Below are 1,153,433 nucleotides of genomic sequence, written 5' to 3'. Positions count from 1 at the left end.
CAACTGGAGATCCCCTGTCGATAGCGGCCATTGCTTCGTGCGAATAAAGAGCTAGCTGCGTTGCACAAGAACGATGTTTTCTGAAACCATGCTGATTTCGCATCAATAGATCATTCCCTTCGAGATGATTCATAATGTTTGAATACAGTATATGCTCCAAAACCCTACTGCAAACCGACGTCAATGATATAGGTCTGTAGTTCGATGGATCACTCCTACTACCCTTCTTAAACACTGGTGCGACCTGCGCAATTTTCCAATCTGTAGGTACAAATCTATCGGTGAGCGAGGGGGTTGTATATGATTGCCGAGTAGGGAACCATTGTATCAGCGTAATCTGAAAGGAACCTAAACGGTATACAATCTGGACCTGAAGACTTGCCCGTATCAAGCGATTTGAGTTGCTTCGCAACCCCTAAGGTATCTACTTCTAAGAAGCAGCTGTTCGTGTTTCAAATTCTGGAATATTCCATTCGTCTTCCCTGGTGAACGAATTTTGGAAAATTGAGTTCAATAACTCCGCTTTAGCGGCACAGTCGTCGGTAACAGTACCATCGGCACTGCGCAGCGAAGGTATTGACTGCGTCTTGCCGCTTGTGTACTTTACATACGACCAGAATTTCTTCGGATTTTCTACCAAATTTCGAGACAATGTTTCGTTGTGGAACCTATTAAAGGCATCTCGCATTGAAGTCCGTGCCAAATTTCGCGCGTCTGTAAATTTTAGCCAATCTTCGGGATTTCGCGTTCTTCTGAACTTCGCATGCTTTTTCCGTTGCCTCTGCAACAGAGTTCGGACCTGTTTTGTGTACCATGGGGGATCAGTTCCATCTCTTACCAATTTATGAGGTATGAATCTCTCAATTGCTGTTGCTACTATATCTTTGAATTTGAGCCACATCTCATCTACATTTGCATAGTCAGTTCGGAAGGAATGGAGATTGTCTCTTAGGAAGGCTTCTAGAGTCACTTTATCCGCATTTTAAATAAAATTATTTTGCATTTGTTTCTGGTGGATTTGGAAGAAACGGTATTGAGCCTAGCTACAACGACCTTGTGATCACTAATCCCTGTATCAGTCATGATGCTCTCTATTAGCTCTGGATTGTTTGTGGCTAAGAGGTCAAGTGTGTTTTCGCAACCATTTACAATTCGCGTGGGTTCGTGGACTAACTGCTCGAAATAATTTTCGGAGAAAGCATTTAGGACAATCTCGGAAGATGTTTTCTGCCTACCACCGGTTTTGAACAAGTATTTTTCCAACATATCGAGGGAAGTTTGAAGTCCCCACCAACTATAACCGTATGAGTGGGGTATTTATTTGTTACGAGATTCAAATTTTCTCTAAACTGTTCAGCAACTATATCATCGGAGTCTGGGGGTCGGTAGAAGGAGTCAATTATTAACTTAGTTCGGCTGTTAAGTATAACCTCCACCCATACCAGTTCGCATGGAGTATCTATTTCGACTTCAATACAAGATAAACCACTACTGACAGACACAAACACTCCACCACCAATTCTGCCTAATCTATCTTTCCTGAACACCGTCTGAGACTTCGTAAAAATTTCTGCAGAACTTATTTCAGGCTTTAGCCAGCTTTATGTACCTATAACGATTTCAGCTTCTGTGCTTTCTATTAGCACTTGAAGCTCAGGGACTTTCCCAGCACAACTACAACAATTTACAACTACAATTCCGACTGTTCGTTGATCCAAGCACGTCCTGTATTTGCCATGCACCCTTTGAGATTGCAGCCCACCCCGTACTTTCCCGAGGCCTTCTAACCTAAAAAACCGCCCTGTCCACGCCACACAGCCTCCGCTACCCGTGTAGTCGCCAGCTGAGTGTAGTGAACTCCTGATCTATTCAGCGGAACCCGAAACCCAACACCATATGGTGCAAGTCAAGGAATCTGCAGCCAACACAGTCGCAAAACCGTCTGAGCCTCTGATTCAGACACTCCACCCGACTCTGCACCAAAGGTCCGCAGTCGGTTCTGTCAACGATGCTGCAGATGGTGAGCTCTGCCTTCGTCTCGTAAGCAAGACCGGCAGCTTTCACCAAATCTGATAGCCACTGGAATCCAGAGAGAATTTCCTCAGATCCAAAGCGACACACGTCATTAGTGCCGACATGTGCCACCACCTGCAGCTGGCTGCAGCCTATGCACTTCATGGCATCCGGAAGGACCCTTTCCACATCAGGAATGACTCCACCCGGAACGCACACGGAGTGCACACTGGATTTCTTCCCCTCCTTAGCCGCCATATCCCTATGGGGCCCCATTACGCACCTAACATTTGAGCTCCCAACTACCAATAAGCCCACCCTCTGCGATTGCCCGGAACTTGAAGGCTGAGAATCATCCTCTGAAACAGGGCAGGTAGCTGCATCTGGCTCAGCCAGAGACAGTACCTGAAACCTGTTTATCAGATGCACCGGGGAGGCTTTCTGATCAGCCTCCGGGGATGTCTTTCGCTTCCTGTCACGCCTTGGAACGACCTCCCAATCAACCACAGGCGAGGGCTCAGCCCCACTGCAGGCAGCAACCGGGGTAACCACAGTGGCAGACCGATCTGGGGACAGACGGGACGAGGTTGACATCCCTGGGATATTCAAGTCTGGCTCCCCACAGTGGTGCCCATTGGCAACAGCCTCAAGCTGTGTGACCGAAGTCAGCGCCGCCTGCAGCTGTGAGCTAAGGGATGCCAACTCAGCCCTCATCCGAACACAGCAATCACAGTCTCTGTCATTCTAATCGATGTTGAACAACAGTTACTGAAACATGAGTCTGTGCCTAGATAACGCAAGGCAAACATGCAAAGAATGTACGAACTAACCTGTACAAATGCCTAACGACTGCGCTACAGTATGCCTGAATTTACGATTACAGTAACTAAAACTCGAAATTAGACCTCCTATACGAAACTCACACGCAATTTAAGTGATAATCTACGAAGTAAACACAGAAAAGAAGCTATATACGTATCTTTCTGCGCTGTCGATGTGCACCAACTGGGAGCTCAGGCCACAAATCTCAAAATATACGTGCAAGCATAAGGTCTTTCCCTGCTTACAAAAATTTACATCCAAACGACTTCTCTGAAAATAGACACTCGCTTAATTACTAAAACTACATTCAATCCAGCACAACAGCTAGCCATGCAAATAATTGATGCAGTATATGAAAACGAGGCAGTAAACAGGGTGGAATGCTCCAAATTTTTGGAGGTATACATTGACGAAAACTTGAAGTGAAAAGACCACATTATTCAGATTGCCAAACAATTAAGTTCAGCTTGTTTGTTGGAAACAAAGTAACGAACCTCCTGACATACATTCTTAGACAAAAGAACGATGCACCAGGAAGGAATTAACCGAGCGAGGTTTCGCAGGGGTTAGACACTGGACTCGCATTCGGGAGGACGAGGGGTCAATCCCGCGTCCGGCCATCCTGATTTAGGTTTTCCGTGATTTCCCTAAATCGCTCCAGGTAAATGCCGGGATGGTTCCTTTGAAAGGGCGCAGCCGACTTCCTTCCCCATCCTTCCCTAATCCGATGAGACCGATGACCTCGCTGTCTGGTCTCCTTCCCCAAACAACCCAACCCCAACCCAGGAAGGAATTATCCGAATGGGACGTAAATTGGCTGATGTCATGTACGTGTGCAGACAAAAATGATTAGTTTCAGAAAAATTGGATGATCTATTCAAGAAAAAGAGCTTAACAAATTGAGGAAGTCAGTAGCGTGATTGTCCGTATCTGGCAATGATACATGCAGTTATTCCACTTGACATTCCTTGACAGAGTTGTTGGATATCCTCCTGAGCGACATCGTGCCAAATTTTGACCAATTGGCGCGTTAGGTCATCAAAATCCCGAGATGGTTGGAGCGCCCTGCCCATAATGCTAGGAAGGTTCTCTTTTTGGCAGATATCCACCGACCTTGCTGGTCAAGGCAGTTTGGTAAACACGGAGACAAGCAGTGGAAATGTGTGCCTTGTGCGGGAGGGCATTATCTTGCTCAAATGAAAGCCCAGGATGGCTTCCCATGAAGGCAACTTTAACATTATAGAATTTCTGATCCATGGCCACATGATCTATCTGGAACTCTCCTGGCTTGACTTTAGGGCATTTCCATGCCATTAACTTCTGTGGTCTTCTCTTAAACGTTGTTGTCTTCAAAACCAATCCATTTGTAGTACAAAATTCAATTGACCGTTCCCCATTCTTGTTTGTAAGTTTATGCGCTGGCCATCGTCCCACCACACCTCGAAATTCCTTCTCTCATCCTGTCTTCGCATTACAGTCTCCAGGCAGAATTTTAATGTTAGTATCCGATATGGTCTTTACTAGTTGATCAAGTTCATCCCAGAATTTTTTCGTTCCGTCCTTGTCAGTTCTGTTTTAACATTAAATGGAGCACTAATATTTATCAGTGTGTATCTTTTATTTTCCACCTTAATTATTAACAACGTCACTCTTGAGGACTCGTATGAAAAATTCTCAGTGGAATCCAATATTTTATTGTGTACCAAGAAACCCACACCGAATTGGGGACATTTTCTACTACCCTATCTCCTAGTGGTCCCTTATAAAGTCGATATCCTCCTGATTCGATCGGGCCCTGGTCAGTATGTGTAATTCTTGAAGGACTGTGATAACTATGTTCTGTTGATCTGAGACATGTGTTAAATGTTTCAGTTTACCAACTTTCGGAATATGTTGCATGTTTGTTTGTTTATCCAGTGCATCACTAGGCTCTCCGACTCGTGTTTGCCCCTCAATGTGGCACCCCACCGCATCTGAATGATGTGGATAATCTCGTCGTGACTGTCCAAACCGATGGATTCTTTCAATAGAATACTCCTCATATTTGCATGATTGTCTGATTAATGATTAAGTGTCCGACCAAGGTCAGGGTTTACAATTCCAGATGTTATCTGGAAAGGTGATGGGTGAATTATGGATGGTAAAAAATGAGATTGATGGGATGTGTGTTTGGTCCGCGAGAGCTATTTTAGTTCTCTCAAATCGTGTATTCCGCTTACTTAAAGGAATAACGCATCCACAAAGCCTGATTTTTTCCTGTGTGATGCAAGGGGGGTAGAGACCACCTGTGGAAATGTTGTGGAAACGTGTAAACACTTCTGGCCGGGAACTGTGTAGCTGTATACATTTCCGGCCCTAGTATACCACTACTTACCTTTTTTTTTCTTTTTAATGAATCATAAAAGCCACACATGTAGAATTCACTATGTGGTACTCAGTTACGTAGTGTCAAGAAATTGTAAAGCACAGATAAGTTTGTAAGATGTTACTTGAGTATCTTCATAAAAACTAAAGGCTACTGTTCTCCTTCTGACACGACAGAATTTGTGTCACTTGATTCTTTGTCTTCTCCTTAGTTAGTAATACACTCCTCGAAATGGAAAAAAGAACACATCGACACCGGTGTGTCAGACCCACCATACTTGCTCCGGACACTGCGAGAGGGCTGTACAAGCAATAATCACACGCACGGCACAGCGGACACACCAGGAACCGCGGTGTTGGCCGTCGAATGGCGCAAGCTGCGCAGCATTTGTGCACCGCCGCCGTCAGTGTCAGCCAGTTTGCCGTGGCATACGGAGTCCATCGCAGTCTTTAACACTGGTAGCATGCCGCGACAGCGTGGACATGAACCGTATGTGCAGTTGACGGACTTTGAGCGAGGGCGTATAGTGGGCATGCGGGAGGCCGGGTGGACGTACCGCCGAATTGCTCAACACGTGGGGCGTGAGGTCTCCACAGTACATCGATGTTGTCGCCAGTGGTCGGCGGAAGGTGCACGTGCCCGTCGACCTGGGACCGGACCGCAGCGACGCACGGATGCACGCCAAGACCGTAGGATCCTACGCAGTGCCGTAGGGGACCGCACCGCCACTTCCCAGCAAATTAGGGACACTGTTGCTCCTGGGGTATCGGCGAGGACCATTCGCAACCGTCTCCATGAAGCTGGGCTACGGTCCCGCACACCGTTAGGCCGTCTTCCGCTCACGCCCCAACATCGTGCAGCCCGCCTCCAGTGGTGTCGCGACAGGCGTGAATGGAGGGACGAATGGAGACGTGTCGTCTTCAGCGATGAGAGTCGCTTCTGCCTTGGTGCCAATGATGGTCGTATGCGTGTTTGGCGCCGTGCAGGTGAGCGCCACAATCAGGACTGCATACGACCGAGGCACACAGGGCCAACACCCGGCATCATGGTGTGGGGAGCGATCTCCTACACTGGCCGTACACCACTGGTGATCGTCGAGGGGACACTGAATAGTGCACGGTACATCCAAACCGTCATCGAACCCATCGTTCTACCATTCCTAGACCGGCAAGGGAACTTGCTGTTCCAACAGGACAATGCACGTCCGCATGTATCCCGTGCCACCCAACGTGCTCTAGAAGGTGTAAGTCAACTACCCTGGCCAGCAAGATCTCCGGATCTGTCCCCCATTGAGCATGCTTGGGACTGGATGAAGCGTCGTCTCACGCGGTCTGCACGTCCAGCACGAACGCTGGTCCAACTGAGGCGCCAGGTGGAAATGGCATGGCAAGCCGTTCCACAGGACTACATCCAGCATCTGTACGATCGTCTCCATGGGAGAATAGCAGCCTGCATTGCTGCGAAAGGTGGATATACACTGTACTAGTGCCGCCATTGTGCATGCTCTGTTGCCTGTGTCTATGTGCCTGTGGTTCTGTCAGTGTGATCATGTGATGTATCTGACCCCAGGAATGTGTCAATAAAGTTTCCCCTTCCTGGGACAATGAATTCACGGTGTTCTTATTTCAATTTCCAGGAGTGTATATTGCAAGTGTCCCTCATGTAAGAGCATTTTTTTTTAATATTTATTTCATTGTGTAGAGATGTTTTGTTTTGTAGACAAGTTAGAAGCGCACGTTTTATACATCCTCGACTAATCAAAAATGTAAGTTACTATTTCACAGGAGTCCGATTTCAACAGGACTGCAATCGCCATTGTTCGATCACGGAACGGTTTCAGCTTCAATTCGGCTCTTCCGTTGAACAGTTTGGAAGCATGGAAGCAAAGAAATAACCCATCTCTGTAGAGATGAAGTCCAAAAATTTAATTTTCTTTCTTTTCTTATACTTTCACGAAATTGTATCGAAAGTCCGCGGTCAAAAATTCAATGAACAAGTCATCAACATCGCCTTGGACAGAGCATCCAGCGATGGGAGAAAAGGAACAAAGTTGTTTAAGATCCTCACCAAGTTTGCTTTTTCTTTTATCAGCAACTACGCAGACTATGAGAATCAGTCCCATCGCTGGTGGAATGTTTCTGCATGATGCGGCAAAATGTGTATGCGAGACTTTTGACTTTCTCGTATGTTCAAACGCTGCATAACTGGCGGATTTTTCATTCGAAGTGGTGGTGGTGGTGGGTAGTGTTTAACGTCCCGTCGACAACGAGGTCATTAGAGACGGAGCGCAAGATCGGGTTAGGGAAGGATTGGGAAGGAAATCGGTCGTGCCCTTTCAAAGGAACCATCCCGGCATTTGCCTGAAACGATTTAGGGAAATCACGGAAAACCTAAATCAGGATGGCCGGAGACGGGATTGAACCGTCGTCCTCCCGAATGCGAGTCCAGTATGCTAACCACTGCGCCACTCATTCGAAGTAATTTACGCTAACTTGAAGACACATTTGACTACACTGTTTCGAGACGCTTTACCGCAAGTTGAAAAAAAAAGCGCTGTGTGTTCCGCTGCTTTGTCAAAGAACAGCCATACTCGCTACCTACGCAGCTCCTCTGTTTTCGCAGTGAGCAGCGAGCTACTGTTTACCTCCTTCTCCCACTGCCCGCGGAGGCAGCAAACTGAGTTACTGCCGGCTTAAAAGCGTATAATCGAGCCCGATTGGACGCTAATTCGAGCTTTTAGGGCGCATTTTGCCGGATTAACCGAGTTACCTGCCGGGGGATAATGGGATTATGCGACAGGTAGTCCAGGCTAACGTTACGAAACACAGAACACAACCGCCAGAGGGTACAGTGTTCTCCCTGTAATTAGGCAAACTTTAATTAAATCTCTGTATCAATGTACATCGACTTACTTACTACGCAAGCCACCATACAGCGCATGCCGGAGGGAACGTTTCACCACTACTTGTCACTCCCAGGGACTGGAATATTTTAGCCAAATTCGGTGATATTTTTTTCCAGATCTGCTGATATATTTGCAACTTCATTAATACTTTTCCAAATCCGTTACTATTTATTTGCAGAAGTATATGTAATTTTTTTTATAATTCGGCATCGTCCTTGTGTAATGCAGTGTAATTTTTTGCCAAATTTCATGTAATTTATTTTTTAAAATATTTGGAGTTACTTTTTTTTCAAATCAGTTGTCGTGTTTTCCAAATTCGCTGTTGCATTTTACGAAATTTTATTGCATTTTTTGCCACATTTGGCGCTACTTATTAGCCAAATTCAGTGTTACTTTATGCCGAATACATGTTATATTTTTGACAGACTGATACTTTTCTTCGGATTCGGTGGATTTTTGTCAAATCTGATATTTTCAAAGTTCCTTCACATTCCTGGTATCTTCGTCATATCCAAGTTCTTTACGCTGGAAATGACATGACAGTTGAAGATTACACACAAACCTCAGCCATGGGGACATTAGAAGTCAAAATGCAGTTTTAACAGTCAATAACAATAAGTTACAAATATTAGTTACCTGTCACCCTCAGATGAATGACATTTTTACATGACAGAATTACAAATCTTGCAGTGTCTCCGTCAATTTCACGTTATTTCGTTAAAAGCTGCAAATTTCGCGTTTTTCACGTTATCGTCCTCGCTAAAATTTCCCGTCCCTGCTCATTCCCTTTCCTGTTCCTTTCGCAAATAGAACGGCCTGTGTGGCTCCGTACGACACTCAATTTCTCTCAGCTTCGCGGTGATTACGCGAAATATGTGTTGGCAGTAGAATCTTCCAGCAGTCAGCTACAAATGGCGGTTCTCTAAATTTTCTTGAGATTAAGAAGCAATCTCCCGTTTTCATTGAACCTACCGCTAACAAATGTAGCAGCACGCCTCCGATCTACTTCGATGTCTTCCTACAATCCGGCCTGGCAGGGCTTCCTAACACTCGAGCAGTTCTTTCCTTGAAATCTCTCAATTCACCTTTCGTACTACCCTGGCATGTTCGTTACATTTTACATCCGTTTGCAACATTACGCCCAGATATTTAATCGCCGTAACACTGCAAGAACCACACGACCAGTACAGTATTCGAACAATACGGGGTTGTTTTTCCTACAATAACTTGCGTTTAGAACTAACTACAGTTCATAATACAAAACAGAAATGCCGTGTAAATCGTTATGTATTCTCCTACAGTCACTCAACTTCCTCCTACGCAAACAGCAAACAGCAAACAGTCAGAGATTGCTTCTCACCCTATTCGTCAGATCATGTGTTTCAGATCTTTTCCTTTCTCCTTATATTATTCTCGTCAACAAGTCGGCTACGTGCGCACCGCACTACGGGACGTTCAATAAGCAACGCAACACCTTTCTTTTTGTCGGCCAGCTTTGGACGAAAAAATGCGGAGTCCGTTGTTGGACATCTTGGAATATTCCGACTTCGGCCCGTATAGTTTCATGGAGTACCGAAAGGTGGCGTCGCTATAAACAGCCATCACAGTGGTGTCTGTAACAGAGGTGCGTTTTTTGGGCGGAAAAACAGAGCATCGCATATATTTATAGGCGCTTGTAAAATGTCGACGGAGAAGTGGTAGTGAACAGAAGCACAGTGGGACGTTCTGCGTGGCGTCTGTCATTATCGCAACGAGATGGCGCAAACCTGTCCGACCTCCCGCTTACCAGCCGGCCGCATACGGCTGCAGCGCTGGAACGTGCGGACACTCTCACTGGAGGTGACCGACAGATCACAGACAGACACCTCGATGCCTTCTTTGAAGAGAAAAACCCAGATGGCCTGTTATGTGTGCATGCTATAGAGACCTCCATGTAGAGCTGGTGACTCCTGCATCGGAAGAGTGAAACTGTGTGGAAACCACAGTTTTCATGTAAGATGGGCCAACACCACATGTCGCTCTCCCAGTGAACTGCTTAATGCAACCTTCCAGGGACGTGTTATCTCCAGAAGGATGGCCTGCAAGATCACCTCATCTGAATCTGTGACTTACGGCTATGGAGATGTCTAAAGGGTGAGTTTTCCAGGGACATATTCGATCTCTACCTGATACGAAGGCTACTATGCAGCAACACGTCGCTCAGCTTCCACGGGATCTGCTGCAAGCAACTGTTGATCACGTCGTTCCACGTATGCAGCATCTCGCCGACGTCTCCGTTGCTCATACCGAACAATTCGTGTAAGCGGCGGATAATTAAAATAAAAACATTATGCTTTCCTCATTTGTTCGCCCCTCTCTGACGTTATCTGTCTACACGCCGTTCCAAATTCATTAAATGTGAAAGCACTGCTATATGTCTTTCTTGCGTGCACAGCGCCTGATTTGCACCTGGTGGTCAAAATTGGAACTAATTATTTTTCTATCATTAATCGGATTCGAATTATAATATCTACGAATTTAGGTGCTATACGATAATCACAGCCTGCATTGGACCTCTGCGAACAGCGTTTCTTTAATTTAACCACCCGGAATTTACGTACCAAACAGTGACAGCCGAAGACCAAAATAAAAAAAAAATATCCAATTCACAGAGTGCTGTAACTGTAGTGCCGACATGACGTGTAATAGGACGTTGTAACAGCTGCTGTCACTGTTGACACATCATCTTTGCTCAATAACATGCCTGACGTTCCGCCTCTAAACATTCGCTTTTCCACTTGAAACACCATCCATTAACGAGATTGACTCTGTCTGTTTTATGGTCAAATCAGTGCCAGTGCCAACAAATTTCGTCATCTACAGTATTGTGCGTAATAATATTTTCACAACTAACTTTGTTTTTAGTGCACGGCGGCGATGTTGAATTTTAATCTGTTTCATCAAGTTTACATACCTTAAATCCACACTCTTCTGTGTGTTATATGCTGTTACCTCGTCAAAGCGCTTGTTGAAAACAAAGTTTTTTTACGTTTTTATTTGACATTTGAATTGAGAATCAAACAATCACACACACGCCGTGAACTGGGATGAATAGAAACTATTTCCAAAAAAAAGTTCTATGCTATCATGTCGAAAGGCATATGGGAATATTATTCAAAGATTTATTTGTCTATATTGGTCGTGAACCAATGGAGGGAAATTATGTATTTGAGAGTTGGCGACACTGTGAGTTAAGGTTGTAGTTCACTTTATGACAAACATCGGATGTGCTTACTACAAACATTGTTTGTAGTACCACTTTAATTGTGTTGTTTTCATTTAAGTACATGGTAAGGGAATTTGCACGCCATTTCGTGAACCAAAAGTTCAGTTTCAAAATATTTTTTCTTGTGGTCTTCAATCCGACTCGTCTGATGCAGCTCTCCGTGCTAACGTATCCAGTGCAAGCCTCCACATACCCGAATAACTCTCGCCCTTCTCAATCTCCGTCTACGATTTGGATCCCCAACACTTCTCACGAGTACTAAATTGGTGATCCTTTCTTCTAGTCAGGCTGTGCCACAACTTTATTTTCCACACAGTACCTACTCATTAGCTACGTGACCTAAAAATTTAATCTTCAGTACTCTGCTGTAGCACCACGTTTCAAAAGGTTCTATTCTCTTCTTGTCTACTGTTCATCGTCCGTGTTTCACATCCATATATGGCAATACCCCATACAAATACTTTCAGAAAAGGCTTACTGACACTTAAGTCTACCCTCGATGTTAACAAATTTCTCTTCTTCAGAAACGCTTTCCTTACCATTTTATATCCTCTCTACTTCAAGCATCGTCACTCACTTTGCTGCCCCAATAGCAAAACTCATCTACTACTGTGTCTCATTTCCAAATCTAATTCTCTGAGCGGCACTTGATTCAATTCGTCTACATTCCATTACCCTCGTTTTGCTTTTGTTGATGTTCGTCTTATATCCTCCTTTCAAGACACTGTCCATTCCGTTCATCTGCTCTTCGAAGTACTTTGCTGTGCCTGACAGAATTAGTGTCATCAGAAATCATGGAAGAGTTTATTTGGCTTCCTCAGTGTCCAGATTGAATAACATTGGGGTCAGACTACAACCCTATCTCAATCACTGGTTCCCTTTAGGGCCTTCGACTCTTATAGCTGCCGACTGGTTTCTGTACTATTTGTTAATAGCCCTTCGCTCCTTGCGTTTTACACCTGCCGCCATGAGAATTTATGAAAGAGAGTTCCAGTTTCTCCATATGTACAAAATATTTTCGAATTCGGAACAGAAAATTGTCTTTGGAATTTTGTGAAAAGGTCTCACCACAAAGAAAACCCGCCCTTGTTTCAATGATTGCCACACCATAGCACGTATCATATCCGTGACACACTCTTTTTTCAGGATAATACAAAACTAAATGCCCTTCTTTCAACTTTTCAATATCCTTGGCAAACCCTATGTGGTACCATAATGATTCCATACCGCCTAGCAATACTAGGGTTGTTCGGTAAGTCTGGTGAATTTCTATGAAGGAATGCAACATTTTCGTTGCACTTTCATCGTTGGTAAGCTTAATTACTCCAAGGATCATATAAATGCGTTCAACATTGTTCAATGCACAGTTCATCGTTGACAGCCGTCTCAAATAGTCAGTGTGTCGACTGCGATTGAAATGGAGAACGCCGAGTTTCGTACTGTTGTTAAACATTTCCTTTTGAAGGATTGAAGTGCTGCACAAATCAAAACATAATTGGATGTAATTCACACCGACTCTGCACTATTTGAGAATATGATGCACTTTTGTATTAATGAACCCATTTCCAAAATCTGTGGTGTGGTAATGCAAGACGTCGAATAAAAATTCGTTTGACTAATATCCTGCACGGAGAATTGGCTATGAAAAATCAATGTGACAGATGGATATGGCGATTGCTCACAGTCGACCAAAAGCGTATCCGGCACAATATTTCAGCACAATGACTGGTTGTTTAATCGCAGTCCGCAAGATTTTTTTCATCGACTTGTCACTGTCGATGAAGCCTGGATCCATTATTACACATCAAAGTCCAAACAAGAAGTGAAACCACAGCGTACTACATATTATTAACCAGTCATCCTGCCCACCTCCAATTCCTTAAAGAACTGAACTCACACATATAAAACAGGTTCAGACGTCTGATTACATTACATATGAGTTAATGTGTCGTATATTTGCCTTAAAGCAATGGACAAACGCCAGCGAAATTGGGATTACTAAATAATGGGACACAAGCAGTCCTGCTTCGACCAATGACGTCAGACGTTACCACAGATGATGTATGGAACAAATTTAACAGCAAAGACCAATGTTGAGAAACAAAGGAGTGCGGGACGGAGAAAACATATCACGTACATTCATATTTCGAACATAATATTAAGTATATTGCTTCTTTGAGTCCTAGTTTCCTATTCTTCACTAGACTTATATAGGTCGACTGAAGTAGGGGCTACAAAGTTTTCGAATGTCGGCCATTTCGCCTTCAATAGTACTAGTATCGGCTAAAAAATATCGTAATAATACTAGTGCTAGCGAAGGCGGAAAAAAGCAACAAAATTTGCATTCCGTAATGCAGACCTGCTTCTAGTCTTCCATGTTCACAGTAATAGATAAGTCCATACCTACAAACGATTATCAAAAAGTAAAAATTCTCCAGAGTGAAAAAAAAAATTCTTCCAAAATATGTCAAACTCCCTAAGAATAAAAGTAGCTACCGAATGAATAGGAACGAACAAATGATTTTCATTAATTCAAAAGACAATAATCATACACAATGTCTAGCCCTGTCTTTTAAAAACCTTTTATTTATTCCAGTTTACAATGGTGGCGCCTCGCCACATAAGATAAACGATTATAATCATTGGCTCGAAAATAAAGACATTAATACTTGCAAGTGAACTATGACGTCACTGATTAAAGCCGACGGGCTCTATCTGGTGCACTGGAGAAGACGAAGACTATTTTGTCGTCTGGGAAGGTGAGACAACTGTTCTTTTGGGACTCGCAGGAATGATCCTCATAGATTACCTGAAAAAGGGGAAAGGTACGCTATTATGCTTCATTGTTGATCGTTTGAAACTTTCGTTGGCTGAAAAAAGACCAGGGCCGACACGCAAAAAAGTGCTCTTTACCAGGATAATGCATCATACCACACATCAGCGATAACAGTGACGGAGGTGCATGAATTGATTCCTCATCAACCGCTTTCACCAGATTTAGCCTCAAGTGACTTTCTCCTGTTCCCTAACTTGAAACTTTGTGTTTCTGGAAAGAAATTCTCATCAAATGAGGATATGATGGTTGCAGTCAGAATCTATTTTTCCGATGGCATGAAAGAGCTGGAGGACCGCTGAGTAAAGTGTATATACATCAAAAGAGACTTCGTTGAGAAGTAAGGTGAGCTGTTTGTTTCGTCTAAATTTTTTTTTTCTAGCTTTGTTACCAGAATTATCAAACCACCCTCGCACACCCTGGAAGGACAGACAAGCGTAGTACAGGCAGTCTCTTTAGGCATGCCTAGAACGTTGAGCCAGTTGGTAGAGGAAACGAAGTGAACTAGAGCAGAGGGTGCTAGAGTTGGAGGAGAAGTTAAGGCGGTGATGATTATAATTCCGCCCGCGCGTTCTCCCCTCCGCGCACCGTGCTTGTAGGCGGTGTCTGGAAACACGTCAAGCGAGCGGTCCAGACAGAAAGATTCGGGGGGCGGTAATATTTACGGAAAAATTAAAACCGGCTGCCGTAATATTTACAAGAGTCGGCACGCCGCTGTGCGAGAGCCAGGGACCTCAGTAAACATTCGGTCCGGCTGCAAACAGAGAAATCTATTTGAGAGCTGTTTGTTAATAACAGAGAAAGCAGAGACTCTTATTTAAGCCCGGGGGTTAGCGGCACAAGCTCGTCGGTGGAACCGTCACGGCACGCGAGAAAATTCCGCTACAGCCATCTGGCCGTACGCCTTTGCTTCGCGCTCGAGGCTATGAAGTCCTAGGACACAGGTTTTCGGCGCAGTCGTGTAATACTCTTCCGCATTTCGCCCTCATTCTTCTCTTTCACTGAGGGGATGATATGCTTAAAACTTCTGAAACATATTTTCAGTGAAGAAAATGAAGTCTGTGCCACACATGGGGAGGGGTCTGCCATGTGGGTTGTTAATTTTGATCAAGTTTTGCAGGACGTTGTTCTGTATTGAAAAACAGAGAAGCATGTGTTTCGACTTTTTTGCCAGACGCTCCCAAGTTTTTGAAAAAATCTAGGTCATAGTTAACGACGGAAAAATCGTATATTCCACGCTATACATAGAAAGACCGACTAAAAACAATTATTTTTTATTAGTATGATATGGGGTCCAAAGTTAATAATGTCGGAGTTATTAGCATTATTGTGTTGTAACTTGTGCATCCGTCATTGTAGATATCGAGCAGAGCGAAATCATCGGTCGAGACACTAAACTACCAGACCGCTGGACCATGTTCAGTTCTTGGTCGTGGGTTTCTTTCGTACGATATTTCTTCGGTGGATCTGATAATATTGTCATAATTGGAAATACCATTATTTCCTCTTTTTAAGCGAAACATCGGCAGATGTAATTAATGATCGAGCGTATATAATGTGACAGCTGATTTACCGGGTGATCAAAAAGTTAGTATAAATTTGAAAACTCAATAAATCACGGAATAATGTAGATCGAGAGGTACAAATTAACACACATGCTTGGAATGACATGGTGATTTACTAGAACGAAAAAAATACAAAAGTTCAAAAAATGTCCGACAGATGGCGCTTCATCTGATCAGAATAGCAATAATTAGCATAACAAAGTAAGACAAAGCAAAGATTATGTTCTTGGCAGGAAATGCTCAATATGTCCACCATCATTCCTGAACAATAGCTGTAGTCATAATGTTGTGAACAGCACTGTAAAGCATGTCCGGAGTTATGGTGAGGCATTGGCGTCGGATGCTGTCTTTCAGCATCCCTAGAGATGTCGGTCGATCACTATACACTTGCGACTGCAGGTAACCCCAAAGCCAATAATCGCACGGAATGAGGTTTGGGGACCTGGGAGGCCAAGTATGACGAAAGTGGCGGTTGAGCACACAATCACCACCAAACGACGCGCGCAAGAGATCTTTCACGCGTCTGTCGGACATTTTGTGAACTTTGTTTTTCTTTTTGGTTCTAATTAAATCCCATGTCATTCCAAGCATGTGTGTCAGTTATTACCTCTCTATCTACATTATTACGTGGTTTATTAAGTTTTCAAATTTATACTGACTTTTTGATCACCCAGTACATCGGGATACATGACGCGCTACGAGACGATAATGCTCAACAGACATGCATCTTGAAGTTGACAACACCGGAATGTACCTGTCTTTGTCAACCGTGTGACAGCAACGTTTTCGGACAAGTAAAGAGTTTAGGAGCACGACTTGAAAATCTTGCGACATCACAGCAGTGCAGAGAATTATAGGATAGGACGTATGCTATCAAAATTCATGCATCCGTCCATAACTAGTTGTCCTCGCCTATCTTTCTAGATATGTTTATAGACGCTTTGCACGCATCTAAATCGATATCTGACACATCTCTGTTTAGCAAGGTGACTCGGATAAGTATTCCAAGAACAGTGTACCGGAAAATATGTCAATGTGGCGAGATCCTGTGCGTGTTTTGCGCATGGTGCCATGAGTATGTATGTTTTGCCTGTCCTTACGCTAAGTTTCATCTCATTCATTGCAAAAAGGCCCTCGAATAGATGATCATCTACGATTAACAATAATATTCTTTAGATTTATTTTTACAGTCTGTATCACATTGAAAATAGGTGTCAGTACATTACATATACTTATTTAATAATTAATCACATCTCCCGATGTTTTTTTTACTTCAGGAAGGGGAAAGAAAAGTATTCTAGTTATCAGATTATTATCAGATACAGCTAAAAAAGCTACAGCCAAGAATCGAACACCGTCGAGCAATCTAATACCAAATCGCCGAATCAGAGGTGCCCAACCTACAGCATGCGAACACAAAAACGTTAATAACTCGAACATTATTAACTTTGTATCCCATATTATACTGATAAAAAATGTATGCGCTTAGAAGATCTTTCGTTGTAAAGGACTGAAAATACGATTTTCCGTCATCAACTTTGACATCGATTTTCTTAAAAAAATAGTGTGTAACAAAAAGCCGAAACACGTTTCCCTCTACTTTCATTACAGAACGTCCTTACAGAAAGTTGATCAAAACAGGCAACCCACTTATCAGCCTCTCCCCTTGCTAGTTACCGTTGCCGAATAATTACAGATAAAAATTGTTTTCCAAGCTGTTCGTTGTTAGTTGTGGATACTTTTGACAGTCATTCACTCATGTCCTAAAATTCGTTGTCGAATTTACATTGCACTCTTGGGCACTACTTGAATTACTAGGAGCAAAAAGCGAGCTATTAATTCTTAGCTGGCTTCCATTATCCAGGGATAACCCGGTCAAGGACGCTACTATAAACAGACGTGTCGTGTTTACGTAACAGCCGTTACTGGAATTACCCTCGGATCGATCTGCTGTTGTGGCTCTCGAATGGGAAAAAATCCGAACACAGCAAGGCCACTCAGTCCAAGGAAAGCCGTAAATTGTGTTGACAGCTAGCGTCCCCAGTCGTTATGTAGCGCGTATGCTCCATACAAGGCTTTATTACTTTCCATCTCAGGAAATCAAACTCGCTTTGCCTTATTGTAGCATACATTTTACAACGTGTGCTAATCAGTGCTTCCCTTGTTCCGGTGTCTGTATGATCCCAGTAGGTGGTATCATTATCTTAAAGAAAGCTGTTTATCACAGTGTCAGCGTGCCTCTGAGAAATGCAGGAATTTATTGTTTGTTTCTTGTAACTGTGAACTAGAACGCGTTTACAACAAGTTGCAATATGCTGATACAATCTACACTACCGAATAAGTGATCGTTTATTTCCTCGCAAGGAATCAGCTATGTTTTTTTTATCGATGTAGCGCTCCAACAACGAGCTGTACTTCGACATTCCAGAGGCATTGTTTGCACTATTTCTGGGTCTTTCTAAATATGTGCAGTACTCAGAAACATAAATAACATTCACTTTGAACGTGTTCTAAAATTTTGGAAAATCAAACCAGTTTTATAAATCCTATTTCGTCTTACAACAAGGCATATAAACTTTCATTCATAAAATTTAAGACGAGGGCCGAGGAGTATGATGAGAATTCGGCAGTGGATACCATAGAGGTGTATCGATGGGCGTGATTAAGGATAAATATAGCGATTTACAGAATCCACGTGCTCGGTGTAGTTCCTTAAGATAAGAGGTGTAAGAAAGTGGGAAAAGGATATAAGAGGCAATAAGTATAATGAGACGAAACAAGGTAGATTTACGTACCTGTGACACATTGCTGATTACATGCGATGTCCCAAGCGAAAAAATTACGTCTGTTAGATGGGTATGCAAGAGTGTCGAGGAGTCAAACTGGAAATTACTACCTGGAAATTCATACTTTCTACTTTTCTTACAGTTCAGAACATTAGAGTCTGTATATTGAGCAATCTGTAACGGAAACCAAGGAGAATGAGGATCAGAAATCGGGGAGAAAACTTGAAGGTCTGATGATGAGGTTATAATTCTGGCAGGCGGCAAAGGACTTGGAACAGCAGCTGAAAATCAAAAAAAGTTAAAGGAGGTCTATGGACGATAGTTCCCATTAGAGAAAACCTGCCGTAAGGGCGTCAAAGGCGCTTTGGCGATATGTACACTCACATCACTGTACGTGAAATAACCATACGTCATTTCCCAAGTTGTTAGTTCCCTGACAAAAATTCGTGTTGCACTACACATTCTTATTTTTTACTCCATGCCGAGGATGTTCAGAATGCCAAGATTGATTGGTCTGTGAATTCATATACCAGAAACACGCAGGCATGCTTCACCTACCTAATAGCCGGTATGTCCACCTTGGGCACGGATAAAGGCGGCGACGCGTCGTGTGCTGGAAGCAGTGAGGCCTTCGCAGGTCGCTGGAGGGAGCTGGCACCACACCTCACGCCCAAATCACCAAATTCCAGGGAAGGACGCGATGAGCTCTGACGCCACGTTCAACCACATGCCAGATGTTTTCGATTGGGTTCAGATCTGGTTGGGGGTCAACACATCAATTGGAACTCGGCACTGGTTTCCTCGAACTACTCAGCCATATTTCTGGCCTGTGACGTGGAGTGTTATCTTGTTGAAAAATGCCACTGCTGTCGGGAAACATGACCGTCATGAAGGAGTGTACGATGTTTCTTGGCCGTCATGGTGCCCTGCATGCGCTCCAGTGGATCCATGGATGCCCACGTGAATGTTCCGCAGAGCAAAATGGAGCTTGTCTTCGTACCACAGTATGGGTGTCAAAGAGCTGTCCTCCTGGATGAGGAAGGATTCGTGCACTTCCATTGGCACGAAGAAAACGCTATCGGGATTAATCAGACCGTGCAACGCTATGCCAATACGTCCAGTGTCGATGGTCACGTGGGCGTTTCAGTCGTAGTTGCCTATGTCATGGTGTTAACACTGGCAAATGCACGGGTCGTCGGCTGCGGAGGCCCATAGTTCGGTGTACTCTTTGTTCAGACGCACTTGTACCCTGACCAACATCAAAGTTTTAAAATATTCCTTTACAGAGGAAAGTCCAGGAGAATTGTTCCAGCTTAATCCTCGTACCACTGAAAAGCTGGATGAAGTAATTATTAGCGTCAGCGGTGTTGAGAAACAGATGAAATCGTTAAAATTGAACAAAGCTGCATGGCCCGATGGAATGACTGTCAGATTCTATACTGAATTTGCAGTGGTGTTAGAAGGAGGTGGTAACTGCAATCTATCGTAGATCCCTCGAACAAAAAACCGTGCCCCGTTCTTGGAAAAAGGCCCAGGTAAGACCCCTCTACAAGAAGGGTAGTAGAAGTGATGCACAATGACGAATCTAGACACATGACTGAGACGATATTCCATAAGCGCGCAGTTTCACTGCAAGCCGCTTGTGAGGTACGGCGTCAAAAGCCTTCTGGAAATCTAGACATACGGAATTGGATTAAAGTCCCATGCAGTAGTGCTCAGCACTTGTTGTGGTTGAACAGCTAGTTGTGTTTCACCGTGTTGACTGTGTGCCAATAGACCGTTTTCTTGGAAAAGCAAAATACGTGCCAAAATCGTGATGCATCTCAATGCAAACCAGCATGGATTTCGAAAACATCGATCATGTGAAATCCAACTCTCACATAACATGCTGAAAGCTTTGGATCAATGCAATCAGGTAGATGCAGCATTTCTTGATTTCCGAAAAGCATTTGACTCAGTACCACACCTACGCTTATTGTCAAAAGTTTGATCGTATTGGGGGGGGGGGGGGGGGGGAGATCGAGTGAAATTTGTGACTGGGCTTGGAATTTTTGGTAGTGAGGACAGCATGTATCTTGGATGTCATAGTCAGTCGTAGAAGTAAGTTATGGTGTGCCCTAGGGAAATGTGTTGGAACCCTTGCTGTTCATTTTGTATGTTAATGACGTTGCAGACAATATCAATAGTAAAATCAGGCTTTTTGCCCATGATGCAGTTATCTATGATGAAGTACTATCTGAGAGCAAGTGCATAAATATTCAGTCAGATGTTGAAAAGATTTCAAAGTGGTGCAAAGATTGTCAACTTGCTTTAAATCTTCAGAAATGCAAAACTGCGCTCTCCACAAAACGAAAAAAGCGTAGTAACCTGTGACTATAACAACAGTGAGACACTGATGGAATCTGCCAATTCATACAAATGCCTGGGTGTAACACTTTGGGGCGATATGAAATGGAACGATCACAGAGACCCAGTCGTGGGCAGAGCAGGTATCATACTGGGGAAGTGCAGTCTGTCTACAAAGGAGATTGCTTAGTACGACCTATTCTAGAATATTGGTTAAGTGTGTGGGACCTGTAACAGATGATACTGAACATACACAGAGAAGGACAGCACGAATGGTCACAGGTTTCTTCGGTTCGTGGGAAAGCGTCATAGAGGTGTTGAAGAAATTGAACTGGCCGACTCTGCCAGGTAGGCATCAACTTGAAAGTTATCTGAATGAATAAAAATATAGCAACTGACGTACTGTTTCTGATTGTAAGCTCTGAGCTGTAATAATAAATCAACTGTCGCAATGAGAAGGCAAAGCTGCATTGTAATAATAATAATTGCCCTAATGAAAAGGGAGTCTTTATATTGTAAACGTTAGTAATCTGACCGCAAGAATTTTGAACAGTGTAAACTGTCTGAATAATTAACTTTGACATGAAACCTAGAGTAATTGGTATTGCAAAATGAATCACAAAAACTGTCTCTGAATAACATGAGTTGGCCCTGATTGAATAAATAAAAAAAACATAATTTTTCTCCTTACCTCTATTCTGCGCAAATCTGGATAACGTATTGCAATACTGCTTGTCTTGCGCGCCACTGTGCTAAAGCTGCAGATTACTGTATCCACACAGAGACTCTCGAAAGGTACAATGAGTTCTCCGTTAACTGAAGATAGAACTGTTTATCGAATACACCTGGTTGTATGATCCATTAAAAAGAATTGTAAGACAAAGATTGGTAAGAAAATGAAATATGCGCATAAAAGACCACACTCAAGTTTTTTTTGTATCCTGTGAAACAGTGCTAAGGGCATATTTTAGATTTAATGAACTTCTTAACATACAAATAATACTCCTTCCTATCTCGCAAATCAAGCAACTTTCAGTACAATAACCAACTTTGTTCGATGAAGCAATTATAGTAAAAGAAAAAGTAACATCATTATTATCTCTACCTTCGACATACCATTACACTTGCTGCTTCACGTATTGATTGTACAAATTGAAACATATTATTGCCATTGCTTCCTCATTGTAACACAACAATGTCTGCATCCTTACTCAAACACTGCTGAACTGTGACTGCCTGTCTCTACCAGAGCTTAACGCTGCCTGCTCCACTGCGCCCTCCCGCAGCTCAGACTTCAGCGATGCAGATACCAAAATTATACATGACACCTATCAAACTATCCCGAGAAATCTTACTTACTGAGTTTCAAGAACTTGCTTTAATTGATGACTCCAGGAATATATTACCACCGCATGCGTGCCCCTCCCACAGAGATGGTGAAGACAAGATTAGAGTACCTAAAGCACGCACAGATGCATTTAAACAGTCACTATGCAAGTGCTCCTTCCGCAGATAGAGTGGGAAATATCCCTAATAACTACTACGGTGGGACGTATCCTCTGCCATGCACCTCAGGGTGTTTGCTGAGTATAGATGTACTTGTGCTCGTACCTTCGTCATTACAACATGTGCTAGTGTGCATACCATGTTCGATAATTGTATCCGTCTTGAAATGTAAAAATAAAAATTTTATCAAATGTAAAAGTGTTTCATTTTCGATGTTCCACCCGCAAAGGCAGCGCGTAGTGTCTTTTGAGGCGGGCTAATAGCACTTTTGCCTTGTAAAAATATGCTCTCTAGCAGTGTTTGCTTACGTCCACTACATACAGCGTACTGATGCTATTTGCTTGTGTTCCTGTGTTGCAGTTCGCAAAGAGAACGAGGAGTACTTGAGCGCCATAGGCAGGGACGACTCAGGGATGTCCAGTGCGGGCCAAAACGCCACGTCTGGCCCCCCGCCGTTGCTGTTGGACAACCCGTGAGGTGAGTCACAGCAGTTGATACCGACATCTTTATTTATTCGTTCTCCATTTACAAAGGCATTCATCACGCACTGTATTAACTAAAATATTCTGTGAAATCTGTACTGAGATACAATATTCTTTATATATAATACTGTACAATATCACAAATATTCTTGAGACAGGGTAGTCTACGTATGTCCTTCAGGCCACCATTGCAGCCATACCCTTCACACAAAACTCACATTCAGGACTGCCGCACAGGCCCAATTTGTTTGTCAGTTGCTTATACCTTACCAACACACGTCGTGACTCGGTCAAAGTTGGCCACAATTTCCTCAGGAGGTTGACTTCATCGATTTCTTTGAGTCTTCTACCAAGTATTTGTTCGTATGTCCACTTACACCCCATAGTTCATAGAGTCAAAGCCTTGCAGTTCTTCGTCGATCTTCCAAAGGTGACGAAGTTTGTTTGTGGATGCCAGGTCGGTGTATAAGGAGTTGTGGGTTGTCTAGGATTTTCTGTAAAATCTTGTGTCTGACTGTGATCACCTAATTTCATGGGGTCTGTGTTTCTAGAATGGGGAGCCAGGCCAGATGGGATAGTCCTGACCGTTCCAGAGTCTATCGTACATTTGCACTTTTACGTGTGCGCAACTCGACCACATTTGCGAACATTGAAACAAGATTGCTTTAAGAACTCAGGTCAAGGAAATTGGATCAGTGGTTCCACTGACTGCTTGTGTTTAGTCTGAGTTCATCATAACCTTCTACAAGAGCGTCCTCTCGTCTATGGCTGAAACACAAGCTTTCTTCTTCTTCTTCTTCTTCTTCTTTTTTGATCGGATTTTGAAATGTCTGATTGCCTGCATCCATTGGGGATCCAACAGGACAATGCCACAGTCGACACGTTCATAATTGCTACAGAGTGGCTCCTGGAACACTCTTCTAAGGTTAAACACTTTCAGTGGCCAACAAACTCCCCAGATTTGAACATTGAGCATATCTGGGATGATTTGCAATGTGCTGCTCACAAAAGATCCTCACATAGCCCTGCATGCAGCATTCACAGTGTCAATTCCTTCCATCACTACTTCAGACAATAGTCAAGCCCATGAGACACAATTGATTACTAAACTTAGCCAGCATCCAGCATGCACTGTACAACTGATGCGTCTTATGAAGATCTTACATACTTTGCTCAGAGACAATTTTATTGTGTTTGTTTGCATATAATAAAAGCAATGTGTGGGTAAATATTTCAATCAAAACTGAACATGAATACCCAAAAATAGAGTGAAGGTCCCATGTTTGCAGCTCTTGATATGTACATGAGCTTTACTTTTAAAAACAAGAGTGGAAGGCTTAGATATATCATGCAAGATTTATTTTCTGGTAGATTTTTTATAGTGATATCAATGTAGGTAAGATGTAAAGAGAGATAGAGAGGGGGCAGTTTTGAAATGGTAAGCCTTCATAATTGTGAAGGCAAGATTTGTCATTGAGTGGGTAGACTGGTGCTGTATCTGTGTTGAAAGTTATTTCAGTTCCTTCAAGAAAGTCAAATTTCTTGCCTGGTTCTTTTCTACACTGTTTGCCACAATTCTTGCCCAGTAACTCATTCTGCAAAGTCGGATTTGTTCTGGATGTTAAGACAGAGTACATCCCTGTGCTTCTACCAGTTTGGACATACCTGACTTTTGATATTCTTGCTTAGTGCTTTCAGTGTTGTGGATGATATTATTCTGTATTTTGTTGCTTGTGAAGAAGCTTATTTTTATGTCATACAACTTGAAGAGGTTGGCAATTTGGTATGAAATCTTCCATAAGGAAGGTCAGCTTATAACAAAAATGGTCTTCCTGTTTGTGGGTGGTTGTCCAGAAATTGGTTGGTTTAATTAATGTATTACAGCAGGATTGTATTCATTACTGGAGGCAGCAGATTTTACAATTTTTATTTCTTTATATCTTTCACTTGTATCCATTGGGTTTTTAAGCATGTGATTAAACATTCTTCTGAAGAACACTTTTTTATATTGATCTGGATAGCAAGAAGAGTTATGGATGGTAACACTGGTAATTGTTGGCTTCCTGGAAATTTCAGCATTTTTATATAAAGTTTTGTTAATGTCATTGGTGTTTCATTTCTACAGTGAAGTGAATTGAATTTTGTGGTCTAATTTATTAATTTCTTCGGCTAGATTTTCTGTTTACTTTGGTTGTTCTGTTGAAAAGAATGAAATGAGAGTGTTGCAAATTCCTGCAGATACGAAAGGGATTTTGAACTTGCGTTCATATAGTTTCCATAAGCTGCACTCATATGCAATACTTATAGAAATGCTTCTGGTTGTTATTCAGTACAGTGGTTCTACCTGACAGCAGTTTCTAGTGACTTAATGCATTACTGTCCCAATAGTAATTTTTGCCACACTTTGTGTGTTTCAGGATCTGCGCAACCTGCCAAGCAGAACACTGCCGCCTCCCGACAGTTCTCTCAAAACCCGGTGATGTAAGCACGGGGATTAGAATGCTTTTGAGTCTCGCAGCCAGACCACTAACAAGGTTTTGCCTCCTGCTGAACACCAAACCCACAGACAGTCTGGTTTTCTTTTCGTGAAAGTGAAAATTGAACCATTGCAGGTGCTATGATTGTCAGTTTCTATTAACATGACACAGACAGAGTGGCAGGTATTATAAAAAGAGAAAAGGAAAAGAGGTCCCATATCTTGGCTAACTGTTGTTTACTTCTTTGATTTGTTAAGCAATGCACTAATCACAGCAGAATGCCAAAGTTATAAATTGTACGAGGTGAAGTGAGATATTACACTTGAAATCATTACAGCCCACTATAAACTAGTGATTGCTTCTCCCAAGTGATCAAAATGCAGTCCATAAAGAAACCTTCATTATTCCAGTAGGCAGTGGGTCATTGATGTTTAGTATGCTTGAGAGCTGTTCTTTGTTCATGAAATTAGTGATCAACACAGTGTTGCTAATCAAAAATGACATCCTATGCATGTATTGACCTAACGAAAACTCCTAGTTAGAGAGCAATATATGTCTTTAAAATTAATTAATGCCAAATGCAGTCATTTGAACTTTTCACTCACTGAGGCAAGAATTCCTCTAAGGTTTGAGATGGATGTAGACACTTCTGTTAGTTTTGTAACCAATGACAACTGGCTTTGTCGATATTTATTACTAGTCAATAACTGTTGCGTGTTCAGATAATGAATTTACACATTTGTCTATCTGGCATGGCAGTTCACAATATTTTTCCCTTTCTTCTGTGGTGTGGTGTGGGGAGTTGGGGGGGGGGGGGGGGGGGTGGTTTGTTCTCTCGTGCCCCTAGTCAAGAGGAGCAACTGTCATGGTCTTAAATAGTCCTTCATTGGCATATGTAATCCTTACTTTGTGCTATCAGTGTCACTAGATCTTTCAAAGGAACATAGACAGTTCGCTTCATTTTTCTGTCTCTTCTCAGCCTTGAGAACCCAGTTCCATGCACCACTAAGATTATATAGCCTCTGGCCTGATTGAAGTGATTCTCACACATTTTAATTTCTCGTGCTCCTTTCACAACAGAAACCCAGCCTGTAGAAGTACAGCGGTCAAGATTTTAATTTCTTAAATTTTGTTCTGCCTTTGGTGTTCCACACAGCAGTCGAAAAAGGTTTGGCTGGATTCACCATTGTAGTTACAGGGTGTACTACACATCATAGAGACTGTGGTGTCACCGCCAGACACCACACTTGCTAGGTGGTAGTTTAAATCGGCCGCGGTCCATGTAGTACATGTCGGACCCGCGTGTCGCCACTGTGATCGCAGACCTAGCGCCACCACCAAGGCAGGTCTCGTGATACGAGAGTGGACTCGGCCCCAGTTGTACGAGAACCAAGCTACCGCCCAGTTGTACGCGAACCTAGCTATCGCCCAGTTGTACGAAGCCTTTCTCTCTCATTAGCCGAGAGACAGAATAGCCATCAGCTAAGTTAATGGCTACGAACTAGCAAGGAGCCATTTGTATCAGTGCCTATAGCTTACAAGTATTCAAGAGAGATGTATTCCAAGGAATTAATAAAAGATAAGTAAAAAGCATCTACATACTTTTCTTCTTATTCATTCATAAGTTTTTATGTTCCAGACTTCACGCCCGTCTGCTTATTGCCGTTCGTGCACTATCGGCCACAGCGTTAGTTTAGCGTGCCTTTCTTTTGGCTACTACCGTGTGGCGTAACAGTCTTGTTACGTCACTACAGAGACCCTGAGGCAACCTGTCCATAATAGTTTGTTTATCCTTTTGGGCCCTAGGACAATGCCTATTTTGCTATTTGGGGAACCATGCAGAGGAAGGAGCACCATAAGTAGTTTATCCCGATTGTTCAGTATCATTTCTCGATGTCCCAGCTTTATATCACTTGATCCTTAGTGTTGGAATGCAAGTGGTTCTCATCACAAACAATTGCAGCTCTTTCTATCATTGTATTTGAAACACCTACCTTCTGAACTGGATGGTCCGAAACCCTGCACCCTGAGACATACACGAGAGTGTGGTGGCTTGTGGTACACACCTTGGCCCATCTGATTTTCATTTTACCAAAACATCTAAGATTGGCAACCTTCCTTCTCTCACAGTTGACATGAAGTTGATCATGGCAAATGTTGAAACCTTGAGGCTTTGCTCAAATCTGAAGATATTGTCATGAGAAACTTTGTTCTCACTCAAAAGATTTCTTCACATCACAATATTTAAAAATATTGTTCAGCATATAAAAAGGAAACTTTGTTGCCATTGTGAAGGAACTATCCTGACACTAGTTCCCAGCTACCTGGTGTGTGTCACACAAAAAGAAGCAACTATTAAAGTGTAGCATACATACTCACCGTGTGTCACAACATGAGAGAGAGCAAATTATAATATATATTTCCATAAACCTTCAAGATACTTTCATTCTGTAACAATATGTTGTCTTCTCAAGTAAAAATATTTAATTTCCAGCTAAACACATATTGCTTACATACCTGTAACAATATTCATACTAAAAAAACTTTAATCTAATTTCTTCTGCACATGTAAAGCCACTGGCTCAGTGCTGCAGTAAATATTATTTACATGGCTCAGTAAAGCAGTTGCTGGTTAGTTCCCCATCTAAAAATTATTTAGTTCACACAACCTCCCAAATGTGCACACAGTATTCAAAGTTGAAATACATACTGAATTGCATGTTATTTATGTGAACTCTACATCAAAATAGAAACATTATACCCTGGGCCTGCCATAACCTTATAACACACATCTCTCCAGCCTCCCCCCCCCCCCTCCCCTGAAATGTGTTGTGACTCTTTAATTTCACCTCTTATGGAAAATTGCTCCCTGACTTGTGTTTCCCCTTTGAAAACAACCAGTGGACAGTGCAAATATATAAGGCAGCTGGTAGGAGCCACACTTTCCCATGTAATAAATGAGTGTATGAAATTTGTCTTCTTATTAGATACATTCTTCTGAAGCAGAAATGAGGTATTGGTTCTTGCTAACTTGTCACTACTCAAACAACATTTTCTTATAGTGGCTTTGGATAACAGCTCATTTTTTTATAAGTTGTAATCTTACTTTCTTTCATAAATGTGTATTGAGGTGTGACTGGGTGAAATAAAATAAAAGTCTCATTTCACTGACTTTTAGTTTTTTCTTTGCTTTCTACTAAATAACAAGTTCTAAAAAACTTGTCTATTAAGCACTGCTTCATAAAATTCAGTCAAACATATGCTCCCAACGTAAAGGAACTTGCAGACCACACAGAAGACCTGACAGTTTAGTTTCGTTTTGGAGCAGAACAACTGGTGTTGGCAGTAAAACTTTTTATAATTTTGGTGTGGAGCAACCTTACTTACCTTCTATTGTTGTGACAGAAATACTAATAAACATTTAACATCTGTTATACTGAACTTGATCCAAGCAAGTTTATTTCTACAGTGTCTGCTAGGATGCCATTGTTTATCAGTGAACAATATAAACCACATAAAAGTAAATGAGAACAACAGGGCTTAGGGGCATACTTGGCACAACCATTGTAGTGGAAGTGCTTCTGCTGTGATTAACATTGTGTGAATGTTTCTAACTGGATGATAATAAGACCATGGTCAGTACTGGAACCTGCAAGATATTGGTAATTGCTTGTACTTGGCGGTCGTTCCCTGAAAGTACCTTATCTTGCTCCTGCCCTTCTGCAATAATATAAAAATGAAATAGTGTGTCTTCCAGTGTAGAGCCTCTTGTAGAATTTTAACATATTAAGGTAGTTCCTAGAACATGTTTCAGTATTCAGGTTGCAAAAGAAATTTTAGGAGCATCTGTCAATATTTTCAATTGTATAACTGTGTCGAAATGTACATACGTGTTGTTCAACAGTATTCAGTTTGTAAATATTTAAAGAGAGATGCTCTTTTTAATTTATTAAAGGCCGCATCAGTAAAGTGGCAATCTATGGGATCAAATTGAGGCAAATGCTCTGAATACTTAAACGTTACTTCCAATTGGTCAGAGAAATGCCGTTCTGCATGGTACAGTCTTAATGTTGAAACCGATAAGGCCTACAGATGCACTATTGGTTATTTATACTAAACACAAGCCTTAAAACAAAATGTATAGCACTGAATGTAAACAAAATTTGAAAGAGGTTTTGTTTTAATGGTTAAGTGCTGGTGCAGAATGCATTGACTTGTTTACTAACAGAGTTTGTAACCTTCGAGTTTTGTATTGTCATCAAAGATGATAAGAGCTAATAAAGTTATTGCCAATAACAATGAACATGAAGGAGTTACAAGACAGACTTACATCAATTGGCCAAAATTGAAAACTATAATCAGTTAATGTGAGAACAAGGGGACATAAGTTATTGTATCCACTGTGACAACATAATCTGGATCTTAGTGAAACAAACTCAAACGAATACAGATATTATTTAGTTATTCTAGTTCCCCACAACAATGTGCAATTGCCTTTGGCTATGAGTTTTAGCATTATTGCAGCAAGAGAGAATGGATGTAAGCAATTTCAGTGTGTACTACAAGTATTTTGATGAATTTTCATTTTCAACAAGCAGGACATTCTGGTTGTAGTGTTGCTTGCTGTAGGCATACAATTTTAAATGTATTGGACCTAATTATTGTTTCTATTGTAAACATGACTAGTGTTAGTGTTCATATAAAAACAGTAGCACATATTATGTAGCTCTACTTGCTGAAGAGCTACTCAGGTCAGAATATTACAACCTATTTGTAGCCCACCTTATTGGTGAAATTACTGTAGATGTGAGGTTTCATTTAAGTTGTCATTTGGAACAGAAGCGCACAATAAAGTTTTTTGAGACCAGCAGAACTGCTTTTCACCCATGTATGTATGTAGGTAGGTAGTTCTAACAATTTTTCGTCCAGTGAGTCTTCCACCTAGCCTATGGTTTCAACACTATGTAGCAGTGACAGACTGCAGGTAGATGATAGACGACCGCCAAGTGACCATCGGCATACATCGATGTTTCTTAACCTAACTGTTTCTGTAAGTTGATCATAAAATTAACCTTTAAGTAATATTACGCATGTTGAGTAATAAAAATAATCAAGTATATAGTTGCACATTAAATAGTGTTCCATGGAACTGAAGTGCCAAATAATTAAAGAAGTAAAACAAAGACCACTGAATAAGACAGGACACAATGTTTCTTGTAACAAGTGTAGTGCATTGTTACTAAAGACATTTTCAGAGAAAATATATGTAATGTATGGTCACAAATTATAATGCAGTGTTTGTTAATGTTGTAACGTGCCTACGAAACATTTATGGTTGAAATTTACTGTTTTTTTCTGTAAAAGATAGATGAATTAAAAAAAATGCTAATGTTCTTCTTAATTTTGTTGGTTCCTTTGTTCCCATTACCTATATGAGAAATATTAACAGTGAGGCTGTTTTGTTTTACTGTACAGCGTGGAGTAATTACTTCGTAGCTTACCCCAGAAGTCTCATCACTAAATAATATCAGTTACACGAATATTATAATTGCACGTTTAAAAATGTTGTACTGCGTGAAAGACATGGTAATTCTACAGAGTTGCAATTGTACTACCTTTGAGCTGTGTACATTTTTAAGTTACAGGCGAGTATCATCTTCATACTGTAAATGTCTTGGTAAGCTTTCCAGTGGAACAACCAGAAATCTGTGTGCAAATTAACACCATGTAAGCAGTGTAGGTAATGGTGACAGCTCTTTTCATATACAGGGTGTATTAAAACAAAACAAAAAAAGACTACATACACACAATTTTCGAGTGTTTAGGAGAGAAAAAGAAGCTTTTTTATGTGACTGCCTCTAAATTTCTTTTTTATAGGGGGAGACGATGTTGGTGTATGAAGCACTGCAGAAGAACTGGTTACCAGTTCAGTTGAATGCACTTGGTTGTTTTCAGCGAGCATATTCCAGTTGTGCCATAATGTAGACAGGCGATATTTTCAGAAAGGCCCCTAAACCAATAGTCACACCATCTATTGAGCAATACTAACATCAAAACTTTAACGGATTGATATCAGGAACATGGTGCACACCAGTGACATGTAATGAAGTGTATCTCTATGCCCTCTGACCCCACAAATTCCTTGTAAATGTATTTTTTTTAACACAATGTATACAATTTTTTAGGAGCAGCTTCATTTCTAATGAACCAGCTTTAAGCCCAAGCAGGCCAGAGAGTAACAACCTCAGGATAAAAGCAAGTAGCCGTACAGGACAGAAGAGTTGGAGCTTGACTAAGGTAAGTCAGAAAGTACCTTTGTCCTTGAATCACATTACCTGTCATGACTAGAGACAGATAAACAAAACAACGATAGTTCAACTGTTAAATAACTCTCCTCACCACCCACACACACTGTTTAAACATAGTTTCCATCATAAGCAAAAATTTACATTAAAAGGTGACGGGCACTTCCACTGAAGTTCAAAGTATGAGGAGCATCCTGAAAGTAAGTACCAAATCATTCTACTGCCACTGCAGCACTTGTGTTGTAGGTTCACACATTTCTCTGGTTCATTGTCTTTCCACAGTCGACACTGGAGTGGGATTTTGTTGTATTTCTATTTGTTAGTGATCATTCAAAATGTTTAAGACAACCTCTGAGCCCAGTGACTGTGAAGTGTGCTATGTTATGTTATGTTGTGTTTCAACACACAGAACATTAAGCCAGCTGAAATTCATCAACTTGTAGATATTTATGGTGAGAAAGTAGATGAGACTGTTTGTTCAACTTTCATGGTGAAGCATCTATTGGACAGCCTTCTGTTGTCACTGATGGTATGGGTGAGAAAATGAATTAGAAAATTCATGAAAACTGATGGTTCATAATAAGAATGTATTTCAGAAACTGTTTTGCATGACTCAGTCATAAATTGCTTAAATGTTTGTGAATTGTGTTCCAAAAATGCCTACAAAATTATGTGCCTTGGCAGGGTTTTGACATTTCACCACTGAATACAGTGATGAGGAAGATGAATTCTTAAATAGAATTGTGACTGGTGATGAAATTTGGGTTTTTCGTGACACTACAAAATAAAAACAACAATCTATGGAATGAAGGAACTCACAATCCGACAATGCTCCTCCTACTGCCCCCCCCCCCCCCCCCCCCCCAAAAAAAAAAAATCAGAATGAAGTTGTCAGTGCTAAAAATCAGGTGAAATGGATTCTAGGACCAACAAGGCATTCTGCTTGTTGAGTTCCTTCTCAGAGCTGAAACCATGAAAGTGATATTATAGTGCAAAACACTGAGAGAACTCCATCACACTATTCAAAACAAGAGATGCGAAATTCTCAATTGAATTGTTATGTTGCTTCATGACATCACATTTCATTTCTGCTGGTGGCACTGAAAACCTTACTAAACAATTCAGTTGGGAACAGTTCAACCACCTGATCTCACATCTTCTGACTACAACTCCTACTTCAACATCAAGCAGGATGAAGGTGCTTCAGCACCAGTGATGATATAAGTGTGATCAGTACTGGACATCTTCACTGGTGGTATCGTTCTATGAAGAGGGCATAGAAAAGTTGGCTTACTGCTGTGACAAATATCTGAACAATGGTGGCTGTTATGTAGAAAAAGAGTATTTCTTCAAAAAAAAAAACAAATTTTGGTTTCAAGAAATGATTTCATTAGTCCTTTTCCCCACAATGGTACTTTCTTTTCTGGCATGCCTTGTATATTTTAATGTCTTTTGGCTTACCAATGTGGGTATAAAAGTTGACAGAGAACATCCCACATCCTCTTCCTTACTGCAGTCACATAATGGGGATACACAAGGCCAATATGAATCACCTGTTTTCTTGACCATGAGGTGCGTTAAGAATGTTGTTGAATCTTCTGGATCATACACAGGGTTATTCAGCTGCCCATGCCATAAAGTTTTATGGAACCTGCAACATTTCAAGAACCACACCCATGGTTTTAATCTTCTGTTAGGCCTACAAAAACAATGAACAGGATCTTTTTGTGTGAAAATTTTGTACTGGAATAAGTTTTTGTTGGAGACCACAGTTTTTGTGTTACTCAAGAAAAACGCATTTGGGCCTCTAGCAAAAATGGACCCCCCCCCCCCAAAAAAATGGCTACAGTAAATGTCCCACAAAAAAGATCCTGTTCATTTTTTATGTAGGACTAGTAATTTGCATGTAGTGCGTGAGAGAAATGAAAGTCTTGCCCATGACATTTGTAGGCATTGCAAGTTGCGTAAAACCCATGGGTAGGGGTAGATTAATCATCCTGTACAGGTTCTACGCCAGGTTGTAAGCAGTGCTTAGCAGGTATCCTGCTTCCTGGCTAATCAGGTTTTGTGCCATCTTTATCTCTATAGAGTCAGTGATGACACTATCCCAGAACCTTGGGACTGGACCATGACCTTGGTGTTCTCATAATCCATGGAATGTTCCAACTCTAGGCAGTGTTCCGCTATTGCTGATTTTGTGGCCTGCCTTAGCCTGGTATGTCGCTGGTGTTCCTTGCAGCCAGGGAACACCTGATGAAGACGTCAAGTAATGACGTCGAAATATCGTGTTTGGAAGACGCTGATATCCGGCAGAAAACCCGATTTCCACGAGATGACATCAAATCGCCGGGAAAGTCTAAGAAATTAGAATTCTGTTATTCTTTTGAAAGATACATTTAAATATGCATTGACCGTAATTCCAAATAATTTTGAGAATTATAATTGCGGTATGATGAATCTACATTGGAGATTTTGTAATGCAAAACATTTCGATCTGAGAATACTTTATGTGATAGAACGGCGTTGACCTTGTGTGTCATTAGGGTAAAGTTAATTTGCCGCCATTAACATAAAATTTATTTTTCAGCACACTGTAATAAGGACTCACTTCAGATGAATGGACAATCAAAGAGAACTCAAACAGTTACTTTAATAGTATTCGTAGGTCCAATGCAGCATTTACCGTGGACAGTCCGTGAGCCTAGACTGTCAGTTTTATGTAGGGTGTACTACTTTAAAGAAGCACTCCGTCTTCAGGCCACAAGTGGTCAATCAGGACCATCCGACCGCCATGTCATCCTCAGCTGAGAGTGAGGAGGAGCTAGCTCTCCCACTCGTTATGATAGTTTTCTTTGACCAGAGCCGCTACTATTCGGTCGACTAGTTCCTCAATTGGCATCACAAGGCTGAGTGCAACCCGAAAAATGGCAACAGCGCACGGCAGCCCGGATGGCCACCCATCCAAGTGCCGACCAAGCCCGACAGTTCTAAACTTCAGTGATCTGACGGGAACCGGTGTATCCACTGCGGCAAGGCCGTTGCCCCTACCACTTTTACATGATATTTTTGATCGTAGATCAGCTCCAATGGCTCGAAAGAATGGTTGTTTGCCATGTTATGAACATTTATATTTTCACTACAACGACACAGCTGGTCCAATTTCGACCACAGGCGAATGATGGTGCCAAGCGTCACGTGTACATTTGTTGCACCCAAGTGTGTAGGCATCACAGCATTCGTGACATTTAAATTTGTTACTTCTTTGCTACTATATTCGCAATAAATTTCGCAGACAGTATCCGTATATGACGCAAAATTATATCATTGTACGACACATATTTCAGGAGATACGTCATAAAAACTTAGGACAAGGCCAGACGCTGCATAGTACGGACGTGGATGCACAGCTATAAATAAATGCCTGGGCAACGCCAAGTTTTTCCGCTAATCATCTATAAAGATAAAAAATCCCCAATATTGTCCACCAGCGTATTTTTTAAAAACCTTTATTTTGTCATCCATTTTTTCCTGTAAAAATCGTAAATACCATGCACCAATGTGTTTTTAAAAATCGTCTCTTATTGTCATCTCTTTTTATGTATTTTAAAACATCGATCGAATTCGTGTAACCTGTGGCTGCAAGTCCGTACCTTTTATGGGGGAATCGAAATAATAAACAACGGAAAAAAAGTGTGGGTCAATTTCTTCCTCATATTTTGGAACTTCTGATAATAGTAAATCGTTGGCTTTTTGAGGGCGTGGTAGGTAGATACAAGAGATTAGTGTAGGGTTAGAATTTGGGTCAGATATAGTGCCAGGAGGTTCTGTTTCTATCTGACTAGCTTCAGAGTACTTCACCATGTACTAGGTGATGCGATTATGTTATCAAAGTATATGCTCAGTGGCAGACTGGAGTCTGCAGAAATATTTCCAGAGGAGGGGAGGGGGGAGGCGCGTCGGGGTTGGAGTGCATCATTCTGAAATTCTGAAACTGGCACTTCGTGAACAAATCAGCTGGTCAGTTACGAGATGCATCAAGCTGCAAGACCCTAACTCTATAAGCGCTACAACTGGTCAAAGCTAAGGTTTAGCAGTATTGTGGAGAATTCTTATCTGGAAGAGTATGAGTATACTGTGACGAATAAAAACTCTTTACTCCAGATTCCAGGGAGGGTTGGGGGCGATGGATGAAAGTGCCCCTTTGCCTCTCCTCCTCTCCCCACCTCCTCCCCTCCCATGCACCGCGCAATCCCCCTTGCGGGCGACAATGGCTGGCCCACTCATTTTGAGAACATTAGAGCTGCAGTAACCGTGTTGAGAAACTGTTCTAGATGTCCTTGCGTGTCGCTCTTACAACTCAGAACTCCAGTCGGAATGGCGGTTATCGCTGAAACAACTGGTTTTCGGCTCTTACCAGTTTCTCCAGCATCACTTTAACCTAATTGTTAAAGCCCGTCACAATACCAGTTCTTGTAACAACCGAGTTTCAGTCTTTTATTTACATTATTTCCTCTAGTAAACGTAGAAATCAAAGAAAGATTGAAAAATTTTGACTTTCTCATTTTCTTGATAAATGGAATCAAAACGTTAAATTAAATACTCTTATGATGACCTGCAGCCGTCCAGAACGAAATTAGAATTATATTAATACCGTCAGCTGCTCACGGGCGTCGATATATATCAACGGGGACAGGTGAAAATGTGTGCCCCGTCCGGGACTCGAGCCCGGGATCTCCTGCTTACATGGCAGACGCTCTGTCCATCTGAGTCACCCAGTGCACAGACGATAGTGCGACTGCAGGGACTATCTCGCGCACGCCTCCTGCGAGACTCACATTCTCACCTTGTATATCCACACACTACATTCGTAGTGTCCCTACCCAACACACTCATTACTCGTGGGAGACATTCTTACCAAGTACCGTAAGATTTCGGGGAATATGTGTGCATCTGCACAGAAGGAGGTCATGCCCGGTATTGCCAGAACTATATACTTATATGGATTGGTGTCTGTTCTTACCGACATGTCTTCCACGAGTAATGAGTATGTTGGAGTGGGACACTACGAATGTAGTGTGTGGACATACAAGGTGAGAATGTGAGTCTCGCGGGAGGCGTGCGCGAGATAGTCCCAGCAGACGAAATATCCACTGTGTCCTCGGTGGCTCAGATGGATAGAGCGTCTGTCATTTCAGCAGGAGATCCCGGGTTCGAGTCCCGGTCGGGGCACACATTTTCACCTGTCCACGTTGATATTTATCAACGCCCGTGAGCAACTGGCGGTATTAATATAATTCTAATTTCGTTAAATTAAATAGTCAAATAAAACTTTGTCCGCTGTTCGCTGTTTTTCTCGAAATATGGCGAGTGCTTCTATACTACAGAAAACTGCCAGTATTCTCCTATTGATTTTAGTTTTTAGAAACTCTGCTCAAAAATTATGTTGTAATCGGTTATCACAGCACTATGTGGGCATTACGTATAGTCCAGTGATAAACTGTGAAAACTGCGGCTGGAGAAATCTCTTTTTCGTTTTAATTTCTCTGTTTTCAAGGGCTACAAGCAGATAACGGCATACCACGTAGACACAGGCAGCAGATCAGGCATTTTCTGTTTTTATCCCGAACTATGAATGATTTGTTAAAATTTAACTTTCTTCCTTGTGTGGTGTCGCAAGTCGACCAAATCGACCATTGTGCTTCACTCGTACCGCATATCGTAAAATACTTCCAGACGTCCAGATGGTGCCATTCTGTATTACAACTGACATTCGACAACAGCGAGAAACTGCGTCAAGTCTCGCGCAGTGCTTGTATAACAGGCACAATATTGTCTCGGCAATGCTGGACCAATCCATTTGTTTCTCGTTTCTGTCAGCAGTGCTATTAAAGTGGCATAGAACACTTTTCCCATTTTTCTGTAATAACGCAGTATTTCAAAGCTATGGAAATCTTACGAATAAAAATTACTCGTTTTTTTAGAAAAAGGTTTATTTGAAAACTAAAAATTTTACTACGACTGCTGTGGCTAGTTGATATTTGTTTTTTGTTTTTTTACGTGGTTATCAGGAAAAAGTAAAAAGATACTTGTTATAACCGAGAGCAAACAAATACCGAAAGACACCGGTTATTCAGAACTAAAATACCGATATCGTTTTAACCGATCTGTTTTTCTATCTCTAAACTGCAGTGTCGCCATAGAAAAGTGTGTCGTTACATCATTGTCCATAGCAACTTCGAGACATGTAAGTGTTTACGTGCAATATCGGCAAATGGAAACAGGAAGAGGTAATAGGCACCTGAGCGATGGAATTTATTTCACGGTCAGAAAAGTCGAGTGACAGACAAGACTGAATCACTGTAATAGAAATTACACTCATGGAAATGGAAAAAAGAACACATTGACACCGGTGTGTCAGACCCACCATACTTGCTCCGGACACTGCGAGAGGGCTGTACAAGCAATTATCACACGCACGGCACAGCGGACACACCAGGAACCGCGGTGTTGGCCGTCGAATGGCGCTAGCTGCGCAGCATTTGTGCACCGCCGCCGTCAGTGTCAGCCAGTTTGCCGTGGCATACGGAGCTCCATCGCAGTCTTTAACACTGGTAGCATTCCGCGACAGCGTGGACGTGAACCGTATGTGCAGTTGACGGACTTTGAGCGAGGGCGTATAGTGGGCATGCGGGAGGCCGGGTGGACGTACCGCCGAATTGCTCAACACGTGGGGCGTGAGGTCTCCACAGTACATCGATGTTGTCGCCAGTGGTCGGCGGAAGGTGTACGTGCCCGTCGACCTGGGACCGGACCGCAGCGACGCACGGATGCACGCCAAGACCGTAGGATCCTACGCAGTGCCGTAGGGGACCTCACCGCCACTTCCCAGCAAATTAGGGACACTGTTGCTCCTGGAGTATCGGCGAGGACCATTCGCAACCGTCTCCATGAAGCTGGGCTACGGTCCCGCACACCGTTAGGCCGTCTTCCGCTCACGCCCCAACATCGTGCAGCCCGCCTCCAGTGGTGTCGCGACAGGTGTGAATGGAGCGACGAATGGAGACGTGTCGTCTTCAGCGATGAGAGTCGCTTCTGCCTTGGTGCCAATGATGGTCGTATGCGTGTTTGGCGCCGTGCAGGTGAGCGCCACAATCAGGACTGCATACGACCGAGGCACACAGGGCCAACACCCGGCATCATGGTGTGGGGAGCGATCTCCTACACTGGCCGTACACCACTGGTGATCGTCGAGGGGACACTGAATAGTGCACGGTACATCCAAACCGTCATCGAACCCATCGTCCTACTATTCCTAGACCGGCAAGGGAACTTGCTGTTCCAACAGGACAATGCACGTCCGCATGTATCCCGTGCCACCCAACGTGCTCTAGAAGGTGTAAGTCAACTACCCTGGCCAGCAAGATCTCCGGATCTGTCCCCCATTGAGCATGTTTGGGACTGGATGAAGCGTCGTCTCACGCGGTCTGCACGTCCAGCACGAACGCTGGTCCAACTGAGGCGCCAGGTGGAAATGGCATGGCAAGCCGTTCCACAGGACTACATCCAGCATCTCTACGATCGTCTCCATGGGAGAATAGCAGCCTGCATTGCTGCGAAAGGTGGATATACACTGTACTAGTGCCGACATTGTGCATGCTCTGTTGCCTGTGTCTATGTGCCTGTGGTTCTGTCAGTGTGATCATGTGATGTATCGGACCCCAGGAATGTGTCAATAAAGTTTCCCCTTCCTGGGACAATGAATTCACGGTGTTCTTATTTCAATTTCCAGGAGTGTATATGGAAAGCTGTGTAAAGGAAAATTTCCTGTTCTTTCGTGGATTCCAAAATTGAAGCAAATTCCGGGTCATCGAGGTAACATAGTCTTATAAGGATAGTATTCCACGATTAACGTAATTGACCCACATATTGTACTGGTATACGGATAATATTACACGACTAACGTAATTCACCTGAAATAATTTACAAACATGTTACAATAACATTCGCTACTACTCATTACGCTAATTCACCTTCAGCCATTAGGTGCAAGCGCAGATCTCAGTTATGATGCGTGCGCCATCAAAAAATTTATCAAGGTAGTAACTCAACACAACTACAAACGATCATTGTGTGCAAAATAAATAGCATACCTCATCACAAGAACATGACTGGTTTGAATCATTCCCACCGCAAAGGATTAAAAATTCAGGCTCGCGCACAAGACCACTTGATAACTAACCAGAAACTCAGTTTAGTTGTAACTTCGGTGACGATCGTCTTTTTTACATTTTCCCCTTAAACTAGATAATTATGAAACGTAAGCAACTACTCTAAAATATCTGCGGCAACGGCTTTGCCGCGGTGGTTACACCGGTTCCCGTGAGATCATCGAAGTTAAGCGGGTTGTCGGGCGTGGTCGGCACTTGGATGGGTGACCATCCAGGCCGCCATGCGCTGTTGTCATTGTTCGGGGTGCACTCAGCCTCGTGATGCCAATTGAGGAGCTACTCGACCGAATAGTAGCGGCTTCGGTCAAGAATGCCATCATAACGACCGGGAGAGCAGTGTGCTGACGCCACGCCCCTCCTGTTCGCATCCTCCACGGATGATGACACGGCGGTCGGATGGTCCCGTCCCAGTAGGCCACTCGTGGTCTGAAGACGGAGTGCTTACAAAGCGACTGCACTCTAGTGCATAGCCGTACTACTGAGACATTGATGCTTGGCATCAACAACAGATGGCAGTACACGAGGTTGGCTAACGCCTACTGCCGAATTTTGCGATCTGTCGTAAGCCTGGGTAGACACGTGGGGCTTCCGTCTTAAGTGCAAGAATATCCATAGAGTTTTCTGCCACGCGACTTAAGTGGAATGTTTCATTATTTCAGAAATTTTTTAGAAATGTTTTTCGTTGCATGTCCTCTCCATCGGTACTGAATTTACTGTAAAATTATTTGCTCATTTTCGGAACTTCATGGTAAATCAATGGTAGACACGAGTCTAGTGTGCTTCACCTTCAGCACCTTCTGCTTCAGTCTCGGTTTCTATGTCGCTGATTTCACAACTAACAGTTCGTTGTCTACTGAGTATACTGTCTATTGCACGACACTATCCCTCCCACTCTGCTAAATTTAGGTCGTCGGCGAAATATGAGTGCAGTGGAACAAGGGCGTCCGCAGAAATTTCCCCAGGAGGTGGTGGTGGCATTGGTAGGGGTGGGGTGGTGTGTGTGTGTGTGTGTGTGTGTGTGTGTGTGTGTGTGTGTGTGTGTGTGTGTGTGTGTAGGCCTATTACTATGAAATTCACCCAGTCCAGACCGCCAAGGAAAAGAAACCTTGAGATTTGGGAAGGGTGTTGATCTTATACTGCTTATACTGCATATTTCGAAAGTCCACCTCTAAGGGGGAGAAACAGGAAATGAAAGAATTTATGAAACAAGCAGCTATTAAGATAATTTTGAAGCTAGACATACGAAAATATGTATCTGGTTTCTAGGTCAGAAATAAAGAAATATGTGTTGCAGTATTATTGGAAATTTAACCTATATGAGGTGAAATAGTGGGTGAACGTTTTATTTTGAGATAAATAACTGTGGAAGAACTATGAAAGTATTTTTAAGGTTACATCTACGAAAATTCGTATTTGACTTCAAGGTTACAAATAAGAAAATACGTGTTTCAGTGTTTTTGGAAGTTCAACCCCTAAGGGGATGAAATAGAGTGAGCTGGTGCGTTTCTGGCGCCATTTTCCATCCATCGTCATTTCGATCTTTGAGTCGCGGTCCAGAGGACACTGATCCCTAACCGACTGTATTAGTTCTCTGCGCGGCCGCGTAACGGGCTTACCGCGCTTACTCTGGACACAGTTACCTACAAATCGCCTGATTCGCGATGTAGGTTGGGCCAAAACATGTGTTCCCGAACTCGGTTCAAGGTCTTGTAGAACCCCAAATGACCCCCGACCGCCGAATCATGAGTACCATGGTAACTCGTTCCTGTGGAATACAGACCTTCACTTCACCACGGTTGCCTCCCCCTTTACACAAGAGGCCCCCACGAAGGCAATAGCCAGTAACGACGTCGCCATCCGCCAACTGCTGCCGAGTCGATCCCCACCTAGGGTCCTCAGCCTGTTTGTCAGCTAAGTCGCAGAAGAAACCGGGTGTCTCGGAGAGAAGGAAATTCACCCCAATATCCGGCTCCACGTGGCCCTTGCCTTCCCCAGACTCTCCCGCGAACATACGGCTAAGAGCGTCGGCCACTTCATTGTCACTGCCCCTAATATGCCGAACCCGGAGATAAATCTTGTCATCTTAACTTCGGCATGATTTTTAGCGAACTTATTAATCAAAGTTTAAGGGCTGGCACGGGCCCAGTAACTCATGGAGGCTCATTTGTTTCAGTTCAGTTGTATTGCTCACCTGTTCTCCAGATAAGGTTGTGTAGTTTATGTCTCAGAATACTGTCTGCCGTTGATGTGTGTTGTGTTAGAGATAATTGGCAGCGGTCGACCCTAGCATACGGGGGGCACAGCACCACAGGGGAAGAGAGATATTTAAGGCCATGTCCTCTCCTTTACATCTTGGGTTATGTTGTCACTTTTGCGTGATACCATCTTTCCGAAGGAGAATTATAGCATCCGAAGTTCAACTGCATTGCAAAGTTGAGTATATTTCTATGTCATTCCCTGTCTCGATGATCTGTCGTATTGATTTGAATCCTTGGTCTGCTCGCGTCTATCGCTAATTCACACGAAATATTGAAGCAACCTCATTTTAAGGGTATTGTCATATGGTCATGTTCTAGTTGTAATCATTCTAAGAATATTGTTGATTAATCAACTGAGTAAGCAAATTTGAAGATCGGTTTGGTCAAAATTAAAGCACCTCCTTAATTATTTTAGTCATTTGTATATAGTTTTGTTTAGGAAAGTTGGCTAGCCAAACGTTAAAAAATCTGTGTTCTTACGCTTAATCTGTTTCTCAGCTGATTGGAAGTAATGAGAGTTCTGCTGGGAAATCTATGGACATTTGCACTATTTAAGTAAAACCTTACCTAAGTATATTTACCTAGTCATATCCAAATTTCAAGTTTTACGGGTCTTGTTCCGCTTAAAGAAATTTATTATTTGTCCAACTGATCTGGCCTTATAAGGCAGTCTCCTGTATTATTGTGATTGTGATTTTATAATGCTTTTGATTGTAATAAAATATGTGGCAACTACAACGGATTACTATTGTGATTTTGGTGTGTCACTACCATAACCCATTTCATAGAGGATGAAATGTTTCATGAAATATTTAATTATGAAAGCATTTTTAAAGCTAAATATATGAAAACCTTAATTTGGCTTCTCGGTTGAAGTAAAAAAAATACATGTCTCACTGTTTTTGATACATTCAACCAGTAAGGGGGTGGAATATAGGATGAAAAGTTTTATGAAAGTAGTTCAGTGTGAAAGAATTTTTAAAGCTAAATCTATGAAAATTGTGTTATTGAAAAATACGTGTTTCACTGTTTTTGGAACTACAACCCCCAAGGAGGTGCAATGGGGGCACACGTATTCACTGACTCATCGCCTTCCAGCCCAACCTGGAAAGTATACGAACTTGAAATTTGATGAAGGTGTAAATCTTACGCTGTAAGTGTCATTTAAGAAGAGATTGTTCGAAATTCCATTCCTAAGGGGGTGAAATATGGGTTGAAAGGGTTTTTGAAAATATGTCCCTATGTCCCTATTGAAGCTAGAACTACAAAACTACAAAAATTGGCATTTGGTTTCTCAGTCAGAAACAAAAAAACCAGGTTTTTAGCATTTTCCGAAATTCTTCCATTAGGGGGATAAAATAATTAGTGAAGGTTTTTTGAAAATAAATCATTATTAAAGAACTACTAAAGCATTTTTAAAGCTGCATCTATAAAAATTGGTATTTGACTTCTCGATTGGATGTAAAAAAAAGTGTTTCGTTGTTTTTGGAAATTTAACTCACCAATAGAGTGAAATAGGGGATGAAAATTCTTATGAAATATTTCACTATGAAAGCACTTTTAGAACTAAATCGATGAAGATTTGAATTTGGCTCCTCGGTTCTAAATAGAAGAATACGTGTTTAACTGTTTTTGAAAATTCAACCCTTAAAGGTTGTGAGATGTTTCTGAAAATGTTTCATTATGCAAGCATTACTAAATATATCTGAGAATTCGTATTTGGCTCCTCTGTGAGAATTTTTAAAAAATACGTGTTTCACTGGTTTTGGAACTTCGATTCTAAGGGGATGAAAAATTTTAATGAAATATTTATTGCGTTATATTAAAATATTTTAAATCTGCATCTATGAAAACCGGTATTTCACTTATCAGTTAGATATAAAGAAATATGCGTTAGGGAATGAAAGATTCTACTGAGATATCACCACAAAAATACAAACGGCTTGATTAACAAAAACCTTGGACTCCAGCTATCGTCATTGCTTTTTGGTCATAAGTACATTCAGTAAAAGACCATGCTTCAAAGGCGTTAATTAGCGTGGAAAGTGTTGCAGTTCATAAAAGACCTAAAAAACAATTAAAGAAAAAAATTCTTTGCAGACCATATGGTCTACGCAAGTAAAGAAGCGGATGATAAGCTCGCTATTTAAGCAAATGAGTTGGTAAGTTTAAGTTCCGAGACATGTCATGCAGCAGGGACGGAATCCTATAGTTGCTACGACTGGCTAAAGCAAAAGTTTCACAGAATCACGGGAAATCACTTCTACAAGTGGCTGAGAATCTCGTGATGAATAAAAATTCTGTACTGAAGATTACAAGGTGGGAGACGCAAGATAAGATTTCCCCCCCCCCCCCCCGTCTCCACTCACCCCTTCTCCCATTGCCATCCGCCTTTTCCTATGGCAAAAAAAAAAAAAAAAAAAACTAGAGAAATTTCCGCTGTGAAACTATTTGCAAACAAGAGAACGGCCCTTGAAATTTAACGCTTCAAAGTTTTAAGCCCTGCTCATTGCGGATATTGATTAGAAACTGTTAACCCACATGTGAAACCTGGGTACATAATCCCTGCGACATTTGATCAACGGTGTTCCTTAAGGTCAGGTTCTCATTCAAAACGTTCGAAAATTCAATTTCTTTGCAGTTGCATTTTTTTAAAGGTGCACTTGTCTAGACTCTTGGAACGGAAAGGTTTTTTTTTGTAATCCGTGCTTTACGAAAGTTTCTACAGCCCATTGTTTGAAGCAGTGTCACGGTTGCCATGAGCCGCGCTGTCTCAAACGCCTTGTCACGGTTCGCTCGGCTCACCCCGTCGCTACGATTGGCTACGAGGCTCGAGTCCTCCAACGGGCATGGGTGTGCGTTGTCCTTAGCATAAGTTACTGTAAGTAGTGTGTAAGGATAGGGACTGATGACCTCAGCAGTTTGGTTCCATAGGAGCTTCCCATAGACAGACGGTTGCCATGGGACACTCTTGAGTCGGAAACGTTCTACTCAGGTACGCTTGTCCGTCGGCTTTTAGAATACAGCTACGCGGTGTGGGATCCTTACCAGATAGGATTGTCGGAGTACATCGATAAAGTTCAAAGAAGGGCAGCAGGTTATATCGCGAAATATGGGAGGGAGTGTCACTGAAATGATACAGGATTTGGGCTGGACATCATTAAAACAAAGGGGTTTTCCGTTGCGACGGAATTCCAATCACCAACTTTCTCCTCCGAATGCGAAAATATTTTGTTGACACCGACCTACATAGGGAGAAACGATCACCTCGATAAAATAAGGGAAACCAGAGCTCGTACGGAAAGATGTAGATGTTCGTTCTTTCCGCTCGCTATACGAGATTGGAATAATAGAGAATTGTGAAGGTATATGAAGATAGTAACTGTTCTCGAAGGAACAGATACCATTAATGATGACTTTGCCGTGCGGTTCTAGGCGCTGCAGTCTGGAACCGAGCGACCGCTACAGTCGCAGGTTCGAATCCTCCCTCGGGCATGGATGTGTGTGATGTCCTTAGGTTAGTTAGGTTTAATTAGTTCTAAATTCTAGGCGACTGATGACCCCAGACGTTAAGTCCCATAGTGCTCAGAGCCATTTGAACCAACAACACCTGTCGGCAGCCGAGGGTTTCAATTAATTATCATTTATTCTAGAGAAGCTGCACGGTCATCAGCGGAATCTGTTCTTTCGAGAACAGTTACTATCTTCATAAATATAGTTAAAGGCTACCCAGCCACTGACCTTCGACTGTGCGAATGCGCACAGGTTGCCCGAACTCTTATGGGAATCGCCACCTCTGTGTGCGCTAGTAATGAGTCGATGGGCAAATACCTATTAGGTACATTACGTATGTAGATTGTGGACAGTTGGAAATGTGTGTCTCACGGGAAGCGGGCAAGGGATAAGTCCTTGCAGTCGCACTATTCATCTGTGTCCTCGGTGGCTCAGATGGATTGAGTGTCTGCCATGTAAGCAGGAGATTCCGGGTTCGAGTCCCGGTCGGGGCACACATTTTCAGCTGTCCCCATCGAGGTATATCAACATCACCTGTCGGCAGCAGAGGGCTTCAATTAATTATCAATTGTGAACATAATTCGATGAACCCTCCGCCAGGCACTTAAATGTGATTTGCAGAGTATCCACGTAGATGTAGATGAAAACTCGTCCCGTGACGCACGTGCACAAAATGATTCATACTGCAGAATGCATGCAAACATACTCGCCGAATATACGGACGAATATGGAGTGCTGCATATCCAGCTTAGACAGATCGGCTTCTCCTGCCAAGAAGAACAGGGAACTGCTATCTAGGAACAATTTGAGCTATAAGAAGGGTTGATAAGTACTCTTTGAATTGCAGACTAAACGTAAATAACGAAAATACATTTTTGGTAAAAATTGGTCAAAACATAATCCTTCGCCCTCCGTATTGGATTAGCCGTTTTGAATATTGAAAATCCAACTTCAGATTCATGTTCAGCGACATTAAAAGTATATATGTAACACTTAGTTCATGCAAATTGAAGTAATAATACAACTGAAATTTTTCCCTAAACCTTCAACTTTTTTTTAAATTTTTTTTTTTGGGAAATGATTTTCTCAGAACGGCTTGCAGCATAAACTAAAAATGGTTTAATCGCTTAACTTCTACCAATCACCCCGAAAAGTAAACACTTTTCTTAGGAGCTTATACCTATAATATGTCACATTTGTTAATACTAAGCAATTTTTGTTAAGGCATAAGGAGTGAACCCCCCCCCCCCCCCCCATGAACCATAGACCTTGCCGTTGGTGGGGAGGCTTGCGTGCCTCAGCGACACAGATAGCCGTACCGTAGGTGCAACAACAACGGAGGGGTATCTGTTGAGAGGCCAGACAAACGTATGGTTCCTGAAGAGAGGCAGCAGCCTTTTCAGTAGATGCAGGGGCAACAGTCTGGGTGATTGACTGATCTGGCTTTGTAACATTAACCAAAACGGCCTTGCTGTGCTGGTACTGCGAACGGCCGAAAGCAAGGGGAAAGCTTTTGGCAATGTTGCCTGGAATACTCTCTTTCAAATTCTGAAGGTGGCAGCTGTAAAATACAGGGAATGAAAGGCTATTTACAATTTGCACAGAAACCAGATGGCAGTTATAAGAGTCGAGGGACATGAAAGGGAAGCAGTGGTTGGGAAGGGAGTGAAACAGGGTTGTTGCCTCTCCCCGATGTTGTTCAATCTGTATATTGAGCAAGCAGTAAAAGAAACAAAAGAAAAATTCGGAGTAGGTATTGAAATCTATGGAGAAGAAATAAAAACTTTGAGGTTAGCCGATGGCATTGTAATTCTGTCAGAGACAGCAAAGCACGTAGAAGAGCAGTTGACCGGAATGGACAGTGTATCGAAAGGAGGATATAAGATGAACATCAACAAAAGCAAAACGATGATAATGGAATGTAGTGGAATTAAGTCGGGTGATGCTGAGGGAATTAGATTAGGAAATGAGACACTATTTGGGGAGCAGAATAACTGATGAAGGTCGAAGTAGAGAGGATATAAAATAAAGACTGGCAATGGCAAGGAAAGCGTTTCTGAAGAAGAGAAATTTGTTAACATCGAGTATAGATTTGTCAGGAAGTCATTTCTGAAAGTATTTGTATGGAGTGTAGCCATTTACGGAAGTGAAACATGGACGATAAATAGTTTGGACAAGAAGAGAATAGAAGCTTTCGAAATGTGGTGCTACAGAAGAATGCTGCAGATTAGATGGGTAGATCACATAACTAATGTGGAGGTATTGAATAGAATTGGGGAGAAGAGGAGTTTGTGGCACAACTTGACTAGAAGAAGGGATCGGTTGGTAGGACATTTTCTGAGGCATCAAGGGATCACCAATTTAGTATTGGAGGGCAGAGTGGAGGGTAAAAATCGTAGAGGGAGACCAAGAGATGAATACACTAAGCAGATTCAGAAGGATGTAGGCTGCAGTACGTACTGGGAGATGAAGAAGCTTGCACAGAATAGGGTAGCATGGAGAGCTGCATCAAACCAGTCTCAGGACTGAAGAGCACAACATCAACAACAACAACAAGGAGTGAAACAAACCCCCCAAAGTTCGAATTAGCAACGTATCTTTAAATTTAAGGTTGTTTCATTGTGGTTAGTTATGAGCTCCCATAAATTTTATGTAATATCGACTGATGTTATCCATTTTTAATTTCAGAGAAGTATGAGCTCCCATAAATTTAATGTAGTATCAACTGATGTTAGCGTCCGCCCCGGTAGCTGAGTGGTCAGCGTGACAGACTGTCAATCCTAAGGGCCCGGGTTCGATTCCCGGCTGGGTCGGAAATTTTCTCCGCTCAGGGACTGGGTGTTGTGTTGTCCTAATCATCATCATTTCATCCCCATCGACGCGCAGGTCGCCGAAGTGGCGTCAAATCGAAAGACCTGCACCAGGCGAACGGTCTACCCGACGGGAGGCCCTAGCCACACGACATTTCCATTTCCAACTGATGTTAGCAATTTTTGGTTTCAGGTAACATCTGAGAGGCCACACTGCACGTAGTCAGCTACTTCAGACTCGCTGGCCCTTGGTCAAATCATAATTACGGGTGCCATTTTTTTTATTGAAAATCTAAAATAAAGCTCATGTACCCTTTTTTGCACATTTGAATGAGAAACTGGCCGTAACTCCGGAATATAGTCACGAGATTTTTTTTCGGAGACGATGTACGTTCGTAAGAAGAATTTCGTTCTGCGCGTGTCGATGTACATTCCACAGATATTACTGTGTGTGTGCTACTCAGTCGTGCCATTTGAGTGTACATCTTTGCATAGTTTTCCTTTTAAGATGTAAACAGTGCCCAGTTCAGTTGCTAACTGACCAGTGAGTGGTTCCGAAGATGTCGGATGTGCGGTGCGTTGGGTCTGCTACGACAACAACAGACTGGCGTGGTGCGATGGCAGAAGCACACACTGAGGGAGCTAGCTGCTGGGACGCCAGCGAACAATTTATGCCAAGTAAGACGAAGAGGACTATTCCAAAATTATGAGCCGTCTCAAAAGTGTTTATCAGTAGTAAATCTTGTAGTTGGGACTGACAATCAATCTACAATAACTGACAGTTTTACCTAGAGAGAGATACAGGAAATCCGTCCCCCCCCCCCCCCCCCCCTTCCTCAATGAATTTTGGTTGTGATGGCAGGTCGATGGGTAGTGTAGCCCGAGATCCAAATTAGGTTGGAAGGGCATAATTTGATTGAGAGTTGTTTATGCCAACGATTATGAATGCCGAGTAAACGTCGTGCGAGCAGATTGCCCTGTAGCGTAGTGTTTCCGTCCGAGTCATATTTAACACACTTTCTCTAGCTGTATACAAAAGTCGCACAAAAGCGACGAAAACTACGTTCCTGGTGGGGGGGGAGAGTCCACTATGTAACTCTCACTACAATTTTTAATAAACTAGCCGAAATAAAAGCGTAATTTTAACTATATTTCCGTTTATGGGAAAATAGTGGTTCTCCTCTTTCGGCAGCAACTATAATGTGTAGGCGACTTATTAGTTTAAAAAAAACTCTGAATCATGATCTCAATAGATGCAGGGCTTTTTTTTACGTTACTTGATTCGTGGTCTATAGTAAACAATGCAACGTATTGGTCAATTCTTTGAAGTGTGACGTGTGTCTGCAATGTTCGTAAGGCTAAGTTTATATATATTCGGTGTCCGTTCTTTTGGGGATGTACTGTATAATTAAGGCGAGGTGGATAATGTACAAGGAGCACTACATTAGCAGTCGGTGGAGGAATTGGAAATTTGGTTCTGACGGACAACATGCTTGGTCATTTCGTGCAATTGGGTTGACCACTGCGTAATTCGGACACAGTGATCATTGCCTCTCCCTAGTAACCAGGGGACTCGGGTGCTAATCCAAGTCTGGCACAAATTTTCAACAGTGTCCATTGACTAAAGTCAGTGCCCATTGCCAGCTAATGTCATTGTTTCGGTGTTAAATTGTATTTTGTTCACGACACACTGTTTAGCTTTTTCATGGATAACAGCTTTGGAAAGCGTACAGGCTGTACCGGTTTGATATTCCCTCGTCGTTAGTCCAAGGCAACTATAGCGATTTTTAAACACGTTTGTAGTGCGTATTAAGCCTACATACGTATTTGGGTCCTGTGTTTCTTTACCAAGAACTTCTTCGTAGGTAATTTCCCTATAGTGATTTATTGCTTATTTATAGACTGCAGGCTTGGATGAAATACGAAACACATATCCGAAGTTTCTTCTAATGCTGCAGATACTGTTTTATCCGTACTAGGTGCACAACCTCATTTAATACTGAAGGACACAATTTGTCTCCACATTTAGCAATTTTTCATAATGTAGCTTCGATATATTCTTCTGTAATTCTTGTTTATAGTTAATCCTAAAACACATTAACTCTTCCACCAATTATTTGATATGTGGTCTCATCACTTTCGTAGCCTAGAGTTCCTAAGCGGTCTACAATATTAACAATCCCCTTTCTCTTTTATTTTCTGTAGAATCTCATGTTTATGGTTTTTGCTAACCTGTTGCACGTTCTCAATTTTATTATTTTTATTTTTCTAGTTTTATGACTTAGCCAAATTTTCTTTGAATTAGGTTCTTAATTCTGAAATAGTAACAGTTAAAGGTCAAGTGAAGATTGCGATCTATTTGAGGAGAGTGGTTCGGAGATTTTTCATATTAGACCTACACAGGCCATGGAGATCCTTATCTATATAAAATTACTTCAAGTGTAATGTAGCCCTTTTCTCTTGTCATGATCTAGGCTGTATCGTAGCGCATTGTCTCGGTTAGGCTGGAGATTTTGGTTGAGAGTCGCCGAAGTCAACGAAAGTGATTACGAAGTAAAGACTGTGCTAACAGAACGATCTGTAGCGTAGTCCAAAACGTTCTTTCTGTCCTTTTAAAATCTCTTTTAATTTAAAAAAGTTAAAGCTGCAAGATACAATCACAATAACTATTATGTAATAGAGAAATCCCAGACTGTTGTGGTGTATGTTGTTTACGTACACTAATTTTTTTGTCAGTGAATATATATTTTTTACTCATTTGCCGGATTTCAGTTTTCCGCGTTTTGCGGCGAAAAACCTTTTCCTGTGAAGGGCCCATTAGCTTGTCGGTTATATTCGTGACTATCTCGACGGTCTGTAATTTCATGTTAGTCTGTCCACCTGCGTCATTCTTAACATCGAATATAGTTTTAAGTATTAGGAAGGCTAATATTAAGGTAATGCACGAGTAGGTCTAATGATGAATAAAAAAATAGGAAAGTGGGTAAGATACTACAGACATCATGTTGTTGTTGTGGTCTTCAGTCCTGAGACTGGTTTGATGCAGCTCTCCATGCTACCCTATTCTGTGCAAGCTTCTTCATCTCCCAGTACTTACTGCAACCCACATCCTTCTGAATCTGCTTAGTGATTCATCTCTTGGTCTCCCTTTATGATTTTTACCCTTCACGCTGCCCTCCAATTCTAAATTTGTGATCCCTTGATGCCTCAGAACATGTTTTACCAACTGATCACTTCTTCTAGTCAAGTTGTGCCACAAACTCCTCTTCTCCCCAATTCTATTCAATACCTCCTCATTAGTTATGTGATCTACCCATCTAATCTTTAGCATTCTTCTGTTGCATCACATTTCGAAAGCTTCTATTCTCTTCTTGTCCAAACTATTTATCGTCCATGTTCCACTTCCATACATGGCTACACTCCATACAAATACTTTCAAAAACGACTTCCTGACACTTAAATCTATACTCGATGTTAACAAATTTCTCTTCTTCAGAAACGCTTTCCTTGCCATTGTCAATCTACATTTTATATCCTCTCTACTTCGACAATCATAAGTTATTTTGCTCCCCAAATAGCAAAACTCATTTACTACTTTAAGTGAATCATTTCCTAATCTAATTCCCTCAGCATCACCCGACTTAATTAGACTACATTCCATTACCCTTGTTTTGCTTTTGTTGATGTTCATATTATATCCTCCTTTCAAGACACTGTCCATTCCGTTCAACTGCTCTTCCAAGTCCTTTGCTGTCTCTGATAGAATTATGTCATCGGCAAACCTCGAAGTTTTTATTTCTCCTCCATGGATTTTAATACCTACTCCGAATATTTCTTTTGTTTCCTTTACTGCTTGCGCAGTATAAAGATTGAATTACATCGGGGAGAGGCTACAACCCTGTCTCACTCCCTTCCCAACCACTGGCTCCCTTTCATGCCGCTCGACTCTTATAACTGCCATCTGGTTTCTGTACAAATTGTAAATAGGCTTTCGCTCCCTGTATTTTACCCCTGCCAAATTTACAATTTGAAAGGGAGTATTCCAGTTAACATTGTCAAAAGCTTTCTCTAAGTCTACAAATGCTAGAAACGCAGGTTTTCCTTTTCTTAATCTTTCTTCTAACATAAGTCGTAAGGTTAGTTTCATTGGGATTGGAATTATTATATTCTTCTTGAAGTCTGAGGGTATTTCCCCTGTCTCATACATCTTGCTCACCAGATGGTAGAGTTTTGTCAGGACTGGCTCTCCCAAGACCGTCAGTAGTTCTAATGAAATGTTGTCTACTCCCGGGGCCTTGTTTCGACTCAAGTCTTTCAGTGCTCTGTCAAACTCTTCACGCAGTATCGTATCTCCCATTTCATCTTCATCTACATCCTGTTCCATTTCCATAATATTGTCCTCAAGTACATCGCCCTTGTATAGACCCTCTATATACTCCTTCCACCATTCTGCTTTCCTTTCTTTGCTTAGAACTGGATTTCCATCTGACCTCTTGATGTTCAAACAAGTGGTTCTCGTTTCTCCAAAGGTCTCTTTAATTTTCCTGTAGGCAGTATCTATCTTACCCCTAGTGATATGCGCCTCTACATCCTTACATTTGTCCTCTAGCCATCCCTGCGTAACCATTTTCCACTTCCTGTCTATCTCATTTTTGAGACGTCTGTATTCCTTTTTGCCTGCGTCATTTACTGCGTTTTTATATTTTCTCCTTTCATCAATTAAATTCAATATGGCTTCTGTTACCCAAGGAGTTCTACTAAACCTCGTCTTTTTACCTACTTGATCCTCTGCTGCCTTCACTACTTCATCCCTCAAAGCTATCCATTCGTCTTCTACTGTAGTTCTTTCCCCCATTCCTGTCAATTGTTCCCTTATGCTCTCCCTGAAACTCTGTACAACCTCTGGTTCTTTCAGTTTATCCAGGTCCCATCTTCTTAAATTCCCACCTTTTTGCAGTTTCTTCAGTTTTAATCTACAGTTCGTAACGAATAGATTGTGGTCAGAGTCCACGTCTGCCCCTGGAAATGTCTTACAATTTAAAACCTGGTACCTAAATCTCTGTCTTACCACTATCTAATCTATCTGATACCTTCTAGTATCTCCAGGATTCTTCCATGTATATAACCTTCTTTCATGGTTCTTGAACCAAGTGTTAGGTATGATTAAGTTATGCTCTGTGCAAAACTCTACCAGGTGACTTCCTCTTTCATTTCTTAGCCCCAATCCATATTCACCTACTATGTTTCCTTTCTCCCTTTTCCTACTCTCGAATTCCAGTCACCCATGACTATTAAATTTTCGTCTCTATTCACTACCTGAATAACTTCTTCTATCTTATCATACATTTCATCAATTTCATCATCATCTGGAGAGCTAGTTGGCATATAAACTTGTACTACTGTAGTAGGCATGAGCTTCGTGTCTATATCGGCCACAATAATGCGTTCACTATGCTGTTGGTAGTAGCTTACCCGCACTCCTATTTTTTTATTCATTATTAAACCTACTCCTGCATTACCCCTATTTGATTTTGTATTTATAACCCTGTATTCACCCGACAAAAAGTCTTGTTCCTCCTGCCACCGAACTTCGATAATTCCCACTATATCTAACTTTAACCTATCCATTTCCCTTTTTAAATTTTGTAATCTACCTGCCCGGTTAAGTGATCTGACGTTCCACCCTCCGATCCGTAGAACGCCAGTTTTCTTTTTCCTGATAACAGCGTCCTCTTGAGTAGTCCCCGCCCGGAGATGGGGGACTATTTTACCTCCGGAATAATTTACCCAACAGGACGACATCATCATTTATGCATACAGTAAAACTGCATGCCCTCGGGAAAAATTACGGCCGTAGTTTCCCCTTACTTTCAGCCGTTCGTAGTACCAGCACAGCAAGGCCGTTTTGCTTAATGTTGCAAAGCCAGGTCAGTCAATCATCCAGACGGTAGCCCCTGCAACTACTGAAAATGCTGGTGCCCTCTTCAGGAACAACACGTTTGTCTGGCCTCTCAACAGATACTCCTCCGTTGTGGTTGCACCTACGGTACGGCCATCTGTATCGCTGAGGCACGCAAGCCTCCCCACCACCGGCAAGGTCCATGGTTCATGGGGAAGGACAAACAGCTTAGTGAACGCATTATTGTGCACAAGAAAGACACGAAGCCCACGCCTACCACAGTAGTGCATGTTTATATGCCAACTAGCTCCGCAGATGACGAAGATATTGATGAAATGTGTGATGAGATTAAAGAGATTATTCAGAGAGTGAAGGGAGACGAAAAGTGTCATGGGTGACTGGAATTCGGCAGTAGGAAAAGGGAGAGAAGGAAACGTAGTAGGTGAATATGGATCGGGGGGAAGAAATGAAAGAGGATGCCGCCTAGTAGAATTTAGCACAGAGCATAACTTAATCATAGCTAACAATTGGTTCAAGAACCATAAAAGAAGGTTGTGTACATGGAAGAAGCCTGGAGATCAGATAGATTATATAATGGTAGGTCTAACATTTAGGAACCAGATTTTAAATTGTAAGACATTTCCAGGGGGAGATGTGGACTCTGACCACAATCTATTGGTTATGAACTGTAGATTGAAACTGAAGAAACTGCAAAAAGTTGGGAATTGATGGAAATGGGACATGGATAAACTGACAGAACTAGAGGTTGTAGAGAGTTTCACGGAGAGCATTAGGGAACGATTGACAGGAATGGGAGAAAGAAATACAGTAGTAGAAGAATTGGTAGCTTTGAAGCATGAAATAGTGAAGGCAGCAGAGTATCAAGTAGGTAAAAAGACGTGGGCTAGTAGAAATCCTTAGGTAACAGAAGAGAGATCGAATTTAACTGATGAAATGAGAAAATATACAAATGCAGTAAATGAGGCAGGCAAAAAGGAATACAAACGTGTCAAAAATGAGATCGACAGGAAGTGCAAAATGGCTAAGCAGGGATAGCTAGAGGACAAATTTAAGGATGTAGAGGCGCATATCACTAGGTGTAAGATAGATACTGCCTACAGGAAAATTAAACAGACATTTGGAGGAAAGAGAACTACTTGTATGAATATCAAGATCTCAGATGGAAACCCTGTTCTAAGCAAAGAAGGGAAAGCAGAAGGGTGGAAGGAGTATGTAGAGGGTTTATACAAGGGCGATGTACTTGAGGACAATATTATGGAAATGGAAGAGGATGTAGATGAAGATGAAATGGGAGATACGATACTGCGTGAAGAGTTTGACAGAGCACTGAAAGACCTAAGTCGAAACAAGGCCCCTGGAATAGACAACATTCCATGATAACTACCGACAGCCTTGGGAGAGCCAGTCATGACAAAACTCTACCATCTGGCGAGCAAGATGTATGAGACAGGCGAAATACCCTCAGACTTCAAGAAGAATGTAATAATTCAAATCTCAAAGAAAGTAGGTGTTGGCAGATGTGAAAATTACCAGTTTAATAAGCCACCTCTGCAAAATACTGACACGAATTCTTTACAGACGAGTGGAAAGAGTGGTAGAAGCCGACCTCGGGGAAAGACCAGTTTGGATTCCATAGAAATACTGGAACGCGTGAGGCAATACTGACCCTACGACTTATCTTAGAAGATAGATTAAGGAAGTTCAAACCTACGTTTCTAACATTTGTAGACTTAGAGAAAGCTTTTGACAATGTTCACTGGAATACTCTTTCAAATTCTGAAGGTGGCAGGGGTAAAATACAGGGAGCGAAAGGCTATTTACAATTTGTACAGAAACCAGATGGCAGTTATATGAGTCGAGGGATATGAAAGGGAAGCAGTGGTTGGGAAGGGAGTGAGACAGGGTTGTAGCTTCTCCCCGACGTTGTTCAACCTGTTTATTGACCAAGTAGTAAAGGAAACAAAAGAAGAATCGGAGTAGGAATTAAAATCCATGGAGAAGAAATTAAAACCTTGAGGTTCGCCGATGACATTGTAATTCTGTCAGAGACAGCAAAGCACTTGGAAGAGCAGTTGAACGTGGTGCTACAGAAAGATGCTGAAGATTAGATGGGTAGATCACATAACTATTGAGGAGGTATTGAATAGAATTGGGGAGAAGAGAAATTTGTGGCATAACTTGACTAGAAGAAGGGATCGGTTGGTAGGGCATATTCTGAGGGATCAAGGGATCACCAATACAGTATTGGGGGGCAGCGTGGAGGGTAAAAATCGTAGAGGGAGACCAAGAGATGAATAGACTAAACAGATTCAGAAGGATGTAGGTTACAGGAGGTACTGGGATAGAGTAGCATGGAGAGCTGCATCAAACCAGTCTCTGGACTGAAAACAACAACAACAACAATAATATGAAGGTATTTGTCTGATGCGTAACCTTCAATAGAAGTGGGACAGACAAAAGGGTTAGATTGGATTATATGTACTTTCCGTTACAATTGATCCATAATGAGGAGACACTCAATGGGAAACTAATATTCTAATTTACCTTCCACAGATCGCAAGTGGAGTGATCATGGACGTGGAATGTGAAATGAAAATTTAGACATGCTTTTGATTGTACTTGGTACTTGTATTATTTGACACCCCCCCCCCCCTCTCTCTCTCTCTCTCTCTCTCTCTCTCTCTCTCTCTCTCTCTCAACCGCGCGCACGCTAGTTCTGCTAAGAAATTCAGTTCATTAATGGAATCGGAGAAGATGGCTAGCAATAAATCCTTTAGGCTCGTCTTAAACTGAAATTTGTCAGTAGTAAAGCTTTTTATGGCTGCTGGCACGTTATTGAAAATGCGATATCCTGAATGATGGAGACTTTCTTGCACCAAAGAAATTAACTTCCAAATTTTTGTGAGGATTATTCATGTTTCTAGTAATGACTTCATGAAATGAGCTGTTGATTTGAGAATATTCATTTGTTTTTAAAGACAAATTTCATGGCGAGAAGGTATCTTCTATCTGCACCATGTTAAATTGACCTATTTCCATGTCCCTTATCTCAAGCTGTGTTACACTAACGGTAGAACACGAAACATTTCTTACATGGATCTCCACTATTTTCTAACAGTGACATTTTTTCATGTATAATATATTAATAGTGCAATTTTGGAAAAGTTTAGTAAGATGTTTTGTGAGCAAATTTCGAAATTTAAAAGACCATAGTGTTTTTTATAGTATAGTAGGAAGCATTAAAAAATACTACTTCATGCATGTCGAGTAAGACAACTGACCATTAGAATTACATCGTTCTGGGATAAATGGTTTGAGAGGAAAGATACATTAAGTTACAAAAGTTACAGAAAATTGAATATGAAGTTGTATTGCACTTAATGGTGTATATGCACTCATTTAAATTCATAGTTTCTTTCACTGCAACTGTTATACATTTGATTAAAAGTACAAAAGTGTTAAATAAGAGAGTTACCAATTTTTATATGAACACATGATGATGTATTAATCACAAAACTACAAGAACATTGCCGTAAAATAAAAGAACAGTATTTTTTCGTTTAAAAACAATAAGGTATGTCGTTTGCTCCATTCTGCCCAGTGCACAGGGCAGATTGGGGTGGTAAGTACAAGTGATTATAAAAACGTATAAAATTACCGGAAATGCAGAAAATATTGTCTTGCTCGGTATTGATTTAGTTTAATGTCAAACTACAGTTTTCATGTATTTTATCCCTTTCTTAAGGCTATTTACGAAACTCACACATGAGGAAAGACGCATCACATTTGATATCTGATATCTATTCCTGCACAAGAATCGTGGAACAAGCGACCCAACCTTCAACTGATTTTGAATAAAACTCACCACAATATAAACATGCACAGTCATAACTCTCGTTCGTAGTGTATTCTCTCTCCTTTTTTCCATTTATCTTCAGGCCCTTTCTTTCTTTTTTGAATTCTTAATTTTATTCTGTTTCGCAAATAGTTTTTTCTTTGCTCTTTCTTCTTTGCCAAAATTCTTTTTCTATTTTTCCTTAATAATGGCTTCTAACTCTTTTTTCTGTACGGCGAATCATTTAAAAATCGGTTTTCCCCCTTTTCCGTTTCGCTCTTTTCATGCTTTCGTTAACTTTTGGCAAGGGCATCAGAATTTCAGGTGAAATATGAAATGAGGAGGAGGTGTTGTCAGTTGTCATCCAAGAGCACCCAAGATTAGCTACAGCCATCCACCTCTACACCAAGCCAGCTGGGATAGAGGACGACACACTTTGAAATAAAAAATATTTGCAGGTCTCCTTTCTAGTTCCTCTACAAGATAAAAAGTGTTCATCTGTTTCGTACTTTTAATTCATTTTGTATTTGTTGGAAAATTAATTCTATTAAATTATTCGAAAATAAAATAGTTCTTAATTACCTACATAGTGAACTAAACACATTTATCTTCAGATATCCCTCGTTCAGTGCATTATAAATCACTTTACACGTTTCTGTACTTCTTGTGATTAATGTGCACTATGGTATTTAGAGGGCTGTATAGTAAGTTAGAGTAGCTCTCTCCTGTAGTAAGATATCACTGTGTTACGGTGAACCTGTCTTATGCACATCTAGCACTCCGAAGTGAGTGTTCTGCTCTCTAATATTAGGAGCCACTATACTGAGAAGGTACTAAAATTCACTCTCTTCCATCCGTAAGTAATTTGTATAAGATCTGACGTCCACTACTTGCAGCTCTCATGACAAATTTTGCTGAATGCTTTTATCGTCTCGACATAAGACCCATGGCTTGACACAACCTTCTTTTTTCCACCGCTTCTCTTCTAAATGCATACACAATGCACCTGCGGTACAAGCAACTGCAGCGCATAATAACCGGTTATTGTGGCCCACCATCTTGCACTTTGACAAAAAATATGACGACAATGTAACACTCCTTTCTAGCGACACGCAAAGAGCCTTGTCGAGGAGCCTTGTCAAGGAAATTTGACAAATATTTGATCATATTTCTTTGTCAAAGAAGTATGATAGTGTAATACAGGCCTAAGGGATGTTGAAAGGGATTCCATTCACTCTCGTGCCTAGAAACCAGTGTCCCTTTAGACAGGTACATCTTTAACGTCTCCAAGAAAGGTGCGCAGAAGACACCGAGGATGTTGCCGAACTGGGGGTTCTTACAGGGACCCTTGCCATTTCATTCACGCATGTGTGAATGTGTAGCCCTTCCGTGATAACACCAGAGGATGGCCTGATATAACATGGCTGAAAAAGCATAATTGCCCCTTGCGACTTCAGATCACGTTCAAATTCCGTCGAATGGTTTAGACACGTATGTAATTGTAACACCCTGTATAGCAAAGAAAAAGTGTGCTGAGGCACATCCCAAAGAAAGGGGTCGATGACGTCGTTTTGTTGCTCAATGCCCTGTTATTTTTGACCGCGAAATGTGTGGTTGCAAGAGAAGGCGCGCTTCCAGTGACGCCCTTTATAGGGTCTGGTGCATTGTCATCATGCAGCTTCCGTTCATTAGCGATGAATGGCCTCACGCAGTGGACCCTGGCTTTCAGTCTCTTGGTCACTTACACCTGACACCGAAACACCGTCAGCATGGCTTTAACCTTCGATTTGCTCATGCGAGCCTTTATTGGACTTGGGGATGCTGCAGTGTGCAATTCGGCACTATTGCGCTTTGTCTCCAGGTCTTACTGAAACACCCTGGTTTCGTCTCCGGTGATTTATCTGAAAATTCCGGATCTGCTTAAAGGCTCTGCAGATTTTCTTGCGTCCACACGTGCTTGAATGTCTCAGAAAATCTTCGGGACCATCTTGGCGCAGATCTTCTTCGTCGACAATTGTCTGGTAATGATGTTGTGCACTGTCATTTTGCAAGTCCGAGGTGGTCTCCTATCATCTTGACACTCATCTGACGGTCGGTGTTGAATAAAACGCCCACACGGCCGATGTAAACGTCAGTTTTGCTGGTTGAAGGGCGTCCGGAATGGCTCTCGTCCTCAGCTCTCCTCGCCCTGTTTGAAGTTCTTCACCTACCTGAAAAGCTGGACTTTTGACAGGCAATCATCGCCGTAGGCTTGCCGAAACATATCCAACGTTTCCGTACCCTATTTTCCTAGTTTCACACTAAACTGTTGTTGCACCACAACCGACGTCTTTGTGACGTGTGCACTCAACGCGACTGGCACGCCGCGCGTTTTCGGTCCTCCGGCGAGCGCGCGCTGTGAAGTACAGTCGCGTCAGCAGAGAATCAGTCTCATTAATTTTTATGAAAACCCTGTATGTCATTCCGTGAAATTGTTGCATGTAATTCTGAGAAGCGGTTGTTGTACACTATGCGGTCAAAAGTATCCTGGCTGAAAATGACCTAGAAGTTCGTGGCGCCCTCCATCAGTAATGCTGGACTCCAATATGGTGTTGGCCCACCCCTAGCCTTCATGACAGCTTCCACTCTCGCAGGCATATGTTCAATCAGGTGCTGGGAAGTTTCTTGGGGAGTGGCAGCCCACTCTTCACCGAGTGCTGCACTGAAGAGAGGCATCGATGTCGATCGGTGAGGCCTGGCACCAAGTTGGCGTTCCAAAGCATCCCAAGGATTCAGGCCAGGACTCTGTGCAGGCCAGTCCTTTTCAGGGATGTTAGTGTCGTGTAACCACTCGGCCACAGGCCATGCATTGTGAACAGGTGCTCGATCGTGTTGAAAGATGCAATCGCCATCCCCGAATTGCTCTTCAACAGTCAAAGCATGAATGTGCTTAAAACATAAATGTAGGCCTGTGCTAATGATAGTGCCACGCAAAACAACAAGGGGTCAAGCCCCTTCCATGAAAAACACGACCACACAATAACATCAGAGCCTCCGAATTTTACTATTGGCACTACACTCGCTGGCAGATGACGTTCACCAGGCATTCGCCATACACACACCCTGCCATCGGATCGCCACATTGTGTACCGTGATTCGTCACTCCAGATAACGTTTTTCCACTGTTCAATGTTTGCGCTTCTCACATCAAGCGAGGCGTCGTTTGGCCTTACTGGCGTGATGTGTGGCTAATGAGCAACTGCTCCACTGTGAAATCCAAGTTTTCTCACCTTCCTAACTGCCATAATACTAACAGTGGATCCTGATGCAGTTTGGAATTCCTGTGTGATGGTCTGTATAGATGCCTGCCTGTAACACATATCTGTCTTCAACTGTCGGCAGTCTCTGTCAGTCAACATACGAGGTCGGCCTGTACGCTTTTGTGCTGTACGTGTCCCTTCAAGTTTCCACTTCACTATCACACCGAAAACTATGGACCTAGGGGTGTTTAGGAGTGTGGAAATCTCGTGTACAGACGTATGACACAAGTGACACCCAGTCACCTGACCACATTCGAAGTCCTTGAACTCCGCGGAGCGCCCCATTCTGCTCTCTCACGATGTCTAATGACTACTGAGGTCACTGATACGGAATATCTGGGAACAGGTGACAGCACAATGCACCTAATACGAAAAGCATATATTTTTGGGTGTGTCCAGATACATTTGATCGGATAGTGTATATATTCGTAATGGTCCTTTCGTGGTTATTAGCGAGCGTTTCACATTCGATTCGAATTTGGACGACGTGGTTCTGTTCCTGACATAAAAGCTACTCGATTTTGGAGTCAAACTTTGAAACATCAGGTTCTGCACTGCTGGCCGACCTCGGACTGTTAATGACTCTGTAAAATGTGTGTGTGTGTGTCTGTGTGTGTGTGTGTGTGTGTGTGTGTGTGTCCGTTGGGCAGTCCTCAAAGTGTTTGGCACTCCCATGATGATGGTTACCCTAGAATTGAGAGAATGCGAATTCTTGAGATGATCGCCTCTGGCGCTGTTTTGATTTCTTCTCTTGAGGTTTGCTTCCAATTATCAGGTACTGCAAATAAACAAAATTACCGCTTCCTCACAGCAAAAAACCGTCAGGAGCTTCAGCAACGACCACTTCACAGCCATCCTGTGACACTTCGGTGCGTCATCGATGATTTACAGAGTTGTTTTCTGGACTTGTTCTGCCTTCGCGAGGAGATATCGTCTGGCCCCCAAAGCCAGCCGATTTATCGCCTTGTAATTTTTGTTCTTTGGGAACACTTAAAGGGTCAAGTGTACAAATATCGCTCCTCAAACCTGCGAGAACTTAAGGAGGCAATCATCCAGGAAGTGTGGGTGTCATTCCACTGAAGGACCACGGAGAACTTCTGGAAAAGGTTTCTTCAGTGTCTCAACAATGGAGGATGCCATTTACCAGACCTAATTTTTAAAACCAGCCGATGTAAACTGGCATGGTATTTATATTGTTCCTCTGAATAAAGATGAAACAAAATCAGCCCTCGGTCACAATTTTCAGTCTTATTAACCAGGTCTCAACTCGTCGAAGAGTGCCTTCATCAGAATTTAAATGTTTAAAGTTACCTATAACTTAATAGCAAATTTATGGGAAAAGAAAATTTTTTCTCTGAATCTTTGGTTGGTTGTTTGTTGCTTGTTTGTTACTACTGTTTGAAATATGGGACGTCTTCTTGCCGGAACCTCTACAACAGCTTAGTTCCAAACATGCAGCTGTTGGGATACACCTTTCTAAGTGCCTGTGGGGCACTTTCGCTGGTGGAAGGCTTGGCGAGGGCGGCGACCCGACGGTATAGTGCCCCCACAGGCGCCAGGGCCGAGTCATAGGGCGTGGTGGTGAGCCCTTTGTGGTGCAGCGTGAGCCTCTCCATCTGCTTGAACTGGTTTCGCACCTGCCTGCACAGCGACTGATATGTTCTGGACACCACCATGGCTATTGTCATGTTTACGTCACGGAGCTACTTCTGGGAGATGCTCTGCACTTGCTGTTTGGTCGTGATCGGATCGGTGCTGTTGTTTTGGAAGTTGGGACTGAGGTGTATGGGCGACAAGGGGTCTGTCGCTGCGATCCACGCCTGCTCCAGGGTCGCGCCACTGGAGCCTGGAAATTTCTGGGACACTCTTTGAGTCTCTTCGTCTGTCAGGGTCGAATTATAATGGAAGGACCAAGTCGACTCGTTTCCAGATTCCACTGAAACCGGTTTTGAACAACATACAAAGGTAGTGGCAACAACCCGGCCGGGGGAGAAAAAGTCGCAACACCATGGACTAGTTGTGTGACATAAACAAATGTTGGTGGGCGTGTTTCTACACCTGAAAGATGATGTCTATTCAGATTTCGCGCCAGTCGCATAAGAGTGGTGCTAGTAGCGTCACTATGAGGATGGAAATAAAGTTTAATTTACTTATACACTGTAACAGTCATGAGCGTTAATGACCTTTGAGATTGGTCGTGGTGAACTGATGTTAGTCAAGAATGCCTTTAAGGGAACAAACCCGGCATTCCGAGCTCCTCACTAAGTTTGAACGAGGTCGTGTAATGGAGCTACGAGAAGGTGGATGTTTCTTCTGCAACACTGCAGAGAGTTGGCAGAAATGTAGCCACTGTACATGATTTCTGGCAGCAGTGGCCACGAGAATGTACGGCCGGAAGAAGACCGGGCTCCGAATAACGACGTGGCGCTACCGAGAGGGAGGACCATCGTTTTCAGCGTAGGACTGTGGAGCAACATACTGCACCTGCAGCAGCTGCTGGCACCACAAACTGTTACAAATCGGTTACTTCAGTGACAGCCCCGAGCCAGACTCCCGGGTAATGTGCATTCTACTGACCGCGCACCACCACCACCACTGTGACTTCCGTGATGTCATATGAGAGCTCATTGGAGGACAGGGTGGGGGTCTCTTGTGTTCTCTGGTGAAATCTGGTTCTACCTCAGCGCCAGTGACGGTCGTGTGTGTGTTAGGGGGAGGTCAGGTGAGGTTTGCAACCGACCAGTCTGCATGCTAGATAAACCGGACCTACACCAGGAGTTACCGTGCCGGGTACGATTTGATAGGACAGCAGGAGAACTCTCGTGGTTATATCCCACGCACTCTACTAATGTGTACGTCAGTTTGGTGACTCGACCTCTTGTGCTGTTGGGCATTACAGGGGTTGTTCTCTAAGAGGATAAGGCTCGCCCACATACCGGTGTCGACATGTCGCCTTGACCTGCTCGATCACCAGATCTGTTTCCAGTCGAGCACGTATGGGATATCATCAGACAACTCAGTATTATCCGCAAACAGCATTAACCGTCCCTGTGTTGACCGTCCAAGTACCATACACTTGGAACTCCATACTACAAACTGACATCCGCCACATGCACAACACAATGCATTAACTTTTTGATGCTTGCGTTCAACATTCCGGTTGTTACAACGGCTACTAGTGTAACAGCATTTCACATTTCGAATGGCTTATCTCGCACTTGCGTTACCTGGTGATTTTGCAATGTTAATCACTTAAATATATTATCTAGACAAGTGTATTAGCGTCATTTCATTACTCTACATTAATAACATTTAAGTTTTGGGATGTTTTCCAAGTATTTATTTACAACTTGTACAAAATAGATACATGATTCAAAGGTTCACTCCCCAAAGCCGTCACCAGCACTGTACGACGGTTGTTGAAAAAGAATCCGACTTTTATTTATAAAATCATCTTTATTGTGATACAAGTGTTTGGTACCAATCACTTTCAAAGTAGTCCCCTTCAGCCTCTACACAACTCCCGTACTGCTGTTGCCACTGCTGGAAGCACCTCTGGAAAGTCTTTTGGTATTGTGCCCAACTGCTCCGTGAAATTCTGCACAATGTCTTCCCTGTTCTGGAATCTGATCCCCTTCAGAGTCTCTTTCAGTTTGGAGAAAAGCCAGATGTCACTCAGTGCTAGGTCAGGGGAATATCGAGGCTAACATACCACAACTGTGTATTGGCATTAGTACCATCTGGTACGTATGCGTCATGGACGACACAATTCGCTTCAAATAAACACAGTCAGCATTATTTTCTCATTTCTGCGGACCTGCTTCGCTGTTTTGGGTTTATGGGATGATGGATGCTTCCATTGTTATGTTTGAAAATTTGTTTCTGGCCCCTGCCCATTAACCGAGCACTAATCACGAGTGTTCATTGTGTTAAGAAAATTTAGATTAGTGTTCCCAGTATCCAGCATGTACTATGGGATCTGCGATCAGAGTTGCTCCTGCTCAGTTGTTAGCAACTTAGGCTCAAGATTTTCTGAGGCCCTCCTGAGGTCCAAATGTTACTTTAAAATGGAATAAATGGATCCAGTACTAATTTTAACCTCGTCTGCAACTCTTCTGATTGTGATTCGTCATTTCTGCTTCACCAGGGACCTTTCGGGGTCAATAACCACCTGATATGCGGATATTGAGGGCGTACCTTAACGTGCTTTCCTCTTCACTGATTAGCGGCCACCTTTGAACCGGTTGTATTACTCCTATAGCTGTGTCGTACCCATTGCTTCGTCCACAGACACATGTCGATTGTTTCAACTCGAGAACAGCCAAACTTAAAACAAAGTTTGCTGCAATAATGTCATTTTGTCCACAACACTAAATCCGACGAATACCACTTACACGCGTTCACTTGTCAAAGGCTATCCAGCGACTGGTTGTTTCCGAAGTAGTGAAAAAAAAAAAACTGGTGTGTGTGCTACGTATGCCTGCAACCATAGAGCGCAGACACGCCCTGATACCATTGTTGATTTCTACAATTAAAAAAGCTCGGGTGTTTTTTGAATAGCTCTCCTAATATAACCCGTCGCCAGTTACGTCGAAAGAGCAGGATACCCCTGGGTACGCCAGTTGTATAGGTAGTTCGAGTGGAGCAGTCTATTCTCCGGCGAATACCCTTAAGTTCGTCTTCACGTTAGGAACCAAGCTGAGCTCACGAGGGCGTAAGTCCGGGGAGTGTGGTGAGTGGTGCGGCGTTTCCCATCCCCATATACCGATCTAATCAGTCACGACTTGAACCAAGCCTGCCGGAACACTGTCCTGCAAAATGATGGGCGCGACCTGCACAAACTGACGCCGCTTCTTTCTCTTAGTTGATTTTCTACTTTAGAACACAGTCTATTTCGTTTTCGTGACTAGACCGCTTAACAGATGTCGTTGAAATTTGGCATGGAGACAGTTTTAACCCTGAGAAAGATCATAGCCCACTTTAGGAAGCAAAAATACTTTTTTTATAAATCAGTGAATATAAACCAGGTTAAATACTTACTTATTTTGGTGTATAACTTAAGAATTGTATAATGTGTAAGTACTTCATTAGTCGCCGCGCGGGGTAGTCCCTCAAACGAAATTATTTCCACTCCTAGGCTTTACAATATATTTTCTGCCATTCCGCTTGTAGTTCTGGATCTTTTGGGGAAGTCCGGGACTTAGCATTCTCACCAGTCTTCACGATATTTTTGAATTTTTTAGTTTCTGTTGAAAATATTTAATTTCGTTCTGTTATCTTCATTTCTAATCATGCCTTGGTCTGCAGCCCTTCGTGTTTTTTAGGAACCTCATCTCTGCCGTCGATTTTTTTTGTTCCAACCATGCTTTATTTTTCATAACGTAACACAAGAACCGCGAACACTTTATAGAATTTCGGGACAATCTGTTTTTGTCGGTACTTTATTGCCCAATGTTCGGATTACGGTGCCACAGACAGCTTAGAATTTGTACAATTTGTTTTCAGTATCAGAGTAAAAATCGAAACTTCCAGCGTAGCCTAAATAAAAGGTTAAGAGACCTGTTCTAAAGCAGGATTATCCAAAACTAGTTTTAATCTGACTGAATATTTTCCTCGGAGTGCACTTATTTACGTTTTATTACTAGAAATTTTAAAGTTGCATTCGTTGCATATTTCGTTCAGGTGGTATACAGATCTTTGGAGGTCATTTCATTCACTTGAATCATGTCATCTACAAACAGAAGCACAATCAGGTATTTTTAATTCGTTATCCCAATTCCTTTGTCTTCTCGTAGTTCATGCATTGCAGAATGAAGTCAATGTAAATACTAAAAATGGTGACATAATCTACTCATTTAAATGTATACCGAGCGAGCTGGCGCAGTGGTAGTACACTGTATGATGATGATGATGATGATGATGATGATGATGATGATGATGATTGGTTTGTTGGGCGCTGAACTGCGCGGTTATCAGCGTCTGTTCAAAGCCCTAATCTTTACACAGTCCAATCTCGCCACCTTCACGAATGATGATAAGGACAACACAGACACCTAGTTCCCTGGCGGAGAACGCAACCCAGCCGTGAATCCCATGATCCAGAGCAGCAACGCTAGCTTCTAGACGACGAGCTGTCAACTAGTACACTAGACTGGCATTCGAGAGGACGACGGTTTAAATCCGCGTCCGCCCATCCTGATATATATTTTCCGTAATTTTCCTGAATCGCTCCAAGCAAATGCTGGGATGGTTCTTTTGAAAGGGCACGGCGGACTACTTCTACCCTTCCTTGACGCAGTGCCAGCTCCTGCTCCGTCTCTAACGACCTCGACATCGATGGCACATGAAATACAATCCTCCTCCTGTCCTTCTTTTAAAGGCATAGGTTTAACGCAATAAGTTGGACGTTAAAAGTCAAAAACTTCGTATTCGTATAAGGTAGCGTAATTTCATGGCCCAAAAATTATACAGATTATATTCACCGAGCACTTGTGAATGGCAGCACCTGGCGACTTACAATAAATTTCACACTTAATTTTGAAACTTTGCGAAACTTTTTTTCCCTCTGACATCCCTGACAGAATGATGAAAGGAAAAAGACTTTTATCGCTCCTACATTTTCGCTGTTCATGCAGTAAGGAGTCAGCATCAGTCATGAATTTTCAAATTTATTACTTCTTTACTACTCACTCTATTCGCAACACATTTGTCAGACAGTATCCACATACATCGCCGAATGTACCTGAAAATTATAGCATTGTACAATACCTAGTTCAGGTCATAAACTAGCTTCTCTTAAAACAGAGCGTCTTCAACTGCAAAGGGCTATGATTCTTCAGGTCAAGTTTTTAACACATTAACTGATACGGAAAGTAAATGAACTTCTGAAGGTGGTTTACATGTGGGACTTCCAGTCTTCAGATAGCAATTTGGAGGGGAGAAGGGGATGGTGGTTACGCGGTCTATTTGAAACTTCAAACTTTCCGCAAATTATGCAGTTGTCTGTAATGAAGTGCTGTCTGAAAGAAGCCACGCTCTGATAAGATTTCAGTGTAGTGCAAAGACTGGCAACTTGGTTTAAATGTTCCCGAAATGTAAAATTGTTCGGTTCACAAAAAGAAATAAGCTTATCCTACGACTTTAATATCAGCGAGTCAAATTCGCAATCGCTCAACCCACACTAATACCTGGGTGTAAAAATTTCTAGAGATTTGAAATGGAAACGTCACATAGTCGCAGTCTTAGGGAAAGACGGTGGCTGGCTGCAATTCATTGGCAGAATTCTAGGAAAATACAATCTGTGTACAAAAGAAATTGCTTAGAAATCACTCGTGCGACCCATCCCCCAATATTGCTCGAGATTCTTGGATCCTAATCAGATACGACTGCCAGGCGATACTGAATGTATACAGAGAAGAGCAGGCCGGCCGAAGTGGCCGTGTGGTTAAAGGCGCTGCAGTCTGGAACCGCAAGACCGCTACGGTCGCAGGTTCGAATCCTGCCTCGGGCATGGATGTTTGTGATGTCCTTAGGTTAGTTAGGTTTAACTAGTTCTAAGTTCTAGGGGACTAATGACCTCAGTAGTTGAGTCCCATAGTGCTCAGAGCCATTTTTTTTAGAGAAGGGCAACACGAATGGGCACAGGTTTGCTTGACCCGTTGGAGAGTGTCACAGAGTTTCTGATGAAATTGAACTGGTAGGCGCCTGGAAACAAACGTAAAATATGCCGAGAAAGTCTACTTTGAAAATTTCCGGAGGAATCCTTAACTGTTGAATATAGGCGAATGGTAGTCAATAGAGGGAATGACTGCGAATGCTCGTTCGATTTGCTTTCTCTTCCCTAGGCTGCGATGCTAACTAATCCTGATAATACTCCCGGTGTGAGATGTAGTTGGCAGCTCTGTAAATGCTGACCGGTGAGTCGCTTAAAGCCCAGGCAAAATTAATCTCGGAGGGACACATCACGCTCTCAACCGATTAAGCATATCCCCTAAGGGTGTTCTAGAGCCTGTGACTAGTGTATTGGGTATAAATACGGAAAAGTGCAGCAACTCACATTTTGAAGTATTTTTAATTCCATTAACTAGTTTTGTAACCTTTTCAGACTCATTTTCAAATGTGGCACACAGAATTTCCGTCTTTATTTCGGTTAGAGTGATGCCGGGTACTGGCTATCTGACAGGGAGACAGAGAACTCTTTAATGTATCGCCATGAGCGACTGTTACATGGCGACATGTGTCGGAAAACCAATTCTTCCACTTACCGCGGGAATGTGGGCGGTATTGCAGTTAATATCCACCTGGCTACTGCCGTTGTCATTGTGTATTGGCCACAGATTAATCGCCTTTCAATGTAAATATAAATACGAAATTTCACGATCACCATAAGGTTTACTACTGATGTACATTACAAAGATGTTCAATTAAAAGAATAGCATACTTTGCTCAGAAACAGTCTTTTGATTTTTGTGCATACAACACGAGGCCGTGCTGAGAAGTAGTGACTCCAAATGTTTTATTTGAAAACTCTAAGCTTTCCAGTTAAAAAACGTTAGTAACATTCTATATCTTTATTCCACATATCTGCAGTCCTCTGCTGCTAGAGGGCTCCGATTTGTACCGTGTAGCATAGCGGTGTGTGATGTAACCGTGTCGGTGCGTGAGAAACAGCTCAGGAAACTGAAAGCACGAACTGGAAGAGTTGGTCCGCACGTGGAACGCCCTCCTCTTCAGCATTACAACGCCGAACTACAGCCTAGCGCTGCGACGTCTGCAGCACTCCGATGGCGTTCGTTCACTGCCGTCGATTGACCGCCACACAGCCCCGACTTGGTCCCATCCGATTTTCATCTGTCTCCAAAACTTACGGAACACATTCGAGGACTTTTATAGTTCGAAGCCGTGCAAGCAGAGGTGAGGTTGAGGCTCTGTTAGCACAGTCAAATATTCTACTGTGACGGTATCGACAAAATCAACATTTCAAAAATGAGACTACGTAGAATCCGATGGCTACAGCTTCAGTGCGCTGCAGCTGCTATTTGTTAACTCGTGTAAATACTTGAGTGTATAAATTTGTAGCGGTATGAAATGGAACGATCACATAAGAACATTTGTAGGTAAAGCACGTGCGGTTCATTGGTACAATACTGGGGAATTGCAATCAGTCTACGGAGGAGACTGATTAGAAAATAATCGTGCGACCCAGCCTGGATTATTGATCAGATTCATGGGATCCGTACCAGATAGGACGAACAGGGGATATTGAACTTATACAGAGAAGGGCTGCAAAAATGCTCACAGGTTTGTTTGACCCATAGGAGAATGTCACGAAGATGTTCAGAGAACTGAACTAACAGACAGTTGATGATAGACACAGACTATCCCGTGGAAGAGCAAAGTATCGCGAGGAGACCTACTTAGAAAGTTTCTAGAACCGACGTTACATGATGAATGTAGGAATATACTGAAACCGCCTACGTATCGTAACTCTAGGAAGCGTGGAGACCAGATTAGACTAAGCACAGCACGCACAGAGGCTTTTAAGCAGTCACAATTCGCACGCTCCATACGTCAGTGGAGTGGGAATAAGTCCTGATAACTGGTATAATGGCAAGTTCCAACTGCCACGCACTTCACGGTCGTTTGTAGAGTAGAGATAATAATCAGACAGGATGCTTACACACGTGTCACCAGTCAAAGTTGTATCTAGACCTATCAGAGTCCCACATCAAATGCACACGCCATACAACGTCACAGAGCCTCCACCAGCTTCAACAGTCCGCAGCTGACATGCAGGGTCCATGGAGTCATGATGTTGTCTTCATACCCGTACACGTCCATACTCTATATGCATTTTGAAATGAGACTCGTCCAACCTGGCAATATGTTTCCAGTCATGAACAGTCCAAAGTTCGTACCGATGAGCCCAAATGAGGCGTAAAGCTTTATGCTGTGCAGTCAGCAAGGGTGCACGAGTGGGTGATGTTTCGTTGAATGGTTCGCATGTTGACACTTGTTGACGGTCAAGCACTGAAATTTTCTGTAATTTGCGTAAGGGTTGCACTTTCGCCACGCTGAACGATTCTCTTCAGTTTCCATTCTTGCAGGATCTTTTTCCGGCCGCAGCGATGTCGGAGATTTGTTGTTTTACTGGATTGCTGATATTCACGGTACCCACGTGAAATGGTCGTACAGGAAAATCCCCACTTCATCGCTACCTCGGAGATACTATGTTCCATCGCTCTTGCGCCGAGTATAATACCACGTTCAAAGTCATTTAAATCTTGATAACCTGCCATTGTAGCAGCAGTAACCGATCTAACAACTACGCCAGACACATGTCTTACATAGGCGTTGCCGGCGGAAGCACCATATTTTGCTTGTTTACATATCTATGTGTTTGAATACGCATTATTATACCAGTTTATTTGGCAATTCAGAGTAGATGTGACCCAGTACATCTATTGTTCTACAGTTCCACTCGTTAATAACCAAAGAAACAAAAAAAATCGGTCTTCACAGACTCTGCTTTTACAGGAGGGCCTTTTCCAATTCGAAATTAGAATACCTTCAGCTACTGACTGGCGTTGATATATATCAACGGAGACAGGTGAAAATGTGTGCCCCGACCGGGACTCGAACCCGGGATCTGCTTTCATGGCACACGCTCTATCCCTCTAAGCCACCGACGCCACAGAGGATAGTGAGACTACAGGGACTATTCTCACCTTGTATGTCCACACACTACATTCGTAGCGTCCTTTCGGACATGTCCGAAAGAACAGACACCATATCCATATAAATATATTTTCCAATTCGCGTGCGCTGCGTCTCCATGACGCATCACAGACGCACCTGCTGACGGCGAAGGCACCCTTTCTCGAAGACGTTGCGCAATGGTAACTAAAAGCGTGTGGGAAGGAGTCAAACGTTGTGGACAACGATCTTGATAAAGGCGACCAGCAGCTCTTCCAGTACTGTGAGCTTGGCCACACACAATACTCGTGTCAGTGTATTCGGCAAAAGTGTACTCAGCAATGTTGCTCTAACACTCACATGAACGAGACTCGAACCAGGTCAGAGAGGAGACAGCAGTCAAATGACATCATAGGATCCGACGTAAGTAACCCCCCCCCCCCCCCAGTGATTATAACCCTGTTGCATACAACATTAGCGAAGATGTATTTATACGGCTGTAGCACAGACATACGTTTCCATACATGGATTCCATTTCCAAATATCGTCACTCAGTTCCTTAGAAGTTTTAACGTCAATTTTGGAACATCCTGTATCCCTCCAGTAACTGTACAGCTGTTTCCAGAATTAGTTCACTCTGCAGCGGAGTGTGCGCCGATATGAAACTTCCTGGCAGATTAGAACTGTGTGAGGGACCGAGACTAGAATTCGGGACCTTTGCCTTTCGCGGGCAAGTGCTCTACCATCTGAGCTACCCAAGCAAGACTCACGCCTCGCCCACACAGCTTTACTTCTGCCAGTACCTCGTCTCCTACCTAAAGCCGTTGAACCTCATTCGAAATATGCGGATGTATTTCAGGATTTCGGCGTTGTGCAACTTCGCAGAAACATGGCTGAATTTTCCTGTATATTGTTATCATTAAAACGAAGCACCTTTCCGTCATTTCAAGCACTACTAAAGTTGCTAGGTGTGGGAAAAATACTAATATCATACTGAAAATATCGGAGAGAAGCGATGGAATTCCTACAAACAACTTGAAGAAAATAGATTTGGGTACTAGGCCATGTCATTATAAAACAGTGAAACAACTAAAATAACGACATTTCGACCATCGTTTGAACGATCATCTTCAGAGCGAATAAATGCCACGAAATTTCAAATCAGCAGCAGCGAAATGATAGTTCGATTTGGAAACAAATTCTATTTCTTCTTTCTTATCTTCGATTAATTTCCCGAATTTCTCGTCCGTTTCGTATGTTTCTGTCTTTATACATTTCTAGAGCTTGCAATTTTACATAGTAACTCTTGCCTGCAAACGTCATCTACGGAGCATCAAAATACAGGCGGAACCGCAAGACCGCAACGGTCGCAGGTTCGAATCCTGCCTCGGGCATGGGTGTTTGTGATGTCCTTAGGTTAGTTAGGTTTAACTAGTTCTAAGTTCTAGGGGACTAATGACCTCAGCAGTTGAGTCCCATAGTGCTCAGAGCCATTTGAACCATTTGAAAATACAGGCGCCAGCTGCGGCAAATGTTTGTAAATAGAGTGTGATGCCGTGATTATGTATCAATTTGGGGTAAGGGCCCCAGTACCGGAAACGAATGAGTCGAAAGTTAAAAGGGAATATTGTTATACCTCTGACGGTGGAATACAAGTACTGATACTGTTGTTGCTAACTTTCAAAGGTGGTAGTATGGATCAAAGTAAGAAAATATGTCCGGTAAACATGGGCTGCAAAATTCATACCTGAGGAGCTATGAGCACTTGTTCAATAGTGGAGATATGTTTTATGCTAGCGAGGATGAACAAGTCCTTAAAGCTCTCAAGGTATGCGTTTTACAGCCCATGTGTACTGGACATTGTCTTCTTCCTTCGGTCTATACTACCACCTCTGAAAGTTTCCTGCCCTACATCTTAGCTACAACACTACCGGTACGTACTGTCAGATGTAACAGGAATGTCTTCTCTTCTGATTTTCCGTTATAGGGACATAACCTCAAATTGGTAACATCTTCATTGGATCTCCGTGTATACACATATTTTACAGACTAGCGCCTGTAACTTACACGAGTATACTCCGTTTCCAGACATCGATTCCTATGTAAAACATCAGCTAGGTCCCCTCTACAGACTCGATAAGTGTGCAGTATGACGTGTGAAATATTTTGTATGCAGAATGAATAACATGGGAGAATTGACTAGAACCTCCCCCTCCCCCCCCCCCCCCTTCTCTCTCTCCTCAACTATCAACTACCAGCTTTCTTTTAAGTCTTACACCTGCTGTCTGATTTCTGGCAGAGCTCTAGATAACATGCCGCTCACTGCATTTTATCCCTGGTTGCATCTTAAATTCAGACTGTATATTCTGCTTAAAACTGTCAAAAGTTATTTTCTACGTCTAAAGATGTTATAAATATGAGTTGAATTTCTTCAACCGATCTCTAACGGCTAGCGTATTCTCTCGAAATTGATTTTCCTCTAGCTCGTCTTCTCTAATGTGTTCCATTGCTCTGTAAATATTTTGGATCAGTATTTTCAGCTGGTACGTATGAAAGTGATGGTTCGGTAGTATTCGCACTTATCACTATTTGCCTTATTTGGTATTGGTGTTATGTTTTTCGTTTAGTCTGAAGATTTAGCAGTCACGTCAGCTAGAATAGATGTTGAGGAGTGAAGCAGCAAACGCCGACAGAGTGAGTCCTCTGGTAGCGAAGCCATGCACTATAGACAACTGAGTGAATGAGGGACTAGTAGTGACACCTAGCAGCGAAGTGATAACTGACTGTGTGAGGGATTGGTAGTGGCACCTAGCACCGAAGTGATGAACCGCAAAATGGCCGCGAAAATTGAGTGACTTACATGTCTAGTTGCTGTTTATTTCTTCCTTCTGTTCTCGTAACATATAATGCAAACTACATCTCCAGCGACATTAATGTACACAGCATGTTACATTCATCATTCCCTCTTTGTAATTTAGTATTGCTAAAAGTTTTGTCCACACTTCTAAGCATTAAAAATGGATATGTGGCTCGGAATTTAATAGAAAAAGAAACAGCCATACTAGCAGACAGTCTTTCTCCCTCTCTCATTACCAAAAATACTAAATTTAGGTTCAATTTCCTCTGCGCAATGAGGTGTCGGGGCTACTGTTACATTAAATGGTACCAAAATAATCGCACAGTATTGTGGGTTAAAGAATTTTGAACAGCGATGGGAACTGTAAGTAAGTTTCTTGCAATGCAACGTTAGTGATATAATAGTACAGCAATAATAGACGTTTGTCATCCGTTTTTCTTATTTTACAATTTCACTCATTACTGATGGCAAACGCCTTGCAGAGAAGGTAACATTCTGCATCTTCGGCTACGGCCTTTACAATCTCTTTCATTCAACTAGACTTAACCTGTAGAGGTAGTAATATAATTTCTTTTCTGATCCACAAGATACTTTTACGAAAAGTAGAGGCAGAGAGGTTGTCATATAACTATTAATCGAAATATTACATGAAATATATGGACGTGTTAGTAAAATCGCCAAGAAATTCCTCTTATTAATGTTAAGTGTTATCTGTTTGATTCAGCATTCAGCTCACATAAAACCACGAGAAATATCGTTTTTCATACAAAAAAAAGAGTATCTCGTTAGTGACCTGTGTCATATCAAACGTCGCATTTTGACACTAGAATAATTTGAGAAAAAAAGTAGACCTGGGTTCGTTTTTGAAAATTCATTTAGTGAAAACAATGTATTTTTAAAAGGCATTGTCAACTGTTACGAAACTATTTCTTCTACAGAATTTATTTATCACATAGTCATCATGATACTAAAAAGGACATATTGTTGGCTTGTGTGTTGCTATTAATATAATATTTTGTATTTTCTTATGACTTTGAAATAATTACTGCTGTTTCAACACTGAGAATGTGTGAAATAAAGTATGTAATATATGAATCAGTATGATAAACTTCTTTTTTCGAATATTGACTGTTAACTACAAGAAAATGGCAGATGTTTGGGTATTTACCTCAGCAGTATTCAGCACACGATGGAAAACAATATTTATTTTTTTTTTTTTTTTGTAAGGTTTTTATTTCATAGTTGTAATCATACAAATATTAATGATACCATGCAGTTTCTTTTGATAGTGAGATATATTAAGTACCTTAAATTATATGTAGATGAAGTCTGGTGAAGAAAGTGTGTGAATTAAAATTTAAAATGTTTGCAGCAGCATAATCAGGTTTAGTTTGTAGTGTGGGAGTGAGCTCCACGTGGGATCCGAAACACGGACCCAACGGGGGTACCCGGCATGCGCCACATGCCAGGGCAGAGGTGGAGGCTAGTGTTCGGAAATCTGAAAATTCCAGCGCCGGCCGGGGATAGAACCCCAGCCCGGCTGGGGCGAATAGCCCCAGCCGAGGCGCTGGAACGTTCCAGACCCCTTACCACTAGACCACCGAGGACCCTGGCTGTTTCCTGCTCTGGAGTCCAGCTAGTGGTCGTACAGCACTTCCTGCTGTCCTTGTTTACACCGAGGCAGCAGTGGCATGGTATAACAGGAAGTGTTTACCTGCGTCCGCCGGATGTCCACTTGGTGTACGACTTATTTACCCGGCTGACGTTCGTGTCGCTATAATGTCCTTAGTTGCATTACAATTATTTGCGGGGACCGAAAATAGGCCTATGCAGTTACACGCAGTCGAGTCTCACTATTTGAACCTCTGTAATTCGGTCGTGTTGTCAAGACCCATGTAAGAACTTCTATTTATCGAAGAAACCGCATGTGTTCGGTACATTCCATAAACGGAAGCGACTGTCATAACAGACAGCCCCGTAAAGATTTTGTAATGAAGTGTCAGCCGGTACGTAATACTCGATATCTGGAATTGTTTTATCGTTTATTAAGATAATCGTTTCACCGCTATACACTTCGAAAAATTCCCGTTTTTTCTCAATAAAGCATATGCACAGTACATAAATCCGTCGCGGAAGTGACATCGAAGAAGTACAAGTGTTCGAGTACCACAGAAAAGAAGTGGGTTCTTGAAGGTGTGGAACGGAAATCAGAACAAAAATAAGATGTAACGTTTCGGGATTCCTTCATAGTCGCTTAGACACTCTAGAAGGAGGAAGATCAGTTTGATGATGTCTCATGAGGAGCGAGGAATAACTTCACTCCCAAATAACTACTGTACGAGATGCCTCGCCGCCTCTTGAAAGGTGCAATGGGCTTCTGCGGCCGTGGACTTGGCGACCCGTGAGTCAACGCGGTTTTTCTAACCACATACATTTTAGCTGCGGGTTCTCCGACCTTCAAAGGAAGCCGCGACAATGGGGAGGCTCTGCTTGTCGATTTGTAATAAGAACGCCCCTCCACATTTTATCCAGGCTTAAAAATTTTTTTTTTTTTTACCTTTTCCATTCTACAACATTACTTCCTGTTTTACTTTACGAACTTTTCGTAGGAATGTCGTAAATTTTAAACGTCTTAAATCCACCGAGTCATTGTGTATTCTTAAAATATCTTTTAACTCTTTTTCAACACATATGTATCTTTTACCTCTTTCGCTGAAGAGGCTCATCAACGGATATTTTTTTTTTAATTTCAGGTATTGATTTTATTGCATTCTCCTTTAGCGTATTGATCAGAAATTGTAGGTTCAGATACCTTTGCCTTATTGAGTATCGTTTGCCATGCCAAACTTCGACAGCATTCATGGTCCTGTGCATCGAATTGATGACGGTAGATAGCTGACCGAAATCACTTGGAAATAAATTCTCTGAACGCAGATAACTTTGATACAATTGTGTTAGCTATCGAGGTATTACCTAACGCAACTGAAGCCAAGTTAAGAGTGAATTTATTTCGAAATAATTTCGGTCGACTGTCTGTCTTCACCAATTCTACATTTCAGATGGTGTACTAGGATTTTCCATCTATTGATTTACTATATAGTCAACGAATTCATGATCTTTTCGCCACTGGGCATTTGATACGCTATTACCATCCATGCATCATCAAGGCAGTCCGGTGAAAGATGTGTTTTACAGCATATATGTGGCAAGACAATCGAACTACTTTCTCATCCCTGTATTTCTCCACTAATCCCAGTTCTTTTATGTCTTCCAGAGGCACTGCTTGAAATGAAAATTACAACTGGAAATAGATGTCTCGGAGAATACTGTTTTCATAGCTTAATTTGCAGCCATTTCGAAGCGTAGCAATGCAGTTTTAAATGACAACCCAGTTATGACATTTCTCGGTTCAGAAAAAAATATTTCACGATTATTTTGACTTTCCTCTGGTAAAAAAGCTAGTCTTCCGTGCTTCAGATATCAACATGCAGTGGTGTACAGTTGCTTCAGTTGTTTCGAACAACTCTGAAATGTCCCTCCGTAAGAAGAGATTTATTTTCATACATTTTCTCCCCTTCTTCGTAACTTATCACCAGGATTCATTTGTCGGAACAGATTTATCATCAATTTTCAAAAAAACTTCAGTCACCTTCAAAATCTCTTCGCGCAGCTGAATCCCTGAATTAGTGCCATGGTTATGGGACATCCCGGTAGCTTCCCTTACACTGTGCAGTCTTTCTCATAATTCGTCATACTTGCGACGTAATCTAAACCTTTTTATCTCGCAAATATTGAAATTTCTCTTTAAACTTTCGGAAAACAGGTACTGGCTCCTCTCCGCAGACACTTTTCCAGCAGTTATGCATTCGTTTCTCAATCTCCACATCTGTTTCGTCAGGTTGGGCGAGAAACTTACTGTTCAGCAGTGATTCTACCATTTACAATTTTTAAACTGCCGCTGCTCCTATTTCGTACGGAGTTCATGCACAGGCAATTCCAATACTTGCCACATTTTCGGTGCTCCTGGAACCGATTAGCATCCTTTCCCCCTTCTGTTTCCTTTTCCTTTCCTTTTTCCAACTACACGGTCCAGTCATATTATCGTCATCACCGCCTGTGTCCGACGTCAATGTGCAATAACCACTCACAGACAGCAGGTGGCAGCACTAGCAGTGTAGGGTATGCGTAATGCGGAAACTCAACGATTTATGCGACATCCAAAAGCACGTGATGATTGCCTTTCGGGCCACGGGTGGATGCATTTTCGAAACGGCAAAGTTCGTAAAATGTTGGCGTGTTGCCATACTTAAAGCGCACCGTGCATGGCGCTGTCCAGAACCGACGTTGAGGCCGTTGTGGTGCCCCACGGGCCACAGATGACAGGAGTTAAAGAAGGCTGCAGGTGAATAACGTGCAACTGTTGAGCAACTGACCACGCACGTGAACCAAGGGGCTACCGACAGTGTCTCCTCAAAGACCACTCGGCGAAAAATGCAGCGTATGGGTCTCCACAGCAGACGCCTGGTCCACACACCTATGTTGACTGCTGTTTATCGGGGACGAAGGCTGGAATTTCCACGCCAGTTCTGCGACTGGGCTTCCACTGCACGGTGACAAGCGGGCTTTTCAAGTGACAGACAGGCGTTGACGTGTAGGGCGTGATTCACCTGAAAGTGAACACCCTGCAAAAGTCGACGGCAGGGTTAAGACAGGAGGAAGGATCGTTATGGTCTCAGAAACGTTATCGTTACACTCCCGTCGTGATCTCGTCGTTCTGGAAGGCACAGTGGATGAGGAGAAATATCCGTCGGAACCAATGCCACACCTACATGGAGTTTATTTTCCCTCGGAATCTACCAGCAGAACAACTGAATCTGTGACACAGCTTGCAGTGTACGTGCGTGGTCTGAAAAGCACCAGGATGAGTTTGCTATACTCCACCGACCACCAGGCTTCCCGGGCTTAACGGAATCGGGAATATGTGGGACCACCTGGCTCAGGCTGTTCGTGTCCTGGGTCCTCAACCGACAAACGTAGCGCAGCTGACTAAGGCACCGGCGTCGGCATGGCTCAGTACCTCACTGCCTCCTCCACGTTTCCAGTTGTCCGCGCTTCGCGTTAATTGTATCCTCCTACAGTGACTCAATGACGACACTCTCCCGTACACGACAGCATCTTCAACAGCCGCAGATTGCTGTTCACTTTGCCTGTCACATCATTTATGTCTATAGAGAATAACAGCTGTCTGTCACACTCCTGACGATACCCTTGTCTCTGATCAACTCCCGCCATCGAGAACGTACTGGTATCTATTATAGTCTTTGAGCCACTATCATATCTGGGAACCTACTCCGTATGCTCATACGAGGCCCTTCGTTAACAGTGGAGCACCGTGCCAAAGGCTTTTCTCAAATCTAGGAGAGTGCAATATGCCTGGCACCCTTCATCCGTGGTTCGCAGTATATAATGTGCGAAAAGGGCAAGCTGGGTTACTCAACAGCTTTCTAAAACCGTACTGATTTATGGACATAAGCTTTTCGGTGTCTAGGAAATATAGTATAATCAGATTCAGAATACGTTCTAGAATTCTGCAGAAAATCGATGCCAAGGACACTGGTCTGTAATTATGCACATACTTTCTTTTACTCTTCTTGTACACGAATGTCACCTGCGATATTTTAAACTGCCTTAGGTTGGGCCCATTAAAGGTGTAATATTCAGAAGGCAAATGTATATTGATCTCGTTATATAAGGGAGCCACTTGCGCTTTTCCCAGTCGTTTGCGAAATACTGCTGGGCAAGAGATAGGCGATAAATGTGAATGAAGTAAGTAAAACCGAAATTGTTTTAACCTCCTCGCTCTCGCTGAATCCTTTCCACGCGATGCGTTCTTGAGCGGGTCAGACAGGTAGCAATAAATGCTCTACAAATGAGGTTGACTTTTGAAGTTTTTCTTATGAGTTAATTACACTGCAGACAGCTTCCATTCTGCATAATATCAGCAATATGAAAATGAAAATTCACGGAAGTCAAATCTGGACTGAAGGGACGATGACGTAGAGTTTCCCAACCCATTATGGTTTCTTTTTACTTCCAGTGGTTTCTTGGATCAGCTGCGCTGTGTGTGGGCAAGCATTGTTGTGTAATACTATCACGTCTTTTCTTTGTCATTGGCGACCCTTTCCTCTCATCGCTGGCTTTACTTTGCTCGTCAGTATGTGTGAGTCGTCAGCGCTGCGTCCTGTACGCTGATCTTCCAAATAATCACCAAAATACGACAACTGTGCCATCCAAATGATGGCCAGCATCACTTTCCTCGCTGATGTTCGAGTTTTGAATTTCTTTCGGACAGGTGAGCTGGTGTGCTTCCGTTTCACGCCTTGTCTTTTCGAGTCGGGTTCACCATTTTGAACGAAAGTTTCATCACACGTTAAAATCTCGATCAGAAAAGGTTCACTTTCACATTCGTAGCACTCTTTGTTTCCTGGTGTTGTTGTGTGAATTCTTTCGGGACTCACGTTGGACTTGTTTTGCTGTACTTGAGCATGTCACTGACAACGTTACGAACTGTGCCGCTACCTATTGCAGCTATTTTGCTATTCAGTTCTACTGCAACACGTCGGCCATCAGGAGTAATGTCGTCAGAGCCGGCTTTAACCGAAGGAGGAGACACTTCAATTGGCCGGCCACGGCGTTTTTCATTTGTCCCTGAAGTTAGATTGTTTTTCAACTGTCCTACGTATTTATCGAAAATTTCCGTCGTTCGCACAGCTTCAACCATACTGAAAAATCGTTAGAGAGAATATTTTGGCCGTTTTCCACCTTCTGAAAAGGAAAACGCATGGCTGAACGTTGCTCAGTTAATGTGGAAACTTGAACCCGACGCGTCATTGTTCATTGCAACATTAAGGTTATAAATAAAAGTTTTTTTGTTTGTCAGCCACCCTCATCTCAGTCATGCCAACCTAAAGTCATGAAACTACAAAAATTCTTGCTACAAACTATTCGACTTCATCAATTTGCCTTTGCCTAGGAAAGTCAGGAAGGAGTATGCACTTACTATTTAATCGTTCATTTCTATTTGATGAGAAAGTTAAAACAAACAAATAGCAAACCATTGCTTATTTATTTACGAACAACATTTATCAGAGTAACTTTTAACCCAAACCTTAAATGTCATTATATATATGAGACTGCGTCTGGTAAGAGTACGCACTAACATCAATAACAAGAAAATGCACCATGACCTTCGTAAACTGTGCATTCTTCATGCCACTGTTGGGAGTAATTATCACACTTAATACGGTCTTCCGTGACAGACTCCTTTTAGTCTTCTGTACACCTTGGGCAGTTCAAAACATGAAGTTGGATTAATAGACAATTGTCAAGGTGATTCGATAAACCCTGTGCCAGGCACTTAGATGTGATTTGCAGAATATCCATGTGGGTGTAGATCCCTCCTTGGATTGTGCCCTGATTGTTGCTGAAGATGATGGCACAGTTTAATCCAGATTAGCCGTAGAGATTCTACGTTGTTCGTTACTGATATTTTGTCCCTTCTTGTGTTAGGCTCTGAGCACTATGGGACTTAACATCTATGGTCATCAGTCGCCAAGAACTTAGAACTACTTAAACCTAACTAACCTAAGGACATGACAAACATCCATGCCCGAGGCAGGATTCGAACCTGCGACCGTAGCAGCTCTAGGGAGAGACGGGTAATATATTCGTACAAGACCCAAGAGGAAATAAGAGTGGAAGACCAAGAACGAAGTGCACGGATTAAAAAGGGAGTAAGACTTTGATATATTCATTCGCCTCTACTGTTCAATCTACGTATCAAAGAAGCAACGAAGAAAATAAAAGAGAGGTTCAAGATTCAGACTGAAATACGGAGTGAAAGGAAATCAGTGACAAGATTTGCTGATAATATTATCGTCCTCAGGAAAGTGAATTACTACAGGATCTGATGAATGGAATATACAATATAATGAGTGTAGAATTTGGGGTGAGAGTAAATCAAAGACAAAAGTGATGAGATGAAGCATAAACGGGAGCAGCGAGATTCTTTACATTGGTGATAACGAAGTAAGAAATGGAACCATCACATTGTCTCAGTCAAAGGTAAAGATGGTGGCGGACTGTAATGCATTGTTAGAATTAAAGGGGAAATATAATCAGTGCACAAAGATGATCTTTTTCGACCTATTGGTGTGACCCATACTCTAATATTGCTCCAGTGTGTGGGACCTGTCCCATATACGACTAGCAGGGGATATTGAACTGTTCATAAGAAAGTCAGCACGAATGGTTACAGGTTTGTTTGTCCCACAGGAGAATGTAACAGAGATGCTGAAGAAATTGGCAGATGCCTGAAGATACACGTAAGCTATCCCGAGAAAGCCTACTTGCAAAATTTCTAGAACATACCCTAAATTCTGAATATGCGATGTGTGTTGAAAAAAATTTCGGAACATTCGTAATTTCGCGCCAGTGGCGTGTTGGGGCGAAATGCAGTTGACATCCCTGCACACGCGTGTGCTTAATGTGTAACTGGGGGAAGTTTCATTGTTGTATGTCTGTTAGCTTATTGTACAGTGCTGTATTGAGTAGAACGTTGCGTCGCACAGTTGGCGAAGTTCGAGAGGGGATAGAGGAGCAATGCGCCTGCACTAAATTTTGCGTGAAACTCAAGAAAACCGCCGCTCGGGGTAGTCGCGCAGTCTAAGGGCCTTGCCACGGCTCGTGCGGCTGCCCCCCGTCCGAGGCTAGAGTCCTTCCTCGGGCATGGGTGTGTGGAAGTGGTGCAAGCCTAGGGACTGATGACCTCAGCAGTTTGGCCCCATAGGAACTTAAAAGCTAAACTCAAGAACACCTTTACAGACACACACCAAATGATGCAGGAAGCCTATGGTGATGACTGCTTAAGCCGTACTCGGTGCTACGGATGGTTCACAGGGTTTAAAAAAGGGGCGGACGGAAGTTAAAGACGACCCTCGTTCAGGACGTCCTTCGACTTCTGCCAACAACGCTTGTGTCAGGAACGTCAACGAAACTGTGCGTGCTAAGCCGGCCGGATTGGCCGAGCGGTTAAAGGCGCTACAGTCTGGAACCGCACGAGCACTACGGTCGCAGTTTCGAATCCTGCCTCGGGCATGGATGTGTGTGATGTCCTTAGGTTTAAGTAGTTCTAAGTTCTAGGGGACTTATGACCACAGCAGTTGAGTCCCATAGTGCTCAGAGCCATTTGAACCATTTTGAAACTGTGCGTGCTGAACGAAGACTGACTGTCCGAGAGATTGCAGAAGAATGTAACATTGCAGTTGGATCGTGAAATCCTAATACAGCCTCTTGGAATGTGTCGTGTTGCCGCCAAGTTCGTGTCACGGCTCATGAGACAAGAGCAGAAAGACCTCCGCCTTACAATCTGAGAACAGCTTTAGGATCACCCAAATGAGAACGAGATGCTCCTTACGAAAATTACAACTGGTGACGAGACGTGGGTCTGCAGTTACGACGTTGAGAACAAGGTTCAGTCTTCACAATGGATAGGGAAATGTTCTCAACGATCAAAAAATAAAAAAAGCTTGTCAGGTCAGCATGGCCCTTGCAGACATTTTTTTATTTCCAAAGTTGAAAACCAAGTTGAGAGGACGAAGATTTGTAACGATAGACGCGCGGTCCAGCGAAAGGCGAACCAAGTCTGCTCCCGGAAGTGGAAACGGTGCTGGGAGCGGTGCATCAGTCGTGGGGGAGATCATATACAAATAAGTGAAGGTAAGCGTAGAAAAATTTTGTGGACAAAGTTCCGGAATTTTTTGAACAGACCTCGTAGACGGAAGGTAGTGAATACTGGCAAGTGGTCTGCAAATGTTCGTACGGTTGCGTTCGCTTCCATTCGCTGCTGTGGAAACTGGGCTTAATAATAGTATTCCCGGAGTGAGATGTAATTGCCAACTCTGTAAACGCTGAGCTGTGCGCCGCTTATAGCCCAGGCAAAATTATTCTCGGAGGGACACATCATTATCTCCTTCGTGCCTAAAGTTGCTTCGGCCAAACTCCAACTCAATTGCCAGGCCGATAGCTTGTTATCCTACTCCTCTGCAAGTAACACTTCGTTTGAAACCATCTGTACGCTTATGTAGGTTAAGACACTGCAGCCACTCATAATGGTGGGTCCACGTTTGCGAGTAACTGACGAGAAAGGAAATTCTGTACTTTGTGTGACACTCGGTAGCATTAAGAAAGCTGAGTGACATTAGTTGGTTGTGAGGTGTAATGGAAAGGATAATAGCTTCCCATGTTGTGTTCGGACACCAAGATTTAAAAGCCTGAAGTCTTCTATTTCAGAAGTAAGGAGCGCAACAATCAAGTGATTTATAACCAGTAAGTGTACACATTTTTGCTCGGTTGATTTTAATTGAGGTTGCAATGTGCAGGTCAAGCAAGGGCCGTACTGTAGAGAGGTTGTGCAAGAGGAGCGTTTTGTAACAAGTGTTTATCCTTATTTTGGATAGTTAGCTTTCTTATCTGAGAAGTAGTTGTGGATAGCACTTGAAATGCATCACGAATTCCTTCGTCATTCAGTCTAATATCGCCCCCTACCCTCCCACCCGCCCTCACACACACAACACACACTAACTAACAAAATACCCTCCACCTCTCATGATTTTAAAAATAAAAGTGCTCCTAGAAAAGTTGTTCACTGCACAGTTTATTTATGTGCCAAAGTTAGTGAGGGAGGGGGAGGGAAGGCCACAGACGGCAGGGAGGGCGGGTAGGGCAGGGGGTACTGGCAAATGTCTGATTGCACTCAGGAGCAATGGTCTAAGAAAGGCTGGGAACCACTGTTCAAGTGCCTGTGAATGTGTACTGAACATAAATGTGGAAAACTGCAACAACACAATTTTTGAATTTTTTAAATTCGAGTTAACTAGTTTAGGAGCAGTTTCAGGATCATCTTCAAATGTGGCGCACAGAATTCGCTTCTTTATTTCTTTAGAGTGAATCTGGGTACTGGCTCTCTGACAAGAAGACAGAGAACTCTTTAATGTATCGCCACGAGCGGCAGTTACACGGCGACATGTATCGGGAAACAAAACCTCCTACTTACCGTGGCAGCGTGGGCGGTATTGCAGTTAATATCCATCTGGCAACTTGCGTTTTAGTTGTCTGTTGGCCACTGGTCAATCTCTTTTCATTGTAAATATAAATACGAATTGTCACCATATATCACCAGCATAACGTTTACTACAGATGTACATTACAAAGATCTTCACTTAAAATTACAGCATACTTTGCTCGGAAACAATTGTTTTGATTTTTGCGCGTATAACACGACTGCGTGCTGAGAAGATAATGACTCCGTCTGTTTTATTTGATAAAGTCAGTAACATTCTACATCTTTACTATGGATATCTGCAGCCCTCTGCTGTTAGAGGGCTCCGATTTTTCGTAACATAGAGGTGTGTGACGTGACTATGTTGGTGGGTGAGAAAGAGCTCACAAAACTAAAAGCACGAATTCGAAGACTTCGTCTGCATGTGGAGCACACTCTCCTTAAGCATGGCAGTGCCAAGCTACACACGAGCGCTGCGGCAATCCGACGTCATTGGTTCACTGCCGTCGATCATCCTACTCACAGTCTCGATTTTCGTCTTTGTGCAAAACTAAGAAAACCTTCGAGCACTTCAATTGTTTCAAGCGGTGCAAGCAGAGGTAAGGTTGTGGCTCTGTTAACATAGTCAAACAATATACTGTGACGGTATCAACAAAATAGTATCTAGTTGGGGAAATTGTGCTGGTTCCCAGGGTGTGTGTGTTGAGAAATAAATTTATAGACGTGAAGAATACAATGTAGAATGTTAATCAAGTTTGTTTTATTTAAAAAGCGTTGTGAGTTTTCACATAAAACATGTCAACATTACTTTTCTGTACGTCCTCGTACAATGGATGTCTCAAAAAATACGTACATTGATCAAAATAAGTGTCAACATGAATGCTGTTAACAGCACTAGGTTCAAAAAATTTTAACTGTATGGCATTTGCAGATTAATTTTATTTGCAGCTAGCGCGATTATATGAGTGGAGTATTAGATTTAATGGTGAGCATTTACGTAAGTTTTAAGCATTGTCTGTATTGTCATTCTTCCTCTCTAAGAGCCTCGTCCTCCAATAACACTGCCGATCGCTAGCATGATCTGTTGTCCGTCCATGGTTTTTCAGAACATCTATTCAGTGCTGAACCGAAACTGCTGGCTTGAGTTATTTAGCCAGGATAATCCTGTGCGTCGTGGATCACGTATGCCAATAATCTTTAAAAAAAAGTGGTTCAAATGACTCTGAGCGCTATGGGACTTAACATCTGAGGTCATCAGTCCCCTACAACTTAGAACTACTTAAACCTAACTAACCTAAGGACATCACACACACCCATGCCCGAGGCAGGATTCGAACCTGCGACCGTAGCGGTCGCGCGGTTCCAGACTGAAGCGCCTAGGACCGCTCGTCCACACGGACCGGCCATTAATGTTTCCTTGAATTATTAATTTCAACAGGTTTTATTTATTGTTGCGGAATTGCGCTACCAAAACAATCGAGTTTTGCTCTCTGGATGCTGTTGAGAATTTATGCGTCTTTGTACCGCCATATTTTTGACTATATCTGTCGATGGTATCCATAACATTTTTCGATACGATCGCATTTCAAATGCCTAATACAGTCCATGACTCAGCTCCATAGAGTAGGACACCGAACGTGTAACATCAAAGTAGTCGAGTGCGAATCCTAATGATTGGTCTGAAGGTTCTCAGCAGTCGCCGCGCACTAAATGAGTGCCGGGGACTTGGTGCATTGGCTACAAGTTTTCTAGTAATTCTGGAGATTTTCCTTTGGACTAAGTACGAGGTCGTTCCTCGTTGCTTAGATCGTGCAGGTTTCTGTCCGTTTGTGTTACTATGGCTACACTACTAAATGTGTGTCCACCACCATATCAGTAGATATAATGAAACGGCAGCCCTCTTTCGTTATGTCTTACAAGGAGATTTCTCCAGCGATAGGATCGACTTTTTGAAACAATCTACACGGTTATGTAGGTTAAGCACCCAAGTATCACACACTGCAGCCATTCATCCAGGTGAGTCGACGTTTGCGAGGAACTGACGAGAAAAAAAATTCGGAATTTTCTGTGAGACTCGATAGCATGAAGAAAGCCGAATGACGTAAGTCGGTTGTGCGGGTAGTGGAAAGCATACTAGCTTCACATGCATGAGGTTGTGGGTTCGAATCTCACCAGAGAAAGAAATTTATTTTAGGTCTTTACCCAAGTGACATTGATAATCATTTTCATTCAATTGATGTAAATATAAATTTTTTTTTTTTATTTCCACTTCTCGGTCACGTGATTCAATAGTGATATGAACTTCTTCATTTGGTCTAATTTTTCTTCTTATCATCCCTTCTCCACTGGAAATATTTGTTCGTGAACTTTTAATTATCTTCATGTATCAATTCCGATTTAATTTCTCCTGTTTTTATGAGCCTGTATCTTCGTCTACGTTATTGTGTTCATTATATCGATTTCTCACTTTGCTTGAATTTTATTTTACTTATAAAACCTTCTCTGACTTAAATCTTAATCTACACTGTTATTTCCATAGTGCACAAAGAATTTAGGTTATCTTTTAAATATTTGTATGTCGATTACCATGCAAAAAAGGCACGTCTTGTAATGAAAACTACATTTTTCACACTAATGCACAGTCAATATAAATAGATTACTTCGTCTTTTGTTTTCTAATTAATATATCGGAGTTTTGAAATAATTGAATAGTCAAACAGATAGGTATAACAAAATACACATTCACAAAAATTCCGATTGTAAGAAGAATGATATAAAGAAAAATTAAACAAATGGAAAAGTTCATATGGTGATTAAAACGATGTGACAAAGGAATAGAACGAAACAAATTACATTTAAACCAATAAATTGAGTAAAAACAGGCAACAAAGTCATTTCGATAAAGATTTAACAATAAAAGAAATTATTGCACCTGACGAGGCATGGTTAAGCTTCTATCCTAACCATTGTGACACGTAACCAGACTATGGAATACGACCTCCTTAACGCTATGTAGCATCACGCAAAATTCCGAAATCTTTTCCGTCAGTTACTTGCAAATGGAGGCCCACCTGGATGCAGGGTCTGATACGGGGGATCTTAAGTTACACTACCGCTTATTTGGTTTCAAAAAGTCGATCCCAACGCTGGGAGCTCTCCTTGTTAGTTTTAAGAGTAACAAACGGCACATTTTGAAAGAACAGTAATGTCGCAGTCCAACAGCGCCGACTAGCGGTGGCCCCTGCAAACTTGAAAGACGGCTCTAGCAAAGGCAAAGAAAATTTTACTGTAGCAAGTAACCTGGCAGTGCTACACACACGTTTAGAAACTGAACAACAACGAAATAATAATAATAATAAGTTCGCAGGAGATCTTCTGTAAAGTTTGGAAGGTAGGAGGCGAGGTACTGGCAAAGCTGTGAGGACGGGGCGTGAGTCGTGCTTGGTTAGCTCAGATGGTAGGTCCCGAGTTCGAGTCTCGGTACGGCACCCAGTTTTAATCTGCCCGGAAGTTTCAATAATAATAATAATAATAATAATAATAATAATACATCAAGCAGAAAGGAAGGAGGAAGGGGATTTATCGACATAAAAAACCTACATTATGGACAGGTAGACAATTTAAGAAAATTCTTTCTAGAACGAGCAGAAACTAGCAAAATACACAAAGCAATCACTCATATAAATACATCGGCTACGCCACTGCAATTTCATAACCACTTCTACAACCCTTTAGATCGCATAACATCAACATATACGAAGAAAGTAAATTGGAAAAAGGAAACACGACATGACAAGGACCCGTATCATGTAACACAGCCACACATCGATCAAGACGCATCCAACACATGGCTAAGAAAAGGCAATATATACAGTGAGACAGAAGGATTCATGATTGCAATACAGGATCAAACAATAAACACCAGATATTACAGCAAGCATATTATTAAAGATCCCAATACCACAACAGATAAATGCAGACTTTGCAAACAACAAATAGAAACAGTAGATCACAGATCACATCACAAGCGGGTGTATAATAGTGGCAAATACAGAATACCCCAGAAGACATGACAATGTAGCAAAAGTAATGCATCAACAACTTGCCATGCAACATAAACTAATAAAACAACACGTTCCCACATACAAGTATGCACCACAAAATGTACTGGGGAATGATGAATACAAATTATACTGGAACAGAACCATTGTAACAGATAAAACAACACCACATAACAAACCTGACATCATACTCACCAATAAAAAGAAGAAATTAACACAACTAATCGAAATATCCATACCCAATACAACAAATATACAAAAGAAAATAGGAGAAAAAATTGAAAAATACTTCCAACTGGCTGAGGAAGTCAAGGACGTGTGGCATCAGGATAAAGTTGACATTATACCAATTATACTATCAACTACAGGAGTCATACCACACAATATCCGCCTGTACATCAATGCAATACAGCTACATCCAAACCTATATATACAACTACAGAAATCTGTAATTATTGATTCATGTTCAATTACCCAAAAGTTCCTAAATGCAATATAACACATACCATACAATTAAAAGGAAGTGACGCTTGATCAAGGTCCGCGTCACTTTCCATTTTTAACCAGACCTAAGGTCTGAGAAAGGAAAGAAGATAATAACCGTGAAGAGCATGGCAGATGGAACTTGCCATTATACCAGTTATCAGGACTTATTCCCACTCCACTGACGTATGGAGCGTGCGAATTGTGACTGCTTAAAAGCCTCTGTGCGTGCTGTGCTTAGTCTAATCTGGTCTCCACGCTTCCTAGAGTTACGATACGTAGGCGGTTTCAGTATATTCCTATATTCATCATGTAACGTCGGTTCTAGAAACTTTCTAAGTAGGTCTCCTCGCGATACTTTGCTCTTCCACGGGATAGTCTGTGTCTATCATCAACTGTCCGTTAGTTCAGTTCTCTGAACGCCTTCGTGACATTCTCCTATGGGTCAAACAAACCTGTGAGCATTTTTGCAGCCCTTCTCTGTGTAAGTTCAATATCCCCTGTTCGTCCTATCTGGTACGGGTCTCATGAATCTGATCAATAATCCAGGATGGGTCGCACGATTATTTTGTAATCAGTCTCCTCTGTAGACTGATTGCAATTTCCCAGTATTGTACCAATGAAGCGCACGTGCTTTACCTACAAATGTGCTTATGTGATCGTTCCATTTCATACCGCTACAAATTTATACACTGAAGTATTTACACGAGTTAACAAATTGCAGCTGCAGCGCTCTGAAGCTGTAGCCATCGGAGTCTACGTAGTCTCATTTTTGAAATGTTGATTTTGTCGATACCGTCACAGTAGAATATTTGACTGTGCTAACAGAGCCTTGACCTCACCTCTGCTTGCACGGCTTCGAACTATAAAAATCCTCGAATGTGTTCTGTAAGTTTTGGAGACAGATGAAAATCGGATGGGACCAAGTCGGGGCTGTGTGGAGGTCAATCGACGGCAATGAACGAACGCCGTCGGAGTGCTGCAGACGTCGCAGCGCTAGGCTGTAGTTCGGCGTTGTAATGCTGAAGAGGAGGGCGTTCCACGTGCGGACCAACTCTTCCAGTTCGTGCTTTCAGTTTCCTGAGCTGTTTCTCACGCACCGACACAGTTACACAGTTACACAGTACAAATCGGAGCCCTCTAGCAGCAGAGGAAGCCAGATATGCGGAATAAAAATGTAGAATGTTACTAACGTTTTTTAACTCGAAAGCTTAAGAGTTTCAAATAAAACATTTGGAGTCACTACTTCTCAGCTCGGCCTCGTGTTATATGCACAAAAATCAAAAGACTATTTCTGAGCAAAGCATGCTATTCTTTTAATTGAACATCTTTGCAATGTACATCAGTAGTAAACCTTATGGTGTTGGTGAAATTTCGTATTTATATTTACATTGAAAGGCGATTAATCTGTGGCCAATATACAATGACAACGACAGTAGCCAGCTGGATATTAACTGCAATACCACCCACATTCCCACGGTAAGTGGAAGAATTGGCTTTCCGACACATGTCACCATGTAACAGTCGCTCATGGCGATACATTAAAGAGTCCTCTGTCTCCCTGTCAGAAAGCCAGTACCCGGCATCACTCTAACCGAAATAAAGACGGAAATTCTGTGTGCCACATTTGAAAATGAGTCTGATAAGGTTACAAAACTAGTTAATAGGATTAAAAATACTTCAAAATGTGAGTTGCTGCAGTTTTCCGTATTTATATTCAATACACTAGTCACAGGCTCTCGAACACCCTTAGGGGATAGGCTTAATCGGTTGAGTGCGTGATGTGTCCCTCCGAGATTAATTGTGCCTGGGCTTTAAGCGACTCACCGGTCAGCATTTACAGAGCTGCCAACTACATCTCACACCGGGATTATTATTAGGCTTAGTTTGCATCGCAAATCGAACAAGCATTCGCAGTCATTCCCTCTATTGACTACCACTCGCCTATATTCAATATTTAAGGATTCCTCCGGAAATATTCCAAGTAGACTTTCTCTGGATATTTTACGTCAATTTCCAAGGGCCTGCCAGTTCAATTTCATCAGAAACTCTGTGACACTCTCCAACGGATCAAACAAACCTGTGCCCATTCGTGCTGCCCTTCTCTGTATACATTCAGTATCGCCTGGCAGTCGTATCTGTTTAGGATCCAAGAATCTCGAGCAATATTGGGGGATGGGTCGCACGAGTATTTCTAAACAATTTCTTTTGTGCACAGATTGTATTTTCTTAGAATTCCACCAATAAATTGCAGCCTGCCACCGTCTTTCCCTAAGACTGCGACTATGTGACGGTTCCATTTCAAATCTCTAGAACTTTTTACACCCAGGTATTCGTGGGGGTTGAGCGATTGCGAATTTGACTCGCTGATATTAAAGTCGTAGGATAAGGTTATTTCTTTTTGTGAACCGAACAATTTTATATTTCGGGAACATTTGAACCAAGTTATCATGCTTTGCACTACACTGAAATCTTATGAGGGCGTGACTTCTTTCAGACAGTACTTCATTACAGACAACTGCATCATTTGCGGAAAGACTGAAGTTCCAAACAGACCGCGTAACCACCGCCCCCTTCTCCCCCCCCCCCCCCCCCAAGTTGCTATCTGAAGACGAAGTCCCATATGTAAACCACTTTCAGAAGTTTGTTTACTTTCCGTATCAGTTAATGTGTTAAAAACTTGACCTGAAGAATCATATCCCTTTGCAGTTGAAGACATTCTGTTTTAAGAGAAGCTAGTTTTTCGAAAACATCTCAATGTTTATGTACTGAACTAGGTATTGTACAATGCTATAATTTTCGGGTACATTCGGCGATGTATGTGGATACTGTCTGGCAAATGTGTTGCGAATGGAGTGAGTAGTAAAGAAGTAATAAATTCAAAATTCGTGACTGATGCTGACGCCTTAATGCATGAACAGCGAAAATGTAGGAGTGATAAAAGTCGTTTTTCCTTTCATTATTCTGCCAGGGATGTCAGAGGGAAAAAAAGTTTCACAAAGTTTCAAAATTAAGTGCGAAGTTTGTTGTAAGTCGCCAGGTGCTGCCATTCACTAATGCTCGGTGAATATAATCTGTATAATTTTCGCGCCATGAAATTATGCTACCTTAGACGAGTACGAAGTTCTTAACTTTTAACGCCCGACTTATTGCGTTAAACCTATTCCTTTAAAAGAAGGACAGGAGGAGGATTGTATTTCATGTGCCATCGCTGTCGAGGTCATTAGAGACGGAGCGGGAGCTGGCACTGCGTCAAGGAAGGGTAGAAGTAGTCCGCCGTGCCCTTTCAAAAGAACCATCCCAGTATTTGCTTGGAGTGATTCAGGAAAATTACGGAAAACATATATCAGGATGGCCGGACGCGGATTTAAACCGTCGTCCTCTCGAATGCGAGTCTAGTGTACTAGTTGACAGCTCGTCGTCTAGAAGCTAGCGTTGCTGCTCTGGATGATGGGATTCACGGCTGGGTTGCGTTCTCCGCCAGGGAACTAGGTGTCTGTGTTGTCCTTATCATTTCGTCATCATTCGTGAAGGTGGCGAGATTGGACTGTGTAAAGATTAGGGCTTTGAACAGACGCTGATAACCGCGCAGTTCAGCGCCCAACAAACCAAACCAATCATCATCCAATGTACTACCAGTGCACCAGCTCGCTCGGTATACATTTAAATGAGTAGATTATGTCAGCATTTTTAGTATTTACATTGACTTCATTCTTCAATGCATGAACTACGAGAAGACAAAGGAATTGGGATAACGAATTAGAAATACCTGAACGAAATATGCAATGAATACAACTTTAAAATTTCTAGTAATAAAACGTAAATAAGTGCACTCCGAGGAAAATATTCATTCAGATTAAAACTAATTTTGGATAATCCTGCTTTAGAACAGGTCCCTTAACCTTTTATTTAGGCTATGCTGTAAGTTTTGATTTTTACTCTGATACTGAAAACAAATTGTACAGATTCTAAGCTGTCTGTGGCACCGTAATCCGAACATTGGGCAATAAAGTACCGACAAAAGCAGATTGTCCCGAAATTCTATAAAATCTTCGCGGTTCTTGTGTTATGTTATGAAAGATAAAGCATGGTTGGAACAAAAAAAATCGGACGGCAGAGATGAGGTTCCTAAGAAACACGAAGGGCTGCAGACCAAGGCTTGATTAGAAATGAAGATAACAGAACGAAATTAAATACACTCCTGGAAATTGAAATAAGAACACCGTGAATTCATTTTCCCAGGAAGGGGAAACTTTATTGACACATTCCTGAGGTCAGATACATCACATGATCACACTGACAGAACCACAGGCACATAGACACAGGCAACAGAGCATGCACAATGTCGGCACTAGTACAGTGTATATCCACCTCTCGCAGCAATGCAGGCTGCTATTCTCCCATGGAGACGATCGTACAGATGCTGGATGTAGTCCTGTGGAACGGCTTGCCATGCCATTTCCACCTGGCGCCTCAGTTGGACCAGCGTTCGTGCTGGACGTGCAGACCGCGTGAGACGCCGCTTCATCCAGTCCCAAACATGCTCAATGGGGGACAGATCCGGAGATCTTGCTGGCCAGGGTAGTTGACTTACACATTCTAGAGCACGTTGGGTGGCACAGGATACATGCGGACGTGCATTGTCCTGTTGGAACAGCAAGTTCCCTTGCCGGTCTAGGAATGGTAGAACGATGGGTTCGGTGACGGTTTGGATGTACCGTGCACTATTCAGTGTCCCCTCGACGATCACCAGTGGTGTACGGCCAGTGTAGGAGATCGCTCCCCACACCATGATGCCGGGTGTTGGCCCTGTGTGCCTCGGTCGTATGCAGTCCTGATTGTGGCGCTCACCTGCACGGCGCCAAACACGCATACGACCATCATTGGCACCAAGGCAGAAGCGACTCTCATCGCTGAAGACGACACGTCTCCATTCGTCCCTCCATTCACGCCTGTCGCGACACCACTGGAGGCGGGCTGCACGATGTTGGAGCGTGAGCGGAAGACGGCCTAACGGTGTGCGGGACCGTAGCCCAGCTTCATGGAGACGGTTGCGAATGGTCCTCGCCGATACCCCAGGAGCAACAGTGTCCCTAATTTGCTGGGAAGTGGCGGTGCGGTCCCCTACGGCACTGCGTAGGATCCTACGGTCTTGGCGTGCACCCGTGCGTCGCTGCGGTCCGGTCCCAGGTCGACGGGCACGTGCACCTTCCGCCGACCACTGGCGACAACATCGATGTACTGTGGAGACCTCACGCCCCACGTGTTGAGCAATTCGGCCTCCCGCATGCCCACTATACGCCCTCGCTCAAAGTCCGTCAACTGCACATACGGTTCACGTCCACGCTGTCGCGGCATGCTACCAGTGTTAAAGACTGCGATGGAGCTCCGTATGCCACGGAAAACTGGCTGACACTGACGGCGGCGGTGCACAAATGCTGCGCAGCTAGCGCCATTCGACGGCCAACACCGCGGTTCCTGGTGTGTCCGCTGTGCCGTGCGTGTGATCATTGCTTGTACAGCCCTCTCGCAGTGTCCGGAGGAAGTATGGTGGGTCTGACACACCGGTGTCAATGTGTTCTTTTTTCCATTTCCAGGAGTGTATTTTCAACAGAAACTAAAAAATTCAAAAATATCGTGAAGACTTCCCCAAAAGATCCAGAACTACAAGCGGAATGGCAGAAAACATATTGAAAAGCCTCGGAGTGGAAATAATTTCGTTTGAGGGACTACCCCGCGCGGCGACTAATGAAGTACTTACACATTATACAATTCTTAAGTTATAAACCAAAATAAGTAAGTTTTTAACCTGGTTTATGTTCACTGATTTATAAAAAAAGCATTTTTGCTTTCTAAAGTGGGCTATGATCTTTCTCAGGGTTGGAACTGTCTCCATGCCAAATTTCAACGACATCTGTTCAGCGGCCTAGTCACGAAAACGAAATAGACTGTGTTCTGAAGTAGAAAAACAATTGAGAGAAAGAAGCGGCGTCAGTTTCTGCAGCACGCGCCCATCATTTTGCAGGACAGAGTTCGGGCAGGCTTGGTTCAAGTCGTGACTGATTAGATCGGTATATGGGGATGGGAAGCGCCGCACCACACACCACACTCCCCGGACTTACGCCCTCGTGAGCTCAGCTTGGTTCCTAACGTGAAGGACGAACTTAAGGGTATTCGGTTCAGAGCTGTTATGGAGATTCGCCGGACAATCGACTGCTCCACTCGAACTACCTATACAACTGGCGTACCCAGGGGTACCCTGCTCTTTCGACGTAACTGGTGACGAGTTATATTAGGAGAGCTATTCAAAAAATATCCGAGCTTTTTTAATTGTAGGCGTGTCTGCGCTCTATGGTTGCAGGCATACGTAGCACACACACCCGATTTTTTTTTTCACTACTTCGGAAACAAGCAGTCGCTGGATAGCCTTTGACGAGTGAACGCGTGTAAGTGGTATTCGTCGGATTTAGTGTTGTGGACAAAATGACATTATTGCAACAAACTTTGTTTTAAGTTTGGCTGTTCTCGAGTCGAAACAATCGACATGTGTCTGTGGACGAAGCAATGGGTACGACACAGCTATAGGGGTAATACAACCGGTTCAAAGGTGGCCGCTAATCAGTGAAGAGAAAAGCACGTTAAGGTACGCCCTCAATTTCCGCATATCAGGTGCTTATTGACCCCGCAAGGTCCCTGGTGAAGCAGAAATGACGAATCACAATCAGAGGAGTTGCAGACGAGGTTAAAATTTATTCCATTTTAAAGTAACATTTGGACCTCAGGGTGGTTTCAGAAAATCTTGAGCCTAAGTTGCTAACAACTGAGCAGGAGCAACTCTGATCGCAGATCCCATAGTACATGCTGGATACTGGGAACACTAATCTAAATTTTATTGACACAACAAACACTCGTGATTAGTGCTCGGTTAATGGGCAGGGGCCAGAAACAAATTTTCAAACATAACAATGGAAGCATCCATCATCCCATAAACCCAAAACAGCGAAGCAGGTCCGCAGAAATGAGAAAATCATGCTGACTGTGTTTATTTGAAGCGAATTGTGTCGTCCATGACGCATACGTACCAGATGGTACTAATGTCAATACACAGTTGTGGTATGTTAGCCTCGATATTCCCCTGACCTAGCACTGAGTGACATATGGCTTTTCTCCAAACTGAAAGAGACTCTGAAGGGGATCAGATTCCAGAACAGAGAAGACATTATGCAGAATTTCACGGAGCAGTTGCGCACAATACCAAAAGACTTTCCAGAGGTGCTTCCAGCAGTGGCAACAGCAGTACGGGAGTTGTGTCGAGGCTGAAGGGGACTACTTTGAAAGTGATTGGTACCAAACAATTGTATCTCAATAAAGATGATTTTATAAATAAAAGTCGGATTCTTTTTCAACAACCGTCGTACAGTGCTGGTGACGGCTTTGGGGAGTGAACCTTTGAATCCTGTATCTATTTTGTACAAGTTGTAAATAAATACTTGGAAAACATCCCAAAACTTATGTGTTATTAATGTAGAGTAATGAAATGACGCTAATACACTTGTCTAGATAAATGTATTTAAGTGATTAACATTGCAAAATCACCAGGTAACGCAAGTGCGAGATAAGCCATTCGAAATGTGAAATGCTGTTACACTAGTAGCCGTTGTAACAACCGGAATGTTGAACGCAAGCATCAAAAAGTTAATGCATTGTGTTGTGCATGTGACGGATGTCAGTTTGTAGTATGGAGTTCCAAGTGTATGGTACTTGGACGGTCAACACAGGGACGGTTAATGCTGTTTGCGGATAATACTGAGTTGTCTGATGATATCCCATACGTGCTCGACTGGAAACAGATCTGGTGATCGAGCAGGCCAAGGCGACATGTCGACACCGGTATGTGGGCGAGCCTTATCCTCTTAGAGAACAACCCCTGTAGTGCCCAACAGCACAAGAGGTCGAGTCACCAAACTGACGTACACATTAGTAGAGTGCGTGGGATATAACCACGAGAGTTCTCCTGCTGTCCTATCAAATCGTACCCGGCACGGTAACTCCAGGTGTAGGTCCGGTTTATCTAGCATGCAGACTGGTCGGTTGCAAACCTCACCTGACCTCCCCCTAACACACACACGACCGTCACTGGCGCTGAGGCAGAACCAGAGAACACAAGAGACCCCCACCCTGTCCTCCAATGAGCTCTCATTTGACATCACTGAAGTCACAGGTGGTGGTGCGCGGTCAGTAGAATGCACGTTACCCAGGAGTCTGGCTCGGGGCTGTCACTGAAGTAACCGATTTGTAACAGTTTGTGGTGCCAGCAGCTGCTGCAGGTGCAGTATGTTGCTCCACAGTCCTACGCTGAAAACGATGGTCCTCCCTCTCGGTAGCGCCACGTCGCTATTCGGAGCCCGGTCTTCTTCCGGCTGTACATTCTCGTGACCACTGCTGCCAGAAATCATGTACAGTGGCTACATTTCTGCCAACTCTCTGCAGTGCTGCAGAAGAAACATCCACCTTCTCGTAGCTCCATTACACGACCTTAGTGAGGAGCTCGGAATGCCATGTTTGTTCCCTTAAAGGCATTCTTGACTAACATCAGTTCACCACGACCAATCTCAAAGGTCATTAACGCTCATGACTGTTACAGTGTATAAGTAAATTAAACTTTATTTGCATCCTCATAGTGACGCTACTAGCACCACTCTTATGAGACTGGCGCGAATTCTGAATAGACATCATCTTTCAGGTGTAGAAACACACCCACCAACATTTGTTTATGTCACGCAACTAGTCCATGGTGTTGCGACTTTTTCAGTGGAATCTGGAAACGAGTCGACTTGGTCCTTCCATTATAATTCGACCATGACAGACGAAGAGACTCAAAGAGCGTCCCAGAAATTTCAAGGCTCCAGTGGCGCGACCCTGGAGCAGGCGTGGATCGCAGCGACAGAGCCCTTGTCGCCCATACACCTCAGTCCCAACTTCCAAAACAACAGCACCGATCCCATCACGACCAAACAGGAAGTGCAGATCATCTCCCAGAAGTAGCTCCGTGACGTAAACATGACAATAGCCATGGTGGTGTCCAGAACATATCAGTCGCTGTGCCGGCAGGTGCGAAACCAGTTAAAGCAGATGGAGAGGCTCACGCTGCACCACAAAGGGCTCACCACCACGCCCTATGACTCGGCCCTGGCGCCTGTGGGGGCACTATACCATCGGGTCGCCGCCCTCGCCAAGCCTTCCACCAGCGAAAGTGCCCCACAGGTAAAAATCTAATCACTTTGACAGGTGTATCCCAACAGCTGCATGTTTGGAACTAAGCTGTTGTACAGGTTCCGGCAAGAAGACGTCCCATATTTCAAACAGTAGTAACAAACAAGCAACAAACAAACAACCAAAGATTCAGAGAAAAAAATTTTCTTTTCCCATAAATTTGCTATTAAGTTATAGGTAACTTTAAACATTTAAATTCTGATGAAGGCACTCTTCGGCGAGTTGAGACCTGGTTAATAAGACTGAAAATTGTGACCGAGGGCTGATTTTGTTTCATCTTTATTCAGAGGAACAATATAAATACCATGCCAGTTTACATCGGCTGGTTTTAAAAATTATGTCTGGTAAATGGCATCCTCCATTGTTGAGACACTGAAGAAACCTTTCCCAGAAGTTCTCCATGCTCCTTCAGTGGAATGACACCCACTTCCTGGATGATTGCCTCCTTAAGTTCTCGCAGGTTTGAGGAGCGATATTTGTACACTTGACCCTTTAAGTGTTCCCAAAGAACAAAAATTACAAGGCGATAAATCGGGTGGCTTTGGGGGCCAGACGATATCTCCTCGCGAAGGCAGAACAAGTCCAGAAAACAACTCTGTAAATCATCGATGACGCACCGAAGTGTCACACGATGGCTGTGAAGTGGTCGTTGCTGAAGCTCCTGACGGTTTTTTGCTGTGAGGAAGCGGTAATTTTATTTATTTGCAGTACCTGATAATTGGAAGCAAACCTCAAGAGAAGAAATCAAAACAGCGCCAGAGGCGATCATCTCAAGAATTCGCAGTCTCTCAATTCTAGGGTAACCATCAACATGGGAGTGCCAAACATTTTGAGGACTGCCCAACGGACACACACACATTTTACAGAGTCATTAACAGTCCGAGGTCGGCCAGCAGTGCAGAACCTGATGTTTCAAAATTTGACTCCAAAATCGAATAGCTTTCCTGTCAGGAACAGAACCACGTCGGCCAAATTCGAATCGAATGTGAAACGCTCGCTGAGTAATAATCACGAAAGGACCATTACGAATATATACACTATCCGATCAAATGTATCTGGACACACCCAAAAATATATGCTTTTCGTATTAGGTGCATTGTGCTGTCACCTGTTCCCAGATATTCCGTATCAGTGACCTCAGTAGTCATTAGACATCGTGAGAGAGCAGAATGGGGCGCTCCGCGGAGTTCAAGGACTTCGAATGTGGTCAGGTGACTGTGTGTCACTTGTGTCATACGTCTGTACACGAGATTTCCACACTCCTAAACATCCCTAGGTCCACAGTTTCCGATGTGATAGTGAAGTGGGTGGTCTAGGGGTAGCGTCTCTGATTCATAATCAAAACGGCTTCGGTCCCAGGTTCGATCCCCGCCACTGCCTAAATTTTGATAAATAATCAGCATTGGCGGCCGAAAACTTCCGGCATAAGAAGTCAGCCTCATTCTGCCAACGGCCTTGTCAAAGAGGGCGGAGGAGCGGATAGAGGTTCAGGGCACTCTCTTGTCCTAGGGGTGGGAAATTGCTCCTGAAGGCGGAAGAATCAGCAATGATCAACGACTTGAGGATGCAGAAGGCAATGGAAACCACTGCATTAAAGACACGCAACGTGTATCCACAGGACATGTGGCCTGTATTTGAAGAAGTGTCATGATGATCTCTCCATTGGCAAAAGATTCCGGAATAGTCCCCCATTCGGATCTCCGGGAGGGGACTGCCAAGGGGGAGATTACCATGAGAAAAAGGTTGAATAATCAACGAAAGGATAACGTTCTACGAGTCGGGGCGCGGAATGTCAGAAGCTTGAACGTGGTAGGGAAACTAGAAAATCTGAAAAGGGAAATGCAAAGGCTCAATCTAGATATAGTAGGGATCAGTGAAGTGAAGTGGAAGGAAGACAAGGATTTCTTGTCAGATGAGTATCGGGTAATACCAACAGCAGCAGAAAATGGTATAACAGGTGTAGGATTCGTTATGAATAGGAAGGTAGGGCAGAGGGTGCGTTACTGTGAACAGTTCAGTGACCGGGTTGTTCTAATCAGAATAGACAGCAGACCAACACCGACAACGATAGTTCAGGTATACATGCCGACGTCGCAAGCTGAAGATGAACAGATAGAGAAAGTGTATGAGGATATTGAAAGGGTAATGCAGTATGTAAAGGGGGACGAAAATCTAATAGTCATGGGCGACTGGAATGCAGTTGTAGGGGAAGGAATAGAAGAAAAGGTTACAGGAGAATATGGGCTTGGGACAAGGAATGAAAGAGGAGAAACACTAATTGAGTTCTGTAACAAGTTTCAGCTAGTAATAGCGAATACCCTGTTCAAGAATCACAAGAGGAGGAGGTATACATGGAAAAGGCCGGGAGATACGGGATGATTTCAATTAGATTACATCATGGTCAGACAGAGATTCCGAAATCACATACTGGATTGTAAGGCGTACCCATGAGCAGATATAGACTCAGATCACAATATGTTAGTGATGAAGAGTAGGCTGAAGTTAAAGACATTAGTCAGGAAGAATCAATACGCAAAGAAGTGGGATACGGAAGTGCTAAGGAATGACGAGATACGTTTGAAGTTCTCTAACGCTATAGATACAGCGATAAGGAATAGCGCAGTAGGCAGTACAGTTGAAGAGGAATGGACATCTCTAAAAAGGGCCATCACAGAAGTTGGGAAGGAAAACCTAGGTACAAAGAAGGTAGCTGCGAAGAAACCATGGGTAACAGAAGAAATACTTCAGTTGATTGATGAAAGGCGGAAGTACAAACATGTTCTGGGAAAATCAGGAATACAGAAATACAAGTCGCTGAGGAATGAAATAAATAGGAAGTGCAGGGAGGCTAAGATGAAATGGCTGCAGGAAAAATGTGAAGACATCGAAAAAGATATGATTGTCGGAAGGACAGACTCAGCATACAGGAAAGTCAAAACAGCCTTTGGTGACATTAAAAGCAACGGTAGTAACAATAAGAGTGCAACGGTAATTCCACTGTTAAATGCAGAGGAGAGAGCAGATAGGTGGAAAGAATACATTGAAAGCCTCTATGAGGGTGAAGATTTGTCTGATGCGATAGAAGAAGAAACAGGAGTCGATTTAGAGGAGATAGGGGATCCAGTATTAGAATCGGAATTTAAAAGAGCTTTGGAGGACTTACGGTCAAATAAGGCAGAAGGGATAGATAACATTCCATCAGAATTTCTAAAATCATTGGGGGAAGTGGCAACAAAACGACTATTCATGTTGGTGTGTAGAATATATGAGTCTCGCGATATACCATCTGACTTCCGGAAAAGCATCACCCACACAATTCCGAAGACGGCAAGAGCTGACAAGTGCGAGAATTATCGCACAATCAGCTTAACAGCTCATGCATCGAAGCTGCTTACAAGAATAATATACAGAAGAATGGAAAAGAAAATTGAGAATGCGCTAGGTGACGATCAGTTTGGCTTTAGGAAAAGTAAAGGGACGAGAGAGGCAATTCTGACGTTACGGCTAATAATGGAAGCAAGGCTAAAGAAAAATCAAGACACTTGCATAGGATTTGTCGACTTGGAAAAAGCTTTCGACAATATAAAATGGTGCAGAGCTGTTCGAGATTCTGAAAAAAGTAGGGGTAAGCTATAGGGAGAGACGGGTCATATACAATATGTACAACAACCAAGAGGGAATAATAAGAGTGGAGAGTGGACGATCAAGAACGAAGTGCTCGTATTAAGAAGGGTGTAAGACAAGGCTGTAGCCTTTCGCCCCTACTCTTCAATCCGTACATCGAGGAAGCAATGATGGAAATAAAAGAAAGGTTCAGGAGTGGAATTAAAATACAAGGTGAAAGGATATCAATGATACGATTCGCTGATGACATTGCTATCGTGAGTGAAAGTGAAGAAGAATTAAATGATCTGCTGAACGGAATGAACAGTCTAATGAGTACACAGTATGGTTTGAGAGTAAATCGGAGAAAGACGAAGGTAATGAGAAGTAGTAGAAATGAGAACAGCGAGAAACTTAACATCAGGATTGATGGTCACGAAGTCAATGAAGTTAAGGAATTCTGCTACCTAGGCAGTAAAATAACCAATGACGGACGGAGCAAGGAGGACATCAAAAGCAGACTCGCTATGGCAAAAAAGACATTTCTGGCCTTAATTTGAGGAAGAAATTTCTGAGGATGTACGTCTGGAGTACAGCATTGTATGGTAGTGAAACATGGACTGTGGGAAAATCGGAAGAGAAGAGAATCGAAGCATTTGAGATGTGGTGCTATAGACGAATGTTGAAAATTAGGTGGACTGATAAGGTAAGGAATGAGGAGGTTCTACGCAGAATCGGAGAGGAAAGGAATATGTGGAAAACACTGGTAAGGAGAAGGGACAGGATGATAGGACATCTGCTAAGACATGAGGGAATGACTTCCATGGTACTAGAGGGAGCTGTAGAGGCCAAAAACTGTAGAGGAAGACAGAGATTGGAATACGTCAAGCAAATAATTGAGGACGTAGGTTGCAAGTGCTACTCTGAGATGAAGAGGTTAACACAGGAAAGGAATTCGTGGCGGGCCGCATCAAACCAGTCAGCAGACTGATGACCAAAAAAAGAAAGTGAAGTGGAAACGTGAAGGGACACGTACAGCACAAAAGCGTACAGGCCGACCTCGTCTGTTGACTGACAGAGACTGCCGACAGTTGAAGACAGATATAATGTGTTACAGGCAGGCATCTATACAGACCATCACACGGGAATTCCAAACTGCATCAGGATCCACTGCTAGTATTATGGCAGGAAGGTGAGAAAACTTTGATTTCACAGTCGACCAGTTGCTCATTAGCCACACATCACGCCAGTAAGGCCAAACGACGCCTCGCTTGATGTGAGAAGCGCAAACATTGAACAGTGGAAAAACGTTATCTGGAGTGACGAATCACAGTACACAATATGGCGATCCGATGGCAGGGTGTGGGTATGACGAATGCCTGGTGAACGTCATCTTCCAGCGAGTGTAGTGCCAATAGTAAAATTCGGAGGCTCTGGTGTTATTGTGTGGTCGTGTTTTTCATGGAAGGGGCTTGACCCCTTGTTGTTTTGCGTGGCACTATCACACCACAGGCCTACATTTATGTTTTAAGCACCTTCATGCTGTCACTGTTGAAGAGCAATTCGGGGATGGCGATTGCATCTTTCAACACGATCGAGCACCTGTTCACAATGCATGGCCTGTGGCCGAGTGGTTACACGACACTAACATCCCTGAAAAGGACTGGCCTGCACAGAGTCCTGGCCTGAATCCTTGGGATGCTTTGGAACGCCAACTTGGTGCCAGGCCTCACCGATCGACATCGATACCTCTCTTCAGTGCAGCACTCAGTGAAGAGTGGGCTGCCACTCCCCAAGAAACTTCCCAGCACCTGATTGAACATATGCCTGCGAGAGTGGAAGCTGTCATCAAGACTAGGGGTGGACCAACACCATATTGGAGTCCAGCATTACTGATGGAGGGCGCCACGAACTTCTAGGTCATTTTCAGCCAGGATACTTTTGACCACATAATGTACAACAAACGTACTGCCCTCACCTAGTCAAGCCACTGCGCCTACTGAAAATGGCAGGCATACCAGCATCGATCGATACCCCCCTCAACATTAGTATCCCCACTATAGCTCACAGAGTGCCCCCATCACGTACGGGAGGTCCTTTCGCCGGACCGTGTACGTTAATAACCTTGCAGACAGTATCAATACTATCCTCAGACACTGTTGAACACAACTAACGGGTCACTTTTTCGAAGCCCCATAATTGTTTCCCACTGCAGAGTTGAAGTTACAAGTTTGGCTCAAAGGTGCCTGCAACCTTCCTGTGTAATAGTTCTGAAACGTGGCGCTCTGCGACTTCACACTGGGCGTCAGCGACGCTTCAAACTGCAAGGGTCAACACATGCCAGAGAAAGGCCAGAGCTCAAAAGTTCATGTGACATTTAAAGTGGGTTAATGAAGTCACATTGGCAACAACTTTCACCATAATCCTGTCCAACATCACCGCGGTCGTGTCACGCGATAGGAAGGTCGTCACACCCCTGTTACCCGCATATCACCCATTCTTTTGACGCCTATGTCATAGAGGCCAAAACCGTGCACCCAGCGTTGGAATCACGGGGGTTTCGTATAGGTGACCGAGGAAAACATTTGAGATGCACCGCTTCTCAGAATCAACATGCAAAGATTTCACGGAATGACATACAGGGTTTTCATAAAAATTAATGAGGCTGATTCTCTGCTGACGCGACTACTTCACAGCGCGCGCTCGCCGGGGGGCCGAAAACGCGCGGCGTGCCAGTCGCGTTGAGTGGACACGTCACAAAGTCGTCGGTTGTGGTGCAACAACAGTTTAGTGTGAAACTAGGAAAATAGGGTACGGAAACGTTGGATATGTTTCGGCAAGCCTACGGCGATGATTGCCTGTCAAAAGCCCAGCTTTTCAGGTAGGTGAAGAACTTTAAATAGGGCGAGGAGAGCTGAGGACGAGAACCATTCCGGACGCCCTTCAACCATCAAAACTGACGTTTACATCGGCCGTGTGGGTGTTTTATTGAACACCGACCGTCAGATGAGTGTCAAGATGATAGGAGACCACCTCGGACTTGCAAAATGACAGTGCACAACATCATTACCAGAGAATTGTCGACGAAGAAGATCTGCGCCAAGATGGTCCCGAAGATTTTCTGAGACATTCAAGCACGTATGGACGCAAGAAAATCTGCAGAGCCTTTAAGCAGATCCGGAATTTTTAGATAAATCACCGGAGACGAAACCAGGGTGTTTCAGTAAGACCTGGAGACAAAGCGCAATAGTGCCGAATTGCACACTGCAGTATCCCCAAGTCCAATAAAGGCTCGCATGAGCAAATCGAAGGTTAAAGCCATGCTGACGGTGTTTCGGTGTCAGGTGTATGGTTCACCATGAGTGTGTGCCCCAAGGCCAAACTATCAACTGTGCTTTAATTGCGAAGTGCCCAAGGGTCCACTGCGTGAGGCCAGTCATCGCCAATGAACGGAAGCTGCATGATGACAATGCAGTAGACCCTGTAAAGGGCGTCACTGGAAGCACGCCTTCTCTTGCAACCACACATTTCGCGGTCAAAAATAATAGGGCATTGAGCAACAAAACGACGTCCTCGTCAATCTTTGATACTGGTGACAAATAGCTGTAGTGATGCCAGCGCTTCAAGTGGTTACATTTCACACTGCAGGGAACAGAAGACGAACGACTTTTATGATCAAATCTACGGCGAAGCCCTAGATCTGATTATATTTCTTTGACAAAAGGCGAGATTTGACAAAGTTCCTTATTACACTATAAACTTTTTTTGATGTAAGTATTTGATGAATCATCTCTTACAAAAAATATCGTGGTGTAATACCGGCCTTAGATTCCGCATGTGGCCAGCAGGTACTAGTTCTGCGATGTAGTGAGTGCTACTCAGCTGAGATCTGCCAAAACGGTTCTCTGTCATGCCTGTGTCTATGAATCACTGAATGGCTGTCTCTGTACAGGGAAATTTTTTAAGTGCCCAACAAAGGTGAGCAGGTAACACTGAGGATGGTGCTTAACTGGAGTTCCAGCCTGTGTACCAAAGCAAGAACTGTAGTCGCGCTACACGCCAATGGCGTCAGGTGACGATCAATAGCGTTGTAGGCCTACGATTTCCTCAGAGAAGGGCTGAACCGGAGCGCGGGGTGGGGTGGGGGAGGTGCGAGGGGGGGCGGAGGTGGTTTCCGCAGTATGAATGTTTGTGAAGAACGTCGTTCGGTTTCATACTTCCTGCGGCCTGTCGTTTTCGACAGCGAAATGTGTGGAAATCAGCGCCCCAAAACAATGAGTGTTTTCTTGACGCCCTTTATGCCACCCCTGAAGGCTTTCCGTGTTGATTGTGAGCGGCGATGCGCCAGCCATAACAAAACTACGTGACTCAGCCCTGGGCCTCGCGGCTCTGACTTGCGTGACACGGACGTCAAAAGAATGGGTGAAATGTGGACAAGGCAGGCCGTGGCAACCTTCCCATCTTGTGACACCTCCGCTGTGGCGTTGACCAGAACTGTGGTGAAATTTGGTGCCACTGTGACGTCAGTAACCGACCTTACTCCTGAGCTGTGCAGCATTTTGTTCGTTGAACCGTCGCCGCGTCCGAAGCTAACCGGCCTCGCGTTCTCGCACCATTATAATTGAAGGTTAGACCACCTCGAGTCAAATTTCAAATCTATGCCTCGCAATGGAAGACAGTTATGGGATTTCGAAAAAGTGACTCTTTTCCTGTGTTGCACAATGTATAAATAAAGTCTGGACACGTTTTCAGTCGGATCGTTATAAAATTTCAAAGTGGGGCACAATTTGGCAACTTATTGCATACGTCCAGAAACCTGCAACTATGATATCAGAGAAACACGACGGGAAACAGTCAATTCACACAAACAACTGGTGTAACAGTTTGTAAAGATTTGAAATATAATGATCGCATAGCCTTCATCGCTGGTAAAAAAGAGAAAAAGGTGCCAGACTTAAGATCGGACGTCGGACGTGATAGGCCGTCAGATAAAGAGGTTGTTGTATCTGAACAATTGGAATTGCCTTCACCTAGCACGCCAGCTAAAAAAGACGACGCCAACGAGCTGGATAATCAAGCAGGCGAGGTTTCAGCGAATTGTAACAATTAACTGCCGCCTAAGAATGACAAAGTTATTGGACCTAATTGTTCTAATACTGGGTGCTCTTGGATGACAACTGACAACACCTCCTCCTCATTTCATATTTCACCTGAAATTCTGATGACCTTGCCAAAAGTTGACGAAAGCAAGAAAATGTCGAAACGGATAAGGGGAAAACCGATGTTTTAAATGATTTGAAGTACAAAAAAAGAGTTAGTAGTCATTATTAAGGAAAAATAGAAAAGAACTTTGCCAAAGAAGATTTTATACGTTTTTATAATCACTTGTACTTACCACCCCAATCTGCCCCGCACACGGGGCAGAATGGAGCAATTGACATACCTTTCTGTTTTTGAACGAAAAAAATACTGTTCCTTTATTTTATGGCAATGTTCTGGTAGTTTTGTGATTAATACAACATAATATGTTCATATAAAAATTGGTAACTCTCTTATTAAACACTTTTGTACTTTTAATCAAATGTATGACAGATGCAGTGAAAGAAACTGTGAACTTAAATGACTGCATATACACCATTAAGTGCATTACAACTTCATATTCAATTTTCTGTAACTTTTGTAACTTAATGTACCTTTCCTCTCAAACCATTTATCCCAGAACCATGTAATTCTAACGGTCAGTTGCCTTACTCGACATGCACGAAGTAATATTTTTAATGCTTCCTACTATATTATAAAAAACCCTATGGTCTTTTTATTTTTGAAATTTGCCCACAAAACATCTTACTAAACTTTTCCAAAATTACATTATTAATATATTATTCATGAAAGGTTGGTTGGTTGTTTGAGGTTTAAGGGACCAAACAGCAAGGTCATCAGTCCCTTGTTTCAAATATGCTCCATTCCGCTAATGGGACATCTCAGGAAAGTCAGAACAAAAAAACGGAAAAAGGTAAAAACGTAAAAGGGCAGTCATGTTGTCATTGGTAAGAAACAGAATGAGGGAAGTCGGCAAGAGAACGAACCCAACACCATGCTGAAGCAGCATAGGCAAGACCACCTGTGGCTTAAAAGGTGCGACCGCTAGAATGTAGGAATACGTATGGGAAAAGGAGGCTAAGCAATCCTTTAAAAAAAAGGTAAAAACAGAGTAAAAGGGGAAGAAAAGAGGATCTCTGTCAGGGAGGTGAATCGGGAATCTCCAAACACGGCTTACCGTGGGAGACACCCAAACACTCACCGCCCTGCCCCAACACCAGAGAGAGACTAAAAACATTAAAACTGAGAATAAAAACCACTTTCCCGGAGGAAACCGAGAACCAGAGAGACCATCCGGGATTCGTCAGCCAACATCAAAGTGTGGGGGAGTCTGTACTTAGCACGCAGAGCCAAAAGAAGGGGGCATTCAACCAAAATGTGGGCTACTGACTGGAAGGTTGGTTGGTTGGTTTAAGGATTAAAGGGACCAAACTGCAGAGGTCATAGGTCCCTTTTTCCAAAAAACCTTAAAATATCCACAGAGAATAAAAAACGTTCAACAGAATAGGAGATAGACGACACAGAACAAAAGAAACGTAGACAAGGACCAGACAAAACGAAATAAAATCACACAGAGTGTGACGGTGGTTGGCCGACCATAGCAACAAAAAAGAAAAAGCCAACCACCGAAAACACATTAAAAACTGAGTTTAAAACCGTAGGCCAAAGGCCAGAATCAACACAAAACAGTAACATAAAACATAAACACTCATATTAAATGATAAAAACCACCTGGCCGAATAAAACGCAAAACTAAGCCAACCATAGCAGGGTCATCTGCTATAAGGGTAGGGAGCGTGTCAGGCAGTACGAACGTCTGCCTGAGCACAGCTAAAAGCGGACACTCCATAAAATATGGACCACAGATAAAACGGTGCCGCAGCGACATAGAGGTGCGTCCTCACGGCGCAATAAGTGGCCGTGCGTTTGCCGAGTGTGCCCAATGGGCAGCCGGCAGAGGACAACAGACTCCTTGCGGGAGACCTGCATGGACGACCGCCACACAGTCGTCATCGCCTTGATTGGACGGAGATTGCTGGGCGTGGGCAGATTGCGCCATTCAGCGTCCCAAACCGATAGAACTTCACGGCGTAAGACTGCCCGCAAATCAGTCTCCGGGAGGCCAATCTCCAGAGATGATTTAATAATATAATAATAAAGATTTTATTGTCTTTAGGCCATTACAACAATTGACAACGTCAAATGAATTTACAATTTATAATACAGTGTGATAAGGTATTGACTACTGAAATATTTTAGCTTATATTACAATAAATGTACAGTGGGTCATCTGTTGGATTACTGCATTTTACAGTTGAAGAATTCATTGATATCATAGAACGGGTGGGCAATAAACCATTCATGCAGTCTTTCTTTGAATGTATGTTCAGGAAGATCCTGTATGGCATGTGGCAGCTTATTAAATAGCTTGTGCCCTGTGACTTCATAGCTGTTTATTGATTTTGATAGTCTGTGGTAAGGCGTGTATATGTGTTTGATGCTTCTTGTGTTGTAACAATGTACATTTTCTCTACGTTTCACATCTTGTAGGTTCTTCTTCGTAAAGATTAAGACATTGTATATATAGAGGTTTATTACAGTCATAATTTTTTGTTTAGTAAATAAGGGTTTGCAGTGAGCCTTATGTGAAGAATTTGTAATTATCCTAATGGCTTTCTTCTGCAATAATAGGATGTCATATATATGACTACAGTTACCCCACAAGATAATGCCATAGGATATTATACTCTGGAAAAATACAAAATAAGATGATATGATGTATGTTTCAGGTACACAATTTCTGAGTTGTCTTAATAAATAAATTACTCTAGATAGTTTACTACTAATATAGTTTAGATGTTGGCCCCAGGATAACTTTTCGTCTAAATAAACTCCCAGGAATTTAACAGAACTAAGGTCATCAGATAGTGGCTTGTCTCTTAGGGTGAAGATTATCTGCTGAGTTTTATTTTCATTTAGCAGGAAACCATTTGCTCTGAACCAATATGCTGCATGAGTGAGTGTATTTTCAGCACAGGTTTTAAGATCATTAAGACTGTTACTGCTATGGAGAAAAGTCGTATCATCTGCATACAATACAGTGGTGGATCTAATAAACGAGGGGAAGTCATTGACCATTATCAGAAACAGGAAGGGCCCCAGTACAGATCCCTGAGGCACACCTACTTTAACATTTTCTATGTTTGACATTTCCTTACCAACACAAACTACCTGTTTACGGTTGTTGAGATAAGCTTTTAATAGTCTGAGACTGTTTTCTTTGATGCCGTAGAATTCTAGTTTCTCTAGTAGTGGCATGTGCTCGACACAGTTGAAGGCCTTGCTTAGGTCACAGAATGAGACCTGAGCAAAGCCTTTGTTCTCAAAAACTTTGAGGATGTAACTGACTTCCGTGTTGATTGCATCAATAGTCGACAGATTCTTCCTAAACCCGTATTGTGTATCATTAATTATTCCTAGATTCTCAAAGTGAGACGATAATTGTTGGTACATGATGCATTCTATTACCTTGGAGAATGCGGGTACTATTGAAATAGGCCTGTAGCTAGATGGAGAGTCTTTATCTCCCTTTTTGTATACTGAGACGATCCTAGACAGTTTTAACTCATTAGGAAAATATCCCTCAAGTAAGCACTTGTTTATGCAATGGGTTAAGGGGTAGAGAATGCGGTCACACACTTTTTTTAGCAGGTTGCATGATATGCCATATATATCTAAGCTATCAGATGATTTCAGTTGTTTTGTGACCCCTTGTACATATCTAGGCGATACTTCGGAGAAGGTTACTATGCTTGTATTTAGTGACTGGCCACCCCAATTTTGGGAGAGTAACTCTGATGGACTAATGTCTGGTTTGATAATTGTGTCTCCTATTTCTTTCACTGAATTAATAAAAAACTCATTGAGTGTTTGTGGCGGGATATTAATTTTGTATTTTTTAGTATCTCTGGCAGCACTGTTAATTACTTTCCAAGCGGTTTTGCATTTATTGGTGGAATTATGTATGCTGTTGGCATTGTAGGTTTTTTTGGATTGCAGGATGGCTTTTTTGTATTCATTCCTGCATTCCACATAGGCTGATTTGGCACAGTCAGACTTCATACTATTGTATATGTTGTACAGTAACAAAACTTGTTTCTTTAGATCTGTCAGCTGTTTAGTGTACCACATATTTTGTCTGTTTTGAGATCTGGATTTGTGGCTGCTGTCCATTATTTTGATTTTCTTTATGGGAATACTATGGTTAAATAGGGTCAAGAACGCATTAAAAAATCTATCAAATATTATTTTGGCTGGCAGGTCATTACTTGATGTGTAATGTCCATCGACACTACAGTGGCCAAACCAGGATCTGTCAGCAAGGGAATTACGAAATGTGTTAATTTTGTCTTCAGTTATGGGTCTGGTAATCACAACTGTTGGGACAGGTCTGTTTGCATTGCTCCTATTGAGGGGAATTTTACTTGCATAATTTAGAGATACGGAGTCATGGTCAGAGAATGGGAACACTACAACTTCGCATGTGTTTTCAGTGGTCTTGAAGTTTACAAAGATGTTATCTAAACATGATTTGTTTCTTGTGGGCCTGTTATTAGCATGATGTAAATTGTATTGTCTTAGTAAGTTTTCCAGATCTGCAACACTACCCTTACATTTAGTAACATTCAAATCACCTCCTATTGCAATATCATAATGTAGCCATTTAATATTACTTAATTTACTCAATAGCATGTCCATTTTTTCTAAAAATATGTTAATGCTTCCCTTTGGTGATCTGTACATGGATACTACTATTAGCTTATGACTATTAATGATTATACCCGTAACTTCAAAGTGCTGTTCATCACACAAGGAATTTAGGTCTAGTTTGGTTATTGTACAATTGAGTGACTGGTTGGAGTAAATTGCCACACCACCTCTAATGTGCTTTTTCCTACAGTAGCTATTTACTATACTAAAATTGTCAAATTTGGCAACTTCAAGTTCATTCTCATTAGCCCAGTGTTCACTCAGACAAAAAATATCAAACTGGTTATCAAGACCAAACTCATTTATGATAAGTTCTTTATCTTTTAGTCCTTGAACGTTAAGGTAACATATTTTAAGATCCATGCTCTTATTGCTTACACACTGAACACTATGGTGATTGGTTTTCAAACGTTTTTCAGGGCTTATCTTTTGGATTTCTGCCTCTTGTTGCCTTTTAAATTGTTCACTTGGAGTGGTAGCACATCTACTGTTGTATACCTACTCTTCCCTCCTTGTGATGATATTGTAGATGAAGCTGCTACTAGAGGAATTGATGTAACTGCTGTTATGGTGTCTGGAGGCACTGTTGTGGCATCTGGTGACTGAGGAGATAAGGTGGTTGCTTCTTCTTCTGCTGCTGTTGAATCTTGCTGGTGAAGTGTGATAGGTACTGCTGCTGTAGGCATTGTTGGGGCAACTGGTGACAGTGGAGATTTGGATGTTGCTTCATCTTCTGCTGCTATTGAATCCTGTAGATGAAGTGTGGTAGGTACTGCTGCTGCAGCATTTGTTATGCGTGTAGGTACAATTGCTGCTTCCACCTCTACTTCTACTGCTGCAATAGAAATAACCATTTCATCAGGCTCTGCTTGCGTCAAGCAAGGAACTGGAAGAGCAGCAATTACTTCTTGGTTGTCAGATGCTTTCAGTATCATGCTGATGTTTTGGCACAGAATCTTCTTGCCTCTGTTATTAAGGTGCATGCCATGTCTCGTGTAACAGTCTCTTTGCAAGGAGTCCATACTTATAAAATATGCATTTTGGTAGGCCCTGCAAATCTTTGAGTATTGCCTGTTTGCTTTTATGATTTCCACGTTCACACATGACCATTCCGAAAGGTCATGCCTATGTGGAATTCCGACTACAAAAACTGATTTCTCTCCTGTTGAATTTAGTATTGCCTTAAGGTTTCGTGTTGCACTGTGGAGGTCGTTTTTATACACATTATTGGCTCCTGCTATGACGACAATATGACGATCAGTTTCTATGTTTCTGACGAGTTCTTGGATGGGTGCACCTGGTTTGACAATACTAGTTGCTTGTATACAATGACTGTAACGTAGTATTTTTGCGATCTCACGTCCATGGCTATCAGAGAATATTTTCACTTTGAGTTTGTCTTCACGTTTATTGCGGAAGTTTCTGCTCATCTGCTTGTCACTATGTAGATTCGGCGTGTTGTTGTCGTCACAGTTTTCCGTGGATTCCACATTTATATCTGAATCTAGTGCATAAAAACGGTTTTTTGTTACCACAGTAATTCTACAGTCACTGAGTTTCACACGACCAACCCTTTTTGGCCTAGTAAACATATGTAGCCTGGTTGTTTCTGCCTTTAGGCCTATATCCACTTCAGAGCACTCGTTTATTGTAGGTAGGACACTGAAACTGCTTTTACGGTTCGTTCCATTCGTTGTATTTATCACCTTTTCGCTTCTTTCTTCCGTGATCATGCTAGTCCTGTGCTCCCAGTTCCGTGTTTTACTTGCTTTGGCGATCGGGATATTACGCTCCTTTTTCAATTCGGCATTTTCATTTTCTAAATGCGCAATGTCCCGCCTTAGTACATCTACAATTAATTGCAGGCTTGATACACGTTCATTTAGCTTCACTATTTCACTGTTATAATTTACGTATGTTCCGTTTTTCACCACACAACTATAACTTTTGTTCACTTTCTCACTATAAACAACTGTACCGGACGCCATGTTGGCCTCTTTCGCCAGGCAGTCAACATTCTCATTGCCGGGTATCCCAACATGGCCTGGGGTCCACACGAAGACCACGGAGCGGCCGCAACGCGCAAGAGTATGCAGGGACTCATGGATAGCTATCACCAGACGAGAACAAGGAAAACACTGGTCGAGAGCTCGTAAACCGCTCAGGGAATCGCTACAGATAACGAAGGACTCACCTGAGCAGGAGCGGATATACTCTAGGGCTCGAAAGATGGCGACCAGCTCAGCACTGTAAACGCTGCAGCCAGCGGCAAGGAACATTGTTCGGAATGGTCCCCTAGAGTTAGCGCATAACCGACTCGACCAGCAACCATCGAGCCGTCAGTGTAAACAATGCCAGAGCCCTGATACATGGCCAGGATGGAATAAAAGCGGCGGCGGAAGGCCTCTGGAGGGACTGAGTCCTTCGGGCCCTGTGCTAAGTCGAGCCGAAGGCAAGGGAGAGGCACACACCACGGGGGTGTACGCAGAGGTGCCAGGAAAGGAGGTGGAACAGGGAAAATCCCAAGCCCGGAGAGAAGTTCTTTGACGCGTACGGCGATAGGACAATCCGACCGGGGCCGACGTTCTGGCAGATGGACGACTGACTGCGGGAACAGGACACGGTAATTTGGATGCCCGGGCAAGCTAAGAACATGGGCAGCATAAGAAGCCAGTAATTGTTGGCGCCGTAACAGCAGTGGAGGGACACCTGCCTCCGCTAGTATGCTGTCCACAGGGCTGGTGCGGAAAGCACCAGTAGCAAGGCGTATCCCGCTGTGGAGAATTGGGTCCAGCACCCGCAACGCAGATGGGGATGCGGAGCCATAAACCAGGCCCCCATAATCCAGACGGGACTGGATTAACGCCTCGTGGAGCCGTAACAGGGTAGATCTGTCGGCGCCCCAGCGGGTGTGGCTCAAGCATCTCAGAGCATTTAGATGCCGCCAAGTCAGCCGGGCATCGAAAACTACACCCAAAAACCTGTGGGTCTCCACCACAGCAAGATGTTCGTCGGCAAGATAAAGCCGCGGCTCAGGATGGACTGTTCGGCGCCGGCAGAAATGCATGAAGCGGGTCTTGGCAGCTGAAAACTGAAAACCATGCGCTACAGCCCAAGACTGCGCCTTGCGGATAGCGCCCTGTAGCTGACGTTCAACAGCGGCAATGCCAGTAGAGCTGTAGTAAAGGCAGAAGTCGTCAGCATACAGGGAAGTGGAGACAGAATTTCCCACCACTGCAGCGAGCCCGTTGATGGCGATCAAAAACAGGCAGACACTGAGGACAGATCCCTGTGGAACCCCGTTCTCCTGGACTTGGGAGGAACTATGGGAGGCTGCGACTTGCACGCGGAAGGTACGATACGACAGAAAATTGCGGATAAAGATCGGCAGACGGCCCCGAAGACCCCATCCATGAAGCGTAGAAAGTATGTGATGACGCCATGTCGTATCGTATGCCTTCCGCATATCGAAAAAGACAGCGACCAGGTGCTGACGGCGGGCAAAGGCGGTACGGATGGCCGACTCAAAGCTCACCAGATTGTCGGCGGCGGAGCGGCCTTTATGGAACGGAGCCAGAAGGCCCTGTGACTCCAGTACCCAGTTCAACCGCCGGCTCACCATCCGTTCAAGCAACTTGCAAAGAACGTTGGTGAGGCTAATGGGACGGTAGCTGTCCAACTCCAAAGGGCTCTTGCCCGGTTTCAAAACAGGGATGACAATGCTTTCCCGCCATTGCGACGGAAACACACCCTCGACCCAGAGACGGTTGTAAACGTCGAGGAGGCGTCGCTTGCAGCCCACTGAAAGGTGTTTCAGCATCTGACAGTGAATTCGATCTGGCCCAGGAGCGGTATCAGGGCAAGTGGCAATGGCACTGTGAAATTCCCACTCACTGAATGGAGCATTGTACGATTCAGAATGGTGGGTGCGAAATGAAAGGCTCCGATGTTCCATCCGCTCTTTAATGGAGCGGAAGGCCAGGGCATAATTGGAAGAAGCGGAACTCATAGCAAAATGCTCTGCCAAGCAGGTTGCAATGACGCCGGAGTCAGTACAAACTGCCCCATTCAGTGAGAGCGCAGGGACGCTGACCGGGGTCCGATAGCCGTAGACGCGTCGAATCTTGGCCCAGACCTGCGATGGAGTGACATGGAGGCCAATGGTGGACACATACCACTCCCAGCACTCCTGCTTGCCTTGGCGGATAAGGAGGCGGGCCCGCGCACGCAGCCGTTTGAAGGTGATAAGGTGGTCTATGGATGGATGTCGCTTGTGACGCTGTAGCGCCCGCCGGCGATCTTTAATCGCTGCAACGATCTCAGGCGACCACCAAGGCACAGTCCGCCGCCGAGGGGACCTAGAAGAACGGGGAATGGCAGATGCGGCGGCAGTAACGATGCCGGTGGCTACCGATTGAACCATTGCATCAATGTCAGCATTAGAGAGAGGCTCAATAGCGCCAGTGGAGGATAAGTCCCAGTCAGCCTTATTCAGAGCCCATCTGCTAGGGCGCCCAGAAGATTGTCGCCGTGGCAGTGACAGAAAGATCGGAAAGTGGTCACTACCACACAGGTCGTCATGCACTCTCCATTGGACAGACGGTGAGAAGTGAGGGCTGCAGATGGAAAGGTCGATGGCAGAGTACATGCCATGCGCCATGCTGAAGTGTGTGAAGGAACCATCATTTAAAAGCGAAAGATCGAGCTGTGCCAATAAATGCTCAATGGTGGCGCCTCGACCTGTCGCCACCGACCCACCCCATAGAGGGTTGAAGTCGCCCAGTAACAGGAAAGGGGGCGGCAATTGGGCTGTCAGCGCAGCCAGGATATGCTGCCCAACATCATCATCTGGTGGAAGGTAAAGACTGCAGACAGTAACAGCCTGTGGCGTCCACACCCGCACAGCGACAGCCTCTAAATGTGTTTGTAGAGGGACAGACTCGCTGTGAAGAGAGTTAAGGGCATATATGCCGACGCCACCAGACACCCTTTCATAAGCTGCCCGGTTCTTATAATAACCCCGATAGCCACAGAGGGCAGGGGTTCGCATTGCTGGAAACCAAGTTTCCTGAATAGCAATGCAGAAGAAAGGGTGAAGGCTGATAAGTTGCCGGAGGTCAGCTAGATGATGGAAGAAACCGCTGCAGTTCCACTGGAGGATGGTATTTTCCATGTCTCTGCAAGGCGTGACGGGACTGGGAAGGCAGATTACGCTGCTGGCTCACCTGCTGCCTCTGATAGAGCACCTGTGTAAATGCTATCCATTGCATCCGAGGGACCAGCGAGATCGAGGTCCTCAGCGGACGCCAGAATCTCCACCTCGTCCTCAGAGGCAGAGCTTGTAGGAAGCAGTGGGACGGGTGCCACCGCAACATCGTTGGTCTTGGGGACTTTCTTCTTTTTCTGCTTGTCGCGCTGTACCTTCGGTGGTTCAGGCTTCATGGGCTTCACTGGGTCAGTCTCAGGGACAGACGACGACCGTGAGGCCCTATGACCAGGGACCGGTGGTGGTTTCAACCACTTGCGGGCGTCCACTTTTCCACTGGTCGGAACTTGCGAAGGGAGGTCCCCAAGGGATCTCTTCCTGGCGAGAGTAGCCGAAGAAGTCTTACGTTTCTCCGGCTGGGAAGGGGGAGCTGATGTCCCCGATGGTTGGGAGGGCGTTGCTCCTGAAGAAGATGGAGCAGGAGCAACAGGGTGTGAAGTGCCCCCCACAATCAAGGGGGCTGTTGGATGCTGACCAATCATAGAACAATCCGTATGGGACGACACAGGAGATGGAAGAACCGTCGTTGCAGCAGCAGCGTACGTTGACGTCATTGGCACAGGATGGAGCCTCTCATATTTCCGCCTAGCCTCAGAGTAGGTCAGGCGGTCCAGGGTTTTATATTCCATTATTTTCCTTTCTTTCTGGAATGTCAGACAGTCCGGCGAGCAAGGGGAATGGTGTTCTCCGCAGTTAACACAGATAGGAGGCGGGGAACATGGAGTATTGGGATGCGAAGGACATCCACAATCTCTACACGTGATGCTCATAGTACAGCGAGATGACGTGTCCGAACTTCCAGCATTTAAAACACCGTATCGGAGGAGGGATATATGGTTTCACATCACATCGGTAAACCATCACCTTAACCTTTTCGGGTAACACATCACCCTCAAAGGCCAAGATGAAGGCACCTGTGGCCACCGGATTATCCCTCGGACCCCGATGGACACGCCGGACGATGTGAACACCTCGTCGTTCTAGGTTAGCGCGTAGTTCATCGTCGGACTGTTGAAGAAGATCCCTATGGAAAATAACACCCTGGACCATGTTTAAACTTTTATGGGGAGTGATGGTGACGGAAACATCCCCCAACTTGTCGCAAGTGAGCAACATCCGTGACTGGGCAGAGGATGCCGTTTTGATGAGCACAGATCCCAGAGCGCATTTTGGACAAGCCCTCCACCTCCCCGAACTTGTCCTCCAAATGCTCCACAAAAAACTGGGGCTTGGTCGACATAAACGATTCCCCATCAACCCGCATACACACGAGGTACTGGGGTGAATATTCCCCACTGCCTTCTTTAGCCAGGCGTTCCTCCCATGGAGTGGCCAGGGAGGGAAGCGATCTATGATCAAATTTCTTCCCGTTGAGGTTAGACCTCGATCGCTTAGAGACTGCTGGTGGAGGCCCACCAGCGAGAGATGATGTACCACGCTTCATTGCGGGTCATCCGCCCTGATGCCACCCACTCCAACCAGGGGCTCTCCCCACAGGCGCCACCCAGCCACAGCAAAGAGCTCCTGGCAGGATGGCCTTTCCTGGGAGTCCCGATGCCCCAGAGGGATAGGCATCTACTCCTTGGCATACGTGGGGGGGTAGCAGCTCAGGCATCAGCAGTGCGATCCCTGTGTAGTCAGGGGGCTACCACCAAGAGGATACATGATGACCCTACCACAACGGACTGGCTACCGTGCTGAATGTCGGGTGTCGAAATATCCATGTACATTACGAGGGCAAAGATGGAAGTGCACAATGGAGGGAATGTATGCTATCGGGAACACACTTCAGCAGATGTGGCCGGAAGATCGATGTACATCCAACTCCATGACAATACTGGGTGTGCCAGATCTTAGGGCAAGATGGATGTAAGATGCACCACGTAAGGCGTCCTTCCCCAAACGGTACGCACTAACGGAAAATTTTGAAATGTAGTGGTCAAACCCTTTAGGGGGCCATCATATTAAAGGCCAAAACAGTTGAGACTCCTTTTAGTCGCCTCATATGACAGGCAGGAATACTGCGGGCCTATTCTTACCCCCGAATCCGCAGGGGGGCTGACTGGAAGGCTCCACAACCACATAGTGGGGGTGGCTCATCATGCAAAAGAAAACCATGGGTCAGCCTGGTATGGCCAATGCGGAGATGACACAGTGTGGACGAGTCCTTTCGGGAGAGGCGAAAGGAAGTACGCCACGGGCCTGGTGTCACCTTAATCGTACGAAGTTTATTAGACAGGGGAGTAGCCTCCAAAGAATTGGCCCATGACTGTGTGAAGTGGGATTTGATGTGAAGCCGTAAATCCGCTGCAGGAGGGGTTACAGAAAACGGGGGGTAAGTAACTGCTCCCCCAGCCAAACGATCAGCGAGCTCATTACCCGGGACACCCACATGGCCAGGGACCCAAAGGAAGTCAATGGAACAAGCAGCCCGGTGAATATCAGCGAGATGGTCATAAATGGCAGAGACCAAGGGATGGTGCCAAAAACACCGGTCAATAGCAAGAAGGCCACTCATCGAGTCTGTACATAACAAAACGCGGTTGTGTTGGGACTGTTTAATAAAGGTAAGGGCCTGGGAAATTGCCATCAATACCGCAGTAAACACCCCACATGTAGGTGGCAGCAGATGACTTTCCGTTCCAACAGAGGACGTGAAGGCATACCCAACATGATCAGCAGATTTAGAGCCATCAGTGTAAAAAACAACAGCATCCCGAAACTCCCATAAAATTTGGCGGAAAAAGGAACGGAACACCAACGGGGGGATGGAATCTTTCGGACCTCGGCGGAGATCCATCCGAATTCGAGGCCGAGGAACTAACCAAGGAGGGGTGGAGGCGAGGGAGCGAGGAAGACAGGACAAAGAATGAAGCTGAAAATCACGGCAAAGAGACGCAAGGCGGAGCCCAACCGGTAAACCCGCCCGAGGGCCAGCGTCGAGTGGGCGACGTCCATGGTCTGGGACCAGGATAGAATAGGAAGAATGAGTGGGAGATGAACGGATAGTGAGTGCATAATGCACCAGAAGCTCGGACCGCCGAACAGAAAAGGGGGGGGGGATCCCAGCGTCAACCAGGAGACTATCAACAGGGCTAGTAGGGAAGGCACCGGTGGCCAAACGGATACCACGATGGTGGACTGGATCCAGCATGTGCAGTGTGGAAGGAGCAGCTGAACCATAAACTTGACAACCATAGTCCACGCGAGACAAAACTAGAGCATGATAAAGACGGAGGAGGAGGGAACGGTCCGCACCTCAAGAGGAGTGGGCAAGGAAGCGAAGGACATTGAGTTTACAAAAACATCCTACCTTCAGGAGTCTGATATGGGGCAGCCAAGTGAGCTTGTTGTCGAAAAGAAGACCCAGGAAACGAAACTGTGGGACCACAGGCAATCGTTGTGCTGCGAGATAGAGCTCTGGATCAGGGTGGATCGTAGTATGGCGAGACAAGTGGACCACTCGCGATTTTAAATGAGAGAATTGAAACCCGTGTGAGAGGGTCCATGCAGAGGCACGCCATATAGCTACCTGGAGCTGCCGTTCTTCAGATGCCATCGAGGAGGAACTAACCCAAATGCAGAAATCATCCACATACAGGGCAGGGGGGACCGACAGAGGCCACAAGTCCATCGATAGCAATCAGGAAAAGAAGGACACCCAAGACAGAACCCTGTGGGATGCCCGTCTCCTGGGTCCGTGGAGAACTAAAAGCAGTACCAACTCGAACTCTGAATGACCGATGGATCAGGAACTGGCGGATAAAAATCGGGAGTGGGCCCCGAAGACCCCACTGATGAAGGGTAAGTAAGATGCGATGGCGCCAGGCCGTGTCATAGGCCTTGCGAAGGTCAAAAACACTGCAACCAAATGGCGGCGCTGGGAAAAAGCCTGCCGAACTGCGGATTCGAAGCGAAGTAAATGATCGATTGGAGACCGTCCCTCTCGAAAGCCACACTGGTAAGGGGACAATAGATCCCGAGATTCGGGGACCCAATTGAGCCGACTGGCTACCATCCATTCAAGTAACTTACAAACAACATTGGTCAAACTAATTGGCAGATAGCTGTCAACATATAGGGGGTTCTTACCAGGCTTAAGGACAGGAACCACAATGCTATCCCTCCACTGAGAAGGGAAGTCACCCTGGAACCAGATACGGTTAAACACCCGAAGAAGATGTTGCTGTTGTGGAGCACTGAGATGTTGAAGCAGTTGGCTATGAATGGAATCTGGGCCAGGGGCCGTATCATGAGAAGAAGATACAGCAGAAAGAAATTCCCATTCAGTAAAAGGTTCGTTGTAAGATTCTGACTCACAAGGGGTGAAACATAAGGTGGAAGCTTCAACCCGCTGTTTCTGATGAAGGAAAGCAGCTGGATAGGAGGCTGACGCTGATGCCACTGCAAAATGGGTCGCAAGATGTTCTGCAAGAACTAATGGGTCCATACAAATGCCATCTTGGAGGTGAAGGGCTGGGAGGGTGGACTGCCGATGGCAACCTTGGAGAGAGCGTAGCCCATACCTGTGACAGGGACAGTAGAACCAAGGGAAGAAACGAATCGTTCCCAACATATCCGCTTGCTCTGTTTGATTAAATAACGGGCTTTAGCGTGAAGGCGTTTAAAGGTAGTAAGGCTGGCTACGGATAGGTGCCTCTTAAAGTGTTGCGAAGCTCGACGGCGATCACGGATGGCAATAGCAATGTTCGTACTCCACCATGGTCCAGATGAGCGCGGGACAGCAAGGCCAGCAGCGCGAACAATCGCGTCAGACACGTCACGTAGGACGTCATCACTACAACCCGACAAAGAGGGAGAAAACACGACCTGTGCAGTGTATAGAGGCCAATCGGCGCGTTGGAAAGACCAACGAGGTAACCTGGAAAGGGAAGGGAGCGTGATAATCAACGGGAAATGGTCACTATCACAAAGGTCGTCGTGTGGCGACCAGTGTAATGAAGGGAGGAGAGGGGGAGAAGAAAGAGAAAGATCAATGGCAGAAAAGGTACCATGACCGGCACTGAAATGAGTAGGGGAGCCATCATTACGAAGGCACAGGTCGTGGTCTGCAATAAATTGGTCGATAAGAAGACCTCGTCTAGATGGAAAGGCACTGCCCCACAAGGGATGATGAGCATTAAAATCCCCAGGGAGGAGGAAGTTGCTGAATAAGGGCAGTTAAGGCAGCAGGTGTAAGAGTCCTGTCAGGAGGGAGATGAAGGTTGCAAACTGTGACCGCAGAGTCTAAGTGGACCCTAACAGCAACCGCTTCCAATGTAGTTTGAAGAGGAATCCACGTGCTAGCAATATCTGTACGGACCAACGTACAAACGCCACCAGAAGCCCGAAGGGGTCCGACCCGATTTCGACAGAAAACACGGAACACACGGAGGGTCGGTGAGTGAGCATCAGTAAAATGAGATTCCTGGAGAATCACACAAGCTGCAGAGTAGGACGAAAGAAGGGATTTCAATTCCGGAAGGTGACGATAGTATCCATTACAATTCCATTGGAGAACCACAGATCGATGGTTTAAATGGGGGCTGAACACGCTAAAGCCAGTCATACCGCCGGGTCCCCACCCGTCACCGACAAGGAGGGGGCGACATCCATAAACGACTGGTCAGAATCCGGTTGTGAAGTCGGGGAAGGGACCTCCGGTGACACCAGAGGCTCTTTGTCCCGGGACTTATGTTTCTTCTTCTTTTCAGGCTGAGATCGAGGAGGGCTGTGTGGCATAAAGGAGCCAGCTGCAGTAACATCAGGAACAGAAAGAGACCGGGCGACCTGGGAGCCGACAGAGCGTGGCTCTCGCGGTCGTCGCGCGGCAGCAGACCTTTGGCCCGGAAGGTGCCGGGAAGGTGCATCCCGGGAGAGGCGCCCTTGACCGGCAGACGCCGAAGGAGTGGGAAACTTCTCCGGCTGGGGATGGGGAGCAGCGCCCATACGAGGTGTGGGAGCCGCAGAGGAGGGGGGGTGGGTGAGGAGAGGGGTCCGGGATGGGGGTAAGGAAGGGGAAGGAAGGGGTGTAGATGGAACCAAGGCCTAACTAGGTATCATGGACACAGGGTGAAGTCGTGTATATTTCTTACGGGCCTCTGTGTAGGTTAAACGATCGAGGGACTCATACTCCTGTATCTTCTTTTCCTTCTTATATTCTGGTGAACGTGGAGAATGACTACCATGACAATTTACACAGACAGGAGGGGGAACACAGAGACTCCCCTCATGGAGTGGACTGTGGTCACCACAAAGAGGGGCCTGCGAACAGCGGGAAGACGTGGCCAAAATGCAAGCACTTAAAACACCTCATAGTAGGGGGGATGTATGGCTTCACATCACAGCGATAGACCATAATCTTAACTATCTCAGGGAGGGTATCCCCTTCAAAGACCAGGACAAAGGCACCAGTATCAATACGATTGTCTTTAGGACCCTTCTGAACATGCCGAACAAAGTGAACACCCCGCCATCCGAGATGGTCCCGAAGTTCCTCATCAGTTTGAAGGATTACGTCCCTGTGAAAAATCACACCTTGTACCATATTTAGAGACTGGTGGGGGTAATGGACACAGGAATGGTGCCAAGATGGGTACAGGCACGAAGGGCCACAGATTGGGCAGCTGAAGCAGTTTTTATCAGCAACGAACCCGACTGCATCTTGCTGAGGGAGTCCACTTCGCCAAACTTGTCTTCAATGTGTTCCACAAAGTTCTGGTGCAAACTAGATAACGGGGGAAAGGTTTTGCCCCTAGCCAACGGGCCTGACCCTCTTCCCAGAGGGTAGACCATGGAAGGGAAGGCCGAAGGGGCAAGAGAAGCAGCACTTGAGGAATCAGTTCCACGCAGAGAGACGGCCGCAGAAGAACGGCCAGAGTTCTGGACCTGTATGCATTTCATTTGCATAGTGTCCGCCCTGATACCACCCACTCCGATCAGGGGCTCTCCTCACGGGCGCCACCCAGCCATAGCAAGGGCCGTCTGGCACGGCGGCCATTGCCGGGAGTTCCGATGCTCCAGGATGACGGGCAACCACTCCAAGGCATGCATGAGGGGGTCACAGCTCAGGTATGAGAAGTGTGATCCCTGTGTGTTCAGGGGGCTCAACCAAAAGGGTACATAGTGACCCCACCACACGGGCTGGCTACCGTGCTGGCTATACACCCTAGTATCAGACGACGACGTGAAAGAAAAGGTGGAATGTACTAGGAGGGCGCACGTCGGAGACACTAGGTAAGGTGTTCTTCCCCAGATGGATCACACTACGGAGGAGAAATTTTGTAATGGAGGTCAAACTTCAGAGGGGGACCAAGGAATGCCAAAAGGAGGAGATGATTATGCAACAAAGCTGAATTGGGAAACCAACAGAACCAGGAGGATAGCGGGGGCCAACATAAGCAAGGACACCAAGAGAGGGAGAGGGCGAGGGGAAAGGAGCAAGGAGGGGAAGGGAAAGGAAATGCAGCCCTGGAGAGAAAGAAGGCTGCAATGGCTCAGGGCCCCGTGCACGCCACGCACGTATCCACAAGAGAGTTGTGGACCCCTGGGGGAATTATTCATGAAAAAACGTCATTGTTAGAAAATAGTGGAAATCCATGTAAGAAATGTTTCGTGTTCTACCGTTAGTATAATACAGCTTGAGATAAGGGACATGGAAATAGGTCAATTTGACATGGTGCAGATAGAAGATACCTTCTCGCCATTAAATTTGTCTTTAAAAACAAATGAATATTTTCAAATCAACAGCTCATTTCATGAAGTCATTACTAGAAACGTGAATAATCCTCGCAAAAGTTTGGAAGTTAATTGCTTTGGTGCAAGAAAGTCTCCATCATTCAGGAAAACGCATTTTCAATAACGTGCCAGCAGCCATAAAAAACTTTACTACTGACAAATTTCAGTTTAAGAGGAGCTTAAAGGATTTATTGCTAACCATCTCCTCAGATTCCATTAATGAACTGAATTTCTTAGTAGAACTAGCGTGCGCGCGGTTGAGAGCGAGTGAGAGAGGGGGGTGGGGGTCAAATAATGCGAGTACAATCAAAAGTATGTCTAAATTTTCATTCCACGTTCCACGTCCAGGATCACTACACTTGCGATCTGTGGGAGGTAAATTAGCATATTAGTTTCCCATTAAGTGTCTCATTATGGATCAATTGTAACGGGAAGTACATATAATCCAATCTAACCCTCTTATCTGTCCCACTTCAACTGAAGCTTACACATCAGACAAATACCTTTATGTTGTTGTTATCTTCAGTCCAGAGACTGGTTTGATGCAGCTCTATCCTGTGGATGCCTCATCTCCCAGTACCTCCTGCAACCTACATCCTTCTGAATCTGTTTAGTGTATTCATCTCTTGGTCTCCCTCTACGATTTTTACCCTACGCTGCCCCCCAGTACTGTACTGGTGATCCCTTGATCCCTCAGAATATGCCCTACCAACCGATCCCTTCTTCTAGTCAAGTTATGCCACAAATTTCTCTTCTCCCAATTCTATTCAATACCTCCTCATTAGTTATGTGATCTACCCATCTAATCTTCAGCATTCTTCTGTAGCACCACGTTCAACTGCTCTTCCAAGAGCTTTGCTGTCTCTGACAGAATTGCAATGTCATCGGTGAACCTCAAGGTTTTTATTTCTTCTCCATGGATTTTAATTCCTACTCCGAATTTTTCTTTTGTTTCCTTTATTGCTTGCTCAATAAACAGGTTGAATAACATCGGGGATAGACTACAACCCTGTCTCACTCCCTTCCCAACCACTGCTTCCCTTTCATATCCCTCGACTCTTATAACTGCCATCTGGTTTCTGTACAAATTGTAAATAGTCTTTCCCTCCCTGTATTTTACCCCTGCCACCTTCAGAATTTGAAAGAGTATTCCAGTGAACATTGTCAAAAGCTTTCTCTAAGTCTACAAATGTTAGAAACGTAGGTTTGAACTTCCTTAATCTATCTCCTAAGGTAAGTCGTAGGGTCAGTATTGCCTCACGCGTTCCAGTACTTCTATGGAATACAGACTCGTCTTTCCGCGAGGTCGGCTTCAACCAGTCTTTACACTCGTCTGTAAAGATTTCGTGTTAGAATTTTGCAGAAGTGGCTTATTAAACTGGTAATTTTCACATCTGACAACACCTACTTTCTTTGAGATTTGAATTACTATATTCTTCTTGAAGTCTGACGGTATTTCGCCTGTCTCATACATCTTGCTCACGAGATAGTAGAGTTTTGTCAGAGCTGACTCTCCCAAGGCTGTCGGTAGTTATCATGGAATGTTGTCTACTCCAGGGGCCTTGTTTCGACTTAGATCTTTCAGTGCTCTGTCAAACTCTCCACGCACTATCGTATCTCCCATTTCAACTTCATCTACATCCTCTTCCTTTTCCGTAATATTGTCAAGTACATCGCCCTTGTACAGACCTATATACTCCTTCGACCTTTCTGCTTTCCCTTCTTTGCTTAGAACTGGCTTTTCATCTGAGCTCTTGATATTCATACAAGTGGTTCTCTTTCCTCCAAATGTCTGTTTAATTCTCCTGTAGGCAGTATCTATCTTACCCCTAGTGATATGCGCCTCTACATCCTTACATTTGTTCTCTAGCCATCCCTGCTTAGCCATTTTGCACTTCCTGTCGATCTCATTTTTGACACGTTTGTATTCCTTTTTGCCTGCTTCTACTACTGTATTTCTTTCCCCCATTCCTGTCAATCGTTCCCTAATGCTCTCCCTGAAACACTCTACAACCTATAGTTCTGTCAGTTTATCCATGTTCCATCTCCATCAATTCCCACCGTCTTGCAGTTTCTTCAGTTTTAATCTACAGTTCATAACCAATAGACTGTGGTCAGAGTCCACATCTCCCCCTGGAAATGTCTTACAATTTAAAATCTGGTTCCTAAATGTCAGTCCTCCATTATATAATCTATCTGTATCTCCAGGCTTCTTCCATGTATACAACTTTCTTTTATGGTTCGTGAACCAATTGTTAGCTATGATTAAGTTATGCTCTGTGCTAAATTCTAGCAGGCAGCTTCCTCTTTCATTTCTTCCCCCCCCCCCCCCCCCCAAATCCATTTTCACCTACTACGTATCCTTCTCTCCCTTTTCATACTACCGAATTCCAGTCACTCATGACACTTTTCGTCTCCCTTCACTATCTGAATAATTTCTTTAATGTCATCACACATTTCATCAATATCTGCGTCATCTGCGGAGCTAGTTGGCATATAAACTTGTGCTACTGTGGTAGGCGTGGGCTTCGTGTCTTTCTTGGGCACAATAATGCGTTCACTATGCTGTTTGTCCTTCCACATGAACCGTTGGTGGGAAGGCTTGCGTGCCTCAGCGATACAGATGGCCATACCGTAGGTGCAACCACAACGGAGGGGTATCTGTTGAGAGGCCAGACAAACGTATGGTTCCTGAAGAGGGGCAGCAGCCTTTTCAGTAGTTGCAGGGGCAACAGTCTGGATGATTGACTGACCCGGCCTTGCAACATTAACCAAAACGGCCTTGCTGTGCGGGTACTGCGAACGGTTGAAAGCAAGGGGAAACTACAGGCGTAATTTTTTCCGAGGGCATGCAGTTTTACTGTATGGATAAATGATGATGGCGTCCTCTTGGGTAAAATATTCCGGAGGTAAAATAGTCCCCCATTCGGATCTACGGGCAGAAACTACCCAAGAGGACGTCGTTATCAGGAAAAAGAAAACTGGCGTTCTACGGATCGGAGCGTGGAACGTCAGATCCCTTAACTGGGCAGGTGGATTAGAAAATTTAAAAAGGGAAATGGATAGGTTAAAGTTAGATATAGTGTGAATTAGCGAAGTTCGGTGGCAGGAGGAACAAGACTTTTGGTCAGGTGAATACAGGGTTGTAAACACAAAATCAAATAGGGGTAATGCAGGAGTAGGATTAATACCGAATAAAAAATATAGGTTTGCAGGTAAGCTACTACAAACAGCATAGTGAACGCATTATTGTGGCAAAGATAGACACGAAGCCCACGCCTACCACAGTAGTACAAGTTTATATGCCAACTAGCTCTGCAGATGAAGAAATGTATGATGAAATAAAAGAAATTATTCAGGTAGTGAAGGGAGACGAAAATTTAATAGTCATGGGTGACTGGAATTCGAGAGTAGGAAAAGGGAGAGAAGGAAACATAGTAGGTGAATATGGATTGGGGCTAAGAAATGAAAGAGGAAGTCGCCTGGTAGAGTTTTGCACAGAGCATAAATTAATCATAGCTAACACTTGGTTCAAGAACCATGAAAGAAGGTTATATACATGGAAGAATCCTGGAGATACTAAAAGGTATCAGATGGATTATATAATGGTAAGACAGAGATTTAGGAACCAGGTTTTAGATTGTATGACATTTCCGGGGGTAGATGTGGACTCTGACCACAATCTATTGGTTATTAACTGTAGATTAAAACTGATGAAACTGCGAAAAGGTGGGAATTTAAGAGGATGGGACCTGGATAAACTAAAAGAACCAGAGGTTGTACAGTGTTTTAGGGAGATCATAAGGGAACAATTGACAGGAATGGCGGAAAAAAGTACAGAAGAAGAAGAAGTAGAATGGATAGCTTTGCGGGATGAAGTAGTGAAGTCAGCAGAGGATGAAGTATGTAAAAAGACGAGGGCTAGTAGAACTCCTTGGGTAACAGAAGAAATATTGAATTTAATTGATGAAAGGAGAAAATATACAAATGCAGTAAATGAAGCAGGCAAAAAGGAATACAAACGTCTCAAAAATGAGATAGACAGGAAGTGCAAAATGGCTAAGCAGGGATGGCTAGAGGACAAATGTAAGGATGTAGAGGCTTATCTCACTAGGGTAAGATAGATACTGCCTACAAGAAAATTAAAGAGAACCACTTGTATGAATATCAAGAGCTCAGATGGAAACCCAGTTCTAAGGAAAGAAAGGTCGAAGGACTATATAGGTCTGTACAAGGGCGATGTACTTTACAATATTACGGAAATGGAAGAGGATGTAGATGAAGGTGAAATGGGAGATACGATACTGCGTGAAGAGTTTGACAGAGCACTGAAAGACCTGAGCTGGATCAATGCCCCGTCAGTAGACAACATTCCATTAGAACTACTGACAGCCTTGGGAGAGCCTGTCCTGACAAAACTCTACCATCTGGTGAGCAAGATTTATGAGACAGGCGAAATACCCTCAGACTTCAAGAAGAATATAACAATTCCAATCCCAAAGAAAGCAGGTGTTGACAGTGAAAATTACCGAACAATGAGTTTAGTAAGTCACAGCTGCAAAATACTAACGCGAATTCTTTACAGACGAATGGAAAAACTGGTGGATGCCGACCTCGGAGAAGAGCAGTTTGGATTCCGTATACATGTTGGAACACGTGATGCAATAATGACCTTACGACTTGTCTTAGAAGAAACATTAAGGAAAGGCAAATCTACGTTTCTAGCATTTGTAGACTTAGAGAAAGCTTTTGACAATATTGACTAGAATACTCTCTTTCAAATTCTAAAGGTGTCAGGGGTAAAACACAGGGAGCGAAAGGCTATTTACAATTTGTACAGAAACAAGACAGTTGTAAGAGTCGAGGGGCACGAAAGGGTAGCAGTGGTTGGGAAGGGAGTGAGACAGGGTTGTCGCCTCTCCCCGATGTTATTCAATCTTTATATTGAGCAAGCAGTAAAGGAAACAAAATAAAAAATCGGAGTAGGTATTAAAATCCATGGAGAAGAAATAAAAGCTTTGAGGTTTGCCGATGACATTGTAATTCTGTCAGAGACAGCAAATGACTTGGAAGAGCAGTTGAACGGAATGGACAGTGTCTTAAAAAGAGGATATAAGATGAACATCAACAAAAGCAAAACGAGGGTAATGGAATGCGGTCGAATTAAGCCGGGTGATGCTGAGGGAATTAGATTAGGGAATGAGACAAAGTAGTAAAGGAGTTTTGCTATTTGGGGAGCAAAGTAACTGATGATGGTCGAAGTAGGGAAGATATAAAATGTAGACTGGCAATGGCAAGGAGAGCGTTTCTGAAGAAGAGAAATTTGTTAACATCGGGTATAGATTTAAGTGTCAGGAAGTCATTTCTGAAAGTATTTGTATGGAGTGTAGCCATGTATGGAAGTGAAACATGGACGATAAATAGTTTGGACAAGAAGAGAATAGTAGCTTTCGAAATGTGGTGCTACAGAAGAATGCTGAAGATTAGATGGGTAGATCACGTAACTAATGAGGAGGTACTGAACAGAATTGGGGAGAACTTTGTGGCACAACTTGACTAGAAGAAGGGACCGGTTAGTAGGACATGTTCTGAGGCATCAAGGGATCACAAATTTAGCATTGGATGGCAGCGTGGAGGGTAAAAATCGTAAAGGGAGACAAAGAGATGAATACACTAAGCAGATTCAGAAGGATGTGGGTTGCAGAAGGTACTGGGGGATGAAGCTTGCACAGGATAGGGTAGCATGGAGAGCTGCATCAAACCAGTCTCAGGACTGAAGACAACAACAACAACAACAACAACAACAACATGCTGTTTGTAGTAGCTTACCCACATTCCTATTTTTTTTTATTCATCATTAGACCTACTCGTGCATTACCTTAATATTAGCCTTCCTAATACTTAAAACTACAGGGTGTTTCAAAAATGACCGGTATATTTGCAACGGCAATAAAAACTAAACGAGCAGCGATAGAAATACACCGTTTGTTGCAATATGCTTGGGACAACAGTATATTTTCAGGCGGACAAACTTTCGAAATTACAGTAGTTACAATTTTCAACAACAGATGGCGCTGCAAGTGATGTGAAAGATATAGAAGACAACGCAGTCTGTGGATGCGCCATTCTGTACGTCGTCTTTCTGCTGTAAGCGTGTGCTGTTCACAACGTGCAAGTGTGCTGTAGACAACATGGTTTATTCCTTAGAACGGAGGATTTTTCTGGTGTTGGAATACCACCGCCTAGGACACAGTGTTGTTGCAACAAGACGAAGTTTTCAACGGAGGTTTAATGTTACCAAAGGACCGAAAAGCCATACAATAAAGGATCTGTTTGAAAAATTTCAACGGACTGGGAATGTGACGGATGAACGTGCTGGAAAGGTAGGGCGACCGCGTACGGCAGCCACAGAGGGCAACGCGCAGCTAGTGCAGCAGGTGGTCCAACAGCGGCCTCGGGTTTCCGTTCACCGTGTTGCAGCTGCGGTCCAAATGACGCCAACATCCACGTATCGTCTCATGCGCCAGAGTTTACACCTCTATCCATACAAAATTCAAACGCGGCAACCCCTCAGCGCCGCTACCATTGCTGCACGAGAGACATTCGCTAACGATATAGTGCACAGGATTGATGACGGCGATATGCATGTGGGCAGCATTTGGTTTACTGACGAAGCTTATTTTTACCTGACGGCTTCGTCAATAAACAGAACTGGCGCATATGGGGAACCGAAAAGCCCCATGTTGCAGTCCCATCGTCCCTGCATCCTCAAAAAGTACTGGTCTGGGCCGCCATTTCTTCCAAAGGAATCATTGGCCCATTTTTCAGATCCGAAACGATTGCTGCATCACGCTATCTGGACATTCTTCGTGAATTTGTGGCGGTACAAACTGCCTTAGACGACACTGCGAACACCTCGTGGTTTATGCAAGATGGTGCCCGGCCACATCGCACGGCCGACGTCTTTAATTTCCTGAATGAATATTTCGATGATCGTGTGATTGATTTGGGCTATCCGAAACATACAGGAGGCGGCGTGGATTGGCCTCCCTATTCGCCAGACATGAACCCCTGTGACTTCTTTCTGTGGGGACACTTGAAAGACCAGGTGTACCGCCAGAATCCAGAAACAATTGAACAGCTGAAGCAGTACATCTCATCTGCATGTGAAGCCATTCCGCCAGACACGTTGTCAAAGGTTTCGGGTAATTTCATTCAGAGACTACGCCATATTATTGCTACGCATGGTGGATATGTGGAAAATATCGTACTATAGAGTTTCCCAGACCGCAGCGCCATCTGTTGTTGAAAATTGTAACTACTGTAATTTCGAAAGTTTGTCTGCCTGAAAATGTACTGTTGTGCCATGCATATTGCAACAAACGGTGTATTTCTATCGCTGCTCGTTTAGTTTTTATTGCCGTTTCAAATATACCGGTCATTTTTGAAACACCCTGTATATTCGATGTTAAGAATGACACAGGTGGACAGACTAACATGAAATTACTGACCGTCGAGATAGTCACGAATATAACCGACAAGCTAATGGGCCCATCACAGGAAAAGGTTTTTCGCCGCAAAACGCGGAAAACTGAAATCCGGCAAATGAGTAAAAAATATGTATTCACTGACAAAAAATTTGTGTACGTAAACAACATACAATCACAACTATTATGTAATAGAGAAATCACAGACTATTATCGTGTATCTTGCAGCTTTAACTTTTTTAAATTAAAAGAGATTTTAAAAGGACAGAAAGAACGTTTTGGACTACGCTACAGATCGTTCTTTTAGCACAGTCTTTACTTCGTAATCACTTTCGTTGACTTCGGCGACTCTCAACCAAAATCTCCAACCTAACCGAGACAATGCGCTACGATACAGCCGAGATCATGACAAGAGAATGGGCTACATTACACTTGAAGTAATTTTATATAGATACGGATCTCCATGACCTGTGTAGGTCTAATATAAAAAATCTCCGAACCACTCTCCTCAAATAGATCGCAATCTTCACTTGACCTTTAACTGTTACTACTTCAGAATTAAAAACCTAATTCAAAGAAAATTTGGCTACCAGTCACAAAACTAGAAAAATAAAAATAATAAAAGTGAGAACGTGAAACAGGTTAGCAAAAACCATAAACAGGAGATTCTACAGGAAATAAAAGTGAGAAAGGAAATTATTAATATTATCGACCGTTTAGGAACTCTAGGCTACGAAAGGGATGAAACCACATATCGAATAATTGGTGGAAGAGTTAGTGTGTTTTAAGATTAAATATAAACAAGAATTACAGAAGAATATATCGAAGCTACATTATGAAAAATTGCTGAATGTGGAGACCAATTGTGTCCTTCAGTATTAAATGAGGTTGTGCACCTAGTACGGATAAAACAGTATCTGCAGCATCAGAAGAAACTTCAGATGTGTGTTTAATACTTCATCGAAGTCTGCCGTCTATAAATAAACAAAAAATCACTATAGGGAAATTACCTACGAAGAAGTTCTTGGTAAAGAAACACAGGACCCAAATACGTATGTAGGCTTAATACGCACTACATCTGTGTTTAAAAATCGCTATAGTTGCCTTGTACTGACGACGAGCGATTATCAATATAACCTGTACAGCCTGTACGCTTTCCAAAGCTGTTATCCATGAAAGAGCTAAACGACGTTTCGTGAACGAAATACAATTTAAGACCGAAACAATTAATAACATTATCTGGGTCGACAGAAGCGTCCGATACAACGCGTCAGCTTTGACCCGTGACGTAAGGGTGTTGTGTGTGACGTCATGACGGCGCGGAGTTTGGTTTGAGTGTGGCTGTCTCCAGTTCTGTTTTATCTTACTTTATTTTATTTACTTTTCTGATCTGTTCGTTCTATCCCGAGAGATTTTTTTTTAAACGACAAAAAACACTAATCAGCTACTGAAGCATCTTTATCTTCTATGGGTTGCAGGGGTTACGACCCCTGGGGAGGTGGGTGGGTATTCATGCATGGCTGTCTTCACTTCATCTACATCTACATCTATACTCCGCGAGCCACCTTACGGTGTGTGGCGGAGGGTACTTATTGTACCACTATCTGATCCCCCCTTCCCTGTTCCATTCACGAATTGTGCGTGGGAAGAACGACTGCTTGTAAGTCTCCGTATTTGCTCTAATTTCTCGGATCTTTTCGTTGTGATCATTACGCGAGATATATGTGGGCGGTAGTAATATGTTGCCCATCTCTTCCCGGAATGTGCTCTCTCGTAATTTCGATAATAAACCTCTCCGTATTGCGTAACGCCTTTCTTGAAGTGTCCGCCACTGGAGCTTGTTCAGCATCTCCGTAACGCTCTCGCGCTGACTGAATGTCCCCATGACGAATCGCGCTGCTTTTCGCTGGATCATGTCTATCTCTTCTATTAATCCAACCTGGTAAGGGTCCCATACTGATGAGCAATACTCAAGAATCGGACGAACAAGCGTTTTGTAAGCTACTTCTTTCGTCGATGAGTCACATTTTCTTAGAATTCTTCCTATGAATCTCAACCTGGCACCTGCTTTTCCCACTATTTGTTTTATGTGATCATTCCACTTCAGATCGCTCCGGATAGTAACTCCTAAGTATTTTACGGTCGTTACCGCTTCCAATGATTTACCACCTATGGCATAATCGTACTGGAATGGATTTCTGCCCCTATGTATGCGCATTATATTACATTTATCTACGTTTAGGGAAAGCTGCCAGCTGTCGCACCATGCATTAATCCTCTGCAGGTCCTCCTGGAGTACGTACGAGTCTTCTGATGTTGCTACTTTCTTGTAGACAACCGTGTCATCTGCAAGTAGCCTCACGGAGCTACCGATGTTGTCAACTAAGTCATTTATGTATATTGTAAACAATAAAGGTCCTATCACGCTTCCCTGCGGTACTCCCGAAATTACCTCTACATCTGCAGATTTTGAACCGTTAAGAATGACATGTTGTGTTCTTTCTTCTAGGAAATCCTGAATCCAATCACAAACCTGGTCCGATATTCCGTAAGCTCGTATTTTTTTCACTAAACGTAAGTGCGGAACCGTATCAAATGCCTTCCTGAAGTCCAGGAATACGGCATCAATCTGCTCGCCAGTGTCTACGGCACTGTGAATTTCTTGGGCAAATAGGGCGAGCTGAGTTTCACATGATCTCTGTTTGCGGAATCCATGTTGGTTATGATGAAGGAGATTTGTATTATCTAAGAACGTCATAATACGAGAACACAAAACATGTTCCATTATTCTACAACAGATTGACGTAAGCGAAATAGGCCTATAATTATTCGCATCTGATTTATGACCCTTCTTGAAAATGGGAACGACCTGCGCTTTCTTCCAGTCGCTAGGTACTTTACGTTCTTCCAGCGATCTACGATAAATTGCTGTTAGAAAGGGGGCAAGTTCTTTAGCATAATCACTGTAGAATCTTAAGGGTATCTCGTCTGGTCCGGATGCTTTTCCGCTACTAAGTGATAGCAGTTGTTTTTCAATTCCGATATCGTTTATTTCAATATTTTCCATTTTGGCGTCCGTGCGACGGCTGAAGTCAGGGACCGTGTTACGATTTTCCGCAGTGAAACAGTTTCGGAACACTGAATTCAGTATTTCTGCCTTTCTTCGGTCGTCCTCTGTTTCGGTGCCATCGTGGTCAACGAGTGACTGAATAGGGGATTTAGATCCGCTTACACGTTGTAGCTACGCAAGGCGTCTAAATTTGTTTATATTTAGTTTGCCCTCCACCCAAAACACCCCATTTCCCGCTCTTGTCCCATTAGTGTCATTAGGCTTCTTGTGGGACGTGTGTGTGTGTTTGCTTTTCTTTCCGCCATATTTGTGACGTCATGGGTCAAAGCAGACGGGTGGGATCGGACGCTTCCGTATTTCCAAAAATTGTAGTGAGAGTTACATAGTGGACTCTCCCCTCCCCTCCCCCCCTCCCCCCCCCCCACCAGAAACGTAGTTTTCGTCGCTTTTGTGCGACTTTTGTCTACAGCTAGAGAAAGTGTGTTAAATATGGCGCGGACGGAAACACTAGGCTACGCTACAGGGCAATCTGCTCGCACAACGTTTACTCGTCGTTCATAATCGTTGGCATAAACAACTCTCAATCAAATTATGCCCTTCCAACCTAATTTGGATCTGGGGTACACTACCCATCGACCTGTCATCACAACCAAAATTCATTGAGGAAGGGGGGGGGGGGGGCGATTTCCTGTATCTCTCTCTAGGCAAAACTGTCAGTTATTGTAGATTGATTGTCAGTCTCATCTACAAGATTTACTAATGATAAACACTTTTGAGACGGCTCATGATTTTAGAATAGTCCTCTTCGTCTTACTTGGCATAAATTGTTCGCTGGCGTCCCAGCAGCTAGCTCCCTCAGTGTGTGCTTCTGCCATCGCAGCACGCCAGTCTGTTGTTGTCCTAGCAGACCCGACGCACCGCACATCCGACATCTTCGGAACCACTCACTGGTCAGTTAGCAACTGAACTGGGCACTGTTTACATCTTAAAAGGAAAACTATGCAAAGATGTACACTCAAATGGCACGACTGAGTAGCACACACACAGTAATATCTGTGGAATGTACATCGACACGCGCAGAACTAAATTCTTCTCGCGAACGTACATCGTCTCCGAAAGAAAATCTCGTGACTATATTCCGGCGTTACGGCCAGGCTCTCATTCAAATGAGCAAAAAATGGTACATTTGGAAATTCTTTTGGGGCAATGAAAATACCTTCGAAGGATATATTTGGGAATTACGAGTGATCATACTACGAGATTTATTTTAGATTTTCAGTAAAAAAAAGAATGGTGCCGTAATTATGATTTGATCAAGGGCCAGCGAGTCTGAAGTACGCAGACTGCGTGCAGTGTGGCCTCTCAGATGTTACCTGAAATCAAAAATGGATAACATCAGTTGATACCACATTAAATTTATCGGAGCTCATACTTCTCTCAAATTAAAAATGGATAACATCAGTCGATATTACATAAAATCTGTGGGAGCTCATAACTAACCACAATGAAACAACCTTAAATTTAACGATACGGTGATAATTCTAACTTTGGGGGTTTGTTTCACTCCTTATGCCTTAACAAAAATTGGTTAGTATTAACAAATGCGATATATTATAGGTTTAAGCTCCTAAGAAAAGTGTTTACTTTTCGGGGTGATAGGTAGAAGTTAAGCGGTTCTAACCATCTTTAGTTTATGCTGCATGCCGTTCTGAGAAAATCGTTTCTCGAAAAAAAAAAAGTTGAAGGTTTAGGGAAAACTTTTAGTTGTATTATTACTTCAATTTGCATGAACTAAGTGTTACATATATATTTTGAATGTCGCTCAACACGAATCTGAAGTTAGATTTTCAATATTCAAAACGGCTAATCCAATATGGAGGACCAAGGATTATGTTTTGACCAATTTTTTTACCAAAAATGTGTTTCCGTTATTTACGTTTAGTCTGCATTTCAAGGAGTACTTACCAACCCTTCTTCTAGCTCGAATTGTTCCTAGATAGCAATTCCCTGTTCTTCTTGGCAGGAAAAGCCGATCTGTCTAATAATCTGGATATGCAGCCTGCACTCGTCATTCGTCAGTATGTTTGCATGCATTCTGCAGTATGAATCATTTTGTGCACGTGCGTCACGGGACGAGTTTTCATCTACATCTATATGTATACCCTGGAAATCACATTTAAGTGCCTGGCAAAGGGTTCATCGAATCACCTTCGCAATAGGTAATTAATTGAAACCCTCAACTACCGACAGGTGTTGTTGATATACCTCGATGGGGACAGCTGAAAATGTGTGCCCCGACCGGGACTCGAACCCGGAATCTCCTGCTCACATGGCAGACGCTCTATCCATCTAAGCCACCGAGGACACAAATGAATAGCACGACTGCAGGGACTTATCCCTTACACGCTTCCCGTGAGACCCACATTTCCAACGTTATGCACCTAATACGTATTTACCCATCCACTCATTACTAGCGCACACTGAGGTGCCGATTCCCGTAAGAGTTCGGGCAGCCTGTGCCCATTCGCACAGACGGTCAGTGGCTTGGTAGCCTTTAACTATATATATGAAGATAGTAACTGTTCTCGAAAGAACAGGCGCCACTGACGACCGTGCAGCTTCTCTAGAATAAATGATAATTAATTGAAACCCACGGCTGCCGACAGGTGTTGGTTCAAATGGCACTGAGCACTATGCGACTTAACTTCTGAGGTCATCAGTCGCCTAGAACTTAGAACTAACTAACCTGAGGACATCACACACATCCATGCCCGAGGCAGGATTCGAACCTGCGACCGTAGCGGTCGCTCGGTTCCAGACTGTAGCGCCTAGAACCACACGGCAAAGTCATCATCAATGGTATCTGTTCTTTCGAGAGCGGTTACTATCTTCATATACCTTCACAATTCTCTATTATTCCAATGCCGTATAGCGAGCGGAAAGAACGAATATCTACATCTTTCCGTGCGAGCTCTGATTTCCCTTATTTTATCGAGGTGATCGTTTCTCCCTATGTAGATCGGTGTCAACAAAATATTTTCGCATTCGGAGGAGAAAGTTGGTGATTGGCATTCCGTCGCAACGAAAAACGCCTTTGTTCTAATGATGTCCAGCCCAAATCCTGTATCATTTCAGTGATATAACATGCTGCCCTTCTTTGAACTTTATCGATGTACTCCGACACTCCTATCAGGTAAGGATCCAACACCGCGCAGCAGTATTCTAAAAGCCGACGGACAAGCGTACCTGAGCAGAGCGTTTCCGACTCAAGTGTGTCCCATGGCAACCGTCTGTCTATGGGAAGCTCCTATGGAACCAAACTGCTGAGGTCATCAGTCACTATTCTTACACACTACTTACAGTAACTTATGATAAAGACAACGCACACCCATGCCCGAGGGAGGACTGGAGCCTCGTAGCCAATCGTAGCGACGGGGGGAGCCGCGCGAACCGGTGTAAGGCGTTTGAGACAGCACGGCTGCACCGCGCGGATCATGGCAACCGTGACACTGCTTCAAACAATGGGCTGTAGAAACTTTCGTAAAGCACGCATTACAAAATAAACCTTTCCGTTCCAAGAGTCTAGACAAGTGCACCTTTAAAAAAAATGCAACTACAAAGAAATTGAATTTTCGAACGTTTTGAATGAGAACCTGACCTTAAGGAACACCGTTGATCAAATGTAGCCGGGATTATGTACCCAGGTTTCACATGTGGGTTAACAGTTTCTAATCAATATCCGCAATGAGCAGGGCTTAAAACTTTGAAGCGTTAAATTTCAAGGGCCGTTCTCTTGTTTGCAACTAATTTCACAGCGGAAATATCTCTAGTTTTTTTGCTATAGGAAAAGGATGATAGCAATGGGTGGAGGGGGGAGGGGAGACGGGGGGAGGAATCTTGCGTCTCCCACCTTGGAATCTTCAGTACAGAATTTTTATTCACTACGAGAGTCTCAGCCACTTGTAGAAGTGATTTCCCGTGATTCTGCAAAACTTTTCCTTTAGCCAATCGTAGCAACTAACTTTGGCACATAAATAAACTGTAGAGTGAACAACCTTTCTGGGAACACTTTTATTTTTAAAATCATGAGAGGTGGAGGGTATTTAGTTAGTCGTGATGCATTTCAAGTGCTACCCACAACTACTTCTCAGATAAGAAAGCAAAATAAGGATAAACACTAGTTAGAAAACGCTCCTCTTGCACAACCTCTCTACAGTACGGCCCTTGCTTGACCTGCACATTGCAACCCCAATTAAAATGTGTGCACTTACTGTTCATAAATCACTTGATTGTTGCGCTCCTTACTTCTGCAATAGAAGACTTCAGGCTTTTAAATCTTGGTACCCGAACACAACATGTGAAGCTATTATCCTTTCCATTACACGTCACAACCAACTAATGTCACTCAGCTTTCTTAATGCTACCGAGTGTCACACAAAATTCAGAATTTCTTCTGTCGTCAGTTACTCGCAAACGTGGACCCCCCATGATGAGTGGCTGCAGTGTCTTAACCTACATAAGCGTACAGATGGTTTCAAACGAAGTGTTACTTGCAGAGGAGTAGGATAACAAGCTATCGGCCTGGCAATTGAGTTGGAGTTTGGCCGAAGCAACTTTAGGCACGAAGGAGATAATGATGTGTCCCTCCGAGAATAATTTTGCCTGGGCTATAAGCGGCGCACAGCTCAGCGTTTACAAAGTTGCCAATTACATCTCACTCCGGGAATACTATTATTAAGCCCAGTTTCCATGGAAGCGAACGCAACCGTACGAACATTTGCAGACCACTTGCCAGTATTCACTACCTTTCGTCTAAGAGGTCTGTTCAAAGAATTCCGGAACTTTGTGCACAAAATTTTTCTACGCTTACCTTCACTTATTTGTATATGATCTCCCCCACGACTGATGCACCGCCCCCAAAACCGTTTCGACTTCCGGGAGCAGACTGTGTTCGCCTTTCGCTGGACCGCGCGTCTATCGTCACAAATCTTCGTCCTCTCAACTTGGTTTTCAACTTTGGAAATAAAAAAATGTCTGCAAGGGCCAAGCTGACCTGACAAGCTTTTTTATTTTTTGATCGTTGAGAACATTTCCCTACTCATTGCGATGACTGAACCTTGTTCTCAACGTCATAACTGCAGACCCACGTCTCATCACCAGTTGTAATTTTCTTAAGGGGCATCTCGTTCTCATTTGGGTGATCCTAAAGCTCTTCTCAGATTGGGAGGCGAAGGTCTTTCTGCTCTTGACTCATGAGCCGTGGCACGAATTTGGAGGCAACACGATAGTTTCCAGCATGCTGTATTAGGATTTCACGATCCAACTGCAATGTTACATTCTTCTGCAATCTCTCGGACAGTCAGTCTTCGTTCAGCACGCACAGTTTCGTTGACGTTCCTGACACAAGCGTTGCTGGCAGAAGTCGAAGGACGTCCTGGACGAGGGTCGTCTTTAACTTTCGTCCGCCCTTTTTTAAACCCTGTGAACCATCCGTAGCACCGAGTACGGCTTAAGCAGTCATCACCATAGGCTTCCTGCATCATTTGGTGTGTGTCTGTAAAGGTGTTCTTGAGTTTAGCTTTTAAGTTCCTATGGGGCCAAACTGCTGAGGTCATCAGTCCCTAGGCTTGCCCCACTTACACACACCCATGCCCGAGGGAGGACTCTAGCCTCGGACGGGGGCAGCCGCACGAACCGTGGCAAGGCCCCGAAGGCTGCGCGGCTACCCCGAACAGCGGCTTTCACGCAAAATTTATTGCAGGCGCATTGCTCCTCTAACTATCCCCTCTCGAAGTTCGCCAACTGTGCGACGCAACGGTCTACTCAATACAGCACTGAACAATAAGCTAACAGACATACAACAATGAAACTTCCCGCAGTTACACATTAAGCACACGCGTGTGCAGGGATGTCAACTGCATTTCGCCCCAACACGCCATTGGCGCGAAATTACGAATGTTCCGAAATTTTTTTCAACACACCTCACGTATTCAAAATTTAGGGTATGTTCTAGAAATTTTTAGCAAGTAGGCTTTCTACGGATAGCTTACGTGTATCTTCAGGCATCTGCCAATTTCTTCAGCATCTCTGTTACATTCTCCTGTGGGCCAAACAAACCTGTAACCATTCGTGCTGACTTTCTTATGAACAGTTCAATATCCCCTGCTAGTCGTACATGGGACAGGTCCCACACACTGGAGCAATATTAGAGTATGGGTCACACCAATAGTTCGAAAAAGATCATCTTTGTGCACTGATTAAATTCCCCTTTAATTCTAACAATGAATTACAGTCCGCCACTATCTTTACCTTCGACTGAGACAATGTGATGGTTCCATTTCTTACTTCGTTATCACCAATGTAAAGATTCTCGCTGCTCCCGTTTATGCTTCATCTCATCACTTTTGTCTTTGATTTACTCTCACCCCAAATTCTACACTCATTATATTGTATATTCCATTCATCAGATCCTGTAGTAATTCACTTTCCTGAGGACGATAATATTATCAGCAAATCTTGTCACTGATTTCCTTTCACTCCGTATTTCAGTCTGATCTTGAACCCCTCTCTTATTTTCTTCGTTGCTTCTTTGATGCGTAGATTGAACAGTAGAGGCGAATGACTATATCAAAGTCTTACTCCCTTTTTAATCCTTGCACTTCGTTCTTCGTCTTCCTTTCATATTTCCTCTTGGGTCTTGTACGAATATATTACCCATCTCTCCCTAGAGCTATTTTCTTCAGAACTTCGATCTTGCACCATTTTACATTGTCGAACGCTTTTCCAGGTCTACAAATCCTATGAACGCGTCTTGAGTTTTATTCAGTCCTGCTTCTATTTCGTATCCTTACAATGTGTTACACCGAGGTATTTGTGTGAGTTGACCGATTGGAAATGAGAGCTATTGCTGTTGTAATCATAGTATCCTATGTTTTTTCGTTTTGTGAATCGCACAATTTTAGGTTTTCGAACATCTAAAGCAAGCTGCAAAAACATCCGAAATTCTGTTTGAGTCTACGTACAAAAATGCATTGTTAGAGAAACAAACTAAACCAAGAAGGGACAAAATATCAGCAACGAACAACGTAGAATCTCTACGGCTAATCTGGATTAAACCGCGCCATGATCTTCAGCAACTACCAGGGCACAATCCAAGGAGGGATCTACACCCACATGGATATTCTGGAAAACACATGTAAGTGCCTGGCATAGGGTTTATCGAATCACCTTGACAATTGTCTATTAATCAAACTTCATGTTTTGAACTGCCCAAGGTGCACAGAAGACTAAAAGGAGTCTGTCACGGAAGACCGTATTAAGTGTGATAACTGCTCCCAACAGTGGCACAGTTTATGAAGGTCATGGTGCATTTCCTTGTTATTGGTGTTAGTGCGCACTCTTACAATACGATGCGGCTACGAGTGCGAACGAGCAGTCTCATATATATAATGACATTTACTCTGATAAATGTTGTTCGTAAATAAATAAAGCAATGGTTTGCTATTTGTTTGTTTTAACTTTCTCATCAAATAGAAATGACCGATTAAATAGTAAGTGCGTACTCCTTCCTGACTTTCCTAGGCAAATTGATGAAGTCGAATAGTTTGTAGGAAGAATTTTTGTAGTTTCATGACTTTAGGTTGGCATGACTGAGATGAGGGTGGCTGACAAACAAAAAAATCTTTTATTTATAACCTTAATGTTGCAATGAACAATGACGCGTCGGGTTCAAGTTTCCACATTAACTGAGCAACGTTCAGCCATGCGTTTTCCCTTTCAGAAGGTGGAAAACGGCCAAAATATTTTCTCTAATGATTTTTCAGTGTGGTCGAAGCTGTGCGAACGACGGTAATTTTCGATAAATACGTAGGACAGTTCAAAAACAGTCAACTTCAGTGACAAATGAAAAACGCCGTGGCCGGCCAATGGAAGTGTCTCCTCCTTCGGTTAAAGCCGGCTCTGACGACATTACTCCTGATGGCCGACGTGTTGCAGTAGAACTGAATAGCAAAATAGCTGCAATACGTAGCGGCACAGTTCGTAACGTTGTCAGTGACATGCTCAAGTACAGCAAAACAAGTCCAACGTGGGTCCCGAAAGAATTCACACAACAACACCAGGAAACAAAGAGTGCTATGAATGTGAAGGTGAACCTTTTCTGATCGAGATTTTAACGTGTGATGAAACTTTCGTTCAAAATGGTGAATCCAACTCGAAAGGACAAGGCGTTAAATGGAAGCACACCAGCTCACCTGTCCGAAAGAAATTCAAAACTCGAGCATCAGCGAGGAAAGTGATGCTGGCCATCATTTGGATGGCACAGTTGTCGTATTTTGGTGATTATTTGGAAGATCAGCGTACAGGACGCAGCGCTGACGACTCACACATACTGACGAGCAAAGTAAAGCCAGCGATGAGAGGAAAGGGTCGCCAATGACAAAGAAAAGACGTGATATTATTACACAACAATGCTTGCCCACACACAGCGCAGCTGATCCAAGAAACCACTGGAAGTAAAAAGAAACCATAATGGGTTGGGAAACTCTACGTCATCGTCCCTTCAGTCCAGATTTGACTTCCGTGAATTTTCATTTTCATATTGCTGATATTATGCAGAATGGAAGCTGTCTGCAGTGTAATTAACTCATAAGAAAAACTTCAAAAGTCAACCGCATTTGTAGAGCATTTATTGCTACCTGTTTGATCCGCTCAAGGACGCATCGCGTGGAAAGGATTCAGCGACAGCGAGTAGGTTAAAACAATTTCGGTTTTACTTACTTCATTCGCATTTATCGCCTATCTCTTGCCCAGCAGTATTTCGCAAACGACTGGGAAAAGCGTAAGTGGCTCCCTTATATAACGAGATCAATATACATTTGCCTTCTGAATATTACACCTGTAATGGGTCCAACCTAAGGCAGTTTAAAATTCGCAGGTGACACTCGTGTACAAGAAGAGTAAAAGAAAGATGTGCAAAATTACAGACCAGTGTCGTTGACATCGATTTTCTGGAGAATTTTAGAACGTATTCTGAATCTGATTATAATAAATTTCCTAGACACCGGAAAGCTTACGTCCATAAATCTAGCACGGTCTTAGAAAGCTCGTGTGAAACGCAGCTTGCCCTTTTCGCACGTTATATACTGCGAACGACGGATGAAGGGTGTCAGGCAGATTGCACTCTCCTAGATTTGAGAAAAGCCTTTGTACGGTGCTCCACTGCACGCTGTTAACGAAGGGCCTCGTACGAGCATACGGAGTAGGTTCCCAGATATGAGTGGCTCAAAGACTATAATAGATACCAGTACGTTCTCGACGGCGTGCGCTGATCAGAGACAAGGGTATCGTCAGGAGTGTGACAGACAGCTGTTGTTCTCTATAGACATAAATGATGTGACAGGCAAAGTGAACAGCAATCTGCGGCTGGTGATGATGCTGTCGTGTACGGGAGAGTGTCGTCATTGAGTCACTGTAGGAGGATACAATTAACGCGAAGCGCGGACAACTGAGAAAGGTGCAGGAGGCAGTGAGGTACTGAGCCATGCCGACGCCGGTGCCTCAGTCAGCTGCGCTATGTTTGTCGGTTGAGGACCCAGGACACGAAGAGCCTCATCGAGGTGGTCCCACATATTGTCGATTCCGTTAAGCCCGGGAAGCCTGGTGGTCGGTAGAGTACAGCAAACTCATCCTGGTGCTTTTCAGACCACGCACGTACACTGCAAGCTGTGTCACAGATTAAGTTGTTCTGCTGGTAGATTCCGAGGGAAAACAAACTCGATGTAGGTGTGGGCAACGGTTCCGACGGATATTTCTGCTCATCCACTGTGCCTTCCAGAACGACGAGATCACGACGGGAGTGTAACGATAACGTTTCTGAGACCATAACGATCCTTCCTCCTGTCTTAACCCTGCCGTCGACTTTTGCAGGGTGTTCACTTTCAGGTGAATCACGCCCTACACGCCAACGTCTGTCTGTCACTTGAAAACCCCGCTTGTCACCGTGCAGTGGAAGCCCAGTCGCAGAACTGGCGTGGAAATTCCAGCCTTCGTCCCCGATAAACAGCAGTCAGCATAGGTGTGTGGACCAGGCGTCTGCTGTGGAGACCCATACACAGCATTTCTCGCCGAGTGGTCTTTGAGGAGACACTGTCGGTAGCCCCTTGGTTCACGTGCGTGGTCAGTTGCTCAACAGTTGCACGTTATTCACCTGCAGCCTTCTTTAACTCCTGTCATCTGTGGCCCGTGGTGCACTACAACGGCCTCAACGTCGGTTCTGGACAGCGCCATGCACGGTGCGCTTTAAGTATGGCAACACGCCAACATTTTACGAACTTTGCCGTTTCGAAAATGCATCCACCCGTGGCCCGAAAGGCAATCATCACGTGCTTTTGGATGTCTCATAAATCGTTGAGTTTCCGCATTACGCATACCCTACACTGCTATTGCTGCCACCTGCTGTCTGTGAGTGGTTATTGCACATTGACGTCGGACACAGGCGGTGATGACGATAATGTGACTGGACCGTGTAGTTGGAAAAAGGAAAGGAAAAGGAAACAGAAGGGGGAAAGGATGCTAAACGGTACCAGGAGCACCGAAAATGTGGTAAGTATTGGAATTGCCTGTGCATGAACTCCGTACGAAATAGGAGCAGCGGCAGTTTAAAAATTGTAAATGGTAGAATCACTGCTGAACAGTAAGTTTCTCGCCCAACCTGACGAAACAGATGTGGAGATTGAGAAACGAATGCATAACTGCTGGAAAAGAGTCTGCGGAGAAGAGACAGTACCTGTTTTCCGAAAGTTTAAAGAGAAATTTCAACATTTGCGAGATAAAGGTTTAGATTACGTCGCAAGTATGACGAATTATGAGAAAGACTGCACAGTGTAAGGGAAGCTACCGGGATGTCCCATAACCATGGCACTAATTCAGGGATTCAGCTGCGCGAAGCGATTTTGAAGGTGACTGAAGTTTTTTTGAAAATTGATAATAAATCTGTTCCCGACAAATGAATCATGGTGATCAGTTACGAAGAAGGGGAGAAAATGTATGAAAATAAATCTCTTCTTACGGAGGGACATTTCAGAGTTGTTCGAAACAACTGAAGCAACTGTACACCATTGCATGTTGATATCTGAAGCACGGAAGACTAGCTTTTTTACCAGAGGAAAGTCAAAATAATTGTGAAATATTTTTTTCTGAACCGAGAAATGTCATAACTGGGTTGTCATTTAAAACTGCATTGCTACGCTTCGAAATGGCTGCAAATTAAGCAATGAAAACAGTATTCTCCGATACATCTATTTCCAGTTGTAATTTTCATTTCAAGCAATGCCTCTGGAAGACATAAAAGAACTGGGATTAGTGGAGAAATACAGGGATGAGAAAGTAGTTCGATTGTCTTGCCACATGTATGCTGTAAAACACATCTTTCACCGGACTGCCTTGATGATGCATGGATGGTAACAGCGTATCAAATGCCCAGTGGCGAGAAGATCATGAATTCGTAGACTATATAGTCAATCAATAGATGGAAAATCCTAGTACACCATCTGAAATGTAGAATTGGCGAAGACAGTCGACCGAAATTATTTCGAAATAAATTCACTCTTAACTTGGCTTCAGTTGCGTTAGGTAATACCTCGATAGCTAACACAATTGTATCAAAGTTATCTGCGTTCAGAGAATTTATTTCCAAGTGATTTCGGTCAGCTTTCTACCGTCATCAATTCGATGCACAGGACCATGAATGCTGTCGAAGTTTGGCATAGCAAAGGTATATGAACCTACAAATTCTGATCAATACGCTGAAGGAGAATGCAATAAAATCAATACCTGAAATTAAAAAAAAAATGATCCGTTGGTCGGCCTCTTCAGTGAAAGAGGTAAAAGATACATATGTGTTGAAAAAGAGTTAAAAGATATTTTAAGAATACACAATGACTCGGTGGATTTAAGACGTTTAAAATTTAGGACATTCCTACGAAAAGTTCGTAAAGTAAAACAGGAAATAATGTTGTAGAATGGAAAAGGTAAAAAAAAAATATTTTTTAAGCCTGGATAAAATGTGGAGGGGCGTTCTTATTACAAAACGACAAGCAGAGCCTCCCCATTGTCGCGGCTTCCTTTGAAGGTCGGAGAACCCGCAGCTAAAATGTATGTGGTTAGAAAAACCGCGTTGACTCACGGGTCGCCAAGTCCACGGCCGCAGAACCCCATTACGCCTTTCAAGAGGCGGCGAGGCATCTCGTACAGTAGTTATTTGGGAGTGAAGTTATTCCTCGCTCCTCATGAGACGTCATCAAACTGATCTTCCTGCTTCTGGAGTGTCTAAGCGACTATGAAGGAATCCCGAAACGTTACATCTTATTTTTGTTCTGCTCTCCGTTCCACACCTTCAAGGACCCACTTCTTTTCTGTGGTACTCGAACACTTGTACTTCTTCGATGTCATTTTCGCGACGGATTTATGTACTGTGCTTATGCTTTATTGAGAAAAAACGGGAATTTTTCGAAGTGTATAGCGGTGAAACAATTATCTTAATAAACGATAAAACAATTCCAGATATCGAGTATTACGTACCGGCTGACACTTCATTACAAAATCTTTACGGGGCTGTCTGTTATGACAGTCGCTTCCGTTTATGGAATGTACCGAACACATGCGGTTTCTTCGATAAGTAGAAGTTCTTACATGGGTCTTGACAACACGACCGAATTACAGAGGTTCAAATAGTGAGACTCGACTGCGTGTAACTGCATAGGCCTATTTTCGGTCCCCGCAAATAATTGTAATGCAACTAAGGACATTATAGCGACACGAACGTCAGCCAGGTAAATAAGTCGTACACCAAGTGGACATCCGGCGGCCGCAGGTAAACACTTCCTGTTATACCATGCCACTGCTGCCTTGGTGTAAACAAGGACAGCAGGAAGTGCTCTACGACCACTAGCTGGACTCCAGAGCAGGAAACAGCCGGGGTCCTCGGTGGTCTAGTGGTAAGGGGTCTGGAACGTTCCAGCGCCTCGGCTGGGGCTATTCGCCCCAGCCGGGCCGGGGTTCTATCCCCGGCTGGCGCTGGAATTTTCAGATTTCCGAACACTAGCCTCCACCTCTGCCCTGGCATGTGGCGCATGCCGGGTACCCCCGTGGGGTCCGTGTTTCGGATCCCACGTGGAGCTCACTCCCACACTACAAACTAAACCGGATTATGCTGCTGCGAACATTTTAAATTTTAATTCACACACTTTCTTCACCAGACTTAATCTACATATAATTTAAGGTACTTAATATATCTCACTATCATTAATATTTCTAGGATTACAACTATGAAATAAAAACCTTGCAAAAAAAAAAAAAAATAAAGGTTTTGTTTTGTTTTGTTTCGTGTGCTGAATACTGCTGAGGTAAATACCCAAACATCTGCCATTTTCTTGTAGTTAACAGTCAATATTCGAAAAAAGAAGTTTATCATACTGATTCATATATTACATACTTGATTTCACACATTTCAGTGCTGAAACAGCAGTAATTATTTCAAAGTCATAAGAAAATGCAAAATATTATATTAATAGCAACACACAAGCCAACAATATGTCCTTTTTAGTATCATGATGACTATGTGATAAATAAATTCTGTATAAGAAATAGTTTCGTAACAGTTGACAATACCTTTTAAAAATACATTGTTTTCACTAAATGAATTTTCAAAAACGAACCCAGGTCTACTTTTTTTCTCAAATTATTCTAGTGTCAAAATGGGACGTTTGATATGACACAGGTCACTAATGAGAAACTTTTTTTTTATAAAAAACAATATTTCTCGTTGTTTTATGTGAGCTGAATGCTGAATCAAAGAGATAACACTTAACATTAATAAGAGGAATTTCTTGGCGATTTTACTAACACGTCCATATATTTCATATAATATTTCGACTAATAGTTATATGACAACCTCTATGCCTCTACTTTTTGTAAAAGTATCTTGTGGATCAGAAAAGAAACTATATTACTACCTCTACAGGTTAAGTCTAGTTGAATGAAAGAGATTGTAAAGGCCGTAGCCGAAGATGCAGAATGTTACCTTCTCTGCAAGGCGTTTGCCATCAGTAATGAGCGAAACTGTAAAATAAGAAAAAGGGATGACAAACGTCTATTATTGCTGTACTATTATATCACTAACGTTGCATTGCAAGAAACTTACTTACAGTTCCCCTTGCTGTTCAAAATTCTTTAACCCACAATACCGTGCGATTACTTTGGTACCATTTAATGTAACAGTAGCCCCGACACCTCACTGCGCAGAGGAAATTGAGCCTACATTTCGTATTTTTGTTAATGAGAGAAAGAGAGATTGTCTGCCAGTATGGCTGTTTCTTTTGCTATTAAATTCCGAGCCACATATCCATTTTTAATGCTTAAAAGTGCGGACAAAACTTTTAGTAATACTAAATTACGAAGAGGGAATGATGAATGTAACATGCTGCATACATAAATGTCACTGGAGATGTAGTTTGCATTGTATGTTACGAGAACAGAACTATTTTGTAACGCGTGAAATACACAATGATTCGGTAACAGACAAACCGAGCAGTGATGCCATAGTTTGTTTTGTAATAATAGTGTAAAGGAAGAAGTAAACAGCAACTAGACATTTAAGTCACTCAATTTTCGCGGCCATTTTGCAGTTCATCACTTCGCTGCTAGGTGTCACTACCAGTCCCTCACACACTCAGTTATCACTTCGCTGCTAGGTGTCGCTACTAGTCCCTCTCAAACTCAGTTATCACTTCGCTGCTAGGTGTCGCTACTAGTCCCTCATAGACTCAGTTGTCTATAGTGCAGGGCTTCGCTACCAGAGGGCTCTATCAGCACCGGCGAGGACTCACTCTGTCGGCGTTTGCTGCTTCACTCCTCAACATCTATGCTAGCTGACGTGACTGCTAAATCTTCAGACTAAACGAAAAAATAACACAAATACAAAATAGGGCAAATAGTGATACGTGCGAATACCACCGAACCATCACTTTCATACGTCCTGGCTGAAAATACTGATCCAAAATATTTACAGAGGAATGGAACACATTAGAGAAGACGAGCTAGAGGAAAATCGATTTTGAGAGAACACACTAGCCGCTAGAGATCGGTTGAAGAAATTCAACCCCTATTTATAACATCCATAGATGTAGAAAATAACTTTTGACAGTTTTGACCAGAACATACAGTTTGATTTTAAGATGCAACCACCGATAAAATACAGTGAGCGGCATGTTATCTAGAACTCGGCCAGAAATCAGACAGCAGTTGTAAGACTTAACAGGAAGCTGGTAGTTGACAGTTGAGAAGTGAGTGAGTGAGAGACAGACAGAGAGAGAGAGAGAGAGAGAGAGGGAGGGGTGGTTCTAGCCCCATCTTCCATGTTATTCACTTTGCATACAGAATGTTTCAAACCTCATGCTACACACTTATCGAGTCTGTAGAGGGGACCTAGCTGATGAAGTTTTACATAGGAATCGATGTCTCGAAACGTCATCCAGCGACGCTACAGAGTATATAAGTTACAGGCGCTGGTGTCTGTAAAATATGTGTATACAGGGAGATCCAATGAAGATGTTACCAATTTTCTATGGTGATGGAGATGGATAAATGTATAAATTTGAGGTTATGTCCCCATAACGGAAAATTAGAAGAGAAGACATCCCTGTTATGTGTGACAGTATGTACCGGTAGTGTTGTAGCTAAAATGTAGGGCAGGAAACTTCCAGTACACATGGACTGTAAAATGCTTACCTTAAGAGCTGTGAGGACTTGTTCATCTTCGCTAACATAAAACATATCTCCACTATTGAACAAGTGCTCATAGCTCCTCAGGTATGCATTTTGTAGCCCATGTTTACCGGACATTTTTTCTCACTTTGATCCATACTAGTTAGCAACAACAGTATCAGTACTTGTATTCCACCGTCAGAGGTAAGATAACGATTTTCCCTTTTAACTTTCGACTCATTCGTTTCCGGTGCTGGGGCCCTTACCTCAAATTGATACATAATCACGGCATCACATTCTATTTACAAACATTTGTCGGAGCTCTCGCCTGTATTTTGATGCTCCGTAGCCTCGTTAGATGACGTTTGCAGGCATGAGTTACTATCTAAAATTGCAAGCTCTAGAAATGTATAAAGAAAGTAACATACGAAAGGGACGAGAAATTCGGGAAATTAATCGAAGATAAAGAAGAAATAGAAGTTGTTTCCAAATCAAACTTTCATTTTGCTGCTGCTGATTTGAAATTTCGTGGCATTTATTCGCTCTGAAGAGGATCGTTCAAACGATGGTCGAAATGTCGTTATTTTAGTTGTTTCACTGTTTTATAATGACATGGCCTAGTACCCAAAATGACTTTCTTTAAGTTGTTTGTAGGAATTCTATCGCTTCTCTCCAATATTTTCAGTATGATATTAGAATTTTTTCCTACACCTAGCAACTTTAGTAGTACTTGAAATGATGAAAATAGTACCTAATACTTTTTGATATGGAGACAGAAACGGTGTTTCGTTTTAATGATAACGATATACAGGAAAATTCAGCTATGTTTCTGCGAAGTTGCACAACGCCGAAATCCTGAAATACATCCCTATATTTCGAATGTGGTACAACAGCTGTAGGTAGGAGACGAGGTACTGGCAGAAGTAAAGCTGTGTGGGCGAGGCGTGAGTCTTGCTTGGGTAGCTCAGATGGTAGAGCACTTGCCCGCGAAAGGCAAAGCTCCCGAGTTCGAGTCTCGGTCTGGCACACAGTTCTAATCTGCCAGGAAGTTTCATATCGGCGCACACTCCGCTGCAGAGTGAACTAATGCTGGAAACCGCTGTACAGGAACTGGAGAGATACAGGACGTTCCAAAATTCCCGCTAAAAACTTCTAGAAAACTGAGTGACGATATTTTGAACTGGAACCCATGTATGGAAGCGTATATCCGTGCTACAGCCGTATAAATACATCTTCGCTAATGTGGTATGCAACAGGGTAATCATCACTGGAGCGGTAGGGGGGGGGGGGAAGGGGGTACTTACGTCGGATCGTATGATGTCATTTGACGGCTGTCCTACCTCTCTGAACTGGTTCGAGTCTCGTTCATGTGTCTGTGAGTGATAGAGCAACATTGCTGAGTACACTTTTGCCGAATACACCGACAAGAGTGTTCTGTGCGGCCAAGCTCACAGTACTGGAAGAGCTGCTGGTCGCCTTTATCAAGATCGTTGTCCACAACGTTTGACTCCTTCCCACACGCTTTTCGTTACCATTGCGCAACGTCTTCGAGAAAAGGTGCCTTCACCGTCAGCAGGTGCGTCTGTGGTGCCTCGTGGAGACGCAGCGCACGCGAATTGGAAAATATATTGATATGGATATGGTGTCTGTTCTTTCGGACATGTCCGAAAGGACGCTACGAATGTAGCGAGTTGATATACAAGGTGAGAATGTGGGTCTCGCGGAAGGCTTGCGCGATATAGTCCCTGCAGTCGCTGTGCCCTCGGTGGCTCAGATGAATAGAGCGACTGCCATGTAAGCAGGAGATCCCTGGTTCGAGTCCCGGTCGGGGCACACATTTTCACCTGTCTTCGTTGATTTATATCAACGCCCGTCATCAGCTGAAGGTATTAATATTATTCTAATTTCGAACTGGAAAAGGCCCTCCTGTAAAAACAGTGTCTGTAAAAACAGTGTCTCTGAAGACCGATTTTTTTTTGTTTCTTTGGTTATTAACGAGTGGAACTGTAGAACAATAGACTGGGTCACATCTACTCTGAAATGCCAAATAAACTGGTATAATAATGCGTATTCAAACACAGAGATATGTAAACAGGCAAAATATGGTGCTGCCGCCGGCAACGCCTGTGTAAGACATGTGTCTGGCGTAGTTGTTAGATCGGTTACTGCTGCTACAGTGGCTGGTTGTAAAGATTTAAATGACTTTGAACGTGGCATTATACTCGGTGCAAGAGCGATGGGACACAGCATCTCCGAGGTAGCGATGAAGTGGGGATTTTCCTGTACGACCAATTCACCAGGGCACCGTGAATATCAGCAATCCAGTAAAACAACAATTCTCCGACATCGCTGCGGCCGGAAAAAGATCCTGCAAGAATGGAAACTGAAGAGAATCGTTCAGCGCGGCGAAAGTGCAACCCTTACGCAAATTACAGAAAATTTCAATGCTTGACCATCAACAAGACGGGTTACAATTTACCATTCAACGAAACATCATCCACATGGGCTTTCAGAGCCGAAGGCCCACTAGTGTACCCTTGCTGGCTGCACAGCACAAAGCTTTACGCCTCATTTGGGCCCATCGGTACGAACATTGGACTGTTGATGACTGGAAACACATTGCCTGGTTGGACGAGTCTCACTTCAAAATATCTATAGAATATGAACGTGTACGGGTATGAAGACAACATCATGACTCCATGGACCCTGCATGTCAGCTGGGGACTGTTGAAGCTGGTGGAGGCTGACGTCGTATGGCGTGTGCGTTTGGAGTGATGTGGGACCCCTGATACGTCTAGATACAACTCTGACTGGTGACACGTGCGTAAGCATCCTGTCTGATCACCTGCATGCATTCATGTCCATTGTGCATTCCGACGGAAGTGGGTAATTCCAGCAGGACAATGCGACGCCCCACACAACCACAATTGCTACAGAGTGGCTGCAGGAACACTCTTGCGAGGTTAAACACTTCCGCTGGCCACGAAACTCCCCAAACATCCTGTACGTTTCCAGTAAATTGTATAGCATTATCGAGCATATCTTGGATGCCTTGCAACGTGTTGATCAGAGGAGACCTGTACTCCCTCGTACTCTTACGGATTAATGGGCAGCTCGGCAGGATTCATGGTGTCAGTTCCCTCCTGCGCGACTTCAGCCATTAGTCGATTCCATGCCACGGTGTGTTGAGGAACTTCTGCGTGCTCGCGGGGGCCCTACACGGTATTTCTTTGGCTCTTCAGTGTAACAAATTACTTGTCAAGATGACAGCGTTACCAACATGTTTTCAAATGTTTGTAGCACACGGTACGTTTCCGGAGACGGGTTACAATTTAAAATACGAGTATTATGTACTCAGTCCCCTGCACAAGTTCTAGCAGTTAGTGATCGGAATTTCAGAACATCCTGTACGTTTCCAGTAAATTGTGTAGCCGTTGTCGTATTATAACGGATATCTGCAAATACATTTCAGAATTCGTGACAGATCGTTAGGCGCGACTGCAGACGTCCGCAGCGTTCACCCAGGGGGCGTCTTGGCCACGGGAGCTCCGACGGCCACGACAATAACCGGAGGTAGAGAGCGCAGCACGGCTAGTTTGAAGGCCACTTTCAACTAGTGTTGCCAGAGGTGTCTCTTTCTAGAGATACGACGACTCGGCCCACGTAAGCTTTAAGCGGAAAGCCAAATGCTACAACTTCTGGCCTCTGCTAACATTTCGAAACACACTGTCCTATCAGTGGACATCAATATGCAGTGTGTCCACCCTTTGTCTCTATGGCGGCTTGAACTCTGCGCGGGACACTAAGTGAGGTGCCTGCCGACAATTTACGCACCACACACGGAGATAGTATCCACGTGTTTGTTTTTGAACATGCCAGACAATACAGTGCTCAGCAAGATTGCCATGCCTCTCACCAATTTTGAACGTTTGGAACACTATGGAGAGGTTCTTTAAACCAGGTCGCGATTTTGACGATGTAACGAACCAACTGAACTGAATTTGGTGCGATATCCGTCAGGAGGTCATCCACTAACTTTATCTATGTCATGCCGAATAACTGCCCGCGTAAAGGCCAGAGGAGGACCAACACGTTATCGACTTATCAATTTGTGAAGCTCTTTCTCTTGAATTAATCATCCAGTTTTTCTGCAACTGTAATCATTCATTTGCCCCTGCACGTACATCACGTGTATCGATTTCCATCGCACTGGGGTAATTCCTCCGGGATACGTTTATTTTCCTTAGTGTGTAAATATATTTGGAGCGTGTCATTCCAAACCGTTTGAAACGAAATAGAGGGGAGCGGGTTGTTGTTAGGAGAACAGAATGCGTTAGACTCGCGGATAATATGGTGTTATTGGCAGAGAGCGAGAAAAGTATGACTGAAATGTTAAAAGAATTAAACAAGAGACGTGAGTAAATTGGAATGAGAAATAATAAGAAAAATGCAAAATGTCCGGTGGTAAGTGCAAGAAAAGTAAGAACAACTATAATGCTAAGCAGGAAGATACAGAACAATTTAGTGTTTTTAGATAACTGCGACGCGCTATTATGGATGACATTAGAAGTAATAAGGAGGTGAAAACACGTATAGCAATTGCCAACGAGACGTTTCATAACAGGAGGCTTTCATGTGAGTGTGTTGATAGGGGATAAAATAGGCAGGCACAGTGAGAAATGAGGTGGTGTTGAGTGGGAGAACAGAGAGAAATTTTAAAGGTAGCAGGATGAGGAAACACAATTGGCGTGGACACTGAATGAGAAGAGATTGTTTATTGATGGATGGCATGGAGGGAATAGTGAATGGAAGAAGAGGAAGGAAAAGAAGAAGAAGAAGAAGAAGACGCAGAACATACCAGGTGGTGGACAGCGCAAGGACAGAAAATAGTTGTGAGAAAACAAGAGGGTAACAAATGATGGGACTGCACGGAGAGGTACATGTGAAGAGCTGCCCTAGGGCAGAACACTCATGATGGCGGCGATGGTGGTGGTGCTGGTGGTGGTGGTGGTGGTGGTGGTGGTGGGGGTGGGGGTGGTGGTGACGATGACGATGAAGAGGAGTCTTATTTAGGACATTTTTCCAAGACGCCCACTTTCTTGTAATCGAAATTTAAACAAAAAATAGGCAGCATATAATCTGTACTCTAAAAACGACCGTGAAGTGCGTGGCAGATGGAACTTGCCACTATACCAGTTATTAGGACTTATTCTCACTCCACTGACGTATGGAGCGTGCGAATTGTGACTGCTTAAAAGCCTCTGTGCGTGCTGTGCTTAGTCTAATCTGGTCTTCACGCTTCCTACACTTACGATACGTAGGCGATTTCAGTATATTCCTACATTCATCATGTAACGTCGGTTCTAGAAACTTTCTAAGTAGGTCTCCTCGCGATACTTTGCTCTTCCACGGGATAGTCTGTGTCTATCATCAACTGTCCGTTACTTCAGTTGTTTTAACACCTTCGTGACATCCTCCTATGGGTCAAACAAACCTGTGAGCATTTTTGCTGCCCTTCTCTCTATAAGTTACATCACACACCGCTATGTTACACGGTACAAATCGGATCCCCCCTAGAAGCAGAGGGCTGCAGATATGTAGAATAAAGATGTAGAATGTTACTAACGTTTTTTAACTGGAAAGCTTCTAAGACGTATGCTTTGCCGGCGATGGGGGAGGCATAACAGAATCTCTGACCAGAGAGTAGTTTATCGTTAGTTGTTGCTTGTCGCTAGTCTGCGCGAGTCGTCAGTAGTCTGGTGTAGTCTGCGGGAGTCGGCATGTGTCGGCTGTGTGCTCTGCTCGTGACTCTGGTCAGGACTCTGGAGCATGAGTATTGTTGTAGAAGGTAAAGAAGCAGCCTTGCGCATATTTAATAATGTATGTTAACTGTAATTTAATTTGTTCCAAAAAATGCCCCAATAATAATTTTTATACTGTAAAGTTACTCTTAAAGAAAAGCATTCATTTCAATTTAAAGAATATTTCCAATGCATGATCATTCCTTCCAATAATCAAAAAAAAATATATACACCAGCATTACACGAAGCTGTGTCCAAAAATATCTATTTAAGAGCAGATATAATTGCAGTTTTTATTGAGGTAAGAATTTTTGCTTTTTTTATTCAGAATACAGGGCCGAAGGGAAGCGCTGCTGTCCTCATAAAATTTATCAGGTTACAAAATTTTTTTATTATTTTGGTGTTTAGGAATTTTTCTGTTTCGAACTTAACATTAAATGAGAAAAGAATTTTGTGGGAACATTAAATGTAAATGCATTTCTGCACACAGACTATAAATGGGAGCCAATTTTGTTCAGAGATTACAATATTTAAAATTCATTTCATTATTATTTTGTGGGGAGTTTACGCATGGTTCATATTTTAAATATAAATAATTCTTTGGGGAGGTTACACTTGGCACATTTTCATATATATATAATTATTATTATTATTATTCTGTGGGAAGGTTACACTTGGCGACATCCGGCCAGGATGGTATTTCTTTGTGAATCTTCTGAGAAGTAGTCATATATCTGCTCTTATTTACTTAAACGTAGTTTGCATCTGGCGCAACGCATTTACTAATTTGTCACTCTTTCTTTCACAGATCATCGGCAATTTGTTGCTCTTTGTTGTAATAGTGTTTGTTGCATTTTGCATTGTCCTTGTTTTATTTGTGCTTATTTCTGATTTGTGAAAAATGCCGCGAAAAACTGTTAATAGTACATCGCGGTGTGTAATGAGTGAAATAGCCGACTCTAATAATTTGACCGATAATACTTGCGACACTCAGTGTCTTAATGACAGTCCCACATTTACAGACAATCAGTGCGTACTGATTACCAGTAATGATTTTAATGCTAATGATGAGCAAACAAATTCAATTGTGTCCTCTGTTAATTTAACGACAATTGATGACGCGGGACGTTCTGTTACAATGAACGCTGCCCAGTTCGACACGCCCGATTTGCAAAATTTACGTAGCGAACAGATAATTGTTTTTAACGAAAATGAACAGTATACTCAAAGTAGGCCAGATTTATTTGATTCCGAGGTAGTGACTAACAATACACATCCGACTGGGAAACCTTTTCGAGAATCACAGAATGACCAAATGGTTACACAAAACGTGACAATAGCAGGTACGCCATCAAACAGCACAGAGAATAGAGTAGGTAATATTGGCTTGGATCAAATTATGGCAATATTGCTACAACAGAATGAAAATTCCAAACAGAATGAAAGACAAGACAACAATCACAAACAACTTAGTGAAAGTCTCAAACAACAACTTAATGAAAGTCTCAAACAACAACTTAATGAAAAACAAGACAACCTTAATGAAAATTTCAAACAACTTAATGAAAAACATGACTACCTTGATGAAAAATTAGACAACAATTCCAGACAGCTTAGTGAACAGATTAGAGCCGTTGCCGCGCAGTGTCATGATACTAAGGAACAATTACGTGAGGAAATTAAGGCTTGTGCTAGAAACAGTAGTAAAGAAATTAGATCTGTGGCACAAGAATTAAATAATAGACATGCAGATACAACTAAATTACTTAGAGACGAAATTAGTGCAGTCGGTAAACAATGCTCTGGAAACGCAACACAGTTACGCGACGAGTTTAAGTTAATGTCAGCAGAACTTTCACGCACACTGGATGTGAAATTCGAAGAACAGAACAGTCAAATTGACGAACGCTTTAATCACCACCTACAGAACAGTGAAGCGCGTTACCGTAAATTCATACAGGAACAGAATAAAGTAAAGTGACAAGTCATGGAAAAAATTACCGCACAGAGACAGGAAGATAAACGTAAATTGTTTACGAAAGCAAATACATACGTAGACAACAATATTGCTACAGTATCAGACGAAATTAATACTATCAAACATTTGAACACCGAATTGCGTGATGAAATTTCCGATCTTAAAACAAAAACAGACACACACACACACAGTAGACTTTCAGACAGTGACCGACAGACTTGAACAATTAGAACTAATACAGGATCCCGATGCCATCAAAGCAGACGTTAAGAAGTTAAATAAAACCACACGTAAAATACAAGAACAAATTAATGCTTGCGATACTAAAAACGATGATCAGGTAAAAATATGATGAATTGGCCAGTCGTATTGACGTTATCGAAAGTAATAATGACACCAAATCAGACGATACGTCACCAGTTTCGTTTAATCAAACACCCGAATTCCAAAATTTACAGCAGACGATCAGTGAGATAGATTCGTCTAATAATACATTACGTAGAAAATTGTCAACTTTACAGCAAGAGGTAACAGAGATAAAAAATATTTCAGTTAATAACACGTCACAGTATACGGCACATTCCGAACATTTCTCACACTCACACAGCCAGTATAATTTGGGTAATTTACAGAGTACGTGACTTAGATTCCGAAAAGACACAGACAAACAGATTCTTATGCAATCGTGAACCTATTCACAAATTCAGTGACGATAACGTTGATTATAAGCAAATTTTATCCGTAAAAAATCTAAGGTATTTGAATGTGACAGAGCACAGGTACACGCTTTGAACTGGATACGTCGATTTATTTTTGTACTTTCACTGCGATTGCCTGTAATGCAGAAACTAGCATTGGCTTGGATACAACAATTTGTTTTTGAATTTTTACCGCCATTGCCTGTAACGCAAAAGCTAAAATTTATTTGCAGCGCGTAATAGACCTCAGGGGATTCATTACACTTAGATGATTATGTGCCGTAGCGTGCACAGGGCCCCGAGCCGTAGTAGTGCTGTTTCATCTTTAGTTTTCTGCACTGCTGCCTTCTCTTCTACTATCCTTTATATCTATCAGAACAGCTCTTCTACTATCGATCTATCTAGTATTAAGAATGTGTAAAGAAAGCCCGGTATGACAAATTTTACCGAAGTGACAGTTCTCTTTAGACACTCCCGGAATGACAACTATCGCCGTAGTTTTAATAACAGATAAAATTGTAATCATCAGTGTGTACAAAATTTTCAGCAGTCGCAAACACATTTTGGTAACAATAGACGTTTTTCACCGCAACAGCATGAAAGCCAACCGGTTAGCATACCTAACCAACAATGTAGTCTACATGGTCAACCAAGCTTTAATGTTTTGCCGCGTGCACGTATAGCATCAGCTCCAACAAATAGTAACGCACAGCAACAAGGGAATCAGCAAATTCTGCCAGAAAGCTAAATCAGACACGTCGTCACATGTTCCTCCATTACATTCCATTGTACCTGTTAAATCGAGACATATGGCCGCTGTAGACATTTTTGGTCCGATTCCCAGAACTAATAGAGGTTTTTGCTACATCTTTGTCGCTGTTGAACTCACTTCAAAATTTGTAGCTTTGCGTAACGGAGTGAAGGTAACAAATTTTGAAGTGAGTTCAACAGCGACAAAGATGTAGCAAAGCTACTGCTAAAACTGTTTCGAAAGCATTTGTAAAACATTTTCTATTTCATGTAGGGCATGTGTTGAAAGTAATTTCCGACAATGGATCACAGTTTCGATCTGCTATATGGACACGTATGTTACGAGCAAGAAACATTTCTGAAATCTATATATCCAGGTACCATGCTTCTTCGAACCCTTGTGAACGATTAATGAAAGAAATTGGTAAACTGTGTAGAATATACTGCCATAAAAAACATATTGATTGGGACACATACTCTCATTCCAGGATGTAATTAATTCCATACCAAATGAATCTACTATGCTATCTCCGTCTGTTATACTGAAAAATGTTGAACCACCTAAGAAAATTAAAGAATTAGTAACCTTTCCTACATCTCGTCGACTACGACACCATGAAATAATTGACATTGCGCTGAACAACATCAAACGTGCCGCAGAGCGCCGGAGAAGACAGCAAAAACAGTTTTGTACACGCCGTGACTTTCACATTGGACAGAAGATATTAGTATGTACACACTATCTATGCACAGAGGAAAGAATAGATGCAGTAAATTTGAGCTTCTATACGCAGGTCCATATCGAATTCGCAGCATTCGTCACCCCAATGTAGTACACGTCGAAACTTTGAGAACCAGAAAAACCAAAGAGAACCACCACGTCAACAACATCAAACCTTTTATTGAATGAACATACTTTATGATTTATCACACTGTAATGCCATTTCCTAATTTTTTATGACCACTTATGCAACTATATTCACGTGAACACTTACTGATGATTATCGTATTTTTTCTTGGCAAGTGCTCGGCAAGGTAAGGTTAGCAGGTCGCTCTTCTTGTCGTTACACATCAGACCGTGCATATTTTTCCAGATAAACTTACGTATCTTATGAATAATTATGCAATTTTATCTAGTGACATATTAATTTTATTAAATTCTCTCTCCATTAAAGTCTTCAATTCTCGTCTCTATTAACTACACAACATACAAGCTGAACACAAAGAAGGTCACATTTCTTGTCATCATATATCAGACCGTGCATATTTTCCATTTTCATGTATGTATGATTGTTTTCCTGTTTTGTTTGTATGCACTATGAAATATTTAAGATATAACAAACACCAGTTGACTTTGACATTTTGCCTTATGATATCTCAACATCGTGACTACTTTACTTTTTTTGCTGCTACATTGTGATACACTGTGTACATTTTTGCCTCTGAACACTGTTTATGTTTTTGACATATTACGTTTTCTGTCATGCTATGCTGTATCCTCAATTATGCTACTATAAGACCGGTTTTTATTTAATGGCTATATAATTTAAATGCAAGACATTAATCTTTGTTCATCATTTTCAGAAAGAAATAACGTGCAAAAGAAATAAATTAAACAGAAATGGGAATTTAACCTTCGGAATGGATGAAAGAAGATGCAGTACCTCGTGACGAAGAGTAAATGGATCAGAATTAACAAGCATTAACGAGAATATACTATATACACCGTATGGTAGCAGTCTTAACTAATTTTTTTCTTTCAGAATACGAGGCGATTGATGCAGGCTGTCAGACAGAACTACACATCTTAGTTTTAGTGATGAAATATGCTGGAAATAAGGAATAGTTGTATAATGAATAATGAAGTGACTTTTTTGCAGATGATAATGAATGGTGATGAATAACGATGAAAAATATGCTACTATAGATAATGAAGTTTTTCTTTACGGGTGATGATAATAATGGACTTATGATAATATGGATAATGAAGTTTTTCTTTACAGATGAGGATAATGATGAAGTTTATATATTTACTGTTAGTTAAGAAATGCTATGTAGTTATTTAAGTATTTGTTGCAGTTCGTTTTGACAATATGTCTTTTATCGGATGGTATGATGACTGAAGGTTTCGGAAAGGACAGCTAGAGAACATATATATTTTTTATACACATTTCACTACCTGTTAATTCGAAGTTCACTACTTTTCAGCATAATATGCGTTTCTTCTTTCAGTTTAATAATCCATTTTGTATATTTTGCAGGAGAAATTATTCATGAAATTAATGTGCTATAAGCAGTTGTTCATTAAACCTATGTCATTTATGAATGTGATCACATATACTCTACTGATTTCACAACCTTGCTACAGCTGACTCATGACGAATGATGTTACACATCTTCATTTGCAGGAATAACTCAAAAGCAAATATTGTTATGCCCCAGTAATTAATTATCGATCCCAACGCAATGCATTCCTAGCACAAGAAAAAATGTATTACCAGTCCCAAATAATGCTACCGGTTTAAGAGAGTTGTGAGTAATACTGATCAGCTCTGAATAGTATGTCACTTGAATGATGAATTCTGAGTAATACTGAATGATGCTTTGTAATAATGCATAAATACTATGTGCATAATTTCTGTAAATAATATTTTTGTTATACTCTATAAATGCTATGCCAATAATTAACTCTCATTTCGAATGATGACTTCTGAATAATGCATAAAAAAATGCTTTGCAACTGGCCACTGAATGCCACTGATTACTGTAATGAGATGACCTATGATGCCAATGATTACTATAATTAGATGAATTATGTATAAATGCTATGCCAATAACTACTATATTCAGATAATTTATGAACATTATTCTGTAATACTACATACATGGTACAGAAATGTTCAGTAACTGGGCGATGAATGACACCAATTACTCAAATCAGTTGTTAGACTAGTGTAATTCTCAATGAAGGCTAGTATGTAACTTAATGTCCTTCACCTTCTGACCTAATTACCAGAAATTACTGCAATATCCGTTTGCCCTGTCTATCCTCATGATCATGGAGCACTATATTTGGTTTTTGCACTAATTCTACGTTGGTGTACTTTACAAGAACGTGGTGTTGACACGACATGCTGTCCACCACCTTGAGCGATGGAGATATTATGGTCGCACTAATTGGTGTACTAGTGTACTAGCAAAATGATAGCATGGAATATTATTACGACATTTCAGTGTCTTGGCTACACTGATTAATACTTCAAGGAAAAGAACTTCAGATTGTCTCACTTGGTGTTGTGCTTCTATAGAAAGATATGGACTTTCAGTGCAGCTGCGTGCAACCTAAAGTGCTACAACCATGACGCAATCCTTCCCATTCATTTCCTAGTTCTTGTAAAATGGTAAACACTTATACAATGCGTTTAAATTCTTGTAAAATAATAAAGACATATACAGTGCGTGTGCACTTCATTTCATTTGTTAACAAGATCAGTTGTCCTAAATATGCTGAAGACTTATACAGTGCGTGTGCACTTCATTTCATTGGTTAACAAGATCAGTTGTCCTAAATATGCTAAAGACTTATACAGTGCGTGTGCACTTTATTTCATTCCATGATATGTTATGTCAGAATGCTAAAGACTTCTACAGTGTGTGTGTGCACTTTATTTCACTCCTTGATATGTTTATGTGTTGTAAAAATGCTAAAGAGTTTTACAGTGCGTGTGCACTTTATACCATTTGTACTCATTACGTATACATTTTGTAATTCCCAGATATGTTCTGTACTACAGTGCGTGTGCACTTTCGTCATTTTGTTAACATGATTTGTATTCATTGCATATACATTTTTTGTGATTTGCTGATATGATCTGAACTACAGTGCGTGTGCACTTTTGTCATTTGTACTCATTATGTTTATTTGTTATAAAAATGCTAAAGAGTTTTACAGTGCGTGTGCACTTTTGCCATTTGTTAATATGTTTTGTACTCATTGTGTATACATTTTGTCATTACCTGATATGTTCTGTACTCAGTGCATGTGCACTTTATTTTATTTCATGTTCTGCACCTATATATATGTATATATTCTGTGATTGTAAAGTTAGTTAATTAAGAAAAATCTGTTGCTCATGGCAAGTCCAATTGACTCACCATCGCCGCCAAATTTTTGCCCCCCACCTCAGTGGAGGGTTATGTAAGACGTATGCTTTGCCGGCGATGGGCGAGGCATGACAGAATCTCTGACCAGAGAGTAGTTTATCGTTAGTTGTTGCTTGTCGCTAGTCTGCGCGAGTCGTCAGTAGTCTGGTGTAGTCTGCGGGAGTCGGCATGTGTCGGCTGTGTGCTCTGCTCGTGACTCTGGTCAGGACTCTGGAGCATGAGTATTGTTGTAGAAGGTAAAGAAGCAGCCTTGCGCATATTTAATAATGTATGTTAACTGTAATTTAATTTGTTCCAAAAAATGCCCCAATAATAATTTTTATACTATAAAGTTACTCTTAAAGAAAAGCATTCATTTCAATTTAAAGAATATTTCCAATGCATGATCATTCCTTCCAATAATCAAAAAAATATATATACGCCAGCATTACACGAAGCTGTGTCCAAAAATATCTATTTAAGAGCAGATATAATTGCAGTTTTTATTGAGGTAAGAATTTTTGCTTCTTTTATTCAGGATACAGGGCCAAAGGGCAGCACTGCTGTCATAAAATTTATCAGGTTACAAAATATTTTTTAGTATTTTGCTGTTTAGGAATTTTTCTGTTTCGAACTTAACATTAAATGAGAAAAGAATTTTGTGGGAACATTAAATGTGAATGCATTTCTGCACACAGACTATATATGGGAGCCATTTTGTTCAGAGATTACAATATTTAAAATTCATTTAATTATTATTTTGTGGGGAGTTTACACATGGTTCATATTTTAAATATAAAGAATTCTTTGGGGAGGTTACACTTGGCACATTTTCATTTATATATATATATATATATATATATTATTATTATTCTGTGGGAAGGTTACAAGCTTAAGAGTTTTCAAATAAAACATTTGGAGTCATTACTTCTCAGCACGCCCTCGTGTTATATGCACAAAACCAAGAAACTGTTTCCGATTAAAGTATGCTATCCTTTTAATTGAACATCTTTGTAATGTACATCAGTGGTAAACCTTATGGTGATGGTGAAATTTCGTATTTATATTTACATTGGCCAATACACAATTAAAATGGCAGTAGCCAGGTGGATATTAACTGCAATACCGCCCACATTGCCACGGTAAATGGAAGAATTTGTTTACCGACACATGTCGCCATGTAACAGTCGCTCATGGTGATACATTAAAGAGTTCTCTGTCCCCACGTCAGAGAGCCAGTACCCGGCATCACTCTAACGAAATAAAGACGCAATTTCTGTGTGCCACATTTGAAGGTGAGTCTGTAAAGGGTACAAAACTAGCTAATGGAATTAAAAATATTTTAAAGAGTGAGTTGTTGTTTTCCGTATTTATATTCAATACACTAGTCACAGGCTCCAGATCCTCAGTGGATATGCTTAATCGGTTGTGATACTATCTGAATTGTTGAGTGCGTGATGTGTCCCTCCGAGATTAATTTTGTCTGGGCTTTAAGCGACTCACCGGTCAGCATTTACAGAGCTGCCAACTACATCTCGCACCGGGAATATTATTAGGCTTAGTTTGAACCGCAGCTATGGGAAGCGAGCGCAGATCGAACGTGCATTCGCAGTCATTCCCTCTATTGACTACCATTCGCCTGTATTCAACATTTAAGGATTCCTCCGGAAATATTCAAAGTAGACTTTCTCTGGATATTTTACGTTTGTTTCCAAGAGCCTACCAGTTCAATTTCGTCAGAAACTCTGTGACACTCTCCAACGGGTCAAACAAACCTGTGGCCATTCGTGCTGCCCTTCTCTGTATACATTCAGTATCGCCTGGCAGTCATATCTGATTATGATCCAAGAATCTCGAGCAATATTGGGGGATGGGTCGCACGAGTGATTTCTAAGCAATTTCTTTGGTACACGTATTGTATTTTCCTAGAATTCCACCAACGAATGGCAGCCTGCCACCATCTTTTCTTAAGACTGCGTCTATGTGACGGTTTCATTTCTAATCTCTAGAAATTTTTACACCCAGGTATTCGTGTGGGTTGAGCGATTGAGAATTTGACACGCTGACACTATACCCGTAGGATAAGGTTATTTCGTTTTGTGAACCGAACAATTTTACATTTCGGGAACGTTTGAACCAAGTTGTCATGCTTTTCACTACAGTGAAATCTTATGAGGGCGTGGCTTCTTTCAGACAGTACTTCATTGCAGACGACTGCATCATTTGCGGAAAGACTGAAGTTCCAAATAGACCGCGTAACCACCGCCCCCTTCTCCCCTACAAATTGCTATCTGAAGACTGGAAGTCCCATATGTAAACCACCTTCAGAAGCTCGTTTACTTTCCGTATCAGTTAATGTGTTAAAAACTTGACCTGAAGAATCATATCCCTTTGCAGTTGAAGACGCTCTGTTTTAAGAGAAGCTAGTTTTTCGAAAACATCTCAGTGTTTATGTCCTGAACTAGGTGTTGTACAACGCTATAATTTTTCAGGTATATTCAACGATATGTGTGAATACTGTCTGACAAATGTGTTGCGAATAGAGTGAGTTGTAAAGAAGTAATAAATTCAAAATTCATGCCTGATACCGACGCCTTACTGCACGAACAGCTAAAATGTAGGAGTGATAAAAGTCTTTTTTCCATTCATCATTCTGTCAGGGATGTCAGCGGGAAACAAAGTTTCGCAAAGTTTCAAAATTATGTGTGAAGTTTGTTGGAAGTCACCGAGTACTGCGATTCACAAATGCACGGTGAATATAATCTGGATAATTTTCGCGCCACGTAACTATGCTGCCTTAGACGAGTACGCAGTTTCTAACTTTTAACGCCCGACTTATTGCGTTAAACCTATGCCTTTAAATGAGGGACGGAATGAGGATTGTATTTAATGTGCCATGGGTGTCGAGGTCATCAGAGACGCAGCAGGAAATGGCACTGCGTCAAGGAGGGGTAAAAGTAGTCCGCCGTGCCGTTTTAAAGGAACCATCCCGACATTTACTTGGAGTGATTTAGGAAAATTACGGAAAACATAAATCAGTGTGGCCGGACCTCGCAGTCGAGCAGCCGACCCGAGCGGAACGCTGCTCTCTGCACCTGGCGTAGCTGCCCGCGGATAGCTCCTTGGAGTGGTCCCCAATAAGCTACAACTGGCGTAGCTGCCAGTGACGCTCTTCTGAGCGGCACGAACCCGCGCAAGCTGTTTAACGCTTTCGGGCGCTAAGTGGCAAGAGCTTCGGCTCCACTTCCTGCAACTTCGGTTGCAAACCTCCCCAGCGGGACTCTCCCGTTCTTTGGTAGGGTAATCTCAGTGTCAGGGGCCCGTTCACGTCGGATAACCCCGCGCACTGTAGGCCGCTCTCTTCAACCCGCGCTCTCTTGCGCCGCGCATTGCACTCCGCGCAGATAGGTCGTAGGGACCCCCCTCTTCTGTAGGAACAGGATACACAGCGCTATCGCTAAAAAGCATTATTGTCGCTCCTTAAAAAGAGCAAAATTGTCGTGTTCCATCCTTCCCTATCCAAATAAATAATTACTCCTGAAACAGCGAAGATGTCCGATCTTTCCTGTGCTTCCCCACCACTCACCCGCAGCAAAGCTGCAGCACAAGAGGCGGTAATGCCGGCTACTCCCGCCATCATTTCCGTCCCGCTGTCCACCTTCCAGGAGCAGGTTGCCCTGAAGGACCAGCAGATCGCGGAACAGCTGGAGCTGATCGCAGAGCTGATGGGCAGCGAAAACACACGAACAGAAACACCCACACCACACACACAGGCACCTGCTGAACAACAGAAGGACATGCCCCCTATTTCACCTCTGGCGGCCCAGGCACCGACGGAACCGGATCCAGAGCCGACAGAGGACACAACAAACACTGATGAAGACGGGCCGTGGCAGCAGGTCGGCCCAAGGCGCAAACAGCAGCCAACTACACAAACAAGTGAGCCCACAAACTCACGAGGCAACGGCCAAGCGCTGCTGCCAACACCATCCACGCCGCGAACAAACAATAACAACACAGGGACCAACACAAACAACCCTGCGACTGCAGCAACCACAAACATACACGCAGCTACGCAGAACACTAACAACACCGCGACTGGCTTCCCACCGGTCATCATTCACAACTATGGAGACCTAAGTCTCCTAAACAGAGAATTTAACAATAAGCACAGCCCCACAACATACTACTCCAAGCTCACCGGGGAACACGCCGCACTGTACGTGGCGAACAAGGCAGACTACACGAATCTACTGGACTTTCTCAAAGAAAGGAAGGTAGAACACTTCACGTACAGGACAGTCTTGGAAAAAACACAACAGTACGTGATTAAGGGGATAGACTCACGAACCCCGACCGACACGGTACACAACGAACTCTCTGCTCTTGGGTGGGAGTGCATTCGGGTAAACCGGATGTCAGAGTTCGGCACAGCGAGACCGTCACATAACTACATGGCGGAGCTGGCCGACACGGCCAAATCCCGCGACCTGCTGAAGTTAAAATTATTTCTTCACATGGTCGTTAATGTAGAGGTGTACAACACGCCGCGCACCCCCCAACAATGCCACAACTGCCAGCGCTATGCGCACGCGGGTATCAGATGCGGCCTCGCACCCCGCTGCCGCATTTGCGCCGGCGGTCACACAACCCAACGCTGCAAACTCCCCAATACAGCACCTCGCAAGTGCGCCAACTGTGATGCTGCCCATCCGGCAAACTACAGAGGGTGCATTGCATACAAAGCAGCTCTGAGGCGCAAAATCGCCAAACATGCGAAACCAACCGCCATCACAGTTCCAAAACCGCCCCCGCGCCCAGTAAGAAGTGGTTTATCCTTCGCTGGAGCTGTCGCTGGCAGCCCCAGCAGCGCGGGACGGTCAGAGGAGCCCCAGAGCTCAGAACACGCTCAGCAAACACCCCCAGCAACAGGCACACAACAGACATGCACAACAAATGACACCACACCCGCACCGGGCACACCGCACGAGACAAGCAACAACACCACCCTACCCCCTGAGATCGCGAACTGCAGCCCACCACAGGCTACAGAAAACGCACACACACAGGGACAACCACAGCGCCAGAGGAGGAGGAGAAGGAGAAACAGCCGCAGCACGAGGAACACGACCGCACCACAACAATTACACAGTCAACAGAACACCAACACCCACGAACACATCCCGGACACCAACTCAACAACCCACATAACACACCCACTCACCTCAGAAAATACACAGCCGCCCACAACTGCCACACGAACAACCGACTCGCAGGCCAGCCCTCACCAAACGCCAACACTGGAACAAGCGGCCGCTAACACGACCAACAACTCCCAGGCCGACATGACCAACATCACAACAACATTCCAGAGAATAATGGAAACATTATTCCCCGGACGCACGACCACCGAAATAGTCACGAAGATTATGGGGTGTGTCTCACAACTCTTTATGCAGTTCATGTCGGGTACGCTCAACTGGACTAGCTTCCAAGCCACTATCACACCGCTCTTTACACTACTACATGGATAATACACCACACCAGCCCCGAAACGCAGACTTAAACACAGTCACACAGATCCTGTTTTGGAATGCCAACGGGATCGCAAACAAAAAAGCCGAGATGGCCGCGTTCATGGAGCGAAAGGGTATCCGAATCGCTCTTGTGAACGAGACACTGCTTACGCCTCGCAAACAACTAAACCTCCCAGGTTATTGCGTCTATCGTACCGACCGAGCGGATGGCAGGAGGGGAGGCGGCACGGCAATCATTATACACAGAGACATAGACCACACGAACATCGAGCTCCCAGCACTTGAAAGACTGGAGGCTACGGCCGTTAGGGTCAAGTTCAACGGAGCCAACACCACACTGGTATCGCTATACAATCCTCCTAAAAACATAGTAACACGCGATATCAGCATAGTACTCAACATGGCACCGCGGGTAATAGCCGCTGGAGACCTCAACGCAAAACACCCCGATTGGAACTCACGAATACGAACCTCCAACGGCAAGAAACTGTACGAACACGCACTAGGCCGAAACTACATTATACTTGGGCCGGACGTTCCGACGTTCGTGCCTACACAGGCCCGACATAGGCCAGACGTGTTAGACATAGCCCTCATAAAGGGCATCACATGCACACTCAACCTAACGGTTGAAAACGATCTGGACTCAGACCACATGCCTGTAATACTGCACATGGAAGAGACACTGCAGGACATTGAACCACGCAGGATGCTTAACTACAAACGTGCGAACTGGACACTGTTCAAGGAAACGCTTGATAGTCGCATTCCTGACACCCACGAAATTAACAACACACAGCAAATCGATGAGGCTGTGGAGGCTCTCACAACTGCCGTCCAAGACGCAATGACTGACGCCATTCCATTTACAACACCAAGACAACACTCGACGGCCCTGCCCCAGGAAATCCTGGGCCTTATCTCAATGAGGAACCGCCTCAGGAGATACTGGCAGCGTACCAGGCGTCCGTTCTATAAACTGCACGTCAACAGACTCCAGGGCATAATACGGAATAAAATCCAAACATTCAGAAACGAACAATGGGGACAGAGACTCGCTCGGCTGGATACCACACGTCCTGGCGTGTGGCAGCTGGCCAGACACTTCACCAGGGAGAAACATTACATTCCCACGTTACAAGGACCAGACGGCCCAGCCTACTCCGCGACGGAGAAGGCAGAGCTTATGGCCACAACACTTGCAGCGTCCTTCATGCCGAATCTGGTTCCTTCAGACCCAGCATTCACACTTGAAACGGACCAGGAGGTTACACGACTTGTAGCCCAGCCCTCGCGCGACGTAATTAGACGTGCTAGCACAAATGAAGTCACATGGGCTATCAAGCACACCAACGCTAGAAAAGCCCCTGGGCCTGATGGCATTCAAAACCGTGTCCTCCAGGAGTTCACGGATAAAGCCGTAGAATACCTCACACACCTAACGAATGCCATCCTGACACACCAACACTTCCCTGACTTTTGGAAGGCGGCCAAGGTCCTGATGTTCAGGAAGCCAGGGAAAGACCACTCCCTCCCACAAAATTACCGTCCCATCAGTCTGCTGTGCTCGCTCAGCAAGATTGTTGAGAAGGTAATACTAAAACGTATCACTAGGCATTGCATCGCCAACGACACCCTAAGACCGGAGCAATTCGGCTTTAGGAATCACCACTCGACAACACAACTACTCCTCCGCGTAGTCGAACATATAACACACGGCTACAACATGAACAAAGCCACAGGGGCCGTGTTCCTAGACATCGAAAAGGCTTTCGATCGTCTCTGGCACAACGGACTCATACGCAAACTAAGCGAAGCTGGTTTCCCAGACGGACTCGTACGTCTCATACACTCATATCTCACGAACAGATGTTTCAACACTAACGTGCAGGATAAACAATCAACACAACACGGTATCCAAGCTGGAGTACCCCAAGGAAGCATTCTGGGGCCCATCTTGTTTAACCTGTACATTAATGACTACCCAGCGACACGAAACACGACGTTAGCCGTCTACGCGGATGACACAGCCATCCTCGCGCAAGACTGGAAACCGTCGAACATCAACTCACGAATACAGGCAGCACTCAGAACAGCTGAGCCTTGGCTGGAGCGATGGCGTATTAAAGTAAACGTCGACAAGTGCGAAGCAGTTCTGTTCACACGCAGACCGAAACTACTGCGCAAACACCAACACTGTAGACCGATAACACTACATACACGCCCAATACGTTTCCGAGAGAAAGTCAGATACCTTGGTGTCTGGCTGGACCGGAAACTTACATGGGGGGACCACATCGAATACGTTGCCAACCGAGCGCACGCGAGGCTCAAACAGCTCTACCCAATGCTCAACAGGGAAAGCACACTGAATAGGAGGGTGTCGAGGTCCTTATACACTACACTGATTAGACCTCTGATGACGTACGCAGCTCCCGTCTGGGGATATGCAGCTCCCACACGACTGCGCCGCCTGCAGATCATACAGAACAAAGTGCTACGAATCATTAGCAATGCTCCACGCTACACACGCACCGTGGATCTTCACCATGAATACCGCCTTGATACCCTCAAGGAAGTATTCAAGAAACACGCTACACGACTATACAGGAACTCGAGACACTCGAACAATCCTTTCATCCTCACTCTGGGAAACTACGATCACAACCACAGGTGGAAACACAAGCGACCAAAGACACTGCTAGCTAGGGCATAACCACCTATGGTAAACTAACATACGCAAACAGCGACAAACGTCGGTAAGCCCCTGCATAACAGCAATACTGACTGGCAACTACCAGCTGCTATTAGAGCCGACCAACAGGCCACAGCAGGGACACCGACGAGCTCGCCCACAGACGCACGAACAATCTCCCAACACTCCCTCACACTGTGCCTCCGGTATATGACCTATCGGACACAAGACCGATAACAAACATAACTGTTGCAGGTCGCAGGACGCTGAACGAGGACTCTGTACCAGCACCCAGCGCCAGCCGCCGAGCAGCACAAACGCACAACGTCAAGGTATCGACATGCATGATACCCACTACTAACAAAGCCTATCCTTGCACAACCTATCGCAGGCAGCAAGACAACCGCTACTGCTCTTGCCGCCCGACCTAACTTTCGCAGAGGTTTTTTTCCCTTGGCTCTTGCCTTGGCACTTTTTTTCCTCTGCCCTTCAAACCGCTACCCTTCGTCAGATTTCGACCAATCTATCTCCAGATGAGCGCGTATTAATGGTTAATCCTAACCAGACGTACGCAAACATCGCAGTACCCACATCCTGCGACACCTCACTTTAGTGAATACTAACCCTTATGCAGAGATGGCAGTAGACCTTTTGTGTTGGCCATCATGCCGGTGTGGGCGTGGAGGGGCTCCACCTCTTGTAAAAAAAAAAAAAAAAAGCGGATTTAAACCGTCGTCCTCCCAATGGGAGTCTCGTAGCTAGCGTTTCTGCTCTGGATCATGGGATTCCGTGTTCGATTCCCGGCCGGGTTGAGGACTTTCTCCGCCCGGGGACTAGGTGAGTGTGTTATCCTTATCATTTCGTCATGATTAGTGTAGGTGGCGAGCTTGGACTGTGTAAAGATTAGGGCTTCGAACAGGCGCTGATAACCGCGCAGTTGAGCGCCCAACAAACCAATCGTCGTCATCATCGTCATCATCATCATCATCATCATCATCATAATCATCATCGTACCATGTACTAACCACTGCGCCAGCTCGCTCGGTATACTTTTAAATTAGATTATATCAGCATTTTTACTATTTACATTGACTTCATTCTTCATAAATGAAAGCATGAACTACGAGAAGACAAAGGAATTGGGATAACGAATGAGAAATACCTCATTGTGCTTCTGTTTGTAGATGACATAATTCAAGTGAATGAAATGACCTCCAAAGATCTGTATACCACCTGAACGAAATATGCAACGAATGGAACTTTAAAATTTCTGGTAATAAAACGAAAATAAGTGCACTCCGAGGAAAATATTCAGTCAGTTTAAAACTAGTTTTGGATAATCCTGCTTTAGAACAGGTCTCTTAATCTTTCATTTAGGGTACGCCGTAAGATCTGATTTTTACTCTGATACTGAAAATAAATTACACAAATTCTAAGCTGTCTGTGGCACCATTATCCGAACATTGGGCAATAAAGTACAAAAAGAGATTGTCCTGAAATTCTATAAAGTGGTCGCGGTTCCTGTGTTATGCTATAAAGCGAAAACATGGTTAAAAGAAAAGAAATTCGGACGGCAGTGATGAGGTTCCTAAGAAATTCGAAGGGCTGCAGAACAGAAATGATTAGGAATGAAGATACTAGAGAAAAATTAAGTATTTTCAGCAGAAACTAAAAAATTCAAAAATATCGTGAAGTCTGGTGAGAATGCTAAATCCCAGACTTCCCCAAAATATTCTGAACTACAAGCGGAATGGGAGAAGTGATATTGGAAGGCCTCGGACGTGGGAGTAACTTCGTTTGAGAGTCTATCCCGCGTGGCGACTACTGAAATACATTATAGAATTCTTAAGTTATACACCAAAATAAGTAAGTTTTAATGTAGTTTACGTTCACTGATGTAAAGAAAAAAAAATTTCTTGCTTTCTAAAGTGGGGTATGTTCTTTCTCAGGATTCAAACTGTCTCCATTCCAAATTTGAACAATATCTGTTAAGCGGTTTAGTCTCGAAAACGAAACAGATTGTTACAAAGTAGAAAAACAACTGAGAGAAAGAAGCGGCGTCAGTTTCTGCAGGACGCGCCCATCATTTTGCAGGACAGTGTTCGGGCAGGCTTGGTTCAAGTCGTGACTGATTAGATCGGTATATGGGGATGGGAAGCGCCGCACCACTCACCACACTCCCCGGACTTACGCCCTGGTGAGCTCAGCTTGATTCCTAACGTGAAGGACGAACTTAAGGGTATTCGGTTCAGAGCTGTTATGGAGATTCGCCGGACAATCGACTGCTCCACTCGAACTACCTATACAACTGGCGTAGCTAGGGGTATCTTGCTCTTTCGACATCACTGGCGACGACTTATATACGAGAGCTGTTCAAAAAACATCCGACCTTTTTTAATTGTTGAAATCAACAATGGTATCAGGGCGTGCGTGCGCTCATGTTTTCAGGCATACATAGCACACATGCATGATTTTCTCCACTACTTCGGAGCGCTTGTAAGTGGTACAAGTTGGATTTAGTAATGTTAGCAAAATGACGTCGTTGCATCACATTTGGCTTCAAGCTTGGCGATTCTCAAGTTGAAACTATCATGTGTTTGTGGGCTAAGTAATGGGTACTACACGGCTAAAGGAGTGGTACAACCGTTTCAGAGGTAGCCGCTAATCAATGAAGACAGAAGACAGTTAAGGTACGCACTCAGTATCCGCAAATCAGGTCGTTACTGACCCCGCAAGATCCCTGGTGAAGCAGAATAGACGAATCACTATCACAGAAGTTGCAGTCTAATCGAAAAGCCGTAAATTCAACTAAATAACTAGGTATTACAATAACGAACAACTTAAATTGCAAGGAACACACAGAAAATGTTGCGGGAACGCTAACCAAAGACTGCGTTTTATTGGCTGGACACTTAGAAAACGTAACAGACTTACAAAGGAGACTGCCTACACTACGCTTGTCCGTCCTCTTTTAGAATACTGCTGGGAGATGTGGGATCCTTACAAGATAGGCCTACTGAGTACATCGAAAAAGTTCAAAGAGAGGAAGCACGTTTTCTATTATCGAAAAATGATACAGGATTTGGGCTGGACATCATTGAAAGTAAAGTGTTTTTCGTTGCGACGGAATCTTCTCACGAAATTCCATGCACCAACTTTTTCCTCCGAATGCGAAAATATTTTGTAAACACCGACTTACGTAGGGAGGAACGATCACCACAATAAATAGGGGAAATTAGAGCTCGTACGGAAAGATACAGGTGATCATTCTATCCGTGTGCTATACGAGATTGGAATAAGAGAGACGTATGAAGGTGGTTCGATGAACCCTCTGCCAGGCACTTAAATGTGATTTGCAGAGTATCCATATAGATGTAGGTATAGGTGTTCACATTATTTTTCCTATCCCCTGTATGTACATATCTTTTCCAACGAACTTTGTTACCTCAATGTCGATATCTGCTCCATTTTCGAAATATGTGAGCTTACTTATATTATCTGTAATGTTAATATATAACATGAACAGTAAGGCTCCCAACACACTTCCCTGTGGCACACGTGGCTACTTTTACACGTATAGATGAACTCTCCATTCAGGATGAGATGCTGTGTTCTCCCTACAAAAATATTTTACTGGCCATACTTTATACGATACAGGCAAACGGTCAACTACAATTGCTGTTAACTGTGCGGTAACCTCTAGCGTATCAGAAGCGGTTTAGGAAAATTGTTTCAAATGAGTATACGCACTCGTATTTCGGCAGGTGCGCAGTTTTGCCTTTCAATTTTTGCACGTTTCCCAGATACTTTTTCGAAAATTTCGAGCAAAGCAAATCGAAATGTTTATTACATCATGAAACAAAGAAGAAGCATATGCGGGTTTGCTCGCAAACCCGAAGCAACATCTGGTGCAAGAGTCATGGGTTTTAATAAAGTAGCTCTCGATAGTGGTTATTCGTTGCTAACAAATGTAACTGACAAACACAAACTAATGACTTCTCAAATATCTAATTGTGATGATACAGACGTTTTGGTTAATCCTAAAAACCAATCGAAGATCACAGCTTGCAAGGGGAAACGTCAAGTAGGATCGTTAACATCTGCAGAAAGGGGCGAAACTGCAACCTGCCTCATTAGTACGTCAGCAAGCGGAGCTTACATGCCTCCTAAGCTCATATTTCCATGAAAGAAGAAGCAGAAAGAATTTGACTTAGGACTGGCAGCAGGAGGTTGCGCTGAGGTCCACAGCACCGCATGGATGACCACAGAGTCATTCTTTGTATGGTTTCGAAAATTTGTGGAATTTTCTAAGGCACCAAAGGACTTCCCAGTTCTCCTTATATTAGGTGGCCACTTCGCACATCACTCGAACATTGACGTTATGGACTACGCGAGGGAGAGTGGCGTTTCGTTGCTATCTTTACAACACATTGCTCTCACTGACTTCAGCCGCTTGATGTTTGTTTTATGAAGCCTTTAAGGCTTCGTTATAGTGATTAGCTTCGAAAATGGCTACGAAGCCACGCAGGGAAAGTCGTAACTATCTTTCAAATTTCAACGCTTTTTGGTTCAGCTTTCGTCTAACGTGCGACAATGAAAACCGCTATTAAAAGTTTCGAAGCTACTGTAATACGGCCCACGACAATTGCAGACGCCGTCTACGTAATACCCGTCACACTTCAATGAATTTACCAATACGTTGCTTTGTTTACTATAGACCACGAATCAAGTAACGTAAAAAAAAAGCTCTGTGTCTATTGAGATCATGTTTCAGAGTTAAAAAAACTCTAATAAGTCGCCTACATATTACAGTTGCTGCCGAAAGAGGAGAACCAGTATTTTCCCACAAACGGAAATATAGTTAAAATTAGGTTTCTATTTCGGCGGTTACTAATAATTGTAGTGGAAATTACATAGTGGACTCTCCCCTCCACCCACCAGAAACTTAGTTTTCGTGGCTGTTGTGCAACTTTTGTACACAGCTAGAGAAAGTGTGTTAAATATGGCACGGACGAAAACACTAGTCTACGCTACGCGGCAATATGCTCGCACAACGTTTACTCGGCATTCATAATCGTTGGCCTAAACAACTCTCAATCAAATTACCCCCTTCCAACCTAATTTAGATCTCGGGCTACACTACCCATCGGCCTGTCATCACAACCAAAATTTCATTGGGGGGGGGGGGGGGGGGGGGGGAGGATTTCCTGTATATCTCTCTAGGCAAAACTGTCAGATATTGTAGATTGATTGTCAGCCTCAACTACAAGATTTACTACTGATAAACACTTTAGAGACGGCTCATAATTTTAGAATAGTTCTCTTCGTCTTACTTGGCATAAATTGTTCGCTAGCGTCCCAACAGCTAGCTCCCTTAGTGTCTGCTTCTGCCATAGCACCACGCCAGTCTGTTGTCCTAGCAGACCGAACGCACCGCACATCCGACACCTTTGGAACCACTCACTGGCCAGTTAGCAACTGAGCCGAGCACTGTTTACAGCGTGAAAGGAAAACTATGCAAAGATGTACACTCAAATGGCACGACTGAGTAGCGCACATTCACACACACACACACAGTAATATCTGTGGAACGAAATTCTTCTCGCGAACGTACAGCGTCTCCGAAAAAAGTCTCGTGACTATATTCCGGCGTTACGGCCAGGTTCTCATTCAAATGAGCATAAAATGGTACATTTGGAAATTTTTTTGAGACAATGAAAATACATTCGAAGGATCTGTTTGGGAATTACGAGTGATCATACTATGAGCTTTATTTTAGATTTTCAGTAAAAAACAGGAACAAAATGGCGCCCGTAATTATGATTTAATCAAGGGCCTGCCAGTCTGAAGTACGCAGACTGCGTGCAGTGTGGCCCCTTAGATGACAAGTTTTATCTCCGGGTTCGGCATGTCAGGGGCAGTGACAACGAAGTGGCCGACGCTCTTAGCCGTATGTTCGCGGGAGAGTCTGGGGAAGGCAAGGGCCACGTGGAGCCGGATATTGGGGTGAATTTCCTTCTCTCCGAGACACCCGGTTTCTTCTGCGACTTAGCTGACAAACAGGCTGAGGACCCTAGGTGGAGACCGATTCGGCAGCAGTTGGCGGAAGGCGACGTCGTTACTGGCTATTGCCTTCGTGGGGAGCTCTTGTGTAAAGGGGGAGGCAAGGGCCACGTGGAGCCGGATATTGGGGTGAATTTCCTTCTCTCCGAGACACCCGGTTTCTTCTGCGACTTAGCTGACAAACAGGCTGAGGACCCTAGGTGGAGACCGATTCGGCAGCAGTTGGCGGAAGGCGACGTCGTTACTGGCTATTGCCTTCGTGGGGAGCTCTTGTGTAAAGGGGGAGGCAAGGGCCACGTGGAGCCGGATATTGGGGTGAATTTCCTTCTCTCCGAGACACCCGGTTTCTTCTGCGACTTAGCTGACAAACAGGCTGAGGACCCTAGGTGGAGACCGATTCGGCAGCAGTTGGCGGAAGGCGACGTCGTTACTGGCTATTGCCTTCGTGGGGGCCTCTTGTGTAAAGGGGGAGGCAACCAAGGTGAAGTGAAGGTCTGTATTCCACAGGAACAAGTTGGCATGGTACTCATGATTCGGCGGTCGGGGGTCATTTGGGGTTCTACAAGACCTTGAACCGAGTTCGGGAACACATGTTTTGGCCCAACCTATATCGCGATGTCAGACGATATGTTGGTGACTCTGTCCAGTGTAAGCGCGGTAAGCCCGATGTGGGGCCGCGCAGAGAGCTACTACAGTCGGTTAGGGAGCAGTGTCCTCTGGACCGCGACTCAAAGATCAAAATGACGATCGATGGAAACTGGCGCCAGAAACGCACCAGCTCACTCTATTTCATCCCCCTAGGGGTTGACTTTCCAAAAACACAGAAACACGTATTTTCGTATTTGTAACCTTGAAGTCAAATACCAATTTTCGTAGATGTAGCCTTAAAAATACTTTAATGGTTCTTCCATAATTATTTATCTCAAAATAAAACGTTCACCCACTATTTCACCTCATAGATGTTAAATTTCCAATAATACTGGAAAACATATTTCTTTATTTCTGACCTAGAAACCAGATACAAATTTTCGTACGTATAGCTTCAAAATTACCTTAATAGCTACATGTTTCATAAATCCTTTAATTTCCTGTTTCTCCCCCTTAGAGGTGGAATTTCGAAATATGCAGTATAAGTATAATATCAACACCCTTTCCAAATCTCAAGGTTTCTTTTCCTTGGCGGTCTGGACTGGGTGAATTTCATAGTAATAGGCCTCCACACACACCCCACCCCACCCCACCCCTACCAATGCCCCCACCACTTCCTGGGGAAATTTCTGCGGACGCCCTTGTTCCACTGCACTCATATTTTGCCGACGACCTAAATTTAGCAGCGTGAGAAGGATAGTGTCGTGCAATAGACAGTATACTCAGTAGACAACGAACTGTTAGTTGTGAAATCAGCGACATAGGAACCGAGACTGAAACAGAAGGTGCTGAAGGCGAAGCACACTAGACTCGTGTCTACCATCGATTTACCATGAACAGCAGTTCCGAAAATGAGCAAATAATTTTACAGTAAATTCAGTACCGATGGAGAGGACATACAACGAAAAACATTTCTAAAAAATCTCTGAAATAATGAAACATTCCACTCAAGTCGCGCGGCAGAAAACGCAGTGAATATGCTAGCACTTAAGACGGAAGGCCCCACGTGTTTACGCAGGCTTACGACAAAAATTGTTCAAATGGGTCTGAGCACTGTGAAACTTAACATCTATGGTCATCAGCCCCTAGAACTTAGAACTACTTAAACCTAACTAATCTAAGGACATCACACAACACCCAATCATCACGAGCTCCAGCTTACGACAGATCGCAAAATTCGCCAGTAGGCGCAAGCCAACCTCGTGTACTGCCATCTGTTGTTGATGTCAAGCATCAAGGTCTCAGCAGTACGGCTTTGCACTAGAGAGTAGTTGCTTTGTAAGCACTCCGTCTTCAGACCACGAGTGGCCTACTGGGACGGGACTATCCAACCGCCGTGTCATCATCCGTGGAGGATGCGAACAGGAGGGGCGTGGGGTCAGCACACTGCTCTCCCGGTCGTTATGATGGTATTCTTGACCGAATTGGCATCACGAGGCTGAGTGCACCCCGAAAAATGACAACGGCGCATGGCGGCCTGGATGGTCACCCATCCAAGTCCCGACCACGCCCGACAACGCGCTTAACTTCGGTGATCTCACGGCATCCGGTGTAACAACCGCGGCAAAGCCGTTGCCGCAGATATTTTAGAGTAGTTGCTTACGTTTTATAATTATCTAGTTTAAGGGGAAAATGTAAAAAAGACGATCGTCACCGAAGCTACAACTAAACTGAGTTTCTGGTTGGTTAGCAAGTGGTCTTGTGTGCGAGCTTGAATTTTTAATCCTTTGCGGTGGGAATGATTCAAACCCGTCATGTTCTTCTTATGACGTATGCTATTTATTTTGCACACAATGATCGTTTGTAGTTGTGTTGAGTCACTGCCTTGATAAGTTTTTGGATGGCGCACGTGTCATAACTGTGGTCTGCGCTTGCGCTTAATGGCTGAAGGTGAATTAGCGTAATGATTAGTAGCGAATGTTATAGTAACACGTTTGTAAATTATTTCGGGCGAATTACGTTAGTCGTGAACACATCTACTTACGAATGCACGTTTGTAAATAATTTCACGTGAATGAGGAAATGTATAATAGTTAACACTGCAGTAACATGTTTGTAATTAACTTCAGGTGAATTACGTAAGTCGTGTAATACTATCCGTTTACGACTACATCTTGGCAACTAATTTCAGGTGAATTATGTTAGTCGTGTAATATTATCCGTATACCAGTACAGTATGTGGGACAATTACGTTAGTCGTGGAATACTATCCGTATAAAACCTTTATGTCCCGGAATTTGATTCAATTTTGGAATCCACGAAAGAACTGGAAATTTTCCTCTACACAGCTTTCCATATAATTTCTATTACAGTGATTCAGTCTTGTCTGCCACTCGACTCTTCTGACCGTGAAATAAATTATACCACTCAGGTGCTTATTACACCTCCGTGTTTCCATTTGCCGATATCGCGCATAAACACTCACATGTCTCGAAGTTGCTATGGACCATGACGTAACGACACACTTTTCTACGGCGACACTGCAGTTTACAGATAGAAAAACCGATCAGCTAAAACGATATCGGTATTTTAGATCTGAATAACCGCTGTGTTTCGGTATTTGTTTGCTCTCGGTTATAGCAAGTATCTTTTGATATTTTCCTAATAACCACGTAAAAAACATATATCTCAATTAGCCACAGCAGTCGTAGTAAAATTTTTAGCTTTCAAATAACCCTTTTTTTAAAAAACGAGTAATTTTAATTTTGTAATATTTCCATAGCTTTGAAATACTACGTTATTACAGAAAAATGGGAAAAATGATCTATGCCACATTAATAACACTGCTGACAGAAACGAGCAACAAATGGATTGGTCCAGCATTTCCGAGATAATATTGTGCCTATTATACACGCAGTGTGCGAGACCTAACGCAGTTTCTCGCTGTTGTCGAACGTCAGTTGTAATACAGAATGGCATCATCTGGAAGTATTTTACGATATGCGGTATGAGTGAAGCACAGTGGTCGATTTGGTCAACTTGCGACATCATACAAAGAAAAAAGTAAAAATTTAACAAATCATTCATAGTTCGCGATAAAAATAGAAAGTGCCTGATCTGCTGCCCGTGTCTACGTTATCTGCTTGTAGCCCTTGAAAACAGAGAAATTAAAACGAAAAAGAGATTTCTCCAGCGGGAGTTTTCACCCTTTATCGCTGGACTATACGAAATGCCCACATAGTGCTGTGATAACCGATTAAAATATAATTTTTGAGCAGAGCTTCTAAAAACTAAAATCAATAGGAGAATACTGGCAGTTTTCTGTAGTATAGAAGCACTCGCCATATTTAGAGAAAAGCAGCGAACAGCGGAAAAAGTTTTATTTGGCTATTTAATTTAACGAAATTAGAATTATATTAATACCGTCAGTTGCTCACGAGAGTTGATAAATATCAACGTGGACAGGTGAAAATGTGCGCCCCAACCGGGACTCGAACCCGGAATCTCCTGCTAAAATGACAGACGCTCCATCCATGTTCTTTTTATTTTTTTATTTTTTTAGAAAACCCCTTAATAAAATGGGAAAAAAAGAAAAAAAAGGAAACCTAAGTGCCACCGCCACTTTTCATCCTATAACAAAACAATCTGGTCCACTTCAGGCGTTGGCTCATGGCTAAACCTACCCCAGAGAGCTGCCTATATACCAGGGGAAATATGGGAAACCAAGGTTAAGGCTATCCTCACAAACAAAACAAAATCTTCCTTTTTTCTGAATTTTATTATTATTACTATTATTATTATTATAACGATTGTTCCCCTTTAGGAGAGCGATTGAACTTGAATTCATAATTTCATCTTCAGATGTATTTCTTCTTTGCTTCCCAAAACCTCCTCATCCTCTCAGAATGCTCCTTCTTCTGCTCCTCTGTCCATTTTTTACCAGGCTGACGTGATGTTCTTTCCCCAAACTTCACACTTGTGATTTTATGCCGGCACTCGGTGCGATCTTCGAGATTTTTTATGTTGATCTGCTGTAGATCCCTCTGGACTTCTTTCAGCCATTCCGTGCCACATTTACTCCTTGTTATAAAATTGAATAATTTCTTTGCTGTTCTGGAGTCTTCCATCCTGTAGATGTGTGTATAAAATTTGGCTCGGCGCTTTCTGATTTCATCTGTTACTATGTTGATCTTTCTATAGAGCTCGTTTTATGGTCTCTTGATCCAAATGCCATTTTTGTTGATATGTCTGCTTGTGTCTGTATATGTGTGGATGGATATGTGTGTGTGTGCGAGTGTATAACCGTCCTTTTTTCCCCCTAAGGTAAGTCTTTCCGCTTCCGGGATTGGAATGACTCCTTACCCTCTCCCTCAAAACCCACTTCCTTTCGTCTTTCCCTCTCCTTCCCTCTTTCCTGATGAGGCAACAGTTTGTTGCGAAAGCTTGAATTTTGTGTGTATGTATGTGTCTGTTTGTGTTTCTATTGACCTGCCAGCGCTTTCGTATGGTAAGTCACATCATCTTTGTTTTTAAATATATTCGCCGATTGGACCCCCGTGTGAGGCCACTGCTGTACCGCCTTACCGTGAGGCCCTTCCTCGATGTGGGCACCAACTTCACGTTCTACGGCCACGTCGCCATCACACTAACCATTCTGCCAGGCACTGAGGTCGACTCCATTGTCTTCCACGTGAAGCAGCTCAACATTTCTGCTGATCAAGTTACTGTAACAGCTGACGAGGACAGGTATGCACCTAAAATGTTGTCACCACTATTGTTCTACAGTGTTAGCTGAATGAGGTGGTGCATTGGTTAAGCACAAGACTCACATTCAGGAAGATGGCAGTTCATGTACATATATGACCATCCTACCCTGTGTTTCAGTGGTTTACCTAAGAATTGCCCCAAGCAAAGAACGCATTGCTTCTGTCACAGAGTTTGTGTACATGCTTTTTCTACATCTATATCCATACTGTATGAGCCACTGTGAAAAACATGGCAGATGTTACTTCCCATTGCTCTAAATCCAGGTTTTTCCCACTCCATTCTTGTGTGGAATATGGGAAGAATGACTGCTTAAATGATGTTTGATACTCCATATGCTAACAGCACATGGAAAAGGACACCAGTAATTTTATTTATATTTATTTATTTAACCTGATCTGATAGGAGCCAGCAGGCCCTCTGTTGCATTGGACCTGGTTTTAACACACACAGTATGATATATTTTTTACATCATACGAGGGCTATCCAAAAAGTACATTACGTTTTGGAATTAAAAATAAATAAAGTATTGGAATTTTTTTTATTATATACAGATGAAAGCCACACTTACATACTACTTTTCTACGCAGTTGCTATTTAAATTAAGGCACTTATCATAGTGATGGACGAGCTTGGAAATTCCTTCGTCGTAAAATTCGGCCGCCTGCGCCTTCAACCACGTGGTTACCTCTTCTTGAAGCTGTGCGTCGTCATCAAAACGCTGCATAGGCAACCACTTCTTCATTGCTGGGAATAAGTGGAAGTCGCTCGGTGCCAGGTCGGGACTGTACGGCGGATGAGGAAACAACTCCCACTTAAAAGATTCGAGAACTTCACGAGTGGCATTTGCCGTGTGGGCCCGGGCGTTGTCGTGAATCAGCAAGATCTTTGAGCCCGACTTTCCCCTGCGCTTGTTTTGTATTGCTCTTCCGAGGTTGTGCAGAGTTTGGCAATACCTTTGAGAGTTTATTGTAGTGCCTCTTTCCAGGAAATCCACAAAAATCACACCTTTTCTGTCCCAAAAGACAGTCGCCACGTGGTTGAAGGCGCAGGTGGCCGAATTTTACGACGAAGGAATTTCCAAGCTCGTCCATCTCTGCGATAAGTGCCTTAATTTAAATGGCAACTATGTAGAAAAGTAGTATTTAAGTGTGGCTTTCATCTGTATATAATAAAAAAAATTTCCAATACTTTATTTATTTTTAATTCCAAAACGTAATGTACTTTGTGGATAGCCCTCGTAGTTACAAAAGAAATAACATTTTTAATATGTCAGATAGTATTAAAATGATTTGAGTATTTATAGTCACAATGTAAGTAATATAAACAATGAACTAATACAGCTAACACCAGAAGCAGTTGTACTGTTGCTGCCCTAATAGTGATAGTAGTAGTAGTAGTAGCAGTAGTAATGACAATAACAACAATACTTATAGTTGCAAATATAAAAAGAATTTATACGAGGGTTGGAACTTAAATAGTGGCAACTGTTTATTCACAACCGATACAAAAGAGTTACATTCTTACCCGCGAAAGGCAAAGGTCCCGAGTTCAAGTCTCGGTCGGGCACACAGTTTTAATCTGCCGGGAAGTTTCATATCAGCGCACACTCCGCTGCAGAGTGAAAATCTCATTCTGGAAACATCCCCCAGGCTGTGGCTAAGCCATGTCTCCGCAATATCCTTTCTTTCAGGAGTGCTAGTTCTGCAAGGTTCGCAGGAGAGCTTCTGTAAAGTTTGGAAGGTAGGAGACGAGGTACTGGCAGAAGTAAAGCTGTGAGTACCGAGCGTGAGTCGTGCTTCGGTAGCTCAGTTGGTAGAGCACTTGCCCGCGAAAGGCAAAGGTCCCGAGTTCGAGTCTCGGTCGGGCACACAGTTTTAATTTGCCAGGAAGTTTCAACATATTCTGTTTTTATCAGGTGAGTTCTGTACTTATTTGCTCATCAACCAACCTCTTTCCTTGACTATTATTTAGTACAAAGCAGATGAATGTGTCACCAGATGGAGGAGCAGCTCAAGCACTTGAGTTTTTCAAATTGCAGGGTCGCTGAGCTCAGAGACTCAGCTCACAAAACAAATGTGTGCGAATGTGAATGGTATTGTGTATGCCTTTAGCTTTGCCAGCCAGCACTGGAGGGAGTCCTTTTTTAATACAGAAATATTGTATTTGTACCATCACCTTATTTATAGAAATTGTTTCAGATTTGTAAATGAGTGGAATGTTATAAACAAGTGTAAAATAAATGGTCTTTCTTTTAATTATAAAAAAACAAGCTCCATTCAGTATTACACAACTTCTAAACACGAAGAAACTGAGTGACCAGCAGATAACTAGTATAGATACTACAAAATACCGTACTTTATATACTGCTAGCAAATTAAACTGATCAAATTGTGTCAAGGTTCTGTGCAAAAGACTGTGTTCTGCAACTTATACTTCATACACAATGTTGGCTGTTACACAAATATAGAGACTACGAGTATTAAATCAGCTTATTACAGTTATTTTCATGCCATTATGGCAAATGGAATCTTCTTTCGGGGAAACTGACCACTGGCTAGAAAAAGCTGCATGCACAGGAACTAGTTGTATGCATCAGGAGAAAAGTCCACCCTGCAATTACATATGGAAATCTTTTTAAGGAACATGAAATCTTCACATCTACTGCCCAATACTTATTCTCCCTGATGTCTTTCACAACGGAAAACAGGGCTTTTAAAAAAAAATCCAGTTGCGTTTATCACAGTGAAGATGCTAAAAGGAAGGAGGGCGTCTGCTATGAGCATGCAAATCAGAATATGGTACAGAAGAACATCCATTTCATTGGCTGTAAGCTTTTTAGTGCCCCCCCTTTACAATTTACGAGCTAGTAGGTAATGAGCTCTCATTTAAAAAGTCTAAGACTTTCTATTGCACAGGATGTCCTACAATATAGTAGAATTTTTAAATCATAATGGGTAGTACCTGTAACACCCAGAGACTTTTCCAATCCTTTTCTGTGCACTTTTATTTATGATTTTAATGATATTTAAGTATTTTATTTTTCTGTAAAATGATGTAAATTGTACAGACCTCAACATGAAATTATTTAGTACTATTTGCATAATACAGTAGAATGTGTTGTAATAACCACAACAAATTAACTTGTTCCATATCCTGTGATATATTCAAAACATGGCTCATCGAAACATAGACTAAGTAAATAAATTGTGCTCCCTTTATACCAAAAGCTTGCCTTACATCTATGCCATCGTTGACATTTTTTGAAGTAACAGAGGTCACTTCTGGAATTATCCAAAGGTGCCACAAAGCAATACGAAGACTATCCTAGTACACTCCACTCATTGGAATCTTTGCCTCATGTTCTCTCTCTGTTTATATGTTACATATGACACAAAGAATGTTTGTTCTAAAATCTATTCCAGCAGCCACTGAGGGAACAGGGTGCAAGCAACTGCAGCCTGCAGTGCATGTATGAGCAAGTGATGCCTGTCATCTGGGCTCAGAGGTCGCACCTGTGTCATTCCAACAACTGGTAGAGAAGGTTGAAAAGACCAGGTTTGGGCATGGAGTTTCGGTGAATCTCACAATTTGCAGCATTGTCCCCAGAAATAATTGTGGCCCTCTGGTGCTGAGTTGAGTGGAAGGACTGATCGAGAGACTTTGAAGGGTCTGTGATAAGTTACTCTGCAACTTCCTGGACTTGTGCCATAGGGTCGATTATGTAGGGTCCCCTTAAATGGGTAAGGTGTGCACAACACATCAAGGCTGATATTCTGGTAGCTGACTGTTTATGGCGTCCACACAAGGGTTTTTTAAATTAGGTGACTCTCCATCCACTCAAGATAACAATAGCTACAGGAAACCCAGAAGTATCATGTATGATCAAATAAGTGTCTCCCACAGATGAGAGTATTACAATTCTAATGGTTAACTGCCAAAGGATTCCTGAAAAGCAGTGAGGCTCACATAATACTGGGTACAGAAAGCTGGTTGAAACCTAAAATAGATAGGAGTGAGATTTTTGGGAAAAATTTAACTGTATACCAAAAGTACAGGGAAACAGAGGTGGTGTGTTTGTCACAGTAGACAAGAAACTCAAATCCATAGAGATATAAGTTGAAGCTACATGTGAGATTATTTGGGCAAGACTCAGTATCAGGGATGGGCACAAAATAATTAGAACCTTCTGTCACCCACCAGACTCATGTCTTGATGTAACAAAAAACTCTATAGTGTGAACCTCAGTCCACTTGTATGTAAGTTCCCCAGTCATACTGAACTCATCAGTGGAGACGTTAATCATCCAACAATTAATTGGGAAAATTACAGTTTTGTTAGTGGTGGGTATGATAAGACATCATATGAAACAGTAACAAATGCCTTCTCTGAAAATTACCCACAACAGATAGTTAGGAACCTCACTCATGATGGAAAAATACTGGATGTAATGGCAACAAACAGACCTGTCCTCTTTGAGGATGTCCACATCGAAACTGATCTCTGTGATAATGACATAAGGCATAGAGCTACAGATAGAGAGAAGCTGAATCAAATGTGTTCGCCTGTCAGAGCAATGCATAGTGCCTCCAATGACTACTGTACCAGAATATGGTCAAATGATCTTTCACAGAACCCAAAGAAATTCTGCTCATATTTAAAAACCGTTAGTGGTAGCAAAGTTTGTGTCCAGCCCCTAGCACACGAGGTAGCGAATGAAACTGAAGATAGCAAAGCAAATGCTCAAATGCTTAACTCTGATTCTAAAACCCAGGAGAACTGTCTCAATTTAATCCACCCACCTCTGAAAAGATGAATGAAAAAAGGATTAGTGTCAGTGGTGTTGAGATACATCTGAAATAGTTTAAATTGTACAAAGTTCCTGGAACTGATACAATCCCTATCAGATTCTATACTGTTGTACCTAAATTAACCCCTCCTCTAACAATAATCTGTCATATATCCCTCAAATAAAACACCATGCCCAAGTTGTGGAAAAAGCCCAGCTCACATCTGTCTACAAGAAAGGTAGTAGAAGTGATCCACAAAACTAGCATCCATTATCCCTGACACCCATTTGTTGTAGAATTTTAGAACGTATTCTGAGCTCAAACATATTCAGGTATATTGAACAGAATGACTTCCTCCATGCAAATCTGCATGGATTCCAAAAGCATCAATCAACCCAACTCTCACTTTTCTCACATGACATTCTGAAAGCTTCGAATCAAGACAATCAGGTATGTGCAGTATTTCTTGATTCCAGGAAAGCATAAGATTCAGTAACACGACTATGCTTATTGTCAAAAGTACAGTCATATAGGGGATCAAGTGAAATTTGTGACTGGACTGAGGACGTTTAGGTAGGGTGGATGCAGAATGTTATGATGGAGAGTCATCATCAGGTGTAGAAGTAACTTTGGGTGTGCCCCAGGGAAGTGTGATGAAACCTCTGCGGTTCACATAGTGTATTAATCACCTTGCAGACAATATCAATAGTAACCACAGACTTTTTGCACATGATGCAGTTATATGTAATGAAGGATTGTCTGAAAGAAGCTGCATAAATATTCAGTCAGATATTAATAAGTTGTCAAATTGATGCAAAGACTGGCAAAGTGCTTTAAATATTCAGAAATGCATAATTTGCACTTCAGAAAATGAAAAAAACGTGGAATCGTATGACTATAGCCTAATGTCAATGAGTCACTGTTGGAATCTATCCTTTTCCTAATATTGTTGTTACTCCATCCCGGATTTTCCACTGTATTTTATTGTAAGCTTTTTTTAATCAGAAGGTCAAAGAACTTTATTTACTGTTCGACCTTTAGTTTCTGTTCTGAAACTGCAACTGAATGTTTGTTCAGAATTTTTTAGTCTTTTCTTTTAATTACGAATTACATGGCCCAACTTTGAGAAGTTCATATTGTTCCCTGGGCTGTACCCAGCACGACTGACTTCAGGCTCTCAGCTTCGCATAATGAATAGTTCGCGATAGGGTGTTAAGTTTACCGTAGCTGATACTGTTTGCTGTACGTGCTGGAGTTTGCTCAATGACTGATGGAAAGTGAACACGACAAATGGCGAGTGGGTTGTCTGTAGTCAACCAGAAAGCTCCTTCGTAATTTCCAATAATTCGTAAATGAAGTTAGCGGTAAAAATCTAAGAATACAGCCAGTGGTGCCCCTCCATGTTCGTGCAAGGGTGTTGTCAGTGCTTGCCATTAGTTACGATGGGAACAAATGAAGTTATCACAGTTGTTTATGTATGCAGCCAGAGACCAACAGGCAGAAAATGTGTTTCGAGGTAATACATTCGGAAGCAAGCATGAAACATTGGTGTAAACGAGGATAATAAATTTAATTGCTCCTTGTTTGGGTCGCAGGTATTTAAATTGTGCAAGTTTCAGCAAAGCAAGGGCCCGTCGCAACCCATAATATATTCGAAAAAGCTGTGAAACTTTTCTCTGATCTTTGTTGCTTCAAAATCGATCTGCGCGACCACGCTGAGTAAGTGGAATAATTTTTTTTTAATATAAACATGGGAGAAGGTACGTGGATCATTGTTTTTAATTACTTCACGAGAGTAGGTAGGTGGCTAAATGTTTATTACTACAGCGAAAGTACGACTGTCTCATTAGTAGTCACTGATCCCGCTACCTTCTCCTGTGACTGAATTATAAAACATTGATCCATGTACTTTAAGTGCCGGCATTTCCAGATGATTCCATCCACACCAACCTTTGACTAAGTAATTTCACCACCACATTGCACATATTTCCGTATATGCAATTAATCCATGAGACTTGCACAAGCGGACGACATCAACGCGTCGTAAATTATCACTTAAATCAGTTCCATTTATAACATTCATCTACAGAAACACAAAATATTTTTCTCGAATCTCACTCACACATCGAAAAGCAACAAGGACGACGATTTCAATTTCAGCGCTAGAAATACATTGCCTCTGTTCTCATCTCTCATTGGTTATGTCAAAGAATTATCCCATTGATTACGCGATACTGACGCGTTGCCAACCTATGAGCAGTAAATAAGCACAGGCGTGACTGCCGTTGCCCCTTATCTAACCGTTAGCCCAGATCAATCTGTTATGGCAGTCGGATTTTTGTGCTGGATACATTCGCCAACTCACAACGAAATTGTCACTTTGAAACCTAACCTAGGCCATGGACTTCACAGGGCAGTCTGCCAGCACATCTGGTTTTCTTCCAGTCACATTCGTTAGCTTCGCCAAATCTCAATCAAATTGTTACGTTCCAACCTTAACCTCGCCCTTAGGCTTCGTTACAGGTCATCCTGTCAGTATCCAATGTCGCGCAGCTACCAACTCAGGATGCAACGAAAGAACTGGGTACATCATAACCGCAGTTCAGCCATTTTTTCTTTTGTGCTTTGTGGTAGACGCTTAATAAGGAACTTACCAATTACGAAATTGTGACGGTTACATGTAGAAGCACTCAGCTAAATTATATTACATCTTCCTGAGTGTCGGCGGAGGGCAATGGCAAACCACTGTCATTAAGACCTTCTTAGTAGGCCTACGCCGGTGCGGGTCTTCCGCATCGTTCCCCTAAGCTGTCAAGAAGCATGGGACTTCATTTCCATTTTCCATTCCTGAGTGTAGCTACAAAATTAGTTTTATCAAACACATTTTATTTAAGGAAATATAATTAAAAAACTTAATGTAAACAAACCTTTCAGTTCTCTAAGTTTATGCTATAAATTGCAATTTAATTTAAAAAATGCGTCAAATTAAAGTTACTAAGTATGTTCACATTTATTGAAATTTAGTTGTGAATGAAAAAATTCATGTAACTCTAGAATTTTTGTTCTGGCACCAAACTGTAAAATAGAAGCCAGTGGTCGAAAACCACTTTTGGTGAAGAGACTATACCGGTACTGACATTGTGGGGCAGCACTTATTGTTAATTAGTAATGTACATAATTTAGTTACGAATCCCCCACCAGCTGTAGCAACCGTGATAAGTTGGCAACTGGCCGAAAGCACTCATCGTTAAAAGTCGGTACCATTCGGAACACTTCGTGTTCACTGTTCTATGTCTCAGATTTTGCCATTTTCAATGACTCACAACTTGTGACACAGTAATTGCCTGAGGAAGTGTTGTTGTGTTGGTTGGTGAGCGGATGATTAATTAATTAATAACAGTAATTGCGTATGTATAAATGCATTATGCAACATGAGCTGCGATCACAAACATTTGCTAAATGTTCTGAATGTCATTTTTGATCTGCACACTGCATTGTATTGCAGCAACCTTAATTAAATTTCATATTCCTTGCTACAATAAGCACCGCATTTGACGATGACTGTCTGTAATCTGCATTCACGCTATGCCAAAATGTATACCATAGCAGCTGAAAGGTACGAGTCGCACATGCTCATGAGTTGTCAGCACTGAACGACAAATGATAATCATTACCCCTCTCTCATCTTCTAACTCTGGGGTAGTCACACCATTTACCTCTCTACTCCTGAAGTAAGCGACAAACTTCACGTAGCTGACGACCGAATCCCCTATCTCAACTAAGATTAAGCACATCTTTAATATTACTGCCTCTATAAGTATATTTGTTTGCAACTAAGCAGGAAAACAACACTCTAAAGAAACTCTTACGTTAACTGTTGTTTTTAGATTTAGCTGTTAGCATATCTTGTTAAAATACGGCATGCCGCAGTTTGGCGACCATTACTATAGGGTATACAGAAGAAAATAAGCACCCCAATTCCGGGTCTCATTTGTTTTCAGTGCACTCGTGTATAAGGTTAAAGTGGCCCTCAAAAGTTCAGTGTTATTCTTAAACACTCAATATACTGAAGGTCTGAGGGTGCGTCGATACTAATCATTGATTTCTTAAATTAATTTCATTAGCTTTTTGTAGCAAGTAATACAGCCATTACAACATATAGAATCGGTGATGTGAGTAGTATTGATGGCCTCAAAAATATTCTGTGTATCGCCATATTAATAAAGGAAGCAACACCGTAGTGAATCTTCTACTGATTTCCCTAAAGTGGTAAATCCTACCTAGCCCTAATAGTGTTAGAAGACTAGTTGACAAATGGAATCTGAGGAATGACATGCACAAAGACGAAATGAGATCATAAATAGTGCACACTGCTGATGTGTGGCTGGCTCATGCAACTCTGAATGGTGAATACTGTCAAATGGTCAGCACTCTCAGTACATCTGTATCTGCATGTAGATGTAGATTGCACTCTGTGTCTAGGGCTGCCATACGTCCGGATTTTCCCAAGTTTTCCCCAGTTTTCAGGCTGTCTGGGCGTGTCCTAAGGGTGTATTTATACAACTATTCGCGTAAATCCGACCCTTTTTTGTGACTGGAGAAATTCGATTTATTTTGACTAAGCAAGTTTTAATAAATTTTAGTTAAAATTCGCTAACAGAGGATTGGCATGTAGGTAGTTTCCTTCGTTTTATATTAAAAAAATCCAGTGGAAAGCACGCTTGGACACACAGCTATACACGTATCATCCACACTTGGTTATCGAAACCTATGAACATCGGGGCCTTTGCTACGTGTTTTGCCTCCCTAGGCGAGAATTGAAAAATGACGCCTCCTCTTTTTCTACTACCATACTAGGTTGAGCAGACGTCCTCAGGGGACAATTCTCATTTTTCATGCTTTCTCTTTATTCCTTTAAAACTGTTTGGGGATAACGTATGTTGCCAATTTTTTATTTTTGTCCTCAATTTTTGAAAGTTCCCAAAATAATTGAGATAGGAAGAAGGTGCTTAACATTTTAACCTGGAACTCAGCTGAATATACGAGTGCGAACAAATATGGCACCAATTACTCATTTTACATAATTGCAAGAAAAGGGACTAATAAAAGTGTGGAACTATTAGCATGTCACCCGACATCAATGTTATTAATAACATCTACTTCAGTGTTCAAATTGCGAATGTTTCTTGAAGTTCTTGATTCAAAAAGTTTAATTTCTATACTTATGTGAAAACAGTCGCCGAGATTCAGTATGCTACATAGAGATTGCAATATGCACTAATTTGTAAATTACACTGAGACAACAGCTTACAAACACAAGTCATACAAGTTCTACAATTATGTCCCTTCGATAAAAAAAGTCATGACATTCTCTTCCCAGTTATTATATGCATGTATGTCAAATTTTAAGGAAACGACAGCTAATTTGTTTGAGAGTCTCAGACAGTCAGAAACATACATATAGACAGATACCAACTCACTTTTATTTTTGTGTACGATGAATTGCACTTGTCTTTTACTCTTTTTAGATATGTTGAAAGAGAAGTACAGAACCTATCTTGTGAGCACGTGATCGATTATCCACAAATATAATAGCAGAACTAAAAACATCAACAGAAGCATCTCATACAACTGACACTTGACAAATGATCTGCAGAGCCAAAGCAAAAACAGGGACTAAGGGAGCTATGGTATCACATCGCAACAGATACCAAGCCAGCGCACGCGCCCCGCTCCTGTGCTCGACAGAGGTGAATCGTCATGTTTGTTTCCATTACGTACTTAGCAGTGGCTGCTTTAGTTTTGGAGTAGATGGAGGCTGTGTGTTCACTTTTGTCAAAGTAAGTGAAGACTTGTTTAGTAACTGTCCTGTATGCTTTAGAGAAAAAGTCCGGTACCTTAATTTTCCCTCTTTTCCACTTTCGCTCTTCATTTGCTCAATTTTTCCGCTGTTTAGTTTCAAATCAATTTTTCCGCGCGTTGCCGACCCTAAAATTACGCGTTAGGCGGCCGCCTAGTCTTGCCTAATGCTATAAACGGCCCTTTTATATGTGATGCCTGAATATCTTCATACATCAGCATGTCATTTGTTTTTTCTGTGCATCGAACAGTGTTCCCACAAACACGGCACATAATTTACTTCCTTATGTTTGCTGCTTGGTTGTAATTACACCGCTAAGTGAAATACGCCTGTCATTATAGAGATTGTACTATAGACTAAGCATTTTGCGTCCTTACTTCAACGTCTGCCTGCTGCCCAAGGAAAATAGCATTAATGGTTTGGTCTTGCCACATGTACTTCAAGGTATTATCCAACGTAAAAATATAGAATTGAAATAGCTATAATTATTAGTCTGAAAACGATATAAATGCTGTGGGGTAATATTGTTCACTACACTGTCCTCAGTCACTAGTTAAAATGTCTGCATTTCCTTATGTTACACTCTGTGTATATAATGACTAGTAAGACGTCAGCAAAGTTCAAGTACCACCAAACCACATAAACACAAAACTAAAAAGTGTATTACGTTAATTACAATAAAAATATAATAATATCATCGCAAGACAGATATAAATACTTCACGGGTTTCAATAACAATTCTGCTAATTGTGTTTGCTGATTTTACAGAACTAAACTGCAAACTTTCGAAAGATTTGCCTGTCGCCAGAGATCTCAAATTTACATATAATCCCTCGTCAGCTGTGATTGTCACTCTCATTAACGTATTATGCTTCTCTGTTTTTGTCCTAAGATGCAGGACTCATCCGAAAACAGTAATGAAATCTTTCGATTACGTGGTAATAAATTTTGTCAGCAAATTAACATACATGAAGTACTCTTTTTTTTCAGTCAGTCTTGCACACATTTTTCCTATTTCTTTGTTTCCTTAATACAACTGTGGTACACACCTTCTTTTGGGTGTCCGACATCTTAACTTTGCAAAACTGTATTGCCAGCTAACAGTATTATCTATGTTATGCGAGTCGCTGCAATATATTGAAGATTTCGCAAACTAGTATTCTCAATAAATGAAACGCTCACCCAGAAAACGTAACTAATAAAATGCAAATTATCAAGAGAACAAAAAACTTTTTAATGTTTGCCTATTTGGGCCGCTTGATGTACATGAGGTAAAAAGCCGTATTGCGAATTTTTGTATCACTCATTACACAATTTCTTCCTTAGCGTTTGATCCACCCTCAGCTACTGTATTTGTATTGCCTATGTCATCCTTGAAAAACTAGCACTATTTTAATTTTCCTGGACGAATAACATTGTATCTGTGCAGTTACAAAGTTGTACTGCTCAAATACATTGGTTCTTATGTGTTATTTACGGCACAAATAGAAAGCTTATTCTGAGAAAATGTAACAACACTTTTGCAATTTATGGATCTTCCTAATTTAAAAGTTCTATCACACCATACTTTTGGCAATAATGAAAAATTTGGTGAAGTATGTTCTCTGTGTTCATCTGTCACTGTCCAGCGTCTTGAGGCATCTGAGAATAAAAGACTAGTTTCAAAAAATAATGTTCCTACTGCAGTTCCAGGTTCTTTTCGCCCATTTTCTCCTGATGCATTACCTCCACTAATCCTCCATGTCGTCACGACGAAGAACTCCAGTCTGAATTATTTGTGCCTCCTGAATCGCTGCATCCGTACCCTCAGTGGTCCCTGAGAAAGAGATGTGGTTTGTCGGCATCAAAGGAGAATCTCTTATTCTTACAAATTCACCTGTGAAAGCCTGTACCAGAGAGTCAGAGAAAAATGAAATGAAGAAAACCTGCTCCATAAGAACCGGATTTATCGTCAAGTGTAAGCGAGATTCAGGTTCTTGCTGTTGTGGAGTTACCTCGTCCTGACATTCAACCAACTTTCTGGAAGTGGCACACAGCCTCCAGTTTCTTTTCGATTATGGATGGAAATACGTTTGTTGCCACTGCTAATGTTATTACGATGCTTTCTCCTCCCCTTAAAGACATACGTCAAAGACCTGAGGACATGGTTTATATCACTGTTGATTTATATGAATACAGTATTCACTTAAGACTGGTTTTATTTAAAACTTAAATTAGTTATTTTTGATGTATCAATGACATTCAGCTAAATGCAGTTGCAGTCTACTTTCACAGTGGTTTGAAGTTAAAATGAGATTTCTTTAGTGTATTTCCACTTATTTCACTAACTAGACAAGTTAACTGTACCAGCTAGGATAAATTATCACTTCATGAATGAGTTAATTATTTCAGATATCATAATAATTGAAAGTAATGTAGACCCATTTACCATCTCATTGTATAGAATATATGTAACCCAGACTTTCTATAAAATTTAATGCAGGTGAATTAAATAGAAAATGCTTCAGACCAATTTTTAAAAATGTGGCCCATTTAATCTAACTATCCCGGCACCAAATGCAAAAACGCATCACTGATACAGCTTATTCATGTAGTAATTTTTAGTCTTTCGCGAAAGCATGCTCTCGCGCAGTGCGTTGTGATGGTCCAAGCAGTGTTACTGGAAGCAACAGTTTTGAAATGAGGAGATAGCAGTAGATACTAGACTGCCCGTTCACTGTTATTCATATACATATATACTTGATATAGGGCACCTCACACAATTAACAACGAATTTGACACGATAACTTCACACCAATAATATTGTTAGCAATAAGCACCTCTATAACCGATTACATTATTTACATTTTCAAACCTTTCCATCACTATTCCTCTTTTTATCCGCCGAAGCAGTATGGCTAATGCCATTTAATTTTGTTAAGGACCTTCATTTTTGTATGGTTTTTTTTAGCCCTTTCTCCAAGTGCCTGTTTTTAGCTGTCTGCTATTTTGTCCATTTGGACTGATGTATGGTCGTTTTTAACTCCCATTCTATAGTTTGGACTTGGGCGCGTATGACCCCCAGTGGTTTTTTGCGCCCTAAAACACAGCAAAACCATTCCTCTATAATGCATTGACACCACAGCTTTGCAAGCATGTTAGTCATGTTACCCGAATTTTTCTCATAACTTTGCCTGTGGAAATACACAGTAGATCACAGGAGAACGGCTTTACTTTCTTGGGATGAATAACGAAGGGGCTATTGCGGAATAATTTTAATAACTTTGTAGGAAAACGAATGACAGACATTTTACTTTCAGCAAAGACTAGTATGGGTCGTTACGCTATACTGTAAGTCTGTCTAGCTTCTTGCAGTCAGGCATTGTGCAGGTTATCACCGCCCGTCACGTATTACAAACAGCTAAACGGAGTCTTTAAGTAATATCCCAGTCAGGAATAAACTTAGAGGAACGACTCAGCACTTCAAGCTAGTAAGAGAAACGTCTCTGGGTTGAGGAATTCACAAAGGGGATGTCCAAAATTTAATTAATATCTCAAGAAATAAAGAGTAAATCGAGTGATGTACAGTGATTTGCCAACATAAAAATTACTTTGTAGGAATAGAAACGAATGTGACAAAAAAAGGGGATTTGCTCTTTTATTTGAATTTCAACAGCAGAGGAATGGATTTTTTTTAACAAAGCAGGAAATCTGCAGAAACAATAGATCTGACAGCATTTTGTTCGAGCAGCGGTGATATAATATCGAGCTTTCTGGCGTATCAAGAAATTTTCGAGTTCGTTCAAAGAGGAGTATCTTTTGCTCAGCCCTACGGAATACTGTCTGCCTTTTATCGGAATAGCACAGATACATATTTCAAAGATATTTTTTAAGAGAACAGGATCCTTGAAAATGGAATTCTCACGTGCATATCCCAGTGCCAAAATTGGCTGAAAGGGATCCTACCATTGCTATTTTCTGCTTCGTTTTATAATGTTGACGATTTTTTGTTTGTTCAAATACTGAACCTTCACAATCAACTATATTTCAAGTTGGTGACTATGTGGAAATACTTAGCTGGTATTGGTAAGTGCTGATGAATATCTTCCAATTGTAATTATTATTTGTGGAGTAGAGTTTGTGTGTGATATTTCTGACCTATGCATTTTGAGTTTCTTTTAGTTTAATACTGTGCCGGCTGTGATAGGTTACTCTACCACTCCCTAACCTGATTTCTGGGAATATGACAACTGCTTGTGTGATTCGTGTGAAACATATTCGAGATTCATGTTGTAACTGAACTTATGTACCGCAATCTCCACTTGACCTACAGAGCTGAAGTGTATTTTCGAACACTGGCTTTGGTTTCTGTATAATTACTGTTCTTTAGTTCGTACTGTGCCTCTCTCTCCATACGTTTTCTTTACGACACATAGTTAAAGCTATTCTTTTCACAATCGTTTCGATTTAATCCTGCTATATACATTCATAATTGGGTATGGCGATTTCCATTTGGGCTGTGCAGCTAAAGCATGTCGTCCGCTACTATCTTCGATTTCTTCTTCTATATCTACATAGATGCTCCGCAAGCCAACGTATGGTGCGGGGCGGAGGGTATCTTGTACCAGAACAAGTCATTTCCTTTCCTGTTCATCTCGCAAATAGAGCAAGGGAAAAGACTGTCTTTATGACTTCATATGAGACAAAATTTCTCGTATCTTATCTTCGTGGTTCTTACGCGAAAGTTATGTTGGCAGCAATCGAATTGTTCTGCAGTCAGCATCAAATACCGCTTCTCTAAATTTTCTCAGTAGTGTTCTACGAGAAGAATGTCATCTTCCTTCCAGGGAATATCACTACTATTCACGAATCATCTCCGTTAATAATTTCGTGTTGATGGAACCTACTGCTAGTAAATATAGCAGTCCACATCTGAATTGCTTAGAAGTCTTCCTCTAATCTCGTCTGGTGGAGATCCCAAACACCGCAGCAGTACTCAAAAATGGGTCGCACTGGTGGTCTATACGTGGTCGCCTTTACAGACGAACCATACTTTCCTAAAATTCTCCCAGTAATCCTGAGACATTGAGACATTTGTCCTGCTGGCTGCCGGGATCTGGTATTTTGGCTTTCTTCACCATTGTATCCGATCTAGTGCCTGATCGGGGTGTAGTCCTGAGGTCTTGGGATCTTCGTGCAGAGTGTCAAGCCATCGCTGCCTGGATCGTCCGACTAGCCATTTACTGTCCAAATGAAACTAGTCTTTGTCACTGTTTTTGCATCTGCTCTAAAGAACATGGCTGTACCGCCTTAGACGAATTCCTCTCATCTTATCTGCTCTTCATGCTAATCCATATAAATTAAGAATGTTTATGACATGATGGTGCACTGTTAATCCAGATGTCTACCTGAGCTCTTTGTTTCCCTGATTGGAAGGGTAATTGACATATGTCTGTACAACTTCAAATATATACAATAAAACAGTGTGTTTGTAGTCTTGCTTTTCAAGGTTACCACGAATTATATTGAATATGCAGCAGAACGTTTTCCCCTTCATCTCATAGGTTCATAAAATTTTTCTAATAATTCTGTTCAGAGTGTACAGTCTCACCCCGTTCTTTTCGAGACAGATGTAGCTCTTTTCATGCATTTTGTGTCTTTTTAAAAAGAAAAACCATAGTACAACAGTCGCCTCCAAGACAGAGACGTCGTGGATCCACCCCACTACAGGAGATCAAAATCTAACCTACTTCATACACAGAATAGATTCTAACGTACACTAACTTAACTTCTCCTTAACCCCGCTAGAAACTGACAAAGGGGATCGGATATTCTGTGGCCACGCTGTCGGCCGATGTTATCGGAAGACCTCTGGCGACTGCGTCTGGTGACCTTTTGCAGCCACTGTGAACACAGTCTAAAGGTGCGTCCACACGATGCCTTGCGCGTAATTTTTTAACAGCGCAAATACGCATGCGCAATTGTGCATGCGTAATTTCCGGACCGATGATGTCACTGTTTGGTCCCCTCTCCCAATTCAGCCAGTCAGCCATGCGTAATTTCGTGCAAATGGAGGCCATGCGTGAAGTGCATTGCTACCTGCCTTCGGTGGGAATCTTTGCGTCTCTTAGCAGACGTCAGGCAGCTGACGTCCATGTTTGATTGTGTACATTGTTGAGGCTGTGCTGTGAAGCAAATTATGAGTAATACAGTCTGTTGACTCTAAAGAAAGCATGCTTAAGTTTATAGATGAATACAGTAGCACCATTCTTTATGCCGATCCAAACATGGAAGCGCTACATGCCATACTGACCGTCCAGATTTGTACCAGAGAAAGCAACTGTATTTTTCAATGTATTGCAAAATTTCAATATTATTATTTTAACACACCTACGAAAAACCGTCACGACGGATTCCAACGAACAACCTGGTGGTAGAATAGAGTTTGGTCTTGCATAGGTTACAGATGAATAATACCAAGATATGGCAGCTAAACAAAATTCCAGTGAAAGAGAAACTGTACAGTCAGACATCAGGAAACTTGATTGTAAGATGTTTGCTACTAATTACACAGTTACAAGTTTTGGATAATTTTGAAAATCTTATGGTACAGATCCCTTTAAGTATTTTATAGTAGTTATTTAACCAAATGCGTTGTCTGACACATCTTCCGAAACTTCTACATAAGCATGACACATATTAATGTTGCTAATATTCAAGTAATTTTAATGGGACACAACGTGAAATACCACGAAAGCATGAATATGACATGTGTGTCAATTTAACAGTTTGTAAACACTTGACTATTGATGACAAAACAACTGATTTTTAGCAAGAATGAACTTTCTCAGAGTCACTGAAGATGTGATGGTCTGCAGCAGTTATCCGAATGCTGACAGTGAACAACGCGCTGTTGGTTTTTTGGCGCTGACGCACGAAGCAAGAGCATCACTACAGTAGTTTTATGTCCACACTAAGATAAACCAGTTCCGCAACTACTGACAGAAGCACTGTATATTCTCGGCCGGCACTCCACTGTAGATTTGGCTTGGACACTTGCTCAGATTCCTGCAAAAGGAGGAGAAACGCAAAGTTATTCTTTTGTCAAAATCAAAATACCATCTGTGTCACAAGTAAGGAAATAAACTTAGTTTCGTTTGTCATAACCGACGTATTTGGGAAGCCTACATCTGTGTCATTCAAAATTTAAATAATGAAATAAACGCCTTACTTACTCGCAGAATACATCCTTGAGATCCAGAAACACGGGGAGAAATGCATCGATTTTCTTCTCAAATATAGATAATAGTTGTTGTGTAGTAATTATACAGAGCACAGTCAATGTATGCACTGTAGAACACGCAAGGAGACAACATCAAGTTCCTGGAACAAAAATGGCACTGTAACAAAAGTCTGTCCAAACTAAGACGTCACTTGTTACACATGTAATGAGACGAGCAGTGTGTACTGGAAGCATACCATGCGCAGTAGATTTCGCTGCAGCCATCTTTGGGCTCTAGAAGCAGGAACAGAATTGCAGCCATGATCTTCGCAAATCAAGAAACTGATTGTTATACAAGCGGTGGGTAATGCGAGCAATCAACCCCGGACACCTGAAACAGAAGCTCTGCTGTAACAATATTCTGTCCAGATTAAGGTAATTACATGTTACACCAGTAATGAGATAAGAACTGCGTATTGTAAGCGTACCATGTGTTGTAGGCATCCTGAGGCACTTTAGTTATGAAGAGTACTGTCCAAAACAAGATATTACTCGTTTCACAAAAAATGAGATAAACACTGAATTGCGTGGCAGTTCCCTGCACTTCCATTCATGCAAGCAGACACACCAGACTCCTGAACAGAAGTAGCACTGCAGTTATTTTCTGTCCAAATGAAGATACTACTTGCTGTGCAAGTCATGAAGTCATCACAGTTATCACGAGACCACCATACTGTGCAAGTTGAGCGAGCAAACTACTCAATTCTAAAGCTGGAGGAGTACAGCATTCACTTTCTGTCCCAATCAAGATATAACTTGTTAAACAAGTAATGAGATAACCATTGTATATGGTAAGCATGTCATGCACTGTAGGTTTCGTTGCACTCATCCCTTGGCTCAAGAAACTGGAGTAGAACAGCAGTAGTATTCTTCCATAATCAGTAAATTACTTTTCACACAAGTAATGTGGTATACCACAATCAGTGAAATAAGCTGTGGGTTATGCGAGCATAGAGCCTCAGGCACTTGTGAATTTTGCGGGCAGACATCTCAGACTCCGTATGCTGGAGGAGTACTGCAGCCATATTCTGTCCAAATAACATTCTTACTTGCTAAACAACTACTGAGATTAGCACTGTATTCTGTAAGACGGCAGAGCACTGTAGATTTGGGTGGCGAGTTTCTCAGACTCCTATATCAGGAGGAGTACTGCAGCCAAGTTCTGTCCAAATGACTTTCTTACTTGCTAAACAACTACTGAGATTAGCACCGTATTTTGTAAGACGGCAGAGCACTGTCGATTTGGGTGGCGAGTTCCTCAGACTCCTATAACAGGAGGAGTACTCCAGCCAATGTCTGTCAAAAGCACGATAACGCCAGACCCGTACACAAAGACACGCTGTCGGAACACTTTCTTAGATCGGCGGTGGGCTGTGGTGAATCAGCTGCAAATCCCCAACAGCGGACCACAGACACGGAAGGAGCCCGCAAACCAGCAGAGAAACGCCACACAGGCAGACAGTGGCGATGCGCCACCGCGACTCGGTCGCAGGCGGGTCGGTATACCACCACAGCACCTGATCTCTCTCCAGCGTTTCCTCCAGCTGCTGGAGATGCAGCTGTCGTCGCTGCTCCTCCTCCTGCTCCTGCTGCTGCTGGCCAGGTTCCTCTGCCGCCTGCTGCTGCTGTTCTGTCTGCAGAGGCTGCTGCAGCCCGTCCTCGAGCTGTTTCTCCTCTTTCTCGCCCTTTTCCAGCTTTATTAGGAGTTTCTGATACAGCTCCTCCTCCATCTGCTCGTATATCTCGCCCACCACCTCAGAATAATCATCCTGGCCTCGCCTCTGCAGGAGCTGACACTGCTCTTTCTCCAGCTGCTTATCCTGATCCAGCTTACGTTCCAGCTGGGGACGCATTCCGGAGCAGTCCGCTCCACAACAGCGTATCAGCCTCTCTGTAGCTGCGTCCAGTTTCTCCAGCAGTGCATCTACACGCCTGCACTGGCTTTTCGCAGCCTCCAGCCGCAGCTGCTGCAGCCTCATCGTGTTAATGATCTCACCATCAGCTCCGCCTTCCAGCCCAAGGCGTCTACTCGGCTCAACCTCTCGCAAGACACCCACCATAGTTCGTTCTCCTTGGCTAATCGGCAGACCTCGCTAGCAATGTCGCTTCCAACACCAGCTCACGAAACAGCTGAAAGGACGCGACGTATGTGCAGAAACCTAGCAACGGAACCAATGAGTAAGAGACTCGTACCATTGTTATTGCACGCTGAGGCAACAAAAAGGTGTTCTTTGTACCATTTGTCAAAAAATGTAATCGAAGTTAACATAAGATAATCTTTCCGTCATTACTTCTAAATATATCGTAATTGATTAAACAGCATAAAATATGTTGGTGTCGCGAGTATCTTTTTATGGATTTGCTGTAGTTATCTTTTTCCTTCAATGCATTAAATGACGATTAAACGAAAGGAGAAATGAATGAAAATCTCATTAGTGTTTAGCATACTGAAAGGCAGCAGCTGTGACCTTCTCAAGAACACGTCGGTACCAACAACATGAATTACAGAAGTGAAGTACTGACACAAGCGGACGAAAGTGGAAACAGAAAACATAATACCGACTTAAATGATCGCCGATTTTTCCTAGCATGCATACTCATGCCATTTGTATTTGAGAGTGACCAGGCGATTCAAAGTTAACCGAAATCTTCAATATTACTACTTTCGGAATACAGTTAGAATGTTCCACGGCGTTTATTATGATTGCTGTTGAAGTAGAAACAATGTTAACTCTGTCTCGCTGATAAAAGCGAAGCCGACGACCCGCGTTAAGACAGTTTTCCGAACTGCACCAATTCTGATAGTTAATTCCAGTTCTCCGATTCATTTCAACTATATCATGTATACTTTTTTGATTTTTCAACGTGCACCGTTCTCCTTCTTTCTGATAGCCACAAAGTGGACTCTGCACGATATTATTTTACGATCATAACTGTCCATGGTCACATACGTCACTGCTTTGCCTCTTATTCGTTGTAAGGCACACTGGATGGAGTCCATATCAAGATATTCACCTGACAGTAGACCACCCCACGAGATGTTTCGACATCTCCTATCGGAATTTTTGCTTCAGTTTTGGCTACTGGCAGGTAAAGACGTCTCCCGCTGCTGTGTGCTACACGTAGCTGCAGCCCTACTGCACAAGCCACCTTACCGCTTATGGCGGGGGGTACTTCTGGTATGGACCACAGCCGTCTCCTCCATTGCTCTTTCGTAACGGTGTCTGGGAAGAGCAGCTGTCAGTCAACTGTATGAACCCCAGCTTACCTGGTTTTGTGGTTGTTCTCATGTTGTGGACGTCTGTGAGAGGCAGAAATCTGGTGCTTCTTTAACATACCGCGATCGCCTCAGATTTTAAACAGTAAATCTCTCCATGGGCTCCAACGTTTTTCTTATTTAGAGTGTCACCTGCATCTCCCTAGCGTTACATATTACGTAGGTCATTTAAACGATTCTTTTATCGAAATATTCTGGAACGAGTCAGTTTACATGTTATGTATACTTGCTCACATTTTTAGTCCTACTCGTGCAGCTACATTTAAAAACTAACCTTTTTCTACAAGCAATCAGTTTTTAAATAATAATTCGTTAATGGAATAGAATGATCTGTCGAGTAGTAATGATTTTAGGTCAGGTTTAAAACTTGCTTTGCTATCCGTCAGTGTTATTTGTCAAATAATCAAAACTGCTTGTTGCTGCTTATTGAACTCCTTTTTGAGCCACTGGTAGCTTTAATAGTGGGTAATAAAGGTCACTTTTTCCTCTATTATTGTACGTGTCAGCATCAATATTCTTTTCAATTAGTGATGGATTATTTATGACGAATTGTAGGATCTATGTGAACAAAGTATTCTTCCAGTGCGTATATTATATTGCTGAGTGCATTAGACCTCTGTCGAATGATATGGTATGGTTATTGGTTGGCAACGAGATCTTGTGCATAGCCAATGCTTAAAATCTTTTCGCGTGTCAGCAAAAAACGAGTTATATTTTGTCCCTAAACCTTCTTTCCACGTGATTTCGCTGAGCTAAGCAAAGAATCCAACGGATTACAGACCCAGCACTGAATTAAAGTGAAATAATTAATTTCACAGCGACTTGCATTTGCGCAAAAGTTCACAGAACTTCATACAAAGTTGCATTGTTTATAAGGTAACTAAAAGTGACTGAGGTAGCAAGAATTATGCAAGCTCGAAATTTGACGTTGAGGTGTATTTGTATTTGGACGTCGTACGTTGAATGCTACGGAATCAAGTTTTTCTGCTAAGGATCGGAAGGCCAAATTAAAATTCATCCTTTTGGTTGATCCAGTAAATTATGTTCTTATAGAAAAGGCTACGTCAGCACAGGAGATATAGGACAAATTGGAAAACGCATTTGAAGATGGAGGTTTAACTAGAAATGTAAGATTGAATCAAACGTTCTCGGTTTTCATGCCGCATCAATTCGAATAAAATCCTCGACTTTTCGTTGACCATCTCCGCCAACGTGGTCAGGAGCGCACTGACTGCCAAGGCTGCAGCCAATCAGATAGACCCTATGTGGCGCGCGCGTAAGTCGACCGGGCAGCTAGCGGAGCTATTGGCCGTGGCAGCACCGGTGACGTCAGGTGGCGCCACGTTTGAAATTGCCGCTCGCGCGTCGCGCATGTCTATGCTTCCTTTCGATGGCCAACGCCACCCCCCCCCCCCCCCCCCCCCCCCCATGCCACCCAGCTGAGTGTGTACCCCTGGTCTCTGTTGAAAATATTGTTGTTTAAACGGATCTAGGCCGCTTCCTTTATAATGGAGTCCCAATAGGCAGATGCATGAGCCAACACTTTTGTATTTTCGAATGGTATTTTATGGCCGTTTTCTAGGCAATGCTCCGCTATGGACGACTTGTCAAACTCCCTTTGTTTTATATGGCGCTTGTGCTCAGTACAATGCTCCAGTGTTCCGGTCCGCCCCCATGATACGAGATATGTAATAATGTGCTGTTATGCAGCACACATTGTCCATGTGCATAAACGTACATGAAATGAAAACAAAAGTGCAACAGATGCTAAAACCAATACATCGTGATAGATATTCTGTTGTATGCACAAATGAGTAACTGCAGACCATTAAAAATGTTTTAATGTCCTGACACTGACGGTTAGTAGTTGTAAAACTACCGTAAAAGCAAAAAATTGACATCTGAAGTCCTGCCTTCCACTCACGTCCACCAGCTGCACCTGAGTGCTCAGTCCAGCAAGTAGCACCTTCCAGCATGTCCTTAATGGGGAAGTCTGTCTCAGAAAATCTGTAACATAGTACAAAAAGTATGCTACAGCAGTCTCGTCTCCAATTCCGACAACAAATGCTGTACATAAATTCCGGGAGAGGAACATATTGTAGGGGACTCCATACAGTTTGATAAAATATAGTATATTTATAAAGCACCTTAACAGAAAAACTACTGGATGGTAACCCCTTGGGGCAATAATTGACATTCTTATAGCTGCTCAAACCCACAGAATGTGCTGCTGAAGGATCTCATATCTGGGCAGTGTCTACCAATGTGCACTTTGTCGAGCTGTTTTGGCAACGATGAAGCTGTGAGAGAGATCAATGCGAGCTTTAAAATGGCACCGACAGTGATTGATCTTGAACGTGCTGATCTGTTACCAGTTAGAACCGTCAATGGGCAGAGTTCGACTAGGTGTGGCTTACACTTAAACAGGAATGGAAGGGAAGATTGGTACTGATTCTTACAGAAAGTCAGCATCAGAGCGTGCATGATCAACTAACTACTGTTATAGATAGGAGAAGCTGCCCTTTGTCTTAGGATAAAAACAGACAACATGCTCCTCAAGCTGAAGAAAGCCTCGGACATTTTAAAAACTTTGGCAGCAGACACTCACAGGACAGATTACAACACACCAAAAAGCACACCTACTGGATGTAACAAATCATTGGGACAATTAATACTGGACATTTCACACAGATTTCACAATATTGCACAAAAACATGAAATATGTAAAAAACAAAATATTGCAATTTAAAATTGAGCTCAAACCTTTGAACTACACTGTAGTTTATCACAAAGAGCACTGGTGCAGAGACACTAGAAATCCAGCATCTAAGATTATCACTGCCTGAAGGATCAGACACTTATTGTAGGATTGCTTCAAAGGGCAAACAATTGTGCATATATGTTAAAACAGGAACACAGTTTAAATTGAGACACGATTCTAGCTTAGTTAGTGAAGAAAAACCTTTAAAATATCAGCTATTAAAAGAGCCTGACATCAACAAGAAAATAATTATTTTCCCCATGTGTAATGTAAGTGTGGATAGTGCTATTAATAGATTAGCAGAAGTCCTAGATGAAGTCTCAGAAAAAATTAATATAATTTTGTACGGAGACGAACATTAAAACAAGTAGCTGAAATTTCTTTACACATTGTAACTCGAGCACAATGCAAACGTTGTCAAAGTGTATCCGAAGGATCAAAGAAAAAAACTGAATATAGAGAGTTTCCACCGCGGCACTAATGGGTGCTTCTGTTCTAGAGTACTGTGAGACTGTTAAGACTCATAATTACTGAAACATACACCTTCTCTTATTGAAATCTTCTGAATTATTTCCATTAGCAACCAAAGATCTGTCTGTCAAAGAAAAAAATGCACATATGCATCAGAAAATATCTATGATATTTTAAATAAAAAGGTAAAAGGGAAACCAAAGGAAGCTGTTTTTCATTACAGCTGCTTTCTCCCCACATACAATGCTCATACCTTACTTTCATTGTGTTTATGTCCCACCAATAAGTAGAGAAAATTTTTCGAATAATTGATACTATATGTAATGTTTCAGCCTACCTTTTTGTAAGGTTAGTCCAGTGTTCCCTTACATAATCAAAAGCTATAGCACGAGCCACAGGGTTTCTCGGAACAGCCCTCCAGATTGTTAACGCATCATGAACCCTCATGATCTTGCCCTCTAGAGGGGCATTTAGCAACCTGCGTGCAAAAGGAAACAAATTACCTTTTCTATTCAAAATTGAAATAACAAAAGAATATTAATAATATTTCTGATGGATGAGAAGCATCTACTAACCAGATGCCAATGCAGGAACACTTTGAGGGAGGCTTATGGACACAGAACGCAATTTTCTTTAGGGTCACAAAGAGAAAGAAATAATTATCACAACTGTTTAAATGAATCATTGAGCTACTACAACAATTTTTTGATTAGAACTGATAATCATCATACCACATATTTCTGGTTTAAGAAGTTTGCCACCTGCGTCTGAAAATTGTATATTACAGTGATTTCCACGACTTTTTCACTGAAAAACCTGTATTCATGTGCAAGAAAAGATAAAAATCGGTTAGAGAAAGATCAGAAGTACCAGCTGGCTTTGAAACACCTTCACAGAATATCTTGAGCACAAAATGCGTTGCGTGCTGAACTGTGCCTAGCAAGCACTGCTCTGGCTCAGCAGGCCACCAGTCAACGCCTCTTGTCACTGAATGGTCCACTGCAGTCTCTGGGATTAGGATGTGTGTGGGAGACATCAGTCAAATTCCTTATTTGTATACTGACATTCTTTGGCACACACTGCCACACTTGCTTCACAAGACTTTAATGTGAGACACACATTTAGTAATGTGATATTCCAGATGTAAATATGTAAGGAAAGTTCTGACAGAACATATGGTATCAGATGCATCAGGACTTTACGTGGAATCAGCAGCAACAAGTGGAAATACCTGCTGAACCAGGATTCGAACCCAGGATATCCTGCTTATAAGGCAGTTGCATTAACCACTGCACCATGCATACAAACTGTTTTAGCAAATGTGCTGACTATCTTGGCAAACTCCCTGGCCAACCCACACTCTTGCCTATGTATCACAGCTGCTGATTCATATAATTTCTTCACCTCGACGGGCAATGATAAATGGAGAGTGTGGAGAGTATGGTTTCAAGTACACACTTTGTACAAAATGTAATCAAATGGGACCAAATAAAAATCAGTCAGTAATTGCAGTGTACAGGCTCTGTTTCTATGTTTTGCTTCACTTTTGTTAATGTATACCATGGCTTGTATCATGTTACTGAAGGTTCTATTTCTTGATGAGCTCGGTGTAACATAATGACTGAATTAATGGACAGCTAACATAAGGGTGTCTCTAATTCTGTCATTTCCATGGGGCATTTCTTTGTATAACACATTTAAGTGGCCATGCTACTATTAAAAACATTTTATTATAAATTCTTCTAGATCTTTAAAATTTTACACTATCCTTTAAGCCAACCATTATTCTTTCTGTAGTAAACAAACAACAATATTGACAACATGCATTTACTGAATAGTTCTTATCAAACTGTGCATGATAGTACATATTGCTATACATTAGTGTCTTTTTATTTGCATGATGGTAATTTCCAAATGTATCGACTGCAACTTTATTGATAAGAGACCTATACTTAATACATTTTTTCCACAGCTTACACTGGTCTTCTTTACAAAGATTAAGCAAATTACTAATCAGTGTCACTGCTAGTACATTGTGTGTGTGTGTGTGTGTGTGTGTGTGTGTGTGTGTGTGTGTGTGTGTGTGTGTGTGTGTGTGTACCACACATCAGTCTGTTAATAGGTGAGTGGTTGCCAATTCTTATTTTATGCATTGTTGCAGCCGGAAATTTCCATTACTGTTACTCTGTTGCGGTCATCAGTCCAGAGACTGGTTTGATACTGCTGTTCATGATACTCTATCCTCTTCATCTCTGAATAATTAATACAGCCCACGTACTTATGAATCTGCTTACTGTATTCATCTCTTAACTCCCTCTACAATTTTCTATCCCAAACACTTCCCTCCAATAGCAAACTGGTAACCCCTTGATGTCTCAGAATGTGTCCTATCAACTGATACCATCTTTCGATCTTTTAGTCAACTTGTGCCACAAATTTCTTTTCTCCACATTACTTTTCAGTACCTCCTCATTAGTTTCATGACCTATCCATCAGATCTTCAAGATTCTTCTGTAGCACCATATTTCAAAAGCTTCTATTCTTTTCTTACCAAAACTGTTTATCGTGCATGTGTCACTTCCATACATGGCTACATTCAAGACAAATACCTTCAGAAAAGACTTCCTAACACTTAAGTCTATATTCTATGTTAACAAATTTCTCTTCTTCAGGCATGCTTCACTTTCTATTGCAGTCCACATTTTATATCCTCTCTACTTCATACATCACCAGTTATGGGGATGCCCAAATAGCAAAACTCATCTACTACTTTAAGTATCTTATTTCCAAATCTAATCCCTCAGCATCCCCTGATTTAATTCAACTACATTCCATTATCCTTATTTCACTTTTGTTGATGCTTATCTTGCAGCCTCATTTAAAACTAAAACTAAAACTAAAACCATGAAGGCCAATGGTATCAACCAACAGCCGTGTCATCCTAAGCCTGTAGGTGTCACTGGATGCCAATATGGAGGAGCCTGCGGTTAGCACACCGCTCTCCCACCCATATGTCAGCTTCCGAGACCAGAGCCACTAGTTCTGAATCAAGTAGCTCCTCAGTTTGCCTCACGAGGACTGAGTGCATCCTGCTTGCCTACAGCACTCAGCAGACAGGATGCTCACCCATCCAGTGCTAGCCAGTCTGACAGCACTTAACTTCGGTGATCTGATGGGAACCTGTGTTACCAATGCGACAAGGCTGTTGGCAACCTAATTTAAAGACACAGTTCATTTCATTCATCTGCTTTCCCAGGACCTTTGCTGCCTGTGACAGAGTTACAATGACACTCACTGGCAAACCGTAGAGCTTTTATTTCTTCTCATGAACTTTTGTTTCTTTTCCAAATGTCTCCAATATTTCCTTTATTACTTGTTCAGTGCACAGATAGAATAACATCTGGGATAAGTTAAAACCCTGTCTCACTCCCCCCCTCAACCACAGCCTCCCTTTCATGCCCTTCAACTCTTATCGCTACCATCTAGTTTCTGTATTAGCTGTAAATAGCCTCTTGCTCCATGTATTTTATCCCTGCTACTGTCAGAATTTCAAAGAGTGTATTCACGTCAACATTGTCAAAAGCTTTCTCTAAATCCACATTTACTATAAACGTATGTTTACCTTTGCTTAGCCTATCTTCAAGATAAGTTGTAACATCAGTATTGCCTAGCATGTTCTTATATTTCTGCAGAACCCAAACTGATCTTTCCTGAGTTCGACTTCCAACAGTTTCTCCATTTTTTTGTAAAGAATTCATGTTCATCTTTTAAACCATGACTTATTACACTAACAGTTGAATAATATTCACATCTGTCAACATTCCATGGCGCATGGTGGATAAAATTACTGTCAAATAGTGAGTCAAATGTGTTGTTTAACTACTTTTTAAATTGTTAGTAGAGACTGGTGGTGGGAGGACTATATACTCAGAAGCTCCAATCACAGATGAGATTCCTACAATAAATAATTCTTAAAGGCAATTTGCTGGTATATTTTTCTCTGGAAAACAAATATCTGTTTTACATAATTCATAAGCTTGTACTGTGTGTGCTACATCCAGAAAATTTTCATATATTTTGTTGGTTATATCAAAATGAAATGTATATTGACAACTTAAAATAAGCAACCGGTATCCAGTAAACAATCTTTTATTGTTGAAAGATATAAAGAAACGCAATCATATAAACTAAAAGGAAAAAAAAGTTTAGCAAAGGGATTTAATGATGAGTTGTTACAAAATAATGATAAAAATTTGGAGGGATCTAAACTAGAAACTGAAAATAAGCTACATATTTTTTCCCTCTTTATACAAGTAGAATGAATTCTCATTATCTGAGTTGTTGTGGCTCAAAGGATATGAGAACCACTGCACGAATGACAAAACTTAAACAAAATGTACTTTCTTTCTTTTTACATTGATGTTTGATGTCCATTATCCTTCATTGTCCAGCTGTTTCTCGAGTCCTCAAGAACAGAGCAGAGAATACGATGATGTTACTTAATGTTCCCACATGGGAAATAAATAGTTGCAAAGTGTCTGAAGTACACTCTTGGAGCAAGTACCAGTCTCACACCATTAATGACCAAAGAGAGACAGCTGGATTTATGTCTAGGGACTATTACAGGCCATTCCAATCCTAATACATCTGTGTGTCTGTTCATTGTTTTGTCAGGGCATGCACCAGCTACTGTGCATATACGGATTAGCTTACGTTCCTTCTGCTGGATGCCTGAATGGTTGGCATAATATATGCTTCAAAAGTCTGAGAGAATTTCTTCATGTCTGTCATAGAGGAAACTTCAACAGATTCTCAAAAACCAGCTGCAGTCATGCAACCTCAAACAACAAGCTTTCCTTCCATGCTGTGTTGTTGCAATAATGTGATCTGGAGAAAAGCATGAAAATACTGTATGTTACCCTTAGCTGAATAAAACCTGTTTTATCCATACATACCATTAAACAAGTTTCTTGAAATTGTCTGTTGCAAATTTTTAATTATGTTAGGGACTGAAAACCCATGAAGTTGAGAGCACACCTGAAATCTTCTTTATTTAGACTCATTATCAGTTTGAAGTTCAAGATAGTTTTGGCAGCAGGGAAATACTGGATCTGCTTCTAAGTGTCACAAATGGTGAACCATTTTGTTTCAAGCTCGCAGTGACCAAAACCAGCAGAATCAAGGTATCAGCAGACAATATTTGCACTCACTGTAGATTAAGTTTTGTGACCACTTTTGTAGCTGATATGAATGGATTCATGATGTTGGCATTTCAAATGGATTAGGGTCTTGCTGCTCCTGCAGTAAATTGGTACACAGCAATGTCATAAGAGAGCATCACAATCCAGACAATCATTTGATACAGCTTTTGACGAAGCTCTCACATAGTACTGGAGGAATCCTCTCAAGAATCCCTCTAGTTTACAGTTTAAATTTAATCTGTCGAAACCACAAGAAGCATTAAGCAGTATAATGGCAGGTTATTATTAATACAGCATACAGGATAAATTTTTATGATTTGCTTGTCTTTTGGTATTGCATACCTTGTCTTATTCCACATCTCTAAAGGTTGTAACACTAAATAGTACTCAAGGAACATAATGAGTGAATAAATGATCATGTGCAACTTGCATCTATTGACAAACCTGGCCAGTTTGGAGATGACTCTACATCATATACAGGGTACAGCTCAGGTCTGCAGGATTCATAGTAAGTATGACTAGAGGAAAACAAGAAGTATATATGAAGCTTGCTTTCATCAAAGGGCAGTATAAAAGAATCACTAATAGTATCTCAGCTGGCAGACAAAGAAAAGAAAGATGTTGGCTTAGGAAATTCTAAAAAGCAATTTTCGGGGCACTCACCTACATATTACTCATCTAGAGAGGGTGAAGGTAAATTTAGACTAATAAGAGCAAGCATAAAAACATGTAAAAAGCCTTTCTTCCACATTACATAGATGCATGGAATACCCTCCCGTATAGAGGAAATGAGAATAGGTATCCCCAGTGTTGAGAAGCAACTGAAAGAAGTGGGAGAAAAAAGAGTTGCCAGTCTGGATGTAGCCCCAGTTTTGTTTCACAGACCATACTCATCAGCATAGCTTGCATTTATCTCTCACCAAGCATAAAGACCCAAGTGACTGAACATAGCTAATTTCCTTGAAACAGAAAAGCCTTGGTCCACAGATTTAGAAAGCATCACTCATGTGAAACTCAGCTTTCCCTTTTCTTGTTTGATGTCCTGTGAACCACAGATGAAGGGCAAAATGCAAATTCTGAACCCACACATTTCCAGAGCACTTTTGGCACAGAACTACACCACAGACTTTTAATGAAGGCCCAAGCATATGGAATAGTTTCACAGATATGTGAGTGTCTTTAATACTTTTTAAGTAACAGAAAACAGTGGAGGCAAGGGTATCATCAGGGGTGTGACAGTCTACTCTTGTTCTATATTCACTCCTGGAAATTGAAATAAGAACACCGTGAATTCATTGTCCCAGGAAGGGGAAACTTTATTGACACATTCCTGGGGTCAGATACATCACATGATCACACTGACAGAACCACAGGCACATAGACACAGGCAACAGAGCATGCACAATGTCGGCACTAGTACAGTGTATATCCACCTTTCGCAGCAATGCAGGCTGCTATTCTCCCATGGAGACGATCGTAGAGATGCTGGATGTAGTCCTGTGGAACGGCTTGCCATGCCATTTCCACCTGGTGCCTCAGTTGGACCAGCGTTCGTGCTGGACGTGCAGACCGCGTGGGACGACGCTTCATCCAGTCCCAAACATGCTCAATGGGGGACAGATCCGGAGATCTTGCTGGCCAGGGTAGTTGACTTACACCTTCTAGAGCACGTTGGGTGGCACGGGATACATGCGGACGTGCATTGTCCTGTTGGAACAGCAAGTTCCCTTGCCGGTCTAGGAATGGTAGAACGATGGGTTCGATGACGGTTTGGATGTACCGTGCACTATTCAGTGTCCCCTCGACGATCACCAGTGGTGTACGGCCAGTGTAGGAGATCGCTCCCCACACCATGATGCCGGGTGTTGGCCCTGTGTGCCTCGGTCGTATGCAGTCCTGATTGTAGCGCTCACCTGCACGGCGCCAAACACGCATACGACCATCATTGGCACCAAGGCAGAAGCGACTCTCATCGCTGAAGACGACACGTCTCCATTCGTCCCTCCATTCACGCCTGTCGCGACACCACTGGAGGCGGGCTGCACGATGTTGGGGCGTGAGCGGAAGACGGCCTAACGGTGTGCGGGACCGTAGCCCAGCTTCATGGAGACGGTTGCGAATGGTCCTCGGCGATACCCCAGGAGCAACAGTGTCCCTAATTTGCTGGGAAGTGGCGGTGCGGTCCCCTACGGCACTGCGTAGGATCCTACGGTCTTGGCGTGCATCCGTGCGTCGCTGCGGTCCGGTCCCAGGTCGACGGGCACGTGCACCTTCCGCCGACCACTGGCGACAACATCGATGTACTGTGGAGACCTCACGCCCCACGTGTTGAGCAATTCGGCGGTACGTCCACCCAGCCTTCCGCATGCCCACTATACGCCCTCGCTCAAAGTCTGTCAACTGCACATACGGTTCACGTCCACGCTGTCGCGGCATGCTACCAGTGTTAAAGACTGCGATGGAGCTCCGTATGCCACGGCAAACTGGCTGACACTGACGGTGGCGGTGCACAAATGCTGCGCAGCTAGCGCCATTCGACGGCCAACACCGCGGTTCCTGGTGTGTCCGCTGTGCCATGCGTGTGATCATTGCTTGTACAGCCCTCTCGCAGTGTCCGGAGCAAGTATGGTGGGTCTGACACACTGGTGTCAATGTGTTCTTTTTTCCATTTCCAGGAGTGTATACACATAAAAGACCTGGCAGACAAGGTGAGCATAACTCTGCAACTGTTAGCTGATGACACTGTAGTGTTTGAGAAAGAGTCATCTTGGAGTAACTTCAAAAGAAACAGGATGACTTGGATTGAATTTCCATTTCATATGACGGATGGCAGCTTGCTCTAAATGACAGAAAATGTTATTTAACATCAATGAGTAGGAAAAACAATCCTGTAATGTTCAAATAGAATTTTAGTGATGTGCTCATTGACACAGTTACATCAATTAAATATCTAGTAGTAACACTGCAAAGTGATAGGAAATGGGATAAACACATAAGGCAAATTGTAGGGAAGGCTAATGGTCAAGTTCAGTTTACTGAGAGCATTCTGAGAAAGAGTAGCTCATTTATAAAGGCAGCCATGTATAGAAAACTCATGTGACACATTCTGCAGTACTGCTTAAATGCCTGGGAGCCCCACCAGGACAGATTAAGGGAAGACATTGAAGTAATTCAGAGACGTGCTGCTAGACTTGTTACCTGTAGGTTCAATCAATCATGGACCTCGCCACGGTGAGGTGGCTCACGTGCCTCGATGGTACAGGTAGCCTTACCACAGGTGCAGCCATAATGCAGGAATCCATTTGGGGCTGCAAGTGATAGTGATGATGTGTGTATGAGCTATGCTAGCTTGTGTAAATGTGTGTGTGTGTGTTTTCTTTGCTGAGGAAGGCTTTGGCTCAAAGCTATAGTGTGTTCAGTTTTTTGATGTGCCTTTCTGCAACTCACTAGGTCATCTTTACGATGAGTAGCAGTCTATACTTTTCATAATAGATTAGGTATCCCGACTTGTTATAGCACTATGACTTTGTTGTTGTTGTTGTTATCTTCAGTCCTGAGACTGGTTTGATGCAGCTCTCCATGCTGATCTATCCTGTGCAAGCTCCTTCATCTCCCAGTACCTACTGCAACATACATCCTTCTGAATCTGCTTAGTGTATTCATCTCTTGGTCTCCCTCTACGATTTTTACCCTCCACCCTGGCCTCCAATGCTAAATTGGTGATCCCTCGATGTCTCAGAACATGTCCTACCAACCGATCCCTTCTTTTTGTCAAGTTGTGCCACAAACTTCTCTACTCCCCAATCCTATTCAGTACCTCCTCATTAGTTACGTGATCTATCCATCTAATCTTCAACATTCTTCTCTAGCACCACATTTCGAAACCTTCTATTCTCTTCTTGTCCAAACTATTTATCGTCCATGTTTCACTTCCTTACATGGCTACACTCCATACAAATACTTTCAGAAACGACTTCCTGACATTTAAATCTATAGTCGATGTTAACAAATTTCTCTTCTTCAGAAACGCATTCCTTGCCATTGCCAGCCTACATTTTATACCCTCTCTACTTCGACCATCATAAGTTATTTTGCTCCCCAAATAGCAAAACTCCTTTACTACTTTAAGTGTCTCATTTCCTAATCTAATTCCCTCAGCATCACCCAACTTAATTCGACTACATTCCATTATCCTTGTTTTACTTTTGTTGATGTTCAACTTATACCCTCCTTTCAAGACACTGTCCATTCCGTTCAACTGCTCTTCCAAGTCTTTTGCTGTCTCTGACAGAATTACAAAGTCATCGGCGAACCTCAAAGTTTTTATTTCTTCTCCCTGGATTTTAATACCTACTCCAAATTTTTCTTTTGTTTCCTTTACTGCTTGCTCAATATACAGATTGAATAACATTGGGGAGCGGCTACAACCCTGTCTCAGTCCCTTCCCAACCACTGCTTCCCTTTCATGCCCCTCGACACTTATAACTGCCATCTGGTTTCTGTACAAATTGTAAATAGCCTTTCGCTCCCTGTATTTTACCCCTGCCACCTTTAGAATTTGAAAGAGAGTATTCCAGTCAACATTGTCAAAAGCTTTCTCTAAGTCTACAAGTGCTAGAAACGTAGGTTTACCTTTCCTTAATCTAGCTTCTAAGATAAGGCCTAAGGTCAGTATTGCCTCACGTGTTCCAACATTTCTACAGAATCTAAACTGATCTTCCCCGAGGTTGGCTTCTACCAGTTTTTCCATTCATCTGTAAATAATTTGCGTTAGTATTTTGCAGCTGTGACTTATTAAACTGATAGTTCGGTAATTTTCACATCTGTCAACACCTGCTTTCTTTGGGATTGGAATTATTATATTCTTCTTGAAGTCTGAGGATATTTCGCCTGTCTCGTACATCTTGCTCGCCAGATGGTAGAGTTTTGTCAGGACTGGCTCTCCCAAGGCTGTCAGTAGTTCTAATGGAATGTTGTCTACTCCCGGGACCTTGTTTCGGGTCAGGTCTTTCAGTGCTCTGTCAAACTCTTCACGCAGTATCGTATCTCCCATTTCATCTTCATCTACATCCTCTTCCATTTCCATAATATTGTCCTCAAGTACATAGCTCTTGTATAGACCCTCTATATACTCCTTCCACCTTTCTGCTTTCCCCTCTTTGCTTAGAACTGGGTTTCCATCTGAGCTCTTGATATTCATACAAGTGGCTCTTTTCTCCAAAGGTCTCTTTAATTTTCCTGTAGGCAGTATCTATCTTACCCCTAGTGAGATAAGCCTCTACATCCTTACATTTGTCCTCAAGCCTTGCCTGCTTAGCCATTTTCCACTTCCTGTCAATCTCATTTTTGAGATGTTTGTATTCCTTTTTGCCTGCTTCAATTACGGCATTTTTATATTTTCTCCTTTCATCAATTAAATTCAATATTTCTTCTGTTACCCAAGGATTTCTACTAGCCCTCATCTTTTTACCTACTTGATCCTCTGCTGCCTTCACTATTTCATCCCTCAGAGCTACCCATTCGTCTTCTACTGTATTTCTTTCCCCCATTCCTGTCAATTGTTCCCTTATGCTGTCCCTGAAACTCTGTACAACCTCTGATTTAGTCACTTTATCCAGGTCCCATCTCCTTAAATTCCCACCTTTTTGCAATTTCTTCACTTTGAATCTACAGTTCATAACCAATAGATTGTGGTTAGAGTCCACATCTGCCCTTGGAAATGTCCTACAATTTAAAACCTGGTTCCTAAATCTCTGTCTTATCATTATATAATCTATCTGATACCTTTTAGTATCTCCAGGATTCTTGCATGTATACAACCTTCTTTTCGACTCTTGAACCAAGTATTAGCTATGATTAAATTATGCTCTGTGAAAAATTCTAACACACGGCTTCCTCTTTCATTTCTTAGCCTTAATCCATATTCACCTACTATGTTTCCTTCTCTCCCTTTTCCTACTCTCGAATTCCAGGCACCCATGACTATTAAATTTTCGTCTCCCTTCACTACCTGAATAATTTCTTTTATCTCATCATACATTTCTTCAATTTCTTCGTCATCTGCAGAGCTAGTTGGCATATAAACTTGTACTACTGTAGTAGGCATGGGCTTCGTGTCTATCTTGGCCACTATAGTACGTTCCCTATGCTGTTTGCAGTAGCTTACCCGCACTCCTATTTTTTTATTCATTATTAAATCTACTCCTGCATTACCACTATTTGATTTTGTATTTATAACCCTGTATTCACCTGACCAGAAGTCTTGTTCCTCCTGCCACTGAACTTCACTAATTCCCACTATATCTTTAACCTATCCATTTCCCTTTTTAAATTTTCTAACCTACCTGCCCAATTAAGGGATCTGACATTCCACGCTCCGATCCGTAGAATGCCAGTTTTCTTTCTCCTGATAACGACATCCTCTTGAGTAGTCCCTGCCCGGAGATCCGAATGGGGGACTATTTTACCTCCGGAATATTTTACCCAAGAGGACGCCATCATCATTTAACCATACAGTAAAGCTGCATGCCCTCGGGAAAAATTGCGGCTGTAGTTTCCCCTTGCTTTCAGCCATCCGCAGTATCAGCACAGCAAGGCCGTTTTGGTTAGTGTTGCAAGGCCAGATCAGTCAATCATCCAGAGTGTTGCCCCTGCAACTACTGAAAAGGCTGCTGCCCCTCTTCAGGAACCAAACGTTTGTCTGGCCTCTCAACAGATACCCCTCCGTTGTGGTTGCACCTACGGTACGGCTATCTGTATCGCTGAGGCACGCAAGCCTCCCCACCAATGGCAAGGTCCATGGTTCATGGGGGGAGGACTATGACCTTATCGATATGAATCTCTTGTCAACTAGAATAACACCTGACTCACAGTCTTGTAGTGACCATGTTGTTACAAAAATAAAGAGGGAGGAATTACATATAAGAAATGTAAACTACCTCTCATACTATATGTAAATTGGAGGGGGAGAGAGGAAGAAAGGAATGGAAAGGGGTCTCTCAGACCATACAGCTCTACCCACAGAGATGAATTGGGACCACAAAATAGTTGTGCCCAGTGACTTATTCACATATTAAAAAAAATTGACCACAAAAAAATTTAAGGAGGGGGTTGCACAGGGATACTGGTAGCATGTATACAACTCTGTGATATTAATGAAAATTCGTATCATTTCTAAGAATTATTTAATCATAATTTTCATCAGGTACATCCAGTGGCAATGAAACTAAAGAAATCAGATAATACAAAGAATTTTAAAATTTCTCTACATATCCACAAATTATGATGAAATAAGAAATCCTGTATGTGCTTTTCAAAGACATGAAATTGTAGTACTTCCGAAACAAAGTGCAAACGCAGCAGAAAAATATACAGGGAATCCCTGAATATTCTATAAGTGCACAATTATGCTGAACAAATAAGTGAATTCAGTGATGTTAGTAAAACAGCATGGAAGGTAGTACACACAGAATGTGAAGTAGAGAGTATCCAGGTTACAGTAATACAGCACTAGAAGAAAACTGAATTATCGGGAGTCAGCAAGACAGTATGTGAGGCCTCCATGGAATACTTTAGAAGGCAATGCCAAGCAGAAATTAGTGATTCAGTACTACAAATAAACTCAGTTGAAATGAATAATTCATGTTTCCTAATGAATGTAACTGAATGTGAGGTAATGAAAATAATCTCAAAATTTGAAATAAAAATATCTAGAGGCTGTGATGACATATCATCTACTTAAAGAATGCAGAAATGAATTAATAAAACCACTATCACATTTAGTAAACACTTCAACTATCCAGGGGACCATCCCTGACCTGTCTAAAAATTATTGCAATATGACCAGTGTATCAAAAACTGTATTGCCAGCTGACAGTATTATCAATGATGTGTGAGTCGCTGCAATATATTGAAGGTTGGAAAACTAGTATTCTAAATAAATGAAGCACTCGCCCCAAAAACATAACTAACAAAACGCAGATTTTACAAGAGAACCAAAAAACTTCTTAATGCTTACCTATTAGGGCCCCCGTGAGGTAAAAAGCCATATTTTTGTAACAGTCATTACACAATTTCATACTTAGTGTTTTATCCATCCTCAGCTACTGTATGTGTATTGCTTGTTTTATCCTTGAAAATATTGCACTATTTTAATTTTCCTGGACGAATAACATTGCATCTGTGCAGTTACAAAGTTGTACTGCTGAAATACATTGGTTTTTATGTGTTATTTCAAAGTTGTACTGCTGAAATACATTGGTTTTTATGTGTTATTTACTGCACAAAAAAAGCTTATTCTGAGAAAATATAACAATATTTTGCAATTTACGGATCTTTCTAATTTAAAACTTTTGTTACATCATACTATTGGGAATAATGAAACATTTGGTGAAGCATGTTTTCTGTGTTCATCTGTCACTGTCCGGCGTTTTGAGCCAACTGAGAATGAAAGACTAGTTTCAGAAAATAATGTTCCTACTGCAGTTCTAGCTTCTTTTTCTCATGCATTTTCTACTGATCCAGTACCTCCACCAGTTATCTCATTCCTCCATGTCCTCACGACCAAGAACTCCAGTCTGTATTATTTGTGCCTACTGAAGCGCTACATCCATAGCCTCAGTGGTCCCTGAGAAAGAGATGTTCTTTGTGGGAATGAAAGGAGAATCTCTTATTCTTACAAATTCACCTGTGACAGCCTGTGCCAGAGAGTCAATGAAACATAAAATGAAGAAAACCTGCTCCATAAGAATCAGATTTATCACAAGACGTAAGCATGATTCAGGTTGTTGCTGTTGTGGAGTTACTTTGTTCTGACATTCAAGCACCTTTCTGGAAGTGGCACATAGCTTCCAGTTGATTTTCAATTATGGGTGGAAATACGTTTGTCGCCACTGCTAATATTATTACAATATTTCCTCCTCCCCTTAAAAGACTAATGTCAAAGATCTGAGTACATGGTTTGTATCAGTGTTGATTTATATGAATACAGTATTCACTTAAGACTGGTTTTATTTAAAACTTGAATCAGTTATTTTTTATGTATCAATGACATTCAGCTAAATGTTTTTGCACTTTCACATTGGTTTGAAGTTAAAATGAAGTTTATTTAATGCATTTCCACTTATTTCAGTAACTGGACCAGTTAAGTGTACCAGCTAGGTTACATTATCACTTAATGAATGAGTTAATTATTTCAGATTTGATAACAATTGAAAGCAATACAGACCCGTTTAACATCCCATTGTATAGAATAAAGATAACCCCGACTTCCTATAAAATTTAATTCAGGTGAATTAAATAGAAAATGCTTTAGACCAATTTTAAAAAATGTGGGCCATTTAATCTCTCCCGGCACCAAATGCAAAAACACATCACTGACACAGGTTATTCATGCCATAGTTTTTAGTTTTTTGCGACCACATGCACTCGCTCGGTGGCTTGTGACTGTTCGAGCAGCGTCACCAGAAGCAGCAGTCTTGAAATGAGGAGATAGCAGTAGATACTAGACAGCTCGTTCACTGTTATTAGTATATATATATTTGAAACAGGGCACCTCGCACAATTAACAACGAATGCAGGCATGTTAACTTCACGCAAATAATATTGTTAGCAAAATGCACCGCTATAACCGATTACATTATTTACATTTTCAAACCTTTCACTCATACCATTCAAATAACTCAAGACAATTGACAACATGTAACAAATTTTATGATCACCATTCCTCTGGAAATAAGCGTACGGCATTGTGGGCCTGGAGTCTCCCATTTGGGGAAGTTCGGCCGGTGAGGGCAAGTACTTATTGCATTCAATGCCACATTGGGAGACTTGCGCGTCACGGATGGGGATGAAATGATGATGAGGACAACACAACACCCAGTCCCTGAGCGGAGAAAATCTCCTACCCCAGCCAGGAATCGAAGCCAGCTGGAGTGGCTGACCGGTTCTAGGCACTACAGTTTGGAACCGCGCCACCGCAGGGCATGGATGTGTGTGTTCTCCTTAGGTTAGTTAGGTTTAAGTAGTTCTAAGTTCTAGGGGACTGATGACCTAAGCAGTTAAGTCCCATAGTGCTCAGAGCCATTTGAACTGGAAATCAAACTCGGGACCCTTGGCGTGACATTCTGCTGATGACTCAGCTAATGGGGGCAGATACCATTCCTCTATAATGCATTGACTCCACAGCTTTGCAAGCATGTTAGACATGTTACCCGAATTTTTCGCATAATTTTGCCTCTGAAAATATGCAGTAGATGCCATGTGAACAGCTTTACTTTCTTGGAATGAATAACGAAGGAGCTACTGCAGACTTATTTTAATAACTTTGTAGGAAAATAAATGACAGACATTTTATTTTCAGCATAGACTAGTATTAGTCATTACGCTATACTGTAAGACTGTCTAGCTTCTCGCAGTCAGGCATTGTGCGGGTTATCACTGCCCTACACGTATTACAAACAGAAAAACGGAGGCTTTAAGTAATATCCAAGCGAGGAATAAACTTAGACTAACTTGACTCAGCACTTCGGGCTAGTAAGGGAAACATCTCTGGTTTGAGGAATTCACAGAGGGGATGTCCAAAATAAATACCTTAAAAAATAAAGAGTTAATAGAGTGATGTACAGAAATTTGCCAATATAAAAATTATTTTGTAGGAATAGAAATGAATGTGACAAAAAAACAGGGGATTTGCTCTTTTATTTGCTTTTTAGCAGTAGAGGAGTAGATTTTTTTAACAAAGCAGGAAATCTCCAGCAAAAACAATAGATCTGACAACTTTGTGTTCGAGCAGTGGTGATATCATATTGAGCGTTCTGACGTATCAAGAAATTTTCGAGTTCTTTCAAAGAGGAGTATCTTTTGCTCAGCCCCATGGAATACTGTCTGCCTTTTATCGGCATAGCACAGATACAGATTTCAAAGATGTTTCTGAACAGAACGGACATCTTGAAATGGAATCCTCACATGCATTTCCCAGTGCCAAAATTGGCAGAAAGGGATCCTACCAGTACCATTTTCTGCTTCGTTTTGTAATGTTGTTTTTTTGTTCAACTACTGCATCTTCACAGTTAACTATGATTTGATGTTGGTGATACTCAGCTGGTATTGGTAGGTGCTGATGAATATCCTCCAATTATAATTATTATTTGTGTAGTAGAGTTTGTGTGTGGTGGTTCTGACTGTGCATTTGGGTTTCTTTTAGCTAAATACTGTGCCAACTGTGATAGATTACTGTACCACCGCCTAACCTCGTGTCTGGGAATATGACAACAGTTTGTGTGATTCGTGTGAAACATATTCAAGATTCATGTTGTAACTGAACTTACGTATCGCAGTCTCCACTTGACCTACAGAGCTGAAGTGTATTTTTGAACACTGGCTTTGGTTTCTATATAATTACTTTTTTTAGTTTGTACTGTGCCTCTTTTTCTTTAAGACACATAGTTAATGTTCTTGTCATAATCGTTTCGATTTAATCCTGATGTATACATTAATAAATGGGTATGGCGGTTTCCACTTGGGCTGTACAGCTAATGCATGTCGTCCGATGCTGCTGTAGCTTTGATTTCTTCTTCTATATCTACATAGAAGCTCCGCAAGCCAACGTATGGCGCGTGGCGGAGGGTATCTTGTACCAGAACATGTCATTTCCTTTCCTGTTCACATCGCAAATAGAGCAAGGGAAAAGACTGTCTGGAGTCATACATACCAAATTTCTTGTATCTTATCTTCGTGGTTCTTACCCGAAACTTAAGTTGGCAGCAATCGAATTGTTCTGCAGTCAGCATCAAATACCGCTTCTCTAAATTTTCTCAGTAGTGTTCTACGAGAAGAATGTCATCTTCCTTCCAGGGAATATCACTTTTATTCACGAATCATCTCCGTTAATAATTTTGTGTTGATGCAACCTACTGCTAGTAAATGTAGCAGCTCACATCTGAATTGCTTAGAAGTCTTCCTCTAATCTCGTCTGTTGGAGATCAACTGTAGCAGTACTCAAAAATGGGTCGCACTGGTGTTCTATATGTGATCACCTTTACAGACGAACCATACTTCCCTAAAATTCTCCCAGTAAACCAGAGACATTTGTCCTGCTGGCTGCCGGGATCTGGTATTTTGGCTTTCTTCACCATTCTATCCGATCTAGTACCTGATCGGGGTGCAGTCCTGAGGTCTTGGGATCTTCGTGCAGAGTGTCAAGCCATCGCTGCCTGGATCGTCCGACTAGCCATTTACTGTCCAAATGAAACTAGTCTTTGTCACCGTTGTCGCATTTGCTCTAAAGAACATGGCTGTACCGCCGTAGATGAATTCCTCTCATCTTATCTTATGTTCATGCTACTCCATATAAACCAATAATGTTTATGACATGGTGGTGCACTGTTATTCCAGATGTCCACCTGAGCTCTTTGTTTCCCTGACAGGAAGGTTAATTGACATACGTCTGTACAACTTCAAATATATACAATAAAACAGAGTGTTTGTAGTCTTGCTTTTCAAGGTTACCACGAATTATATTGAATATGCAGCAGAACGTTTTCCCCTTCATCTCATAGGTTCATAAAATTTTTCTAATAATTCTGTTCAGAGTGTACAGTCTCACCCCGTTCTTTTCGAGACAGATGTAGCTCTTTTCATGCATTTTGTGTCTTTTTAAAAAGAAAAACCATAGTACAACAGTCGCCTCCAAGACAGAGACGTCGTGGATCCACCCCACTACAGGAGATCAAAATCTAACCTACTTCATACACAGAATAGATTCTAACGTACACTAACTTAACTTCTCCTTAACCCCGCTAGAAACTGACAAAGGAGATCGGATATTCTGTGGCCACGCTGTCGGCCGATGTTATCGGGCGACCTCTGGCGACTGCGTCTGGTGACCTTTTGGAGCCACTGTGAAAGCAGTCTAAATGTGCGTCCACACGATGCCTTGTGCGTAATTTTTTAACAGCGCAAATACGCATGCGCATTTGTGCATGCGTAATTTCCGGACCGATGATGTCACTGTTTGGTCCCCTCTCCCAATTCAGCCAGTCAGCCATGCGTAATTTCGTGGAAATGGAGGCCATGCGTGAAGTGCATTGCTACCTGCCTTCGGTGGGAATCTTTGCGTCTCTTAGCAGACGACAGGCAGCTGACGTCCATGTTTGATTGTGTAAAGTGTTGAGGCTGTGCTGTGACGCAAATTATGAGCAATAAAGTATATAGATGATTACGGTAACACCATTCTTTATGCCGATCCAAACATGGAAGCGCTACATGCCATACTGACCGTCCAGATTTGTACCAGAGAAAGCAACTGTATTTTTCAATGTATTGCAAAATTTCAATATCATTATTTTAACACACCTACGAAAAACCGTCACGACGGATTCCAACGAACAACCTGGTGGTAGAATAGAGTTTCGTCTTGCATAGGTTACAGATGAATAATACCAAGATATGGCAGCTAAACAAAATTCCAGTGAAAGAGAAACTGTACAGTCAGACATCAGGAAACTTGATTGTAAGATGTTTGCTACTAATTACACAGTTACAAGTTTTGGATAATTTTGAAAATCTTATGGTACAGATCCCTTTAAGTATTTTATAGTAGTTATTTAACCAAATGCGTTGTCTGACACATCTTCCGAAACTTCTACATAAGCATGACACATATTACTGCTGCTAATATTCAAGTAATTTTAATGGGACACAACGTGAAATACCACGAAAGCATGAATATGACATGTGTGTCAATTTAACAGTTTGTAAACACTTGACTATTGATGACAAAACAACTGATTTTTAGCAAGAATGAACTTTCTCAGAGTCACTGCAGATGTGATGGTCTGCAGCAGTTATCCGAATGCTGACAGTGAACAACGCGCTGTTGGTTTTTTGGCGCTGACGCACGAAGCAAGAGCATCACTACAGTAGTTTTATGTCCACACTAAGATAAACCAGTTCCGCAACTACTGACAGAAGCACTGTATATTCTCGGCCGGCACTCCACTGTAGATTTGGCTTGGACACTTGCTCAGATTCCTGCGAAAGGAGGAGAAACGCAAAGTTATTCTTTTGTCAAAATCAAAATACCATCTGTGTCACAAGTAAGGAAATAAACTTAGTTTCGTTTGTCATAACCGACGTATTTGGGAAGCCTACATCTGTGTCATTCAAAATTTAAATAATGAAATAAACGCCTTACTTACTCGCAGAATACTTCCTTGAGATCCAGAAACACGGGGAGAAATGCATCGATTTTCTTCTCAAATATAGATAATAGTTGTTGTGTAGTAATTATACAGAGCACAGTCAATGTATGCACTGTAGAACACGCAAGGAGACAACATCAAGTTCCTGGAACAAAAATGGCACTGTAACAAAAGTCTGTCCAAACTAAGACGTCACTTGTTACACATGTAATGAGACGAGCAGTGTGTACTGGAAGCATACCATGCGCAGTAGATTTCGCTGCAGCCATCTTTGGGCTCTAGAAGCAGGAACAGAATTGCAGCCATGATCTTCGCAAATCAAGAAACTGCTTGTTATACAAGCGGTGGGTAATGCGAGCAATCAACCCCGGACTCCTGAAACAGAAGCTCTGCTGTAACAATATTCTGTCCAGATTAAGGTAATTACATGTTACACCAGTAATGAGATAAGAACTGCGTATTGTAAGCGTACCATGTGTTGTAGGCATCCTGAGGCACTTTAGTTATGAAGAGTACTGTCCAAAACAAGATATTACTCGTTTCACAAAAAATGAGATAAACACTGAATTGCGTGGCACTTCCCTGCACTTCCATTCATGCGAGCACACACACCAGACTCCTGAACAGAAGTAGCACTGCAGTTATTTTCTGTCCAAATGTAGATACAACTTGCTGTGCAAGTCATGAAGTCAATACAGTTATCACGAGACCACCATACTCTGCAAGTTGAGCGAGCAAACAACTCAATTCTAAAGCTGGAGGAGTACAGCATTCACTTTGTGTCCCAATCAAGATATAACTTGTTAAACAAGTAATGAGATAACCATTGTATATGGTAAGCATGTCATGCACTGTAGGTTTCGTTGCACTCATCCCTTGGCTCGAGAAACGGGAGTAGAACAGCAGTGGTATTCTTCCATAATCAGTAAATTACTTTTCACACAAGTAATGTGGTATACCACAATCAGTGAAATAAGCTGTGGGTTATGCGAGCATAGAGCCTCAGGCACTTGTAAATTTTGCGGGCAGACAACTCAGACTCCAGATGCTGGAGGAGTACTGCAGCCATATTCTGTCCAAATGATTATCTTACTTGCTAAACAACCAATGAGATTAGCACTCTATTCTGTAAGACGGCAGAGCATTGTCGATTTGGGTGGCGAGTTTCTCAGACTCCTATATCAGGATGAGTACTGCAGCCAAGTTCTGTCCAAATGACTTTCTTACTTGCTAAACAATTACTGAGATTAGCACTGTATTCTGTAAGACGGCAGAGCATTGTCGATTTGGGTGGCGAGTTTCTCAGACTCCTATATCAGGATGAGTACTGCAGCCAAGTTCTGTCCAAATGACTTTCTTACTTGCTAAACAATTACTGAGATTAGCACTGTATTCTGTAAGACGGCAGAGCATTGTCGATTTGGGTGGCGAGTTTCTCAGACTCCTATATCAGGATGAGTACTGCAGCCAAGTTCTGTCCAAATGACTTTCTTACTTGCTAAACAATTACTGAGATTAGCACTGTATTCTGTAAGACGGCAGAGCATTGTCGATTTGGGTGGTGAGTTTCTGAGACTCCTATATCAGGAGGAGTACTGTAGCCAAGTTCTGTCCAAATGACTTTCTTACTTGCTAAACAACTACTGAGATTAGCACTGTATTCTGTAAGACGGCAGAGCACTGTCGATTTGGGTGGCGAGTTTCTCAGACTCCTATAACAGGAGGAGTACTGCAGCCATATTCTGTCCAAATGATTATATTACTTTCTAAACAACCAATGAGATTAGCACTGTATTCTGTAAGACGGCAGAGCACTGTAGATTTGGGTGGCGAGTTTCTCAGACTCGTATAACAGGAGGAGTACTCCAGCCAATGTCTGTCAAAAGCACGATAACGCCAGACCCGTACACAAAGACACACTGACGGCACACTTTCTCAGATCGGCGGTGGGCTGTGGTGAATCAGCTGCAAATCCCCAACAGCGGACCACAGACACGGAAGGAGGCCGCAAACTAGCAGAGAAACGCCACACAGGCAGACAGCGGCGATGCGCCACACCGACTGGGTCGCAGGCGGGTCGGTATACCACCACAGTTCCTGATCTCTCTCCAGCGTTTCCTCCAGCTGCTGGAGATGCAGCTGTCGTCGCTGCTCCTCCTCCTGCTCCTGCTGCTGCAGGCCAGGTTCCTCTGCCGCCTGCTGCTGCTGTTCTGTCTGCAGAGGCTGCTGCAGCTCGTCCTCGAGCTGTTTCTCCTCTTTCTCGTCCTTTTCCAGCTTTATTAGGAGTTTCTGATACAGCTCCTCTTCCATCTGCTCGTATATCTCGCCCACCACCTCAGAGTAATCACCCTGGCCTCGCCTCTGCAGGAGCTGACACTGCTCTTTCTCCAGCTGCTTATCCTGATCCAGCTTACGTTCCAGCTGGGGACGCATTCCGGAGCAGTCCGCTCCACAACAGCGTATCAGCCTCTCTGTAGCTGCGTCCAGTTTCTCCAGCAGTGCATCTACACGCCTGCACTGGCTTTTCGCAGCCTCCAGCTGCATCTGCTGCAGTCTCATCGTGTTAAGGATCTCACCATCAGCTCCGCCTTCCAGCCCAAGGCGTCTACTCGGCTCAACCTCTCGCAAGACACCCACCATAGTTCGTTCTGCTTCGCTAATCGGCAGACCTCGCTAGCAATGTCGCTTCCAACACCACCTCACGAAACAGCTGAAAGGACGCGACGTATGTGCAGAAACCTAGCAACGGAACCAATGAGTAAGAGACTCGTCCCATTGTTGTTGCACGCTGAGGCAACTAAAAGTTGTTCTTTGTCCCATTCGTCAAAAAATGTAATCGAAGTTAACATAAAACAATCTTTCCGTCATTACTTCTAAAAATATCGTAATCGAATAAACAGCATAAAATATATTGGCGTGGCGAGTGTACTTTTATGGAATTGCTGTAGTTAGCTTCTTCCTTCAGTGCACTAATTGACTATTAAACGGAAGGAGAAATGAATGAAAATCTCATTAGGGTTTAGCATACAGAAAGGTAGCAGCTGTGACCTGTTCGAGAAAATGTCGGTACCAACAACATGAATTACAGAAGTGAAGTACTGACACAAGCGGACGAAAGTGGAAACAGAAAACATAATACCGACTTAAATGATAGCCGTTATTTCCTAGCATCCAAAATCGGGTCATTTGTATTTGAGAGTGACCAGGCGATACAAAGTTAACCGAAATCTTCAGTAGTACTACTTTCAGAATACAGTTAGAATGTTCCACGGCGTTTATTATGATTGCTGTTGAAGTAGAAACAATGTTAACTCGGTCTCGCTGATAAAAGCGAAGCCGACGACCCGCGTTAAGACAGTTTTCCGAACTGAAACAATTCTGATAGTTTATTCCAGTTCTCCGATTCATTTCAACTATATCATATATACTTTTTTATTTTTCAACGTGCACCGTTCTCCTTCTTTCTGTTAGCCACAAAGTGGACTCTGCACGATATTATTTAACGATCATAACTGTCCATGGCCACATACGTCACTGCTTTGCCTCTTATTCCTTGTAAGGTACACTGGATGGAGTCCATTTCAAGATATTCACTTGACAGTAGACCACCCCACGAGATGTTTCGACATCTCCAATCGGAATTTTTGCTTCAGCTTTGGTGACTGGCAGGTAAACACGTCTGCCGCTGCTGTGTGCTACACGTAGCTGCAGCTCTAGTGCACAACCCACCTTACGGCTTATGGCGGTGGGTACTTCTGGTATGGACCACAGCCGTCTCCTCCACTGCTCTTTCTTAACGGTGTCTGGGAAGAGCAGCTGTCAGTCAACTGTATGAACAACAACTTACCTGGTTTTGTCGTCGTTGTCATGTTGTGGACGTCTGTAAGAGGGAGTAATGTGGTGCTTTTTTAACATACCGCGATCGCCTCAGATTTTGAACAGTATATCTCTCCATGGGCTCCAACGTCTTTCTTGTTTGGAGTTTGACTTGCATCTACGCAGCGTTACATATCAAGTAGATCATTTGAACGATTGTTTTATCTAAATAATTTGCAACGAGTCAGTTTACAAGTTATGTATACTTGCTCACATTCTGAAACACAATTTTTTAGTCCTACTCATGCAGCTACATTTAAAAACTAGCCTCAACAAGCTACTAGTTTTTAAATAATAATTCGTCGATGGAATAGAATGATTTGTCGAGTAGTAATTGTTGGAACTATGTGAACAAAGTATTCTTCCAGTGTGTATATTATATTGCTGAGTGCATTAGACCTCTGTCGAATGATGTGGTATGGTTATTGGTTGGCAACGAGATCTTGTACATAGCCAACGCTTAAAATCTTTTCACGTGTCAGCAAAAAACGAGTTATATTTTGTCCCTAAACCTTTTTTCCACGTGATTTCGCTGAGCTAAGCAAAGAATCCAACAGATTACAGACCCAGCACTGAATTAAAGTGAGATAATGAATTTCACAGCGACTTGCATTTGCGCAAAATTTCACAGAATTTCATACGAAGTTGCATTGTTTATAAGGTGAATAAAAGTGACTGAGATCGCAAGAATTATGCAAGCTCGAAATTGGACGTTGAGGTGTATTCCTATTTGGATCACCTATGGGACGTCGTACGTTGAAACCTACGGAATCAAGTTTTTCTGCTAAGGATCGGAAGGCCAAATTAAAATTCATCCTTTTGGTTGATCCAGTAAATTATGTTCTTATAGAAAAGGCTACGTCAGCACAGGAGATATAGGACAAAATGCAAAACGCATTTCAAGATGGAGGTTTAACTAAAAAAAGTAGGATTGAATAAAACGTTCTCGGTTTTCAAGCCATGCCAATTCGAATAAAATGCTAGAGCTTTCGTTGACTACCTCCGCCATCGTCCTCAGGAGTCCACTGACTGCCGTGGCTGTTACGGTTTCTCCTTATATAGGCGTGATGACATCATCAGCAGCCAATCAGTTAGACCCTATGTGGCGCGCGCGCGTATGTCGACCCGGGCAGCCAGCGGAGCTATTGTCCGTGGCAGCACCGGTGACGTCAGGTGGCGCCAGGGGCAGGCGCCACGTTTGAAACTGCCGCTCCCGCGTCACGCATCTGTCTTTGCTTTCTTCCGATGTCCAACGCCCGTCCCAATGCCCTGCTGGGTGTGTACCCCTGGTCTCTGTTGAAAATGTTGTTGTTTATGCGGATCTCGGCCGCTTCCTTTATAACGGAGTCCCAATATGTAGATCCATGAGCCAACACTTTTGTATTTTCGAACGGTATTTTATGTTCGTTTTTTATACAATGCTCCGCTATGGCCAACTTGTCAAGCTCCCTTTGTTTTATATGGCTCCTGCTCAGTACAATGCTCCAGTGTTCCGGTCCGTCCCCAAGATACAAGATATGTAATAATGTGCTGGTATGCAGCACAAATTGTCCATGTGTATAAACTTATATAAAATGAAAACAAAAGTGCAACAGATGCAAATACCAATAAATCGTGATAGATATTTTGTTCTATGCACAACTGAGTAACTGTAGACCATTAAAAAAGTTTTAATGTCCTGTCACTGACAATTAGTAGTTGTAAAACTACTTTAAAAGCAAGAAATTAATATCCGAAGTCCCGCCTTCTACTTACATCGTCCAGCTGCACCTGAGTGCTCAGTCCAGCAGTAGCACCTTCCAGCATGTCCATAATGGGGAAGTCTGTGTCAGAAAATCTGTAACATGGTACAAAAAGTACGCTACAGCAGTCTCGTCTCCGGTTGCTGACAACAAATGCTGTACGTAAATTCTGGGACAGTAACATATTATAGGGGACTCCGTACAGTCTGATAAAATATAGTATATTTGTGAAGCACCTTAATAGAAAAACTACTGGATGGTAACCCCTTGGGGCAATAATTAAGTGACATTCTTATAGCTGATCAAGCCCACAGTATGTGCAGCTGAAGGATCTCATATCTGAGAAATGTCTACAAATGTGCACTTTGTTGAGCTGTTCTGGCCAAGATGAGGCTGTGAGACGATCAATGCGAGCTTTAAAATGTCACCGACAGTGACTGATCTTGCACGTGCTGATCTGTTACCAGTTAGAACTGTCAATAGGCAGAGTTCCACTAGGTGTGGCTTACACTTAAACAGGAATGGAAGGGAAGATTGGTACTGATACTTACAGAAAGTCAGCAACAGATCGTGCATGATCAACTAACTGCTGTTATAGATAGGAGAAGTTGGCCTTTGTCTTAGGATGAAGCCAGGCAACATCTTCAACCTGAAGAAAACTTTGGCAGCAGGCCCTCGCAGAACAGATTATTACACACCAAAAAGCGCACCTACTGGATGTAACAGAGAGAAAGAAACCATTGGGACAATTAATACTGGGCAGTTAACAGATTTCACAATATTGCACAAAAGCATGAAATATGTAAAAAACAAAACATTGCAATTTGAAATTGAGCTCTAATCCCTGAACTGTGCTGTAGTTTATCACAAAGAGCACTGCTACAGAGACACTAGAAATCCAGCATCTAAGATTATCACTGCCTGAAGGATCGGACACTTACTGTAGGATTGCTTCAAAGGGCAAAGAATTGGTCATTTATGTTAAAAAGGAACACAGTTTAAATTGAGACATGGTCCTAGTTTAGTTAGTAAAGAAAACCCTTTAAAATATCAGCTATTAAAAGAGCCTGGCAACAACAAGAAAATAGTTATTTTCCCCATGTGTAATGGTAGTGTGGATAGTGCTATTAATAGATTAGCAGAAGTCCTAGATAAAGTCTCAGAAAAAATTAACATAATTTTCTACAGAGAGGAACATTAAAACAAATAGCTGAAATTTCTTTACACATTGTAACTCAAGCACAATACAAATGTTGTCAAACTGTATCAGAATGATCAAAGAAAAAGACTGAATATAGAGTGTTTCCACTGCGGCACTAATGGGTGCTTCTGTTCTAGAGTACTGTGTGACTGTTAAGACCCGTAAATGCTGAGTATACACCTTGTCTTATTGAAATCTTCTGAATTCTTTCCATTAGGAACCAAAGAGCTGTCTGTCAAAGAAAAAATGCACATATGCATCAGATAATATCTACGAAATTTTAAAAGATAAAAGGAAAAACCAAACGAAGCTGTATTTAATTACAGTTGTTTTTTCCCCCACATACAATGCTCATATCTTACTTTCATTGTGCAAATGTCTGACCAATAAATAGAGAAATTTTTTCAAATAATTGATACTCTATGAAATTTTTCAGCCTACCTTTCTGTAAGGTTAGTCCAGTGTTCCCTTACATAATCAAAAGCTATAACACGAGCCACAGGGTTTCTTGGAACAGCCCTCCAGATTGTTAACGCATCCTGAACCCTCATGATCTTGCCTTCTAGATAGGCATTTGGCAACCTGCGTGCAAAAGGAAACAAATTACCTTCTCTGTTCAAAATTGAAATAACAAAAGAATATTAATAACATTTCTGATGGATGAGAAACATCTATGATGCCAATGCAGGAACTCTTGGAGAAAGGCTTATGGACACAGAATTATGCACAAAGCAAATTTCCTTAGGACCACAAAGAGAAAGAAATATTTATCACAACTGTTTAAAAGAATCATTGAGCTACTACAACATTTTTTTGATTAGAACTGATAAATGTCATACCACATATTTCTGGTTTAAGACATTTGCCACCTGTGTCTGATAATTGTATACTACAGTCATTTCCACCATTTTTTTCACTGAAAAACCATATCACAACAGATGTATTCACATGCAAGAAAAGATAAAAATCGGTAAGAGAAAATACAGAAGTACCAGCTGGCTTTGAAACACCTTCATAGAATCCCTCGGGCACAAAATGCATTGCATGCTGAACTGTGCCTAGCAAGCACTGCTTTGGCTCAGCAGGCCACCAGCCAACACCTCTTGTCACTGAATGATCCACTGCAGTTTCTGGGATTAGGATGTGTGTGCGACACATCAAATTCCTTATTTGTATGCTTACATTATCTGAAATGCACTGTCACACTTGCTACACAAAACTTTAATGTGAGACACACATTTAGTCACGTGACATTCCGGATGTAAATATGTAAGGAAAGTTCTGACAGAACATATGGTATCAGATGCATCTGGACTTTATGTGGAATCAGCAGCAACAAGTGGAAATACCTGCTGAACCGGGACTCGAACCCAGGATCTCCTGCTTACAAGGCAGTTACATTAACCACTGCACCATGCAGACAAACTGTTTTAGCAAATATGCTGACTATCTCAGCACACTCCCTGGCCAACCCACACTCTCGCCTATGTATCACAGCTGCGGATTCATATAATTGATGCACCTCGACGGGCAATGAAAATTGGGGAGCGTGAGGGTATGGTTAGGGACCATGGGTAGTTAGTGCTAGGAGGGAATGTGGGTCGGTCAGGAGAAGTGCTGGGATTGTCTGTGCATTTACAATGAACACTGTATCTGGGTGGTGCAGTGGTTAATGTAACTGACTAGTAAACAGGAGATGCTGGAAGTATGGCACACATTTTCAGTCATCCCCATTCTCTCCACATAAAGTCACAATACAGCTTATATTACTAGTCCTTCCCTTTCCTTTCATTTCTCCCTCCTCCACTTTAGCTTCACATAAGTGGTTTTCTATTTGTATGCATGGACTAAGAAGATCACCACAGCTTGCTGATATTCCTGTCCACACAATCGGAGTTGAAACTTGGCGTAGTCCCCACAGAGTACATCGAGTTTTACAAATTCAGAGTGATTGTAGTAGACTTTGAAGAACACGTTCTTGTTATACTGTAGCTGTGTTCACCTGTAACCAATCTATCAAAAAGAGAAAACACCTTTTTTGTGCTAGAAGAGAGGGAAAAGGTTTCAGAAATAAAGGTCAAAAAGGTCTCCACTTCCAGAAATGGGATATTCCCAAATTCCATGAGGTGCAACATAGCACAACATGCAGTCATGGACTTCAAGTTCAGCAGCTTAGTTGGTATGGCTGTTCAGTAATGTGCCAAAGTGGAGAAGGGAGAGGAGTTCATGGGGGGAAAAGCCTTATCTTGGTTTAATCTGAGGCTGCTAATAATCAATTTTACCAGGATATTTGCAAATGTTTTCAACAGTTTCTGAGAACTGGAACATGTTTTATTGAATTGTTATTATGGCTGTCAACTTTAAAAAACAGAAAGCATGAAAATAAGGCTATAAATCCACTAATATGGTGAGATGTGTTATGTAAGCAGGCAGTGCTATATGTGATGTAAGTCGAACAAAGCATATTTTTGTTAATAACCAACAGAAACTACTGAAGTTGAATACCAAAAATGGTAATTTTAGAATATTTTCTCCTCTCACATAAATTTCTGTGTATGCCCATGCAGTCAGGTCGACTGCTCAGACAAGGGTTTCCGCCACACACTTCAGCTTCTCACAGGTTGAAGTGTTCTTTGTAAAACCGTATGGTAAGAGTAGTGTATTGTAAACAGGCATATGTCATTGAAGATGTTGGTTCTATTTTCTTTGACCAACACCAGTGTAGTGAAGAAAATATTGAGCAACTGACAGAAGATAAACAGCAGCTTTTTAATATAAGTGTTGTGGCAACAAGTGTTTTTCCCAAACCAGCAGCTTTCCCTCTAATTTACCAGCTTACATGTAGCTGGGGCACACATATACATTAATAGGCAGTAAACTGATAGGTTATAGCTAATACATTATAGATGCATGTGACAAAAGAAACTCTGTGTCTGCTAAGTTTCTGGATTTGCCTAAAGCATTTGACGCAATCACCCATACTACACTTATTGAAAAACTTGAAAGCTATGGTATTTGTGGAAGTGCAGTCAAGTGGATAAAATCATACATCAGCAACAGAAAGCAGTTTGTGGAAACAGAAACTGAACACAGATCTGAAATAAGAAATATTAAGTAACACTGGAAAGAAATGCATTTATGTCAATAAATAACACAACACAGTGGCTTATACAAAATGACCTAATTTTAAATCCAAAAAAGACAAAGTTCATGGTGTTCACAAATAGAGAAAAGGAAGAACATGTAGATATATTCAAAGATGAAACAAGACTGGAAGAAGTTACCACAATGAAAGTTTTGGGGATTACAGCTGACAATAAGCTCCAGTGCAGTCAACATATAGGTAACGTTTGTTGTCAATTAAGTACCGCAATATTTGTTATGCACATTATGCCAACAAGGAGCTTCTATGTACAGTGTACCATACTCTATTTGATCCATACCAACAATATGGAATTACTGTTTGGGGAAATACCAGCAGCAAAAATACAAAAAGAATATTTAAGTTGCAGAAAAAAAGCTGTTAGGACCATCTTGAACAAGAAACAAAGAGACTCATGCAGAACTGTTTTCCATAGTCTAAAAATACTGACATTTCCATCTCTATACTTTTACAAAACAATAACATCATTAATAAAAGGAAATGCAGTACTAAAATGCAACACAGACATTTATACATATGAAACAAGAAATAAAGGCCAGCTGAGTTGTATACAACACTAACTGAGAGTTACTGAAAAAGGTTCTTGATACTTGGGTGTCAAACTCTAAAAGTGCCTTCCAAAGAGTTTGCAGGACAATGTGAGCAAAAAGACATTCCAAAAACTTTTAAAGGATTACTTAATGGAAAAAGAATTTTATAGTGTAGAAGAGCACATGTATCAATGAATGAAAAATGCTACTACTACTGTTATAGAGGTACTATAACTAACTGAACATATTATGATATGTAAATAACATGAGAACATGAATACTGAGAGAAAAGTGTAAATATGAGTATAATGTAGCATGAAAATAATTTCCGGGACCTACAAATTGGGTAAAAATATATGCAACATTATTATAAGTATTGCCACTTTCATATATTAAATTGTAATAAATAGGATAAATACTGTAAGAAAATAGGTATAAGTTCACTTATCCTATATTACAAGTACACACTCTGAACAAAATGTAATGAAATGGGACCAAATCACAATCAATCAATCAATGCAGTGTACAGGCTCTGTTTCTATGTTTTGCTTCACTTTTGTTATGTATGCAATGGCTTGTTTCACATTACTGAGGGTTCTATTTCTTGATGAGCTCAGTGTAACATAATGACTGAATTAATGGACAGCTAACATAATGGTGTCTCTAATTCTGTCATTTCCATGGGGCATTTCTTTGTATAACACATTTAAGTGGCAATGCTACTATTAAAAACATTTTATTATAAATTCTACTAGATCTTTTGAAATTTTACACAATCCTGTAAGCCAACCATTTTTTTCTGTAGTAAACAAAGAACAATATTGACAATATTCACTTACTGAATAGCTCTTATCAAACTGTGCATCATAGTACATATTGCTATACATTACTGTCTTTTAATTTGCATGATGGTAATCTCCAAATGTATCTACTGCAACTTTATTGATAAGAGTCCTATATTTAAAACATTTTTTCCACAGCTTACACTGATCTTCTTTAGAAAGATAAAGCAAATTACTAATGTGTCACTGCTAGTACACTGTGTGTGTGTAGATGTTTGAATGTGTGTTTGTGTGTATGTGTACACTTCATACTAGATGAAGAGCTTACTGGCTGAAAAGCAAGATAAAGCTTGTGAGTACTGTTATCTGTTATCTGTGTGTGTGTATGTGTGCACCACACATCAGTCTGCTATAGGTGAACGGTTGCCAGTCTCTTATTTTATGCATAGTTCCAGCCAGAAATTTCCATTACTGTTACACTGTTGCGGTCTTCAGTCCAGAGACTGGTTTGATACTGCTGTCCATGATACTCTATCCTCTTCATCTCTGAATAACTACTGCAGCCCACATATTTCTGAATCTGCTTACTGTATTCATCTCTTATCTCCCTCTACAATTTTCTGCCCCAAACACTTCCCTCCAATAGCAAATTGGTAACCCCTTGATGTCTCAGAATGTGTCCTATCAACAGATCCAATCTTTTAGTCAACTTGTGCGACAATTTCTTTTCTCCGCATTTCTGTTCAGTACCACCACATTAGCTTCGCGATCTACCCATCAAATCTTCAAGATTCTTCTGTAGTACCACATTTCAAAAGCTTCTGTTCTTTTCTTACCAAAACTGTTTATCGTGCATGTGTCACTTCCATACATGGCTACATTCTAGACAAATACCTTCAGAAAAGACTTCCTAACACTTAAGCCTATAATCAGTGTTAACAAATTTCTCTTCTTCAGGAATGCTTCACTTTCTATTGCAGTCTACATTTTATATCCTCTCTACTTCAGCCATCACCAGGTTACTTGGATGCCCAAATAACAAAACTCATCTACTACTTTAAGTTTCTTATTTCCCAATCTAATTCCCTCAGCATCTGCTGATTTAATTAAACTACAATCCCATAATCCTATTTCACTTTTGTTGATGCTTATCTTACAATCTCATTTAAAACTAAAACTTAACTCCTCCCAGACAGGCCATGAAGGCCCAATGGTACCAGCCGGGAGCCGTGCCATCCTAAGCCTGTAGGTGTCACTGGATGTGGATATGGAGGGGCATGTGGTCAGCACACCACTCTCGCAGCCGTATGTCAGCTTCTGAGACCAGAGCCGCTAGTTATCAATCAAGTAGCTCCTCAGTTTGCCTCACAAGGGCTGAGTGCATCTTGCTTGCCAACAGCTCTCAGCAGACCGGATGGTCACCCATCCCAGTGCTAGCCAGTCTGACAGCGCTTAACTTCGGTGATCTGATGGGAACCTGTGTTACCATTGCGGCAAGGCTGTTGGCAACTTCATTTAAAGACACAGTTCATTTCATTCATCTGCTTGGCCAGGTCCATTGCTGTCTGTGACAGAATTACAATGTCACTGTCTGGCAAAACCTCAGAGCTTTAATTCCTTCTCATGAACTTTTGTTTCTTTTCCACATTTCTCTCCTGTTTCCTTTATTACTTGTTCAATGTACAGATAAAATAACATCTGGGATAAGTTAAAAGCTTGTCTCACTCCCCCCTCAACCACAGCCTCACTTTCATGCCCTTCAACTCTTATCGTTACAATATAGTTTCTGTACAAGCTGTAATTGCCTTTTGCTCTATGTATTTTATCCCTGCTAGCGTACGAATTTCAAAGAGTGTGTTTGTGTCAACATTGTCAAAAGCTTTCTCTAAATCCACATTTACTATAAACGTATGTTTACCTTTGCTTAACCTATCTTCAAGATAAGTTGTAGCATCGATATTGCCTGGAGTGTTCTTATCTTTCTGCAGAACCCAAACTTATCTTCCCTGAGGTTGACTTCCAACAGTTTCTCCATTCTTCTGTAAGCAATTCATGTTAATATTCTGAACCATGATTTATTACACTGACAGTTAAATAATATTCACACCTGTCAGCATTCCAAGGTGCATGGAGGATAAAATTATTCTCAAATAGAAACTCAAATGTGTTGTTCAACTACATTTTAAATCATTAGTAGAGACTGGAGGTGGGAGGAGAGTATACCCAGAAGCTCCACTCACAGATGAGACTCCTACAATAAATAATTCTTAAAAGTGATTTGCTGCTATATTTTTCTCTGTAAAACAAATATCTGTTTTACATAATCCATAAGCTTGTACTGTGTGTGCTACATTCAGAAAATTTCAAACTGTTTTGTTGGTTATATCAAAATGAAATTGTATACTGACAACTTAAAATTAGCAACTAGTGTCCCATAAACAATCTTTTATTGTTGAAAGTTATAAAGAAACACAATCATAAAAACTGAAGGAAAAACATTTAGCAAAGGGATTAAATGATGAGTCATTATAAAATAACGATAAAATTTTTGAGGATCTAAACTAGAAACTGAAAATAAGGTATATCTTTTTTCCCTATTTATACAATGAGTATGAATTCTCATTGTCTGAGTTGTTGTGGCTCAAAGGATATGAGAATCACTGCACCATTTATGGAACAAAAAAAAAAAAAATACAAATGACAAAACTTAAAACAAAAGGTACTATCTTTCGATGTCACTTAATGTTTCCCACATGGTAAATACACAGTTGCAAGGTGTCTGAAGTACACTCTTGGAACAAGTCCTAGTCTTCCACCATTAATGACCACAGAGAGACAGCTGGATTTTGTCTAGTGACTATTACAGGCCATTCCAATCCTGATACACCTGTGTGACTGTTGTTTTGTCTGTGCATGCATCAGCTGCTGTGTACGTATGGAGTATCCTTCTGCTGGGTGCCTGAGTGGTTGGCAGCATATATGCTTCTAAAGTCTAAAAGAATTTCTCCATGTCGGTCATAGATGAAACTTCAATAGACTCTCCAAAACCAGCTGCAGTCATGCAACCTCAGTCAACAAGCTTTCCTTCCATACTGTGTTGTTGCAACAGTGAGATCTGGAGAGAAGCATGCAAAATACTGTATGTTACCCTTATTCGAATAAAACCTGTGTTATCCATACATAGCATGAATCAAGTTTCTTGACATTGTCAGTCGGGAGATACATGATCTGTTGTAAATTTTTAAATATGTTAGGGATTGAAAACCCATGAAGTTGAGAGCACACATGAAATCTTCTTTATTTGCTCTCATTACCAGTTTGAAGTTCAGGTTGGTTTTGTCAGCAGGGAAATACTGGAGTTGCTTCAAGGTGTCACAATTAGTGAACCATTTTGTTTCAAGCTCGCAGTGACCAAAACCAGCAGAATCAAGGAATCAGCAGACAATATTTGCACTCACAATAGGTTAAGTTCTGTGACCACTTCTGTAGCTGACATGAATGGATTCATGATGTTGGCATTTCAAATGGTTTATGGTCTTGCTGCTCCTGCAGTAAATTGGTACACAGCAGTGTCACAAGAGGGCAGAACAATCCAGACAATCTGCTGGCCAGATGCCTATAATTTCCAACAAACACTGCATAAATGACACCCATATACTGAACTAATTTATGCTGCCATTAGAGATCCTACATATCACACGTTAGCTGTCAGAAAGTGTGATCTGCTTTCCTCTTACCAAAAGTAGAGCACAGTTGGAAATCTTTTGCCAATCACAGATCGCAGATAAATGAAGATGCATCGCACACCACAGACAGTTCCTGTTGCAGTTCCACAGTCCCAGTTGTGGTTCATCAGCTGCCAACAATTCCAGTCTACAGTTATCTCTATCGACACTATCGAAAGCTGCTGCCATAATACCGAGCCACTATCTATAAGTGATAGGAGACAATAAAATTCTGAGCACCTAGCGAAGTTCAGATTCAAATAATAAACATAATGACTGTCACAGACAGCAGTCCAAACAGATCTCTAGAGATTACACAGTTCCTTTCATAATGTTAGGATAATTAGCATTAGGACTCTGTTTGCTATTAGTTATTTTATACTTCTGTGCATTTTGATACACAAAAATGCTTCTTTTGCTCAATAGTTTCACAGTTGCCTCTGAGATTTCAGTTGTTTCAGCAATATGATTGACTGGGCAGCCACATTCCCACATACTGGTAATGCAGCTTCTCTCGTCTGAGATATGCGTATGTCACCGAGCGGAGAAAATCTCCTGCTCCAGCCGGGAATCAAACCCGGGCCCCTTGGTGTGGCATTCCGCCACGTTGACCACTCAGCTAATGGGGGTGGACACCATTCCTCTATAATGCATTGACACCACAGCTTTGCAAGCATGTTAGTTATGTTACCCAAATTTTTCACATAATTTTGCCTCCGAAAATATACAGTAGATGCCATGCGAACAGCTTTACTTTCTTGGAATGAATAACGAAGGAGCTACTGCAGACTTATTTTAATAACTTAGTAGGAAAATAAATCACAGACATTTTACTTTCAGCGTAGACTAGTATGAGTCGTTACGCTATACTGTAAGACTGTCTAGCTTTTCGCAGTAGGCTTTAAGTAATATCCCAGTGAGGAATAAACTTAGGGGAACCTGATTCAGCACTTTGATCTGGTTAGAAAAACGTCTCTGGGTTGAGTAATTCACAGAGGGGATGTCCAAAATTTAAGTAATATCTCAAGAAATAAAGAGTTAATCAAGTGATGTACCAAAATTTGCCAACATAAAAATTACTTTGTAGGAATAGAAATGAACGTGACATAAAAACGGGGGATTTGCTCTTTTATTTGCCTTTTAGCAGTAGAGGAACAGAATTTTTTGACAAAGCAAGAAATCTCCTGCAAAAACAATAGTTCTGACAACACTGCGTTCGAGCAGTGGTGATATCATATTGAGTTTTCTGGCGTATCATAAATGTTCGAGATCGTTCAAAGAGGAGTATCTTTTGCTCAGCCCTAGTGAATTCTGTCTGCCTTTTATCGGCATAGCACAGATACAGATTTCAAAGATATTTTTTAAGAGAACGGGAGCCTTGAAAATGGAATCCTCATGTGTATTTCCCAGTGCCAAAATTGGCTGAAAGGGATCCTACCAGAGCTCTTTTCTCCTTCGTTTTATAATGTTGATGATTTTTTTTGTTCAAATACTGCACTTTCATAGTCAGCTATCATTTGATGTTGGTGACTATGTGGAAATATTCAGCTGGTATTGGTAAGTGCATATGAATATCTTCCAATTGTAATTATTATTTGTGTAATAGAGTTTGTGTGAGGTGGTTCTGACCTGTGCATTTGCCTATCTTTAAGCAGAATACTGTGCCGACTGTAATAGGTTACTCTACCGCTGCCTAACCTGGTTTCTGGGAATATGACAACTGCTTGTGTGATTCGTGTCAAACATATTCAAGATTCATGTTGTAACTGAACTTAGGTATCGCAATCTCCACTTGAGCTACAGAGCTGACGTGTATTTTCGAACATTGTCTTTGGTTTCTATATAATTACTGTTTTTTAGTTCGTGCTGTGCCTCTCTATTCTTTTTTTTTACAACTCATAGTTAAAGTTCTTCTCTTCATAATCGTTTTGATTTAATCCTGATATATACATTCATTAATGAGTATTGCGATTTCCACTTGGGCTGTACAGGTAAAGCATGTCGTTGGATGCTACTGCAGCTTCGATTTATTCTTCTATACCTACACAGATGCTCCGCAAGCCAACGTATGGTGCGTGTTGGAGGGTATCTTCTACCAGTGCTAGTCATTTTCTTTCCTGTTCACCTCGCACCTGTCTAAATGACTCCGTATGAGACCAAATTTCTCGTGTCTTATCTTCGTGGTTCTTACGCAACGGAGTGAGGTGGCGTAGAGGTTAGCACATTGGACTCGATTTCGGGAGGACGACGGTTCAATCCTGCGTCCGGCCATCCTGGTTTAGGTTTTCCGTGATTTCTCTAAATCGCTCTAGGTAAATGCCGGGATGGCTCCTTTGAAAGGGCACGGCCAACTTCCTTCTCCATCCTTCCCTATTCCGAGGAGACCGATGACCTCGCTGTAGGGTTTCCTTCCCCACAACAACCCAGCCCTTTTACGAGAAAGTTACGTTCGCAGCAATCGAATTGTTCTGCAGTCAGCATCAAATACCGCTTCTGTAAATTTTCTCAGTAGTGTTCTACGAGAAGAATGTCATCTTCCTTCCAGGGAATACCCCTTCTATTCACGAATCATCGCCGTTAATAATTTTGTGTTGATGCAACCTACTGCTAGTAAATGTAGCAGCCCACATCTGAATTGCTTAGAAGTCTTCCTCTAATCTCGTCTGTTGGAGATCCACTGTAGCAGTACTCAAAAATGGGTCGCACTGGTGTTCTATTATGTGATCACCTTTACAGACGAACCATACTTCCCTAAAATTCTCCCAGTAAACCAGAGACAATGTGGCATTAGTCCTGCTCGTTGCCGGGATCTGGTGTTTTGGTCTTCTTGACCATTCTATCCGATCTAGTGCCTTATCGGGGTGCAGTCCTGAGGTCTTGGGATCTTCGTGCAGAGTGTCAAGCCATCGCTGCCTGGATCGTCTGACTAGGCATTTACTGTCAAATGAAACTAGTCTTTGTCACTGTTGTTGCATCTGCTCTAAAGAACATGGCTGTACCGCCATAAACGAATTCCTTTCATCTTATCTACTGTTCATGCTACTCCATATAAATTAAGAATGTTTGTGACATGATGGTGCACTATTAATCCAGATGTCCACCTGAGCTCTTTGTTTCCCTGACAGGAAGGTTAATTGATATACATCTGTACAACTTCAAATATATACAATAAAACAGAGTGTTTGTAGTCTTGCTTTTCAGGGTTACCACTAATTATGTTCTATATGCGGCAGAACATTTCCCCCTTCATCTCATATGTTCATAAAATTTTTCTAATAATTCTGTTCAGAGTGTACAGTCTCACCCCGTTCTTTGCGAGACAAATGTAGCTCCTTTCATTCAGTTTGTGTCTTTTTAAAAAGAAAAGCCATAGTACAACAGTCGTCTCCAAGACAGAGACATCGTGGATCCACCCCACTATAGGAGATCAAAATCTAACCTACTTCATACACAGAATAGATTGTAACGTACACTAACTTAACTTCTCCTTAACCCCGCTAGAAACTGACAAAGGAGATAGGATATTCTGTGGCCAATCTGTCGGCCAATGTTATCAGGCGACCTCTGGCGGCTGCTAGAAACTGACAAAGGAGATAGGATATTCTGTGGCCAATCTGTCGGCCAATGTTATCAGGCGACCTCTGGCGGCTGCGTCTGGTGACCTTTTGGAGCCACTGTGAACGCAGTCTAAATGTGCGTTCACACGATGCCTTTTAAGTGTTCAACTTTGCGCATGTGTGTAAATTTTTAACAGCGCAAATACGCATGCGCATTTGTGCATGCGTAATTTTTGGACCGATGATGTCACTGTTTGGTCCCCTCCCCCCAATCAGCCAGTCAGCCATGTGTAATTTCGTGGAAATGGAGGCCATGCGTGAAATGCATTGCTACCCGCCTTTGGTGGGAATCTTTGCGTCTCTTAGCAGACGACAGGCAGCTGACGCTCATGTTTGATTGTATAAAGTGTTGAGGCTGTGCTGTGAAGCAAATTACGCACAATAATGCCTGTTAACTCCAAGGAAAGTATGTTTAAGTTTATAGATGATTACAGACAGACCGTTCTGTATGTCGATAAAAACATGGAAGCACTGCCATACTGACTGTCCAGATTAGTACCAGAAAAAGCAACTGTGTTTTTCAATGTAATGCAAAATTTCAGTATTATTATTTTAACAAACCTACGAAAAACCTTCACGACGGATTCCAACCAAGAACCTGGTAGTAGAATACAGTTTGCTCTTGCATAGGTTACAGATAATACCAAGCTAAATAACATTCCGGTGAAAGAGAAACTTGTCAGGCATCAGGAAACTTGATTGTAAGATGTATGCTACGAATTACACAGTTACAAGTGCTGGATGATTTTGAAAATATTATGGTACAGATCCCTACAAGCATGTTATATTAGATATTTAACCAAATGAATTGTTTGACACATCATTCTAAACCCCTAGATAAGTGACACATATTAATGTTGCTAATATTCAAGTAATTTTAATAACACAAATCGTGAAATAACACAAAAGAATGAATATGACATGTGCTTCAATTTGCCAGTCTGTAAACACTTGATTGTTGATGAAAAAACAGCTGATTTTTTAGCAAGAATGAGCTTCCTCAGAGTCATCGAAGATGTGAGGGTCTGCAGCAATTGTCCGTCCAAAGCGCGATCAGAGTACTGTACACTGACGATGGACAACGCGCTGCTGGTTTTTTGGCACTGACGCACGACTCGAAGCAAGAGCATCACTGCAGCAGTTTTATGTCCACACTACGATAAACCAGTTCCGCAACTACTGACAGAAGCACTGTACAATCCTGGCCGGCACTCCGCTGTAGATTCCTGCAAAAGGAGGAGAAATGTAGTTTCGTTTATCATAACCTACGTATTTGGAAAGCCTACAACTGTGTCATTCAAATTTTAAATAATGAAATAAACACCTTACTTACTCGCAGAATATATCCTTCGGATCCAGAAACAGGCGGAAAAATGCAGCGATATTGTTCTCAAATATAGATAATAGTTGTTGTGTAGTAATTATACAGAGCACAGTCAATGTATGCACTGTAGAACACGCAAGGAGACAGCATCAAGTTCCTGGAACAAAAATGGCACTGTAACAAAAGTCTGTCCAAACTAAGACGTTACTTGTTACACAAGTAATGAGACGAGCAGTCTGTACTGGAAGCATACCATGCGCAGTAGATTTCGCTGCAGCCGTCTTTGGGCTCTAGAAGCAGGAACAGAATTGCAGCCATGATCTTCGCAAATCAAGAAACTGCTTGTTATACAAGCGGTGGGTTATGCGAGCAATCAACCACGGACACCTGAAACAGAAGCTCTGCTGTAACAGTATTCTGTCCAGAGTAAGGTAATTACATGTTACACCAGTAATGAGATAAGAACTGTGTATTGTAAGCGTACCATGTGTTGTAGGCATCCTGAGGGACTTCAGTTATGAAGAGTACTGTCCAAAACAAGATATTACTCGTTTCACAAAAAATGAGATAAACACTGAATTGCGTGGCACTTCCCTGCACTTCCAGTCATGCGAGCAGACACACGAGACTCCTGAACAGAAGTAGCACTGCAGTTATTTTCTGTCCAAATGAAGATACTACTTGCTGAGCAAGTCATGAAGTCAACACTGTTATCACGAGACCACCATACTGTGCAAGTTGAGCGAGCAAACAACTCAATTCTAAAGCTGGAGGAGTACAGCATTCACTTTCTGTCCCAATCAAGATATAAATTCTTAAACAAGTAATGAGATAACCATTGTATATGGTAAGCATGTCATGCACTGTAGGTTTCGTTGCACTCATCCCTTGGCTCGAGAAACGGGAGTAGAACAGCAGTCGTATTCTTCCATAATAAGTAAATTACTTTTCACACAAGTAATGTGGTATACCACAATCAGTGAAATAAGCTGTGGGTTATGCGAGCATAGAGCCTCAGGCACTTGTAAATTTAGTGGGCAGACAACTCAGACTCCGGATGCTGGAGGAGTACTGCAGCCATATTCTGTCCAAATAACTTTCTTACTTGCTAAACAATTACTGAGATTAGCACTGTATTCTGTAAGATGGCAGAGCATTGCCGATTTGGATGGCGAGTTTCTCAGACTCCTGTATCAGGAGGAGTACTGCAGCCAAGTTCTGTCCAAATGACTTTCTTACTTGCTAAACAACTACTGAGATTAGCAATGTATTCTGTAAGACGGCAGAGCACTGTCGATTTGGGTGGCGAGTTTCTCAGACTCCTATAACAGGAGGAGTACTGCAGCCATGTTCTGTCCAAATGACTTTCTCACTTGCTAAATAAGAACTGAGAAGAGCACTGTATTTTGTAAGACGGCAGAGCACTGTAGATTTGGGTGGCGAGTTTCTCAGACTCCTATAACAGGAGGAGTACTGCAGCCAATGTCTGTCAAAAGCACGATAACGCCAGACCCGTACACAAAGACACGCTGTCGGCACACTTTCTCAGATCGGCGGTGGGCTGTGGTGAATCAGCTGCAAATCCCCAACAGCGGACCACAGACACGGAAGGAGGCCGCAAACTAGCAGAGAAACGCCACACAGGCAGACAGCGGCGATGCGCCACCGCGACTCGGTCGCAGGCGGGTCGGCATACCACCACAGCTCCTGATCTCTCTCCAGCGTTTCCTCCAGCTGCTGGAGATGCAGCTGTCGTCGCTGCTCCTCCTCCAGCTCCAGCTGCTGCTGGCCAGGTTCCTCTGCCGCCAGCTGCTGCTGTTCTGTCTGCAGAGGCTGCTGCAGCTCGTCCTCGAGCTGTTTCTCCTCTTTCTCGTCCTTTTCCAGCTTGATTAGGAGTTTCTGATACAGCTCCTCCTCCATCTGCTCATATATCTCGCCCACCACCTCAGAGTAACCACCCTGGCCTCGCCTCTGCAGGAGCTGACACTGCTCTTTCTCCAGCTGCTTATCCTGATCCAGCTTACGTTCCAGCTGGGGACGCATCCCGGAGCAGTCCGCTCCACAACAGCGTATCAGCCTCTCTGTAGCTGCGTCCAGTTTCTCCAGCAGTGCATCTACACGCCTGCACTGGCTTTTCGCAGCCTCCAGCTGCAGCTGCTGCAGTCTCATCGTGTTAAGGATCTCACCATCAGCTCCGCCTTCCAGCCCAAGTCGCCTACTCGGCTCAACCTCTCGCAAGACACCCACCATAGTTTGTTCTGCTTCGCTAATCGGCACACCTCGCTAGCAATATCGCTTCCAACACCACGTCACAACACAGTTGAAAGGACGCTACGTATGTGCAGAAACCTAGCAACGGAACCAATGAGTAAGAGACTCGTCCCATTGTTGTTGCACGCTGAGGCAACTAAAAGTTGTTCTTTGTCCCATTCGTCAAAAAATGTAATCGAAGTTAAAATAAAATAATCTTTCCGTCATTACTTTTAAAAATATCGTAATCGAATAAACAGCATAAAATATATCGGCGTCGCGAGTGTACTTTTATGGAATTGATGTAGTTAGCTTTTTCCTTCAGTGCACTAATTGACGATTAAACGGAAGGAGAAATGAATGAAAATCTCATTAGCGTTAAGCATGTAGAAAGGTAGCAGCCGTGACCCGTTGGGGAACACGTCGGTACCAACGACACGAATTACGGAAGTGAAGTAATGACACAAGCGGACGAAAGTGGAAACAGAAAATATAATACCGACTTAAATCATCGCCGTTATTCCTTACCATACAAAATCGTGACATTTGTAATTGAGAGTGACCCAGCGATTCAAAGTTAACCGAAATCTTGAATAGTACTACTTTCGCAATACAGTTAGAATGTTCCACGGGGTTATTATTATTGCTGTTGAAGTAGAAACAATTTTAACTCTGTCTCGCTGATAAAAGCAAAGTCGATTACCCGTATCAAGACAGTTTTCCGAACTGCAGCAATTCTGATAGTTAATTCTAGTGCTCCGATTCATTTTAACTATATCATGTATACTTTTTTTTAAATTTTTCAACGTGCACCGTTCTCCTTCTTTCTCATTATTTAACGATCATAACTGTCCATGGTCACATACGTCACTGCTTTGCCTCTTATTCCTTGTAAGGTACACTGGATGGAGTCCATTTCAAGATATTCACTTGACAGTAGACCACCCCATGAGATGTTTCGACATCTCCTATCGGAATTTTTGCTTCAGCTTTGGTGACTGGCAGGTAAACACGTCTGCCGCTGCTGTGTGCTACACGTAGCTGCAGCTCTACTGCAGAAGCCACCTTACGGCTTATGGCGGGGGGTACTTCTGGTATGGACCACAGCCGTCTCCTCCATTGCTCTTTCGTAACGGTGTCTGGGAAGAGCAGCTGTCAGTCAACTGTGGGAACTACAACTTACCTGGTTTTGTCGTCGTTGTCATGTTGTGGACGTCTGTTAGAGGCAGTGATGTGGTGCTTTTTTAACATACCGCGATCGCCTCAGATTTTGAACAGTAAATCTCTCCATGGGCTCCAACGTTTTCCTTATTTAGAGTTTCACTTGCATCTCCCTGGCGTTACATATTACGTAGGTCATTTAAGGGGATACGGAATCACCTATCCCCGCAATGTTAATATATGCCTACTATAGGGAACATTTTCTCACAAACTACTGGAGACAGAGAGGTAAAAATTTTACTGTATGTGCATTCATATGTTACAACAATACTGAAACAACAGTTTATTGTCAAAGTATTTTCTTACAGAGATATTGTACATTTATTTTTAAGTAAATTTTTTCCATCGCTTTTTACTAGACTATCACCCCTAAGTCTTTTGTAAATCAAGTAATTAAAAAATCGTTGTTTCAGTATGTAATAGGGACCTATGTCACTACGTCATAAAAATTTCAGACTTCTAGGTTGACCAGTACCTGAGATAATGTTCCTAGATGAAGTGAAAAGTAAACTTACGGGAAATGGAGAAAGAAGATTAAAACATTCCTGATCCGTAGCTAATACCCCCTTCACAGTCTTCATAATCATCTTCAAGTCTTCTTTTGGCACCCCTCTGCACCTGTCTTGCTTTTTTCACTAATGTCTTGATTATATTATCAGCATGCCTTAGTCTGTGCTGATCTAAAAAGAACATAGCACGTACCGTACGGGAACCAACACACATACCCAACTTTTGAAGGACCTGGCATTTAGTTATATTTCCAAGATTGAAGGTTGCCACAGCATCATACACACCAAAATGTAGTGTATTAATTCCGACAAACACTGTTTTTGGGAGACGATGCCATATCACACTATTCAAGCACTCGTTGGGGTTCTGCGTTTTTCCGTGAAGACATTTCATCAGAAGACTTCTGTCAGCCAGATCTCTGAAAATGGGCTTTATTTCTGCCATGATGGCTGATGGTAGACTGTGGTGGTGAATGTATTTCTCTCCTGTTGTTAGTCCCCTATTGTATTTACACCAGCTGTTTTCACCTTTGGGGCACAAACCATGTTGTGGATGCTCATCCGTGGATGCGGTGTGGAAATATAAAGCCCATATAGCTCTCCTCATTTCTTCAAGATTGCCTGTATTTTGCCTGATTGCAAGGCCATAGCAGTTCTGAATGTGGTCTATTATGGAATCAGTCAATCTTCCTCTGCCATCCAAGGTTTTCCCATCATCTAGTTTTTTCCCTTTCATAACTGATTTTAACCTTCTCAGCCGGGCACCCATTCTCTTCTGCACATATCCTATACATTCAAGTTTGCTTATATTTACACTGTTCCCATATGGTTTGCTTTCCAAAACTTCTTTGAATGCTTTAGAGTCACCATCTCCCAGATATTTGACATAGCGAACATTATACCACTGTGAAGAGCGATGAAAAATTTTCTTCACCCCAGCAACCTCCATGCCACCACTACTACCATAATAATTAGCAATACAGTCATCACTGTGTTCATTTTTCAGCCTGCCTGTGCACCTACAGTATTTAGACATTATTACAACATCAATAACCTTGCCAGTATCAACACTAGTTGCTGTTACAACACCATTGTTGGAGGTGTGGCCCCTTTTCTGCCACGTGCCATCAAACGCCACTGTGAGGTCACGACTGCCGTCATTTTCTTCTACTGCTTCTTCCACAGCAACCTGCATTGACTTCTGTGCTACATCTTCAACTGCAGATCCTAGTACATAATTGTAAGCTTCAAACTTTGAAGGTGCACTTGGAAGATTTAGAACACCACATAGCATATCACCAGCTGCTTTGCCCTTACCAATTGCTCGCAATCCATAAACTAACCTAATATTTACACTATAAAGTTCAGTTTTCTTGTATCCATTATTTACAGTTACTGAAACCGAACTTGGAAACTTACAGCTGTATTTACAAACACTGCATATTAAATTAAACTGGGCAGCCAGGCCAACATGGGATTCTACTTTCAGAGAAACGTTTCCATGACATTTTTTGCAGCACAAACTGTTTTCAAGAGCTTCACACAATATATTCGTATCAATGAGTTCAAAAACTTCATTCCCTCTATCAAGTAAATTATATTTCTCTTCCAAATCTCTTAGTTTTTTATGAGAAGCACTGTTTTCATTTGGTGTAAGTTCGTTCGGCAAATCAGTAATAAGTGGATTCACATTTTCCAACAGTGATGATGATGAACTGCTTTGCTTTGCTAATGAATCATTATTTCTTTTCTTTTGCCAGTTCACACGCTTTTTAAATACTTTTGCTTTAGCTCTAGGCATTTTCACTGCGAAAAATGAAGCACTAAATACGAAATAACTCAACAACAACTACTTTCTTATATCACACTGTTTACAAAACAGTCCCGCCACAAAGTCAAAGAGTAACTTGAGGAAACCAGAGAGAAACATTTTCGGGCAACTAGTGTATAAATAGTCGCTGGAAACCGGGATATTTGAATTCATGTCACTTTAAAGGTACTGCCAAAAAGTTCATGGTCAGCCACGAGAGACGTGTATAACTAAAGCGCAATACCCGATCTCACAAATATATAAAAATAAAATAGTTATAAGTGTAGTAGAGCTATGTATGATACGTCATTTTAAAGAGGAAACATGGCAGAATATAATACGCCAATAAAAAAAAATTCGATTTTTTAACCCAAAATCCGATTCCGTATCCCCTTAAACGATTCTTTTATCGAAACATTCTGTAACGAGTCAGTTTACATGTTATGTATACTTGCTCACAAGTCCTACTCGTGCAGCTACATTTAAAAACTAACCTTTTTCTACAAGCAATCAGTTTTTAAATAATAATTCGTTAATGGAATAGAATGTCTTTTCGACTAGTAATGATTTTAGGTCAGGTTTAAAACTTGCTTTGCTATCCGTCAGTGTTATTCGGCAAATAATCAAAAATGTTTGTTGCTTTTTATTGAACTCCTTTTTGAGCCACTGGTAGCTTTAATAGTGGGTAATAAAGGTCACTTTTTCCTCTATTGTTGTACGTGTCAGCATCAATATTCTTTTCAAGTAGTGATGGATTATTTACGACGAATTGTTGGATCTATGTGAACAAAGAATTCTTCCAGTGTGTATATAATATTGATGAGTGTATTAGACCTCTGTCGAATGATATGGTATGGTTATTGGTTGGCAACGAAATCTTGTGCGTAGCCAACGCGTAGAATCTGTTCATATGTTAGTAAGAAGTAAGTTTTATTTTTTCCCTACACATTTTTTCCACGTCATTTCCCCGAGCTAAGCAAAGAATCCAACAGATTACAGACCCAGCACTGAATTAAAGTGAAATAATGAATTTCACAGCGACTTGTATTTGCCCAAAAGTTCACGTAAGTTCATACGAAGTTGCATTGTTTATAAGGTGAATAAAAGTAACTGAGGTCGCAGGAATTATGCAATCTGGAAATTTGCCGTTGAGGTGTATTTCCATTTGGATGACCTGTGGGACGTCATAAATGGTACATTGAAACCTACGGAATCAAGTTTTTCTGCTAGGGTTCGTAAGGCCAAATTAAAACTCACCCTTTTGATTGATGTAGTAAATTATGTTCACATAGAAAAGGCTACATCAGCAAAGGAGATATAGGACAAAGTGGAAAACGCATTTGACGATGGAGGTTTAACTAGGAAAGTAGGATTGAATAAAGCGTTCTCGGTTTTCAAGCCGCGTCAATTCGAATAAAATCCTCGAGCTTTCGATGCCCATCTTCGCCGGGAGTTCATTGACTGCCGTGGCTGCTACGGTTTCTCGCTTATAATAGGCATGATGATATTATCAGCAGTGTGGCGCGTGCGTAAGTCGACCGGGCAGCCGGCGGAGCTACTGCCCGTGGCAGTAGGAGGATGCTAAGTTCACCCAACCTGGATATGATGTGACGTCATTATGACGTAACACGCTTTAGTCGATTAACACACCTATCGACTTTTACGAACGTTCGAGATTCTAAACTGTCGTCAGCTAGTCGTTCGTTTTGACACGTGCGATTCTGATAACAGCTCAGTGTGGCAGCGTATATGTATTTCGCAAAAATAAAAGTAAAAGAGCTGGATATTAATAGAAATATTCCTGACCGTGGCCTTGAAACACCACGGACAACACGTTTCGTAAAAAAGTGAAGTCTTCTTGTGTCCTGACCAGAATAGATTGTGTGATTGTTGTATTGAACGCTTACGCCGAAAATAATATTTATTTATTATCAATATTTTAATATGGTTTCATACAATTGGCCTTGTCAGTACATATTAGATTGTAGCAGCATACTCTTGCTGACTTTTTTTCTTAATTTATATAGCTGAAAGAGAACTCGTGCAAGTTTGTTAGCTAAGTAATTTATATGTCCATCCCAAGATAGTCTTTTATCAACCATAATTCCAAGTAATTTTACACTCGGACTGCAGAGACAGGTACCTTAGTGTCCAGCAATGACTGGTGTGTAGAATGATTGAATTTCGAACTTAAAAAGAAAAATATGAGGCATTGTTGAAGAAAAATCGTCGACCGGAGATGAAATACGAGGGGAAGTGGATTTCTCAATGTAATCTTAACGAAAGGTTAGTGTCTTGACGCATCTAAAGATTTTGGCTGCTGAGTGCTTCTTCTCTCCGAATACAAATAACCGACGCACTTCAGCTGGGTCAGAAGTACATCAATTTCTGCTTGAGATTCACAATAACGACGCAATTGCCTGTCGTCATCGATGCTGAACTCTTTCATATTTTCTCTCGTTAGTCTCTCGAATGCTGAACACATAATTAGAGACGAGCAAACGAAAAACAACGCACTGGACATAAACACAGTACAGTACACGATTTAAACGCAAGGAACGCAAAACACATGTCAACGAATGGTGCAGAGCACAGCGCTACCCTGTCACAACCTCTCGAAAGTTCACAGAAGTCGAATAGTCGATATACGGTTTCTATCGTTTTCGATGTAGCGTGTATACGTCATAATGACGTCACATCGTATCCAAGTCCGGTGAACTTAGCATCCTCCGTGGCAGTACCGGTGACGTCAGTTGGCGCCAGGGGCAGGCGCCACGTTTGAAACTGCCGCTCTCGCGTCGCGCATCTGTCTCTGCTTTTTTTCGATGTCCATCGCCCGCCCCCATGCCCTGCTGAGTGTGTTCCCCTGGTCTCTGTTTAAATTGTTGTTGTTTAAACGGATCTCGGCCGCTTCCTTTATAACGGAGTCCCAATATGTAGATGCATGCGCCAACACTTTTGTATTTTCGAACTGTATTTTATGTCCGTTTTCTAGACAATGCTCCGCGATGGCCGGCTCCCTTTGTTTTACAAGGCGCTTATACTCAGTACAACGCTCCGCAACCGAGCGAATTGTTTGTTCGATACTCATGCTGCCACATCGACGGGGTACACCATACACGCCGGACGCTCGAAGGGCAACGTCGTCTTCGACAGGGCACAACGTATCTCGTATCTTGGGGCCGGGGCGGAACACTGGAGTGTAAATGAGGTAAAAGGTTTGTGGTATCCCAAGGACGCAAAACTCGTGCTACTCTTGGAACAGCAATATAAACAGCTGCACCTGCAGCAGCAGTTGCAACAGCAGTTCCAACATCAGTTTCAACAACGAAATGAATTGCTCCATGAGGAAATTCAGCTTTTATCAGATTGCTTGTAGGTTCAGAGTTCCCAAGAAAAAGAGCCAACCACCTGCATTTCTGCCATTTAATGAGGTTGAAGTAGACTGAACTACATATTTGCAGAAACTGAAACACAGCACTCAGTCGCTTTATAAATTTCGGATTATGCTCTCCAACAATCGCTCTTCCTTTCTTAGCCTTCCTAGTGGTGTTTTTCTTGGCTCTGCTCTCAAATGCTAGCGCACTCACAATTGAGGAACTGTGTTTGTTGCTGTCCAATTATTATTTGCACCAGATCCATGTTGTCGTAACAAACCTGAAGTTCTGACAATACAACAAGCAACCTGGTCAGTTGTATTACTCATGGGTGATGGACTTACAAGGCTCGAGTCAATGTTGCAATTTCACATGAACAAATGCGGCTTGCAAAACTTCATACACAGATTCTGAGATCCAAGGTGTAGTGGCCCAATTGGTTCCCGATGTAGAAGAACATAGGTGCCACCTCAGGGGCAGAAATGTCATAAGTCCTCTTCCTATTGGCGGGGTAAAGATACATCGATTTTGGATGTGTTAGTGGCCTCTCAACACCCAGCCATGCCCTGCTGAAGTAAGCAGTAGTGTCTCCCATCATTGCCTGACTGCCTCAGGGCACACCCATGTGCAGACTGTCTGGATCACTGAAGCACTCACCGTGGGAAAGATAGGCGTCTCTGAAGTGTCTGATGTCAACCACTGGGACAGTCAACTGCCTCTCCACACATGTATCATGTGACAGTGCATGGACTTCAGACGGTAGTTTCTCAGGGGAGCCATTCTGACACTAAGATGTTTATCACCCCCATGATTGCAAACCAGGATGTCAATTTACAGGTGGATACAGGAGCTACTGTTTCTTTGATGCTTGTCTCGGTTCTCCTGACTGGACCCCACCCTTCCGTATGTTGGTCACCTACGGTGACAGTTTGATTCCAATCTGGAGTCAATTCACTGTCAATGTTGCACACAAAATGGTTGCACAGCTAGTTGTAAATAGTCACTAAGTTGGAAACATTTGCACTAAGAAACATTGCAGATCATGGGGAGAGAGAAATCAGTAAGTTGCATATTTTTGTTCAATAACGTTGTTATATGGAATAATGTTCTGGGCTGACTCATCTTTAAAAAGAGTCTTCATTGTGCAAAAAAATGCAGTAAGAATAATATGTGGTGCTCACCCACAATCATCTTGTAGACATCTGTTTGACAAGTTGGGCATTGTGACGACTGATTCACAATGTATTTATTCCCTCATGAAGTTTGTGAGATAAATAATTACACTACAAGGAAAAATGACATTCATTACTCCACATTAATATTGTGTTTAGCGAAAAAGGAGTGCACAATGTTGCAACAAAAATTTTTGATCACTTACCTAGTGATATAAAATGTCTGACGGCCAGCAAAGTAAAATCTCAAAACAAACTGAGTAAGTTTCTGCTTGACAATGCCTCCTATTCCAAAGAAGAATTTCTATTACTGTAATGTGTAAAAGATGGTGGGTAGGAATTACTAACTCACATCTGTGTATCTTGTTTTCTTTTTGAAAATAAATAAATAAATAAACGTACAGAATTTAGCCACATGTACAAATTAATTTTCAATGTAAATTTAAATTCACATAATTATGGTCTTTTGTCCAAAATAAAATCATGGAACATGTAACTAACTACAGGCCACACTTCGTTTTTCCATTACCGCCACAGGACTTGGGCAAAGTTTGCTAAGGCAACTCAGAACTGTATCTTAAATTATCTAGAGAAGTTGAGGGGGCTGTATGGTTTAGTTAATATACACTCCTGGAAATGGAAAAAAGAACACATTGACACCGGTGTGTCAGACCCACCATACTTGCTCCGGACACTGCGAGAGGGCTGTACAAGCAATGATCACACGCACGGCACAGCGGACACACCAGGAACCGCGGTGTTGGCCGTCGGATGGCGCTAGCTGCGCAGCATTTGTGCACCGCCGCCGTCAGTGTCAGCCAGTTTGCCGTGGCATACGGAGCTCCATCGCAGTCTTTAACACTGGTAGCATGCCGCGACAGCGTGGACGTGAACCGTATGTGCAGTTGACGGACTTTGAGCGAGGGCATATAGTGGGCATGCGGGAGGCCGGGTGGACGTACCGCCGAATTGCTCAACACGTGGGGCGTGAGGTCTCCACAGTACATCGATGTTGTCGCCAGTGGTCGGCGGAAGGTGCACGTGCCCGTCGACCTGGGACCGGACCGCAGCGACGCACGGATGCACGCCAAGACCGTAGGATCCTACGCAGTGCCGTAGGGGACCGCACCGCCACTTCCCAGCAAATTAGGGACACTGTTGCTCCTGGGGTATCGGCGAGGACCATTCGCAACCGTCTCCATGAAGCTGGGCTACGGTCCCGCACACCGTTAGGCCGTCTTCCGCTCACGCCCCAACATCGTGCAGCCCGCCTCCAGTGGTGTCGCGACAGGCGTGAATGGAGGGACGAATGGAGACGTGTCGTCTTCAGCGATGAGAGTCGCTTCTGCCTTGGTGCCAATGATGGTCGTATGCGTGTTTGGCGCCGTGCAGGTGAGCGCCACAATCAGGACTGCATACGACCGAGGCACACAGGGCCAACACCCGGCATCATGGTGTGGGGAGCGATCTCCTACACTGGCCGTACACCACTGGTGATCGTCGAGGGGACACTGAATAGTGCACGGTACATCCAAACCGTCATCGAACCCATCGTTCTACCATTCCTAGACCGGCAAGGGAACTTGCTGTTCCAACAGGACAATGCACGTCCGCATGTATCCCGTGCCACCCAACGTGCTCTAGAAGGTGTAAGTCAACTACCCTGGCCAGCAAGATCTCCGGATCTGTCCCCCATTGAGCATGTTTAGGACTGGATGAAGCGTCGTCTCACGCGGTCTGCACGTCTAGCACGAACGCTGGTCCAACTGAGGCGCCAGGTGGAAATGGCGTGGCAAGCCGTTCCACAGGACTACATCCAGCATCTCTACGATCGTCTCCATGGGAGAATAGCAGCCTGCATTGCTGCGAAAGGTGGATATACACTGTACTAGTGCCGACATTGTGCATGCTCTGTTGCCTGTGTCTATGTGCCTGTGGTTCTGTCAGTGTGATCATGTGATGTATCTGACCCCAGGAATGTGTCAATAAAGTTTCCCCTTCCTGGGACAATGAATTCACGGTGTTCTTATTTCAATTTCCAGGAGTGTAGTATCCTTTAGTGGTGTGTACTTGTTACTTTAATAGCTCTACGAGACTGAGTTGATTTAGTACTTTCACAACAGTGGATCTCAGAACATGTAAGCATTGAAAAATGCTTTTGATGGAATGTCTGAGGCTCTGGGCATCTAGAATTATAACCTGTAATCACATAATTTTTTGTTTACTCATTCTGACAAAACGTGCCTAGGAAATTAATCACCATATAAGTTACTTGACACAATATGAAGTGTGACATTAAGAGGATTAACCAGTATTCAGACTGCCTTTAATTTTTCAATAGCATACAGTCGTAGTGCTCCCATCGGAAGAATTGCTTTGTGATGTCATCACATGAAAAGCTGCCTTCTTCGTAGTTGATCTACATTCCCTTCTTTTGTATGGTTACAACTTTCATCTTTTGAACATAGCTCTGTAAAGCATCTCTCATGTTTTTTGTAGGTTATGGTATCTTGTAAATACTGTCTTGCAATCGTTAAAGTTTGAAACATGGCCCTGCAAACAAATAGTAACTGGACTGGTGATAAGGATTTTTGAGTAATACTTGAATTGCAAAAATGTATAGAACTTCTTTATTCAAAACAAACATTAAAAATACAAATTCATATAATTAACAAAATACAATTTTGACTTATTTACTTTCCTATTACAAACAGTTATATCCCTGCAATATAGTATTTATTTACTGGTGATTATGGCATATTTTCCTGGTATGTGGTAATTAATAATGTAATTGTAGTTCAAGGACACACACACCTATCAGATGATACAATGAAACAAACTGTGTATTTTACAGTAATGGAAATAATGAACAAAAATAAAGATAAGCAAGCAATCACCTAAGATTATTGGTGTGTGTGTGTGAGAGAGAGAGAGAGAGGGGGGGGGGGGGGGGAGGAGGTAGGGGATTTAAGGACTTGAGCTCAAAAGTTAGTTAAATTTTCTTTGCTGTTCCGTGTATGTATTTGAGCATGCCTATCCTTATTTTTCTTCAATTGTGTATTTCAGTAACATTAAGGTACAATTTCACATTTTCAGTCACAAATATTCATATATACTGTCTATATATTTTAACAGAAGGCACAATATCTAGTAGTTCCTTTCAGTCTTTGTTAAGTTAATCACATAAATCCATTACAGAGGCACAGTAAATAAATACATTATTTTATTAAAATGACTGTTCTTTAGGAATCACGCAAAAACTACAAAAATCTAAATGAAATTTCATTTCAGTGAAAAGGTTACAATAAAGGTTTAGTACAGAGAGGTAAAATACTCAAAAGAAAGTTTTATCTTACAGCATCTTTTATACAGTACTATTTACAAGAAGGTTGCACAAACGTTGTCTTTAAGACATCTTTGGAATGATTTATTCATGAAATGCTTCCAGCCATCATACATTGTACTACATCCTGCCGACGTCCTGAATGCTTTTTGCTCAAATGGCGCAGCTTGACTATATAAACGATTATGACAGTTTTGTTTGATGTTGAAACATTTCCATCACTAACTTTATGTTCACATTCCTAGCCTACATTGATTTTTAACACCTTTATGAAGGAGGCAGTACTACAAACATTTGTAATGCATTTTAATGGAACAATTGCGGATTGTGAATTCATTCAGTAACAGACAAACACTGATATACTCCAGAGAAAACGAATTAATTTTGTTTTCCAAAATATTTTCTTTGCAAGAATAGGGATTTGTCATTGATAACTACATTTGAAAATTATATAAAAAAGCTCTGTTGGTCACTGCACAAGGACACAAAAATGATGTATCATAAAAAAGAAGCAAATTACCATTAAATGTGTTATCCACCATCAAGAATGCCATTCTGAAATCATGAACTAGGATGATAACAGTAGAATTTCAAGTCTTACTGAAAGTTCTGTTTTACTGCCGATGTTTTATTATCAGTACTCTTATACACATTACTTCTCAGCTCAGTGTAGTATGTAAGACCTCTTTGTACAAATGTTTAAAGCACCTAGGATAACAAAATGACGTTAAGTTATGTAATATTTCTTCAACTGACTATCATTTTTCACTTTCACACATTTGATAATGATGGGTTCTTAGTGTTTTAATAGAAAGAAGGAAAAGAAACTCACACTAGAAAATGTTTTTATCAGTTCCTGCTACTTTATGGTGAACGTATTTGTCCAAATTCTGCCAGATGAAGTAAAAAACCATGGTGCAAACGGTGTAGCAATTGAAACGGAACTCGTAGGTCATTTTATGTACCAATAGTGCTGGTTCCTGCCAAAGAAAATTCAATACATTATGGATGTTAGTATTGGTAATAAAATCAAGTTTACAGGAAGTCACTGGAAGTTGCTGTGGCAGTCTTCATTTCTGTTTTGATGAATAGCAAGTGTGTCTCCACACAGTCACAATCAAAGGAACACTTCACTGCTGCAATAGTGCTATATTTCTACACAGCAACCGGTGATGCCCTCGTAGAGGAGACAACCGGGATAGAAGGTCGTGCAGCAGGCGTCATGGCGCGATACATGTGATGCGGAACGGCTGCAGCCGGTGAGTCTAGCCAGTTTGCGATATCTTTATGAAAACGTTGTGTCCAAGACACTACTTCCTGCAGAGACTCGATGGCACGCTCTATGGCGGAAGATGTGTAGGCAAACTGCCCCCTGTGTGATTCGCAGAAAGCTTTCAGCTGTAAATACAAGGAAGAAAATTAAATATTTTAAAACCATTAGTCTCTCATCAGCAAAAATTAGTTCTAAAAGTAACTGTAAAGTCATTTGTGTCAGAGGTGCATCATCCACACAAATAAGGGTACTCTGCCAAAATCCGGACAAATGTAGAAGTTCCTTTAACCAAAATTTCAAAAGCGAAATACTGAATATTATAAAAAATCCTTTTACATCGAGATGATGGTGATATCAATGGGAGACAATGAAAACCTCTTAACTCTCTGTCTGTGAAAAGTTCATGATTCCAGTAACCAGTAACTCAGTTATCAAAGAGAGATATGAAAGTGCTTGGATATCTCTATTTGTCAATACTAGGTTTCTACTAGGTAGTTATACACGTAGCTACATTGGCTGTATCATTTTATGTATGTTTTTTTAAGAAACCATTTCTTCTTCTCCTGTAAAATTAAACAAAGTGGAGTTATGAGGTTTTCATTGCCTACCACTGATATATAGAGCACAATCATTCGATGTGTCCATCTTTAGTTCAAATCACGGCCTCAAATATCACTCTGAGGTGCACCTGCAAGATGCAATGTATCCGAGCTTATGACAGCGAATGCCACCTCAATGGTGGTCCATAGCAACATCACAGTGGAATCTTAAGATTTACCAGGGACCCTTTTAACTATGCTACATACATATTAATCCAGCACATTTAAATTGGAGCTATTGGGAGACCAAAATTCTTAAACCAAAACACATCAAAAGTGTCAGACAACCAGTTCAGAACCAAATGGATCTTGCGCTGAGTGTATTGTTCACGTACTGAAACCAGTAGATGCTCCTCAGTGCTTAGGTATTGTGAGTAGCTGTTCACTGAGATAAAAATGAATGCCTTGGACACGGAGCTGTTCTTTCTGTCTGATGCAGTCTGGTTTCACCTGACCTGTTTACATCAACTCTCAGAATCACAGGTTCTGGCCAGTGGAGAATTTGCGTAACTTCCGCGGCACACAATTGCACGATCAGAAGATTGGGATTTGGTGTGCAGTGTTGGCATGCCACATTATTGGTCCCATCTTCTTTCATCAGATGCTGACTTCTGTGCATTGCATTGCCAACATTTTGAAACCATTTGTGGCAGCATTAATAATGGGAGGAAAAGACCTGCAGTTGCTTCCAACAGGATGGGGAGACTGTCCACACAGTCACCCAAACCTTGGAGCACATTTACACAGCCTTCACAACTGACAGTCATTAGCAGGGTCAGTATGATCAGAACCCTAGCTGGCAACCCAGTTCACTTGATTTGTCAGTGTGTGATTACTTTATGTGGGGAGCCCTCAAGTCTAAGGTGTGTCACAACAACCCTCATAGTCTTCAAGAAGTGCAGAAGGACGTTTTGGATGAATTTGCAGCAATTCCAGCAGTCCAGCTTTGATCCACTTTCAGCAACTTGCTGACCAGGGCCCAAAAGTGCAAGGAGATGAATGGTAAGTTTCAAAATCTGCTATAGTCGTTAGTGCCGTATTTCCTTTCCTCTGCTGTATTTCCTTGTACCATGGAACTCTGTTCTCTAGGTCACTTTTATTTGTCCCACCCTGTACTGTCACCCTTTCCTCCCTCCTTCCTAAACAGCAAAACCAGCTGCCTCCCTCCAAACTGCTTGTTCCCTCTCTCTGCTTCTCCCTCTGCTCACCCAACCCAACACAACCCAGTCCACCTGCCGAAATGCAGCATTGGCACTGTTCGCTAGCACCATGTAGAGTGTGTGTGTGTGTGTGTGTGTGTGTGTGTGTGTGTGTGTGTGTGTGTGTGTGTGTGTTTACTCTACCTCCAAAAGGATTACTCTGAATGCTAGCTTGTTTTCTTTCTTTCTTTAGTGTTGCCTATCAATGCCTCAGTGCTTCTGCTTTTTGGTGAGTGGTCTCCTTTTAATTCAGAAAGTGAATACAAAAATTGCGATTACACACACAGAATGACTGGCCAGTGCTAGTACTGCTGATAGGCACACTTTAAACTACAAAAAAACTATTTCAGGCTTTCGAAACTATTACCCCTTCAGGGAGCGAGGAAGGATTGGTTTTGCAAGGTTGAGAAGAAGAAACAAGTCACTAACTCAGATAATAAAAACACAAAGAATATATTTTTAGACATAGGAGGAGACTAAAGTGAAATATCAGTTCTACACTGCATTACTGTTGTCTTCGGTCCAAAATCTTGCTTGACAGGTGGTGGTGACGATGATGTTTGGTTTGTGGGGTGCACAACTGCACAGTTATCAGTGCCCGTACAAATTCCCAATCTTCACTCAGTCCAATCTTGCCACTTTTCATGAATGATGATGACATGATGAGGACAACACAAACATCCAGTCCCCGGGCGGAGAAAATCCCCAACCTTGCAGGGAATCGAACCCTGGACCCTGTGATCCAGAGGCAGCAATGCTAGGCACTAAACCACAAGCTGTGGGCTGCTTGATAGGGCTCTCTATCCCGTGCCAAGTATATTCATCTCTGAATAACGACTGCAATTGACATCCATTTGAAAATGCTTACTCTATTGATACATATGTCTCTGTCTACAATTTTTGCCCCTCACTCTTCATCGATTATCTAACTGAGGATTCGCTGATGCCTCCAAATGTGTCCTCTCAACCGATTCCTTCTTTTAGTCAAGTTGTGCCATACATTTTTTCAGGACCAATGACCATAGCAGTCTGGTCCCTTTAATCCCCCAAACCAACCAACCAACCATAAATTTTCTTTTTTCCCAATTCAGTTCAGTACATCTTCAGTTATTTGATCTACACATCTTCAACATTCTTCCGTAGCTCCACATTTCGAAAGCTGCTATTCTCTTCTTGTCTGAGATGAAATACAGGTTCGAGTCCCAATCTGGCACCAACTCACATTTGTTGTAACATATCCACAGAGTGTAACAATGTCTAACAAAAAGTGCCAACATAAGAATATAAGAGGGTGGAGGCAAAACTAATCGAAAATGTGGCACCACTATAAGTAGAAATTCACTGTGATAAGATTCACCCAAAAAACATGCCCAGATATCACCATTATGTTTCATGTGGAAATCAAACTGTTTGTATACCTACCTTCGATATCAAATTTTCAGTCCTGCTGGTGAATGAATTCTAAAGGAAACTATTCCTGCCTTTCAGAATTTTAAGTCTTTTCCTTAGAGAAGAAAGAGGGATAGATTCGAGAAGAAGGATTGGTCATTCAGACCGCAGTTTCACAGAGGTGCCCAACATCAGAAAGATCAAACACTGATCAGTCTCAAGTTTGCGTCTGAATAACCTATTCATCCTCTCCAGACATAGCCATCTTTCCTGCCTGAGGAAGGAACTAAGAGTCATTTATCCACCTGAATGCATTTCTACAGGGTTATTACAAATGATTGAAGCGATTTCACAGCTCTACAATAACTTTATTATTTGAGATATTTTCACAATGCTTTGCACACACATACAAAAACTCAAAAAGTATTTTTAGGCATTCACAAATGTTCAATATGTGCCCCTTTAGTGATTCGGCAGACATCAAGCCGATAATCAAGTTCCTAGTATGAAGGCTTTCACGACCGGATGAAATATCTTCTGGTAAACCTTGCGGGATGTAAGGTCGTGGTCCATGAAACTCTTCAGCTCCTAACGTTTCGTCCAGTGCTTCGCTGGACATCTTCAGAGGGGTGTTTCTCCTCCGGTGAGTCTTGCCGACTGACGGGTCGGACGTCTGAGAGCGGCTTATGTATCGTAGGAAGTGGGCGTGACCAGAGTTACACGTGATATGCAGAGATAACCTTTGTCAGAGATAAAACTTAACTATCGATCGTAACCTTGTCACGGATAAAACTGTCTAGCAATTCTGTAGTGCTACTGTCCAAATATCACTAAGTTTCATGGTCTCTTCTTTCCGATTAAAATTATCCCTATGTTTATATATTTCAATTGCTTCTCTACAAAGCCGTCGGTAATAGTTCGTCGTCGTAGATAAAATTTTTGTTTCGGAAAACTTCACTTGATGATTTCCTGGCTGAAAAGCGTGTTCTGCTACAGCCGATTTATCTGTTTTTCCTAATCGGCAAAGACTTCTGTGTTCTTTTAACCGTGTATTTACGCTTCTTTTTGTTGTTCCAACATAAACTTTACCACATGTACACGGAATTTTATATATGCCACTGGCTGATAGAGGAGCGCGTTTATCTTTTACAGACCGAAGAACATGACAAATTTTCTTCGTCGGTCTAAAAACAGGTCTAATATCATGTTTACTTAAAATCTTTTCAATCTGATCCATTACTTTCTTTATAAAAGGGAGGGAGACTGTATTCTTCCATCGTTTTTCGGACTTGTTCTTAAGCTTTTTGTTGTTTGGGTGCAGAATTCTGCTTACTTCTTTCTTTGAGTAGCCATTTTTCTCAAAAGCGTGCTTCAGATGTTTTAATTCGTCGTCTAGATACTCCGGCGTGCAAATCCGTCTGGCTCTGTCAACGAGACTTGTAATCACACCTCTTTTTTGTTTTGGATGGTGGTTAGAGTTTTTATGTAAGTGTCTGTCTGTGTGCGTTATTTTTCTAAAAATCTGTTGTTTCAAGCTTCCATCCGTCTGTCTCATAACTAAAACATCCAAAAACGGTATTTTGTTATCATTTTCTCTCTCCATGGTAAACTGGATTCTTGGATTTATATTATTAAGGTAATCAAAAAATTCGCCTAAGGCTTCTCTACCATGCGGCCAGACCATTGGGTCCTGCAGTAGCTAATTTCTACATGGAGAAATTCGAACAGTCAGCCTTGGAAAAAGCAGATAAGAAACCATCTCACTGGTATCGGTATGTAGACGATACATTTGTGGTCTGGCCACATGGTAGAGAAGCCTTAGGCGAATTTTTTGATTACCTTAATAATATAAATCCAAGAATCTAGTTTACCATGGAGAGAGAAAATGATAACAAAATACCGTTTTTGGATGTTTTAGTTATGAGACAGACGGATGGAAGCTTGAAACAACAGATTTTAAGAAAAATAACGCACACAGACAGATACTTACATAAAAACTCTAACCACCATCCAAAACAAAAAAGAGGTGTGATTACAAGTCTCGTTGACAGAGCCAGACGGATTTGCACGCCGGAGTATCTAGACGACGAATTAAAACATCTGAAGCACGCTTTTGAGAAAAATGGCTACTCAAAGAAAGAAGTAAGCAGAATTCTGCACCCAAACAACAAAAAGCTTAAGAACAAGTCCGAAAAACGATGGAAGAATACAGTCTCTCTCCCTTTTATAAAGAAAGTAACGGATCAGATTGGAAAGATTTTAAGTAAACATGATATTAGACCTGTTTTTAGACCGACAAAGAAAATTTGTCATGTTCTTCGGTCTGTAAAAGATAAACGCGCTCCTCTATCAGCCAGTGGCGTATATAAAATTCCGTGTACATGTGGTAAAGTTTATGTTGGAACAACAAAAAGAAGCGTAAATACACGGTTAAAAGAACACAGAAGTCTTTGCCGATTAGGAAAAACAGATAAATCGGCTGCAGCAGAACATGCTTTTCAGCCAGGAAATCATCAAGTGAAGTTTTCCGAAACAAAAATTTTATCTACGACGACGAACTATTACTCACGGCTTTGTAGAGAAGCAATTGAAATATATAAACATAGGGATAATTTTAATCGGAAAGAAGAGACCATGAAACTTAGTGATATTTGGACAGTAGCACTACAGAATTGCTAGACAGTTTTATCCGTGACAAGGTTACGATCGATAGTTAAGTTTTATCTCTGACAAAGGTTATCTCTGCATATCACGTGTAACTCTGGTCACGCCCACTTCCTACGATACATAAGCCGCTCTCAGACGTCCGACCCGTCAGTCGGCAAGACTCACCGGAGGAGAAACACCCCTCTGAAGATGTCCAGCGAAGCACTGGACGAAACGTTAGGAGCTGAAGAGTTTCATGGACCACGACCTTACATCCCGCAAGGTTTACCAGAAGATAATCAAGTTCCTCCCACACTCGGCACAGCATGTCCCCATCAATGAGTTCGAAAGCATCGTTGATGCGAGCTCGCAGTTCTGGCACGTTTTTTGGTAGAGGAGGTTTAAACACTGAATCTTTCACATAACCCCACAGAAAGAAAGCGCATGGGGTTAAGTCGGGAGAGTGTGGGGGCCATGACATGAATTGCTGATCATGATCTCCACCACGACCGATCGATCGGTTTTCCAATCTCCTGTTTAAGAAATGCTGAACATCATGATGGAAGTGCGGTGGAGCACCATCCTGTTGAAAGATGAAGTCGGCGCTGTCGGTCTCCAGTTGTGGCATGAGCCAATTTTCCAGCATGTCCAGATACACGTGTTCTGTAACGTTTTTTTCGCGAAGAAAAAGGGGCCGTAAACTTTAAACCGTGAGATTGCACAAAACACGTTAACTTTTGATGAATTGCGAATTTGCTGCACGAATGCATTTGGATTCTCTACCGCCCAGATTCGCACATTGTGTCTGTTCACTTCACCATTAAGCAAAAATGTTGCTTCATCACTGAAAACAAGTTTCGCACTGTATGCATCCTCTTCCATGAGCTGTTGCAACCGCGCCGAAAATTCAAAGCGTTTGACTTTGTCATCGGGTGTCAGGGCTTGTAGCAATCGTAAATGGTAAGGCTTCTGCTTTAGCCTTTTCCGTAAGATTTTCCAAACCGTCGGCTGTGGTACGTTTAGCTCCCTGCTTGCTTTATTCGTCGACTTCCGCGGAGCTACGCATGCAACTTGCCCGCACGTGTTCAACCGTTTCTTCGCTCACTGCAGGCCGACCCGTTGATTTCCCCCTTACAGAGGCATCCAGAAGCTTTAAACTGCGCATACCATCGCCGAATGGAGTTAGCAGTTGGTGGATCTTTGTTGAACTTCGTCCTGAAGTGTCGGTGCACTGTTATGACTGACTGATGTGAGTGCATTTCAAGCACGACATACGCTTTCTCGGCTCCTGTCGCCATTTTGTCTCACTGCGCTCTCGAGCGCTCTGGCGGCAGAAACCTGAAGTGCGGCTTCAGCCGAACAAAACTTTATGAGTTTTTCTAGGTATTTGTAGTGTGTCGTGACCATATGTCAATGAATGGAGCTACAGTGAATTTATGAAATCGCTTCAATCATTTGTAATAGCCCTGTATATGTCTACCTATCACTGAGCAAACCAAACTGGTAACCTGATCTTCATAGCACCACCGTCGTGTTTATGCCCGAGAGGCAGGGACAGAGGAATTATCAATAGTGTACACTCCAGTACTTTTACAGGTGGAGGGCTGTGACATGCTACACATCTTTAAAAAGCTAGGGAATGAAGTTCCCATTTAGAACAATGAAACAGAAAGTAAAATATTTCTTCTCTTATTTCACAATGCTCCATTTAGCAGTATCCTTGAAAGTACTGTCCCTGGCGACTTTGCTATTTTCCACAGTGGTGACTGTCGATTCCTCGTCTGATGTCTCGGTTGCGGATGATAATGCCAACTCTCTATTTCAATCTGTCTGACCAATTTTATTATATTTTCAGTTTCCTCATTTGTCACAGCCTGTCTCTTCCAGTAGTAGTCACATACATTTTTGGTCCAATACATGACCTCTTGAGCCTTCTAATGACAAAACACTAAAATTCACCGTTTTTGGCTAGTAACACTGAGGTTTCAGGTTCTGTTCCCAATGACCATTTCAAATTTTTTTCTGGTGGATAGGTTTGGAAGGAGGTCCACTCAGCCTGATTAGGCTGACTGAAGAGTTACTCTCACACGGAAAAGAGTGAAATTGACGCAGTGGATACGAAACTGAGTGAAGTGACACACAATGTTTATGTATTAGCAACAAAGCTGCCAGCTATCAGCTTGTTTGTTATACGGTGAGATGCTTGATGTATTAGAACTATGGATCTTATTCTCTGCAAGATTCCAGGAAGTTTTACATGATTTAGGTCTAATTAGTACCGTGGCAGTACGTAGGGGACCATTTTGTTACAAGATTTTGTAAGTGGAATAGAGAGGAGAAGGTTGGTGCTCTTTAATTAATGCCAAAAGTTCAGCTTTCCTAGTTTCTACATATTTTTTAATTTTTTTCATTGTTCATTTCTACACAATATTTTAAAGATGAGAAATGACCATGAAATGAAACTCCTGCATTCACAACAAAGAAATGTTGCTTTGCACTGTTATTGGAAAATAATGTCAGTCACTTTTGTTTTTCATAATTTACTCATAGGGCAAGGTGTATGAAAAATAAATAATGACTCATTTATTCAGGCACCTTTTAAAATGAAACCACCCAGATGGACCAGTTTTTTCGCAGAGTTTCTTTGCTAGCCTGAAAGTCTAGTTTCATGTGACACACATTGTGAAGCTTTTGTAGAGACATTAACAAAATATTTGTATGCATTTTACTTGTTCTGTTTTAGGGTAGATATCTGAATTCTGCTTTACTTGGTGCAGTTCCGTAGTTTGCACCCCAGATCACGTAAGAAACAGATTGACCGTCCTTATGGAGGAACAGGCAACCGTAAAAATAGTTTTCCCGTCGGTCAACAGATGTCACAAGTGACGCTACAACGCTAACTGACCTGTCCATGTCGCAGAATTGGCAACGCTGTATCTTCGGTGACGTGAATGACGCTGATTTGCGTTCGGCTAGAGCGCTGGGCGCGGAGTGCATTCGTCACACTGCTGACTGTAGTTCATGATCGGCTGTGCTTTTTCCCTAGTTTTCAGTCTAAGAATGTAGATTAGCTCCTGTAATTCTACAAACCAAGTTTATTTCTCGCAATCATATGCGAAATGAAATAAATGAAAAGTAACACACAAACATTTCTCGCGAGTTACTGTTTAAATGCAGACTGTATTGCAGTCGCAAGGGTTTTACACTCGCCATCCATGCCGTCTGTTTCCTCTTTGCTATACAGCTCTTCTGATACGGATTATGGTGGTAAAAAAGATCTCCACGTGCAGGTTAACACTAGAAAGTTTTCAAAATCCGCACTCGGTTAAGATGCGAATTAAGGCTGGACATATTTCAGTGACAGTCATTTCAAATTTAAATTCTTTTACTTTGCATGTAACTTATCGTAAATGATATAAGAGTGGCACAAAACGATGAATTTTGGATTGTTGTTGAAAGGGAGCTGCAAACGCAGTAATATACAAGTGAAAGCGTGTTTTTCGAGCATATTTTAGCGGTGTCAACTTTGAAGAGCAACAGACGGCAAACCATAATTATGTTAAAAATTTACTTTGTACAGTTTAAAGATAACCCGCAAATATTCGCAACAGACGTACGCCTTTACCTGCAACACAGTTATTACTGGGGATTCCCGCACTCGCGCAGACCTGTTACTGTAAGTAGTGTTGCTTTCGAGTTAAATCAGTGTGAGGATTATTAGCGCACAGATAAAAAAAAATTAAAATAGGCAGCGTCTATAGTTTGCATGTTATGCTCGTTCTCTTCTATTCTCCTCCCTTCATTCCAGTATAAACGCTTGTTTACAAGTATAAACGAATGGCAGTGAACATTGGCGAATTATCTATGAATACTCGTTTGCAGCAGTGTAAACGAGGTTTTACACTCGTTCACTTCGTTCGCTCTAGTATACACTAGGATTTAGAGGGACCGATGATCTAGCAACTGTTCATTTATTTCACTGTTGCGATTTCAGCTCTAGAGCCATTTTCAAGTACCAAGGGAAAGGTCTTGTAAGGTAATGCTTCTTAAATTGTTTACCAAATGTTACCACACTATGCTTTGCATTTTGTTATCCATGTGTTATATTGGTTTCAGTTTTTACATTGCACACAAAAATGCCTCTACACACAAAATTACGATAGTGAAGTGAATAAACAGTTTTAAAACAAATCGCAGCAAAGATTTCATTTAAAAATTATATGATATGATTCTTGTACAGGAAGGGCTGCCACGTCATATCGAATATAACATTGACAACATTTAAATAGGATCGAATGCTTATGGCTCTTTATTAATTCTTACTCGTAACTAATTTATTGATTTACCTGAATTTAAAATCCACTCGCGTCACCTTTATTTATCTTTGACGGGAAATCTGAACATTTTTAGTTCAGGATTTGTTCGTCTACTCCTTCCACAGTTGTCATACCGAGGACCTACAAGTATATCGACTTGATCAACTACCACCGGTATGTCCGAAACAGCTGTACTTCACAGACGCCAAATAGTGGAAAGCTGCACGCATTCGGCCAATGTTGCCACATATTCCACAGAACGGAGTGCCATCTAGTGGTTGATTCCAGAAGTAAGGGTGTGACGCTGTTGCCGCCTGGTGGCCGTTCCCTGACAAGGGTTGCCTGCTAGACCAAGCGATCGGGCAATCTGTTTCTTACGTGATCTGGGGTTTGCACACTGTTCCATTAACTTTTGCTTGTCAACATTTGTTTGCTTCTTCTGTTACTTTCTCTGTCAGTACTATCACACCTTCTAATTCTAATTAATGTCATTAACAGCAAGTCGTCAGGGCTTTATGTGAAGGTCACTTTTCACACTCACTCTGTGAGGTAACTATGTGCACTAGTTTGAAAAGGAGTGTGAATGTACTTCGCCACATAACAAGTCAGTTCCTGTTACAGCAAGGTTACTTGCCAAGTAATAATGTGCTGTTACGTAGCACACATTGTCCATGTGTGTAAACTTACATAAAATGAAAACAAAAGTGCAACAGATGCTAATACCAATAAATTGTGATAGATATTTTGTTGTATGCACAAATGAGAAACTGCAGACCATTAGAAAAGTTTTAATGTCCTGACACTGACAATTAGTAGTTGTAAAACTACTGTAAAGGCAAAAAATTAATATTTGAAGTCCCGCCTTCTACTTACATCGTCCAGCTGCACCTGAGTGCTCAGTCCAGCAGTAGCACCTTCCAGCATGTCCTTAATGGGGAAGTCTGTGTCAGAAAATCTGTAACACAGTGCAAAAAGTACAATACAGTGGTCTTGTCCCCAGTTGCTGACAACAAATTCTGTACATAAATTCTGGGAGAGGAACATATTGTAGGGGACTCCATACAGTTTGAGAAAATATAGTATATTTATGAAGCACCTTAGTAGAAAAACTACTGGATGGTAACCCTTGGGGCAATAATTAAGTGACATTCTTATAGCTGCTCAAATCCACATTATGTGCAGCTGAAGAATCTCATATCTGAGAAATGTCTACCAATGTACACTTTGTCGAGCTGTTCTCGCCACAATGAAGCTGTGAGACAGATCAATGAGAGCTTTAAAATGGCACCATCAATGACTGATCTTGCATGTGCTGATCCGTTACCACTTAGAACTGTCAATAGGCGGAGTTTCACTAGGTGTGGCTTACACTTAAAACAGGAATGAAAGCGAAGATTGGTACTGATACTTACAGAAAGTCAGCATCAGACCATGCATGATCAACTAACTGCTGTTATAGATAGGAGAAGTTGGCCTTTGTTTTAGGATAAAGCCAGACAAAATGCTCCTCAACCGGAAGAAAGCCTTGGACATTTTGAAAACTTTGGCAGCAGACACTCACAGGACAGATTACAACACACAAAAAAGCACACCTACTGGATGTAACAAACCATTGGGACAATTAATACCAGACATTTCACAGATTTCACAATATTGCACAAAAACGTGAAATATGTAAAAAACAAAATATTGCAATTTGAAACTGAGCTCCAACCTTGGAAATGCACTGTAGTTTATCACAAAGAGCACTGGTGCAGAGACACCAGAAATCCAGCATCTAAAATTATCACTGCCTGAAGGATCAGACACTTATTGTAGGATTGCTTCAAAGGGCAAAGAATTGTGCATTTATTTTAAAAAAGGAACACAGTTTAAACTGAGACACAATCCTAGCTTAGTTAGTGAAGAAAAGCATTTAAAACATCAGCTATTAAAAGAGCTTGACATCAACAAGAATTATTTTCCCCATAAGTGTTAGTGTGGATAGTGCTCTTAATAGATTAACGAAAGTCCTGGATAAAGTCTAAAAAATTTTGTAACTTACCAAACGAAAGCATTGGTATGTTGATAGAGAACAAACAAACACACAAAATTCAAGCTTTTGCAACCCATGGTTGCTTCATCAGGAAAGAGGGAAGGAGAGGGAAAGACGAAAGGATATGGGTTTTAAGGGAGAGGGTAAGGAGTCATTCCAATCCCGGGAGCAGAAAGACTTACCTTAGGGGGGAAAAAAGGACAGGTATACACTCGCACATACACACATATCCATCCGCACATATACAGACACAAGCAGGCATATGTAAAGGCAAAGAGTTTGGGCAGAGATGTCAGTCGAGGCGGAAGTACAGAGGCAAAGATCCTGTTGAATGACAGGTGAGCTGTCTGTCAAAGAAAAAATGCACATATGAATCAGAAAATATCTATTATATTTTAAAAGATAAAAGGAAAACCAAAGGAAGCTCTTTTAATTACAGTTGTTTTTCCCCACATACAATGTTCATGCCTTATTTTCATTGTGCAAATGTCTGAACAATAAACAGAGAAAATTTTTCAAATGATTAATACTAAATGAAATTTTTCAGCCTACCTTTTTGTAAGGTTAGTCCAGTGTTCCCTTACATAATCAAAAGCTATAGCACGAGCCACAGGGTTTCTCGGAACAGCCCTCCAGATTGTTAACGCATCCTGAACCCTCATGATCTTGCCTTCTAGAGGAGCGCTTAGCAACCTGCATGCAAAAGGAAACAAATTACATTTTCTATTCAACATTGAAATAACAAAAGATTATTATTAATATTTCTGATGGATGACAAGCATCCATTAACCAGATGCCAATGCAGAAACACTTATGTGGCTTGTGGACACAGAATTATCCACAAAGCAAATTTCCTTAGGGCCACAAAGAGACAGAAATAATTATCATAACTGTTTAAAAGAATCATTGAGTTACTACAACAATTTTTTGATTAGAACTGATAAACATTATACCACATATTTCTGGTTTAAGAAGTTTCCCACCTGTGCCTGAAAATTGTATACTACAGTCATTTCCACCATTTTTTTCACTGAAAAACCAGATCACAACAGATGTATTCACATGCACAAAAAGATAAAAATCAGTAGGAGAAAGAACAGAAGTACCAGCTGGCTTTGAAACACCTTCATAGAATCCCTCGGGCACAAAATGCATTGCATGCTGAACTGTGCCTAGCAAGCACTGCTTTGGCTCAGCAGGCCACCAGTCAATGCCTCTTGTTGGTGGATGATCCACTGTGATTTCTGGGATTAGGATGTGTGTGGGACACATCAGTCAAATTCCTTATTTGTATACTGGCATTCTCTGGAATGCACTGCCACACTTGCTTTACAAGACTTTAATGTGGGACACACATTTAGTCATGTGACATTCCAGATGTAAATATGCAAGGAAAGTTCTAACAGAACATAAATAATGTATGCGTAAAGGAGACCACTTACTGAATAGGTAAGACAATGAGCCATCAAGAGGCACACATAAAAAGAATGAAAATGTCGCTAGTTTGGACAGAGTGCTCAATCCACTTCCATACAGTAGCAACCCTCATCCATCATCAAACTCCTGTGAGCCAAATGGCTTTAAGAAAAATGGTTACTCCTGTCTGAAATGGACCAGGCACTCCATCCAAGAAAAGAAAAGCGGGAAACTGAAGCAGAACAAAATACAGAAACGAAATTTAAAAGGTTCCAGAAAGACAGGCAAGAAAACTGACAGCAAGAGAGGCAAAAAAAGTGGACAGAGGAATGAGTACTTGAGACAGCTTAAAGCTACCTTAGTGACATGATTGTGTTCCTTAGCTGGCCTGTAACAGAAGTAGAAGAGAATGAATGCGAATGCATGTGGAGACTGCATATTGGGCCAGGAGTGCTCTTGTGTGGAATTTTGCCACCTGGTGCAGGTCATTTTACTTTATAGCACTTTGGTGACTAGCATGTTGAGTATGATGACAACACAACACCGAGATCGCAAATGGAAAAAATTCCCTACCTCGCAGAGAATCGAATGCTGGCACCTTTTACGGTATTCAGCCATGCTGGCCACTCAGCTATGGAAATGGGCAGTAGAAGCGAAAAAGAATTAAAATGAATGAAGCAATGTGATAACTTGGGAAGGACATCAAAATTTTGTGGTAGACAGATTTTATTTTATGTAAAAATTATGAGTAAAGCAAAATTACAGCCTTCAGGAAATAATGAGGATACTGCCCATTTTTAACACAATTTAGTTACCTTTCGACAACAAGCATGTGGTGACACTTTGCAGCAGGAGTTTGTTAGTCTTTGCATACATTTCATTTGCAAGAATGCTTGTGAGTATATCAAAGGATGTAAAAGGAATTATTTTCCCAAGGTTCCGTAATACACAATCTGAGCAAAGGTATCTGGACACCCCTACGTACTGTGTTGTCAGCACTTAAGCAGTAACAGCAGAGTGGGTCAGCCAGCAGAACTCACTGGATGTTATGTGAAAAAGCTTTCTAGAGATGCCCAAGTCAATTGTCAGTGATCTAACTGTGAAGTGGAAATGTGAAAGAACAATCATGGATAAATTGTGACCATGTAGACCTCACATATTGATGGACAAGACTGTCAATAATTGTAGAGGGTAGATGTAAAAAATCAGATAAAATTCCATGGAAAGAATCACTCATCAGTTCCCAAGAGCTACTAGCAGTCCAGCTAGCACAATGACTGTGCATAGGGACTTAAAAAAAGCATCCCATCTTCAGGCCACAGGTGGTCAATCAGGACCATCCAACCAGTATGTCATCCTCAGCTAAGGATGCGGATCGGGTGGCATGTGGTCAGCACACCGCTCTCCTGATCGTTATGATGGTTTTCTCTGACTGGAGCTGCTACTATTCGGTCAAGTAGCTCCTCAATTGGCATCATGAGGCTGAGTGCACTCTGAAAAATGGCAACAGTGCATGGCAGCCCGGATGGTCAGCCATACAAGTGCTGGCCATGCCTGACAGCGCTTAACTTCGGTGATCTGACGGGAACTGGTGTATCCACAACGGCAAGGCCGCTGCCATAGGTACTTAAAAAGAATGGGGTATAATGGTTGGGCAGCTCCCCATAAGCCATAAATTCCTGTAATCAATCCTAAGCTACACTTGAGGTGGTGTAAGAGTGCCACCACTGGACAGTGAATGGCTAGAAATGAACAATTTGGAGTATACCATGTGGCAATCCAATGGAAGGGTTTTGGTTTGGTGAATGCCTGAAGAAGTCAACTGCCATCATGTGTAGTACTAACAGTGAAGTTCAGAGTAAGTCATCTTACAGAATGTGGACATTTATCATGGTTAGGCTGTATTCCCGTTATTGTACATAAGAAGGATCAAAACGTACAAAGATACAAACACATTTTACAGCATTGCGCACTGCAGACAGGAGAGGGACAGTTTCTGCATGACAATGCAAACCCTCAAAGCAGCAACTGTGAGGGAATGGTTTTTGGACAATAATGTTTCTGAAATGTACTGGCCTGCCCAGAGTCCCAAGCTGAACCCAGTGGAACACCTTCCAGACAAGTTAAAATGTCAGTTTCACTCCAGACCCCAGCATCCAACCTCACTACTGTCTCTGGTTTTGGCTCTTGAGAAAGAAATGGCTGCCATTCCTCCACTGACATTCAGGAAAGTGTCTGCAGCAGAGGTCAAGCTGTGATAAAGGTGAAATGTGCACGCACCCCATATTAACATCCACTTATAAGTGTCCAGATGCCTTTGATCAGATAGTGTATAGTTGCTCAACTAGTATCAAACTAATAAATTACACGTGATATCTCTATGTCCACTCGAGTAGCTAAGATGCCACATACAAACTGTTTTCGACTCACATGGCGATCAGTGAGGGCTGCCGACTGCACATGAGGCCGGACAGTAGGACGCGCTGCTGTGCCGGGTCCGTTGTCTTGCGGAACTGAGCCATCGCAAAGTTGAACTCGGCGTCACCGCCCTCCATCACAGCGGCACAGTACACGGTAGGCCGCAGGTCCACGGGAATCCTGTGAAATGATCACTACTAACAGCTGAACAATCTCACAATGTGGGTTTTCCTTCATTTAATCATCAATAACTGTCCAACAGTAATAGTTCATCTTTTAATCTAATAGCTGTGGAAGAAAATTATTGATTTTAGTGCGTGTTTGTAGGTGATTAATGCGACCTCTCACTATGATGTGGAATGAGTCAGTTTTATGATTATAGTGGACTTCCGTAATGAAAGAGATGGCGATGTGATTTATAAGTTATATATATATATTTTACACTCTACTATTTTCATTCAGTATCCCCCCCCCCCCCCTTCCCTTCCATCTCTCTCACTTTGCATCTGCACACACTACGTATTGTTGTGTCTTGATGTCTGCTTCTCACCTCACAATATTAGCAAACTTTCCTGCTTTATCATTTAATACTCAGTTATCCCCAAACCCATCATTTTCCTTTAACAGGAAAATTTTTCCTATAAACTTGTCTTCTGACCTGGCAAAGGAAACCAAAGATATACCCTTTACATTCTTTCCTAGGAAAGGTTACAATTATCAACCAATTTCCTTATTGACATTGTTTTTCAAAATATTCAAAAAAGTAATGTACTCGAGCAGTTCACACTTAAGTAGAAACAATTTATTTAGATATCATAATTTGGATTCCAGCAGGGCTGCTCAACTGAGCATGTTATTTATACACTCATTCATCAAATACTACAAGCCATAAATAATAAAATATCACTAATTGGCCTTTTTAAGGTCTTCCCAAGGAAAATCACAAAAAACTCAAGTTGTATGAAATTGATGGCTGGTTTGAATCATACTTAAAAAACAAAATGCAAAACGTTGTGCAGAATATTAAGTTGGAAGGGTAGAAAATTTTAGTGATTGGTACAAACCACGAAGGAAGTCCAGAGGGTTCAATTTTGGGTCCACTCCTATTCCTTACTTCCATTTATCATTCAACAAGCAGAATTGGTGCTTTCTGCATGCAATACTGCTGTTATGGTGAATCCCATTAGAGAGAAAGCAACAGAGGAGATCCTTAATAATGGACCCTTCATAAATTTTAAGAAAAAACATTATAACCAGTTCCGTACAACAAAAAGAGTCATACCAACAACTGATGCAGCTTATGAACAAAGTCAGAAAATATGGTAGGTGTTCCAAATTTTTGAGTGTATCAGCATATTCTGTTCATGTAATTGCTAATCTTTGAAATGAACTAATTACCCTTCTGGCAATATTTTCCCTACTTTCACTCAGAAACACCTTATGGAAATTTCTTTTGGGTAACTCAGCACTCAGAAAGAAAGAATGCATTGCACAAAATTGAGGAAGAATGAAGTGTCCATCCATGAATTTATGTAGGTACCTCTCCATGGAGTTAGGCATGTTAACAGCTAATGAAATTCATGATAAATAATCAATCACAATTTAAGAAGACCATTGAGGTCCATACCTACAACAATAGAGGGAAAAATGACCTTTATTAACTATTATTAAAGCTGTCAGTGGCCCATTTCAATGTGCAGCAACAAGAAATTTTGATCATTTGCTCAATAACTTAAAACATTTGACAGTAGAAAAGCAAATTTTAAATCTAACCTAAAATAATTTCTCCTGGACAATTCTTTCTATTCCATAGATGAGTTTCTATTTAAAAACTGGTAGCACGAGTAAGAATAAAAAATTGTGTATTCATTAATGCTGACATCAATTGTGTATACATATCCTGCAAATTGACTCATTCCACATCACTTCGATAAAATAATCATTCAAATGAACAATGAAACACACAACTATAAAAGAACAATTTATTTCAAATGAAGAAAAGTGAATGATAACAAAAATTACAGCATCATGAATGAGTCTTGCATGGAGAATTCTTCTCTGACATTTTATCCAAAAAATTAAAATATAATTTCCAGGCATGGTTGCTGATTTAAGCAACAAAGTGTTATTGACTAACTTCTGATGTATAATCCTTACTTAACCCTACGCTATCAATTATTTATTCACTACACAATCAATCAATTTTTAACCCCCCCCCCCCCCCCCCCCCCCCCCAATCCTCTCTCTGCTGCTTTCATGCTGTGACAAAGAATTACTGAGGATGCTGTCTGTGGTAAAAGGCAGAAGAAATCTTAAAAGAAGTCATACAATAACGACTTTGATAAATTGTCTTTTAAGATTAGAACAAATTTTACTCACTTGAATATTTGTGACTGAGTCTTGAAATATATAGTAGTTAAGAGAAAACTGAGGAAACAATTTCTATACTGTAGTCACAGAATACGGAATATACTTCAATTGCAGTGAACTCAAATGTTCTGCAAAGAGACTAACTACATAGTTATGAGGATAAAATGAATATCGGCAGAAAGCAAGTTGTGGGAGAAAAATTATGACAAACTCGATACTCTCTCCATTGTTTAGTTGTATTTATCTATTCATTTGCAGAATTTGAATAAAGAGCAAAAACTGGTAAATCACTAAGCACAATAAGTTAATGCGAGATTGATCACTTTGTGAGAAGCAGTGTTCTTCCTCAATCAGTTAGCACATTCTGTGCCACATTAGTCTAATTGATACTAGCAAATAAACTACAAGAAGTAATATTGTCTCTTGAAATGACGAGGTGCGCAAAGAGCAAAGTCCAAATGGTGGCAAATTACATTAGATTTTTACTGGTAATTATACTTAATAAGAACTAATCATTTACTGTTGAGGCCCTTTCATTCAGAATGACATGTTCTTGAATGAAATAATCACAAAAACCAGAAGTGACATAAGCGAATCTTAAGAAGTTACTCTAAATTCAAAACTATAATGCTCTATGTGGTTAGGTATGCATTCATAGTCATGAACTCTTGGCAAGGTATGCATTCATAGTCATGAACTCTTATTAAAGCTACCGTACCAAGCACTGTTTGTAATTAACATGAACACAATGGTCGAAACTTAGCAAGGTGGACTAACTCAACTTGCAATTATACCACCCCTAACAAATACTATTCTCTATCTTTTTGTTTTGCATACTCAAAACAGATGCCTCGCATACATGAGATATTCTAATTATTTTTACAGTTTTTCTTTACTACCATTTGTCATTTGCAGTGTAATTTACAGGTACAGATATTTTCTTTAAGGAAATATTTGAAATTCGATTAAGGAAAACTATGTGAACTTAAAAATCAAACCTCTCTAGTAACTGGTTGTTTTAAGATTGATGTACTTTATTCAAAAACCCTCATTTCCTTCTCTCTAAAGAACATATTATCTTCTCTGAAACTTCTATAATTTAAGAAAGGTCTTTATTTCCAAGTACTGTTTTTGTAACACTTCCAGGACATTTGAATCTTAAAACTGAGTTTTCTTATAATTTCAAGGGCCTTGTCTTAGAATCCTAAATTTTTTGAATCCATAAAGTATACCTTTGCTGCAAGAAAATATTATTTAAAATCTTATTAAAATTACTCGACAGTTGACACTTTATGGGTTGGAGCTGGTTTCCTCCAACCAGAGCACCCAACATCAATAACTGCCACAATAGTTGGTCAGTTCACTTATGAGGTCGTCGCAACGGAATGCCATGCTCAAGGCCCCGGGTTCAATTACCATCTGGGCCGGAGATTTTCTCCGTTCAGGGATGGGGTGTTGTGTTGTCTTCATCATCATCATCATCATCATCATCATCATCTCATTCCCATCAAAGCACAAGTCGCCGAAGTGGTGTCAATTAAAAAGACTCGCACCAGGTGACCAGTCTACTCACCAGGCAGCTCTAGCAACGTGACATTTCATTTCATACCACACCACATACAACACATACTCCTCATGATGTTAATGAAATATCCATATTTCATACACAGCAATAACTAAACACTTCTGGATACTTCCGCAGAAAATGTGATTCAGCATCACATATGTAGTTATCATAATCACATAGATCAGCTTACATTATATACGCTTCCCACAACACTGCATGAAACTGACTTTTTGAAGGCTGCAATTCATCACTGCAACTGGGTGATCACAGTCAAACTTACACCTTCTTTGCTATGCCATTTTCAGCATTGTACTGACTTCTTTACATGCTCTTATTTTTCTATGTATCATTCTTTTTTTGCCTGGAATCTGCCCGTGTCATTTCTAATCTGCTCATTGGTTGTGGTAACGTTCCAACTCCTGTAGCCAAACGTTTTCTGTTGTGTTTTTACTTGTGGAGATTAACTGTAATAGGCACGAACAGAGCAATTGTGATTTTAGTTCTTCCACACCGACTGCTGCTTTCTTGAGCACATTATACATCATGAGGTTGTGGTTGGCTTAGGATATGAATTTAGATTCAAGGCTACAAACAACAGTGCATCTCTCATTTCCAACATACCTTGTGGCAGACACTTCCAAGACTGCTTCACATTACTCATTAACAGAGTTTGAGAAGTGACTTGTCGTGTTTATGTGTTACCTATAACCTAGCAGTAGCTGGTAGCTGATGTGGCAACACAGTAGTGGCTAGTGACAGCCGTCAAGTATCAAGTACTTTTAAACAGACTAGAGTGAAATATTTCACATCTTCCATACAGGTTCCTTCAGATACAGTTACTTAAATAAAGCCTAATTAGAGCCTTAACTGAATAATGCTCATACAGTCTGTCAGTGTCAAGCTCTTGTAGAGACAGCAAGTGCACATTCAGGAGTCAGTCTGCATTAACTATTGATACGCACACATTTATCCAAGTCACACTGCTTGAAGGTTTGGCGCACGACTGATCATTTTGTGATGGTTGTGGATCTCATTACTTGCAAACCCATCATCATCAGTGTGACAAGTTACAATAAACGTGATTCAATTGTAAATTAGCTTTGCTGGCTTTTACTGTAATTCTTAACAAATTGTTTATGCACCTAGCATCCACTCAATGGACAGTAATGAGCCAACCATGTGTCAGTAATGTTACAAGGTTTGTTGGACACAGTTAGATGGAAGCAAGTGACTCACGTGTAATTGGTAGGTGCTGCCATCCACCGTGCGAACAGCCTTTCCGCCCAGTCTGTGACATTGCGCGCCTCAAGGCGGAGTGCCCTGGAGAGGACACGTGCCCTCAGTTGTTTCGTAGGCAGGCTGTCAGTGGGCTGCGGGTCCAGCTGCAGCCGCTCGAGTAACGGCATCAGAACGCTCAGCATATACCTCTGCAAGTGAATCAACTAGTGAAAATACTGGCACATTCATAAACTTACAATCACTTTTTACAAAATATCATAGCACATTTTTTCTAATATGAAAGCCATATTTAAAGGCATTGTAAGTACAAGAGTTTTGAGCAATTAGCTACCTTTAAATAAAAACAGTTACAATGTACGTTCACAAACTTTTTGTCATATCACAGTAGTGAAACAGTAGTTGTGTGTGTGTGTGTGTGTGTGTGTGTGTGTGTGTGTGTGTGTGTGTGTGTGTGTGAGAGAGAGAGAGAGAGAGAGAGAGAGAGAGAGAGAGAGAGAGAGAGAGAGACAGAGTGTGCGCTCGCGTTCCACTGTATATGTTAGCAAACCATCTTGCAGAGAAGATAAATTCTGGCCTTACAATAAAATCACTAATCACATCTAAGGATTCTGTCTAGTTGCTCATCAACCAGTCTGCTGCAGCAATAGAGGACAGCAAAAGAACTGCTGAAGTTTTAAATTTTGCACTTTCTGAAGTTTTAAATTGTGCACTTGCTGAAGTTTTAAATTTTGCATTTAATAAATCATTCATTCTGGAGGATCGTAAAATTGTACTGTGGTTGGACCGATGCACATACTCCCTTATGTAAGGCACAGTAAGGGACATCCCTGGCATATAGAAGTAACTGGAAGAGTTGAAAACAAACATGTCACCAGATGTAAAACTAGTTTGGTTTTAAAGGGAGTACTCTACATCATTGGCCCCTTACTTAGCTTGCATTCATCATGAATCTTTCACCCAGTGCCAAGTCCCAAATGACTGCAAAAAAGTGCAGGTGACTCCTGTGTGGTGACCAGGCAAAACTACTTTCATCAAGCCACAACTGTCGGTTCTTTCATTGCCATGGGAGAAACCTTATCACATTAGAACCCATGAAATAATAGTTCACTTCATTACATTAATGAATAAAAGATTTACAACTTTCACATAGATCTACTGTACAGGGTTGCTTGATTTCGTTACAACCGCTACTGACTATTAAAACATCACCTGGTGCACAGATTAACAAACTGTTCTCTTGCAGTACAATGTTCCACATTTAAATGGACAAGTCCACCAGAAACTTTAACTATCTCAGGGGTCCTAGATGATGACACTAACTGCTGTAGCTGAGTTCTCGCATGCTCGACACTATACCAGCCTCAGCACGAGGCCGCTGCTATACTGAGAAGGGAGGCATAATATTTAAGAGCGCTTCTCTTACATTGTTGCAGGTTGCAGCAAGCTCTCGCTAATGTATGTGGTATCTACTTGTGTTGCCAAGTCTGCTATAGCAATGCAAGCTCTTTACGATATCACATCCTGCAAGAAAGAAGGGGGAAAGAGCGAAAGAGTGGGCCCACAGAATTGTGGACCAATATCCTTAACATCGATTTGCTGTAGAATTCTCGGACATATTCTGTGTTTGAATATAACAAATTTCCTTGAACAATGTAGGAAAAGATAGATTGCTACTTACAGTAAAGAAGATATGTTACGTTGCAAACAGGCACAATTAAAAAGACACTTACTCAGAGCTTTCTGCAACAATCTACATTTGCAGAAGAGAAACATACACCATTCATACACACAAGCAAGCACACCTCATGCACACACAACTGCTAACTCTGGCAGCTCGGGCCCAAATGCATTATAGCCCGAGCTGATGGAGTTGGCTATCACATGTGCATTAGGTGTGCTTGCTTGTGTGTACGAATGGTGTATGTTTCTCTTTTGCCAATGAAGGCTGTGGCTGAAAGCTTTGTATAAGTGTCTTAATTGTGCCCATCTACAATTTAACGTGTCTTCTTTACAGTAAGTAGCAATCTACCTTTTCCTACATGGTTCATATTCCTACTTGTAGTTACCATTGTGTGATAAATTTAATTATGACAGAACAGCTTCTATCCACAAACCAGCGTGGATTTAGAAAGCATCACACGTGCAAAACTCAGTTTGCCCTTTTTTTACATGACTTCCTGTGAACAATGGATGAAAGGCAACAGGCAGATTTCATATATCCAGACTTCCAGAAAGTGTTTGACACCATAGCTCACCGCAGATTGTTAATGACGGTCTGCGCATATAGAACTGGTTCCCAGATATGTGAGTGGCTTGAAGATTTCTTAAGTAATAGAGCCCAGTATGTTTTCATTGACGGTGACTGTTCATCATAGGCAAGGGTGTGATCAGGAGTGCCCCAGGGAAGTGTGACCCTTTATACATATTAATGATCTGATGGAAAGGGCGGGCAGCAATCTGCAGCTGTTTGCTGATGGTGCTATAGTGTACAGGACAGTGTCATCATTGACTGAATGTAAGAGATTGCAGGATAGCTTCAACAACTAGTTGGTTCGATGAGAGGCAGCTTGCCCTGAATGTAGCAAAATGAATGTTAATGCAGATGAGTAGGAAAACCATAATATTCTAAAAAAAAGCATCAGTAGTGTGCTGCTTGAGACAATTGGGATGAGTTTTAATGTTGCAGAGCAATATGAAATGAAATGAACACGTGAGGACAGTAGTACAGAAGATGAATGGTTGACTTTGGTTTATCAGGAGAATTTTAGGAAAGTATCATTCGTCTATAAATGATAGAAGGAGATAGCATATAGAACACCAATGTCAACCATACTTTAGTGTTGATCAAGCATGTGGGGTCACCACCAAGTCGAATTAAAGGAAGACATCGAAGCAATTCAAAGTCAATATGAAATGTTCACTCAACAATGGAGAGTGCACTGACATGAAAGGAGATAAGGTACTAGTGGAAGTAAAGCTGTGAGGACGGCTTGTGAGTCTTCCTAGTGTAGCTCAGTTGGTAGAGCACTGGACAGCGAAAGGCAAAGGTCCAAAATTCTAGTCTTGGTCCAGCACACAGTTTTAATTTGCCAGGAAGTTTCATTCAAAAGCGTGCTGCTGGATTTGTTACCAGTACATTCAGTCACCATGGAAGTATTACGGAGATGCTTTGTGAACTCAAAAGGGAGGACAATATTGTTTTTGTGAGGCACTACTGATAAAATTTAGATAAGCGGCATTTGAGGCTGGCAGAGGCACATAGAGTGTCATTTCCCCCTTGTTCCACCTGCGTGTGGAACAGTAAAGGAAACTGCTAGTAGTGGCACATGGTACTTTCTGCCATGCACCATAAGCTGGCTTGCAAAGTATGTATGTAAATGGAAGTCCAGGATGTAATAACAGCAGTATTATGAAAAGGACCGATTGCTGAACACCGTATACAGGAGATGTTTGGTCACAGACAGTCATAAGGTAAAGACTGCTGTAAATTGTAACTTTAGAGCAAAAGGCCTTCTTCTGAGGTAGAAAACACACACACACACACACACACACACACACACACACACACACACACACATTCACACAAACACAGCTGACACATATATGATCAGTATCTCTGGCCACAGTGGCTCTCTAACCAACAACTGAAAGAATAAGCTGACATTCAGTGTTATGGGACCTTATTGAATCTACCATGAATTTTCTTTGTGAGAGTTCTGAATTGACATTCTGGATCAGGTTAGTTACTAGAAGGAAATGATTTATTCATTCATTCATCATGTTCTAGTCCAAATCATGAAAGAGAAGCTTATGGATGTAGAAGAAATCAAGGTACATGTTAAAAAAGTCAAGGAACTCATAGAAACTTTACCTTGGCACTGCATTAACAATAAAATATCACTATAATTCTTAAGACAGTGGCTAATGAGCTATGTTTTTAATTTTATTTTGAATTGGTAGAGACTCCCAAATTCCAGCTTTATGTTAGTCAGAAGCTTCTTAATCTCTGCCTACTGACGTACGAAACTTCATTCAAAAACTTAGGTGAAGGAGACAATATTGAGAAGTAAGAACTGCACGATCCTTAAGCTTTTGCAAGATGTACAGTTATCTACTTCAAGTAATGTTCTAATTGCTCCTCCTCCTGAATCAAGAAGGACCACAAACTCTACCGACAGTACAGTTTTTCTTGTTTAGCCTTGATAGCAATATTACTTCTTCGATGAAGAATTGTTTTTGAAAGTCAGACAGGGTCTAGTAAGTTCTGCCCAGTTAAATGAGTTGGTATTCAGTTATATGTCACTGAGAAAATACACTCTCTGATCAAAAGAATCATAGTGTAATGAGGAATTAAACTAGATCTCACAAGAGGGTGACCCACAAGTATAAAAGGAGGCAGGTAGTATTGTGTTGTCGGTAGGGAAACAGTAACAGCAGAATGAGTCAGCCTGGAGAGTTTGACTTCAAACGTAGACTAGTTACTCTATGTCACGTAAGTAACAATTCCATCAGGGGCATTTCAAGCCTTCTAAAGCTGTTCAGGTTGACTGTTGGCGATGCAACTGTGAAGTGGAAATGTGAAGGAACAGCCACAGCTAAGCCGAGACCAGGTAGATAACAGGGACTGTTGAGTATTGTGAAGGGTATCTATAAAAAAAATTGCAATGAAATCAGCAGAAGAAATCACTCACATGTTCCAAAGTGCCACCAGCAGTCCAGCTATAACAATGACTTTGGGTACAGAGTTAGAAAGAATAGTGTAAGCCACTCATTTCTTTAGTCAGGACTAAGCAATGCTCGAGGTGGTGTAACGTGTGATGCCACTGGATGGTGGATGGCTGGAAGCAAGTGACTTCGAGTGACAAATCATGCTATACTGTATGGTAATGTGATAGAAGGGTTTGGGAAATTCCTGAAGAATGTTACCTCCCTTCACGTGTAGTGCCAACAGTGATGTACGAGGGAGGTGGCATTATGGTATGGGGGTCTTTCACATGCTTAGTTTGTGGTTTATTTATTGCTCTTAAATGAACACTAAATGTGGAATGATAAGAACACATTTTATAGAGTAGGGAAGCAGTTTGGAGATGACAACTGTTTCTATCGGCATGGCAATGCAGTTTCTCGTAAAGAAGCATCTGTTTGGTTTGTGGATAATATAAGATTCCTCAAATGTACTACCCTGCCCAGAGTCCCTATCTGAACCCAGTGTAACACGTGCAGGATGAGTTAGAATGTTGACTTCACCTAAGACCCAAGTGTTGAACATCACTATCTTCTCTGGTTTTGGTTCTTGAAGAAGAACAGGCTGCCATTCCCCCACAGCCATTCACACATCTCACTGGAAGTGCACCTTGCAGGGTTCAAGCTGTCATAAAGGGGAAGGCCGGACACATCCCATATTAATGTCCACTAACAGGTGTTCAGATAACTTTGATCATATAGTGTCAACAGGAAAAAGTGAAGTATGTGCATAAGTAGAGCTGGTTTGCTTATCTTCACTTTTATTGATGAGTGTTACTACAGAATATTGAAGTCAAGCAATGGAAAGTTCAGGATAGAATAACAGCAATATGGAAAGGAAACACTGCTACTCACCGCATAGAGGTGATGTTCAGTTGCAGTCGGCACAATGGGAAAGACTGGTAAAAAATTTAAGCTTTCAAAATATTTCTTCCAAAGTAAGCACAACACTCTCTCTCTTACCACCCCCCCCCCCCCCCCCCACACACACACACACACAGAGAGAGAGAGAGAGAGAGAGAGAGAGAGAGAGAGAGAGAGAGAGAGAGAGAGAGAGAGAGAGAACCATGGTTGTCCCTGACCATGCTTTTGGTCCTTTTTTCACAAAAAGAGAAATATCGAGGCTTCAGGCATCAGGAATGGAATTCCTTGGATCTGTCATCCAAAAGACTAATATGAATAAGCTACAGAATGTGGATGTGAGGAAGAATGCTGGAATCAAGACATCCATTTTAGAGTTAATCAGCACATCCAGGCTACAATGATACAGGAACTTAATGAGGTTCAGAGTAAAAGAACAGCCCAAAGTAATACAGAAAGAGAGGAGGAAGGAAAATTCCCAGTACAGAGACCCAGAAGCCATCACTTGGATAAGATTGAGGAAGACCTCATTGCCAGAGGAAGGACTATGGGCGGTATTGGCTGTGATAGGTTCTACATGGACAAAAGAAGTGGAAAAGCCTCATTAACAGTACCTGGGAAACTGAAATTTTACAATGATGATGACGATGATGACACAGTTAACTTTGTATTTTACATCGCTTGTAATATGACTGACCTTGAGCGGCACATAGGTGGGCGTGAGGCTGAGCCCAGCCTCGAGGTGCAGTGTGCCATCCAGGAAAGCCTGCCACGGCACAAGACTGACTTCGGCGCGACTGTCGCGCAGGTACCGTGTCAGGTTGAGTGCGATGCCGTAGGGAAGGGCGCCAGCCCGGGCCAATGACAGCGAGTCCGAGATGAGTTGCGCACGTGTCGACGTCGGCAGCTGCAGCGGAGCTGTCGCCAGCTGCCGCACCAGCAGTTCCCAATTGGTCGTGTCGTAGTTCACCCGGTAGTAGCCTGTGAAAAAATGCCATCCGTGTAAGTGTGGGCAACAGTGCCAATGCCGACAGAGCTCCCAGCCTCCGAATGTACCGTACCCTGTGAGAGACGCAGAAAAATATCCTGGGGTGCAAGGGCTTCACCAGTTCCACAGGCGAAGAGGGAGGGGGGTACCTGGGATGCCCAAGGCTGACCACACAATTCATCACTAAGCTGTTACTGATTTGTACTCTAAGCTACTACATTATTAGTTTTAATTAACATATAAACATAGCCAACAGATCTGTTTTACATGAATGACAGGCTTCTAAAATCTTGTGGCTCACTTGCTTAATTTGACCCTCCTTTAAATTGAATCTAAATCAGAACACCTTCAAGGATTTTGTGAATGCTAAAGCTTGAAAGCAGCACAGAGTAGCTTAATTTGACTCTTCTTTAAAATGAATGGAAATCGGAATACCTTCAAGGATTTTGCAAATGCTAAAGCTTGAAAAGTAGCAGCTATGTAAAGCATTTTTATTCAGCACTGAGCAGCTACAGTGGGTTGAGTTTTGCAATTTTATTTTCCCCCCTAACTTTGATTAGCCGAATAATGCTGCAGGACACACCATTTTTTGACTCATACACAGCCTACAACTACACTTTATTTAAACGTAGAACATAAAAATTGTTGGTCAGATATGTCAGGAATATTCATGAAGAATGATACACCATTACTTGACTCATACACAGCCTACAACTTCACTTTTTTTAATGTAGAACATAAAAATTGTTGGTCAGATACATCAGAAATATTCATGAATAGTAATAAGATAAATGTTGTGTGACTAGAGCCTTCTGTCGGGTAGACCATTCACCAGGTGCAAGTCTTTCGATTTGACGCCACTTTGGCGACTTGCGCGTCAATGGAGATGAAATGATGATGATTAGGAAGCTGGGAATCAAACCCGAGCCCTTAGGATTGACATTCTGTCGCACTGACCACTCAGCTACCAGGGGCGGACATGAATAGTAATAACCAGTTGAAAATAAATTACCAGTCATAGGACAGTAGTAACTACAAGACTTCTCAATGTGGATATGATAAAAGTAAATACTACATTCAGTAAGAGCAGCCAGTTTTAAAATATTAACTATAGTACAAATGACAGTACATCTTTCAAAAGCGCACATATTCTTCAGAGATGAAGTTCCAAAAATTTAGCTATTTACTGGATCGTGCTTTCCTGAACTCTTTGAAGTAGAGTGCATCCGCAATCACAGTAGCAGCATGGAAGTATGCTATCAGTTAATCCACTTTCACCGGCCAAGTAGAACAAATGTGCCGCATCAAGTGCACCCATAGGGAGAAATCCAGGGGAATGCAAAAGCCATAGAGCAAAACCTTCATCATTTGTCCATTTCCTGGGAATTGCTCTGCTCAAATAATGTCTCTAATTTTTTCCATAGTGTGTAGTCACACCATCATGCTGGAACCATAAACTTTGAAGAATGTGAAGCGAAATAATTTCTAGTGCTCCAGACAAACTATCTGTGAGACATGTAATGACACAAGGGCAATCCCAAAATAAATACAGCCAAAGCACTGGGGACACAGGGAAACTATTTGTGTAGATGTTGGCCATGCTCCTGTGACTGGTGCTTATTCCACTCTCAACTAACCATGCAAGCACTTTACTTTGAAGCTCATTCTCAACTTCACAGCCATTCAAGATGTTGAACACTCCACCAAGTGCAAAGTTTGCTATTACTCGATTTTTTAACTGGTTGAAATTCATCACCAAGTGATAGAGGAGTACGGATATCAAAAACTTTTGCACGAAGTGTAGAGAGATATATAGAAATCCATGACAAAGAAAGGAGCAGTATGCCATCAATTTCTGACAAGACAGTCCCAATGGTTGAAGAAATCGTCATAAAGATCAGATCATTCTGGATGCTCTCCGCAGTTTAGTGTCTGAGATTTCAGTCACAGGATTTTAATGGAAGTTGCAATGTTGGAAGATATGTGCAAAATGGGTACTACCAAGTATGCTGACGGAAGACCACAAACAGCGAGTTGATTCTTCCCGCAACTTTCTGCATCAGTATACAGGTGAAAAAATTATTGGACTTGATTGTCACTTGAGATGAAATCTCAGTATTCCACTTTATATTTGAGACGAAACAACACTCATGCAAATGGCAGCATCCCTCTTCGAAAATCCAAACAAACAGCCTGCCATTAAAGTCGTGGCAACTGTGTTTTGTAACCAGAAGTGTATGAACAATTGTTGATAAACTTTCTGCCAGATGAGAGAACTATAAACACTGGCAGTTACTATGAAACACTGGAAAAACTCAGAAGGGCAGTTCAGAACTGGAGAAGAAGGATGCTGAACAAGGACGGAAGAATCCGCAACAATGCCCGCCCCATCATCACCCATCAAAACGTCAGTGTCCTGCAAAACTTTGGTTGGAATACCGAACACTCACCATACAGACCAGACTTGCACAAAGTGACTACCATCTGTTCCCTAAGTTGAAGAAACAAGGGTCTGGACAGTGGTTCCACTCCAACGATGAGGTTCAGCACTTTCTGTAGGACATGGTGGTGAGCTGGTATGCCGTGGGCATTGCAGAACTGCCACAGTGTCTACTAAAATGCATCAACCAAAATGGCAATTATGTAGAAAAATATAGCATTCTTCAACATTTAACTGATGTAGATACTACAGAAAATAAAAGGTTGTTTGTATGCCTAATCATATAAGAGGCCTTACATTTGGGATTGTCATACCTTACTAGTTGTAATTTACATATTAAACACAGCCAACATATCTGTTTTATTTGAGTGACAGGCTTCTAGCACTTTGGACTCACTTGTTTAGTTGGGCCCTCCTTTAAGTTGAATCAAATTTATTAAAACTTTCAAGGATTTTGCAAATACTGAAGCTCAAAAACTAGCAACGACCAGATATATTGCTTCCGGGAATATAATATAATGAATGGTTATGATTAAACATTCCCTATTTAACATGTTACAACACAGAAACAAATTACCATACCAGTACCCAACTTGGTGGCATTCATGTCCAGAGGTTGCGGTGCACGATTTCCATGCATCACAGAGCCACCGTCCAGTTCCAACTATGGCCAACATGTGCCACAATCAGTCATCATGATTCACAATCTCACACACCTGACCAGTCGCAGTGCACTTGTTACATGTAAACATGAGCTTGGAAAAAGGAGGAGGGCATTATAGGTGAAGTTCAGTTATCAAAACAACAAAAATGCTGCAGCTGCACTTCGGGCTGAAAGGATTACAGACAAGTCCTCTTTCTCCACTTGCTGTGCGGTGCATGATGAAGTTCGAATCAACTGGAGAACTGGGGGTCGCTCTGGGAATAGGCTGACAACCTTGCGCCACGAGTGGTTGATGAAATCACTGTTGTTATAGCAGACAACGTTGTGCACAATTCCTGATCATCAGGCAATGCGAATACTGTGTCACGAGAATTGAACATTGCACTATCCACTACATGGAAGGTGCTTTGAAGCATTCTTAAATGAAAAGTATCGATGACTTTGATAAGTGTTTACAGAAAAAAATGATCTTAGAATACTATGACATTAAAAGGGAAACACTCACTCTTCGAAAGCTTTACAGTTGGGTGAAGGAGGATACAAACATTAATGCCACAGGCAAACCAAACCACTTCCTGGAAAATTTTGAAGGGTAAAGTGTTTCATTTTTAAAAAAAATTCAAAAACAGACAAACATTTCTGGTTGAGAGGGAGGACACTGTAGCATGTCGTGCAAGATTTTTTTAGAATTTGGAGAGAAAATGAGAAAGGTGTGACGAAACACATCATGTTTACTGATGAAACATGGGTGCATACACACTATACTGTCAATAATGTTGGCAGCATAGTGATGTACTAGATGCATAGTCAGCCACATTCTGCCAACGACCTTGTCAAAGAGGGCGGAGGAGCGGATAGAGATTCAGGGCACTCTCTTGTCATAGGGGTGGGAAATTGCCCCTAAAGGCGGAAGAATCAGCAATGATCAACGACATGAGGATGCAGAAGGCAATGGAAACCACTGCATTAAAGACACGTAACATGTATCCACAGGACAATTCGCCTGTAATTGAAGAAGTGTCATGATGATCTCTCCATTGGCAAAAGATTCCGGAATAGTCCCCCATTCAGATCTCCGGGAGGGGACTGCCAAGGGGGAGGTTACCATGAGAAAAAGATTGAATAATCAACGAAAGGATAACGTTCTACGAGTCGGGGCGTGGAATGTCAGAAGCTTGAACGTGGTAGGGAAACTAGAAAATCTGAAAAGGGAAATACAAAGGCTCAATCTAGATATAGTAGGGGTCAGTGAAGTGAAGTGGAAGGAAGACAAGGATTTCTGGTCAGATGAGTATCGGGTATATCAACAGCAGCAGAAAATGGTACAACAGGTGTAAGATTGGTTATGAATAGGAAGGTAGGGCAGAGGGTGTGTTGCTGTGAACAGTTCAGTGACCGGGTTGTTCTAATCAGAATCGACAGCAGACCAACACCGACAATGATAGTTCAGGTATACATGCCGACGTCGCAAGCTGAAGATGAACAGATAGAGAAAGTGTATAAGGATATTGAAAGGGTAATGCAGTATGTAAAGGGGGACGAAAATCTAATAGTCATAGGCGACTGGAATGCAGTTGTAGGAGAAGGAGTAGAAGAAAAGGTTACAGGACAATATGGGCTTGGGACAAGGAATGAAAGAGGAATGAAGGGAGATACGGGAAGATTTCAATTAGATTACATCATGGTCAGACAGAGATTCCGAAATCAGATACCGGATTGTAAGGCTTACCCAGGAGCAGATATAGACTCAGATCACAATATAGTAGTGATGAAGAGTAGGCTATAGTTCAAGACATTAGTCAGGAAGAATCAATACGCAAAGAAGTACGATACGGAAGTACTAAGGAATGACGAGATACATTTGAAGTTCTCTAACGCTATAGATACAGCAATAACGAATAGCGCAGTAGGCAGTACAGTTGAAGAGGAATGGACATCTCTAAAAAGGGCCATCACAGAAGCTGGGAAGGAAAACATAGGTACAAAGAAGGTAGCTGCGAAGAAACCATGGGTAACAGAAGACATACTTCAGTTGATTGATGAAAGGAGGAAGTACAAACATGTTCTGGGAAAATCAGGAATACAGAAATACAAGTCGCTGAGGAATGAAATAAATAGGAAGTGCAGGGAAGCTAAGACGAAATGGCTGCAGGAGAAATGTGAAGACATCGAAAAATATATGATTGTCGGAAGGACAGACTCAGCATACAGGAAAGTCAAAACAACCCTTGGTGACATTACAAGCAATGGTGGTAACATTAAGAGTGCAACGGGAATTCCACTGTTAAATTCAGAGGAGAGAGCAGATAGGTGGAAAGAATACATTGAAAGCCTCTATGAGGGTGAAGATTTGTCTGATGTGATAGAAGAAGAAACAGGAGTCGATTTAGAAGAGATAGGGGATCCAGTATTAGAATCGGAATTTAAAAGAGCTTTGGAGGGCTTACGGTCAAATAAGGCAGAAGGGATAGATAACATTCCATCAGAATTTCTAAAATCATTGGGGGAAGTGGCAACAAAACGACTATTCACGTTGGTGTGTAGAATATATAAGTCTGGCGATATACCATCTGACTTTCGGAAAAGCATCATCCACACAATTCCGAAGACGCCAAGAGCTGACAAGTGCGAGAATTATCGCACAATCAGCTTAACAGCTCATGCATTGAAGCTGCTTACAAGAATAATATACAGAAGAATGGAAAAGAAAATTGAGAATGCGCTAGGTGACAATCAGTTTGGCTTTAGGAAAAGTAAAGGGACGAGAGAGGCAATTCTGACGTTACGGCTAATAATGGAAGCAAGGCTAAAGAAAAATCAAGACACTTTCACAGGATTTGTCGACCTGGAAAAAGCGTTCAACAAAATAAAATGGTGCAGGCTGTTCGAGATTCTGAAAAAAAGAAGGGATAAGCTATAGGGAGAGACGGGTCATATACAATATGTACAACAACCAAGAGGGAATAATAAAGAGTGGACGATCAAGAACGAAGTGCTCGTATTAAGAAGGGTGTAAGACAAGGCTGTAGCCTTTCGCCCCTACTCTTCAATCTGTACATCGAGGAAGCAATGATGGAAATAAAAGAAAGGTTCAGGAGTGGAATTAAAATACAAGGTGAAAGGATATCAGTGATATCGCTGATGACAATGCTATCCTGAGTGAAAGTGAAGAAGAATTAAATGATCTGCTGAACGGAATGAACAGTCTAATGAGTACACAGTATGGTTTGAGAGTAAATCGGAGAAAGACGAAGGTAATGAGAAGTAGTAGAAACGAGAACAGCGAGAAACTTAACATCAGGATTGATGGTCACGAAGTCAATGAAGTTAAAGAATTCTGCTACCTAGGCAGTAAAATAACCAATGACGGACGGAGCAAGGAGGACATCAAAAGCAGACTCGCTATGGCAAAAAAGGCATTTCTGGCCAAGAGAAGTCTCCTAATATCAAATACCGGCCTTTATTTGAGGAAGAAATTTCTGAGGATGTACGTCTGGAGTACAGCATTGTATGGCAGTGAAACATGGACTGTGGGAAAACCAGAACAGAAGAGAATCGAAGCATTTGAGATGTGGTGCTACAGACGAATGTTGAAAATTAGGTGGACTGATAAAGTAAGGAATAAGGAGGTTCTACGCAGAATCGGAGAGGAAAGGAATATGTGGAAAACACTGATAAGGAGAAGGGACAGGATGATAGGACATCTGCCAAGACATGAGGGAATGACTTCCATGGTACTAGAGGGGGCTGTAGAGGGCAAAAACTGTAGAGGAAGACAGAGATTGGAATACGTCAAGCAAATAATTGAGGACGTAGGTTGCAAGTGCTACTCTGAGATGAAGAGGTTAGCAAAGGAAAGGAATTCGTGGCGGGCCGCATCAAACCAGTCAGTAGACTGATGACCAAAAAAAAGAAAGATGCATGGAAAAATGAAAGTTCTGGACAAAGGATAATAGTGGTTCATGCGGCAAGAGAAATGCAGTTCACTGAGGGTGCAGACCTCATCTATGATTCGAGATCAACATTGGAAAATAACCACAATGAAATGAACAATGAAAATCATATAAAATGGTTGCAAAAGCACCTAATACGAAATATTTAAGCTGGAAATACTGTGGTATTAGACAATGTTAACGAAAATGAAGTGCCTAACACATCTTGCCTTCCACCTTACAACTGTGATCTGAACCCCATCAAACTTATCTCGAATTTAATGAAACAGAAAATTTCATCGAAAAATGTCAGCAGCAAACATGACTAGATGAAGGTGTGTGATGAAGTGAAAACTATTATGGATGAATACTGGCACAGTGACACTCTGATGGACAAAGCTATTCAAAGCATCATTATTCAACTTCAACCACACATGACAGTGAAATTTCATCACACAGTTCTGAGGATATATCAGACGAGGCAGATTCAGACCCGACAGACACCTGCTTTGGACACCAGCAACAGCTCTACCATGTCAGTTGATGGGGCAGTGTTGTGTGCAAATAGCTAGGTGTTCAGCCCTTCAATATGGATTAAAGGTTGTTGAAAACATTGTATTAACTTTTCTCACTAGGTCACATTTTTTGTTCCAAAAGGAAAAAAAAAAAAAAAAAAAAAATGTTACAGCACTTGACAAAATTTGAACCCACAACCTCTTGCACAACAAGCAGACCTGTTGCCCATAACACTACTTCAGCTGACAGTGCATGCTCTCTATTTCAATGATATAGATTATTGCATGGAATTCCAAAACTTCTTTTGCTTCCATCCGTAACTTGCAAATGAGGGCTCACTATAGTGAATTGTTGCAGGATGTGATACCTGAAAGCCTATACTACACCACCATATATATGGTTTCAAAAGTCAGTCCCCCATAGTGGGGACCTCTCATTGTCAGTTATTATATTGTACACCAAACTTTCTATTTCATTTTGATTTCTTATGCTTTCCTGTAGAATGATGTGTTAACAGTGAATGTATTTTTATCTGCTGCGCGCCCAACTCAAGTTATGAGATAAAAAAAAAAAAACCAGTTATTAGATTGTAACACAATAGGTACCCCCCTCCCCCCGTTTTCCTGTAGAAAAATATATTAAAAGCGAATATACCATTGTCTCCTAAATGCATGCACAACTGCATTGTTCGACCACAAGACAACAGTTTTATGTTATAATTGTTCACTTCGATTGTTTTTCTGCACAGGAAAATGAGATCAGGTTGTATATCTGCTGCACATGTACCAAGTACAGTTCACGAAATATGTTACATTTTGATTGAGCACTGTTATACTGCTCATGTATCATCCGAAACAATCAATAGAAGCACACGTCGATGGTACACAGCACACCAAACTAAAACGGCAAATGTGAACTGAATGGGTGCTATGGCACTGGATGCAGTAGGCCTTCAAATTCTGTTTACAAATGTTCAATGTGGCTACCTTTTGTAACATGACAAATGTCCCGTCTGTAATCAATTTCCTGTCAAATCCCATGAAGCAAGTCTGTATGCATGGTGGCCACTGTTTGTGTTATCCACTGCTGCAGCTCATCAACATTACCCAGCAGCAGAGGAACAAACACACTGTAATTAATGTAACACCATACACGGAAGCCTGTTGGGGTTAAATAAGGTGATCGTGATGGCCAGGATATTGTTCCACCACATCTAATCCCAAGCCGGCACATTCCTACGGAGATATACAACACCTTCCGATGATGATGTGGTGGCGAATCATCTTGCTGGAAAATAAATTCTGTGCCCATATCATGTTGTAATTGAGGTGTTAGATAATGTTCAAGCATGCCCATGTACAATATGCCAGTTGCAGTGGACTCGACAGAAAAGAGAATACCATAAATCTTGTTACAGCTTAGAGCAAAATAACCTTTACCTTAGGCAAGTCCAGTGCATTATTGATTATTTGATGAGGTTTCTGCTTGTCTCATATCTGAACATTATGCTGATTCACTTTACTGTAGGTATGGAAGGTGGCTACATCAGTAAACACAATTTTACTGATGAAATCATCTTCAATCTGTATTTTGTTAAACATTCTACACAAAACTCAACTCGTTTTTCTTCGCCCCTTTCTCTTAAAGTTTACAACAGCAAAAACTGTCTGCATGTAGTGTGCCTCAAATGAATGTGTGTTAATTTTTTTTTAAATGAATGTGCATCATGTAACTGAGGTGGGACTCAAGTTCCAGCCCAATATTCACCTAGTCAGATGTGGAAAACTGCCAAAAATCTACATTTGTACTGGCAACCTGTTGTGTACATAGTTCCGCGTAGTCAGTGCGTACACAACTTCCCCACTAGAGCGCGCCCCGCTAAGCACAACAGTGCAGGCGCAGCGCTCGTCCATCTCCGCACTATGAGATGGCGCTGCCTTAAGAGACGGACCAAATTCTGCTTCCGCCGATCCGCGCATTAATATGTAACGCAGCCAATGAGATTGCTGCTAACGTAGAACCTTTTCTCCTCGTGGATCGCACTCGCACAGTGATACCTGAATGCGCGAGGTATTATAACGAGTGTACAGACCTCCAATTAGCCAGTCTGCATTTGTCTACACCAGTCTGTACCAGTCTGCATTAGTCTGTACCAGTCTATAGCCAAGTTTCAGTCTGCACCTAATAAGATTACCATATTCCTGTACATATCCATGAAGATAAATGTATAGACAATTGTCAAGCATCAGAGATGTGTGAGAATAAGATTAACATACCAAGACCGAAGGAACTTCAGATTGCCAATTTTGGTCACCGTCAATCTGCTACTCTAAGCGTGCAAGTGGCATTTCTATCGTCTGACCTAACGGCAGAAGATAAACACGCCGCGATAAGACCACGAGACATATTGCTGACACTCACCTACTTCGTTAGAGCGACAAGTCAAATAATCTGATGGTGTGTGTACCGAAGGTCTTACAGTATGCACACCACACTACCATACCAGCTCTCATCATTAACCTACTGGGCATTTATGTGGGGCAAGCGCACCTCCCCATTCCACAAGCAGTGTCCATTAGTATTTTTATAGTGAATATTTCTTTTTGTTCAAAATTTTACATAACAAAGGCCCACAGCATGTCTTATATGTTTGAAACAAGTGTGTGAAACTCCAAAATGATCCACGAGCATGTGTCTGCCGTCACTTCACCTGTCTGTTGGAGATTCAGCAGGAGCCACTTGGCCGTCCCCGGGGCTCCGGGAGGGAGAACTCCGAGAATGTTGGTCGACCGCTGGCCTTCCTCCACACCCAGCCAGATGCGAGGCTTCGTAGACACGTTTCCTGACCTAACATCATCCTGTGTGGCGAAGCTTACCGGTATGTACCAGGCTTGCAAAGAAGAGTTTGTCACAGGGCGGCCATCTGTGGTGAACCTGGTCTGTACAAAAAGAATAATTAATTACAATCATTTTAACCATATTTTCTCTACATATTACTGCATCAATGATGAGGCTCTCGATGTAGTCACAAATTAAATTTTTGAAAATAAAGCGATTAAATTATCTTCAATAATGATAGGAAAATGTAATTATTTCAGGTCAATGATTACAGCATATCATGCCAATCAAAGATATGAAATCAATTCTGTGGAGAGAAAGTGAAAGACATCAGCTTAAATGGAGAATTCTAATAATACATGCCACATTAGCAAGAGGATGCGATTCTGTTCCGTAACCTACTCCAAGTGTTTTGATGAGTTACAACTCGCATATCTCTTGGGTAATGTTTAAACCACCATAATATCTTTATTTAACTTTGCAGGCAGGTGTCTTTCCTGTCGCCACACTTTTCAGTTAACCAAAGGGAGTGAAGTCACTGATGCCACCTGTTTGTGAATCAATGAAACTTGTGTTCTGTGTGTTACCATATTTTAAATGTTTGTGTGTCATGTTTTCTGAAGGCAAAGATTAGGTACCACCTCAGTAATTATTGAAAGTGTGGAAAACTGTCCAAAGCCTACACACAGACTGCGCAGTATCATTAATATTCAATCACTCTGGCTCAACTCGATGACTTCCAGATAGTGTGCTGCAGAGTAAGCTATAAAGGCAGGTCAGCTTATAACTTGCATCAAAGATGGGAAGGCAAGGATTTGGTGAAGGGGGACATGACAGTGTAACCACAGCAATAAATACAGGGTAAACATTAATAAAACTGACAAACTGCAGGGATCGATTCCTGAGTGGAAATGTGATTACATTTTCATGCAGTTTGGGTGAATAGATCCTGAGAAATCAGCACCCAGAACAACCACCTATGGCCATAATAACGGCCTTGATATGCCTGGGCATTGAGTCAAACAGAGCTTGGATGGCGTGTACAGGTACAGCTGCCCATGCAGCTTCAACACGATACCACAGTTCATCGAGATTAGTGACTGCCACATTGTGATGAGCCAGTTGCTTGGCCACCATTGACCAGATGTTTTCAATTGGTGAGAGATCTGGAGAATGTGCTGGCCAGGGCAGCAGTCGAACATTTTCTGTATACAGAAAGGCCCATACAGGACATGCAACGTGCGGTCGTGCATAATCCTGCTGAAATGTAGGGTTTCACATGGATCGAATTAAGGGTGGAGCCACGGGCCGTAACACATCTGAAATGTAATGTCCACTGTTCAAAGTGCCATCAATACGAACAAGAGGTGTCCATGACATGTAACCAATGGCACCTCATACCATCACACCGGGTGATACGCTAGTATGGCGATGGCGAATACAGGCTTCCAATGTGGATTCACCACGATGTTGCCAAACGCGGATGCGACATCATGATGCTGTAAGCAGAACCTGGATTCATCCAAAAAAATGACGTTCTGCCATTCGTGCACCCCGGTTCGTCATTGAGTACACCATCGCAGGCGCTCCTGTCTGTGATGCAGCGTCAAGGGTAACCGCAGCCGAGGTCTCCGAGCTGATAGCCATGCTGCTGCAAACATCGTCGAACTGTTCGTGTGGATGGTTATTGCCTTGCAAACATCCCAATTTGTTGACTCAGGGATCGAGACGTGCCTAAAATGACGTTTTGCCATTCGTGCACCAAGGTTTGTCGTTGAGTACACCATCGCAGGTGCTCCTGTCTGTGATGCAGCGTCAAGGGTAACCGCAGCCAAGGTCTCTGAGCTGATAGCCATGCTGCTGCAAATGTCGTTGAACTGTTCGTGCAGATGGTTGTTGTCTTGCTAACTTCCCCATTTGTTGACTCAGGGATCGAGACGTGGCTGCACGATCTGTTACAGCCTTGCAGATAAGATGCCTGTCATCTCGACTGCTACTGATATGAGGCCGTTGAGATCCAGCACGACGTTCCGTATTACCCTCCTGAACCCACCAATTCCATATTCTGCTAACAGTCCTTGGATCTCGACCAACGTGAGCAGCAGTTGCAATACGATAAACTGCAATAGCGATAGGCTGCAATCTGACCTTTATCAAAGTCGGAAACATGATGGTACGCATTTCTCCTCCTTATACGAGGCATCACAACAACATTTCACCAGGCAACGTTGGTCAACTGATGTTTGTGTATGAGAAATCGGTTGGAAACTTTCCTCATGTCAGCACGTTGCAGGTGTCGTCACCAGAGCTAACCTTGCGTGAATGCTCTGAAAAGCTGATCATTTGCATATCACAGCATCTTCTTCCTGTCGGTTAAATTTTGCATCTGTAGCACATCATCTTCGTGGTGTAGCAAATGTAATGGCCAGTGTTGAAGATATACATCCGGTAAAACACCACGACATCTTGCATGAAGAAATCCGGTAACTGCCTGGTGATTCCTGACAGGAATCATCGAGCCTTCAAAGTCTTTATCAAAGGACCAAAGGTTTGATAATCACTTGGGGAGAAAATAGGACTATAGGGTGGGAGCTCAAGTGTCTCCCACTTAAGTTGGCGTGACTTCTGTGGTACGGCATTTGTGACATGAAGCAATAGTAACCTTGGGTGCACCATTCCACAATGTTTTCGACAGACATGCTGCCCCATAAACATTCTTTGTTCTCTGATGGATGTCTCCTGGTGTTTGTTCTTCAGCAGCCAAGAAAAGAATATCAGCTGTTGGTCTTTTTTGATGCATCTCGTAATAACATCACCGTTTCTGCACTTATTGCACACACGGTGGGAAGACTCATGTGCCGCACCGTCTGTTGCCTACGTGTAGTTGCTTATATACCCACATCACTCGAACTTGGGACCTTTGCCTTTCGTGGGCAAGTGCTCTACCATCTGAGCTACCCAAGCATGACTCATGCCCTGTCCTCACAGCTTCACTTCTGCCAGTACCTCAACTCCTACTTTCCAAACTTCACAGAAGCTCTCCTGCGAACCTTGCAGAACTAGCACTCCTCTGCAGATTGAAAATCTCATTCTGGCAAATCCCCCAGGCTGTGGCTAAGCCATGTCTCCGCAATATCCTTTCTTCCAGGAGAGCTAGTTCTGCAAGGTTCGCAGGAGAGCTTCTGTGAAGTTTGGGAACTAGGAGATGAGGTACTGGCGGAAGTAAAGCTGTGAGGATGGGGCGTGAGTTGTGCTCGGGTAGCTCAGATGGTAGAGCCCTTGCCCGCGAAAGGCAAAGGTCCCGAGTTCAAGTCTCGGTCCAGCACACAGTTTTAATCTGCCAGGAAGTTTCATACCAGCGCACACTCCGCTGCAGAGTGAAAATCTCATTCTGGCTTGCACCATTTGTGTATATGCTGCAGCAATGGCCTCAAATGTAAATGTTTCATCGCCCATTATATTTAAATGCTCTAATTCACAAGAAAGAGGGGCAGGAAAAACCATAGACCTATCACTCTGCTTTCTGTGAAGTTCCACATATTCACTAAAATTATCACCAACAAGTGGTAGATGCCAGTATATTATTGTGGATGGTGAATGTTACTGTGGGACAAGGTATTCTCAAGAGTGCCCCAAGAAGGTGTGATAGGACTGCCTTTTCTCTTTATACATGGTGAGCACAAAGTCTTGACCTGATTATAACAATTTATTACAGAATAACCGTTTGACACAATAGTTTACATCCAGGTGTTTCGTAATGTGTTCTGTCACAGCAACCACAGCAGCTTGTATCCTAGCCTTCAGTTCATCGACATCAGCAACTGGTGTGACAAAGACTCTGTCCTTGATATAGTCCCACAAAAAGAAGTCAAGGGGCATAATGTCTGGAGAGCGGGGTGGCCAGGGTGTTGGACCGTTCCTTCCAATCCACCAATCCAGAAATGTTTCATCCAGGAAATCACACACTATCAAAGATCGCCCGCCCAGTGGGGGCAGTGCTCCATCTTGCTGGAACAGCAGTTGCTGTAGGTACTGTGACACAACACATGTTACGAAACACCTGACGGGAACTGGAATAGAGGTTTATTAACATAAGTGGTCCTTTTAAAAAAAAAACACCTCTCTTAACACTAACCTATGTAATGGCATCAAATGATCAAATGTAACTTATTATGTCAAACAGTTATTCTGTTATAAATTTTTGTAACTGGGTCAAGACTCTGTGCTCACCCTGTATATCTAAATGATTTGTCGCACATGGTGATCAGCAATTTGCAACCGTTTGCTGATGATACTGCAGAGTGCAGGGAAGTGTCACCGATGACTGACTGTAGGAGGATATAGGCATTTCTGTCAGGTTTGATAAATGACAGCTTGTTCTAAATGTGGAAAAATGTAACTTAATGCAGATGAGTTCAAGTAACAATCCTGTAATATTTGAACACGGCAGTAGTGGTAGTGTGCTGTTGATTAACCCTGGATTACTAAACCCTTGTAAAATTTACAATTGCAGCTGATACCAATCTGTGCTTCCCAACAATCTGGTATTATCAGTACTGGGTCTAAAACAGGACATTTTGTACTTATTTTATACATGACATACCACTGGAGATCTTACAGCTGTAATTAACTAGTGCCTAAAACATAAATTATTTTTATTTATTTACATGTCAAGTTCCGTAGGACCAAATTGAGGAGCAAATCTCCAAGGTCATGAAACATGTCAGTACATGAACTTACAACATAAAAGTAATAACAGATAAAAATAAATGTTCATGAACCTGAAAGAAAATCAGCCCGTAAGTTTAAGCAAACGCTATCAGCAATACAATGAGAATCAGCTTAATTTTTGCAAGGAACTCCTCAACAGAATAGAAGGAGTGACCCACAAGGAAACTCTTCAGTTTCGATTTGAAAGCGCATGGATTACTGCTAAGATTTTTGAATTCGAGTGGCAGCTTATTGAAAATGGATGCAGCATTATACTGCACACCTTTTTGCACAAGAATTAGGGAAGTCGGATCCAAATGGAGGTTTGATTTCTGCTGAGTATTAACCGAGTGAAAGCTGCTTATTGTTGGAAATAAACTAATATTGGTAACAAGAAACGACAATAAGGAATATACATATTGAGAGGCCAATGTCGAAATACCCAGACTCGTGAACAGAGGTCGACAAGAGGTTCGTGAACTCACACCACTTATTGCCCGAACCGCCCGTTTCTGAGCAAAAAATATAGTTCTAGAATGGGAAGAGTTACTCCAAAACATAATACCATACGGCATAAGTGAATGAAAATAAGCAAAGTAGACTAATTTACGTGTCGAAGTATCACTCACTTTCGATACCGTTCGAATAGTGAAAATGGCAGTATTAAATCTTTGAACAAGATCCTGAACATGGGCTTTCCACGACAGCTTACTATCTATCTGAACACCTCGGAATTTAAACTGTTCAGTTTCACTAATCATATGCCCGTTCTGTGAGATTAAAACGTCAGGTTTTGTTGAAATGTGTGTTAGGAACTGTAAAAACTGAGTCTTACTGTGATTTAAAGTTAGTTTATTTTCTACAAGCCATGAACTGAGGTCATGTACTGTACTACTTGAAACCGAGTCAATGTTGCACACAACATCCTTTACTACCAAGCTAGGGTCATCAGCAAACAGAAATATTTTAGAGTTACCCATAATACTAGAGGGCATATCATTTATACAAATAAGGAACAGGAGCAGCCCCTACACTGATCCCTGGGGCAGCCCCCACTTGACAGTACCCCACTCAGACCCCACATCACAGCCGTTATCAACATTGTGAATAATTACCTTTTCCTGCCTGTTGCTAAAGTAAGAGGTGAACCAATTGTGAGCTACTCCCTTTATTCCGTAATGGTCCAACTTCTGGAGCAATATTGTGAGATCAACACAGTCAAATGCCTTTGTTAAATAAAAAAATATGCCAAGAGTTCTAAACTTTTTGTTTAGCCCAAGAGAAAAGAAAATATAGCATTTTCAGTTGTCAAATGACTTCTAAAGCCGAACTGTACATTTGATAGCAAAACGTGTGATATAAAATGATCAATTAACCTTACATACACAGCCTTTTCGATAACTTTTGCAAACACTGATGGCATAGAAATTGGTCAAAAATTATCTACTTTATCCCTTTCTCCCTTTTTATAAAGTGGCTTTACTACTGAGTACTTAAATCGCTCAGGAAACTGACCATTCCTAAAGGAAAAATTACAAATACGGCTAAATACAGGGCTAACATGTGCAGCGCAGTACTTTAATATTCTACTAGACACTCCATCATAACCATGAGAGTCCTTAGTCTTCAGTGATTTTATTATTGACTCAATCTCCCTCTTGTCTGTATCACAGAGGAGTATTTCAGATGTCAATCTCAGAACGGCACTTGCTAAGAAATTTATATGATTTCCTGTTGAAACTAAATTTTTATTTAATTCACCAGCAATGCTCAGAAAATGGTTGTTAAATACTGTACATATATCTGATTTATCAGTAACAGAAATATTATTACTGTGAACTGACTTTATATCATCAACCTTGTGCTGCTGTGTCTTCCTTTGAACAAAATACGGAGTTAAAATATCTCCAATGGTTTAGTAACAATGTAACATTTTCTCCCACTTAGCACTGTAGCGTTAAATAAAGAGGCACAATATTGCAAGGTGACTTCGAACAAGCACATAAAGTTGGATGCACGGAAAGCAAATGGTTGACTTAGGTTTATTGGGAGAATTCCAGAAAAGTGTAGCTTATCTATACAGGAGACCATGAGCAAACGACTTGTGCAACCCATTCTCAATTACTGCTCAAGTGTCTGGGATCTCTGCCAGGTTGGATTAAAGGAAGACATGAAAGCAATTCAATTCAGAGGTATACAGCTAGAATTATTACCAGTACATTCAATCAACACATGTATGTTACAGTTCGCCATGAACTCAAACCGGAATCCCTTGAGGGAAGATGTTCTTTTTCCAAAACAGTATTGAGAAAGTTTAGGGAACTGGCATTTGCATCCGAGTGGAGAGCAGTGTACCACCACTGACAAATTTCATGTAAAGACTGAAGACAAAATAAGAGGTATGTGGGGGTCATATGAAGGTATACACTAACTCATTTTTCCTTGCCCCATTTGAGAATGAAGAAGAAAGAGAATGTCTAGTAATGGTATCTGCTGAAAGGGAAAATTAATGACAGGTAGTGACATACTATACCGGCAAACTAGACTCAGTATTTATAGATATAAACATTTTTTTTCTTTGACAAATATCGTTAATTTAAATACATTGGAAACTCAAGGGAGGAATATCAACAGTGTAGGAAAAGATAGATTTCTACCTACTGTAAACACGACACATTAAGTTGCTGACAGGCACAACTGAAAGGCACAGACACAAAGCTTTCAGCTATAGCCTTCATCAGAAAACATCAGAAAAAGAGAAACACACACCACTCATTCACACAACACTGTGGTCAAAAGCTTTCTGTAAGTGTCTTTTAATTCTGCCTGTCTGCACCTTTACAGCAAGTAGCAATCTGTCTTTTCCTACACTGTTGGAATTCTAAAAAGTAAATATTAGGCCAGTAGTAGCAGATAACAGTAGCTATGTAATAAAACTGAGGAGTCTGTAGCTTTTTTTTTTTTTAAATTAATGGCTCTGCGAGCTATGGGACTCAACTGCTGTGGTCATAAGTCCCCTAGAACTTAGAACTACTTAAACCTAACTAACCTAAGGACATCACACACATCCATGCCCGAGGCATTTTTCGAACCTGTGACCGTAGCGGTCGTGCGGTTCCAGACTGTAGCGCCTTTTACCGCTCGGCCACTCCGGCCGGCTTTTAATTAATACTTTGTTTCTAATTTACTTGATCAACTTGAGCCGGCATTAAGTACAGGGGTTGGATACAAATATGGAAAAACAGTGGCAAATTCTTCCAAGTCAACAGGCTGCGCTGTTTTATCTGACAATGAACTACACCTGTGCAGTTTCCTCATTACATTGCAAGTGTCAGTCGTGGTCAGGACAGTGTCCCAAGTACAAAAATGTGTGTTGAGTGACTGTGAGAGATTGTCATTGAAGAGGACTGTGACAAAAAATAAGAGGTCAGCAGTTGCAAAAGACACTGCAGAAGTGAATGTCGCATTCACAAACCCTCTTGGCACCAAAACAACATGAAGGGAGCAGAACAGGCAGGTAACTGCAGAGTGAGCTGGAATATCAGAGGAACTCATCAGTGATGCAAATGCCAATAACAGGAAAATGTGGTGCTCAAGTAATAAAACCTGGTCTGCAGAGCAGCAGAAGAACTATTTGGTTGGACGAGTCTTGTTTCACACTATTTTCAACTTCTGGATGAGTGTACATCTCAAGAGTTGAACATGACAGAGGTTCAGTGATGATTTGAGCAATGATATTGTGCTATTCCGTGGCCCCCATAGTTACTCTGCAAGACTGCATTACTACCGAGGATTATGTGACCGTCTTGGCTGGTCAGGTCCACCCTATGGTAAAATGTTCGTTCCTCAATTGTAATCCGTGATGGCAAGGCCTCTGTTCACACAGCTTGCATCCTCCAGGACTGGTTTTGTCAACATGAGGATGAACTGTCACATCTCCCCTGATCACCTCAGTAACCTGATCTCAATATTAATGAAACTTTACAGATAAGTGTGCATGATCACTATCCAATTTATTCATCATTACTATATATTGGCACACTTTTTCTGGAAGAATGATATATGATTCCCTTAAAACCGTACAGATGTTTTCATCCATTCCAAGATGACTGGGAGGTGTTTTGAATGTACTGTATTATGGATGATAATGTGTTGTGTTTTTGGTGTTTCCATATTTTCGTCCAGTCGCTGTATGAATAGAATTAAGCATTGGAGTGATATTTAGCACAATAAACATCTAAAGTTTCTACGTTTTGTTTGTCTTATACTGATGTGTTTGCTGACTCACTCCACATCCCTGAAGGTTCTCCTTCTTGAAGAGATTTAAGTAACACGATAAATAAATTAATAATGCAGAGCTTTCAAAGTTTTTCCTCGTGATAACACCCTTGTAATATATACTGTTTCATGAGATATTAATAAAAGAGATGCTAATGTAATAAATGATACTTTAAAGAACAATAATTTTTATTTTTTAAAGGATTTCATGCTTTCAGCTGCTAGTATTTTATTTTGTGACTGCAATTTCGGCATTTAGCCATTTTCAAGCATAAGATTTTGACAGAGGTAGAGATAAAGTGCCTGAAAATGGCATAATCCCAAAAATGCAATTGCTTAATACAATTCCAACAGCCGCAAATAAGATGAAATCCTTTAAAACTTTATAGAAGCTGTGGATCCACTCTACAAGAAAATAATTAATTTTGTATTTCATTTCCAAGTACAGTATAATCTTATATTAAGTACCTATTCACAGACACAACATCTTTCAATATTATTATGAATTCATCTTTCAATATTATTATGTATTCATTGACTCACATGGGCTTGATGAGCATTACAAATCTGTCTTACACTATCTCAGATGTAGGCCAAATGCACATGCATATCCTCATTTAACTTTCACAAATTTTCACATTTAACTGTTTTTATGTCATTCATAAGGAATATGTTGTGGAAAATGAGTGCTGTTCTACTTAAGTGAGGGTAAGCTTGCTGAATAGAAATCCAGAAGTTGCATAAACATGATCTTTGGAACTTCAGTTTTAAAATGTGGTAGTTGAAGTTCACAGGCACTGGAAAGCCCTAAAGGATTTCTTATCCATTCATACAGGTTTGTGTCTATTGTTGGGATATCAGTCCAAACTCTCTTTCAATTTCACTAGCTGGTCGTAACTCAACTGTTGTATTTTTATTACTAACCAAACATTTAGATTCCAATGGGAAGATTTCAAAATAGTTTTCTTTGTTTTTCTCAACCACACCTCAAATTTATTCATGTTGCAATGTTAACTGTGGCAGTAAGGAGATTTGCACTCTTACCTTGTAGACTAGCATTTGCCTTATTGAGTGTTTCAAGTAAATCAATAATGAAAGCTAGCCTTGATCTCCAGAGCTCATCATCTAGTGCGTCCACAAACTCTGTTTTGTTTATTTGCTCAAATAACTCAACACTGCATCCTTAAGCTCATACACACAACTGAGTACTCTCCCTTCAAATAGCCAGCAGACTTATTTCAGAAAGTGGAGGTTACAATCCTGTGTTACTAGTTCATTACATATTTCAGCAAACAGTCTTGACTTGAGAGGCTTGCGTTTAATATAATTTATCATTTTGACAGTCTTGTCCAAAACCAATTTCAAATCCTTCCAATGGCTTTTGTTATGAGTGCTTCTCTATACAGAAAGCACTGCATGATAATCGAATTTTCATTTCGTTGTTTGCCAGTGTGATGAATTCTTTAGCAGAACCTGGCACTGAAGGGGCACCATCTGTGCATAAGCTAACAATTATTTCACAAAAAATTCTTTGTGGTCATGTGTCCATTTATTACTTCAAAAATGTCTTTGCATTTGGTAGTTATTATCACTTTGAAAGAAGTGAAATAATGATACTTGTCACAAATGAAACAACAAAACACACTGATGGAAAGTGTACAGTCCTCCATGTCACCTCTTAAAGGGCTTGTTAAGACACAGGCCAACAGAGAGCATGAGTATACAACAGGAGTAGAGACACATCCACTGTCATAACTGTAAGTTATATACACCAAATACTGAAATTGAACATACTTATGACTTGTTTAATACACTACTGGCCATTAAAATTGCTACACCATGAAGATGACAAGCGTACAGACGTGAAATTTAACTGACAGGAAGAAGATCCTGTGATATGCAAATGATTAACTTTTCAGAGGATTCACACAAGGTTGGCACCGGTGACGACATGAGGAATGTTTCCAATCGATTTCTCATACACGAACAGCAGTTGACCAGCGTTGCCTGGTGAAACGTTGTTGTGACGCCTCGTGTAAGGAGGAGAAACGCGTACTATCACATTTGTGACTTACATAAAAGTCGGATTGTAGGCTATCGCAATTGTGGTTTATTGTATCGCGACATTGCTGCTCGCGTTGGTCGAGATCCAATGACTGTTAGCAGAATATGGAATCGGTGGGTGCAGGAGGATAATACAGAATGCCATGCTGGATCCCAACGGCCTTGTATCACTAGCAGTTGAGATGACAGACATCTTATCCACATGGCTGTAACGGATCGTGCAGCCACGTCTCGATCCCTGAGTCAACAGATGGGGACGTTTGCAAGACAACAACCATCTGCACGAACAGTTTGACGACATGATGAACCTGGGTGCATGAATGGCAAAACGTCATTTTTTCGGATGAATATAGGTTCTGCTTACAGCATCATGATGTCGCATCCGTGTTTGGCAACATCATGGTGAATGCACATTGGAAGAGTGTACTCGTCATCACCATACTAGCGTTATCACCCGGTGTGATGGTATGTGGTGCCATTGGTTACATGTCTTGGACACCTCTTGTTCGCATTGACAGCACTTTGAACAGTGGACATTACATTTCAGATGTTTTATGACCCGTAGCTCTACCCATCATTCGATCCCTGCGAAACCCTACATTTCAGCAGGATAATGCACGACCGTATGTTGCAGGTCCTGTGTGGGCCTTTCTGGATACAGAAAATGTTCGAGTGCTGCCCTGGCCAGCACATTCTCCAGATCTCTCACCAATAGAAAACGTCTGGTCAATGGTGGCCGAGCAACTGGCTCGTCACAATACGCCAGTGACTACTCTTGATGACCTGTGGTATCGTGTTGAAGCTGCATGGGCAGCTGTACCTGTACACGCCATCCAAGCTCTGTTTGATTCAATGCCCAGGTGTATCAAGGCCGTTATTACAGCCAAAGGTGGTTGTTCTGGGTACTGATGTCTCAGGATCTATTCACCCAAATTGCGTGAAAATGTAATCACATGTCAGTTCTAGTATAATATATTTGTCCAATGAATACCCATTTATCATCTGCATTTCTTCTTGGTGTAGCGATTTTAATGGTCAGTAGTGTATGTGATCTATGGTTACACTTCACAAAGACAAGGATATTTTGTATTATCTCAAGTTTTCATTTGTTTTTCATTCAGAATTTGCTAGTATCATGACACCCTTTATGTTACTACACAAAACCCTGGGATATTGGGACAACCAATTTGGGAAGCCCTGGAATAATGAATCAGGATTTTTACAAGCGCGCTAGTACATTCAGCCCATTACATTTCATTCAGGGGCCCTAAAATATTGTGTTACCAAAATAGTATTCTTTTCTAAAATGGTCTGCTACAGGCGAGTTACAAATCACGATGACCTCTCTTTGCAAATGCGTGCCTAGAAATTCAGTTAAGTACCTGGTTGATGGTGACAGAACCATTAACGTAGTTACGAATGGCTGTAACCACAGGGAAGCCGGGTTGCAGTGTCCAGGAATCCATCACCTGCTTCACCGTGGCATTCTGTGGCAATGCATGCTCATGCAAGGACGAATTCCTCACAGCTTCCTCCATGGACCACCACAGGTCATCCTGCTTTGCATTCGAATATTTCCTAAAGTACAAAACAGTATATTATATTGTTATGCTGCCATGGTAATTACATACAGAAGGTCAGTACAAATATGAACATAAACAAGTAACAAACTGTTGACATATGCCAGCTTACCAGCACATTCATGTCTTTGCTACTAAAGGAACTTCATCATCATAGGCATTTACTTGCTAACAAGGTAGTTACCCCACCTTTCGCAAGGACTGTTGTCCTTCATGAGTTCCAGTTCAAGGAGACCAATTGCTGAACAAATTTTTCTACTGCAGTGAGCACATAACCTAACCATACCAACTGCAGGTCACAGCTGATTGTCTGTTACATCGGTTTCTCACTGTTTCCTACATTTCTGCTTGTCCAATCTTAGGTCTTTGCACTGTTGTTCAAAGCACCGTGAACCATCGTAAACAGTACTTACGATGCCATTTCGGATGATTGGAGGCATTGGTTTCCAAACTGCTGGTGTCAATTTGGCATTTTTAAAAGTATGACTTTGGAATGTCTCTGTATCATTTCATTCCTCAATGTTACTCTCCATGCCTGTGTTGGGATTGTTTGTCATATATCAGGCACATTGGTAATATGACCAACCCACCAAAGCTGGTGATGTTGATGGTGTTTACACTGGCAGTATTTATTTTCTCCAGGGAATTTCTCAAGAAGCTGCAAATATCTTCTGTGCATGATCCAGGCCTTAGTTAATTAGTTAGTTAGAAGCATGTTCCATAGATCATTTGAATGATTCTTTTACAGAAATGATACGGAATGAGTCAGTTTACAGGATATGTATACATAAGTAGTGTTAACATTAATGAATACATTATAATTTAATTCCTACTCAAGCAACTACAGTTTAAAAAGTAGAAATTAATCAATGGAATTGATGGAAATAATTTTAAATTAGATTTGAAACTTGCTTCATTACCCATCAGATATTTTATGCTATTGGCCAAATGATCACAAAATTTTGTTGCCGCGTATTGAACTCCTCTCTGAGCCACTGACAGAGCTTTAACAATGGGTAAAGGTCATTTTTCCCTCTAGTGTTATAGGTACGTACATTACCATTCTTCTTGAACTGTGGTGGATTATTTATGACATATTTAATTAGTGAAAATATGTATTGTGAAGGTGCAGTTAAAGTGCCTAGCTCTTTGAAGATGTAACTATGTGACGTTCATGAGCGAACACCACATTATCATTCTTACTGCTTGCTTTTGTGCAATCAATACTTCCTTCCTAAGTGATGAGTTACCCCAAAAAATTATCCTGTACGACATTATAGAGTGGAAATATGCAAAATATGTCATGAGGCTGATATGTCTGTTTCCAAGATTAGCAATTATATGAACAGAAAAAGTATTTAAACAATTGGTTGAGAAGCTCGGTAATATGCTTCTACCAGTTCAAGTTTTCATCAATATGTACATCCAAAAATTTTAAGCATTGTACCCTACTTACTGACTCCTGCTCATGTCCTACATAAACTGTTGGTATGATTATTTGTTGTACAGAATTATATGTACTGTGTTCTTCAAAACTTAGGGAGAATCCATTTTCACAGGAATGTCTTAATAATTCTTTGGAAAATATGATTTACTAACTCTTCTGTTGCTCTCTCTCTCTAGTGGGATTTATTATACTAGTATCTTCTGTAAAAAGTAGGAGTCTTTCTTGTGGAATGTTAATTCACGTATATAAGAAATGGGAGTCAACTCAAAATTGAAACCCTTCGTGGTTTGACGCCAGTCACCAAAATTTTCTACCTTTCCGACATTGTCTGAATTATTCAGCACAACCTTTTGCGTTCTGTTTGGGAAGTATGATTCAAACTCATACTCTGAAGTGAGAACTGGTTTAGTGATGGCTCAATGGACAGCGCTCAGTCATCATGTTAGGTCACAACTACCAAAAGCCCTGTCCCGCAAACGGCCAAAGGCTCTGCTAACATATCTCATGCGAAACTGGATTTCAGTGTCCATATTTACATTAGTCGAGAGATGATTTCCAACACGCAGAAAGTGCTCAAACTTTCTGCAGAATTCACCACTTAGTTTTAAGGCTGGATCTGTACAGTTGGTATTTGGAGAAGGTTGATGCAAAATTTGAATGTTCCTGATGTATGGGGTGGCAGCTAATCAAGGAGTATTATAGAGATGGTTTAACAAAAATTATTTTTAAGGCCACAGTCAGATCTTTACAACTCTTCTCCGAGAGCAGCTTCGACAGTGCCTGCACGACACAAGTTTCCTGTCTTTCAGAACTGAGGCAGTTCTGTCCAGTTAAAGCTGCACACAAGAGACATCTTGAGTCCTCTGCTGAAATTCATGCCATGGGTTTTAGCCAATAGCATGCGTGGGATACAGGTCACATGTTTGGACTCTGGAGTGTTCTGCAGTGCAAAACACAGTTGCCTCTCTCTCTTGTGATCCAGACCTTGAGCAGAACAGACTTCTTAGGAGGCAGAGCCTCCGGCTCTGATTCCACGACTGGCTGCCAACATCAATCAACATGAACCACCTTTCCTTCCACTGCCCACTTCAATTATTTGTTCAACCTCCTAGGTGCTCTCCTTGTATACCGTACATTGAAATATTTTCTCTTCATTTTACCTAATTTCCTGTTCTGTCATTTAATGGCAGCCCTGGATGCCCACTCACAAGTCCTGACCACTCGACCTCCTGCAAGTTCTCATCGTAAGCCAAATTCAACAACTTCTTCCTCCTTCCCTGGCCATGTACACTGATGTTAACAACTATGCTGATGCCCACGTATTCCTCACTGAATAAATTCAAAACTGCGTGCAGGGCTTCCTGTGAGTTAGCCATAACAACAAAATTATCTGTGTACAAGAGTTTGTTGAAAGAAGCAGTAACTAACTCTCTCAGTCAGAACCCTTATAGTCTAATTTAAACTAGTTGTCACTCGACTGTCAGCGAGCTGCATGACTCTCGCCATCAGTACACCAGTTGTGAGTCACCTGCTGTTGGCTTCAACTGTATCGTCCTTCTGTTGCCCTACCTGAAGCATTGTTCCAGCCAGTAGTGAGAGATGTGGGCGACGTTTAACTTCATGTGCCTAGCAATGTGGTCTCACAAGTGGGTCAGATCAAGGCTGCGCACTCCTTGGAATTGTTCAAAAACTATTGGATATTGTGTGATTATGTACAATCATCAGTCACGCGATTTGTGTGTTGAATCTGCAAGTAGAAACTCATGAAAGGAGAATCAGGTGCGTCATCTACATTGAAGACACCTGGGAAAAAGAAGCAACTTGAGAAGAGGGTCACATATCTCTACTCTTTTCAGGAAGATGTGATTCAATGTCGTATATATGCATATTATTCTCAGAAGGAGAATCCAACACTTAAAAAGCTTACATGCTACACTTGTAGCAGTGGACGATTTCAGGGTAGTAAATTGTCCTTTTACAAGTCATGAAAAAGCTAGGATTCCACTGTATATCCATTTCTGGCCACAAGTTTTCAATGGAACACCAAGGTATTGCAGCCTGATGATGCCACTTTCTTAGTGGGGACAAACTTTGATGATGATATTTGGCTTGATGAAACGTGGGAATGTGGGACACAGTTTAAAAAAGATTGGACAAATGATACCATCAGCCGTAGTACAGCAGCTCTCGTTAGTAGAGGAAAAAGAATAATTGTAGCACATGCCAAAACTTCAAAAGGTTTCATTTCTACTTCTCTGCCATTATTCATTTCAATCAGGACCTCCGAATACTACAAAGAGATGAATCAATATCTTTGTGAAATGGCTGAAAGGCACTGTGCCAAAACTTAGAGAAATTTAAGATATGGTCTGACAGTGAGTTGACAAGGGCAGTATTATTAGAACTTGTCACAGAACAAGCCAAAGAATCCAGTTTACATTGTGGATAGAACAGCAAAAAAAAATATGGACATATAAATGCTCCAATTGTCCCCTACCATTGCCACTTTAACGTGACAGAACTGATTTGAGCTTGGGTTAAACATCACATTGCTGCAGAAAAGAGAAAAATTATTTTGACCAAAGTGGAATGTCTTTTGAAGGAGGCAATTGAAAAGCGAAACCAGAAAACTAGCAAAAGCAGTGGACCATGTGAAAGTGACACAGGAACCAGAAGAATGAAGGTGCATTACAACAGTGCTTCAAAGAGTTGATAGTATCTTATTTATATAAATGCAATGCAGTATGAAAATTTTGAAGGATTAGTTACTAAGCAAACTATTTTGGTATAAGGCGTGATAAGTTTGAAGCTGTTTACAACAAGGAAAATTTAATCTGTTTCAAAAAAAATGAATTTAACTCTTTCCCTACTTAAAATTAAGAACAGATTTTTGACATGCTGAAAGACAACAAAGAGCTCTAATCTCATATGTGAATTTGAGATTTCTTATTTATATTTTGTGGAAGATACAGATTTAAAGTGATTTTCTATCTCCCCCCCCCCCCCTGTGAGCAATGCAGAGTGACAGCTGCCTGCTTACTGTACTCGATGTGATAATGCAGCAACTTTGGTACTTAAATGTCAAGGGACAACTAGTTTGAATCAGTCTGTGGTCTAAAAAGACTGAAAATTCTGCTGGTAGTTCTCCTTGAACAAGGTGAAGTAAACTTCCAACAAATATTTAAAATATAAAATTGTATCGTCATTCTCATTTAAAATATCATAGGAACAATTGAATCTTCTTTCTCAATTCCTGTTTTGCTTTCAAAAGCAACTCTGGGTTGACTGTAATTTCTATGATGATGGAGCTCATGTTATTGGACAGTAGGTGAAGTATTTGCACATATTTTTCGCAGCATCCAGATGAGGCTAAGACCCCAAAGATATTTAAAGTTCAGTCCTAACAACTTGATAACATTAATATATATTTTGAATGCTGCACTGAAAGGAATCTAAATGTTGTTATAACTTCTTTATTAAGTTATTTATGTTGTTTTATTGCAAATATAATTGGTTTTAGACTTTATTTGACTATGCATTTCAAATTGTAGACAAGTTTGAGTAAATAGAAACAAAATGGAATATATATATATTGCAACTTCTCACTTCTCAAGAATGGCTATCAGTTCAAAACCACAACTACATCTAGTCAATGCTCGTATCAAACCCATCTCATCAGTTCAAGTAAGAATTGGTAGTAACATTTGCAACTTACATACATAAAGAGACTTAAAACTGTATGAAAACTGGGAGGGTGAAATAGAAGTAATAAAAGAGAAAGTAAGAAATGACTACTTCCAAGGCTCAGTTAAGGTGAAAACTTAGCAGAAAAGCTTCAAGGGAAATGCTTCATTGGTGTGAGCGCGTAACACACTGTAAACCCAACCCTACGGCAAGAACAGTATTTCAAATAAAAGAACTGGAAAAGAGGCCCAGGGCACAACCAAATACATAGATTAGGATCATACAGGACGACACAGAAACAATAGGACTGTGCCCTGAAATGATGTATATATACTAGGAGGGCCCACACCAACAGACATCAGGAATAAGCCACGGAAGACCAAGTTTCATAAATAAAGTGATGGAGTCCATGATGATTTTTATACTCACCATTTGTCTATATAGATTACCATTCCTTTCCTGAACATAGGTTCTGTTAGACTGTGATTTAGCATCCGAATAAGGCAGGCACCTGCAAAATTAATACACAATCACAATTTGCTTTTTAAAATGTGGCAGATAGCAATTTTCAGAATTATTCACATTCCTTAATTTACACTGATATCTTTGTTTTGTGTACCAATAGAGTTACCATAATAGAATAGACAGGTAAAGAAGCTACAACCAGAAAGAAGTACAGGTATGTGAGATATATCCTACATTCATCCACCACTAGAAGAATAAGTAGAATAAACAATTTTAAGAACACATAAAGATACGACTATGTGAAAAAGTTTACAGAGGATGTTACATGTTCTAGTGAGTGCAGATGGAAAGATGAGCACAAATAGTAAGACAAACACAGTCAGATTGAAAGATTTATCTCCTAAACAAAAAAATCCTACAAGTATTTTGGCATTTACTTAGAAGTACAATAGAACCAGAGTACATAATTTCCTTTGGAGAAGCAGTGGTCCACTACACAGCTGGCCTCCTCTGTCATTCCATCATTTTCCTTCCTTTGCTTCTCTGGTTCGCCCCCGGTTCATCTTGCCATTGTTGAACTTTAGATCAGAAAATTTCTCTGTTCTGGATATCTTCTTGCACAATTCCAGCCAATTTTAAACAGTTTTTTTAATCACCAATCAATTTCATGGTATCTGCATTTACTTTATTCCTGTTTTCATGAAACTGAGGTAACAGTCTTTTAAAGTCAATATAATTTTATACTCTCGAAAATTCCCTGATGTCTTTGAAATCCACAATTTTTGTCCCAGTTTCTGATATGGGAGATAAACATGATCCTGACAGTTACGATCCAATATCCCTTATTCCTGTAATATTGTTTTGTGCCAACTTTGTACAAGGTAGCAAACCATTAAAATTTTCTGAGTCCCAGAATAAAGCTACTTTGCTTATATTATGGTGGTACTGACACATGGTGGGTGCAAAGAATAACACTGAGAGTGGGTCGGTCAGGTGAGAAAACTCCATCGGCACTTCTGGCGTGCCAGACAATGGACCACAGCAGAGCAGCCAGACAGTACCGCATCATCTTCATCTTCATTACATAATGAAAGAAATTCTATAGCTAATGCAACAAAGTGTACCAAGAGCTTTTGCAAACCAGGCCTATACTACAACAAACCCATCCTATACTATAACAAACTCATTAAAGAAGCAGAGTGACAACAGCTGATACCTACACAATAGCAAGATCTATGTGTTCATGACAAGTGACATTGGGAAAATATTAGCTGCTACTTCACTTCATAAATACTCCAACATATCAGCTCACACGACATATCAATTGATGGCATACATAACAATTGCACTCCACAGTAAAGTGACGTCTGGCACAAGTCTGTTGTAGATTTACTGCACACTACTGAGCAATGACAGCCAGTACTGGGAGAGATGGCTATCTTACTATAATCACCAGTCGCACAGTTCAACACCACAGCCTGCCATTGTCGTAAGTGAGTGGATATGGGGGGAGGGGGTGTCCTCCCTATTGTCCCGTGTCAGGACACCAGCTACCCTGTTACTTCGGTGGACTGACCAGGGCCTGCCTGAACAGCAGGCCGAGATCGTCATAATATGAGGCTACATGACAACCGTCACTGTGATTCGACAGATGAAGAAGAACGGCGGTGAGTGGTAGGGGAAGAGCACCTCTGAAATTGGTGTGTTAAGTCAAACACAAGTGCCACATTCACTCACCCCTGTGGCAATGCAGTACAGCCAGCACTGCAGGCACTACAGTGACAAACACTGTAGCAACAGCCGGCCAAGAATGGTGCATCCAGCATCAGCCACCTCGAGAGGGCTGAACACTGCAAATCCTCGAGTGGTAATGACAGCCAATGTCAACAGTGAGTCAAGAATCCAAGCAGACTGGGAAAGTGCTACTGACACAGAATCATCTCTATTGCCACCTCTTGCAAAACTGGTGTCAGGAAGTGTTCATGCTTCTGACACTTGCAGCACTGGCATCACAAGTGTTTCATACTGGAGCTACACCAGCAGTTACAACAACTGTGGGGTGAGTCACTGAAAAGCTTTGTTACTCTACTCACACTAGTATGTTACGGTTGTGATCATGTCCACAACAGAACATATGGAGTTTAGAGTCACTCATGCAAAGCCTTGTGAACCCACAGATGTATCTGAATTTAAGGGGAGTTATTCAGTACCGGTAGACTGTAAAATTCGTAATTTGTCTGGCTTCAGTGCACCTCATGATATGTTTATCCCTGTGAATTGCACTTGTGAGAAGTAGAGTCGTGCAAAAGAGTACTGTGTTAAGTGTTGTCGGGTGTCAATGAAATGAAAAAGTAAGTAATTTAGTATGAAATGAAGTAGTAATTTTTAGTATTGTGTGTGGTATAAAAGGCTTACTGTGACAGGAAAGGAACTTGCAAAAATTTGGCAAATGCAAAAATTTGGCACAAGCATGAACGATTACAGCGGACATGGTATCATCTCTGACAGAGCAGGTTAAATTATTAAAGGAACAGAATGAGCAAATGGCTCAGCAGTTGCGTGGTCAAACAGGAGATCCTTCACAATCAGATCCTCATGAAGTTGAAACAATACTGGCAGTATCTTCCCAATCCATGGATCCTGTATCCACTAGTCTTATTTCCATTTTTTATGGCAAAACATCGGAGGATGCTACCGTTTTTATTCAGGATGTGTTATTCTCAGCCAGTTGCATAACTGGTCCGAACAAACATCATTGTAGATGGCCAGACTGCGCTTGTAGGGCAAGGCTAAGATATACATCATTTACCATGAGGTTTTGAGTAAAGTAACCACATTTACAGAGTCAGCAAATGGCTTAAAACAATGGTACATAAAGAAAACAGTGCTTGTTTCTTTCAAGAGAAGTTAAATAATTTTAGAAAATTCTAAATGTCAGACAGGATACGCAAGTTGAACATTCAAACTTACAAGACAAACAGGATGCTGACGCAGTTTCATTGAAAGAAGCTGAGGACAAGGTGAGTAGATGTGTTCCAAAGGAAGATTTCTCAATAATTTTCTTGCAGAGTGAGAATGGGAAGTCCAGAAGACTAAGCAGCAGTGCTGCGTGTAGCCACTTACCTTGTAAGAGAGAGATAGTGCTACTAAGTCTCAGACCGATCAGAAAAGGTTTGTGTCAAACAAAACCGGTCGGAGTGGCCGTGCCGTTCTAGGAGCTACAGTCTGGAACCGAGTGACCGCTACGGTCGCAGGTTCGAATCTTGCCTCGGGCATGGATGTGTGTGATGTCCTTAGGTTAGTTAGGTTTAATTAGTTCTAAGTCCTAGGCGACTGATGACCTCAGAAGCTAAGTTGCATAGTGCTCAGACCCATTTGAACCATTTGTGTCAAACAAAGAATGTTATCAGTGTGGAAGAAAGAATCATTTAAAAACACAGTGTTGCCAACCACAGTATTTTGTCAGCAGGTTGGTCATAAGGCACAGGAGTGAAGATCAAAGAAACATGGGAAAAGAAGTTATTAAATGACAATGGGAATCTTCCTACCATCAAAAAGTATTCCCATTAAATAGTAGTGAATTGAAAGTGTACATAGTGACAGACTGTTGGGGCTTGTTTGAAAGGGAAACAATATGAATGTTTGTAGATGTAGGGACACACACATCAGTTGTCAGTTTGGATATCATGAATAAGAGCAGACTACAAGAACCAAAGTAATGGTTGCACGCTATAACCAGTGGTGCAGTTGATTCAATTAGGACACAGCTGGGGTTTAGGATGGGGAACACAAGGTTTCATGAGCAAATGGAAATGTTACCAACTGTGAGACAAGGTATTGCTGTGATGCTTGGGTTCCTGGTTAGGCACTGTGCTAGAATCAACCTTTACAAACAGACGGTTGAACCCAAAAGTAAATTATTTGCATTGGGTACAACAGCTGCAAGTGTTTCTATATTGTAAGATGCACAATTGCAAAAGTGGCATGAAAGAAACTGAAATGCAGGAACAACACCTGAGTTTCAGAGAGCGTTTTAAAATTTATAAGATGTATTAACTTTAGATCCAATGAATGGTGGAGGTTCATGTATCTATGTAAAAAAAGGTATGTCATTTAAAGTAAGGTATGATCTTTTAGATCTGGGTGAGGACAAACATTTCGAACTTTCCGCTGTTGAAATAATAGGACCTGGCATAGCAAAAAAATTAGTCATATTTTGTGTGTACCGCTCTCCTAGTGGAGACATTGATATATTCTCCTCAAACCTGAATCAAAGCTTAGACAAGGTTTCTGGACCAAAAGCAAATGTAATTATCTGTGGTGACTTAAACATTAATATGATGAAGCCTGATAAGGCTAGCAACATATATGTGAATATTCTAAGCTGTTATGGAATATCCTCCCTTGTTAATTGTCCAACTAGAATAATGAAAGAATCCTCCTCTTCTATAGATCATGTAGCTACAGATATTGATAGTAAAAAATGTCATATTGTTGTCCAAAACCTGGGCCTAGCAGACCACCTCTGCCAGATCTTAAAAACTAACATTCATGTAGAAACTCCTCCTAAACTTTGTACATACAAAAGAATGATTTCCAAATCAGCCCTGCATCAGTTTAAATCCCAGCTAGAATATGAAGATTGGAGGGAAGTCTATGCAGAAACCAATGCAAATCAGAAATTTATCAAGTTCATGTCAATTTTTAAACTCAGATTTGAAGAGATGTTTCCCAAAACTCTTTATCAAATTAAAACTACAAAGAGAAATCAGTGGGTGACTACAGGTATCAAAAAATCCTCAGAAACTCTTAGATATCTCAACTCCATAAAAAATAATCAATCTAACCCAGAAGTTCTGCAATCCTACAAAAAATACAGGAAAATTTACAGAAAGGTGTTGCTAGCCGCAAAAAAACTTTCAAACAACAAAATATTACTTGAAGCTGAAAACAAGAGCAAAGCAGCCTGGAACATTGTCAAACAGGAAACATCTAACTCTGCTAAAAAGGACCTCAATTCACATATTAAAAACAAAGATGTACCAGTAGGTAACCCTAAAAAATTAGCTGATTTTGTAAACTCATATTTCAGTAGTATTGCAAAAAAAGTACAGCAGAAATTTCCAGATACGTATGATTTACCTACTCAGAACCGGCCAACAAACTCAATGGTGCTCTTGCCAACTACAGAAAGGGAAGTGGCACTAGTAGTACACCAACTAAAAAACAAAACTTCAGTAGGACTTGATGAAATCCCAGTCTGCATAATTTAAGATTGTATAGACTCTATAAAGGGCCCATTAACAGACATAATTAATGAATCTTTCGAATCTGGATACTTTCCGGAGTACCTAAAACAAGCAAAAGTTATACCTATCCTTAAAAACGGAAGCACTGGACAAAGGTGAAAATGTAAGTGGTATCTTTTTAGACTTGTCCAAGGCCTTTGATACAGTTGACCACAAAATCTTACTTCATAAATTAGGGCAAATAGGAATGAGAGGTGTGACAAAGAAGTGGTTCAAATCATACTTGGAAAACAGAGTTCAACGAGTTGAGATATCACAAGTTTCAAACAATTCCCTTATAAAACACCTGTCTGACCCAGAAAATGTGAATATAGGCGTCCCACAGGGAAGTGTATTAGGCCCAATATTGTTTCTTATATACATTAACGACTTCCCACAAAGTATCAGACATGGCGAAAAAATAGTTTTTGCTGATGACAGCAACATAGTAATAACAGGTGAAAATCCAACACAACTGTCAGAAAGAGCAAACGAGGCTCTCAATGATGTCCACAACTGGTCATTAAAAAATAAAGTAACCCTAAATGTAAAGAAAACTAACTATATTAACTTCCAATTGAACAAAAAAACACAATGCCACTAGAATAAAAGTTAATAATAATAAATTAGAATGTGTAACAAGTACCAAATTCTTAGGGATGAATGTAGACAGCCAACTGAAATGGACAAACCATGTCAACATTTTGGCAAAGAAATTATCCACAGCATGCTATGCTCTTAGAATCCTTGCACCGGTATGCAATAATACCTGTCTTAAAATAACATATTATGGATATCTACACTCAGTCCTCAGCTATGGGATCATGTTTTGGGGAACAAGTGCCAGTAACATACAAACTGTGTTCAAAGTACAAAAAAGAGCCATAAGGATAATAACAAATAGCAACAACAGGGCCCACTGTCTAGAATTATTTAGAAAGCTAGGAATTCTAACTGTTTCTTGTGAGTATATCTTTCAGAACATAATGTTCATTAAGAAAAATCTCAGCATGTACAACACAAACAGCCTAATACATGACCATGAAACAAGAGCTTGTCACCACCTCCACCTAGATAGAAAGAACAAGGCAAAGACGCAAAAAAGTATATTTTACAATGGGATAAAACTGTACAACAAATTACCACAAGACATTAAAGAAATAAATGAGCCTCTCACTTTCAGACAAAAGCTTAAAACTTTTTTAGTAAGTAAAAGTTGTTATACTGTAAAAGAATATTTAACATAGATTTAGATTATTAGCAACATATGACATGATCACCAAAATATTATGTAATTATAAATATGTGTATGACTAGTTATAAAAACTACACAAAATATGAGAAACCTGTTTAATTGTAAATGTAAATGTGTGCTCATGTGTTGTAATCTGACGAAATCCATACAATATTTATTGTTCCACGGATGAATAAATAAATAAATAAATCCAGATTTTGATTTTTCCAGATTTCATGAAAGAATTCATATTGTCATGTGATGCCAATAGGTACAGCTTTAGGAGCAGTTTTGGAGCAAATCACAGATTAGAAAGAACACTCAATCGTATATGCATCTTGTCAGCTTAATAAGGCCAAGCAAAATTATTCTACCACTGAAAAGGAGATGTTGGCATAAACGTATGGTACTTCTTACTTTAGGTGTTATCCATACGGATGCAAGTTTGTAATGATTACTGATTGTGCAGCTTTGAAATGGCTACTGGCGCTATAGATTCTTCAAGTCGACTAATGAGATGGGCTTTGAAACTAAGTGAATTTCGATATGATGTAATCCATAAAGCACATGTTGAACACATAAATGCTGACACTCTTGAAATGAAGACTGGGGCATTGCAAGTCTCTGGGTTTCATCTGAAAATTCTGAAGAAAGTGCAAGCAAGTGATAAAGAGTGTCTGGTGCATCGAAAATAATGACAGCTTGCTATAAAAGATGGGATATTGTGTACATTAACCAAGCATGGACCACATGTTTCAGTTCTAGCAACTTTGCAAACAGAAGTACTACGGTAAGCAAAAGACTATGATGATCATGATCGTGTTATAAGGTCATGGGGGTAAGAGAACAAGGGATAGAAGAGTAGCGTAAAGATTCTGGTGGAGAAAAAGATGTGTTGATATTCAACAGTGTGTCCTTTCCACCGATGGGCAAATGGTCACACAGAAAGAGTTTGTAAGGCTATACCAAAGATGCTAAGCCATTATGTGAATTCTCAACAGCTAGACTGCGATGTACGAGGTGCATTCAAGTTCTAAGGCCTCCGATTTTTTTTCTCCAGACTGGAAAGAGATAAAAACATGTGCATTGTTTTAAAATGAGGCCGCGTTCATTGTCAATACGTCCCAGAGATGGCAGCACCGTACGGCAGATGGAAGTTTACCGCAAGCGGCGAGAATGAGAACTGTTTTAAATACTTAAAACGGCAACGTTCTCCTTACTTGAACAGCGTACAATCATTCATTTTCTGAATTTGCGTGGTGTTGAAATTCATCGACAGTTGAAGGAGACATGTGGTGATAGAGTTATGGATGCGACAGTTTAATGAAGGCAGAACATCGTGTGACAACAAACCGAAACAACCTCGAGCTCACACAAGCCGGTCTGACGACACGATCGAGAAAGTGGAGAGAATTGTTTTGGGGGATCACCGAATGACTGTTGAACAGATCGCCTCCAGAGCTGGCATTTCTGTGGGTTCTGTGCACACAATCCTGCATGACGCCCTGAAAATGCGAAAAATGTCATCCAGGTGGGCGCCACGAATGCTGACGGACGACAACATGGCTGCCCGTGTAGCATGTTGCCGAGCAATGTTGACGCGAAACGATAGCATGAATGGGACTTTCTTTTCGTCGGTTGTGACAATGGATGAGACGTGGATGCCATTTTTCAATCCAGAAACAAACAGCCAGTCAGCTCAATGGAAGCACACAGATTCACCGCCACCAATAAAATTTCGGGTAACCGCCAGTGCTGAAAAAATGATGGTGTCCATGTTCTGGGACAGCGAGGGCGTAATCCTTACACATTGCATTCCGAAGGGCACTACGGTAACAGGTGCATCCTACGAGAATGTTTTGAAGAACAAATTCCTTCCTGCACTGCAACAAAAACGTCCGGGAAGGGCTGCGCGTGTGCTGTTTCACCAAGACAACGCACCCGCACATCGAACTAACGTTATGCAACAGTTTCTTCATGATAACAACTTTGAAGTGATTCCTCATGCTCCCTACTCACCTGACCTGGCTCCTAGTGACTTTTGGCTTTTTCCAACGATGAAAGACACTCTCCGTGGCCGCACATTCACCAGCCGTGCTGCTATTGCCTCAGCAATTTTCCAGTGGTCAAAACAGACTCCTAAAGAAGCCTTCGCCGCTGCCATGGAATCATGGCGTCAGCGTTGTGAAAAATGTGTACGTCTGCAGAGCAATTACGTCAAGAAGTAACGCCAGTTTCATCGATTTTGGGTGAGTAGTTAATTAGAAAAAAAATCGGAGGCCTTAGAATTTGAATGCACCTCGTATAGTTAAATTTTGTAGTTAGTGCCTACAATTAAAAAACTTCTACAGCAACAAGTTTATCACCTTTGTATACGGATGCAAAATGCCATCTCCGTTTGATGCGATTCAACCAAAGTTGGGAAAAGAAGGTATTTGCAAAGACTCTAAAGGGGGTTCATGTTTATGAAATTAACCACTTCTAACTACGAACATTTACAGAATGTGACTGGCTTTGTGATGTCAAATCAAATCATGAAACCAGTCGTGTTCCTGTGAAAGTTCATATACAGCTGAAAGCAGTTTATTTCAGAAACATGAATTACCTTGGCTGTGGTTGTGCTCAACAGAAAGCTATTTCTAAAGTATGCTGGCAAAAGGTAAAATGGGCCAACATGAAAGTGCTAGAACATCTTTCAAGGGGCCAAAAACTCCTTTCCTCAAGTACCAGCAGAATTTCCAAGTACTAGAACTAAGAAGCAAAGGAGTAAGGAAATACTGCAGAATAGAGCTCACGGGTTGAGACCAAGGAACATGTGGTCGGAAGTATACAGTGGGTAACAGTATGATTTTTTCTTTGTAATTTTTTCAAAATTCATGTAGTGTACTCAGGAATGTAAGTATTTTTTGTGGTATTCCCACTTTTTTTCAAACGTGGGAGGGGTACATGTAAATGATTTTCTCTAAGTGATGGTGAGGTTGGTGCTTAGATGGAGTTTAGCGTTTGTTATGATCTTGCCCCTCTTTGGAGCAGAAGGGACTGTCAACCTGCCTTAGCGGAACAGGGTTTTGTTTGCACAGCAGCCGAACAGAGTCTTCTCGAATCAGATGCTTGCTGATCTTTGTAATCTGGGAGGTAAGGAATGAAGTGAGAAGGTTGCAAGGTATATTCTTAGAACTGCTAAAGAAAGAAAAACAGGGCAATACAATACAGGATATATAGACTGAATATTATGGACTTAAATTTTGCTATGATAAGTTGAGAGAGCAGTTGGAGCAAGTAACTGCTACAACCCCATATTCTCTAGTACGGACAAAGAGAGGATGGCTGAATGCGAATGGAACACCATTAAACACTGTTTTGGCACAGCAGATAATGATGATCTTTCAAGTTTTTATTAATACACCAGCTCAAGTGCAAGAAGTAGTAAGGCATACAAAAATAGCAGTGGATTGGTATATGACACAAATTTTGGGTATGGAGCAAGGACTGTTAAATATAAGTAAAACTCTGAATGGAACCTAACTGTTTTAGATATCCTATATAAAGTTTTATAACGAACTACCCCTTGCAGTGAAAGGCCTACCATACAATTCCCTTGAGAAGTATACAAAGGACTTCTTAATCAACAGCTATTTTTATGAGGTAGAAAAATTCTACAGGGTGAGCACAAAGTCTTGCTCTGATTATTAAAATTTATAACAGAATAACCGTTTGACATAATAAGTTACATTTGATGCCCTTACATAGTTTAGTGTAACAGCTTTTTTTAAGACCACTTATGTTAGTAAACCTCATAGTGTGCTCCCTTGGTAGCTCGGAGAATGTCGAGGTGGTATTCCAGTTCCCGTCAGGTGTTTTGTAACTTGTGTTCTCTCACAGTACCCACAGCAGCTTGTATCCTAGCCTGCAGTTCATCAATGTCAGTAACTGGTGTGATGAAGACTCTGTCCTTGATACAGCCCCAGAAAAAAGAGTCAACGGGTTTAATGTCTGGAGAGCAGGGTGGCCAGGGTGTTGGATCGTTCCTTCCAATCCACCGATCTGGACATTACTCCGCTCTCCAGAAAATTACACCCCTTGACTGTTTATTCTGGGGCTATATCAAGGACACAGTCTTCGTCACACCAGTTGCTGACGTTGACAAACTGTAGGCTAGGATACAAGTTGCTGCGGGTACTGTGACAGAACACGTTACGAAACACCTGACGGGAACTGGAATACCGCCTCGACATTCTCCGAGCTACCAAGGGAGCACACGTTAAGGTTTACTAACGTACGTGGTCTTAAAAAAACCTAGTAATACCAATCTATGTACCGGTATCAAATGTACATTATTATGTCAAATGGTTATTCTGTAATAAATTATTATAATCAGGGCAAGACTTTGTGCTCACCCTGTGTAATAATGTGGTCTCCTAAACCTACCATGTAAATTTTAATGTGAAATATAATTGTAAAGAGTAATTTTAATATAAAATCTTATAACTGTATACATATCAAAACCAGTATCATGTACATCATCAGTGGTTGATGAACAACTATGAAATATGATATACCAATGCAAATTTTACCCACTTTTATAATGACTTTATCATCATCATCGTCGTCATAATTGACTAAAACTCTATGCAATGCAGTTCACTGAGTATAAGATTTCCCAATTAGCATCTTGCTTTCTTAACATTTGCTCAAATGACTTCATTTGTAGGCATCAGATCGTCCAAAATTATCAAGCCTGCCAATGGTTCAGAAGCAACTTAAAAGACTGGAGCCCCAAATGCCTCCTCATGAAACATCTTGCATAGCTCTAAAGTCCTGTAGAAGGAATGTGAACACTGTATATGCACTTTCAAGAAGAAGAAATGGAACTTCAACTTTGTGATATTATTTTATCTTGTTTCAAACCTTATCCATGTACATTCTGTTAAAACTCAGCACTTCACAAGCATGTATACCACTTACCACATGATATTGTTACACATGTGGTCCATTGTAGCTATTATATATTATCAATCCCACAGAGTAAATTGCAAATAATGTGTTTAGTAGGATCATTTACTGAAAACTCTTCCACAAAAGGATTTTTATCCAAAAACTAGTAGTTTAGTCAATGCAAAAAGTTACACATTCACCTATGTTCTTGAACTAAATACTGTTTCCTGCTATGTGAGATCATCTGAAAATGATTAGCATGCAGCTATGTTTAAATACCAATTAACTTAAAATTCTCTAAACTGACTCATTCTTTGTAATTTCAACATATTATTCAATGTGAACCATGGAACATGCAACTAATTGAACTATACATGAGAAATCACCTCCACTAAAACTTCGACAAATGTTAATAGTTGTGGTATTCAGCGTCTCCACGCATTGTGGCCGAGCCACGAGCTCAGATACGATAATGTGAAATAAAGGAAGCAGGGAAACTTGGGCCTGCCTGTGACAAGTGACTGCTTACTGACCTTTGGTGTAGGAGATTTCATCAAAAGCTTGAAGTATCTGAGCAGCAGACCCGACTGCATTGGACACAGGGTGTGTCGACTGCATGCTGTCTACAGACATGACATCGTGCATGTCATTCACAAATTTGTCTATCATTTCCCATGTTGGTTCAATCTGTAAGAACAAGTACATCAACCATTTTCTAAAAATTCATGAGTTAAGACTACAATACATGCAAAACAAATAAATCACATATCTGGAATGATGGACTGCCGTATTACCCCAAGGACCACACCGTGTTAAATGAAGGTTGTTTTCAATAAATAAAATAATGGAGGCAGTTAAAAAAATATAATAAAAGAAGCAATAAGGTGAGCAAGTCACTGAACGAGAAGTAAGGACATATCTCAATCAAAACAAACACCAAAGAAATCAGGAATATCAGTGAACAAAATATTAACATCCTTAGAACAATATTAAGCAGGGAAACCAGGAATGAAGCCCTACAGATGCAGAATGTAAATGAAAAATAGCATTAATTCATTACAACAATTAAACACCATATTAATGTAGCATTCCCAAAAGTAGAGAGACAAGAAAAGAGCAGGATCAGACAAAGTGGATTGTCAGTGAAATAATGAACTGCAAAGGAAGCTGCAGGATCTGAGATGGAGTGGTGAAGCTGAAAATTATAAAATGCTACAAAAGAAGTACAGAAAAATAATATGAGGCAAAGTCAAGAGCAATTAATGCTACCATAATGAACTCAAGGAACATGACGAAGGCAGCTTGGAACACAATTAATGATGAAAGACAGGAAGAGCTGGATCAGACAAAGAAACAGATCTCAGGTCAATGAAAATAAACAACACAGTGGTTACAGATGGTAAAATAGCTAACATACTCCATGATAACTATACACATGTGGTGGAGAACTTAGAACTGAAAAGAAATAGTCCGCAAAAGAAGGCCACTAAGTTAACACAAATATCAAACCATGTTCTTTAAACCAGTCACAGAAAATGAACTGAGGAAAAATGTAACTGCAACCAAGACGGTCGTGGGGTAGCAATGATGGAAGGTGCGGCAGGACCCGCGGAGAGGACCGCAAACAACACAACAGAAGAGGACGGACAAGACCAACGTAGGACGGAACGAATACAACAAGACCGAACAACAGAGTCACAAGGAAACAAACTCGTACACGAACCAGGAAGTAAGCAGTCTAGTGCAAAGCGAGGTGTAAACCGATGTAAGCGAGATTAGACTGACTGGCTGAGCAAGTGGACGGCGTTTAAATACGCTATCGGGGGTGCCGCTATTGGCCGCTGGGACCACGTGTTTCACTGTGGCGCCCCCACACTAAAAGTGGGCCAGGAGGAAAGCGGGCCAGGAGGCACGCGCCGCCATAGCTTACGGCACTATGGTACAGAGACCTCTATGGGTCTTCGACGTCCATGACGTCTGGCGCGGATTAAAATTCCGCGGCGTGCGGTACCAGAGAAAACTACACAGAAACTGAAGTCCAAGAAATCAGCTGGTGGTGACAAAATATCGAATCATGCGATAAAGCAAGTAATTGGGCAAAGAACCTCACCCCTGATGGACATGGCAAACAGCTCTCTCAGAGATGGAATTTTTCCAGAAAAACTGAAGATAAGGAGGATGGTACCGGTGTCCAAGGAAGCGGGTAAGGACGACACCAATAACTACAGGCCAGTTTAACTGATGTCAGGTTTCTCAAAACTCCTGGAAATATTTATGTATTATAGATTAGTTGATTACCTGGGCAAATACAACATTCTCATACCATCACAGCATGCCTGCAGTATGGAATGCTCATGTGGGGAAACTCAAACATTCAAGAAATAAAAAGGATGTTCACATTACACAAAAAGTAGTCAGAATCATGTTAAAAAGAAAGATTTCTGAAACTTATAAACCTACACTCTATGTCACAAAAGATAGTGCAGAGTGGACTACAAATGCTAGTGTACACACCCACGACACACAGAGAAAGAATTACATACGAAGCACACCCCACCAACTAACAGTGCTTGAAAAAGCAGCCCAGTACTCAGGTATCAAATTACTATGAAGTCTGCCTAAAAAACAGTGTCACAATGTACATGACATTGAGTTTCCAAAGAACCTAAAAGACTATCTGGTGGAAAAGGAATTTTACAGTGTTGATGACAACTGCTTACATTGAATTTGTAAATATTGTTAATTATAAGAAATGATGTTAGAATAGTTAGGAAGTATGTGATAATGAAGGTTTCTGTATTATTGACACGCCCCATACTACATGTACGTTCACTGTACACCATGTAATCCTACAGGACCAAATAAAATTCAATTCAGTAACATTTGTGTAATTGTGTGTATGAAATGATATGATGGACTTTGCTGTTACACATGATATTAACTTATTTACGATCTTAAATAATGTAATACATTTGTAAGTAAGGAACACAGTGCAGGCAAACACTACAGGCATATGCTATATCGATTACTCTTATAGTTGCAGGTATCACACACATCCCATTGTTTGTTTAAATTTGTCACAGGTGCTTGTAATTTATAATGATGACTAGTTTTGAACATAGTCTATCATTTACAAACCAGACCTGCAGTAAAAGTGCTTATCACAGCAAAATTTCACTGACATACTTGGGTAATGACCACACAATACATAATCATTCAACAGATATGGAGTTACCTGATTACTTGTGTGACACATTAACGTACAAAACTGCACTGAAAAAAGCACTTTCAAAGCAGGTTTGGTTTGGAAACAAATGACTATGTCTGGAACTAGTCACCAATATTAATTACACACAATTGTGGAAGAAATTTAAACAAAGAATTGTAAGATTCAAGTTCCTGGTGTTTCTCCAACAAAATGTTGAAACTACGAGGGTAATCCCAAACGTAAGGTCTCCTATTTTTATTTATATGTACAGAACTCTGTTTGTGTGGCAGTTGGTCACACTGTTATGACGAGTGCTTCATGCACTGTGTGTAAACATGTGCACAGCCATGCTCGCTCAGTCTTGGCTTGGCAGCCGTTGAGAACAGAGCTCCCATTGGATGTTACCGCCAAGTGCGAACTGCGCACAGGTATTCGGTTTCTGAACGCAAAGGGCACTGTGTCGATTGAAATCAATCACCAATTGACGGAAGTGTATGGTGAGTCATGCATGGATGTCAAAACTGTTAGTAAGTGATGTAGAGAATTTTCAGCTGCTCAGACTGAAATTCACAACAAACAAAGGAGCGGGAGACCATCAATTTCTGAGGAGACAGTGTTGAAGGTTGAGCAAAGCATGCATGAAGATCGACGGATCACCCTGGATGATCTCTGCACGTTGGTTCCTGAGGTTTCCTGAAGCACTGCTCACAGAATTTTAACAGAAACATTGAACTACCGGAAGGTTTGCGCAAGATGGACACCACGCATGATGACTGAGGACCACATGTGGCAATGAGTTGATGCATTCCGCGCATTTCTTCACCGCCTTGCAGCCGAACAGGACAACTTTCTGGACTCAATTGTCATGGTTGACGAAACCTGGGCACACCATTTTACACCTGAGACCAAGCAACAATCACACCAGCGGTGGCATCCTTCTTCGCCAAAGCTGCGGAAATTCAAATGAACACAGTCTGCTGGTAAAGTCATGACAACCGTTTTTTGGGATTGGAAAGGGGTATTGTTGGTCGACTTTATGCCAACTGGGACCACAATTAATGCTAACAGGTACTGTGAGACTCTGAAAAAACTCAAACGGGCAATTCAGAACCGGAGAAGAGTAATGTTGAGCAAGGGCGTAGACATTCTCCATGAAAACGCTCGCCCATACATCACTCGGCAAACCATTGTTCTCCTGCAACAGTTTCAGTGGAACATAATCACCCACCCACCCTATAATCCTGACTTGGCGCCCAGTGACTATCACCTGTTCCCTAAGTTAAAAGAACATTTGGCCAGAAAGCAATTCAGCTCCACCGACGAGGTGAAAGAAGAGGTTCATAACTTTCTGAACAGCATGGCAGCGCGCTGGTATGACATGGGCATACAAAAACTGCCATAGCGTATGCAAAAATGCAATGACAGAAATGGTGATTATGACGAAAAATAGCTAATTGTTCAAGCTGTAAACTGATGTAAACCATTGTAGAAATAAACAGGTCTACCGTATTTACTCGAATCTAAGCCACACTTTTTTTTCAGGTTTTTGTAATCCAAAAAACTGCCTGCGGCTTAGAATCGAGTGCAAAGCAAGCGGAAGTTCTGAAAAATGTTGGTAGGTGCCGCCACAACTAACTTCTGCCATCGAATATATGTAGCGCTACACAGGCATGCTTTGTAGGCACAAAGATAAATACTGGCGCCAAAACCTCTGCGTCAGTAAATAAATTTAAAAAAAAAAAAGGTGGAAGAGGAGCTTTTATTCTCCGCCCTGAGTTTCCACCACTGCATTTTCATACATTATCCAACGATGTAGCAGAATTTCAATGTACTACGAAAATCCGACTGGCAAGATGTTTGTCAATATGGCCAACTCTACGTTCTGAATTTTGCCTACCTGTGGGAAGAGATGGTTGCTAATAGGAACCTAAAGAAATGTGAATCACATGCAGTATTCTCTGCACCATAAGAAAGAATACGGATATAAACATTTTGCAACGTATTGTTTCATGTTTGTGCTATCTCAATTAAATCCTGTCTGCCTAATAAACTACGAAACTAGAGTGAGACAACAGCAAACGTGGAAGAATATAAATATCGTGTCATGTTTATATTCGTATTATTCTTATGCCTAATAGTGATACAGTCAGAAATGAAGCACGACAACTGACTAGATTTTTAAATTTAAGATGACTAATTTCTGTGCAGAATTTGATGTACTAAAGAAGCGGCCGCAAAGATTTTCAAACGGAGAAAAATTTTTGCTAAACATTCGTTCAGAACATCTTCTATCATATGCAGTTTATTATTATTATTTTTTTTTTTAATTGTAAGCGGCGATAGCGCACACAAAAGCAAGCCGTGCCGCGACAAACAATGCATGACACAGTACAGTAATGCATTTTCAGCTTAGAGTGACATAAACACCTATAACAAAGAAAACGGCACTTATCAGATCAAAGCAAAATAAGCAATTGATTCAAACCAGACGAAGCACGTGAAAAAGGAAGGGTACCCATAAATACGGATGGAGCGCCTGACGCATAGCAATAGATAGCTACCTGGTAAAGCTTAACTGCTAAGCTTATGACACGAACCAAACTACTTTAGCTGTATCGTCATTCATTCGACCTAAATTGTGTCTCATATTACAATGGACCAACTTTGTTTCGATTTGGAGGTGCGGCCTAAAACTTTTCTCTCCCCTTGAATTTCGAGTCTCAAATTTCAGGTGCGGCTTAGATTCGGGAAATTTTTTTTCCTTTATTTCGAGTCTCATTTTTCAGGTGCGACTTAGATTCAAGTAAATACGGTATGTACTTATAAACCTCACAACATTACCCTTGTACATAAATATTCATGACTATATTTGTCATACACAGGAATATTGCATGTATGGAACTGAAAAGTGTGTCACCTTCCCAGATGTGGGTCCAGTATCAGACACTGCATTAAGTTGTTTTCATGATTTGGCATAATCACAGAGATCAAAATCATTAAATCAGAATTGAAAAGGAGCAGCAGCAAGCAGTTTTACAGGCCCTTCAAGCAACATGTTAATGACTATCAGCCACCTAGTTTGAACTTCAAGGAGGACAAAGGGAAACTGGCACTGAGCAATAAAAAGAAAAAAACTGTAACATTCTAGTGAAGTATCTTACTTAAATGCAAATAACCTAGCGAAAAACGGCTGAGGATAGAGCCTACAATCATAATTGAAATGTTAAAAAATGGACGGAAAAATCATGATTAATGCCCTTAGACAACAGATTGAAATATTTAGAAAACTGGAATAATACTTGGCCAGTGGAAAAAAAACACTGATTCAGCATTTATAGAAGAAGGCAGATACAGCTTACTATCAACAATAGCTGAAACTTACAAGGTACTGTCCGAAGCATGTCAGGCTTGGCTGTTACAGCAAACAGATCATTGAAACAGTGAACAGTAAGCTGGATTCAGGAATAGGAGGTCCTCCACTGAGCAGACCAGGACTCTGAATAGTATATTGCAAAACTACAACTCAGCATTTGGTAGTGGCCTGTGGTCCAGGTGTCCAGAAAGTATTGTTTGACATCTTAATAAAATTTGGAGTGGACTCAAAAACAGTAGAAATTATCAAGAAAACTGTAACGCAGACACATTCAATAGTTAAATTCATGAGAGAACTCTCCAAAGCATTTTTAATTAAAACTAGGGTTTGACGGTGATGGACAGCACCAGTTCTCTTAACTGTGTGTTAGAAAAGGTCATGAGTGAGTGTCTAAAGACACTGTAGAGAGACTGTCTATGTATGTGTAACTAGAAAATGTATATTGAAAGTCTAGATACTTTGACTCTGGTACACACTTTAATGCATTATTCCTCTATATTTGCTAAATATGGCTGACCTTATTGGGATCATAATTTGTGCAGTGATGATAATCGATAGTGAGCAATTAACCAGGACAGGGTTACTGAATAATGTTCACATTGAAGGTTCAAAGAATTGCATCAAGTGCTTTACATTTGGCAATGAACATTTGATCCTGTTGAGAAACTCAGAAACAGCTGCGGAACAGATAATCACACTGACGAAATATTAGAAAAATCTAGCCTACAAATTTCTTTTGAGAAAGCCAAGTACAGTCCATGCAGAATAATGTGGCTGGTAGATGTGCAATCAACAGGGCACGTGTGGGGAGAGCAGTAGTACTGGGAGTTAGTGGCAGGCACCGTAGGAGAAATGCCGAGTGCTGGAGAGAATGTGCCACACTAAACTGAAGTCTATGCTCATATTTTTTGTAAATATTAAATTGACCACCTACACATCCACACTTAAATGATGACCATTTTTTTAAAAAATCTAGTGTCACCTGTGCTTTTGTCAGTATCCAAAAAGAATTCCACTGAAAGCACAACAAAGACAGAAATTTATTTTTACCTGGTGTGTTAACCATTTGTAAGTTTTGCCAAGTTAAAATTTGCTTCTCTTGCCAAAACACAATGCCACCTCACTAACATGTTGCGTTGATACAATTGTGAGAGAATTTTAAGACAGTGTTTTACTAAGTTTATTAAATGAGGAACTGGGGAGAAGTAAGGTAAGTAGCTTATGAAAAAGCACATCCATGGTACAAGAATAAACTTGTCTTAACTTATGCTGTTCCAAAACCCACAGCATTTATTGTCACCAGCTATCAATAGCCCTTAAAAATTGCTTTGCACTGACATAGGAGATAATGAAGTTTCACATAGTAAACATGTAGCACAATACTCTCCTCTATGTATGCTATCATTTGACAAAATGTCATTTCGTTATCTCAAATTGTTTTTGAAATATGAGAAGTGTTGTGGATATTTCACTCTAGCTTTACTGATGGCATGCATGATTGCAAATGTATGTGTAACATCAGATGAATTTTCTTGAGACTGGTGACCTCCACGCAAGTCTAAACAAAAATTCAAAGTGTTCAGTAAATTTTATATGCAGCAACATATTATGTAATATGCACCAAACAAAAAATCATAGCAACCCCTGTTTTTCATCACAAACTTTTTCAAATTTAGCACAGTGTCTTCCTTCCATGCAAATATCACAATAACTATGGCCATTAATAAAACACTGGACACATCAACATGAAGCTGACATAAAAAGCTATTAATACAGAAAAGTATTTCTTTTACTGAATAGTTTGTTAAATTGTTTGAGAAAGACTGCAGGTTGTGTCTTGATTCTGTCATCGCCGAACTGCTGAAATTGGGCAAACACTGTCAGCCTCCCCTTCTGAACAAACGAATGAACTCACCCAGCACTTTGGACAATGATTACTGTTCATCGGCCACCATATTCTGTGCAGACTGTACACAATCAATATCCAAAAAATGTCTCAGCACCTGTCAACCAGTACAGTAAAACAGAAAAGTGGACAGTTTCAGACAAACTTTGTGAAGTAGTATAGAAAGAAACTAGTGAAAGAGAAACCAATGATGGTAGGAGGGACAAGATGGTCACTACTTTCCATAGGGTGCATTTTGTACATGAGGAACAAATGATCTCAATAAAAGCTAAACTTGCACACTTTACCACAAAACCAAAACCAAATGTTTAAATGCATGTGGATGCCTCAGAATGACAGAAAAGATTGGACAGGGAGAAGCTGATTACTTTGAGTGCAAGATACTTAAGAAAATTATTGTTCGTAAGATAATGGACAGAACCACAGACTGTGAAGAAGAGAATAGTTATACACGAACAATGAACAACTGATGGAGACAGTAAGGAATAATGATCAAAAATCTACAGATATATATTCAGTATAGATGCAAACTGACTAACAAAGCGGGTTTTTATAGGCATAGAATCTCCAAGGAAGTACAAAAGGACCTCAGGACCTCATGAACACTGGACTATTTCAGGAAGACACCTCGAACTGCTCATAGTACAGATCACTGTATGACAACTTTATGGGCTTCTGCAATCAGCAAAAGCTGAGCAGTGACTGGACAGAAGAGAGAAGACAGGTGGCCAGAGCAAGAATGAATCACTTCTGAGCTGCAAAAAAGGCTTGCAGAAATACCTTATAAATACTTCATATGTTTTCCAATGACCGTAAACAGGGAAGGGGATGAGGAGAGGGTAGCAAAACAGATGTATTTTATCCCTTTTAGCACTTGACTATGTGTGTTAATTTCATAATTTTGTGCTTTATAGATTAAAAATCACATAGGAGAACTATGTAACACTTGACTGTGTACTCACACTTTGTATTTATAAGTGGTAGTCTAAGATTTTAACTATCAACTTGGGTTTTAATTATCAACTTTATAGTTACATAAGTAATTTTTCTATTTGGTTGCAGGCATATTTCTTCACCCGGGCACATAATGAAGTATGCATGTCACAGCACACTGCTGTACGAGCCAAAATAAAACATTATTTTGGCTCCTCTAGTAGTCATAGTGCACAGATTTCAAAGCACCTCATGACTGAAAATACATATCAGAGAACAGATAAAACAATTCTGACTTCATTTTTCAAGATGATAGTTAAATTCATATGACTAACTGTAATATATCTTCATATCTTATTATGTGAATACAGTTTTCATGTTTGGTATGCATTTGTAATGCCAGTCAACATTTGAATCTAAAGGTAAGTACTCACTTACATGCAAAAAAAGTGTGTGAAATCTTATGGGACTTAACTGCTAAGGTCAACAGTCCCTAAGCTTACACACTACTTAACCTAAATTATCCTAAGGACAAAGACACACACCCATGCTCGAGGAAGGACTTGAACCTCTGCCGGGACCAGCCCCACAGTCCATGACTGCAGCGCCTTAGACCGCTCAGCTAATCCTGCGCAACTCACTTGCATGCCGAATTGAGTGAGTGTCTAAACACATTGTAGAGAGACTGTCTATAGATGCGTTACTAGAAAATGTATATTGAATGTGGTGTCACCGCCAGACACCACACTTGCTAGGTGGTAGCCTTTAAATCGGCCGCGGTCCATTAGTATACGCCGGACCCGCGTGTCGCCACTGTCAGTGATAGCAGACCGAGCGCCACCACACGGCAGGTCTAGAGAGACGTACGGGCACTCGCCCCAGTTGTACAGCCGACTTTGCTAGCAAAGCTACACTGACCAATACGCTCTCATTTACCGAGACGATAGTTAGCTTAGCCTTCAGCTACGTCATTTGCTACGACCTAGCAAGGCGCCATTTATCCTTTGCTATTAATATTGTGGAGCATGTACTGTAACGAGATATATTCTACAATTGTGGATTAAAGTTAAGTATTATATCAACTACGTACAAGGGGTCTCATTTCAGCTGTAATTTACTTTCAACTTTGAATAGTAGAAATATGTTATTTTCAATATAACTGACTGATACTTAATATTTTTTTGTTCAGGTCGTCAATAACCAACTTCATCTTGTTGCACTGTTTATATTTGGAATTACTAACTTCCCACAAACACGTCATTGTGTGACATTTAACAAAAAGAAAAATACAAGTAATAAAAAACTGACAAAGCTTTTCCACGGTGCAAAAAGAACAACATGTCCACACTATTAAATATCACGCCATTTTGTCTACGAATTGTGTCATGTCCCTCATTTCAAACAGGAGTCGAAAAGTTCTACCATTTTGTTACAAAAATGTATCTATAGACAAGAAACATCTCTCAACTGTCTATATACAAAATCGCTTGATTGCCTATATTTGTACCTCATTTGGTTACCATGATGCTCAGTCTGGCTGTTATCGTAATATTCAGTTCACCTGTTGAAACACTTTTTAAGTACGTACCAGCAACCTGCTCTAGCTTCACAGTAAGTGTTTATGGCAAGCAACTTGTCTGGAAAGTGGTAATTATGTTAACAGACCGTTGCGTAGAGTTATTAAAACTCAGGGAATAAAGTTAGGCAATTGAATATCGTAACTTCCATATAGCGTGAATGATTTAAGAAGTGCACACCAAGAATGCTCTCGGGGGGCCACGAACGTTACCTGTGCTATATTTCATTGGCATCTGGAGTGACATTTAACGACTACAACGGAAGCTGCAGGCTACCGCACCATGCGACTGCAATGCCAGTTCAATGCAAGTTTCAGCCCCTTGCTGGCTCCCTGACTGCAGTGCCAGTTACATTTTCCTCGTGACTTTTTCCCTTGTTTTACTTCACACCTCTTAAACATTAACTGTATTTTAAAAGAGTGTTCTTACCAGCTTAATGTCTGAAACAACTTGCACCGAGCTCATGCCAACCTCCAGGTACCAGCCTACCACTGCAGTGGGTGGTGGCCTGACACTATCTACTGAGCTCACAAACATTATTCATGAATTAATCTGTCTATTAGTGAAAACTGTTTCAAAAACCATACAGTTGTTAAAGAATTCTGTCATTCAGGGTGTTAGGTGGTAACGAAATAAATCCAACAGTTTCTATATTAAAAAGTACACCACACAAATGGCTTCTATCATTGGCACTGAATTGCTAAAAACATTCATGGAAGCTCCTCATTAAGTTTTCAATAATTTCTTGAGGAATGACCTCTTGTCTCTTCCCAGATTGCAGTTTTCAACTCAGCAGTATTGTGAAGTCACCAAGAAAAAACTTTGCTCTTCAGGTGAACCCACAGAAAAAAAAACCAGGTTCTGAAAGATCAAGTGATATCACCAACCATGAGATATCACAGAATCATTATATTAATTGATGTGGAAAGTGGGGTCTCAGTGTAAACACTGAATTATGAGGCGTAAGGGCATCCTGCTGAAACTGTATCACATTTAGAAGCCAACGTCACTGCATCTGTGGACTGAAGAAATTATTAATCATGGCCATATACCACTCATAACACACACATTGACCAGATGATGCTGTCTCAAGAAATATATGTTCCAATGAAGTGTCCAATAGCACACCAAACAACCTTTGGGCTAACCTGTATCCTTTCATGAACGAGCTGCAGATTTGTATCTGGGTAAGTTCGGAAGTTTATTGACAAACTCATTTAGATGACAATTTGCCTCCTCAGACATCACAAGATTTTTCACGTAATGCCTAATCCTGTTCAATTCTGCCCAGTAATGTTGTGCCGAAATTGCGCCTACGCACTTTATCTCCCAGTTGTCATCATTGGGCCACTTGAAGCTTGTTGTTTTGTTGTTGTTGTTGATGTTGTTGTGGTCTTCAGTCCCGAAACTGGTTTGATGTAGCTCTCCATGCTACTCTATCCTGTGCAAGCTTCTTCATCTCCCAGTGCCTACTGCAGCCTACATCCTTCTGAATCTGCTTAGTGTATTCATCTCTTGGTCTCCCTCTTCGATTTTTACCCTCCATGCTGCCTTCCAATCCCTTGATGCCTCAGAACTTGTCCTACCAACCAATCCCTTCTTTGAGCAAGTTGTGCCACAAGCTCCTCTTCTGCCCATTTCTATTCAATACCTCCTCATTAGTTATGTGATCTACCCATCTAATCTTCATCATTCTTCTGTACCACCACATTTCGAAAGCTTCTATTCTCTTCTTGTATAAACTATTTATCGTCCATGTTTCACTTCCATACATGGCTACACTCCATACAAATACTTTAAGAAACGACTTCCTAATATTTAAATCTATACTCGATGTTAACAAATTTCTCTTCTTCAGAAACGCTTTCCTCGCCATTGCCAGTCTTCATTTTACATCCTCTCTACTTCAACCATCATCAGTTATTTTGCTCCCCAAATAGAAAAACTCATTTATTACTTTAAGTGTCTCATTTCCTAATCCAATACCCTCAGCATCACCCGATTCAATTCAACTACATTCCATTATCCTCATTTTGCTTTTGTCGATGTTCATCTAATATCGTCCTTTCAAGACACTGTCCATTCTGTTCAGCTGCTCTTCCAAGTCCTTTGCTGTCTCTGACAGAATTACAATGTCATCGGCAAACCTCAAAGTTTCTATTTCTTCTCCGTGGATTTTAATACCTACTCTGAATTTTTCTTTTGTTTCCTTTACTACTTGCTCGATATACAGATTGAATAACATTAGGGAGAGGCTACAAACCTGTCTCACTCCCTTCCCAGCCACTGCTTCCCTTTCATGTCCCTCGACTCTTGTAACTGCCATCTGGTTTCTGTACAAATTGTAAATAGCCTTTTGCTCCCTGTATTTTATCCCTGCCACCTTCAGAATTTGAAAGAGAGTATTCCAATCAACATTGTCAAAAGCTTTCTCTGGGTCTACAAATGCTAGAAACGTACTTTTGCCTTTCGTTAATCTTTCTTCTAAGATAAGTCGTAGGGTCAGTATTGCCTCACGTGTTCCAACATTTCTACAGAATCCAAACTGATCTTCCTCGAGGTTGACTTCTATCAGTTTCTCCATTCGTCTGTAAAGAATTCGTGTTAGTTTTTGCAGTTGTGACTTATTAAACTGATAGTTCGGTTATTTTCACATCTGTCAACACCTGCTTTCTTTGGGATCGGAATTATTATTTTTTTTTTGAAGTCTGAGGGTATTGAAGCTTATCAGGATGAAACTCTAAATATTCACCACATAGTGGAGATGCTGGAGTCGCAGATAGACAGAACAAAAAGACCATAAAAAATAAGCTTTTGGCCAACAAGGCCTTTGTCAAAAATAGACCTCTCTCTCTCTCTCTCTCTCTCTCTCTCTCTCACACACACACACACACACACACACACACACACACATGTGCAAATTCAACTCGCACATAAATGACCACAGCTTCTGGCAGCTGAAGCCACACAGTGACAAACTTTTTGTTGGGCCTATCTGCGACTCTGCATCTCCACTGTACGTTGAGTGGCAACTACCCTTTTCATAATATTGTTACATTCCATCCTGGATTTTTCATTATTTAAAATACTACTTCACAATCCTCTGCATAGACATGTCAGGGATATGTAACGTTCTGGAATGGCGACACACAGATCGCTAGGTGTTTCATCACGAAGCGGCATGAGTTCATTAGATATTTCCTGGCAATTGTACTGTCATTTTTTGAGAACCCTAATGCTTCACACTAGTTAGAGAACCCACCTCAAACAATTGTTTTATCTGGCTGGATACTGTCCTTCTGTCTGTAACACGGAAACAGCTGTTTCTTCCATTGCACATTGGGTGCTGGGCAGCAGCAATGCTCTGCGCATGAAAGAACTATTCCACTGCCTCAATCCACATGTGCACTGGCCAACGTTAAACATTCAACTGAATGGTAAACTATGTGGGTCCGACAATATGTGGTAAACAGAGTGAGCACATTTACATCTTAGCAGGGCGGGCAATAGAAAATGTTCTGCTTCCCATGGGCCACCCTGTATACGTATAGAAGATAGTGTTACAACGTTCTGTGTATTAGATTAGTCTGTCCATTAGATCAGTAGGGATTGCTACTTGTAAGTCTCCTTTTTCTTTAAAGATGAGATGATGGCCATCATTGAATATCAAAAGGAATAATGAAGACACTGTGGTCCATGACTTCACTGTTGATACGTTTTTATAGTCTGATGTTTATCTTGTGTTTGGCACTTTAATATTACTGACAAATTTCAATCTGAATTAGTGTGGGTTCAAGGTGCATATGCTGAATAATGAGAAAGCTACATTCATACATAGCCACAGTGACAGACTTCACTCAAAGTTATATGTTCCCAGAACCAAGGCAGTTGCAACAATCATCATAAAAAGTAATGTACTCACGAAATCAGTCCCCAGGTATTCAAGGTATGTGGCAAAGCCCTCATTTAGCCATATGTCAGTCCACCACGTCGGTGTGACGAGGTTACCGAACCACTGATGTCCAAGTTCATGAACCACGGTAGTGGCTGCCTTCTCCAGGCTGTCTGTAGTTGTTTCTGGGCCAATGAGTACTTGTGTCTCCCTGAGAAAGAAGTCACAAAAGTATTAATTCGTACACAGGGGAAATGATTACAATGCATTTTCAATTCAGCTGCAATGCAAAAACAATTATGGTTGTAAATAACAAGACAGCTGAGGTGCTGAAATGTGAATCATCACTGGGTCTTATTATGATTTACAAATGATAAACTATTGTTTGTCTTCAGATGTTTACACTGGGAAACATTACACCATATTCTCAGAATGAATGAAAATCACATGACAATGAAATAATGCTCGCCTACACTTAACTCTAAAGTTAACATTTAAACTTTGTTATTATTAGTACCCTATTAATATTTCCATAAACTTAATTTTCAGCCAGTCTTCCTCAGTTGGTATTTCAATGACATATATCATGCAGATAAGAATAAGTATTTCCAATCTTTTGCAACGGTTTTTTATTTTTTTATTTTTTAGGCTTCTGAGGTCAAAGTCATTCAACCTTAAATTATTTCGGATGAGGTGCCACTTCAAATTGTAAAAGAACCGTTGCTGAATGAAACTGATGTTTTGGCCACATCTGCAGTGCCCTTACTCCTGCTCAGCTTGTCAAGATTCAGCTGCAAAATATGTATAGTATTTATGTACACAACAAACACCTCAATACACGAAATTTAAAGTAGGAGATGTTTTATTTACATTCTTATTGATAAACCTGTTCAGTGTATGGCATTTTCTTGGCTCTGCGACTGCACGTGACCATGGTTCTGAAATTAACTGTGCAGACTAGAATAATTAATTACCACTAGTTGACTCTCATTGCGGCAGCTTCACCATTTGACATTGTTCAGTACTAATACTGCCACACTTATTCCTTCATCAGTCAAATACACTGCCAGCCAGTTCCTTAACATCACAATTCACAAACTAGCTACGACTATCATTTTCAGCACTCAGTAAAAAAATCTTACTTGTTTAGATATTGAACTAACAGTGAAAGCTCATCATTATTTTTTTTTTTTTAATTAAGCCTTCTAAATAGTTTAACAAACTTCTTTAATTTCAATGATGTTTTGGTAACTGCTATTATCAAACCTGTAATTCAGATTAAAGCAACGTAAGAATGAGAGGTATTAGTTATACATTACCACATGACAAAAATAAGAATGATGCATAAACTCAGAACTTGCATTGGTGAGTGAATTTTGATCTTCTTTTGTCATGTTGTAATGTCTAATTAATTACCACCTTTCATTCATTTGTTCTTTTAATCTTACAACAATATTATGAAAAGGGTAGCTGCTACTCACCATATAGCAGAGATGCTGAGTTGCAGATAGCCTCAACAAAAAGACAAGGGCACACACATTCTTGACCACAGTCTCTCATATGTAACAACAGTGCGCGCGCGTGTGTGTGTGTGTGTGTGTGTGTGTGTGTGTGTGTGTGTGTGTGTGTGTTCTATCTCTGACAAACACCTTTTTGGCCAAAAGCTCATATTCTAAATGTTGTAGTTCTCTGCGACTCCTCATCTCCGCTGTGTGGTGAGTAGCAACTATCCTTTTGATAATACTACTACATTCCATCCTGAATTTTCTTTTAAGCTTAATCACATATCTCATGACAGCAGTACCGGTAACCAAAACACTATTGCAAATAAAGAAATACATTAACTAACCCAGGTGTCTTTCTTTACAAGAATCCATAATGACTACTGTCTCATTTAGGAAAATTATTTAATTTTTAAATTTGTGAGGACCAGTCGATGAAGTCATTCCAAGCATTTAATTGGTGCACAATGGTCTCTCTTGTTTCTTTTTCTTCCACCTATTTTCCCATCATCATGCAACATTACATGCAAATAAAAATACTCATGCAAATAAAACTACTTTCCAGATAGCATAAAAGAATTTGTAGAGACTATTTATTTATAACACGTTATTTTCAAAGGTTAAGATTGGCAAATGTTAGTTTATAAAGGCAGGACCAATAGTATCATTACAGATGTATATCACTGATAAATAAAGAAAATGAAAATTTTAAAAATCTCACCAGTATGTAACGAGGCCCCAGTTTTCCATGCCACCGTACTGGAAGTCAGGAATAGCAGCAAAGTCCATTTTTGGCAGAGGATAAGCTATTCCAAAGTAGTCCGCATAGAAGTTAAGTATTTTTGGTGTCACACTGAGTGCGTAATGCGCCTGCTTTCTGCAATGTAGTGTTTAATAAGAGCTCAATGTCACTTACAGACTTCAAACTAAGCTACACACAACAGCAGAAGTTCATACATGAAATAATGGAATTCAGGACCGTATATGGCAGCAACATCGTATTTAAAGCAATCTAATAACATCTGTAGATAAAACATCATCAACATTAATAACAGATGTACATCTACAGAGGATTTCTAGAAATAATGCAAGCAATGAGTTTGATCGCACTGCAGAACAATACAGCTGTGGTATAGTGTGTCATATATCCCATTCACAATACTGTTATTTATTGCTGAATTGTTGGTATATTTAACATTCATTAATGACTGTGTGTAAATAAGAACTGTACTGTAAGAAATTAATGTTGTCCTCCAAACTATGACATATTTAAAAAGTTATATGTAAACAGTATGTGTCTAGCTATTTACATAGAAAATCTGTTTCCATCATAGATTTTATCACAGAACTTTACTCACTCATGAAGCAATATCATATTGCAAGAAAACTACTATTTGCAAGTATTTGTACATAGGCCTACTTTGAAGGCAAGGAAACAACTAATAAGAGTGTTACATTGTAAGAAATACTGCAACCAGCCACAAGTTCTTTTAAATGATTTTACTGCACCATTACTAGCTTTGAGCCTGAGCCTATCATCAAATGGTAGTGCTGATTTCTTTGTGTAGGTAAGTGTCAAACTTTGTAATCACAAAAACAATGTTTTTTGGATGCATATGTAAAACTTGCAAGGAAGTAAAAGCTCCCATCTGACGATGGGCTCAGGCCAAAAACTAGTAATGGATAAAATAGTAAGAGTGTGTTTCTGATAATATGCTCATATTGCTCCATATTTGTTCTGCTCTCAATGAAGATAAATGGCCAGTGAGTATGGAAATACCACACAAAATGGAAAATGATTTTTTTTAAATATCAATCCAGATATAAGTCCAATATTTACAGGCAAGAAAAGACTCAGAAAAATATTTTCCAGTGGATTATGGAATGAGATAATGGGTTAGGTAGTTTATACGATGTTGTTGTTATGACGACTTATGTAAAGGATGTACAGATTTTAAGTACAAGTTTTTTTCTTCACTGTTTATTTATTTGCTTACAGTGAAACAAATTATACGTCAAGCTCGTTTAGGCTTTTTCCCAATATCAAGAGTACCTGTGAATATGGTATAATTGGTATAATATTGTTGCTTACAGCTATGTTAGTATACACTGATGAGCCAAAACATTATGACCACCTGCTTAATAGCTTATTTCCGTCTCTTGCACAAAATACATCACCAATTCTGCGTATCAGGTTTGTGGAGGTATGTGGCATTAGATGTCTACAAACAGGTCATGCAATTTGTGTAAATAACAGGCCACTGATTAGTGTACAGGGTGTTGGTGCCTGATAGCAGCCCAGATGTATTCCGTAGGATTTGCATCAGATGAATCTGGTTGCCGAGACATCAACCTGAGTTCACTATAATGCTCCTCAAACCACTGTAGCACATTTCTGGCTCCAAGACAAGCACAATTATACTACTGAAAGATGACACCTCCGACAGGGAAGACATCAGGTGTAAACGGATGCAGGTGGTTCGCAGCTGTCAGTGTGTCCTTTGATTACTACTATAGGTCCCGTGCAAGCATGGGAGAATGTCTTCCATAGCGTAGTACTGCTCCCACCAGCCTGCGTCCAGGGTCTGCTACATATTTCGAGCCAACGTTCAGCTCACTGGTAGCATTTATGGAGACGACCATCGACCTAGTGTGGCAAAAATGTGATTTGCCTGAAGAACCGATACATTTCCACTGATCGACAGTCAAATCCAGGTGGTCCCATGCCCAATGCAATTGTAATTGACAATGTTGCTGGATAAACATGTGAGAACATCTGCTACAGAGCTCTGTGTTCAACAATATACAATGAACAGTGTGCTCTGAAACACTTATGCATGCACCAGATTTGTGTCCTTTTGTCAGAGATGCCACAGATCACTATCTATCCTACTTTACAGTGCAGACAAGCCTATGAAACCCACATGCTGTGAAGAGTCGTGGACATTCAACCATTTAGTGCCTAGTGTAATTTCACTGTCCACCTACCCCTTTCCGTAGATGCTCACAACAGTAGCATGTGAACATTCCCCCAGCTTCCACATTTCCAAGATTCTCATTCACAGGCTCTGTGTAATTACTATCTGCCCTTTGTCAAAGTTGCTTATCTCAATGGATTTCCGCATTTGTAACCCGTATCTTTGCTAGGGGGATCCCCCATCCATGTCTATTCTGCTTTCTTACTTTTGTTACCAGGTCACCTACCCGCAATGCCACCAGGTGGCATCCAATGTCGCGGTGGGCACTGTTCATAGTGTTTTGTCTCTCTTGTGTCTTACCTTGTATGATGTGGCCCATATGGCATCTTGGAGTGTACATGTCGGTTGTCTTTCTGTTATGATATGATCACAATATTTATTTGTGATCTTGTAAAATAATTTTTGACAGCTTCAGTCCCAGTTATCTGTATGTGTAGTATTTTTGTGGTTTTTGCATAAATGTTCTACTATTTATCATCATGATTAACCCTTTTTCTTTTGTAATATCAATAAAATTTTCAAGTTATTTTTTATGTTTAAAAGTCCGTTTTTCATTGAGGATGTCATCTGAGGATTTTCTGTATGTGTGTAAAATTTCATTTCCTCCAAAATGTTGGTTGTATGTCCATTAAGTACTTTCTAGGGCATTTTCAACATTTTCTGGTTTATGTTCTTGACTTTTTAAATGTGAGTAAAATGTGGATTGGTTGCTTTTGCAGCTTCGTGTGTGTTGTTTAAATCTAATTATGAAATTCCTGCCTGCCTGCCTGTCTGATATAAAATTTATTGCAATCTTCACAAGAAAGTTTGTAGATGCCTGGATTTTTCTTTTTCTTCTTTTTGCTGATTGTAATATGGCTTTCAAATTGTTATTTGTACAAAATAATAATTTTAATTTTGTTTTCTTAAATGTTATGTTCATCTTTTCTGATATTTTCCCCATGTATGGTATTGTAACATAGGTAGGTTTATTTCTGATTTTTTGTTCTCTTTTTAATGTTATTTCTTTATGTATGCCATCTGTTCTTGGTTTTATATGTCATTCATATAATTTTAGCACTATTTTGGGGCTGAAGTTATTTTATTGTCATATGCATTGTAGCATCTTTACTTCATTTTGTATTGCAGTACTATCAAAATGTAAATTTAACATTCTATAATCACGATTTGAAATATGCATATTTTTTATTTATTGTAACGCCAGTCATAACAACTTTTCTATGTATTTCAAATTGGTAATAGTTGTTTTTGTTGGTTATTCTTATGTCTAAAAAGTTTATGAAGTTTCAAAATTTGATACCTGTATCATGAGTTTGCTTTGTTAAACCATAACTAATCCATTCAAAGTACAGGGCACATGAATGCTTGTTATGTGACCAAATATCACTTCATTTCATGATGCTGGATAGAAATACTGTTATTTTCATAATAAACTGAAGGCAGATAATTTTACAATCTGTTTTGTAATGTCACAATTTTGTAATTTTATGCTAAAGTTCACTTACTGTAATGCAAATAATCTCCATGATTATCAAATCAAGTTTATAAAACATGGATCTGTAATAGATCAACACAGATTAAGAAGCAAAAATTGATAAAAAGTTAGTTGTTATAAAACAAAATTATGACTTAGATTGCTGAGTTATGTGTGTGTCTAAGTAGTAGCCCACAGTGGAAAGTCACATGCAGCAGTAATGTGAAACTTTTAAAGTGTAAGAATATGAAAAACTTCTTGGCTGAACAATTATCTGAAATATAAGTGCAAATGGAATAAATAAGAGATCACAAAACTGCCCTCTTGATCTAAAAGAACCTCAAATATTAATTTGGCATAAAAATAAATCTAACATCAACTAATAGAAAGCAGAGTATAAGTATTCCTCCCTTTCTTGTTTGCACTAGCTTCCTTTTTCAATTAGGATGACAAAAATTGCTGCCACATTTATTTTAAAATTCGTACCTATTGGAGGGCATATAAAGCTAGTTACAAGGTTAACAAGCTACTTGGTACTGGGCTGACAAAAAATTACAGTTTCACACTAGAAATCAGAAATGAGCTCTATATACTGGCTTTAAACCTGCCAGTGGATCCAACAATGATGTCATCTCCAAGATCACCACCTCCAAGTCCTCTTGTGTTTCCCCCGCTCGTCTAACTGAAAATTAATTACTTGAGTATGTTGTCTGTTACAAACTGACTATATTAGCGAAGAAACGATAGCGTGTCAAGAAAACATGACACAATGATGAAACGCATTCTCTAAATGGTGATCAATTACTAAAATAAATTTACAACAGTCTCTGAAATAGTTACAGAAATGAAAGATAAGCTACACAGCATGCTGTCAGCCCATAAACGCAAGTTGACGTATGCAAAAGAATAAAAAATTGCATGCTTTTTCATTGCAGTGACCTGGTAGTGATGTTGCTCTCTGCTCAGCTTTTGTTAGATGCACCATACAGGTTTTCCGATGCTGGAAAGGGCATTAACAAGAGCACAACCATTTTGTTTGCACTGGACAATTTAAAAAAAGAATGGAGTATAGCATGGAACTTGATCCAGACATCACACCCCCTCCAATAGAACACATCTGTAAATGTATATGCTGTGTCACTTAATTTCTGTCTTACACCTTCCATTTTATCACAAACTACAGCTTCATTGAAGATCATCTGATCCCAAAAATCAATTTGGCTTGTCATAGATACTTCAGAACAGGAAGATCGTGTAATCAACTTCTGCACTAAGCCCTGACTAGCCTTAAATTTCTGCACACTTCAGGAAAAGAACGAACTGATGAGTATGAAACACACAGAGCCACAGTTCTCAGACTCATATTCACAGAACTACAGTATGAAGGCAGGAAGGTCGTATAGCAGGATGCATAAACAGTGGCACCTCGATTTATAAGCACATTTTAGCATATACATGAAATGTGGTGTTATACACCCTAAATCTAAGTAACAATTAAACCTAGCCTAATTTGAAAAGACTATTATAGGTATATCGTTTTGGGAGTAATGCAGCGCAAGTTCAAGAAATTGCTTTTAACAGAAATGATAAACTGCTGCTACACATACACACACAAGCATTTGAATAAAAAGTAGTGAATCTTATTTAGCTGTCTTGCCACAGTTAACACCATATTTTGCTGGTCTTCTTACAAATGACAACTATGCAAAGTCAATGTTTTTCTCAGTTCCTGATACTGTTGTGGGTGAAGAAAAACCTTTACACAATCAGCTCCAAAAGGGTGTAGAAACACCAGACCAAATTCATTACTGTCTAAGTAACGGAACTTAATTTTTGCCTGTCCTTATTCAAATGCATATCTACATTCCTTTCTGTTCTTTTATAAATATGTGTGCACAGCATGTCACTGCTACGAACTGACAAACAAAAAAGCCTTCCAAATTATAATTTTTAGAAATTTAAATTCCAAGAGAGAGAGCACAGCATACTGAAAATATAGTTCTCGTTTTTCATCATTTCATTCATGAACACACTATAAATGTTTCGAAAATCTGAGACAAATGATAGCTTCCAGAACAAATATTTAAAATGTTTATTTCATCCAGCAAAATAGAGGAAAGGGAGGTGGGGCGGGGGATTAAAAGTATTCAAGGCATCACTAGGAAAGCTGCAAAGAATGAGGTAGATGAGACTGCTCTCGACCTCTTTCGTTGTGTCCATTTTGACCCACGCACAGCTCAAGATTCGTGCTACATCCTCAGAATGTCAAATTTTGGTGAGTACTTATTTACCTAATGAATTCTGGTGGGTTTCTAAAATGGCTGATGTAAGACATATTTGCAATGTCATTCTGATTCCATTTTACCGTATGATGTTCAGAGTAAACTTGCAGCATCTGATAAAAGTGCTCAGAAAACTCGTAAAAAATATGATGTATTAGAAACTGTATGATCTCTAGAAAATAGCTTTTTTTAATCTAAGTGTGTTGTTTTGTGTATAGATTTTAAAAAAAGTCAAAATGGAAAACTGAAGTTGTATTTTTCTTAGGATTGGATAGGGTAAGTGCATAGCTGTGCACGATAGGAAGCATTCTTTGGTCCTTTCATTCAGTTTAGTGAGCAATTCCTTTACACCTGTTTCTTCACAAACAGCCTACTCTGTGTGAAATAAACACACATATTTAATATCACATATCGTTTTCCAGGTTGTGTCCTGGACAATAAATTATTGCTTTTCTACAAGGTGTACAACTTTTCTTCTGCCGTTTGCTGATAGGTGTAGGTAGCGGTCGAAAGAAACAGATTGCAGACGTCAGCCAGTTAGCTTGGACCTCGGTCAACATAACCTCATTCAAACATTAGCTGTTTTGTGTCTGCATGATAAATTTGTTCTTGATTGAAAATGCCAGTTTACAAGCCTAATTCTCGTCATTTATGGGAGGTGTTACTGTTTTGTTTCAATACGAAGAAAACAGCGGCTGAGTCTCATTAAATGCTCTCAAGTACATATGGTAAGGATGATATTAGTGAAAGGACGTGTCGCGAGTGGTTTCAGTGCTACAAGAATGGTGATTTTAACGATGTAGACCAGCATACTGGTGGAAGAGAGAATGTTTTCGAAGATAGAGAATTGGAGACATTGATGAGTGAAGACTCGTGTCAAACTCAAGCAGAATTGGCACAATTAGTGGGAGTGACACAGCAAGCCATTTCAAAACGTCTCAAGGCTACGGCATGGTACAGAAAGAAGGAACTGGGTCCCCTGTGAGCTGAAACCAAGAGATGTTGAACGGCATTTGTGTGTTTGTGAATAGTTGTTTCAGAGGCAAAAATGGGGATGAAAAATGGGTTCATTACAATAACCCTAAATGCAAAAAATCATGAGGATATCCCGGCCATGCTTGCACATTGATGGACAAACCAAATATTCACGGTTCCAAGATCATGCTCTGCATTTGGTGGGAGCAGCTTGGCGTCACCTACTATGAGGTGTTAAAACCAATTGAAACAATCACAGGTGCTCGTTAGTGAACACAATTAATGCGTTTGAGCAGTGCATTAAAAGATAGACGACCACAATACAGACAGAGGCACAATAAGTGATTTTGCAGCACAACAACGCTCAACCCCATGTTGCAAAAGAGGTCAAAATGTACTTGGAAATGTTAAAGTGCAAAGTCCTACCCTACCCACCATATTCTCCAGACATTGCTCCCTCTATCACCTGTTTAGATCAATGGCACATGGCCTGGCTGACCAACACTTCCCATTTCATGAAGAAGTCACAAATTGGACTGATTCGAGGATCACTTCAAAAGATGAACAATTTTTTTGATGCGAGATTCATACACTGCTCGAAATGTGGGAGAAAGTAGTGGCCAGCAATTGAAAATACTTTGAGTGATACATGTGTAAACAATTTGTTTCATTAAAGCCTCAAATGTTCGGGAAAAAATGGCGGAAGAAAAGTTGTACACCTCGTATTTGTATGTGGTCATCATGAATATAGTTTCATAATACTGACATTAGTATTTAAATTTAACATAAAAATAAGAAATTTAGTGTGATCTGTCAATTTGGCTTGGAGTGACTGATTACTAGTGTGTTTCTAGTTGTTCTGCTGAGTTGTTGTTTCAATTTCATGAAAAATATTTTGATGACTCATCAAACTGTCTTCTCTCAGTGCTGTGAGTATTGATGTTACATGTATGAACTGCTTGGACTGAAACCAGGCTGTCGGTCTCATACCACTATTTACAGCCAAGTTTGATTCCCAATGATCACGACACCCTTTGAAGCTGGTTTGTTTTCCAGAAGTCACACTCACATTCCGTGAAACACAAATTCTCTCATCGTTTTCTAATTGAGTGGACCCCAAGTGTTAAAAAACCCTTGACCGGGCTGTTTCTTATGCTGCAATCTGTTCCCGCCTGTGTAATTATTCCCGTACCTTGGAGCGCTTTCCTGCAGTGGGACATAATCTGTCATGTTCTGGTGCACTTTTCTCAAATAACGTGATGGTTGTGACTGTAAGGTGGCAACAATTTGAATCTTTTGGTGGCAGGAATGTATATTATGAAAATAAGCAGGATTTATTTTCACAGTCTCATGAAAGTTGTTACTGGAGGATCTAATGCTTGTGCAATACTTTTCAGAAAATAGATGTTTCAAGAATTTCTTTTCTTGAGTAATACATTCCAAAATTGAGTTTTTGAACTGTGTCTTGTAGGATTACATTGCGAACAAAGAATAGATATCTTAATTGTTGGTTGGTACCCATCTGTGCACAAGCAATCATTGTTTTAGTGTTCGCACATATCAACTTACAAACTATTTGGCATATTTGTTTTGAATTATTGTTGTTAACAACCTACAGTAAAAAACAAACTTGAAAATAATACCATGTGGTCCCTTGCTGCTGGAGTAAAACTCTAAATACATTGTGTAGAGCCTCCCAATTATTGCCAACTGCAGGCCCAAGCACCGTTCATCGAGCAAGCAGCACAGTACTGCCGAGGCAGCCAATCACTGAGTTCGTTGAACACAGTCAGGGGGTTAAACAGAGATCGCTGTCCCTGTATATTAGGTTTCCTGACATCTTTATTTCAACAGAGCCCTTAATTATTCTGTCCCAGGTATTCAGCACATTTGCACCACAATACTGCTTGAATTGTATTTTTCATTTGAAGACATGACGGAAAAATGGGCTAACCCTCAAATGTAAAATGTTGCCATCTGTTGCTGGATACGAAAACGATTAAAACTGACATTGGTCTCACCCATAAATGTCCTAATGTGATATTTAGGGGTGAGACCAACGCCAATTTTGATAGTTCCTGTACCCAACAACAGATGGCAACACTTATCCCTAAGCTTTTACATTTGAGGGTTAGCCCATTTTTCTTCCCATTTCTTCAAACCAATTTTTCTGTGCACGCTTCCATTTCACGATAATATCCAGGACAGTGCTCGGGGCCAGCTGTTTCGCTTGGTTGTTTTAGTTGGGTGTGTTACTGATGCTTCTTGCATCTCTCCTTGACTGTTCCGACATCTGCCCCTCATGAGAAACACCACATTTGCATAGAATGTGATAGACAGATAGCTTTCAGAGATTGTCTTAAACAATACAATAGTTCAAGGGAGTTAAATACACTGGATGCCATGTTTCCATAGGATTGTAAGGTATGCCCAAGGCCAGCAAAAAGGCAGGAAAGAGAGTTTTGGCCTCTCTTCCTTGGTTTCAATCTCTTGTTTTATATGGGGCAGCCAGTCTGAACAGTTCAGGAGAGATGCAAGGAATATCACCGACATTCCCGACTAAAATAAACAAGCAAATCAGCTGTCACTGAGCACTGTCTCAAACGTAATCACAAAATGAAATACAATGAGACCAGAATCATGGTGTGAACAGTAAATTTCTGGGACAGCATAATTAAGGAATTTGTCAAAATTAATATGGCAGATAACTCAAAAACCAGGGATGGCAGTTTTACTTGAACAATGCTTGGGGGTCTGGCATTAAATTTATTACAATCTCATTAGTCACCATAACCATCCACTGAGAGAATTTCTCACAATGCAAGTTATGAAAAACAAAAGAGCATCAAAGGTGTCAGGAATAGAACTCTGCTATAAACAGCAGTGAGAGACCAATGTTAGTTCACAGTCTGGTTGGAGCCCATGTAAAGAGTACACAGAACAACAAAACATGCAGCACCTGAAGAGGACAGCTGCGCTGGTTGTTGAAATATTGTGCAGAAAATAGGAATAACAACTCGCCAGAACACCTGAAAGCACATAACTAAGAAACTAAGTATAACAGAATACCGTACTGATAATGTATGAACCATTCTTGTGTAGAAACAAGTATTAAGTAGGGAAACATATGTATAAATAGAAACAATCAACTGAATAAATGTTATATGACTGTGGGTGAGTGGTGGCACCCAAAGCTAATGGAGAATTAATTATGTAACATACCAAATCTGTGAAGTGAGGAAATAATTAAATTTAATAAAAATGTGTGTGCTTTTTGGATGTTACTGAAACATGAGATATCCAAATAATGATGTAACATAAAAAGCTTTGTACAGTCCAGATTTATAAAAAAAATGGGGTGGGGGTAAAGGACTATTGTAATTGTTGTTATGTTATTTATAAGCACACACCAGAGGCTGCTGAAGACTGTAATTTTGAGATAGATTTTTTGGAGCAGACTGTATGTGTTTGTTTTGTGACATTTTAAAATAAATGGAAGGTAAAATGCGCTTACTCTGTTGACATGAACTGGATCTATTCAACCTGCACCAAAGACAGGTATTCAGAGCAAACTGGAATTTTAAAATATAATGGTCTATCTGTACTGCAGGAATATGTAGCTGTGTCTCTGGCATTAGTTCAGCTGATCATACAGAAGTTATTCTATTGTTATTATTTATGGCTGATTTAGATGGGATGAAATGTTAAATGATCTTGTATGCATTCCATCACTATGAAATCTCAGTTTATGTTCAGTGACTGCTTTCCACTACAACTGAATTTATAAACAGAATATAAAGTTTTTCCAGTGAGTTATTGAGGATGCTTGTACCAAAAATCAAAATACGTCAGCTGAAAATTGATTCGACTACAGAGCACAATGCTGTTATACTGTAAAAAGACTACTGTGCATTAAAAGTATTAGCACCACACACAGTGTGCTAAAATGGTTGTTTATGGCTTACCTGAGATGCGGCCGGACTATCATTCGTATCTGGAGTGGCACGGCTGTGCTGTTGGCAGAGGCATTTGTTGCAGGTGCTTCTCTCTTCCTACGGCGCCCAGGAGTCGGAAACAGTGCATTTGCCTGTGGAGCTGCAAACCCAGCTGAAGTTCCTGCATTCCTGAAACAATTGGAACATATTTCACAATAAGAGACAACTAAACACTATTCTGCACCGGGTCGAAGTTCTGTGAGAAAAGGAAAGCAAACATACATTTCTGGTAATATGAGGGCTTACTTAAGTCTCTAGAAAAATATTAAAAGAATTTTATTTTGTACAGTCTGTTTCACTCTCTCTCAAAATATCTGTGTCTATACACTTTAGCATATATTCAATGCTGGAAACATTTTTTTCAATCCTAGTATTAGTGCCTCAGAAAGAGTTTTGAAACAATTTGATAGCTTTCTGACATAATGAAAATTATTGTACTTGCATTTTTTGCTTCATGGAAGACAATAAAAAGTCATTAGGTGACAAACTGGATGAACATGGGCAATGAGATGCTGATTTTTTTTTTCCTCTGACAGATAATCGATCGTCGGTTGTGCTGTGTGAAAGCTGGCATTGTCATGATTAAGAATGATGTGATATTATGGGTCATTTTTCTTTATTTTTCCAATGACTTGCTGCAAACAAACTGTTGCGTAGTATTAACAATTAACTGTTTTTCAGTCATCTAAAGTGATGGACATGAAATGTCCAGTTACTGATTCCCAAACTTCAACAAAGCAATAAGACATGTTCTTGTTAAGTTAGGCCTTTAGGAAAATTTTACACAAATCAGCCATCAAAAACTTTTGCCTGAAATTTCCATTTTTTAAATCACCATTTCCTTTAGCACTCACATGAACTACTTGGAAAATTTCTTGGTTGTCACTGTTTCGACAAAAGCATGGGACAAAATTTGAAACTATAGTACCACCTAATGGTCCTTTGTAAAAATGACTCTCGTATAAGGATACACTACTCACTTTTACAGTATATGAATATCACAATCACCACCACCACCAGCACTACCACCTTTAACAACCCCTAGTTTAGTCTCTATGTGGAGTGCATGTTAATATTCAGTCTTGTTTCCACTATCTAGATCTTATTTGTAAGCTGCCCTTAACATCCTGTCAGTACATCTCGAGTCCATTAATCAATGATTTCTTTTGCTCTGTCCATCCTTTGGGTTCTTATTCCCTATAATACTAAGCTATCTGTGTCATTTATTTTACCTTTAGTTACACTGCTCATTGGAATTAAGGAATCACTTTTCTGAAGCCCCGAATTTCCACCCATTGCGACACTAAAGTTTCATATTTGGCTCGAAGGTGCATACAACAGTCCTCTATAATGGGAAAAACGTGGTGCCTTGCAATGTCACCCTTGGTTTGGTGACACTTCAAACAGCAAGATGTCGACACTTACGAAGTAAAGGCCACAGCTCAGAAGTTCATGTAGCATGTTAGGTGGGTTAATGAGATGTCACATTGGCACCAAAGTTCACCGCAATTCTGCCCAGTGCCACCATGGATGTATCACATGCTCAGAAGGTAGTCACACTCCCTCATGCCCACATTTCACGCCTTCTTTTGACACCTCTGTGATGGAGGTTAGAACTGTGATTCCCAGCACTGAAATCACGGAGAGGCACAATGGCACTAAGAATGGGCACGAGAGGGCCACAGTGGAGTGTTAATGAAAGCACCCCTTTCCTCATGACATAAAGCACCCCTTTCCTCATGACATTGATTTCCTCACATTTTACGATCAAAAACGAAAATTCACAGTGCAATGAGCAACAGGAAGACATTCTTCACAACCTTTGAGACTGCTGACACCTTTGCACATTTAAACCCTTCTCTAAGGACATTGTGGGGCCACATACCCACTGAACATTATCACACCCATTTCCAGCCCCCACACAACCACAACTTTCTCTCTCGTGTACAGGTTGGAATCAATAGGGATGTCCAAAACTATTTGACGAACTCTCAACATGATCTGAAGCAGCTAAAGGTGCTTATGCTTTCAATGCTCATACTTTGTATCCTGCTGTGGCGTTATCATGAGGGTACGAGACACTGACATAAGTGTGAATAAAACAGCAGAGGGCCCTTCTAAGACCCACCAGTTTAGTGAAACACTCAGTGGCAACCCCCCGCCCCCCCTTCCACATTTACTGAGAATTTTGGAAATGTAACTGTACAGACAGAAGCTGTGACGAGAGTACCAGGTGTCTGCACGCGCGCTACACTGCAGCTCTTTCACCACTTGGCCATCTGAATTCGGGGAGTGTCAAGGGGGTAGCCAGTCTGCAAGCACCTACAACATTGCCAAAGTTTCAGTTTATATAGGTGTATTTCTGAAATTCTCAATGAATATGGGAAGACACTATTGAAGGTTTTGCTGAAAGGGGGGGGGGGGGTGTCTTGGAAGTCCCTCTGCCATTTTACTCATTCACGTCAATGTCATATCTCCTCAGGATAATGCCACAGGATGACACAAAATAGGAGTTCTGAAAAAGCATGAAAACCCTTAGCTGCTCAGGGTTCTGTTCAAGTTTCACTGGATGGTTTTGGACAGTCCCTAGTGGTTCCAACACATACAGGGTGTGATTCAAAAGTTTCAAGACTTAACTAAGAACTAGAAATTTATTGGACATTTAAGTACAGAGGACTAAAATTCTTTAAAATATGATCCTTCAGCATCAACACAGTGCTTACAGCACGTCATCCACTGTTCATAGCCCTTCTGGAAGGCCTCGAGTGTCATGCTGTCAAGGGCTCTCATCAAAGCCTACTGGATGGTGTCGATGGAGTCGAATCGCTTCCCTTTTAGGCCTGTCTTGATTCGGGCGAAGAGGAAAAAGTCACTTGGAGCCAAGTCGTGGCTGTAGGGTGGCTTCAGCAGTGTTGTCATGTTGAACCTGACCAAAACTTGGTGGCAGCAGCGCACGACATGTGAAAGAGCGCGTTTTCGTGGTGGAGAATCCAATCGCCCTTGATCGCCGGGTAGACATGGCGAACTCAATCCCTCAAGTGGCGGAGCACTCTCCACATTTTCTTCCATTTGGCTTGATGATGGCCTCCCAGGGCGGTCATCATCTTCAACAATCCTGCGGCCATTTTTGAAGCGTTTGTGCCACATGAAAACCATTGCATGGGACATGGCTTCTTCCTTGAAGGCCTTTTGAATCATACTGAGACTCTCCCTGGCGGTTTTGCTAAAGAAATGGGTCAAATGGCTCCAAGCACTATGGAACTTAACATCTGAGGTCATCAGTCTCCTAGACTTAGAACTACTTAAACCTAACTAACCTAAGGACATCACACACATCCATGCCCGAGGCAGGATTCAAATCTGCGACCATAGCAGCAACATGTCTCCGGACTGAAGTGCCTAGAACCGCTCAGCCACAGTGGCTGACCAGTTTTGTTCAATCACACGCAAAACTTAACCACATAACGCGGCTGCAAGTGCTGCTCCATTTTTGCCTCACCCACTTTTTGACCGAGGTCAATGACATGCACTCCTGTTGCAAGCAATGCACACTCTCCAGGGTTCCGGAGGCAACTGCCGCAGCATCAGTTCATTCCCTGAGACCCCCCCCCCCCCCCCCTACTTCCAACACCTGGTGGAACCAGTCAGCACATGCTCCCCTACTCAAAAATGAAACTTCTGAATCGCACCTTGTACATGAGAGCAAAAATTGTAGTCGTGATGCACTCCAAATGGATGCGACCACATTCAATGGGAATGTGACCACACTTAGATAAGGGATGCTGCCACAAAAGTTGTGAGGAATGTACTCTTGTTGCTCATCGAACTGTGAACTGTCATTTTCGACTGTGCAATATGTGGAAATCAACACTGCAGGGAAGTGGTGATTTCAATGATGTTCTTTAGGCCACCCCACATGGTCTCCTTGTGCGAATTCTGACCAGTGATGCATCCAGAATGTTTTCCTAAGCCACTTATAATAAAACTGCACGATTTCAATCCTGGGAATCACATTTCTGACCTTCATTGCAGAAGCGTCAAAAGAAGGGGGCAAGAGGAAGTGTGTGGACCTTCCAATTGTGACACATCGATGGTGGCATTTTGCAGAATTGTGGTGAAATTTGGTGCCAATGGGACATCATTAACACACCTTACATGTCACACATAAACTTCTGAGCTGTGACCTTTTTTCGCAAGTGCTGACACCTTGCTGTCTGAAGCATTGTCAAGCTCAAAGGTGGGTTTGCAAAGCATCACACTTTCGCACAATTACAGAGGAAGGTTGTACCCACCATTGAGCAAAATATCAAACTTAAGTATCACAGTGGGTGGGAATTACGACCCTTTAGTTTTGTTGTGCAGAATATTGTATCCAGCCACATCACCTGGCCACTACACATGCCGGCGTACACCCACATCCTGTGTATTATATAGTTGCTGGTAAGAATTCTTCGTCCATAGTCACGTATCCACACATTCATATCTGTCCACCTCCCTAAACATGCCGCAGCATATCTGCCAGCAGACAGACGGATCCCACTCTGGGCAATTAAGTTGGGGTCAACCTGCAACCCACCAGTCAGAGCCAAATGACTCCCCTCTACTGGATTTACACCTACCACCACCCATGGCCCACCAGTTGGAGCCACAACACTTGCTGCCATATGCACATCGGTTGTGTCCTCGCCGCAAGATCTCGCCGGACTCCAGTCGCGCCCTCGCCGCTGTATCTTACAGGGAGCCAGTCACATCCCCCTTGCAGCACCATCCCCAGTTGCCAGCCATCCCCACACCACAACACCATGCTGGGTTCCTGCAACGCTCACGTTGACACCGTCAGAACTCGCCGGATGGTACTCTGCCCACCATATTCGGATGCACAGTTCTCTATTGTATTACCTTGTGCTATATTGTTAACCTTGTCTTGCTTGTGTAATAAATCATTACATATGTTTACATGGGAACCACTGCTGTTTCATTTGCTATCACCACCACACAAGGACACAAAAGCTAGGGTCAAGGGGTTGTTTTATCAGTATTCCCAGTGTCTCCGTCTAACATCCTCACAACTGGACACAGCTGCCACTGCATCCCCTTTCATTCCAGCCAAGTCCATCTGCATTCCTGCCAATATTCCAATGACCTGTCGTGGTCTTGCCATACTCATCGGCACCTCCTCCCTACATACCACCTGCCCTTTGGAGTCTAGCCGACTCCGGCAGCATCTCCGGGAGCCACCATCAGGCTAGCTTGCCCCTGTTGGCCACTGACACCTCCTCTACCTTCCATCCTCTCCTGGCTGAGCCTGTGGACATCTCTGCAAATGTCCCACCAGCCTGTCGGCCTCTATCTGGGCTGACAATAGCTCGATGCGTGCCTCGCTTCTGGGCCAGTGCCCTGCTGAAGCTGCCACACTGTTTTCCTGCTGTCACAGGAATCCCTTTTGATACTTCTGGTGCTCTTCCATTTAACCTTGCCACTTACAGTATTTCCACACCTCTAACCCATTGTGCACCCTCTCAGGTGTATTGTATGATTCAAGCTGCACAGGCCTTCATTTAGGTGTAGGAGTACCATACTACTTTCTCCTTTCTTTCGCTGACGTCTATCCCAGAGCTTTCTTCTCACCATGCTCCTCCACATATTGCACTTCCAGCAACACCTTTTCCACCACTTCAGGTGTGCCTCCCAGTTCTACCCTATCTATTCACACATTTCTCTGCAAGCTCTGTACTCCAGATGGCCTCATCTCTAGGCAGGCCTCGTCTCTAGCCTTGCCTCCCGGCACCTGCCAATGCCCTTCCATTCTGTCATTCCTTTGGCACTCACAGCACATCCTCCGTCAGGACCCATCTTTGCCCTCTGGGCATGACCCTTCCCCCTTTGTCTTTCAAATTCAGCTGAGATTGCTCTACTACCTTTTCCTCGACAGGGGAGGGATATTATATCTGGGTGTATCACCTGGCCACAACAATCACTGGTGCTACATCTGTGTGCTGTGGGCAGTCTAGTTACTGGGTTTAAGGCACTTCTCTTCCAAAACCACTGGCTCTCCACCAAGTTGCTCATGCATCACAGATAATGGCACTGATATTGTGGACCTATTCATTCTCCACAGCCACATGTCCACAAGAAAGTACACTCTGCCTGCCTATATAGGCTGTCACACTATCACCAGAAGGCAGACAATCCTGCCCTGGGCTTAACTCCGGCTGCCTCTTGCTGCCCATTCATCACAGCCACATCGCTCACTGACGTACATGTGCTGGCTGCATCCTTACCACTGTGTCTTGTGGGCACCAGCATGGCCTTGCTACAGTGTCATCGTTGAACACAAGCTGCGCCCCTGTCCCCACTGCAGTATCACCACCGAGTGTCTGCAGTACCCGTGCTGCAGTACCACCTTGTGTGCCAGCCACTGCATCGCCAGGTGCTATCTGTGTCCACAGCACAGCACTATTCTGGGTTACTACGAGGCTCATGCCGACTTCATTAGAACCTGCCAGATCTGGAGGAGCAGTTCTCTCCTGTCCTTCTACTGTGCAAGGGCTCACAATTAAAGCACATCGTCCACACAGTAAGCACGTCACGAAGAAAATCTAGGATTTATAAAAGTGATATTGTCTATGTTAGTATCATTCCAAGTGTTAAATATATCTACAAGTGATAGCCATTGCTTTTTTTGTGGTCAATGAGTAACTCAAATGTATTCCCATACAGTACAACATGGAGATTTTTAACACCATACAAAATGACCAACACTCCCACCTCATTTTGTGAATAATTTTGCTGTGCCTGCAAAACCACCTTAGATGCAAAATCAACTAGTTGCTCTGTACTGTCAGCACCTCAGAGAATGGCTCCAATCCCCTATTGTGACGTATCAGTTGAAAGGGATTGGATCTTGCCTGGTGTGAAAGTCACTAAACATGGGGCTGACCTCCAGTGTATTTTCAACAACAATAACGCTTTGCGACACTCAGGAGACCAAGAGAGCAAAACACCTTTCTTAGTCAAATGGTTGCTGTGGATGTGTGATGTTAGCCACCTAGGGAATGAATTTTGCATACTGGATCACTTTCACCCAGAAGAAACTGCAATTCCTTTAAGTCTTTTTGAGGCCAGCAGCTTCTCAATGCCATTAGTGTGATCCCTTTTCTGCTTAACATATGTCCAAACACTGCACAGATGGTACAAAAAACTTGCACCTCTTTTGAGTTACAGTGAAGCCCATTCTCCAACAGCTGCTGAAATAGTGTTTGTAAGTTATGCATTTGCCCTTCCCTAGTAACACCCATCACCCAAATGTCGCCCATATACTTTATGTACTTCAGAATACCATGAGTTAAGTTGCTCTGGGTATCTTTGGAAAATTCCTCATGCCAAAGTGACCAACAAAGGCAAGCTCTTGTATTCATACACTCCGAAAGTGTATTTAGTATCAGAATTTTCAGTTTGTCTGAGCCTTTTCAGTAGCTGCACGATGATTGACTGATCTGGCCTTGTAACACTAACCAAAACGGCCTTGCTGTGCTGGTACTGCGAATGGCTGAAAGCATGGGGAAACTGCAGCCATAATTTTTCCTGAGGGCATGCAGCTTCACTGTATGGTTAATGATGACGGCGTCCTCTTCGGTAAAATATTCCGGAGGTAATATAGTCCCCCATTCGGATCTCCGGGCGGGGACTACTCAAGAGGATGTCGTTATCAGGAGAAAGAAAACTGGCGTTCTACGGATCGGAGCATGGAATGTCAGATCCCTTAATCGGGCAGGTAGGTTAGAAAATTTAAAAAGGGAAATGGATAGGTTAAAGTTAGATATAGTGGGAATTAGTGAAGTTCGGTGGCAGGAGGAACAAGACTTTTGGTCAGGTGATTACAGGGTTATAAATACAAAATCAAATAGGGGTAATGCAGGAGTAGGTTTAATAATGAATAGGAAAATAGGAGTGCAGCTAAGCTACTACAAACAGCATAGTGAACGCCTTATTGTGGTGAAGATAGACACGAAGCCCACACCTACTACAGTAGTACAAGTTTATATGCCAACTAGCTCTGCAGATGACAAAGAAATTGAAGAAATGTATGATGAGATAAAAGAAATTATTCAGGTAGTGAAGAGAGATGAAAATTTAATAGTCATGGGTGACTGGAATTCGAGAGTAGGGAAAGAAGAGAAGGAAGCATAGTAGGTGAATATGGATTGGGGGTAAGAAATGAAAGAGGAAGCCGTCTTGTAGAATTTTGCACAGAGCATAACTTAATCATAGCCAACACTTGGTTCAAGCATCATAAAAGAAGGTTGTATACATGGAAGAACCCTGGAGATACTAGAAGGTATCAGGCAGATTATATAATGGTGAGACAGAGATTTAGGAACCAGGTTTTAAATTGTAAGACATTTCCAGGGGCAGATGTGGACTCTGACCACAATCTGTAGATTAAAACTGAAGAAACAGCAACAAGGTGGGAATTTAAGGAGATGGGACCTGGAAAAACTGACTAAACCAGAGGTTGTACAGAGTTTCAGGGAGAGCATAAGGGAACAATTGACAAGAATGGGGGAAAGAAGTGCAGTAGAAGGAGAATGGGTAGCTCTGAGGGATGAAGTAGTGAAGGCGGCAGAGGATCAAGTAGGTAAAAAGACGAGGGCTAGTAGAAATCCTTGGATAACAGAAGAAATATTGAATTTAATTGATGAAAGAAGAAAATAAAATGCAGTAAATGAAGCAGGCAAAAAGGAATACAAACGTCTCAAAAATGAGAATGTTGCAAAATGGCTACCGTATTTACTCGAATCTAAGCCGCACGTTTTTTTCCAGTTTTTGTAATCCAAAAAACCGCCTGCTGCTTAGATTCGAGTGCAAAGTAAGCGGAAGTTCTGAAAAATGTTGGTAAGTGCCGCCACAACTAACTTCTAACATATGTAGTGCTACACAGGCATGCTTTGCAGGTACAAAGATAAATACTGGCGCCAAAACCTCTGCGTCGGTAAACAAATTAAAAAAGGTGGAAGACGAGCTCTTTTCTCCACCCCGAGTTTTGACCACTGCATTTTCATACATTATCCACCGAAGTAAATACAAATTCTCCATTGTTCATCTTCGACTGTAGCAACATTTCAATGTACTACGAAAATCCGACTGGCAAGACTGTTTGGGATGTTTGTCAATACGGCCAACTCTTACGTTCTGAATTTTTTCCTACCTGTGAAAAGAGATGGTTGCTGACAGGAACTTTCATGAATTGTGAATCACATGCACTATTCTCTTCAGCATGAGAATAATACGAATATAAACATTTTGCCATGTATTCTTTCGTGTTTCCTGCTGTCTCATTTAAATCCTGTCTGCCTTATAAACTACGAAACTAGAGTGAGACAACAGCAAGCGTGGAAGAATAAACATATCATGTCATGTCATGTTTATATTTGTATTATTCTTATGCCTAATAGTGGTACAGTCAGAAATGAAACACGGCAATTGACTAGGATTTAAATATAAGATGAATCTAATTTCTGTGCATAATGTAATGTACTAAAGAGGCGTCTGCAAAGATTTTCAAGCGGAGAAAAGTTTTCGCTGAACTCTCGTTCAAAACATCTTCTATCATATGCAGTCTATTATTTGGTTCTTGTTGATCATTATCAAAGAAAGCAGCAGTGTAAGTAACAACAAATAGCTATCAATAAAATGCTTTTAATTTAACAAATAGCAGTCTCTTGCCATTGTTTCGCTAATGAGACAATTCCTCTCTCTTTTTTTAATTGTAAGCGGCGGTAGCGTGCACAAAAGCAAACCATGCCGCGAGCGGCGACAGGCCGTAAACACTCATTATCACAATGCGACAAACAATGCATGACACAGTACAGTAATGCATTTTAGCTTAGAGTGATGTAAACACCTGTAACAAAGAGAACGGCATTGTCAGATCAAAGAAAAATAAGCAATCAATTCAAACCAGACGAAGAATGTGAAAAAGGAAGGGTGCCTGAATAAATACGGACGGAGCGCCTGATGCATAGCAATGGCTACCTGGTAAAGTTTAACTGCTAATCTTATAACTCGAACCAAACTACTGTAGCTGTATCGTCATTCATTCAACCTAAATTCTGTGTCATATTACAATGGACCAACATTATTTCGATTTGGAGGTGCGGCCTAAAACTTTTCTCTCCCCCTGAAGTTTGAGTCTCAAATTTCAGGTGCGGCTTAGATTCGGCAAAATTTTTTTTCCTTGATTTCGAGTCTCATTTTTTGGGTGCCGCTTAGATTCGAGTGCGGCTTGGATTCGAGTACATTCGGTAAGCAGGGATGGCTAGAGGACAAATGTAAGGATGTAGAGGCTTATCTCACTAGGGGTAAGATAGATACTGCCTACACGAAAATTAAAGAGACCTTTGGAGAAAAGAGAACCACGTGTATGAATATCAAGAGCTCAGATGGAAACCCAGTTCTAAGCAATGAAGGGAAAGCAGAAAGGTGGAAGGAGTATATAGAGGGTCTATACAAGGGCGATGTACTTGAGGACAATATTATGGAAATGGAAGAGGATGTAGATGAAGATGAAATGGGAGATACAATACTACGTTAAGATTTTGACAGAGCACTGAAAAACCTGAGTCGAAACAAGGTCCCAGGAGTAGACAACATTCCATTAGAACTACTGACGGCCTTGGGAGAGCCAGTCCTGACAAAACTCTACCATCTGGTGAACAAAATGTATGAGAAAGGCGAAATACCCTCAGACTTCAAGAAGAATATAATAATTCCAATCCCAAAGAAAGCAGGTGTTGACAGATGTGAAAATTACTGAACTATCAGTTTAATAAGTCACAGATGCAAAATACTAACACGAATTCTTTAGAGATGAATGTAAAAACTGGTAGAAGCTGACCTCAAGGAAGATCAATTTGGATTCCATAGAAATATTGGAACACGTGAGGCAATACTGACCTTACGACTTATCTTAGAAGAAAGATTAAGGAAAGGCAAACTTACGTTTCTAGCATTTGTAGACTTAGAGAAAGCTTTTGACAATGTTGACTGGAATACTCTCTTTCAAATTCTGAAGGTGGTAGGGGTAAAATACAGGGACCAAAAGGCTATTTACAATGTGTACAGAAACCAGATGGCAGTTATAAGAGTCGAGGGGCATGCAAGGGAAGCAGTGGTTGGGAAGGGAATGAGACAGGGTTGTAGCCTCTCCCCGATGTTATTCAATCTGTATATTGAGCAAGCAGTAAAGGAAACAAAAGAAAAATTCGGAGTAGGTATTAAAATCCATGGAGAAGAAATAAAAACTTTGAGGTTCGCCGATGATATTGTAATTCTGTCAGAGACAGCAAAGGACTTGGAAGAGCAGCTGAACGCAATGGACAGTGTCTTGAAAGAAGGATGTAAGATTAACATCAACAAAAGCAAAACAAGGATCATGGAATGTAGTCGAATTAAGTTGGGCGATGCTGAGGGAATTAGATTAGGAAATGAGACACTTAAAGTAGTAAAGGAGTTTTGCTATTTGGGGAGCATAATAACTGATGATGGTCGAAGTAGAGAAGATATAAAATGTAGACTGGCAATGGCAAGGAATCTTTCTTAAGAAGAGAAATTTGTTAACATCGAGTATTGATTTAAGTGTCAGGAAGTCGTTTCTAAAAATATTTGTATGGAGTGTAGCCATGTATGGAAGTGAAACACAGACGATAAATAGTTTGGACAAGAAGAGAATAGAAACTTTTGAAATGTGGTGCTACAGAAGAATGCTGAAGATTAGATGGGTAGATCACATAACTAATGAGGAGGTACCGAATAGAATTGGGGAGAAGAGGAGTTGGTGGCACAACTTGACTAGAAGAAGGGATCAGGAGGTAGGACATGTTCTGAGGCATCAAGGGATCACCAATTTAGTATTGGAGGGCAGTACGGACAGTAAAAATCGTAGAGGGCGACCAAGAGATGAATACACCAAGCAGATTCAGAAGGATGTAGGATGCAGTAAGTACTGGGAGATGAAGAACCTTGCACAGGATAGGGTAACATGGAGAGCTGCATTAAACCAGTCTCAGGACCGAAGACCACAACAACAACTGAGTGTAAAAGTAATTGCAAGTATGCATCCTTTGAAACACCCGTTGAAAAACACTCCCCTCTGCTAACTTTGCTAATAGTTCCTCTGACCAAGGGCTGGTTAACTCTTGATCTCACTTTGCACTTTCATTGTAGTCTTGAAATCACCACAAGTTTGATGGACCTGTTTATTTTCTTCATGATGACCTTGGGATTCACTCCCTCACTGACTAGTTGAGATTCGTGTAATGACTCCCAAGCCCATAACCTTTTTTTAACTCAGCCTTACAGCATCACACATAGTGAATGGAACAAGCTGTGTACTACAAAATTTAGACACAGAGGACTGCTTGCGTGACCACTTCAGCTCTTGGCCCAAACCAACTTTGGCTGGAATAACTGCTCACGATGCTCTAATAATGATTCTAAATCTAAATCTAATAATCTAAATCTAACAATGATTCTAAATCCTGGAGTGTGTAATGGTGCTGGTCAACCAAAACACACAATAGATACATACAATCGGAGCATTCAGTAGGTACAAACATATTAAGTACCTGATACACTGACCACATGACCCGATCCACCAAAATACTTCAGAAATCACACAAATTATGGTTTTCTTTGTTATCACTAAATCAATTACAGAACATTATTTCACTCAGGTACAAATATAGGAAATACACACGAAATTCAAGCTTTCGCAACAAACTGTTGCCTCATCAGGAAAGAGGGAAGGAGAGGGAAAGACGAAAGGATGTGGGTTTTAAGGGAGAGGGTAAGGAGTCATTCCAATCCCGGGAGCGGAAGGACTTACCTTAGGGGGAAAAAAGGACAGGTATACACTCGCACACACACACATATCCATCCGCACATACACAGACACAAGCAGACATTTGTAAAGGCAAAGAGTTTGGGTAGACATGTCAGTAGAGGCGGAAGTACAGAGGCAAAGATGTTGTTGAAAGACAGGTGACGTATGAGCGGCGGCAAATTGAAATTAACGGAGACTGAGGCCTGGTGGATAACGAGAAGAGAGGATATACTGAAGGGCAAGTTCCCATCTCTGGAGTTCTGACAGGATGGTGTTAGTGGGAAGTATCCAGATAACCCGGATGGTGTAACACTGTGCCAAGATGTGCTGGCCGTGCACCAAGGCACGTTTAGCCACAGGGTGATCCTCATTACCAACAAACACTGTCTGCCTGTGTCCATTCATGCAAATGGACAGTTTGTTGCTGGTCATTCCCACGTAGAAAGCTTCACAGTGTAGGCAGGTCAGTTGGTAAATCATGTGGGTGCTTTCACACGTGGCTCTGCCTTTGATCGTGTACACCTTCCGGGTTACAGGACTGGAGTAGGTGGTGGTGGGAGGGCGCATGGGACAGGTTTTACATTGGGGGCGGTTACATGGGTAGGAGCCAGAGGGTACAGAAGGTGGTTTGGAGGTTATGAAGGTTAGGTGGACAGTGGAAAGACACTCTTGGTGGAGTGGGGAGGATTTCATGAAGGATGGATCTCATTTCAGGGCAGGATTTGAGGAAGTCGTATCCCTGCTGGCTCTCTTCGTAAGCTCTTAGTTCATCCCTATGAAATCCCCACCTTCCCTACCCTCTGGCTCCTACCCTTGTAACCGCCCCCGATGTAAAACCTGTCCCATGCGCCCTCCCACCACCACCTACTCCAGTCCTGTAACCCAGAAGGTGTAAAAGTTGTAGCGAAATGCAGGAAGATCTGCAGCAGATAGGCACTTGGTGCAGGGAGTGGAAACTGACCCTTAACATAGACAAATGTAATGTATTGCGAATACATAGAAAGAAGGATCCTTTATTGTATGATTATATGATGGCGGAACAAACACTGGTAGCTGTTACTTCTGTAAAATATCTGGGGCTATGCGTGCGAAAGAATTTGAAGTGGAATGATCATTTAAAATTAATTATTGGTAAGGCGGATACCAGGTTGAGATTCATTGGGGGAGTCCTTAGAAAATGTAGTCCATCAACAAAGGAGTTGGCTTGCAAAACACTCGTTCACCTATACTTGACTATTGCTCATCGGTGTGGGATCCGTACCAGATTGGGTTGACGGAGGATATAGAGAAGATCCAAAAAAGAGCGGCGCATTTCATAACAGGGTTATTTGGTAAGCCTGATAGCGTTACGGAGATGTTTTGCAAACTCAAGTGGCAGACTCTGCAAGAGAGGCGCTCTGCATCGCGGGGTAGCTTGCTGTCCAGCTTTCGAGAGGGTGCGTTTTTGGATGAGGTAGCGAATATATTGCTTCCCCCTACTTATACCTCCCGAGGAGATCATGAACATAAAATTAGAGAGATTCGAGCGCGCACGGAGGCTTTCCGGCAGTCGTTCTTCCCGAGAACCACACGTGACTGAAACAGAAAAGGGAGGTAATGACAGTGGCACGTAAAGTGCCCTCCACCACACACTGTTGGGTGGCATGCGGAGTATAAATGTAGATAGATGTACTTTGCAAGAGACACCCTCATCATCACTTTTGTAACACTGTACCCATGTGGGCTGTGCCACTACAGCTGCCCTGGAAAATGGTACGAGACTGATAAAGAATGAGTGGACGACATTAGCCATAAAAAAAAAAAAAATCCAGTGAGGACAATCTGAAAGGAAACCAAACACGAAGCCGAAAGAAATGTCTTAGTGTCCAAACACAACCGGAATCACAAGCCAAGAGTAACCTAGAAACGAGTCTATACATAAACTGGAAAGCTTAGATACATAAACACAACTAGCTGAGGAACGCATACTCACTTTCCTCCTACCCTAAGCTGCCAGGGGATCTTTCCAAATAATGTGGTATCTGCACAGCTCGCAAAGTGCCTACAAACCGTCAACTCTTGACATCCAACACTGGTGTGTTCATCTCAGTTTTGTTGTCTGAGTCCAATAACGATACTAAATTGGTCACCTTTGGCAAGGATAGTGAAAATAAATGGTACGAGAATCTATTAAGAACAGTGCTGCGTAAAGTGATTTTAAGTGCACCTGAAGTTCTCAGCAATCAACAACGTGACTTCAGAGGAACTCTATCAGTGTGTCAGTAAACTTCATATAAAGAACATTGTACTTACCCCGGAAATGAGCTTCCACTTAGACGATTTGCAACCTGCGAGGTGGACGGAATGAAGACAGCGGTAGCATATCTGCTGCCATGACTGGAGTGACTGGCAGACCCACCAGTAAGTGGCAGAGCAGTGATCACATCCGTGGGAACCGCAGTCTCTACTGTGGTAGTCATTACGTGTGACGCCCCTCTACTTGGAGCCGTAGTTACTACCGGACCGTGTGCGCCCGCCGTGACATTTACTACCGAGACTGAGCTGCCACCAGCCTCGCTGTCTGTCACCGCAAAAGTGGTTTCGGCACTGTTTCCGGGCGCAGAGCTGCTGGAAATGACAGGGCTGTCAGACGACGTAGCCATGCTCGCAGTCCGGGAAGCTAACGAAGTGTCGACGTCCACCGGTACGGTGTGAGCACTGCCAGAATGCGACACTGTTCCACTCGAAGTGTAACTCGCCAGCGTGCCGGTGTTTCCCTTTGACACAGGAGAACTGGTCGGTGCACCGGTACTTCTATTCAAAGAGGGAATACCAGTCGGTACACTGGTGCTTCCGATCAAAGAGGGAATGCCAGTCGACGCACTGGTGCTTACATTCACAGAGGAGATCCTAGTCGGTGCACTGGTGCTTCCAATTGAAGTGGGAGTGCCAACTGGTGTGCCGGTGCTACCGTTCGAAGTTCGAGTGGCGAGAACGGTGCTCGAGCTCGTGGGCGCCATTTCAACCGTGCTCGTGTTACCAGAACTGGAACTCGGAGCTGACGTGCCGATCGTAGTACCAGATGTTCCGCCTCGGATGCCCGCCGTGTGAGAAGTGTTGAACAGAGGACTGGAGTCGGCAGTGTTGGAACTGTGTTCTGCAGATGCACTGCTAGTCACTTCAGAGCTGCGTGTGCCAGAAGTCGCGTCACTCAGCTCGTGGGAAGTCTCATTGCCGACAGTCGTGTAGCGGCTAGACGGTCCAGTGTCAGCAGGAGACGACTGAACGGTTGTCACACTTGTTTCATTTGTGCCTCTGGTATCCACCACACCTATAATAATGGATAGTCAGGATCAATACTTCAGGCACAAATACCTATTCCTAAGCATCCAATGTCTGTATGAGAAATTTAAAAGTAAGGCTTATTATCTTATTGTTGAGTAAATCATTAGACCAAGTACAAGCTCAGAATGCACAAAAGGAAAGGAAACTGATCATGTCCTGTTCACAATGGTAACAAGTTACTCACAATAATAATAACAATAATAATAATAATAATGATAGCTTCACATGCCATAGATTTCTACAGATTTATTCGTCTGAGCAGAGAAGTTCAGTGTACATTAAACAAAGCTGTCAGGAGAGCTGTGTGTCCCCTTCCAATCCATCTTAATGTAAGTCCAAATAAAACCTTTTTGTGCTCAAATGGCCATTGAAAAGTAAATATCCTGCAGTGAAAAATGAAGTGGTGCACTAGACACAGTAGAAAACTAAAATTCGATTTTTTCACTGATCTTCACAACCCACAACCCTTAAGAGATTTACAGAACTCATATAAACCTACATATGGATGGCCAAACAGAAATTTGAAACCTGCTGCTCTCTAGTGCAAACGTAGTATGTAAATACCTTTCATAAGTAACTAATTTACTGGGACAGGGTGTAGTTGTGTAACATTCACAATGGACGGCGTTACATGAATTTAAAATACGAGTTAGGAGAGCAATAATCACATGGGGAGGGAAAAAAACTCAACAGTTCAAAAAAATTTTAACACTGCAAATATTAAACTTGTAAGCAACTGAATCAGAGATAGTTTCTTTGTTGGAAAGTAAGAACTCCTGTTGCTGCCACGTCCACTGGGACAGAAAAGCTTGTTGTGAAACTGGGACAGTATCAGTATCACGTTCGACATCAGACAGCAGGATCCAAAATGCAGAAAAGTATCAACGTGTTTTATCAAGGTGCGATGTAAGTGTCTGACATCGTGCTGGCACTATGATTTTCATCTCCTTCCCATTCAGACTTACTTACCTGATCCAGCAGCCCCGGTGTTTCATGATATTCCAAACATAGTAGGGAAATACTGTTAATTATAGTAGGTAAGTTCTGGAAGAATGTAAATACTGTGGGAGTAAAGGAGACGACTCACCAAAAAGTTGAAATGTTGTCAACAAGCACAAATGAAAATTTGCTATGGGGTGGGGCAACCCCTCTTTCTGCCTCCTGCCTCTCCCCACCCAATCACCATTGCACTGCAAATTTTCTTTCTTTTTTTTGTGTGTCAGGCAATGATTCAATAGTTCTGCTTTGTTCAGTGAGTGGTCTCCTTTATTCCTAAAGTATTTACATTAAGCAAATATTGCAATGTTTCTTGTTGATGGACCACAGATTACATCATGATTTTTTCACTCCACACTGAAATGTGCACTACTTTGAAACTTTCTGGCAGATTAAAATGGTGTGCAGGTTTCATATTTGAACTTGGGACAGTTGTTATTGAGTGACCATCTGGGCATGACTCATTACCTGTCCTCACAAGGTTACTTCCACCAGTATCTCATCTCGTATCTACAAAACTTCACAGAAGTTCTCCAGCATATCTAGCAGCACTACCGCCCCTGGAAGAAAGGATACTGCAGAGAAACGTCTTAGTTATAGCCTAGAGGTTTATTTCCAGAGCAAATCTTTCACTCTGCAATAGAGTGTGCACTTGTATGTGGGGATTATCCTACTGATCCTTCTATTGCTCCTGATGCCAACCTAAATTTTTAAGGGTTTCACACCTCAATCAGTAGAAACAGCAGCCTTATGAGATCACTGCCTGCCTGTTCAGATCCCTTTTTGTCAGGAACAGGTAGAGTTATCAAGTTGAAATTTATTTCACATAATGTCTAAGGTTCCTTGGTTTTGTGAAAAATTTATTCTTCTAGTTAATGCAATTAAAAGCTATGGCCATTTATGTCACATATTTTGATGCTCGTAACCTTATCGTAGACCTAGAATCATAAAACTGGACAAGATGTAAGGTTTCACAGTACGACTAAGAGATAAAGTCCAAACCATTACTTTGTAGTTATATTGCAGAAACTTTTTTCCCCCCCCTCCACGTTTGTTGTCCGTCAGTCTGTCTATCCAGCCATATATTAAGTCCACTTTTTTCGGGAAAGGGTAGAGGTATCAAGTTAAAATTTATGTCAGGTACTAAGGTCTCTGGTCTCTTGGCCATGTGAAACATGTAAGTTTTTAGTCTATGCAATCAAAAGATGAGACTATATATATCTCACATATATTGATACTCACAAACTCACTCATCAAAACCTATCTCTATGAATGTTGAGGCTGGTGGTTTAGCCTAGAAAGCGAGAGGTCGTGAGACCAGATCTTGGACAGGCAATGGATCTTTCAGTCTCCATTTTAACCTTGCCTTCATCTCTCAATGACGAGGAGTCACTAGAAATAACAAATGAGTCTAATTCCATACTGAAGTGTATGTCACCTATCCCCTGCTTGATAACTGGGGTAGGTTAGGACATGCAGGTCACTGAAGCGGCATCCAATAGAAAGACTGGCACCAGCCACTGAGCCATATGAAATTAACATCGTCATCGTCGTCATCTATACACATAATTAAATTTGTACAGAACTCTCACAGTGCAAGTCCTACAGCCACTTGTCTGGTTCTTTCCCTTATCTGATGTTTTCTCACCAGTAGTGCACCATAATGCTGCACCTTGTTGAGCCTTATTATTCACAGTATAGTTTACAGACTTCTGATGATAGTAGTATATTTACATCACATGGAAACATTATATTTAATGGCATACAATACTTGTGAACCATGAGCACATCAAAATTCAAACCTGAAAAAATTTATTTGTTTTCTGATTGACATAGCTTATTTGGAAGTCCTCATTTTCCCTGTGGCAACTTCTTCCATTAGCCTCCACCTGTAGCAGCTGACAACAGGCTGAGGTGAACGAAAACCAGGGATCCATGCAGTGCCTACAGGCTAAGGCACCACTGCATCCACCCACCACCAGTGCTGGTCACTTCTGCCAGAAGTCGAGCCCAGACTCCCACACTTGCCAGATGCCATGTGTGCCAAAACGTTCTTCGAGCAGTCTCTTCTTCCACTTCGACAAAGCAACATCTCCTGGCTGTGTAGGGTTTTGCACCTGTGTCCAGTGTCAGTGTTTTGTTGCAGTTTGGTTAAGGTGATGAGTGCTATCGAGTCTTCCAAGAAGTAGTAACACATTAAATTTTACTGCAGTTGTTAGCTTTTAGGGATAATCTTAGAACCAGGTCACGTGCCTCTTCAGCACACCATTATTTATAGTTGTCTTTATTAATTAGCGCACCTCTATAGGCATGTATGCCCCTTAGGAGCATAGAAGGGAACCTAACTCGTTCCTTCATCCCTTTCAAACAAATGATTTTATTTGTCCAAAAACTTTGTATTTCTAAAGTTACTCGTATTCAAAATTTTCGTGATATAGAATGTTCCAACCTTAAAATGTAATTTCTTCCAAATTCCATCGTCCCCAGTTTTTCTGCTTCCAAAAACGTATATTTTTAATAAAATAAGAAGTCAGTTTATAAATTATTCCAACTAGAAAATATCACTTTTTAGAACATTCTTTGCCAACTTTGGAACTCCTCCTCTGCATTAAAACTTCTCTTTCATAACGTGGTAGCTATTATCTTGACATTTTCTGATTATAGAGGGCTTAACAAACAAGTGGAGCTAAACATTCAGGAAACATCCCTCAAACACACAGAAATAAAATGTGTTGTTTGGGCATGGGTCCAGAAATGCTTTATTTCCATGTAAGAGCTAATTTTCTACTTCTCCTCATAATTGCTTTAAACATGAGAAACACAGAAACAATGTGTACCAGCATTACATGAAACATTTTCTTACATGAAATATTCAAAATAGTGTCTTTGTTACTTTTGCTTTAGAATGTACAGTAAGCAATAATTCTTAGATTCACTGGCAAAATTTGGTGCTCCAATTAAACAAGTGTAATGTTGACATGTGACTCACTCCACTGTGTTGACATGCAATTAACTCCACTGCTTGTGTTGGCATGTGATTAAATTCACTGCTTTATTAGCACCAAGCACGTAGCATCAACTGTATACACTATGTGATCAAAAGTGTCTGGACACCTGGATGAAAATGAGTTACAAGTTTGTGGTGCCCTCCATAGGCAATGCTGGAATTCAACATGGGGTTGGTCCACCCTTAGTCTTGATGACAGCTTCCACTCTCACAGGCATACATTCAATCAGGTTCTGGAAGGTTTCTTGTGGAATGGCAGCCCACTCTTCATAGAGTGCTGCACCGAGGAGGGGTACTGATATCAGTCAGTGAGAGCTGGCATGAAGTCGGCATTCCAAAGGAGTTCTATAGGATTCAGGTCAGGCCAGTCCATTACAGAGATGCCATTGTCAAGTAACCATTCTGCCACAGGCCGTGCATTAGGAACAGGTGCTCGATCGTATTGAAAGGTGCAATCGCCATACCCGAATTGCTCTTCAACAGTGGGAAGCAAGAAGGTGCTTAAAACATCAATATAGACCTGTGCTGTGATAGTTCTACATGAAACAACAAGGGGTGCAAGTCCTCTACATGAAAAACACGACCACACAATAACACCACCGCCTCGGAATTGTACTGTTGGCACTACACACGCTGGCAGATGATGTTCACCAGGCATTCGCCATACCCACATCCTGCCAACGGATTGCCAAATTGTGTACCATGATTCGTCACTCCAGACAACATTTTTCCACTGTTCAATCTTCCAATGTTTATGCTCCTTACACCAAGTGAGGCATTGTTTGGCATTTACCAGTGTTATGTGTGGCTAATGAGCAGCCGTTCGACCATGAAATCCAAGTTTTATCACGTCCCACCTAACTGTCATAATACTTGGAGTAGATGCTGATGCAGTTTGGAATTCCTGTGTAATGGTCTGGATAGATGTCTGCCTATTACACATTATGACCCTCTTCAACTGTTGGTGGTCCGTATCAGTCAACAGACAAGGTTGGCCAGAGTGCTGTGTGCTGTACGTATCCCTTCACATTTCCACTTCACTATCATGTCGGAAACAGTGGACCTAGGGAGGCTGATGAGTGTGGAAATGTCGCATACAGTCGTATGAAACAAGTGACACCCAATAACCTGACCACATTCTAGGTCAATGAGTTCTGCGGAGCACCCAATTCTGCTCTCTCTATGTCTAATGACTACTGAGAACGCTGATATGGAGTACCTAGCATTAGGTCGCAGCACAATGCACCTAATATGAAAAACGTATGTTTTAGAGGGTGTCCAGATAATTTTGATCACATAGTGTATCATCAACTGTTTAGTGTTCATTGCAGACTTGATTTCTGCTACAGTGCAATGGAAGTGTACTGAAATGCGGAGTTGGCAGATGTACATTTGATGTATGGGTCAGCATACGGCAATGACTGTGGGGCTCAGTGTTAGCACCAGAGAGATTTCCAGAATGACAAGTGCTCTGACAGGGGGTGGTTTGAAGCAACTGATAGTCACTTTATGGAATGTGAAAGATTTAAGCCTACTACTCGTGCATGGGGATGCCCAGATGGACTTGGACACCTCACCTGGAGGAGGAACTACTTCGTTCCCTTGGCAACAACCCTAGTGTCAGTGTAATACTGTTAGCTGCAACAAGTAATGTACACAACAAACTCTAACATAGAAATAAAGTGTTTCCGGACCCATATCCATATAACATATTATACTCCTCTACTGAAAGCTTGGCCACACCTTTTTGTCACACACTGTACAGCTTTTGGCTGATTAAATTTACTTCAGTGCTTACTGTATATTTGTACCTTTTGCTTTTTCTTTTACTTTTTCTTACCTAAAAAGTAATTAACTTTACCATTTTGTAAGTTATGTACTACAAGCCACTGTGGGTTGTGCACAAGCTTTCAATGTGTACAATTACTACATCATCTATGAGAAATCAATTGATAATCAGCATGTAACTGTCAATGTTAATCAATCATAGTTCATAATTTGATATGCCAGCACTCGTTTGTCAATCATGTGGATGAATAGTCAGTATGTCAATTGTTACCACTTATGAATGTTGGTTAGGCTACTCACAGTCTATGTAGCTTGCTGGTGTGTGTTGATAAATTAATATAATACATTACAAGAAATGATCATCCAAGGTATTTATGAAGAATAAACATGTTAATTGAAACTAGACCACAGACAATTATTTTATAATGTTTCAAGAAGGAATAAAGTGAAGAGGAAATTTGATGACACAGAAGAATATGGAATAGGCTGGCAAGCTACACACTGTTCTGACACTTCTTGAAGCTTAAATTGTGTACCAGACTAGGACCCGAGCCCAAAACCTTGTAATTTGTGGGCAATGCCCTTACCGACTGAGCTATCCGAGCATGACCCACAGCTTCATTTCTGCAAGAAACTCTCTCCTATTCACCAAACTTTGCAGAGTTTTCTCCCGCATATCTTACTGGACTAGCAGCTTCCCTCGTCTTTACCCACTATTAATCTTCATAAAATGAAGTACCATATTTACCCAGTCTTAAGACTTGTCTTTTTCCTAATTCCTCATTCCAAAAATGCTAAGCTACAGCTGCTTAGGTCAACATGTTTACATTGTTTAACAGATTAATATAGGTACATTAAATGTATTCATAACTGCAAATATGGACAACCATCAGCTGTAGAATGGAATGACTACAATGAAAATTTGTGCCGGAATGGGACTTGAACCCGGTTTTCCCACTTGTCGTGAGCGGTCGCCTTACCGCTTGAGATTTCCTGAAATGCCGAATTGTTCGATACAGCATTAATTGTTGCCGCAAGAATAAATTACAGCAGAAAGACCCATTGTGGAGACAGTACGTACATACGTCACCACATTGCAGGATGAGCGAAAGTTCAAGAATAGGACTGAATAGCAGTTTTTCATATTTATGGATTAGGATTGTGTCAGTATATTCGCATTGTGAAGGGACAGATCAAGATAAGATGGATAGTTTTTATGAGGCACTCAGTGATGTAGTTCTTAGAGTAAAGGACAAGGACAATGTTCTGCTCATGGGTGATTTTAACGCCAGGATTGGAAATTGAACAGAAGGGTATGAAAAGGTTACGGGTAAATTTGAAGAGGATATGGAAGCCAACAGGAACGGGAAACAACTCTTGGATTTCTGTGCCAGTATGGGCTTAGTAATCACAAACTCTTTTTTTTTAAACATAAGAACATTCACCAGTATACTTGGGAAGGCAGGGGAACCAGATCTGTCATTGACTATATAATAACTGATCAGGAATTCAGGAAGGCTGTGAGGGACACACGTGTATTCAGGGGATTCTTTGATGGCACTGATCATTTTTTAATCTGCAGTGAAATTGGGATTGTGGGGCCGAAAGTGCAGGAGGTCAGGTCCATAAGTAGGAGGATAAGAGTGGAGAAACTTCAGGATAAGGAAATCAGGCACAAGTACATAACAGCGATCTCAGAAAGGTACCAGTTAGTTGAATGTAGTCAATTACAGCCACTGGAAAAGGAATGGACAGGTACAGGGACACAGTACTAGAAGTGGCTAAAGAATGTCTTGGAACAGTAGTGTGTAAAAGTAGGATGAAGCAAACAGCTTGGTGGAATGACACAGTCAAGGCAGCCTGTAAAAGCAAAAGAAGGCGTATCAAAAATGGCTACATTCTAGAACTCAGGTAGACAGAGAAAGTTATGTTGAAGAAAGAAACAAAGCCAAACAGATAATTGCAGCATCCAAGAAGAAATCTTGGGAAGACTTTGGAAACAGGTTGGAGACTATGGGTCAAGCTGCTGGAAAACCATTCTGGAGTGTAATTAGCAGTCTTTGAAAGGGAGGTAAGAAGGAAATGACAAGTATTTTGGACAGGTCAGGAAAACTGTTGGTGAATCTGGTGGATGCCTTGGGCAGATGGAGGGAACATTTTGAAGAGTTGCTCAATGTAGGTGAAAATACGATCAGTTATGTTTCAGATTTCAAGGTAGAATGGGATAGGAATGATGATGGATATAGGACCACATTTGAGGAAGTGGAGAAAATGGTCAATAGACTGCAGTGCAACAAAGCAGCTAGGGTGGATGAAATTAAGTCGGAACTCATCAAATACAGTGGAATGTCAGGTCTTAAATGGCTACACAGGATAATTGAAATGACCTGGGAGTCAGGACAGGTTCCATCAGACTGGAAAAAAGCAGTAATCACACCAATCTTTAAACATGGAAACAGAAAAGATTGTAACAACTACAGAGGTATCTCTTTAATCAGTGTTGTGGGTAAAATCTTCTCAGGTATTGTTGAATAGAAAGTGTGAGTATTAGTTGAGGACCAATTGGATGAAAATCAGTGTGGGTTTTGGCCTCTTAGAGGTTGTCAGGACCAGATCTTTAGCTTACAGCAAATAATGGAGAAGTGTTATGAGTGGAACAGGGAACTGTGTCTATGCTTTATAGATCTAGAAAAGGCATATGACCGGGTTCCTAGGAGAAAGTTATTGTCTGTTCTACGAGATTATGTAATAGGAGCCAAACTTTTGCAAGCAATTAAAGGTCTTTACATGGATAGTCAGGCAGCAGTTAGAGTTGACGGTAAATTGAGTTCATTGTTCAGAGCAGTTTCAGGGGTAAGACAAGGCTGCAACCTGTCTCCACTGTTGTTCATATTATTTATGGATCATATGTTGAAAACAACAGACTGGCTGAGTGAGATTAAGATATATGAACACAAAATAAGCAGTCTTGCATATGCGGATGACTTAGTTGTGATGGCAGATTCGATTGAAAGTTTGCAAAGTACTATTTCGGAGCCAGATCAGAAATGTAAGGACTATGGTATGAAGATTAGCATCTCCAAAACGAAAGTAATGTCAGTGGGAAAGAAATATAAACGGATTGAGTGCCAAATAGGAGGAACAAAGTTAGAACAGGTGGACGGTTTCAAGTACTTAGGATGCATATTCTCACAGGATGGCAACATAGTGAAAGAACTGGAAGCGAGGTGTAGCATAGCTAATGCAGTGAGTGCTCAGTTACGATCTACTCTCTTCTGCAAGAAGGAAGTCAGTACCAAGACTAAGTTATCTGTGCACCGTTCAATCTTTCAACCAACTTTGTTGTATGGGAGCGAAAGCTGGGTGGATTCAGGTTACCTTATCAACAAGGTTGAGGTTACAGATATGAAAGTAGCTAGGATGATTGCAGGTACTAGTAGATGGGAATAATGGCAGGAGGGTGTCCACAATGAGGAAATCAAGGAAAAACTGGGAATGGACTCTATAGATGTAGCAGTCAGGGCGAACAGGCTTAGATGGTGGGGTCATGTTACACGCATGGGAGAAGCAAGGTTACCCAAGAGACTCATGGGTTCAGCAGTAGAGGGTAGGAGGAGTCAGGGTAGACCAAGGAGAAGGTACCTGGATTCGGTTAAGAATGATTTTGAAGTTAATAGGTTTAACATCAGAAGAGGCACCAATGTTAGCACTGAATAGGGGATCATGGAGGAATTTTATAATGGGGCTATGCTCTGGACTGAACGCTGAAAGGCATAATCAGTCTTAAATGATGATGATGATGATGATGATGATGATGATGATGTATTAGATGGTGGTGCTACATATGACCTGCACCCTAGGAGATGTTGCCATCCATGTTTCACTGTTGCTCAAGTACAGCACTATAGATAGTTGGATGGGGAACAGTGATCAAGCTTGGCTGGGAACTACAATGAGTGATGAGTGCAGGGAGGCGGTGTTCAGCAAGCAGAAATTTTGTCATGCAGCCAACCATGGGAATGTCTACTATGTACTTTGGCTTTTTATGAACATCAACAATGTTTCAACTGCAGTACTTTCGACTTATACTTGGAATTGAATTGGCTTTGAAACTGGACAAATACTCAACAATATCACACATTACTGAAGAAGATGCTAAAAGTCTAGATGGGGGCCAATGGCATGCTTATGAACTTTGTGCAGCAATGTCGTGAGTGTTCACTGTGAGGTGTGACAGGAACAAAAGGGAACATGTCAGCTGCTGACTGTACACAGCCAATGAGAGAGCAGTCGGCAGACACTAATTCTGGAAGCAAGAAAAACTGTGGCATTCTCATGACAGTACAGAAGAAAAATACACTATGTATTAAAAAAAAACTAGTGATAACCTCAGAAACTGAAACATATTGGAAAGAAACAAATATTTGTGACACTGGAGATATAAGTTTCATAGTAGTCCTGCTAGGATAACAATGATAATGATTAAAAGTACGAGGGTGGTTTGAAAAGTTCTCGGGATCACCACGAGAGATCAGCACTAGTGCAACAAGTTGTTCACATGATACTCATTGGACTGTTGCCTGTAAACACATGCCACATCAGTGTTCTTGGAAGAAAGCTGTCGTTGACGTGGTTCTGTCGTTGCTCCACATACAGATTTGTGAAGATGAAAAAAAAAAAGTCTAGGCTCAAGCAGTGATTAAGTACTTCGTAAAGAGAGGTATAAAAGCAAAGGACATTCATGCCGATTTCCAGAATACACTAGGGGACTCTGCTCCTTCATATTCAACTGTTGCAAAGTGGACAAATCAATTTAAATTTGGTCAGGAGAGCTTAGATAATGATCTGTGCATTGGTCAGCCAAGGTGTGTCAGAAACCATTGCAAAAGTACACAAAATGGTTATGAAGGTACACCAATTGAAAGTGCCTGAAATTGCTCATGCTTGGCAGATGTCATCTGAAAGGGTATATGACATTTTAACTAAAGAATTACAAATAAAAAAATTATCTGCAAGATGTGTGCCACGACTCTTAACGCTGGGTCAAAAACACATGAGAATGGACATATCGGAACAATATTTGCCCCATTTTAGGAGAACCAAACCAGATTTCTTACACTGGTTTGTGACCACAGATGAAACTTGGGTGCACTACTATAACCCAGAGACAAAACAACAGTCAAAGCAGTGGAAACATGCTGATTTTCCGCTACCAAAGAGAGCAAAGACAATTCCTTCGAGGAGGGGGAAGATCACAGCCTCAGTGTTCTGGGATGCGAAGGGGATTACGTTTGTAGATTATTTCCCCATTGGGCAAACAATTACTGGAGAATACTATGCTAACCTCCTGGACAAACTGCAACAACAGATACACCATAAAAGGCCAGGTTTAGCAAGGAAGAAAGTCATCTTCCATCAAGACAATGCACGTCCGCACACATGTGCTGTCGCCATGGCAAAACTGCATGAACTAAGGTATGAATTGTTGCCACACCTGCCTTATTCACGTGATATGGCTCCGTCAGACTTCCATTTCTTACCAAAACTGAAATGTTTCTTTTGGTGGATGAAGATTCATTTCAAATGAAGAATTGATAGCCAGAATTGACAACTATTTTGCAGGCCTGGAGGAAACTCATTTTCGAGATGGGATCAAGACACTGGAACATCCTCGGACCAAGTGCATTAATTTACAAGGAGACTACATTGAAAAATAAAAAAAAAAAACTTTTCAGTGATGTAAGTACTTTTTTCTATTTCTGTTCCAAGAACTTTTCAAACCACCCTTGTAATAGGACACAAAGTGTTATAACCTTTAATCACTAATAAATTGCGTGGATATACAAAAGTAGAAACACTAGTGGGTTACATGTTACTAACTCCGTATCTGTCATTCGACTGCCGTGCCGTGACATGCGGCCGGCGCCGTTCATAGCCAGGTGGCGCTCCCGCGCTCGGCCGAGCTGCGGAGCGCCTCTATCGCCGTGTTCGCGTACTAACGTAGCGGCACTTTTGAATGTCGTGGCACTGTCACAACACAAAGGAATTATAGCCATCGGCTGTGAGTGGACATCTATTTAAATCAATGGGGAAGGTTGAAAATTTGTACCAGATCATGATTCGAACTTGTGTCTCCTGCTTACTAGGAAGATGTGCTGACCAATGCGTCATCCAGATGAAGCAGTCACCACAACTCCACAAATTATGCGACCACACTTAACTGTCAGACCTAAATTCTGAACCTACCTGCACACTATGAATGTAGTGTCCCTTGCCCATTATCTTCATTTACTCATGGCACTTTGCCAATTCCCGTAAGAGTTTGAGCCTGGTGTGCATCTGCACTCATTCTTTTGGACATGTCCAAAAGAATGGACACCACGTATATATTAAAAGTACTGATACCACAGAAAACAGGCTAAAACAACAAAAAAGGCAGTGAAGATAAAAATTAATGAAAACAATTTCTTTTTCAGAATAAGTATAATGTTAACTTCTTAGACAGATCCTTTACATCAATAAAAGTTTGTAATATTGATTAGTCAGAATATGTTCAAAAATAAATTTTTCTCAAGAAGCCTCTTTAAACCAAAGGGGGTCTTCTTATACTCAAGTAAAGATGGTAAACCACGTTCCATCATTCTCGCAACCCTGACAGCCTAAACCGCCACTAACTGCTTCCCACTGCCTCACCTTATCTTTCCCTTTTCCTATTCCGTCCACATCACTCCTCCTCCGTCCAGATTGTGCACAGGCTTCTATCACCACACGTTCTCCTCCCCCCCTCACCACCATGCAGCCTATCCGCCCCTTCTCCTTCTCTTCCCCCCCCCCCCTGTCCCCTCTCCACCCCTCCTTTTCACCACCCCCCTCTCTCACCCTCTCCCTTTCATTTCACCATTTTCCCCTTTCTCCATTTTCACCCCTCTCCTTCTTCCTACATTTCTTTCTGTTGTACCCTTTTCATCTTGTTGTGCAGTCAAAGAGTCATCTGTTCCAAGATGTGCCTCTCTCCTGCTATTCCCTTCTTGGATTTTTCCCTGCCCCCACCCCATCTCCATTAGCTCACGCAACTGCTTCCATGAATCAGTTGTTGATAATCAGTCTTTCCACGGTCAGGGAGAGTATGGTTGGGTGCAGTATGGTTGTGGGCATGAAGGTGTGCACTTTTTCTAGAAAAAGAGTTAGTGCTTGAAAGCTAGTGTGAATGCTGCTTTCTGTGCTCCGTGCATTGATCTGTTAAAGGGGAGTCGTTGCCTTTCCCTTATTTTGTGTATTGCTCCAGAAAGAATTTCCATTACTGTTATAAATTGTGTTACTGTTATGTTTTATATTCTGGCTAAGTTAAGATACATTCTATAATTTGTGTCACATCTCAATGGTCTAATGACATAACAACTAAGTAAATAACAACAACTGCTGAGTAAACTACTAAAGCGAATGACGGCTGACACTGAAAAACACCTGTGATAGCCCTAGTGTACATACCTGTGTCAGTACTGAAGTCAGTTGACAGAGATTTGCCTCTCGGGGTGGCAGATGAAGAGGAAGTGGCAGCAGGTGGAATGGTAGGAGCAGCTGTGTTCGTGACAGTTGGCGGAGGTCCTCGCTCTGGAGTAGTCATCACCGGAACAGAATCATTTACTGTTTCAAACACCATCTCAGAGACAATGAATGCCACCAAGTATGTGGACATCGGTGGAGTTATGCCAAAATGATCCACCACCCAACCCGGTTCACCATGTCTGAGGAGACAGCATAAAAGCAAAGTTGTTAGTAGTAAAGAGTATGTTTCTATATTGCTGACAATTTTTAAGGCTAATGGATTTCAAACAAACTATCAATCCTGAAAAGTCCATGATGAAACTTTCTTAAGAATTGGCATAGTGCCATTTTGAAGTAATGTGACATATTCCATCATAAGTAAATTTTTTTTGTGAAGCCTAGAATGCTAATTATTATATTACATTTGTATTGTATAATAATGGCAATTATATGATAATAGCAATAGCAGTTCCTCTGACCATGTGCAGTGTGTTCCTTATGTATTACACAATGTGTGATTGATGCAGCATACTGTAAGCAACAGAATGGTCTGGTATTTATGTCTGAAACAAACCAAGATGGTGTTTGGGCACGGCCCAGTAGATGGAAATGGTCAAGATGCAGCATGGATATACTAAATCAAATCCCTCATCAACATCAATCACATCACACAACATTTCAAACCCTTTTTGCGCATTTGTGTGGTCATGAGTCTTTTCAGACAGACGAACGTGCAGGGAGGAAGTGTGCTTACACCAGATTTGGAGGGCTGGGTTCTGCCTTTTGACTGTTTCCATCTGCTTGGCTGTACACAAACACTATCTCGGCTTGTTCCTGACATGCATACGGGATCATTCTGCTTCATTTGCCAGCACCATCTACCATGGCAACGATGCATTTCCGAACATACATTCATAGGATCTTTGTTCCTCCATTTCTACTCATGAACCCATCCCTGAAGTTTGTCGGTTTTGTTAATGTTCACCCTCTGTGTGTGTGTGTGTGTGTGTGTGTGTGTGTGTGTGTGTGTTTGCATTACCTGTACATGTTGGTTGTGGGGCCAACAATTAATTTTCTGGTTCATCAAAGTTCAGATTTGTGATTGTGTTTCTACAGCGTTGTTAAGTTACAAAATTCATTATGGTGCTGTAGTATTTTAAAATTTGGAGTTTTATGAGTTCATACAACAGTCTCAATTTTATGTCACTTCTTGTCAGGTAAGGGAAGACCAAATGAAATCTTATTTAGTACCATTCAAACTATCTGCAACCCTTGCTAAAAAGCGATGTTCACAGTATTTATGTAGCATCTGATGTTACTTGCAGAAAGACTGCAACACTTGGATGGGTGAGGAGAGTCAATGAAGTGGTGCATGGACTCTTACATCCATCACAAGGAGGCCAACTGGAACGTGCTGAAAAAGTTTGTGGCATTAATGTTATAGTGTCATTTGTTGTGTAATATGTGTTTTATTGAAAACTCATTTCCAGATTTACATCGATATGAACTTTTTGTATCTTCTCCTATAGCAACCAGGGTCCTAAAATCATAGTTTCCATTCAGACTGTGAATTCAAGGTATGAATGTAATATTATTGTGGTGACTTCAATGCATGGACAGAAGAGTAACTTGGCTTAGTTTTGGTTTGAATTTTGTTCTAGGTATTAGCTTGGAGCATAAGTTCACAGCATTTTTCCATGCGTTCAATAGACACAATAGATACATATAACAGAGACTTTAGTCTCAATAATATATCCTCCTTCACTAATTACAACTGTCTGCCAATGCTGGGATAACTTTTTGATACCATGACTGCAGAAATCATGTGGTTTTGAAGTGAAGAACTCATCAAGCCATTTTCAGACCGCATTTTTATCCAGAAAGGACATTCCTGGAAGGTCCTTCGATAAATCTTTACTGACTGAGGGCGCAAGATCAGGTGAATACGGTTGGTGCAGAATGAATGACTTCCCAATGCAGCCCCTGTATAGTGTTTTTGGTCAGTATAGCAGAATGTGGACAGGCATTATTGTGTAGTAGCATCCCTTCGTGCAGTTCTTCCTGGTTGTTGTTCTCTCACTGAATCTGCAAGATGTCTCAGCTGTTGACAATAAACTTTACGTATGATAGTTACACCTCAGGGAAGCATTTCGTAGTACACTACTCAGTCACTGTTCCACCAGACAATTAGCATTATCTTTTCCGGATGCGTGCAGGTCTTTGTATAGGGGGCTGCTGCTTTGTTTGGGCTCAACCATTCCTTTCTTTTCCCCATGTTAGCATAAAGACCATTTCTCGTCGCCAGTAATGACACAGGATAGGAACGGTCAGTGTTGTTCATGAATACGTTGATGGGTAGCAAGCAGAGATGCACGTGTGGCCAGACACCAATTTTTGAGATTTTGGCTTAGAGCATGCGGCAGCCATACATCTGATACTTGAACCTTCCTCACTGCATCCAAGTGTTGCTTAATGGTGGAATGATCAAAGTTCATTACGGTTGCGAATTCTTGAGTACACTGATGTTCATCATTGTGAATTAATGCCTTTAAATGATCTTCATTAACCCCAAAGGACTTCCTGAACATAGATAGTCACTAACATTAAAATGATCCTCCTTGAAATGAGGAAACTGTTTTCTGTTGTGGTCTGTCCAGTGACATTAACCCCACATGTGGCACAGATGTTTCTGGCTGCACTTCTATTGAACTGAAACAGAAGAATATGTTGGTTATATTCCATTGGGAGAAGAATATGTTGCTTATATTCCATTGGAACTCCATTTTCTAGCAATCACAGCTCTACTCACTACCTCCAAATGACAAAATGACAATATATAAACTCAAATAGTAATAGTGAACTAGAGGCAAAAAATGACAATCGACAAACAAACCCATAGCAACCCAATTACCAAGATACAAAACAGTATTTACAATCTGCAACGAAGCTTAAAATGTGACCTGAAACTTCAAATTAATTACTTCAATAGTAAAGAAAGCACTAGACACACGTGCAAACTGGCAATACTCACAGCTGTTCGGAACGCACGATGGGCATGTTGGAGACTGCAGTGTAGTTGGTGGAGTGAGCGATGCTTATCTGGAACCTGGCCTTCAGCCCTGGCTCATCAAAGCAGGGGAATGCTGCACGCGCATCCGTCGCCTCAAACTGTGTAAGTGCCATCCATCTGCAATGTACGAATAATATTAAATTACGTTTTACGACAACAGTTTTGAGAAACACATCACTCCCTTGGAAGAAAAGCATCATAACTCAAAAAATTCAGTCTCTCCATTCATGTCATCATCAAATTGAAAAAGTGGAATGGTTTTATGTGGAAGTGTGTTACAAACTTAAGTGGCTGTTTGGCTACCACATAACAGTTATGTCAATGTTGCATAAATGAAACCTATTCTAAAACTAGAAAACAGTGTCACACTGTCAGTCGTTCAGCGAAGTTAGGACAGTGCTCATGTGGAGCTTGCCTGTCGACTGTTGACTTTCAAAAAGTTCCACACAATCATTAAATCTGTTTGAAGAAAAAATGTCACATTTTGAACTGTGCCAATAAGTATGCTCATTACTGGTATTTTTATATGCTACACAAAGCATTATTTAGAAATATGACAATTTTGCTTACAGAATGTTAGACACTATTTCCTTCCCTGTTTTATTTCAAGTTGAGTCACTCTTCTAAAAAGTTATTCATAATTTTTGTTCAGGACTGTAACGAATGATGGAATATTTTAGCTTTTGCCATACTTTAAGAAAAAAATTGCATAAATATAATTAGCTGGTTTTAATTACAATGATGTCATCTAATTCAACAAGCCTACTTATTGTTAAGTTAGCTATCAAACAAAATGCAACAATTTGGCAGCTTCCACATTAAACAATGCTGAAGAAAACACGAGGTGCTATCCAAAATTTTCGGGACTGGTGCTGCCATCTGTTGAAAACCTTACATTGGACTAATGGTCACCATCACCCTCAAAGTAGTTCCCATCCGTACGTACATATCGGTCCCAGCACATCTGCTACTGGTCAAACGTTTTCTGGAAGTCCTGTTCTTTGAGTGTGTTTATCACCACCAGCGATGCTTCTTGAATCCTCTCTACAGTGTCGACCTGATGGCCTTTCAACTTGAGTTTCAGTTTTGGGAATAGCAAGAAGTCGCAAGGTGCCAAATCTGGCGAGTACGGTTTTTTTGCATAAAAGGTCCTGGTGAGGAAGGACGTGTGACACAGCGCACTGTGATGCAGAAGCAAGTTACCTTGACGCCAAAGTTCGGGCCATCATCACCACACGTTTTCACGGAGCCATCGCAAAACGTCACAGTACTACATGGAATCCACTGTTTGGTTGTTCCCTTGGTATCAAAGAAAACGATGATCATGCTCTCACTTTGCCCTTAACCTGTCTCGCTGTTTTGGGTCTTGGAGAGCCAGGGCTCTTCCACTGGGACGATTGTTGCTTTGTCTCTGGGTCATAACCATAAATCCAGCTCTCGTCGCCGGCGATACCCCATGACAAGAAGGTTGGATCATCATATGCAAACACACGCATACAACTCATGCTCTGTTCCCCAAACACTTACTGAATCACTGCAAGGGTCTCCGTAGCACTTTTGCAGAGATTCGCACAGAATTTTATACACACGCGCTGTTCTGTTCACGGATCCATCATAAAATCGCCACACACCAAACACAGAGTATTACGCAATCATTGTGGACACACAACATGTCCTCCCAGCTGAATGCCACTCCGCACACTGACTCATCAGATATGCAGCTCTCGCCACCTAGCAGTGCAAAGATCTACTACTCCTACTTTCCAGATGGCAGCACCAGTCCTGAAAATTTTGGATTCGCACCTCGTACAGAACAGAAGACGGTCTATCAAGGAGAATAATAATGCATATATGAGGACCGTTTTTTTTTTTTTTTCCCCAACATCCGACAGGCTATAAATAAAAGAACAATTATTTTATTACCAAAAGTTTTGTACATTTATGGTTACTTTTCAACATAATCACCGAAGAGATTGAGACATTTATCGAACCTGTGGACAAGCTTTGCAATATCCTGTTCAAAAAAATGTTGCCATCAATGGTGTCAAATGGGCATTGACGTTGTTTTGAAGATCTTCATTGGTTGGAAAGTGCTGCCCCCCCTTGCCACGTTTTCAGTTCAGGGAAAAGGTGAAAGTCGCTGGGGGCCAAGTCAGGACTGTAGGCGAATGACCGAAAATGCCCGACTGAAATTGTTCAGGGGCCGTTGGGTTGTGCCAGCAGTGTGTGGAGGAGCGTTGTCATGGATCAACACAATTCCTGAAGTCAGCATTCCTCTTCACATGTTTTGAATGGCTCTACACAAATGTAAAGTTCCACAGTAAGCAGCTGCATTATAATGGTTCCGGGCTGCATAAACTCTACAAGCAACACACATTTTTGGTCCCAAAACAAGGTAGCCATAACCTTTCAGTTGTTGAATGTTTGTTTGAATGTTTTCGGTTTGTTTGGTGAATTTTGATGCATCTATTGTTGTCGTTTTGTTTCCGGAGTGTCGTATTGGATCCATGTTTCACCTCCAGTAACAACTGATTCTGTAGAAATGTTGGAACACGTGAGGCAATGCTGACCCTACGACTTATCTTAAAAGCTAGATTAAGGAAGGGCAAACCTACGTTTCTAGCATTTGTAGACTTAGAGAAAGCTTTTGACAATGTTGACTGGAATACTCTCTTTCAAATCCTGAAGGTGGCAGGGGTAAAACACAGGGAGCGAAAGGCTATTTACAATTTGTACAGAAACCAGATGGCAGTTGTAAGAGTTGAGGGACATGAAAGGGAAGCAGTGGTTGGGAAGGGAGTGAGACAGGGTTGTAGTCTCTCCCCAATGTTATTCAATCTGTATATTGAGCAAGTTGTGAAGGAAACAAAAGAAAAATTCGGAGTAGGTATTAAGATCTATGGAGAAGAAATAAAAACTTTGAGCAAGCAGTGAAGGAAACAAAAGAAAAATTCGAAGTAGGTATTAAGATCTATGGAGAAGAAATAAAAACTTTGAGGTTCGCCATGACATTGTAATTCTGTCAGAGACAGCAAAGGACTTGGAAGAGCAGTTGAACGGAATGGATAGTGTCTTGAAAGGAGGATATAAGATGAACATCAACAAAAGCAAAACGAGGATAATGGAATGTAGTCGAATTAAGTCGAGTGATGCTGAGGGAATTAGATTAGGACATGAGACACTTAAAGTAGTAAAGGAGTTTTGCTATTTGGGGAGCAAACTAGCTGATGATGGTCGACGTAGAGAGGATATAAAATGTAGACTAGCAATGGCAAGGAAAACGTTTCTGAAGAAGAGAAATTTGTTAACATCGAGTATAGATTTAAGTGTCAGGAACTCATTTCTGAAATTATTTTTATGGAGTGTAGCCTTGTATGGAAGTGAAACACGGACGATAAACAGTTTGGACAAGAAGAGAATAGAAGCTTTCGAAATGTGGTGCTACAGAAGAATGCTAAAGATTAGATGGGTAGATCACATAACTAATGAGGAAGTATTGAATAGGATTGTGGAGAAGAGAAGTTTGTGGTACAACTTGACCAGAAGGAGGGATCGGTTGGTAGGACATGTACTGAGGCATCAAGGGATCACCAATTTAGTATTGGAGGGCAGCGTGGAGGGTAAAAATCGTAGAAGGAGACCAAGGGATGAATACACTAAGCAGATTCAGAAGGATGTAGGTTGCAGTAAGTACTGGGAGATGAAGAAGCTTGCACAGGATAGAGTAGCATGGAGATCTGCATCAAACCAGTCTCAGGACTGAAGACTACAACAACAACAACAACTGATTTCAAAAAGTTCTCTCCTTCATCGTGATAACGGTCAAGGAAATTCAAAGCTGACGCCATTCAGTGACTTTTGTGGGCGTCCGTCAACATTTTTGGAACCCAACAAGCACATAGTTGTTTGTAGCCTAAATGTTCAGTAACGGTAATGTGTGCGACATATGTTAAACTTCCGCAATTTCCATAGACAAAGCAGTATGGTGAGCCTACCATTTTCTAGAACCATTCAACTCGTTCAACAAGGTCGGCTGTAATGACAGACTTGCGTCCTTGGCCCCATTCATCATGCACGTCATTTCGGTCAACTTTAAGCTTTCAGCACCATTCACGCACAGCACCATCAGTCATGTAGTTATCGCCGTACACTCGGCTCATTCTCCAATGAATTCCTTCTGCACTATACCCTTCTGCTTGCAGAAACCGAATTATACTTCGTAATTCGACTTGGCGGGAGCAACAATGACGACAGCCATGTTCTACGTGGCTGTAGTGCAACGCAGACGGATTCCTAGAGGTCGGCAATGGCGAAGAGTGTAGTAGCCTACAGCGCATGTCCACTTTCTGCCGCTCACGTAGCTTCTATACTAAGCGACCGGAGGTTGGGAAAAAAAAGCCCTCGTATTATGTTAAGTGTGATTCATGCAATTCCCATAAAAGGTACTTACTTATTTTGTTTGTTACAGCTGTTAAAATACGCCAAGATGATACCAAGGGTGCCCAAGACACTAGCGTGTCGAGTGATTCTAGTGAGGGGAGTGATAACAACCTTAGCAAACACACATTTGCTGAAAACTATTGTAGTGATCCAGATGAAAACAATAACTCCAGTTTGTTTTAAGTGTGTTAGAGATGAAAGTCTTCAAAATTTTGATTCTGATTTCACAGATGCTGACCAAAGAGAATGGTGGTGGTGGTTGCTGGGATGTTTAAGGGGGACTAAACAGCGAAGGTCATCAGTCCCCCCAAAGAGAATGGAAGAAACTGTAAAAGAAATGTTATTTCCACGTAAAACTGAGAATAAAACTTGAAAGAGAAAGAGGGATGTTGAAAAATGGAAAAAACAAAAAACGAAAACAATCCTACTGAAATGTGGTAAAAGCTACAAGCCTATAAACAAAATAAAAAATGATGGAACAAGTGAAAGGATTCTAGTAATAAGAGATACTCGAAAAATGATGCCTCTATATGGGGAAAAGTGTCTGCTAAGATGTTAAATAAATTGGTAGTAACAGAGACCTTCAAACAAGTATAAAGAACAATTCAGTATATTAACTAAATTTCATACGCAGCAACATACTATGCAATATACACCAAATGCTACAGTCAGTGGTCAGTGCTGTGCTTTCTATTGAGATGACAAATTGAATTCATCTCCATTTTGGTGTCCGCTTGTGGAATATCCTCGCCGCTACTTGTCGGTTATACAGTATTTACGTGGCCGAAATGATAAGTTATCTCGATTTACTGCGAAGTATTCTATGTATCAAAATAGTAAGCTTCCGAAATTCTCAAAAATATCCGTTTAATACACGCTGAAAAGAGGGGAACGATAGTCCGAACGATACCTGTGCAAAAATCGGGAGAAAGTACAAATATCACACGCAACTGACGAGATAATATGAATTTTGCGTGGCAACGTAAAGTTTTGAAAATACGCAATTCATCGCGACAGCGAGAAATTGCGATATAATCAGTGAAAGATAATGGTGAAGCGACATAGAACTATTAGCACTTAGAATTTCACGTTGAATTTCTTTGATACACACGATCCCGATCGTAAACACACACAAAAAGGAAGTAGGATTGTATAAATACCGATGTCATTTTGTGTAACCCGCAATCTGGCCAGCAGAAACCAAGCGCGAAATTTTCATATTCTCTCGCTCGCTAAGCGCAAACTACTAGTCGGACCTTTTCGCACGAAATTTAATGTACCGGGTGATCAAAAAGTCAGTATAAATTTGAAAACTTAATAAAAATGGCTCTGAGCACTATGAGACTCAACTTCTGAGGTCATTAGTCCCCTAGAACTTAGAACTAGTTAAACCTAACTAACCTAAGGACAGCACAAACATCCATGCCCGAGGCAGGATTCGAATCTGCGACCGTAGCGGTCTTGCGGTTCCAGACTGCAGCGCCTTTAACCGCACGGCCACTTCGGCCGGCAAACTTAATAAACCGCTGAATAATGTAGATAGAGAGGTAAAAATTTACACACATGCTTGAAATGATATGGGGTTTTATTATATCCACCTCATATTGCTAGACGCGTGAAAGATCTCTTGCGCACGTCGTTTGGTGATGATCGTGTGCTCAACCGCCACTTTCGTCATGCTTGGCCTCCCAGATCCCCAGACCTCGGTCCGTGCTATTTTGGGGTTACCTGAAGTCGCAAGTGTATCGTGGTCGACCGACATCTCTAGGGATGCTGAAATACAACACCCGACGCCAATGCCTCACCATAACTCCGGACATGCTTTACAGTGCTGTTCACAACATTATTCCTCGACTACTGCTATTGTTGAGGAATGGTGTTGGACATATTGAGCATTTCCTGTAAAGAACATTATCTTTCCTTTGTCGTACTTTGTTATGCCAATTATTGCTATTCTGATCAGATGAAGCGCCATCTGTCGGACATTTTTTGAATTTTTTTATTCTTTGGTTCTAATAAAACCCAATGTCATTCCAAGCACGTGTGTCAATTTGTACCTCTCTATCTACATTATTCCGTGATTTATTCAGTTTTCAAATTTATACTGACTTTTTTATCACCCGGTAGTTAAATTTTGTTCTGGGATGTGTTTTGACTGGAGGCCACTGTTTTTCAAGTTATTCAAGAATAATGTACAAGAAGTGACATTCAAACACACTTCCACCCCCACATTTATCCCTCACCAGTCAGGACTTTTAGTACATTGTTCATGGTACTCTCTTCTACCACTACACAAAAATTTACGACTACACGAACTATTTCCGTTATTCGATCTTTTTTGGTCTCTATTGACGCCACCAGCATAGTTGGCCATTTCGTTAACGCTATTGATTTAAACGTGCCCATGAGGGTAATGAAAGACACGGTTGTTGTAGGCGTTACGCTGAAACTAATTACACTGACAGTTCGATCCAGACTTAGCCCTTCCAAGCACAGTAGTTTTGTAGTGAGAATGCGACAATGTAACTGTCTACTTGAAGTTGTTAAAATTCACGAAACCGGAAGGTAAAATTTACAGAAACCGTAACTTTACAATTTGTGCTTGACTAAGAAGGTGGCGAAATAAGGCAAAGACCAAAAAGGCAGAATGTGGGAAGTAACTCGTGCAGTCCCAAATTTTTGTACAGTAGTAGGAGGGAGCGCAATGAACAACATACAGGGTGTTTCAAAAATGACCGGTATATTTGAAACGGCAATAAAAACTAAACGAGCAGCGATAGAAATACACCGTTTGTTGCAATATGCTTGGGACAACAGTACATTTTCAGGCAGACAAACTTTCGAAATTACAGTAATTACAATTTTCAACAACAGATGGCGCTGCGGTCTGGGAAACTCTATAGTACGATATTTTCCACATATCCACCATGCGTAGCAATAATATGGCGTAGTCTCTGAATGAAATTACCCGAAACCTTAGACAACGTGTCTGGCGGAATGGCTTCACATGCAGATGAGATGTACTGCTTCAGCTGTTCAATTGTTTCTGGATTCTGGCGGTACACCTGGTCTTTCAAGTGTCCCCACAGAAAGAAGTCACAGGGGTTTATGTCTGGCGAATAGGGAGGCCAATCCACGCCGCCTCCTGTATGCTTTGGATAGCCCAAAGCAATCACACGATCATCGAAATATTCATTCAGGAAATTAAAGACGTCGGCCGTGCGATGTGGCCGGGCACCATCTTGCATAAACCACGAGGTGTTCGCAGTGTCGTCTAAGGCAGTTTGTACCGCCACAAATTCACGAAGAATGTCCAGATAGCGTGATGCAGTAATCGTTTCGGATCTGAAATATGGGCCAATGATTCCTTTGGAAGAAATGGCGGCCCAGACCAGTACTTTTTGAGGATGCAGGGACGATGGGACTGCAACATGGGGCTTTTCGGTTCCCCATATGCGCCAGTTCTGTTTATTGACGAAGCCGTCCAGGTAAAAATAAGCTTCGTCAGTAAACCAAATGCTGCCCACATGCATATCGCCGTCATCAATCCTGTGCACTATATCGTTAGCGAATGTCTCTCGTGCGGCAATGGTAGCGGCGCTGAGGGGTTGCCGCGTTTGAATTTTGTATGGATAGAGGTGTAAACTCTGGCGCATGAGACGATACGTGGACGTTTGCGTCATTTGGACCGCAGCTGCAACACGGCGAACGGAAACCCGAGGCCGCTGTTGGATCACCTGCTGCACTAGCTGCGCGTTGCCCTCTGTGGTTGCCTTACGCGGTCGCCCTACCTTTCCAGCACGTTCATCCGTCACGTTCCCAGTCCGTTGAAAATTGTCAAACAGATCCTTTATTGTATCGCTTTTCGGTCCTTTGGTTACATTAAACCTCCGTTGAAAACTTCGTCGTGTTGCAACAACATTGTGTTCTAGGCGGTGGAATTCCAACACCAGAAAAATCCTCTGTTCTAAGGAATAAACCATGTTGTTTGCGCTCAGTGGGCGCGAGAATATGAAAATCTCGCGTGAACTTTGGAAAGCCAGGTATAACATTGCGGGTTGCATGAAAGGCATCGATAGGGGCAGCTGAATCGCTCTGTTTATAAACAAACGGGTGAAATAGGCGGGTTTTTAACTTCGGTGGGTTATTGACAACTTCTATGCTAGCTTGGAACAGATTAACACTGGAGTGTCAGTTCATCTCAACAGTGAAAATCGTGGAGCATAAGAGAGGCACTATTCCGCGTGCGGCGGCCAACAACGCCACGAGAACACAATGATTTTATCTCTTTAGTCAGTACTGCCATTAGATTGTTGTTTATTTTTACATTTACACTTACACAATCATGATTTCGGCTCAAAGTGCCATTATCAAGTGTTTTGATGTCATACAGTGCCTAAGATGGCATACTGTCGAATTTAAAATACACTATTAGACACATTGTCTACGGGTCAAATACGACAGTATGCCATCTTAGGCACTGTATAACATTAAAACACTTGATAATGGCACTTTGAAGCCGAAATCATGATCGTGTAAATGTAACACTGCAAATAAAAAACAGTTTAATGGCGGTACTGACTTTAAAGAAGTATATTTGACTGTGGTCCCACATTATGAAAAAATTACAATGATTTTAGTTACGGCTACGTTTTATGGAAAGACATCACTGAGTCGCAGTAGATGGCAGTGACCTTTAAACCAGTCTAGACTATAGATTTCCCTTAACATTTTATTTCCGGAAAAAGGAATTTAAAAACTATATATTTTCAAAATGTTTACGAAACAAGCTTACCCCCTTCCAAATACTCTCCATTACATCTAATACATTTGTCCCACCGGTGTTCCCATCATTTTTTTCCCTAGACCTCTTCACTGTTGTCAAATCGGTGTTCTTTCACGCCCCTTTTCATGCGTGGAAATAAAAAGTCGCTCGGAGCCAGGTCAGGCGAGTAGGCGCGTGGGGTATAAAAAAAATGGCTCTGAGCACTATGGTCATCAGTCCTGGCAGCAACTCTTTTCATTCTCAAATCTTCCGTTAAAATTCGCTGATCGGAGCTCCAATATAACCCACTAATTTCTGTCGACGATCTGTGTGAGCACAAGCTCTCTTACGTTTTCAATATTCTCGTCGATTCGAGCAGTTGATAGACGTTCAGAACGAGGTTTGTTATCAACCCACATGTCGCCATTTTTAAATCGAGCAACCCACTCGCACACTTGAGCTATTTCCCACGGGACCGTCTTGGTAAGCTGTTTTCAGTTTCAGCAGCATTTTTGCCGAGTAGAAAACAAAATTGCACAGCTGCGCGTTGTTCACTTAGCCATCATAAAAAAACCAAACAAGAACAAAACAGCCCTTACCACGACAGCTGTGCGTAGGGGAGTTGAAAAGAACTGTCGAACAGCTCTGTACTCAGTGCTAAATGACGTTTGAGATGGTTTAGAGAGTGAGCCACTGGACAAGGGATCATAGGAAACGTGTGATTTGGACTGATGAATCGCTGCTGCACATTTGGCAACCCGATGGAAGGGTTCGAGTTTGGCGAATGCCTCGAGAACGTTTCATGGCACCATGTGTAATGCCAACAGCGTATAATATTACTGACACTATAATATATTACAGAACTTTTAATCAAATCTGCTGGTGGAAAAGTTTCTGAAATGGTAAAACGGTGCATGGAAAATGTTTACTTGATCAACGGCTTGCCGCAGTGGTAACACCGGTTCCCGTCATCACCGAAGTTGGGTGGGCGACCATCCGGTCTGCCGAGCGCTGCTGGCAAGGGGGTTTACTCAGCCCTTGTGAGGCAAACTGAGGAGCTACTTGACTGAGAAGTAGTGGCTGTGGTCCCGTAAACTGACATACGGTTGGGAGAGCGGTTTGCTGACCACATGCCCCTGCATATCCACATGTGGTCTGAGGATGACACGACGGCCGGTCGGTACCGTTGGGCCTTCATGGCCTGTTGGGGCGCAGATTAACTTTTTAATAATTACTTTGCATTCTGCCATCCAGCATCCAATTCCCGCCAGATCGACAAGAACGTTGAGCGACGGCATTGTTTAGAGAGCAGTGACCAATTCCAAAATCACGCAGGTCGCGTAATTACATTGTCCAGATACTGACAGAAAAGATAGGTAAAAGAGATCTCAGGAAAGTTGAAATAACAGTTTGATAAATGCCAACGACTGAACACTAGTAGCATTCGGCTGTGGCCACCCCTTCGATGCAGCCTGAAAAAGTTCCAAAATGCAACATAATAAATTGAGATGTGGCATCAATGGAGGAGGAAAGTAGGTTCTTGATTCAAACAGGGCTGTTACCATTAAATTGACGTATTTAACCAAAGGTAACAGATACGAGAGCGACACTTACATCTATGAGACAGCAATCAATAACAAACGACAGATTTACTTACATAGAGAAAATTTATTTTTACTGTTTTTAGCATTAATTAAACGTTTGGGGCATATTTTATTAATTATTGAAAAAGCAACACCTCAAGTGACGTACGGAGAAGATGCTGTTACGGCATGAGACTGTTTTTCGTTATCATGTTGCGGTCCTTTTATTGTCCTTAAAAAATCGCTATATGCGGAAGGATACGACCACATCTTACTGCATTGTGTCTACTGCGTCCAGTAGTAGAAAAGTTCGGGGACGATGACCGACTCAGCATGGCAATGCACACTGCCGTAGAGCAGCGTCTGTGAGATAATGGTTTGTTGACAATAACAATCTTGAAACTGACTGACCTGTCCAGATGTCCAATGTGAATCCAATAGGACACCTGTAGGATGAGTTAGAATGTCGAATTGATTAGCTCTGCAGTTTAGACTCATCATAATCATCATCATCTTGGACAGTTTCCAGCCTCTGGCCGGATCTGTATGGAACATAGGCCTCTCCGTCGTCTTCTGTCTTGCCACCATCTCTCCGTCTTCACTTTGGTCCTGTCTTTTCCTTTACGCATTTCTCTCCGTCTTCCTCCAGGTCTCTTTCCATCCAGCTTCATTCTCTTAACGTGTCCAAACCATCTCAGCCTTGATTTCTCTGTCTCCTCCTGTAATGGTTACACCTTCATCAACTCTCTGATTCATTTCTTAACTTCTCTATCTTTGTCACTCCAATACTGTTTCTCAAAAATTTCGTCTCAGTAGCTTGTAATTTTCCTTTTCCCTCTTCCTTTCATAACCTAGGTTTCTGATGCATGTCAGGATTAGGACATAGTATGGTCGGTATATAACCTTTTTACTGATTTGCGGTACAGCCTTGCTCTATATCAGGCTTCTGACACTCTTCCGAATGCTCCTGCTTTTCTCCCCCGCTCGTGTATTTCTCTGTAGTTTTTGCTATTTTCCTGTATCAGGCTTCCTAGGTACTTGAAACTCTCCACTCTCCTCAATCGTTCCCCACCAACTGTTATTCCAGTTGCTCCTGTCTCCTTCTCTCTTGTTGCGATAATCATCTCATCCTCAATCGTTCCCCACCAACTGTTATTCCAGTTGCTCCTGTCTCCTTCTTTCTTGTTGCGATAATCATCTCACTCTTACTTATACTAAATTTCATCCCATATTCTTGTTGTACTGTTCGTTCCCATACGTCCAACTGCTCTTGTATTTCCTCCTCCTTATTCCCCCAAATCATCAGATCATCTGCAAACACCATAGCTTTCATCTTCCTTCGACTCAAGGAAGTGGAGCCCCTCCACGCCCACATCGGCAAGAAGGCCAACACAAAAGGTCTACTGCCATCTCTGCATAAGGGTTAGTTTTCACTAAAGTGAGGTGTCGCAGGATGTGGGTACTGCGATGTTTGCGTATGTCTGGTTAAGGTTAACCATTAATACGTGGTCATCTGGAGATTGGGTCGAAAGTTGAACGAAAGTAGCGGTTTGAAGGGCAGAGGGAAGAAAGTGGCAAGGCAAGAGCCAAGGGAAAAAAGTCTCGGGAAGAAAAATAGAAGAATGGACTGCCATTCCTCCACAGACATTCGGACACTTCACTGAAAGTATTCCTAGCAGAGTTCAAGCAGTCGTGAAAGCGAAGTGTGTACACATCCGAAATTAACGTCCACTGACAGGAGTTCGGATACTTTTGATCAGCTCGTCTGTCTTGAACAGAGCGGCTTACACTCTTCAGTCTTGGGGACTGCCCTTTAACGACGCCAGCACGGCAATATGTGGCAACGGGTAATTTGCGGAGTTACACAAGGGGGAATCACACTCTCTAACACGAAGTTGTCAAGTCATCCCAGAGCGCGCACACAGTATAATTGAACCGCAGAGTGGCGTTCTGTGTGCGGTGCTTCTTAGAACCTGCTGAAGCCATTCACAAGACGCTGTATAAACACCCACTCACAAATCTGCGTTCGACACACGCATACGCACGCACTCGCACGACCAGCTTCACGATTTCCTTACCAGTTTCTCCGAGATCACGAATGTCATCTCCGACTTCCTTACTGTCAAGCGCAAATGAGGCAATCACTGAAATGATTGATTAACGTCCCTTGTTCCGCATCTACACCTACTATACAACTACACTTGGCGAAGCACTGTGAAGTGCGTGGTAGGAGGCATTTCACACTGTACCACGAATTCTGAACGAATTTCTTCTAGTTTTACCTACATTACTGATCAGTATTTCCTGTACTTACTGACCGAATTTAAAAATTCTCATTGAGAGGTATAATGTTATTAAACAGATTAACACAATAAGACAAGTACTACAGCTAGCAATTCTGTGTGTGTTACGGCAGCGAAACAGACGGCGCTCAAATACCCGTACTTTACTCATCAAGTGCCGGTCGGGGTGGCCGTGCGGTTCTAGGCGCTTCAGTCTGGAACCGCGTGACCGCTACGGTCGCAGGTTCGAATCCTGCCTCGGGCATGGATGTGTGTGATGTCCTTAGGTTAGTTAGGTGTAAGTAGTTCTAAGTTCTAGGGGACTGATGACCACAGATGTAAAGTCCCATAGCGCTCAGAGCCATTTTTTTACTCATCCAGTGCCGGCCGCGGTGGCCGTGCGGTTCTAGCGCTGCAGTCCGGAACCGCGGGGCTGCTACGGTCGCAGGTTCGAATCCTGCCTCCGGCGTGGATGTGTGTGATGTCCTTAGGTTAGTTAGGTTTAAGTAGTTCTAAGTTCTCTGGGACTGATGACCTGAGATGTTAAGTCCCATAGTGCTCAGAGCCATTTGAACCATTTTTTTTTTTTTTTTTTTTTTTTTTTTTTTTTTTTTTTTTTTTTTTTTTTTTTTTTTTAGTCATCCAGTATTTGAGAATAAGAGGACTCGGCGACTTCCAACAAATTTTTCACGTAATTTCATATCTTTACGAGACTTTTTCTCGCTGATGTTCTCTCCTACAAAATAATGGAAAGAAAAAAGACTTTATAGCTTACTACATTTTTGTTGTTCATGCAGTAAAACTTCAGGATCGGTCATGACGTTTCGATTTATTACTTGTTTACTATCAACTGTATTCGCAATACGCTTTGCGAATAATATCTACACACTAGGGCGTGCTGGAAAAGTAATGCCTCTAATTCAGTTTTCAATGTCGGTTGAGGTACTACACGTCATGCATATTACTCGGCCGACTTCCCCGTTTCGCTGACCGAAGTTGCAACTTTCTGCCGCTAGAGGGCTCCGAATTGCAAGGGGTAACACGGCAGTGCGTGAGAAACAGCGTGCTACAGTCGGGTAACTAAGCGCACGAAACGTGCCTCCAATTGAAATCCTCAGCAGAATGAAAGCTGTGCACGGTGGTGATCGTATCGGGATCAGTTGCGACCTTTAGTTGTTCGTGCTCGTAATGTTCCCAAAACTTCAAGAACGCCTTCGAGAACTTCACTTTGATAGTGATGAAGCGGTACAAAGGTGAGGCTGTAGCTCCGTCAACGAAACGAAACCTTCTACAGTGAAGGTAATCAACAAACTGGTCTCTCGCTGGCAGAAATGTCTTCGTCGCCAGAAAGACTACGTTGAGAAATAAATATGTAGACATGAAGAATAAAGATACAGAACGTTAATCACGTTTGTTTCATTTAAAAATCTTAACAGTTTTCTTCATCCTGCTTCTTGAAACTTTGCAAGTATTCTTTCGTGGAATGATTGGCGCTAGTACGGAGTGTTCAAAACGTCCCTCCGCCGTGCCATACAATTGTTATCCGCGCGTGCCGTATGATTGTTCGCCTGCCTGGGTTTTCCAACAAAACAATAAACGCACAACGGTACTACAGTGATAATCTGTAGCCATTCACAGGAGAACTTGTTAAGTGAAATACTGAGCAGTTATTTTCCACAAGATGGTGCAATCGCGCATATAGCTCGCGTTTCAATGTCACTGCTTGCTGATGCCTTTGGTGATCGCATATTTCACAGGGACTATGGTCTCCACGATCGCTTGACCTAACACCACCTGAATTTTTCTTCTGGAGTGCAGCGAAAGCAACTGTCTATAAAAACCGCCCAAAATCCATCGATGAATTGAAAATTGCAATATCCACTTTCACTGCCTCTGTTTTCTGAAAAAATGTTACAGCTTGTGTTTGGAAACGTGATTAGACGAACTGAATTGTGTATTCAACAACAGGGGGGACACTTTCAACATGTAATGTGAAAATTTGATAGTAAAAATGAATATTCAATAAATTAATAACTTGTATTTCATTGAGTTTCATTTCGGTATATTCACTGCGGCATACGGCACGCGCGGCTAACAATCATACGGCACTGCGGAGAGACTTTTTGAACACCCCGTACTATTTGATGTGGGTCCAGCACATTTGACTAACAGTCTAAGATGGGACACACAGTATTTTTGCAAGCAGTCTCCTCCATGGTCTGCTAGCTGCTTTACTACGACTGAGCCTATGTGGTCATTACATGTCATACTGCCAGTAATTCATCAAGCTAATCGTAATAGTTCGCAAACTCATTCTACTTAGTAAGATCAGCAACAGCACTTTCTCCGAATGATACTATCACGCTGCAGTGGAATATGCGGTGCTTTGAATTCTCCTCGCATATTACGTACGTCAGCGTTCCACAGTGGGACTCGAATCCAGAACCTTCTGTTTCCAGACAACTAAACTATTTGGGTGCAACTCATGAGACACTCGTACAGCTCTCTTCTAACTTCACAGACGCCCTCATACTTTGCTAGACTAGCACGTCTGAAAGAATGGGCAGTGGCGAGAGATAGTTGAGCGATGGCCTAGGACTGTTTTCAGAATAAATGTTTCAATCTTCAGAAGAACGGTGCTGTTTTAGAACTTCTTGGCAGACTGAAACTGTGTGTACTGATTTGTGCGTGGGTAGCTCACAGCGAAGAACAGGAAAAGTCCCGGATTTGAATCCGACTCTGGTACACAGCATTAATCTCTCAAAAAGAAGTACACGTTGTACAGTCGCCGATCCAGGGTTCGCTTCTGAAGGGCCATAATTTCTTACTGTCTGTAGCTCTCCCCCCAAATATAACTTACCATCACCCACACTTTTAAAGTGCCACAAAGATGTACGATATGCATAACACCACCAATAAGAAACATCAAATTAAGCCGGCCGCTGAGACCTGTAACAGGTTGATAAGGCATATCGATACAATCCCACAACATGCACGTGTCATGCTGAGCAGCCTATACAGTAGGTGGGGGAGATTAGTGTTTAACGTCCCGTCGACAACGAGGTCATTAGAGACGGAGCGCAAGCTCGGATGAGGGAAGGATGAGGAAGGAAATCGGCCGTGCCCTCTCAAAGGAACCATCCCGGCATTTGCCTGAAGCGATTTAGGGAAATCACGGAAAACCTAAATCAGGATGGCTGGAGACGGGATTGAACCGTCGTCCTCCCGAATGCGAGTCCAGTGTGCTAACCGCTGCGCCACCTCGCTCGGTTCTATACAGTAGGTGCTTAACAAATCACATGTATGTATCTCCATAAATGTTAGATGTAGAGCTACGTTGGTCCTATCAGGGCAAGGAGATTGTGTGGCAGATTTGGTCCATTTCGACCAGGGGCCTGGGAAGAGTTCTCATACAAACACACATTCTCAGCATTAAATATACAGGGTGCTCAAAAAGTCTCTCCGCAGTGCTGTATCGCGCTTGCCGTATGCCGCAGTGAATATACCGAAATGAAACTCAGTGAAATACAAGTTATTAGTTTATTTAATATTCAGTTTTACTTACAAATATTCACATTAAATGTTGAAAGTGTGCCCCCCCCCCCCCCCTGTTGTTGAATACACAATTCAATTCGTCTAATCAAATTTCCAAACACAAGCTGTAACATTTCTTCTGTAACAGAAGCAGTAAAAGTGGATGTTGCAGTTTTCAGTGGATTTTGGACGGTTTTTATAGACAGTTGCTTTCGCTGCACCCAGAAGAAAAAATCATGTGGTGATAGGTCAGGCGATCGTGGAGGCCTAAGTCCCTGTGAAATTATGCGATCCCCAAAAACATCAGCAAGCAGTTACATTGCGAGCTGTATGCGCGGTTGCACCATCTTATTGAAAATAACCGTTCAGTATTTCACTTAACACAAGTTCTCCTATGAATGAGTAGAGAATATGATTGTAGTATCGTCGTGCGTTTGTTGTTTCGTTGAAAAATACGGGACCCACAATCCGACGTCTAGAAATTGCAATCCAAACTCCTATTTTCACAGAATGAGGTGGTTCCTCATGAATACACAACTGATGTGCGGTACTCCACATACGAGAATTTTGCAAGTTCATGCATCTGGATAAATGAAACCACGCCTCATAAGTGAAAAACTTTTCAATAAGGATATCCCTTCCATTATGTTGAACGAAATTTTTGAACTATTGACAATAATGCAGTCTCTTGCTTGGATCATTATTTTTGAGTTCTTGCGCGACTGTCACTTTGTATGGGAAAAGTTCTACTTCTTCCTTACAGCTGTGTGGGACGTTCCGACACTAACATCGATTTCCTGGGCGAATTTTCTTACTGAATTGTTCGGACTCAAGGGGATTTTATCGGAAATATGGAGTGGTTTATCCTCAGACAAAACGCTAGGACGACCACTTCTCGGTGCATCTGTAACTGAACCCGTACTTCGAAATTTGTTAATCAAATCTCGCACAGTATCGCGATATGGGAGTGTTGTCTCCGACGAAACTGAACTAAATGTTTGACGAACTTAAACTTTGTATTTACCGCCAGCTTTGAACACTTGTCAGACTAAAAACTCACGTTCTTCAATGTTTATCATTTTAACAGTGACAAAAACGAAACAAAGGAGCTAAACTTAAAACGTTCACGTCAATACGTACCCATAGTACTGACGCCGGCCGAGATAAACGAAACCGTGGAATGTTGGGAGAGTCCACTTGAAGGGAAGTAACCCAGGCAGGCGAACAATCATACGGTACTAAGGAGTGACTTTTTGAACACCCCGTATAAACGTAAGAAGAATATTAAAGTTCGAAACTAGTCACCAATAAAACAAACCTAGATGCAGCTGTGAGACAGTTAAAGTCTAGTTTCTGTCATAGTAGCCATCTCTTCCACATAAAATTCTGAAAAACATATCAAGGGTGTCTTTAGATGGTCAAGTAATAGTGCAATGTTAGAACTGAAATGCACCATGAAGATGTAGGCTGCTGCAGGTTAGTCATGACACATCGAGAATTAGAAGGAAAACTAGTTGTATGCAATACGTAAATTACAAACGAAAAGAAAAAAATCATGCATGCTTTATGCAATTCATTAGGCAGCAGACCAGAATTGAGAATGCAAGAACATAGCAATCAGTCTGTCTGTGACTAACAAGGTGGGCAGAGGTGTCACCTTTATAATTCATATCAATAGCTTCAACCCTTCCAAGACTTGTAACACTCCTTGCACCTCTTTCGCACTTTAGTATTTCTGTTATCCAATTCTATTGAAACTGTCAGAGAGTGGCCTTTCGTGTTTCCTAATACTGGATCGTGAAAATGTGGTATTCTTTGTTGGACCCTACATAACGTTGAACAAGATATTGTACCGGATTTCCTGTACACCGGCATCAACTCAGTTGAAATTAACGCAGCAGGACCAGTGGTAAATGGACAAAACGTCTCAAACTCAAGATCACATTTATAGGCTACAGTCATCAATAGTATACACTATCCATCCAAAAAGTGCCGAGACTGATTTTACTCCTGGCTTATAAGCGACGGCATTGCAGTGACAACCGTGGCACCTTGAGCTAAAGACTGTAATTACATATGTGGATTCGACAAATCATTTGTGAGCTGGCAATGTTAAGCAGTGGACGTGTGACAGTAGTGTGTCAATGTCCTTGTGTCACAAATCGCAAGGGAGCATCATCTCTAAATTAAGCTTTCTGCACATTCTCCAGGTTTTTTGGAGACGAGGAAAAAATTGTGTGCACGATTTGTCGCACATATGTTGACTCCGAAAGAAACGACGGCATGTGGTCGCCAGCCATGACTTGAGTGAAATGCAAAACGCGGCCAATTCTTTCCTGGAAAGAATCATCATGGATGATAAGACTTGGTACTAACAAGACGAAGCCACCACAAAACGACAAAGTGCAGAAATTCCCATAAATGGTCAAGTCTTTTGACGACATAACCAACATTGATGTCAATGTGACATGAAAGTTGAACACTATCCAAAAGAAGAATTATTGCGACAATTTCACTTGGTTCTATGAACGATCTGTCTTTTGTACTCGGGTGGGGGGAGGCTACGTGGAACATCTGAAGAACCGAAACCAGCATCTTGAAGGTCCTCAATTTTTATTAATCCAGTCTCGAAAATTTTTGGACTGAGTGGGTACGTTTCATTATGTGACTAATTGTAGGAGTATCACAAACAAGCCACTGAAAGATATTCTGTATTTAAAAGAGGGCAGAGTGTGACTGAGTGAGGCTCTGCTGGAGGACGATATAAATGTTTAACGTCTCATCTACAACGAGGTCGTTAATGACGGAGCACAAGCTCGGACTAGGGAAGAACGGAGAAGGAAAAGTGGCTATGACCTTTCGAGGAACCATCCCGGCATTCGCCTTAAGCGGTTTTGGGAAATCACTCGGCCACTGGGGGGGGGGGGAGGACAGTAAAATAATAAATAAATGTTTCGAAGCGCAGCAATACTGCTGCTGTTATCTACTAGTAACGTATGAAACCTTTGATCATACACGGAACTTAATTTGCACGGGTATTTATACTCCTGTGAGAACTGTTACCACATTTGCCGAATCATCCTCGAACTAAGTCTGATTTATTAGAATTATGTTAATACCTACAGCTGCTAACAGGCGTTGATCTATATCAACTGGGACAGGTGAAAATGTGTGCCCCGACCGGGACTCGAACCCGGTATCTCCTGCTCACATGGAAGACGCTCTATCCATCTTTTTTTTCATTTTGTTCGTTATTGATCTTTGTGTTTGGTCGTTGCGGACGTCGCAAGACATCCTGTTCAAGTTCGGTGGTTGATCTTTCCACTCAGTTTTTTATTACAGAGGCCAACCGGCTCTCTGGCCGAACACGCTGAGCTACCGTGCCGGCGAAAAATCTCATTCTGTTCGTTATAGATCGTTGCAATTGTTCGTGGCGGACGTCCCCAGACGCCCGTTTAAGTTCGTTGCCAGAACTATGTACTTATATGGATATGGTGTCTGTTCTCTCGGACATGACATCATGTAAGTATAAATTCTGATTTAGGTAAGTTGGCATCTGGCGTAGAAAGTCGCGAGAAGTACTGTCCTGTCGGCAGGCAGCCACCACAGAGCTCCGTTCACTGCAGTGCTAGAAAATCGTAGTAAATTCCGCATCTCAGACGTAAAGATTCTAAAATCCGCATATGATATGTGTGTCTATAGTGTCTCTAAAAGCGTCCTCTCACGGGACGTGAAAACGCACGCGGACGAGGCTCTCGGCACGTAACAGTGTGGGACTTCACTACACTGCCGAGTGTGAAATAAAGAATTTAACATTCCAAAGTTTTGCCACGTGGTGAGGAACGTGGCCAATGAGATGCGACATCGCTTTTACGTCAGAAGTGAAGCCGCCTTATTGTATGGCGTTAAACGTCGTATATGGTGGGTTTTCTTTATTTTAGAGTATGTGGTTGTTTCGAAGCATAAGCAGATAGAAGAACTCTCGAATGATTAACCGGCCTGGTTGGGGATTTGCTCTGCCCGGGGACTTGGTGTTGTCTTCATCATCATCATCATTCGTGGCACTGGTTAGACTGGACTGTGCACAAACTGGAACTTCGTACGGCCACTGATGATTCCGCAGTTGAGCGCCCTACAAACCAATCATCATCATCATCGAATAATAAAATGACAGGAAACCATATATCGGTAGGTAAAGGTTTCCTGCAATTGGATGTTTTTAGTCTTATAACTTGGCTGCTATGAAAGTATACCGTTTCAGTGTTATGGCACAACGATGATTTTCCAAAAGCCCGTCTTTCTGGTAGAATTTGCATATTAAACACCAAAAAATTATACACTACTGGCCATTAAAATTGCTACACCAAGAAGAAACGCAGATGATAAACGGGTATTCATTGGACTGAAAAAACTCCTCTTCCCGTGAAACGAAACTATGAAACGATCTTTAAGTCTATGTGACGAAGCACGTTATTTCAGAGTGATGGCAGTTAGTGCAAGATCCATATTATTATGGATATTTTGGGTGCGCAAATTGAGATAAGAAAAAAAAAACTTTGTGTTCTGTCTTGCCATGGGGGAAGCCTTGTCAGAGAGGTCCACTGCATGAGCGTCTAGGGAAGTGATTCCAGTAGCTGTTTTCGTTGCTTTCCACTGATGATGATGAAATGATAATGAGGACAACACCCAGTCCCTGAGCGAAGAAAATCTCCGTCCAGCCGGGAATCGAACCCGGGCCCTTTGGGGTGACAGACCGCCGCGCTGACCACTTTGGTTCGCTGTATTTCGTCGCAGCGGACGTCACATGACATCCGTTGAAGTTCGTTGTTGATCTTTTCACTCTGTTTTTTTATTGCAGAGGCCAGGCAGCTCTCTGATCGAACACGCTGAACTACCGTGCCGGCATCCACTCAGCTATCGGGGCAGGCATTGACATTAGACAATATACATTAAATATATTAAATTTACAATCGGAAATGGGATGAGGATTGGATTGATTTACGAAATAGCTTACAGTATGTACGTCAGATTGTCGTGCAATTCTATGCTCAATTTACGTTTCCTCCGCTTTTCTCCCGACAATCGCTCACAGAGCCAACACAGGTATTTTATGCGCGTTCATTTCCGTGAAGAAACTGTTTAGTCTGTGAGCTAAACAAAACCGACAACGATCGCTGCAGAGCACAGAGACAGCAAATCACGAGGCACGTTATGGTCCGTGAGGTGTAGCATGTCGTTACAGAGCGTGCAGCGACTATGAGGGACACTACGTCTGACTGGCTTCGCGGTTAGAAATACGTCCCGCGTGAGGGCAGGTTAAGCAGGCCAAAAATCTGCCCTTGAACTTTTAAATAGGAGAAATCTTTCCGTGAAATGGCGGGCAGAATGTTCTGTTCAGGGGAAATGGTCAGACAGTGATGGCGAAGGCAGCCCTGGACACTAGCTGTCGCATGCTGCATGTATACTGCGTTCATCGTACGAATGAACGTGATGTAAACATTACACCATGTATTCTTCCGCGTTTGCTGGAATCTCATTGGGTTTTGTTTCGCGTAGAGCGGAAGCCAAGTTGTCTCGAGTAAGGTCAAGTACAGTAACAGGGAAACGTTTTATTCTGCGCGTTGCCCGCATATCGAATGAACGATAATAATGGGACAGCAACTTTCGCAGCGCATTTACCGTGGACAGCGATGGTCAGCCAGCTGGTCCAACTGTTGAGCAGCTGAGTTAGGATGTAAAAGGTGACGCGCAGAGAAACAATATACCTTCCAATTTAATTCAATTTTTAAACAGAATGAAATAATACACTACTGGCCCATAAAATTATTTCACCACGAAGATGATGTTATACAGACTCGAAATTTAACCGACAGGAAGAAGATGGTGTGATATGCAAATGAATAGCTTTTCAGAACATTCACACAAGGTTGGCACCGGTGGCGACACCTAAAACGTGCTGACATGAGGAAAGTTTCCAACCTATTTCTCATTCATAAACAGCAGTTCACCGGCGCTGCCTAGTGAAACGTTGTTGTGATGCCTCGTGTAAGGAGGAGAAATGCATACCGTCACGTTTCCGACTTTGGTAAAGGTCGGATTGTAGCCTATCGCGATTGTGGTTTATCGTATCGCGACATTGCTGCTCGCGTTGGTCGAGATCCAATGACTATTAGCAAAATATGGAATCGGTGGGTTCAGGAGGGTAATAGGGAACGCCGAGCAGGATCGCTACGGCCTCGTATCACTAGCAGTCGAGGTGACAGGCATCTTATCCACATGGCTGGAACGGATCGTGCAGCCTCGTCTCGATCCCTGAGTTAACAGATGGAGACGTTTGCTAAACAACAACCAGCTGCACGAACAGTTCGACGACGTTTGCAGCAGCAAGGACTATCAGCTCGGAGACTGTGGCTGCGGTTACCCTTGACGCTGCATCACAGACAGGAGCGCCTGCGATGGTGTACTCAACGACGAACCTGGGTGCACGAATGGCAATCCATTTTTTCGGATGAATCCAGGTTCTGTTTACACCATCATGATGGTCTCATCCGTGTTTGGCGACATCGCGGTGAACGCACATTGGAAGCGTGTATTCGCCATCGCCATACTGGCGTATCTCCCGGCGTGATGGTATGGGGTACCATTGGTTACACGTCTCGGTCACCTCTTGTTCGCATTGACGGCACTTTGCTGAACAGTGGACGTTACATTTCAGATGTGTTACGACCCGCGGCTCTACCCTTCATTCGATCCCTGCGAAAACCCTACATTTCAGCACGATAATGCACGACCGCATGTTTCAGGTCCTGTACGGGCCTTTATGGATACAGAAAATGTTCGACTGCTGTCCTGGCCAGCACATTCTCCAGATTTTTGGTGGCCGAGCAACTGGCTCGTCACAATTCGCCAGTCACTATTCTTGATGAACTGTGGTATCGTGTTGAAGCAGCATGGGCAGCTGTACCTGTGCACACCATCCGAGCTCTGTTTGACTCAATGCCCAGGCGTATCAAGGCCGTTATTACGACCAGAGGTGGTTGTTCTGGGTACTGATCTCTCAGGATCTATGCACCCAAACTGCGTGAAAATGTACTCACATGTCAGTTCTAGTATAATATATTTGTCCAATGAATACCCGTTTATCATCTGCATTTCTTCTTGATGTAGCAATTTTAATGGCCAGTAGTGTATGCCGCAAAACTCCAGCAATATCACACGCTTCATTGGGTCGCCAGGCGGAAAGCACATGATCTAGTTCTTAGCTACCATAATATTATAACTAAAAACAAGGGCGATGAAAATTCCTAACCCAAGCACAGGGAAATTTTTACGCGCAGGATATGTTTGACGCAAAAGCGTACTACAGGGACTTCTTCGAATAGTTAAATATTGAGGCCAATGAAGACATTACTTACTCAGTCGTCTGGTAATAACTGAACTCCTTTTCATATACGAATACGACATATAAATTTCAGTACTGGAACTGTAATCCGCTACGTTGATAACGAGTCGATCAACAACACAATCCACGAAGCCATCCAAGCGCCACATTTTCTCATCTTATTTTATGACGCGCCGTTTTGTATCGCCCCAACATTTGACACTGACAAAGCATCATGCATCAGTTGCTGTACGTCTTTTAGCTTGAATGTCTTATTATTTCTCGCGACAAATCTCTTTAACTTGGTACCAGATCAGTTCTGTTGGGTTCATGTTGCAGTGGTACGGTGGCAACTTAAAAATGCAGCATTTGTACGGTGTGCTCGATGGTGTGGAAATTGGTTTCCATATTTCTACGACGCTTTTCAAATGGTTCTGAGCACTATGGGACTCAAACGTCTGCGGTCATCAGTCCCCTAGAACTTAGAACTACTTAAACCTAACTAACCTAAGGACATCACACACATCCATGCCCGAGGCAGGATTCGAACCTGCGAGCGTAGTGGTCGCGCTGTTCCAGACTGAACTACGACGCTTTTCACTGTGGCATAAAACGATGGGCGTACTCCAAATAATGAGCATTCGATTCTTCATTTTTGTACTAAAAATTTAATTTTTTTATGTTTTCTAAATTTAAAGGATCTTAATTAGGAGTTGCAAACTGAACAATATAAAAGACCAAAAAGCGAGATTTGAACCAGCGATCCATGAACTTACCAGATTACTACATGCTACCGATTCAGCTATACATCCCATTTACAAAAACGATGTAACTTTAGTAAGAAATATTTCAAAGACGATTATTTCTGTAAAAGTGTGAAAAACAATTGAGAATAATCTGTTTTTCTCCACTATTATCGGTGTTACGCGCGCGGAGTTTCACAACGGAGCAGGAAGCAGCATCAGCCATTTTCATATTACTTATTGACAGCTCCCCAATCAGAGCATAACAATACAGAGACTGCGACAATATACACAATTTCTGAAGAGATGAAAAAAAAAAGAAAAAAAAAACCTTAGCTGAAGTATGATTAATTAAGACGTTGACGGCTCTTCATTTATTAGAATATGTTAAAGTTTCATTTACCGTAACACGCCGGCCGATGTGGCCGTGCGGTTCTAGGCACTTCAGTCTGGAACCGCGTGACCGCTACGGTCGCAGGTTCGAATCCTGCCTCGGGCATGGATATGTGTGATGTCGTTAGGTTAGTTAGGTTTAAGTAGTTCTAAGTTCTAGGGGACTGATGACCACAGATGTTAAGTCCCATAGTGCTCAGAGCCATTTGAACCATTTTTTTTACCGTAACATAGTAATAAGATATCTAGTACAAGGTCTGTTCAAAAACTTCCGGAACTTTGTCCAGAGCATTTTTTCTACGCTTACCTTTTCCTTATTGTGAATAGTCTGCTTCGAAACACACTCTTCCACAATTGATACACCGTTCCGTTTGGACTTCCGGAAGCAGTCTTCATACGCGCGAAGCGCCGTCTGCGAATTTTCTTTTGTCTTGTCCGTCGTTGCAAATCTTCGTCCTTTCAATGGTTTTTCCAAGTTGGGAAATAAAAAAATGTCCGCAGGGGCCAGGTCTGGAGAGTATAGAGGATGAGGCAACACAGTGAAATTTTTTTTTTTTTTTAATTCCTCTTTAATGTCAGATAGATGTGAAAATTACCGAACTATCAGTTTAATAAATCACAGCTGCAAAATACTAACGCGAATTCTTTACAGAAGAATGGAAAAACTGGTAGAAGCCGACCTCGGGGAAGATCAATTTGGATTCCGTAGAAATGTTGGAACACGTGAGGCAATACTGACCCTACGACTTATCTTAGAAGAAAGGTTAACGAAAGGCAAACCTACATTTCTAGCATATGTAGACTTAGAGAAAGCTTTTGACAATTTTGACTGGAATACTCTCTTTCAAATTCTGACGGTGGCAGGGGTAAAATACAGGGAGCGAAAGGCTATTTACAATTTGTATAGAAAGCAGATGGCATTTATAAGAGTCGAGGGACATGAAAGGGAAGCAGTGGTTGGAAAGGGAGTGAGTCAGGGTTGTAGCCTCTCCCCGACGCTATTCTATCTGTAATTCTGTATATCCAGCAAGCAGTAAAGGAAACAAAAGAAAAGTTCGGAGAAGGTATTAAAATCTATGGAGAAGATATAAAAATTTTGAGGTCCGCCGATGACATTGTAATTCTGTCAGAGACAGCAAAGGACTTGGAAGAGCAGTTGAACAGAATGGACAGTGTCTTGAAAGGAGGATCAACAAAAACAAAACGAGGATAATGGAATGTAGTCGAATAAAGTCGGGTGCTGCTGAGGGAATTAGATTAGGAAATGAGACACTTAAAGCAGTAAAGGAGTTTTGTTATTTGGGGAGCAAAATAACCGATGATGGTCGAAGTAGAGAGGATATAAAATGTAGACTGGCAATGGCAAGGAAAGCGTTTCTGAAGAAGAGAAATTTGTTAACATCGAGTATTGATTTAAGTGTCAGGAAGTCGTTTCTGAAAATATTTGTGTGGAGTGTAGCCATGTATGCAAGTGAAACATGGACGATAAATAGTTTGGACAAGAAGAGAATAGAAGCTTTCGAAATGTGGTGCTACAGAAGAATGCTGAATATTAGATGGGTAGATCACGTAATTAATGAGGAGGTACTGAATAGAATTGGAGAGGAGTTTGTGGCACAACTTTACTAGAAGACGGGATCTGTTGGTAGGACAAGTTCTGAGGCATCAAGGGATGACCAATTTAGTACTGGAGCACAGCGTGGAGGGTAAAAATCGTAGAGGGAGACAAAGAGATGAATTCACTAAGCAGATTCAGAAGGATGTAGGTTGCAGTAGGTACTCGGAAATGATGAGGCTTGCATAGGACAGAGTAGTTTGGTGAGCAATACGAAACCAGTCTCAGGACTGAAGACCACAACAACAACAACAACATCTTAATTGAATTTTTGTTTAAGATTTCTTGTTGGCCTCCTGGTAATATATTCTGAAGTTCTGAAATTTAACTGTGGCACTCAGACATTTGTATTGCACTTTGCGTATGTTTTTTTTTTTTGTTATCTTTCTGCTATCTTCATTGGATTTTTATCTTGTTAAGATTTCCTGTTGGAAGCCTTCAGCCGTGAAAGAGTTGCTAAATTACAATAAATGACAATTAGAAGCAGAAACTGACCTCAACTCTTGGCCCTTTCCACAATCCTATTACCTGTTCTGCCCAGCGGGTTTAGCGGGCGTTTCAAATACAGCACTGAACAATAACTAACAGACACACAGCAGTGAAACTTCCAGCAGTTGCGCATTAAACACGGGCGTGTGCAGGTATGCCAACTGCACTTCGCTCAAACACACCACTGGCGCGAAATTAGGAATGTTCTGGAAATTTTCTGAACAGACTTGGAACATAAGTGGGACCTACTTCAAAGAGTGTAAGTGGACGTGTGCTACGGCGGCTGTGTGTGTTTGTTGACATGAGGTTTACTCCTGTACACTCACTTGGTGCGGCCATCCTCGCGGTAGGAGGTGCGGTAGAAGCCGGTGAGGGAGTCGCGCAGCACGCCTCGGAAGGGGATCTCGAGCACGTAGCGGGCGCCCGGCTGCAGCGGCGGCGACACCGACAGCGAGTACGTCTCCTGGGCAGGGTCGGCCCTCTGGCTCACCACGGTGGGCCTGCCGCCGCTGCTGCTGGTGGTGGTGGTGGTGGTGGAGTTGCCACCGCCGGCAGCGGGCGATGCCGTCGTGCTGTGGGCAGCCGAGCACAGGCTTCCTCTTAACACGCTTGTCACGAAACAAAAAACATCTCGTACCACTGAAAAGATTAATGAAGAAAGTAATAGTGTCAGTGAACAGAGCTCCAAGTCCCCATGGAACCCCTGTCAGATTCTACACAGCAGAGGTTCCCAACAAAACTTTCTCGAGGACCCCCTCATCGAGCATGATAGGTACCTTGTCATGAAAAAATGGCTGACATCGAAATAAGTGTCCAAGAAATAGAAAAGCAACTGAACTCACTCAACAGAGGAAAGTCCACTGGACCTGACGGGAGACCAGTTCGATTCTACACAAAGTATGCGAAAGAACTTGCCCCCCTTCTAACAGCCGTGTATCGCAAGTCTCTAGAGGAACGGAAGGTTCCAAACGATTGGAAACGAGCACAGGTAGTCCCAGTTTTCAAGAAGGGTCGTCGAGCAGATGCGCAAAACTCGCTTTATTTGTTCATGAGACCCAGAAAATATTAGATACAGGCTCACAGGTAGACGCCATTTTCCTTGACTTCCGGAAAGCATTCGATACCGTTCCGCACTGTCGCCTGATAAACAAAGTAAGAGCCTACGGAATATCAGACCAGCTCTGTGGCTGGATTGAAGAGTTTTTAGCAAACAGAACACAACATGTTGTTCTCAATGCAGAGACGTCTACAGACGTCGAAGTAACCTCTGGCGTGCCACAGGGGAGTGTTATGGGACCACTGCTTTCCACAGCATGTATAAATGACCTAGTAGATAGTGTCGGAAGTTCCATGCGGCTTTTCGCGGATGAAGCTGTAGTATACAGAGAAGTTGCAGCATTAGAAAATTGCAGCGAAATGCAGGAAGATCTGCAGCGGATAGGCACTTGGTGCAGGTAGTGGCAACTGACCCTTAACATAGGCAAATGTAATGTATTACGAACACATAGAAAAAGGATCCCTTATTGTATGATTATATGATAGCGGAACAAACACTGGTAGCAGTTACTTCTGCAAAATATCTGGGAGTATGCGTACGGAACGATTTGAAGTGGAATGATCATATAATATTAATTGTTGGTAAGGCGGGTGCCAGGTTGAGATTCATTGGAAGAGTCCTTAGAAAATGTAGTCCATCAACAAAGGAGGTGGCTTACAAAACACTCGTTCGGCCTATACCTGAGTATTGGTAATCATTGTGGGATCCGTACCAGGTCGGGTTGACAGAGAAGACAGAGAAGACCCAAAGAAGATCGGCGCGTTTCGTCACAGGGTTACTTGGTACGCGTGATAGCGTAACGGAGATGTTTAACAAACGCAAGTGGCAGACTCTTCAAGAGAGGCGCTCTGCATCGCGGTGTAGCTTGCTGTCCAGGTTTCGATAGAGTGCGATTCTGGATGAGGTATCGAATGTATTGCTTCCCCCTACTTATACCTCAGCCAGCCGGTGTGGCCGTGCGGTTCTAGGCGCTTCAGTCTCGAACCGCGTGACCGCTACGGTCGCAGGTTCGAATCCTGCCTCGGGCATGGATCTGTGTGATGCCCTTGGGTTAGTTAGGTTTAAGTAGTTCTAAGTTCTAGGGGACTGATGACCACAGATGTTAAGTCCCATAGTGCTCAGAGCCAGATCCCGAGATCACGAATGTAAAATTAGAGAGATTCGACCGCGCACGGAGGCTTTCCGGCAGTCGTTCTTCCCGCGAACCATACGCGAGTGGGAGGTAATGACAGTGGCACGTAAAGTTCCCTCCGCCACACACCGTTGGGTGGCTTGCGGAGTATAAATGTAGATGTAGATATCACAGTATCGAGTACCTAGAAAAGCCAAATTAAGAGTCTTTTTATACGTTTTCTATTTTTGGTACTTAGAAAAAACATTGATATAATCATTATCGAATAAATTTTGAGCTTAGAACTTTTCCAATTTAGCCATCATTGTTTTTAGAACGAGATTTTCACTCTGCATCGGAGTGTGCGCTGATATGAAACTTCCTGGCAGATTAAAACTGTGTGCCGGACCAAGACTCGAACTCGGGACCTTTGCCTTTCGAGGGCAAGGAGAGCTTCTGTAAGGTTTGGAAGGTAGGAGACGAGGTACTGGCAGAAGTAAAGCTGTCAGGACGGGGCGTGAGTCGTGGTTTGGTAGATCAGTTGGTAGAGCACTTGCCCGCGAATGGCAAAGGTCCCGAGTTCGAGTCTCGGTCCGGCACACAGTTTTAATCTGCCAGGAAGTTTCATCATTGGTTTTGTTAAATTTCCGATTATTGCTCAAAATCTTAGTTGTCAAATTTGGGTGTTTAGTATAACAAGCTCCTTAAAAAAATAAAACAACAGTTGACCGGCGCTGCCTGTTGAAACGTTGTTGTGATGCCTCGTATAAGGAGGAGAAATGGGTACCATAACGTTTCCGACTTTGATAAAGGTCGGATTTAGCCTACCGCGATTGCGGCTTATCGTATCGCGACATACCTACTCGCATTGGGCGAGATCCAATGACTGTTAGCAGAATATGGAATCGGTGGGTTCAGGAGGCTAATACGGAACGCCGTGCTGGATCCCAACACACCGTATCACTAGCAGTCGAGATGACAGACATCTTATCCGCATGGCTGTAACGGATCGATCCCCGAGTCAACAGATGGGGACGATCGCAAGACAACAACCATCTGCACGAACAGTTCGACGACGTTTGCAGCAGCTTTGAGACCATGGCTGCCGTTACCCTCGACGCTGCATCACAGACAGGAGCGCCTGTGATGGTGTACTCAACGACTATCCTGGGTGCACGAATGGCAAAACGTTATTTTTTCGGATGAGTCCATCATGATGGTCGCATCCGTGTTTGGCGACATCGCGGTAAACCCACATTCGAAGCGTGTATTGGTCATCACCATACTGGCGTATCACCCGGCGTGATGGTATGGGGTGCCATTGGTTACACGTATCGGTCACCTCTTGTTCGCATTGACGGCACTCTGCACAGTGACCGTTACATTTCAGATGTGTTACGACCCGTGGCTCTACCCCCATTTGATCCCTGCGAAACCCTACATTTCAGCAAGATAATGCACGACCGCATGTTGCAGGTCCTGTACGGGCCTTTATGGATACAGAAAATGTTCGACTGCTGCCTTGGCCAGCACATTCTCCAGATTTTTGGTGGCCGAGCAACTGGCTCGTCACAATACGCCAGTCACTACTCTTGATGAACTGTGGTATCGTGTTGAAGCAGCATGGGCAGCTGTACCTGTGCACACCATCCGAGCTCTGTTTGACTCAATGCCCAGGCGTATCAAGGCCGTTATTACGGACAGAGGTGGTTGTTCTGGGTACTGATCTCTCAGGATCTATGCACCCAAATTGCGTGAAAATGTACTCACATGCCAGTTCTAGTATAATATATTTGTCCAATGAATACCCGTTTATCATATGCATTTCTTCTTGATGTAACATTTTTAATGGCCAGTAGTGTAGGTTCCAAACTTGAAACTGTCAGTCTGAAATCCGACCGCATGTCGAGCCGATTCCTACGTTTGTTTTTCATGAAACACATGGAAGAAAATGCTTGCTCACACCGACATGTGGTTACAATTGGTAGGATATTTTTCATTGCCTTATCTCCAAGTTTCTTGTAGTCCTTGCGTGCCGATGCCCAGAAGTCTGTAATTTTATCACCGATGGAAATGTTTATCATTGTGCCACATCTGGACACATCCACAAGTTGATCTTGCTCATCTTCAGTGAGGCCTTGGATTTTGTCTACTTCTTCACAGCTCAAGGGATTTCGAAATCATCTGTCGTCAGGTTCAGGGAAATACTCTCTAGGCTGCGTAGATGCTCGGCTACATTGATCTTGATCTGGTCAGGCAAACTCTCCTCTGATGACTCCAAGAATTGTTTTAAAGTAGAAAAGTTAGTTAGTGATTCATCTTCTATCCTTGACGCCTAGATTAGACACTTTTTTGACCATAGCACTAATCTTATCCTAAACTTTGAACATGTCTACATTTTTTCCTTGTAAACTCAAGTTTAACACATTCAAGTGTTCAAACACATCAGCTAAGAACGCAACTGAGTAAAGCCAAGAGAAGTTAGTGAGAAAATCCGCGTGTCGAGTAGGAAGACACGACCCTCGTCTCCTAAGTTCAAAAAATCTTGACAAGATTCTACCTTGAGAAAGCCATCTTACTTCCGTATGAATAAGAAGTTACTCATGCTCACTGCCGATCTCTTAACACTCTAGGAAGAAGCTAGACGCAGAAGTATAGATTTAGGTGTCAGGAAGTCTTCTCTGAAGGAATTTGTATGGAGTGTAGCCATGTATGGAAGAAAACGGAGGAGGTAGTGAATAGAATTGGGGAGGAGTTTGTGGCACAACCTGACGGGAAGAAGGGACAGGTTGGTAGGACATGTTCTGAGGCATCAAGGAATCACAAATTTAGCATTGGAGGGCAGCGTGGAGGGTAAAAATCGTAGAGCGAGACCAAGAGATGAATACACTAAACAGATTCAGAAGGATGTAGGTTGCAGTAGGTACTGGGACATGAAGAAGCTTGCACAGGATAGAATAGCATGGGGAGCTGCATCAAACCAGTCTCTGGACTGAAGACCACATCAACAACAAAGTTATGCTCATGCAGGAAGCAGCCAAAACGAAACATCTGTTATCATACGAAATATGTTTAATATATTTTTTATTCTTAAAGCATCTTGCGGACCCCTGGGGGTCCGCGCGGACCACCTATTGGGAATCACGGCTATACACTATTTATGGTCGAATTAGCCCCTCTTCTAACTATATCGTAGATACCTCGAACAAAAAACCATGGCCAGTTCTGGGAAAAAGGCACAGGTCACGCACTCTACAAGAATGGTATTAGAAGTGATCCACAGAACTACCGCGCAATATCCTTGACATCGATTTGTTGCTGAATCTTAGAACATACACTGAGCTCTAGCATTATGAAGAATCTTTAACAGAATGTCCCCCTCAACGCCAACCAGCACGGATTTCGAAAAAATCGATCACGTGAAACCCAAAACACACTTTTCTCTGATGACATACTGAAAGCTTTGGATCAAGACAGTCAGGTAGATACAGTGTTTCTTATGTACGAATGCATGCTTTCGCGGCGAAATCCAATAATAAAACAGTGGTTAACTGCTGACGAGCTTTCGGCAGAGATCTCCTCTGACATTGTCAAGTGGATGACTGTCGTGTGGTTGTCACAGCCGTGTTTACATAGTCGTGACGTCGCTCGTGACGTCACAGGTGCTCGGTCCCGCCGTGGCGATGGGAAGTCCATTAGCTCCAGTAGTAGCCAACCTCTCTATGGAGCATTTCGAAGACATCGCCTTAGACACGGCTCCTGAAAAGCCGAGCTGTTTTTATCGCAACGTCAACGATACCTTCGTCATTTAGCCACATGGACAAGAAAAGTTAGATGAGTTCCTGGAGCATCTCAACAGCATCCACAACCACATCTACTCCACAATGGAAGTAGAGGAGGAGGGTTCCCTGCCGTTCTTGGGTGTGCTCATCCGTCGTAAACCCAATGGGTCTCTAAGTCACAGCGTTTACCGAAGGCCCATCCACACGGATCGGTATCTGCACGCCACTAGCTTCCATCACCCAGCACACAAACAGTTCTCAGGACGTTAGTAAATCGAGCTGAAACGGTCTCAGACGATGAAATCTCACAAGCAGTGTCACGCAAGGCTCAAAGGAAGAAGACCTCTGAAGAAGACACCAAGCAGATTGCATTCTTACCGTTTTGTGGTTCGACAACAGGGAAGATTAGTCGTCTCCTGAAGAGGCATAAAATAGACACATACCAATTTTTCAAATTTCGAGCAAAGTGGCAAAATACCTAATTTTTGAACACTGTTATTTCAGTTTCTATTTGTGTAGTATAAACATATTACTCATCATGTTATTCATTGGAATTTACCATCTCACTCTGCTGCAGGGCCAGGACAAACAGCATCATATTCAGTAACTACGAACACATTCACGTCGGATTGTGTGAATCAGAGATGGTGAACCAAGTCCCTCAGGACAAGTTGTTGTACAACGAACGAAACAAGATGCGTTTGATCACACTTCTTAAAAAGGAATTTCTGAAGTGTAGCATTGAAGTGCACCAGGCACAAGAAGATGCTGACGTTATGATTGTAGCATCTGCCATTTCATTTCAAGAACCAAAGATTTTGGAAGTGTTGTCATTGTAGGAGAAGATGTTGACCTGCTTGTGCTCATGACCGGTTTGGGGCAAGGCATTGAAAACTTATTTTTCTTAAAGCCAGGAAGAGGAAATGCAGAAGACAAGTGGTTTTCCACTGCATCTTACAAGTTTGACAGTTAATATATTCTGTTCACTCACGCCTTTAGCGGATGTGATACAACATCCGCTTTTTTGGTCAAGGAAAAATTAAGTGCCGCAATATTGCGAAAAATGAACACCTAACATCAGCGCTTTGCACGTTCAATAAACCACATGCTACCCGTGAAGAAATAATAACAGCAGGAGAACAGGTTACTATCGCATTGTATAGTGGAGGTGTCAGCAGTTCCCACACACTAGACCATTTGCGGTACCAGCTATTCGCCAAGTCTGCCACAAAAAGCAAACTGAATCTTGCACGGTTGCCAACTACACAAGACGCTGCACATCATCATTCGTTGCGGACTTAGTGAAAACGTGCCAAAATTTTTATATGAAGACAGTGAAGAAGTTGTTATGGAGGATGTTGAGGGAACCGCTGACGAAATCAACGAACTTGCTGAGGCTGACTCGCTGTTTTAAGAATAGGTCAATCTGGGATCAACTCTATGTACAGACCCTGAATCCGTAACTCAAAGTATTTCTGGTGACACTGAGGAACCTGGCCCATCAAAACGTTGGAAGTCATGCTCGTATCTGTCTCAAGTGCGCTAAAGTGCGATATTACAAGTATTAAACACCCAGAACTGTCAACATTTTTTAGTAACTGACAATGCATTTTAATTGTAATAAAGCTACTTACCTTTAACGTCAACTATGTGGCTTTTATACACAAGAATAATTACTTACCTAATTAGGTTGCCTATTGCAGCTAATAGTAGTTCAGTTTCCTGAGACTGAGACAATTTATTTTGTGTGTGTGTGTGTGTGTGTGTGAGTGTGTCTATGTCTCTTAATGATGTATTTTTATATTTATAGTTTTACAAATACCAGGGTTGAGGTGGCCCATAGGGAACTTCAGGTAGTGATGTAAGAATCACAATAGTTGGGTGCCTAGCAATCCTCATGTTGCGTACAGATAAACTGAATACTTGAAAGTGAGGTGGTAAATTCCAACATATAACATGATATATAATATATGTATACTACACAAACAGAAACTGGAAAAATAGTGTTCAAAAATAAGGTATCTTGCCACTATGCTCAAAATTTGAAAAATTGGTATTTTTTGAGGCGCTGTAGTGCCTTAGATACTGGGAGTAGAAAAAATGGCAAGAATCAAATTTGTAGAGAATATTGTGCTCTTTAAAAAAGAAAATAAAACGTTAAAGCGATAGGAGCAAAAAACTGAGATATTTTGAAAAAACTGAAAAAAGGCCGAAATTTTCCAAGTTTTTAGACTGCAGAAAGTTTTCCCAAGCGAAATTTTGTTGGCAAAACTCTTGTTTTCTAATCTTTCCAACCATATGAACGAATTGAAAAAATAAACTCTTCTACCCCACCTTTTGCAAGGTATATCTGCTATTTGACTGGACTGGTAGCAGAACATGCTCTGGAAAACGGACACCGAATTGCATTCGGTGAGACGTCTATTATTAAACGGACTAATGGCTTCTGGGATAGCGTGATAAACGAGGCCATAGAGATTAGAATTTCTGACAACGCCTTCAATAGAGACGGTGGATTGCAGCTGAGTACAGTGTGGGATCCGCTGTTGAGGGAGTTGAAGCGGGCCCGGAGGTCTCGCGGCCAAAACGTTGTCATATATGGCGCGGGACCGAGCACCAGTGACGTCACGAGCGACGGCGCGGCTATATAAGCACGGCAATGACAACCACACGATGGTCACCCACTTGACAATCACAGAGGAGATCACCGCCGAAAGGTCGTGGGCAGTAAACCACTTGACGCGGCTTGAAACCCGAGAGTGTTTTATTGGAGTGTTTCTTGATTTCCAGAAAGCATTTGACTGTACCGCAGCTACGCTTATTATCAAAAGTACGATCACATGGGTGTCATGTGAAATTTGTGACAAGACTGAGGACCTTTTGGTGGGTATGACGCGGGATGTTATCTTGCATGGAGATTCATAGTCAGCTGTAGATGTAACGCCGGGTGTGCTGTGAGCCAACGAGCATTGCGTTCTCACTTAAATATTTGGCCGAAAGAGTCAAGTCTACAGGAACTGTGAAACGAACCCTGTCGTCCAGGACCGCGTGCCACAAAGGGCGCAGATTCACCACGAGATGGGCAAATTCACAGGCGTCTGTTGTCTATTGAGGTCTTAAGCTCTGTAGTGTGCGAGTGAGACATACGAGAATGTACTTCATAGGGAAACCCAGTAAAAGGCTTTTGTGGCCAAGGAGACGTAGCAGTGTTAAATGCGGCGGGCCTAAGAACGGGTATAAATGGAAACATTTATGAAAACTATTTAATTCTGTAGTAATGCAGGGAATCAAGCCACAGTAATTTTAATCTGCCATCCTCGTGGCCATCCCAATAAAACTTGAATATTGATCATATATATAATAGTTCAGGATTTACTGTTAAAGTGAAATTAACAAGTTTTGTAACAAAGACCTGAATGCTAAAATCTGGACGCTTTGGTCGATCTTCGCGACCGACATATCGTATATAAACGCACCATTAAAATGACAAACGTTGTAAATATCAACTCTGTAATTTTATTTGTTTAAAAAATATAGTAAATTTAAATTGTGAGAATTGACAGTTAAGCATCAGATTATCATTTCCTCCACACAAAATACAATGAACGATGACAGCATGACACCTTATTCAATCATTAGGTAATAGAATATTTGTTGTTAAGTTTAGTGCATAATACTTACTTTTTTGCTTATGTATTTATCAGAAAGCACATTGGTGCAATGCTACTGGCCGTGACATTCAAGTTTAACAAGGAAATTGTATTGGTTATATGTAAAAGAATATAACGTTTATTGTTTAATGGATGTTATTGTTACTTTATTTAGAACGTGAAAGTGGTCAAGCTTTGATTCTTTAAACATGTTAAAATGTAAAGTAATATAGAATAAGCTGTAGCTAATCAGATGGACAGCTTCAGGAAAGGGAACTGCGCTACTCACTTGAGCGAATATGTTCGGCGCGCGGCAAACGCGGTCGGAGACGGGCAGAGGATAGATCTGGTCTAGTCACCAAAGAGTACAGTTCGGCTGGAGACACCAAAGGGTACAGTTCGGATTGAGGCGCGAAAGCGGACGGTCGGTCTTTAGGCAGCTAGGAAGTGAAAATAGAAAATTTCGTGTTGCGGGTGAGCTGCTGCGCGCCTGGTGTAAATTCTTTTTAACTTTTCGCGTAGATAACGAGGTAATGAGATTGTGAATGATCGAACTGTTCAAAAATGGTTCGAATGGCTCTGAGCACTATGGGACTTAACTACTGTGGTCATCAGTCCCCTAGAACTTAGAACTACTTAAACCTAACTAACCTAAGGACATCACACACATCCTTGCCGAGGCAGGATTCGAACCTGCGACCGTAGCGGTCACGCGGTTCCAGACTGTAGCACCTATAACCGCACGGCCACTCCGGCCGGCGATCGAACTGTGTCAAATGGATATGCGCTCCAGTGTAACAGTAACTCTAAATACGACCACTTCCGCCATTAGTTTGCTTTCTGAATAAACATTAACCAAATCGCAACTGTGTGGCCTACGTCATTTATGGGTCGTTAATTTAGTTCCCGATATTATTATTACTGTTATTATATGCCATATTAACTTCATACAATTTCACAAACTTTCTATCAGCCAGACAATTTAACCAAAGGGTCAGAAGTGTCTAATTTAGGGCGTGTAACGCGACACGTGCGGTTCAACCCCTAGACGGGTTTGAGCCAAGACTTTCGACGAAATGGAACCGCATGAGGGCACGAATATCTTTGGGATGTTAGCTCGCAGTGCCCTAAGGAAGTGTGTTAGGACCCTTGCTGTTCATGTATATTAATGACCTTGTAGACAATATTAATAATAACCTCAGACTTTTTGCAGATGATGCACTTATATATAATGAAATACTATCTGAGAGTAGCAGCAATAAATATTCTGTCAGATTTTCATAAGATTTCAACGTGGTGGAGAGATTGACAACTTGCTCTAAACGTTTATAAATGTAAAATTTTGAACTTCACACAACGAAAAGACGTAGTATCCTATAATATCAATGAGTTACTGTTGGAATCAGCCAACTGATACAAATACCATGGAGTGACACTTTGTAGAGAGTTGAAATGGAGTGTTCAGATAGGCTCAGGGTGGGTAAAGCAAGTGGTAGACTTCGGTTTATTGGTAGAATACTGGGGACGGGCAATCAGTCTACGAAGGAGATTGGTTATAAATAATTTGTGTGACCCATTCGACATTATTGCTCAAATGTGTGGGACCCGTATCAGATAGGATATTGAACTATACAGAGAAGGGCAGCACGAATGGTCACAGGTTTGTTTAATCGGTGGGAGAGTGTCACAGATATACTGAAGGAACTGAACCGGCAGACTCTTGATAGATGTAAACTGTTCCGAGAAAGCCTCTTAACTAAGATTCAAAAACCGGCTATAAATGATTACTCCCAGAGATAGACTACAACCCCCTATGTATCGCTCACATATGGATCGTGAGGATAAAAGTAGAATAATGAATGCAAGCACAGAGGTATTGAAACATCATTCTACCCGTGCTCCATATGTGAGTGGAACAGGAAGAAATCTTAATGACTGGTAAAATGGGACGTACCCTCTGCACGCACCTCACGGTGGTTTGTACAGTATACAGGGTGCTCCATTGATAGTGACCGGGCCAAATATCTCAGGAAATAAGCATCAAATGAAAAAACTACAAAGAACGAAACTCGCCTAGCTCGAGGGGCGCTATGGTTGGCCCTCTAGATGACGCTGCCATAGATCAAACGGATATCAACTGCGTTTTTTTAAAATAGGAACCCCCATTTTTATTACATATTCGTGTAGTACGTAACAAAAATTTAATATTTAGTTGGACCATTTTTTTCGCTTTGTGATAGATGGCGCTGTAATAGTCACAAACGTATAAGTACGTGGTATCACGTAGCATTTCGCCAGTGGGGACGGTATTTGCTTCGTGATACATTACCCGTGTTAAAATGGACCGTTTACCAATTGCGGAAAAGGTCGACATCGTGTTGATGTATGGCTATTGTGATCAAAATGCCCAACGGGAGTGTGCTATGTACGCTGCTCGGTATCCTGGACGACATCATCCAAGTTTCCGGACCGTTCGCCGGATAGTTACGTTATTTAAGGAAACAGGAAGTGTTCAGCCACGTGTGATACGTCAACAGCGACCTGCAAATAATGATGATGCCCAGGTAGGTGTTTTAGCTGCTGTCGCGGCCAATCCGCACATCAGTAGCAGACAAATGGCGCGAGAATCGGGAATCAAAAAAACGTCTGTGTTGAGAATGCTACATCGACATCGATTGCACCCGTACCATGTTTCTGTGCACCAGGAATTGCATGGCGACGACTTTGAACGTCGTGTACAGTTCTGCCACTGGGCACAAGAGAAATTACGGGACGATGACAGATTTTTTGCACACGTTCTATTTAGCGACGGAGCGTCATTCATCAACAGCGGTAACGTAAACCTACATAATATGTACTATTGCGCAAAGGAAAATCCACGATGGCTGCGACAAGTGGAACATCAGCGACCTTGGCAGGTTAATGTTTGGTGCGGCATTATGGGAGGAAGGATAATTGGCTCCCATTTTATCGATGGCAATCTAAATGGTGCAATGTATGCTCATTTCCTACGTCACGTTCTACCGATGTTACTAAAAGATGTTTCAATGCATGACAGAATGGCTATGTACTTCCAACATGATGGATGTCCAGCACATAGCTTGCCCGCGGTTGAAGCGGTATTGAACAGCATATTTCATGATAGGTGGATTGGTCGTCGAAGCACCATTCCATGGCCCGCTCGTTCACCGGATCTGACGTCCCCGGATTTCTTTCTGTGGGGAAAGTTGAAGGATATTTGCTATCGTCATCCACCGACAACGCCTGACAACATGCGTCAGCGCATTGTCAATGCATGTGCGAGCATTTCGGAAGGCGAACTACTCGCTGTTGAGAGGAATGTCGTGACACGTAGTGCCAAACTGCATTGAGGTTGATGGACATCATTTTGAGCATTAATGTGGTATTTACAGGTAACCACGCTGTAACAGCATGCGTTCTCAGAAATGCTAAGTGCACAAAGGTAAAAGTATCACATTGGAACAACCGAAATAAAATATTCAAACGTACCTACGTTCTGTATTTTAATTTTAAAAACCTACCTGTTACCAACTGTTCGTCTAAAATTGTGAGGCATATGTTTGTGACTAATACAGCGCCATCTATCACAAAGCGAAAAAAGTGGTCTAACTAAAACATTCAAATTTCTTTACGTACTACACGAATGTGTAATAAAAAATGGGGGTTCCTGTTTAAAAAAAAACGCAGCTGATATCCGTTTGACCTATGGCAGCGCCATCTAGCGGGCCAATCATAGCGCCATCTGGTTTCCCCCTTCAAGCTAGACGAGTTTCGTTAGTTTGACGCTGATTTCGTGAGATATTTGACCCCGGTCACGATCAGTGGAGCACCCTGTAGATGTAAATGGCCAGCGACTTAATTTGCACCCACATTCACCGAGATACTGAGCGTCGTGTGGACAGGGTGGGGGGTGGGGGGGAGTACGTAAGGCACTTCAATTCCTGTTCCTTTTACGGATGCTTATAGGGGTGGGCAAGAAACAACGTACCAGTTAGGTGCGCTTCTCACTGAGGCGGTACGATATGCGATAGCACACTGTAACAAATGCCACAGCACACGACAGTTATCCGTGCGATAGTCGTGTTCCCACTGGAAAGATACGACAAGCGACTAGATACCGCAGGCGGCCGTAGCTTTGCGTGTGCTGCCAGCAGCCAATCTCGTCGCGGACAACTCCGACATGTACCACGTATTTACTCGAAACTGGAAATAGGTATAGCTCTCCTTCCTGTGCTAAAAACAATTTAGAAATGTTAGTTACATTTCATACTCATCATTAATTAATTTAGAAAAATGGCTCTGAGCACTATGGGACTTAATCTGAGGTCATCAGTCCCCTGGAACTTAGAACTACTTAAACCTAACTAACCTAAGGACATCACACACACCCATGCGCGAGGCAGGATTCGAACCTACGAACGTAAAGGTCGCGCGGTTCCAGACTGAAGCGCCTAGAACCGCTAGGCCACACCGGCCGGCTAATTAATTTAGAAGTATTACTTTATTCATGATAGTGATTTTCAGCAACTGCACTATTATTTTTTCAGAATAAAATTCAGTCATCAGCTGCAAATAAATTTTATTATGCTTTACCAGTTTCGACAAATTTGTCATCTTCAGAAGATGTGGTTCAGCAATGTCAACATCATCTTAGAAGAATAATGCCATCTTATCTCCACAACGGTGTTACTGTATGTGATAATTTTATACGCTGGTTAACAATTCACAGCAACTGTACCACAAAACAGATACACAGTTGTGATTCAGTTACTGTAAATTGCTAATCAATGTTTAAAATAATCACATACAGTATGCACCTTTGTGGACTTAACACGGTTGTATGCTTGTAAGAAGAACATACTGACATCTGATAAACCAATACTAAGCTTCTGGAGATGAAAAATTAATTTATCGAAACCGGTGTAGCGTAATAAAATTTATTTGCAAAAATTTTATCCTCAAAAAATAACGTAGAAGCATCGGAATAACGAATAGTTACCTCAAAATCGAATGGAAACATGCATAGCAGAGAACGCACGCAAATCTCAGAACAGTGGTATTTAATTCTTTACTTTCACTGAGAAACTAACTAAAAGTCGGATGCAGCGTCGCTTCATTTACACAAAAATATTTCCTTCTGAGGCACATCAGATGACCTGGAATTTCCCTCCCCGCGTACAATATCGCTGTTTGGAGCAAGGCAGCCCGCCGTATCGCGCCAGGCGATACAACAAAAATACGCACTGATTTGGTATTGCTGTCGTCGCAATGTAAATCATTTATGACACATCAAATACATTTCTACATTCTCTACCGATACGGATCACTTCTACGTCCTATCGCAAATACACCACAGGCCATTAAAATTGCTACACCACGAAGATGACGTGCTACAGACGCGAAATTTAACCGACATGAAGAAGATGCTGTGATACGCAAATGATTAGCTTTGCAGGGCATTCACACAACGTTGGCGCCGATGGCGACACCTACAACGTGCTGACATGAGGAAAGTTTCCAACCGATTTCTCATACACAAGCAGCAGTTGACCGGCGTTGCCTCGTGAAACGTTGTTGTGATGCCTCGTGTAAAGAGGAGAAATGCGTACCATCACGTTTCCGACTTTGATAAAGGTCGGATTGTAGCCTATCGCGATTGCGGTTTATCGTATCGCGACATTGCTGCTCGCGTTGGTCGAGATGCAATGACTGTTAGCAGAATATGGAATCGGTGGCTTCAGGAAGGTAATACGAAATGCCGTCCTGGATCCCAACGTTTGCTGCGGCATGGACTATCAGCTCGGAGACTGTGGCTGCGGTTGCCCTTGACGCTGCATCACAGTCAGGAGCGCCTGCGATGGTGTACTCAACGACGAACCTGGGTGCACGAATGGCAAAACGTCACTTTTTCGGATGAATTCAGGTGCTGTTTACAGCATCATGATGGTCGCATCCGTGTTTGGCGACATCGCGGTGAACGCACAGTGGAAGCGTGTATTCGTCATCGCTATACTGGCGTATCACCCGGCGTGATGGTATGGGTGCCATTGGTTACACGTCTCGGTCACCTCTTGTTCGCATTGACGGCACTCTGCAGTGACCGTTACATTTCAGATGTGTTACGACCCGTGGCTCTACCTCCATTTGATCCCTGCGAAACTCTACATTTCAGCAAGATAATGCACGACCGCATGTTGCAGGTCCTGTACGGGCCTTTCTGGATACAGAAAATGTTCGACTGCTGCCCTGGCCAGCGCATTCTCCAGATTATTGGTGGCCGAGCAACTGGCTCGTCACAATACGCCAGTCACTACTCTTGATGAACTGTGGTATCGTGTTGAAGCAGCATGGGCAGCTGTACCTGTGCACACCATCCGAGCTCTGTTTGACTCAATGCCCAGGCGTATCAAGGCCGTTATTACGGACAGAGGTGGTTGTTCTGGGTACTGATCTCTCAGGATCTATGCACCCAAATTGCGTGAAAATGTACTCACATGTCAGTTCTAGTATAATATATTTGTGCAATGAATACCCGTTTATCATATGCATTTCTTCTTGGTGTAGCTATTTTAATGGCCTGTAGTGTAGTATCGTGTATCGTATGATATAACCGCAGTGAGAAACGCTCCTTACAATTCCCAAGTGACTGAGAAGTCACAGTTTACACAGTAACAGGTTATCAGTATCTGGCTGCGATTTCAGTCACAATTAGACTGCGACTGCGCGCCATCTGTTTTGCAGCATTCCTAATACCATACAAGTCGCATGTTATTTAAACCATTCCCATTAACAGTGCAAGTCACAAGTAAGCGGCACATGTCATTTGTTGACCGACGTTCGTACTTCGTTCTAAGAACCTTGCGTGTCATATACACTGAAGAGCCAAAGAAACTGGTACACCTGCCTGACATCGTGTAGGGCCCCCGAGGGCACGCAAAAGTGCCGCAACACGACGTGGCATGGACTCGACTAATGTCTGGAGTAGTGCTGGAGGGAATTGACGCCATGAATCCTGCAGGACTCTCCATAAATCCGCAAGAGTACCAGAGGGTGGAGAGCTCTTCTGAACAGCACGTTGCACGGAATCCAGATATTCTCAGTAATTTTCATGTCTGGGGAGTTTGGTGGTCAGCGAAAGTTTTTAAACTCAGAAGTCTTCCTGGAGCTACTCTGCAGCAATTCTGCTGGAACTGTCCAAGTCCATCGGAATGCACAACGGACACGAATGGATGCAGGTGATCAGACAGGATGCTTACGTCCGTGTCAACTGTTAAGAGTCGTGTCTCGACGTATTACCGAGCCTCCACCGGCTTGAACTGTCCCCTGCTGACAAGCACGGTCGATGGATTCATGAGGCTGTCTCCATACCCGTACACGTCCATCCACTCTATACAATTTCAAACGAGACTCGTCCGACCAGGCAACATGTTTCCAGGCCCGCATCTCGTGGTCGTGCGGTAGCGTTCTCGCTTCCCACGCCCGGGTTCCCGGGTTCGATTCCCGGCGGGGTCAAGGATTTTCTCTGCCTCGTGATGGCTGGGTGTTGTGTGCTGTCCTTAGGTTAGTTAGGTTTAAGTAGTTCTAAGTTCTAGGGGATGTTAAGTCCCATAGTGCTCAGAGCCCATGTTTCCAGTTATCAACAGTCCAATGGCGGTTTTGAGGTGCCCAGGAAAGGCGTAAAGCTTTGTGTCGCGCAGTCATCAAGGGTACACAAGTGAGCCTTCGGTTCCGAAAGCCCATATTGATGATGTATCGTTGAATGGTCCAGCATTGAAATCTGCAGGTTTCACTTCTGTCACGTTGAGCGATTGTCTTGTCTATCCATCTGAGCCACCGAGGGCACAGACGATAGTGCGACTGCAGGGACTTATCCCTTGCACGCTCCCCGTGAGACCCACATTCCCAACTTAATGTCCACATAATAAATTCGTAGTTCTCCTGCCCATTACATTCATTACTCGCGGCAGACAGTCTTACCGAGTCCCGTAAGAATTCGGGCAATACGTGTGCATCCGCACAGAAGAAGAAGGTCAATGGCCGGTTACCCTTAACCATATGAAGATGTATCTGTTCTTTCGGACATCTCTATTAAACACAAGGTGTACAGCAATAACCCCAAAACCATTGCTGAGTTGAAAACAGCCATTCAGGAGGTCATAGTGAGCATCGATGTTCCAACACTTCAGCGGGTCATGCAGAATTTCGCTATTCGTCTGCGCCATCGCCAATGATGGCGACACACTGAACATATCACAACCCAAATCCGAATATCTGTAATAACTTTTACATGTTGAATATAAAAATTCTACAGCAATAGTTCCGTGGATCACTTCTGCTAACCGTCTTGCAGACGGGTGCGACCTCCGCTTCATTTAGTTGTTATGTACTTGAAGCTTCTCCTTTTCGGCTCCGCACTTCACCAAATTCTCTGATTACATACTCCCAAGCACTACTGAAGAGAAGCGATGTGTACTTTTGAAATGATACAGCTTTTGTGTGGAAACTGAAACCTGGGAGCACAGATGTAAAGCCATGAGATAGCGAAGCTGCGGCAAGATCTTATCTGCAGCTGCTAACGCCCCAGGCGTCATAAACCGAATGAGTACGGCAGGATAATCGGCACGCAGGAGTTTTAAGCATCCATAGCTACATAAAAGGCGGACCTGGGGCGTCGTGAGAACTCATACCAATACAGGGGCAGTGAGTCATTCTGACGTGTTAATGTAACACGGAAGTCATATTTTACGTTTTTACTGTGTTTTTAGGCTTCCGTATCTCACTCAATAAAAACGGAAGCCTTAGAGGATCACTTTGTTGTTCGTCCTTCAGTCTGTCTGTTTGACAGTAAAAAGCCCTTTTCTGTGGAACGGACAAACATATCAAGTTGAGATTTGTGTCACATAGTAAGCTCCACGGTCCCTTCGCGTTGTAAAAAACAAACTTCCACGTGGATGCAATCAAAATACATGACCATTTATGTTATATGTATCGATACTCGCCAATTCACTGATCAACACCTATAGGGTACTTCCGGTGACCTACAATTATGAAATTTGGCAAGAAGCAAAGTTTCACAGCCTACTGATTTCGATTTTGATTTTAATAATTAACAGCCTCAGTTGCACCGTTTGCCTAGAATTTACCTAGGTTTCAGTCGGGATAACCCAACCTTCTTCAGAATAACAGTAACCACCGTTTGTCCATAGTGGACATCGTCAGGCTAAAACTACAAATCTACAAATTATCGTCATACTGTAAAAACTTATCTGGAACTGCCTCGGCCCCACTTCGCGACCGCGATGTGGCATCCACGAGTGCTGTACTGGAACTGATCGTAGCGTCATGAGGTCCGCCTAGGGGGACACAATACCTTGCGCCTGCGCATAAACTGTATGATAGTTACTTGTTGGGACAAGACGTGAACTTAAATCCTGACCTTGAATTTACTAGTACAGTGAAATAAAAGGTACAGCTGAGGAAAAGGGCGTATATATTAATCTGTGCAGAAGGTACTTAGATCGACTGTCTTAAGATTTATGAAGTGTTCATTGGTCATGATATGAGGAAGATGTGCGTTTACAAGGTATGGCCTATCTAGGAAAATTTTTGTGCGTAAGCACTAAGTTTAATCACCTAAAAAGAACTTAAGAGTGGGAAAGCCAACATAAAGCCAACGACTAGGTCTAGAAATTTTTAAGACGTAATTTTTAAGCACTTGCTTAGCTATGGTTACAACGCATCAACATCTTACTGACTTAGCACATAAATGGTCATGATTGAACTTAGGAACAAGTCTATATCTAATCTGTAACATACGGCAATACGGGCCAAATAAAACAGATGGACATTATTTAAGATTAGTATATTTGACCTGAAATGGTCTAGAATCAAGTCAATAACTAATGCACGTGCCTGATTGAGCTTCTTGGCGAAGTTATGGTTATGAGTTGCAGAAAACACTGAAGGATGGGATAATGTGGCAGCAATGGGGTACTCTATTTGCCTCCATGGAGGTGATCCACACATATACTGTAAAAACTGTGTGTGGACCACTGCTCTTTTTATGGGAGGATGACGGGAAATGGTTAAATTATGTGATTTGGCGAGCAACACTCCAAGGACACCTTTAAACGTCATTGAGTTAAGATCAATTCAAAGTGGGGCCGAGGCAGTTCCAGATACGTTTTATAGTCTGACGATAATTTATGGATTTGTAGTTTTAGCTTGACGATGTCCACTATGGACAAACGGTAGTTACTGTTATTCTGAAGAAAGTTGGGTCATCACGACTGAAACCTAGGTTAATTCTAGGCAAACGTTGCAACTGAGGCTGTTAATTATTAAAATTAAAATTAATATGTACACAGTTGCTGACAGAGCCGCGAAATGTTGAAGCTATTGATTTCGCTTTTTAAATTGTACTGCCTACCTAAGCAAGTTAGGGATCTGACATTCTACGCTCCCACCCGTGGTATGCCAGTTTTTTTTTTTTTTTTTTTTTTTTTTTTTTTTTTTTTTTTTTTTTTTTTTTTTTCCGTGAAGATGACGTCTATCTGAGCAGATCTTGCCCAGAGATCCAAACGGGTGACTATTTTACCTCCAGAATATTTTACCCAATAGGATGACATCATTTCGTCGTACAGTACAGCTGAATGCCCTTGGCAAAAATTATCGCTGTAGTTTCCTCATGCTTTCAGCCGTTCGTAGGACCAGCACAGCAACGTTGTTTTGGTTTATGTTGTAAGGTCACATCAGTCAATCATCCGGACTGTTGCATCTGCACCTATTGAAAAGGCTGCTGCCCCTCTTCAGGAACCACAGGTTTGTCTGACCTCTGAGCAGACACCCCTCGATTGTGGTTGCACCTGCAGTACAGTTATCCATATCGAGTGGATACACGTTGCAATTGAAGTTATGCAGACATGAAGACGCTTGGACGGGATTGGCTAGCGTGGAGAGCTACATCTAGACAGTCTTTGGACTGAAAACAACAACAATTACCACCACCATCGCCAATAAATGATAAGTAGATTTCACTATTGAATTAAATTTCTCATTTATTATTGTTTGAACAATGGCAGCTCAGAAACTGGACGAGTAGTTGAAGAAAGGAAAGGCACCAGGAACAGATGGAATTTTTTGGATGCTGTTAGAGGGAAGATATGTCTAACGAGAGAGAGTTTATCACTTAATGCGTTCAATTTGGACGTGAGAAAGGATCCACGCAGAATGGAAGCAGTCTGCCGTCTTCCCAATACTTAAAGAAAGGGGACGCAGTGAGATTCAGCAACTACGAAGGAATTACCTTATTCTATGCACAGCTTCTATAATGGACATGCTGTCGCTGAAGGAGCTAACGTCACACGTTGAGGAGATACTTTCATTTCAACAATCAGGGTTTAGAAACGGAAAATCAACTGTATACCAACTACATATAATACGGTAAATGCTATAATAAAAGCAGAGATATTATCTGTCTTTTGTGGGCTTCCAAAAAGCATACGACAGTGTCAAGAGGCAAGCAATATGGCAAAAACTGAAAGCCTGCAGGTTCCCAGAAAACTAACTCAAGCACGTGCAGAAGTTATAACACATACAGTGAAAGTGAGTGGAAAGATATCTGAGAAGAAGCTCGAGGTGAGGTTTGAAGTGCAGCGGGAGGCTGCCCCCCCTCCCCTCCCCCCAGTCTGATTAATCAGATTCTGAAAAGAGCCGTGAGAAAGGCAACAAACCCTGCGACTGGAATTCTGTTGGGTAGAAGGAGCAACACTCAAGCCAATGTGAATGATATAATTTTCAGTGTCGGTTAGACCGGCAGCGAGAGCGCACCGCTAGTTCCTGCAACTAATAAGGCGAGTACACCGTTCGCTTGTTACATATTTTTACGAGCTTCAAACAGTTATCTGTATAGTTACTAGTTTGTTTTTGTAATTTCTTGCGTATACCAAACGTCTCCATAGATTTCAACCAAATTAGTCACAGAAAAAGCAGGTCTCACGAATATCAGCACTGCGGCATTTATAACTTCCTAGCTCCAATATCTACATCTACACTTATACTCCGCAAGCCACCCAACGGTGTGTGGCGGAGGGCACTTTATGTGCCACTGTCATTACCTCCCTTTCCTGTTCCAGTAGCGTATGGTTCGCGGGAAGAACGACTGCCGGAAAGCCTCCGTGCGCGCTCGAATCTCTCTAATTTTAAATTATGATCTTCTCGGGAGGTATAAGTAGGTGGAAGCAATATACTCGATACCTCATCCAGAAACGCACTCTCTCGAAACCTGGACAGCAAGCTACACCGCGATGCAGAGCGCCTCTCTTGCAGAGTCTGCCACTTGAGTTTGCTAAACATCTCCGTTACGCTATCACGGTTACCAAGTAACCCTGTGAAGAAACGCGCCGCTCTTCTTTGGATCTTGTCTATCTCCTCTCTCAATCCGACCTGGTACGGATCCCACACTGATGAGCAATACTCAAGTATAGGTCGAACGAGTGTTTTGTAAGTCACCTCCTTTGTTGATGGACTACATTTGCTAAGGACTCTCCCAATGAATCTCAACCTGGCACCCGCCTTACCAACAATTAATTTTATATGATCATTCCACTTCAAATCGTTCCGTACGCATACTCCCAAACATTTTACAGAAGTTGCTGCTACCAGTGTTTGTTCCGCTATCATATAATCATACAATAAAGGATCCTTCTTTCTGTGTATTCTCAATACATTACATTTGTCTGTGTTAAGGGTCAGTTGCCACTCCCGGCACCAAGTGCCTATCCGCTTCAGATCTTCCTGCATTTCGCTGCAATTTTCTAATGCTGCAACTTCTCTGTATACTACACCATCATCCGCGAAAAGCCGCATGGAACTTCCGACACTATCTACTACGTCATTTATATATATTGTGAAAAGCAATGGTCCCAAACACTCCCCTGTGGCATGCCAGAGGTTACTTTAACGTCTGTAGACGTCTCTCCTTTGAGAACAACATGCTGTGTTCTGTTTGCTAAAAACTCTTCAATACAGCCACACAGCTGGTCTCATATTCCGTGGGTTCTTACTTTGTTTATCAGGCGACAGTGCGGAACTGTATCGAACGCCTTCCTGAAGTCGAGGAAAATGGCATCTACCTGGGAGCCTGTATCTAATATTTTCTGGGTCTCATGAACAAATAAAGCGAGTTGGGTCTCACACGATCGCTGTTTCCGGAATCCATGTTGATTCCTACAGAGTATATTCTGGGTTTCCAGAAATGGCATGATACGCGAGCAAACCATGTTCTAAAATTCTACAAAAGATCGATGTCAGAGATATAGGCCTATAGTTCTGCGCATCTGCTCGACGACCCTTCTTGAAAACTGGGACTAGCTTTGCTCTTTTCCAATCATTTGGAACCTTCCGTTCCTCTAGAGACTTGCGGTACACGGCTGTTAGAAGGGGCAAGTTCTTTCGCGTTCTTTGTGTAGAATCGAATTGGCATCCCGTCAGGACCAGTGGACTTTCCTCTGTTGAGTGATTCCAGTTGCTTTTCTATTCCTTGGACACTTATTTCGATGTCAGCCATTTTTTCGTTCGTGGGAGGATTTAGAGAAGGAACTGCAGTGCGGTCTTCCTCCCTCTGTGAAACAGCTTTGGAAAAAGGTGTTTACTGTTTCAGCTTTAAGTGTGTCATCCTCTGTTTCAATGCCATCATCATCCCAGAGTGCCTGGATATGCTGCTTCGATCCCCTTACTGATTTAACGTAAGACCACAACTTTCTACGATTTTCTGTCAAGTCGGTACATAGAATTTTACTTTCGAATTCAATGAACGCTTCACGCATAGCACTCCTTACGCTAACTTGACAGGCATGCCATGGGAGTATCATCGGCTTACTTTATTGAACTGTATTGCAGCAGGTGCACTTGCCAATGACCAGGGATACGAACAGATTGTGATGGGTGGAGGGGGGTATGGACAAAGTGATGGGAAGAGGAAATGGACGAAGACAGGGGGAGACACATGAGGTAGGTGGAAGATACAGAGCGACAGTGGGCAGGTGGAAAATAAAGAGGAGGAAGTAGAAATGGAGACAGAGGGAGGGGTGGGAAGATATCGGGAAATGGAGGGGGTAGCTGAAATGGACAAAGGGAGTGAGAGGAGGGACACACACACACACACACTCACACACAGTAAGAGAGAGAGAGAGAGAGAGAGAGAGAGAGAGAGAGAGAGAGAGAGAGCGAGTGTGGGGGGGGGGGGGGGTGACAGCGGGAGGTGATAGAGGGGGGCGGGGGGAAGAGTTGGGAGCGAGAGGTGGGAGGAACAGGCAGGCAGACAGGCAGAGGCGCGAGGAGGACGTGGACAGGCAGAGTTAGAAGGAAGACCCGGCCAGACAGACAGGTGGGAGAAAGACACGGGTAGACAGAGGGGAGGAAGATGTGGATAGACAGAAGCGACGAAGACGTGGGCAGACAGAGGGGATGAAGTCGTGGACAGAGAAAGAGGCAGGAGGAGGTGTATCCAATACATTTGTCAAACGCATAATATTGAACACAATACTAATAATTTTGACCCTCTACCAAAATTGATACAGGATAATCTGCAACATTACGATGAAAAACGAAATCAGACACAAATAATCGGAAAACTATTATTTCGGTCACAGAACGCCGCCATCTTCATGAATGTAATCTCTAATTAGACAATACAGATTTAGTAGTTCGTAGCTTTAATCTGAAGCCGACATCAATTTGAAGCAAATTTCGATAAGACTCCACCCACTTCCAAACTCCGGCTCCTGGGCTGTTCAGACATCCTAAACACAACTCTGTGATCAATATTAGAGGTCTTAGAAATTTCAGTCGTCGGAAAGTACAGGGTGACGTAGTCGAACAGCAAGATTTAAGAACTGTTATAGTAGTTGGGGACTTGACTATGATCGTGACTTTGGGCTTGTAGGAATATGACAGTTTTAGGAACCATGGAATGCCTGTCAGGTGCATTATGTGCGTTTCCTATAAGGGTGTGTTACAATACCCGAATGTCCACCCCAATAGCGCGGCAGTCTGTCACGCCAAGGGGCCCAGGTTCGATTCCAGGCCGGGTCGGAGATTGTCTCCGCTCAGGGCCTGGGTGTTGTGTTGACCTCATTATCATTTCATCATCATTAGTGGAAAGCAACGGGAAACCATCACTGCAGTCACTTCCCTAGAGGCTCATGCGGTGGACCTCTCTGACGAGGCTTCCCCCATGACAAGACCTGCCATAAGGCAGAACACAAAGTTGTATCTTTTTACAATACCTGAATAGTTTCTTTGGAGCTCAGTGCCTTCTACTGAGAGTTTAATTCACCTCCACAGGCTCCCATGCCATTTTCGAACGCTGTCATACTTCGAAGCCACTGGTCGTAGTACAAATAAATGAGGTGACAGTGTGAAAGGAAGCCAGACAGAAGAGAAGATTGATCATGTGTGTGAAGCTTTACGAAGAAGTCTGTGACAGTCAACTAAATTGTACATGCAAAACTTGGTCTCGGAAATCGGTGAGTCAGAAGGATCTTGAAGAAAGTTTATCACCATCGATACAAGATGGATGTTGTGCAAGCCCTTCAACCTCAAGATCACTGCATACTCTTTTACTCTCAAGCTCTGACAATTTGTGCAAAACCACAAATATGATACTCTATTTAAAAAATAACGTTCAAGGTAAATTATTAATTTCCACTCACATACAATAGATTCATGTTAAAAAAATTTATTTAAATCTCCAGCGTGTGTGAACTTTTCTTCTCATCTCACTGCCTCACCCAGTATTTTTACAGTAGTGACACGAGTAACGGATCGGTTGTGGTGGTTGGATATATGTGCTAACGACCAAATAGATCTGTCCTCACAATGTCAGGACTCACATGCTATGGATATCATGACTATTGTCTCCTGAGTGGTACTCAGTGCAAATACCAGTGCTTTCTGCGTGGTGATCGGTTCGGTTGTCACCACAGTGGAGTCCGTATCCAGCTTTTGTGTGCCTTGGTGAGCCGGCCTCGGTGGCCGAGCGGTTCTAGGCGCTCCAGTCCGGAACCACGCTGCTGCTACGGTCGCAGGTTTGAATCCTGCCTCGGGCGTGGCTGTGTGTGATGTCCTTAGGTTAGTTAGATTTAAATAGTTCTAAGTCTAGGGGACTGATGACCTCAGATGTTGAGTCCCATAGTGCTCTGAGCCATTTGATCCATTTCGTGCTTTTTTTTTTGTGCCCAGTAGGCATACCGGAGCCGCCTCTACTTAACTTTGAATCATCTGTGAACATTACTCATTTACTCATTCCCCACTGTAATGGCTGAAGAATCCTTTGTTGTGTTGCTAAGGTCGTGGTTTCGAAATTTTCAACTTGTCCTATCACCAGTTTGCAGAGTCAATGTTCTGTGTAGGCTATCCTACTTCGGTATGAATGGAGCTTTCCATATTCCTTTCCTCAATTTCTTCATCTCTTTACTCTCGCCGGGTGCTTGTGGAAGTGTGTCATTTACCCTGTATTTTCTGGAGATACAATAAGTCGTTAATTCTAGAATTTTATCGTCTCGAGACACATTAAAAGTTGCCCAGCTAGGGAAGTACTGGTGCAATGGGAGCATAGTCATATAAACTGCAGCTTGATAAAGAAGACTCTGAAACAATTACTTGGCTGCGTCATGCACCTAAACTTGGATAACCGGCAGTGGCTGTGACTCATGGTACACATTGATAAGCCAACTGTTCTTACTACCAGAGTTATGAGTACGTGAACCAAAGCTACAAGCACTAGTTTTTATCGTGCATACTATACAGGTAATTATCAGATTAATGGTAACACGGGATTGAGTATGGTGTCACTATATCGTTCCTCTATATCGGTTGCCCAGATGACTTAGGAATGAATGCATACAATCTGTTGTCGACTTTCCAGCTGAACTCGTATCCCAACAAGGGTATCTTTCCAGCCTGACGTTAACCACCTGAAAATCAGGGCTTGATTTCTCGTACACGGTACTAGCCTTTCTCCCACGTCTCACACCTCAGGAGCCTGAGTTTGGGAGTGGGTGATGTCTATTCGAAGTTTGCTTGAAACTGAGAGCGGGTCCAGATTAAAGTTACGAACTCCTAATTTTGTATTGTCTAGTTAAAGATTATATTCATGAAGTTCGCGCCATTTTGCGATCGAAATGGTTAACTCTGCAGTTATTTGTTTTCGTTTTTGATCGTAACGTTGTAGATTATCTGGTATCAGTTTTGGTAGAGGTTCTAAATTATTAATATTGTGTAAGGCAGTTCAGGCGAGGAAGCTATGTCAAGTTTGAGGTTCTACAGATCGATAACGCCTAGCTTAGGAATTTTTCCAAGTATCTCGTGTGCGTGATAAAACAAAAAATATTTTCAATTAGAAAAATTTACACGAGCACAGTTTTGTACGTAAGGTAGTAAGCTTTGCACTGACAAGGGAACCTCCCCATCGCACCCCCCCCCCCCCCCCCCATCAGATTTAGTTATAAGTTGGCACAGTGGATAGGCCTCGAAAAACTGAACAAAGATCAATCGACAAAACAGGAAGAAGTTGTGTAGAACTATGAAAAAATAAGCAAAACATACAAACCTCTCGTTCCGCAGCTGCTCACGCTAACTACGGGACCACGTCGCTCCTGTGCTTACATTATCCTTGATGTTGCCTATCTTCCGCATGGACTACTCAGTTTGTATTGCTCATTTTTTCATAGTTCCACACAACTTCTTCCTGTTTTCTCGATTGATGTGTGTTCAGTTTTTCAAAGCCTATCCACTGTGCCAACTTATAACTAAATCTGAGGGGATGCGATGGGGAGGTTCCCTTGTGAGGAAAAATCAAGCTATCTACTTTTGACGAAAAATTACAGGAAGTTGATAGGTTCGAGAACTGTGTAGCGGGAAGAAATTGAGTGCTTCATCCGGCGAAAGCTTGACGATTAGGTCTGTGTAAGGGTAAAAATCAACAAGGGCTTTTTGCTGCGGTCCGATCCCGCCAAATACGAGGGTTAGACAAGTATATGGAACACCGCAAGAAATGCACGCTCGAATTATTTATTTAGTTAGCGTATGGTATTGCATATGAGCCGCGACTAGCTATTGTGGATTACACAGTTTTACAAGATTTTACAAAAGTATATTAATTTCATAATTTATAATTTGAAAATTAAGTCTATAAATTAATTCTTATTTGCCGATCCATTAAAGGGCTGCCTCTGTCACTTCAAAGAAATCTTCCAAGTTCCAATCTTTTGTTACAGATTTACTTACGAAAAAATGGTTCAAATGGCTCTGAGCGCTATGGGACTTAACATCTGAGGTCATCAGTCCCCTACAACTTAGAACTACTTAAACCTAACTAACCTAAGGACATCAAACACATCCATGCCCGAGGCAGGATTCGAACCAGAGACCGTAGCGGTTGCGCGGTTCCAGACTGAAGCGCCTAGAACCGCTCGGTCACAACGGCCGGCGAACTTACGAAACAACACATAACTGATACAAATGTCCGTAAGAGGAAACCGTGATGCTGAAGGCTTAAGACTTGGACTGAGGATCAACGGAAGAAAGTCATTTGGTCGGATAAGCCTGGTTTCAGATTGTTTCCAACTTCTGGCCGAGTTTACGTCTGGTGTACACAGTCCCAACCCTAGATGCTGTCAAGAGCGGAACATGACAGACTTTCGGTGATGATGTGGGCAGCCATTCGTGGTATTCCATGTGCTCCACAGTTACTCTGCTAGGTCGCATTGTTGACAACGACTGTAATAGCGTTTTGGCTGATCAGGTACCGCCAATGGTAGAATACGTGTTCCCCAGTGGCGATAGTGGGTTCCAAGAGACACCTCGCATCGTCCAGGACTGATTTTGTGAATACGAGGACAAAGTCCGCACCTTTCCTGCCCACCACAGTCACCGTATCTGAATATTATAGTGCCTTTGTGGTGTGCTTTGCAGAGAACTGTGCGTGGTCACTATACATTTCCATCATCGTTACCTGAACTGGCCACTATTCTGCGTGAAGAATGGTTTTAGATTCCCTTGAAAACTATACAGCACCTGCATTTATCCGTTCCGAGACGACTGGAAGGTCTACGATTTTCCTACAACGTATAAAGCCTGGAAATGTACTGCACTTGGGATGTTTCCATATTTTTGGAAATTTATGGTAAGATCTTATGGGACCAAACTGCTGAGGTTATCGGTCCTGCTGGCCGTCGTGGCCGAGCGGTTCTAGGCCCTTCGGTCTGGAACCGCGCGATCGCTACGGTCGCAGGTTCGAATCCTGCCTCGGGCATGGATGTGTGTGATGTCCTTAGGTTAGTTAGGTTTAAGCAGTTCTAAGTTGTAGGGGACTGATGACCTCAGATGTTAAGTCCCATAGTTCACAGTGCCATTTGAACCATTTGATTTGTCCTCGGTCCCTAAGCTTACACACTACTTAATCTAACTTACGCTAAGGACAACACACACATCCACGCGAGGACCCGAACCTCCGCCGGGGGGGTGGGGGTGGGGGGGGAGGGGGGGAGCCGCGCGAACAGTGACAGAACGCCTCAGACCATGCGCCCCATATTTCTGTCAAACCCCTGTAAATAAGGCGCGGGAATTTAAACACGTGAGTCAGTCGGCAGAGGGGCCACGCTGAGTGCACATCGCCCGATTCCCTGATTTGCGGAAGACTTCGAAGTTACCGACTTGGAAAGTTTCCTATTAAGCATCGGATTAGGGAACGATGGGGAAGTAAGTCGACCTTGTCCTTTCGAAGGAACCATACCGGCATTTGCCTGAAGCGGTTTAGAGAAATCACGGAAAATCTTAATCAGGATGGCCAGAACGCGGGTTTGAAACGTCGTCCTCCCAAATGCGAGTCTAGTGTGTTAACCACTGCACAATCTCGCTCACTGCGAGTTTTGGATTCTGTTTCTGAAGAGTTGCATAAAGAAAACAAAGAGACATCACTTCTGTCTCTGAGCTGGTCGTAGGTTGCGTTCCAAAAATGAACAGCATAGAGACAGAAGTGGTGACACTTTCTGCATGACATGACCAGCATTTTGCAGGACAATGCTCAAACACGTACAGTGCAAGCTGTTACTGATTGGACTCATGGGCCTGCTAAGTGCTATACCGTCTACTGCACTCCCCTCACTTGAGCCCTCGTAAGTTCAACTCGATTTCTAAACTGAAGGAAACACTTCACGGCATTCGCTTGAGAACTGTTACAAATTCGTCGGGCAATAGACCGCCCCGCTCGAACTGTCAACACAACTGGCACTGCTAAGAGTATCCTACGACTTCCACATTGCTGGCAACGGGTTATACACAATGCCGGTGACTATTTTGTACGTGCTGTAAATAAATAGTTGCCACTATTAAAGCTCCAACCCTTGTATTTGCAATATGGAATCCGCATCCTTAGCCGAGTGGTCAGCGCGTCTAACTCCCATGCAGCGGGCACGGATTCAATTCCCCGACTCTCGACTGGGTCGGAGATTTTCTTCGCTGGGGGACTGCGTGTTATGTTGTCCCCACCACAATTTCATCATCATCGACACGCAAGGCGCCCACTGTGGCGTCACCTGAAAAGACTTGCGGCTCGGCGGACGAGTTTCCCCAGATGCATTTCCCCAGCCATTAGTGCCATACAATCATCACCACTACCATGTGCAATACGAAGTAGTAGTAATAAACAGGTTGTGATCACGGATCGTGCGCCGCAACGCGTGAAGTCTCAGCCAGGGCGGAAACACAAACAGACTTTGTGCTAGGCAGCAAACTAGTGGTGTTACATCTTTTCTTTGCTGTTTTACAGCCCACAAGCGACATGCATGTCCTTGCCGTGACGCTAGGTGCTATCACTGTGGCAAAGACGGTCACGTTTAAGCTGTCTGTCTGCAAAAACAGAAGTCCAACACGCCTTTGCAAGTTCTCGAAAGTCTCAAGTCAATGGATATCAATGCAGTTTCTTCCAGGCCAGTAATGACTTTCGTGTAACACAGATCAAATCAAGTGCAATAGCGAATAAGTCCCACGATTCTAGTCCTCAGCTTCAGGAAAATAAATTGTTATTCTTCAGATTCCCAATCGCAAAATATGCATGAAGTTGAACACTGCTTCGCCTGTGACCTTGCTGCAGGAAGTATTTACAAACGGTTTGTCAAGCGCAAGCTACGTTATCGACAGGCATCTCTTTCTGGCTACTGTGGCCATGGCATTCCTGTGCTAGTTATCTGCAACCTACCAGCCACTCTCCGCCTCATTATAAAAAAATTTCATTCACAGTGCTGTGCTCACGTGACAGTGAATACATTTTTAGCACGGATTCTTTTGATTGGTTTGCAAATTCAAGACAATGTTCTCTCAGTAAACTCTTTTGTGCCTACAGATAGCGTAGCTCAACTTTGTGATGGATTTCGTGACATTTTTCAAGATGATCTAAAGCTCATAATTTTAAAGATCGCATTATCATAGAAGACAATGCACAACCGCAGTTTTGCAGCGCACAGCCGGTCCCTCACGCTGTCAGTAATCAGGTGGCACAAGAACCCTTACGTTCTCAGGACAATGGTGTGGTTTCCCCTGTAGCAGGCAGTCTATGACCATCACCTTTGGCAATTATAAAGAAACCTTCAAACAGATTACACTTGTGCGAAGATTTCAAATGGTTCAAATGGCTCTGAGCACTATGGGACTCAACTGCTGAGGCCATTAGTCCCATAGAACTTAGAACTAGTTAAACCTAACTAACCTAAGGACATCACAAACATCCATGCCCGAGGCAGGATTCGAACCTGCGACCGTAGCGGTCTTGCGGTTCCAGACTGCAGCGCCTTTAACCGCACGGCCACTTCGGCCGGCTTGCGAAGATTTCAAGGCAACAGTAAATCCACAGGCTGTAATTGACTTTTTCCCTACGCCACATCCTGAAAAACCTATGGACAAATTTGATACAGGTCGCTTATTTTCCCACAATGATCTTCGCGATTTGGAGCTTCCCTTGGATACGATAAATCGCACAAATCTAAGGGCTGTCAATTCGACTAAATACCTGGAAATTACAATTACGAGCAACTTATATTGGAAAGACCATACAGATAATATTGTGGGGAAGGCGAAACTAAGACTGCGCTTTGTTGGCAGAACACTTAGAAGATGCGACAAACCCAATAAAGAGACGGCGTACACATTACACTTGTCCGTCCTCTGCTGGAATATTGCTGCGCGGTGAGGGATCCTTATCAGGTAGGATTGAAGGACATGGATATAGTGCAAAGTAGGGCAGCTCGTTTCGTGTTATCGCGCAATAGGGGTGAGAGTGTCACTGATATGATACGCGAGTTGGGGTGGCAGTCAACGAAACCAAGGCGGTTTTCTTTGCGGCGAGATACATTTACAAAACTTCAGTCACCAACTTCCCTCTTCCGAATGCGAAAATATTTTGTTGGCACCCACCTACGTAGGGAGAAATGATCATGATAATAAAATATAAGAAATCAGAGCTCGAAAGTAAAGATTTAGGCGTTCATTTTTCCCCACGCGCCATTCGAGAGTGGAATGGTAGAGAAGTAGTGTGAAAATGGTTCGATGAACCCTCTGCCAGGAACTTCAGTGTGAATTGCAGAGTACCCATGTAGATGTAAATGTATGAACACTCACAACAAACTCCTGTGATCAACTCACACATGGGGTTGTTTAAGTTTTTCAAATTTCCCTTCGGCAGTGAATCCGCACATGCAATTTTTCAACAGTACTTGTTACAGTTGACGGCTATAGTTCCTTCTTGTTATAAGTATTTGGACGACGTAGTAATTTTCGATTTTACTCCGAATAATCCCAGGAAACTGTTTAAAGTGGTCTCAAAGGCTGGATTAAAGGGTAATAAAGAAAAATGTTCCTCCTTCCAGACTGTGAATATTTAGGACACACGATCAATACTAACACGAATTCTTTACAGACGAATGGAAAAACTAGTAGAAGCCAACCTCGGGGAAGATCAGTTTGGATTCCGTAGAAACACTGGAACACGTGAGGCAATACTGACCTTACGACTTATCTTAGAAGAAAGATTAAGGAAAGGCAAACCTACGTTTCTAGCATTTGTAGACTTAGAGAAAGCTTTTGACAATGTTGACTGGAATACTCTCTTCCAAATTCTAAAGGTGGCAAGGGTAAAATACAGGCAGCGAAAGGCTATTTACAATTTGTACAGAAACCAGATGGCAGTTATAAGAGTCGAGGGACATGAAAGGGAAGCAGTGGTTGGGAAGGGAGTAAGACAGGGTTGTAGCCTCTCCCCGATGTTGTTCAATCTGTATATTGAGCAAGCAGTAAAGAAAAGAAAAATTCGGAGTAGGTATTAAAATCCATGGAGAAGAAATAAAAACTTTGAGGTTCGCCGATGACATTGTAATTCTGTCAGAGACAGCAAAGGACTTGGAAGAGCAGTTGAATGGAATGAACAGTGTCTTGAAAGGAGGATATAAGATGAACATCAACAAAAGCAAAACGTGGATAATGGAATGTAGTCGAATTAAGTCGGGTGATGCTGAGGGAATTAGATTACGAAATGAGACACTTAAAGTAGTAAAGGAGTTTTGCTATTTGGGGAGCAAAATAACTGATGATGGTCAAAGTAGAGAGGATATAAAATGTAGACTGGCAATGGCAAGGAAAGCTTTTCTGAAGAAGAGAAATTTGTTAACATCGAGTATAGATTTAAGTGTCAGGAAGTCATTTCTGAAAGTATTTGTATGGAGTGTAGCCATGTATGGAAGTGAAACATGGACGATAAATAGTTTGGACAAGAAGAGAATAGAGGCATTCGAAATGTGGTGCTACAGAAGAATGCTGAAGATTAGATGGGTAGATCACATAACTTATGAGGAAGTATTGAATAGAATTCTGGAGGAGTTTGTGGCACAACTTGACTAGAAAAAGGGACTGGTTGGTAGGACATGTTCTGAGGCATCAAGGGCTCACCAATTTAGTATTGGAGGGCAGCGTGGAGGGTAAAAATCGTAGAGGGAGACCGAGAGATGAATACACTAAGCAGATTCAGAAGGATGTAGATTGCAGTAGGTACTGGGAGATGAAGAAGCTTGCACAGGATAGAGTAGCAGGGAGAGCTGCATCAAACCAGTCTCAGGACTGAAGACCACAACAACAACAACAACATCAACAGCCAAGACATCAACCCTTTTCAGTCCCACTTACCCGCCATACGAGGACCTCTGAGCTCCTAGGAACATAAATTGACTAATTACATTGGGTTCATTCTGAATGCTGCACAGATTGCAGCTCCTCTGCATCATCCTCAACGAAAGAACTTTCCGATCGAGTGGACCAAGGAGTGTCACGTCGCATTTTAGAAACTGAAAGATATTTTACTGACCAATGGTTGTTTGATGTATTGTGGTCCCGCCCAGCCAATCCCTCTTACGGTATTGGCGCTGTTCTGCACAAAGGACTGGGACACGCCAATCCCCTTCGCATCCAAACTCGTCAACAAAACTGCCTGCAAATTTGAGAAGGAAGCTCTTGCTGTCATATATGGGGTGACCAAATTCCACGAATACTTATATGGCAGAAAATTTTACTAGATGACTGACCACAAACCTCTCACCTCATTGTTCAACACTTCCAAGCCGCTCCTTCCGTGCACTCGTAAAAGTTGAAGTGTTGGCTACCAGTACAAAACTGTATACGACAGTCAAGCATTTGAATGCAGACATACTTTCTCGCCTCCCAGTTGGCACCGATTTCAGAGGACACGTGCTTCCACTTGCCCAAAACAATGAAACACTTTGACAATCTCATCGAGCACAGCTGAATTGCTAGAGCAACGGCTGTGGACTCCAATCTCGTGATTCTGTTGCAGTACCTCAGCACCAGTTAGCCACAGTCACCCAAGCAGATTAGCGATTCGGTAAGCCGTTATTTTGCTCTTCGCCACCACTTATATGTCCAGCAAGGGTTATCCTATTACATATGGACATCAATGTGATAGTGCCACGTTTGCTTCAGGGAGAGATTCTTCGCCTTGTCCATCAAGGGCATTGGGGCGCTGTACACGGATTTTTCGCCTTCTCGATCAAGGACATTGGGGCGTTGTGCACACTAAGCGTCTCACCCGACACCACTGCACATGGGATGGCAAATCGAACAATTCGCATTGCAACGTCCGACATGTGCGGAACATCAGGCTGCTGCAGCACACAAATTCTTTAACTGACCCCGGCCCAGCACCCCTTGGTAGCTTCTGTGGTGTCACCGCCAGACACCACACTTGCTAGGTGGTAGCCTTTAAATCGGCCGCGGTCCGTTAGTATACGTCGGACCCGCGTGTCGCCACTGTCAGTGATTGCAGACCGAGCGCCGCCACACGGCAGGTCTAGAGGGACTTCCTAGCACTCGCCCCAGTTGTACAGCCGACTTTGCTAGCGAGGGTTCACTGACAAATTACGCTCTCATTTGCCGAGACGATAGTTAGCATAGCCTTCAGCTACGTCATTTGCTACGACCTAGCAAGGCGCCATTATCATTTGCTACTTATCTTGTGATACATGTACCGTCAGACCGATGTTCACCAATTATGAATTAAAGTTAAGTATTCCAGTAGTTACTTACGTTCTTTGCTACTATAAATTCCCTTAACTGTTCCAGACCTCACGCCAGCCTGCGTGAGCTTAAACGCGTGCCTTTCGGCTATCTCCTAGTGGCTTGGCTGGCTTGCCAAGTCACAACAGCTTCTACTTACAGACTTTGCAGGTCCCTTGTGGAATTATCGTTGGCTTCTTGTGGTAGACGACTGTAGCAAGTTCCTGTTAGTGGTGCCCATGCAATCCACAACAGTAGCTAGTACTATCAAGATTCTGACGTCAAACATTTGTATCGGAGGTCTAGGGAATATCTTGTGTTGGACAACTAACGCAGTTCAATTGAAGATAAAGTCTGAAAATGAGTCCGTCATCATGTATTTTTCTTTATTTTACAGGTCCGTCCTGATCACACAAATTTTTACATTTCACTATTACTGGTTTCGGCTAGTGTCATCTTGACGTCTGTTACAAACAAAAATACTGTGTAACCAACTAAGTCCTGGTACTACATAAGAAACATAAAAAGTGGTTACATGATTGACAGCCATGTATACCAGCCATACATACCATAAAATATTCTGATGTAGTATCAACGTCAATCTAAACGTGTAGGTACATAATAAGTGCTGGTGATGATCAGAACGCGTCTGGTATTTATACAAGGAAACTGATGCCAGCAGAGGGCACTATAGCTAGTGTACATGATTAACCAGTATCGCAAATGTAATGGTTAAAGTGCGGTATGCGTAGTCATTAATTAAAATTATTTCCCATGGCAAAACGAGCGTCTGACAATAAAACATGTACTGACATACTATACGTTGAATTGGATCCATACTTAAAACAGACATAAAAAGTACAAATACTAATAAAGTGAAGCTTGTAGCCTGGCAAGGTAAAACATACAGCTGTAGATTCGATTCTGATAGGTGACACGTACGTAAGCAGGGACTTGTGTATCAGATAGTGGAACGGAAGTACCCTCTGCTACACACCTTAAAATGCCTTACGAAGCATAGAGGCACAATGAAGCGCCAAATAAAATGGTACAGGTATGCGTATTCCAACAGAGACATGTAAACAGGCAGAATACGGCGCTGCGGTCGGCAACGCCTATATAAGACAAGTGTCTGGCGCGGTTGTTAGATCGGTTACTGCTGCTACAATGGCAAAATATGAAGATTTACGTGAGTTTGAACGCGATGTTGTGGTTGGTGCACGAGCGATGGGACACAGCACCTCCGAGGTAGCGATGAAGTGGGGATTTTCCCGTACGACCATTTCACGAGTGTATCGTCAGTATCAGGAATCCAGTAAAACATTGTATCTCCGACATCGCTGCCGCCGGAAATGGAGCCTGCAAGAATGGGACCAAAGACGACTGAAGAGAACCGTTCAACGTGACGGACGTGCAACTCTTCCGCAAACTGTTGCCGATTACAATGCTGGGTCAGCAACAAGCGTCAGCGTGAGAAGTATTCAACGAAACATCGTCCGCCCCCGGTAGCTGAGTGGTCTGCGCGACCGAATGTCAGTCCTAAGTGTCCGGGATCGATTCCCGGCTGGGTCGGAGATTTTCTCCGCTCAGGGACTGGGTGTTGTCCTAATCTTCATTATGTCATCCCCAACGACGCACAAGTCGCCGCAACGAAACATCATCGATATGAAACTTCCTGGCAGATTAAAACTGTGTGCCCGACCGAGACTCGAACTCGGGACCTTTGCCTTTCGCGGCCAAGTGCTCTACCATCTGAGCTACCGAAGCACGACTCACGCCCGGTACTCACAGCTTTACTTCTGCCAGTACCTCGTCTCCTACCTTCCAAACTTTACAGAAGCTCTCCTGCGAACCTTGCAGAACTAGTACTCCTGAAAGAAAGGATATTGCGGAGACATGGCTTAGCCACAGCCTGGGGGATGTTTCCAGAATGAGATTTTCACTCTGCAGCGGAGTGTGCGCACAGGCTGTGGCTAAGCCATGTCTCCGCAATATCCTTTCTTTCAGGAGTACTAGTTCTGCAAGGTTCGCAGGAGAGCTTCTGTAAAGTTTGGAAGGTAGGAGACGAGGTACTGGCAGAAGTAAAGCTGTGAGTACCGGGCGTGAGTCGTGCTTCGGTAGCTCAGATGGTAGATCACTTGCCCGCGAAAAGGCAAAGGTCCCGAGTTCGAGTCTCGGTCGGGCACACAGTTTTAATCTGCCAGGAAGTTTCATATCAGCGCACACTCCGCTGCAGAGTGAAAATCTCATTCTGGAAATCATCGATATGGGTTTTCGGAGCCGAAGGCGCACTCGTTTAACACTGGTGACTGCACGTCACAAAGCTTTAGGCCTCGCCTGGGCCGGCCAACAGCGACATTGGACTGTTGATGACTGTAAACATGTTGCCTGGTCAGACGAGTCTCGTTTCAAACTGCATCGAGCGAATGAACGCGTACGGGTACGGAGACAACCTCAAGAATCCATGGACCCTGCATGTCGGCAGGGGACGGTTCAAGCTGGTGGAGGCTCTGTAATGGCGTGGAGCGTGTGTAGATGAAGTGATATGGGACCCCTGATACGTCTTGATACGACTCTCGTAGGTGACACGTACGTAAGCATCCTGTCTGATCACCTGCGTCAATTCATGTCCATTGTGCATTCCAACGTACTTGGGCAATTGCAGGAGGGCAATGCGACACTCCACACGCCCAGAATTGCTACAGAGTGGCTCCAGGAACACTCTTCTAAGTTTAAACACTTCCGCTGGCCACCAAACTCCCAGACATGAACGTTATTGAACACATCTGGGATTCCTTGCAACGTTCTGTTCAGAAGAGATCTCCACCCCCTCTTACTCTTACGGATTTACTGACAGCTCTGCAGGATTCATGGTGTCAGTTCCCTCCAGCACTACTTCAGACGTTAGTCGAATCCATGCCACGCCGTTTTGCTATACTTCTGCATGTTTGCGGGGTCCCTACAGGATATTAGGCAGGTTTACCGGTTTCTTTGGCTCCTCAGTGTATAAGGAGTGATGAAAAAGATTCCATATGTGGGTGTTACTGCAGCGTGTATACAACGTAGCGCAACTCCTATGCGGATATATAAGCACCAACATGTAGGCAAGGAATCAGTGTGGGATTCGTGCCTGGCGACGTTATTACCAAATGCGTTCAGACAAGAGAAAAAATGCTGTTATTGTTTTCTTCTGGCTGGCGACGGCCAATACCGGTTGACATCCATTAGAGAATGCAGCTGCTTCATGTGTACACATACCCCAATGTCGCAAACGTCGAAACGCAAAAGTTACACCAACTGAAGTGGGAGTTACTAAATACATTTATTCGGAATTTCTCACCAAAGGAGACGAAGTAAATATTCCAGAATTCGAAACCGGAACAGCTGTTAGCATGAGTGACATTAAAGTAGATATCTTAGGTGTTGCGAAACAACTCAAATCACTTAAGAAAGGCAAGTCTTCCGGTCCAGTTGGTACACTAATCAGGTTCCTTTCAGAGTATGCAAAGACTGCAAAGTAGCACAGGTCACACCAATATTCAAGAAAGGTAATAGGAGTAACCCACTGAATTACAGATCCATATCACTGACCTCAATTTGCAATAGGATTTTGGAGCATATACTGTAACATTATGAATCACCTTGAAGAAAATGACTTATTGATACATAACCCAACACGGAATTAGAAAATATCGTTCTTGTGCAACACAGCTAGCTCTTTATTCCCATGAAGTAATGAGTGCTGTCGACAAGGGATCTGAGATCGATTCCATATTCCTAGATGTCCAGAAGGCTTTAGATACCGTTCCTCACAAGCGACTATTAATCAAATTGCGTGCATATGGAGTACCGTCTCAGTTGTGTGACTGGATTCGTGATTTCCTCTCAGAGAGGTCACACTCCGTAATGATAGACGGTAAATCATCGAGTAGAACAGAAGTGACATCTGGCGTTCCGCAAGGTAGTGTCATAAGCCCTCTGCTGTTCCTGATTTACATAAATCATCTAGGTGATAATCTGAGCAGCCCCCTAAGATTGTTTGCAGATGACGCTGTAATTTACCGTTTAGTAAAATCATCAGACGATCAATTCCATTTACAAATTGACCTAGAGAGAATTTATGTATGGTGCGAAAAGTGGCAATTGGCAATAAACAAAGAAAAGTGCGAGGTCATCGACATGGGTAGTAAAAGAAATCCGATAAATTTTGGGTATACGATAAATCGCACAAATCTAAGGGCTGTCAATTCGACTAAATACCTATGTACTACAATTACGAGCAACTTAAATTGGAAAGACCACATAGATAATATTGTGGGGAAGGCGAAACAAAGACTGCGTTTTGTTGGCAGAACACTTAGAAGATGCGACAAACCCACGAAAGAGACAGCCTACATTACACTTGTCCGTCCTCTGCTGGAATATTGCTGCGCGGTATGGGATCCTTACCAGGTAGGATTGACGGAGGACATCGAAATCGCGCAAAGGGCAGATCGTTTCATGTTATCGCAAAATAGGGGTGAGAGTGTCTCTGATATGATATGCGAGTTGGGGTGGCAGTCATGCGGCGAGATCTATTTACGAAATTTCAATCACCAACTTTCTCTTCCGAATGCGAAAATATTCTGTTGACACCCACCTACGTAGGGAGAAATGATCATCATAACAAAATAAGAGAATAAAATTATAAACATCCGACCAGTTGCAATGGATAAAGAAATTCTTTACCTAGGTTTCGAAAAATATAAATTTGTCTTCTTCAGAAGGTAACAATTTTACATTAGTAAGGACTATGTACCATCGGCGATTAGTCCTTACTAATGTAAAATTGTTACCTTCTGAAGAAGACAAATGTATATTTGTCGAAACCTAGGCAAAGAATTTCTTTATCCATTGCATCAGGTCGGCTGTTTATAATTTTGCCGGCCGCGGTGGTCTAGCGGTTCTAGGCGCTCAGTCCGGAACCGCGCGACTGCTACGGTCGCAGGTTCGAATCCTGCCTCGCGCATGGATGTGTGTGATGTCCTTAGGTTAGTTAGGTTTAAGTAGTTCTAAGTTCTAGGGGACTCATGACCACAGATGTTAAGTCCCATAGTGCTCAGAGCCATTTGAACCATTTTTGTTTATAATTTTATTACGTGAAACCGTTGTCGTTGTGCAGCTATGTTTAAAATATTGAAAATAAGAGAAATCAGAGCTCGAACGGAAAGATTTAGCTGTTCCTTTTTCCCACGCGCCATTCGAGAGTGGAATGGTAGAGATGTAGTATGAAAGTGGTTCGATGAACCCTCTGCCAGGCATTTAAGTGTGAATTGCAGAGTAGCCATGTAGATGTAGAGCACCGACCCTGTAGTTCTGATCTACCAACACGATTGTCACACTTTCGTTCCATTAAAAAACGTCTTCGAGAGTCGACGATTTTTGTCGGACGGGGAAGTGCAGCAGGCAGTTACGGACTTCTTCACGCAGCAAGGCACTGTGTTTTAAGAAACGGGTATCATCAGCTTGGTGCGTCCGTTGGATGACTGCCTCAATGATTACAGCGTCTTAGAAGGGAACCTCCCCATCGCACCCCCCTCAGATTTAGTTGTAAGTTGGCATAGTGGATAGGCCTTGAAATACTGAACACAGGTCAATCGAGAAAACAGGAAGAAGTTGTGTGGAACTATGAAAAAAATAAGCAAAATACACAAACTGAGTAGTCCATGCGAAAGACAGGCAACATCAAGGATAGTAAGAACTCACGAGCGCCGTGGTCCTGTGGTTAGCGTAAGCAGCTGCGGAACGAGAGATTCCTTGGTTCAAGTCTTCCCTCGAGTGAAAAGTTTACTTTCAATTTATTTTCGCAAACTTGTGATCTGTCCGTTCGTTCATTGACGTCTCTGTTCACTGTAATAAGTTTAGTGTCTGTGTTTTGGGACCGCACCGAAAAACCGTGCGATTAGTAGACGAAAGGACGTGCCTCTCCAATGGGAACCGAAAACATTTGATCGCAGGGTCATAGGTCAACCGATTCATCCACAGGAAAACACGTCTGATATATTCTATACGACACTGGTGACGGCATGTGCGTCACATGACGAATATGTTGTCGAACCACCTAACTTGTACACCTGGCGAATGGTTAAAAAGATTCTTCTACTTTGCCCGATTTAGGTTTTCTTGTGGATGTGATAATCACTCCCAAAAAAGTGATGAAAACATAAGTTTGTCACATAAACTGAAAATAAGAAATTAAACTTTTCACTCGAGGGAAGATTTGAACCAACGACCTCTCGTTCCGCAGCAGCTCACGCTAACCACGGGACCACGGCGCTCCTGAGCTCGTACTACCCTTGATGTGTCCTATGTTCCGCACGGACTACTCGGTTTGTATATTTTGTTTATTTTTTTCAAAGTTCCACACAACTTCTTCCTGTTTTCTCGATTGATCTGTGTTCAGTTTTTTAAGGCCTATCCAATGTGTCAACTTATAACTAAATCTGAGGGGGGTGCGATGGGGAAGTTCCCTTGTTAGACTGATAGGCGTAATGGTTCTGGACTGCGCGGCCTTCTACGGGAAACTTTCCGACCGCCCCTTACAGATACATAAAGTGTCGACCTACTTGGTGTTGTCGACTGTGATGGCGACCTCTTCGGCAGAGATGTTGAGTTGCTTGGAGTGGAAGACGACGGTGTCTGCGCTGGTGCCTTCGTCGACGCTGATGGTGATGGCGACGTGACCTATGAAGGTGAAGTTGGTGCCCTCCCCCAGGTATGGCTTCAGGTGCAGCTCGTAGAGGTGCGGACGCACCCGAGGGCTCAGCCGCTCGGACGCCGGGGGCGGCTTCTGGGGGCCGCCTTCGCCCTCACCGCCGCCTCCGGCGCCGCCACTGGCAGGCGCCTCTCCGCCTCCCGGTCTAGCCGTGCCGTTGGTGGCCGCCTGCGCTACAGGCGCCTGTTTCCTAGTCTGGAAGAGCAGAAGGTGCACAGGTCAGCCGGGAGACATCATCACTCCAGTGTTAAAGGGACTTTTGGAAAGTAAAGAACGAGTTTTTTCTACAGATACTGTTATTTGATATAAATAAATGAAACAGTAGTTTACACACAATTTGATATGCAAGTTACTTTTCTACGTAGTCATCGCTCAAATTTAAGCACTAGTACAGTTTTATCAGCTTTTCTACGCCTTCTGCATATTCAGTGGCCACGAGCCTTCTGTATACTCAGCTGGCACGCAGTTATGGACCCACTTTTAAGTTCCATCATAATTTCCGTAGCGTTGTCCACTCAAAAAATCTTTCAATGTGGGTAATAAGTGACCATCACGTGGGACTAAGTCCGGACTGTACGTTGAAACCACTGAAAAAAATCCTGTGTCACTCCCGCTGCTTGCGGACGTGCATTATCATGATGGAGGTCGACTTCACTGGTAAGCCGGCCGATGTGGACGAGCGGTTCTAGGCGCTTAAGTCTGGAACCGAGCGACCGTTACGGTCGCAGGTACGAATCCAGTCTCGGGCATGGATGTGTGTGATGTCCTTAGGTTGGTTAAGTTTAAGTCGTTCGTAGTTCTAGGGGACTGATGACCTCAGAATTTAAGTCCCATAGTGCTCAGAGCCATTTGAACCACTTTTGTTCCACTGGTAAGCATTCCAAGCCGTTTGTTTTTAATTGTGCGGCGAAGTCGTTGAAGAATCTGATAGTTGCCCCCCGCATTGATGGTCTCACCTCTAGGCATATAGCCGACTAGCAAAAAACCCTTACGATCCCAAAACACCGTCGCTATTATCATTCTGGTGTTCAGATACCTTTTGCTTTGTTCGGTTTCTTTGGGAACTGCGAATGATGGCATTCCACTGACTGGCGCTATGTTTGTGGTGTGGAGTGCGCTATCCGATCTCGTCACCACTGACAATGTGATACAAATATTCATCGCCAACCTTTTCCTAGAGGCTGACAAATGTTAACGCAGCTGCCATTCGTTTCGTTTTGCGCTCGCCCGACAAAATTCGGTGACAAAATATGAGGAAGCCACCTGGCACACCCTTTTTTATGGCTCAGATCTGCAATAACAATCTAGTACAACACATTTCATGAAATGTCTGGAAAGAATGCGTGCAGTCCACTAACTGTGTTGTATTTTTGTTTTAATACACTACAAGCCATTAAAGTTGCTACACCAAGAAGATAACGTGCTACAGATGCGAAATTTTTCCGACAGGAAGAAGATGCTGTGATATGCAAATGATTAGCTTTTCAGAGTATTCACAGAAGGTTGGCACCGGTGGAGACACCTACAACGTGCTGACATGAGTAAAGTTTCCAACAGATTCCTCATACACAAACAGCAGTTGACCGGCGTTGCCGGGTGAAACGTTGTTGTGATGCCTCGTCTAAAAAGGAGAAATGCGTACCATCATGTTTCCGACTTTGATAAAGGTCAGATTGTAGCCTATCGCGATTGCGGTTTATCGTATCGCGACATCGCTGCTAGCGTAGGTCGAGATCCAATGACTATTAGCAGAATATGGAATCGGTGGGTTCAGGAGGGTAATACGGAACGCCGTGCTGGATCCCAACGGCCTCTTACCACTAGCAGTCGAGGTGACAGGCATCTTATCCGCATGGCTGTAACGGATCGTGCAGCCACGTCTCGGTCCCTGAGTCAACAGATGGGGACGTTTGCAAGACGACAATTATCTGCACGAACAGTTCGACGACGTTTGCAGCAGCATGGACTATCAGCTCGGACACCATGGCTGCGGTTACCCTTGACGCTGCATCACAGACAGGAACGCCTGCGATGGTGTACTCAACGACGAACCTGGGTGCACGAATGGCAAAACGTCATTTTTCCGGATGAATCCAGGTTTTGTTTACAGCATCATGATGATCGCATCCGTGTTTGGCGACATCGCGGTGAACGTACATTGGAAGCGTGTATTTGTCATCGTCATACTGGCGTACCACCCAGCGTGATGGTATGGGGTGCCATTGGTTACACGTCTCGGTCACCTCTTGTTCGCATTGACGGCACTTAGAACAGCGGGCGTTACATTTCAGATGTGTTATGAGCCGTGGCTCTGCCCTTCATTCGATCCCTGCGAAACCCTACACTTCAGCAGGATAATGCACGACCGGATGTTGCAGGTTCTGTACGGGCCTTTCTGGATACAGAAAATGTTCGACTGCTGCCCTGGCCAGCACATTCTCCAGATCTCTCACCAACTGAAAACGTCTGGTCAATGGTGGCCGAGCAACTGGCTCGTCACTACTCTTGATGAACTGTGGTATCGTGTTGAAGCTGCATGGGCAGCTGTATCTGTACATGCCAACCAAGCTCCGTTTGACGCAATGCCCAGGCGTATCAACGCCGTTATTACGGCCAGAAGTGGTCGTTCTGGGTACTGATTTCTTAGGATCTATGCACCCAAATTGAGTGAAAATGTAATCACATGTCAGTTCTAGTATAATATATTTGTCCAATGAATACCCGTTTATCATCTGCATTTCTCCTTGGTGTAGCAATTTTAATGGCCAGTAGTTTACTTGCTTTGAGTCAGTCAATGACCACCGAGGGCTGGCTCGAGCGATACTAGTCGTGAACATTCTTGCGTCCGTCATTGAACATGATACACCACTTTCGAATTGACTCCCCGTTCATTACATTACCGTAAACCTCAGTTATCTCTCAATAAACTCGATTGGTGGGGCGTTTTGAGCGTTTAAAAAGCGTACAATACTGCGCATCTCACACTTGGCGGTATCTAAAATTTCGTCACACAATTTAAAGCCGCACGGCTAAGCATTAAGCAACCGTAGTGGATAGTAGCTACCGCCAAACTGAAGCGGATGAGTAGCGAGGTCAGTGGTCGGTCGACGGAGGTAGTGGGGGAACAGGGTCACATGTCGAAATAATACGTTCTTTACTTTCCGAAAGACTCTCGTAATAACCACTAACTTCCCGATTCTTTGAAGAATCGGACTCCCAGCTACACCGTGCCGCAGGAGGAACGGTTAGTAGCCATGGATATGACAGGAGCGATAAATCGAAGCAAAAAATTTAAGTTAAAGTATGCTCTAAAATTTAGACCTCAAGAGCTCTGAACACATGTTCGGTAGAAGATGGGCGTTTCAGAACAGCGTAGATCAGCAAGTGCACACAGCTCTTAGAGCCCATATTTTTTTGGACGTTTTCTCTTGATTTGGTCCATATTACCACCTCTCAAAATATGGAAAGCAAAGAGTTTGCAGTAGTATACTTTTTAGATCCATTGTTTACTAGACGTTTTTGCTTCGAATTATCATTCCTATCACATCCGTGAGTATTGCCACCCTATATAAAAGAAGTTGCAACATATGATAATTCACAAATGAATCGATGTTTAAAATATTTGACGTTAAGCACGTAAGCGAGAAAAATTTTAGAAAAGGTTTGAAACTGTGTCTAGTTTGTTGAAGTAGCCACGTGCTCTATCATGAAACACTGGATGACTATGGTATGGGTAATTTCTCGGCAGTGAGTTAACTGCTGTGTCGGCATATGCACGCTTTCTAAGTGTATTAAACTTTTAACATAATATTGTACCTCTTAATGAATACATTACAAAAGAGTTTTTAATTTCTAAATTCTGTCAATGATTACATCAAATATTGCAATCAAAATTTTCTTACCCTGCAAGCCGATAGATAGAGTACCTGTAGCTGAACCGTGAACCGGGTTAGCCGCTTACTATAGACGAATAATTTCATAATTCTGTAGAAGGGAAAAAGGACAGCAGTAAGATAATATACTGTCTTTGCGAAAATCACAGCAGTGAGAAGAGTATATTTTGCAAAGGTGTTTTTTTTTATTCTGAAAACATCGATTACGTGACACCCAGCTCGGACTTCTCTCAAGTCACATCTTAAAAGCCATTAATCAAAGTGTAGTCCGGTAGATGGAGTTGGTTGGTTGGTTTGGGGAAGGAGACCAGACAGCGTGGTCATCGGTCTCATCGGATTAGGGAAGGATTGGGAAGGAAGTCGGCCGTGCCCTTTCAGAGGAACCATCCCGGCATTTGCCTGGAGTGATTAAGGGAAATCACGGAAAACCTAAATCAGGATGGCCGGACGCGGGATTGAACCGTCGTCCTCCCGAATGCGAGTCCAGTGTCTAACCACTGCGCCACCCCGGTAGATGGAGTACTTCTTGATTTCCATAAACCAAATGACTCAGTACCACGCCTACACTTACTATCCAACGTATGATTGTAAGAAACTTACTTTCGCCTCAAATTACCCACAGTATGTGCATCCATTTTAGCGTCCTCCAGCAAACTTTTTCTAGCCTGCATACTTAACATCAGCTATTTAACACATTAACTCATTTGCAAAGAAATTAGACGTTTGACGCTGTTTTATACAAGGTGGTCCACTGATCGTGACAGGGCCAAATATCTGATTAAATAAGCACCAAAAGAAAAAACTACAAAGAATGAAACTTGTCTAGCTTGAAGCGGGAGACCAGATGGCGCTATGGTTGGTCCGCTAGATGGCGCTGCCATAGGTCAAACGGATATCAACTGCGTTTTTTTTTTTAATAGGAACCTCTTTTTATTACATATTCGTGTAGTACGTAAAGAAATATGGATGTTTTAGTTGGACCAATTTTTTCGCTTTGTGACAGATGGCGCTGTAATAGTCACAAACATATGGCTCACAATTTTAGACGAACAGGTGGTAGCAGGTAGGTTTTTTAAATTAAAATACAGAACGTAGGTACGTTTGAACATTTTATTTCGGTTGTTCCAATGTCATACGTGTATCTTTGTGAACTTATCATTTCTGAGAACGCATGCTGTTACAGCGTGATTACCTGTAAATACCACATTAATACAATAAAAGCTCAAAGTGGTCCGTCAACCTCAATTCATTTGGCAATACGTGTAACGACATTCCTCTCAACAGCGAGTAGTTCGCCTTCCGTAATGTTCGCACATGCATTGACAATGGGCCGACACATGTTGTCAGGCGTTGTCGGTGGTTCACGATAGCAAATATCCTTCATCTTTCCCCACAGAAAGAAATCCGGGGACGTCAGATGAGGTGAACGTGCGAGGCACGGTATGGTGCTTCGACGACCAATCCACCTGTCATCAAATATGCTATTCAATACCGCTTCAACCGCACGCGAGCTATGTGCCGGACATTCATCAAGTTGGAAGTACATCGCCATTCTCTCATGCAGTGAAACATCTTGTAGTAACATCGAGAGAACATTAAGTTGGAAATCAGCATACATTGCACCATTTAGATTGCCATCGATAAAATGGGGGAGAATTATCCTTCCTCTCATAATGCCGCACCTTACATTAACCCGTCAAGGTCGCTGATGTTCCACTTGTCGCAGCCATCGTGGATCTTCCGTTGCCCAATAGTGCATATTATGCCGGTTTACGTTATCGCTGTTGGTGAGTGACGCTTCGTCGTTAAATAGAACGCGTGCAAGAAATGTGTCATTGCCCCGTAATTTCTCTTGTGCCCAGTGGCAGAACTGTACACGACGTTCAAAATCGTCGCAATGCAATTCCTGGTGCATAGAAATATGGTACGGGTGCAATCGATGTTGATGTAGCATTCTTGATGTAGCATTCTCAACACCGACGTTTTTGAGATTCCAGATTCAAGCGCAATTTGTCTGCTACTGATGTGCGGATTAGCCGCGAGAGCAGCTAAAGCACCTACTTGGGCATCATCATTTGTTGCAGATCGTGGTTGACGTTTCACATGTGGCTGAACACTTCCTGTTCCCAGAACAGCTACCTACAATGTATACAATGGCGTTCAAGAAATCACACTTTCCGCGCTGCATACGTAAATGGAACGGAATACAACTTAGTAAGTGGCACAACGAGAAGTACTCTGTGCCATACAGCGCACAGTGGTTTCCTTTGTTTCGATGTATGTGTACACGTATCAATTTCTTATGTTTGAACTCAAAGGTCTGCGACGGTCTGTGGGCGAAATCTTTCTAATGTTGCATCAATAATTAGCTTTAGATTATCAAATACCTCTCAAAATAGCAATGCCCTACACCTTTTAAAACGGTTTCAAAACGATGTTTACAAACACTGTGTACGTGTGCTACACCACAATCAACCCATGTGTGTGTTTTCAGTGGCTGTCCATCCCCGAATACTTCGTCCACTGGTAGGTCAGTGTAGAGGCAAGTAATATCCTAGTGGGCCCGCCCGGCTAGCCGCGCGGTCTGATGCGCTGCTTCCCGAGCAGCAAGGCGCGCCGGTCCCTGGGACGAATCCGCCCGGCGAATTTGTGTCGAGGTCCGGTGAGCCCGCCAGTCTGTGGATGGTTGTTAGGCGGTTTTCCATCTGCCTCGGCGAATGCGGGCTGGTTCCCCTTATTCCGCCTCTGTTACACTATGTCGGCGATTGCTGCGCAAACACTGTCTTCACGTACGCGTACACCATAATTACTCTACCACGCATACATTGGAGTTACACTCGCCTGGAGTGAGACGTTTGCGGGGAGGTCCACTGGGGGCCGAACCGCACAATAACCTTGGGTTCGGTGTGGGGCGGCGGTGGAGTGGGTGGACTGCTGTGGCCTGTTGTGGCGTTGTGAACCACTGAGGGCTACGGCGGGACGAAGCCTCTCCGTCGTTTCTAGGTCCCCGGTTCAATAATCAAAACACATAAAATATCCTAGTGGCAACTGGACAAATGATGAGGTTTTGGAAAAGGATGCTCGTAAGAGACGATGTGTGGGTTTAAAGTCGGCTTGCAGTTACCATTACTACACAATTTACCATTTTTATGACAATATGTGTCATAGAAGCCCATTCGCAGAATTCAACCTTTTCACACAATACAGGAAATGTATCCGCAATTGCGAATATAAACAACGAAAAGCAGAATGACGTCAATGAAAGTCTGTGCCGGATCGGGACCTGAACCCAGAGGTCTTACTTTACGCGAGCGATAGTCCTTACCGATGCAGCTATCCGTGCTCGAGTCACGGCCAGATCCAAACCACCATATGTCGTCGTCCATGTGATGCAACGTGTACTTTACGTATATTCCCGACCAGGAAGGGCCGGCCACTGTGGCCTAGCGGTTCTAGTAGCTTCAGTCCGGAACCGCGCTGCTGCTGCGGTCAGAGATTCGAATCCAGCCTCGGGCATGGATGTGTGAGATGTCCTTAGGTTAGTTAGGTTTAAGTTGGTTCAAATGGCTCTGAGCACTATGAGACTTAACTGCTAAGGTCATCAGTCCCCTAGAACTTAGAACTACTTAAACCTAACTAACCTAAGGACATTACACACATCCATGCCCGAGGCAGGATTCGAACCTGCGACCGTAGCGGTCGCGCGGTTCCAGACTGTAGCGCCTAGAACCGCTCGGTCACTCCTGGGGGCAGTTAGGTTTAAGTACTTCTAAGTCTAGGGGACTGATGACCTCAGATGTTTAGTCCCATTGTGCTTAGAGCCATTTGAACCCTCCAGGAAGGACATATTTATTAGGAGTCGAGGGCCTGGTATTGGCAAATAAATACGAAATAGCAGTGCCTGTGTTATTAAGAAATACTACTTCTTAGTAACACAGGCATTGCTATTGGGTATTTTTCGAAGAACGCCGATGTTAATTTACCTTCAAAGACTATCTTCAAAAACTACCATATGGCAAGAGGACAAGCCACTTCGAATCTACGGCAACATCTGTATACCGACGTCATTTAAATTACAGACACTATCTTCACTTTCAAGGTCTCCTAAACTTCCAGGCTCACCTCTATCACCCCTTTTGATAAATCATCATTATGCAGTAACGCTGAAACTGTGTAACTTCATTTAACGTAAGTTATAACACGAAAAGTATCAATTACGAAAAGCCTTTTCAGTACAAATATGTAGTTTCCTGTCATTTCATTACAACAAATCCTACCTAAAACGACGCGTTTTCCATAGATCAATGTGCTCGTGCATTGAAACAGATTACGTTCATACAACACTTGCTATAGCATAAAAATCAAAAATACGGAATCCAACTTATACCAGATGGTGTTTTTCAATTTCTATTTGTGCCCTAAAACCGATGTTGCATCTCATCGATCACATCTCTCTTCACAGGCAAAAATGTGTGACAGTAGATTGTTCCTTTCACGCTTCGCAGTGTAGTGGCACGCGGATTTCCATGCCGTGATGTGACAGCTGTTTGTTCACAAACTTCCCAGGTCCCATGAGAGGGCAACACCAAAGTCGTCAAAGTGGCGTACAACTGAAGGTTGCCGGCCGAGTTGGCCGAGCGGTTCTAGGCGCTACAGTCTGGAACCGCACGACCGCTACGGTCGCAGGTTCGAATCCTGCCTCGGGTAGGATATGTGTGATGTCGTTAGGTTGGTTAGGTTTAAGTAGTTCTAAGTTCTAGGGGGCTGATGACCTCAGCAGATAAGTCCCATAGTGCTCAGAGCCATTTCAACTAAAGATTCCACTTGGCCATTGAGACACACGCAATGAAACGAGGGCAATCCACGGAGTGGCACTACACCACCTCTTTTCCAAAGAGAAAGTACGAAGCCACACCCTCAGCTGGTGAAGTGTGGCAACGCTATGAAGGGGTTATTCTGTGTGATGTCCTCCCTCATGGTGCAACGACCAACTCTAAAGTGTCATGTGGTCTCCTCAGCAAACTGAAAACACGACTTCAGCATGTTCGCCGCCACAAAAAGGCAAATGAACTTCTTCTCTGCCATGACAACGCAAGGTCTCTATACATGTTGTGCACCTAAGAGGAGCTCACAGAACTACATTGGAGTGTTCCTCTCCACCCTACAGTCCGGCTCTACATCTTCTGACTTCGATCTGTTTGGTCGAGTGAAGGATGCACTCCGCAGGAAGCAGTAGTTGGGTGATGTTATGCCGGAGCCAAGGTAGCCCCTGAGGGCCGGCAACCCATATTACACCACAGAGGTTCAAAAATGGTTCAAATGGCTCTGAGCACTATGAGACTTAACATCTGTGGTCATCAGTCCCCTAGAACTTAGAACTACTTAAACCTAACTAACCTAAGGACATCACACACATCCATGCCCGAGGGAGGATTCGAACCTGCGACCGTAGCAGTCACGCGGCTCCGGACTGAGCGCCTAGAACCGCGAGACCACCGCGGCCGGCACACCACAGAGGACGAGGTTGTCTATGTCCAAGGCGTACCGAAAGCACCATGGTAAACACCGGATATTTACATTCAAGATAATGGAAACAGACATTCTGAGCACTACTTCCTGCAGGGGGAGCTCGAGCCACGGCCTGCAGGAAGTATCACTATGCCAAAACATGATCGGCTGGAGACAGCTACACTCCTGGAAATTGAAATAAGAACACCGTGAATTCATTGTCCCAGGAAGGGGAAACTTTATTGACACATTCCTGGGGTCAGATACATCACATGATCACACTGACAGAACCACAGGCACATAGACACAGGCAACAGAGCATGCACAATGTCGGCACTAGTACAGTGTATATCCACCTTTCGCAGCAATGCAGGCTGCTATTCTCCCATGGAGATGATCGTAGAGATGCTGGATGTAGTCCTGTGGAACGGCTTGCCATGCCATTTCCACCTGGCGCCTCAGTTGGACCAGCGTTCGTGCTGGACGTGCAGACCGCGTGAGACGACGCTTCATCCAGTCCCAAACATGCTCAGTGGGGGCCAGATCCGGAGATCTTGCTGGCCAGGGTAGTTGACTTACACCTTCTAGAGCACGTTGGGTGGCACGGGATACATGCGGACGTGCATTGTCCTGTTGGAACAGCAAGTTCCCTTGCCGGTCTAGGAATGGTAGAACGATGGGTTCGATGACGGTTTGGATGTACCGTGCACTATTCAGTGTCCCCTCGACGATCACCAGTGGCGTACGGCCAGTGTAGGAGATCGCTCCCCACACCATGATGCCGGGTGTTGGCCCTGTGTGCCTCGGTCGTATGCAGTCCTGATTGTGGCGCTCACCTGCACGGCGCCAAACACGCATACGACCATCATTGGCACCAAGGCAGAAGCGACTCTCATCGCTGAAGACGACACGTCTCCATTCGTCCCTCCATTCACGCCTGTCGCGACACCACTGGAGGCGGGCTGCACGATGTTGGGGCGTGAGCGGAAGACGGCCTAACGGTGTGCGGGACCGTAGCCCAGCTTCATGGAGACGGTTGCGAATGGTCCTCGCCGATACCCCAGGAGCAACAGTGTCCCTAATTTGCTGGGAAGTGGCGGTGCGGTCCCCTACGGCACTGCGTAGGATCCTACGGTCTTGGCGTGCATCCGTGCGTCGCTGCGGTCCGGTCCCAGGTCGACGGGCACGTGCACCTTCCGCCGACCACTGGCGACAACATCGATGTACTGTGGAGACCTCACGCCCCACGTGTTGAGCAATTCGGCGGTACGTCCACCCGGCCTCCCGCATGCCCACTATACGCCCTCGCTCAAAGTCCGTCAACTGCACATACGGTTCACGTCCACGCTGTCGCGGCATGCTACCAGTGTTAAAGACTGCGATGGAGCTCCGTATGCCACGGCAAACTGGCTGACACTGACGGCGGCGGTGCACAAATGCTGCGCAGCTAGCGCCATTCGACGGCCAACACCGCGGTTCCTGGTGTGTCCGCTGTGCCGTGCGTGTGATCATTGCTTGTACAGCCCTCTCGCAGTGTCCGGAGCAAGTATGGTGGGTCTGACACACCGGTGTCAATGTGTTCTTTTTTCCATTTCCAGGAGTGTATTTAGGGGCTAGAACCAGTCCCGAAATTCCGTTCACTTTGGATGCCGACCTCGTGGACATCGACTGCTGAAGATTACGTCTTCGTCTCTGAATTGGAATTTATTGGGTGTGTGTTACCACGAACCTTTGTGAAAAATTAGAAGTGAATTTTTGTTTGACTCAACTAGAAGACTTTTCCTGCATCGTCATTGTTACCATTCTTCTGTTGTTCAGTCACCAACCTTGTAAACTTACGTAAATAAAAGTTGTGTTTGTGAAAATTGCGAATTGTCATCTGGTGACATGGAGGTAATTGATGCGCCAATACAGTGGCTTATACATCAACCAGTAGCGTGGTACGACGTCGGCATACAGGCCCTCCTTGTAAGGTGGCGTAAGGCAGTCGCATTCAAAGGAGATTATTATTATTATTATTCTGGATTTACAATGTGAGTACATTTTTCCAGCACCTATTCTAGATCACAGTAAGTCACTAATTATTGTTCTCCACTCTTCTCTATTTGTCCATAAATCTTCAGGAATGTTGTTGTTCCTCATTGCTGACTGAACTCCCTGCATCCATGTATCAGGTGGTCGTCCCCTTTTTCTTCTTCCAATTGGTACCCAGTCAATTATGCATTTTGGTAGCCTTTCCTGTTCCATTCGTCTGATGTGTCCATACCATTTAAGGTGTTTGTGCTCGATGAAAGCAATAATTGAATTTCTACATTTCATCTTGTCTCTGATTACTTCATTTCTCATTCTTTCTCGTCTTGATATTCTTGCTGAACGTCTCCAGAAATCCATTTCTGTGGCTAATAATTTTGATTTCAGTTGCCATTTTGTTGTCCACACTTCTGAACCATATGTAATAATGCTCCTAACTATTGTTTTAAAAATCCTTACTTTGTTATCAGTTGTTATGTGTTTGTCCCAGAGAATTCCATTCAATAAAGAGATTGTCGTCTTTCCAGAATTTATTCTTGATCTAATTTCTTTGTCCTGTTTCCCATCATTTGTAATTTTCACACCTAAATATTTATATTCCACAGTAGCTGTTATTGTTCCCATCCCTTCTTCTAATATTAAGTCTCATCTGCAAATTGTAACGAGTATATTGTTCTATCATTTATTGGTATTCCCATAGCGTGACATTTTTTCTTCCAATTCTGTAAAGTTACTTCTGTATATATTTTATACAATGTAGGTGAGATGCTACATCCTTGACGTAATCCTTTTGTGACTTGGAATCCATATGATAGATATTTACCAATTTTTATTTTTGAAATAGAATTTTTATATAAATTTTGAATTGCTTGGATTTATTCCTATTGATATTAAAGCTTTCCATAAACTGGATAAAGGCACACTATCATAGGCTTTTTCTATATCTATGAATACTAAATGTATAGGTTGTGCCCGAACCATTTTTTTTTTTTTCAATAATTTGTTGTAGGCAAAAGATATGATCAATTGTTGATCTTCCAGCTCTAAAACCTGCTTCTTCTTCAGCCTCCTTTTCTTTGTATTCTTGTTCTAACAAATATTTAATAATTCTTCCATATAATCTACTGAAGGTATTGGTCACTGTTATTCCCCTATAATTTTTACACTCATCTTTCGCTCCTTTTTTATGTATCACTGAAATATATCCTACTTTCAAATCATTTGGGACATCTTCCCCATTTAAACATCTTTCGAAAAGGTTTCTTAACAATTCCATTAATTTCTTTGTTCCTAATTTTAATAATTCTGCAGGAATACCTCCAATGCCTGTAGCCCTTCCATTCTTTAAAGATTTTATTGCAGTTTTTACTGTCTCTATTTCCCGTGTGGAGTTGCTAGTCTCCCATCGGGCGCCTCCCCAGGTGGTGGATAGGGGAATGCCCACCAGATATGGAGGGTACCGGGGAAATAAAATACCCGGGGTGGACCAAAACTAGCAACTACTGCCTTGTAGTCTAGGTATTGGATTACCAAAGGCTAAAGGAAGAAAACCTTGAGCAAAAATTACCTGGTCCTCCAGGTTGGAGGTTAATGTGATGGGCCAACTCCCCATTCATTGGAAAAACCTCACTGGTTAAAAAGCCTATAAATTCAAAGGAGATTATTTTGAAAAATAGGAATCTGCAGCCAAAAGAGTCAGGGATCACTATTTTTTTGGAGGAGTTGAGAAAAATTGAATAATTATCGACTTTCATTTTTTGGGTGGTAATTATTATGATTTACATTACATTTGCTGTTATAGCTTTTCGATTTGAGTTCATGGTATGTTATCTCGATTTTTATGATAAATTAAAATATGTAGCTTGTAGGAGTTTTTCCCTGTGTGAATGGGTTCAAGGTTGTTCTACAGTTTGCTCTGATGATGATTTCTTTGTTTTTTTTTTCAGGTTGTCTATACACTGAAGAATTTATTTGCAACTATTTTAGAACTCTCATTGATTATTATGTAAGAGTTGCTGATTGGTTCACTCTTTGAAGTTTCTTTCAAGTTTGGATTTTATGTTTCGCATCTGTTGTAATAATGACATAAAAACAATTCTATATTGTTTTGGTGTTGGTTAATTTTAATTTTAGTCTGCTGAGTTTTTGAATTTGTTCTTGAATGAATATTGCTAGAGGCTCAGCTTATTAACCATCTTATCACTAACTTTTCGGTTTGTACAGATTTAACACAGATAATAATGTTCTACGGCTCATTAGCTAGTTTTGTTTCTTTATCTTTTTGTATTCTCTTTGAATCTTGATAGATCCCTCCTTTGCTTTTGATTTTCGCTTGGAGTTATGAACCTGAGGATTTACAGGTTGGTGTTTATTTAAGTTTTTACATTTTCAATACTTTCTACCTTTATTACTGGTTTTATTTAGCGTTTATAATTTTGTTAATATTCTTTATTTTACTCTGTTGTTGAGTTTGGTTCTTATCATCTCCCTTCTATATTTTCAAAACTTTAGTTTTTTGTTTAAGTTGCGAACATTTTAGTTCATCTTTTGCTATTAAGACGCATGTAGAGGGTTCGATTTCTGGTAGAGTTCTTGCTGGTGTCTCACTAATGTTAATTAAATATGGTATTTATCGTCGAATGACCATTATTTCTCATTTAGGTTTTTTTTCCCTCTCTTCAAGTTTGTCATGTGGTGCTAGTGAAAAAATTACATTTTTGTCAAGCAGATTTTAAGTTTTCAATTGCTGACTCTTCTGTTATTGGTAGTTTACCGGATAAAAATTTTATTTTATTTAATGGTATGGCTAGGGCCACCCGTCGGGTGCCGATCTTTCAATTTGACGCCAATTCGGCGACCTGCAGTCGATGAGGATGATAGGATGATGATGATGATGATGATAACACAACACCCAGTCACTGGGCGGAGAAAATTCCCCGTACCCGGGCCCATAGGATTGACAATCCGTCACGCTGACCATTCAGCTACCGGGGGCGGACTTAATAAAAATTGATACATTAGTATAGGTTCACTTTCCTTAATAATAGAACAAGTTCTTTAGTTTTCAAATGTTTAGGCAACCCCTGTTTTATAGTAACCCTATCCCTAGTCTAGTTCTGTTACGATTTCTTTTGAGATGATCAATTATGGCTACGGATATTTCTTTAAATTTGTAAGTTAATGAAGTTTATTCAATACAATTGTATCATGATCTCTCTTCAGACTTTTGGCACTAAGTTTTTAATCTTTTTTAGAGCCGTTTATACTTAATATAGACACATCCCGAATAAAACCCACCTGCTTTCAAGAAAAAAGTTTGGCTACACTGTCGTGTTCAGCAAACTGAGATTGGTTTGAAATTTATTTATTTATGGGGGAAACATTGGAGTGACGTACCGCGACGCCGAAGTAGTAGACGAGGACGCCGACGAGCGCTGCGAACAGGACGGCGGCGAAGACGAAGGCGAGGGCGCGGCCCGTCGAGACGAAGCAGCCGCCCTTGCGGCCGTATTCGATGGCGTCCGCGTGCAGGAACTCGTCGCGGCTCGTCGACAGCGGCATCGCGGCGGCGGGGGCGGGGGCGGAGGTGGCGGCCGAAGGCGAAGAGGCCGGCGGCCGCGACTCGCGGCTCTTGTTGGCGGACGACGGGCCCGCGCTGCTGCCTGCAACACGCCACGTCGATACCGTGTTTTTAGATATCCTGAAGGTTTTTGACACAGTTCCTCACAAGCGCCTTCTAATGAAATTGCGCACCTGTTGGAGTATCATCACACATGTGCAACTGGATTCGTCTCATAAGGATCACACAGTTCGGAGTAGCTGACGGAAAACAGAAGTACAGGGGTTATTCTAAATGATGGATCCATTTTCAAAATTTCGGATTTATTCAAATGAAAAGAGGAAGTTTCAAAGTTTTCTCATAATTCCTAGGCATAAATGCTAACGATTACACTACCACAGCACAATAATCAAAATTGCTGCACGAACTAAGCTGAGTGCCCTCCCCAACACAAACTTCATTTTCCCTTATATATTGCCACTACTGCCATGGTTCTCCGATATTGGCAAGCACCCCAGCATTTGGACGCCATGGGTCGTCCTTGTTCCATCCGTGATCTTATAGATCTTATAATTAAATGTCTAAGGGAAACAATTATAGCCGCGCGGGATTCGCCGAGCGGTCTAAGGTACTGCACTCATGGATTGTGCGGCTGGTCCCGGAGGAGGTTCGAGTTCTCCCTCGGGCATGGGTGTGTGTGTTTGTCCTTAGGATAATTTAGGTTAAGTAGTGGGTAAGCTTAGCGACTGATGACCTTAGCAGTTAAGTCCCATAAGATTACACACACATATGACCATTGGAAACAATTATAAGATATATAAGATCACCAATGGTACAAGACGACCCATTACGTCTAACTGCTGGGGTGCTTGCCAATATCGGAGAGCCCTGGTAGTAGCGACAATATGAATAGGAAAATGAATGGAAGTTTGTGTTGGGAAGACCACTCAGCTTAGGTAGTTTGTGGAGCATTGTTGACCATTGTGCTGTGGTAGAGTAATGGTTTGCCTAGCAATCAAGAAGACCTTGGTTCGAGTCCCGGCCGCAGCACAAATTTTAATTTATTTCGTATGCTTCGATCATATTTTCATAATGTTTAATATCAACTTAATAAATTTAGTAATTTTTAATTAATTAGATTTTAATAATTAGAAATGTGATAAATGTTCAATGCTGTCACTGTTGGCTGCACGGCAAACATCGACGCGGTAGCCAAACTCATCCCACACACGCGAAAGCTTATCTGCTGTTAGTGAGTGCACGGCAGCTGTGATCCGGTTCCGCCGATCGTTCGCAGTGGTTTGTAGAGGCGGGACGTAAACAGCTTCCTTCACATAACTCCATAAGAAATACTCGCGGGGTGTGTGTCAGGAGATCTCGGTGGCCAGAAGTGCAGAGCCAGGTCCTCAAGTCCCCTGCGACCGATCCAGCGCTGAGGAAGGGGGAGTCATTCGAAAACCCTCGTCGTACATCACGATGCCAGTGGAGCGAAGCTCCATCCTTCTGGAAAATGAAGTCCTGGGAATCTTCCATTACTTGTTGGAACAGCCATTTTCCAACATGTCCAGGAAAGTAATTCCCATTACAGTTCTTTCCGCAAACAAAAATGGTCCATAAACGTCTGTACGGGATACGGCACAGAACACGTTGATCTTCGGTGAGTCTCTTTCGTGTTGCAATGGCGAATGTGGATTTTCCAAATACCATATGCGAACATTGTCTGCTGACTTTTCACTAAGGTGGAACGTCGTTTCATCGCTATACATTATAAGCTGTAGAAATGAGTCATCCTCCATCTTTGCTAGCACGTAACCACAAAATGCGAGACGCTTCTAATCATACAATGAAGGCTTTCACGACCGGATGGTACTGTTGTTGATAATTCTTCCGGGTTATATGGCCGTGGTCCATGGTATTCCTCTTCCTAACGTTTCGTCCAATACTACGTTGGACATCCTCAGAGGTATGGCTGGTCCTGCTGAATCCTGAGTCGGCAGGACTCAGCAGGACCAGACATACCTCTGAGGATGTCCAACGTAGTACTGGACGAACCGTTAGGAATAGAAGAATCCCATGGACCACGGCCATATAACCCGGAAGAATTATCAACAACGAGACGCTTCTCTTTGTCACTGGGGTTGAGAGCGTGTTCAAATTGTAATCCGTAGGGCTTGTACAGCAAACGCCGTCTCACAACTTTCCATACATTTGGTTGGAGTATTCCAAGTTCTCGACTGGTTCTGTTGGTAGACCTACTGAGACTGCGCAGAAAACTTCATTGAATCCGTCGCACATCATCCTGCAACACATGGGGTAGGCCGTGCTTTTTCCTTTGCAAACACTCCCAGTCTGTTCAAATTGTTTAAACCAACGGCTAACGCTTTTGCGAGTTGATGGTTGAATACCGAATTTGGTACGAAATGCCTGCTGCACTGCAATTTTCGTCTAACTTTTCGCGATTTCACGAACGCAGAAAACCTTGTTCTCCACAGTCGCCATCTCACTCACAACTGACAGTGAAACGGAATGACGGCCCTACTGCCGCGCGAACTCTACGGGCCGCATCTGAAACCATCACCGCCCGCCCATCAAAAACTTTGGAACTTCCTCTTTTCATTGGTATAAAGCTCGTTCATTTTGAATTTGTACTTAATACATACGAATTTTTTAAAATGGGTCAATCATTTACAATAATTCTGTAGTACCTGTCGTTCCCCAGTGAAGTGTTACATGCCCTCTGCTGTTCCTGACCTACATAAAAGATTAACTACTTCTAATGATTTTCCTGGTATTGTGGAATCATACAGTGAAGGGTATTTCTGTCTATCTATTCGCCAATAGGTTACATTTTTTTATGCTGAGGGTCAATTGCCACTTCCTGCTGCAAGCATAGGTCATATCCAGGCCCCCCTACACTTTGCCACAATTTTCTACCATTGCGACTTTAACAGCATCATCCGTGAAAAGCTTCAGACAACAATAAAAATCATTCGCCGTCTATTGGCTGTGTTATGCATTACAGTATAAGGTGACCCCTGAGAAGAAAGCGATTACCTGTGACCAAATGTTTTCTAGTTAGGTACACGGACGGCAGTTATGATTTGTTGTTTTCCAACCAGGTACATGCAATGCGACATCTTAACAGAGAGCAATTTGGAAGGCCGGACTTGCAAGAATAGATCTTTGGTCGTGTAGCTGCAGATGCCGTTGCCTCTCCATGTGTCATCCATAGGTTGTGGACACGCTATAGTCAATAGACAAGGCGAGTTCGGCAAGGTTGCCGACGTATTACATCCTAAGGTGAAGACCGATATCTAGCCACCTCAACGTTGCGACGTCGTACGGGTACCGCCAGAGCATTGGAGCCGCTGTGTTCTATCAGACAAGTCACGAGTAAGGACCGTACTACCCAGATGTGCGGTTCGAGTAGACAAGACAACGGCCATCAGCTCGCTTTCAGATCTGCAGTTCTCATCACCTGGCAACTTCGCCCACAGGTGAAAGCAGTTGTTCACAGACGAGTCCAGAGTACTAGGCGGTATTTGCCAATGTTGTCCAGAAAACCGACAGATTTCCAAGGTCCTGTGACGTGATGTGAGAAGGCTTCAGTGTTGACAGCCATACAGATCTTGTCCACAGTCGCCTTACCGCCACGCAGTACATGAAACAGATCCTGTTAATCCATGTGCTGGCTGCTGCATGCGATGGATTCCTTCTAATTCCAAGGCCTATTTGGAGGGGCGTCAGCAGAAATGCGTTGCGAAGCCTCGACATCGAAGTTACGGAACGACCGGTGGTGAGTTCCGACCTAAACCCCATCATGCACATGTGAGACATGGCTGACAGACGTGTTCAAGGTCGCCCTGTTCCACCATAGACTCTCTAAGAACTCTCATCGAAGGATTTGAATACCACAGCATGACCTCTGTAGACTAATGCATAGCATGCCACGTACGTGTCAGGCAGTGATAAACGTTCAGTGAGGGCTTACACGTTAGTGAAACAGTGTTAATCCCATGAAAAGGACTCAGGATGACAGAATGAATGATTATTTCCACTTTGTAACCGAAACCTGTTGGACATTTCAGTTCTTTTTATGTAAACGATCGAGAATGTAATGCTGTTTTGTTGTAACTTAATATGTGAAGAATAAAGGTATTGTTTGCTTACATACCCAGTCCTCAATTATTGCTCAATGGAGTATGGCAGACGCCCTGAGTTATGTTCCATAATTCTTTTGAGCAGTATACAGAGTGCTCCGTTTCAGCGCAGGAATCTCTGGAAGGATAGATACTCAAAAACGACTTTCTCGGGTATGGATGTAAGTCAGTGACTCATGAAAGTAAATACAATGAGACATTCTAAAAAGCACTCCGCCTTCGTGCCAGAAGTAGCCCATCGGGACCATTCGACCGCCGTGTCATCCTCACTGAGGATGCAGATAGCAGGGACGTGTGGACAGCACAACGCTCTCCCCGTCGTTGTGATGATTTTCTTTGACCGGAGCCGCTACTATGCGGTCGAGTAGCTCCTCGCACCCCGAAAAATGACAACAGCGCATGACTGCCCGGATGGTCACCCATCCAAGTGCCGGCCACGCCCGACAGCGCTTAACTTCGGTGATGTGACGGGGACCAGTGTATCCACTGCGGCAAGGCCGTTGCCAGACATTCTAAAACGTAAGCGAATATTACTTTCAGCACAACCCTCTTTTTAAATGGATACCCCGCATTATTTCTAATGCATTCAATAAAGTAAATGGCGTTGGTTGCATAGCAAAACGTCAGTTAAATACCGAGAAGCGAAGTTGACGGTTGAAATAAAACTAAACACGCAGCTATTGCACATCTCGGGATGCAAGCGTGTTTTACTTTCACCGATGTCACGAGGGCAAAAGGTAATAATAAAGTTTCGTGTCACAAACTTTGATACGTACATATCGATTACCCTCTTGGAAGTGTTATTTAACTACGAACACACTGCGGAACAATACCGGTCAGTGCGCTAAACCAACAATTCCTAAACCGATGGATAGGGCGGGGCAGTTCTGTTCAGAGATTTCCAGCGTGGTCGTGGGATTTCATCCCCATGAAACTTTTTTGTCTAGGGACCTGTGAAAAATGTGGTGTACCACAAGTTTCAAATAACAATGGACAACATGAAACCTCGTATTACCGCCGAATGTACCGCAGTAACACTAGAAACAGAGACAACAATGAGCCGATCAGTGTTGGAGCATGCACAGCGGTATTACCTTGTAAATGGCGATCTCTTCGAACATACGTTGTAGTGTTTCTGTTGTGAGAAATGTGATTGTACACCGGCGTACATTTGGTGTGTTTCTGAGGAAACGTAAGTTTGTTTCGTAGGTACTACTGCGCATTTTTGTGCAAAAACTCAAGTCTAACCTAATCATCAATAACGTTGAGTGACATGTCCTGTACCTACCATGTACCATTATGTAACTGCTGTTCAAATACGTACAACTAGCATTTACCCCCTTGCTCAGCCATGAATTATGTTTACTCTGGCAAGTGATATCCGGTATGTCGTCACCATTATTGTAAAATAAAGATCAATCAAGCACGAACGAGTAATGTCTCCTTATTTTTCAGTGTGTGTGACAGGATGACAGGACGTCTGTATTGTTTCCAGTAAAGAAATAAAGAAAAATGAGAAAAGCGCTTGTCGCGTCGTAGTAGTCGCGATTACGGGCTACATGGGGTTCACGCTTCCCTCTCGGGATGTGAAATAGTGGACCATTTCATTCATTGCAAACGCCAACTTTGCTTTGCAATTTCTCGGATAGTCACTGACATCTTGCGATCCAGCGAACGCCATTGTTTTTTATTTATTTTTTATGTTACTGATTACGTAAGAAATAATACGGGGCATCAATTAAAAAAACGTAAGTTTATGTCGAAAATAATATTTGATTGGATTTTAGAATGTCTCACAGTACGGGGTGTTAAAAAAGTCCCTCCGCAGTGCTGTATGATTGTTCGCCAGCCCGGGTTACTTCCCTTCAAGTGGACTCTCCCAACATTCCACTGTTTCGTTTATCTCAGCCAGTGTCAGTAGTATCGTTGGTGTGTGTCGTCACGTGTTGTCGTGAACGTTTTAGTTCCTTTGTTCCTTTGTTTCGTTTCTGTCACTGCTAAAATTGCAACCACTGAAGGACGTGTGTTTTTAGTCGAACAAGTGTTCAAAGCTGGCGGTAAATACATAGTTTCAGTTCGTCACACATTTAAATCATTTTTCCCGTAGACAACACTCCCACATCCCGATACTGTGTGAGATTTGACTAACAAATTTCGAAGTATGGGTTCAGTGACAGATGCACCGAGAAGTGTTCGTGCTAGCGTTTTGTCTGAGGATAAAATACTAGATATTTCCGACAAAATGACCATGAGTCCGAACAAGTCAATAAGAAAACTCGCCCAGGAAATCGATGTTAGTGCCGGAACGGCCCACACAGCTTTAAGGAAAAAATTAGAACTTTTCCCATACACAGTGACAGTCGTGCAAGAACGGAAAAATACTGATCATGGCAAGAGACTGCATTATTGTTAATGGTTCAAAAATTTCGTTCAACAAAATTTAAGGGATATCCTTAATGAAATGTTTTTCACTGATGAGGCGTGGAGTCATTTATCCGGGTAGATGAATTCACAAAACTCTCGTATGTGGAGTACTGTAAATCCATTGTGCATTCATGAGGAACCACATCATTCTGTGAAAATATGAGTTTGGATTGCAGTTTCTAGAAGTCGGTTTGTGGGTCCCATATTTCTCAACGAAACAATAAACGCACAACGATACTGCAGTGATATTCTGTACCCATTCATAGGAGAACTAGTGTTAAGTGAAATACTGAACGGTTATTTTGAACAAGGCGGTGGAACCGCGCATACAGCTCGTGTTTCAATGTCACTGCTTGCTGATGTTTTTGGTGATCGCATAATTTCACAGGGACTTTGGCCTCCACGATCGCCAGACCTATCACCACCTGACTTCCTCTTCGGGGGTGCAGCGATAACAACTGTCTATAAAAACCGTCCAAAATCCATCGATGAACTGAAAACTGCAATATCCACTTTCACTGCTTCTCTTACAGAAGCTTGTGTTTGGAAACATGATTAGACGAATTGAATTGTGTATTCAACAACGAGGGGGGGGGGCGGACACTTACACCATTTAATGTGAAAATTTGTAAGTAAAAATGAGTATTCAATAAATTAATAACTCGTATTTCACTGAGTTTCATTTCGGTATATTCACTGCGGCATACGGCACTGCAGAGAGACTTTTGAACACCGCGTATTTACTTTCAGGAGCCCTTGCTTTACATTCATACCCGCGAAAGTCGTTTTTGAGTATCTATTGTTCCAGAAAAGTCAGAAAAATGTATGAGGGAAGTGAGAGTTGTGTGAAAGTGGGGAGGGAACGTACTGCATGGTTCAAGCTGGAAAATGGGCTGCGACAGGGAAGTGCACTTTCGCCTTTATTGTTTATTATTGTTATGGATGAAATCCTACAGCAAGTATCAGATGCAATTAGAGATCATAAAATGAAAGCATTGCTTTTTGCCGATGACCTGATGTTATGGGGAAATTGCGAGAAGGAGGTGCAAGAGCAGTTAGATGTATGGGAGGCAACGGCAGCACAATATGGAATGCATTTCTCTGCAAAGAAAAGTGAAATAATTGTCACAACAAGGAAGAAGAATAAGCCAAATGTGGATATAACTTGTGGAGGGGAAAAACTACAAGTGGTAGAGAACTTCAAGTACCTGGGAAGCATGATTGAAAGTAAGGGGGGAAACGCAATGGAAATAAATGAAAGGTGCAGAAAAGCAGGGCAGTTCTTCAAATGCATTAGGGGGCTTATTTGGAGCAAGGAGGTGCCACAGAAATCCAAGGGAATTATATACCGAACCTACTTTGTCCCCATATTGGCATACGGAAGTGAGGCATGGGTAATGCACAAAAACGACAAAAGTAGAATACAAGCTAGTGAAATGAAGTTCCAGAGGAGCAGGTTGAGTGTAACAAGACGAGACAGATTGCGAAATGTGTATGTGAGGGAAAGACTAAAGGAGGAACCAGTACAGGACAGGATAGAAAAATCAAGACTGCAGTGGTATGGACACATGAAGAGAATGGATGAGGGAAGAATTCCAAAGAGGATGTTTGATCTGCAACTGGAGGGGAAGAGGCACAGGGGAAGACCAAGAGATAGATGGGTGAAGGGAGTGAAGGAATGTGTGACGAGAAGAGGAGAGAACTGGACGAAGGTGGAAGAGGGGGAATGGTGGAAAGACAGAACACGATGGAGAGGCTTGTGTTCCCGACAGACCCAGCCAGTGGCTGGAAACTGTCCAAGATGATGATGATGATGATTGTTCCAGAGATACCTGGGCTGAAACGTTTAAGCGGGTCAGATGGCAGAAGTCATAGTGCAGCAACTCGACGTGGTATGCACTCAACAAGTCTTTGCAAGTCCGCTACCCACGGATTACTTCCCATTAATGTTCGATACGATTGGTTTCGGGCGACTTACGTGACCGAACCACTCGCTCTAACTGCCCAGAAGGTTCTTCAAACCAATCGCGAACAATTATGACTCGGTTACTCGCTGCACTCTCACCCATAAAAATTCCATTTGGGAACATGAAGTCCCTAAGGCTGCAAATGGCTCGAAGTAGCTGAATATAACTATTTCCAGTCAGTGATTGGTTCAGCTGGATCAGACGACCTAGTCTGTTCCATGAAAACACAGCACATATTATGGAGTCACCACCAGCTTGCGCAGTGCCTTGTTGACAACTTGGTTCCATGGCTTCGTGGGGTCTGCGCCACACTCTAACCCTCCCATCAGTTTTTACCAACTGAAATCGGGACTCATCTGGCCAGGCCACCGTTTACCAGTCGTCTAGGGTCCAGTCGACATGGTCACGAGTACAGCAGAGTTGCCGCAAGCGATGTTGTGTTGTTAGCAAAGGCACTCGCGTCGGTCGTCTGCTGCCATAGTCCATTAAGGAGAGGTTTACTATCTTTGGCCCGAAAAATGCATGTTCTCTGAGCATTTTTTTGGTCAAAATGTTTACTGATATTTCCTCTACAAACTGTAATTTTTTCGGCCGGAAATGTCAAAGAGCAAAGGCAGCAGTGCCGCCAGACCGAAAAAAAATTTCGATGTAGAACCCCACGCGCGGTACGTCACAGGTCAGCCGGCCCGTTTGAAATCAGAATTGTGTTGACGTTAGAGAAGTATATAAGAGTCTTTAGGAGCTGTACCTCGCTTAAGTTGTTTGGACCATAGGAAACAAAATGGCGGCCATTTGAAAAAAATAGGGTTTTTTCATAGATTTTTCAACTTCGTCGGCCAAGTAAAAATATTTACAGTTGATGGATCGGAATAAAAGTGGTACAACTCCTACACAATTTAGTTAGCTCCACCGGAAACAAAGAATCATGCCAATCGGTTCAGTATATTTGAAGTTACCATACCGCGCGATAAAAAAAAGTCATTTCGAGAAAAACGCGTTTGAAGTTTTGGCTACATATAAATGTCATATTATGCAACGTACGTTCTATCTGCTATTCCGGGTCCATAAACTAGTCCTTCCTCTTCCTCATAGAGGGCGTTCTGCTCGATCTGGACCATGCTGCGCTGCTTCAGAGCCGCTCGTACGGCCGGAGACAAGCGGTTTTCGGCCGCTTGAATCCGGTGGGCGTCCGAGGCTTGGCGAACTGCGTCGAATAGAGTCCCAGGGTGACGTCCATCGTTGTCATGGTCTTTAAGAATTGCTGAATACGCTTCGTTGAAGCTGCTCACTGCCAGGAAAGCCGCAATCTCCACAGTCTTCGCACCAGAATGCAAATGCTTGGGGGTTAACTTCCAAACACACGCGTTCAAACTTTCATTTGAATTTTGTGTGTTTCCTCCCAAGCACCGGTACAATAACTCGTCCTCCGAAAGAAACAAACTGGTGCGTGAAAAAGGCCAATTTCAGGCAGGTGCATTTTTTTGTTCAACCGCGAATAACAAACATTTCCGAAAATTCCTGGCAGATTAAAACTGTGCGCCGGACCGAGACTCGAACTCGGGACCGTTGCCTTTCCCGGGCAAGTGCTCTACCAACTGAGCTGCCCAAGCGCTTGCCCGCGAAAGGCAAAGGTCCCGAGTTCGAGCCTCGGTCCGGCACACAGTTTTAATCTGCCAGGAAGTTTCATATCAGCGCACACTCCGCTGCAGAGTGAAAATCTCATTCTGGAAACGTACATTTCCGTTCCGTATGCGGAAAAACCATTTCAGGGGTGGATTCTAAACACATTTATTGATCCAAAAACGCAATTTAAAAAATAGGTTTTTGAACCAAAAGATAGTAAACCTCCCCTTATGCTGAATTTCGCACGCTTTCCTAATGGATATGTTCGTCGTATGTCCCAAATTGATTGCTGCAACTATTTCACGCGGTGTTTGTCTGTTAGCACTAACAACTATAACCATACGCCACTGCTCTTGGTCGTTATGTGAAGGCCGTCGGTCTCTGCGTTGTAATGCCTGAAAATCTGGTATTCTCAGCGCACTCTTGATCTGTAGATCTCGGAATACGGAACTCCCTAACGATTTCCGAAATGGAATGTCCCATGCTTCTAGCTCCAATTACCATTCCGTGTTCAAAGTCGTAAGTCCCGTAGTTGCGGGCATAATCACATCTGAAGTCTTTCACATAGATTGCCAGAGTACAAATGACAGGTCTACCAATGAAATGCCCTTTTATACCTTGTGTAAGCGATACTACCGTCGTCTGTATATGCACACATCGCTATTCCAAGACTATTGTTGCCTCAGTGTATATTATATAACTGCCTAAAAATATCTAATAATGGCTGACTATCCTAAGTCCAGCTTTGTGATGACCAGTCAAAATATTCCTTTTAACACAAGTCTGTGATGCGGGATGTTTGGTATATCGAGCGAAACCTGCTGACGGGGGTTGTGAATTCACGCATGTTCTGAAACCCGCCGTGTGCGCTGGCATAGCGCGCCAGCTTAACGCGGCTATACACTGGTGCAGAACAAAAAGCTTGCGTTATCTGCGGCCGTAAAAGCGGAAAGCAGGGACGTGGCGCCTTCCCAGTGAGCTTATCTGCGCCTTCCACAACGCCGGCGCAACGTTTGCACCTGCGCTTCGGAAAACCCACCGTTCGCTGTTACACCAGCAAGCTGCCAGGCTGCACGCCGAAGGACGCGGAAAAATTACCAACACCTCCCGTATATCAAGGATACACTCGTCCTTTAAGTCACCTTAGTACTTTGTAGCAAATACGGCAAATAATTGACCTAAATACGCATTGTTACTAAGATCTCTCTTTCCAAGCATTAATCCCTGCTTGGGGGGGTCTGCTGTTATGGTTAACCGGATTTGGCGCGTTAATTTTAAGGGGTGGCCGGATGCCCTTCCTGTCGCCACCCCTTCCTCCACACCCTCCCCCCGGGACGGGACGTGTGTACCCCAACTGTCTGCGTCTAGCGTAATCCATGGAATAGTGCGAACGTGTTTCAAATGTTTGCGAGTCGTGCAACTGAGGCCGAACGTGGGGACCTGTCCAGTATTCCCTAGTGAGATGTGGAAAACCACCTAAAAACCACATCCAGGCTTGCCGGCACACCGGCCTTCATCGTTAGTCCGCCGCGAAGATTCGATCCGGGTCTGGCGCGCCTACCCGAGTTCAGGAAGCAGTGCGTTAGCGCTCTCGGCTACCCTGGCGGGCCACGCATTATTACAAGGTACACTACTGGCCATTAAAATTGCTACACCAAGAATAAATTCAGATGATAAACAGGTATTCATTGGACAAATATATTATACCAGAACTGACATGTGATTACATTTTCACGCAATTTGGATGCATAGATCCTGAGACTTCAGTACCCTGAGCAACCACCTCTGGCCGTAATAACGGCCTTGATATGCCTGGGCATTGAGGCAAACAGAGCTTGGATGGCGTGTACATGTACAGCGGCTCATGCAGCTTCAATCCGATACCACAGTTCATCAAGAGTAGTGACTGGCGTATTGTGACGAGCCAGTTGCTCGGCCACCATTGACCAGACGTTTTCAGTTGGTGTGAGATCTGGAGAACGTCCAGGCCAGGGCAGCAGCCGAACATTTTCTGTATCCAGAAAGGCCCGTACAGAACCTGCAATATGCGGTCGTGCATTATCCTGCTGAAATGTAGGGTTTCGCAGGGATCAAATGAAGGGCAGAGCCACGGGTCGTAACACATTTGAAATGTAACGTCCACTGTTCGAAGTGCCGTCAGTGCGAACAAGAGGTGAACGAGACGTGTATCCAATGGCACCCATACCATCACGCCGGGTGATACGCCAGTATGGCGATGACAAATACACGCTTACAATGTTCGTTCACCGCGATGTCGCCAAACACGGGTGCGACCATCTTGATGCTGTAAACAGAACCTGAATTCATCCGAAAAAATGACGTTTCGCACCCAGGTTCGTCGTTGAGTACACCATCGCAGGCGCTCGTGTCTGTGATGCAGTGTCAAGGGTAACCGCAGCCACGGTCTCCGAGCTGATAGTCCATGCTGCTGCAAACGTCGTCGAACTGTTCGTGCAGGTGGTCGTTGTCCCACCGATTCCATGTTCTGCTAACAGTCATTAGATCTTGAACAACGCGAGCAGCAATGTCGAGATACGATAAACTGCAATCGCGATAGGCTACAATCCGATCTATATCAAAGCCGGAAACGTGATGGTACGCATTTCTCCTCCTTACACGAGGCATCACAACAACGTTTCACCAAGCAACACGGTCAATTGCTGTTTGTGTATGAGAAATCGGTTGGAAACTTTCCTCGTGTCATCACGTTGTAGGTGTAGCCACTGGCGCCAACCTTGTGTGAATGCTCTGAAAAATTGATCATTTGCGTATCACAGCATCTTCTTCCTGTCGTTTAAATTTCGCGTCTGTAGCACGTCATCTTCGTGGTGTAGCAATTTTAATGGTCAGTAGTGTAATTGTTATTATTATTGTTGTTGTCTTCAGTCCGAAAAAAGGTAGTTGAAGCTACTCGCATGGGACATTCCGTTTCGGATATCGTTATGGAATGCAATATTCCGAGAACCACAGTGTCAAGAGAATGCCGCTAGTACCACATTTTAGCCATTATCTCTCACGACGGGCAACGCTGTGGTCGACGGCCTTCGCTTAACGACCGAAACCAACGGCCTTTGGGTAGTTGTCGGTGCTAACAGACAAGCAACATTAGATGAAATAATCGCAGAAATCAATGTGGGACGCAGGACAGTGCGACGAAATTTGGCGTTGTTGGGCTATGGCAGCAGGCGATCGACGCGAGTGCAGTTCGCAACAGTACGAAAGCGCCTGCAACGCCTTCCGTGGGCTTGTTTCCATATCGGTTGACCTTAGACGACACGAAAACCGAGGTTTGGACAGGAAAGGGTCGATTTCATTTGGTAAGAGGTGATGATCCGGTTATATTGGGGCGTAGACACCAAACCATGGACCCAAGTTGTCCACAAGGCACCGTGAAAGCTGGTGGTGGCTCCGTAATAGTGTGGGATATATTTACATGGAAATAACTGGGTCCTCTGGACCAACTGAACCGATCATTCTCTGCAAATAGTTATATTGGCTTCTTGGAGATCATTTCCAGCCATTTTTGGGCTTTATGATACCAAATTACGATTCAATTTTTATGGATAACAATGCGCCATGTCACCGGGCCTTAGTTGTTCGCAATTCATTTAAAGTACATCTGGACAGTTTGAGAGAATAATCTGGCCAACTAGCTCGCCCGACATGAATCCAATCGAACATTTATGGAACATAATCAAGAAGTCCGTTCGTGCACAAAATCTTGCTCAGTTCTTCAGTTATGGACGGCTATAGAGGCAGTGGTCGTGCATAAAATCCTGCTGTTCTTCAGTTATGGACGGCTATAGAGGCAGTGGTCCGACGCGATATTAGGAGTGTCCCGTGAGTTTTGTCACTTCACGTCAGCGTTAAACGCTTAAACAATAAAATTAAAACTGAGCGTATATGAGATTTCACCAATAATTTTATATATAAGTAATTAAAAATCACAGAATTAATGTGACGTTTGGCTTTGTTTTTGGTCGACCGAAGTTGCGATTCGCAGGATGTTCAGAAGGTATTCATCTGAGACTTTGGTTCTATTTTTACGCTTTGTGTGCTTTACTCTAGAAAATAACTGTTCACAAACATTTGCGCTTACAAACGAAGATTTCATGCGTAGCGCATGACTGTGCAGAAGGGGATAATGATGGATAGGTGTGATTTGTAAAAGTTCAAACTATTCTTTTAGATGTATGGCCGACTGCAACAATATGCATTCCACCTAAAAACCGACTGGCAACATGCCCTCACATATACAAAAAAATTTAATATTTTTGCGAATATTGTGAAATATATTTCGAAAATCTTCGCAAAATGTTGCTGCGTGTTTCATCTTGCCTTTAGGGTTAGGTTTCTGTTTATCATATCTTTTCACAATCGAATTTTATTGATGACGGATGCTCATATACTGATATTTGTATTGGGCCTCATGCGGTCCAAGTGGTGCCGTAAATTTCTTTTTCTCCGATTCTTTTCAGTACCTCATTAGTTACGCGATCTATCCACGTAATGTTCAGCATTCTTCTATAGCACCACATTTCGAAAGCTTCTATTTACTCATTAGCTAAACTGCTTTATCGTCTACGTCTCTACAAGCACACACAGATTTTACTATCCACCCAAAATTTGGACTGCATTACGCAGTTCCAACATTCTTAACGATTGCGCGCACGCTCACCAACAGGTCAACAATTGACCGAGCAGTGAGCGTGCCGTGCCAGGGACAGAACGGCGCGGTTGACACAGAGTAGGGATGGCGTTTATCCCTCAAACAACTGATTTTCGGTAATATCGGTTTTTTGCAACGCCAGTTTACCCTGAGTGTTAGAACAACTCTAAAAATGGGTTTCTGAAACAAACTATTTTCGGTTTTTTTATTCGTATTATTTCCTGTAAAAAAACATAGAAATCGAACAAAGACTGAAAACATTTGAATTCCTTTTTCAAGGTACGTAGGAACAATATATTAAACAGAATAAGCAAATAAAAGAAAACTTTACCATCCACCGTTCTCTGCATTTCTCAGAAAGTGATGATATGGTTGTATATTACAAAACAATCACCAGTGCTCTGCACTGATTTTAATTCTTTACACCCTGCTCTAAAATCATTTCATCGCGGATCAAACCACTATCTGGACATTATGAATAATCAGTGACAAATGGTGGAAACTGAGGTTAAAGAACTCTGTTTTTCGTGTTACTATGTCCGCTTTCAATGTCTACAAGCAGACAAGGGCGTATTAGGTAGACACAGGCTACTTTGATTGTGTACTACGAATGAATTGTTGTGAAGTTTTTAATTTATTACTCTTACCTCAATTTCTTCCTCATTTTTATTTCCTAGAAATGACAGACAAATATTTCATCTATTAAATAAATGCAGAATTGTACTTCACTGCTTCGTAAAAATATTTCCGAACTATGGTTGACACCATTCTACAGCACAACGGATATCCAGGAACGAGAGTGAGAAACTACGATACACAACAGGTGGGTTCAAGTCTAGCACACTGGACGTGCACGCGCACCTTAACGCCAAGACGAACGGCAACAGGAGCATTATTGTCTTAGCAATGCTGTATTAATCCTCCATGATAGGTAACTGTCGCTCGTTTTTGTCAGCATTGTTATTAACCATGGAGTGGGCGCGTAGGGTACACCTGTCACCCAGAGCTTTTGCATTGTGATTATTTCCGTTATGCTTAAAGGCGCAGCGCTCCCACGCTCAGTGCCTTTCCAATGGGTGCATTACTGAAGATCCATTTACAGCGAACGTCAGTTGGACAGCTAAACAGAGAGCAGCAGGACGTTCAAGTGAGTTGGGGTATAACTGTCCACCACGCGCCAGTTTCTTAAGGTAGGTATTTTCTTTTTTTAAACATTTTTCATACTAAATTCGTTGTAAGTACAATATTTAACATTTTTATTATTCTGAAAAAATACCTATGTTAACTAAAGTGATTACTTATGCTGTCTTCAACATGTACTATACTTTACAGAAACTGACACTCATAAACATTTTTTTTATTTTTATTTTAGTGATGTCAAATCCAACGAAAAGAAGTGTGGGTGTCTCTTCCGAATCTGAAATGTGGGTGAGGTGGCTCGAAGAAGATGCAGAGAGTGATGAAAATGACGTGTTTGATTCTGAAGAATGTGATTAAGATGAAGATGATCAACTAATGGGTAGCGATCGTGATATTGGAATTGAACACACTGCAGTGAATATGATAATAAGAACAGTGAGTCTAGTATTTCCTATTATCTTGGGGAGGGCAGTAAAACAAAATGGTCTCTGTCTTTTCCTAAAGGAAACGAGAGAACAAAGTCAGAACATTATAACTCATCTGCCTGGCCTCAAGATGCAAGCATCAGCAATACTTTCTCAAGATAAGTTATCTTTTCTTCGACAGTAGTGTTTATAAAATTATAGTTAAATGCACAAATATTTATGTAAGAAATTTGAAAATTTAATTTCAGAGACATGTGCAGGTTAGACTCACTGATGAGACTGAAATAACAGCACTTTTCGGCTTACTCTACCTTACAGGAACCCTAAGAAGTTGTAGAAAAAACACTAGCATTCTCTGGGGTAACTCTTGAGGAAACGGCTTAGAATTCTGTGTGAGTGAAAAAAGATTTTAATTTCTTGTGAGACGTTTACATTTTGATGACGTAAGGAAGCCTTCGAAAAGAAATTGATAGTAAATTAGCTCCAATTAGAGATATTTTTGAGACTGCTATTCGTAATTTTTCAAAACACTTTGTCCCAAGTGAATATTTGACTGTCGACGAATAGTTACTTTCTTTTTGAGGAAAATGCCAATTCAGACAGTATCTTCCTGAGAAGTCCGCCAAATACGGCATTATGACTTCTGCTTTGGTAGATGTTAGAAATGCCTATATGTTCAACTTAGTAACTTATGCTGGCACTTAGCCAGAGGGTCCTTTCAAGCACAATAATTCTCCTACAGATGTAATATTGAGATTAGTGGAACCTGTCAGCGGGTCTCACCATGACATTACTGGTGACTTCAGTAGTATGCTACTGGCAAAGAGGCTACTAGAAGACAAGGGACTGACACACGTTGGAACGGTCCGGAAAAACAAGATGGAAATTCTCAAAAAGTTTTTACCTAATAAGCAAAGACTTCAATTTTCTTCTTTGTTTGGCTTCCAAGAGAATTGTACGCTAGTTTCATACTGTTCTAAAGTTAATCAAGCTGTTCTCTTCATATCTACATTGCGTCATGATACCATTGACAAAGATACAAGAGATTCACTGAAACCAGACATTATAAATTTTTACAATATGACAAAGATTGGATGGAGTTGATTTACTTGATCAAATAATTAAAAAAATGATGTGTGTCGAAAATTCGTAAGTGGCCTATGGTTGTTTTCTATAATTTACTAGTGTTTTTGCCATGAATGCACTGTGCATATACCGAGCAAATTATAGAACACCTAAATAATTGAAAAGAACGGAGTTTCTGCAGAGGTTGGCCTGGGGAATGATGAAACCTCAAATTCAGTACAGATCTGCAGTCTCTCAAATTCCCATTGAATTACGGCGGCAGCACTTGCTCTACTGGACATAAATTCAACTGTTATACCACAAGACAATCCCAGAGAAGGTTCCAAAGGACGCTGTTACGAGTGTGGACGGCAGAAACACAAGACACTAGTAATGGTGTCATAAATGTAAGAGGTAGATGTGTTTCCCTCATTTGCACGCCGTATGAGTAAACTGTCTCTGAAATAAATTACTAAAATATTTTTTTGGAAATTTGTGTTTTACTTCCATCCCTATACATATACAAATATAGAAAAAGCAACTAAAGAACATTTGATGATCATTTCAATAAACAGAAATGGGGGGGGGGGGGGGGCAGGAGTCCCCGAAGCGCCTAATCACGGAACGATGCAGCACGCACCTACTGCAGGGTTAAAATACCACTGATCTCTTTTGGCATTTTCTATTATAACGCAATATTTCAAAACATTGCAAATTATACGACTAAAAATGTCCTTTTTTAAGAAGGATTTATTTAAAAACGAAATATTTAGGCATTGCTGCTACGGCTAGCTGATATTTGCGTTTTTTATTCGGTTATCAGTAAAAAAGGCCCAACTGCTATAACTGTGACCAAACAAATACCGAAAACTACCGGTTATTCAGAACTAGAATACCGGCACCGGTTTTTCTCATCCTTAACAGTGAGGCGATACGATTCATTGTAACATAAATCGCGCGGCAGGACCTTATCGGTGCGACACGATACGAGAAGCGATCTGCGCCACGGCAAACAAGGCAACACGAATCACGGTTCTAGCTCAGTTGCAATCATGAACTATTCTGAAGAGAATGTTATTGCGGCTTACGAATATTTAAAGCTAAAAAAACTGAAAAGGTAAAGAGAGTACTGGATGCACCAGTACAATGCTATCAATATGAAACATTTTCAACTGTGTTTTCTCGTGAGCTCTCCCAACACGAACATAAATTTCTTTAATTCCATGGAATGCGTCCAGAGAGATTCCACTTTTTGGAGCAACTCTGAGAAACCAGAACCCATATTTTGGACTTGCTATTTAGTCTGTTGAGAAACTGATTACAGTAAGATAAGTTCGTGCTGGTGTTTGAGTGATGTTAAAATACCTCTATGAAAAGTTTATTTTTAGTAAGACCAATTATACAATGTGGTACATATACACTAATTAATAAAGCTAGGAGAGTATTTGTACAACAGTTCAATTTCGCCAGGTAATGTATAATTTAGCTTGAGGTGTACTGAGAAAAAATGTTTAAGGACTAAAAAAGTATCAGTCACCATCAATGGCGTAGCAGTGCGTAGTAGACAATGTGTTTGAAAAATGAAGGAAGCCCGTGACGATAATAAAAATTCCAACGTGTCCTTGGCTTCGCCCAAATGCTCATTCAAAAGTAACAGCAATTTACCTTTAAGATCTCTTTCAGACCTGTCACAAGGATTCCTGAAATAATGGGGCATAGACTGAAAAACATCCAGTCAGCATCCTTAGCTAATGACTCCCACTCTCCTTTCATTTCAGTAAATTTTTCATTCCCAGCTTCGGGTGTACCGGCAGCATACGAAAAAGAGAAACACGAGGCAACTCCGCACTCCGCATAGCATGCAACAACAGCCCAGCGATGGGAAAAACCAATCAATTAAAACAGATAGCCGGCCGGTGTGGCCGTGCGATTAAAGGCGCTTCAGTCTGGAACCGCGTGACCGCTACGGTAGCAGGTTCGAATCCTGCCTCGGGCATGGATGTGTGTGATGTCCTTACGTTAGTTAGGTTTAATTAGTTCTAAGTTCTAGGCGACTGATGACCTAAACGTTAAGTCGCATAGTGCTCAGAGCCATTTGAATTAAAACAGATACCAGTATTTTAGTTCTGAATAACCGCTGTTTTCGGTACGTTTTTGGTCTCGGTATAACATGTATACAGAGACCAAAAAAGTAAAAAAAAAAACAGCCGTTTTTGGTCTCATTTATAGCAATGAAAGACCTACGTCCAAACAAGGCCCCGGGAGTAAGGAACATTCCATTGGAACTACTGACAGCCTTGGGAAAGCCAGCCCTGACAAAACTCTACCATCTGGTGAGTAAGATATATGAGACAGGCGAAATACCCTCAGACTTCAAGAAGAGTATAATAATTCGAATCCCAAAGAAAGCAGGTGTTGACAGACGTGAAAATTCCAAAAAGAATATAATAATTCCAATCCCAAAGAAAGCAGGTGTTGAGAGATGTGAAAATTACGGAAGTCTCACTTTAATAAGTACCGGCTGCAAAATACTAACGCGAATTCTTTACCGACGAAGGGAAAAACTGGTAGAAGCCGACCTCGGGCAAGATCAGTTTGGATTCCGTAGAAATATTGGAGCACGTGAGGCAATACTGACTCTACCACTTATCTTAGAAGATAGATTAAAGAAAGGCAAACCTACGTTTCTAGCATTTAGAGACTTAGAGAAAGCTGTTGACAATTTTGACTGGAATACTCTCTTTCAAATTCTGAAGGTGGCAGGGGTAAAATACAGGGAGCGAAAGGCTATTTACAATTTGTACAGAAACCACAAGGCAGTTATAATATTCGAGGGGTATTAAAGGGAAGCAGAGGTTGGGAAGGGAGTGGGACAGGGTTGTAGCCGGCCGAGGTGGCCGAGCGGTTCTAGGCGCTACAGTCTGGAAGCGCGCGACCGCTACGGTCGCAGGTTCGAATCCTGCCTTGGGCATGAATGTATGTGATGTCCTCAGTTAGGTTTAAGTAGTTCTAAGTTCTAGGGGACTGCTGACCTCAGCCCCATAGTGCTCCGAGCCACTTGAACCATTTGAACAGGGTTGTAGCCTATCCCGAATGTTATTCAATCTGTATATTGAGCAAGCAGTAAAGGAAACAAAACAAAAATTCGGATTAGATATTAAAATCCATGGAGAAGAAATAATAACTTCGAGGTTCGCCGATGACATCGTAATTCTGTCAGAGACAGCAAAGGACTTGTAAGAGCAGTTGAGCGGAATGGACGACGTCTTGAAAGGAGGATATAAGATGAACATCAACAAAAGCAAAACGAGGATAAGGGAATGTAGTCGAATTAAATCGGGTGATGCTGCGAGAATTAGATTAGGAAATGAGACACTTAAAGTAGTAAAGGAGTTTTGCTGATGATGGTCGAAGTAGAGAGGATATAAAATGTAGACTGGAAATGGCAAGGAAAGCGTTTCTGAAGAAGAGGAATTTCTTAAATCAGGTATAGATTTAAGAGTCAGAAAGTCGTTTCTGAAAGTATTTGTATGGAGTGTAGCCATGTATGGAAGTGAAACAAGGACGATAAATAGTTTGGGCGGAAGAGAATAGAAGCTTTTGAAATGTGGTGCTAAGAAGAATGCTGAAGGTTAGACGGGTAGATTACATAACTAATTAGGAGGTATTGAACAGAATTGGGGAGAAGAGAAATTTGTGGCACAACTTGACTAGAAGAAGTGGTGTGTTGGTAGGACACGTTCTGAGGCATCAATGGATCACCAATTTAGTATTGGAGGGCATGCGTGGAGGGTAAAAATCGTAGATGGAGACCAAGGGAAGCGCAACAAACATATGGCACAGAAGTTGGTACAGCATTGCCGACACAATAATGTACACGATGTGGCAAGGCCTATTGGATGCTATGTGTGTACATGGACTGTATGAGACTTGCCGTATCTGGTCTCATTAGTTGTATTACAGAAATGGCACCAGCCCTAGCCAAGTATTTTATCAAGTGCCCTACCAATCAATGAAGAGCAATGCCATGGAGTCGCAAGACATTTAAAATGCCTTCACTGATTTCAGAAATAACCTCAGAAAAATGTAGGTGTCTTTAAAGAAGTGTATAAGGCGGGGGAGATCTGTGTAAACCAACACTACACGTGACCACCAATAAAATGTTGGTTCTACTATGTTCGATATTGTCAGTTACTACCAACTGTGTTATGTCTATTATTTTACAGGTATTGTGTGATTTTTCTTTCAAGAAATCTATGAGTACGTAGCGTACAAACTGCCAGTGACTGTTACAATTTTCTTCTTCTTATCGTCCATACTTCCTAATATATAAACTACTTTCGTGGTGCCAAAACGTACTACAATAAATGAAATGTCTATAAAACGCCACACGGTACAATGTACTTGTCGCAATTGCTGAAATCCATCGTCCATGGCCTCTGGCCTAAGCCGGCCGTTGTGGCGGAGCGTTTATAGGCGCTTCAGTCTGGAACCGCGCGACCGCTACGGTCGCAGGTTCGAATCCTGCCTCGGACATGGATGTGTGTGATGTCCTTAAGTTAGTTAGGTTTAAGTAGTTCTAAGTTCTAGGGGACTGATGACCTCAGATGTTAAGTCCCATAGTGCTCAGAGCCATCTGAACCATTTTTGAACCTCTGGCCTGCCGAGGAGCACCGCAGTCCCAGGTCCATGGATAAACCACGAAAATTCGTTGCATTATGCTACACAAACACATCCGGACTACAAGTAGATCAGTGAGACTAGATCCGATGGGCAGGTCGTCCACATTAATGGGAAACGATGGGCTTCGGATCGGCAGGAATGGCCTGCGGTTTTGGCCCATCGTGGAAGTCCACTCGAGTGGCCAACAATTCACCTGGCACAGACACCATGTTGTTGAAATGAGACCGCAGTGATCAATCCATGCGACAGCTAACTTCCGCAAATACTCTGGAATCGATACTAATGAGGATATGTAGCAATTCACCATAAACATGATCGCTGAGCCGCAGACAGGCACGTAAAAAAGACAAGCACAGTCTCACAGCTAAACTTTCGGCCATAGCCTTTGTCAGAAAACGAGAGCACATGTACAATCACACAATCTCTCAGACACGGCTCATGCACACTTGACCGCTGTCTCTGGTCGTTGCGTCAATAATCTCCGAAAATCAGATCCCCCCCCCCCCCCCCGGCCCTCTACCGCAGCTGCTAGGCTAGCGGCAAAAAGTGATGGCAGCATTGACTGCAAGCTGAGGGGAGGGGTAGGATGGGGAGATGCAGTTGTTGTTGTTGTAGTCTTCAGTCCTGAGACTGGTTTGATGCAGCTCTCCATGCTATTCTATCCTGTGCAAGCTTCTTCATCTCCCAGTACCTACTGCAACCTACATCCTTCTCAATCTGCTAGTGTATTCATCTCTTGGTCACCCTCTACGATTTTTACCCTCCACACTGCCCTCCAATGCTAAATTTGTGATCCCTTGATGCCTCAAAACATGTCCTACCAACCGATCCCTTCTTCAGGTCAAGTTGTGCCACAAACTTCTCTTCTCCCCAATCCTATTCAATACCTCCTCATTAGTTACGTGATCTACCCACCTTATCTTCAGCATTCTTCTGTAGCACCACATTTCGAAAGCTTCTATTCTCTTCTTGTCCAAACTAGTTATCGTCCATGTTTCACTTCCATACATGGCTACACTCCATACAAATACTTTCAGAAACGACTTCCTGACACTTAAATCTATACTCGATGTTAACAAATTTCTCTTCTTCAGAAACGATTTCCTTGCCATTGCCAGTCTACATTTTATATCCTCTCTACTTCGACCATCATCAGTTATTTTACTCCCTAAATAGCAAAACTCCTTTACTACTTTAAGTGTCTCATTTCCTAATCTAATCCCCTCAGCATCACCCGATTTAGTTTGACTACATTCCATTATCCTCGTTTTGCTTTTGTTGATGTTCATCTCATATCCTCCTTTCAAGACACTGTCCATTCCGTTCAACTGCTCTTCCAAGTCCTTTGCTGTCTCTGGCAGAATTACAATGTCTTCGGCGAACCTCAAAGTTTTTACTTCTTCTCCATGAATTTTAATACCTACTCCGAATTTTTCTTTTGTTTCCCTTACTGCTTGCTCAATATACAGATTGAACAACATCGGGGAGAGGCTACAACCCTGTCTCACTCCTTTCCCAACCACTGCTTCCCTTTCATGTCCCTCGACTCTTATAACTGCCATCTGGTTTCTGTACAAATTGTAAATAGCCTTTCGCTCCCTGTATTTTACCCCTGCCACCTTCAGCAGTAAGAATGAGGAAATAGGGAAGCAGCGCCCAGCCAGCGACGACGCACGATATCTCATAAACAAATCTACTGAGACAAAAACGAGATTTTCCCATTTTTTTTTCAAATTTCCCTGTTTTCCCTGCCCTCCGTCATCAGACCGTAAGTGGCCCATCGGGATCATCGGACCGCTGTCATCCTCATCTGAGGATGCGGACAGGAGGGACGTGTGGCCAGCACACCGCTCTCCCGGTCGTTATGATGGTTTTCTTTGACCGGAGCCGCTACTATTCGGTCGAGTAGCTCCTCAGTTGGCATCACGAGGCTGAGTGCACCCCGAAAAGTGGCAACAGCGCATGGGGGCCCGGATGATCACCCATCCAAGTGCTTGCCACGCCCGACAGCGCTTAACTTCGGTGATCTGACGGGAACCGGTGAATTCACTGCGGCAAGGCCGTTGCCCATGATTTCCCTGACGCGTCTGAAATTCCCTGACATTCTTTGATTTCCAGAACTTGGCGCAACCCTGAATGGTGGATTTGCTTTAAAAGATTAAAGACAGGAGAAACCACAACAAAGTTGCAACATCATACAAACAGAAAATTTAAAACTTTAACAATTGATTCACAGTTTACAATGTGAGTAGAAAGGAGCTTATCTGCTGCCTGTGTCTACATAATATGCCTCTATCTGCTCGTAGCCCTTGAAAATGAACAAATTAGCACGAAAAACTGTACTCCAAACTCAGTTTTTCACCTTCGGCACCGATTATTCGTAATGTCCAGGTGGTGGTATGAGCCTCAATTACAACATGATTTTTGAGCAGAGATTAAAAAAAATCAGAATGAATGTGGTCTGTAGTATTCAAACACTTTTCACTCCCCGAGAAAAGCAGCGAACAGTGGACAGATTAATTTGTCTTATTTGCCTATTCAATTTCATATTTCAATCTTTGTTCGATATATCTGGCTTTTTTTTTTTCAAGAAATAATAGGAATAAAAAAATTAAATTCGGTTATTACAGAAACCGGGTTTTAGACCTGTTTTAAGACTCAGTGTAAACTGCCGTTGGAAAAACTGATATAACCGTAAACCGGTTGTTTTGGCGATAATCGCCATCCCTACAACAACTTTTGTTTCTGGCTCCCAATCTCCTCGCGGACAACCTGCAGTATCTCATGAAGTCCGCCCCTGGTAGCTGAGTGGTCAGGCCGACGGAATGTCATACCTAACGGCACGGGTTCGACTCCCGGCTGGGTCGGAGAATTTGTGTTATCATCATCATCATTTCATCCTCATCGACAAAGTAAGTCACCAAAGTGGCGTCAACTCGAAAGACTTACACCAGGCGGTCTACCCGATGGGAAGCCCTAGCCACACGACGTTTCCATCTCACGAAGGCGACACACAGCGGATCACTTCATAAATGCTGTTGATGTGTAATGCGGAGCGTTGTTGGAAGCTGCCACCGCGAGGTATGACGGAAATGCGAGATGCTCTGTCGACAACTGAACTACACCAGACGACGTGTTTTCTAGCCTCGAATTTAAACTCAAATACTAAGCTAACCACAATTTCGTTATGTGCAATGTATCCGAGAAAACGGAGGTCAACAATCTGCGGCATAACTAAAATTATGATCGCTTTGTTCACGGCGATTAAAGCTTATCCTCTATGAGCAAACTCAAGACAGAAAAAAATTCGGTTTCAACACTAAAAGCAAATTGTAATTTCTCGATGTCATTGGTTATCACAAACTATCTCCACACTGGCTACACGAGCTGTCGCGTTACCAATCGATGAACGGTACTCGTTGACACTTGGTTAAAGACAGCAGGTGACGAAAGGAAATTTCAAACGAAAAAGGAATGATAGAAAGAAAAATAACAAATTAAAAATCAATATGGTAATGAAAATGACATGACAAAGTATTAGAAATAGAAGATAATTTAAACCAATTAACTGAATACAAATAAGAATCTATTTTAATTTGATTCACAAATTAAAAATTTCACTATTTTCGACGAAGCTCGAACTTACGATCTTCTACGTGTTACATTTGTACGCTAACGACTGTGCTACGCAACAAAGTAGTATAACTATTGTGACCCAGTCACAATGAAGAACTGCAGCCTTCAAAAATTCGGCTTCATGCAACATCGTGCGAAGCTTATTTAATGTAATCCGATGTCTGTGGTTATCATAACTGTACATTTGACGCGGAACTGCGTCTTGTGCGAAAGTATCCAGTAGTGTTTGCTTAGCACTGCGTATGAAACGTATTTTATTAGAATCTTGCGCGTGGTGTTTGTATGTGAGTGGTGAAATATGGCCAGACAAGGATTTGGAAGTCAACTGACCAATTGTTGTGGCAGTTTGGCAACGGTGGATGATTCGGCGTGATGTTGAGCACTCCGATTGGAGGTAACCAGCTACAATGCCTTTAGTATCAAATAGCAAGTAATTTTAATCGGACTACAGTTGATGACTACTATGAATCGTCATTTTTGGATGATACCAGCTTTTCATCCCGAAGCACATACAAAATTACGGGTTCAGTTATTATCCCAAGTATATAGAACATCAATAAAATTGTAGGCATATCAATCAAATTTACATTCTCTTCCAAGGAACAATGTCCTTATTTTCTCCTTGTAAAGTGTTGCAAGTTTGTTGTTACCTCCTACAGTTTTTAATATTTTAAAGCAAATGGAGCACTGTACTTCACTGCTACCATACTTAGTAAAATATTTCCAAATTAGGGCAGAGTCCGCGCTGAATACGGTGGCCGAAAAGCAGTGACCAGTTTCCCGGCCCAACCACACTGGATGTTTTAGTTCTCCCCCCGCATGGGTGTTTGTGTTGTTCTTAGTGTATGTTAATTTAAGTAGAGAGTAAGTCTATAGACCGATGACCTAAGTAGTTTGTTCCCTTAGGAATTCACACACATCTGAACATTTTTGAACCAGTTTTCGTCCAAAGCGCTGGGCGAGTTTAGTCTGTTCAGATGTGGAGGCCGACATTGTTTGCCTGCTTTCGGCCGGTCAGCGATGCGCTGACCTGACAGAATCGAGACAATTTACAGGAACTATTCTGCAAAAACAAAATCATTTTTGCGTTACTTATAGCTTTACATATCAGTTTCATGATGACGAGCCCATGATTTCGTCAATTATCACAGTTTCTGCGAAATATATCTCAATGGTGCGAAAAGTGGCAGTTGACCCAAAATAACTAAAAGTGTGAGATCATCCAGATGCGTGCTAAAAGGAACTCAAACTTCAGTTAAACGATAATTCCGTCTAATCTAAAAGCCGTAAATTCAATTAAATAACAAGGTATTACAATTACGAACAAATTCAATTGCAAGGAATACATAGACAATGTTATGGGGAAGGCTAACCAAAGACTGCGTTTTATTGGCAGGACACTACGCTTGTCCGTCCTCTTTTAGAATACTGCTGCGCGGTGTGGAATCCTTACCAGACAGGACTGACGGAGTACACCGAAAAAGTTCGAAGGGCAGCACGTTTTGTTCAAATGGTTCAAATGGCTCTGAGCACTATGGGACATCTGAGGTCATCAGTCCCCTAGAACTTAGAACTACTTAAACCTAACCAACCTAAGGACATCACACACATCCATGCCCGAGGCAGGATTCGAAGCGGTCGCGCGGTTCCAGACTGGCCGGCGCACGTTTTGTATTATCGCCAAATATGGGAGAGTGTCACATAAGTGATACACGATTTGGGCTCGACATCATTAAAAGAAAGGCGTTTTTCATTGCGACGGAATCTTCTCACGAAATTCCAATCACCAACTTTCTCCTCCGACTGCGAAAATATTTTGTTGACACCGACCTACATAGGGAGAAACGATCACCACGATAAAATCAGAGCTCGTACGGAAAGATATCGGTGTACATTCTTTCCGCGTGCTATACGAGATTGGAATAATAGAGTATTGTGAAGGTGGTTCGATGAACCCTCTACCAGGCACTTAAATGTGATTTGCAGAGTATCCATGTAGATGTAGATGTAGAAATTTGCGAAACTGGAAAAAATTTGCAATCAAAAATAGGGTAGCTAAGAAAATTGGAAATTTGTGGCAAGGTCTTATGGGACCAAACTGCTGAGGTCATCGGTCCCTAAGCCTACAAACTACTTAATCCAACTTAAGCTAACGTACACTATGGACAACACACACACCCATGCCCGAGGGAGGACTCGAACCTCCGGCAGGGGAAGCCTCACGAACCGTGACACGGCGCCCCAGACCACGCGGCTACCCCGCGAGGGTAGCTTAGAATTTGCGTTTGGCGCGTTTTACATGATAAGTTGCTGCATATGAAACTCAGGTAACATACCGAATTTTTCTTCAGACTTTGGTGGAGGTCTCTGTTGTTGTTGTTGTTGTGGTCTTCAGTTCTGAGACTGGTCTGATGCAGCTCTCCATGTTACTTTTATCCTGTGCAAGCTTCTTCATCTCCCAGTACCTACTGCAACCCACATCCTTCTGAATCTGCTTGGTGTATACATCTCTTGGTCTCCCTCTACGATTTTTACCCTCCACGCTGCCCTCCAATGCTAAATTTGTGATCCCTTGATGCCTCAAAACATGTCCTACCAACTGATCCCTTCTTCTAGTCGAGTTGTGCCACGAACTTCTCTTCTCCCCAATCCTATTCAAAACCTCCTCATTAGTTACGTGATCTACCCACCTTATCTTCAGCATTCTTCTGTAGCACCACATTTCGAAAGCTTCTATTCTTTTCTTGTCCAAACTGGTTATCGTCCATGTTTTACTTCCATACATGGCTACACTCCATACAAATACTTCCAGAAACGACTTCCTGACACTTAAATCTATACTCGATGTTAACAAATTTCTCTTCTTCAGAAAGGATTTCCTTGCCATGGCCAGTCTACATTTTATATCCTCTCTACTTCGACCATCATCAGTTATTTTACTCCCTAAATAGCAAAACTCCTTTACTACTTTAGGTGTCTAATTTCCTAATCTAATCCCCTCAGCATCACCCGATTTAATTTGACTACATTCCATTATCCTCGTTTTGCTTTTGTTGATGTTCATCTTATATCCTCCTTTCAAGACACTGTCCATTCCGTTCAACTGCTCTTCCAAGTCCTTTGCTGTCTCTGACAGAATTACAATGTCATCGGCGAACGTCAAAGTTTTTACTTCTTCTCCATGAATTTTAATACCTACTCCGAATTTTTCTTTTGTTTCCTTTACTGCTTGCTCAGTATGCAGATTGAATAACATCGGGGAGAGGCTACAACCCTGTCTCACTCCTTTCCCAACCACTGCTTCCCTTTCATGTCCCTCGACTCTTATAACTGCCATCTGGTTTCTGTACAAATTGTAAATAGCCTTTCGCTCCGTGTATTTTACCCCTGCCACCTTCAGAATTTGAAAGAGAGTATTCCAGTTAACGTTGTCAAAAGCTTTCTCTAAGTCTACAAATGCTAGAAACGTAGGTTTGCCTTTTCTAAATCTTTCTTCTAATATAAGTCGTAAGGTTAGTATTGCCTCACGTGTTCCAACATTTCTACGGAATTCAAACTGATCTTCCCCGAGGTCCGCTTCTACCAGTTTTTCCATTCGTCTGTAAATAATTCGCGTTAGCATTTTGCAGCTGTGACTTATTAAACTGATAGTTCGGTAATTTTCACATCTGTCAACACCTGCTTTCTTTTTATGTAGAGCATTCATTTGCGATTGCGCCGCGCCAGCGATAAAGAATGAAAATATTCACAACATTCTTCATATTTCATAAACGGTTTGATATATCGAAACGACATTTTGGCAAATGATAGCACACGAAGAGGAGATTTACCACAAGGTTAATACGCGAAAGTTCATTATCTGTGGAGTTATTCCAACTAAAGACTATTTAACGAAAAAATGTAATTTTTTAAGGGCCATCGTTTGTGGCTGAAACGAGAAATGCTGTGTGTTTTGGAAGAAAGTAAGTGAACACACAAAACGTTTATTTTTGTACCAAGGTAGCGCTTCTTCATAAGCTGTTGACGTTACTAGTCCTCATATCTAACGGCCCCGTCGCGCTGACCACTCAGCTACCAGGGGCGGACATTGTAAATGATGACAACAATCAAATAGCATTTTCGGTCAATGTTCTCACAAAATATTTCCATGTAATTAAAGCTTAAAAATCATAAAATTTCAAGATTTGATCAGATGATTGAAAACGTTCCGTTATTGGCTGAAGCCCTAGTAACCTCACAGCGAAGACTAACCGTAAGCTATACGTGTGTTTAGGTCTGTCAGCCGAAGTTACGAGCGGTTTTCCGCACTTTTTTTCTGCGAACAGTTTAGTTATTTAGCGATGGAAAACGCGTTTACAATTTTTATGTAACAAAGGAAAGTCGCAGAATTGTCTTAAAATTGAGGGAATCGTTAACTGGATTATTTGCTCGGACCGTGCTGATAGTTTTCCAGCGCAACTTGAGAAAGCTTGGACCATAAAGCACACTGGGAACTCTTTCGCTCAGAAAGTTATTGTGACTGTTAACCGCTATGGTTGTTGCCAGAACTACTTGTGTTTTCCAGGTACGTCTGTCCTCAATTTTCAAATTTTCACTCGGCGTAATAACACTCGATAACACTCGGGGGGAGGGGGGGACTGCAGAGCACCATCGTATCGCCTTCGACAACTTTATTCACTGCAGTTTTTCTCTTCTTCCAGATTATTAATTTAAACCACGGGGAAATTAAGTCAATAAAATTCACAGCTGACACAGCAGAACCTTAAAGTACATGTTATTTCGAGCGTGCAAGCAATGTTCAGTTTTCGTGAAAATAATAGTTCTTTACATCATGCCTAATGCAGACAAACGGAAGTGGCAAATTATTGTCTCAAACAACTCGTTGTGAAGAATAATATGGTCGGAAATTGTTAAATGGTTTCTCAGATTGTTTAGAATGAGAGCTGCATCACGCATGAAATTGTTAAACGCCGCCCTTGTGAATCGCCTCAAATTGATCAGGCGTAAACTGAAGTTAATAAAGGAACATAGATATTAAAACGTAAGATGATTTAGAATTTAGAACTCTTGCCTAACCAAATTATGACTGAAGTAAAATTTAAGTATCACCTCGATATTAAGCAGAAAATAATTAAAAAAGAACTTTCTCCCAATGAAGATCTATCTTGCGAAATTTGCATTAGGGTGGTGTGAGAGAGAAAAAGTTTTGTAAAAGGTTTGAAATTATGTGTAAAGTTTGTAGGAAGTCACCAAATGCTATCATACTCAAATCCTGGACGAAAAATTTCGGGTATTGTGCACGTCGTTAGTTACGCTGCCTAACACACACACACACACACACACACACACACACACACACACACACAGTCAGTAACAATAATACTTGCAGCATTGTCTTAAATTCTTAACATAACATTGTAACTCTTAATTAGTAGTTTATGACAGTATTTTAAATACTGGTCTCTGGACCAGAAGACGTGCTCTTATTGATTTAAGTTGCCTCACTACTCCGAGGATATTTACTTCTACGTTACTCAAGTTGGCAGCTGTTCATGATCCGAATTCTTGAATGTTTACTTCGTCTTCTTTTCTGAAGGTATTTCGGAAGGCTGTGTTTCGCAAATCTGCTGTGGCAGCACTGTCTTCGATAGTATCTCCATCGCTATCGCGCTGAGAAGGCATTGATAGTGTCTTGCCGCTAACATACTTCACATACGACCACAATCCCTTAGTATTATGTGCCAGGTTTCGATGTTTCGTTGTGGAAACTATCATAAGCATCTCGCACTGAAGTCTGTGCTAAATTTAGAGCTTCTGTAAAAGATCGTCAATCTTGGAGATGTTGCGTCTTTTTAAATTTGGCATGTTTGTTTCGTTGTTTCTGCAACAGTATTCAGACCTGTTTTGTGTAACAAGGAGGATCAGCTCCACCGTTTGTTAATTTATTTGATATAAACCTCTCAATTGCTGGTGAATTACTAATTTGGAAGGAGTAGAGATTGTCTCTCAGGAAGGCGTCAAGTGAATTTTTATCTGCCTTTTTGAATAGGTATATTTTTCGTTTATTTCTGGAGGATTTGGGGTTACAGTATTCAGTCTCGCTACGACAACCCTGTTTATTTCTGGAGGATTTGTGGTTACAGTATTCAGTCTCGCTACGACAACCCTGTGTTCACTAATCCCTGTATCCGTTTTGATGCTCGTTATTAACTCAGGAGTATTGTTGCTAAGAGGTAAGTGTGTTTTCATAACCGTTTACTATTCGCGTTGGCTCATGAACTAACTGCTCGAAATAATTTTCAGAGAATGCGTTTAGCACAATTTCGGATGATGTTTTATGCGTACTTCCGGAATTAAATATGTATTTTCGCTAACATTCGGGGGTAAATTAAAGTCACCACAAACTATAATCGTAGAAGTCGGGTACGTGTTTGAAATCAAACTCAAGTTTTCTTTGAACCCTTCAGCAACTGTCTCATCTGAATTGGGAGGTCGGTACGAGGATCCAATTATTATTTTATTCCGGTTGCCAACAATGACCTCTGCCCATACTAACTTAACAGGAATCTTCTACTTCCAATTTCGCGACAAGACTAACTACTTTTGACAGCAGCAAGCACGCCACCGCCAACCGTGTTTGCCCTATCCTTTCGGAACACTGTTAGATTCTTCGCTAAAATTTCGGCTGAGCTTATATCCGGCTTTAACTTGTTTTCAGTGCCTATAACCATTTCATCATCAGTGCTTTCTATTAGCGCTTGGAGATCTAGTATTTTCGCAACACAGCTACGACAATTTACAACTGTTATACCGATGTTTCCTGTACCTAAGTTCTTCCTGTGTTCAGCCTGCACCCTTTGTGACTGAAGCCCTTTTTGTGTTTTCCCGTGGCCCTCTAACCTAAAAAACCGCCCAGTCCATGCCACACAGCGCAAACAGCTTTTACTGAAACAACGGGAAACCAACCCGACTGACTGCAGATATACTTCCTGGCGTCCAATCGTCGTTTTGCGCGAGATCATCGCCAGTAGCATTTTGTAATCTCGCAATTTATTATCATCAGCAATAATTACCGATCTTAGAGATAATTTAATCTTGTTTATATGTCTCATGCCATTTTTTTCACTCTGAATTTGTCTTTAGGACAAAAGATAGATGGAATAAGGGACGTTGTCTTACGAAGTTCCTCTAACTAACCATAATTAGAATTACATTAATCACAACATTTATCATGATCATTTGTATAATTTCATCCGTATTCTAGTCTGATAACTTTTAATGTTCTTCAGTACATATTCGTTGTCAATCGTCTTTACACGGTGATGCAATGGATCGGCCGCCATTGCCGCATGTTAATAAAACGTTCCAGAAATCGAACCTATCTTCATTCAGATGCATGATAACTAAGTCCGAGGCGGATTTACTAGCGTCATGTTATTGTCGAGTTAATTTTGACGCACAAAACTTTGTAATCATCATTCCACAGCCACAAATCATAGCGTCACAGATAGGCATCTCATCATTACAATCGCCCCCCTCCCCTCTCTTCTACTTTTTATGTTCACCACAACCAATATTAACAACTTAAAAAACGGAAAGAGCGATTATAATTAGACATAGCCCAAGCAATCACTATTGAGGGGAAAAATGGAATCATCAGCTTGAACGGCCACACGGAAATTTATCTTAGTTGTAACAGTGCTTTGATAAAACATGACGTTTTATATAACTGGTACAGTACACATTACCATACTGTTACCTCTTGAAATTAGCACACAGTCGTAAATGAAAATTTTAACATTTGTTTCAAAACACTAGTAAAGGAGAACACACATGCCTGCATGACGATGCACTTTGTGCAAGTATGTTTCTAGAGAGTATGTTGAGCAATTTTATTCAAGCATTATGACTGTTTAAGCTGCTAACATTTGATCTATTTTCAGTCGTGCAGAGTTGTGCGTGAATACCAAAGTACATGCAAGGTGTGTTCAAAAAAATAACGTGAATTTTGCATTTCTTGCATTGTTGTTCGATTCCCATGATTTTTTTTTCCTCAGCTGCTAACAAAGATTAAATGTGCATTGATAGTATCATCGTCATTTGGGTATCTGTCTTAAGGCAGGTTTAGATTTCACAGTCCTTCATGCTACCCTATGGTTAAAAGCCGTAGTAATGCACTTTGGGTACTGAGATTGAGTAGCTTTATAGCAAAATCACTGTATATATTGTCCTTAAAAATAAGTATAATGTTCATCCGTTAACGTAAAAAAAACATACGGTTCACATAATCACAGCCAGCCGCTGGTGGCCGAGCTGTTCTAGGCGCTTCAGTCTGAAACCGCGCGACCGCTACGGTCGCAGGTTGGAAACCTGCCTCGGGCATGGATGTGTGTGATGTCCTTAGGTTAGTTAGGTTTAAGTAGTTCTAAGTTCTAGGCGACTGATGACCTCAGATGTTAAGTCCCATAGTGCTCAGAGCTATTTGAACCATCTGAATTAGTCTGCTTCTCAGCCACACTCGGCAAAGTGGTGGTATGGGGCACTCACTTCCATATGTAAATGTTATTAGGATTTTTCCCGTTCTGTTTAAGTATGGTGCGCGGGAATAATGACGCTTTAAAGGCCTTCTGTGCGTCAACAAATATTGGCACTTACGCAGTTTAGGGGGTACATGCGCTGATCACGAGAAAAATACTTATGTTTGAAGGAAACGCGTATTTCTGAAGATTTAAGCATATGTAAGCACGGAATACCAAAAAAAATTTATTTCAAAAATTGTGCGTTACAGTCATATCTGATGCGCTCGTCACCAACAAAGTACTTATTTTCATATGGATGCAAAAAAAGAATCAATTAACTGTTTCAAAAGAATTTTTTATCAAAAATGATGTATTGCATATGTATGCACAGAATTTCAAAAACTATTTTTGCAAAAAAGATGGAATTAATAACAAAATTTTCTCAAAAATCATATTTCTTTATTTTGCACGGATATACATTCATAGCACGGTGAGTTCCGAAACGCCTTTTAATTTTTTCTTTAGCTTTTTGCCAGACAAATGCTTATATCTTCAGAAATACGCGTTTCCTTCAAAAACAGGCACTTTTCTCGTGATAAGCGCATGTACCCCCTAAATTGCATAAGTGCCCAAATTTTATCGTCCCACGATCCGTATGAGAGCGATACGAAGGCTATAGGGAGTTTAAGTATATTCCTAGATTCATTATTTATAAGTAAACTTTAAGTATATTCCTAGATTCATCATTTTTAAGTAAGCTTTCTTGAGATAGTTTACGTCTGTGTCAGGGTCTGCTATTAATTCTTTCAGCCTCTCCGTGACACTCATGAGCCAAACAAACCTGTGACATTACAAGCGCCCTTTTCTGTATACGTTCAATATCCTGTTAGTCCTACTAGGGACAGGTCCTATACATTTGAGCAGTATTCTACAATGGGTCACACGAGTAATTTGTAAGCCATCTCCTTCATAGAGTGAATTTCTCTAGTATTCTACCGTTAAACGAAAGCTGTCACGACTGAGCGTATTTGATTCATTTACCTACAAAGTGTCACACCCAGATATTTGTATGAGTTGACCAATTCCAACAGTGATTCTTTGATACTGCAGTCTTAACATACAACGTCTTTTTGTTTTGTGAATTGCACAATTTTACATTTCTGAACATTTAAAGCAAGTTGCCAATATTGGCAGTACTTCTTATCAAGACCTGACATTATTTGCTTACGCCTTTTCAAACAGTAATTCATGAATCTGCGAAACGTCTGAGGTCACATTTAATACTGTCTAAGGCATTAATACAGGATGTCCCAGGAGAACTGGCGAATATTCAGGGATATAACAGGAACTATCATTTGAAGCAAAAACGTCTGGTAAATATGGGCTCTAAAATGCATACCAGAACAGCTATGAGCACTACATCTTCGATACTGTGAAACAAGTATCTTATTTTTAGTGCACGCTCTTTGCGTTCCGTATTTTGAGCGGTGACAGTACGAACCAAAACATGAAAAAATTCCAGTAAACATGGGCTCTAAAGTGCACACCTTAAGGGTTACGAGCATTTGTTCATCTTCGCTACTAACGAACAAGTGCCCATAGCTCGTAAGTTACGGATTTTTGAGTCCATGTCTATTGGACTTCAAACATTCCTGTCATATCCGTGAATACCGACCATTCCTCACTGGACCCGTGGACACATTATATACAACATGAACAGCAAGGTTCCCAACACACTTTGCTGGAGAACACTTGAAGTTACTTCTACGATCTACATCGAAAACACTCCCTTCAATATATCATGCTGTCTCCCCACCAAGAAATCCTCAATCCAGTCTCAAATCTCGCTCGACATCCCGTACGATCGTATTTTCAATAATAAAGGTACGTATGTATTGAGTCTACCACCTTTCGGTAGTCAAGAAACCGTCAGTATTTATGCCCGACTGCCTTCATCCATGATTTTGATGACGTCGTGTACCATTATCGTATATGGTCAAACAGCCTTTGCCTAAAATCAATTTCAAAAACTAACTCTTTTCAAAAACTCGTCAAACATAACAATACACTTACAAATCGATTCGCACGGGAAATTTGACATTATTTGATTCTTCACCGAGTGGTAGTCGCAATGGATATTGTTGACAAAAACGGCGAAGATGAAACGGAGGAGGCATTTCATAAAGGCAATGTGCTTACTGTCACTGTACTCGACTATTTTCCTCTCCAATAAATATTTCAAAGCACACAAAACGGCTTCATCATTATAACTTGAGTTTGTTATTGAAGCACTTCCATTGTGAAGTCAATGCGACCGAACGGAAAATTGTGAATTTCCGCTTGTTTTGTTGATGATATTGCAATGAATGATCTCCCTCGTCTTACGTATATGTGCAGAGAAAACATTAAAGTCATTAAGTTTTCCATTTACAGGGGCCTTTGCATATACTGTAGGTTCGCCCGGTAATAGCATTAACTGCGCCTCATTCATAGGATTGCGAATTTTCTGTTGTACATATGTAACCTAAATATTTATTATCTGTACTGATACAGTTAGTGCGAACTCCCGCCCGTTCGTGACCCATTTCAGTGCTACTTGCATCACGCGTTATGGATAATAATAAGGACATTATACGTCATATAGTCAGCGAGAGTAGGCGTTACAGCACCATAAAATTACTGTCGTTCGTATTAATGGTTAGAGATGAGTTATGTCATACCTCGATACTTCAGCATGTGATGAGAGGTACAGGAGTTCGACGCGTTGATCTTCTTACAACTGCACAGTTCAACAATTACCGGCACACTAGCCCTCAAACAATGCTATCAGCTTAAGCCACCGGTTGCGATTGTTGGACAGACAGAGAAGACCTTATTACACCTCCCACCTCTCCCTAACCACGTATTTAAAAATAAATAACTTTTAAAATTCACATAGATTAGAAAGTGCGGAACAGATTTTTATGTTGTCAGCGTATTAAACACACAAAGTTGACACTGCGCGCTGGCTGATGGGAGCGGCTGTAAATGAGAAATGCCTTTGCTGCCGCTCCAATCAACCCCGTTCACGTGATGTTAGGATGGCTTGAGTTTGCCCGCAAACCACTCTGTACATTTAAATGTCGTTATTCTTTTCGTGAGCAGTGTGGATTTGTTGTAGGTGTTTCGTAGGTGTAACAGTTTGGATTTGATATCTGGAAAAAAACTAGGCTCTTAGCTCTGAACAGTAAAATGAACGTCCTATTAGTTTCTCTGTGACAAGTGTCACAGCTCCGGTGTACGTATTTTTTTTTTATTCCTGCGACGACCACCACTATTTTTCGTCTCTATGCCGCATTTTCATCGTATTATTCCAAGCAGTAACAATGCATTTTCCATAATGCGAATTATCACAGGGAAGAGTGAGGGCACTTTACGCGCACCATAAGAAAGCAGAAAAACAAAATTCGTTGATTAATGGTGATTCATATAAACAACATACGTATACTACCAAGAGGGAGGTTGAATTACTTACAACATACTCTTCCAAGAGATATTCCTGTGTAAGTAAGGTACGGAACGTGAAAATATTGAATACGACAGTCACTGCGAAAAGTAACATCCACTACTAATTGTGAGACTTAACTTTTGTGTTGTCAAGCTAAAAAACTTAGACATTTATAGAGAGAGTTCCGTCCAAAAATTCATTATACCAATTTTTTTTTCAAAATTTTAAAATATAAAGTAGCTGACTAAGTTACGGTATTTTCAAAATGTGAGCATAAAATATCCACCCCCACTTGGTATTGCGAGGATTAACGAGTTTATTTTAGTAAATTTTTGCTTTGGTAGCGTTACAAAACGACTTCACATAACCCACTGCCTTTGAAAGTATCCCGAAAAAACACCGAATTTGCCGAAAATTAGAAACTGTGAGTCTAGAAGGAAAACGTCTAACTCGCACAAAGTCTCTTTTTTGAGTTTCAGCATCAAAAGAAATGTAGATTTTCGCTGCCTTCTGTGCATATGAACACCAAAACGTAGACCTAACGCACTATTAGAAATGACTGCTGCAAATGACCTAAGACGTTCTCAGTAATCCTACACATTTTGCACACTTATTGCAACAGATTTAAAGCATTTATTCAAAATGCAACCAATACAGCACAATGCATCAACGTTATCATTTAAGACAAATTTCTGCTCCATTCATGTATTCCTTTTCGGACCCTCTGCAACAACGATGACAAACAAATTGTAAATATGCAGCAAATACGTCCAATTTCAGCATCAAAAGAAATGCAGATTTTCGCTGCCTTCTGTGTATATGAACACCAAAATGTAATGCACTATTAGAAATGAATGCTGTAAATGGCCTACAACAACGATAACAAACAAATTGTAAATAGGCATCGAATACGTCTAATATTTGTTTCGAGCTCTGCAGAAGCGTATACAAATAACGCTATCCCGATGATCACGTGACAATCCCAGCTGAACGATGACAACATTTGCAGTACGCAATGCTCACTCCAGAGATTATGGTACTCTGTGAAAATGTTAGGAGCCCCAGACACGAGCGCAGATCGCGTGTGTGTGAGCAAATCACAACGATCAATCGCTGATCGCACGGAAATCCTAGGCAATATGTTGGATCGCATACGGTTCGTGTATGGCTGTTTGCAATATGGCTGGTTAGTAGCGACGTGAGACAATTAGGGTTGTCAGATTAAATTGCCAATCTACCAAACATTGCCTGACGAAAGGATTTACTGAGCTGAGGGTTGACACAATAAAAGTAGACATTAAACATTACATTTACCAGTGCTATAGTCGAGACGGCGTAAGAGAATCCCTGACAGCTCGCCGCGCTGTTGCCAGCTTTCAACTGCCTGCAGACGATATTATTAACAGTATCAGTTTACGGAGCTGTGACAACACTGAGGCGTTGCCATAGATACGCTTGCAAAATCGGGTTACCTTTTTGGTTGAGGCAGCCCCGTACAGTTGCCGTGCCCAGCACACTGCATATGGTAGGGATCAACTTAACGCCGAATCAACTGCAGTTACAGCTTCCAAGAAATTTTTGTTTCCTTTAATTTTTTGGTAAAAATCGTTGTATGTTGCACACTACAAATTGCTCTGCTTTTACTGTATGGACACACAATTTGGTGTTGGTGTCAGACCATAAATGATTCATGTGCCCGAAGATCCTTTCCACGCAGGCATTGCTATATGGAACTGCCAACAATAAATTAACATAATGAATGGAATTCTAAAAATACGGAACCACACACACTTCAGCACCGAACATCGAACACAGGTGAAATACCGAACAGTGAGGATATATATAAACCTAACATCTTTCAACCAAAATGACAATATGACTGGGACACGTTTCTCTTCCCCCCCCCCCCCCCCACCTCACCCCCTCCGCCCACCCCCCCAAAAAAATTTAACCATGGTCCTTACCGTTGGTGCGGAGGATTGCGTGCCTCAGCGATACAGATAGCCGTACCGTAGATGCAACCACAACGGGGGGTGAAGAGGCCAGACAAACGTGTGGTTATTGAAGAGGGGCAGCAACCTTTTCAGTAGTTGCAAGGGCAACAGTCTGGATGATTGACAGATCTGGCCTTGTAACACTAACCAAAACGGCCTTGCTGTGCTGGTATTGCGAACGGCTGAAAGCGAGGGGAAACTACAGCCGTAATTTTTCCCGATGGCATGCAGCTTTATTGTATGGTTAAATGATGATGGCGTTCTATTGGATAAAATATTCCGGAGGTAAAATAGTCCACCATTCGGATCTCCGGACGGGGACTACTCAGGAGGATGTCGTTATCAGGAGCAACAAAAGTGGCGTTCTACTGATCGGAGCGTGGAATGTCAGATCTCTTAATCGGGCAGGTAGGTTCGAAAATTTAAAAAGGGAAATGGATAGGTTAAAGTTAGATATAGTGGGAATTAGTGAAGTGCGGTGGCAGGAGGAACAAGACTTCTGCTCAGGTGAATACAAGGTTGTAAATACGAAATCAAGTAGGGGTATATGCAGGAGTTGGTTTAATAATGAATAAGAAATATACGAACGCGGACAAGCTACTACGAACAGCGTAGTGAACGCATTATTGTAGCCAAAATAGACACGAAGCCCACACCTACCACAGTACTAGAAGTTTATATGCCAAGTAGCTCCGCAGATGATGAACGTATTAAAGAAATGTATGTTGCGATAAAAGAAATTATTCATATAGTTAAGCGAGACGAAAATTTAATGGTCGTCGGGTACTGGAGTTAGATAGCAGGAAAAGGAAGAGATGGACAAGTAGTAGGTGAATGTGGAGTGGGGGTAAGGAATGAAAGAGAAAGCCGCCTGGTAGAATTCTGCACACCACATAACCTAATCATTGCTAACACTTGGTTTAAGAATCATGAAAGAAGGTTGTATACGTGGAAGAAGCCTGGAGACACTAGAAGGTTTCAGACGAATTATATAATGGTAAGACAGAGATTTAGGAAACAGGTTTTAAATGTTAAGACATCTCTAGGGGCAGATGTGGACTCTGACCACAATTCATTGTTAGGAACTGTAGATTAAAACTGAAGTAACTGCAAAAAGGTAGTAATTTAAGGAGGTGGGACCTGCATAAATATAAAAGGACCAGGGGTTGTAGAGAGTTTCAGAGAGACCATAAGGGAAAGATTGACAAGAACAGGGGAAAGAAATAGAGTAGAAGAAGAACGCGGAGCTTTGAGAGATGAAATAGTGAAAGTAGCAGAGGATCAAATGGTTCAAATGGCTCTGAGCACTATGGGACTTAACATCTGAGGTCATCAGTCCCCTACAACTTAGAACTACTTAAACCTAACTAACCTAAGGACATCACACACATCAATGCCCGAGGCAGAATTCGAACCTGCGACCGTAGTGGTCGCGCGGTTCCAGACTGTAGCGCCTAGAACCGCTTGGCCACTCCGGTCGGCAGCAGAGCGTTGAGTACGTAAAAAGACGAGGGCTAATAGAAATCCTTGGGTAACAGAAGAGATATTGAATTGAATTTATGAAAGGAGACAGCATAAAAATGCAGTAAATGAAGCAGACGATAAGGAATACAAACGTCTCAAAAATTAGATCAAAAGAAGTGCAAAATGGCTAAGCAGGGATGGCTAGAGAACAAATGTAAGGATGTGGAGGCCTATATCACTAGGGGCAAGACAGATACTGTCTACAGGAACATTAAAGACCCCTTTGGAGAAAAGAGAACTCTTGTCTTAACAGATGACCTATCATCCTGTCCCTTCTCCTTGTCAGTGTTTTCCACATGTTCCTTTCCGATTCTGTGCAGAACCTCCTCATTCCTTACCTTATCAGTCCATCTAATTTACTGTTGCACCACATCTCAAATGCTTCGATTCTCTTCTGTTCCGGTTTTCCCACAGTCCATGTTTCACTACCAGACAATGCTGTACTCCAGACGTACATCCTCAGAAATTTCTTCCTCAAATTAAGGCCGGTATTTGATATTAGTAGACTTCTCTTGGCCAGAAATGCCTTTTTTGCCATAGCGAGTCTGCTTTTGATGGCCTCCTTGCTCCGTCCGTGATTGGTTATTTTACTGCCTAGGTAGCAGAATTCCTTGACTTCATTCACTTCGTGACCATCAATCCTGATGTTAAGTTTCTCGCTGTTCTCATTTCTACTACTTCTCATTTCCTTCGTCTTTCTCCGATTTACTCTCAAACCATACTGTGTACTCATTAGACTGTTCATTCCGTTCAACACATCATGTAATTCTTCTTCACTTTTACTCAGGATAGCAATGTCATCAGCGAATCGTATCATTGATATCCTTTCGCCTTGAATTTTAATTCCACTCCTGAACCTTTCTTTTATTTCCACCATTGCTTCCACGATCTACAGATTGAACAGTACAGGCGAAAGGCTATATCCTTGTCTTACACCCTTTTTAATACGAACTCTTCGTTGTTGGTCGTCCACTCTTATTATTCCCTCCTGACTTGTACAGATCGTATATGACCCATCTCTCGCTATAGCTTACCACTGTTTCTTTCAGAATTTCGAACATCTTGCACCATTTTACATTGTCGAATGCTTTTTCCAGGTCGACAAACCCTATGAACACGTCTTGATCTTTCTTTAGTCTTGCTTCCATTATTAACCGCAACGTCACAATTGCCTCTAGTGCCTTTACCTTTCCTAAAGCCAAACTGATCGTCATCTTGTGCATCCTCAATTTTTTTCCATTCTTCTGTATATTATTCTTGTAAGCAACTTCGATGCATGAACTATTAAGCTGATTGTGCGATAATTCTCGCACTTGTCAGCTCTTGCCGTCTTCGGAATTGTGTGGATGATGTTTTTCCGAAAGTCAGATGGTATGTCGCCAGACTCATATATTCTACACACCAACGCGAATAGTCGTTTTGTTGCCACTTCCCCCAATGATTTTAGAAATTCTTATGGAATGTTATCTATCCCTTCTGCCTTATTTGACCGTAAGTCCTCCAAAGCTCTATTAAATTCCGATTCTAATACTGGATCCCCTATCTCTTCTAAATCGACTCCTGTTTCTTCTTCTATCACATAAGACAAATCTTCCCCCTCATAAAGGCTTTCAATGTATTCTTTCCACCCATCCGCTCTCTCCTCTGCATTTAACAGTGGAATTCCTGGTGCACTCTTAATGTTGTCACTCTTGCTTTTAATGATACCGAAGGCTGTTCTGACTTTCCCGTATGCTGAGTCTGTCCTTCAGACAATCATTTATTTTTCGATGTCTTCACATTTTTACTGCAGCCATCTTAGCTTCCCTGCACTTCCTGTTTATTTCATTCCTCAGCGACTTGTATTTCTGCATTCCTGAATTTCCCAGAATGTTTTTGTACTTTTTTCTTTCATCGATCAACGGAAGTACTTCTTCTGTTACCCATGGTTTCTTCGCATTTACCTTCTTTGTACCTATGTTTTCCTTCCCAATTTCTGTTATCGCCCTTTTTAGGAATGTCCATTCCTCTTCAACTGTACTTCCTACTGAGCTATTTCTTATTGCTGTATCTATAGCATTAGAGAACTTCAACCGTATCTCGTCATCCCTTAGTACTTCCGTATCCCAATTCTTTGCGTATTGATTCTTCCTGACTAAAGTCTTAAACTTCAGCCTAATCTTCATCTCTACTACGTTGTGATCCGCATCTATATCTGCTTCTGGGTACGCCTTACAATCCAGTACCTGACTTTGGAATCTCTATCTGACCATGATGTAATCTAACTGAAATCTTCCCGTATCACCGACCTTTTCCAAGTATACCTCCTCCTCTTGTGATTCTTGAACAAAGTATTCGCTATTACTAGCTGAAACTAGTTACAGAAATCAGTTAGTCTTTCTCCTCTCTCATTCCTTGTCCCAAGCCCATATTCTCCTGTAACTTTTTCTTCTACCCCTTCCCCTACAACTGCATTCCAGTCCCCTGTAATCATTAGATTTTCATCCAACTTTACATTCTGTATTACCATTTCAGTACTCTCATATTCTCTATCTCTTCATCTTCATCTTGCGACATCGGCATGTATACCTGAACAATTGTTGTCGGTGTTGGTTTGCTGTCGATTCTGACAAGAACAACCCTGTCACTGAACTGTTCACAGTAACTCACCCGCTGACGTACCTTCCTATTCATAACGAATCCTACTCCCATTATACAATTTTCTGGTGCTGTTGATATTACCATATACTCCTCTGACCAGAACTCCTGGTCTGCTTCCCACTTCACTTCACTGACCCCTACCATATCTACATTGAGCCTTTTGCATTTCTCTTTTCAGATTTTCTAGTTTCCCTACCATGTTCAAGCTTCTGACATTCCACGCCCCGCCTCGTAGAATGTTATCCTTTCGTTGATTATTCAATCTTTTCCTCATGGTAACCTCCCCTTTGGCAGCCTCTCCCGGAGGTCCGAATGGGGGACTATTCCGGAATCTTTTGCCAATGGAGAGATCATCATGACATTTCTTCAATTACAGGCCTCAATTCCTGTGGATACAGGTTACGTGTTTTTAATGTAGTGGTTTCCATTTCCTTCTGCGTCCTCATGCCGTTGATCAATTCTGATTCTTCCTCCTTTAGGGGCAGTTTCCCACCCCTGGGACAAGATAGTGCCCTGAACCTCTATCCGCTCCTCCGCCCTCTTTGACAAGGCCGTTGGCAGAATGAGGGTGACTTCTTATGCCGGAAGTCTTCGGCCGCCAATGCTGATTATTAATCAAAATTTAAGCAGAGGCGGGATTCGAACCCGGGACCGAACACATTTTGATTATGAATCAGAGACGCTACTTGAAGACGATATTATGGAAATAGAAGAGGACGTAGATGAAGATGAAGTGGGAGATATTAAACTGAGTGAAGAATTTAACAGAACACTGAAAGACCTAAGTCGAGACAAGGCCCTGGGAGTAGACAACAATCCATTAGAACTACTGATAGTCGCGGGAGAGCCAGCCATGACAAGCCTCCACCATCTGGTGAGCAAGATGTATGAAACATGTGAAATACCTTAGACTTCAAGAAGAACATAACAATTCCAATCCCAAAGAGAGTGGGTGTTGACAGATGTGAAGATTACCGAACTATGAGTTTAATAACTCACGGTTGCAAAACACTAACACGAATTCTTTACAGACGAATGGAAAAACTGGCAGAAGTCGACCCTGGGGATGACCAGTTTGGATTCCGTAGAAATGTTGCAAAACGCGAGGCAATACTGACCCTACGACGTATCTTAGAAGATAGGTTAAGGAAAATCAAACCTACGTTTCTAGCATTTGTAGACGTACAGAAAGCTTTTGACATTGTTGACTGGAATACTCTCTTTCAAATTCTGAAGGTGGCAGGGGTAAAATACAGGGAGCAAAAGTCTATTTACAATTTGTACAGAAACCAGATGACAAGAGTCGAGGGGCATGAAAGGGAAGCAGTGGTTGGGAAGGAAGTAACGCAAGGTTGTGACGTATCCCCGATGTTATTCAATCTGTATACTGAGCAAGCACTAAAGGAAACAAAAGAAACGTTTGGAGTAGCATTTAAAGTCCATGGAGAAGAAATGAAAACTTTGAGGTTTGCCGATAACATTGTAATTCTGTTAGAGACAGCAAAGAACTTGGAAGAGCAGTTGAACGGAATGGACAGTGTCTTGAAAGGAGTATATATGGTGAACATCAACAACAGCGAAACGTGGATAACGGAATTAGTCGAATTAAATCAGGTGATGCTGAGGGAATTACATTAGGAAATGGGACACAAAGAAGTAGATGAGTTCTGCTATTTGGGGAGCAAAATAACGGATGATGGTCCGAAGTAGTGAGGATATAAAATGTAGACTGGCAATGACAAGTAAAGCATTTCTGAAGAAGAGAAATTTGTTAATGTCGAGTATAGATTTAAATGTCACGAAGTCCTTCCAGAAAGTATTTGTATGGAGTGTAGCCATGTATGGGAGTGAAACGTGGATGATAAATAATTTAGACAAGAAGAGAATAGAAGCTTTCGAAATGTGGTGCTACTGATGAATGCTGAAGATTAGATGGGTAGGTCATATTACTAATGAGGAGGTACTGAATAGAACTGGGGAGAAGAGGAATTTGTGGCACAACTTGATTAGAAGAAATCGGTTGACAGGACACGTTCTGAGGCATCAAGGGATCACCAATTTAGGCAAGCATGGAGGGTAAAAATAGTTAAGAGAGACCAAGAGATGAATACACTACGAAGATTCAAGAGGGTGCAGGTTGCAGTAGTTACTCGGAAATGATGATGCTTGCACAGGATAGATTAGTACGGAGAGCTACATCAAACCAGTCTCTGGACTGAAGACCACAACAACAACAACAATTATTTAGGCGTCTGTGTGCAGGTTTGTTTCGTTTCGCTTTGCTGAGCTTGAGTAAAGAGAAAAAAACGTAGTATGTTGTGTAAAGTAATCCACAGATCCCAAGAAAAGCATTTCGAAACAAGTTTGATAAATTATCTCGTTTATTCTAAATTTATGTCTTCCATTTGAAAAAAAAGTCTCTAATAACCTAGTCATCGACGGGAAGAAGAACGACTATCGATAACCTTCCGCATCAGCTCTAATTTATCGGTTTTCTCGTCATGGTTATTTCGCGAGACCTATGTGGGAGGAAGTAATACTGAAATAAAAATTAAATGAAGACCCTAAGCTGTCGATAGGCGTTGATATACATAAATAGGGACAGTGGAAAATGTGTGCCCCAACAGGGACTCTAACCCGGAATCTCCTGCTTACACATGGCAGACGCTCTATCCATCTTTTTTTTTCGTTGCATCTGCTCGGAGCGGACGTCGTAAGACACCCCGTTTAAGTTGGTCGTTGATCGGTTAGCTCATTTTTTTTAATTATTATTATAGACGGCAGCTAACCCTGTGGCCGAACACGCTGAACCACCGGAGGGCACGGAGGATAGTGCGACTGCAAGGATTTATCCCTTGCACGCCCCCCGTGAGACCCATATTCCCAAATTAAGTGTCCACACACTACATTCGAGAAAGAAAACTGGCGTTCTACGGATCGGAGCGTGGAATGTCAGATCCCTTAATCGGACAGGTAGGTTAGAAAATTTAAAAAGGGAAATAGATAGGTTAAAGTTAGATATAGTGGGAATTAGTGAAGTTCGGTGGCAGGAGGAACAGGACTTCTGGTCAGGTGACTACAGGGTTATAAACACAAAGTCAAATAGGGGTAATGCAGGAGTAGGTTTAATAATGAATAGGAAAATAGGAATGCGGGTAAGCTACTACAAACAGCATAGTGGACGCATTATTGTGGCCAAGATAGATACGAAGCCCACACCTACTACAGTAGTACAAGTATATATGCCAACTAGCTCTGCAGATGACGAAGAAATTGAAGAAATGTATGATGAAATAAAAGAAATTATTCAGATAGTGAAGGGAGACGAAAATTTAATAGTCATGGGTGACTGGAATTCGAGTGTAGGAAAAGGGAGAGAAGGAAACGTAGTAGGTGAATATGGATTGGGGCTAAGAAATGAAAGAGGAAGCCGCCTGATAGAATTTTGCACAGAGCACAACTTAATCATAGCTAACACTTGGTTTTAAGAATCATGATAGAAGGTTGTATACATGGAAGAACCCTGAAGATACTAAAAGGTATCAGATATTTTATATAATGGTAAGACAGAGATTTAGGAACCAGGTTTTAAATTGTAAGACATTTCCAGGGGCAGATGTGGACTCTGACCACAATCTGTTGGTTATGACCTGTAGATTAAAACTGAAGAAACTGCAAAAAGGTGGGAATTTAAGGAGATGGGACCTGGATAAACTGAAAGAACCAGAGGTTGTACAGAGTTTCAGGGAGAGCATAAGGGAACAATTGACAGGAATGGGGGAAAGAAATACAGTAGAAGAAGAATGGGTAGCTTTGAGGGATGAAGTAGCGAAGGCAGCAGAGGATCAAGTAGGTAAAAAGAAGAGGGTTAGTAGAAATCCTTGGGTAACAGAAGAAATATTGAATTTAATTGATGAAAGGAGAAAATATAAAAATGCAGTAAATGAAGCAAGCAAAAAGGAATACAAACGTCTCAAAAATGAGATCGACAGGAAGTGCAAAATGGCTAAGCAGGGATGGCTAGAGGATGTAGAGGCTTATCTCACTAGGGGTAAGATAGATACTGCCTACAGGAAAATTAAAGAGACCTTTGGAGATAAGAGAACCACATGTATGAACATCAAGAGCTCAGATGGAAACCCAGTTCTAAGCAAAGAAGGGAAAGCAGAAAGGTGGAAGGAGTATATAGAGGGTCTATACAAGGGCGATGCACTTGAGGACAATATTATGGAAATGGAAGAGGATGTAGATGAAGATGAAATGGGAGATACGATACTGCGTGAAGAGTTTGACAGAGCACTGAAGGACCTGAGTCGAAACAAGGCCCCCGGAGTAGACAAAATTCCATTGGAACTACTGACGGCCTTGGGAGAGCCAGTCCTGACAAAACTCTACCATCTGGTGAGCAAGATGTACGAAACAGGCGAAATACCCTCAGACTTCAAGAAGAATATAATACTTCCAATCCCAAAGAAAGCAGGTGTTGACAGATGTGAAAATTACCGAACCATCAGTTTAATAAGCCACAGCTGCAAAGTACTAACTCGAATTCTTTACAGACGAATGGAAAAACTAGTAGAAGCCGACCTCGGGGAAGATCAGTTTGGATTCCGTAGAAATACTGGAACACGTGAGGCAATACTGACCTTACGACTTATCTTAGAAGAAAGATTAAGGAAAGGCAAACCTACGTTTCTAGCATTTGTAGACTTAGAGAAAGCGTTTGACAATGTTGACTGGAATACTCTCTTTCAAATTCTAAAGGTGGCAGGGGTAAAATACAGGGAGCGAAAGGCTATTTACAACTTGTACAGAAACCAGATGGCAGTTATAAGAGTTGAGGGACATGAAAGGGAAGCAGTGGTTGGGAAGGGAGTAAGACAGGGTTGTAGCCTCTCCCCGATGTTATTCAATCTCTATATTGAGCAAGCAGTAAAGGAAACAAAAGAAAAATTTGGAGTAGGTATTAAAATCCATGGAGAAGAAATAAAAACTTTGAGGTTCGCCGATGACATTGTAATTCTGTCAGAGACAGCAAAGGACTTGGAAGAGCAGTTGAACGGAATGGATGGTGTCTTGAAGGGAGGATATAAGATGAACATCAACAAAAGCAAAACGAGGATAATGGAATGTAGTCGAGTTAAGTCGGGTGATGCTGAGGGTATTAGATTAGGAAATGAGACACTTAAAGTGGTAAAGGAGTTTTGCTATTTGGGGAGCAAAATAACTCATGATGGACGAAGTAGAGGGGATATAAAATGTAGACTGGCAATGGCAAGGAAAGCGTTTCTGAAGAAGAGAAATTTGTTAACATCGAGTATAGATTTAAGTGTCAGGAAGTTATTTCTGAAAGTATTTGTATGGAGTGTAGCCATGTATGGAAGTGAAACATGGACGGTAAATAGTTTGGACAAGAAGAGAATAGAAGCTTTCGAAATGTGGTGCTACAGAAGAATGCTGAAGATTAGATGGGTAGATCACATAACTAATGATGAAGTATTGAATAGGATTGGGGAGAAGAGAAGTTTGTGGCACAACTTGACCAGAAGAAGGGATCGGTTGGTAGGACATGTTCTGAGGCATCAGGGGATCACCAATTTAGTATTGGAGGGCAGGGTGGAGGGTAAAAATCATAGGGGGAGACCAAGAGATGAATACACTAAGCAGATTCAGAAGGATGTAGGTTGCAGTAGGTACTGGCAGATGAAGAAGCTTGCACAGGATAGAGTAGCATGGAGAGCTGCATCAAACCAGTCTCAGGACTGAAGACCACAACAACAACAACACTACATTCGTAGTGCCCCTGCCCATGACACTCGTTACGTGCGCCAGACAATCTTACCGAGTGCCGTAAGAGTTCGGGAAATGCGTGTCCATCCGCACAGAACATGAAGGTCAATGGTTAGCCTTAATTATATGAAGATGGTATCTTTCGGGCATGTCCAAAAGAACAGATACCATCTTCATGAAGTAATACAGTTCCTGAGTCTTCTTGAAACGCACGCTCTTTAAATTGTAACAACAAATATCTCCTCGGTACACAACACTTCTGCTGTAGCGTCTATTCTTTCCACTGATGTATCGCCAATAGCATAACTTCACAGGTATCTTCGCACATTTCACGCATTAAATCAGAGTGGACAAAAATACGGCAACACCACAAAGAGGCTGCCAATTTCTTTCGTTCAGGGTAATAAAATAACTTCGAAACGACGGCTGCAAGTGTTTCATTGTATTACCTAAGTCAACGGCCTAAGTACCGCGGACAATCAATCTCAAGGACAGATACAGAAACAGGTAAGACCTGATTGCACTGGGTGGTAGTTGTCTCGGAAAGGTTGGGATAGACTGATGCAGACGTAGTCACGGAACACGCTGCCTCGTGTCGGGCTGGTGTGCTGTACTTACTGGGGGCGCTGCGGTCGGCCGCGGGCGGCTTCATATCGCGCATCTCTGTCTCCTCCCAGGCGCCGTTGACGGTGCCTCCCTCGGCGTCGCCGGCGGCAGCTGCGCCCGCCTCCTGGTCCACCAGCCCCGGCATGTCGCACTGCTAGCGGCCCCTCTCGACGGCATCCACTGGCCAGAGGTCCGCTACGGCCGGACAGCTGGTGCTGGCGATATCGGTGCGGGCCGCCACTGCCGCGGGGTATCGGTTACGCAGGGCCGTGCCCAGTCGCGATAGCAACTCGGCTCCTGCCGGCGCGCTCGCAGCCGCCACAATGCGTCGTAAAAGCTGCGCGCACCGGCGGAGGACGTGAGGGGAGCGCGGCCGTGCGGGCGTGTGCAGAAGCTGCTGCAGGTGGGCTGCCGCCGCTGCTGCTGGGGAGGTCACGTGACCGCAGCCGCCGCGGCCGGTCTAATTGGCCGCTCAGCTCTCCTACGCACGGGCCATTCGTTCGCACGTTCCTAGACCCAACACGTCTGATGGTGGTCATAAAGGCGCGTACACACTAGATCAGTGGTTCCCAACGAGCTATGCCAGAGGGGTCCGCGAGATGCTATTAGAATAAAAAAATATATTAAATATATTTCGTATGGTAACAGATTTTTTGTTGTGGCCGCTTCTTGCATGAGCAGAGCTTTAGCGAACGCTAGCGTCTGCGTCTAGCGTCTTCCTAGAGCCAACTGACACTATAGTGCGCGTCATTTACGACGGCGGCCGAGTTTAGGTTCGTTCTGCGCATCTGACGTCACAAAACACAGTCAGCCAATGAACAGAGGACGACGTTGCCAGAGCTCGATTGCAGTGCAGAGCGCAGATGGCTGTCTTCAGTTTTAGAAACTTTCAGTCATAAATAAATTGAACAAAAGCAATGTCTTGATAGCAGACTTTCTTTTATAGGAAGTTTGGCAAAAGCATTCTTTATACCAGTTGCTTCATATTCTATTAATTAATTAAACCAAACAAGCAATAAGCCTCCTAATTCAGGTGATAGTAAGGAAAGGTGTTTCTATCATTCTCACGAATTTCGCAATAAAGAACAGCGGTAATTGTTTATTTCCTATTGTACTTCGAGGAAGCGTCAGTAATCCATAGTCCTACCAACAGTGACGCACGCTCAATATCTGATATGCTATTCCACGCTATGACGTCAGAAACTCGGCACGCTCAACGTTCAAGTGCACGGTCCGTGTGCCGACGGCTTAACGCAAAAGTAGAATTAGATAGAGGCAAATAGTTGTATGCCGTTTGACTGCGCGCGGCTTCTCTTTGCAGCTGACAACTAAGAATTAATTGGTTCAAATGGCTCTGAGCACTATGCGACTTAACTTCTGAGGTCATCAGTCGCCTAGAACTCAGAACTAATTAAACCTAACTGACCTAAGGACATCACACACATCCATGCCCGAGGCAAGATTCGAACCTGCGACTGTAGCGGTTGCTCGGTTCCAGACTGTAGCGCCCAGAACCGCACGGCCACTCTGGCCGGAAACTAAGAACTGAAAATTAAAACTAACTGTATACTGATGGAGTACTCTGTTGTAACTGTATTTTTTTCAAATAAATAATACCTTGCATGAAAATAGTGGTCTCTTATTTTTCACACCTGTCTACTCAATGCAATCTCAAGTGTAGTACACATGAAAGACCAATACACTGAGTTTTCATTTTTTCCTGTCATTTTCAGTTCATACTCAATTTTTATTTTTTTTAAGGAGTTTGTTATACTAAACACCCAGATTTGAAGATTTTGAGCAACAATCAAAAATTTAACTATAACAATGATGGCTAAATTGAAAAAGTTTTAAGCTCAGTATTTTTTCAATAATGAATATATCAATGTTTTTTCGAAGTACCAAAAATAGAAAATGTATAAAAATACTCTTAATTTGGCTTTTTTAGGTACTTGATACTGTGATATGACAAGGTACGAATCATGCTCGATGAGGGGGTCCTCGAGAATATTTTGTTGGGAACCCCTGCACTAGGGCAACCGGCAACGGAGACTGGATTCGGCCAAATGTTGGTCGACAATGCCTTGGCGTTCGGGTTCTCGTCCACAACAAACGAAGGGCTCTGGACCAAGGAACGCGTCGCGTGGAATCGCAGTTGGCTACGATTACTCGTCCCATTTTGTTCTTAAAAAGTACCGTTTCGTTTACAATTTCACCGGCAGATATTATAAGGGAAGTACCGGATGTAGCAGTCATCGCGTGTGCAGCATTTTTTTCTGCAAGAAGCTGATCATCAGAAAAAGAAGAACAAACGCTAGTGGACTTTTAAAAAGTAGGGAGCAGTATGGTGGGACAAAATTAACGACTACCTTAAAGCTATGTTGGAATAGGGACTATTTCACATTTTTCCTTAATGAAAGTTACAGACTTCGAATTTTTATTGAATTTTGTAGGCCTCAAAATTTCCATAGTTGACACACCTTTTTCGGAGAGCTGCACCTGCTACATAAAGTTGTCACTCCCAGTTTCTCTACTTATCTTTGTCATTTTCTTTTCAGAACGTGCATATCACTTTTTAATAGCTAAGTTATTTCCCACCAAGCGTCTCCTCGTTTCAGTTTGTTTTTAGAATCGCAAATAGTTCAAAATGGTTCAAATGGCTCTGAGCACTATGCGACTTAACTTCTGAGGTCATCAGTCGCCTAGAACTTAGAACTAATTAAACCTAACTAACCTAAGAACATTACACACATCCATGCCCGAGGCAGGATTCGAACCTGTGACCGTAGCGGCGAAAGTCCACTAATTGACCTTTGAATTACTCGTCCACCCTATTCACCAGACTTACCTCCAGAAGACTTGCTGGGAATAAATTTTCACCAAACGAGGAAGTTAGTTGCAGTAAACGGGTATTTTGCAGTTGACAGAACAATTTTTTCCGGTAGGAAGAAAGATCTGGAGGGTCACTGGATCAAGTGTGAATCCCTCAAAGCCGACTGTTTCGAGAAGTAAGACGATCTGTATACGAAACTTTTTTTTACCAAACTCATCAAACCACTAGCATGACTATAGCCCTGAAAGTCAAACAGAAACAGAGTCAGTTGCGTTTATTAAGCATTGGTTACAGTCAGTTTTTTTGCAAGATCAACCTTAGATGTGCTTAACATCTAGATCTACATGGATACTCTGCAGATCACATTTTAAGTGCCTGGCAGAGGGTTCGTCGAACCACCTTCACAATTCTCTATTATTCCGATCTCATATAACGCGCGGGAAGAATGAACACCTCTATCTTTCCGTACGAGCTCTGATTTCCCTTATTTTATCGTGGTGATCCCTATGTAGGTCGGTCTCAACAAAATATTTTCGCATTCGGAGCAGAAAGTTGGTGACTGGAATTTCGTGGGAAGATCCCGTCGCAACGAAAAATGCCTTTCTTTTAACGATGTCCAGACCAAATCCTGTATCATTTCTGTGACACTCTCTCCCATATTTCGCGGTAATACAAAACGTGCTGTTTTTCATTGAACTTTTTCGATACACTCCGTCAGTCCTATCTGGTAAGGATCCCACACCGACCAGCAGCCTTCTATAAGAGGACGGACAAGCGAATTGTAGGCAGTCTCCTTGGTAAGTCTGTTTCATTTTCCAAGTGTGCTGCCAATAAAAGGCAGTCTTTGGTTAGCCTTCCCCACAACAGTCTTTGGTTATCCTTCCCCACAACATTTTCTGTGTGATCCTTCAAAAATGGTTCAAATGGCTCTGAGCACTATGGGACTTAACATCTGAGGTCATCAGCCCCCTAGAACTTAGAACTACTTACGCCTAACTAACCTAAGGACATCTGTGTGTTCCTTCCAATTTAAGATGTTCGTAATTGTAATACCTAGGTATTTAGTTGAATTTACGGATTTTAGATTAGACTGTAACCGAAGTTTAACGAATTCCTTTAGGGTGACCTCACTCTTTTCATTATTCAGGGCCAACTGCCAATTTTCGCACCATTCAGATGTCTCTTATAAATCGTTTTGCAATGTGTTTTGATCTTTTGATGACTTTTTTAGTCGATAAACGACAGCGTCATTTGCAAACAACCTAAGACGGCTGTTCAGATTGTCTCCCAAACCGTTTATACAGATAAGGAACAGCAAAGGGTCTACAACACTACCCTGGGGAGCGCCAGAAATCACTTCTGTTTTACTCGATGACTTTTCGTCAGTTACTACGAACTGTGACTTCTCTGACAGGAAATCGCACATCCAATCACATAACTGAGATGATACTCCATAAGCACGCAATTTCACTACGAGCCGCTTGTGTGGTACAGTGTCAAAGGCCTTCCGGAAATCCAGAAATATGGAAACGATCTGAAATCCCTTGTCAATAACACTCAACACTTCACGTGAATAAAGAGTTAGTTGTATTTCACAGGAACGTTGTTTTCTAAACCCATGTCGACTGGGTGTCAATAGACGGTTTTATTCGAGGTAATTCATAATGCTCGAACACAATATATGTTCCAAAATCCTGCTGCGTACCGAGGTTAACGATATGGGCCTGTAATTTAGCGGATTACTCCAACTACATTTCTTGAATATTGGTGTGACCTGTGCAACTTTCCAGTCTTTGGGTACGGATCTTTCGCCGAGCGAACGGTTATATATGATTGTTAAGTATGGAGCCAATGCATCAGCATACTCTGAAAGGAAACTAAATGGTATACAGTCTGGACCAGAAGACTTGCTTTTATTAATTAATTTAAGTTGCTTCACAACTAATGGTTTTAATGGTTCTGAGCACTAAGGGACTTAACTTCTGAGGTCATCAGTCCCCTAGAACTTAGAACTATTTAAACCTAACTAACTTTAAGACATTACACACATCCATGCCCGAGCAGGATTCGAACCTGCGACCGTAGCGGTCGCGTGGTTGCAGACTGTAGCGCCTAGAACCGCTCGGCCACGCTTCACTACTCCGACGATATTTACTTCTACGTTATTCATGTTGGCAGCTGTTCTGGATTCGAATTCTGGAATATTTACTTCTTCTTTGTGAAGGCATTTCCGAAGGCTGTGTTTACTAACACTGTTTGGCAGAACTGACTTCGATACTATCTCCATTGCTATCGCGCAGAGAAGGGATTGGTGGTTTCTTGCCGCTAACATACTTCACATACGACCAGAATGGATTTTCTGCCAGGTTTCGAGACGAAGTTTCGCTGTAGAAACTGTTATAAGCATCTCGCATTGAAGTCCGCGCTAAATTTCGAGCTTCTGTAAAAGATCGGCAATGTTGGGGAGTATGCGTCTGTTTAAATTTGGCTTATTTGTTTCGTTGTTCAAAAATGGTTCAAATGGCTCTGAGCACTATGGGAATCAACATCTGAGGTCTTCAGTCCCCTAGAACTTAGAACTACTTAAACCTAACTAACCTAAGGACATCACACACATCCATGCCCGAGGCAGGATTCGAACGTGCGACCGTAGCCGCCACGCGGCTCCAAACTGAAGCGCCTAGAACAGCACGGCCACACCGGCCGGCTGTTTCGTTGTTTCTGCAACTAAAAAGCAATCAGTAAACGGCCTCAGAATGAGGCAGTTACGATAACAACTAAGTGGACTTCTTTCACTCTCCAGTCACATTAATGTGACCACCTGTCAAAAGCCTGAATGACCACCTTCCACAGTGAATGAGGTTCTGGAACGTAACATGGGGGTCGTGCAACGATGCCCCTCCAGTGCCGTGCCAGCTGCGCTAGGTTGATCGAGGTGGTCTCATAGATTCTCTATTGGGTCTAAATCTGCCAAGTCTGGCAGATAACGGAGTACGCTAAACTCACCCTGGCGCTCTTCGAGTCCCGCAGATAAACTGCGAGCTGTGTGACATGTTGCATTGTCCTGCTGGTAAATACTATCGTGCTGAGGAAAAAACAAGCATCATGTAGGGATGGGCATGTCCCAAAGGATAAATGCATACTAGCGTTGATCCATTGTGCCTTAAAGACGTGATCACCCAAGGTATCCCTCGAAAACATTCCCAGCCTTCGTCACCGATGGACAGTAGGTCATCATGGGTGCACGAACTAGGGGCCTCTACATCTACATCTACATTTATACTCCGCAAGCCACCCAACGGTGTGTGGCGGAGGGCACTTTACGTGCCACTGTCAGTACCTCCCTTTCCTGTTCCAGTCGCGTATGGTTCGCGGGAAGAACGACTGTCCGAAAGCCTCCGTGCGCGCTCGAATCTCTCTAATTTTACATTCGTGATCTCCTCGGGAGGTATAAGTAGGGGGAAGCAATATATTCGATACCTCATCCAGAAACGCACCCTCTCGAAACCTGGCGAGCAATCTACACCGCGATGCAGAGCGCCTCTCTTGCAGAGTCTGCCACTTGAGTTTATTAAACATCTCCGTAACGCTATCACGGTTACCAAATAACCCTGTGACGAAACGCGCCGCTCTTCTTTGGATCTTCTCTATCTCCTCCGTCAAACCGATCTGGTACGGATCCCACACTGATGAGCAATACTCAAGTATAGGTCGAACGAGTGTTTTGTAAGCCACCTCCTTTGTTGATGGACTACATTTTCTAAGCACTCTCCCAATGAATCTCAACCTGGTACCCGCCTTACCAACAATTAATTTTATATGATCATTCCACTTCAAATCGTTCCGCACGCATACTCCCAGATATTTTACAGAAGTAACTGCTACCAGTGTTTGTTCCGCTATCATATAATCATACAATAAAGGATCCTTCTTTCTATGTATTCGCAATACATTACATTTGTCTATGTTAAGGGACAGTTGCCACTCCCTGCACCAAGTGCCTATCCGCTGCAGATCTTCCTGCATTTCGCTACAATTTTCTAATGCTGCAACTTCTCTGTATACTACAGCATCATCCGCGAAAAGCCGCATGCAACTTACGACACTATCTACTAGGTCATTTATATATATTGTGAAAAGCAATGGTCCCATAACACTCCCCTGTGGCACGCCAGAGGTTACTTTAACGTCTGCAGACGTCTCTCCATTGATAACAACATGCTGTGTTCTGTTTGCTAAAAACTCTTCAATCCAGCCACACAGCTGGTCTGATATTCCGTAGGCTCTTACTTTGTTTATCAGGCGACAGTGCGGAACTGTATCGAACGCCTTCCGGAAGTCAAGAAAAATAGCATCTACCTGGGAGCCTGTATCTAATATTTTCTGGGTCTCATGAACAAATAAAGCGAGTTGGGTCTCACACGATCGCTGTTTCCGGAATCCATGTTGATTCCTACATAGTAGATTCTGGGTTTCCAAAAACGACATGATACTCGAGCAAAAAACATGTTCTAAAATTCTACAACAGATCGACGTCAGAGATATAGGTCTATAGTTTTGCGCATCTGGTCGACGACCCTTCTTGAAGACTGGGACTACCTGTGCTCTTTTCCAATCATTTGGAACCCTCCGTTCCTTTAGAGACTTGCGGTACACGGCTGTTAGAAGGGGGGCAAGTTCTTTCGCGTACTCTGTGTAGAATCGAATTGGTATCCCGTCAGGTCCAGTGGACTTTCCTCTGTTGAGTGATTCCAGTTGCTTTTCTATTCCTTGGACACTTATTTTCGTTTGTGCGAGGATTTAGAGAAGGAACTGCAGTGCGGTCCTCCACTGTGAAACAGCTTTGGAAAAAGGTGTTTAGTATTTCAGCTTTACGCGTGTCATCCTCTGTTTCAATGCCATCATCATCCCGGAGTGTCTGGATATGCTGTTTCGAGCCACTTACTGATTTAACGTAAGACCAGAACTTCCTAGGATTTTCTGTCAAGTCGGTACATAGAATTTTACTTTCGAATTCACTGAACGCTTCACGCATAGCCCTCCTTACGCTAACTTTGACATCGTTTAGCTTCTGTTTGTCTGAGAGGTTTTGGCTGCGTTTAAACTTGGAGTGAAGCTCTCTTTGCTTTCGCAGTAGTTTCCTAACTTTGTTGTTGTACCACGGTGGGTTTTTCCCGTCCCTCACAGTTTTACTTGGCACGTACCTGTCTAAAACGCATTTTACGATTGCCTTGAACTTTTTCCATAAACACTCAACATTGTCAGTGTCGGAACAGAAATTTTCGTTTTGATCTGTTAGGTAGTCTGAAATCTGCCTTCTATTACTCTTGCTAAACAGATAAACCTTCCACCCTTTTTTATATTCCTATTAACTTCCATATTCAGGGATGGTGCAACGGCCTTATGATCACTGATTCCCTGTTCTGCACTTAAAGAGTCGAAAAGTTCGGGTCTGTTTGTTATCAGTAGGTCCAAGATGTTATCTCCACGAGTCGGTTCTCTGTTTAATTGCTCGAGGTAATTTTCGGATAGTGCACTCAGTATAATGTCACTCGATGCTCTGTCCCTACCACCCGTCCTAAACATCTGAGTGTACCGAGTGGGGTGGCGCAGTGGTTAGACACTGGACTCGCATTCGGGAGGACGACGGTTCAATCCCGCGTCCGGCCATCTTGATTTAGGTTTTCCGTGATTTCCCTAAATCGCTCCAGGCAAATGCCGGGATGGTTCCTCTGAAAGGGCACGGCCGACTTCCTTCCCCATCCTTCCCTAATCCGATAAGACCGATGACCACGCTGTCTGGTCTCCTTCCCCAAAACCAACCAACCAACCATCTGAGTGTCCCAGTCTATATTTGGTAAATTGAAATCTCCACCTAAGAGAAAATTTATGTTAAATGTATTCCAAATTTTCTCTCAGTTGTTCTGCCACTAATGCTGCTGAGTCGGGAGGTCGGTAAAAGGAGCCAATTATTAACCTAGCTCGGTTGTTGAGTGTAACCTCCACCCATAATAATTCACAGGAACTATCCACTTCTACTTCACTACAGGATAAAATACTACTAACAGCGACGAACACTCCACCACCGGTTGTATGCAATCTATCCTTTCTAAACACCGTCTGTACCTTTGTAAAAATTTCGGCAGAATTTATCTCTGGCTTAAGCAAGCTTTCTGTACCTATAATGATTTCAGCTTCGGTGCTTTCTATCAGCGCTTGAAGTTCTGGTACTTTACCAACGCAGCTTCGACAGTTGACAATTACAATACCGATTGCTGCTTGGTCCCCGCATGTCCTGACTTTGCCCCGCACCCGTTGAGGCTGTTGCCCTTTCTGTACTTGCCCAAGGCCATCTAACCTAAAAAACCGCCCATCCCACGACACACAACCCCTGCTACCCGTGTAGCCGCTTGTTGCGTGTAGTGGGCTCCTGACCTATCCAGCGGAACCCGAAACCCCACCACCCTATGGCGCAAGTCGAGGAATCTGCAGCCCACAGGGTCGCAAAACCGTCTCAGCCTCTGATTCAGACCCTCCACTCGGCTCTGTACCAAAGGTCCGCAGTCAGTCCTGTCGACGATGCTGCAGATGGTGAGCTCTGCTTTCATCCCGCTAGCGAGACTGGCAGTCTTCACCAAATCAGATAGCCGCCGGAAGCCAGAGAGGATTTCCTCCGATCCATAGCGACACACATCATTGGTGCCGACATGAGCGACCACCTGCAGATGGGTGCACCCTGTTCCCTTCATGGCATCCGGAAGGACCCTTTCCACATCTGGAATGATTCCCCCCGGTATGCACACGGAGTGCACATTGGTTTTCTTCCCCTCTCTTGCTGCCATTTCCCTAAGGGGCCCCATTACGCGCCTGACGTTGGAGCTCCCAACTACCAGTAAGCCCACCCTCTGCGACTGCCCGGATCTTGCAGACTGAGGGGCAACCTCTGGAACAGGACAAGCAGCCATGTCAGGCCGAAGATCAGTATCAGCCTGAGACAGAGCCTGAAACCGGTTCGTCAGACAAACTGGAGAGGCCTTCCGTTCGGCCCTCCGGAATGTCTTTCGCCCCCTGCCACACCCTGAGACGACCTCCCACTCTACCACAGGTGAGGGATCAGCCTCAATGCGGGCAGTATCCCGGGCAACCACAGTCGTAGTCCGATCGGGGGATGTGTGGGACGAGCTGGCCGTCCCCGACAAACCCCCATCCGGACCCCCACAGTGATGCCCATTGGCAACAGCCTCAAGCTGTGTGACCGAAGCCAACACTGCCTGAAGCTGGGAGCGAAGGGATGCCAACTCAGCCTGCATCCGAACACAGCAGTTGCAGTCCCTATCCATGCTAAAAAACTGTTTTGCAAAGAACGTCTGAACTAATCTACAGAGAGCGCAAACAAATCGACAAAATTTAAACGGTTATTAAAATACAAGATTGCCTAGTAAATGCAGTAATGCTGCTACTTGCGCACTGCTGACACTACTCGGCGGCGGAAGGAGACTACGCGAATTTACACTATTCAGGTACTAAAACGCGATCCTACAACTCTCAAATACTATAATACGCCCGAAATTTATGAATTAAACAATGCAAGTACCAAAAACACGCAAAGAAATTAAGAATTAAACTATGTAACAAATGAGTGAGCTAGGAGTATACGACTTGCTGCTGCAGCTGCTTATCCAACGGCGGCAGGGAGCCGTGCCTGCGGAGATCTATCGTGAGAATTCGATCAAAAATGGGATCGGACGTTTCGTCTACTAAGAATTCAGCATCGAACAATTTAGTTTATAAGAATGAGATAGCGCTGGGTAATTCTAAACACTTGAGAAGATAATTTTAAGTCACACAGCAACAATATCTTTGCAACTTATTGCGTTTCTTCGTCGAACGGACGTTTATGAAAGAGAACACCCTTTTCACGTTGGAAAATTTAAAATTTGTGGTAAGATCCTATGGGACCAAACTGCTGAGGTCATCGGTCCCTAAGCTTACACACTACTTAACCTAACTTAAACTAACTGACGCTAAGGACAACACAACCCTGCCCGAGGGAGAATTCGAACGTCCGACGGGGGTAGCCGCGCGGACCGTGACAAGACGCCGCGGACCGCGCAGCTATCCCGAGCGGCCTTTCCACGTTGGCACTGTGGCGTAGAATTGCAAAGTAATATTCTGCCAGTTTTAATAACCACAAATAAAATTCTTCATGGCGGTGCCTTTTCATATAAGCAGTCCACTTTTCAGCTGCCAAAAGCTATTTAAAGGCAGTGCTGTTTTTTTTTTTTTGGTTGCATGGATTTTGTGAAGTTTTCCTACTTTTACACAAACTAGCTATAGTTTCTACCACTTGTTCCCGGGTTGGAACATCAGCCAGTGTTATCCACTAGAAGACCTTCAATTGGGTGCTAAGTTCTCACGTGCATGCCCCCTCCGTAGCGTGGCCGTAGCGTTAGGACCTACCACACAGGGAGCCCGGGTTCGGTTCTCGGCAGGGGACTGGGTGTTGTGTGTCCTTCACCGTCACTCACTCGCAAGTCGCCGAGGTGGCGTCACCTAAAAAGAACTTGCGATACGTCGGACGAACTTCCCCGAATGGGGCCTCCCGGTCAACAATGCCATACGATCATTCCTGTTTTTGTGTGTGTGAAATCTTATGGGACTTAACTGCTAAGGTCATCAGTCCCTAAGCTTACACACTACTTAACCTAAATTATCCTAAGGACAAACACACACACACACACACACACACACACACACACACACACACACACAGATCCATGCCCGAGGGAGGACTCGAAACTCCGCCGGGACCAGCCGATTTCTATTTTTCCATTGTCCATAATTTTAAGTAGTATGTAGTTATGTGCATACCATTAATATGTGCTCTCAATTCTTCCAACAAATTTTGGCGTGTCTCTGATAATCGCCTTAAAATTCCGATAACTTCGATCGGATACTTACGTCATAAGCTGGGAGTTAGGTTTTTAACGATGAAGTGGTTTTCACAGAAACAAAACCTGTTGTTTGTATTGGCTGTTTCAGAGGTAAGAAGGCAAAAAAAAAGTCGAAAGAAAGCTGAAAGCAAAGTAGTGGCTAATGCAAAGAAAGAAATACGAGTACACCGTGAAGGAGGTTGGAGCCGATGATCTTCGAAATTATCGAACAATGGATGTAACAAGCTCTTCGGAATTGTTGAAGATCATCAAAACATTCGTAACTGGTACGGCGTAATATCAGCGCCAGCACGCCAGTCGGTAAAGACAGAGAAGAGGAGACTGTGAGCCAAATCTCCCACCAGGACGACAACGCAACAGCAGCGCCCCTACGGAAATAGGACATAGTAGCTTCAATATCAGCCGTTTCGTTAACCGACGCATCGTAGCCTTCATCAATAACCTCTACGAAGCACAGACTTGTGTTTATCCATTCTGGAGAAGAAAGCTTATTTTGTATGTCGCCCTTTGCTTGCGACACATCTGTCAAAGTTACGTATTGAACTTGTCTTGTTTGTAATAAAACTCTTATTAATGAGTTTTTTGATTGTTTGTCCAGCGAACCGAGTATGCAGGATTCCTAGACACAACATTAACGAAGAAGAATGCAGCAATGGGAGGGGCTATTAGCTACATTACGATTCTAGTCACTAGCAGAAGTTAAGGGTGCCTCTTATTCAGTGTTGTGGCATCCCCAAAATTATTATCTATAATGATACCTAAAACCTTTGACGAGATTTGTAGTTGCCTTAGGAAATACATCATGGTAAAGCAAAACCAATACAACAGAAGATGTTCATGTAAATGTTATTAATTTATTTATGTACATAAAAGATGCCTCTTCCAAAGTTTAACGAATGCATTGCAGATTAGAAGGAAAAAAGACTACAAATGGTGGTGGCGCATATCATCTAATAAACACAACAGATACAAAGTAAGTGAAGCATTTAGTAACTGTTGGAACTGTCAAAGAGTCGTACAATTCCCTCTTAACAGCAGAAGGCTTGGATGTAGGCTGCGTTTCTTTTATACTTCTAACAATGAAGCAAGCATATTTCATGAACAGATCGACAGTATTTATTTCGGTTTTTACGTCTTATTTCAATGAAATATCAAATCTGTCCGTATTTTGGTTTTAATAAAATCTTAAAACCATAATGCATAAGGTCTATGGGTTTTTATTCGTAAAACATATACCTATTGCTCTCTCTACGTGCCACATGAAAACATTATGGATTCATTAAAAAATGGAAGAAGTGCTTCATTTCTTGCATCTCTATTATTATACTCTTCGCACGATGTGCTCCTCAGTTTCCTCCAGAAACTGCAATTAAATTTTCTCCGGCTTCGCACTCTGATGTATATTAATTATAGTAGCAACTATTCCACGAGCAGTCAGGCTGTTGGCACGACAGCGCTACACACGGCGTAATTATTTATCGGGTGAAGTAAAGGGTGAGGGGTGGGTGTAGAGGGGAAGGCCTGCAGTCGGGTTGTCGTACCCAATCGACAGCCACAAAAGGAAGTCGGTCAGTCGGTTGGCTAAAACGCCTACACACGTCCAATTTGTCGGTCGGTTGGTCGGTCAGTGCGTGTGGAGGGCTACGTCAAAGCCTTCTTATGTTTATGGTAGTTGCTATGGTACTAGTAAATAAACTTGGTGTTGTGGACACAATCAGTAATGCACTTACTCTACAATTCCTATTGTAACAAAGATTAGTGCATACCGAACATTTCCTCCACGACGAGTAGAACCGGCGATTTGCGAAAGGGGCGCCACCGAACAAACTTATAGAAGATCAACTACAGTAATGTAGGCAGTTCCAGAGAAATTTCGGAACTGAGAATGTGAGTCTAGAAAAGATCTTTGTGCTTGCTTACTGGGAATGTATGCTCAGGATGAGTACTTTTTCTCTACCATATTGTTTACTAATGTAGCATCGTTTACCGTGCATGAAGTGAAGAATTTTCACAACACTCGCGCATGGGTGGATGAGAATCATTTTGCAGTTACGGAGAAACAAGACATCAACAAAAGTTTAGCATTAATGTATGGGATGGCATAACTGATGAAAGATTAATTGGACCTTCCATCTTCCACGAAACAATGACTGCAGCGCCATACAGTTAATTTTTAATGGAACATTTAAATGTTTTGCTTCAAGACGCTCCACTACACTTTTGTCTGAACATGTGGTTTATGCACGATGGGGCACCACGTCATCTTACTCTACAAGCGACAGCAGTTTTAAATTAGCGATTCACGCAGTTTTAAATTAGCGTTTCCCAAATAAATGGATAGGCCGCCTGACAGCAACATCTTAGCCTGCTCGATCTCCTGATCTCATCCCAATGGACTTTTATTTAGGGGCACATAAAGGACATAATGTATCCTAGACATATTGCGAATGCTGGCATTCTTTGCCAACGTGTACAAGGAGGATTTCAGCAGATACTTGGAATAGGGCAGCGACATACACAATTCATGACGTGGCTTGTGTTGGATCTAATGGTAGACATTTTGAGGATTTCATTCAGCCATTAGAAGGTGACGCTAGAGATGGAATATCAGTAGAAACATGCTGAAATTTGAAAACGAAAAACAGAAATAAGTGAACATGTGACAACAAAAAGGTGACATAGTGATCACAAAATGAAGAGTACAAGTGATGTATTACAATAAATGTGGGGACACAGGCCAGGTGGAACATGGAGACCGATTGAACACATCTCCAGGACCACAAGTACGGACTAACAACACTGGAAATCGCCGCTGAAGACACTTCACAAATAAAAGAAGCGACACGCGTATGATAAAAAACAAACTGCATTTCATTGAGTTGCATAAACGTAACACACCTTCATGAATTTTGAAGCAACTAAGGAAAGACGGAAAACGAAAAAAGGGTGTATGCAACTAAGAAACGCTCTCCAGTGGCAGTGTTGGCTGCATCTGGCTCGCAAGCTACACACGAGACAAAATTCTTACGTTAGCTCTACTAAAACGCACTCGCTTGTCCATATGCTAGTCATGTTGTAATGACTGTGGTAGAATTTCGGTATTCATGAACGTGTTACACTACAAACAGAAAAGCTCCATGCCCAGTCAGTAAGGGCATTAGCTTATAAAACTTTACAACATTGGACGAACTCACTCCTGAGAGAGCGCACACTTATGTTTATACAACACCGAATGTTACAGAAAATATTTTAATTAATATACTAACGAAGCACCCCAACCTCTTAGAAAATGCGAAGATGAAAACAAATGTGCGTTCAACAAGACACGAATGTGCTACACACTTTTTTTGTAGCTTAGTGCCAATACCAGTCGCCATAGGCTATGCTTCCATAATTTTGTATTTTATGCTACAATCTTCTGAAGGCTTTAAACGGCGACATGTTGTTAACTGATATTTAATGATAATAAATACTACCAAGAATGAAGCGTTTTTGATTAACCTTAAACGCGCCATTGCCTTAGAACAATTTATTTTGTGATATATCATAAGACTGCATGTGAAAGTAAGTTTGCGTCCCGTGGGAGAGGAAAAGACAGGTCAGTAACCGTAAGTATTGTTTTGTGATAAAATTGTGTAAAGGGACGACTACATTCTACTACGAATGCGAGCGCTGATAATCGTTGCAGCGCAAGTGAGTATTCCGTGTTGCTACGAGTCGGCTAATGCTCGTTTCAGAATTCCCGCAAACGTGACGTCATTTTGACGTCACGCGCAATATCCACCACCGCATGACCGCCTATCGACTTTGTGACAAGGAAGAATATGAATCTTATTGCTCCTTGATTCACTCGCAGCAATTCAAGCTGTTCCCTTAGGTTCCTGCCTAACCACACCCTCGGTAAACGCCACACATTCGCAAATACGCAGCGAAATATTTCTGACAAGAAATAATATGAATGTTGACCCTCCTCGTTTTCCTCGCAGCAATTTAAACTGTTCTAGGTTCCTGCCTAATCAAACACTTTAAAGCCGGCATATACGGGAAAAATAAGAGCCAAATATTTGCGAGAAGGAAGAATATGAATTTTATTGTTGCTCGTTTCAGTCGCAGCAATTTAAGCTGTCCTCTTAAGATTCCTGGCTAAACACATATTCGGAAATCGCTAAATATTTATCTCATCCTTCTTTTCCAGATCAGACTGAATGTGAATAATATACATCAATGCAGAACATATTTTTCTTACATTCATGGGAGAAAGTAACGGAACGTGTTAACAATGCTAACCTGAAAAGAAAAGGAAGTGCTTGTAACGGGAAACGAACCAACAACTTTCGACCCCAGAAACCATGACGTTATTCATTACCATGCGAAGTTTAACTCTGGTCTTGGTTATCATATTCTATTTTGAAGACATGTATCGTTCATGCATTATTAAGTGACATTTAATGACAATGTGTTTGTGATAAATTTTCAGTGCTCCGTTACGCTGAAGCGGGATACTGCAGATAATAAAAAAGTGTGTATCATTCTTCATTTGTAACTTACTGACGATAATAACTCATTCCAAACAGAGAATGCATGAAATCTTGTGAGAGGCCCGTATCGAATGCTGACGAAGTCGATAGCCGATCATGCTATCGTCGATAGTGTGTGACGTCAAAATGACTTCATGTTTACGGGAATTTCGCAAAACGAGCGTTACCTCTACAAGTCGCGGAATGAAAGAAGATACTGAACTACTTCTGTCTGAGGCTTCAGAGAAGACGGACGAATTACAGATATGCGGAAAAAGGAATCTTGTATTGTTAGTGGCAGACACGTTGTAATTTTCAACTACTGACATTTTGAAGTTAAAATATATAACAAAAAATAAAGAAGAAGGAAGATTTAAATTGTAAACATAACAAAGTGTTTCATTTCAATGACAACAAAGTACGGTATGAAGTTCCCGTAAAGGTCGCACTCGCGTAAACTAAACTGACAGATGTATATTGGAACCTCGGGGAGAACTCGCAGCTTGCATGGTCAATTTATCTTTTAAAGTAAATTTCTAAGAAGAATGATAACTGTGCGACATTTAATCCGTTGACCTCCGAAATCCAATGGATGTCTAAGCTCTGTTACTGCACACGAACAGACACCGTGAGGTTTACGTAAATATGGGTCGCATTTTTTGAATTATAGTTAAATCGTCAGACACCTATGGCAAATACGCTCAACCTCACCAACCTGAAGAACACAGTAAACTTCATTACATGCGAGTTATAACACGACATTAACAGAGAACGCAAATTCTTTAACCACTGAATATGACATTTCCCGTCAGTGTATTGCAACTAACCGTACCAATAACGACGTGCTTTTGAGATATCCTCAATGTTGTGCTGTTTAGAAACAGCGTTTATTCATAAGGTGTACGTTAGAATGCAAAAACCGACAAATACAATATGGCGTCTCCGAAGTTCTATTCTTAGATCGAGGGCGTTCTTGCGTCGAACCTATTCAACCTTTCGTAATACATTGCTGAGATTTCGCAGCACTTACTTTGTGATTCACTCGGGGCAGCGGCTCCTCAACGTGGAATACCAGGAAGCGACGTCATAAAACTCTTACAGATCCACGTCAACGTTCGCTGACTCGCCCCGTGTGAGCGTAGTTTTAGTATGTCCTTGATCATACGTTACAAAGACATCACCTTATCTCCGGAATGAGTCTCTCTGTGTCGAAGTGAGTGCCGCTTTTGCACTTCCTGCCATATAAAATCTGTGTGCCGGACTGAGATACGACCCCAAAAACCTTGCCTAACGCAGTTTTCTTAACAACTTATCTATCCAGGCAAGACTCACGCATCCGTCTCACAGCTTCACTTCTATATGACGTACCTAATCTGCAAACCGCTGTGAACTGTATGACAGAGGCTACATAGTATGTAATCACCATTTGGCATCGTTCCCACTCCAAACGCGTACACAGTACGGGAACAATGAGTGCTCTAATACGTTTGTACGTACTGTGGTAACATTAAGAGTGCATCGGGAATTCCACTGTTAAATGCAGAGGAGAGAGCAGATAGGTGGAAAGAATACATTGAAAGCCTCTATGAGGGTGAAGATTTGTCTGATGTGCTAGAAGAAGAAACAGAAGTCGATTTAGAAGAGATAGGGGATCCAGTATTAGAATCGGAATTTAAAAGAGCTTTGGAGGACTTACGGTCAAATAAGGCAGAAGGGATAGATAACATTCCATCAGAATTTCTAAAATCATTGGGGGAAGTGGCAACAAAACGACTATTCACGTTGGTGTGTAGAATATATGAGTCTGGCGATATACCATCTCACTTTCGGAAAAGCATCATCCACACAATTCCGAAGACGGCAAGAGCTGACAAGTGCGAGAATTATCGCACAATCAGCTTAACAGCTCATGCATCGAAGCTACTTACAGGAATAATTGACAGAAGGATGGAAAAGAAAATTGAGAATGCGCTAGCTGGCGATCAGTTTGGCTTTAGGAAAAGTAAAGGGACGAGAGAGGCAATTCTGACGTTACGGCTAATAATGGAAGCAAGGCTAAAGAAAAATCAAGACACTTTCATAGGATTTGTCGACCTGGAAAAAGCGTTCGAGAATATAAAATGGTGCAAGCTGTTCAAAAATTCAAATGGCTCTGAGCACTATGGGACTTAACATCTGAGGTCATCAGTCCCCTAGAACTTAGAACTACTTAAATCTAACTAACCTAAGGACATCACACACATCCATGCCCGAGGCAGGATTCGAACCTGTGACCGTAGCAGTCGCGCGGTTCCGGACTGAGCGCCTAGAACCGCTAGACCACCGCGGCCGGCGCAAGCTGTTCGAGATTCTGAAAAAAGTAGGGGTAAGCTATAGGGAGAGACGGGTCGCCCCTACTCTTCAATCTGTACATCGAGGAAGCAATGATGGAAATAAAAGAAAGGTTCAGGAGTGGAATTAAAATACAAGGTGAAAGGATATCAATGATACGATTCGCTGATGACATTGCTATCCTGAGTGAAAGTGAAGAAGAATTAAATGATCTGCTGAACGGAATGAACAGTCTAATGAGTACACAGTTTGGTTTGAGAGTAAATCGGAGAAAGACGAAGGTAATGAGAAGTAGTAGAAATGAGAACAGCGAGAAACTTGACATCAGGATTGATGGTCACGAAGTCAATGAAGTTAAGGAATTCTGCTACCTAGGCAGTAAAATAACCAATGACGGAGGAGCAAGGAGGACATCAAAAGCAGACTCGCTATGGCAAAATAGGCACTTCTGGCCAAGAGAAGTCTACTAATATCAAATACCGGCCTTAATTTGAGGAAGAAATTTCTGAGGATGTACGTCTGGAGTACAGCACTGTATGGTAGTGAAACATGGACTGTGGGAAAACCGGAACAGAAGAGAATCGAAGCATTTGAGATGTGGTGCTATAGACGAATGTTGAAAATTAGGTGGACTGATAAGGTAAGGAATGAGGAGGTTCTATGCAGAATCGGAGAGGAAAGGAATATGTGGAAAACACTGATAAGGAGAAGGGACAGGATGATAGGACATCTGCTAAGACATGAGGGAATGACTTCCATGGTACTAGAGGGAGCTGTAGAGGGCAAAAACTGTAGAGGAAGACAGAGATTGGAATACGTCAAGCAAATAATTGAGGACGTAGGTTGCAAGTGCTACTCTGAGATGAAGAGGTTAGCACAGGAAAGGAATTCGTGGCGGGCCGCATCAAACCAGTCAGTAGACTGTAATCAGTCTAATCTTGTCTTCAAGATCCCTGCGTGAGAGATACGTAGGCGTACAACGTCTCCAAGTTTGTACAGTAAAGACTGCGCAACTTTTGTAACTTATTACTACAATGTTTGAGGTGTGCAGTAATTATTTTCATCAGAGACGTAATCTGAACAATATAGCCATGATTCCTGAAAACTGCAGTTATATCTTTTTTTTTGTTCCACAAAATAAGCGGTCGTAATAGCTGCTACGTCTTCTGTCCCACATTGTTTTCGCTATTCTTGGAGAAAGAGCCATTTACATTGAGGTGTGTATGTTGTAATTGTTAATATATGTATGAAATGTCAGCTTTGTTATCATTGAAAGCAACATTCCGATCCCTCAAGTGATTGTTTTGAACATTTAAACAATTTCTAACAATTTATAGTTGCCGCGCCGCAGTAAACAGAACATCGAGGTTGTGCAACAATCAGCAACCAATACGCGGTAATTTCAAATATTACAAAATATTTCACGTCTCTTTACACAGCAACAGCAGCCACACAGCAATTTAAAGCCTTTTAATTAATGATAGCTTGTATAACAAAGAGTTTTTTATTATTACAGTCTCAGTATTTACTACGTAAGCTGGACCTCTATTACACTGAAGCGCCGAAGAAACTGGTACCGGCATGCGTATTGAAATGCAGAGATATGTAAACAGGCAGAACACGGCGCTGCGGTCGGCTACGCCAATGTAAGACAAGAAGTGAAACTTGCTGGCAGATTAAAATTGTGTGCCGGACGGAGATTCGAACTCGGGACATTTGACTTTCGCGGTAAGTGCTCTACCATCTGAGTAACCCAAGCACGACTCACGACCCATCCTCACAGCTTCAATTCTGCAGCACGGTACCTCGTCTCCTACCCTCCAAACTTCGCAGAAGAGCTTCTGCTTGGGTAGTTCAGATGGTAGAGCACTTCCCCGCGAAAGGCAAATGTCCTGAGTTCGAGTCTCGGTCCGGCACACAGTTTTAATCTTCCAGGAAGTTTAATATCAGCGCACACTCAGCTGCAGAGTGAAAATCTCATTCTGGAAACATCCCGTAGGTTGTGGCTAAGCCATGTCTCCGCAATATCCTTTCTTCCAGGAGTGCTGGTTCTGCATTGTTCGCTGAAGAGCTTCTGTGAGGTTTGGAAGGTAGTAGACGAGATACTGGCCCAGTTGGTAGAGCACTTGCCCGCGAAAGGCAAAGATCCCGAGTTCGAGTCTCAGTCCGGCACACAGTTTTAATCTGCCAGGAAGTTTCAAGAGTTCTCTATTTTTGCAACCTAAACTGTTTTTTTTTCTCCTGGAAATATATCACGGTTGCTGTACCACGGCCGTAGAGGAGGAGAATTTGTAGCTGCTTGTAACGTTGCAAAGCCACATAAAATGGAACAAGCAGATGAGGGCGGTAGTAGGGAAGGCGAATGGTCGACTTCGTTTTATTGGGAGAATTTTAGGAAAGTGTTGCCCATTTCTAAAGGAGACCGCGTGTACGTAGAACAGTACTGCGACACACTCTCGAGTACAGCTCAGGTGTTTGGTACTTCAACCAGGTCGGATTAAAGGAAGACAGCATAACAATTCAGTGGCGTGCTGCTAGATTTGTTACCGATAGCTTCGATCAACACGCGAATATTATGAAGATGCTTCGAGAAGTCAAATGGAAGTTCCTGAAGGGAAGGAGAAATTCTTTTGACGAAACAGGCGTTTGAAGCTGAACGCACAACGATTCTATTGCCGCCAACGTACATTTCGCGTAAGGACTACGAGGGTAATCCCAAAAGTAAGGTCTCCTATTTTTTATAAGTACATAGACCCGTTTATTTCTACAATGGTTTACGTCAGTTTACAACTTGAACATTTAGCTATTTTTCGACATAATCACCATTTCTGTCGATGCCTTTTTGTAAACGACGTGGCAGCTTTTGTATGCCCATATCATACCAGCTCGCCGCCACGCTGTTCAGAAAGTTATAAACCTCTTCTTTCAATTCATCGTCGGAGCTGAATCGCTGGGACCACAATTAACTCTTTACTTTGAAAAAACTTAAACGGGCAATTCAGAATCGGATAAGAGGAATGTTGAGCAAGGGCGTACACTTTCTCCATAACAACGCTCGCCCACACATCGCTCGGCAAACCGTTGCTCTCCTGCAAAGTTTAAGTGGAACATAATCACCCACCCACCCTATAGTTCTGACTTGGCGCCCAGTGACTATCACCTGTTCCCTAGGTTAAAACGAACATTCAGCTCCGACGACGAGGTGAAAGAAGAGGTTCATAACTTTCTGAACAGCATGGCGGCGAGCTGGTATGACATCGGCATACAAAAACTGCCACATCGTCTACAAAAATGCATCGACAGAAATGGTGATAATGCCGAAAAATAGCTATATGTTCAAGCTGTAAACTCATATAAACCATTGCAGAAATAAAAAGGTCTATTTACTTATAAAAAATAGACCTTACTTTTGGGATTACCCCCGTATAAAGAAAAGTTAAAGAGAAATTAGGGTTCGTACGAAGGAATATTCAGGGTGTTTCACAATCCATGTTATACATTCTACAGAGTGTAGAGGGGACCTAGTAGATCAAGTTTTACATGTTAACCCTTGCCGGAAACGTCATTCAACGACGTTACAGATCGGCAAAGTTATAGGCGTCAGCTCCTGTATGTTTATGTATAATGTGATAATGTTACAAACTTTTTAGGATGATGGAGAAGGATAAATGTATCAGTTTGATGTAAAGGTCTCTGTGCCAGAAACGAACGAGTCGAAAGGTGTAAGCGAAAACCGTTCTCATATCTCTAAGACAGTGGATTACATGTACTGGTACTGTGGTTGCTGTAATTACAGGGTAGGCAACTTCCAGAGGTGGTAATATGGACCAAACAAGGAAAAAATGACCACTAAAAACGGGCACTAAAATGTATACCTGAGGAGATATGAGCGATTGTTCATCTTCGCTAGTGTGAAACACATCTCATGTATTGAACTTTCCCGCTCTGTAGCGTCGTTGGAAGACATTTCCGGACATGAGTTGCTGCGTAAAACTTTATCTACTAAGTCCACTCTACAACGTCTAGAAGTGTGTAACATCAGTTGTGAAACATCCTATAGACAGTCTTCTTCGCTCGTTTTATTTGCGAGTGGAACACGAAACTGAGTGACAGATAGTGGTACAAGGTACCCTCCGCTACGCACCAATCGGTAGGTTGCAGAGTACATGTGTACATGTTGATATACAGAAAAATTGTTAAAGCTGGGTACTTATTTCAGATGACTGATAAGAACTGTGACTCACTGATGTAATCATACTACATTTATGAGGTATTCTTCCACCAGTGCGTTTCTTTCCTACTTTCAAAACTTAGGGGAAGTTTCTGTATGTCCATCTTTTTAGAGTTGGTTGCGGGACTCAGCTGTTCCATGCAGGATATCAAATTGAACACCTTCCAGCCGTCTAGTTTCCAAACTTATTTTATTTGGCTTAAAGTTTCAGCGTTTTACTAACCCATCTTCAGACCCCTGACCGACGTGTAGGAAGATTCTACCTTCGTTCTGATTAGTAAATGACGATTGAAGTGGCCGCTGTAGCAAAAATCGACTAGTACCAGTATTTATGGACCCTGTTATGATCAGAACCGAGATAGAATCTTCCTACACGTCGGTCAGGAGCCTGAGGATTGCGTAGTAAAACGCTGACACTGGTAGCCAAATACACTACTGGCCATTAAAATTGCTACGCCAAGAAGAAATGCAGATGATAAACGGGTATTCATTGGACAAATATATTATACTAAAACTAACATGTGATTACATTTTCACGCAATTTGATTGCATAGATCCAGAGAAACCAGTACCCAGAACAACCACCTCTGGCCGTAATAACGGCCTTGATACGCCTGGGCATTGAGTCAAACAGAGCTTGGATGGCGTGTACAGGTACAGTTGCCCATTCAGCTTCAACACGGTACCACAGCTCATTAAGAGTCGTGACTGGCCTATTGTGACGAGCCAGTTGCTCGGCCACCATTGACCAGACGTTTTCAGTTGGTGAGAGATCTGGAGAACGTGCTGGCCAGGGCAGCAGCCGAACATTTTCTGTATCCAGAAAGGCCCGTACAGAACCTGCAATATGCGGTCGTGTATTATCCTGCTGAAATGTAGGGTTTCGCAGGGATCAAATGAAGGGTAGAGCCACGGGTCGTAACACATTTGAAATGTAACGTCCACTGTTCGAAGTGCCGTCAATGCGAACAAGAGGTGAACGAGACGTGTATCCAATGGCATCCATACCATCACGCCGGGTGATACGCCAGTATGGCGATGACGAATACACGCTTACAACGTTCGTTCACCGCGATGTCGCCAAACACTGATGCGACCATCTTGATGCTGTAAACAGAACCTGAATTCATCCGAAAAAATGACGTTTCGCACCCAGGTTCGTCGTTGAGTACACCATCGCAGGCGCTCATGTCTGTGATGCAGTGTCAAGGGTAACCGCAGCCACGGTCTCTGAGCTGATAGTCCATGCTGCTGCAAACGTCGTCGAACTGTTCGTGCAGATGGTTATTGTCTTGCGAACGTCCCCGTCTGTTGAGTCAGGGATCGAGATGTGGCTGCACGATCCGTTACAGCCATGCGGATAAGATGCCTGTCATCTCGACTGCTAGTGATACGAGGCCGTTGGGATCCAGCACGGCGTTCCGTATTACCCTCCTGAACCCACAGATTCCACATTCTGCTAACAGTCATTGGATCTCGACCAACGAGAGCAGCAATATCGCGATACGATAAACCGCAATCGCGATAGGCTACAAGCCGACCTTTATCAAAGTCGGAAACGTGATGGTACGCATTTCTCCTCCTTACACGAGCCATCACAACAACGTTTCACCAGGCAACGCCGGTCAACTGCTGTCTGTGTATGAGAAATCGGTTGGAAACTTTCCTCATGTGAGCACGTTATAGGTGTCGCCACCGGCGCCAACCTTTTGTGAATGCTCTGAAAAGCTAATCATTTGCATGTCACAGCATCTTCTTCCTGTAGGTTAAATTTCGCGTCTGTAGCACGTCATCTTCGTGGTGTAACAATTTTAATGGCCAGCAGTGTAAAATAAGTTTGGGAACCAGACGGCTGAAAGGTGTTTAATCTGACACGCTTATAGGAAGTTCTGCAGCACACCTGGCGGCAAGTAATTTTAATCCGCAACCAAATTTTCGTTACGTATTACGCTGCATTTGACAATGTGCAAAGATGTGCACTTTCAGAAAGTTGGACTTTAATTTTTGTTATTTTTTATTTTACAGTAAAATTACTTTTTCGTTTCATGAGGCTTATTCTGTCATTCTCTGTTCTCCATGAATGTGAGATCTCACACATTCGTATATACGGAAGTGATACATACTTTTTGGACAGTTTTTTTTTCGCATTGTGGCCGTGACAGTGAAATTAGAGAAATTTCGGCTTGTTAGGATGCGTGCCGCGGAGTACCCAGGCCCCCCCGTCCTTAAACAGATGAAGGGCTGTGATGAAGCCCTTCCCAGAGCGTCAGTGGCCTACGGCTTCTGACATTTCCACGTCGCGGGACAAGTACTTGCTGTCATCGGCCGAAAAGGGTGCGTAATTCAATTTCTCGTCGCAGCGTCGTCGCAGTAAGTGCCGCGAGCGGGGGCGGCAGTCGGGTCGACATCAGGTGACGCCCACACCAGTATCTGGAAGCGCCGATGTTCGTCGTTGTGCACAGCAGTGACAGAAGGTTATTAAGTCACTGGAATTCATTTCGTAGGGATCCGACCATCCGTTTTTCTAATTTTTTATTTACATAATCTACACTGAAGAGCCAAATCAACCGTTACACCTACCTAATATCGTATAGGGCCCCAGCGACCACTCAGAAGTGCCGCAACACGACTAATGTGTGAAGTAGTGCTAGAAGAAACTGACACTATGAATCCGGTAGGGCTGTCCATAAATCCGTAAGAGTACGAGGTGTGGAGATTTCTTCTTAACGGCACGTTGCAAGGCATCCAAGATCAATAAAGATCAGGTCTGGGGAGTTCGGTGGGCAGTGGAAGTGTTTGACTCAGAATAGTGTTCCTGGAGCCACTCTGTAGCAGTTCTGGACGTGTGGAGGGTAGCACTGTCCTACTGCAATTGTCCAAGTCTGTCTGAATGCACAATGCACATGACTGGATGCAGCTGATCAGACTGGATGCTTACACACGTGTCACCTGTCAGAGCCGTACCTAGACGTACCATGGGCCTCATATCACTCCTACTGCACACGTCCCACACCATTACAGAGCCCCCACCACCTTGAACAGTCCTCTGCTGATATACAGAGGACATGGATTCATAAGGTTGTCTCCATACCCAAACACATCCATCCGCTGGATACAACGAGATTTGTCCGACCAGGCAACATGTTTCCATGTTTGCGACATTGTATGGCACGTAGTTTGGGAGATACGACATTACAAACACCGAATTAGTGAAAAACTACCGCATCATGCAAGACGTTTAAATTTATTACTTCATTGCTACTAACTCTAGTCGCAACACTTTTCTCAGACAACACACACATCTTCCGCTGAATGTTCCTACGAAAATGCGTCATTGTATGACACACTTCATAAAAACAGATGCATGAGAAAGTGCTATAACATGCATGTCGTTTTAACGTATAATTTCTTTATTATTGACTGAATTCATAACACACTTCGCAGGTAGTAAAAACGTATACGACTGGGTGTACCTGCAAAATTGTATCATCGTACAGCACATATTTCAGAAAATATTATGTCATAAATATTGAGCTGCGTGAAAATAAAACTGCAGGGCGAAATTCGTTGCAGTTAAAGATGAAATATGTGGAAAATACGCGTGAAATATGTTAAATATGTGCGAAATATGTTTGAGATGTGCGTATGCGGGCAAAGCCAAGTGTGAAAAACTCATCCTAAATGGAATGATTTCAGTCAGATTTTGAACACATATTAGTTTCAAACTGGAAAGAAATACTATAGGGGTAAGAAGCACCAGTGATAATGTGAGGAGAGAAGAGAGGAAGAGGAGATGGACAGACTGAGAGGAGGAAGCAGAAGACAGGCATAGATAGAAGGAGGAGGAGGAGGAGGAGGAGGAGGAGGAGGAAAAGATGGACAGAGATTGGGGGCGGGGGTGGGAATAGACAGACGGTAGGAGGAAGTGGACAGTGAAAGGAAAGAGGAGAGGAAGGAGATGGGGTGAGTGAGAGAGAGAGAGAGAGAGAGAGAGAGAGAGAGAGAGAGAGAGGGAGAAGGGGGGAAGTGGACAAGGGGAGAGGTGGAGATGAGCTAACATAACAATGGCAACGCCGTGTACTCATGACTGTCTGCGTGAATACGCTTTTTTCCATAACTACGAGACTAATTTTCATGGCGTTCCCACAGGTAACTTTAGAGTAGATTGGCGGCAACATAAAAGCTTTATCTCATCGAAATGGGAACACGAAAAAAACTATACTGTAATTTAAATTTTTGTCTAAAATCTTCTACTCACCTTATTAGTTCCAGTGTTTAATCGTCACACTGTAGTACACCAAAGAACTAACATATGGCGCTGTTAGTTTCGTAGTACATCAAAGAAGCAATAGATGACACTGTTAGTTTTTTTTAACAGATGTATTCTCTGAAGTTAATGTTACACAATCAAGCACTGCAATCTTATCTTTATGCATACAGACTAACATGGCATTTACTTGGCCACGATACACGATTAATAGATTTCGTGTTGTGTATTAAAATCTTAACGACATTGTTTTGCGACAGTGTAACAAATGGCTCTGAGCACTATGTGACTTAACTTCTAAGGTCATCAGTCCCCTAGAACTTAGAACTACTTAAACCTAACTAACCTAAGGACATCACACACATCCATGCCGGAGGCAGGACTCGAACCTGCGACTGTAGCGGTCGCGCGGTTCTAGACTGTAGCGCCTAGAACCGCTCGGCCACCCCGGCCGGCGACAGTCTAACATATCCAGTCGTTGTATTCGCTGCCGTGAAAATTGTTACAGTCTGACAGTTGGTGCGACACTAGCACCCCAAACAGCGAGAAAGCAGCCGTAAAATTGAAGTTGGTTTTTTATTGTTTTTCTAGTTAATTATGCAAATAATTATTACATTTGTGCGTACGAAGCATGAGTAAATTGTCAACAGACATGAATGAAAATAAAATACATGTAAAAACAGCCGAATCTCGCTGATTCAGTGACATAATCTACAACTTAATTATGAAGAAATATTTTCGAGTATGTTTATTGTGGTGTCACCGCCAGACACCACACTTGCTAGGTGGTAGCCTTTAAATCGGCCGCGGACCGGTAGTATACGTCGGACCCGCGTGTCGCCACTATCAGTGATTGCAGACCGAGCGCCGCCACACGGCAGGTCTAGAGGGACTTCCTAGCACTCGCCCCAGTTGTACAGCCGACTTTGCTAGCGATGGTTCACTGACAAATTACGCTCCAATTTGCCGAGACGATAGTTAGCATAGCCTTCAGCTACGTCATTTGCTACGACCTAGCAAGGCGCCATTATCATTTGCTATTTATCTTGTGATGCATGTACCGTCAGACCGATGTTCACCAATTATGGATTAAAGTTAAGTATTCCAGAAGCTACGTACTTTTTTTGCTAGTCTCTATTCCTTTAACTGTTCCAGACCTCACGCCAGCCTGCGTGAGCTTAACGCGTGCCTTTCGGCTATCTCATAGTGGCTTGGCTGTCTTGCCAAGTCACAACATTTATAATTGCAGCTTACTCCACTGAAAACAAGACAATATAAACACATATGCATGAGAATAATACATTTCTTTTGTTGGTTGTTCTTATGACAGGCACTTTCCTTGATACTTAGCTTATTTGTAGGGAGCCTAATATTTCTCACAGACTTACAATTCATTTGACGTTTTAATACATAAATGTTTTTGTAAATGTAATTACTTTTGCTTCAGAAGCGAAAAAAAAGATGTTCAAATGTCTGTGATTTCCTAAGGGACCAAACTGGTGAGGTCATCGGTCGTTAGACTTATTCACTACTTAAACTAACTTATGCTATTAACAACACACACACACACACACACACACACACACACACACACACACACACACACACACACACACACGGCGCTTGAGACCGCGAGGCCACACCACGCGGCTTCAGTAGCGAATGTGTTTCAGATTCTTGCCGTTTGTTGCTCAGATGCATCAACAATTTTAGAATTGGTTTCTTCCAGGTTGGGAAACAGATTTATTGCTTTCTCTTTTATTATCACGCCAGTCTGCTGTTTTCCTTCAGCTACAGTTGTGGTAGTTTATCTGCTACATTAAATAATGTAGGTATTGCATTCCATGCACGTTTACTATGTTCCACATTCACTGATTTAACTGGAAGTGTAGTGAAGGTCTCTTTTTTCTGCAAAAGTTCTGTCTTCTGGTGTTTACTAGCAGTTTTTTGTTCTTAAAGAACACGAAGTTCTTCAGTAAATATCTGTAGGTAACAAGAAAATTGTAAATAAACTGTTCTGTAATGTAGCGGTTCACTCCGCCCGAACAGGCCATGAAGGCACAACGGTACCGGCCGGCCGCCGTGTCATCCTCAGCCCACAGGCGTCACTGGATGCAGATATGGAGGGGCATGTGGTCAGCACACTACTCTCCCGGCCCTATGTCAGTTTACGTGACCGGAGCCGCTACTTCTCGATCAAGTAGCTCCTAAGTTTGCCTCAGAAGAGCTGAGTACATGCCGCTTACCAACCGCTCGGCAGACCGGATGGTCGCCCATCCAAGTGATAGCCCAGCCCGACAGGGCTTAATTTCGGTGATCTGAAGGGAACCATTGTTTCCACTGTGGCAAGGCCGTTGGCCCTAAGGTTGTTAGGAAACCTAAGAGAAGACAATTGTGGTGTCTTCTTCTTGTTGTTGCTCCAATTTATTGCGCTGCAGAAGCTTCCGTTTATGGTGGTGGTGGTTAGTGTTTAACGTCCCGTCGACAACGAGGTCATTAGAGACGGAGCGCAAGCTCGGGTTATGGAAGGATTGGGAAGGAAATCGGCCGTGCCCTTTCAAAGGAACCATCCCGGCATTTGCCTGAAACGATTTAGGGAAATCACGGAAAACCTAAATCAGGATGGCCGGAGACGGGATTGAACCGTCGTCCTCCCGAATGCGAGTCCAGTGTGCTAACCACTGCGCCACCTCGCTCGGTGCTTCCGTTTGTAAAAAACATTCTACAGACCAATAGGCCGTGCGGTTCTAGGCGCTGCAGTCCGGAACCGCGGGACTGCTACGGTCGCAGGTTCGAATCCTGCCACGGGCATGGATGTGTGTGCTGTCTTTAGGCTAGTTAGGTTAAAGTAGTTCTAAGTTCTAGGGACTGATGACCTAAGATGTTAAGTCCCATAGTGCTCAGAGCCATTAGAACAGACCAATATAACAATTAAGAATACCTTTCCCTTTCACAAGATCTCGCCGAACACCACAGCGTAACTTCCTGGCCGCTTGGTGCGCCTGCAATCGCAGTGGGTAACGAAAATGAGACAGAGTGTCGCGACTGTTAGTCTGTGGCTTCACTTTGTTTGATAGGTTACATTTATGTTCTTTGCTAGGAAAAAGAATCGAGTTTGCTTTGTGATTCGCTTGCCTACTCACTACATTACAATTTTGATACGTTATTTTTATTATTATTATTATGTAGTATTCTGCCTAGTGGCAGGTCCATGTCTTCGTTCGAAGAATTTCTGACTCCACTGTTTCCTGTCTTCAGCTTCTTCCTTCAGTCTGTTGTACCTCCTTCAATCTTTCATGTCGTCCAGATATTGAATTCTTCTTCTTCCTTGTCCTGCGTTTCCTCTGAGTTTCCCTTCGATGACATCATAAGTGCCTCGTGTCTAAGTACATGTCCAATCCAGTTGGCCATTCTCTGAAGAATTGTACGCAGAATTCTTCTCTTCTCTCCTACTCTTCGCAGTACATCGTCATTTTTATGCGATCTGTCCACTTTATCTTTTCCATTCTCCTTCAGCACCACATTTCAAAGCTCCCTAAGTATTCTTTCTCCGTCTTTCTCATGGTCCATGTCTCTGCGCCATACAGTGCAATGCTCCAAATGTAGCACTTTATCAGTTTTTTCCTCAATGCCAAACTCAACCTGCTGGTCAGCAGAGTCCTCTTCTTGTTGAAAGCAGCTTTGGCCATGATATGTTTACAAATAAAAAAAAAAGGCCTTGAAAACGCTTGAGACTTTCTGAATACACCAAAACGGCTAAAACAGTTAAGCGGCCTCAGGAATCCAATGAAGAACGGGAGGCAACATCTGCTGTGGCTCGAGGACATCAAGCTTTAAATCGCTGTTTGGAAACTCCATCCAAAAGCAAGGTGCCTAGTAACTCTGGATGAGAGCATCATGCTTTACCTCGCTCTTTGGAAACTCCTCCCGAAAGTGAGGTGCGTTGTAGCTCTGGATCAGAGCATAATGTATTATCTTCACTCCCAGAGGCTTAATGTCATAGAGGCGGAAATCTGGCGGAAAGTGGTGCAGGCGAGCGAGATTCTGTACCCCAAATCACACTCATTCGTAACCATTTATCATTTCCCTTTAAACGTGTACAATCCCAAGTGAGTTTATGTTACGCCAAGGCCATAAACAAAGCACAAGGCCTGACGCTGAATGCTGCGGGTGTGAACCTTAGTGTCAGCTGCTTTCACGTGACCACCGCTGTACGTCTCTCTCCCAGGATAGTGCACCAAACAAACTCTTCGTTACAAAACTGTTAAGGCTTTCGAGGCCACTTGTTGACAAATTGCCTATTGCCTTCTGTCTCGGGTTCTTCGGCCGACGTTCATCCCATGATTTTACTGGCGTTTCGCCAGCACGGGTGGCTGGCATTGTCAAAGCTTCACCCTCCACTGACGGTGGTGAACTGGAGCCGAGCTCGCGGACGCAGACTATATATACCTGGCGCGCCAACGTCCGAGAGCTTCTCCGCAGTCATTTCCGGTGCGGTTCTCCTCTTGCTACCTGCGACGGTCGTTCGCTGCAGTACGGGAAGCCAGGATCCGTTTACCTCAAGGCTTTCCTCTTTCTTGTTGAAGCTGTTCGTGTGTTTTGTATTTGTAGAGCTTCTCTGAACAAGCGCGTGTGATAGTGCTTCTTTACAGCCAGAACTTCCGTGTCGGGAAATTTTATTACGTGCTCTGCCACGGCCTATTTCTCCACCTGCCCCAACCTGCAATGTCGCTTATGTTCTTTGATCCTGGTGTTGATTGATCGTCCAGTCATGTCATGTCCCCAACCACACTGCTTCAAACGTTGTATACAAAAAAGCTTTAAAAGTCAACAATAAATTGCACACGTACAAAGTCTCGAGCACAGCTATAAAAATATCCGGCCAATGTCGAGTTTCACAGCTAGTACTCAGTACTTAAGGAAATAAAGCTTTAAGGTGTCCCTTACAATCTCCCATCTTCCGGTTTTACGTAACATACTCACGAGCAATTTTCTTCGCTGTCATATCTGTGGTACATTAAACGACTTTCGGATATTCACGGCTGCTTCAGTCGAACAAGTATATCCGCCAGAGGTGTTTGAGGTGGGAGTGGCTTCGGCCAATGTCTTGTGAGGGAGTGATCGCCACGTATGGCTTACCGTTTTGGACGAATACTAGGCGTTCTGCCTCAGTCTACACCGTTTGGGCTGCTCAGGAGTGTAGTTGTGTTTTGAATACGTGTGATACGGTGCGCTTTTCAATGAGGCTGTATTGTATTACACTGAGAAAGATTGAGACCGATAACTAAAAGCAGATTATAGTTTGTACTCTTGCAGTGGTAGTGAGAATCGAACATAACCTGTTCCATACAAACACTCCAGAATACATCGTAATGTGTTTCTTTATATTAGGGCTTAGTGAGCAACACTCACGCTCATAAATTAAGGATAATTGCAGAATGTTGTGCCACACAACGTGGAACTACACAAAACTGGCGCTATTAGCATAGACACATAGGTAACACACACGACACAGAACTGTGAGTCCACTGTACTGATGATAAGTTGAGAAAACCGTCCCGAAACACACGTGCTACAAAACGCCACTGTTTCCTGCGCACGTACCCCGACATCAATATGGGATACGATCCCTATGCACACGTACACAGGCCCCACAACGGGTTGGCATACTCTGGATCAGGTGGCCGAGCAGCTGCTGCGGTGTAGCCTCCCATTCTTGCACCAGTGCCTGTCGGAGCTCCTGAAGTGTCGTAGGAGTTCGAAGAATTGCAGCGATACGTCGATGGAGAGCATCCCAGATGTGCTCGATGGGGTTTAGGTCTGGAGAACAGGCAGACCACTCCATTCGCCTGATATCTTCTGTTTCAAGGTACTCCTCCACGATGGCAGCTCGTTGGGACCGTCCGTTATCATCTATCAGGCGGACATACTGGTGCAAAATAACGTCCTGATACACCTGACCTGTTACAGTTCCTCTGTCGGAGACATGCAGGGGTGTACGTGCACCAATCATAACCCCACCCCCACACCATCAAACCACGACCTCCATACAGGTCCCTTTCAAGTACATTAAGAGGTTAGTATCTGGTGCCTGATTCACGCCAGATGAAAACCCGGCGAGAATCACTGTTCAGTGACTCGTCCGTGAACATAACCTGGGACCACTGTCCCAATAACCATGTACTGCGTTCTTGACACCAGGCTGTGACCAGGAGTCAGTGTAATGCACCTTGCAGGTCTCCGGACGAATAGACCACGTCTGTTTCGTCTGTAGACTGGACACAACTGCTCCAGTGGCTGCGGTAAGGTCCCGAGCAAGGCTACCTGCATTACTCCGTGGCCGTCTGCGGGTAGTGATGGTGAAATATCGGTCTCCTTGTGATGTTGTACACTGTGGACGTCCCGTACTGCAGCGCCTGGACACGTTTCCTGTCTGCCGGAATCGTTGCCATAATCTTTGTGGCACACTTTGTGGCTCACGGAGGGCCCGTGCTACTACTACCTGCTGTGTTTGACGAGCCTCCAGTTGCCCTAGTATTCTACCACTCATAACATCATCAATATGTTTTCTTTGAGCCATTTTGAACATGCAGTCACCATTAGCACGTCTGAAAAAGTCTGCACACTTACTCGCTGCACCGTGCTCTGACATGCACCAACACACCTCTGCGTATGTGGATTGCTGCCAGCGTTACCTTGTGACGACCGCAGGTCAAATGCACCGCATGGTCATACCCCGAGGTGATTTAAACCCACAAACCGCCTACCAGAGCCTTGTTTCACCATGTAACCTTAATTTATGAGCATGAGTGTGTATTGGGATAGGTGTAATTCCTGGAATAATGTTGCCAGATGAATAGTACAGTGGGACTTGTTTTTGAAATTAATGTGGGACGGATTCCATTCTATAGGGTGAGGAGAAAGTCTGTATACACACCTGTACATGCCGAACGGTGTGAGGAATCATAAGGCGTCTGATATGGAGTATCTGTAGGTGGGGCGCAACTTATAGGAGCTATGACGACAGCGGCGGCCATCTTGAAATCCGTCATCTTGGATTTGGATTGTGTTTTTCAAATGGGAAATGGATCATGTGGCACGTTATTTTGGACTACCTCTTTCTTTCAGTAATACACGTGTACAATCAGTTTTAAGATACCTTTATTTGTGTAGCAGTTATGACCTGTTGAAGTTTAAAATTGCAAGGAAGCGATCATTTCGGTTTACTGTTGCAGGAGATCCACAGTGGGACCTACACAGAAGGAACGCACTGAAATTGTGTTAATGAGTGGCAGACGAAGTACCAGCGTGATTGCTGCTGACTTCAGTGCCTGGCATCCTGACATTTCACACATGACAGTATCCAAGTTATTGGACAAATTTCAATCGACGGTTTCTGTGGTGGAATAGCCACCCGTGGTCTAGGGCCACAGTCTGCTTTCCGCAGCGCTGCGGCGAGGACGTCTTGTTTACGTCCCGTCCGCGCGGTCGCGAGTGCCCTTAGTTGTTTACTACTGCGTTGTCGCTAATTAGTCCATCACTACCGACGCAACATGGCACATTCATACAGACAAACCACCATCAAGATCAGTTTTCAACCCGATCATGCACGACCGCGAGCTTTTGAAGTGGAACGTTTTCTACGTGACGACGTTAAAATTGAACCGCGAGACATAATTGGTATCCATCTCTCTGTCACGAGCAGTGTTGTCTTCGTCAAGCTAGTAAGTGACGAGGTGTGCAGCAGAATCGTGCGCGCACATGCGAACGATCTTAAATTCAAACATTCTGCGCAGTGGTTAGCACACTGGACTCGCATTCGGGAGGACGACGGTTCAATCCCGTCTCAGGCCATCCTGATTTAGGTTTTCCGTGATTTCCCTAAATCGCTTCAGGCAAATGCCGGGATGGTTCCTTTGAAAGGGCACGGTCGATTTCCTTCCCCATCCTTCCCTCACCCGAGCTTGCGCTCCGTCTCTAATGACCTCGTTGTCGACGGGACGTTAAGCACTAATTTCCTCCTCCTCAAACATTCTGATGGCCTTATTGGGGCGGTCTCTATCGATCACGCGGGGCTTGGCCTCCGTACGATTCGCGTCTTCGAACTCCCTTTCGAAGTACCACCGGACGTAGTCACCGTGGCTTTCCAGCCCTACGGCAGAGTGATCAGCCATATGGCCGAAAAATGGACACCTTTACAACGTATCCCGTTCTTAACGGGGTACGACAGATTAAAATTGAACTGACCAAACATGTTCCGTCATATCTTGTCATCGGCGGGTGTAGGGCGATCATTATGTATGACGGTCAGCCACGCACTTGCTCTGGTTGTGGCCAAGAAGGGCACGTCCGGTCGGATTGTCTCCGACGACGGCTTACTCAAATCCCGACAGGTGAATCTATGATTCCTTCTACGGTGACGACCCTTCCTCTCAATTACGCCGAAGTTACACGGGCAGCAACCCTTTCCGACGCTGACCACATTAGTCCGATAGCCGCCCCCGATAGCGAGACCATGATGGCTTCTGCAGTACAGGATCCGGCCTCTACAACGGCGCCCCCACCTGAAGATAATCACCGACCGACCTTGCAAGAAGGCGTGGATGCCAGGATGGACAATGACCCACGGGTTGTGCCGACAGCGGCTTTTCTTCCAGACACCGGAGCAGCTGAAGAAATCCACCCACATTCAGATACTGAAACACACGTCCGTAAACAGCGTTCCCCGCGAAAACACAAGAGACGGCGGCGTGCTCCATCGGACGAGTGTTTGCAGCGATCGTCTGACATGGACTGTGGAAATTCCGACGACGGTACCGGCGGTACAGAGGCCGCTGTAACATCAAACTCAACAGATCGCCGTGGTGACGGCTTCAGCCCCTCCGACCCCACAGAACAGCAGGATCACAAGCAGACAGCCGCTGCCGATTTCCAGCCAGCAGAGCCGATGGAGTCAGCGCCGAGTGCCGCAGCAGCCACAAACAGCCACCAACAGCCGATGGTATTTCATGGCGACTGGGCGGACGACAGTGAGGAAAACTCCTTGCCCATCGGGGGGAAATTTACCATACCAATGTTGATCCTTTCCCGCCATCAGATACAGTGACGAGACAGCCTTACAAGGGTACTGATGGCCAACACGGGTGCTATGGGTAGACCTCAAACTTATCGCTTTGCAACTATAAACATCAACACTATACGGACGCGCGCTAAGTTATCCTTGCTTCAGGATATGTTGAATGCTTCCATCGATATAGCCCTTCTCCAGGAAGTGTACGTCGACGACTTCCCAGGCATGTACGGTTACGATGCTTGCGTCTCTCCAGCTTCCCCAACAGGCAGCGGTGTCGCTGTACTTCTTCGGGAAGAGATAATGGCGGACGATATCCTGTTTCTGTCTGGCACAAGAGGAATGGCACTCACAGTACTGGGTGTCTGCCTTATCAATATCTACGCACCCTCCGGGACGGACAAACGTCGCGAACGTTCACGATTCTTTGCGGAAGACGTCACCCCGCTCTTCCAAGGCCGCCACGACCGTCTGGTGTTTGGAGGTGACTACAATTGCGTACTGGCGCCCAGAGAACAACTCCCACGACACAATCCGTGCCCGGAACTCGGGACGCTAATTCGAGACTTGCAGATGGTGGACACTTGGGAACATCTTCACGGCCACCGACCGGGATTCACGCACTTCACAAGTCACTCTTCCAGTCGTATCGATCGGATTTATGTCTCACGCTCTCTCGCCGCTGGAACACAGGATGTGGAACTGTGGCCTGCAGGATTCTCGGACCACACAGCTTACATTTGTGTCGTCACCCTGCGGCGGCAACAAGTGTGGAGAAGCCGCAGCCCGTGGAAATTAAACATCGCTCACCTGTCGTACCCGGATTGCCGCCAAGCCGTTGAGGATACGTGCCATTCGTGTGAAAATCGCCTCCGTGCATATTCCACAACGATCCGCTGGTGGTTGGACTGCGCCAAGCCGGCACTGAGGCGAACGTTGATAACCTACGGTCGCGACCACGCTACTTGGCGAAGACATACACTCGACTTTTACTTCCGGGTCCTGCGCGACTGCGATGCTATGGCGCCGTCTCCGGAACGACAAACGGCGGTCCACCGTGCTAAGGCTCAGATCCTCCCTCATATGCGACGCCACCTAGAGGGGGTAGTCATCCGCTCGAGGACGCAGGATCGGATACCGAGCGAACGCCCGTCAATGTTCCACGTCCTTCGTGAACGTAAACAACGCCAACGAGCGCTGATACGCTTCATCGACACGGAGGACGGTCGTCGCCTCATCACGCAACATGACATAAACACAGCGTTCTACAATTATTATTCCCAACTCTATTCCGCTCAGAACCCTGATCCGACAGCACTGGAGGACGTCTCTCAGACGATTTACGGCACCGTCACCCCGGTAATGGAAGCGGCCTTGATGGACGAAATTACAGAAGAAGAAGTGATCGACGCCATTAGAAAAGGAGCTGTCAACAAGTCTCCGGGTCCTGATGGCCTCCCCTTGGAATTTTACCGGACTTTTCAATATTTATTAGCCTCCCGATGGACGGACATCTGTCGCGAACTACTATCCCCGGACGTGCCGCTCCCTGCGGCCCTTGTGGAACGCATGATAATTCCTATTCACAAACCGTCCGGTGGCTCACGACTGCAGGACTACCGCCCGTTGACGCTATTGAACTAAGATCTTTCCTCGACTGTTGGCGGCGCGGATACGCCAGACCTTACGACATGTTATCTTACCCGATCAAACGTCATTAGGAGGCGACAATAATATTCAAACAGCACTCAGTGAATATCGTGACTTGATCTCACTGGCGAGGACATGTCGTCTGAAGGGTGCACTGGCGGAAATTGATTTTAGTCAAGCTTTCGACCGATTGGACCACGACTATTTGGAAGCGGTCCTCCAACATATGCGGTACCCACAGCCATTCGTCACTGTCGTCATGCGACTACTCCGTGGCGCGACACCCAAGGTGATCGTCAACGGCCGACCTACGCAGCCACTCACCACTTCTCGATCGATACGCCAAGGCTGCCCTCTGTCCACTTTACTTTACGCTGTGGCCATGGAACCTCTCCTCTGCGGCTTGCGCCAGCGACTAACAGGTATGACGTTACGAGGCCACACTTTCCGATGTAAAGCGTACTGGTGATTATCATCCGCAACGGTGACGACACCGCTAGCGCACTGAATTGGATAGCGAAATATGGCATGGCCACTGGTAGTCGTATCAACGTCGCAAAATCTGTGGCAATGAACATCGGAGTCGGATTGTCTGAGAACAGTGTCACCCCCTTACGGCTCAGAGATAGTTTTAAATGTCTCGGCATTGATTTTACAGACGATATACGACGGACAGGTGCTCAAAACTTTCGACGGCTTTTACGAAATATTCGAACTGGAATTGCCAACAACCGCCTACGAGCCCTGGACATCGTCCAAAGGACCCAGTATGTTAACACACATTTAGCGTCACGCATTCCGCACATCGCCCAGATATTACCCATACCGGTTATGTTAGCTCGCCGTATACTTGCGGCTTTTGGGTCCTTCGTGAGTTCAGGAATGCTTTTCAAGATCAAATATGAGACTCCCACCCTTCCCCCGGATCGGGGAGGGCTTGGCCTTTATCACGTTCATGACAGAGCGGTCGCCCTATTTGTGAGCACATTAGTCAAACTATGGCACGGTCGTCCGGACAGTCTGACCAGTTTGTTAATAGAAGAACTAGCACCGCCCTCCCTGTTGCCGCCTGTGTCGATACACCACGTCCCTTCCTCGCTCTTCTACATCGGTGTCTTTTACCTCGAACTCAGTTACGTTCGACTTGCCTTACCAGCGACTCAACTGGCGACGGCAAAGACGGTTTATAGGGTCCTGCAACGTGGACGACCCGATAACGTCGTGGAGAGGAAGCACCCGAACGTCAACTGGCGAGTAGTGTGGAGGACAGTTCACCACGTAACACTGGACACTGACGTCACGGCGATGTGGTATATCACTGTCAACGGTAAGCAGGTGACCAGATCAAGGCTACATGCGATCCACACGGTGGACTCATCCACGTGCACGAGCTGTGGCGTTCAAGACAACGATGAACACCGTCTTAGCTGTGGCGAGTCTAGGGCAGTGTGGCACTTAGTGAGGCAAATGTCAGCATACTTCCTTCGGGTAACGCCGAATCATATCGACCCCAAGACTATCTTATTCCCGAATGAGACGTATTACCCACGCACTAAAACTAATGCAATGACGTGGCTTCGTGGACATGCAGTGCGTTATTTGTTTCAAGACGGCACTAAGGACACTTTAGACTTTTGGAACTATTTGCAGGAACGACATTGCAAGATCCTCCGTAACCCAAATTATCGACAATATTTTTCCAATTTTTTGTGGAGTGCGTTCCACGACCCTCCACGTAGCTGGAACATCACGGGTAAGAGAAGCTAAAATTACAAGACGATGACAGAACACTACACGGTACAACGTGGGATCTACTTTCATCATTACGAGAAGTCATACCTGGATGATACAGCAGATGGAGAGCTTCGTTGTGAACCCTCACACTCTGTAGCAGTCTTTCCCCATTTCCTCTTTTTGTCCCCTGTGCGAAAAGGTCTTCACAGTTTTTGTTTCCCATCCGGTGCAAGATGTAGCACTGGTTAATTGTGGTATCGATTCCACCCTTCAGTTTTGTTTAATGGTTTCCTTCGCCCCGCACTTTGCTCTCTTTCTTTATGCCTTTTTCTACAACTATTAGCATGGTTTTAGTTATGTGGGGGGTTAGCGTCTTTGATTCATAATCGAAACGTCTTCGGTCCCGGGTTCGATCCCCGCCACTGCCTAAATTTTGATAAATAATCAGCATTTGCGGCCGAAGATTTCCGGCATAAGAAATCAGCCTCATTCTGCCAACGGCCTTGTCAAAGAGGGCGGAGGAGCGGATAGAGGTTCAGGGCACTCTCTTGTCCTAGGGGTGGGAAATTGCCCCTAAAGGCGGAAGAATCAGCAATGATCAACGACATGAGGATGCAGAAGGCAATGGAAACCACTGCATTAAAGACACGTAACGTGTATCCACAGGACATGTGGCCTGTAATTGAAGAAGTGTCATGATGATCTCTCCATTCGCAAAAGATTCCGGAATAGTCCCCCATTCGGATCTCCGGGAGGGGACTGCCAAGGGGGAGGTTACCATGAGAAAAAGATTGAATAATCAACGAAAGGATAACGTTCTACGAGTCGGGGCGTGGAATGTCAGAAGCTTGAACGTGGTAGGGAAACTAGAAAAATCTGAAAAGGGAAATGCAAAGGCTCAATCTAGATATAGTAGGGGTCAGTGAAGTGAAGTGGAAGGAAGACAAGGATTTCTGATCAGATGAGTATCGGGTAATATCAACAGCAGCAGAAAATGGTATAACCGGTGTAGGATTCGTTATGAATAGGAAGGTAGAGCAGAGGGTGTGTTACTGTAAACAGTTCAGTGACCGGGTTGTTCTAATCAGAATCGACAGCAGACCAACACCGACAACGATAGTTCAGGTTTACATGCCGACGTCGCAAGCTGAAGATGAACAGACAGAGAAAGTGTATGAGGATATTGAAAGGGTAATGCAGTATGTAAAGGGGGACGAAAATCTAATAGTCATGGACGTCTGGAATGCAGTTGTAGGGGAAGGAGTAGAAGAAAAGGTTACAGGAGTATATGGGCTTGGGACAAGGAATGAAAGAGGAGAAAGACTAATTGAGTTCTGTAACAAGTTTCAGCTAGTAATACCGAATACCCTGTTCAAGAATCACAAGAGGAGGAGGTATACATGGAAAAGGCCGGGAGATACGGGAAGATTTCAATTAGATTACATCATGGTTAGACAGAGATTCCGAAATCAGATAGTGGACTGTAAGGCGTACCCAGGAGCAGATATAGACTCAGATCACAATATAATAGTGATGAAGAGTAGGCTGAAGTTCAAGACATTAGTCAGGAAGAATCAATACGCAAAGAAGTGGGATACGGAAGTACTAAGGAATGACGAGATACGTTTGAAGTTCTCTAACGCTATAGATACAGCAATAAGGAATAGCGCAGTAGGCAGTACAGTTGAAGAGGAATGGACATCTCTAAAAAGGGCCATCACAGAAGTTGGGAAGGAAAACCTAGGTACAAAGAAGGTAGCTGCGAAGAAACCATGGGTAACAGAAGAAATACATCAGTTGATTGATGAAAGGAGGAAGTACAAACATGTTCTGGGAAAATGAGGAATACAGAAATACAAGTCGCTGAGGAATGAAATAAATAGGAAGTGCAGGGAAGCTAAGACGAAATGGCTGCAGGAAAAATGTGAAGACATCGAAAAAGATATGATTGTCGGAAGGACAGACTCAGCATACAGGAAAGTCAAAACAACCTTTGGTGACATCAAAACCAACGGTGGTAACATTAAGAGTGCAACAGGAATTCCGCTGTAAAATGCAGAGGAGAGAGCAGATAGGTGGAAAGAATACATTGAAAGCCTCTATGAGGGTGAAGATTTGTCTGATGTGATAGAAGAAGAAATAGGACTCGATTTAGAAGAGATAGGGGATCCAGTATTAGAATCGGAATTTAAAAGAGCTTTGGAGGACTTACGGTCAAATAAGGCAGAAGGGATAGATAACATTCCATCAGAATTTCTAAAATCATTGGGGGAAGTGGCAACAAAACGACTATTCACGTTGGTGTGTAGAATATATGAGTCTGGCGATATACCATCTGACTTTCGGAAAAGCATCATCCACACAATTCCGAAGACAGCAAGAGCTGACAAGTGCGAGAATTATCGTACAATCAGCTTAACAGCTCATGCATCGAAGCTGCTTACAAGAATAATATACAGAAGAATGCAAAAGAAAATTGAGAATGCGCTAGGTGACGATCAGTTTGGCCTTAGGAAAAGTAAAGGGACGAGAGAGGCAATTCTGACGTTACGGCTAATAATGGAAGCAAGGCTAAGGAAAAATCAAGACACTTTTCATAGGATTTGTCGACCTGGAAAAAGCGTTCGGCAATATAAAATGGTGGAAGCTGTTCGAGATTCTGAAAAAAGTAGGGGTAAGCTATAGGGAGAGACAGGTCATATACAATATGTACAACAACCAAGAGGGAATAATAAGAGTGGACGATCAAGAACGAAGTGCTCGTATTAAGAAGAGTGTAAGACAAGGCTGTAGCCTTTCGCCCTTACTCTTCAATCTGTACATCGGGGAAGCAATGATGGAAGTAAAAGAAAGGTTCAGGAGTGGAATTAAAGTACAAGGTGAAAGGATATCAATGATACGATTCGCTGATGACATTGCTATCCTGAGTGAAAGTGAAGAAGAATTAAATGATCTGCTGAACGGAATGAACAGTCTAATGAGTACACAGTATGGTTTGAGAGTAAATCGGAGAAAGACGAAGGTAATGAGAAGTAGTAGAAATGAGAACAGCGAGAAACTTAACATCAGGATTGATGGTCACGAAGTCAATGAAGTTAAGGAATTCTGCTACCTAGGTAGTAAAATAACCAATGACGGACGGAGCAAGGAGGACATCAAAAGCAGACTCGCTATGCCAAAAAAGGCATTTCTGGCCAAGAGAAGTCTACTATTATCAAATACCGGCCTTAATTTTAGGAAGAAATTTCTGAGGATGTACGTCTGGAGTACAGCATTGTATGGTAGTGAAACATGGACTGTGGGAAAACCGGAACAGAAGAGAATCGAAGCATTTGAGATGTGGTGCTATAGACGAATGTTGAAAATTAGGTGGACTGATAAGGTAAGGAATTGAGGAGGTTCTACGCAGAATCGGAGAGGAAAGGAATATGTGGAAAACACTGATAAGGAGAAGGGACAGGATGATAGGACATCTGCTAAGACATGAGGGAATGACTTCCATGGTACTAGAGGGAGCTGGGGAGCTGTAGAGGGCAAAAACTGTAGAGGAAGGCAGATATTGGAATACGTCAAGCAAATAATTGAGGAAGTAGGTTGCAAGTGCTACTTTGAGATGAAGAGGTTAGCAAAAAAAAAAAAAAAAAAAAAAAAAAAAAAAAAAAAAGCCACGCAGTGGTCGTCCATGAACAACAACCGACGAGGAGACTGCAGCGGCAGTTGGTGGCATCGGTTGTGAAACGTCCACGCCGCAGTACGCGCCTGTTATCAGTAATATCTGGTGTCAGTTAGCGTTCAAGCGTTCAATCCTGCAAGTGTTACACACCCACACACACACACACACACACACACACACACACACACACACACACCAGTGACTCCCATAGAGGTTACAATAGCAACGTCATCCCTTGGAGAATGACCCTGATCGGCGGGAGTAGTTTGCAGAATGGGCTCTGGATCAGTGTAACAGAAATCCAAGCTTCATACGACAGGTGTTGTTCAGTGAAGAAGCTAATTTTTATCTGTAAGGACAAGTAAACACACAAAATTATTGTTGCCGGTCAGATGCACACCCCTCTTGGATGGATCCCTGTAGAGGTAGTACTGGTGAAAAGTGATTTGCTGTGGAATTTGGGACACAAGAATCGTGGGTCCGGTGTTTATTGATGGAATCTTGGACTGGGAAAGGTATCTTAACGTGCTACCAACGCTGTTGAAACTGCGGAGTGATTTCCCAAACTTCTTCCAACAAGACGGTGTACCTCCCCACTAAGCGACTGAAATCACACAGTTTCTGGATGAACCGTTAGCCGACCGCTGTGGCCGAGCGGTTCTAGGCTCTTCACTCTGGAACCGCGCGACCACTACTGTCGCAGGTTCGAATCCTGCCTCGAGCATGGATGTGTGTGATGCCCTTAGGTTAGTTATTAGTTCTAAGTTCTAGAGACTGATGACCTCAGATGTTAAGTCCCATAGCCATTTGAAACATTTGTTGAACCGTTTGGAAGTCAGAGGGGCCCTATCGAGTGGCCACCATGGTTCCCAGATCTTACACCTTTTCACTTATCTGTGGGGCCATTTGAAATCGATTGTGTATGAGATAAAAATCAACAATGTAGCCTGTCTCTGCCGGTGTGCTGAGAAGGCGTCTGCCTCTTTTGACCCACAGATCCTGTGACGTGTGTAGCAGGACTGGCAAAAAGGACTTCGAGTGTGTGTCCAGCGCAGTGGAGGTCATATTGAGCATATACTGTAATGCCGACTCTGACAACTGTCAAACTTTAACAGGTCATAACTCCTACACAAACAAAGATATCTTAAAACAGATTTCAAATGTGTATCACCGACAAAAAGTTCAAAAAGATATGCCACATAACCCCCGTCCCATCTGAAACACGTAACCAGAATGCAGGATCACGGATTTCAAGACGGCCGCCGCTGTTGCCATGCTCCTATAAGTTGTGCCCCCACCTATAGACACCCCACATCAAACGTCCTCGTGGTTCCTCAAACCATTCGACTTTTACAGGAGTGTACTAACACTTTTAAATGGCTTTGAGCACTACGGGACGTGACTGCAGTGGTCATCAGTCCCCTAGAACTTAGAACTACTTAAACCTAACTAACCTAAGGACATCACACACATCCATGACCGAGGCAGGATTCGAACCTGCGACCGTAGCGGTCGAGCGGCTCCAGACTGTAGCGCCTAGAACCGCTCGGCCGCTCAGGCCGGCCCACACTTCTACCTCGCCCTGTATAATATAGTTTCCTTTGAACTGCAGTTTTGTGAGATACAGTTGATTTTTATTAAATCCCTTGCGCGTATGTGAAAGTAAAAAGTGAAACATTTCTGTGGCCAATTCAGTTAATGTTTCACGCAGCATTATTATTGCTCCTAATGAATACCCAGAAATAAGCCATCCTTAGCATCAGTAACGCACCCGTAGTCTGGGTGTAACATTGTTGACAGCTAATCAAAATGTTATTGGTCCCGTGTTTGAACCCCATCACTGCTTAAATTTTCAATAAAAATCATCAGCAATGACGACCGAAGAGTTTCTTCTGCCAATGACCTTCTGAAAGAGGGCGGAGGAGCCGAACGGAGCTTCAAGGCATTCTCTTCCCATTGAGGTGGGAAACTATCCCTAAAAGGTGGAATAATCAGCGCTGATGAATGGCATAAGAAGCAAAAGGCAATGGAAACCACTGCATTAAAGAGACATAACGTAATATATGTCCACAGGACATATAGCCTGTAACTGAAAAAGTTTCATGATGATCTCATTACTACCAAAAGATTCACGACTAGTGCCCTATTCAGATCTCCGTGAGATGACTGTCAAGAGGTAGGTAACCATGAGAAAAAAATAACCAACGAAAGGATAACGTCTACGAGTATGGGAATGGATTGTCAGAAGTTAGAACGTGCTAGGAAAGCTAAAAAACTGAAAAGGAAAACGCCAAGGCTCAGTATAGAAATAGTGGGGGATCAGTGAAGTGAAACGGAAAGACAACAGTTTCTGGTCAGTAGAGTGCAGAGTAACAACAACAGCAGCAGAAAATTCTGTAACGGGAGTAAGATTCGTCATGAATAAGGAGGAGGGCAGAAAGTGCGTTACTGTGAACAGTTCTGTGATAGGATTGTTCTCATCAGAATAAACAAAAAGCCACCACTGACAACGATAGTTCGGATACACATACCGACGTCTCAAGCAGAAGATGAGGGGATAGAGGAAGTATATGAGGATATTGAACGGATAGTTCAGTACGTAAAGGGAGACGAAAACCTAACAGTAATGGGGGATTGGAATTCGGTTGTAGCGGAAGGATTAGAAGAAAAGATTACGGGAGAAATGGGTTTGGTAGTGCGAGAGAGAGAAGAGAAAGATTGAGTGCTGCAACCAATTTCAGCTACTAATAGCGAATACTCTGTTCAAGAATCGCAAGAGGAGGAGGTATACTTGGAAAAGGCCGGGAGATACAGAAACATTTCAGTTAGATTACGTCAGCGTCAGACAGAGATTCCGATATGAGATATGGCTCTAAGCAGTATGGGATTTAACATCTGAGGACATCAGTCCCATAGACTTAGAACTACTTAAACCTAACTAACCTAAGGACATCACACACATCCATACCCGAGATAGGATTCGAACTTACGACCGTACCAGCAGCACGGTTCCGGACTGAAGCGCCTAGGACCGCTCGGCCACAGCGGCCGGCGATGTGAGATACTACATTGTAAGACGTATCCAGGAGCAGATATAGACTCGGATAACAATGTAGTAGCGATGAAGAGTAGGATGAACTTTAAGAGATTAGTCAGGAAGAATTACAGCGCAAACAAATGGAATACGGAAGTACTAAGGAGTGCCAAGATAGGCTTGAAGTTTTGTGGGGCCATAGATATTGTGATAATGAATAGCTCAGAAGCAATACAGTTGAAGAGGCTCGGACCTCTCTAAAAAGGGCAATCACAGAAGTTGGACACAAAATCATAGATACAAGGACCGTAAATGTGAAGAAGCTATAGGTAACAGAACAAATACTTCAGTTGATCGACGAAAGTAGGAGGTTCAAAATGTTGAGGGAGGGAAAGGAAGGAGGTAGCAAAATTTGTTCGAACTACGGAGAAATGTGCGCTAGAAACACATTAATGAGCATGTCAACAATAAACAGTGGAAACTAATTTAGTTCCCAAGAAGAACGACGTGGTTTCACAGCTGGTAGATCAGGGCTGGTGGTAGGCGTTAAAGGCACTGGTACTTCAAAACAAAATGAATGAAATTGTGGTCTGAGGCATACACCACTGGGGCTATAAGGGTTATGAGGCTTCTATGGGATTCCTAAGCGCAAAGCAAGCAGCACTGAACTCCGATTCCCCAGCTGAGGCCTCAGAGCGCAGGTATTTCGCTGTTTCCACACTGTTGGTTAATCTTGTAAACAAGCGCCCGCCGCGATGATTCACCTGACGTGCGCCGGTTTTCCTGTGCCGACGTCACTGCCGCTCGTCTGAATACCATCACATTGTCCGTTCTCAGAGTGGAGGTGAGAAATAAGCTCGGGTATCGGTACAAATCAGACTAGAAGGGACTTAACTTCACTGACCTGAAATGGATGAAAGTAAAGGTTATGAAATCAACATCAGCTCACGTCATCTACACCATTACACTGCCGGAAAAAATCGCAACACCAAAAGGCGGTTGAATGACTCTGATATTTTAGTGAGTTTAGATGTGGTCTCTCTCTTCACTCGTGTTCCTCTGTCTGATTCGTTGATTGAGGCTAGGTTAGGTGCTGAATTAACCTCTTTCGCCATCTATTGACATTCACTTACTTTTTATTCATGTCCAGTATTACGAGCAGACGGGTGGAGTTGCGATGGGCGGTCCGTTGTCTCCTGTGATCGCAAATTTGTTTACGGAAGACTTCGAGGAACGTGCATTTGAGTCGGCGCCTTTGAACCCGCCTGTTTCTTTAGATGTGTTGACGATACCTTTGTGCCAGTCGGAGTGGCCGAGCAGCTCTAGGCGCTACAGTCTGGAACCGCGCGACCGCTACGGTCGCAGGTTCGAATCCTGCCTCGGGCATGGATGTGTGTGATGTCCTTAGGTTAGTTAGGTTTAAGTAGTTATAAGTTCTAGGGGACTGATGACCTCAGAAGTGCCCATAGTGCTCAGAGCCATTTGCACCACTTGATACCTTTGTTGTTTGGCCTCGTGGTAGGGAAAATTTGAATGCCTTTCTAGAACATCTGAACTCGATCCACCCGAACATTCATTTTACGACGGAGGTGGAAGAGGATGGTTGCCTTCCCTTTCTTGGCGTGTTGGTTAGGGGAAAGAACGATGGATCATTGGAACATACAGTCTACGGGAAACGTACTCACGCCGACTTGTACGTACAGGCCAATAGTTGTTACCAACCGGCTCAGCTCGAAGGGGTAATTTGTATCTTGGTACACAGGGCACATGTCGTTTCCGACGCTGAGACTTTGCCAGCTGAGCTGTCCCATCTTGAAGTTACATTGCGTCAAAATAGTTATATTGATAGATAGATTGAACGTGCGTTACGCTATCGACCAACTGTACATCGGGTGACTGATGATAATTCTGAGTCGACACCTACGTCCCAGAGTGATTTCTGCAGCTATTTCACGCAGTGCCGCTCGTCTGTTAGCGCTGACAGGTCTACGCAAAAGCCGCTGCTTTCGGTCGTTAAGTGAAGATCGTCGGTTACTGCGTTGTCCGTGGTGAGACGTAGTGCCTGAAATATGGTGTTATCGGCACACTCTTTTCACTGAGGATCTCAGACTACTGAATTCCTTAACCATTTCCCAATTGGAATGTACCATGTGCCTAGCTCGAACTACCATTCCGCCTTCACAGTCTGTTAGTCTCCGTTGTGCGACCATAATCCCTTCGGAAATATTTTCAGATGAATCGGCTGAGTCCAAATGATAACTCCGGCAATGCACAATCATTATACACTACTGACCATTAAAATTGCTACACCACGAAGATGATGTGCTCTACAGACGCTAAATTTAACCGACAGGAAGAAGATGCTGTGATATGCCAATGATTAGCTTTTCAGAGCATTCACAAAAGGTTGGCGCCGGTGACGACACCTAAAACGTGCTGACATGAGGAACGTTTCCAACCGATTTCTCATACACAAACAGCAGTTCACCGGCGTTGCTTGGTGAAACGTTGTTGTGATGCCTAGTGTAAGGAGGAGAGATGCGTACCATGACGTTTCCGACTTTGATAAAGGTCGGATTGTAGCCTATCGCGATTGCGGTTTATCGTATCGCGACATTGCTACTCGCATTGGTCGACATCCAATGACTGTTAGCAGAATATGGAATCGGTGAGTTCAGGAGGGTAATACGGAACGCCGTGCTGGATCCCAACGGCATCGTATCACGACATGACAGGCGTCTTATCCGCACGGCTGTAACGGATCGTGCAGCCACGTCTCGATCCCTGAGTCAACAGATGGGGACGTTTGCAAGACAACAACCATCTGCACGGACAGTTCGACGACGTTTGCAGCAACATGGACTATCAGCTCGGAGACCGTGGCTGCGGTTACCCTTGACGCTGCATCACAGACAGGAGCGCCTGCGATGGTGTACTCAACGACGAACCTGGGTGGTGCACGAATGGCAAAACGTCATTTTTTCGGATGAATCCGGGTTCTGTTTATAGCATCATGATGGTCGCATCCGTGGTTGGCGACATCGCGGTGAACGCACATTGGAAGCGTGTATTCGTCATCGCCATACTGGCGTATCACCCGGCGTGATGGTACGGAGTGCCATTGGTTACACGTTTCTGTCACCTCTTGTTCGCATTGACGGCACTTCGACCAGTGGACGTTATATTTCAGATGTGTTACGACCCATGGCTCTACCCTTCATTCGATCCCTGCGAAACCCTACATTTCAGCAGGGTAATGCACGACCGCATGTTGCAGGTCCTGGACGGGCCTTTCTGGATACAGAAAATGTTCGACTGCTGCCCTGGCTAACACATTCTCCAGATCTCTCACCAGTTGAAAACGTCTGGTCAATGGTGGCCGAGCAACTGCCTCGTCACAATACGCCAGTCACTACTCTTGATGAACTGTGGTATCGTGTTGAGGCTGCACGGACAGCTGTACCTGTACACGCCATCCAAGCTCTGTTTGACTCAATGCCCAGGCGTATCAAGGCCGTTATTACAGCCAGAGGTGGTTGTTCTGGGTACTGATTTCTCAGGACGTATGCACCCAAATTGTGTGAAAATATAATCACATGTCAGTTCTAGTATAATATATTTGTCCAATGCATACCCATTTATCATGTGCATTTCTTCTTGGTGTAGCAATTTCAATGGCCAGTAGTGTACGCGATACTACTGCGCTCCGTATATGAGTATATCGCTATCCCACGACTTCTGTCACCTCAGTGTAACTGCAGCTCTGTTGCAAGTTTTTCATAGTGCACCACACATACTATACAATCAGCACGAAGCCGTTGTTTGATACCGTACGCGGCCAGACTTGCCAACTCACGGTCTCTGAAATGTCACCACTGGGCTGGGCTGGCTGCGCAAGCGTCGTTTGCCAGGCTAACGCCGGCGTTTCGATGAATGTTATGACGCCCGCCGCAATGACAGGTGGCGATGTTCGCGGCGGTGCGCTTATTCGCGGGCGTTACCTCACACCGTCTGGGGGAACCTGCGGTGCGCTCCCTGCAGCGACTGCGGCGTCACCGGGCGCTGCTTCACGCATATCGCGACACACGTGCCACTGACTAATCGTCGACCGCCCACGCCGACTCTCTCTCTCTCTCTCTCTCTCTCTCTCTCTCTCTCTCTCTCTCTCTCTGTGTGTGTGTGTGTGTGTGTGTGTGTGTGTGTGTGTGTGTGTGTGTGTGTGGACTGCATTGCCAGGCGGCGGTCTCCTGCACCTGACTTCTTAAGTAATAGAACCCAGTACGTTCTCCTCGATGGTGAGTGTGCATCGGAGGCGAGGGTATCATCTGGAGTGCCCCAGGGAAGTGTGGTAGGTCCGCTGTTGTTTTCTACCTACATAAATGATCTTTTGGATAGGGTGGATAGCAATGTGCGGCTGTTTGCTGATGATGCTGTGGTGTACGGGAAGGTGTCGTCGTAGAGTGACTGTAGGAGGATACAAGATGACTTGGACAGGATTTGTGACTGGTGTACAGAATGGCACCTAACTATAAATATAGATAAATGTAAATTAATGCAGATGAATAGGAGAAAGAATCCCGTAATGTTTGAATACTCCATTAGTAGTGTAGCGCTCGACACAGTCACGTTGATTAAATATTTGGGCGTAACATTGCAGAGCGATATGAAGTGGGACAAGCATGTAATGGCAGTTGTGAGGAAGGCGGATAGTCCTCTTCGGTTCATTGGTAGAATTTTGTATAGGAGACCGCTTATAAAACACTAATACGACCTATTCTTGAGTACTGCTCGAGCGTTTGGGATCCCTATCAGGTCGGATTGAGGGAGGACATATAAGCAATTCGGAGGCGGGCTGCTAGATTTGTTACTGGCAGGTTTGATCATCACGAGAGTGTTACGGAAATGCTTCAGGAACTCGGGTGGGAGTCTTTGGAGGAAAGGAGGCGTTCTTATCGTGAATCGCTACTGAGGAAATTTAGAGAACCAGCATTTGAGGCTGACTGCAGTACAATTTTACTGCCGCCAACTTATATTTCGCGGAAAGACCATAAAGATAAGAGAGATTAGGGATCGTACAGAGGCATATAGGCAGTCATTTTTCCCTCGTTCTGTTTGGGAGTGGAACAGGCAGAGAAGATGCTAGTTGTGGTACGAGGTACCCTCCGCCACGTACCGTATGGTGGATTGCGGAGTATGTATGTAAATGTAGATGAGATGTGTTGCCGCCTAACCAGACGTGTTACTCAACTCGTGGCGGCGGCGGGGAGCGAAGCTGTCTGCCTTAGGGCGCGTAGGTGCCAAAAGCTTAATCGGCCGAGATGTGCTTAGCGTGTACGGGCGGCAGATCTGAGCCAACGTAGCGTTTGGCGTTGGTTACGGTTCGGTCTGTTGGCAAAGCGTTGGCGTTGGGATCCCTCTCCTGGCGTGGACGCGTCAAATGTTCATTGGTTCAGAAGCGATTTGTTGTGTCTCTAAAGCGGGTGTGTATTCTGGTTTTACAGGGTAGCCCCAAGTCCCCCTTAGTATATTTTATTGACTGGTTTCGCTTTTTGATTTTACAGGAGCATCACCACAAACTCTGGAATTTACAATCTAAAGTAGAGTAGTTGGTTGTTAAAGAGCGAAACCAGTCAATGAAATGATCGTATGGCATTGCCGGCCGGGAGGCCCCATCCGGGGAAGTTCGGCCGCCGAGTGGGAGTCTTATTTCAGTCGACGCCACATTGCGCGCCTCCCGTGGCGGTGATGAGGATGGATTGACGATTAGGACAATCCGGCCTTTGTCGATCATTGGCCTTTGTTGTCCTAGGGTGTACGCACCTTTATCATTACCTCCAAAAAAATCAAGCTGTGACCATGAAACACTGCCTTGGCCTTAGGCTGCGTTCACTGTGGCACCGACAAAACTCACCAACTTGGTCACAATGCGTCCGATCTAATCCGTCTTTTTTTCTTTGGGGGGGGGGGGGGGGATCTGGGAGGTGAGGTTACGCTGGAATCTATTCTATTAAGGACAACAGAATCTGAAAAAGGCGGTCAAATGAAAACGAGACAGATGAAAAACGCTTGGCTAGCTAAGACATTTGAGCGATTAAAATTGCAAGACCACAGATTAAAGGTAACCGCAAGATAAGCCGTTCCACTGCCTGGATGTGGCTTCAAAAAAAAGAGTCCAGGTTCAAAATGGCTCTCGGCACTATGGGACTTAACATCTATGGTCATCAGTCCCCTAGAACTTAGAACTACTTAAACCTAACTAACCTAAGGACAGCACACAACACCCAGCCATCACGAGGCAGAGAAAATCCCTGACCCCACCGGGAATCGAACCCGGGAACCCGGGCGTGGGAAGCGAGAACGCTACCGCACGACCACGAGATGCGGGCAAGAGTCCAGGAAATGGATACCATCCACCAAAGAAAAATACCCAGAAGTCGATGCTTTCTGCATCCAAGTGGACAGGAAACCTGCACAGTGCTGTTCAAAAAGTTCTGACAATGTATGCAATGAGCACAGTGTCCTTGTGAAGATTGTTTCCAATAACGTTTGGAGGTTTATGACAGGGAATGTAATCTCTATTAGGATAAAATACTGTGTAGCTTGATTTTTGTTGCGCCTATGTAATAGGCTACTCAGCCATTTTTTTCTTTCTATTGTGTATTTGGATGCTTCATGTATCCTGAGTTGCATTGCACCTCATCAATGTGCAATTCCTAGTTTCTGTAAATGCTGATATACGTTGTTACATGCCAAAATAATAAAATTAATAACGATTTAACTGAAACTTATTCCATTGAAATTGATGTCCAAACCCTTTCTTTAATGTTTCCCTGATTTAACTAACTACAGATACGCTTTATAAGCTCTATTCGTTCGTTTATACAAGTAAGTTTCCATAATAAACTTGACAAGAATGAAAAAATACCGATATTTATAGAAATCTCAATGGGGGCTTATCAGCCCCCCCCCCCCCCAAACATGCATTAATGTCAGTCCCAACAATCATGCAACCAGAGGTTTGGAAGGTAGGAGACGAGTTGCTGGCGGAAGTAGAGCTGTGAGGACGGGTCGTGAGTCATGCTTGGGTAGCTCAGTTGGTAGAGCACTTGCCCGCGAAAGGCAAAGGTCCCGAGTTCGAGTCTCGGTCCGGCACACAGTTTTAACCTGCCAAGAAGTTTCAGAGGTTAACACGACGATTTCGCCTGCAGCACTCCGTAACTCTACGCTGAACAACTCCGCGTTGTAGGTTACATAAACGCTAGGGGCTCCCCGAATTAGGACCCTATAGCAACTGGTAAAAAGTTACGGAGGATTTAGACAGAAGGCTATTCACTCATCACCACCGAAATTTCACATATTAAAAATTGTTCTCGTTTACCGCAACAGATACTTTCGACTGAAACGTAAAACTATCTGAAAATATCCTCCTCTTTTCATAAACTCATTTCACTTACCTTTATTCTAATGGCAGTCAATGTGGGATTCGAGGTTTCGCTTTTGGATTCCTTATAAGATACAGGGTGATTCAAAAAGAATACCACAACTTTAGGAATTTAAAACTCTGCAACGACAAAAGGCAGAGCTAAGCACTATCTGTCGGCGAATTAAGGGAGCTATAAAGTTTCATTTAGTTGTACATTTGTTCGCCATTTCAGCCAATAAAGTTTTTGGTCCCTTTTTCTTCGAAGGTGCTACTGTAACTGGACTACAGTATCTGGAGATGTTAGAGAATTGGCTGTTCCCTCAGCTCGAACAAGAAGCACAACAATTCATATTTCAGCAGGATGGAGCGCCACCACATTGGCACTTATCTGTCCGTAACTACCTGAACGTCAACTACCCGAGGCGATGGATCGGCCGCCAGGCAGCCCGTGACAGAGCACTTCATCACTGGCCTCCAAGAAGCCCTGATCTTACCCCCTGCGATTTTTTCTTATGGGGGTATGTTAAGGATGTGGTGTTTCGGCCACCTCTCCCAGCCATCATTGATGATTTGAAACGAGAAATAACAGCAGCTATCCAAACTGTTACGCCTGATATGCTACAGAGAGTGTGGAACGAGTTGGAGTATCGGGTTGATATTGCTCGTGTGTCTGGAGGGGGCCATATTGAACATCTCTGAACTTGTTTTTGAGTGAAAAAAAACCTTTTTAAATACTCTTTGTAATGATGTATAACAGAAGGTTATATTATGTTTCTTTCATTAAATACACATTTTTAAAGTTGTGGTATTCTTTTTGAATCACCCTGTATTATGCTTAAAACTTCGAACATTTATTGTAAGTCAGAACCTTTTCCTTTGCGCAGTGATGTAACAGGTTTTGCGTGGGATAGCTTCTATAATATAATCTCGCCAAGCCTGATCGTGGGCATTTTCAAGCAGATGCAGTGCCTCAGGCGAAGTAAAAATATAAAATATTTACATTTAGATAACTAGTTTCAGATAAAAGTGGTTTTAACAGTATGTCTCAGGAGACTGTGATCTCCTTTAGTATGACTAATGAAACATACCGACTGGATTAGTATTTTCTCTAACAATGATGACCAGTTTCAGTTTGACTAGCTGATCATCTTCAGATCTAAGTTGGGAGAAGGATAAGTGTCAGATTAAATTCAGAGTCATGGTTATTTTTTAAACTAACGCAGTTACTTTGAGTTATGTTTTGATAGATGGAGGACTCAAATATGGCAAATTTGATATGTTTGTTAATTTCATACTTTATCGTACAAAATGCATAAACACACACGAAAATGTGCAGTGTAAAATCTACTGGGAGTTTGTTTCCTATCGTTGTGCGAGAGCTATTTTTTCTCCCAAGATCCGATCTGTCGCGGAAATCAAAAATTCTTCTTTGCAACGTTTAGCTACACCTTCCAACTACTTCTCTACTTAATCGCTGCTCTGACTTAACTCTTTTGTCGTAGCGCGGTGCCATCTTTCCAATACCCTCGTCGTGGAAGACGGTCGCCCAGTAGGGGCCCGTGAAAAATTATACCAATGAGCTACAATGTGGTGGTCTATAGCCTTTTGACTTACAGTGGTGGTAATCGTTACTAAAGTGAATATATTAATTTTGCGTATGTAAACTGAATTGTTTGGATATGCTTAACTTTTATAATATTTCTTTATTTAAAACAACTGGTTTCTACAGACTTTGCTATTATCTTCAGGTCTTAAAAAAAATCTTTTCACTATGAAACGTGTTCATGTTAAGTTGGACCTCACTTCATGTTAACATGTCGATAAATAACTCGTAACCAAAGGTTTGTTATAAGTAAATTATTTAAAAACTTAAATCTTCTTGTTCAAATGACCAAAAATCTGTGACATGTGCATATACACCGCTTACGGATGATCATTACGTCACAAAAACACTGTACACTATAGCATATCTGTTTACATAAACTGGGCATATTCTACATATTGAAATCTACCTTAAACTGCGTATACGCCTTAAATTGGGAAAAAACATAGAAATTAAATAAAAGTTACAAAAAATTTCCGTTTAGGAGGTTCGAAGCTCTTCGATTACCGATTTGTGATGCTACTCATTTCCCCCCTGCCCCCACCCCGAAAAAGAGGTTTATTTGACATTTAACATTTTCACATAATCACGTCATATACCAGACAAAACAAAACTCATTTTATATATATTTATACGCTATCACACATGTATTTGCCTATGGTCGAGGCATGTGAACGGTGTTTTAAAAACCGCTCCTGATCTACGCTTGCACAATACGCTACACTTAATTCCAAAAAAAAATATTGACCTTTTCGGCTGTAATTGTGACAAATGACCGACTTCAGATTAAATATTTGTTCAGAACATCTGTCCTTCCTGAAACAACCTTGATATTCACCTAAGTTACTCTCCAGTGTTGTTTCTACTCTTTTTACTATAATCGTGGAAAATATGTTATATGTAACTGATTGAAAAGAAATTCCTCACTTATTAACACGTCTATTGTCTTTTTTTTTACGTAATGGACGTATCGAGGACACTTTACACTCTAATGGGAGTTTTTCTGTTCTTCTAGTTTTCTCAAAGATTAATTTTACTTCATTTTTGTATTTTTGCTAGAAGTCAATTGAAAAGTACTGCTATAATAAACTGTTCTCCTCTAGGTTAATAAGATTTTATAAATTCTTAAACGTCTTTGATAGTTTGGGTAAATCGTGTTCTACATTTTCATGAGTGTGTGATTAATGGAGTTTATGGATTTGTTCTGGCCAATGAAGAACCTGATCAAAATATTTTGCAAGTATTGCGAAATTTTCAGTGGTACCTAAGCTAAATCTGTGAACCTCGTCCCATATTGCTCTGTTGTTAGATTTACATTTGAACTACATCCACCTAACTCTTTAAATCTCACTTTCTCCTCCAAAAGTCTACTGGAAAAGCGACTCCTTAGGAGATCATCTACAGGAAACACTTCCATAGTATATTTCCTCATATACTCGTTTGTTTCACCACCACGTAACCTACAGGCTTTTGACTTACAAGAGAGGTAATCGTAACGAAATCAACTATGTTTATTTTAAGTGTAGAAAATGATCTGTCATTTTCAAATTTTATAGTTAATAGTCTAACATTGCGAGTAATAAAGTAAAATGGGAAACACAATAAAAATATTGGCATCAGGTGGAATCGAACCCAGATCTGCAAATTACTAGTTTGTGTTTTCACGTAACTCGCCCATAATGCTGTCATTACAGGAGCTCGTCGTAAAGACGTCATACTCTACGCTTCCACAAAAAATACGGGTGTGGTGCTTTGAGCAACATAGCACTCTTAGTGCCACAAGGGATGACGTCACAGCAGGACATGCGCAGTAGAAGGCTGATAACTGCGTCGCTTCCCTGCGTTGAACGTAGTGCGGCAGGCCGTCATTTCAGCACTCTGCACTCGTTTCTAGTTATCGTGGAGAGAGCGCCATAGAACAGGTTTTCGTCCACTTTATTTGCGTCAGCAAGCGTTCAAAGATAAATGGCATATTAGTGTGATTTCCACCTCGCATTAGAAAAGAAATGACTTAATTTCAGTGCGATTTCTGTATCGCATTCGAAGCGAAATGGTATAATTTTAGTGCGATATTTACAGTGTGCTGTATAGCACATGGTAATCGGCCGCCACTGCAGCCGCCTGTGCTTTCCGCCAATGCTCTACACTGGTCTGCAGCTCGTTCTCTGTGCCAATATGATGCCAGCGGTTCATGTGAACAACGAGGTGAAGCGAAATCCAGGCTGTATGGTGGGTGATCAAACAATTACCATCGAAAACGCTGCAGGAGCGTCTTTGGTGCAGAAGCAGTTTTTCGGCTAAGCATTGTCACGAAGTAGGACAACGTCGAGTTGTAACATTCCTCATCGCTCGTTTTGAATTGCTTTCCTGGAAGCGTAAGATTCACTCCTCAGTTGACACTCGCTTCTTTGCCTGACCGCCTGCATCACGTACTTCTCTACGTCCTGCTTCTACGTCCCTGCACCATTGCTACATTTTGCTGTCACGGAAGACTTATGTTACGTGGACTGCATGAAATCAGGCGGATCCCCTTAGCACGAAGAAATCAAATGAAAGCACGCACTTCACACTTAGCAGGAGACTATTGTCTTAGAGCATCCTTACGTGCCCATTGGAAATGCCGTGTGGCTAGGGCCTCCCGTCGGGTACACCGTTCGCCTGGTGCAGGTCTTTCGAGTTGACGCCGCTTCGCCGATTTGCGTGACGATGGGTATGAAATTATGATAAGGACAACACAACACCCAGTCCCTGAGCGGAGAAGATCTCCGACCCAGTTGGGAATCGAACCCGGGCCATTACGTATGACAATCCATCGCGCTGACCACTCAGCTACCAGGGGCGGGCACGTGCTCACTGAACGGTCAGAATTTAAAAGCGTTATTATTAAGTAACTACACACAGATAACTTTCGAAATATTTAGCCTTCTCAATATCCGATTTCATTCGCCAAATCAAATGCAATCATTTTATGTAAGAACAAGATTCTGTTCAAATTTTATTTTGGCATTTTGTTAGTGGTTTTTATTTTTGTATGTGTTTAGACCTTCTACCCTCATATAAACCCAGTTAAGTCAATTTATTATATACGTAATTAGCATGAGAACAGAACAGGCATTCTGTCAGTGACCCTGATTTTTTTACTATGATGCACTGAATATTGCATGAAATTGGGACTCAGCGTACTTTGTAGCTATATTAAGGACAAACTGAATTGAGATACACTTAGCAGTTATGACGTATAGCTAAGGGTACAAACTGTCGCGTAAACAATAAAGCGAAAAATAACGCGAAATGCCTCGTTCTTAAAGACATAACTCTAAATCAGCGGACTGCACGAAATGTCGCTAAATTTTACATTTTCCTGCGGAAGAATGTCTTACATGTAAGAGCAGTAAATTACTATTATTGGTAACTGGTAGTTATTTAACGTTAAATATGGATCAAGACTACTTCTTCAAGGCCGAGGTTCGTGTATAAATTTAGAATATACATTTATTTTCCATGTAAAGTACCGATTTTCTCAATGTAACGTCAGACGAAAGAACTTACTTCCAGTGAACTATCTTCTCGGAACACTTTCAGTCACTGATGTTAAATTTCCCGACACTTTTGCGTAACAAATCGTACCAAAGATGAAACATTTTGGAGCGATCTTCAATGTAGTACATCAATCAAATTGTATATTTTCGTAAAAAGCAACTATAAAGACGAAAACCACAAAATATATGACTCTGACTTGACTAATACACAGATCATTTCAGAGAGTATATTTTACATTATAGTGAAATTTTAGCAAACGGTCAGAACGATCTCTGAGAAGAGATCTTTAAAGTTATGACACTGCTTTCTTTTGATAAACTTTCAACAGTGTACGATTGCGAAGTTATTTTTTCTTTAAGCGATTATATTTAAGAATCTTAACGTAAATGTTTTTGTTTTTGAATAATGTACTAATAAATAAATTCAATTTGTAACATCTAAAAATATAATGAAATTGGAAGGGATATTATTTTTCCAACACGACACTGAAGAAATAAAATAAGTCAAAAACAAAGAAAGACAGCTGTCATGGTACCAAACTTCGTAAAAAAAAACACCACAATAGGCGAAAAATAACACCACAATTGGCGAAAAACACCACAATTGGCAAAAAACACCAAAATTGGCAAAGAACACCAAAATTGGCAAAAAACATCAAAATTGGCAAAAAACACCTCCAAATTTGGCAAAAAGTAACACCAAAATTGGCAAAAAATAACACCACAATTGGCAAAAAAATAACACCACAATTGGCAAAAAATAACACCACAATTGGCAAAAAATAACACCACAATTGGCAAAAAATAACACCACAATTGGCAAAAAATAACACCACAATTGGTAAAAAATAACACCACAATTGGCAAAAAATAACACCACAATTGTCAAATAATTACACGACAATTCGCAAAAAATTACAGGACAATTGGTAAAAAAAGTAACACAATTGGCAAAAAAAGTAACACAATTGGCAAAAAAGTAGCACAATTGGCAGAAAAAGTTCAAAAAATGGTTCAAATGGCTCTGAGCACAATGGGGCATAGTTTCTGAGGTCATCAGTCCTCCAGGACTTAGAACTACTTAAACCTAACTAGCCTAAGGACATCACACAAATCCATGCCCGAGGCAGGATTCGAACCTGCGACCGTAGCGGTCGCGCGGTTCCAGACTGTAGCGCCTAGAACCGCTCGGCCTCTACGGGGGAAAAAAAAGTAACACCTAGCACCACAATTGGCACATTGTCATTTCATTACGAAGTCCGATGTCCAACTAAGAGCGAATAAGGTTGGCACACCTCTAATAATTAATATTCAGTCGCGAATTAGGAACTGTGAGCCTATTATTCCGGCAACGGAATAGTAGTCTACGTATTGTCATTCTCAAAATAAAAATAATTTTCTTTGTCAACGCAATTCTTCTTCTTCTTGGTCGGAGAGCGAGAGTTGTTATGCGGATAACTTTCTGGGGCACCAGCGCATACTTGAGAGCGTATGGGAACGGCTGGTTCGGGGATGACATCAGAGGACCCGTTGGCGAGTTTAAGGAAAGTATGCAGCCCCCAGTTCTGATCTCTGACTTTTCGTTTCAACTGACGCAGAATCGGGCGTAATTTGGTGACTGGGCAGGAAGACCGCGAGAGTCGACTATTAGCTGATGAGCCGTTGGCATGCGTTGTGAAAGACGGCGGCCTCGGACAGCGGCGATAAGGAAGTAGGCGCCTACCTGACCACACAGGTCGATAGGAGGCGACTTAGCTGGCGACAGAAACTCGACTCAACCCGCCTGCAAAATTTCTGTCTCTTGCAGCCATCATTACTTCGTCAACCAAACCATCTTACGCGTTATAGCAGGCGGCTGACGTCATACAAACGCACAGATAAGCGTATGCGACCGAGGAAAGTTGTCACCTGTACGTTTGCACAAATCACGATGGTTCGGTGAGCCTCCTGCTTTTTTTCGCAAGTAGCCACTTTGCGGGATGTTTGTGGGCGGCAGAAATACGTTGTTCGACCCTTTCGACGCTTTCTGATTTTTAAGAATAAGCCTCTCTGCGATGCACAACGTCTCGCTTGCAGTCTGCGACTGGACTTTATTGACCATCTCCTTAACCCTCTTGCGCTTACTAAACTATGTTCTGACGAAACGCGCAGCTCTGCGTTAGATATTTTCTATTTGTGCCGTAAATCCTAGGCGCTACAGTCTGGAACCGCGCGACCGCTACGGTCGTAGGTTCGAATCCTGCCTCGGGCATGGATGTGTGTGATGTCCTTAGGTTAGTTAGGTGTAAGTAGTTCTAGGTTCTAGGGGACTGATGACCTCAGAAGTTAAGCCCCATAGTTCTCAGAGCCATTTGAACCATTTTTGTAAATCCTACTTGGTAAGGGCCACAGCAAGATGAACAATAATGGCTCTGAGCACTATGGGACTTAACTTCTAAGGTCATCCGTCCCCTAGAACTTTGAACTACTTAAACCTAACTAACCTAAGGACAGCACACACATCCATGCCCGAGGCAGGATTCGAACCTGCGGCCGTAGCGGTCACGCGGTTTCAGTCTGTAGCGCCTAGGACCACTCGGCCACAGCGGCCGGCGATGAACAATACCGCAGAATCTGTCGAATAAGTGTACTGTAAGAAATTTAATTAATGGATGAATTATTAGGTTGGTACATGCGTCCGTAGAGTTTTTCCTTTTGCCTGTTGGTATTCCGGTGGCTATGGGTTTATTTGCCGATTATATTTTTTTATTTGTAGTTCACTGTTGGTATTTATGGAGTGTCACGTGGAGAATTCGGAACATTTTCGACATATTCTTCTGTTTCGATTCAGAAGAGGTGTAACAGTAGCGGATGCAGCCAAAAATATTTGCGCTGTGTATGGACGTAATGCCACTGGACAGCGCACACCAAGAAAATGGCTTCCTCGTTTTAAGTAGGATCGTTTTGAGATCAGTGACTCTCCACGCTCAGGAAGATTGTCGCGGTTTGATGAAAATCGTTTAAATGCGTTAATCCACAACTATCCGCGTCAGCGTACGCGAGAACTGGCAAATGTGATGAACTGTGAACATACCACCATCGGGCGACATTTGCATGCGATGGGGAAGATTAAAAAATCGGGTGTACGTGTACCGTATGCTTTAAGCCAAAATCACACAAAGCAGCGGCTTGTCATATATGCATCTCTGCTTGCTCGTCATCAATCACAAGCTGTGAACTACCAACCATTCCTATCCTGTATCGGTATTGGTGACGATAAATGGTGTCTTTATGCTAAGTAAAAGAAAGGAATGGTTGAGCCCAAACAAAGCAGCAGCTCCCTGTACAAAGACTGAGTGCATCCACAGGAGATAATGTTATGCATCTGGTGGAACAGCGACGGTGTGGTGGACTACAAAGTACTTCCCCGATGTGTAGCCATCACTGCTGAGATTCATTGGCTACAACTATGACGTCTTGCAGGCGCAATCCGAGAACGACGATCAGGAAGGCTGCGTCAAGTGATACCACTCCACGATAACGCACGCCCTCATTCTGCTAGACTGACAAGAAACACTATACAAGAGTTGGGTTGGCAAGTCATTCCTCACCCACCTCGTTCACCTGATCTAGCGCCCTCAGATTTTCACCTTTTCTGCTCTCTACCGAACAAACTTCAAGGGACTTCACTTCCGGAAGAAGATGTGTTCCGAACACGGCTCGACGAGTTCTTCGCCTCAAAACCACGTGATTGCTACAGTCGCGGAATCGAAAAGTTACCCCAGGGTTGGCAAGCTGTTGTATATAGTGAAGAATATACTATTGAGACTTAAAATCTCTGTCTGTATATCTGTTGTATTTATTAAACTTACGGAAAGACGCTACGAGATTCTGCAGCAACGTAATACATTCCCTTAACGTCATTCGAATGGATTTCAGCCTGGCATCTGCTTTTCCTACAATGCATTTTGCGTGGTTCCTCCTACGCATTTTACGGTAGTTACTTTTCCCAGTGGTTTATTGCCAGTTAGAGAAAAGAGCAGTACTGTGTTACCTCGCCGCACAACATTACATTCTGTGACAACTAGGGTTGGCGATTGTCGTTGAAACAACCGGCTCTCGGATCCAACTTTTTTTTTTTTTAATCTCCAGTTTAATCTGACTGTTACAACCGCTCAAAATAGCCGGTTTCTGAAATAACCGATTTTAGGATTTTTTTATTACTGTTATTTCGGATAATTAACGTAGCTTTCCGACGAAGGCGAAAAATTGTACGATTCCTTGTGTGTTTTAAGATACATAGAATCAAAACATCAAATAAAAAAGGTACATAAAAGAAATGTTAGTTCGTCTACTGTTAAATCCCCTTGTTGGAAAGTAATGAGGGTACGAAGAGCATAAAAGATTCTGCAATATACTCCAACTGATTTTTTTTAATCTGTTAAAAAATCGTGTTGTACTTGAGGATCATACCACTATTTCGACACACGAATAGTCAGAGCTAAATGGTACAAACTAAGATTGGCGAACTATTTTTCGTGTTAAGTTCTTCGTTCCTAAGGCCTGCAAGTAGGTAAAGGCATATTATATAGACATAAGCAGCAGACCCGCTAACTACTATTTTTGTTATGAACTACAAATTAATTGTATGGTTTTTAATTTATTATTGTTGTTGTAATTTCCTTTCTCTTTTCTTATTTTATAAGAATGACAGACAAATAATAAGCTTTTCTGTCAAATTTGTGGCGCCCTTTTCCTTTAAATGACTGGGTGTTGTGTGATGTCCTTAGGTTAGTTAGGTTTAAGTAGTTTTAAGTTCTAGGGGACTGATGACCATAGATGTTAAGTCCAAAAATGGTTCAAATGGCTCTGAGCACTATGGGACTTAACATCTGTGGTCATCAGTCCCCTAGAACTTAGAACTACTTAAACCTAACCAACCTAAGGACGTCACACACATCCATGCCCGAGGCAGGATTCGAACCTGCGACCGTAGCAGTCGCGCGGTTCCGGACGGAGCTCCTAGAACCGCTAGACCACCGCGGCCGGCCATGTTAAGTCCCATAGTGCTCAGTGCCATTTGAACCATTTTCCTTTAAAAGTTGTTTTTTAGTCAAATACCTGTTTTTTGTGTGAAACTAGTAGCGTCCTTTTCCTTTGAAAGCCGCTTTATAGTCAAATACATATCTTAACTTTTTAATGGAAATTTGAATACAATTGATTTTCTTGCCGACAAAACCAAAAACGCTCTTTCAAAATCTTCAAATTAAAAATTCAGCTACAGGGCAAACAATAACTTTTACGAGGAACAATTACTTGTCAATATTTAAAATTTTTATAATGAATTAATCCAATACGGAATATTTATTGCGCAACCTGTCCGTAAATACTAGTACTATAACGTAACTTGACTTCCTTTATAAGAACAATATCATTCAAAGACGTCATCGATCTTTCAGAAGCGGCAGAACACGCTACCAGATCTGTTTTCTTTTAAGGTTTATCTGAAACCAAAGACTTTAGCACTACTGCTACGCCAACTTCACACATCGGATACACATTGAGCTGAAAAAAAAAATCCCTCATGAGACACCGATATCCACATATACAGATGGCAGAAGTATCGCGTACACAAGGTATAAAATGGCTGTGCATGACGCAGCTGTCATTGGTACTCAAGTGATTCATGTGACAAAGTTTCCGACGTGATTGTGGAAGCGCGACGTGAATTAACAGATTCTTAACGCGGAATGGTTGTTGGAGCTTGACGCATGGGACATTCCAACTCTGAAACGGACAGCCAGGGTGCCAGATTCGACAGTCAACGCTCTCAATACGTGCCACATATCGTCCTGTGTTACCCAGTTTTTAAGCCTCCATCAAGCTTGTTCAGCAATAAAAATTATCTTATCATACCGGCTGATTCTCAGCAACATATTGTTTCCGACAATAATAATAATAATAATAATACATTTGTAGTGGGTAGATCTGCTTTCGACCCGCCAGGGTAGCCGAGAGCGCTAACGCGCTGCTTCCTGGACTCGGATGGTCGCGTCGGCCCCGGATCTAATCTACCCGGCGGATTACCGACGAGGGCCGGTGTGCCGGCCAGCCTGGATGTGGTTTTTAGGCGGTTTTCCACATGCCGCTAGGAGAATACTGGGCTGGTCCCCACGTTCCGCCTCAGTTACACGCGTCGTAGAAATTTGAATCACGTTCGCACTATTTCACGATTTATACTAGACGCAGACAGTTGGGGTACACTGATTCCATCCCTGGGGGTACGGGGTGGCGGCAGGAAGGGGTATCCGGCCACCCCTAAAACCTTGCCAAATCCGTTCTAACCACGCCAACCGTGCGATTGCTGCGGGACTATGGCGTAAGCGAAAGAAAGAAAGAAAGAAAGTGGGTAGATTTGCTTTCCTATAGCTGCAGCATCGGCTGATTTGTATTTGGGTTCGAGAATGTCAGGACATCAGACACAAAACATGATTCTGAGCAAGAGGTAAGTCACTTATTTCAGGCCAGGTCTCACCTTGCATTCTTGAGCAAACAGGGTGCAGTCGGGAATGTCAGGTGCGCTAGCAAGCAGATAAATTTTCAGCGGCAGCACTGGTATTTTCAACAATTTTCTTCCGATCAGAGAGGCAATTTATTTTTGTGGATATTCCACGCCAAACATTGCACTTCATTATCAAGCAATATTCATGATGTACTACGGTACTGAATTTTGGTTACGTAATTTTCACTGAGCACACAATCACTTTTTTTGGCATTTCATTACATTCATTTTCTTTATTTCATAATTTACATTTCATGAAGCTTAGAGTTTTATTTCACGACACTGTTCACATGCGCAACACAGGGCCACCCAACAATCAGTTTTGCTCAGCAGCTGAATACGACACCTGCAGTACACGTTACACGAGGAGGAACTTTTTGAAATAAATGTATCTCATGCAGACAATTTTCAATAGAAAGCTCACAGCAGAGACAGTGGTTACCTCGGTGACTCAGCGCAAAGCGGTTGCCTGCCGTGTGTGGAGCTCTCGCAGTCCTGAGGATATACCCGCGAACCTGTGGATTGCAGGCGTCCTGGGCTGGCACTGCTGAAAGCCGTGGCTTTACGAAGCGCTAGCCGAGTCAGCTGACCCGATACCAAAGCCGGTTGGCCTCCAAGCGCTATCTTTTGAGGAGCGAAACTTGCACCTAGAAGTAATACACACGTCGCCGTGGAGTTGAGCGTCAGGAACACGCGGAAGTAGCGGCTCACCGCGTATGGGGACAGTTGTTTTAAGGTCTCGTACCTCAACCGGTAAAAGCGGAATCCTCATAGGGTTACGTTGCCGTCCGTCTATCTGTCAGAAATCCTTTTTTTTCTCATGGACGGATATACACATCAAGTTGAAATTTGTGTCACATACTACGGTATACAGCCCCCTGGCGGTTTAAAAAATTAAAGTTTCTAAGATGCTGCAATCAAAAGGTACGGCCTATTTTTGTCACATATTTCTATACTCTAAAACTTACTCATCAAATCCTATAGGGTACTTCCCATTGACCTAGAATTCTGAAATTTGGGAAGAAGCAGGGTTTCACAGTACAATAAAATGAAAAAAATCTGAAAATTGTTTAATTTGTAATTATATTACACGAAAAAAATTTGTTATTTTCAATCTGACTGGCTGTCCGGCCGTCTGCTAGGACCATTTTTTTCTCAGGAATGGGTGAACGTATCAACTTGTAACTCATGCTCATACATTAAGGATAATTGCTGAATGTGGTGCCACGCAACGTGGCACTACACAAAACTGGCGCTAATAGCATAGGTACATAGGGAACACGCACCACACAGGTCTGTAAGTGCTCGGTGTTGGTGATACGTTGAGAAAACCATCCCGAAACACATGTGCTACAAAACGCCACTGTTTCCTGCACTGTTTCCCGACATCAGTATGGGATATGATCACCATGCACACGTACACAGGCCGCACAACGGGTCGGCATACTCTGGGTCAAATGGGTGAGCAGCTGCTGAGGTATAGCCTCCCATTCTTGCACCAGTGCCTGTCGGAGCTCCTGAAGTGTCGTAGGCGTTTGAAGACGTGCAGCGATACGTCGACCGAGAGCATCCCAGACGTGCTCGATGGGGCTTAGGACTGGAGAACAGGCAGGCCACTCCATTCGCCTGATATCTTCTGTTTCAAGGTACTCCTCCAGGATGGCAGCTCGGTGGGGCCGTGCGTTATCATCCATCAGGAGGAAGGTGGGACCCACTGCACACCTGAAAAGGCGGACATACTGGTGCAAAATGTCGTCCCGATACACCTGACCTGTTACAGTTCCTCTGTCAAAGACATGGAGAGGTGTACGTGTACCAATCATAATCCCACCCCACACCATCAAACCACGACCTCCATACAGGTCTCTTTCAAGGACACTGACGGGTTGGTATCTGCTTCCTGGTTCACGCTAGATGAAAACCCGGTGAGATTCACTGTTCAGACTACACCTGGACTCGTCCGTGAACATAACCTGGGACCGCTGTTCCAATGACCATGTACTGTGTTCTTGACACCAGGCTTTACTGGCTATCCTGTGACCAGGGGTCAGTGAAATGCACCTTGCACGTCTCCAGGCGAATAAACCATGTCTGTTCAGTCGTCTGTAGACTGTGTGTCTGGAGAAAACTGTTCCAGTGGCTGCGGTAAGGTCCCGGGCAAGGCTGTCTGCGGGCACTGATGGTGAGATATCGGTCTTCTTGTGGTGCTGTACACTGTGGACGTCCCGCACTGTAGCGCCTGGACATGTTTCCTGTCTGCTGGAATCGTTGCCATAATCTTGAGATCACACTTCGTGGCACACGGAGGGCCCGTGCTACGACCTGCTGTGTTTGACCAGACTCCAGTCGCCCTAGTATTCTACCCCTCCTAACGTCATCCATATGTGTTCTTTGGGTCATTTTCAACACACCGTCACCATTAGCACGTCTGAAAACGTCTGCACACTTACTCGCTGCACCGTACTCTGACATGCACCAACACACCTCTGCGTATGTGGATTGCTGCCAGCGCCGCCGTGCGACGACCTCAGGTCAAATGCACAGCACGGTCATACCCCGAGATGATTTAAACCCGCAAACGGCCTACCAGAGCGGCCTTTCACCATGTATCAGCATTATTCTTAATATATGAGCGTGAGTGTAGGATACGTCCCGTTGACCTAGAATCATGAAATTTGACAGGAAGCAAGGTTTTACAGTATACCTAAGTAAAAAATTTAGAAACTTGTTGACCTGTAATTACATCAAATAAAAATATCTTTTGCCATTTGAACATGTTTTATTAAATCTTCTCTGTCTGAACATATAAAACTGAAGTCCCTTCCTCGCTTCTTTCTGTAGGTCTGGGCTTTGTCTGAGGTTTAGGAATTCCTTTCCAGTATCAGTACCGATAACATGCAAAAATCATTGAGGTTCTCCATTGCGAGGATGGTTGAACTATGTGTAGGTAAGTTTATACGGAACGCTCAATGCAAGAGTCCTACTTGCACTTTGCCAATTTTTTTATTTTCGTCATACATCTCCGAAGTCACGTATGACAAATGCCAGGATGGTTCCGTTGAAATGAACGCAGCCAGTTTCCTGCACAATCCCAACTCACACAAGTAGCTGGGTGTAGCAATTGTTACGGCGTCTCATCGCAGTAAGTGAAAACGTTCGTGCACTGGTGACGTCACACCGTCGAACTCCACGCAGATATTCCACTACTTGGAAAGCGTTAAAGGAAGAATCTGCCTCTCGTGGAGAACATGGCCAATGAGATGTAGCACCGGCTTTACGTCACAAGCAGAGCTTAAGAGACGCCCTATTGCATTAAGTAATATGGAATGGAACCCTGTGTTTGGCGGTTTTTATATTGTAAGGTGCATAGTATCAATATAAGCTGTTTCAAACCAGCAGTACACTGAGGACTTCTCGAAAACGCACCGTTTTTTTGTACAGTTTGTTGTAATAGAATGACAGGAAACTACATATTGGTAGGTAAAAGTTTATCGTATTTCATGCTTTTCGTATTTTAACTCCTGTAGTATGAGAGAAAGGTTCAGGAGTGGAATTAAAATACGAGGTGAAAGGATATCAATGATACGATTCGCTGATGACATTGCTATCCTGAGTGAAAGTGAAGAAGAATTAAATGATCTGCTGAACGGAATGAACAGTCTAATGAGTACACAGTATGGTTTGAGACTGAATCGGAGAAAGACGGAGGTAATGAGAAGTAGTAGAAATGAGAACAGCGAGAAACTTAACATCAGGATTGATGGTCACGAAGTCAATGAAGTTAAGGAATTCTGCTACCTAGGTAGTAAAATAACCAATGACGGACGGAGCAAGGAGGACATCAAAAGCAGACTCGCTATGGCAAAAAAGGCATTTCTGGCCAACAGAAGTCTACTAATATCAAATACCGGCCTTAATTTGAGGAAGAAATTTCTGAGGATGTACGTCTGGAGTACAGCATTGTATGGTAGTGAAACATGGACTGTGGGAAAACCGGAACAGAAGAGAATCGAAGCATTTGAGATGTGGTGCTATAGACGAATGTTGAAAATTAGATGGACTGATAAGGTAAGGAATGAGGAGGTTCTACGCAGAATCGGAGAGGGAAGGAATATGTGGAAAACACTGATAAGGAGAAGGGACAGGATGATAGGACATCTGCTAAGACATGAGGGAATGACTTCCATGGTACTAGAGGGAGCTGTAGAGGGCAAAAACTGTAGAGGAAAACAGAGATTGGAATACGTCAAGCAAATAATTGAGGACGTAGGTTGCAAGTGCTACTCTGAGATGAAGAGGTTAGCACAGGAAAGGAATTCGTGGCGGGCCGCATCAAACCAGTCAGTAGACTGATGACAAAAAAAAAAAAAAAAGTATGAGAGCATACCATTTCAATGCTACAGCGCAATCATGATTTATGAAAAGCCACTCGTTTTTGGTACAAATTGTCATTATTAAAAAATAAAGACATCTGTGGTTACAACCTATAAACTTTTGTATATATACCACGTAACGTAGATACTGCAATTGTGTTCGAACTGTGGCTTGATCAGTAGTTTCGTAACCTAAGAATCGAAAGGTAGCAGGCTGCGTCTGGCTACCTGCAATTTTTTTCACTTTATGTTTTCCAGATGATTTTGGAGCTTTATTATTTTGATAGAAGTATGATCTGCAGTACCCGATGTTAACTATTATAAATAATATGTCTGCTGCAGTTTTTGTTGCATAGGGCAGTAACTGGAATGTTTCTCCTATTGGCCAGAAATCTTAACAAACTAATTCGAAATAATAAATTTGCTGAATGCGATTATGTTAGACATCAGCCGTGTTAGCTATGGAGGTATTACAGACTAGTGGCATGTGAAAATTTGTGCTGCACCGGTGCTCGAACCCAGATTTCCCACTTCCCGCAAGCGGTCACGTTAACCGTTTCGGCTATCCGGAATATAACCTGACTGTTAGCGGTTTGTCAATTAACCGAGTTTCGGTTTTTTTTAATTTCTTGTAATAAACACTGACATCTAACTAAGATGGGAAATTTTTACACTCTCAGTTTCCAGATTCGTACTATCAAGATATTAAATCAAATAGGTAAATAAAAGAAAGCTCATTCCGACCGCTGTTCGCTGCTTTTCTCGAAAAGCGCCAAGTTGCTGAATACTACAAAATATCACCGGAATTCTACTACTGAACCTAATTTTTTGAAACTGCTCGCAAACCATGTTGTGATCGGGGATCATGTCACAATTTGGGCGTTACGAATAGTCAGTGTTACAGGGTGAAAACCGAGGCCGAACACTCTGGTTTTCGTGTTAATTTGTCCGTTTTCAAGAGCTACAAGCAAGTAAAAGCATATTATGTAGACACCGGCAGCAGATCACCTACTTTCTGTTTTCACCGAAAACTATGAATGAATTATTGTTGAGTTTTTAATTTATAATTTTATTATATGTGATCGGAGGCTTTCCCGGCGTATGTGATGTTTCCAGGGCTCTCGGGTGTCCAGCCGGATGCGGTCGTTGAAGTCCCACGATATTTCGGCGATAACCTTTCCGCCATTATTTTCTTCCCCTTATTATCTCATAGATATCGCAGGCTCTTAACTTTTTAAAGCAAACAAAACACTGTACTGCATTGCCCCGTGACTCATTTCCAGACTAGGTTTGGTGGCATTCTGCAATACAACGGATGTCCGGCGACGACGGGAGGAAACTGCCGTATAGACCGGGTGGGGCCAAGTCCTGCATACTGCACGTACACGCTTGCCTTAAATCACGACACACTGCAACAGGGACACTACTGTCCCACCAATGGCCTGCCAATTTTTATGCCATGTTTTTTTTTTTTTTTTTTTTTTTTTCCCGTTCGTGTCGGCACTGTTATTAGAACAGAAATGATCGGTTTTCCCATTTTATACAGGGTGTTACAAAAAGGTACGGCCAAACTTTCAGGAAACATTCCTCACACACAAAGAAAGAAAATATGTAATGTGGACATGTGACCGGAAACGCTTACTTTCCATGTTAGAGCTCGTTTTATTACTTCTCTTCAAATCACATTAATCATGGAATGGAAACACACAGGAACAGAACGTACCAGCGTGACTTCAAACACTTTGTTACAGGAAATGTTCAAAATGTCCTCCGTTAGCGAGGATTCATGCATCCACCCTCCGTCGCATGGAATCCCTGATGCGCTGATGCAGCCCTCGAGAATGGCGTATTGTATCACAGCCGTCCACAATACGAGCACGAAGAGTCTCTACATTTGGTACCGGGATTGCGTAGACAAGAGCTTTCTAATGCCCCCATAAATGAAAGTCAAGAGGGTTGAGGTCAGGAGAGCGTGGAGGCCATGGAATTGGTCCGCCTCTACCAATCCATCGGTCACCGAATCTGTTGTTGAGAGGCGTACGAACACTCCTACTGAAATGTGCAGGAGCTCCATCGTGCATGAACCACATGCTGTGTCGTACTTGTAAAGGCACATGTTCTGGCAGCACAGGTAGAGTATCCCGTATGAAATCATGGCGGTAAATCGAGGAATTACAGTACATACTGACGAAACTAAAATGAGCTATAACATGGAAATTAAGCGTTTCCGGACACATGTCCACAAAACATCTTTTCTTTATTTGTGTGTGAGGAGTGTTTCCTGAAAGTTTGGCCATACCTTTTTGTAACACCCTGTATAATGATGCAATAATTCAAACGAATGCAATTTTTACGAATAAAAATTACTCCTTTTTTAAAAAAAGGTTTATTTAAAAACGAATTTCAGCACTGAGGCTATGGCTAATTGATATTTCGGTTTTTTAGTCAGTTATTCGTAAAAAAATAAAACACAGCTGTTATAATCGAAACCAAACAAACTCCAAGAAATATCGGTTATTCAGAACTAAAATACCGGTATCGGTTTTAGCCGTTCAGTTTTTCCCATCCCTAGTCCAGCTGGATACGACAGGTCCATGCGAGTCTTCTCTGATCGAAATTTTCTCGGCCTCTTACAACCTATGAATGCCGGATTGCTCTACGCTCCACTATAATCAGAGGCTTGTGACCGTACGATACCTTTGCTGCTTCTTGGTGGGAGCCTTCGGTGTGCGGCGATGTGAGGGCTTCCCGAGATCTGAAACAGAAAGATAAGTGCGTGGAAGTTACTGTCGCCAAGTTCATCTCCTGCGATATCAGATGTCCCCAAGAGAATTCATCATAATTTTATCAGAAAGCCTTCTGGCAGATATTTTTACATCTGATGTAACTATCATGCATTTGCGAACAATTTCCAGGCTTTCTTCTCTACAGGCAGCGCGGGGTAGCCGCGCGGCCTGCGGCGCCTTGTCACGGTCAGTGCGGCTCCCCCCCCCCCCCCCGTCCCCCCCCCCCCCCGTCGGAGGTTCGAGTCCTCCCTCGGGCGCATGTGTGTATGTTTGCGCGTTTAGTGTGTGTGTGTGTGTGTGTGTTCCATAGCGTCCATAGCGTAAGTTAATTTAAGTAGTGTGTAGGCTTAGGGGCCGATGACCTAAGTAGTTTGGTCACATAAGACCTTACCACAAATTTCCAATTTTTCTTCTCGACAGCATCCCGAAACCACATCCGAAAACGGCGAAGAACTTTCCAACAGCGCATGAGCGCACGACCGCTTCACTTGTACAGTAAATGCAAGGTCGTTATAAATTATTGAAACGATTCCATAAATTCACCTTAGCTACGTTAATTGACGTATTATCGCAAAACAACAATCTCAGGAAAATTCAAAAAGTTTTCTTCAGATTTCTTGATTAAAGTAATAACGTTTAAATCTAAAATTTTATTGATATATTTTGAGTCCATCTCAAAAGAAATGTGTGTGAAATCTTATGGGACTTAACTGCTAAGGTCATCAGTCCCTAAGGTTACACACTACTTAACCTAAATTATTCTAAGGGCAAACACACACACCCATGCCCGAGGCAGGACTCGAACCTCCGCCGGGACCAGCCGTACAGTCCATGACTGCAGCGCCTGAGACCGCTTTGCTAATCCGCGCGGCTGAGTACATCTCACATGTGATTCGATTTTACTATGTACGACGTTTAACTTGAGACTTGTTTTAACATCTTCGTCACTACCTGTAATTAATAGCAAGGTAAACGAGAAGAATGCTTTTGGGATTTACAGAAAAAACACCAGTACCGAGAGTATCATGAATTACAGTTCATACTACCCCAGCCAGCACAGGAAAGCATACTTTAATTTCACCATCAGTCGGTTGTTAAAAAGTTAACTTTCAAGTGCAAGGAATGATGCTGAGCCGAATACAATAGAATATATTGCTAAGATCAATAGCTACCCACTTAATTACGTCGTGTAAAGCAACGTAATGAAAAGTTTCACTAAACCGGTGTCAGTACGATCTCAGCCTCTGACATTACTAGTCCAGTTAGGAGTACGTGCATATACAAGAAAATGGTTTCAGTGTAGCTGAAGATAGCAGTAAGTACATTTGTTTACCATACTATGGTAAAATTAGTGACAGAGTTGCCTCAGTTTTTAGAAAACTGAAAGTAAATGTGGCGTTTTTTGCTGCGAGTAACTTGGGTAGAATTTCAAAAAATAGTATTGAAAAAAGAAATCTTTTCTATTGGTCGGGTATCTATAGACTTGCAAGTCCCGGCTGCAATGGTTGCTATGTGGGGTAAACTAGTAAAGCCAGTTTCAGCGAACATGTCACATCAGATCGTAAAGATGAGGCACGAAAATCAATCTTTGCTGCGAACCGTCTTGAAAGTGGGCGCAGTGGATCAGTATTGTCCCCACATACGAAGATAGAAGTGAGGACGCAGCGATTTGTTGGAGGAGTCTGAAATCGTCTGACACTGCTTAGTGTCTCTCAGTTTAGGGAACTGTTCAAAAATCATTGCTACGCTCCGATCCCAACAGTCGCCTGATACGACAGTGACTTAGTTAGGATTACACTACTCCTAGATCGCATATGAGTACAAACTTTCTAAAAAATTTAATGTATTTCTCACCTTATTACATGATTCAGTTGGCAGTTTATTATTTCTAACACCAAACCGTGTAAATTATAATGGAATTTTATGCGAAATGTGTAAGACAAGACACCTGAAAGATTTCTGGAATTTCGATGTACTGCAGACGTTATGACAATTAACAGCACAACTCTCGTCTGATCCAATTGCTTTAATTGTACTTAGTATGTAGCACGACTTTAGTACCATTTTATTAACTTATGTATTTCAACAAGACATTTGTATTCAAATGGGACTTAACATCTGAGGTCATCTGTCCCCTAGACATAGAACTACTTAAACCTAACTAACCTAATGACATCACACACATCCATGCCCGAGGCAGGATTCGAACCGTAGCTACAGCGCGGTTCCGAACTGAAGCGCCTAGAACCGCTCGGCCACAACGGCCGGCCGTTTGTATTTTTTAAATTATGTACGATTGTATAATGTGCAAAAGTAACCGACGCCACTGGCTAGTTCACACAATTACCACCACGTATAACTGTGGTTTTAGTTACGACCACCCTATTTTTTTATGTACATACGTTTTTAAAAAGTATAAAATAATAAATACAAAATTTATGATTGACATAAAAAGATGCTCCTTCTGATCTCAAAATTGGTAATAATTACATCTCTCGAGTAAAAGAATTTAAATATTTAGGTGAATGGATTGCAGATAATTGTAATGAAATCTGTCAGCTCAAGAGTCCAGAAAATGAAGACGGCGTTTCAGTTAACAAAAAACGTTTACAACAAAAAGAGTCTCTCGTGGAACTGCAAAATACGACACTACACAACAGTGATTAAACCCGAAGCTCTCTACTCATCTGAGACACTAACACTAAAAGGGGAATTAGAAGTGAAAGAACATAAAATACTGAGGTAAACTCTAGGAACAAAAACAAAAGATGGTGTGCATTATCCAAAACCCAATGCAGAAATATATAAAAATGTCTCCAAAACAACAGGCACCATGCACATGAGAAGAATCCAATTCATGGGGCATTTAGAAAGAACGGACTGAAACAGGTTAATGCACAAAATCCATACATTTTTAAAGAACAAAAAAATGGTACAAATGGCTCTGAGCACTATGGGACTCAACTGCTGAGGTCATAAGTCCCCTAGAACTTAGAACTACTTAAACCTAACTAACCTAACGACATCACACACATCCATGCCCGAGGCAGGATTCGAACCTGCGACCGTAGCGGTAGCGCGGTTCCAGACTGTAGCGCCTAGAACCGCTCGGCCACTTCGGCCGGCATTAAAGAACGAACTACAGACGGAAAAAGATCTGAGAGAATTACGGTCTCCAAATCGGCATGACTGAAATAAAATCAGAAAAATCACAAACACACGGTGTTTTGAGGAAGAAGAGAGAAAAACTAACCGACATACGTGGTCTGCGCAACGAAAACAAGCCCATTTGTTGCGTATGAAGGAGTACTGGGGAAAAGGAACGCCAACAAATGTTGATTACGCGTGGTCATAGGTGAACGATCCGCCAAGGAGAAGAGTAAATACAAATTATAAAATGAAGTTGATGCACGTTGTCAATGCATCGTGCGCTGCAGAGGCGCTGTGAATTGGTGTGACGTACACTGAACACGGCTGTGTTGTAATTGTAAGGCCGCCCGTTGAGGCCGAGCAGTTCTAGGCGCTTCAGTCCGGAACCACGTGGCTTCTACGGTCGCAGGTTCGAATCCTGCCTCAGGCATGGACCTGTGTGATGTCCTTAGGTTAATTAGGTTTAAGTAGTTCCAAGTCTAGGGGACTGATGACCTTAGATGTTAAGTCCCATAGTGCTCAGAGCCATTTGATTTGAAATTGTAAACAGTGCCCTCCATGCGGACTAAACATCTGACATGAATAGTCCACTTGGAAGAATGTGCATATGCAAGTGATTTTAATGTTTTAACTTACATTTACTGGTATGTTTTATATGACTGACTACGCTTCTATCTTATGCAACTCTACATTTCATAAGACATGCATGCTTCATATTGTCACTGGTTCTTTCTTTTTTTTTAGAACTGAAGATGGCTACACAGTGATCGAAATCTAGATAGGCAACAAACATCATTTGCGACTGATTGCTCTTCCGTTTACTAATTGTACTTGACTAATTCATCACAATTGAGACAATTTGTACGAAATATTTATAAATTATATACAGAAACCTTCCTCATGAGTCAGTGTATACACTAGCGAAAAGCGGATCAAACCATTACAGCGTTCCCTGCCTGCAGTTACATACAGATGCAAATCAGGTGGCTTAAGTTTATATCTGGAGATACATGACAAAGTGTGTCCCCAGAATTATGTTGCTCAGCGTGATATCACAACAGAAAATTTCAGATCAGCGGAGCTCCTGCCAGCTGCCATGTGCTTCAGTGTTTCTGTAAGTCTTTCGAAACAACTTATCGAGTTGCTCACGGCAGTTTCATTTCTTCTTTTATACAGTACTGTTTAACATTCTGCAAGAAAACAAAGAATGTCTCTTCGCCCTCGGTAGTTGAACTAGTTCCCGTTTTCAATTTCTAGCTCCTTCAAAAGATTAACATACGAAAACGTTACACTTTTAGAGGCCACTCTTTTCTCCATCATCTCCGTATTTTTCTTTTTATATAACTTCTTAAATAATACTAGGAGGGGAGGATATCATGTGTGGCCCACCGCAGATGGCGGATATGGGGGCGGGGAGGTTCATCAACGGCTTCCCGGCGGACGTGAGGAAAATAAAATAGCCCTCGCGAATCAAACACATCGTCAGCGGTTAACAGTCGAGTTGTAAATCCAGCTAACGTTAATTACCTTTCAAAGTCAAATACGGAAAGATCTTTTAGAAAAAAAAATAGCACCGTCCAAAAAGGCGGATAAAGGCTACATCGGATTCGGTGGGTAGCCAACTACAAGACAACAACGAATCGGATCGTTTGCAATCACCAAAATGCACACTAACACAAAAAAGGAGAGTCAACATAAGTAAATAAATAATATAGCAATACACAACACAAACTCACTATTTAAGACCGAAAAACTCAAGATCTCATAGGTCAATAAAATAATCAAAAAATTTTAATAGTGAGGCTCACTCCAAGAAATGAGAAACACGTTAGAGGACCCGTTCGAACCACAAGGATATAGTATTGACAACGGGAAACCAGTTCAGAAGGTTGTGAAGCAACGTCCTGAATTTGGAGCGGGACTTATAGTGAATATAAAAATAATAAATTCGGTAACTGATTTTCAAGCAATATCATCAAGAACTGCAACTCTTACTTTTGAATCAATAAACAAAACTTACACAATTATAAATGCTCATGTTCCAACAAATGAAAAAAATTCCAACAGCAACAAAGAGAGCGGCAGATAAATATTGGGATCTTCTCGAACAAACTGTGAACGTAATAAATAAAAGGAATGTAAAAATCTTATTCGGAGGCTTCAACGCCCAGCCCACAAGAAAACCTAAATCGGGTAAGGTAGAAGAATCTTTTTACCCATTCGCCAAGTGTGCAAGTTAGGTGGGTCGACAATATATTCCTGTCATGTGACGCACATGCCGCCACCAGTGTCGTATAGAATATATTAGACGTGTTTTCCTGTGGAGGAATCGGTTGACCTATGACTCTGCGATCAAATGTTTTCGGTTCCCATTGGAGAGGCAGGTCCTTTCGTCTACTAATCGCACGGTTTTGCAGTGCGGTTGCAAAACACAGACACTACACTTATTACAGTGAACAGAGACGTCAATGAACAAACGGACAGATCATAACTTTGCGAAAATAAATAAACTTTTCACCCGAGGGAGGACTTGAACCAAGGACCTCTCGTTCCACAGCTGCTCACGCTAACCACGGGACCACGGCGCTCCTGAGCTCACATTATCCTTGATGTTGCTTATCTTGCGCATGGACTACTCAGTTTGTATATTTTGCTTATTTTTTCATAGTTTCACACAACTTCTTCCTGTTTTCTCGATTGATTTGTGTTCAGTTTTTCAAGGCCTATCCACTGTGCCAACTTATAACTAAATCTGAGGGGGGTGCGATGGGGAGGTTTCCTTGTAAGTAGGCTGCCTACACTACGCTTGTGCGTCCTCTTTTAGAATACTGTTGCGCGGTGTGGGATCCTTACCAGATAGGACTGACGGAGTACATCGAAAAAGTTCAAAGAAAAGCAGCACGTTTTGTATTACCGCGAAATATGGGAGAGAGTGTCACAGAAATGATACAGGATTTGGGCTGGAAATCATAAAAACAAAGGCGTTTTTCGTTGCTACGGAATCTTCTCACGAAATTCCAATCACCAACTTTCTCCTCCGAATGCGAAAATATTTTGTTGCCACCGACCTACATGGGGAGGAACGATCACCACGATAAAAGAAAGGAAATCAGAGCTCGCACGGAAAGAACACGTGTTCATTCCTTCCGCGCGCTATGCGAGATAGGAATAACAGAGAATTGTGAAGGTGGTTCGATGAACCTTCTGCCAGGCACTTAAATGTGATTTGCAGAGAATGCATGTAGATTTAGAAATAAGTTAGATGCCGTACAAATGAGTTGGTTAGTGAAGGGAGACCTTCCCAACTAACACATACATAAGAAAAGAAATAAAGTCAGTCTAAAAACAAATTACGTAAGATATACATAACTGAAACAGACCTGTATATGTGCATACAGAGCACGCACTTGATAACGTAAATAATAATGCATCACAGTAATAAAACAATAGGCAATACATAAATTATCTTCAAAGAAAAAAGAAAAAAAAATGCTGAGGCGATTCTGTGACACAGTAAATTTCCTTTTACACAAAAGCTTCAATTACGTAAAAATTATGCAATACATTGATACAGCACTATCACCTCACCATGGCACTGTGCAAAATCTCCATGATTATTCTGTACGTTGGTAATTTTCTACTGCGGTGGTAGTAACAGTTGGACTCTAATGTTCCAGTTTACATAGTCTTTTGCACATAATAATTTGTTGGGCGCGATACTGCTCACACGACAAGGGTAAACTATTTAAGTCGCACTATCACATTGAGTCGCATGAACATATTGTTTAGCATTGTGTGGAAATCAGTTGGGAAATTCCCGCGATTGCAACCACGTTTGTATAACACACGTTCTGTCTCGTGCGGCTTTCCCCTGTGCAATCCCTAAACCACCACCTTGTCACGTGGAACAGCAGACAGCAAGTAACTCACTATTTTGCAAGCATGAGTTATTACGCTGATAATTCGCTAATATGCACACCTGTCAGCACCTGCCCGTTTTTGAATTGAAATCATTATATTCTTCTTCAAGTTTGAGGCTATTTCGCTTATCTCATACATCTTACACACCAGGTGGAAGAAGCGTATCATGGCTGGCTCTCCAAAGGCTATCAGTAGTTTTGAAGGAAAGTCGTCTACTCCAGGGGCCATGTTACTGCTTAGATCTTCCAGCGTTCTGTCAAAGTCTTCTTGCAGTGCCATACCGCCCAAGTCACATTCATTTACTTACTCTTTCCCACCCACAATGTTCCATTCAAATTCATTTCCCTTGTGCTGCCCATCAACATACTCCTTCCATCTTTCAGCATTCCCTTCTTTCCTTAGTACTGGTTTTCCATTTGGACTCTTCATATTCATACGGCTGCTTCTGTTTTCTCCAAAGGCCTCTTTAATTTTCCATTAGGTGGATCCTGTCTTTCTCCAAGTTACATATCTTTCCAAGTCCCTGCATTTGTCCTCCAGCCATATTTACTTAGCCATTTTGACTCTTCTCTCAGTCTCATTTTTTAGACATACGTATTCCCTTTCGCCTGCTTCATCTTTTTTTTATATTTTCTCCTTTCATCAATTAAATTCAACATCTCCTGTGATATCGAAGGACTTCTGCTAGGCCTTTTATTTTTTACCTACGCGTATTTGATCCACTGCTGCCTTCACGCTTTCCTCTCTCAAAGCTGTTCATTCGTCTTCTGTTGTGTTTCTTTGCTCTGTTCTAGTCAATCGTTCCCGAATGATTGCCTCTGAACTCACAAAAACCTCTGGATCTTGCAACTTATCCAACTTGCATCTCCTCAACTTCCTATCTGTTTACAATTTCCTCAGTTTTAAGCTTCAGTTCATAAACAATGAGTTTCTGGTCAGAGTCCACATCTGCCCCTGGGTAGGTCTTACAAATTAATATCTGGTTCTGGAATCTCCGTCTAACCATTATATAAGCATTCTGGAACATTCCAGTGTCTCCAGGTCTCTTCCACGTGCACAACCTTCTTTTATGATTCTTAAACCAAATTTAGCGATGATTAAATTATTTTCTGTCCTAAATTTTACCAGGTGGCTTACTTTTTCGTTCCTTTCCCCCAGTCCATATTCTCCTAATATTTTTCCTTCTCTATAAACGATAGAGCGCAGCAATCAGTCGTCCTTTTTGCCGGTTTTATTACGCAAATCCAGATTTCGTCTAGTGCCCAGCCATTATCAATGGACTATTTTTTAAATCTCGATGCATGTTAGTTCCCTGTTGTTCGGGCGCCCGAACAACAGGGAACTAACATGCATCGAGATTTAAAAAAATTGTGCATTGATAATGGCTAGGGACTTGCCGAAATCTGGATTTGCGTAACAAAACCGGCAAAAAGGACAACTGATTGCTGCGCTCTACCGTTTATATATTACATAACAGGCGCTGAGTGCACCCACTTACCTAATGGAAGGTAACTTGATTTTTCCTTCTCTTACTGAATTTCAGTCGCCGGCCGGTGTGGCTGAGTGGTTCTAGGCGCTTCAGACTGGAACCGCGCGACCGCTACGGTCGCAGGTTCGAATCGTGCCTCGGACACGGATGTGTGTGATGTCCTTAGGTTAGTTAGGTTTAAGTAGTTCTAAGTTCTAGGGAACTGATGACCTCAGATATTAAGTCCCATAGTGCTTACAGCCATTTTAACCATTTTTGAACATGCCCGCAACGCCAGAAGGCGTCGTCAAATGTCGTGATGAGCAGTGGTCATAATGTTTTTGCTTATAGTACATTTTGCACTCGATTAAAACTCAGACTGGTTCTCGGACCTTTGCTTTTGGGCAAGCGCTCTACCAACTGAGCTACCCAAGCACGACTCACGACCCACCCTCACAGCTTCAGTTCCGCAGTACCTCATCTTCTACCTTCCAAACTTCACACCAGTTCTCCTGCGAAACTTGCAGGAGAAGGAAGGAGTAGCGACTTGGTCCAGCGGTGCGCGTAAGCGCTGAAACAATCCACGCCGCTGTTTAGACTCGTAATTACTGGAGCTCGGCCTTCCCGTGCGGAGAAACAGCGTCACCAGTTCCAGCTAGGCTCCAGGGACTTACCCTGCCTGCCATGGCGCTAACAGGCCGCCCGCCCACCGCCTGCCAGCGTTTGCATCACTCAGTGATACGCGCGTGCCCAGCACGTGTTTCATTGCGACGCAGACTTGCAGGAGAATGTAACTTATGTTTATTGCAGGTGTTGTAACTGTACTTATTGATATGGCGCGCGCCGCTAACCTGTGATCTTGTTCGGAGCGCGCACTGTAATCGATTATAGTTCGCTGTCCTGGTGCGGGTGGCGCTCCGACGGCGCTTTGCTATGACGTCCTTGGCGTGTGTTTCCGGTGGCCGGCGGAAAGCGAGAGGGTAGTTGGTTTTCCGGGGATTGGACGGAACATGAAGTTTGCTCTGCCTCACCGGCTAGTGACTAGCGCTAAGGGTGTTGTGCCTCGCAATATGAGCAGAGTGGTCTGGGGCAGAGGCGACTAGCCGCTGTGCTGGCCGTGCGGTGATGATTAATTGGAGTCGGCGTACTTGTTCTGCCTGCCTGTCTGACGTGAAGGTCCGGTGGGGTCCTGTGATACTGTGGCCCGGAGAAAACCAGTTGCTGAATTTTGGAGTCGTCTGCCAGGTTAGGGTGTGGGCTCGGTTGGCTCTTCAGATTTTCCCCTGGAAGCTCCAGCAGCGGTTTCTGAACTTTTCTGATGTGGGACGGTGTTGTTGGAACTATTTGCTGTGTGTGTGGCTCGTTACGATATTTGTTGGTACTAATTTATTTGCTCAACTGGAGTCCTGCCCGGAGCTGCGTTCATGTATGGTACATTTGGCTGTCGATGCGTTACGTAAAGTCTGCCTAAGGAGGGCGGTTTTGTACAGTAATTTTTTTTTTTTGGTCATCAGTCTACTGACTTATCAGAGTAGCACTTGCAACCTACGTCCTCAATTATTTGCTTGACGTATTCCAATCTCTGTCTTCCTCTACAGTTTTTGCCCTCTACAGCTCCCTCTAGTACCATGGAAGTCATTCCCTCATGTCTTAGCAGATATCCTATCATCCTGTCCCTTCTCCTTATCAGTGTTTTCCACATATTCCTTTCCTCTCCGATTCTGCATAGAACCTCCTCATTCCTTACCTTATCAGTCCACCTAATTTTCAACATTCGTCTATAGCACCACATCTCAAATGCTTCGATTCTCTTCTGTTCCGGTTTTACCACAGTCTATGTTTCACTACCATACAATGCTGTACTCCAGACGTACATCCTCAGAAATTTCTTCCTCAAATTAAGGCCGGTATTTGATATTAGTAGACTTCTCTTGGCCAGAAATGCCTTTTTTGCCATAGCGAGTCTGCTTTTGATGTCCTCCGTCATTGGTTATTTTACTGCCTAGGTAGCAGAATTCCTTAACTTCATTGACTTTGTGACCATCAATCCTGATGTTAAGTTTCTCTCTGTTCTCATTTCTACTACTTCTCATTACCTTCGTCTTCCTACAATTTACTCTCAAACCATACTGTGTACTCATTAGACTGTTCATTCCGTTCAGCAGATCATTTAATTCTTCTTCACTTTCACTCAGGATAGCAATGTCATCAGCGAATCGTATCATTGATATCCTTTCACCTTCTACTTTAATTCCACTCCTGAACCTTTCTTTTACTTCCATCATTGCTTCCCCGATGTACAGATTGAAGAGTAGGGGCGAAAGGCTACAGCCTTGTCTTACACTCTTCTTAATACGAGCACTTCGTTCTTGATCGTCCACTCTTATTATTCCCTCTTGGTTGTTGTACATATTGTATATGACCTGTCTCTCCCTATAGCTTACCCCTACTTTTTTCAGAATCTCGAACAGCTTGCACCATTTTATATTGTCGAACGCTTTTTCCAGGTCGACAAATCCTATGAAAGTGTCTTGATTTTTCTTTAGCCTTGCTTCCATTATTAGCCGTAACGTCAGAATTGCCTCTCTCGTCCCTTTACTTTTCCTAAAGCCAAACTGATCGTCACCTAGCGCATTCTCAATTTTCTTTTCCATTCTTCTGTATATTATTCTTGTAAGCAGCTTCGATGCGTGAGCTGTTAAGCTGATTGTGCGATAATTCTCGCACTTGTCAGCTCTTGCCGTCTTCGGAATTGTGTGGATGATGCTTTTCCGAAAGTCAGATGGTATATCGCCAGACTCATATATTCTATACACCTACGTGTACAGTATATACATAGTGAATTACTGCTGCTTGGTATATGTGGTCTTCTGGGACCTGAACAACACGATCTAGTCAATTTGGTTTTGTAACAGCATTCAGTGGCATGTTCTGTATTTTTTATCTCACTGTGTTATTATTAACTTGGTGGAATAGTCGCGTTTGGTGTCGTTACGGCACTTCTAAGACTGTGGTTTGACTATTCATCTGCGTTTGGCTTTTATTGTTTCGTTTTAGGAAGCGAGAATTGTTTGAGATTTGTGTGTGTTGACTTCCGGCACTTATTAAGAGCGCCCGAGTTAAAGGCACTGTGGTTATCATGTGCTGTCGGGATATTATACTGTATTTTTGAGTTTTATCTTGTGTTGATATTATATGTCGTGTGTTACAGAACATAACCAAGGTGCGTAAGTGATGGGCAGTTGTGGGAGGCATGTCGGGGAGCTCTCAGCAGTTTATTTCGGGGACCATTTCCAGTGGGAAGGCTCCGAGGTGTTGAGAGCTCGCTCGTCTATGATTGCGTTGGGAGTTGCCCTCGCCCTTTGCTTGTATCAAATTCTTATTTTGTTATTATATTTATTGGTTGTCTCTTGCGCTTCTTTCATTTTATGGTGCCAAGCGCCATTATCTTTCTCAAAGTTTTTTTTATATAAATCATTTTAAATTGTAATGCCAAGTTAACTTATTATTGGACTTTGTCTTGATTTTTCTTTAGCCTTGCTTCCATTATTAGCCGTAACGTCAGAATTGCCTCTAAAAGCGCTATTGTAAAAGGTTCTTGATTTTATGGTGGCAAGCCGTCGGTATTTTTTTTAAAGCTCACTCTTTAACCATTTGTTAAGTTTTGTAAGTTATATGAATTTGTTGTTATTTAAAAGATTTTAGTATTGGCAGTATAATAAATTGTCTACAGAGTGTGCTGTTTGGATATTATTGGGTGGAACTCCTTGGATAGTTGTCCTATAAGAAAACACATTTCACGTATCTTACGCTAAAGATACATATTATAAACTGCAGGCAGACGGACACTCAGTGAAACCTGGTAATTAAAGAAGGCAGGACTGAGTTACGATTGTAGACCGGGCCCGAATCAATTACTACTGGTTTGCTTTGCAATTTCACTCATTTATTTTGATAAATAATTTTTTAAAACTAGCCAATGAGGTCGCAATCAGACTTAAGTCACATAACCACAATCACGGCTGAAGGACTTCAACGCGAAAAATGGCAAATATTTAAAATTTAACAAATACATCAAATACAGACAGCCAATAATTTCGAAGGCAAGCCAATGTGGTCAGAATTTTAAGGCAAGTAACCACATCCACGGCTGAAGGCCTTTAACGCCAAAATGGCAATTACAATAAAATTTAACAAATATACTGTCAAATGGCGAATGGCATAGCAAAAGTTAATTTAAAAAAACAAACAACAGATCACCAAACAGGTGACACAGATGATGCTAACTTAATAATACAATAATAAAATAAAACACAAGGGCCAGTGACACACGGTGCACTAGCAACCGACCTCTGAGTAGGTCACACCAAAAACACTTTCGCGAGCGAAGAGAAAGGTAGCCAAGAGTTGCACTGAGATCACATGGTGGTAACTCGGACTAGTGGCAGTCTAACGAGCGACTAACGATAATCTTGGTGAGGCTACCTGACATCCAACAAAACAAATGCAAGATGTAAAATTACGCCAAAGCCGGAACCAGGGGTCTGGGGTCCGCCCGCAGAATACTGTGCTTAGAACGCCCGGAACAAGAAGGAATGACTCCCACTAAGGAAGGAGAACGCCACCCAACCTACAGTCAAGAAGCTGTCAAACTTACACGCCTCACTGTACAGTGGCGGTGGGGAAATGTACACTGCCGTTACACACACTAACCCCCAGGGCAGGTAACTGGGGCGTTAGCTGCCACAAGACAGAAAAATACGGCAGGTTGAACTTAACATGTCAGAAACTGAATAGTAATTAGAAGCTCAGGAAGGCTAATCAGATCCGCCTTCCCCAAGCACTCCACTCGCTGCTCTTCGTCTTGGCGACACTACGAGCAGCAACAAGAACCCAAGTCACTGGACAATCGCAAATTATCACAATGGTGAAGGTTTCTCTACTTGAATTCAATGTGCACTCATCTTAAGGCTTGCTGGATCCGGTTTACTATGAGGTCGTGCACCCTCGTGACCACTGCCTTCGATCCGGCAGTCCATGCGCGCCGCCAGCGGTCCCGGCGTGTTGTCGCTCTGTGCGGACCTCACTGCTCCTGCGTCCCCAACCGAACTCCGCACTCACACCACACGCAAGAAGAACGAGGTCGCCCCAAAGATAGGGCAACAGAATTACATATGGATAAGCGCCGCTGCTGCCACTAGTGGACAGGCAAGGCTTACGAAACCGAATGGCGCCAGTGAACACACGAAGAAGACAAACACCTCAAACACGCCAACTAAACGATACGGTCTGGCAGAAACCTACACACGGCACCACCGCGAACTGCAGCACGGCTCACTCACCCAGAAAATGTAGCCAACAAAGAACAAATGAAAATCATTCCAACGAAATTTCACGAAAAAAGTGTCCCTGCAAATAGAGAAATGTTTCAAAAAGTCTAACGTTAGATGTGACTTTCAGGTTAACAACACCCTAAAATTGCGAATAAAACAAACTGAAAGGGACGTAAGACAAATTTTATAGCTCTGGAGTGTATAGGATTGATTCTAGTAACTGTGATAAATATTATATCGGACAAACCGGCCGCCCTTTTATCGTAAGTTTTAGTGAGTATTCACAGCCGCCTGACAACTGCTTGGGGATTGCATTTATCAGAAACTGGTCGTTCTATAGGGAGCACTGCGAATGATATGTGGCAGCGAGGAATGACGCGCGGTTAGAGGCGCCATATCACGGATTATACGGGCCCTCCCTCGGGCGTGGGTGTGTCTCTCGCTCTGAGCATATGTTAGTTGAAGTAGCGTGTAAGCCTAGGGATCGATGACCTCAGCAGCTTGGTTCCTTAGGAATTCACACGCATTTGAACTGTGTGTATGCTCTCCAGGGTAAAAGAGGACGTGCTAGCAGACCTTTAAGTTTATAAAGCGAAAAAACAAGAACCAACAAAAGTGCTCAATGGGCTGTGTGATTTTGTATCCAGTGGCCAGTTTTTTTTCTTTGACAATGTTCTACTTAAATCACTGAACGCCTATTGCTTGTTTTATTTACCTAGTACAGACTGCTTTACATATACAGGGTGGTCCATTGGTAGTGACCGGGCCAAATATCTCACGAAATAAGCATCAAACGAAAAAACTACGAAGAACGAAACTCGTCTAGCTTGAAGGGGGAAACCAGATGGCGCTATGGTTGGCCCACTAGATGGCGCTGCCATAGCTCAAACGGATATCAACTGCGTTTTATTTAACTAGGAACCCCCAATTTTTATTACATATTCGTGTAGTATGTAAAGAAATATGAATGTTTTAGTTGGACCACTTTTTTCGCTTTGTGATAGGTGGCGCTGTAATAGTCACAAACGTATAAATACGTGGTATCACGTAACATTCCGCCAGTGCGGACGGTATTTGCTTCGTGATACATTACGGGTGTTAAAATGGACCGTTTACCAATTGCGGAAAAGGTCGATATTGTGTTGATGTATGGCTATTGTGGTCAAAATGCCCAACGGGCGTGTGCTGTGTATGCTGCTCGGTATCCTGGACGACATCATCCAAGTGTCTAGACTATTCGCCGGATAGTTACGTTATTTAAGGAAACAGGAACTGTTCAGCCACATGTGAAGCGTCAACCACGACCTGCAATAAATGATGATGCCCAAGTAGGTGTTTTAGCTGTTGTCGCGGCTAATCCGCACGTCAGAATCGGGAATCTCAAAAACGTCGGTGTTGAGAATGCTACATCAACATCGACTGCACCCATACCATATTTCTATGCACCAGTAATTTCATGGCGACGACTTTGAACGTTGTGTGCAGTTCTGCCACTTGGCACAAGAGAAATTACGGGACGATGACAAATTTTTTGCACGCGTTTTATTTAGCTACGGAGCGCCATTCACCAACAGCGGTGACGTAAACTGGCATAATATGCACTATTAGGCAACGGAAGATCCACGATGGCTGTGACAAGTGAAACATCAGCGACCTCGGCGGGTTAATGTATGGTGCGGCATTATGGGAGGAAGGATAATTGGCCCCCATTTTATAGATGTCAATCGAAATGGTGCAATGTATGCTGATTTCCTACGTAATGTTCTACCGATGTTACTAAAAGATGTTTGACTGCATGACAGAATGGCGATGTACTTCCACCATGATGAATGTACGGCAAATGGCTCGCGTGCGGTTGTAGCGGTATTGAATAGCATATTTCATGACAGGTGGATTGGTCGTCGAAACACCATACCATGGCCCGCACGTTCACCGGATCTGATGTCCCCGGATTTCTTTCTGTGGGGAAAGTTGAAGGATATTTGCCATCGTGATCCACCGAAAACGCCTGACAACATGCATCAGCGCACTGTCAGTGCATGTGCGAACATTACGGAAGGCGAACTACTCGCTGTTGAGAGGAATGTCGTTACACGTATTGCCAAATGCATTGAGGTTGACGGACATCATTTTGAGCACTTATTGCATTAATGTGGTATTTGCAGGTAATCACGTTGTAACAGCATGCGTTCTCAGAAATGATAAGTTCACAAAGGTACATGAGTCACGTTGGTACAACTGAAATAAAATGTTCAAACGTACCTAAGTCTGTATTTTAATTTAAAAAACCTACCTGTTACCAACTGTTCGTCTAAAATTGTGAGCCATATGTTTGTGACTATTACAGCGCCATCTATCACAAAGGGAAAAAAGTGGTCCAACTATAACATTCATATTTGTTTACGTACTACACGAATATGTAATAAAAAATGGGGTTCCTATTTAAAAGAACGCAGTTGAAATCCGTTTGACCTATGGTAGCGCCATCTAGCGGGCCAACCATAGCGTCATCTGGCTTCCCCCTTCAAGCTAGACAAATTTCGTTCTTTTTAGTTTTTTGGTTTGACGCTTATTTCGTGAAATATTTGGCCCGATCACCACCCTGTATACTTCGTCTTCTCGCGTTGAGCGTATTACTTCCGTGTTCTCTTGTCCTTTCTTTGTTTGTGCGATATATATCATTAACTAGATATCTTGTTAACTGACTTACAATGTTCTTTTATTCTTTTCTTGGAACGGCATACCGCAGGGTCGAAGGGCCTTCTGGCGGTCACGCCAACAGATGGAGCTGATTTCTTACTACTGTCTGTTTTCATTCATTTGGCTTCTACCGCTATTTGTTTTATCATTTTTATGTTATTCTGTGAACTCCGTATGCTTGTTATTATGTATGTCATATTTTTGTCTAAAATTCGCCCCAAGACCGTATCAGAATAACTGTCACTTAAATACCTTATTTAACAATGTAACTATGATCGCGTTTTAATTTGTTGCATTTTATTACTGTAATGACTTATACACGTGGTAAGCCTTCTACATACTTTACCGACTGTACTCTTTTTATTCCGTATCGTACAATTATATCGATGAAGAATGTGTGTATGGCAACAGTAGCGACATCTGGTGAGCTAGCGACGCAAACATTTTGTGGCTACTGTACGGCAGTTTGTTTTGAACAATCTTTTAATAGAGTGTACGGCTCCATTACACTGGGACACGTTTTTAGAACAGGTATGCCTCGTCATATTTGAAGGGCATAATTTTAACATACACTCCTGGAAATTGAAATAAGAACACCGTGAATTCATTGTCCCAGGAAGGGGAAACTTTATTGACACATTCCTGGGGTCAGATACATCACATGATCACACTGACAGAACCACAGGCATATAGACACAGGCAACAGAGCATGCACAATGTCGGCACTAGTACAGTGTATATCCACCTTTCGCAGCAATGCAGGCTGCTATTCTCCCATGGAGACGATCGTAGAGATGCTGGATGTAGTCCTGTGGAACGGCTTGCCATGCCATTTCCACCTGGCACCTCAGTTGGACCAGCGTTCGTGCTGGACGTGCAGACCGCGTGAGGCGACGCTTCATCCAGTCCCAAACATGCTCAATGGGGGACAGATCCGGAGATCTTGCTGGCCAGGTTGGTTGACTTACACCTTCTAGAGCACGTTGGGTGGCACGGGATACATGCGGACGTGCATTGTCCTGTTGGAACAGCAAGTTCCCTTGCCGGTCTAGGAATGGTAGGACGATGGGTTCGACGACGGTTTGGATGTACCGTGCACTATTCAGTGCCCCCTCGACGATCACCAGTGGTGTACGGCCAGTGTAGGAGATCGCTCCCCACACCATGATGCCGGGTGTTGGCCCTGTGTGCCTCGGTCGTATGCAGTCCTGATTGTGGCGCTCACCTGCACGGCGCCAAACACGCATACGACCATCATTGGCACCAAGGCAGAAGTGACTCTCATCGCTGAAGACGACACGTCTCCATTCGTCCCTCCATTCACGCCTGTCGCGACACCACTGGAGGCGGGCTGCACGATGTTGGGGAGTGAGCGGAAGACGGCCTAACGGTGTGCGGGACCGTAGCCCAGCTTCATGGAGACGGTTGCGAATGGTCCTCGCCGATACCCCAGGAGCAACAGTGTCCCTAATTTGCTGGGAAGTGGCGGTGCGGTCCCCTACGGCACTGCGTAGGATCCTACGGTCTTGGCGTGCATCCGTGCGTCGCTGCGGTCCGGTCCCAGGTCGACGGGCACGTGCACCTTCCGCCGACCACTGGCGACAACATCGATGTACTGTGGAGACCTCACGCCCCACGTGTTGAGCAATTCGGCGGTACGTCCACCCGGCCTCCCGCATGCCCACTATACGCCCTCGCTCAAAGTCCGTCAACTGCACATACGGTTCACGTCCACGCTGTCGCGGCATGCTACCAGTGTTAAAGACTGCGATGGAGCTCCGTATGCCACGGCAAACTGGCTGACACTGACGGCGGCGGTGCACAAATGCTGCGCAGCTAGCGCCATTCGACGGGCAACACCGCGGTTCCTGGTGTGTCCGCCGTGCCGTGCGTGTGATCATTGCTTGTACATCCCTCTCGCAGTGTCCGGAGCAAGTATGGTGGGTCTGACACACCGGTGTCAATGTGTTCTTTTTTCCATTTCCAGGAGTGTACATGTAGAACATTTTATGGTGGAATGTTGCCCAGAAGTCCCCTTTTAGATCATAAAGTATGCACATTTCAAAAAAACATCGTCAGAATATGAATGGTGTCGGGCGGTTCATTTTTAACAGATGTATCGTCATCTGCTTGTGAACAGGCGTTACAAAGATTAGATTAGTTTCAATAGGGAGACCTAGATGTGAGTACACTAATCAGATTCAGTTCCACGTTGGCCACAGAGGCCTACACAGGACAGAACAGCGTTCACGGCTGCATCAAACCAGTCTTCGGACTGAAGACCACAACAGCAATATAACGAGTCCTCATTTCTCTTATCGTGTCTTCGCGATTCTTACGTAAAATGACGTTCTCCAGTCTAACCTTTCTCAGTAGTGTTCCGTGCAAAGATCGTAGTCTTCTCTCCAGGGATTTCCATTTGAGTTCACGGAGCATTTACATAATACTTGCGTTGTCACGTCTCGGCACAGATCCTGCCACTGGCTTTGGACGGAGGTGTGGCCTGCATTGCGCAATCAGTAGGCCTCATCCCACAGTGTCGTCCAGGTACTAAGGTAGAATGATAGGGATAAAATGTCTCCTAGGATGGTTAACGCAGGTGGTTTTGAAATGGAGAAGTCGTGAATAAAGGTCAGATAGTTACGGATTCAATTGAACATCAATTGCTTTTTCCAATACTTCAACCTTACTCACAGAGGTCTCTTTCTGTGGTTTTATATCTTCGCAAATCAATGAATACACCCTCCGACTGTACAGTGATCAGCCAGAACCTCATGGCCACCTACCTAATATCCGGTACGTGCACCTTTATCGCGCATAACAGCGGCGACGCGTCGTGGCGTGGAAACAATGACATCTCGGTAGGTCGCTGGAGGGAATTGGCACCGCATCTCCACACACGTCACCTAATTCTCGTAAGTTTCGGAGAGGGAACTCTGACGCGACGCTCAGTCACATCCCAGATGAGTTCGATCGGGTGCAGATCTAGCGAGTAGCGGAGGCCAGCACATCAAATGGAACTCTCCACTGCGTTCCTAGAACCACTCCGCCACACTTCTGGGTTTGTGATAGGACGCATAATCTTTTTGAAGAATGCCACTGCTGTGTGGAAACATGATCGTCATGCAGGGGTGTACGAGGTCTGCAACCTCCGCCGGTCGCTGTGGTCGAGCGGTTCTAGGCGCTTCAGTCCGGAACCACGCGGCTGCTACGGTCGCAGGTTCGAATCCTGCCTTGGGCATGGATGTGTGTGATGTCCTTAGGTTGGTTAGGTTTAAGCAGTTGTAAGTCTAGGGGACTGATGGCCTCAGATGTTAAGTCCCATAGTGCTTGGAGCCATTTGATTTTGCATCCTCCTCCGATACTCCTTGGCCGTCATGGTGTCTTTCACGAGCTCCACTGGACCCATGGATCCCAACTTGAATGTTCCCCAGAGCATAACGGAGCCGCCGCCAGCTTGTCTCCATCCCACAGTACAGGCGTCAAGGAGCTGTTCCCATGGAAGACGACGGATTCTCGTCCTCCCATCGAAATAATGTAGCCGGTATCGGGACTGATCAAACCATGCAGCGCTCTTCCACTGCGCCACCGTCCAGTTCCGATGATCACGTGCCCATTTCGGTCGTAGTTGCCATTGTCGTCGTGTTAACATTGGCACATGCACAGGGTCGTCAGCTTTGGAGGTCCATCGTTAGGAGTGTTAGGTGCACTGTGTGTTCAGACACACTTATACTCTGACCAGCATTAAAGTCTGATGTTAGTTCCACCACTGTTCGCCGCCTGTCATGTTTTACCAGTCTGCCCAGCCTACGACGTCGGGCATCTGTAATGAGGGCTCGCTGCCCAACCCCCCGATCTGGACGTGGTTTCACCTTGGTTGTTGAAGACACCTGTGGTGTGCGTACTGTAAGACCTTCAGTACACACACCATCAGATTATTTGACTTGTCGCTCTAATGAAGTAGGCGAGTGTCAGCTGTATGTCTCGTGGTCTTATCATGGCGTGTTTATCTTCTGCCGTTAGGTCAGACGATAGAAATGCCACCTGCACGCTTAGAGTAGCAAACTGACGGTAACTAACTTTAAACAGAACTTGATTAATTTTCACACACATTTATTAAAATAATAACAAGCATAAAAATTACTTAACTGGGTTCTGGATGCTATTTACAATTGACAATCTGAAGTTCCTTTGGTATTGGTACGTTAATCTTATTCTCACATATTTTTCTGATACTCGACAAAAGTGTCTATACATTTATCTTCATGGCTATGTACAGGAATATGGTAATCTTATTATGCGCAGACTACAGACAAATGCAGACTGGTACAGACAAATGCAGACTGACTAATCGGAGGTCTGTACACTCGTTATAATACCTCACGCGTTCATGTATGACTGCGCGAGTGTGATCCGCGAGGAGAAAAGGTTCTACGTTAGCAGCAGTCTCATTGGCTGCATTACATATTAATATCCGGATCGGCGGAAGCAGAATTTGGTCCGTTTCTATGGCAGCGCCATCTCGTAGTGCGGAGACGGACGAGCGCTGCGCCTGCGCTGTTGTGCTTAGAGGGGCGCGCTCTAGTGGGAAAGTTGTGTACGCGCTGACTACGCAGAACTATGTACACAACAACACCACAGGACTCCTCGAACACCCGACAAATCGTGCAGTTTCCGAAATGCTCCTGCCTAGCCTCAGGGCCATCACATTCCGCCCTCGGTCGAACTCAGATAAATCGCGCGCCTTTGCCATCTCATACACAGAGAACACGGTCACTGATACTACAAGCACTGTCCGTGTGTCTGACTAACACTCATTCCCCGCCAGTGGTCACAATGTTGTAGCTGATCTGTGAATGTCTCAATCCTTTCCAGCAAGCCGCACTTCCTCAATTCCACCTCTTGCTGTCGGAGAAGAGCGCTCTGCTTGCGGGTCATTCCAACATTACACAGTCAAATACTTTAACCACAATGGAAGACAAGTGGTAGACAGCGCTTGTTGCCCTTTAGATTCTGACACACAGAAAATACAAGTAAATTGCGCCTAGCTCGTGACGTATGAAGTCGCAGAGTGATCCTGCACTCTCTGTAGCTGTATCCAGTACATCACACACATCCATGCCCGAGGCAGGATTCGAACCTGCGACCGTAGCGGTCACGCGGTTCCAGACTGTAGCGCCTAGAACCGCTCGGCCACTCTGGCCGGCCTCAAGGTAATAGCTGTTGCTGGATACTTATCGGAAACTCAGTTGTCCTCTCTCGAACGTGTACAGTCTTCTCGTAGTTTTACTACGGCAGCATCGAAATGTCACTCTGTAGCAGCTCTGAGGCTTGGCTGTAGTACGGCTTCTTATGTTTCCTATCTAAATGACTTTCTTGGCTCTCAGCATTGGCCGTTTCTATACTCGTTTCTCACGAGATATTGTCCGAGTTTCTCGCGGAGAGATTTTTTTCCCTGACTCTTCCGAATGTCTTCGTAAAGGTTCTTCCAGAACCCCGCAAAAGCTTTCCGAACATTCTGCTTGTATGCCAGCGTCTGCTAGCCACCTCGGACTGCCTCAGGATGTTGCCCTCTCGCAGCCATCACAGAGTAGCCGCGTCCCCCGCACAGGCTGTCAACAAGTCTGACGTCATACAGATCGCTGGCCCACTTTGTGATGTCCGCCGGACACCACTCCTTGTTCGCTGTCCCCAATATTACTCTCAAAAAAGTATCATTTCCTTGCAGCCATTCCACTCCTTACATTAATAAAATTCCACAGCTAAGACAGCGTGTAACAAATACTGCAACACTACTCTAAACTGCTTCGAAGGCTTCCTTTTATCGGTCCTAGTGGGGCTCCCAAATAAGCGAGCAGTACTGAAGAATGGGCCACACAAGTGTTGTGTACGCAGTCTCCTTTGTAGATGAGCTGCGCTTCCTCAGATTTCTCCAAACAAACTGAAATCGCCCATTCGTCTTCCCTACTACTGTGATTACGTGCCCTGACATCTGACGTCGCTTTGCAGCGTTACGGCCAGATATTTCCTAGACCTGATTGTGTTAAGCAGCGCACTACTTGCGCCGCTTTCGAACATAACAGGTGTGTTTTTCCTACTCATCTGCATTAACTTACATTTTTCTACACTTAGAGCAAGCTGTCATTCAGAGAAGGAACGTTACTGTTTGGAAGGTATTTTCTGTTATATTGTGCAACCCTCTTTTTTTTTTACATTTCCGCTTTATCTCTGAAAACGTTAATTATCCAATGAAACCAGGTTTGTTTCTTTTGCCAGTTATCGGCATATTATCTTGCTTTTGGCTATACGCAAATTACTGAAAACCTGATACAGAAATTATATTTGCGAAATTTTAATCACTCATTCGCTACAAAATATGGTAATGTTCTGAATAACATTTTCTGTTCGAAGATTATCCCAGTCTTGCTGCAGTCTCATCTAACAAACTTATTCTCTTTGTCTGGAACTGTGCCTCATCTTCAGCTATGTATTATGTGCTTGTTGAAATTCAACTGCGAACAAATACGTATACAGAGTTAACATCAATAAAATCAACGAACTTCAGGGACCGATTCCCCACTGGAAATGAAGGAAAAGCTGGTCCTATGAACATGTGTCCGGAAATGCATCATTGCCATGGCAGACGGCGCTGACGAATGAGTGTTTCTCGGACCACGTGCCGTGTCTTTCTTGCGTGTTGCAGGCTGTCCGAGGCCTACGAGAAGACAGACTGCGGCGAAGGTAGGCCGAGTTCGCACACTCGCTCGCTTAACACAGCATAACAACTGCGTTTCTACACCTCTTAACTCGTAACTGAGTGTGTACGTACAAACGAGAATTGCATCTTCTACTGGAATACACTACTATGGAATATTACTGCTATTAGTCCTACAATGGTAGAAAGTGCACAGACCTGCTAATAATTTGTTACAGGTGTACTGGGGTACAATAAAATTAAAATCATGTCAAAGTGATTATCAGTTGCATAAGGTATCGTGTCTTGCGTGAAATGAGGACTGTTACGGCGGCCGATCCTGGCGGAAGTTCGAGTCCTCCTTCGGGCATGAGTGTGTGTGTGTTTGTCCATAGGATAGTGCTCAAATGGCTCTGAGCACTATGGGACTTAACATCTGTGGTCATCAGTCCCTTAGAACTTAGAACTACTTAAACCTAACTAACCTAAGGACATCACACACATCCACGCCCGAGGCAGGATTCGAACTTGCGACCGTAGCAGTCGCGCGGTTCCGGACCGAGCGCCTAGAACCGCTAGACCACCGCGGCCGGCTACACTCTACAAAGTTTGCCCTCCACACTTACTGCCATTACCAAATTCACTATTTCTTGATGACTGAGAATGCTCCCTGTCAACCGATGCCTTCTTTTAGTAAGTTTGGGGCACATTTTCTACAGTAATTCAATTCAGCACCTCTTCATTAATTACTCAGACTGCCCATCTAATGCTCATCATTCTTCTGTGAGCCGTGCGTGGCTCGTGTTCCCGCCATCATGTATTTTACACTCTGTTTTTTTTAACGTACTTCCACCTCACTACGTTAATTTAAATTACTACTGTTGCTGAGTTGCTACTTTGCCTGACCGTGACCAGCGCTAGCAGCACGTATCGATATATCTCCTCTCGTAGTATCTTTGCTCGACTGCTATTACTTCCCGGTCGTTGTCTGTCGTAATCCAGTTGGGGTTGCGAGTTCAGGCTGCCCGTCAGTTGGAACGCGTCTAGAGCACAGGCCGGACCTGCCAGTCGGGGAGTTGCAATGCGGCACTAGTGCAGTCGGGTTGGAGCAGCAGTGAGGTCTGCGTCGACATGGATCGCCCGACCACTGCCGCCACGCATCACTTGAGCCGGGCCACGGTCTTGGTGGATCGTCGGTCGGCCGTCCTACCGGACGACGCGTTTTGGCTCGCCGATCGTTCATGAGTCGGCTGTGTATGTGTGCATTGACTTCCGATTTGTCTTCGCGTGTGCTTAGTTAGTGTTGGGTATCGTTCAGGTCTTCGTGCAAGTGTTTGTCAGGTTGTGTGTAGTTGGCGTTCTTTCCACTGAAGACTATTTTAGATGTTATTGGCGTTTTGAGAGGAGTCGGTCGGTTGCTGCGAACTAGGGAAGTTATCTCCGCGCGCTGCAGTCGGCTGGGTCCGCTGGCGGTCCCTGCGCAGTGTCGGAGCGTGTGTGGAGCTGTCCGATCGCTGCGAGCTTCGTGGCTCACCGACCCAGGGCGTCAAAGTCGAGTAGTGGTTTCAAGTATCCAAGCCCCGTCCATTCATATTGTGTGGTTCGTTTCAGTGGTTCGCTGTTGAAGAGGTTCCCCTGTGAGCAACATCGAGTGCTTCTATTGCTGAAATTTAGCCGCCATGCGGTGGAATTAACTACACTCCTGGAAATGGAAAAAAGAACACATTGACACCGGTGTGTCAGACCCACCATACTTGCTCCGGACACTGCCAGAGGGCTGTACAAGCAATGATCACACGCACGGCACAGCGGACACACCAGGAACCGCGGTGTTGGCCGTCGAATGGCGCTAGCTGCGCAGCATTTGTGCACCGCCGCCGTCAGTGTCAGCCAGTTTGCCGTGGCATACGGAGCTCCATCGCAGTCTTTAACACTGGTAGCATGCCGCGACAGCGTGGACGTGAACCGTATGTGCAGTTGACGGACTTTGAGCGAGGGCGTATAGTGGGCATGCGGGAGGCCGGGTGGACGTACCGCCGAATTGCTCAACACGTGGGGCGTGAGGTCTCCACAGTACATTGATGTTGTCGCCAGTGGTCGGCGGAAGGTGCACGTGCCCGTCGACCTGGGGCCGGATCGCAGCGACGCACGGATGCACGCCAAGACCGTAGGATCCTACGCAGTGCCGTAGGGGACCGCACCGCCACTTCCCAGCAAATTAGGGACACTGTTGCTCCTGGGGTATCGGCGAGGACCATTCGCAACCGTCTCCATGAAGCTGGGCTACGGTCCCGCACACCGTTAGGCCGTCTTCCGCTCACGCCCCAACATCGTGCAGCCCGCCTCCAGTGGTGTCGCGACAGGCGTGAATGGAGGGACGAATGGAGACGTGTCGTCTTCAGGGATGAGAGTCGCTTCTGCCTTGGTGCCAATGATGGTCGTATGCGTGTTTGGCGCCGTGCAGGTGAGCGCCACAGTCAGGACTGCATACGACCGAGGCACACAGGGCCAACACCTGGCATCATGGTGTGGGGAGCGATCTCCTACACTGGCCGTACACCACTGGTGATCGTCGAGGGGACACTGAATAGTGCACGGTACATCCAAACCGTCATCGAACCCATCGTTCTACCATTCCTAGACCGGCAAGGGAACTTGCTGTTCCAACAGGACAATGCACGTCCGCATGTATCCCGTGCCACCCAACGTGCTCTAGAAGGTGTGAGTCAACTACCCTGGCCAGCAAGATCTCCGGATCTGTCCCCCATTGAGCATGTTTGGGACTGGATGAAGCGTCGTCTCACGCGGTCTGCACGTCCAGCACGAACGCTGGTCCAACTGAGGCGCCAGGTGGAAATGGCATGGCAAGCCGTTCCACAGGACTACATCCAGCATCTCTACGATCGTCTCCATGGGAGAATAGCAGCCTGCATTGCTGCGAAAGGTGGATATACACTGTACTAGTGCCGACATTGTGCATGCTCTGTTGCCTGTGTCTATGTGCCTGTGGTTCTGTCAGTGTGATCATGTGATGTATCTGACCCCAGGAATGTGTCAATAAAGTTTCCCCTTCCTGGGACAATGAATTCACGGTGTTCTTATTTCAATTTCCAGGAGTGTATATTGGTCGATTACAAAAACTGCACCAGCGAAATTTCTGCCTTGTGGCCGTTAGCGTTCCGGTTACCTGCCCCGGGCACTAACGTAATTTCTGGCAGCGTCCTTTCCTCACCTGTTGTTACTGTCCAACACGGTGTGTAGTTTTGACAGGTTAATAAATACATATATTTCATTGTAGAAAATCACGCCCGTAGCGTTTTGTACCGATTGGTCGCAATGAAGTCGTTGTATCGGTCGATCATTGGCTGTCCCTTGTTGGGATCCGACGGATCAAGTGTAGTTGGGCTCACCACCTGTCTCACCTAAGTGAACGAGGGCAGACCGACCCCCTGGAGGCTTCTGAGTGCCGTTGTCTTTACTGTCTTTCTCACTGGTGTTTAATTGTGTGTTTATAATCTGTCACAGCCAACGATAAAAGAAAAATACTTGGTTTTACTGTATTTTATGTATTTAAGTTTGAATTCCGGCAAGTGGATATTTGCTGAAAGGTTATTGGCGTTGTGTTGTCTTTTCTTTTAGTCCCGCTTCAGCTACTTAAAACTTAAAGCTTATGGTTATATTCTTTTTAATTTTGGAAAAATAATTGTGGGCCATCAGCCCTGGGAACGTTATTCTTAAAATTACCTTTCAAGCCTAAACATTGCGGCCTTCTGCCTTTTAAAGGTTATGGTAATTTATTTTAAAATCATCAAAATTTTACTGTGAGCCTTCAGCCGTTGGTATTGCATCTCGTTTATGTCTGTCAATCAACTTTTGCCTTGAGGCTTTCGGCCTAGCTGTGATATTAAAATATATTTTAATTATTTTTATTTGCTATTTTAACTGCATTTTTATCTTGTTGGTTTTTAAGATTTCTTGTTTGGAGGCCTGTAGCCGTGAAAGAATTGCATTTTTAAACTCGTGGTTGTAAAAGTTCCGCTATGTGCCGCTTTGGTTGTAAATGTGTTATTAAATTACGATAAATTACAATTTTAAGGTGAAACTAACCCTACCTTATTTTGTCCTTTCTACAACCCTAATCACCTGTTCTGCCCAGCGGGTTTAGCGGGCGTATCATTCTGCAGCACCACATAGCTTCCCTTCTTGTCTGAAGTCCTCGTACGGGGGCATACAGACAGTCGCCTTCCCCTCGCTTCATTTTCGAGTGGAACAGGACATGAAATCAGTGCCAGTACTACGAAGTACCTTCCCCCATGCTCCGTACCAGAGCTTAAGGAGCATCTATGTAGATGGAGACGTAGACTGAGGTGACCTTTTTCTCGGCATAGTCCAGGAACTCGACGTGGAATGGACTCAAGTCCCCTGCAGAAATACTGAGCCATGGTGCCCCTATAGCCGTCCGTAATTTCGAAAGCATTGCAGATGCAGGATTTTGTGCATGGACTGATCTGTCGATTATGTTACATAAATGATCGATGGGATTCATGTGGGGCAATTTGGACGGCCAAATCGTCCGCTCGAAATGTCCAGAATGTTCTTCGAAACAGCTGCCAACAACTGTGATCCAGTGACATGGCATCGTTGTTTTGGAAAGTGAAGTCCATGAATGGCTGTTAATGGGGTCAAAGTAGCCGAACTTAAGTTTTCCAGTCAATGATCAGTTCAGTTGGACCAGAGGACCCAGTCTAAAGAAAGCCCACACCATTATGGAGCCACCACCAACATGCACAATGCCTTGTTGAAAATCTGTGTCCCGGCGGAGGTTCGAGTCCTCCTTCGGGCATGGGTGTGTGTGTTTGTCCTTAGGATAATTTAGTTTAAGTAGTGTGTAAGCTTAGGGACTGATGACATTAGCAGTTAAGTCCCATAAGATTTCACACACACTTGAACGTTTTTGAACCTGTGTCTATGACTTTGTGGGAAGTACTCACACTCCAACCCTACGACAAGCTTTTACGAACTGAAATCAGGAATAAACTGACCATGCCACGGTTGTCTAAGGTCGAACCGATATGGTCACGAGCTCAGGACAGGCGCTGCCGAAGATATTGTGCTGTTGGCAAAGGAAGTCGAGTCGGTCGTCTGCTGCCAAAGCCCATTAACGCCAAATTTCGCCGCACTGTCGTAAAGGATAGGTTCTCCGTACGTCCCACATTGATTTCTGCGGTTACTTCGCGCAGTGTTGTTTGTTTCTTAGCACTGACGAATCCATGCAAATACCGCTCTCTGGGTCGTTAAGTGAAGGTCGTCGGGCACTGCGTTGTCCACGGTGAGAGGTAATGCATGAAATTTGGTATTCTGTGCACATTCTTGACACTGTCGATCTCGGAATATTGAATTGCGTAACGATTCCCCGTTCAAATTATGAAAATTTCCAACGTGCGGCCATAATCGGCCATAATCACGTCGGGCACCTTTTCATATGTATCAACTGGGTACAAATGACAGCTCCGCCGATCCACTACATTTTTATACCTAGTGTACGCGATACTGCTGCCGTCTGCATATGTGCATATCGTTATCCTGTGACTTTTACTACCACATTGTAGATGTAAATTCAGATACAGCTCACCATAAAAACACACACTGTGGCAGTTTCCTTTAAACATTACACATCGACCTCCGACTGTTTTTTCTCACTTTACACCACGTCACACACAATAATTAATTCCTCACATCCTTTGATGTGACTACATCTTCTGTTTCTCACGCATTACACCGCTAATTACCCCAACACGTACCGTTAATTGTTTCTCTGCGCTCAACTGTCTCCGTCTCCCTCTTTCTCTCAATTTACATTCATTTTAATTTCTCTGGCCAAAGTACTTGCAAGTCCAAACGTTGATCGATTCTACGAGTCCTATGAAGCCTATGCAACTTAACTTTGTTCATTGAAGGAAAGCAAAAAGAAAAGGAAAGGAAAGGAAAAAAGGAAAAAGAATAAGAAAAAGAAAGGAAAAAAGGAAAAAGAAAATGAAAAGAAAAAGAACAGGAAGGGAAAAAAGTTAAAAGGGAAGAAGATAAAAGGGAAGAAGATAAAAGGGAAGAAGATAAAAGGGAAGAAGATAAAAGGTGCAAACGAAAGAAAAAGGTGCAAACGAAAGAAAAAGGTGCAAACGAAAAAAGGTGCAAACGAGAAATGGGAAAACGAGAAGGAATTACTCATTTCATCTGCTTGGAGACTTTGTGTGGATTGGTGACAACGAGCTAAAATGCGTGCCGGACCGAAACCTCCTGCCTGCTAGGCTGTTGTGTAAACTACTGCTCCGGCCGGAGTGGCCGGAACCGCGAGACCGCTACGGTCGCAGGTTCGAATCCTGCCTCGGGCATGGATGTGTGTGATGTCTTTAGGTTGGTTAGCTTTAAGTAGTTCTAAGTTCTAGGGGACTGATGATCTCTGAAGTTGAGTTCCATAGTGCTCAGAGCCGTTTGAATCATTTTTTAAACCACTGCGCCACGCAGACACAGTGTTTATCGCAAGCGCGTTGACTACCTAGCGCCACCTATCCTCAGTCCTCGTCCACGTGCTCCGTGCTCGCTGCTTTGAGATTCCCGCTCGAGGTCGTACGTAAATGTGCAGCCGCGCTGAAGACTGGGATTCATTGCCCATCATACGAGTCTGCGCGACGGCTGTCTAGCCGATCTGCTCTCTCCGTCAGCAGCGTTCCAGACGCATGGCTAGCTGGCGGTCCCGGTGCAGCTAGCGCCAGTTTCCGCCTGGCTGGTGACGCTGGCGCCAGTCACGCCGCCAGCGGCCGCAGGCGAGGTGCCAGTCACGAACAGCCTTGTCAAGGCCTCGCGCCACCGTGCCAACCAGCCGCGCGCACGTGGGCGGACAGACAGATCGGCGGAGTCCGGCAGATTCCTTGGCCAACGTTGCCGCCGTATCACAGTTCGTTTTCCTATTCCGTCAGTTCTTATGTGCAATTCCAATTTTCCTCTTTCATCCACGACGTCATGTACGATGCGAAGGGTGTAAGCAACTTTTCCTTCAATGTTATCTGTAGCTGTCTAAACAACTCGCGTAATCTATGCTGTTAATCGGTATGCATACGACAGCATGCGTACCTAATATGTTCCAAAACGCCACGCACAAAAAGGGGATTTTCCGGTACTCATATCTGGTTCAAATGGTTAAAATGGCTCTGAGCACTATGGGACTTAACTTCTGAGGTCATCAGTCCCCTATAACTTAGAACTACTTAAACCTAACTAACCTAAGGACATAACACACATCCTTGCCCGAGGCAGGATTCGAACCTGCGACCGTAGGGGTCGCGCGGTTCCAGACTGAAGCGCCTAGAACCGCTCGACCACTCCGGCCGGCACTCATATCTGGGTTTCTGTTGGTGATAAACGGTAAGGTCAACTGTTCTGGATAATCCTTGGACTAGGAACTATTTGTATACCTAACAGAAGGATTTTCGTAGTGCCACTATAGTACAGGGTCGAAGCACGAATATTACACACTTCCGCCTACTTAGGAAAATGAAACAAATCGGTCGGTTCTTTTTGCATTTGATGTGGTCTATAGTCGACTTGATGGGACGTACTGAGGCACTATTAGTTCATCGATGATTCCTTGGAAAACACCACTGTACTATATTTTCGCAGTAACCAGCAGACCACAACCCTGCCAAGGATTCCAAGACGGCTGTGCACAGAAAATAGCTGAAATCTTTATGATATGTTACTAAAATCCCGGTCTCTAACAACTTTCAAAATGTTCTTGATATCTTCTTCCGTTTCCAAAATACAGAGGTTCAAAGTTACCATATTTATACACCTAAAATGTGGTATGAGGAGATATCTAAATATTAAATAACCGCAGCAGACTGTTCAGATTTTAACGATATATTCTATATCTAGAAGAGTAGTCTTCCCGTTTTCAAAAATCTTTATCCATCATCGATAAACATCCCAACAACGTGTTTTTTGCGTACCAAAACATAACCTCTGATTCAGAGTCGGCTTTGCACAGCAAATGCCTGAAATTTTTACGATGTATTCCTCAGAGACCGATCTCCAACAACCTTGAAAATCTTGATATCGCCATCCGTTTCTGAGATACAGAGATTCAAACTTGCCTTACTTGCACACGCAAAATACGCACGTAAAATCCGATAGTTTAAGCTGCAAAGTGTGTGTTATTATCTGAGAACCGCATGTTGTAATATTGAAACATATACTTTTTGCTTTTTTTTTTTTGCCAGATAAAACCTGGTCTGAGGAGCAAAATTAGTTTTGCGTTTCTTCAGTTTCACGTAAGGAAACTATCTTAAGTTTGTATGACCAATACATTTCTTTTGGTATGAGTTACATGCCCTGGTGCAGCAGGGAAAAGGAACCAGCGGAAAAATGCTACTATCGGAGCACAAATAATGCGAATATGTTCGTGTTTATGTAAAAGATCCTGAATGAAAAGTGGGCACCAGCTGACTCGTTCTATTTTCCTGAGTACCTTAAAAATTTACCGGCAAATTTTGACGTGTGAACACATTTGCGCTTTTATGCTCAGAGAGAAGGCGGCAGTGACAGAGAGATGGAAAAGTAATAAGCAGTGGAAAGCAGCTACAGAGTGGTTGTGTGATAAAAAGAGCGAAGGAGACAATGGCAGTGTGAAAGAAAGAGAGGGACACAGTGGCAGTAGTACGTAGTTGACAGTGGCAGAACAGTGCTAGGAAAAGAGTGAAGGAGACAACGTCAGGGCGACGAGCGAGAATAAAGAGAAAGAGAAAGAGAAAATGGAAATGGGTGAGTGTGGGTGAGTGTGTGTGAGAGAGAGAGAGAGAGAGAGAGAGAGAGAGAGAGAGAGGGGGGGGGGGGGGGGACAGTGAGCCTCAGTACGAAGGAATGAGATATTAACAGTAAGAGAGGATAAGAGGGAGAGAGAGAGGATACAGTAGGAGGAGGACATAACGAAGGAGACTGTGGCTGTGACACAGAAGACTATGACACAGAGAGACACAAAGAGATAATGACAATGAGTTCGGCTGAATGAGTGAGCGAGAAAGGGCAACTGGGAGTGGATGTGTATGTGGAACTTACAGCGATATACGTGACAGTTGGGAGAGCTTATACGAGTTTGAGGTGAGCTGCATGTTAAAAAAAGCGTGAATATGTTCGCATGCCAAACTTTTTGGGAAACTTTGTAAAAGTGCTGAGGAAGATAGAATGAGACATTGTGTACCCCACTTTTCAGTCAGAGTCTTAAAATAAACACAAACATATTTGCTTTTTTTGTGCTCCGACAGGAGCATCTTTCCACTGGTTCCGAATATGTCGCGATTTCCCAGGGTGTGACTAGTTGGATCCCAAAAGCACAAATTTTATGATGTTGGTTCTCATAAATATTTGGCAGTTTCTTATCGAGTGTGGCACCATTTCTTTTAGGATTCATTTCTTTTGTATCGCTCTGTCTGCTTCAGCTACATAGCACAATTATGGGTGTTCATTCTACGTTTTGTTATTTTTCTTGTTGATGGTTCTGTACCTCAACGGTATTCGCATCACACAGGACTAACGGAGGACATCGAAAAAGTTCGAAGAACTGAAACTCGTTTTCTGTTATGGAGAAATAGAGGAGAGATTTCCACTGATGTGATACGCGAATTGGGGTGCTAAACATTAAAACAAAGGCGTTTCTCCCTGCAGCAGGATCTTCTCATGAAATTCCAATCACCAACTTTCTCCTCAGTGTGGTAAAATATTTGTTGGTGTCCATCTACATAGGAGGTACACGACTCGTGTTGTCTGTAGTTCAACCATGCCTAGACGATAAATACTTGTTACTTTGTGCCAAAAAGAGCTCTCAACAAGGGAATTGTCCAGACGCCTCCGAGTGAACCAAAGCGATGTTGTTCGGACATGGAGGAGAGACAGGAACTGTCGATGACATGCCTCGCCCAGTCCACCCCAGTGAATGACCGCAGTTTATGACCGCTACCTACGGATTATGACTCGGAGAAACCCTGACAGTCATGCCACCATGTTCAATAATACTTTTCGTGCAGCCACAGGACGTCGTGTTAAGACTCAAACTGTGCGCAATAGACTGCATGATGCGCAACTTCACTCCCGACGTCCATGACGAGGTGCATCTTTGCAACCACGACACCATGCAGCGCGGTACAGATGGGCCCAACAACATGCCGAATGAGCCGCTCATGACTGGCATCACATTCTCTTCACCGATGATATGCTTTCAACCAGACAATCGTCGACAACCTGTTTGGAGGCAACTCGGCCAGGCTGAACGCCTTGGATACACTGTCCAACAATTGCAGCAAGGTGGGGGTTCCCTGCTATTTGGGGTGGCATTATGTGGGGACGACGTACGCCGCTGGTGGTCGCGGAAGGCGCCGTAACGGCTGTAGGATACGTGAATGCTATTCTCCGACCGATAGTGCAACCATATCGGCAGCACATTGGCGAGGCATTCGCGCCCCCATCGTGCACATCTTGTGAATGACTTCCTTCAGGAGAACGACATCGCTCGACTAAAGTGGCCAGCATGTTCTCCAGACATGAATCCTATCGAAAATGCCAGGGGTGAATTGAAAACGGGTGTTTATGGACGACATGACCCACCAACGACTCTGGGTAATCTACGCCGAATCGCCGTTGAGAACTGGGACAATCTGGACCAACAGAGCCTTGATGAACTTGTAGACTGAATGCCACGACGAATACAGGCATGCATCAATGCAAGAGGACGTGCTACTGGGTATTAGAGGTACCGGTGTGTACAGCGATCTGTACCGCGCTGCATGGTGTCGTGGTTGCAAAGATGCACATCGCCATGGATGTCGGTAGTGAAGTTGCGCATCATGCAGTCTATTGCGCAGTTTGAGTCTTAACACGACGTCCTGTGGCTGCACGAAAAGTATTATTGAACATGGTGGCATTACTGTCAGGGTTTCTCCGAGTCATAATCCGTAGGTAGCGGTCATCCACTGCGGTCATCCACTGGGGCGGACTGGGCGATGCATGTCATCGACAGTTCCTGTCTCTCCTCCATGTCCGAACAACATCGCTTTGGTCTCGCTGTATGGTGGTAACACATGCAATGTGTGGATTCCTTGAGCAATAAAAAGGACGGAAATGATGTTTATGTTGATCTCTATTCCAATTTTCTGTACAGGTTCCGGAACTCTCGGAACCGAGACGATGCAAAATCTTTTTTTAGAAAATTCTAGGACAAGACGGTTACAGGCTACAATCAATTAAAACAACAGAAAAATTTTCGAACATCGAAATTGTTATCAGGAAAAGGCGAATGAAACTCTTTGGCCATCTCAGCCGCCTACCAGAAAGTCGACTGGCGAAGAGAATTATACATTATGTAACCACACTTAAGAATTCCACACCTTGGCTAGATGAAATTCGAAAGGACGTAAATAAATCAAACATAAGACTAGCCGACGTTCTAGAAAGAGACAGCTTCAGACACAAAGTAGACGAATGGGAATGTATATCAGAACAACCAGAAGATAAACAGTACAGACAAAAGTGGTCGGATGAGCGTAAACAAGCCTTTTCGGAAAATTCAAATGGTTCAAATGGCTCTGAGCACTATAGGACTGAACATCTGAGGTCATCAGTGCCCTACAACTTAGAACTACTTAAACCTAAATAACCTAAGGAGATCACACACATCCATGCCCGAGGCAGGATTCGATCCTGCGACCGTAGCGGTCGCACGGTTCCAGACTGTAGCGCCTAGAACCGCTCGGCTACACCGGGTGGCTTTTCCGGAAAGAATGGAAGCCTCTTGGAAGAACAAGAAGAACTCAATGAAAAAATTGATCGAGTTAATTGCTTAACGCCTTGCATTTCTGGGGAGATTTCCCCAACTGGCCATTGCTACACGTAGAGGAAATGCAGATTATAAACGGGTATTCATTGGACAAATACCATACTAGAACTGATATATGATTACATTTTCACGCAATTTGGGTGCATAGATCCTGAGAATTCAGTACCCAGAACAACAACCTCTGGCCGTAATAACGGCCTTGATACGCCTGGGCATTGAGTCAAACGGAGCTTGGATGGCGTGTACAGGTACAGCTGCCCATGCAGCTTCAACACGGTACCACAGTTCATCAAGAGTAGTGACTGGCGTATTGTGACGAGCCAGTTGCTCGGCCACCAATGACCAGCTGGTATAAATTTTTGAGAGATCTGGAGAATGTGCTGGTCAGGACAGCAGTCGAACATTTTCTGCATACCAAAAGGCTCGTACGGGACCTGCAAAATGCGGTCGTGCATCATCCTGCTGAAATGTAGCGTTTCTCAGGGATCGAATGAAGGGTAGAGCCACGGGTCGTAACACATCTGAAATGTAACGTCCACTCTTCAAATTGCCGTCAATGCGAACAAGAGGTGACCGAGACGTGTAACCAATGGCACCCCATACCATGACGCCGGGTGATACGCCAGTAAGGCGATGACGAATACACGCTTCGAATGTGTCACCGCGATGTCGCCAAACACGCATGCGACCGTCATGATGCTGTAAACAAAACCTGGATTCATCCGAAAAAATTACGTTTTGCAATTCGTGCACCCAGGTTCGTCGTTGAGTACACCATAGTAGGCGCTCTTGTCTGTGAAGCAGCGTCAAGGGTAATCGCAGCAATGGTCTCAGAGCTGATAGTCCGTGCTGCTGCAAACGTCGTCGAACTGTTCGTGCAGATGGCTGTTGTCTTGCAAACGTCCCCATCTGTTGACTCAGGGATCGAGACGTGGCTGCACGATCCGTTACAGCTATGTGGATAAGTACCTGTCATCTCGACTGCTAGTGATACGAGGCCGTTAGGATCCAGCACGGCGTTCTGTATTACCCCTCTGAACCCACCGATTCCATATTCTGCGAACAGTCATTGGATCTCGACCAACGCGAGGAGCAATGTCGCGATCGCGATAGGCTACAATCCGACCTTTATCAAAGTCGGAAACGTGGTGGTACGCATTTGTCCTCCTTACACGAGGCATCATAACAACGTTTCACCAGGCAACGCCGGTCAACTGCTGTTTGTGTATGAGAAATCGGTTGGAAACTTTCCTCGTATAAGCACGTTGTAGGTGTCGCCACCGGCGCCAATCTTGTGTGAATGCTCTGAAAAGCGGATCATTTGCGTATCACAGTGTCTTCTTCCTGTCGGTTAAATTTCGCGTTTGTAGCACGTCATCTTCGTGGTGTAGCAATTTTGATGGCCAGTAGTAATATATATATATATATATATATATATATATATATATATATATATATGCACGAGGGAGATTTAAAAATGGCTTTCCCAGCTCGCAGTCCGACACCGTGACCACACTTCCAAGATGCTTTGTTTTTACAATGCGCTCTATGTTGCACGTTTTATGATTGGACCATTCCTGTTTCCATTTTGCTTGCTGTTTCACAGTTCAGTACACCTTCTTCCAGTTTCCATGCTCGATCCGTGTCCAGTTTTCGACCAACTGTTCACTGGACCATTTTGCTATTAAATTTGAAGGGGGAGCGATGGGGAGTTTCCCCTGTCAGTTGAGGATCCACGGTGCCACCAGCCCGGTCGAGGTCGTCCACAGATTTTCCATTGGGTTTAAATCTCGGGAGTCTGGTGGTCAGAGGAGAACGGTGTACTCGCCCTGGTGCTCTTCGAACCACGCACGTACACTGATATGTGTGACACGTTGCACTCGCTGCTGGTAGATGCCATCGTGCATGTAGGGGTGGACGTAGTGCTCAAGGATAGATGTACACTTTTCTTGATTCATTACGCCTTTCAGAAGATACCTTTCCTGGGCGACGAGTATTAGATTCCGATACACCACTACAGGTTTACTGTAGCCTTACTCAACGAACTACACGCCGTGCCAGACATCATCAACATGACGAGGAAAGACATACTGCCAGAAAACGACGTTACGGCCATAAGGCAGAAAATACCGCTGGTGCACTTCACTGATAAGTAACAACCAATTTAATAGTGAAAGACCACACAGGAAGACGGCTGCAAAATTGCGCTGACTCCAACACACCATACGTTGCTGCTTGTGGGAAGGGCCCGGGAAGCAACAACTGGCAATGAATGAAGAGATGTCACAGTAGTTGAGGTCTCGTAACAGGTTAATTGATCACTCAACTTCAGTGTCCAGGTTCGGCGGGCAACGAACTTTGTAGCTCTCGCAGCTAGCACCTCACAATCCGACCGCGCGTGCACGCCGCCAGCGGTCTCGGCTTGACCTCGCGCCGTGGAGACTTCCTCCCTGCTCTGTCCCAACTGACCGACTGCCACACACACACATACACACCCCACCTCCACCACCACCACCACCACCACCACCACCACCACACGGAAATATAGCGGTCACACCAAAGATGATACAGCAGTCCTAGAATCGATAAGCGCTGCTGCTGCCACTGACAGAGGCAAGTCAGCAACTCGTTATGGTCGTAACTCAGGGAGAAATAAGACGCCACAAGATTGTGACAAAATGCCAAAGAACAAACGGCATGAAGGCGATCCGGCCACGGCTCAACCTCCCCCCCCCCCCCTCAAACACCAACCTGGGGTGGGGGGTTACAAAACAATAGGACGAACCAAATTTCACTTGGCTAAGGTAGAACCGGTACTGCTTACCAATGCAGTTATCCTTAACCAGCAGATTCATTGGGCGTAAAATACGCACAATGGTGCAAGGGCCCAAGAAACGAGGAGTGAATTTACTAAGATTCCCGACATGCACCTACCTCCCGGGGAAATTACGGGCATAGACCTGATCTCCTGGCCTCCCCCTAAAGGCTCGCCGATTACGATTGTATCGCCAAGTTTGTTTATTATGGACCCTGAGTATATTATGTCTGGTACGGTTCCAGTTTTCCTTGACTTGAGGGGTAAAATCCGCCGGAATTAGATCTTCAATTCCCCACAAGTTCGAAAGAGGGGGATTAACAGGATAGGCAAGGATCAAGGAGGCGGAGGTCGCTTTTAAGGCCTCATGATTGGCGGTATTGCCGGCCGGAGTGGCCGAGCGGTTCTAGGCGCTACAGTCTGGAACCGCGCGACCGCTACGGTCGCAGGTTCGAATCCGGCTTCGGGCATGGATGTGTATGATGTCCTTAGTTAGGTTTAAGTACTAACTTCTAGGGGACTGATGACCTCAGAAGTTAAGTCCCATAGTGCTCAGAGCCATTTGAAGCATTTGATTGGCGGTATTGAAAGCAAAACTTACTAGGCGTCTTCTGATGGTAAATAATCAAAGCGGATTTAGGATTTCGATTGACCCTCTCCGCACAGATCCCTGCGGATAATACGGCGTAGTAGTGATATGCTTAACACCGCTCCGAAAACAGAAGGCCTTGATGGGAACGGATGGAAGGCGGGCGCATTATCGCTAACGATTTGTTTGCGGGGTTAAAAAACACTGAAAACATTAATTAAACGGGAAATAGTAGCCAGCATCGGAACATGAACCAGGCACCTCTTGCAGAAGCCCATACGCAGGAACGTTCGCTAAACGCTCGTTGAGGAGACATTGTTCGTAGAACTTGGTTCATATTGGCGATCTGCCACAGCCGTCAGACACCCCTGTCATCTGTGGCCCATAGTTCACAACAGTTGCCCCGGCGCAGCTTTTGGCCAGCGCCATCTTGCCATGCATGATATACTTTAACCACAGAGGCGCGCGAACAGTTTACAAACACAGCTGCTTTTGAGATGCTTCCACACTTGGCCCGAAAGCCAATGGTCGCGTCCTTCTGGACGTCAGATAAATCTCTCCATTGCCGCATTACGACAACGACAGCACCGTTTACCGTCTCTCCTCGACATGCTTTGTAACCCTTCACTGGTAGTGCTGCCACCATCTGTCTGTCTGTGGTTATTGCCCGTTGACGTCAAACATAGGAGTGAGTTGTCACGTTAATGTGTATTACTGACCGAATTTAAAAATTTAAACTGGTCATAATTTTCTCACTAAGGGGTATAATCTCACGTTTAAAGTTTAATACTTTAACACAAGTAGTACAGTTAAAATTGTGTATACGTCTTGGGAAAGCGTAACTCACGGCGCGCTAATTACCCACACTAAACTAATCCAGTAATTTAAAATGAGTGCACTTAGCAACTTCCAACACACTGTACGCATAGTTTCAAAGCTTTATTATAGTCCAGCATTTGTGTTCGTCCGCTGTTTTAAAACTCCCCCTCCCCCTCCCCCTCCATACACACAACAGCACTTCATTCCACTACCGTATCGAACATATCCTAACGTTCGCCTTCCTTTCCTAAATCCACTCTGTAATCATTCACATATTTTTCTATATGATTTGTACCCCCATTTCGTACTGATTTCGTTCAGATATTATACAGGATGGTCCATTGATAGTGACCGGGCCAAATATCTCACGAAATAAGTATCAAACGCAAAAACTACAAAGAACGAAACCTGTCTAGCTTGAAGGAGGAAACCAGATGGTGCTATGGTTGGCCCGCTAGATGGCGCTGCCATAGGCCAAACGGATATCAGCTGCGTTTTTTTAAATAGGAACCCCCATTTTTATTACATATTCGTGTAGTACGTAAAGAAATATGAATGTTTTAGTTGGACCACTGTTTTCCTTTTCTGTTAGATGGCGCTGTAATAGTAAAAAAAGTATAAGTACGTGGTAACACGTAACATTCCGACAGTGCGGACGGTATTTGCTTCGTGATACAATACCCGTGTTAAAATGGACCGTTTACCAATTGCGGAAAAGGCCGATATCGTGTTGATGTATGGCTATTGTGATCAAAATCCCCAACGGGTGTGCTATGTATGCTGCTCGGTATTCTGGAAGACATCATTCAAGTGTCCGGACCGTTCGCCGGATAGTTACGTTATTTAAGTAAACAGGAAGTGTTCAGCCACAGAAATTACGGGAAGATGATAGATTTTTTTGAGAGCGTTATATTTAGCGACGAAGCGTCATTCACGAACAGCCGTAACGTAAACCGGCGTAATATGCACTATTGGGCAACGGAAAATCCACGATGGCTGCGACAAGTGGAACATCAGCGACCTTGGCGGGTTAATGTATGGTGCGGCATTAGGGGAGGAAGGATAATTGGCCCCCATTTTATCGATGGCAATCTAAATGGTGCAATGTATGCTGATTTCCTACGTAATGTTCTACCTATGTTACTACAAGATGTTTCACTGCATGACAGAATGGCGATGTACTTCCAACATGATGGATGTCCGGCACATAGCTTGCGTGCGGTTGAAGCGGTATTGAATAGCATATTTCATGACAGGTGGATTGGTCGTCGAAGCACCATACCATGGCCCGCACGTTCACCGGATCTGACGTCCCCGGATTTCTTTCTGTGGACAAAGTTGAAGGATATTTGCCATCGTGATCCACCGAAAACGCCTGACAACATGCGTCAGCGCATTGTCAATGTATGTGCGAACATTACGGAAGGCGAACTACTCGCTGTTGAGAGGAATGTCGTTACACGTATTGCCAAATGCATTGAGGTTGACGGACATAATTTTGAGCATTTACTGCATTAATGTGGTACTTACAGGTAATCATGCTGTAGCAGCATGCGTTCTCAGAAATGATAAGTTCACAAAGGTACATGTATCACATTGGAACAGCCGAAATAATATGTTCAAACGTACCTGCGTCCTGTAATTTAATTTAAAAAACCTACCTGTTACCAACTGTTCGTCTAAAATTGTGAGCCATATGTTTGTGACTATTACAGCGGCATCTATCACAAAGCGAAAGAAAGTGGTCCAACTATAACACGAATATGTAATAAAAAATGAGGGTTACCATTTTCAAAAACGCAGTTGATATCCGTTTGACAAATGGCAGCGCCATCTAGCGGGCCAACCATAGCGCCATCTGGTTTCCCCCTTGAAGCTAGACAAGTTTCGTACTTTGTAGTTTTTTCGTTTGACGCTTATTTCGTGAGATATTTGGCCCGGTCACTATCAATGGACCACCCGGTATGGTGTATTCTTTTGCTATCACTTGCCCACATAACAAAACTCATCTACTACTTCTAATGTTTCGTCTCCTAATCTCATGACTTCAACATCAGACGATTTCGCTGCACATACTCAACCACGGTCTGCTTTCCTATTATCGCTATGCATCCGATAACCTCTTTTCAAGGCGCTATCTATTTCTTTCAACTGCTGTTACAAGCCCTTTGCTGTCTCTAACAGAAATAAAACGTCAACTGCAAACCTTAAAGTTTCTATTTCTCTTACATCAACTTAATTTTGCAGAAGCCTATTTACTTTCCCTTATTGTTGGCTCAATGTACAGATTGAATAACATCGGGGATAGGCTACAACCCTGTCACATTCCATTCCCAACCACCGCTTGCCTTTCATGCCCCTCAACTCTTAACTAACGCCTGGTTTTTGTACAAGTTGTAAATAGCCTTTCTGTCCCTATATTTTACACCTGCCACCTTCACAATTTGGAGTATTCTAGTCACCACTGTCCCAGGCTTTCGCTACATCTACAAATGCTATACATTTAGGTTTGCCTTTCCTCAGCCTATCTTTTAAGAAAAATCGTAGGGTCAGCATTACCTCGCGTGTTTCTACAGTTCTCAAACCCAAACTGATCTTTCACTATATCGGCTTCTACCACTTTTCCCATTCTTCTGTAAAGAATTCGTGCTAGTAATATTTACACCTGTCAGTTCCTGCCGTCTTTGAAATAGGAATTATTACATTCGTGTTGAAGGCTGAGGGTATTTCGTCTGTGGAATAGTTTCATCACGGCTGGTTCCAAACGATTTCAATAATTCTGTTGGAATGTTGTCTGCTCTAGGGGTATTATTGTGACTTAGGTCCTTCAGTACTCTGCCAAATGCAATCTTCACTCATTTGCTCTTCTGCTACCATAATATTTCCTTCCCTTACATTGTCTCATATATTCTTATAAGATTCCACACTTCAGCTTTCACTTCTTTCCTGAACACTGGTTTTTACATGTGTGCTCTTGATATTCATACAGCTTGTTCCCTTTTCTGTAACTTTCATATACACGTTATCCTTTGCCGTCGTGATGCCTACTTCTACTAATTTGCATTTCTGTTTTAGCCAGCCATTCTCTGCCATTTTCGACTTCCTTCCAGTTTCATTTTCTCTAGAGGTCGTCTACTCTCTTTCTTCAGAAGAACTTTCCAAGTCCAGCTCCTCCCCTTAAAATGGCACAACATATTTTCAAATGAATGAAATAACATCCCAAGTCCATGGATTTGGCTAGTTTTTCCATTCAGTAAAACGCTGGAAGCCACATTCAGTTTTCAGTGGCCCATGGCAGCTGCAACTACCAATAAAAAATAATTTTGTTCAGTAATGGACCGGATTACTACATACGGCATTGCTGATATTTTATATACTTTACTATCCACCCAGTTTCTATGAAGCCTGGTAGTCAATGCATCATTTGTGAAAGTTGACATTTTTTTCTATTCTAATATGAACGTGGTTTCAAGTGATGGCGATTCAGAAGTTTCTGGTAAAAAACGTAAAATGCCTGACCAGTGGAAAAAATGTGGCGAAACAGAAACTCGATGTGGGAGAAGAATATACCACACATACAGGAGAAATACATCCGGGTCAAACAGGCCCTAACTGCAAGCGCAGAAGAAAATGATGTGATTTGTTCACTGTAGAAGAAAAGCCAGCAGGTTTACGTAAATTTAATGATTTAGCTGTGAAAAAAAGCAAGATGTACATCTCTGTGGGCTGATGTCTCTTACAGTTGTTTCTCCTCGAAGACCCCGCACAGACGAACGTTCCCAGAAAACCTTTCCAATGAAATATAAGGTAAGTAAAACGTTAGTGCTTTTTTTATATTTACGCCCATGGTCATACATGGTTCTCTGTTTCTGAATTTCTGAACTCTTATGTAAGATACTATTATAATTTATCTTTCTCCCCCCCTTTTGCATCTCTCTGTGCTCCCTCTCTCTTATGTCTCTCTTTCTCGTATTCTTAGCCAGATTTTTTTCCCCTAAAATAAATCATTACTACGCATATAACAGTATGTATTGTTTTAGGTAATCATGGCAACAACTAGTCATCTTGTATGCAGAAAGGCATAGGAGAAAGGAGAGTGAAACGCCTGGAAACTCTGATTGCACTGAGGGAATCCCCTACTGATGAAAGAGGTGTATACATTAACAGACCCCATAAAATGTCTTTTTTCTTCGGATTATTAATTTTCATAGAATGAGATTTTCACTCTGCAATGAAGTGTGCGCTGATATGAAACTTCCTGGCAGATTAAAACTGTGTGCCGGACCGAGACTCGAAACCGGGACCTTTGCCTTTCGCGGGCAAGTGCTCTACCAACTTGCCCGCGAAAGGCAAGGGTCCCTAGTTCGAGTCTCGGTCCGGCACACAGTTTTAAACTGCCACGAAGTTTCATTAATTTTCATGATTTCATCACATCGTCAGTGCGGGTCTGCATGTAGTAATTTTTGTCCTTTGTCAAAATGTAACAGGTGGATGAACACATACTATCTTTTCCTTACAAAGTGAGACACTATGGGAGGAATAAAAGTGATATTTGTCGTCAGATCTGAGTATTATGAAAATCTGCACTCTGTATCTGGAGAAACATGTGCCGGAAAATTACTTAAAAAATCAAAAGCGGTACTTCACCCGGAAAAGTAAATTGAAGAATTGAAATACCGGTGGTTTCATAAATACTGCACAGAAAATTTTAATTATGAGTTTGATTGTCCTGCTAAAGACGTATGTAATTCATGTGCCGAGTTACAGAACAAGTGGAAATTTTACGCAAATGATGGATTAAAGAGACAAATGACACTAAAATTAGCAATTCACAAACGAAAAGCTTCTGTCTTCTACGACAGCAAGAAAAATTTCACAAATCTTGCGAGGGAAAAGAATAATGTGGATATTCTTTATTTTGACTTCCAACAGTATCTGCCAAGCCTTTTACTCCCCGTAACGAAATGTTGTACCTGCGTCAGCTTGGGAATTTAACTTTTCTATTCACAGTGGAAAAACAACAAGAAGTACAATGTTTTTGCGGGACGAAACACAGGGTCACAAGGATGCTAATAAAGTTATTTCATGTCTAAACAGCTGTATTAAACGTACATTATCACCACAGGTTGACGCACCACAGGTTGTACTCCGATGGCTCCACTGGCCAGAACAAAAATATCGCAATGGCTCATAATGCAACAACTTTAGTTGTTCCGGAAGATTGAAGTACATCACTCATTACTTTCCCACGAAAGGCCACAGCTTTCTTAAATGTGATCTCCACTTTGCAAAAAATAGAAAATAATTAAAAGAAAGAAAGAAAAGGTAGACGCTCCGAGAGAGTGGGAAGATATTGTCAAGAATAAGGCAACTTTCCAACGTGGTACGGATGACAGGTGGTGATTTCCAGGAATACAAACGACATTTAACTCAGTATTACATAGTGCCAGTGAGAAATCTTCTGTTTCAAAGTATAAAATATTTAAATACACACACAAATATCCGGTAAAAGTTGCAGTTGCAGAAACAATGGGAGGAACAGACTTCGTAATATATTCCTTGATGAAAGATCCTTCTCAGCAGATCACTTCCAGCACTCCGCCATTTTTTCTTAAAGCATGCACTGGAAGTGTCTGAATGCAGGGAATATAAAAGAGAGCAATTCTTAAGTCACAACCAAAAATTACGTTTCCAGAATGGAGACGAAATACTGGCAGAAGTAAAGCTGTGAGGACGTGGCGTGAGTCGTGCTTGGGTAGCTCTTTTGGTAGAGCACTTGCCGGCGAAAGGCAAAGGTCCTAAGTTCGAGTCTCGGTCCGGCACACAGTTTTAATCTGCCAGGAAGTTTCATAAAAATTACGTTGATACAGCAAAACCATCTCCAGTTATAACGTTTTTGTCTCCCCTCAAATATTTTGTTCAATGGAGTTAGGATGTTTTCCCATTCTGGTCAATACATTATACTGAAGACAGACAAAAATAAAGGTAGATGTATATTGTTCTTTTATTATTTTAATCGTGCATGTATATAACTGAGCACGATGTTACGCGCCTGAATCTCGACAACAGGGGTCTTACACAACAAGGATGTTCCAACGCCAAGCGGATTCCATTGGAGGTCACTGGTAAGGTAATTATCAGGCACTGAAGAAGAGGCTAAGAATAAATTGAAAAATATAAAACAACCAGTTGCTCGAGAGGACAGGAAAGGACACGATCATAATGTGGACAGGAGGTGGGGGGGGGGGGGGGGGGGAGCGAAGGGGGGGTTACGAGGTGCTGTGCGGAAAATACGAGTTCTGTGTATCGCAGGTATAGAACTAGTTAGCAACCAGAAAGTCAATTGCTGGTAACAACGGACTTCATGTTTCATCACGTGAAATGCACTCCGAGATACAGTCCTCCGTCACAGCAGTCTTCATCCAAACGCCATTTTTAGTACGTTTTTTGTAAAAAAACAAATTTTTTGCATGTCACTGAGGAATAGCCATGAGACTTGAATACAAAACCAGAAGTTAAAGAGATAAGCTTTTATATGCACTAAGCAAAACAAACTACTTACAACAAAAGAATTAAGCGAATGGGATGGAAATCGGTAGATGTGATGTACATGTACAGACAAACCAATGATCAAAATTTCAGAAAAACTGGATGAGCTTCAAGTCAATAACGCGTTGGTCAGCCTCTGGCCTTTTATGCAAGCAGTTGTTTGGCTTGACATTGATTGACAGAGTTCTTGAATGTCCTTCTGAGGTATATCGTGTCAAATTCTGTCCAATTGGCAGGTTAGATGAATCTCGAGACGGTTGGAGGGCGCCGCACTTGATGCTCCAAACGTTCTCGATTGGGGAGAGATCCGGCGACCTCGCTGGCCAAGGTAGGGTGTGGCAAGCACGAAGACAAGCATGCGGCTGGGCATTATCTTGCTGAAACGTAAGGCCCGGCTTGCCATGAAGGGCAACAAAACGGACGTAGAGCATCTTCGACATTCTGGCTTGTTACAAGGGCGATGCAGATGACAACCAAAGGGGTCCTGCTATCAAATGACCATCACTCCTGGTTGTCGGGCCAGATGGAGGGTCAGGTCGGTATTCCACTGTTGTCCAGGGCGTCTCAAGATACGTCTTCGCTGATCATTCGGGCTCAATTCGAAACATCGCTGAAGACAGTTCTATTCCAGTCAGTGAGATTCGAGGCCGAAGACGAGTCTGGAGACGCAGTGAACAGCGGTGCAATACCAACCCATTCGGATAATTCCTTCGTGGTGCTTTATTTTTTCTGTCTTAGAGTGTATATTTCACGCTACAGTTTCATACGAAATCTGAGTAACTTTGTAATTTTGTCAGAAACTGTCGTTTCCAGAAAGAGAACTGTCGCCGGCGATTGTCCTATTCTCCGTCGTTTTGCACTGTGCGTCTCTAGAGACGACATTGAATGTTGTCTGTGGTAATCGGTTAGACCGTCAGCGAGAACGCACGGCTAGTTCCTGCTACTAATACGGCGAGTACACCGTTCGCTTGTTACATATATTTACGAGCTTCAAATAGGAGCGGCTGCAGTAATGGTTAGGAACTGGGATTGTTGTGTACAGATGGGAGCTGAGTTGGCGACCATTCACTCACAGCTCCAGGCTGCTTTGGCTTCTGTCACACAGCTTGAGGCTGCTGCCAAGGGGCGTCACTGTGGGGGATCGGACGTGGGGATTCGAGGGACGTCGAGCACGTCCCACATGTCCTCCAATCGGTCCACTGCTGTGACCGCCCAGGGTACTGCCTGCACTGAGGTTGACCCCTCACCTGTGGTCGAGTGAGGGATCATTTTCAAAAGTCTGGCAGGTAGCAAAAAGCTTTCTGAGGGGCCGATCGTAGGGCCTCCCCAGTTTGTTTGATGAACGGGTTTCGGGCGTTATCTGTGGCTGACGATGTCTCTGAGCTGTATGCAATCGTCCACCCTGTTGCAGAGGAAGCTTCTCAGCCCGCAAGGTCTGGGCATCCAGAGGGTGGGTATGCTGGTAGTGGGGAACTACAACGTTAGGCGCGTAATGGGGCCCCTTAAGCCGTCGGCACACGGACCGTGCTGTCGAACGTTAACGTTGAGCGTGCCAAGTTCAACGTGCTGCTGAACGCTTAGGAACGATGCGACTTGTGCATACGGTACGTGGGCCCCCAACGTGGTATACGCGATCGCAACGCACTCCAGCAGCAGTTTGAGGGATGTTTCTACTCGTAGTTCGTAAATCACACTGTTTACTCAATGGGCGCGCGTAAAATTCCCACGTTAGCTCTATTAAAACGCACATTTCCTCTATCGTCCACGAAAAGGAAAGTGCCATGTCCAATCAATAAGGACACAGGCTTATAAAAGTTCCATTACAAACAGTGCGGTACAAATTTAGAATACTTCTCCGAATAAGATAAACATTATTTCATCATTCCCACATTATAGTAAAACCCCAAGGTCAGTCTTACTTGATCACTGTTCCTACCCAGCAGCAGAATCTCTGCAACATGTGAATTACGAAGCGTAAAAGAAAAAGGAGCAAAATATCTTTATACAAGTAGCGCAAGCTGTCCTGTAGATTAAGCCAATCCAACAAAGTCACCCCTCATAAAAAGGTGAACTTATATTTACATAACATTGTAGCATATTCTCATATTAAACTAATAATAAAGTATCAGAACCTAATAAAAACGCAAATGTTGGCAAACAAAATTTGGAATTGTTCAGACGGGAACCACCGCCCAACAAAAATTCGTTACTGGACAGAGACGCTACTCATTACGCTAAACATACAACAGTTTTCGGTTTTCATCATAGCTTATTACCCCTTGCCAGAAACGTTAATAGTAGATAATTATGTTACTAATTGAAATTTAATTATAACAAATTGTACGAAGAACAATGCGTTTTGGATGGATCTTCAGTGTGTCGCTGCTTCAAATAGCCTACTCTCATAATACGCTCGTTACAATAATTCTTTTGCCACGACTATGATGTTTCTCATTATTTTATTGGAACGAATCACACAGTTAACAACGGGTTTCCCAGTGATTCTCACTTCGCTGGTGCTCAGAAACGGCATATACATGTATAGACTTGAAATGAATGCCAATATGGCGCCTCACAACTCTGTGCTGATGGGAGACGGCTTGCGTGTGACGTAGGTGGCGTTGTGCCATCTCATTGGTCAACGCTCAGACGCACGCTCAGAATATCTGACATGCTAGATATTGCTCTGCACGTTCAGAAAGACTCCCAAGCGTGCTATTCCACGCTATGACGTCAGAAACTGGGCACGCTCAACGCTCAACGTTGGGATGCACGGTGCGTGTGCCGACGGCTTTAGGAACATGGCTGCCAAGGAGGAGAAGGAAGCCAATGTGCACTCCGTGTGCATTGTGAGGGAAGTCATTCCAGACGTGGAAAGGGTGCTTCCAGATGCCATGAAGAGTACAGGGTGCAGCCAACTGCAGGTGGTGGCTCATGTCGGTCCAATGACGTGTGTCGCTTTGGATCGGAGCAGATTCTGTCTGGTTTTGCGCGGCTAGCGGAAATGGTAAAGACTGCTTGCTTCCGAGATTAAGGCGGAACTCACCATCTGCAGCATCGTCGATAGAACCGACTGTGGTCCTTTGGTACAGACAAGAGTTTTTCGTTTAAGTCCCAGATTCCTCGACCACGTTACTTTTAAGACAGATCATCATTTGTCTGGGCAACAGAAGTACTTATATCTTCAAGTCTGGCGCTTGGGTGGAGCTCGAGCTCGTCGGCATAGGAACGATATTTACAGGACGACAGGACCGAGGAAACGTCGTTTACATATAAGAAAAACAATACTGGGCCTATGACTGATCCCTGCCCTCTGGCACTCCTGGACGAAAATGTTTTCAGGACGATTTTTCATTCCCATAGACAAAACTTCGCTGTCTGCTTCTCAAGCAGCTTTCAAACCACTGCAGGGCACTATCTGGGAAATTTAGCTGTCGCATTTTTCTGAGCAGTATCTCATAATTGACAGCATCAAAACCTTTTCTGAAACCTGATAGTCAATATTGTGGGCTCACGATTGACATGGCGTATTTCAGGTGATCCGTTACCTTGATTGGTGCAGTGTGTATGTGCTATGGTATTTATGAAAGACGAATTGCTATTTGTCAAACAAACTAAATTCGCATTAATTTCGCCGTAAACTATATATTCCAGAGCTTTGAAAATAGCATATAAAATGCTGATTCGTGGACAGTCACAAGGCGATTGTGGGTTTTCGATTCTACGAATAGATCGGACTATGCTTCTTTATCATGAACTAGTAATCATTCCGTTCATGCTATTCACGAGAGAAAAATTAAATATATCTGTAAGACAGGTATTCAGTTATAGGCCATGTTCTTCATCATGGTTGTGCTAATACCGTCATTATCCATCGATTCAGAAGAAATTCTCATTTTTGCTGTTCTTGTTGTGTTTTTTGTTCCGTGGAGAGCCAAAGAAACTGGTGCACCTGGCTGATATCGTGTAGGGCCCCCGAGAGCACCCTGATGTGACGCAACACGACGTGGCAAGGACTCGACTAATGTGTGAAGTACTGCTGGAGGGAACTGACACCATGAATCCTGCAGGGCTGTCCATAAATCCATGAGAGTACGGCGGGGTGGAGATCTCTTCTGAACAGCACGTTGCAAGGCATCCCAGATATGCTCGATAATGTTCATGACTGGGGAGTCTGGTGACCAGCGGAAATGTTTAAACTCAGGAGAGTGTCCCTGGAGCTACTCTGGAGCAATTCTGGACGTGTAGGATGTCGCACTGTCCTCCTGGAATTGCCCAAGTCCATCGGAATGCACAATGGCCATGAATGGATTCAGATGATCAGACAGGATGCTTACGTATGTGTCACTTGTCGGAGTCGTATCTAGACGTATGAAGGGCCCCATGTCACTAACTGCACACGCCCCGCAGCATTACAGAGCTTCCACCAGCTTCAACAGTCCCCTGCTGACATGCAGAGTCCATCGATTCATGAGGTTTTCTCCACTATCGCTCGATGCAATTTGAAACGAGACTCGTCCGACTAGGCAACATGTTTCCAGTCACCAAGAGTCCAATGTCGGTGTTGACGGGCCCAGGCGATGTGTAAAGCTTTGTGTCGTGCAGCCATCAAGGGTACACGAGTGGGCCTTCGACTCTGAAAGCCTATGTCGATGATGTTTCGTCGAATGGTTCGCACACTGACACTTGTTCCACTTGTTCATGGCCCAGCACTGAAACCTGCAGCGATTTGCGGAAGGGTTGGACATCCGTCACCTTGAACGATTCTTTTAAGTCGTTGTTGGTCCAGTTCTTGCAGGATCTTTTTCCGGCCGCAGCGATGTCGGAGATTTGATATTTTAGCGGATTTCTGATATTCACGGTACGCTCGTGAAATGGTCGTACGGGAAAATGCCACCATCGTTACATCGGAGGTGCGGTGTTCCATCGCTCGTGCACTGACTATAACGCCACGTTCAAACTCACTTAAATCTTGATAACGTCCCATTACAGCAGCAGTAGCCAATTTAGCAACTGCGCCAAACACTTGTTGTCTTATATAGGCGTTGCCGACCGCAGCGCCGTATTCTGCCTGTTTTGATATCTTTCTATTTTAATACGCATGCCTATACCGTTAGTTTTTTTTGACGCTTCAGTTTAGTTAGGAGACACTTATTTCGCCTCTCATCCCAAACGTTCATCCATGGCGGTGCTAGGGGTGCCTTACTCTCACCCTATATTTTTCCAGTGATACGTATCCCAATTTTGACATAACTTCATTCAGACGTCATAGAGATATTCAGATGTGACTGCCTTTGCACCTCCCCCCTTTCCCCAACACTAGAAATGAAAAGTCATCGTGACTGTCACCAGTGACTGGCTACTCCGAGAAGTGTAGATTTCACACTAATATCAAATATTTTAAAGTGTGACTTCTCCTCCCACCTCCCCCCCCCCCTCCAAAGGAAGACACACACACACACACACACACACACACACACACACACACACACACACACACACACACACACACTCTCTCCGCAAGCAGTGGCTGGCGTACATTACACCGACAACATTTTTAATATGAAGAATTATACAAATAAAGGGTCATGTATACACAAGGTTTGATTGAAATCGGTGCAGGCGCTCCTGACGTACGCTTCTTTGTCACCCCCGTTTTCACCCTCATCCCTATGGGTGGTAATTGGTTCTTAGCCCCACAAACCCCCTCGCGTGCATGAGCATAACGCACCAAAGTTTCATCGTAATCGGATGAATGGTACAGGAACACAAAGAAGAAGAACAAACGAATATTCATTTTTATATATTGGATTTTAAAGGTCTTGAGATAAGTATAATGTAAATACAATTGGTGGATAAACGGTTTCGGTTAGCAAGCAACCATCCTCAAATCACGCTTACATATCACGTGGTATCAGTGAACAGTGTCAACCACAACAACATTGCTAGTGAAGATAAGACTGTATTAAAGGCTGATCAAAGCACGACTGTTAGCGTAATAAACCCACTTGATTTCAAGAGAGCACTACCAGGGTCGTTTAGCCAGGCGGTACACTGCTTAATGTGCATTTATAACAAGGAATTAACACGTGGATCACACGCCACTGCCCATTCAGTACATCGTACCGCTTGATACGGAGTACGGAATGATAAGATTGCCCAGGCAGCTATGAACACCGTAATTTCATACAGTTGGTAACACTGCTGATAATTTTTGATACGATTTTTTTGTCAGTTACTGCAGAAGTTTGAGAAACCGTATTGCCACGGGCCTACTTTGCTTTATTTGTAATTCGCTAGTTAAAATGTTTTTATGTTGTTTTTATGTAATGTTTGGAACTTAATACCTAAGAAAACTGTAAATCACAGTTAATTTGTAAGAAAGCGCAAGAAATAGCTCTTTGTATGGTGTTAGCACATAGTGGCGATTCTCTAAAACTCTACCCAGGAGAGCAAAATACGTAACGGCCACTCAACATCCTAATGAAGCTCCAACTGAATCTGCTGAACAACCAAAAAGTCAGCTAAAGGTGTATTTGACTCTTCTGACCAAAAAGCGGAAACTGACAAATTCTTAGACCGACAACAATATTATCCTTCAAGGAAACAAGAATTGGAATATCACCAGACCTGTTATTGATATACACATAATTTTTCAGCTTTCTCGAATTACGGTCAAGAAAGGAAGGTTCAAAAGGTTAGGAGACTGATACAAAAACCACAGAGTACGACCTCTTCCTCAGTAAAAAAAAAAGCAATGCCAAAACAACACCTACTGTATGCAAAATTGAAAATGATATGGTGCTGAAGTAAAAGGCGATAACTTACGGAAAAATAAAGAGAAAGAGAGAATTGAATGACCAAAATGTGATAAGTTTTGAAAATGTTCTCCCACAACCTTTACAAGTTTGGCCTGAAATAGCACACATGAAGATGTGGATTAGGACCCGAGAATGTTTGTTCAGGGTGTGTTAACTCATATTCCGAGGATTGCGTATGGTATGGAGTAGTTCAAGGAAAGAGAAATGCTCCGCTTTATTCGTAACAAATATAGTACGCACTCTTAACTTCCTACTAGGTCATGAGGATATTTTTATTTTATTTATACCAAAGCGAATTCTTAAAATTAATCACCATTTCACGATATTGCTCACTGATGAATGAAAATGTTTTTTTATAAAATTATTGAGTTAATACATTTTATTTTACTCAAAATACCACGAAAGGTGCACTATTGGTACTAAAAGAAATCCGATAAATTTTGGGTATACGATAAATCGCACAAATCTAAGGACTGTCAATTCGACTAAATACCTAGGAATTACAATTACGAGCAACTTAAATTGGAAAGACCACATAGATAAATTGTGGGGAAGGCGAAACAAAGACTGTCCTTTGTTGGCAGAACACTTAGAAGATGCGACAAACCCACTAAAGAGACAACCTACATTACACTTTTCCGTTCTCTGCTGGAATATTGCTGCGTGGTGTGGGATCCTTACCAGGTAGGATTGACGGAGGACATCGAAAAAAGTGCAAGAATGGCAGCTCGTTTCGTGTTATCGTGCAATAGGGGTGAGAGTGTTACTGACATGATACGCGAGTTGGGGTGGCAATCAATGAAACAAAGGAGGTTTTCTTTGCAGCGAGATCTATTTACGAAATTTCAATCACCAACTTTCTCTTCCGAATGCGAAAATATTTTATTGACACCCACCTACGTAGGGAAAAATGATCATCATAATAAAATAAGAGATTAACCATGTAGATGGAGACGTAGATATAGGTGCGTACTCTTTCCGTTTTTATTTTAGATCTTTGGTTCCTTACCTCATTTCAGTATTTTTGTCGTTATTATAAATCTGCTGTTAAAGTTTTGGGACTCCCTGTATCCAAGCCATAGTCCACTACTCTAAATCGAAATTACTTATCGCTACACGGTATTAGTATGCATCCATTGCTAAGAACCGGGAAACGTGTATTGTCAGTTGACAACCAAGTACTGCATATGTTATCTCTTTGTAAATTGCTGCACATAAGCAACAAAAATCACATCAACAGTCATTTCGCTCGACAATACGCAGCCCAGTTTATTACAACTTAAACTACGAACGTGTAGTTTTGCAATTCCTTAGGGTTACCTTTCTTTCCTGATTCTATACCCCAAATTTTACGAACTAGATAGCGTTGCTCTAAATTCTTCCGGGCTAAGCGTAAGTGTTTGTTCGTGATTTAACTGGTGGCCCATTCGTCGTGGCTTTAGCTCGTGTGCATTGCCAGCCCGCTGGGTTTCACTCTACGTATGTGGGGCAGCTGATAACCGATTACAATGCTAACGACTGCCCTGTTGCGACAGTCTGCCTGTTTTCCTCTTATCGTCTGTCACTTAGTTTGCTTACGGAGAATCCGTGTAACCCAGAAAACGCGTAGTTTCCTCCCCTCTTAATGGAAGTACTTGCGACACTAAACACTTGTTTTAATGTGTATTGAGCTGCACGTGCTTTCGTAGCATTATCATGGTACAGTTCGCTATGAAGTTTAATGCCCTTGGCCTGTGTTGCCATCCGTAAAACATTCTGTGATGATTAGTTGGGCAGACATATAGACATATGACAGTCGCAGATAGGGTTGCTTCTTACTATCGTGTTCGTCCATCTATGTAAAAGTCCGGCCTGTCCAGACTTTGTTAGGCTTTTTAGTGTTGAAGTAAAAAAGGACGTGAGCGTTTGGCGTCATTGGCCGGGAGGCCCCTTACGGGGCAGGTCCGGCCGCCTTGTTGCAGGCCTTATTACATTCGACGCCACATTGGGCGACCTGCGCACCAGATGGGGATGAATCGACGATAAAGACAGCACAATACCCAGTTCCTGAGCGAAGAAAATCCCCGAACCAGCCGAGAATCGAAGCCGGGCCCTTAGGACGGCAATCCGTCACGCTGACCTATTTTTTTTGGAATCTCGTTTTGTTCTTTTTCGTTCGTTGCATCTGCTATCTGCTCGGGGCGGACGTCGCAAGACACCCGTTTCAGTTCGTCGTTGATCCATTAACTCAGTTTCAGCTATCAGGGCGGACATGTGGCATAATGAAACATAAAAAAGGTAATGATATATTAGAAACCAACAACACGGCAACAATGTTAGGGACGGCGCTTAACATGACCGACATCGCATTGTCAGTAAATGAACGTACAGTCGTAAACAACGCGACTTAAGGGGACACACCCTGCCTATCTAACCCATGTTAATTTAAGCAAGTATTTGACCCATTTCTGAAAAAACTATTTGATGCAGGACCTTAATATTTTTACTGTATGTTACATGACGCTAGTCCGCAGCTCGTGGTCATGCGGAAGCGTTCTCACTTCCCGCGCCGAGGTTCGATTCCCGGCGGGGTCTGGGATTTTCTCTGCCTCGTCATGACTGGGTGTTGTGTGATGTCCTTAGGTTGGTTGGTTGGTTGTTTCGGGGAAGGAGACCAGACAGCGAGGTCATCGGTCTCATCGGATTAGGGAAGGACGGGGAAGGAAGTCGGCCGTGCCCTTTGAAAGGAACCGTCCCGGCATTTGGCTGGAGCGATTTAGGGAAATCACGGAAAACCTAAATCAGGATGGCCGGACGCGGGATGTCCTTAGGTTAGTTAGGTTTAAGTAGTTCTAAGTTCTAGGGGACTGATGACCACAGATGTTAAGTCCCATAGAGCTCAGAGCCATTTGAACCATTTTTACATGACGCTAATAGAGTCAACTGTACTAAAATCTACTTTATCCAATTTATAGTTTTTAAGAAACACCTTTTTAAATTTATTAACAAGATTTTTCTGCAGAAAATATTTTTTTGTGAACTTCCTATTGGGGGAATATTAATGAATGTAGTACCAGAGGTGGCTTTTTATGTTATGCAGAGTCTCTGAAAATTTCATTCATTTATCTATGATTCTGATATAATGGGGCATATGTACTGAAAAATTTAGTTTGCGGGAAATTCACTTTAAAGAAAAAATTTTGAAATTTGTTACTTACAATTAATTCAAACAACTGTCCTGCTGCATATGATGGCCCTTCTTTGGCCTCTAGCAGGTCTTCCAGCTTCTTTTTTTACCTTCCTGGATGTTTGTATTGCTTTCTTGGCCATGTTAGATGCAGACCTGTCTGCATCGGCTGTCCTCATTTTATCGCAATGTTGCAGCCCAGTGATCATATTTTCACTAGGATTAATTCCCAGCTTTTTCAGTACCCAACACTTTCCAATATTACCAAAACTAAATGTAATACCAGCATCATGAACTCGTAGTTTCATTTATGCATGCCTACAAAGACAGTTTTAGGAAGGCGGTTCCAAATTATGCTGTTGAAACATTCATTTGGGTTCTGCGTCTGCCCATGCAGACATTTGCTTAGAAGGTCAGGATGAGCCAAGTCTCTGAAAATAGGTTTAATTGCTGTAATAACAGGAGCAGGAAGAGAATGCTGGTGAGAATAAGATTCTCCAGTTGCCTGAGCCCTAATGTATTTGCACCACGAATTTTCTCCTGATGGACACAATCCATGACATGGCTTATCATCAGTAGAGGACTTACGGGAGAATATGGCCCAAACATCACTCTTCATTACCTTCAGATTTTCTTTATTTCTCCTAATTGCCTGCCCATAGTATACCTGCAAATTTTCTATAACAACTACTCGCAATCGCACTTGAACAAAACTAACCATGCGTTTGGAAGCGTGTTGTTTACAAACAGCAGAAACAAAAGAATATCGACCGTTGCATTCCAAGGATAGCCAACACACTGGGGAGTAAAAAAAAAAATTCCTAACGTGCAATGTAGGGGATATAGAGATCTAAAATATATGCAGAAAAGTGGGTGATAGAAAAATGGGCGTGGCACATAAACACACGTGGTAGGGAAATGTTTAAACGCTCGAAACAAATTTTTTTTCAGCAAAATCCTTTTCAGGGTACTTAAATAAAACCTTAATCTATCTAAATATGATGAGAACCGAAAATCGATTTTTTTCGACCTGAACCCCCGTGTGGTACCTTTAAGGCCCGTTCCAAGCTACAAAACGTAAGCGCGAGGAATAAATATTAAGATCAATACGAAGGTTTACCATAAGGGCGTGCAGATATCGCCACCAATGCTATTCTGTATGTCCGACAGAACAGATTCCGTTGGTGATCTTGCAGCTCTCGAAGAATGAAATTACAATGAAATCCAGACCATTATCTGCTTATAGGTGTTGTTAATACCAACGGGAACAGTTGAAAATGTGTGCAGCGCCTAGTACACCGCGACGCTCGGGGGACTACATCAGAGATGCGACACCTGAGGATGGGCTTATGAGAGCCCGAAACCGGTCGTGATGATAAAAGAAATTCACAACTGAAGAGGTATTTTCAACCTCTGGTATAATGCCCAGTTGCGGGTGTTCTTCCAACAGGATTATTTGCAGAACATTATGACCATCTACCAAATAGCCGGTATGTCCATCTTTGGCAGGGATAGCAGCGACGACGTGTCATAGCATGGAGACAATCAGACTAGGTAGGTCGCTGGAGGGACATCTGCACACGCAAATCACCTAATTCCCATAAATTCCGGTGAGGGGGGCGTTGATATCTACGCCACGTTCAATCACATACCAGATATGGTCGATCAATTTCAGGTCTGGCGAGCTGCGGGGTCAGCACAACTGGAACTCGCCGCTCTGTTCCTCGAACCATTCGATCACCCTCCTGACCTTCTGACATGGTGCCTTATTTCGTTGAAACATGCCACTGCCGTCGGGGAACATGATCATCATGAAGGGGTGTACGTAGTCCGCAAGCAGTGTACGATACTCCTCGGTCACGATCTCAACTTGACCGTGGCCATGTGAATGTTCCCCAGAGCATAATGGAGCCTCCGCCAGGTACCAAGGACCTGTTGCCCTGGAAGACGACGAATTCGCACCCTCCCACTGGGATGATGAATTTAAGGGGATTCTACAGACCATGCAACGCTCTGCCGCTGCGCCAACGTCCATGTCCCTATTTCAGTCGTAGTTGCCGATGTCGTGGTGTTAACATTGTCACATGCACGGGTCGGCGGCAGCGCAGGGCCATTGTTAGAAGTGTTCCGTACACTGTGTGTTCAGACAAACTTGTACTGTACCCTTTAATGAAGTCTGATGTTAGTTCCGCCACTGTTCGCCGCCTGTCCTGTTTTACCACTGTGCCCAGCCTACGACATCTGTAATGCGGAATGGCCGCCCAACTCCATGACGTCAGGACGTGGTTTCCACCTAGGTGTCGCCAGGTGTTGAAAACACTCACCACAGCATTCTTCGAACACCCGACAAGTCGCGCAGTTTCCGAAATGCTCGCGCCGAGCGTCCGTGCCATCACAATCTGCCCATGGTCAAACTCACTCTACACACGGACGCCACGGTGACTGATACTCACAAGGGAACCTCCCCATCGCACCCCCCTCAGATTTAGTTGTAAGTTGGCACAGTGGACAGGCCTTGAGAAACTGAACACAGATCAATCGAGAAAACAGGAAGAAGATGTGCGGAACAATGAAAAAAATAGGCAAAATATACAAACTGAGTAGTCCATGTGCAAGATATTCAACATCAAGGATAGTGTAAGCTCAGGAGCGCCGTGGTCCCGTGGTTAGCGTGAGCAGCTGCGGAACGAGAGGCCCTTGGTTCAAGTCTTCCATCGAGTTCAAATGGTTCAAATGGCTCTGAGCACTATGGGACTCAACTGCTGAGGTCATTAGTCCCCTAGAACTTAGAACTAGTTAAACCTAACTAACCTAAGGACATCACAAACGTCCATGCCCGAGGCAGGATTCGAACCTGCGACCGTAGTGGTCTTGCGGTTCCAGACTGCAGCGCCTTTAACCGCACGGCCACTTACGCCGGCCTTCCCTCGAGTGAAAAGTTTAATTTTTTTATTTTCAGACAATTATCAAAGTTCAGGCAGTCACACATAATCAACTTCGCTCTCCAAAATTCCAGGACATGTTCAGATTTGCTTGGACATATGCAGGATTTGACGGTCTACACACGGAAAAATTTGAAAACGTTAAGAACATATGTTTTTACAGAGCACGGGGCAAACTGTGTGACTGTGAAACTGTTGCATTCATTTGTTGCAGTTCATGTGACAAACTCTTATGTTTTCATCACTTTTTTGGGATTGATTATCACATCTACAAGAAAACCTAAATCGGGCAAGGTAGAAGAATCTTTTTACCCATTCGCCAAGTGTACAAGTTAGGTGGGTCGACAACATATTCCTGTCATGTGACGCACATGTCGTATAGAATATATCAGATGTGTTTTCCTGTGGAGGAATCGGTTGACCTATGACCTTGCGATCAAATGTTTTCGGTTCCCATTGGAGAGGCACGTCCTTTCGTCTACTAATCGCACGGTTTTGCGGTGCGGTCGCAAAACACAGACACTAAACTTATTACAGTGAAGAGAGACGTCAATGAACGAACGGACAGATCGTAACTTTGCGAAAATAAAGAAAGTAAAATTTTCACTGGAGGGAGAACTCGAACCAAGGACCTCTCGTTCCGCATTTGCTCACTCTAACCACGGGACCACGGCGCTCCTAAGCTCACACTATCCTTGATGTTGCTTATGTTGTGCATGGACTAATCAGTTTGTATATTTTGCTTATTTTTTTCATAGTTCCACACGACTTCTTCCTGTTTTCTTGATTGATCTGTGTTTAGTTTTTCAAGGCCTATCCACTGTGCCAACTTATAACTAAATCTGAGGGGGGTGCGATGGGGAGGTTCCCTTGTCAGTGACCTCTATACAATCTAGATGTAAAAGTCTGGTCTCTGAGTATTGCACTGAGGCGTGGATGCAGATCCATCTGCTTTGCGTCATCCGCCATGTTGTAATCTGCCTCACAAATTTTCACCGGTCTGTACGTGACAAAGAACTGCAACCTAATTTCTTGTTTTGAACTTCATGTCAACATGTAATGTAATAGGCTGATGGGGGAGCGGAATCGAAATGTATTTTCTTATCTTGTTATACACTACTGGCCATTAAAATTGCTACACCAAGAAGAAATGCAGATGATAAACGGGCATTCATTGGACAAATATACTAGAAATGACATGTGATTACATTTTCACATAATTTGGGTGCATAGATCCTGAGAAATCAGTACGCAGAACAACCACCTCTCGCGGTAATAACGGCCTTGATACGCTTGGGCATTGAGTCAAACAGAACTTGGATGGCGTGTACAGGTACAGCTGCCCATGCAGCTTCAGCACGATACCACAGTTCATCAAGAGTCGTGACTGGCGTATTGTGACGAGCCAGTTGCTCGGTCACCATTGACCAGACGTTTTCAATTGGTGAGAGATCTGGAGAATGTGCTGCCCAGGGCAGCAGTCGAACATTTTCTGTATCCAGAAAGGCCCGTACAGGACCTGCAACATGTGGTCGTGGATTATCCTGCTGAAATGTAGGGTTTCGCACGGATCGAATGTAGGAGTAGAGCCACGGGTCGTAACACATCTGAAATGTAACGTCCACTGTTCAAAGTGCCGTAATTGCGAACAAGAGGTGACCGAGACGTGTAAACAATGGCACCCCATACCATCAAGCCGGGTGATACGTCAGCACGGCGATGACGAATACACGCTTCCAATGTGCATTCACCGCGATGTCGCCAAACACGGATGCGACCATCATGATGCTGTAAACAAAACCTGTATTCATCCGAAAAAATGACGTTTTGCCATTCGTGCACCCAGGTTCGTCGTTGAATACACCATCGCAGCTGCTCCTGTCTGTGATGCAGCGTCAAGGGTAACCGCAGCCAGGGTCTCCGAACTGATAGTCCATGCTGCTGCAAACGTGTTCGAACTGTTCGTGGAGATGGTTGTTATCTTGCAAACGTCCCCATCTGTTGACTCAGGGATCGAGGCGTGGCTGCACGATCCGTTACAGCCATGCGGATAAGATGCCTGTCATCTCGACTGCTAGTGATATGAGGCCGTTGGGATCCAGCACGGCATTCCGTATTGCCCTCCTGAACCCACCGATTCCATATTCTGCTAATTGGATCTCGACCAACGCGAGCAGCAATGTCGCGATACGATAAACCGCAATCGCGATAGGCTACAATCCGACCTTTATCAAAGTCGGAAACGCGATGGTACGAATTTTCCTTACATGAGGCATCACAACAACGTTTCAGCAGGCAACGCCGATCAACTGCTGTTTGTGTATGAGAAATCTGTTGGAAACTTTCCTCATGTCAGCACGTTGTAGGTGTCGCCACCGGCGCCAACCTTGTGTGAATGCTCTGGAAAGCTGATCATTTGCATATCACAGCATCTTCTTCCTGTCGGTTAAATTTCGCGTCTGTAGCACGTCATCTTCGTGGTGTAGCAATTTTAATGGCCAGTAGGGTAGTAACGTTTCTAGCAGGCATGTTGTACTTTGGCAACAAACGAAATATGAGAATCTATGGCTGGCACGATCACAGAGCTGAAATTCAACGTCCACGTAGTATAGAGATCACTGCTGGTACTACATGCACTCATTCCTCCCCAGGCGACGCTGGTGTCGCCTGGACGCATTTTTATCGATTGTACGCTGGTGGTGAACATGTTCTGTCTGATCAGTGACTTTCCGATCGGTACAGGAACAGTCACGATAGCATACCTGGGTAATGCAAAAATTTTGTTGATCTGAGTATATAAAATAGGTAGTCCGGCGTTTAGGCTAAAATGTCCCGCTAAACATAACGTCGAGTTCGGCTTTACTAGCTGGCAACTCTAGTCGCATAGCATAATGTAATACACAGAGGAACGCCTAGTGAACTACTCAGAGGCAGTGTTGGAGGATATCTGGAATTTAGAGAACATTCCATAGCAACGAGAGGCGGATCTGTTTCACCTGTCGGACACAAACGGTGACAAGACAAATGTTAAGAACTAAAGCTAAGTTGGCCCGTGCAATCTAACGCACCGCTTTCCGGATTGGAAAGAAGCGCCTGGTCCCCGGCGCGAATCCGCCCAGCGGACTTGTGTCGAGGCCCGGTGAGCCGGCCAGTCTGTGGATGGTTTTTAGGCGGTTTTCCATCGGCCTCCGCGAATGCGGGCTGGTTCCCCTCATTCCGCCTCAGCTACACCATGTCGGCGATTGCTGCGCAAACCACCATTTCTCTACCAAGCAAACACAGGGGTTACACTCGTCTGGTGTGAGATGTTCCCCGGGGGGCGGGGGGAGGGCACCGGGGGCTGAACCGCACAATAACCCTGAAAGGTTAACATACAATACAATACAAAGCTAAGTGAAGGAGGGTACGAAATTAAGGAAATGGGAGAAACAACGGTTGTTGACAGTTTCAAAGGCAGCATTAGGCAACAGCGAAATATTGTAAGTAGCAAAAATACAAACGAAGATGAGTGAGTAGCTTCCGGACGGACACGAGTAGTGGCAACCGGTTCTGGACCGTGGCGAACACCAGCCATTCTTTTTTTCTACGAACACGCCATGACTTTTCCTGCAGCGGCCAAGTTGAAGGTCGATGGTGACGCAGCTGAAGGCACTAAAGCTAACTGACGCAACTCCTGTCATGAGTACCTGCACTCCTAAATCGTCTCGCTGCAGGAGATTACAGCACAGTGTGTGATGATCCTTTTCTTTCAGATCCCATTTATTTGCCATTTTTCGCATGTATTTGAACGGTACGAGTAAAGTGGATAAATTGGCATTATAAGCAATAATGTAAAGCTCTACTACAACGCACAGGGAGGCTTTTTTTATGGATAGCAAGCAGCCAGTGAGTGCAGTCGCTCCATTATGTCTCTGTAGGTGCGCGGAACCGACTGATGCGTGAGAGAGTATGTAGCAGATCAACCGTAGAGGCCGGCGATAACTCGGCATTCAGGCGCAAAACAGCTACTATTCCCGTGTCGATTATTAAATACTAGTATTGACTTCCAACATAATAAATGCTAGGGGCAGTGAAAGAGTCAAAGTTTCTTTACAATTATTACACAATGCACTACACTAACTGGAATATGAAACGAATGTACAAATCCTTTGCTAATAATTCTTGTTGGATGCCAAGTAAGTTGCTGTTAGGACACAGTCCTTCCTAGCTCTACGTCAGTCATGCTCTCAGTTTCTAACATTATACGTAATTCCGAAGGCATATAGAGAGTCGTTTTCCCTCCCTCTATCTGCGAGTGGAACAGGAAAGGAAACCGCTAGTTGTGTTACAGGGTACCTTCTCCCACACACCGCACGGTGGCTTGCGGAGTATCTGTGTAGACGTAGAGGCGGATGAGGTGTGCAGCTCCTGTGTGACCGCGTACAGACTCGTTGCTGTTCTGACACACAGATCTAGTTCACGAGGGGATCTTGTAGGTTCCTCACTTCAGCCATCACACCAATATTGAAATGACACACTGAGAACGAATAACCTTGCTCAAAAGAGGAAAGGTATTTATTCCTGACATGAAAACTGTACGTCTCAGTCCACATTACGCGAAAAAACTCGCTCGCCTTCTGGAGCTGTTTTTCGTTGATCGGTTATGCAACAAAGTTTTCCAAGCGACTGCAAAAGGAAGCATGTCACGACGCTTCCAAGAAGAATCGCCAGGCATATGCATGTAGTTCTAGGCCGGCACCGCTGACGACAAACTCTCGCTGAATTATGCAGAAGCTTTGGCAAATCTCTTAAATCAACACCTACACCCATTTTCTGCGAACCACTGATGTGTATGGGACAGGATACTTGGAATACAGTTCCTCCCCGTTCCAATCACTTACGGAGGGCGGTAGGGGTGTACGATTAAACACTTCCGTCTGTGGTGTAGTCGGACCTTGTCGTCAAGATAAGTAGCAGGCCGAAGAATAAAAAATGGTTCAAATAGCTCTAAGCACTGTGGGACTTAACATCTGAGATCATCAGTCCCCTAGAATTAGAACTATTTAAACCTAAGTAACTTAAGGACATCACACTCTTCCATGCCCGAGGCAGGATTCGAACCTGCGACCGTAGCAGCCGCGTGGTTCCGGACTGAAGCGCCTAGGACCTTTCGGCCACAGCGGCCGGCTGCCGAAGAATACCTCCGTACTACGCTACTGGCCATTAAAATTGCTACACCACGAAGATGACGTGCTACAGACGCTAAATTTAACCGACAGGAAGAAGATGCTGTGATATGCAAATGATTAGCTTCTCAGAGCATTCACACAAGGTTGGCGCCGGTGGCGACACCTACAACATGCTAAATGAGCAAAGTTTCCAACCGATTTCTCATACACAAACACCAGTTGACCGGTGTTGCTTGGTGAAACGTTGTTGTGATGCCTCGTGTAAGGAGGAGAAATGCGTATCATCACGTTTCCGACTTTGATAAAGGTCGGATTGTAGCCTATCGCGATTGCGGTTTATCGTATCGCGACATTGCTGCTCGCGTTGGTCGAGATCCAATGACTGTTAGCAGAATATGGAATCGGTGGGTTCAAGGCGGTAATACGGAACGCCGTGCTGGATCCCAACGGCCTCGCATCGCTAGCAGTCGAGATGACGACGACGATCGCAGCAGCATGGACTATCAGCTCGGACGCCATGGCTGCGGGTACGCTTGAAGCTGGATCACAGACAGGAGCGCCTCCGATGGTGTACTCAACGACGAACCTGGGTGCACGAATGGCAAAACGTCAGTTTTTCGGATGAATCTAGGTTCTGTTTAAAGGATCATGATGGTCGCATCCGAGTTTGGCGACATCGCGGTGAACGCACATTGGAAGCGTGTATTCGTCATCGCCATACTGGCGTATCACCCGGCGTGATGGTATGGGGTGCTATTGGTTACACGTCTCGGTCACCTCTTGTTCGCATTGACGGCACTTTCAATAGTGGACGTTACATTTCAGATGTGTTACGACCCGTGGCTCTACCCTTCATTCGATCCCTGCGAAACCCTACATTTCAGCAGGATAATGCACGACCGCATGTCGCAGGTCCTGTACGGGCCTTTCTGGACACAGAAAATGTTCGACTGCTGCCTTGGCCAGCACATTCTCCAGATCTCTCACCAATTGAAAACGTCTGGTCAATGGTGGCCGAGCAACTGGCTCGTCACAATACGCCAGTCACTACTCTTGATGAACTGTGGTATCGTGTTGAGAAGCTGCATGGGCAGCTGTACCTGTACACGCCATCCAAGCTCTGTTTGACTCAATGCCGAGGCGTATCAAGGTCGTTATTACGGCCAGAGGTGGTTGTTCTGGGTACTGATTTCTCAGTATCTATGCACCCAAATTGCGTGAAAATGTAATCACATGTCAGTTCTACTATAATATATCTGTCCAATGAATACACGTTTATCATCTGCATTTCTTCTTTGTGTAGCAGTATTCATGGCCAGTAGTGTAATTATCTACAGCTGCTTCTCGAAACTGTAAGTGGGTTTCCACGGTATAACTTGCTACTATCCTCAAGTGCTCACCCAGTTAAGTTTTTTTAGTGTCTCCGCCACGCACTCCATGGGTCAGACAAACCTATGACCATTCATTCTGCCATTCGTTCTAAAGGGCGTTTCTAAAATAAACGAATGAATGAAACCGAAAACATCGGCCGGCAGCTTGGTCACGGGGCATCCGACCACAAGTATCAGGCGGCGTCGAGGCGGTTAGGCTAGAATGTATTCCACGTATGAAGGAGGTTACTTTTAATTTCTTGTGGAGGGATGGTTACCACGACGCCTCTGTGCTTGAACATGAGTGGTGCAGTGCGGATGCTGCTATTCAAAAGATACCGAATGCATGTAAATGAGCTATATCTGTCTCGAAAAGAACGTGGCGAGTACTGTACATTCTGCCTCCAGTTACTGGAATTACCAGACACGTTTTACGAATATATGAGATGAAGGGAAAAATGCTATGCCACAAAAGTTGAAACCGCTTTAACTTTGTGACGCCACTTCCCTTCTCTCGTCACGATTAGCCTCGGAAGGGGCTGACACCTTTGAATCTAACATGCTGTCACTGATTTTTTTTGTATCTCTACGTGTGCATTACGAAAGTACGTAGTTTCGATGACTTTTCGTACTAAGGATCTCTCCAAAAAACGTTGTTCAGAGTATGGTTTATTATTTTATAATGGCAGAATGTGCGACTTCGGTGCACAAATCTTTTGCCAATGATAAGCCGAGTACATGATGATTAATCTGCGGGGTAAAAGTAGATGTTTCCGTTACTGATGCGTGGATAAAACTTTTATGTGAGTAAGCAAGTATTACACTACTGGCCATTAAAAATGCTACACTAAGAAGGAATGCAGATGATAAACGGGTATTGATTGGACAAATATATTATACTGTAACTGACATGAGATTACATGTTCACGCAATTTGGGTGCGTAGATCCTGAGAAATCAGTACCCAGAACAACCACCTCTGGCCGTAATAACGGCCTTGGTACGCCTGGACATTGAGTCAAACAGAGCTTGGATGATGTGTACAGGTACAGCTGCCCATGCGGCTTCAACACGATATCACATTTCACCAAGAGTACTGACTGGCGTAATGTGATGAGCCAGTTCCTCGCCCACCATTGACCAGACGTTTCCTATTGCTGAGAAATCTGGGGAATGTGCTGGCCAGGGCAGCAGCCGAAAATTTTCCGCATCCAGAAAGGCCCAAACAGGACCTGCGACATGCGGTCGTGCATTATCCTGCTGAAATGTAGGGTGTCGCAGGCATTGAATGAAAGGTAGAGCCACGGGTCGCAACACATCTGAAATGTAACGTCCACTGTTCAAAGTGCCGTCAATGCGAACAAGAGGTGACCGAGACGTGTAACCAATGGCACCCCATACCATCACGCCGGGTGATACGCCAGTATGGCGATCACGAGTACACGCTTCCAATGTGCGTTCACCGCGATGTCGCCAAACACGGATGCGACCATCATGATGCTATAAACAGAACCTGGATTCATCCGAAAAAATGTCGCCTAGAACTTAGAACTAATTAAACCTAACTAACCTAAGGACATCACACACATCCATGTCCGAGGCAGGATTCGAACCTGCGACCGTAGCGGTCGCTCGGTTCCAGACTGTAGCGCCTAGAACCGCACGGCCTCTCCGGCCGGGGATAACGAATATACGCTTCCATTGTGCGTTCACCGCGATGTCGCCAAACACGGATGCGACCATCATGATGCTTTAAACAGAACCTCTATTCATCCGAAGAAATGACGTTTTGCCATTCGTGCACACAGGTTCGTCGTTGAGTACACCATCGCAGGCGCTCCTGTCTGTGATGCAGCGTCAAGGGTAACCGCAGCCATGGTCTCCGAGCTATAGTCCATGCTACTGCAAACGTCGTCGAACTGTTCGTGGAGATGGTTGTTGTCTTGCAAACGTCCCCATCTGTTGACTTAGGGATCGGGACGTGGCTGCACGATCCGTTACAGCCATGCGGATAAGATGCCTGTGATCTCGACTCCTAGTGATACGAGACCGTTGGGATCCACTACGGCGTTCCTTATTACCCTCCTGAACCCACCGATTCCATACTCTGCTAACAGTCATTGGATCTCGACCAACGCGAGCAGCAGTGTCGCGATACGATAAACTGCAATCGCGATAGGATACAATCCTACCTTTATCAAAGTCGGAAACGTGATGGTACGCATTTCTCCTCCTTACACGAGGCATCACAACAACATTTCAGCAGGCAACGCCGGTCAACTGCTGTTTGTGTATGAGAAATGGGTTGAAAACTTCCCTCGCGTCAGCACGTTGTAGGTGTCGCCACGGGCGCCAACCTTGTGTGAATGCTCTGAAAAGCTAATCATTTGCATATCACAACAACTTCTTCCTGTCGATTAAATTTCGCGTCTGTAGTACGTCATCGTCGTGGTGTAGCAATTTTAATGGCCAGTAGTGTATTTAACTAATTCCAAGTAGATTTATGCTTTCACGGCAGCACAATTGATTTAAAAAAAAATCACGAAAATCAATGCAGTACTGGCAGTGTAATCAGATTCTGGAAGTGGAAACTTCAATGCTCTTTAAGCACTTGCCCATTGGATTTGAGAAAGGAAGTAACAACATTTCTGCTGACAGTAGTATTTCTGATTGAGTGTAGCTATTAATAAAGAAAATGAGCTATATTACAGTGTCCTTCAGTGCACCTGCACGAAGCATAGCTGCGATATTTCGTATAGAATACTTGTAAATTACAATTTTAGTAGTATTTGGGGTGCAATAGCGAAAATATTAGCTTTTAAATTAGTATTTAGGACATGGTAAATAGCAACCAACATATCACACAAAAAACTTTGAAACTGTACTTTTCAGAACGCGGTATAGGCCTAATGTTTGGAAATATGTGACCACCAGATGTCAAATATCGAAGTGTCACGTCTAGTTTACTTGGGCCACAACTGCATCTTTAATGTGAGTATCGGATTTTTTAATAGAGGTCGAAACACACCTCTACAAGTGCTCGAAATCTGTATTGCTGAATTTATTATAGTTGTGCAGACATGTGTCAATTAACTTTCAATGACTGTCATGCAGCATATGTATGAAAGACAATCATGAAGTTTGGAACAATGTAGTCTGCGCACCTAAGACACTCAGCAGTGAAAATACATATGTACACCTCATTTGCAAACAACTTCATGCAACAGAATCACCAGCTTACTGCTATAAGAACCCCAGTAAGCAGCAGCAATGATAATTTGTAGACTACTATTGTCCATCTACCACAATCCAGAAAGGTTCACTGCAGTAACTTAAAGACATGTTGACAGTTGAACAGATTATTTTTCGAGGTTTATAATCAAAACGTAAACTTTGCTATAAAGATTTTACCTCATTTTAGTTTCCAATAAACTTGCGATTTCAGTCCATAAATTCCGAACTATATCCTAATTATGATATTTTTCATCCTCAGAATGCCACAAACTCCTCCATCAGTTTCTCACAGTCCATTTTTCGTGTCGTGTCTGCGAGGATGCCCATAAAAACCAGATTTGAGTTTTACCGATGAAATCTATACGTTCGGGCGATGAGATCGGCTACATTGTGATCGCGCACGTAGTGGCGTACTGATGTGAAAAGTTCGGCCGTTTTCAGCCAATGTCGGTTGAGCCGTGGTAAAAATTGCTGTTTTGAAGAGCGCGCCGCAGCGCGTAGTGTGAAGCAGTCGCCTTCCGTTTCTGGCGGTGGCGCCGCTGTGGCAATCGCAGCTTTGGTGTCTCCCTCTGGTGGGAAAGGGGAAAGGTAGCCTGTTCACGTGGATTTAAGGAGCGCTATTGGCTCGCCAGTCGGTCAGTCTGCGTCAGTCTCTCGTCCGCATTTGTTAGGCAGGTAGTGTCTGTCTGTCGTTCGGAGTGCTACTATGTCTGTCGTTCGGATCAACCTTTAAAGCCGGCAAAATGAGAGTCTTTCCACTCCGCCAGTAAGAGAACTCAGCGAGTGGTCGCCCAGTGGGGGCCTAGTTCCTGCATCTGAGTCTGTGCGTTAGGTCGCCAGTCTGCTCGAGTTTGCTCAGGCAATGGTCATTGGCGGTTGGATCGACCGGTTGGTCGGTCGCGCACTGAGACACAAGATGACTTGTCGGTCTTGAGCGTCGGTGCATGTGAGGTCGCCACTTGAGTCCAGTGGGCCGCGGCGTATAGCGAGGGGTAGTGACTTCGCGGCCGACACGAGAGCAACAGGAGTCAACCCACGACCTCAGTCTGGCCGGTGCGAGCTGCGACGCCGTGAGACGGGAGATCGGAGCGCCTTCCTGCGTCCGTTGAACGGCTGGCAGCGGACGGTTCGGAAGAGCGATTTGGGGGTGCTGCGCCAGGTCTTCTCCAGAAATCGCAGTTTATTAGAAGTTAAGTGATTGGTGATACGTTGTTTCATTTACTTGTTAAATTCTACTTGTTTTCTTGATGAGGTCACCAGCCACTTTGTTTTGGGGTCGTCCCACCATTCTTCTCCATTTGCCCACCCGCGGGAAGGTGGTTATTTATGAATTAGGTGGTCCGTTTTTCCATTGTGGAGTAGGGGCGGGTTAGAGCAACCTGCGGTTCGGGTTGTTCGGTAATCGCCCTATCAATTTGCCCTACGTTAATGGCTGCCTCTGTCATGTTTGTCGGATTTGGTGAGTTAACGAATTTATTGCTTGTAGTGTAACGGCCTAGTACCTGAAATATGTTTCGATCTTTGGAAACTTTGATATTATTGCCTATGATCTTGAGAGGCGGTATCTGTGTACTGTAGAGCATCGTAACAATTGTTTGACTAGCCTTGTAGAATTTTATATAAGATTGCATTTCATGGGCTTTTATTCAAATGATCATTTTAGTATATAAAGTTGCCACCCTTTGACCATAAGACTTTTCTTAGAAGTTAAAATCAAGTTGCACCTTCGGTAGCAAGGTTAATATTTTAATTGTTAGTGTTTTGTACCATTTCCATCCCTCCTACGGGGGGGGGGGGGGGGGGTGCATAGTTTGTGTTTTCAAGAGCGCGCCGAAGCGCGTAGTGTGAAGCAGTCGCCCTCCGTTTCTGGCGGTGACGCCGCTGTGGCAATCGCAGCTTTGGTGTCTCCCTCTGGTGGGAGACGTGCATTTAAGGGGCGCCATGAGCTCGCCAGTGGGCAGTCTGGGTTAGTCTCTCGTCCGCAAACTCTTAGTTTAAAGTTCTGTGGTGTGTTGCAGATTTGCACCAGCGTAGTCTTTCAGAGGCTGTTGTGAGCGGTCGTAACTACGGCCGTGTCAAAAGGGAGCGGCAAGGTTCTCTGTCCGAAAGCTCATACAGTCAAAACTTGTTTCTTTCTGCCTCTGAATAAATTGTAACTCTAATATTTGGAGGGTGCTTTCTGATTATAATTTAATTCTGTTTCCTTTAAAAAATGCTTTTAGGCACTATTAATGTGAATAAAATTCCCATTTGTTAAAAGGAATTTGGTTATGATTTCATCCGTTACTCCCTGGCAACTACTTTCATGCTTACATAGTGTGATTAAAAGTGTTAACGTCCTTGATGAATCGCTAGTAACTAAAATAAATTCGTAAGAATATTCTTTGAAAATAAATCACGGTTCATTACTGCTCTGGCCGGAATCCACCGATATCGCTGTCCTTGTGACCGGCACTTCAATGTTTAGCGCCAGGCGCCAGGGAACAACGTAGCGCGCCGCCTGGAAGGTAGGCATACAGCCCGTCAGCGGAGTCGACACGGTAGCAGGTCTGCAGGGCAACGTTTTCAATTTCCTTGTGACATCAAGGTAAAAAGAGAGGTGATGTGGAGGTTTAAAAGCTTTTATTTGTAAACTGCTGCAAAAGCCGCTCGAAATTACGCCCACCTGCCCGAATGCACGCCGTGCAACGACGCCTGTCCGACTGTCGCATCATTTCATACACCCCTGGCAAAGTGCGGATCGCATCTGAGGCCGCCATAATTCGCGCCATCAGCTCTTCACCCGTGTCGATAAGCGTTTCACAAACAAGATTTCAGGTGTCCCCAGACGAAAAAATTGAGGGGCGTAAGATCGGGCGAACGTGCAGGCCACGCAACCGACCCACAGTGCCCTATACAGTTCTCACCAAAGCTCTCATCTAAACGATTTCGCACCGCATGAGCGAAGTTCGCAGATGCACCACTATGTTGGTATCACATGCGCTGTCTCGTTGAATGGGATATGTTCCAAAAACGCTGCCAGTGCTTCCTTTAAGTGGATGTAGTGCCTGTTTGTGTTCAGTGATGGGAGACATGTATGGACCAAACCAGCCCAAACATTGACGGGGCTCTTGGTGACCACGAACAGAGGCAGCGTGCGGATTTTCTCGTGCCAACACTTGCTAACTGTTGCTCTTCGACACATCTTCCCTAGAAAATTATTTATTTTTATTCATAAGTACAGCCTATTATCTGAGAAGACAAAATAGACCATACAAATCACATTTCCTTGGATAGTTATAAGTTAAGTATTAATTATTTATTTCTGATACTGAAAGATGGCGTTATGCTGTTGTGGAGGCACCACAACGACCTGTGTATACTAGCTGTCTGAAGAATGCAGTCTCGGTCACAATTCTTACCATATTTTCGAAAACTGGTTTCAGCCAGTATTAGCAATCCTCAATTTTACAAATGATGGTACGAAAATACTACATATCAATAAAGAACTGCCAGAAAATTTTTAAATAAACTCAGGGTTGAGACAAGTAGCTAGTTCTTACTTTTTAACTGCGCATTACAGAAAGTGGGTAGAGACTGGACGAAGGCCGTAAATGTTACGGCTGTACAACTAGAAAGAAATACAGACAAGATTACTGTAGATAGTTTAGCATTTGAAGATGGCGTGGCATTTATTACAGACTCACTTGAAAGTGCACTAGAACAAATCCGACAACTACAGTTTCAAGGAGCAAAAGTAGGATTAAAAAAAAATGGTTCAAATGGCTCTGAGCGCTATGGGACTTAACATCTGTGGTCATCAGTCCCCTAGAACTTAGAACTACTTAAACCTAACTAACCTAAGGACATCACACACATCCATGCCCGAGGCAGGATTCGAACCTGCGACCGTAGCAGTCCCGCGGTTCCGGACTGAGCGCCTAGAACCGCTAGACCACCGCGGCCGGCTAAAAGTAGGATTACAAATTCCACTTGGAAAAACACGATTCATGACAAACTTCGTGTTACGGACCTCAAAAACTTAAAATAACTGACACAATATCGAAAGTAACTTCAAGAGAATAGATATAAAACAATAGGCAGGAAATAACAGCAATAAAGATTAGAATACATAAAATGAAGATGGCCTTTCAAGTAACAAGAAATATCTAAACTAAAAAAATCTGTATCAAGTAATACGAAATTGGAACACCATGAAACACTGATCAGACCAGATATACGCTTAAACTGACTACGAAGGGAAAGCTCGAAAAATTGGAAAAAATTGAAAGAAGAATTCTAAGAATAGCAGTAGTACACAAAAGGAGCAGTGCATCAGAATACAGTTTGCGATCTAATATCTGAAAGTTGAAAAGCTAACAGATATAACGAGCGAAAGAAGATATTAAAATTCTATGCCAACACGCGCGGGATGTCTGCACAGATCTTTGACTTACCAAACAATAACAAAAAATGGGGTCGGTTTGCACACAATAAGAAACAGAATAATTTTTAAAATGTAATAGCAGAGGCAGGCTTTCACGCAAAAACATTGGAGGTAAGTGAACGCAAGAAGAGAAGGAAGGTCGCTATTGAAGAAATAAAATACGAGTGGCCCCAAAGAAACCTGAAAACGAAAATAATGAAGCAGAAACAACTTTTTTATCATATGTTAACTAAAGTTCAGTCTTGATCGCAACACTTATGTCTCAATAACATAGGTGACCGGTTTCGGATATATTTATATAACCATCTTCAGACCCGTGGCTTCCTTGGAGGGTGGTAGGCGGAGCTCTCCTCAGCTACTACGAAGTCAACTCTAAAAGAGCTATTACAGATAAAACAGTAAAGATGGAGCTTCTCATTGCAGTCTTCACGACGCGAACGTCACTCGACGTCATTTTGATGTTTATATAATCGATCACGTATTGCTGATAGATCAGCTGACAACTCACAACTGTTACTGCGACGAGCCTTGGACGCGTTTGGATGGGCCATATTTCGTGACAGTATTTGACAGCAGTAGACTTGCCCTCAATATTGCTGCAATGTCGCTGCGGGTTGCCGGTGTTGTCCACCAAAGGTAGAGAATATTGCAGGGCAATGTCTATTTCCGCGTTTGCAACTGCTTATTTCCTGCTCTGACCTTCGTTCCCTACTTCTCTCATACGCAGCGCTGCAGTCAAGTGTCAGATCGTGAACAATATCATCTCGCTCTTGCTCCGAAGTCTGCGACTGTACACATCTTTTGTAGTTGTTTGTTTTCTTGTCATGAGTTTGTGTGTTTGGCAAACGAGAGAAGTACGAATTATACACTCCTGGAAATTGAAATAAGAACACCGTGAATTCATTGTCCCAGGAAGGGGAAACTTTATTGACACATTCCTGGGGTCAGATACATCACATGATCACACTGACAGAACCACAGGCACATAGACACAGGCAACAGAGCATGCACAATGTCGGCACTAGTACAGTGTATATCCACGTTTCGCAGCAATGCAGGCTGCTATTCTCCCATGGAGACGATCGTAGAGATGCTGGATGTAGTCCTGTGGAACGGCTTGCCATGCCATTTCCACCTGGCGCCTCAGTTGGACCAGCGTTCGTGCTGGACGTGCAGACCGCGTGAGACGACGCTTCATCCAGTCCCAAACATGCTCAATGGGGGACAGATCCGGAGATCTTGCTGGCCAGGGTAGTTGACTTACACCTTCTAGAGCACGTTGGGTGGCACGGGATACATGCGGACGTGCATTGTCCTGTTGGAACAGCAAGTTCCCTTGCCGGTCTAGGAATGGTAGAACGATGGGTTCGATGACGGTTTGGATGTACCGTGCGCTATTCAGTGTCCCCTCGACGATCACCAGTGGTGTACGGCCAGTGTAGGAGATCGCTCCCCACACCATGATGCCGGGTGTTGGCCCTGTGTGCCTCGGTCGTATGCACTCCTGATTGTGGCGCTCACCTGCACGGCGCCAAACACGCATACGACCATCATTGGCACCAAGGCAGAAGCGACTCTCATCGCTGAAGACGACACGTCTCCATTCGTCCCTCCATTCACGCCTGTCGCGACACCACTGGAGGCGGGCTGCACGATGTTGGGGCGTGAGCGGCAGATGGCCTAACGGTGTGCGGGACCGTAGCCCAGCTTCATGGAGACGGTTGCGAATGGTCCTCGCCGATACCCCAGGAGCAACAGTGTCCCTAATTTGCTGGGAAGTGGCGGTGCGGTCCCCTACGGCACTGCGTAGGATCCTACGGTCTTGGCGTGCATCCGTGGGTCGCTGCGGTCCGGTCCCAGGTCGACGGGCACGTGCACCTTCCGCCGACCACTGGCGACAACATCGATGTACTGTGGAGACCTCACGCCCCACGTGTTGAGCAATTCGGCGGTACGTCCACCCGGCCTCCCGCATGCCCACTATACCCCCTCGCTCAAAGTCCGTCAACTGCACATACGGTTCACGTCCACGCTGTCGCGGCATGCTACCAGTGTTAAAGACTGCGATGGAGCTCCGTATGCCACGGCAAACTGGCTGACACTGACGGCGGCGGTGCACAAATGCTGCGCAGCTAGCGCCATTCGACGGCCAACACCGCGGTTCCTGGTGTGTCCGCTGTGCCGTGCGTGTGATCATTGCTTGTACAGCCCTCTCGCAGTGTCCGGAGCAAGTATGGTGGGTCTGACACACCGGTGTCAATGTGTTCTTTTTTCCATTTCCAGGAGTGTATAAATGCGATTCGCCTACGACCAGAGCTATGCGACGTCTAAATTAATGACTACGGAGAAGGGAATCTGAAAAAAATATGGCTGATGAGCTCAGAAACTTTTTTGTTGTCACGAGTTTATGTGTTTATCAACGGAAATGAGAACAAGCGAGGGAAGTATAAATTATATAAATGCGATTCGACTACGACCAGAGCTATGAGACGTCGAAAGTACTGAATACAAACGTCGCAATCTGAAAAGAACATGGCCGACGAGCTGAAAATCACGCTTTGATGAAGGACAGAGAAAAATCCGAAGCCCTCGAATCTATGCCCAATGAGAGGCAAGGAAGTTACAGATGGCTCTTCATGCACATAGTTTGAATTTGATGCCGTGAATTTCGGACTATCACAAGACGCAGGCCTACAAACTGAAGACTCCTCAGTGCAGTACGAAACCGGTAAGGCAGAGGAGCAGGAAGGCGGCAGGTGTCCTTGGCGGGTGACCTTGACACGGTCCGCTTGCCGTCGCGACGCGGAACGCTGCCCAACAGTCATAGAGAGCGGTGGCGGGGCGGGGAGGTGGGGGGGGATCTGCAACAGCGTCAGCTGCAGCATCTGCCAACTGCCGCCCACCTTGGAACCGGGCACGCCGCGTCTCACCAAGTATTCTCCGATCCGGGCGGCTGTACAAGGACAGACTGTGTACAGAGAAATCAACGGCCTATCTCCCCCATTTCATCATCTTCTTCCTCTTCCCTTTCTGTAATAGTGCAATCCACTCACGGTTTAGGATGAGTGTCCGCGGCAATCGTATTCGTCCTATTAGTTAGACCGCTGTATGTGGTCCACTGACGGACGGGCCCCACTGAAATGTGAATGGTCGGACGTAGCAGCAGCAAACGAGCGCCTGTTGTTGCTTGGCTGTCTCTCGCACTTAATTACCAAGAATGGACGTTCAGGAGCTTACAGGTGAATGGCAACAATCACTGGAGAATATCCAAGACAAGAGATATCTTCGCGATTGCAAGGAACGCCTTGAGTCCGAGGTCGCAAAATGCCATTGATGTTTACGGGATTCGACGCCCCACATATTGTGTTCCACGCGATATGGGCTATTAATGGCAACAGAGGACGAGACTGGAGGTATCCAACGGTGAGCACAGCATGAGTCTACGGTAAGTACAGGGGATAGGCAAAATAACGTGAACAGTGGTAGTAATGGGATGGTTGTGTTTGTCAACAAAGCAGGTAAGGCACGTGTTGCGCTGGAATGTGCGTGTTCAGTACGGACTAGGTATCAGTGCAGGTTGTTTGCGAGTAGTACACACTTAGTATTTGCATTCAGAGGCCAAGGTCGGCGTGCAATGAAAGAGGCCAAGGTCGGGATGCAGTGAGAGACTTTAACAGAGTTCCAAAGAGGGCAGATTGTGGGGGCCCGATTAGCTGGAGCATCAGTAAGTAACAGCCAACTTACTAAATATTTCAAGTTTGCACGATAGGAGACGAGGTACTGGCAGATGTGAAGCTGTGAGGACGGGGCGTGAGTCATGCCTGGGTAGCTCAGATGGTAGAGCACTTGCCCGCTAAAGGTAAAAGTCCCGAGATCGAGTCTCGGTCCGGCACACTGTTTTAATCTACGAGGAAGTTTCATATCAGCGCACACTCCGATGCAGGGTGAAAATCTCATTCTGGATATTATCGTACTATCTGCAGCTACGCCTTAAAGGATAGCCAGCTTTACAATAAGGTGCCCGACAAACTGTTTCGCATTCGGTTATGTGCCATAACATTCCATAATTTATCTTCACCCCGTTACACCAGTATGGTACTGTACGCATTCTTTCACACCTGAGTGAACATCTTGCACGGTTTGCAACTCCCAAGGAGTTCGCCTTCGATCTTGAGTGTGCGAACCTTCTTAATTTTTTGTATTCAGTGTTCATGGTGCATGTTAATGGTTTGCTTTGAACATTTCCTGAATGTCGACGGTGTCCATTTTATGAAGTGTAATACATACATGCCACAGGAGGTTGAGCTCTGCAACACGTGACACTCCTTTTCTGTCGCCCTCCTGATGCGCATATTGAGTCATTAGCAGCTAATATTTTTCCTGTCGTAACTACTAACACAACACTTTCAAATGAACCTCACTGAAGACTGAACTTGCGACCTCGCACTCAAGGGGTGTTCTTTCAGAGGACACTATGTTTAAGACTGCAGATGTCTTGACTGTGGAAACAAAATGGAAACGCTAATCATAACGTAGCAAAAAAACGTAATACCGTGTCATCAGATTTATTGAATATATGATACGTGACGTACTGTTTAAACAATTCTACAAACTGTATTTAAAAGTAAAATAAAAAGAACCTAGAGATGCTCCACAAAATAGTATTGCCTATGTCTGTCAGATCAACTGATTAGGGTGTGCTGACAAACAATATAGACTTTGGAAAAAGAAAATGTTATATTTTTCTATTGAACTCTCTGCCCTTTTTGCACGTGCGAGACCGAATGCAAGTACTCCACGCAATACGACTTCAAGAAATTCTAGAAACTGTATTTAAAGTCGAAACTGAGAATACCTTCAACCATATATTCACCTTATGTAATTAGTGTTCTCTGAAGTACTCAAATGGCTCTCATTCGTGCACTTGTATTGAGAAAAAGATCGTCTTAAATTTACGTCGTACAAGATATGCTGCACTGACGTCGCGGTTCTCGTATCTTTATGTCGTTTCTGCTTGCGGGCAGGTGAATGCAGCTGATGGTTCTTCCCCCTGCTTGACAATTATGGTGTTCCGTAACCAGTAAATACATTCGAGTACGTCAACATTGCCAGGCTTATCAATATCAGTACTTGTTTGCAACAGCCTCCATTCACTTGACATTATTCCTAATGCAGATTCTATCGCTTCTCGTATCTTAGAAAGACACCTGTATAAAGCACGTTGCTTTGGTCCGAGTTTTAACACAGGGAATGATCTTGTCAGGTAACTCTTCGTGCACTTGCCTGGTTGCCGGCCGCATGTCGGAGCTTACCGGCTGCAGTGTACGACCTTCGTTGTTGTTGTGGTCCTTTGTCCTGAGAATGGTTTGATGCAGCTCTCCATGCTACTCTATCCTGTGCAAGTCTCTTCATCTCCGAGTAACTACTGCAACACACATCATTCTGAATCTGCTTAGTGCAGTCATCTCTTGGTCTCTCTCTACGATTTTTACCCTCCACGCTGCCCTCCAGTACTAAATTGGTGATCCCTTGATACCTCAGAGCATGTCCTAAAAACCGATACTTTCTTCTAGTCAAGTTGTGCCACAAACTCCTCCCCAATTCTATTAAACACCTCATCATTAGATATATGATCTACCCATCTAATCATCAGCATTCTTCTGTAGCACCACAATTCGAAAGCTTCTATTCTCTTCTTGTCTAAACTATTTATCGTCCATGTTTCACTTACATACATGGCTGCACTCCATACAAATATTTTCAGAAACGACTTATACTCGATGTTAACAAATTTCTCTTCTTCAAAAACGCTTTCCTTGTCATTGCTAGTCTACATTTTATACCTTCTCTACTTCGACCATCATCCTTTACTACTTTAATTGTCTCATTTCCTAACCTAATACCCTCAGCATCACCCGATTTAATTCGACTACACTCCATTATCCTTGTTTTGCTTTTGTTCATCTTATATCCTCCATTCAAGACACTGTCCATTCCGTTCAACTGCTCTTCCAAGTCCTTTGTCGTCTCTGACAGAATTACAACGTCATCGGCGAACCTCAAAGTTTTTATTTCTTCTCCATGGATTTTAATACCTACTCCGAATTTTTCTTTTGTTTCCTTCACTGCTTGCTCAATATACAGATTGAATAACATCGGGGAGAGGCTAGAACCCTGTCTCACTCCTTTCCCAACCACTGCTTTACTTTCATGTCCCTCGATTCTTATAACTGCCATCTGTTTTCTGTACAAATTGTAAATAGCCTTTTGCTCCCTGTATTTTACCCCTGCCACCTTCAGAATTTGAAAGAGAGTATTCCAGTCAACATTGTCAAAAGCTTTCTCTAAATCTACAAATGCTAGAAACGTAGGTTTGCCTTTCGTTAATGTATCTTCTAAGATAAGTGGTAGAGTCAGTATTGACTTACTTCCAATATTTCTACGGAATCCAAACTGATCTTCCCCGAGGGCGGCTTCTACCAGTTTTTCCATTTGTCTGTAAAGAATTCTCGTTAGTATTTTGCAGCAGGGATTTATTAAACTGATAGTTCGGCAATTTTCACATCTGTCAACACCTGTTTTCTTTGGGATTGGATTTATTATATTCTTCTTGAAGTCTGAGAATATTTCGCCTGTCTCATACATCACCAGATGGTAGAGTTAAGTCAGGGCTGGCTCTCCCAAGGCTATCAGTAGTTGTAATGGAATGTTGTCCACTATAGGGGCCTTGTTTCGACTCAGGTCTTTCAGTGCTCTGTCAAACTCTTCACGCAGTATCATATCTCCCATTTCATCTTCATCTACAGCCTCTTCTATTTCCGTAATATTGTCCTCAAGTACATCGCCCTTGTATAAACTCTCTATACACTCCTTCCACCTTTCTGCTTTCCCTTCTTTGCTTAGAACAGGGTTTCCATCTGAGCTCTTGATATTCATGCAAGTGGTTCTCTTTTCTCCGAAGGTCTCTTTAATTTTCCTGTAGGCAGTATCTGTCTTAGCCCTAGTGAGATAAGCCTCTACATCCTTACATTTCTCGTATGTCGACCGTAATCGTACGACCATACGGACAACATGTTAGTCCGTCGAATACGGCTCCAGTGGATGTCCAGGCTTTGATCAATCCTGATGGTGCAGCTGCTCCTCATACCAGACCTCCTCATGTAAAAAATGTCCGAGTCGATACTGGAAAATGAACACGAGTCTTTCCGCACCGACGGCAGAGGCGTTAACCATTGAGCTACTGAGGCTGTAGTCTTTCTGTAATATTGTCTTTAATCCTCTCTCTCATGTATAGCCCCTTCATATATTCCTTCAACCATCCAGCTTTCCCTTCTTCACTTAATACGGGCTCGCCATCTGAGCTCTTAATACTCATCACCCTTCACAAAATAACTTGTTAATTTTTCAATACGAGGCACCAATGTCTCCAAGTAATGATGTATGTTAGGACAACATTGCATTTCCTGTCTAGTGATTCCGGTTTTTGTTATTTTACACTTCCTGTCGCTCTCACTTAACAGACGTCTGTATTACCTTTTGCCTGTTTCATTAGTTGCATTTTTAATGTTTTCTCATTCTTCGATTTTATTTAAAAATGAACACTCGATGACGCAATAATATTTCTTTATTAACCGGTTTCGGCTTATCTACAACCCATCTTCAGAATTTTTTAGCCGCCTGTGGCTGGTGCTGGCGGCTCATCGGATTTTTTGTGATACCGCGATCGTAAACTCATCCAAGGGGCCGTCAAAAAATTCTGAAAATGGCTTGTAGATAAGCTGAAACCGGCTAATAAAGAAATATTATTGCGACCTCGACTGTTCATTTTTAAATACACATTCATGTCGCTGCTCTCGGTGGACTATGTTACCAAAATTTATGATCAATTATACGAGGGTAATCCCAAAAGTGAGGTCTCCTATTTTTTATAAGTATATAGACCTGTTTATTTCTACAATGGTTTACATCAGTTTACAGCTTGAACATTTAGCTATTTTTCGACAAAATCTCCACTGTCGATGCATTTTTGTGGACGCTGCGGCAGTTTTTGTGTGCCCATGTCACACCAGCTCGCCGCTATGCTGTTCACAAAGTTATGAACTGGCGTGATTGTTGCTTGGTCTCAGGTGTAGAGTGGTATGCCCAGGTTTCGTCACTCGTGACAACTGAGTCCAGAAACTTGTCCTGTTCGGCTGCAAGGCGATGAAGAAATGCGCGGGAAGCACCAACTTGTTGCCGCATGTGGTCCTCAGTCAGCACGCGTAGCACCCATCTTGCGCACACCTTCCGGTGCTTCGGGAAACCTCAGGAACCAACGTGCAGAAATCATCCAGGGTGATCCGCCGATCTTCACACATGCTTTGCTGAACCTTCATCACTGTCTCTTCAGAAACTGACAGTCTCCCGCTCATTTGTTCGTCGTGAATTTCGGTCCGACCAGCTGCAAACTCTCTACACCACTTACGAACATTTTTGACATCCGTGCACGATTCACCATACACTTCCGTCAATTGGCGACGGATTTCAATCGCCCGCCGTGGTGGCCAAGCGGTTAAAGGCGCTACAGTCTGGAACCGCGCGACCGCTACGGTCGCAGATTCGAATCCTGCCTCTGGCATGGATGTTTGTGATGTCCTTAGGTTAGTTAGGTTTAAATAGTTCTAAGTTCTAGGGGACTGATGACGTTCGAAGTTAAGTCCCATAGTGCTCAGAGCCATTTGAACCATTTTTGGATTTCAATCGGCGCAGTGCCCATTGCGTTCAAAAACCGAATAACTGCGCGCAATTCGCACTTGACGGTAATATCCACGGGAGCTCCATTCTCAACGGCTGCCAAGCCAAGACAGCGCTTCAGCGCGGCGTGCGCAATATTACACACAGCGCGTGAAGCACTCTTCATAGCATTATGACCAACTGCCACACAGAGTTCTGTGCTTACAAAAAAACTGGAGACCTTACTTTTGGGATTACCCTGGTATTTAGTAAACCGTGTGTTATCTAAGGATTTCTATTGGACGTTGACTTCTTACCTGTTTCATCTTCTGCCGCCTTCCCTGTTTCGTCTTACAAAAGCTACCGATTGGTGTTCTACTGTATTCTTTTGCCCTGTTTCAGTCAATCGTTGACAAATAAACCATTCGAAACTCTGAACAATCTCTGCTGCTTTGAATTTACACAGGTGTCAACCTCCTTATTTTCTACTTTTCTGCAATTTCTTAAGATTTAATCTGTTGTTCATAACCAGTAAGTATGACAGGGAAAATCATTTTATTTTATGGACAGATTCGTTGTTAATTTCGTTCACATTTGCTGTTACTTTAAATCTCGGCGTCGTCGTCTTTTTTGCCAAATTCCACTCCTGTCTGAAGACGGTTTTCAGTTTCTGCAAGATTTGGGACGAGGTGTTCGTTGAAAAACACGTCTGCTAACTGTATCCCAGGCATGTCCTACAGGGTTAAAGTCCGGGAAGTATGCAGGCTATTCGGTACCTTCAATACCTTCGCTTTCCAGTGTGTCCGACACCTCAACAGTCCTGTGTGAGCGGGCATTGCCGTTCATAAACAGACAGTCATGAACTTCTGCACCTTTATACAGGCGGACATGATACAGAATCACCTCCTTGCAATACCACTGTGCTGCAAAGATACCTCGCGCAAAGACATGCGGAGGCCTTCGACCACTGAGCCTAATGGCTGCCCACACCATAATGCCTACGCCACATCAAATGCTTCAAATGGCTCTAACCACTATGGGACTTACCATCTGAGGTCATCAGTCCCCTAGACTTAGAACTACTTAAACCTAACTAACCTAACGACATCACACACATCTAAGCCCGAGGAAGGATTCGAACCTGCGACCGTAGCAGCAGCGCGGTTCCGGACTGAAGCGCCTAGAACCGCTCGATCACATCGGCCGGCTACGCCACATCGATGACCTTCATAAACATTCTGTGTTGTGTAACGCATCTCTCTCTCTCCACGTTAATTAATGGCCAGAATCACTTGACGTAGTGAAGCGAGATTTGTTGAAGAACATCATTCTGGACCAATGTTTCTGACCCCAACCATCATGCCCCCTACTCCGACAGACTCACTCTCGACAATGGTGTGGCTGAAATGGGAGGCATTTAACAGTCTTCCGAGCATAGAAACCAGCCTGATTTAATTGCCGCGAAATGGTTCTGACAAACACACGCGTGCAGGTAGCGGTGCAAGGTCTGCAACGATCTGTCTAGGAATGAGATGTCTGTTTCTTTTAGCCACTAGGGCTTTGTGTTACTCCGTATACGACCATCGGCATGCTTTCGCACAGGAGTTCCACCTTCAGCGGCTTCTTTTAATCGTGAGATGACACTTTTGGACACACCCATTTCTGTAGCCAAAGATCGTAAGCAATCAGATAATGTCTTGCCGACATGTTGCCTTACCACTAGGAATGCCGCACTAATCGGTCGCACAACAACCTTCGTCAATCACCACACTGCATGAACTAACGAATGCATATACAGGGTGTCCCATTTTTGAGCACCATACAAAACTGTTTGTCCAGATACACATTACCGTCAGGGGGCATCAATCAGCATGATTGCCTTCGTTGTAAGTTTTTTTTTTTTTTTTACAAAGATATGAACAGCGATATGACTTTTTTAAATGGCACCCTGTATTTTTTATTCGGTAATTCAATTCCTCTCCTACAGTCCTATTAAAAAATTTATAACAGTGTACCATTCACTGAAACACAACGTTATTAATTAAATAACACACCATTGATTTTGAGCCCGGGATCACAAACTCGTCCACTTGTTGGAGTTGTCAGAAAACAAATGAAAACCAAGTAGAAACATAACACAAAAGTGACTTTGATCCTCCTGTACCATTGTCCAGGAGTAGAACATTCAAAGGTGCTCAAAGTGGTGACCCTGGACACCGACACACTGGTGCCCTCGTTAATTGAAACAATTATTTTCTGCTTCCAATGTTGTCTGCTGAAGAGAATTACAAGCACGCACGATACGTTCCCGCATGTCCTCTGGAGTTGTTGGAATATCGAGATAGACAACGTCTATAACACATCTCCAAAGAAAAAAGTCCAGAGGATTTAATCAGGAGACCTAGCAGGCTAAGTAACTGTTCCTCCTCGAGCAATCCATCTGCCAGGATACCTTTGGTTCAGAACATGACGTGCACGCAAAGCATTATGCGCTGGACATCCACCGTGTTGATGCCACATAAGCATTCTGGTTCTTAGCGGCACTTCATCCAGAAGAGGAGGAAGAATTCGTCTGAGGAAGTTGGCATACGCTGTGCTGTTTAGACTACTATTGATGATATAAGGGCGAATAATTGTAGTACAAAGCATCCCACATCAGACGTTAACTCTCCCTTGACGCTGATGTTCCACCTCTCTAAGCAATCGTGGGTTGTCGCTCGACCAATAATAGATGTTCCTTGTATTTACCTGTCCTTTGTTTGAGAAGGAATGAATATTCATCGGCAAGTAGAACACTGGGTTGCCGAAGATTTGCTGCTGTGCCCACTGACAGAACTGTACACGATTCTGCAAATCACTCCCATGCAATTCTTGATGTATGTGTACATGATAAGGATGGAACCGGTGACGTGTAAGAATACGATACACAATTGTTTTAGGAATACCAATCTCGTGTTCAAGCTGTCGTGTGCTCACATGTGGATTCATAGCAACGGAAGCGAGAAAATTAACTTCGGCAGCTTCGTCTGTGCGAGTGCTACGACGATTGCGTTGTCATGAGTTGAAACTTCCCGTTTCCTGAAGCTTTGCAACAAAAATGGCTCTGAGCACTATGGGACTCAACATCTGAGGTCACTGGTCCCCTAGAACTTAGAACTACTTAAACCTAACTAACCTAAGGACATCACACACATCCATGCCCGAGACAGGATTCGAACCTGCGACCGTAGCAGTCACGCGGTTCCGGACTGAAGCGCCTGGAACCGCACGGCGCCCCCGGCCGGCGCGTCGCAACAAGACGAGAAAGCACCTGTCGGGAAGGTGAGTTCTTGTCAGGATATCGCTCTCCGTACAGTTCCGCTGCCTGCGTAGCATTTCGCCTACCTTCAACAACAACAACAATATAAGAAACGTTATGTCCATGCAGTTTGTAGGAAGGACAGCCTTTACTGTATGCCTACGCCACACAACAGTATTTAAAAGGACTGAACTACTGTTCCAAATGTACCCGTACATAAGAAAACAGTATTGCAATTACTGTTCTGGGAAAGGACATTCCCCATAGATGAGTAGCATTTCTACCTTCTCTTCGTTGGTGTACATTCTACTCTCACAACTCTTCAACTAACGATGGTTGACGGAATGACGGGTGCGCATTCTACTTATGTTTACATTTGTCCTCAGTCAACGTCAGCACGTGGAGGTGTTCCATTACCCCGAGTACCTGCACTAAGGGCTGGGAGCGTCAAAGTCAGTGTTTTGTTATGTAATTAATAACGTTGTGTTTCAGTGAATGGTACACTGCTATACATTTTTGAATAGGTCTTTAGGAGAGGAAATGAATTACCGAATAAAAAAATACAGGGTTCCATTTAAAAAAGTCATACCGCTGGTCATATTTTTGTAAACAAAGCTACAGCGAAGGCAATCATGATGATTGATGTCCCCCTGACGGCTAAAGAATATTTGCTTGAAACATTTTGTAATCTGCGTCTGGACAAACAGGTATTTAGGGTGTCCAAGATAAATGGAACACCCTGTAGAACGTTCGCGCACAGGCTTCGCTGCAGCTGACACGTCCTGCTCTCTACATTTCTTTTTGCTATCACTGGTCAAGCCCGCCCGGTTGGCCGTGCGGTCTAACGCACGCCTTTCCGGGCGGGAAGGAGCGCCTGGTCCCTGGCACGAATCCGCCCGGCGGATTTGTGTCGAGGTCCGGTGAAGCGGCCAGTCTGTGGATGGTTTTTAGGCGGTTTTCCATCTGTCTCGGCGAATGCGGGCTGGTTCTCCTTATTCCGCCTCAGTTACACTATGTCGGCGATTGCTGCGCAAACAAGTTCTCCACGTAGGCGTACACCACCATTACTCTACCACGCAGACATAGGGGTTACACTCGTCTGGTGTGAGACGTTCCCTGGGGGGTCCACCGGGGGCCGAACCGCACAATAACCCTGTAAGAGTGGTTCGGTGTGGGGTGGCGGAGAGGTGAAGTGGAGTGCGGTAGTCGTCGTGGGATTGTGGACTACTGCGGCTGCGGCGGGGACGGAGCCTCTCCGTCGTTTCTAGGTCCCCGGTTAACATACATACATACAGATATACATCACTGGTCAGGTCTTCCGTGGAAATTGTCGGGTGTTTCGTAAGAACTGACAGCTGTTCTGTAGCAATTGTCAAGTGGCGTATGTATTCCGGCTGTTTTAGTGTATCATTAATAGTGTGCCAGCCGGTGTGACCAAGCGGTTCTAGGCGCTTCAGTCTGGAATCGCGCGATCGCTACGGTCGCAGGTTCGAATCCTGCGTCGGGCATTGATGTGTGTGATGTCCTTAAGTTGGTTAGGTTTAAGTAGTTCTAAGTTCTAGGGGACTGATGACCTCCGCTGTTAAGTCCCAAAGTGCACAGAGCCATTTGAGCCATTAATAGAGTGGTTATGATCTTGGGAATTTATTTTCGATCATCGAAATTCATGAACGAATCTGCAATTTACAATTTGAGAACTTAGCTTCGTGGATAGAGTACCTGATTTGAAATTTGGTATAAAACTGGTATCATGCGCTTCGTTAAATCAGTTCCCCTGCTTATAGTCTGTTACTGTCTCAACGCCGAAAACTTTCGAAAAAATGTCTTTGATGAGGTAGCTGATATGCCAGCATCATCAGCTACTTGTCTGCTTCTGATTCGACAATCTTTCATAGTCTTTGTTTTACTTTTTGCACGATTTCATTGGTTGGTGAATTTCCGGGGTATCCAGGGCGCTCGTCATCTTCAGCTTCTTCACGGCCTTCTTTGAAACTCCTCTACCACTCGTAAAGGCTTTTTTTACTCACTAAACCAATATTGAATATCCCTAAAACTTTGGTGCATTTTATTCCGGCCAAATTTCACACAAATACTTTGATCCACTTTTATACAGAAGTGCACTGCTCTAAGAATTTAAGGACGAGAAAGTAACGTAACGTGTTAAATCCTCGGAAATGAATGCAAGTGGTGTAGCACGTTGCGAGAGGTGTCACAATCGTGCACAGAGCTGGACGTGACATGACGTAAAAGCGCAAATTGAGACGCGTATAGCACGAGTGACGTGATACCACACTGCAGCGCGAAGCGCACGTTCCGCACGTGTCGCGAGGGTCCAACATACCGGGAGATGAAAAAGTCAGTATAAATTTGAAAACTTAGTAAACCACGAAATAATGTAGATAGAGAGGTAAAAATTGACACACATGCTTGGAATGACATGGGGTTTTATTAGAACAAAAAAAAAGTATTGCTAGACGCGTGAAAGATCTCTTGCGAGCATCGTTCGGTGACGATCGTGTGCTCAGTCGCCACTTTCGTCATGCTTGGTCTCCCAGGTCCCCAGACCTCAGTTCGTACGATTATCGGCTTTGGGGTTACCTGAAGTCGCAAGTGTATCGTGATCGACCGACATCTCTAGGGATGCTGAAGGACAACATCCGACGCCAATGCCTCACCATAACTCCGGACATGCTTTACAGTGCTGTTCACAACATTATTCCGCGACTACAGCTATTTTTGACTAATGCTGGTGGACATATTGAGCATTTCCTGTAAAGAACATCATCTTTGCTTTGTCTTACTTTGTTATGCTAATTATTACTATTCTGATCAGATGAAGTGCCACATGTCGGACATATTTTTAACTTTTGTATTTTTTTGGTTCTAATAAAACCCCATGTCATTCCAAGCATGTATGTCAATTTGTACCTCCCTATCTACATTCAGTTTTCAAATTTATACTGACTTCTTGATCACCCGGCATATTGAGACGCGTACACATACCCTTGCCTAGTAGGCGGTGCGGGACTCCCGCATCGTCCCCTACGCTCCTCGGAGTATGGAAGCTCATCATCATCACACATACTATGCACGCGCCGGTTGGCGGCGCTCTGTGCTGACAGAAACGTAGCGCGCGCACACTGAACCTTTCTCAAACGAATTTACAGAAACTATTCAGTAATAATATTTCATTTTTAACTTTGCTTGTAGCGTTACATGTCAGCTTCGTGGCGAAGTGTCCATAATCTCGCTAATGGTTATACTTTTTGTGGTATACATATTTTGTTGTTGTTGTTGTGGTCTTCAGTCCTGAGACAGGTTTGATGCAGCTCTCCATGCTACTCTATCTGTGAAAGCTTTTTCATCTCCCAGTACCTACTGCAACCTACATCCTTCTGAATCTGCTTAGTGTATTCATCTCTTGGTCTCCCTCTACGATTTTTACCCTCCACGCTGCCCTCCAATACTATATTGGTGATCCCTTGATGCCTCAGAACATGTCCTACCAACCGACCCCTTCTTCTGGTCAAGTTGTGCCACAAACTTCTCTTCTCCCCAATCCTATTCAATACTTCCTCATTAGTTATGTGATCTACCCATCTAATCTTCAGCATTCTTCTGTAGCACCACATTTCGAAAGCTTCTATTCTCTTCTTGTCCAAACTATTTATCGTCCGTGTTTCACTTCCATACATTGCTACACTCCATACAAATACTTTGAGAAATGACTTCCTTACACTTACATCTATATTCGATGTTAACAAATTTCTCTTCTTCAAAAACGCTTTCCTTGCCATTGCCAGTCTACATTTTATATCCTCTCTACTTCGACCATCATCAGTTATTTTGCTCCCCAAATAGCAAAACTCCTTTACTACTTTAAGTGTCTCATTTCCTAATCTAATTCCCTCAGCATCACCCGACTTAATTAGACTACATTCCATTACCCTTGTTTTGCTTTTGTTGATGTTCATCTTATATCCTCCTTTCAAGACACTGTCCATTCCATTCAACTGCTCTTCCAAGTCCTTTGCTGTCTCTGACAGAATTACAATGTCATCGGCGAACCTCAAAGTTTTTATTTTTTCTCCATGAATTTTAATACCTACTCCGAATTTTTCTTTTGTTTCCTTTACTGCTTGCTCAATATACAGATTGAACAACGTCGGGGAGAGGCTACAACCCTGTCTCACTCCCTTCCCAACCACTGCTTCCCTTTCATGTCCCTCGACTCTTATAACTGCCATCTGGTTTCTGTACAAATTGTAAATAGCCTTTTGCTCCCTGTATTTTACCCCTGCCACCTTTAGAATTTGAAAGAGAGTACTCCAGTCAACATTGTCAAAAGCTTTCTCTAAGTCTACAAATGCTAGAAACGTAGGTTTGCCTTTCCTTAATCTTTCTTCTAAGATAAGTCGTAAGGTCAGTATTGCCTCACGTGTTTGTTTCTACGGAATCCAAACTGGTCTTCCCCGAGGTTGGCTTCTACTAGTTTTTCCATTTGTCTGTAAAGAATTCGTGTTAGTATTTTGCAGCTGTGTCTTATTAAACTGATAGTTCGGTAATTTTCACATCTGTCAACACCTGCTTTCTTTGGGATTGGAATTATTATATTCTTCTTGAAGGCTGAGGGTATTTCGCCTGTTTCATACATCTTGCTCACCAGATGGTAGAGTTTTGTCAGGACTGGCTCTCCCAAGGCCGTCAGTAGTTCCAATGGAATGTTGTCTACTCCGGGGGCCTTGTTTCGACTCAGGTCTTTCAGTGCTCTGTCAAACTCTTCACGCAGTATCATATCTCCCATTTCATCTTCATCTACATCCTCTTCCATTTCCATAATACTGTCCTCAAGTACATCGCCCTTGTATAGACCCTCTATATACTCCTTCCACCTTTCTGCTTTCCCTTCTTTGCTTAGAACTGTGTTTCCATCTGAGCTCTTGATATTCATACAAGTCGTTCTCTTATCTCCAAAGGTCTCTTTAATTTTCCTGTAGGCAGTATCTATTACCCCTAGTGAGATAGGCCTCTACATCCTTACATTTGTGCTCTAGCCATCCCTGCTTAGCCATTTTGCACTTCCTGTCGATCTCATTTTGAGACGTTTGTATTCGTTTTTGCCTGCTTCATTTACTGCATTTTTATATTTTCTTCTTTCATCAATTAAATTCAATATTTCTTCTGTTACCCAAGGATTTCTACTAGCCCTCGTCTTTTTACCTACTTGATCCTCTGCTGCCTTCGCTACTTCATCCCTCAAAGCTGCCCATTCTTCTTCTACTGTATTTCTTTCCCCCATTCCTGTCAATTGTTCCCTCATGCTCTCCCTGAAACTCTGTACAACCTCTGGTTCTTTCAGTTTATCCAGGTCCCATCTCCTTAAATTCCCTCCTTTTTGCAGTTTCTTCAGTTTTAATCTACAGGTCATAACCAATAGATTGTGGTCAGAGTCCACATCTGCCCCTGGAAATGTCTTACAATTTAAAACCTGGTTCCTAAATCTCTGTCTTACCATTATATAATCTATCTGATACCTTTTAGTATCTCCAGGGTTCTTCCATGTATACAACCTTCTTTCATGATTCTTAAACCAAGTGTTAGCTATGATTATGTTGTGCTGTGTGCAAAATTCTACCAGGCGGCTTCCTCTTTCATTTCTTAGCCCCAATCCATATTCACCTACTATGTTTCCTTCTCTCCCTTTTCCTACACTCGAATTCCAGTCACCCATGACTATTAAATTTTCATCTCTCTTCACAATCTGAATAATTTCTTTTATTTCATCATACATTTCTTCAATTTCTTCGTCATCTGCAGAGCTAGTTGGCATATAAACTTGTACTACTGTAGTAGGTGTGGGCTTCGTATCTATCTTGGCCACAATAATGCGGTCACTACACTGTTTGTATTAGTTTACCCGCATTCCTATTTTCCTATTCATTATTAAACCTACTCCTGCATTACCCCTATTTGATTTTGTATTTATAACCCTGTAGTCACCTGACCAGAAGTCTTGTTCCTCCTGCCACCGAACTTCACTAATTCCCACTATATCTAACTTCAACCTATCCATTTCCCTTTTTAAATTTTCTAACCTACCTGCCCGATTAAGGGATCTGACATTCCACGCTCCGATCCGTAGAACGCCAGTTTTCTTTCTCCTGATAACGACATCGTCCTGAGTAGTCCCCGCCCGGAGATCCGAATGGGGGACTATTTTATACATATTTTACTACGACACAAAAGTTTGCAATGGAAAATAAGGGTCGCAATGATTTTGCGTTTGGTACGTATTACACCATATGTTGCTGCGTCTGAAATTTAGCTAACATGCTGAATTTTTCTTTGGACTTGGGAAGAAGTCTTTATCTGCCTCCGATCTCGAGAAAATGGCGCGCTCCCTCCCGATCTGACGCCCGCGAGAATGAAATATTCACATCTCCTAATCTGCTCAAGATATCGAAACGAGAATTTGCCGTATGATAGTACACAAGGAGGAGAGTATTTTGCCAATTCGTAAACACATGGAACTTTCTCATCTATGGCGATATACCAGTAGTTATACCGGGTGATCAAAAAGACAGTATAAATTTGAAAACTTAATAAATCATGGAATAATGTAGATATAGAGGTACAAATTGACACACATGCTTGGAATGACATGGAGTTTTATTAGAACAAAAAAAAGAAGTTCACAAAATGTCCAGCAGATGGCTATGGACAGCAAAACGTCAGTCACTGCGCATGACAATCGTGTATAAAAGGAGCTGTAATGAGAGAGAGAATCACATGCGCCAGCAGTCGCAGAGCAGAGCAACACAAACACCCAGTCATCCCGAGGCAGGTGAAAATGCCTGACCCCGCCGGGACCCCGTGCTCGGTAAGCGAGAAAGTGAGGCGTAGCGCCTTCGCAGCACTCCTGTCACTTGTTGGGACGATATCGTTATAGGCATGAGTCATCGACAGATGTCACCAGCTGACAAGGACCTGAGTTACAGAGCTGCACGTAGTTGTACTAGTAGACGGCAGAGGTCAGCAGTTGACGGACAGTGCTAGCAGTCGTAGTCAAAACAATGTTGTAAAGTTATGTTTGATTAATACTTAATGTATTTGCATAATTATAATTGTTTTATATGTGTAGTAATTAGCAGTGTGAGTGTTGTATGAGTGAAGAAGAACAGAAAAATGAAAATTGTTTTGTTTATTCACGAAGTACCAGTTAGACTATATAGGGGATTTACTATAATTAAATGTGCAGTCAGTTTATGGTACCAATAAATCGTGAGTAGAACACAAATTAATCGGTAATTTTATATTTGATACTTTTCTAAATTTATTTATTTAGCAATTGCCATACAAAAAAATGTTTTACTATAGTTGGTCATTGAAGTAAAGCGCGGGTTAGCGCGGGATAATACTGCAACCTGATTTGCTGTTTGTGATATCAGCCAATCAGAAAAATGCAGGCTCGCGCCAATCTATGCCGGGAACAAAGCCTTTGGTGTGATCTAAGTGAGTCGGGGCTGAGGGTTCGAACTAGTAACATCTCATTGAAAGCAGCTCCGACGAAAGTACTATAAAATCGCGGAAAAATGCTAATTACGAGTCCGCGAAGTAGTACAAAGCGTATTTAAGTGAACGGTATAGTGGAAGTCGTGTGGAATTTCGGACGGAATATCCAAATTATTGCTTTTGACTGTTAGTTAAAACGGCGTGGCGTGTTGTATGGTCTAAGACTGGAACAGGTATTACGTGTAGAGCAGAGTGCACATCATTTGAGCGAGCATTTTCATAACTAAACGATCCAGTGAACTCTATTAACTTCGGTATCGGGTGTAAATACCATAAACTGGCTACGTGTGTGCCGGCCGAAGTGGCCGTGCGGTTAAAGGCGCTGCAGTCTGGAACCGCAAGACCGCTACGGTCGCAGGTTCGAATCCTGCCTCGGGCATGGATGTTTGTGTTGTCCTTAGGTTAGTTAGGTTTAACTAGTTCTAAGTTCTAGGGGACTAATGACCTCAGCAGTTGAGTCCCATAGTGCTCAGAGCCTACCCTGGCTACGTGTGTGATTGTAGTGTGCGTGGGAACTTTACATTGTGTAGCCACTTAGTACGGACTTGGCAGTATTTATCGTAAAAATACACCTGAAAATTTACATTGCCAAGTTAAAACTTTTATTTCAGTACTAGCCACATCCCGTTCACCGGACAATTCTATGTATGTTGCGACCTGCAGTAGATAGTAGTGGTCTAGCATTTTCTACTACAGCTTTTAGCTAGACAAATGAACACTGCTGGACATTGGCAGGCCGGTAAAAAAGAAACGTGGCGCGCCGCAAAGGCAACCGCTAGACCACGAGCTGCGGACCCCGCTGTTCGAGATTGGAATAATAGAGAATTATTGTGAAGGTGGTTCGATGAACCCTCTGCGAAGCACCTGTGATTTGCGGAGTATCCATGTAGATGTAGATCTGATGGGTACAACAAGCGAGATCAGAATTTTCTCGTTACCTTTCGTACACAGGCCGTACTTTACGTGTGCTTCAGCGTAGCTTGGCACACATTTCAGCCCGTAGGACTTGCCTGGCCTTGGTTTGCGGCCGTCCGTGAACTTGGGAGCCGAACGCTAACGAGCAACGCCGTCCCATCGAGACGCCGCCAGCTGCGGTCCACCGCGTCCTTCCGTCCCCCTGATGCTATGCTTACCGCGCAACGCCCGCAGTCGTTTCAAAGGCTCGCGACACACGCTGCTCCCCACTTCTGAGAAACCCGATACGCGAATTTTCCTGCATCACCACCTGTAATGTCTCTACAAACAACCACTTACACATCTTCTGTTCAGCGGAATCACCAGCGCGCATAACAAACCGACTTAAGCAAACGTGCACGGTTTGAGAGGGAAAACAAGAAAACTTTCGCGCTAGCACGAAAAGATTTGCAGCTTAAGGATAGAGCAAAATACAAGACGAAATAATATTGCGAGGTTATTTTTCTCTCTTTACCGCACTGTATCCGACGAACAACAGTTGATGTACAGGGTGAAAAGTATTTAAACCGACAAACTCTGGGAGGTTGTAGGGGACATCAAAACAAATATTTTTCCCTGATGTCATTTTTTCCTATGAGGAGTATTTAAACTAGTAGAGGAAGATTTATCTGGCGGCAAATTAATTAAACCAACAGACAATTTTCCTTTTTTTATAACCAAGAGACAACACATTAACATAACCCAATTTCAATTACAGTAGATTTTCAAAAACGCCTCCATTGACACGTAAACAAAGGTTACGCCGTCGGATCATGTACTGTCTGACGCGAGCAAAAACCCCAAGAGTATCCTGAACTATTCCTGCTGCTGCTACTATCCGGGCAACCAGGTCCTCTTCTGATGCAACACGAGTTGTGTAATCAACGTTGTGCATCTCTCCCCACACAAAAAAGTCCAGAGGGGACATATCTGGGGATCGAGCAGGCCATGGTACAGGACCACCTCCGCCAATCCACGTTTCTGGGAACCGTCGGTCCAGGAATCGACGCACACAACGACTGAAATGTGCCGGCGCCCCGTCATGTTGGAACCACATGTGTTGCCTTGTAGGGAGCGACACGTCTTCCAGCAATTCTGGCAATGCTCTGACGAGAAAATTGTAATAGTGCCTGCCATTTAATGGCCTAGGTAGCAGATACGACCCAGTTAAACAGTCCCCAACAACAGCGACCCACACATTAACGAAGAACCGCACTTGATGAGCGCTAGTAACTGTGGCATGTGAGTTATCCAAATATGCGAATTGTGCATGCTGAAGACTCCATCAGGCCCGAACGTTGCTTCATCGGTAAACAACATAGAGGATGGAAATGTAGGATGCATTTCACACTGTTCCAGGTACCACTGCGAAAACTGTGCTCTAGGTGCATAAGCAACTGGTTCCAGGTTGTGGACACGCCGTAAGTGAAATGGACGTAACAATTGCTCTTGAAGGACTGTTCTAACATTCGTCTGATTCGTCCCCATGTTACATGTAATTGCACGAGTGCTGACTGAAGGATCCCGCTCCACATGCTGCAAGACAGCTTCCTCAAATTACAGCGTTCTTACCGTGCGACGGCCTCCCTGTCCAGGTAATCTGCTAAATGACCCGGTCTCACGCAGACGTTGGTACACAGCAGCAAAGGCCGTATGACGCAGGATACGGCGAATAGGATATTATTGTTGATAAACCCGCTGTGCAGCTCGTCCGTTGTGGTGCGCTACGTAGTACGCACCAACCATATCAGTGTACTCACTCCAGGTGTATCGCTCCATTAGTAAACAGAGACAATGCACTACTACACTGGTAGACAGCAGTTGCCTACAACTGAATATCGTAATACGCCCTCTAACAACTGAAGAGTGTAGCCCGCAGCTCGTGGTCGTGCGGTAGCGTTTACGCTTCCCGCGCCCGGGTTCGATCCCCGGCGGGGTCAGGGATTTTCTCTGCCTCGTGATGACTGGGTGTTGTGTGACGTCCTTAGGTTAGTTAGGTTTAAGTAGTTCTAAGTTCTAGGGGACTGATGACCGTAGATGTTAAGTCCCATAGTGCTCAGAGCCATTTGAACCATTTTTTTTTTAAGAGCGTAATTCCGCCTCAAAAGGTTTAAATAAACCTCATAGGAAAAAATTACATTAGGGAAAAGTATTTGTTTTGATGTCCCCTACAACCTCCCAGAGTTTGTCGGTTTAAATACTTTTCAACCTGTATAGTCAGCTCATGTGCTTCCTTTCCCATTCTCCTCAAATCTCTTCATTTTCTAGCTAACGAAATCTCTGCCATATCTGCGAAATTGCGAACATACTCCACGTGTGTTATCAATATCAGATCGAAGCTACAAGCTTACTGCAGCCAATCACAATTGAGCATTATTCCCACCAAGCGTTTCGGAAGGTTGTACCTCCATCTTTGCCCGAAGCTAGTAGTCTAGCAGTTAGCGTCACTGTATCTAGATCGCGGGGTCCTGGCTTCCATTCGCGACTGGGTCGGAGATTTTCATCGTCCGGCGGCTGGATGTTTGTGTTGTCCTAATCATTTCATGTCATTGATCACGAAGACCCGCATACCGCCTACACGGGGTCAAATACACTACACAACACAATTAGAAGACCACTTTTTAGAAACTCCATAATTAACTCCCTTTGCGATGTATAAGTTTTAAATTTGGCTCAAAGGTGCCTACAATCTTCCTCTGCAAAAGCGTGGCACCCTGCGACCTCACTCTTGGGCTGGGTGTCGCTTGAAACAGCAGGTTGTCGACACAAGCGAAAAAAGTGTGCAAATTTATATTAAAAAATATATATATAATGTAATGTTATTAATTATACAAATTAATTTTTCGCACTTTTAATCATTTTGATTCCTTATAGATTTTTAAGCGAATGCAATGTCCTTCACTTTTAACTTACATCGATTCCTGTATTCGCTATGCTGTTGAGATTTACACAAGTTGGTTAAATGGTTCTTCTTCCGCCATAATTTGTTCTCCTTCTGGACCGTGTGTACAATATTGATTCTTAATCGGACTTCCTCTTTTGATGCAGGCAGCGAAAGTGACATGACAATGGGATAATGCGCGGAAGAAAAAGAAAACTTTGATGGTTTTACACAAAAACGAACTCTCAGACTTCACATTTTCATAAAATTATTATTCAGACAACATACTGTATCACAAGAAATACGTCTTCTCGCCACGAGAACTAACGACAGAGTCTCTATAACAATCGTCAAAAAAAAAAATGGTAAAAAGTTTCCATCATTTGTCTTTCGCCTTCCGGCGTAGCAAAATGTCTCTTTGCCGACGCCGGCCAGTGTGGCCGAGCGGTTCTCGGCGCTTCAGTCTCGAACCGCGCGACCGCTACGGTCGCAGGTTCGAATCCTGCCTCGGGCATGGATGTGTGTGATGTCCTTAGGTTAGTTATGTTTAAGTAGTTCTAAGTTCTAGGGGACTGATGACCTCAGATGTTGTCCCATAGTGCTCAGAGCAATTTGAATCACTTCTCTTTGCCGACGCTTACAGTGGCCGCGCTAGTGTTTATTGTCATTGGTAATAACTTCTATAGTAGTGTCGGCGCTTTTCCTTTATGTACCTACACAGAGACCACAGCTCAGTAGTTCATCTGACATGAAACGTCGGTTAATGATGTCACATTAGCACCACAATTCTGTTGAACGCTAACATGGACGTGAGACATGATGGGAAGGTCGTCACAGCCCCTCTTACCCCCATTTCACCCCTTCTTTTGACGCCTCTGCGATGGAGCTCAGATCCGCGATGCCCCGCGTTGAAAACATACGGTTTTCTTATGTATAGACGAGGGAACCATTTCAGACAACCCACCGCTGAGAATCGACACCACAAGGCCTCAGGGGGGTCGCATAAATACATACATGAATATATATCTTCCCTTGGAGCGTTGTTTCCCATACATTTCGCTGTCTAAAACGGCACTTCACAATTCGATGACAAACAGCAGTGTCAAGGTTTGTCAAAAACGTCTCCTGACACCCTTGGTCGTTTCAACCACCCTGTAAGAGTATCGCACGGCTGCAACCTCACTGAACGCTATCGTATCCCTTTGAAGTGCAGTGCCACTACAGTTATTGCTCTCCTGTACAGTCTGCAACTCCTAAGAATCATTCATAACCATGCAACAAAATTTGAACGTGATCCGAAGTAGCGTGAACAAAACGGTGAAGAGTTTCTCGAAGACCCCAAGTTCGGCAACACCCTCAGTGCCACTCACGCTCCTTTGTATAGCGCGTTAAAAATGTACGTGTCAGAAATTTGGATGGCAAATCAGCCTGGCAACTCTAGCGGCTGAAGGTTGGGCAACCCCTTCGTCACCCGTTAGGTACAGTTTGCCTACCTTCAGGCGTAAGAGCAGCCCACAGGCTGATTGGGTGTCGAAATTATGACAAGTACATTTTTAATGTACTCAAGAAAGGTGCTTGTGTGGCACCAAAGGTACTGCCGAACTGGGGAATCTTGAAGGATCACTTTGCAGTGTTATTCACGCACATGCTAATGTTGCACTCCCGTGTGATCACGCCACAGGAAGGCGGAAAACAGGAGGGTTGAAAAAGCTTTATTATTGTTTGCTTCTTCGGATCACGTTCAGATTTCGCTGAATGGTTCCTAGTTGTTCTGGCATGTACACGGGAGCAAAAATTGCAGTCGCGCTGCACTCCAAAGGGGTGCGACTGAGTTCAATGCAGGTGCAGCGACACAATGTCCTTAGAGAAGGCTTGAAACGTCCGAAAAGGTCAAAGGTGTCTAGTCTTGTCAGGGATATATTTTGCTGTTGCTCACCGCACTGCCAACTGTCGTTATCGACCACGAAATGTATGGGAATCAAAGCTACAAAGGAAGGTGTGGATTCATTGATGCCTTTTATGCGACCCCGAGGCCTTTTCGTGTCGAATCTTAGCAGGTGGAGTGTCTGAAATGTTTTCCGCGGTGACACGTAAGAAACCCAAAACGTTTGATTTCAACCTTGGGTGTCACGGTTCTGACCTCCATCGCAGAGACGTCAAAAGAAGGAGTGAAATGTGTAAAAGGGGCTGTGACGAGCTTCTCATCGTGTGACATGTCCACGGTGGCGTTGACAGAACTGTGGTGAATTTTGGTGCGAATGTAATATACCTTACACCTAGCACAGACTTCTGAAGTCTGCCCTCTTTCGCATGTGTCGACACCCTGCGGTATGAAGTGTCGCCGAGCTCAAGGATGACATCGCAGGACGGCATACTTTTGCATCCTTATAGAGAAAGGTCGTCGAAACCTTCGGGCCGAATTTCAAACTAACACATCGCAATGGGAGACAACTACGGGGTTCCGAAAAGTGATCCTTTAATTGTGTTGCACAGTGTCTAACAACCCCGGCTTTTTCTTTTATTCGTGTCAGAAGCACCATGGATACAGGAATATAAAAAAAGGATAGTACACAGAAAAAAAATGAATTACAGGCATATGAAAATATATATAAATATATATACAAATATGTGTACACAGAAACAAAATGTTATAGGCATTTGGCCCAAAAGCGGGCTACGTCGACAGCATTTGTGGTTGCCAACATCAGATCCTCTAAAGTGCAGTGTGAAGGACATTCAGGGCAGTTATACATGTGCTGGGTCGTCTGCACCTCTCCACAGTCGCAGAGATTAGATGTAGTAGAATATCCCCACTTCACTTCAGAAGGTTATCTGTTGACCGTGCAGTGTTGGTGCGTAGCCTGTTTAGTGATCTCCAGACCACCCAGTCCTCATCGTAACCTGGTGCCAATTCTTCCTTTGGTTCCATCCAGTGCCCTTCTCCCGACCGTTTCCATCTCTCCACCCTAGATCCAGGTTGGTTGCTAAAATCTTCGGTTGCTCTGAGAAAACTGCGTCTAGATTTCAAGCGTTTGGTGGCTGGCTGAGTTTTGTGGAGGGGGTGGCTCTCTGCCATCTCAGCCCTCGCTCTTTCACTATAGGCTGCCGCTTCTCTTCGCACTGCAGGAGGTGCAATCCCAGCCAGATGGTAGAGCTTGTCTGTTGGCGTCGGTTTCAGACATCCAGTGACGAGCCTGCAGGTCTCGTTCAGAGCAATGTCGACCTGTTAAGCGTGGGTAGAGTTGTACCAGACACTGCTTGCATATTCGCCTGCTGGGAAGCAAACTGCTAGTGCTGTGGTCCTCACTACCTCTGGCTTTGCGCCCCAGGAGGAGTTCGTTATTTTCCGAAGAATATTATTTCTGCCGCTCACCTTCATTTTGGTGTTAATACAATGCTGTTTATACGTCAGAGCCCTGTCTAGGGTTACTCCTAGGTATTTGGGGTTAACGGCTAATAATACCACACAGTCGTTTCATTCCAACACCATCTTTGCTTAGTTCAGTGTGTCTAACGTAAACACGACTGGAGAAACAGCCTGTGAGTACTGAAAGACAGTGCTACAGGTTATACCAAAGCCGTGCATGCAATATACAATTTAAATTAGATACATCCACCTGCTGGCGGATTTATAAACCTCCAAAACGCATAGTAGAATCAACAATGAATAGTTACTGCTCACAGAAATTTGTAGTGTATGTGTGTGTGTGTGTGTGTGTGTGTGTGTGTGTGTGTGTGTGTGTGTTGAATCTCCTAAAAAGGGGCTTATTAGCCGACAAACAGATTGTAATAACAGTTAGAAAGAATTTTTTGCGAAAACATGCCATTTTTTAAACGGAACAGTGCGTATTGAGATTAACAAACCAAAAGCAGGAGTTATTAGAGTGTCAGTGATGCTTGTTGCAGGATTCTAGTGCGAGTCATTTACGAGGTATCGTATTTTTAAAGGGTTTCAACACCTTGTACAATACCTGTGGTAGCACACACTAAAGAACAACACAAGTGCCGGCCGCTGTGGCCGAGCGGTTCTAGGCGCTTCAGTCCGAAACCGCGCTTCCGCAACGGTCACAGGTTGGAATCCTGCCTCGGGCACTCCGCGGCTATAAATAACTGCCGAGATGGTTGACGTCTATTGGGATATCTTACTATCTACTGATTGGACTGTCACACACTAACTGACTAACAAGTTGGAATGCACTCAAGAAACACACCAGGACACTGTAAGCAAATATAAGAACATCGTACCTAGCAACTACGCAGGCTGAATGGCGCAAGTTAAGCGCTGTCGGGCGTGGTCGGCACTTGGGTGGGTGACCATCCAGGCCGTCATGCGCTGTTGCCATTTTTCGGGGTTCACTCAGCCTCGTGATGCCAATTGAGGAGCTACTCGACCGAATAGTAGCGGCTTCGGTCAAGAATACCATCACAACGACTGGGAGAGCGGTGTGCTGACCCCACGCCCCTCCTATCCGCATCCTCCACTGAGGATGACACGGCGGTCGGATGGTCCCGGTAGGCCACTCGTGGCCTGAAGGCGGAGTGATTTTTTTTATTACAATTTGTTGATTGGCTAACAATGAACTCGTGACTATCAATCTGTTCTGTGGAAACCACACATGAATAGCTCAAAAATGGCTCTAAGCACTATGGTACTTAACATCTGAGGTCATTAGTCCCCTAGAACTTAGAACTACTTAAATCTAACTAACCAAAGGACATAATACACATACATGCCCGAGGTAGGATTCGAACCTGCGACCGCAGCAGCAGTGCGGTTCCGTACTGCAGCGCCTAGAACCGCTCGTCCACAGCGGCCGGTACACATGAATAGCACTTTGCATTTTCACAATATTTGCGGCGGACGTTTTATGTGATTTAATAATAACAACGAAAATAAGCACTTTACTCATACTTACGTTTCAGGTAGAACCCTTTTCTGATCGGGGCTTCGTATTTACTAGTAGAGCAGCGACGGGAACTGGAAAAGACAAACAGTAACTTTAATTACACCCAGTAAAAGTTCGTATTTCTACATATCTAATAAAATTTCTGTTGTTACACACAAGGTGTCTCTGGCACTGCGATGGAACCGAAACCGCCAGACGGGTGACCCGATAGCCACATAGTCTGGGGGTCGCTCCTCGGACTCTGGCAGGAGCCGTTCTGCTTTTAGTATACTTATATCACTTAGCAGGAGACTTGGAAAAAAATGAGAAAATCGTTGCGCCATTAAGTTGTATCCGGGAGGGATTCGGAGTTTCAGTCAGTAGGCAAGGTCAGTGATACTCGGGCTTCGTAAGGCGGTGGGAAGTGGCTACCGTGGAGGGCAAAGCCACATCTGGGGGCGTGTCACTGGGGCCCGTCCAATGGCGCGAGTGCGTCAACACCGCGGCCTCCACACGTGTCCGACGGTGATCGACCTTGCCTTACGTTTGCCTTAAGTTTTTCGATTCGGATGCCTCCCTGGACTGTCTTCACACGCTTATGGCAATTTTCGCTACGCTCTGGACTTCACTCCTGGATAGCTATTCATTTCGTGAACTCAGCTGTCATCGACCGCAGGGACCGCGTGTTCGTTCCCGCTGCCTCTCTCACCGCCAGCGACAGCGATCGTAAACTATACTACTGGCCATTAAAATTGCTACACCAAGGAGAAATGCAGATAATAAACGGGTATTCATTCGACAAATATATTATACTAGAACTGACATGTGATTACATTTTCACGCAATTTAGGTGCATAGAATCTGAGAAATCAGTACCCAGAACAACCACCTCTGGCCCCAATAACGGCCTTGATACGCCTGGGCATTGAGTCAAACAGAGCTTGGATGTCGTGTACAGGTACAGCTGCCCACGCAGCTTCAACACCATACCACAGTTCATCAAGAGTAGTAACTGGCGTATTGTGACGAGCCAGTTGCTCGGCCACCATTGACCAGACGTTTTCAATTGGTGAGAGATCTGGAGATGTGCTGGCCAGCGCAGCAGTAGAATATTTTCTGTATCCAGAAAGGCCCGTACAGGACCTGCAACAAGCGGTCGTGCATTATCTTGCTGAAATGTAGGGTTTCGCAGGGATCGAATGAATGGTAGAGCCACGGGTCGTAACACATCTGAAATGTAACGTCCACTGTTCAAAGTGCCGTCAATGCAAACAAGAGGTGACCGAGACGTGTAACCAATGGCACCCCATACCATCACGCCGGGTGATACGCCAGTATGACGATGACGAATACACGCTTCCAATGTGCGTTCACCGCGATGTCGCCAAACACGGATGCGACCATCATGATGCTGTAAACAGAATCTGGATTCATCCGATAAAGTGACGTTTTGCCATTCGTGCACCCAGATTCGTCGTCGAGTACACCATCGCAGGCGCTCCTGTCTGTGATGCAGCATCAAGCGTAACCGCAGCCATGGTCTCCGAGCTGATAGTCCATGCTGCTGCAAACGTCGTCGAACTGTTCGTGCGGATGGTTGTTGTCTTGCAAACGTCCCCATCTGTTGACTCAGGGATGGAGAAATGGCTGCAAGATCCGTTACAGCCATGCGGATAAGATGCCTGTCATCTCGACTGCTAGTGATACGAGGCCGTTGGGATCCAGCACGGCGTTCCGTATTACCCTGCTGAACCCACCGATTCCATATTCTACTAACAGTCATTCGATCTCGACCAACGCGAGCAGCAACGTCGCGATACGATAAACCGAAATCGCGATGGGCTACAATCCGACCTTTATCAAAGTCGGAAACGTGATGGTACGCATTTGTCCTCCTTAAACGAGGCATCGCAACAACGTTTCAGCAGGCAACGCCGGTCAACTGCTGTTTGTGTATGAGAAATCGGTTGGAAACTTTCCTCACGTCAGGACGTTGTAGGTGTCGCCAATCTTGTGTGAATGCTCTGAAAAGCTAATCATTTGCATATCACAGCATCTTCTTCTTGTCGGTTAAATTTCGCGTCTGTAGCACGTCATTTATTATCTTTCTGTGAAACAGGAAAATGCTCTTTACTAGTTGCACAAATATAAATTTCAGTTTTAAGACAGTATTTACTGATGATGGTCGGTTCCGTAAAGGGTGTACCAATTTTAATGGCCAGTAGTGTATGTCCTACAAACAACGAGTAAAGACAGAAAATTCATCTCTCCAGCGTGGCACAGCCATTTTATGTTTACAAATTTGATAACAGTTTTGTTCATATACCTTGTTAGCACATGTAGAGGTTTTTATATGTGTACAAGTAGTAAATAGCATTTTTCCTGGGTTATAGGATGACAGTATAATCCCACTATTTCGTACGATTTTTAAGCACGTGAGGTACGTGGAACTGTTCGGTCATTTGAAAAGTCTTTAGAAATTCCTTTTTTCGAAATCGGAATGAATACTGAGTTTTTACAGTCTTTTGTACAGTGTTGGTTCACGAAACTTTAAGATATTGAATATTTGTACATTGCGTCTCCATATATTTTGCACTATACTGGTATTAACACCAGTTGCAAAGGTGTTTCTTAATTTGCCTGTTTTATGTTCAAGATATTTCATACTTCGCACGCTTTTGTCTCCCATACTAATTTATTACTTACTGTATTGGGGTTTCGCCCTCTTATTATAATATTTTAATGTACATTTTCTTTCCCTGACTAAGAAGCTAGTTCTTAGGAAAATTGTTTAATGTACTGTACCATAGGTAGGCATTTGTCCATTTGCAGAACTGTTTCCTCTCACGTTTTGTTTACAATTTACGTTACACTAAGTAATTTTGACACAGCTTGTCTCTAGCGCTCGACCATGCGCTTGGCCGCTGGCCGAGCCTCGCCGCGGAACTGCTCACGACGCCTAGTTCCCTTGTTGTTTGCGTGTGACCCTTATTCCTGGCCCGGCGTAGCTCCGTCTACGTTTCTCTTATTGTTTTTAGTATAGACAGACGTAATCTTATGATTATACGTCTTTGTTCTGTATTAGTTATATTCTGTGACATGGCCAAGGTTTGGCCCTCACAGTAGTTTAATTTTTGTAAGTATCGCGATTTTCGTTATTATGAAATCATTAGAATGATGATGTATTTCAATGTTTAATATATGTCGGTATGGGATAATTTATAGGTTCTGAAGAAGATACCATTATTGGCATCGAAGGTAAACTAAAAAAAAATTTACCTTGCAACTGAGGGCTGAATTTCTTATTGTCTGAACACTTTCACTGCACTCTTTACAATGATTATGAACAATTCAGGTGGAATTCCATCATGTCCACTAGCCTCGTTTTTATCGACATTTCATATGGCCCATTTGTCTCCACTCTCCAAAATATCTAGCTCTGGTTCGAAAATCATTTTGACTTAATCTTATATGTGTCTTTTACGTGTTCTGCCCATCCTAGACAGAGCCAGAGAATCGAAGATCCTGTACTCTTACACGTGAGCGTAACTACGCGTTCAACCTCTAGCGACAATAAATGTTCAACACTTTCGTTTTTATTTTATATTAACTGCCATATTGTGTGTAGACTATGGATGTGCAGCTAAGCTGATATTAGCCCAAATTATATTGGACACTATTATGTATTACTACGTATGGCCCCACTGGACGTGGTAAGAATGGAAAAGACTGTTTATTATCAGTTAGAGGACAACCAACCGTGATATAGCATTTGATAAGGTAGGAAACACTAAAGCAAAATCAAGATACGTTCACAGGGACTGACGACATTGAAAAATGGTTCAACAATGTGAGATTGGACATTTAAAATTCCAAGGAATACAAGACATGCTATAAGGAAAACCTGGAAATGGTACGCATGGCACAGCACGAGCTCCGAATGTTCCACAGCGCCGCCCATGAAAACGGGACTTTTCCGCGGCTCTTTCTCTTCGGAATAGAAAGGTAGGGTCATGTGTTTCTGATAGTCCTTGGGCCAGGAACCGACTACATAACAAACAGAAGTCTTAGTGTCTCCGTCCTACAGTGCATTGTCCACTTCTTCCAGCTCAGAAAAATGGAGCAAATCGGTTGGCCCATTCTGTATTGGGTGCGGTCAACGGTGCGCCTTAATGTGTTTATGGAGGCATCATTACTTCATGGGTGGTTCCTCAGAAAACCCGAAAAAAGCGTTTCTCACAATTTTTTCGCCGTCTGCAGGGGATACCGAAATAACAAACCGTAGCAAATTGCTCACATTTTAACATTCATAAGTGCCATCCCTGTTTTCAAAAATCTTCATTCGTTACCGAGAAACACCCCCAAAACTTGGTTTTTGGGCACCAAAACCGAGACGCGGATGCCAAGACTGCTATGCACAGCAAAGGGCTGACATTTTTGCGATATATACCTAAGTTCCCGATCTCTGACAACAAAGGAAACTTTGATATCTTTTCCGTTTTAGAGATAGAGAGGTTCGAAATAACCCTTGTGTACACACAAAATTCTGTCATATGGTTCAAATGGCTCTGAGCACTGTGGGACTTAACATTTGAGATCATCAGTCTCCTACAACTTAGAACTACTTAAACCTAACTAACCTAAGGACATCACACACATCCATGATCGAGGCAGGATTCGAACCTGCGACTCTAGCAGTCACGTGGTTGCAAACTGAAGCGCCTATAAGAGCTCGGCCACCGCGGCCGGCAAAATTCTGTGTGAAGCGAAACAGTAGTTTATAAAATGAGGTAGCGCGAGAAATATGCTGTGACGTTTCCAGAATGAAATTTTCACTCTGCAGCGGAGTGTGCGCTGATATGAAAGATTCATGCGGTGAAGTGCCTCCGTTACCATCAGAAAGGTGCCGGGAACTCTGTTTTAGTATTGAATCACATGCAATTTTTTTCATGTAAAATCCGGTCTGAGGTGTAATATCACATAAGTAAACTATGAAAATTTTACTGATCCTTAAAGTTCTTTTCATGTGACTGGCATACCATGCTGTTGAAAAGATCACAGAAAAGGTGAATATGCTCCTGTTTGAAAAACTGACTGAAAAGTTGGGTACTAGCTGCTTCATTCTACATTACTCAGCACCTATATTAATTTTTCTAAAAACTTTAGCAAGTGAACGTTTTCGCGCTTTTTTATACTGAGAGAGAATGAGACAGTGGTGCCGGCCGGAGTGGCCGTGCGGTTCTAGGCGCTACATCTGGAACCGAGCGACCGCTACGGTCGCAGGTTCGCATCCTGCCTCGGGCATGGATGTGTGTGATGTCCTTAGGTTAGTTAGGTTTAATTAGTTTTAAGTTATAGGCGACTGATGACCTCAGAAGTTAAGTCGCATAGTGCTCAGAGCCATTTGAGACAATGGTAGTGGGAAAGAAATACAAGAAAATAGTAGAGTGTGGAGCGAAGGAGACTATGGAAGTGTGAGAGAAAGAGGAACAGATAGCTGACTGTGACCGAACAGTACTAGGAAATGTGTGAAGGCCACAGTGGCAGTGTGACAGATACAAAGAGGGGGAGGAAGTGGATGTGGGTGAAAAAAATGTTCAAATGTGTGTGAAATCTTACGGGACTTAACTGCTGTCATCAGTCCCTAAGCTTACACACTACATAATCTAAATTATCCTAAGGACGAACACACACACACACCCATGCTCGAGGGAGCACTCGAGCATCAGCTGCACAGCCCATGACTGCAGCGCCCGAGACCGCTCGGCTAATCCCGCGCGGCAAATGTGGGTGAAAGCCAGTGATAATGAGAAAGAGCGTCTATGGCAATGACAATAAGGAAGAAAGAGGCAGTGGCAGTGAGGGGAGAGAGAGAGAGAGAGAGAGAGAGAGAGAGAGAGAGAGAGAGAGAGACAGTGGGAATGAATGGATGAGATATTAGCAACAAGAAAGGAAGGGCAAGATGGAGACAGTGAGAGGAGACAGTAGTAGTAGCAGTATAGAACGGAGGAGACTGGCTATGAGACAGTGGACTGTGGCAGACAGAGAGACACAAGCAGACAATGACAATGAATAAAATAATAATAACGAGTTGCGCTGAATTAGTGAGTCAGAATGGGCAAGTGGTAGTGGATGGGGATGAGCGATTTAGACCGATGGAATGATGGATGTGAGCTACAATTGGGGAAGATTGAGGGAATGAGTTGCATGTGAAAAGCGAGACTGAATATCTTGGGAAAAACTTTAAAGCTACTGAGGAAGGTAGAATGAGGGCGCAGGTAGCCCACTTTCCAGTCAGGGCCCTTTTAATCGGAGCATATTAGCCTCTTTTGCGCTCCGATATGAGCATTTTTACGCTGGTATGGAGTATGTACAAGAACGAAGAGGGAACAATAAAAAAATTGAAGACCAAGAGAGATATGCTCAGATTAAAAAAGAACGTAAGACAGAGATGTAGTCTATATTCCCTGGTTTTCAGCTTGTGCTTCGAGGAAGCGATGCCGGGAATGAAAGAAAGGTACAGGAGTGGGATTAAAATGTATGGTGAAGGGAATTTAAAGATAAAACTCGTCGACGAAATTGCTGCGTTATCCTCAATGAAAGTGAGAAAGAACTGCAAAACCTCTCAGATGGAATGAACACTGTAACGATGACACATTGAGGGATAAGAGGAAATTAATAAAGACGAAAGTGTTGAGGAGTGCCATGGAGGAGATTAGCTATAATCTTTCCACCAAAACTGGGGTCTACGTTGTAGACGAAGTGAAGGAATTCGGCTGCCTGCGAAGTAAGATAACTCGTAACTCACGAAGAAAGGATGATACAAGAAGCAGACCAGCACATAGAAAGACTAGGTTCCTAGCTAAACAAAGTCTGCTAGTATCAAATATAGACCTCAATTCCAGGAAGAAATTTCTGAGAATGCACATCTAGAGCACTGTTCGATAGTTAATTATGGACTGTGTGAATACCGAAAAAGAGGAGTGAATCGAAGCGTTTGGGGTGTGATGTTGTAGCAGATTGTTGAAAGTCAGTTGGCCTGGTAACGTAAGGATCGAGGAGGTGGTTCGGAGAATTAGCGAAGAAAGCAACATGTTCAAAACACTGATCAAGAAGAAGGGACGTCATGATCGGACGTAAGTTAAGACCAATAATAACTCCCATGGTATTAGCGGGAGGTGTAAGGGGTAAAAGCTGCAGAGGAAGATGGAGGTTGGAACATGTCCAACAAGACATTGTATTGAACTGGCGACCTAGAAACGACGGAGAGGCTTCGTCCCCGCCGCAGCCCTCAGTGGTTCACAGCCCCACAACATGCTACAGAAGTCCACTCCCCCCCCCCCTTCCATCCTCCGAATGACTCACACCAGACGAGTGTAACCCCAAATGTTTGCGTGGTAGATTAATTACGGTGTACGGCTACGTGGAGACAGAGTTTGCGCAGCAATCAAATTCAAATAGTTCCAATGACTCTGAGCACTATGAGACTTAAATTCTGAGGTCATCAGTCCCCTAGAACTTAGAACTACTTAAACCTAACTATCCTAAGGACACCACACACATCCAGGCCCGAGGCAGGATTCGAACCTGCGGCCGTAGCGGTCGCGCGGTTCCAGACTGTAGCGCCTAGAACCGCTCGTCCAGCCCGGCCGCCTGCGCAGCAATCGCCGACATAATGTAACTAAGGCGGAATAAGGGGAAGCAGCCCGCATTCGCCGAGGCAGATGGAAACCCGCCTTAAAAATCATCCACAGACTGGCCGGCACTTCACCGGACCTGAACACTAATCCGCCGGGCGGATTCGTGCCGGGGACCGGCAGGCGTTCCCGCCCCGAAAGCAGGGCGTTACACCGCGCGACTAACCGGGCGGCGCAACAAAACATACTTTTACTGCAACCTTCTTTTGTAATTTATTGCTTGTGTATTACTGTTCATGTTGATGTTGATGTGGTCTTTAGTCCTGAGACTGGTTTGATGCAGCTCTCCATGCTACTCCATCAAATGGTTCAAATGGCTCTGAGCACTATGGGACTCAACTGCTGTGGTCATTAGTCAAAAAATGGTTCAAATGGTTCTGAGCACTATGGGACTTAACAGCTATGGTCATCAGTCCCCTAGAACTTAGAACTACTTAAACTTAACTAACCTAAGGACAGCACACAACACCCAGCCATCACGAGGCAGAGAAAATCCCTGACCCCGCCGGGAATCGAACCCGGGAACCCGTGCGTGGGTCATTAGTCCCCTAGAACTTATGACTAGTTAAACCTAACTAAACTAAGGACACCACACACACCCATGCCCGAGGCAGGATTCGAACCTGCGACCGTAGCAGCAGCGCGGCTCCGGACTGGAGCGCCTAGAACCGCACGGCCATCGCGGCCGGCTGCTACTCTATCCTGTGCAAGCTTCTTCATCTCCCAATACGTACTGCAGCCTACATCCTTCTGAACCTGTTTAGTGTATTCATCTCTTGGTCTCCCTCTACGATTTTTACCCTCCACGCTGCCCTCCAATACTAAATTGGTGATCCCTTTATGCCTCAGGACATGTCCTATCAACCGATCCCTTCTTCTTGACAAGTTGTACCACAAACACCTCTGCTCCCCAATCCTGTTCAATACTTCCTCATTAGTTACGTGATCTACCCATCTAATCTTCAGCATTCTTCTGAAGAAACACATTTCAAACGCTCCTATTCTCTTCTTGTCCGAACTATTTATCGTCCATGTTTCACTTCCATACATGGCTACACTCCACACAAATACTTTCAGAAACGACTTCCTGACAATTAAATCTACACTCGATGTTAACAAATTTCTCTTCTTCATAAACGCTTTCCTTGCCATTGCCAGTTTACATTTTATATCCTCTCTACTTCGACCATCATCAGTTATTTTGCTCCCCAAATAGCAAAACTCCTTTACTACTTTAAGTGTCTCATTTCCTAATCTAATTCCGTCAGCATCACCCGGTTTGATTCGACTACATTCCATTATCCTCGTTTTGCTTTTGTTGACGTTCATCTTATATCCTCCTTTCAAGACACTGTCCATTCCGTTCAACTGCTCTTCCAAGTCCTTTGCTGTCTCTGACAGAATTACAATGTCATCGGCGAACCTCAAACTTTTTATTTCTTCTCCATGGATTTTAATACCTACTCCGAATTTTTCTTTTGTTTCCTTTACTGCTTGCTCAATATACAGATTGAATAACATTGGAAAGAGGCTACAACCCTGTCTCACTCCCTCCCAAACCACTGCTTCCCTTTCATGTCCCTCGACTCTAATAACTGCCATCTGCTTTCTGTACTAATTGTGAATAGCCTTTCGCTTCCTGTATTTTACCCCTGTCACCTTCAGAATTTCTTAGAGAGTATTCCAGTCAACATTGTCAAAAGCTTTCTCCAAGTCTACCAATACTAGATACGTAGGTTTGCCTTTTCTTAATCTAGCTTCTAAGATAAGTCGTAGGGTCAGTATTGCCTCACGTGTTCCCATATTTCTACGGAATCCAAACTGATCTTCCCCGAGGTCGGCTTCTACCTGTTTTTCCATTCGTCTGTACAGAATTCGCGTTAGTATTTTGCAGCCGTGACTTATTAAACTGACAGTTCGGTAATTTTCACATCTGTCAACGCCTGCTTTCTTTGGGATTGGAATTATTATATTCTTCTTGAAGTCTGAGGGTATTTCGCCTGTCTCATACATTTTGCTCACCAGATGGTAGAGTTTTGTCAGGACTGGCTCTCCCAAGGCTGTCAGTAGTTCTAATTGAATGTTATCTACTCCAGGGGCCTTGTTTCGACTCAGGTCTTTCAGTGCTCTATCAAACTCTTCATGCAGTATCGTGTCTCCCATTTCATCTTCATCTACATCCTCTTCCATTTCCATAATATTGTCCTCAAGAACATCGCCCTTGAATAGTCCCTCTATATACTCCTTCCACCTTTCTGCTCTCCCTTCTTTGCTTAGAACTTGGTTTCCATCTGAGCCCTTGATATTCATACAAGTGGTTCTCTTTTGTCCAAAGGCAGTATCTATCTTACCCCTAGTGAGGTAAGCCTCTACATCCTTACATTTGTCCTCTAGCCATCCCTGCTTAGCCATTTTGCACTTCCTGTCCATCTCATTTTTGAGACGTTTGCATTCCTTTTTGCCTGCTTCATTTACTGCATTTTATATTTTCTCCTTTCATCAATTAAATTCAGTATTCCTTCTGTCACCCAAGGATTTCTACTAGCCCTCGCCGTTTTACCTACTTGTTCCTCTGCTGCCTTCACCACTTCATCCCTCAAAGCTATCCATTCTTCTTCTACTGTATTTCTTTCCCCCATTCTTGTCAATTGTTCCTTTATGCTCTTCCTGAAACTCTCTACAACCTCTGGTTCCTTCAGTTTATCCAGGTCCCATCTCGTCAAATTCCCTTTTTGCAGTTTCTTCAGTTTTAATCTACAGTTCATAACCAATAGATTTTGGTCAGAGTCCACATCTGCCCCTGCAAATGTCTTACAATTTAAAACCTGGTTCCTAAATCTCTGTCTTACCATTATATAATCTATCTGATATCTTCTAGTATCTCCAGGGTTCTTCCATGTATACAACCTTCTTTCATGATTCTTGAACCAAGTGTTAGCTATGATTAAGTTATGCTCTACGCAAAATTCTACCAGGCGGCTTCCTTTTTAATTTCTTAGACCCAATCCATATTCACCTACTACGTTTCCTTCTCTCCCTTTTCCTACTGACGAATTCCAGTCACCCATGACTATTAAATTTTCGTCTCCCTTCACTACCTGAATAATTTCTTTTATCTCATCATACATTTCATCAATTTCTTCGTCATCTGCAGAGCTAGTTGGCATATAAACTTGTACTACTGTAGTAGGCGTGGGCTATGCGTGTCTATCTTGGCCACAATAATGCGTTCACTATGCTGTTGGTAGTAGCTTACCCGCACTCCTATTTTTTTATTCATTATTAAACCTACTCCTGCATTACCCCTATTTGATTTTGTGTTTATAAACCTGTATTTACCTGATCAAAAGTCTTGTTCCTCCTGCCACCGAACTTCGCTAATTCCCACTATATCTAACTTTAACCTATCCATTTCCCTTTTTAAATTTTCTAACCTACCTGTCCGATTAAGAGATCTGACATTCCACGCTCCGATCCGTAGAACGCCAGTTTTCTTTCTCCTGATAACGACGTCTTCTTGAGTAGTCCCCGCCCGGAGATCCGAATGGGGACTATTTTACCTCCGGAATATTTTGCCCAAGAGGACGCCATCATCATTTATCCATACAGTAAAACTGCATGCCCTCGGAGAAAAATTACGGCCGTAGTTTCCCCTTGGTTTCAGCCGTTCGCAGTACCAGCACAGCAAGGCCGTTTTGGTTAATGTTACAAGGCCAGATCAGTCAATCATCCAAAACTGTTGCCCCTGCAACTACTGAAAAGGCTGCTGCCCCTCTTCAGGAACCATACGTTTGTCTGGCCTCTCAACAGATACCCCTCCGTTGTGGTTGCACCTACGGTACGGCTATCTGTGTCGCTGAGGCACGCAAGCCTCCCCACCAACGGCAAGGTCTATGGTTCATGGGGGGGGGATTACTGTTCATAACATATATTAATATCTGACGAACTCGGCATGGTCGAGTATTCAGCCGCCGAGCGGTTCTAGGCGCTTCAGTCCGGAGTTGCGCTGCTGCTACGGTCGCAGGTTCCTCGGGCATGGATGTGTGTGATCTCCTTAGGATAGTTAGGTTTAAGTAGTTCTAAGTCTAGAGGACTGATGACCACAGACGTTAAGTCCCATAGTGCTTAGAGTCATTTGAACCATCGTTTTTTTACAACAGATTCATTCCTTGCAAACAGCGTTTTAACGCAAAAAGCTTTCGGTTCGCTATAGCCAACTTTACAAACGAAATAAAAAATTAACTAGTTTGTAGTACAACATCGAAAAAATTTCATTTCCATACATTTGTGAAAACACCTTTGATATGCTGTGCACAGATGCTTCGCGTCTCTGCAACGCAGTTTTGTAAACGTCTCCTGTGACAACGCCTCGTCAGCTTATAGACTGCGACTGTTTTCGCCTACAGCCGTACGCGTTTCGTAGTTGAAAGCTACCAAAAGCGCTGCCATGTGTCAGGAGTCTCCTTGACTCGACTGTAGGCGTTTCGCAGCTGTAGAGAATAAACGTATCAAAAATTTCGTGCATGATGTGGTATTTTTTTACTTATTTTAGTGTTCATGACGTCATATCTCTTGGACTGTGTTTCGTACAATGGTATATTTGTGTAGGTACATTCAGCGGCATATGTGGATACTCAGTGCGAAATATGTTGTGAAAAGACGTAGTAACAAAGAAGTAATAAAAGATGACGCAGTTTTTCACGCATCGCTGTGTTTAATTTCTCCTCACACGTGTGTCACATAACGACACTATCTTGTAGGCACATTCAGCGGTATATGTGGACACTGTCGGCTGGATGTGTTGTGAATAGAATTAGCAGTACAGAAGTAATAAATTGAAACGTCACTACGACGTGGCAGTTTTTCATGTCTCTCGTTGTTTGTGACGTCATATCTCCTCAACTGTGATAGGTAGGACGTTCTTACCCCGACGGTGATTGTTGCCTGACAGTGAAGAGTAGTATGTGTACCTAGTATGGTTGAAATAGGTCCATTGCTTCAGTAGGAGACGTGGAGAAAACACACACACACACACACACACACATTTGGGTTTATGGTATGTACAGATTATCTTATGAATATCGTCGACGATGTTTGCAGATAATGCCGCTGTATAAGGAGAAGCCAGAACGCAAGAGAGCTTAAGCGAAATGCAGTAAGGTCTGGAGGAGATAGTCGCTTGGTGAAAGCTACGTCTACGTCTACGTGGTTACTCTCCTATTCACAATAAAGTGCCTGCCAGAGGGTTCAATGAACCACCTTCATGCTGTCTCTCTACCGTTCCACTCTCGAACGGCGCACGGGAAAAACGAGCACTTAAATTTTTCTGTGCGAGCCCTGATTTCTCTTATTTTATCGTGATGATCATTTCTCCCTATGTAAGTGGGTGCCAACAGAATGTTTTCGCATTCAGAGGAGAAAACTGGCGATTGGAATTTCATGAGAAGATCCCGTCGCAACGAAAAACGCCTTTGTTTTAATGATGCCACTCCAATTCACGAATCATGTGACACTCTCTCCCATATTTCGCGATAATACAAAACCTGCTGCCCTTCTTTGAATTTTTCGATGTACACCGTCAATCCGATCCCCTAACGATCCCACACAGCGCAGCAGTATTCTAAAAGAGGACGGACAAGCGTAGTGTAGGCAGTCTCCTTAGTAGGTCTGTTACATTTCCTAAGTGTCCTGCCAATAAAATGCAGTCTTTGGTTAGCCTTCTCCACAACATTTTATATGTGTTCCTTCCAAATTAAGTTGTTCGTAACTGTAATACCTAGGTAGTACGGCTTTTGGATTAGACTGATTTATCATGTAACCGAAGTTTAACGAGTTCCTTTTAGCACTCATGTGGATGACCTCACACTTCTCCTTATTTAGTGTCAACTGCCACTTTCCGCACCATTCAGATATCTTTTGTAAATCCTTTTGCAATTTCTTTCGATCTTCTGATGACTTTACTAGTCGATAAACGGACAGCGTCATCAGCAAACAACCTAAGAGGGCTGCTCAGATTGTCTCCCAAATCATTTATATAGATAAGGAACAGCAAAGGCCCTATAAAGCTACCTTGGGCAACACCAGAAATCACTTCTGTTTTACTCGATGACTTTCCGTCAATTACTACCAACTGTAACCTCTCTGTCAAGAAATCGCAAATCCAGTCACATAGCTGAGACGATTTTCTATAAGCACGTAATTTCACTACAAGCCACTTGTGTGGTAGTGTCAAAAGCCTTTCGGAAATCCAGAAATACGGAATCATTCTGGAATCCCTTGTCAGTAGCACTTAACACTTTATGGCAGTAAAGAGCTAGTTGTGTTTCACAAGAACTATGTTTTCTAAATCCATGTTGACGGAGTCAATAGTCCGTTTTCTTCGACGTAATTCATAATGTTCGAACACAATACATATTCCAGTATCCTGCTGCATATCGACGTTAAAGATATGCGCCTGTAATTTAGTGGATTGCTCCTACTACCTTTCTCGAATATTGGTGTGACCTGTGCAACTTCCCATTCTTTCGGTACGGATCTTTCATCGAGCGAACGGTTGTATGTGATTGTTAAGTATGGAGCTAATGCATCAGCATACTCCGAAAGGAGCCTAATTGGTATACAGTCTGGACCAGAAGACTTGCTTTTATTAAGTGATTTAAGTTGCTTTGAAACGTCCCCTTAGAAAAATTAATGAATTACTGTGCTAATAATTCTCTTACGTTATTTGATTTTCAAACAGCTGAGCAGAACTGAAGGTACTCAGACATTTCTCTCTTTACTTATTCTGATCAATACTAAATTGACACACAATATTTTTAGCGCAACACAATCTGACTTTCAATAATCCCTACAAAAGAATGGCCCTGACCAACAATAACCTATACCTTTCACGAATCACTTACCACACAAAAATCTTCGTTACTCAAACTACTGCAGTACAGCGAGCGCCACTACTGCCAGCTAAATAAAAGATTCTAACTACTGAAGGCACTAACTACTGATAGGCATAGTTAGCAAATGAAAGATTCTGATAGAGAACAAACAATGTATTTACCTTAATAGTGTTCAAAAGTCATAATATTTATATCAGTTCACGACATCCAGTCTTACAAATTTACTCTCTGATGGACACACGTCCAGATCATCCGCTCTCAAAACTTCGCCATCTCACTTCCCACATCCACCACTGCTGGCGGCTCACCTCCAACTGCGCAACGCTACGCGCTGTTAACAGCCAACTGCCCAACACTATAATAGCAAATATTCCAACAATGCAAACCAGCCACAGACTGCACACAGCAGAGCCAGTGATTTTCATATAGAGCGCTACGTGGCGTTACCAACATAAAAACCTAAACAGCCTACTTACAGCTTCACTACTCCAATAATATTTACTTCTACGTTCCTGATGTTGGCAGCTGTTCTCGATTCGAATTCTGGAATACCTACTTCGTCTTCTTTTCTGAAGGCATTTCGCAAGTCTGTGTTTAGTAACTCTGGTTTGGCAGCACTGTCTTCGATAGTATTTCCATTGCTATCGCGCAGAGAAGGCATTGATTGTTTCTTGCCGCTAACATACTTCACATAAGACCAGAATCTCTTTGGATTTTCTGCCAGGTTTCGAGACAAGGTTTCGTTGTGGAAACTGTTATAAGCATCTCGCATTGAAGTCCGCGCTAAATTTCGAACTTCTCTAAAAGATCGCCAATCTGATAATCCGGGTTTTTCACTTGCTGGAATAAAACGTAAGCTGCTTTTTATGAATAGATATATTGTTCGTTTATTTTTGGAGGATTTGGGGATTACAATATTCAGTGTCGCTACGACAACCCTGCGTCATCAGGTGATCAAAATCATTTGCAAAATGGCTTAGACATCTGTATGGTGAGGGAAGTGGTAATTGCTTTCAACGAGGGAAGATGTGAGGTCATCCACATTAGTACCAAAAGAAATCCGTTACATTTGTATTACACAATAAATCACACAAATTTAAAGGACGTCAATTCTACTACGTAGGTACCCAGGACTTAGAATTACGAACAACTTAAGTTGGAACGATCACATAGACAAAGTTGTGCGGAAGGGACACCGAAGACTATGTTTCACCAGATGTACTGAGGAGACTGGGCACACTACACTTGTTGGCTCTCTACTAGAGAACTCCTGTGTTGTGTAGCATCCTTACGAGGTAGGCCGGCCGGGGTGGCCGAGCGGTTCTAGGCGCTACGGTCGCAGGTTCGAATCCTGCCTCGGGCATGGATGTGTGTGATGTCCTAAGGTTAGTTAGGCTTAAGTAGTTCTAAGTTCTAGGGGACTGATGACCACAGATGTTAAGTCCCACAGTGCTCAGAGCCATTTGAACTTACGAGGTAGGACCGATGGAGGAACATCGAAAAAGTTCAAACAAGGACAGCTCGTTTCGGATTATCGCGAAAAGGGCAGAGAGTGTCACGGATATTGTGGTGTCACCGCCAGACACCGCACTTGCTAGGTGGTAGCCTTTAAATCGGCCACGGTCCGTTAGTATACGTCGGACCCGCGTGTCGCCACTATCAGTTTGCAGACCGAGCGCCGCCACACGGCAGGTCTAGTCTAGAGAGACTCCCTAGCACTCGCTCCAGTTGTACAGCCGACTTTGCTAGCGATGGTTCACTGTCTACATACGCTCTCATATGCAGAGACGACAGTTTAGCATAGCCTTCAGCTACGTCATTTGCTACGACCTAGCAAGGCGCCATGTTCAGTTTTTAACAGATAATATTGTGAATCATGTACCGTCAAGAGCGACGTTCATCATAAATGGATTAAAGTTAAGTATCCAACTAGCTACGTCCGCTTTCTGAATTCTAATTCCTTGTCATGTTCCAGAGCTCCTCACGCCATCCTGCGTGAGCTAAAACGCGTGCATTTCGGCCTCCTCTAGTAACACAGCGTTGGCTCTCCTGCAACTACAACAGATATAATAAGCGTTTCGGGATGGTAATCGTTAAAACAAAGGCGTTTTTCATTGCGGCGAGATCTTTTCACGAAGTTTCAATCATGTTCTACTCTGAATGTGAAAATATTTCGTTGGCGCCCAACTGAATAGGGGAAATGATCATCGTCATAAAATAAGAGAAAGGAAAGATTTGAGTGTTCATTTTCCTCATCCGCTACTGGAGACGAACCGTAGAGAAATAGTCTGAAGAGCCCTGTGCCAGGCACTTAAGTGTGAATTTCTGAAGAGTCATGCAGATGCAGATGTACCGTGCAGTAATAAATTTACCTTATGACCTCGGATTGCAGCACGATGCTGTGCTGGTAAATGGTTGCTGGGGTCAGGCAGACAGACGGAGAGACAGAGACGGACAGACTGGACTTGCCATTCTGCGGTCCGGCGTCCCCTGCGACGCGCGGCCGTAGCGGATGCCCCGAATAAGCCGCGCGGAGATGGGAGCCGGCGAGGTCGGCCTTGGGCCCCGTGCCGTGCCGTGGCGTGGCGTGGCAGGCGGAATTAAGTGGCGGACAGGAGAGGATAGGACAGGACAGCAGCCACCGGCTACTGGCCTCCGTCCCAGGCCGCCTGCCATGGCTGGGGGACGGCCCACAATGTTACACCGACACGTCGCAAGGACGCTTCGTACAGTGAGCAACTGATTGCCGTCCTGTCGTTATGGAAACTTATGCTCGTATATGCTGTAAGAATTGATCTGACGTGGAGTACAGGAAGAAATTAATGACAGGAGACTAGATAGGACGGATGAAAGGAAAGAAAGACATAAGAATGGAAGGAAGTAAAGGAAGCAGAAGGGACAGAAAAAGCAAGGAAGGAGTGAAAGAAGCTTGAGAAAAAGAATGATGGAAACAAGAATGAAAATTCAGGACGGAAGGAAGAAAAGGAACATCGAAGGAAAGAAAGAAGAAAGGAAATAAGGAGGGAGTATGGAAGTAAAGAAGGAAAAGAAGAATGGATGCAAGGAAAAATGAGAGAAAGATAGAAGGGCGAAAGAAAGAAGTAGGAAACAGTGGAAATAAACATGAAAATTAAGGATGGGGAGACGAAAAAAAGAAACATGGAAGTAAAGAGGAATGAAAGGAAAAGAAATAAATAATGAGACAAAGGAGGACGAATTGAAGGAAGGCTGAAAGAAACTAATGAGAGAAAGAAGGGTCGAAAGAGATGAAACAAAGGTCGGTGCATGGAAGCTAACCGTAAAAAGGCCCGCCCGGTTGGCCGTGCGGTCTAACGCACTGCTTTCCGGGCGGGAAGGAGCGCCGGTCCCCGGCACGAATCCGCCCGGCGGATTTGTGTCGAGGTCCGGTGAGCCGGCCAGTCTGTGGATGGTTTTTAGGCGGTTTTCCATCCGCCTCGGCCACTGCGGGCTGGTTCCCCTTATTCCGCTTCACTTACACTATGTCGGCGATTGCTGCGCAAACAAGTTCTCCACGTACGCTTACACCACCATTACTCTACCTCGCAAACATAGGGGTTACACTCGTCTGGTATGAGACGTTCCCTGGGGGGGTCCACAGGGGGCCGAACCGCACAATAATCTTGGGTTCGGTGTGCGGCGGCGGAGGGGTGAAGTGGACTGCGGCATTCGTCGTGGGGTTGTGGACCACTGCGGCTGCGGCGGGGACGGAGCCTCTCCGTCGTTTCTAGGTCCCCGGTTAACATAACATAGCCATAAGTAAATACAAAATATGGTCACGAAACATTGTAGTGCAACAAAATTATGTTTACAGGTAAAGGAATTTAACTCGCCGACCGAACTCATTTTAATATCACTTTATTGCAAATGATAAGCTACCAATGTCCAATAATGTACAGAAGAATGAAGAAAATATTGAGGTAATGAAAACCGCAAACAAAAACTACTTTAGGCTACATTTCTTTAGAATAATTATTACTTAAAACCTGTTCACATTTTACAGAACTGAATGCGCAAAAGTACCTGCTGTCGATGGCGCAACGGTGCTGAAACATGTTTGAGTTAATATAAAGAAAAAACAGTTGTTTACATAACACAGCCCTGAAATCCAGTAATAAAGCAGGGAGGAAAGAAGGATAGAAAGAAAGGAAGTAGGCAAGAAAGAAAGGAAGTAGAGAAGAGAGAAAGGATGTAGAGAAGAGAGAAAGGAAGTAGAGAAGAGAGAAAGGAAGTAGAGAAGAGAGAAAGGAAGTAGAGAAGAAAGAAAGTAGGGAAGAAAGATGGACTGACACAAACTAGCAAGAAAGGAGGAACGAAAGACTGATGAAGCGAAGGAACGGAAGTAGGATGTATAACGGAACAAAGTCACTTTACATTCACGTAGTGTCTTGTCGGAATTTGAATTGATTAATTCTTAGGTCATGTTGATTATACTGCGAGGGATATGAACCAACAATTTTTTAAAAAAATGGCTCAAATGCCTCTGAGCACTATGGGACTTAACATCTGAGGTCATCAGTCCCCCTAGACTTAGAGCTACTTAAACCAAACTAACCTAAGGAGGCAGGATTCGAACCTGTGACCGTAGCAGCAGCGCGGTTCCGGACTGAAGCGCCTAGAACCGCGCGGCCACAGAGGCCGGCCAATTTTAAAAGTATACTTGCAGAGAAACTGCACATTTATTTTCGTTGTTCCATAAGCAAGCCATTTTTTAAAGATTGAGCTTTTCTTTATTATAATTAATTTTTATGCAACATAAAAAGTTCTGCCAAAGAAATGAGGAAGCCATGAAGCATAATGTAGACCAAGCTTTTGCCTTTGACGTTCTGTTCTGTGAAAACCTTATCTACGACGGAAAACGCGTGGTAGCCAGACACAGTGTACCGTGTGTCGAGATATAGTTGACAGGGGTGCCTTGTGGTTTTCTATTTTTTGAACGTCTGTTACGTTGAGCGAAGTATACCAGAGACAGACTGAACTGTAAAAGTGGAACCTTGCCAGCAGCTTTAGAATGTTGTCACGTTTTGGTGCGTTCTGAAAGACATTAAATATCTCAGCTAACTATTGTACGAATTGTGGAGGGAGTCACTTATTAGCATTTTTGCTTTCATAAATCGCCTCGTAGCCGTGGTTGCAACACTTTTACAGACTAAAACATGGCGTTGCAAGAATTACGCTACCTTACTTCAAGGATGTTTCTCAAAGGTAGACAATGGAGGCGAACGAACTTGCCACAGCGGAACAATTGTTCCCGTCAGATCACCAAAGTTAAGGGCTGTGGGCTGGGCTAGCACTTGGACGGGTGTCCGTCCACGTCTACCGAGCGCTGTTGGGAAGCGGGGAGCACTCAGCCCTTGTGAGGCCAATTGAGGAGATATGTGACTTACAAGTAACGGCTCCGGCGACGAAAACTGACAACTTCTGGGAGAGTGGTGTGCCGACTGCATTCTCATCCGCATTCGCAGGCTGTGATGTCTATCTTCTGAGAATGACACGGCGGTCGGTCGGTACCGTTGGACCTTCAGAGCCGGTACGGACACAGTTAAGCGTAGGCATTAAGCGGTCTGGTCTATTTAACTAACAAGACAAATGAAGAATTCGCACCAGTACTTTTGCACTGCATTCTCAACTTTACTGGTTGTGACAAAGCGAGATCCGGACAATTTATTTCATTATTCATTTACAGAAAAGGCGGACTGCGTCTTCATGGATTGTGTTGAAAATTTCTCTTAGTTCAATATATTGACAATTAATTTAAACCAGTTTACCATGTTATTCGAAGTATCCATCATCACTATATTTATATTCAATCTTACAATTACTGTTTATTGTGTGGAAAAGTAACAACACTGAATGTCATGTTTGTGTGCTTTGTTAAAATAACAAAGTGGACACACATAACATCGACGGTTCGCTTTGTGGGCGTACTTTAATGAATTTCATTTTTTAGAATGCATTTATGGAAAGTCTCCAGATTAAAACTCTAATGACAAATGGTAACGTTTTCTATTTGCAACGTTCGTAAAGTAATGTTTAAAAAAGAAGTCATTTAAGATCTCAGTTTCAAACTGGTATAACTGCAAAACCATTCTCTGTTGTAAGTTTAATGAACATTGGTTTAAAAATTCGTCCCTTGTGGACGTGACGCACTATACTAGGAAATAGACTAATTGATTTTCAGTACTGGTTGCTGGCACAGCGCTGAATTCCGTCACTGTGCTTTAGTCGAAACGTGATGTACCGAAACGTTAATTCTAACAGTGAAGTGAAATGTATCTGGAAAGAACGACTCACTAGTTTGTCCACTTAAGCGCTGCGGAAGAAGCACGACAGCCTAATTAAAGTTCAGATACGAACACACGCGCTTAACATTAGTAAGAGAGAGATGAGTTTATTTTAGACTACTGTTCGAATTGCTAATGTTATTGTTTTAGTAGCGAGTGCGAAGTTACGCGCCGTGTCGCGCCTCTGAAAGCACCGCTCGTGCGATATTCTGCTTGCCTTCCCCTCCCACGATACCCTGGGAGAAGTGCAAGAGGCAGATTCCGTATTCCTAGATTTGCGGAAGCCGTTTGACACTGTGCCCCACTGCAGTGTGTTAACGAAGGTCCGAGCATACACAACAGGTTATTAGGAAGTCAGTGCCTTGAAGACTTCGGAATTAATATAACTTAGTACGTTGTCCTCGACAGCGAGCGTTCGTGGGACACAAGGGTATCTCCAGCAGCGCCCCAGAGAAGTGTGCTAGATAGCTGTTTTTCTCTGTATAGAGTAGAGAAAAATTGAGCCACCAAATTTAAACCCTGGTTGGCTAATACCAGTAGGAACCAAAATTAATAATGTTGTATAGGTCGACAACGCAAATTTTTAAACTACGGAAACTTGGCGTCACGCGCTCCGATGATGATGATGATTATGATGATGTTTCGTTTGTTGAGCGCTCAACTGCGCGGTTACCAGCACCCGTACAAATTCCCAACCTTTTGCTTAGTCAAATCTCCCCACTTTCATGAATGATGATGGAATGAGGGGGACAACAAACAGCCAGTCATCTCGAGGCAGGTGAAAATCCCTGACCCCGTCGGGAATCGAACCCAGGACCCCGTGCTCGGGAAGGCCACGCCTCCGATTGGCAGCGGGATTACCCTGCTGCCGTCGAGCTTCATGGTCATTACCGTCGGCTAGTCCATAAACAAAAACCATATCTCGTTGTTCTTCAACTAATACTGTGCCGCCCTGCTTACTGTACGACTAAATCGCAGGTGACGTGTGTGTGCGCTCCGAAGCGAAGCTTACGTGTGAATGCCTCTGACGTGAGGTGGAGACAAGCAGCAAGACCTGTTCGACACGTGTGCGTATCACGTTGGGGCAGTGACGGGCCGAGGGACTTTTGTATGTGTGAACCGACAACCATATCGCTGCTTGTCAACCGACGAACGGCAACAACGCAATCTCACAGCCAATCGGAGCGCGTGGCGCCAAGTTACTGTAGTTTAAAAATGGTGCGTTGTCGACCTATACAACATTAGTAATTTTGATTCCTACTGGCATCAGCTATCCAGGGTTAGAATTTTGTGACACAATTTTTGTCCACCCTGAATACATAAATGATTTGGCGGAGTGGGGAGCAATCTGCGGTTGTTTGCTGATGATGCTGTGGTGTATGGTAAGGTGTCGAAGTTAAGCGATTGTATGAAATTTCCAGTTGGTGTGATGACTGGCAGCTAGTCCTAAACGTGGGAAAATGTAAATTAATGAGGATTGGTAGAAGGAACAACCCTATGAGTTTCAGATACAGTATTAGTAGTGTCCTGCTTGAGCCACTGAAGTCGTTTAAATATCTGTGCATAACGGCGCAAAGCGATACGAAATGGAATGAGCGTGTGTAGGGAGGTCGAACGGTAGACTTCGGTTTGTTGGGAGAATTTTGGAAAAGTGTCGTTCATCTGTAAAGGAGGCCATATATAGAGCGACCTATTCTTGAATACTGCTCTAGTGTTTGGGATCCTTATAAGGTCGGATTAAAAGAAGACATAGAAGCGATTCAAAGGCAGGATAGTAGGTTTGTTATCGGTAGATTAGATCTACACCCAAGTATTACGGCGATGCTTCGAGGACTGAATTAGAAATTTCGTAAGGGAAGACTACGTTCTTTTCGCGAAACAGTATTGAAAAAAAAGGAGCGGGGATTTGAAGCTGACTGCGGAACGATTTTACTGCCGCCAGTGCACATTTCGTGTAAGGAGCATGAGGATGAGAGGAATTCGGGCTCGTACGGGGGTATACAGACATCCGTTTTGCCCTTGTTCTGTTTGTGAGGAGAACAGGAAAAAGAATAACTAGTAGTGTTCAAAATGGTTCAATACCTGTGAGCACTTAACATTTGAGGTCATCAGTCCCCTAGAACTCAGAACTACTTAAACCTAACTAACCTAAGGGCATCACACACATCGACACCCGAGGCAGGATTAGAACCTGCGACTGAAGCGGTCGTGCGGTTCCGGACTGTACCGCCTAGAAACGCTCGGACCCACCAGCCGGCTAACTAGTAGTGTAAAAGGTATCCTGCCTTGTGGAGTATGTATGTAGACGCAGGTAACTCCCAAGAAACACTTACCGTACACTACTGGCCATTAAAATTGCTACACCAAGAAGAAATGCAGATGATAAACGGGTATTCATTGAACACATATATTATACTAGAACTGACATGTGATTACATTTTCACGCAATTTGGGTGCATAGATCCTGAGAAATCAGTACCAACCACCTCTGGCCGTAATAACAGCCTTGATACGCCTGGGCTTTGACTCAAACAGAGCTTGGATGGCGTGTACAGGTACAGCTGCCCATGCAGCTTCAACACGATACCACACTTCATCAGAAGTAGTGACTCGCGTATTGTGACGAGCCAGTTTCTCGGCCACCATTGACCAGACGTTTTCAATTGGTGAGAGATCTGGAGAATGTGCTGGCCAGGGCGCAGTCGAACATTTTCTGTATCCAGAAACGCCCGTACAGGACCTACAACATGCGGTCGTGCATTATCCTGCTGAAATGTAGGGTTTCGGAGGGATCTAATGAAGGATAGAGCCACGGGTCGTAACACATCTGGAATGTAGCGTCCACTGTTCAAAGTGCCGTAAATGCGAACAAGAGGTGACAGAGACGTGTAACAAATGGCACCCCATATCATCACGCCGGGTGATACGCCAGTATCGCGATGAAGAATACACTGTCCCAATGTGCGTTCACTGCGATGTCGCCAAACACGGATGCGACCATCATGATGCTGTAAACAGAACCAGGATCCATCCGAAAAAATGACTTTTTGCCATTCGTGCACCCAGGTTCGTCGTCGAGTACACCATCGCAGGCGCTCCTGTCTGTGATACAGCGTCAAGGGTAACCGCAGCCATGGTCTCCGAACTGATAGTCCATGCTGCTGCAAACGTCATCGAACTGTTCGTGCAGATGGTTGTTGCCTTGCAAACGTCACCATCTGCTGACTCAAGGATCGAGACGTTGCTGCACGATCCGTAACAGCCATGCGGATAAGATGCCTGGAATCTCGACTGCTAGTGATACGAGGCTGTTGGGATCAAGCACGGCGTTCCGTATTACCCTCCTGAACCCACCGATTCCATATTCTGCTAACAGCCATTGGATCTCGACCAACGCGAGCAGCAGTGTCGCGATGCGATAAACCGCAATCACGATAGGCTACAATCCGTGCTTTATCAAAGTCGGAAACGTGATGGTACGCATTTCTTCCCCTTACACCAGGCATCACAACAACGTTTCACCAGGCAACGCCGGTCAACTGCTGTTTGTGTACGAGAAATCGGTTGGGAACTTTCCTCATGTCAGCAGGTTGTAGGTGTCGCCATTGGCGCCAACCTTGTGTGAATGCTCTGAAAAGCTAATCATTTGAGTATCACAGCATCTTCTTCCTGTCGGTTACATTTCACGTCTGTAGCACGTCATCTTCGTGGTGTAGTAATTTTAATGGCCAGTAGTGTATTTGAGGTGAGCAGTATAAATGTTCTGGATGTTCGTGTACAGCCGGCCGCTGTGGTCGAGCGGTTCTAGGCGCTTCAGTCTGGAACCGCTCGACCGCTACGGTCGCAGGATGAAATCCTGCCTCGGGCATGGATGTGTGTGATGTCCTTAGGATAGTTAGGTTTAAGTAGTTCTAGGGGATAGATGACCTCAGATGTTAAGTCCCATAGTGGTGAGAACCATTTGAGCCATTTGTTTGTGTACATACTCCTGCACTCGTTCGGCGGCGGCACCCTCCCGTACCCTGCAGCATAATCAGGAAACAACCGCAGTATACCGCCCACCCTGTCAACTTGATCATTTGTGTGTATAGAGAATAATAGTGTTCCTGTCACCCTTCCGTGGGGCATCATGACGATACCCTTGTCTCTGATGAATACTCATCGTCCAAGACAACATATTGTGCTCCATTATTTAACAAGTAACTTGAGTAGAAGTAGGGATCGGTTGGTAGGACATGTTCTGAATCATCGAGGGATCACCAATTTAGTATTGGGGGGCAGAGTGGAGGGTAAAAATCGTGGAGGGAGACCAAGAGATGAATACACTAAGCAGATTCAGAAGGAATTAGGCTGCAGTAGGTACTGGGAGATGATGAAGCTTGCACAGGTTCAAATGGCTCTGAGCACTATGGGACTTAACATCTGAGGTCATCAGTCCCCTAGAACTTAGAACTACTTAAACCTAACTAACCTAAGGACATCACAACATCCATGCCCGAGGCAGGATTCGAACCTGCGACCGTAGCGGTCGCGCGGTTCCAGACTGAAGCGCCTAGAACCGCTCGGCCACTTCGGCCGGCGCTTGCACAGGATAGAGTAGCATGGAGAGCTGCATCAAACCAGTCTCTGGGCTGAAGACCACAACAACAGCTATTTAACAAGTAATATGTTTTCCACCAATTAACACGAGTCTCTTTCTGAGGTGCAATGAAACCGTGCAGGACCTATCGGGAACGATTCTTTCTCACAGCTGGGTGCTGGCACAAATTCGAATATACTGCAGTGTTCTGCCCGCCACCGCCTACGGGTGGCTCTTTCTATGTGGTATCACATAGTGGTGGTCATGCATCGTGTCGCAAACAGCATAGAATTTTTTATCCCAGAACAACAAACGACTGAGGTCGACCATCAACTAAATTCGTCGTCGTCGTCGTCGTCACGACCACGAACGTAATCCTGCCCAATGATTGTGGACAGTGTTTTGTGAAGGTGACGCGCTATAGAAGTACGGACAACGACTAGGCGAGACTGGCAGGTGAGTGACGCGTGGCCGCATCTGGTGGACAGCGCCGTTGTGGGAGTGCTCGGAGATAAGGGACACGCCCCGCTCGCCTCTGGGGCTACGACCACCGACACAGACGAGCCCCAAGGCTACGCACTCATCCGGGCACATTCGGCTACAACAAAAGGACGCATTAGCAGACGCACTCGCGTTCGTCTATGGAGTGAGCACAGCGTACTGCGTCTCCTTCTTCCTGTCTGGTAATGGATGTTGTCGACCACAAGGTGCATCTTTATTCTGCATGGTGATCCACAGCAAGTGGTGCAATTTAATTTGGTTATTACGAAGTTTACCTTATGGGGGATGTTCAAAAAGTCTCTCCGCAGTGCCGTATCATTGTTCGCCTGTCTGGGTTACTTCAAGTGGACTCTCCCAACATTCCACTGTTTCGTTTATCTCAAAAAAATGGTTCAAATGGCTCTGAGCACTATGGGACTTACCTACTTCGGTCATCAGTCCCCTAGAACTTAGAACTACTTAAACCTAACTAACCTAAGGACATCACACACATCCATGCCCGACGCAGGATTCGAACCTGTGACCGTAGCAGTCGCGCGGCTCCGGACTGAGCGCCTAGAACCGCTAGACCACCGCGGCCGGCCGTTTATCTCAGCCAGCGTCAGTAGTACCATTGGTGTGTGTCGTAACCTGTTGACGTGAACATTTAAGTTAAGTTCCTTTTTTCGTTTGTTTCGTTTTCGTCAATGTTAAAATGCTAACCATTGAAGAACGTGTGTTTTTACGCGAACAAGTGTTCAAAGCTGGCGGTAAATACACTGTTTCAGTTCGTCAAACATTTAATTCAGTTTTCCCGGAGACAAAACTCCCACATCGCGATACTGTGCGCGATTTGATTAACAAATTTCGAAGTACTGGTTCAGTGACAGATGCACCGAGAAGTGGTCTGAGGATAAACTACTCGATATTTCTGATAAAATGTCCATGAGTCCGAACAAGTCAGTAAGAAAACTCGCCCAGGAAATCCATGTTAGTGTCGGAACGGCCCAGACAGCTGTAAGGAAAAAAATTAGAACTTTTCCCATACAAAGTGACAGTCGTGCAAGAACTGAAAAATACTGATGATGACAAGAGACTGCGTTATTGTCAATGATTCAAAAATTTCGTTCAATAAAATGGAGGGATATTCTCAATGAAACGTTTTTCACTGATGAGGCGTCGTTTCATTTACCCGGGTACATGAAGTCGCAAAACCCTCGTACGTGGAGTACTGCAAATCCACTGTGTATTCATGAGGAACCACATCATTCTGTGAAAATAGGATTGCAATTCCTAGACGTCGGATTGGGGGTCCAATATTTCTCAACGAAACAATAAAAGCACAACGATACTGCAGTGATATTCTGTACCCATTCATAGGAGAACTTGTGTTGAGTGAAATTCTGAACGGTTATTTTCAACAAGATGGTGCAACCGCGCATACAGCTCGCGTTCCAATGTCACTGCTTGCTGATGTTTTTGGTGACCACATAATTTCGCAGGGACTTTGGCCTCTACGATCGCCTGACCTAACACCACCTGACTTTTTCTTCTGGGCTGCAGCGAAAGCAACTGTCTACAAAAACCGTCCAAAACCCATCGATGAATTGAAAACTGCAATATCCACTTTCACTGCTTCTGTTACAGAAGAAATGTGACAGCTTGTGTTTGGAAACATGATTAGACGAATTAATTTGTGTATTCAACAACAGGAGGGACACTTTGAACATTTAATGTGAAAATTTGTAAGTAAAAATGAATATTTAATAAATTAATAACTTGTATTTCACTGAGTTTCATTTCGGTATACTCACTACGGCATACGGCACGCGTGGCTAACAATGATACGGCACTGCGGAGAGACTTTTTGAACACCACATATTTACACCAATATCACCTATAGACAGTTCCTCTACACACACTGCCATTACTAAAAAGACAAAGAGATGTGTTCCATAAAAAGATTACGGGACAGTCAAGTGAAAACTAGACAGATGGAAAAAATCCAAATAAGTGCGAGGAGAATTCGCGAACCGAGGATTCATCCCTGGGAATCCAGAATTTCGACGATTTTTGCCCCTTATCGCTATCCATGCCGGCACGATATCAAAGTATTTGACATACACAGCCATATTTTTTGAGTGCACTGATTTCGAAGCTTGAAGTTTTTACACCGTCAAGGGATCATAGATCTCAGTGTGTGACAAATTTCAACTAGATGCCTCTCCCCGTCCCTGAGAGAAATACATGTTAACAGGCTGATGGGCAGACACACTCGAATAATAAATGACAAAAAAGGTATTTTTTGTGTGACAATTGCGTATTAACAATTTCCGGATTTTTCCCTTTACTTTTACTGTAAGACTTTGTTTCTTTCCAGTTCTCATGATTCTAGATCAGCGGGAAGTACTCTGTATCTTTTCGCCACTGAGTTTCCGAGTATCAAAATACGTCAAGTAAAATGGCTGCATCTTTTGATAACATTGACTTAGAAGCTTCAATTTTTTACACCGCCAAGTAACCGTAGGCCATCGGCTTTTTTCCATCACTCTTCTGTTTGCTTTGATGCGGCCCGCCACGAATTTCTGCCGTGCGCTGATCTTCTCCGAGTAGCAATTGCAAACCGACATATTCAATTATTTGCTGTATGTATTGCTATCTGCCGGCCGGGGTGGCCGAGCGGTTCTAGGCGCTACAGTCTGTAACCGCGCGACCGCTACGGTCGCAGGTTCGAATCTTGCCTCGGGCATGGATGTGTATGATATCCTTAGGTTAGTTAGGTTTAAGTAGTTCTAAGTTGCTGGTAAGACGGGTACCAGGTTGAGATTCATTGGGAAAGTCCTTAGAAAACGTAGTCCATCAACAAAGGAGATGGCTTACAAAACACTCGTTCGACCTATACTTGAGTATTGCTCATCAGTGTGGGACCCGTACCAGGTCGGGTTGACAGAAGAGATAGAGAAGATCCAAAGAAGAGCGGCGAGTTTCGTCACAGGGTTATTTGGTAACCGTGATAGCGTTACGGAGATGTTTAGCAAACTCAAGTGGCAGACTCTGCAAGAGAGGCGCTCTGCATCGCGGTGTAGCTTGCTCGCCAGGTTTCGAGAGGTTGCGTTTCTGGATGAGGTATCGAATATATTGCTTCCCCCTAGTTATACCTCCCGTGGAGATCACGAATGTAAAATAAGAGAGATTCGAGCGCGCACGGAGGCTTTCAGACAGTCGTTCTTCCCGCGAACCATACGCGAACAGAAAAGGGAGGTAATGACAGTGGCACGTAAAGTGCCCTCCGCCACACACCGTTGGGTGGCTTGCGGAGTATAAGTGTAGATGTAGATGAAGTTCTATGGGACTGATGACCTTAGCAGTTAAGTCCCATAGTGCTCAGAGCCATTTGAACCATTTTTTTTGTATTGCTATCTTTGTCTTCATCTACAGTTTTTACCCTCTACAGCTCCCTCTGATACCACAGAAGTTATTCCCTGATGTCCTACCATCCTCTTGTCAGTGTTTTGCATATATTTCTTTCCTCGCCGATTCTCCGGAGAACATCCTCATTCCTTACCTTATCATTCCACTTAATTTTCAATATTCCTCTCTAGCACAGCATCTCAAATGCTTCGATTCTCTTTTCCGGTTTTCCCACAGTCCATGTTTCACTACCACATAATGCTGTTCTCCAAACGCACATTCTCAGAAAATTCTTCCTCAAAGACTTCTCTTGGCTAGGAATGCCGTTCTTGCCTGCTTTTGATGTCCTCGTTGCTCCGACCGTCAAGGGGTATTTTGCTGCCTAGATATCAGAATTGGTTCAAACGTTTCAAATGGCTCTGAGCACTATGGGACTTAACATTTTAGGTCATCAGTCCCCTAGAACTTAGAACTACTTAAACCTAACTAACCTACGCACAATATACACATTCATGCCCGAGGAAGGATTCGAACCTGCGACCGCAGTAGTCACGCGGTTCCGGACTGAAGTGCCTAGAACCGCACGGCCACCGCGGCCGGCAGATATCAGAATTCCTTGCCTTCATTTACTTTGTGATCCCATTTCTGATAAGTTTCTCGCTGTTCTCATTTCTGCTACTTCCCGTTACTTTCGGCTTTCTTCGATTTACTCTCTGTCCATATTCTGTACTCACTAGACTGTTCATTCCAGTCAGCAGATCCTGTAATTCTTCTTTACTTTCACTCTGTATAGCAATGTCATTACCGAATCGTATCGTTGATATCCTTTCACCTTAGATTTTAATTTCACTCTTGAACCTTTCTTATATTTCGGTCATTGCTTCTTCGATGTACAGATTCTAAAGTAGGGGCGAATCAGAGCACTTACTTCTTCGTCTTCCAGTCTTATTATTCCCTCTTGGGTCTTTAACATCTCGCATATATCCCGCCTTACCCTATAGCCTACCCCTATTCTCAGAATTTCGAATATCTTGCACTATTTTACATTGTAGAAAGATTTTTCCAGGTCGACAAATCCTGTGAACGTGTGTACATTTTTCTTCAGTTTTTGTCCCGTTATCAATCGCAATGTCACAGCTGCCTCTTTGGTGCCTTTAACTTTCCTAAAGCGAAACTGATCGTCGTCTAACACATCCTCAATTTTCTTTTCCATTCTTCAGTAACTTGGATGCATGAGCTGTTAAGGTCATTGTGCGCCACTTGTCGACTCTTCCAATGCTCGGAATTGTGTGGATGATATTTTCCCGAAAGTCAAATAGCATATCGCCAGTCATAAATTCTACATAGTAACGTCAGTAGTCTTTTTGTTGCCACTTCTCCCGTGATTTTAGCAACTCCGACGGAATGTTATCTATCCCTTGTCTAATCTGATCTTAAGTCTTACAATACTCTTTTAAATTCTGTCTAATACTGTATCCCTTATGTCTTCAACATTGACTCCCATTTCTTCTATCACGTCAGACAAATCTTCCCCCCATAAAGGCCTTCAATGTACTCTTTCCACATATCCGGTCTCTCCTCTGCGTTTAACGTTATAATTCTTATTGCGGTCTTAATCTTACCGCCTTTGGTTTCAATTTCAACGAAGGTTGCTTTGACTTTCCTTCGTACGTGACAAATTTCCAAAAAAAATTTGAGAAAGGGGCCTTACCGGTCGGACGAACAGATAGACATAGACAGAGAGAAAACACATCCATCCTACAACGGTTCGTTTTATACGGAATGAGGCACGGTACCCTAAAACAAGTAAGTAAACAGTTTATTACATCAAAAATAATCAAAATCATTGTACGAGGGTGAGCCAAATGAAAACCTTAAATTTGTAATAACAAATCGAAATTTCGCGCCGTTATCCTGTAAGTTGCTAAGCGAGCTACAAACAGTGCAGAATGGCCTGTAGGTGGCAGCATAGTGCAGATGCACACATACCGTCGCAGTATCAGTATAAAGATGGCAGCCCCAATTGCGACTTGCACCAGGGAAGAACAGCGTTCTGTTATTCGGTTTTTGTGTAGTGAAGGTGTGAAACCTATTGAAATTCATCGACGAGTGAAGGTTCAGTACGGTGATGCATGTTTGTCACAGCAGCAAGTCTACATATGGAGTAGGAAGTTCGCAAATGGTGTGACTTCAGTGGAAGATGCTCTTCGTCCAGGTCAGGCACAACGAGTTGTGACTACACAGAACATTGCAGCAGTTGAAGCCATACTGAAGGAAAACCGAGTGACACTGAATGACACTGCAGCATGTTTACAGATTAGTCATGGGTCAGCACACCACATTGTGCATGATGTGCTCCAGTTTCGCAAAGTGTCTGTAAGATGGGTGCCACGGCAGCTGACTCCTGAAATGAGACGTGTTGATGCTTGTGAAGAACTTCTTCGGCGCTTTGACGAGAAGGTGATGGCTTCCTTGCAAGAATGGTTACTGAGGACGAAGCCTGGGTTCACTTCCACAGACGGGAAACGAAGAGCAAGGAATGGCACCATTCCTCATCACCAAGTGATTTCCGTATGTTTGGACCACTCAAAGACGCAATGGGAGGAAAGAAGTTCCGTTCTGATGAAGAGGTACGCGACGCAGTGTATGAGTGGTTGCGCGGACTACCAAAAGAATTTTTTTCTAAAGTAATTTATGCACTTTGTAAGCGCTGGAGGACTTGCATTTGTGAGTGGGGGAGATTATGTTGAAAAGTGATACAGCTTTGTACCACTTCTGCACAATAAATAATATTTAAAAAAATATTTAAGGTTTTCATTTGACTCCCCCTCGTAAATTCTTTTATGCGGCTGTCAGACAAGTCAAATGGTTCAAATGGCTCTGAGCACTATGGGACTTAACTACTGAGGTCATCAGTCCCCTAGAACTTAGAACTACTTAAACCTAAGTAATCTAAGGACATCACACACACCCATGCCCGAGGCAGGATTCGAACCTGCGACCGTAGCGGTCGCGCGGTTCCAGACTGTAGCGCCTAGACTGTAGCCGGCTCAGACAAGTCAGTCAGTCCCTTCATGGAGAAGTGTTTGCGATTGCCTACGAACTATGAGTGCACCTAGCCGTGCACTTGTTCGTCCGAAGGAAATCGACTGAGGTCCCCGTATTGTCAACGTGGTTCCCACTACGATGCAGAAGTGTCGCTGGGAAGCCCTTACGCATCCTCCACACATTCCCGTCTGCTCCCCATGCGATTTCCATACTTTTGCAGCCCTGAAAAAAGACGTTCGTGGCCGTCGATTAGCTTCGGACGAAGAGGTGCACGCCTGGGTCTAAACCTGGTTTCGTAGACAACCGGAAACATTTTTCCATGAAGGCACTGGCCGTCTTGTATCACAGGGAGATAAACGTATTAACAGTTATTTCGATTACTTTTTGAAATAATAAACACTTTACCTGCTTGAAGGAGATTTTCACTCTGCAGCGGAGTGTGCGCTGATATGAAACTTCCTGGCAGATTAAAACTGTGTGCCAGACCGAGAGTCGAACTCGGGACTTTGCCTTTCGCGGGAAAGTGTTCTACCAAAGGTCACGAGTTCAAATCTCGGTCCGGCACACAGTTTTAATCTGACAGGAAGTTTCAGTTTACCGGTTTTTTTCCGCCTGTGTTGTCTTCTTTTGATTGCTCCTAATACTTCTCAGTAACGTATTTCACGATTGTCGATGCATTGCTGAAGATGTTCGCGGAAACTCCTCATTAGGTTCTGAATCATTTCTTAAGGAATGGTCTCTGTCTGTTCCCGGAGTCCTGCAACTCGTCGTTAGTGGGGAGTCAGAATGAAGAGCTTTGTTTCTGAGGTGATTCCAAAGTAGAAAATCGGGGCTTTCAAAACTGCAGGTGATCTCGCCGCCCCATGTGCTGTTTCCTTACCGTGAGAATTATCTATATGCCGCATACAATTTGCAACTGAAACTCACTGAGTGACCGTTCTTGTCTTTAAAAAATGTCCCATCGATTCCAATGGATTGTTCAATACCACACCAGGTAACCATCTATAGGCTACCGCGTGCCTTTACATGAATGAACTGCGAGTTCGTGTACGTTTAACATCGGAAGTTTTGTTTATCGACGGACCCATTTAGGTGATCGTTCACATCAAACATCACCATATATGACACAAGTGCGTCTTTCTGGTAAATTCTGTCCAGTAAGATTGTGTAGAAATTGCTCTGCTCACTGGACCTCCCGGCCGTAACCGTTTATGCACTTGCTGCTTTTAAGGACGAAACTGTAAAACCTGCTTGACAGTCTTTTGCAAGGACGCGCGACGGATTCGTAATGTTCTGGGATGGCGACGAACAGATGACACTGGGCTTCGTTGCAGAGCGGCAGGAACTCGACGGATATTTCAGGTCCCTCAAGCTTTACAATGGTTACGTAATCCTCGTCACACCATTGTTTTATCCACATGGATGTTGTCCTTCTGTACGGAACAATGAAATGGCTCTCTCTTCCGCGACGCATTGCGCGTTGGAGCGTCACAACGCTCTGCACATCACGAAACAACTCCACTGCCTCAATACGCACGTTCCACACTGAACTGAATGGCGTACTTTGTGGATGCGATTAGATGTGACAGCTGGTGCGAGAATGTCTTTATATCAGCAGGGTGGCCAACTGAATACTTACTATTAACTGTGGGGCACCCTGTAGGAACTTCAGTAGTAGATCATCTACAGCTGCAATCCTGCCCCCTTGCCTAATGTTATCTAACCAAGATTTTCTTCTTCACACTTTTTTCTTTTACCTTAAAATTTCATTTGTATTATCAACTGCAGAAGTGTTTTTTTGTGTGTGTTCCGTAAGATATGTCCTAGGTGCACAGTTGTTCTCTTGAGCGTTTTTAACATTTCTCGCTGTTAGTGTATTCTTCGCAATAGCTCGGTGTTCGATATTCTTCCTGTTCATCAAATTTTTACGCATTCAGCGATTAATTCACGTTTCTAAGGCCTCCATGTTCTTTGCTTATACCTTAGAAACACACAGAAAAACCGACAAGATGCAGCATCTTACAAATCAGACTCTAAAGTACTTGAGAGAACTTTTTATTAAAACATTACAGGGCGCTCTCTATGCGGTATTTTATCTCCGTGCCTGGTCTCCAATCTTCACAGAGCCACGTTTCGAGGTCCACTTGTCTACCTTTTGTGTTAAGGAGCCGGTGAAACTTAGAATTGCATTTTTAAAGTGGTTCTTCCTTTTTGTGGCGCTATAGGAAGAGTCCTGGGAAGACGGGGTATAAGACCGATTTTTCGTCCTGCTAAGAAAATTAAGGAGATGATGCGCCCTGTCAAGGACAGTCTCGGCCTCAGGGTCCTTGGAATTTATAATATTCCTGCGAGTGTGGAAGCAATTATATAGATAGACCGCCGGCCGCGGTGGTCTAGCGGTTCTAGGCGCTCAGTCCGGAACCGCGCGACTGCTACGGTCGCAGGTTCGAATCCTGCCTCGGGCATGGATGTGTGTGTTGTCCTTAGGTTAGTTAGGTTTAAGTAGTTCTAAGTTCTAGGGGACTGATGACCACAGATGTTAAGTCCCATAGTGCTCAGAGCCATTTTTTATAGATAGACCATTTGTACCGTTTCCGACCACTGTACAGAACACCAACGCCTTATTAAAAATAGAGAACTGTTGAAATCGGCAATTGCGGAGCACAGCCTCACGAACAAACATAAAATATTGTTCGATGAAACAAAAATTGGGTCCCTTGCCTCCACATACTGGAATCCTGTTATTAAGGAGGCTGTTGAAATAAGAATGAACGTGAAGAACTTTAACCGTGATAGAGGATACTATCTGAGCAGTGCATGGAAACGAGCGCTCGATGCAGAGAAGCAGCAGAGACATTCCTTCCAAGGTTTACAGCCCCAAAGAAGCGGTGGCGCCACCAGCACACACATTGACACCGTCTGCGACAGCAGTACGAGATCGTCGAACAATCAGAAGCCGTTCACGGGCTATACAAAAGGCTACCACAGCAACAGTGAACTCCATCCAATCCAAAGCCCACAACCGCCTCCGACTCCTCAAACTCCTCTCTGGCTGGACATGAGGGTTGAACCCCTCTACCATCCTCCACACCTACAAATCCTTAATCCGTCCCATCCTCTGTTACGCCACTCCCGCCTGGATATCCGCCCCACCCCCCCAAATTCTATAAGTCCCTCCAGGTCCTCGAGCACAATGCACTCAGCCTCGCCTTCCGTATACGCCTCCCGTCCCCCACGCAGATCCTGTACGACCTCATTCCTTTCCCCCATCTGCTCCTATTCCTCGAACATATCCGCATACTCTACACTTCCCGCCGCCTTGATCCCCCCATCCCCTGGTTGCTCCTCTCCTCTCGAACACCCGCCCTCTGCCACGCCCCTACCCTCCATCTCTACACCCTTCATCTCCTTTCGCAAGGTGGCTCCCATCAACTTCCCCTCCAGGATGATGCCCTCTCTCCCTCCATTTATCCCTCCTATTAACTCTCATCTCTCCCTCCTTTTCTCTGTCCCCAGGCTACCTATCCCCCCCCCCTCCTTTCCATCCTGTTTCTTCCCCACATACCCACTCTGCTTCCCTTCTCGCCACCACCTCTGAGACTTTTTGCTTTACCCTCATCTGCCTTTCCCCCCTCCCTCTCGGGTCAGCCCCCTCTCCCCCCCTTTAAGAGTCCTCCGTCGGCTCCTTCCCCCCTTCGCTTTTCCTCCCCTTCCCCCCTTTTCTGTCCCATCATCTGTCCAGGTTCATCCCCATCTGCCCTCTGCTGTGGTGTGCCATATTTGTGCCAACTTTTTAGTGCAGTGTTCAAGTGAATGTTCAGCGTTGTGCGTCTTTCCAAAGTGTTGCGAACAGAAATCATGCTGTCGCTGGGTGTGATATTTATATCTGTTGCGAACAGAAACCAGACTGTCGACGTGTTTTTTTAATTGTCTGTCTATTATTTTACCTGTCTGCTTCCTGTGTATTTTATTAGCATCACCAACCCTTTGTTTTATGTTTTAAGTTCCACAATTTTCCGCCATTTTACGATTTAAGTCACCGATTTTAACACACGCTTTTATTATTTATTATCTTAATTTTTTAAAACAAATTCTGTAGGCTGAAGAGCGGCGCACTAAGCTGCTGCTAGCTCGCCCCCTTCAGGGGGAATCGAAACTCAATAAAGGAAGAAAAAAAAAGCACCAGTCAAGAAAGTTAGTTGCTCCTGACGACGACGATGGAGGCTATCGTCGAAACCTTGAGATTTTTATCCTGAATTGAAGCGGCAAGAAAACCGAGAATGTTTTACACATATGTGCCGTCGCACCTAAAGTTAATACATAGGATTAGCAATACATAGGATTAGCAATACTATTTCTCTACTAATAACCAATCCGTGTGCGTGACTGGCAGTCAACAGCTCGAAGAAACCACTCCGAAGTATTCAAGGTATTCACCGTCAGTCACAATTGGTGATGACACTAACAAATCTATCCTCTATCCTGTCATCTTTTTATATTCTTCTCAAAAAAAAACAAGATAATTTTATTTATGTTTCAACCTTAAATTATTCTTATTTTTGAAAGTATTATTCTTTGTAAAATGTTGTAGAGAAACACAAGAAAAGAAAACTGCAAAAAAAGACGAAAAACGGAAACTAACATGTACGACCTGGTTTGAAACATCAGGTAACAGGTCTGTAATTTGGCAATAAATAAATAAAATAAATAACAACAGCCGGAGTTCGCGGCGACAACCGTCGAACTGCCTCCTTTCAGAGCTGCCTCGGGAAAATCCAAATTACACAGTGAAGATATAGCAATAAAAATTTCCATGTATTCTTTATTTAGTGCAGCAAACCCCTTTTGTCTACTGCGTTCCAGTACGTAGAAAAAATGCAGTTTGAGGAATATTTTCGTCCGTCACCCCTTAATTGCACGCATGTTGCATCGAAGACAGATCTGCAGGTGGCCACGAGACTACCTCAGCATCACGCAGACACTTCACAGAGACGAGTGTCGTGAGAGGGCCGGCCGAGTGGCCGAGCGGTTCTAGTCGCTACAGTCTGGAACCGCGCGACCGCTACGGCCGCAGGTTCGAATCCTGCCTCGGGCATGGATGTGTGTGCTGTCCTTAGGTTAGTTAGGTTTAAGTTGTTCTAAGTTCTAGGGGACTGATGACCTCAGAAGTTAAGTCCCATAGTGCTCAGAGCCATTTGAACCATTTTCTTGTCGTGAGAGGACGGACTTTTCCCTGTTGGCACCGCGATACTGTCGCATGGAGGTAAACCATGAGGACGCAAGGTGTCCGTGATGTGCCGTTGTGGCACCAGAGCTCACTCAGTCACTACCAGCCGCGAGGCTCAAACGAAAGTCAGACCGCGGCCGGCGCGTACGTCACGATGGTAGGTCTGAACTCGCTCGCTCAGCTCAGCAGACAACATGCGCTTCTAAACCTGTTAACTCGCAGCTGGGTGTGTAAGTACTGTCGAGAATTGCATCTCCTATTCGAATCTGCTATTATGGAGTCTTACTGATTAACAGTACTAGAACAAAATTTAATTTAAGATCAATACTCGATATAAATGGTACAACGGCTTGTTTGTATTTTCTTCCTAGCAGTCCTCATTTCATATCATCATTTTGCCATGATCTTAATTTTACCCTAGTACAGTCGTACAAATTATAGGTAGGCCTATGGACTTTGGATCATTGTTGGACTAGTAACAGTAAGGCTCCACAACAGCGGATTCCGGTAGAAGGTGCAATTCTCGTTTGTACTATAGACGGGTCGTTCGCAAACGAGGAACGGTTCAACGAGATGAACAGAAGGAGCGAGGAACGAACTCTAAGGAACGGTCTTTGATAGTTCACTTCGGTCACGGCTTTCTACTTATACAGAGTGCTGCAGCGTTCATAGCCATCAGGCAGTAACTGTAATTTGTTTATTACCTCTTATGTCAATTAATAGTTACAGGTATGCCATTTACTAATGTGTAAGTCATTGTCCATTGCGTAGATTACTTTTTGAATATGACTCCTGTCAAATGATGCTCTGCACAACACATTCTTCTAGGCGGCGTTGGAAGCTTTCCATAACTCGGCGTAACGTATTTCCTGGGACATTGCCGACGGCATTTCTGATGTGATCCTTCAACTTAGGAATGGTGGCACAACGTGTTCGTATCAATTCATGCTTCAGGCAGCCCCAAGGGGAAAAGTCTGCACATGAAAGGCCAGGGTAGCGAGGCGGCCAGGAAAGGTCACCAAAACGGGAAAAGACTCTACCGGGAAATGCCTGTCGCAGCAAGAAATCCATGCAAATTCTGGCTGTATGCGAGGTCGCTCCGTCTTGTTGGAACCGTAATTGTTCCACCTCCACATCGACCATACCTCACTGGGGAAAGAACGAAGTCTTGCAGCATCTTTAGGTAGCGTTCACTGGTGACAGTTACATCCACACTGCTGTCGTCCTCAAAGAAGTAAGGGCCAATAATCCCAAAGTAAGCAACTCCACACTACACTGTGACACGAGAACTGTGCAAGGGCTTGATGTGCAGTTCATGCGGGTTTACACCAGTAACGCTTATTACGTTTATTCACTGAACCACATAACTCGGATGAGCTTCATCTGACATCAGGATGGTGTGCAACATTTGTGGATTTTGGCGAAGGAGATTACGCACTGTTAAGCAGAATGTTTTGCATGAAACCCAACCGCGAGGCCTGATTTCCTGAACAATCTGGAGCTTATATCGGTGAAAGTGGAGATCTTCGTGCAATATTCTCCCAAATGAGCGATCGGACATATGCACAGTTCGCGCATGACGACGAGAAGATCTTTTTGTGCTACGCAATAGTGCAGCACGAATATTTTTCACGGCTTCTGGTGACCGCACAGTTCTTTCGCATCTTCCCGGTTTGCCACTGCAAACAGAACCTGTTGTTCGAAATGCACGTACTCACCTCACAATGGTCTGTCCATCTGGAACTTTCCCATGACGTCCCAAGTTGAAATGTTGCTGAAATAGACTCTGGGTAGCAATAACAGAGTCGTTATTCTTGAAATAACTTTAAACAGCGAAGGCACGATGCTGTGTACTCCACCGCTCCAAATCACTGTCACTGGCAGCTCATTAGTACACGAATGCGGCACCAGCTGGCGCGCATTCTTGCAGAACGCCATTGTACTACGCAAGTCAAATTACGCTATGAACGCTGCCGCAGCCTGTAGTTCCCGGGAACGGGAAACGGTCGGTTTCGTTCCCGCAACGGTACGTCGGCCGGTCTCGTTCCAGCCTCGGTCCCATTCCCGCCTGTCTCGGTCTCGGTCTCGGTCTCGATCTCGGTCTCGGTCTCGGTCTCGGTCTCGGTCTCGGTCTCGGTCTCCGTCTCGGTCTCGGTCTCGGTCTCGCTCGGCCGGGCTCGTCCTCCTTCGCGTGGCCACTCGTCGCAGTTCCACTGCCGACTGCTCATACTTAGTTCAGCATTAAGTTGTTCATTTCGTTCGCTGCGCACGTCCATTCTAGATCTGTTTCAAACTTTTTTTGAACTCTGTACTTCTGGTTCTTTTCATATTATGTTCAGCGTCCACGGCCAGTAGTTAAAATGTATTTTATAATTACATAAATTACATAAACATTACGTGGTATGTAACATATACATCTTTTCTGATAACAAAACAGCGTATCAGCTTACTTAACTATTTCGATAAACAGCAGAAGAAGTACTTGTAAAAAGGTAAGATTTTTTTCTTTTTTGTTATTACACATGCAAAGGAAGTCTGCACACGGCACACACGAGTGGCCATTTTCCTTCTTTTTTTGATCCAAAGTAAAAGGGCATGTTCATTGTTATGGAACGCAGACCGACTTACAACCGAATGAAGCCCACGCTCCATAATCGAGTGTCTGGTGTCACATTTTGTAAAGAGAATGTGATCACTTTTACAATATTAATTCAGTGGTACAGGGTGGCGCACGAAAAATCGGCCCCGAGTACTAGACTGCTCGTTGTCGCCCATCAATCGTCATCTATTGTTTCGAAGTAGTTGTTTGCATTAGCATATTTGTTATTTCTTCACTGCCTAATTATTACATGTTTATCTATTCTCCTCGTAGCAGTCATCAAATCGTGCGTAATTGGCGTCTGTACTCTGGGCCGGTTTGTCGTGCGCCACCTTACATTATTTCACTGCGATCAGCCACATAACGCTGCAGTTGGCTAAACAAGAGGTTTTGCAAAACCACGAAAATTACAAGTGTGTGAGAATCCTGTTATGAATAAAAACTCTGTACTCCAGGGAGGAGGCAAGTGCACCTCTTGCCGCCTTCCATCTTCAGTCACCTATGCTACTAATTTTCAGTTTCCCATAAGAACCATATACCGTGCACAAATGAACGGCGAACGAGTAAAACTGAACGGTTCCCAAAAAAGAGCGATCACCAGTGAACTACACTCAAATTAAGGATAATTGCAGAATGCGGTGCCATTCCAAGTGGTACTACACAAAACTGGCGCTAATAGCATAGGCACATAGGGAACACACACGGCACAGATATGTAATACCACGGTATTGGTGATAAGATGAGAAAACCGTCCCTAAACAGATGAGCTACAAAACGCCACAGTTTCCTGCGCATGTACCACGACATCAGTATGGGCTATGATCACCATGCACACGTACACAGGCCGTACAACAGGTTGGCATACTCTGGATCAGGTGGTCGAGCAGCTGCTGGGGTGTAGCCTCCCATCCTTGCACCAGTGCCTGTCGGACCTCATGAAGTGTCCTAGGGGTTTGAAGACGTGCAGCGATACGTCGACCAAGAGCATCCCAAACGTGCTCGATGGGGTTTAGGTCTGGAGAACAGGCAGGCCACTTCATTCGCCTGATATCTTCTGTTTCAAGGTACTCCTCCACGATGGCGGCTCGGTGGGGCCGTGCGTTATCATCCATCAGGAGGAAGTGGGACCCACTGCACTTCTGAAAAGGTGGACGTCCCAATAAACCCGACCTGCTACAGTTCCTCTGTCAAAGACATGCAGGCACGTGCACCAATCACAACCCCACCCCACACCATCAGACCTCCATACAGGTCCTTTTCAAGGACACTAAGGGGTAGTATCTTGTTCCTGGTTCACGCCAGATGAAAACCCGGCGAGAAACACTGTTGAGACTATACCTGGACTCGTCCGTTAACATAACCTGGGACTATTGTTCGAATGACCATGTACTGTGTTCATTACACCGGGCTTTACTGGCTCTCCTGTGACCAGGGGTCAGTGGAATGCACCTTGCAGGTCTCCGGGCGAATAAACCATGTCTGTTCAGTCGTCTGTAGACTGTGTGTCTGGATACAACTGTTCCAGTGGCTGAGGTAATGTCCCGAGCAAGGCTACCTGCAGTACTCCGTGGTCTTCTGCGGGCACTGATCGTGAGATATCGGTCTCCTTGTGGTGTTGTACACTGTGGACGTCCCGTACTGTAGCGCCTGGACACGTTTCCTGTCTGCTGGGATCGTTGCCATAATCGTGAAATCACACTTTGTCGCACACGGAGGGCCCATGCTACGAGCTGCTGCGTTTGACCAGCCTCCAGTCACTCTAGTATTTTACCTCTCATAACGTCATCAACATGTGTTCTTTGAGCCATTTTCAACACACAGTCACCATTAGCACGTCTGAAAACGTCTGCACACTTACTCGCTGCACCGTACTCTGACATGCACCAACACAACTCTGCGCATGTGGACCGCTGCCAGCGCCACCGTGCGACGACCGCAGGTAAAATGCACCACATGGTCATACCCCGAGGTGATTTAAACCCGCAAACGGCCTACCAGAGCGGCCTTTCACCATGTATCAGCATTATCCTTAATTTATGAGCATGAGTGTAGTTCCCAAGGATGAACGAGTGTGCCCATCTCTAGTTTGTACGTACACACCTAGTTACAAGTTAACAGGTGTAGAAACGCAGTTTGTCTGACGTCATACCGCCGACCGAAGTGGCAGAGCGGTTCTAGGGGCTACAGTCTGGAACCGCGCGACCGCTACGGTTCGAATCCTGCCTCGGGCATGGATGTCTGTGATGTCCTTAGGTTAGTTAGGTTTAATTAGTTCTAAGTTCTAGGGGACTGATGACCTCAGCAGTTAAGTTCCATAATGCTCAGAGCCATTTGAACCACTGACGTCATACCCGACGGCTCCTCACACCATGACGCCCGGAAAAACGTCGCTGACCCTCTCCAAAACATTGCGAGAATGGGACCTCTCTCCATACCGCCACCGTACTCAGCAACGACGGGCGAAACTGCGATTCGTCGCTGAAAAGAATGTGACGTCATTCATCAGCAGCGCATGCTTCACGGTCGCAGCACCACTCCAAACGCAGCCGCTTGTGTTGTTGTGTCAGTGGTGGCCTGTACATGCGCGGTAATTCCGTCAAGCGTGACTTTCTTCGAATGAAAATTCCTAATACAGCAGATTTAATCACCGACCTTTCATATCCGCTGGAAATGATCCCAGCTTGTTGTGAATGCAAAAGTGAGGAAAATAATCAGTTTCTTCAGCTGCGACACAGGGTATCAACCAAGAGTCTATTGGAGCGTGTGATGTCATACAACAAATTATTGGTTATAGGTCCGCCTTTTGTGCAAAAACACTTTTTTCTTGATATCCAAACGTATTTCGCTACCTCCTTACCGTGATTTTCATTATATGATTTTGCAGGCCATCTTTATGGTGTCCTGCACTGATGGCTTGTCATCTGCAAACCAGACGATGTAAATGTTAATTTCATCAGCAGGCTCACACATTCCCCAAATTTAAGAAAAAACGCGATTTTGGTGTGGCAAAGTGTTTTCCTTATACATTTGCTATTTCTCCCCTTTTGTTGTGACCGATCGTCCTCCTTTTGCGTTTCGAGGGGACTGAACACACACATATTAACGTGCTTTGTGTAATTTCGTTCTCCCTAAGCGCCTTTTAACTTAGTAAAACGTGATGAGCACTGTGTTGGATAAGAAGAATAAACGGTGTTTTAGCATAAAAGGCGGACCTACATTCAGTAACTTAACTGCAAACAAGAAAGAAAGAAAGAAAGACAGGAGCTCCAGATCCAAAAGATGAATCTGGCAACGAACATTGTAACTTTGAGCGACAGAAAACCTCAAAGTTTATATGAACTCTTATACTATTTTACAGCAGGTCAAACAAGACGATAATATAGTAAGTGAATAAGTTGCTTTGTGTTACTCCTCATTTTCTACTAACGGATGTATTTTAATCTCCTTACACCGTGGACTACATTTTAGGTAAAATTTTAACCTCCTTACATCGTGGACTTCATTTTAAGTCAAAGTAATGTAACTGATGGTCTAGGGGACTGATGACCACAGAAGTTAAGTCCCATAGTGCTCAGAGCCATTTGTAACTGATGGTACTTGTATCGCATGTTTCCTCTGAACGATGTGATGCTGCTACACATGTAAATCGTAACCACTCATTCTCATGGTGGCTGAACGGATGAAGTCAAAACTTCTTTACTTCTTCGTCGAATCGGCATTCTCATGTGCTGACGATGATGTTCGGATTGTGGGGCGCTCAACTGCGCGGTCCTCAGCGCCCATGCAAAGTCCCAATTTTTACACAGTCCAAAATTTTCAAAGTCCAGTCTAGTAACTGTCACGAATGATGATGATGATGAAATGATGAGGACAACACAAACGTCCAGTTCCCAGGCACGGCCGCGAATCGAACCCGGGACCCTGTGATCCAGAGGCAGCAACGCTACCCACTAGACCACGAGCTGCAGACAGACGGTTTTTTCATGTGGATTTTGCAAATGGTGGTGATAGAGCAATGCCAGAAGTCCTTCATCCCGTTAATCCCAAGACGAAATACACTACTGGCCTTTAAAATTGCTACACCAAGAAGAAATACAGATGATAAACGGGTATTCATTGGACAAATATATTACACTAGAACTGACATGTGATTACATTTTCACGCAATTTGGGTGTATAGATCCTGAGAAATCAGTAGCCAGAACAACCACCTATGGCCGTAATAACGGCCGTGATACGCCTGGGCATTGAGTCAAACAGAGCTTGGAGGCGTGTACAGGTACAGCTGCCAATGCAGCTTCAACATGATACCACAGTTCATCAAGAGTAGGGACTGGCGTATTGTGACGAGCCAGTTGCTCGGCCACCATTGACCAGACATTTTCAATTGGTGAGAGATCTCCAGAATGTGCTGGCCAGGGCAGCAGTCGAACATTTTCTGTATCCAGAAAGGCCCGTACAGGACCTGCAACATGCGGTCGTGCATTATCCTGCAGAAATGCAGGGTTTCGCAGGGATCAAAAGAAGGGTAGAACCACGGGTCGTAACACATCTGAAACGTAACGTCCACTGTTCAATGCGAACAAGAGGTGACCGGGACGTGTTACCAATGGCACCCCATACCATCACGCCGGCTGATACGCCAGTATGGCGATGACGAATACGCAGTTCCAATGTGCGTTCACCGCAATGTCGCCAAACACGGATGCGACCATAATGATGCTGTAAAAAGAACCTGTATTCACCAGAAAAAATGACGTTTTGCCATTTGTGCACCCACTTCCTCGATGAGTACACCACCGCAGGCGCTTCTGTCTGTGATGCAGCGTCGAGGGTAACCGCAGCCATGGTCCCCGAGCTGATAGTCCATGCTGCTGCAAACGTCGTCGAACTGTTCGTGCAGATGGTTGTTGTCTTGCAAACGTCCCCATCTGTTGACTCAAGGATCGAGACGTGGCTGCACGATCCGTTACTGCCGTACGGATAAGATGCCTGTCATCTCGACTGCTAGTGATACGAGGCCTTTGGGATCCAGCACGACGTTCCGTATTACCCTCCTGAACCCACCGATTCCATATTCTGCTAACAGTCATTGGATCTCGACCAACGCGAGCAGCAATGTCGCGATGCGATAAACCGTAATCGCGACAGGCTACAATCCGACCTTTGTCAAAGTCGGAAACGTGATGGTACGCATTTCTCCTCCTTACACGTGGCATCACAACAACGTTTCACCAGGCAACGCCGGTCAACTGCTATTTGTGTATGAGAAATCGGTTGGAAACTTTCCTCACATCAGCACGTTGTAGGTGTCGCCACCGGCGCCAACCTTGTGTGAATGCTCTGAAAAGCTAATCATTTGCATATCACAGCATCTTCTTCCTGTCGATTAAATTTCGCGTCTGTAGCAAGTCATCTTCGTGGTGTAGCAATTTTAATAGCCAGTAGTTTATGTGTACCCCAAATGTGTCTGTAGTGTTCAGTGTTATCCCACGTGAAAGTGTGGTAACTTTCCCCGAAACGTTTGCGAGTCGTGCAACTTACTCCGTACCTATCGCTGTCTTAAGGATCGCGAGGACGAGATTAGGGTATGTACATTTTAAGCAGGCGTTCTCCACGCGCTCCATACGTGAATGGGATCGGATAAAGAGCTAACAACTTGAACACGGGGAAGCAGCCCCTGGCTTGCGCTTCAGTTGTTTGCAGAGTACGGATCAAGATGTAGGCCCAGACGTGGCAATCAGGTCTGCAGCCGGGGCCAAACAGCGGCCAGTCCCGGCTTACGTGAACTCTGTCCGTTCGCGGCTGGTGAAGTGTGCCCCAGACTAGGGCCGAGATCCGACCACTCTGCTGCGGGCAGACGCGGCAGCCTCCACAGCAGGTAGCCAAGGCTGTATGCGGCGGGCGTTGCGGAGCGACGTGCGGCGCCGGGCCCGCACTGCCTCGGAATCACGCCTGCCGAGCACCGAGGAAGCGGTAATCATGTGCTCGCACGTCCCAGACGTCAAGCTCACCTCGTGGGCAAGGCGACAACTTCTCACCGTGACACATAAGGCCGACACAAAATGCACCTTGTCTGCTTCTCATTATTTTCCTTTTGCCTTTTCCCGTTTCTCTTACGTGAGCGACAATATTATAAACGTAGCCGTGCTCTCTCCCAACTATACGTTTCCGTGAACTTGGCTGTCTATTTGTGTTTGGTTTCCCTCTCTGGTCGCGGTTACGTCGTATTTCTTCTTCCTTCTACGTGCGGCAGCAGTAAAGTGTATCGATATTTGCGCCGTGTACCATCTTTGGTTTAGTGCATATAGTTTCCGGCAAGGGGGTCTGGAGGGAGTAGGTCGGTTGTTGCGGACGAGGGAAGTTCTCCGCGCGGTGCAGTCGGCTGGGGCCGCTGGCAGTCCGTGCGTAGTGTCGGAACGTGTGTGGAGCTGTCTGATCGCTACGAGCTTCGTGGTTTGCCGACTCAGAACGTTGAAGCTGAGTAGTGGTTTCAACTACCCAAGTCACATCTATTCTTGTTGTGGTGATTCGCTTCGGTGGTTTGTTGTTGGGGAGGTTTTCCGGTGAACAACAAAAAATGTTCAAATGTGTGTGAAATCTTATTGGGCTGCTAAGGTCATCAGTCCCTAAGCTTACACACTACTTAACCTACATTATCCTAAGGACAAACACACACACACACACACACACACACACACACACACACACACACACACCCATGCCCGAGGCAGGAGTCGAACCTCCGCCGGGATCAGCCGCACAGTCCATGACTGCAGCGCCTGAGACCGCTCGGCTAATCCCGCGCGGCAGGTGAACAACACCGAGTGGTTCTACTGCTGAGATTTAGCCGCCATGCGGTGCAATTATCTATTTTGTTCGACTACGATTGGAGTGCACCAGTGAAATTTTCTGTCTTGGGGCCTTTAGTGTTCTGGTTACTTGCCCTAGGCATTGACGTAAATTCAGGCAGTGTTCTTTTGAGCGAGTTAACTATTACCGTGTTTCAAATTCAAGTGTACCAGCGGAATTTTCTGCCTAGCGGCCGTTAATGTTCCGGTTACCTGCCCTGGCCACTAACGTAATTTCAGGCAGCGTCCTTTCGTCACCGGTTGTCGCTGTCCAACATGGTGTGTAATTTTGACAGCTAATGCGTACTCCATTGTGGATTATCACGTTTGTAACATTGCCGGTTTGAGTTCTCATGTACTGATTGACGGGAAGCAAGTCGTTGTGTCGGTCGGTCCGTGGCTGTCCCCTGGTTGGCTTCCGACGGATCAAGTGTAGTTGGGCTCAGCACCTGTCTCACCTAAGTGACCGGGGCAGACCGGTGTTTAATTATCTGTTGTCAACTATTTTAAATTTTAGGCTTATGGTTATTGTTGTTTCTTAAAATTTTGCAAAATTAATTTTTAAATTTACCTTTCAAGCTTAAACACTGCGGCCTTATGCCTTCAAAGATTATGATAATATATTTTGAAATTTTGAATTTTGATTGTGGCCCTCAGCCATTTGTGTTGGACTTTGTATATGCTGCCTTTCGGATTTAAAATTATTTTATTAGTATCTTAATTGAATGTTTGATTTCTTTAAGATTTCTTGTTGGCCTTCTCCCTTGAAAGGTCTATGGTAATATATTTTAAAATTTTGGAAATTAATTGTGGCCCTCAGCCATTTGTATTGCACTTCGCGTATGTTGTTTTTTGAATTATTTTATTGCTATCTTAATTGGATTTTTATCTTGTTAAGATTTCTTGTTGGAGGCCTTCAGCCGTGAAAGAGTTGCTAAATTACAATATATGACAATTAGAAGCAGAAACTGACCTCAACCCTTGGCCATTTCCACAATCCTGTTACCTGTTCTGCCCAGCGGGTTTAGCGGGCGTTTTACCCACGAACAATACATTACCATGCGTAATATGGTGTAGGAAAACCGCTGTCTTTCAAAAGAGTTTCCAGTCATCTCCAAATGGATGAACCTTTTATCAAAGGAAATTTATAGCATTCTTCTAACAAAAAACTGGAAAGTTCAGGTAACGACGATGGAGGCATATAGCGATCATGCACCCTTCTCTACAAAGAAGAATACAAAAAGCTCAATAAAGTGAAATTCTTGACTGGTGGCCAGGAGAGATGCGACAAATTATCCCCATGCTCACAAAGTCGGTGATCTGGACAGCCATTTGCCTTTAGAAAAGGCAAAGGCAGCAGAGAGGGAACTCTGACTTGGCTGTTGATAATAGGAGCAAGACTAAAGAAAAATCAAGACACATTCATAGGATTTGTCGATCTGGAAAAAGCGTTCGACAATGTAAAGTGGTGCAAAATGTTCGAAATGCTGATAGAAATAGGAGTGAGCTACAGGGAGAGACGTGTAGTATACAAATGTACAAGAAACATGAGGGAATCATAAGAGTGGACGACCAACAACGAAATGCTCGGATTGAAAAGGGTGTAAGACAGGGACGTAGTCTTTCGCCCCTACTGTTCAATCTGTACATCGAAGACGCAATGATGGAAATAAAAGAAAGGTTCAGGAGTGAAATTAAAATTCAAGGTGAAAGTATATCAATGACAGCCCGCTCGGTTAGCGGTGCGGTCTAACGCACGGCTTTCCGGAGTGGGAAAGAGCGCCTGGTCCCCGGCACGAAGCCACCTGGCGGACTTGTGTCGAGCTCCGGTGAGCCGGCCAGTCTGTGCATGGTTTTTAGGCGGTTTTCCATCTGTCTCGGCGAATTCGGGCAGGTTCCCCTTATTCCACCTCAGCTACACCATGTGGGCGATTGCTGCGCAAACGGGTTCACCACGTACGCGTACACCACCATTACTCTACCACACAAACATAGGGGTTACACTCGTCTGGTGTGAGACGTACCATGCGGGGGGGGAGGGGGGGGGGGGGTCCAACGGGGGCCGAACAGCACAATAACCCTGGATTCGGTGTGGGGCGGCGGAGGGGTGAAGTGGACTGCGGTAGTCGTCGTGGGGTTGTGGACCACTGCGGCTGCGGCGGGGACAGAGCCTCTCCGTCGTTTCTAGGTCCCTGGTTAACATACAATACATACAATACAATATCAATAATATGATTCGCTGATGACATTCCTATCCTCAGTGAAAGCGAAGAAGAATTACATGATCTGGACAGTGGAATGAACCGTCTAATGAGTACAGAATATGGATTGAGACTAAATCGAAGAAATACGAAAGCAATGAGAAATAGTAGAAATGAGAACAGCAAGAAACTTAACATCAAGATTGATGGTCACGAAGTACATGAGGTTAAGGAATTCTGCTACCTAGGCAGTAAAGTAACTCATGACGGACGGAGCAAGGAGGACAGCAAAGGCAGACTTTCTTTTTTTCCCTTTCCTGTGCTAACCTCTTCATCTCAGAGTAGCACTTGCAACCTACGTCCTCAATTATTTGCTTGACGTATTCCAATCTCCGTCTTCCTCTATAGTTTTTGCCCTCTACAGTTCCCTGTAGTACCATGGAAGTCATTCCCTCATGTCTTAGCAGATATCCTGTCATCCTGTCCCTTCTCCTTATCAGTGTTTTCCACCTATTCCTTTCCTCTCCGATTCTGCGTAGAACCTCCTCATTCCTTATCAGTCCACCTAATTTTCAACATTCGTCTATAGCACCACATCTCAAATGCTTCGATTCTCTTCTGTTCCGGTTTTCCCACAGTCTATGTTTCACTGCCATACAATGCTGTACTCCAGACGTACATCCTCAGAAATTTCTTCCTCAAATTAAGGCCGGTATTTGATATTAGTAGACTTCTCTTGGCCAGAAATGCCTTTTTTGCCATAGCGAGTCTGCTTTTGATATCCTCCCTGCTCCGTCCGTCATTGGTTATTTTACTGCCTAGGTAGCAGAATTCCTTAACTTCATTGACTTCGTGACCATCAATCCTGATGTTAAGTTTCTCGCTGTTCTCATTTCTACTACTTCTCATTACCTTCGTCTTTCTCCGATTTACTCTCAAACCATACTGTGTACTCATTAGACTGTTCATTCCGTTCAGCAGATCATTTAATTCTTCGTCACTTTCACTCAGGATAGCAATGTCATCAGCGAATCGTATCATTGATATCCTTTCACCTTGTATTTTAATTCCACTCCTGAGCCTTTCTTTTATTTCCATCATTGCTTCCTCTATGTACAGATTGAAGAGTACGGGCGAAAGGCTACAGCCTTGTCTTACACTCTTCTTAATACGAGCACTTCGTTCTTGACCGTCCACTCTTATTATTCCCTCTTGGTTGTTGTACATATTGTATATGACCCGTCTCTCCCTATAGCTTACCCCTACTTTTTTCAGAATCTCGAACAGCTTGCACTATTTTATACTGTCGAACGCTTTTTCCAGGTCGACAAATCCTATGAAAGTGTCTTGATTTTTCTTTAGACTTGCTTCCATTATTAGCCGTAACGTCAGAATTGCCTCTCTCTTCCCTTTACTTTTCCTAAAGCCAAACTGATCGTCACCTAGCGCATTCTCAATTTTCTTTTCCATTCTTCTGTATATTATTCTTGTAAGCAGCTTCGATGCATGAGCTGTTAAGCTGATTGTGCGATAATTCTCGCACTTGTCAGCTCTTGCCGTCTTCGGAATTGTGTGGATGATGCTTTTCCGAAAGTCAGATAGTATGTCGTCAGACTCATATATTCTACACACCAACGTGAATAGTCGTTTTGTTGCTACTTCCCCCAATGATTTTAGAAATTCTGATGGAATGTTATCTATCCCTTCTGCCTTATTTGACCGTAAGTCCTCCAAAGCTCTTTTAAATTCCGATTCTAATACTGGATCCCCTATCTCTTCTAAATCGTCTCCTGTTTCTTCTTCTATCACATCAGACAAACCTTCACCCTCATAGAGACTTTCAATGTATTCTTTCCACCTATCTGCTCTCTCCTCTGCATTTAACAGTGGAATTCCCGTTGCACTCTTAATGTTACCACCGTTGCTTTTAATGTCACCAAAGGTTGTTTTGACTTTCCTGTATGCTGAGTCGGTCCTTCCGACAATCATATCTTTTTCGGTGTCTTCACATTTTTCCTGCAGCCATTTCGTCTTAGCTTCCCTGCACTTCCTATTTATTTCATTCCTCGGCGACTTGTATTTCTGTATTCCTGATTTTCCCGGAACATGTTTGTACTTCCTCCTTTCATCAATCAACTGAAGTATTTCTTCTGTTACCCATGGTTTCTTCGCAGCTACCTTCTTTGTACCTATGTTTTCCTTCCCAACTTCTGTGATGGCCCTTTTTAGAGCTGTCCATTCCTCTTCAACTGTACTGCCTACTGCGCTATTCCTTATTGCTGTATCTATAGCGTTAGAGAACTTCAAACGTATCTCGTCATTCCTTAGTACTTCCGTATCCCACTTCTTTGGGTATTGATTCTTCCTGACTAATGTCTTGAACTTCAGCCTACTCTTCATCACTACAATATTGTGATCTGAGTCTATATCTGCTCCTGGGTACGCCTTACAATCCAGTATCTGATTTCGGAATCTCTGTCTGAGCATGATGTAATCTAATTGGAATCTTCCCGTATCTCCCGGCCTTTTCCAAGTATACCTCCTCCTCTTGTGATTCTTGAACAGGGTATTCGCTATTACTAGTTGAAAATTGTTACAGAACTCAATTAGTCTTTCTCCTCTTTCATTCCTCGTCCCAAGCCCATATTCTCCTGTAACCTTATCTTCTACTCCTTCCCGTACAACTGCATTCCAGTCGCCCATGACTATTAGATTTTCGTCCCCCTTTACATACTGCATTATCCTTTTAATATCCTCATACACTTTCTCTATCTGTTCATCTTCAGCTTGCGACGTCGGCATGTATACCTGAACTATCGTTGTCGGTGTTGGTCTGCTGTCGATTCTGATTAGAACAATCCGGTCACTGAACTGTTCACAGTAACACACCTTTTGCCCTACCTTCCCTTATTATTCTTAATGTATATTAACGAGTTGCTACTCTATATTCATGAAGGCAATCACACCCAACAGCTGCGAAAATTGTAAATAATGTCTTTCAGAAAATTATTAAGTTGTTCTCTGCAAATAGACTCACTAAATTTTGAGAAAACACAGTTTATACAATTCTGTACAGTTAATGGCATAACATCATTGATAAATAATTACTGTGAACAGAAGCCTGTTGCTAAGGCAGAATATTCAAAATTTCTGGGTGTGTGCACTAATGAGAAATTGAATTGGAAGAGACACATCGATGATCTGCTGAAAAGGTTAGGTTCAGCTACTTATGCTATTACGGTTATTGCAAATTTTGGTGATAAAAAAATCAGTAAATTAGCCTGCTATGTTTATTTTCATTCACTGCTTTCATATGGCATCATATTTTGGGCAATTCGTCATTAAGAGAGCAATTGTTCATTGCACAGAAGTGCGTAGTCAGAATAATAGCTGGAGCACACCAAGATCATCTTGCAGTCGTTTATTCAAGGAACTCGGGATGTTCACAGTACCTTCGCAATACATATGTTCACTTACGAAATTTGTCATTAATAACCCACCCCAAATCAAAAGTAACGGGGAAGTTCATAGCTACAACACTCGAAGAAAGGATGATCTTCACAATCCTGGATTAATTCTCACTTTGACACAGAAAGGGGTGAATTATGCTGCCAAACAAATCTTTGGTCGTTTGCCAAATATTATTAAAAGTCTGACAGATAGCCGACCAACATTAAAAAGAATTTCTGAATGACAACACTTTCTACTCAATAGCTGAATTCTTAAATATGAAGTACTAACAGTAAAAAAAAAAAGAAATATAAAAAAAGAAAAAATAATTAATAAATTTTCGTAAAGAAAACTTACGTTAAAGTGACACGTTCCACATCATTAGGAAATGTCGTATTCATATCTATGGAACTAGGAATTATGTATGAATGGATGGATGGATGGTCGAGTTGGCGTGTATGTAACGAAGTGTGAGGAAGGAACTGTGTTAGCGCACTTTTAACTCGCGACTACTTGCTTATCGTCTGTGTACCGTTGTTGGTTATTAGTATTATACAGAAGAAAGTTTCGCTTCAGTGTTGTTATAATCAAACTGGAACGTATCGTCCGTGTCAACAGCACATGAACCTATTTTTCTCGGTTTGAGTGAACAGCCGAAAAGGTATTCTGCGTTTTATTCTTGCAACTGATAAAAGCCCAGACCATCAGTAACACCAGATCAACAGATGGCATCACCGTCGAGAAAACGCTGCCAATGTTAAGTATCTGCAATCATTAAAGTAACTCACTCCTCTTCAAATTAATTCGATGCGCGAGATAGAAACTTTCTGCCCTAAAAGTAACCGTTCTCACCAATACCGCTGTAATAGCTGGGTGCGTTTCAAAGTGTACCCAGAACAATTTGCCATGAAATCTGAAACTACACTACTGGCCGTTAAAATTGCTACACCACGAAGATGACGTGCTACAGACGCGAAATTTAACCGACAGAAAGAAGATGCTTTGATATGCAAATCATTAGCTTTTCAGAGCATTCACAAAAGGTTGGCGCCGGTGGCGACACCTACAACGTGCTGACATGAGGAAAGTTTCCAACCGATTTCTCATACACAAACAGCAGTTGACCGGCGTTGCCTGGTGAAACGTTGTTGTGATGCCTCGTGTAAGGAGGAGAAATGCGTACCATCACGTTTCCAACATTGATAAAGGTTGGATTGTAGCCTATCGCTATTGCGGTTTATCGTATCGCGACATTGCTGCTCGCGTTGGTCGAGATCCAATGACTGTTAGCAGAATATGGAAGCGGTGGGTTCAGGAGGGTAATACGGAACGCCGTGCTGGATCCCAAAGGTCTCGTATCACTAGCAGTCGAGACGACAGGCATCTTATCCGCATGGCTGTAACGGATCGTGCAGCCACGTCTCGATCCCCGAGTCAACAGATGGGGACGTTTACAAGACAACAACCATCTGCACGAACAGTTCGACGACGTTTGCAGCAGCATGGACTATCAGCTCGGAGACCATGGCTGCGGTTATCCTTGACGCTGCATCACAGACAGGAGCGCTTGCGATGGCGTACTCAACGATGAACCTGGGTGCACGAATGGCAAATCGTCATTTTTTCGAATGAATCCAGGTTCTGTTTACAGCATCATGATGGTCGCATCCGTGTTTGGCGACATCGCGGTGAACGCACACTGGAAGCGCGTATTCGTCATCGCCACACTGGCATATCACCCGGCGCGATGGTATGGGGTGCCATTGGTTACTCGTCTCGGTCACCTCTCTTTCGCATTGACGGCACTTTGAACAGTGGACGTTACATTTTAGATGTGTTACGACCCTTGGCTCTACCCTTCATTCGATCCCTGCGAAACCGTACATTTCAGCAGGATAATGCACGACCGCATGTTGTAGGTCCTGTACGGGCCTTTCTGGATACAGAAAATGTTCCACTGCTGCCCTGGCCAGCACATTCTCCAGATTTCTCACCAATTGAAAACGTCTGGTCAATGGTGGCCGAGCAACTGGCTCGTCACAATACGCCAGTCACTACTCTTGATGAACTGTGGTATCGTGTTGAAGCTGCATGGGCAGCTGTACCTGTTCACGCCATCCAAGCTCTGTTTGACTCAATGGCCAGGCGTATCAAGGCCGTTATTACGGCCAGAGGTGGTTGTTCTGGGTACTGATTTCTCAGGACCTATGCACCCAAATTGCGTGAAAATGTAATCACATGTCAGTTCTAGTATAATATATTTGTCCAATGAATACCCGTTTATCATATGCATTTCTTCTTGGTGTAGCAATTTTAATGGCCAGTAGTTTACTTAACCACTGACCGCGGAAGAGGAATGAAACGCTGCTCTCTCTCTCTCTCTCTCTCTCTCTCTCTCTCTCTCTCTCAGCTCAGTTCCCTAGTAAGCTCCACTTTAGGAGCAGCACGGCGTCGTGAAGGATCCCACCTCGCAGGTCCGGTCAGCACCGTCCCTCGCCCAAGGCCGCGCTGTCGCTCGGGAAGCCGACGCGTCGCCAATGAAGATTAACTGCTGAGCCTCCGCCTGCGTGCCATGATTGCGCGGGTCCAGGAACACCCGACACTGCCACCAGGCAGCTGTGGTGGCCGACACCGTGTGGCGGTCCCACCCCACAGACCAATCGCTCAGTGGAGTCGTCTACATTGCCTGCACGAAATCAACGCCGTAAGAGTGACTTTGCCATCCCAACCAGCCTCAATGCTCCTAGACACCGTGGAGATAAGCCCAGAATGCCCGCCATACGAATTTTACTTACAAAGCTGTAACAATAGTTTTACATCTACATGAAACTACTGTGATAAGCACTTGTTAAGTAACCTATTTATTTAATACCTCAGGCATTATTCTCAGCAGGGGAGCACGCTTTCAATCAGGACAATGCCCCGCTGACAGACTTACTTGGAACAGTTTGTTCATAAAGTAAAAAGTCTTCTTTGCCACAATAATCTCCAGATTTAAAAATTGGACGTCTTATAATTGACCACGGTCCCTCAAAGAATTGAAGACATTTTGTAAAACACCGTGTTGCGAGCTCTCCCAAGAACGCCACGTGCAGTGACGAGGGCGTGGGTGGTCATGTAAAGCCGGAAGCAAGGAATGAGACAAGTAATTAATGAATAAGAAATCAGGTGACAGATTCGGGACCATTTACTGTCGAATAAATCGCTGCTCTGCCGATAATTTGCATAACAGTTTTATTTCGATCTACACTCATGCTCATAAATTAAAGATAATGCTGATATATGGTGAAACAGTGCTCTGGTGGGCGGTTTGCGGATTTAAATCACCTCGGGGTATGACCATGCGGTGCATTTGACCTGCGGTCGTCGCACGGTGACGCTGGCAGCAGTCCACATACGCAGAGGTGTGTTGGTGCACGTCAGAGTACGGTGTAGCGAGTAAGTGTGCAGACGTTTTCAGAAGTGCTAATGGTGACTTCGTGTTTAAAATAGCTCAAAGAACACATAATGAAGACGTTATGAGGGGTAGAATACTAGGGCGACTGGAGGCTGGTCAAACACAACAGGTCGTAGTACGGGCCCTCCGTGTGCCACAAAGCCTGATCTCAAGAAGACCAATATCTCATCATCAGTGCCCGCAGACGGCCACGGAGTAATGCAGGTAGCCTTTCTCAGGGCCTTACCACAGCCACTGGAACAGTTGTCTCCAGACACACAGTCTACAGACGATTGAACAGACATGGTTTATTCGCCTGGAGACCTGCAAGGTGCATTTCACTGTCCCCTGGTCACAGGAGAGCCCGTAATGCCTGGTGTCAAGAATACAGTACATGGTCATTGCAACAGTGGTCCCAGGTTATGTTGACGAATGAGTCCAGGTATAGACTGAACAGTGATTCTCGCCGGGTTTTCATCTGCCGTGGACCAGGAACCAGATGCCAACCCCTTAATGTCCTTGAAAGAGATCTGCATGGAGGTCGTGGTTTGATGGTGTCGGGTGGGATTATGATTGGTACACCCACGTCCCTGCACGTCTTGACAGAGGTACTGGTACAGGTCAGGTGTATCTGGACGTTTTTTTACACCAGTATGTCCGCCTTTTCAGGGGCCCACCTTCCTCGTGATGGATGATAACGCACGGCCACACCGAGCTGCCATCGTGGAAGAGTACCTTGAAGCAGAAGATATCTGGCGAATGGAGTGGCCTGCCTGTTCTCCAGATCTAAGGCCCATCGAGCACGTCTGGGATGCTCTCAGTCGAAGAATCGTTGCACGTCTTCAAACCCCTACCCCAGAACATCGTGCTGGCCGGCATGAGTGGCCGAGCGGTTCTAGGCGCTACAGTCTGGAACCGTGCGACCGCTACGGCCGCAAGTTCGAATACTGCCTCGGGTATGGATGTGTTTGATGTCCTTATTTAGGTTTAAGTAGTTCTACGGAACTGATGACCTCAGAAATTAAGTCCCGTAGTGCTCAGAGCCATTTGAACCATTTCTGAACATCGTGCTGTAAGGGCTGCACTGGCTGATCGTACAGCTATCACAGCACAGAAAGAGGGCTCGTGAGCCCAGACGTGGCAAGACGAACTGTTCGAACTGGTTATTAGCAGTGAGACTACTGGCACGCACACCTCTAGCCTCTCTTCACTGACGCCACAAGCATCGACTGGCACTGCACGACGTCAGAGGATCACTTGGAAGACGGAATGGCGCGCTGTGGTCTTCAGCTATGAAAGCAGATTCTGCCTGCACGCAAGTGACAGTCGTTTGCGTGTATGACATGGACCAGCTGATCGCTGACTCGTAGAGTGCATTCGTCCAGGATACATTGGTCCAACCGCAGGCCTTATGGCTTTAACTTTGCTGTTTCTGAAGTGGGTGCTAACCAGTGCTAGGTATGTGCACAATCTTGTCAGACCCATTCTCCGACCGTTCTTGCAACAGGAAGGTGATGTGTTGTGCCAACAGGACAGTGCTCGCCCGGACACTGCCCGTGAAACTCAACGTGCTCTCCAAGACGTGCAGTAACTTCCCTGGCCAGCACGATCTCCGGACTTTTCTCCAAGCGTGAGCGTGTGGGCTATGATGGGACGAGAAGTGAGTCGTGCGACTCGTTAACCAAGAACTCTTACAGAGCTACGTCAACAGGTTGAGCAGGCATAGCATGAAATACCGAAGGGCAATGGATTGCATGCCAGACTCAGCGCCTGCATTGCCGCACGTATGTGTTTCAGCATGTTTCTATAGATGGTACCTCGGAACTGCTTGTGATACTGATCTGTAAATGTAATCATTTCATGTATTCCATATGCACTGTTGCAATAATAAATCATGAGCTAATTGGAAACCTCAAAATGGATATACAATTTTTCTGATAATGTAGATATGACACAATGTTACTATGATGTACATGAAATGACTTCGTTTGATAAGAGGATAGAGAAACTTCAAATGCGTTCTGCGTGGAGAAAGTATTACGAAAGTTATTTATGTATCTTTATCAGTGTTTTAATTAGTTAAGATTACCAAATATGTTTTACTTAAAATTAATTATCCGGATCGAGATTTTTTGACGTCATATCAATTGAATTATATCACTTTCTTCGGAAGGCTTTTCTATAAAGTGTCTCATATCAGGGTTTTCTAAAAAGTGTCTCATATCAGGCACTGTCGGAATAATTTATGAAAGCTATCGCCCACAAATCGTATTACGTCATTAGGAATAAGAAGAGTTGGTTCCTACTCCCACTAAATGTTGGTAAGACTTTGGACATTTCTAAAAGAGAAATCAAATATGAAGTCTTGAATTACACAAAGAAAGCTGACACAGGAAATACAAGTAAAAAGATCAATCTGTGTAGGGAAGAACAATATCACGCAATTTACTGTGGTACGTGAAAGCGCCAGAGGTGTTACAGAAAGACCAACTTTTATTACACAGAATGGACAAAGCAGTTTTCATCTGAAGCAATATAAGGAGTTCTAAATGAAGCATTCTTCGTAGCATTTACTACATTCAACCTACAATTATAAATAGTACATCAAATGGAATAACAACTCAATTTTGTGTGTTCAGTGTGAGCACCAGTCGTCCCATGACGCACACAGTTGATAGCCGACTTCTTCCCAAACCTTGATCAGCGTGTCTGGAGTAATTTTTGTGCAATGGTCCGAGTTGACACCTCTACTGTTGTCAGGATGACTGAGTGTGGTGTGCGGTGGAGCCGGTCGCTGTGGCCGAGCGGCTCTAGGCGCTTCAGTTCGGAACCGCGCGACTGCTACGGTCGCAGGTTCGAATCCTGCCTCGGGTTAGATTTAAGTAGTTCTAAGTTCTAGACCTCAGACATTAATCCCCATAGTGCTCAGAGTCATTTTCTGCGGTGGATCAAGGGAGTAGGCGAGCTGAGCGCTAATGACACAACGTTGTATTGAATTGTATGTTTACTGGGGGCCTAGAAACGACATAGAGGCTCCGTCCCCGCCACAGCCGCAGTGGTCCACAACCCCACGACGACTACCGCAGTCCATTTCACCCCTCCGCCGCCCCACACCGAAGCACTCTTTCAGGGTTATTGTGCAGTTCGTCCCCCGGTGGTGTAACCCCAATGTTTGCGTGGTAGAGTAGTGGTGGTGTACACGTACGATGAGAACTTGTTTGCGCACCAATCGCCGACATAGTGTAGCTGAGGCGGAATTAGGGGAACCAGCCCGCATTCGCCGTGGCAGATGGAAAACCGCCTAAAAACTATACACAGACTGGCCGGCTCACCGGATACAAGTCTGCCGCGCGGATTCGTGCCGTGGACCAGGCGCTCCTTCCCACCCGGAAAGCTATGCGTTAGACCGCACGGCCAATCGGGCGGGCTATGACACAACGTTGGCGGAAAAAGACTTTATTCATGAAGATTTACCATCATATATTCTCCGAACCAGGCCGGTGGCGGCGCAGCGCCGCGGCTTCAGAAGTTGCTGATGCTGCGTCAGTGGATTGCTTTGGGCGTCGCCCTCTACACGCGGCTCACGTAATCACAGTGTCGTGCGGGTGGCCGGCCTGAGAAACGAACGGCGCACCCCGTCCGACATTAGAGGCTGACCAAGACACAAACTGTGAATTACCAGAGCACTCACAATTGCCGTCGAAGGGTTGTGCTCCGAAAATATCTCAGTAGTTGTGCTTGGTGTGCAGGTGGTCCAGAGCATAGGCTGGGGATGTCGATGACTGTTTAGAGGTGCCAATCTGGGGGTGGGGGACGGGGTAGGGAAGGGGGGACGGCAGCAGTAGTTAGCACTCCTCCTGATTACTGCAAAAGGTGTGTATTGCGTCAAGCACCATCATTTTGGTTTACCAAGCCATAAGTAGATGTTTTCAAGTCTTCCCATTAGTCAAAAATTGTCAAGGATTTCATGGCCATTTGTTGGCAAACTGCCTGTTGGCTTCTGTCTCGGGTTCCTGAGCCATGATGGTTTTTTCTGATGTTTCATCAGGATGAATGGCTGGCATTGTCAAAGCTTCACCCTCCATTGCTGGTGGAGGATTGGTCCATCACCAGCAATGGAGGGTGAAGCTTTAACAATGTCAGACACTCGTGCTGGCGAAACGTCAGAAAAATCATACAAATGTCAACCGAAGAACCCAAGACAGAAGCCCACGGGGAGTCTGTCTTCCCATGAGTAGTTGCAAGATCGGCAACTCAGTTCAACCCCGCATCCAGCCATCCTGATTTAGGCTTTCCGTGATTTCCCTAAATCGCTCCAGGCAAATGCCGGGATGGTTCCTTTGAAAGGGCACAGCCGACTTCCTTCCCCATTCTTCCCTAAACCCACGAGACCGATGACCACGCAGTTTGGTCTCTTCCCCCAAACCAACCCAACCCAACCTCGGCAGCTCACAGTGAGTGTCTGGTAGACCATACAGGTGGCAGCAGTCTCGGAGGCGGTAGCAGCACATTACAGGCTCAGCCTCGTAGCTAGCGTACTGCAACGTAAAGACTGAACACAAAGGCTCGGAAGTCTATTTAATATTAATTGTTTGAAGAAATGACTATGTCGGGCCGACGATGAGTGAATGTGACCTCCTCCTCCAGGCTCGTTAGCGGTCTTCAAAAATATTTTAAATGGCTCTAAGCACTATGGGACTTAACATCAGCCCACCGCTGTGACCGAGCGGTTCTAGGCGCTTCAGTCCGGAGCCGCGCTGCTGCGATCGCAGGTTCGAATCCTGCATCGGGCATGGACGTGTATGATGTCAGGTTAGTTAGGTTTAAGTAGTTCTAAGTCTAGGGGACTGATCTCAGATGTTAAGTTCAAATGGTTCAAATGGCTCTAAGCACTACTGGATTTAGCATCTGAGGTCATCAGTCCCCTAGACTTAGAACTATTTAAACCTAACTAACCTAAGGACATCACACACATCCATGCCCGAGGCAGGATTCGAACCTGCGACCGTAGCAGGCAGCGGTCTTCATCGCTGTCTGTTTCACGAGAATGGCTTTCAGGGTTTCACCTTGCTTTTCCGTCATATCAGCAGACGATAGGAGCTCTTTCGAAAATTTACTCGCCGTTACGAAATGAAGCTGAGCTGTTACAAAGACGTGATGATTCCTGCTCACTTAGGTAATGCTGCCGAGTTTACACTTCAAGCTTCTCGCTCGCGTGAGATGAGGAAATCTCTTCAGGGGTTGTTCCGCCTTTTGCAATGTCTGCTTTGTGCCCACTTGGTGTTGTCATTGTCACACAGGACACTGGCCTGGTTTGCCCAAGCTTGGTGTTGGCTGCAGTGGACTTTTGAGAGAATTTTTTCTTTTCTTTATTAGACATTTCTGCCGTGTAACCGTTGCAACAACTACTTCAATCGTGTAGAGTTCTCAACTCGGGCCATTGCACAAAAATTACTCCAAACACGCTGATCAAGGTTTGGGAAGAACTCGGCTATCAACTGTGTGCGTCATGTGACGACTGGTGCTCACACTGAACACACAAAATTGAGTTGTTATTTCATTAGGTAGACCAACTGGTAGTGAAGAGACGTACACATTATCCTTTATGAATGCCAAAACATAACAATCGCAGGCGCCAGATCGTGTGAACGTGGAGGACATACGAAAGAAACTGTCATCCAGGCCGTGCGGCCAATCCAGCATCATTTAACCAACGGCGTACGCAGTTATACCAGTGATGTGGTGCACAAGGTTGCTGTAAAGTGAAGTTCAGTGGTTCAGATTCTTCCAGTTGAGGAAAGACCCGTAATTCTAACGCATCAAGACAAGAAACTCCAGTACAGTTGCTTCACTGAAAAAGAAAGGCCCATACTTTTCCGCCAATATATGGCACAAAAAAATTATATTTAAGGGAGTCTCCTTGCAACAGTACCATCTTGTATGGATTTGTTGATCACCAGATGCGCACATTATGTATTTTCACATTACCTCTTGGGTGAAATGTCGATTCATCGTTGAAGTCGACACGTCACGGAGCAAAATTTCTTTTGCAAAGTTGGCACGGTAACTGTAGTCTGTATGCTTTAGAGCTTGTAACGACTGAAAACGATAAGGACGTAGTTCTAAGCATCTTCTTAAAAGTCTTCACACGGACTTCACTCGGAATTGATAATTCACGACTAGCCTTCCGAACTGATTTCTTGGGGCTATGGGCGAAAGACTCTCTCACACGTTCAACTCGTCATTCATTCGCTCTTGAGCGTCCCGTACACCGAGCGAGGTGGTGCAGTGGTTAGCACACTGTACTCGCATTCGGGAGGACGATGGTTCAAACGCACGTCTGGCCATCCTCATTGGGGTTTTCGGTGATTTCCCTAAACCGCTTCAGGCAAATGGCAGGATGATTCCTTTGAAAGGGCACGACCGACTACCTTCCCCATTCTTCCCTATTCCAATGGGACCGATGACCTCGCTGTTTGGTCCCCTACCCCAGCCAGCCAAGCAACCAACAGTTCTTCCCATTGCAAAGACAGCCAGAGTCTTCAAACTCATTGAGCCGTGCTGCGGAACGCGTTGGTGCTGTTGTAGGTTTGTGTCCTCTGTTGGAGGCCAGATTGTATCGTTTAGTTGATATGGTTGCGGTTGTTTGTATTCTTCTTGTGTTGATTGGCGCCACTTGGTTTCGCAAGCATTGCCTCTCCACTAGTGGCAGCAGCTGCGTTATCGATATGTAGTAACTGTGGCCCTATCTTTGGGGTGACGTCGTCGTTCTTCCGGGTCGTGTGAGTGAGCAGTTCGGTTGGGGACACTGGCGGAGCCAAAAGGGCAGTGCGACACTGGGACCGATGGCGGCACGCATGCACTGCCAGATGGAAGGGCTGTGGTCGCGAGGGTACACGACCTAGTCGTCAATCGGATCCAACAAGCTTCAAGTTGAGTGGATTTTAATCCTGGCAGTGAAACCTGCACCATTGTGAGATCTCGCGATTCTCCATTGACTTGGGTTCGTGTTCGCAATGTCGCCGAGACGAAGAGCAGCGAGTGAAGTGCTTGGGGAAGGCGGATCTAATTAGCTTTCCTCGACTTCTTCTTACTAATTGCTGCATGTTGTGTGTTGCTATTTGTTAAGTTCAACCAGCGGTATTTTGCCTGCCTGGTGGCCGCTAACGCCCCAGTTACCTGCCCTGGAGGTTAGTGTATGTAATGGCAGTGTACGTTTCCTCGCGTTGCCGCTGCTGTCCGGTAAGGCATGTAGTTTTGACAGTTTCCTTGATTTGTAGGTCGGTTGGTGTTTCTTCTACTCTGGTAGTAGTGGTTCCTTTCTCCTTTCGGACGCTCTAAACACAGCATTCTGAGGACGTAGTGGTGACCAGAACAGAAGAGAATCGAAGCATTTGAGATGTGGTGCTATAGACGAATGTTGAAAATTAGGTGGACTGATAAGGTAAGGAATGAGGAGGTTCTACGCAGAATCGGAGAGGAAAGGAATACGTGGAAAGCACTGATAAGGAGAAGGGACAGGATGATAGGACATCTGCTAAGACATGAGGGAATGACTTCCATGGTACTAGAGGGGGCTGTAGAGGGCAAAAACTGTAGAGGAAGACAGAGATTTGAGTACGTCAAGCAAATAATTGAGGACGTAGGTTGCAAGTGCTACTCTGAGATGAAGAGGTTAGCACAGGAAAGGAATTCGTGGCGGGCCGCATCAAACCAGTCAGTAGACTGATGACAAAAAAAAAAAAGTGGTGACCGCCGGTTCCGGCTTTGGCGCGGTGTTTCGTCGTTGCATTGGTTATCGGACGTTACGTAGCTTCACGGGATTATCATTAGTCTGAGTTACCATCTTGCGAAGTGAATGCAACTCTTGGCTGCCTTTCTCATCGCTCACGATAGTGTTTTTGGCCTGACCTACTCAGAGGTCGATTCCTGCAGCACCCATGTGTTTTGTTGTATGTTATTGTTTTATTGTATTACCAAGTTAACATCATTTGTCTCACCTGTCTAGTGACCAGTTGCTTCTCCTTTTGAATTAACCTTGTTATTATATTTGCTGTTTTATTGTATGTTTCTAAATTTTTTAAATATAATTGCTATTCTTGGCGTTACAGCAAGTTTGAACGGTTGTGCTACCAAGTTTACTGTCATTTTGTCTCACCTGTTTGGTGATCAGTTGCCTGTCTTTTAAATTAACTTTTGCTATTGCCTTGCTGTTTAACAGTACGTTTGTAATTTTTTTTTAATAATTGCTATTCTTGGCGTTAAAGGTCATCAGCCGTGACTGACGCTACTTGTCTTAAAATTCTAATGTGGCAGTTGTATTTTAGCAGTTAACCTGTAAGACTTCGGTGATTTGTTTTCAATATTTTAATGACTGTAGTTTGTAAGTTGCAACAAGTTAAACAATTCTTAATTTATTGCCATTAAGGCCTTCAGACGTGAAATAATTCTTAATTTATTGCCATTAAGGCCTTCAGCCGAGAGTGTCGTTACTTGTCTTAAAATTTTAATTTAGCAATTTTATTTTTGCAGTGAGCTTTAAGACTTGTCTTTTATATTTTAATAACTGTTATTGTAATTTAATCATTTCTTAATTTTTTGCCATTAAGGCCTTCAGCCGTAAAACAATTCTTAAATTATTGCAATTATTAAAATTGTTGTTGATTTTAAATAAATTATGTGTGATTAAAAGAAAAGCCAACCAATAGTAACTGATTACGGCCCCGTCCACAATCGTAACCGAATCCTGCCTTCCCTTCACTAACAGGTCTAACTCATCTTTCCATATACGAATGTTATTATCAGATTACAATGGAACGTAATACGGAACGGATGCTGGACTGTAACAGATTCATTCCTTGCAAACTAAAACGCAAAAAGTTCTCTGTTCACTATAGCCAACTTTGGTACTACAGTTTTCAAACGGAAGACACAGAAAAAGTGCACGCACATGCTCACAGGTACACAAATAGAAACAGTTTAAGTTGGGTTTTCATTTGATGTATTATTTATAATTGTAACTTGACTCTAATAAATGCTACAAAGCCTTAAAACATCGATATTCATTTTGAAACACCCGGTAGATCGAGAGGTCGCAGTGGATCTATTATTTATGAAAAGAATATCAAGCTCAATAGAATTACGCCACGATATCCATCTGCTTCCTAATATTCAAGCGGTTCTACATGACAAAGGTTACAGTTTGCTAGTTGCGTGTTTACGTTACTCCGGACAATACCTTTTCCCTGCAGCTGAGAGGGTGCAGGCGATCACGTTCTGACGTCACAGGCATACTGAAGTGGCGTGCACATCGATTCCACTCTCACATTAACGCCACGCGCTAGACAGCCACGACGCCATTAGGCAAATTGGTTACGTCACGACGTGTCATCACTGTCTCTCCACAGTTGGCCCACATTTTCGAGTGTCACGAAAATAACGCGACCGAGATTGGGTAACCTGGCTTTGCAGGTCATTTTCAAATGAAGCGTGTACACTTTACAACGCTGGAAACAGTCTCTGGAATATGAAGTGCCTAGTTGTCATGTATAAAATTACAGAAAACTAACCTAAAAGTATTTCAAGTAAGACTGGTTAAATATGGTGCTGATGAATATCATCACGATGATTTTTGCACCAACGTCGAGAACGCAACTGTATTATTAGCGCAGACACTGCATCACTACGGTTGCGTAAAAGATATAAAAATGATATATCCATGGAGTAGTGCGTTTCTGAACTCCATTTGGAACACGGTCTCTCGATATTTTGTAATAAAGGCTTTGTTAGATGAACACCATCCCTGTTGTAAAGACTCCGTTAGGTCATAGACGATACAGACAGTGTATGACATCATGCTGAAGTCCGCCCCCGGTAGCTGAGTGGTCAGCGCGATAGGCTGTCAATCCTAAGGGCCCGGGTTCGATTCCCGGCTGGGTCGGAGATTTTCTCCGCCCAGGGACGTCGGCACGGTAGCTCAGCGTGTTCGGTCGGAGGGTTAGCTGCCCTCTGTAATAAAAAAAAAAAAAAAACTGAGTGAACGGACCAATAATGAACTTCAGCGGACGTCCGCCACGAACAATTGCAACGAACTATAACGAACAAAATGAGATTTTTTTTAAAAAAAGGAGGGGGGACTGGGTGTCGTGTTGTCCTAATCATCATCATTTCATCCCCATCGACGCGCAAGTCGCCGAAGTGGAGTCAAATCGAAAGGCTTGCACCAGGCGAGCGGTCTACCCGACGGGAGGCCCTCGTCACACGCCATTATTATTATCGTACTGAAAGCATGACCACCGACAAATATCTTTGCAGGTGACTTCTGGAAAACTGTTCACTTTAACGTTTTCTAAACTTTAGTATTATCAAGGAAAGTTTTTTTATTACAATTGTGAAATCTTTATTCCTATGTGGATTCCCTCTCCTGCTTCGTTTGCTGCATCCAGTGCTTCCTGTATTATAATTTTCAACAGGAGGGATGATATTACATCTCCTTACCTGTCTCCTGTTCTTATGTCTTCGTCATCCATTTTCACTATCCCTTTCCAGCCTTCCAGAGTATCTTTTACAAGATTTGTAATCTCTTTTCGTATTCCTAACTTGTGTATTTTCCCCCATAACGTTTCTCTATATAGCCTATACAAGGCTCTCTGAAAATTAACAAACAAGATTGCCACTGTTTTGTTGTATTCTCGGTATGTTGATGTGGCTTCTTTCAGTACAAATATCTGACCAGTGGTGGACTGATGTATGTATCCCGCTTGCTTCTCGTCTTTTATCGCTTTTAAATATTGTTCCTATCTTTTCTGGAGAATCTTGGAGAACACTTTTTAGCCTGTGCTAATTAATGAGATGCTTCTATAATTTCTGCATCTTGCTTGTCGTCCTTTTTATGAATTGGGGCTATAACCGCTTCTTTCCGCTCAAATGGCATTCTCTCTTCATTATAAATGTTGGTCACGAGTTTGTATACTTGTTTCGCAGTTGTATCTCCTGTGTTCACCGAGCGAGGTGGCGCAGTGGTTAGCACACTGGACTCGCATTCGGGAGGACGACGGTTCAATCTCGCGTCTGGCCATCCTGATTTAGGTTTTCCGTGATTTCCCTAAATCGCTCCAGGCAAATGCCGGGATGGTTCCTTTGAAAGGGCACGGCCGACTTCCTTCCCCGTCCATCCCTAAAAACCGATGACCTAGCAGTTTGGTCTCTTCCCTCAAAACAGCCCAGCCCAGCCCAGTCCTCTGTTCAAGTTTAATTGTTATTCCTTCCCTCCCTGGAACTTTGTTGTCTTTTAGTATTTTCATTGCGTCTGCTGTCTTTCAATTTCGGCGGTGGGACTAAAATATTCACCTTCTTCCTCCATTCCTGTACTTCCATCTTCCACATTTACAAGCTCCTCAAATTATTCCTTCCAAATTTTCATACCTTTTTTTTATTTCCGGAAATGTACTTTCTTATCTTTAGTGACCTAAATCCGTCCTATATATCCTCTTCTGAAGAACTTAACTGTCTTGTTGAAATCTCTTCAAATTCCTGCAATTTTATCATTTTCTGCGCTTTTCACTAGACTTCCGACATTCTGTTTCCTTCTGAGAAGTTTTTTGGTTCCCTTCTTAGCCTATTCATATGCTTCTTCGATTTCATTGGAATCTTCCTATAGGTGTTTTTTCTCTGCTCCTCTTCTTTCTTTCAACGGATGAGAGAATACTGACGCGGTCAACGGAAGTTTTAAAAATTAAAAAAATTATCGCTAACGCATTTTTCCAGATTAAATGGGCGAATTTACAGACCGAAGCTGAGGAGAGATATCGTTGCCAAGGAGATAAGAACGGTATTCTTTTTGAGGTTATTTGTGTCTACGTATTACGAAATACATGTTGAGGGTCATTATACGAGGGTTGGAACTTTAATAGTGGCAGTTATTTATTTACAACTTATACAGTATACACAGGTGTTTCGAAGTTTTCCTGCCTTTCATAGACATCACCATCATTATGTATAACTCGTCGCCAGCGAGGTCCAAGTCGGGGGGTATTCTTAGGAACGCTAGCTATTTTGATAGTCTGATTGGAGCGGACTATTGCCCTTCGAATTTCTGTAGCAGTTTTGAAGCGAATGCCATGAAGTTCATTTTTGAAACACAGCCTGCGAATTGAAGGAAGGATTTAATGGAATCCGCTACAGAACTGTTACAGACATTCGTCGGGCAACAGACAGCTCCACTGGAACTATCATCACAACTGGTGTTGCTAAGGCTATCCTACAACCTTCAGATCCCCGGCAACGGGTTATACACAATGCTGGTAGTCACCTTTGAAGGACAGTAAAACTTTGAAACGTTTGTACTTTGTGTAAGCTGTAAATAAATACACTGACGGAAAACTCCATGGAGCAGTTTTGTGATATGAACGAAAGTTAGTTGGCGTGTTTCCACATCTGAAAGATGATATTTTAGTAGCGCCACTATGAGGATGCAAATCAAGTTTGCCTTTAATACATCCTGTAACAATCGTGAGATTGGATGTGGTGAGTTGATGTTAACCAAGAATGCATTTAAGTCAACAAATACGCCATTATCAACACCTCGCTGATTTCGATCGTCGTCGTCTAGCAGGGCTACGAGAAGCTTTATGTTCCTTTTGCGATACTGCGGAAAGACTTGGATGGAATGTAACGACTATTCATGACTGCTGGCAGCGGTGGACACGAGAACGTAAGGTCGTAAAAAGACCGGGCACCGGACAACCACGTGACAGCCCAAAGACTGTGTTTTATTGGCAGGACACTGAGAAAATGTAACAGATCTACTAAGGAGACTGCCTACACTATGCTTGTGTGTCCTCTTTTAGAATACTGCTGCATGGTGTGGTATGCTTACCAGATAGGACTGACGGAGTAAATCGAAAAAGTTCAAAGAAAGGCAGCACGTTTAGTATTCTCGCGAAATAAAGGAGAGCGTGTCACAGAAATGATACAGGAATTGGGCTGGACATCATCAAAAGAAAGGCGTTTTTCGTTGCGACGGAATCTTCTCACGAAATTCCAATCACCAAGTTTCTCCTCCGAATGCGAAAATATTTTGTTGACGCCGACCTACACAGGGAGAAACTATCAACACGATAAAATAAGGGAAATCAGAGCTCATACGGAAAGATACAGGTGTTCGTTCTTTCCGCGCGCTATACAAGGTTGTAATAATAGAGAATTGTGGAGGTGGTTCGATGAACCCTCTGCTAGGCACTTAAATTTGATTTGCAGAATATCGATGTAGATGTCAACGGCGTATGGGTCTGGCGCATCGTACTGCATCTGCAGCAGCAATTTGAGCAGCAGTTGGGACCACAGCGACAACGAACTGCTGCAAATCGGTATATAGCGTGAGTTCCAGTGACCCCAAACCACCTCTTTGCGACTAGTGTGGTAAATAAAATGCCGTGTGGCTAGGGCCTCCCGTCGCGTAGACCGTTCGCCTCGTGCAAGCCTTTCGGGTTGACGCCACTTCGGCGACTTGCGTGTCGTTGGCGATGAAATGAAAAAGACAACACAACACCCATTCCCTGAGCGGAGAAAATCTCCGGCACAGACGGGAATCGAACCCGGGCAGTTAGGTATGACATTCCGTCTCGCTGACCACTCAGCTACCAGGGGCGAACACTAGTGTGGTGTCAACCGAGAGCTCATTGAAGGGCAGGGTGGAGGTCTGTTGTGTTTTCTGATGTAAGTTGGTTCTGCCTCGGTGCCAGTGATGGCCGCATATTGGTTAGGAGGCCAGTTGAGGGCTGCTACCAACCCGTCTTCGTGCTAGACACACTGAACCGACACCTGGAGTTGTGGTCGTGGGTGCGATTTCGTATGACATCAGGAGCACACTCGTAGTTATCCCACGCACCCTAACAGTAAATTTGTACGTCAGTCTGACGGCTCGACCTGTTGTGCTGCTATTCATGAACAGCATTCAAGGGGGAGGGGTGGGTTTGTCCAACAGGATAACGCTCGCGCACATACCGCTGTTTTAGCCCAATATGCTCTAAGGACAGCTGACATGCTGCCTTGGCCTATTCTGTCACCAGGTCTGTCTCCGATGCAGGACATATGCAACATCATTGACTACAACTCCACTCTTCATCCACAAACACGTCAGTCTGAAGACTCGACCTGTTCTGCCATTAATGAACAGCATTCAATGGAGAGGTGGGGGGGGGGGGGGGGGGTTGTCCAACAGGATAACGCTCGCCCACATACCCCTGTTTTAGCCCATTACGCTCTACCGACAGCCGACATGCTGCCTTGGCCTATTCTATCACCAGGTCTGTCTCCGATGCAGGACATACGCGACATCATTGACTACAACTCCACTCCTCATCCACAAACATCATTAACCATCCCTGTATTGACCAACCAAGTTCAAGAGGCATGGATCCGGCACCTGTACAACATACTGCATGCCCGTTTTGATGCTTGCATTCAACTTCTGGCGGTTATTAAGGTACCAGCTGAGCCGTGCTCACTCCGAACTATGCGTTTCCTTGAACTTGGCTGTCTGTCTGTGTTTGGTTTCCCGCCATTGTTGCGGTTATGCTGTGGTTCTTCATCCTTCTATGTGTGGCAGCAGCGATGTGTATCGATATTTGCGCTGTGTACCATCTTTGGTCTTCATAGAGTTTCCGGCTAGGGGGTGTGCAGGCTGTCGGTCGGTTGGTGCGGACCAGGGAGGATATCTCCATGCGGTGCAGTCGGCTGGGTCCGCTAGCGGTCCCTGCGCAGTGTCGGATCGTATGTGGAGCTGACAAATCGCTACGAGCTTCGTGGCTCACCGACCCAAGACGTCAAAGTTGAGTGGTGTGTTAAGTACACAACCCACGTCCGTTCATGCTGTGTCGTTCGTTTCAGTAGTTTGCTGTTGGGGAGGTTTTCCTGTGAGCAACACCGAGTGTTTGTAGTGGTGAAATCGAGCCGCCGTCCAGTGGAATTAAATATATTGGTTCACTACAACTCAAGTGCACCAGTGAAATTTTCTGCCATGTGGCCGTTAGTGTTCTGGTTACCTACCGAGACACTAACGTAACTTCAGGCAGTGTTCCTTTTGGTGGAATTAACTATATTATCTTATTTCAAATTCAAGTGTACCAGGGGAATTTTCTGCCTTGTGGCCGTTAGTGTTCCGGTTACCTGCCCTGGCCACTAACGTAATTTCACGCAGCGTCCTTTCCTCACCAGTTGTCGCTGTCCAACATGGCGTGTAGTTTTGACAGCTTAATACATATTTCGTTGTGGTTAATCACGTCCGTAACAGTTTGGTGTTTGAGTTTTTATGTATTGATCGGTGGCTAGCAAGTCATTTGGCCGGTCGGTCCGTGACTGTCTCTTGGTTGGGCTACCGACGGATCAAGTGTAGTTGGGCCCACTACTTGTCTCACCTAAGTGAACGTTAATGTTTCGAGGGCAGCCCCCCCCCCCCCCCACCTGGAGACGCCTGAGTGCCGTTGTCTATACTGTCCTTTTCATGGGTGTTTCAAGGTCCGTTGGTAATCTATTATAGCCAATCCTTTAAAAGAAAATATTTTTATTGTGTTTTATGTAAATCAATTTATGTAAATCAGTTATGGGCCTTGAGCCGCTTAAAACCTCATTCTTAAATTTAGTTATTGTCGTTGCGTTGCTTTTTCATTTAGTGGGCGTTTGGCCATTGAAAACTTAAAGGTTAAGGTATTTTTGAGTTTTTGTAAAATCAAATCAGCCGCTTAAAGCTGTATTCTAAAAATTTCCCCTTAAGCGAAACATTGCGGCCTTCTGCCTTAAAAGATTATGGTAATATATTTTAAAATTTTGAAATTGTGGCCTTCAGCCGTTTGTATTGCACCTCGTATATGTTTGTTCTATCCACTTTTGCCTTGAGGCTTTCCGCCTAGCTGTGATATATATAATTTTATTTGTAATTTTAACTGTATGTCTTCACTCACTCGAAATTTATCTTGTTGCTTTTTAAGATTTCTTGTTTGGAGGCCTTCAGCCGTGAAAGAACTGGATTTTGAAACTCGTAATTGTAAAGGTTCGGCTACGTGCCGTTTTGGTTTAAAAGTGTTATTAAATTACAATTTTGAAGTGAAACTGACCGACACCTTATTTGGCCCTTGCCACAATGCTAATCACCTGTTCTGCCCAACGGGTTTAGCGGGCGTTTCACCAGCATTTCACATTGCAATGGTTTATCTCACGTGTACATAAACCTGTGACCTTGCAATGTTAATCCCTACCTAGACAAATATATTCACAAAATTTCCCACAGATTAAGTACGAAGGAATGCTTGGACCCTTGTTTTGAGAAGGGACAATTTTAAGCAAAACGGCTGCACAAAGCTATGCGGGAAACATTTTGCGCCTGAATGTATTGACACGTATGCCTCTGGTACGTGAAGGAAACTGAAACCAGATTCTGTGTCATAAATTCTTGATTTTCCTGCGCACTCGGCACCTAAATACAGAAAAATCAGAGGGAACCAGAAAACTAAATCCTTCCTGCCAAACTCTCATTGGCTACCGGTACGGAATACCTCGTACTCAGCCCCAGCCATTGCCAGTTTTTGTGACCAGAGCAGCTACTTCTGTCAAATAATTCCTCAATTGTCCTCACAAGGGTTAAGTGCACTCCGCTTGCCAACAGCGCTCGGTAGACCCAGACGGTCACCCATCCAAGTGCTAGCTAAGCCCGACTGCTCTTAACTGCGGTAATGTGACGGGAGCTGGTGTTACCGCTGGGGCAAGGGCGTTGGTATTTCGTCATCTGCTCCTGTCGAAATAATAAACCAAATGACTGACAGTGCGACCGTCTATATTCCTCCGCATGAGACCTAATTTCTCGTATCTCATCGTAGAGGTCCTTACGCGAAATGTATGTTGGCGGCAGTAGAATCGTTCCGCGGATAGATGCGACGAGCGCGGTCTACATGTGTCTATGAGACGTGTCCCGTTGTATTTTGTTGAGTCTCTGTTTCAGACTCTCACTTAAAGAAAACACGTGACGAATCATGTGCCGCTCCTACAAATGAAATGACCCAATTTTAGAGACTTTACTGCTCCCATACAGATATTGTTTCATGTATATAGACTGAAGCGGCGAGTGAAAATATGTACAAAGGCCGGGAATCGAACCCTGGTTTTCCTGCTTACTAGACAGGTACGTTAGCCATTAAGCCACCTTGTCACAGCGTTCCCCACAACTGCACGTATCACTCTGGCACGCCTTCCTCCTCTATCAAAATTCTAAGTACCGCCCCACTCTACTTTAAATTTCCCCTTACGCACCAACAGAATTGCCGAGGCCCTCCATGGTGTGGAATAGTGCCTCAGCATTTAACGTAAATGTGAGATCCAGCCTGAAACCCCGGTTCTGGCACTTGACAATTTCAGAGACTTTACTGGTCTCATACAGACATGGTCTTATGTACATAGACTGAAGCGCCAAGTAAAAAATTTTTACCAGGTCTGGGAATCGAACCCCGGTTGATGGAGGAGTTCTCCCTGTCCCCTGCAGTACAGCGTGAGGCGCGCTACCTGTCGACGGGCCACTGCCCAGAGCGCTACAGTTCCACACTGGTAAAAAAAAAAATCAAATGTGTGTGAAATCTTATGGGACTTAACTGCTAAGGTCATCAGTCCCTAAGCTTACGCACTACTTAACCTAAATTATCCTAAGGACAAACACACACACCCATGCCCGAGGGAGGACTCGAACCTCCCCCGGGACCAGCCGCACAGTCCATGACTGCAGCGCCCCAGACCGCTCGGCTAATCCCACGCGGCTCACACTGGTCAGCCAGAACATTATGACCACCGCCCCGCTCTCGATGAAAGCCCGTCCAGGCGACAGCAGCGTCACCTGGCGAGGAATGACTGCCAGTCAGACACACGCACGGTCAATGTGGTTTCCGTGAGCTTGTTGTCCGTGTAGAATGGCGAAGGCGCGCCATCTGGCTGAGTTTGACAGAAGGCAGATTGTGATGGCCCGCAGACTCGGCAGGAGCATTTTTCGGAAACTGCACGACTTGTCCGGTGTTTGTCGAGTGCCGTGGTGAGTGTCTTCAACACATTGGGAAATCAAGGTGAAAAAATCACCCCCCCCCCCCCCCCGCCCAGTGCAGATGTCGGACGTTGTAGGCTGGTAAAATAGGACCGGCGGCGAACTGTGGCGGAACTAACATCAGACTTCAACGCTGGGCAGAGTACAAGTGTGTCTGAACACACAGTGCACTGAACACTCCTAATGGCGAGCTTCCGCAGCCGAAGACCCATGCATGTACAACAGTTAACAGCACGATACCGGTAACTACGGTTGAAATGAGCACGTGACCACCGGCACTGGTCTTTGGCGCAGTGGCAGAGCATTGCATGTCAGACGCCCTGATAAACCCGCAGGACAGGACAGGTAGTTGGTTGTGTAAAGGGGCCAAAATAAGCGGCTGTCTGTTGCATTCGAACATACAACCTTTTATGTGATCAAACATTACAGTTAAAAAAAAAAAACTGCTTTAGTTTTGGAACTTAATTAGCGGCTGAATGCACCGTACAGTCACATGCCTTAAGGGCAAGACCACTTTAATTTAAAAACGGCTGAAAGCCAATAACGTAAAGCTCAGTCAAAATCAGAAATATAAAAGGCAAAGCCTTATCTTAAAACAATTCCTTAATTAGGCTGAAGGCCCAAAGAATCTGACAGTTTAAGAGCAAAACAACTTAAATTCAAAATCGGCTCAACGCCCAACACTTAAGACTCAATAACATTAACTTTAAAAATGCCGAAGGCAAACAATCTGATAGCTGAAGAGCAGAACAAGTTTAATTCAAAATCGGCTGGAAGCCATACAAGTACAAACAACAATAACAAACAAGGAAAGGCAGTATACCCAAAGGCGCTCAGAAGTTCCGAGGGTAGGCCTGGAATTCAAACACTAACGCTCGCGTTGGTGAGACAGGCAGTCGGCCCAACTATTGTCGATCCGACAACCCAACAGACAGACAGGCAAGGGACCCACCGACAAGATAACCTCCGCTTCACCCAACCAGCACACAACAGGGAGTTCAATGGAACAACGTAGAAGGTATTGGCACCCACAATTAATTCTACATTGAGCTGTCAAACTACACAACGTGCTGGACAGCGACAACGCGATGAGGAAAATACACTGCCCGAATTTACGTCAACGGCCAGGGCAGGTAACCGGAACGTTAACGGCCACAAGGCAGAAGACTCCGCCGGAGCACTACAATTCAAATAACCAAGTGCAGTTAAACTCCACCGGAGGGTCGCTAAAATTTGCCAACTTCAAAACACACGTTGTTACTCGCGGGAATATCCCAACAACCGACAACGAACTGCAAACGACCCAACGTAAACAGTCATGACTAGCTTGTAGATTAAGTCAAAACTCAACTCTCATGTCCAGAACCGGTGAGCCACGAACCTCGTAGCAATGGGAACAGCACCACACACTCCGACAGTGCACAGAGGCCGCCAGCGGGCCCGGTCAAACCATGCGCTACGGAGATTTCCTCACTGTTCCACGCCAACCGACCAACTCCCAGGCCCGGAAACTGTGAAAGGACTGCATATACGTCGGCTGGTGAGACGATCAACCGAGCGACCAACCAACGGTCGTCCCGATCCAATCTCCGTCCATCGGACAGTTGATGTGTGTCGCCCGCGGTTGGGCGAGCACTGGCTGTCGGCGACTCACTGGCGCTCTGTCCCCGACTTCACTGTTGCTGTGTCCGGGGACTGCACTGCTGGTCCATCCCAAACTGACTGCCAGACACACGAAGTCCCGGAAATACTATCGGTCGCTCCAGAGATGGTACGACAGTGCACTTATCGACACGCTCTGCTGCTGCTGCTCACAGGCAAGTAAGGCAGGAAGTTAGTGACGCCAGTAAATGGAATAAGAAAACGAGGCGGCAGTACCATAACAGATGACAACAATAAATGAGATAAACGCGACCCGTGCATGGCTCAGCATTGTCTGGCGAATCCCGATACCTCCTTTATCATGCCGATAGGAGAGCGCTAATCCACCGTCTTAACAGGGGAACAGCCCCATGACACCTGTACTGCAGGACGGAGACAAGCTGGCGGTGGCTCCATTATGCTCTGGGGAACATTCACGTTGACATCCATTGGTGCAGTGGAGGCAGTGCAAGGCACCAAAATGGCCAAGGAGTATTGTACACTGCTTGCAGACCACTTACACCCCTTCGTGACTACCACGTTTCGCAATGACCGTGGCATTTTTCAACAAGATAATGCGCCATGTAACAAGGCCTGTGGTGTGATGGTTCGAGGAACACGGTGGCGAGTTCCAATTGATGTGCTGGCCTCAAGCACGCCAGATCTCAACCCAACCGACAACATTTGGGATATGGCTGAATGAGGCGTCAGACCTCACCGCCCCACCCTCCCCGGAATTAACGAGAATTAGGTGGTGTGTGTGTGTGTGTGTGAGTGTGTGTGTAGATGTAGTGCCAACGGAATTAACGAGAATTAGGTGGTGTGTGTGTGTGTGTGTGTGTGTGTGTGTGTGTGTGTGTGCCCCAACTCCCTCCAGCGACCTAGCAGGGTCTCATTGCTTCCATGCCACGACGCATCGCCGCTGTTACCGGCTATGAGGTAGGAAGTCGTAATGTTCTGGCTGATCAGTGCATAGTGGCAAATTACTCTTAACAGGGACTCTTACCTCGCACATACGTCTAGTGAGCTTTCCAATCTTCGAAATCACCACCAGCTACATTAGAAATAGCCACTGGCAATGCTAATCTAACATAACAGTGCACTCAGCGACTACTGTATGAAGGAAACTTGCCTATCAACCTTTGAAATACACTCCTGGAAATGGAAAAAAGAACACATTGACACCGGTGTGTCAGACCCACCATACTTGCTCCGGACACTGCGAGAGGGCTGTACAAGCAATGATCACACGCATGGCACAGCGGACACACCACGAACCGCGGTGTTGGCCGTCGAATGGCGCTAGCTGCGCAGCATTTGTGCACCGCCGCCGTCAGTGTCAGCCAGTTTGCCGTGGCATACGGAGCTCCATCGCAGTCTTTAACACTGGTAGCATGCCGCGACAGCGTGGACGTGAACCGTATGTGCAGTTGACGGACTTTGAGCGAGGGCGTATAGTGGGCATGCGGGAGGCCGGGTGGACGTACCGCCGAATTGCTCAAGACGTGGGGCGTGAGGTCTCCACAGTACATCGATGTTGTCGCCAGTGGTCGGCGGAAGGTGCACGTGCCCGTCGACCTGGGACCGGACCGCAGCGACGCACGGATGCACGCCAAGACCGTAGGATCCTACGCAGTGCCGTAGGGGACCGCACCGCCACTTCCCAGCAAATTAGGGACACTGTTGCTCCTGGGGTATCGGCGAGGACCATTCGCAACCGTCTCCATGAAGCTGGGCTACGGTCCCGCACACCGTTAGGCCGTCTTCCGCTCACGCCCCAACATCGTGCAGCCCGCCTCCAGTGGTGTCGCGACAGGCGTGAATGGAGGGACGAATGGAGACGTGTCGTCTTCAGCGATGAGAGTCGCTTCTGCCTTGGTGCCAATGATGGTCGTATGCGTGTTTGGCGCCGTGCAGGTGAGCGCCACAATCAGGACTGCATACGACCGAGGCACACAGGGCCAACACCCGGCATCATGGTGTGGGGAGCGATCTCCTACACTGGCCGTACACCACTGGTGATCGTCGAGGGGACACTGAATAGTGCACGGTACATCCAAACCGTCATCGAACCCATCGTTCTACCATTCCTAGACCGGCAAGGGAACTTGCTGTTCCAACAGGACAATGCACGTCCGCATGTATCCCGTGCCACCCAACGTGCTCTAGAAGGTGTAAGTCAACTACCCTGGCCAGCAAGGTCTCCGGATCTGTCCCCCATTGAGCATGTTTGGGACTGGATGAAGCGTCGTCTCACGCGGTCTGCACGTCCAGCACGAACGCTGGTCCAACTGAGGCGCCAGGTGGAAATGGCATGGCAATCCGTTCCACAGGACTACATCCAGCATCTCTACGATCGTCTCCATGGGAGAATAGCAGCCTGCATTGCTGCGAAAGGTGGATATACACTTTACTAGTCCCGACATTGTGCATGCTCTGTTGCCTGTGTCTATGTGCCTGTGGTTCTGTCAGTGTGATCATGTGATGTATCTGACCCCAGGAATGTGTCAATAAAGTTTCCCCTTCCTGGGACAATGAATTCACGGTGTTCTTATTTCAATTTCCAGGAGTGTATGTTAGTGGACAGTTACAGCGCAAAACCCCACATTACAGGACTCCTCGATGAATCATATGAAGCCATGTAGTGCAAATCGGCGAAAAGCATAGCATGCGACACCAGGACGCAAAAACGCTGAATTGGGAACGCTACAGCAGCGTGAGTAGCGTCAGAAAACAACACCGACGCTCACAAAAAGGCGCAAGGCAGGTATGTTTCTCGCATAACACAGTTTTAATTTTAACGAATTTATGAAGAGGGTGAAACAACGTAGTGAAAACAGTGGCGAGGGTACATGTTGCTATTCAAGGCACCAACATGCCCCATTTCCTTTCTACTGCGCCGTTGAAAGATGGTCGTGTAGGAACCTTCGTTTACGGTGGTAGTGGTAGAGGAAATGTCGCATACAGTGCGCACTTTTTTTTATATATACGCGCAGATACGAAACGTAAATGTAAGCACCGTACAACCACAAGGCGCGACGGAGGACCAGTGTTTTGTGGTGGGAAGGAGTCGTTTATTTCTTTAATGTCGCGGCTTCGCGTTGCCATGGACGCCAATGAAGAAGAGGTTGGGATGACTGGTTGTTGTTCCGAAAGAAAATAAAACAAAAGAATAATGCGTGGAATTAATTAATTCATTCATTCATTGTCTCTTGACTTTGGTATACTAACGTTCGCTCTGCCGACTAGGTTGATTATTAAGAGTTTAAACGTGATTATTTAATTAATATGTTGAAAGCGTTAGGAAGACTTAAATACAGAAGGATTTTGAAAAGAAATGATTACGTGATTTCGTAGCTAGTGGGTAGTAAGCATACACTTCCATTATCACAGCGCTTTCCTGTCCGCCCCAGTAGCTGAGTGGTCAGCGTGACGGATTGCCGTCCTCTGGGCCCGGGTTCGATTCCCGGCTGGGTCGGAGATTTTCTCCGCTCAGGGACTGGGTGTTGTGTTGTGTTCATCATCATTTCATCCCCATCCGGCGTGCAGGTCGCCCAATGTGGCGCCGAATGTAATAAGACCTGCGCTATGGCGGCCGGACCTGCCCCGCGAGGGGCCTCCCGGCCAATGACGCCAAACGCTCATTTCCATTTCCAGCGCTTTCCTGCAGACTGTGAAGAAGGTAGATATAGCAACAAGTGGCACTGCATTAGCAGGACCACAACTACAAGGAGTGAAGGAAGAGAAGAAGATAAAGGTAATTACGAGCACACGACTGACAGATCACACTTATAGAATTAGTACCCTGGCTAAGTACTCTACAAGAGTGAACACCATTCCACAACAAGACATAGACACCCTCAAACTGAGCTCACCATCTTCTTAAAGGTAACACGGGGCACATTATACGCGTGTCTAGAAGAAGAACCGGAGAATTACATTTTATTTCTTATGCAATTGCACTCCCGCTTGTATGTTGTGCGTAGAATACTGATGTTACGAATTAAATCTTCATGACTAAAATATAGATGCAGTAAGATGCGATACGTCTACCATTTGGTGACTACCATTGCCATTTTGTTTTTATCCTTCGTCGTAATTTGCATACTTGTGGAAACTCACCAAACAGGGAGAACAGTTTTCACTAGGTATACACTATGTGATCAAAAGTATCCAGACACCCCCAAAAACGTAAATTTTTCATATTAGGTGCATTGTGCTGCCACCTACTGCCAGGTACTCCACATCAACGACCTCACTAGTCATTAGACATCGTGAGAGAACAGAATGGGGCGCTCCGCGGAACTCACGGACTTCGAACGTGGTCAGGTGATTTGGGTGTCACTTGTGTCATACGTCTGTACGCGAGATTTCCACACTCCTAAACATCGCTAGGTCCACTGTTTCCGATGTGACAGCGAAGTGGAAACGTGAAGGGACACGTACAGCACAAAAGTGTACAGGCTGACCTCGTCTGTTGAATGACAGACCGCCGACAGCTGAAGAGGGTCGTAATGTGTAATAGGCAGACATCTATCCAGACCGTAACACAGGAATTCCAAACCGCATCACGATCCACTGCAAGTACTATGACCGCTAGGCGGGAGGTGAGAAAACTTGGATTTCATGGTTGAGCGGCTGCTTCCACACATCACTCTGGTAAATGCCAAACGGCGCCTCCTTTGATATAAGGAGTGTGAACATTGCACGATTCAACGGTAGAAAAATGTTGTGTGGAGTGACGATTCGCGTTACACAATGTGGCGATGCGATGGCAGGGTGTGGTTCAGGGGAATGCCCGGTGAACGTCATCTGCCAGAGTGTGTAGTGCCTACAGTAAAATTCGGATGCGGTGGTGTCATGGTGTGGTCGTGTTGTGTTTTTCATGGATGGGGCTTGCACCCCTTGCTGTTATGCGTGGCACTGTCATAGCACAGGCCTACATTGCTGTTTTAAGCACCTTCTTGCTTCCCACTGTTGAGGACAAATTCGGGGATGGCGATTGCATCTTTCAGCACGATCGAGCACCTGCTCATAATGCACGGCCTGTGGCGTAATGTTTACACGACAATCCCTCACGTGAGTCCTATAGATGACCTTTGGGATGTTTTGGAACGCCGACGTCGTGCCAGGCGTCACCGACCGACATCGATACCTCTCCTCAATGCAGCACTCCGTGAAGAATGGGCTGTCATTCCCCAAGAAACCTTCCAGCACCTGACTGAACGTATGCCTGCGACAGTGGAAGCTGTCATCAAGGTTAAGGGTGTGCTAACACCATATTGAATTCCAGCATTACCGATGGAGGGCGCTACGAACTTGTAAGTTATTTTCAGCCAGGTGTCCGTATACTTTTGATCACATAGTGTATGCGGCGAACATCAACAGAAAAAACTTACGCCATCTTTTCAACTTCTTCGTCACTCAAAATGTCTGTCAAACACGATCCATTTTTTTTATAGACACGCTAAAAAGCACCATAACGGTCAAATATTTTGCAAACACAGCAAAATTTTACAACGAACTTCCAGTATGCTGGAGTAGCTTGGGTCAGCAATCAATAGGACGATAAAGCAGACCAAGTTGCAAATTTTTACTTTTTATTCAACCGATGGCTAGTTTCGGAGCTAAACCCATTTTCGAATCACCATAACGAAGTCAAAAATGGAATTTCCATAGATGTCAAAAATGTGCAATGAACATTTACAGATAACTGTATGCACTGTCAATGTTCATTGCACATTTCTGACACCTTCGTAAATGCCATTTTCGACTTCGTTATATAGATCCGAAAATTGGTCTCGGTGCGAAACTAGTCATCGATTGAATAAAAAGCAAAAATTTGCAACTTGGGCCTAGTTTTTCGTTCTGCCAAAATTTTATAAATTGTTTGGTCGCGTACGGGAGCATGTACCTAAAAACCAAATTTGTAATTTGCGAGTACTTTTCCGGCGCGGTTATGTTTTCTGTCATGCAGCACCCGTCTTAATGACAAATGAACAGCCCGGAGAGGAACGAATGTGGACGACTAGATCAGAATTTCCAGAGGGGCCCCGTAGTTTTTCCCGCTGACGGGGTTTCACAAGGCGCCGCTCGCCCACGTGCTGTTAGAGCGACAGCGCTAAACGCGACAGAGAAAGTCCGGCACATGGCCGACCGCCCGCTAGCGTAACCACCTCTCAGTATGTCCCACGTGTCCGTTCCTCACTGACCTAGCAGAAAGCATCTGCAGTTATGCTCGCAAGTGGTTCACACACACTATTACCTCCTTTCCGAAGAAAACTATGAGCCGTAAAAGCCAACACTAAAAGCATACGTTGAACTAACCCAGAGAATGGTGAGTGTTCATCGGAGGTGAGGGTATCATCTGGAGTGCCCCAGGGAAGTGTGGTAGGTCCGCTGTTGTTTTCTATCTACATAAATGATCTTTTGGATAGGGTAGATAGCAATGTGCGGCTCTTTGATGATGATGCTGTGGTGTACGGAAAGGTGTCGTCGTTGAGTGACTGTAGAAGGATACAAGATGACTTGGACAGGATTTGTGATTGGTGCAAAGAATGGCAGCTAACTCTAAATATAGATAAATGTAAATTAATGCAGTTGAATAGGAAAAAGAATCCCGTAATGTTTGAATACTCCATTAGTAGTGTAGCGCTTGACACACCCACGTCGATAAAATATTTGGGCGTAACATTGCAGAGCGATATGAAGTGGGACAAGCATGTAATGGCAGTTGTGGGGAAGGCGGATAGTCGTCTTCGGTTCGTTGGTAGAATTTTGGGAAGATGTGGTTCATCTGTAAAGGAGGCCGCTTATAAAACACTAATACGACCTATTCTTGAGTACTGCTCGAGCGTTTGGGATCTCTATCAGGTCGGATTGACGGAGGACATAGAAGCAATTCAGAGGCGGGCTGCTAGATTTGTTACTGGTAGGTTTGATCATCACGCGAGTGTTACGGAAATGCCTCAGGAACTCGGGTGGGGGTCTCCGGAGGAAAGGAGGTGTTCTTTTCGGGAATCGCTACTGAGGAAATTTAGAGAACCAGCATTTGAGGCTGACTGGAGTACAATTTTACTGCCGCCAACTTACATTTCATAGAAAGATTATAAACATAAGATAAGAGAGATTAGGGCTCGTACAGAGGCATATAGGCAGTCGTTTTTCCCTCGTTCTGTTTGGGAGTGGAACAGGGAGAGGAGATGCTACTTGTGGTACGAGGTACCCTCCGCCACGCACCGTATGGTGGACTGCGGAGTGTGTATGTAGATGTGGATGTAGAATTTGCAGGAAATCCATCGACGGACCTACATTTACATTAATTTTCCAAAGTCCATCTTATGGTCACTTCGTGAGATATAAATAGGTACCCTCTCGGAACAGAATCTTTCATGCAGAACACCTCTCTTGTATTGTCTGCCACAGGAGTTGGCTAACATCTCTATGACGCTCTCGCACTTCTGTAAAGAAACGAGCTGCTCTTCTTTGCACCTTCTCTATTTTCATTATCAATCGTATCTCGTACGGACCCCATACTGTCGAAAAATATTCAAGTATTGGTCGAACTAGTGTTCTGTAAGCTACTTCCTTTGTTGATGGACTACATTTCCTAAGGATTGTTTCAATGAATCTCAATCTGGCATCTGCCTTTCCTGCGATTAGTTTTACGCTGTCGTTCCACGTCAGATAGCCCCACACGCATACCACTTCATACTAGGGCCGTTCAGTAAGTACTGCACGGAGGAGACGTAAGCCCGACTCCAGCTCCCTGAGTATTCAACTCGTCAGCGCACCTGATGATGACGACGCGGACGTTTGGCGTAATATTGTGCCCGTTGGACACTGACTTCCGGCCATTCACTTGTGAACTTTTTCGTCACAATATGTAGTAGTATTTAGAACTGCCAATATCAATCACAAATACTGTAAATTCACTTACATCACTAAGTACACTTCTGAGGAGGCTGGAGTAACTTGGACTTCACTAATCTCTGTTAAGAAAAACAAAGATGATAACAACAATTATGATGATGATCATGATCATGATCACACACGAAAACAAAACATGGCAAAATGGCGTTTTCAGATTCCAAATACCTAAGTGAAATTATTCAAGAAAGTTGAGCCAAAAACGAAAATAACGTTAGATGCAAAAAATGGAAACAACATAGCTTGTCACTCAAAAATATTTACAGGCAACGCATCTCAAGATACACTAAACTGAAACAAAGTTTAAGTCATAAGGCAGTATGTCTATGTTTCACATACAGCTTCTTTAACGAGGATGCATATACCGAAAGTATTGAAAACAGAACGAAAAATTCCGAGAAAAATCCACGGACCAAAACGCACAGTTGATCATTTCAGGTTTAGGAGCAATCAAGTCAAGTCATTCACAGGACCATTAGGAAACTCAGATTAAACTTTACGGCCATATCAAGAGAATTAAATCAGACCGGCTTACAAGATAATTACTAGAATTTTATTAAATTAGGATCAAGGGAAAAACACACACACCGTGAAATGGATTGTGTAATTTAAAAATAAAATAATCTAAGTTGGAAGGGGTCACGCAAGAAGACATACAGCAGTGAGAAATTTTTCAGTCGTAAGTACAACAATTGAAAGTAGATAACGTGGAAAAAGGCCCAGCAGGAAACCTGGATGGCTTAGTCTGAAGAGAGAAAACGAGCTCATAGCAAAGGAATGAAAGAAAAATTGGCCAAACGAGGGTTCCATACAAAGTTCATTTTGTATGTAGATAGTTCATCCGTTCCGGCGTTTTAAGATCTCTACGATTTTTGCCTGTTATCGACATTGGTAGTGGCAAGATATCGGTCCCAGGGATTCAAGACTTTCGAGAATGTTTTAATTTCTAGGTTGAAGTTGGATAACAAATGACAAAAATATTTTTTCGTGTGGTATAATTAGAAACTAACAGTTTCAGGATTTTTCCTTTGATTATACTGTGAAACCTTGGTTCTTGGCAAATTTCACCATTCTAGGTCAACGGGAAATGCCCTGAAGGTTTTGATGAGTGAATTTGCGATTATCGAAATATGTTATATAAATGGCCGTATCTCTTGATAGCACTAACTTAGAAGTTTGACTTTTTTATATCGCCTAGGGACAGTAGACATTAATATGTAACGAATTTTTACTTGATACGTCTACTCGTTCCTCATAAAAGGAATTTAAACAGTCTTAGACACCGACTGACTGGACGACAAAGTGAACCTAGACTTTGTCATCAAAAGTATCCGGACACCTGGCTGAAAATGACTTATAAGTTCGTAGCGCCCTCCATCGGAAATGCTGGAATTCAATATGGTGTTGGCCCACCCTCAGCCTTGATAACAGATTTCACTCTCGACGCCATATGTTCAGTCATGTGCTGGAAGGTTTCTTGGGGAACGGCAGCCCATTCTTCACGGAGTGCTGCATTGAGGAGAGGTATCGATGTCGGTCGCTGAGGCTTGGCACGAAGTCGGCGTTCCAAAACATCACAAAGATGTTTATAGGATTCAGGTCAGGACTCTGTGCAGGACAGTCCATTACAGGGATGTTATTGTCGTGTAAACATTCCGCCACAGGCCGTGCATTATAACAGGTGCTCGATCGTGTTGATAGATGCAATCGCGATCCCGAGTTTCTCTACAACAGTGGGAAGCAAGGAGGTGCTTAAAACATCAATGTAAACCTGTGCTGTGATAGTGTCACGCAAAACAACAAGGGGTGCAAGCCCCCTCCATGAAAAACACGACCAGACCATACACCACCGAATTTTACTGTTGGCACTACACACGCTGGCAAATGACGTTCACCGGGCATTCGCCATACTCACACCCTGCCATCGGAACGCCACATTGAGTACCGTGATTCGTCACTCCACACAACGTTTTTCCACTGTTCAATCGTCCAATGTTTACGCTCCTTACACCAAGCGAGGCTTCGTTTGGCATTTACCGGCGTGATGTGTGGCTTATGAGCAGCCGCTCGACAGTGAAATCTGTTTTCCCCTCCCGCCTAACTCTGATAGTACTTGCAGTGGATCCTGATGCAGTCTGGAATTCCTGTGTGATGGTCTGGATATCTACATCTACATCTACATTTATACTCCGCAAGCCACCCAACGGTGTGTGACGGAGGGCACTTTACGTGCCACTGTCATTACCTCCCTTTCCTGTTCCAGTCGCGTATGGTTCGCGGGAAGAACGACTGTCTGAAAGCCTCCGTGCGCGCTCTAATCTCTCTAATTTTACATTCGTGATCTCCTCGGGAGGTATAAGTACGGGGAAGCAATATATTCGATACCTCATCCAGAAACGCACCCTCTCGAAACCTGGCGAGCAATCTACACCGCGATGCAGAGCGCCTCTCTTGCAGAGTCTGCCACTTGAGTTTATTAAACATCTCCGTAACGCTATCACGGTTACCAAATAACCCTGTGACGAAACGCGCCGCTCTTCTTTGGATCTTCTCTATCTCCTCCGTCAAACCGATCTGGTACGGATCCCACACTGATGAGCAATACTCAAGTATAGGTCGAACGAGTGTTTTGTAAGCCACCTCCTTTGTTGATGGACTACATTTTCTAAGCACTCTCCCAATGAATCTCAACCTGGTACCCGCCTTACCAACAATTAATTTTATATGATCACTCCACTTCAAATCGTTCCGCACGCATACTCCCAGATATTTTACGGAAGTAACTGCTACCACTGTTTGTTCCGCTATCATATAATCATACAATAAAGGATCCTTCTTTCTATGTATTCGCAATACATTACATTTGTCTATGTTAAGGGACAGTTGCCACTCCCTGCATCAAGTGCCTATCCGCTGCAGATCTTCCTGCATTTTGCTACAATTTTCTAATGCTGCAACTTCTCTGTATACTACAGCATCATCCGCGAAAAGCCGCATGGAACTTCCGACACTATCTACTAGGTCATTTATATGTATTGTGAAAAGCAATGGTCCCATAACACTCCCCTGTGGCACGCCAGAGGTTACTTTAACGTCTGTAGACGTCTCTCCATTGATAACAACATGCTGTGTTCTGTTTGCTAAAAACTCTTCAATCCAGCCACACAGCTGGTCTGATATTCCGTAGGCTCTTACTTTGTTTATCAGGCGACAGTGCGGAACTGTATCGAACGCCTTCCGGAAGTCAAGAAAAATAGCATCTACCTGGGAGCCTGTATCTAATATTTTCTGGGTCTCATGAACAAATAAAGCGAGTTGGGTCTCACACGATCGCTGTTTCCGGAATCCATGTTGATTCCTACATAGTAGATTCTGGGTTTCCAAAAACGACATGATACTCGAGCAAAAAACATGTTCTAAAATTCTACAACAGATCGACGTCAGAGATATAGGTCTATAGTTTTGCGCATCTGCTCGACGACCCTTCTTGAAGACTGGGACTACCTGTGCTCTTTTCCAATCATTTGGAACCCTCCGTTCCTCTAGAGACTTGCGGTACACGGCTGTTAGAAGGGGGGCAAGTTCTTTCGCGTACTCTGTGTACAATCGAATTGGTATCCCGTCAGGTCCAGTGGACTTTCCTCTATTGAGTGATTCCAGTTGCTTTTCTATTCCTTGGACACTTATTTCGATGTCAGCCATTTTTTCCTTTGTGCGAGGATTTAGAGAAGGAACTGCAGTGCGGTCTTCCTCTGTGAAACAGCTTTGGAAAAAGGTGTTTAATATTTCAGCTTTACGCGTGTCATCCTCTGTTTCAATGCCATCATCATCCCGGAGTGTCTGGATATGCTGTTTCGAGCCACTTACTGATTTAACGTAAGACCAGAATTTCCTAGGATTTTCTGTCAAGTCGGTACATAGAATTTTACTTTCGAATTCACTGAACGCTTCACGCATAGCCCTCCTTACGCTAACTTTGACATCGTTTAGCTTCTGTTTGTCGGAGAGGTTTTGGCTGCGTTTAAACTTGCAGTGAAGCTCTCTTTGCTTTCGCAGTAGTTTCCTAACTTTGTTGTTGAACCACGATGGGTTTTTCCCGTCCCTCACAGTTTTACTCGGCACATATCTGTCTAAAACGCATTTTACGAATGCCTTGAACTTTTTCCATAAACACTCAACATTGTCAGTGTCGGAACAGAAATTTTCGTTTTGATCTGTTAGGTAGTGTGAAATCTGCCTTCTATTACTCTTGCTAAACAGATAAACCTTCCTCCCTTTTTTTATATTCCTATTAACTTCCATATTCAGGGATGCTGCAACGGGCTTATGATGATTCCCTGTTCTGCACTTAAAGAGTCGAAAAGTTCGGGTCTGTTTGTTATCAGTAGGTCCAAGATGTTATCTCCACGAGTCGGTTCTCTGTTTAATTGCTCGAGGTAATTTTCGGATAGTGCACTCAGTATAATGTCACTCGATGCTCTGTCCCTACCACCCGTCCTAAACATCTGAGTGTCCCAGTCTATAATTGGTAAATTGAAATCTCCACCTAAGACTATAACATGCTGAGAAAATTTATGTGAAATGTATGCCAAATTTTCTCTCAGTTGTTCTGCCACTAATGCTGCTGAGTCGGGAGGTCGGTAAAAGGAGCCAATTATTAACCTAGCTCGGTTGTTGAGTGTAACCTCCACCCATAATAATTCACAGGAACTATCCACTTCTACTTCACTACAGGATAAACTACTACTAACAGCGACGAACACTCCACCACCGGTTGCATGCAATCTATCCTTTCTAAACACCGTCTGTACCTTTGTAAAAATTTCGGCAGAATTTATCTCTGGCTTAAGCCAGCTTTCTGTACCTATAACGATTTCAGCATCGGTGCTTTCTATCAGCGCTTGAAGTTCTGGTACTTTACCAACGCAGCTTCGACAGTTGACAATTACAATACCGATTGCTGCTTGGTCCCCGCATGTCCTGACTTTGCCCCGCACCCGTTGAGGCTGTTGCCCTTTCTGTACTTGATGTCTGCCTATTACACATTACGACCCTCTTCAACTATCGGCGGCCTCTTGTTAGTCAACAGACGAGATCGACCTGAACGCTTTTATACTGTACGTGGCCGCGCGGGGTAGCCGAGCGATCTAGGGCGCCTTGTCACGGTCCGTACGGCTAACCCCGACGGAGGTTCGATTCCTACCTCGGACGTATGTGTGTGTGTGTGTGTGTGTGTGTGTGTGTGTGGTCATTAGCGTAAGTTAGTTTAAGTTAGATTAAGTGTCGTGTAGGCTTAGGGACCGATGACCTCCGCTGTTGGTCCCATAAGAAGACCTTACCACCACCCCCTCCCCCCGCCCACACACACACACGCACGCTGTACGTGTCCCTTCACGTTTCCACTTCACTATCACATAGGAAACAGTGGACCTAGGGATTTAGGAGTGTGGAAGTCTGGCGTACAAACATATGACACAAGTGACACCCAATCACCTGACCACGTCCGAAGTCCGTGAGTTCCGCGGAGCGCCTCATTCTGCTCTCTCACTATGTCTAATGACTACTGAGGTCACTGATATGGAGTACCTGGCAGTAGGTGGCAGCACAATGCACCTAATACGAACAACGTATGTTTTTGGGGGTGACCGGATACTTTTGATCACACAGTGTATATTGGTTCCGTTTTTACCGACTGAGGTAGGAAATCCTAAATACTGGCATTGAGGAAGGCGACCCAGTATTTCCAATTACTTTGCACAGCCCCAAATGGACTCATTCATATACAGATTATTAATAACGATAGTCAATAGTACGAGTAATAAATACAGTGCTCAAAAGACTTAGGGGAACATGACTTAGGCGCCTGCAAAAATACCTTCAAAAGTAATTGATTACTGGGTATACTATCAAACTGTAGATCGATTGCATAAAAAGAAGTGAAATGTCCGACAGGTGTCGAAAATAAAGTGGAAAAATATCGTTCATCCCGTCATCCTGAGTGCTTTTCATTGAAGTTTCAGTGCTTCAGTTATATGTGTGTCCTCCACGTCTTCACTGGTCCACACCTAAGTGGCATGCTCCACAAAAGTCTAAGGAGGTAGACTGAGGAATCCGTTTCCAGTCTTCAATGAGAGCCCGTGAGAGTTCATGGAGGGTCGGTGGTACAATAGGACGTCTACGAATACGTCTGTCAAACATGTCCCACATATGGAGGATGGGGTTTGTGTCGGGACTCACTACCGGCCATTCTTTTGCTTCAATGTCCAGGCTTCGCAAGAGATCCCTGATGGTGTCCACCAAACAGGCCCTGGAATTGTAAGGAATTCAGGGCCACCACCGTATGCAGCAGGCACCGAATCGCCCAACAGGTTCTGTTCGGTGTATTGCATGGTGATAAGGCGACCATGGACAATGGCAAAATCCTTATAGCTGTCAACACTGAAGGCTCTGCGCAACATCACAGAGTCTTGAGAATCTGTCCACTTTCTGGACAACATTTGCCAGATACCACTCATCACGGGTCTCCACACACGAACACGGCCATCAGCTTGCGTCAGAGGGTATCTGGACTCGTCTGCGAATAGCACGTTTCGACAGGGACGATGTTGCCAGTTGACACAGGAACAGCGGAAGTGAAGGCGAGTTGCAGGATGACGTGTCAAGCGGGGTGCTCTACAGGACGTCTGGGTCATACTGTCATTTCTCGTAAGCTGTTCATTACATTCTGATCGGACAAAGTAGCTCCAATGGCCGTTCTGAGAACGTCTTGGAGTGCTCTGGCGGTATCTGCACAACGCGGCAATGCAGAGATGGCGAGATATCGGCCTCCACGTGTGGTTTACAATGCGCCGGCGTCCTTGTCCAACTCGCCTTGTTTACGGATCTGTCTCTCTGCAGCGTGTTCACAATCCATGGATGACACATTGAGAGGCATTGGCATTTGCAGCAACACGAGCGAAATTCCATCCTTTTTGCGTCAAACCGACCGCCCTTGTGACTTGCACTGCGTTAACATGTCGCATTGCATGTGCAACGTCCACAGATGACAAGTGGCATCTATGTACATCACTAGAAAACAACGGGACACCAGGACTGATTCCCTTCCCAGCGGTAAGCTGACACTGTAAACCATAACACAGCCGACAGATCGCGAATGGTCTTAACTGTTGCCTACATCTCAAGACACGCAATAAGACCACAGGTACCGCGCCGGAGTGGCCGAGCGGTTCTAGGCGCTACAGTCTGGAACCGCGCGACTGCTACGGTCGCAGGTTCGAATCCTGCCTCGGGCACGGATGTGTGTGATGTCCTTAGGTTAGTTAGGTGTAAGTAGTTCTAAGTTGTAGGGGACTCATGACCACAGCAGTTAAGTTCCATAGTGCTCAGAGCCATTTGAACAGGTACCGCCTGTATCATAACAGATGTAACATACCGTATATTGATACACGAATTCCCCTAATTCTTTTGAACAGTGTACATGGTGTCAGAGTAATTTCAGTATTATTAAATAATATTCTCGTGGAAGACTGATGATGATGTCGAAAGAGAGTGATGACATACTAGCTAAGAGAAATGGAAGGTACCAATACAGGATTAATCAAATCTGCAGAAGTTGAGAAGTCTGGGAAAGAGCGAAAGATAAAAGGGCACAGTTAACACATGATACGGCAAAAAAACAGATATGTGTAAGGATGAGAAGAGCCTGGAATGGTGACAAAATTTCTGGTTCATTGTTGAATGTGTGGAAGGCAGCCGGGATGTGTCAAGAGGGAAGCAATGCCGATGGTAACAGGTGGAATCCTAATCTTCTCAACGAGTTGGGCCCAGGCGCCATCATTGCTGGACAACATCGGCAACACGTCGGCAGCTACGGGCAACAGCCTTTTCCATCAGCAGTATTCCCCGGCCTTCCCGCAGTATTTCCGTGCACTGCAACCAAATTGCAACAACGTTGACTGCAACACAATTGCGGCCACGCGTTGCCGCAAAATATGGTGCGCGCAGACGCACCTTTACGACACAAGCATCAGAGTTGGCAACAATGTTTACATCGCCTGACACGATTAAGGGCGACTTGGGATAAAACCGAATGAAGCTTGGTGCACCGCACTGGCTATGCTCCCAGACGTCTGTTCATACCTCTCGCAGCAGAGTTGCGAATGGATGCGTACAGCGCTTAGGCCGCTGCTGCTGCTGACGTCACGAGGTGTCGCTTTCACCACCGACGTAACTACCAGTTATGTGGAACGCTCAGACGATAGCATATCTATCGGACAGCCCGCAGCGTTTCGGTCGCATGCGTGATGCGCACAGTACAGCGCCTCTGAGCTTCACTGTATTTGGGTTGGGTTGTTTGGGGGAGGAGGCCAAACTGGCGGTCATCGGTCTCATTGGATGAGGGAGGGACGGGGAAGGAAGTCGGCCGTGCCCTTTCAAAGGAACCATCCCGGCATTTGCCTGGAGCGAATCAGGGAAATCACGGAAAACCTAAATCAGGATGGCCGGACGCGGGATTGAACCGTCGTCCTCCCGAATGCGAGTCTAGTGTGCTAACTACTGCGCCACCTCGCTCGGTCTCACTATATTTCTTAAACCATTTTCGCACAAGGCGTGTCTGAAAAATTTGATAAATCGTCTCAGATAGGAAATAAAAGTTACAAACAGAGTGCCTTTCCAAAGAAATTAATTAGCTGACTGCGAATTTCTTTACATCAGCAGTACTAGAGACAGGTCTACTATCCAATAGCGACATATTTGTGCCGGATCGGAATTCGAACCCGGATTTCCCGATTAAAGCGGGCAGGGATCGAAACCTGAGGCGTGGCCACGACGCCTCCCCCTTCCTGTCCCCGAACCTCCCCCTCCGAATTTTTTCCATCAACTGCGAAATCCGGGTATAATTTTAATACAAAATATTTCTGTTATAGACAAGACATTGCAAAGAATTTATAACAAATTACATCACCATGAACTAAATTTTAGCACTTAAATTCGTGCGTCCATCTTCAACAGACGGATGAACACAGAACATCTACGAACAAATAATAAAACTGAAATTGCTACAGCCGCGCAGGATTAGCCGAGCGGTCTACGGCGCTGCAGTCATGGACTGTGCGGCTGGTACTGGCGGAGGTTTGAGTCCTCCCTCGGGCATGGGTGTGTGTGTTTGTCCTTAGGATAATTTCGGTTAAGTAGTATGTAAGCTTAGGGACTTATTAGTTAAGTCCCATAAGATTTCACACACATTTGAACATTTTGAAATTGCTACAATTATATTGCTTAGGTAACTACTACACGGTCGCCGGCCGCTGTGGCCGAGCGGTTCTAGGCGCTTCAGTCTGGAACCGCGCGACAGCTACGGTCGCAGGTTCGAATCCTGCATCGGGGATGGATCTTTGTGATGTCTTTAGGTTAGTTAGGTTCAAATGGTTCTGAGCGCTATGGGACTTATCTTCTGAGGCCATTAGTCCCCTAGACTTAGAACTACTTAAACCTAACTAACCTAAGGACATCACACACATCCATGCCCGAGGCAGGATTCGAACCTGTGACCGTAGAACCTGCGACCGTAGAGCCGCTCGGCCACCCCAGCCAGCGTTAGTCAGGTTTAACCAGTTCTAAGGGACTGATGACCTCAAATGTTAAGTCCCATAGTGCTCAGAGCCATTTGAACCATTTGAACTACACGGTCGAAGAAAATCACAATAAAGATGTAAAGAAATGCCGTTATGCTCACCCACGTGGGCGTCTCGTCTGCAGACAGTGTTCATTGGTACCATTTCGATAACCATTTCACCTCGTGTCAAGGTCCATTACGGTGGTCGACCCCTGCCCAGTACTCCCCAGTTGTGACGGATGGTTCACAAAGACATTGCGCAAATAATTTGTGAAGAGCTGTTAATAGGGAGAAGTGCACTCAAATGTACTATGATTGTCTTAGAGATATTGCAAATTTTCAAGAACAATTTTCCCATCATCTCGGGATAAGTAGTAAATCAGACATGCGTTTAAACCACGCGAAAGCGTGTGTCTTCGCGGTCCGGAAAAAAGCATCCTCTGGGCATAAGAGGAGCCGGGAGTTTATTGTGCAAGCCGGGGTGTGAAGGTAGCACGCTAGGATCTTCTGTACCAGCATCCATATATCAAACGCTGATCCACATGTTAAACTGTGTTCGTCAGTGTCCGAGAAGTGGCACTGTGCGCAGAGTGGAGAATCTGTCAGCTCGATTGCGTACAATTTTCGTCTTGTCACTTATTTCCAGTTGACCTCATGGTAACACATTGCTCGTACACATGTAGCGAGGATGGGCTATTGAAATGCTCTCCACACAGCAGGCCATACTGTGGCCAGGCTTCTACTCCCATGCATGTTGCGAGGGATCGATCTCAGCAGCGAGCCCTCGGAGCTCGAGTGGTGGATCTACATCTAAATCTACATCTACATGGATACTCTGCAAATCACACTTAAGTACCAGATTGAACCTTCGCTAAATGGAAATGGAAATGACCGTTTGGCGTCATTGCCGGGAGGCCCCTTACGGGGCAGGTACGGCCGTCTTGGTGCTGGTCTTATTACATTCGACGCCACACTGGGCGACCTGCGCGCCGGATGGGGATGAAATGATGATGAAGACAACACAACACCCAGTCCCTGAGCGGAGAAAATCCCCGACCCAGCCGGAAATCGAACCCGGGCCCCCTAGGACGGCAGTCCGTCACGCTGATCATTCAGCTATTGGGGCGGACGCTCGGTAAATGGAAGGGTTTTACGTCTTGCTCGCCCTATATATGGAAGGAAAACAATCGTTTGACGAAGCACGAGTGCATATTGTTGAGTACAGGCCTCACAATTCATCAGCGCTACTGGTTTCGGGTATCTTAAACATGTTCTGTTGAGCATAGGTGTGCTGGGTTCTATCTACAGGTTAATCTATCGAACTACATAATTGTGAAGATACATGAAGGTACTATTCTACCATGGTTTCGTGCAGTATTACAGGGTGGGGCAAATAAAAGTGGCCCGGACGAGTGGATGCGGTTGGACGTGAATTTGTGGCAGCATTAACGGAGGAGGAAAAGACCTACAGTTAGTTCCAAGAGGATGGAGCAACTTCTCATACAGCCGGCCAAACCTTAGAGCACATTTACAAAATCTTCACGTCTGACAGAGTTGTTAGAAGAAGTCAGTCTGGTCGCCGCCCTAGCTGGCCACCCAGATCACCCGATCTGTCACTGTGCGAGTACTTCGTGTGCCGAGAGGTCTCAGGCGCTGCAGTCATGGACAGTGCGGCTGACCCTGGCGGAGGTTCGAGTCCTTCCTCGGGCATGGGTGTGTGTGTTTGTCCTTAGGATAATTTACGTTAAGCAGTGTGTAAGCTTAGGGACTGGTGACCTTAGCAGTAAGTCCCATAAGATTTCACACACATTTGAACTTCGTGTGGGGAGCCCTCAAATTTAAAGTTTGTCGCAACAATCCTCATAGTCTTCAGCAACTGCAGCAGAAGGTTTGGGACAAAAATTGTAGCAATTCCACCAGTCCAGTTTCGACACGCCTTCAGCAACTTTCTGACCCAGAAGTGCCGAGAGATGAACGATGGTCACTTTCAGCATTTGCTATAGTCAAGTTACTATTGTGTTTCCTTTCCCCTGTTGTGTTTCTTTGTACTCTGTAGCTCTCTTCTCCGGATCACTTCTACGAGGCGTATTTTTTAAGTAAATACGGTTTTGAAATTAAAAAAAAGACGTGCTAGGATATCTCAATAATTTTATTTCTACATGAAAGCCTGTACCTTAATCTACGCACTGACGCCATTACAGTCTGATTCTTCCTTGTTTACGATGTGTACCGAGTGTTTTAGATGCCTCCGATAATCGTGAGTACCGCCGACTGTGAAGTACGGGCTGTTATAAGATTTCTTAGTGCTAAAGGCCTAAAAGCAATCGATATTCATCGTGAGATCTGTGCAGTTTACGGAGAAAACATTATAAATGATGGAATAGTAAGAAAGTGGATGAGAGCATTTAAAGGTGGCCGCACAAATGTGCATGATGAACAGCGGAGTGGGCGTCCTTCGGTCGTTAATGAAAGTTTGGTGCAGGAAGTGGACAATAAGGTGAGAGAAAGCAGACGCTTTACGATTTCCTCCTTGCGGAATGACTTTCCTAATGTTTCTCGTAGTGTTTTATGGCATTGTGACGGAGCACTTGAATTGCCGAAAATCGTGCGCACGTTGGGTACCGAAAATGTTGACGGATGTGCACAAAACCAAACGTATAGGCAGTGCATTGACTTTCATTGAGCGGTACCACAACGACGGTGATGATTTCTAAAGCCAAATTGTAACGGGCGATGAAACATGTGTGGCCCACGTACACCAGAATCAAAGCAACAGTCCATGGAAGTTGAGCAAGGACATCGTTTTGCTGCAAAACAATGCCCGTCCGCATGTGGCGAATCGGACCAAAGATCTCATCACATCTTTTCGATGGGAAACACTAGATCATCCTCCGTGCAGCCCCGATCTTGCGCCCAGTGACTACCATCTGTTCCTGCACTTGAAGAAACACCTGGGCGGCCAGCGTCTTCAAGACGATGACGAAGTGAATACAGTGGTGATGCAGTGGTTAACAAGTCAGGCGGCAGACTTCTATGAGGAGAGTATTCAAAAACTGATACGACGTTATGACAAGTGCCTCAATATTGACGGAAATTATGCAGAAAAGTAGATTAAGGTACAGGCTTTCATGTAAAAAGTAAAATTATTGAGATATCTTAACACGCCTTTTTTCAATTTCAAAACGGTACTTACTTAAAAAATACGCTCGTATTAGCCTCGCCCAGTACAAGAGACTATCCCAGAATCAGGTACCAAGAATTTAAAAATTAGAAGTGACATAGTCTTATGTTAAAAGTAACAGAATCATACAAGTATTACTGTTACATACTGTGTGTTTGTCTCGAGGCAGCGTAGTTGACGCCGCACAAATACCCGGACTTTATTCTTTCAGTATTTGAGAATAAGAGCACTAAGCGACCTCCAACAAACTTTTAAAAATAATTTCAAACCTTTCCTAAGGCTTTTCTCGCTTACATGGTTAAATCACACTAAGTCATTTATAAAGTAATAGGACGTTCGAAGCTCTTTTGTACCCGGGAGTTCGATTGTTTCAGCAATCTGGAGTTTACTCGTGAGTCGATAAAGGTATACAGTGTCGCACACGTTTAACTATATGATAGTCTTTGACATTTCTGGAGCACAATTGACGATTCTTGTTCCAAGCAGGAGTAGAACGCTCGAATGACCTAGGACGTTATTGACAACCTGGCGACTTCCTCGATAAATACAATCCTTTTAAGTGGTTCTGCGCATACCTCTTGCGAAGGTCATTGATGTTTATGCGTCAAAGAAGCCCGTTTGTGCACGGACTCTGCGCAACTGTTTCATGGCTGACAGCCATTCGTCCCCTTTGTTCATTCAAGGGCGGAAGTTACCACAGCGCATTTCTTACTGCGCTCGGGTTGACGTGGTGAATATGACAAGCTACGACAATGGGGGCAGCGACTTTAAGTACTAAAGAGGCTGCTATTCACTACGTTTAACGATCTTTTTTTACGAAATGTAACAAGCTACACACAGTTCCCTTGAGAGATTTCTTTTTTTTCTTGTTGTGTGTTGTTCGTTAACCGGGGACCTAGAAACGACGGAGAGGCTCCGTGCCCGCCGCAGCCGCAGTGGTCCACAGCCCCACGACGACTACCGCAGTCCACTTCACCCCTCCGTCGCCCCACACCGAACCCAGGGTTACTGTGCGGTTCGGTCCCCGGTGGAACCCCCTCCCTCCCCTCCCAGGAAACGTCTCACACCAGACGAGTGTAGCCCCTATGTTTGCGTGGTAGAGTAATGGTGGTGTTCGCGTACGTGGAGAACTTGTTTGCGCAGCAATCGCCGACATAGCGTAGCTGAGGCGGAATGAGGGGAACCAGCCCGCATTCGCATAGGCAGATGGAAAACTGCCTAAAAACCATCCACAGACTGGCCGGCTCACCGGACCTCGACACAAGTCCGCCGGGCGGATTCGTGCCGGGGACCAGGCGCTCCTTCCCGCCCCGGAAAGCCGTGCGTTAGACCGCTCGGCTAACCGGGCGGGCCTTTATTTTCATACTAACGTGCAGTTACTTGTGTTTTTTTATTGATTTTTTGGACAAACAGACCAGGTAAGATGCATGGAATTTTCATAGCATCTAGCGAAGTACGAGGGCGAAGAACATATTTCTCCTAGTAAGAGACCAGTTCGTTAGTGCCGTCAGAGTAGAATTGATGACATTATTGAGGAAGCCACAACCTCAGCTCTACGTGCACCGCTTCATCAAAGTGAGGTCCTCGACTGAGTTCTTTAAGTTTTGGAAAGAGTTGAAGATCGGATGGTCCCAAAGTCTGGACTGTATCGAGGACCATCGATGAGAGTGAATCCAAGGCGTCGTATTGTCGTAGATGTCGCTGCGCTCATTGGTTGTTTGGTTGGTTGGTTTTAAAGAGGGGGGGGGAAGGAACCAAACTGCTACGTCATCGGTCCTTTGTTCCGAATAAAACAATGCCACAAGGGTGAGAATAAAATAAACGAGACTGACAGCACAAAACAGAGAGAAAAGAAAAACCACAAGAACGACGGAAGGGCAACAAACACTTAAATGGACAAAAGGGGAGAAGAAAACCACAGAAACGCAAGAAAAGGCAGATTAAAACGACGAAACAGATTACCATGGTTGGCTGGCCATGAGAACAAAAAGGAGAAACCAGTCACTCTGCTACACATTAAAACCTCCACGCTATAACCACTAGGGTGGAGGACACTGAGGCTTAAAGGACAGGCGCTAAAACTTAGATCAAATGATAAAACCCACCCTCACGAATAAAACGTAAAACTAAATCAGCCGATGAGGCGTTGCCAGATAAAATTAGCGGCAACGAGTCCGGTAACCGAAGATTTCGCCGCAGGGCAGTCAAAGTGGGAGAGTGCACCAGAATATGGGCCACTGTCAAACGGAGGCCGCACCGACACTGAGGTGGGTCTTCACGGCGCAGGAGGTAGCCGTGGGTCGCCCAAGCGTGGCCAATGCGCATCCCGCAGAGAACCACAGAGTCCCTGCGAGAGGCCCGCATGGAGGACTGCCACACATTCGTAGTCTCCTTAATGGCACGCAGTTTGTTGTGCGTACTGAGACTGTGTCATTACGTTTCCCAAAGCCGAAAAACCTGCCGGCGTAAAAACGATCGCAGGTCAGTTGCTTGAATGCCGATCTCCATAAGCGGTTTCCGTGTAGCCCGTTTGGCCAGCCTGTCAACAAATTCGTTGCCTGGGATTCCAACGTGTCCTGGGGTCCACACAAACACCACTGAACGACCGGACCGTTCCAGGGCATAGATGGACTCCTTGATGGTCGCTACCAAAGGATGACGAGGGTAGCACTGCTCGATTGCTTGTAGGCTGCTCAAGGAGACAGTACACGGGAGAAACGATTCCTCGGGGCATGAACGGATGTGCTCAAGAGCACGAGATACAGCCACCAACTCTGCAGTGAAAACACTGTAGCCCCACGTTCCTCCCATGGTGTAGCGAGGGAGGGAAACGATTTAGGGCCATACCTGTCGGCATTGTATTCGATCTTGCCCTTCTTAGAGACTGCTGGTGCCGTACGGTCACCAGCAAGAGATGACTTAGTCAGCTTCATTCGGGTCATCCGCCCTATTGCTACCCACTCCGATCATGGGCTACCCCCACGGGCGCCACCCAGCCACAGTAAAGGTCACCTGGCATGATGGCCGTTGCCGGAAGTCCTCGTGCCCCAGGAAGACAGGCATCTTCTCCTTGGCATACGAGGGGAGTTAACAGCTCAGGCATCGGCAGTGCGATCCCTGTGTTGTCAGGGGGCTACTGCCAAATGGGTAAATGAGGACCCCACCGCAACGCACTGGCCACCGTGCTGGATACTGGGTGCAGAGAAATCTAATATTGTCATGGGGCGAAAGAGGAAAGGAGACAACGGAAGAAGACGACATACCCCGGAAAGTGTCCTCGTCCAAATAATTGAATTGCAGGTGGAGATGCAAAGCCGTGACAATAGATTCTGGGGATCGAATCTAAGGGCACTATGGATAGCTCGTGCACCACGTAAGGCATCCTTCCCCATATGGCCCGCACTTCTGTACAATTTTGAAAGTGGCAGGTCAAACAATAGAATGGGGCCTGAACTCATAGGGCCAGAAAGAGTGAGACTCCTTTTAGTCGCCTCTTACGACAGGCAGGAATACCTGGGGCCTATTCCAACCCCCGCGCCCGTAGGGGGATTTTATGCTTTTCATATCGATACGTGTGTATTAAGAAAGTAATGTAGTTTCAATGATACAGCATTAAGGATCTCTCCAAAACACGCTGTTTCGAGTATGATTTATTACGCTACAGTGGTAGGATGTGTAAAGGTTTTGTCAGTGAGGTTCCGACCATACCACTTAATTTACGTCGTGAAAGTATATCTTTCTAACATATTATGTTTGTACACAATTTGTGAGTGAGTAAGCAATAATTATTTAATTAATGGAAAGTATATTTCAGCTTTCACAGCAGCTCATTATATTCTAAATACGGTGAAAATTCAATTAATAAAATGCTGGCAATACACTAAGATAATCAGGTTCTAGTTCTGGAAACTTCAATGTTCTTTTAAAACTTGGAGAAAAGAAGTTACAAGGCTTCTGGTGGCAATACTGTTTACTTATACGCCGCTTTTAGTTTCACTTGAGCCACAACTGGATCTTTAATGTGAGTATCGAATTTTTTAAAAGAGCTCGAATCACACCGAACAAAGCTCTAGCTTTCGTAATCCGAAAGTGTTTCATGTATGGATCTTCGGCTTTACAAACTGTCGATGGTTCGTGGTGATCTTAAACAGCAACATTACAAACACTTTGCTTTGCTGAATTTATTTAAAGTTTTGGTAACATACGTAAATTAAACTCTACTGTCCATCATTGAACACACGTCTGAAAGACAAACGAAGTTTAGAATAAGATACTCGGATAGTTGATTGGGAGGAGGGGACCAAACAGCCAGGTCATCGGTCCAATCGGATTAGGGAAGGATGTCGAAGGAAGCAGGCCGTGCTCCAGCAAAGGAAGCATACCTGCATTTGTTTGAAGCGTTTTAGGGAAATCACGGACAACCTAAATCAGGATGGCCGGACGTGGTTTTGAACCGTCGTCCTCCCGAATGCGAGTTCAGAGTATTAAACACTGCGCCACCTCGGTCGGTAAGATACTCTGTAAAGCTAAAAGACTGGAAAGTGGAAACACATACACCACATTTGCCTTATGGCAAAAAAAGCCAGAAAGTAGTAACAATAATAATTTGTAGCCAGCTTGTGTCCACCTATCACAACCCAAAAAAGACCCACTACAATAACTTTAAGAATAAGGTACTCCATCTTTGTCACTTGAACAAATTATTTTTTGAAGTTATTATATATACATAAAATTTCCGATAGCGATTTTGCTTACCGGTACTTGTGGTTCCCAATAAACTTGTGAGTGCAGTCCATAGATTCCGAACTACATTTCGATCGTGATATTTTTCACCCTCAGGATGTCACAAACTCCTTGATTAAATGTATCCGTTTATCACGGCCTATGTCTCTTGTTGTGTCGTGGCGTGTCGGCTACCGTGCACATACTGACGTACTGGTTTGAGAAGGCCGGACATTTTCGACCGATGTCGGTCGGCGGCGGAATCCATCGACATCGGTGCCACTGTGAATGCAGACTTAGCTGGAGCTCGTAACGTCGGTCACAGACACAATATCAGAGCTACATTCACATATGCACTCTTCAAACATGTTCCAGTCACATATGGATCGCGGATGCAGTAATTAGTCTGACCTCGTTTTCGTGATCACTATGTGAGCAATACGTAGGGGGTTGTAGTGTGTTCCTAGATTCATTTATTAAAGTTGGTTGTAGAAAATTTCTAAGTACCGTTTGCACCCTGTAACAACGTAAGTAACGAGCAGCCCTTAGTGGCTCGCCATCACAATTTTTCATCTTTGTGACTAATGCCCTTTTGGCATATTTATTATTTTATAAATGACATATAAATACTGCCAGTCTTTCACGATCATTCTGTACTTATACACTGTGTCATACGTTTTTAGTCATAATTCTGTGACCATGTTATAGACCATTCTTTGATTTAAATTCTGAGGAAGACACTCATAGCAGTGTTGAAACCAGGTTAATTCGTTAAAAATAGTGACCAAGGGCTGTTTTCTTCCCATTGTAACTATTCACGGTCTCTGAACGTGCAGCCATGTACAAGATTTTGCTCTTAAGATATGATTTTGCATGCCATGTTTGTTACACTTTTATTCTTGTTTTGGTGTAAGAAACTTGTACCTAAGGCTTGTCGGTGTTTTTTGGGACACGTTGTATACATGGCCTTGCACAACTTGCTTCCAAACACATGTCGTGCAACACATCTTGTAATTATAAACACAACTAATAGCTAGCTTTCTGGTCCTTGCACATTTATTTAACAGCACAACATATCAGTTTGCTTCCTTTACATAAACATATTTGATACAAAAAGGCGGGAGACAAGCATCATCCAAAGACCGTACTAAGACATGCCATTTTGCTGATAGTTTATCGATGGAGGGAGCTGAAGTCATATGAATACTGCGCTGCGTACTTTTTATATCTTAATAACGATATTAGATAATGGCTTTGAAATTAATACAACTATTAAGGGTGTAATTAGTTATTCGTTACTGCTATGTACAGGCGTCGAGATGGTATTAAATCTTTTTAAAAATTGTTGTATATCATTTCTAACTTTGATTCTACTTTCTTTACCACTGCACAAAACGAAGTCGTACAACATCACTGTCCGTTGCCACTGCAGCAAAAAACAGTCCTATTTGACTAAAAAATATGCCACACAAATCCGTGAACTGTTAAAATCGTTTGCAATACGGTCAGATCATAAAATCATTAACATTCATAAAATTTGGTTGACATCTGAGCGTCATGGAATCAGATAACAAACGGCTTTAGTTGTAAGACATTTATTCATTCAATCACAACCGGTTTCGGGCGATTGTAAGTCCATCTTCAGGTGAACGAGACTGCAATAGGAAAATGGAGAAACTATAATGAGAGATCGTAAAGCACTGTCCAGCTGTAAATACGAATTCGATGGGGTCGGGTGACTAAAAATGAAACGCATGTTACGCGCCAGATAAACAACAAAATGACCTAAAGAAATGGGCGGCCAAAGGGAGAAAAAATACGAGAAAATGTAAGAGAATATCAACAAACAACGTAAGATAACTTACACGATGTGGCTCGCGGCGGACGCACAGTGGACTGAAGGCTGTGGGCTGGTAGCAGCCGCACGTGAAGCAGAGGTACGGCTTGACGTTGCGGCAGAAAGCAGCCGCCCGTGAAAACTGGCGACCGGCGTAATGCAGGGGAAAGTAAAGCCACCATGCGGCGAACGGCGTCAAAGCTGACTAGCCCTATCGTTAGCAATGGTGAATACATAATACGTAACTGATTAATTTGGTCAGATATAGTCTTAAATATTAAAAATAAATTAACAATTATGTACTCTGGCATAAATAGTGAGAATGCCCAGCTATCTGTTAAAAATGATATAAAGGTAAAATTTAAATTTAAAAAAGCCACAAACGGGCCAGTAGTGGAAAACTGGATAAAAAATAAACTCACTGTAGCGACGATTGAGTATCCACAAAGTTTTTATTTATATTCGTTACTGACGCGCCTAAACAAATAATCATTTTAGAAAGACTCTTCTAAAATGGTTTCATGTGTTCCTTTCCATAAAATAGGCGAGTATAGTCTTCGGATGATTTCTCGCAATCTTGTAACATATGTTTATGTATAGGGAAACAAAAGAACATATTGTGCCGATCCTTACAAGACGTGTTTTGTAACGTGTTGCTTGGAAGCAGGTCGTGATGTACAAGTCCATCTATACGGCGTATCCCAAAAAAAAAAACACCGACAAGCCTCAGGTACAGGTTTCTTACACCAAACCAAGAAAAAAAGTCTAGTAAACGTGACCTGTAAATGCATACCTTAAGAGCTACGATCACGTGATCGTCTTCGCTAGAGTCAAACACCTATTCTACTGAACGAGTGATCATAACTCGTGCACTTTGGAGCCCGCGTTTATTAGACTTCTTTTCTTGTTTCGGTGTAAGGAACCTCTCCCTAAAGCTTGTCGGTCCTTTCCTATGACACCCTATATATACTGTCTATTCACACACAGTCAACATGGGTTTAGAAAACATCGTTCCTGTGAATCACAACTACCTCTTTATTCACATGATGTGTTCAGTGCTATTGACAAGGGATTTCAGATCGATTCGGTATTTCTGGGTTTCCGGAAGACTTTTGACACTGTTCCACACAAGTGGCTTGTAGTGAAATCGCGTGCTTATGGAATATCGTCTCAGTTATGTGATTGGATTTGTGATTTCCTGTCAGAGATGTCACAGTTCGTCGTAACTGACGGAAAGAGATCGAGTAAAATAGAAGTGATTTCTGGTGTTCCCCAATGTAGTGTTGTAGGCCCTTTTGCTGTTCCTTATCTATATAAACGATTTGGGAGACAATCTGAGCAGCAGTCTTAGGTTGTTTGCGAATGACGGTGTCGTTTATCGACTAATAAAGTCATCAGAAGATCCAAACAAATTGCAAAACGATTTAGAAAAGATATCTGATGGTGGGGAAATTGGCAGTTGACCCTAAATAGCGAAAGTGTGAGGTCATCCACATGAGTGATAAAAGGAATCTGTTAAACTTCTACAGTCTGGAGCCGAGCGACCGCTCCGGCCGCAGGTTCGAATCCTGCCTCGGGCATGGATGTGTGTGATGTCCTTAGGTTAGTTAGGTTTAATTAGTTCTAAGTTCTAGGCGACTGATGACCTCAGAGGTTAAGTCGCATAGTGCTCAGAGCCGTTTGAACCATTTTGTTAAACTTCGGTTACACGATAAATCAGTCTAATCTAAAAGCCGTAAATTCAACTAAATACCTAGGAATTACAGTTACGAACAACTTAAATTGGAAGGAACACATAGAAAATGTTTTGGGGAAGGCTTACCAAAGACTGCGTTTTATTGGCAGGCCACTTACAAAATGTAACAGACCTACTAAGGAGACTGCCTACACTACGCTCGTCCGTCCTCTTTTAGAATACTGCTGCGCGGTGTGGGATCCTTACCAGATAGGACTGACGGAGTACACCGAAAAAGTTCAGAGAAGGGCAACACGTTTTGTATTATCGCGAAATATGGGAGAGAGGGTCACAGAAACGATACAGGATTTGGGCTGGACATCGTTAAAAGAAAGGCGTTTTTCGTTGCGACGGAATCTTCTCACGAAATTCCAATCACAACTTTCTCCACCGAATGCGAAAATATTTTGTTGACACCTACCTACAAAGGGAGAAACGATCACCACGATAAAATAAGGGAAATCAGAGCTCTTACAGAAAGATATATACGTTCGTTCTTTCCGCGCGCTATGCGAGATTGGAATAATAGAGAATTGTGAAGGTGGTTCGATGAACCCTCTGCCTGGCATTTAAATCTGATTTGCAGAGTATCCATGTAGATGTAGATGTAGATACATTCGTCGTGTGTGAGTGAGGAACAAGTGCCCGACGTGCCGACGTGCATTTGTGTGTGTGTGTGTGTGTGTGTGTGTGTGAGTGAGTGAGTGAGTGAGTGAGTGAGAGAGAGAGAGAGAGAGTGAAAGTATCTATCCCCATATAGCACGAAACAGGTTTAAATTTGACGCACTCTTCACCAACTCTAAGTAAGTAGTTGAAGTACAATCGTAATATGCAAGCATAATTATGTTCAACAATGTGCCTTACCTGTTTACTGCACTTTGTACTCGCAGCCATTTGAAAGTAACAACGACCGAAACTGGCCAGTAATGTGACACGTATGCGCGCTGCAATAAAGGCAATTTGCACAATAAAACTGACAGCCTACGGTGGTTTATAAAATGGTTTCATCATTCAGAAGGTACATCGAGACTGTAGTCACGTACATCAACAGACTAGAGGTAAAAATTTCGTACGACAACGTTTCCGTCTATCTTCGACTAACAATTCAGTTCTTCCAACATCTCTGTGTAACTCTTTCGCGGGTCAAACAAACCTGTGGCCACACCTGCTGCCATCCTTTGTAACCGTTCAGTATCTCCTGTCAGTCCTATTTTTGGTAAGGGTCCCACACACTTTAGCGGTTTTCTAGGATGGGTAGCACGAGTGTTCCGTATGCCATCTCGTTCCTAGACATAACATTTCCCTAGTATTCTACAAATGAATCACAGTCGGCCACCTACTTTACCGAGGTAGTCTACATGTGGTGGACAAAAATATGGAAACATTAGAAATACTACACATTACCACGTTTAATGCTGTTGGCATTGAAAAGCACTTCCAGTCGTCTAGTGGTTTCCAAGGGAATCTTATACCGTTCTTCTGCAAAATAGTGGTAAGGTCAGATAACGACGATGGAGGTGGATAGCGATGATGCGCCCTTCTTTCCAAACTAGACCACAAGCGCTCAATAATATTGAGATCTGGTGGCTTTCATGGCCAGGGAAGATGCGACCTTACATAAACAGACCTGGGCGATGCGAGTTGTGTGAACAGGGGTCGTGTCCTCTTGGAACACCACCAGTGGGGAACAAACATTGTATCTTGGGAAGGACCCGATCAGCGAAAATAGTCACATAATTCTTGACAGGAATGAGTCTTTGTACAGTAAGCATGGGTCTCATGGAATACCACGATGTGGCTGCCCAAACCATCACCGAAGCTCCTCCATGTTTCCCTCTTGGAATGTAAACTATGACAGCATGAAACAAGACTCGTCCGACCAAATGACATTCTTCTATTGCTCCACAGTCCAGGTTCTATGGCTTCGAGACAGCGTTTTCCTGTTAAGGGCTTTTGCATCACAGATGCCAGACTGAGATTCATTGGAAGAATCCTAAGGAAATGCAATCCGAAAATAAAGGAAGTAGGTTACAGTACACTTGTTCGCCCCCTGCTTGAATATTGCTCACCAGTGTGGGATCCGTACCAGATAGGGTTGATAGAAGAGAGAGAGAAGATCCAACGGAGAGCAGCGCGCTTCGTTACAGGATCATTTAGTAATCGCGAAAGCATTACGGAGATGATAGATAAACTCCAGTGGAAGACTCTGCAGAAGAGACGCTCAGTAGCTCGGTACAGGTTTTTGTTGAAGTTTCGAGAACATACCTTCACCGAGGAGTCAGCAGTATATTGCTCTCTCCTACGTACATCTCGCGAAGAGACCATGAGGATAAAATCAGAGAGATTAGAGCCCACACAGAGGCATATCGACAGTCTCTCTTTCCACGAACAATACGAGACTGGAGTAGAAGGGAGAACCGATAGAGGTACCCAAAGTGGATGTAGATGTAGATGTGTGGTTGTGGAATTCAAGCTTTCCCTGCAATTCCCTGCTTATGGAGTTCCCTTCATCTTGTTTTGGTGCTGATAGGGTTCGCGAGTGCGACATTCAGTTCTGCAGCGATTTTGTAGCTGTTTTACTCTCTCTCTCTTTTCCGTTACAATCCTCTTCGGTGACCGTTCGTCACGATTACGGAACACACACTTTCTTCTGCCTTGTGACTTGGCGCATGATATTTCTACACTTTCCCTGTATGCGGTATGAGCTTTCGATACAGTGCCTCTTGAAACAGCGTAGACTTCGGCTACCCTGGTTACGAAAACACTCACCAAATTAGCATATTAGCATCACCGAGCGAGGTGGCGTAGTGGTTAGCTCACTGGACTCGCATTCGGGAGGACGACGGTTCAAACCTGCGTCCGGCCATTCTAGATTTAGGTTTTCCGTGACTTTCATAAATCACTTCAGGTAAATGCCGGGATGGTTCCTGTGAAAGGGCACGGCTGACTTCCTTCCACATCCTTATCTTATTTATTATTTATTTTACGTTCGATGTGCCTGATGCCCTACAGTACTATAAACATTCAGCATGGGAAACTTAATTAACATGCAAATGTAACAAAACATTATTCATCATAAATTTAGTTATACATATTACAGTACTTATAAATCTATAGTGTATACATGTTGTAATCTGTCAAAAAATTAACAGTTAAACAGAAACACTTAAATTATAAAGCCAAGAAATGGCACAGTCTGTGAGTCTATGCAGATCCTCTAGTGAACCGTCCCGAGAACCATGAATTTCACACTCGATTATGTGCTGCACCGTCTGTATTTCGCCGCAGTCACACTGAGGATCGTTCACGTAGCCCCACTTAGCCATTAGCTCGTCGCACCGTCCATCACCAGTTCTCATTCTGTTCAGTGCCACCCAGGTTCTTCGTGGAATGTTGAAGCCAGGAACACGATCAGCCGGCTTCTAAATCTACATCTACAAAATCACATTTAAGTGCCTGGCGGAAGGTTCACAGAACGACCTTCACAATTCTCCATTATTCCAATCTCGTATAGGGCGCGGAAACAATGAACACCTGTATCTTTCCGTACGAGCTCTAATTTCCCTTATTTTATCTGGGCCGGTATCAACAAAATATTTTCGCATTCGGAGGAGACAGCTGGTAACTGAAATTTCGTGAGAAGATTCCGTCGCAACGTAAAACGCCGTTCTTTTAATGTGTCCAGCCCAAATCCTGTATCATTTCTGTGATACTCTCTCCCATATTTCGCGATAATACAAAACGTGCTGCCTTTCTTTGAACTTTTTCAATGTACTCCGTCAGTCCTATCTGGTAAGGATCCCACAACGCGCAGCAGAATTCTAAAAAGAGGACGGACAAGCGTAGTGTAGGCAGTCTCCTTAGTAGGTCTGTTACATTTTCTAAGTGTCCTGCCCATAAAACGCAGCCTCTGGTTAGCCGTCCCCAAAACATTTTCTATGTGTCCCTTCCAATTTAAGTTGTCCGTAATTGTAGTACCTAGGTATTTAGTTGAATTTATGGCTTTTAGATTAAACTGATTTATCGTGTAACCGAAGTGTAGCGAATTCCTTTTAGCACTCATGAAGATAACCTCACACTTTTCATTATTTAGGGTCAACTGTCACTAATCGCACCATTCAGATATCTTTTCTAAATCGTATTGCAGTTTGTTTTGGTCTTCTGGTGACTTTATTAGTCGATAAACAACAGCGTCATCTGTAAACAACCGAAAACGGCTGCTCAGATTGTCTACAAAATCGTTTATATAGATGAGGAACAGCAAAGGGTCTATAACACTACCTTGGGGAGCGCCAGAAATCACTTCTCTTTTACTCGATGACTTTCCGTCAATTACTACGAACTGTGACCTCTCTGACAGGAAATCACAAATCTAGTCACATAACTGAGACGATATTCCATAAGCACGCTATTTCACTACGAGCCGCTTGTGTGGTACAGTGTCAAAAGCCTTCCGGAAATCCATTAATACGGAATCGATCTGAAATCTTGTCAATAGCACTCAACACTTCATGTGAATAAAGAGATAATTGTGTTTCACAGGAACGATGTTTTCTAAACACATGTTGACTGTGTGTCAATAGAACGTTTTCTTTGAGGCAATTCATAATGTTCGAACACAATATATGTTCTAAAATCCTGCTGCATATCGACGTTAACGATATGGGCCTGTAATTTAGTGGATTAGTCCTACTACCTTTCTTGAATATTTGTGTGACCTGTGCAGCTTTCCAGTCTTGGGTACTGATCTTCTGTCGAGCGAACGGTTGTATATCATTGTTAAAAAAATGTCTCTGAGCACTATGGGACTTAAATTCTGAAATCATCAGTCCCCTAGAACTTAGATCTACTTAAACCTAACTAACCTAAGCACATCACACACATTCATGCCCGAGGCAGAATTCGAACCTGCGACCGTAGCGGTCACGCGGTTCCAAACTGTAGCGCCTAGAACCGCTCGGCCACCCCGGCCGGCTATGTTTGTTAAGTATGGAGCTACTGCATCAGCATACTCCGAAAGGAACCTAACTGGTATACAGTCTGGACCAGAAGACTTGCTTTTATTAAGTGATTTAAATTGCTTCACTACTCCGAGGATATTTACTTCTACGTTACTCATGTTGGCAGCTGTTCTCGATTCGAATTCTGGAATATTTACTTCGTCTTCTTTTGTGAAGGCATTTCGGAAGGCTGTGTTAAGTAACTCTGTTTTGGCAGCACTGTCTTCGATAGTATATCTTCGTAATGAGGTGGCCATTGTTAACATTTGCTAGTTGCCATAGGTGTTTACATTCTGCTATGGTGTCCCGATTGTTCGAGAAGTGGTTCCAGAAGGGATTTCTTGACTTTAACCGCGTAGGGCCATGCAGATAAGGGTGTAGTGGTAGTGTGGCGTCAGCAGCAATTTTTTTTTTTTTTTGCATTTCTCTTTGGATTTCGTGTTGTCTGCGGAGTGAAGGAGGTTCGATGTTTGCCAGCACAGAGAGCCATGGTGTTGGGGTAGGTCTCACTGTTCCAGTTATTGTTCGCAAGGTGTCATTTAGGCGAACATCTACTTTATTGACGTGCAAACTGTTGGCCCACACAGGCGCACAGTATTCTGCAACGCTGTAGACTAGAGCCAAGGAGGAAGTGCGAAGTGTCGAAGCATTATTTCCCCAGGTAGAGCCTGCAAGCTACTGCATGGTACTGACTCTTCCTCTGAGTTTTTGGCTGACATCCTGCAGATGTTCTTTGAATGTTGGGTTACGATCCAGTTTAAGACCCAGGTATTTTGGTGCTCTTTCATGTCTTATATTCTGGCCTGCTACAATCAAGCGCAGCTTCCTGTCCGTTTGTTTGTTATTCAGGTGCATCACTGTGTTTACTGTTTTTGATGCATTAAGGTTCAGATGCCAGGGCCTATAGTAGTTATGAAGCAGTACCAAATCATAATTTAGGCCTGATTGCAATTTTTCGATTGAATCGCCATGCAAATCAATAGCCAGATCATCGGCATATGCAAACTTCCGTGATTTGAGCTCTGGCATATCATAGATGTACAAATTAAACAGTAAAGGAGCTAGCACAGAGCCTTGCGGCAGTCCATTATTGAGGATTCGTGCTTTGCTTGTTTTTCCGTGAAGATGTACTCTGTACTTCTACATCTACATCTACATGATTACTCTGCAATTCATATTTAAGCGCTTGGCAGAGGGTTCATCGAACCATAATCATACTATCTCTCTACCATTCCACTCCCGAACAGCGCGCGGGCAAAACGAACACCTAAACCTTTCTGTTCGAGCTCTGATTTCTCTTATTTTATTTTGATGATCATTCCTACCTACGTAGGTTGGGTTCAACAAAATATTTTCGCATTCATAAGAGAAAGTTGGTGACTGAAATTTCGTAAATAAATCTCGCCGCGACGAAAAACGTCTTTGCTGTAATGACTTCCATCCCAACTCGCGTATCATATCTGCCACACTCTCTCCCCTATTACGTGATAATACAAAACGAGCTGCCCTTCTTTGCATCCTCTCGATGTCCTCCGTCAATCCCACCTGGTAAGGATCCCACACAGCGCAACAATATTCTAACAGAGGACGAACGAGTGTAGTGTAAGCTGTCTCTTTAGTGGACTTGTTGCATCTTCTAAGTGTCCTGCCAATGAAACGCAACCTTTGGCTCGTCTTCCCCACGATGTTATCTATGTGGTCTTTTCAACTGAAGTTGTTCGTAATTTTAACACCCAGGTACTTAGTTGAATTGACAGCCTTGAAGATTGTACTATTTATCGAGTAATCGAATTCCAACGGATTTCTTTTGGAACTCATGTGGATCACCTCACATTTTTCGTTATTTAGCGTCAACTGCTGGATAGCATATCATAAAAGAGCTTTAATGACTTCTTAAATGTGACTACTGTAGCAAGCTTATACAGTAATCCTTTAAGCCATACTGTGTCGTATGCAGCTGAGAGATCTATACACACTACACCAGTCTTTTTCTTGTTCTGAAAACCACGTTCAATATGCGTGGTTAGTGCCAGGACTTGATCGCAGCAGCTGCTCTTCGACCTAAAACCAGCTTGCCCCACGGGTATTGCTGCATCTATTAGGTGGGTCATTCTCTTTAGGAGAATTTTATCGAGAAGTTTGTACATCACACACAGCAGAGAGATAGGTCTGTAGCTCTTGGTATCTTTACAGGCTTCAAGATAGCTATTATCTTCGACTCCTTCCGTTTGTTTGGGATGTTTCCAGTCTCAAGTAGTCCGCCCCTGGTAGCTGACTGGTCGCGCGACGGAATGTCATACCTAACGGCCCGGGTCCAATTCCCTGCTGGGTCGGAGATTTTCTCCGCTCAGGGACTGGGTGTTGTGTTGTCCTTATCTTCGTAATTTCATCCCCATCGACAAACACGTCGCCGAAGTGGCGTCAACTCCAAAGACTTGCACCAGGCGAAAGGTCTACACGACGGGAGGCCGCAGCCACACGTAATTTCCATTTCCAGTCTCAGGTATGGCGGAGAAAAATTTGCAGATCCATGTGCGTGCTCTTGGACCTAGGTTCTTTAGAAACTCCGGTAGGACTGTATCAGGTCCGGCCGCTTTCCTTGATTTGATGTAATTTACTGCAGTTATCAGCTCTTCTTCAGAGATAGTGCTCACAATGTCTGACTGTTCTGAGCAGTTCTTCAGTGCTTCTGCCACGAGTTTTCTCTCTTTTCTTCTCTAATTCGATGGGACTGACGACCTCGCTGTTTGGTCCTCTCCCCCGAACCAACCAACCATATCAGCATCAACAACGTCCCCAAGTTAGAATTCACATAGCGCCGACATATGCACTCACACGTACACTATTCTGACCACGGCGGACACTTCCAAAGTACGAGGGGCCTTCGAAAAGTCCATGCAAAAATAAAAACTACTTACGTGTTTGGGGTAAACCTTTTTTAGTTTTCGACATTGTATCCTTTTAGACTTATACACTTCGTCCAACGCTATTCTAATTTTTTGGTCCCTTCCGAATAACAGGAATTGTCCAAGTCTGTAAAATAGCTATTAGTTGCTACAATCACCTCCTCGTTTGAATAAAATCTTTGTCCCGCCAGCCATTTGTTCAAATTGGGGAACAAATAGCAGTCCGAGGGAGCCAAGTCTGGAGAATAGGGAAGATGTGAAACGAGTTGGAATCCTATTTCCATTAATTTTGCGACCACAACTTCTGAGGCGTGTGCTGGTGCAGTCGTGATGGACAAGGACATTTTTGCGGTTCAATCGCCGGCGTTTTTCTTGCAGCTCGGTTTTCAGACGGTCCAATAACGATGAATAATATGCACTTTTAATAGTTTAACCTTTTCCATATAGTCGATGAGGATTATCCCTTGCGAATCCCAAAAGACAGTCGCCATAACCTCTCTGGCCGAAGGAATGGTCTTCGCCTTTTTTGGTGCAGATTCTCCCTTGGTAACCCATTGTTTAGATTGTTCTTTGATCTCAGGAGTATAGTAATGTATCCATGTTTCATCCACAGTCACGAAACGACGCTTAAAGTCCTGCAGATTCTTCCTGAACAGCTGCAAACCATCCTTGCAACACTTCACACGATTCCGTTTTTGGTCAAGCGTGAGCAATCGCAGACCCCATCTTACTGATAGCTTTCTTATGTCCCAATGTTTACGTAAAATACACTCCTGGAAATTGAAATAAGAACACCGTGAATTCATTGTCCCAGGAAGGGGAAACTTTATTGACACATTCCTGGGGTCAGTTACATCACATGATCACACTGACGGAACCACAGGCACATAGACACAGGCAACAGAGCATGCACAATGTCGGCACTAGTACAGTGTATATCCACCTTTCGCAGCAATGCAGGCTGCTATTCTCCCATGGAGACGATCGTAGAGATGCTGGATGTAGTCCTGTGGAACGGCTTGCCATGCCATTTCCACCTGGCGCCTCAGTTGGACCAGCGTTCGTGCTGGACGTACAGACCGTGTGAGACGACGCTTCATCCAGTCCCAAACATGCTCAATGGGGGACAGATCCGGAGATCTTGCTGGCCAGGGTAGTTGACTTACACCTTCTAGAGCACGTTGGGTGGCACGGGATACATGCGGACGTGCATTGTCCTGTTGGAACAGCAAGTTCCCTTGCCGGTCTAGGAATGGTAGAACGATGGGTTCAATGACGGTTTGGATGTACCGTGCACTATTCAGTGTCCCCTCGACGATCACCAGTGGTGTACGGCCAGTGTAGGAGATCGCTCCCCACACCATGATGCCGGGTGTTGGCCCTGTGTGCCTCGGTCGTATGCAGTCCTGATTGTGGCGCTCACCTGCACGGCGCCAAACACGCATACGACCATCATTGGCACCAAGGCAGAAGCGACTCTCATCGCTGAAGACGACACGTCTCCATTCGTCCCTCCATTCACGCCTGTCGCGACACCACTGGAGGCGGGATGCACGATGTTGGGGCGTGAGCGGAAGACGGCCTAACGGTGTGCGGGACCGTAGCCCAGCTTCATGGAGACGGTTGCGAATGGTCCTCGCCGATACCCCAGGAGCAACAGTGTCCCTAATTTGCTGGGAAGTGGCGGTGCGGTCCCCTACGGCACTGCGTAGGATCCTACGGTCTTGGCGTGCATCCGTGCGTCGCTGCGGTCCGGTCCCAGGTCGACGGGCACGTGCACCTTCCGCCGACCACTGGCGACAACATCGATGTACTGTGGAGACCTCACGCCCCACGTGTTGAGCAATTCGGCGGTACGTCCACCCGGCCTCCCGCATGCCCACTATACGCCCTCGCTCAAAGTCCGTCAACTGCGCGTACGGTTCACGTCCACGCTGTCGCGGCATGCTACCAGTGTTAAAGACTGCGATGGAGCTCCGTATGCCACGGCAAACTGGCTGACACTGACGGCGGCGGTGCACAAATGCTGCGCAGCTAGCGCCATTCGACGGCCAACACCGCGGTTCCTGGTGTGTCCGCTGTGCCGTGCGTGTGATCATTGCTTGTACAGCCCTCTCGCAGTGTCCGGAGCAAGTATGGTGGGTCTGACACACCGGTGTCAATGTGTTCTTTTTTCCATTTCCAGGAGCGTATTATGTACCCGTTCATTCGGGATGCCCACAGCACTAGCAATTTCACGCACCTTAACTCTTCTGTCATCCATCACCATATCATCGATTTTATCAATGATTTCTGGAGTCGTAACCTCCACAGGGGGTCCAGAACGTTCAGCATCACTTGTGCCCATATGGACACTCTGAAGATTTTGAAAACACTTATAAACTGTTCTAGTCGAAGGTGCAGAGTCACCGCAATGTTTATCGAGGTTCTCTTTAGTCTCCTGAGGCGTTTTGCCTTTCATAAAGTCATGTTTCATCACCAGATGATATTCTTTTTCGTCCATTTTTTGACAATCACTCGACTTCCTTGATTCACACGAATGCCAAACACAAAGAAATATACCAATATGGCTGAAACTTGGTGCGCGTTCTTTCCAAAGATGCTACTAGCTAAACATGACATCGATACATGACGGTGGTGCCATCTCTCGGACTTTGCATGGACTTTTCAAACGCCCCTCGTATTGGGGACCTTGCACAGGTGCCGTTCGTGACTAAATGCAACACAGCAACCTGCAGGCTTCGCTAGCATCTGTATTTATGTTCAAGCATGCATTTCTCGCCGAGTTTCCATATGAGTCGATCTACTGTATTCAAATGAGTCGATCTACTGTACCAGTGACCTACTGATTCGACTTAAGATGAATGTTGATTCGAAATGGAGTGGCCGGCCGAGGTGGCCGAGCGGTTCTAGGCGCTACAGTCTGGAACTGCGCGACCGCTACGGTGGCAGGTTCGAATACTGCCTCGGGCATGGATGTGTGTGATGTCCTTAGGTTAGTTAGGTTTAAGTAGTTCTAAGTTCTAGTGGACTGATGACCTCAGAAGTTAAGTCCCATAGTGCTCAGAGCCATTTGAACCATTTGAAATGGAGTGTATCCTGATTTTGTGCGACTGTCCATAAGGAGCTTTTTTATGACAGAACATTCATTACTTTTCTAAAAATGTTCATGGGAGACGAGGAGGAAATATATTTCGTAATACGGAAGTTAGTCACCTTTCTGAGTCACTGGTCACCTCCGTTCTCACAAGGCCCACGGCCCCACTGCGCGACCAGCTGATGAACGGAGCTCTCGTGCGGCAGTGATCTCGACTGCGCCTTCACAGCACGCGACACACGCCTGTCGAAAGCCTTTTGTTCTCGGAAACTCAATGAAAGAACGGACGGTAGTACCGACGAGCCATTACCTGTCTTTCTTTCGCAGAACAAAGGCGCGCTGTTAACAATTCTGCTTGATTGGTCGCCCCTAGCCATTGTGTCACGTTGTGTCGCACGCGCCGTTTCCACGGCATAACTGTTCTCTTGTGCGCAGAGCTGCACACCCTATCACATATGACGCAGCGAAGTGTGTGTCTGCAATTAGCTCGCCTTGCGCGGCGCCGTACGCTGACACCAGCTCCGAATCGCATAAATCTAGAACTCTTAACAAATGACAAACGGCTATGAAGTATATCACTCCCATGGACCACGGACCTTGCCTTTGGTGAGCAGGTTTGCGTGCCTCAGCGATACAGATAGCCGTACCGTAGATGCAACCACAACGGAGGGGTATCTGTTGAGAGGCCAGACAAACGTGTGGTTCCTGAAGAGGGGCATCAGCCTTTTCAGTAGTTGCAGGGGTAACAGTTTGGATGATTGATCTGGCCTTGTAACATTAACCAAAACGGCCTTCCTGTGGTGGTACTGCGAACGGTTGAAAGCAAAGGGAAACTACAGCTGTATTTTTTCCCGAGGGCATGCAGCTTTACTGTATGGTTAAATGATGATGGCATCCTCTTGGGTAAAATATATCGGACGTAAAATAGTCCCCAATTCGGATATCCGGGCGGGGACTACTCAGGAAGACGTCGTAATTAGGAGAAAGAAAACTGGCGTCCTACGGATCGGAGATTGGAATGTCAGATCCCTTAATCGGGCAGGTAGGTTAGAAAATTTAAACAGGGAAATGGATAGCTTAAAGCTAGATATAGTGGGAATTAGTGAAGTTCGGTGGCAGGAGGAACAAGACTTCTGGTCAGGTGAATACAGTGTTATAAATACGAAATCAAATAGGGGTAATGCAGGAGTAGGTTTAATAATGAATAAAAAAAATAGGACTGCGGGTAAGCTACTACAAACAGTATAGTGAACGCATTATTGTGGCCAAAATACACGAAGCCCAAGCCTACTACAGTAGTACAAGTTTATATGCCGACTAGCTCTAAAGACGACGAAGAAATTGATGAAATGTATGATGAGATACAAGAAATTATCCAGATAGTGAAGGAAGACGAAAATTTAATAGTCATGGGTGACTGGAATTCGATAGTAGGACAAGTGGGAGAAGGAAACATAGTAGGTGAATATGGATTGGGGGTAAGGAATGAAAGAGAAAGCCGCCTGGTAGAATTTTGCACAGATCATAGCTTAATCATAGCTAACACTTGGTTTAAAAATCATGAAAGAAGGTTGTATAAAGAGGCCTGGAGACACTGGAAGGTTTCAGATAGATTACGTAATAGTAAGACAGATTTAGGAACCACGTTTTAAATTTTAAGAAATTTCCAGGGGCAGATGTAGATACTGACTACAATTTTTTGGTTATGAATTGTAGAGTAAAACTGAAGAAACTGCAGAAAGGTAGGAATTTGAGAAGATAGAACCTGGATAAATTGAAAGAACCAGAGATTGTACAGAGCTTCAGAGAGAGCATTAAGGGAACGATTGACAAGAACAGGAGAAAGAAGTACAGTAGAAGAAGAATGGGTTGCTTTGAGAGATGAAATAGTGAAGGCTGCAGAGGATCAAGTAGGTAAAAAGGCGAAGGATTGTAGAAATCCTTGGGTAACAGAAGAGATATTGAATTTAATTGATGAAAGGAGAAAATATAAAAATGCAACAAATGAAGCAGGCGAAAAGTAATACAAACGTCACAAAAATGAGATCGACAAGAAGTGCAAAATGGCCAAGCAGGGATGACTAGGGGACAATATAAAGATGTAGAGGCATATAACAGTAGGTTTAAGATACATACTGCCTACGTAAAAATTGAAGAGACCTTTGGAGAAAAGAGAACCACTTGCATGAATACCAAGACCTCAGATGGAAAACCGGTCCTAACCAAAAAGGAAAAGCGGAAAGGTGGAAAGAGTATAAAGAGGGTCTACACAAGGGCGATGTACTTGAGGACAATATTATGGAGATGGAAGAGGATGTAGATGAAGATGAAATGGGAGATACGATACTGCGTGAAGAGTTTGACAGAGCACTGAAAGACCTGAGCCGAAACAAGGTCCCGGGAGTAGACAACATTCTATTAGAACTACTGACGGCCTTGGGAGAGCCAGTCCAGACAAAACTCTACCATCTGGTGAGCAAGATGTATGAGACAAGCGAAATAGCCTCAGACTTCAAGAAGAATATAATAATTCCAATCCCAAAGAAAGGAGATGTTGACAGGTGTAAAAATTACCGAAGAATCAGTTTAGTAAGTCACAGCTACAAAATACTAACACGAATTCTTTGCAGATGAATGGAAAAAACTGGTATAAGCCGACCTTGGGGAAGATCCGCTTGGATTCCGTAGAAATGTTGGAACACGCGAGGTAATCCTGACCCTACGACTTACCTTAGAAGATAGATTAAGGAAAGGAAAACCTACGTTCCTAACATTTGTACGCTTAGAGAGAGCTTTCGACAATGTTGACTGGAATACTCCCTTTCAAATTCTAAAGTTGGCAGGGGTAAAATACAGGGAGCAAAAGGCTATTTACAATTTGTAGGAAAGCCAGATTGCAGTTATACGAGGGAAGCAGTGGCTGGGAAGGGAGTAAGAGAGGGTTGTAGCCTGTCCCCGACGTTATTCAATCTATAAATTGAGCAAGCAGTAAAAGAAACAAAAGAAAAATTTGGAGTAGGAATTAAAATCCATGGAGAAGAAGTAAAAACTTTGAGGTTCGCCGCCGACATTGTAATTCTGTCTGAGACAGCTAAGGACTTGGAAGAGCAGTTGAACGGAATGGACAGTGTCTTGAAAGGAGGATATAAGATGAACGTCACAAAAGCTAAATGAGGATACTGAAATGTATCAGTTTAAATCAGGTGCCGCTAAGGGAATTAGATTAGGAAATGAGACATGTAAAGTAGTAAATGGGTTTTGCTATTTGGGGAACAAAATGATGATGGACGCAGTAAAGAGGATATAAAATGTAGACTGGCAATGGCAAGGAAAGCGTTTCTGAAGAAGAGAAATTTGTTAACATCAAGTATAGATTTAAGTGTCAGGAAGTCCTTTCTGAATGTGTTCGTATGGAATGTAGCCATTCATGAAAGTGAAGCATTGAGGATAAATAGTGCAAACAAGAAGAAGCTTTCGAAATGTCGTGCTACAGAATAATGCTGAAGATTAGACGGGTAGATCACATACCTAATGAGGAGGTATTGAATAGAACTGAGGAGAAGAGGAATTTGTGGCACAACTTGACTAGAGGATGGGATCGGTCGGTAGGACACGTTCTGAGGCATCAAGGCACCAGTTTAGTACTGGAGGGAAGCGTGGAGTGTAAAAATCGTAGAGGGAGGACAAGAGATGAAAACACGAATCAGATTGAGAAAGATGTAGGTTGCAGTAGTTACTCGGAGATGAAGCTTTCACAGGATAGAGTTGCATGCAGAGCTGCATCAAATCAGTCTCAGGACTGAAGACAACAACAACAACATGAAGTACAAAACTTGAGGCCGAAAGTAACTTTCGGATCGTGTCTCACTGCCAAGTAACATGCCTCGATGAAAGGCAGGACCATACGTAGAAAGGAATGCTACAGTATAGTGCAGAAGAGAATTGAAATACGCAACGAGATGAACATAAATGACACTTTTACTCAAGGACAACAATTACACTGAAGACACCGCCATTCATTATGGTCCCCTGGACTTACAAAAAGGCAGGACTCGGTTTTTAACAGTGTGTGTGACCACCAAGAACGGCAATGCTTGCTTTACAACGTGCTCCCGTGGATATTTCCATTCCTCCGCCGGGGCGGTTGACTACTGTTGGGTGGTCGTGCTCCAATACGTCTCGCCAACGCATCTGCAACTACATCTTCATGGTTACTCTGCAATTCACACTTAACTGCCTGGCAGAGGGTTCATCTAACCATTTTCATACTACACTACTGGCCATTAAAATCGCTGCACCACGAAGATGACGTGCTACAGACGCGAAATTTAACCGACAGGAAGAAGATGCTGTGATATGCTTTTCAGAGCATTCACACAAGTTTGGTACAACCTACAACGTGCTGACGTGAGGAAAGTTTCCAACCGATTTCTCATACACAAACAGCAGTTGACCGGCGTTGCCTGGTGAAACGTTGTTGTGATGCCTCGTGTAAGGAGGAGAAATGCGTACCATCACGTTTCCAACATTGATAAAGGATGGATTGTAGCCTATCGAGATTGCGGTTCATCGTATCGCGACATTGCTGCTCACGTTGGTCGAGATCCAAAGAGTGTTAGCAGAATATGGAATCGGTGGGTGCAGGAGGGTAATACGGAACGCCGTGCTGGATCCCAACGGCTTCGTATCACTAGCAGTCGAGATGACAGGCATCTTATCCACATGACTGTAACGGATCGTGCAGCCACGTCTCGATACCTGAGTCAACAGATGGGGACGTTTGCAAGACAACAACCATCTGCACGAACAGTTCGACGACGTTTGCAGCAGTATGGACTATCAGCTCGGAGACCGTGGCTGCGGTTACCCTTGACGCTGTATCACAGACAGGACCGCCTGCAATGGTATACTCAACGACGAACTTGGGTGCACGAATGGCAAAACGTCATTTTTTCGGATGAATCCAGGTTCTGTTTGCAGCATCGTGATGGTCGCATCCTTGTTTGGCGACATCGCGGTGAACGCACATTGGAAGCGTGTATTCGTCATCGCCATACTGGCGTATCACCCGGCGTGATGGTATGGGGTGCCATTGGTTACACGTCTCGGTCACCTCTCGTTCGCACTGACGGCACTTTCAGATGTGTAACGACCCGTGGCTGTACCCTCCATTCGACCCCTGCGAAACCCTACATTTCAGCAGGATAATGCTCGACCGCATGTTGCAGGTCCTGTACAGGCTTTTCTTGATACAGAAAATGTTCGACTGCTGCCCTGGCCAGCACATTCTCCAGATTTCTCACCAATTGAAAACGTCTGGTGAATGGTGGCCGATCAACTGGCTCGTCACAATACTCTTGATGAACTGTGGTATCGTGTTGAAGCTGCATGGGCAGCTGTACCTGAACACGCCATCCAAGCTCTGTTTGACCCAATGCCGAGGCGTATCAAGGCCGTTATTACGGCCAGAGGTGGTTGTTCCGGGTACTGATTTCTCAGGATCTATGCACCCAAATTGCGTGAAAATGTAACCAGATGTCAGTTCTAGTATAATATATTTGTCCAATGAATACCAGTTTATCATCTGCATTCTTCTTGGTGTAGCAATTTGAATGGCCAGTAGTGTACTTCTCTATCATTCCAGTCTCGAATGGCGCGTGGGAAAAGGAACACCTAAATCATTCCGTTAGAGATCTGATTCCTCTTATTTTACTATGATGATCATTTCTCTCTACGTAGGTGGGTATCAACAAAATATTTTCGCATTCGGAAGAGAAAGTTGGTGATTGAAATTTCGTAAATAGATGTCGCCGCAAAAAAAACGGCCATTGTTTCAGTGACTGCCACCCCAACTCGGGTATCATATCAGCGACACGCTCACCCCTATTGCGCGATAACACGAAACGAGCCGCCTTTCTTTGCACTTTTTCGATGTCCTCCGTCAATCATACCTGTAAGGATATCACACCGCGCAGCAATATTCCAGCAGACGACGGGCAAGTGTAATGTAGGCTGTCTCTTTAGTGGGTATCCCGCATCTTCTACGTGTTCTGCCAACAAAGCGCACGCAGTCTTTGTTTCGCCTTCCCCACAATATTATCTATGAGGTCTATCCAATTTAAACTGTTCGTAATTGTAATTCCTAGGTATTTAGTCGAATTGACAGCCGTTAGATTTGCGCGATTTATCGTATACCCAAAGTTTATCGGATTTCTTTTAGTAGTCATGTGGATGACCTCACACATTTCTTTGCTTAGTGCCAATGGCCACTTTCCGCACCATACAGAAATTCTCTCTAGATCATTTTGTAATTGGAATTGATCGTCTGATGATTTTACTAGACGGTAAATTACAGCGTCATCTGCAAACACTCTAAGGGGGCTGCTCAGATTATCACCTAGATCATTTAGGTAAATCAGGAACAGCAGAGGGCCTATGACACTACCTTGCGGAACGCCAGATATCACTTCTGTTCTACTCGATGATTTACCGTCTATCACTACGAACTGTGACCTCTCTGAGCGGCAATCACGAATCCAGTCAACAACTGAGACGATACTCCATATGCACACAATTTGACACGTGGTCCATGGGATTTAGGTCGGAGGAACGGGCAGGCCAGTCCGGTTGCCTAATATCCTCTCGTTCCAAGAGCTTCTCCACTTGCGCAGTTTGATGCGGTCGCGCAATGTCATCCATGAAAATGAAGTGCCGAAAGCAGTCGTGAATGGCGCACACTGATATAAAGAACGAGTACAGTGTCGCAATGAAGTTGACGGGCGAGTGTGTCGTTTTCAAATGTTTAAAGGTCAGTTCGTCACTGCAACGTAATGCCTCCTCACATCTTAACACCTGGAACACCTGGGTACATTATGTACGCTCATGTGGCGAGAGGTGGAAACAAGTAATGTGACTCTACAGTAGCGCGCCAGCAGTAGTGGGGTTTGCAGAAACAAAATCGACGATTACTGTGCGAAGAAATCATCGTAGGTTATATGGATTTGATTCGCCAGCTGTGAAAACAACATTAATGGGAGAAGGACGTCAAACGGGCCGACTTGGAGCAGGAGAGGCACCATAGGACAATTTAATTTCCACTGTCTATACTTTTACATATAAATTCATAAAACTTTGTCAGCATGACCAGGAAGGATTCAGGTTAAAATGGCTCTGAGCACTATGGGACTTAACATCTGAGGTCATCAGTCCCCTAGAACTTAGAACTACTTAAACCTAACTAACCTAAGGACATCACAAACATCCATGCACGAGGCAGGCTTCGAACCTGCGACCGTAGCGGTCGCTCGGTTCCAGACTGAAGCGCCTAGAACCGCACGACCAAAAATGCCGGCTAAGGATTCAGGATTCACACTCATTGCAGAGGAAGCTCAAAAACATAACAAAATAAATTTCTTTTACATGTGAAATTTAATCATTTTTTTCACTTACTGCTGGCTGCATTTGTTGCTATAGGTACACTTTTCTTCATAACTAAGACGGATTCTTCGATGAAATTTGCACTGCATACAAACAATACTTACAGGTGTAGCAAACACTAGAATTTTCCAAATCTACTAGACTGTGGTAAAAATTGAGACAATTAAAAATAAAATTTTAGATTTTTCTTAACACGAAGTTTAAAATGTAACAGCTCATTCATTTTTTTCATAAACTAAATAAATTCTATAGCTTTATACACCTCTAAGCATGATTTGTATGCTGCGCAAAATTCTTCGAACAATCTCTCTTACTTATAAAGAAAAGTGTGCCTGTAGCAACAAATGCAGTCAATAGTAAGCGAAAAAATCATGATATTTACTTGTAAAAAAAAATTTTTTTTTGCTACACTATGAGTGTCAATCCCGAATCCTTCCTGGTCAAGCTCACAAAGTTTTCTGAATTTCTTTGCAAAAGTATAGACAGTGGAAATTAAAATGTCCTGTGGTGCCTCTTCTGATCCAAGTTGGCCCGTTTGACGACCCACCTCCCTTAAGGGACAGTATCGTAAGTGTCTGCAACTGCAAGCATTCTGAAACATTCTGGCGATACACGCCGTAAGCCGGCCGCAGTGGCCGAGCGGTTCTAGGCGCTTCAGTCTGGAACCGCGCGACCGCTGCGGTCGCAGGTTCGAATCCTGCCTCGGGCATGGATGTGTGTGATGTCCTTGGGTTAGTTAGGTTTAAGTAGTTCTAAGTATAGGGGACTGATGACCTCAGATGTTAAGTCCTCTAGTGCTCAGAGCCATTTTTGCACGTCGTAGTGTTGCGGAATAGACAGTGGAGGACATCAGACAAGCGTTTCTCAGAAGGCCACGTATGTCACTTCGGCAGGCATTTAGCCAACTTAATGTACCCTGAGCAACACCGCATCGTGTAGAAGAACAGCGTCTCCGTTTGCATGCTTACAAAGTGCAAATTATGCAACATCTGATGCCGAACGACAAACCACGCTGACAATTTGCTACGGATATGCTGCAGCATATTGACATGACTGCCAGCTTCCTGGGAAGATGTTTATTCTCAGATGAAGTAATAGTTAATCGGCAAAATGTTCGCATTTCGGGCTCGCAACATGCGCACGTTCTCATTGAAAATGCGATATTGCAGCGCCTGTGTTACGCTGATTACAAAGCAGGCACTGTGGCGACTAAAGCCGTCCTGAAATGTATTCGCAGTTGCGAATAAGAACTACCATCAGCTGCAGATTGGAATGACGACAATTAAAATTTGTAGGTCCGGCGGTCTTTACATGTACACTCAAGCTCATAAATTAAGGATAATTGCAGAATGTAGTGCCACACAACGTGGCACTACACAAAACTGGCGCTAATAGCGTAGGCACATAGGCAACACACACGACACAGATCTGTAAGTGCTCGGTATTGGTGATAAGTTGAGAAGACCGTCCCGAAACACATGTGCTACAAAACGCCACTGTTTCCTGCACATGTACCCCGACATCAGTATGGGATATGATCACCATGCACACGTACACAGGCCGCACAACGGGTTGGCATACTCTGGATCAGGTGGTCGAGCAGCTGCTGGGGTATAGCCTCCCATTCTTGCACTAGTGCCTGTTGGAGCTCGTGAAGTGTCCTAAGCGTTTGAAGACGTGCAGCGATACGTCGACCGAGGGCATCCCAGCCGTGCTCGATGGGGTTTAGGTCTGGAGAACAGGCAGGCCACTCCATTCGCCTGGTATCTTCTGTTTCAAGGTACTCCTCCAGGATGGCAGCTCGGTAGGGCCCTGCGTTGTCATCCATCATGAGGAAGGTGGGACCCACTGCACCCCTGAAAAGGCGGACATAATGGTGCAAAATGACGTCCCGATACACCTGACCTGTTACAGTTCCTCTGTCAAAGACATGCAGGGGTGTATGTGCAACAATCATAATCCCACCCCACACCATCAAACCACGACCTACATACAGGTCCCTTTCAATGACGTTAAGGGGTTGGTATCTGGTTCTTGGTTCACGCCAGATGAAAACCCGGCGAGAATCACTGTTCAGATTATACCTGGACTTGTCCGTGAACATAACCTGGGACCACTGTTCCAATGACCATGTACTGTGTTCTTGACACCACGCTTTACGGGCTCTCCTGTGACCAGGGGTCAGTGGAATGCACCTTGCATGTCTGCGGGCGAATAAACCGTGTCTGTTCAGTCGTCTGTAGACTGTGCGTTTGGGGACAACTGTTCCAGTGGCTGCGATAAGGTCCCGAGCAAGGCTACCTGCAGTACTCCGTGGCCGTCTGCGGGCACTGATGGTGAGATATCGATCTCCTTGTGGTGTTGTACACTGTGGACGTCCCGTACTGTAGCGCCTGGACACGTTTCCTGTCTGCTGGGATCGTTGCCATAATCTTAAGATCACACTTCGTGCCACACGGAGGGCCCGTGCTACGACCTGCTGTGTCTGACCAGCCTCCAGTCGCCCTAGTATTCTATCCCTCATAACGTCATCAATATGTTTTCTTTGAGCCTTTTTCAAAACACAGTCATCATTAGCACGTCTGAAAACGTCTGCACACTTACCCGCTGCACCGTACTCTGACATGCACCAACACATCTCTGCGTATGTGGACTGCTGCCAGCGCCACCGTGCGACGACCGCAGGTAAAATGCACCGCATGGTCATACCCCGAGGTGATTTAAGCCGGCAAACCGCCCACCAGAGCGTTGTTTCACCATGTATCAGCATTATCCTTAATTTATGAGCATGAGTGTACATGTAAAGACCGCGGGACCGGCAAATTTTAATTGTCGTCATCCAGTCTACAGCTGATAGTTGTCCTTATTCGCAATTGCGGATTCATTTTATGTATCTCACTGAAAATGTTTATCATAGTCCTCAGCTGGTGTGGGCTAATGCACGACAGGATTTAATGGTTCGATGGACGCTCTGCCAGGCACTTAAGTGTGCATTGTAGAGTAACCATGCAGATGTAGATGTAGATTTGGGACTATTCTGCTATGCAAAAAACGCAGTGAATGAGCCAGTTTATCTGGAAATGTTGAAGCAGATTGTACACCATCTGATACAAGACTTGCAACCCAACATCATCTTTCAGCAAGCTGGAGCTCCGCCGCTTTGGTCAACGGCTGTTTGCAAGTTCCCGGATACCAAATTTCCCAATCGCTGGATCGGACACGTTCTCCCAACATTACCCCGCTGAATTACTTCTTGTGGGGATTCGTCAAGGACTGCGTGTATGCGACTAAACTTGAATATACTCTTATGTTAATACGATGTACCACTGATGTGAATGTAACAGTGACAGAGGACAAGCTATGAAGACTATGGCAAGAAACTGAATACGGACTCGATATTCTTCGTGCTACAAATGGTTCGAGGTGTACTGATGACTGTTAAATGAATTCTTTGAGACAACGGTCGTCAAACAGCACGCAGCCGGAATCAAGTGTTTTTGCGGCCCACGGTACTCAGGCGTATTTTATAACATCATGAATTTAGAAACTAATATCCGAATCCAAAAACATCAACTGCCGTTAACAGTTTCCTGACAATGTTGTTTTCCTGCTCAGTAACAAACAAAAATACTTTCAGTCAGTATTGGCACCTATAGTCAGCCACTGTCGACATCATATTAGAAAGTCACGGAGTTTTATTGATACCATAAAGCAGATAAGGAAGCGACACACAGACGTCATGGTCAGTTTCGAAGTACTCTCCCTGTTTGACGTGGTCTCCCTGTTTACGAAGGTTCAGCGCAAGATACATTAAAACTACAATGAGATTTTCACTCTGCAGCGGAGTGTGCGTTGATGTGAAACTTTCTGGCAGATTAAAACTGTGTGCCGGACCGAGACTCGAACTCGGGACCTTTGCCTTTCGCGGGCAAGTGCTCTACCATCTGAGCTTCCCAAGCACGACTCACGCCCCGTCCGCACAGTTTTACTCCTGCCACCTGCTACCTTTCAAACTTTACAGAAGCTCTCCTGCGAACCCTTTCACATCAGCGCACACTCCGCTGTAGAGCGAAAATCTCATTCTTGAAACATCCCCCAGACTGTGGCTGAACCGTCTCCGCAATATCCTTTCTTTCAGGAGTGCTAGTTCTGCAAGGTTCGCAGAAGAGCTTCTGTAAAGTTCGGAAGGTAGGAGACGAGATACCGGCAGAAGTAAAGCTGTGAGGATGGGGCGTGAGTCGTGCTTGGGTAGCTCATATGGTAGAGCACTCGCCCGCGAAAGGCAAAGGTCTGAGTTCGAGTCTCGGTCCGACACACAGTTTTAATCTGCCAGGAAGTTTTACATTAAAACTGTTGTCCGCTCATTTCTCCCACAAAATTTTGAAATTATTGCGGCACACTTTGACTACCACTTACCTTTTGTACGGTCGAAATTATTATAAAATAACTGATGGAACAGCCACAGGTTCGCTACTACCACCAGCCTTAGCTGACTTTTTCAAGGCGATTTTGGATAACGAGCATTGAAAAGTGCTCCCTTCCGGTCATCCTGTTTCATCAGATATGTTGACGATACGTTTTTAATCTGGTCCAATGGCAGTGAGGCCCTGCAGCAGCTTTTTGGTCATTTGAATGATATACATTCCAACATAATATTTACTGTATAGGTGTACAAGGACGCGAAGTTACCTTTCTTACAGGGGGAGGTCACGACGCTGGGATCACAGATTTACTTCAAACTTTGTATGCCTTTAGCAAGCCATTAAAACAGCATAATATGAGAGTACACTGAAGCGCCAAAGGAACTGGTATGGGCTTTCGTATTCAAATACAGAGATATGTAAACAGACAGAATACGGCACTGCGGTCGGCAAAGCCTATATAAAACAATAAGTGTTGGCGCAGTTGATAGATTGGTTACTGCTGCTACAATGGCACGTTATCTAGATTTAAGTGAATTTGAACGTGGTGTCATAGTCGGCGCAAGACCGATGGGACACAGCATCTCCGAGGTAGCGATGAAGTGGGGATTTTGCCGTATGTCCATTTCAGATGGTTCAGATGGCTCTGAGCGCTATGGGACTCAACTGCTGAGGTCATTAGTCCCCTAGAACTTAGAACTACTTAAACCTAACTAACCTAAGGACATCACAAACATCCATGCCCGAGGCAGGATTCGAACCTGCGACCGTAGCGGATGTCCATTTCACGACTGTACCATGAATATCAGGAATCCGTAAAACATCAAATCTTCGACGTCGCTGGGGCAGGAAAAAGATCCTGCAAGCATGGGACCGACGACGACTGAAGAGAATCGTTCATCGTCAGAGAAGTGCAACCCCTTCGCAAACTGCCGCAGATTTCAGTGCTGGGTCATCAACAAGTGTCAGCGTGAGAACCACTCAATGAAACATCATCGATATGGGGTTTTGGAGCCGAAGGCTCACTCGTGTACCCTTGATCACTGTACGACGTGAAGCTTTACGCGTCGCCTGGGCCTCAACACCGACACTGGACTGTTCATAACTGGAAACATGTTGCCTGGTCGGACGAGTCTCATTTCAAATTGTATCGAGCGGATGGAGACAACCTCATGAATACATGGACCTCGCATGTCAGCAAGGGACTGTTCAAGCTGGTGGAGGCTCTGTGATCGTGTGCAGTTGGAGTGATATGGGACCCCTGATACGACTCTGACAGGTGACACGTACGTAAATAAGCATCCTGTCTGACCACCTGCTTCCATTCATGTCCATAGTGCATTCCGACGGACTTGGGAAATTCCAGCAGGACAACGCGACGCCCCACACATTCAGAATTGCCTCAGAGTGGCTCCTGGAACACTCTTCTGAATTTATACACTTCCGCTGGCCACCAGACTCCCCAGACATGAACATTATTGAGCATGTCTAGGATGCCTTGCAACGTGCTGTTCAGAAGAGATCTCCCATTCGTTCTCTTACGGATTTGTGGACAGCCCTGCAGGATTCATGGTGTCAGTTCCCACCAGCACTACTTCAGACATTAGTAGAGTCCATGCCACGTCGTGTTGCGGTACTTCTGCGTGTTCACGAGGACCCTATACGATATTAGGTAGTTGTATCAGTTTCTTTGGCTCTTCGGTGTACAACTTGCTTCTGTCGTTCAGGCGGGCCGGACATTTTGTGAAATTTCAGCTTGCACTTGAGAATGGCTGTTAAGTCGAAATCATGATTATGTGAAATAAAGTGAGCTGGGCTGGCCCCGGCTAATGCGTTGGTTTAAACCTTGACTGGTACTCTGCGTTTGGTTTCCCGCGGTTATTGGGGTTATGCCATAATTCTTCCTCTTTCTATGTGTGGCAGCAGCGGTGTGTATCGATATTCGCACCTTGTACTATCTTTGGTCTGGTGCTGACAGTTTCTGGTTAGCCGGTGTGCGGTAGTCCGACGGTTGGTGTGGATCAGCCGGGAAATCTCCGCGCGGCGCAGTGGGACGGGCCCGCTGGCGGTCTCTACGCAGTGTCGGAGTGTGTGGGAGCTGTTCTGATTGCTACGAGGTTCGTGGCTCACCGACCCAGGACACCAAAGTTGAGTGGTGATTTAATTACCGGAGCCAGACTGTTCACATTGTGCCGTTGGTTTTCATGGCTGGCTGTTGGGGGTATTCCCGTGAGTAGCGAGTGTTCGAGTTGGCGAAAGTTTGGCCACCATCCGGTGGAGTTTAACTGTGTTTTGGTTATCTGAAGTCCAAGTGCACCAGCGGAATTTTCTGCCTTGTGGCCGTTAGCGTTCCGGTTACCTGCCCGGGCCGCTGACGCAAAATTCAGGCATTGTCCTTTCCTCACCGTGTTGTCACTGTCCAACAACTGTGTGTAGTTTTGACAGCTTATGCATACTTGGTTGTGGGCGGCTACGCCTTTTACGTTTTGGCTTTGGAGTTCCTCGTGCACTGGTCGGATGGAAAGCAAGTCGTCTTGTCGGGGGGGTCCGTTGACTAGTTGGGTTGCCGGCGCATCGGATATAGTGGTGCCGACTACCTGTCTCCCCTAAGCGAACGTTAATATTTCAAGTGCAGACCGACGCCCGGAAACTTCTGTGCGCCGCTGGCTGTACTGCCTTTTCTTATTGGTGTTTGTTCATGTATTTTTATGGCTCAAAGGCGATGGTTTGAATTTGTATGCTTTTAGTTGGGTTTTAAATAGTGGGCCTTCAGCCGTTTTTAAATTAAAGTTCTAGTCTTTCAAGTATCAGACTGTGTGGGGCCTTGAGCCTAATTGAAGATAATGCCTTCTGCCTTGTGTTTTTTTAATTAATTTTACCTGCAGTCTTAAATCATGGACCTTCAGCAGTCTTTAGATTAAACTTGTGTGCTTTTCAACTGTTAGATTTGTTGGGCCTTCAGCCAAGTTATAGAACTTACTTACGTGAGACCTTCTGCCTTCTAAATATTCTGTTTTGAGTCTGATTTTTAAGTTAAAGGCTTTCAGCCGTTTTTAAATTTAAGTAGTTGTGCCCTTAAGGCATAAAATAGTGTGGCCTATTCAGCAGATAACTAAGTTCAAAATTTTTTGCTGTATTGTTTGGACAACTAAATAAAGTTATATGCGTTTGAGTGTAACTGACAGCCCCTTTTTGGCCCCTTTCCTGTTATGACAGGCGGGCTCACCAGTTGAGTCTGCGGCCATACGGAGACTGCGAGTTCGCGAGACCCACGAGACAGACAGGTCGTGGCCCGTACGTCACAGCACGTGACACTGCAGGTCTTGCGAATGCCAGCAGCCGTCTCCGGAGGGGAGCGAGTAACAGTTTCAGACGAGTTTAGTGATTATAGACTGCTCGTTTAATTGCTTGGAAGTTCTCGATAGCACACGACAAAATTAAGACCTTTAGTCGGTATCTTTTCAGTTAAATATTGAACTCCTGTGGGCCCTGCACGGAGCCGATCATTCACGAAGTGTGGCGGACAAGCCGACCAGTGTGACGTCACAAATTCGTTGCAGGGCTAGGAACCAACACCGACTCAAAGGAAGGCCTCGGCGCTTGTTTGTGACGTCACGTCAGCTAGGCACGGCGAACCCCAGGTCTGTTGCAGGCATACTCATAATGGTGGTGTCCCCTTCCCTGACACATGAAGATGTGAAACTATTGGCGGTAGTTGACCAACACACATTGTCCTGAGAAATTTCTGCAATCAATTAATTGTGCAATTCATTACACTTCTTAACAAATAGTGTTCTCCTGAACTTAAATTTCCACCTGTTTTAAGGATTGATATACAAAAACAACTTCATGGTCCAGCAGCAACAGAATTCGTGCTTCTTTACCTTATTTGTAAATCTGAGGAAGTTACGTTTGTATTGGGTTGCTTTTACAAGAAACTGTGAACATATTCGTGCTCTTCTTTAGGTATCTTGATTGACTATGGGGTGAGGAGCAGTGAATGTTAATGAAATATCTTGCGATTGTACACGTTGGGGGAAGGGGTGGGGGGACAGAAGAAGAGGCAAAAGAGAGATACTTGTTTTATCAAATAAATTTTTTTTATCTTATAAAGTTCCTCCTTTCAGTTGCAAGAGGTGAATATTTATCTTTTCTAATGTGCATGTTTAAAAAAGTTTAAGCTCAGCAGTATTTTCGATGTATGAAGCTATTTTGTTTCCTGTTTAGAATTCCTTTGGTTGAAAACAACTGTAGTCTAATGACTGGCGACAGTTGGACATTTACACATGTAAATTAGTTCACATTTCCAGTGACGATGTCAAACGAAAATAAATAAATAAAAGAAACGAGTTCATTGTAAGGGGGTTGGGGAAAGTTTCGATAACAAAATGGATCAAGTAAATATAGTTACTTGAATGTAAAATTTCCGAAGCTTGCAATGGGGCAAAGCATCTTCTCATATTGATCTACGTTTGTTTCGACAGGATTCAGTAATACAGAACTATGATCTTCATTTGTAGCTTTACGATAGTGAGAAAATCTTTCATCTAAATAAAACTGCAGAATCCAAAACAATACCAAACATTCTGTCCAAAAATAAGAGATTTATAGTGATAAGCACGCCCAGGCGTTTCTGCCTGCAACAGACCTGGCGTTCGCCGTGCCTAGCTGACGTGACGTCACCAACAAGCGCCGAGGCCTTCCTTTGAGTCGGTGTTGTAAGAACACCTCGTTGGCTCCGCGGGTTCGGAGATGACGTCACTAACCCGCTGGCGAGTATACGGCGCTTATTTCTGATTTCTACTGACAAGGGGAGGCCGCCAATTGTGAAATTCAGATCCGATTCATACTGCGCATAATAAAAGCTCATGGCCAGAGGTGTAATGTGGCAAAGCACCAAGATGCACTTCTCAGCCGTTGTCGAGAAAATCGACAGTTAAAAGAAACCGTTGCGGTGAAATACTCTCTACGATTAATAATTTTATACAGCGTCGTGGCGCAGCGGTAAGCGCTCGGGTTCGTAATCCGAAGGTCGCCGGATCGAATCTCGCGCCATGCAACATTTTTTTATTATTAGTTTTTTGTAATTCAAATATATATATATATATATATATATATATATATATATATATATATATAGTGTGTGTGTGTGTGTGTGTGTGTGTGTGTGTGTAAAAACTATTAATGAATTGCTTATGCATGTTGGTGAAGGCGGATCGCTCTCCAATTGTACCGCCTCCATTTTTCCGTTTGTTTAACATGGTGTACCAAAGCTCTCACGTCCGCACTGATTTTCGACGATGTTATAAGTTGCGCTAGGGACCGCATCTACCTTCTTTCGAAGTTAGCAGGCAACTACGCTGTTATGCGCCGGCTCGTTTCGGCCCATTCAACATCTGTCCTTCAAGTGTAACGAGCGAGTAACGGAGTTTATATTTCATACCTGCCACAGCAAATTTTTGTTCGTGGGGTTTCTATTCTAATTCGAACGTTTGACTTACGCTATACGTATTTGTTTCGGAATATCGTTTCTACGTCTTCCGTTAACTATACGTGGTGGTGGTGGTTAGTGTTAAACGTCCCGTCGACAACGAGGTCATTAGAGACGGGGCGCAAGCTCGGGTTAGGGAAGGATTGGGAAGGAAATCGGCCGTGCCCTTTCAAAGGAACCATCCCGGCATTTGCCTGAAACGATTTAGGGAAATCACGGAAAACCTAAATCAGGATGGCTGGAGACGGGATTGAACCGTCGTCCTCCCGAATGCGAGTCCAGTGTGCTAACCACTGCGCCACCTCGCTCGGTCGTTAACTATACCTGGTTAACATTATGAAGACAATTAATAACATTTCTGAAATACAACTTCGTTTGCGGAAAACATAATGATGTTCGAAGTCGCCAGTTTTTCCACGACAAACGACTTTCAACAACTTACTATATTCATAATTGTTGCCCGCCGGGAATATATATATATATATATATATATATATATATATATATATATATATATATATATATATTGTGTGTGTGTGTGTGTGTGTGTGTGTGTGTGTGTGTGTGTGTACACACATTTGAATTACAAAAAACAAATACTAAAAAAAAAAAGTTGCATGGTGCGAGATTCGATCCGGCGACCTTCGGATTACGAACCCGGGCGCTTACCGCTGCGCCACGACGCTGTAGATAATTATTAATCGTTGAGTGTATTTCACCGCAACGGTTTATTTTAACTGTCGATTTTCTCGACATGGGCTGAGAAGTGCATCTTGGTGCTTTGACACATTACACCTCTGGCCATGAGCTTTTATTACGCGCAGTATGAACTGAATCTGAATTTCACAATTGGCGGCCTCCCCTTGTGAGAGGACGACAGCACTGAAGCCGCATTTTGTGGAAAATTGGCACTTGGAAAGTCTTCCGTTTACGCTCTACATTTGAGATTCTGTCTGATATTCCACAACGCGTTTCAATACAAGTACAATTACTACTGTTAATCATTCGCTCACACAGTCAACCGAACGACACTTCGTCAGGTAATTACGGTGTCGCAACTTTTGCATCGCCGACGGTTGCAGCAACTGGAAACACAGAACAACTCGACGCAATGTTCCGAATGGTGTCGAAATTTAACGATCGGTACTCAGGGGCCGACGGCCAACTTACCACACCCTAATCATAGAATACAGAATGGAAATATTGAAACCGAGTAAGCAGCTGTGTCTGAGGCCAAAAGCGAAAGGGTTCGTCTTGTTTATTTTATTCAAATGGCTCAAATGGCCATGGGACTTAACATCTGAGGTCATCAGTCCCCTAGAACTTACAACTACTTAAACCTAACTAACCTAAGGACATCACACACATCCATACCCGAGGCAGGATTCGAACCTGCGACCGTAGCGGTCGCGCGGTTCCAGACTGAAGCGCCTAGAACCGCTCGGCCACACCGGCCGGCTTTATTTTATTAATTGCGGATTTTAGCTGCTAGGCTTACCTAAGGTAAACAGTTGTTTGACGCACTGTTAAAGTTAGAAATGTACAATGAGCAGTAGTAAGACAAAAAAGACCACACAGGAAAGTAACGAGCAGATCCCACAAAGCAGCTGATAGCGTTACGATATGTTAATTTTTACTTTTGGACCGTCCAGTTACAGCTAAATGAAACACTATTTTCATGTTATAAGCGTTTTGCCTCTATTTTTTTGTAAGGCACCTTCAGTGACAGCTTTCGTGGATGTTGTTCTACATGTTATGTTTATGTTCCATTTTTGGCGCTAGTGTTCTTCTTATAACTGCCATTTGAAATTTTGTTTTTCCGACTTCACACAAGTAGGAACTGAATATTTGTTTTCACATTATGTTTAAGCTACTACAGCTGATAGCAGTACACGAGAGAAAAGAGTTTTTCCGATTTTCTTGCGGCAAACAATAAAAGTTCGTTAAACTGTAAAAAATACCGTATGTAAATGAAGCAAACCTACATCAATTTCTAAAGTTATTTTTTCAGTAGAGGTTCACCTTCTCATGTAAAAAGCTAAAAACAACTTGTCCTCATTTGTGGGTTTTCTTCGCTACTGTACATAATACCTTTCATTCGATTCTTAGGAAACCAAGTGGCGCACAAAATTCATTTTTTCGTATGCTATACTTTGATATCACAATTCCATGATGAAATGTCTATTCTTTCCATACTGTCCACAGTTACTGGCATACTTAAGTTCCAAGTACTATGCAGCACAAAATTTGAAGGGTTTGCAGTGAAAAATGTGATCGCTGGCTATTTTACGTTTTCTGTGATACGTTGCTCCCTACTAAATGTAGCTAATATATAGAAATTGTTTTTAAAGTTAGAGTGAAAGCCACATCTCAGTACAGTATAGTAAAAATAGAAGTTAAAGTGGAACTTCCGGGCAGATTAAAACTGTGTGCCGGACCGAGACTCGAACTCGGGACCTTTGCCTTTCGCGGGTAAGTGGAAGCTGTGAGGACGGGGCGTGACTCGTGCTTGGGTAGCTCAGTTGGTAGAGCACTTGCCCGCGAAAGGCAAAGGTCCCGAGTTTGAGACTCGGTCCGGCACACAGTTTTAATCTTCCAGGAAGTTTCATATCAGTGCACACACCGCTGCAGAGTGAAAATCTCATTCTAGTAGTTAAAGTATTTTATTTGAGCACGTTATGTGACTGTGTCGTGAACAGTTCGTGCAAGCTGATGGACGTTTCTGACATTAGTGGTCGCGATTTATTTTTGTACTTAATGCTGGACAAAATGATGAACACAGTCCACGCCAGCAGTTACATAATGGAAAACCTGAAACATGTCTCATATTTGGGACGAAGTTTGACAAAAGTTTCTTTGCGACATTTACCAACTCTCGTTTATTAAAAGAACATGATTCATATTACGTAATATGTTAGAATGAACTGGGCCTAATTCAAGACATTTAAATTACATTTCAATGCAGCCTACTGTCTAGCGTATGGTGCAATTTTACTATTACATCTGCTGTGGGTTCTTTCCTGGACCCTGAAACGAGGTAGGTATGAAAGGGACCCCCCTGTATTTAATACAATACGGAATCGTAGTGTGCGCTCACCATTACCAGCCATATCTTTCATTCGATTCCCCCCACGTTCGCGAAGTTAGTCTCCTGACCTCCCCCCCCCCCCCCCATCCTTTTTTCTGTTGAGGTTGTTTCACTTTCTGTCTTGCCTTACTCATCTTCCCACAGAATGCGAATTCTTTGCTAATTTCGAGACTAGGTTTTCATGCCACTTTTTCTGGAAGTTATCTAAGATATTTGGAAACTGATGTACATAAAAATACGAACGCTTTCACAATAATGTTTGCGTGTGAAGTCATGAACGCCATGACAACTCTCTTGTGTCCGCACCCGCTTTGGAAGGAACTGTAGCTTTGTTAAGGTCGTTTCATTTCGTATTTCTCGTGAAAAATGCGAAACGTTACACGAGCGCATTAAATCGAAAATATTCCGTGACTCCGGTTGTGCTTCGTCTGTCCTCCATACAATTGGGCAACTAGCGATATCAGACTAGAGTTCGCGAAGTAATGGGTTCAAAGGAATGGTTCACCAAGATGAACGGAAGGAGCGAGGAACGAATTCTAAGGACAGAATTTCATAGTTCACTTCGCTCGCAGTTTTCTACTTACAGTTCCCGGGAACGGGAAACGGTCGGTTTCGTTCCCGCAACGGCACGTCGGCCGCTCTCGTTCCGGCCTCGGTCCCGTTCCCGCCTGTCTCTGTCTCGGTCTCGCTCGGCCGGACTCGTCCTTCTTCGCGTGGCCACTCGCGGCAGTTCCACTGCCAACTGCTCATAGTTCAGTACCGAGTTGTTCGTTTCGTTCGCTTCGCACGCCAATTCTAGATCTGTTTCAAAACTTTTTTTGAATTCTGAACTTCTGGTTCTTTTCGTATTCTCTTCAGCGTCCACAACCGGTAGTTAAAATGTATTTTATAATTACGTAAGTTACACAAGAATTACGTGGTATGTAATACATACATATTTTCAGGTAACGAAACGGCATATCAGCTTACTTCACTATTTCGATAAACAGCAGAAGAAATACTTGTAAAAAGGCATGATTTTTTGTTATTACACATGCAAAGGAAGTCAGCACGGCACATAAGTGTGGTGTCACCGCCAGACACCACACTTGCTAGGTGGTAGCCTTTAAATCGGCCGCGGTCCGTTAGTATACGTCGGACCCGCGTGTTGCCACTATCAGTGATTGCAGACCGAGCGCCGCCACACGGCAGGTCTAGAGAGAGTACCTAGCACTCGCCCCAGTTGTACAGCCGACTTTGCTAGCGATGGTTCACTGACTACAGACGCTCTCATTTGCAGAGACGACAGTGTAGCATAGTCTTCAGCTAAGTCATTTGCTACGACCTAGCAAGGCGCCATATTCAGCTACTATTCTGAACAGATAATATTGTGAATCATGTACCGTTGGATGGATTAAAGTTAAGTATGAAACTAATTGCGTCCGCTTTCTGAATTCTAATTCCTTGTCACGTTCCAGACCTCACGTCAGTATAATCCTTCCCTCCTCACGCCAGGCTGCGTGAGCTAAAACGCGTGCATTTTGGCCTTCTCTAGTAACTCGGTGTTGGCTCCAGCCAACACTACAATAAGAGTGGCCATTTTCCGTCTTTTTTTTTATCCAAGATAAAAGAGCATGTTCATTGTTATGGAAGGCAGACCGACTTACAACCGAATGAAGCCCGAGCTCCACAATAGTGTCTGGTGTCATATTTTGTAAAGAGAATATGATAACTTATACAATATTATTTCAGTGCTACAGGGCGGCGCACGAAAAATCGGCCCCGATTGCTCATTGTCGCCAACCAATCATCATCTATTGTTTCGAAGTTGTTGTTTGCATTATCTTATTTTTATTTCTTCAGTCCCTAATTATTACATGTTTATCTGTTCTGCTCTTAGCGGTCAACAAATCGTGCGTAATTGGCGAGCAGTCTGTACCCGGGGCCGGTTTCTCGTGCGCCACCTTATATTATTTCATTGCTGTCAGCCACATAACGCTACAGTTTGCTACACGAGATGTTTTGCAGAATCACGAAAATTACAAGTGTGCGAGAATTCTGCTATGAATAAAAACTCTGTACTCCAGGGGGGGGGGGGGGGGGGGGGGGGGGGGAGGGGCGGAGAGGCAAGTGCCCCCTCTTGGCGCCCTCCATATTCAGTCACCTATGCTACTAATTTTCAATTTTTCATAAGAACCATATACCGAGCACAAATGAACGGTGAAAGAGTAACAATGAACGGTTCCCCCCCCCCCCAAAAAAAAACGATCACCATTGAACTAGTTCCCAAGGATGAACGAGTTTGCCCACCTCTATATCACACCAACTGTGTGGTTGGATTGATGATTTATAGAAAACAGAGCACTGTAGCAAAAGATGTAAGTGCGGATATTCCTATTGGTGACTGAGCACGGTGTACTGGCCTACATTACATCAGTATTGTGTCATATACAGAAAAATAATTATAGCTATTACAGATCAGTGGCGGATACATTTGGGGGCTACCTCCGCCCCCCTCCCCCCTTGCAAGGCCACCCGCATTGCCACGCCCCCCCCCCCCCCCTGCCCCCAGCCAATCAGCCCGCACGCTATTCGTTTCTTTAGTCAGTCGACTCGCTTGAATCGAGTTATCGAGGAGTTCTACTTTCCTACGTAGCACGCGCGTCCGCGTCATCGTGTTTTATACGTGTCTGTGTCGCTCATAGATAGCAAACACACACCTACGACAAAAGTCGCGGCCATTCTAGAGATCTCGATACGTTATTCTGTCTGGCATTTGTCCGAGAAAAGTTTACAATATTCTATTGTTTCGTGATTAAAAAGAGACTAATGGGAGAGATTCCTCAATACAAGCAAACGAGCATAAACGCCCTTAATTATCGTGATTCTGTTATGCAAGCGCTGTCTGTTTGTCCTAGATCTGACTATCCTACTTTGGACACGCTGTACAAGATATTTGCTTGTCTAACTGCATCTATTGCTACAGTAGTAAGAAGTTTTTCAACATTGCGGCGTACAAAGACATGGCTGAGATCGACAATGTAGGAGGATCGGCTTAATGGCTTAGCTCTGTTGAACACTGACCCTGACACTGATTGTCCTATTGACGGTGAAATTAACCAATTTTCCAGGAAGAATAGGAGCATAGAATTCATCATTTAAGGAAGAGAACCACAATTATAACTTTTTTATATCGTAAGATGACATGGTCTTGTATATATGTATAATCAGTTTAAATAAAACTTTCTTAAACTTTGCATGTGATTTGACTATTTTTTATTGCGACAAAAGTAAAGGTAGCTCAAGGTGTCTTTAGCGCCCCCTCGAGGTTTTTCTGTATCCGCCATTGTTAATAATCGTATACGTTTAAGTTGACTGGTATCTCCAACTATAGGTGTCAAGAGTAACAAGCCATTAATGCATATTTCCCCTTGAGCAGCAGGTCAGGTCCAGAAGTGTAGAGGCGTGGCCGCAAAAGGGGCAATCTATACTAACAGGCATAGCCCACTTGGTGGTGCAGTTACACTGTGCAGAAAACATCAGGTCGGAAAGTTTGTGACATGCTTGTAGGTAGACTGTTTGGTGCAGAGAAAACACAACCAGCACACTGAGGTGTGTTCATGCTATGGTACTACACATAAAAATATCTGTGCCGCGTATATAAATGACGTTGGAGTTAATGTCGGAAGTTGCATAAGGTTTTTCGCAGATGGTGCTGTTGTACACAGAGGAGTCGCAACGCTAGAAAATTGTAGCGCAATACAGGATGACCTGCGACGATCATCGTTTGGTGCAGGAAGTGTCAATTTTCCTTCAATACAAACAAATGAAACGTATTGCGAATGCATAGAAATGCCATTTATTGCATGATTACAGGACTGCAGAACAATCAGTGGAAGCAATTACTTTCATAAAATATTTAGGAGTATCTGTACAGGGCATCTGAAATGGAACGACCACATAAAATCAATCACGAGTAAGGTAGGTGATCAATCTTCCGGGCTTTAGGTTCTTCGCACATATCTCACACTTGTCCGGTCCGGTCTCACAACGTGCCAGCCGTAGACAAGAAATAAACGTCACCAAATTGCATGTCAAATCACGAAGTAATGTACAAGCGCCATACCAGTGATGAATAGTAAGTTACGTATTACATGCTCGGGTCAAATATATCTTGATAAATTACGCTCGTGTTGTATGGGCTCATATTCTTTTATTGTATGAAACAAAGTGCCTTAATATTTAGTTCCACATTTCCTTATCAACCATATGGAAAAATATTTACTCATCACCAATGTTGTTTCGTCACGTATGGTCTTTTGTTATGTGCAGTACCATAGTGTAAGTATGTTTCTTAACATGTCAGCCATACTTTATGATATCTCTTGTACGTAGCTCATGACGACATCGACTGCATACAAAAACTTAAAGATCGATGAACAAATAAATCAAAAATAGATTTTATTGCACAAATAGCGAAATCAAACTATGTAGTAACAATTCTCTGTGAACGTTACGTAACATTTCATATTATTAAGCGTTTTAAATATATATCGCAAAAAGCTTTTGGCACATCCCATGTAGCGGTATCGGTCTGAGTTTGGGAAAGGTTTTCGAAAATTGTGCAACAAGTACTACTTTTTTAATACCGTGTACTACGGAACACGATACAATCGAGTTAATCTTGGCAGGAAAAAAATCGATTATCTGCAAGTGAATAGTTTCTCGCGATTTAGATCGATTCAGAAATTACTCCTATTACTGCTACCTCCGACTCCTGAAAAAAATCGCCTTTAACAAATGTTTACATGACAACAGGGTATGTCTATTTACAGTTTCTTTGCTCTCACGAGAACAATCGAGTTTATTAGGGTGATCCAATAAAAGCAATCGTAAACGACACGAAACAGGTTTAAAGTCCAAGACCAACTGATACTATCCTGCAGATTCGATACTACACTGAAAGATTTCTCACGATAGCCTCAGATTTTTGCAGACCTGTTACTGTATAGTAAGTACCCGATTTGATGACTCCATAGCTGTACTACTCATCAGTTATTCCTCAGTCCGTTTCGACCTTAACGAAAATATTATTCATATTCATGGCCTGCTCGAGATTTCAAGGGATTCTTGCTAAACTGATTTTTTAAAGAATTTAATGTGAAATTCTTTTGAGGACAAGTTACTATATAGCAGCACTATAATTATAGCAATGCCGTTAACACAAAAATGTGCGTGTAACTCACCGCCGATTCTCACTAACTCTTCGTGTCCATAGCCAAATGGCAGAAATGTACTTCCTTTTGCTTTGTGTCTTAAGATCACTGGGTAGTATTGACTGATGATTTACACTGAACTAGTGCACTATTCCTATTTAATCGCATCTTAAAGTTATTAGTTTCTTATAGCCAAAGTGCAATTCTGTGAATAAAGAACATAAAAAAAAGGAAATTTCAAGAGTTCAAATGATGAAAAACCATCAAGTTGTAAGGCATTCTCGCAAGGAATTCGTGTTAACAGAAAAATATGATTGTGTGTCATGCGCTCCCGGTGATCAGATTCCAGTAATTTTCAGAGGATAGCCGGTATAGTGGTTCGGAAGTTTTTCCTCGTTTCCCGCAGATTTTGAATCTAAGCCTCTGACATGCAGTCAGTTATTCAACTATACAAAGAATACAATCTGTGAAAAAAAGTGACATCTGAATGCCCAAGAACGTAAAGCACATTTATTACATCGATTCTCGCCATCATTTGATGAGCCACCTGATGAATGTTACTGAAACTAACATTTCTTAAAAAAACAAGGTAATTTTGGAGATGAAACAATGGAAACATGCTTCGACGGACAAGAGTTTCATACAGGTACTCACTTTGTTGTTGGATGCTATTTCTTGATTCTATCGCCACACGAAACCTAGTAACTTCACTAGTGGACTAGGCTCTGACAACACAGCCGAAACTGAGAATACGATCACGTTCACGTATGTCCGCCTTAAGCGAAGTGCGCGCCACGAATGTGGGGGCGTGGAAGCTTGAATTGCCGCAACCGGTAACAGTATTTGCTACAGTAGGCAAAGATGTTATTAGGTACGCTTTAAACTCTTTGGCAAAGTCAACGTTTGATCAAATGCCGTTTTATTACATTTTTCCTACAAACAGCTGAAATGTAATAAATATGACATTAAATTATAGAATCAGTTTTCTGGTTAGAAGTTTCAACTTTCTGTAACCATTTTGTTTCTCCCTATGAAGTTCTCTCTCTGTATTTACTTCTCTTAGCTGTGATTTCCACACGCTTTTTCCTTATTTAAAATAATTTTTCGTAGCCGGGTGGTTCTTTGCTATTTTTCGGCAGCTGAAATACTGAATTACTTATTTGCTTCAACGTTCAACGTACTTCTAACATAGACGTTGTCATTTGTTAGTGCATTTTTATCTTTGCCTATCGGTTTGCAGAAAGTAATATTTTTATTTGTTTACGCCTTATGGCGAGGTATAGGAGGTGAAGGAAAATTATTTGCGACGTTCATTATCACGTTACAATGGTGTGGGGCTTAATAAAGTAAGTGGGAAGTGTAAGTGTATACCCCAAAGGTTTCGCTTCAGTTCTTCCAATAAGTGATAATAGAGTTCATTTTCATAATTTTAATATAACAGGGTGAATGGAAAGCGCGAAATGTCATTTTTAGAATTTCTCTGTAGGATTAGTGATATACGTTAATTCCAAATAAGTAATGGATAATTACTGTAAAGAAGATTGTTAAAGTTTCGTTCAAAAGCGTTGCATACCGACTATTGGTTGATATTTCCATGTTTTGCCATACTCATTTTAAGGTTCGGCTTAAAAGCTGGTGTTGCTGGCGGTGCTGTTTATTACACGGTAGAACAAGGCGTATGGAATGACAGCAACCGCACGACCGAACTTCATCGTAGAATACAAGAAAATATGAGACCATTAATACAACAGATTCCAATAGATATGAAGGTAAGGGTTACAGGCTACCTTTATTGCGATTCTGTGTTACGTAAATGTCATTTGTAATAGCATAATAATAAAGATAGGCCTTCAGATCCCGTTTTTCCAGTGTAGTATGAGAGTTTGCCTTTAAGGCACACACAAACACATATTGATTAAATAGAACATTAAATTATGGAAAGAAGATACGTAGCAACAAGCCAATAAACCTAATATTCCGTTGATCAGTGGAACTGGAACCCATTGCTACCCAGTATGATCACAGATGGGTCACTGTATTTTCAGAAGCTCTCTCTTAAAACCACGTAGAAATAAACTTTGTTTACATGTTACAACACACTGTGGAAATTGTTACAGACAGTTGTTGCCCTGCAAAGTAATCCACGACTTTTGTATTATAGAATGTATTTACGTTATAATGAAATGAAATTCCTGTGAACTAGGAGACCCTTCTCCCCTGTACTACTGTGAAGTTGTTTCTGTGTTTTTTCACTTACACATCCGAGTAAATTTCTTTATTTCTGAATTAAAAATGCAGAATTTCAAGTCGGAATAACATTTAGTGATTTCAAAGTAGCTCAGCTGTAATCTACCCTTTCCAGGAAAAGTGACACAGTCAACAAGTTAACGTCTTTTTGTTGAAATTCTACTTAACAAATGAGCTACGGTTACATGAAACAACTCCAGGTTCTTCAGTTTGATTACAATTTGGCATGTAAATTGGAATATTTATTTTCAATAACATGTTGATATTTTATATGATCAAGCTGTAACTGAAATTTATTAAATTCATAAAATTTTCACTAGAAGCTTCAATACATCATATATACATCCATTCTTTTAACCTAAGTCATTGTACAGAAAGCTATAGTACTCTGACAGGTATGACAGTCAAGTTATGTAACTTCGGATGCTACATGCTCACTCTGAATTCCCTATTGCTACAGAATGTTTTGAGGATTGTTTTGTTTCAGTTATCGTGTGGATATAGTTATACCATTTCTGATGGACAACACAAGTATTTAACACATCTTAATGACCATGTGGATTTTGTAACATACAGTCATTAATTTTCATTACAGATCCCAGAATTGCCTAAAAGTGGAGAGCTGTCTCATGATGCGCAATATCTGTGGAATTCCGGAGTGAAGGCAACATTTAGTTTCCTGGGTGACCTGCCCTCACTGTTGACAGGCTGGAGCATACAAGGATACCATGTGCTCAGAGAACAGTTGTCCAGCAGCCAGCAGACCAATCAGCAGGCACATAGCACTGACAAGAAAGAGTGATATTTCTAATTTTCGTCTTGTAAATAGTCAAAGTGTAAAATAAACTGTTGTCACATTCAGATGGAAGCCTCCTAAATTAAAAAATCCTTTATTACAAATTAAATAGAAAGTTTATGGAAATTTGTCTTTGAATATGTGAATAGTGGTCCAAACTTTCATATGAAGCAGGAGTGAAAAAAAGCAAGGGAATGAAAAACATTGTGTCATAGTGTTACGAATGATTGAGGAGAGAATGCTGTGCTTAGTAATTCACAAATTATGTAGGAAGAGTTGGCATATATAAATTATCTGCCATAAAGTTATCTGTAGCCTGGGGTGAAAGCAGAGAGAAAATAATAAACCACTATCTTTGGACAGCCTGATGTTCCTTAACTTTCTGCACAAATTGTCGTCATGGATTTAACCAAACCTGATAATGAAGGCTATTATTGTTATTGGAATCTGATGTTTCAAATTAAGCGAGATTGTTTTACCCAACGACTACTGTATGTTGCAAAAGACTTCAGAACCTTGTTCATGTTGAGTTTGATAAATGGAAAAAATATGTGATAAGATTTTATACTCACATCATTTCTTGGCAGACCTAATTGTAAAGTATATGTAAGAGGTCATGGCATTTCAGATCATTACTGTGAGATGATAAAGCTGAAGACAAGTTCAGTAAAACCGCAAGATTTTCGTACTCTTTTAGAGCATCGGCAAATCAGACGGGGGTGAAGTGTATATGAAAAGCCTTGTAGACACGAAGTTCTGTAAATTTTGTACATCACTTAAATTAATTTTTGTGGCGACATTTCCATACCTACTGCAGCAGCTAAGGAAGATAGATTGACAACTGTGGGTATTAGAAAGCCTTCACAGACCCTTAAATTTTTCAGTTCTATGCAGCAGAAGTGTTGCACTAATCCACAGTTATGTGAGTACTATCACAGATATAAAGAAAATTATAAGAATCAGTAACTGGAAAAACAACACAAGCCCACTTTTTGGCAAAACTGAGTTATATGCAGGGGAGTCTTCGTGAAACATAGATGCAGCTTCAGTACAAAAAATCACACGTGCTCTATACATATTAATGCTTTTACAAGCATACCGTTTTTTTGTGTTCTTTGCAATAACAACGTGGGTCCCGGACTAGTGTTATTATTGGAAAGAATGGTAGAAATGACAACAGTCTGGAGTTTGTGGGATGACCGCAATTTCTGTCAGAAGGCATATATATTTGTGTATTAATATTTCAGCTGTACGATACTGTGTTCCAAAAGGATTTCTTAACATATGCTGATAGACATTTTCAGAAAATTTCATGAGTTTGAAAGTAAGAACACACAACATAGATGTCTTGCAGGGCATGATGCGCGAAAGACCCGGGAAAAGCAATCGCCAGCCTAAGCCAAGAGCATGTAATTCGCAATTTCACATATTGACTAGACGTGCTGGGTGGGAGGTGTGCAAATAGGTATTTTCCAACCTGCAGACAGACATAATTTTGCAGCCTTTTTGACGTTACAAATGAAACTGTAATGAATTTGTAACTGTGAAAAAGTAATGTTCAACCATATAACAGGAGATGATATGCTACTTAAAGTAATCCAACACACCAGGTGGGCCTATCGATAATTGAGAAGCATATTAAAACATTCTCATAGAGGATCTTGCATTATCCTAGTGAATAAGCATATTTTTTAGATGCAGAGTTGTCTGTAAAAACTGTATATGAACTGTTCCCTAAGTTACATCTGCATATGAAAGAGTCATGTGGAGTGGATTTAAGGGTTTTCAATGAACATTTTAATTTATGCATTTGGTGGCTGTAAACGGATATTTCAATGGTAGGCAATGAAAACTTTATTGCTCAATTTTGTTAAATTTTATGGGAGAAGCAAAAATGGGTTCAGAGTAACCATGTACATAAAATGAGTAAAAAATTGTATTTAAAGATGGATGCAGCAAAGTGTGCAGAAAATGAGCATGCGGAGAGATTGTTTTGATTACATGCAAAATCTTAAAGATTCTTAAGCTCCATTACAGAAAGCATTTTATTTCCTGCAGTTTGATGCCAGCACATTCTGTATTACAGACCTAAGAAGCGCCCGCATCTCGTGGTCGTGCGGTAGCGTTCTCGCTTCCCACGCCCGGGTTCCCGGGTTTGATTCCCGGCGGGGTCAGGGATTTTCTCTGCCTCGTGATGGCTGGGTGTTGTGTGCTGTCCTTAGGTTAGTTAGGTTTAATTAGTTCTAAGTTCTAGGCGACTGATGACCTCAGCAGTTGAGTCGCATAGTGCTCAGAGCCACCCAGACCTAAGAAGCAACAGATCCAAGCTATATCTGTGCCACAAACATACTGCCCACAAAGGGTGTTTGCATGAATGAGAGAGAGAGAGAGAGAGAGAGAGAGAGAGAGAGAGAGAGAGAGTGTGTGTGTGTGTGTGTGTGTGTGTGTGTGTGTTTTGTCTACTTTATAAGAAGGCCTTTTGGCCAAACACTCAATTGTTTAACAGTCAGTGACTCAATATCTTCCGTTTATGCTGAGTAGCAATCAATCCTATTCATAATAATGTCATTATTCCATCCTGGATTTTCCATTGTTTGATCTGATAAATAAAAATGAAATATGCTATTCTGAAATGAGTGTGTGAGCCACATGTCACAAATGCACCATTCCTGGAATAACATTAGATACCACCCTTCCCACTAACATTAAAACCAGGTGGTGAGCTAGTAACTTAGTTTGTATTTGTTGAGAACATGTTTGTCAATCTTAATCTCAGCCCATGACAGATTAGCATAACTTGCTTTTTAATATGATAAATATTACTAACACTTCCCTAACCAATGTCTGTTGTACCCTGGTGCAGGAATGCAATTAATAATGCTGGAGAACATTAGGCGATAAATGTAGTGGACAAGGATGTAGAGAATGTAACATGGACATTTGGATAGTTCCGTGGAGAGTGCATGGATGGTCAGAGCGACTACTTGCAATAAACAGGAAACCACAGTTCGAGTCTCAATCTGGCACAAAATTACACATCATTAATAGATAGTTCATCTATACCTAAGATAGTAGGTCTGTAACAACTACAGCTTGTGTCAAAGAATTCACAGTCAGCAAATATATTTCCAATTATTTTGTGCAGTAGTTGGTCATCAAACAAAGTCTGTTCTTTCTTGGCAGACCTAATTGTAAAGTATATGTAAGAGGTCATGGCATTTCAGATCATTACTGTGAGATGATAAAGCTGAAGACAAGTTCAGTAAAACCGCAAGATTTTCGTACTCTTTTAGAGCATCGGCAAATCAGACGGGGGTGAAGTGTATATGAAAAGCCTTGTAGCCACGAAGTTCTGTAAATTTTGTACATCACTTAAATTAATTTTTGTGGTGACATTTCCATACCTACTGCAGCAGCTAAGGAAGATAGATTGACAACTGTGGGTATTAGAAAGCCTTCACAGACCCTTAAATTTTTCAGTTCTATGCAGCAGAAGTGTTGCACTAATCCACAGTTATGTGGATCGACCACTTGCAATAAACAGGAAACCACAGTTCGAGTCTCAATCTGGCACAAAATTACACATCATTAATAGATAGTTCATCTATACCTAAGATAGTAGGTCTGTAACAACTACAGCTTGTGTCAAAGAATTCACAGTCAGCAAATATATTTCCAATTATTTTGTGCAGTAGTTGGTCATCAAACAAAGTCTGTTCTTTCAGACATGCAAGTGAAGTTTGGTATAACATTGGAACTCCTCTAATATCTTATGGTGAGTATGTATATAATTATAGTTAAAGCAGCATAAGACGACTCCGACAGCTCGCAGTGATGTTGCCAACTTCCAACTGCAAAGTGCTATTGGCTTCAGGCAAAACAGTAGTTGGCAACATAGCTGGACAACACTGAGGCATTGCCACAGACACGTTTCCAAAATCATGCTACATTATTGGTAGAGGTAGGCCTGAGAAGCTCCTGCACTCAGCCTGCTGGGACTGTCAGGGATCAACTTATGCCAACAAATATAGGTAAGGTAAATAAAATAAGTCGTTGCAGACAGAGTAAATGTCACCATATCTTGTGTGTGTTCCACAGGACATGAAGTATATATACCACACAGTACATCTATCACATAATAGTAAGCACGCACTCCAGCCATCTCCTTGTTAACATTTAACAACATTGTTGTGGTCTTCCGTCCAAACTAGTTTGATGCTCCACTCCAGTCTGTTCCGCCCAAGCCTCTTCTTCCCTGCATAACTTCTCTCTCTCTCTCACCCCCCCCCCCCCCCGGTTGCCCTCCCATTACCAAATCCCTAATGCCTCAAAATCTATCCTATCAACCAATCACCCCCTCTCCGCCTAATTCCAATTCAGTACCTCTTCATTAGTTATTCGAGTACCCATCTAAATTTTCAGTATTCTTCTGTAGCACATCTTGCCTCAACTGTGTTGTCCCCTCTTCTCTTCATTTTAAGGCTACCCTCTGTATGATTACTTTTAGAGAATACTTCCTAACACTTAAGTTTATATTAAATGTTAAGATCTGTCAGAAATGCTTTTCTTGCTAATATCAGTGTACAATCTATATTCTCTCTACTCCAGCCATCATGTTATTTTTGCTGCTCAAACCAGAAGATTCATAGACTACTTTAATTGTGCCATTACCCTGTCATAGCATGATTTAATTCAGCTACATGCATTACCCACCTTTATTTTTAGTGACATTCATCTTATGACCCCTTTCCATGACAACCCATTCTGTTCAGCTGCTCTTGCAATTCCTTTGCCATCTCTGACACAATTATGATGTTATCAGCCAACAATGTTTTTATTTCTTGCTCATTGAACTTTTGATTCCCTTTCAAAATTTCCCCTTTGTTTCCTTTACTGCCCGCTCAATGTAAAGTTTAAATAAGATCGGGGATGTGCTACAATTCTGTCATACTCCCTTCTCAACTACTGCTTTCGTTTTGTATTCTTCAGCTCTTTGCACCTGCAGCCTGGTTTCTGTAAAGGTTGTAGGTAACTCCTCACTCTTGTTTATCCGTACTGTCTTCAGAATTTCAGAGATACCCCCCCAAGATAATGAGTATTGCCTCACATTTCTTTGGAACCCAAATTGCTTTGCTAAGAGGTTGATTTCTACAAGTTATTCTGTTCTTTTGTAAATAATTTATGTCAGTACTTTGCAACCACGATTTACAAACACATCGACTGCTGTGTGGCCCCCACAGCAGAACCACACACATGCCATATGGCCACCACCAGCCACAGCAGTGTGTCTCGCATAACACTGTACGTTGCCCGACTATAAACCATCCATCACCAAGTGTGCAGCAGTCAACGTGTTGATCTGGTGGTTCACGAATATTCACATCTTTCAGCACTACTTTAAGACCTAAGTGCACGTAATTTGCATACGATTTAGAGTAGTTTCATCATGGCCAATTCTCCCAAGGACTTCAAGTATTTTGAGCAAATGTCATCTACTCCAAGGAACTGTTTCGACTTTCTCCTTCAGTGCTCTGTAAAATTCTTGCAGTGTATCTCCCATCTCATCTTCATTTACTTCCCTTTTTCTGTAAGATTATCGTCAACTTTGTTTTCTTCATATTAACTCTCTAGGTATTCATGTTCATTGAAGACACCAATTTTGAACTAAGTGAGGGTGTGCACATGTGAGAAAGTATCTCAACAGGTGTCAAAACTATCGTAAAATTCATATTTGAGAGTTCTAACATAACACATTTACTGCCACAAGGCTGCCGGCCACAGCAGAGCCTAATGGCGAAACGTACTTCACTCAGTCAGTCAGTCGGTCGCCGAAGTGGCGTCAACTCCAAAGACCTGCACCAGGCGAACGGTCTACCTGACGGGAGGCCCTAGCCACAATACATTAATATAACTTGTTAATAGGGTTTTCTCAGGACATGCATGTATTCATTTTTCTAGTCAGCCTTGTAATATGTCTTGACTTTACATGACCTCTCCTCTACTTTGTTTCAAATGGCCAATGAAGCTTCAGGGTCTTATTTCCTGGCAAGGTGGTCTGATTTCCACAGCAGACTAAGTAAGTGTACAGAATTTTACATATTGATGTCCCTAAGTCAGAGCACTCAGCTTAATACCAAATGCTTGTACACAAGAATTTTGTATTTGCAAACAAATTATGCCCATTGACAAAGTGGACTGATGTAAAACTTTTCCAAAATCAAACTCCCTACCCCTGCCCAGAAAACCATTTGTCACCTGGCACAAACTATTCATGCTGAACCACGTATAAAAACTGTCTTATAAAGACTTATTTACAATTCACTAAAGTGGGCACAAAACTTCACCAAACATCAAACTCATTTGTGACCTGCCTGTGTGGGGCAGTATTCAATGGCTCTAAGCATGGGGACTAATTCAGTTCATTCACTCCATTCTGACAATTTAAGCTACTTACCCCACAGACAATTATGTGCAAGGGGACAATGGAGTTCTTGATAATTGGTTTAAAGGGGGTGTACAGATTTTCAAAGGACCAGATTCATGATTTTTATTACCTCTTTAATCACATTCATGTCTTGAAAATGTGGGGTACAGGGACAAAAACAGTTCATGAACCTGAAAAGTGGTTGAAATGGAACTATGTATGACTTTATTATTTTTCATCACATCAGTTAAAATACAAACTGTTTTAACATAGTAATGCAGTGAAAACTTAGTTGTCCTTGAGACAATATATCAATTTTGAACATACAAAATTTATGTCAAGTTAAACTTCACAGTAAAAGATTCAGTGTAAAGTTTCTTAGCTAAAACTCGAAATTTCAACATCTAAAACTACTATCTTTTGCCTTTTCAATATTCACTTATTTTTGAGCTCTTATTTCTTGAACTGTTCTTTTGAGACTGACCACTTCATTTCCATGAAATTTCTTTAAGGCATCTAATCCTTTTGATTAAGCATTCTTCACAGATATTATTACTGATTGTGTAATGTTCGCATTTGGTTGTTTCTCACTATTAAGTAAACCCCCTAACAATTATATTGCATTGTACACACTTCTTTCTGCAACAGTTGTATCTTTTCCCAAGTTTTCAACTAAAACTTTAACTGAAAAGCCTTTTTCAACTGCAGCGTTTCCATGAGACATGCATAACAGCTTCTGCATGAACCTTGAAGTCATGGTTTGCACTTTCAGTTAATCACCATAAAGAAATTAAGTTTGTCCTTTTCAAGATTGAATTGTTTTTCAGAATATCCAAAAAACTTCTTTCACTACATCAGCTGTCAAAGGAGCAGATAATTAGTATCCCCCCCTCACGAATTCTTCCAACACAATTGCCACTTGAGAATTTCTCGAAATGGATCTCTCCGTAACTTTGAATGATAAACATGGGCCACCTCTGACTATCTTTCATTTCAAACAACTCTTCACAGAAAATTTTAGGTACACATTTTAAGGTTGATAAGAAATTGAAGTCTTCCATAAATGAATCTTCTAAGTGATGTTTAATTTTTTTCAATGTTTCTACTTTCAGCAGCATACCTTCAAATGCTCTCTTCATGACTTCAATATTTCTAACTTACATTATAAAATAAAAGTTGAGAAGAAACATGGAAAACTCTAGTGATATTTGAGAATGTTCCGCTCCTTGAAGGAAAATCCTTCATAAAGTAACATTCCCAACAATTATTATGAGCAGTTTTCAAAGCTGCATTCACTAAATTAAGTGAGGAAATGCTGCAATGAAACATTCGTGGTTATTTCTCTGTTGATTTGAAATGCATGCAAATCATGCAACATCTGTTGAAATTTGAGAATCGCTGAGCATAATTCCCCAGCAGTTGACAAAAAGTTAATTGGTTGATACTGATGCACTACATTTAGTCCTTTAATGCTGGGCACAAAGAGGAGTGTAAATTATTTTATTTGCTCTTTTTTATTGTAATGATTTGTAATTACAGACCATTCAGCTGTTTTCCAAAGTACACTTCACTGAATATAAACACACCTTTCTAACTAAATTTTTAGTGAAGATGACAGATTCGCCACTCAATATGTGACAGCGTAAGTCAGATGAAAGGAAGGGGGGGGGGGAGAGATATAAAACAAAAGCAAGAAGGGGAAAAAGGCTTCCATACAGAGACAGTCTACATACAAATACAGACCGACAGATGAAGCAGGAGAGCTGATACCACTTTATATATACATCATCACTCTTTCTAAAGATAAAATATTTCATAGACTCCAATATAATGCACGCAGGAGGGATTGGGTACGAGATTACATCCCTAAAGGAAGACTTAAAAAAAGAAAAATTATTTGAGCTTACAGCAAAATTTCACCTCCCTGTATGATGAGTGTGTTGTGTAGACAACCCCCCTGCAATGACACCCAAATCAGATTCCAAACAAGATCACATGGCCTCATGGAGAGGATGCCCAAAACATCAAGAAGTCCTTAGAAATTTACCAATGAAGAGCAAGGATGCAAAGCACAGTACAACAAAGGAACAACAGTCATAAGACCAGTTCAGAGAGAGGCCTCAACCAACTGAAACAAAAGCCCAGCAGCTGACATCAGATGCAAAAACAGGCTATTCCTCTGACCGAACCGTGGCACAGAACCGAACTAGGAACCAAAGGAAAACATCACAACATTATATAACCAATTATACAAGCATACTCAGCACCCTTCAAACAAAATTTGAAGTACACTACCTTCATAAAAAATAACATGAAAGTCTTTGTAGCATTGTAACAATGGAATACGGACTACAAACATTACAGCTCTTAACCAGTATTGAAAATAATAAACTTTAAGCCAAAATACAATAAATGATTAAAAACTTGACTGGGAGTGAAGAAGACCAACTTTCCAATTGCCAGAGGAGAAAGATCCAGTAATTGGGTCTAACTATTACGAACCCATTGCTGTCAAAGTGTTAATAAGATTAAAATTATTGTTAACCTCACACCCGGAAATAAAAGACATTAAGCCTTCATGTCAGGGAGAAATGAGAAGAAACAGCCAAGTCTTGTCTCATCTCTCATGAGATCAAAGAACCAAGTGGGGAATGCCAATATTGCAGTCAGTATTCACTATATTGAAATGTTGAGAGAATGGCACAACAAAAAAATTGCTATACATTTAAGTTTTCGGCAGAAAGGCCAGCTCAAGGAGAAAAAAACCACACACACACACACACACACACACACACACACACACACACACGAAAACAGAGAACAGACTGCGAGCAACTACGTCTGATGGGGAAAGCAATCTATGAATGATGAGGTTAAGGAGGAGGCTGGGTAGGCAGGGGGAAGGTCTAGTGCTGCTTATGGGAGCACAAAAGGATGGGGTGGGGACAAGGTAGGGCTGCTAAGTGCAGTCAGGAGGCTTTGGGGGATGGGGAGGGAAGGTAAAGAAGTAAAGGACCGGATAAAGACTGTCGGGTGCACCGGTTGAATAGAAGATTGTGTAATGCTGGAGTGAGAAAGGGGAAGGGGATAGGTATTGGCAAGGGCCGAGGTCAGGTCTGTTATGGGAACGTAAGGTACCACAAGGAGAGCTCCCACGTGTGGAGTTCAGAGAAGCTGGTGGTGATGCGCAGGATCCAGATGGCACCAGCTGTAAAGCAGTCATTGAAGTGTAGCATGTTGTGTTGGGAAGCATGTTCAGCAACTTGGTTTTCCAGAAGACAAAGCTTGTCAGTTAGCCCATGTAGAAAGCAGCACAGTGGCTGCAGCTTAGTTTGCAGATCACATGACTGCTTTCACATGTGGCCCAGCCTTTGATGGGATAGATTATAGCCGTGCCCGGAGTGGAGTAGGTGGTAGTGGGAGATGTACGAGACAAGTCTTGAATGTAAGTCTATTGCAGTGACAGGAGCCATGCGCAAGAGGGTTGGGACCAGGGTGGATTAGGAATGGACAAGGATATTGCGAAGGTTCAGTGGGTGGCGGAATAGCACTGTGCGAAGGAAAATGGGTATGATATTACTCATCTCAGGGCACGACAAGAGGTTGTCGAAACCTTGGCAGAGAATGTGATTCAGAGATATTAGGTGACTCTAGAGATAAGGCAAGGGAGATCTTTTTCTGTCTATGGTTGGAAGGTTATTTTCAGTCTGTGAAGGCCACAATTAGAGAGGGACTGCTCATCTCTACAGGTGCTTTGGCCATGAGTGGCTAGGCTGTATGGATGGGACTTTTCGGTATGGAATGGGTGCCAGCTGTTGAAGTGGTGGTTGTTAAGCTTGATATGGACAGAGGTAGCCATCTTTGAGTCAGAGGTCAAGATTGAGGAATATGGTTTGTTGCATTGAGCAGGACCAGGTGAAGTGAATGGGGGAGAAGGTATTTAAATTCTGCAGTAATGTGGTAGGGTGCCTTCAGTTCCGATCACAAAGATGTCATCAATTAACGATTTTAGTTTGTTTTTGCCTTTTTATGATTTTTCCCACATATTTTTTACTCGTTCCTAGACAGAACCCAAGCCTCCATACTGTTCCTGCATTGTTGCTAAGCTCATAGAATCTCCCCAAATGGTCCTTTCTTCAAATTACCCACTCCGGCTGCAACACCTCCTTCCACAGGGACCCATATCTGTTCAAATTCTACCAGTCCACGGCCCTCACCAACCTGTTCCTGCAAAACCCTTGTGAATAGTCCCAAACTTTTTTGCAATGCCTCCTCTCTACATGTAAAATCCTCTGGTTCTGCAAAGTTACAACACCACCATCTCAAAAATCTCTCCTATCCCTACCTTGGACTACCACTATCCACCATCTCTACAGCAGCTTCCCTATCTCCTCCACATTCCCTTATAGCTGGCAAACCCTGACTTACAGACCTACTTGCCACATCCTCATATACTCCATCATATACAGGGTGTTTCAAAAGTGGTGGTCAATATTCAGGACTGATCATTCAAAACAAAAAAAAAAGTCGAGTAAACATTGGCTCTAAAACGCGTACCTTAAGAGCTATGAGATGTTGTTGATCTTCAATATTGTGAAACAAATCTCTTCTACTGCAAGCCCTTTGCTTCCATATTTTAGGGTGTGGTAGTATGGACCAAAACAAAGAAAAAATGTCCAGTTAACACATGCTCAAAAAACTGCTAAGGTATGCATTTTAGAGCATGTTTACTGGACTTTTTCTTGTTTTGGTCCATACTACCACTTCTCAAAACATGGAAAGGCTCATCCCAGAAGAGATTTGCTTCACAGTATTGAAGCTCAGGCGCTGCCCATATCTCTTAAGATATGCATTTTAGAGACCATTTTACTTGACTGTTTGGAATTATCATCCCTGAATACTGACCATCACTTCTGAAACACCCTGTAGAATCCACAACCTAAACAGACCCAAAACATGGCCATGAACCTACCCTGTAAAAGCTTTTATCCCACAGAAGTATCAGTCCTTTCCTAAGGCCTTACTTTTGTCCAACTCCCAAATTCAGTCCTAGTGTACAGGTTAAAGACCACTTTTCCTTCTCCCAGTCTCTACAGGGACACATTTTTTTCACCAACCAACCCTACCAGACTCATCCCAAAGACATCGTTGAAACCTGCCTGACTGCATTCACTCCTCCATCCCAAATCACCCCATTTAACATTCCAGAATTTCTTAACTTAGCAAACCTTGCCTCACCAACATTCTCGACCCAAAACACCCGCAGAAAGAACCGCAACCCACCACCTAAAAGACAAATTCTAACCTTGTAACTCTACCTGCCGACAAAGGCTCCAAGGCTCCACTGTGGTTTTGAACCACAGGGATTACCTAGTGGAAAGACTTCCAGTTGTCACGTTTGTCCACCTGCAAACAGTGCTATAGTCATCCCATTCCAGAAATCCAAGATGATCCCCAGTCTCCTCAAACCCTTAGCCTCATCCCAGAACCTCTTCACATAGTCTATCCCTCTCCTTGCACCTGCCATTCCCCACACTCTTACCTTCTACAAGCTTCCGAAAGTGCATAAACCTAACCACCTAGGTTGCCCCACTGTGACTCGTGACTGTTCTCCCACTGAGAGAACCCCTGCTGTCATGGACCAACCTTCAGCTTGTTACCTGTAATCTTCTCTGCTATATAATAGATAATATCCTCTACCAACTCTCCATAGTTCCTCTTCCTTTACCACCCAGCACCCTCGTCACCACTGATGCTCCATGCCTTAACACTAATATCTGCAATGCTCATGGCCTTTCTGCTATCTAACGCTTTACTAACACCCGACTGGCTCCAAACATTAAACCACCTTCCTTGTCACCATGACCAATGAGGGCAGTAGATTTCCACAAAAGAATGGACTATCTGCCTTCATGGTTCACAGATCATATAAGGAATTTCAATTATGTATAGCATTCAGTTCATTGTTGACAGCCATCTGAACTGGTCAGTGTGTCAATTGTTTGAAAATGGAGACAACAAGTGTCTTGTGTTATCATAAACACTCATCTGAAGGGGTCGGCTGCCGCACAAATCAAAACAGAATTAGATGTTCATGCGGGGTCTGCACTGTCACTGAGGACCATGTACTTTTGGGTTAATTAAATTAAACATCACTGGACAAGCACTAGAAGACAAAGCACGCTCCGGCCAACCCATTGAGGTTACCACAAAGGAAATCACTGACAAAATCTGTAATTTAAGACTGCCAAATAAAAATTCGTGAGACTGCTGAGACAGTAGTAATCTCACCTGAGCGAGTGCATAATGACTATGAAGAAACTATATGCAAGGTGGGTTCCACAACTGCTCACAGTCAACCATAAGTGCATCCAGCACAACATTTGAACACAATGTCAAGTAATGTCCACAATCCACAAGACTGTTTTGTGGCTACTAATGAAACCTAGATCCACCACTACACACCAGAGTCGAAACAGCAGTCACAACAATGTACAAAAACTGGTGAAACTGTGCAGGAGACGCCAAAGACCATTCTTTCAGCTGGTAAGGTGATGGCTACTGTTTTTGTGACCCTATTGTGCTTCACTGTTGGATCGTTTTAAACTTGCATTGGCTGAAAAAAAGATCAAGGTTGGCACACAAAAAAGTGTTCTTTTGCCAGAATAATGCACCACCCCACGAATCAGCGATAACAACGGCGAAAGTTCCCCATAGGTTCATCCACTACCACTTACTTCAGTCCAGTCACAGGCATCAAAGGAAGGGCTACCTGTGAAAGAAGGCGTTTGAGCCACCAACTAATACGCAACTACTGTGTTGCATTCTATGTGGGCCCGACAAGCAACAAACTTCTTATCATAATGAATTGCCACCAACGAATTGTGCCCTAGAGAGAGCTTGAACACCCAGTTGCTGGACATACTGCCCAAGACAATGTTCCTCAATTCAGTGATTGCTGTACAACCAGCACCATCTGGTTTCTTCCTTCTGCTTTTTGAACTGTGCAGGTGGGAACTCAACCTGCAAAATATCCCATGTTACTGTTGTCCACCTATATCCTTCCCTGCACCCACACTAAACAGCCTTCTATTCCACCAACACACCAACTAGTCTTATTCCCCTTATCCACTTCACTCACCGCCGCCTCCCCCCCCCCCCCCCCCCCAAATCTCCTGACTGCACCCAGCATCCTCCCTATCCTGTTCCCACATCTCTTCGAACACTTACAACTGCACTACGCTCTCCTTTAATCCTGACCTGATATTTCTCCCCTTTTGCTTGCATTTTTCTACTTGTGAAGATGGCCTTCAGCCAAAAGGTAAAATGTGTAACAGTGGTTCTGCCTGTCTGCATTTGACATCTATCCTTTTCATAAAATAGTCGTCATTCCATCCCGGGTTTTCTACTGTAATATTTCGGCAGCATAGGTTGCAGGATAGAGTAGCTTGGAGAGCTGCACCAAACCAGTTTTCAGACTGAAGACCACACCAATGTTAGTCTGTTGCATCATCTGAAGTAACTTTACTTTCAATATTTGTTTATTTTCATTTTTCCTGTGTTAAATTATGGCAGTTTCAAATTTAACCTTTCACACACTTGCCCATGTCAACCAGATCACCCATTCGCTATCTCCATTGTATAAATTAGGTGGATCACTGCTGTTCTGAGTTAATTTGAAACCTTCAAATGGGAAGCACTGAGCCACTTTCAACTGGCCTTTCAATGCTTATCACAGTTCATGCAGTTTCACCATACAGTCAATTAGTAATGATCATCTGTACATATCTAAATATAATGCAAATTGCAATTTTTTTCATGTAAAGCATTTCATTGCACAAATACAGATTTGGTCATTTTGTGCTGTTCCAAACCTCACAGACAAATTAAAAAAATCGCAAGTTTGGTATTATGTAGAACATACACTAAGGATTTTGACTTGGGAAACAAACCAACATGCAGTCCACCCTTGTGTCCATTCGAGCCATTACCAATGTATCAATTTTACAGAATTGGAAAATAAATTGTTGAACTTCAAAGACTTTTCTACTTGTATTCTTTTTTACTGACATCCTATTTCTAACTTGACATAGTATAATACTATGTTTTTACACACTATATTTTGCTTACCTCAGTATCAGCCACCTTGAGTCTCACATTTGTGTAATATCTGCTCAAAGTGTATTTTGAAGCCAATGGAAAACTAACTTAAAAAGAACCAATTTCTTAGTGGCGCCAATTCTTCCTATTTTATATTTGGTGTTTCTTCTAAACAACTGTGGTAACAAACTGTCACCTCAATGGGAAATGTTTTAAAAGTAATTCTACAGAAGTGACTTAACTGAGCAGAACTTCAGCTCTCTGATCCACAGCCTGCTTCCTGATGTACCCATCATGTGTGAGAGGCCTTGGAGAATTGAGCAAGGTATGTCCTAATTATACTTTAAATAAATGACAGTTTTCATAGATAAATGTACTACCATATTGTTGCCAGCTATATACGAGGTACAACTGTCTACAATATTAATGGAAGGAGCCTCTGGGTAGTCTAGCATATTCCAGTGAGCTACAGAGCCCACATTGGGAAGCAATGCTTTAACAATAATAGAAATTCCTGGATGTAGCAATGCTTAAAACAAGGAAAAGGCAATCACTCATCTACAGTGAACAAATGCATGGAGCAAAATATAAATGAGTGGCTGCCATTCCTTATTTTACATATTTTTTATGTGCAAGTAGGCAACTATTGAAATTTGTTACAAAATAGTCAGTGTCATGCTTATTAATAATAGCATATCTATAAATGTGAAGAGTGCAACTGGTGACAAGTAACCAGTGCATTTGTCTTACTTGGGCATATTATGTTAACTCTACATGACACCATTATCATAGGAAACTGCAAAGGGACTGACTAAACTTTTAATCATCCAGTAGTACACCACCAGCTGACTCTTTAATGTAAGGAATAACACATTGGTATAAATGAGAAATTTATGCAATATGTGAAACCATAAGCTGATTCTTTCCTTAAAGGAATTGCCACCAAAAATGATCTTTTATACCATTTCACCAACCATAAGGAAGATAGCAACTGATAGTGAAGATGATCTGCAGTAGAACAGCACCACTACTTCAATTGCTGTGATATATGACAGGGGAGGGGTAGAGAAAGAGAGAGAGAGAGAGAGAGAGAGAGAGAGAGAGAGAGAGAGAGAGAGAGAGGTTCAGCACTGGATTGGATGTTGTTTCTGCTCACTTACTGGTTGCTCCAGTTTTCACTTCAATATACAACAGACAAAAAATCTGATTTTTATCAAACCACACCAACTACTGACAAGGATCAATACACACTTTTCCTGTGAGGTAACTATAGGACCTGTCCTGGCATTTGCCTTTTCCTATTGATGGAGTCATGTTCAGTCACAATTGTGTGTCCCAGAAACACAAGATTCTGTATTAAAAGTTGTCACCCAACTAACAGCTGAAATGACATACCAAAAATTTACATCTTTCCTCTTGCTTCTCATTATCATCTGCATAGGTCATCATTACAATAATGTGCGAAATCCCATGCTGAACTCTGAAAATGAAACAAAGTTTGTATTTCTGTCAACTAGCAGTCATGTTTCTTTATTATAATTTTAAGATGATGTATTTGATTGTCAGTGTGTTTGTTATTTCACATTTATGCTATTTATGCTCATACAAACAAAAATACTGACAAAGCTGTGAGGCACTGTATGTTACTTTCCCCACACACATACATACAATAACCAAAATATAAAACCAAATTATTCCTGCTCACATTGACACAAAAAAACACTTTTTGCTGCACAAGACTGTAAAGTGAGTAATGAAAATTGTCGTGAATCGTGACACTGGTTGACCGGAAAAATATTTCAGCACTAGCTCTACTCTCAAGATAATTATCAGTATTTTGTTCCCTCCACAAAGAATATAGTTTTACAGAACAGTGATTAATTGCATGACTTATGACTTCCCTGTTTGTACATTTGTATGTCACCTTTTCAAAACACATTTTACATAATGCCACAGATTAAGAGGAAAATTATGTGATGTTATGATTGTGTGAGTATTAGGAACAGTTCAAGCATGAAATTATGGATCTTTTAGAGAACTCAGAATGCACAGAGAGAGAGAGAGAGAGAGAGAGAGAGAGAGAGAGAGAGAGAGGGGGGGGGGGGGAGCTAGGGTAGGGAGGACTGGGTAGAGGATTCTTTACAAGAAAATATAGCAGTTCACATGTGATAAAAAATTAAACACAGACAACATTTAATCAAATCTCTCTTCCTCAAAAGAAATTTAGTTTTCTGGTATTAAAAAATACAACTATTTGGATTCCAACACAAGCACTTTTTTATGACTCACTCAAACTATCACATATTACTAAGAGATCGCACAAATCTCAAACCAAAACCTAACCAAGAAATAACAAATAATTAGTCAATATCACTTATTGTGCATGAGGCTCCTATTATATGTTGCAAAATCTGACTGGGCTGGAGGTACCATTAGCTCGTTTACTTGCACACATCTTCAAATTCAATAGGCTATCTCCTCCTGAGAGCATTTTTCTCAGTTGAAAAATAGTAATACTTTAATTACATTAGTGTCCACAAACTTATCTAATGGTTGTACAGAGCAATATTCTTAAAAAGAAAATACATTCCACATAGACACACTCTCAGTTAACCCGAAATTCTGTAAGTACACACAACAGGAAAAAAGTACATCAAGCATACTACAGTGTAAATGAAGCATAATGAAAAATAAAAAAAAATCCTTGTATCATTATTATTTACAGGCAGTAACCAAACTTCACATTCCATGCTACGCTTCCCTGGAAAGACAAGTGCCTAATGTGAATTCATGTCATCGAGTACCTATATCGATATCACATCGTTATTTTATCTTGTCTAAAAGAAAAACAAGAAGACTCCTGTCCACCGAAGTTTCTGGGACAAAGTAATTTTTTCACTGTTTCAACAGTTTGTAAAAAGTGACAGATTTATTACGCACACAACTGCCTGAAAACAAAATATGCACACAACTACGAGAACTCTCGCTGTCGTTTCAGAATAAAATAAAACTTTATTAGCTTTCGCAGGAAAGCCACTGCACATAACCATTACAGTTTCTGATGTAATGGATTTTTCTTTTCGTCACACTCACACATACAAAAACAGAAGGCTGAAGGAGTTTAGAGGTTAGATTTTAACGCCACAACACGTTAACAATTTCTCTCTTTTCTTTAAAGGAAGGGCAAAAAGCAAGTACATATCTCCTCCAACTAACAGATGTCCAGGAAGATTGACACTAAAAGTGCTCAGTGGTAATCTCGTTCCACGATTCGAAGTCCAGAACAAATTTCTTTGAAGTTCACGGAACCAATTATCCAAGCCACATTTTTTAAAAAAGCACAAATGTTATGCTTCTCCCTCAACCTCTACAGGCGCGTCATTTAAAATTGCCTTTTCTGCCTTCTTTTTCTTCTTCTTTGCTGTCTTGGGATTAGCAGAGGTATTCAGCAGGGCCTGAAACAAATTTCATAGTAACAGTCAAAATGAATGTGACAAAAAATGTCCAAACTACGACAAAGTGTCACATGAAATGAAGGGTACAATATGTTAGATGCATGAACTGAATGTTTACTTCTGTCAATATAATCAGATGTGTAGCATATGTAACTAATAAATCCGCAGTATTGTTTAATAATTTCACTGTCTAGTTATTATTGCAGACTCTCCCACTGTCACACGGTTGATACAAGCGAAACTGACGACACAGTTGGGAACAAAGTGAAAGAAAAATGTTCGTTGTTGGAAGAGTAAAGTTGGTAAAAATATCAAGATTTTCCTTCTTTTTTCATAACCACCAGGCTTATTTGTTTCCTGAAACTACAAACAAATCCTGTCATCCACAAATGAAAACAGCAAAACAAAGCGTATAAAATTTGGCATTTTGGAAGTTTTAACTGGAGCAAAAGTAGTATTGTGTTACTTATAATTACAGGACACCATATGGTACTGTGATTACAAGTATGTGTTAGTTTACATTTTTCAAGTGACACTGCGACACATGTTAGGCATTCCCTGGCTAAGATTAACAGCAGGAAGTCGGCTGGCAATGTGTGTTTTGCCCACTGCACTTTGTGAAAATTGTCCCATAGCAAATAATGAGGAACAGGAACATTTCGTATAAACAAAGTGGAAAATAACATGAAATACACAGTTTTCAGCGGCACAATGCAAAATCAGAGAGTTTCAAAAAATGTTCATGTAATAAATCTGGGGGCAGCAGTGTACTAGTATTGGTTAACCGCTAGTTACTGAAGCCTGATCTAATTTGACTTTCCATATAAAGAATATTGTTCTAGATGTGCTGTCAAACAGAAACAACCTACTTCCAATGAATTCCATTCTAGTAACAGCTGTAGCCGCTGACATGATATCGGTCCATGCACGACAGTGCACAGCAGCGATATGTTCCAAATAGCTGTGCACAAAAATGGAATTGTTCAGGGCATCACATCTTGGGTTCTATTGACTGCAGAGATAAAGGCGGCCAGAGTTCTGGATAGCTCTTGCCCTAGCAACCACTTGTGTAACTATCAGAAGGGTGGGCATACTGTAGCTATCCAGTATAGGATCAATATTTAAACATTATATACTTACTCCAGTGGGCAAATTCAACAAATAGGTTGGTTCTCTTGCATTATGTCTGGTTTAGGTCGGACCTTAGGTGGCTTACAAAAGTACCACTTGTTAATGAGCAGTTCCTGAGTAAATTCCGAAAAACCATGACTTTTTGGGTATAGAAAGTAGAATTGTGATAATAGGCATTCCTATACTTTCTATTCATGGCATATCATCGAAATATTTACTGTAAGTTATGAAGATGATATTGCCAGGAATGTTCGAAACTACTTGAATATCTGTTACCATGCTCCAGAGGTTCAAGGTCATCCCAAGCATTCTGAGACCACCAAAAATACTTCATGATGCATGTCTCTGTATAATGTGATTTTCACACCTACACAAATACATTCAAAGTGGTACTGCAGGGGGCAGGGCGAGAAAATAGTCTTAATATGTCTAAAGAGAACTTACAGTGACATCCAAAAATTATGTTAAACTGATAGGACTGCATATTCCATAAAATAACATTTCTACTCTTAAGATACAAATCAAAAGCCAGGCATTATTGATGAATTGCGATCTGTATGCGAAGTATCCAGAAACAATATAAAGCACATGATTGTGTGTTAACCTTACGTTATGCATACTTATTTGCAGTTTACAAGTGTCGAAGTATATAAAGAGTCTAAACTTTACCAACCTATAGAATTCACTTTATATAAGCAGCACACCAGAGGAAAAATATTCCTGTTAGAGTACAAAAAAGGCAAATATGTTCCTCTTTAAAACACTGACAGAAAAATGGGGAACCAGCTGCCTCCATCTCTATTCCACTATCCTCACCAAAAATTTTGGGATGCAATAGCAGGGACAGTGACAGTGGAAGAGAGAAAGGACAGTGATGGTAGGACAGACAGTGAGAGTGAGAGTGTGAGTGTGTGTGAGAGTGAGAGTGAGAGAGAGAGTGAGAGTGAGAGTGAGAGTGAGAGTGAGAGTGAGAGTGAGAGAGAGAGAGAGGGGGGGGGGGGAGGGGGGGGGGAGTGATGAGACATTAACAATGGGAGCCAAATAAAGAGGAGATAATGATGGCCAGCAAGAGGAGTGGCAGTAAGAGAGAGAGAAGAGGTGGATAGATACAGAATTAGAAGAGAGATGAGGCAGTGGAAATGAAAAGTACAGTTGAGTGGAGACCATTCATAGGTTGGTTGGTTGGCTGGTTTAACGATTGAAAGGACCAAACTATGAGATCATCGGTCCCTCTTACCTGGGATTCCAAGTCACCAAAACCATGGCCTAGTGCACTAAACTGAAGGAAAGAAAACCCCAAAGGTAGAAAGTGTGATGGGGAACATACCCTCCCGCCACTTACAGTGGCACCCCACAGAAAACACTGATGAAATAGACAAGAAGAGATTAGAGAAGCACGGGAAAACACAGAAGAACATCAAGTAAAACAGAACACTTAAGAAAGGGGAAGAAAAGCAAGAGACCGGGTAGGGTGACGGCTGGGGCAGACCACCAAGCCCACCTGTCACTGCTTGGTCAGTAGATAGGTGGTAAGGCATCCTGCGAACCCCTCAGTGAGCTGACAAGGCTGAGGCATCCTCCCTTAGAGTGATAAAAACCTCTTTCACGAATAAACCATAAAACCAGATGAGCCACTGAGGCATCATCCTCTACCACCAGGGGTAGCGAGTCAGGAAAATTAAGTATCTGCCGCAGAGCAGCTAGGTTATGACAGTCCATCAAAACGAAGCCCACCATTAAATGGGCACAACAACATTTGAGTGGATCCTCATGACTGATATGATCATGAGTCAGCCAAATATGGCCGATGTCAGCCAGCAAAGGATGATGGAGACCTACAAGAGGCCCATACGGAGGACCTCCATGAATTTGTAGTGTCCTTTACCACCCATAAGGGTGCACTCAGACTCATGATGCCAAATGAGGAGCTACTCGACTGAATAGTAGCGGCTCTGGTCAAAGAAAACTATCATAATGACCGGGAGAGCGGTGTGCTGACTGCACACCCCTCCTATCCACATCCTTAACTGAGGATGACGCGGCAGTCGGATGGTCCCGATGGGCCACTTGAGGCCTGAAGACAGAGTGCTTTTTTTTTACCACTCATAGGTTGTTCAGTGAAGTTACAGTATGTCATTCCACATTCTAAATCCTTAGAACTTGACTAATACCGTTCAAAGGCCTAACACCAGATCTCATGAGACGGCTTGCCATAGCCAATTTGGCCAGCCTGTCATCAAGTTCATTCCCAACATGACACAGGGTCCAGACAAAGACCACCGAGGGCACACACTGTTTGAGCGCAGAAAGAATTAGGGATAGTTAAAACCAAGGGTTGACGGAGGTAGCATCTGTAATGTCAAAGGTGATACTCAAACCATATGTGAGACTCCTGTAATATAGATGGCACTGGACCAATGCTTTGTAGAGCCCGAGCAGAGTAGAGGGATCCACAAACCAGTTGGTATTGCTGAGGCATTAAAACTTTGAGATGCAACCAACATGCCTGCTGGTATTCGAGCATCCAACACAGCCTCCAACTTATTATACATTCAAGTAACTTGCAGGGGGCAATGGTTAAACTGATTGCACAATGGCTGTCCACCTGAGGAGGCAGTTAACTCAATGTCAACATTGGTATGACTACACTTTCTCACCACTGGGAAGGTAATTCCCCTAGCTTCAGAGACGGTTAAAAAGGTCAAGTATGTGATTTTGGCTAGCCACAGATAAATGCTGAAGCATTTGAATGTGCACCCGGTTTGATCCTGGAGCCATGGCAGGATGGAGAGCAAGGACAGTGGCGAATTCCTGCTTGCTAAACGGGGCATTATAGGGCTCCGGGCGACAGCAGGGAAAACGGAGTCATTACAGACAGCGTTTGAGATGATGGAATTTGGATGGATAGTGGACCAATGCTGAGGCCTGGGCGAAACACTGAGCAAAATCCTCAGTGACAGTATCTGAGCTGGTGAGGATAACACTGCTCAGGGAATACCCAGACACCTGTAGTAGGACGGTGGCCAAAAATTTGCTTGATCTTTGCCCATATCTGCAAAGCGGGAGTATGTAGCTCTATGGCAGCAACATACCATTCCCAACAAATCCATATCTAAAATTTAATTAGGTAAAGGGCCCAGACACAAAGCCATTTAAAGGTAAGGAGGTGCTCGAGAGATGGATAAACACAGACAGTTTTGTAACATGGAGATCAAGATGGCAGTCTTTAATAGCTGCAGCAATTTCGAGGGTCAACCAAGGCACAGTCTTCCATCAGGGAGACCCGAGGAAGGAGGCATTGTTGAAGCAGCTGCTGAAAGGATGGTGTCAGTCAAATTCTGTACAGATTCGTCAATGCTTTCGTGTGGAGGAGCAGTTGGGTGCTTTTACCTTGGCTGCCATCCCCAGTCCGTGTTAGTAAAGACCCACCTGGGAAGGCGCACAGGCAAATGACGCCGAAGAAAATATAAGAAAATCCGGTCACACAAATCATCATGAACGCCCTGTTGAATGGAGGGAATGTGTATCCAGGGCTCCATATGGAATGATCAACAGCCAAAAAAGTGTCGTGTGACACTTATTGTGGGGGCTCCAGTATTGAGAAGAAAGGTCAAGCCTTGCCAGCATGTTTCTACAGTCCTCCCTCTGTCAGTCATTGTAGTACCATGCCATAGAGGTTTATGGATGTTCTAATCCCCACAGAAAATGAAGGGTTGAGGAGGGAGCTGTTGGAGGCAGGCATAAACTGAAGGAAGTGTAGGAGGCCAGTCAGGGGGCAGATAAGGTCTGTATACTGTTACTGCAGAGTACAAATACATTCTAATGGCCACCACTTCCAGTGCAGTTTGAAGAGGAACCTAGGAACTAATAATGTCCATACACACCTACGTACAGACACCACTCTAGGCTTGCAAAGGGCTGACCCAGTTCCAGCAGAAGCCTTGGAAACCACAAAGATTCAGTGACTGAGCATCTATGATATGAGATTCCTGCAATACAACACAAGCTACAGAGTAGAGCAAAGAGACAGAAAAGGCTGCAATTCCAGAAGGTGGTGATAATAACCATTACAGCTCCTTTGGAGGAGAGCAGTACAGAAGTCCAGATGGACATCCAACAGGTCAGAATCAATCACTGTGCCGATTCAGTGTGTCATCAGTAAGGATGGGTGACATCCATGCACAAATGTCAGATCTGACCCTGGCTGGAGAGGAGAATTTCTTCTCTGGGCAAGGAGTAGGGGAAGTTCCATGTAGAGAGGGAATGGGAACCATCAGGGAGGAGGAAAGGGAAGGTGGCAGGATGGAAGAGAGAGGAGGAGAAAAGAACTCCACAGTAGCAACGGTAGACATTAGAGATGCTTGATGGACACGGTCGAATTTCTATAGTGCCTCAGGATAAATGGTTGGGAGTCTTTAATTCCTGAGTCTTCCCTGCCTTTATATAGATTGAGTAATCTGGGGAGCGATGAGACATGGGCTGGAACAGTTCACTCACTCGGGTGGTGGTGTGCAAGGCCTCCCCACATGGACAGGGTGGCCACAGTTGCCACAAACAGGAGTCGTCTACATCAAGCAGTAATGATAAACTGTAACTGACTTTTTTCACAAGGGTATACTCAAAAGCCAGGATAAAAGTGCCAGTATCAACATGATTGTTCTTAGGACCTCTTTGGACTCCCTGGATGAAATGAATGCCACACCATACTAGATTAGTCCTGAGTCCTCATTAGATTGAAGAAGAGGCCCTGTAGAAAATGTCCTGTGTCATATTCAAGGACTGGTGAGGAGTAATGCTCACTAGGATATCTCCTAAGCACTCACAAGCACAAAAGGAAGCTGATCAGAAGGGAACCAAATCACATCTTATTAAAGGAGTCAACTTCACCAAACTTATCTCCTATGTATCCTTAAAAAAAGACAGGTTCGGTACTGGCAAAGGGCTTTGTCTGTCCTGGACCAAACCAATTAAGGGGGAAAGAGTTTCGCTTCAAATTGCCAAGACTGGCTCTCATCCCAGGGAGCAACCAGAGACAGGAATGTCGAGGAAGCAAAAGTAGGAGCACAGAATCGTTCCTATCTGAAGAGACGGCCATGGAAGTGCAGCCAGATGCATGCAGCTTTGTACGTTTCATATGCAGAGCATCCACCCTGGTACCACCTACTCCAATCAAGGGCTTACTCTGTGGGCACCACACAGCAAACGCAAGGGCCACCTGGCACAGCTGTTGTTGCTTGGGGTTCCGAAGCCCCAAAAAGTTGAGCAACGAATGTAGTGGGGTAGCAGGGGTTGTGGAGGAGTGGTGGAAATTTAAATGGCTGAGAGGCTATGGCAACAAACAAGGAGAGGAAGCAAGAGTAACCCACACTGAAGATGCTAAGGAAGGAGTTCTTCCCGAAATGGATCTCATTACATAAACCATTTTGTTGGGAAGTCAAATCTCAAGGGGGACCAGAAATGCCGAAAGAAGGAAGAGTGGAAAAGCAAAGCTGCAGTCGGGTGGGTGGGGTGAGTGGGTGTTTTTTTTCCAATGTACACTAGATGGCTTAATCTTTAAGTAATGCCAAATTTTAAATGCTGTTAATTTAACTATAGTTAAAGAGACCTTTGGAGAAGAGAGAGCCACTTGTAAGAATATCAAGAGCTCCGATGGAAAACCAGTTCTAAGCAAAGAAGGGAAAGCAGAATGGATGACTGGAATTCGAGAGTAGGAAAAGGGAGAGAAGGAAACATAGTAAGTGAATATGGATTGGGGGTAAGAAATGACAGAGGAATCTGTCTGGTAGAATTTTGCACAGAGCGTAACTTAATCATAGCTAACACTTGGTTCAAGAATCATGAAAGAAGGTTGTATACATGGAAGAATCCTGGAGATACTAGAAGGTATCAGATAGATTATATAATGGTAAGACAGAGATATAGGAAACAGGTTTTAAATTGTAAGACATTTACAGGGGCAGATGTGGGCACTGACTACAATCTATTGGTTATGAACTGTAGATTAAAACTGAAGAAACTGCAAAAAGGTGGGAATTTAAGGAGATGGGACCTGGATAAACTGAAAGAACCAGAGGTTGTACAGAGATTCAGGGAGAGCATAAGGGAGCAATTGACAGGAATGGGGGAAATAAATACAGTAGAAGAAGAATGGGTAGCTTTGAGGGATGAAGTAGTGAAGGCAGCAGAGGATCAAGTAGGTAAAAAGACGAGGGCTAGTAGAAATCCTTGGGTAACAGAAGAAATATTGAATTTAATTGATGAAAGGAGAAAATATAAAAATGCAGTAAGTGAAGCAGGCAAAAAGGAATACAAACGTCTCAAAAATGAGATCGACAGGAAGTGCAAAATGGCTAAGCAGGGATGGCTAGAGGACAAATGTAAGGATGTAGAGGCCTATCTCACTAGGGGTAAGATAGATACTGCCTACAGGAAAATTAGAGAGACCTTTGTATGAACATCAAGAGCTCAGATGGAAACCCAGTTATAAGCAAAGAAGGGAAAGCAGAAAGGAGGAAGGAGTATATAGAGGGTCTATACAAGGGCGATGTTCTTGAGGACAATATTATGGAAATGGAAGAGGATGTAGATGAAGATGAAATGGGAGATATGATACTGCGTGAAGAGTTTGACAGAGCAGTGAAAGACCTGAGTCGAAACAAGGCCCCCGGAGTAGACAACATTCCATTAGAACTACTGACAGCCTTGGGAGAGCCAGTCCTAACAAAACTCTACCATCTGGTGAGCAAGATGTATGAGACAAGCGAAATACCCTCAGACTTCAAGAAGAATATAACAATTCCAATCCCAAAGAAAGCAGGTGTTGACAGATGTGAAAGTTACCGAACTATCAGTTTAATAAGTCACAGCTGCAAAATACTAACGCGAATTCTTTACAGATGAATGGAAAAACTGGTAGAAGCCGAGCTCAGGGAAGATCAGTTTGGATTCCGTAGAAATATTGGAACACATGAGGCGATACTGACCTTTCGACTCACCTTAGAAGAAAGATTAAGGAAAAGCAAACCTACGTTTCTAGCATTTGTAGACTTAGGGAAAGCTTTTCACAATGTTGACTGGAATACTCTCTTTCTCACTTCTGAAGGTGGTAGGGGTAAAATACAGGGAGCGAAAGGCTATTTACAATTTGTACAGAAACCAGATGGCAGTTATAAGAGTCAAGGGAAATGAAAGGGAAGCAGTGGTTGGGAAGGGAGTGAGACAGGGTTGTAGTCTCTCCCCGATGTTATTCAATCTGTATATTGAGCAAGCAGTAAAGGAAACAAAAGAAAAATTCGGAGTAGGTATTAAAACCCATGGAGAACAAAAAAATAAAATCTTTTGATGTTTGCCGATGACATTGTAATTCTGTCAGAGACAGCAAAGGACCTGGAAGAGCAGTTGAACGGAATTGACAGTGTCTTGAAAGGAGGATATAAGATGACCACCAACAAAAGCAAAACGAGGATAATGGAATGTAGTCGAATTAAGTCGGGTGATGCTGAGGGAATTAGATTAGGAAATGAGACACTTAAAGTAGTAAAGAAGTTTTGCTATTTGGGGAGCAAAGTAACTGATGATGGTCGAAGTAGAGAGGATATAAAATGTAGACTTGCAATGGCAAGGAAAGCGTTTCTGAAGAAGAAAAATTTGTTAACATCGAGTATTGATTTAAGTGTCAGGAAGTGGTTTCTGAAAGTATTTGTATGGAGTGTAGCCACGTATGGAAGTGAAACATGGACGATAAATAGTTTGGACAAGAAGAGAATAGAAGCTTTCGAAATGTGGTGCTACAGAAGAATGCTGAAGATTATATGGGTAGATCACATAACTAATGAGGAGGTATTGAATAGAATTGGGGAGAAGAGGAGTTTGTAGCAGAACTTGACAAGAAGAAGGGACTGGTTGGTAGGACATGTTCTGAGGCATCAGGGGATCACAAATTTAGCTTTGGAGGGCAGCGTGGAGGGTAAAAATTGTAGAGGGAGACCAAGAGATGAATACACTAAGCAGATTCAGAAGGATGTAGGTTGCAGTAAGTACTGGGAGATGAAGCAGCTTTCACAGGATAGAGTAGCATGGAGAGCTGCATCAAACCAGTCTCAGGACTGAACACCACAACAACAACAACAACAACAACAACAACGAGTACTTTCACACACCTACACTATTAAGACTAAAATAATTAGCAGTATCATTAACAACCAGTATGAAACTCAATCAACTCTGGATAAGGATAGAGATTTGGCACACATCAAAATGTCGTAAGAACCTATCACACTAGCAGAGAACTCGCCAAATGAATGCACTTTACTACGTACCAGCAATGGCTAAATGCCTTACAGCACAAAAAGGACCACTTGGTATGCACTGGTCTCAAAACAGGGCTGGTTCTGCTAATGGGAGCATAAAAGAATTGATCTATATCCAAAAAAGTTCGGCAGATTAGTATGCGCTGCTATCATCATCATGTTATTTGTGAAAAGTGTGAGAGGGAAAAAAATGAATACTGACCTGTGGAACATTCAACTGTATTAAATATATACAAAGGTAAGCTGCTTATCGAAAACAACTTATTTACAAATTTTGGTTTTCCAAAACAATGATTGCTGTTTTGTCACATTCCTGTAGACTGGGACCACCACCACACGCACCAGATTTTTCCATCAATTCACCATGTTCTTGATGTACGCATCAACCCTCAGCAGATAGAACTTTTACCTTGTAATATCAATAAAGAATCACTTTTGTTATTTCTGAAATTTCTCCTAATGTAGTAGTTGATCCGGAAGACCATGAATATGCTAGTGCTTCACTGTCCAGCATGTGCAATATTTCAGTGATCTACTGACTGTAGAAACACTGTGCTAGGTTGACAGAGTGCACTGGCAGTACACCAATGGACTGTTCAATCAATAAATATTTTGTTTAACTTAGGTTTCTATTTTATGTGCAATGTTCTCTTCAAATTTACGAACAGAAGCAGAGCACAGTTTGAAATCCTCAAGCTCTTTCAGCTTCTTACAATTAGATGTCTAATACTAGTATTAGAGCAACAGAAAGTGCTAATATGAATTTGGCAACAACTGATAGTACTGTTGGTATTCTTCGTTAATATGCTGGGGATCTCACCATGGCCTTCACAGACAGAGAGAGAGAAAGAGTGTGTGTGTGTGTGTGTGTGTGTGTGTGTGTGTGTGTGTGTGTGTGTGTGTACTGATTAAGGCTGTGGACAAAAGCTATATGTAAATGTCTTAATTGTGCCCATGTGCAACTTTGTGTGTCTTCCTTTACGGTAAGTAACAATCTGTCTTTTAATACATTGTTGATACTCCTACCTGGAGTTTCCATTGTTTGGCAGCAGTGAGTGTTTTCATTTGAGTAATGGACACACACAAAATGACAATCTTATTTCTTCAGCTTTTAGTCTTCCTAATACAAACATTTCTCATTTACCTTTAAATCTGGGTCATCCACATTAAGTTCCGACTGATACAGCTCCTGTTCGAATGGCAATCCCGTTATGCGATGAGGACCATTAGGCATCAGTAACACAGTGAACTTGAAGTGCGCAACAAATTCACCTGGGGGAGACAGAAAAGACAAGTTTAGATTGCAATGTGTCAAAAAACATTTTCTATCACAAAAGAATGGCAGTAAAATAAGAAATTCCAAAAATCCTTACACAAGATCACAGCAAATACTACTACTGTTAATCTGACCTAACCGATTCAGACAGTCAAACTGTGTGTGTGTGTGTGTGTGTGTGTGTGTGTGTGTGTGTGTGTGTGTGAGCTGGCAAAGTTCTTGTTCTTTTTTGTGTCTTGACAACTTCACACTTCTACTGCTCAGTAAGTTATTACCTTCGTGCCTAAATTTATAATCTCACATACATGGAGAGAGACTGTTCGTTGAATGTAAAAAAACACTCGACAACGAGAACTAAAAGAGCCTCTCTAAATAATAGGATGATGTATATGCAGTCCGAGAAAACAATGCATAAAAGAAGAATTCCAAACACTGAGTTTTCTGTACTTGTGTACTATTGGTGGCAATCAAAATAGTAGCAGAAACTACCAGTGATGTAGCAGAAATGGAAACACCTTGGTGAGAAAAGAGTAATTGATACATAAAGATGACCATATTCATGGCTAGAGGGGAAAAAAAAAAAAAAAAAAAAAAAAAAAAAAAAAAAAAAAAAAAAAAAACACGGCAAATTTGAATGTGCCGAAGTGCAGCATTGTTCAAATTAATATAACATGTGGGTCCTCCCACAACTGACTGGGCAAGTCTGCTCCCGTGACTGAGAAAGGAAAGGTATATTGTCTCCTGGAGGATCGAGCATAATAAGGTACAGATTTTGAAACCATCCTTCAAGGTGGATGAAATCTTTACCTTTTCAGAACTTCAGATTTAAATTCATTAGAATCACAATTCAACCCAGTATGATACTTCCACTCTTTAGTTGTGTTTGACCACATGTGGAAAAATTGTGTACCTAAGTTGGAACTATGAAGTACGATTTCAACCAATATGGTTGGGAGTATCAGTGATCATTCTAGGCAGAATTACTTATGAAGAAACAGTCACGATCGCAAATTATCAGTTATTTAAAATGACTGGTTTCGGCCATCTTCATATTAATTACCCTGTAAAGATTATACAAAGTGCATGGTGATTAGGTCAGTCAGTCTTACACAAAATATAAAAAGAATAAGCTAAAACGACATGACAATTTAACCATTTGCTGGAGCTGACAATGTGCTAAGTAGATCCATGCTGCCAAAACAATAACTGCCACTTGTGGCTGCACTGTCAAGCGTTAAATAGTGCTCGATTGGGTGCCAGTTTACTTCACTGCATCAGCTGCAGGCAAAGGGATCTTTTTCTACATAAAAATATTTATGACATGCAGAGGTATAAAAACTAATAGTGATTAAAATTCTTCTGGGTATTATGTCGTATCATTGCTAAAAAAACTAACAACAATAATAAACTAAAACCAACGTTTCGGCCAAATTGCAACGGCCTTCCTCAGGGCACGACTGGTTATGCATGGGGATAGGTGCTTCTATTTATTACAGACTATCGATGTCTGACATCACTGTTTTATAACTTTTAATTGGCCCTCTAATATGATTGGCTAGTCATGACGTAAGGGGAGATGGAAAGAAAGAGGCTATTCGTGGATGTCCATGTCGTCAACAATTGGTAGCTGTACGCCAATCAGTGTTCGGCTTCTGGTTGGCAAGTTTTTCTCCTGGTGTGTGCGGAAGTGGACGGACAGTTGCTCTACAGCTGTTTGTGCAGATACGTCCGTGTCCCGTATAGCTTCTGCTCCGCAACCGCTCGCAGCCTGTTGGACTGGGATGGCCGGCAGCCAAGACACCGGGAGTTTGTAGCCATCTTCTCTGTTGATGTTGTCAAGCTGCTTAATAATTTCGATCGCCTCCCATATTTTGTGTTCTTGCATCCACGATTCTTTCGCCAGCACTCTGGCTTCCTGGAACCTGATAGGTTGTCCGCTGTCACGGTGGTGTTCCACTATCGCCGATTTATTATTATGTTGTAAACGTACATAGAGTTCATGTTCTGCTACTCGTAAGCTGACAGGTCTCCCTGTTTCTCCTATGTAGGCAGTTCCACACACACTGTAGTTCGTAAATACCTGCAGTGTTAAGATTGTTGACTACATCCTTGGCGGATAGCCACCACCACCCAGCTCAAAAGTATTCTGTTCTGCATACGTTAACTGCCCGAGCCTACCGGATAAGAGATGAAAATAACATCAAAGAAGAATTAAAGGAGCTACAAAACACGTTTCATGCCAACACCTATGATAACATCATAAGAAAGGCAGCTAAAACCAAAGGGAGCAGAACACGAGAAGAAGGCACAGAAGAGAAGCTTCCACTGGTACACTTACCATATGTAAAAGGTGTCAGTGAACAGCTAGGCAACATCCTCCGCCGACGAGGTTTCAAACCGATTTTTCAGAGCAGTCACAGGACCCATGAAATGATAGGTTCCACCAAGGATGTAGTCAACAATCTTAACACTGCAGGTATTTACGAGCTACGGTGTGAGTGCGAAGCAGCCTACATAGGAGAAACAGGGAGACCTGTCAGGTTACGAGTAGTAGAACATGAAAACTATGTACGATTACGACAATATAATAAATCGGCGGTAGCGGAAAACCATCTTGACTGTGGACAACCTATCAGGTTCCACAAAGCCCGAGTGCTGGCGAAAGAATCGTGGATGCGAGGAAGCAAAAATACGGGAGGCGATCGAAATTATTAAGCAGCCTGACAACATCAACAGAGAAGATGGCTACAAACTCCCGGTGTCCTGGCTGCCGGCCATCCCAGTCCAACGGGCTGTGAGCGGTCGCGGGACAGAAGCTACACGGGACACAGACGTTATCTGCACAAACAGCTGTAGAGCATCTGTCAGTCCACTTCCGCACACACCAGGAGAAAAACTTGCCAACCAGAAGCCGATCGCTGATTGGTGTACAGCTACCAATTTTTGACGACATGGACATCCACGAATAGCCTCTTTCTTTCCATCTCCCCTTACGTCATGACTAGCCAATCATATTAGAGGGCCAATTAAAAGATTTACAACAGTGACATCAGACATCGATAGTGTGTAATAAATAGAAGCACTTATCCCCATGCGTAATCAGTCGTGCCCTGAGGAAGGCCGTTGCAATTTGGCCGAAATGTTGGTTTTAGTTTATTATTGTTGTTAGTTTTTAGCAATGCTGCGACATAATACCCAGAAGAATTTTAATCACTATGACCCCGGCCGCGGATGCCTACGTTCTTATATAAAACTAACAGTACAGTATATGCATATCATTATAAAAGTTCAAGTGTTTCAATAGCACAGGTAATTAGTAAACTTATTTAACTTTAAATAAACTTTAAATTCAAGTGCACCAATACAAAAGGTTGTGCGAACATCGAATGTCAGCTGGTGGTGCTGGACAGTACCCCAAGCCAATGCCATTTCCATGGAAATGGCGATGTGTTGGGCGCTGCTTGTCAGAGACCATGCTGCAACATGCTGTTGCCTGTGTGACATTGTATATTGTCTATTGGCACTGAAAAATGTTTGTAGATTATGCTGTTTGCATGGAGATGGTGTCCAGATTTCCATTACTTTGATTGAATTGGCATTTTGCTAGGAATTTTCAACGTTGTGTGTAGAGAATACCACTATTTGTAAAAGACTGGGAGAATCAGATGACATTTGCAATGTGTGAGAAAATCAGATAAAAAAAGTTAAATTTATAAGAGCAATTTGGCTATGTCAGTTGTAAAAGAAATACAATGGCATTTTTAAAAGTTGTTTGTTTTGTTACATGTAGTGTCAGCATTTGTAAAAGATTTAGGAAATAAAATATAAAGAAGTGTTGGAGTCAACAGGTAGAAAATGAAATGTGGAATCTAACAGGTTCAGTGAAATATTTTTAAAAATTTGTTATATAAGTTAACTACATGAGGAAACAAAGAAACAACTATCCTCCTCACATTATTAAAAAAAAAAGATTTTGTGAATATTAACTTTTTTTTATTTATAATGGTTTTAGGGCACAAAACTGCTATGGTCGTAAGCACCCATTATGTGGCTTAGTGAAATGTAAAAAACCAGAATTTGAATCAGCAGCAATGGGAGCAAAACTCAATAAGGAAGGAAACTAAAAATGGAAGAATCTTAGAAAACAACTATTGAAGGGGGGTTGTTTTCTCCGAAAAGAGCTTCAAATGACTGATGTCATGTCTCTGGCACAAACTCAAGGACGCCATCGGCTGAGCGCATGTCACCTGCCAAAAGGGAAGACGTAAACAGGTATGTAGCGGATTAAAATAAGGCACTGAAGTAAAAAGTGTCTCAACGTCCACGGTTGAGAGCAGTGGTGACAAAGCGGGGGAGGATCACAACTTAAAACATATCAATGGCTAAAAAGACAGCGCCCAATCTGGAGTCTTGTTAAAATTACCTCCTCCCGACAAGCAGGCCGCGACAAAGAGGTCCAAGCAAAGGGATGAGATTTTACGTCCCATAATTTATTATTGGGAAGTGCAGACCAATGTGTGTGCTATAAAAGAGCTACGCAACGGCATAAAATGCTCTGTAGATAGGCAAAGGGAACCATGAAAACAGCGGGCTGAGGTGGTGAGACTGCAGCCATTGTCGCTATATCGGTTGCCTCATTTCCGTGGATACCAACATGCCCTGGCATCCACAGAAATGCCCTCAAATGGAGCATGTGGAGGCAGTCCGAATCCGGTGGTGCCAGAAGGTGGACAGGATAAAGAGTTTTGAGGTTTAGAAGAGAGCTTAACGACTCTGAGCATATAATATACTGTACTCACATATGGTGACAGATGTATTGAACAGCCCAGACAGCAGCATAAAGCTCCGCAGTAAAAACCAAACACTGGTCAGGAAGCCAAAATGTAATAGGTGTGTCGCCAACAATACAGGCACTCCCAACACAAAAGGTGGTCTTTGAGCCGTCAGTGCAAATAAATGTGGCATCCTCCATTTAGGCACATAGAGCAGCAAATGCCTGACAAACTCTGAGAGGTGGGGGGGGGGGGGGGGGGGGGGGGCGCTTGGGGGGGGGGGGGGGGGGGCTATCCTTGGAAACCTGGTGAACATCACGGAGAAGACAGGTCCAGGTCCGGGGGTGAAGCCACGGTGGCTCCGTCCTCCCATTTGGCAAGAAAGTTTTAAGAAATTGGAAGGAAAGGGAATGTAACAGTTGACGGAAGTGGACTCCCGGTGGTAGTCGAGAGGAAAGGCAGCCTGCATACCCTAAATCCAAGGTGGTGTTGAAAAAAAGGGCATGGGTCAGATGAGCAGGCATGGAAGACCAATGACCAGCGTTAACGACTCAGGAGGACAGCTCACCAATTGGACAGCGGAGGTTCAGCAGTCTCAGCCTAACGGCTCTCCACAGGGCTGGTGTAAAAAGCTCCAGATCCAAAATGCAATCAATGGTGGTGGACAGAGTCTAGGCACCAAAGAATACACGGCTGTGCAGAGGAGTAAACTACACTTCCATAGTCCAATTTCGAGTGTACTAAGGGAGCCGAAAAAATATGGAACATGGGAAGACCGCACGGTTTTCTGTACAACACAAGTTCTAAGAATTTTGCGATGTCCGCGAACGGAAAGTCGACAGGGCCTAGATGTAAGGAAAGCAAACTAAATTCCATACGACGCCAAAAATTTACAGACGGTCTTACTGGGAGAAAATCAGAAGCCGGTTTCGATCCTCCAGGAGTGGAGGCGATCGAGGCATCCTTGAAGACGTCGTTCATGAAGGCTGGTCTGTTGAGAGCTGTAGTAGATTGTAAAATCGTCGACAAAGAGGGAGCCCTAGACATCGGGAAGGAGACAATCTGTAATTGTATTTATAGTGATGGCAAATAGTACAACACTTAGCGCGAAGCTCTGAGGCACCCCATTTTCTTGGGAGAAAGTGCGGGAGAGAGTAGTGTTCATACGCACCTTAAATGTCCAGTCAGTCATAAATTCATGGATGAAAAGAGGTAGCCGACCTCGAAAGTCCCAAGAGAACAGTGTGCAGAGGACGCCTGATCTCCAACAGGTATCGTATGTACTCTCCAGATAAAAAAATTAGCTACCATTTGTCGTCTCCTGAGAAAATTGTTCATGATGTAAGTGGAGAGAGCAACAAGAGGGTCATCTGTGGAACCATTCTTTCGGAAACTACATTGGGCAGGCGTTAAAAGGTTTCAGGACTCCAGTCACCAGCCTAAATGGAAATTTACCATAGTCTCCAAAACCTTACATACACTACTCGTGAGAGATATGGGGCAATAGCTAGAGGAGAGATGTTTGTCCTTTCCATGTTTGGGAACAAGAATGATGATACCTTCTCACTATCTTCTGCAAAGGTACTGTCAGTTCAAATTTGATTATAAAGGCGAATGAGGTAATGCAAACTACAGTATGATAAATGTATGAACATTTGGATGTGGATGCCATTTGGTCCCGTGGCAGAAGAGTGAGAGGAAGAGTGTGAGTGTTGGAGTTACTGCATAGAAAAAACAGTATTATAGCTTTCGCGGTTTTTGAGAGGAGAAAGCAAGAGGTTGCACTTCCGCTGCTCGTTTCTTTGGGAGAAAGGCTGGTGGGTAATTTGAAGAGCTCAAAATCTCAGCAAAGTGTTGACCCAATGAGTTAGAAATTGCAACTAGGTCCACTAAGGTATCTTGGCGGCAGTTAGCCCAAAGATCGGGGAGAAACGAGATGTGCCAGATAACCATCAAATTCGACTCCAAACTACAGATAAGGGAGAAGGTGTTACAGGAGCTGGTAAAGAAGTCCCAGCTTGCCTTCTTGCTATCACAGACGATGCAACGGCATAGTGCACTTAACTGCTTACAGCGGATACAGGGATACAGTTGGCCAACTTAGGATAATGGCAGAAAACACAAAGAGCACATCTCTCATTCACATATCGCGTCACGGGACGCCTCATTCCACCAAGGAACTGGGGGGCGCTGGGGCAAAGGGGAGGTACACTGTATTGAACGTTCCACAGCTGTACGAACAACTTCCGTAACATGAGTGACCTGATTGTCAATGCCAGGCAACTGACAGGCATCATTTGTTGTTAGAGAAGAGAAAAGTGTCCATCTGCTGCCAGCGTTGTGGGCACATAGATGGCAGTTATGGCTGTAATCAAAGGAGACATTGAAAATGGTCAATTGAGTGTATCAGCAAAAGCAAACCATTCTAAGTGCCGAGGTTCCCCATTGTTGAGGCAAACAAGCTCTGTTGGTAGAAGAGGTCAATCAATGGGAGCCTCTCAGACAAGGACATTGAGATCCCCAAAGCGGGTGGTGGGCATTGGAAATCCCCAACCGGCAAATAGGAGGGTGGAAGCTAACCAAGGAGATGAAAGAGATTGGCTCTTGCCATTGATGTGGATGACGGAATATATATGGTATAAAGAGATAAGGTGTATCCAGAAAGGGAAAGACGTACAGCGACAGCTTGGAAGGAACTGTTTGAGGGGATTGGGTGATAATGGATAGTATGATGGAGAAGAGTCGTCCCCGTGTGCCAGAGCGCCATCAACAGAGGGGAGACCAAACCAAACTGACTGGAAATGAGGTAAGACAAAGCAATCATGGGGACATAGCTTTGTTTCCTGATGACAGAAGACTGGGGAGTAGGATTGTACTAGGATCGACAATTCATCCTAATTGGAGTGAATTCCACAGATATTCCAATGGATAATTCACATAAGGTTGCAGTCAACTCAACGACCACCGAGAGCTGACAGCAGATGGTGTGGAACAGCGTTCAGCCAAAGGCAGAAGATCCTGATTCATAGATTGTTCGGGGGCAGCTCCTGCCACCAGTGATCGGCCACCCGCAGTGTGTCTCGGCAACAATGGAAGACAGCTGAGGATGGCTACCACAGGGTAGTGCTGTAGGAGAGATATGCCGTGACGGAGGAGGAGAGAAACTTCGTTTCTTATGAGTCTTCTTGGAAGCAGGACATCAAGATGGAGGAGTCGATGGTTGTGAGGTCCAGGTCCGTAAAAAAATCTTCAAAAGTAGGCTCTTTTTTGGAAGTCCGGGCTTCCAATTTTGGGGTCCGTGATTTAGCAGGAGCCAATGAAGGTTGAGAATAGAGTGAGTGAGTGATAGTGGGGAGGTTGAACGGGCGACCTTTGGGATGTCCGCTCTGCCGACAGTAGTGCTGAAGGTGAGATCGCAAATCTGCGTGGCTACCTCCTTAGTAGGTCGAGGAGAGCTGGGACAGTGCTATATTTACCCGCTGGGAGCACAGTGGGCTTTCTACTGGCGAATAACTTACGAGCAGCAAATAGACACCTTTTCCTTCACTCGGATTTCCTGAATAATTTGTTTATCTTTAAAAATAGGGCAATCCCTAGAGGAAGCAGCGTGGCCGTCCATACAGCTGATACAACAAGGGGATGGAGGTGGACAATCACCCTCATGGGCATCCCTGTAAATCATATGGCCGTATTGAAACACAACTAGCTGGTATGACCAAACTGCTGACACCGATAGCAATGCATAGGATTGAGGATGTAAGGGTGAACTGAAATTCTCATATCCCACCCTAATGTTCAATGGAAGGTGAACTCTATCAAACATCAAGAAGAGAGTGTGGGTCGGTACCAATTCCTTTTCATAACTTTATGTATGGTCGTTACGCTCTGATCAGGCAGGTAATGTTGAATGTCCTCATTGGCTAATCCGTCAACTTATCTTGTATAAACCACCCCGCACAATGAATTTAAAGTGCGGTGCACTTTCACCTGGACAGGGAAAGTGTGTAGCTGTTTACTTCAAAGCAATTTATGTGCCTGCAGGGCACTGTATTTCTAACAACAAGGTGCCATTTCGTACCTGGGAACAAGACTTTACATAACCTGCAATTGTGTCGACGCCTTTCTGAATAATGAAAGGGTTGACTGGGGAGAAGTCTACCTTCGTCAGACCGAGAAACAACTAGGAACTTTGGCACTGATGGAAGAATTGTCCGAGGCTGAGACTCATCTAGATTTCTCCTGTGGGCAGAAGTTTTAGAATTAAAAGAAAGCATTGCGAATGTATCCACCATGATTACCGACTTCTCTGATGGAGCGCTCCTTCCTATTGGGGCCCTCACTGAGGGCACTCCCGCCTTAGGTGATTGTCCACACCTCCCAAAAAACGGACGGAGGGACCAATTGGTACATTGAGAAGGTAGCAGCTTGGGTAATCACACCTCCCTGGGCCCAGCCTTTACCAGGGGTATGTACGTGTCCTACTTGTCTAACCGGGGCTGGGAATTACGCGTTACCCTGTCACTGGCTACGCATGGGTTGGCCTTCAGATGAAAGAGAAAAGGAGGCACAAAGAAAAGGAAAGGAAAGAAGAGAAAAATTCTCAAACACCGCAGTGGAGAAGAAGGTAAAGAGAAGAACCAAGGAAAAGAGAAGGATAAAGTAAGGACAGAGACTTTCCAGTAGATGAAAGAAGAGAAACTATGTCTTACAGTCACAAGCGTCTGTCTCCGGACATAGGCACAAAACACTACCGAAGAGAAGAGGAAGGGGAGGGGAGGGAAAGGGGGGAAGGATATGGAAAGGGAAGGGTCCTGTGCTGGCCATGCACATATACACATGAAAGTTGTGGACCCTCTGGGGATGGAAAGTAACTGTTTGTTTAAAATAATTTAAGAGTTATTCTTCTTGTGAATAAAAGTTTCAAGCTCCTCAAGTATGTTCAAAAGTAACTCATTTAAGCTTGTGTGTAATATTTTAAGGCAGTCAGAGATGTCACCTACTGTGTGTTCCTTATAAAAAAGGTGTTGTCAGAACATTGCTTTATTTTGTGAAATACTGGAGATATGTTCCTTAAAATGTGTTTTAAAATTACAACCAGCCCATCCAATGAATATTTTTTTCACAGTTACCACCCATCAGTTTACATACACCTGAGTGAGGAAGGTGTTCATTGGCATTTCCAATACAGTGTCTTAATTTATTTAAAAGGGTATTTGCAGGTATAAAGTTGGTATTCTTGAAAAGTTAATTCTACTGGAAACTTCAGAGCTATAGCGATTTAGACTGTCTTTATGGGAATCTCTGGTTTTTTTGTTTTACTTTCTGAAATAGGGAATGTATGATTTTGGATCACAGTTATTAGCATAAACAACTTGCTTCAAAAATTCATCTCATTTATGTTATTGATCAAGTGTAAGTGGTAATTTTAGCATTCTGTTAAGCACAGATAGAAAAAAGCTTTTTCGTATTTCGGCTGCTGGCAATATTTTGCATTAATGATTGCGTCTGTCATAGTTTGGCTTCTAAAGGTGACAAAAAATGTGTACCATTATTGGAGATAGTTAAGAAAATCTATGGATTCTTGATTTTCAAGCTCAATAGTGCAAATTAGATACTGACACTGTATATTACAGAAAAAAAAACCTTTTTGAAACATCACTGTATTTTGCGACTGACAACTACACAGCTCTTACTACAAATTTTAATTAACTATCCAAAAAAAAATTTCCCCTCATGCTACACTGATACTCGCACATGATTGTTGTAAATGTCATCCAATTCTCCCAATCTTTCATGAATCATTATATTCTCTATGCACAATGCCGAAAATTTCAAGCAAAACGGCAATTCTACCAAGGTAATGGAAACCTGGACAATGTCTCCATGTAAACAGCACAATATACCATCGTCTCTGGATGCCAATAGGCAGCATACAACAACACACAGGCAACAGCATGCTGCACCAAGCTCTCTGACAAGCAGCCGCCAATATATCGCTATCGGCAAGAACCACCAGCTGGCATTCAACATTCGCATGACATTTCATATTGGTGCTCTTGTATATGAAGTTTATTAAAAGTTAACCAATTTTATTAATGACCAGAACTATTTATTTGAACAGTATAAGTTTTATAAAGATATACTTATATTTCTACAGTTAGTTTTCCAATGTACTTCATTTGCACATCATAAATATTTTTACATATAGTAAGATTCCACTGGCTGCAGCTGGTGTGATGCAGCAAATTGGCACACTATCAAACATGTACAGCCACTAGCAGCAGTTACTTTGACAACACGCAGCTACTCTGCACATCACCAGCTCCAGCAAAAGGGTAAAACAACATGCCTTTTTAGTTTAATCTTTGTATATTTTATGTAAGATTGACTGATCTAATGACTACGTGCTTTTTTATAATCTTTACAGTGCAATCAGTCTGAAGATGCCTACTGTATGCTGCAAACAGTTATTTTAAATAATGACATTTTATGATTGAGACTTTTTTGCATAAGTAACTGTGGGGGTATGTTCTGAGGACACAAAAAAGAAGTAACACATTGTCTCCTGAACCCAGGTATCCAAGTTAAGATCCTCGTCCAGCAGTTTTAGCTTTTCACTAATGCTCGGAATACCACCAGTTCAGCAGAACACACACAACCTACTGTCAAAGAATCTGTTATGCTTGTTGGAAGGAAGGAGAATTTCAGGTTTCAACTGTTGATGACAAGGTCACTACAGACAGCACAAGCAGAAAATGGGTATTTGTCATTCAAAGGAACAAGCATATGCAGAAAATTGGTGATGGTCTTTCAAAAGGAACCATCCAAATATACATAGCAGGTAATTAAGGGAAACAACACAGAAAGCCTAAAAGCGGATGGCCAGATGGGAGTTTGAAGTGCACAGCTCTCAAATATGAGTCACCTGTCAAATTACTGAACCAACTTGTTCAGATATTTTCTTTCCCCACAAATCGTCTCCAGGCCCATGATTTTCCCTTTTTGTTTCTTCTCTAAAATATACTATCTATTATAACACTTTAAAATTGCCATTTCCTTTTATGTAATTTTCTTCCAGAATTTATTTCCACCAGTAGAGTTTCATTTAATGCACACACTTCTCTTGGGGTTAACATTTAATACCACACTGTCTTCCCCTCACTACATGGAAAAATCAGGTCTGTAATATAATTACGTGAATTATGTGCTTCAATTTTCCTGCCCCTTTTATAACTTACCCGACTTTTCATAAAGCACCTGGAAAGGTTCAATGAGTTTGTGATTCACACATTCCATTACACCTAATTTTGCTTTTTTGTCATCTTCAAAGCCACGGAGATTGAATGGCATCGTTCCATACTTGTGACTAACTTCGCTAAAGAATGTTCTTGAAGTCTTCAGCTTCAACTGGTATGTCTCGTCTGTCTTCTTGTATATGGTAACTCTAGTAGCTGTCTCCTTGCCCTACACAAAAATAAGAATACAATCAATGTATCAAACACAAACACACATTTCGATATTTTATCATATCGTCACTGCAGCCATATTTTTGTACAAATTCCACCCATTAAAATTTAAGAAACAGTGTCAAAATACCAGAAAATTTGTCATATAACCGTTCTCACTATTGATTTTGTAAGACATACTAAGCACAGCAATGAAAGGCAATCTATCTCTAAAAGTAGTGTTTTCTGAAAAAACTACTACTACTGATAACAGACTCTGTTTTCCATTAAAGAGGATGTTATCACTGCCACACTTAATAGTCAGAATTCTAGTTACTCACCTGCAACCCACTTCCATTAACAATCTTTCTCAACCCACTCCCCCACCACCTAACTCTAGGGAGACCCGGCTTGTCAATCAAAACCAGTAATGGCATTGTTAAGTGCTCATGTCTGGGATACACAAATCTGAAAGGTGAGTCTAATAACTGGACTGCAAACGTTACAGAAAGTTGGCAACAGCTGAACAACTACAATTGTATCTGGTACCTGTGACAGTGGTGACATTTAATGAGAAACCAAGAATGTATTATTAAAAATAGGGGCCGATTTCAGCAACACAAGAAGTGTAATTGTCCAGTTTGGAAATGAAACAGTTTTGCCATAACTGACTGATTCTCTTGCTATTTATTCGAACAATACATACGGAGAAAAAAGTTTTTGAAGTGGAGGACAGGTTATCAATATCACCTAATTTTTCTGTGGTACAATCGATACACAGTTTAATTTCAGATCAGCACCATTACCTTCCTGTACTACTTGTAGCTTACCTTCCTGTACTACTTGTTGTAGGTATAATTCCATTATCAACCAAATATGAAGAGAGCAGCAAAATTAACACAAACACGACAAACCTATCATTTCAATACAGTTGTTTTTGTATGATACTTCATTCAAAACCTAGTCACAAAATTAAGAAAGGAAAGACAGAAAGAACTGAAACAGACTGCATTACACCATATAACTCTATATTTGTAATACAGAATTACTTGAAAGATTAATTTCTTTTCTTAGTATGGACAGATGGTTATATTCGTGCAGCATATAACGAGCCTCACATGTCCCCCCTACATTCTCAGTCCACCATATGATGCATCTCACACTGAATTTGTTACATACTTTACAGAGAAAGTTTCTCATGTCGACAACACTACTTACTACAATTGAGTTCTTGTACAAAACGAACTTTCAATCAATAAAGTGTTAATTTCAATTCTCTTAAACATGAAATACAGTGAAACTGGAACTTTATTATCTACTGAATTAAGAACTGAAAATCGCGCGCACACACACACACACACACACACACACACACACACACACACACACACACACACACACACACTTTCAAATTTTTTAAAGCTAATACGAACATGTTTAACAGGAGTAGCAATGAAGTAGCTTTAATAATGAATAATAAAATAGAAATAAGGGTGAGCAACTATGAACGAACAGCATAGTGAATGCGTCCTTCAAGTCTTTCACAGCTGAATGACTGAATAAAATCTTTCTTTCAAGCAGCATCAATCCCAATAAAATTTATGAGCTTTCAGTGGCTAGCTCCACTACTACTGACTGCCGAGGCTGGTACTATTACCTGCTTATATACCTACGATTACGATCACAGACACCAGAGAGGACTAAAAAGAGACATGCACGGAAGGAGAGTTGGGCACCTCATAGCTGCTCCGGCCCACCACGGGACCATGTGATGTCAGGTGGTGTGAGAGGCCAGAGCAACATCCAGTATGTTGACGCACAAGCCAAGACTCTTGTGTTTTCAAAAAGTATTTTGTATTTTTTGCAAGGCAATTCTCAGCTATGGCCGACTTGTGGAGTTCCCTTTGCTTAATGTCTCTTGTGCTCAGTACATTGCTCTGCAATTGTGCAAACTGTCTGGCCTACACAGATGCTGCCACACTCGCAAGAGACACGAAGAGCTATGTTGTCTTCAACAGGGCACAACGTATCTCTTATCTTGGGGGTGGGCAGGAATACCGGTCTCCATCCATGTCTCTGCAGTACACGTTGTAATTTGCTGCTCGTTGTCCAACCCCATGGCAGGAAAGCCGCTGGCTTGGCTGCTTCTACCGATTCACAAGGTGTCCTCCTTCGGTGACCCCTGAAAGAGTTTGCAATGTCTCTTTTGCTCTAGCGATTCTTCTTGAACGTGGCAGAACAACCTGACAATTCCAGGTTAGGTCATTGTGAACATCATGTTGTAAACTTGTAGACATTTGTTGAAATGCTCAAGATAATGGAAATAGGTCGAAATGATGTAATGGTTAGTCTGAACGTGGTGTCACTTTTTACGATAGTGCCAGCGCAAGGCACACTGGATCTTCTGGCCCCACCAGTATTTACATGGAATCATCAAGTCGTTCCATCATGTTGTAACGACAACTTACTATTTGTACCACAAAAAATATGAAATGACAGATGGCACAGCAATGAGCTCACCACTGCCTCCTGCAGTCGCAAATTTCATCATGGAGCACTTTCAGGAGCACTCTGTGGTGTTGCATCTGTTTTGCTTCCTTCGGTATGTCAATGACACCTTCCTGATACAGCCTCACGATGAAAATACACTGCAGCAGTTTGTGGATCACGTGAATGGTGTCCACTCCAAAACTAAATTTACCATTTAAATGGAGAAGGATGGCAAGCTACCGTTCTCAGATGTTTTAGTTGAGCGGAAGGCAGGAGGCCGGCTTGGTCATTCAGTGTACATTGATCAATATTTGAACACTGGTAGTTTTCACAACCTTGTACACAAGAAAGCAGTCCTTAACATGTTAATACACAGAGCCAAAGTTATTTCTGACAACGACCACCTAAGCCGTTTAGCACTTGAGGCACATGTTCAGGGAGAATGGCTACAGCAAAAGTGACATTGCAAATGCTTTCAGGTGTCCAGAGGACGACACCTTGTGAACCGGTAGAAAAAGCCAAGCCAGTGGCTTTCCTGCCATAGAGTCGGGCAATGAGCAGGAAGTTAGGACTTGTACTGCAGGGGAATGCATTTAGACCAGTGTTCCAGCCCCACTCCTGAGATACAAGATATGTTGCGCCCTGTTAAAGACGATATTGCTCCTCATATGCCTGGTGTGTACGGTGGCCCTTGTCAGTGCAGTGTCATCTATAAAGGCCAGACAATCCGCACAACTGCAGAGCACTGAACCGAGCACAAGAGAGATATTAAGCAAAGGGAGCTCAACAAGCCAGCCATAGCTGAGCATTGCCTCAAATACGGACACAAAATACAAATTGAGAACACAAGAGCCTTGGTTCAAGGGCCAACATACTGGTACTCCATTCTAATCTCAGCCGCCCTTCTGTAACGAACAGCAACAATTTTAACAGAGACCAGTGCTACACACTGAGTAGGGTGTAGGGGCGGGTTTTGTACATCGAAACGAAGCAACGGTGGATGCTTAACACTTGTAGGGAGGAGGGAGTGGCAGTTTCAAATGTGGCACTGGCCCCTCGTGCCACCTGACATCACTCAGTCCCGCAGCGGGCCAGAGCTGCTGTGAGCTGCCCCCAACTCATCATCCGCACAAACATCGTTTCTGTCCTCTGATTGGTACCAGCGGATATAATCGTAGGCATTTTAGCAGCGAATAGTGTCAGTCCCATCAATAAGTAGTTTTGCTCCTGGGAGCAAGGCCACAGCAAGCCATCGAATGCTCGAGAATTTTATTGGAATTCACTAGGCTTGAAAACCGAGAAGGTTTTCTTCAGCGTAGTGAATGTATTCTTGCAGGAGAGAGAGAGAGAGAGAGAGAGAGAGAGAGAGAGAGAGAGAGAGAGAGAGAGAGACGAGAGAGCCAACTCTTCCTCACATTAGTACAAACTTATATACTTATTTGCTTTATAGTTGTAGGAGCCAGAAGACTGTGAGACAAGACAGAGGAACAACAGATAAATTAGAACATATACCTGAATCAGTCGCTTACTTTTTTTTCTCCTCGAAAACTCGTTTCTAGAGCTTACACCCTCTACTTCAGGTGGATCAGTGGATTATATTACATTTTAGTTTGCTGGGTGTAGTCAGTTACTATTTCATTTTGATATAAGTAAGATGTAATGTACATTTGTTAACATAATATGGCACTGGAATTCTGAGTTTTAAACAATAGTAAAGCTACTTACATGTTCCAGCAGAAAGAATCCTGATGGTCATCATAAATATACATTTTCATCTTTAGGTGTTCCACAAACACGAGTCGACATAACCAGACCAGGTACTGTACACATGCAGAAATTCAGTGCCCAGTAAATCAAAGTGCATTTATTACTAACTTATACTGCGCAAATGTCAGTACATTGATTTGTAAATGTTTAAGTTTGGTAATTTGTGATTTGTTTTCATGATTTAGGTCAATCAAAAATAGGTGGTAGTAGGAGTTACTGTATAATCTGGCTTCTAGAAAAGTTCATTGCCACACATACATTTTTGTCATTGAGTTTCATGTCATGTTTTCTGTTGCGAAGAAAAATTTCAAGTAGTTTGTAGATTGACTGACTGATTAATTGAAAGGGCTTTTGGGATAAACAGCGAGGTCATCAGTCCTGCGACTCCGAATTGAGTCACAGAAGAAAGAGGGTCTGCTAAAAGTAGACGGATCCAGTCAAGGGACTCAAATTATAAAATAATGATCATTAAACACACACAGTAAAGGCACAAAAGGTGAGACCAAATAAAATTAAAAAATAAAATAATAAAAAAAAAACTGGTAAAAAGGGAGGCAGTCATGGAGCCACAGACCGAGAAGATTAAAATAAGTCCCAACCACAACCACCCTGCCCCTGCTCCAAGACTAAAATAGAACCTTACATCTGGAAATAATAACCACTTTCATGGAGGGAACTCAGGACCAGTTCAACCATCCATGAATCGTCTGCTAATATTAAATTTAAGGAATCGGGAAGGCTATACTTAACATGAGGAACCGAAAGAAGGGGACATTCTACCAATATGTGAAATATCGTCAGTCTGGCTCCACAACCACATTGTAGGGGTGGGTCGTTACGTAGGAGGAAACAATGGGTGAGCTGGGTATGATCAATACTTAAAACAGTGGACTCCTTCTGAGACGAGTGGAAGGAAGAGCACTAAACTGCAGTAGACTCCTTGACTGTGCGGAGTTTATAACTATGAGCAGTGGCGCTCCACATAGTATTCCACTTTTGGGCAAACTGAGATCTGACATAGATCCACATATCTGCAGCTGGAATCATGAAAGGAAATGGGGGTTAATTATCTGCTTCTCTAGCAAACAGTTAGCCAGTTCATTCCCTGGGATGCCCACATGACTTGAGACCCAGAGAAAGATGTCTGAACAGGCGGCACACACTCAAGGGCAGAGAGGTGGTCATGGATAGCAGAGACCAAAGGGCGACGAGATTACCATCGGTCAACAGCCTGCATGCTGCTCATTTTGTCTGAACAAATCAAAATGCTGTGGATGGAGGTCCAAGAAACAGAAACAAGGCCCCTGTGAATGACCAGAAGCTTTGCTGTGAACACACTACATGATCCCGGCAGTAAACAGTGTTCGAAGCCAGTAGGAAAGTGAAAGTGTATCCCACATTATCAACTGTCTTAGAACCAGCAGAGTAAAAGACGGTGGCACCCTGGAACTCTGCAAGGATGGTACAAGACGCCAGTAAACCACAGGAGTGTCAGAGACCTTAGGACCCTGGAATAGATCAGTTCTATAATCTCTAGCCTAAGCACCATCCTGGTGGGGTATGAGGAAAGACACGGAGAGAAGTCCAGTGACTGGAGATGGAGATCCCGACATAGGTAAGTGAGACGCATGCCCGCCGGCAATCCCACCTTTGGGCAGGTGTTAGGAGTAAGACATCCCTCATTGGCGAAGAACACAGGGTACACAGGATGGTCAGGGAATGGGCGAATGGCAACTGCATAAGAAACAAGGAGCTGGCTCCGTTGGATGTGTAGAGAGGGAATACCTGCTTCTGTGAGGAGACTATCAATAGGACTAGTGCAAAAGGCACCAATAACCAGATGCACCCCACAATGATCGACAGCATCAAGGAGTTTCAAAGTGGAAGGAGCTGCTGAGCCATAAACATGACTACCATAATCTAGTCTGGACAAGACCAGAGCACGGTAAGGATGGAGAAGAGTGGAATGGTCTGCACTCCAAGATGTGTGGGCCAGGAGGCAGAGAGCATTAAGCTTCCGCATACATATAGTCTTCCGATGGCGAATATAGGGCAGTCTTGTGAGCTTGTTATCAAAAATAAGGCCCAAGAAACAGGAAAACTTGAAGCCATGGGCAGTGGCCCACCCACATAGAGGCCTGTCAGATGGTGCCTTGGAGCTTGCGCTCAGCAGATGCTACCAAGTGGGAGCTGCACCAGATGCAAAAATCATGTATGTACAATGCTGTGGTAACCAGAGGACCAACAGAGGTCACAAGCCCATTGATGACAATGAGGAAGAGTGTGACACTTAGCATGTGGGATACCATTCTCCTGAATCTGAGGATCACTGAGTGAAGTGATAACTCGGACCCGGAAGAGCCCACGAGATAAAAACTCGTGGATAAAAATCTGAAGGGGACTATGGAAGTCCCAGTCATGGATGGTATCCAAAATGTGATGGCTACAAGCCATGCCATACACCTTATGTAGGTCAAAGATGACTGCAAGAAGGTGCCGGCAATGAAAAAAAGCCTGTTGGATGGCTCATTCCATTCAGAGTAAATGGTAAATTGGAAATCACCCTGTGTGGAAGCCACACTGATATGGGGACAAAAGACCCAGAGATTCGAGTACCCAGCATAATCTGAAGCTGACCATCCTTTCGAGCAGTTTACAAAGTATGTTTGTCAGGCTAATTGGGCGGGTTTTCCTGGGCTAAAGGACGGGGATAATTATACTGTCTCGCCATTGTGACGGAAAAGCACCCGTGAGCCAAATGTGCTTGAAGAACCTGAGGAGCTGTTGCCTCTGGAGAACATCCAACTGTTGGATCATCTGGTTGTGGATGGAATTAAGGCCTGGGGCTGTGTCTCGTAAAGAGCTAAGATCCTGCACCAATTCCCATTCAGTGAAGGATGCATTATAGGGCTAAACGTGGTGCGGGATCAAACAGATGGGGGTCTGTTCAACTCTGTTTCTGCCGGAGAAAGGTAGTAGGATAGGAAGAGGACGACTGTGCCGTCGCAAAGTGTGTCGTGAGGTGTTCTGCGAGGACCAATGGATCGGTGCACAGAGCACCTTGGAAGGTTCAGACCTAGGACAGTTGACTGTCGCTGGTGGCTCAAAAGGTTACAGAGCTTGGACCAAACCTGCTATGAAGAGGCATATGTCCCTAGACAGGAAAAATAGCACTCTCACCATTCCTTTTTACTCCGCTTAATAAGGTAAAGGGCCATAGCACGGACACACTTAAAAGTGAGGAGATTGGCCTGTGAAGGATGTTGCTTAAATCGTTGCAGCGCCTGTTGGCGGTCCTGGACAGTGACTGCGACACCCTCGGTCCACCACGGTACCGGTCGATGACGAGTGGGACCTGTGGACAGGGGGACAGCAGTGCCAGCAGCATGAAGAATAGTGGCAGAGATGCCTTGCACAGCTACATCAGTATAATTTGAGAGGGAGGTGTCAAAGTTCACAGCAGATGTATGTAAAGGCCAACTGGCCCTGCAGAATGCACAATGTGGAGGCCTGTCTGCCTGGCGGCAACAGGGGAATGATAGAATCACCAGAAAATGGTCACTGTCACAAAGATCATCACGGGGTGACCAATATAGGGAAGCCACGAGGGCAGGGGAGAAGATCGTGAGACTGATAGCAGAGAAGGCGCCATGAGCAGTAGCACTGAAGTGGGGAGGAGAACCATCATTGAGGAGACAGATCGAGTTCTGTGACAAGTTGGTCAATTAGGATACCCCTTCCCATTGAAGTGACATTCTCCCCCCCCCCCCCCCCTCGGATTCCGGGCACTGAAGTCCCCAAGGAGGAGAAATGGGGATGTGACTTGCTGGATTAAGATAGACAGTGCAACGTAAGAAAGTGGCCTACTTGGAGGGAGGTATATATTGCAGATCGTGATTGCCGGAGTCGTTTGCACTCTAACCACTATCGCTTCCAAGTTGGTACATAGGGGGATCCAGTCACTAATGACATTGGAGCGAACCGAAGTGCAGACTCCACCAGATACTACTCCAGGGCCAGCACAGTTACGACAGAACGCCCTATATCCACAAAATGTTGGACAATGGTTATCAGGGAGATGCATTTCTTGAAAACCAAGACAACACAGAACAGGAGACAAGACGCATTTCCGGTATGTGATGGTAGTATCCGTTGCAATTCCACTGAATGATCGTGTGACAAGAGTCCAAGGTAGTCATGAAGAATCCGAGGAGTAGGTCAGATCACTCTGTAGTCATCATGAAGAATCCGAGGAGTAGGTTAGATCACTCTGTAGTCATCACCAGCAAGGAAAGGGGTGACATCCGTAAATGTAAGGCTCAGGTTGCGAGGGGGGAGATGGCACTTCCAGGGGCACCAGGGGTGCCTTTTCTTGGGATTTATGTTTCTTCTTCTTCTTCTAATGTAGATGAGGGCAGGGCACAGGAGGAATACAGGCTTCTGCAGTCTTTCTGATGGGAGGTCGTGCACAGGAGGGGGCGGGAGAGTGGAACAGGATGAGGGGGAGGAGGAAATGAAGTAACAGAGGCAAAAGTTGAAGACAGTAACACTGGATGGAGTATCTCATACTTTTGGCGAGCCTCAGCACCCAGGGACTTGTATTCTTCCATCTACTTTTCTCTCTTGTAAGTCAGGCAATCCAGCGAGCGAGGGGAGTGGTGGTCAGCACAATTGACACACACAGGTGGCGGAACATGGGGGCTTCCCTCATGGAGTGGGTGCCCACAGTCACCACACAAAGGGTCCGCCGCACAGTGGGAAGACATATGCCTAAAAACGCATGCACCGAAAGCACCGCATAGGTGGAGGGACGTAGGGCTTCACGTCACATCTGTAGCACATAATGTTGACCTTCTCTGGGAGGGTATCCCCCTCGAAAGCCAGAATGAAGGAGACAGTATCAGTGCGGTTGTCTTTGCGACCCTACTGCTACATCTAACAAAATTAGCACCATGCTGCTCCAGAATAGACCGGACTTCCTAATCAATTTGCAGGATGAGGTCCCCTGGACCATATTCAGAGATTGGTGAGAAGTGATAGACTCTGGGACATTGCCAAGATAATCACAGGCACGAAGAGCTGCGGATTGGGTGGCAGAAGCAGCTTTGATCAACAGGGAGCCCGACCACATCTTACTAGAAGACTCCACTTCACCAAACTTTTCTTCGATATTTTCCACGAAAAACAATGGCTTTGTGGCAGTGAATGTGACCCCCTCTGTCCTAGTACAGACGAGGCAACAGGAAAAGGGTTTCATCCCAAGATGGTGAACCTGGCCCTCCTCCCATGGTGTAGCCAGGAAAGGGAAGGCTGCTGGGTCATACGAAGCAGCATTCAATTATCCTTCACCATTCGAAGAGATAGCCACTGGAAAACGGCCAGATTTTTGAAGCTCGGTATGCTTCATACACTAAGCATCCACCCCAATACCACCCACTCCGACCAGGGGCTCTCCCCTGGGAGGCACCCAGCCACAGCAAGGGCCATCTGGCATGGTGGCTGTTGCTGGGAGTTTGAGGCTCCAAGGAAACGAGCAACCACTCCTTCGCATACATGGGGAGGGAACAGCTCAGGTATCAGTAATGTGATCCCTGTGTTGTCAGGGGGCTCAGCCATATGGGTACATAACAGCCCCACCACACGGACTGGCTACACGTGCTGGTGACCTAGCAGGGTGGAAGGAGGCTACAGTGGGGAAGGGAGAGGAGAAGGAAGGGGGAGAGGAATCCACACTGTAGATGCTATGGAGGGAGTTCTTCACCATATGGCTTCCACTAAAAACAGGAGATTTTGGAGTTGAGGTCAAACCTCAAGTGGCGACCTAATTGCCAAAAAGAATTGAACAGGCAAAAGGAACAAAATTGCAACCATTACAGGAAGCCAGGTAGATAGCCAGGTCGACATAAATCAGAACACCGAGAAAAGGGAAGGAGGGGGCAACAGGGAAGGAGCGAGGAGAGGGAAGGACAGCAGGGTGAATGAAATGCAGCCAGGGAAAGAAGAATTGGCAGCAATAGCTCCAGGCCCCATGTGTGACACGCACGAACTTACAAAAGAAATGTGGGGAAGGGGTGGAGGGGGGGAGGAAGTAATTTATAGAGATTCAATTTGTGGCTTTTGTTTAGTTTACAATGTATTATTAGATTATTATCAACGTTGTTGAAAGCGTATCCCATGTCGATAAATGTGAATAGCTATGGCAGATTTACTGGGAGTGTTATACATGAATGCATTTGTGTGTTCCTTAAAATCTATTTTCGGGGGTTCATCTGGTCTGGATTTTACGTTCACTGGCAGTATATTGGTAATTTATCGCTAGTGTAAAGGGAACTCTTACATTGTCGTCTCAACATATTACCAATTTCCTCTTAAAATTGTCCTTGTGGCTGTTTGTTCCTTTTCTAACTATTGGACATTTTGCCTGTGCACACAGGTTTAAAACAATTTACAATTTCTATCTGTATAATTATTCTAAGGTCAGTTTGAAACATTTCACTGCTTAATGGCATTCTGCAAGATGTGTAACATGAATTTACATGTTGCTAATTTTTGTGTGTGTGTGTGTGTGTGTGTGTGTGTGTGTGTTGGTGGCATGAAGAAGAATAGATATTTATGTCCACAACTGCAGGTTTACTGTAAATGTTAAGTGCACATTCACAGTTTTTTCTGGGGATGGTGAGGTAAAGGAAGTCTGCTGAATTCTGGTATTCACATTCACATGTGAACTGAATGTTCTTGTGCATGCTGTTGAAAACACAAATTAGTATGCCTACATATTGCTTTTGGGTAAAATAACTTTGGGTATTGGGCTGGGCCATTGCAAATTGCTAAAACAGCTGAACTGTCAATGTTTCCACCTATTTTCTGCAGTCCTCTTAAGGGCGGTTCACTACAGTGAACAACTGATTGCAAAATTTCTCCTAATGCTTCCTGACTGGGATTGTCTGTCTCATTGATGTATTTTTTCTATGTTTTTCTCGTATTAACATTAGTAAATAATTATTCCCCACTGTGGACATATCAGAACACTGCAAGTGTTGAAACTAAAGGTAAGCTATATTGAAATGGCTCCAACCATTCGCTTTTTAGGCATTTATTTTTCCATGACTACATTTCAAGATGCTTGGCACCTAACATTCAGATTTTTATATTTATTTATACCATGAACACTGTTCCTCTGCTAATGGTGTTGTAGAATTTTGTTATTGAAGTTTTTAAGACACTACTGCAAATCGTCGCAAGTAAAGTAACAGCCTTCATAACACACAGATGAACGTAAACATCTGAAGATGGGGTGAACTTACTCTCAAAAACTTGAGTTTTGAGGCAAAATTTGTTGTCATGGCATGTTGAGAAACGAATGCCATCACATGGGTGTGTTTTCCTATCAACATTGACGTCACAGGCGCCATAATTTTGACTTTGTGCACTCCGAGCACATCCATCGCATCATGTGATGAGCCAACCCGCAAACCTAATAAAGTATGTGAAACAGGCCACTGGGTCTTGGTGACCCGGTTTATGGTTATTCAGTGCTTTGCTGTCTTTACAGAGCAATGAAATGCTTCAACCTGACATTGGAATAATTAAACAAGTAACAGCTACAAATGGTTTACGAACTACAATCGTACAGACACCAGGACAATATGCATTTCTTATTGTGGTGCCAGTTCACAGAACACTGGGAATGTACTGAGACCACATAATGTAAGAGTTACTTTTTCCACCAGCAATAAATTATGTAATAGACTGCAAAAGTCAATTTTCCTTGAGTGTCCAGGACAGTACGGATGATAGACTGGATAAAGCTTCCAAGTTAGATCCACACACACACACACACACACACACACACACACACACACACACACACACACAGAGAGAGAGAGAGAGAGAGAGAGAGAGAGAGAGAGAGAGAGAGAGAGAGAGAACATTTATGTACAACAAACACTCCCAATAATCTGCCAAAGCTCCTCACAATGATATAGGATATGTTTATGCCAACGTAGATGATAATCTAATAATACTTCATAACTAAACGAAGGCCACAAATTGAACCTCAATGACAAAATTTTTATCCACAACAGAAAACGTGGAGAGAACTATTCAATGGAAAAGGTGAGACAGTGCCAATGAACTGTGGAACTCGGTAATGCACAGTAATTTTTATTGCCATTTATGTTTCTATTGACTTAAAACGTGGAAAAAACTCACAGATCACCAAGCAGAAACTTCAACAAATAAATACACTGAGATGTTTGTTTAGGACTTTTTAAATTATTTACATTTTTTGCAATATGATATTCTTAATCAAAAAGGTTGCAAAGATTTGAACACTTACCTACATTGTGTGTGTCCAGTTTCACGATATAAGCTGATATATGTGCTATTTGATTACCAGGCACTCTATTTCTACATCTTACATCTGTCCATTTTCTAAACTGTTTATGTTGTTTCACGTTTGTGCACCATCTAAAGATGCGAATCTATATTTACAGCAACCATAAGGATTCTTACTGCTGGAGCACCCTGCAAGTAGCTTTAACGTTGTTGAAAATTCATATTTCCAGTGCAGTATTATTTTAACACATGCAATTTGTGTCTTATTTGCAGTGAAACGAAACTCAGAAATGGAAACTGGCCACACCCAGCAAACAAAAATGTAATAATGTAATTCACTGATTGACCTGAAGATGGGAGTGTAAGCCCTCAAAAACGTGTCGTGGAAGTAAATGAAAATGACTGATTGAGATAATTGGTTTAAATTATCCTTTGTGTCATAAGCGGTCACTGTTTTCTAACCATGGTCCAACATGGATGACAAAGACAATATACATTAACCAGATTATTACAGGAGACAAAAATTTAATTTTATGAGGAAATTGAATTTGATAGTCAGAAAAATAGGAGAGAATAATTGCTGAATACCGACTGCAGAAAAGAACGAATGCGAAAACTGTCCTATAGAATTTTACACAGCACACACTTAGTTTAAATGCATTAAAGGTGGGTCTAAAAAGCGAAGAAACCTGGCGACACCAGAACGTTTCAGATTATAAAATGTTAAGACGGATACTAAAAACAGATTTAAAATTGCTGAATAGTTCCAGGGTGCCATATGTTGACTGACCATATTTTATCAGTCCTGACCTCCACATTAAACTAAAGAAATTGCAGGAAAAGGGATAGAAATTTTAGGACATGACACTGCGTAAATTAAAAGACACGGATCGTTGAAAACTTCAAAGGGAGCATAACACAATGACTAACAAACAGGGGAAAGGAATAAAACATAAGATGAATGGATAGCCTTAAGAGATGAAACAGAGGAGAGAACAGACCATGCAACAGATTAAAATACAAGGCCCACTGGCACCCCTTTGATAAACATGAGATGTGGAATTTAATTGACTAAATGTAAAAATATAAAAATGGAGCAGGCAAATGGGAACACAGTCATCTAAAACTGACAAAGTTTCAAACAGCAAAGCTAAAGTGGTCAAAGTATAAATGAAAATCTGTAGTAGCACCTACGATTTTGGAAAAGATAGGTGTGGAAAAACAAACTTTTGAAGAAAATAGAAGCAGTTACAAAATTGATGAAGAAGTACTTAGAAAAGAGGGAAGGCTGAAAGGAACATAGAGAACGGCTATACAGGGGAAATAAACTTAAAGACAATATTATGGAAAGGAAACAGAAGAACATGAAAATGAGATGGGAGAAATGATACTGTGAATATAATTTGACAGGGCACTGGTAGACCTTAATCCAGAAAAACACACATTGAGCAGATAACATTCCCTCTCAGTTACCGAGACCCTTGGGACAGTGATCGATAACTAAACTATTCCACCTCATATGCAAAATACAATCTGGTTTCAGAAATAACATAGTAATTGTAACTCCACAGACGTCAGGTCCCGACAAGTGAATAATGCCAAATAACCAGCTTAAGATACCATGGTCATGATATACTGGCATATTATTTACAGAGAAATGGAAAAACTGGTGAAAAGCAAACCTAAGAGGACATCAGTTCGGGTTCTCGAGTAATGTATGAACACTCAAGTCACTATTGGTCTTCCAATTTATCTTATAAAACAGGTTAAAGAAAGAGAAACCAACAATGTGGCCTTTGTAGATTTACAGAAAGCCTGTGACAATGCCAAATGGTATATTCCATTCAAAGTTCAGAGGGTAGGAGGGATAAAATAATGGAAACAAATGGTTGTAACTTGTACAGAAGGCAGAATGCCGTTATAAGACTATGAAAATTAACCTTCCATCCATGGATGACACACAGGTGTGTGTTCAACTCTTTCCATTACAATTCCACAGGACATGCTGTTATCGTGCGGGATATAATTTCTGAACCGTATATATCTCTAAAATAGACATTTTCCCCATCTGATCTTCTCCTGTTCCTCTGGAATGTTGGGAGTGTGCTTTACACTCACTCACTCACACATCAGTCTTTTAACTGTTTTCACGAGCTTGTGTATTGGACCTTGCTTTAAGTTACACCACACTCAGAAAAATTATCAGTAAAAATCTTCTTCGTAGCCCTGAACACGATTTCACACTTCCTACATCATGTAAACTAAATTTCAATTAAAAATTCCTTTTAAATTCAGTTTTTTGCTATAATACAATCCTTATAATTATTCTAATTACTGAATAAAATTGGTCTACAATTATATACAGAAAAATTACCCACAGTTGGAATGTTAAAAGATAGTAGCAGTTGAGAAGGGAGTGAGACAGGGTTGTAGCCGCATCATTGATAAAATTCAATTTGCACAGTGCATAAGTTCTGGTGGACACCAAAGAGAAATTTGGGAAGGCAAAGTACAGGAAGAAAAAATAAAAACTTCTGAGAATTCCCAATGACTTTCCTCTATCACATACGGCATAGGACATACGTCAGTTGAATGGAATGGATAGCACCTTGAAAATTAAATAAAACATCATGAAGTGTAGTCAATTAAATCAGGTAATGCTGATGGGGTTGGGATGGTACATGGGACCAAATTTTACACGAGGCACTATTTCGGGAGCAAATCAACTGATGATGGGTGAAACAGAGAGGATATAACATACCGACTGGCAGCAGCAAGAAAAATGTTTCTGAAGAAGAGAAATTTGTTAACACTCAATACAAATTTAAGTGTTGGGAAGTCATTCCTGAACGTATTTGTATGGAGCGTAGCGTTGCATGGCTGGCACAGAGATGTGGAGAGAGTCTACAGATTGAAGGCCGTAACATTAAATTAATACTCACTATTCCTTCCCCTGTACTAACGAGCACGTCCATTGCATAAACTTCGTGTGTAGCAAACTCAAATTTCTCCTGCTCTTTCTTCTGCGCATCATTTGGATTCTGTATTATCGTCTTCTCACCATCGATTTTAAACTGCTTTAACTGATGGCTCAGCATGCCCTCAATTGGTTTGCACTTGTATGCCTCACACACCTTCTGCACAGCATCTGTTACAGCAAATGTCTGGAACAGGTTACATACAATATATACAAAGACACTTGTTTTATAAAAGGAATAGACAAGATATAAATCAAACAATATTAACCTCTACCAAGTACGAATAAGCAGTGGCTAACTGCAATTGAATACATTGTTTACACTTGACTACAGGTTAACAATTTGCAGAAAAACACAATGTACAGATATGATATTGTTCTAATGTTCTTGTGGACACTACAGCAACTACTACGTGCATGCAAACAACAGTTGCACAAACAATGCGTGTGATCCATTCTCACTGTCTTCCAGGGACGATACGGTTGTGCAAAGGTTGGGCAAAAATATGGAAACACTGCAAGAAATGCATACTTGAACATTAATGCAGGTGCTAGCCAAGCCTGCATGTTGCGTTGTCTTACTTGACCACGAACAACACCTCTGCAATGTTCTCATTACATTCCAAAATTGCAAGTGGATTATGTCACAGCTGAGTGAATTCCAAACACATTTTTGGTGCTCACATGATGGATGCTTCTGTAGCCAAAGTAGCTAAGTGTGGTATTTCAAGAAGCACCTTATCTAAGATTTATACCACATACAGGGAAAAAAAAAAAACATTATCTGTCAAGTCACAATACAAGTGCAAGTGTACAATGAGTGATCGTAAAAGATCATCAATGAAGATGACAGACAAAAAATAAGTGGACGACAGTTGCAGAAATTACTACAGAACAATGTCACATTCGCAAACCCTGTCAGCACCAAAACATGAAGAAAGCTCCAGAAGCAAGGAACTGCAGGGCAAGCTGGAATTCCAAAACCACTGATCAGTGATGCATATACCCATGACACAAAAATGTGGTGCCGAAACTGTAAAACCTGGACTATGGGAGAACAATTTGATCAGATGCGTCTAATTTCACACAGTTTCAAATTCTTGTCACGTTTATGATTCGAGAGCAGGGTGGGCTCTGGTGGCGATTTGGGCAGCTGTATTGTGGTATTGTATAAGCACCACTGGCACACTCTGCAAGGTCACATTACTGCCAAGGATTATGTGACCATTCTGGCTGATCAGTTCCATATCATTGCACAGTGTTTATTCCCAATGGTGATGGTGTGTTCTCAGACAACAGGGCCCTGTTCATACAGCCTGCACCGGCCAGGACTGGTTTTGTGAGCACGAGGATGACTTGTCGTATGTCCCCTGGCCACTTGTCACCAGATACCAATTTTATTGAGCCTCCGTGGTCTACTTTGGAGAGAAGGCTGCACAGCTGCTATCCACCTCCACCATCGTCACCTGAACTTGTCACTATTTTGCAGAAATAAAGGTATTGGATTCCCTTGACAACTCTGCAGGGCCTGTATTTATCTACTCCACGACTACAGCAAGCCGTCTTTAATGCCGGCCATTGTCGTATCCTATGTATGTCATGGTAATGTGTTTTTTGACGTTTCCATATTTTATTCCACCCCCTGGCATTTTTACACTGTCAAATACTCTATAACATTTTGATTAGTTTGGTGCTGATAGGGCCAAGGAGTTAAGGGAGTAACAGTAGGGGCATCTGTCCTTCACTTATGGTACAGTCCACTTGGCGTGAGCGGTGATATCCAGAAATTTGGTCAAATTGTGATAGTGTATAGAAGTAGAAGAAACTGAGAGGCACTGAAAGCAATCTTGATGCTAGAAATTAGAAATAATTGAATGAGAGGCAGGAATGTACTGACCGGGCCAGTCTGCAGGCCAGAGAATTTTCGAGGCACCCCCAGCACTCATCTGTGGCAAGAAGAACAACCCTCCCCCCCCCCCCCCCCCAATCCCAAACTCCTGCAACTTGCTACAAAAGTAAAACAATAAAGGAATGAATACTGTAACACCTATTCAGGAGATCCGTAACAGTAAAAAGGTTAAAAATGCAAAGATCATCAGTAGGACTGACAACAGTAAAATAAGGTAACTAAGTGGGTGGACCTATGTTGACAAGGACGAAGTAAGGGGATTGGAGCTCTATTTCCCACATGTTAAACTGAAAGTACTGAAAATGGGAATAGAATGCTCCCTCTCAGAGGTGGTCTAAAAACCTGTTCAACAGCTCTTATCGTCAACTAGTATCAAGTACAATGAATCAACTTTAACTCGACTGTTATAAGCGGAGCCACTCCTAAAAAAAGCAGCTGTGTGACAGAAAACAGGGCTAAATGCATCTACAAGCAATTAGAAACAGAGACAAAGGGATGACCAGAGCAACTGGCAGAGAAGGTAGGTTCATGATCCCCACTCCCATTCATTCACAGCAGTATGCAGTGGTAGATTTCCCGACCAACGTCACATACACAAGAGGTTTCAAAATTTAGATCTGAGAGTAAAACCTCAAATGAAGCTAAGAACCTGATCAACTGTCCATATGTCATCCTTCAACAGTATACAGAAATAACCTCTAAGACCGTGCTGGTGCAGAAAACCACAAGGAGGGAGCGGTCCACCAGGATGTTAGTTGCCGAGTAAACCACCACCACGACAATGAGGAGGTGGCTGATTAAATAAGACGACACCATGGTTTAATCTGGTATGACCTATGCAGAGGCGACATGCAATGGTGGATTTCTTTCAGGAAGAACACAAGGAGTTCCATGCCGGAGTAGCCTCCTCAAAAGAAGTTTATCAGAGTTCATCAGATGATGTTCCATCTCTGAGTGAGGTAAGGGCTTATTTTCCAACTGTAAATCAGCACCTCAGATCGTCAAAGCAAACACTGAGGGAGTATTCATTTCTATAACTAACGGTTGGCCATTTATTGCCCAAAGATAAGACAACTAAGTAGTTAGTTTGACTTAGCTCAGACAAGTTTGTGAATAGCAGGTATTGCAGGGTGACATCAGTAATATTGATTAATAGTCTGGAGACCGCTCATTGAACCTACACAAACTAAAATGCAGTTGAGCGAGATCTCGTTAGTAGAACGAAGGACTTTTAATGGCTATCAGCTCCAAAAGTAGTTCTTAACTGGTAGGAGATGTAAAAGCATATCCCATCCATCCACAGTTTTAGAGCTGCCAGTGTTAATGACAGCAGCACCCTAATGCCACTGAAGAACGGAGAGGGTGAGATGCTGAAAGGTCACAAGGGTGACAAACTTTAGGTCTTAATTCATGGTCTGGGTATTAACCAGAGGGGGAGGGGAGAGGAGGGGAGTACAACATGGGGAGCACATCCTGGCATTAGGCCAGTATTACACTATCAAATTTCTTTGTCAAAGAAATTTAATGGTGTAATAGGGAACTGTCAAATGTCGTCACATATTTGATCAAATCTAGGGCCTCGCTGTAGATTTGATCAAAGAAGTTGCTTGTCTGCTGTTCACTGCAATGTGACATGTTACCACGTTGAGCGCTATTATCGCTGCAGCGTTCTGTCATCTTTAGTGTTTTTAAAACATTGCCGGTAAATACAACTGGTGTGTACCAATACTACAAAATTAATAGAGATGTATGAAGCTGATGAGGCACTTTACAATGTGAGGCACCCTGAATACAAAAATAAATTAAGAGGATTGGAGGCCTGACCTAACACAACCATCTCCTGTAGCAAGGAATCTGAGTGTTACAGTGAGCCTATCTTCTGCAGATACAGCAGTTCTTAAGTGAGTATTGTGCTTTGCGATATGAGGAAACACTTCACTGAAAACAAACAGAAATGAATGCTCATCCATTCTTAAGTAACTGATGTATGGCTTGACGTCCTCCACTGTAAGACCACGTAACAAGTTTTGTTGAATGCTTTGATCGTGTTGCCGTAAAACTCATGGCTTCACCCAGGTACGTTTCCTTTTTTTTTTTTTTTTCTTTTTTTTTTTCTCTCCCTTCTTCTCTTCCGGAAGTGCACACAGTGCAATTGTGGTACATGCAACTGCTGCTGTTTATAACAAGTTATTGTCGTCAGCCATCTTGAACTGACGAAAAATATGACGACAGTGTAATATCCCCTTTTAGCACCACGTCAAAGATCTTTGTCAAATATATTTGACGAATATTTGATCACGTCTTTGATCAAATCTTTGACAAATAAATCTGATAGTGTAATACCGGCCTTAGGCAGAGATCCTGGCAAATGGTTATCCTACTTGAAGGCGGGTGTTAGGCATTAATGACCCTTGTATACCTAACGGATTAGGAAATCGTTGGATGGTGACCGCGTTAAGTGATCAAGTGTTGGTACAGTCTGAAACTGAAAGAGGTACCAGGAGTACAATTATGAAATGCGGATTTCAAACATCACATGTAGCACCAATGTCATTTGTGCTATAAAGATTTGACACTGCGGCATTTTGTTGTGTCATCAATACATGACATATTGGAAAAGAGTGTGCATAGTGTTGAGTTCAATATGTCAAAGTTTATACCGAACAAAGAACATTTGTAGACAGCATTAAATTTTGTTTCTATTTGAAGAAAACTGCTGCTGAATCATACAAATTACTTCAAGAAGTTTATGGAGAACATGCTCCATTGCAAGATACATATGCCCCATCGTTTCAGCCCTTCAAAAACGATGCCTTCAATGTTGTAAACAAGGAACGAGAAAAAACACCAAAAAATAAGAAGACGTAGAATTGGAAGCATTGTTGAATGAAGATGGTTCACAAACACAAAAACAACTCACCAAACAGTTTAGCATTAGTCAACAAGCTGTTTCCAATCAGCTACGAGAGATGGGAAAGATTCACAAGACCAGTAGATGGGGACCACAAGAGGTGAACGACAGGCATATCGAGAAGTACAAAAATGCACACGAGATTTTGCTTGCTCGATACAAAAGGATGTCATAATTGTATTGTATAGTGACAGGGAATGAAAAGTGGATTTATTTTGAGAATCCTAATAACAAAAAATCATGGATAGATCTAGGCACACCATCCAGATCTACCACAAGACCTAATCATTTTGGAAGAAAGACGATGCTCTGTGTTTGGTGGGACCAGAGGGGCATGATCTATTATGAGCTGTCAAAACCTAGTGAAACAGTTAATACTAAATATTACCAACAACAGTTGGCCGAGTTGAACCAGTCGCTGCTTGAAGAAAGGTTACAATACCGAAGGACTCAACACGAAGTCATTTTTCTTTGTAACAATGCTCCTTCACATACACCAAAACCAGTTTGCGACACTTTAGGTGGACTCAACTAAGAAGTTCTACCCCATGCAGCTTACTCACCAGAGTTGGCTCCTTCCGATTACCATTTGCTTGCAGTGGTGGGTCATGCACTTGCTGAGCAGCTCTTCAGTTAGTATGAAGATGTGAAAAATGGCTCGATGAATGGTTTGCAGCAAAAGGGGAAAATTTTTGCTGGTGTAGCATTCACAAATTGCCCGAAATACAGGAAAAATGTAAAACAAGGGAGCATACTTTGTATAAAGTACTATTTATCAGTCTTCTGAATTAAACACCTTTTTTAGACAAAAAGTCCACATTTCTTCGTTTTACACTTTGGCAAGGAGACTGCCTGCTTAACTAGTCCAGAAGGCACTAATGGCCACTATTACTCCACAATGATGGCCTAGGTCCAATAACTTTAAGGCCAGAGAAGCTGGCAACCATAGACCAGTCAGGATGAGACCAGGGCCTTGTAAATTCAGAGTACTGTGATCCACAGCCCAAAATGTAGGGTCAAGGAAGCAGAGAAAGTTAAGCTTTTGCTTGGTGGGTAGAAAACTATCATGCCAGCTTTCTATCAATGGATAGAGCCAACAATCACGACTGTGCAACAACGTCCAAGCACTGGCTACAGAAATAGACTTCTGGGTCAGGATGGACCATCGCACAAGAGAAATGCACAACTGGCATTTCCAGGGGAAAATATTGGATGGACGATTTGAAATTGGGTGAAATAAACAGTTTCAATGTCAGCACCCTTTCTCAAGATAGTGGTATTAGTGAGAGAAAACTGGAAGGTACGGAACAGTGACCAAGTGGCGGATCTTCAGATTTCTCCTCGCAGCTGTCATTAAGCCAAGGCTACAGACAGAGCAGGTCCCAGAGACTTCACTCACATAAGGTAGCGAGAATGTGATGTCGCCATGAGGTGTCATATGCCTTTGGCAAGTCCAAGGTATTGACAATCGTCAAAAGCTGTCCGTATAACAAAGTCCAGGCAAACCACATTATCAGGAGTGGAACGGCCTTGCCAAAAATCACTCTGAGAGGGAGCCAGAAGAGAGAGACTCATGGAGCCAACACAGCCATGCATTCGAGCAATTTGCAGAGAATATTGGTGGGGCAAACTGGGTGACAGCTGTCCATTTCTAGAAGGTGCTTACCCAGTTTCAGTACTAGGACGACGATGCTTTCTTGCTACTGAGATGGGAACTCTCTCTCGCTCCAGATACGGTTGAAGATGGTAAGGGGATGACACTGACAATCCACAGATAGGTGTTGGAGCATTTGATTGTGGATGTGGTTTGGTCTTGGGGCTGTATCAGGGCAAAGAGCTAGGGCACTGAAGAATTCCCACACACTGAATGGACCATTGTATGGCTCTAAGTGGTGTGTATTGAAGAATACGTTCATTTGCTCTACCCACTGTTTGAGGACAAGGCAGACTGATAGTTCCCAGACACCTGAGCTTGAGCATAATGAAGAGCAACATGTTCAGCGACAGCATCTGAGTCAGCGAAGACATCACTATTCTAGTAAACAGAGACACCTGCAGGAAACTGGTATCAATAGAGGAGCCTGATCTTTGCCCAAAACTGCGAAGGAAGGGTACGTGGTCTGATGGTTGACATGTACCATTCCCAGCATTCTTGATTTCGTCATTTTATTAGGTGATGGACTGGGGCACAGAATGTTTAAAGAAAATGTGGTGCTCTGTCAACAGATTCTGCTTATTGCCTTGAAGAGCCATCTGTGATATCTGATGGCTTTGTCTATTTCCGGGGCCCACCAAGGCACTATCTTCAGACAGGAAGATACTGGAGAATAAGGGATCGCTATGTCAGTTGCCCAACAAAATGGCTCCTGTTTTACTCTGATCAGCTGTGTCAATATCTCCATTTAGTGGAAGTTAAAGCACCCTAAGTAAACATTGTTGAGAGCCAATCCGGGTGGGCAGCCACGGGAGTGACATGCAGACTGCAAAGTGGTCACTCCCATACACGCCATCACAGACACTCCAGTGAATGGATGGTAGAAGACCAGGGCTGCAAATGGAAAGATCAATGTCTGAGCAAGTTCTATGTGCCACACTGGAGTGTGTGGGGGCACCTGCATTCAAAAGACAAAGGTTGACATCCATCAGTAAGTATGTGTGTCTACTATGACCAGTGACCACTGATCCACCTAACAAAGAGTTACCCACGATTAGGAAAAAGTGGAGGATATGGGAAACCAATGTACACAACACTTTCCGAGACATTTCACCACCAGGAAGAAGATACAACATTACAGATTGTAAAATCCTGAGATGCCATTATCTGAACAGCCACAGTATCCAAAGTTGTATCTAGAAACAAGTTTGCTAGCCTACATAGAGTGCAGAACGTATGTGCAAACTCCACCCGACACCCTATCACAGTCGGCATGATTCTTGAAGTACCCCTGGTAGCCATGAAGGACAGGGGTCCACAGTGCTGGAGGCCAAGTTCCTTGAAGGGCAATGCAAAAGTGGGGAGTTACTTAAGAGATGTGGTTCAGCAAGATGTTGAAAAATAAAAAACAGCTACAATTCCTTAGGAGAATCATGCCGTCTGTGTACTGTGAATGCAAGAAGGGTCATCTGCTGCTACTGCTGCCACCGCCGCCGCCACCAGTTGAGCCATTGTGGTATGAACACACAGTTTCTAAGACACTTTTCTGTCATTTGATCTGGGGCCTACAGGGCCACCAGCATCTCCATCTCGGTAACAGAAGAGGGATATGTAGAATCCGATAGTATGGGGCCACCAGAAACTCTTCCTTGGAAGACTTCTCTTTATCTTTCTTCTCCTAGGCGGCTTAGATGACTGGAGGACTTTTCTGAATTAGTTTCAGGGACTCATGAATATCGTGAAGCCCTACGATCAAGCAGCCTATGGCTCCTTCAGCCACTGGCTGGTATCCAGTTGCAGAGATCAGAAACCTTGGAGGCTTGTGTCCAGAGGGACTGGCCTGAGAAATGAGAGAAGGGTGATGCGACTCCAGCTGGGGGATGGGGATCAATGTTCCTGGTGGGTGGCAAGCCATTGCTCCTGCAATGGGTGTTAATCTGTCCTGAATCTTATACTCTGTATTTTTTCCTCTCCCTCTGAAAGACATTGCAGTCTGATGGGCAGGGAGAATGGTGCTCTCCGCCGTTGACACAGAATTGTGAGGGACACGAGAAACATTTGTGTGCAACAGTCATCCACAATCCCTACTGCCTGGGCTGGCATCTCAACTTGAAGACATACGAGGTGCGGCTAGAAAAAAACCGGACTGATGCTGGAAAAAACATTTATTTACAATTATTTACAATTTCATGTTATCTCCTTCAATGTACTCCCCTCCTCGGTCTCTACACCGCTCCATACGAATTTTCCACTGTTCATAGCAATGCTGCAGATCATTTTCGGTAAGTCCATACATTACTTCCGTCGCTTTTTCTTTTACTGCTTCAACAGTCTCAAATCTAGTTCCTTTCAAAGCTGACTTGACTTTAGGGAAAAGAAAAAAGTCACAGGGGGCCAAATCAGGTGAGTAGGGTGGATGATCTAAGATGGGAATGTTGTGTTTTGCCAAAAACGTCTTCACTGACAACGCACTGTGAGCTGGGGCATTGTCTTGGTGAAGGATCCATGACTTTTTTCTCCACAAATCGTTCCGTTTTCTCCGTACTCGCTCACGTAGGGTAGCCAGGACGCTAATGTAGTAATGCTGATTCACTGTTTGTCCCTCTGGTACCCAATCAATGTGCACAATCCCTTTGATGTCAAAAAAAAACAATCATCATTGCCTTGAATTTCGATTTTGAAATTCGTGCTTTTTTTTGTCGTGGAGAAACAGGAGTTTTCCAATGCATCGACTGGCGTTTAGTTTCGGGATCGTAAGTAAAAAACCACGATTCATCGCAAGTAATAACGTTTTGTAAGAAGGTAGGATCACTTTCAATGTTTTCCAGGATGTCAAAACAAATCATTCTTCGGCGTTCCTTCTGTTCAATTGTGAGACACTTTGGAACCATTTTTGAACACACTTTGTTCATGTTGAAACTTTCATGAAGAATCTGCCTAACACTTTCCTTGTCAACTCCTGTTAACTCAGACACTGCTCTGATTGTTAAACGGCGATCTTGTTGAACAAGTTTACCGATTTTTTCAATGTTTGCATCAGTTTTTGCTGACAATGGTCTGCCAGTGCGAGTGTCATCACTGGTGTCTTCGCGGCCATCTTTAAATCGTTTAAACCACTCAAACACTTGTGTTCGCGATAAACGATCATCGCCGTACACTTGTTGTAACATTACAAACGCTTCACTTGCAGATTTTCCTAGCGAGAGTCACGTGACAGACTTTCAGCCTTATTGCATTCGTTTTATTGTTTCACAACGACCCAAACCATATTTAAAGTATTACGAGGAGAGATAGTCAGCGGAACATCACCGAGCTTGTCACAAGCTAGCAACACCCATAACTGGGCAGGGAATTAAGAAAACTTTCAAACAGGCCTTGAAGGCCCTACAATACCAACTGATCATCATGTCTTCCTCAGCCCTTACGTGTCACCAAGTGCAGATACACATTTGCATGTGGTCAGCACACTGCTCTCCCAGGTGTTGTCAGTTTTCATGACCAGTGTTGCTACTTCTCAGCCAAGTAGCTCCCCAACTGACCTTATGAGGGCTGACTGCACTCCACTTGCCAAGAGCACTCAGTAGACGTGGACAGTGACCCATCCAAGCACTAACCAAGCCAGACAGCACATAATTCCGGTGCCCTGATGGGAACCAGTATTTCCAATGCGTCAAGGCCACTAGTGCGCAGGGAATACTGTTTTTATCAAAACTAATCCACTGTTTAATTTTGGAGATTGCTACAACTTCCCCAAATTTGTCCTCTATATCCTCCACACAGAATAATGGCTTTCTGGCTAAAAAAAATAATAAGAAAGACCAGGTACAGGTGGGGAGGGGGGAATTTCTCCACTTGTCACTTAATCCTATCACCCATGGTATTTCCAGATTTCTAGGAAAGGAAACATTTTGGCATCATACCTATCTGCATTTAATAAGCCCTTATCTTCTGAAGAGACTGCTGGGACTGTGTGACCGCCAGTGGTAGAACGCTTCATCCACTTCATATGCAAGTCATCCACCACCACGGTGCCACCCACCCCAAATGGGGGCTCTCCCCATGGGTGCCACCCAACCTCAGCAATGGCTACCTGGCCAGAAATCTGCTGCTCAGAGTCCCATGCCCCAGTCACGATGGGCACATACTACTTGGCACACATGGGGAGTTTCCAGCTCAGGCACCACCACTGTGATCCCTGCGCGGCCAGTGAGCTACCATCATGCAGGTACTTCACACCCCACATACCAGAATAGGTACCGCGTTGGGTTTTGAACATACAATCTTATTAAAAAGAAAGCGTACAAAGGCATAAAGGTGGAACATATACCACATTGGGTAACCTTTCCTGCACAATTTGCACTTCCAAAAAATTTGGAAGAGTGATGTAAAGTCAAACCCATAAATGGGGACCTTGTACAGATTAATGAGCAAGTGTAGATAGCACTGAAAGTGAAATGGGGAACTAGGTCTTAAATCATGTACCAGGTCCGAGTGGGGGTTTGCACCAGGAAGACTATCCAATGGAAAGGTAGAGAGCAAAAGGGATAATGGAAGTATAGGCTTGCAGCACACGAAGGGAAGTAGTGTTGCAATAGTTGGAGCCTCATGTTCACTAAGCACATACTCGCAAAAGAGTTGTGGGCTCCCTGGAGGGTCCAGTGGGAGTGGAAGTACATATACAAACAGATTCCAGGTCTGATAGTGTGGGACGCATCTCAGTCATCTCCCGAGTAGTCTTTTCCCAAGATTTCTTGTTTTTCTCATTACCTCCTTTAGAGGGTTGGTATTTTCTTAGGCTTATCCACTGTGTGGGTAAGAACTGAAGGAATGTGTAGTCCTGGAGCTCCTCCATCCATGGCTGGTGGCAGACCACTGGTCCGTGCATTCCTGTGGAGGGTCCTGTTACCAAAAGATATCAGAATGATGCTGCTTTCTGGATACATGTTAGAGTCAAGACTCTTAAGAAGATTTTGCAGGAATCGGTTAGGTTAGGTTAGTGGTGTTTAACGTCCCGTCGACAACGAGGTGATTAGAGACGGAGCGCAAGCTCGGGTTAGGGAAGGATGGGGAAGGAAATCGGCCGTGCCCTTTCAAAGGAACCATCCCGGCATTTGCCTGAAACGATTTAGGGAAATCACGGAAAACCTAAATCAGGATGACCGGAGACGGGATTGAACCGTCGTCCTCCCGAATGCGAGTCCAGTGTGCTAACCACTGCGCAACCTCGCTCTGTTTGCAGGAATCACATGAGGTGATGGCCTGTCCCCCATGAGCTAATTTACTTGTGCTACTATTGACGTAGAGGGTAGGCATGGATTAGGTACTCGAAGTACTGCTGATGACCTGTCTAGAGTATAGCAGTAGAGTAGTCACCATTTAGGCACCGTGATCAGAGGTGCGAAATACGGCTTCCATGATGTTAGACCACGTTTCTATTAGGAAGCAAAACCCACAACAACTAGGATAAACACTTTGTTGTCAACCTTGTTTTGTGGTGAACCTCGACATACGCAGTAGACCCATTGCTTTTCCAAGTTTTCATGTAATCCCTCATCAGTCTATGGCAGTCAGTCCTGGAGAAACTTTAAATACTGTACTATGTTCAGGCCCTTATAGGGCTTTACAGTAAAGGGTATGTAGGACTCACTGCTTTAATTAAGACAGTATCACTTCGTAATATACTGAAGGAAGAGATTATCGACAAGAATATCAACTCACTAGATGTAAACGACCTGTAAGTCTGTGTGCAAAAAAAGAACAAAGGTAATAAGTTCTTGCAGTTCACTTGATTTTGTTGTCCTATGGCGTGGTCAAAGAGGGGAAGTTCTTGTGGTGGTAACAGTCTCCATTACGAAAAGACACTGGTAGCTCCAATATGACGCCAGAAAGAACATCTGACTTCTGTATCATGAGTATCCCCACAAGTTATCCGAAGACAGTGAGATTTATTTCAGATTTCAGCTTCACACATGTACGGAGATAGGCCTTCCTTCTACTATTAAGTGTGTGCTCTTGGGGGCAACTAACAGTTCATATCAGCTAGGAGGAAAACGAATTACAGAAATAGACTAGTAAACAGAAAATGATGTGAAAGTGAGAGTGTCATTGATCTGAGTGAGGACCAACCAAAATCATCTTAAATACTGTGAAATAATGGACTGAAGGCTATGTGTTATAAATTAGGAAAAAAAACAACCACTCCACACGTAAGCAATAGCTGGAGTACTGAAGGTTTCACACAGAACACAAAAAATGTGGTGGGAGGAGATATGCATTGCACCATTTGGCAAGAATGATATTTTCTGAATTACTTTTCAGAGTACATGTTCCACAGAGCACACTGAACAAAAGAATTATTATAAAACTTACTTGTTCAGGTAGAAAACTGTGAGGGCCTAGTTCCTTTTTAGATGAGTGCAAGCCTGATGGTTTAAATTGCATGCCTGCAGTTTATTTTATGAAAATATCATGAGACTTTACTTTAATTTGCATTTCAAGGTATGCGAAAAGAAGGCCTTGCTTTTCATTGTGCAGTCTGTGTGTTACTATGTCACTTAACCATTTAGATTTAATTTCTTCAGCATGCTTAATAATTTTCCTGTGTTTACAATTAACTGATTTTTGGGACTAAACAGTAACATTTTTGTGACGTGCTTTGAGTGAGGAAAGTAACGTGAGCAGCTCCATGTTGATTTCCATGTTTCTGAAGCTGACATGCCATAATGCCAGTTTCTGTACTTAAGTTGGTTGATTTGGCGTATAAAGGGACCAAACTACAGGGTCATCAGTGCCTTTTTCCTGATGCAAATAAGGCTCAAGGTAGGCCACCACCCCAAGTACGTTTGGGAAAGTAAAAGGGAGAAAAGGAATGGGGAACCACACCTAAAGAGAAAACGAAAGGGACAAACAAATAATGGGGAAAATGTACACCACAAGGAAAAGTAGAGGAAGGTATTAAAAAGATATAGAGATGTTCTTGGCTGGCTGATCACTAGAATAAAAGAGGATGAACCAGCTACTCTGCAACATGCCACAATATCCACCCCAAAAAGACAAGGCGAGCTGAATACATGTAGGAAAAAGATGGACACCAAGACAAACAAAGGCAAAGAAATGGTGACAGAGTTAAATGGAGGGAGGGTGGAGGCCTTTGAGAGAAGGCCTGATGACCACCCTTACATGGCACGACAGTAAGCCCCCTCATGAATAAAACATAAAACTAAATCTGTCGTTGAGGCATTGTTGCCCAACACCGTAGGTAGGGTGCTGGGAAGGTTAAAAATACACTGCACAACGGCTCAAACTGGACAGTCCAGCAAGATGTGGACGACAGTCATGTGGGAGTCACAGTGACACCGAGGTGGGTCCTCATGATGGAGGAGGTAATCGTGTTAGTGACGTATGGCCGAAGTGGAGCCTGCCAAGGACAACAGATTCCCTGCGAGTTGCTTGCATGGATGACTACCACACATTCATTGTCTCCTTAATATCAAATAGTTGGTGTACTCGGGGTGCGCCATTCAGTATCCCAGACTGCGAGAACTTTGCAACAGAAGAGCGATTGCAAATCAGTCTCCAGCGGGCCAATCTCAAGAGATGGTTTACTGGTGGCCTGTTTGGCCAGGTGGTCAGTAAGTTCATTGCCTGGTACCTCGACATGTCCTGGGGTCCAAATGAAGGTCACTGAGCTTCCACTGTTGCAGAGGGCATAAAGAGTCTCCTGGATTGTCAGTACCACAGCATGTCTAGGGAAGCACTGGTCGAGAGCTTCTAGGCTGCTTAAGGAATCACTACAGATGGCGATTATGAGCAGATATGATCAACAAGAGCACGGCAGATGGCAACCAACTCTGCAGTGAAAACGCTGCAGCCATCCGGCAAGGAGCACTGTCAGTATGGCTAATGTGAGCGTAGCCAAGAACACCTTGGACCATTGATCCATCCGTGCAGATTATTTCTGAGCCCTCAAACTCACTGAGCAGAGAGAGAAATTGCCAGTGGTGGGCCTCAGGTGGAACTGAGCCTTTGGAGCTTTGCAATACGTCCAGCCGAAGCCACGGCTGATGTATGGACCATGGAGGTGTATGGAAGCAGGCCCGCAGGAAAGGTGGTAAGGATTCCCAGTTCTGGGTCACCGTTGCAGGAGATTTTTTGCCATGTCAGGGAAAAGGAGATGGTAATTCGGATGGCGAGGCGAACTAAGTATCTGGGCGGTATAATTTGCGAGCAAGTTGCCACCAGAGCTGCAATGGAGGAACGCCAGCTTCCACAAGGAGTCTGTTCACAGGGCTCCATCGGAAGGCTACTATCACGAGGCAAACACCACAGTGGCGGATAGGGTCCAGCACACCCAGGGCAGAGGGTGATGCTGAACCACACACCACCCTCCCATAATCAAAATGAGACTGTACGAGGGCTTGGTACAACTGCAGCAGAGTAGGACAATCAGCACCCCTATCGGTGTGGCTCAGGCATCAAATAAGATTAAGGTGCCGCTAGCACTTGTTCTTAAGCTGACGAAGATGGGGAATCCAAGTTAACCGGATGTCAAAGACCAGTCCCAAAAAGCAGCAAGTCTCCACTACATCTAGTAGTCGATCATCGAGGTAAAATTCTGCATGGGGGTGGACAGTACGGTGACGACAGAAGTGCATGACAAGTTTTGGCAGCCGAAAACTGAAAGCTGTGACTGAGGGCCCATTACTGCATCTTCTGTATAGCTCCCTGCCACAACAGAAGAGGAGCAGACGGAAATACAAAAAATATCAACGTATAGGAGGGGAGATACAGACGATCCTACTGCTAACGTGAGACCATTGACAGCAATTAAAAAGAGTGGGACACTCACGACAGAGCCCTGCGAGATTTCATTCTCTTGTATATGGAGTGCACTGCGGGAAACACCGACGCAAACTCTGAAACTGCGGCATGACAAACAGTTCTGTAATTTAAAAAAAAACAAAATCGGGAGAGGGACCCGGAGACCCCACTCATGCAGAGTAGCAAGGATGTGCTGTTGCCAGGAAAAGGCCAACTGAATGGCAGACTCCAGGTACACCAACTTGTTGATGGTGGAGCGTCCCTGGCGAAAACCACCCTGCGGCAGAGGCACAAGGCCCCGAGACTCAAGGAGCCAACACAACCCCCAGCTCATCAGCAGCTTGCACAGAACATTGGTGAGGCTGATGAGACAACAGCTATCAACATCTAGTGGGTTCTTCCCAGGCTTTAGCACTGGAATGATGATAGTTTCCCACCATTGTGACAGGAATTAGCCATCGCTCCATACGCGGTTGGTGTTGGGAATCCGCTGTCAGATGTTTCAGCATTTGAGAATGGATGCGGTCTGGGACAAGGGATGTCACGACGGTCAGCAAGGGCATGAAGAAATTCCCACTCACTAAAGGGAACATTACAGCTCAGGGTGGCACGGAGCAAAAGATAGCTGCTGCTGTTCCACCCTCTGTTTGAGGAGACAAAAGATGCGGTGATAATTCTCAGACAAAGATGCGAGCATAATGCTCAGCAAGATGCTCTGCAATTACCTCTGGATTGGCAGATACAGCTCCATTTGTGGAAATTCCAGGTACACCTGCAGAGTCCAGATAGCTGCAAAGTCAGCGGAGCTTGTTCCAAACCTGAGAGGGGGAGATTCGTGTTCCACTGGTGGGGACATGGTTTTCTTAACACTCCTGCTTCCTTCGTTTGTTGAGAAGGCGAACTTGGGCACGGAGCTGTTTGAAGGCAATAAGGTTCTCCAGGGAGGGGTGGCACTTATGACGCTGCAGGGCCCACCTACGGTCTCCAATGGCCACAACAATTTCTGGCGACCCCCAAAGCACCGACTTCTGTCAGGGACAACCTGAGGAAGAAGGGACTGTTCGATTCAGCTGCAGCAACAACGGTGTTAGTGACGACATGGATCGCTTCATCGATGGTGGCATACAATGGATCCTTAACATTGGTAGCGAATAAGAAAGAGTCCCAGTTAGCCTTGGGAAAAGCCCACCTGCGCAAGCATCGAGATGAGGGATGCTGGGGTAGGGACACGAAGAGTGGAATGTGGTCACTACTACACAAGACGTCATGTGCTCTCCAGTGGATAGATGGGAGAAAGCCAGGACTGCAAACCGAGAGATCAATGGCTGAATAGGTGCCATGTGCTACACTAAAATGCATGGGGGCACCTGTATTTAGGGGGCAAATATCAAGTTGAGTTAGTAAGTCCTCAACATCTTTCCCGTGGCCAGTAACCTTGGTGCAACCCCACAAAGAATTATGGGCATTAGAATCACCCAGAAGGAGAAAAGGTGGGGGAGTTGCAAAATGAGTGCAGCCAATAAATGAGGCAGTGCATCACCATCTGGAGGGAGGTAGAGGTTATTGACAGTAATTTCCTGTAGTGTCCTCACCCTGACAGCCACAGCTTCTAAAGGTGTTTGAAGGGGCACAGGTTCACTACAAACAGAGGTAAGGACGAAGATGCAATCTCCACCTGATCATTGTCACAGGCAGGACGGTTTTTGTAGTACCCCTAATAGGCACGAAGGGCAGGGGTCCACAGTGCACAAAACCAGGTTTCCTGAAGGACAACACAAAAAGCAGGTGTAACGCTTGAAAGTTGACGTAACTCAGCAAGGTGGTAGAAAAAATCAGCAGTTTCTCTGGACGACGACGCTTTCTGGAATCGGGGAAGGCATGTGCTGCCCAAGGAGGTAGGCTATGCCTCAGCATCACCTGCTGCCACCGGTTGGGTATTTGTATCCACTACAGATGAGGCAACAGAGAGATCCATGTCCTCAGGGGATGCTAAAATATCCACCTCATCCTCAGATGCCAAACTGGTAGGGAGTGGTGGTGTTGGGGCCACCAGATGCTGTTTCTTAGCAGTCCTCTTCTTGATTTGCTTGCCCTCTCACTTAGACCTTGGAAGAGAGATTCCCAAGCGACCCCTTCTGCACGAGAGGAGCGGGAGGAGGCTGTTGCTTCTCCGGCTGGGGGGAGGGAATCGATGTCCCCTGTGTTTGGGGAGTGGGGGTGGTATTGCTCCAGAAGTAGGTGCTTTGGGAGCAACAGAAGAAGATTTGTCCCCTACCACCAAAGTGACAGAGGTATTCTGGTGGCCCGGGGTGCCCACTGTTTGTCGAATGGTGTGTAATCGTTCAAATTTACTTTTAGCCTATTAGTACGTCAACCAGTCCACGGTCTTGTACTCTATGATTTTCCGCTCCTTTTGGAGTACTGCGCAGTCTGGCGAGCAGGGGGCATGGTGGTCTCCACAGTTGATACAAGTGGGTGGAGGCGCACGTGGAGTATTCGGATGCAGCGAATGTCAGCAGTCTCAACATGTGGTGCTGGAATCTCAGTGGGAAGACGTGCCCAAATTTCCAGCACTTAAAGCACCACAGGGGGTGGGAGGGGGATTTGAGGGGGGGGGGGGGGGGGGGGGGGGAATGTATAGTTTAATGTCACAGGGGCAAACCATCACCTTGACCTTTTCAGGGAATGACTCACCCTAAAAGCAAGATGAAGGCAACCGTATTGTCTTTAGGTCTCCTGTAAATGCACCGTAAGAAATTAACACACCGGTGTTCTAAATTGGCACAGACCTCGTTGTCAGACTGCATTCTGTACTTATACTTGCGAACTGTCTTCTATAAAGTCTTACTGCTCATCCCTTGAATACCTCAAATACTGCAAATCATAACTGTGGCCTTACAAATAATAAACATAATGCAAGAACTTCCCTCAGAACAAGGAAATGGAAAATAATGACAAATTTTAAAAAGCCAGGATTATTTTTGCTAAAGCAAGCTATTCAAGATACAAATTGAATGACACCCACTCAACAAACGCGAAACGACTAGACAAAGTAACAATTTTGGGCGAGTATTAGTGTGAGAAAAATCTTTTGGCTATTACTGACCGTTTGCTACTGTCTGGTTAGCGACCCAGTGCTGTAGAAAGTTAGTAACATCCAAAAGCGGCAATCGGCTCTCAATCAAGACCATTTTCTTCTCTGTGTGGAAGTATGAGTACAGTATACTGGGTCAATGGAAGTGTCCGATCCCACCCGTCAGCTTTGACCCGTGATGTAAGGCTGTTGTATGTGTGACGCCATGACGGCGCGGAGTCTGGTTTGTAAGGGTGGCGTGTTTGTAGGTGTCGTCGTGTTGCTATTCGTGGTGCCCTCTGGTGGTGTGTTTAGGGGTTTCATGTTGTGTGGTGTATTGAGTTCAGTTTGGTGTTACTGCTTGTTCTGGGTGGTTCTGGTTTTGGAAGTATATGGAGAAGAATTTTTTCAGTGAGTTAACTGATTTAGTGTTTGTTGTGTGAAAGTTGTTGTTGTGCTGTTTGCTGTAGGTCGTGTGTTAATTTGAGTACCGTATTTACTCGAAATTAAGCCGCACTTTTTTTCCGGTTTTTGTAATCCAAAAAACCGCCTGCAGCTTAGAATCGAGTGCAAAGGAAGTGGAAGTTCTGAAAAATGTTGGTAGGCGCCAAGACAACTAACTTCTGCCGTCGAATATATGTAGCGCTACACAGGCATGCTTTGTAGGCACAAAGATAAATACTGGCGCCAAAACCACTGCGTCAGTAAATAAATAAGAAAAAAGGGGTGGAAGACGAGCTTTTTTTCTCCGCCCCAAGTTTCGACCACTGCATTTTCATACATTACCCAAAGAAGTAAATACAAATTCCGTATTGTTCATCTTCGAATGTAGCAGAATTTCAATGTACTACGAAAATCCGACTGGCAAGACTGTTTGGGATGTTTGTCAATATGGCCAACTCTACGTTCTGAATTTTTTCCTGCCTGGTGAGAAGAGATGGTTGCTAATAGGAACCTGATGAAATGTGAATCGCATGCAGTATTCTCTTCACCATAAGAATAATACGAATATAAACATTTTGTCATGTATTCTTTCGTGTTTGCTGCTATCTCATTTAAATCCTGTCTGCCTAATAAACTACAAAAATAGAGTGAGACAACAGCAAACGCGGAAGAATATACGTATCGTGTCATGTTTATCTTCGTATTATTCTTATGCCTAATAGTGATACAGACAGAAACGAAGCACGGCAACTGACTAGATTTTAAATCTAAGATGACTAATTTCTGTGCAGAATTTGATGTACTAAAGAAGCGGCCGCAAAGATTTTCAAACGGAGAAAAATTTTCGCCTAACTCTCAATCAGAACATGTTCCATCATACGCAGTCTATTATTTGGTTCTTGTTGATCATTATCACAGAAAGCAGCAGTGTAAGTAACAACAAATAGCAGTCTCTTGCCTTTGTTTGCTAATGAGAGAATTCCTCTCTCTGTGTGTGTGTGTGTGTGTGTGTGTGTGTGTGTGTGGGCGCGCGCGCGCCTTTGTGCAATTGTGGTGGCTGACCTAGGTTGCAGCACCGGAACTTTGTTGTGGTAAGTTCTTATTTTCCTTTTTTTTTTAGTGTATTTGTTGTGTTTTGCTGGGGCTGGTTCTGAGTTGTGTGGTTTGTTGGTTGGTTTGGGGAAGGAGACCAGACAGCATGGTCATCAGTCTCATCAGAATAAGGAAGGATGGGGAAAGAAGTGAAGTTGGCCGTGCCCTTTCAGAGGAACCATCTCGGCATTTGCCTGGAGTGATTTAGGGAAATCACGGAAAACCTAAATCAGGATGGCCGGACGCGGAATTGAACCGTCGTCCTTCCGAATGAGAGTCCAGTGTCTAACCACTGTGTAGTTTGTGGTATTGGTGATTTGGTATTGTGTATCAGTTTGTAGGTATGTAGTTGAAGAGAAGTTTTCGATTCCAATGTGTGGTCGCATCTGTGGGTGTTTTCGAACTGGGAGCCGCTGTTGACCTATGTGGGTGAAGGGAACTGTTCGATTCCAAGGTGTGGCTGTAGTTGTGGGTGTTTTGGTTTCAGGAGCCACTGTTGATGTATGTACGTGAAGGGAACTGTTCAAGTCAAAGGTGTGGTCATCATTGTGGGTGTTCTGGTATCGGGAGCTGCTGTTGACCTATATAGGTCAACGGAAGTGTTTGACTCCAATGAGTGGTTGTGGCTTTGGGTGTTCTGATACTGGGAGCTCCTGTTGAGCTACATATGACAACGGAAGTGTCAGTTTCCAGAGGATATTGTGTTTAGTCGAATTTGGAGAGTTTTGCAGTGTCGGTTTTTCTGTAGTTTTGTGTGATTTGGTATAGTGCTGTGCATCTAAATTTGTTTATATTTAGTTTGTCCCCACCCAAAAACCTCCATTTCCCATGTTTGTCCCGTTAGTTTGATAGGTTTTTTTGTGGAGAGTGTGTGTGTGTGTGTGTGTGTGTGTGTGTGTGTGTGGGGGGGGGGATTCGATGTACTTTCGTGTGTTATGTTTACGTAATGACATAGGCCACATGTTGGAGTCGTAGTGGATGGTCGTTTCCGCCTTATTTGTGACATCATGGGTCAAAGAAGACGAGTGGAATCTGACTCCTCCGTATTTCCCAGTATAGCTTCTTAAAAACACCCAAATAACAGCAACATTAAGATTTTACATCTCTTGTGTTCCAGAAATCTTCAGAAATCATCAATTACGTTCAGCAACAGGGAAAATACACAATAATACACTTGAGAGACTGAGGAATATTTTATGATAGCCGTCTGTTTTGACCAGTGACATCAATGGCTGCTACGAAACCAAATCCAAACGAAGTGAAAGTAAAAAGCGTAGTTGGGATGACAGATTGATCTCTGGCTTAGCCCAAGGTCTAGGTTAGGTTAGCACACGAGTCTGGTTGAAGGTTGTCAAAGTCACTGAATGTGAAAGCAAAAAACATGGTTGTGATTGCTTAACCTGTTAGAAAAAAATCACCACTGATATGAAGGTGTAGCTGCCATGTTCCTCAATAAGCTTCACACACATTTTGTACATCACTGGTCAAAGCCAAGGGCCAGTATCAAACATTCCTCTTTATCCATGATCAACATCAACATGTCTAGTATCTCTAGAAATAACTTTCAGAGCTTATATAACTTTGGCTGACATATGCTTTAAAAGAGTAAACTTAAACAAGGCACACACATAGATTTTCAAAAATTACCTCATTTCCTGGTTTCAAAAGCCTCAGAGCTGCCTGTGATGCATAATGAGCTGCCAACACTACATCTGCTTTGCGACCTTTCACCTTATTATTGCGATTCGCACCAACTACTACCGTGTGGGCAACAACGGCAATAAAGCCGTCAACATGGGCACCCAGATCACTATTAGATAAAATTACAAAATCAGTGTATAAAAATAAGAATCGAACTTACATGAAAATACTTTACAGTCATTTAATACCCCCCCCCCCCCCACACACACACACACACACACACACATGGGAAAAAACTAAATATTTAAAGTTCTCAACTAAATTTTAATTATGTTTTTCTATGTGTATGAATATCAGATGAATTCTATAAAACCACCTGTATCTAATTTAGTCAGAGTGACATTTAAATGCTATGTTCTCCTCTGCAAAACCTAAGATTCGAATACACTTGCCTCATTGTTACATTTTTCCTACAATTAGCGTCAACATTAAGACTTGCAACAGTATTAGCCTACTTGAACTTTCATATACAAACTGCAGTTAACATAAACAACATGGTGACTGAATCCTTCACAGAGATACACTACTTTAAAAATGTGGCAGTATAGAAAATACTTTTCCTCAGAGCATTTAAATATATTAAGAATAACCAAGTAACTCACACTTTAACCATGTCATCATTCTTCAGTTCAACATCAGGTTCACCGTGAGAGGGGGAAAAATGGCAAATACAGTTATTCACAGACACACTTGTGGGGAATGCTATTCCTGGAAAGAGAGAAAGTATAATTTATACTGTTAACCTGAGATTCAATCTTATACTCAAGATCAAGCAAACCGTGTTTAGACTATACCATATACTAAACAATACCTTTCTTAAGTTCCTTTTCTTTCTTGAAAACTTTGCTTGTTTCATCCAAAATAAGCGTGTCCCCAAACTCACATATTTCTCTGACAGACGCACCAGCAACACATCTATCAATAACCTGCCTCAGGACCCCTACAAGAGATCGAAATACATGCTAATCACACAAATATTGCGAGCAGAGAAATCAATGGTGTCAGAACTTGCTTCTACAACAAAAACGCACTCTAAGTTACCCAGTACATGCGAATTCTAAGTAAATGTCTTGTGACTAGTTGAAAATCCTTTACAATTAATTAAAGCTTCATTCTCTAGTCACTACCGACTGCACAAGACATTTAACTGAGCTGAATTCTGTAGCGGTGTAATGGGTGACCAAGCGTTACATGTGCTGTTTATGTAACAAAACATCCACATATCGACGAATGTACGTAAAGCCATCACAGTGAAAGAGAAGAAAGACCAAACCGGACAAGGATCATCCTAGTTAAACTCACACTAGCTATTAAATAAGCTCTGCCCACATGGCAGCAAGCAGCCAAACGCAAGCATCCCATATGGGCCGACGTGTTCTTCTTCAGACTATACCCACAAATGACACTATAAACATTCCAAATTCACAGTGAGGCAATTTTCCATCGTTCACACAAATGTACTCACTGTTAACGATGTCACCAGCCATTTTATATTTGGTGACAACCAAATCCTCCGCGATAGTCTTTTCCGCGACATCTTCTTTGTCGGCCATGTCTTCTTCGTACTATAAGGTCACGTGACGCAGAAGCGGGAAGTCGATGTAAATGAAACGAAAAACAAAGACAATCCAAATTAGAGATATAAGTTTGTTTACATCTAACTGCCACGATGGCTGCAACGAAATTAATTTTATCAGTGTTCAAATGGCACGTAAACACCAGCGTTAACACTGCAAGCTTGGCTCGTAAGTTTAGGTACAAAATAATCTGTTGATGCATACGGCTACAATAATTTTAAGTTTTGTTTATAAGAGGTTACTTACAATAAAAGGAGCATCTGAAAGCTGTTTGGGACGCATTTTCCTTTCAGACAGAGCTATACTGTTGTCTTCTGTAGGGGAGCCTCAAAAAATTTGGTATGAAGTCACACTTTGCTCTCTTTCTTGAGAGTATGTTATTCAATTACCAGAAACCAAGACAAAATACTGGCGATCCGTACACACACATGCATGGAGGTAATACAGTCGTTTAAACGGAAATCACACTTCAGGTTGATTTTGCAGTGAGAACGTAACGAACATACAATTAACTTATGAAGATATGTAATGAATCATTTAACATCACAGTAACTTCCACAAAAAAAAAAAAAAATTGTCCGATCAACTGTAACCTCATCAGCTGCTTACCGGTCGTGACGGCCTATGAAAACTGTATCCCTCTCCTTTTCACTTAAAATAAGTTATCTATTAATTTTACCGACACAGCGCAAATTGAGATGCTAGCCTCATTATAGTGTATTACGTTAAGACACAAAAGACTACTTATTTTGAAAATATTTTATTATATTTACTGCTGTATAATTTTAATTTACTCTATGTGAAAGAATATAGGGACTATCTCTTTGCTCTGTGACTTTGCAGTCCATTGTGTATAGATGACGTAAAGTTGTGATGCAAATAGAGAAACCATACTCCTTTATAACGTATCTATTCATGAGAAAATTTGTCTAAAACGTATCCTTTATAAACAATTTTTAAGACATCATCATACTATGAGAAAATATCATTCACATTAGCAGACAAAAGTGTGTGTGTGTGTGTGTGTGTGTGTGTGTGTGTGTGTTTCGCTCGGTATTTGTGCGTTTAAGAAACAACGAAGGATCCAAAATGTAACCTTATAATACCGTTTGTGATTTATTTATTTATTCATTCACCAGTAGAGAAATTTCTTTGTGTAGAGGTCGTCATTACACACAGGTGTGATAGAGATGAGATACGGGGAAAATGTTTTCGTTGGAACTTGTAGGTGACAAAGAAGGTGATGCATTGCTACTAACAGCAATTACCTTGAAACTTGAACGTGATTATAAAGGTGATTTGAAGGTCAAAGTGATTAAACTAGAATCTTAATTGATTTGAAGCAAGCGGCACATTTCACGTATAAAGTGATAAATTATTCAAGCTCGTAGCAAGGCTCACCGATGGTCAAATAAGCAAATCCTATTTTTGTTCTCCTACTAATTAACTCTGAGAAAAGAGGACAAATATTGCTAAACATACTGTCAAAGATATACTTTGGCCGAAGAACCTGGTTGGGGCTATATTAGCTCTCGTCAGTCTCGTATTTGGCGTGCTTTATATTATAACTACATTATAACTTATTTCCAATAACTAAATGCTGTTCTAAGACACTAGCAGATTGAGGATCTCTCGAAAAGCGATGCAATATATTGATATTAATTGTCAGATAATGAGTGACTGGCGTTTATAGATTTCAGGAGACCTATAAGTCACAGTTAGCGCTACAAAATGTAATTGTTCATGGTCGTATAGTTGGTACCCTTCCACCGAATGGAAAGAGACTTACACATACACATGTTCCCAGTTTTGGTTGGAGTCCTGCCATCTTCAAAAATTTTATTATTTACCATCACAGTTTCTAGAGCTTCTGGGACTTGTCATTGCCAATAATTTACAAATTAAGTATCAAACACGAAAATAGGACTGAATCTTGAAAATGTATTGGTTATCTCGTAAAAACGAACTACCACTCATCGTCAGGACAAAAAAAATTAAGAAGGACTGATACAGATGCAAAAGAATTAAAAGATGGGTGACTGTCAGCTGCCTATAAAGTATAAAGCAAAGTCTACCAGCTATGATAGTTTTTCATGAGATTTCTTACCCAAACAAGAACATCTTCATATGCAGACGAAGTATATTCCTGGTACTGGTCCAGGATTTCAGCTCGTGTTTCAGTTAGTTTCAAGAGTAAAGGAAGAAGTTTACTTTCCAGACAGTGAATTGTAATTTATTGCGCAAATTAGAACATACATCACAGAACTTCCACATTTATTTTACGGTGTTGGGTTTTCTGTTTATGTACTTTTTGTAATAGTGCCACTATTAAATAACTAGTATGTAGTTGACATGTCTTCGCTTTCTTTACACGTCAGCACAGTTATGTAGTGTTGTGGGGGGGGGGCTTCTTAAGTACTTTTCATACTGCATACTGCTATGTAAATAATGTGTATAAAGTGGGCACGATGTAAAAAGAATAGATAGAAATAGTTTCCTAATTTGCAATGAATAAACCAGCAGAAAATATAAATAACTGCTTTAATTCTCCTATTACAATAGCTGCTGCAGTCACAGCACTACTTCGACAACAGCGACATCTATGGATGCCTTCGAGAAAACCAAAGCATATCTCTGAAAGGAACACAGCCGCAGTGCCTCTCGTGACAAACTATATATATATATATATATATATATATATATATATATTCGCCTGCAGGACAGTGGTTAACTTGAGCATTACTTGGTCATTCATTTTTTCATCGTTTCTTTCTCCATTTTTTTCCAAAAACCTCTTAATTCTGGCTATGTTCCTATTTGCTTCACTCTGTCCATATTTTGCCTATTTTCTTCGTTTCCTTTACTTCAGATTTCGTTTCCATAATTTTGTTTCTGAATTTGTCTCTTTCATTTATCATTTTGTTATTGATTCCTGCTTATTTTAGGTCTTCTTTTATTTCTTGAATACATTTGGTTGTTTTGGTTGAACTGTTTTCTGGATAAAAACAATCCACTATGTGAGTCTGTTGTTATTGATTTTATGTATGTGTCCATAGAATGTTACTCGTTGTTTTCTGATCATGTCTGTGCGTTTATATAATTCTTTGTTTTGTCACTTCATCTATATACCATCTCTGTGTACTGCTCCAAAAATTTTCTCATGATTTTATGTTCTACTTTTTCTGTCTCTGTGATGCCTGAATCTCCGATTGTGGCCGTTTCTGACGTGTAGGGTGCTTCTCAAAGTACAACTGTACTTAAGTGCCTGAGTTTAGCCTGCCTTAAAATATTTCTTTTATTGTAGTGTGACGATCCCAGTTTGTACATTTTCTGAAGTTCTTCTGTTCTTTGTATGCTGGGTGCCTTGTTTGATCCTCCTATTCGTATATATTCCCCAAGATATTTCAATTTTTCCATGGAGTTAACCTTCTGTATTTTGTGTACATGTTGTGGTGGTTGTTGTTCTTTCTTTCCATCTACACCGTCTTCTCATACAATAATAATAATAATAATAATTTTATTGTCATTCGGCCATTACAGCAATAGACAACGTCATATACATACTAAAATACAATTAATAGTTTGAAAGAAACAACAGGTTTCTTGTTAACATTATAGTATTATATTACAGTTGATAAATTCTATTATGTCATAGAATGGGTGGAGGACTAGCCAGTCATGAATTGTTTGTTTGAATAATTGTTCAGGTAATTCTTGAACAGATTGAGGAAGTTTATTAAATAATTTGTGCCCCATGATTTCGTAGCTGTTGAGTGACTTTGACAACCTGTGGTAAGGAATATAGAGGCACCTATTCCTTCTTGTATTGTGGCTGTGTACATTTTCTCTGGTTTTTGTTTCTGGTAATTTCTTCTTCGTATAAATTAGAACATAGTATATGTACAAGTTTATAACAGTCATGATTTTCTGTTCACAGAACAATGGTTTACAGTGTGCCTTATATGCAGAACGTGTAATTATCCTAATAGCTTTTTTTGCAGTATTAATATGTCATGTACACAGCTAGAGTTCCCCCACAAAATAATTCCATATGTTATTATACTCTGAAAGAATGAAAAATAGGATGTTCTAACATATTTTTCAGGAACACAATCCATAAGTCGCCTCAACAGATAAATAACTCTAGACAATTTACCACTAATATATTGTACATGTTGACCCCAAGATAATTTATCATCAATGTATACCCCAAAAAATTTGACATAACTTGGATCGTCTGACAGAAGCTTGTCTCTAAGACTACAGACCATCTGCTGTGTTTTGTTTTCATTCAGCAGGAATCCATTTGCCTTGAACCAATAGGATGCTTGGTCAATTGTCTTTGCTGCACAAGTTTTAAGGCTATTGAAATCCTCACTAGCATGAAGAAATGTTGTATCATCTGCATACAACACAGTGGTGGACTTGATAAATGACGGCAGATCATTTATCATTATCAGGAACAAAAAGGGCCCCAGCACAGATCCCTGCGGAACACCTACCTTGACTTGCTCTATACTCGACATTTCTCTCCCTACACAAACAACTTGCTTACGATTCTGAAGATATGATTTTATTAATTTAAGGCTGTTATGTCTAATGCCATAGAATTCCAATTTTTCTAGGAGTGGCTTATGCTTTACACAAAGCTTTGCTTAGATCACAAAATGTGAGTTGAGCATAGCCCTTATCCTCAAACACTTGATGTAAGTATTTGACTACAAAGTCTATAGCATCCACAGTAGACAACTTTTTCCTAAAACCATACTGAGATTCACTAATTATTCCTAATTTTTCAAAATAGACAGATAGCTGTTGGTAAATTACACATTCCAGTATTTTAGAAAAAGCTGGGACTATGGAGATTGGTCTGTAACTGCAAGGTGAGTCCATATCTCCCTTTTTATATATTGGAATTACCCTAGCCACTTTGAGTTCTTCGGGAAAATATCCTTCAGATATGCATTTATTTATACAGAATGTTAAGGGGTACACAATATAGTCTATTACTTTCTTTAGTAAATTACAGGATATGTCGTATATATCTACACTGTCTGAAGATTTCATCCGTTTTACAATGCTTAGGACATGACTAGGTGAGACCTCGGAGAACATAAACGTACCTGTGTCTGTTGGTGTCCTACAAACATTTTTAGAAAGTAACTCTGATGAATTGATATCAGGTTTGATTATAGTATTTCCTACATTTTCAACAGATTTAATAAAGAAATCATTGAATTTTTGGGGACTTATATTAATTTTTTTGCTTCTTACATCTTTAGCAACACCATTTATTAATTTCATTGCAGCTTTGCACTTATTTGTAGAATTATCAATGGTATTGAAATTATGCGTTTTTTTGGCTTCCACGATGGCTTTTTTATACTCATTCCTGCATTTTATATAGGCTAATCTGGCATGTTCTGTTTTCTGATTGCTACATATATTGTGCAACACCATAACTTGGTTTTTCATACTTGATAATTGTTTAGTGAACCATGAATTTTGTCTGTTTGTAGCCCTGTTTGTAAAGCCTTTGTCAGTTAATTTGCATTTCTTTATGGGGATATTGTCATTAAATTGTGTCAGAAATGTTTTAAAAAATCTCTCAAATAATAGTTTCCCTGACAAATCAGCACTAAGACTATAACTTGTGTCACCATGACATTGGTTGAACCAGTCTCTCTCAGCAAGGGACTTACAGAGCTGAATAATTTTGTCATCTGTGACAGGCCTGGGGATTATAACTTTTGGGACAGGCTTTGGAATATTACTATTATCAATACAGAACCTACTTGTATAGTTTAAAGATACAGAGTCATGATCTGAAAATGGAAACGCTGTAACAGCACATGATTCTTCTGTAGTTTTAAAGTTGACAAAAATATTGTCAAGACATGCTTTATCTCTTGTGGGCCTGTTATTGATTGAGAGCAAATTGCACTGTCTTAAAAGGTTTTTCAACTCAGTCACAGTACGTTTATGTGTTGTTATATCAAAACCTGCATTCAGATCTCCACCAATTACTATGTCATAATGCAACCATCTGGTCCCTCTTAGTACATCTAACAGCATGTCCAATTTTTCTAGAAATACATTGATGATACCCTTAGGTGACCTGTAAAGGGATACTATTACTAACTTAAGACTGTCCATAACTATACCAGTGGCTTCAAAGTTCTGTTCCTCACATAAATAATCTAGGTCCAACTTAACAATGGAGCAGCTGAATGACTGATTAATATATATTGCCACACCACCTCTTATATGCAGTTTTCTACAGTAACTATTTGTTACATTATAGTTATCAAGTTTGACAACTGTAAGTACACTCTCAGTAACCCAATGTTCACTCAGACAGCAAATATCAAATTTGTTATCTAGTCCAAAACTGTTTACAATAAATTCTTTATCTATTAGTCCTTGAACATTCAGATAGCAAATTTTAAGATCATAATTGTTGTTTATTTTAGATTGAACGTTTTGGTGAGGTGTTGTGAAATTTGTTACACTACTTATCTCCTGGGCTGCTTCATCCTGCTGCCTTCCACTAAAAAATCATTTAGACGGACAGGAGGTGCTGTTTTCCGTCTACACGTAACACTTGATGCTGCTTCTCCTGCTGCAATTCTCATTTCTCCTTTTAGAGGCACTATAGTTACTGTTGCTGGTGAAACTTCTGCTGTTGATGCTACTGTTACTCCCTTTTCCACTGCTGCTACTGATAATGCCACTGGTGACTGTGACGCTTTACATGTTTGCACAGTTGTAATTTTTTCATCATAGGGTGTATCTGCAGATGTTTCTTCCTCATATGCTGTTGGTGCACTTTTCTTTTCTGTTGTCATTGGCAGAAAACCTGTTGCAGGAAGTGCTATTTTTACATAGGCACCCACTCCTGCTGTCTTTATCACCTGGAGAATTTCTTTCGCCAGCACTTTCTTGCCTAGGTTGTTTCTGTGCAGTCCATGTCTAGTAAAATGCTCTCTTACTGAGCTCGTTGCTTCAATGAAAGTTGTGTGCACAAAACCGCTACAAATCTTCCTGAATTTCCGATTTGTCGCGATGATTTCTTTGTCTACACACGAGTCTTCCGTTAAGTCGTGTCTGTAGGGAATGTTTACAACAAATACCTTCGCCTGTGAAATTTTTCCTAGCGATTCTTTCAGTGTTCTTACAGCAAGGCTGCTTTCATTTTTATAGACATCGTTTCCCCCTCCGATTATGACACAGTTGACGTCGCTTTTCACGGAACTTTCACAGTTTTTCAGCACTTCTCGTAGAGGAGCACCAGGTTTCGAAATTCCAATCACTTTATATTCGTACTGCATATCAGACATGATTGTAGCCAGTCCCTTGCCATGACTCGTCGATAATATGTATATTTCTTCCTTCTTCTTCTCTGTTTCCTTTTTTGTCTCGTGTTCATTTTTATTACAAGTTGCTCTCACACGATTTTTTCGTTTAATAGTATTTGATGGTAACGTGTTTCTGCTGGCACTTTTTTGTTCAACAGATCTTTCCGAGCAGTTACCTGTTACACTGAGATTTTTTGTCCGTGATTCTGAGCTGTCTGCACTTAGAACATCGTATTTATTCATTAGTGGAACACGAAAAACATTGGTATTTAAGACAGGTCGAGAGATTTTCTTAGGCCTAGTATATAAACCTATCTTCACAGAGACATCATGTAAGTATTCCAGTGCTTCTTGTCTATTGTTGCAACATTTTACCAGGTCATCTGCAAATGTCAGGCATTTTATGATCATCTTGTTTGCATACATTCTGCCTTACTGAATTCTTTTTATTTTTTCTTCCCATTGTTTGATACCTTTGTCCAAGACAACGCTGAATAAAAGTGGTGAGAGACCGTCTCCTTGTCTGATCGCTACATGCATCTCGAATGGGTCTCAGATTTCTCCCATAAATTTTATTTTGAATGTGATGTCTGTAAGTGCCTGTTGTATAAGTGTCCTAGTTTTTCTGTCTGCTCCACATTCTTCTAACATGTCAAAGAGAATCGGCCTGGCTATGGAGTCATAGGCCTTCTTAAAGTCCACGTATGTGACTACAGTGTTGTTTGTCTGTCTGATCTTCAGGAGCGTTCACAGGTTCCATATTTGACTAATACAGGACCTCCCTTTTCTGAAGCCTGCTTGGTATTCATCTATCTTCGTATCAGTTTGTGTTTCTTGTCTGTTGAGTAATGCCTTGGAGAGAATTTTGTAGGTGACCAGTAATAATGAGATATCTGTGCACTTATTAGAGTCTTTCTTGTGGCCCTTTTTGTGGTGTATGTACGTGTGTGTGTGTGGGGGGGGGGTCTATGCTTCAACTGTAATAGAGGTACATAAAATAATGGGGAAAAACAAGGTATCCATAAGGAATTCATAGTACAAATATCCTTTACACAATATATCACAGCATTATATAAGGTAGAATGAGCCTGCTTCAGACAAGATAAATGAATTATAAAACTTTTCAAAAAATATACCTGGGTTCTGTACTACATGGAGTAAAATACAAACTACAATGCACTGTGTTGCTTGCAAGCATGTTCCATCCTCGTGGTCTCGCTTATTATTGGTCAACATGATTATTTACTTTATAATAAATTTATGTTGCATGAACTTTCATTGGAGTAAGAACTATTTTAGTAAATATTCTTTAAGATATGTTTTAAATTTATAGAGTTCCTTTACATTTTTATCTCTTTTGGCAGATTATTATATGTCTTGACTCTATCCAAATACAAACATTCACTGTATCTGGGTTTCTGGTCATGTATAGAGCTGTTTGAAGCATATGTACATTAGTTGGCATCAAATAAGCAACAAGACATAGGTAATAGTCGAAGAAGAAATCGTGTCACATTACAGCATGGCATGATAGGAAAGTATTACAGAATCTTGTGCACCTATCAAGTATATTGTTAAACTCATGGACTAATTCAAGGACTTATTTCAATAGTGGTACAAGTCCATTTTTGTTCATTTTGAGATACAGAATCCTAAAGTTCAACGGGCACTGAAAAATTTGCAGTTGAGATACCAGAAATATTGAAGCACATGGCTTCCTGCTAGAGATTAACCTTTCTTTCTGATTGTTTGGATCATTAATTTCAGAAGCATTATATTCAGAAAAGTGGAGGTAATGGACTTGTACTACTATTGAAATTAGCCCTCCAATTAATTGTAGACTCATCAGTGAATAATATATATTAATACTAAATTGATGGTAAAATGATACTGATAAGCCTTTGCAAGAGTTTCAGAGTATCATGAAAGATTGTCTGGAGTGTATACTGAAAATAACTATACTGAACTTAATAACTCATTCAGTATGTCGTAGAGATATTGTGAAGAAGCCAAATGAAAAAATCGTATGTGTGATAACATCAAGCGCCAGAATGGCAGCCTGGAACATACCAGCAGAGAAGCCTGTGAGACGACATTAACCAATAGAACGCTGACTAGGACAACACCATGACAGGAGCAGCACCTAGAGGAAGAGAATATAAGCTCTGCTAGAGCTAGCCTATGCTGCATTAGAGGAGCTGCACTAGAAGATCCACACTAGAAGATGAGCCATGACTTGTGACCTATACTAACTGATTGCTTGGAAATTGTATATGTACAAGGACATTGTTTATTTACATGTTGCCATTTGCTTGCGACCCATCTTTGTAGAAACACAAATTAAGTACTGTCAATTTTACCTATTGCAATAAACTCCATTAATAAGATTTGCTTCAATTGTTGTTTAGCTATCCGAAAAAGCAGCTTGCTAGGCCTCCTATATTACATGAGTGGGCAGGATCCCACAATAAAAATTCCGAGTACAATAATGAAGCATACATGAACAGACAAACACACAAAAAAGGACTGTAATGAATTGAAAGAACCAAACAAGTTGAAATACACAGTTGTGGACCACAAGCAGAAAGAAAGAAAAAGCAAAGCACCTAGGGAGTGGAGCTTCAAACCTACAAACACAATACAAAGGTACACATAGCCACTATTGGGTAGATAAGAAAGAAATGACTGTAAGATACTGAAAATGCCAAAACAAAGCAAAAGTAGACAAACAACTATGGACTGATGTGAGAAAACGAAGACAAGAGGAGAAAAAGAGCCCCCACAACGGCCAAGCTAAGTTTAAACTAAAGGTATGGGATGCCCTGATTATGACACATGATTAGCAAGCTGTTAATGAATCCAGTCTAAAAACTGACTACTTCAACATACAGTTCATGAGTAACGTGACTGATAAAATAAATGTACTGCTAACAGACAAGCTAAAGAATACCTCAGTAATTCTTTAGTAATAACAAAGAAAATAAGCTACAATTTGTAATTCAGAAATACAGTACTAACTGTTATCTTTTGTTATGTTTATATGTAAATGTTTTCTCTTGAGCAAATAAATGCTGATGTTTTAAAAAATGTTCTGATGCTTTTCCTACTGTTTTAATTGCCAGCACACTGTAGAATTAACTGCACAGCCTTTATCAAGAACATCCAATATAAAATTGGTATCATCATTAATAAATTCCACTATTATTGTTATTTTCTTAGTGCTGATACTGTGTTATTACTTCTCAAATGGTGGATAATCTCTTGAATCATCACACTCATTACTCAGTACTAAACTCATCAATATGATGTTAATTTATTTATTTATCAAAAAAGCTCTTTAGATTGTGGTATTCAGAATGAACAGACACACACACACACACACACACACACACACACACACACACACACACACACACACAAACACACACACACTCACACATACACGCACACACATTTGCAAAAAGTAAAAAAAAAAAAAAAAAAACAAATCATTATTCCAGAAAATACATGAATTTTCCCCATTTTATCCATAAAGGAGCTTGTGCTGTCTTTTTTTCAAGTCTCTTGTATCTGAAATGTTCTAAAAATTCTGCTACTGAATAGTAGCCATGATTCATTAAAAATGTGTGAGAGTTTTACCAGAACGGGAGTGATGATATAATTTCTACCTTATGTAGAATACAGTTGTAAATCTGTATAGCACTGTTTGAAGTGAAAGTTTTGTTAGCTAACGATCTTACTGCATGCACATCAAAGTGGATATTAAACTTTTTATTTATGTCTTTTAAATTCTTTCTGACATATTTACAAATTTCTAGTGTGTATGTATGGGGGAGTTGGAAGGATTTATGATGTTTGAAATTTTTGGAAATTTGTGATAAGGTCTTCTAGGACCAGCTGCTGAGGTCACCAGTCCCTAAGCCTACACACTAGTTAATCTAAATTAAACTAACTTACGCTATGGACAATACACACACCCATGCCCATGGGAGGACTTGAACTTCTGATAGGGGGAGCCACACGGACCGTGACAAGATGCCCTAGACTGTGCAGCTACCCCGCACTTGCTCTTTCAGTTCTTCTCTAAGTTAAGAAAATGAATGATCTTGGTGGAAAATTACCCCATAACATAATTCCATATGATGCTATAAAATAGGGCAAACTAGCCAATTCAGACAGCGTGAAAAGTTATTTTAACAGATATTAAATGTAGACTATACCATATTTTATTTAGCATTCAATTTATTTACATGCATATGTTACTTGAAGTTATATTGAAGCCATAAGCCTAAAATTTGTTTCCAAGCAACATGTAATTTTGTTGGAGTTTGTTGTCACACTGGTGTTGCATGCATCAGCTTTTAAACATAAATTTAGGAATTTTTTAAAATATTTATCGGTAGCTATAGCACTACAGAAGTAGTATCAGTAGGAACAATGGAAGTATCTGCGTACACACTGAGTTTTCAACATATTTCCTACAATGTTTCCTGTTACTATTAGGTGATTGATGTTTGCAAAACTTTACAAACATGACTGAAACACAGATACAGTTTTCTGTGGTAGCGTCAACAATGGTTGAATGGAAAAATGTTTGTGGCCAACTACTTCATATCACCACTCCACAGTGCTGGCTAACATCTATAACTGAGCGAGGTGGCGCAGTGGTTAGCACATTGGACTTGCTTTCGGGAGGACGATGGTTCAATCCCGCGTCTGGCCATCCTGACTTAGGTTTTCCATGATTTCCCTAAATTGTTCCAAGCAAATACTGGGATGTTTCCTTTGAAAGGGCAGAGCCGACTTCCTTTCCCATCCTTCCCTAATTTGATGAGACCGATGACCTCGCAGTTTAGTCTCTTCCCCCAAACAACCAGACCCTCTAAATCTGATGTCATTGAGATTTAATTGTGAGTGTTTGCATATGGTATTGAAATTGTACAAAAATATATATTCTTGTTTGTGAGGATGTTGGTATAGGGTGTTTAAAGCACCCAATACTTCAGGGGGTGAGTTTAAACACAAAAACAAGGAAAAAAATGTCTTATAACAATGGGTCCTACAAAGCATACAATTTGACATATGACCATTTGCTCAGAGGACTTGCTCAAATGGTGTCCACTCACCTTAGCAGATACCTCTGCCCTTCAGCTTAAGGACTCATGCACTCTCTGAAATCGTCCTAAATGGTTCTGAATGTGTTGAGATGCATGGAAGACACAATCATGTAGGACTGCACATCATTTATCGGAGTGGCATAGAGCAATTGCTTTCTGTGTCCCCATAGTCAGAAGTCCAGTGGATTTAGGTCAGGGGAATGAGAAGGCCGTGGTCTGGGACCACCTCTACCAATCCACCAATTTTCATATGTCCTCATCAGGTGCTGGAGCAAAATGCAGAGAAACTGTGCTGGTGCACCATCATCCATGAATCACATCTATAGTCTGTCCTGACATGGCACATCCTCCAGCAAGATAGTATGTTCTGCAGAAAGCTGTGATAACAAGCCTTGGTTAATCTCTGTGGTAGCATGTACGACCCTAGTGATCTATTACCAAGAATATCTACCCAACTTTGACTGAGAATCGATTCTGACGCCTTATTTATTGGACAGCGTGTGGATTTTCTTTGGCCAAATGGAAATTTACAATGCTATCTTGCGTAAACTCTGCCTCATTGGTAAACAAAATATTGGCAGCACACTGTGGATCTGCACTGTGGTAGGATGGTGTTGTGACCTAACTGCCTGGACGGACTGAACATGGCATGGGTGAAAGAATTGCTCATGAAGTACTATCAGGACCAGAGGATGACTAATACCTTCAGCTGCTGCTATTAATCACAAACTGGTTCCTGGACTGCCATTCACTGCACTTAAAACACACTCCTTCATTTCAGATGTGTGAACTGAGCAACACCTTCCACTGACTTCTTTATTGGGTGCTATGGGACCTGTTTCCCCAAGACGTTGGAACATCTGGCTAAACAGCTTAACATATGGTACCCTGCGGGCTGGAAATTGTTCAGTGTACAGGTTACGGGCTCTCAGATTAACGCCATCTGCTAAACAATAGCCATAAATCATGTCTGCCCTCTCCCTTTTGGAATAAAAGGCCTCCACTGCTATGTTGTGTCAGAGTATCTGCAAGAGAGAAAATATATTGTACAACTTTACTTTAAATGTGACCCGTAAGTAGATCAAACATCATGGTCTGCAATTAGAGGTAAGAGAAATGTACATGAACTTAAAAAGATGTAACAAGAATACTGTACAATAACACAATGTAAACAGAACAACTCACTGCAGACCTTATGTTTACATCGATATGGCTTGGCCGTATCCCAGAACACTGTTGACCCTGGTATGACACTGAGCGCCAATGCAACAGTGATGCTCATATCCACAACCACATGCTGCTGATGCCTTCCTACCTCACAGTATTTCGTGCCAGGGGTTGTAGTTAATATTAAATATCGGCCAGTCGTCTGTTGTAGAACAAGTAATGCATTGCCATGGATGACATACCAAGAGCACCTCCTCTGAACACAGGTTCACATTTCATATAACTCATGGTCATAAGACATTTTTGCATTGTTTTGATGCATACCATTATTCCCTGTGTATTCTACTCCTTTTGTAACTGGGCTGGTAGAGAGGGCATACTTCTGAAGCCAATTGTAACAGTGTGTCTAGAATGGCTTAGTGTGGGCTAACATTCGCTGCTGAGGAAATATGTACATGAATATGAATAAGGACCAATGATGGTTATAAAGGCTTCTTTACTGAAGCTTGTTTAGAATCGTTGGTTGATGGGATAGAGAACATCATGGTGTTTCCCGAGGGGGTTGGCCTCCAGCTGCTGACCGCATGTTCTGTTGCTGCTGCAGCATTGCCAGGTTTCTGTATCTTCTGACCTTGGGTTAGTAGCTATTAAATGCGCAGAGTTGCGATTTAATTCTACTTTACCAAGTATATCCTTATTTGCTACAGGTTTCTGAGCTCCAACATATAATAAAAACGTAGGCAACTTTCTTTTTACATAACTGGCCACAAAAAAATCTACCACTGATTTTTCACTTGTGTTGATCCTTACTGGGAGAAATGCACAGTGGGCACAGCTCTCCCTGGCCTACTTAACTGTGGGGTGTGAGGCCCCTTCTATGATCGCGTTCCACGCTTCTTGAGTTTTTGTCATTACAATTCTGTTCATAACGTCCCAACTATCTGCCTATACAGCACTGCTGCTATTTGCAATTACACTTCACATGCTCTATTTGACCGTATCTAAAACATTTAACATCTGAATTAAAACTGCCTTGTTTTTCCCTGGTTTGATGAACACATAAATTTCAGCTAGCGCTACTGCAGTTTCTCCCTATGTCTTTGGATTCCATTCTACATGTTCGTGACATTTCTGGTTGTAATTCCTGTAGAAACGCGTAAACTGTCGTCTGCTCATGGTTTTCTTGGTATTATCATCCTCTGTGAGGTCATATGTACCGTCAATTTTCTGAATATGGTCTATAAAACTCGCTATAAATTCCCCCCTGCTTTTCAAATGTACTGTTTAGTTGCACATTATAGTATATAGATATATTTCCAGAATGAGATTTTCACTCTGCAGCGGAGTGTGTGCTGATATGAAACTCCCTGTCAGATTAAAACTGTGTGCCGGACCGAGACTCTGACTTGGGATCTTTGCCTTTCGCAGGCAAGTGCTCTGCCACCTGAGCTACACAAGCACGACTCACGACAAAGACATCCTCCCTTGATTTTCCTGAAAACAGGGTGACCAATGCCGCAGTGTTAGTGCCTAGGGTAGGTGGACTAGGAAGAGACTGTTCCCTTCTTTCCCTCCTTGGCTGCCATAACACTGCCTGCAACTGATCATCTTAATTTTCATCCTCAGCAGTTGTTCTGACACTGATTGTAACTTCAGCACATTTGGGGAAGGTCCAGGGAGTAGCTGGAATGGCTTCTTTATTGAGGCTTATTTAAAATCGTTAGTTTGTGGTATAGAGAATATCATGGCGTTTCCAAGAGTGGTTGCCTCTGGTTGCTGAGTATGTTTTCTGCTGTTGCTGCTGCAGCAGTGCCATGTTCCCGTGTGTCCAGGCTGTGGTAAGTTGACCATCAGTGGCAGCTATGAGGACATCAGGCAGTATCATACTCCAGACGCCTGTACCTATGAGACTTCTGATGATTCCGTGGTGAGGGCAGAGACCACTGTTACCCTGGACTTCACTAGACATCAAGACTTCTCAAGATGGCAGCAAAATGCATGGTGACAGGCAGTGATTTGTGCCCTGGCGGAGGTAGAGGCGTCCACGTCATTAGCATGGCATGGACAGCACAGGCTTGATGTCACCTAACCACCCATCTGTTCGCCAATGACGAGCTGTTTCATGCATCCTTAAACACTGCTGCCCCTGCTGATTTCATGATGATGATTTTGTTAGTGTGTCACGCCGAATAATTTGGAACAGAGTGACTACCCATTAATCGTAATAATGCTGCGATACTCCCTGCAAGCTGGAGCAGTGTGAGCATGTGCAGCTTCTCGCCACAGAGGCATTGTGAAATTGCTGATTACACAGTTCACTGGCAATCACAGACTAACTTTGGAGGTGTCCTGATTTTCGTCCTGGTGCTCCTTTCCTGGTTCTAACCCTTTTTTATAACTTTATTTAATACACTGAGGAATCTAACATAATTTTCAGTATACCAAACAATTTTGTATACAGACAGATGTAACGGATGTTTTCAGACTGCAATTATTATTTTACGTTACATGGAGCTTAATTACAATTACTAAATAATAAATGTACAATTAAAGAAAAAATAGCGTATATGAAAAGTTGTTACATATTTTCTTTTAGAATGTAACATCTGAAATTTAGGTCCATGGTAGATACTCACTCATACAAGACATATATTTTTCTGTGAAAGATATACTTTTCAGCGGTTTTAAAGCTAACAGTTCCTTTTATTTCCTTAACTTAGTTAGATATCTTATTAATAAACCTCTTGCCTTCTTCAAATGGAGTGCTGATGTTCTGTTTGAGATTTGCTATGTTGCTCCTTGCTCCTTTACTCTCGTGACATAGTCAAGTATGTCCTTATTAAGGAGGTGATTATCACTCACTGTTACTGCTATAATATTCTGATATAAATACCGTGAGTACACTGTAATAATAGAAGATTGTAAAAATCTTGTCTAGGCCTCAGTGCTCTTTTCTGAATTACAAATAGGCTTTTTTTTAAGTTGCCAGATTGTGCACTTTCCCATATGTACGTTGAATAGGACAGATTGGGGAACGTGAGTGCATAAATAATTATACTGAGGATTTTCTTGTCCTCTCCTTTCTCTTTGTGTATGAGAAAAATCTGTGTGTTCATCTTTTTACACACTGCATCCATGTCTTCCCCCCAATGTTAAATACTTATCTATTATAGTTCCTAAAAATTTTGTGTTGTGTTAGTTGCTTCTCTATTTATTTTAATATTTGCATTATATATTTCACCCTGGTTTGAAACACTCCATACATCGTTTTACAGTGATTTATAAAAAGAATGATTTGTAGTAGATACTTATTTGAATTTTCAGTATTTAGAACTTCCTTTTGAAATTTATTCTTAGTCTGAGCTACGCAGATAATTATTATGTCATCTCGATACAGTATTAGTTTCTGTTCTATATTGCCTAGGAAATAATTTACCTGGAGAATGAATAGGATTGTCCTGAGTACAGTACCTTGTGACACACCATGTTTGACAGTCTGTACATCAGTTCTGTAATAGATTATATTTCCCCCACTAGTATGTCTGATTTTTGTCACTATATGGCAGGAGCATCTACAACCACAGATTTCCATAGTGCATTCACTATATGGAACATAGACAGTAATGAAGTTGTGGAATAAGTGATGATATGCAACGATTTACTCTTCATTGTAGCCCAATTTCAAATAAAAATTAGATAACATATGATTTCTCAATTATTTACTTTATTCAGTTACCTTCATCTTTAAACAATCATTCAGGTCTTCACGCATTGCACCACAAACTATCTAAAATGTTGCTTACTTCCAAATGTTAAACAAATATACAATAAGCAATGCTCTTTCCCAAAAAATGATGAGTAATAACTAGTCATCAGTTCACTGGAGTTGATTTCCTCAAATGCGTGTCATTCCTTCAAAGCTGTCATATTCACTGCAGTTTCAAACCTGAGCCCATCATGAAGTTACTGAAACCGCCTTCTTCTTTGGTCCCCATAGCAGGTTATTCTCTCTGCTTCTTGGATACTAGATTTCGTCCACCAATGATGACTACACCTTTCTCTTGGTTTACTTAAAACATTAAGTGTTAATGGTACAGCATGACACGACACTCTATTGTTGTCATCACTAGACATAATAGGTTATATGAATACATTATGAGAAGTGTTTGCTGCAATTGTTAAGCATACGTGATGTCTCTAAATCAGAATCAACATGTTGATAGTGTGGACAAAGGTATCAATAAAAACCTAGCTGTAAAAAGACAGCAGCTAACTACGCAGCACAGCTGCCCAGCTCTGAGACACAAATACCAGTATCAATGGCGATGCAGTTGTTTGAAATCACATGCAGACTGGCAATAAACGTCTCGCGATTACTGCTAATTGAGGACCACCTGTCTCTTGAAATATTCTTTTCCCCTAGTTGATTCCTTAACACTAGATATAAGGTCAATTCATGGTAGAAGTCAACAGACTACCACTTCATGTCAGGTCACTATCATGTCAGGGTGTATTCACACTGGACGTGACGTCAAGTCACATCACATCGATTTGCTGAAGCCCAATATCAAACGGTGAAAGTGAAGTTACGGCATAGTGGGTATACCACCTGTGATACAAAATATCAAGAGTATAGTATCAGAAATGAGAAACTAATAACGATAAAGTTTATTAGTGTTCAAAGAAAACTTTATACTGTATGATCTTGACCAACTTTGTGTGATAAAGTGCTGAGAAGTGAAACAACATTTCCAAATATCAACATTTATTTGCTAGTGAAAGTATGCAAACACACCAAACAATGTTTATAAGGGAAAAATACGCCTGTTTATCTTATCCATTATGTTTTTTTCTTTACGTAACCAATAATATTATACATAACTGTAATTTTATCCTTCATTAGAGCTGATTTTTTCTTTTAAAAATGTTATTTTATAAAAATTATTTCATCAACTTATGTTCCTATTTATACACAGTGAAAGCGTCAGCTCTTTTCTGTTGCAGTAAAACCAAAATAACGTTTCAATTTCAGATATCTGACCTCACGTGCGGGTGACCACTGAGTGGAAGAAATAAGGAGATCGTCATGGAACTTTTGCAATTTGCCACGAGAAAAAAAGAAAAAAAAAAGATGAAGAAGAAACAAAGGCACAAAATGTACTACAATAATATGTGCGAGCCACGGCCACCTCTATTAGCGACGAAACAGGTTGACTCCAATGTTAGCAGTTGACGGTGCAGTCAAAAGTTTCTCCCCGAGAAACCTTGACGGTGACGTGACGTCTGTTGATGGTCTGTGTCAAGGAGGTTAGAATTTATTTTAACCTACTTGGACTTTGTGAAGGACTCCATTTGAAATATATGCTGAATGTTTTGGTGTGGAGTGGCGTGATGTGACAGCAAATTTGAATTTGCCTTCAGGATGCCAGCTATCTGCATAATTTTGAATCCTGGTGTAGGACGATACGCTGTAGACGACGCTATCTCTCGTTGCTGGGATTCGGCTGAAAAAAAAAAAAAAAAAAAAAAGACGGACTTTTACAACAGTCAACTCTGTCCCTGTGAGTAACAAACTGAAGGCGAAAAATAAAAAATTGAAATAGCGACGTGATCCATCAATTCATCCACCTCAATTTCACCACAGTCTAACATAACAGTCGCGACACTCAATGCTGTAACAAGTGTTACTATTTGACAGCTGGAGCGCTCCAGGTGTAGAGAAAGGAGAACTTCAGATGCGTCATAAGTACAGTGTTTGTTTTGCATCCCTTTCCTACGTGATTTACGAAATATTTGAATAATTTTTACCCTCCAAGTGTTTGTGTAGTATCAGAAGACAGATGTTTCTTAAAATGATTCTAAATAAGGGCAAATAGTGATAAAACTCATGAATCCAGTGGCAAGTTACAATACATCCATGAAGAAACACTTTTGATGTTGGACAGAACTGCAGCTTACCACGTTAATATCAACGGAATATATACACATAGATTCACACATAATAAGCACAGACATATATCTCTACATGTCAAAGTGGTCGACGCCCCATTTGTCGTCCCATAGGCCTGCTATGTTTTAGTCATTGTCGCCTGTTGCCACAAGTACGACCTTCATCTTTATATTATTCTAAGTGGGACAAGCAACTGCCAGATAGTGCGAGAAATGTAATGTGAGTGTAAACTTCAAGTCATCAACACTGTCAGATGTGCTGTCATATGTTAAATTTGCCATTAAAGACTTTTCATCCAATGACATATGCACTAGTTTATGAGTATTGGAGAAATGCTGTACCTTCTGCTTTAAAAGGTGGAACTTATTGTCACTTACCCCACATTTTATTTGTATGTCTTCCACACACCTCGGTAATGTACACACTGATGGAAACATAAAGCATTTTGACGAAACCTGTATTCCTGAGTGCTGTAATATAATAAGTTTAGAGCAAACAGATTATTTTTGTCTTTCCATCTTGCAGATGGCATACTCAGCGCCGGCTTTAGGGTGGGGCGACTCGGGTGGTCGCCCAGGGCGCCGGGGCCCAAGGGGCGCCACGTACTAAACGCATGTAAAAAAAAATTGCAATTTACAATCACCCATTTCGCGAAACTAAAATATTATTCAGTCTCATTCAACGTACGTCGCTAATCTCACGAATGCGCCATGAATTCGGGGTAGCAGAAGAGAAATCATGCTGAATGCAATCTTCGTATTGTCTGCAACCATCCATGTTTGACGCGGGCTAGCACGGGTTCTACCAAAGCGCCTCTCTTATTTGTTTCAAGAAATGCAACAAGGAAGAGCCCATGCAGCCACACCATCTCTCGTTTACAACAGAAACTACCGGTCGCTCCAAATAAAAGAAAATACAGACTGTGAAATATACATTACATTATGATTTAATTAATACGAATGTATTTATATCGAATATTTGTGACTTAATGACTCATGTACATTAATTAATAGATCATGCAATGCGTGCACTGCATTCATAGAGAATTCTCCCCTAACTTACTGAAATAATACAGCGCCACACAACGTTTGTTAGACTGCATATGTTGGCAGCGCTACGATTTGCACCCGCATGTCAGTAATTGTCAGTAAGAGTCGGAGGCAGTGGTCATGTTTTCGTGGCTGAATAATTGTGAGTGAAACGAGTGTCGTGACTGTGTCAACATTTTAATTTTCTGGTAGGTGCGAAAAACATTTTTATCTTTCAGTTCAGGTTTTTTTCTAGTTACGTCTACTGATAGGTGAATTTCTTTATTTGTTATAGATCGAATATTGTGGTCGCGAAATAGAGCAGTGTCCAAGCAATAATTTGTCAAATTATTAAATCATGCCAGAAGAGAAGGAAATGATTAAAAAAAGCTTTCTGGTTCAGAAAATCGGAAAAGAAAAGCTGAAAAAGAAAAAGTTCTTGAAGAGACTAAAAAGCACATGAATATTTATAAGTACCTTAAAGGAAATTCTAAGGCAAATACTTCAGATATTGAATCAAAAGTCCATGTATCAGCAAATATTTCTTCAGACTGTGAACAATTATACACAAAAAATATACAATCACCTATTGAAGGTGATCAAATTGACCAGCGCAGTACATCTTTGCATGAATCCTCTGATATTTCTCCAAGTCAAAATCAACACATGACATCTGTGGTCGTTGAAAGTATCAACGTTCTTGCAATAAAAGAATAAATGTTTCTAATGTAGGTACGTGGCCAAAAGTACTTAATGCTAGAGATATAGATCGCATAATAATATGTGGACCCTCACAAGTATGTCTAAATAACTTTCCAAAAGATGAAAATGGGCGTCATTTCTCTTCAACTCATTACACAAGAAAACTATCAAACGAAGAAACTATCAGACGACAGTGGCTAGTTTATTCTGTATCAAACGACAGTGTCTTTTGCTTTTGTTGTCGACTGTTTGATTTAAAGTCAACTACTAATTTGACTACCACTGTGGGTTTCAGAAATTGGAAACATTTAAGTGAAGCTCTGAAACTGCATGAAAATAGTCCTAACCACAAAAAAGCATTTACTCAATGGACTGAAGCTGAAATCAGGTTTAAAGCTGGATTAACTATTGACAAGGAAGAACAAAAGCTAATTTCTAAAGAAAGTTTACGATGGAGCAATGTGCTTCAAAGATTGATGCACATTACTTTGTATTTGGCTGAAAATAATATGGCATTCAGAGGGTTATCAGATAAATTATTTACCCCAAATAATGGAAAATTCTTAGGTCTTGCACAGTTATTGGCAAAGTTTGATCCAATCATGGAAGAGCACATCAGACTGGCATTGAATGGTGATTTGGCTGACCATTATTGCGGCAAAAATATACAAAATGAATTAATAGAACTCATGGCATCACACATTATGTCTACAATCGTATCCCGCATAAAGGGTTCAAAGTATTATGTAATCATAGCTGACTGTACTCCAGATATAAGCCACAAAGAACAACTTTCGATAACTTTAAGATGCGCCGACATAACAGAGGATGGCGTAAGTGTAAAAGAACATTTCATCTCATTTCTGCAAATAGATGATACAACCGGTGAAGGCCTCACAGAAAGCATTTTAAAAACATTGAGTGATCTTGACCTTAACATTAATGACTGCAGAGGACAGGGCTACGATAACGGCGCGAACATGAAGGGGAAAAATAAAGGCGTCCAGAACAGAATTAAGAAGTTAAATCCACTAGCTTTTTTTGTGCCATGTGGATGCCATAGTTATAATTTGGTATTGTGTGATGCGGCAAAATCATCAGTAAAATCCGTGACACTGTTCAGAATTTTACAAAAAATGTTTAATCTATTTGCTGGATCGGTAAATAGATGGAAAACTTTGACCAACCATTTGAAGATATACACCCTGAAAAATGTAAGTGACACACGCTGGGAAGCTCGAATTGATAGCGTCAAAGCGGTTCGTTATCAATTATGCGAAATGCATGACGCTTTGGTTTCCTTGGCCGATGCTACTGAACAAAGCGATGCTGCGGTGTCACACGAAGCGACAACACTAGGAGGACAATTAAAAGACTTCAGCTTCATTGTTTCTCTTATTTGGAAACATATAGACAAACAGGTTTCGAACAAGCTATTGTAACGGCAACTAAACTGGCTTCGGATCTTGATACGCAGCCTTATTTAAACCACAAATGCGATTAAGACGTATTAAAAGCAGGCCGGGTGAAGAGGCTGTTGATGATCAAATAACTGACCCAAAAAAGAAGTTTAAAGTAGAGTTTTTCAATGCACTGTTGGACATCGTGCACATATCCATGAAAGAAAGATTTGAACAGATGCAAGAATTTTCTGTGACGTGGAGTGTCTTGTTTGACATTAAAAAAAAACAAAATAAAAAAGAACTAATACAATGCTGTTCTAAATTACAAGAAAAGTTAACTGTCAACATGAAGTCAGATATTGATGGAAATTTGCTGTGCGACGAAATTTTAGGCCTGCAACACTATCTCGAAGACAGCCAGGCAACGCCTATTGAAGCCTTAAACTTCATAAAAAAGCATAATCTTCAAGAGTTATATCCCAACATCTGGATAACGTTACGTATTTTGCTAACAATACCAGTGACTGTCGCAAGCGGCGAACGCAGTTTTTCCAAACAGAAGTTGATAAAAACGTACTTGCAGTCTACAATGTCTCAAACAAGACTAACCAGTTTGGCCCCACTGTCCATTGAAAATGAAGTTGCAGAAAACCTGGACTTTCCTAATCTGATCAGAGACTTTGCCGACAGAAAAGCGAGAAAAGTAAAATTTTAGTCGTTTATAATTGTTTTTCATTAGGCGTAATATGTATTGTGTTCAGATGACTGACAGAAAATATAGGTTTATGGCTTACAGTTATATTAAATTCAATAAAAATATGGTACCCAATTCAAGATTAGTGTTTTTTCGTTATACATATTACATCCTATATATAAAAATCAATTGCTGTGTGTTAGTCTCACCAAAACAAAGAAATGGCTTGACCAATTTGAATAATTTTTGTTTTGTTTTGTTCGCTTTAGTACAGGGGTGCTTCAGAAAAGAAAAGAAATATTTGGGATATACGAGCCTGTTTCAACCACCTTTTACGCATCTTTTCTTTGTTTGGAACATGCAAAAACCATTTTCTGGAGTTGTTGTAGATGTACAGTGCAGTACTACGCAATATTTTAAGACAATTTCCCAAAACGTGAATGCCCAAACAATATATCACTGCTATACTGACTGTTACGGCAGCGACAGCAGCATGCTGGACTGACGTCACAGGCTACACAAGACTCACATGGAGCGTCTTAGCGGGCTTTCAGATTATTTGGATTTCATTTCCATTAAAAAAAATAAAATACTCAAATTTACGATGGAAAAAACCATGTTATGATCATAAGATGACGCCATTAACCACTTAAGACGATTTCTAGAAAACAGTCAAATACTGTGTTGCAAAGCACTGTCAGGTTCGCTATTTATACAATAAAGGGCGCCAACTGGACGACTCGCCCGGGGCACCTGGATGGCTAAGGCGGCCCTGGGCATACTAATCTGGTTTAACAACAAGCCAAGGGCATCTTTTTTTTTTTAATATTTGGATCCTATAGTCTTCAAATTTTGTTTGTTCTCTTCACCTGATCCTTCTGATACAGTTTCTGTTGCTGTCTTTACTTAAAATGTTAGGCACTTTTCTTGTTCCATAACAGTTTTGCACGAAGTCTAGTGAGCTGCACACTCTGATACTCCACACGCTTTTTCTAAACACAAATAACTGCACTTAATTTTACCACTTCATTACCAAAGCAGGTCTGTGTTGACGATTCAGACGAATTGGGCACTGATGTATGGAGAGTTGAGCTGGCTGCTTCCGTGCCATAGGAGTGTTTTACACTTTTAGACGGATTGTGTCGAACCTTTGTGACAGTCTCTTCATCGTCTGTTGACGTGGCGTATATGGAATGTGAAACAATGTGATTAACTGCATTCCACACGATTTTATTATTGTCTGCATTCATGAACTGGTTTTGGTCGACGTGTAACGGACGAAACTTAACATTATTATAAAGGCAAACAGGGCCTTTTTTCATAAGATATTCTCGTCTGCTATTCACTAGCCATTTTCTACTCCTACAACGAAACATTAATCATTAATATACATGTAATCTGCAACCGAGTAAGATGATGGTATACAGGAAACGTAAAAAAAAAAAAGAGATTTGGTATCTTCTTCTTCTTCTTGTTACTCAAATTTATTGCGCTACGCTACGCTCCCATTTGTAAAAACCATTGTACAAGACAAAATAAGCAACTAATATTTGCTTTCGCTTTCACGAGTGCGTCGAACTCAACAGTGTAATTTACTGGCCGCTTGGCGTGCTGCTGGCGCAGTAGGCAACAAAAAAATCGAGGCGAAGTGTTGCGACTGTTACGTTAGACTGTGATTTCACTCTAGTCGATTTAAGAAGAAATCTGATCGAGCATTATGAAACGTTTGTGTAGTCGCAAGGGCGCGACGTTTCAAACAACTTGTGGAGCGGTGTAAGTTACAATGAATGGGAATTGACAGAAGTAAATGACGTTGGTTGGTTGGTTTGTGGGGATTGAGGGGACCAGACTGAATGACGTTAAACTGATTTATTAAAATTCATAACAAGTGATACAAAAAGTGAAAAATGTCTCAGAGGTAAGAACAACGGAAAATACTCGTGTGAAACGGAACGATTTACACAATACACTGGCGGCTGTGCAGATGTGGGATCCTATGCAAGAGATATTAGCAGCTAAAATGTCATGTTATACAGCAGGACGTTAGCCCAGCGTGAAAAAATATCACGTTGTTCGCAAAGAACGAAAAATCCACTTAGGAAATAGAACAATGTTTATCGCAAAACTGATTTTCCGACTTTACATTGGATCTACTAGTTCCATAACACTTGCTGAAAAAAATTCTAGGTTGTGTAGGGCTAAAGCGTTTGAACACTACGATTTATGTGATAGAAAGTACATGCACTCGTCCAGCATGAGTCTGGACGTTTTGTGAATCAACCGATTTGTACAGTGACGTAACCTGTCATGCGGGGCCCAGAGCGTGAATCTAATCAGGGAGCCCCACCTTCTCCTCCATGCATGTCACTTCCATCATCCTCAACTCGACAAAACTTATCCCACACTTCAACTCCTATACCCAGCCTCCTGCCCCCTTTTCTTCTATAAAGCTTTTATTCATTTGTTAGTGAAAATACTCTCAGTGCTCTATATTTCACAGATATCTAAAGCTTCCTCAAGCAGTTTGTCAAATGATCCTTTGATGTTAGTTATTTCTAACAATGCTGTTCCTAAGAGGTTATATACAGCTGTAAAATCTTTATTTTCAAATTTCAAAACCTCTCATGCTTTTTTAAATTTTATACTGAATTACTAAAGATGGAACAAAGTGCTATGATTCAATTTTCTCTTAAGATATGTGGCAATACTGCACCACATTTCTTCCCCCAAAAGATTAACAAAACTCCAGGGTTCAATTTTGTATTTTAGACTGAATTCTGCATTTTGTTCTTTGAATATCTTACTCATAAGAATGTTTATCAGAGCGTTCAGAATATCAATGAATCTTTTTTCAAGTGCATGGATGGTATCTTACATCTCAGGGCAATGTGTTAACTTTAGTATTACCTATCAGTAGGTCTAACAAGTTTTTGAATCATGAATAGTAGATACATAGTGACTATGTCATTTGCAAAATGCCTGATTTTACTATTAATATTGTCTGCAAGGTCATTAATATACAACATGAACAGGAAATACCCCAACACACTTCCCTGGGACGTTACTATATCTCATGATGACTCTCCATCATGCTGTGTTCTCCCTACCAAAAACTCCTCAAAGCAGTCACAAATTTCACTTGATGCCGAATATTATTGTACTTTTGACATTAGGCGTACATGTGGTACTGAATGAAATGCTTTTTGGAAATCTAGAAATACGGCATCAACCTGGTTGGCTCGATCTGAAAATTTCGGGATGTTATGTGAGAAAAGGGAGAGTTGGGTTTACATGATCGATGTTTTTGCAACCCATGCTGGTTGGCATTGTGAAGGTCACTCTGTTTGAGATACCTCATTATGTTTAAGTTCAGAATATGTTCTAAGATTCTACAGCAAATTGGTGTCAAGGATACTGGACTGCAGTTTTGTGGATCACTTCTGCTATCTTTCTTGTAGACAGGTGTGACATGTGCCTTTCTCCAAGAACTGGGCACCGTTTTTTGTTTGAGGGATCTACGATGGATTATAGTTAGAAGAGGGGCTAACTCAGCTGCAAATTCAGTATAGAATATGACAGGGATTTTGTCTGGGCCTGGAGCCTTGTTCAATTTTAATGATTCCAGCTGTTTTCAACACCACTGACACTAATACTTACTTCATTCATTTTTTCATTGGTACAAGGATTAAACTGGGGCAATTCCCCTGGGTTTTTCTTTGTAAGGAGCTGTTGAAGATGGAGTTAAGTATTTCTTCTTTTGCTTTGCTACCCTCAATTTCAGTTCCTGTCTCATTTGCTAGGGACCTGACACTAAATTTAGTGTCAGTAACAGCCTTTACATATGAGCAAAACCTATTATGCAGTAATCTCTGTTTCTTTAGAAACCTTTAGTGAATCTTGTTCATGCGCCATAATTTCAAGAGAATTTTCAGTGCTACACACTCTCACACTGTAACAATTAACCTTTCCGGATAAATGGAAAAGTTGATTCTTCGCTGAATATCAGATGAGCGGTAAAATGTTCATCTTCAAGAGCTTCCTGAATTGGGATACAAAATTTAAGGTACTGGTCATAATCTTGTGATTTTAATTGTCGAACAAGCTACAGGCAGTACAGTTTGAAATGTAACTGCTGTCACAAAATATTCCACACAGTTTGCTGCAGTGTTCCAAGTTTGTGGCTTGCATACACCATCGCCACAGTTGCATCTGGTACACATCTATCTTCAAGAGTCTTCCAGTTCAGTTCCTTCAGTATCTCTGTGACACTCGCCCATGGATTAACCCTAGAAACACCAAGCACGGGCAAAAATTGCCCGACCATTTTTATTTTTTAAAAATTTCATGGCAAATATCCTTCTATGTTTTTGGGTCTTTTTCTATTTGTCTATATGCTGTATGTTTCTATGGTTAAAGTTTTATAATTGCAAGTACAAAATAGGAATTTTACGCCCAAGGGTACATTTTGCCCTGGGTTGGTACTCCACGTGACCATAATTCTTATTACCTTCGCTAAAAACACCAAGCATGGGCAAAATTTTCCCTTACGCTTTTCTTTCTTTTATTCAGTTGGCAACCTCAAACATGAGTTTTACAGTGGTTTGTTGAGCGTCTAATTGTCGAGTTTCACTTTCATTGTTGATTTTAGACTTGCCATTATTACTGTTAGCAGTTTGTCACAGTTGAGCAATGCCTTTATTTTAAAGTAGATTTTGTAAGATTAGTTATAGAGGCTTGAACGACGCAGAAGTTCTTGCAGAACTGTTACTCGACGACGAATTATCAGATTTAAGTGATATTGAGTCAGATCATACAGAAGTAGAAAAGAATTGCAGTGAAGAAGCGGAGGACAATGAAGAAGAAACAAACCATGCAGGTAATGCTCCAGATAAATATGTTACAAGTTCTGGCAGAGTGTATCTTGCAGAAGCTCCACGACATAGAAAAATGGATTTTGGTAACATAGTTCATGAACGTCAAGGAATAACCAGTGCTGGGAAAGTGCATATGTGAATCATTTTTAAAAAATTTCACTCCTGAATTAGTATGGAAAATACTTGACCATACAAATGAAGAAGCTGAAAGAGAAAACGTATCTCCTGTTAGCGATTCTGAAATATATGCATTGACGGGAATTTTAATTCTAATTGGAGTTTACCAGGACACCAATATTTCTTTATCTGATTTATGGTCAAATTCATTGGGAAGAGCGATTTATAGAGGAGCTATGGGTAAGACAAGAACATATCAGCTATTGAAAATTCTTCGCTTTGATGATAAAGGCACCAGGTCAGAAAGACGTGTACGTGACAAATTTGCGCAACTGTGTGAAGTATTGAATGGAATATTCCCAAGGTACTTCAGAAATGGACCTGACAATACAATTGATGAAATGTTGTCTTTTCAGAGGTCGTCGTCCTTTCAAAGTTTTCCTCAAAGACAAATCTGGAAAATATGGAATATTAGCCAGAATGCTTTGTAGTGCAACTGAATGATACATAATAAAAATGGAAGTGTATGCTGGAAAAGACAGTAAACCTGCCAGTGAACAAGGTCCTCTTGAGATTGTGAAGAGACTGGTGGAACGAATAAAGAATACAGGCTACAATGTCACAACTGACCGCTTCTACACTTCTGTGGAGTTGGCGGACATTCTATATCAAGACTACAAACTGACATTGGTTGGGACACTCAAATCAAACGGAAGACATGTACCACAGGAACTTAAGATGACGGCAGGCAGAGAGCTGTATTCCTCCAAATTCACATTCACACACCCATCTTCTAAGAAGCCACCAGTAACAACTGTCTCTTACATCACAAAGAAAAAACCAAAGAAAATCTGTTGATGTTGTCTACACAACATCGTAATGCAGGAGTAGATGTCGATACACCAAAAAAGAGAACAAACATAAGCCTGTACTATAATTCCACTAAGGGAGGAGTGGATACCGTAGATCAAATGGTTAGGACATACTCTACAAAAATGGGCACGAGAAGATGGCCACTGTCAATGTTCTACAGCCTACTTGATATAGCTGCAGTTAACTCATACACACTGTTCAAGATGAATGCGCCTAAATGGAATGAAGGGAAACCAAATGCCAGAAAACTGTATCTCCATGAATTAGGCTACGAACTTTTGAAACCATACGTAGTATAGCGAGTCATGGATTTGAAAGGGCTCCAGTTGCCTATTATTTGCGCGATGGGAGAGATCCTAGGAAAGAAACTAGAAGTAAAAAAATTGCTGCAAATGAAAAACCAACAAGGAAAGCAAGGTGCTACTTATGCTTGAAGAATGCAAGTAACCAGAGAGCAAGAGACAACATCTCACCAAGTTAACATGTGGAAGCTGTGGGTGCCATCTGTGTGAAACTCATTCAGAATCAACCATTTTGTGTGTAGGAGGTAAATGTCATCTGTATGTGAAAATATTCTCTCCAAGTGAAAAGTGTTTTCAATGTGAAATAACATGTATTTTAGCAAGTGTTTTTTTATTTCTGTTTTTGAAACTTTCTCTCAGTGACAAAGCTGTATTATTCAGTTAATAGATCAAAGAGTGCATAGAAACTTTAGACAGCCTTTGTATTCGATTACAAACCTTCTTATCTTGTTTACACAAACTTTCATTGACCAAGATTTGACCATTCTTGGTTGTTACATTCACCCTATGAGTGTTAAAAAATTAAGCTTTCAATTATGTTGTCACTATTTCCTGTTAAACTAATATCTCAATGGAAACAGAATTACATAAAATAAATACATATTACAACAAATTACAAGATTTACAACTTATTGTAACACGGGCAAAATTTGCCCTTGGTTGGTGCTCCATGTAACCTAAAATCCCTTGGTGTTTCTACGGTTAAACAAACTTGTTACCATTCATGCAGAACTTCTCTGTATATGTTCAATATCCCCTGCTAATCCTGTCTGGTATGGGTCCCACACACTTGAGCAACATTCCAGAACCAATGGCATGACTGATTTGTAAGCAGTCTCCTTTGTAGGCTGATTAAACTTCCCCAGTATTACGCCAATAAACCAAAGTCTGCATCCTGCTTTATCCACAACTGAACCTATGTGACCATTACCTTTCTTATCCCATCAAAGTGTTACATACAGGTATTTGTTTTAGTTACCCAATTGCAACAGCGACTCATTGATATTATAGTCGTAGGATATTACATTTTTTTAACTTTGTGAAATGCAAAATTTTACACTTACTATGTGAGATATGAATGTTATAGTCTGTGGAGAGTGATCTCTTGGGTTCTCTCGGTGTGATTAATTAACGGTGTTCTTTTGAGTGTTCAGTCAAGATGTTCATTCTATCAACAACTCAGCTAAACATCCAAATGCACGCCATTAGTCTATGTGGATTTTAAAGTTATTACCATACAATTACGACTGAAAACCCACTGCAAAAAGTACTATCAATTCTTATCCGAGTCAGATAAATGTACTAGGGATAAAAGCTATAAGCAGAAAAGTTGTCCAAGACACAGATGTTAATTCCCAGAATGACAAATGTTGTGCACACAGACAGTTGGCAAATTGAAGCAAGGATTTTCTTCTCACACTTTCTATAAAATTGCTACTTATTGACAACTTTTTTAAGCTTGATATGTAAATGGCTCTGCATTCACTAACCTATGTCTAAATTTTCTGATGCTCAGTTTTGAAAAAGTGACAGTATAAATGTTGTCTGGGGCAGAGATCAGAGGATATCTTAAAGACACTCATTTCGAATTAGTGTACAAGGATGAGGAATCGAATAAGTTAGTAGGAAATCTGCTTCTGGTACTGGGCACTGCAGATGTTGAATGCCCATAAGAGGAGATGGACTTAGATAGCAATTAGAGGGCACTGCAGCTGCACTGCCCTATGCTCACATGGCAAGGGTGCCACTGTCACACCATGTGAGTACAGCAGCCAATACAACTCCATGCAACCGGTATATAGGAAGCCATCCAGTTCATTGTTTGTGTTTGGAACTACTGGATTTACCTTCACTGGTATAAGTTGTTTGTCCTTGTCCTGGCCTCTTGTCTTGTCCTCAGTCCGTCTGTTGTATTTCTGTGAATTTGGATTACTCTTCCAAATGTGGCCCTCCTGCCTGGAAGCTTCCTCCGTTCCTCCATTCACACAGAACTGCAAAGCATACACAGATATTCGGGTACCTACAGATATAGCATTGGTGCCTCCTCAGTTTTACTACATAACTGCTGATCATCTGCTGTTATTAGCTTAATATTTACTTGATTGCAATGGTATCCTTGAAGTATTTGCATATCTATAAGTGCTGAGTCTTATTTATAGTGTGTTATTATTTATTATGCAGCTTTATAACAAACACAGCTAACTGCCATGCAGCCAACATGACTTCTGTGTGTGTGAATCTACATGTTAATATAACATGTAGAAAGAATGGCTAGTGAGCTGTTTTTCTGAAACTTCCTGCAGCTTAAAAATGTGTGCTGACCTGGGACTCAAAACCTGGCACCTTTGCATTTTGTGGGCAAGAGCTCTACTAACTGAGCTACCCAAGCACGCCTCATGATGTTCACTCAGAGCTGTACTTCTGCCAGTATCTCATCTCCTACCTTCCAAAATTCACAGAAGTCCTTCTGTGAAACTTGTGGGTCTGGCATTCCCGGAAGAAGGGTATAGTGGAAATATGACTTAACCATCACCTGAAAGATGTTTCCATAATTAATGTTTCACTCTGTAGCGGAGTGCCGCAGCAGAACACAGTTTTAATCAGCCAGGAAGTTTCATATCAGCACAGACTTTACTGCAGATTGAAAAATTCATGCTGGAAATATTGTCCAGGCTGTGGTTAAGCAATGTCTCTGCAATGTCTTTTCTTCCAGGAGTTCTAGTCTCACAAGTTTCACAAAACTTCTATGAAGTTTGAAAGGTAGGAGATCAGGTAATGGCAGAAGTAAATCTGTGAGGAGGGGCTGTGAGCCATGTTTGGGTAGCTTAGTTGGTAGAGTACTCGCCTGCAAAAGGCAAAGGTCTTGGTTTCAAGTCCCGTTCTGGCACACAGCTATAATCTGCCGAGAAGTTTCATATCAGCACACACTCCACTACAGAGTGAAAAATTACAGCTACATTAAAAAAAATTTTGAACTGGTAGCAGTTCCTGAATTCTTGCTTTATGTTAAGATGGAAAGTTATTGTATATCTTACTACCATATTACATAACTCAGTTGTGAACGCTGTGCAAGGAGGAAAACTACATGAAAATTGCTTTTGTGTCCTGTATTGTGACTGTGTATATCATAGTTCAGTTAAAACTGATTTTGATTATCAGCAACATAACCATTAAGGAGTAAATGTATTGGGAAGTGAGTGTAAGAAGTCCACGATTCACTGTTATCTACTTTACACAGTATTCTTAATGCTCTCTTCCGCAAAACACTCTCTTTTTTTTCTTTAAGTACACTGCCTTGAAAGATAATTGCATAAGGTGAGAGGGAATGAAGACATGCAAAATACGAGGGTGTGTTGAAAAGTAATGCCTCCGAATTTTTCAGTTCTCAGTATCGGGAGAAATATTACATGTCACGCACATTACTCAGTTGACTTTACCACTTCGCTAATACAAGTTGCAACCCTCTGCCGCGAGAGGTCTCCAAACTGTAGCATGTAATGTAAAAATGTCAGTGAATGCACATAGAGCATCCTCTCTTTTGATACGACAGTGCCAGGCCACACACAAGTGCTGCAACAATGTGATGCATTGGGTTCACTGTCATCAATCATCTTCCATACAGTTCTGATTTGGCCTCACCCAATTTTCATCTGTTTCCAAAATTTAAAGAACACCATCAAGCACTTCACTTTAATAGTGATGAAGCAGTGTAAGTTGAGGTGCCACTGACAACAAAGTCAAATATTCTACTGCGACAGTACCAACACATAGCAAAGCACCTTGGGACCAATTTCCATTTTTTTTTTTTTTTTTTTTTTTGCTATTTACCTCCTTATACACGACAGCGAGTCAAAAATTATGTACACTTTTCATTCTACCGTTTATTAACATGAAGCTAGGGGTATACAATGCACATCATTTTTCTATGTACTCTCCCTCCTCCTCAATGCACTTGGCCCAAAGGTTATCGAGCTTACATATTCCTTCCAAATAAAAAGTATGTGGTTGATCGTGAAGCCACTTTTGCACCATATTTCGCCCGTCCACATCTGAGGCAAATTGGCAACCACACAAAGCATCCTTGAGTGGCCCAAACAAGTGAAAGTCACGTAGAGAAAGGTCTAGGCTGTAGGGAGGGTGTTCCAATACCTCAAATTTCATCTTGTTGATGGTTTCAATAGTGTGACGGACCGTGTGTGGCCATGCATTGTCATGCAACGACAACACCTTCTTCGACAGAAAACCTGTGTTTGGTGTGAATTGTTGGCTTCAGCTTCTTGCCAATAATTCACTATAAACCTCCCCCCCCCCCCACCCCCCACTGTTGACAGTCGTTCCCTTTTCCATGAACTCTGCCAGTGTGGGCCCTTGTGAGTCCAAGAACACAGTTAACATAATAATCCATCATCAGACAGAAATTGTGCAGCGGGTGAGAACAGCAGTTCAACAATTGCCACAATGTTCTGCTCGACAACATGCTGTTGCATTGGGGATTTCAGATTGCAGTTTGAGGAGGATTGTCCAAAGCGATTTGAAGTTCCATCCTTTCAAAATAATGATTGTTCAACAATTACGCCCAGCAGACTACACCTACCGTCAAAATTTGTGTGAGCAAACGCTTGTTCAGATCCCTCAGAATGCAGCTTCCCTCAGTAGTGACGAGGCACATTTTCATCTTAGTGGGTGCGTGAATAACCAAAACTTTCGCTACTGGCCTGAAAATAACACCTGAATTATTCATGAAAGTCTGCAACATTCTCCTAAAGTGACAGTGTGGTGTGCCATATCACAATTTGGCATCGTAGGACCTTACATTTTTGAGGAAGGAGTGACCATGACAGTGAATTCAACATGTTATGTTTCAATGTTGCAAAATTTCCTGCAACCCAGAATGGACGAAATTGTGGAAGAACATGGATTGGGGGACATGTGGTTCCAACAGGATGGAGCTACTGCTCACACAGCTCAAATTTCACTTGATGTTTTGAGAAAAATGTTTCTGGGCCGTCTTGTCTCTTTGAGAGATGATGTTGGGTGCCCTGCATGGTCACCAGATTTGAGACTACTTTCTTTGGGGATATCTGAAGGAAAAAGTTTTCAAAAGCCGCCCTCATGCCCTACCAAAGTTACAAGAGCGGATTACTGATGTAGTAAATGCCATACCCCGCGATATGTGTGCAAGAGCTGCTCGAAACTTCAGGGATTGTCTACAGTAATGTATTGATGCTAACGGCAGCCATCTTGAGGTCATCATTTTCAAAACTAAATGAATGTAAAATGGTATATTGTACTAATTTAGAAAATAAAAACATTTTTTCTCTATACATCCAGATTTACTTTTATTGCTCCTTAAAAAAGATTAGGCAGTTCTGCCGCTCCCTGTATATGGGGTCCCAGAAATCGCAGAAAGAAACTGTTGTGACTGGCACTTACGTATAGAAGGTAGCCACCGAGGTACCTGACAGGTGAGCAGAGAACCAATGTTTGATTCTCAAACACATTTTGTATTTTTTTTTATTTGTGGTTTTTTTTCAGTAACGTAATTGGTACAAGAGTTAGTAAAATAATCAGTAAGGAATAATAACAAGGTAGGCAAATTTCTCAAATGACTTGGATTAGTGAAGGACTAAAATTGTAAGCCTTGTTATATTCAACAATTCTGAATAATACTGCTGTGAATTCATCAGGAGGGACTACAGACAGTCAACCATGCAATGCTTGTTTACGATGAGGCATGATGCAGAACTTTATTTGACATTTCAGAATTTCAGTGTGCTCCCTGAAATCCAGCAGGAACTGTATAACCATGTGGATGCAATAATTCATAGCGTAATTCACGATCAACTTTCAGCACTAATTTTTGTGACAATGCTATTGTATGTGTGGTATGAATTAAAATTGATTAATGAAAAAGAAATACTGTATTTTCAAATGTAAATGAGGTCTGTTTTCAGCCAAATCTTTAGAAGGAAAAATGTAGTTGCATTAAGATTGCAACCGTGAGACGTCTTGATGCTGCAGGTATATTTGTTTCAGATGTTGATATTGCAGTTACCATCAATGCAGTTGTTTGAAGGAAAGTGAGGACGTGTAGCACAGTGGGTGACAGAGTCGTTGTAAGGTAACCAGTATTAAAATTTTAATTCTCTACTAGTCCAAGTCGTTTGAGAAATTTATTTGCTTTCCTCGTTACTATTCTTTATTGATTAACTCTTCTATATCCACCAATGTTGATACAGGAAAAAAAAGCAAACTGGACAAAGCATTTGGGATTTGAACACAGGTTTTCTCCTCCCCAGCTAGATGCCTCCACCACTACATCAGCGTTGCTTTTGTTGAACAGCATTTATGCATACATAAGCAGTATCCTTGATTACCAGAAAATACTCATTTTCAGATGCCATGTATAATTATGAAAAATACCCAGTTTTCAATTATCTATTGATCCTGTCATTTTCAAGCCAATTAAGACATTAACTTTAGGGGTGGTCTTCTCAAAAAACCGTGTATGTGAGGAGGAGGAGGGGGGGGGGGAGGAGGAGAAGCCAAAATATCTTAAGTCTTTCATTTTAGATTGTACACAAGTGACCTCTCAAGTACAATATGAGCGAAATGGGTTGGCAATGTCTTAGGACTTCCCCTGTGAGTAGCAGCGAGACAATGTTCAGCGAAGGACAAGTACGGCAATGTGAAATTTTGGAGTGAATGGGACTTCCGCTGAATGGAGCATGTTAAATGCCGTGTCAGAGGGAGGAAGTTTCACCATAAATTTGTTTTATTGTGCGCTGAACTGTTGACTAGCAGAGATGGCTAGTTTACCTGCATAAGCTATCACATGGTGCAAGATCCGCAACAAGTTGTTTGATGGCAAAATGTCTGCTTCTGGTGCAGATGTTTGTTGTAACAATTGGCAGTTTCTTCAGCATAACTCCTCCCTACACACATCAATTAAAGCCATAATGCTTTTTTTACTTCACTGGACACAAGTGCAACAATTGAGAGGCACTTTTGAAGTCAAGTTCCATTCGAGTGCCTCCCTAGTGTCCTCACATTTGGGGGTGTGCTCCTGACATGCAGGTCATAAAATCAGATGCGAACAGGAGTCGTGATGGGCAGCAGAGGTAGCATTTGGATAATCTTACAAGGAATTTAGCACCAGAGCTATCATCCAAAAATGTGTAAACCTCCCTACACGCAAACAGCATACAGTAGACCTCTGTTATTTCGAAATCAGATATCTGAAAACTCAGTTAACCCATACTAGCTGTTCAGTCCCTGTCGAATTACTTCAAAACATTTACTGCTTAAACTGAATTTCAGACAACTTCTATTACAAACTAAAATCACATAATCCATATCTTATTCTTCGCCTAAACTGAATGAGTACAGGGTGGTTATAATTAAACTTTGCTGCTGGAGAGGGGCCCATGAAAAACAAGTAACCATAGAGCAATGAAACTTTGTGGAAACATCTTTGTAATGACATGTGGAAGAGAGATAATAAATAAACTATTGAAAGGAACACATTTTAATTTCCTTGTGAGAGGGTAACATTTTTTAACTGCGTACCATGTTTACCTTCCACGTTACAAATGTTGCTTGATGTGACAACCACCTGCATTCACAACAGCCTGGAACTGCATTAGAGATTACTTTGCAGCTGCCTGACAGAAAATAGAGACAAAAGTGGCAAGCTGTTCATAACATCATGTGGCCAGTCAAACACTAAGTAGTGGAGGAGTTAATATTTGAATGGTTCCAACATATACGCTAACAGAAAATTCTATTGCCTGGCCACATGCTTCAAGAAATCACCCAGAAAAAGGGAACTTATTTGTGTGTGTTTCCTGAGGGCTGGCTACAGTGTTTTCAGGAAAGGCATAAAAATAGTACTGTCAGTGTCTGTGGGGAGGCACATGCAGTAAATGAGGAAGATGCCAATGAGTGGTCATGACAATTTAAATCCAAGATATCTCATTTGTATCATCCAAGAGATGTTTAATATAGATGAAACTAGCACTTTCTATAACCTGCCTGAAAAAATGTTAAATGTCAGTGGTGAAAAAAAATCACGAATCAAAATGCAGCAAGGAGAGACACACAATGATCTTGTGTTGCAATTCAATGATTCTGAGAAGCACAAACCAACAGTGATTGGAAAATACAAAAATCAGACCACTGCTCAGCACATCAGTTCAATGATCTGTAACTACTACTTACCAGCTATGTAACACCACTAGCTGTCTGCAGTCATTGGACTGAGGAATAATCACCTCAATGAGAAGTGTAACTGCAGGTGCTGACTTGTTTAGGCTGCTGTCAGTGCAATTGAACTACAAGAAACAGTTGCACATTGGAATGAATTGCAAGCGGTTCAGAACATGTCTGCTACTTGGGATCCACTTACGACAGACACCATAACTAACTCTTAAGCAGGCCTGATAACTCCTCTGAAACTGAAGAGGAAACATATGATCCAGTACCTGAACTTATTCATAACATGGATACAACTTCGGATTCTGACATCGCTCTTATACAGGTTTACTACTGATTGGTGTACTCTCATACTGCGAATATGGAAGAACGTACACAGACAGATGACAACATCCATGTTGCTGAAGAGCCAGTTATCAATTCTGCTGAAGACACAGAAGAGAATGGTAATGTTTTACTGTCATCTTTTGAGGAGGAACAAGACGACATGACACTTGTCACCCCACACTGAAGTCTCTGCTACAGTTGCTGCTCTCGTGAGATCTGCTGCCACTTCTGATGTCTCCATGGGATTTCAAGCTGCACTGGATGTGGCATCTTGAGAAAGTGCCGTAATTTTATGACTAACGGTCTGACAAACAACAATTAATGATTTTAAAAAAATAATTTAGAGACAAGAATGTGTAATGGGTAAGGAATGCTGTAAGCTAAAATGTGTTCTCATTGGTGTGCTAAAGAACAGTATATGCAAATGCTTCTTAAGATTATCGTGTTTTGTATTACATGATACACTAATTCAGTAGGTACAGTATTGTTCCACAACATATATGTAATTATACAGTTTGGAAAAAAAATAAGAATTTGACAATATATACATATACTTCCAAAGTTACAAAAAATACCAGATATACTGTTGTACAAATATGGTGAAGATATACTTTTTCTTAGAGTTCATGAAAATAGAGCGCCTTCATTTGTTGGTTCCCGTAACAAAAGAAAAAGGTAACTCAATAGTTGTGTATTTCTACAAAAATAAATAAATAATAATGTTACTAATTCAAACTTCATTAAACCAAACTGGCTATATTTCAGTGTCTTGAAATTCGGTTAAGCGAGGGTCCACTGTAGTGGGCAATGGCACCTACTTGGGAGCAGTCACTTTTGTTGTCAAGTAAACTTGCAACAAATCTTACTCCATGTCAAACAAGCTTTACTGATCTGCTTGTATTTGGTAACCATACAAGGCACAGAGTACACAATGGATATTTTTGAAGTGGATGATGTGCTGAATATTTCAGCATTTGTGAAAATAGTTTTGTTTGAGTCACAGTTCGAACTACTTTCTTTGGTGGTTTCGTGGACTTTGCCAATTTTTGGAGTGCATTTCTAGGAATTTGTAATATTTCCAGTTGTGGATGCTGGTTGAGTGTTTGAACTTTTGTGAATTAGCCACAGTTAGTATTTGAATTCACCTGTGGTTTGACAAATAGTCAGGACACTATTTACTTGCAGCTGATAGTTCAGACATGACTTTGATTATCTACAGTCAGAACTTCATTTGCCACTGTTCCGGTGTCATTCCAAGTAAAATCGGTCAGGCTAACATTCATTTTCACAGCAACATTAGTAAATGGAACAAAGAGTCATACATATTTTAAATCACAAACTTCTATTAAGTCAGTACTGTTATACAAAATGTACCACAGCCTTTGAAAGAATAATTCAACATTTTAACAAGTAAATATACATATATATGTTTGCACAACATGCTGCAAAGCTTTGTGTCTGTTTCTGCTATGTATTCCAATTGTCCTGATATCACAAATAAGTATATTACTAAAAAAAAATTTCTATTTAAAAATTTTGCAAGTACCAACATTTACTTGTAACTCAGTGTTTAGAACATAGAAATTCTGAAGTGTTATGTATAGTGTAGTGGGTGGGCTCACGAGTCAGACTACTGACTTTAATAGTTTCAAGCATATCTGGTGCAGTACTTTGCTGTTAATAGCACTTTGGGCTAACAGTGAAGAGTGTTGATGGAATTTGTTACGTTAAATTCTCGGTTAATTGCAAACAATGAATCTTGGCTAAAGTAATTTTTAGTAGCTTGCCACTTCACTACCACTTATTTGTGCACTTACAGGAAATTGGGTGCAGTTGACCATTAATGGAAGTGAAAGCAGGGCCAAAGACAATAGTTTCACTGTACTGCAGATTGGCCATATTCCAGGTGGCAGTGTAATTTATTATTAACAATCTAGCAGTAGTGCAATAAGAGGCGCATTACTGGTGTTACTGCATACAATTGCATTACATCAAATTTCAAATGGAACTTACTTTCTGAATCCTCTTTCCATTAAACACCAAGTGCTGAATAAATCACAGTGGATGTGGGAGACATCAGTAATTTTAAAATCCAACAGCTCTGTGCAGGGAACAGAGGTATATACTGTCACAGGTTAGAAAACAATTGCACAATGTGATGTTCATTTACCTACAATGCAAGTGCAACTGCTGAACAAGAACAGCAAGCAGTGGGAGGTTATAGTGGAATTGGTAAGAAGGTTGTGGTTCAACACAAAAAGTTTTGCAATGCATGTGCTGATGTAACCTACACATGAGATGGTATTTATTATAATCTAAATATTGAAATACACTGTATTTCCAGGTAAAGTCATTTAGGCTAACATTTATTTTCACAGCAACAAAAATAAATAGAACAAGGAGTCATACATATTTTAAATCACAAACATCTGTTAAGTCTCTGTAAGAACAATTCAATGTTCTTAGCAAATAAATAGATATATACATAGATCTGCACAACTTGCTGCAAAGCTTTATGTATGTTTATGCAATACATTGCAACAGTCCTGATATCACAGATAAGCATATTATTAACATTTATTTCTGTTTAAAAATTTCACACATACCAACAACATTAAGTACAAGAAAATATGAACCCCTTGAATTTGCACAAAAACGTGTGCTTAAGATATGCACATGTTGCAAAAGGACCTTAACTGGTTTCAATCTTTACTTTACTTTGAAACCCTTATAGATACACACTTGATATGCAAGAGACAAGATGCCGACTATTATCCTCCATCCCACTCCTGCTGTGCTACAAACCCTGTTGCTTTCTGTTCAACAAATAACAAGAATTTCTCCTCTCCAATATGGTACCAGTTTTCACTGAAATTCTACTATAAGAACAACAAACCACTTTCTTTATTACAGTTGTTGCATAAGAGGGAGGGAATAGGATATGAAAAAGTACCCTATCACTTCTTATCATCAAGTAATCAAGCAAAGGCAGAAAACTGAATGAAATTTTTGTAGGAATCTAAGATTTTGGCTGCAGATTAAGTCAGATAATTGACATGAAATCATGTGTTGCTATACAACACATATACTAAAGGCTACTGACATGTGGCATTTTACAATCTTTGTTTTTTCAAACCCCAAATACTGTTTTACATGGACAAACGTACAGTAGCAGCATTAATTATTCAATGGTACACATACTATTAGTATGAACCTTGTATGTAAACATTAGTTTTATTTTCATAACAACTGTCCAGTGTGTCAAAATATCAGTACTGGTGTCACAGGGTATGTAGTACTTTGTTTTATTTGCTGAACTATGAAGCTAAGTCAGTAAGTATCTGCACTTCTGCTCTATTTATCTTTAGGCTGCCTCTATGGCTTTGCGTGCTCACCAGCCACTACACTGCACCATCGCCTTCACCTGTGGTACGTTACAGCGTCATTACATCTGCTTTGTACTGTTGCAACATAAAGAAGTCTGTGACGCTCTGTTTGCACCGTAGAAGAACAGCGTTCCATCCGTTTTTTGTGGTCTGAAGGTGTACCAGCAGTGGCAATTCGTAGAAGATTGTCAGCATAAGATGGGGACAACGATTTGTTCGAAAGTGGTTGGTTGAGTGTGAAGGACAAAGAAAGAGTGAGTTGTCCAGCTACAGCCACAACTATGCCAATATTGAATCAGCCCATCAAATGACTGCTCATCATGTGGCAAACCATATACAGATTAGTTATAGCACACAAAATCGTACATAATGAGCCCAACTTTCACAAAATCGGTGTTAAAAAAAAACTCTATGAAGAGCACAAGTGTAACTACATGAAAATCTGTCGGCACCATCATGCTAATGAAAGTGAAAAATTTCTGAAATGAATGGTCCTCTTAAAGATGATTTAAGTGGCCACCGATTCAGCTCCAGTCAACAGGCAAAAGAAACAGTGCATACATGGCTTATTGTGCAATCAAATACCTTTTTTTCAGAGGGTATCACAAAGCTTGTGCAATGATGGACTAAGTGCACTGAAAAGCAGGATGATGATGTTGAAAAATGATATCAATAAAAATTTTGTACTCTTGTAATAAATTATAAAAATTGACTGTAGATACTCATGACTTACCCTCATATATATGAATAAAAGAAAACACTACCTACCATAATTTCTAAATTCTATAACTTCAGACAGCCTCAATCTTATTTAAAGAACATGATATTCAAAACAAAGGTTAGAAACTACACCAAGAAGAACTATCTGCTTTTAGTAGTTTCAGTAACTGAAAAATTATAGAAAAGCTAATAAAACACAGAACAGTAGAACATTTTTTTCCTACATTACTTTCAGGAAATGATAAAACGGTTCCATCAATTAGGACGAGAGCAAATGTTTTTTCCATCTAATTTGGTGACCCCAGGGCATGACAATGAAAAGGGAAAGACTTGGGGTGAAGGGTGATGAAGAACTAAAAATACCTCTGCGATCAGGTCCAGTAGACCATGGGATGCAGCACCGCTGGCTGCTATTCATGCACATAAAAATTTAATGTATGCCTTTTTCTATATATTTCCATCCCTGTTAGCTCATTGTAAAATACTTCTGGAGTTACATTTCTTATCTATAACCGGCTGCAGCTCATAATTTGTATTCTGGAATTTGATATGGTGTTTAGAGATGCAGCATCAGCCTTCTCATACTGAAAATCACAGCGTTCACAATAATCAATTTAGGAAAACCACTGGAAGCTTAACTTGGATTGTCAAATGAGAATTGAAACCTTGCTCCTCCAAAATTAAAACAAGTGTATGAAAGACTGTGCCATATTGCTTGGACCTGTTTACAATCTTCAATATAATCACCAATCCAATCTGTGCATTAATGTAGTTTCTTTCTGGAAAGTTAACCTATATCATATCAACACATCAAGAAATAATGCTTAAAAATGGGAGGGGGGGGGGGGGTGTTCTTTAATTTCTGCCAGACTTAATCCCTTGGATTTCAACACTAAATTATATCTTTGTTTGAAATTTAAGGCTTTAGTTAACCTTCCGGCCTTGTTATTTGTTTTCTGTGATTAAACTGTTGATTTGTCTTCCTCCACTCCCTTCTAAGATAATGTTTCCAGAAAGGTAGTCCATTTCAGATATAGCCTATAGCTTTTATTTTCATTTCTTCTAACCCAGTTCACTCATGATAACTACATAAAATGCAACCTGTATGTTATACTGACCTGAGGGGAATTTCAAGAAACAGTTTTTTACTTTCCATGTGCCCAACATGTTATCTGACGTTTAAATATACGCATCTAGCACTGTTTCTCATTTTATTCCAAAAGATTATGAATGAAATACAAGCCACACAACAACTGCTGTTCAAGTACCAATGCAGCCATAGAAGTTTTTATATTCTGACTTACATTTCAATTTGGTATGTGGTGGATGTTTGTCGACACGTTTGAGAATGAGCAACACCACAAACTAGCTAGTAGTGCATAATAAAGTACTGTTTTAAAAGGACAGACTGGTAGAAATAATGTTCTTCAAATTCATTATTACCAACCCACTACTGTAGATTAATGCTCTACTTTTTGTTGTTGTCCAAAATAAGATTTTTAATGGCTAGTGAAACACCCATAACACGAGCATTTTAAAGCATGTTGAAAATTACAACATCGCAAATCTTACACAAATTAAAATATTTTTATTTATTTTTTCTGAAGGGAAGATGAAAGCAAAGTGTCCATAGCAAGAACACACACCCCAGAAATTGCCGTAATTTGCTATGTGACTGCAGAGTTTCTTCAAGTCATGAAATGCATCATCAATTCACAAAGGAAACAGGAAGTTTCAACACATGTGAAAAATATGCGTACTGACACTTGACAAGCACACGTTATAAGAGACCTGCTTGAGAAAACAGACTTACAAAATTTCTAATGCATGTCATTCTACGACATCTCTCTTACCTTAGTAAAATTTTGCCTTTGTTCAGCAACTGCCTCACTTTCATACACTATCAGTATGAACTGAGACTTTTTTCTTTCCCCCTGTTTCAGCTCTCAATTCTCACCTGTCTATTGCTTATTGATAGCAACAATAAAAGTGTAAGTGTAGAAAACAATTCTGAATTTTTAGGTTTTCTCTCATTTTCTATAGGCCTGTCAAACTTGTAGTTACTAGTTATAACATATTCCATAAACTGAAGAGAGATTCAGGCATCAGTTTCATCAGAAACAGGGAAATCAGGTGATAGTGGTGTGTCTGGAGTCGATGTAGCAGGAGAGCTTTCGGTGGGGGAGCTTTCAGCTGGTGATGTGGTGGTGGGAGACTCTGAGGACTCATCTTCTGCAAGTGCTTGCTGCATCTCCCTCTGCCGCTTCAGGCGGCGCTTCACCGCCATCACACCTGCAAGCACAAGAGGTAAACAAATTTTTTTGCAGCAAATGGACTATAAATAAAATGAATGAAATAACAACAGCAGATGGAAGGACGTTAGTGTACAGGAAAAGCAGAAAAAATCAACTGCTCATCTAATAATAAACAATAATTACAGCAGCAACAACAAGTGTGAGTTTTGTAAATCCCCATCTAGTGCGTCCCCAAGTGGTGGATATGCAAATGCCCGATAGATATGCAGGGTAGGTGGGAAATAAAATACCACCCATGGACCAAAATAACAACCAAAACCCATGCTGCGCCTGACTTGGAGCAAGTGGCCGTATGGTCAGCATCTGTTCACCACGAGGTGCGGCTGTAAACATGCTTGAGGAACTCACAATCCCTGGTTCTACACCACTGGCAAAAGTCAAAAAATTGATGACAGGCAAACATGACTCATACAAGTGAAGGCAGAATTACCTCAGGTGGACAATCCACCCACACTGATGTGGCAATCAAGCATTTGGATTCTCAAGAGCTTGGACTTATACAAGAGATCAAGTTGGAGTGCTCTGATAAACTTCCATGAAAAAGCGCACACTTATATTGGCGCTCTCAACATTCAGGCACTCAATTGAGCAAGAAAACTAAATAATCTCACAACAGAACTCATGAAACATAAAATCCAAATTCTCGTCTTTCGAGAAAGATGTTTCACAGATTCAGCAACAATAGACTACAACAATCACAAAATCTTCAAAGATGGAACAAACAAGAAAATTGGCAAAGGAGCGGCACTATTTGGCTCATCGTAAAGAAAAAATTTTGGATTCAGTATGAGATGTGAAACCCATCAGCAACTGACTTCTGACCTTAAGAATTAAACACACAAACAGAAATTGCACTTTTATTAATGTACATGCACCAATTAAAGGGGACAGTGAAACAAGAGTTTCAATACAAACTGAAAGATTCCTCACAGAAAAACCTCTAGTTTGTACATGTTTGGATTTCAAAAGGGCGTACGACGAATTAACATGGGCCTTCACTATTTCAAATTTTAGAAGCGAAGGGACTGGATCCCAAAACCTGAGCCCTCATAAAGCCAACTCTATCTGGAACAAAATCTAAAGTAAAATTTATGTGGAAATCTCAGAACCTTTTGACAAGAAAACAGTAGTGACAAAAGGAGATGGACTCCCTCCTTTTCTGTTCAACGTTGTCCTAGAAAATGTTATGTTAGAATGGGAGGAAGAACCCATGAAACTTTGGTTTTGGGAGCCAATCCTACAGGGTTTTCCCAAAAAAGACCTCTACATACCATACCCTGCATTTGTGGAAGACCTGGCGCTACTTACAGAGGGTGAACAGACAGCTGTCAAATAGCTCAAGGTACTTAAAGATTGTGCATAAAAAGTAGGGTTACAAATCTCAGTCTTACGTTCAAAGACAGAAATCGCGAGTGTGACAAAAAAGGTAGAATCAACAGGTTCCCATACTTTAAATACACAGGAGAATTCATCAAACTGACAGGCCTTGAAAAATCTCACAGTAAAAGTCAAACAAGCATCAGGATTAGGCCAAAACCTCTACAACAAAAAAATCCACATCAAGACAGAAATTACTAAACCAACAGTCTTCTACACAAGTGAAACACTGATGCTTAACAGAATGATCATTAGGAAAATTTTAGGATCAAGACATACTTAAGAAGGTTATGGGCTACAATCACTCCAAACAACAGTAAAGTGTTCAGACATCAAAACTGGTATTAAGAAAAGGCAAATGTAACTCTTTGGTCATCTAAACAGACTACCAGAAAAGTGACTGAAAGAAAGGATAATAGATTATGGAACATCACACAAGATCTAAACACCTCGAGTCAACAAAATTCGAAAGGACCTAAAAAATGCAAATGTAAGACCAACCGACATTTTAGAAACAGACACCCTCAGACATGAAGCAGGCAAAGGTGGAGTTAATTAGAGCATCCAAAACACACACACCTCAGACCAAGGTGGCTGGAAGAACATGAACAAGCCTTCTCATAAAAAAATGAAAGCCTACTGGAACAACAATTAGAACCTAAAGAAAAGTTGACAGAGTTATTTGCTTAACGTCTCCCATTTATTGGGAGAATCTGGTAATAATAATAATAATAACAATAATAATCTTTATCTCTCAACAGTAATTTTAAATTCTTTGACATTATTATTTTTTTATAATTTGCATATACTGTGTATGTTGTTTGTCACTGTAAAAATAAGCAAACTGCTCACATACGCCATGCTAAATATTTAACAAAGTTTGATTCATCATTGCCATTTGTAATCAACTTGCATCACTGAAACCTAAAAATAACAATGACACCTATGTAGTTATAAACATGGTAAAGTAAGTACTAAACAATGGAAATCTCAGAATGGATAACAACAATATTATGAAAAGTATAGTTCAGGTTGGAATATCAACAATATTATGAAAAGGATAGACTGCTACCAGACAGGCACGATGAAAAGACTGTTTTTACACACACACACACACACACACACACACACACACACACACACACACACACTACCTCAAGCCAGACTGTAGTGTGGCCAGAGTGCAGCAGTTGTGTGTGGTGTAAGGTGTGTGTGCTTGCTTGCTTTTGTGTGTGTGTGTGTGTTTGTGAGTGTGCGCCTTTTTTCTGAAGATGGCTTTGGCCAAGAGCTAATATGTAACAGTCATTTCATTATGTCTGTCTGCAACTCAGTGTGTCACCCTTATGGTGAGAACCAATCTACCCTTTTCATAACATTACAAAAATATATAGCGGAGAGTTGAGTCACAGAGAGGTGAAATAAAAAGACAGTTATACATTTAAGTTTTCAGCCAAAAGCAATACACATCGCACAAGCACAACTCACACATTACCACTGACACTGACTGAGGCCAGACTGCAACTGCGCCTGACGCGAACAGCAATGTGAGCGGTGGGGGTAAGAAGGTGACATGGGGGTGAGGAGGGAGAGGGATAGTGGATGGTGATGGAGAGGGCGTAGTGCTGCTTGTAGGAGCTGCAGGGCTGTGGTGGTGAGATGGTAAGGGAGCTAGGTGCAGTCACAGGAGGTTTGGAGGTGGGGCGAGCAGAAAACAAGAGAAGAGGAAAAAGGCTTGTGGGTGTGTTGGTGGAATAGAAAACTGTATAGCACTGGAGTGGGAGCAGGGATGGGGATGAATGGGTGGAGGATGGGGCTAGTGAAGGTTGAGGCCAGGAGAGCTATGAGAATGTAGGATACATAGCACGCAGGGTTCCTACCTTCCCAGTCCAGAAACGCTGATGTTTGTAGGAAGGGTCCAGATACCACAGACTGTGAAGCAGTCACTGAAATATAGCACACTGTATTGGGCAGAATGTTTAGCAATTGGATGATCCAGCTGTCTGTTGTCCACAGTTTGGTGGTGGTCATTCATGCTAACAGGCTGGTTTTTATTTGTCATGCCCACATAGAAAGCAGCACAGTGGTTGCTGTTTAGTTTGTAGATAACATGACTGCTTTTACAGGTAGGCCTGCCTTTAATGGGGTAGGAGATGCCTGTAAATGGACTGTAGTAGTTGCTGGTGGGAGGAGTAGAGATACTGTCAGTGGTAGGCTGGTATGATGTGGATGGAGCCATCCCTGAGATGGATGTTAACATTGAGGAAGGTGGCTTGTTGGGTTGAGGAGGATCAAGTGAAGCGAACGAGAAGGTATTGAGGTTCTGGAGGAATGTGGATAGGGCGTCCTCACCCTCGATCCAGATGTCGATGATGTCATCAATGAATCTGATCCAGGTGAGAGGTATGGGATTTTGGGTGGTTAGAAAGGATTCCTTTAAATGGCCCATGAGTATATTCGCACAGGATGATGCTATGCGGGTGCCCATTGCCATACACCGGGTTTGTTTGTAGGTGATGCCTTCAAAGGAGCAGTAACTGTGGCTGAGCATATAGTTGGTCATGGCGACTAAGGAGGAGGTTGAAGGTCCAGTGTTTGTCAGGTGTTGGGAAAGGTGGTGTTCAATAGTGACAAGGTCATGGGCAACAGGGATGTTACTGTACAGGGAGGCGGCATTGACAGTGACAAGCAAGGCACCGTGTAGTAAAGGAACAGCTACTGAGGAGAGTCGCTGGAGGAAACAGATGATGTCTTTTACTGGTAATAGGCTGAAGGGGCTGATGTATGACAGCAGATATTCTCTCAGTGGGGCACAGTAACTGACCCCAAAAGGGCGTCCTGTGTGGTTGGGTTTATGGAATTTAGGAAGCATGTAGAGTGTAGAAGTGTGGAGGATGGACTTACTGATTTTAGGAGTGACTGGAGTTACTGTTGGATTTCAGGAATGGGTTTGCTGTAGCAGGGTTTGGAGGTAGACATATCTGACAACTGGAGACCCTCAGGGTAATCCCCTCTCCCAACCCCTTGCCTCACAGCTCGTATCCCTGTAATAGACCTAGATGCAATCAATACCTGTCTCATACATCCTCCTCCCACCACCACCACCACCACCACCTACTCCAGTCCTGCCACAGTTATCTCCTATCCCATCAGTAGCAGTGCTATCTGTGAAAGCAATCATGTGATCTACAAACTGTGCTGCAACCACCGTGCTGCTTTCTACATGGGCACAACAACTAACAAGCTGTTTGTCCAAACAAGTGGCTACTGTCAAACTGTGGATAAGAGACAGCTGGAGCACCCAGTTGCTGCACATGCAGCTCAACACGATGTACTTCACTTCAATGACTGCTTCAAACCCGTGCCATCTGTGTCCTTCCTACCGACATCAGCACTTCTGAACTGTGCAGGTGGAACTCTCCCTACAACATATCTTTCATTCTCACAACCCTCTTCTCCTCAACCTTCCCACCCACTTCCCTCCTCCCACTCCAGCACTATCCATGCCTCCCATTCCACCAACACACCTACTAATCATTTCCCCTCCTCTATGTCTTCGCCTCTCCTCTTCCCCCCAATACAGCCAATCAATTCTGTACCTAACAGTTACAGGTGTAGTGCCCCACCACACACCTGCCCACTCTCACACCAGCACATCATCTTCTCCCACCCCTAGCCTCCCACACCTCACCCTCCTCACCCAAATTGTGTGTTACAGGATTAAATCATTTAAATAATACATCACAATTGTGTACCCAGTCTCAATGAATATTATTGCTCATTAGATAATTTGTCCTGCTGGAGACTAAAGGATAGAGAGATGTCTTCAATTGTCATTTACGCTTTCAAACCATAGCTGGGTAAGGAGAGGATGCACACACTGCCACAAAGCGGGTAGCAAGGCGTCCAGCAAGAACTTAAGAATCAGTACAAATATTGCCCTGACAGAAGAGGTGCAGAGTAGCTGTTGATCTCTGGTGGCCCAGAAGACTATGGAGTTAGGCTCATACCCAGCATGAAAATGTGTAAGTTCCCAAGGAGGAGATGCAGAACTATCAGCATTTCTACTTACTGTGTTTAACTGGGTAGTTAGCCTTTGCACAAAGCTGCTTAAAGGTGAGGAGGATGGTCTGTGAAGGGTCTCACTTGACAAGTTGCAGGAACCTTCAATGATCCTGGATAGCTGTTGGAATAACTTCAGTCTACTATGGCATCTGTCAGCAGGTGAGGACTCTATATGAAGGGGAATACCAGTTCCCAGAGCATAGGCGATCATGTCAGAGATGCCTCCCACCATCTCATTGATGAAATATGACAGCGAGGAAGTGATATGACAGAAGAGGCACATAACCGACAGTTAGGTCTTCTAAGAGCCCAACATGATAAACGGTCCACTGGGCAGTGACAAGAAAGGGACAGGATCATTGGAAAGTGGTCACTCTCACAAAGATTATCGTGTAACACTAACTGTAGTGAAGTGGCGAGACTGGAGGAAGAGAACGTAAGGTCAATAGCCAAAAATGTATCCCCATAAGTGGCACTGAATTTGGTAAGAATCTCATAATTGAGGAGACACACATCACGATCAACAAGAAGCTGGTCCATCAGAAGGCCCCCACTAGACGACTTGGTAATACCTTATAGGGGTTGTGCACACTGAAATTGCATAATAGAAGAAACGGCAAGAGAGAGAGAGAGAGAGGGGGGGGGGGGGGGGGGAAGGGTGGTTATCAAGGTAAGTAAATGTCCTGCTTTGAAGTAAATGTCCTGCTTTGAAGTAAATGTGTGTTACAAATGTAGTGATCACGATCGTCACTTGTACCGACACTGCTACAGCTTTCAATGCGATACGGAGAGGAATCCACTTACTGATGACAACTGTGCAAACCAATGTACAGAACCCTCTACACGTTCTTTTGGGACCAGTATGGTTCCAACAGACTGCACAGTAGCCTCAAAGATTTAGGGAATGGTCATCAATGAAGTGTGCTACTTGGAGAGCAACACAGATCGCAGAACAAGAAGAAATCACTAGTTGGAATTCTAGCAGGTAACAATTATATCGACTATAGTTCCATTGGATCAGCACACTGAAGTGAGCTGGTTAGGTGTGAAGGGGCCGGGAGGATAGGTCATGCACTATGATCACTGTTTTTGGGTGTGGAACAACAACAATGAACACTTTTTCAGAATTCAATGGCGTGAGGGGTCAAGCAAATCCCGGCATCACTGCAGGAGCCTACTCCTAAGATTTCTTCTTTTTCTCTTTAACAACTTTTGGTGGGCAAAATTCCTGTGAGGCCTTACTCACTAGGTATAGGAACATGGGAAGAGTGAACATGCCTCGGATCCACGGTCCGTGGCTCCTTCAGTCAGTGATTGGTGTCAGGCCTCCGCTTTGTGGATTTGCAGTGAGAGCATTCCAAAGCGGAAGCCCTGTCGCTAGTAGATGCCACAGGAGGAAGCTGCTGCTACAGCGAGGTGCAGGGAGCGGTTCCCAAAGGTGGTGCTGGAGGAGCTGACAGAGGCAAGGGCCTATTGCCCCCACAGTTAAGTTTATTTGTGCGAACACAGCGTGTCAAAGTGGAGACAGTAAATACGTCAGGTACTGTTGATGACCTGGTCACAGCAGTGCAAAGGTCATTATCGCTGTGACTGGATACAAATGATCATATTTTTTCCAAACTTCAAAATAAGAGAGATGATCTATCTCTTTCAGTTCCCGGATTCTATGTTCCCCGAATGGGTTAACACACTTCGGGGTTGGGGAGGGTGGTTGTTTCCACAGTTGACAGACAGTTTGTAGAACACATGGAGAATTTTTGTGAAGTGGCCAGCAACATTCTCCACAAATCAGGTTGTATTTAAACACAGAAGACAAATGCCCAAAGTGCTTACTTTTAAAATATGGTGTCACATTGCAGCAGTAACATGAGTTGACCTCTTCTAGAATCAGATTCCCCTTTAAAATGAAGAGATATGCGGCAGTGTCTACCTCATTGTCTGGTGCCTCTTGATGTACGAAGTGGATTCCTCACATCTGCAAATGTTTGCCAAGTTCTTCATCTGTCCACAGCATCAGTTCCCGATGAAAAATTAATCTTTGTACCGTGTTGAAGTTCTTGTGGTGGTGTGATGATAGCAGGTACACCAACAAGTTGTTTACAAGAGATTAATGCCTAAGACTGAATAGGATTTGGCACCTTAATTAAGATGGAACCACTTTGCTATTTGATAAGAGAAGGGAGATCACCAAAAACACTTTCAATAGAAGATTGGTTTAGTAGAGAGAGAAGACGTTCTGTCTGTTTGGGTGCAAATCAGGAACTGAGGGAATAACTGTCTGCAAATCCCTTGAATTAGTGTTCCCCTCCTGACATAGCCAAGGAGGAAACAATCCAAGGGTAGTAACAATCAGCACTAAACTGTTGTCCATACTGGAAAGATTGCTGGTGCCTCACAGTGGCCAGTTGTCCTGCGATGCCAAATATCCACCACGATGGCACCCTACTTTGAACGTGGGTTCTTCTCCACCACTGCCACCTGGCATGATAGCCAGTGCCCGGGGTCCAGGTGCTGCCAAACGGACGGGCACCTATTCCTCATTAAGCGCAGGGAGATGACAGCTTGAGCCTCGACAGTGTGACCCCTGCGTGGTCTGGCGGTCACTAATACACAGGTACCTGACGACCTCCACACTGATTGGCTATCACGTTAGATAGTGGGCAATCTTCCCCACATGGCTCGCACAATCTGTAAAAAATTTGGAAAGGTGGATATCAAACCGAGATCTGAGGACTGAAAGCACGATAATCAAAATATGTGTTGTAAAATGAAGGAACAAAGTGGAAGGAGCCAGAATCGACATCCTAAGAGTGAGCTACGTTGTCAACAGGAAATCTGTCAGAGAAAGTCAGAGAAAATATACAATGAGAAAGAAAAACAACAGCACAGAAAAAGATGAAGCACTGCCATGGCTCTGGACCCCTTGCTCCCACGCACCTACTCCAAAAGAGTTCCGATTCCCGTGAGGGCTTCTCTCGTGATTCCCACTTCTTCATAGGAACAAGCACTGCCATTTTGTTCTTGATAACTGGTACTGCCAGAGAGTTTTCGTCAGTGGGAGGATGGTACAGAATGCACTCAGCCTTATGAGGCCAATTGAGGAGCCACTCGACTGATCAGTAGCAGTTCCAAGGTCAAGAAACCCAACAGTGACCAGGAGAGCAGCGCCCTAACCACATACCTCACTGTACTGCTGCTGGATAGAGCACTGGCAGGGAATGACACACAGGGCAGTCGGGCGCCGTGGTCCTTCTAGAGCCAAAACACAGAACTTAACCTTACCATGGTTTTTTTTCTTGTGGTGATAATTACCAGGTGTACCGGTATGAAATGAGCATTAAGATTCAAATGTGTCGATAGGGAACATTTGTTGTGAACGAGCCTTAATTTTGTTTGTTTGTTTGTTTGTTATGACATCTGTCAAAGATATTTAGTATACATTAAGTCATGGAACAAACATCATCATATGTTTTCATCGTGTTAACAATGTCGAATTTTGTACCAGAAAGTGATGATTTGTGGAAAGCATTAATTTTTTGTTTTCATTTGAAAAAAAGTGCTGCAGAGTTGCATTGAATGCTTGTCCGAGGCATATGGTGATCATGCTCTATCAGAAGCAACATGCAAAAGATGGTTTCAGCAGTTCAGAAATAATGATTTTGATGCAAGAAATGAAGACCGTGGAAGACCACCAAAAAAGTTCGAAGACGCCGAATTGCAAGCAATATTGGATGAAGAGTCAGAAGAAAATTGCAGCAACACTAAATGTTGCACAACAAACAATTTCTGAGTGTTTGAACGCTATGGGAAAGATCAAAAAGTGTGGAAAATGGGTGCCACATGAATTGAATGAAAGACAGATGGAAAACCGAAAAACCGTTTGTCAAATTTTGTTTCAAAGTCATGAAACAAAATCAATTTTGCATTGAATTGTTACTGCCGATGAAAAATGGATTTATTTTAAGAATCCTAAACGGGGAAAATCATGGATTAATCCGGGACAACCATCAACATCGACTGCAAAACCAGATCGATTTGGCAAGAAGGCAATGCTCTGTGTTTGGTGGGATCAGAAAGGTGTGGTGTGAAACTGAATACTAATCACTACAGACAACAAATGATCAATTTGAACTATGCATTGATCAAAAAAAGACCAGAATGGGCCGGAAGACGTGGTAAAGCAATTTTTTTATACGACAGTGCACCTGCACACAAAGCAAAACTGGTTCAGGGTACAATCAAAACACTTGGCTGGGAGCTGTTACCCCACCTGCCGTATTCACCAGACTTGGCCCCTTCTGACCACCATTTGTTTTCATCAATGGGACACGAGTTGGCTGAGGAACACTTCAATTCCTATAAAGAAGTCGAAAATTGGGTGTCCGATTGGTTTGCTTCAAAAGACCAACATTTCTATTGGTGTGGTGTCCACAAATAGACAGAAAGGTGGTCAAGATGTATAGAAATCAATGGTCAGTACTTTGAATAAAATGTTTTTACTTTTCAATACAAAATTAGTGTTTCACTTTCACAAAAAAAAATGCTCATTTCATACCGGTACACCTGGTAAAACTTTATTATTAGCCCTTCAATTTTTTATTTTACATCTCACTTTTATGAAGGGCTAAATGTAAATGGACAAGAAATGATGGAGGAAAAGCTGTTGACGTGACAATCATTAATAGCTTGTTTGTGTGCTGGAATTGGTGCAGTTACAAGTCAACATGACATTCCACTATTCTTACAATACCCCGAACTTGGCAATGAAAGACTTCGCTTCCTTTTCCCAAAGGGTGATGTGTCGACTCAGTAAGGCGCCCGACAGTTTTTTCAACTGAACACTAGTTTCCCTCTAAGCCCAGGAATTCGTGATGTCTTGTACTGTTTACCCTAAGCCTACATATACAGAACTGTATTATCAGATGTGTAGCTCCACCACCCCTTACAAATTATGGCCACTTATAGAATTCTGGTGCAGCAGGCACCTGTTGTGTAGCATAGGGACTGTCTCACAATGAAGTGTGAGCACCTACAGTCCGTGTTGAAAGAAAATGGATATTCACCTGACCAGATCTGCCCGGCTTTAGTAAGATCTCGCATGAGACTATGATAGAATACCATCTGAGGCACTGCAAGCCTTAAGTATAAATTCAATAGCCAGAATGACTGAGGTCATAAACAGAATTTATGAGACAGGAATTTGGCCTCTAATACCTACTTAAGAGCATTGTAACACTTCTACACAAACGGTGAAACATGAAAGAATGCAAAGACTACAGTACAATTAGTTTCAACCGTCATGTTACAAAGGCTGTAAAGACAATGATATTAAGATGAACTGAAAAGAAAAATTGAGGAAAATACTGGGGAAGGCAAGTTTTGGTTCAGGAAGTGCAAAGAAACAAGAGATGCTTTGTGTTGCCTGAGGATGATCAGAGAATGAATAATAGAAATGAAGAAGTAGGTGTATATTTCATTTCAACTAGGGCATGACTTTAAATACAGTCACCTGGAGTATACTGCTGAAATTTAAAAGATGTTGGTATGGGCTGGAAAGATTGAAAGTTAATGGAGATGTAGACAAAGCAAATACTGAGAGTACAGAAAGGAGACTGAAGATATGAGCATTGGAAGGGATGTAAGGGATGCCCATTGTCACTGAAGCTGTTCAACATATATGGAGACAAATTGAGATGCAAGGCCTTAGATGACGCAAGAGGCATTATAACTGGAGAAGAAAAGATAAAGATTACAAAATATGTTGACAATCAAGCAGTGCCGGCAGAATCGGAAGAGAAGCAACAGCAGATGTTGAAGAGTATTGGAGGAAGGAAAAAGTAAGAATGAAGATAAATATGCTATAGGAAATACAAAAGTTATGAGAACAAGCAATAAGAAAGCTACAGTTAACACATTCTTACTTGGTAATTAGATAGAACAAATAAAATACTGTATGTACCTGGGAAGCTTAATGACATGGAATGGGTACTGTATAGAAGAAATAAGGAGGTGGATACATATGGGAAAAAGGCATTTGAAAAGGTGAAGCAGTTACTAACATTTAGAAGAATTCCGATGGAGCTAGATTCTATAAATGTTATATCTGGAGTGTACTGTTATACAACAGTGAATAATGGATCATTAAAAAGAAAGATGATGTTCAGAAAGTTTTGAAATGTGGCTATGGAGAAGGATGCTTACAGTGGAGTGGACTGACAGACTTAAGAATGAAGAAGTTATGAAGAAAGAAAGAAGATTTTTTAGACATGATCAGGAAGTGGAAAAAATCTTGGCCGGGACATACACTGCGTAGGAATTGCCTGCAACAAATAATTATAGAGGGAAAGGTGGAAGGCATGAGAGGAAAAAAAAAAAAGACTGTTGTATGAAAGTCATTTTTCATCCACCTACATAGACCTCACCTCCTCTTGGCTTGCTAATGGGTGATGTGGGTCTGTAGAAAACTGCAATCTGCAGGATACTGCATCTGTATGACAAAACCTGAATTGGCCTTTTGAAGCCCAGTAAACTACGGTATATTGTTAGGATTATTCTGCTACAATTAGACCATTTGGATTTCAGTTATTAAGTTATCTGTGGAAATATGTTTCGATAGGATATGGTGAATCTCTTGATTTCTCTGCAAAGATGAAAGTGTATGATCAGTGCCACATTTACTGACTTTTAATTTGATCAATTTGACTGCCGAGTATTAACTTGGGCAAGCAATTTATCAGAGCATGTGCATTCAGTAACTGCATCACACATATGCCACCATGATTCAGATACAGCATAATTCTGCAGAGGTAACAAAATTCAATGGAGGGTCATAATGCAACTCCAATGGATGTGGATGCACAGCTGTGCCAATCATTCGTTTAAAAACATGGTGACGTGCATCAATTATCTCCAGTTACAAAATTCACCTAAAAGTTGCCCGGTTGCCAGCTGAAAAATTGAGGCGCAGAGTCAACATCATTTGTCATCAATCAAAAACTTATATGGAACATGAAAGATTGTGCAACATTATGTTGGTGATCTAAGCAGCTGTAAATAAATTGCTTGAAGCATTCTGATTGAAAGCTCGATGTTAGTGGAGCCTAATCAGAAAATAATAAATTACTATTGCTGATTGACACTTACATTTAATTGTCTGGTAGAGTTTCAGTCCTCGCCTGTTGATATCACATGCTGTCACTGAGCCACTGTGGTGTTCTGACCTGCAATTACATAATTACTATTAAAATTACTGTAAACAACATAAAACTACTAGTGTTTTTTTGTACTTTATTTATTACCGCACATGTGTCAATGCACTTGAGATCTCGCAATATATTCACCCCCTGCCCTCTCCCCAACATCAATAGACAGGTCCAGCTGTCCTGGTAAGTTCATTACTGCATCACAGGACCGCTGTTTTGGATATTAAACAAGCATCTGTGGGCAGCTCCCAGCAATTCCCTGTTGTTGCCAAAGCTCTTACCTTACACCATCCTTCCTGTTATCGAATAAAGTACAATTTTATGGAGCGAGTTCTCGTAAATATGGTGGATGTGGCACAAAAATGAACCCCAGTGATGTCAACTTTGCAGTCATAATAGCATTGCCAGTGTGGGGCTGCACATTGTTGTGCTGGAGGAGCACTCCTTATGATAACTTACCTTGTCAACTTTGCTGAATCCTGAGTCCAAATCATTTAAGAGGTCACAGTACATCCTGCATTTGACAGCCAGTCCATCGGCAGTATATCTCAAGTGTCCCAAAAGACAGATCATATGCTTACCAGCAGAGGAAGCAGCACAAAATGCCTTGGGTCAGGTACTCCCACGATGTTTCCATAGCATGGATTGGACTTTCTTCTCAGGGGCATGATTGATAGTGACATCTTCATTCTCCACCAACCACTAGTTCTTCAAAAAAATCTATATCTTCATTCTTCATTTCCAATAGTCAATGACAGATTTCGACTTTGTTGTCTTTATGAGCCCATGTCAAGTCCCCTGGAACCCAGTAAGCACATATATCTTTCATAAACAAATTGTTACGAGTAATGGACCGCCATAACAGCTCAACAAAGGTTATTCACCTGTTGTTGTTGTTGTTGTTGTTGTGGTCTTCAGTCCTGAGACTGGTTTGATGCAGCTCTCCATGCTACTCTATCCTGTGCAAGCTTCTTCACCTCCCAGTACCTACTGCAACCTACATCCTTCTGAATCTGCTTAGTGTATTCATCTCTTGGTCTCCCCCTACGATTTTTACCCTCCACGCTGCCCTCCAATACTAAATTGGTGATCCCTTGATGCCTCAGAACATGTCCTACCAACCGATACCTTCTTCTGGTCAAGTTGTGCCACAAACTCCTCTTCTCCCCAATCCTATTCAGTACCTCCTCATTAGTTATGTGATCTACCCATCTAATCTTCAGCATTCTTCTGTAGCACCACATTTCTAAAGCTTCTATTCTCTTCTTGTCCAAATTATTTACCATCCATGTTTCACTTCCATACATGGCTACACTCCATACAAATACTTTCAGAAATGACTTTCTGACACTTAAATCTATACTCGATGTTAACAAATTTCTCTTCTTTAGAAACGCTTTCCTTGCCATTGCAAGTCTACATTTTATATCCTCTCTACTTCGACCATCATCAGTTATTTTGCTCCCCAAATAGCAAAACTCCTTTACTACTTTAAGTGTCTCATTCCCTAATCTAATTCCCTCAGCATCACCCGGCTTAATTCGACCACATTCCATTACCCTCGTTTTGCTTTTGTTGATGTTCATCTTATATCCTCTTTTCGAGACACTGTCCATTCCGTTCAACTGCTCTTCCAAGTCCTTTGCTGTCTCTGACAGAATTACAAAGTCATCAGCGAACCTCAAAGTTTTTATTTCTTCTCTATGGATTTTAATACCTACTCCAAATTTTTCGTTTGTTTCCTTTACTGCTTGCTCAATATACAGATTGAATAACATCGGGGAGAGGCTACAACCCTGTCTTACTCCCTTCCCAACCACTGCTTCCCTTTCATGTCCCTCAACTCTTATAACTGCCATCTGGTTTCTGTACAAATTGTAAATAGCCTTTCGCTCCCTGTATTTTACCCCTGCCACCTTTAGAATTTGAAAGAGAGTATTCCAGTCAACATTGTCAAAAGCTTTCTCTAAGTCTACAAATGCTAGAAACGTAGGTTTGCCTTTCCTTAATCTTTCTTCTAAGATAAGTCGTAGTGTCAGTATTGCCTCACGTGTTCCAGTATTTCTACGGAATCCAAACTGATCTTCCCCGAGGTCGGCTTCTACTAGTTTTTCCATCCGTCTGTAAAGAATTCGTGTTAGTATTTTGCAGCTGTGGCTTATTAAACTGATTGTTCGGTAATTTTCACATCTGTCAACACCTGCTTTCTTTGGGATTGGAATTATTATATTCTTCTTGAAGTCCGAGGGTATTTCCCCTGTTTCATACATCTTGCTCACCAGATGGTAGAGTTTTGTCAGGACTGGCTCTCCCAAGGCCGTCAGTAGTTCCAATGGAATGTTGTCTACTCCGGGGGCCTTGTTTCGACTCAGGTCTTTCAGTGCTCTGTCAAACTCTTCACGCAGTATCGTATCTCCCATTTCATCTTCATCTACATCCTCTTCCATTTCCATAATATTGTCCTCAAGTACATCACCCTTGTATAGACCCTCTATATACTCCTTCCACCTTTCTGCTTTCCCTTCTTTGCTTAGAAGTGGGTTTCCATCTGAGCTCTTGATGTTCATACAAGTGGTTCTCTTATCTCCAAAGGTCTCTTTAATTTTCCTGTAGGCAGTATCTATCTTACCCCTAGTGAGATAAGCCTCTACATCCTTACATTTGTCCTCTAGCCATCCCTGCTTAGCCATTTTGCACTTCCTGTCGATCTCATTTTTGAGACGTTTGTATTCCTTTTTGCCTGCTTCATTTACTGCATTTTTATATTTTCTTCTTTCATCAATTAAATTCAATATTTCTTCTGTTACCCAAGGATTTCTACTAGCCCTCGTCTTTTTACCTACTTGATCCTCTGCTGCCTTCACTACTTCATCCCTCAAAGCTACCCATTCTTCTTCTACTGTATTTCTTTCCCCCATTCCTGTAAATTGTTCCCTTATGCTCTCCTTGAAACTCTGTACAACCTCTGGTTCTTTCAGTTTATCCAGGTCCCATCTCCTTAAATTCCCACCTTTTTGCAGTTTCTTCAGTTTTAATCTATAGGTCATAACCAACAGATTGTGGTCAGAGTCCGCATCTGCCCCTGGAAATGTCTTACAATTTAAAACCTGGTTCCTAAATCTCTGTCTTACCATTATATAATCTATCTGATACCTTTTAGTATCTCCAGGATTCTTAAACCAATTGTTAGCTATGATTAAGTTGTGCTCTGTGCCAAGTTGTACCAGGCGGCTTCCTCTTTCATTTCTTAGCCCCAATCCATATTCACCTACTACGTTTCCTTCTCTCCCTTTTCCTACACTCGAATTCCAGTCACCCATGACTATTAAATTTTTTGTCTCCCTTCACTATCTGAATAATTTCTTTTATTTCATCATACATTTCTTCAATTTCTTCGTCATCTGCAGAGCTAGTTGGCATATAAACTTGTACTACTGTAGTAGGTGTGGGCTTCGTATCTATCTTGGCCACAATAATGCGTTCACTAAGCTGTTTGTAGTAGCTTACCCGCGTTCCTATTTTCCTATTCATTATTAAACCTACTCCTCCATTACCCCTATTTGACTTTGTGTTTATAACCCTGTAGCCACCTGACCAGAAGTCTTGTTCCTCCTGCCACCGAACTTCACTAATTGTTATTCACCTATCAGCCATAATCAACTGAGACATAATCTCAATGTTGCTCGGATTTCACATTGCTAACATCAAACAGTACTCACATTCTTCGGTGCATATTTCCTTCCACTACACAACCCAGTGATCCAGCTGTAAGCACTCGTCTGTACAGGGGCTTCTCAATCACACACCAAAGTTAAACTGTTTACAAGTATCTGTTGTTTTGACTCCGTCCTTCCACAAAAACCATGCAGTCTGTCTCTGTTCATGAGAATCACCTTTCATCTTGTTCATAGCTTTCTCCATTTAACAACAAACAAATGCTGTCATTTCAATACACACACTTTTCACAACTCCAATGTAGTGTCTGTGTAGAGTACTAGACTCAGTTCATTGTCCTATGAGAGGATGTGTCCATAGTTCGGGCACAATTTGTAAAGCAACGTAACTGTAAATCATTTTTGAATGTCAGTTTTACATTAACAAAAGACAAGCTAATCAAAGAAAGTGATTGTGTGTACTGTGTTAACAATAACCTATCAGCATATTGTTTAATGCTATTCACACTCATGCCACTTAAATTTAACAGAGTAAATTAAAAAGAAAGCTGTTGCTTTGGAATAAAACTGCTGTCTCCCAATTTTATTTCACAGCTGCTGCCCATCTGCTATTAGTAGCTTAATATTTACTTGATTACTATGGTATTTTCCAAAGAAAAAAATATCTTCCTTCACCTATAAACTAGTGGAGAGACCCAGCATTGCCCAGGTATTTATTTATAGCTGTGTGTCCATGACAGTACCAAGCAGCATCTGGCCTTGTGCTTAATGTTTATGTGTAAAGTCTGGGAACTCACACATTACAGGCTATGCTTTTTCAAACTCACTCCCACACGACAAACTGCCTATTGGCTTCTGTCTCGGGTTCTTCGGCCGACGTTCATCTAATGATTTTTCTGGCGTTTTGCCAGCACAAGTGACTGGCATTGTCAAAGCTTCACCCTCCATTGCCTCCAGTTCATCACCGGCAATGGAGGGTGAAGCTTTGACAATGCCAGCCACTCGTGCTGGCGAAACGTCAGAAAAATCATTAGATGAACGTCGGCTGAAGAACCTGAGACAGAAGCCAATAGGCAGTTTGTCAACAAGTGGCCACGAAAGCCTTAACAATTTTGTATCACTCCCACACCTTTGATACAGATGTATTTATTATCCCCATAGCATTTGTCACCTGATGGTAAGGTATATGAGTAATGAGATTGGTTGAAATTGGTATATTGGTTTAGGAGCAGATGGTTGGGACTGAGTGACAACCGTGTAAGTGGAATTTCTGTTAAGTCCGGGTCCAGTGTTGGAAATTTTATACATACTAATTATGTTCAATTGAGACTAGAGACTAAAGAAAACAATGTAGTAAAAGAAAACTATTCAGTAACATGTTCAACAATACAAGAAATTATATTACAGTACACTGCAACAACGTAAACCAAAGTTACTGTGATGTAGAAGGTTTCACAACACCCAACGTCATGTGACAAGTCAAATTTTATTTCTTGCAAAATTTCCTTGTAGCCAGCTAAAAAAATTGTTATTCCCTGTTTTGTAGCAGAAACGCTCATTTTGTTGGAGCCTATTTTTTTCTAAAATTTATAATGATTGTTCAAATGAACAGAGACCTCCTCTGAAGTCTGCAACTGACATTTTATCTTGTGACTGAATTGGATCTAAAGAATCAGGCTGTTCTATGTTTTGCTCTTGCTCACTCATTTGTATAAACTCACTAATTGTCTGCTCTCAATTGTATACATTCAGCAGTTCTTGAATATCATCACCATCCACCTCCAAATTTAATTTTCTGGCAAGATCAACCACTTATTCAATCATGTTACCAATTTGATCAGACTCTAGTGCTGATTCCCCCTGGTTTTCAGTGGGGAGAAATTCATTCCACGGTTGTCCATTAATTCTGATGGGTATCTGAAACATTGAACTGCTTCCAAAAGTCTTTCACAGAGATCTCATTGTTTCATCTAATAGCTTTACGTGGATGTGCAAAAGATTGTCTTATGTAGTAAACTTCTGAAGTTTCAACAAATCAAGGGTCTATTGGTTGAAGCAAGGTGGTTGTATTCAGTGGCAAAAATACAACTTTCACATGCAAGTCAATACAAGAGTAAGACGAGGATTTAAAGCACCACTTTAAATAGGATTTGTTTTAATTGGCAATAACATTTGACTTCAGGTATGAAGTACTGATAAAACCAGTCCTCAAAAACAGGAGCTGCCACCCAAGCTTTAGCATCTGGCCCCTGAATCATGGGCAACCCAGATCATATATATTTTTTAAAGCTCCTGAATTTTCTGAACAATAAACTAAGAGAGGTTTTAATTTACTATCACCAGCTATATTCTCACCAACCATCACTGTTAATTGATTTTTGGCACCTTCAAAACCTGGAAAGGTTTTCAATCCACATGCAATATAGGTTCTACTAGGCGTTTTTTTCCAGAACAGATCAGTTTCATCTACACCAAATATGATTTGGTTGGTACAGCCACCTTCTCCTATCACTGACTCGAGTTTCTCTGTATAGAGCAACACAGTCTCTCTATCAGCTCTTGCCACCTCTCTGCTTTCTGTGATGCTATGCCAATTACGACAACTTTTGAACTGGCTAACCCAACCATTGCTAGCACCCCACAGGTCACGCCCATGTGGTCGACTCAGATGCAAGACCTGTTCCTTCACCAACCCACTATCTCCTACCAAACGTAAGGCAGGACCGTGCGTGAAAGCAGCCATGTTATGAATTAGCTATGTTGCAATTACTGTACAGGATTCTATATGGGCCCGACAAGTAACTAACTGTATAGCTGCATGAATGACCACTGCTAAACTGTGGCAAACTGCAAATTTGACCGTCCACTAGCTGAACATGTAGCACATCACAACACATATGACATCAACAGCTGTTTTGCTACACAAGCCATTTGGATGGAACTATGCAGGTGAGAATTTTCTCTTCAGTAATCCTGCAATCCCCCTGACCTAAATGTCTGCTAAACTGTTTCCCAGTGCCTCACCTTATTTCCCATCTCCCTTTCCCACCAGTCACCCTTTCTCCCTTCCCTCCCTGTCTTCCTTTTCACCTTCCTCTCCTTTCCTCCCCTCTGTCTCCCTTACATGCCTTACCCTCTAAACCCCTTTCATATTGTTGTGCAGCAGCTGAATTATCTGTCAAAAGACCTGCCACACTATACCACTACACACACCTTGCCTGGCATGTCCTTCCGTACACCACCGCCCCACATCCATCTGTGCAGGCAACTCCTCTGAATAAAAGTACTCAATAGTCTGTCTTGCCATAGCCCCAGGAGTGTGTATTTGGGTGTGTGTCTGGTTGCGTGTGTGAATGTATGTACTTTTGTTAGAGAAAGAGCAAGTGCTATAAAGCTAGTATGAATATCTGTTTCTGTTGTGTCTGTCTATACACCACCCATCAGTCCACTACATGTGAGTGTCTGCCTTTCCCCAATTTTACAAGCTATTCTACTCACAAATTTCCACTGCTGTTTTTCATTATTATAAATATATGTATATGTAAACCTACTGTAAAATAAAGTGTGTGCTCAAACTGTAACTCTAATTGTAAATGTGTACTGACACATCCAATATTGCTCTAAACAGCAACTGAAGGAGGAATATTCAAATAAGTAAGTGAATTCCTGCTACTACGACAACACTGTCTATTGCCAAGGGGAAGTAAGAACTGCAGCTAGTGCGAAGGGGGCAGTTGTCAAAATATTGTTCATGAAATGGAAACACCAACTTGGCAGAACAACTGGAAGCTCACCATTAATCAATCATGCCAAGAAAACTGTCTTTAAAAAAATTATTATAGTCTAAAATGTTACAGAGATCTGTTAGTAGGTAAGTTACAACAAAGACTGAATATAATTACTGAGATAAACAGAGTGAGACACTCATGATGGAAGGTGGATGACAAAACAGGTTAGTATGAGTGGAAAAGGAGAAAATTACACAACTAAAAAAGAAATTTGTAAATAATAGATTTCAGTTATCAGTCGTCCTTTGGAATATTTATTGGCAGATCTAGATTTCGACTAGCAACTAGCCGTTCTCAATGCACTATCCTTTTTTGGTCAATGCATGTAATGCCTGTTTGTCTGGCTTTGTACACAGTTCATGAATTGTGTAAAAAAGCCACACAAACAGGCATCTGCCAATAAATATTCCAAAGGACGACTGATAGCTGAAATCTATTATTTACAAATCAAAATAACGGTCACTGCGTGCAACAGCCTCTGAAGGGTAACCTGATAAGAAGAAATTCATTGGACCAATCTTCCCAGCATCAGAATTCCATTTGTCATTAGATATGAGAAATCTGACTCACACAACAGGAGTGGCATTAAACTCAGAAACAACGACATTACAACTGTAGTCAAATACACTCAGATATCCCCTGCATTAACATTTTATTCACCTTCTGCCAGCTGCAGCTTCTTTCGCTCTACGGTTCCGAGTTGCTCGTACCTCCTCTCGTATCCTCTGCAACTCTTTAATCACGTCAGTCTCAGGAGGAAATAATGCTGCGTCCAACAATGATCTGTGTTTCACACCTGGTGTCGGGCTTTGCAGGTACAGGTAAATGAGACGGCACATCGGCTGCAAAATGTCAAAATACGAATTATATTATACAATGTAGGCTTTCACGGCTGGTACTGTCTTCACTTGAAACTTCTGGGCTGGTAAACCGCGGTTAATGCATAAAACTCTCCCCCAACATTTCTTCTCCAACTGCGGGAGACATCCTCTGAGCTAAAGCCGCTTTACCTCGGAAGATGTCTCCCACAGTGAGATGAAACGTCAGGGGAGGGTTTTATAGATCGACCACGGCCTATCAACGAGGAAGTTTTAAGCGAAGACAAGTTATATTTTGTACAGGTTACTTGAAAAACCTTCAGTTACTTGAAAAACAGAAGCTATTACCACTAAGAAGCTGCAATATGACTATTTATTTGTGGCAGATTTCATATTCTAGTTTGTGTAATCATAACACTGGCTTGCTAGAATGAACCACTGTCATCACAGTTATAGTGCAGTACGCATTGTGCAAAGCTTTTTTAATAAAACAGGTTAATTTACAAAAGCTTTGTACAGTGCACACTGGCTAAACCTAACAAGTATATGATTTGATTGTGTTGACCATAATATGATAGCACTATTGAAACTAACAAGGAAACCACCCAGCAACTGGATTTTTGTAATTTTTTTATATATGTACCATACGTCAAAATCAGAACTCAAATGTCAGTTAACCAAAGCATTTCGATGCAACTCGAAAAAATTCTCAAGAAAAATGACTTTGAAGATTTCCGAGGAACTATAATTCACTAGAGCTTAGATGATTTTTTTGATGGGGCAAGTGGATTGCTCAGTAGTGTCTGAGGTAAGTAATTGCGTGAACAATGGATCGCTGGAACAAATCACTCTATAGCCTTTTCCCATTTTATTTTTATCGTTGAATATAATTACCTATTTCATTTAAATGTAAAATTCATCAAATAGATATCCAATCATCATTTTTTATGAAAAATGCACATCATCTTGCTTCTAATTAGATATCAAATCTACTTCAAATATATATTCTGAATTATCAATGTTTTATAAAACATTTTTAATAAAGATAGTTTCAATAATAGACATTACAAATTTATTAACAATGTTTTATAAAATGTTGATAATTAAGAATTTATGTTTGCAGTGAAAACTGAAATTTTGTATGCAATATGAAATTGTAATGAAGAAGACTTCCATTTTTCTTAAAAATGGAGAGTAAATACGTCTTAATCAGCATATATTTGATGTAATTTATATTTAAATAATGAAAGTATTTGAATTAAGGAAAAAAGATCATAGTGACATCTGAACCACTACTCCAATGAGTACCCAATTACAGTTCTCTAACAATACCGCATGAGCCACGCAACCCTTCATGAAAATCAACTCCATGTTAAGTAAATTTGAATTCCTCGGAAAACTTAAAAGTCAATTTTCTTGAGTATTTTTGAGAGTCACATTGAACTCCTTCGGCGACTGATATTTGAGTGATGAACTTCTTATACCAAAAACATAAAAAAACTACAAAAATTCAACTGTCGGGTGGTCTCTTTATGAACCACATCCCTGCTTCTTGGCTGTCGTCTTAGTTTTTCATAAAATCATGTTTTCAGAAATGACAAGTAGAGGATGATGATGTCAGGAAGTAGTGTATTGGAGATAAAGACAAACTACAATTGTTTCTGCTGGGGTTAATGAGAGAGCTCTCCTAAGGAGATAACTTGTTTGAAGTTTTTATACCTTAAATTTTAACACTGCCAATCAGATCAGTAAGAAAATGGCTCTGAGCACTATGGGACTCAACTTCTGAGGTCATTAGTCCCCTAGAACTTAGAACTAGTTAAACCTAACTAACCTAAGGACATCACATACATCCATGCCCGAGGCAGAATTCGAACCTGCGACAGTAGCAGTCGCGCGGTTCCGGACTGAGCGCCTAGAACCGCTAGACCATCGCGGCCGGCAGATCAGTAAGAGAATGAGATTTTCACTCTGCAGCGGAGTGTGCACTGATATGAAACTTCCTGGCAGATTAAAACTGTGTGCCCGACGGAGACTCGAACTCGGGACCTTTGCCTTTCGTGGGCAAGTGCTCTACCATCTGAGCTACCAAAGCAAGACTCACACCTGGTCTCACAGCTTTACTTCTGCCAGTATCCCGTCTCATACCTTCCAAACTTTACAGAAGCTCTCCTGCGAACCTTGCAGAACTGGCACTCCTGAAAGAAAGGATATTGCGGAGACATGGCTTAGCCACAGCCTGATAGCTCAGATGGTGGAGCACTTGCCCGCGAAATGCAAAGGTTCCGAGTTGGAGTCTCGGTCGGGCACACAGTTTTAATCTGCCAGGAAGTTTCATATCAGCGCACACTCCACTGCAGAGTGAAAATCTCATTCTGGAAACATCTCCCAGGCTGTGGCTAAGCCATGTCTCCGCAATATCCTTTCTTTCAGGAGTGCTCGTTCTGCAAGGTTCGCAGGAGAGCTTCTGTAAAGTTTGGAAGGTAGGAGACGGGATACTGGCAGAAGTAAAGCTGTGAGACCGGGCGTGAGTCGTGCTTCGGTAGCTCAGATGGTAGAGCACTTGCCCACGAAAGGCAAAGGTCCCGAGTTCGAGTCTCGGTCGGGCGCACAGTTTTAATCTGCCAGGAAGTTTCAAATCAGTAAGAGCTTCCAAAGGACTGAAGTATGTTTTTTCTTCCATTTTTGAATAGCTTATGTGAAACTTAATAAACTGAATCTCACTCAACAAGAGAAAGGCAATTCATAAACTGTGATAACTGTATTAATGCCAAGAGTGCAACTAAAATGCAACACTGATTAGCATTATTCTAAAGTAGTAAGCGAACAGCTGTATACAGGAAAAACTATACTACAATGACCACTACAATACAGTAAAATAAGAGGCATCTTTCAGCTGCAATTGATGTTGGCCCCAAAAATTAATTACTGACAAGTGATCTACAACCTACTTAAATTATCTGGATTGGATGAAGCATCACATGCAACAATAACTGTGTGGTTCGATACTCATGCTGAATGTTTGAGTGAAGTGAGATAAAGTGAACACGCAACTTGACACATTTCTTCTCAAGCAATCAACTCTATCGTTTTGAAGTGGTAGAAATCTCAAGACTTCAGATTGATACGGTTTTGTGTTCAACCACTACCTTAGAGCTAAAGCAATAATGTGTTCTGTAGTACTGGACACTTATTAAGAAAATGATTAAACCCCCTAAGCTTTCACTAGTGATACCACTAATCAGTATAGTGACCGAGGCATTTTAAATATCATTGTATCCGACACATCCGTGCAAGAAAATAAGGGTTTCAGGTGGACATACACTTCTTGTTAATGTCTTCAGGCATACTAAAAAAATGAAAATACGAGGCAACAGTGGGAAAATCATAGTTTTCGCTGGAATTAAATATAACTACAGAATGTGCCATGGGGAAATAAAGGATGGAAGTAAGAGAGGAGGAATAACTGGGGCATTTTAAATATGCAGAAAAAGCTATAGACATGGACAACCATTTCTATAATGGCATCTGTAGATAAGGAATGCCTTTAGATACTCAGCATGCACATGGAGACAGCTGACCACAACATTGCAGAGCTCGTATTTAGAAACTGGACTTACTTAAACACACTTCATATTTGCATCACATTTATTGATTTAGTCATAGTACTTCAATGGAGTGGGCTTAATTTGGCATAAAATGTTAAGGCAGAATTGCATTTTTCTAGAAACTGCACAGTTATTTACGGGGGGTAGAGGTCTAGGCCTAATTTAAATTTGAGTGAGAATCAGATTTTAATGTAAGGGAATGGAACTGAACTTGTCTGGTAATATTACGTGTAGGCTTTCAGGTAATATTTAACAATATGGTGTCACAAAGGTAACTATGAGCTGCAGCTCAAAAACTTTGTTTCTTTTTCACTCAGTGGACTGGCAGTCTGGCTGCATACAGCCAGATACAGCAAAGTATCTGCTTACAAAATTGTAAGTGAGAAAATCTGTATAAAACTGAGTACAGCTAATACCTCTCTACATTTGGGCAAGCCAGAAATGGATGTGTGAAGAGAATAACTGACCAGCATGAAGAATTCATGAAAATAGATATTAAAACCAACAAAACTGCAACACTCGGTTATGTTGTACAGGCACTCTCCAGCAGTCAATGTACGTACTGGAGATGAGAAAACAGATATGGTAGGTTGATTAATGGGATTGAGAGAGACTAAACAGCAAGTTAATCAGTCACTCTTTGCTGTAATAAGCCTAATGACGCCACAAGGGGAGAAGAATGGATATCCAGTTTGATCTTGTGCTGCACATTTTCATACAGAAGACCAGGTAGAAATAGAGCAAAATAAGAACAAACCCAGAACAGTTTCACATGAGCTTACTTTGACTGATTTGTCACACAGAATGGAACGAGAAGAATAACTCGAGACATCTGGGTGAAGAAGTGTTTCAATATTCGAGGTGCCAACTTCCGTCAAACACTCAAGCAACAGCTGTGGAAGGATAAGAAAAGTTGGAGGAGGCTCATTTACTGACACACTCTATCTGTTAGAGTGGAAAAATAATGATGATGATGATCACCACCACCACCACCACCACCACCACCACGATGGTGATACGGAAATATTGGATTCAAACAGCAGAATAAAAACATGATTAAGTGGCACAAACAAGGTAGTAAATCACACGGCACTTTGATTCAGAGCATTAACATACTTACTGACGTCACAAAATTAAGACAGTAGAATGTCCACAGGACTGCATTGAGTGCAATAAGAGGAAGAACATCCGGCTGCCTCACCTCTGTTGTGACAGCTGGATAAAGCAACAAGGTAGGCAGCAGGAAGAACATGTTTGTCGCCCTGGAAAAGAAAATGAGAAGCAAAATCAGCTCTCAGACACTGCTCATTTCTGTAAGCAAAGTGACTCATATTGTGGTTGCTCTTTGTGATTAACTATGTTTATCACTTCTTAATGAAAATACATTCCACAAAACTATGGACCTAATGACACACAAGTACACAATGTTGTATTAAATACTGTATTTTGCCACCAAACAGGTTGTACACATATCCCATGAAAAGTTTCAAGAATTATTTGAGAGCAAACTAGAATGTTACTAGCTGACCAGGTTGTACCTGCATCACTGGAAGATGACAGCACTGCAAATAAGGCAATTTAAGGACCCATTTAAACATTTGAGTCCCAACAAAATATAAAAGAATTAATTTTTTTCACAAAATTACCTGTATCATCTGTTATGCAACAAATGCAAAAACAAACTGGCAAAAAGTAAACAATTATTTTGAAGTTGTGGTTTCACTTTGGGACCAATGGGACGTACAGATTTCAACGACCTATCATTTAACTTCCATGAATTCATAATGCCTAAAACAAATTAAGGCTAAATAAAAACCAAAAATGGGCTTACAATTTAAAAATGTATGTCTCAAGTACATACTGCTTTGTACTGGCTTGCAATCTGAGCTCTTCCTCCTCTCTCCAAAGATCTCTCATTTTCTTAAGGGTGGCATCTATATTCGCCTTAGTCATGCACGTTTCTACAGCCTTGAATTTGTCTTCCAGCAATTCTTGCAAAGTCATTTTCAATTCCCTCCTTTGTCAACGTTTATATTCTATTTTGCATGCTTTCATTTGCTGCATATTTATATTTTCTCCTTTCATCAATTAAATTCAATATCTCCTGTGTTACCCTAGGAATTCTGCTAGGTTTTGTCTTTTTACCTGTTTGATCCATTGCTGCCTTCACTGTTTCACTTCTCTAAGTTAACCATTTGTCTTCCATTGTATTTCTTTCCCATTTTTAATTTTATGTCTGTGAATAATTCCTCAAACTCCAAACAACATTTTTTTCTCTCCCTCCTAGTCTCATCTCCTTAAATGTTTACTTTTTCGTAACATCTTCAGCCTTAATCTGAAGTTCTTAACCAATAAATTAGTCAGAGTCCACATCTGCCCTTTGAAATGCCTTAATCTGAAATCTTCCAGTGTCCTAACTTCATTCATGATTTTTAAACCATGTGTTAGTGATTATTAAAAAATGCTCTGTGCAAAATTCTACCAGGCAGCTCCATATTTCAATCCTTTCCCCCAGTAAATGATCACCTATTTTCCCTTGCCTTTCTTCTCCTATTACTAAACTACTGTCACCCATCACAATTAAATTTTTGTATCCCTTAACTGTTTGAATAATCTCACTGAACTTGTACTGCTGTGCTGGGTGTTGATTTTATATCTACCTTGGCTACCGTAATGCATTCCCAACACTGTTCATACCAGCTCACCCACATTTGTATTTTCTTTCTTTGATTCCTTGGGGATTATACTCACCATACAAAGGCGTGAGCTGCAAATAGTATACGGGATATCACCCCGACTCCTGCTATACGAAATGCACCTCTCCACACAGGCCGGTCAAACAGAACAAAGGCTGCTGCACCACATGCTGGTAATGCTTCAATGTTCATTAAGATCACAAACAGGTATGCAGCCTTCACACACCTTGATAATAGGAAAAGAAAATATTTTGATTACCTGTAACTCACATGAAGTTTCATATAGAAATATAACTAGCAAATTCAATGTGTGCTGGATTTCAATTCGATAGACTGACTGACACATTTCTGGAAGATCCTTATCTTTGTTTAACCTTATATAAAATAGTCAGTGAGGCATTATCAATGGGCCCTACAACATGTTTCAAGGTTCAGAAGTGTGTGACAAAAGTTTGTGTGTACATGCAGACATTTCAATCCATACACTAACACTACTCACATACAATACTGAGATTGTTAGAAGTTATTATCAGAAATGCGTATTATGTTAAGGATTCAAGTCTACCACTATTTAACGATTGAAATATTTTAACTATTCTGTGTATTCATACTTGTGAAATGTATATCTTTATACATAATAAGCCAGGATTATTTATAGGAACCATTTTCAACATGTGTATGACACTGGAAATGAAGACGATTCCATGTGACCATCTCGTAGATTAAAATTCTGCTCCTGGATTCCTCAATATAGGTCTATGAGAATTTATAACAAATTAAAAGCGAAAAACTTTCCAAGATGGAACAATGTACAATGTTTTCCAAAAGGAAAAATTACGTGCCATATTTGAGCAAAAATATTAAGTCATGAAATTTTCTTTCTAATTTAATAAATTTGTACTGATAGTTGTAAATAAAGGTTGATTTTAAGTTCAGACACACTGTATGTGTCTCGATTATAATATATACACTGGTGAGTCTCCTAGACAACAAATCAATGATTTGTGCTTATAAGTAATGAGATAGTAAAATTCTAATTCTGAACATGTGACAAATAGTACTACTACAACAGTATTATGCAGTAACACTATCCAAAGTAAAGGTGCAGCCACTTTAAATCTATTCTCTATACAGAAGAACAAACTGTTGCTCTGACACTATGTAATATGTTTTGCTGTGACAGTATATCTTTACTATATAGATTTCAAGTGAATAATGTCAATATCCCTGAATGGACTTATAATGTCCGGGTCTATGAATATTGCTAAAGTGCATTCTTCACAATAAGAAACAAAACTTGGCCTTTTACTGACGCTTATTCATTATTGTGAGCACACTGGTGGTTGATTGTCTAAAAACTTAATGCCTTGAAACAGCCATGATGTAACAAAATTATTAGTTTGTCACAATGTGATTCATACATAAATTTACTGCTCTCTAACAAGTCATCCATAACCTTCAGAGCAAGTGTCACTGTGACTCAACAACTCCCACTTTGTTTTACTGTTCTATGTGAGGTGTATTTATATTATTACTTCAAAAATTATTTCAACAGGATTATTTCCTACTGCTCACACTAAAATAATTTTTGTTATCACGCATTTCCTTGTACTTCATAGTAATTCATATGCCTTCTAAGGATCAGTTAATCAGGTTCTACTTTTATGGATCTGAATTCAAAGAGTATTCAGAATTATGTTAATCTCTTAATTTAATTTAAAGAATCTACAAATTACGGCATAGCATGTAAAATCTAACACATTTCTACACTCAGGGAACACAGTGTTCTAAATCAGTATAGGTCAGTTTTCCAATAAATTAGTATTAGTCAAGTCCAATTTTTTAGAGCAATGGATACTATGGAATTTCTTCTCTTCTAAAATAAAGATTATAAAAAAACTAATTACTTTATCGGAATCAGCGAAACAATTTATTATACGAGTAATAACAATTTGGAAAACAAGATAAAGAGAAAAAAATCTACAAAACCACTCATTTAACTATTGATGACATTTGTCATAGAGACAGGTGATGGAGCTTAGAAATAAGTGTAGCTATGTAGAGGTCAATATAAATGAATGCAACTACACTGTAAATGTTTCTGGGCACTTTTTTACTGACTGGGCTCTTACTTGGGGGAAGACGAGTTCACGTAGCCTTCTGGCTACCCACACTCAACTCTCGCTCTCTCAAAAAATTAATAAAGGCAAATTTTGTTTTCAGAACAGGGCCGATTTCATTCCTTACCCTTACGCTCTTTCTGTAATGTCCTTGTTGTCAATGGGACATCCAATAGTCATCTTCCTTCCTAATAGGAGAGTCATCATGTTGTGGTCTTCAGTCCAAAGACTGGTTTAATGCACTCCCCACATTCCACAACCTACATCCACTTGGACCTGCTAACTGATTTTAGCCCTTGGTCTCCTCCTACAATTTTCCCCCCTCATACTCGCCTCCATTACCAAATAGGCAATTCCCTGATGCACTGCGGTGTGTCCTATCAACTGACCTCTTTTAGTCAAGTTCTGCCATAAATTTCCTTTTTGCTGCATTTGTTTCAGTACTCCCTTATTAGTTATTTGATCTATCTATCTAATCTTCAGCATTCTTCTGCAGCTCCACATCTTGAAATTTTCTGTATTTTCTCATCTTAACTGTTTATCATTCATATTTCAGTTCTATATGAGGCTTCACGCCACACAAGCACCTCCAGTAAAAAATTCATTGTCACCATCACCACATATTGCATTAACCGGCCTTTAAGATTTACACCAGGAAACAAAAGAAATTATCACACTACAATAGAAGAAAACAAGCATGCTATAAAAATTATGAAAGAACACATTACAAAGTACACAATAAAAAAGGTCATCAGTCACACCAGAGGAGATGTCTACTGATGATGGTCTCTAGCTGTATCTCCCACCATTGCTGGCTCCACTTTAAGGATTGTTAATACTTGAGCCTTTCATTGCATCTTTGGACGTCCCCTGTGGTGTTTTCCAACAGGTTCAGAATGGAGCACTTGGTATGGGAGGGATCTATCACCTCTTTGGATGTGGCCATACCTCTGTAGCCTCTTGTTCCCTAATATCAGGCCAATGTGTGGTTTTCCCAACGGTACACGTCTTCTTTCATTCTTTGTTCCTATTTACATTCCACAATATTGTAGATAGGTTAATAGATCTTTCTAAGTACCTTCCTCTTGAAGGCACAGATTGCTTCTTCAGTTGTTGCTGATGTCGCCCATGTTTCACAAACAGCTGTACTAGTGTCAAGTACAGCTAAATCTTATGCAACTCTGTCACCACTTCACTTTTATTAGCAAGTAGCGAACACAGATACTCGAATTCTTGAACACATTGAAAGTTATGTCCATCAACAACAATAGATGGAAGGAGAGCTGGACAGTGTAATATGAGATTTTTGATTTCATCCTCATTCACCACCAGCCTAATTTTCTTCGCACTGTGGAGAAACCAGGAAGTATCAGTGCATACTTGCTCCAGAGTATCACCAAGAAAATTTGAGAAAATTCCAGGATTGTGTCTGCTTTCAGCATCTCCATTTCTCTGTTTGGACCACCGTAACAGCTTAGTTTTTCCAAGGCCAAGTCAGATATTATTGGCACCAATGGCTCTCCTTGAATCAATGAATTTCAAATTCTGAATGGTGGCAATAGCTGGTTGCTGAATCACACATGACAAGTTGATTGAGAGTAGCAAGCTGCAATCAGTTTGATGTATTTTGATGGGATGTGAAATTCCTTTAATGTTTTCCATAATAAGGAACAGTCAATGGTGTCTTAAGCTTTTGAAGATAAGGTGTAATTCTCAACTGAATTCTTAATGTTTCTCTGCCTCAAGGTAAATATGTGGTCAACAGTCTACCTGCCATGGAAAGTCACACTGATAGTTGGGTACTGTTCCTTCAGCAAATGTTTTTATGTGGTTTAGCAGCAGTGTTGTAAAGACTTTATAATCAGTTTCAAGTAATGAAATCTCTCAGCAGTCTGATACTTGTGTAGCATCACCCTTCTTGAAGATGGGACATAGAATTGCTCCCTTACAGTCCTCAAACATAATTTCTGTTGGCCACATGTTCGGTATTAATAGCTTCAAAGCATCCATCAATGTTTCACTTTCCAAGAGGAGCATCTCAGCTGTGATGCTATCACCTTCTGAAGCCTTGTTGTTCTTGAGGGCCTTTGAGCTACACTGATTTCTTCCTCTGATCTCCGATGGTTCAGATGAATATGATACAGACATTTATGAGTAGGTCAAGGCATGTTTTCTACGATCAAGTTCTGACTTATTTGGACAGATAGCAATTGGTTTTCTTTTATTTTTTAGGTGTGTGTGTGGGGAGAGGGGGGGGGGGGCTGTTCACCAGCCAAAATTTATGTGATGATGACTTTGATTGATAACTATTTTTTGTGCTTTCTTTTCTTTCTGGCAATGAGACATGGATCTTCAGTTATGAGGTTGAGACCAAGGTCCCATCTTCACAATGGGCGAGGAAAGATTCTCCAAGACCAAAAATAGCTCAGAGGTCAAATGTCAAAGCCATGCTGATAGTTTTCTTTAACTTTGAAGGATAGCTTCATCATGAATTCCTGCAACAAATGCAAATTGCTGATCGACTGTACTACCAGGACATATTGCGATGCTGCGAGAAAATGTGAGAAGGAAATGGCCTAAAATGTGGTGAGACAATTCATGGCTCTTGCCTCATGATAACATACCCGGACATTCATCCCTGTTGTTGCGTGACTATTGCACAAGCAATGAAATCACTGTGCTGCCTCTCTCTCCGTACTCCCAACCTGGCCCCTGTGGATTCTTTTTCTTCCAAAGTTGAAAACCCCACTGAAAGAATTTGAAACAACAGTCAATATAAAAGAAAATTCGCAGACAGCACTTTGCGTGATCCAGCAAGAGGCATACCAAAACTTCTTCCGGAAGTGGAAACGGCATTTGGAGCAGTGTATCAATTGTGCAGGAGAGTATTTCGGAGGACAGCATGCACAATGTAGAAAAATGTTGTGGACAAAGTACTGGAATTTTTTAAACAGACTTCGTAATGAAAACAAACTCTTTCAACTCACCCAAACCCAAACTAATCAATTTTTGACAATATAATATAATCGGATAGATAAACACACATTTGGTATGTGTGTTTGCGTATACATCAAAACTGGTACTAATTCATCAATTTTGAGGTTTTTCTTGTTGGCATTTGGTAACTTTGCTGGATTGTGGTTAGTAGGTATCATGGATACTGCTTTACAATCACTGGTCAGGTAATGTTTCTGATGTTAGTTTTGTGACTGAGTTTTGGTTTGTTGGTCTCCATGTGGGAAAAATGGAAAGGATGTGGCATCCATTCGTCTTTCCCTCTCCTTCCCTCTTTCCTGTTGATGCAAACATGGGTTGCAAAAGCTTGAAATGTGTGTGTGTGTGTGTGTGTGTGTGTGTGTGTGTTATTGTTTCTATCAACGTACCAACGCTTTCATTTGGTAAGTTTTCAGAATCTTTGTTTTTTTATATACATAACTTTTCTGCTGAGAGAAGCAGCCACCGGTTTCAAATGCTTGCATACATAAAACTTTTTTTATGTGTGTTCTGCCACTGCTTGGTGAGTAGATTTTTTATCTAACCAATCCTAATTACTTATATTGTCAAAGATTGATTAGTTTCGGTTTTGACAATTTGAATGAATTGCTTTTTGGTGCAAGGTCTGTTGAAAAAAATTCCAGAACTTTGTCTACAATTTTTTTTGTGTTTACCTTTCACTTATTGTGCATGGTCTCCAACAAAACTCTCTCCTTCACAACCGATACGCTGCTCCCAATACTGTTTCTGCTTCTTGAAGCAGTCTTGGTCCGCCTCTTACTGTATCGCGTGAAGCGCCATCTGGAAGTTTTCTGTCAACTTGTCTATCATTGTAAATCTTCATACTTTCAACTGGATTTTCAACTTTGGGAAAAAAAAAAAAAAAAAAAAAAAAAAAAAAAAAAAAAAAAAAAAAAAAAAAAAGTCCGCAGGGACCAGATCTGCAGATTATGGAGGATGAGGCAGCACAGTGATTTCATTGTCCATGCAATAGTTGTTCACCAATAGGGATGTGAGTATGTTATCATGATGCAAGAGCTATGAATTGTCTCACTACATTTTACATTCTCTCTCAGCATCGCAATAGTTCCTGATAGTACCACCAATTACCAGTTTGACCCTGTGGTACAAATTCATGGTGAAGCTATCCTTCAAAGTCACAGAAAACTATCAGCACAGCCTTGACATTAGACCTGACCTGACAAGTTTTTTTGATATTGGAGAGTCTTCCTTGATCCATTGTGAAGATGGGACCTTGGATTCAACATTGTAACTGAAGCCCCTCTTATCACCAGACAACATACGAAAGTCAATAAAAAGTGTACAGGAAGGCTGCTTTCAAATTATGAAAGCAAAAATATCTGATTGGAATTTTGTGGTAAGATCTTATGGGACCAAACTGCAGAGGTCACTTATGGGACATATCATTCTCATTTGCTTGATCCAGAAACTCTTCACAGATAGCCAGGCGAAGGTCTTTCTGGTCTTGACTCGTGGAACGAACTTGTTGACAAAATGATGCTTACCAAGATAGTGTGCCAGAGTTTCATGACAGTATCCAACTGAAATTTTACATTCTTCTGCAATCTCTTGGGCAGTCAGTCTTTGATTGGCAAGCACAATTTTGTTGACGTTTCTGACACGAGCATCGTCGATAGGCACCAAAGGGTGTCCGGAACGAAGGTAATCTTTAAATTCTGTCCAGCATATGTACACTTCGTGAACCATTCATAACACCAAGTATGGCTGTAAGCTTCCTGCCGCATTCGGTGTCTCTCCATAAAGGTTTTCTTGAGTTTCATGCAAAATTTAAAGCAGACATGCTATCTCGAAATTTGCAAACTGCATGACACAACGTTCTACTCAATACAGCACTGAACAATATTTAACAGATACAACAATGGAACTTTCAGCAGTTAGGCCTACACATTAAACATAGGAGAAAGCACTTCACTCCAACACACCATTGATGCAAAACTACTGATGTCCTGGAATGTTCTGAATGGACCTCGTACTGTGTGTTTTGTTTTAGTTGCCATACAGCTCAAGTGAAACCAGTGATATCAGGTTTTGGAGTACTGGTATCGTGTCCTTTGAGGAAACTGTGTAATTTTTTTTATTTCGTCTTTCTCAGATGCACTGGTATAAAATTCAGCTGTAGTGGTTAACAGTTTCGGGCTGACACTAGTTTTGAGACCACGCACATTGCTATTAATTGTAATTATTTACACAATATGGCACAAAAGGCACAGATACGTATACAGGGGGCAACATGCATACTACTTGATCTTAGTCTGTGTGTCTGTTCCTACTTGCTGACACAACTAAAACTGACACAACCAAAAAGGACACAATAAAAAATTATCCTATTTCCTCAGTACCGAACAGTTGCAGACCTACCATCCTATGGCAGCATGCCTCGAATATTCATGGGTTTAATGAGCAATGTCATGTTTTCCATACTGTATACAACTGAAGCAAGGGTCGACAACATCATGTGTCAAAGCAGACAGGTCGAATCAGCTTTCAGTTTTGCCCAGAAACTGACAGAAAGTAGAATAATCAAGATATGTATAAATAAACATCAAGGTAATGGGCATTTGAGAGTACCTACAAATTAAACATTATACAAGAAAATACAATCAGTAAAGAGCACAATGAGGAAGAAACAAGCATTGCTCTTTAGACATCTGATCATAACACCGAAACACTGATTCTGTAACAGAATAGTAGAAAAACTGAGGGGTAACAAGAGCAACATTAAATGGATTACACAAATTAAGGACGTTATAAGAACTCCAAATTACAGCAGACGAATCAAAAAAAAAATACCCACAAGCCAGACTACAAATGCAGTCAATAAAAAGTGTACAGGAAGGCTGCTCTCAAATTATGAAAGCAAAAATATTTGAAAGAATGAGGAGAAATTGGAAATTTGTGGTAAGATCTTATGGGACCAAACTGCGGAGGTCATCGGTCCCTAAGCTTACACACTACTTAATCTAACTTAAACTAGCTTATGCTAAGGACAACACACACACACACACACACACACACACACACACACACACACACACACACACACACACATGCCCGAAGGGCGACTCAAACCTCTGACCGAGGGGGGGGGGGGGGGGGAGGGCGCACGAACCATGACAAGGCACCACAGACCACACACCTACCCCACATGGTAAGAGTGAGGAAATACTTGATTGACAGAAGAGCAAAAAAAACTTTATGACCATATCAATACTACTGAATTTTTACTAAACTGAATTTTATTACTGAATAATAGCTCTTTGTGTATACCTTCTAATGACTATCTCGAGTGCTCCAATATACACCATAATAATAATAATAATAGTATTTAGAATATGACAGCAAGTGTTTAAAAGCCAGCATTATACTAACAATATTTAATGAATTTAACAAGCTCAAATAGCGGGAAGGATGAAAATCCAAATATTAAAAGGGAAGTAGAACAGTTTTTCCTTAAGAGCCTGTTCTGATGAAGTACAAACTCACACCTCAGAAGAATGTGGGGGGAAAAAAAAGCCATACTCTTTCAAGGGATCCATCTCAATACTAGCCTTGACAATTCACGCGAATCATGAGAAACTTAAGATGGATAGTTTGACTGGGATTTCAACCAGTGTTCTACAAATCATGAGTCTAGTGTCTTACCACCACACAATCTCCCTTGGATAGAACAAGGACAGGACATGAAAATGACTGGGTCCTTTTCTAAGTAACCATCCTACGTACGCCATGAAAAATTTAATACCTGGATAGGGAAATACAGGTCAGAAATCTATATGCGATTGCAGACTCTCTCGGCATATCCCAAAGATGAATTCTTCTCGGGTTATCAGCCGAGTGGTGGCGTCGTCTTGTCCCAATGTTTCAATGAGTTTAGTACCCATCATCTTTCGGCGACTTCGCCAGACATACAAACATTGCGACAAGACGACGCCACCACTCGGCTGATAACCCAAGAAGAATTCATCACAGGTCAGAAATCTTTCTCCATGACAAGAGTTATGAGGCTCACACAGTTATTTGTGACTTCTATGTCAAAAAATGTGCAACCACAGTTTCCTGACTTGTTAAATAAAATTAGTAACCCATCTACAACAACGTAACAATTTCTCAATGTTACGAGAAATTTCTTATCTTCATTTGTGCCTTGTCCAGGAATGAAGATTTTTTTTTTTTTTTGCGTTGGGATTTCAAAATAATGTATTTATAGCTATTATAAGTAATCGATATGCTTCGAAAATTGTTCTAAGTATAAATTTCCAGACGTCATTAAAATGCCAGAATTGTCATACCTCATTAAATGCGCAGTCAACACAAACAGATAAAAGAAAAGTTTCGTTGAACTTGTTAGATTAAATCCTCTTCTCGAAGTTGTCATCCACAGATCATGTACATAAAACGCACAATATAGGCCAAAATATTTCTTCGAACAGGGTGCGACGGGATCATTTCCATGAAAAATGTTTTGTTTAACAAGTTCAGGAAGCCAATCGTCAACATTGGTTCCATAGTCGAGAATGAATTTCGTTATAAAGTATGTGACGCTACAACACAGAAATCCAGCTTTCCAAAATGTTTGCACCAGGAGGGACCTATGTGGTTCAATGAATTCCATCCTCTTCAGTAGCAACTGTTAAACACAATCATGAATGTCAAAAAAATGTTCTTTTTTTTCTAGAAGGGTAAGTCTCAACTACATAAAGATTCATCACTATACCTGAACCATTCTGTAATACAGCAGGTACAGATAGGCCCAAAATAGAAGTCCCACGAAAGTCCATGACAACAAGCTGACCGTAGGCCATCGTGTAGGAAGTGCAGTTGATAATATTTCTGTTAATTGCCATAACCACACTCGGACTTCCAAGGCATGCAGTATAGCAACTGCTGTCAATGCTTCAGCAAAATAAATGCAAATGCCCATAACCTGTCACAAACTAGCGTGAGCTACCATCAACAACAACAACAGCTGATCGTTACCAGAGGCAATGAGCAACCCAAATGGTGTACCCTGCAATAGATCGATTAAATATGGCGGGAATGTAAACATCACTACAGTTCAGACTGTTACTATTACTTTTATATGGCATTCACATTCGATGGCTTCACTAACTCACAATCAAATTATCAGCTTTCAACCTCACCTAGACCTCGGGCTACGCCACAGCTCAATCTGTCACATAACGAAAGCGACAGATTTCAGCCGATCGCCAACTGTACCACACTCATTTTGGCGACTTATACAGAGAATTACATTAAAGACAGGTCGCATAAGTAATAAAAAAAAGATAACAGTCCCTGGAGAAGATTCTCACAGCAAAATAGTATTCTCCAAGAAAATTTAAAATTTCGTTCGACAATAATTCAAAGCGTATGCACAGACGAAGGAGTTCTTTCTTATTAGCTCATCTTCTTGAGAAGATTCTTGGCGTGTGTTGTGTGCCGCGTCCAGCACATCAGTGTGTTCACGGAGAGCTGCACCGAGTTTCCATTTTCGTTTTATGAGAGGTGACAAGTTATTAAGACGATTACGGACAGTTTCCTTTTATGACGATGTTATGGTATTTTGCCATACGAGAATTTTCTTGTTTCTGAAATTAGGTGAACATTTTATGCGAACCAAATCTTAATAATACATCACATTATTATCGACTCCAAATCGGAACCCTGTCAGATTTTTCTGACATGAGATAATATTGGTTCAATATGACGCATGCAGTTAGTTACGTGAAGCAGATCGCTTCGTATGTAATAAACCAGTTATTAATATTTACGATCCGCCTACGTACTTCCAATATCCCAAAATACAGGATTCATGCTCTGAGTAAACATGATGAACATCCGAAAATGTTAGTAAAAGATGTCTGGTTTATACTCAGTAAGTGTTCTCCTAGTCTGAAAACTTACGTCTACTAAAAAGTACAAAAATGTAATCATTTTCGCTTCGTTGCCCTCGGTACTTTTATAATTTTCAGGAAAAAATTTCGTCAACCAAATAATGTTTTTTGTTAAACCTGAATAAACTCTCGCAGTTTCTCTTCAGTGTTTCTTACTAAGCATATCTTTTGTTACCTTCCGAGCAAATTAAATTCTACGATTTTTACGAAAAAACACGGTAAAATTTAACATCAACAGAACTTGCTCAGTTCGAAGTATGCTACAGGGCTCACTTCCAAATACGGAGAATTTTTCTCGATTTGTGGGAAACTTCTCTAGTTTTATTCATACGAAATTGGAGTGTTCTTTTCGTTGAGCCAATTCGCCCACTCTTTAAGTAAGTTATCAGGGGAAGTATCTCTGACTCGCTTTATTCCCAAGGGAAGCCTACACGTATAAAATAGCACAACTGAGCTCTCTCTCTCTATCTCTCTCTGTCTCTCTCTCTGCTGGTGTGTGTGTGTGTGTGTGTGTGTGTGTGTGTGTGTGTGTGTGTGTGTGTGTTTAAAACAGAATAACGTCAACACTCAACCTCCACAACAAATCCATATACATGGACGTGTTCCATCATTGGCTTTGGCACTTGCAAGAGAACATTCCCAGGTGTCAATAAACGATCTTTATGAAACTTGGGAGGTATGTAGTGGGGGAAAAATAGTGCAAAACACATTTTTTGTTTGTGCCCAATTTCACTTTTAATGGCCAAGACACATCCCAGAGGGTTTTTGGAATTTTAGGTTTACAGGGCGTATCTTCAAAACAATTATACGATATTTTTCTTATAAATGTTGACATGTAATTAGTGTTCTTTAAAACTGTATTATCAACTTCTGTAATAATACGAAATTTGGCAAAATCCACCGCAACAAACTTTTTAATTTTCAACAAATGAAAACTTTTGTTACAACATACATTAAAGAAGTTTTCAAGCCACATACTTCCCTGTGTAATGGAGCTGGTTTCTGAAACACCATTTTTGGAAAATAAGCTGTACACAATGAAGTATTTTCAACACACATAATTAAAATATGTAAACATTCACTACTATTCTAATTATTTATTTTACTTATACTGTGGTTGTGTTATGTTTTAAATTGTTGTTTTATGTTTTACATTAATAGCTTTTTTGCTTGTTTCTTTTTAGTTTACCATTTCAGATATGTATATTTTGCTAACTGAAAATAATAAGTAACTCATTATCATGCCATGAAATAATTATAATAATAATAATAATCTATAAGGAGATGCTTAAAAGATAACATTTTTTACACCATGCACATCAAGTGAACGAAATTTCTTCATGTAATATACTCGACAGAGAAGAAATATAAAATAAAATTCAGTGGGATTTCGAATTGTTTTGGGGCATTCTCTGAATATGCTGATTTGTATCAGGCATATTTCAGTATATTGGTAACCCTTGTCAAAGAGAATTGAATATATACTAATGACTGCAGCTTGATACTGTTGTTTCTCAAGTGGAGATTGACATCATAATGATTTAACAGAACTAGATCTGAAAGTCTTCTCATGAAATTCTTCCAACATCAAGAGCTATAAACTTCCCATATGTGCACCTGTGCCATTGAGCCCTTTGGGATCGGCAGATGAACAAGTTCCTTGTACTCAGGTAAGATGTTCTAAATGGTTTTTACACATTGACCACCAAACGAATCTAACAATAATATAGATATTTCTCCCTCACTGAGAAAGAAAACATCTTTTAAATTTATTTTGTGCAGGTCCAAAGATATGTAGTTTAACAGATTTTGATACTGTTACAAGGAAATTTGGGGCATCAAAAAGAGATTCTTGAATTGTCAGTCCACACACTTCCCACTAGTTTCTTTTAAAACTATGAAACGGCAGGTAGTCAGTGTGAAAAGAAGAAACAAATCGATTTGAGCATTTTAGCTGAGGACAAGGAATATCTGATGTTCCCAAAGGGTTTGATGGCACAGGTACGGCCGTGAAATGTATATGACTTTAGATGTTGGAAGTATTTTGTGAGAAGACTTTCGGATCTAGTTATGTTGGCTGATTATGGTAATCATCACTTGATAAAAAATACAATCAAGCTACAGTCACTAGTTTATGACCAATTCCCTTGCCAAGACTTACCAGTGTACTGAAATATTCCTAATACAAATCAGTATATTTCGAGTATCACCCATGAAATTGGAAATCCTGCTGAATTTTGTTTTATCTTCTCCATCGAGTGTATTACACGAAATTTCGTTCATTTTAAGTGCATGGTGTAAAAAACGATATTCTTTAACCATTTCCTTACAGATGATCATTACTGAAATTATTTTTTTTTCTATAATACTGGTTTAGTTATTATTTTCAACTAGCAAACTACATATATGTGAAACAGTAAATTAAAAAACAAAAAACTATGAATGCAAATGGTAAAAAAACAATTTAAAAATAAAACAAATATACATAAAAGAAATAATTAGAACAGTAATGAATGATAACATGTTTTAATAAGGTATATTGAAAATACTCTTACAGATTATTTTCCAGAAATGGTATTTCAGAAACTAGCTCCATTACACAGGGATGTATGTGGTTCGAAAGCTTCTTTAATATATGTTGTAACAAAAGTTTTCATTTTTCAAAATTAAAAAGGGGGAATGGGATATTTTTCAAAATTTCAAATTATTACAAAAGTTGATTCTAGTTTTCAAGAGCGTTAATTACAGATCATATTTTATAGGAAAGAAGACATCTTGGATACTTTGCAAGTAAACTGTAAGTTTGTACCAGGGAAGAGAGAACTGTTAGAACCACAGCACCATCTGGTTCAAAAAATGACTGAGAAATCTGACCTAAAGGTTGAGATACTCACAGGTCCATTGGAAACATATATGTGGTTTGTTATTTATACAAATTGAGGTATGGAGGGACATGGTTTTAAACATACACTATCAAATAAAAAAAGCATTATACAGATAGAGCAATCGGTACACAGGGGCTGTAACGAGTTGATAAAAGAGAAGGAATGGCACCACATACCACACTGAAGAGCCAAAGAAAGTGGTACACCCATGTAATATCATGTAGGATTCCTGCGAGCACTCAAAAGTGCTGCACACGACGTGGCATGGACTCAACTAATGTCTAAAGTAGTGCTGAAGGGAAGTGACACCATGAAACCTGTAGGGCTGTCCATAAATCCGTAAGAGTACAAGGGGTGGAGATCTCTTCTGACCAGCATCCCAGATATGCTCAATAATCTTCGTGTCTGGAGAGTTTGGTGGGCACCAAAAGTGTATAAACTCAGGAGAGTGATCCTGGAGGCAGTCCGTAGCACTTCTGGACGTATGGGGTGTTGTATTGTCCTGCTGGAATTGCCCAAGTCCGTTGGAATGCACAAAGGATGTGAATGGATGCAGATGATTGGACAGGATGCTTATGTACAAGACAACTAAATTGTATCTAGTAATATCAGCGGTCCCATATGACTCCAACTGAACACACCCCACACTATTACAGAGCCTCCACCATCTTGAACACTATGGTTCTAAGCACTATGGGACTTAACATCAGACAGTATGCTTACCATCTGTCAGGGTCGTATCTAGACGTATCAGGGGCCTCATATTACTCCAACTGCACACGGTCCACACCATTACAGAGCCTCCACCCGTTTGAACAGTCTCCTGCTGATATACAGGGTCCATGGATTCATGAGGTTGTCTCCATACCCGTACATTTCCATTCATTCCACACAATTTGAGACTACACTCGTCTGACCAGGTAACATGTATCCAGTCATCAACAGTTCAATGTCGGTGCTGATGGGCCCAGGCGAAGTGTAAAACTTTGTGTTGAGCAGTCATCAAGGGTACACGAGCGTTCGGCTCCGAAAGCCGATATCGATGATGTTTTGTTGAATAGCCCAGTATTGAAATCTGCAGCAATTTAAGGAACGGTTGCACTTCTGTGACCTTGAACGATTCTCTTCAGTCGTCATCGGTCCCATTCTTGCAGGATCTTTTTCCGTCCGCAGCGATATCGGAGATTTGACGTTTTACCGTGTAAGAGGTCCGAGCAGATGTAATTTCGATGTATTGCTCATGTGCTGCCTGCAATATGCAAGGTATAAGAGAATCGTTGACCAGAGAGCAGAGTTGACTGCAGTAGGAACTGTGTAGCTGTAGCAGTAAGTTGTTGCTAGTCTGCACTAGTCTGCGCTAGCTTGTGTCTGGTCTGGAGTCTGCTCTGGTCTGGTATAGTGTATCATGTTGGCTGGGCCGGTCACGGTGCAGCGATGCCGGAGCCTGAGTATTATTGTATAAGGTAAAAAGCAGCCTCGCGCATATCTAGTAATGTATCTGAACTCCCGTGTAAATCTTTTAAAAATGTCTTAATAATAATCTTTGTCATATAAAGTAATTTCTAACAAGCATTGATTTCAATTTAAAGAATTTACTAATTTCTCCAATCCATGATCATTCCGATTGTTGCAAAAGAAAAATCAGTTGCTTCCTTTCATAAATGACAAATCTATCAGCCAGCATTGCACAGTGCTGTGCCGGAAAAAGTTATTGTAAGAGCAGATAGTTGGCGACTTTATTGAGGTAAGAATTTTTGCTTTTTTTATTAAGAATGATCTTACAGGGCCGTGACGCAGCACTGCTGTCGTCCAAAATTTACCAGGTTACTGAATTTATTTTTTATTACGAGGTTTAGGAATTTTTCTGTTTCGAGCGTACATTAAATGGGAAACAAATTTTGTGTGGAGGTTAAATGTGAATGAATTTCTGTAGGGAGGTTATAAATGGGAACCAATTTTATTCTGAGATTACACTAAAATTAGAATCATTAACCAAATAATATTTATTTTATTATTTTTTGTGGAGAGGTTACAACCGGATTCCTGATATTCACAGTACACTCCTAAATGGTCGTACAGGAAAGTACCCACTTCATCGCTACCTTAGACATGCTGTGTCCCATCGCTCGTGCACCGAATATAACACCACGTTCAGACTCAATTAAATCTTTATAGCCTGCCGTTGTAGCAGTGTAACTGATCTAACAACTGTAACAGATACTTGTCTTATATAGGCGTTGCCGACTGTAGCGTCGTATTCTGCATGTTTACGTATCTCTGTATTTGAATATGCATGCCTATACCAGTTTCTTTGGAGCTTCATGTAGTATGCTTTAGTAATAGAATTATGGTATGTTCTAGAGAGACATGGTGACGAGACAAGTGTGTCATTATTTCTCTAGATCTGTGTATATGAGGAAACAGAAATGATTTTATTGTCCTGAATACAGTGGTTTTCTCCCTCAATACATGTGAATTGCAAGGCATACATAATTGAATTGTAAAAATATTTGGATGCAATCTAAAGCAGCATGAGTCCACAACCTATAAACAGGGATCACATATTGATGTTACTATAAATGAAATCATGATAAGTTTGTAATTTATCTACAGGACCTAATACTACTACTGTTCAGCGTTTGTCTGCTTATCAACCATTTTTTCAGTTGTTATCTCTATCAGCATAAGATGATGTATATATACTGCTTTCGACACATATAAAATTGTCCGTTTTGGAGGTGAGTGAACATGTATTGGAGAGAGATGATTGGAGATGCAGTCAGCACTGACTCAGCCCATTTCGTCACAGTGTGATAGGTTAACACTACTCTCAATAACTGTAGCTCTTGGTGGTCCTGTATCATCATCCATCAGCCTGTAAGCTCATGTTGTGATCCTCTGTTTAGCTTTTAACTGTCATATGTTATTATTATTATTAGTACTTAAATAAGCGATTTTATTCTTTCTACAAAGTGGAGCAGGATGGTGTTAAAATGATTTTCCTCTATTAATATGCATTTTGAGTAACACTACATATACAAAAAGGATCACATCCGTCCTATCCATGCTCCTGGGGAATTCTCATAACCCCCCCAACACACACACACACTCACACACTCACACACACACACACACACACACACACACACACACACACACACACACACACAGAGAGAGAGAGGGAGAGAGAGAGAGAGAGAGAGAGAGAGTAGAATAATTACACTCACACTTACAAAGATGAGTGAAAGTGCTAACATCTGGTGTGTATATTCACAGATTTGTGATACTGATATGGATAATCGACTGAACTGTGTTTAGCATGCGAGGATTTAATGTGGAATATTATCCACCTGTCTACAATTTTAATTATGGAGTGTAGAAATGGAATACATGAATGTATGCTCATATAAAATACTACAGATAATTTATAAACATTCCTTGCAGAGTGCTATTGCTAAAAACAATCAAGCTTTTTAATAATATTTTCTTAAGCATTTTTTTTTCGCATTAAGTTCAGTTGTAATCTTTGTTACCTCTTCCAGCTTGTCCTGCCATCACTGTTATCACAGTCTAAGACAGCAGTCATGACACTCTGTCTATTTTTTGTTACCTGCTGCAATAGCAGTGACCCAAGTGGCCAGCAGGTTATGCTTCTGTATGCAGTATCGCATGAGTGCGAATATTTCCGTTTATATTCATTTATAACGTAATTTATACAATTAACAGCATATGTAATGCAATAAAAATCGACAATAAGTAATAAATGATAACACATCTGTCATTCATTAGTTTCCAATGGCCCTGGGAGCTATCAAACGGCACCTTACAGGATAGTTTGTTTCCGATTCTCTTGTAATGTACAGATATTTACTGAAGACTGTCATTCTCCTGTAATAACAAAACATTGCTAGTAAACACCAGAATACCTGATCTTCGCAGAAAAATGATGTGTCTACCCAACAATGCCAAGTTTTGGTTGTTACATTTCCATCCATAGCAGTGTAAGTGGAACGTAGGTAACTTGTACAGTTTCTAATAACTATATTATTTTACTTATAAAGTAAGCCACCACATCAGTAATTGAATGGAAAACCACACAGCTGCAACAGTAAAACGTCAAAGGGAATAAAACTGATTCCCAACACAGAAGAAGCCAATTCTACAATAGCTGTTACATATGAACCACAAAAGGTAAAAAATTACAAAATATTCGCTTTTGCAGAAAAAGTAATTACAATTAAGAAAATGTGCATTTATTAGAAAGTCGAGTGAAGTGTAAAAATGGGCGTCATTACGCTCCATAAAAAACTTTTACATGTCAATGAAAGTTATTTTCATAATAAGAACATGCAACAACAGAAATACATGCTGATCATTTATGTGTTTATATTCTCTTGTATTCATGAAAGTAAGCTGTAGTTATACTCACGTTCAGAAGCATTTCTTCATGAGTAAGTTGTAGTTTATATTACTGAACCAGTGAGATTTGGTTGTTTTCACATTTATTTCACTTTAATTTATATCTCTTGGTAATTTATTAATGCATGGAATGCAAAACATAATAACTATTTGGTTAAGTGAGTAGAAAAGTAATTATAAAAGAATATTGTCATTCAGACGCAGTTAACTCTCTGCTTTCTCACTGCTTGGAGCGCTAGTGTCACTCCAGCTGTCAAATGGTAAGAACTTTTACAGCATGTGGTATCGTGACTGTTCTGTTAGACTGTGTTTTTGTTGTGTGGTATCTGTGTTTAGTTTGGTAACAGGCGCTCAGAAGCTGTTGTATGTCTCTATCTTTAGCCAAACAATGCAGAGGCGCCTTTTCCTCATGAAACATGGCTGCTACAATCCCAAGCTCAGGGGTTGTAACATGTCAGAACACCAAGAGGTATGGTTTGGGAGGAGGGGTGACTCACGCCGAAGCGAAGACAGAAACACAAGCAAGTTCTTCATTGACATTATTAAATCGAAGTTACACAGCAGGACTTCCGATGAACTCGGCGATGGAAGCGCACAGTGTGTGTGCGTGAGTCAGCGCCAATGCCATGGTCAGAATCTGCAGCGTCGGCGTCCGGTCGCCCAGCCTTGCAGATTTGGCACTCCTGCTCGCGCCATAGCTAAGTGGCCTCCGTGTGCATTAACTGCGCCTGTATCCCAGAACTTGGCTGACTATTTCCTAAAGTGCGACTCATGGACCCCATGTAGAACGCCGAAGGAAGCAGCCGACCACTGTCATTGTAGTGAGCCTCAGCAGGTCCGATTGTCCAACCAGGACAGCTCGGTTAGTGATCACAGACAGCTCTGCTCTCAGGAGGCCGCAAGTTCGTGTCCCTGTCCCGACCCCACGTACAACAGCTTGCTGTTCGCTGGATAATGTCACCCAGAGAGCGGAGGCCAGCAACCCTATCGGTCCTTGCACCGGTGCAGCACCATGGTGCAGTGCGCCCCACCACAGCTATTACACGTCCGTGCAACGGAGGTTGGAAGTAGTTTCAGCAGGCGAGTTGGCCGCCGATATCCATCACCAAAAAATCGTCGTGGTTGGCCTGCAACTTAAACAATCGTCATTTTCTACGGTTTTAGATGCAGATAGAATGGCAACACAACTGCCTCCTTTGAGCCTCCAGGGGAAACTCATGACAACAAACTGTATGTTCGCACGTTTTCGAACAAAAGCGAAACGATATTGTTTGCTCTCAGAAACATTACTGCAAATAAACGAAAAATAAAGGAACATGACTGCGACGCTATCGTTATGAGAAGTAGAAAATAAAACTGAGAGTGACAAGGAAGCATTCACAGACAAGGACAGAGATAGATATTGCCGGAAATACGAAATATTCTTCACGCTTGGTGAACAACGGTGGCAATACGTTGGCAACTACCTGCAACATGAGCAATATTGCCCATCCATTTCACAAAGTTCCGACACAGCAACCACTTTGCAGCAATGCTGAGAACAAATCTACTGTGGGCAAATATTGCCATAAAATACACCTGTCCTAAACAGATCTTAAAAAAGTTCATTCCGTCAAACCCAAGTGTGACGTCATTAGGACGAGTAGAGTGGCTGTAGCACACGTTTGTGTGAAGTCAGCAATGTAGTGTTACTGCATGCTGACACAAATGCAAGAAAGCCTGAGACCTGTATCACTCTGCAAAAGATCTTTGTCAAAGAATCTGTCAACTGTCTTTGACAAAATTACTTCACTGGAGCTATTACGCTATCCTAAGATTTTTCGCCATAGTAGATTCATAATGGAAGCCAAACAGTTAACTGCTTGTACAACAGCAAATGTTGAGGATGAACACACTGCCTGAGAAGAAAGAGAAATGGAAACAATGGTGTGTAAAACAACGTATAGCGAGAAGAGGTAGACAGAGTGTTCGCCAGAATTTGCTTCGTGAGTTAGTGTGTGAGGACATAAAGAATAATGAAAATTATTTGAGAATGGGTGAACAAGCGTTTCAGTTTCCCCTCATGAAAGTGGCCTCTCATATCTGCATACACGACACTCATTTAAGAAACGCTGTTTCTTAATTTCATTGGTCATTATCGATGTTTTTGGAAAGCCTGCAACTGTGTCATTCATGGTTTAGATAATGGAACATTGCTCTAGTTACGTATTTTCTCATGCTTAATATGACTTGTTCCGAGAATTTATTCGCATTATCAAGAGGAAGTACAGTGGGGCGAAAAAAGTCATGGGATTCCTCCTAATGTCGTCTTGGGCTTCCTTTTGCCTGGTGTCGTGCACTACTCGACATGCCATTGACTCAACAAGTCTTTGGAAGTCCCCTACAGAAATAATGAAGCATGCTGCCTCTATAGCTGTCCATAATTGAGAAAGAGTTGCTGGTGCAGGGTTCTGTGCACAAACTGACTTCTCAATTATGTCCCTTAATTGTTCTGGGTGGACAAATCATTGCTCGAATTGTCTAGAATGTTCTTCAAACCAAGCACCAATGTCCTAAAATGAGATACCATAAGGGAAAAATATACTGTGGGTTAATTTTTTGAATCACAAGCTTTATTTTTTTGTTAGTTAACATAAAAAGCTATTAATCATACAGTGATTTACAAAAGAGGTTTATATTATATCTTATATGATTATCACAATGTTATATTAGTAAGCCTACAAAATCACATGTCATGAGACTCGTTTGGCAAACTGGAATTCTCATATGTCTTCTGTAGATAGTCACTTTTATTTAGAAAAGTCCCGTGTAAACATCACAAAAGTGTGGTTTATCGAATTATAGGCAGGCTATTAAATGCTTATTGTTTGTCTGATTATATTAAATAGGTATTTACCTGCTTGCTGAATATGTTGCCAGTTTTATTCCTCTTGGTGAACCGAATGCCAGTTTCCTGACACCATCGAATAGCCCGGGTTCAAGGTATTTAATATGCTAGAACAGCTTAGTTGCTAGCTGTGTTGGAAGCATTTACTGGAACCGAACTTAACCTTTTGCCAACTCTTAGGATTTGGTTATTCTTACCTTATACTCTCCTTCATAAAATAGCTTGAGGAATATTGAACATTTTTGAGGCATGCTGCTAGCCCATTTGCTTATTATTAACAACAAGCCGGCCGAAGTTGCCGTGTGGTTCTAGGCGCTACAGGCTGGAAGCGCGCGACCGCTACGGTCCCAGGTTCGAATCCTGCCTCGGGCATGGATGTGTGTGATGTCCTTAGGTTAGTTAGGTTTAGGTAGTTCTAAGTTCTAGGTGACTGATGACCACAGCAGCTAAGTCACATAGTGCTCAGAGCCATTTGAACCATTAACAACATCAACAACTTTCTGCATGCTGTCTGAATCCTATGAGAGTCAGTTCCTGATTCTCTTATAATTTCCAACCATTATTACTGAATAATAATAATAATAACAATGAAATACATGATACATTATCAAAATAGAAACGAATGGAAAATAGGAAGCATAAAATGTGGTATTTTCTCCTTTCATGATATGTCATTTACCTGCAGTTACAGCATTCTGTGTACAAGTAAGCGTTTATTCACCTTCTGTATAAGAAGTATTATAAATAAAATGATCTGGGTATAGTATGCTACAGAAGAACAAATCACAACTTCTGAAACCCAGTGTGTAGGTGCTGATTCTTCACATAACACATCAGCTTCTAAGCAAGCGGCGTCGCCATTTCTTATGTAGCAGCGTCGCCAATACCAGAGCATGACTATTTACCACTGTTTACCATTCCAAAATTTAAGGTCCCTTTCAAATACCGGAAAATGCGCTTTACTCTATTCCAGTCTTCAGTGGTTGGTTTCTCCATAGCTCGAGCAGCTTTATTGACTGCAAAAGTGATGTCTGGACGAGTTACTGTTGAAAGGTACATGAGACAACCAATTGCTTCACGGTAGGGTACAGATGACGAAACTTCTTCGTTTTGATTATTGTCCTCAAGTCCAATAGGAGTTGAGATTGTATTGCATTCTGCCATTCGAAATCTTTGCAGAATTTCTTCTGTGTATTTCTCTTGACTTATCATTATTGCTCCATCTTCATATTGCTTTATTTTTATGCCAAGAAAATTGTCAAGACTGCCAGTTGTTATTTCGAATTCATGTTGTAAAACATCCATAAAAACAGCAATTTCTTTCTTGTTACTGCCGACAATCAGGCCATCATCAACGTAGATTGCCACATAAAGGCTATTTCCATTTTGTCTACGATAAAATAGGCATGGGTCTGCATCACTGTTTGAAAAACCAGCTTTCTTCATGAACTCAACAAAACGTTTGTTCCAGCAACGTGGCGCTTGCTTCAACCCATAAAGACCTTTTTTTAAGAAACATACTCGGCCTGTACCATCTTCGAAACCTTCTGGTTGTTCCATATATACTTCATCTTCAAGTATTCCATTCAAAAAAGCTGTCTTTACATCGAATTGTTCTAGCAGCATTTTCTTTGAAGCAGCTACAGCCAACAGAGTTCGTATGGTGTCATAACGTGCCACAGGGCTAAAGGCGTCGTCATAATCAATTCCTGCTTTCTGAATACTGCCTTTTGCAACCAATCTGGCTTTAAAGCGAGTACCTCCATTGACTGCGACCTTTCGCCGTAGAACCCAGCGGTTTTGCAATACTTTGGCATTCTTCAGACGGTCAACCAGCACCCAGGTATTGTTTCCCTTAAGTGATTGAAGTTCTTCACTAATAGCTTGCATCCATTCTTCCTTCTCGTTTGACTGCAATATTTCTGAAAAACAGTTTGGATCTTTGTATCCAAGTGCATCAACTTTAGTTGCCATACAAAATTCACCACTTTCCATCCAGGTTGGTTTTCTTCGTTGTCTTTTATTCTTCTGTTTCTCTTCATTAGAAGATTCAGCAGCTTCTGCTTTTAGAAATTCTGTTAATTCTTTATTTTCTTCAGATTCACTCGACTCTTGACTTTCTCTAGAATCGAGAGTGGCAATTTTTTTCTTGAGTTTGGCTTCCTCCAGAAGTGTACAGCCTAGGAGATTTACATTGGTCATCTTTAGATGAATTCGGATCATTAAATTCTTCCCGAGGGACTTCAAATTCAACATGATCACTATGTAAATCACAAACAATTTCTGGCTTAAATTTTACATCGTGACTCAACACCACTTTTCTTTTAGATGGAATCCAAACTCTGAACCCATCTTTGTCATTAACATATCCAACAAGTCGTCCAAAAACTGCCTTATCATCAAACTTGGAACGGAATTGTTTGTTAATGTGAACTTAGCAGCCTGTACCAAAAATTCTGAGGTGATCAAGTCGTCCTACTGGTCGATTAAACCATAGTTCATAAGGGGTTTTATTTTCAACTGAAGATTTTCCAGTACGATTTATTAGGTAGACTGCTGTGTTACATACCTCTGCCCACAACCCTTTAGGTAATTTACTCGGATTTAGCATTGACCGGGCAGCTTCAACAATGGTATTATTTTCCCATTCAGCCACACCATTTTGTTCAGGAGTGTAAGGAGGAGGAATCAGTAGCTCTATTCCCCTGTCTGCAAGCAGTTCACTGACGTTCTTATTGTTAAATTCTTTGCCACCATCACATCTAAATTGTTTGACAACATGTCCATTAGTTCGTGCTTCATTTAAAAACTGCTTAAGCACAGTACACACTTCACTTTTGTGTCTTAAAAAGAAAATTCGACGAAATTTACTAAAATCGTCTTTGAAACACACATAATAATGCTTGCCTCCAAAAGATTTCGTGCTCATTGGTCCATTTACATCTGCGTGGATTAATTCAGCAGTACTGGTAGTGCGTATTGTTCGTGTTTTGAATGGCAGCCTATGCATCTTTCCAACCGCACAGCCGTCACAAAATTCACTCTTGGCATCTTCCACATTAATGTTCATTCCTTTTAAAATATTCTTCACATGTTGTTTATTCTGATGACCAAACCTTTTATGGTACACTTGCAATAATTCGGATGAAGTCATCAAGCTCATATGATTCATTTTTGCATTTCTAACAACACGCATGTTCAACACATAAAGTCCATTTTTCACATAACCTGTCATAACAATATTGCCACTGACTTGTTTTCGAACACAGACATTATTATAACTAAAATTAGTACCGTAGCCTCTGCAGGCAATGGCTCTCACAGAGAACAGATTAGCACTTACATCAGGAACGTATAAAACATTGTCCATTCTAGCATTGTACCTTTTATTGTTTCGTCGGATTTGGATGTAAACTGTTCCTTGACCGTACGCACACATTTTCACATTTTGTTTTCCCAATGAAATTACTTGAGGAACATCAAATTCACTATACGAAACAAAATACTGTTTGTTGGGAGTGATATGATTTGTAGCACCACTGTCGCAATACCATTTATTTGGGTCACTGTGATTACTGGTACACACACCCATAGCGTATGAAGTAAATGCAGCGTGTTCACTGTCTCGCTTCTTCTCTTTTCTTTTATTGCTGTCACGAGTGTTCTGTGGACACTCTGCTGCCCAGTGACCTAATTGTTTGCATTTATTACACGGAAACTTCTGTTTTAATTGTGACTTCGTCATCTTTACTTGCTGATTACTTGTTTGCCGTTTTCTTGTTTTAGAAACGACAAGAGCTGCACTTCCATTAACGTCTTGTTCACGCAGTTCAATAGTACAGAGTTTTTCAATCAATAAATTCAAGCTCTGCTTTTCTGTCGGTATCGTATCCCAGAGATCCTTAAAATTGTCGTAGTCTTTTCCCAGTGTAGACAAAATTCGACCATTTAAGACTCTTTCAGATAGCGTATTTTCTTCATGTTTTGATAATTCATCGTTCAGGTCCACAAATAACTTTTGCAGTTTGGCCACATGTGCACTAATATCTTCCGATTCATCACGTTTAACACGGAAAAATGTTTCAATCAACATATTCAAACGCTGAGTACTGCTACGTTCAAATCGGGCGCGTAATTTTTCCCAGATTTCTTTAGCATTCTTGCACGTTAAGACGAGTTCTGCAACAGGTTTACTTAGCGCACTTGCTATAAGACTTGCTGCCTTTGCGTCGTCCTTGTGCCATTCCACGTACGCTTCTTTTTGTTCACTTGTCGCATCTTGCGGCAACTCTACACGTTCACGTGTACCGTTAATAATATCTTCTAGTCCATATGAACGTAGCACCACAGAAATATGCCATTTCCATTTCGCCCAGTCGTCAGGTCCTTCAAGCTTATCAATGCTGACCTTATAATCGCCGCTAGCAGTCATGTTTCTTTACAGACATGGGCTAATTTCAAATATTGTTTTAATGAAACTGTGTTGTTTGCCTTTACACGTGTACTGGGCCCATAACCTGATGAAAAATATTATTTAAAGGCAAGAAAACATTTTATTAACTTTGTAATTACACCCTGGATGCGAAAAAAACACATTTACTGTAAGAAAAAACACAGAAGTTACACACAAGCCAAGAATAAAGATATTGACAGCAGAGTCATGGAGCAGCACATAAATATAGACGTCAAGGAATTTTTTCTTTTCTTTTAACAACCATAAAGTGCTGTTTCTCGTGGTAGTAACAAGATACACATGGTACGTCATTTTACAACACTGCGTCTATTTAGGACACTTTCTCCTACACATTTTTACGAAATTTGTGTTCTTCGTCCTTTTCAAGTGTAATTTGTACTCCATATCATAGTGGCGGCAATTTAGGGCAAATATATAAAAAGGAGCAGATTTCCAGGTACGAACATGGCACTTACAACACCACACAGCACCATGATGACATGACGTCAAATTCGGCTATTTTGTCATTCACATACCACAATGTTAGGTCCTTTCGTAAAGTTCTCAGATTCTCACTTCTAAAGATAGAAAAACAAGTAAAAGCTTTAAAAATTGCAATGATTATACTAATATGAAGCGATAATGAGCAGCTCCTTTAATTTATATGCAAGAATGGCTCCTGCAGTGTATCGTCTCTAACGATCACATAAGTCGATAATCAGTATCTGTCACCTTAGGTGGGAAATACGAATTTCAGCACTTTTTGTGTGACATGTTTTATTGTATATATTTTCCCCTTCCTCTGCTGCTGACAGGAGCTGATTACAAAATAAGGCTACACAAAGTCATTTCTTCTTTCATGTCATTGTATATAAAAAGAAGGTGGCACAGCATTCAGTGTGACGTCACATAGAATGGGCCAGTGTTAGTGAGGCGCAGAACCGACAGAATCGAGGGTCACACTCTGCAATCTTTCTCAAATCATTTTACAGAATATGTTCCGTAAAAAATTTGGTTTTTGCGTTCATTGTAACTTTATAAGTCAGTTTAATTAAGAAGTGCTCATAATTTCGTTATTGGTCATAGCTAATGTGATACTTCACATATAGCTAAGAAATTCTAAAACATTATAATGAAAGTTGGGGTCGCTACGAATTTTATTATTGTGCATATTAGACTATGTGTTGCTGTGTATGAAATGTAGCTAATATTTTGAATTTTACTTTGAACATGGGAGGGAGGGGGGTTAATATCTGCCTCCAGTATCGTGAAAATGTATTTTGTTCACAAAATGGCTCTGAGCACTATGGGACTTAACTTCTGAGGTCATCAGTCCCCTAGAACTTAGAACTACTTAGACCTAACTAACCTAAAGACATCACACACACCCATGCCTGAGGCAGGATTCGAACCTGCGACTGTAGCGGTCGCGCGGTCCCAGACTGTAGCGCCTAGAACCGCTCAGCCAACTGGCCGGCCGTATTTTGTGTCACGTGTTTACTTCTGATTGTACATGTGAAGGAATGAAATATTCATAACATTCCCGAAATTTATTCTCTATTTTTACTGTAAACTGCACAGTAAAACTTACCAAAGGATTTTCTTTCTACAATTCATTCATCTTTGATATATTAAAAATTACAGTAAATAGTATACTATCTTTCTGCTCCTATCCCTGCACAGAATGGGAGAGTGAATTTTCTTACTACAAATACATCAGAAGTCACCACTGAAAGCGTCTTTGATCAATTGCTGGCAAGGTTCTGCAGGTCATCAGTGTTTTCACAGCTCCAGAATATTATTGGGTCAGTAACAGCCTGCTGGAAAACTACAGAATTGTTCCATTACAAATAACAAATTTGATGCCTGTTTGTCTAAGGTTAACAACAATATGAAAACATGGTAGTAATTACTTTTTTCCCTGCTTGCGACAACACACTAATGTTAAAATATATTATAAATATATATAGTTTATCTTTAACACCTCAATAGATATTGAAGGTGAAGATGTTCTCCACTGTACTCTGGATGGGGATAAGAACGAAAACTTACTGGAAATAATTTTCATACCTATCAGATGAATAATATGAACAAAATCCGTTGGTAAGTTTCCATTCTAGTTGTTCACCACTAAAAATATGATGGGTTACACGATTGCACCAAAGTTGCTATATAATTGGTGATTTATTTTTGTCTGAAGTGTTAACCATTTCTCATTTGAGGAAGCAACACCAATTATGTATAACAGGTACAGTTCTTTTTTTTTTTGGCAGATTTAATTTTGCTTCTTTTACCAAAACACACTATAACTTGCACAAACTCAACTTGCAGTAGTTATTGGGACAGAATCCTAAAACAAAATTTATTAAACAAGCAATTGGTGGCCAGAGAGGTCAATAGCTTACGAAATATCTTATTGCATCGGTTGACAGTGACATAACAGAAAAAAATTGTGTTTTTCATATTAGTAATTTCAGTAGCTGTCGATGACTCTTAAAAAATTACGATACTGGTTTGAAAAAAAATAGCAACTGTAGTTTCTGCTATATCGCCTTAGATAAAGTTCTGGATGTTAACGATGTGCAAAAATACTCTCCTCTTTGCAGGCTATCATTTGCCAAAATGTCGTTTGGATATGTTAAAGGGTTTACAAGATATGAGGGATGTTATGAATATTTCACTCCCATGCACGTGCGACTGGAAGTCATTGTGCTACATGAAACCCATTTTCTTGAACTAGAGACACACATCGATTCCCTCCCAAGCTTAAAGAAAAATTCAAAATGTTAGTTACACTTCATACAAAAGAACATATGGTCTAATATGCATCAAATGTAAATTCATTGCGACCCCTATTTTTCATTGCAATGTTTTAGGATTTGTTAGTTGTTTGTGGAATATCACAATAATTATGACCATTAAAGAAATGATGGGCACTTAACCATGAAGCTGACATATAAAGCTACTGTGTGAGAAAGGTTGCAATGCATGCACTTCGATTCTGTTAGTTCAGTGCCTCATCAAGGCTGGCCTGTTCTCTGTGACATCACACCAAGTGCGGCATGGCCTTATATTTAAGTGGTGGTGATCCTTGGTACTCAAGACAAATAATCGTAGAACACGTAAGGTGGATATCCATCGACAGTTGAAGAAATACTTAAAGCACAAGTGATGAGGTTAAAGATGTCATAGATCAGGGGCAGGCAGGAATCCTGCACGTGTGCTGTGCACTTGCATGTGTGCAGTTAACAGGTGTTCTGCGTGCACACAGGGGCAAAGCTGGCCACACGCTTTTCTCCCCTCCCCACCATACCGTATCTCCGCTCCTTGCTCTGCAATGCGATTTGTTTCCTAGCTTGCATTATTGAATGAAGGAATAAGGTTAGTAGGAGTGCTTGAAAGAAATCATGGTTTGAGGAGAACCTATTACCTACAATACGCTTTAATTAATTATCACAGGTGGTGTTTACAACACGTTTAATGTCTGGAACAAAATTTCTAACACCGACAAACACAAATAGTTACGTAAATTTTCATCACTGATGTTTGCTCTTAACTGATACTTATTAATTCTCATAACAGAAAAAAATGTCTCACAAACGTATGTCAAGCCAAACATTGACATTATCTTCGCGGCTTCACAATGGAGATGAGGAAACTCTTGCTGTGGAAAGTTGTGATAAAAGTCTATTACACGTCTTGCCAAAAGGAACTTGTCTCTCAACGAGAATTACACTGTAGATCTATTACTTCCATTTGTAAATTGGGATGAATACCATCTACAGAAGCAGCAAATGGTCTCGAGAGCCATTCAAAAGCTTGGGATAAATATGATATATCCCCAAATCGCTTGAGAAATTCCTCTTTTATTGCTCTAAGTATGGAAACATATTCTTTGCAATTCTGTTCTCGAACAGTAGACAGAGTATGGAAATGCACTGCATTCCCTGACGAGAGCTGTCGTTCTCACAGCTCAAGCTTGCTAGTGAAAGCTTGCGCCTTTTCAGCTGTTTCAAAAATTAGATGATTTTTCTCCTTGCAAACTTGTGTTCAGTGCATTTATGTGTGCCGGTCGGAGTGGCCGAGCGGTTCTAGGTGCTGCAGTCTGGAACCGCGCGACCGCTACGGTCGCAGGTTCGAATCCTGGTTCGGGCATGGATGTCCTTAGGCTACTTAGGTTTAAGTAGTTCTAAGTTCTAGGGGACTGATGACCTCAGAAGTTAAGTCCCATAGTGCTCGGAGCCATTTGAACCATTCATGTGTCTGGAATTGTCCACGAAAAATACAAGGTCGGCAACCCACTCTGGATCTTCTAATTTGCGTTCGTACCTTCCTTTGTTCTTTAAAACTGATTTATTGTTATTCTCAGCTCAAAAAATCTTTTGAGTAAATTACTGTGGCTAAGCCAGTGGACTTCACTGTGGTGTGGTACGTCACCATACTCTTCACCTATTTCAGCTAAATATGTGTGAAACTGTCTATGTGTAACCCTGTGGGATCTCAAATAATTAACTACGTGAATAACCACTTGCATGACGTCCCCCAGTTTTGCTGCTTTTGCATAGAGTATTTCTTGGTGCAGAATGCAGTGTATGCTGTACAATGATACTTCCGTCCACTGTAGCTTTTTTCTTAGTAATCCAACAAATCCTATTTGTTCCCCTTTCATTGCAGGCGCTCCGTCTGTTGTCACTGACACCAAATGTTCCCAGTTTAAGTCAGCTGAATCGACAACTTCTTCAAAGGCTTTTAGCATGTCTGCGACAGTGGGCATGCTTTTTAAAGTTATCATATCTAAAAAATCCTCTGTTATGTGCAGAGCAGTGTCCACGCCATGGACATAAATCACTAATTGCACGGTGTCTTAAATGTATGTGGACTCATCAAGTGCAATGGAAAATGCAGTAAAGTCCTGCACTCCTTAATTAATAGTAAACGTCACTTGTGATGGCACTTATACAACAACTTACAGTGCGCCGAGAAAAAATGATAGCTCGAAAGTGATTTGCATTAAGTGGGCAAAGTAAATCAGCAACATCATGCACTCCTTTGTAAACTCACCTTCAGAAAATGGTTTTCCAGCTCTCGCCATATAAAGTGGAATTTTATAACTTGCTCGTACCGCTGGGTTATCATTGTTCTCGTCCTCAAAAATTGAAAACAGTGCTCCATAAAATGTTAAATCATTTAGATGAGAGACATGACGAAAGAAAGTCGTAGATCTCTCGTGACAACAGCAGTTTACGTGAGATTCATCTAGTATTGTCAGATCGCTCTTCTTCAGCTCAGTCAATTTCCCCATCCGCTCAACATCCGACAATAAATTGTACTCGTCCTTGTGAAATTTATTATAATGTCGTTCAATACTGAACTTCCGCTGACCAGCGAGAATACTGCCACATATTAGACATTTCGACTTTTCACGTTTTTGCGCAAAGAGAAATTGATTCTCCCATTCCTTTTTAAAAGATAGCAAATCTCCACTTCTCCGTTTCCTTGATTCACTCGGCATTTTCCAGTTCTTGAAATACATCGTTCACTGCGTAGTGGTCACTTCGCATCAGCGTCCTCAACCAGCCGGCTGTCGCCATTGCCCCAGTCGACGATTGCACGCGACCAGCACACTTGCAGTGCTGTGTACACATGAGCCGTGTAAACGGTTGCCCGCCCCTGTCATAGATGATCACGCAAGTGTTGTCAGCGTCAGCGAAGTAAATGATGTGCATGACTTAGGAGATATTTCGAACCTGGAAGATGAAGATGATGCCAGTAATATTGAAAGTACTGAAGGAGTACTTCTTCGAAGGAATGTTTTATATGGAATAAAATAAAAAACCATAATATAATAAAATCCCAAGTTGATGAAAGCAAGCTTCCTCCTTTGAAAACTGTTTTAACACTGACAGATGCATTTGAATTATAGATTTTTTTTCAGATATTGTAGAGAAAAGTGTGCGTTTGACTAACAATGAAGCTGAAACAATGTATAAGGAAGAGAAAGTTGAGAAGAGTTGAAGAAATAGTGATAGTGTAGAAATAAGAGCTCTGATTGCTCTTTTGATAACATATGGTTATCTAAAAAGCAATTTGTGTAATGCAAGAGTACTGTGGAGTAAGAAGTACAGACCACCAATATTAAGAGTAAGAGTATTGTGAATCAAAAAGTACAGTACACCAATATTTAGAGTAAGAGTATTGTGAATCAAAAAGTACAGTCCACCAATATTTAGAGCCACAATTGGTCATCAGAGATTTGAAGACTTGTTATTGTTTCTGCAGTTCGATGACAGAGCTACAAAAACGTTTGAAGAGAGAAAGATAAATTTGCTGCATTCAGAAAGATTTGCGGTGATGTAAATCATAGCCATTGGAAATATCTACCAAACGAAAATTTGCCAATCGATGAACAGATAGATCCATTCTGTGGATGGGGTGCATTTAGGTGGTACATGAGTTCAAAACACAATAAGTATAGAATGAAAATTTTCTGATGTCTTCGTCCTAGATCTTCAACCATCAAGTTGGTTTCCTGCAGCTCGTCATGCATTTCAGTCTTTGGGATTCCTCTTGAGAGTGGTATAGGTCGAGCAGCTGATATCCTCCATGATCTGCTAGATGAAGTCTAGTTTCAGTCTATGTCTTGCAGTCTTCCCTTTTACTATCCCTGCAATGATATTTTTGGTGATACCTTTATGTCTCAGCAGATGGCTAATCCGTGTATCCCTTCGGTGTTCGACTACCTTCAGGAGACAAGACTTCTCTTTCTCCACTCTGTGGAGCACCATGTCGTTTGATGTCTTGTCTACCCAGGAAATCTTGAGCATTCTGATGGACTCAGCTTGCAATATCCTTCCTCGATCCTCTGTCTGATGTAATTTTACTCCCTAGAGAGGAAAAGTATTCGATGAATTCCAGTCGCTCATTGTTAAGTGAGTACTGGGCAAAGGCGTTCTGTTTGCTAACCATTAAGATTTTTGTGTTTCCTTTATTAATTTTCATACTATAGGAATAACTGAGGGTGTTTCATGTGTGGGTCAGCATCGCTTCTAATTCTACTGTGTCTTCACTCGAATGTCATCAGCAAATCTCAGACTGTCTACATTCTTACCATGAACTATAATTGCTCCTATACCTCCTAGTTTCTCCCTGGCTTCGTCTGATGCTCTCTGTATGTATTCATTGAATGGGACAGGTAGGAGTGAGCGGCACTGACATACAGCATGCTTAATAACAGCTTCTTCCTTATGTTTTTGAAAGCTTATCACAGGCATCTCTTCTCTATACAGTTTCTGCATTACTCTTGAGTCATTATATTTTATGTGAACGCCTACCGGAATCTTAAAAAGCTGTCGGCAGTCTACCCTGTAAAATTCTTTTTCTAAGTCGATGATGATGATGATGATGATGATGTTTGGTTTGTGGGGTGCTCAATTGCGCAGTTTTCAGCCCGCATACAAATTCCCAACCTTTGCTCAGCCCAATCATGCCACTTTCATGAATGATGAGGCAGGTGGAAATCCCTGACCCCGCCGGGAATCGAACCCGGGACCTCGTGCTCGGGAAGCGAGAACGTGACCGGGAGATCACGAGATGCGAGTCCATGGAGACAATATATGTGTCTTGAGTCTTATTTAGTTTTTCTTAAGAATTACTCGTAGGCTGTGTGTTGCTCATGCGTCTACATGTCTTTTAAAGCACAACTGACACTGTCTTGTCTGTCAGTAGAACAACAGAGTAAATACCAAGTCCTTACTGGCATACTGCCAAACGCTTAGACCCCAGGTCGTGGAGATGGGGTGCTGTCCAGAGTGGTGGCTGAGTCCTTGGTGTGGTGTAGGTGAATGCCTTACAGTTACTCTGCGATGGAACTGCTATCTGGAGCTCATGCACCAGCCTATATAGCTGCCTCACAGATAGATACTTGCAGGCCTATTTTCGGCATGTGACACGGCGGATGCATGAAGAGGTGCATTTTGTCAGCGACCTCTATCATCACTGTGCAAACCACCTTGTGGCCTCACCAGAGTGCTGTTCATGCCTTCTGCTGGACTGTCCAATGAGCTCTGGGGTTGTGAAGTCCAATGTTGTCTAAACTGTAGGGACTGAGTTTGCTGCAGCCTGCATGATGTATATGTTGTGCTTAGTATCGTCGGCGCCTACTGTTTAGGGCGCTATGGTAATAATTTTGAATTAGAGTCTTTGCATAAAACAAGTTTTTGTCTTTCCTGTAAAATCCATAAAAGTAGACTTGCTCCCTTTCTGCAGTTAAGATGAAACCTAAACAATTTCTAATAACTTAAACGACATGGGGCTCAGTTTTACAAAGTTTAACATTCAAGCACTTCAACTAGAAAGGAAGAGAAATTAATAAGGAGTTTCTTCCAAAGCTTCAAATTTACAGAAATCTAAAGTAGTTCATTTGACAAAATGCATAAATTTGATATCATATCAATTAGAAGATCATGAGTTGCAGTTGCAAGCAGTAAATGCATATAAACATCTTGATGTAACAGTTTGCATGGATATGAAATGTAATAAACACATAGGCTCAGTTATATGTAAAGCAGATGGAAGGATACAGGGTAAATGGAATCGGCCTAGAAAAGAGACTGACTGCTGAATGCTTGCATATTCCATCTTAGAATATTGATAAACTGTGTTGAAACTGTACCAGAGAGGACTAACAGACTGTCAAATGTATTCAAAAAAAGGCAGCACGAATGATCGCAGGTTTGTTTGACTAAGGGGAGAGCATCATGGAAATGGAGAAAAATTTGAATTTTCAGATGCTTGAAGATACGTGCTGATTATGCTATGAATACCTATTCCAGTAGTTACGAGAACTAGTATTAAGAGATATATCTAGAAATCAGACTAATTACAGGGCTTGCAGAGGCATTTAAACGGTCACTCTCCCTCACTCAAAATGTGGTTGGAACATGAGGAAACCCTAAATTGTGGTACTGCTGTAAATACCCTCTGACATGCACTTCACAATGGTTTTTTCTAGTGTGTAACTGTAGACATGGACGTCGTTACACCAACGCTATTCAGTATGTGTAATGGAAAAGAACTGCTTGTTCTATAGTGATAAACAAAATATAAGGATGAAACATCCATGATTAGATTAACCTCATCAGGCTTGCTATGATATGTTACAAGCGCTGTGATCATTCTCTTGATTTTTGACAAGTATTTCGTTAACTTCAACTCGGAACATTTTATTTGAAAAATATTCCTGTGGGACATCGACCTATAACAACTTTACAGCTAAGCTTGAAACAAAGGAGCTCAATAACAGTTTCAAAGTTTCTATTGACTTTGAGCCTCCTTCATATTATTGAAAATTTAGATTCCTTCAAAGAGAGGGATGACATATATTTTCACAACACCCACAGCAAAGAGAGCGTTGTCCTGACAATGTTCAGATCACTACCCACGGAAGTAGAATCCTGCCGCTGGAGAGGTTCAACCACCAAATTTCAAGAGACTTCCGCTCCACCCCATCTCGGAATTTTGTTACTGTTAAGAAAGTAAATGGATTTTATTAACTGTCTCCAAAACTAATGACTCTTACAGAGAACTCAAATGTCAATACCAGATTAAATATATTTGTAGTAAAATGCTTAATCTGTAAAAAATTTTGTATTTTTACATCTTATTTGTATATACCAGTTTTATAATTTTGACGCAGTGTATTCAGCCATGGCTGGCGAACGACACGGTCATATTAATTAAGGTAATCTACGACTAACCGATGATTTTTAAAGAGGCGTAGCGTCAGTGACTTCAAAAGTTTACAGGAAAACTTCTGTGTGATTTGATACTATTTACAGATGAAAAATTGGCAGTAAAAACTCGCTTTCGGGAGGAATAAGACTATAGCGCTGGTCTCACTATTAAAATTTTTATTTTTTGTGGCTTCACTTACGTACACGGGACTAATGCCAAAATAGTTCACTTGTAAAGTCTTCCTCCGATTTCCTACTCCGTCCTTTCCCAGTTTGAACTTATTCTTTGCCTTAAATGTCCTGGTCGTAAAATTGACTAAACAGTAATCTTGAAATGCCTGGATTGCCATAAGACGCAGTTCATATAGTTTTAGTAGAATATTTTCTTTTAGGCAGTAACTTAGCACAGTTTTGCGAAAAATTGAAATACTTGTTGACTCAAACTGTAAGTAAATATGAGCGGAATATGGACATCGTGCACACACGATTCTGTCGACTGACAATAGAACAAATTTATCGGAAACAATTTGTACTATTAATTCTTTCAAAAATGTTTGATACAGGCAATCATACGTGATCTGTTGTGTGGCGAAATATAAAATATACAAACATTTGTCACATTTTAATAATTTTTTTTCCTTTCGATATATCGGAATCGAAATATATCAACACACGAGATCGATAACCACAACGAGGCGCCAGGTCCAAGCATGCGTAGCCTCAACAATGACAATTTGTATGTAGGAGATTATCAGTTGATGTTGTAACGAAGGGGAAAATACCAGAGGAAGACTGGTTGAGTAGAAAATAATTTTGCAACCGTTTTGACAGGCATACCAGGTGTTAGATTCAATTTCACGAAGAATTTCAAATCTTTGCGCTTTTTGTTCATTGCTAGTTGACGGTGAGTTGTGTTGACAGATGCGTGACCAATGGAATCCGTTATGTTTCGGTTTTCTATTTTTGTGTGCACATATCATCTCCATTTCTTACATTTTTATGTTTTCGCTTTCATTTTGAGTCGTACATTGCAATTTGCGGAGCTAATTTCGTAGTCTTCTGTCGTCGGTAAATGTGTATCCAGTTTTCGTCAGACGTATTTAGAGCGTCTTGCATATTACGGTATTATAGTTCGAGTGGACTAGGGATCCAATAGTGCGAGATTTATTAGTTCTGAATTCATGAAACAACAGTTTAGAATAGTCTTTACTAGCGCGGTATTGTGTCCTTTGTTGCTGAGAGATGAAATTATTAAATAATTCTTCCGTCATTGATACAGCAGATATTTTTTCGCTGATGTTGTTGGAGAATTACTGCGAATGTTTAATAGATTCATTTACAGATGGGGAATAGTAGTCGAAAGTAGTTACTATCAGTTTAGATTGTTTACATTACTCTTTCGCGTCCAGACAAATGGTTTGACTTTTCTGTTCAGCCGTAATGTTCACAAAGTTCTATACGCGTAATACTAGGAAAAAACGCAGGTCCGTAAAGACGTGACTGAAATGCACTATATACAAGGAGTGCAGTGTATGAAACAGATATGATAGGGATGCAATTTGCGTGTTCATAGATATTATCTATGTTTTTGAGAATCCACTGTAGTTTTAAGTACCCATGAGGCTGAATCAGAGCATTAGTATCCACAACTACACTTTGCAAACCAGTGTGAAGTGTATGACAGAGCGTACTATCATTGTACCATGTAGTAGGGTTTGTTACTGTTCCGTTTGTGTATGGACTGCTGGAGAAATAATTGCTGGAATGCCATTGTAGGTGTGGTAATTAGTCTGACCATGTCTTCACTGGCCCCATGTGAGTGATACAGAAGGCTGTAATATCTTTCAGATTCATCACTTAATACTGGTTCTTGGAACTTCATGATTAGGCTTTCACAGGATAGTTTTCATCCATCGTCAATGGGCTGAAAGTTCATTTTTTCAACATTTCCAAGATGTTTTCATATTTGTAACAAATTCCACTCATGCTGCCTTTCTGTGTATGTTAAATATCCTCTATTAGATCTATTTGGCATAGGTTCCAAACAAATTAGAGATATTCTAGGATTTGACATATGAATGTTGAGTAAGCAGTCTTTTTTGTAGGCTGACTGCATTTTCTTAGTAAACATTGAATCAGAGAGGAACCGAATATGTTTCAAATGCGTTTGTAATTGTATTATATAGGTACAATAAGTAAATGTGATGCATAGAAACACTCAACAGAATACGGTATGTACACTAGCTTTTGATATGATGCGTGGTCGCATGTGAGTGGTTGTATGTCTGTATGGTTGTGTATGTAAATGAGGATGTGTGTACTTTTTCTAGAGAAAGCTAGTTTAAATATTGTATTCTGTGAAGTATTTCTATGTGCCACACATCAGTCAGCTGTATGTGAGTGGTTGGTTGCCTTTCCTTTATTTTAAATATTATTCCACCCAGGAATTTTCATTGTGTTGTAGCTCCATAATTCATTTTTAGTACAGTACGTATGTCTGATAATAGGACCAATTGACATAGTGATATTGTGGATTAGGCAAGATGATTTCATGTGATGTGATATGATATGAGCAGATGAAGACATAATTGCTGAAAAATGCACTATATTGATCGACAATGAACTGTCAAGTGCTCCTACTATTTTAACCATTCATGTTAGAAGTAAGTGTCACACAGCCATTTCATTTTTACAGTATCTATACATTGCACAGATTTCTGCTTTTGTTTTGTTGTTATCCACTTTTATTTAAGTGGAAGTTAATTAGTGTTTAAATTTTTATAATGTACAGAATTTTGCTGTACTTTAGAAGAATTTTCAAACTAGGTAATTTTTGACTACCACTTTTAATTTTCTGTTGCTGTTTTTTATTTTATGCTCTGTGGCAATTTGTTACACAGAATTTTACCCCGTTAAAGAGATCCATTTTGCCTTAATATTGTGTCTGCTGAATGTGTAGTCAGTCTCTCGTTTATAAAAGCAAGTTGGCTGTTTCCATCCAAGCTTTTACTAATGAAATATATTAAGTCCAAGACATACAAACAAGGTTGTAGAAGACTGTTAAGTTTTCCAAAGAAATGTTTGGAGGGAATTTTTGGTGTTACAGATTCTGTAGCTTCTAAAAGGCCTGTTTTATCTTATGGAATGGCTTATTCTAGCAGGTGAATTTCCCCAAAAAATAACACAATATTGCATTAGTGGCTCAGCTTTGGCAAAGTACACATCTTTTACCATCTTCCCTCATAGTGCTTGGAAATAATTTTGATCAGTAGCAGATTTGTACATACATGTTCCGCCTTTGATCATTTTGGGTCTATAATCCAATGAATTTTATAACTTGCACGGTTCCAAGAGTTTTGCTTAATAACTCTATAGTCGGAAGCAGTCGGTGGTTGTTATGTGTTATATGTGCATTCATTTTGACAGATTTTTGTGTTTTTTTTATTAGTTTATATGTAGAAAACCCCTTTTTCAGTGTGTGAGGTGCACTCCTCAATTGCATTCTGGAAATCTTCACTAGAACTTCCTTTTATGAGTACACTATAGTCATTTGCAAATTTAATACATATGTGGTAGCTGGCTCTGTCTGACTCATATTTAAAAAGCAGAAAAATTAATTGGACACAAAATGGAGCATTGTAGGAGACCATATTTTAGAGTTTGTCCATTAGTGAAGATGTATAATACTTCCTTCTTTGCATGTAAGTGCAACTATATTTTTTACACTTTGCAGATAGGAGTTTTGTACTGGTCGCCTAAGTTATACTTTTCAGTTTTTGCAGCATGATGTTGTGGTTTGAACTGATTTGTATTTGGTCCTGTTAAATTATATTCTATACAATGGTTGTACTATAATGTGGGATAAGTCAAATAATGCAATATTACACAAAGAAAAGAGAAGAAAAACAACAATACTGCAAACAACATACATACTGTGCATACAATGTTACATACATACATAGCATACAGTATTACAACTTCATTTGTAATATGATACATTTTTACATAACTTACAACTCTAAATATTCATTTCTGTTATATTTAGTATAATTTATGAGGAAAAGTTTTAGTTTCTTCTTGAATGTACGATGGTTGTCAGTTTCCTCTTTATTGTCTGTGGAAGCTTATTGTAAATCTTTATACCAGACTGGATAACTCATTTTTGCACTGTATTGAGTGTTACTGAATCTTCATGAAGGCTTTGCTTGTGCCTTGTGACATGATTGTGTAAATCACAGCACTTGTGATCTGTAACATCAAAAGTCTTTGCAAGTTCAAATAATGTTTCCATATATGCTCATTTTTTGGTTAGTGCTTTTTTACAAATACAAAACGGTACAGTTTCAATGGATTTACTGTTAAAGATGCCATGCTCTTTGCTTGAAAAGAAGCCATTTTTTTTTCATATCACGTTCACAAACATTTTATAATGGATTTTATGAAGTACTTTTGGAAAACTAGACATCATGGATGCTGGTGTAGAGTTTGAGGTACGACTAGTCTTCAAGAGAGGCTTCACTTTTGTTATTTTAAATTTTTTGGGAAGGTATGTTCTTACACCATCTGTTAAGCATCCTGCCCCCTCTTTTCCACGAAAAAAAATCTGTTACATTGTCAACACTACAAAGATAATTTAAGTTCTTTAATTGTGTCTAAAGGCAAAGATCCCGTATTTAAGTCCTGGTGTGGCATACAGTTTTAATCTTCCAGAAAGTTTCATATGAGCTTACACTCTGTTTCAGAGTGAAAATTTTGTACTAGAAACAATCCCACAGGCATGGCTAAGGAATGTCTTCCAGGAGCATTAATCCTGCAAGTTAGACAGGAGAACTGTGAGGTTTGGAAGGTAGATGATGAAGTACTGGTGGAAGTAAAACTGAGAGGTCCAGTGATGAATTGTGCTCAGGTAGTACATTTGGTAGAATATTTGCCTGTGAAAGGCAAAGGTCCTGGGTTTTAATCCCGGTCCGGCACACAATTTTAATCTATGAGGAAGTTTCATATCAATGCACACTCCACTTCAGAGTGAAAACTTCATTCTGGAAATAGTCCTCCAGGATGTGGCTAAGCCATGCCTCCACAATATCCTTTCTTTCAGGAACACTAGTCCTGTATGTTAGACAGGAGAAATTGTGTGAAGTTTGGAGGGTGGGAGGTTAGGTAAAACTGTGAGGACGGGTCTTGAGTTGGGGTCTGGTAGCTTAGTTGGTAGAGCACTTGCCCTCAAAAGGCAGAGCTGAGAGTTTCAGTCCTGGTCCGGCACACAGTTTTAATCTGCCAGGAAATTTTGTTGTTTTCATGTCAAGAACAAAAGGTTACGTGCCAAACTTCATACATACGACACTTGGTCATCTGGTACAATGTTTGGTCATCATCCTTCCTAGTAACAAGTCTGTTTTAGAGTTATTCAGTGTGTATCTTTTTAAAATGTATTGGTAAGTTTGGATTACTTGAGCAAAGGGGTTGAAGATTGGAGTACCGTTAAAAATGTGACACTTGAATACCATTGTGTGGCATCTGAAAATGAAAAAAAGATAATTATTTCTTTGCCAGCATTTTACTGGCAATATTGTGAAGCAGTATCATTCATTGTTTTCTAATGGTATGTGATAAGGGTGCTGCCATGCTGTGTTTCTTCCTCTCACAGCTAGTTTCATCAAGGCAGTAGATCATCAGCTGAGTTTTTTGATGCAGCAACAGGAACTTCATGAGTCTGGGATTACCAGTCCTGAAGAAGTCCCTGGACCACAAGAACAAATTCAGGCTGCTGTTGGGTATGTCACATATTCATAATCATGTTTATAATTTACTAAGCAGGAGATAACTTTAGTAATTATACTGAGAAGAATCCTGCATTTCATCATTACAAGTGCATCTTGGGGTGCTAATTTCAGCTCCTGTTGCAGTATAATATTGTGGGTGCCTCATATTTTCCCCGCTACATAAAGTATACATAAATAATAATTAAAAATTGTGAGGAGACAGTTGATATACAAAAATAATACAGCTGTGAATAGACTGCATTCAGAAACAGAGTTTGCAGATGAACATCACTGAACATTATCAGCCTCAAGTCATTTAAAAATTATCGTACTTATTTTGGCTTATTACCAAGTGATCATCAGATGATCTGAATATTTTGCATAGTAATTCAGTCAGCTGAGTAGGCCTGAAGATGCCTCTCCTAGTTCTGCTCAGTTACTGAGTTACTATTTAAGATACTCTGATCTCAAGATTATGACTTGGTAATAACTCAAAACAAGCAATGATAGTGTTTGAGCGATTTTAGGCAAAAATTTGTAATTAAACAAATTATGAGACTGTCACTATAATTCCATAAGGCAGGATGTATAGTCTTTGTATTATACTGTATATTTATGATCCAGCAATGCCCTATGTCGCAAACCCGACAGGACAAACATAATGTTGTTGTTGTTTTTGTTTTTATTTTCAGTCTGTCCTGTGCAAGCTTCATCATCTCTGCATAACTCAATGCCCCCCCCCCCCCCCCCTCCACATACATACACACACACACACACACCATACTACCTTCCATTGCCAAATTGATTTTCAAAACTCTTCTGTAGCACCACATCTTGAAAGCTTCTACTTTCTTTATGTCTGAACCGCTTATTATGCACATTTCATTTTTGTACAAGGCTAAACTCCATACAAATACCTCCAGAAAAGACTTCCTAGCAATTATATTTGTATGTAATGTTAAAAAATTTCTCTTTTTAAGAAATGCTTTTCATGTCGTTGCCAATCTGAATCTCATATTCTCTCTATTTTAGCCTTTGTCAGTTATTTTGCTACCCAAATAGTAAAACTCATAGACTACTTTGATATACATATATTAATATGATTTAAATTGTGCAGATGGGAGTTATCCTTACAACACTTTCTCTGCTCCTGTAATAATCCCACCCTCAACCTATGGTAACATACTGTCCCCCCACCCTCCAAACATACTATCCCTACACCCTCCACCCAACAGTTCCCACCCTCTCTGTCCTATCATCTCCTCCCATCTCCTACCCTGTTTATTTGCAGCTCTCTTCCAACACATCTGCCTGTCTTTGCCCGCTCCTCTCCTTTTTTGCTCCTTTTTTCCCCACCTCCCTGCCCCACAACCTCCTGATGCTGCACCTGTTGGCAGTTTAGTCCTTGCACACACTGACAGAGTGTTTGTTTCTCTCCCCACCCATACACCATTATCCCATCCCCTTCCCCAGCCCCTCCAGATTTCTGCATGCATCCCACATGATGTTGCATTCCATCCCGAGATGATGGAGTTGGCGATTGTGTGTGCATGAGGTGTGCTTACGTGTGCGCGTGTGTGACTGAAAGCTACATGTGAGTGTGTTTTAATTGTGCCTCTCTGCAACCTGATATGTCTTCTTTACAGAAAGTAGCAATTTGTCTTTTCCTACATTGTTGATATTCCTACCTGGAGTTTCCATTGTTTGATTTAATTTTACTTGATAAATCACGTTTAAAGAATACTGATTGTTCTTACACATTTAGAATTTCTTTTTCTGTAACTCTGCCCATTTCCTAAACCTCAGCAGTCCTTTTCTTTCAGCCTTCTTCCTTCCCCTTCAACCCTTCTGCCAGAACAAAGAGGCACTGATTCTGAAAGCTTGCACATTTCCTTAACTTTCATACATGTTTTCATCTGCCACTGCTTGGCGAGTAGTTTTTTTATTTATCCAATACATGGAACATGACGCATACAGCGGTTTCAGCATTTGCAGTTAGTTTATTTTTGTTGAATGGCTCTGCACATCTTCACACAGAAGTTTCTATGCTTTATTGCTAATTTTCAACACTAGACACAGCAGAAAATGTGAGAGGTTTTTTCTGATTCTAAGAAACTGGGAGTGAACATTAGTTTTTCTATCATTTGGGAATGAGTGTACAAGAAGAAACATCTGACACATTAAAATATTCATGAATGAGAAAAACTGAAATTAGGAACCAGATAGCATCCGCACTCCAGTACTCAGCTGGTTTCCAATTTCAATTTCTGCTTAAAGGTACCCAAACTGTCATGTTGGTAGACTAGAATTAAAGCCAATTGTGCATTTTACTATTGTGCTGATCATCACAGTCAACTTCAGTTTGAAATATAGGCAGTTTTATGCTGTCGCTGCCCTTCACTATGCGTACTGCTAACAACAAATAATGTGAATGGCAAATAGAAATCTTCCATTTTATCTGGGAAAATAGTTAATATATCCGTTCTGTATTCTTACAATTTAGAAAATCCCTAGTGGAACGTAAAATACCAAAAAGAATTAGAGCTATTCAAAAATCCTCAGGACTAAGAGAATGTTTTATAGGGAAACACTCAACACAAACACACTACTGAAGTTAGGTAAACTGAAATGACGAACACTATGGATAAATTTGGTATCAAGATACTGGCAAGATAGGAAACACGGCTCTCAGATGAGAACCACTTTGACTGGGAAAACTACAGACCATACAAAGGGAAACCAGATGTAATAGTTTCAGGAAGAAACCTGTACCTCTTTGGAACAGGATTTGTAGTACACAAATCCATTCTGGTCTCTGTAATAAATTTCACCTCAAAATCAGAAAATAATATCAACCCATGATATACTGTGGAAAAGAAACCTATACATTAAGAAATGCATATACCCTAAAAAGCTACAAGAAAAACTTGCTGACGATTGAATTCTGAGAAGATCTGGAAGAAACCACCAACAAAATCCCGATGAGGCATGTAAAAATGTTACTATGAGATTTTAGTGCCCAATTAGGCAGGGAAAGAGGATTCAGAGAGACAACAGCCAAGAAGGAGACAAACAAGAACAAAGAGAACCTGATAAGCTTCTGCAGTAATATTGACCTCAAACTCATGTCGACACAATTACAGAAACCACACAGACTTGGAAATTCTCCAATAATGTCGTAAGAGAATTTCAGATAGGCCACATAGCAACATCCATGAAAAATGTCTGAGAAATTACGAATATAATAATGAACAAAAAGGATTTTTTTGACTTTGATCTAAATCAAAGTGAAATTCGTACAAGATAGATAAAACAGGAAAACCAACAGAACTTTCAGAACAGACACATATTAGTGACTGTTAAACAAGGAAGAACTGACACAAAAAAGAAATTGAGAGTAACAAATAGGGAGAACTGCTGAAAAAAATAGAAGAACTGATGAAATTGGGGCAACCACTGAGCTAAGGAAATGCAGATGGTGGAATGTGGCATGCGACAGACCCATAGAAGACAATACAGGACTGGAAAAAAATTTAACAGCCTTAGAACATCTGAAAAATGGGAAGATTTCAACAAGCTACAGAAAACCTCTTAAGAAATAATGTATAGAAAGAAAATGTTACAAAAACAACAGGCTGAAGGAGATAAAGACTTCTACAAAAGCAACAAACGTAATTGGTACGGGACATTCAAAGAAAATGTGACAGGATATCAACCACTAAGCTCATGCTTCAAAAGACAAGACGGAATGCTGGAGAAAAATGTGGAACAGAACTGCAAGATTTTGCCACAATACTTTGGCACACTGCTCAACTGTGATAAACTGACGCAGAGCATACTTTCATAAATCCAGAACCAAACCTGGATTTTAAACCCCCAGCATACAAAGAAACCATTGTTGGAGAGTAACAGCATTGGGAGAAAATGGATTTATTTCAGAAATTTGGAAATCAGGCCACAGTAACATTACACCTTAATTACACAGAGCTATCAAAAACATCTGGGGAACAGAAAAGGTACCAGAAGAATGGAAGTCAGCCTAATACATTTCTCCACAAGCAAGAAAACTAAACAGTCGCTAATAATTACAGAGGAGTTCCACTTTTATCCGTTACATAAATAATTCTATTAAAAGCTCTGTCAAATTCAATAGAATCTCAGATAGGTGCACAGATAGGAGGATACCAACAAGGGTGCAGGAAGGTAAATCATGCAGTGAACGTATCTGGTGCCTGAGGACAATATTAACAATGATGAAGTCCAGGAACACCACAGTAACATTTTTTGACTTCAAAATGACAGACTCCATGGACAGAGAAATATTCTACATCCCTCTGTAAGAAATGAAGGCGGGCAACAAGGACAGAAAGATAATTCAGTAAACATAAGTACAACATCCAAAGTGAAGTTCATGGGAGAGGTCGTGGAATCATTTGCAAACGGGACAGAGTAAGACAGGGAGATGACCTGTCATCCATTCTATTTAACTTGTTTTAGAGAAAATGATTGGGACATGGGACAAATGAGCCAATGGGATAAAAAAGATGAGAGACACAAGGAAAGACACAACAAAATAAAATTTTTGGCTTTTGCTGGTGGTATAGCTGTCATAACAAATAACCGAAGATCCTTTAGAGACACCACACCAAACCTCAGCCAAAACAGGACTACAAATCCCACATAAAAAACACAATACACGGACACAAACTCCACAGACAGACACTCACTCTAAACTAAATATGAGAACATAACACACAAAGAAGTTTCGTATACCTGGGAGAGATTATAGAGAAAACAGGACTCAATTAAACATCTGGTGAAGAAAACGTTACAAAACTACGAAAAGCACACAGACTTACATGGAAATACTACAACAAACAAAATATTTCCACCAGTGCCAAATTAAGACACTGTTGTACAATAATACACACTAATAATCTCATCTAAAACAGGACTGCAAATCTCATGGGGGAAAAAAAAACATTACAAGGACACAAAATACACAGACAGACACCCATTGGAAATTAAGAATGGAAAGATAACACAAGTATAAAGTTTCAAATACTTGGGAGAGATGAACAGAAAACGGGATTGAACTCTACATCAGATGAACGAAAGATCACAAAACTACTGAAACCTTACAGATTTATATGGAACCATGACAGCAAAAGAAGTATCTCGATTAATGTCAAAGTAGGAGACTACAATGCAGTGGTTTTACAAGATGCCCTGTGCACCTCAGGAACAACAGAAACTGGGGAAAGAACAGAAATCAAGCAGATATAAAGAGAGAGAAAAATAATTAGAAAGATCTACAGGCCAGTTCAGAAAGGGGGATGTGTATAAAGTGACCAATAAAAAACTGTACAAACAGACAGAGATGATTAAAAATGATGTCAGTGAAGAAGGGAAAAGTTCTGCAAAGATGTTCAAGGATGAACAAAGACTGACTGACCAAGAAGATTTTTAATATAGTAACACAACACACTGAAAACCACCTGGGTAAAGGAAACTGTGAACTGTGGAAGTCCTCAAAACATAAACAGCTCCACAGTGACATGGCCAACAGGAAAAGAGAAAAATTCAGAAAACAGAAATTAGAGCAAACATTGAAAGGGAATAGTGAACAGAGGAGGGGAAGAAGAAACACATTGTTTATATGAGAGGTTTTTGGGATGAGTGAGAAAAAATAGGCCACAAAAAATGATTTGTTTTAGCATTCTCCTTAAGGTGGAATTACAGGTACTAATAACAGTACAATGGTTTAAGGAATAAATGTAACAACTCACCAAACACACAAATGTACACATGTACGAATACATTGCCCCAGCTGATTACTTTGGGCCAATAATGGAGCTCACCTGAGTTGGGCAATCATGTCAGGTAAAGATGGCAAGGGGAGTAAGAGGGGGGGAGGGAGAAGCAGCAGGAGCACGGGGTAGGAATGCGGCACCAATGGGCTGGTTGTCGATGCAGGCAGAGGGAGTCATGTGCAGTGCTGTGCTGATTGTAGTCTCTCTCTAGCTCCTGTTCTCACCATCCTCCAACCCAGTGTCGTGACGTCAGCTTCACTCATACTCCTTCCTCTGCTTCTGTCTCCCTCATCCAATCCACTCCTCGTCATTGTATCCCGTGTATAACTCCCTCTGACTGTGTCCAGAAAGAACTCACTGGTGCCACACTCTTACCCTGTATGCCTGCTACTTCTCTCTCCCAGCCATCAGCCAACCCTTCCCTGACTGTCCCTCCTGATCCCTGCTTTGTTTCTCCTCTTGCCCACTCTAGCTGACTCTACCCCGATTTTATTCCTTAAATTATTTTCTTACTAACCTTTTCCCAGCGGCTTTGCTCACTTACATGTTCAACACATATATTTCACACATCTCCTCCTCCCCCCTCCCCCCGTCTCTGTGTCCACCTGTTCCTCCCCCCATCTCTCTATGTAACACATCCTTCCACCTTTACTTGGCCATCTTCTCTCTGCTCTTTCTGTACACCTCATACTCACCCTCTCTGTGTCAGTCCTGTCCTCACCCCTCTCTCTGTCCATTGCCTCTGTTTTCCTCTCCCTGTGTGTCCCCTCCTCAACCCCTCTCTCTGTCCATCTCTGTCCCCCTCTCTGCTCATCTCATCCTCTTTCACACTATCCCTGTCTCTCTCCTCCTCTCCCTTTCTCTGTTCACCTCTTACTATTATCCTCCACCTCCTCTCTCTGCTCAGCCATACACTCCTGCATGTGTAGCCTCTGCAGAGGATGATACTACACCTTTGAGACACCTGTTGTGCAGGGCAGACCCCACGTCAGGGGCTTGAAAATAATTTTTTTGCTCCCAATATGTAGGGTGCCCTGCAAATCAGGTCTATAAGGCAGACCAATACTACTCCAATAGAACACACTTGTCATGCATGACATCCTACATGACATGGGCTGCAAAAAATTTTCTTGCTTCTGATGTGTAGTATGTCCTGTGAAGCTGGTCGATAAGGCAGGCTGATACCATTCCTACACTATGTGTTTGTCATGCATGGCAACATACACTGAAGACCCAAAGAAACTGGTACACTTGCTTAATATCGTGTAGGACCCCCCGCGAGCGCATAACGTTGCATGGACTCGATTAATGTCTGAAGTTGTGCTGAGAGAACTGACACCATGAATCCTGCAGGGCTGTCAATAAATCCGTAAGTGTGTGAGGGGGTGGAGGTCTCTTCTGAAGAGCATGTTGCAAGGCATCCCAGATATGCTCAGTAATGTCCATGTCTGGAGAGTTTGGTGACCAGTGGAACTGTTCCTGGAGCCACTCTGTAGCAATTATGGATGTGATTGTACTCGATGCTTACGTATGTGGCACCTGAATCGTATCTAGACACATCAGCAGTCCCGTGTAACTCCAATTGAACACACCCCACACCATTACAGAGCCTCCACCAGCTTGAACAGTCTCCTGCTGACAAACAGTTCAAATGGTTCTAAGCACTATGGGACTTAACATCTGAGGTCATCAGTCCCCTAGACTTAGAACTACGTAAACCTAACTAACCTAAGGACACATAACACACAATCCATGCCTGAGGCAGGATTTCAACCTGCGACTGTAGCAGCCACGTGGTTCTGGACTGAAGCGCCTAGAACCGCTCGGCCACAGCAGCCGGCCCCCTGCTGACATGCAGGGTCCGTGGATTCATGAGGTTGTCTCCACACCCGTACATGTCCATCCACTCAATACAATTTGAAACGAGACTCGTCTGACCGGGAAACTTGTTTCCAGTCATCAACAGTCCAACATCGATGTTGATGGGCCCAGGCGAGGTGTAAAGCCTTGTGTTGTGCAGTCATCAAGGGTACACGAGTGGGCCTTCAGCTCCGGAAGTCCATATTTCTGATGTTTCAGTGAATAGTTCGTACGCTGCCGCTTGTTGATGGCCCAGCATTGAAATCTGCAGCAATTTGCAGAAGGGTTGCAGTTTCGTCACATTGAATGATTCTCTTCAGTAGTCATTAGTCCCGTTCTTGCGGGATCTTTCTCAAGCCACAGCGATGTCAGAGATTTGATATTTTACCCGATTCCTGATATACATGGTACACTCGTGAAATGGTAATACGGGAAAATCCCCACTTAATCGCTACCTTGGAGACGCTGGATCCCATTGCTTGTGTGCTGACTATAACACCACATTCAAACTCACTTAAATCTTGATTACCTGCCATTGTAGCAGCAGTAACTGATCAACAACTGTGCCAGACACTTGTTGTCATATATAGGCGTTGACGACGGCAGAGCCGTTTTCTGCCTGATTACATATCTGTGTATTTGAATACACATGCCTATACCAGTTTCTTTGATGCTCCAATGTATATGGCAGGGACTGAAACAACAAGTTTTTGCCCTTGTCTCGCATCTGCTATGAGAACTAGGAGGTTATAAGCCCTACAGTGTGATGTTTATGAAGTTTGCTGTTTGCATGCCATATTTGATTGAAACTGATCTATGGAGATTTGGTTGAAACCCATGTATGAGTTTAAGAGGAGATCCTGGACATATACGGTATTCAATTAACAATATCTCGCATTTTATCAATATGTAGGTTGTATAAATTTAAAATGTAGTGAAATTTTACAAATGTGATGTAATTTGTATTTATTATTTACTATTAAATTATCCTGCCAACAAGTGTTAGAAACTGTGTGCAGGAGAAGCAGTTCACCCAGAGGTACACCAAATTCTGGTACAAATCCGGCGAGGCACAGGATTCGTGTTTCAAACCTATTAGGCTCAAGTGTGGAAAATTTTGGCTGTTCGAAGGAGCGGAGGTCTGGCAATGGCTGTTCGAAATTACTGGGAATAAGAAGCAAACAATCCAATGTAAGTACGTACTCTACATTTGTGCTATATATTAATGGAGTGGGGATCCTGTATGCTGATTGTCTTCTCTCTTCCTTTTTCATAATGAAACTGTAGAATCATTAACATACTGACTGCATGCAGTGGGATATGTTGGCTCACATTAAGTGGCCTGTGGTCAAAGCTATGATAGTTATAGTGTGCAATGGGAAGTACCCTCTGTCATGCATTTTTCAGTGGTCTTCAGAGTGTGGGTTTACATGTAGATGACAAATTCATACACAATGTGTTCAGTGTTGGCAGTTACATGTTCTCTATGTCCAGAGGGTAGAATATTATGATACACATTTATAAAAATAAACTGCTTTTATGAAGTTGAATCTTTGCTTTGAGTACCAGTTATTCCTTTTTCTTATTACATGTTATTCCAAAAGCAGCTACTGAGTGCTTGATGTATGTTTTTTGCACCTGTCTTTAAGATTAATTATAAACTGAGGTGACAAAAGTAATGGGATAGCAGTATACAGGGTGGTCCATTGATAGTGACCGGGCCAAATATCTCACGAAATAAGCATCAAATGAAAAAACTACAAAGAACGAAACTCGTCTAGCTTGAAGGGGGAAACCAGATGGCGCTATGTTTGGCCCGCTAGATGGCGCTGCCATAGGTCAAACAGATATCAACTGCGTTTCTTTAAATAGGAACCCCCATTTTTTATTAATATTCATGTAGTTCATAAAGAAATATGAATGTTTTAGTTGGACCACTTTTTCGCTTTGTGATAGATGGCGCTGTAATAGTCACAAACGTATAAGTACGTGGTATCACGTAACATTCTGCCAGTGCAGACAGTATTTGCTTCGTGATGCATTACTCATGTTAAAATGGACCGTTTACCAGTTGCGGAAAAGGTCGATATCATGTTGATATATGGCTGTTGTCATCAAAATGCCCAATGGGTGTGTGCTGCGTATGCTGCTTGGTATCCTGGACGACATCGTCCAAGTGTCCGGACCGTTTGCCGGATAGTTACGTTATGTAAGGAAACAGGAAGTGTTCAGCCACATGTGAAATGTCAACCATGATCTGGAAGAAATGATGATGCCCAAGTAGGTGTTTTAGCTGCTGTTGCGGCTAATCCACACATCAGTAGCAGACAAATTGCACAAGAATTGGGAATCTCAAAAATGTTGGTGTTGAGATTGCTACATCAACATCGATTGCACCCATACAATATTTCTACGCACCAGGAATTGCATGGCAATGACTTTGAATGTCGTGTACAGTTCTGCCACTGGGCACAAGAGAAATTACGGGACGATGACAGATTTTTTGCACGCGTTCTATTTAGCGACAAAGCGTCATTCACCAACAGCGGTAACGTAAACCGGCATAATATGCACTATTGGGCAATGGAAAATCCACGATGGCTGCTAGAAGTGGAACATCAGCGACCTTGGTGGGTTAATGTATAGTGCGGCATTATGGGAGGAAGGATAATTGGCCCCCATTTTATCGATGGCAATCTAAATGGTGCAATGTATGCTGATTTCCTACGTAATGTTCTGCCGATGTTACTACAAGATGTTTCACTGCATGACAGAATGGCGATGTACTTCCAACATGATGGATGTCCGGCACATAGCTCGAGTGCAGTTGAAGCAGTATTGAATAGCATATTTCATGACAGGTGGATTGGTCATCAAAGCACCATACCATGGCCCGCACGCTCACCGGATCTGACGTCCCCGGATTTCTTTATGTGGGGAAAGTTGAAGGACATTTGCTATTTTGATCCATCGACAACACCTGACAACATGCGTCAGCGCATTGTCAATGCATGTGCGAACATTACAGAAGACGAACTACTCGCTGTTGAGAGGAATGTCGTTACACATATTGCCAAATGCTTTGAGGTTGACGGACATCATTTGGAGCATTTATTGCATTAATGTGGTATTTACAGGTAATCACGCTGTAACAGCTTGCGTTCTCAGAAATGATAAGTTCACAAAGGTACATGTATCACATTGGAACAACCGAAATAAAATGTTCAAACGTACCTACATTCTGTATTTTAATTTAAAAAACCTACCTGTTACCAACTGTTCGTCTAAAATTGTGAGCCATATGTTTGTGACTATTACAGTGCCATGTATTACAAAGCAAAAAAAAGTGGCCCAGCTAAAACATTCATATTTCTTTACGTACTACACGAATATGTAATAAAAAATGGGGGTTCCTGTTTAAAAAAACAGTTGATATCCGTTTGACCTATGGCAGCGCCATCTAGCGGCCCAACCATAGTGCCATCGCGTTTCCCCCATCAAGCTAGACAAATTTTGTTCTTTGTAGTTTTTTTGTTTGGTGCTTATTTCGTGAGATATCTGGCCTGGTCACGATCAATGGACCACCCTGTATATACGTAGACAGATGGTGATACTATTGCTTACACAAGGTATAAAAGGGCAGTGTGTTGGCAGAGATGTCATTTGTACTTGGGTGGCTCATGTGGAAAGGTTTCTGATGTGATTATGGCTGCACAACAGAAATTAACAGACCTTGAATGTGGAATGGTAGTTTGTGTTACACACATGGGGCACTCCAGTTTGAAAATCATTAGGGAATCCAATGTTCTGAGATCTACAGTGCCAAGAGTGTGCCGAGAATACCAAATTTCAGGCATTACCTCTCACCATGGACAACAGAGTGGCCGATGGCCTTGAATTAATGAACAAGTTCAATGGTGTTTTTGTGGAGATATCAGTGCTGACAGACAAGCAATGCTGCATGAAATAACCACGAAATCAATGTGGAATGTACAACAAATGTAACCGTTAGGACAGTGCAGCGAAATTTGGTGTTAATGGGCTACGAGAGCCGAGGACCTACGTGAGTGCCCTTTTTTACAGTGTGACATCCCCTGCAGAGACTTAATCTGGACCTGCAGTGATATTGATTGGACTTTAGATGCCAGGAAAACTATGACCTGGTCAGATGAGCCATCATTTCTGTTGGTAAGAGCTGATGGTAGGATCTGATTGTGGTGGAGACCCCACGAAACAATTGACTCATGTTGCCAACAAGGCACTGTGCAAGCTGGTGGTGGCTCCAGAATTGTGTGGGCTGTGTTTACATAGAATCGACTGGATCCTCTGAACCAAGTAAACTGATCATTGAGTGAAAGTGGTTACGTTCAGTTACTTGGAGCCCATTTTCAGTCATTCAGTGATGGAATTTTTATGGATGAAAATGCGTCGTGTGACAGGGCCACAATTGTTTGTGGTTGATTAGAAGAACATTCTGGACAGTTCGACGAAAAGATTTGGCCACCCAGAATGCCCGACATTAATCCCATGAAGCATTTATGGGACGTACTTCAGAGGTCAATTTGTGCACAGAATCATGCAAGAACAACACATTCTCAATTATGGACAGCTGTAGAGCCAGCATGATTCATTATTTCCGTAGGGGACTTACAGTGACCTGAATCCATGCCACATCGAGTTGCTGCACTACATTGGGCAAAAGGAGGTCTGACAAGATGTTAGGAGGTACTCAACAACTTTTGCCACTTCAGTGTGGTGGTGTCTCCTCTTGCGGACGTGTCCAAAAGAACAGATGCCACATATTCATGTAATTTATTTGCCTTTATGCACTATTACTCCACAGCCCTCAGTGCAGATGCACAGTTTTGTTTGACCTGCAGCAGAAATGTAAAATTAACAAGCTTCAAGGACATGGATGGATGGTGCTAGGTAAGAGTGTGGGTTGGCCAGAAACTGTGCCGAAGTAGTCCATTAGTCCATGCATTTGTGATGCACACTTTTTCTGGGTGGTGTAGTGATTAACACAACTGACTAATAAGCACGAGATCCCTGGTTCGAGGGCCAGTCTGGCATACATTATCACTCTTTGCTACTGATTCTGCATAAAGTCGTGATGCACCTGATATCGTTAATTCCTTCCCGTTCCTTGCTCCCCCCTCCCCCCCCCTCCCCCCCCACCCCCTGCCACCCCCTCCATCTTCAATTTACATAATATTTAAGATTCATGCCACAGTTTATTCTGAGTTGCCCTTGAAGCTTATTTGTTACTTATGAAGTATCTGTGTACACTAGTTGCTGAAGTGCTATCCAACTGAAAGATCTGCACCATGCTTTGGTGCCACATGACAGTTTTTAAATTACTATTATTATGCTGCTTCTTCTTCTTATTATTACCATTACTATTACTATTGAAATGTCTTCCTAAAACCTGGTACAAGTTGCAGCATAGGAGCAACAAAAATTCAATTTTCAGTGTCTTGTGTAGTTATTGACTGTGTTTGAAAACTTTAAATGCTGCCATAATCTACTCATTAAGAGTTATAATCTTATGTTAAATGTTTAACACAATGAGACTGTATTGCAGTTAGAAACTGTGTGTTTCTCTTGAGGCAGCTTAACTGACGGCCTGCAAATACCCAGACTTCATTCATCTATTATTTGAGAATGAGAGGACGTAGCAACTACCAACAAACTTTACACATAATTTAAAACCTAGATGAGACTTTTTCTCACTCTCAGCCCCCATAGAATGATGAAAGGGAAAGAGTTTATCATTTACTACGTTTTTGTTTTTCATGCAGTAAAACTGCTGCATCAGATATCATGTTTTAATTTATTTCTTCTTTATTATTAATGATAGTCATAAAATATTTTGTTGGCAGTATCCACATACACCACTGAACAGACCTGCAAAATTATAATATTGTGTGACACATAGGTCTGGAGCTATGACATAATAGACATTTAAATTCATGAAAAACTTGCTTTTGCTTAAAATGAGGTTCAAATTACTCAAAGAATATTTGTCCATGTTTCATAATGAGAGCACTTGGTGACTTCCAACAAAAAGCAAGCATAATTTCAAACTTTTCCTAAACATTTTCTCGCTTACATACTTGTTTTCAAATGTTTCACACATTATTTCATTAGTAAAGTAATCAAATGTTTGTAGATGTTTTATACATGGGAGATCGGTTTTTTAAATAGTCTGGGTCTTACTGATATACACTGATGAGCCAAAAATTATGCCCACTGCCTTCGGCAAGACTGAATGGTGCACAGTGCTGTTGTGGCCCGTGACATGATAAAGAAAGTATGTAAGCGGAGCAGAGAGAAATGGGGAAACACACTAATGACGATACTGGCTGAAAATGGGGAAATCCTCTGACACAAGTGACTTTCTACAAAGGGCACATTGTTATGGCACTCTGCCTGGGAGCAAGCGTCTTTGAAATGACAAAGCTGGTCGGCTGTTTGCATGCTGTTGTTGTGAACACGAGTGGAAAGTTTTTGAAGGGTGGTGAAACTAGAAGTAGGAGGCAAGGTGTTGGACATCCAAGCTTCATCACATGATGTGGAGGTCAGAGAAAGGATAAATAGTGATATGTGGATGATCTGATGGCAAAGTACAATGCTGATACAGGCACAAGTGTGTCGGAGCACACTGTCGAGCAAACGTTATCGAATGCGGGGCTCTGCAGCAGACGACCCCTACGAGTTCCCTTGCTGACCCAACTCCATCGTTAGTTGCAATTGAGTGAGCATTGAATCATTGAGACTGAACTGTGGATCAGTGGAAATGTGTCATGTGTTCAGATGAATCACTTTTCTTGCTGCACCAGCTTGATGGTCGTGTATGGGTACACCATCAGTCAGGTGAACGACTGCCCAAAACAAGCAGTGTGCCATGGATGCAGACCAGTGGGCACAGTTTTATACAGTGAGGCAGTTACTGTAGGCCTCTGTGGGACCGGTGGTAGTGTGGGCGGGCCCAAATGTTGCCGGGGTTGTTTAGAATATGCAGCAAAAGTTTCACTGGGAAGCCCTTGCTCCATAAAGTCCCGATCTCTCCTCAGGCATTGCATACATATCCAGCAATCACAGGCCCTGCGGACTGCTGCTTCCACAAAATGCCTTCATTCCTTTCGGTTTTGTGCTCAGTTCCTTCAGTTGTGTTCAAATCTCAGGGCTGGGTGGTCCTTCGCCAGGTCGTCCATCCAGCGCTGCCACGGTCATCGTATGGGTTGTCTGGTGTTTGGTTTCCCCTCAAGTGCCTCCTTCACCTATCTTTCTTCATGCACATGGGCTACGTCGCCTGCCCATTGTTCTGCTCCTTAGCTTCTGTAGGATTGTTTGACCGAGAGGTGGATTTCCTTGTTCTTCCTCCTCCTCCTCCTCCTCCTCCTCTATTCTCATTTATCTAAGATCGGTCCCCATATCTTTCTCAATTCTCTTCTTTCAAATATTGATAGGTTTTCTTCCCCTCATTTAATAGTGCTCCAGATTTCTGAACCGTTCATGATTGCTGAGCATGTCACTTACAGATTCTCATCTAAGTGTTCGCTGATATTCATTTTGAGCTGAGCACCCCCCTGAGGGAGTATATCCATTTCATTCCCAGTGGTACTCTTCTGTTGATATCCACTCCTATGCTGTTGTCTGTGGTAAACCAAAATCCCAAGTATTTGAACTGATGAACTCTATTGAATCTCATGCCATCTTTCTTTAGAAATTCTTTAATTCTTTGTGGTCTTAACTTCTTTGTAATAACGTAACTCTATTTTGTCTTGGTTCACCTTTAGTACAACCATTTGTGTGTGGCTGTCCATTTTCTGATGCATTTTTTTCATCTCATAGCTTGATTTACTTAATAGTACTATATTCTCTCATTAACCTCTCTAAGATGACACATGAGAGAGCATCTCCTTGTCTGAAATCTGTCTCAATCCCGAATGTTTCTGATGTGCACCATCAGAAACATGCTGCTGCCCTTGACCCTGCCATACAAGTTTACACCATTCTCACTAGGTTCTCAGGGATTCTGAAGTCAAGCAGTGCACTGAGTAGGCTATCCCAGTGGACGCTGTCATATGCACACTGAACATTGACTAACAGACTGTAGATATCTTTATCATATTCCTAGTGTTTTTCAAATAACTGTCTTAGAGTGAAATGTTATCTGTTGTTGATCAGTTTGGTTAGAACCCACCTTTGGTATTCTTGTATGTTCTTTTCTATGAATGGTTATGATTTTCTGCGGGTAATTACAGCCAGTACCTTGTAGGTTACATTCAGTAAGCTGATGCCTCTGTAGTTACCACATTCCCTTGTGTATCGGGCATATTACGGCCAGTTTACACTCCTTTGGCAATGGCCCATTCTTCCATATAACTGCGTCAGGTTGTGTACTTCCAAGTGCAAGCTCTCACCTCTCTCTTTGATTAATTTACCTGTTGTTCTTCCCTCCCGTGGGGCTTTGTTGTTTCTTCATATGGGATTTCAGTATGTTTGGTGCCCTGGAGAAAGACATCCCTTGTTGTCAATTTGTTTCAGACAAAGAGGTGCATGCCTGGGTTCTGTAGGCAACTGCAAACATTTTTCCATGATGCCATTGACCGTCTTCTGTCACAGTTGGATAAATGTATTAACAGTCATAGTGATTATTTTTGAAATATCCTTTTAAACCTCCCACATTTGAAAGGCCCAGGAAAAAAAAAGGACTGCAGTAGAAATGATAATGAAATTGCATCATACGTTAGAGCATCTCAAAGAATTTATTTAATAATCATCGATAATGAAATTGCGCCATATGTTAGAGTGTCTCAAAAAATTTATTTAATAGTCATTGGTACAGCTCCACCTATGAACCATTTATAACTTGAAGAATATTGAGTCTGTATTCAGTTTCTTGCCATGTTCATCGTAACATGCGATGTGTTAATGTAGGAATATTGTCCACTTTGGTTGCATACTTGCAGTCCTTCACAAGTCCCCACAAGAAGAAATCCAGCAGGTTTATACTGGGGGAACATGGTCACCAGGTACTTGGTCCTTTGTGTCCGATACAGTGATCGGGAAATTTTGTATCCAGGATCTTGTGAGCAAGGTGATATTGGGCTGCAAGACTTGTGTCTGAGGATACACAAACTGATCCATTCACTGTTTTCTGCAAAGAAGAATGATCCAGCAACCCTGCTGTGCATTAGCCCACACCATATGTTCAGTTTAGAGTTATCACGAACATGTTCAGTGATAGCTTGTCGATGTTGTGAGCCCCAAATCCGAATGTTATGCCGATCAAACGTTTGTGGTAAATGAAAGATTGCCTCATCTGAGAAAAAAAATCTTTCAAGGAAGTTGACATTCATGTCCATGCACTGCAGCATATCCGTAGCAAATTGTCATTAGCATGGTTTGTCGTTCGGCATCAAATGTTGCAGAATTTGTACTTTTTAAACATACAAATGAAGACACTGCTGTACTACATGATGCAGTGTTTCTCAGTGTACATTACATTGTCTAGATACCTGCCGACTTGACTCAACGAGGCTTCTGACAAGGGAACCTCCCCATCGCACTCCCCTCAGATTTAGTTATAAATTGACACAGTGGATAGACCTTGAAAAACTGAACACAGATCAATCGAGAAAACAGGAAGAAGTTGTGTGGAACTATGAAAAAATAAGCAAAATATACAAACTGAGTAGTCCATGCCAAATATAGGCAACATCAAGGACAAGGTGAGCTGAGGAGCGCCATGGTCCCATGGTTATAGTGAACAGCTGCGGAGCGAAAGGTCCTTGGTTCGAGTCTTCCCTCGAGTGAAAATTTTACTTTCTTTATTTTCGCAAAGGTACGATCTGTCCGTTCATTCATTGACGTCTCTGTTCACTGTAATAAGTTTAGTGTCTGTGTTTTGCGACCGCACCGCAAAACCGTGCGATTAGTAGACGAAAGGATGTGCCTCTCCAATAGGAACCGAAAACATTTGATCGCAAGGTCATAGGTCAACCGATTCCTCCACAGGAAAACACGTCTGATATATTCTATACGACACTGGTGATGGCATGTGCGTCACATGACAGGAATATGTTGTCGACCCACCTAACTTGCACACCTGGCGAATGGGTAAAAAGATTCTTCTACCTTGCCCGATTTAGGTTTTCTTGTGGATGTGATAATCACTCCCAAAAAAGTGATGAAAACATAAGAGTTTGTCACATATACTGCAACAAATGAATGCAACAGTTTCACAGTCGCACAGTTTTCGCTGTGCTCTCTCAAAACATATGTTTTTTACATTTTCAAATGTTTTCGTGTGTAGACCGTCAAATCCTGCATATTTCCAAGCAAATCTGAACATGTCCTGGAATTTTGGAGAGTGAAGTTGATTATGTGTGAGTGCCTGAACTTTGATAATTGTCTGAAAACAAAAAATTAAACTATTCACTCGAGAGAAGACTCGAACCAAGGACCTCTCGTTCCACAGCTGCTCACGCTAACCACGGGACCATGGCGCTTGTAAGCTTACTTTCTCCTTTATGTTGCCTACCTTGCGCATGCACTACTCAGTTTGCATATTTTGCTTATTTTTTTCATAGTTCCACACAACTTCTTCCTGTTTTCTCGATTGATGTGTGTTCAGTTTTTCAAAGCCTATCCCTGTGCCAACTTATAACTAAATCTGAGGGGGGTGTGATGGGGAGGTTCCCTTGTGAAAAATGCTTCTCTGAAGTCCTCGCACTGTCTCTTCCAAAACACCAATGACGTGCACTGTCAAAATGTTTCAGAACTCTTCCAGTTGCCAGGAAATTATGATACAATTCCTTAGTTGCCTGCCACATCAGAGGCATGGGATCAGTTCCTGGCCAATGCAGATTTTTCAATGAAAGGTTCATATTCTACGAGCATTTGTGTGAAACATAAAATACATAAAGATGGAAAAAAAAAATTAATAGAGCTAGAGTTTGGTAGTTGCAGGATCGTTTGTTCGAGTCTTTCTTTTTTCCTTTCAATTTAAATACCAAATTCATTTAAATACAATATTCATCAAATATATGCTAATTATCAATATCTAATTGTCATTTTTGTGAAAACAATACATAATATTTATAATTATATATTGCACACAAAAAAACAGATTTCATTGCAAATATAAATTCTTAATTATTGATCTATTATATAAGATTACTGAGAAGATCGTTTCAGTTTCATATTACTTTTTTCATTTTTTTCACATTTTATGCTTCGTGGGAATGCTCAAAGAAGACCTTTGTTTAAAAATTTAACACAGTTGAAAAGTGAACCCAGGTCACCCCCCATGGCAGGCAAGCATTTACCACAGGGCCACATGGCTCCTTGTATTAAACACATTAGAAAACTTCAAACTCAGTTTTCTTGGTAATGTTTGAGAGTTGCATTGAACTGCTAGGGAAGATTGATATTGGAGTTCTTTTCTTCACATACCATAAATGAATATATAAACCAAAAAATCCAATAATTGTATGGTTGCCTTTTTAGCTCAGAGAACGGCAGTTTGATGGGTTTGCAGTATCAGTTCATGAACTTCCTATAGTCCGGTGTTCAAGCACCTGTGAATGTGTTCCATTCCTCACATAGCATTTATGGCTATAAAGTGCACTCGTACAAAATATTTTCTGAGTGAACGCTAGGCAGAAAAAATAAATGATCTGAAACTGGATAACACTTTGTCAGCTATTCACAAGAAACTGTGCACTATACTACAGATTCTGTTTGCAATATGTTTTCAGCAAAGTTGAAAAACATGATTGATGTGCCTCACATTTTGAAATCTTGAATAGGAAGGTCTCCATGTAGCTTACTTCCTTCTATTTGTACAAGACATTATCAGAGTAAACTATAGCCTTTTGCTGTGTTCTGTTACTAATGTGTGTATATTCCTTTTTTCATGGCCATTTAGTTTTGGTTCAGATGGTCTCACAACATCTGAGAAAATTAGTAAATAAATGTGTACTATAGGGTGATAACAGGAGCTGAATAATGTTGCTACAGAAGGAACATCTTCTTATAAAGTGTCACCAATTATGTCGTATAATAACTTGTGTGTTCACAGTGATTTAAATATAGTCGGTCACACTTAATGTCGCTTAGTAAGAACCATCATCGTTGATGATAATGTGTAATTGAGGTGTTGAGTGGCTGACAGACACATGAACAAGACTGAAAACATTGCCAAGCTTTTGGTATATGTCCTCCTTTAATGTAGTCAGTCATGTGTTTGTTCTACAAGTGATTTTGTGATGCAGTTTTGGCACCTTCTGTAGGTCTCTCCTACAAAAGACTAGTGGTTCCATCAGGGAAATCCTATCAGTTATCTAGTAAAGTTGAGTCAAAATGAAAGTTGATTTTGGTTTTTCTGTCTTGTGCTAGCTTTTCTTTAAATAAAGTTACAAATACTAGGTACATTAAAAAATCCATCAGTAGACACAGTTTCTCTGCATTGTATACTGCTCACATAATTGGCTAAATCAATCCACCTCTCCCCTGCTCTTTATTATGCTGCTGGACAACAAGAGGGCAACTAATATTTTGTGTAGTATCATCATTGCCTTTCTTTTTGTTTTGACAGCTGTGATATGCTAATATACTGAAAAACTTACTGGCCTTTTGCCCATCCATTTGACAGCTGAAGGAAAACTTTTTTATTTTCAAATTTAAATTCACCTCTTTTTAACTTGTCGTTGTTGTGAGACATGAGGTTCTGTTTTGTGCAGAATTTGTAAGTATATTACAAGTTCTACACATTTACATGATGTATAATAATTAAAGCTATTTGGAAGATACTGTTAATTCTTCATTTATAGAATTCTATGGCATGTAAGTTCTATATATTTTTAAGCTACTTGCATAATGTGTGGATGGGTAAGCCATACTTTGTTGGTTGTGCACCATCTTGTACTTCAAAATGGAAGGTGTTTTACCATGGAACATGTGATATTTGCAAATTAACTGATTTTCTTAAATCCCTTAACAATTTTACCTGTCTTCTAAATGAAAATTTGTGTTAGTTTCCAATAGCTTCTATTTCAAAATGTTTTTGATTTGTAACTAGTTTTTGACAGTACTTCCACCTAATTTGATGTTACTTACTGACTGTTGGTGTGTAGTAGAGTAACAATATAACAATAGATTATTAAATACAGTATTGACAACACTGATTGCACTACTTTTAAATTTCAATAGAATGTTTATTCATAGGTAAAGACTATGTTGTACCTTGGAATATTTTTTCATGTATTGAAAAACCTTACTTTGCTGGAGGAAGTCTTCTAATTTCAGAAAAGACTAATGCACACAAAAAATGAATGTTATCATTTTTAAAACTGAATAAGGAGATATATTAATCTTCTATTACAGGGCTGTCTAGAGGTTTAAGGTACAAGATTCTCCCCTATTATATAAGTTTTATACCTTACAATAAAAATGAAAAATACAAGTTTTTTCTCTGGAACTCTTGTGTGAGATAGACCACTGTCATATCTTTCTGCGTAAATTGCTTTAGCATGCCAAACCGAAGATGTGTGTCGGGATGTTAATAACTTCTCCATTAAGTTGTGACTCTTACTGTGGGTGGGAAATGTGTGTGAAAAGCTTAAAAGTATACTGCCTGAAATCTCAGCAACATTTTCAAATTCTTTTAATGTGCCTGTTGGGTACTCATCGCCTCGACTATATGGTTACCTCTACTACTTCCACTATTTGCACTTAGGTCTTTCGAATTTCACATTAATAATATCAGTAGTCAGTGTACTATTTAGATGATTTTGTAATGATTTGTCTTCACTGATGTATTCCATTACGTGTTTTGTAGCTCCAGCTTCAGAAGTAAATGTATGCTCATTTCATTTTCTATAATTGCAGCATTTTGGCTGAACATCTCTTTGTGCAGAAGTAAATGTATGCTCATTTCATTTTCTATAATTGCAGCATTTTGGCTGAACATCTCTTTGTGCTTATGTATCTCAATATTGTAAAAATTATTGTTGTTGATTTCTTTTATCAATTAACTACTAGTTGTTTCCTCTAATGTGTTCAAATAATGTACAGCAAATAAAGTCTTTCTTGTTAAAGGGGCTCTCTAGTCCAGCACCATATTTATTGCCTAAAGCTGGTGGAGCTTGGAAAAACAGGAGAAAGAACGAGTCCGTCTGTGCGAAGGCAGCCGATTTCAACATCCTGGATAACCCGGGATCGTGGCCAGCTCTAGCTTCTACGTCGAACAGTGATGCAGGGAATGTGACTGCAGTGCCAGAAACGACAGAGAAAATGGGGCTCGCACAAGCAAAGACGGCGGTGACAGAGGAGGGAGCAGGATGTCAGGGAGCAAGCGTAAGCTCCCTCAGGTACAGTTGCACATTATCTAGTCTCCTCCCACTGCCTGTAAGAACATTTTAAAATTACGAGAATGTTATATGGAAAAATGTATATGTCAAGCCATCAAAGATGCTTCAAAGTGAACTGAAGGGAATTCTTTGTTGTAGAAAATAAGTTCTGTTTATCAGATTGCACACAGAGAAACCCTCAAATTGTTCTTTTGACTATCAAGTCTAAGGTTAGTTTGATGACGCTCTCCACTCCTCTCACTTATCAGCTGTCCTCTATCTGTGAGATCCCACACCTTTAATGATCTGCCTTCTCCACTTCTATGTTGTCCTAAATTTGTGGTTCAGTCCTTCAACTTTCCTTCAACTACAATTTTTGGCCGTGACTCGTGGTCTTTATATGCGCCCATTGTGTTCTTTATGGGACATTTCTCCTTCTTTGGTATCAGACATTTCCTCCTCATTGGTTCCTTGCTAGATGTCTTTATACTTATGTGATGATTCCATCTAATATTTGACAGTCTCATTTGAGACTACACTTGGAATGCTCCCAATCATTTCATTTCTGTCTTCACAATTATTCCTTTTTTACCATTACATAGCTGGGCTTAGCCCTGTAGCTTTTTATAATTTTTTATAGTCTTGAGGTATATATTTTTAGATGCTACTAGATGTTTCTTTTTATAAAAGGACCATTTGCCTTCTGCAGTCCGTGTTATTAGATCTTTCTTGCATCTTCCTTCTTTACCTATTCTGCTTCCCAGGCACGTAAAATAAGGGAGAGGCAACCACACCTATAGTAGCTTCTTGTGTAGAGCACAGAAGTACGTGACAGAAAACAGCATTCACACTAGTTTTCAAGCACCACCTCTTTTTCTAGCAGAAGTACATAGATTCACACACACAACGACACAGACATGCAAGTGCACACTTCCTTGGCAGTGGGAAGACTGATTATGGATACTCATTTATTGAAAGCAATTGTCTGAGCTGATGGAGGTGGAGAGCTGTAGGGAAGAATGCAAAGAGGGGGTAGTGGGAAACAGGCAGACCTATGGACAGATGACTCTGTGGATGCACAACAATTCAAAAAGAGTACAGAGGGTAGAACAAAAATAGATGTAGGACGAAGGATTGGGAGATTACCTATGCCTTCAAGGAGCCTCTTGTCTAAGTTTAACATGTAGCCATCCAGCACATAGCACTACCCCAGTTTTCTTTGTGGGTACGTGCATATTATAGGCATTATCACTCTATTTCATGGTGCACTCTTCTCAAGTCCTTATCACTTTCGTCGATTACTGTTATGCAGCCAGGGAATGGCATTGTGCTAATTTCCTGTCTGTGACAAACCATTCTCCTGCGTCAGTAGACCTTTACTTTACTCACTGTTGTACAAACTAAATATCAGTGGTGTCAATGAGCAGCCCTACCTTACACCTTTCTTTGTTTTTAGATTCTTGCATTACTCCATGAGTTCTGGCTACTGCAAAAATTGCTTCTTGAGTGCCACCGAACCTGTTTCCTAATCTGCTTTCAGTTTTCCCTTCCAATCTTCAATAAAATAGTTTCATGAGTATGGTTGATGCATACCATATCAGACCAATTATGCTCTATCTCTGAAAAGCAATGATTATATTCATCTCAAAATCTGACCGAACTTCCACCACTGTATAAATGTGATTCACTATCTTGTACAGTTCTTGCACAACCCTGTGGCCGGATGTCAGTAATAGTTCCACTGATATTTTATCAATACATAGTCATTAGTTCCCTCACAGTTAGTATATAGCTTTTTGAATAAGTGTTTAAATAACAAGAATACAATAGAGGGAAACATTCTACGTGGGAAAAATATATCTAAAAACAAAGATTCTGTAACTTACCAAACGAAAGTGTTGGTACGTTGATAGAAACAATAACAAAAAACAAACACACACGCAAATTTCAAGCTTTCGCAACCCATGGTTGCTTCATCAGGAAAGAGGGAAAGACGAAAGGATGTGGGTTTTAAGGGAGAGGGTAAGGAGTCATTCCAATCCCGGGAGCAGAAAGACTTACCTTGGGGGGGAAAAAGGGACAGGTATACACTTACACACACACACATATCCATCCACACATAACAGACACAGGCAGACAAACAAGATAATTAGAATAATGTAAAAAAGTATTGAGTCTTCTTGCACTGTGTCCTTAACTTCAATTGGTCTTATTTTTCCTGCACAACTGTGAAGTTCAGTTCTTGAGTTACCAGTATAGTATTACTAGCAACTAAAGATTAACATTTATTCATTTAAATATGTATTTAACATGGTAGTCTCTCGACTCCTTCATAATATCTGGCCTGCTTAATGTATATCATAATAATACTTCTCGTAGTAAAATGAGGATGTATACTGCACTTTTTCAGTGTTTAATAAGTAACGCTGACTACAATGCTGTGTCATCTTCCAAAATGTTTTTTTTACACTTCTAGCTCATCTGATGTCACAGTTATAAGATACACACTGTATTGCTAACATTGAATAAATTACCGCAACCACTCTTCATTAACGATACTTAGAAACCCTCTTCCAGCGTTAACAGACAACAACGACATGTAGAAAGCATCTCTGTTGGCAGCCCTGTGTTCTGTGTTGTTTCAGTTGCATATCAACTGTCCAATATATGTGCATTGTGAAATTGTTGTTTTGTGTTGCCCTTTGTGTTTTAATTAAAGAGTCCAATATGGGTGACTAAAAAAATGTAATAACTGGGGATCAGAAAGTACATGTTGTAATGTATGTGACTGGCTTCTGGGGTAGCAGCCAAAACCATTGTTTTGGAGCTATAGATAAGAAAAAGTACAGTTGGAGACTGGAAGAAAAATCGAGCAGAAATTGAAAAGTGGTGTGTTTCCCAAGCTAGTGGAAGTGAATAAAAGTAAGAAAGACAGTGTTGAAGGTGAGCGTAAAGCAGCTGAAGAAGCTTTATTTTTGAAGATGAACGTTTAAGAGGAAAGGGTTTGTGTGCTACTGGGCCAATATTGCAGAAAAAGGCATCGCGATTTCAGTGGCAAATAGAAGGAGGAGATTCAGAATTTACTGTCAGTGGTGGATTGATGGATCAGTGGAAAAAAAGATTCAGTATTTGCTAGATTACCATTGGTAGAGACGCTTTATCCACTGACAAAGGGCCTGTGCTATTGTTTAAAGACTTATCTTTTGAAGTTAATCGGTGAGGAGGGAATTTTCTCACAAACAGTTATACAATTGCAATGAGAGTAGCTGAAATTACAAGATGCTCCCTATGAAAAATGCTTGTTTCAAAAAAAAGAAGCTGCGGCATCTGGATACGATATAAGAAAAGTAAGGAACAAGTTACCATTTTGGCTTGTATTAATGCAACTAGCAACCACAAGCTTAGGATTATATTAGTAGGGAAATAACGCTAACCTAGAGCTTTCAAAAACCAGAAAAAGTGGAAACACTGCCCCAGAAAGCGTGGATGAATTCAGAAATCTTTAAAACCGGGTTCCAAAATGAATTAGTACCAGCTGTAGACAAATATTTGAAGGACAACAGTTTACCAAGGAAAGCTCTGCTTTTTGATAATGTGCCTTCGGATCCTGCCAGTGATTAACTTGCAGGTCGAGATATCAAAGTATTATTTTTACCACCAAATGTGACTTCTCTTTGTCGGATGATGGACCAAGGCATCCTTGAAGTGCTAAAGAAGTAGTATTGCCATCATCTTCTTAGTTCATAGATATTAGTGATTAATAATAATAAAGACTGTGTAACTATTCTGAAGAGGTTGGCTTGCTAGAAGCCATGAGGTGCTTTGCTAAAGTGTGAAAGAGATTATGAACATATCACTAGCGAGGTCTCGGAAAATTCTTTTTGACAATTAAGGTGGACATTTTAACTTTGAATCCGTATGTGTAACCAAACTCCAAGATTGAAACAATATTGTTTTGTTGCTCAGAAATGTACTGGGCTGTGAGGATATTGATGCAGAGGACATCACAGAACACAGAATAGATGGCAAATGATGAAGTTTATGAACTAACTGACAACAATGTTGTGAAAGTGGTGACACAGGGGGAAGTAACACAAGAGGAGGAGACAAACAGATGACAAGAGAAACCTCATCCCACATTCAGATGATTGAGGAAGCGCTGAAGTATGTTAGTGAGCAGGTGGAAGCAACACCAGCTGACATCATCTGTTTGTGTAAGTGGAGGGATATTGCAGCACGGAAGAGGGCTAAAGGAGGGAAACAGTCGTCTATCAAAGATTTTTTTAAAACATCAAACCCTTATGTTTCATCTTTTTTGATAGGCCTGGTTTTCCACGTGTGTGTAATGATATATTCTTATTTTACAATGCAGATTGTTTTGTGTTGCTGTAATAATTTTTGAAAGGTGCATTATATGCATAACAAAACAGTTATAATTAGCATGTATTATGTAAGAAGTCAGAAAATGTTAATAAAATCGAGTTTTGGTATTAAAAGGGTGTTTTGAATGCTACAGCTGAGCTCGGAAGAAAGAATTTATAGAACTCTGGCCTATTTGACATTTTTGTTATATGGCTTGACCTTCTGCTAGAGTAGGCCAGATAATCTACTGTATGTCTCTAGCACATGTTGATATACAAGCATCAAATTGATAAGTATGTTAATTACTGTTACTTACATGTCATTTACACTGTAACTTACAGAGAGAAACATTATACTTATCATGAGTTAATTTAGACATTACATAAACAGTGCATTTGATTTTTATCAACTAAAAAGAGCATTTAATTGCAGGTGCAGAGTACAAGCAATATGTTTGGTATATCAGGTATAAATAAAACAGCAAGATAAATTTAAACTGTAAACAGACAACACAGCAAATGTGAGAAATGTGTAAAAAATTCACATAGAGAAGAAAATGTTTGAAATGAACAACTTTTTTTGCTTAGTTTAACAATTTGTTTTAGGACCTTAATATCTCTTGAAAGTGAGTTAATGATTTTGATACCAGTGTATTTCACACTTTTCCCATGCTAGTGACAAATTTTTCAGGGTTGTTGTCATTGTTGTTTCCTTCAGTCCTGAGACTGGTTTGATGCAGCTCTCCATGCTACTCTATCCTGTTCAAGCTTCTTCATCTCCCAGTACTTACTGCAACCTACATCCTTCTGAATCTGCTTGGTGTATTCATCTCTTGGTCTCCCTCTACGATTTTTACCCTCCACGCTGCCCTCCAATGCTAAATTTGTGATCCCTTGATGCCTCATAACATGTCCTACCAACCGGTCCCTTCTTCTTGTCAAGTTGTGCCACAAACTCCTCTTCTCCCCAATTCTATTCAATACCTCCTCATTAGTTATGTGATCTACCCATCTAATCTTCAGCATTCTTCTGTAGCACCACATTTCGAAAGCTTCTATTCTCTTCTTGTCCAAATTATTTACCATCCATGTTTCACTTCCATACATGACAACACTCCATACAAATACTTTCAGAAACCACTTCCTGACACTTAAATCTATACTCGATGTTAACAAATTTCTCTTCTTCAGAAACGCCTTCCTTGCCATTGCCAGTCTACATTTTATATCCTCTCTACTTTGACCATCATCAGTTATTTTGCTCCCCAAATAGCAAAACTCCTTTACTACTTTAAGTGTCTCATTTCCTAATCTAATTCCCTCAGCATCACCCGAATTCATTCGACTACATTCCATTATCCTCATTTTGCTTTTGTTGATGTTCATCTTATATCCTCCTTTCAAGACACTGTCCATTCCGTTCAACTGCTGTTCCAAGTCCTTTGCTGTCTCTGACAGAATTACAATGTCATCGGCGAACCTCAACGTTTTTATTTCTTCTCCATGGACTTTAATACCTACTCTGAATTTTCCTTTTGTTTCCTTTACTGCTTGCTCAATATACAGATTGAATAACATTGGGGAGAGGCTACAACCCTGTCTCACTCCCTTCCCAACCGCTGCTTCCCTTTCATGCCCCTTGACTCTTTAACTGCCATCTGGTTTCTGTACAAATTGTAAATAGCCTTTTGCTCCCTGTATTTTACCCCTGCCACCTTTAGAATTTGAAAGAGAGTATTCCAGTCAACATTGCCAAAAGCTTTCTCTAAGTCTACAAATGCTAGAAATGTAGGTTTGCCTTTCCTTAATCTATTTTGTAAGATAAGTTGTAGGGTCAGTATTGCCTCACGTGTTCCAACATTTCTGCGGAATCCAAACTGATCTTCGCCGAGGTCAGCTTCTACCAGTTTTTCCATTCGTCTGTAAAGAATTCGCGTTAGTATTTTGCAGCTGTGACTTATTAAACTTCGGTAACTTTCACATCTGTCAACACCTGATTTCTTTGGGATTGGAATTATTATATTCTTCTTGAAGTCTGCGGGCATTTTGCCTGTCTCATACATCTTACTCACCAGATGATAGAGTTTTTTCAGGGCTGGCTCTCCCAAGGCTATCAGTAGTTATAATGGAATTTTGTCTACTCCCGGGGCCTATTGTACACTCCTGGAAATTGAAATAAGAACACCGTGAATTCATTGTCCCAGGAAGGGGAAACTTTATTGACACATTCCTGGGGTCAGATACATCACATGATAACACTGATAGAACCACAGGCACATAGACACAGGCAACAGAGCATGCACAATGTCAGCACTAGTACAGTGTATATCCACCTTTCGCAGCAATGCAGGCTGCTATTCTCCCATGGAGACGATCGTAGAGATGCTGGATGTAGTCCTGTGGAACGGCTTGCCATGCCATTTCCACCTGGCGCCTCAGTTGGACCAGCGTTCGTGCTGGATGTGCAGACCGCGTGAGACGACGCTTCATCCAGTCCCAAACATGCTCAATGGGGGACAGATCCGGATATCTTGCCGGCCAGGGTAGTTGACTTACACCTTCTAGAGCACGTTGGGTGGCACGGGATACATGCGGACGTGCATTGTCCTGTTGGAACAGAAAGTTCCTTTCCCAGTCTAGGAATGGTAGAACGATGGGTTCGATGACGGTTTGGATGTACCGTGCACTATTCAGTGTCCCCTCGACGATCACCAGTGGTGTACGGCCAGTGTAGGAGATCGCTCCCCACACCATGATGCCGGGTGTTGGCCCTGTGTGCCTCGGTCGTATGCAGTCCTGATTGTGGCGCTCACCTGCACGGCGCCAAACACGCATACGACCATCATTGGCACCAAGGCAGAAGCGACTCTCATCGCTGAAGACGACACGTCTCCATTCGTCCCTCCATTCACGCCTGTCGCGACACCACTGGAGGCGGGCTGCACGATGTTGGGGCGTGAGCGGAAGACGGCCTAACGGTGTGCGGGACCGTAGCCCAGCTTCATGGAGACGGTTGCGAATGGTCCTCGCCGATACCCCAGGAGCAACAGTGTCCCTAATTTGCTGGGAAGTGGCGGTGCGGTCCCCTACGGCACTGCGTAGGATCCTACGGTCTTGGCGTGCATCCGTGCGTCGCTGCGGTCCGGTCCCAGGTCGACGGGCACGTGCACCTTCCGCCGACCACTGGCGACAACATCGATGTACTGTGGAGACCTCACGCCCCACGTGTTGAGCAATTCGGCGGTACGTCCACCCGGCCTCCCGCATGCCCACTATACGCCCTCGCTCAAAGTCCGTCAACTGCACATACGGTTCACGTCCACGCTGTCGCGGCATGCTACCAGTGTTAAAGACTGCGATGGAGCTCCGTATGCCACGGCAAACTGGCTGACACTGACGGCGGCGGTGCACAAATGCTGCGCAGCTAGCGCCATTCGACGGCCAACACCGCGGTTCCTGGTGTGTCCGCTGTGCCGTGCGTGTGATCATTGCTTGTACAGCCCTCTCGCAGTGTCCGGAGCAAGTATGGTGGGTCTGACACACCGGTGTCAATGTGTTCTTTTTTCCATTTCCAGGAGTGTATATAAGGGGTGTAGTAAACAGTGTCAGATGTCTAGTGAAGGACAGGGAGATGCCACATACTCATGTGAGACAGCATTTTCAACTTGTGATAAGAGTTCAAAATGGTCCTCAATGTGGATCTCCATTTGACTGGCTGGTCAAATCATTCAATATTCAGTTTTTGAAGCATGTGGATGTGAAAGTGGCCCAATACTGGACTGCGTGGCAATGTGAGGGTAGATGTATTCGTCATGAAGATTCTGGTCGACCACATACGACTGTCCCGAGGGAGGTTCGCTGTATTGTGCACTGAGCACACCGTAACCCTTTCGCTTCTGCGTCTGCCATCCGAGAATGAGTTACGAACTCCATACTACATTCTGTCTCATCACACATCATTTCTCAGTGACCACCAGCAACCAGGCTAGTGGATTACCGTCCCATGCACGGGCTGCTGTAAACGCTAGAGCACAAATGACTGCGGTCGAAGTGGTGTGATGATTGGGAGGCGGGGACTGCTGATGAACAACACTGCATTGTGTCAGTGACAAATCACGGTTGTGTGCTACCCCAGATGACCATTGTCGGTGGGTATGGCAGTGACTCGGGGAGGTCCCATTCTTACTAAGTTTTGGAGAGACACAGAATGTTACTCCTGATGATATGGTGTGGGGAGGCATTGGTGTGACCTTAAGTTACATCTGGTAGTGATTGAGGATACTTTTAACAATACAACAGTATGTCAGCGACATCCTCTGTCCTCAAGTGCTACCTCTTGTGTGACAGTCTACTGCTGCCATTTTTCAACAGGACAGAGCTTGTACACATGTGAGGCATTATTTGTAAACTGTCTGTGTGATGTTTAGGTAGCCTTGTGGCTAGCAAGATCCTCTAATCTGTTCCTGATAGAACACGTATGGAACCATCTCTGATGTCAGTTCTGTCTCAGGGCCAGTATATGGGATAGCAAGGACCAGTTACATCAGTCATGGGCGAGCTTGTTTCGGGAGAGGGTACATTGATTTCATGACTTTTTTGCCTAAAAATACTTGTTAAATTCAGAAGAATGATAAATAGTGATTTATTCAAAGTGTGCTCTGTCATTTGTTATACATTTTTCCCATCTTTTGCGCAGTTTGAGAAAACCATGCTAGTAAAAATTTTTTATTTATTCATCGAGCCTTTTTTTCACATTTTCGTACTAATAAAAGCATTGCTCAGCAATTGCATGACCCATTGATGCAAAGAATTGGTAATCAGAAGGAGCCAACTCAGGTGAGTAAGTCGCATAGGGTAGAACATCCAGGCCGTGGCTTCCAACGTGTCGTGAACTGGTTTTGCCATATGTGAAGGAGCACTGTCATGAAGAAAAACAACTTTGTGTTGCCTCTTTTGGCATTGTGGCCTTTTTTCAAGCATTGAACAATTCAAATCAGTCAATTGTTGTTGGTAACATTTCACTTCCTCAGGTTTTAACAGCTCATAATGGACCAAGCCCCTCTGGTCCTAACAAACACAGAGCATTGTCTTTCTGCCAAAGCAATTCGGTCTTGCCGTCGATGTGGATGGTGTACCTGGGTCTACCAATGACCAATGAGTTTTTCGCACTTTGGATTCTCAAAATAAATCCACTTCTCATCCCCTGTGCCATTACGATGCAAAAATGACTTTCTTTTGAACCGAGTGAGCAAAATGTCACATGTGTTTTTGTGCTTTTCCATTTGCCTGTCATACAGCTCATGTGGTACCCATCTATCGATCATCTGAATTTTTCCCATCCCTCATAGCCAATTGAAAACAGCTTGTTGACTAACACACAATTGCTCAGTGAGTTGTTTTTGTGTTTGCGAATCATTTTAATTCAACAATGCTTCCAATTCCACATATTATTTTTTGGTGGTTTTCCACCTTTCTTGTCTGCAACACCAAGGTCACCATTTTTGAAATGCCAAAACCATTGTTCACACGTTTCTTGCGATGGAGCATGTTCACCATAAGCTTATCGAAGTAATCGGTATGATTTAGCAGCAGTTTTCTTCAAATGAAAACAAAACATTAATGCCGTCTGTGAATGCTCTTTTTTCAGTGTAAAAAAAACATCCTTAACACAACAATGCAACACATGCACTGACTTTTCCAGTTTATCATTTGTGTGTGTCTCACAAATGTTATAGCACAAACCGCATTGCTGCGATATCTGTTGTCTGAAATCCACATTTCATACTTGTACACCAGGTAAGTTCTTTGTAAATGTGACTATGTTCTGTAATCACATAAACTTTTCGACCCATGAAGTTTCATTTTTGTTTTCTCTTTTCTTCTGGGTGCTTCACCTTTTTTGTTGGTCTGTGTATAAACACTATTAAATCTGATTATTTTCTTTATGTACAAATTTTCTCCAGAACAAGAAAACATATGAGATTGTATTATTATTCTCTGTAAATATCTTGTATCAAAAGGAACATTCACAAGAAAAACTGTAAAATTGTGAGGAGACAGGAAGTGCAATTCCAAGTATGGCCAATAGACACTTTTAAAAGGAGAAAAACCGGTACCTCACTTTTGTAACTGTCAGGTCTTTTTGCTGAGAGAAAAGAGGTTTTTGAGAGGAAGAACTTTTCTGTTGTAGAATGGTATCTGCCAATAGTGAGGATGGGATAGACAAAGATAATGGGGGACACACAGAGAGATTAGGAATTCTAAGACGTGTGGGTGTCCCACCCATTTTTTCCAGCTTTTCTTCACCTGCCCATCTTTTCTCACTTAGGAAGGAACTAACAAAGCTGAAGGTCAGGTATTGTCTTTTCTTCTTTTAAATGCATGAACAGTTTTCTCTGTGAATGTTTTAGTGGTCAAATTAAGTAGTAATGTTTCTTGCTTGAATTCATTCTAAGGCAATTAATGTAAGTAACGCTACCACTGGAATAAAGTTGGTTTAGAGATGGGAACACAGAATCCTGTTACATGTGTTGTTACAATTGTTCACTGAAGAAGCAAAATAAAGAAATTGAAGTTTTAATGGTGTGCTTTTGAGTGTTTTGCTGAGTTGTTTATGCCATTTTATGCCCAAAGAAATTCTGTGCTAAAGACTCGAATGTAGCTCAAGTGCTCTCATACAGCGAGAGCCTCACCAAAGAGTTTCAACACCTGTGAGTATGTTCAGAAGAATTGGGTATTCATATTGGAGTTTCAGTCAAAACAAACTACACCTGAGAAAATTGGTAGGCTTCTAAGGAAAATATGGTATTGCCATATTTCACTCCCATCGACAAAGACAAAAAGTCTTCTTTATAATGATAAAGGTGGTCTATGCTTCCGAAAACTGGGCTTTTACTGTATTCTGTGTGAGTGTGGCATGTCTTACATGGAATACACTATTAAAACAGTCGAGGAGAGGTGCAAGGAATGTAAGCAAAACATCTGACTAAATTAACCAAGCAAATCAGCTGTCTCTGAACTCCAACTCATATAATTGCAAAATTGAATACTATGGGACGAGATATTTCTGGGATAGCATAATTAAGGAGTCTACTGAATTTAAAATATAAAAAAACTTAATAAACTGGGACAGAGGCTTCAATTTAAACAAGGCTTGGGGTCTGGTACTTAATCTATTATGATCTCACTGGTCATCAAACACAGGAGGAAAACTCTGAGAGAAGATGTGTCGGAAGCACATCAGTGCGGGCACTGAAAAACAAATGAGTGTCAGTGGGCATACCGAACACTGACAGTTGAACTCGACTATCAATAGTGGTGCGGCACCGACAACATTTCACAGTCAGGTTAGAGTACTGGCAGAGACAACTGGGTCAGTCAATGAAATGTTATTTGCAAAGTGGAATTGTCAGCTCAGCTGAACACTTGAAAGCATATCGTCAGTCAATGATATGAGAATACTTTTTACTATACTGTTATACTGATCAGCTTAGAAAATTATCGTGTTGTTCACTCTCTCCATTCACAGCGAAGCTCCTTCAGCATCACCCACAGCTGGTGGTTCGGGAGACTGGGCATCTGTCGTCCGTCAGCATTCCTCCTCACCTGCGGACGACGGCTGCGGAACGCTGGAGACGTCAGCCAAAAGTGTACCTCACTCTGAGTCATCTTCGGAATCTCTACACTGCAAAGGACCCTGTCGGAGCTCGGTACTGCGGCCTCTCCTGTGCAATACGGGCACTGCCGTCACTGGATCCAGGAGCTTCTCTGAAATTCTGGGCAGTGGGAGCGGGGACCTCTGCCGCCGTGCGCCATCCAACACGGCGGTTGGCACTGAAAGAGGAAGAACTCCGAGGTGAGTAATCACCTCCATTATTGAACGTGGCGAACGTCTCAGGAAGCATTCATTGTTTCACATCTGCCACTGGATAAAGGCCTCTTCTAGACTTTTCTATGCATTGCAGTGTTTAGATACACGCTTCCATATGCTGCTTCTGTAGTTTCCTAATGTTTACATCTACATACATGCTCCACAAGCCACTTTACAGTGTCAGAGGGTATTCTGTACCACTGCTAGTAATTTCCTTTCCTGTTCCAGTCGCAATTAGAGCGAGGGAAAACTGACTGTCTATATGCGTCTGTGGCAGCCCTAACTTCTTGTATCTCATTCTGTAATCAGCTTCAAATAATGTTTCTTTAAATTTTCTCAGTAGAATCCTCGAAAAGAATGTCGCCTTCCCTCCGGAGATTCTCCTTTGAGTTCCTGAAGCATCTCTGTAGTACTTAAAGGTTGTTCGAATCTACTGTTAACAAATGTGTAAGCCAGCCTCTCAATTGATTCAATGTCTTCCTATAATTCAAAGTAGTGTGGATGCCAAATACATGAGCAGTACTCATGGATAGGCCACACTAGTGTCCTATATGAAGTCTCCTGTACAGATGAACCACACATTCCCAAAATTCTCCCAGTAAACTAAAATCAACCATTCACCTTCCCTACCACAATCCTCACATGCTCGTTCCATTTCATATCACTTTGGAACATTAAGCCCAGAGATTTGAATGATGTGACTGTGAAGCAGGACACTACGGATGTCAGCTTCTGTGTTTGAAGGAAAAATGTTATATTCAAACTGAGAATATGTTCAAGAATTCTGCAGCAGATCTGTGTTAAGGATATTGGTCTGTAATTTTGTTAGTCTGTTCGTTTACCTTTGTTATATATACAGGAGCCACCTGTACTTTTATCGTTTCACTTGGAACTTTGCACTGGGTGTGAGGTTCGCAGTAAATGCAAGCTAAGTAATGGGGCAATGCAACAGAGTATTATTTGTTTTGATGGTTAAATGATGGTATGCTTGTACAATTTTCCTGCTTGAACAATTTCTTGAATGTCAAATTTAAAACTTTGGCTTTTGTTTTGCTATCTTCAACTGCCATACGAGCAATTTTACATAGGACCTGAATTTTCTTGGGTTCTCGGTCAGATCTTTTGCTAAGGTATAATGGTGGTAGTTGTTGTATGCGTCACGCACAGATCTTTTCACAGATGCACGAATCTCTACTACTAACCTCTGCCTGTCGTCATTTGTGCTTTCTCTTTTGAGCTGAGAGTGCAACAGCCTTTGCTTTCTCAACATTTCCTGAATTTCATTGTTAAACAATGGTAGGTCTTTTCTGTCCTTAATTGACTTACTAGGCACATAGTTCTCCTGACCACTATTTACCATGTGTTTAAACTTTGCCCATAATTCCCATCCATCAATTTTTAACTGGAAGTAAGTGATGCCAATTCATCATCTATGAGAGATGCTAACAAATGCTTATTGCTCTTTCTAGCAGAGGTACTCTCGTAACCTTCTTGGCTAATTTATTAACTTTTGTAACCATAATCATTTCGATGACCTCACTAGAAAGTGATCTTTGTACCTTGTTGTTTCAATCTTTTCATATCTTTTGGATTCCAGAAAAGAACTTTCTTGGTACTTTTACCACAATAGCTTAATTTTTAGCAGCCATATAGAACTGTGCTCTTGACAACTGGAAAGTTGCCCAGATCACACCAGTATAAAAGAAAGGAAATAGAAGTATCCTGTGAATAGTAGACCCATATCAGTGGTATAAATTTGTATTAGGATAAGGGAACGTCTATTGTATAACAGAATTATGAAATAATTAGGAGAAAATGAGCTCTTGACACCTAACTGGCATGGATACAGAAAATATTGCTCCTTTGAAACGCAACTGACTCTTTCACACAACGGAAAATCGAGACTGGAGTAATAACAATATGAAAATATTATGAAAAGGATAGTTGCTACTCACCATATTGTGGAGATGCTGAGTAGCATGTAGCCACAACAAAAAGACAAAATGAACTGTGACTTAGCATCTCCGCTATATGGTGAGTAGCTACTGTCCTTTCCATAATATTGTTACTAGTGGCTCTCTTCGCATAAGCGAAGTAATGAATGATATTGTCAGGAGATCTTAAGATGATTCTGTATTTCTAGTTTCCCAGAAGGTTTTTGACACGTCATTACAAGCAGCTTCTAATCAATCTGGCCCTTTCAGTTTAGGGAAAAGGCAGAAGTCACTCAGTGCTAGGTCAGGGGAATAGGGTGGCTGACAAACCACAGCTGTGTTGTGTTTGGCCAAAAAACATTTAATTAATTGGGAACAATGAGCGGTGTGTTATCATGGTGAACGTGTCAATTGCCCGCTGCCCACAAGTCTGTCAGTCTGCCTCTCACTGCTTCATGAAGGTTAGGCAGTACCTCACAGTAGTACTTCTTATTGATATTAGTACCTTCTGGGGCATAATCGTGATGGACAGTGCCATTGGAGTCAAAAAAGTGGTCAGCATGACTTTCATATTGCTGCAGATCTGCTTTGGTTTTTCAGGTATCGGGGATGATCGATGCTTCCTTTAGAGTGACTAAAACTTTGTTTTTATGTTGTACGCATATACACACGTCTCGCCACCAGTGATCACTGTGTTATGAAAGTTGGGATTACTGTTCAAAGTACCCAGCATGTACTGTGCAGTTTCCAAACAAAGTTGCCTCTGCACAGTTTTGAACAACTTTGGTACAAATTTTACTTATATCCATCTCAGATTAAAATGTTCTGTTAAAATGTAATTAACCTCGTCTGCAAATTCTCTGATTGTGATTCGTCTATGCTGCATCATCAGGCTTCTTATGTGATCAAAAATGCCTTCATTTGCAGCTGTTGAGGGCCTACCTTATTTTGCTGCACTCTTCACTGGGGGCTTTACCGTTCCTTTATCTTTGTGGTACCCATTGCTTCATCCCCAAACACATATCACATCTTGCAGATTATTTGACTTGAGAATCACCAAGCATAAAACAAAATTTTATGCAATAATGTTGTTCCACTTTTTCTGTAATTTTGCCCACAGTACAAAATCTGATGACTACCCCTAACACCCATTCACTTATCAATGTCTAGCCAGTGACTGGCTGTTTCTGCAGATGTGAAAAAAATCAGGCATGCACATTGTGTAAGAGGTGCTACCAAAAATATCCAAGAATTTTATTGTTACGGTCAAACCAGTAGCAGGACGACATTCCCCCTCCAGGTGTCTTTGAGGTACACATCTTAACTACTGCGGCACAAAGTTGTGCCACCTTTGTTGCGTACAGTTGTGAGTTGTTGTGGTGTGTGTTAGGACAGTTCCAGTGCTTCTCCGAATTGGAAATGGGTAACGTGAAGGAGCAACAGATTCACATCAAATTTTGTTTAAATTTGGAGAAAACTGCAGCTGAAACCCACCGCATGCTAACAGAGGCATTTAGTGAGAGTACACTGAGTCAAGCAAGAACATTTGGGTGGTTCAGGTGCTTCAAAGAAGGCTGACAATCTATGGAAGATGACAAATATTCTGGTTGACAGTGAACACATACAACAGAAATGATCAGGAAAGTGCATGGCGTCATTCATGAAGATTGAAAGCAGACAATTCACGATGTTTGTATACAGACTTTGGCTGTCATACGGTACATGTCGATGAATTCTAGCTGATGAACTGAACACGAAACAATTGCAGCAAAGTTTCTCCCTCATCTTCTCAGCATCGACCAACGAAACCTCAGGATTCAGATGTGTACAGAGCTGCAACAAAGTCTTCACGAATGTCCAAAAGTGTTATCCATAGTTATAAGAGGTGACGAATTTTACATTTACAGTTATGGCCCTTAAATGAAGCAGCAGTCATCATAATGGTAAATGCCATATTCTCCAAGATCAAAAAAAGCTCGATAAATTTGAAACAACATGAAGCCAGTGCGCACCCCCCCCCCTTCCTCCACCCCCCCCCCCCCCAACATTTTGACACTTGAGGTAGAGTGCATGGTGTGCATGGGTGGCCACCCCTCATTACAGATGTCAGACGTTGTAGGCTGGGAAGACTGGTAGGAACAGGGCAGGCTGTGAACTGTGGCGGAATTAACATCAGACTTCAATGCTGGGCATAGTGCGAATGTGTCTGAACACACAATGCACTGAACACTCGTAATGATTGGTCAGTGACCCGCGCATGTGCCAGTGTTAACACCGTGACATCAACAACTATGACTGAAATGGGCACCTAACCATTGGTACTGGATGTTGGCACAGTTGCGTGGTCTGATGACTCGTGATACTTTCTTCATTATGCCAATGGGAAGGCACGAATCCATTGTCTCCCAAGGGAATAGCTCCTTGACACCTATACTGTGGGATGAAGACAAACTGGTAGCAGCTGCATTATGCTCTGGGGAACATTCATGTGGCCATCCATGGGCGCAGTGGAGCTTGTGCAAGACACCATGATGGCTAAGGAGTGTTGTACGCTGGTTGCAAACTACATACAACCAACGCCAGTGGCATTTTTCAGCAAGATGATGCACAATGTCACAAGGTCAGGAGTGTGATGGAGTGGTTTGAGGAATACAGTGGCAAGTTTCAGCTGATATGCTGCCCCCCCCCCCCTCCCCCCCAACATGCTGGATCTGAACCTGATAGAATACATCTGGGATGTGTTTGAACGCGGAATCAGAGCTCATTGTCCCCTTCCCCAAAATTTACGAGAATTACATAACTTGTGTGTGCAAATGTGGTGGCAACTGCCTCCAGCGACCGCACCAAGGCCTCATTGCTTCCAGGCCATAATGTTCTGGCTGATCGGTGTATACCACGTACTTTGGCTTTTTATGAACATCTGCTTCATTGAAACTGCAGTTTGCTGGGTCTATTTGTACTTGAAATTGAACTGACTCTAGGACTGGACAAATACTCAACAGTAGCATTCTTTTCTGCAGGAGACAGTAAAAGTTTAGATAGAGGCCAGTGCCATACTTACGCATTTGTTGCTGCAGTGTTGTCGGTGTTCGCCGTGATGTGTGACAGGAATAAAGGGGGTGTGTCAGCTGGTCCTACACAGGCAATGAGAGAGCAATGGGCAGGCAATATGTTTGGTAGCAAAAGCCATTGTAACATTCTCATGTCAGCATAGAAGTGAGATCTGATATGTATTTGGGAAAAGACGGCTGTGTTCTCAGTCCCACTGTGATGACAAACTCAGAAATAGGAACATATTTGGAAGAAATAGCCAAATATTTGTGAAAACAAAGATATAAATTTCACAGCTATGCTATTAGGATGAAGCTGATGATTAAAAATAGTGATACCACAGACTACAGGGTCAAGAAGCAAAAAAGGCAGAAAAGAAAATGGTCTGAAAATTAATGCAAACCTTTTCTTTCTGTTTATTTTATTTCTTCTAGTATTATCAAAATGTAGACAGTCAACAAATGGCACAAGTTTAGAAAATGTGTGGTGTTAACTTCTTGGCAGATACTTTATGTAAATGAAAACAATGTAATTTTGATTAGTCAAAATATGTTAAAAATAATTTTTTCTCAAGTAGCCTCTTAAAAAAGGGAAGTTTGTTCTATCTTCAGAATTGTCTTATACTCGGGTAAATAAGACACTTAACATTTATCTTCAAGTTTTTGTCTCCCCCCCTATATGTTTTTTTCTATCTCTTTCCTTTTCCCACCTAGTGCTTAATTACATTATTCATTGCTCTTTTCCTTTGTCTATTTTGTCATCCATTTTGACTCCTCACTCAGTCCGCCTGCCATCGCTGGCCTGAGGCTGTAACAGTGCTTACCTAGCTGCAGAACTGAGTGTCGCACTCATGAACCCACTCAATGCTGAAACAACTGACACACAGCTCCAGAAGCAGGGAATTATAGGTCAAGCTAGAATTGCAAAACCACTTGTCATTGATGCAATTGTCCGTAACAGGAAAACGAGGTGGCAAAACCATGAAACTTGGATCTTTGATCTTACTGGCTCTCTCATGCTTCCCCTTTCATCTGTGTCTCCACTTGTCCTCACAACAGGTTGGTTGTTCTCAGTCTGGGGCCTGAATGACATGCCATCCTTTTCAATATTCACCATCCAACTCCTTTATCTCTCTGGGGAAGGAACTAACAGTTGTGACATGTAGGATAGTTTTTTTCTAAATTAGACAATGGAAAATCCAGGATGGAATGTAACAGTATTAGAGAAGGAAAGTTGCTACTCACCATATAGCAGAGATGTTGAGTCTCGATAGGCACAACTAAAAGATTTGCACAATTACAGCTTTCAGCCATTACGGCCTTTGTCAACAATAGACACATACTCATGCAAACACAACTTGCACACATGTCTGCAGTCTCAGGCAACTGAAAACCACACACAATAGTTTTTTTTTATTATGTTTACAAGTGTCTGTCACCAGACTTGGGATTTCACCCCCAGAAGGCAAGTTATGGCCAGCCTTTCTATCTCTCTGTAATTTTATCGTTTATCCAGTTGTGAAAATGATGTTGTGTAATATGTGAAGCTGATGTACAATTTTTTTCGTTATTGTACAACAGATTTTGGTCAGAGATCATTTATTAATATCAGCTGTACATATGTCATGGATACAGGAAGATTTTTGGGCAAAAAGGATATTGGAAAATTGCAATAAAATACAAACAACAGCAGGTGTGTGTGTGTGTGTGTGTGTGTGTGTGTGTGTGTGTGTGTTTATACAGTAAAAATAATATTTTGCCATGACATGATACAGGGGTTGGACAAAAAGATGGAAACACTGTGAGAAATTCCCGCTTGAACATAAATGCAGGTGGTAGCCAAGCCTGTAGTTGGCTCTGTTGTATCGACCACGAATGGCACCTGTGCAATACCCTCAAGATGTTGCAAGTTCAGTCATGTTCAGAACAGTATTGTGTATTTAAACTGGAGATCTAGAAACGACGGAGAGGCTTCGTCCTGCCGTAGCCCTCAGTGGCTCACAACAGCAGTCCACACCCACCCCACCGCCGCCCCACTCCTAACCCAGGGTTATTGTGCGGTTCGGCACCCAGTGGACAAACCCCCCCCCCCACACACACACACACATACACCAGGGACGTCTCATACCAGATGAGTGTACCCTAAATATTTGTGTGGTGGAGTAATAATGGTGTACGCGTACAAGACAGTGTCTGCACAGCAATTGCTGACATAGTGTAGCTGAGGTGGAATAAGGGGAACTAGCCCGCACTCACCTAGGTAGATAGAAAACTGCCTTAAAAACCATCCGCATGTTGGCTGGGCTGGGTGGGGTGTGTTCTGTGTTGTTGTGAGTGCATTAGGTTTGAGCTAAATGAATTCAAATGTGGGCAGATTGTTGGTGCCTGTATGATGCGTGCTCCCATAACCAAGGGAGCTGAAGTGTTTAGTGTTTCAAGAGGCACCATATTGAACAATTATATCACATACAGGGAAAGGGAAAAACATCATCTGCGAAATCATACCATGGATGAAAGTGTGTGTTGAGTTATGGTGACATACAGTGATTAAAGAGGATTGTGACGAAAAATACAAGGGCGGCAGTTGTAAAAGTCACTGCAGAACTGAATGTCACACTTGGGAACCCTGTCAGTACCAAAACAATACAGACACAGTTCCAGAAGCAGGGAATTACAGGGCGAGCTAGAGTTGCAAAACCACTCATCACTGTTGCAAATGTCCGTAGCAGGAAAACGAGGTCGCAAAACCATAAAGTTTGGACCAGGAGCGATGGAAGAGAGTAATTTGGTCAGATGAGTCTTGCTGCACACTGTTTGCAACTACTGGCTGAATTTATGTTGCAAGAGTGAAACATGACAGGGGTTTGGTGACAGTTTGGGCAGCCACATTGTAGTATCTCATGAGCCCCATGGTTACTGTGTGAGGTCGCATTACTGCCAAGGATTATGTGATCATTTTGCCTAATTATGTCTATCCCATGGTATAATTATTCCCCAATGACAGTGCTGTGTTTCAAGACAACAGGGCCGCTGGTTTTATGAGCATGAGGATGAATTGTCATATCTCAAAATCATTGAGCTTTTGTGATCTACTTTGAAGAGAAGAGTGCATGATCGCTATCCACATCCGTCATTGTAACCTGAACTTGCCACTATTTAGCAGAAAGAATGGTATAAGGTTTCTCTAGAAGCTATGCATGATCAGGATTTATCCATCCAGAGGTGGCTGGAAGCTGTTTTGAACGCCAACAGTTTTCCTACACCATATTAGGGATGATAAGTGGATTTGCAACGAATAACATACACGGTCACATGCCGAGTACTGAATATTCTGCAGGTCTACTAGCCGAATAGCTGACTATTAGGAAAAAGTATTCAGCTGGAATGTGGCGGGAAAATTTGTATCAACGTGTGTGTTTGTTCAAATGTACTTACCTCCCTCCCACACCACGCCGTCCATGCTCAATTGTTACCGTGCTGCATGTTTTGTTGTCAAGTTCAGTTTGATACACATTGTTAATATGTAAGCGCAGTTTATGGTACTCTATGTTTTGATTTGTTTAAAAGTGAAATTGTGTAAGGTCTAATAATAATTGATTATGGCTTAAAAAAGAAAAAAAATCACCTATAGGAACATATTTCAGGGATGATGTAAATATCCTAAAAGTGTTGTTTGTAAATTGTGCGAAATAAAAACTTCTTGTTGTGGTGCTGGAAAGAATGATAAACCATTTGAAAAATAAACACAGTGACGGACATTGTAAGTTGCAGCGTATGCTTCTAAGGGGCAAGACATTACGGTTCAAGATACAGATGTAAGCAAAGCTCTGACATCAGAAAAGTAACTGAGTCTTGAAGAATGTGCTGAAATGTATAAACTGTGGGATATTAATGATCCCAAGGCTAAATAAATACCATCTCTTAATTATCGATATGATAACACTTGAGAGTGAGGCAGTAAATATAGTAGAATGGGCTGGTTTTAGAATACTTGATTAATAGTGCTTTGTTGTGATACAAAATACCATGTTGCCCTCCTTTTCCACAAAAAATATTTCCAGAAATATATCATAAGGTGGTTGAGACGATAAAAAGATTACTTTCAGAGGCTGATTACATTTCCGTGATGTGATGTGGACATGCTTGCATAATCAGAACAGTTTTTTTTAGTTTTACTGCACATTTTATTGATTGTAAATTCAGTGCCAAACATGTGGCATTGAGGATCAAGCATTTTTAGGGGCAAAACAGAGCAGAAAACATAGCAATTAGTTTACAGGAAATTGCAAGTTTATGGAACATCCAGCTGACAAAAATTCATTATTCATTATAATGGACAAAATGTAGTGAAAGCTGTTAGTAATGCAGACTTGCCTTCAGTGCATTGTTTCATTCATACTCTTCAGTTAATTGTTAACGATTGTCTGGAAGCCTCAGTCAGGCGTGACTCAAATGATAGCAACCTGTAGTAGGTCCTTAACACATTTTAATCATTCTGGCATTGCACAGGAGAAACTGCATTCTATCCAAAAAGATCTGAATCTCCCTGAGCATGAATTGGGGCAAGATTTCAGGACACAGTGGAATTCCACCTGTTACGTGCTTCCAAGGCTAATGGAGGAAAAGTAGGCCGATTCACTCTGTCTCATGGACTATGAAATTGCCATTTGACTGCCGCACAATGGGAGCTTTTAAAGAAACTTTTGAAATTATTACAACCATTTGAGGAAATAACAAAAATGACAAATCCCAAATATGCTTGCATTTCTGAAATTATTCTGTATATTGTTACATTAATGTGATGTTATGATAAAATGAGCACATCAGAGCTAATAGCCATATTAAGTCAGGTGAGGCTTATTATACAACAGGGGCTGCAAGAATGATTTGAAGACATGACAACACCCAAAAATTATTTGGTGGCTACCACTTTCGACCCACACTTTAAGATGAATGTTTTTACCAGTCAACTACAAAGAGAAAAAGTAAGGCAGTATATTTTGATCGATAGCCTAAAGATGAACTGTGAACCAAGCAGTGACAATAGTGTGAATTCGTCCCCTAGTTGGGCCAAGAGAATAAGAACTGAAGAGTCTAAGCCAGACTATTCACTCGTATTTTATGGATTACTTTGAAGAGGTTGTTTGGGGGAAAAAAAGAAAAAAAAAAAGGGGGGGGAGCCGGAGGTGCCTATGCTGCCCATGTTAAAATCACTAAGTTTGAGGAACATTTATGAATAAACTACCAAATAGAAAAATTTGAATTTTTTTTACATATAGAGTGGTTCAGTATTGCAGTTATGACAGAGGGATTTTGGAGTATCTTTTCTAGTTTCCTTCCAATTATTTTTTTTATTAATGACCCAAATTTTTTTACAAATAATTGCTTTATAATTAAACTGAAATGAAACTATTGAACATATTGCCAAATGGCTGTGTTACGATGTAAGTTTGACCACTAGGAGTGCTATATAAAAATTTCATCTCTCTAGCTTGAGTGGATTTTGAGAAAATGTTCCTTATATTCGAAAAATTCTAATTTATGGGAAATGGCTAGCAAAGTTTCTCAATACATTCCTGCACTATAGTATGGATTATCAAGGTCTTCTTCTTCATCCTCCAAAAGCTTCTCTTCTGTCTTCTTTTCTGGCCTGTTGCTCCATCATACTTCATATGCCTTTCTCTTCTTTGTGCTCCTCTTATTCTTTCTCTGTCAATATTTCTTAGTGCTCGTACAGTGTTCACCCCAGCTGTAAATCCTAATGCCTTCAGAACTTCACACTTCACACTGTTCCCTTGCTTGTAGGTTGCTATTGCATCATAAATGCCAAAGTGCAGTGTTTTTATGCTTACAAACATCCTTTTAGGAATCACTTTCCAAATCAAATTGTTTACGCTCTCATTAGGATTCTGCGTCTTTCCGTGTAGACATTTGTGTAACAATTCTGGCTGTGCTAAGTCATGAAAAATTGGTTTTATTGCATTTAACACAGCTGCTGGCAAACCATGTTTGTGATCATAGTCATTTTTTGCATTATATTTGCACCAGGAATCTTTTGGGCACAGGCTGTGTTGAGGGTATTCATTGGAAGAGGCAGTATGAAGGAACAATGCCAACACTGCTTTTCGCAACTTGGTATTAGTGTTAATTTTCTTTTCCCTACGTTCTTCCTCTTCTTATATACACGGTTACTAAAACGTGGCATCGTAACCAGAACAACGCTTTACACAAGAAGTATAATACTACCAACAACAGGCGCAACACTGAACTAATTCGAAACAGTAAAAAGCAAAGAGACAATGTTCCGCGCTCTTAGCGCTTCATTTGTCACAGAAAACAATGTAGCCAACCCTTGCACACTCGCTGTATGCGTAACATGGTGCTGTATGTGTAACAGGCCGAGAAAATCCCAAGCAGTTCGCCAGGAAGTCACGAGAGGGTGTTAGATGCATTCAGCGGCCACCCATTTCCTCTGCAGGCGTGGGGGAAAATGGTAATAACTCCACCTCTAGGGCGAGTAGAACAATAATTCAAAGTTTACATTAAAGAGAAATGTTCCAATTAATTTTCGGTGTGGGGGGGGGGAACGTAATTTTTTGGATTTGACCTCCTCCCTCCTCCGGCTCCCCTTAAGAACATATCAGGTCATGACAATCCATAAACATAGTGGCAAGCAAGAAGTAATAAATTTCCATGTTTGGTAAATCTTGCAGCAAAATATTTTTTGACACCAGGAAATAATGTTTATTCAGAGCGTCTTTTTTTCTGAAGCTGGGAATATCTACTAGAAGAAGAGTAAACTACTCCCTAAAAATGCAGAAAAATTAGGTTTTTGGCACCATAACTTCCACTTCTAAATTTTAATTATGGGAATTCAAGTGCATAGACATTTATTATTTTTTAAAAGTGTTCGCAGAGGAGTACTTAAATTTATTTTATTTGATACTTAGTTTGTTGTTAATTTTTGTAATGCAGAAGTTGATTATGGACCTATGACTACTTTAAGGATTACAAGAAAAATACATTATTATAATCAATATTTTGATTTTACCAATTATCTAACTGGAACAGAACATCTTACTTAAGTATTTGGTATTTGGCTGAATAGTACCTAGATATTCAGCATGTGGTCGAATAGGATAAAAGTAGCTGAGAAGGCCGAATGCTGAATAAAAACTGAAAATTCGTTGCAAGTCTAAAGGTAATGTGTTGTGTTTTTGGCGTTTCCATTTTTTTGCCCACTCCCTGTGTGTGGAGTGCCAGTTACTCAATAATGGAAAGAAAAAACAAAATAAAACAGCAAAGAAATGCTGTTGTGACTAGTTTTACTTTTGTGATAACATGTTGTGAAAATCTTTGGAGTGTTATTTGTTTTTCAGTTTGAGTTGTTCATTTGAAATTAAATTTGAATGTTTATTATAAATCGAAAAAATTTCTATCGCTTCCATGAGATTCAGATATCCACCTTTGCCTGCATTATATAGCATAGTGGCACCGTTTTCAGTTTTGTCTACTACAAGTTCTCGGAAATGGTTTCTGGCCAAGTCTAAAAATGGTTCCTGGATAAAGAATAAAATGTACAGCAGCTTCATGTGTTACATAATGTCATTTCTACAATATATAAAAACTGTGTAGCATTGTCACAAAAAATTATTCTATCCAGTTAGTTCATCAATAAAGTGTGCAAGTTACAAATATCAGTAATGTGATGTGACTTGATGTTTTCTACGGTTCAGGTCGGCAGATGACGTCTGGCGCAGAGAACCCGGTGCACGAGCCAGTTTCCAAGAGCCATCCGATAGTGACCGGAGTCCATTTGATGTCTTCCGAGCCTTTAGAGGTGACTTTGGTTCGTCAAGCACTCCAGCCTATCCGAGACGCCCTGTGAACTTGACGAGAATGCAGAGTCCTGCGCGTTATGCGGATGCTTGTTACGAGGAAAACTTGGATGTGAAAGATGGGGTAAAGAAATCGTATGAAGCTGATAAAATGAGTGATACTGTTGCAGAAACTCTTAAGGACTTTTATACATCAGGTATGGAAGTGCAGTCAGACAACATGAAAAGTGGGATGCAGCTGGGGAAATCATTAACTGAGTCCCCGAAGAAGAAGTCACTTTTGGAGAAGGAAGCAGGTGAATGTGCATTGGCTATGATGTCTGCTTCAAAAACCTTGTCTGAAATAATTCAGGAAAATCTTAGGTCGAAGGAAAGGGATGGAGGCAGGATGATTGAAGAGAAGTCGTTTGTTGGACACCAGAGTGAGCTTAGGGAGAGCTATTTTTCTGAGCCTCAGTACAATTTAATCAGTGATAGCGATATTCAGAAACGTTTTTTCTTACCTCATCTCGGATTTTGTGAAGACACTTGCCCAAAAAAGGTCACTGATGGAAAAAATTTTAGTACAACAGAATCTCAGTGTTGCTTAGGAATAGGGCAGCATCCAATTAGAATTCTTTCAAGAGCTTCAGCACCAAACAGTTTGGCTTCTGAAGAGAAACATGCAGGTAGTTCTGCTGTGCACCAGAAGCAAACATGTCCAGGAGAATGTTTAAAATGTGCTTCAGATGTAGACCAATTTTTACGAGAGTCACTAATGCGTAGTAAGAGTTGCAGAGCCGAGGAATGCCTTGTTGAAAGTAACACTGAAAACCCTTTCTGTATGCCAGAATGTAAGAATCTGGATTTGGAAAACAAGCAAATTACCTTAGCATCTAGGTATACAGAGCAGTGTTCGTTTGAAGGGCAAGCACAATTTCAAACTGTGAAGTTGGATGACCTATCAGTAGCTATATCAAAATCTAAAACTGGAAATGAATCTACAGGAATGAAGGAAGGAATAATTGAAATGGAGCTAGACAGTATTGCCCATGAAAGAGCAGTGCACGAACAGGGTCACTTAGCAAAAGCTGAACGTAATTCTGAACGATGTGAACAGCTTGTGGAAGGCTCCTCCACAGTGCCTTACGGCATATGCGGAAGTTTAGAAGTGACAATACCAGAAGATAATGATGCAACTGTGGCCATTGAGGAACGGAAAACAGAGTCTCCAAAGAGTCATTTAGAAGTAACAATTTACGCTCGTCACCAGGCAAAAGGAGAAAAAGGTTTGCTGCAGACGGTGCCAGGTAAGGTCGAGGATGCTAAAATAACAGGAAGAAACCCTTTGCCTGCTCCGAGATTTACAAGAGATACGAAACTCAAGAAGCAAGGAACCACAGGAAAAAAGGCAAATGTGAAAGCGGCCCAAGACATGACAGCGAAAAGTAAAACCTCCTCTCTTGTTAAAACAGCTTGCTCAGAAGGTGATAACCTGCCCGGATATTTGCAGCAACTCCACATTTCAGTGCTGAGTGACGGTAGTAAACAAGTCTCTAGATCGGCTGAACACTCGAGCACCTCGAGTGAGGATCGTGAAGTATCGGTGAAGTCTACTGACAGCTCGTATTCTTGTGGGGGCACAGAAAATAATTCGAGAAATGCACAGGATGAATCAACAGAGAAGAACAATCAGCACGTCACACATGGCACATGTCGGGTAACCAAAAAACAAGAACAATCTTCCAAGAAGACAACAGGGGCTACTGCAGGAAGTGCGACAGCCCTGGTTCATAGTGGTCTAGCACCAAAGCCAACGGAGACAAAATTCAGGTGTGTTTCCATATTAAAGTATGCGTTTCCTAATGTCTTTAGTAAAAAAATGTAAATTTTTACACATTTCTGTTTTGCAGCCCGGTAAAAAAAGAAAACAATGTACAGAGCACATTTGCCCATGATATGTGGATATCAACAGAATTTTAGTGTAATTAAATCATAAATTTTTGTTTGTTTTTGAGACAATCACTATGCTACAACAATAGCTGGTTTTGGCTCACAATGGTCGTCTTCATATTCTAAGTAGGACCTTACATTAAGACCTAAACATAAGTAAAAATGCTTTTACTAGGTCTGCTTGTGAGTTAAGTAATGTGCAAGTAAAATACATGTACATATGGGTGGCATTTGGTGAACACACATTTGTGTATTGTCAGACGAAATGTAATACAAAAAATCAGGGAATTGTATAGATAGAGCTAAATGTACTTTCCTGTCCCTACTTTTTGTACTGGGACAAAAATTTACTTGTGAAACCACGGAATATATCAGTGCTACAATATTAGTTCTACCAGTTATTCCTAAATTATAAAAACATAGTACAGGTTGCTAAAGCAAACTGTATTTGAAACAGAGTAAGGTCTTTGTAATGAAATGAACGAAGGAGCACTCCTTACGGTACATACACTATGTGATCAAAAGTATCTGGACGCCTGGCTGAAAATGACTTACAAGTTCATGGTGCCCTCCATCGGTAATGCTGGAATTCAGTATGTTGTTGGCCCACCCTTAGGCTTGATGACAGCTTCCACTCTTGCAGGCATACATTCAATCAGGTGCTGGAAGGTTTCTTGGGGAATGGCAGCCCATTCTTCATGGAGTTCTGCACTGAGGAAAGGTATCGATGTCAGTTGGTGAGGCCTGGCATGAAGTCGGCATTCCAAAACATCCCAAAGGTGTTCTGTAGGATTCAGGTCAGGATTCTGTGCAGACCAGTCCATTACAGGCATGTTATTGTTGTGTAACCACTCTGCCACAGGCCATGCATTGTGAACAGGTGCTCGATCGTGTAGAAAGATGCAGTTGCCATCCCCGCATTGCTCTCCAATAGTGGGAAGCAATAAGGTGCTTAAAACATCAGTGCAGGCCTGCGTTGTGATAGTGCCACACAAAACAACAAAGGGTGCAAGCCCCCTCCATGAAAAACACGACCACACCATAACACCACCACCTCTGAATTTTACTATTGGCCCTACGCATGCTGGCAGATATGTTCATCAGGCATTCGCCATACCCACACCCTGCTATCGGATCACCATATTGTGTACTATGATTTGTCTACTGTCCAATGTTTATGCTCCTTACACCAAGTGAGGTGCCATTTGGCATTTACCGGCGTGATGTGTGGCTTATGAGCAGCCGCTTGACCTTGAAATCCAAGTTTTCTGATCTCCCGCCTAACTGTCATAGTACTTGCAGTGGATCGTAATGCAGTTTGGAATTCCTGTGTGGTGGTCTGGATAGATGTCTGCCCATTACACATTACAACCCTCTTCAGCTGTTCGTGATCTCTGTCAATCAACAGATGAGGTCGGTCTGTACACTTTTGTGCTGTACGTGTCCCTTTACATCTCCACTTCACTATCACATAGGAAACAGTGGACCTAGGGATGTTTAGGAGTGTGGAAATCTCGCATACAGATGTATGACAAAAGTGACACCCAATCACCTGACCACATTCAAAGTTCATGAGTTCTGCAGAGGGCCCCCTTCTGCTATCTCATGATGTGAAATGACTACTGAGGTTGCTGATATGGAGCACCTGGCAGTAGGTGGCAGCACAATTCACCTAATATGAAAAACATACATTTTTGGGGGTGTCCAGATACTTTTGATCACATAGTGAATTTCTGACATCTTATGGTGCTGCATTTCAGGCTGCTAGATGTTTACACCGCTACCCATAAGCTCATAAATATGTTGTTACTGCTTTTCTGACCTGTAACTCTTTTTTTTATATTTTACAAATAACTGATAGCACTGTCATTGCATCAAATCATATTTTATGGTTTTCATAAGAAAAAAATTGCTTCACAGAGGATGCACAGATTTAGTGCAAAGAGTAGAGAAAGAGAAGTACACTTAGTTCTATATAAAATTCCATGATTTTTAGTATTATGTTTAGTCAGACTATGCATAAACAAGTGTTCACCAAATTCTGCCTATTGGTATGATCCACATGTACTGCACATCACTTAACTCGCAAGTAGTCCTAATAAAAACATTTTTAATTGCGTTAAGGTCTTAATATAAGCATTTTATTTTTCCTATTGTAGCATCTGAAGAAACCACTTCAGACCGTGTATTAAAAAGTGACTGCGTCAGATATTAATAAAACATTGTAATAAGTATATCTAGAATTGGGCCATCTTAGCATAGTGGGTAAACAGTGGGGCCTCAAACTCATTTAATAAGTAGTAGACTGGAAGACACTACCAATAGTACACCTAGTAATGTGGCCTAAAACAGCTGTATGCCAGAGCTTAGCAACCTCATGTTGAGTGATGTCAGTTTTTGCTATTTCTTCCACTGAGCACAGGCAAGACTACAAGAAATGAACAAAGTGAACACAGGCTCCTCCTCCTGACACCAGAAAGGGGTTGTCTGAGTGACTTTAAAATAATCCACTCTTCCATGTGGCCCCAAAGGAGTCCTACAAGTTTCATTCTCCTTTCAAGATGCTGGGTTCTACCACTCCCAGTCTGTTGTCTCATACTGTGGCGGATACAGCGAGTGCCTCAGTTGTCTCAGGGAAAGCCTTTCTTGATTTAGGTTGTGAATGTCCTTGCTGGTAACTGAATTGGGGATGGGCATCTGATGTTGTTGCATTGGTCTTCTCTTTTCTGGCTACTATATCACATTGAACATCAGGAGTAGCAGTACTGGCAAGGCAATATAACTTCTGTCGAGGGACAGTGCAGCATGTCTTGTTGATACCTAGCTGAATTTTCAGCATTTCTCTGTTATTTGCTGTAGTGGGCTGACCTGTCAGAGTTAAAATAGACCTTTTCATTCAAATAATTATAATCATTTTCCATCTTTATATCGAAACAAAAGAAGATGCACAGGTGTTAAAGTGATTTCTTCAGAAAAGGATTTTCAGAGGCCGCTATCAGTCACAGAATTTTGTCAACATAATTAAATTAATTAATGAAGCAACGTGTTTCGTCTTCAGGCTGCAAGCAGAAATACAAAAAATGTTTCACAAAAGTGCACTTACATACTAAAGCTGTTCTTTACAGTCTTGGCATGTGCTGTGGTCATACTGCGGACAAAGAGGAGGATAACCTAATGCGAAGGACTGTTCATTTTGTTTATTGGTCTGCTATTCACAGAAAAATATTTACATAATAATTCACTTTGTTCATATGAAATGGCTGTCTTTTTGTGGCGTGTTCAGTTGTTGCCATTGCTCCGTGGATCTTGTTAACCACTTTGTATAAAATTGCAGATTAACCACTTTCCATAAACTTGCAAGTTAACAAGAACCAAGGAACCTTAGCTCTGGTATATTGGCCGGGTAAGTTTGATGGCCCACCAGAAGGTACGGAACTCGATGAAAGGTGTCGGACAGCACTGCTGCATCTGCGGGCAATGGTGTTGCCGTGACAAGCACTGCTCCTGGGATACGTCTGCCCTACTGCACTGTCAGCGCCGTGGGCAGCCCTTTAAAGTGACTGTGATTTCATTGCGCCCTCATATTGATCTCACTACACACAGTTGTTCTGTTCAGGATTTGGTTTTTGATATCAGTTTACTCACTGGACTTGTTATTCTGCTGTGCTATCTCCATTGTCTGTTTGTCTCCTGTTGCATCCTCTAATTTACTCTCGGCTGCTTGCTGTTGATGCCTTTGGCTGGTTTGCCAGTTTCTATTGGTTCTCGAGTTGCTCCCAGTCCTGTCAGATTACTGGTTTCTGTGATAGCAATGGTGGCAACTGAATACACCATAAGAAGACAGATACTCCATATGAACAAAGTGAGCGATTATTTTAAAAAATTCATGCGAACAGCTGAACAGCAGGCTAACAAAACAAGTAAACATTTCCTCATGTTAGATCATCCTTCTTTTTTTCCAGAGTTTGACCACAGCACATGTCAAAAAGGTAAAGAATAACTTTAATATCTATGTACACTTCTGTTAAATGTTTTTTTGTATTGCCATTGTAGCCTAAAGAAGAGTTTTGTACCTTGAAACATGTTGCTTTGTTAATTTAAGTAAGTCAAAAAATTTTGTGACTAGTTTGTTTTGAACTAGCCATGAATGAGTAACAGTCAGTCCAGCTTAAAATGTTTTTTCTGCCTACAAAAGTTGCTTACCTCTTAGAAATTTTCATTGTGAATAAGAATTTCAATATTCTTCTGTGAAAACCAGTGTTCATTGTTGCAAATAGCTTTGATATTGTTACATGCTGAAATTAATTTACAGTTCTGTGACTTAGAAGGTCATTGCATTGATTATCTACAAGGCTCGTCTGGCAATATGTAATAATTATCTCTGTGTGTAATTACAAAAACAGGTAACTGGTTTTGCCTGTAGACTATAGGTGTGCGAATACATCTTGCCAATAAGATTGATGTGCTCCTCTTTTGCATACAGTAGTGGAGAGACCAGACAGGACTCAAAGTAATCTTTCTGAACAAGTGTCTAGCATTCCAGTCGGAAAATGTTAAGTGGCTGTTTCCCTACAATGATGATAGAGATCAAATTGAAGATGAGATTGGCCAAACAAAAACTGTTGGCCACTTCAGCTCTCGAATGACTATATTCAGAAGTGGTTAATTTATAATTATGTGAGTACGGTTTTTTGTCATAAAGAGTGAAATGGATTTGATTTTTCAGATAAAATAATTTGTGGCTTGTAAAAGATATTTGTAATTTATTTTTGCAAATAGTAGTCACAAGCTCGTGAAACTAGAGTGACATGTCTTTGCAACTTTGTTTATCACCGGGACAGAAGCATTAACTTTGTTTTTAAAAGTAGAACTTCGGTATTTTTTGTGGCATAATAGCAGATTTATAAGAGAGAAATTCAATGATATAATTCATTTGAAGATCTGATAAGAAATCACAGAGTAAAAATACATTAAATATAGGTATTTGTGTGATGTGGAGATTTGAATGGCCACCAAGAAGTTAATGCCATTCTCCAGTTAGACACCTCTGCCTGTTAGATACATTGTTTTTAATTTATACTTGCAAAAAAATTGCAGACCCGACTGCAGAGCTGGTGCCTTTGTCAGCACCTACCAACGTGGGCGCCGTAAGTTGCCAGTAATATCGACCAAGTACCGTTATGTGGCCTCTCAGCGAACTACTCGGACAGATCCTACTTATCGTCATCAGCACCAGGGTACTGGGGTAAATGCTTCAGCGTCTACGTCACAGAAGGCCGCCACGGGGTCACCAGTTTCTGGCGTTGGTAACAGGATGCAAAGTCCAGCCTGCAGTGACAGTTTCTCCGGGATGGCCTCCAAGAGTGGAGGAGGCACAGCTGGAACACAGGTTTGTGTTTTGTGAAGTTTTCTTCCATTGCAGGACTGGTCTGTGTGCAATAAAAACTAAACATTGGAAAATCCACGATGGAATAATGACAATATTATGAAAAGGGTAGATTGCTTACCATGTAGTGAGGATGATGAGTCGCAGACAGGCAAACAAGTAAACTTTTGGCCAAAAATGGCTTCACCTGAATTAAACAACACCCCCCCCCCCCCTCCCCCCCGCACACACACACACACACACAACTTACACGGTGTTTTTGGGCATAAGCTTACTTGTTTGGCAGTCGTTTTGTTGTTCTATCTGTGGCTCAGCATCTCTACTATACGGTAAGTAGCAATCTATTCTTTTCATAATATTGCAGTAAAAACTAGTGATATAGGACTACTATAAATGATTCATGATTCACTCATTTTCAATGTTCTATATTCTCCAAGGTATTGCATGTACAAACATGACTGATGTGTGAATAGAACTATAAACTAACCGAGTTTGCATGGTACCCACCACGTGCAATTACAATTGCAGCACCTTGACAAAATGATGACAAAGTGTGGAAAGAGTTTTTGCTTGTTAGAATGTGCAAGATATGTATGTATTGTAACAGTGTAGTTTGCATTCAGAAGGAATTATGGAATAGAACTGCCGTGTAAACAGAGCATTGTGCATGCGTTAGGGATACTGGTTGTCTCTGTGTACAGAAAAGTACCAGTTGATCAAGTACGCCAGATGCAATCATGGAGAGGGTGAGCGAATGTTTCAGACACGAACTGGGAATACCACAGCATACTGAGGAAGATTCCATGATGGCAGCTTATGAACAATTAAAACAGGAAGATTATGGTCAGTGCCTTCAGTTTTGTATCAGAATTTGAGAAGCGCTTGAGGATGAACATTTCACCTCCAAGCTAATATTCAGTGACAAAGCGATCTTTCATTTAGCTGAAAGGTTCAGCACCACAATGTGAGAGTGTCGGGCACTGTAAATTGTCACAGAGTTGTGGCACACAAACAAGATTTTCTTGATGTTACTGTTTCCTGTAAAATGTCACATAATTGTATGGGCCAATTTTTTCTTCTGTGAGAAGACTGTGACGGGTACCTCTTACCTTGATATGTTGCATTTGTGGTTGTTTCTGCAACTGATGCCGATTCTGAGAATTTCATCTTCCGATAAGGTGGGGAATGCCTTTCAGGAGCATTAATGTTTGTCACTATTAAACAACAAACTTCTGCATTGCTGGATTGTATGTGGTGGTGAAGGTGATATGGCTCTTTTCCCTTGGGCCCACAGGTTTCCAGGATGTTGCTGCATAAGGTATGGAACAAACTTGACTACCACCTGGACATATCATGTGATCCAAGTTGCACTCATAGAATGTTTGTAGAGAGCAAAATGCAAATTTGGTTAATTAACAGTTCTATTCATACATCAACCATGTTTGCACAAGTGATACTTCGGAAAATATAGAGTTTTGGAAATGAATGAATCATTTATATTAGCCTTATTTATCACCCTTGTGTTAGATAAAGACAGTTAAATGGTTCACAATGTAATTACAATTGTCAGGAAGTCAGTGTACAAAACTATTGTCATCCCGAAGCATGATATTTTTACCCTTCTTTTCTGTCTTTACCAATTTTCCGTATGAAGACAACTGAACTCCCGTGTATAAAGCAGCTTCGAACATCTGATTGCTTTACAAATGAATTAATGTGTTAAATATTTGACATCAAGCACGTAAGTGAGAAATACTTTAGAAAATGTTTGAAATTATGCTTAAAATTTGTTATGTGCTCTCATTACGAAACACTGGATGAATATAGTATGGGTGATTTCCGCTGCATTTTTAGCAAAAGGAAGTTTTTCACGTGTCTCAATGTTTATTCCATCATATCTCCTGCCTCTGTGTCATACAATTTGATCTTTCAGGTACATTCATTGATGTATGTAGATATTATCTGCAAATGGTGTTATGAATAGGATTAGTAGGAAAGAAGTAATAAATTAAAAGGCATGCCTGATGCTCAAGTTTTACTGCACGAATTTTTATGCAGAAGCTAGTTTTTCATGCACCTGAATGTGTTTGATGTCAAACCTCCTGAACTGCGTATTAGACAATGATATAATTTTTCAGGCACTGTCGCTAATAGCAGCTCTTTTTATTTTATTTGAATTGTACATTTCTATTCAAATGCAAATGTTAATTAATTTCTTTGCTGATTATGTCCACAATATGATGAAACTAAAAAAGTGTATTGCTTACTAATGCAGGTTCATGATTTAGGTATAAAAGTATCGTAATGGACCCAACACTGAGTCCTGAGGCACATCATAATTACGTTATGAAAAGTCGGAGGAAATCGTAACAATTGTGTTATGTCTTATGACAACACACTGCTCTCTACCTTTGACAAATGATTATATTGTGTTGTGAATAACATTGTTGGTAAGGAAATAATATTATATTTTTGAAATCAGAGAGGCTCTGTGTCCCTGCATGAAAAATTGAATACCTGTTTTAACTCCTTAGTGGTTGAAATTTTGAGAAATATTTTCTTTGTGAGTATTTGTGGCAAACGAAGAATGTTCCATCCATGTTTCCTGTCTCTCCGACCAAAGATTTATGTCAATAATTGATTCTTAGATTGTACCATGTCTCATCCTCAGAACTACATTGATATCTACACTCCTGGAAATGGAAAAAAGAACACATTGACACCGGTGTGTCAGACCCACCATACTTGCTCCGGACACTGCGAGAGGGCTGTACAAGCAATGATCACACGCACGGCACAGCGGACACACCAGGAACCGCGGTGTCGGCCGTCGAATGGCGCTAGCTGCGCAGCATTTGTGCACCGCCGCCGTCAGTGTCAGCCAGTTTGCCGTGGCATACGGAGCTCCATCGCAGTCTTTAACACTGGTAGCATGCCGCGACAGCGTGGACGTGAACCGTATGTGCAGTTGACGGACTTTGAGCGAGGGCGTATAGTGGGCATGCGGGAGGCCGGGTGGACGTACCGCCGAATTGCTCAACACGTGGGGCGTGAGGTCTCCACAGTACATCGATGTTGTCGCCAGTGGTCGGCGGAAGGTGCACGTGCCCGTCGACCTGGGACCGGGCCGCAGCGACGCACGGATGCACGCCAAGACCGTAGGATCCTACGCAGTGCCGTAGGGGACCGCACCGCCACTTCCCAGCAAATTAGGGACACTGTTGCTCCTGGGGTATCGGCGAGGACCATTCGCAACCGTCTCCATGAAGCTGGGCTACGGTCCCGCACACCGTTAGGCCGTCTTCCGCTCACGCCCCAACATCGTGCAGCCCGCCTCCAGTGGTGTCGCGACAGGCGTGAATGGAGGGACGAATGGAGACGTGTCGTCTTCAGCGATGAGAGTCGCTTCTGCCTTGGTGCCAATGATGGTCGTATGCGTGTTTGGCGCCGTGCAGGTGAGGGCCACAATCAGGACTGCATACGACCGAGGCACACAGGGCCAACACCCGGCATCATGGTGTGGGGAGCGATCTCCTACACTGGCCGTACACCACTGGTGATCGTCGAGGGGACACTGAATAGTGCACGGTACATCCAAACCGTCATCGAACCCATCGTTCTACCATTCCTAGACCGGCAAGGGAACTTGCTGTTCCAACAGGACAATGCACGTCCGCATGTATCCCGTGCCACCCAACGTGCTCTAGAAGGTGTAAGTCAACTACCCTGGCCAGCAAGATCTCCGGATCTGTCCCCCATTGAGCATGTTTGGGACTGGATGAAGCGTCGTCTCACGCGGTCTGCACGTCCAGCACGAACGCTGGTCCAACTGAGGCGCCAGGTGGAAATGGCATGGCAAGCCGTTCCACAGGACTACATCCAGCATCTCTGCGATCGTCTCCATGGGAGAATAGCAGCCTGCATTGCTGCGAAAGGTGGATATACACTGTACTAGTGCCGACATTGTGCATGCTCTGTTGCCTGTGTCTATGTGCCTGTGGTTCTGTCAGTGTGATCATGTGATGTATCTGACCCCAGGAATGTGTCAATAAAGTTTCCCCTTCCTGGGACAATGAATTCACGGTGTTCTTATTTCAATTTCCAGGAGTGTATTTCAGCTCTGCACGGATGTAATTTTATAAATACTTTTCCTGATTGAAGACCAATAAATTATAATTATTCCAATGAAAGTTAATGATTTTAGGAGCAATGGTTTAAGCTGGACCTGATTTAGGTAAACACTTTGAACCTTCCTTTCAGCTCCATAAAATTTAAATTTTGAAAAATCCTTTCGTAGTAGCCACTTATGTCACTCAAAGAATGTTTCTTCTCGATTTCATGTTACGAGGATCAGTGATTTACACTGTTTCTTATTATGTCAGTTTCTCCTTTTGTATGTGTACATTATTCTTCATTAAACAATTTCACAAGCAATCTTGACATTTATTCATTATGTAGAAACTTTATGTAACAGTCTGATGCAAACTTGAGATCTGACACAGTCAGACAAACTCTTCCAGCAACATTAAATTCTCTTCTGTTATTACAAAAGTCACTCTAACATTGGCCTAAATGGCCCATGTCTTCTCAGTGGTAACAGGTGATTATAACTAAACAGATGGTGTTCCGAGTGCTGCCGTTCGGCCTGTATACATCGCATGAAGCCGGAGCATCGTAAGTATGTTCGTTAATCAGTGCACTCGCAAAGTATTGTGAAAAAAATAATAGTACTACTTTCTGCTACCAGGTGAAAATATGGTGCTGCAAGCAGTCAGAATGTGGAATGTTTGCTTTTTTTGATGTCAGTATGCCATTTGTCGGTTGGCGATGCATGTTAATTTCTTTTGTGAAATGACTCTTGGTGTAAAGGGTTAAGAAGGGTTTCGTACGAAATGCTGTGGCTGTTGAGAAGAAAGACTATGCAGTTGTTTGTCAGAACTGCAGCAATAGCAGTGCTGCATTGTGGGAATATCACAAACAGAAACAAATGTGCTAGAGAATATGATAGAGAAATTTGAAACAGGTGAATTAGGTGATGCAACAGGGAGAGGGAGGTAACTCATTCCGATACCAGTTGTTGATTAAGTTTCTGTAGTTATAGCCAACTGTGTAACATATGCCTGAAATTCTGTAGCCAGTGCTCAAAATGAATCGCAGGAATTCTGTCTGCCCTGGTCAGCAGTTCAGAATATTTTGTGGCACACTTTACACTGGTATCCCTACAAGATACAGAGTGTGCACCAAATGAAGCCCCAAGATAGGCTAGAATGCTGTGACTTTGCTCTTTGTTTTTTGGCACATGTAGAAATGCATGACTGGCTAGGGAATACTCTTTGGATGGACAAGGCACATTTTACTCTGTACAGTGCCATGAATGTGCAGAACTGCCACATATGGGTTTCTACTCTGCCACATGTTGTGCAGGAGCATCTACTGCAGTCAGCTTATTTGACTGTGTGGTGTGGTTTCAGAACCTCCTACATTCTCGGTCCTTTTTTCTTTGAGGAGATGAGACCTCACGGGCCTGTTAGATGTACAGCGACATCTGCACGTTATGTGGCCCTCCTTGTGCTACATGTGATTCCAGCTTAGGAAGAATGCAGCTGTGTCCACACCACTATTTTCATGCAAGAGGGGCGACACGACATATTGCTTACTGTGTGAAAGATTTGCTTTGAGAAACCATCAGTAATGATTGCATTATCTCTAGGCAATTTCAAGATGTTTAGCGTTCCAGATACTCCAGCCTAAATTCATGTGACTTCTGGTTATGGGGTTATCTGACAGATCGTCTTTATCAGGGATGTACCCAGACTCTTCCCAATCTGAAGGATACCATATGATGGTATATCACTCCAATTACACCAGATATGCTACAAGCAATGGTTGATCATACTGTGGTATGCAGCACATTACTGAGTTGGGAAACTGTACTGAACTCATGTTGTAACTAGTGCCCATATCCTAATAAACATGCCAGAACCACCATTATCATGTGTTAGATTGTTCTCATGTACCTGCATCCACACCACATTCTGCCTGCTTCCAGTGCCATATTTTCATATGGTGGCAGAAAGTGTAACTATTATTTTTTTCAGCATACTCCACGAATGCACTGATTAACGGACGGGGCTATTATGTTTCAGTGCCCTTTGATGTATACAGCCCACATTGCAGCACTTGCAACACCATGAGTTTAATTATAAGTACATGGTACAGTCACAAGAGCCAGTTCCCAGTGCAAACAACAAGCGCCATTTCTCTAAACAAATTAACCATACATTCAGTAATACATAATTTTGTTTTAACTGATGAGACAAAGCATACTGAGCACTGCCCATAATGAGACTGCTGTCTGGTTGCACTGTGGGCATGTGATGCAGTAAGGAAAGTACATAGGAACATCGGCAAGTAATTTCCACATTGGCCCTTTCTAAAACCATTGCGCAACAGCAGTGATGCATTTTAAGAACAAAGTAAATTTGACAGGTTTTCTGCAGACACAGTTCTGCTGTAGTGTGGATAACAGGAGAGTCACAGTGGGGAGTGAAATGACGTGGTAACTGGAAAAGCATTCCAAAGTTGAAGTATGTGGAGCAGTACAATTCACATGGGCAAAATGTCTAAATTCCACATAGGTTCAACTTGAAACTCTGGTGTTATACTGACCAAATACAATGTTGCATCCAGCTGTAGCAAAATGGTACCAACAGTTTGACTGAGGCCATACAAACACTGATGATGCTGATTGGGAAGTCTAAATCTTGCACCTTGTTATATCCACCTTTCAGTAAACTGAAAGAACATTCAGGGGAGAGGGAGAGAGATTTTATAAGGATGATGATGTTCACACAGTTTTTGAATAGCCCAGTGACCGTATAGCAGATTCCTGTTATTGAGGAAGTGAATAACCGGTAGAACATTCTGACCATTGTTTGCAGAGACTTGGTGACATCTTGAAAAACAGTGCCACGTGTCACTTTTGAAGTATAATACAGCATTCAATAAAAGCTACTTGGCCCGCGTAACTTACTTTCTGAAGTCTCCTCATATATAAACGGAGTAGACTAATTGCCAGTTGTTCTAGAGATGATATAAGCTGCAAACAGGGAAAGACTCTGTGACAAGCAACTTTGGTGAAGGACAACAATAGTATGAAAAGGACAGATTGCTACTCACCATATAGAGCAGACACTGAGTTGCAGACAGATGCAACAAAAAAACTGATACACATTTTAGCTTTTGGCCAAAAGCCCATCTTCTGAAGTAGGAAACAGACACACATTCATACAGGCACAACTCACACATGCATGAGACATTGAGCATGTGTGTATATCGATTTCCTATTTAGGAAGATGGCCTTATGGCCAAAAGCTAAAATGTATAGCAGTCTTTTCAATGTGCTTGTCTGTGACTCATCATCTCCGCTATATTGTGAGTAGCAGTCTATCCTTTTTATAACATTGTTGTTATTCCAGCCTGGACTTTGCCTTGTATAGCAAAGGAGAAACTGTTATGGTGCAGCACTGGGGAACGGGCATTTTATAAATGACAGAGCTTGTCAGCTGGTTATAAGGAAAATGGAACCGCAAATAAGTGACAGAGTGTTGTATATCCCTGCCTCATCACAGAACGTGGAGGTTGGAGATTTCCTGCCTTGTAAAGCAGTCTGTGTCTGATTTGTTGATAGAGTGCACTGGTGAACATGGGGCACCCACTATTGAATATGAGGCTTCACAACAGATGATGCTATGTGTTCCTACATTGACTCGAAGACTAAATCAGTTTAAGATTACAGTAGACATAGGATCTTTGATATTATAGCATGGCTCCATCGAAACATGTTGCCTCGTTGGATGAATAACGTTTCTTGGTAAACCAGGTTGATGTTGTCATCCGTGCTAGTGGCTGCTTGGGATGTGCGCTACACCATAGACACAAACCAGTGAGGGCATTCTATGCTATGGGAATCATTCACTTGGACTTCTGGAGGACCTGTGGTAGTGACTGGAGGCACCACAGTTTATGGAGCATCATAGCGAATTTACTTTGATATCCTCACCATTAAATTTGCTTGATCTGAACCCAATGGAACATGTCTGAGATGGTTTTGGGTGCCAGCTCCACACCCACGAATCACTGACCCATAATTTATGGGAATTATTTGGCATATGTATACACATTTGCACCACCTCCAGAAACCTTCCAAGGGCTTGTCAAATTCATACCACACAGAATAACTGCTCTGAAGATGGACCAACAAGCTATTAACCCAGCAACACAAACGCATTTCCCGTGACATGCATTACCAGTGAGGAGGTACTTTATGCCAGCCCTAAGAAAGAACTCACAAGAAAAGCAAAATTAGTTGTTTTGCTTTTGACTTACATCAGCAACACTTTTTAAAGACATACTGATGTATAAGTAGGGCCCAGAAGCTGAAAATGTCTTTTAGTACACTCTTAGCAATAATGCACTTTCAGTAATGTGTACTACAAATGGGAAGGACAGGGGTGTACCTTGTGCCCACTATGAAAAAAATTTCAGAAACGCAAATTTTGTTAATTTTTACTGGATTTTACTCACAATATACTGTTTAAATAGATATTAATGTATTGGTAAGGCACAGAACCTGTAAATGTTGATTGTGACGTTCATAAGGAAAGTGACCTCTACTCCTAAGACTTAAATTTTTTGGTTAAGTTTGACTGAAAATTTTAAAACATATGTGGAATCTAGTAGAAGAAATTGCAATAATTATTTAAAATTTTTTTCAAAATTTTAAAATATTAAGTATTTGATTTGATTACTATATTTTCAAAAGGTGGGTATAAAAGTCCCTCACCCTCTCCCCCTGTTGGTGCTGCAAGGGTTAAAAAAATGTTTTTAATGTTTTGCCTCATTAGAAAGGGTAGATTTTGGTTATCCCCATTCAATTACACATGACTGTGGCTTCATAGCTGTGCGATCTTGACATATTTTCTTAAGTCAGATTCTGTACCATCACACCAACTCTTTCAGTCGTAATGAAAAATTAATCGACTACAGAGGAACATTATATTGCTGGGTATCAGTTAGTGTCACATTATATTGCAAGCCGAAAACTTGAACAGTAATAAGTAAGAAATTTTTGTTGTATTGCCAGCACTCTGTAACAAGAATCAGAAATCTCCCTTTACCAAAATGGTATACATCTGAAAATGAATCCGGTAGTTTATTATGTGTCTGAAGTATTATGACAATCCACATACCTTGATTACTATATTATAAAAATAAGAACTTGTACAATGTCCATTAGCCATAATTCGAACCCACTAAAAATTTGATCTCATAGTGTAATTTTGCTGTATACCCATGTGTGTAGCAAACAGCTATTTCAGTGTATCATTTCTGTGCATCTAAACTATCACTCAATTTCAATAGGTTTTGCTGAAATCACCAGGAACCACAGCATCAAAGAGCATTTCTAGCAGTTCACAGCTGACTGTACACAAATCTGTGGAACAAGGAGCAAGATCACCTTACAAAAAGGACAACACTCAATATCCTATAGATTCTCCTGCAGTAGATGTCAGTGCTGGGAGGAAAAAGACAACTCTGAGAAAAACGACTCTTATTCGACATCCGAGAAACAGGGCTCAGATGCCCATGGTAAGATCAGCACAGTATACCAATTCCAGTTTTGAGGAAGATCCAAAAATGTGTTATACATTGGGAGATGGGAGAAAAATAGTGTTTTCTCCAAATGCTGTGAACACACCACTGAATAAGGTGAAAAAGGTTCATGAAGAAAAAAGCAAAGCTGCCAGTGGTGGAAGTAACACACCGTCTAATGACACTGAAGAAGGACCTTCAGAAGTGGGAAAAGAGGCTGTCAGATGTAATTCAGCAACAGAAGGTGATATATTTTTGTCAGTATGGTTTTACATTTACATTTCAAATATTTGTTTCGAGAGAAATGAAGGGGAAGCATTTCAAACTTTGATGCTGTTTTAAACAATGGTGTGATTAAAAGACAATAATCCACAAAACAGTGAAGACATCACTATTTTCCATAGATGTTGTATAGAGATGTTTCTGGTACATAGTAAATATGAGGGATGTGAGGGATGTGCATTTTATTCAGGGACAGTACAATAACTTCATCAAAGATTGTGCTATTATAATACTAATATAATTTTGTTTTAGTGCTAGGATGGGCAACTGGCGGTCCATGGACTGGATCAAATGTGCAATTAGTTTCAATCTAGTCCAGGGAAGAAATGTATAGGGTAAAGAGAGGGGGAGAAAAGAGAGAGGTGGTCACATTGTACTCCTCCAGTGAGGCATTTTTAGTTATTTCCACCAACGCTCAGCTCACAACGTGAGTAACACTTTCTTACTGGCCCTACAATCTGTAAAAGCTTTAGTCAGTTCTGCTGTCATGAGTTTGAGCAGTTTCAGCCATTTCATTCAATGTTAACAATATACAATTCCTGTCTACCATTTGCAATGGTAGAAAAGTCACACAGAAGCTAAGGGACCCTCACATGTTCTATATTATTGTCAGTATGTCAATATAATGACCATGTGAGGGCACATATTGTCGTATTGTCTACACTAGAAATATTGGCAAACAGTATTGATGTCAACCAAAATATTTTCAATAATACCAATACATACTGTGAATGTAAAGGTAAGGATTATCTGTTTGACTGTTCACCATTCTGTGGTTCGCAGTTTTTCAGTTTCACTTCTGTATAATCCATCCAGTACATGCTAAGTTCAAGCGATTTAGACTTTTAAGAATTGATGGCTTAATTTATTTAGCATTGCAGGAACAACCAACGTCTATATGCGCTCCATGATCATATCTGGCTGCCAGAGACAGCTGTCATGTGTTTGTGAGTTGTGTTTGCCTGATTGTGTGTTTGTATGTTGTCTAATTCAGAAGAATGCCTTTGTGCTAAAAGCTAACTTCTTTAGCAGTCTTTTTCTTGTGCCTGTCTGCGACTCAACATCTCCACTATGCGGAGGATAGCAATCTATCCTTTCCATAATATTGTGAAAGTTATTTGATTGTATCAAAAAGAACATTCATTGGAGAAATGAAAAATTACAAGCAGGCAGAATGGGTGGCAAGATCATACTTTCAGGAGAAGTAATTCCAAGTATTGCCAGTGTTGTTGTTGTTGTTGTTTCTCCAGCTCAAAGACTGGTTTGATGCAACTGTCCCTGCTACTCTATCCTATGTAAGCCTCTTCATCTCCAAACAACTACTGCGACCTACGTCCTCCTGAATGTGCTTACTGTATTCATTTCCTGGTCTCCCTCTCTGATTTTTACCTCCCACACTTCCCTCCAGTATTAAACTGATGATCCCTTGATATCTCATAATATGCCCTATCAGCTGATCCCTTCTTTAGCCAAGTTGTGCCACAAATTTCTTTTCTCCCCGATTTTAGGCAGTACCTCCTCATTAGTTATGTGATGTTGTTGTGGTCTTCAGTCCTGAGTCTGGTTTGATGCAGCTCTCCATGCTACTCTATCCTGTGCAAGCTTCTTCATATCCCAGTACCTACTGTAACCTACATCCTTCTGAATCTGTTTAATGTATTCATCTCTTGGTCTCCCTCTACAATTTTTACCCTCCACGCTGCCCTCCAATACTAAATTTGTGATCCCTTGATGCCTCAGTACATGTCCTACCAACCGATCCCTTCTTCTAGTTAAGTTGTGCCACAAACTTCTCTTCTCCCCAATCCTATTCAATACCTCCTCATTAGTTATATGATCTACCCATCTAATCTTCAGCATTCTTCTGTAGCACCACATTTCGAAAGCTTCTATTCTCTTCTTGTCTGGACTATTTATCGTCCATGTTTCACTTCCATACATGGCTACGCTCCATACAAATACTTCCAGAAACGACTTCCTGACACTTAAATAAATTCTCGATGTTAACAAATTTCTCTTCTTCAGAAACGCTTTCCTTGCCATTGCCAGTCTACATTTTATATCCTCTCTACTTCGACCATCATCAGTTATTTTGCTCCCCAAATAGCAAAACTCCTTTACTACTTTAAGTGTCTCATTTCCTAATCTAATTCCCTCAGCATCACCCGACTTAATTCGACTACATTCCATTATCCTCGTTTTGCTTTTATTGATGTTCATCTTATACCCTCCTTTCATGACACTGTCCATTCCGTTCAACTGCTCTTCCAAGTCCTTTGCTGTCTCTGACAGAATTACAATGTCATCGGTGAACCTCAAAGTTTTTATTTCTTCTCCATGGACCTATCTAATCTCTAGCATTCTTCTGTAGCACTACATTTCACTAGCTTCTATTCTCTTCTTGTCTAAACGGTTTAGTATCCATGTTTCACTTCCATACATGGATACACTCTAGACAAATACCTTCCGAAAAAAGTTCCTAGGACTTAAGTCTATATTCTATGTTAACAAATTTCTTATCTTCAGAAGTGCTTTTCTTGCCATCGGCAGTCTTCATTTTCCATCCTCTCTACTTCGGCCATCATGAGTATTTTGCTGCCCAAATAGCACAACTTGACGACTACGTTAAGTGTCTTGTTTCCTAATCTGATTCCCTCAGCATCACCAGATTTATTTTGACAACATTACTTCTTTCAAGTCTCTGTCTATTCCATTCAGCTGCTCTTCCAAGTCCTTTGCTGTCTCTGACAGAATTACAATGTCAGCAGTAAACCTTAAAGTTTTATTTCTTCTCCCTGAACTTTAATTTCTACTCCATATTTTCTTTGATTTCCATTACTGATTGCTGAGTGTACAGATTGAATATCATTGGGGATAGGCTACAACCCTGTCTCACTCCCTCCTCAATCACTGCTTCTGTTTCAGGCCTCTCAGCACCTATAAATGCTGCCTGGTTTTTGTACATGTTGTAAATGGCCTTTTGCTCCCTGTATTTTAGCCCTACTACCTTCATAATTCCAAAGAGAGTATTCCAGTCAACATTGTCAAACACTTTCTCTAAGTCTACAAATTCTATAAACGTATGTTTGGCTTTCTTTAACCTATCTTCGAAGATAAATGGTAGGGTCAGTATAGCCTCGCATGGTCATATGTGTCTTTGGAATTCAAACTGACCATCCCCAAGGTCAGCTTTTACCAGTTTTTCCGTTCTTCTGTAAAGAATTTGTATTAGTATTTTGCAGCCATGACTTACAAAACTAATAGGTCACTAATTTTCACACCTGTTAGCAACAGCTTATTTTGGAATAGGAATTATTACATCACTCTTGAACTGTGGAGTATTTCAACTGTCTCTTGCACACCAAATGGAAGAGTTTTGTAATGGCTGGCTCTCCAAGGCTATCAGCAGTTCTGACAGAAAGTCGTCTGCTGTGGGGCCCTTGTTTCATTTAGGTCTTTCAGTGCTCTACTAAATTTAATCTTCTTCTGTGTTCTCTTCCATTTCTATAATGTTGCCCTCAAGTATTTGCCCCTTGTATAGACCCTTTATATTCTCTTTCCACCTTTCAGTGTTCCCTTCCTTGTTTAGCATTGGTTTTTCATCTGAGCTCTTGATATTGATAGAGTTGCTTCTTTTTTCTCCAAAGGCATCTTTAATTTTCCTGTAGGTGGTATCTATCTTTCTCCTGGTGAAGTACACTTTTAAATCTTTACATTTGTCCTTACCCATTCCTACTTCGACATTTTGCACTTCCTGTCAATCTCATTTTTAGTGTTTGTATTCCCCTTTACCTGCTTGATTTGCCACATTTTTATATTTTCTTGTTTCATCAGTCAAAGTGAATATCTCCTGCATTATCCAAAGATTTCTTCTAAGCACTGTCTTTTTACCTATTTGGTCCACTGCTGCCTTCACTATTTAATCTCTTATAGCTACCCATTCATCATTGACTGTATTCGTTTCCCCTGTTTCAGTCAACTGTTGCCTAATGCTCCCTCTGAAACACTGAACAACCTCTGGTTCTTTCGACTTATCCAGGTCCCATCTCCTTAATATCCTACCTTTTTGCGATTTCTTCAGTTTTAATCTACAGTTCATAACCAATAAATTGTGGTCAGAGTCCACATATGCACTTGGAAATGTCTTGCGGTTTAAAATCTGGTTCCAAAATCTTTGTTTTACAATTATACAATCAATCTGAAACCTTCCTGTGTTCTCCAGCTCTCCTCCATGCATACAATCTTCTGTCTGCTAGCAGTGATTAAATTATGCTGTGTGCACAGTTCCACCAAGCGGCCTCCTGTTGCATTCCATTCTCCCAGTCCATATTCACCTACTATTTTTTCTTCTCTTCCTTTTCCTACTATCGAATTCCAGTATCCGATCACAATTAAAGTTTCATCTCCCTTAACTATTTGAATAATTTCTTTTATCTCATCAGATATTTCTTAAAGATCTTCATCATCTGCGAATGTAATTGGCATATAAACTTATACTACTGTAATAGGTGTAGGCTTCATGTCTATCTTGGCTATGATAATGCATTCAATATGCTGTTCGTAGTGAGTTATCTGCGTTCCTTACTTCTTATTCATTGTTAAATCCATTCCTGCATTACCTCTATTTGCCTTGCATTTATATCCCTGTATTCATCTGACCCAGAAGTACTGTTCCTCCTGCCACCAAACTTCATTAATTCCCACTATATCTGACTTGAGCCTATCATTTCTCTCTTTAAATTTTCTAGCCTACTTGCCCAATTAAGGGATCTAACATTTCTCGCTGATTTGTAGGAGGCGTTTTGTTTCTCCTGGTGACAGCATCCTCCTGAGAAGTCTCCGCCAGGAGATCTGAGTGGGGGACTATTTTACCTTAGTAATATTTTACCCAAGGAAATGCGATCATTATTTAACCACAAAGTAGAGCTGCAAGCCCTCGGAAAAAATTATGGCTGTAGCTTCCACTTGTTTTCAGCCATTCACAGTAGTAGAACAGCAAGTGCGTTTTGGTTGATGTTAAAAGGACAGATCAGTCAGTCTGTCAACCATACTCATATTGGCACATTTAAAGTTAAAAAAAAATTATCCTACCTTTTGGAACTATTAGCTCCTTCCACAGGGAGGGAAAAGGTCTTATGTTGAGAAAGGTTGCAAAGCTCACTCAATTCGGTGATTGAAAGGAACATACTGTCATTTGGAAGTAACCTTATCTTGAAACATTTGAGGTTATTGTACAATGAAGGGTGTCATGACTGGTTGTCTTAGTCGCTTGTGAATCTTTCAGGTTGTATGGTCACAATCCATGAAACTTACTTGTTCCTAACATTTAGTCCAAAGTTGTGTTGTCGTACATGTACGGAGGTTCTCATGGTTTTGCAGAGCCTAAGGTGAGTTGGATGTGAGGAAGTGGCATAAACATCATGAAAAGTGGAATGATCAACAGATATAATCCTTGTAGAAATAAAACTTAACTATCAAACTATAGTCTGTCAGAGATAAAACTTATCTATCGATTCTGTAGTTTTAATATTTATTGTATGGCAATGCATATACAAGGATTACAAAACTAGTACATGACAACATTTGAACACAGCTCTCCAGCATAAAATAACACAAATTATAACAGCTATGTACAGATATCAAGGTCTTTTATGTATTTTATCACACCACTCATAGTTGTCAGGAAATCTTTGAAAAGACCACTGTAGGCACATGTGGGACATATTGATACAACATGAGCAACTGTCTGTCGTTTTGCACCTCAATCTCAAGATGGTGATAAAGATTTGCCCCATTTGTGGAGAGGGTTTGCACACCTTCCGTGGCCTGTTTGGATACAGTTGAGGGGAGTCCTAATTGCCCGAGGCCTGTCAAATCCAGGGGGTATCTTCTGGATGTGGGTAGCTCCAAGCATGGACACTTTTTTTGCCAGCATCATTTCCATCCATCGATGGCATTGAATTCAATTTTTGTGAAAGTTATGGCTGGGATAAGAATGGGATGTCATGATCTTTGTATTTTTTCTGCGCAGTGTTCAGTATTGGGAGATCGGGGTTATCAGCAATTTTGCGGTATTCATGTAGTAGTGTGCTGTAGAGCTATGTCCGTACATCATTAAGTTCGATTTCACAAAACTTCACTTCAACATGTTGCTTATTTTTGAAAAACACACACTAACAGGATCTGATGAATAGAAGGCTACTGATTAGAGGAGAAATATACTGCTACGAACTCATGTGATGATGACAGGCCAACAATTGCACACACTCTCAAATATTCTCATAATGTATTCAAACAAACAAAAAAAATCTGGTTGCAACAACATTGGGACTGAATTAAGAGCAGTACAGTTTTGGTAATCACATATGTAACATCGCAGAACTACTGCAAAACATATTAGACTTACAACTCCAATAATTGTCTTCCAGTAGTCTTCCCAGGCCACTAGTAAAGCAACGTATTTTTAACTGTGTAAAGTGTAATTTGAATGAAGCATTTTCAAAATACATGCAAGTATGCTTGTGATTTGTGGAATGTTACTTAGTATGCCTTGTGCTTGTGTAGTGTAATGAAGCACTAAGTGCTGTACGGCACTTGGTCAAACTGCGAATTGACACAAAAGTGTGTTCCAATGACATTCTCACCCTGCTCAAAATTGTATACTGTCACATGTTTTATTTGTATAGCCCCATGTGAGAGAATGAGAGGAGACAAAGATAGAAGGGAAAGGGAACAGGGAAACTAGCATGTCATTTATGATGGAGGTGAGAAATCCTGGAATGCTCAGAGAGGATGGTTTCGGAGAAGAGGAGGTGGATTGTTTCTGATTTGGAGTGAAAGTGCTGCAGGCAGGGTTCAATGCTCATTCTGTTGGTCGAGTGTTGGGGTTGGCTGGTGACATGCTGCAAAAGACAGTTGTCATCAACTGCCTGAATTCTCGTGTAAACAGTGTACAAGAACAGTGGTTTCTTGTGATTTATGTTGAAGTTGATAACGTTATTAAAAGGCTCAGATACGATGATGACGTGTGTGTGTGTGTGTGTGTGTGTGTGTGTGTGTGTGAGAGAGAGAGAGAGAGAGAGAGAGAAGAATTTTTGAAGTTTGAAATGTGCTGTTTTTCCAGTATATTGCTTGATAAGGGCCTTGGCTGAAATTACAACAGTGAAAATAAATAATTTCTGCAGTCAGTGCTGACTGTGATCTCTTTTAAAAAATGGAAAATCCAAGATGGAATAATGATAATATTAGGAGAAGGATAGTTGCTACACACCAGATATTGGAGCTGCTGAGATGCAGACAGGTACAACAAAAAGACTGTCAAAAAGTAAGCTTTCAGCCAACAAGGTCATCATCGGAAATAGACAACATAGACACACATATACAAGTCACACGAACACATGACCACAGTCTGTGGCTGCTAAGACCAGACTGTGAGCAGCAGCGGATGGGAGAAGCAATTGGGTGGTGAGGGGTAAGGAGGAGGGTGGGGTGGTGGGGGTTAGAGGAAAAAGAGAGAAGTGAAATGACTGTAGGTTCATTGCTGGAATAGAGAGCTCGGCTCTGGAATGGGAATGGGGAAGGGGAAGGGGCAAGGACAATGACTAATGAAGGTTGAGGCTGGGAGGGTTACAGGATTGTAGGATATGTTGCAGGGAGAATTCCCACCTGCGCAGTTCAGAAAAGCTGGTGTTGGTTCGAAGGATCCAGACGGCACAGACTGTGAAGCAATCATTGAAATGAAGAATGTATTGATGGGTAGTGTGCTCAGCAATTGGGTGGTCCAGCTGTTTCTTGACCAGTTTTTGGTGGCCATCCACCTGGGACAGACAGCTTGTTGGTTGTCATGCCAACGTAAAATGCAGCACAGTGGTTGAAACTTAGCTTGTAGATCACATGACTGGTTTCACAGGTAGCCCTGCCTTTGATGGGATAGGTGATGCTTGTAACTGGACTGGAGTAGGTGATCGTGGTGGGAGGATGTATGGGACAGGTCTTGCATCTAGGTGTATTACAGGGATATGAGCCATGAGGCAAGGGGTTGGGAGCAGGGTTCTGTAAAGATGGATGAGGATATTGTATAGGTTCAGTTGGTGGTAGGATACCACTGTGGGAGGATTGGGAAAGATATTGGGTAGGATATTTCAGGACACAATGAGATGTAGTCGATACCCTGGCAGAGAATGTGATTCAGTTGCTCCAGTCCTGGGTGGTATTGAGGCAGGAGGGGCAACACTCCTCTGTGGCCATGTGGTGGGACTTTAGAGGTAGTGGGTGACTGGAGAGTTAAGGCATGGGTGATCTATTTTTGTGCAAGGATTGGAGGGGGGGGGGGGGTTATTATAGCTTGTGAAGGCCTCAGTGAGAGCCTTGGTGTATTTTGAGAGAGACCGCTTTTCACTACAGTTTTGACAGCCAGGGGTGGCTACGTTGTGTCGAAGGGACTTGGAATGGGTGGCAGTGGTGGAAGTGGAGGTACTGTTGCTGGTTGGTAGGTTTGATATGGATGGAGGTACTGCTGCATTCTATGTGGGAATAACAACCAACTAGTTGTCTGTCTGTATGAATGGCCTCCAACAAACTGTGGCCAAGAAACAGCTGGACCACCTAGCTGCTAAGCATGCTGCCCAACACAACATTCTTCATTTCTGCTTCAAGCCTGTGCCATCTGGATCCTTCCCACCAACACCAGCTTTCCTGAATTGTGCAGGTGGGAACTCTCCCTGCAATACAATCCTATATTCCCATAACCCTCCTGACTTTAACCTCCATTAGTCATTGTCTTTACTCATCTAGCCCCTTCACTATTCCCACTGCAGCATTACACAGCCCTCTATTCCACCAATGCACCCACTGTCATTTTACCTCTTTCATTTTCCTCTATCCCCACCCCCATCCCCCTATCCACCGTCTAACCTCCCAACTGCACCTAGCTGCACTACCCCTCTCCATCTCATCCCTGTATGCTCCCACAAGCAGCACTTTACTGTCCCCCACTCCTACCCTGCTATCTTAACTCTCTACCCACCTCAGCCTCCTCCCTACCCCCATCTCCTGATTGCCTCCCCCATCATGCGCTGTTGCTTGCAGTCTGGTTCAGCAGCTAGAGACTGTGATCATGTGTGTGTGATTTACATCCCGTGTGTGTGTGTGTGTGTGTGTATGTGTGTGTGTGAGTGTGTGTGTGTGTGTGTGTGTGTGTTTTGTCTATTTTTGATGAAGGCATTGTTGGCTGAAAGCTTATTTGTGACAGTCTCCTTGTTGTACCTATCCATGACTCAGCATCTCTGTTATATGGTGAGTAACAACTATCCCTTTCATAATATTGTCATTATCTCTTTTAAAAAAGTTTTACATGACTGTCAACCTCAACTTGATTATTCTTGTTAATATTATTATTCGAGAAATACGCTGAGGTGACAAAAGTCAAGGGATACCTGAATATTTTGTCGGATCTCCTTTTGCCGGGCACAATGCAGCAGCTCGACGTGGCGTGGACTCGACAAGTCACTGGAAGTCCCCTGCAGAACTATTGAACTGTACTGCCTCTCTAGCCGTCTATAATTGCAAAAGTGTTGCTGGTGCAGGATTTTGTGCACAAACTGATCTCTTGATAATATCCCATAAATGTTCGATGGGATTCATGTCAGTTGATTTGGGTGGCCAAATCATTCGCTTGAGTTGTCCAGAATGTTTTTCAAACCAACCACAGACAGTTGTGAAACAGAGACACGGCACATTGTCACCCATAAAAATTTTATCATTGGGTGGGTGCATATGGTCTCCAAGTAACTAAACGTAACCATTTAAAATCAGTGATCGGTTCAGTTGGACCAGAGGGCCCAGTACATTCCATGTAAACTCAGCTCACACTATTATAGAGCCACCACCGGCTTGCACAGTGTCTTGTTGACAACCAGGGCTCATGGCTTCGCGATGTCTGCACCACACTCAAACCCTACCATCAGCTCTTACCAACTGAAATCGGGACTCATCTGACCAGGCCACACTTCTCCAGCCATCTAGGGTGTAACCAGTGTGGTCACGAACCCAGGAGAGGTGCTGCAGATGCTGTCGTGCTGTTAGCAAAAGGCATTTGCTTCGGTGGTCTGTTGCCAGAGCCCTATAACACCAAGTTTCCCCATACTGTCGTAAGGATATGTATATTGTATGTTCCACATTGATTTCTGCTGCTATTTAATGCAGTGTTGCGTGTCTGTTAATACTACAATGCTACAGAAATGGCACTGATCACAGTCGTTAAGTGAAGTTCATTGGTCACTGTGCTGTCCATGGTGAGAGGTAATGCCCGGAATTTAGTAGTCTTGGCACACTCTTGACACTGTGAATCTTGGAATATTGAATTCCCAAACGATTTATGAATTGTAATGTTACATATGTCTAGCTCCAACTACCATTCCACATTCGGAGGCTATTATATCCTGTTTTGTGGCCTTAATCGTGTCAGAAACCTTTTCTCACGAATAACCTGAGTACAAGCGACAACTCTGCCAATGTGTTTCCCTTTTATACTCTGTTTATGTGATACTTCCTTTATATCTACATGTTCATATCGCTGTCTCATGACTGCTGTCACCTCAGTGTAATTGTTCACACTTAAAATGGGTGACGACAGCTTTCATTCTTGTGTGCAGAGAAAAACATATTGCTGTACATTTTATGCTACGTTTCACTACAACTGGCTATTTACACACATCAAAAAGAGTTTTGCATCACCCTGGTTCCCAGAACTCCTGAAGATAGATGTTGACTGTGGATATTGTATCACAGACACAGTGCCTTTGACTGCTCAGAGGTGTCACTAAACCTGTCCAAAGATGTAAACAACCAGCGCGTATTAGACGGAGGGGGTCTGACAGTCGATCAGTTCCAGTCATTCCACCAGGAAGGAGGTACACGGCTCATGTTGTCTGTAGTTCAACCATGTCTAGAAACTCAATAGCGCAGTTCAGTCGCATCCACATTGTTACTTTGTACCAGGAAGGGCTCTCAACAATGGAGTGTCCAGGTGTCTTGGAGTGAACCAAAGCGATGTTGTTCAGACATGGAGGAGACAGAGAGACAGGAACAGTTGATGACATGCCTCGCTCAGGCCGTCCGAGGGTTACTACTGCAGTGGATGACCGCTACCTACAGATTATGGCTCGGAGGAACCCTGACAGCAATGCCACCATGTTGAATAATGCTTTTCGTGCAGCCACAGGAAGTCATGTTATGACTCAAACTGTGTGCAGTAGGCTGGATGATGCGCAACTTCACTGCCGATGTTCGTGGCGAGGTCTGTCATTGCAACCATGACACCACACAGCACGGTACAGATGGGCTCAACAACATGCTGAATGGATGCTCTCTTCACTGATGAGTGTCGCATATATCTTCAATAAGACAATCGACAGAGACGTGTTTGGAGGCAAGCCGGTCAGGCCGAACACCTTAGATACACTCTCCAGTTAGTGCAGCCAGGTGAAGGCTCCCTGCTGTTTTGAGCGGCACGACCGACATACGCTGCTGGTAGTCATGGAAGGCGCCGTAACGGTTGTACGATATGTGAATGCCATCCTCCAACTGATAGTGCAACCATATCGACAGCGAGGCATTCATCTTCATGGACGACAATTCATTCTCCCAACATGCACATCTTGTGAATGACTTCCTTCAGGATAACGACATCAATCGACTAGAGTGGCCTGCACGTTCTCCATTCATGAACCCTATCGAACATACTAGGGATATGTTGAAAAGGACTGTTTATGGACGATGTGACCCACCAACTACTCTGAGGGATCTACGCCGAATTGCTGTTGAGGAGGTGGATAGTCTGGACCAAAAGTGCCTTGGTGAACTTGTGGATAGTATGCCACGACGAACACAGGCATGCATCAGTTCAAGAGGACGTGGTACTAGGTATTTGTGGTACCGGTGTGTAGAGCAATCTGGACCACCACCTCTGAAGGTCTCGCTGTACAATGGCACAACATGCAATGTGTGGTTTTCATGAGCAATAAATATGATGGAAATGATGTTTATGTTGATCTCTGTTCCAGTTTGCTGTATAGGTTCTGGAACTCTCGGAACCGAGGTGATGCTAAACTTTTTTTGAAGTGTGTATATGAGTGTTTTTGGGAGAGGCCATTAATTATGGAAGGCAAATTAAATGATCCCTCTATTTATTTGACTGTGTATACCATGGTAAAATATCTGAAGGTTAGTAAAGAATAATGGACTTCTAGCCTTGTAACTTTGTCTGTACCATCACTGTTTCTTCTATAATTTAAAAAAGAAATGCAGCCTATTTTCAAACAACAAAATCTGAAATAAAACCTTTGTAGTATAAATATACATTGCTATTTTCATAGCTGCTTTGCCTGCGTATGTGTTCGATATGCATACTCATCACACTTCCTCCTCCTCGCTCCTCTCTATGCCTACTTGGTGCTCTGTAATAAGCAAGAGTTTTTATGAACAAAAACTAAAAAGCAGCAACTGTTAGGAGGATTGGAAATTTGTATTTTGATTTCTATTAAATATAAAGGTAAATTTAAAATAGAAATGTTGCTGAGCAAATGATGTATTGAGATGCCTGACACTGTGTTCAGTACACACAAAGTTTCCTTAGGCTGGACGACTCTCCATCCCGTCCAGATAATGAAAGCTGTGAGGTGTCATTATAAGATCCAAAGAAATGCCCCCTGCAGGCAAGAGTATTCAAATCCTAGTGACTAACTGCTGCAGTGATGCCAGAGTCTGAAATGTTCTAAAAAGCTGTGGAAGTTATTATACTGGGTACAGAAAGCTGGTTACAACCCAAAATTGATAGCAGTGAGCTATTTGGGGAAAATTTAAGCATGTATCTGAAGAATAGCCTATTAGTAAATGGAGGTGCTGTTTTGTTGCAGTAGCCAAGTAACTCAAATCGACTGAGGTAGAAATTGAAACTGCATGTGAAATTGTCTGGTGAAGAGTCAGTATCGAGGATGGGCTTGAACTTATAGTCGGATCCTTCTGTTGATACCAGACTCACCTCAAGATATAACTGAAAATTTCAGAGAAAATTTAAGTTCACTAGTACGCAAGTTCCCAAATACACTATCATTATTGGAGGAGTTATTAATCATCCATCAGTCAATTGGGAAAATTACAGTTTTGTAAATGGTGGGTATTATAAGATGTCTGTGAAATATTAGTAAATATCAACAATGTGGGAAAAATGGATTGCTGCTTACTGTAAGGATGACATACTAAGTTGCAGACAGGCGCAATTAAAAGACACTTTCATATAAGCTTTTGGTCACAGCCTTCGTCAGTGAAAGAAAAACATACACCATTCATTCAGACAAGCAAGCACACCTCACGCACACATGCAGCCAACTCTGGCATTCTGGCCCGAGCTGCTGGAGTTCGTGGCCACATTGCATGAGGTGTGCCGACTTGTGTGAATGGCGTGTGTCTCTCTTTTTCCAACAAAGGCTGTAGCCAAAAGCTTGTGTGTAAATTTTTTAATTGTGTCTGTCTGCAACTTAAGCATGTCATCTTTATGGTAAGGAACAGTCTGTCATTGTTGATATTCCTACCTGGAGCTTCCATTGCTTAAATATTAGTAAATGTGTTATCTGACACCTTCTTAGAACAGATTATTCAGAAGCATGTGTTTTTATTTGTAATGTTTATCTGTGGTATATTGGCACTCAGTGGTGAGATTATCAGTGCATTCAGAAGCACGCTCCTGATGGGAATGTATTGGATCTAATAGAAAAAAACAGACTTTACCTCTCTGAGGATGTCAAAGTATAAACTTTTTATCAGTGACCATGAGGCAGTTGAAGCAACAATGATTACCAAAGTACAAAAGACAACTGAAACGAGTACAAGGATTTATATTAAGAGCAGACTAGATAAATACACAGTAGTTTAATTTTTCAATTAGGAACTCAAAACATTTAGATCTGGAGAGCACTTTGTAGAGAAACTGTGGCCCATCAAGATGCACTCCATAGACATGTGCTTAGTAGAACAGTTGGCACAGGACAGAAATTTGTGGCAGGCTGCATCAAACCTGTCAGAAGACTGATGACTCAGAAAAGTTTTTGATGGGAGGGACCCTCCACGATATACACTCATTGTAGAGCAACAGAGACTACTGCATAGCAGGTGTAAAACGAAGCGTAGGGCTACAAGCAGGGAGATACTGAATGAAACGCATTTGACTGTCAAGAGGTAATCCTGGTCATAGGTAATGACTGTTAATGGTACCAAAGTTAATTTCCAGACACACATGGATGACACAGGTATCAAAGTTGAAGACAGCAAATCAAAAGCAGAAATGCTGAACTGCATTTTCAAATGTAGTTCCAGGAATATTGCCCCACTGCAAAAATGAATGATATCATTGGTGTTGAGAAGAAGCTGAAATGGCTGCAACTGAACAAAGTTCCAATCCCCGATGTAATCACTATTAGATTCTATGCCAAATTTTCAGATAGGTGGATCCTCTTTTGACTATAATTTAGCATAGATCCCTCAAACATAAAAAGACGTAAGCACAGGTCACACCTGCAAATGTGATCCACAAAACTACTGTCCAGTATCCTTAACATCAATTTATTGTAGAATCTTAGAAAATATTCTGAGGTCAAACATAACGAGGTCTTTCAAATGGAATGACCTCCATTGTGACAGCCAGCATGGATACCAAAACAGTTGATCAAGTGAAATGCAAATCACACTTCTGTTGTATGATATACTGAAAACTATGGATTGAGTGAGCCATGCAGATGCAAAATTTCTTGGTTTCTGAGAGTCATTTGACTAAGTAACACATCTACATATCTACATATCTACATCTACATATCAAACATGTTGTTGTTGTGGTCTTCAGTCCTGAGACTGGTTTGATGCAGCTCTCCATGCTACTCTATCCTGTGCGAGCTGCTTCATCTCCCAGTACATACTGCAGCCTATATCCTTCTGAATCTGCTTAGTGTATTCATCTCTTGGTCTCCCTCTACGATTTTCACACTCCACGCTGCCCTCCAATACTAAATTGTTGACCCCATGAAGCCTCCTAACATGTCCTACCAACCGATCCCTTCTTCTAGTCAAGTTGTGCCACAAACTTCCCTTCTCCCCAATTCTATTCAATACCTCCTCATTAGTTATGTGATCTACCCATCTAATCTTCAGCATTCTTCTGTAGCACCACATTTCGACAGCTTCTATTCTCTTCTTGTCTGGACTATTTATCGTCCATGTTTCACTTCCATACATGGCTACACTCCATACAAATACTCTCAGAAACGACTTCCTGACACTTAAATCTATACTCGATGTTAACAAATTTCTCTTCTTCAGAAACGCTTTCCTTGCCATTGCCAGTCTACAATTTATATCCTCTCTACTTCGATCATCATCAGTTATTTTGCTACCCAAATATCAAAACTCCTTTACTACTTTAAGTGTCTCATTCCCTAATCTAATTCCCTCAGCATCACCCAAGTTAACTCGACTACATTCCATTATCCTCGTTTTGCTTTTGTTGATGTTCATCTTATATCCTCCTTTCAATTACAATGTCATCCGCGAACCTTAAAGTTTTTATTTCTTCTGCATGGATGTTAATACCTACTCCGAATTTTTCTTGTTTCCTTTATTGCTTGCTCAATATACAGATTGAATAACATCGGGGAGAGGCTACAACCCTGTCTCACTCCCTTCTCAACCACTGCTTTCGTTTCATGTCCCTTGACTCTTATAACTGCCATCTGGTTTCGGTACAAATTGTAAATAGCCTTTCGCTCCCTGTATTTTACCCCTGCCACCTTCAGAATTTGAAATATGATGCATCAAATGCAATTTTTGACTGCACTGAGGATTTATTGGTAGGGAGGATACAGAATGTTACTTTGTATGAAGAGTCGTTAACAGACGTGCCCCAGGGAATTGTACTTGGACCCCCACTGTTCATATTGCATATTAATGACCTCACAGGCAATATTAGTAGTAGTAACTACACATTTTTTGCAGATGATGCAGTTATCTATAATGAAATACTGTCTGAAAAAAGCTGCACAAATATTCAGTCTTATCAATAATATTTCAAATTGGTACAAACATTGGCACCTTTCTTTAGATGGGAAAAAATGAAAAATTGTGCACTTGACAAACTGAAAAAAGTGTAGTAACCTTTGATTGTAGTATCAACGAGTCACATTTGAAATTGGCCAACTCAAAAGTACATGGTTGTAATACATTGTAGAGATATGAACTGGAAAATCACATGGGCTCAGTCATAGGTGAAGCAAGTGGCAGACTTTGGTTTATTAGTAGGATACTAGGAAAGTGCAATCAGCATGTAAAGGGAATTGCCTACAAATCACTCGTGTTGCCCATCCTAGAATGTTGTTCAAGTTTGTGAGAGCTGTACCATATAGGACTAATGGGGGAAATTTGATGTATGCAGGGAAGGGCAGCACATGTGGTCACTTATTTATTTGAACCATGGGAGAATATCACAAAAATGAGAATGAAACTGAACTGTCAGACTCTTGAAGATGATGTAAACGGTCCCGAGAAAGCATACATACAGAGTTTCAAGAACCAGTTTTAAATAATGACTCTAGAAATATTCCTCAATTGTGTGGGACCTATATCAAATAGGACTAGCAGGGGATACTAAATGTGTGAAGAGAAGGGCAGCATGAATGGTGACAGGTTTGTTTGACCTGTAGGAGAGAGTCACTGAGATGTTGAAAGAACTGAACTGGCACACACTTGAAGATGGATGTAAACTATCCCAAGAATATCTACTAATAAAGTTTCAAGAACCAGTGTTAAATGGTGATTTAAGGAATGTGCTACAACCCCCTATGTATCACTCACATAGGGAACATAAGGATAAGATTAGAATAATTCAATCAATCATTCTTCCCGTGCTCTGTATGTGAATGGAACAGGGAAAAATCCTAATAACTAGTACAATGAGATGACCCTCTGCCATGAACTCACAGTGGTTTACAGACTGTATATGTAGATGATGATGATGATGATTGGTGTGTGGGTCGCTCAACTGCGCGGTCAACAGCACCCGTACGAAGTCTCTATTTTTTCACAGTCCAATTCTATTCACAGTCCAATCTAGCCACTGTCACGAGTGATGAGGATGATTATGAAATGATGAGGACAATGCAAATGCCCAGTCCCCTGGCAGGGAAAATCCTCAACCTGGCCGGGAATCAAACCCGGGACCCCATGATCTAGGTAGATGTAGATGTAGATACTATAATCCCCTACATATCACTCCGTACAGATGTGGAGGGCAAAATTAGATTAATTACAGTGTGCACAGAGGCATTTAAACAGTTATTCTTCCTGCGTTCCAGACACAAATAGAATGGGAAGGAGGTCTAATAACTGGTACTCTCTACCATACCTTCACAGTGGCTTGCAGTGTATGTTTGTAGGTGCACAAACCCCAGATGTAGAAACTCCAGATTGCCACTGTTCACTCAGATTTAAACTAGCTGTTGAAAAGAAGATTCTTCCGTGTGTAAATAATTGTCCCACAGAAAGGATAACTGACTTTGATCTTGCTTAAATAGTAGTCACGGGCATGCACGAATAGCGAATGCAATGACTTTTACTAAAATTTGTCTCTCTCTCTCTTTCTCCGCTTCTGCCTTCCCTGCAGGTGAAAAGCTTTATGATGATAGTTACAAATTTCATAATGAACGTACAATATTACACTTGAGAGTTTGGTATACTGCATGCCTCTCATAGCAAATAGTCAAGTATAAATTTACTATTCAACTGTTGTTGAAAATTCAGAAACAGACATATTTAATCCATTCATCTTGTTCATGAAACAGTGGTGCTTTTGTCATTACAGCAGTAATTTTGTAGAATTTTTGAGAGTGTTGAAAGTGTACATGTTCATTAAACTATTTATGTTTTTCTTTTGCTGACAGCTAATAAGGCCACTGTAAAGGAAAATAAAGCACAGAATGAAACTTGCACCTTCGATACACCAGATAAATACGCACAGGAAACAGCACAGCAGTCACCACAAAAGTCTACAACAGTAGCGGCAGCTACCCAGTGTTCTATTCCGAATGGAAGGGGAGCTACAAAACACCGGCAGGACAGCTCAGAGTTACATGCCATGGAAGAGATGCTACTGGCTCCAACTTCGGCTCTGCCAGTTGCAACTAACAACTTCCAGGCTTCCTATGGGGGGCCTGCAGCTAAGCCACGTCTCTATCGGGAACAACACCAGCATCAGCAACAACAACAGGGGCAGCAGCAGCAGCAGCAGCAACAACAACAAGAACAGCAGCAGCAGCAGCCACAGCCACAGCAGTTTCCATATGGTGCAGAGACATACCCGGATCACTACCATCAGAGCTTTCCTGATGGACGACTGAGCTTATTTGATCCTGTGCCAAATAGGTGTGCAGTTCAGTCTTCCAACTCAGCCGGTATCCGTCAAGGTCATTACGTGAGGGACATGCTGAGTCGTATCGATGATGTGCAGCAACACACACAGCATTTCAGTAGCAATCAGGATATCCGCACCAACAGGACAGTGTTTGATGCCAGTGTCAACTTACTGGCTGAGGTAATGTGTGACCCTCAATATTGTCATATTACCTTTTTGTTGATTTTCTTTTCATGTAATATACCTGTCATCATCATCATTTATTGTGACATTTTGACCCCTTATATGCTTTAATAGTACACTGGCTGTACTATGACTAAAATCAGTGAGAGGAGAGGAGGAGAAGGGGTGGAGAGAATACACAGTAAAAGTTTCAGTTTACAAATTACATCATAAATTACAACTAATAAACAATGCAGTTTCAATAATACTTTTTTCCAACAGTTTGAAAATGGCACTAACCAAGAAGCTCATTTTGAACTCAGAGTTATAATTTTATTATGTAATCATGTACATGCACAAAAACTGATTTAATACGCAGGAGACTCATCGTTACACACTATCTCGTTGATGGCAGTTTGAGCTCTCCTGGGAGCACTTTCAGTGATGTGTTCAAATATCTGTGGAGGAATTCTTCAGGAGTCTATATTAGAGAAGGTAGTGTTGTTAAACACTGGGATCTGGAGCAAAATTGATGTTCTAATTCGTTCCAGATTGGTTCCCTTGGGTTCAGCTCAGAACTGTGGGCAGGCCAGTGCATTTCAGGAATGTTTGCCATCCACAAATCATTGCCTCACAGATACCGCTTTATGAGGGGGTGCATTGTCACATCGATATAATCGATCATCGTCGCTGAACTTTATTTCTATTGTACACAGTGCAAAATGTGTTCATATCCTTTCGTGTTTAGAATTTCCTTAAACAAAATAAGAGGACTGTGCACTAACTGTGAAAAACATCCCCATACCGTAACACCGTGGTCTTTCTACTTCACTGTTAACAGTAACATGATGGCAAGTTACATTCATCAGGCATTTGCCCAACCCAAAACCTTCCATTAGATTACAACAGGGTACAGAATGATTCATCACTCTGGATCACTTATTTCCAATCATCCACTGTCCAGTGCTGTCACGGTGTTTATGCCACCTCAAGCATCACTTAGCACTGACCACAGCAATGTGTGGCTTGCAGTAATGTGTGGCTTAAGTGGAGCTGCTCAACTGTAACACCCAGTTCTTTTCAGCCCCCTCTGCACAGTTTGTATGCTAGTTGGATTGCTGGTAGTAACACGTTGGAACTCAAGAGTGACTCCTTCCACTGCTTTTATGTGATTTTTTTATGACACACTCTGCAAAGCTCAGCAGTCCCTGCCCATCAGGTACACAATGTCTGTCTCATCTTTGTTTTGCTGCGGTTGTTCTGTTGTGTTTCCATTTCAAAATAATATCAACAACAGTTGACTAGGGGCAGTTTTAGAAGGGTTGGAAAATCCCTGATAGATTTGTTACTCAGATGGCCTCCAGTGTGACTAGTCCATGTTCAAAGTCAGCTCTCCTGACTGCATCTCTATTCTCTGGTTCAGTTCTTCTGATATCTAGTGGCCAATACCGCACAGGGATGCCCAGGTACTTTTTGGTCAGATGGTGTAAGTGATATAATCTGACTCCTGGATGTCATGAACCTAAATTAATTTGTAGCCACCAGCAAAATTTTATAACATATAATTTTAAAAAAATCTGTTCTTGAATGATAGCATTTTTTCCCCCCAAGGATGGCATAAAGTTTTAATCTGTTAGAGGGAAACACACAAGTTTTCTTTTTGTGATATTTTAAACATATTGAACATGCTTTTCTATAAATAAGTCTGAATTGTTGCATATAAAAATAAACAGTTCACAATTATAAATATGTAGAATAGTTAAATATTTTTATCCCAAACTAGTGTCCAACATGAAGTCCTAGGATTAACATTACAAATATTTCTAATAATTGTTTTTGCAGTAATAATATTTTATTGTAACTACTTGCATTTTTCAAAAAGGTAATTCCGTAACTTACAGCAGCTATGCTAAACAGCTTCTCTTGTGTCCATGTCACTTGCTTACCAACTAGTACATGTGTTTAGAGCATGTTAATTTTTCCTAAATAAGTCCCCAGGAATTTCATGGAGTCTGTTTCCTAAAATCCTGATTTTAATGGATAATTTAAAAGTTATTTTGTGTTGACCGTGTATTTTTAAACTGTATTAGTTGGGTCTTTGTTGTGTTTAATTTTAATCCATTTAGGAAAAAGCATTGTTCTATGTGGTTAAAGGTATCATTGATTCTTTGGGGAATTTCATCTATGGTTTCACGTTTATTGAGTGGAAATGTGCTATCTGCAAATAAGACTGGATGGTAAGTTCTGTTTAGGAGGAAATCATTTATACAGGGTGTACCATAATTAATGGCATAAATGCATGCAGTAGAAAGTACACGATACTAGAAGCACAACACTCTCAGTAGACATAGGTTCGCAAACAAACTATTCGTGAGGTAATTGCAACTTTATGGTTGCCTGCCACTACTGACATGGTTCTGTGTATACGCCACACACCTGTCCGTGGTGTGCAATTTGTCTTTGTCTACATGTACATCATACTCCACAAGACACCTAATGGTGTGTGGCAGTGGTTACTGCTGGTACCACTAACTGATTCAACCTTCGCTGTTCCGCTCGGGAATGGCACATAGGGAAAACGACAATCAGTAAGCCTCTGTATTAGCTCTTAACTTCTTGAATTTTCTTGTCATGGCCATTTCACTAGATGTATGGAAAGAAGTAATATGTTGTCCATCTCTTCCCAGGAATTACTTTTTCAAAATTTCAATAGTAAATCTTTACTAACCATATAACAGAGGTGCTGAGTCACAGATAGGCACAACAAAAAGCCTGTCACAAATAAGCTTTTGGTTAACAAGGCCTTTGTCAAAAGCAGATGACACACACACACACACACACACACACACACACACACACACACACACACACACACACGACTGCAGTGTCTGGCAGCTGAAGCCACACTGTGAGTGGCAGCAGGAGTGCATGATGGGAGTGGCAACTGGGGGGGGGGGGGGATAATAGGATAGAGGTGGGGGACAGTGAAGTGCTGCTGGGGAGTGCAAGGAGACGAGATGGAGAGATGGTAGGGCAGCTAGGTGCAGTCGGGAGGTAGTGGAGAGGTGGGGGGGAGGTTAACAGGAAAGGAGACAAGTAAAAAGACTGGGTACATTGGTGGAATGAGGGCTGTGTAGTGCTGGGATGGGAACAGGAAAGGGGCTGGGTGGGTGAGGACAATAACTAAAAAAGGTTGAGGCCAGGAGGGTTACGGGAATGTAGAAAATTCAGAAAAGCTGGTATTGGTGGGAAGGATCCATATGGCACAGGGTGTGAAGCAGTCACTCAAATGAAGGATGTCATGTTGGGTGGCGTGCTCAGCACAGGGTGGCCACTTGTTTCTTGGCCATTCATGTGTACAGACGGCTTGTTGGTCGACATGCCCACATAGAATGCACCACAGTGGTTGCAGCATAGCTCATGGATCACATGACTGGTTTCACAGATAGCCCTGCCTTTGGTGGGACAGGTGATGTTTGTGACTGGACTGAGTAGGTGGTGGTGGGAGGATGTGTGCGACTGGTCTTGCGTGAGGTCTATTACAGGAATATGAGCCATGAGGTAAGGGGTTGGTAGAAGGGATTGTGTAGGGTTGGATGAGCATATTGTGTAGCAGGGTGTCTACTACCCGGGACAACCGGGAGATCCGGGAAAAACCCGGGAATTTTTTGAGTTCCAGGAATTTTTCATTGTTTTAGTTTTCAGTTAAATTTTTGTGATTTTGACTGGTAAGAACCAATACTCTAACAAAAAAAGTTACTGTATCCTGCTTCTGCAGAATAATAGTGAAGCAACAAAACATGAACGAGAGAAAAAAACTAAAATAAAACTTAAGTCGCAAAGAAAATGCGCCATATACAACAACAAAATACAGTGCTCATACAAGCGTCTGCCAACAGCAAAGTGTGTCAAAGGCTTTAGGAAGACTGTGCAGTGCTTCTTAACAACAAATTGCCTCCAATGAGCGTGACGTGACAGTTTTTTACATTAGATTCGTTTTAATGCAAGATCTTTTAATGTTTCACACGTACGAACATGCGGGTTTCCTGCGTCATCGTAGCTGCGCAAGTGCAGTGACGCCTGTTATCTGGCGCTATCTGGCAACTGCTGAAACGTACCTTTCCAATAGGTCACGGAAAAATATTGCGAATATTGCTTTGAAAAGCGTTACTTTCAAAGTAAATTTTCTTTTATGTAAGATAAACTATGTGAGAGAGTGTACGACGAATTTCTTAAATCACAGAGCGTTTGACTCTCATTTAAAAATCAACTCTTTGGGGACGACCATATGAAGAATTTCGAGCCCAGAAGATCAGACATTTATGTCGTTATTAATAAATTATACTGGCACATTTATGTGATGTATGATGCGCAAAAAAGATCAACAATATATGTGGAAGCTTAGCTTCTCTTGCAGCTTATTAATCTTAGAGACCAATATTATATGTGATAGCTTTTCTTTTCTTGTAGCAACAATTGTACATTAATTTAAGCTATTAATTTTTCTTATTTGTGTGTTCGCGCTACTTAAGAGTGATCTTGCTATTGGCTGATTACATCACGTGTCAAATGCTGTCATCAGCTGGCGAGATCAGGTAACATGAGCTGTGACTGGCTTACAAAAGCGCGTCACAATCTCGATTTTAATGCTTCGGAAAGTAACATGCGGTGTTTGGTGGAATTCGAATTTATACCTTCGTAACACGGAAATATGCAGTGTATATGTTGCTGCACATCAAAGATCTTTCCAAAACGTGTTTTTTCCCCTGAGTTTCATCTTTGAAGTGCCGGGAAATTCTACGCCGGTGTATAAAACCATAAACCATAAAAGGATTGATAAGCGCCGAGAAAAAGTATACTGTCACTTAACAAGGAAAAAGTGTATTTTCACCCGGGAGAAAGTGTATTTTCAACCGGGAAATCCGGGAAAAATCCGGGAATTATTTTTCCTTGTCCATGTAGACACCCTGTGTAGGTTTGGTGGATGGCTGAATACCACTGTGGGAGAGGTGGGAAGGATAATGTGCACGACGTTTCTCATTTCAGGGCACGACGAGAGGTAGTCAGAACCCTGGTGGAGAATGTAATTCAGTTGCTCCAGTCCTAGGTGGTACTGAGTTATGTGAGGAATGCTTCTCTGTGGCTGGACTGTGAGATTTTGGGAGGTGGTGGGAGACTGGAAGGCATGGGAGATTTGTTTTTGTATGAGGTTGGGAGGATAATTTTGGTCTGTGAGGTTGGGAGGATAATTTTGGTCTGTGAAGGCTTCAGGAGACCCTCGGTATATTTTGAGAGGGACTACCCGTCATTGCAGATGCGATGACCTCGGGTAGCTAGGCTGTATGGAAGGAACTTCTTGGTATGGATCGGAGGCAGCTGTCGAAGTGGAAGTATTGCAGCTGGTTAGTAGGTTTTATATGGACAGAGGTACAGATATAGCCATCTTCAAGGTGGAGGTCATCTAGGAATGTGCCATCTTGGGTTGCGTAGGACCAGGAGAAGCTATTGAGGTTCTGTGGATAAGGTGTCCTCAGCATCAATACAGATCGCAAAGATGTCATCAGTGAATCTTAACCAGGTGAGGAATTTATGGTTCTGGATATTTAGGAAGAATTCCTCTAGATGACCCACGAATAGGTTGGTTTAGGATGGTGCCATGTGGGAGCCCATAGTCATACCCCAGATTTTTTTGTGGGTAATGCCTTCAAAGTAATTGTGGGTCAGGATATAGTTGGTCATGGTGACTAGGAAAAAGGTTGTTCGTTTGGAATCTGTCGGGTGTTGGGAAAGGTAGTGTTCAATAGTGGTAAGGCATGGGCAGTAGGGATGTTGCTGTAAAGAGAGGGGGCATCAATAGTGATGAGCAAGGCACTGTGTGGTAAAGGGACAGGAACTGTGGAGAGTCAATGGCAGAAATGGGTGGTATCTTTTATATAGGAGGGTAGGTTCTGGGTAATAGGTTGAAGGTGTTGGTCTATGAGAGCAGAGATTCTCTCAGTGGGGGCACAATAACCACTCACAATGGGGCATCCTGGGTGGTTGGTTGGCTTTATGGACTTTAGGAAGCATGTAGAAGGTAGGAGTGTGGGGAGTGGTAGGGATGAGCAGAGAGATGGACCGTGCGGAGAGGTTCTGAGATGGGCCTAAGGATTTCAGGAGTGACTGGAGATCCTGCTGGATTTCTGGAATGGGGTTACTGCGGTAGGGTTTGTAGGTGGATGTATCTGATGGCTGGTGGAGTCCTTCTGCCAGGTAATCCTTGCGGTTCTAAACAACTGTGGTAGAGCCATTTTCTGTTCCCATCCCGGTACTACACAGCCCTCATTCCACCCATGTACCCAGTCATTTTACTTGTCTCCTTTTCCGTTAACCCTCCCTCCCACCACCTCTCCCCTGCCTCCCGTCTAACCTCCCGACTGCACCTAGCTGTCCCATGCTCTCTCCATCTTGTCTCTGTGCACTCCCCAGCAGCACTTCACTGTTCCCCATCCCTAGCCTAGTATCCCTCCCCCTCCCCACCTCCTCCTTACTCTCACCCCCCCCCCCCCCTCCAGCTGCCACTCTCATCCATCATGCACTGCTGCTGCCACTCACAGTGTGGCTTCAGCTGTCAGAGACTGCAGTCATGTGTGTGTGAGTTGCATTTTGCATGAGTGTGTGTGTGTGTGTGTGTGTGTGTATTTTTGACAGGGGCCTTGTTGGCCGAAAGCTTATTTGTGACAGTCTTTTTGTTGTGTCTATCTGTGACTCAACATCTACACTATATGTTCAGTAGCAACCTACCTTTTCATAATATTGTTACATTCCATCCTAGGTTTTTCCATTGTTTGGATAGTAAATCTCTCTGTGATACACAACATCTGTCATGTAACATGTGGTGGTGGAGTTTTGTTGAGAATCTCTGAAATCCTCTTGTGCCAAGTAACCAATTCCATGATGAAATGTGCCATTCTTCATTGGATGTTCATCTCTTCTATCAGTCCTGCTGGTAAGGATCCCAAATAGATGAACAGTTCTCAAGAACTGGTTGAACAAGTGGCTTGTATGTCACTTTCTTTGTGTTTGAGTTACATTTCCTTAAGCTTCTTCCTATGGATCTCAGTGTTATCTGCTTTTCCTACTGTTTGTTTTATGTAGTCATTCCCCTTAATGTCACTCTGGATATTTACTACTAGATATTTTACAGTAGATACTGTTTCTGACAATTTATCGTCAGTTGTGTAGTTGAGCAGTAGTGGATCTCTTTTCCAGTGCCCGTGCAGTATGTGACATTTAATTAAGTTTATGGTCAACTGCCAAAGCCTTCACCATTCGTCAGTCCTCTGCAAGTCATTCTGCAAATTGATACTGTCTTCTGACATTATTGCTTTCTTATAGACAACAGTCTTAAAAAGTTTCCGACAGGTTCTACTGGATCATTGTATCATATTGCAAACAGTAATGGTTCTCTCACATTTCTGTGGGGTACTCCTGAAATCCCATTCACATTTGTTGATTTTATTCCTTTAAGAGCAACATGTTGAGTTCTGTTCTTGAGGAAGTCTTGAATCCTGTCATGGTCCTACCCAATACTTGGTAAGCTTGTATTTTTTTCACTAAATGGCAGTGCAGAACGGTGTCAAATGCCTTCATGCAGTCAAGGAAAATGGCATCGACCTGAGTTCTTCTGTCTACTGTGCTATGGATCTCATGGATGAAAAGAACGAGATGAGTTTCACAAGGTCTCTGTTTGGGTTTTTGTAGAGGAGATTTTCATTCTCCAAAAGAGTCATAATTCTTGAGCATAAAGCATGTCCCTTAATTGTACAACAGACTGACCTCAATGATGTAGGCCTATAATTATGTGCATCTTCTTGAAAACATGCACCTTTTTCCCAGTTGCTGGGTACCCTTTGTTGCTTCAGCAATCTAGATAAACTAGTGCTAGAAGGGGAGCAAGTTCTTCCACGTAATTTTAGTAGAATCTTATAGGTGTTTCATCTGCTTCAGATGCATTTCCACAACTAAGCAATTTTAGTTGCTTTTCTATTCTGCAATTGGTTATCTCAGTATCTGTCATTTTGACATTTGTACAATGATTGACATGAGTGATCATATAATGTCAGTTTTGGAAGGCCAAATTCAATATTTTGGCATTCTCTATGTTATCTTCCATTTTGGTGCCAGTCTGGTCACTAGGTGAATGAATAGGGAACTATGAACAACTTGCTCATTTTATGTAAGACAGAAGATTTTTTACTCATGTAGTTGACAAAATTTTACTTTCAAAGTCACTGAATGCCTCTCTCACTGCTCTCGTTACATTCATTTTCACTTAATTTATCTTTTCATTTGTCAACTAAGTTTTGAATTCTCTTGAATCTTGAGATGAAGCTCTCTTTGTTTATGTAACAGTTTTCTAACGCAGCTGTGAAACCACAGTGGGTCTTGCCATTTCCTTAAGACCTTGCTTTTAATTTTTTTTGCATTTGTGCTCCACATATTCGTCCTGTGTGCTGAATATTTGATGTTGACTATTCAGATACTCTGCAGTTTGTACCCCGTCACTCTTGCTAAGCAAAAATGTTTTCCTGCATTTCTTAACATACCTCATAAAACCCATTGTCATAGTTGCTATCACAGCCTTATGATCATTGATCGTTCAGAATAATGTCACATGAATCTCAATTTGTGGCACCAGTTTTGATGGCATGACTCGCCCAGTATGTACCTGGCTAATTGAAATTACCCCCCTAATACAATGTGTGATCAGAAAAATCATTAACGAAATTCTGAATGTTCTCCGAAGTGTTCTACCACTACTGCTCTTGACCCAGGCAGTCTATGAATGCATCCGAATACCATTTTTGACTGACCTTTGAGTCTTAACTTACCCAGATCAATTCGATTCAGATCTGTGATAACCTCACTAGATATTATCAAATTCTTTACTGCAGTAAATACACCACCACTATAGGTGATTAACTTATGGTTACATTGAATATTCCAATCTGAACTTAGAATTTTGTTGCTTTTCAGTCAACTTTTTTTTCCTAATACTGTGTGTGAATTATAATCTTCAATAACCGATACTAATTCTGGGATCTTCCTTGTATGCTACTGCAGTTTACTAATTTCACATTAATCTTGTCTGTATCTGATCTGTGAGGACGAACATTTTCTCAGAACATTGTGGCTGATGTAACTTCTATAATCCCGAGGTGGGGTTTCTCTAACCTAGAAAACTCCCATGTGCGCACCACACATTAGCCTGTTAAGGGGAATCCTCAATTCTGCTCCCCACAGCATAGATCGAGAAATTTGCATCGGATACCAGCGCAGAGTCATCTGAGCGTCTGTCTTAGACATATCTCTGTGCTCCAAACCAGGTGACCACAATCTATTTTGGGTGCAATGCTACAAATAGTCAGCTGAGCCAACACTCCATTTATGATACTAGTTGTCTTCACCAAATCAGTTGTCCGCTGACAGGAACTGAGGATGGCCTCAGGACCCAAGCAGCAGGCAACATTTGTGCTGAAATGTGCCATGTTTTGCATCCAGTTGCACGTGGTACACCTGATAGCTGTTGGGAGGACCTCTTCCACGTCACCTGATAGCTGTTGGGAGGACCTCTTCCACGTCACAAATGAGACCCCATGGCAATCGTACCAAGTGCACACTGGCATTCTTTCTCACCCTGCATGGTATTTCCTTGAAAGGCTCCATTACCCACCTAACATTTGAGCTCCCGATGACTAGCAAATCCATCCTCTGCACTTGTCCAGACTAGGCAGGAAAATCAGGCACTGGCCTAACTGAGAGGCATCTGTGCTGGTTCAGAAGCGTTATCGGTAGTGGTTAGCACCTCGTATCTGTTGCTAAGGCGTAAAGAGCCAGCTCTGCAGCCCAGGGGATTTCAGAGGTTGTGAAAGGTCTCATCACCGGTGCCCCGATACTGCCACTGCTTGGGACAGTAGCCAGAAACCTGTCAAGCGTGGTTAACACAACCTCCTTCCGTTTACCAGCAGCATCCGATTCTCCTTGTGCCTGCTCACAACAAGCACAGTCCCTATCCATATTGTAATTTGTGTGTGTGTGTGTGTGTGTGTGTGTGTGTGTGTGGGGGGGGGGAATGAATAGGATCTCAAAAATACAAACGAAGCTGTAAGGAGTAACTGAGGAAGTACAAACAGACCCCTGCAAAAGAGGAAATTACCCAACTGTGGTGCTACTGTGGTTACAATGTAGGCAAAATATAAATGAGGGAATAAAAAAACTGAAATCTGCTGTGCAGAGTTCCCACTACAGCTTAAGATTGAAAGATCCGTAAGCTCTTAAAACAGAAAAAAATTTCTATACTGAAAATGGGTGTATCAACAGTTTGTTTTACCAGGAGCTGTGTACACAAAAGCTAGTATAGTAAATAAATGTGCTAACTTTAAAGCACTGATATAAACTATACACTGTGTTCTAACATGAGATTTAAACGAAGTTGTGACACGGTTCTTCTATCGGCGAATTGCCTCACACAGATATGCACTAAGATTTAAGCAAACATCACAAGAGTAAGTTAGTAAATACTAGTCCTTGTGGAAATGGGTGAGAAACAGAAGCTAAACTACATTACTGTATATCAGACAACTGGTTTGGCTACAGACATTCTTTCCATTCTGCAATGACAGCTACACCGAGAGGTTACATTTTCGAGATGTGGAGTTACAAACAGAATGGAGACGACAGTGCAGTACACATAGAGTGATACTCGTGTCAGTTGTCTTGTACGAATGTTGGTAGTGATGAGGAATGTTACAGTAATGAGGAGTATGTGGATATGCATTTCACATTTGGTAGGGCTAATGGCAATGCACGGGAGGCCGCTTCCTCGTACTGGGAAGCGTACCCTGCCTGAAGGCATCCCGAGAGTCAAACATTTACGAGAGCGCACTGACCCCTCCGCGAAACTGGGAGCCCTGCGTGTTCTGTGGGAGTGGGTAGGCCTGCTCAAATTACACTTGTACTTGAAGATGTGGTGCTAGAAACAGTCAGACACTCTCCGAGAATCTCGATAAGGAGACTTGCCACAAAAATTCCTGAAATGAGCTGCAGTAGTATTTGGAAAACAGTGCATCGCAATGCAATGTACCTGTACTACCCGTACCATCTCCAAAAAGTTCAGTATCTTAGTGAGGTAGACTTTGGCCCTAGACTAGTGTTCTGTTTCTAGATGCAACAAAGAACTGCAGGAAACCCTATGTTTCGTAACAACATGTTATTTACAGATGGAGCAGGGTTCACTTGTGTTTGTTGGTTAAGTGTCACAATTCTCACTTTTAGAGTCATCTGGGCTCCATCCCATATGATGTGCATTAGTCCCCACATCAGTGACATTCTCATTGAATATGTTGTTAGGGGTACTAGGTGACTGTCTTTTTGCAGCATACATGTTACCAAACAAACTCAATGGACAGATTACCTTCGGTTTCTGTGGCACCATCTTGCATGATTGCTTGAGGATGTTCCCTTGAGCAAAGTCAGAGGATATGGTACGTGCATGATGGAGCACTGACACATTTTGCTGCTATGCTGAGGCGACATCTAATGTGCCAAAATGGCCAAAGATGCTTTGTGCAAGGATATTGTTAACTGTTTCCTAACTGTGATGACGTTTACATAGAATCAGGTTAGTGGTAGCTAGTAACCACAAAGTGACAGTTGTCTCACAAACAGTTCCTTTGCAGATCTATATGTACTGAGACTTTTTTGCTTCTAGTATTGTGAACTATCAGCTGTATGCGTTTATGACACCAATTGTGATACACTCTGTATAAAATAAAAACAAGATTTCTGTTTTAAATGGAGCCTTGTGGGACTCATTATGAAGCTCTTGTTCCTACAAAGCATTCATCTTTCTCTTCTGGGTACGAATTAAATAATGCCTCTCACCATTATCAGGCGTCAGTGCTCGGAGGCTGTGCGACTTCAGTGAGAACGGCCGCTGTCGCGGTGTCCAGCAGGGAGCAGTACCACCTGCTGAGGTGCGAGGGATGCAGCGCGACTGTGCCTGTCCTGCTGCCATCCGCTCCCGAGGAGATCCTCACTTGCAGTGTAAGTAATACCCGACTCTGGGCTCCACCTGCTGGGCATCTGTACAGCAATTACTCAGCCGATTTGTGGAATGTGTCAAACTTGTTTCATGTTTTTAGCTACACATAAGCATTCATAATATAAGGGTGGCCATAATTAAAATTTTGCTATTTGAACCAGTGTAGACAGACAACTATTTGTTGTATGGGTACCCAACTTTACAGTAATGATATTCAGGCTGTGTGCTGCAGGACTTGCATTTTTGTAGTGACAGTGACAATTGATAAAATATTTTGGACCATTATACCACGGTCAGTTAGATTTCATGTTAAAACCTGACGTTTCGTCCCCCTCTGCGGAGAACATTTTCAAGGAGATCATAGCTCATTTGAGTGTGCGATTCAAACCCTGGCTCACCATTGGCTGCAGCAAAATTCAGTTTTCGTGAGCTTGTACGCAGCGGTGTGACATCACTTGCTTTGAGTACCCGGGCACGACTAACTGTTGTCAGTTGCAGTTGGCTGTTGTTGCTTTCACCCCATAGTGCGAGACTCAAACATCATCTTCAGCACCAGCATCCTGATGTCATTCAATTTCACAACCTCTTCCTTCCTATCGAAATTCGTGGCGTGTGTATAACAGTGTCTGTGACCTCTTTGTATAGCCTTTTATGGCATCCATTTGAGGCTGCCAGTACTTCAGTACCCTCGAAAATGTTCACTGCAGACGAGGACAAAATGTTGGGTTTTATATGACACAAGATAATTCAGGGGGAATAGTAAATATTTGGAATTTTATGTGTCCAATTTGTATTCACACCAGAGGTACTGCTTAATGAAATCCACATAAATACCTAAATTGTAGCTCTGACTTCAGTGCACTTTTGAAACACCATGTGCAGCTCCTCTGAGTTCATCTTGCCATTCCTTTATGAAGACGGCACTGTTCATAATCTGAACAGTCTTATTTGTCTCTTGTGTGTACTTTTTGTCTGTAGACTTCCCCTTTCATCCATCCCCACAGGCAAAAACCTAAGGGGGTAATCTCTTAGGCTTGGATGATGTATCACCTGACAACTAGAATGTGTGGGGGTCCTGTCATGCCACAAGAATATATCCATCCTCGTAGCCACAGAAACCTCTTAAAATTATGCTGGAAGTTTCTTTTCAAGAAAGCCTGTACAGGGTGAACATTAATAAAACCGACAAACTGCAGGGACAGATTCCTAATCGGAAGTGGAGGAAAAAAGGTCCTGTGAACATGCATCGTTCTTCTGACCATATGCCATGTGTTCCTTGTGTGTTGCAGGTTGTGTGACTGATGCAGTGTACTGTAAGTTGCAAAATTGTCTGGGATTCATGTCAGGAAAAAGCTGAGATGGTGTCTGCGTATGGCCAAGTGGATGGAAATGGTGAGAGGCAGACCCCGGTCCTGTAAATCTGGTGTATACATAGTGCACTGCCTCCCTGCACATTCCTCTGTCTGAAAGGACCTGTGATCACACAAACGCCCAGAAAGACCTTGAAATGTTGTGTGATGTGGTTGGTGTCTGTGAGGGTACTTGTTTTGTTGTAGCTATGCTGCCTCTCAACCATTTCTGTCTACTTGGCCTGGCACAAAAACCATCTCGGCTTGTTCCTGATGTGAATACCGGACCATTTTGCTGCTCACGCTATGCTTTGTCAGTCACACAGCCTGCAGCACACAAGCAACACATGACACACGATCAGAGGAACTTTATAACATATTTACAAAGAATCATTCCTGGAAATTTGTCTCCACAAAGACATGCAGATTATGAGAGATGTAAGTAGATAAAAATATTGAATATTGCCTCACAATATGATTGGTGAGCAGTTGTATTCGACTTGGTCACAGATGTTAAGTGCCTATCATTATCTATCAAGAGCAGTTTAAAATGAAGCAACCATATTACTCTAGCTGCAAGAAACACAGAAGCAAGATGTAGCTTTACTGAAAGAATTCTGAGGAAGTGCAGTTCACTCGCAAAACAGGTTGCTTACAGAAACATTGTTTGACCAATTCTGGAGTATTATTCATGGTATGGGGGGCCAAACCAAGTTGAATTAAGAAAAGAGAGAGAAAAGATTCAAAGAAGAGAGAGACAATTTGCTACTGGTTTGTTTATTCAGCAAGAGCAACAGAAATGCATAGCAAATTGGAGTGGGAGACAAGAAAATGATTGTGTGGTGTGGACTGCCTTAATCACAAAATTCCAAGAGTTGGGAAAGGAAGTATTTTCCGCAACATGTATACTATGTAATTGTGACCGCTGAAATCAGAGAAATTTGGACACTGTCAGTTTTTACTCTCTTTCTTCCCAAATACTATCTACGAATGAAAGAGTAAGGTAGTACTAGTGCACTATAGATCCTCTACCACACATTATGATGGACTGCAGAGTTCTGATGTACATATTCCATAGCATCCACCCATCAGTACATTTGTTACTGTTTGTGGTGCCATGTTGATCTGCCATCATGTCAGATGTTGCTGACAGTAAGGATAAATTGTCCACATCCGCTTAATTGGTGCATATATGGCACCAGGCAGAAATCTGTTAAGTGTTTTACAGTAGAACAAAAATGTACAAGTTTACTTTTGCAATTCACTCTGAAAAGTTAATTTTGGGAACTCGCTGCAAGTATTTGCAGAAGTGTTTCACTATTGTCGCATTGTGAGATAGGGAATTGAAAGTTTACAGTGTTATGCTTAAAAACTGGAGCAGCCGCCACCGTTGTTGCATTATTATTATTATTATTACTGAAAAGATCATGACATGCAACAAAAATTTAAGGAAAAACACAATGCTTAGCTGAAGAAATGGATTCAGAGGCATACATATTTCAGTTATCGAGACGTCATTCAGATCAAAAACTTTCTGAGAGTGTCATATGCAGTTTATAATATCTCTCAACTATCATACAATCAAATATTCAAAAACTGGCTACAAAAATGCAGCAAGCTATGTTGCTGAGAGATCACCTTTTAATTACTCTTCAATAGTGCAAACAGTATTCATCACTGAAACTTCCTGGCAGATTAAAACCGTGTGCCGGACTGAGACTTGAACTCAGGACCTTTGCCTTTCGCAGGCAAGTGCTCTACCACCTGAGCTACCCAAGCACGATTCACGACCCATTCTCACAGCTTCAGTTCTGCCTGTACCTCGTCTCCTACCTTCCAAATTTCACAGAAGCTCTTCTGTGAGGACGGGTCGTGAGTCGTGCTTGGGTAGCTCAGGTGGTAGAGCACTTGCCCGCGAAAGGCAAAGGTCCCGAGTTCGAATCTTGGTGTGGCACTCAGTTTTAATCTGCCAGGAAGTTTCATATCAGTGCACACTCCGCTGCAGAGTGAAAATCTCACTCTAGTATTCATCACTTTTATTACAAATGTATTGCATTTATGTTTATGCTATCAGTAAAATGTCAGTTAAAATTTAAAGACATTTGTACTGCTATTCTATTCCCCATTCTAGTGAAACAGAGTAATCGTTAAATTTGTTTCAACTTCCTCAGCTGACAGTGGCCAGTTATGTTTAGATGTTCCAGCAGTACATTTTCTTGGGTCCATCTGTCTTTTTCACCATTCTCCTTTTTGACAATTAACATTTTTGCCCTGGCACTGAATGCAAAAGCTTCTGCAAGTTTGAGGAAAACTTTCAACAACTTGCAGGTTTGGCAAGTACTGCAGCCAGATACAATATACTGTTTCTTCCCATTTACAGCTAGGCTACTTCTGGAAGTTGACAAAACTTGTAGAAGTCAACTTGCTGGTAGTGTTGACAGGTCAAAGAATTTGTAACAGTAGTTTCTGCAAGTGATGTGCAAATGTTTACTACCAGTGGACACGAGCCTTCAGGGGTATTTAAAGCTACTGTATCTAATGCAATCACAGAGTACACTCTTTATTTATTTATTTATCCATCCGTAGACAATCAGGATAGTATGGATGTTGTCAACATAAGTATATACAATAAGTACACAAATTTATAATTATCACAATCGGAATTCATGAATGTTGTAACATAAAGATACATTGTTAAACCACTTAATAACACAGTTGATAATTTTTACATATAACTATATATTTATATCATTCCAAGTAATCCTTGACGGTATAAAAAAATGTTTCCCAGAGATATTTTTTTAGTGATTTCCTGAAGTTATCTATTTCACTTATGTCTTTAATTCCTCATGGAAGACTGTTGTACAATTTAATTCCATTATATAACATGCTGTTTTTAGTTTTTGATTTGTTTTTCCTGTAGAGGTGTAAGTATTGTCTGTGCCTGGTTTCATGCGCATGTATGGAACTGTTTATCGGGAACTGGTCAATCTGTTTTTTTTATGTATATTACTGACTGCAAAATATATTGACACAAAACTGTCGTACCCATAGATTTGAATAACTCTGTGCAGTGGGATCTATTGCTACTTTTCATTATGATTCGTATGGCCCTTTCTTGCAACTTAAATATTGTTTGTCTGTTCTGCTCTGTTGATCTCCAGAAGGTTATGCTGTAACTAATTATAGAGTGGACATACGCAAAATATGCAGTTCTAGTACATGAGCTACTACACACCAAATTTATTATCTTAAGTGCAGAGTATGCTGAAGCTATTCGCTTTCCAAGTACCGCAGTGTGCTCGGCCCAATTTAGTTGAGAATCGACATGCATGCCTAAAAATTTTGTTGATGGTACATGTTCTACTGTGTTTGTCACTAACTTTTAGCTTGGTACTGTTCGGTTTTCTGTTTAAGTGGAAACTAATACTGTTCTTTGTTTTTACATTTAGGGTTAATGTATTAGTTTTTTGGGGTCATTTATTTTGGTATCATTGTGTTGAATCTGCATGTTTATTGGCTTTAATTTTTCCCTATTAGTTTCCTGTTTGGTGATTTTCCATGCAGCTTTGATTTTATTATTAGCTTTTTCTATATATTTGTCATTTTGGTACCTTTTAGCTGCTAACAATACTTTTCTATAGATCTTTCTGTATGTATGATAATAGTTATGAAATGTCAAATCATTACGGTAGTTTTACATTGAGCTGAGGTGCTTGAAGGTTGCAGAGGATTTCCTTATCCCATTGGTTACCCAGCTGTTATTGTTGCATGATATAGTGATTCTTAGAACTTTAGGAAACACTTCCTCAAATCTGAATGTAAATATTGACTAAACTTTGAAAACTTCCCATTTATAGTAGTTTCTCTGTACACTTCCTCTCATGTTTCACTGTTAATTAGTGAGGCAAATAAAGCTCTTTTTGACTTCGATAAAACCCTGCTGTACTTGTGTATTTTAGTGTTATTATCTAATTCTATGCCTAATTGTAATAACTGACTGGAATGGTCTGAGATGCCAAGGTCATCTGTGTCAATGTCACACCTGTCTTTTTCTATGTCCATTAGCATACGGTTAGTACTTGACACTGAATGTCTGGTTAGTCTAGTGGCAGTGTTAAATAATGGTGATACACCATAGGTGTACATAATGTTCAGAAAACTGTTGCACGACATAACTGGGTTCATCATGTCCACAAATGATCATTTTGCCTTTGGGGCTGGAGACCATATCTAGTGCTTGGGTTAACTTTGTAGTGAATGTGTCCATGTCACCACTGGGATCCCGATAAATACATAGTACAGTTAGTCTTTGGAGTACATCTAGGTTTTTTATCTCTAATGCTGATGTTTCTGTGTGTTTATCCTCACTTAATGCCATAACATCATTTCTAATTTTATACATACTCCCCTACTTCACGTATATGCATGATCCACCACGTTTCATAATGTTTCTACCGTAATGACAGGCTAGACTGTATGAAATTAGTGCTACATTTGTTAATTCTGAACCATTACACCAATGTTCTGTTATTCAAACATGTGAGCTGTCAATAGACTCCAGTTCCACTTCTAATTGTTGCACTTTGTTTCTTATGCATTGCATATTTTGGTGGAAGACTGAAAAGCACTGTGCACTGCATACCTTGTAGACTTTTCATTTCTCTTGCCTTGATCTAAAAAATCCTTTTGGTGATGAGGTGTTACAGTTATCCCACTGATTGATGCACTGGACACTGTTTCTTCTGTTGGATCCTCACATTTATTCTGGCACTGCCTCTTCTTGTTCGAGTGGTGACAGTGGCTGCACTGATGCTGTGGCTGCAACTGCCTTTCTTGTTATGTTGCTGTTATGGTGTTTTCGTATTTCCTTGATTGAAGCTGAAGCTGGTTGTATAGCAACTGTATTTCTTGCAGCGTGGTCGTCTTTCTATATTAGTTTTGTCAGCATTTTGCCGATGCATGAGTTCCCAGCGCCGTTATAGTGTTGACCATGTTTCGTGAACAGATCTCTTGAGTTGGGAAGCTCTAAGAATGTACGTTTTGATGATACTTGCATATTTTACGAAATTGTCTGTTTATTTTTGTAAGCTCCAAATTTACGACTGAGTTGTCCTGCAGATCGTATCTGTGAGCCTTGCTTGTCACTATGATATTCGGCACTTTGAGGTTCAGTATTGTTGTTTTTAGACACTTGCGTGGCAAATTTACCCTCATTTCGGTGTACATCATTGCTTCTACCCATGATTATGATCGTATCATTCCTAGATAACTCATTTAGTGAATTACTGTTTTTCATTATCTCGGTCAAAGGCATGCTCGGCTTAGTTATTCCTGTGGCTGCAAATGATGAACTGTATTCATTCATTTTTTCAGCAATTCTCTTGGCGTGACTGTAACCAAGTAAAAAGACTCGTTTTTTGTAGTTCCCTGTTGTATTGGTTGTACAAATTTTCTTGACTGTGCACTTTATTGGACGTTTTGTCACTGATTTTGGTTCATCTGTGTTTGCTGTTTTGTTACAATCTTCGTCTAGAACCAAGTAATTATTTGATAATGGTATCACTGGAGCTGTACTTATTGCTTTAGTTGGAACACGCCACGTTTTCTGTGTAAAAAGACCGTTTACTGCAACATCTTGTGCTGGGCGATGATTTTGCTCCAATCCTTGGTATTTTATTTCTAGTTCTTGATATTTCTTCTGGAGTTCTTGGTATTTCGTGATTATAGTCACTAAATCATCTGTAAGAACCCTTATTATTGTTTCTTTTGATGTTGGTGTGTTCAGTATTTTGTTTTTTTGTGGCACTCGTAAAGCACTGATGGCATGTCCAGTCATGATCGTCTTTTATATACATCAGATTCACTGTTACATGTTCATCGTGGTACCACGACTTGCAGTCGATACACGGGATACCTCGCTTAACCTTCTTACAAAAATGTTACACACATCACTATCACATTTTATAGGAACTGAGACATCATTACATGAGGAGATTTCACTCGGTGCCATCCTGACTTAGCTTTGTTGAAAAATGGCTTGTAAAGTTATAGCAAACAGTCATACCATGAGTTTTAGGCAATCCTGTACTCACTTGCAGAGCAAAGATAACTGGTAGAATCTATGGAACAATTCTGGATGATTTCTTACTGTAAGTCAGCCACTGGTGCAGTATGGTACTGCATCTTCCAAGATGTCAGTGCCCCATTGACTTGGCAGGCATTAATCAAAATTGGTGTAATGAGAATAAGGAGGAAACAAAAACTGTACCTTAGAGTCAGCAGTTTGAATGTTATAGAGTCTCTGTGATGCGTACTGGAGAAATAATGAAGGGTCTGTCTCCATTCCCTGGAACAGCTGATCGAGTTGTATGAGTTTCAGAGACATACAATCACATTGAACAACATTCGCAATGTTTAGATAATATAAATTAAAATGATTATGACCTATCTACATGTCACAGACAATCTAATACCATTCTAAGTGAGTGTTACTATTAGTTTGGCACAATGAAAAACTGTTACACACTGAGCTTCTAGCCAAAACCCTCTTCAGGAAAGAAAGGAAAACACACACACACACACACACACACACACACACACACACACACACAAGCAGCCACATCTCATGCACATATGACAGCTACCTTCGGCCACTTGGACCACTCGCCCTTTTTTTTTTTTTTTTTTTTTTTTTTTTTTTAAAAAAGAAAAAAAAGAAAACAGGCTTGTCCTGAAAGCTGAGTGTGTAATAGACTTTTTGTTGTGCTTGCCTGCAACTCAGTGTGTCATCTTTATGCTGAGTGGCAGTCTATCCTTTTCATAATTGTTGAGTTTCAACCTGTTTGTTTTTACTATTATTTTTTTAACCTCTATTCCTCCTGTGGTTCTGAGTTTCTGCTTGGCATGTGTTATACACAAGTCCTTCCCATTTTGCCATTTCCATTTTTCAGGTCATTCCATATTCTTATTACTGTTCTTACATTTCCTTCCTAGTTTCTGCTTGCACTCCTTTTGCATTACTTTTCTGTATTCCCACAGTCTAACATGTACGGTACACAACATCCTTGCTCATTTTTGTTATATACTGTGACAGCAGTACTCCAAGCAGTCAGAAAGTACACTTCTGTGTACATTGCATGAATGTGAATGGTATTGTTTATATTCGTTTATAACATAGTTCTTACAATAGAGACCGTATGTTGTGCCACTAACTAAAAGATGACACCACATTTGTCTTTCTTTTGTTTCCTAAGGACCCTGGGAGGTATGAATTGGCACATTACAGGACAGTTTATCAAAGACTTTCTTTTAATATACAGATATTTGCTGAAGAATGGTGTTTCATTAAAAAAAACAAATAAATAAATAAATAAATAAAGCTAGTAATGTGCAGAAGACACACTTTTCCAGAAACATATTTTATATCTACTCAACAACATGAACTTTTCTTCACTACATTTCCAGTCAAATCAATGAATATGGAACGTATGAAACTGGTATGGAATGCAGTACCTACTTTATTTAATTACCAAATAAACCTCCACAACTGTAGCTGAAGGGAAAGCATACAAATGTAATAATAAAATGTCAGAAACAATGAAACTGTTTACCAACACAGTTGTTGATACATCTGAGCCACAAACAAAAAGAATCTTCAACATCTTTGCTTTTGAAGCAAAAGTAATTACATTTACAAAAATGTTTGTGGAATAGCAGGTTGAGTGAAGTGCAAGAATTTACAAATCATTAGATTCTGTACAGAATTGTTATATGTAAGGCAAGTGCTAAGGCAAGTGTCTATCATAATAAAACAGACAACAACAGAAATATGTGCTTCTCAAGCATTGAATATGTGTTTATATTCTTATGATTTCAGCAGAGTAAGCTGCAGTTATAAACGTGTTCAAAAGTACTTCTTCATAAATTCATTGTAGCTTATATCACTGAATCAGTGAGATTACATTTATTTCACGATCTTTTATGTCTCTTGATAATTTACTAATTCTTAGGATGCAAACATGTAATAACTAGAATGAAATTTTCACTCTACAGCGGAGTGTGTGCTGATATGAAACTTCCTGGCAGATTAAAACTGTGTGCCGGACCGAGACTCGAACTCGGGACCTTTGCCTTTCGTGGGCAACTGGTCTACCAACGGAGCTACCCAAGCATGACTCACGCCCCGTCCTGACAGCTTTAATTTCGCCAGAGCACTTGCCCGCGAAAGGCATAGGTCCCGAGTTTGAGTCTCGGTCCGGCACACAGTTTCAATCTGCCAGGAAATTTAATGTAATAACTATTTCATTAATTAAGTAGGAGAGTGATTAAAAGCAAACATTAATTGTGTGGCTGGCTCTCTTGCCACTGAGGTTGCTAGTGTTGTTGCAACTGTCAAATGGTAAGAATTTTCCCAGCAATCAGTGTCATGACTGTATATGTTAGATTGTTTTATTCCTTTTTAGTTTTAGTTTTTAGGCACTTTTTTCTTTTTCTTTTTGGTGTTTGTACCTTTTTTGTCTTTTCTGTTTCTCCATTTTGCACTCTGAGGAGCAACACTTTAACTACAACTGCAATGTTTATGTATATTTGATCACTATTCAGAACTTGACAGAATGTAATATCTGATGATTATTGCTTGAATTTTTTGGAGTTTTTGTTGATCTGAAACCAGTTGGATTATTTTACATTACTGAAAGTGATCTGTTTCCTTTACTTGCTCTGCAAGCTGAGAACTATTCCATATGAGTCAGTCATTTGCATTCCATACGCACTTTTTAATGCAATTTTTGTTACTATGTTAACACAACCACACACTCGAAGTAGATGCTAACATAAGTGAACATAACTCAGTATTATATCATTTGTATAACAGTACTGGTATAATGGGAATGTCATAAATAAGTGCTTATGCTGTATTGTTAGTCTCTTAGGTGTTTGGTGCAGTTACAAACTCACTTTGGTATAAAGGCAATTCCAACACATGCGGAGCCACCATTGCAACTGTTCACCTCGTCGGTGGGACTGGTGCCTATACGTGAGATGCCAGTGACGTATCCATTGTCGAATGCACCTGTTCAACAGCCATTTCTGATGGATCTTCAACAGTTTGTACAGCTTAATGACCAGCCACATAATATGGTAAGTATAGCACACATTTGCAGTTAGTTGGTTTGTGCTGTTCCAGGCTGTTGTTTAGTTGCAGTTTTGTAGATCATTGTGGACTATGAATGACAAACAACTTTACTGTATGTCAGGTATAGTGTTTAATCATGAAAACATTCTAGTTTAATTTTGATTTCAATCATCAGGGATTGTGGGACCATTCAGGCCAAAACTTCAGAGCCCTGAAATGACTCCACATAATTTATAGAAAACTTATCAGAAAATTTAAACTAAAAAGAAGGCCACAAAAATTAAATCAGAAAGACAACCAGGACTTACAATAATATGCTCTATATATAGGCAAAATAATTTAACTGGATAGACAAAAAATCTACTCACCAAGCGGTGGCAGAACACATACGTGAAAGTTGTAATTGGCAAGTTTTCGGAGCCAGTGGCTCCTTCTTCAGGCAGAAGGGTTGAAGGGGAAGGAAGAGTGGTGAAGGAAAAGGACTGGAGAGGTCTAGGAAAAGGGGTTGATTTCGGGAAAGTCACCCAGAATAATCAGTCTTTCCTTCTCATCCCGTGTGGTAAGTCTCCCCTGAGCCGCGGCTCTGGGTGACCTTCCCGAAATCCACCACTTTTCCTAGCCCTCTCCAGTCCTTTTCCTTCACCACTCTTCCTTCCCCTTCAACCCTTCTGCCTGAAGGAGCCACTGGCTCTGAAAGCTTGTCATTACAACCGTCTTATTTTTGTGTTATGCTGCTGATTGGTGAGTAGATTTTTTGACAGATTCTGACTAATCAGAATTATAAATGTAATTTTCTCTGGAATTATAAATGTAATTTTCCTGGGGTACTGCTTGATATTTTGATCTCCTCAGGATCTAGTGACTTCTGTTGATACTAGAGTGCACGCCACATAACATGGGGAGTGGCCGGAGACTTCATGCAGCGAGCAGTTAGTAGTGTTGGAGAAGTCATCTGTTACAATGTAGCCAGACTGTGCATTAGCTGCGCTCCACTCTGCAGTTTTGTACCGATTGCCGGCCATTAACATTACATATGTTTACAAGAAAGGTGACAATTGCAGTGATTTATGCCTTTGTGAGAAGGCTATGTCGCCATATTGTGTACCTTTAAAATATGTGTAACGTAGAAAAATAGCAACACATGGTAATAGGATGAACAGTGACAACAATAATAGACAGATTTTTATTGTTTGTCATTTCCGCCAATCAGTATAAGAAAGTACCGTGATGATCAGTTGGGGAAAACTGCAGCACATTTATTTATCTTTCTCACCCAGATTCGGAAAATACGTTCATCTTGTGATGGCTTGTAAAATAAAAATTAAAAAGAAGAAGAAAAGAAATGCCGTGAGAAGTGTATATTTACTGACATATCCTGGACCAGTGGTGGCCTTTGACCATCCTCAAACAATTTTTATAATACTCACAAAATCTTTTACAATATGCTCGATTAATGGGTGCATTTATGAGTATTTAGCTCTCCCTTTCGAATCTGAAGATTATGTTCACCTTGTGATAGCTTGCAAACTGTAGTCACAATTATTTACTCAGAGTCGCAGAGGAGATATTTGCACAAATGAAATTTATACCTGTTTTTTTAAGTGACTTAAGCAAATGCCTTAGCAATCTACACGTACAAGGTGTACAACTTTGCTTCCGTCGTTTGCCGATAGGTGACGATAACGGTAAGTAGCGGACGAAAGAAATAAATTGCAGACGTCAGACAGTTAGCTCGGACCTAGGTCAACATAACCTCATTCAAACATGAATCGATTTGTGTCTGCATCACGAAGTTGTTTTTGATTGAAAATGTCAGTTTACAAATCTAATTCTCGTCATTTACGGGAGGTGTTACCGTTTTATTTCAGCACGAAGAAAACAGCAACTGAGTCTCATCGAATGCCCTCAGGTACGTACGGTAAGGACACTATTAGTGAAAGAACGTGTCACGAGTGGTTTCAATGCTTCAAGAACGGCGATTTTAATGTTGTAGACCAGCATTGTGGTGGATGAGAGATTGTTTTCGAAGATGAAGAATTGGAGACATTGCCGAGTGAAGACTCGTGTCAAACTCGAGAAGAATTGGCACGATTAGTGGGAGTGACACAGCAAGCCATTTCAAAATGTCTCGAGGCTATGGGCATGATTCAGAAAGAAGGAACTTGGGTCCTGTGTAAGCTGAAACCAAGAGACTTTGAACGGCGTTTGTGTGTTTATGAACACTTGCTTCAGAGGCAAAACTGCATTGTGACCGGGGACAAAAAATGGGCTCATTAAGATAACCATAAACGCAAAAAATCATGGGGATATCCCGGCCACGCTTCCGTGTCGATGGCCAAACCGAGTATTCCCGGCTCCAAGATCATGCTCTGCATTTGGTGGGACCGGCTCGGCATCTTGTACTATGAGGAGATAAAACCAAGTGAAATAACCACAGGTGCTCGTTATCGAACGCAATTAATGCGTTTGAGTAGACCATTAAAAGACAAATGGCCGCAATACAGTGAGAGGCACGATAAGGTGATTTTGCAGCGTGACAACGCTAGACCCTACATTACAAAAGAGGTCAAAACGTACTCGGAAGTGTTAAAATGGGAAGTTCTACCCCACCTGCCGAATTCTTTGGACATTGCTCCCTCTGACTTATCACCTGTTTAGATCAACGGTGCACGGCCTGGCTGACCGACACTTCCGATCTCACGAAGAAGTCACAAATTGGGTCAGTTCGTGGATCGCTTCAAAAGGTGAACAATTTTTTCGACGTGGGATTCGTACACTGCCCGAAAGATGGGAGAAAGCAGTGGCCGGCGATGGAAAATACTTTGAATGATACTTGTGTAACCAATTTCTTTCATTAAAGCCTCAAATGTTGGGGAAAAACAGCGGAAGGAAAGTTGTACACCTCGTACAGTATCTTTCCGGCATGCAACTGAAAAGTATCTTATTTCAGAAAATATAAAAAGGTCTGTCATACATTAAAATCTTTATTAAAAATGACATTTTCTGTTTCTAGACCCCTCATTTATCTCAAAGAATTTATAATTGTTGTCGATATCGTTTCTTTTGTACGTAGTTATTACCATATATAAAACAAGTTTGTTGGAGCTAATCTCAGTGAAAGCAAGGACAGATTTCAATAATATTTCCAACACAAATTTTCGAATACGACATTAGAATGTTTAATCGCTGGCAAAGCTGACATATCGTGTGGAATGAACAAATAACTACTGTCTCAGAAGTGGAGACAGTAGTCCGACTAGCATAAATACAAAATAAATTTTACATATTTTTACGGCTAGGAGTCAAACTGTATACAGAATTCACAACAGAATCAGCAAGTTGTTAAATACCAGAGACAACCTTTAAATAAAGTCCACACCAAAACATAATAAGGAATAAAAGTCTTTATCTGTCCATTACCAGCCAAGCCAACCTACTCTCAAGTTGTGTAATATAGAAGTAAGTTGTATGATACATACCTGTGAAGTTTTCTGGTTTTCCCAGAAGATTTCCATGTTTTAGAGTAGCTTTCTGGATGAACATTGTTTTTTTCTGGATTTTCAACTCCTGGGATTGTTCTTGCCCCTTGCATTCATATCACATTTCAGTTTTGACTTTCAATAACAGCTGATATTCGCAGATGTGAGTGTTTGAAATTCAACTGAAAGGTGACCGATAATATTATTGATAACTCCTTCTCGCAGAATATCACTGCGCTTTTGTTATTAACTCTGTGTCTTTGGAGAACCACCAGCGAAAGTCGATTAAATGTTCTATTGGTAATATATGTCATAGATTATTGCTGGATACTCTTTGTGATTTGACTGCATGTTAGCGGAAAAGCTTTGTTTATGCTTGCTTTTATGTGGTGTTTGCCATGCGTTCTGGTATTCGTGCAATTGTGTGAAGAATTGGAGTCCGATTTAGTGTTTGTGTGTTGTGCTTCGTCTGTGTGTTAGCAGGAAAGCTTTGTTTGCTTGGTTTTATGTAGTATTTGCTGTGGTTCTGGTATTGGTGCAATTGTGTCATGAAATTTGGGTGACATCATACTGGGAAATTGTTAATTTCACAGTTGGAGTGCCACAAAATACCAATTGAAAATTGTGTAGCGTGCTATTCAGACAATGCTCCAGTCATGATTGGAAAGAACAAATGGGGTTGCTGCTGTTTTAAGGGAAGCACAGCTGTATGTCTTTGTGTTGGCTTGCTCACGTCATTTGATTAACTTGGCTGGTGAGAAAGGTGCAAGCAGTTTTCCTGTTAAGATTGGTGAACTTTTAGTCGACATTTTCTGTTATTTAGAAAAGAGTTGTAAGAGGAAGGAATGCCTTAAGAAGTTCCAAGAGCTTCATGACTAGGAAACTAAGAAGATATTAAAACATGTCTGCACAAGATGGCTACCTTTAGGAAAGTGTCTGCAGAGACTGTTGGGTTCTTTAAAGATGAGGCTTGTGGTTAGTGCTCAGTGTGTATCAAGTAGCTTAACATCGTTTACAATCCAAAAAGCTGAGCATGGTGGTTGTAAAGACCATGGAAAGAGGAAGGCTATTGAGTCATCAGAATTGGTTGCCCCCAAGATATTTTCATCTGCCACAAAATCTGACACTCCTGTGCTGAAGAACAATAACATTATTCAAATTCGTGAAGAAAAACTGTTTATGTTTCTCTCTTCAGGCTTAAACAAGGCGTACTGTGCTTTCCTGTGAGCTGTCATTCGTGTATTTGAGAATCTCAATTCCACACTTTAGAGTGCTTCCCCTCAAATTCATAAACTGCTAGAACTAATGATGAACTTATTACAGCAGATTCTTTCCAGGTTTGTTAAACATAAAGTTATAAAGAGTTCCCTGTTACAGAAAGTTGAGTACCATCTTGTTGAGAATCAGAGAGACAATGACGATCTAGTTATTGGCATTCAGACAATGAATTTGGTGAAGAACCTTAATGATAAAGACAAATCAACATTCTTTTCGTATGTCAGGGCTTGCTTCTGCTCTGCGTGTGACTATGTCATAAACATGTTTCCCCTCAGAGATGAAGTACTGAAGCCTGCAAAGGTTGCAAAAGTTTCCAAAATTGAGGATGCCAAGTTTTCTTCTGTAGAATTTCTTGTAGAAAGTTTCCACTATTGCTGTTGAGGAAGGTAAGTGAGTCAGCTGAGGATGCAGTGAATGTGCTTCAGAGCCAATTTGTGGCCCTGCAGGTTGATGACTCTGCTACTGTTGAGAGCGAGAACTTGACAGATGATACCAAACAGGCTCACTTGATGAGCATTCGTGGTACTGATGAAGGTGTTCCTAAGTACTATAGGTTATCCAGGCTAATGCTTTCTGTTTTGACTACCGCACAGCAGTGTTAAGTGTGAGCGTGTGTTCAGTTTGGTGAAGAAGAATGGCAATCAGTTTAGATACTCCATGTCGAATGAAACTCTGGGATCCATCTCTGCTTTGAAAACAAGAAGCAGGGGTCCATGTTACATGAATAGTTTTCCTTCAGAATTTCTGAAGAAAGCGAAGAAAGCTGCTCATCTTCTCTGTCCTCTGCAACCAGCGATGGAATATGGCCAGTCTTCTGTGAACTTGAGAAAATTTTGTAAGTGCGTAAATAGTAGTTCTGACAGTCATTCATATTGTGGCTTGCAAGATCAAGTGCAGAAAAGCTCATTTTTATGTAGTTTGTGAACTGTTCCAAATATTAAATGACAACAAATGACACTCATCAGCAAGTAACCTGTGTAAGTATCTAACTCCAGAGTTCGAAAATAGTGATCTTAAAATGTAGCCTTCATGATATGTGTCAACATTATTTGTAATCTCTTTCTGTGTAGTCTTTTCTCGCTCTGTTCAAACACCTTGCGATGCATGCACACATTAAATTTTTGCGATTTGGGATCTTCTGGATTTCTGTTTTTGAAAGTTAGCAGGTATGATGATATGTTTTGAAATGTGGTAATAAGCAGTTCTGACACAGTTACCCAAAACACCATTTTCACCCTGATTCACCTTTGATTCAGACAAATCAAAATTGTGAAGATTAATTTCAAAATGCTCCATCACCGAGTCTCTGTCAATTTCCTTTTTAAAATTTCCTTCCTTCAGTGTTTCTGAATTTCTGACGCAGTTTGCCCATGCAGAGGTAGTTACTTCATTCACTGCTTCATGTGTGAGTTTTTTGATGTCAGCAGTCCATAAGGTGCTATTTCGATCTGTGATCTGGTTTTTTAACTTATGCCCATACCAGATCAGTAGGATTCTAGTGACATTGATATAGTGGTAACCTGTTACTCAGTGACCGTTCTGTCTTGCAAGTTCATCTATCTCGTGTAAGTGCGGTATTTCAGCTAGTATGCATTTATGAGCTTAAGTAACTCTACCCTGGTCTGTGATGCAGTGTGAGGAATTCCATTAGATGGCAACTGTGAAATAATTTCATCCTTTCTGATAGGAGCCTTATTCACTTGCACAGAGGTAGTTGTCGTAGAAATCACTACTCGAAGACAGTGTAAGTCGTTAAGTCGTTTCAGACTGGTAGCCATCCGAATGCTTTGACTTTGTTGCTTTAAATATTAATTTACTTTCCTTCAGACCCCCAATATCCCCACTTGTATTGGTCTTGAATGGATCTGATTCACGCACGCTTAATCAATGTAATAAATATGTGGTCGTTTTATTTCATGCATTGCTCTCAAGAACACATTTCTTGCTGCTGCAATGTCTCTTCTCCCCAAGAGCAGTTTTCTTCCATCGTTGATCTTTGTGCATTTACAACCCATTTTCCTTAATATTCTGAGTGTGGTAGATTTGCTGCCATTGAAACTGTCGGCTTTTTCATGTACGAACATAGTTTGTCTGCCGTCGGATATTCATCTTTACAATACGTGTCAAATATTTTACGCCGAAATAACATTCTTACTGAAGTCGTCGAGCTCACATACGACTTTATTTCGATTTCAGTGCTTACTGGGCAATTTAAAAACAGGTGATCTATCCTTTTCAGCAGCTGTATTGCCTTCGCTCACGATCTGTTGAACATTTTGGAACCTGATATTGCATGCCTCAGCTGTTCATTCTTGGGTGTTGGCAACACCAGCAGATGCTTTGTGATCAGACATGGATGCTGTTTCTGACTCATGTCTAAAGATACGATACATGCAAAACACTAGTCCTTTCACCTCCTTGTGTAATACTGGGTGAGATATGCGTTTGCCACTTATATTGATCATATTGCCTCAAAATAACTTTTGAAAGAACACCATGCAGAATGCTGAAACCAGTCAAATTCACTCCACACAATACAAAATAAACTCGATTGCACACTACGGCTGGCTGACTGCTATTCGGTGGCATGTCATGTGATGTGTATCTGTGCTTCTGAATGTCCAGACCTCACTTGCCAAGTTAAGTGGCATGCACTCTATCTCTTTGTTATGGCCTTAGCATTTTAACATACTACGAGTTTTAATAATGAACCTGTGAAATATGGATTGCAATGTCTTGTTGGGTGCAGGCCATATGTACAACAGTAAATAAAATATAAATAAAATATGGCAATCACGATTCTCATATTCTTGAGTTTTCAGTCACCCAGTGAGCTGTTGATGTCTGTTGGTACTATCTTCATGATGGGTGTAGCCTCTGCAATGTAGTTTCTTGATAGCATTTATAGTCAGTTTAATGTGATTTATTTTGTTTATTGGGGATTTAATATTTGATTAACATTCTTGTTTCATTTACATGTTACCATCATGTTTTTCAAGCTGATTAAAAACTGTTAACATTTTTACCTGTTATTTTAAAATGTGAACAAGGGTTGAAATGCTCGTTCACAACTCACTGGGTAAATTTTAGTCTTTCATAACCAAATAAAATATTTTACTGTGTTCAGAGCCAAGTAACATTGAAGGAGAAATTGTTCCCCTTTAACTGTTAGCTTTACTTAAAAATCAGTGTAAATATTTATATACTCATACCTGACGGTACTAAATGAAAACTCTCAATTGAAATTCTGTTCAAATCAAAAAGAGTTTATACAGTGATGGGATTTAATAAGGGTGGCCAAAAGTTCTGCAAATTAGGGGAATCAGGGAATTTCAAACCTGTCCAGAAAATCAGGGAACTGTTGTGGGGGTCGGGGATTTGGGGGGGGGGGGGGGGACTGGAAAATCTCATTTTTGGGTCAGCAGATGATATGGTTTGTTAATGGAGATACCACACATTGTCGCTGGCTGGGTGGCACTGAGTAGCTGCTGGGTGTTGGGTCTTGTGCACCCCTCCCTACTCAATCCTTCCAGCTGCTTCTGCCCTCTCCACAGCTCTCCCCCCCTCCTCCCCTCTTAGTTTGCAGTTAGTGCTGCAGCCTCTGCTTGCCGCCAGCTGAGCAGCTGCCTACAGGATGCATGAGGAGTTGTTTGTTTGGGTCTCAGAATATTTGCACAATCTTTCTGTTGCACAAATTGATCACCATGATCTCAGTTCAACAACATTTAGTGGTGATTCGTGGCTACGATCATGAATAGTTGGTCACACACAACTAGATTTCTGTGACACGCCAGAACTACTCCTCGAGTGGACCTGGTCCAGTATTTATGCCTGTGGCGTCCCCCTTTCACCAAGAGTAGTCTCAGGTCACACCTGATGAAGGTAATGAGCTACACTACCGAAATATCTTGCAAGTACGACGTTGATATCCGGCAGAACACCCGACAACCCAAGATGTCATTAGATCGCAGGGAAAGCCTGAAGAATTACATCAAGAGACTCTACGGGGAGGAGATGTACCAAAATATCAAGAAGCTGGACAAGCTTTGACAGAGGAAAGGGAGGATGCTGAGTTCTCTCCGTTTTTTGCTCAGATGTCGAGATGAAGAAGTGGTACCAGTTTTTGCCAGAATAAAACATCACATCAACTCCAGGGCGGCAAAAAAGATAAAATGCAGAGCAAACGTGGCACTGGTGAGTTTGTGCCACAGATAAGATGTGGTAGCCAGGGAGCTGTTGCACCTTCATCTGTACATGGCAGCCTCCTTAACAGAGGAAGACTGGGACTGGGTAGACCATGCCTCCTGGTCCTTGTCGGAG

General features: G+C 42.4%; 5 protein-coding genes, 1 long non-coding RNA gene and 1 pseudogene across 8 annotated transcripts in view; 2 read left to right on the top strand and 5 right to left on the bottom strand.

Moving 5' to 3' along the window:
• The window catches only part of LOC124718693, a 247,314-nt gene extending 221,241 nt beyond the window's left edge, over positions 1 to 26,073 (top strand). Inside the window, exons 2-3 of the mRNA XM_047244316.1 lie at positions 22,767 to 22,883; positions 25,306 to 26,073. Of these exons, the coding sequence (XP_047100272.1) occupies positions 22,767 to 22,882 (116 nt within the window). The 3' untranslated portion in view covers position 22,883; positions 25,306 to 26,073. The remainder of the gene's footprint in view (positions 1 to 22,766; positions 22,884 to 25,305) is intronic.
• A 236,572-nt stretch (positions 26,074 to 262,645) lies between these two features.
• LOC124718692 (aminopeptidase N-like) lies at positions 262,646 to 477,346 on the bottom strand. The gene is made up of 19 exons (XM_047244315.1): positions 477,182 to 477,346; positions 462,205 to 462,548; positions 420,691 to 420,936; positions 393,101 to 393,256; positions 390,013 to 390,269; positions 375,702 to 376,719; positions 360,497 to 360,655; positions 349,544 to 349,699; positions 347,351 to 347,531; positions 332,965 to 333,118; positions 320,939 to 321,020; positions 315,181 to 315,376; positions 302,619 to 302,847; positions 292,066 to 292,349; positions 285,762 to 285,952; positions 280,601 to 280,768; positions 277,307 to 277,447; positions 275,593 to 275,674; positions 262,646 to 264,695 (listed from the first exon to the last, which is right to left on the bottom strand). The coding sequence occupies exons 1-19, from the start codon at positions 477,344 to 477,346 to the stop codon at positions 264,453 to 264,455; spliced, it is 4,452 nt and encodes a 1,483-aa protein (XP_047100271.1). The 3' UTR covers positions 262,646 to 264,452.
• Positions 477,347 to 477,358: 12 nt separating this feature from the next.
• Positions 477,359 to 843,951, bottom strand: LOC124718962. Its single transcript, XR_007005953.1, has 4 exons — positions 843,822 to 843,951; positions 701,652 to 701,713; positions 600,188 to 600,245; positions 477,359 to 477,447 (listed from the first exon to the last, which is right to left on the bottom strand). It is a non-coding gene; the product is annotated as an uncharacterized LOC124718962 (long non-coding RNA).
• LOC124719172 lies at positions 501,472 to 501,589 on the bottom strand (annotated as a pseudogene).
• A 401-nt stretch (positions 843,952 to 844,352) lies between the features above and the next one.
• LOC124718948 (MICOS complex subunit MIC13 homolog QIL1) lies at positions 844,353 to 846,336 on the top strand. Its single transcript, XM_047244614.1, has 3 exons — positions 844,353 to 844,513; positions 844,786 to 844,936; positions 846,010 to 846,336. The coding sequence occupies exons 1-3, from the start codon at positions 844,494 to 844,496 to the stop codon at positions 846,214 to 846,216; spliced, it is 378 nt and encodes a 125-aa protein (XP_047100570.1). The 5' UTR covers positions 844,353 to 844,493; the 3' UTR covers positions 846,217 to 846,336.
• A 16,556-nt stretch (positions 846,337 to 862,892) lies between these two features.
• On the bottom strand, positions 862,893 to 925,893 carry LOC124718801 (proliferation-associated protein 2G4). The gene is made up of 8 exons (XM_047244413.1): positions 925,763 to 925,893; positions 925,109 to 925,237; positions 924,900 to 925,005; positions 924,244 to 924,406; positions 902,659 to 902,880; positions 886,916 to 887,141; positions 874,774 to 874,901; positions 862,893 to 864,189 (listed from the first exon to the last, which is right to left on the bottom strand). Exons 1-8 carry the CDS (start codon positions 925,848 to 925,850, stop codon positions 864,082 to 864,084), a joined length of 1,170 nt encoding a protein of 389 aa, XP_047100369.1. The 5' UTR covers positions 925,851 to 925,893; the 3' UTR covers positions 862,893 to 864,081.
• A 40,429-nt stretch (positions 925,894 to 966,322) lies between these two features.
• On the bottom strand, positions 966,323 to 1,007,988 carry LOC124718964. 3 transcript variants are annotated; one of them, XM_047244633.1, is made up of 7 exons: positions 1,007,517 to 1,007,796; positions 1,007,092 to 1,007,429; positions 997,702 to 997,872; positions 996,071 to 996,212; positions 991,185 to 991,366; positions 983,004 to 983,080; positions 966,323 to 970,398 (listed from the first exon to the last, which is right to left on the bottom strand). In XM_047244633.1, exons 1-7 carry the CDS (start codon positions 1,007,721 to 1,007,723, stop codon positions 970,205 to 970,207), a joined length of 1,311 nt encoding a protein of 436 aa, XP_047100589.1. In that variant the 5' UTR covers positions 1,007,724 to 1,007,796; the 3' UTR covers positions 966,323 to 970,204. The 3 variants fall into 3 exon arrangements, with proteins under 3 accessions (XP_047100589.1, XP_047100591.1, XP_047100590.1); XM_047244634.1 differs by lacking the exon at positions 966,323 to 970,398 and adding an exon at positions 978,284 to 978,548 and having other exon boundaries at positions 1,007,517 to 1,007,797; XM_047244635.1 differs by lacking the exons at positions 1,007,092 to 1,007,429; positions 1,007,517 to 1,007,796 and adding an exon at positions 1,007,944 to 1,007,988 and having other exon boundaries at positions 966,324 to 970,398.
• Between the last annotated feature and the right edge of the window lie 145,445 nt (positions 1,007,989 to 1,153,433).

This window comes from Schistocerca piceifrons, chromosome 10 (genome assembly GCF_021461385.2).
Source record: "Schistocerca piceifrons isolate TAMUIC-IGC-003096 chromosome 10, iqSchPice1.1, whole genome shotgun sequence".
Taxonomy (NCBI): domain Eukaryota; kingdom Metazoa; phylum Arthropoda; class Insecta; order Orthoptera; family Acrididae; genus Schistocerca; species Schistocerca piceifrons.
Note: the sequence above shows the minus strand (reverse complement) of the source record. Positions and strands in the feature narration are given on the sequence as shown.

Excerpts from the sequence above, each read along its gene's own strand:
- LOC124718801 (XM_047244413.1), bottom strand. The coding sequence starts at position 925,850 with ATGGCCGACAAAGAAGATGTCGCGGAAAAGACTATCGCGGAGGATTTG. Across the intron at positions 925,238-925,762 it reads GGCTGGTGACATCGTTAACA|GGGTCCTGAGGCAGGTTATT; the intron begins GTGAGTACATTT and ends GATCTCTTGTAG. Across the intron at positions 874,902-886,915 it reads GGTGCTTTATGAAAAGTCGG|GTGAATTTGTTGCGCACTTC; the intron begins GTAAGTTATAAA and ends TGTCTCCCCCAG.
- LOC124718692 (XM_047244315.1), bottom strand. The coding sequence starts at position 477,346 with ATGCCGCTGTCGACGAGCCGCGACGAGTTCCTGCACGCGGACGCCATC. Across the intron at positions 360,656-375,701 it reads AGTGGAAGCTCATTTCCGGG|GAATGCAGGAACTTCAGCTG; the intron begins GTAAGTACAATG and ends CAATTGTTTCAG. Across the intron at positions 277,448-280,600 it reads CAGCCCTCACTGATCGCCAT|GTTGCTAAGCGCTCCTCTAG; the intron begins GTGAGTCGAAAA and ends TTTTGCATGCAG.
- LOC124718948 (XM_047244614.1), top strand. The coding sequence starts at position 844,494 with ATGGTGTGGGGCTTAATAAA. Across the intron at positions 844,514-844,785 it reads ATGGTGTGGGGCTTAATAAA|GTTCGGCTTAAAAGCTGGTG; the intron begins GTAAGTGGGAAG and ends ACTCATTTTAAG. Across the intron at positions 844,937-846,009 it reads AGATTCCAATAGATATGAAG|ATCCCAGAATTGCCTAAAAG; the intron begins GTAAGGGTTACA and ends TTTTCATTACAG.
- LOC124718964 (XM_047244633.1), bottom strand. The coding sequence starts at position 1,007,723 with ATGGGCATTTGCATTTATTTTGCTGAAGCATTGACAGCAGTTGCTATA. Across the intron at positions 1,007,430-1,007,516 it reads TGTATTACAGAATGGTTCAG|TTGCTACTGAAGAGGATGGA; the intron begins GTATAGTGATGA and ends TGTGTTTAACAG. Across the intron at positions 997,873-1,007,091 it reads TTGACTGCGCATTTAATGAG|GTGTGTGAAGGCTGCATACC; the intron begins GTATGACAATTC and ends CCTATTATCAAG.